Source organism: Anabrus simplex, chromosome 2, assembly GCF_040414725.1.
Source record: "Anabrus simplex isolate iqAnaSimp1 chromosome 2, ASM4041472v1, whole genome shotgun sequence".
In the NCBI taxonomy this organism is placed as follows: domain Eukaryota; kingdom Metazoa; phylum Arthropoda; class Insecta; order Orthoptera; family Tettigoniidae; genus Anabrus; species Anabrus simplex.
Window position 1 is genome coordinate 625,537,201 of NC_090266.1, and position 1,153,433 is coordinate 626,690,633.

Genomic DNA, 1,153,433 nt, shown 5'->3' on the forward strand with positions numbered 1-1,153,433 from the left:
CTTCCGCTTTTTTTTTGACTGTGTGAGTTTTTACAATTTGCTTCACGGCGCACCAACGCAGATACGTCTTATGGCGACGATGGGAATGGAAAGGGCTGGGAGTGGGAGAGAAGCGACCGTGGCCTTAATTAAGTTAAAACCCCCAGCATTTGCCTCGTGTGAAAATGAGGAACACCGATCTCGATAGCTGCAGACGCTTAAGTGCGGCCAGTATCCAGTATTCTGGAGATAGTGGGTTCGAACCCCACTGTCAGCAGCCCTGAAAATGGTTTTCCGTGGTTTCCCATTTTCACACCAGGCAAATGCTGGGGCTGTACCTTAATTAAGGCCACGGCCGCTTCCTTCCCACTCCTAGCCCTTTCCTGTCCCATCGTTGCCTATAAGACCTATCTGTGTCGGTGCGACGTAAAGCAACTTGAAAAAAAAGAAAAGAATATGAGGAATCACGGAAAACAACTTTCAGTGCTGCCGACATTGGGGTTCGAACCCACTATATCACGAGTGCAAGCTGATAGCTACGTGACTCAAACCGCGCAACCACTTGCTCGGTTGGCCTGTGAGTTAGAGCACCCCCACTAATTTTCTAAACCCGGCGCCCCTGTATGACTGTAATGTTCAGACTCAGGAAACACTTTGATGATTGGTGAAGTGGTTGCTGGCCAGAACCGAGCGGTACCGTATGTAGCATTATCAGTGCGCCCTTCCTTACAGGTTTCTTGTCTTTGGTGATGGCTACATCACTTTCTTCATAGAATGGACCAAGGTAACTCAGCTGTAAATACTGAACATGAAGAATAACAAGTAATCGAAACAATAATGATTACTAGGATTTCTTAAGGTCCAAGTCGAGGAAGAGAGGGACTCCCCTTGGCAGGTCATGGGAGGGTGGGAGAAAGTGAGTTGCTGGTCGTGCCCACAAGGAGAGCGCAGGTCGCTTCGCGAGGCCACACCAGGCAGCCTCCTCGCTTCATCAGTTGCACGGTGCGCGCTGCCCGGTGCTAAGCCTTCGTTCTTGTTACATAAATGGAAGAAGCCGAGCAACGACTCCACGACATTTTCGGCAGAGCTGAAAAGCTCGGGATACCGGCCGCGGAAGTCCTCCGGCTGGGCGCCACCAAAAAGTTGCTGGCCCGCAGGCAGGCATCTCGGCATGCGGTTCTCTCCTTCCTAGCCGGGATCTTATCTGTCACTCTAGCCCTCGTCTATCAGTTGAGTCTCCACACACACCAAGGCTTCTCTCGAGCATGGCTCGCGTGGCAGCATCAGGATCTCCACCATCAAATGGTAAGTCAGCGGCTAGCCATGCAATTTCCCTTCTATGAAATCAGGCAAAGATGCAACAGTTGAGGACGAGGAGGGGTTAATGGAATGGAAGGACCTTTGGGTGGGAATAATGTAAGTCACATTATCTTGGGAGGACGATGGAATTGACATTTTGTAGAGGGTGTGATGAATTGGAAATTATCTCTGAGTGAACTAAGCACTTCCATAACACGTTATTTACAATTAGCACAGGCTACCTTAATTTGAAACCATTAAAAACAGAGTATACACATAGGCTTTTAGATCTCTCCTTGTTCCTGTTACCCTCGTGGCCGAGTTCATTAGATAACTTATCTCCTCTCCATTCACCGCACACGAATCCCACCGAAGACTGTAAGTAAGTACAATATATTCATTCTTAACTTAGTCTTTTTGTCTCTATACGAAAACCCGCATATCATTGTTTACAACTGATTGCGCCAGCATTTTCGATATTTTCATATATTTTGTTACTTCCAGCTTGTGCATGAGATGTGCGCAGTTCTCCACTCATCCTCCACTCTCGTACAGTAAAGTTGAACTGAAAACTGAGTGTTTCAAGGCCATCTTTGTCCACGAACTCATGTTATTGCAATTTCTACAACGTAATTCGATTTTTCTCACATGACTACCATCCTGGAAGAATGCGCTTTTCTAACAAGTAAGAACTGCGCTCAGCCGGCAGGCGTAGCACAGGGCCAAGGTGATGACGCCGGTCTTCTGCCAGTTCGAGGCCGGCCACAGGCTTGGGTGTTGGTGTTGTAATTGGTTACAGGTTCATCTCATTACATCTGGTGCCAGAGTACTGCAGTAAATAAGACAATATCAAAAAGAAAAGTAATCCGGGCTAAGTTGCTCAGATTGTAGAACGCTGGCTTTCTGGGTCGAAATTGACTGTTTGGATTCCAAATTAGTCCGGCATAAAGGAAATCCTGTGGGACGAAATTCCGGCATGTCGGCACCTCCGATAGCCGTAAAAGTAGTTAGTAGGACATAAAATCAATAATATTATTGTTATGATTAAACATAAGCCTAAGTCGAACAAGACTGAAAACGAGTTTTTCTAAAGGAGAAAAGAGTAGGCCTACTCCGATCTAATTTCCTGTTCCCACCCACCATTTAATCTTCATAGGTTTGTTCTCAAACGACATCAGTTAAGTTTCAGAAATTCAAATTTTCATGTCATACTCGCGGCATTTCTTTAAATGTTCCACCGTCCTTAGTGGCGTAGACAGTTAGCAGCTGTCCTTCTGTTACCAAGATAGTGGATTCGGTCCCGACTGAGGTTTCTGGCATTTGCGGGTGCTGAAATCCAACAACCTCCAGCACGTCAATGAACTCCAGTGGGACGAAATTTCGACACCTCGACGTTATTCTATTCTTTTCAAGAGTTTATGATATTAGATCCATACTAAGCTATCAACGTAAGCCAAACTGTTTGCTATCCTTCCGCTCAACTTATTCTCAACCTGTCCTTGTATCACTTTCAATAAATGACCCATGTCAACTGTAAACAATAAGGATGGAAGACTGCAGCCCTGCACGACCTCTGTAATTGCTTTGAACAAAGATCTCATACATACATACATACATACATACATACATACATACATACAACCGGGCGAGTTGGCCGCGCTGTTAGGGTCGTGCAGCTGTGAGCTTGCATCCAGGAGACAGCGGGTTCGAACCCCACTGTCAGTAGTCCTGAACATGGTTTCCCGAGATTTCCCATTTTCACACCAAGAAAATGCTAGGGCTGTACCTTAATTAAGGCCACGGCTGGTTCCTTCCCACTCCTAGGCCTTTCCTATCCCATCGTCGCCATAGGACCTATCTGTGTCGGCGCAACATAAAGCAAATAATAAAAAAAACATACATATTCATTATGGACTGTTATGCCCTTCAGAGCTCAGTCTACAAGCCTCTGTGAACTAACTAAGCACCTTCAAAATCCTCTTTGTGCCCTCGTTCAATTCCACATTTCGTATCAGTCATTAAAAACTGAGCCTAACCGTCTTCGCCTTATCTCCGCTACATTTACCCTCAATTGCCAGCCAAGTCCATTATTGTCCAAGGTAACCTACCATCCTCGATTCGCCCCACATAACCTCACCACCGAAGCCGGTTTATGCTTACAACTTCCTCCGTCGAGTTCAAACTTAGCCTTTGTCTCCTCATTCCGAGCACCCTCCTGCCATTATTCATATCTGTTTGTACCAACAATAAGTTTCGCTACCTTTATGTCTGTTACTTGCAACTTATAAATATCCTGAGTACACCCAACGTTAATTCCCGTACAGAAAAATCGGTTTGAGTACAGGCCGATGTAAAGTTAGTTTCGTCCAAGAACTCACTTTCAATACGCTTGATCGTAACTGAGAACTCGCTACGTTAGCTCTGCTGCACTTTAATTCAGTTTCTCTTAGTATACTATCGTACTTTGTCGCCTTCGGTTCAGAGGGCGCCGGGTTCGATTGCTGGCCGGATCAGGGATTTTAACCTTATATGGTTAATTATCCTGGCTCAGGGACTGTGTGTTTGTATTGTTCCCAACATCCCTGCAACTCACAAACCACACACAACACTATCTTCCCCCACAGTAACATGCAGTTTCAAATACACGGCAGATTCCGCCCAACTTCGTTGGAGGGTCTGCCTTACAAGGGCTGCACTTGGCTACCAATAGCCACATGAAATTATGATTATTGTTATTATTATCATTAGGCCTATTACTATTGTACTGGAAGAATACACTTTCTTTATCTGACATGACCGGGCGAGTTGGCCGTGCGGTTAGGGGCACGCGGCTGTGAGCTTGCATCCGGGAGATAGTGGGTTCGAATCCCACTGTCGGCAGCCCTGAAGATGGTTTTCGGTGGTTTCCCATTTTCACACCAGGCAAATGCTGGGGCTGTACCTTAATTAAGGCCACGGCCGCTTCCTTCCAACTCCTAGGCCTTTCCTATCCCATCGCCGCCATAAGACCTATCTGTGTCGGTGCGACGTAAAGCAACTAGCAAAAATATATATATATATATATATATATATATATATATATATATATCTGACATGATATCACATCGTCCAGATTGTCAACAGTTTTTATTGTCTTTAATCATCTACCTCCAATTCCATAATCTCTCAGTATAACAAAGAGAGTTGCTTTTTATGCTAAATTATAATAAAGGGGGAAAGCTCAGCTCCTCGGCTGAATAATTAGCATAGTGGTCTTCGGTTCATAGAGCCCCGGATTCGATTACCCGCCAGGCCGAGGACTTAAGCCTTGTTTAGTATGTCTTCTAGCTCGGAGAGTGGGTTGTTTGTGATCTTCCTATTGCACATATTCGTTTACGTACAGCATGTCACACAACCAACCACCATAGAATCATGCAGTGGTGAAAACATTCATCCAGGTAGTGTTGGCGTCAGGAGGGGCATCTGACCGTAAAATTGAACTTACTCCACATTAGTGCCGACCCTTGACGATTGGTAGAAATGCCAGGAAAGAATGCATTAGTGAAATGGCAATCACTGCTAAACGGAAAGCAGTAGTACTTTTGAACGGAATCCCTACTTTTCATTCTGTATCTTGGAAAATAATAATTAAACGTGTTTCATGTTGGGAAATTCTTTCGTACGCGATTATACGGGCTTCTAACTAAACTGTTCAATATTTTCTGTGAGATGCTGACCCTTTCTTCTACAGTTTTCTCTGCGATATCCTGTGTGAGCTAGCAATTGCTCACTTCAGGACTGGTTAGTTTATTTCAGTGTGGTTAAGAGTTAAAAGGCACGAAGCCATTGCTCAACGGATGAAGTCAGAATGGGTAAAAGGACAGCGTCCCTGTATATTGGCATAAAAGACGTGCTGAACTATACATTATACCACGGTACCTCAAAACAAGCTTCTCTGATGATGGCGGAGTTTTTTTAATACAGTCATGCTGAAGAAGTAGTCCTTGTTGCTTTAGTACAAAATGTCCCTTTAGTTGGAGTGAAAACTAATAAATATAATAGGCTTGTGTAGTTTATACTGAAACGTTGGAGACCACATGAACTACCACCACTCTTCATCAACTCTTATCAGACTTCTATTCATATCAGTCTCCTAAGATTATCAGTCTCAGATACGTTTCAGTCCACAACCCATATGAGATACCTAACCTTATCAATCCAATAGTGTTTTCAATAATCAACCTTAACCGTGTAAAACCCTATCAGTCTCCTATCCTTATCAGTCACTATCGAAACCTACCACCTTCCTACCCTTATCAGTCTCCTAACATTATCAATCTCCAGCCTTGCCATCTTCCTAACCTTATCAGTCTTCTACACTATCAGTCACAACCCATATGAGATACCTAACCTTATCAATCCAATAGTGTTTTCAATAATTAACCTTAACCGAGTAAAATCCTATCAGTCTCCTATCCTTATCAGTCACTATCGAAACCTACCACCTTCCTACCCTTATCAGTCTCCTAACATTATCAATCTCCAGCCTTGCCATCTTCCTAACCTTATCAGTCTTCTACACTATCAGTCTCCTATCCTTATCATTTTCATACTCTTATCAGTTTTCTACCCTTATCACTCTCCAACTTAGCACCTTCCTACCCTTATCAGCCTCCTATGCTATGCTTCCCTTATCCTTATCACCATCATACTCTTATCAATGTCCTATCTTTATCAGTCTCCTATCCTTATCACCATCATACTCTTATCAATGTCATATCCTTATCAGTCCCCTATCCTTATCACCACCATACTCTTATCAATGTCCTATCCTTATCAGTCCCCTATCCTTATCACCATCATACTCGTATCAATATCCTATTCATATCAGTCTCCTATCCTTATCACCATCATACTCGTATCAGTTTCCTACCCTTCTTATCACTATCCAAACTTACCACCTTCCTAATCGTATCACCATCATACTCTTAGCAATATCCTATCTTTATCATACACCAAGCTTATCACCTTTCTACCTTTATCGGTCTCCTACCTTATGAATCTCTGGCCTTACCATCGTCCTACTCTTATCAATCTCCTACACTATGAGTCTCCTATCTTTAACACCCTCATATTCTTATCAGACTCCAACCTTACTACCTTCCTGCACTATCAGTATCCTATCAGTCTCCTTTCCTTATCAATCCATTATCTTTACTACACTTATCAGTCTTTTATCCGTATCAGTGTCCTACCCTTATCACCTTCCCTTTCTTGTCCATATCCTACATTTCTCAGCTAGCGGATCATCACTCTCCTCTGCGTAACAGTGGTGTTAATTGAATATTAAATTAACTAATTCCGTAAATTGTGTGTGTGCTGTAGGCTACGCTAATCTTATGTGTATCCAAGGAATAGAGCATCAAGAGCGTTAATGTACAAATAATGACATTCCTTTCATTACTTCTTCTAAATATATATCGAGAATCTCAAAATGATGGGGTTTGTTGTTGTTATTACACTGTACACGAACAAGCTACTGTGCACTGAAAACGAGGCTGTATTTCACTAGACGTCTGAACGTTACACTGTACACCGTTATTTGAGAAGTTAACCAAATGCCGAGCATATTGCGGTAGAAGTGCGTGATATGTCAACTCGCCAAAATGGCATGAAAGTTGACGTGAATGTGGCGAAACAGCGTCGAGTCCTTCCGGTAAACACCGTGTGTTACATTTAGGCCCGGTTGTATAAAACATTTGATCTGAGTTTAACGAGAAAAAATGGCTGCCAGTCAAGTTGAACTTCGATTTTCCGTTGTATAAACGCTAATCTACGATCATCTCGTCTCGATCTAAGTTCAGATTTGACTGCTGAATATTCGTCGGTTAATCTCATTGAACCTAGATCATTATCGTTCATATTAAACATTGAACTAGCCCTGAAGACTTGAGAAGTGTTTCCTTGAATCGTATCAGCGTAAGAATACCGCGCCTTAATAATATCGAGATGAGTTATAAATATCTTGAATGCTAGTAGTTAAATAATATTGCTAAAGATCGCTCGATTTTTACAGAAGTGAGGTTATGTGAATATCATATAAACAATAGCCTACTGCCATACCAACACGTTGTTGTTACTTAGTTTTATGATACTGCTTCAATAATGAATTGTTTTAAATTTTGTTTCAAGTTTACAAAACAAAGCAACTGTGTAATATATATATATATTCTTTAGCAGGGATGTCAGATTATTCCGACTTTTCGTCTGATGAAGAAGAGTTGATTTTACGATGAGCTCCTCGCGTCTTTCGGTACAGACGGAATCCGATGATTGAAATAAGTGATCAAATGTTCAAAATGAGATTTCGTTTCTCGAAAGATGTTGAGGAACGACTGGAACTGAAGTTAAGGGACACACTACAAAAACCTACTCAAAGAAATTATCCCCTGTCACCCATGCGTATGTTTTATGCTACAAGAAGTTTTCAAATGGTTGTTGGAGATCTCTTTAAATTGACAAGTCAACGGCTTTCTCTTTCAACTGTGATGTCACCATATCGGTTCTTTTATTTTCTATTATATGTTTGTACCTCGATAGTACAATATCCACCAGATCGTCCTTTTATTTCGGTGTGAAATTCGCAGAACGCTCCTTTGAATTTCCTTCCATGTTTACTTCGCGAGATTTCAATATTTCTTCTTCTTCTTCTTCTTCTCCTTCTTCGACAGTCAAGGCAGTTTCGTATTTCATTTGTTTACAGTCACGGCCAGGTCAATCCCGCCATTTATGTATTATCCAAAGGGCCGAGCTATTTCGTATTTCATTTGTTTTGCGGTGTTGCCACGTCCACTTTTTTGAACTCCGATTACATTTGAACTACACATGTGTGAACCGAATTCAGTTTTATACAACGCGATGAAGTCGTAATCTCAGTTCATTTTCAGAACTAAGTTCTTAATTGATCTCCAGTCAGATGTCTTTATACAACCGGGCCTTATTCAACTATCACAGATTGAAAGGTTTATCACAACTTACTAGCTCATCGCAATAACTAACGCTCCATGATAGCTGCGTAGTTCGGAGGTTCAACGTTTGAACAGCACCTCTAATGGTGATTATGATTAACCTATGTTCGTCTCCCATCTCTCACCAACAAATACCGGTTTTGTGTTTTATTTGTCGTCCCGGGGCACTAGCTCTGAGGACAATATACAGAGTGATTAAGAATAAATGTGACAAAGCTTAGTATGATGTGTGGAATGCCAAATTGATCATTTTTCAAGAGGGGAAATGCGTGATTTGGACACTATGGGGGTTCAAAGTTTGAAAACAATTCGGGAATGGTATTGGGCGTGCATTCCATATGTCCAGAAACCTCCACGCAATCAACCAGAGCATCACGACGTGCATTAATTTACATAAGAGGTTCGAGTTGTTGACCTCCAACATGATAAGTAGGGCTCGGAAGTTCATGCATTTGCATGTTTCTTTTTAGGGGTTAAAATATATGCGTATACATTATGTGCACGAATTATGGAATTTTTTAGTCATTTGAACATTATTTTATGGTGCATATAACTGCACATTTTCGTGATTTTGATAAATGCATCATATTTTAATATTTTAGCGTCTATGTGGTATATTTTAATCAGTTTAATGGTTTTCACGGTTTTTTAAATCAGCTTTTTTCATCTGGTTGATGTTGGCAGTAATGTTGCGCATGATGATGCAACTTGCCATGTGGTGAGAAGTTTTATGTCACGCAGTGAATCCCCTGTTTCATCATCTACCCTCACGCTTTGTGCTTAGCTGTCGATTGAGTCGTGTAACGGTGTTGTGAACTGGTTGTGACCAAACTATGTTTCACGTATAAAGTGTCCTTTAAAATGTTCTTTACATGCCGAAAATAAGAGCAACTTCGAGTTGTAGATTAACTAATTTACAGAAGGAGTTTTCAGGTGACTTAATATCTACAGATAATAGGGTTCTGTTCTGTGGAGCGAGTGAGAAAACTATAGGGAGTGAGAAAAGATTTCAAATAGTTCAACGCATAAACACAGTAAAACATAAGGAGAATTTAACTAGCAAACTCGCAAATACAGAGCCTGTTCAAAAACAACTATTAGAGTGTTTAGGAAGTAGAATTAGTGAATTTTCTTACGACTTGTGCCAAGCAATTTTAGCTGCTGATGTTCTCTTGTATAAAACATTTTCTTGCCAAATACACTCGACAAGATGTACCTGAAGCAAGTACATTGCGTAAGACTTACGTAGGACGTTGTTACAATAACGTATTGTCAATTTTACTGTAAAAATTGAATTAGCGGATCAGTTTGTGTGGTTGTCTATTGATGAAACCACTGATCCTGGCGGCCGATTTATTGCTAATGTAATTGTGGCGCCTTAAATAAGGAACAAAGGACGATACAATATCTTCTGAATGTGTGTGAATTGCCGGCCACTAACAATGTAACTGTAACGGTGTGTGATGGACTCACTGAAACTATTATGCCCATCTGGAATCTAATACGACCGGCTGCTTTTATTTGTTATCGATGCAGGAACTTATATGATAAAATCAGGACAAACACTGAAATGCATTTTTTCTGACTTAATTCATATAACTTGTGTGGCACATGTTCTTGATCGCATTGCTGAGACAATGCGCAGTTATTTCCCATTGGTAGATCGATTTGTGGCCGGTTCAAAGAAAATTGTTGTTAAATCTCTTTCAAGGTCAAGTTGTTTATATCAACAGCACCCAATATCCCACTTCCTTCTGCGCCAGTGTTTACACGATGGCGAGCATGGCTGGATGCAGCTTTGTATTATGCTCAGCACATAACAGTATTCAAAGTGGTTGTTAATTTATTGGATTCGAATGAAGGCGCATGAATACAAATAGTGCAAAATATTCTGTCAGGCACTGAGTTAGAAGAGAATCTTGTTTTTATAAATGCCCATTTTTCTTTTTTGCCAATCGCCATAACGTTACTGGAAGCTGTAGGATCTCCCTTAAAGGAAATACTTACTGTTTTCGAAAAAGCGATATCTAATCTAAATTCTGCTCCTGGTAGTATAGGACAGAAAGTGAAAAACTAAATTAACTTCAAAAAATCCTGGTTATAAACAGTTGTGCGATATTCGAGACATCCTCGAAGGAAAACCGTCTGCCACACAAGAGACTTGTCTCTTTCTGTGGAGCAGTTATCATAATTTAAATATGCCCCAATAACATCTAGTGATGCCCCACTGTCGGCAGTCCTGAAGATGGTTTTCCGTGGTTTCCCATTTTCACACCATACAAATGCTGGGGCTGCACCTTAATTAAGGTCACGGCCGCTTCCTTCCCACTCCTAGCTCGTTCCTGTCCTATCGTCGCTATAAGACCTGTGTCGGTGCGACGTAAAGCAACTTGTAAAAAAAAGTTCCGTTGTTTTTAGCTATATCTTTCAAATCTGCATACCCTTCGAGCTAAATACAATTTTGTATAATACTAGAATATTAGATTCCATAATTTCAAATCTTTAAGTTACTGCGACTTAAAAAGTGCTCTGAGCTGCCGGATGCATATCATTACGACTAAAAAGTTTTTTTGTTGCGTCTGTTTGATAAAAAGACGTAATAACTAGACTGAAATGCCTTTGAAGTGACTGATTCTCATAGGAATTAACTGGCACTTGTGATCTGACCAATACGACGAAGCGCGCAAAACTCGGCTTCAGCAAGCAAGCGCTTTGCAGTACGCGTCGTCATAATTATATAGACTACATTATTTGTGTGAAAATGGGAAACCATGGAAAACAACCTTCATGGCTGCCGAGATTGGGGTTCGAACCCATTATCTCCCGAATGCAAGCTGATAGCTAAGTGACCCAAGCCACACAGCCACAGACATCTTCGTTATGTTATTCTGTGCTCGTCGAGTGTTACTATGGAACGTATACAACAATAGACGATGACCTAGTTTCAACGGAGGCAGAAACGGGTAACGAAATTGAAAGCCTAGAGAAGAATAAGAACCACAGAGACCGAGAAGAAGAAGAAGAAGAAGAAGAAGAAGAAGAAGAAGAAGGAGAAGAAGAAGAAGAATAGTCCATCTCAACACAGAGTGATACTTTAGAAATCAGAGCTGTGAACATATTCTACGAAGCTACTAAAAAATGTAGGGGAGGGTACGCTGAAATTTTGACACAAGTTACGAACATACAACTGTGTGTATTGTGCAAACAGGAGAAGGCAGACAAAAAATATTCACTGTTATCCCTAAGTGAGGACACTTGATGCATACTGTACGTACTGTATTGTAGTTGTAAGTTTCACTGTAGCAGCTAAAACTCTTTTATGGACTGTAATATTGTATTTATGCTGTAGGCCTGTGTTTCTCACATTTACACTTTAATGTCAGGCTTAAAACTAAATATGTGCAATATACATTGATCCTAATTATGTTCTACATAATTTTACATCGCATATGAATGATGGCATAAAACTCGATGAAAATCGACCAAGCTGTAAATCGAACCTGGGGTCCTCAGAACCGAAAGCCAGTATGCTGACCATTATTTTCACCAGCCGTTTATTCTATGCTTCGATATTTACATTGCACACATGAACCATTCAGCCAGAGTGCCGGACATTTTTGTCACGTAATGCCGTAGTAATAAAAATGACCGACGGGTGGCAGTAAACACCGGTAAATTTCCAATAAAGGAGACGATATAGATACAGGAGAATTACTTCTTGTGGTGACACTGGAACACTAATTGATCATTCCTTATATTACATATCAGACACAGCATAGCGTACCGTTACATTATAGAGTAGACTCCTCTCAGGTTGTCCTTATGGACTACTAATACTCTCACGAGGGTTCAGGTCTTAATTAACCCATTTGCACCCAGTACCATGGTAAAAGAGGTAAATGTTACCATTTTAAAACTAACAATTATTATTTTATTATTATTATTATTATTATTATTATTATTATTATTATTATTATTATTATTATTATTATTATTATTATTATTAAATCCGTTTCTCCTCCAGGGTTCGTTTTTCCCACGGACTCAGAGAGGGATCTCACCTCTACCGCCTCAAGGTCAGTGTCCTGAAGAGTGAGATATTTGGTCGGGCACACAACTGGGAAGAAGGACAGAGGCGGATATTTAACATTAAAAAATAATTTTAGCACCTTCTAGCTTTATTACTATTAGTGGCCTCACTTGTTATGCTGAACAGGGGCATTGTGGGGGATGGGAAGATTGAACGGGAGAGGCAAGAAGGCGATCGTGGCCTTAAGTAAAGTACCATCCCGGTATTTGCCTGGAAAGAAGTGGGAAACCACGGAAAAGTCACTTCGAGGGTGGCTGAGGTGGGAATCGAACCCTCTTCTACTAAGTTGATCTCGCGAAGCTGAGGGGACCCGTTCCAGTCCTCGTACCACTTTTCAAATTCGTGGCAGAGCAGGGAATCGAACCCGGGCCTCCGAGGAAGGCAGCTAATAACACTAACCACTACTCCAAAGAGGCGGACATTTAACATTTAAAAAATAATTTTAACACCTTCTAGCATTATTAATATTAGCATTTTAAAACCTTTCATGGTCGAAGTGATATTTCGAATGGGGAATTTGATGTTATACTGTAATATCAACGTAGGGCCTATTAGCTGCTGCATTTTCTAGATTTTTTTTCTTTCTTTCTTTTTTTCTTTCTTAATTCGTTAATCCTCCAGGGTTGGTTTTTCCCTCAGACTCAGCAAGGGATCCCACCTCTACTGCCTCAAGGGCAGCGTCCTGTAGCGTGAGACTTTGGGTCGGGGATACAACTCGGGAGGAGGACCAGTGCCGCTCCAAGCGGCCTCACCTGCTATGCTGATCAGGGACCTTGTGTGGGAATGTGGACATCGGAAGGGATAGACAATGAATAGGGAAGGAAGCGGCCGGGGCCTTAAGTTGCTGGAGGTGAAGTGGGAAACCACGGAAAACCAGTTCTACGATGGCTGAGGTGGGAATCGAACCCACCTCTACTCAGTTGATCTCCCGAGGCTGAGTGGACCTTGTTCCAGCCCTCGTACCAGTCTTCAAATTTCGTGACAGAGCCGCGAATCGAACCCGGGCGTCCAGTGGTGGCAGCTAATCACACTAACCACTACACCACAGAGGCGGTATTTCGCAGATTTTCCCTGTTTAATTTCAAGATTTTCTCTTTTTTCTTTGCTATATGCTTTACGTCGCACTGATACAGATAGGTCTTATGCACTGATCTCTATACCTGGATGGCTGGTAGCTTGGGTAGCAGTAAGCCGAATAGAAGATGACTGGCGTAGTAAGATGGCAGTGAGCGCATGGTGCAGTAGACCACGAGGAGCGCGCTTGCTTTGTTTATGCTTAGTTCAGTGACGCCAGGCCTCTTGATTGCAGTTCCACGAGTGTTCTGTGCTTTCTTATTGCAAAGTAAATAGTGTATTTTACGAATTTAGGTTCGTTGCCTTGTAGTATACTTTTGGATTACAAGATTCAATTTAAATATGTATGTGTTTATCTGAGTCCGCCTCTGTGGTGTAGTGGTTAGCGTGATTAGCTGCCACCCCCGGAGACCCGGGTTCGATTCCCGGCTCTGCCACGAAATCTGAAAAGTGGTATGAGGGCTGGAACGGGGTCCACTCGGCCTCGGGAGGTCAACTGAGTAGAGGTGGGTTCGATTCCCACCTCAGCCATCCTGGAAGTGGTTTTCCGTGGTTTCTCATTTCTCCTCCAGGCGAATGCCGGGATGGTACCTAACATAAGGCCACGGCCGCTTCCTTCCCTCTTCCTTGACTATCCCTTCCAATCTTCCCATCCCTTCACAAGGCCCCTGTTCAGCATAGCAGGTGAGGCCGCCTGGTCGAGGTACTGGTCATTCTCCCCAGTTGTATCCCCGATCAAGAGTCTGAAGCTCCAGGACACTGCCCTTGAGGCGGTAGAGGTGGGATCCCTCGCTGTGTCCGAGGGAAAAAGCCGACAGATGATGATGATGATGTGTTTATCTGAAATATGAATGAAGAAACATTCTACGGGGTATGAACATACCGCAGTGTTCATCTTATGGATGTACAAACAGAACCGATCAGTAGAAGGAGAAATCATTTAATCGGGGAGTTTTATACTGTACATAAGAATCTTCCTAGGGTAGTGTTTTGAGTTTTAGGTTTATTGTATCTTATTTCGCATATTCCGGGAGCAAAATGGCAATTAATTTTTGTAGGTTTCCTTTCTCGAGACCCGAACATCTAAGATCATCGATTAGGAGTATCAGGCGGGAGAATTGGGAGCCTTCTAAAACAGCTGTTCTCTGCTCGGATCACTTAGAGGAAGACTGTTTTGATAGAAATGGACAAACTGTACACCTTAGAAGTGATGTACAGCCAACTGTTTGCAGTTTTACTGAACATTAACTGCAAGTAAAAAAATTACTTATATTTTTTTATTTCTCGTAATTAAACTGACGGTTTTGATGAAATAATTGACGTGACCTTATAACAATCTTAGAAAATGAAGTCTGGGGGAATTCTAGACCTTATTTACATCAGTAATAATTATGGGTGGGAGAAGGGAAAGTGTGGTGGGTGTTTGGGGCTATCCCATTATCCAATTCGTGGTATTTGGGACTCTTTTAACTGATGTTACATATATCTGATGATGACTATCAATATCGCTTTGCTAGCTGAATTTAATTAAAGAGGTCTGTAATAGTAAATTAACCTGCAGGTAATGTGATATATTGACAAGTTTTGAATATTTGCTGGTTTTATAAATGTGTACATTTGCTTCACTGATATTTTAATTTGATAATATGCGCGTTATTTAATAGAAACAGGAATTCATTATCAAGCACCGATTATGGTATGTCGAATCTAGGCCTGTATAGTGAGCTACTTTTATAGGTACATCATTTTAAGAATGCATAATTTCGTGGCATACATGTATACAATTTACGGCAATGTTTCCAGAAACTGGCTTTCACTTGTATTGTGTTACCGATCGCTAATTGCATGTATTCAGCACCTAAGTTAATATTTGTCGGCCGTTATTATACACTCATGTTTATTGCTATCCCGGAGATTTAGTGACCTCGGAATGACGTGTCAGTGATCCCAATGTCCTTATGCTTTGAGTGAACATGTCTGTATATTTTTAATTATTCCAATGCGCCATTAATTGCGACATAAAATTGACTATATTATCATTGCTTCCCCATAAGGAGAGCTCTAGGTTGGGTACGCCAACATGGCGAAACGCGCACTCAACTTGGCGTACTTTCTCCTGCAGCGGAGACCTGCCATCAGCGATCCATGTATAGAGATCAGTGGTCTTATGGCAACGATGGGATAGGGTTAGGAATGGGAAGGAAGCGGCTGTGGCCTTAATTACGGTACAGCCCCAGCGCTTTCCTGGTGTGAAAATGGGAAACCACGGAAAACCATCTTCAGGGCTGCTGACAGTGGGGTTCGAACCCAGTATCTTCCGGATGCAAGCTCACAGCTGCGCTCCCCTAACCGCACTGCCAACTGGCCCGGTGGGATAAAAAATCTAAAAGAACTTATAACATGTACAATAAGTGGAATTGTGAACATTGACAAACATGTAAAGATATTATGGAACACCTCTACTTGCATTTAGAAATCAGTATTCAATTACAAGTAATGAAGATCATTTTTTCCGTATTCAAAGAATCTTAATTTATAATAATATATAATAATAATAATAATAATAATAATAATAATAATAATAATAATAATAATAATAATAATAATAATAATAATAATAATATAAGAAATTTATAGGTTGAGTTAAAATAAATTTCTTATATTATTATAAATCAGTATTCAAGGTAATAAGTAACTTTATTTTGTCATTTGGGCACACCCGTTTAAGGGGGACTGCTCCCTAAAACTTCCTTTTTAAATACCATGTTAATGGCTGTTCCAGATCTTTGGAGTGCTTACTCTTGGATCCCAAAATGATTTGACAGTATTCACATCACAAATATGTCTAAAACGTATTTGAAATATGTACTGCATGAGAGGGCGTGGCACATTGACAGCTGCCTAAGATAGTTTCTGATTTCTATCACCATCAAACACGACCATCTTCACATTTTCTTTTATATTCCAATTTTCGCTCTTTGCATTTCGCAGACATGTAGGAATTCTAGTAAGAAAACCCTGCACTAATTAGGAAATAAACATTTTATTGAGAGGGAAATCCATGAGAGTTTGCCTTTTTTCATTTTATAGCAATTCTGTTGGGTTATGTTTATATAAATGACTACCAATGTAAGTTGTTATAGTTGTGAATATTATATTAGTGTACACTGTAGAAATGCCTGCCAGAGAGTAGGAGCAACATGGGGTCTCATTTTGTAAATAGTAAATGCGAGTAGTAAATAGTGTAAGTAGTGGAATGTACCATCGTCTTGAAATTGCAAGAAGCCCTAAAAAAGGAGGAAGGGGAAACATGTGGTCTGGAGAACTTTAATGGCTATGTGTCTTTAACTAGCAATTACTTACTATAATTTGACTAAAATCCATCTTCCCGTAAGTTTTTCTTCTAACTTCAATGCCAACTTTTAAAACCAAAATATTAATCCATCTCGGTGAAATTTTTTTTGTTATTTGTTTTACGTCGCGCCGACACAGATAGGTCTTATGGCGACGATGAGGCAGGAAGGGGCTAGGAGTGAGAAGGAAGCGGCCGTGGCCTTAATTAAGGTACAGCCCCAGCATTTTCCTGGTGTGAAAATGGGAAACCACGGAAAACCATCTTCAGGGCTGCCGACAGTGGGGCTCGAACCCACGATCTCCCGGATACTGGATACTGGACGCACTTAAGCGACTGCAGCTATCGAGCTCGGTGGTGAATTTTTTTAGGAAGTAACCATGAGGTATCTGCATTCTTATATGTTTTAATATTATAGGACATGTAGTTTTTCTATTTTATTATGAAATTTATGTACAGTACATATCATTAAGACAATTTAATTTTGAAATTTCGAAAGAAATGTCTGAAAGTAAATGAATAAAATTTCTCATAAAATGAATGCATAAAACTGTTGCACTGTGTCTTGTAAATGTACCTAAAGATCTGGAATGTAAAATATGAGGTCTGAATACCAAACGGTGGTTTTCACAAATGCCTTAAAATCATATTAAAAATTGAAAATTCAAGAAGAACCAGTGAAGTTCTGGACATCAAAACTTGGCCATTGCTGCATATTTACGTGATAAACATTCTTCTTCTACCGCTTTTGACACTCTTGTGGGGTCGCCGTCGCACATGTGGGTTTGGCCCTATTTTACGGCCGGATGCCATTCCTGTCGCTAATCCTATGAGGAGGGATGTAATCACTATTGCATGTTTCCGTGGTGATTGGTAGTGTGGTGTTTTATCTGAATCTGAAGAGGAAAGTGTTGTTTGGAACAAACACAAACACCCAGTCCCCAAGCCAGAAGAATTTATCAAACGTGATGAAATCCCCGACCCGGTTGGGAATCGAACCCGGGACACTCTGAATGGAAGGACTAGACGCGGACCATACAGAAAAGTAGTCAGACATATTTACGTGATTCGCATGATTTCAAAATTTGCTTGAAATCTACTAAGTGGACGGAAAGTTCAGTTTTCGCGTGGAGTCTTCTCTTTCAAGAGTTTAACACAAATTATGTCAATGTTACTTTATTTTACATTATTACACTGACATTCACGATAATATGGACTTCGTCATTTGAAGTACTCACTGCGAGTTTAACAAACCATACATTTCGTAGAAAGTAACAAGACAAATGCTTAGAGGTGTGACCAAACTAAAAATAAGGCTCGTTTAGGTTTTGAGTGGGGATTCTGATGTCACGTGAATTTTGAAATGAAAAATCCCGCAGCACGGGTCAACCGGGATTCGAACCCAACCTTCCGCGTGAGAAGCCAGCCGCTAAGCCAGTAACCCACCTACGCACGCGTAAAACTATTTGAAGAAACGTCAGACCCTGAACCAGCCTTCTGATTTGAGGTCATTTGAAAGAACTGTATAATACGGACACACGTCATAACTTTTTTTTTCTTACATACGAGAATATCCGACAAAAATATACCTTCCTTCTTACTTCGCAGAAACACATACATTTCACTTTTGGGCTGAATTTCGCACTTTATTGCTGATTAAAAGACCACAATAGTCAGTCTCTGTGGTGCAGTGGTTAGTGGGATTAGCTGCCATCCCCGCAGGACCAGGTTCGATTCTTGGCTCTGCCACGAAATTTGAAACGTGGTATGAGGACTGGAATGGGGTCCAGTAAGCCTCGGGAGGTCAACTGAATAGGGGGCGTTCGATTTCCACCTCAGCCATCCTCGAAGTGATTTTCCGTGGTTTCCCACCTAAATCAAGGTCACGGCCCTTTCCTTCCCTTTTCCTTACCTGTACCTTCTACTCTTCCCATCCCTCGCAAGGCCCCTGCTCAGCGTAGCAAGTGAGGCAGATTGGGCGAGGTACTGGTCCTCCTTCCCGGTTGTACCCCAACCAAATATCTCACGCTTCAGGATACTGCTGTTGAGGCGGTAGAGGTGGGATCCCTCACTGAGTCCGAGGGAAAATCCAACCCTGGACAGTAAACTGATTAAATAATAATATTAATAATAATAATAATAATAATAATAATAATAATAATAATAATAATAATAATAATAATAATAATAATAATATCCGCCTCTGTGGTGTAGTGGTTAGTGTGATTAGCTGCCACCCCCAGAGGCCCGGGTTCAATTCCCGGCTCTGCCACGAAATTTGAAAAGTGGTACGAGGGCTGGAACGGGATCCACTCAGCCTCGGGAGGTCAACTGAGTAGAGGGGGGTTCGATTCCCTCCTCAGCCATCCTGGAAGTGGTTTTCCGTGGTTTCTCACTTCTCCAGGCAAATGCCAGGATGGTACCTAACTTAAGGCCACGGCCGCTTCCTTCCCTCTTCCTTGTCTATCCCTTCCAAACATCCCTCCCCCCATAAGGCCCCTGTTCAGCATGGCAGGTGAGGCCGCCTGGGCGAAGTACTGGTCATCCTCCCCAGTTGTATCCCCGACCCAGAGTCTGAAGCTCCAGGACACTGCCCTTGATGCGGTAGAGGAGGGATCCCTCGCTGAGTCCGAGGGGAAAACCGACCCTGGAGATAAACAGATTACGAACGAACGAACGAATAATAATAATAATAATAATAATAATAATAATAATAATAATAATAATAATAATAATAATAATAATAATAATCATCATCATCATCATCATCATCATCTGTTTACCCTCCAGCTTCGATTTTTCCCTCGGACTCAGCGAGGGATCCCACCTCTACCGCCTCAAGTGCAGTGTCCTGGAGCTCAGACTCTTGGTCGGGGGATACAACTGGGGAGAATGACCAGTACCTCGCCCAGGCGGCCTCACCTGCTATGCTGAACAGGGGCCTTGTGGAGGGATGGGAAGATCGGATGGGATAGGCAAGGAAGAGGGAAGGAAGTGGCCGTGGCCTTAAGTTAGGTACCATCCCGGCATTCGCCTGGAGGAGAAGTGGGAAACCACGGAAAACCACTTCCAGGATGGCTGAGATGGGAATCGAACCCACCTCTACTCAGTTGACCTCCCGAGGCTGAGTGGACCGCGTTCCAGCCCTCGTACCACTTTTCAAATTTCGTGGCAGAGCCGGGAATCGAACCCGGACCTCCGGGGGTGGCAGCTAATCACGCTAACCACTACACCACAGAGGCGGATAATAATAATAATAATAATAATAATAATAATAATAATAATAATAATAACTGAGTTGGGAGGTTAAAGTATTCGAATTACTCGTAACGATTACATTCTGAGAAATGTTTACTTATAATCGTTACTTTTTGACAAAATGTAACTTTTACTTGTAATATACTTCTTGAAATGGAATTGCAACTTTTACATTCTAGTAATTGATGTACGCCGCACGGAAGCAGAAATTAAAGAAAATTATGGTGAAGATAACTTTTTCAATTCTACTTCAACAGAAGCAGCAGCTTCATCATTTCTGAATGAGGTACTTTCTTACCTCTCCAGCACTTCCAAGGACATTCCAACGATGTTGCCATTGATGCTTTCACGGCCCGTACTTATAGACATGATATAGGCTTTTGGGCTTATGCCGTGTCAAGAAAATAAGGTGAAATTCTTTACGATTCGCAGAGAAAGTTCAGGACACTGCTGTTGAAGTGGTAGGGGTGGCACCCCTCACTGAGTTCGAAGAAGAAACCAACCCTGGTCGGTAAACTGGTTAAACGGATTAAATAATAATAATAATAATAATAATAATAATAATAATAATAATAATAATAATAATAATAATAACAGAGTTGGGAAGTAAAAGAATTGAATTACTCGTAACTTTTCAAATTTCGTGGCAGAGCCGACAATCGAACCCGGGCCTCCAGGGTGGCAGCTAATCACACTAACCGCTACACCACAGAGACGGCAAAGTAATCGTAATCGAGTAAAATATTTCTCACATAACTGTAATCGAGCCCAATTACTTTTTCCTTGTACTCTTCCCATCACTAAATAATAATAAAAAGACCACAGTGCTACACTTAAATTTATTTTCAACGCCAAATACACTCACTTTGACAGCAATTGGCCACATTGCGAAAACATACCATCTCTAATTATATAGACATGAGTTTTGAAAGACAGCCAGAGATGACTTGCAGAGCAACTTATGAAAATATGTGTCATACATGTTCCTTCTTTTAGTATTTAAGGGATACTTCTCATTTTGAGTTCATATCGTAAAATAATTTACACTATAGTTCCACACGAGTGTACAGAAATGCACTGCATTTTCTTGTTCAGTTAGTTCTTGGCAAGCGACAGTATTTCCTTAGTTGATGTCAGTAATAAGGCAATATTTCAACGCCACTCCTACAACATATCTTTTACTAATGCATATTACTGTATTGTCATTTATGCCATTCTTTCCATAAAGATCCTGCTGCAAGGACAACGTATGACGGTAAATCAATGATGACTAAGATGAAAACCTAAAATAAAAGTGGGTGTAAACTTAAATGTTCGAAAATTAAAAGTCATCCTCAACTCAATCATCATCATCATCATCATCTGTTTACCCTCCAGGTTCGGCTTTTCCCTCGGACTCAGCGAGGGATCCCACCTCTACCGCCTCAAGGGCAGTGTCCTGGAGCTTCAGACTCTTGGTCGGGGGATACAACTGGGGAGTATGACCAGTACCTCGCCCAGGCGGCCTCACCTGCTATGGTGAACAGGGGCCTTGTAGGGGGATGGGAAGATTGGAAGGGATAGGCAAGGATAAGGAAAGGAAGCGGCCGTGGCCTTAAGTTAGGTACCATCCCGGCATTCGCCTGGAGGTGAAGTGGGAAACCACGGAAAACCACTTCGAGGATGGCTGAGGTGGGAATCGAACCCACCTCTACTCAGTTGACCTCCCGAGGCTGAGTGGACCCCGTTCCAGCCCTCGTACCACTTTTCAAATTTCGTGGCAGAGCCGGGAATCGAACCCGGACCTCCGGGGGTGGCAGCTAATCACGCTAACCACTACACCACAGAGGCGGCCCCTCAACTCAACTCAATGCTCAGCGATTTGTCTAAGCTTCTCCGAGAGCGTGAAGAAGGGTGTCTAGGGCACATTCGGATCACTTTCAATTCTGGAAGTTTTAAACTTTATTGACTTACGAGTTTATGCTTGCTCGAAACTCAATTTGCAATCCTACAGCGGTCTATATAGTCTAGTAGTAAAATGAATCAGCTTCCTTTCTCCGTACTGACCTTGAAGGTTCTTGGAGGAGTGGAAGATAAATGCTTCACCGAGCGAGTTGGCCGTGCGTTACAGTCGCGCAGCTGTGAGCTTGCATCCAGGAGGTAGTGGGTTTGAATCCCACTGTCGGCAGCCCTGAAGATGATTTTCCGTGGTTCCCCATTTTCACACCAGGCAAATGCTGGAGTTGTACCTTAGTTAAGGCCACGGCCGCTTCCTTCCCACTCCTAGGCCTTCCCTATCCCATCGTCGCCATATGCCCTATTTGTGTCGGTGCGACGTAAAGCAAATAGCGTCGTAGATAAAGGCTTCCACAATCAGTAACCTCGGCACCATGAGCTCGGTTGCCTTTGCTCCCAGGAATTAACTTGTTAGACATGTTTGGTGTAGACTGAGTGAACCTCAGGTAAAGTGCCCCTCTAGAAGAGGAAGACTAATGTCCAATCGTTTCGACTTCTTGACGGAGAATCGAACCCATTTTCTTCTGGGCAAACGAAATATTCCTTTACCGCCTCCACTGGGTAACTTCCAACGACAACCTCTTAAAATTGCTACGCAATTCTCTGCTTACTGCTTTACCCCACTCCACCCCCGCGTTGCCAAAGAGAAGGAAGGGGCTAGTAGAAGCTGCGGCTTTATATAAGGTACAGCTTATACTGAGAATGGGAAACCACGCAAAACTATATTTAGAGCTGCAGACGGTAGGATTCGAACTCGCTATCTCCTGCATGCAATTACAAGACGTCTTGATTGCTCGGGAAAAGTTGTAACTTATAGACAAAATACGATAAGTCCACATTATTATATTAGCTCAAGATACCGTATGTTCTACAGTTTGATATTAAGTGTATACGTAGGTTGAAGTGTCACCAATTCATTGTGAGACACCTCGGTTGTTTCGATATAATTCAGCCCTAAAATTTCATTGATGGCAAACTTATAACTTATATTATTATGCCCATACTAGTCTTCAGCTTTCGCTTGACTCTAATAGTATACTGAAGAATACGGAAATTCTATCAAAAGCTCCTTAAATGAAGAAGAGCCATTTTAGGACCAGGGGCTAGACGAAGGCTGATCTAGTATTCAGAAAGTTCTATAAGATTACCTCGCCCGTACCAAGAGAGAAGAAGAATGATCTTATGAACCTTCTTTCATTGATAAATCCTGCATTCCACAATTTCTATAAACGTAAATTGAAGTCAGTTGGCGCACATTATACTTACCCTGGTTAGAATGGTTATTGCGATGTTTAATTAGCTACTACTAATTGTATCTCTTTCTATGTAATGAACATGTCAAAATTAGTTTTCTAGTGTAAAGTTAGCGCGTTGTTGATATGTGAAACATTAAATACCTGTACTGGAATGTTGCGTATTTCGGCTTAAAGTGGTTTTCTTGAGCAGTAAGAAAATACATGGTCCGTAGTTGGTGATACGCGATTCAATCACTACTTTTTTACATCAACTTAATCTATCTTTCTATTCCTATAGCAGCCTTGATTCATTTCAATATACGCCCTGCTGCGTGGCGTAGATGGTTAAATTGTCTCCTATCATCCAAGTTATGAGATCGAATTCGAATACAGTCTAAGAAGTTAAAAACATCTACGCATCAAAATTCACCACTATACAGACAGTGCAGTATCTAAAACAGTGCATCTCGGAAGAATAAGGCTCTTAATTTTAGCACAAACATGGGGATATTTTAAAAAGTAATTCTTGGTTTCCATTGGCAGATAACATTTTATAATACAACAATGTACAAACAGAATATTGTGGAACAATTTATTGTAAACCCAAGCCCATAATAACATCTTAAATTACCGGTAGATTATATTTAATCAGGTTAGGTTTCTTAATATTAAGTTCTTAAGATTAATTCTAACTTGAAGATGTATGAAAAGGATTGCTGCTGTTACATACATACATTTTTTTTGCTAGGGGCTTTACGTCGCACCGACACAGATAGGTCTTATAGCGACGATGGGATAGGAAAGGCCTAGGAGTTGGAAGGAAGCGGTCCTGGCCTTAATTAAGGTACAGCCCCAGCATTTGCCTGGTGTGAAAATGGAAAACCACGGAAAACCATTTTCAGGGCTGCCGATAGTGGGATTCGAACCTACTATCTCCCGGATGCAAGCTCACAGCCGCGCGCCTCTACTCGCACGGCCAACTCGCCCGGTCCATACATACATACATACATACATACATACATACATACATACATACATACATACATACATACATCTTCATTATAGAGTGTTACGCATTTCAGAGTTCAGCTTGCAAGCAGCTGGGAAATAATTAAGTGCCTCCACAATCCTCTGTTTGCGTGGCCTCGTTTGGTTCCACACAGTTCTCTCCATCACCGCATTGGTCTCCCCCTACTTATCTTAACCTCCACGGTTAATTCCATTACTCTCCTCGGTAACCTATCCACCTCCATTCGCCTCACATGACACCGCCATTGAAACCAGTTTATACGTACAGCTTCATCTACTGAGTTCATTCGTGACTTAGCGTTTAACTCCTCATTCCGTGGACTCTTTTGCCATTCATCCGGACTGCTGTACCCGCAATTATTCTCATCCCTTGCATCTGTTACTTCTAACTTATGAATAAGATATCCGAAGTCCACCCACCTTTCACTTCCGTACAGCGAAGTCAACCTGAAAACTGACCGATGTAATGAAGGTTTCATTCGGGAACTCGTCGCTTTCTTACAGAACACCGTTGACCACAACTACGAACTCACTACATTAGCCTTGCTGTAATTTGATTAAAATCCTGTAATATGCAATAAATTACATTAACTAAAATTATTTAGTTCAGTATTTCGAACAGTACCGCTGTACAGTAGATCTTCAGACTATTATTTAGTTATTTTCTGTGACCAGGTTTAATTACTGGGAAAACATATCAGCAGACTGCGTATGCTAGTACGAAATATTATTATTATTATTATTATTATTATTATTATTATTATTATTATTATTATTATTTATTTTCCTTAAATTGTACATGTACAATTTAGGGGTGGTAGATGGAGAAAGGGCAAGCCCCACATACACGGAAGTGCCTCCATCTCCACATGTGTACATAAACTCTACTGAATATTTACATACAAACTTATGTAGACAATTTTAAATTTACATATTTACACTACAAACACTGTACCCTTAGAATAATAATTATCTTGATTTATCCTGAAAATATTAGAGTAAGAACACCCAGCCATTTATACTCTCACTCAGACCCCTGTATACACACTCATTCACAACCACTCACACACGCGCACGCATACACATTCGCCCACATACACCTGTACTTGCACCCATCCTTCTTGCAATTCTAATTTATACAAGTTATATACATCACATATAGGTTTATATTTACATATACATTTTCTTTACTTCGCGGAGGAAGTGAGGAAGAGGAAGTAGTTTTACCTCAGATGGTATAAGGTTCCACGTACGAGCAGCCCTTGAGTAAAACCCATTTAAATATGAGGTTGTTCTAGCGAAGGGAGGGACAAGAGTAACTCCTTGGCCTCTTTTAACAGAGCGGTAATTGAGCTGCAGGCGGTGGAAAGGGAAGAGGTGTGTGTTATCTGTCAGGGATTTCCTAAGAAAGGCTACATCTATTTGTGTACATAACGAGTTCACTGGTGGCAATGACCTGGTTGTGTTTAAGGGGATGTGTTTGTTAATTAAACGTTCTGCTCGTCGTTGGATACCTTCTAGTTTCCTCATATTTTCCGTTGTAGTTGGATGCCAGGAAGGAAGGCCATATAATAGTATGGGCCGCACAAGGGAAATATAAGCCGTTCGTAGGGCTTTACTTCTTCCTCCCGAGAGACATCTACGGACGAAACCTAGCGCCCGGTATGCCTTACACCTCACTTCCTCCACGTGTTTATTCCATTTCAGATTGACCGTAATGTGAATACCGAGCAGTCTGATGGAGTTAGGAGTCGGCAGTTGGATTCCACATAGAGTAGGTTGGTTCTGGAGTGGTTGTTTAGCTCTGCTTAGTCTTATATATTTACACTTCTTAATATTTATATACAATCTATTTACCTCACACCACAGAGCTATACTATCCAGATCCGATTGGAATTGTACAATATCATCACTGTTTTTCATGGCTCTGTAAATGACTGTGTCATCGGCATACTGCGCCATGGTCGAATTTACACAATCCGGTAAGTCGAGAGCATAAATCGTGTACAGGAGGGGCCCTATCACACTGCCCTGAATTACTCCAGAAGTAATTGTGGTTTGGTCTGATTTGGCTCCTCCGTACACAACACATTGCGTTCGACCCACCAAAAATGACCTCAACCATGACAGCAGTTTACCCTGAATGCCGTAGTTGCTAAGTTTTAACAGAAATCTTTGATGTGACACCTGGTCAAAAGCTTTGCTCCAGTCCAGAGTCACGCAGTCTATTTGTGAGACATCAGTCTGCTCCAAAGAGAACTGCCAGTCATCAATGACTTTTGTTAGAAGTGTTGTGCAGGATTTTCCCGGAATGAAGCCGTGCTGGTTTGAGTTCAGCAGGTTTCTCTCCTTGAGAAAATCCAACATACATTTAGCAACTAGACGTTCCATACATTTACAGACCCCTGATGTTATAGAAACTGGGCGGTAATCATCTACGTTTTCCTTATCTCCATCTTTGAAAACTGGCACTACGTTGGCTTCTTTCCACTCCAAAGGTACAGACCCGGTATTAATGGAATAGTTGAAGAGAGCACAAAGCGAGGGCGCCAAGGCGACTGCACAATTCTTGAGAATTCTTGCTGGCACTCGGTCCGGCCCGGTCGCGGCATGAGGTCTTGTTTTCAGAAGACTCTCCTTTACTTCATTCGTTGAGAAATACAGGTTGGTTAGAGGGAAGAGAGGGGTAGATGTTGTCCTTGAATATAGCATGTTCTCTTCCTCACTAGGGACGGAGAAGTTACTTTTAAATTTCCTGTTGAAGGTGTCTGCAATTTCTTGTGGTGTGGAGACTGCCGTACCGTTATGTTTAAATACAGATGGAGCTCTGTTGCAACTTTTACTTCTGAGAAGAGCCCAGAGTTCCTTGGAGTTGGTGTTGAGACTGTGGATGTAAGAATCGTAGGAATCTCTGATAGATTGTTTAGCCTTGTTCCTAGCCAGCCTGTATTTCTCCCACTCATAATCGTTTGGATTTCTTTTCCATTTCTGGTACAGGCGGTCCCTTCTTCGAATTTCTCGCACTATCTCCTTGGTAATCCATGGAGATTTCCGTCTGCTGGTTATATTTACTGTTGGTGTGGTTTCTTCTACGCATTGAAAGAAAATTTTCTTCCAGTCGTTCCATATCTTGTTTATGTCAGTACTGCCGGTGAAATCTGAGGTGAGAACGGGGAGGCGGTTGGATAGTAAAGTGGATAGATCGTTCCAGTTTGTTCGGGAAAAATTATAAACTGTTCTGGTATGGAGTTTGGGGGATGGTTTTATATGGGTCAGTGTTGCGAGGATTGCCTGATGGTCACAGAATCCAGGAATAGTATTAAGAGATTGGACGGACTGTGGTATATTACTTAGGAAAAGATCAAGGGTTGAACGTGTTGTTTGCGTAATACGCGTGGCTTCGAACATTAATTGATGAAGGAATAAATCATAGAAATCGGAAAGGAATTTATTGGCGAGGGGGTTATTTGGAACAGGTGCAGCATTTCTGGACCACTTAATTTCTAAGTTGAAATCACCGACAATATAAATGGCATCGTAATTTTGTTGTACATGTTGCACACGCTCGAGAGAGAGGATTAGATAGATAGATAGATAAGAAATGGGTGAGCCCTGTTTTCGCAGAGCTCCACACGTAGGTCTATGAAGACCCTTTGTGCCCCTTGAACGGGTTTGCCTAGTCCAGACCTAGTGCTCCTATAAAGGATACCAGTGTCCGGATTTTGGCGTTCCTGATGTCCTCCAGGCTCACAAAATGTGAGCCCAGGTATCGATGTCTAGTGCCTGCAAAAGCCTCGCACTGACATAACACATGCGCGGAGGTCTCCTCCTCCTTACCGCATCTTCTACACATCGGATCCTGGGTGATTTTCATGATGTGTAGGTGTCTCTGTAAGGTATTGTGGCCTGTTAACAGTCCAACTACCATTCTCATTCTGGTCCTATTCAAATTCATTAGGACCTTTTTATAGCTTTGACTAGGCCCTTTGATAAGTTCACGTGCCTGTCTTGCTATGGTTAACCTCTTCCAAATATCTAGGTGAGACTGGTTTATCCATTGGGATATTGCCAGTCTCACACTTCGGAGTGACACTCCCAGGAAGGGCTCTGGTCCTGTGAAGGAACCCATTGAGCCCTGTTTCGCTAGTTTGTCAGCTTCTTCATTTCCACTGATTCCTGTGTGCCCAGGAACCCATACTAAGGTAACTGAGCTAAGCTCACACAGCTGATCGAGAGAGGATTAGTTCATCGTTCATTTCCGGCGACGACTTAGGGGCGCGATAAATTGATCCAATAAGGAATTTGCGTTTGTTGCACGTCACTTCCACCCACAGTGCTTCGGCTGCTGTCTCCAGGTGATGAACTCGAGTTGGATTACATTCTGGCTTGGCTGCAATTAGAACTCCCCCTGCAGAGCGGTGGGTTCGGTCCTTACGGAACAATATCAGCGAGTCAGGGAACACTTCTGAGTCATTAATTTTGCTGGACAACCACGTCTCATTGACACACACGATGGTCGGGTCAAGGCTTTCAAGCGATGCGTGGATATTTTGTAACCGTCCAGGTCGCATAATACTGCGCGCATTGAAGGCAAAAAGTGATATATTTTTATTTACATATGTACATTTAGAATTATTCACTAAGTCACTGGGCGTATCACTGGTAACTGTAAAGAACGAGTCTGATAACAGCGGCATTTCACACTTCCAGCATAACCATGTACGGGAACCGTTCTTTATTTTTCTGAATTCAGACACTGAGACTTTTGCGCAGGTTCTATGGCCTTTTAGCGAGCAATTGTTACAGTGGACAAATAATTGATTCCTCCTACCACTATTTCCGCAAATTGTGCACTGTTCTGGACCCGGGTTTAGTTCGATGTCCCCACTTAGGGCAAGTGCCAAGCACAGCAGTGGCTGATTATCTACAGGCAGTCTGACAACACCGCTCCCGTCCCTTCGCCGAGGCCGACCTATGGCTGCCATCCCCAGACTTTCAGCACTGCACCACGTCAAACCGTTAAGACTACATTTTTCACTCACCAATAGTTTTTCCAATAGAATTATGTTTTCCAGGTATCCAGGAGGGTTATCTGAAGCGATTGTGGCACTTTTGGAGTATTGCACTGCACTCTTTACCACCAAAAATATAATAATACTACGCATAACACTCAGCGTCACTTCTGCACACGCCGCCATCTTGTCTTCGAAGTGCTGGTCACCTGGTGATATTTGCTGTAAAATTTTCACAGGCTTGATTTCTACGTGTCACTTTCCGGAGATATGATGAGGTTTTATTTTACTATTTTTAGATTCATACGTGGCTGTGACAATATGGAAGCTGCCGGGGTATGGGGAGTGCTGAATAATGACATTCAGAGCACAACCAGTGCACCTGAGTGTTATGAAAGGTGTTGCTCATAGGGTCAGCCGTGCTGCAAGAGCACTGTCTGCCCCAGTGATGAAAGCAATGGCAAACTACCTCACTCCTCATCTTGCCTAGTACGCCTCATTTTGGTGCTGTCATTGGTTTTTGTGGTTTTCCTATAGTTGCATAGCCTTTTGTTGTGCTATTTGAGGATCCGACCAGCCTCTAGGCTGATGACCTAACAGACGCAGGTTCAGATTCTAGATTTTTAAGGTCTTAAATTGCAAACTGAACTTACAAATACTAAACTTTCTCACTTCGTTACTGTAAAAGCAAGCGCTTCACGTGCTTTGTGAGTCATTTGAAACAATATTAAAGATTAACAAACAACACTAGTAAGGAATGTTGAGAAACGGATCTTAGTATGGTCCCATTGTTGGCGGTACCTCAACGAGTGGTTAGAACCTAAGCCGTCATTGATTGCTTTCAAAGTCCTCTAGCGTGTCTCTATATCCAACATTCATGGAATGTTAAGTAACCATTTCTAGCCCATAAAGTTGCGTATGGCCGGGCTGAGTGGTTCAGACGGTTAAGGCGCTGGCCTTCTAACCCCAACTTGGCAGGTTCGATCCGGTGGTATCTGAAGGTGCTCAAATACGACAGCCTCGTGTCAGTAGATTTACTGGCACGTAAAAGAACTCCTGCGGGACTGAATTCCGGCACCTCGGCGTCTCCGAAGACCGTAAAAGTAGTTAGTGGGACGTAAAGCAAAATAACGTTAACATTAAGTTGCGTATGCTCCCCTCTCCGATGACCTGCTCACCAACAAACCATCCCTCTAGCAAACACCAAGCAGCCATTTGCAGTGAGAAGTTGAGCAAACGATATGGAAGTCGCTTGTTCTAGTCCAAAACCAAACCAAACCCGATGGCACAACAGCCCTTGAAGGGCCTTGGCCTACCAAGAGACCGCTGTTCAGGCCGAAGGCCTGCAGATTACGAGGTGTCGTGTGGTCAGCACGACGAATCCTCTCGGCCGTTATTCTTGGCTTTCTAGACCGGGGCCGCTATCTCAACCGCCAGATAGCTCCTCGATTCTAATCACGTACAAGTAGGCTGAGTGGACCTCGAACCAGACCTCAGGTCCAGGTAAAAATCCCTGACCTGGTCGGGAATCGAACCCGGGACCTCCGGGTGAGAGGCAGGCGCGCTACCCCTACATCGAAGGTCATCGGCCCCGTAATAAAATACAGTCTTCGTAATTTCGAATTTTAAAGTAATAAGTAAGTGATACGTAAAATGTGGGTTGTAGCTCAAAGCTACTATCTTATAAAGAAACTACCGCTGTATTCTTCAGCGCCAACCAAACACTGTACAGCGTTTAAACCCACAAAACTGCACTGCTTAAAATGTCTGTTAGTGTTAGTCTGATAGGAATGTGGGAAGTGTGCGTGAGAGTATGTTATATTCGTTTCTACGAAGCATTCCTTTTAGGTACGAAACCTAAACCATGGTTGCGATATACCAATACCGGTGGGGTCGCGGGTGCGATCTGTGTGGCTTATACAGACTTGATGCCAATACTGTACAGAGGCATGTGTTCGACTATCACGTGTTTCTGTGGTGGTTGGCAGTGTGGTGTGGCGTGTTGTGAATAAGTGAAGCGGTTTGTGTTTAGAACACCCAAGTCATCGAACCAGAGGAATGAACCAGATGATGCGAACACGGGACCCTCATAACCGAAGGTCACTACGCTGATAATTCAGCCGAGCAGCGAGACATTGGAAGAAATTATATAGTTGACTTATAAATCTATAAATAATAATAATAATAATAATAATAATAATAATAATAATAATAATAATAATAATAATAATAATAATAATAATAATAATAATAATAATAATAATAATAATAATAATAATAATAATAATGAAAATCTACAACCTGTTTTCCAACCATCGACCAGCCAGAGGGTACTCAAATACGTCATCCTCGTTTCGGTAGATTTACTGGCACGCAAAAATAACTCTTGCGGGACAAATTTACGGCACCTCGGCGTCTCTGAAAATCGAAAAGGTAGTTAGTGGGACGTAAAAGCAATAAATTATTATTATTATTAGTATTATTATTCCCGTAGTATAAGGGCTAGCACAATTAGCTGGCGTCATGAGGGGCCCGAGTTCGATTCCTGGCCGAGTCGGGCATATTGACCTTAATTGGCTAATTCATCTGGCTCGAGGGCTGGGTGTCTGTGCCGTTTCCAATAGTAGAATTCACCGGGCAAGTTGGCTGTGCGGTTAGGGGCGTGGGACTGTGAGCTTGCATCCGAAAGATAGTGGGTTCGAACCCCAATGTCGGCAGCCCTGAAGATGGTTTTCCGTGGTTTCCCATTTTGACACCAAAGAAATGCTGGGGCTTTACCTGAATTAGGGCCACGGGCGCTTCCTTCCCACTCCTAGGCCTTTCCTGCCTCATCGTCGCCATAAGACCTATTTGTGTCGGCGCGACGTAAAAGCCAATTGTAAAAAAAAAAAAAAGAAATTAGAATTCTTCATCGGTAGGGTCCCATCATCGTAGACACACAGGCCGTATATAAGCGTCAATTCAAAACACCTTCATCAGGCCTCTTCGATGGCCATACGTCATTGTTATTATTATTATTATTATTATTATTATTATTATTATTATTATTATTATTATTATTATTATTATTATTGTTCCAAGGTATCTGTGGAACAGTAGAGGTAAAAGAAGGTGCTGGGGTGAATGGGTCTAACTACAAAGCCGAGATATGAATTAAAATTTCATTAAAGGTTATATTTTCGAAAATAGCAAAACTTAACAATGTTCACATAGAATTTCAAAATTTAACAAATAACAACAAGTCAACAAATAACCGACACTCAGGTACAAGACCGGGAAAAGGCCAAGATTTAAAGACAATTTAACAATCTGGGCTTCAAGCCCCAAGTTTTACAATTTCTGAGCTCTCAGGTCACAAACACATATTTACCAAAGGGCAGAAATCCCCTAATAACATGGAGCACTTGCTCCTACCTTGCAATGTCACGCCTCCTAGAGGCACATTTCCAATACTTAAAAGAGCTGACCCGCTCTCAGTTTTCCAAGCCTATTAAAGGCAATACCAGGCTTTACACTAAATTGCCATCAAGGCACAACTTACACAAAATGAAACGGGGATATGATGTACCCAACCTACTGGGTCTTAGTAGAAAAAGAATAGGTTAAGTAAATGGCCCAAAATGCAAAACTGAATGGAGGCGTGAATTTGCACTCCTACATGAAACTTCTTAAAACCTAAGAGGCACTAGGCCGATGAAACAGGGGCTATGCCCAAACTATGGAGGTGACTCGTATACTTAATACATTTAACACATTAAGGAAGAGTAGAAAATCGGTTACCAAAACGTAGTCACCTCAAATCAAAATGAAGGGGAGCTCGAGAGGGTAAAGCACTCTCTATCCCCGATTTACAGTTAAAGATATATGAAGTTTTTACATAAACTGGAAGAGATTTACATGTTTATAGAGATAGGTTACATGGTAAAGGTTTCGGACTTTCCCCGCGGGTTAAACTGTTGAGCTAGCAAGAAATAAAGATGTTAAGTGGCCATTACCTTACCGAGAAACTGTTGCCTGAAGAAAGAGGCGCTTCCCGCCTCCTGCTACACGTCCATACACTAAGTTAGATTTTGATGAAGTGGCCGAGAGACAAGAAAATCAGCAGTTTTTATACCCTTGGGGAAGATTCGAGACCTTTCATGAATAATTAAGACACACCCACAGGCGTTTATTGGCCACAGTACACAGTTACACACCAAATCGAAGAAGACATACGGGATTGGCTGAAAATTAATTACAGAAATAATTGATTGGCTAACTTCAAAACTGGCGGAAAGAAAAGATTAATATTGCCAACGCACAATTGAAAGAACGAAATTTAGTAATAAGAAAACTTATGAGTACAAAATATCTTCAAGAAAGTTCCCACACTTCGCACCAGGGTGCATGATCACAGTTCTTAGGCAGTGACATCTATGAGAGAATGTCCAAACTTCTTGATAAATAGTAAACAAAAACACGTCGAAATTCACAGTGACATCTTCAGAGGAAAGGTTTAATTAGATCCAGATTTAAGTTCAGTGTTTCTCCAGTAGAGGAGGACCTTAAGGCGAAAAATTCGAATGTGCAGCGTAGAGGTGTACCACCCGGTACAATTATTATTATACGTAGTAGTAGTAGTAGTAGTAGTAGTAGTAGTAGTAGTAGTATTGAGCCTCCGTGGCTCAGGTGGTAGTGCGGCAGCGCGCCAGCCTCTCACCATTGGATTCCGTGGTTCAAATCCCGGTTACTCCATGTGAGATTTGTGCTGGACAAAGCGGAGGTGGGTTAGGTTTTTCTCCGGGCACTCCGATTTTCCCTATCGTCTTTCATTCCAGCAACACTCTTCATTCTCATTTCATAGCATCTATCAGTCATTAATATAAATCACTTTGGGAGTGGCGACCCCATCGTAATAATAATGTCCGGCTCCATGGCTAGGATAGAAATTCTGCCGGCTGCCGAAGCCTGTCGCACTCCTCTGGGGCAATGATTAATGACTGACAGATGAAATGAAATGAAATGTAACTCGGATAATAACACTACTGTATGACGCCGAAGACGTCAACAAGTTACCCTTACTACTTTTAGCTGGCCTCCCGGCTTAGATAATACAGTACAAGCTGGTTACAAAGGCATCAAAGGGACCTGATAAATAATGTCATTATAAACGAGAATTGTTGTAACCGACGTTTTTCTATCAGTCGAGTGAGATAGAAATTATTACAGAACAACACTTAATTACGCTTATTCTAATTTGCGCATATTTAATTTTAAGACCGACCTTAAATTGCAGAATTGAAGTAGTCTACGTATAACCTAAAATACTGCATTAAATTTCCTAACAGAATTTTAGCTCGGACACTTACACTCACAGCTAGAGTACAGTATTTACTAAGCTCCTCCATCTAGGGATAATACTGAGTTCCTTAATTCTTGTCTGTCTTCTCCTGCGTGCCCAATGCACAACTTATAAATTGCGTTCTATTTTCGTGATTTGAGTCACTATTTCACTGCACCTTGCCCTAGCTTTGTAGCATATGTTCGCAACTATAATGACATCCAAAGCATCACTCATTGTTGGGATAGACTTTTCTTCTTCATCCCCTTTACGGTCACTGTAGCCCTTATCCTTCACTTCAGTTATAATATCGTCGCCCATTTACCCCTCCGCACCGGGCGAGTTGGCCGTGCGGTTACGAGCGCGCAACTGTAAGCTCGCATCCGGGAGATAGTGGGTTCGAACCCCACTGTCGGCAGCTCTGAAGATGGTTTTCCGTGAAACCGGTGTCGCTATAACAAAGTTCCACTGTACTTTATTTCAATAGAACAGAATAAAGTGCAATGGCAAGGGCATTTTAGAGCTGGGCTGAGTGGCTCAGACGGTTGAAGCGCTGGTTTTCTGACCCCAGCTTGGCAGGTTCGATCCTGGCTCAGTCCGGTGGTATTTGAAGGTGCTCAAATACGTCAGCCTCATGTCGGTAGATTTACTGGCACGTAAAAGAACTCCTTCGGGACTAAATTTCGGCACCTCAGCGTCTCCAAAAACCGTTAAAGTAGTTAATGAGACGTAAAAGCAAATAACATTATTTATTTAAAGTCATCTTAGAGGCGCTTACTCGGCCATTGCATGGTGCAAGGTTAAGAACAGTGGCGGCCGGTCAATACGTGCTACCGGGCTCCAGCACGTAGCTTGGAACTGTACGGAATTATTTATGTACAGTACAATTATCCTGGTGCCTTTTCTTTGTTTTGAGTACGGTATGAATTTTGTTTGGTGAAAATCAGGACAAGATCTGTTGAACACCTAGCTCTCTTCTCCCGGGAAACTTAGTCCGTGCTCATCTGAAATGAGCTCTGGCCTGTAGCCTGAAGGAAGCAATACGCAGGCGCAGCCAAGCTTGCAACACACCCCGTAGCCGGTGGACTATACCATAAACCGGGCTCAACTTTCACTGATCCCGTCAATAGTTACTTTTTCTCCCGCAAGGGGGGTAGAACTGCACGATGTTTCCTGCTACCCTGATGTTGAACGTGGTAAGTGGTTAGCGATTCTGCCACTAGAGATTAGTATCGCCTGGGATTGAAAGCAACGTCAGTCTCGAAAGTAAAGCGTAAGTGGAGGCAATCTATCGCAATGATAATGTTGTTATTAAGGAAACCAACCAATGCTTATTAAAATATCCATCTTCCTTTTGGAATCAAAAATAAGGAATTCGTTGGTGAGTCAAAGAATCTTTGACTGGCCCTAAATGTTTTCCTGCATTACAATGTAATTTTGTTCTTGTTTGTTCTGAGTTATAAATTGTGAGAAAAGCTTTATTATTATTATTATTATTATTATTATTATTATTATTATTATTATTATTATTATTATTATTATTATTATTATTATTATTAACAGGTTTGAAGTATGTTGGTCATCATGGCAATATGCAGACTTAAAGAAAGCTTATTCAGTGGTTTTCCTGTAGCACGTAGGCTGATTTTTTCACGAGCCGCCACTGGTTAAGAACAGCAACTATGGACTCAGGTCAAGGTGGAAGGTTCCGTGGTCATCGCACAACCTCACCGAGCAAGTGGATTGTGTTCAACATTCGGCTGATTAAAGAGTCGATATAACTTTCTCCGTGGCCACTGTGACGTAAGAAGAGCCTTTTATTGTAGCGGGGCGAACAGGCTCCATTACTTTTGGTGCAAAGGTCCTCGAACCTCTCCATATGCCGTATCCGCATCATACACCACTCACCGTAACACACATACGTTTATTCATTATGCAATATTAAGCCTATTAGCGTTCGTTTGCAAAAATCTGTGAGTGAATTAAGCACCTTCTTGAACTTCTGTATACCGGGTGAGTTGGCCTGCGGTTAGGGCCGCGCAGCTGTGAGCTTGCATCCGGGAGATAGTGGGTTCGAACCACACTGTCGACAGCCCTGAAGATGGTTTTCCGTGGTTTCCCATTTTCACACCAGGCAAATGCTGGGGCTGTACCTTAACTAAGGTCACGGCCGCTTCTTCCCCACTCCTAGACCTTTCCTAACCCGTCGTCGCCATAAGACTTACATGTGTCGGTGCGACGTAAAGCCAATTGTAAAAAAAAGAACTATATCGTCACTTAATAAGCAATACCGTCCGCCTCTGTGGTGTAGTGGTTAGTGTGATTAGCTGCCACCCCCGGAGGCCCGGGTTCGATTCCCGGCTCTGCCACGAAATTTGAAAAGTGGTACGAGGGCTGGAACGGGGTCCACTCAGCCTCGGGAGGTCAAATGAGTAGAGGTGGGTTCGATTCCCACCTCAGCCATCCTGGAAGTGGTTTTCCGTGGTTTCCCACTTCTCCTCCAGGCGAATGCCGAGATGGTACCTAACTTAAGGCCACGGCCGCTTCCTTCCCTCTTCCTTGCCTATCCCTTCCAATCTTCCCATTCCTCCACAAGGCCCCTGTTCAGCATAGCAGGTGAGGCCGCCTGGGCGAGGTACTGGTCATACTCCCCAGTTGTATCCCCCGACAAAGAGTCTGAAGCTCCAGGACACTGCCCTTGAGGCGGTAGAGGTGGGATCCCTCGCTAAGTCCGAGGGAAAAACCGAACCTGGAGGGTAAACAGATGATGATGATGATGATGAATAAGCAATACCATCTATCTGACAAAAAAATTCGTGTGGCTATTTCTAGCCGAGTGGAGCCCTTGTAAGGCCCTCCGATGAGGGTGGGCGGCATCTGCCATGCGTAGGTAACTGCGTGTTATTGCGGTGGAGGATAGTGTTATGTGCGGTGTGTGAGTTGCAGGGATGTTGCGGACGGCACAAACACCCAGGCCTCGGGCCATTGGAATTAACCATCGAAGGTTAAAATCCCCGACCCGGCCGGGAATCGAACCCGGGGCCATCTGAGCCGAAGGCCAGTACGCTGACCATTCAGCCAACGAGTCGGACAAGTAAACTCGTGTCGTCATCCCGAGGTAGTGCAGCTCTTTTCAGGCACAACCCTATTGGAGGTGAGCTACATGTACCATTTCAACCACATACCAGCCCTCCTGCCATTCTTAAATTTCTGGCAGTACCGGGAATCGAACCCGGGCCCCCGAGGACGGCAGCTAATAACACTAACCTTTACGCTACAGAGGCGGACTATCTGACAATGATCTTCCCTTAAGACTGGTCACACCGAGCTCGATAGCTGCAGTCGCTTAAGTGCGGCCAGTATCCAGTAATCGGGAGATCGTGGGTTCGAGCCCCACTGTCGGCAGCCCTGAAGATGGTTTTCCGTGGTTTCCCATTTTCACACCAGGCAAATGCCGGGGCTGTACCTTAATTAAGGCCACGGCCGCTTCCTTCCACTTCCTAGGCCTTTCCCATCCCATCGTCGCAATGACATATCTGTGTCGGTGTGACGTAAAGCAAAAAAAAAAAAAAAAAAAAACTGGTCACGCCTCCAAGCCACATGTGGATATACAGTCCACCAGAACAATTTTCGTATGTTTACGAATGAAGGAAAATGAACCTTAAATACAGTTTATATACATATATCCCTACAGTACGATACGGTCAAGTTCATTTTCCTTTACACGTAACAACAGGAAAATTAACAAAACTGATAGACTGCATATCTATATGTGACTGGGAAGCTTGACCAGTCTTAAGGAAGAGCATTGTCAGATATGTGGTATTGTTTCTTAAGCGACGATATGCTGCTTCATTGCCTCATACCCGGAAATATTAATGACAGAACGTAGCTATCATATCTTGCTTCGCTCTCTGAAACTGTATGGCTTGGACCACATAGATTTCAATGAGACTTGCTTGAAAGATGAACTGGCGTATCCTAAATTAGATAATTATTTTGCGTACAGTCAACGGTATTGTGATAATTAATTACTGAAAAACCGGACGAGTTGGCCGTGCGCGTAAAGGCGCGCGGCTATGAGCTTGCATCCGCGAGATAGTAGGTTCGAATCCCACTATCGGCAGCCCTGAAGATGGTTTTCCGTGGTTTCCCATTTTCACACCAGGCAAATGCTGGGGCTGTACCTTAATTAAGGCCACGGCCGCTTCCTTCCAACTCCTAGGAATTTCCTATCCCATCGTCGCCATAAGACCTGTGTCGGTGGGACGTAAAGCTCCTAGCAAAAAAAAAAAAAAAAAAAAACTGAAAAGAGCTGGGTGGCTGGGAGCAGTTAGCTGATGATGACGAAGAATGACTTTGCATGTGCACTGCAGAAATATACCGATAGTTACACAAAACAGGGAAAATGATATTTTGACAACACGAACAGAATCTCACGCTCTACAAACCTATTTTACTAACACGTACAGCAAATGTATATCAACATATTCTGCATACCTTATAATGTAATCTAAAATATTATGTTGTATGCAATCTTGGTCACTTGACGAGTCACTCATCTTTGGTAGGGCAAGGAGGCGATTCGGTAGGTGGTGAAGAATATAACAAAGCCAAAATGTATCCAGTTCACTATCGGTTTTCTACTAAACCTGTTTGCTGTTAAGGCAGTAATTGCTCGTCCAGGCCTGCGTCTGACAACGCTAGAGCAACTGTCAGTAAGAATCATAACATACCTACGCAATTTAAGCGTACGTGTGAATAGTGGTGTGTATATGAGACCTTGCCGCAGCGCAATTATTGGGCAGACTGTTGACGAGTGAGCCTCGTGTAACAGGGTCTACGCTGGCCGAGTGAGAAACAATTGGTGTTACATGCACTCTACGTTGAGCAAAGGTCGAGACATGAGATCTTACTTCCATTTTGTGTCTTCAACCTAGAGGCTGGCTAGATCCTAAAATATCACTACCGAAGGTTATTCAGTTATTCTGAAACAGCCAAAGACAGATGGTGGGACAATAATGAGGTTTACTAGGTAAGATGAGGAGTGAGGTAGTTTACCGTTGCTTTCGTCACTACTCCGAAAAGTGCTATTGCAGCACGATTGACCTTATGAGTAAAATATTTCACAGTATCCATTTACCACACACGAGACTCCAGTGAAAGCTTCTCGTAGCTCTAGGTATAATAGCAGCAGCCTGTATAGAAAGAGCCAGGGTCAAATGACTAACAGCTACCTTCCTTGGCGAGATTCGTGCAGGACACGGCTGTTGTTTATGTCATTTTAGACAGATTTCTGGGCTAATCTATATATATAAAATAACATGTCCTGACTGACTGACTGACTGACTGACTGACTGACTGACTGACTGACTGACTGACTGACTGACTGACTGACTGACTGATTCGTCATCGCCAAGCCAAAACTACTGGACATAAAGTAATTAAATTTTAGGGATATTTTTATATTAGTGTGTAGGTGCTCACTAAGAGAGGACTTTTGGATATTCCGTCGCTAAGAGGGTGAAAAAGGGGGTGAATTATTTAAATGAGTATACCTATACTGTATCTCAAAAACATAAAAGTTTACAGACGTAAAAATTGGTATTTGGAATCTCCTTTATATATAAAGAAAGATGTATTATTTTATTTTCCGAAAATCTCATTAAGAGGGGTTAAAAAAGGTGAAAAAGGGGTTGAATACCTTTTGCGAGGATACCTATATCTAAAAAACTAAATATGTTACAGACATGGACATTTTAATTTAGAATCTCCTTTAAAAATAAAGAAAAAACGCATTTTCTGTTTATGGAAAATCCAATTAATGGGTGGTGAACAGGAGTGACAAAAGGGGTGAATTTTTAGAAAGACTATATCTACAGTATATATCAGAAACGTAACATGTTAGAGACGTAAAAATTGGAATTTGGAATCTCCTGTAAAAGTAAAGAAACATAGGCAATTTGCTTTCGGAAAATCCACTCGAGGAGAAATATAAACGATGTGAATTTTTAACATGAGCATATCTACAGTACATCTCAAGAACTTATCATGTTACAGAAGTGAACATTGGCATTTGTAATCTCCTTTTATAATAAATGCATACATTTTTTTTTCGAAAATCCAGCTTGGGGAGGGGGCGTGAAAGAATGGAAAAATTAGTTGAATTATTTGTGTGAGGATACTTATACCTCAAAAACTAAAAATGTTGCAGACGTGAAAGTTTGTGTATTTGGAATCTCCTTTAAAAGTAAAGAAACACGTATTTCTTTTATTTCCGAAAATCCAATTAGGGGGTGGGGTGAAAGTATTGAAAAATTAACTGAATTATTTGAATGAGGATACTTATATCTAATAAAACTAAAGTTGTTACCGACGTGAAAATTGGTATTTGGAATCTCCTTTCTCGGCAGGGTTGAAAAGGAGTTGAATTCCTTTCGTGAGGACAGATATATATAAAAAACTAAATATGTTACAGTCATGATAATTGATATTTTGAAGCTCCTTGATAAATAAAGAAGCACGTATTTTTTGTTTTCGAAAAATTCACTTAAGGGGGAAGAGGGTGAAAGGAAGTTAAAAATGATTACTTTTATGGGAACACTTGTATCTCAAAAATCGAAGGTTACAGACGTGAAAATTGGTATTTGAAATCCCCTTTAAAAATAAAGCAACACGCGTTTGGTGGGGGGGGGGGGGGGGGAATCGACTTAAGGTGTGGGGTGAAAAAGGAGTTGAATTATTTTAAGAGGATACTTATGTCTCAAGTACTGAAGATGTTACAGACATGAAAATTAGTATTTGGAATCTTCTCTCGAAGTAAAGAAACACGCATTATTTTGTTTTCGGAAAATCCACTTAAGCGGGGAGGGTGAATGAATTGAAAAATTAGTTGAATTCTCTGTATGAGGATACTTATATCTCAAAAACTATAGATGTTACAGACGTGCAAATTGGTATTTGGAATCTCCTTTTAAATTAAGAAACACGTCTTCTTTTGTTTTCGAAAACTCCATTTAAGGCGGTGAATTCAACTCCTCCTTCACTTATTTTCACTCCCCATCTTAAGCCGATTTTCCGGAAACAAAAGAATACGTATTTTTTATTTTTAAAGGAGATTCCAAATACCAATTTGCACTTCTGCAACATCTTTAATTTTGGAGATGTAAGTATCCTCATACAAATAATTCAAGAATTCAAGTAATTTTTCAAATCATTCACCCTCTCCTTAAGTGGATTTTCCGAAAACAAAGAAATACGTATTTTTTATTTTTAAAGGAGACTCCAAATACCAATTTTCACGTCCGAAACGTATTCAGTTTTTGAGAAATCACTATCCTAATGAAAAGAATTTAACCCCCTTTTCAGTCCTTTTTACCTCCTACTATTAAACGTCTTTCCCGAAAAAAATACATGTTTCGTTATTTTCAAAACAGATTAAAGATACCAATTTTCACGTCTATAACATGTTCAGTTTTTGAGATATTATGTAGATATGCTCATTTTAAAATTCTTCCCATTTTTCAGTTCCCCTTAAGTGCATTTTCTGAAAAAATCACCTTTGTTTCTTTACATTTACAGGATAATCCAAATACCAGTTTTCATGTCTGTAACATGTTGCGTTTTCGAGATATACTGTAGATATATTCTTTTTTTTTAATTCACCCCCTTTGTCACTCCTGTTCACCCCTCATTAATTGGATTTTCCAAAAGCAAAACAATATGTGTTTCTTTATTTTTAAAGGAGATTCCAAATACCGATTTTCATATCTGTAACATCTTCAGGTTTTGAGATATAAGTATCCTCATGAAAGGTATTTAAACCCTTTTTCACCTCTTTTCACCCCCCTTAAGGGGATTACAAAGTTGCCTTCCTAGTTCCATAAGAGCAATGCAACAGCTATCCAAGTTGTTTTTTTTTTTTTTTTTTGTATCGTGCTACAGGTAAGTATTATTTCTTAAAAGATTAAGTTCTAGTTACATGTTTCGGAAATGTTGTTAGTATATCACGTAAATCTTAACCTCCTTCATTAGGCAAACGGCCCGAACTTTTTTCAGTCCTAAACACAAAGTGTTGTAAAAATACTCTTGGCTATTATAAGTCTCTAGAGCTCTAAAGTTAAAATCAGAAATTGAGTGTTCCTGACTTTACGACCCTATAACACTCTATTGCCCTTTATCCCTTCAATGACCCTTAGTGCCTCTTATCCATCTAGCCATTTAGTGCCAATTTGCCCTTTATCCCTTTAGTGCCCTTACCATTTTAGCGCTAGAGTGCTCTTTAGCCCTTTCGCTTTTTCTCTAGAAGTAATTTCAAGTATCATTCAAAACTTTAAATTTAAAAGTCTTTTTTACTCCAAAACGTTGAAAGGAACCAGTCGGGATGAGCTGATATGTTTGTAGCACCGGTTTTTTTATAAATTTTAAGCTAAATATCAATTTTAAAGAAACATCGGTTGAACCTATTTGTTTACTCTAAATGTCATTTAAAGTATCACCAAAGGAATTTTTTAACGTTAGAAGTAATTTTCACCTTGAAACATTGAGACGAAACAGTTAGGGGTGAGTTTTTATATATGATCGGTTAGAGAATATTTTTTGATAAATTTTAAACTAAAGATCTGTTTTCTACAGCTACTGGTTGAGGAGATAATGATTTTTTTAAGTTAAGGGATGTTTCCACAACCCCAACCCATTATTTTAAACCAATAGACATTTAAAGTCTTATCAAAGACTTTTTTAACGTTCGAGGTTATTTTACCTATAATTTGAAATAGTTATGTTGTTAAATAGTTCTGCCATAAAAATACGTACTGTAGGCTATATTTATACCCCCAGCAACGAAACAAATTATCGGACAAACATGAAAGTGAATAAATGGCATTGGAAACATACTACTTGATTCTGTTGACATAAGTTCTATGCTTATACTACATGCAAAAAGAAAATGAACACTGTCAGTTCTACCACAAGGAATATATAGGATACAATTAGCCCCCTAGCAATGAAACAAATTATCGGATAAAGATGAAAGTTAATAAATTGGATCGGAAACATACCAGTTGAATCTGTTGACATATGTTCTATGCTTTTAGCTCACGCAGAAAATTGAAAAAAGGCAATGTCTGTTCTACCATAAGAAATACACGCCCATAGCAACGATACAAATGATCGAATAAACATTAAAGTTAATAAATTAGATCGGAAACATACCATTTGAATCTGTTTGCAGAAGTTCTAACCTTGTAGCTCATGCAGAAAGAAGTCCGGCTCCATGGCTAAATGGTTAGCGTGCTGGCCTTTGTTCACAGGGGTCCCGGGTTCGATTCCCGACAGGGTCGGGAATTTTAACCTTAATTGGTTAATTTCGCTGGCACTGGGGCTGGGTGTATGTGTCGTCTTCATCATCATTTCATCCTCATCACGAGGCGCAGGTCACCTACAGGAGTCAAATAGAAAGACCTGCACCTGGCGAGCCGAACCCGTCCTGGGATATCCCGACACTAAAAGCCATACGACATTTCATGGAGAAAGAAAAAATCCTGTGTCAGTTCTGCCATAAGAAATACATAGGATGCATTTAGGCCTGTTAGCAACGAAAAAAATTATCGGATAAACATGAAAGTTCATAAATTAGATCGGAAACATACCACTTAAATCTGTTGACATAAGTTCTATCCTTGTAGCTCATGCAGAACAAAAAGCAATGTCAGTTCTACCATAAGGAATACATAGGCTACATTTAAACCCTTAGCAACGAAACAAAGTATCGGTTAAACACAAAGTGAATAAATTGGATCGGAAGCATATTACTTGAATCTGTGTGTCTAGAACAATGTCAATGTCATAAGCAATACACAGAATACATTTAGGCCCCTAGCAACGACACACATTACCGGATAAACATGAAAGTTAATAAATATATTAGATCGGAAACATACCACTCAAATCTGTTGACATAGGTGCTATGCTTGTACCTCATGCAGAAAACAAAAAAAAGAAAGCAGTATCAGTTCTACCATAAGAGATACATAGGCTACATTTAAGCCCCTGGCAACGAAACAAATTATCGGATAAACATGAAAGTTAATAAATTAGGTCAGAAACATACCACTTGAATCTGTTTGCATAAATTCTAAGCTTGTAGCTCAGGGAGAATGGAGAAAAAGCAGTGTCAATTCTGCCATAAGAAATACACAGGATACATTTAGAACGCTGGCAACGAAACCAATAATTATCGAATAAACATGAAAGTGAATAAATTGGATCGGAAAGGCAGCACTTTAATCTATTATCATAATTATAGTCGTGTAGCATATGCAGGAAAGAAAATAATTTTTTTTTCAACTTCTGATTTTTTAAATTTTAAACTTTTAACATTTTTCCTTTGCCATAGTCTCCAGCTAAGAAGTAGCTGGTAGGGTCTTGTGTACTTGCAGAGGCACGAAATTTGTCCGGTTTTCTTTAGGACGCGCTGTTTACGGAATAGCGGACGTTGATCGTAACAGTCTGGTGTAGGGAAAGGCAGCCTGATAGGAAGATGTAACAGCCGAACTGTCACCATTATTCTTATAAAACCAATGTGTAGTAACCATCTTGCCTCAAGAGCCCAAACGCAGCTCCCCCAGAGCTAAACATGAGGCCACGTATAGCAGCCATCTTGCCTAGTAGCTCTTGCCTCAGTTCATTGAAAGTTAGGTTGACGAAACTTACAGGTCATAAGTTACAAGTTGTGTGCACCTGAGGTAGCGCTGTAGTTCGGTCTATGCGAAAAGGGTATAGCAGCTATGCGAGCTGAAGAGAAGACTAGCGGGACGTGAGGTGGGACACGGGGGAGCAGCTTTCTCTCTCTGTCGTCTCGGCTATGGCTCTTCCTAAAAGTATCGTCAGCCAGCCAGCCAGCCAGCAGCCAGTCTCCCTTTGATGATACAAATGGCCAGTCGAACAGTTCGGTAGTGTTGATCTTGTCTGTGTGTTGTAAGTGTTTTACAGCGATTTATATATTGAGACTTACATAACTGTGTTATAAAACATTTATGTTATTATAGTGCTACTTTGTATTACTATTATGGAACCCTGCCGGAAGAAAGGAAAGACTATCCACAGCGAAGCTAGGGAGGTTATTAGACATGTTATCCAAAAATGTGATAATAATAATAATTTCGTGTGGCAGACGCTCCGATGAGGTTCGGCGGCATCTGCCATGTGAAGGTAACTGCGTATTATTGTGGTGGAGGATAGTGTTATGTGTGGTGTGTGAGTTGCAGGGATGTTGAGGACAGCACAAACACCCAACCCCCGAGCCAATGGAATTAACCAATTAAGGTTAAAATCCCCGACCCGGCCGGTAATCGAACCCGGGACCCTCATTCAATTTTGTGTGTCACCAAGAAAAGTGACATAGGGACACAAGGATTGATGAAGATAATTTAGGCCTACAGACTATGGTTTCAAATATTATTTTATTTCATAGTTTTGCCTATCAAGGAAAGTGACAGAGGGACACAAGGATTGATTAAGCTAATTTAGGCCTACATACTATTGTTTTAAATGTTATTTTATTTCATAGTTTTGTGTGTCACCAAGAAAAGTGACATAGGGACACAAGGATTGATTAAGATAATTTAGACCTACAGTCTATTGTTTTAAATGTTATTTTATTTCATAGTTTTGCCTATCAAGAAATGTGACATAGGGGCACAAGGATTGATTAAGATAATTTAGGTCTACAGTCTATTGTTTTAAATATTATTTCATAGTTTTGTGTGTCGCCAAGAAAAGTGACATAGGGACACAAGGATTGATGATGGTAATTTAGGCCTACAGTCTATTGTTTCAAATGTCATTTTATTTCATAGTTTTGCCTATCAAGAAAAGTGACATAGAGACACAAGGATTGATTAAGCTAATTTAGGCCTACAGACTATTGTTTTAAATGTTATTTTATTTCATAGTTTTGTAAACTTATGTGTACCTCAGGACTGAAGAGGCTAAACATTAACAGTGTTATATTGTCTAGGACAACACGTATCTTACCGGTACTCCTATTATTAGTGTAATTTGTTTTAAGAGTCCGAACATATTTCTCCTTAGCTTACAATAGACATTATATATTAACTGAATGGCTGAATGAGTGAATGACTGACTGCATGTCTGGATGAGTTGAATGATTGGATTGTAATCATAAAATTGTTATACGCGCACATATTCAATCTGGTTTATTATTATTATTATTATTATTATTATTATTATTTATTTTTTTTCACGTAACGAACTTGCCGGGACATGTGTTTGAAGAGAATGCATTCGTAACTCGGCACACTGACGAACGAAATTGACCTGCCTTTAGCTCACTTCATGAAAATTACTACATTTGAAATACAGGAAATAAATATCGTCTTCTTCTAGTAATGTAACCGTCATCGGACGTTGGCGATCATTTCGTAAAAATATGTAAAAAGTATTATAATAATTAATACAGTATATACATTAAAATAAAAAAATAATAACAGAAGCTCTTTCGATTTGCTTCTTGAAGATGGACTCTGCCAGTGATAAAATCTAATTCTGAAGATGGCATAAATTCCCAGTGTCACTGGAAATTAACCTAGATTACTGTTAGTTGGAAACTACCTTGTCTTAATATTTCGCTGGTCAGATGTAGTCTGTTAATAAATGAATAATTTTGCCCACCTGCGGTATACAAAAATACATCAAGTGCCTTGCAGGAGGAGACCACATGAGGACACTGCGACTGCGAGGGCGAACGTTTTCAGAAACGCAAGTACATACACCAGCTTGGTGACGATAAGCCAGGGACGAGGGGCGAAGCGAGGGCTAACGCATTCCCGGCCACATTCCTAGCGAAACTCTTCTCTTGAGCTCCCATCTACCTTGCCTAGCAGCCCTTGCCTCATTTCCCGAAAGTTAGGTTGAATAAAGTAATAGGTCGTAAGTTACAAGTTGTGAGCCGTTGAGGTAGCTCTGTGAGTTAGGCCTATAAGAGCAATGTATCACAATTAGCCTCTGTGCCAGCTCCTTATAGTTAGTCTCTTGCGCATTGGCCCCTGGCCCAGCTCTGCCGGGTTAGTCCCATACGAGCCCATGTATACGCAAGAGCCCCTGTGCTACCTTATACTGTACTTGTTATAACTACTCATGTGATTATTTCTCCTGCTTTTGATGGCATACATTAAGAAATAAATAAATAAATAAATAAATAAATAAATAAATAAATAAATAAATAAATAAATAAATAAATAAATAAATAAATAAATAAATAAATAAATAAATAAATATTTGACCAAATTCAAATGAAATAATGTACACGAAGCATTCTGATGACAGTGCCTAACGTTCGGTCACAGATATCGATGAAAAACTGTCTGTGTTCTCGTATGTATTCTAGTGCGCTTAACTGGTTCTTATTCTCTCTGGCTGGCTAAGGCGGTGGTGGTGATTATTATTGCAAGGGGAAATACATCTCCGAAACTACCCCTTCTTAACGCTAGTAAGAAGAGAGAAAGGAAGATGTCCAATACTTCGAAGACATCAGGAAAAGAAAGGAAAGGACTTCCAAGGATGTGAAAATGAAATATTCTCTAGGCCTCGGAAAGCTCAAGAAACAGCTTACTGTGTTAGTTAGCTTCATGGTAGCTGTAATCTTGTATTGAGGAGAGATTACGAGTTTGTATCCAATTCTCGGTAACCTAAAAGATGGTTTTCCATGGCTTCCTGTTTTTACACCAATAAGTAAACTTTAACTCAAGCCTCGATCGCTACCTCTGCAGGCCTAGTCCTTTCGTATCCTACCGCCAACAAAACTTACAAGAGTAAGAGCGACGTTGAACACATTGCAAAATGAGAAACCCTCTTCATTTTATTTTTTTCCACAAAGCACATACTCTTTCTTTATTTCCTTTCAAACCGTTTACCCTCAGGGTTGGTTTTCCACTCGGACTTAGCGGGAGATCCCACCTCTACCGCTTCATGGGCAGGGTCCTGGAGCGAGAGATTTTTGGTCGGGGATACAAATGGGAAGGAGGACCAGTACCTCGCTCGGGCGGCCTCACCTGCTATGCTAAACAGGGGCCTTGCGGGGGAATGAGAAGATTGGAAGGGATAGCCAAGGAAGAGGGAATGAAGCGGCCGTGGCCTGAAGTTAGGTACCATTCCGGCATTTGCCTGGAGGAGAAGTGGGAAACCTCGGAAAACCACTTCCAGGATGGCTGAGGTTGGAATCGAACCCACCTCTACTCAGTTGACCTCCCGAGGCTGAGTGGACCGCGTTCCAGCCCACGTACCATTTTTCAAATTTCGTGGCAGAGCCGGGAATCGAACCCGGGCCTCCGGGGGTGGCAGCTAATCACACTAACCACTACACCACAGAGGCGGACAGATTTTTAATTTCGTTCAGAAATCTTAAATAACTGATCACACATAAGAGAAAAATATGTCTTTATATGCACTAACGTTCAAAATATGCATTTACATATGCGCATATGCATTTAAAAATAATCCGGGCCCTGCTCATAAGCCATTGACCTCAGTACTAATCAAATATAGGCATCAAAATCGATTTTCTTTTAAATATGATACTTGGCCCCTTAGGAACGTCGAGTCTTCAATTAATGAATAAGGTTATGGTAGAGTATTGGACGGAAATTGGCTGGTAATCTGACTACTTTATGCAAGCTTAACAATGACGAGAAGTCACACACACACACACACACACACACACACACACACACACACACACACACACACACACACACACACACACACACACACACACACACACACACACACACACACACACTTGTTACTCTAGACATGTGCTGGGTTTTTACTTGTAAGGACCAATCAGCAGCCAACAACAGGTGTGGATCAATTCACATTTTCGAATAAATATTTCCTGAAGTTATCGACCTCAGACTCCAACTCCGTCGTATTTGCCAAATTTCGCTTCTCTATTATGTATATTTCATCATCGAGTTCTCATTCATTATGCAATGTCCAGTGTTCTAGAAGCTGATAATTCTCCAGTATTATCGGAGTGGCCAGTAAGAACAGGTTAGCCCGGCTACTGGTTTCAACAAATGACATGCTGGCTTACCTTGCTCTTACATTGGGCGTGTTTCTCCCGAGGAAGTACCTTTGGGATTTTTTTTTGCTATTGGCTTTACGTCGCACCGAAACAGATAGGTCTTATGGCGACGATGGGACAGGAAAGGGCTAGGACTGGGAAGGAAGCGGGTGGCCTTAAGTAAGGTACAGCCCCAGCATTTGTCTGGTGCAGAGGTGCCAGTTTTTGAAGTGGATTATCAGTAATCACTCTCCGACCCCCCCCCCCAAATTTCCCAGTTAAGTCCAAAACATGCTCCTCCCTTCTGGACAATAACACCCTCTTTTCCCCTCTTGTTTCGCATCCAGCATCTGCTTTTCAGTGTACGATTTCTTGAAGCATCCTTCTCACTGCGATGGCATTTTCGTCTTCTGAACCATAACAGACTTCAGTATAGATGTGCTTAATGCAGGCCTGAATTCTGTCTCATTATTTCTATCATCACGATGATTTTCACAACGCTTATGGGTAACAAAAGGAAGTGACAATCGTATAATTATCTTTACCAACTCAAAAAAAAAAAGAAAAAGAAATGAGGAGGGTTTAGCATAAATGCTAGAAAGGATTGAACATTTGTCCTTTTCTTTTTCTCAACAGAAAATGTTTTCCTTCATAATGTCAGCTTTTCCGTAATAATTTCCCCTTTGACCGTAATGCCACAATCGTGAGGTGAAATCCGTAATAATTACGGACAATTCGTAGTAGTTGGTACCTCTGCTGGTGTGAAAATGAGAAACCACCGAAAACCATCTTCAGGGCTGCCGACAGTGGGGTTCGAACCCACTATATCCCGAATACTGGATACTGGCCGCACTTAAGCGACTGCAGCTATCTGAATATAAGCGATAAATTCCTTGAAGCGATTGAACTAAATGAAGATAAGAGTGCTGGGAGGATAGACGTATTCAAGTGTGAAACCACAAACGAATCCACTGTCATGGGCTCGAAATTGCCTGGTTGGTTGGGGGTGGAATAGCCGAGTGGCTTCATTACTTGTTTCTCACCGAGGTTGTAGTTATTGGAATCCTGACCAATGGATGTGAGATTTTTGAACTGAAAATTCGCATCCAAGATGTTTGGATTCCACGTGAATCTGGAGGTCCCGAGGCTATGATCACGAGATTTAGAGTCACCTCATTAGTACAGGTTCAATCCCGTACTCTATCACGAGTTTGAGACTTGTGTGTTGGATACAGTTTTATTATTAACTAGCTTTGGCCACCTCTTCGCACACCAACAAAATGAACATTTTCACCATACGGCGAGGTACAAATGATGAGACTTGTACAGTGGACCTCGGCGAGGGTGTCGCTGAACTCTTTGTTCGCTTCTCCCTAGTTGGGAGAAGGTATTCTCGAGGTTAAACCTGTTATTTCACAGTTCTTCCTTAATAGAATGAGATATAACCAAGTGGAGGAAAATTCTGGATATCTCCTCCTTAATACCGGAAAGTTTCATGAAAAAAACAAAACAAAAAAAAAAAACAGACTAGAAATGTTAAAATTACAGTATAAGAATTTGTTACAGTATAAATACAAACAAGCAAGGACGACTTGGTTAATTCTTACAAGAAAGTCCCCTAAATCAGTTTTCTGTGGTTGTATGCACTTGCCGCACGGATGTTATGTATATTCGGTTGGACATTACGTGCGCGAACAATTCTTATATGAAACTTGCTAAGTCCAAATCACTAAGTACCTTGTCAGATCACAACCTAACATGAAGTCTTCGATTACAAGCTGCTCAGACATTTCGTCCCAACATTGATAAACTACTTAAATACCCAAAAACAAAACAACATATGCAGGAAAATGTTCACGTAATTCTTGTGTATGGACCTCTTCTATATTGCAGAGAAAATTTATTATGTTCTGTTCTTTTTATATTATAACATGAATGTCCTTCACAAAAACTAGAATTGTTATATATTTTCTCATTACATAGAGCCGACATTTGATTTTTTATAGTTCGAACCCCACAGTCCGTGGTTTTCCATTTTCACACCAGGCAAATGCTGAGGCTGTACTTTAATTAAGGCCACGGCCGCTTCCTTCCCATTCCTAGGCCTTTCCTATCCCATAGTCGCCATAAGACATATCTGTATCGGTGCGACGTAAAGCAAATAGCAAAAAAAGATTTTTAAAAATGTTTATAATATGTGACCAGTTGTTTAATTCAAACAGTCAGCATTAACATTACGATATCCAAGACGTTAATTGTGTTAGCAACACCAGATCTGCTTCCTTTTTTCTCCTACATCGCTGCATTCCGCACGCCTCAAACCATTTGCTCATCTCCTGTGGTTGCGAGAAAGCAGTGCAGAGTGCAGTGACGTCACACAGCTGAATTCGAGGCCTCTGCTGAATTCCTCCTTACTACGAGCGTGTACAGGAGAGTGAGCTGTCACACCGACGCTTCCTGTTCTCCACTGATCAATTGGAATATTCTTTCTCCAGGAAAACTCGCTTCTGTTCCAAGTCCATACATTTGCTATCAACTAAAGAAAATCTCGGAGTGGTTGCAAGAGCAATATTGAACAAGAAAAATGAATAAAACTCAAACAAATATGAATTGGAAATAGTGCAAGAAGAGCACTACATTTAAACAGTTGGAAGATATAATCCAGTTCCTTTGCCTTCGTAAACATAGAAATTAGTGTCATAATCGCCTAACAAGATATTGCCTTATCCCTTGTTCCCTGATTGGAACACTGTTGATGCCGTTGTGAAAGAAACACTCGCCACTAGTTAGCTGCTTTAAAGTTTATAAACCATGTTCTTAATGTCTTAATATAGGCTATTGTTACGAATAAAACATAATCATCTGTTTTACCACTCTAATTTATTTCGGGGCGACTGAATAAATGGACACACACACACACACACACACACACACACACACAAATACATATAATTCTATTCAACCATGAATAAGTAAGTAAACTCGTGTCCTCATCCCGAGGTAGTGCAGCTCTTTTCAGGCACACCCCCATTGGAGGTGAGCTGCATGTACCATTTCAACCACATGCCAGCCCTCCTGCCATTCTTAAATTTCTGGCAGTACTGGGAATCGAACCCGGGCCCCCGAGGACGGCAGCTAATAACACCAACCGTTACGCTGCGGAGGCGGACTTCAACCATGAATGACCAGACTACTAATTGCTGTCCATTTACAAAGTCAGTCTTCCTTATAGTGGGCGGTCCGACTAGCAGGTATTATCTGGGAGACGCTAACCCTGGCTGACAGGCCTTTCACTTTCGCTCCTACAAGCTCAGTCCACACACACACACACACACACACACACACACACACACACACCTGCACTCAGACAACTAGGTTTGAACACAGGGCTTCTGACCACCACAACACACAGAGACTGTTCCTTGGATCCACTCCAGAGAAAGTCCACCGGTCTCACGACCAAACACTGCACTGACGACCAAACAGCGATCACACAACAGTAACAACTCTACAGTACCAGCCAGCACTACAATATTCAAACAGCGGTCACACAACAGTAACAACTCTACAGTACCAGCCAGCACTACAATATTCAAACAGCGGTCACACAACAGTAACAACTCTACAGTACCAGCCAGCACTACAATATTCAAACAGCGGTCACACAACAGTAACAACTCTACAGTACCAGCCAGCACTACAATATTCAAACAGCTGTCACACAACAGTAACAACTCTACAGTACTAGATAGCACTACAATATTCAAACAGCGGTCACACAACAGTAACAACTCTACAGTACTAGATAGCACTACAATATTCCTCACAACAACGAGAGTTATCACTGTTTCAATTCTACTGACGACAGCTGTTCCACACGCTGACTCCCCGATGGTCTAAATGTCACAGTAGTACACACACATTACTCCAAGGCAGTACACAAAGAGTACTTCGCTCCGTACGCGAGGATACGCTTACTCCGGTCGGACACATACAACAACCAGCACTACTTCCGTCAAGCTCCAGTCATTCACTCCACGTCGATGCACAAGCAGTACCCCAGTCAGTGCTCGAAGGCAGCACGCACGGCCATACTCTGACACCGGTGGGAGAATGGCGGCAGCCAGTACAGCCACTGAAATGCAACACTGCTAGGCTCCGTTTTTATATCCTCGTGCTTGAGTACCAGAAGCTTGAGACGGAACGTTCCCGTTTCGTATTCCAGAAGGTACACGGGGAAACGGACGGAGAGACCAATACAAGGGAGATGATGCCACTATGCCCTCAGGCACTTGACTCACTAGTTCCTCCAAGAAATACCGAAGAGAGCTACGGGAGGGCTGGAACGTAACAATGCCCCCACCCGCCTTGATACCTGATCGTCCCGATCAGTCATCTTCTCAGCTGCTCCTAGGTATGGCACCAATCGGTCCAGATGTACCATCTTACATTTTGGACTCCGTCTTACTCGATGGATGGCGTCGTTTATCAAAACGCGGTAAGGGCCATTCCACGCATTATGAAGTTTGAGAGACAAGACTCCCTTCCTTACAGGGTTATACAGCCACTCCAGGTAGTACTCTTGATTCCCGGTAGGGTTTGCTTGTTGGTCGCACCGTGCCAGATCCAGGATGTACCGGTCGGTCAGGGTAGGATGATTCTCACGTCGGCCGAAAGCTAAATCCATAGGAAGGTGCAACTCTCTTTCAAACGGTGTCCTCGCTCGTGAAGATCCCGTAGCCTCGTACAGTGCAGACCGATAAGCCAGGGGAAACAGTGGAAGGAGACAATCCCCATCCCTCTGCGCTCCCATCCATGAGTCCCGGATCCAGTTTCCCTCGAACTCCACGGTGGTCCTTATGCTTCGTGCTCGCCCTCCCTTCTGGAGCAGTACTGGCAGTCTTCGGGACACAGCGTTGACATGCAGAACGTGCCTTTTGTCGTGGAGAACCTCCTCGATCTTTCTATGTCCGTCTTCCACCTTCTTCTGAGTTTCCGTCTTCATTTCCTTCTCCTTCCAGCCGCCTTCCATCATCTTCTGGCCATCCTCCGTCTTGTACTGGCGGTCTTCCATCTTCTTCCGACCATCTTCTGTCTTCTTCTGGCCATCTTCAGTTTTCTTCTAGAAGTATTCCAGCTTCTTCTGGCCGTCTTGCGCCCTTTTCTGGCTTTCTTCCACTTATAATAATAATGATAATAATAATAATAATAATAATAATAATAATAATAATAATAATAATAATAATAATAATAATAATAATAATAATTTGTATCTCTGTAATGCAGTGATTAGCTGTGTTAGTCCAGAGGTTTGGAAAAGCAAATGGCTCGGTGTTGTCAACAAAACCACGTGATTAATAACATAATGGCTGCTTCTCCTACTCTTAATGTTTCTCATGTTACACTCCCTAACAATATTATTTTTCCCATACCTACAGCTATGTGTATTTATTACACAAAAAATATACCGTATATTTTTCGGCACCTCGGCGTCTCCAAAAGCCACAAAAGTAGGGGACGTAAAGCCAGTAACATTATTATTATTATTATTATTATTATTATTATTATTATTATTATTATTATTATTATTATTATTATAAAAAGGCCACTGTAACTGCATTTTCTTTCCCATTTGCGGACTTAGGACTGTCACTTATACGTAAGAAATAAAAACCCCTGCAAACTCAAGTCGAGTAATTTGTTCTTGCCAAAGTGTGAATGTTTAATTTCGTAACAATATTTCGCGCAAAACATAGTTATTCCTTTTGGCCAGGCTTCTAAGCGAACCATGAGTGTATAGGCCCTACTGTACGCCGATGGTGTATAACTGTTTACTCTTTCCACTCAGCATTAAATCCATGTCCATTTCGACCGAACACATAAAACACACGGAATGATTTACGTGTATACCGTCGTGTGAATACTAAAACGTCGTCCGTCAAGACGTCACTTAACGTGCGGTTAGAGGCGCGCGGCTGTGAGCTTGCATCCCTGAGATAGTGGGTTCGAATCTCACTGTCGGCAGCTCTGAAGATGGTTTTCCATGGTTTCCCATTTTCACACCAGGCAAACCCTGGGGCTGTACCTTAATTAAGGCCACGGCCGCTTCCTTGCAACTCCTAGGCCTTTCCTAGCCCATCGTCGCCATCGCCGACACAGATAGGTCTTAAGGGCCCTTTACACGCTCAGACATTTACACAGATCTGTCTGTACAGACCGTGTTTGTGCAGACATGTCGTTGCGTGTAAATGAATCGCCGACCGTAATTTTGGTCTGTACTGCGGTCTGTGTTCGGCCTGTGCAAAGTCTGGCGGAGTTTGAATTAACACAGACCACGCGCAGACAAGTCTGAGCGTGTAAAGCTTACGCAGACAACGCTGCAGACAGATAGCACAGTCCTTCGTCTGGTAGCGTGTATGTAGTGTTGTATTGTAGTTTAGTGTTTGCTCTCAATACAGGAACAGCTATGAGTGAGTTTACTCAAGATTCGCATAATTGTACCCGTACATTTATGATTGAATTCATAGAACTCTATAAATCATTGCCAAGTGTTTGGAAAATCAAGAGCAAAGAATACAGTGTCCGGAATGAAAAAAACGCGGCATATGATGTATTAGTTTCTAAACTAACATTTCCTTATCACAACTTGTCGATCTATCACGACATTAAACATTAAAATTAAGCCTAGTAACTATTTACACCCAATCTTTAAATGGTATTTTAATTAATTAATGAATTAATTGATTCATTCATTCATTTTGTCCTAGATGTTAACAGTGTTATATGATCTAGGACAACATGCAGGCCTATCTTAACACTTCGTGAGTTCAATTAGTGCTTCATGTCACAATTCTGTACCTGATCCAGTTATACTACAATTACAACACACATTGTGAATGACTGCATGAATAGATAAATGAATGAATGATTGCACGATTGAATTGTATTCATGCATATTTGCATGACCCAATAAATGCCGCTACTCTTGTCTCCCTGTCACGGTTAACCACCAGCTGAAAAGAGAGCCCTTATTATTGATGAATGAATGAATGAACGAATGAATGAATGCACTCGACTTACAGCTACGGAACTCCAGCAGCTGAGGAAGGAACGCACAATCTATTTTACCTAAGCAAAATAATGCCTTTGAATTCTCACCTTTAAATATTCCTCTCTTAGAACTTCATGTATAGCACGACATGTTTCCGGAATGAGGTGGCTTAACGATGAAGGAGACACTATAGCAGAAAATTTAAGGTCCAGATAGCTTTTTCCCGTTGCCAGAAACCTAAACTACAAGTCTTTCTAAAGTGCTTATCGATCCTCTCATTACACTGCCTTCTCTCCTTATATACAGTGTGACATACTGCAACAGCACTAAGAATGTCTCTTCGTCCATTCTCAAGTAGTTAAACTAGTCATCTTTTTCCAATTAGAACTCCTTCAAAAGATCAACGTGTGAAAGCGAAACGCGTTGTAGAAGCCAGTCTTTTTGCACCTTCTACGTTGTGATTTCTTTCTCTTTTTAACTTCCGAAATAACAACACTAGACAGAAGTATCGCTTTGTAAGTTAATTGACTTAATCTGGCCATGGTCAGGAAATACTACCTGCGCTCGTCTCGATTAGAAATACAGGACTGTGCGAAAGCGGTACAAATGGTCGGAACGTGTAAACGCAGCGTGAACAGTGCAGACCAGATGTGCAGACGGTCGTTGCAAACGTGATCTGTGCAGACAAGTCTGAACGTGTAAAGGGCCCTTAAGACCTATCTGTGTCGGTGCGACGTAAAGCCACTAGCAAGAAAAATGACGTCACTTCGACAGGAAAACAAGTAGTACCGTGTGAGAGGCACTCAGTGGAGGATTTGAAGATTTGACGTTCTTGGCAAATGGAGACAATTTGCATACTTCTCTAATAAACATGAGGCAATTTACATCACCCCGGTAAATGAACTAGCTTCCAATCTGGTGCCTTTATTGGTAGTGAGTGTTTATGGAAAGAGGAAAGAAGAATATATTGAATCAACAAGTAGAATGGGTTTTATGGTTTAGGCCAGGGATAGGCACAGCAGCACAGTTGGTTCACCGAGCGAGTCGGCTACGTGGTTTTGGCCCGCTAGCTATCAGCTTGTATTCGGGAGATATTGGGTTCGAAGTTAACTGTCTGCAGCCCTGAAGACATATTTCCGTGGTTTTTAATTTTCTCACCAGGTAAATGCTTAGCCTGTGTGTTAATTAAGGCCACAATCGCTTCCTTTCCAGTCCTAGCCCTTTCCTATCCTATCATCTCTGCCTGTGTCGGTGCGACTTAAAACACATAACAGAGATGGTGAAGTGTTCAAGTCGTGCGCTTAAGGCTGAGGACTGAAATCTCGATTTGGGGAATTTGTTCGAGGAAATACAATACTGAATTGATGAAGAGTAATACTGATCAGTCTTTACGGTTAGTGGTTGTAGTTTCTGATAACCATGACTGAGTACTTCAAAATAAGCCGACTATGCGCTCCGTGGGATTAACAGACGGGGTGGTGAAATCGGGTACAGCGTTGCTGCGTTCAGTATTAAACACAGCTTTTTGTTTACTTTCAATCTTTGATTGTATTTCCTCGTACAAATTCCACTTCCCATTACCTTTTCTCACAAGGACTTTGAGCGTTCAATTGCAGGTTTAAAAATGATTCGATTCCTAATTTAGAAATGTCACACTGTACAATTTTTACAAGGGTTATTTACATTACTATCTACATATCTTTACAATACCGTATTTAATTCTGTCAATATTCTTCGTCTGAAAAATCACAATGTTCCCACGAATCGGAACTGTTGCCATTCATGTTGATCACGAATAGCTCGAAATAAGGGACATTTTCAGACAGTCCTCTTTCTCCCAGCCGGGCTGTGTGGCTCAGGCGATTGAGGCGCTGGCCTTTTGACTCCAACTTGACAGGTTCGATCCTGGATCAGTCCGGTGGTATTTGAAGTGCTCAAATACGTCAGCCTCGTGTTGGTAGATTTACTGGCACGTAAAAGAACTCCTGTGGGACTAAATTCTGGCAACTCGGCGTCTCCGTAAACCATTAAAGGTAGTTAGTGGGACGTAAAACAAATAACATTAATATTTCTCCCAGTGGTAGTCTTCCATTTTTAGCGTGTTTATTTACATTGTTTCCAGAGTTTCAAAAGCGTAGAAATCGACATATCAGTAGAATACCCCGTATATTCCGTCAGTTTCAGGCGGAGGCTTTTCCTGTAATTGTGAGGAATGCCTTATTCAATGTAAAAATCGCGTATAATTATTCTTAATGAGGCGAAAGTAAAAACCATCGATTTGGATTTTGGAAACGCACCGGCCTCAAACACGGCTTCTTTCTTCACCTGGATGATATGTTTTTATCATTCTCCTTTGAAGCGGCTTCTACTCTCTCTTCCCTGAGTACAATAATCCAAGATAAATCTGCCACTGTCTGGTACACAGGGAACATGTTGATAAATCAAGATCAGGTATTATGGCGACGATGGGATAGAAAAGGGGCGAGAAGTGGGCAGATAGTGGCTGTGGCCTTAATTAAGGTACAGCCCCAGGCATTTAAACTGGTGTGAAAATGGGAAACCACGGAAACCCATCTGCAGGACTGCCGACAGTGGAGTTCGAACCCACTATGTCCAGAATGCAGGCTCACAGCTGCGCGACCCTAACTGCATGGCCAACTTGCTCGGTAATGTGACGTTAATCATGTAGAAAAAGATGTGTAAGAAATTATTGATGGAATTAGGGATGAATCGGTGTTTTTCAAATTCTGGGATGTCTGAATGAAAATAGTTCGAAGAAGGAAACTAGGAACATTAAAAATGATCAAGAGTAATGTGAATATCTCCCAAAATACCTCATTCTCTATACCTTAATATAAACTACCCGTGCAATGAACTGACGAGCTGGTCAAATTGCGTGAAGCACTTGTTATCGGGTTCTACAAGAAGTACAGTGGAAGGAGCGTGACTTCAGTTCAGGGACTCGGCGAGTCGTGACTGAGCGGGGACACGGATCGGAATGTCTCGCGTTTGTTCTGAGAAAACTGAAAGTCAGCTTTGAAATAGTAAATTACGTAAGTTACATGTATGCATGTGGCTTGGTGCAGGCCCTTGTCCCTCCAGACGCTCTGAAGCTCATTTCAGGCTTTGCCTCATTATACCGTCTTCATTATCATTTCCTACCTCCTACAATGTGGATTTTAGGACCAAATATGTCACTATTATTCATGAATATATGGAAATACATTTTTTTCCCAGTCTAGCTCGAGCGGTCGAGGAGAGAGGTTGCGTTGCGAAGTGCGTGCTGTAAACATGGTCGGCATTGAACAGTACCGGGCCGCTATTGGGAAATGGCAGGCAAGGCAGAAGAAGGAGGCCAGGAGTGGATTGGTGACGGACGGATTGAAAATGAGTGAAGCGGTGCTGGTGGTGACAGTGATAGCAGTGTTACTGGTTATTGGGGGGGTGGAAGTAAACCCAGGCCCAAATACCAGTGGAAAATATAGTACGGAGGATTTGGCCGCACTCAGGGTGGTTGTAAGTGAAGTTATGCAGGAGAAGTGTCAATGGGATAAGGTGCAGGAAATAAAGGACATGATGGAGGAGCAGAGAAGGGAGATAGGGAACATGAAGAAATGGCTTGAAACGAAGACAGAGGAATCGAGCAGGAGAGTGGTCAATAACGAGAAAGAAATCGAGTTATTGAGAGGGGAAGTGAAACATCTGAAAGATGAGGTGATGAAGTTGAAGAAAGAAGCGGAGGGGTACAGGCAGGAGAGATTGAAAAAAGCCATATTTATATATGGAATTGAGGAAGGGGCGAGAGAGAGCAAGTTTGAGCTGATATTTAAGGTGGTGGAAGCTATACGTGATGTTATGAAGATAAACTTTAGTGAGGTAGACATTGATGATGTAGAGAGAGTTGGTAAAATCAAAGGTCGGAGGCCAATTAGGGTTAAATTGTTCTCAACCTTAATGGCAGATTCTGTGTTAAGGAACAGCAAGAATTTACAAGGGCGGAAAATAGGGGTGAAAGGAGACATGGGAAGAGAAGGAAGTGAAAACGCGAAGATCTTGAATAGGCACCTATGGAGAGCGAGGAACCAGGGGCTAAAGGCCCGAATAAGAGGTCTGAGGTTGGAGGTGACAAACGGGCGATGGGTCAGAGTTCATTCAGTGACTAAGCTAAAGGAAATGGACGAAAACGAGAGGGCTGAGAGTGGTGAGAGGACAAGGCAAGATGGGAAGAAGAAAGAAGAAAAGAAGAGGAGGAGGGACGTGGCAGGAGAGCAGGGCATCTCGGAAGAGAATGGGCAGTGCAGCCGGGAGACAGAAGACCAAGATAGTGAAGTGGACGGTGAGAGTGGGCCGCAAGAAACTGGGAGAGGAGAGTGTAGAGGTGCAGTGAGCAAGAAAGGACAAAGGGAGGTGGATTCAGAAGTCCAAAATAGTGAGGGGGAGAGTGGGGGTGAGCAGCAAGAAGGGGGGAGTGCAGGGTGCAGTGGTGTAGTGAACAAGAAAGGTCAAGAGGAGGCAGATCGACAAGAAGGTAAAAAAATTATGAGTAAAGTCAGGAGTAAGAGCTTAAAAGACATATGGGGAAAAGTACGTAAAGGGATGGAGGATACAGAGGGAGAGAGGTCGATAAATACTAGAAGTAAGAATAGAGGGGGAGACCTAGAAGGGAGGGAGGGAAAGTTATAACAATATTGGAAGATAGGATGTGTGAATATTGAAGGAGTAAGGAGCAAATTAGGAAACAAGAAAGTTAGGGAAGTAATTGAAAGTTTCGATGTTGTGGCACTCTTGGAGACGTGGTTGGAAACAGGGAGGGAGATTGCATGGAAGGGGTTTGAGATAAAATATAAATATAGAAGAAAAGATAGGAATAAGGGACGAGCACCAGGAGGGATGATAGTTCTAATTAGGGAAGAAATTAGTGAAAGAGTAGAGGATATAGAGACCGATATGAAGGAAACCATATGGCTGAGATTGAATTTGGGAGGGAGAGAGGGATGGAGGAAGAAAATAAATCTAGCTTTTGTTTACTGCCACCCTAGTAATTCAGAATATGCAAATAAATATTTTTTTGAAGAGTTATTGGTGGATATTGGTAGGATAAGGGGAATGTATCCAGGGGAGGAGGATATGTTGTTATTTGGGGATTGGAACGCGAGAATAGGAGAACAGAGCCCAGTTTATAGTAGGGAGGATGGAATGTGTTTGTTGGAAAGCAGAAGGAGTGAGGACAAAATTACAAATAGTTATGGAGAGAAGCTCCTAGAGATGTGTGCTGTGGGAAACTTGTATATTCTGAATGGGTGGATAGAGGGCGACAGGACGGGGAAATTGACATATGTTACGGAGAAAGGGGGTAGTGTGATAGATATGGTTTTGAGCTCGGAAGGGATGATTGAGGAAGTTGTAAGTATGGAAATAGGAGATTGGATTGAGTCACACCATTTCCCGGTGAGGGTTATGCTGAAAAGAGAGGAAGAGAAGTGTACAATGAAGGAAAATGAGACAAAGGATAAACGAGGGAGGGGTTATAATAAGTACAAATGGACAGAGAAGGTGGGCCGGGATTGGAATAGGGTAGTAAAGGAGGAGCTACATCTTCTGAAATATGGGTGGGAAGGGGCGTTAGAAGAGAATGATACTGATAAAGCCTTGGAATTGTTGCTACATCCAATAAAGATGATAGCGCAGAAGGTGAAAGCTAGAAAAGGAAATAAGAAAGAGGGAGAAGAATGGTTTAATAGGGAGTGTGAAGGATTGCGGAGAAAGGTGATGGACGCGTTAGGAGAATATAGAAGGAAAGGTGGGAGCCAAGAAAGGGAGTTTTTCTGTAGATTGAGGAAGGAGTATAAAAAGAAAATCTCTGAGACAAAAAAGACGTGGTTAGAGGAACAAATGGAAGCCATAAATAATGACTGCAAGACTAACAATTTTGAGAGAGTCTGGGATAAGATTAATAGAATTATTAAGGGTGGAAGGAATATGGAGAGAACGAGTATTGAGGAAGTGCAATGGGTCAGGCACTTCGATGAATTACTAGGAAAAAAGGGGGGTGATAGATGGAGAGGTTCGGGAGAAGAAGTAATTTGGAGGAATAGGGGAGTGGCAATTTATGACTTGGATAAAGAAATCACAAGAGAGGAAATCCGGGGAGTGATAAGCAGAGCCAGAGCGAAGTCGGCCGGGGGGTGTAATGGTATAAATAATAAGTTTTGGAAGGAAATCAGTAAAAATGAGATAATGATAGAGGGCATGGTGAAACTATTCAATAGGATATTCGAGGGAGGAAATTACCCTAGGGAATGGGAAACAGGAATTATATGCCCTATATACAAGGGAAAGGGTAGTAGGAACAATGTGAACAGTTATAGAGGTATATCTCTGTTGGATTCTTTGAGTAAAATATATACTGGGGTGCTAGCGAACAGAATAAGCGGGTGGGCGGAAGAAAATGAAATTTTGACAGATTACCAAGGGGGATTTAGGAAAAAGAAAAGAACGGTGGATAATATAATGATAGTAAAGACTATTTTAGAAAAGTATAAGAATATGGATAGAAGTACGGTTTATGTAGCAGCAATAGATTTTGAGAAAGCTTTTGATAAGGTAAATAGAGAGGCCCTACTAGAGAAATTAGGTAGGTTAGGGATTTCGGAGAAGATGTTGAGGGCAGTGGAAGGAATATATAGGGACGTCAGGTTTTGTGTAAAATTGGGAGAAGGGAGAATGAGTGGACCATTAGAGTCCAAGGTGGGTTTAAAACAAGGATGCAAGTTATCGCCCATACTGTTTATTTTATTTATCAACGATATTTTAGAGGGGTTTGGGGCAGAAAATTGGGCTGTACCAGTAATTAATGGTTTGGAAGTGCCAGGACTGATATTTGCGGATGATGTGTTATTGATGACGTTAACTTCAGGGGCGATGAATAGGGCATTAGAGTCAGTGATGCTATTTGCGAGGAAATGGGGATTGAAAATTAATGGAAATAAGTCTAAAATATTGGTAGTACAGGTGAACAAAAGAAGAAAGATAGAAGGGAATTGGGTAATTCAGGGAGAAAGATTGGAACAGGTAAGGAAGCTGGAATATCTAGGAGTTATTTTTAATGATAAAGGAACTTGGAGTGACCAGATCAAAAGAATGAAATATAGAGGATTGGCAGCCTTAGCCTCAGTCAGAAATTTGCTACTCAAGTACCCGGGGATCAGTTACAAAACACTGAGACTCGTGTTCAGGTCGGTAATCGTGGGGAGGGTATTATACGGAGCAGAAGTTTGGGGGCTGGATGAGAAAAGAGAGGAACTAAGAAGGATTGTTAGTAGTTTTGCCAAGTTAGTGATGGGCTTACCGAGGTGTACAGCAAATGTAGGGGCGGAATTAATGTGTGGGGAGGATTTGGAATCAGAGGGTGTGAAAAGAATAGTTAGATATTGGATGAATTTAAAAAGACAGGAAGGTGGGAGAGTTTTACAGGCAGCATATGTACAGCAATTTAAGAGCATGTATAAGGGTGGATGGTTAGAAAAAATAAAGGGATATTTGGAGAGGATAGGATTAGGACACCTGTGGGGGGAGGTTTGGTCAAAGACAGAAGTGAGAGGGATGAAAATACTGGAAAGGAGAATTAGAGATATCCATAGGCAGAAATTATTGGGGGAAAGCAGACTAAGAAATTCGCTGACTGTTTTGACGAAAATAGAGGAGATAGCAGGGTTGAATATTAGATACGTCGATAGGTCAAAACGATATGGGATGATGTGGTGGCTTTTAGGTCTGCCAAGGAATAAAGGCTGGTTACAAGGCAGGGATAAGACAAGGTGTGTACTTTGTGGAGATGTAAATGATGAGTTTCACTTGCTAAGAGACTGTGAGGTAACGAGGGGGTTAAGACATGGATTATTGAGTGCCGAGCATCGGGAAATACTGGGGAGAGGAGATGAGAACGCAATACTGAGATGGATTATTAAACAATGGGAAAAAGGGGGTGAATTGAACAGGTATTTTTGTGCGACAAAAAAGGCCTGCGAGAGTAAAATGAAGGAGAGTGAGTTAGAGGGTGGGCAGGGGAATAGGGGGGTGGAATAGTTATCTATATAAGGGAAGGGGATAGTATGTTAAAATTCTAATGGATTAGGGAATATAGGGACGGAGTACTTAGTTAGGTGGAGTTGGGTAAGAGGGCAGGATTGCATGGTCTGTTTGTTTTATGATATGTTAGTAATTGTTATTCATTGTAATTTTATTAGGTTATGATGGTAATTATTTGTGAAGGCTGAAATGTGGCAATGGTGAAGTGGTATATTTATTGTTGATATGTGGAGTTGGAGGAGTGGTGGTATAAATATGGTAATGGAGAAGTGGTATAGGAGGAAGAAATATGTTGAAAAGGTGTTGGTATATGCGTGACTGGTATTGGTTATTCATTGTAATTTCATTAGGTTATGATGGTAAATAATTGGTGAAGGCTGAGATGTGGTATTGGTGAAGTGATATATTTATTGTGATATTTGGAGTTGGAGGAGTGGTGGTAAATGTGGTGTTGGAAAAGTGTTATATCGTTGGAATGTAGTGTGGGAGAAGTGGTGATATAAGTAGAGGTGGTATATAATGTGGAGTTGGTGCTGTATTGCTGAAATGTGGTGTGGGAAGTATTGAAGGTTTAGTATTTAGGTGATGTATGGTTTGGTACTGAGATGGTTTATTTATGGTTGACTTCGTGGGAGTTGGGAGGTGGTATTATTGTAAGTATTTAATTTCTGGAGCTGGATAGAGGTGAGTTTATTGTCATTGTGTAAATTTTGGTTTGTTTGTATGGAGAGGAGGAAGAAATATGATGTTGGAGAGGTGTTGGTATGTGTTGTATTGCTGAGATATGGTGTCGGAAGCATTGGAGGCTTAGTATGTATGATTGGGTGATGTATGGTATGGTATTGAGATGGTTTATTTACGGCCGAATTCGTGGAAGTTGGGAGAGAGTATTATTGTATTGGTGTCTGGTATGAGTATTGAATTTTTGGAGCTGGAGGGAGGTGATTTTATTACAATTTTGTAAATTGTGGTTTGTTTGTATGGAGAGGAGGAAGGAGTATGATGTTGGAGAGGTGTTGGTATAGGCGTGATTGGTATTTGTTATGCATGGTCGAAATTTTTGGGAGATGGAGAGGTAATTTTATTATGGAGTGTTATGGCGGATTGAAATGATATGAAGCAATGTTAACGCTGTTTGGTAAAAGCTGTGGTATGATGGATTGGAATGTTATGACGGAATATTGTTGTTATTATTTAGACTTGTACTATAGGAGGTGGAATCTGAAAGATTGAATGCAATGTTAGTGTCATGGCTGGTTTGGTATGCAATAGTGTAATGTTGCTGGTGTAGCTTATTTTGGAGTAGGTCAGGGAACAATGGAGGTGATGGAATTGCTGAAGCAAGAAGGTCGCGTGATGAGTGGGTACGTGTGAGTGATAACAAGCAGCAAGTTGCAACACCAGCAGCAGATTGTAAACATAGAACAGGCTGATGAGGTGTTCATTTCATTCTATTTTGTATGTGGTGGAGGGTGGTGGCTTGGGTTGGACTGCGTTTATTATTAGTTATTAGTTATTTATTTATTTATTTATTATTATTGTGAACGTGTATTCGGGGCTGAACGCCTGTTTTGTTCATTAATAAATACTAAAAATACATTTTTTTTCCCTTAATGTGGTTCATGTCACTCAAAGACCCGATATCATTGTACAAGTACGCGCTTATTTATCACAATGTACTGATGTTTCCTGAACTAGTACATGTACATTTTAAATAACACTTCTACTCATAATTTCAATTATTAAATCATTAGAAAAAGTTTTTGACTAGCAAAAAATATAAATCGTCCGCCTCTGTGGTGTAGTGGTTAGTGTGATTAGCTGCCACCCTCGGAGGCCCGGGTTCGATTTCCGGCTCTGCCACGAAATTTGAAAAGGGGTACGAGGGCTGGAACGGGGTCCACTCAGCCTTGGAAGGTCAACTGAGTAGAGGTGGGTTCGATTCCAACCTCAGCCATCCTGGAAGTGGTTTTTCGTGGTTTCGCACTTCTCCTCCAGGCAAATGCCGGGATGGTACCTAATTTAAGGCCACAGCCGCTTCCTTCCCTCTGCCTTGTCTGTCCCTTCCACAGTCTTCCCATCCCTTCCGCAAGGTCCCTGTACAGCATAGCAGGTGAGGCCTCCTGGGTGAGGTACTGGTCATCCTCCCCAGTTGTATCCCCGACCCAGAGTCTGAAGCTTCAGGACACTGCCCTTGAGGTGGTAGAGGTGGGATCCCTCGCTGTGTCCGAGGGAAAAACCGACTCTGGAGGTTAAACAGCTAAATAATAATAAGAAGAAATATAAATTAATCTGAGAGCTAGACTATGAACGATGTAAGCTCCGTGACGCCATCTAGCTCAGGCATCATAATTGGCGTGTAGTTTTGTTTTGTGCTTGCGGGTGGAGACAGCTCCTTCAATGCAGTGCACAGTGCCGGATAGTTTGATAACAGTTTTAACACATTATTATTGTTACTATTTGTAACTACTTTGTGCGAATTACATCATATGAGTCCTGTCCTAAAATGAATAATAATAATAATAATAATAATAATAATAATAATAATAATAATATTTCATTTTGACACACTAAAATGAAACTTACTGTGATATCCGGCGGAAAAGAATTACACTGTGTTACTGAAACAACAACTATATTGTAATTATGAGTTATGACTAATGGAAGTTTATTCATTTTTATCAGATTTGTGTTTCTGTGTGCATTTCATTACAATAATTTAGTTTACATGCGGGGCTGACTGGCTCAGACGGTTGAGGCGCTGGTCTTCTGACCCCAACTTGGCAGGTTTAATCCTGGCTCAGTCCGGTGGTATTTGAAGGCACTCAAATACTTCAGCCTCGTGTCGGCATGTTTACTGGCACGAAAAAACTCCTGCAGGACTAAATTACGGCACTTCGACGTCTCCGAAAACCGTAAAATAGTAGGCAGTGGGACGAAATAAACCAATAACATGATTTAATTGGTTCTTATAGTTTCAGGTGCAAAATGTTTCACTAATGATATTATTTATTATTAGACTTGTATTAAACAAGAAACATATGACCCAAGCATATTTTCGGGTTTGATATTTAAAAATACTATACCACAGAACACAGCCTAAAAGTACCAATATTATGATTGTCTTTTTTCTAGTCCAGCTGCTTGGCACAGTGGCAATCATACTGGCTTCTGGTACAGAGGGTTCTGGGTTCGATTACTGGTTGAGTCCAGGATTTTAACTGCGTATTGTTAACTCTGGCTCAGGAACTGGTTTTTTTGTTCGTCTTAACACACTTCATCCACATACAACACACCACACTACCAATCACCTCAATAGCACACAATAAGAACTGTACCCTTCAACATAGGGTTGGCGTCAGGAAGGGCATGCGACCATAAAACTGGACCAAATCTACAACAAGTGACGTCCTAAATTAATTGTAATCAGGCTAAAAAGAAGATAGTTTTTTAAGGGGGCGCATTATTGAACCTCACCTCTGGCTTTTACGGCCAAAGCGACCGCTCTGTGTATACGTTTCTATTAAAAGGAGAGAAATTGAAGATGAGCCAATGACAGAATCTAACAAAAGTGAGAACGAACAGATTCCAATTGTCGATGTTGTTAAAGAGGGGAAGCAAGAGGAACAAGAGACTTGTGTCATTTGCACAGGATATATGTGTGTACTTGTCTTCAGTTCTACAATTAATCAATCTTTTGTGTAAGAAACGACAAGCTCAAGTTTCTCATTAGTAATTCCAATCTGCTTTTTTTTCTGGTGGTTTAACGCGGCACTAACACATGGAAGGTTTTCGGCAACGCACATAAACCAGGCTCAGTTTAATAACAGTTATCCCCTACTTTAAAGTGGAATGCCATTCTCAGTCCTTCTTCCACATATGTACCGGTAAAATTTCGCTGATTCTTCTTCTTTCTCCTTTTCTCCCTCTCCTATATTTATTTTCTTACGCTTTTATTCTTGTTTTCTTGTTAGGCACCAAATAAACCCCGGGATTTTCCTTTCAGTCGATCTTTAGGCCCTTACCATCATTCTTTGTCTTATAGAATTCTACTCATTGTCACTTTCCATTACTCTGCTCTAATTTTTGGTCTTTGTATATCCTTTGTTATGGAACCCACATTCTTTCAAAATCTACTATCTTCATTTTGTATATCTTTCCCCTGTCCTTAACAATGGATATACATTATTTTTTAACACCAACATGGACGCGACGTCTCACAGACCACTTAATTTTAATGTCACTGTGAGCTTGCATTCTGGAGATAGAAAAATCTCAGCAGTCTCACTCCTCAATACATTTCCTAAAGGAATAAATTGCACTTGAATCTTCAAATACACCACACTCAGATAAACCGTAAGCCTGATTACATAACAAATATACCTAACGTTACCCATGCTTATGTCATAATACATTTTCCTCAGGATTTGGTCGTCAGGAAAGTGGGTGATACACATAACTGTGTTCTGATTAACTATTAAGTTCTCCTTAGGAATAGCCTTATTTGATAATCTCTTTCTTCATCTGAAGGAGTATACTCTCCTCGTTTATAATTATTAGCTTTGTAGGCAGACACACAGAAGCCCTTCGGAACGGTGATTTCTTTCACTGATCATCGTAATTCAATAGGCTACATACATCGTAGTTATAATAAAACGCCGAATACACTATCTCAATTAATATATGTTATGAATAAAACACTACACAGGTAAACTACAAAAGTAAAACACTGAAGAGTGAGATTCTTAACCTATAGGCTTACATGAATACACTCCACACAAAAGTTTTCTTCAGTGATTAAGCACTTTTCACTGCAGTCGATGACGACTCGGTCTGTTATACACTGACTGACAGTGACAATGCAACACCAAGGAGGAGTGGTTCGAAAGGGATGAAAGTTGGGGAAAAAACAGAGACGGCACGGATGAATAATTGATGTTTATTTCAAACCGATATGCAGGTTACACAATGCGCACGGCATCGACTCAGTAGGATGTAGGACCACCGCGAGCGGCGATGCACGCAGAAACACATCGAGGTACAGAGTCAATAAGAGTGCGGATGGTGTCCTGAGGGATGGTTCTCCATTCTCTGTCAACCATTTGCCACAGTTGGTCGTCCGTACGAGGCTGGGGCAGAGTTTGCAAACGGCGTCCAATGAGATCCCACACGTGTTCGATTGGTGAGAGATCCGGAGAGTACGCTGGCCACGGAAGCATCTGTACACCTCGTAGAGCCTGTTCGGAGATGCGAGCAGTGTGTGGGCGGGCATTATCCTGCTGAAACAGAGCATTGGGCAGCCCCTGAAGGTACGGGAGTGCCACCGGCCGCAGCACATGCTGCACGTAGCGGTGGGCATTTAACGTGCCTTGAATACGCACTAGAGGTGACGTGGAACCATACGCAATAGCGCCCCAAACCATGATGCCGCGTTGTCTAGCGGTAGGGCGCTCCACAGTTACTGCCGGATTTGACCTTTCTCCACGCCGACGCCACACTCGTCTGCGGTGACTATCACTGACAGAACAGAAGCGTGACTCATCGGAGAACACGACGTTCCGCCATTCCCTCATCCAAGTCGCTCTAGCCCGGCACCATGCCAGGCGTGCACTTCTATGCTGTGGAGTCAATGGTAGTCTTCTGAGCGGACGCCGGGAGTGCAGGCCTCCTTCCACCAATCGACGGGAGATTGTTCTGGTCGATATTGGAATAGCCAGGGTGTCTTGCACATGCTGAAGAATGGCGGTTGACGTGGCGTGCGGGGCTGCCACCGCTTGGCGGCGGATGCGCCGATCCTCGCGTGCTGACGTCACTCGGGCTGCGCCTGGACCCCTCGCACGTGCCACATGTCCCTGCGCCAACCATCTTCGCCACAGGCGCTGCACCGTGGACACATCCCTATGGGTATCGGCTGCGATTTGACGAAGCGACCAACCTGCCCTTCTCAGCCCGATCACCATACCCCTCGTAAAGTCGTCTGTCTGCTGGAAATGCCTCCGTTGACGGCGGCCTGGCATTCTTAGCTATACACGTGTCCTGTGGCACACGACAACACGTTCTACAATGACTGTCGGCTGAGAAATCACGGTACGAAGTGGGCCATTCGCCAACGCCGTGTCCCATTTATCGTTCGCTACGTGCGCAGCACAGCGGCGTATTTCACATCATGAGCATACCTCAGTGACGTCAGTCTACCCTGCAATTGGCATAAAGTTCTGACCACTCCTTCTTGGTGTTGCATTTGCTCTGTCAGTCAGTGTATTTCTGAGTAAATATGCGGACAACGTTGAAAATTTCAACTGAACAGCGAAGAATTTGCAACCAAATCAAGTAACCCAAGTACTAATCTTCCATCCTACCGATCAGCTAATTGCTTTCACATACGCGCTACAATACGGCCTGGACATCACGATGCAGTGCCACTGGCAGGGATTCCATCGCTTTAGGTGGTGTTACACAGGCGCCGTTAACGGAACAAATTCCTCACCTACGCCATACAAAAACGTTGATATTATTATTAAATGTAGTTTTATGCAAGCCCGCCTTGCGGCGTCATTCTATAAATGGTCTGACATCGTGGTTAGCCGGTTCGTGTCATCATCAGAATGTTGGCCGGCCGGCTAGGAGAGGTGATGGTATGTCATTTGTAATTACTGTATTGCCTACCAGAAGCCTGGATTAAATTTCAAACCTCTCCTCAGTGCTCGATTGGAGTTACAGCATATGGCGTTGTTGATGGTCATTCGTCCGTCGGATGGAGACGTAAAGCCTTCAGTAGACTCCTTGGTGCTTGTCGACAGGAGTAGGCTACGTGCCGGCACCGGGTTTCACCCTCTCCTTTTCTACTATCTTATGTCACGTCATTCATTTCATGCCATTAACACTTCTGATGAAGAACGGGACAAGGGCTGGACATATATATATATATATAATTATATACAATGTATTGCCTACTAGCTGCAGTATCCATTGTGGACGGATTGTTGGACAACTCGCAATCACAAGGGTAGCATGACAAGCTAAGTAGACATCATTCTGCTGACTTAAAAGCCCTCCCCAGATGCCCAAATTGTATATTTCCAATCAAGCGAAATGTTCAGCTTAAGATAATATTTTAGAATGAAAGGAACACAGTCGAGGTTGAAAGAGGTTGAGAGAAGACGAAGAGAAGTAGATACCACAGTGGAAAGGACAGCAAACGGTGCGAGATGGCCGTGCGGTTAGGGGCGCGCAGATGTGAGCTTGCATCCGGGAGGTGGTGGGTTCAAATCCCACTGTCGACACCCATGAAGATGGTTTTCCGTAGTTTCCCATTTCACACCAGGCAAATTCTGGGGCTCTTCCTTTATTAAGACCACGACCGCTTCCACCCCACACCCCACTCCTAGCCCTTTCCTATCCCATCGTCGCTATAAGAACTATCTGTGTCGGTGCGACGTAAAACAAATTGTAAAAAATAAAGGTTATAAGGTGAACAGTCACTTGTGGCCAATATATAATATTCACTAACTTCATATTTGTTTGTAGAATGTGGAATAAAAACATCTCTTTCTAAGCAACGTTTAGACAATATTTATTTTCTTTTGCATCTTATTTTCGTATCCTTTAGAGCATAACAAGTGCATGCTTATTTACAGAACTTTTAGATAATAGAAATCCGAACTCTGGCCTAACCGGAAATAACGGCTAGTAGTGGAAAGGTAACAATGACACCCAGGCCATGTTGTAATACTTACTTACCTTGTATTGGAAAATGATAACGTAATAATATACAAAAATCAAATAACACAACCTGTTTAAAGGTAGTGGCTTCTGTAGCTGTCTGTTCCGACAAGGAGAGTAGCAAAAGTATTCGTCCGCTTGTACGGTACTTCACACGCACTTGACTCACAGACCAAATAACTCTTCAAAACCCGGTCGAATTTCCTTTCGCAGCAATGACAGCTTGAAGCGTTTTCGGCATGGACTGGACTAGTTTAGCCGTGACTTCTAGTTCTATCTTCTGCTACGCTTCAAGAAATGTTGGCTCCCAGCTTTCCTTACATTTTCTTCTTTTGCTGCCGTCTCTGTTTTAGTTCCGCCAATAAATGCTCTATTGGGGTTTAAGTCTGGCGACTGGAGAGGTGTTTGCAGCACAAATGGTGTATTGTAAAGCAACCAGTGTATAACGACCCAGGCAGTATGTTTCGGGCATTATCTTGTTGGACGTAGTAGACACCAGCAGTCCCTGATTTTTCGACACTGGGATTCAGATGCTGCTTTAAAATGTCCAAATACGCCATCCAATCCATTGTCGCAGGTATTATGCGGAAGTTGCTTACACCAGCCTCCGACATACACCCCGATTTCATGATGGGTCCACCCCGGTGTTTAACTGTAGACTGAAGTTTGACTGTGGATTTTCTCCTCCTTTCTTCACACACGACGCTTTCCGAACATATCAAACAAGCCGAATTTACGTTCATTCGTAAATAACACTTGTTTCCAGAGCGTAAGTGGCTTGCTAACAGATTGTTTTGGAAACTCCAACCTCTTCCGTCCCTTTACCTTACTTATCCAGGGTTTTTTATTTTTCGCTTATACGGCCTTTTATACCTGCTCTGTATAACACTCGCCTTGCAGTATCGGTACTGATGTTCGTCTCACTTCACGATTATACTACATCTGCTCACAGCACAGGAACAGAAACATGCCAATTTTGAGGCACGGTGCGTAGGCTGCGTCCCTCTTCACGTTGTGTGAACTTCCTAGGGCGTCCTTTTCGTGGTTTATTTATCACGGTTGAAGTGGTTTTGAACCTGTGAATAATATCTTCTACTGTTGATCATGATATTCCTATCTTTTCGGCAATTTCTCCTTGCGAATATATTTCTTTACGGAGTTCACTCCCGTTCAACGAGTATTTTCACTTGTCTTACCCATTCTAGCTCTGAACGATGTTTACGTATTTCACCATCAGCACGCACTGCTCGCAAGAACCCTGACTCATGTATTTTCCCCATGTTATGGTGTTAGACACCACAGAGAACATAGCGGGCGAATACTTTTGCGTTACCGTTTATTACGCTACGTTCCTACATTAATGGATTATTAATAGAAACGGTTTGCCTGCTGCCATTTCTTGATGGATACAGTACTTTTGTATCCATCTCTTGGCACAGGCCAGAGTAAAGTGTAGCTTTCACCGAAGTCCCAGTCTCATTCATGGCTGTGACAATATGGAAGCTGCTGAGGTATGGGTGGTGCTGCGTAATGGCATTCAGAGCACGACTAGTACATCTGAGTGTTATGAAAGGTGTTGATCATAGGGTCAGTCGTGCTGCAATAGCACTTTCTGACCCAGTGAGGAAAGCAATGGCAAACTACCTCACTCCTCGTCTTGCCTAGTACGCCTCATTTTAGTGCTGCCATTGGTTTTTGCGGTTTCCTTATAACCGCATAACCTTTGGTGGTGCTATTTGAGGATCCAACCAGCCTCTGGGCTGATGACCTAACAGACAGACAGACAGACAGACAGACAGACAGACAGACAGACAGACAGACAGACAGACAGACAGACAGACAGACAGACAGACAGACAGACAGACAGACAGACAGACAGACAGACAGACAATAGAAACGGAGGTACACATAATATATTATGATACCATTAAGTTACTACTAATCGGTCTGAAACACAGCAACACATAATATTAAAATATATTTGAATTAATGAAAATATGAAACTCGGCCAGAATGCTGAAAACAATATGATGTTGAATTCAAACATTATGAATACCATTTCGTACATATTCATCCATTTGACTTTAGTCCATTATTGCGCTGTTAAAACAATATATTTCGGTATTAATGGAATCAACATAGGTCTACTGTAGCTTGCATTATTTGCATATACTGTAGAGCAGGGATGGCGAACCTTTTCCAACTAGTGTGCCATTTTAAGACTGGTTTCTTATTATCAACTGTTTACTGTGCCACTTGTTATTTTCCTTAAAGAAATGGCTACAAAATATTACGCCCCCCCCCCCCTCCAACCGCGACTTCCTTTCCAAATTCCCAATTATGTTTCATAATGGTATTTATTCATTTCTTTATTTACTGATTTATTTATTTTATATATGTGTATGTTGGGTATTCAGCTCGAAGGCTGGTTTGATCCTCCACAGCTCCACCAAAAAGCTATCATAGACAACCTAGGCGTCACTGAAGAGGTTTACTAGGGAAATGAATGAGGTAGTTTCCCGTTGCTTTCCTCACCGCGCCAGAAGTTGCTCTTGCATATCAGTCTGCCAAGTCCACTGAAATGCATGAACCAACTGACCCTATTTTCACACCATTCAAAACAGGGACCGGCTGCATATTTTATATATATATGTATCTTGTAAATACATTTGATTATTGCATATTCCGTGCTCGTATTTTGCAAATAATGCGTATAAATGTTTAAATATGTAATTTTTGAGAATACCTAATATTATTTGTAAAAAAATTAATAAGCTCCCATTGTAACACACTTCGCCATTAAATATGATTACCGGGCGAGTTGGCTGCGCGGTTAGGGGCGCCCAGCTGTCCGCTTGCATCCGGGAGATAGTGGGTTCGATTCCCACTGTCGGCAGCCCTGATGATGGTTTTCCGTTGTTTCCCATTTTCACACCAGGCTGTACCTTAATTAAGGCCACGGCCGATTCCTTCCCATTCCTAGCCCTTTCTTATCCCATCGTCGCCATAAGAACTATCTGTGTCGTGCTACGTAAAACAAATTTTAAACGAAGTGTTAGACAAAAAAAAAAAATACTAATATTGCCAATGGACTTCACTTCCTCCATTAGCTTCATTGTCTTTCCATGTTGTCGTAGTTCGTATGCTCAACAATTTAACTTATTTTCCCTCATCAAATCTCCACAAGGAAATCGGAAAAAACAGCTATCCTCGCTTGTAAAATCACATCCGTGCTTTCAACAAAACATACTGCATACATATGGGAGTTATCGAAATCGGCTTTCAATTGCTCAGAATCTTCTTCACTCATTCTTATTATTCTATCCTTGACAGCAGTTCAGGTAGCTGGCATTCATTTAATTCTGGTAATTTTTTGTTGTTTGTTAGGGAAATTTTCAAATAATGTGTCGGACGTCAATATAAAGTTTCTTTTAGGAACTCACCGTCAGAAAGCGGTTTCCCATGCATGCTGTACTATGCAGTGAGACAGTTGGAAACAACCGCACTGATATTATTCCTAGGGTGGAAATATGATACAAAAGAACTAGTTCGTTTTGTGTAATGTTCAATATTTTGTGAAAGGAACTCTCTTCTTTCTTCATTTGGCATGGAACAAACATTTAAAATTATAGTCTCGAAATGGCGCTTTTCCTTAAAAGTGGGGGATAAAATGGTTTTCGAACACAGGCAATACATCTTTCTATCAGTCCGAATTACCCTGTTCACTGTTCTTGAAACTCCGGTCACTACCGCCATTAAGTTTCTGTTCTTTTCGGCACCGAAAGCGTTTGAAAGGTCCATATACAAAACCACCAGAAAATGACACTTATCTCACTTGACTTTCGGTCATATCATATTGCACGTCCGAATATATATAGTATTAAATTTCCGATCATTTATGTCTTATACATTGTTACAGTACCGGCTATTATCACAAAGATATTCATGAATTTGGATTTTTGTTACTAAGTCCATATTTGCGCCCAGTCATGAGAAAATGTGTAAACAGAATTTAACGAAAATCGGTAGCCTATGTAAAGTCGGAGAATAAGGAACAACGGTGTACGCCATAAATAATTTCATAAGACGCCCTAATATCAGAGAGTTGAAAGAAAACTAAATGTGAAGGCCTACAATATAGAAAGCTTATTTAGATTTTCGATATTTATTTCTTGCACGTGAAACAATATACTCGTAAGGTATGTATTGTCCGTAGTACAAAGAAACATTGGTATGTTCATGTTGTGTGCCACTTAAATCGTGTTCGCGTGTCACCTAGTGACACGCGTGGCATAGGTTCGCCATCCCTGCTGTAGAGTATATACAGGTACAGATTTTTACCACTAAGCGTGGTGAATAAAAATGCAATCTCCAAACGGAGGTTTTTCTTCAATAATTCATTCAACACATCTTCTGAATTTAGAGTATAACCCCTGTGAATGTTCAGGAATGCAAATCCATTTAACCTTGTACGCCTATTTTCAGTAGAATTACGTAGATATGTTTTTAGACGCCGTAAGGCTGAAAAGGAACGTTCGTTTATGTACGGGTAGCATGACTAAACTTTATATTAATAGGAACATGTTACATGTATCTAACGTATCTACAACCCCCCAACCTCACGGCACTTAACGCCCCTTGCCCAGCGACCGCTGCTCAGCCCGAAAGCCTGCATATTACGAGGGATTGTGTGGTCAGCACGACGCATCCTCTCGGCCGTTATTCTGGGTTTTGTGACCGGGGCCGCCATCTCACCGTCAGATAGCTCCTCAGTTCTAATCACGTAGGCTGATTGGACCTCGAACCAGCCCTCAGGTCGAGAGAAAAATCCCTGACCTGGCCGGGAATCGAACCCAGGGCCTCCGGGCGAGAGGCAGGCACGCCACCCCTACACCACGGGGGCCGGCATCTACAACAGTTTATTATTATTATTATTATTATTATTATTATTATTATTATTATTATTATTACCGAGCTCGATAGCTGCAGTCGCTTAAGTGCGGCCAGTATCCAGTAATCGGGAGATAGTGGGTTCGAGCCCCACTGTCGGCAGCCCTGAAGATGGTTTTCCGTGGTTTCCAATTTTCACACCGGGCAAATGCCGGGGCTGTACCTTAATTAAGGCCACGGCCGCTTCCTTCCACTTCCTAGGCCTTTCCTATCCAATCGTCGCCAAAAGACCTATCTGTGTCGGTGCGACGTAAAACAAATAGCAAAAAAATTATTATTATTATTATTATTATTATTATTATTATTATTATTATTATTATTATACCGAGCTCGATAGCTGCAGTCACTTAAGTGCGGCCACTATGCAGTATTCTGGAGATAGTAGGTTTGAACCACACTGTCGGCAGTCCTGAAGATTGTTTTCCGTGGTTTCCCATTTTCACACCAGGCTGTGCATTAATTGGGGCCACGCCGCTTTCTTTCCACTCCTAGCCCTTTCCTATTCCATCGTCGCAAGACCTAGGTCTATCTGTGTCAGTGTGACGTAAAATAACTTGTAAATATTATTACTATTATTATTATTATTATTATTATTATTATTATTATTATTATTATTATTATTATTATTATTATTATTATACTGCTTTATGTTGACATTTCATATCAGAGAAGTTCAAATGTTCATACGCCACTGTGTCCCAGTTCCTCTGAAAGGCGTACTTCGTCTGTTCCGTGAAAGTGTAATTGTCCTCCGGAGGAACTTATTACTCAACTCTCTTTGTTCCTCTGCCGCTAAACGGCTGCCACCGGCTTATTTATATCCCTGTACCCATATCCATGATGTCATGTGTTCATGCGTAAGTCATAGCTATTACTTAGCTGTAAATGCATCCTCCTTAATTGTGTTTTAGTAAAACCTTCAGCAAGTGCAGAACAGGTTCTCTTGAAGGCAAGCTGAAGTCACACATCATCTTCTTGTCAGAAGAAATTTGCATGCTGTGTGTTTCCTTGTTAAAGTAATCTTCCATATCTTAACTCGTTCCTCATCTTACAAGCACCTTCTATACACGTGCATTCTCACTCACTGGTATATTCGACCAGGAGAGGTGAAGGATCCTACCCACTTCTGCAACAGATATTGAGTGACCATGTATACCTAGGGACTGTACACTAAACCACACAAAAATTGCCGGGCAAAGAAATATTTAATTTTATACATTCTCTAAACGCGAGACTATTCGTCAACTGTGGATAGCTGGTGGCTGAAGAGAAGATACTTGGAATCATGCCACCTGCATAATATGTTCATCCTGTTTCAAACAAGAGAGTTTTGAAAGAAAGACACCTTTTGCAATAATAATAATAATAATAATAATAATAATAATAATAATAATAATAATAATAATAATAATAATAATATGGCCTCAGCCAGAATACTGTGTGCAGACACTTTAAGTTGACGCCATCTGGCTGCTTGCTTGTCAATTTCGAATCAGTTTCTTCTTCTTCTTAATCTGTTTGCCCTCCAGGGTCGGTTTTTCCCTCGGACTCAGCGAGGGATCCCACCTCTATCGCCTCAAGGGCAGTGTCCTGGAGCTTCAGACTCTGGGTCGGGGGATACAACTGGGGAGGATGACCAGTACCTCGCCCAGGTGGCTTCACCTGCTATGCTGAACAGGGGCCTTGCGGGGGGAAGGGAATATTGGACGGGATAGACAAGGAAGAGGGAAGGAAGCGGCCGTGGCCTTATGTTAGGTACCATCCCGGCATTTGCCTGGAGGAGAAGTGGGAAACCATGGAAAACCACTTCCAGGATGGCTGAGGAGGGTATCGAACCCCTCTACTCAGTTGACCTCCTGAGGCTGAGTGGACCCCGTTCCAGCCCTCATGCCACCTTTCAAATTTCGTGGCAGAGCTGGGAATTGAACCCGGACCTCCGGGGATGGCAGCTAATCACACTAACCACTACACCACAGAGGCGGACTTCGACTCAGTTTCTAATGAATTAAAGATAAGAGATATAGAACTAAACGAGGCAACACAGTTAGAAATAGAGGGTTGTGGTGGCGTTTTATAAATTCACAGAGGCTTGCAGACTGAACGTTGAAAGGCGTACATGAACATGTACTGTGTGCTTTTTTAAAACGCTATTTATTCAGGGCGTCGACCTAAGAAGATCTTTTGCTCCTACTTTGCACCATATGTTGTGAACCTGCGTGTGTTTGGAAATGGCTGATTCAGCTGATTCAGAAAGTGATGGAACCAACCAGAGGGAAAAATATCCTGGATGTGGTGCTGATAAAACCAGATGAGCTCTATAGGGAAACTGAAGTAATAGATGGTATTAGTGATCATGAAGCTGTTTTTGTGGTAGTTAAAAATAAATGCGATAGAAAGGAAGGTCTTAAAAGTAGGACTGTTAGGCAGTACCATATGGCTGATAAAGCAGGTATGAGGCAGTTTCTAAAAAGTAACTATGATCGGTGGAAAACGGTAAATAAAAATGTAAACAGACTCTGGGATGGGTTTAAAGAAATTGTTGAGGAATGCAAAAACAGGTTTGTACCCTTAAGGGTGGTAAGGAATGGTAAAGACCCACCTTATTATAATAGAGAAATAAAGAGACTAAGAAGGAGGTGCAGACTGGAAAGAAATAGAGTTAGAAATGGCTGTGGAAGTAAGGAGAAATTGAAGGAACTTACTAGAAAATTGAATCTAGCAAAGAAGGCAGCTAAGGATAACATGATGGCAAGCATAATTGGCAGTCATACAAATTTTAGTGAAAAATGGAAGGGTATGTATAGGTATTTTAAGGCAGAAACAGGTTCCAAGAAGGACATTCCAGGAATAATTAATGAACAAGGGGAGTGTGTATGTGAGGATCTTCAAAAGGCAGAAGTATTCAGTCAGCAGTATGTAAAGATTGTTGGTTGCAAGGATAATGTCGAGATAGAGGAAGAGACTAAGGCCAAAGAAGTAATAAAATTTACATATGATAACAATGACATTTACAATAAGATACAAAAGTTGAAAACTAGAAAAGCGGCTGGAATTGATCAGATTTCTGGGGATATACTAAAGACAATGGGTTGGGATATAGTATCATATCTGAAGTACTTATTTGATTATTGTTTGGTCGAAGGAGCTATACCAGATGAATGGAGAGTTGCTATAGTAGCCCCTGTGTATAAAGGAAAGGGTGATAGACATAAAGCTGAAAATTACAGGCCAGTAAGTTTGACATGCATTGTATGTAAGCTTTGGGAAGGCATTCTTTCTGATTATATTAGACATGTTTGTGAAATTAATAACTGGTTCGATAGAAGGCAATTCGGTTTTAGGAAAGGTTATTCCACTGAAGCTCAACTTGTAGGATTCCAGCAAGATATAGCAGATATCTTGGATTCTGGAGGTCAAATGGACTGTATCGCGATTGACATGTCTAAAGCATTTGATAGGGTGGATCATGGGAGACTACTGGCAAAAATGAGTGCAATTGGACTAGACAAAAGAGTGACTGAATGGGTTGCTATATTTCTAGAAAATAGATCTCAGAGAGTTAGAGTAGGTGAAGCTTTGTCTGACCCTGTAATAGTTGAGAGGGGAGTTCCTCAGGGCAGTGTTATCGGACCTTTATGTTTTCTTATATATATAAATGATATGAGTAAAGGAGTGGAATCGGAGGTAAGGCTTTTTGCGGATGATATTATTCTCTATAGAGTGATAAATAAGTTACAAGATTGTGAGCAACTGCAACGTGACCTCGAAAATGTTGTGAGATGGACAGCAGACAATGGTATGTTGATAAACGGGGCTAAAAGTCAGGTTGTGAGTTTCACAAATAGGAAAAGTCCTCTGAGTTTTAATTACTGTGTTGATGGGGTGAAAGTTCCTTTTGGGGATCATTGTAAGTATCTAGGTGTTAATATAAGGAAAGATCTTCACTGGGGTAATCACATAAATGGGATTGTAAATAAAGGGTACCGATCTCTACACATGGTTATGAGGGTGTTTAGGGGTTGTAGTAAGGATGTAAAGGAGAGTGCATATAAGTCTCTGGTAAGACCCCAACTAGAGTATGGTTCCAGTGTATGGGACCCTCACCAGGATTACCTGATTCAAGAACTGGAAAAAATCCAAAGAAAAGCAGCTCGATTTGTTCTGGGTGATTTCCGACAAAAGAGTAGCGTTACAAAAATGTTGCAATGTTTGGGTTGGGAAGAATTGAGAGAAAGAAGAAGAGCTGCTAGACTAAGTGGTATGTTCCGAGCTGTCAGCGGAGAGATGGCGTGGAATGACATTAGTAGACGAATAGGTTTGAATGGCGTTTATAAAAGTAGGAAAGATCACGATATGAAGATAAAGTTGGAATTCAAGAGGACAAACTGGGGCAAATATTCATTTATAGGAAGGGGAGTTAGGGATTGGAATAACTTACCAAGGGAGATGTTCAATAAATTTCCAATTTCTTTGAAATCATTTAGGAAAAGGCTAGGAAAGCAACAGATAGGGAATCTGCCACCTGGGCGACTGCCCTAAATGCAGATCAGTATTGATTGATTGATAAAGTGTAGAATGTGAGGAAATGCTATTTTATTGCTATTTGCTTTACGTCGCACCGACACAGATATGTCTTACGGCGACGATGGGATAGGAAAGGCCTGGGAAGGAAGCGGCCGTGGCCTTAATTAAGGTACAGCCTCAGCATTTGCCTGGTGTGAAAATGAGAAACTACGGAAAACCCTCTTCAGGGCTGCCGACAGTGGGGTTCGAACCCACTATATCCCGATTACTGGATACTGATGAGGAAATGAACATTAAGGACGACACAATCACCCAGTCCCCAGGCCAGGGATATTAATCATTTACATTAAAAACCCCTGGCTCGGCCGGGAATCGAACCCAGGGCCACCGGGTGACAGGCGGACGCGTTGCCCCCTACCCCGCGGGGCCGGACTGTACTGTATGTATCGTATTGTATAGGCTTTGCGCACACGTCCTATACTCACAAACAAGTATTAAATGGCAAGCAGAACTAGTAATGATCCCATAATTTTTATGGACTTTAAAGGATATTGAATTGCCAGAATTTTGCCTTGTACAGTAAGTCTAATAAAACGGATCTCTTATTTTCAAATATTCTTGAATGGCAAACGATTTTGTCGGGATTCGTCCAATCCCAGCGATCCATCCTGTGTAAGCAGAGCTAGTGTTCCGACATAATCTACAATCGCTCTATATCTTATTATTAGGGGTCGGGTTTATGTGTCCTGATAACTCTGGAAATACGTGTGTAACTATGCAATAAAAACACTGGAATATGATGCAAAAGAAATTAAATATTGTCCAAAATTGCTTAGATTTATTCAGACAGCCAACCACCAGTAAACTGTCCACATTTCCAACATTATTTTATCTTTATATTTTGACAACTTACAGCTTGTAAAAGCCGTTACTTTCAAACTTAATTTAACTACAAAAGAAATCGAAAATAAACAAAACATGTAATCACTTGACATTGTTGTCACAGCACATATGAATAATGGCTGAAGAATGGCTAGAACGCTGGTTGGATTCCCAAATAACACTATCAAATGTTGTACGGTTATATGGAAACCACAAAAACCAATGGTGGCGTACTAAGTAATATGAAGAGTGAGGCAGTTTGCCATTACTTTCCACACTGAGCCAGACATGACTGGCCCTACGAAAAGCACCTTTTTTAACATCGAGACACATTAGTCGTGCACCAAATATCACTAGCCTACCCATAGCTCAGCAGTTTACACATTATCACATCCATAAATGAGACTAGGACTCCGGTGGAAGCTACATTAAATTCTGGCTAGTGCCAAGAAATGGTAGCACCTGCTAATATGACTTCATCATCATCATCATCATCATCATCATCATCTGCTTACCCTCCAGGGTCGGCCGCAAGGGCAGTGTCCTGGAGCTTCAGACACTTGGTCGGGGAGACAACTGGGGAGAATGACCAATACCTCGCCCAGGCGGCCTCACCTGCTATGCTGAACAGGGGCCTTGTGGAGGGATGGGAAGATTGGAAGGGATAGGCAAGGAAGAGGGAAGGAAGCGGCCGTGGCCTTATGTTAGGTACCATCCCGGCATTCGCCTGGAGGAGAAGTGGGAAACCACGGAAAACCACTTCCAGGATGGCTGAGGTGGAAATCGAACCCACCTCTACTCCGTTGACCTCCCGAGGCTGAGTGGACCCCGTTCCAGCCCTCATACCACTTTTCAAATTTCGTGGCAGAGCCGGGAATCGAACCCGGGCCTCCGGGGGTGGCAGCTAATCACGCTAACCACTACACCACAGTGGCGGCTAATATGACTTATTGATTATATATATGTGTGTGTGCATTTATGTGCCCAATAGAAACCATGACACCGTGTGCGCAAAAGCTAGAAATATATTCAATTTAACTTAGATTTTAAAAAGAGAGCAGGATAAATGTACGATATGTTGTATAAATCCGAGCCCTACTTGTTGCATACCTGAGATACACTCTTGACGCAATTCTGCGTTCTTTCACAGACTGGAGGTCATCTAAATGTTCCTAGACAGTAGGAGGAAGAAATAGCCCTTCTTGTGGCCAAAATTGATTATTATTATTATTATTATTATTATTATTATTATTATTATTATTATTATTATTATTATTATTATTATATAATTCGCTGGGGCCATCAAGGACCACGTTAAGTCTTGTTGCATTTGACACTGAACTTGGCCTTCTTTAGAACCCAAATTTCCCTCATTCTTTGTGAGTGGGCCTGCTTACGCTCCTCTGTCCAAGGGGCACCGTGTCTTCTCTTCGGTTGCTCGTCTCGGTTTAGCCCGTTCGTCAATATTTTCTTGCGGAATAGATCTCTGTTAAGGGCGTCTTCAGCTGAGATATGTAGCATTTGCAGGTCTTCTTTGGTATTTCAAAACCAGGGAATTGTGGTTTTGGGGTTTGAATAAAAAAAGTGAAAGATTTCTTTAGTTAACTTTCTTCCGTCCATTCTTTTCAGATGACCGTAAAATCGTGCCCGTCTTTTACTGATTGTGTCGGTAATTTTCTCTATTTTGCTGTAGACTTCCTTGTTGGATCTCTTTTGATGGATTCCATTTCTGTACTTTGATCCCAAGATTCCTCTCAAAATTTTGCGTTCTCTTTTCTCCAGTTCTTCAAGGAGTCCTTTGTTGGCATTTAGAGACAGGGTTTCGGCTGCATATAGAACTACTGGCTTCAGAACTGTTTCATAGTGACGTATCTTGGTGTTTTGGGAAAGGCATTTTTTTGTTGTAGATTGTGCGGGATGTTTGGTAGGCTATTTCCAGTTTGCGTACTCGCTCCTGAAGTGCTTCTTTGTCCAGTCCATTTTTCATGGTGATCTCACCCAGGTATTTGAATTTGTCTACTCGGGTGATGTCCCCGTATTTTGTATGGAGTTTTGGTGGAGCCTCTTTGATGTTAGTCATTACTTCCGTGCAAACGATATCTGCAAACCAGTTTGTTCGTCAATTTCCTTTAAAATTTCAACTTGAGCTCTAGCGGTTTCTATGTCGTTTGAGAGAACAGCAATATCATCGGCAAATGCTAAGCAGTCTGTTGCGATCCCCTTGGATTTGCTTCCTAATCTCAATGGACTGTAGGTGGTTTCCTGTAATCTCACCCGCCAGGTTCTGATGATCTTTTCAAGAACACAGATGAAGAGTAACGGGGATAGCCCATCACCTTGTCGGACTCCTGTTTTGATGTCAAAGGAATGCGAGAGACATCCGTGGAACTTCACCTTGGATTTTGTATCGGTCAGGGTGGCTCTAATTAATGCCAGCAGTTTCAAATCAATTACAAATTCATTTAAGATGTTTAGCAGAACTTCCCGGTCTATGGAGTCGTACGCTTTCTTAAAGTCCACAAAGACAGACACATACTGCTTGGACCTTAGTGTACAATATCTGATTATCGTTTTGAGATTTTGGATCTGTTTAGCTGTTGAGCGACCTTTTCTGAACCCTCCTTGGTATTCACCTATTTGATGTTCGACTTGTGCTTCCAAACGCTCCAGGATGGCAAGTGATTGAATTTTGAAATCACGGGTAGCAAAGATATTCCTCCGTAGTTGTTGATGTTCTTCATGCTGCCTTTTTTGCGTAATGGATGGATCAAAGCTATTTTCCAATCTTCGGGTAGGGTCTCCTTGTTCCAAATTTCTTCTATTTGCTTTTGCAATATATCAAGTGATTCCTCTGGGGCATATTTCCATAGTTCTGCTACTACTGAGTCTTCCCCCGGCGCTTTGTTATTTTTGAGACGGGCAATGTGGCGCTTGATTTCATCTCTGTCGGGTGGTCTGGAATCTGGGTACCTGAGTAAGGTTTCCTTGGTCTCGATGGGGATTTGCGGTTTAGAGCAATTAAGTAAATTCTTGAAGTAATCTGCCAGAATGCTGCAATTTTCTTCATTTGACGTCGCCAGTGTGTCGTCCTTTCGCTTAAAGCATAGAGATGGTGGTTTATAGCCAGTGAGTTTTTCAATGAGAGATTTTTCGTATTTACGTTTCTCAGTTATGAACACCGTAGCTGCTTGGGCACGTTGGGTTTTGTAGGTTTCCCAATCATTTTCTGATTTCGTAGAGTAGTACTGTTTCCACGCATTGAGTCTTTCTTGGAGGACTGATTCGCAGGTAATATTCCACCAGGCATGCTTTTTGCTTCTCTTGATTTCTGCAACGTCTTTGGCGGCCTCAACAAGGAGACTTTTGGCGTTGTTAAAGTCACAGTCATTTGGTCTAGCCTTCTCCTGGAACTCCTCGACCCTTTGCCGAAGTTTATCATTGTCGAAGCGTGTGATCTGTTTGGTTGTCTTCCTTGTGTTTGCGGAATTGGTTTGAATTTGATAAGAGACATATAATGATCTGAGGCCACATTGATGCCTTTCTTTACCTTGACATTCATAATCTCAGGGCTGTTTCTCCTGGAGATCGCAACATGATCAATTTGGAACTCTCCGAGAGCTTGGACGGGAGAACGCCAAGCCATTTGCTTTCTGGGTAGATGGCGAAAGTGGGTCGACATGACCTGCAGGTTGTGATTTTCGCAAATGGACACCAGTCTTTTGCCGTTGGGATTGGTTCTTTTGTGAGCAGGGTAATTTTCTATAACTTTCTTGTACTTCTGTTCACGACCTAGTTGGCCACTGAAGTCACCCAAAAGAAGCTTGACATGGTGTTTGGGGATTTTGTTTAATTTTTCATCCAGTAGGTCCCAGAAATTATCAACTTCGTCTGGATCAGACTTGTTCTTATCGTTTGTAGGAGCATGTGCGTTAACTAGGGCGTAGGTTTTGTTCACGCATTTAATTGTGAGTATAGACAATCTGTCATTCACAGGTTCGAAATCTGCAACCGATTGAAGGATCTTGGTTCTATCAGCAAACGCGGTTCCAAGCATCACAGCTCCATGAAGGATTCCTCTTTGCGCTTTGCTCTTGAAAAATCGGTAGCCTTCGGATTCAAAAATCTCTTCATCTGGGTACCTTGTTTCCTGTAGGGCCATTATGGATATCTTATTTTTCGTGAAGAGCTTTGGTGAGGTTTTCAGCTTGCCAGTTTGTGTAAGTGAATTTATGTTGAAAGTTGCTAGAAAGGTTTTAGATTTTGGCCTGAGTTTTTGACTCTTCGGGGTACAACGAGACGCTCCGACTCGTCTCATGCATAATGTCGAGTTTCCCCCAGAATCCGAACGAGACTCGTGCGCCGTGGCGTTCACGACGAGGGATTTATCCGAAGATTTACCCCCTGGTGTATGTTTCTTGAAATGTTGTGCCATCATGCTTTTTGACTTGACTTTGCTTTGGACGGGTACCCATCCTTTTACAACTAGGGTTGTTAGCCCTAGAGGTTGCCTCAAGATGTTTTCTGGGTTCTGGTCATTTACCAGTCTTCGCCGTAACCCTGGCAAGGGACCAGTTTTTTTTTCACGGTGGTATTTTATTTCCCTACTACCCTCTGACTCTGCTGGCGGCAGAGCCAGCGAGCTTCCCAATTCCAATGGGACGCGCCCGATGGAGGTAACCGGTAAATCCCCACACGGGTATTATTATTATTATTATTATTATTATTATTATTATTATTATTATTATTATTATTTCTTAATCTGCTTACCCTCCGGGGTTGGTTTTTCCCTCGGACTCAGCGAGGAATCCCACCTCTACCGCCTCAAGGGCAGTGACATGGAGCGTGAGACATTGGGTCGGGTGAAAAACTGGGGAGGAGGACCAGTACCTCGCCCAGGTGGCCTAACCTGCTATGCTGAACAGGGGCCTTGGTGGAGGATGGGAAGATTGGAAAGGATATACAAGGAAGAGGGAAGGAAGCGACCGTGGCCTGAAGTTAGGTACTATCCCGGCATTTGCCTGGAGGAGAAGTGGGGAAACCACAGAAAATCACTTCTAGGATGGCTGAGGTGGGAATCGAACCCACCTCTACTCAGTTGACCTCCCGAGGCTGAGTGGACCCCGTTCCAGCCCTCGTACCACTTTTCAAATTTCGTGGCAGAGTCGGGAATCGAACCCGTGCCTCCGGGGGTGGCAGCTAATCACACTAACCACTACACTACATAGGCGGACATTATTATTATTATTATTATTATTATTATTATTATTATTGTTGTTGTTGTTGTTGTTGTTGTTGTTGCAAGCGTGGGTGAACACTTCTACGTGTACCAACTGAGCCGGGATTGGATCTCAAAACTTGAATGCAGGAGGCAATCGTCCAAATTGTGCTGTTCGGCCAGTCACCATGCACGAGCTGTTGTAAGAGGGGGCGAAACCTCTGCTCACTTTTCGACTGTTATGCGCACAAATGTGTAGAGCGAAAACAAGGAACCATCGATCGTCTTTTGTTTGTTCCAAATTGGAGTATTTAGATTCAGATGATCCCAAAATAAATTAAAATTACATTGTATCACAAGAGCTACCTACTTTGTAATATATAATAGTGCCTATTCATGAATATTACCAAACAATTGACACCTATTCTTACTCCCACGGGCTGGAAGGGCTGCATAATACTGCATATGCATACAATACTTCTCAAGGAATGAAATCCGTTGGTTACATGATACTAACACTTTATGTTAGTAAACCTCAGTCAATGTATTTAGTGTCCGGCTCCATGGCTAAATTGTTAAAGTGCTGGCCTGGTTACAGGTGTCCCGGGTTCGATTCTCAGCGGGGTCGGGAATTTTAACCATGATTGGTTAATTTCGCTAGCACGGGGACTGGGGTATGTGTGTCGTCTTCATCATCATTTCATTCTCATCACAACGTGCAGGTCGCCTACGGGAGTCAAATCAAAAGACCTGCACCTGGCGAGTCGAACTTGTCCTCGGACACTCTCGGCACTAAAAGCCATACGCCAATTCATGGGAATATGATAAACCTATGTTAATTATTTTCATATTGTGCTTAGTAACAAAATAATATCACCAAAGACGAGGCTGTATGTAGGATCATCACTCATCATCAGATACTGAAGAGAAATCACCGTCACTCTCATCACTTTGTTCCAAATAATAAGCAATTCTTCCGGGATCCAGTGCTGTGCTAAACCGGACGTGATCTTGCTTCTTAATATTATGTTAATATTATATACGGAAGATAATAAACGTACCAATAACTACTCCAATAAAAAATCTGAAAACTTATAGTCGTTTACCTGAGAGCAATGTAAAAAGGAATAGGTTACACGAGATGTCAGAAGGGTGGTGCTCCTCGTATTAAACAACAATCTGCCATCTAAAGGCAGCAACATTGTAGACTTCATTCACCGTAACCGCGCAATCGATACCTGCGTAAACATATAGGTTAGACAACAATCCAAACACAGGGTGACCCGAAGCGATATGAATGAAAAACAAAGAATCTTTCGGGTCACCGGTGGACCGATCGAAACTAGCAGTATACCTCGATCCTTTACGTCAATAGGAACGCTATGTTGTCATTAGTTATCGGAAATTTATAACTAGGACGTAGTTACTTACTACGCAATTTTGGGAAATTCGCACCGACGTATATGCTTCGCGAGGAGTGTGTTAATTGAAATTTATGAACAAGAAATAGTGATATGGAAGTCAAAGCGCCCTTCGCACCATGATCGTAATGAAGTCCACGAAGTGTGGGAGAGGATAAAGGCGTGATTGGGAGAAGATGAGAAACAGTTTTCTGTTCTACAGCTTAATGCGCGTTATCTGCAAGATACAAGCCAGCTATTCTCCTGGCCACCTTTTAAGCAGACTGAGCGGTGAGAGGGGCTGCGCCTATGGTGTTGTCAAATGGTAGGAGACGGGCAAGGGGGCGCGCGTTCCATACCTTCTGTCAGCACGATTTACGGCAACATTGTACCCAATACGGAGCTGCCATACTTATCCAGTAGATGTATTGACCACGTGGGTCCAAATTACGTTTACAACAGCAGTGGCGGTATGGGAATCCACTAATACGAATACGTTAATGCATTCATTCTTACAAATGTTCTCAAGTTACAACCGGTGAGCTGTGCTGTGTTATAGTGTCGGAGCACAACTTTCAAACGCGCGCCGGTTTTTTTTTTTTTAATTTATTTGGCTTTAGATCAGTTACAGACCAAACAGCCACCTGGATATTACAGTACGCTGGTTTGAACTTTACAATTCATTACAAGTAATTGTCACAGTGTGAAATATATACATATACATATAAAAGACATAAACGTTGCACATCATTACACTGAAATCACATAATTTTACAAACAAATCAATCAAATTTGTAGACAAGTTGTTGTTAAATAGTTCCCAATAATAGTATACACTTTTCTGTTTTTGGTCGCCAGTAGTGTATTTACACAGGTTGGTAACTGTTGCTTAGCGTGAAGCAGAGCTGTAAGAAACACATTTTGTTGTTGGTGGTAATGAGCACATGCGAAAAAGAGATGGTTTAGGTCCTGAATCGACTGACCATCACAGGAACAGTATGGTGTGTCCACTACGTTGATGCGATAAAGGTGACTTCTAAAACTTCCGTGGTTGAAGCGCATTCGGGTGATAGTCGAGATGAATCGTCGTTGAGTGTTCCATTGTGCAAACCAAGGACGTCGCGGGGGATTCTGTTCAATCGTTGAGTAAAATTTACCTTTGTGGCTCTTTGTTTCTTCCCACTTCTGTGACCACTGACTATAGGCTCGTTGGAACATAATCACTGTATAATCCATGAAGTTGCTGGGAGTATTCAGGACCTGTCCACTGACACATGCTTTCTTCGCTAAGTCATCTACATATTCATTATGTGGTATCCCGATGTGGGCTGGTACCCATACAAAGTTTACCCTTGAACCGCGTCTTTGGAGTTCATATGTTTTTTGAATAATACTGATATGGTAGATATTGGGTTTCTGGAGGATAAGTGGTGTAGATAGTGTGGAAAGGACGCTCAATGAATCTGTAAGGATAGTGATACTCTTACGGTAGAATCGTCTGGCATATTTGAGCGCTTCTATAATGGCAATAGCTTCTGCTGCATAGATAGAAATATGTTCTGGCAAACGAAAACCTTGAGCTTCATGTTGATCAGGACAATAGAATGCACATCCTACGCCACTTATTGGTATTTTTGAGCCATCAGTATAAATTTTAACAGACGAAGGATACCGGAGAGTCAAATCCTCTTGACATAACTGCGCCAATCTGTGATCCTTTTGTAGATATGTTAGTGATCTGTCCACTTCCATAGGGCATATGCAGTGTTCAAATGGAATATCATATACGTCTGCCACACTCTTCTGACAGTTTTGGGTCAGTAGTGAATCTATATATGTGACACTTTGCAGCAGGAGATATCTTTGATTCAAAGAAAGCCGGTCTTGATCGTCTGCTAAATGTTGTAATCTGCGAAGAGGTATTAGAACTGTTGAATTTTTAGTGTGAGTTTGCTTTAGTATGAACTTATCTGAAAGAAACTGTGCACGGATAGTCAAGGGCATCTCTGCGGCTTCCAAGAGTAGAGCATTAGTTGGTGTGGTTTTCATAGCTCCAAGGCAAATGCGAATGCACTGAAATTGAATACTATCTAGTTTATTTAGTAGGCGTTTATTGCCACTGTAATAGAACATGCTTCCATATTCCATCTTCGATCGGATCAGCGTGCGATATAGCACTAAGAGTACAGCTGGGTGTGCTCCCCACCAAGTTCGAGTTAATGTGCGTAGGATATTGATCCCTTGTTCCAATTTTGGAATAATATGTTGCATATGAGCAGTCCACGTGAGACGGGAATCATACACAAGTCCGAGGAATTTGGTTTGTGGTTGAACTAAGATGCTATGTGATCCCAGGATGAAGTTGTAAATTGGTGGTTCAATTCTTCTTTTTGTGAATATTACTGCCGAGGATTTACTTGCAGAGAGGTCTAACCCATGTTGATGTAACCACTGATTTACATGCTGCATAGCATCTGCAAGACGACACTTGGCAGCAGGTACTGTCGTCGCTGAGGTAAACATACATACGTCATCAGCATACTGAAGAAGGCTAACTCTAGGAGGCAGAATATTTTCCAAATCTCGGGTATAAATGGTATACAGTAGGGGACTAAGTACTGCACCTTGAGGTAGTCCTTGGGTCGATCGTCGTGGCCCGAGAAGTCTATGGTTATAACGAAAATAAAGCCATCTAACATGTATAAATTGATATATACCAGACACAAAAGTTGGAGGCAATCCAAGAGCAATGAGTTTGTCCATCAGTATTGGTATTCGTACATTGTCATACGCAGCGGATATGTCCAAAAAGAGAGCACAAAGGTAGTGTTTATTTAGAAAAGCTGTATGAATCGCTGCGGTTAATATGGCATGGTTATCATACGTGCCACGACCCTTGCGGAATCCATTTTGTGTAGAAGGTAGCAGAGATTGTGATTCTAGCCACCAATCCAAGCGATTTTTAATCATTCTTTCCACCGTTTTACCAATGCAGGAAGAAAGAACAATAGCTCGATATCCTGCTGGATCTCCTGGCTCTTTTCCTGGCTTGAGGATGGGAACTACAATTTGTGTCTTCCATGACTCAGGTATGCATTTTTGAAACCAAAGTTCATTGACAATTCGGAGGAAAAGCTGCAATGTTTCGTCAGGAAGGTGTTGTAACATGGGGTATCGGATTTCATCGATGCCCGGTGCTGTATTGGCGGAGTTCTTAATGGCCACACGGAGCTCGTTGATTGTAAATGGCGAACAGAGAAAGTGTTCGGAGTGCTCTTCATTAAATGTACACGGTGGATAACTAGGTGATGGTGGCGTAATTCTATCAGCAAAATCTTCTAACCAAGAGGTATCAGGTGACGAATCCTGAGTACTATAATTTCTGTTGCGCAAATGGCGTATGCGATGCCAGATATCTGCTATTGGGGTTTCCTTATTCAATGTGGAGCAGTATTTTTGCCAACTCTGTTTCTTGGTTTGCTTGAGAAATCGCTTGGTTCGAGCAGAAATCTTCTGATATTGTAGGTATGTTTCTTGGGTAGGGTGTTTTCGGAATTCCCGGAGAGCCGTCCGCCGGAGAGCAATGGCACGGGAACAATCAGCGTTCCACCATACTGTTGGAGTGTTTTTCTGACCAGGAGGTTTTCTCAGGGGGATAGATATATGAGCAGCACGTTCCATCATCTCGACAAAGGTATTATAATTGTCCATGGCGGATGTTTGGATCCGGAAACAGCGTGTTTCCTCAAGTATTTTAGCCGTAAAAAGCGTCCAGTCTGCACCATGCATATTCCACTTGCTTGATGGATATGGTGAGGAGTTACTTGTAGGAGAAATATCAATATTTATAAGTATTGGATAGTGATTTGAGCCAAGCGAGTCTTTAAGTGCATTCCAATGGGTGATTGTGGCAATGGCGGGAGAGCACATTGTTATATCAACTGCCGATGGACGGTGATATAAGGACGGAACTAGTGTTGGTGAGCCGTCATTCAATATAGATAGATTGAAAGTGTCGACTGTCTCTAAAATATTGCAACCCTGTCGGTCGGTGAAGGCACACCCCCAGGTAGTACTGTGTGCGTTGAGGTCCCCGCATATAAGGTACGGTGGTGCCAAAGCAGATAAAATTTGATTCCAAACTGCCGGTGTTATAATTCTGCCTGGTTTACAATATATTGAAAGACATGTGAACTCAAGCGCAGGTAAATGGATACGTGCTGCAACGAGTTGTATACCAGGATCTACCCCCACTGTGACAGGCAGTACCTTAAAAGGAACTGCATTATGTATGAAAAGTGCTGTACCTCCTTTGCCATCGAACCGATCGTCTCGTAGAATATTGTAATTTCGATATCTTATAAGTTTTGATGCGTTGAACCACGTCTCGGAAATCGCTGCCACCTTGATATCTCTGCAACCAAGTTCGTGCTCTAAACTTTCCTTATTAGCAATGGCAGATCTAGCATTCCACTGCAGGACCTTAAAACCCATTGAATTTATTTATTAAACTAGATATTAAATCCCGAATGACAAGGGGATTGTCTATGGGTGTTATCTGAGACGAGGTGATTATATGCATGATAAGTTTGACTAATTCTTCTATAATGAAGGTATTTCGATTGATGGAATGATCAGGAATGTTATGTGGGCGAGGAGGATATGGGTTTTGTCTAATAGGTGTAATTGGTAATTGTTGAGGAGCAAACACTCGTTGGTGTGGGAGAGGGTAAGTTGGGGAGGGAGGGGGAGCTTCTTGGCGGCGAGTAGGACGTTGAGTGGAGAGGGAGGGAAGTTGTCGTTGCATAGGCGCGGCATGATGCGGTGAGAGTAGCCCTTGTTCCTGTTGTCCTTGATATTGTGGATGGGATAACTGTTGTGATGATTGCATTGATGGCAATGCTGTATGATACTGAGTGTTTATTATAGATGAATTTTGTAGTGGTTGTATTGGTAGAGGAGGAAATTCTTCGCGGCTACTGTATTGTGGTACAGTAGCAACCACCTGAGCGTATCCCTGACTTTGCTGCTCTGTTGATGTATGCATAGGAGGTGTGTTATAAGCAGTTGCCCTTTTCATGTCCCGCTGTCTGACGTACACCGGACAGTTCTTATCTGAAGCAAAATGTTGACCTTGACAGAGTGCACACCGAACTTCCGTGGTATTGTCACAGTTTTCTGTTAAGTGTGGACCCGCAGATCTATTACAACGCGCTACTCTTGACTTACATTGTACTTGCCTGTGGCCCAGGCGTAAACATATTTCACACTGCACTACCGGAGCAACATACGGTTCCACAGCACAGCGAGTTCCCAATATAGCTATATGAGTGGGGAGGGACTGCGATCGAAAAGTTACGAGACACACTGGGATTGCTACAACTTGATCTGGGTTCGTAGGTGATCTTTTGGTATATCTCTTAATACGCACAACTGGATATGGAGAGTCAATTTCTTCTAAAATTTCCTGCTCGCTTAACGTGGTGTCGACATTTCTGATTATACCCTGTTTATGGATAAGAAAGTTGGGAATGTAAGCTTCTAAATTCCTTTGTTTAAAAACATCACATTGCACAATTAAATTAGCAGATCCTGCCGTGCGAGCTACAATTTTTAAACGATTTTTTCCAATAGGGCGTATGTCGACCACTTCCTTTTTAAAGGGATTGTTATGTTGAAAAAGCAGTTTACCTATCGACATAGGGTGTAGATGACCAACTTTACTGTCCAAACTTTCTACGAAAATACAGTACGGGCCTATGTCTGTGCGACTATATCTATTGTCTTTACTTTGATAGGTAGGCGCTGTCTTAGCAGAACTAAGCTTATTTGAACTTGAGTTAGTATTTACTGGCACGTCTTGGACGGAGGATTTACTAGATGTTGAAGTACTGGCGTCTGACATATCCATGTCTATCAACTTTTCGACTTCGTTTATGGTTCCATTTGACTGTCCTACCATTTGTCCGCAAAACCGTTTAGCTGGTTGATTAGGTACATCTACACTATTATCTAGTAGGTCATTACCGTGATGAGGAGTACATAGATTATTACCTGCAGGTGTGATGCTCTCTTGTAGTGAGGGGATATGAGGGCCCGTGTTCTGAGCGGCGTTATGTTGCTGGTGCTGGTCCTGCTGCTGCTGCTGTTGATGTTGGTGTGGCTGATGAGAATAGCTTGCTAACTGTTGATGATCATAACTGGCAGGTGCTGGTTGAAATTTTGATGTTCCGTTCAATAGAGTAGGCCTATGGTTCACTGAGTCTAATTGAGGTAGCGAGTCGTGCATATAACAAGTCTCTAATGCCAACTTAATGGACTGCCCCGTATCTAGGGGGTCAGCCATTGTATAGTATTAACTAACTGATACTAAACTTGTCCACAATTCACTGTATTAAACGGTAAACTATGATGAGTTCACTAATGAAATGTTTATGTCTGAAGATGGTTTCACTGCCGCACTGACAAGTCTCACTAGCTATAGTGGAGTCGAGCTATGTTACAACCTGCCTGTCCGGCTGCTCGCCACGAACTGAACGCGCGCCGGTTCATTTGGCAAGAGTGCGACGAGGCAGTGACGTTACTTCCGCTTTAAGGACTGTATTACTATTGACCTATCAAAGGTCTTTGATAGGGTAGATCATGGGAGATTGCTGACGAAAAATGAGTGCTATTGGAACTAGGCAAAAGAGTGGTTGTGTATGGGAGGCTAAATTTCTAGAAAATAGAACTTAGAGAATTGTCCGACTCGTTGGCTGAATGGTCAGCGTACTAGCCTTCGGTTCAGAGGGTCCCGGATTCTATTCCAGGCCGGGTCAGTCATTTTAATCGCTTCTGATTAATTCTTCTGGCTCGGGGACTGGGTGTTTTTGTCCGTCCCAACACTCCCGTTTTCATATTAACACATTAATCTACCAACCGCCACAAAAACACGCAATAATGATTATATACCTCCACAAAGAGTTGGCGTCAGGAAGGGCATCCGGCCGTAAAACAAGCCCAAATCCGCATGTGTGACGCAGTTCGCACCTGCGACCCCACAGGTGTGGGAACAGCTGTAGGAAGAAAAGAAGAAGAACTCAGAGAATTAAAGTACGGTAGGTGAAGTGTTATTTGATCTTGTAATGATTAAGAGGCTATTATTATTGGACCTTTATATATATATATATATATATATATATATATATATGAGTGGCTCAGACGGTTGAGGCGCTGGCCTTCTGACCCCAACTTGGCAGGTTCGATCCTGGCTCAGTCCGGTGCTCAAATATGTCAGCCTCGTGTCGGTAGATTTGCTGGCACGTAAAGCAAGTAGCATTAAATTATTATTTATGATATATATAACTGATATGAATAAAGAAATGGAACCGCCGAGAAGGCTTTTTGCAGATTATGTTGTTCCGTGGTGTAGGGGTAGCGTGCCCACCTCTTACCCGGAGGCCCCGGGTTCGATTCCCGGCCAGGTCTGGGATTTTTATCTGGACCTGAGGGCTGGTTCGAGGTCCACTCAGCCTACGTGATTAGAATTGAGGAGCAATCTGAGGGCGAGATAGCGGCCCCGGTCTAGGAAGCCAAGAATTACGGCCGAGAGAATTCGTCGTGCTGACCACACGACACCTCGTAATCTGCAGGTCTTCGGGCTGAGCAGCGGTCGCTAGGTAGGCAAAGGCCCTTCAAGGGCTGTAGTGCCATGGGGTTTGGTTTTTTTGTCTAGAACAGTAAATAGGTTACAGAATTGTGAGCGACTACAAAGAGACCTTGACAATGTTGTGAGATGGGCAGCAGACAATGGTATGATGGTAAAAGAGCTGAAAGGTCAGATTGTAAGTTTCACCAAACTGAAATATCCTCTCATTTCTAATTATTGAATTGATTGAGCGGAAGTACCTGCTGTAACTAAGTACTTACATGGTAACAAAGAAATACCGTCAGTGGAGTAATCGTATTAAGGAGGTTGTAAATGAAGGGCACACATCTCTTCATATGGTTGTAGTAAGGATGTTAAGGAGAGGGCGTATAAGACTCCAGTAAGACCCCAATTAAGGTATGGCTCCAGTGTACGGGACCCACACCAGCACTACTTGATACGAGAACTGGAAAAGATCCAAAGGAAAGCAGCACAATTTGTTCTGGGTGACTTCCGGCAAAAGATTGGTGTTACGAAAATTTTGCAAACTTTGGGCTGGGAAAAGTTGGGGTAAAGAGACGAGCTTCTCGACTAAGCGGTGTGCTCCGAGCTGTCAGTGGAGAGATGACGTGGAATGACATTAGTAGACGAACAAGCTTGAATGGAGCTTTTAAAGGTTAGTTTTCGGAAAGCATTCTGTCTGGTTATATTGGACTAGTTTGTGAAATTACTAACTGGTTTGACAAAAGACAGTTCGGCTCAACTTGCAGGAATCCTGCAATAGTATTCGCAATGCGAGTCATCCGGCTTTGAGAAGAATCTCAGACTAGTTTGGAATTGAAGAGGACATATTGGGACAAATATTCATTTGTAGGAAGAGGAATTAGGAAATGGAATAATTTATCAAGAGAAATGTTCGATGAATTTTTAAGTTCTTTGAAATCATTTAAGCAAAGACAAGGTGAACAATCAATTGATGGAAAATCTGCCATCTGGGCGACAGTCCTAAATCATCATCATCATCATCATCATCATCTGTTTACCCTCCAGGTTCGGTTTTTCCCTCGGACTTAGCCAGGGATCCCACCTCTACCGCCTCAAGGGCAGTGTCCTGGAGCTTCAGACTCTTGGTCGGGGGATACAACTGGGGAGTACGACCAGTACGTCGCCCAGGCGGCCTCACCTGCTATGCTGAACAGGGGCCTTGTGGAGGGATGGGATGATTGGAAGGGATAGGCAAGGAAGAGGGAAGGAAGCGGCCGTGGCCTTATGTTAGGTACCATCCCGGCATTCGCCTGGAGGAGAAGTGGGAAACCACGGAACACCACTTCCAGGATGGCTGCGGTGGGAATCGAACCCACCTCTACTCAGTTGACCTCCCGAGGCTGAGTGGACCCCGTTCCAGCCCTCGTACCACTTTTCAAATTTCGTGGTAGAGCCGGGAATCGAACCCGGGCCTCCGGGGGTGGCAGCTAATCACGCTAACCACTACTCCACAGAGGCGGACGCTACATATTTACCTCAGGAATACTCCATGGCTAAATGATTAGCGTGCTGGCGTTTGGACACAGCGGTCCCGGGTTCGATTCCCGGCAGGGTCGGGAATTTTAACCAACATTGGTTAATTTCGCTGGCACGGGGGCTGGGTGTATGTGTCGTCTTTGTCATCATTTCATCCTCATCACGACGTGCAGGTCGCCTACTGGAGTCAAATCAAAAGACCTGCACCTGGCGAGCCGAACTTGTCCTCGGACACTCCCAGCACTGAAAGCCATACGCCATTTCATTACCTCAGGAATAGAGACTTGCTGGACTGATGAGGCCTAAAACGTCGCTCGTTCTGAATATCGACATGAGCAAACATCTTGTTGGTACTCATGCTACCAGGAGAAGGAATATTCTAGCTCGATGGTCCTTTCGCCTGGTAATAACCGCTCACAAGATATGGTGTGGAGGGCGTTTGTTTAGCCTTACTGTAGAAGCATCCTACGTCATTTTTCGTGTCAGCAAGGGACAAAATACAGAATGAACCGAAATTCGCGCACTCGGGAGTTGCAGCGCGACTCCTCACACGCCAGCAATAAAAAAATTTCTCTCACGAAAGTTCGTCCTCCGAGTATATCCGGCAGAAGAATGACGTTTAAGAGTGGCAATCTGGCAACACTGTAACCACATGTAGGGTAAGTACCTTTGTCAGCACATAACAGGCGGGCTGTATAGTTGGTGCAGTGGATAGAGTTTCAGGTAAGCATGCAAGAGGTTGAGGGGTCAATCCTGGGTTGAGGCGTATGTTCTTAATTTCGTAAATGTAGCCTTTGTGGTATGGTATCTGGCATCTTAATCGTCAACAGCGAATAAATTCACGCCCACGACGTGGAAAGGGCGTCTTTCAAAGCTGACCAATGAAAACGATTCTTCGTCCATTTCTAGGATCGTAGTATGTAAGTGCAAATGGTTCCTAGAGGACCCGCTGCAATCGCTGTTGGCGATAATAATAATAATTTCGTGTGGCTATTACTAGCCGAGTGCAGCCCTTGTAAGGCAGACCCTGCGATGAGGGTGGGCGGCATCTGCCATGTGTAGGTAACTGCGTGTTATTGTGGTGGAGGATAGTGTTATGTGTGGTGTGTGAGTTGCAGGGATGTTGGGGACAGAACAAACACCCAGCCCCCGGGCCATTGGAATTAACCAATGAAGGTTAAAATCCCCGACCCGGCCGGGAATCGAACCCGGGACCCTCTGAACCGAAGGCCAGTACGCTGACCATTCAGCCAACGAGTCGGACGCTGTTGGCGATTAAAGTGCCAGATACCATACCACCTGGACTACACTTCTTTCTTTCTTAATCTGCTTACCCTCCAGGGTTAACTTTTCCCTCGGACTCAGCGAGGGATCCCACCTCTAACGCCTCAAGGGCAGAGTCATGGAGCGTGAGACATTGGGTCGGGGGATACAACTGGGGAGGAGGGCCAGTACCTCGCCCAGGTGGCCTCACCTGCTATGCTGAACAGGGGCCTTGGTGGAGGATGGGGAGATAGGAAGGGATATACAAGGAAGAGGGAAGGAAGCGACCGTGGCCTGAAGTTAGGTACTATACCGGCATTTGCCTGGAGGAGAATTGGGAAACCACAGAATATCACTTCCAGGATGGCTGAGGTGGGAATCGTACCCACCTCTACTCAGTTGACCTCCCGAGGCTGAGTGGACCCCGTTCCAGCCCTCGTACCACTTTTCAAATTTCGTGGCAGGGCCGGGAATCGAAATCGGGCCTCCGGGGGTGGCAGCTAATTACACTAACCACTACACTACAGAGACGACCTGGACTACATTTACGAAATAAAAAGCATACGCCTCAACCCAGCATCGACCCCTCGACTTCCTGCATGCTAACCTAAAACTCGATCCACTGCACCAACTGTACGGTACAACTAGAATCTGCTGACAGAGATAGTTACCCTACATATGGTTACAGTGTTGCCAGATTGCCACTCTACAACGTGCTTTTTTTGCCGGATATACTCGCAGGACGACCTTTTGTGAGATATATTTTTTTATTGCTGGCATGGACAGTTTATTCAGAAAGTCATCATCATCATCATCATCTGTTTACCCTCCAGGTTCGGTTTTTCCCTCGGACTTAGCGAGGGATCCCACCTCTACCGCCTCAAGGGCAGTGTCCTGGAGCTTCAGACTCTTGGTCGGGGGATACAACTGGGGAGTATGTCCAGTACTTCGTCCAGGCGGCCTCACCTGCTATGCTGAACAGGGGCCTTGTGGAGGGATGGGAAGATTGGAAGGGATAGGCAAGGAAGAGGGAAGGAAGCGGCCGTGGCCTTAACTTAGGTACCATCCCGGCATTCGCCTGGAGGAGAAGTGGGAAACCACGGAAAACCACTTCCAGGATGGCTGAGGTGGGAATCGAACCCACCTCTACTCAGTTGACCTCCCGAGGCTGAGTGGACCCCGTTCCAGCCCTCGTACCACTTTTCAAATTTCGTGGCAGAGCCGGGAATCGAACCCGGGCCTCCGGGGGTGGCAGCTAATCACGCTAACCACTACACCACATAGGCGGACTTATTCAGAAAGTAAAAATGTATTACTGTATTTGTTTCTGCTCCAAACATTTTTCCAAATATTAAATTAGCGTTTATTTCAAGTGATTATAGTAACTGACGACACATTTGTGAGAAGGAAGGAAACCCGGCATTGTAAAGGCGTGATCGAACGACTTATAACTATTGTTCACTTTTTGGCTCAACAATGTCTTCCATAAAAGTAAATTTCAGACAATTTTTTTTTCACCATCAACAATGGGAATTTCTTGAAGTTCGTCAAATTATTTGAAAAATTTGATTCATTGTTAGGCATATGTAAAAGAACAACTCGTGGTGAAAATAACTCTGGGGAATAACATACAAAATGAAATGATTCACATTCTCCATGAACAACTTAAAAACAAAATATTTTCTATACTGAAAGCTGTTAAATATTACTTTGTAATTATGGACCATGCCTCTGTGGTGTAGTGGTTAGCGTGATTAGCTGCCACCCCCGGAGGCCCGGGTTCGATTCCCGGCTCTGCCACGAAATTTGAAAAGTGGTACGAGGGCTGGAACGGGGTCCACTCAGTCTCGGGAGGTCAACTGAGTAGAGGTGGATTCGATTCCCACCTCAGCCATCCTGGAAGTGGTTTTCCGTGGTTTCCCACTTCTCCTCCAGGCGAATGCCGGGATGGTACCTAACTTAAGGCCACGGCCGCTTCCTTCCCTCTTCCTTGTCTATCCCTTACAATCTTCCCATCCCTCCACAAGGCCCCTGTTCAGCATAGCAGGTGAGGCCGCCTGGGCGAGGTACTGGTCATACTCCCCAGTTGTATCCCCGACCAAGAGTCTGAAGCTCCAGGACACTGCCCTTGAGGCGGTAGAGGTGGGATCCCTCGCTAAGTCCGAGGTAAAAACCGAACCTGGAGGGTAAACAGATGATGATGATGATGATGACCACGAATGAACCCGTAAAACTAGCACAGATACGAAGAATACGTGCCTTACAACTGGAGGTGCACACACAGACCAGAAGCAGGTATTGTATAGGCTGGAAACTGCGCGCGGTGTGTTAAGTCTCGCAATAGCTCACTTGGCAGGGACGTGGTGCTGAAGGTTCGAATCCCGCGCAAGTATATATTTTTCTACAGCCAGTTGACGGGGATGTGGCAAGGTTGCATTCTTGATAGCTTCCACAGACTGATTTGTTTGTTTAATCATGAAAAGGGCCATTGATATGGTGGCATATGGTACGGAGCTGGGTTACATCGGTGGCACACATTCGTACGCCAGAGATTCTGACCACTTCATAGAAAAGGTGAAGAACATCTATTTGGAAGCCGAAGACCTGCTTGTCAGCTTCGACGTGGTCTTACTCTTCACTAAAGGACCAGTAAAGTAGGCTCTGGACACATCGCTCAGATTTTTTCCGAGGATGACACCAACTTGTTCAACCATTACCTCGCCACAAGCTATTTCCTGTGGAATGACAGTTTCTATAATCAAATCTACGGTGTCGCCATCGGCAGTCCTCTGAGTCCAGTGATCGCAAAGTTCTTCATGGGAAAGTAGGAGCAAACAGCACTCGAGACCGCACCACTGAAACCTAAGGTGTGGCTTCGCTACGTAGATGACACCTTTGTAATCTGGAACCACGGAAAGGAGCAACTACAACTGCTTCTACAGCATCTGGAAGTCATTAACACCAATATTCATTTCACTATGAAGGCAAAAAGCGACGGAAAACTCCCTTTCCTCGATGTTAATGGCGATAAAGACGGCCGATTTATACTTGGGACACAAAAACCAACCACGACAAAAATACGGATTGATTAACGCGCTATCCGACTGTGCAAGAAAAATTCGTCAACTACGTCACTTAAACAAGGAGCTCAGCCACCTCAGTATGGACCTACGCACTTACGGGTACACCCATAATGATATCCAGCGAGCAGTCCATCCCAGACGTCCAAAATCAGGAGGAAAGAAGAGGAGTGGCCGGCAGCTAAGCCTTTCTGCCGTACAGTGGGAAGACAACTGATAGGATAGGGAGGTTACTGGAGTCCCATGGAGTAAAAACCATATACAGGCCAAGGAAGAAAATCCTGGAACTTGGCAGGGGCGCGGTGCTGAAGGTTCGAATCCCACGCAAGTATATATCTTTCTACAGCCAGTTGACGGGGGTGTGACAAGGTTGCATACTCAATAGCTTCCAAAGACTGATTTGTTCGTTTAGCCACGAAAAGCACCATCCTCCCTTCCCAGTAGGTGTCTACAAGATCCCGTGCAGCTTCGGCCAAGTATACATAGGAACTACGAAACGCAACATCGAAACCCCATTGAAGGGGGCACAACAGGCAAAGTCGGCTGGGGCGAGCAGAAAGGTCATCAGTCGCTGAACACACGCTACTAGCAGGCTATGAGATACAGTATAGCAACACCGAAGTACTGTCAACTACTGCGTCTAATAACTTCCGGTTACAAAGGGAAGGGCCGGGCTGAGTGGCTCAAACGTTTGAGGCGCTGACCTTCTGACCCCAGTTTGGCAGGTTCCATCCTGGCTCAATCCGGTGGTATTTGAAGATGCTCAAATACGTCAGCCTTGTGTCGGTAGCTTTACTGGCACGTAAAAGAACTCCTGCGGGACTAAATTGTGGCACCTCGGCGTCTCCGAAAACCGTAAAAGCAGTTCGTGGAACGTAAAGCCAATAACATTATTGTTATTATTTACAAAGGGAAGCCATTGAAATCCTTCAACCGTAAGGAGCAAGCTGAACGGATCAACCAAGCCTAGTTTCCAGTCCTGAAAATTTTAAATCCTGGAGGACTAGGACTAGGGGAAAGTTTTCATTCCTCTCCCCGAAGGGGAGGGGTGGGCCACCTAGAAGGTAACGCCTTCTTTCTGGCCAGGAGATCTGGCGGGTTCAGAGGATTGGTGAGGTTTGAGAGCGGGGGCAATGGGCTTTAATTCAGTGAAGGAGATGGGAGGGGGTTTCGACCTCTTGGCTAAGTATTTATTGATTTTTCTGTTTATACAGAATAGTTACAATTTTCAAATTTTCTGTTTTACAATTTGTTTTTACATTGTTAAACTTGATTCTTGCGTCTTTCCTTCTTCTTGCTGAGTTGTTGTTGATTTGGTATTACTGTATTTGATTACTATATAGGGCTTTTACAATTTGTTTTTGGAAATATATCCCTTGCCCCCGGTTTTTTTCTTCCTGTTTATTGGGGCTATTAGGATATTTACAGTAATTGTTTACAAATATTTACAATATTTACAACATTTTACAGTATTTGGTTAAGTGTTATTTGCATAGGATATTTACAGTAAGTGTTTACAAATTTTCACAATATTTACAACATTTTACAGTATTTGGTTAAGTATTATTTGCATAGGATATTTACAGTAAGTGTTTACAAATTTTTACCATATTTACAACATTTTACAGTATTTCGTGATATTTACAGTATTTGCCATATTTACAATATATTTTTTGGTTGTGTCTGCTGTACTATTTACAATGTGTTATATTACAGTATTTATATATTTTTATGAGGCTGATTATGTACAGATAGTACATTCTTGTCTTCTTTGCTGAAGGCATACTGCTTCTGGAACATATGATACATATATTAGTATATTTTATTTACATCTGCTGCTTGGTGGAGAGGAGGAGTTCGACGAGGGCTCGTTGAGCTTTTATTGGAGGGTCGTGGGATTGGGGATTTCTATGGGGTTAAGGGAGTTCGGGTGATGGGTTTGGTGTCACAGCTTATTTTTCCTATGGGTTACCGCTGTCGGGTGCGGGGGGGGGGGGCGGGAAAGGTGGTGAGGTGTTAAGGTGGAGTGGGGTGGTGGAGGGGAGTTTTAGCATAGGAGTTGGTTCGGGGTCCTGGAGGACATGATGGCCGTGGACCCGTGGCTGACCAGAAAAAGTGACGGGTGATTAGTTGCATGTCTCCGTCAAGGCACGTCGACCAACGTCGGGCTCCTTAATGTTTCAATCATTGGCAACCGCCACTCCAGCATGGCGGACCAATAGGCGAGCAGCGCACCGTAGCCTACACTATCATTGGCCAAAGAACAGCCAATCAGCGACTGCCCCTCACTATGGTAGACCACAGCCTGCACTATATAATGAGGTGGAATTGCAACACCACTCCTATTTCGACCTATGTGGTTTTGTCCTGACCCTTATTTCCCGATTACACCGCTATTGATACCCATCACCACATCTGTCCTTGTAACATGCTGAACATGGGGACAGGCCACGCCTCAGCGCCCCCACCCCCGCCCGAAAAACCCACCACTCCATTCAACTGCGAGCTTCGCAGCCATCGAAATCAGTTGAAACCCTTGGAATTGCCGAACGGAGTCTTCGGTGAAACATCGGGGCCATCACATGCTGCTGGACCACGGCCTACATGCCCGGGAAATACAGGCATGGTTTATAAAACTAGCCATGAAAGCCTCAACTGCTATATGAATTGGTTACCTAGTCATTTCTTAAATGATTTAAATGAACTTGTAAATGTATCGAGCATTTCCCTTGATAAATTGAATACCTGCCCGAAATAAGAATGTAACCAGCAAATCAGTAATTTTTTCAGGAGAGAGGAAGATTATTTTTGGAGTTTTTTCATGGTATACAATATTTGAACCAATTGCATATGCAAGTGTACAAAGAAAAATAGTTTATTGTTATAACTTAAGGTTTTAAAAATAATGCATGGATTGGAAGTGTTAGAATGGAAATTAAGCTGCAAGTATGTCTTACATTTGTATATAACATAAGAGAAATCCTGTACATATAGTTGGAACACAAATTACAACAAATACTATTAGTGTAATAATAAAAATAATACCATTAAAATGTCAAGAAAATATTTCAAAACATAGATGTGATTTAGTTTTTGGCCTTTATTTAAATGATCTGTTACACCTGGTGATGAACCAACACACGCACTGTCCACCATCTCTTGACCGACGTTCCATCCTTACACCACGGAGGAGGATGTTCTGCTGGCTGTAAACCAGCTCGAATTTCAAATGTAAGATTTGAGATGACAATGCAGCACAGAGGCGTGATGGTACACCCTATTTCCACAGAAATCTCACTTTTCAAAAATTTGTTGCATACATCCTTATTCCGGGGAGGTCTTCAATTATTCCCTAATTCCTTTTCCTATAAATGAATATTTGACCCTATTTGCCCTCTTCAGTTCCAGCTTTATCTTCATATTATGATTTTTCCTGACTTTAAAAGCTCCACTCAAACTTATTCGTCTACTAATGTCATTCTACACCACCTCTCCACTGACAGCCCGGTAGTGCCTACGTCTCGTTTAGTAGAACAGCTCCTGTTCAAGTCTTCCCAGCCCAAAGTTGGAACATTTTCGTAACACTACTCTTTTGCTGAAATCACCCAAAACAAATCATTCTGCTTTCCTTTGGGACTTCTTCAGTTCTCGTATCAAGTAATCCTGGTGTGGGCTGAATAAGAATTGTACACACACGCACATTAATGGTGTCCCGAAATAAACAATCAACACTGCCCCACTCCTGTACGGAAAAGGAGGGGTAGTGCTGAATACACACTCTGTGTATTCCGGCGTTATACTGTAACATTGTAATAAGATGGCTCCTATCCTAACACAGGTGAATCGAGGCCGTATTATTGGCATGTGGGAGGCTCACATGGTCTCCCAAGCAATAGCACAAGCAATACCATGCAGTCTTAAGTCAGTTTGGAGATGGATAGAAATATGGCAAGAACAAGGTGAAGAAGGATTGGTAGACCCGATATAACGCAGCTACAAAATATTCCTAACTAGTATAAAATATTTTCGGTTAAAAACCTCCTTTACCTCCTAATACTGTAATTATCAGAGTAGGGTACATTTTTTTAAAAATGTGAAAATGCTATTTGTTCGGGGCGTCGACCTATAGAGTTCTTTTGCCCCTACTTGCACAATATATGAACCTGCATGTAATTGGAATTTTTTTTCTGCTAGGGGCTTTACGTCGCACCGACACAGATAGGTCTTATGGCGACGATGGGATAGGAAAGGCCTAGGAGTTGGAAGGAAGCGGCAGTGGCCTTAATTAAGGTACAGCCCCAGCATTTGCCTGGTGTGAAAATGGGAAACCACGGAAAACCATCTTCAGGGCTGCCGATAGTGGGATTCGAACCTACTATCTCCCGGATGCAAGCTCACAGCCGCGCGCCTCTACGCGCTCGGCCAACTCGCCCGGTAATTGGAATTGTGGAAGTGTCGAGTGTTCAATGTGAGAAACGTTAAGGACGACACAAACACGCAGTCCCCAGGCCAGGGATATAATCATTTACAATTAAAACCCCCTGACCCGGCCCGGAATCGAACCCGGGGCGGCCGGACGCGTTGCCCCGTACACCGCGGGCCCGGACGAGTAGGTAACCTAATGCTGTACTTCAATACATCCGCCACTGTGCCCATTTCGATCACAACGAAGTCTTGTAGCGGGCTGTCTGCATGCAGTCCATGCGTTAAGCGAGAAGGTGAGTCATTATGCCTTCGACACTACCCCTTCACTCCCTTCCCCCATGTTTTGTACTGGATTGGCTTTCAACACTACCCCTTCACTCTCTCCCCTTCTTTTCAGTACTGGAGTGGGGCAGTGTTGATTGTTTATGTCGGGACACCATTAATGTGCACGTCTGTACATAACAACCTTAGATATTATATGCGTACAATACAATTAAAACATGGAACATCGTGTCATTACATTTGTCCTCTTGCTTTCAAAAGTAAATACACTGTTTTCGAACTCATAATAAATACAATAATGTACAGACTTTCTAGAGAACACTAGAAATATCCCGCATTTAGTATTATTATATGTCAAGGAACTTCGTTTGGATTAGACCTTGTACATAGAAAGCCAGTGCTTCACAGCCAGCCACAGTATCATTACTTCCGTTATTTTGTTATTCACTTGCAGAAGTGTTTGCGTTTTTCTTGCGTCATTTTACAATTATATTGATTGCCATTAGTGTAATTATTATCTTAAGGAACGTGACGACGACTGAAAGGTGTCGTATGTCGAAACCTAACCGCCTCCATCCATTAGAAACTTGGTACAGAGCACATACTATTACCATACTTCATACCATTACCACAATCTTAACAGAAAGAAAATGGCGTTCTTCCGAATTTCCACTGTCCAAAGCAGACGTCATGAAGACTATTCATAGGACTGACACTAAATTCCCCAGAAATTCTCGGCACTTCTTAGGTCCTTAGAAGAACACTCCATGTACATTCCAGAGAGGTAGTGTGCATTTACGAAACCCTGAGAATGATAGCTCGGTACTACTAGGACTATAGTCACTTAGCATAGTAATAAAGTACTTTTCTCCAAGGAGAGTTTCAATATCGTTAGCTTTATAGATTAAATACGCCTATCAGCATAACATTTACATATTAAAATTGGGAACACAATAACTAGGAAGGTGATATGCACAAAGTGTGACAAAAATGAGTTCTATAACAGAGAGTTTCATCTTTCCAAGGTACATAGTTTTTGACTTAATATTTTCAGTACCGGTCCATTTTCTGTGTACTTATTCCGTAAACCCAGGCTATGTTATTGATAATAACACTTTTATTCTATCATAACCCAACAAAAGACTTTGATCAAACTTACCCAGTTTAAACGTCTATTCTTATGCTGTCTTTCGGCTACCTGAAAGATAACATAACATTGTTTCAACAATTAACCTTCTATTAAATTCCACACAACAATGTAAATGTTATACATACACAAAACTGCAATAACTAAACTGAAATGCTATCTGAGGTTGAAAGATGTTATCTACAGTGCAAGGAAGATATTTTGCTAGCCAAACCCAGAGAAAATCCGGTTAGAAAGGTTACATGCGTTTCAATACGCTACCCCGTAGAAGCTACCAGCTTGGCAAACTTGGGGGAAAATAGGCCCGTAAAAGCAAGAGTGGTAATAAACGGAAATCGATGACAGCACGTAATTTTTCAATTTCAAGGCATAATTGCTCGGGGATTAATTTAAACTTGGTGGAAATGCCGTTTTATAGACGGCAGAATTAAACTTGAATTAACTTTTAGCTATAATATCGCTGAAAAGGCCTACGTCTTCCAAGGTCGCTGCTGTCCTGTTAAATGATCTTCAGATATTCATGCGCCAGATTTTCACGTCGGTTTTTGCCATCTCCCATTAACATAACTCTTCAGTTGTCCTAACCAGGCTGAGTAAATTCCATTCAAACCCCCGGGCCAGGATTTAAGACCTTAGTCGAGCCAGGAACCAAATTCGAGCCTAGAAGTAAATGTTAAACCACGTGGGAGTTATATCGATTACTTAGAAATCACTATAAAATATCAAAGTCATACTGGTGCAAGTGGAAGTGTACCCGGGTTCGACCTTCAGGTGAATATAGCATTTCCAAATCAATGAATAAATAAGACATTGTAAGACTTAAAAGGCACAATAAATTTCAAAGAATGTGGGCACTATGTTCCCGTTTCTCCCCATCCCTTAACTCTTATTTGTAGAGTTGAAAGAATATGTACAGTATATACCGTGTTAAAATACAGTGGTAATACGTTAGTAAACACACATCAAAACAATGATGTGGAATTTATCGAATGAATTATCGGCATAATATTTCCCTCCTTTCTTTTTTGCATCAAAGCCTATTCTCCTGAACTACAACGCAGAAAATCTATTTCTACAAACCAATGAATGCAGTTTTCTTATTCTCCTCGATTCCAACTTGTATCTCAAGAATTAGTGTCACTGTCATGTGAACCTTGCTATTGGGTACAAGCTATGATGTCACTGACTTGGATGCAGATCAGTGGCGGCTGGTGCTTAATTATGTCGGTGGTTCTGCACTGTGACGCCAGTTCCATTGCAGTAAGTGTAATAGACAAATATCATTTCGTATTACATACGGGAACTACCAACTGAGCTCGTGTGCATCAGTCGTCCAACTCCGCGGAAACGCCTAATATGTCTTTCTCTCTCTCTCTCCATGTCCTATTGGCTCTTAAGTTCCAAAAATTTTGCAGAAATTTCTGGTAAACATACAATGGTATTCTCGAGTGAAAGAATGAAATGGCGTGCGGATTTTAGTGCCGGGAGTGTCCGAAGACATGTTCGGCTCGCCAGGTGCAGGTCTTTCGATTTGACTCCCTTAGGCGACCTGCGCGTCGTGATGAGGATGAAATGATGGTAAAGACGACACATACACCCAGTCCCGTGCCAGAGAAATTAACCGATGATGGTTAAATTTCCCGACCCTGCCGGGAATCTAAGCCGGGACCCCTGTGACCAAAGGCCAATTCTCGGGTGACTTCAACGATATAAACAACTGACTTATACAAAAAACGGTTAAAAGTTACAAAAAATAAACAATTTTGATCTGGTATCGACACACTCGTATACAGCTTTCTTAATGGAGGGGGAAATTATCATCTAATGATACTGACGCTCCTATTTTCATTTTCATAACTGTCTAATTTCGAAGAAGTCTCCTTCATCTGTACCATTACGGGGAAACATCTTCCATGATTACTTGTAGAATGTTCATTCAGGTATTGACGTGATTATTTTACGGTTTGTCTCATCTTGTCAGCTGTATTACGAAAGAATGAAAGACTACCTCTTAAAACCTTTTGTCGAAAGAAAGTCATTTTAAACCCTTGAAATAATATTCTTCGCCATAGCAAGATGCAAATCCGGAACAACATCATGTCAATACAGATCGTCCAGCAAGTTGTAAAGGCCCTTATTTTCTTTCACATCCTGCAAGACAAGATCATCCCAAAGTTCACTGGGAACTGACGCGAGAAGTGGCGGATAGGTGGGTAAAGTGTGTTAACTCAAGATATACTAATTTTTAAATAAAAGAATTTTAATGTTTGAGGAGTTCCCTAAAATCACCATGTATACCGTATATACCTTGCTTTTGGCGGTTCAGTGGTGCTTGATGCACCAATATTATGCTTAAATTTAAATATTTGGATGCCAGTCTTCATTTAAAATCTTAAAATATGTCCGGCTCCATGGCTAAATGGTTAGCGTGCTGGCCTTTGGTCACAGGGGTCCCGGGTTCGATTCCCGGCAGGGTCGGGAATTTTAACCTTAATTGGTTAATTTCGCTGGCACAGGGGCTCGGTTTATTTGACGTCTTCATCGTCATTTATCCTCCTCACGACGCGCAGGTCGCCTACGGGTGTTAAATAAAAAAGACCTGAACCTGGCGAGCCGAACCCGTCCTGGGATATCCCGGTACTAAAAGCCATACGACTTTCATTTCATCTTAAAATATGCTTACATTTAAGCGGCAGCAGTGAATAATTGGACTTAACGCATTTTACACAACCAAGATGTGTTTACCTTATAAGCATTATTATTATTATTATTATTATTATTATTATTATTATTATTATTATTGCTGCCAATATACGGCCGTAGAACAGGGCCAGATCCTCATGTGCGACACAGTTCACACCCGCGACTCCACAAGTGTGTGGGACAAGTGGCAGAATAAGAAGATTTCTGTATTATTGCCAAAGTTTATTTTTATGTGTCTTCTTTCCAGGACACATTGCATAACAATGAAAATACAATAGCACTAGGATTAAACTTATTTGATGATGGAGAAATAAAACAATAAGGCACTCTAAGTACTTGGAATTAAATTAGATGTGTAACTTAAAGAAAGGCAAATTATATTTAGGCCAGTGCGATAAAATATATCCTGATTTTATTATAAAAATTACACATCTTTACTCTTTTAATAATCATGTTATTGGATTTACGTCCCACTAACTACTTTTACGGTTTTCAGAGACGCCGAGGTGCCGGAATTTAGTCCCGCAGGACTTCTTTAACGTGCCAGTAAATCTACCGACACGGGGCTGGCGTATTTGAACACCTTCAAATACCACCGGACTGAGCCAGGATCGAACCTGCCAGTTTACTATTTTAGTTGTAGAAGAAAACCCCAGCTTAAGTTACTTGAAAAGAAACTGGACATATATTGAATGGAATTGATAGTACCTGTAACTTAGAAGACAGAAGTGTTTTAGTAATAGTATACACTTCGTTCAGATTAAGCCAGTGCCATACTCTTGCTTTTTTTTTTTTTTTTTTACAGAACTCTCTTATTTAGAGTAATGTATGATTATTAGCGGTAATCATATTGTCGGCACCCATAGTGTTTACTCGTTTTCTGTGTGTCTCGAAACACTTCCTGGACAGTTACACTTGTAGGGATACACTTCCTGGACAGTTACACTCGTAGTTAGCGCTTGATAGAAGGAATGGCAAACAGGCGGCATAAACTTCAGTAAATAAAGCAAATCCTTCTTCGACAAACAATTTGGTAAAACCGGATTGCGTGTCTTCGGTGGTGTAAGTGTACTGGTTCTTTCTCTCCTTGAGAAAACGTACTGCTTTAATTGGCCCCTCATCCGGGGTAGTCTTACAGAAAAAAATGCCCAGTTTATCCTTCTTGTAATGTAGCCTCCAGTCTAGCTGGTCACAATTCTTATTAACCCATCAGTGTTTCAGAGGGCATCCCAATAGTGAGGCAAAGTCATGGAAGGCAATTCCTCGCATTTGTTTGACTATGAATGCCTTCTTCTTTGCAGCCTGTCTCGTCTGCTGTTCCCAGTTATGTGGGTGTTCAATATTACTTTTAAACTTTCTCTTGCATTTTTCTATAATGCTATGATATGTATCACTTTCCATGTTATGTGTATGACCAGCCACAAGGAATTTGTGGTCAATAGCCTCAAGGGTGGGTGAATCATTTGGGCAGCCATGCACATGGCTACGAAATGACTGTTTTTATTTTGTCCACCATATGTATCGGTAAACATTGTTACATGCTTGACTTCTGCCTTGAAATGATTCATTAAGGAATTATACAGACAGGAAAGCCTATACGGAGGTAGATAACGCTTTATACCCATGCATAAAGTACTCTTTGGTGAAAATCGTTTAAACACAATCTGCTGGACATAACGCTCTTTACATACCCACAACCATAATTTTAGCGAATCAACGGAGAAAACACAACGTCATATCTTCGGTTCTATTCGAGATTCGAGTTAGTGCACTATATACATACATCTGTAGATTTCGCATTCCTCCACGGAGCACACTTGATAACTCAGTTTCAGCTATGGCTGCAACGTCTAATACAGATGATGAGGCAAGCCGTAACTTACTGCAAGCCGTGCAGATCATACAGAACTTTACGGGGGGCTCTTCCGTACAACTTTTTACGATAGGTGGCTAAGTGTGCTTCCATGAATTCGTCGTACTGTGCTATCGTACACAGATCCAAGTAAGGTTGTCTAATCACCTGTAACTGAATAGGCTAGATAACAACGCACAGTATCGCTTATATTATACAGTATCTTTATTCTGGTAGTTCTGCATATCGTATTGTGAAGCCGCTCCTCATGGAGAAACAAACTCTCCCACCCTTTTGATTGCCAGATGCGGAGTGTGGTAACAAGCCTATAGGGAAAGGGTCCCTGTCCATCTCGGACCGAGCGAGTTGGCTACGCTGTTTGGATCACGTACAATAGATGTGAGCTTGCTTTCGGAGGTAGTGTTTTCGAACCCCACTGTCGGCAGCCTTGAATATGGTTTTCCGTAGTTTCCCATTTTCATACCAGGAAAATGCTGGAGTCGTACCTTGATTAAGGTCATTGTCACCGTAAAACGTGTCTGTGTCGCTGAGACATAAAACAAATGGCAAAAGAAGATAAAATCTTTGTCGGAAACGACTTTGGTGGATAATGATAGCAAACGAATTCTCATATGCTTTCCTATAATTCTTGAGTAATACTTGCGTTGGTATATGCAGGGCCATTATTTAACACGTTATTCGCCTTCCTGGCATTCTCTGGGCAAGAGCGCCTCCAGCAGCCGGAGAAGATAGTCGCCGTTTACAGGCATCCAACGGTGTGGCGCAAAAACATTCAAATAGATCAGAATATAGACTAAATATATAAAGTGAATATTAAAATTAAATTGAAAGTCTCCCTATAGAAGATGGTGATAATGTCGGCCATTCTGTCCTGTCCCAAACAAGTGGAATATATTCCCTCTCACTCTCCGAAGATTAGCAACACATTTCATGCTCGATGTTATCCTTCAGTTCAGTGAAAGTCACGTAACAACGACAGACTCATGTCTTCAGAATGTCCAAGCATACACTTATCGAACACTGAACGTTTCACTTATTGGATTTAATGATTTGGCAATTGTATGCAATGTAGCATAGTCTTATTGAAACCAAACATACGATTTTCTTCCTCTTTTGTTAAATGTGGAGGGAAATTGACCCTAAAATTAAATCTTTGATATGGGTCCTATTAATCGCCTAGCATGAATCGTGAACTTTTCTTCATACACCAACATTCCGGTCAATAACACAGATTTTTGTAAAGACCAGTATCTACTTCGGCGGCTGCTAACCCGTCCATTTCATGACGCTACGATTCGTTCTAGAGAAAATAAATGCTGTTGGTCAATTAATCTACCTTTCACAGGTTCAAGAAATCAATTACACCGATTCTCTCGACACGAAGAAACGTTTTCTGTCACACCATGTACCCGAGTAATGTATACCGATAGGGCTTGAGGCCTTATGTGTAACTTTTTTCACAAAGGAGAAAACCTTTATCGCAAGGACTGTGGAGGATTTTTTTAAATTGGCTTTACGTCGCACCGACACAGATAGGTCTTATGGCGACGATGGGACAGGAAAGGGCTAGGAGTGGGAAGGAATCGGCCGTGGCCTTAATTAAGATACAGCCGCATCGTTTGCCTGGTGTGAAAATGGGAAACCACGGAAAATCACATTCAGGGATACCGACAGTTGGGTTCGAACCAACTATCTCCCGAATGCAAGTTCACAGCTGCGCGCCCCTAACCGCACGGCCAACTCGGCTGGTGGACTGTTGAGGATAATGCTAGCTAAGGAATTCTCATATGCTTTCCAATAATTCTTGAATAATTTACGCAGGCACGCCTGTCTGTTGGAATAATAATTTCGCCAAAGATTTTTGAAGTAAGCGATCAAGAATTCCATCTTAGCGTCGTTTAAACTTGACTTTATTATAGAGTGTTTCTACTTCAATACTGAGCTGCATGGACCAAATTTATTCCCTCTAAATGGGATACATTTGGTTAAGTCTGACAAAAACTACAGAAAATGAACGTGGGTCTTTTAAAAATAACGATTGTTTTGGGTTACAATTTGCTTTACGTCGCACCGACACAGATAGGTCTTATGGCGACCATGGGGTAGGAAAGAGCTAGGAGTGGGAAGGATGTGGCCGTGGCCTTAATTAAGGTACAGCCCCAGCATTCGCCTGGTGTGAAAATGGTTACCGCGGAAAACCATATTCAGGGCTGCCGACAGTGGAGTTCGAACCCACTATGTCCCGAATACTGGATGCTGGGCGCACTTAAGCGACGCAGCTATCGAGCTCGGTACAAAGATTTTAAAATAGATATAGAAAAGATTCAAAATCAAGGTTATGTAAATAATGTTTTCGTAACTGTAACAGCGTTTAGAGAAATAGTAGTTAAATGTATCGTAGATTACAGTATTTTTCATGAGTTGCGAGGCCTACATTTCAATCAACCTCAGAGACAGAAAGTTCAATGAGGTTTTATTTTTCACACACATACTGTAATTTAGGCAGATTAATGATATGTGAATCACACGTGTTGTCCACGATATTATTGGGACAGCCATTAAAATTTTAATTTTCTTTGTATTCCACGATGGAAAAAAAATCTGAGTGTATCAGTGTTGTTAGTTTCGGCAGGTTAATAAAACTGCGGTGTCGAGGTTATGGGGCCGTAAATGATATACGAATAAAAGTTAATAAAGAATGACTGGTGAGATTGACGTCACAAGAACAACGTGTCTTCTCTAGAATCGACTAGCAATGCAGCACGTGTTTAACGAATGTGCGCCGGGCTGAGTAGCTCAGACGTCAGAGTGCAGGCCTTCTGACTCCAAGTAGGCAGATTCAGTCCTGGCTCGGTCCAATGGTATTTGAAGGTGCTCAAATACACCAGTCTTGTGTCGACAGACTTACCGGAATGTAAAATAACTCCTGTGAGTCAAAATTCTGGCACCTTGATGTATTCGAAAGCCGTAAAATCGTTATCATCTACTAATGTACGCAGAGACTGCAGTTTGTGTATTTCAGGAGGGACTTACGAAAACTGAACAAATAAATTCACTTCCATACAATTACAGGAAGACCCGCAAGTTTTGAGAACGACATAGTCTGTCTCTTGCTTTGAAGAGGAAACCGTGGTGACTTTCAAAATACATTTTTAATGTGGGGAAGTTAATAATAATGTTATTTGTTTTACGTCCCACTAACTACTTTTTAAGGTCTTCGGAGATGTGGGGAAGTAGTCGGTCAAGTTTAATAAACATGTTTTTAGAACAAGTAGATAAATGACACAATTCACGAGGCAGTTATAATTTATATAATATATATAAATGACACTCATATCTTTAATAGCTTGTTCATAATATTGCTGTAAATAGTTGAGTGTCGGATGAGTACCTCGTGACACCTACTGACAGGGCAGGCAGCAATAGGCTGGGGATGTGGCACTCCAATGTCTGCAGGCTTCCAGGTTTTGCAGCAGTCGTCTTGGTAAGCTAATAGTCTTAATCTCTCTATATAAAAGCGAAAGCCCTGACTGTTCCACTCATATAATTAAGACTGTTGAAGAGAGACATCTGATATTGCGCAGAAATGAATATCTCCCATCAATTTATTTTTCTAAGATATGACTTCAACATTTTAAAAAACTTATTTCTTTCTAGTCCGATTTGACATGGAACGTCCCCTATGCCTGATATTGAAGGTGGTCCAATGTTAAGACATTTGCTAACGAATCCTTTTCGTACACGATAATCAGATTCATGCTTAAAAGCACTTTTAATGAACTAATGTTCAAAGGGACCGACAGCGAACCAGTCAAAATGTTGAAGAGGAAGACGGTAGGAAGTATGTCGACCAGTTAATTGCCGGGAAACGAATAACTCATTAAATAAGGGCCCCGACTACTCGCTACTTTCCAAAATCATCAGCCTTATTTAATAACCGATTGTTGCTCTTGGTGTAGACTTCGTTAACTGAGTGATCTTTGTTCACGCTATGGCTGTATGAGTCAGGTATAATAATAATAATAATAATAATAATAATAATAATAATAATAATAATAATAATAATAATAATAATAATAATAATAATAATAATAATAATAATAATAATAATAATTGTGACTCTTCTTTTACCGTTATTATCGATCTTAAGATATAATGGAGTGCCAACCTTAACCAGGAAAGTCGGACCTTGTACGTGCCAATTATTCTGCAGACAGAGTTATAGAGTTCTTAAATACCAATCATCTGCCATTTAAAAAGACGCCTTCGGAAAAGTAATGTTAGCTGACAGCTGAGGGGGAGTGACAACAGTGGTACCGCCATATTTTAATAGGCATTGAAAGTACGCTTTTGTTTCAGGAACATACACATTTTATACACTTTTGGATTCAGGAAAGCTTACTCTATTCAAAGAAGTGAAAAGGCAAAATGTGAAATTTTGATGACGTTTCACGTTCAGGTGTCCTTAAGGCTGCGTAGCCGAGCTTGGTTGTTACAAGAATGTGTGACGTGCACCCCTGGGCTGCCACACGAGACACCACCAACATTAATGTGGAAATGAGAGGAACACCAACTCAGAATCTCTTGCACAACCGAAGCTCCCCAGTCTGCCACGTGCTCTGGCGACTGAGCTTAGTAGTCACCTACTTTCACGATCCTGTGAAACTTTACCGCTCGGAGATATGAGGTTCAGATTCTTACGCTGATAACAGCTGTCTTGACAGTAATTTTCCCATGTTATTGTCACTCTACAGACGAATACCTTAATCATATCTCGAAGCATTTATTCCCATTCGAGGACCAAGTATTTACAGTTACACACTAGCTGGGTAGCGCAGTTAGTAGGGTGCGGTTGGTTGGTATTTAAAGGAGAAAAATAGGGAATAATGTGTTAAAAGATTACCTGGGCATATTAAGAACCCCTTTTTCAGAAAAAAGCTCTGGAATTCTGGTGCCATTTAAGATGGATAATAGGTGTCGGAACCTCTAAACAGATAGGACTATCATTATTCAGAATTTCTGTATAACAATAACTCACAATACACTAAAACCTTGACTGTCCGTCTCTCGCTCAATCGATCATCGGATTACCCGACTGTCTTTTAACTACCAATAATCCCAGCTAAAATTATATGTAGCTGCTAGAATATAACAAACGTTGAGTCTATTATAAAAGATAAAGTGTTCAAGAAGAGACCCTGTAGGAGACTATACACAATGGCCATTCACAACAAATGGTATTCTCGTCTATTGAGTGAGCGGGAGCCTTATGCTTGTTGTGTAACATCAAACTTTTCTTTCAATTCAGTACTTTACAAGAAAAGTTGTCAAATCTTGTCAAAGATTGTTCAACGTTGCTGAAGGTTTTGACAAGATTTGAAAAGATTTGACAAGGTTTGAGAGCATTTTATCTTATCATGGAGGAAAGGCAAACACCAATTGTGGTTCTAGGACTAGTAGTGCCATACATTCTTAAAAAGAAGAGAAACGCGGAAAAAGCCATAGTTCACATGGGGAAAATTAGTGTAGTTACATTCAACGTAACTTTGCAATGTACGCCTACTTACTGCCGTAACATCATTTTGTAGAGGTTATTTTATATTGCGTGGAAATCCATATCTTATAACATGAAAACATATTAGGAATTATAATAATAACACCCATGGCACTACAGCCCTGAAAGGCCTTGGCCTACCAAGCGACCACTGTTCAGCCCGAAGGGCTGCAGATTACGAGGTGCCGTATGGTCAGCACGACGAATCCTCTCGGCCGGTATTCTTGGCTTTCTAGACAGGGGCCGCTATCTCACGACCGTTAGATGACTCCTCAATTCTAATCACGTAGGCTGAGTGGACCTCGAACCAGCCCTCAGATCCAGGTAAAAATCCCTGACCTGGCCGGGAATCGAACCCGGGGCCTCCAGGTAAGAGGCAGGCACGCTACCCCTACACCACGGGGACGGTAATAATAAATAATAATATGCGAAGATTGTCATAAATCGATCATTGCTGACAGTGTTTACTTATAGGTTATCGTACGGTAATAAACATAAAAGCTGTCCACTTCCTTGCAATCTCTCCGTACACTGGCGTTTTATTCATTTTATTGTGGTATTCTACGGAGTCCAGTGAATATAGGCAGGGATGTGCCTCATACTTAGCAATTAATACACACACAGCATCCCCCGGTTATGAAGACGAAGCCATTTTGCTGTTGTTGTTTTGATTCCCGTCGCGACAATCCCAGCATACCTAGCGGCATAGAGCGCACCGTTAATGCTCGATTTCCATTGGTCATTTCTGTCATCAACATCATCGTCTTCTTCTTCTTCTTCTTAATCTGTTTACCCTCCAGGGTTGGTTTTTCCTTCGGACTCAGCGAAGGATCCCACCTCTACCGCCAAGGGCAGTGTCCTGGAGCGTCAGACTCTGGGTCGGGGACACAACTGGGGAGAATGACCAGTACCTCGCCCAGGCGGCCTCACCTGTTACTCATTTGACCTCCCGAGGTTGAGTGGACCCCGTTCCAGCCCTCGTACCACTTTTCAAATTTCGTGGCAGAGCCGGGAATCGAACCTGGGCCTCCGGGGGTGGAAGCTAATCACACTAACCTCTACACCACAGAGGCGGACATTTCTGTCATCACTTGGCAATTCTTTGTTCAATTAGAACAGGTTCTAATTCACTTTCAAGACTTTTGAAGACTTCTCAAGTCTTGACAAGTAAACTTGTGAAGTATTGAAAATTCTTATGAAGTCTTGTGAAGTCTTGGATTTGACAACAAAACAGATCGTGTACAACAGGCTTTATTCGTTGTTGTTGAGCCAACCTGCCTAACGTTACCGATCATTCACGAAATCTTAGATAGCTAATTAATGTCAAATAGAGCCCGTTTAGCTTCAGTTCTCACTGTGAGCATAAACGTTTTCTGCGACCCAATGTCTTCAGAACAAGTTAATAGGAGCAAACGCAACGCGTTGTACACTGAAACAGAAATAAGAATCATTGAAAGGATTCGGCGGCCATTTGGTGGCCGTGGGCAGTGATGAGTGAAGACAGGGGCGAGGAAGAAGAGACTGTTCCTAGGTCCCGCATTCCTCTGCAGACTGCATGTGAAACAGCAGAAATTCTCATACGAGCAAGAAAATTACACCTTATACTACGGCATTATGTTATTCCGGAGACTTAGAATGAAAAAATGCTGGAAGTAAAGTTCAGTAGAAAGTTACAGATTTCCATTTAAACAACATAAAAATACTGTAAAAAGAAATCGAATGGATTATCCGTTCCTCCCGTCCCTTTTATTACGATGGATAATAAGAGGTTCTACTGCAACAACGTCTGTTATACTGTTTCCGCAATCCCAGTTCAGGAGGGTGATGTCAAATTCCTAATTGGAGTCAACAACAACTCACCTAGCCTATGTTCCTGTTGCCACAAACACTTAATATATGAGACTCGAACCTGCTTTTGCACTGACGTGGTTATTGCGATTTTTTGTTTTATGACAGTGTTGCTTTACAAATACGATATATCTTCTTGATGTAGGCCCTTAGTGTTAGATGCATTCAAGTAATAATTTCTATTTATATCGACTTATCATTCAACTGAAAATTTCAGTCATGATATATCAATCTCGAGTAAATTAATCATGATGAAGGTGACTAAATGAAATAGTCATTAGTAGTCATTAGTTTCAATCGTTACTGCAAGTATATTTTAGAAGAATATAAATATAAAATTACCTTAAGCGAAATATCAATGATTCAAAAATAATTCACCATAAAAGGTGTACCAATCGATTGAAATCAGCAATTTGCACAGAAATTAGCCAAAGCGTACAAAAGTCTGAAGTCGAAATTGAAAACATTGCAAATATTAAAGTGAAGGAGGATGATTTCTGTAATTTCAGTTCAGACTCCGGTAGTGAAACTGAAAATAATCGTTAAACAGCCTGTGAAAGAGTGCTGAAATCATTATGTCCAATGTTTTCACCGAAGAAAGTTGTAATGTGGAACTCCTACCAGAATCATTCATTAAAACGTGTTCATAAAATACAACGCTCAAATGCTATCATGTGGATCTCGTGAGAGATGTACTCTTTCACTACCGTGATTGATTTGTCGCAATCTGACAAATTATTTAATCACTTACAGTATTTCAGAAAACCAGTTATCCTGAAAACCAATTTTAAAATATTATTCACTTTCAGGAACTAATTTGCCTTATTTGTACTCTACCTTTTCTATTAGGCCTATATTGTGTTTCGTTGGTTTATTTTTCACTTTGTCATAAGAACTCAGATTTTTATTTCAAATATAATGAAGAGGAATTTAAATTACTTGAAGAAATATTTTGATTGCCTAAGTTAATATATTTCATTTGCATATTTATGCTTTCATTTGTGTTTCGTGGTTTGTGAACTTTTATATTGGGTAATAACTCGATTTCCGGTTCAAATATAATGGACAGTACATTAAGTAACTTCATGCAGCAATTTGGTTACAATAAATAATTTGTTGTATTTGTACCATTTCATTGTTTTGGACTTCATACTTTATTTCCCTTTTATTTTGAAGAATGTTATTTCCATTTTAAATCATCACAATGGTGGTTCGTGGTGTGGGTAACCATAGTCACGTCCTAGTCCATAAACCATGGTCAACGACTGAGTGGCCAAGTAAGTTGCTATAGAACAGGGACTCTGCACGGTGCAAAAGACGACTTCGCTTGGTTGACCAGAGTGCAGACCTCCACTCCTCGATTTGGAGCAATAGCGCTGTCTCTCTCTTTCCCAACGCGTGTCTCACTCGCTCCCCCAGTCTCCCTCTTCCTCACTTGCTCCGTAGCGCTCCATATCCGAGCCGAGTTGAGCCGAACTTAGCCGAGTAGCTCAGAGATGAAGCGTTGGTCCGAGCTGAGCCGAGTGGGACCGATGCACTGTGCACAGGAACTCTGCGCCGCAGGTTGCACGTGTGAGATTTTGGGCGTTTGAGAGGCCCTTCTATAAAATAGCACTGGGAATCTCGATATATTCTGTGTCATAGAGCTCCTTGTGCTCAGGCGACTAGGACTAAACAATCAACTGGTGCTCCCTAACGCGTTAGAGGAGATATTCTCACTGGGACTACGTGTAAGTAGGGTTGCATCCTACTTCACAGAAATGTACGATTTTCTGAATGTTCTAAGCAGTGATTAACGGAGTCCCAATTCCACTTGACAAGCCAGGGACTCCTTGGAATCAACTTGGCGAAGGAAATGGAATTCCTTGGGGTGCTAACAATGTTAGTGGGGCTTATGGAAGAAAGAAAGTAGAACTAGCTAGGATGGTAAAGAGGATGCGTCTGGATGTGTTCGGGTGAGGGAGATAACGAGGAGCAGATAGGAGATTATAAGGCATTCTTAACAGATGATAGAAGAGGAAGGGAAGAATATGGGGTAGAACTGTTTATCAGGAACATCATAGCAGATGACGCAGTTCTACGAGGGCTGTGAGTACAGTAGTGGCAATATTAATAGAACACAATATTTAATGAACTAACAATTCTAATTGCATTACATTCATTCACTGCAGTCACCCGCAAAGTCTATTACCTCTAGCCAAATATCGGGAAGGTGTTGGGGAGCGTTGGCAAGTCGTTCTCTGTTGATGACCGCGACGGAGCGCCCTACTGCGCGGAGTACAGATGCCACGTCGGGAAATCGGCGGCCTCGGAGGGGTTCCTTAAACTTGGGAAACAGGTCGAAGTCACAAGGACTCATGTCTGGTGAGTACGGAGGATGTTTCAAGACCTCCCAATGCCACCGTTGCAATAAGAGCTTGACATTGTTAGCAACAAAACAGCGTGTGTTGTCATGCAACACGATAGGTCGATCATATCGCAATAAACGTGGCTAACATTCTGATACATTTTCGCTACGGGGAACTTCGATTTTAATCCACGAACGCTGATCCCCTTTTGGAAACAAGCTTTAGAGCGGTGAAATCGACACTCTTCACTTCAACGCCACACAGCAATAACACACCTAATTGAATGCCCGTCAAATGCACACAACACATCGATAACAGCGCCGTCTAACCGCTCCCATATCCTGTTTGCGCAAGCCCGATCTGCTGCGAGTGTTTGGACTACGTTGCCACGACTTTATTTACATCCCACGTATTAGGCATGCAAGTGAGCGAATGGTGTGGATACGTAATAGCGGCTCATTATCTCAGTGAGGGAGCAGACGAGGATGAACTAGCAAGTTTTATGAAGCACTGAGTGACTTTGTACACTAGTGTCCAAAAGTTAAGCATAATCACTAAACGAGGCCATACCGCCTGATAGGAATGTCAGATGGTTTGCTGAACAAACGAAAGCTAAATCACACATCATATGTCACACAACTTGTCCAAAAAATCAGTGTCAGAAAGGTTCTGATAGCTAAGGTACACCTTTGACAACAACTAACAAAACTTGGCAAAGTCTTCCACAACAAAATATGCTGTTAATACGGTGTATGCTAACCCCTAACTGCCACACATGCTTCGCAACGACGTCTCATGCTCTCTAACAGATGGTCCAAGAGCTCTTGCGGCAGTCGATCCCATTCCTCCGAAAGGGCAATGCGAAGGTCTTGGAGGGTCCTTGGTGGAGGCTGACGGGATGCAATTCGCTTCCCAATGCATCCCAGGCATGTTCTATAGGATTCAGATCCGCAGACCTCGCTGGCCAGTCCATGCGATGAATGTCTTCCCCAGCCAGAAATTCATCCACCAGAGCAGCGTGGCGCGGTCGGGCATTATCGTCCATTAAGAGGAAGTTTGGACCAACCACACCTCTGAAGAGTCGAACATGTAGTCTCAGTACCACATCCCTGTATCTCCGAAAGTTAACAGTGTTCCTCGGACCACTCATGAAGATGTGCAGGTCCGTACGGCCATTCAACATCATGCCGCCCCACACATGACGCCACCACCACCGTGCTGGTCCCGTTCCACGAAGTTCCTGTGGTTCTATCGGCTACCCGGTTCTCACCAGATTAATGTGCGACGGGAATCGTTCTGCAAACTGAAGCGGGATTCATCTGTGAAGAGTAAATGCCTCCATTCATTCATGGTCAAGTTTCGATGTTGACGGTTTCACAGTAAACGGGTCCGTCTCTGTGCTGGAGTGAGTGGCAAACAGCCCTGCTGTTCTGAGCCTCCGGTACACAGTTTGCCGGGAAACGGCAACCCCTGAGACGGCTGCAAGCTCCACCGACAATTGTCTTGCAGGTGCACTCCGATTTCGTCGGGCGGTTAAGGCCAGATATCGTTCCTGCTATGGAGTGGTCACCCTTGGTCGACCTGGTACTGGCCCATGACTAACATCTTCTGTACTGGGCGAGTTGGCCGTGCGGTTAGGAGCGCGCGTATTGACGGCACATGAAAATGACGTAACGGAAAATTGTTGGCAAACGAGCCAGCCTATTAAATGCTTATTAAACAACCCCTAAAAGTACAATTCAAAGTAGCCGTTGACATCATCGAATAATGACGTAACGGAAAGTTACCGACAAACTAGCCAGCTGGCCTCGAGCCAATGTCAGAGCATTACACCACCTCGCACTCTTTGTTGGACGAGCAAGGAGAGAGGACGTACTACTGAAACACTTCACTAAGATAAGTTCTAACTTTCAAGTGTTAAAGGGTATAAAAATAATTTAAACACAAATGTTTCTATATAATTTACACCTTTAAAATAGTGTGATTTGGTAGAACCTGCTGATGTTACTTCAGGAAAGAAACATGCCATTCTTTGTTTATGAGTGCGTTCTTAACAGGTATGTTATAATGTTATAGGTGTTATCATTAATGTTCGACAGACGGAAAAGCTTTAAAGTTGTATTAACTGAGTCGTCACTGAAAAGCACGGCTTCCTTCTTTGTAAAAATGTCATGATTGACTTTGAATTCAGAAAATCTCTCAGATAAGTAGGGCAATCCGCGGATTTGTAGATGATACACACGACTGTATGATCTGCAGTGAACCATTGGATTTAGTTTACGAAGGCAAGGATGATATAGCTCAGGCTTTCTCGCGCTGAGCTTTTCGCCCAGTGGACACGCGGCAGATAAGTGGGCAGCGCGTGTGTACTTGTGCCGCAGTGACATTTTAATTACGTCACAGACCTTGAAGGCCAATACCGGGTGAAGATTTGCCAGTCAGACTCGATCATTGCGGCGATACCCGATATCGGAATGGAGGCAGAAACTAATGAAAAAGAGAGGGTCTCGCCGAATCCAACTGCAGACAGCCAGTGGGTAAAACAGTATTAGTTGTGTCTGTGCTAGCAGTGGACCATACAAAATGCTTACTACGTGGGCAATCTGTTATATCGAAAATGTATAATGTAGAATGCCACTAAAAACGAAACATACTCACATATTGTTGCAGGGGAAGATCGAATAAAAAAGGTTGAAGATAAGTTTCAAAAACAATTTCAGACACTCAATGAACAGAGAAAGTCACAAAACACTAGGTCATTGCAAAAAATGAAGCATAAACATTTTCTAATTATGTAATTACGTTTTGCTGAATGAATAACACAAATTTTACAATTTTTTAGTGGAAATTCTATCATTCCCATTCAGGAAATTGTAAATCGTAGCTTGCACGTTTCAGTCCTGTATTTTGTACTGACACAAAAGAAGAAAGAAAAGTTCATGGTGTTGTATAAGTTCTAGAAACACTTATACTATAAGATATAATGTCTACTTTGATAATATTTTATCAGACTTAATTTTTATGATTGAGTGAGTGCAAGGAACGTAAAATACCATTCTCTTTTTGAGTGATTGTACAATGTAGCAAAACTTTTAACGCTCCAGGTTTTCTTGAACGTGTAGATGTAGAAAAATAAAACCATGTCTTTTAATATCGAGCACACTATAAATCAAACACGAATATTTGGAAAAGATTGCTTATTCTTCAGATTTTTGTGTCTTTCTTTATGTTGGACTTGAATCAACATTTCGTTGAAAATGGCCGGAGGAAAGCTTCGTACTCACAATCTAACGGAGGTGGGGAGTTACTGAGGTGAGTAATGGACTCGGCCATGTTGAGTAAGAGAATAAGAGAAGACTAGACGGTAATGGTTAGATTCATGTTTTCATCATCATCATCATCTGTTTACCCTCCAGGTTCGGTTTTTCCCTCGGACTGAGCGAGGGATCCCACCTCTACCGCCTCAAGGGCAGTGTCCTGGAGCTTCAGACTCTTGGTCGGGGGATACAACTGGGGAGTATGACCAGTACCTCGCCCAGGCGGCCTCACCTGCTATGCTGAACAGGGGTCTTGTGGAGGGATGGGAAGATTGGAAGGGATAGGCAAGGAAGAGGGAAGGAAGCGGCCGTGGCCTTAAGTTAGGTACCATCCCGGCATTCGCCTGGAGGAGAAGGGGGAAACCACGGAAAACCACTTCCAGGATGGCTGAGGTGGGAATCGAACCCACTTCTACTCAGTTGACCTCCCGAGTCTGAGTGGACCCCGTTCCAGCCCTCGTACCACTTTTCAAATTTCGTGGCAGAGCCGGGAATCGAACCCGGACCTCCGGGGGTGGCAGCTAATCACGCTAACCACTACACCACAGAGGCGGCATAGATTCATGTTTTAATTGTTACAATGGCGCGTGGCCTCTGGAGAGGCCTGGTGCAGGTTTTCCGAGTTGACCCCTTTTAGGCGACCTGCGGTCTGTGAAGATGGGTGTACCACATATGAAATGAAAATGAAAATCCACAGCCCTTTTCCTGTCTATTGACTGGGTCAGGAATGGAATGAAAGAAGCCCCCATCTAGCGGCGAGGATAGAAATTGTGCCGGCTGCCGAAGCCTGTCGCACTCCTCTGGGACAATGATTAATGACCCGGATTAAAACCTGTCCCGCCTTCGCTTTGTCCAGCACAAATCTCACATGGAGTGACCGGGATTTGAACCACGGAGCCCAGTGGTGAGAGGGCAGCGCGCTGCCGCCTGAGCCACGAAGGCTACACGGGGTACCACATATGCTGATTTCTAATTTATTTATTTATTTATTTATTTATTGTGCTTCAGACAGGTATAAACCTAATGATGTGAAACACATAATACTATTACATTAAATAAAAACAAATATAAAATTAAAATTATATTATCTCCTATCAAAGTCCTTATAAAAGAAAATTATATATGAAATAAAAGTACATTTTTCTTCAGTAGCATAATATTACTACGAGGATTAGGGCAAAAGTCATGGGAACTATTTTTTTCTTGTAGATACGGTATGTGAACGGATCACGAACGTACGGTATATGTGTCGTGTGGAAGATCTACAGGGATAGTGTGTATGCAGAACAACAGATAGCTATGTGATAGCTGGTAGTAGCGCAGCGAGGGCTGTGAAACCAGTTAGTTGGTGAGTGTCGTGCGAGATGGACGTAAGCGCGCTTACATCAAAATAGCCGTTCTCCGAGGGAGAAATGCGATGGAATGTCTCAGTGAATTTGTGGAAGCCCTTGGGAATAATACCCTACCATACCGTACAGTAGCACGGTAGGTAGGAAAGTTTCAGCAAGGACGTGTGTCAAGCAGTGATGACCAACGTTCGAGACGACCTGTCAATGTGCGGACCGACGTGGCACGTGCCGTCATCGGATCTTGTGGACAGTGCAATCATCTTGCACGACAATGCAAAGCCACATAAAGCAGAGTGTGTAGGGCAGCTACTGCGACGTTGGGGATGTGAAGAATTGGAGCACCCACCGTACACTCCCGACATTTCACCCTGTGACTTTGATCTCATTCGAAAGATTAAGGAACCACAGCGTGGTAGGCGGTTTGCAACACGAGAGGACATTGCGAATACTGTTCGCCAACAGGTGACACGATTCACACATGGTGCGGCAAATGCTGAGGCAGATGGTATTCAGCGCCTCCCACATCGTTGGCAGCGTGTGGTGTCAGTATCTGCGGACTACTTTGAGGGTCTTTAGGCCCAGGTTTGTCATGTCAACTTTATGTGTACTGTGTTGTCATTCTTTTGTACCGGGAAAGCCATATTGCCCTGTACAGTATACTAGCGTAATAAATGAGTGTGTTACGACATTTCAGTGCTATTCATTGTCCACACATGTAGTTAACACCTTGTCCTTTCGTGTGTATATGTCACATTTTCCAACCGGACTAGTATCTTCAAGAAGAAAAAAATAGTTGCCATGACTTTTGCCCCAACCCTCGTATAAATATTCAGTTACATATGCACATAGTGTAACAAGGTATTTAAAATATTAAAATTAAAATTATTTAATAACGGCTTTAAACCTGCATGAGTAGGGTTGATGTCCGACTCGCTGGCTGAATGGTCAGCATACTAGCCTTCGGTTCAGAGAGTCCCGTGTTCGATTCCCGGCCGGGTCGGGGATTTTAACCTTAATTGATTAATTCCATTGGCTCGGGGGCTGGGTGTTTGTGCTGTCCCCAACATCTTTGCAACTCAGACACCACACACAACACTATCCTCCACTACAATAACACGCAGTTACCTACAAATGGCAGGTACCCCACCCTCATCGGAGGGTCTGCCTTACAAGGGCTGCACTCAGCTAGAAATAGCCACACGAAATGATAATGATGATAATGCTAAAGACGGCACACACACACACACACACACATCTCCCGAGATCGTCATTAACCAATGAATAATAAAATACCCGATGCGACCAGGAATCGAGCTGGGGACCCCTTGGACCAAAGGCCAGTACGCTAACCATTTAGCCAGGGAGCCGGACATGATTTATTGATCAAAGGTGTGGAACTAAATGACACCACAGAGCTAGTTGCAAATGGAAAATTGTTTATTCAGAACTCTGAAGTACTCTTTTTCATTTTCCTTCCATATTTTCCTCAGATTCTTATTCCACGTTGTGAAGAACTGTGCACCAAGGACAAAGTATTCGAAAATCAATCCCATTTTTTCAAGCATAATTGAATAATTACGATTAATTAGCTAATTAAGTAATTAAATAATAAAGTAATTAATAAATAAATTAATAAATAATAATTACCATATACTATATAAATATTATAATTTTAATAATAATAAGTAATAAATTCATAAATTAACAAATAAAATAATTACCGGTAATTAAATAAATAAATAATTACGATTAATTAAAAAATAATTAGTCATTGTTGATAATTGAAATGAATTGATCCTTAATCCTCAATCATGACAACCTTTTAACTCATTAGTCTGACTGAGTTTTGTCCAGCATTGCTTGTGAAAGGGACATGTGTGAAATGGCGTTGGAATGAGGAGGTTGCCGGGGCTGTACCTTAATTAAGGCCACGGCCGCTTCCTTCCAATTCCTAGGCCTTTCCTATCCCATCGTCGCCGTAAGACATATCTGTGTCGGTGCGACGTAAAGCAAATAGCAAAAAAAAAAAAAAAAAAAAAAAATTTTAATGAGGAAGTAAATGTGTTTCATGAGCCACGAGTGCTTGTCCTGAGTCATGGCGTGACTGATTCTCTTTAGCGAGGGTAGCTAAATATTATTGGGCTGCAACAGATGAGTATAATATCACTACCGTGTGAGCTGGCTACACGATACGGGTCATTCAACTGTAACCTTATATTCGGGAGATGATGAATTCGAACCCCAGCCTTGAAGGTGATTTTAGGCGGTTTCCATTTTTGACGCCAGGCAAATGCTAGTGTTGAACCTTAATTAAGGCCACGGCGCCTTCCTTCCCTGACCTAGCACTTTCCTATCCTATCGTCGCAAAAAATCTGAGTCGGTGCAACGTTAAAACACTTGCAAAATAGTTCAAGATGTCGTAAGTCAAAACTTACTATAAAGTGATAAATTTACCGCCATCCTCTTCTTCTTCCTGTTGTTTTTCCCAATTTATGAGGATCGGCATTGATAGATAGATATGGCGCAGTTTTACGGTTGGATGTCCTACTTGATGCCAACCTTATGTGGAGGGATGCATTCACTATTGCGTGTTTGTGTAGTGGTTAGTAGCGTGGTGTGATGTGTGTAAATGAAGAGCATTATATTGAGATGAACACAAACAGCCAGTCCCCGAGCCAGAGAAATCAATCATAAGCAGTTAAAATCCTCGATCCTGCCGGGAATCGAACCCGGCGCCATCTAAACCGAAGACAATGACAATAACAATTCGGCCAAGAGGCAGGACGTTAAATTTACGCTTCATGACCAATTATTCTGAATACCTCAAGGAATTCTTACATGGAAATATGGAAAATAAATTCAGTTCAGTGCTCGTGCCTATCATAGTTGTATTTAGTTTCTGTATTTCGTTACAGATGATTATACTGCTGTTTATAAATATCTGAACACCACGAAGGAGCCTTGGAGAGTGAATACATCTCATAGGGAAGATTTACGACTCAGCGCTGATGAAATAATTTACTTTGGGTTCTCACTGGTCCACTTGTAGTAGCTCCAGGCATATCAGGGCGGGGGGGGGGGGTTAAATGTCACGTGATGTGTAGTGGGTAAAATACGTCAAACTGTGAATGCTTGTCTACCAGTTCCTTTTTGAAGAAGTCTAGGATGCCACATCAGCATGCAGGACAATCGACTTGAGTTAGAAGAGGTCACACCTTGTTGGCATGCGAGGGTAGGGCAACTGTCCCACAGTGAAATAGCTCCTCAGTTGTTCTCACGGAGACTGAGTGGACCTCGAACCAGCCCTCAGATCCAGGTAAAAGTCCCTGACCTAGCCGGGAATCGAATCCAGGCCTCTGGGTAAGAGAGAGGCTCGCTATCCCTAGACGTTGGGGTCGATACCGAACCTTCTGGATGTCATAGACTATGAGGTTCGGAATATCTGCGGTTGCAATATCGACCTGAAATGAGATGTGCTCTGGTCTTCTCTTTACTCACTCCAGATATATGATAATAGAACGAAGTCTCCAAGGCACCTTTCCTTGTCGAACAAACACTCTACTCATCAGTAACGTAACGAATGTGATACGGGCTCGCCTGCAAAAATAAAAATCCGGGCCCTCTCAAATAATAAGTAAAACCTGTGAATAAAAAAAACCAAACCAAACCCCATGGCACTACAGCCCTTGAAGGGCCATGGCCTACCAAGCGACCGCTGCTCAGCCCGAAGGCCTGCAGATTACGAGGTGTCGTGGGGTCAGCACGACGAATTCTCTCGGCCGTTATTCTTGGTTTTCTAGACCGAGGCCGCTATCTCACCGTCAGATAGCTCCTCAATTCTAATCACGTAGGCTGAGTGGACCTCGAACCAGCCCTCAGGTCCAGGTAAAAATCCCTGACCTGGCCGGGAATCGAACCCGGGGCCTCCGGGTGAGAGGCAGGCACGCTACCCCTACACCACGGGGCCGGCAAAACCTGTGAATAACTAATATAAATTTAATTAAGCTGGTAAATGAATGAAATATATTGCTAAGTTATATGGGGAAGGTTGCCTACATTGGACAACCTTCTTATTTTGTTACCCTGCGTTTTTATTATGTATTTAACATTTTTTTGCTAGTTGTTTTACGTCGCACCGACACAGATAGGTCTAATGGCGACGATGGGATAGGAAATGGCTAGGAGTGGGAAGGAAGTGGCCGTGGCCTTAACTAAGGTACAGCCCCAGCATTTGCCTGGTGTGAAAATGGGAAACCACGGAAAACCATTTTCAGGGCTGCCGATAGTGGGGTTCGAACCTACTATCTCCCGAATACTGGATACTGGCCGCACTTAAGCGACTGCAGCTATCGAGCTCGGTATGTATTTAACTGAAGTAAAATATAGTGTACAATAATCTACATGTTGTTCACTTTCAGAAGGTGTTGTTACATTTTTAAGAAATATGTACTTCATAGGTTTAACATTTAAAAGTATATAAATGGTCCGAATTAGGAACCTGTTGCTTAATTTGGACCCTCAGTTGCTTAAGTTGGACCACATGGTAAAACTGTGAGTAAACAAATAAAGAATAAAGAAAAAGGAACACTGAAATATACTAATCCCGTCTAGAGGCTGAGATTAAGAACGAAAGTCTATTTGCAGTCTGAACAGAAACATGTCTTTATGCTGGGCTTCACATTAGCACACCGTGTGTGAACCCATAATCTACAGTCCGTACAATGAATCATATCATCTTCCTTTGTCTTATTACACAAAACATAAAACCAGCTTGAACTAGGCCGACCAACTCTGTCATGTTCCTTTTGTTCTTTGGGAAATAAAGCCGTCTTAGCAAGGTTCTTTTTCTCTAACTGACCCTTACGATTGTTCTCATTGTTGCTTATGAGGGCTGCTCGTGAGTACAGTGAAATTCTGTGGTCCTCCTCTACCTTGAAGTGCAGGCTTCCTGATTGCACTTGGATAGGGTGACACCTTCTTTACAATCTTCTTGAATTGCTTTGTAGTTGTCGTACAGTCATCACCACTTGAAATGTCATCTGATGAAGATTTCTCCCTACTGTTTTTAGAAGTGATCTGCTCTATCAAATTCTCATCAGCTTTCAAGCAATCTGCTAATGAAAATGATGATCAATTCCAATTTATAGGCCAAATTCCTGCTAAGAGGAAGGCACTGTCCGCTATCCCAACTGTTGCTGCTTGGCCATAGGCTTCGTTAAACAGTCCAGATATCTGAAACTGTGTTATAGTTTCCCTACGTTTTTACGTAACTATTTGACCCCGCTTGTGAAGGATCCCACCTGGTACTTGCCCTTCTTCGCGATGACTTTTTGTTGTATTTTTTGCACCGTTGTAAAGCCAGATTCGTCGACGTTGAATACAGTGTTAGCTGCACGACAATTTTCACAAGAACGTCGAAGATATTATTAACATTCTTCCTGTTAAACTCCTTAGCTCTTCTTCTTGTTAAGACGTGGTATCCAAACGGAGGTAGACGATCCACACGGCCAGCTCCGATCTTGATGTTGCAGACATGCCTCGTGGATTTATTGGAATATCTATCATGATCTTTAATGCAGTGGTTTCCCGTTGCCTTCTGCATCCTAATGCCGTTGACCAAACGGGTTTCTCCGCCTTTGGGAACAATTTCTTGTCCTGAGGGACTGTTGGCACTTGGTGTAGGGGATCTCCTTATACCGGCAGATAATCGGTCCCTTCATTCGTTAGCCGCCTGCATAGAAAATAATATTTTTATATGTAGTCGTTGCCCCCTCTCTACCGCGGGGAGGTGAATGTCAAGATTTCACCGTCATTGAAACAAGGACCAAATGGCATTTCCTTGTTTCTCCGGTTCTTTAGTGAGGCTCTTTAGCTCGGACCATTAATATTCCTTCTGGCTGACGGAGGGAAATGTGTGGATTTCGTCTTACAAATGAGGAAAACCACTTTTCCCCGCCATTTTCTTCTCTATGTTGAAACTATGAGGTAATTCGTATTTCTCTGCTAATTCGAATGTAAGTTTACGAACATATTTGATAATAAACCCGCAAAACCTCTTTTCAAATAAGAAGAGGTGGGCAGCGATAACTTTTTCCATTTCAGCCGAAAAAAATTGATTGTCTTCCGAATGACTTAACTTCACTTGAGAACGTGTTTTTGCTTTCAGCATGTCTCTTTAATGTAGCTTTAGGGAATCCATGTTCATGGGCACACACGTTGAGTCCATAGCCACCGTTTCTGTATGCCGCCACGGTGACTTTCAACTTATCTTCTGTCTATTTCCCGTACATTCTCCTCCTTGCCATCTTGGAAACCTGAAAGAATAATCCCTAACTATTACTTATTCTAAAAGTGGAATAAAACACAAATTTTTATAAAGGTTTCCTAAAATGGACCGGTTTAAATGAGGAAACACGCAGTGGTCCAACTTTGGCAATAAGACGCCATGTAAGAACATTTGATGCTACACGATCATACAAAATTAAACACTAGTTTTATGATGTCCAGTTATTAACTAATAAAAGGCCCTTAATAATATAATGAAGATAATAGTTCTACTTACTCATACTGCATATAGTTAGTGGGACGTAAAACAAATAACATTATTATCGTATTGCATACAGCGGCTTATGATTTGTAGCTCAGCATTTATAACGCAAACGAAGATAACACAATAACTGTGACTATTCGTATTTCACAGGCTACAGTCGACTGACCGCTGGGTTAAGCGCCTTTGAGAACATTTCTCATCAGTAGAGCCAACTTGAAGGCCTAAGTTACTAACACGCAGTGGAATATGAAGGAGGTCCAACTAAGGCAAAAATCCAACTTCGGGAACTCTCCTCTATAAACGAAGAGATTATACATTATTGCAAATTAAAAATAATGTTTAATAGATTTTACTTGACTGCATCCATGGTGTAAAAACTAAGCTGCTGAATTGCCAACCATGAGGTCCCGAGTTCAATTCCCGGCTCCGCCACGAATTTAAGACTGGCCGGCTCTTTGGAACGGGATCGTACCTGCCTCGTGTTGCCAAGCGTTGAATACAGTATACAGTATAAGGAAGCAACAGAAGGAAATGACTACGCTATCTCAAGGTGGCATAGCATGTCTGAGACTCCAACCAGTAATCAGTCATTTAGGAGTTAAATATATTTTAGTCATTTAAATTTTCAGTCTCAATAAGCATATATTTCTATCTGCTATTTGTTGCACTCACATTGAACTCTAGTGAAATTGGACCATGCGTGTTGCCTTCTGTGATGCGAAGGTATTGATGATTTCACTGACATCGATGGATCTTTCACATTCGATAATGAGAAAGCTGAGTTCACAGAGTCTGTCTTGGGTGTAGATAGCTCTTCGAAAATGATCGTTCGGCCGAAGAAATGGTAGCAGGAATATCAGAAACGCCGTGCATAAATCTGGAATGCCTAGCAGCTACGATTCAGTTCTGTGTTACTAATAGCTTTGTAAAGCAGCTACAGGTTAATGAGACCATCTCATTTTTCAAATCAATTCTGAAACGTACTGCCTGGTCTAGGAATTCACTGGATATATGTTTTTCATATTCATTTTGAAGAACCACTCTTCGTCGGTAGCAGAATATAGAAATTTTGCGAAAATAATTTTGAATGAATGGTTAGCATTATACATACCTTCAAATCTGTTCTTTAATAGGGCTACAATAATGTAATGTCCAAAGAACCATTAAAAGCAGAGGCTGTGAGTATGTTTTTTGATATGCTAGCTGCTCATCCAGATACAATCCATCAAAATGATTTTTCACTTTTCGAAATCTTTTATTTTCAAATTGTGGTGAAATGTCCTATCACTTTGCCAAAAAGGTATCTGATGACAATAATTCTCCAAAATTATTTGGGAGCAAGATAAATTACTAACTGCATTCTGAATAAGAGAACACGCTTTATCAAGCTTTACATTTTCTGGTTGTAAAATTTGTGATGCTAAATAAATGCATTCTAGAATCTTTGTTTGTAACACTATCTGAACAATTCATACAAATTTCTCTGATTGGTTTTCAAATCAACAGCTTTTCCTATTTTTCCCCTTTTTTGATATCAATACTATGTTTGACAGAGCATTAAGTACGTCGAGATAAACAGAACGCAGGGCTTTTATAGACTGGTATCTCGAAGATCAACGTGTTGGACAGTGATTTTTAAGAGAAGAACATACCAAAAGTTTTGACAAATTTGTATACGGCTGACGTATTTGCACAACCGCCATACCCCTGACCACGCCATGTAGTTAATAAGAATCTCTTTACTTCTATTGCACTGAGTATTTTCTTCTCTATTCCTAATGCGGTCAGATCATGTATTTCGCGAAAACCTAAGAAGCTCTCATTGGTGTTCACCTTACAAGGCTTTCGGGTTACATCATGTGAAACGGTAACGTATCTAATAATCTGAGGTAACTGATCTCTTTTTTAATGCCCCGTATTGTATTTGTAATAAAAGAAAATGAAAGGGCAGCTCTAATGCCATTAATAACTTCTTAGGTACTGTACTTTCCAGTGTATTTTGGTTTATTTATGAGATCACATAACCCAGGATCATACTTTGCGAACAGTTCGATGACTGTCAAAAAGTCTCCGGTATTTGATTTTCCAATTTCTTCCCTATGTCCCAGAAAAGCGCAAGATTATTGTTGCCCATCTTAATGTGACATTTGCAAGACGCCCAAAGACCTGTTTCCATGTGTTCTCACTTTTCTTTAGTTCTGAATCCATACCAGCGTCAACTGTGTTTCTCTTACGACACGAATTAACCACAATACATACGTTGTAATGTTATATATTATATGAATAAATTTGAAATCTGTCTAAACAATAATAATAATAATAATAATAATAATAATAATAATAATAATAATAATAATAATAATAATAACCATTGCAATATGATTAAAATAATCAATAATGAATAAAATAAAATACTTACTCGCCTCACGCTTGGGCGTCAATTGTAATCTAATTCGAAATATATGAATAAATACTGAATAAATTAATAAAATAATTAACATAAAGTCAATTAATAAAACTACTATTTCGAAATGTCCGTAGTATGAGCGCTAGAACTCGCCAGAATGGTTCCCTCGAATTTTGATAGAGCATGATAATTCTTTCTCTCCCAGGGCGTGTACATAAAGCTGCGTACTGTTACATCTGCTTCAGGCATTACCTAACCTTCTGAAAACGACTAAATAGGTAGGAACTGCACCTAGGTTCATCAAAAAACTCCACTGATTCTAAAACAACTAACTACTTAATAACATCCATGCATGGGCACCTCATCAACACACCAAAATATACATAAAATACACTCACAAAATACCGCTGGAAGAATCTATACTTACAACAACAAAAACAGGGGGAAACTAAAAGCGAGGACCAAGCTATCATTTGCAGTTAGTCCATTGAAAGTTCATTACAAAGTATATATGTGGATGAATACCCTTCACTGTCTCTGTGTATCAACACAACTTGCATATTCACATATTTGGCACTTGTTATATCACACAGATAATATACCTTTATAATTCTGTGTTCACTGATTCTAACACTTGGTTTAAGGATACATTCACTCGAGCAACACACGCTTGTTGTTCCAGAACATAAATTATGGAAAGTCTGAAATACCCCCGTAGCTTTCACCAACATACAAGACACCAAGGCGCCACAAGTGATGCAATACCAAGTGCTTAAGCACTCCACAGCTTGTAAGTCAACCACTTTCCACAAACATAATAAGATGACGTTTTGCAAAAGTTAAATATCCTCTTACTACCAAGGTTTTCAGTCAAGTCTCTCCACCGTTTTCTCACACGCCTAAATAGACCTCAGCTTCCCCCTACTCTCACATGATAGTCTAGATTGATCGTGGCCATCCAATCACGAGTAGAACATCCTCTTTACGTATCAAAACCACGCCCTGAACCTCTTTCGGGCCCCAGTACAATAACAACCAGGCCGCGTCATCGAACTCTGGGCTGCCCGTATGACTCACACAACTTTCCGAGTTGTAAATAGCACTGTTTTCCCATCGCCCCGCATGCGACCCATCAATCATTTACAATTGATCTGCATTTAGGGCTGTCATCAAGTGGCAGATTGCTTATCAGTTGCTAACTTAGTATTTTCTAAAATAAAGGTTTGACGCCTGGTTAGCCTGTTCGAGTGCCGTTGGTCGAAAAAAATTATGATAATGTTGCTGACTTTACGTCCCAGTAACTACTTTTCTGGTTTAAGGAGACGCCGAGTTGCCGGTATTTAGTCCAAGAGGAGTTATTTTACGTGCCAGTTAATCCACCGACACGAAGCTGACGTATTTGAGCACCTTCAACTACCACCGGACTGAACCAGGATCGAAACTGCCAAGTTGGAGTCTAAAACCAGCTCCTCAACCGTCTGAGCGAATTAGCGTGGATGAAAAAATTTTCACCATCAGAATGTAGGCCAGCAGGGTAAGAAAGCTGGTGGTACCGGTATACAATTTCTAATCACTAGATTGCGTGCCAAAAGCCTGGATTCAAATCCAAACCTCTTCGCAGTGTTCAAATAGAGTGAGGGAATATGATGCTGTTGATGGTGATTCGTCTGTCGGATGGCAATGTAAAGCCACGGCTACGTGCCGACACCGGGTTTCATCTCTCCCTACCTCATTATCATAATCCCACATCCAGACGCGCAGGCCATCTATGGGCGTCAGGTAGAAAGACCTGCACCAGGCGAGCCGAACACGTCCTCGGACGCTCCAGGCACTAATAGGACACGATAAGTAAGTAAGCCTAAGTCGTAAATAATTTCAGAGGATTAGGAAATATATTGAACATCTCTCTTCGTAAATTATTCCAGTCCCTAACTCCTCGTCCTATAAACGAATATTTGCCCCAGTTTGTCGTCTTGAATTCTAACTTTACCTTCATATTGTGATCTTCCCTACTTTTAAAAACACCACTCAAACTTAATCGTCTACATCCCGCTTAATCAAGCAGCTCATCTTCTTACTTCTAAGTCTTCCCATTTCAAGATTTGCAACATTTTCGTAATGCTACGCGTGTATTTTGTTACCAAACATGATCGATTGTTTGATTAAAGTGTTTCAACCTTAACTTCGGAATCCCCGGTACAGCGTAATTAGATTCTGAAACAAATTTAGATATGACTAGCTGATGTACCCATGCTTCGCTACGGAATTCTACGTTGTATTCAGAATTCTAGGTTAAGTACTGTACACGTTGTAAGATTATATTCAATTCCATACCTCTTAAAGTTACCCAGAAAAGCGACGGGAAAGTCACCATACGTCTTTTCTCATGTCAAGACTGGGTTAGGGAATTATAATGGCAGGTCCTCTTGCCTACTATCAGTCACAATGAACTTGAGGAGTTTTCATTATGATGGCAGGCCCACTTGCCTACTGCATGTCAGTCGAGTTGGGCAGTTTGATGATAATGGTAGACACTCACTCTCCACCTGCCTTCTTACATCCTCTGAAAGACTGTCTTTGTGGTTTTCCCACCTGAAATCATCATAGGTAATTACACCGAAGTCAGTAGGAATGTCGCGTTTACAAGAAATGTTATTATATAAAAATCTCGATCAAATAGAAAGCCACAAATTTTCTCATTTTTAGTGAACAGTTCTATGCTGCCGATCTACAGTCCAAAGTTCCCGATCTGGAATGACCAGGCCGCAGACAGCCGTGAACACTCCTCCGCCATTATTCCTTTAAGCGTGCACGCTGCTCATTCCAATCAGCGCCTCGGAGTAGGGATCAAGTGCGTGGAATACTATGATAAACCAGTGCGTTACGTACCAGTAGTATCAGAAAATGGATGAACCAGAGGAATGTCATGCTAAAGAAGAAAGTTATCTAACTCTACATGCCTCTGTGAGTGGGGGCAGTAGAATAACACCCACGATATCCCTTGCCTCTCAACTTGGGAGCGTGGATTTGCGACCACGGGGCACTGAGTTGAGTCCTGGCACTGCTTCCACTTATTTGTACCAGACTCCTCACTTTCATCTATCCTATCCTACCTCCATAGGTCAACTCTTGTTTTTTTCCAACCCCGACGGTATTACAACTCTCTAGGCCTAAGGAGTCTTTCATTTTCACGCCCTTCGTGGTCCTTGTCTTCTTTTCGCTGATATTTTCGTTTTTCGCAGTGTCGGATCCCGTCCATTTTTTCTCTGATTAGTGTTATATAAAGGATGGTCGCCTATTTGTACTTCCACTTAAATAACAATAATCACCACCACCACCGCCACATTAACACGTAGCATTTCTTCTATAATGGTTGCCGTCAAGAAAAGCATCCAGCCATAGAAGTCTGTCAAATCTGCTACAAACCCTGACCCGCAGTAAGAACCGGATAAAGTGGGGAATAATAGAAACGAGCCTAGTGGCATCACTGCTCGCTTCTCACCAAGGCAGCCCGGGATTGATTCCCGGCCAATACGTGTGGGATTTATGAAATGAAATGCCACGTCCTATGGGTCGGATTCCGCATAAAAATCGAGGTCCTGTGACTTATGATCACAAAAATAAAGGTCACGTAAAACTCTAAGCGTATTTATTTTCTTAATAGAAAAACATTAGAACAACGACAAAGCGTTTGTGTATCTTTTAGAGAATACCACAATTGACCAGATTGGCCGTGGGAAATGGTTTTCATTGTTACAGCAGTGTTCGAAGACACCACTGGCGGCAATACATGCTCAGCCCCTTCGGAGAAAATTCTCTTGAACCCACATCAGCACCTCGTTGTTTTGACTGACGTCCTGAGCAGATTCCAAGACACATTCCCAGAACTCTTGCAGAATTTCCACTTCTCTGCGATAAACCTTAGATTTCATGAACCACCAAAAGAAGTAATCTAAGGGGTTTTGATCGGGACTTCTTGTCGGCCAATTCATCGCTGCGGATAGGCGGCGCCCAGGTGGCGGCGCACTGCGTTGGTAATGTGCGGGAGTGCTCCTTGACGCTGCAACCACAAATGCCGTCGCGTATGGAGTGGAACATCCTCTAGTAGTAGTGGTAGAGTGCCTTCCAGAAACTGTAGATAAGATTCGCTAGCCATTCTATGAGATAATACTACAGGTCCTCTGATGATGCTCCCCAAAATCCCTTTCCAAACATTAATGGGAAAACCGAACCTAGTGGTGGGAACGTCTCATAGCATGGGGATTGTTCTCCGACTACATATGCGTGTTGTCGAAACTGAACTTGCCATTCTTCGTAAACGAGACCTCATTTGTCAACAAAATATGATTCATGAAGTCTTTGGGCTGAAGATGGACCTATTCACAGAAGGCCATCTGCGGTGCATAATTTCTATAAGATAGTGCTGAACACACTGCAGATGATACTGATGTTGCCGGTCTTTCCGTTATGTTCGTAGGACGGTCCACTCCTACCACTGCCGCGATTTGGCGAGTACTCCCGCTGCGGGTCCTCTGCAGTAAATTCTAATATGCGGTCCTCTGTACGACGATCAGGCCTAGGCCCACCAGCTTCACGCATGGGTATGACGTTTCCGATGTCAGCTATTCTCTGTACGGCCTATACCTGCTACAACACTTCTCACTAGAAGACGCAACAAATCATTGACTCATTGATTAACATTTTATTTTTTAGGATCTGGCTTCTAGTACCAGGAGTGTCCGAAGATGTATGCTGTGTGAAGGTGTTGCCTGTGATTGTATTTGCACGGGCTAGAAATTTGAAGGTAGGGCACTGGCCTTGAGGAAGGTACCATCAAGACATTTTCCTGAAGATGAAAATGGGAAACCACGAGAAACCTTTTTCGAGGATGGCCGAAGGGGTATTCGAACTCAGCAGCCTACCGAAGTAGCTGTAACTAGTCGTGCCGCAACGCACTGACATAACCTGCTTGGTACCTTCTCCCAGACATGGAAACGCAGCTTCATATATGGACATATTTTAGGAAAAGGCGTAAATGCATTACCATATTTCGTGTTGTAAAACAACGAATTTCCCCCAGAAGTGTTAAGTAAAGTAGGGGCAGTAGCTGTTTATAGGACTTGTTGAAAGGACATTGCACTTCATACTGGTACTTCACAGTAAAATTCTTGAAAAGCAACTGAGGAAGATGCTGCTCTGTCATATCTGTTTCCCGAAAAACCTGGGACTGACCCTGATGATCCCCAAGAGCTGTACTTATAGATCAGTTAACTGTGAAACAAATAATCTTTGTTAAAATGTAACCGAACTTGTGTTATTCTAGTATTCAGTAGAAAATCACCTGATTGTACATTTCCCCCTAATTTTTTAGGAATTTGTCCCTAAAATACCTCTTGCGTTATGTCCCTTTATGACCCATCTATGTTATCTTTGGGGAAGGAATACCTCGGTTTATGGCATTCCAAATTATACATTACACTGACATATTTCAACAACGATTTCTTGAATTGGGTTTAGATATTACGCGTGTGAAGTACTGTATGTTTTATTTAAACCTTCGTAAAGAAATGTACTAATTCATTATTATTTGTGAGCCTGTCATGCAATCGTTCGAATTGTTGTCCGTAACGAGCTGTATAGGTTGTATTTCCAGATGACTAATTCAGTGTACATTAATGTTGTGGACAGTTTTCGGTTTAGTAGTTGAACAGAACAAAGACTATTTCATTCGCTACCCCGTAAGCAGTGTTCTTTTTTAAAAACTTTTTCTGGTTCTGACTTAGCTTACCTTATCTTGGGTGATGACAGATTATAAAATGACAATTTGCTTGTCAACGTCGGTCGCATCCGGTACGATTGCAGATTATGTGGTCGCTAGTGGCACGGATCGCATGCGCACGGTCGCATCTAACACGACACCGTTTCGAGGTCCTGTGAGAACCATTGGGGAGCTATATGGCAGTGAGATAGCGGCCCCTGTCTAGAAAACTAAAAATAATGGCCGAGGGGATTCACCGTGCTAACCACGTATAACGTCGTAATCTGCAGGCTTTCGTGCTGAGCACCAGTCGCTTGGTAGGCCAAGGTCAATTCGGGCTGTAGCGCCATTGGGGTGGGGTATTACTTTGCTCACCAATATTAAATTGGTAGACTTTTTTAATGACTTGTAATGCACACCTTTTCCCGTATTTGTTTTGTTTGGATACAATAATAGTACTAGCAAAACCGGGCGAGTTGGCCTAGCGGTTAGAGGCGTGCAGCTGTGAACTTGCATCCGGGAGATAGTGTGTTCGAGCCCCACTGTCGACAGCCCTGAAGATGGTTTACCGTTTCCCATTTTCACACCTTCATTAAGGCCACGGCCACTTCCTTCCCACTCCTAGGCCTTCTTTCCTATCCCATCGTCGCCATAAGACCTATCCGTGTCGGTACGACATAAAGCCAATTCTAAAAATAAAAAAAAAGTGCGCTAGCTGATGATCAGAAATCCTTCCTGGTAATTCATGATTTGGGATGCTCTTGTGTTCTTGGCGCAACGGCTAACACTTTTCTTGGAACCGGACGAACTTGACAGGTGGCCCATCCGAGACACATGAGATTCAGGCCAAGGTGAGACGGGAACTTCTGGGGTTCCGGTTAAAACGCTGAAATAAACATTGCCTCTTTAAGTACGTTGACCTGCAGCGTAGCGCAGTTATTTGGGCATTCGCCTAGCACACTCATGGTTGTCTGTTAAGTCTTCAACCAGAAATCTGGTTGGATAGCATCAGCAAAGGTTACGTGGTCATAAGAAAACCGCAAAATGTATGGCTGCGTCATGATAAGGCGTACAAGGTGTGATGAGGAGTGAGATAGTTTGCCATTGCTTTCCTCACCGGACAGAAAGTGCTATTACAGTACGACTAACTCTATGAGAGACATCTTTCATAACATCCAGATGTACTCGCCGTGCCCCGAATGTCGGTACTCATCACCACCCATACCTAAACAGCTTCCATAAATGGGACTGAGACTCCGGCCTGTGCCAAGAAACAGGTGCAAAACACTACACGTATCAAGAAATAGCCACAGACTAACACTCAAGGTTATGGAATCGAATTTCAACGTAGTCGGTGCTTAAATTCACCGTGCTTAAGTGTGCTTAAATTCCAGATACCCATGTCAGTAGATTTATTGGCACGATAAAGACATTTTCAGACCTGTGATGACTGATTCTAGTTTCCAAAGGTATTGTATTTTTATTGCCAGTTCTGTACTTTTTAAAATATCTTTGTGGCTATTGTTTGTAGATTGGAGGTGTTTGGACAAGCAGTTACTATTAAGTGAAGCAGATCTTCTTGATTTATCGATTATAATATCTGGCCTATTGTTGCTGATTGCGACATCAGTTATGAGATGACATCTTGGTCCCATAGAAACTTGCATGAAGAGTTTTCGAGAATGGGTAGAGATGTGTATTTCCAATATCCAGTTGATGACTGAAGAAATCCACATTTTAAAGTTGTTGGTGAATGATTTTAGCTACTGATCATAATAGGTATTATTATTATTATTATTATTATTATTATTATTATTATTATTATTATTATTATTATTATTATTATTATTATTATTATTATTATTATGAAAAACCAGTCTTAGTCTTATGTGCTGTTGATATTATCATAGACACCGTTCACGAGGAAACCGAACCCTATGAACGTGACTTTTCATTCCTAAACTCTCGCATACATTGGATGGGATTCAAAGCGCAGCCGCCTTGGTGAACAACCAATGGAAATACTTCTCGGCTGTCATGTCCCCACCTCCCATTGACTAGCCGTAACTATTTTGATCATATTCCTCGTGTTCATTACCATTTATTCCTCTCTCTTCAGTTGGTGCTGATCTTTATATTCAACATTAAACTGTATTGAATCAAACTGCATGGAGAAAGAGGAATCCGCGAGATAGACTATATCTATGTACACGCCCCTACGGAGACGATAAATTGCCTCCCTGGGTCAAAACTTGATGTTAATTACCTCGTGTTTAGAGCTACGACGTGAATTGCTTCCTCTTTACCTGAGCGAGCGAATGTGCTTCACTTTTATAAATCGCCACTGTAACCACACTTGCCTTACTATTTGTAGGCTGTCTGTAAAATAAGCTTACGTGCACATTTTACACAAATTACTGGTGTGAGGAAAAATGTGGTTAAAATATTGTGGTCAGATTCACTTAGAAAAACTTCGTCATAAAACTTTAAATGTATTTAAAACATTAAATACCGACTTCTTTAACCAGGCAGGAGTTTAAAACAAACAGCCACGAGTGAGCCAGCTTCGCGGTTCGGGTAGTGTAACTTATTAGCTTGCACTCGGGAGATAGTGGGTTGGAACCCCATTGCGGCAGACTTGAAGATGGTTTTCCGTTGTTTCCATTTTCACACCAGGCTGCATCTTACAGTAATCATGGCCACGACCGCTTCCTTTCCAGTCCTAGCCTTGTTCTAGAGGGAAAGACAACGAAAAGTGACAAGCACTTTTACTGCCGCGCAGATGAAGACTGGCGAAATGCTTGCTTTATTCCCAAGTGGCTGGGGTAGAGTGCTCGGTCAGGCAGCGCAGCGAGCATGGTTAGCGGTATCCGTTAGGCTTGGGCACTATATCCCTGTTTCGGCACACTGTGCCGGTGCACAGTTGTGTTCCGCTGTTCCGGAACACCGAGTGTCAATTGTTCCGAAACATTCTCAAGCGAGACGGAGATAGCGACTCGCTATCCCGTCCGCAGCGCCACTATGCACTGCCCTTCGCCTACTAGCTAACTGTCTATACCGGCTGTGTGCCTCAATGTGCTGAAGTGTTCCGTGTTCCGTGTTCTGTCATATACTCTTTGTTGTGTGAGTTCCGTTGCACCGGCAACTGGCCTTCGGTACATGCGAATATCGTAATGTGTTCTATTTTGTTTTCAACTGTTTTGTAAGAGTGTTTTCATTGAAGCCTAGTAATATAACCGTACGAAAGACAGTAAACTTTGCATAATATCGCACAAGAGTCCTGTTTGGGACTTTTTTACTAGAATAAAACCGGGCAGAGTGAAATGCAATTTATGTTCTATTTTGTCCGCAAATGGATCTCAACCGGCACAATGACAAGGCACTTTAAACTTAAACATGCCACAATTTTTATTTTCGTGTTCTGTTTATTTAGTTTTATTTTTAATCTCCTGTTCCGCTTGTATGTAGTGTTTAATTTTTATCTTCGTGTTTTGCTTGTATGGGTTAATTTTTATTTTCATGTTCCGCTTATATATTCTGTACGTAGATGGAGTACTAACGAATGTTTCTTCGACTGTGCGAGTATATTTTAATTGGTGAAAATAACACTTGTGACATTTGTGAACACATCTACTGCCAGTGTAATTGTGACAGGTGTATTTCAGAATGAATGAAAACACTCCTATTATAAAAAAATCATGTAGACACGATTTTTTGGGTGCGTATTTCAGAGTTCCGACTGCTTTTTCTCGTGCCGTGAAGTTTTATCCTGGCCTTAATTACTCATAACACAGGCCGATACAAGCAACTGGTGAAAATATCCTTGGATTAGTTACTTTTAATCACCTGTACTGCCATTGTAACCGTGTTATGTGTACTCTATATTGACCGAAAAAATCTTAACCTAAAAGCAACCTTTAAACGTGATTACAGGGCGCGAATTTCAGACTTCTGACTGTTCCTTCACGTTTCGTACAGCTTTATGATGGCCGTAACTACACACAGCACGTCCGGTACAGCAGCACTTTCCCGCATGTCATGTTGCCTCACGAAGTTCTCTCTACCGCTCAGTTACAGTCCCGTGTGCCGTGTGCCTGCACACTGTACCGAAACACTCCACCTCAAGTTCCTAATGTTCCGGAACAACTGACTGTTCCGGTCTACCCAACCCTAGTATCCGTACGGGATGAATGTTAATTTTACATGTGGAGTTATTGATGAGTGCGCGTTATGAGTGTTACATTCCTATACTTGTTCTTGAACGTTATTTGCGTTAGCTATCAGTATAGTGACGTATAGTAATGGACGATGGATATTTTTAGTTGAGATATTTCTCCTAAAGAAATAGGACAATTCGCAAATTTCTACGTCGTTTTCGTGGCGCTGAGATGCCTTTGAGACAATACGCAACCATATTATTCAGGAAATGGCGAGAAGTAGGGTCTGTCTTAAACACAAAGAGAGAGCCACAAAAAAGGGTTTTAACAGAGGAGAAGCTTGCAAATATTCAAGCAAGAATGGATATTATTCTGAGGAAATCTTCACGCCTTTTGCTTCAGGAGTGTGGTATTTCACAAATATCGACATCCCGTGGGCTGGAAATGCTACAATTGATGAAAGGTAAGTTAACATTAGTTTTCAACTTCATTCATTATAATTCTTAAGTAATTATTTAGGCCTTATTTAGGCCTGCCGTAATTAAACTGAACGCCTCCCCGCCCCCCGGGCCGCTGCAGCTTACCGGTGAGTCTAGCAATGGATTGCGAGCAGTCTGCTCCCCCGACGTTCCCTGCATATTGCTGTAACATTTCACTGCCTCTTACGGTACTATATCGTAACCGTAAAACCTGTGTGAGTTGGCGCGACGTAAAGCCGTTCGAGAAAACAAAATAAAGTGCAAGTACTTTATTTTTTAAACATAATTATTTGCACAAAACTGATTTATTCCACCTATAGCGTTGAACTGTTAACCCTTTTCATTCAGCATGGATTCGATGTCTCGACGTCATTTCGGCGGATGAACTAGTAGTACCATGTGAGGTGCACTCATTTTATCAGTGGTGGATTTGAAGGTTCTAGGCAAATTGGAGGCCATTCACGCACAATATCTATGTAAACAGGAGGAAATTTGCGTACTTATACAGACAAACAGCTCTCTTGGAGGCAATTTACTGTACATCACCCCCGCCGCTATCCAGTGATAATCCGGAAATATTCGAACACAATACGAAATATATTTGACAATTTAGGCTAAAATGATAAGAATAAGGAAGTATTGTACTGGCTGGAATAAAGGTGTTCCTCAAAATAAGAAGGAAGTTGTGTGAAATAAGCCTAATATCAACAAAGCATTAAACTTGTATGTTTAAATCGATCACGTTATCAGCCTGTAGATCACTAGGTCACGGCGTACAAGTACCGGAGAGGTGAAACCAGTTTCTTGTGTTACAGGCCTATTAATAATGCATTACATGATACATAGAAATGTAACTTGAAGGTCTTGTCCACTTTGATTGCAATACCTTAAAAAAAAGGAGCAGAAAGAAAGTGAACTTCATAATTAGTTGGGAATGTAGTTTTTAATGATTGTTGAGGTGTAAGAACTGGAGCTGGAAATGTCATAGATAATGACAAAGTGAAATGAGAACATTTTTTATCGAGATGCTGTAATCGGGAAAGAAGGACGCTGCGTTTCATGTTCTGGATACAAGACTTAATTCAGTGTTAGTTCTTTACTCTGCTTTCTTTACCACTCATCGACTTTTAATTCTTTCAGTCAAGTTGTCCATGATCATGGAGGTAACATATATTCAATATATACCAGAAATGAGCCGTGTACGGCTCCTTTGTTGAATGGCCAGCGTAGTAGCCTTCGGTTCAGAAGGTCCCAGTTTCGACTTCCGGCCGGGTTTTAATCAGATTTGATTAATTCCTCTTGCTCGCCGAAAAACTTAGCTAAGTCCATACAAATTGCCGACGTCAAATAATTGGGAAAAGGCTAGCAAGAAGGAAAAGAAGAAGTCTGTCGAGAGAGGAATTAAAAGGAGCAATCCCAGCGGCTCTTAGCCTGTCACCGTGGGTTGGTGACCACGGGGCCGCCACTAGCTTCCTGTGTCGGACTCCTCACTCTTATCCGACCTCCCTTGATCAATTTATGTTCTATTCCGAGTGCGATAACATTAGGTTTGTGAGGCCGAGGGAGACCTTTGTGGTCGTTCCCGATGATTTAATTGTGCAAAGGGTCGGAAGTCTTGCATTTTCCCCTAATTAGTGCTACAAGGCGATTATTTCCTAGTTCTACTTCCCCTCAAAACAACAATCACCACCACCAAGCGAGAAATTTCACCTTAAGGATGGAATCATCAACATGTCAGTACATCTACTGATAAAAATATCTCGTATTTAAACGCCCTTAAATGCCAACCGACTGCCCAGGCTATAGAACCCATAACGTTGAACATAGGGGCGAGTGTCATAACCTATAAATATTAATGAATCAATGAAATGAAATGAAATGAAATGTCGTATGGCTTTTAGTGCGGGGATATCCCAGGACGGGTTCGGCTCGCCAGGTGCAGGTCTTTCTATTTGACCCCCGGAGGCGACCTGCGCGTCGTGATGAGGATGAAATGATGATAAAGACAACACATACACCCAGCCCCCTGTGCCATTGGAATTAACCATTTAAGGTTAAAATCCCCGACCCGGCCGGGAATCGAACCAGGCACCCTCTGAACCGAAAGCCAGTACGCTGACCATTCAGCCAACGAGTCGGACAATTAATCAATAATTAGAGGTAATGGACCAGAGAGTTGCGAGAATTATCACTAGTGGGATACCAATAGATGAAATCAGTGGTAACAGGGGATTTGTAATGAAGAGCAAAGATTTGTTGTGAACATGACAGACGACGTTATTGGTGGTTTAGTTCGTGGAATGGGGACGTAGTGTGGAAACTTTCTTAAAACCTATCTCAATGTGAAGCCAGTGCAGTCGCGTGTAGTCGTAACTATACAAGCCACCAATGGAAATATTGTCTGAAAAGGTAAAGCTAATTTTCACATAAATTTTGGTACGTCAAATTCAGTAAATATCTGAAGAATCTACCACCCACTATATTTCGCCAGATAATATTCTAATTTTAAAGTCAGCAGAATTCACGAATATTATTATTATCATCATCATCATCATCTGTTTACCCTCCAGGGTCGGCTTTTCCCTCGGACACAGCGAGGGATCCCACCTCTACCCCCTTAAGGGCAGTGTCCCGGAGCTTCAGACACTTGGTCGGGGATACAACTGGGGAGAATGATCAGTACCTCGCCCAGGCGGCCTCACCTGCTATGCTGAACAGGGGCCTTGTGGAGGGATGGGAAGATTGGAAGGGATAGGCAAGGAAGAGGGAAGGAAGCGGCCGTGGCCTTATGTTAGGTACCATCCCGGCATTCGCCTGGAGGAGAAGTGGGAAACCACGGAAAACCACTTCCAGGATGGCTGAGGTGGGAATCGAACCCACCTCTACTCAGATGACCTGCCGAGGCTGAGTGGACCCCGTTCCAGCCCTCATACCACTTTTCAAATTTCGTGCCAGAGCCGGGAATCGAACCCGGACCTCCGGGGGTGGCAGCTAATTACGCTAACCACTACACCACAGAGGCGGACACGAATATTATTAAAGGATCAAAATGTTAATTATATTCAGTAATTCGTTTTGTAGTCCGCCTCTGTGGTGTAGTGGTTAGCGTGATTAGCTGCCACCCCCGGAGCCTCGGGTTCGATTCTCGGCTCTGCCACGAAATTTGAAAAGTGGTATGAGGGCTGGAACGGGGTCCACTCAGCCTCGGTAGGTCAACTGAGTAGAGGTGGGTTCGATTCCCACCTCAGCCATCCTGGAAGTGGTTTTTTGTGGTTTCCCACTTCTCCTCCAGGCGAATGGTACCTAACATAAGGCCACGGCCGCTTCCTTCCCTCTTCCTTGCCTATCCCTTCCAATCTTCCCATCCCTCCACAAGGCCCCTGTTCAGCATAGCAGGTGAGGCCGCCTGGGCGAGGTACTGGCCATTCTCCCTAGTTGTATCCCCGACCAAGAGTCTGAAGCTCCAGGACACTGCCCTTGAGGCGGTAGAGGTGGGATCCCTCGCTGTGTCCGAGGGAAAAGCCGACCCTGGAGGGTAAACAGATGATGATGATGATGATGAATTCGTTTTGTACATAGGTAAGGTATATGATTTTGTTATTCACATATTATCAATTACTATAACGTACGACTCGTTGGCTGAATCGTCAGCGTACTGGCCTTCGGTTCAGAGGGTCCCAGGTTCGATTCCCGGCCGGGTCGGGGATTTTAACCTTAATTGGTTAATTCCGATGGCTCGGGGGCTGGGTGTGTGTGGCGTATTCAACATTAGAAATCATCCTAGGTAGGGCCCTCATCTTCACAGTCGCCTAATGGGCCATCTGCTAGAAAAAGATCTGCACCAGGCCTCTCCGGAGGCTATACGCCATTATTATAATTACTATATCAGTGAGATTAGAGCAGGGTAGTTCGGTATGCCATGAAATGTACGCAGAATTTTAAATTCTATATTCTAAATATATCCTGGGAAATTGAACATTCTTATCATACCGTACCATGGTCAGCCCTCCTAAATCCACTTCCTCAACAATATAAGAACTGTGACACAGCATCCAGCCCCGTGGTGTAGAGGTAGCGCGCCTGAATCTTGCCCGGAGGCCCCGTGTTCGATTCCAGGCCAGGTGAGGTATTTTTACCTTCAATCATATGTTTTTTCTATTTTAGCCATCCTTTATTCTAGAGAAGTAAATTATGGTAACACATTCAAATCACCTGAGGGCTGGTTCGAGGTCCACTCAGCCTACGTGATTAGAATTGAGGAGCTATCTGACGGTGAGATAGCGGCCCCGGCCTAGAAAGCTAAGAATAACGGCCGAGAAGATTCGTCGTGCTGACCACACGACTCCTCGTAATCTGCAGGCCTTCAGGCTGAGCAGCGGTCGCTTGGTAGGCCAAGGCCCTTCAAGGACTGTAGTGCCATGGGGGGGGGGGGTTGACACAGTATGCTGCACTACTGATTTACATCCACAACTACGTTGACATTTCTGTTTAAACTCTGTTATAACAAAATCTTCGTGTGAGACGGCAGCCACTGGCCATTTACAAGAAGAACCAGCGGGAGATTTGAGGGAAAACGAGGATGACATTTGGTTTGATAAACGTAATTAAATGATAGAAATAGTTTTCTGATTTTTGGCTCCAACTTGGGATATATTAATTTACTCCTTTTCCACATTTTCACATTAACTTCGTGAAACATCCTTACACGATAGAGGAAAATGATGGTCACATTTAAAATCGATACATCAAATTATGTATAAATCTGCTGAAATATTTAAAACAATTTTGATCTCAAATTTTTACGCCTGTATAATGGATATGACTTGAGATTTTAAATAATGTATCATCCTATTATTGACCTGCAATGAAAGCACGAATAACTGAACAAAATCTTCAGCCGCAAAATTTGCTGTGGCTTGAGTTTGATATGTTGAAGTCTGGCTTCCCAGACCTATCGTAAAGCGTGTTTTATGGTGGTCAGCTAAGGTGATCACGACATTCAAGCCGGAGTTCTACGTGATGCGCGTCAATGAAGAGCGAATGCATAGGAACACTATGATGTCAGCTGAGGATCGTCAGAGGAGAAGATGAACATTAATCTGGATTTTATTCTCTTACCATTTACACTGGACATGAGAAACAAGATACTGAGACAACTTGAGAGGAAAATAAGGTACCAGGCATAGTTTTTGTGGGTAGATACAAATAGACGTAGACACTTCATTGCGTGTGTGTATCGACATGTGTTCACATTTCAACCGTCTGAAATCGCCTTTTATGTTCAATGTTGGGGGACCGAATCCTCAGGTACTTAAATTTGAGAGATACACGCCAGTATATCTAATGAAATGGAATGACGTATGGCTTTTAGTGCCGAGAATGTCCGAGGACATGTTCGGCTAGCCAGGTGCAGGTCTTTTGATGTGACTCCCGCAGGCGACCTCCGCGTCGTGATGAGGATGAAATGATGAAGACCACAAATACACCCAGCCCCTGTGCCAGCGAAATTAACCAATGATGTTTAAAATTCCCGACCCTGCCGGGAATCGAACCCGGGACCCCTGTGACCAAAGGCCAGCACGCTAGCCATTTAGCCATGGAGCTGGACAGTATATTTAATGGAACGTTATAAACATTGAGTTTCAGGGTAAAATTTTTTTTTTGCTAGTTGTTTTACGTCGCACCGACACAGATAGGTCTTATGGCGACGATGGGACAGGAAAGGGCAAGGAGTGGGAAGGAAGCGGCCGTGGCCTTAATTAAGGTACAGCCCCAGAATTTGCCTGGTGTGAAAATGGGAAACCACGGAAAACCATTTTCAGGGCTGCCGACAGTGGGGTTCGAACCTACTATCTCCCGAATACTGGATACTGGCCGCACTTAAACGACTGCAGCAATCGAGCTCGGTCAGGGTAAAATCCGGCATTCCAGCGCCTGTTAAACCTAATCATTGTTAAAGGAACATTAAACATATAGGGCCTAACATTGTTATTATGAAAAGTGTTCCAAATGACGTCATGAGTTCGGTCAGTTGCTGGGATTTGTGGTTGTATTAAAGGGGTCATACTGTACCGTACCCAGGGGTAATAGCCCTCTAGGACGATGCCTCCATTCCTGTACCGTACGCGCACCTTTTAGTGATACATGCACACCCTAGTGTTGAATCGATCAACCTCGGTTATCTTCGAGATTCGTATTGGCCAATTTTGAAACACAAACTATGAATCGCTTATGCATCGTTGTGCGACATCTGGCGTACACTCTACGTACTAGTACTGTTGTTGTTTACACCACAAATCCAAACTATAGAATTCATGCTAGGAACACGATTCGCATCGAGAAATGTTATATAATGTAAAATGTGTGACACTGTTGTTGGCGTAAGATAATAAATGTTTAGAAAATTCATATCGATCGACCATATTATCAATTCAATTCAGATTTCATTTCCATTCAGTTGGCAGTAGGCCTATAACTGGAACTGGAAGACCTCCCTCCTTACTCCTCACCCCCGTACAAAGTAATATCGCTAAAAGGTGCGCGGACTATATAAACATCCGACTAACTCAGGTTTGGGCAGAGAAGTGGGTTGGTTGTCGATGGGCAAGTCTAAAAGTCGAGGTATATCACTTAATTAGAAGTATATGACAGGAATAATGGAGGTTTAACACGAATGAGAAACAATAATATGAGGTAGGATGAGTTTATTCATAAAATAACCCCGAATCAAACGAACACAACTGAAATTCAAATACTAAAAATGATTATAAAGTTATCACAGAGATAAAATTGAAAAGATAATGGACATCGAAACGTTAATTACTCAAATGATTAAATGCAAAAGTAAAGTTCAAACACACCATTAAATACTTGTGAACTTTAAAATGACTTCACATGATTGTCCACTGTTCATGTTCATAATAGTATACGTATGCGTATGCATATACGTATTTGATTCGTATGCTTATACATATTTGATTCGTATGGAGTAACACGATTTTAAGTATCACAATGATACGGATTTTAATTCCGGAGTGTTGTCGCAAACGTTAACATAAAAAGAAAATATAGACGCAATGGGACATGATATGAATTATGAAAAATACTAGTGGCGTTACCCTACGCTAGATTTACAACAATCACAATATAATTAACGTATCTCAGATATTTACATCGGATTAGGAAAGGAAAAATTTATATACTACACTGACTCGGCGTGAAACGCGGTTCACCAAAGAGGATCTAGTGAGAACTAGATTGACCACCAACATTCACTCAGCACTCGGGTTGTTCCCCATTAAACAACAAGACAACATATCAAAACCACATGAAATTGCACAAAACACCATCCTGTAAGAGAAGACATATATTATACTTTGCTAAACACGTGGAAGGCAATGGGCAACATTGCGTTACTCTGCTGCATTTGCGCACCAGAAATTGTGCTCATCGGTCACATTTTTCCTGCTTTGCTGTGGGCTGAAAAGAAATGTCAGAACTCAATACTGCACTGAGGGCTTGGTTACTGCTCGACAAGATTGTGTTACGAAAATGACATCTCATTTCACACTGTCTATGTAAACACGGCTGGTAAGTAAACCCGTAAGGCGAGCTCGTATTTCCTCAATTGCTCGGAAATTCACGTACCATCGTACTTCTTGCTAGCATGCTATAATAATTTAACACACACATAAGACTCACTGGCCTGACATTAATTTCCCGTCAATTCTAATTCTCAATAATCTCTCAGAATACAATTGCAGGGCTATACTCACTGCACATCATTCTTATCACTCCATCAGGCATGCAATCGGCCTGCATAATCTACTTCATAAATCAGCATGCATTCAATTCTCTTGTATTTCTTACAATCTCATCAGCCTTTCACATTATAAATCCGGGTTCGATTTCCGTTCAAATCATTGTACGAAACAGTTTCCAACCCACATTGGAAGAATTCTTTCGCATTCAACGTTGCGATACAGCTCCACATGGGTTCCAGCTCCAGAAATAACATGCGTCATGCAATCTACCTGTTGCTAACTTTCTAAATGGAAAAATAATTGAATTTACTCTCAACGCAGCAAGTGTTTAACTCGGAAAGTGGATGATCTTGTCAATCTAATCCTCCTATTTCTAACATACAAGAATATCGGAATCATTCTAAGCTAATTAACATGCATAATGACACAAAAACAAAATAAATCCTAACAACTCCCTCAATATCCCATCTAATTAATCGTAAAGTAAAATAAAAATATAGAAATCATACATTCCCGTCCTATCCGTATCTACAGCATCACAAATGTAAATTAAACACATGCCGTCCGGCAAAAATTACGTTAAAGGAAAATCCCTACACTAAACTTCACTAGTATTTAAACATAATTCATATAACATGCCATCTAATTTAAAAACATTGCGTCTTATCTTTGACAACTTCCTGGACATTGGCAACGGCTCACATCCTTGCACCGTTGTTTTGTTACTCCATGTTCACCACAGCTTTAACACTTGGAAACAATCTTCTTTCTTCTATGGGCGGTGCCATCTTCTTGATGAAAGTTCCTGTACACTGCAACACAGAAGACTTCAGGTAAATGCCTCTTCACCGCTCGATGCACGTGCCGAATAAACCCTTGTTAGCTGTGAACTAAGCCAACATTAATCTGACAGAACAAACACACGTAAAGTTAAGAATACACACTTGGGGTTTTGCACAGTTAGTTAGAGCGGCTCGCGGTTCGGTACGAAAGTCCTTCGCGATACTCGACCGACAAGAAAATGCAATATAGCTGAGCGTCTCTTCTTCACTCACCAGTCTGCGGCTGATATTACCGTCTATTACTTCGGAGTAAAACTTTGCATCATAATGAAATCGGCAATTTAGCACTGCAACAGTTAATTCAGCAAACTTCACAACTAAAAGCACTGTTTCTCGGTCGAAAAGACCATTCACTGTTATAAAAAATATATATCTATCCACGTGGCAACATTCGCGCACACGTATAAGGGCAGTACAGAACAACGTTCACACCACGGTGGCTCCCACAATCAGAGTGACGCTCCCAGCTTGGGACACTTGAGAAGCTTGGCTAACGCCGTTGTAGCTATGGGATTCTCGCATGTTCAAAGAAGCAACCAATCAACGTGCTTTCTATTCACAAAGACTTTTATATTAATTAAAATTAACATAAAACACACTCCTGATGACATAAAAATGACTCAGATTATTTCTATAGCGTATTCCTTATTATTTTTCACTTTCCGACCTGTGGAAATCCGTCAACTAACAGAACTAATTCCTCTATAGCGATGTCCTTTTCACGCAGATATCCATGTTGGTCAACTTGGGATTTTAATTCCGCGCGATCCAGACTCCATATTGGCCACACCCACGCGTTCTAATTGGCTGAATGTTCCTCTTGGCCAACGTCTTCTACACGTGCCGAGATGTACTAACTTCTGGTAACGCCGAACTTTCCCACGGTCCCGGGGAAGCATCGCGCAATATTCAGCAACTTTATGTCTCCATGGACTTCCGGTCTCAACTATCCTGCAATCTACTACTTTTACCATGCCTGACTGAAATTTATCTCAATACAATTGTTTAATATGGCAAATAAATATCTGATTGTCTCTTATGGGCCGTCGAGATACGGCTCAATACAATCTCCCGCGGGGTGAGAAGGGTAGTGTACCTGTTTTGAGTCAGCGTGACTACGCTCAGTTCGGAAGACATCGTGTTGGAGTGTGGTCAGGCGTGCAGTATGTTGCTTGTGAGCACTTGGTCAATGTTTTCCGTTCGAACAGTACGACACGCTCACGATAACAGGAATACAGCGCGACGTGCAACGTCACCAGCTGTTTACCTTTCCGCACAGCCAAAGATCGCGGAAAATAACAATATTCTGCTATGTAGAAATATATCTTCGTCAAACACCAGACTAAATACTTTCACACGATTGAGATCACAGACCTAGTATACCTTAGATGTCTATCAATTGATGGGAACGTTCGTGGGTTTGGCAGGTCAAGTATTTTATGTCATCTGGGTTGAGTAGTTCAGACAGTAGGGCACTGTCCGGTGTATTTAAAGATGCTCAAATACGTCAACCTTGTGTAGGTAAATTTACTGACACGTGAAAGAAATGACGTCTCTAAAAATTATAAATGTAGTTAGTGGGACGTAAAACAAAATAACATAATTTTTAGTGTGAAACTAACGTAACTACAAAAAGTGACAGTTTTAGGTTTTAACGCCAATTTCCAGTAAATTCTTTGGTTGAGTGACAAGAGGTTGTAACTCAGTTCCGAACTATCTTGTGTAGATAACATATTTCGTAATTACAAATCGTGATCCGCCTCTGTGGTGTAGTGGTTAGCGTGATTAGCTGCCACCCCCGGAGGTCCGGGTTCGATTCCCGGCTCTGTCAGGAAATTTAATAAGTGGTACGAGGGCTGGAACGGGGTCCACTCAGCCTCGGGAGGTCAACTGAGTAGAGGTGGGTTCGATTCCCACCTCAGCCATCCTCGAAGTGGTTTTCCGTGGTTTCCCACCTCACCTCCAGGCGAATGCCGGGATGGTCCCTAACTTAAGGCCACGGCCGCTTCCTTCCCTCATCCTTGCCTATCCCTTCCAATCTTCCCATCCCCCTAAAAGGCCCCTGTTCAGCATAGCAGGTGAGGCCGCCTGGGCGAGGTACTGGTCATACTCCCCAGCTGTATTCCCCGACCAAGAGTCTGAAGCTCCAGGACACTGCCCTTGAGGCGGTAGAGGTGGGATCCCTCGCTGAGTCCGAGGGAAAAGCCGAACCTGGAGGGTAAACAGATGATGATGATGATGACAAATCGTGATGCCATATTTAATTTTATTGTAAGTAAAATTTCAGTATTTCAGTGTGAAAGAAACCTATGTTTCCAGTACCATCACTTCTGTCTGGCCCCGCGGTGTAGAGGGAAACGCGTCCACCTGGCACCCGGCGCCCCGGGTTCGATTTCCGGCCGGGTCAGGGGTTTTTAATTGTAAATGATGAATATCCCTGGCCTGGGGACTGGGTGTTTGTGTGGTCCTTAACGTTCCTTTCGTCGCATTCAACACTTTACACTTCCGCAATTTCCAAATACACGCAGGTTCATAACATATGGTGCAAGTAGGGGCAAAAGATCTTTCTAGGTCAATTAAATGTAGAATCAGTCAGAAAAGAGAGAGGATGTCTGTAGTGATAGCAGCGAAGAAGAAGTTGTATTTCTTAGTAAAGTCAAACACAACTTAATGTAACTTCATATATTTCTTTTGCTTGTTTGTTGATGTAAACGTGTATCTCAGTAATTACTGTCATAATTAAATAGACTGCTTATGTTTCAAGAACATTCTAAAAGTGTTTTATCAAAAAGCCGGCCTGAGTGGCTCAGACGGTTGAGGCGCTGGCCTTCTGACCCCAACTTGGCAGGTTCGATCCTGGCTCAGTCCGGTGGTATTTGAAGGTGCTGAAATACGACAGCCTCGTGTCGGTAGATTTACTGGCACGTAGAACCCCTGCGGGACAAATTTCCGGCACCTCGGCGTCTCCGAAAATCGTAAAGAGAGTAGTTAGTGTGACGTAAAGCAAATAACATTATTATGTTTTATCAAAAGAATATTCATTTTACGTGCGATTATTTGGTTCCTAAAGAAACAAGATAATACATTTCCTTTCATATGTGGAATATCGATAATTTTGTACTTAAAAAATGTTAATTTGTTTGTCCTGAAACGTTTGTTACCCGTAGTTAGGTCAGTTTCACACCAAGCTCTCCAATTGTCGACCTGGAGAACATTCCTGCTAAATACTACCAATTTCCCTTGTATTGTTTCAAAACTGGCGCATGTCGAAGTGTGCAGAACCACAATGGATCGTCTGTAAATCCTGCGTCCTTCTTCTTCTTCTTCTTCTTCTTCTTCTCTTTCCTGGCATTTTCCCAATTACTTGGGGTGAGTATTCCTTATATGGATTTGGCCCTGTTTCATGGCTGAAAGCACTCCCTGACGCCAATCCTATGTGGGGTTTGTATTCACCATTGCATGCTTCTCTGACGTTGGTAGAGTAATGTGTTGGGTCATTATAAAGAGGTGAATACCAAGAAGAGCACAAACAGTCAGAGGAATAAATCGCCGGCCGGACCAGAAATCGAATCCGGAAGCCTCTGAACCGAAGGCCACTAAGCCTACTACTGAATCAGGGAGCCGGACGTGTTCGAGTCTCGGTTGCTGTCTTCACAGTAATCGTATTTTAATTTGGTGACATAACTACCAACTGCTCGCCGAGAAAGCCTACGTTCGAAATTCCGACAATGTACGTTTCCAAGTTTCGAAATGGAAATTCGTGTTCCTCTGGATCAGATTACTCCTACACCTGTAGATCCCATGTTTTATGATCACATAATTGAATGGAAGGTAAAAACTTCAAACTGCTTGCTCTTTTTTCTTTATCTGTTAGATGGTAATGGTTCATTCCAAGTAACTTTATCTTTATCTTCAAAGTGCATAGTTTGTTTTTATAACTTTTTATCATTATCATCATGATATTCTTATTATTTATTTTTTTTACAGTTGGCTTCACGTCGCGCCGACAAAGATAGGCCTTATGGCGACGATGGGACAGGAAAAGGCTAGGAATAGGAAGGAAGCGGCCGTGGCCTTAATTAAGGTACAGCCCCAGCATTTGCGTCGTGTGAAAATAGGAAACCATGGAAAACCAACTTTAGGGCTGCCGACAGTGGGATTCGAACCCATTACCTCTTGAATGCAAGCTCACAGCTGCGCGCCCCTAACGGCACGGCCAACTTGCTCGGTATTATTATTATTATGTTATATATTGTGCCCTTCTAAGGCACCCGATACGGTTCGATTACGGGTGCAATATATTATATATATTATATAATAATAATAATAATAATAATAATAATAATAATACCCGTGTGGGGATTTACCGGTTACCTCCATCGGGCGCGTCCCATTGGAATTGGGGAAGCTCGCTGGCTCTGCCGCCAGCAGAGTCAGAGGGTAGTAGGGAAATAAAATACCACCGTGAAAAAAACTGGTCCCTTGCCAGGGTTACGGCGAAGACTGGTAAATGACCAGAAGCCAGAAAACATCTTGAGGCAACCTCTAGGGCTAACAACCCTAGTTCTAAAAGGATGGGTACCCGTCCAAAGCAAAGTCAAGTCAAAAAGCATGATGGCACAACATTTCAAGAAACATACCCCAGGGGGTAAATCTTCGGATAAATCCCTCGTCGTGAACGCCACGGCGCACGAGTCTCGTTCGGATTCTGGGAGAGACTCGACATCATGCAAGAGACGAGTCGGAGCGTCTCGGTGTACCCCGAAGAGTCAAAAACTCAGGCCTAAATCTAAAACCTTTCTAGCAACTTTCAACATAAAATCACTTACACAAACTGGCAAGCTGAAAACCCTCACCAAAGCTCTTCACGAAAATCAGATATCCATAATGGCCCTACAGGAAACAAGGTACCCAGATGAAGAGATTTTTGAATCCGAAGGCTACCGATTTTTCAAGAGCAAAGCGCAAAGAGGAATCCTCAATGGAGCTGTGATGCTTGGAACCGCGTTTGCTGTTAGAACCAAGATCCTTAAATCGGTTGCAAATTTCGAACCTGTGAATGACAGATTGTTTATACTCACAATTAAATGCGCGAACAAAACCTACGCCCTAGTTAACGCACATGCTCCTACAAACGATAAGAACAAGTCTGATCCAGACGAAGTTGATAATTTCTGGGACCTACTGGATGAAAAATTAAACAAAATCCCCAAACACCATGTCAAGCTTCTTTTGGGTGACTTCAATGCCCAACTAGGTCGTGAACAGAAGTACAAGAGAGTTAAAGGAAATTACCCTGCTCACAAAAGAACCAATCCCAACGGCAGAAGACCGGTGACCATTTTCGAAAATCACAACCTGCCGGTCATGTCGACCCACTTTCGCCATCTACCCAGAAAGCAAATGACTTGGCGTTCTCCCGTCCAAGCTCTCGGAGAGTTCCAAATTGATCATGTTGCAATCTCCAGGAGAAACAGCCATGAGATTATGAATGTCAAGGTAAAGAAGGGCATCAATGTGGCCTCAGATCATTATATGTCTCTTATCAAATTCAAACCAATTCCCGCAAACACAAGGAAGACAACCAAACAGATCACACGCATCGACAATGATAAACTTCGGCAAAGGGTCGAGGAGTTCCAGGAGAAGGCTAGACCAAATGACACTGACTTTAACAACGCCAAAAGTCTCCTTGTTGAGGGCGCCAAAGACGTTGCAGAAATCAAGAGAGGCAAAAAGCATGCCTGGTGGAATGGTACCTGCGAATCAGTCCTCCAAGAAAGACTCAATGCGTGGAAACAGTACTACTCTACGAAATCAGAAAATGATTGGGAAACCTACAAAACCCAACGTGCCCAAGCAGCTACGGTGTTCAGAACTGAGGAACGTAAATACGAAAAATCTCTCATTGAAAAGATAGAACAAAACTTTAGGAAGAATGAAAGCAGAGAGTACTACAGAGCCTTCAGACGCAAACTCACTGGCTATAAACCACCATCTCTATGCTTTGAGCAAAAGGACGGCTCACTGGTGACATCAAATGAAGAAAATTGCAGCATTCTGGCAGATTACTTCCAGAACTTACTTAATTGCTCTAAACCGCAAAGCGCCATTGAGAGCAAGGAACCCTTACTCAGGTACCCAGATTCCAGACCACCCGACAGAGATGAAATCAAGCGCCACATTGCCCGTCTGAAAAATAACAAAGCGCCGGGGGAAGACTCAGTAGTAGCAGAACTATGGAAATATTCCCCAGAGGAATCACTTCATATCTTGTAAAAGCAAATAGAAGAAATTTGGAACAAGGAGACCCTACCCGAAGATTGGAAAATACCTTTGATACATCCATTACACAAAAAAGGCAGCATGAAGAACATCAACAACTACAGAGGAATATCTTTGCTACCCGTGACTTACAAAATTCTATCACTTGCCATCCTGGAGCGTTTGGAAGCACAAGTCGAACATCAAATAGGTGAATACCAAGGAGGGTTCAGAAAAGGTCGCTCAACAGCTGAACAGATCCAAAATCTCAAAACGATCATCAGATATTGTACACTAAGGTCCAAGCAGTATGTGTCTCTCTTTGTGGACTTTAAGAAAGCGTACGACTCCATTGACCGGGAAGTCCTGCTAAACATCTTAAATGAATTTGGAGTGGATTTGAAACTGCTGGCATTAATTAGAGCCACCCTGACCGATACAAAATCCAAGGTGATGGGCTATCCCCGATACTCTTCAACTGTGTTCTTGAAAAGATCATCAGAACCTGGTGGGTGAGATTACAGGAAACCAACTACAGTCCATTTAGAATAGGAACCAAATCCAAGGGAATCGTAACAGACTGCTTAGCATTTGCCGATGATATTGCTGTTCTCTCAAACGACATAGAAACTGCTAGAGCTCAAGTTGAAATTTTAAAGGAAATTGCCGAACAAACTGGTTTGCAGATATCGTTTGAGAAAACAGAAGTAATGACTAACATCAAAGAGGCTCCACCAAACCTCCATACAACATACGGGGACATCACCCGAGTAGACAAATTCAATATACCTGTGTGAGATCATCATGAAAAATGGACTGGACAAAGAAGCACTTCAGGAGCGAGTACGCAAACTGGAAATAGCCTACCAAACATCCCGCACAATCTACAACAAAAAATGTCTTTCCCAAAACACCAAGGTACATCACTATGAAACAGTTCTGAAGCCAGTAGTTCTATATGCAGCCGAAACCCTGTCTCTAAATGCCAACAAAGGACTCCTTGAAGAACTGGAGAAAAGAGAACGCAAAATTGTGAGAGGAATCTTGGGATCAAAGTACAGAAATGGAATCCATCAAAAGAGATCCAACAAGGAAGTCTACAGCAAAATAGAGAAAATTACCGACACAATCAGAAAAAGACGGGCACGATTTTACGGTCATCTGGAAAGAATGGACGGAAGAAAGTTAACTAAAGAAATATTTCACTTTTTTGATTCAAACCCCAAAACCACAATTCCCTGGTTTAGAAATACCAACGAAGACCTGCAAATGCCACATATCTCAGCTGAAGACGCCCTTAACAGAGATCTCTTCCGCAAGAAAATATTGACGTACGGGCTAAACCGAGACGAGCAGCCGAAGAGAAGACACAAAGAATGAGGGAAATTTGGGCTCTAAAGAAGGCCAAGTTCAGTGTCAAATGCAACAAGACTTAACGTGGTCCTTGATGGCCCCAGCGAATTATATAATAATAATAATAATAATAATAATAATAATAATAATAATAATAATAATAATAATAATAATAATAATAATAATAATAATAATAATAATAATAATGTTTGCTTTACGTCCCACTAACTAAGTTTACAGATTTCGGAGACGCCGAGGTGCCGGAATTTTGTAATACAGGAGTTCTTTTACTTGCCAGTAAATCTACCGACACGACGCTGACGTATTGCAGCACCTTCAAATACCACCGGACTGAGCCAGGATCGAACCTGCCAAGTTGGTGTCACAAGGCCAGTGCCTGAACCGTCTGAGCCACTCAGCCCGGCTGATGCCTTTCCTGACCACAACCCAATGTGGAGGGATGTGTTGAACTATTACGTGTTTCTGTGATGGTCGGCAGTGTGGATATTGTGTGAAAATGGGGTGGTGTAGAGACAAACACCTATTCCACGAGGTAGAAGCATCAAACAAGACACGCTGTAAATTCCCGGCCCGGCCGGGAATCAAACCTGAGGTCTTCTCAACAGAAAGACTCTCCGATAACCACTCGCCCAACAAGGCAATTATTTGTTCTGTGGATCAGTGATAGGATGTTGGTCTCCGGATCCAAAGATCACGGGTTCAAACCCCGCAGACGTAGCTGGATTGTTATAGGGTGGAACTAAGTCCATCCGGCACGCCATGTCGTACGGTGCCGACATCTAAAATATTTCTGGTGGCACTTTTATTCGACAAAATTAATTATCAGCTACCGATCTCCCAACAGAGATCTGCTTCTTTGCAATCTGATAGAGTAAAAAATAAATACATCGAAATTGACACTCAGGACGCCCAAATGGCGTCAAATTATAACGTATATAACATAGTATCCAAGGCCATATTATTTAGTTATTTCTTCTTCTTCTACTTTATCTGTTTACCCTCCAGGGTTGGTTTTTCCCTCGGACTCAGCGGGGGATCCCACCTCTACCGCCTCAAGGGCAGTGTCCTGGAGCTTCAGACTCTGGGTCGGGGGATACAACTGGGGATGATGACCAGTACCTCGCCCAGGCGGCCTCACCTGCTATGCTGAACAGGGGCCTTGCGGGGGGATGGAGAGATTGGAAGGGATGGACAACGAAGAGGGAAGAAAGCGGCCGTGGCCTTAAGTTAGGTACCATCCCGGCATTTACCTGGAGGAGAAGTGGGAAACCACGGAAAACCACTTCCAGGATGGCTGAGGTGGGAATCGAATCCACCTTTACTCAGTTGACCTCCCGGGGCTGAGTGGACCCCGTTCCAGCCATCGTACCACTTTTCAAATTTGCCGGGCTGAGTGGCTCAGACGGTTAAGGCGCTGGCCTTCTGACCCCAACTTGGCAAGTTCGATCCTGGCTCAGTCCGGTGGTATTTGAAGGTGCTCAAATACGTCAGCCTCGTGTCGGTAGATTTACTGCCACGTAAAAGAACTCCTGCGGGACTAAATTCCGGCACCTCGGCGTCTCCGAAAACCGTGAAAGAGTAGTTAGTGGGACGTAAAACAAATAACATTATTATTATTATTATTATTATTATTATTATTATTATTATTATTATTATTATTATTATTATTACTTTTCACATTTCGGGCCCCCGGGTGTGGCAGCTAATCACGCTAACCACTACACCTCAGAGGCTGACTATTTATTTATTCTCCGCCCGATATAGAGATAGAGGAGCCCACTTCAGAAGCAAACAGACCCCTCATTCGTTCATAGTGACTTCCAAATTGACCGATATAATGTATAGTAGGCCTAGTCTTTAATTAATATATTATTATGTATGCATACTGACGATGTGAACTAAATAAAAGCATTAATGTGGGAGTATGGTAGTTGTCACTAATAGCAGGGGACTAGTTGTACCAGTTACGCTACTGGAAGAAGGTCAAACAGAGGGAAAGTGGATTATGCAGAATTAAGTGCATTTTTTTATTGCTAGTAAGGTACATCTCAGCTATGCTTCGAAACAGCTGCATTAGAAACTGTCAACAAAGAGCAAATTACGAACTCATTCCTTAAATACTGTTCCAGATGCCGAGCAGAATCTCAGTGTGTTGTGTTAACAGACAGGTACTCTAACTCAAAAGTCATAACCAAGAGATAGCATCCGTGCGCCTTTATCACCTGCTTCGGTTATGGTACTGCCCCTTGCTTCAGGAATACTCGCTCAATACGAATCAGCGCATGCTATTGTATGTTCCTCGCATTTAATATTTCATCCGAATTAATTTTAATTATTATCAAAATACAATTCACCTCCCATGTAGATACGCACACCAAATATTTTATATATAGGTTAAATTGCTTGTGAGAAAAGTGTAACTGCGAGGGACATATACAATACCATGAACTAGTTTTTTTTTTTTGTGACTGTACATTTCTTCGCCATCAATATTATTTTAATTGACAGGTCCCCTGCTATTGTTCCATCTATAAAGGAAAAGCAAGCTTGCAATATTACGTCACTATTGGTATCTTGTTCATAGCAAGGAACCTCTAGTTTTACGTGGAATTCGAATCACAGGGACGTATTTTTTTTCATTTCAAAGACTTTGCTTGCCTTCATTGGAATTCAATTCACGGCCATTAGAGGTCTGGTGCAGGTCTTTTGAACTGAAAAATGTAGAAAATTCGTTTCCTCGTCCCAAGGTAGTGCAGTCCTTTTCAGGCACAACCTCAGTGAAGCTGAAGTTGTGACACTTGCACGAAGATGGAATTTATTGACATTTGCACGGAACACCAAACATTCCAGGAAATTACCAAGCGTGAGTATGTCAAACAGTGACACTTGCACGGAGGCCCAAGGAGGGTTTTACGCTCAGAAATTGCAGTGAAACTATAACTGCAATATTACTGGACTATTGAATCATATTGTAAATATATGTAAATGTTCTGTATGAGAATCAAGAAAGAAAATCTTAACAATGGAATATCACCGGATAGTCCGGCTCCATGGTTAAATGGTTAGTGTGCTGGCCTTTGGTCACAGGGGTCTCGGATTGCATTCCGAGCAGGGTCGGAAATTTTAACCATAATTGATTAATTCCGCTGGCACGGGGCCTGGGTGTATGTGTCGTCTACATCATCATGTCATCCTCATCACGGCGCGCAGGTCGTCTACGGGCGTCAAATCAAAAGACTTGCACCTGGCAAGCCAAACATGTCCTCGAACACTCCCGCCACTAAAAGCCATACGCCATTTCATTTTTTTTTTCATTGGATAATGATGTAAATATTTTGTATCATCATTAAAAAGAAAAACTTGACAAACTTGCTTAAACGCAAACGCAAAAAGAGAGCACCTCCCCGTGGTGTTCCCTGGAAATGGCGCAAAGTCAGCTAAATATCTCTTACAATGTATAAAATTAACAGTTACTTATAAATTGTATCTGACTTCACGACCGCGATTACAAAGATAAACATGATGTGCTGTACGTGTCTTAATACCGGAGTATATGAAAATCGCGGCTCCGTGCAAGTGTCACTCCGTGCAAATGTCACCATTCTACTTCTGACTCGCCAAGTACTGTGAAGTAGAGTGAAAGGCTCCGTGCAAGTGTCACTCCGTGCAAATGTCACCATTCTACTTCTGACTCGCCAAGTACTGTGAAGTAGAGTGAAAGGCTCCGTGCAAGTCTCTTCGTGCAAGTGTTCCAACCTCATGGTGGTGAGCTGCATGTATCCATTTAAACCGCACCCACTGCCAATCTCAAATTTATTCCAGTACTGGGAGTCGAGCCCAAGCCTCCGGGGACACCACTTAATAGCGTTAACAGTTTCACTACTGAGGTGGACCTACTACTACTACTACTACTACTACTACTACTACTACTACTACTACTACTACTACTAATAATAATAATAATAATCTTAACGCAGGCATCGCACACTTCTATCAAGATGAAGCTGCAGGTACTGTTCAACAGTGTCACTGTACGTCCTCGGTTATAAAAGAGGAATCCGAGAAAAGGATTCCTGGTAAAACAAAAGGGAATTCCATCGAAAGAAAAGAAACCAGATGGTAGTGTGAGGAAGTGCAGCTACTGTAGCTATAAAGAATAGCTTTGGTCACGAACTGGCAGCTGTTACGGGAACCTTAGGACCTTATCAAGTGCCAAACAGCCATGAAAGAAGCTAGGAAAGCCATAAGTGTGACAAATGAAATGAAAGTTATTGCCTGCTATTTGAACAAGTAGAAATAAATAGGAAGAAAAGGAGTTCTTTAGGCTAAAATATACATTATGCTATTCAGATTCATTAACCAAGGAAGATCAACTGAGGAGACGCTGGAAATCGTACTTTCAGGAAATGCTGAATGAAAAGATCCCCAAAGAGAATCTTATAGAAAATCAAGGCCTAGTTCATCCTGTGACTTATACAAAGATAGAGAGGGTCATGAAGGGAATGAAGGCCAGTAAAGCTCCAGGACCTGAAACATAGAAGAGTCCTAGGGGGTGGGGAATTTTAGTTGTTCTCTGTTCTTCTCAATATAATATCATAAAATTGGTAAGATTCCTGAGGTTCGGAGGAGAAGCACAATTATCCCAACTTATAAATATATAAACACAAAGGGGACGCTCAGGACTGAAAGTTACAGTAGGACCAAGCCAAGCTTCTGAGCCATGTCGTAAAATTCTGGGGTTATTGAGGCAAAGCTGCGGAAAATGTGCGACAGCCTTAAATGCAGATCATTGATGACTGATTGATATTGATTGATTGAGAAGACCCCGATTACCGATTTATTATTATTATTATTATTATTATTATTATTATTATTATTATTATTATTATTATTATTATTATTATTATTATACGACTCATTGGATAAGTGGTCAGCGTTGAGGCCTTCGGTTTAGAGCGTCCCGGGTTCGATTCCCGACCGGGTCGGGGATTTTAATCGCGTCCGATTAATTCTTCTGGCCCGGGGGCTGGGTATTTCTGTTTTTCCCAACTCTTTAATCTTCATATTCAGACAACGCGCTACACTACCAACCACCAAAGAAATATCCCTCCATATAGGGTTGCGTCAGGGAGGGCATTCGGTCGTAAAACAGGGCCAAACCCTCTTGTGCGACACAGTTCGCACCCGCGACCCCACAGATGTGGGAAAGGAAGAGGAGGAAGAAGAAGAAAATGATTATTATTACTATTATTAATATTAGCGAATTCTCCCAGTATTGGAAGACGTCAAGCAAACAACTCAATCATTTCTTCTGAGGTTTCTTCTTGTTTTTCCTACAGGTTTCCATTCTTTCCGAGGAGGCTTGTTTACGTTCTGCCGACCACTTTGGTCTGTACTGTTTTTGTTGTGGTTGTTCTGATGTAACTTCCCAGTTGTTCACTTTGTGTCTAAAGATATCTCTTTCTAGGATTTCTGTTGAGCTTATGTTTGCGTTCTTGAGGCCCTTTCGAAGTTCGTTAAGCCAGGGTGTTGAGTTCATAAGCGATATTACATAATCTATTATCCTTCTTGTGAATCGATTTTCTGGTAATCTAGTCAGACCGGGCGAGTTGGCCGTGCGCGTAGAGGCGCGCGGCTGTGAGCTTGCATCCGGGAGATAGTAGGTTCGAATCCCACTATCGGCAGCCCTGAAAATGGTTTTCCGTGGTTTCCCATTTTCACACCAGGCAAATGCTGGGGCTGTACCTTAATTAAGGCCACGGACGCTTCCTTCCAACTCCAAGGCCTTTCCCATCCCATCGTCGCCATAAGACCTATCTGTGTCGGTGCGACGTAAAGCCCCTAGCAAAAAAAAAAAAAAATCTAGTCAGATGGCCGAAGAATTTAATTCGTCTTTTCCTAATGCCAATTTCGATGTTTGAGAACTTTTTTTATCGTTTTGATAGATTGTAACCTGTAACCTTCTTGGGTGTGTCTTGCTCCTAACATTTTCCTAATGATCTTTCTCTCTTCCTATTTTATTTCTTCAAGTTTTTGTTTTCTGTTGAGTGACAATGTTTCACTTATGTCTTGACCTGGATTTTTGTTGTAGATATTTTGACTAACCCTAATGCTCTTTTAATTTTTAGAGACGAGTTTGTTGTGCGATCTTTTCAAGGCCGGTCGGTTCGATAAATTCTCCGAGGTATTTAAAGTAAGGTACTCTGTCAATTGTACCTTATTATTATTATTATTATTATTATTATTATTATTATTATTATTATTATTATTATTATTATTATTATTATTATTATTATTATTATTATTATTATTATTATTATTACTAGAGCTTCCGTGGCTCAGACGGCAGAGCGTCGGCCTCTCACCCCTGGATACCGTGGTTCAAATCCCGAACATTCCATGTGAGATTTGTGCTCGACAAAGCGGAGGCGGGACAGGTTTTTCTCGGGGTACTCCGGTTTTCCCTTTCATCTTTCATTCCAGCAACACTCTCCATTATCATTTCATAGCATCTATCAGTATTACTAAATCGCCTTGGGAATGGCGACCCCATCGTACTAATAGCCTATATATGATTCATTCATTACATCCCTGACCCGCCAAAGACTGGAAAACAGGTTGTAGGTTTTCATTCATTATTTTTCTTTTTTCTTTTTTTTGCTATGGGCTTTACGTCGCACCGACACAGATAGGTCTTATAACGACGATGTTAAGAAATGGGAAATAAATAATAATTTCTTTCTTACTAACTACCATTGATCACAAATGCGAGCTCACTGTCATTAGCTTTGAACACTTAATTCAATTTCGCTTTCTATACGATGCTATCATCCTGGGATAATACACATTCTAAATAATTGAATGATCTCCCTCTTCCAGTTTTGTATTCACGACCTTACATCCAGTCCTCTTCCCTACTGATATCACCCTGGTCCTAGAAATGCTAATTTTCATATCATAGTCATTGCAACTGTTTTCAAGTTACAGGATGCAGGCTTACAGCAGTCTTCCCTAAGATGCGGTCGTCAGCATAGGCCAAACTGTTTACTACATTTGGGCGCTGCCTGGCGTTCTCGGTTCACCCGCCAGGAAGTCGTAAAATTTAAGAAACGAGATTTCCACTTCCGGAGGTGCATATGGCCATGAGGTTCACTCAGCCTACTCCTGAAATGAGCACCAGGTTAATTTCTGGAGGAAAAGGTGGCCGGGCGTAGAGCTAACCACTCTACCGCACCAAATGCCGAGGTTACGGATAGTGGAAGACTTTACCTTACACCCCTCCAGGGGCCTTCATGGCCTGTACGGGGATGACTTTGCTTTGTTTTTTCTTTGCTTACTACATTTCCACTTAACTCAGTCCCCCCCTGCCACTCCATACATTTCGGTAGAAGATCCATATACGGTAAATGATGAACAACGAAGATGTAAGTACAATGAACCAAGAACTCATTCTACCATCAATTCTCACTGCAACCTAATTGTCAGCATATATGCCTTTGATTGCTTTTAATAATTTACCTTTGATCTCTTAATCCCGTCCTTTTCCTCGATACTCTGCCATATGCCTTCTATAGATCTGCGAAACATAACTGTCTTCTTCTTCTTTTCCTACTGCTTTTCCCACATCTGTGCGGTCGCGGGCGCGAACTGCGTCTCACGTGTGGATTTGGCCCTGTTTTACGGCTGGATGCCCTTCCTGACGCCAACCCTATATGTAGTGATGTAATCACTATCGAGTGTTTCTGTGGTGTTTGGTAGTGTGGTATGTTGTCTGAATATGACGAGGAGAGTATTAGGATTAAAATCCGTGACCCGGCCGGGAATCGAACCCGGGACCCTCTGAACCGAAGGCAAGTACGCTGACCATTCAGCCAACGAGTCGGACGAAACATAACTGTCTATTCCTATCGTAACATTTTTTCAATTACTTCGCAAATATTGAAAATCCAGTCCTGACAACCACTCTGTGGTCTGGTTCTTACCCATCTTTCTCTTAACCAAAATGACAGTGAATACCTTGGCTTGTATCCATATCAAAGATATACCTCGATAGTGTTGCAATCATTCCTGTTCATTTGCTTATAGATAGGTGCACAACAACAACAACAACTACCACTACTACTACCAACAACAATAAACCGCGCGAGTTGCTCGTGCGGTTGGAGTAGCGCAGCTGAGAGATTGTATTCCGGAGATAGCGGATTCGAATCCCTCCTTGGTAGCCCTGAAGATGGTTGTCCCTGGTTTCCTATCTTCACACCATGCAAATGCGGGCGCTGTACTTTAATTAAGGTCATGGCCCTATTTTCCTAATCCTAGCCCATTCCCATCCTTCCGTCGCAGAAAACATTCGATGTATTAGTGCGACGTTAAACAAGTATAATAATAATAATAATAATAATAATAATAATAATAATAATAATAATAATAATAATAATAATATTTTTCTTCGTCTCTTCAGTTGCTGTAGATTTTAAGGAAAGCTGCACTGCCAAACTTTTACTCTGAATATAGTTTCCATAAGGACACCTTGACGTGAAATCTGTACGTTTTAACATCCGCTGTTGTAGGTTCATAACTCAGAAACTGTTCGTTGCTGGAGATAGTGGGTTCGAACCCCACTGTCAGCAGACCTGAAGGTGGTTATCAGTCGTTTTCCATTTTCACACCAGGCAAATGCTGGAGCTGTACTTTAATTAAGGCCACAGCCGCTTCCTTCCCATTCCTAGCTCTTTCCTCTCCCATCATCACCATAAGGCCTATCTGTGTCGGTGAGACGTAAAAGGAAATTGAAAAAATGAACATCAACTAGAACAAAATAAATGCTTGATATGAAATGTGTATATTGCTTTATGTGTCGTAATCCTTTTTGTGAAAGTTAATGACACTAGTGCCTACAATACTTACGAGTGAATCCAAAATATATTTTACCCTATTAAAATGGGCCCTCAAAAAGAAAATAGTTTTCTCCTAAAAAATCTGGAGGTGATTACTGTCGTGTTCTTTCTTTCTTTCTGAATCTGTTTGCCCTCCAGGGTCGGTTTTTCCCTCGGATTCGCGAGGAATCCCACCTCTGCCGCCTCAAGGGCAGTGTCCTGGAGCGTGTGACTTTGGGTCGGGGATACAATTGGGGAGAAGGACCAGTACCTCGCCCAGGCGACCTCACCCGCTATACTGAATAGGGGCATCGTGGGGGGATGGGAAGATTGGAAGGAATAAAAGAGGGAAAGAAGCGGTCATGGCCTTAAGTACCATCCCGGCATTCGCCTGGAGGAGAAGTAGGAAACCACCGAAAACCACTTCCAGGATGGCTGAGGTGGGAATCGAACCCAACTCTACTCATTTAACCTCCCGAGGCTGAGTGGACCCCGTTCCAGCCCTCGTACCACTTTTCAAATTTCGTGGCAGAGCCGGGAATCGAACCCGGGCCTCCGGGGGTGGCAGCTAATCACACTAACCACTACACCACAGAGGCGGACTACTGTCTTGTTGCTCATTTAAAATCTTTTTTTGCATGTCTTCCTTATAGCATTCGGGAGTTAAAGAAGTGTACTTCGTCCGATCGTTCTAAATATTTTAGTTCCTGAGAAAAAATTAAGCTAAATATTAAAAAAGTCGCTTTCGGGAATGTAATATTAGCTGTTAGCTGAGGGGACTGGCAGTGATGCCACCATTCTTAAACAGCCATTTTAAATTCATTTTTGTTGGAGGAACATACAAATATTATATATGCTTGGATTCAGAAAGGCTTATTCTATTCAAAGGAATGAAACACCAAAATGAACATATTTGATGATATTTCATAATCTGGTGCCCTTAGCGAACCATTAAACCTCTTCACACGAGTCTCCCTTCCTCATTCTCTCTTGCATTTGAGCATTCTTAAACGCTAATGGACTACGCATGGATTCAAACTTGTAGGCCTAATGCTAGTCTAAATATATGAGATCCAGCCGGTGTGTAACATAGCAGACGAGATATTCACACGGTGAAGTGGCAATATCTTGAGCTCTATCGTTGATATACAACACAAACATTTGGGATCTAAGCGACGAGGTTTTGTGTCATTAACTGAGATTCAAACCGGATACTGTTGGCACTCGTGTGGGATCTCAACGTGCTTTGAATCGTTACCGTGGTCACAGATGGTAGGTACAGTAGTTCTGACAAAGTGGCGAAGCATCGATGACATTAGGTAGAAAATGGCAGAGGTCATTGATCTAAAGACAAGGATGACGGTGACATGCAGACGAGGGAGAAAGAAGGAGAAATCGTCTCTGATAACTGCAAAGATGTGTCAAATGGAAGCTGGTTCTTGCGGGAAGGTCACGCGGCGAGTCGTGCTCGTGTTGATGTAACAGGTACGGTGGTGTAACAACGGGCGAGTCTGTGACATTCTAAACATATGCGTAGCCTACCTCTAGGCACGTAGCCAAATGTGGTGGTTGAAGGTTCAGGGGGTCCTTCTCCTCACCGAAATTCCTCAAAAAGTATTAGCTATACTTTCCTCAATCAGTTCGGGGAAAATGCGTTTAAAATTAACAATTTTGGAATAACTGCAAGCGATTGATTTCTGATCAGTTACCGGTCCTTTTTTTAATTTGACGAATCTTTCTTTGCTAGTGGCTTTACGTCGCACCGACACAGATAGGTCTCATGGCGACGATGGGATAGGAAAGGCCTAGGAGTTGGAAGGAAGCGGCCGTGCCCTTAATTAAGGTACAGCCCCAGCATTTGCCTGGTGTGAAATTGGCCAACCACGGAAAACCATCTTCAGGACTGCCGACAGTGGGATTCGAACCCACTCTCTCCCGGATGCAAGGTAACAGCCGCGCGCCTCTAACCGCACGACCTACTCGCCCGGTTTGACGAATATTAGAATTATGAATATACTCATAATTATTTACTATGTTCGAATGATTTTTTCCATAACGTGGCTATATTCGAAAAAAAAAAGTTTCTAATTTGGTTTTCATACGGGCCGAGACTAGAGGTGTTGGCTGTCTCTCTCTATATCAGTATTCTGGAGATAGTAGGTTCGAACCCCACTGTCGGCAGCCCTGAAAATGGTTTTCCGTGGTTTCCCATTTTCACACCAGGCAAATGCTGGGACTGTACCTTAATTAAGGCCACGGCCGCTTCCTTCCTACTCCTAGCCCTTTCCTGTCCCATCGTCGCCGTAAGACCTGTCTGTGTCGGTGCGACGTAAAACAACTAGCAAAAAAAAAATCTTGAAATGTTACAAACAAGCCAACTAATGTATTCTTCTACTACCACTTTACCCACGTCTTGCTGAGATCACGGGTACGAATCGTGTCGCACTGAACATGGCTGGGTACTCTTTCTGACGCCAACCCTTTCTGGAGGGATATATTCATTATTGCGAGTTTCTGTGGTGGTTGGTACTGTGGTGTGTTGTGTGGATGTAAAGAGTAGTGTGTTGAGACAAACACAAACCCTCAGTCTCCGAGTCAGTGGAATTGACTGGGCGCGATTAAAGTCCCTGATCCGGCTCGAAATCAAACGCGGGACCCCTGTGAACAGAAAGTCTCAACACTGGCCATTCAGCCAAGGAACCAGACAAATAAGCCAACAAACAATGCCCCATGTTGGACTCCTCCCTCCGAAAAGGCATCCTGGCTACGAGGTTCAAGACACTGTTCCTAAATCCAGTCCAACTTAAGTGTACCGAGTACCACCTAATGCAGGGCCTTTCAAACGCCCAAAATCTCAGGCGTGCAAACACAGAGTTCCTGTGCACAGTGCATCGGTCCAACTCGGCTCGGCTTGGACCAACTCTTCGTCTCTGGGCTACTCGGCTAAGCTCGGCTCAACTCGGCTCGAATTTGGAGCGCTACGGAGCAAGCGAGGAAGAGGGAGACAGCGGGAGCGAGCGAGACAGGCGTGGGGAAAGAGAGAGACAGCGCTATTGCTCCAAATCGAGGAGTGGGGGTCTGCACTCTGGTCAACCAAGCGAAGTCGTCTTTTGCACCGTGCACCGCGCAGTGCACTGGTGCATGCACCCTGAGACGCTCTGACCTAATGGAACCAAACAGTATGGAAAAAGAAATTAACTGTCAAAAAGTAGTGTAATTCAGTACTGCTGGGTACTCAGTCCGAAGGCTGGTTGAATCCCGAACATATCCACCATCAGCTGTCATATTTAGCCTAGGCGTCGCTGCTAAGGAAATTGAGAGGAACATAATGTCTTTTGCTTTCCTTATTAACCCACAATGGGTTGTTAAATCTCAGCCTTCCAAGCGCACTAAAATGTATAAACTAACCGACTCTTCAAGTGACGTCTTCTCATAAGGTACTTGCTGCAGAAGGAACGGCGTTGCAAATTACTCAAATTTCTGATATATTCACTTTGCCAAATCCATGGAGGAGATTGTAACGAACTTGATCTAGCACATATCAGTAAATATAGTGCAGTTATGGCGAGAAAAAATGCCGCCAGCAGCCATACAATAGAAATGTGAAAGTTCAGGGCAGATGACGCAACAAAAGTAGGTTTAAGCAGGGAGCACACTGCTTCCGTTCCGTTCAGTTCAGTTGACCTTGGATATTTGGTTCACGTGCAATCAAATGTCCAGCCGCCTACTGCTTCAGTTCCGCACGCTTCAGCATTTCTCCCCCACCATCCGTTCAGTCGAGCTTGCCCTCACAAGCAAAGTTGACGGAAGACGGAAGGTAGACCCCACCTTGCGAGCCTCTGGCGAAGTGTTTTATTTGAGTTCAATGAGTATGATCAATGAAGAACTGCTGACTGAAGTTGTAAAAGACATCCTGATATCATGATATGGCAAGGAGAAGATCAAGTCAATCGGCAAGAAGTGATAATGATGCAGCAACTCTGTCCCCTGTGGCCAAGGATTTGGACAATTTTTTAAATGACAAATATGCAAAAGTGGATAGAAAGCCCGCGGATTGGCGACAAAAAGTTTTATGAAACCGTGCAATAAACAGTTAGATATTTTAGTCCTCTGCTACAAATTGAATTTAAATCTAAAATAACTACTCTAGTGACGGAATATGACAGACTGTACACTGACTTGTAGTATTACACAATTCTAATTACTTTGACCAAGTAGTATTGTTAAATAAAATATGAAAGGGAATCAATAGTTACTTCATTGTTACTGCTAGCCGCTCGAAAGGTGAAAATGGTTTTCTGAAATTTGATGTTTTTAAAGGTAGAACGCTTAGCAACTTAAAAACTTGAGAGAGTAATATTCTGAAATATTTAAAGAAGTTGTGCTCATCAAGTCCGGAAAGTAAAGGTAATATTTCATGTATACAAAATCTTCTCTGTTCTCTCTTCTTCTTCTTCTTCTCAGTCTATAATTTCTCTCGGACAAAGAGCTGGACATTACTACAGGTGCTATTCTAAGCCAGGTTCACTGACAGATTTCGAAAGAGACGGAAGGTATGTGCGGCAGACGAACTGATGCGAACTGATATGCGGGAAACTGAACTGAACTGAACCGAGCGGGACGGATGCTATGTGCTCCCTGCTTTAGTGAGTCGAGATGAAACTGAGTAGGGTGAACACATCGCTCTGTCCTACTGTGAGACTTTACTCTCTTCTAAAGGTAAATTCAATCAGAGGATAACGAGATAGAAGACAATAGGTACCGTATTTTATTGGAGTTGGTACTCGATATGGCTTTGGCCTAGTTGTACATCTCTACTCGTGTAGAAATAATGATTCTGTCCTCATTATTACTGTTTTAAAACAAAGCTTCGCAAACTAACTTGTTTCACGTAGGCGAAGGTTTGGAAAAATGTTGGGCTTCTTCATACACGTGTGGTCTCATGAACTTTCTCGCAGAACTTTTATTACTAACTCGATAATTATCACACACATAGTTTTAGGAAATCGCTAACGGTTTAGGCAGCGTTAAAAGGAGCCTCAGAGATGCTCTACCCGTGGATAGCGCCGAGTTTCTACAGTTACACCTAACAACTATAAAAGCTGCCATTGTTTGCGACCTTTCAAAGATAGGTATACAGTCCTGCAGACTTTTATGAGAATGTTTCATGCTCTGCAATTCTCTTGCAAATAGTTTGTAGATATCTTTAACGGTTTAGGCAGCGTAAGTCATGAAAGTATTCACGTCGAGTCACTTTCTTCGAGCCGTTTCTCAGAAACCGTTACTGCTCGGCTTCCTTCCATCTTCTTCTTCCGCTTTTCCCACATCAGTGGGGTCACGGGTGCGAACTGTGGCGCACATGTGGATTTGGCCACGCTTTACGGCCGGATGCCCTTCCTGACGCCAACCCTATATGGAGGGATGGAATTACTAATGCGTGTTTCTGTGGTGGTTGGTAGCGTAGTGTGTTGTCTGAATATGAATAGCAAAGTGTTTGGACAAACACAAACACACAGTTCCCGGGCCAGAAGAATTAATCAGACGCGATTAAAATACCCGACCCGGTCCGGAATCGAACCTGGGACCCTCTGAACCGACGGCCTCAATGCTGACCATTCAGCCAATGAGTCGAACTCGGCTTCCTTCCATAACAGTTCAATATTTAAGACACGGAAACGTTCCTTGGGGGAGCTTTTAGGTAACAGTCAAAACCACTTAAAGCTCTGTTCAGCGGTTCGCGAGTTACAACTGAACACTTACATACATACATACATACATACATACATACATACATACATACATACATACATACATACATACATACATACATACATACATACATACATACATACATACATACATACATACAGTATGCGACAAAATAACCAGTACAGAAATTACGAACATGCTCTGAAGATGAAGAGACGTTCTCACACGCAAGGTGACGATGGCAACACGTATCTAACAGCGTTGGTACAACATGTGTTCAAAATGTGCACCCTTACATCGCACACGTTCTTCATAGCGGTCCTGTAGTGTATATTGTCGAACATGATGACGAACACAGGTTGCCGCAAGGACACAAAATGACTGTTTCTTCTCTCGTAATTCGGGAACATTTCTAGGACGATCCCCCGGAAAACGGATTCTTTCAGCACACCCCATATGTAGGCACCTGGGGGAGTGAGATCCGGGGAGTGGGGAGGTCACGAGAAATTAAGCGATCTCCAATGTGTTGCTGCCGATGGGCAAGTAAACCCTCGTGGATTGGGCTGTAGGGTCTTCTTCATGTTGCATCCATTGTCGTTGCAGTGGCAGGTTTCTAGCGTCATTCAGTACTATTTGAAGTCCAGAACATGTTTGTAATTTCTGTACTCCTTGTTTTGTCACATACTATACAGACAGACAGACAGACAGACAGACAGACAGACAGACAGACAGACAGACAGACAGACAGACAGACAGACAGACAGACAGACGCTGAGTTTTTATAAGTTGAGATTTTTAACTGTGCGAGACAAAATCCACGAGATTTCTAGTCAAAGATTAACATTTCAAACTCATTTTCTCCTGATTGACCGCTGTGAAAGAAGCTTTGAAGAATAAAATAAATGCATTCCTGAGAAGAAAGCTGTAACGTATAAACAAACAAAGAGAAGCAGCCTATCAAAACTAAAGAGAGCAGCATCACGGTCCCTCTCTAAGAAGGAAATGTCTCCCATTTCAAGCCCATTATCGTTACTATTCCGACACAATGGAACACCTATCTCATTAGCACCTTACCTTTTTTTATAAGGCAAAAGACTGGATGATAAATTCTTATGCATTGTATCGATCGAGAGCATCCTGTTACACATGACGGTCTCCTTGGTGTGACAGGACCTCAAGAGTGATGGATTATCTGAACAATGATTCGCCTTATATGTGCTTCACTTTTCACCACTTTACGAAATAAGTCCTTTTAGTTATCTGACTCACTGCATCAGACTCAAGTTCGTTTGTTCGTGAATTTCATCTCGGCCGAGAGAGTTGATTTCTGAAAGATGGGAATCTTATGCCATAGTTGGAAAATTAAAGACACCCGTGTTCTATTGAAAACATTAGCTCAGTTATTGGAAGCGTCTGGTAGGGATCTGCTCTGTCGCTAGATATCTGCACAATCCGAATGTCAGAAATGATGCAGAGATCGCCTCAAGGTCACCGCTTCACAAGATTTGTTGCCCGGTAGCTGAGACCATACGATGATTATTATTACAGTAATTATTATTTTGTAGTCACTGAGAAACCAGCATCGATTAGGAGAGTTTCCTGCTATGTATCCTGACAACATAGAACAAAAATATATCCTCCTAAAGCCTGAAACATATTTTTGGGAAAAATACTATGAAAGTAAAGAAGCGCCGGGCTGGTGGCTCAGGTGGTTGAGGCACTGACCTTCTGACCCCAACTTGGTAGGTTCGATCATGCGGGACAAAATTCCGGCACCTCGGCGTCTCGGAAAACCGTAAAATTAGTTAGTGGGACGTAAAGAAAATAACATTATTATTATTATTATTACTATTATTATTGTTATTATTATTATTAAAGAAGCAATATTTTGGACCAAATAAGGGCACTGTTCTTCACGAAGAAATAGGATGAAAAATCTTCTTAATTTGGCTCACACTGCACTGATTCGATGTCCTTTTAAAATTACACGTTTATTTCAATGTGCTGATGTTTCTTGAACTGTGATTACACACATGAAATTTTTTAAACTAAACTTTCTAATTACTATCGCAGTGTTTGATGCGTCGCTGTAAACATACGACGTTAAACAACTACCAAAAATTAAAAACAAAATTCTTAGAATAGTCGTTTAGTTAGAAGAAAAATACACTGATGACTGTTGGCAAGTCACAAAATTGTAGAGAGGCCTTGTAGGATTAGTTCGATATTCTCAGTAACTAGCCTCTCAGGTGTCTGCAGTGCCTGTTGAGGCAGGCGTCAGTTGCGGCAGCATAAATATAACGTAGCTTTTAGTACTCTTTAATCACGTGCGAAGCGTGGTGGAGGGATTTGACTTAAAACTGAAACCACTGAGTTGGGGCGGATTAAATAGTTCCAGAGATCAGCCGAAAAGTGTTGTTAATTTTGACGTCGATCTTTTGTGTTTGAGGCAAGGATAAAGAAGGAAATTCAAACCGTCGACCATAATTCCTAAGCAAACCATTTCTTTATCTCTGTCCTGAATTTGAAAATACACACGCTCACTTGTAAATCACGGAGTATATCAAGATTAAATGGAATATACACGGTGTTTTCTTCCACCGTGTACAAACTCTAGGGATTGATCCAGGAGAGGATAGTGAACAGAAAAGGTCTAATGAACGTACGTCTGGAAATGCATGGTTTGTTTGTTAGGGACCATTAATTGAATCGTCCTTTGTTACAGAGATGGCGGTCTAATATAGCTGTACCATGCAGCCACAGTTACAGGATGCGTTGAAAATGGTTTCTATGTGCCTCCACGCATGCGTGTACGCGTCGTAGCATGTTCTGCTTCACACGTTCACATCGGCCAGGCTGCATCCGAACAGTGTCAAAGGCAGTATGAAGACGCTGCTCCAGTGTCTCCTCATCTGGAATGGGCTCTGCATACACGATACTTTTGAGATGGCACCATAACCAGAAATCGCACGGGTTGAGATCTGGTGTACGAGCAGGCCAAGCAACTGGACCTCCTCGTTCGATCCATCGACCAGGGAGGACACGACTGAAATGCGTTCGGACGTTCACATCGAAGTGGGCTGGAGCACCATTATGTAGCAGCCACAAAACCCTGCGAATCATCAATGGTACGTCTTCCAGCATGGGAGGCAAAGTCACCCGCAAGAAACGCCGATAGTTCCGGCCTGTTAGGCGACGTGGAAGGAAGACTGGTCCCAAAACACGGTAGCCAATTATCCCGGCCGACACATTCCGGCTGAACTGCTGCTGATGATTCGCTGTCACCAAACCATGGGAGTTCTGCATACAATCCCACAGTTGACTGTTACGAAAGTTGAAGATACCACTCTGCGTAAAATTGGCCTTATCTGTGAATAGGATGGATGCCACAAATTCCGGAATCGTTGTTGCCTGGTGAATAAACCAGTGACAAAACCACTCTCGATGTGGAAAGTCTGTCGCTAGTAAGCCCTGCACACGCTGAGAAGTAACAAGAATATTCCACACCGTCGTCTGGCATACACTGTACTGGCGGACCAACTGCCTAGTACTGACACGACGGTCGCCTTCCACAGTATTAATCACATTTTCCTCCACGTCTGGTGTCCTAACAGGGCGGGTACGTCATTCATGATTTCCTGCTTCCTTAAACGACCCTGTCTCAGACAAATGGCGAAACACTGTTGAAAACATTGGATGTTGTGGTTGTTGTGGGCGGGGATAGGTCACAAGATACAACCGTGCTGCCCGCCGCCCGTTGCCATTTGCCTTACCGTAAGTAAACACCATGTCGGCAAGCTCTCGAGTCGAATACGGAACCATTGTGTCTACGCTGTAACACATCCACTACCCGATGAGTCAGCACGAGAAGTGGCTATGGCAGGAGAGGGCGCTTGGGCATGACGTATGAGGACCAGTACCACCCTCTAGGAGGAAACCACGCAAACTGTAACTGTGGCGCCATGGTACAGAACGCATTGGCCTGCATGTTTCTGTAACAAAGTATGGTTGAATACACGGTTGCTAGCATGGACACCATTCATTTCCAGACATACGTTCATTAGACCATTTTTGTTCCTTATCCTCTCCCTGATCAATCTCTAGAGTTTGTACACGGTGGAAGAAATCGCCCAGTATTATCCATCCAGGAAGAAATGAAAGAATATGGTTCAAAAATCTTAACACGAACTTCATGAATGTGGTGCAAGGACCATAAAGCCGTAAAATTAGAAAATGACAGAGGGAGAGAAGTACTTGCAGAAGTAGAATAAGGAAAACCGAGAACTGACGGATACATGTATCTCTCATCATAATCTGCCGTAAGTTGTTCAAAAAGTTGCCTTATAATAGATTAAACTGAATAGTGGACGATACGGTGACATTGAATCAGATACGCTTCAGAAAGAACGCAAATGCTGCAAACAAAACCAACCACTGACATTTCACAGCAACGGAGACTTGATCCACAAAATAATATACAAGCAGACACCCTTTTGTCTAACAGATTCATTCCGGTTGCTCTCAACCATTCATAACATCTCGAACAGAGCTGCAGCTAACCTAACCCTAAAAATACCAAATCACAGATCCACCCTCTACAATAATTCTTTTCTTATCAGTACAGTTCGGACGTGGAATTCGTTGCCCATTGGCATAAGGGACACCATGTCCGAACCGGTATTTAAAAAGAAATGTTGGCAGCGGTACTTGGACGGATAAGTTGAGTGAAAATACACTGACTGACAGAGCAAATGCAACACCAAGGAGGAGTGGTTCGGAAGGGATGAAAGTTGGGGAAAAAACAGAGACGGCACGGACGAATAATTGATGTTTATTTCAAACCGATATGCAGGTTACACAATGCGCACGGCATCGACTCAGTAGGATGTAGGACCACCGCGAGCGGCGATGCACGCAGAAACACGTCGAGGTACAGAGTCAATAAGAGTGCGGATGGTGTCCTGAGGGATGGTTCTCCATTCTCTGTCAACCATTTGCCACAGTTGGTCGTCCGTACGAGGCTGGGGCAGAGTTTGCAAACGGCGTCCAATGAGATCCCACACGTGTTCGATTGGTGAGAGATCCGGAGAGTACGCTGGCCACGGAAACATCTGTACACCTCGTAGAGCCTGTTGGGAGATGCGAGCAGTGTGTGGGCGGGCATTATCCTGCTGAAACAGAGCATTGGGCAGCCCCTGAAGGTACGGGAGTGCCACCGGCCGCAGCACATGCAGCACATGCTGCACGTAGCGGTGGGCATTTAACGTGCCTTGAATACGCACTAGAGGTGACGTGGAATCATACGCAATAGCGCCCCAAACCATGATGCCGCGTTGTCTAGCGGTAGGGCGCTCCACAGTTACTGCCGGATTTGACCTTTCTCCACGCCGACGCCACACTCGTCTGCGGTGACTATCACTGACAGAACAGAAGCGTGACTCATCGGAGAACACGACGTTCCGCCATTCCCTCATCCAAGTCGCTCTAGCCCGGCACCATGCCAGGCGTGCACGTCTATGCTGTGGAGTCAATGGTAGTCTTCTGAGCGGACGCCGGGAGTGCAGGCCTCCTTCAACCAATCGACGGGAAATTGTTCTGGTCGATATTGGAACAGCCAGGGTGTCTTGCACATGCTGAAGAATGGCGGTTGACGTGGCGTGCGGGGCTGCCACCGCTTGGCGGCGGATGCGCCGATCCTCGCGTGCTGACGTCACTCGGGCTGCGCCTGGACCCCTCGCACGTGCCACATGTTCCTGCGCCAACCATCTTCGCCACAGGCGCTGCACCGTGGACACATCCCTATGGGTATCGGCTGCGATTTGACGAAGCGACCAACCTGCCCTTCTCAGCCCGATCACCATACCCCTCGTAAAGTCGTCTGTCTGCTGGAAATGCCTCCGTTGACGGCGGCCTGGCATTCTTAGCTATACACGTGTCCTGTGGCACACGACAACACGTTCTACAATGACTGTCGGCTGAGAAATCACGGTACGAAGTGGGCCATTCGCCAACGCCGTGTCCCATTTATCGTTCGCTACGTGCGCAGCACAGCGGTGCATTTCACATCATGAGCATACCTCAGTGACGTCAGTCTACCCTGCAATTGGCATAAAGTTCTGACCACTCCTTCTTGGTGTTGCATTTGCTCTGTCAGTCAGTGTACATGAATTTACGTTTTCCTGTTTTGTTATTTCATTCCGTGTGTCATTGTTTTACTAAATTTGTTTTTATTGATGCTTTAGGGCAATTTTCCGTATTCCGGATTATTTTATATACGTCTCGTTTTCTTTCCTATATTGTGTTTTTGTAACTATGCGTACAGTTTAGTATAACAGTGAGTGTGTATGTGTAATATATTGTTAAACTGTATGTACATTATAAGACATGGTTTGACAGCCTGACCCACACCATGTAAATAAAAACACCAATAATAATAATAATAATAATAATGGTGATGAAAGGGGTTTCGTTAACAATAGCTCCAGTTTTCTGCCCATGAGACGGTATGGTTGAATGGATTATTATTGTTACTCTAAAATGGGGTAAACCATTTTCAAAACTATCTGTAAAGAAAGCAGGACTTTAGTCTAAAGAATGTTACTATCATGACGGGACCTTTAATTACGTGCAATTCGAACCACAGGGAAGTGGCATGTCATTTCAAAAGCTCCACATGCATTGGCCGAATGATGCGGGATTCGACCCGCGGCCACCTTAGTGATGATACCACTCGATTACCACGCCAGAAAAATCTGTCCATGTTGCTGTCAGATGTATGTATATAGTAAGAGTTCAGTCTGTACACTGCTCAGAATTTAAAAGGAATGGTGTTTCTGTATCGGTCGTGTCCACAGGAAATGCACTTTTTAATATTCCGTCATATCTGTCTGTATATTATGTATGTATTTATGTATGTGTGTATGTATGTATGTACGAAGGTTGGATCTTTAATAGTGGCAACACTGCTGTAGAAACGCCATGAAACGGAACCTAATAATGTCGCTGATAGCACACGTTAGTTCTTCTTGATCGTTATTGGACATAGCCTCCGTCCAGCCGCTGAACCTCTTTTACGTGTACAATTCTTATATTAAAGGCCATGTGGAATAACTTGTTCTGCTATGGGAAGTACATATCTATTGAAGTCAAGTCTAGATGATTAGCTATACAGTGTGATTCAGCAGCCCCTTCCAATGTCGTTTGCTGCAGCCCAACTAACGTGCACATGGTTATAGGTGTTTTATTCCCCTGCAGGTGACTTCATGGTACTAATGTTCAGTGAGCACATTTTGCACACGATTCCGAACCCTAGCGAAATGTTATATCATCCGTTCGCAAAACATGGCGCCTTGAAATCATGTAGCAATGTCCTTTTACCATGTAGCTATGTTAATGTGTCGTGCCTCGTGACCGGGTGTAACGAAGAGGGGAATCAATGCATAAAACTAGGTAACAGTGCAGTAATTAACGTCTTAAACACCGAACCGGATGGGGTATGTACTCTGCTCTCGTCGTACTACCAGAATGTTTCCAGCAGTGTAACGTAGCTTGGTTAGGCGTTCGCCTAGCAATCGACGGAATGTGTCAGCGGCGGTTCGAATCTTGCATCGTTCAAATATTTCTGCATCGGAATGATGCTTGAATACGTAAACACAGGCTCATGTTTGCCAGACTCAAACAGTAAAATGATGCTGCTATTAATCTGGTGCCCTGCGCATACTCCGCTGGTTAGGGTCTGAATGTACTGTAATCTCTGCCGTCGTTCGGCATGTTTTCCACAGAGGAATACGTTGACATGCTCCTCATTTATGGGGATGCAAGACAAAACGCGTGCTTTTGTCTGTATCAGGAACGATATCCTGACAAGCGACACTCGGCTGCTACGACATTCCGCCGTGTTGAAAGACGCCTGAGGACAACAGGCGTGATTTACAACGAGTCACCCGTCCGCGATAGGCCCGTTGCATCGGTTGAAACTCAAGAGGCCGTTCTGGAGGCAGCTCGTAATAATCCACAGACCAGTACAAGGGCGATTGCACGACAGGTGCCATCCATCTGGCGAATACTGCATGAACACAAATTTCACCCGTAGCATCTTGGGATACACCAAGAGCTCCATGGGCGGGATTTTGAAGCTCGATTTGAGTTCTATTGTTGGCCATCAGACAGGCTGGACAACGATGCAGCATTCGTATCGCATATCATGTTCTCGGACGAATCGCGCTTCCACAATAATGGGAACGTCGATCGCCACAACACGCACTATTGGAATCCGGACAATCCTCACTGCGTGCGACAGGCTGCCCATCAAGTACAATGGGGAGTGAATGTTTGGTGTGGAATCTTGGGGGATCACCTGATTGGACCTTATTTCTTTGAGGGCCATTGGAAGGGCCCACGCTACCTGCACTTTCTGCGTCAGAAACTCCCACTGCTGCTGGAGGATGTGCCCTTGCACGATTGTTTGTCGATGTGGTTTCAACAGTCTGGAGCTCCACCACATTCGACTTCGCCCGTTCGTAACCATCTGAATGAGGAACTGCCAAAGAAATGGATAGGACGACGAGGGCCTGATTCTTGGCCCACCCGATCACCGGATTTAACGCCGTTAGACTTCTTCTTGTGGGGACACTTGAAGAACGCCGTTTACAATTAAGCGTCGGTAAACCCCGACCAGCTCCGGTAACTCATCACGGACGCCTGCCGAGCAATTACACCTGGAATGCTTCAGTGCGCAAGACGATCTATTGGAGACCGGGCCCGAATGTGCATAAACCAAAACGGTCATCACATCGAGCATTTGTGGGATAAAACATTTTAAGGGCAGTTGTGTTCCTATTATTTCTGGTCTGTATGTGTCCTACCTGCTAACTAATCGGCCCTTCCTAGGGACACAAACACATTCATTCAACACAATTTGCATGAAAGCGGGTATTGAACTTACATTGCGTGCGGTACGCATTAAAAAAATATTTCAAAAATATGTAGTATTCGCCCCGGACTCTAATCTCCCACCTCACAAGCAAGCCCGCTCCGCCACGCCTTTCCCAACTACACTTTCGTTCCGTACGGCAGACTGGGCATCTTAAGCAGGTATTAGGTTTACTGCGGTCGCAATATCAATTTAGTGTTTCGCCGGCGTGTTAGCTTCATATGATCTAGAAGGCACACGCATGTCTTTCAGCGTTTAATCCGAGTATAACATTACGGCGTTCTATCACGATGAGGTGGTAAATACCAAGATATCCGTTGGTGTCGTCTGAGCATACCGGAAGGGCAGATGTTTACAGGACGGAATGAATTTTGTGGGTTGCATGAAACTACATTGGAAGGGGCGGCTGAATCACGCTGTATAGTAAAAACAGCGGGATGACAATACACAGGATCCAGGGTTCTATATCTTCTAGCCAGTGTGATTCATCACTGCATTTAAATACAAAACATACTAGACCGAATCACATATAGAGGTTGTTAGTCATATTAGTAGAGTTGTACTGTTAGTTTGCTTTCCTGAAGGAAATGAACCACTGACACACATGTTTGTTACATGCCTTATCGTATTCACAAAGACGCACACACGAGATGCTGTCAGTTGTTTATACTGCTTTATTTACAAATTATATACACATTATACTTCTTCTTCTTTTTCTGTTTACCATCCAGGGTCGGTTTTTCCCTCGGCTCAGCAAGGGTTCCCACCTCTACTGCCTCAAGGGCAGTGTCCTAGAGCTTCAGTGCAATGAAACTCTACCCTTCTTACAGTGATGCAGAAAGTAATATTTTACGGATAGCAGGATGGTGTCCGAAAGCTAATAACAACTGGATGATTAATCAGGACGGTATTTTTTCTGGGATGTTACCATTAAAACATATTCTCGGCTTTCCCTTCCCCTTCTTCAAGCTACTTCTTCCGAAATACTGCGTTGGTGCCATCATGGTTATTGTGTCTTTCATGGTCTATTATACAAATGCAATCAAATGATGTCTGAGTTAGTCCATTCTCAGTTTCTTATGAATTGTTAACCCCGTAACAAATACATATTTAGAAATGTTTAATACTAGCCGTAGTACCCGTCGTTGATGGGACAATCATACAGAATGTGTAAAGCTATAGAACTCCCTAGCTACTCTCCGGCAAAATTCAGGCATGCTGTTTTACTCGTGAGGCAGCATAATCCAATCTATCAGAGATGAGTGGCAGAAGAAGAGACAAATCACTTCACAACAATGGTCAATGTAATGTTATCGTTGATCAGTTTTATGAGCTTTCCATATTATAGGCCTTCACATTTAGTTTTCATCCGACTGTCCGACTCGTTGGCTGAATGGTCAGCGTACTGGCCTTCGGTTCAGAGGGTCCCGGGTTCGATTCCCGACCGGGTCGGGGATTTTAACTGTCATTGGTTAACTCCATTGGTCCGGGGGCTGGGTGTTTGTGCTGTCCCCAACATCCCTGCAACTCACACACCACACATAACACTAACCTCCACCACAATAACACGCAGTTACCTACACATGGCAGATGCCGCCCACCCTCATCGGAGGGTCTGCCTTACAAGGGCTGCACTCGGCTAGAAATAGCCACACGAAATTCTTATTATTATTCCGACTCTGTGATATTAGGGCATCTAATGTAAAGGAAGTCCTTCTTCCTTCAAACGATCGTTCCTTTACGATTTTCCTCATGTTTTTAATCATCTTGACAATCTTCCTTGTCGATATATACCGATGACCACGCGATATTACACCGTAAGACGATCATGACAAAAACCATCCCCAGTTAATTCCAAGTCAACAATGTTCGGCGTTGATACGGACTAAGCAACAAATGTCTTAATTCATGAATTCTATTATCATAATCGCTATCGTAAAAGTGTATAAGACATAAATGATCGAAACTTGTATTCTCTATAACTTTTGTTATGTAGTACTTTTTTCGACATAGGTATTTAAAAAATTAAATTTTACGCACCTTCCCCTAAATTATTGCTTCATCCAGCGTGAATAAAAGTATTTAGAGGCTAGACTGTAGTACCTTGTTCCCAGACTCTACTTACCGATTTTCATTAAATTATATTCACCTATTTTCTCGAGGTTGAGTTCCGAATTTATTGTTCGGTACAGTTCCTGGTCCGAAGTTGTGCGAATTTCTCCCTGCTTCTCAGGTTGCATATTGCATCTCTGACCACTAGCGCGGCGTTCCGACAATGATGATGCGTCCCTTAATATATGTCCTATCGTAAAGAGTAAAATGGCTCTTCAGTTTTCCCGCTACCCACCTTGAAGTAACATGCACGACATGTCCCACGGGACTTGAACTAAAAATCCAATTTTTCGTAATCATCTGTAACAATCTGATGAATACTAATAAATAAAATCATGAATAGTATATAAATAAAAATATGTAAATAAATAACATTACTCAAAAACTTCATAAAATACTTCAAATAAATTAAATTAATAAAAATAGTTAATCGAAATGTCCGTAGTATGGGCGCCAGAGTTCACCAGAATGGATCCCTCGAATTTAGATAGAGCATGATAATTCTTTATATCCCAGGGTGTGTACATAATGCTGCGTACTGGTACATCTGCTTCAGGCCTTACCTAACCTTCTGAAAACGGCTAAATAGGTAGAAACTGCACCTAGGTTCATCAATAACTCCACTGATTCTAAAATATCTGACTATATTCTTAATAAAATCCGTGCATGAGCACCTCATCAACACACCAAAATACACTTATAATACACAAACAAAAGATTGCTGGAAGACTGCATATTTACAACAACAACAATAAAAACAGTGGGAAAACGAAAGCGAGAACTAAGCCACTATTTGTAGTTAGTTCGTTGAACAATGTACATATATATATATATGTATGTATAAGAACCCTTCACTGTCTCTGTATCAACACGACTTGCCAGTTCTCATAATCGTCATTTATAACATCACACAGATACTGTACCTTGTAATACTGTGTTCACAGTCTTTAACACTCGTTGTAAAGATATATAAATTTGAGCAACACACGCTTGTCGATCCTGAACATAAATTATGGAAAGTCTGAGATAGCTTTCACCAACATATAATGCCAGGCCGCCACAAGTGCTACAATACTTAATGCGTAAGCACTCCACAATTTGTCGATCAGCCACTTTCCATGAACATAACAAGACTACGTTCCACGATCGTTTGAAGTCCAGTCCATTGTAGCAGTGTCACTGAAATACCGTATATCCAGCACTACTTCCTTCTCGTACAGTGTGTCAGTTGTGATTCCCTTCCGCTGTGATGTCGCCGTATATAAAGACCTCAGGTCTCAGATGATTCGCCGAGATTGATCCTCTCCAGCCAATCATGAGTGATCCTCTTGTCAAGACCATTCCCTGAACTTCTTCTTGGTCCCAAGACATAAACAAACTCTCGGGTGTTTCACATGAGTCATAGAGCTTTCCTAGTACAACAACAAGCACATCTCATCAGACTGGGATGCCCGCATGAGTCATACAAATTACCAGGGTCCAATATAGCAATGTTTTCCCAGTACAAAACAAATTACTCATACAACATATGCGGAGACCTTCCAACTTACAAATATTAATGGCAAAATATACAACTGAAATAATAATAACAATAATAATAATAATAATAATAATCGAATACTGACAATAACGTCTCTCACTTCTACATATAGTGCGAGGGTGTGATATATATATACTATCACACATCTGCGTTATTATCCGTCGTGTGATAAGTCCGTACATGTCATAAAGGATCGAAAATTACCTATTCTTAATCGTTTGTTATACATTCTTTTGATAGACCTAATGTTAACGAAAATATTTGAGAATAATCTTCCTATATATACCAACTCCACGTGATTACCATGCCATCATATGCACCTGATAACACAATCCTGAGTGAGTAGATTCTAAATGCATAGTGTGGTTGAAATAATTCCAGCAGTTTCCACTTGTAGGAATATACAGACAACCAGACAGATAAACAGACTGACTGACACTAAAGGGTAAAGCTCAACCTCATGCTTCCTCGGTGTTCAGTTACATTAGGTGGGGTTAATTTTCAAGTCGAGCGAAGTATTATGTATGTATCCTCTGATTTTCTCCTGTTAGGGATCCTTCAAATAACTATAGGACTGCGAGGGTGTCCACCACTAGCTGTAGAGCATGAAGCCCATTCCAAATAGCAACTTTCTCCGTCATTTGAAGAGTGAGTGAAATTATGTACATAACAAAAAATATTTATAATGAAGGGGCGTTTCACATATAGTATACATACTTTATATATAATCAATAGTGTAAGAGAAAATTGAAGACAACTCTTCTGGTCTTCCCATAAACCCCCAGGCTATTCACTGATTTCTAAATGATATACTTATGGAAACCATGGACTTTATATATGAAGCTTGGTCGAGATCTACCCGTTTACCCGTGATGGTGGAACAGACAGACAGACAGACAGACAGACAGACAGACAGACAGAGTCGATTTTTCCAAATGTTTTTACCTGAATATCTTTAATAACCTGAAGAACATAGTATAATGGTAGGCAAAATAAAATTGTTTGTTAAAATCTCCGTGCAACGATTCTGTCCTATTTGTCATGTAGGCTAAAGTTAGCTGTCACCATTGCACATTTTGCTCGATTTTGTAAATGTGTACAACACCATCTACATGAAGACCTGTTTCTGATCTGACACAGATATGATTAGAAACTAACCCACATGATAGACTCCCCAGTTAGGGAGTCGAAATGATCGACATCCTAATCAGTTCATATGTATAACACTTCATTACTTTATGTGTTGTTTAGATGTAAGTAAGGCTTGAGTTATGACTCAAAATTGAAGTCGCACAACCATCTCTTCCTGATTTATTGGGGAACAAATCCAATACTCGCCCAAGTGATGTGCAAAAGACTCACCCAAATAATGCACAGTATTTCGTTTTTTACTGGAAGTTATAGTATTCGCCCTCTGTAAAACTGGAGGTCCTATGGTTGTGGTTGCGATATCAACAGCCACGTAAAACTTTTTTCTTTAATTCGTTTTTACGTCGCACCGACATAGATAGGTCTGATGGCGACGATGGGAGAGGGAAGGCCTTCTCCAGCATTTGTCAGGTGTGAAAATGGGAACCCGCGGAAAACCATCTTCAAGGCTGCCGACAGTGGGGTTCGAACCCACTATATCCCGGATGCAAGCTCACAGCTGAGCGCCCCTAACCGCATGGCCAACTCGCCCGGTAGGGAAGAAAGCGGCGGTGGCCTTAATTAAGGTACAGCCCCATCATTTGCCTGGTGTGAAAATGGGAAACCACGGAAAACCATCTTCAGGGCTGACGACAGTGGGGTTCGAACCCACTCTCTCCCGGATGCAAGCTTACAGCTGCGCGCCCCTAACCACACGGCCAACTCGCCCGGTCAACGTAAAACTAAGAGCTTATATTTACATTGTGTATTATCATTTGAGACAGAAAATCCACTAAGGGTCCACTTTCTTCGTTTACTAATTTCGCGCTCTTGCACAAGGGAACGTGCTGTCAGTCTCCTTCAGAAAGTTGGACCAATTAAATTTCCCCTCCTAATCGCTGCTCGTTCTTAACTGCATAATTCGTCGATTCATAATCAGAATCCACTTTCACTTCCAATGAAACATATTCATGCATATGACTGTTGAGATACGTGGAAAGGATGTAAGATTCGTGTTCACCATATTTTACACACACTTGTTACGGTTGCAACAGTTTACAAGTATGCGAGAAAGTAGTCAGGCACAAGACCGCGAAATTGAACTGAGTGAAAATTACCACTACCTTTATTATCTACCCACTTTAATCTGGTATGACAACCGTGGGACAGGATCTGTTTTATTAATATTTCTGTTTTCCTATTTGGGAACAGAAGCAACACGATTACGTTGCGTGTGAATGTTGCCGAGTACCTTGTGTCATCGGGATCTCTGATTGGTGGAACGTAAACTATCCTTTCTAGGTTAGTGGCCTGTGGAGAATGAATGAATGAACAGAATAGACTCTCAATCACAGATAACCAATAACTTAGGAACGAGTACAATTTATTGTAATCATTACTAATACCTGCAGTAGGTTGACAATACAAAATACTGAAGATATTACAACTAACAAAGAATGTTGCGACCATATTGTTGAAATGTTATTTACTTACGTGTACCCTATTAATCCTTCTTGGACGTATCATTAATATTTAGAGATATTTCCTAGACTTTAAGTAAGTTACAGTGTCTGAGATACCTCCTCGTGAAAATCCTTACTAATCGCTACATGAATCTTCTCTGTTTTCACCTTCTGTACAATAAAGACCTCCAGTTAAATGGGTCACAGATGTTTTCATACTTATAATATGCTTTTTTTTGCTAGGGGCTTAACGTTGCGCCGACACAGATAGGTCTTATGGCGACGATGGTATAGGAAAGGCCTAGGAGTTGGAAGGAAGCGGCCGTGGCCTTAATTAAGGTACAGCCCCAGCATTTGCCTGGTGTGAAAATGGGAAACCACGGAAAACCATTTTCAGGGCTGCGATAGTGGGATTCGAACCTACTATCTCCCGGATGCAAGCTCACAGCCGCGCGCCTCTACGCGCACGGCCAACTCGCCCGGTCTTATAATATGTGAAGGTGACTCTTCGAATATGAATCTCCCAAAGCTTTTGGGGCAGACATTCAGGTATTCGTGAGAAATCGACTTTAACGAATTCCAAGTACTCTATATCAACTAAAGGGGCTGCCTGGCCGAGGAGGTAAATGCGTGCTTGATTCACTCGAAAGGCCGTGGGTTCGATTCTTCGTCAGGAAGTTGACAAATTTAAGAAACGAGATTTCCATATATGGCCCTGAAGTCCACTCAGCCTACACCAAAGATGAGTACCAGGTTGATTCCTGGGGGCAAAGACGGCCGGACCGGGCGAGTTGGCCGTGCGCGTAGAGGCGCGCGGCTGTGAGCTTGCATCCGGGAGATAGTAGGTTCGAATCCCACTATCGGCAGCCCTGAAAATGGTTTTCCGTGGTTTCCCATTTTCATACCAGGCAAATGCTGGGGCTGTACCTTAATTAAGGCCACGGCCGCTTCCTTCCAACTCCTAGGCCTTTCCTATCCCATCGTCGCCATAAGACCTATCTGTGTCGGTGCGACGTAAAGCCCCTAGCAAAAAAAAAAAAAGACGGCCGGACGTAGAGCTAACCGCTCTACCCCACCAAGTGCCGAGGTTATCAGGGCTTTCATGGCCTGTACAGAGTTAACTTTGCTTTGCTTTTGCTATATCAACTAAATGTTAGCGAGGGACAAGCAAGTGTGTAGTGGCATCGCCCGATTCCAGTATTCAAGGGATCACTGCCTGAAGTCCCGTTGCGTGCATGTGTTTTTCTTTTTCCTTCTTATGCCTCATTCTACTTATATTCTACTTGAGAATATTTATAATGGTTGAAAATATAGGTAGAAAAATTAAAATGTCAAAGCAAAAATTAAACGCTAACGTGTCATTCTTACATTCTTTCCTATAATATACGCAGCATGAAGCATAAGAAGGAAAAAGAATCATGCACGCAATGCGACTTGAACCTATGACGCCTCGGTTACTTGACTCGGACGCTACCCACTGTGTCACGTGATCGCATGACCGCCTGTTAATGTTTCATTGACGTAAGGCACTATCAATATGTTAAGGCAGATTTTCTCGAGAATGCTTCGATGTCTCGTCCCTTGGCTATGGGACATTCATATTCCATAGTTCACCTTCACGAACCGTGTGTGTGAAAAAGGTCCCTGATTCGGATACCTGAAGATCCCCGAGTTAGATTCCCCTTCCCACATTTCTGTCTTAATATTACACCCTCTCTGGTTTCCTGTATTCATTGTTTAGCAATTTAACACGAATGTTATGTTCAGGTTTCAATTTTCATCTTATCTCAGTTATATATTCTTCTTGTTTCTTTGCAGTCTTCTAGTAGGTGTGCCCCGAATATACAGAGAAAACACTGATTTTCCTATATTATTGTTTTATAGCTTTATTCCTACATATTACACACAGCTATCACATTATTCATCTAGCATTAGCCTACGGAGGTTTTAAAGCGTATATATATTTAATTTTTTTTTGCAAGTTGCTTTACGTCGCACCGACACAGACAGGTCTTATGACGACGATGGGACAGGAAGGAGCTAGGAATAGGAAGGAAGCGGCCGTGGCCTTAATTGAGGTATAACCATTGTGTGAAAATAGGAAACCACGGAAAACCATTTTCAGGGCTGCCGACAATGGGGTTCTTTCTCACTATCTCCCGAATACTGTACACTGGCTGCAATTAAGAGACTGCAGCTATCGAGCTCGGTGAAGCGTATACTGAGGTAAGGACGGACTTCATTACTGCTTTTTCATTATGGTGACCACGGATCGAATCCCGGCGATAGTATAGGAGCCTTTTGAAATTAAAATGCATGTCCTCGTGGTTCGAATTCCACGTAAGACTGGAGGTTGTGTGATCGTGATCACGATACTGAAGGTTTGCTGGCTTGCTTTGCTCTGTACCTGTCCACTAGATGTGCGGTGTAGTCTGCAGGGACATGCATCGCACGCTGCAGCTCGTGCGAGGCGAGTTGGCGGATTGTCAGAACGTCTAAGCTAATTATTCTATTCGCCACGAGAGCAGAGCGGCGAGCGGCTCGCCTCACGTAATGCACAAACTACAATCTTACCCGTGTATATTTATATGAATAGGACGCTAATACTTAGTGAAATATGCATTCAGTTACAAACTTACACATCAGTCACACAGATATTACAGCGGAATTATGTGTAACGTGTGGATGTGGAGAAAACACTATTTCTTGAATACTTGGTAAGTGCGTGTATATTTTCTGACGAGTAAATATATTTCATATATCTTGGTGTAGCATAATACAACAAACTGGGAGGTGATGGAAGTTGGTGGTCGCTTGCTGGGCCCACCTTTACCATGAAAATAATTAAATAATAAATGCTTACAGCTGTATATTGTAATAACACGGGGACACGCCATTTATTTACAGCAAAAAGCACGAATGAGTACAAAAGTGAAGTGGAATATCTTTAAAAAGTAAAGATTGTGTTAGTAGATCATTCACTTTAAGATGGCTGTTCGTACTATATTTTTTCGGGGCTCATTAGCCCTAACTTGCTAAAATTTCATTCGGTATAAGCGTTCATTACATAAATTGCTAAAATTTTAGCGGTTTCGACGATATGGCATTATCATTATCTTTTAAGTCGCGGAGATCCAGTGTCTTAAGCCAGGAAAGCATTTAACGTATTGATCCGGTACATGAGGGCAAAAATCCATATTAATGGACCAGTAACCGCAATTATTATATTTTATTTCAGTATTTCATTCATTACAGTCGTAAGGATGTCTTGTACGTAGAAACATTGCTTCGAGATAGAAATACTTTGAGCAACATGTACATAAATAAAATTACAATTTTGTTTGAACAGTAAACTTACAAATTTTGGCCTCATGTTTGGTTTTTATCTTGGATTAGATATTTTAAAAGGTCGAAAATAGGTTCAGTTTAATTTCTGTCGCTCTGTTTGTGTGAACTTCACGGGAAATCAGCGGAATCTTGAAAGCCGGTGTTTAATTTCGGTGATATCCGGGGAGTCCGCTAGGATGTATATTATTTTATTGGTATACATTGGCGTAGGAATATTAAGGATCTATGCCAGTTAATGTCAGATTTCTCCGTTAGTACTTGCCGTGTCGGAAAATAGTAATCTCTGATCGTTCGATTTTTATTCACCTTTAGCTCTCGAATTCTACTACTACTGCTGCTGCTACTAGTAGCAAATCAAAGCAAATTCATCTCCGTACAGGTACGAAGGGCCTGGGAGGTGTGGAAGGTAAAGGCTTCCACTATCCGTAACCTTGGCACTTGGTGGGATAGAGTAGTCAGCTCGCCCGGCCACCTTTGCCCCTAGGAATTAACTGGTACTCATTTTTGGTGTAGGCTGAGTGAACCTCAGGACCATGTGTGGAAATCTCGTTTCTTAAATTTGTCGACTTTCTGACGAGGAATCGAACCCACGTCCTTCCGGGTGAACCGAGCACACTTTTACCACCTCGGCCAGGCAGTCTCTATTACTACTACTACTACTACTAGAACCCGAATAATAATAATAATAATAATAATAATAATAATAATAATAATAATAATAATAATAATAATAATAATAATAATAATAATATATTATAACGGAGATATTCGTGACTAATACAATTTGTACAGACTTCCAAAGATCTCCGGAAACACTAGTTCTATCCAACAAGTGTACATAACAACTCTATCCTATAGAAGATATACATTTTAATATCTGATGCTTTTTTACTGTACTAGCTATAATAATGGAGTTATTTAAGAATTTGCGCTTTCCTTGCCAAGTCCATCATTGGTGCGCAACACTGACGTGGAAATACTGTTCAGGCGTTGTAATAACGAACTAGCCGGCGATGGTGGTGCTTGTGATTGTTTTTGTATGCTGACAAACTGCGTGGTAATTATCCCTTCTTGATTAGTAAGATAATGAAGGTGACTATAGAAATCAGGAGAAAAACATGAAGGAAAGATCACTCAATGAATGACGATGTAGCCTCGAATGCTTTACTATCACTGAGCCGGAAGCAAATAAAATGTGACGGTCTACGGAGTCCTTAAAACTTATTAACAATGACATTGCACTGACTGACTATTATTATAGTTGAGGGGTGCTCTGTCTTCTCTGCTGTCACTCGTCTCCGCTAGATGGCAATTATACAAAACCTACCCCGTCAAGGACGTGTACTACAGCTGGTATCATATTATCCAGCTTGTTGTGTTATCATACACGTTTTCTTGAAGAGTTTAATTCCTAAGTGGACAACGCAGAAGAAATACCTTAGAGCCAAACTGCAACAATGCAGTGACTATCAAAAAAAGGGAATAAGCTTGAATTCTCGTATTGTAACAATGATTATACAGCAATTAGTCTCACTTATGCCTTTTGGTGACTGTAATGTTTCCGTAGATACGGAGACGAAGTGATTCCCTTCCATACATGTTAAAGCGAACAGAATCAGCGTGTTTATAGAAAAGTGGGGAAAATCTTGTTTTCTAGGTGTCCAGCAGGGATTTTGTTGTCGGATATATTTGATAGCGTGACGATAGTACGGATTGGTGATATATTCAGGAATATCCCGTATTGTCCTTTTAAAAACCTGGCAACCCTAATTGTCTTGCCGCTATTGAACTGGATTGGTACCGTCAGATAATAGACAGTCCAGCAAACACGTCGGGCACAGATAGCGTGACACGAGCAAGTTTAGCTCACTCAGTTCGCCGAGTTGTGTTGCGTGTGGCGTTTGGAGTGTCATGATTACGAGCTAACACGAGCTGCAAGAGCACGATGCACGCCTCAGGTAGTGGACAGTACGCCTTGGCTGGACTTTTCCGTAATAGGACATTCGCAAATAGCGAAATTCCCTTTGGACAGCGGACCAAATTGGTCAAGTTGAAAGAATAGTTTCGAGAATTCTGCCAATTCCGGGATTCGAATTTCTGGCCTTCCAGTTCGAAAGCTTACGCAATAAAAGATAAAAATTGTGGTGTCTTCATATATTTTGAAATAATATAATGTATGGTGCCCCAAGCTAGATTTTTTTCTATTTGCTTTACGTCGCACCGACACAGATAGTTCTTATGGTGACGATGGGATAGGAAAGGCCTAGGAATGGGAAGGAAGCGGCCGTGGCTTTAATTAAGGTACAGCCCCAGCATTTGCCTGGTGTGAAAATGGGAAACCACGGAAAACCATCTTCAGGGTTGCCGACAGTGGGGTTCGAACCCACTATCTCTCGAATGCAAGCATACAGCTGCGTGGGTCTCCAATGCCGAGGTTCAGATAAGGCAACATAAATAATAACTTCATTAAATATAAATAAATAAATAAATAAATAAATAAATAAATAACAGTGACGTCACGCTGTTGCCTACCTAAAACATAGGATCTTCATATCTCACAAGCTAAAGGAGATTTTTAAGTTCCTATTTCGGCATTCCACTCTTCTACACAAAATCTAATAGAATTAATTAAAAACAAAAAGAATTAAAAGTTTACTGGGCCTTGAATCTCGCGTTGAAACCCTCTTGCTAGAAGGCAGTAACATTGCTTATGTGTCAGCTGTGATGAAGGACAGTACGAATACAGCTCTATGTTGTCTGTCTGTCTGTTAGGTCATCAGCCCAGAGACTGGTTGGATCCTCAAATAGCACCACCAAAGGTTATGCGGTTATAAGGAAACCCCCAAAACCAATGGCAGCACCAAAATGAGGCGTACTAGGCAAGATGAGGCGTGAGATAGTTTGCCATTGCTTTCATCACTGGGTCAGAAAGTACTATTGCAGCACGACTGACCCTATGAGCAACACCTTTCATAACACTCAGATGCACTAGTCATGCTCCGAATGTCATTACTCAGCACTACCCATACCCCAGCAACTTTCATATTGTCACAGCCATGGATGTTGACTGGGACTTCGGTGGAAGCTACACTTTACTCTGGCCTGTGGCAAGAGATGGATGTAAAAATACTGCATCCATCAAGAAATGAAACCGGTCAAGTCTATAAAGTAACTTTTTTTTTCCTGCTATTTGCTTTACGTCGCACCGACACAGTTAGGTCTCATGGCGACGATGAGATAGGAAAGGGCTAGGAGTGGGAAGGAAGCAACCGTGGCCTTAATTAAGGTACAGCCTGGTGTGAAAATGGGAAACCACGGAAAACCATCTTCAGGGCTGCCGACAGTGGGATTTGAAATGTTTAACGACGCAGTTGCCTTGTTTGGAAAGTAAACTGAGAGGAAAATGGGTTTTATAGTTTTCATATATTCAAGTGATAAGCAAATAAATACCATTGTAGCATGACCAATAAGGCACTGCATCCTTTCGGACCAAGAAACAGTTAAGTCCATCATCCTAAAAAGTGTCTGTGTACAAAACGAATAGCCCACAATCGTTGGAAACCACACAACATACCAAAAATTATGCTACATTTTGTGTGAACAATTTGAATTGATATTCATTGATATTTGGTCGTTTTTGAATGATGTCCCCTGTAAAATTTTACTTTGCATCCGGGAGACAATGGGTTCGAATCCCACTGCCGGCAGCCCTGAAGATGGTTTTCCGTGGTTTCCCATTTTCACACCAGGCTGTACCTTAATTAAGGCCACGGCTGCTTCCTTCCCACTCCTAGCCCTTTCCTATCTCATCGTCGCCATGAGACCTAACTGTGTCGGTGCGACGTAAAGCAAATAGCAGAAAAAAAAGTTACTTTATAGACTTGACCGGTTTTTGCAGAGTTCTTCAATTAGACAGAGAGACTAAAATTGAATCTACTTTCAACTTTTTGTACACCCAATCTAGGCTAAAAATGAATTATAAGCCAAAACATTGAAGTATACAGACACATACTTATTTTATTAATATCGGTATGGCAACGCCTTGCTGGGACGGTAAAGGTGCACTCGGTTTACCCGCTAGGGCGTGGTTTCAATTCCCCGTCAAAAAGTCGAGACATTTAAGACAGAAATTTCCACTTGAGAAGAGGCTCATGAGCCTAGGGTTCAATCAGATTACACAAGAAATAAATACCAGGTTAATTCTTACGGCAAAGGTGTCTGAGCATAGAGCGAACTATTCTATCGTACTAGGTGCCAAGGTAACGTGCATGCAGCATTAGCATTTGTGAAATATTATTCTGAAATTATTGCGCAATCCGCGTGTATCTTACCAGCAATCGTATTTTTCTTCGACAGGTCAGCCATGTAGACGGTGTAAATGGAGAAAAGCAACTGATTCGTGACTGTAAACTCCACATTCCAATAAGCGCCTCCATAGTACAATTGTTTTGGTCTTTTGTTCTTTTTGCTTTACGTCGCACCGACATAGGTAGGTCTTATGGCGATGATGGGATAGGAAACGCCTAAGAGTGGAACAAAAAGCGGTCGTATCCTTAATTAGGGTCAGCCCCAGCACTTGCCTGGTGTGAAAATAGTAAATCACGGAAAACCATCTTCAGGGCTGCTGACAGTGGGGTTCGAACCCACCGTCTCCCAGATGCAAGCTCACAGCTGCTCGCCCCTAACAGCACAGCCAACTCGCCCGCTACCTCAGTCATACAGATCGAACAGCTGGAATACTGTGATGCAGCAATGTGGTAAGCATCAGTAGTCATCCACAGGAATGGCAAGATGAGAAATAAAGTTCCCCTCTAGATCACGCGTCATTCAGACATCCGTTCACGGCCCGCTTTGAGATACGATGCGTTCTACTACTGTGTATGAGGCAGGGAAAATCCAAATTTACTATTTGTCCTCTATTTATCAAAATAATTCTTCGGTAAGATTAATATTGTACGCCTCAGTGGTGTAGTGGTTTGTGTGATTAGCTGCCACCCCCCGGAGGCCCGGGTTCGTTTCCCGGCCCTGCCACGAAATTTGAAAAGTGGTACGAGGGCTGGAAAGGGGTCCACTCAGCCTCTGGAGGTCAACTAAGTAGAGGTTCGTTCGATTCCCACCTCAGCCATCCTCGAAATTGTTTTCCGTGGTTTCCCACTTCTCCTCCAGGCAAATGCCGGGATGGTACCTAACTTAAGGCCACGGCCTCTTCCTTCTCTCTTCCTTGTCTATCTCGTCCGGTCTTCCCAGTCTTCCCATCCCCCCGCAAGGCCCCTGTTCAGCATAGCAGGTGAGGCCGCCTCGGCGAGGCACTGGTCATCCTCCCCAGTTGTATTCCCAGACCCAGAGTCTGAAGCTCCAGGACACTGTCCTTGAGGTGGTAAAATTGGGATCCCTCGCTGAGTCCGAGGGAAAAGCCAACCCTGGAAGGTAAACAGATTAAGAAAGAAAAAAAAATGATTAACATTAAAAACGGTAGGGCACAGGAAATAAAAATAATAAAATCATAAATATTCTCTTATATTCGTCATAGGGTTAATTTTTACAACATATAAAATCAGAAGTTTTTTTATCTACAACCTTTGTTATGGACCATTTGTCAATAGGACCAGCATTAACGGAGATATTTGAAAAATAATTTTAACACCTTTCCCTATATTACTATTACAGCTAGAGTGAATAAAATTGTTTATGGCCTTGACTGTAGTGCCTTCTCCCCTGACTTAATTACCGATTTTCAGTAAATTATTTTCACCCACTTTTCTTCTAGTGTACGTACATACAACCTTACATACATATACGGACATGATGGAAGTTTAAAAAAATGGATTACCGAGCTCGATAGCTGCAGTCGCTTAAGTGCGGCCAGTATCCAGTATTCGGGAGAAGATGGTTTTCCGTGGTTTCCCATTTTCACACCAGGCAAATGCTGGGGCTGTACCTTAATTAAGGCCACGGCCGCTTCCTTCCCACTCCCAGCCCTTTCCTGTCCCATCGTCGCCATAAGGCATATCTGTGTCGGTGCGACGTAAAGCCAATAGCAAAAAAATGGATTTCCTTGTTATTACGGACATGACCGACACAACTATACCATTCTCTACAAATGCTGACCAAAGTACAAAGAGCATTCTTATTTTATTTGTATATATACACTTATGGCAGGATATCAGTTTTGAATAGTTGAAAGTATAGTCCTATTAACAAAACATGTCACATGTCAGCTCACGTTTATCGTCCTGGATTTTCTTCAAATACCTCAATTAATTTTGTGTTATTTTTCTTCTTCTTTCTTTCTTAATCTGTTTACCATCCAGGGTTGGTTTTTCCCTCGGACTCAGCGAGAGATCCCACCTCTACCGCCTCAAGGGCAGTGTCCTGAAGCTTCAGACTCTGGGTCGGGGGATAGAACTGGGGAGAATGACCAGTACCTCTCCCAGGCGGCCTCACCTGCTATGCTGAACAGGGGCCTTGGCGGGGGATGGGAATATTGGAAGGGATAGACAAGAAAGAGGGAAGGAAGCGGCCGTGGCCTTAAGTTAGGTACCATCCCGGCATTTGCCTGGATGAGAAGTGGGAAACCACGGAAAACCACTTCCAGGATGGCTGAGGTGGGAATCGAACCCACCTCTACTCAGTTGACCTCACGAGGCTGAGTGGACCGCGTTCCAGCCCTCGTACCACTTTTCAAATTTCGTGACAGAGCCGGGAATCGAACTCGGACTTCCGGGGGGTGGCAGCTAATCACACTAACCTCTACACCACAGAGGCGGTGTGTTATTTTTAAATGTATAAACATTGAAATAAACATTGACATTTGTAACTTCATTACGATAAGTCCAAAATTTCATTTTTTAAGAATTTAAACAGAAATAAATATGTTCACACATTTTAAAATATTTTGGATGTGATTTGATGGAATCTGATGATGTTCCTTCAAGAAAGAAACATATCATTCTATTTTATTTAAGTTGTTTTTTTTTCACATGTAATGCTGTTACCGTATGTTTTCCTTTTCAGATAGCTTGTAAATTTACTTATTCAAAATTAGTTGCGGAAGACTGAAGAACCTATCACTTACAAATCAACAAATAAAATGTAATCTGGCAATATTTATCCTCAGCCTCGAGTTGTACCACCGAAAGTTTTCGTGCCATCATAGCAGAGCCTACGATAAAACACCGCACCTGAATATGCTAATCACACTGTAGTGTACAACACTATAAAGTTCCTCTTGCTTTGTAGTTATGTCATCGCTGACGTCACTACCTGATGAAAGTAACAATATTCTAAAGGTGCATCGTGTGTGCACTCGGGTATTATGTCACCATGTGTTGTGTTCTGGCCTTACACCTCAGCTCTACTCACGAGGCCCATTGAGCCGATTATTTTTGAAACTCGGTAAGTCAAGAACTGTAAACTTGTGATGATAATTTAAAAAAACGATAATTATTAATGTAGAATAGGTTTATCACGTTTTTGCCTCTGAAACGTACATCTTGATTGAAGAAGTACAGGTATATATATATATATATGTGTGTGTGTGTGTTATTGATTTTGTTAGACTGTTTGAAAAGTTCATGCCTTACGGAATTTCAAAATTTAATCTAGAATGTTTAGCCATTATTTTTAAATAAACGATGAAGTCCGGTTCCATTTATAAACTGACACACATTTATCACAACATTGTGCGACTCGTTGGCTGAATGGTCAGCGTATTGGCCTTCGGTTCAGACGGTCCCGGGTTCGATTCCCGGCCGGGTCGGGGATTTTAACCTTCATTGGTTAATTCCAATGGCCCGGGGGCTGGGTGTTGGTACTGTCCCCAACATCCCTGCAACTCACACAGCACACCTAACACTATCCTCCACCACAATAACACGCAGTTACCTACACATGGTAGATGCCGCCCACCCTCATCGGAAGGTCTGCCTTACAAGGGCTGCACCCGGCTAGAAATAGCCACACAAAATTATATTATTATTCACACAACATCATTCTTCTTTCTGGTTTTCTAACCCAATTTTTTGGGGTCGGTACTGGAAAGCAATTTGATCCATTTTAAGGCCGGATGCCCTTCCTAACGCATCTGTATGGGGAAGGGATGTATTCGCTCCTGCGTGTCTCTGCCGTTCTCGGTAGTGTGATGCGTTGTATGAAGGTAAGGAGAAGTGAATTAAGACAAACTCAAACACAGTCTCCAAGCTGGAGGATTCAACGTACAATTAAAATCCTCGGCCAGGCCGAGAATCGAACCCGGGTGCCATCTGAACCGAAAGCCAGGGCGCTGAACATTATGCCAAGGAGCGAAACTGTTTATCATAATACTTAGTTGAATTATATTTTTATCTACTCAGAAAATGATTCAGATTTTAGTTAGTAATAAACTGTGCTGAGAAACTTCAGAAAAAACCTCTTTGCATGGAATTCCTCATATAAAATGTTTTTGAAGTGAAAATCATTTACAATTCATCTCCCTGTCCATGGTTTCCTAATCATACACACCTTTCCAGACTCTTTGAGTTTCCTCTACACTGGGTATGTATCTTTAAAGTTATAAAAATCCGTTTCTATTCTATACACCAGACTTGCGGTATTTCTACATAGAACGATGAAACATTTCATTTTCTTATGACTAAAAAATGAGAAAATGGGTGACTTACTGGCTTTTAAAAATAAGCAATTCAACTTTTAACAGTATTCTCCATTACACTTATTATGCCAAATAATTCGGAAGGTAACATTGGTGTCCGACTCGTTGGCTGAATGGTCAGCGTACTGGCCTTCGGTTCAGAGGGTCCCGGGTTCGATTCCAGGCCATTTTAATCGTTTCTGATTTTCTTCTAGCTCGGGGACTGGGTGTTTGTATCCGTCCCAACACGCTCCTCTTCATGTCCACACAGCACACTACACTATCAACCACCAGAGAAGCACGCAATAGTGATTACATCCCTCCATATAAGGTAGACGTCAGGAAGGGCATCCTGCCGCAAAACAGGGCCACATACACATGTGCTACGCAGTTCGCACCCGCAACCACACAGGTCTGAGAAAGCGGTAGGAAAAGAAAGAAGTTTCGGAAGGTAACATTGGTGAAGCATTAGGATACACCTATATGAGCTCCTTCAGAAAGTATACACCTCAACCGACTATTGACAACTCATCCAAGAACAATGAATACTGGAATAATGGCTCCAAGGAGTGGATCGCGATAGGAGAGTGACATTGTTATTGGCGGCCGCCATTCGAATCCCAGTCAAAGTAAGAGGGATTTTTAAAATGAAAATCCACGTCCCTTTGATTCACATTCCACGGCACGTAAAACTAGAGAACGCGTGGCTGTGATAACGATGTCATCAGTCAGGTAAAACTACATGCACACTTCCTTTCTGTTTGGAAGTAGCCGTTACAAATGTTACGGTTTGTGTGCTCAACTTGGACACAGCCTTCGCCGGATACGAAACTACTTTACGTTTTGACTATGTGGGAACATATTCCATTATCGTACCGTTCTAGGAGTATACAACGTTAAATTTCATTGAGATGAATGGTGCATGATGTGGAGTTAATAACAATACGTGTATACAGTGGTGGCAGAAATAATAAGAACGCAGTCAATTCTCGCAATTTCAGTTTAACTGGAGTGATCAATCTAAGTTCACTTTATTTGGATCTGTCGGGAAAAAGTAAAAATGCCAAATGTGTGATCCGAAATATACAAAGCAGACAATAAATTTGGAGGAGGAAGAAGCAACGCTTTTCCCGTAATGATGTAGGCCCCATATTTTGGATTGAAGACGTGATAGCAAAAGGGATTTATAGAGACGTTTTGAATGATTCCATGCTGTCATATGCGAGAGCAAACATGCCGGCCAATTGGGTTTTCCAGCAGGATAATGATCCGAAGCATTCCTTGAAACTGGTAAAGAAATGACTTGAAGACTATCAAGTGTCTGTTATGCGTTGGTCGGGAAAGTCACCTGACTTAAACCCCAATTGGAAATCTATGGAGGGAAGTGATGGGAAAATCTACCAACAAATATAAATTCCGGTAAGAAGTCCAGAAATCTTGGAACAATATTCCAAAGGTATACAGGCGTTTCGTAGGTTCCATGAATCGAAGGTGCAAGAAAATGCTGCATATATTAAACTTGAAATAAATTCAAGAGTTGTGGTCAGTTTCTTTTGTTTTCATCATATTTGTGATAGTGTTCTTAATTTCTCTGCCAGACACTTTTTGTAAAAACCCATGATTTTGTAGTTCTGAAATATGAAGAGCACAGTAGACTTTTCAATGAATCATGGTCATTGTATCAATCTGCAAGTTGACTTACTGAAAATGTTCACAGATTTCTCTGTAACGTTTGAAAGAATCCACATCACGTCGTCGTTCTTATTATTTCTTACACCACTGTACATACGTGCATGCAACATTATAGTATGCTATGCACTTCAACGTTCAGACTGCAAGCCTCTGTGAATTAAGTATGCATGTTTGTATGTACAGTATGTATGTTCAGTCCGTCAGCGCTAACGCTGGTGGGATCCTCAACAGCTCTGCCATCAGCTGTCATAGTCACTGAAGAGGCGTACTAGGGAAATGAGAAGTAAGGTAGTTTCCCGTTGCTTTCCCCGCCGAGCCAGAGTTCCTATTACATATCAGTCTGCCAACCCCACTGAAATGCATGCACCAACCGACCTTATGATGAGCAACAGTTTCACACCATTCATAGCAGGGAGTGGCTGCAGAGCGACTCCTCAATCTTCTATTTACAACTACTGTAGTTCTGCGACCTCGTTTAATCCTACACCTCTTATCATTTAAAACTGATTCAACCATCAGCAATTTGGTCTCCCTTTACTTCTCTTACACTCAGTAGCCGAGTCAATTATTTCCCTAGGTAACCTGTCCTCCATTCACCTCACGGCACCCCAGCACCGAAGCTTATTTATGCGTACAACTTCATCCATCGAGTTTATTTGTTCTTATTGTTCTTCTTCTCCTTTCCTGACCTTTTTGCAAGTTACCTGGGGTCGCGCTAAAGTGTATTAAGCCCCATTTTACGGACGGATTCCCTTTCTGTCAATAACACTAACGAGGGTACACATACATGTGTTACACTCGAATTCACGCCCGAGTTCTTGTTACTCGTAGTTTTTCAAACCTTATTGGCACCGTTGTTCAAACAACGTCCTTTGTACACTTGTTTCATGTGTTTTCATATTTACGTTTTGCACATCTGATCGTGAAGTTAAGGGGAACGCGCTAACTATACGCTGCCTGGCTGCTGGCGCAGCTCGACGCAGCCCGGTTGGTTCACGTCCGCTGCTTCGCTCCTCCCTACCTCTCCACCACACCCCGATACTCCCGCGGCACTTCTAATTTTACGACTATTTATTTGTTCAATTTTGGCGTTTAAACTTGCACAGGGCACATGCAGTTTTCACCTTAGCATTCTACTGCCTCCCACGAATATTCCTACCAAATTTCAACCGAATCCGAGTGTAACACATGTATGTGTTCCCTCATAAGTGGAAGGACGTATTCACTATTGCGTGTTTTTGTGGTGGTTAGTAGGGTGATAGAATGTGTGTAGTTGTGTATTAAGACGATCACAAATACCCAGCTGTCAAGCTGGAGAAATTAACTAAATACGGTTAAAATCCCAGGCCAGGCCAGGCCAGGAATCGAAGCCAGTGACTCATCAACTGAAGGCCACTACGCTGACCGTTCAACCAAGGAGCTAGACTAGCTTAGCATTTATCTCCTTAGTCCAAGTAACCCCTGTCACTGTTCCCAACAGATTGAACCAGCAAACATTATCACTGCATTCCTGTCTGTTATTTCCATAAGTTATCCTGAGTCCACCCAGCCTTTACTCCCGTACGAAAAATTCGGCCGGAAAACAAACCGAAGCAGAAACAGTTTCGTCCGAGGGCTGACTTCTCTCTTACATGACACCGTTGATCGCAGCTGTGAGCTCACTGCATTATATTTGATGCACTTTTATTCAATTTCGCTTCGTACACAAACATTCTGGGAGAATACACTTCCTAAATATTTGAAATGATCCATCGGTTCCAGTTTTGTATTCCCGACCTGACATTCAACCATCTTAGCTTTCTTCCTAGCTGGCATCACTTTTGTCTTAGAAACGCGAACCCTCTTAACATACTCGCTGTATTTTTACATGTCTCCAAGAAATCAGATTAGAACCCTTCAGCGTCGTCAACTGCAGTTATAGAACGTAACATGTACCATGGGAAGTAGGTTATGGTTGAGTCTAAAGAAGTACTCAATTCCGCACCCTGATGGGGTTTTATGGTTCTCCTCTATCAGACCAGGAGGTGTGTTGCAATGTTTTGACGTGCGGTGAAGGGTGGGAAGGGAGCGTCTGTGGCCTATAAACGGAACTCTCTCGGTATTTGCCTGGAGGTAAGAAAGAGAAAGCGCAGAAAGACATTCTCAGGATAGCCAAATGTGGGGTCTGAACTCACACGCTTTCCGAAGGCAGAGTTGCACCATAGCGATCCGCTCGGTCGATTCACTGTCGTAAAGTAGAGAAATTAAATAAGTCATATTACCACTTGAGTAAAGGCACGTTCACTCAGATTAAACAGAAATTATAAACAAGTGTAGCGGTGTCTAGGCCTGGAGGTAACCACTTAATGACGAGTGAAACGTTTACCTTACAAAATCCGCAACAATTCTGAAGGACCTACAACGTGACTGCTACTAAGCCCGAAGGCCTGCAGATTACGAGGTGTCGTGTGGTCGGCACGACGAATCCTCTCGTCTGTTATTGTAGGCCAGCGATGGCCAGGAATGTCGCATACTAATATGCTGTGCGATGAGCTGGCCTCATGCTTGCACATTAAGGTTACCACCCCTCCGGAACTGCTCCTCGCAACCTGACCGACTCGACTAGCCATTCGGGAGGGGAAAACTGCTCTCCCTTCCCACCGATTAACAACAGTACGACACCCCAGCCATCTAGTCGTAGCGGTCATCCTTTCTGAGTCCGAAAATTTCACACCGCAGATTATTTTATTATCATTCATTCATTTTCCTGTCCGGTCAGCATTTCCAAAAAACTGCAGCTGCGGTGGCATTGTTGTTTCCTCTAAAAACATCTTCTGATGTGCATGGGTCGTTCAGGAGGGAACCGATAAGTAGGTGGCTTGGGTCTTGTTCAGCACCACGTCCACACGAGGTGTCTGCCTTTGCTGGAAGGATCTCCCATTTCTTCATGTTGGTCTTGCATCGAGGATCGCCCACTCTTAAACGGTTGACGGACCTCCATACAGGATTTCTTGGTGTCTACGATTACTGCAACATACTCTTCAAATGCAGCACATTCACGAACAAAGTCCAACGTTGGAAAATGCACTGCGTTGCCGCACTTGAGTTGGCTTTCCCAAAGTAAAATTTTTCTATTGAACACTTCCACTTTCTCGACCAAATCAGATACTGCATTGTTCTCACCTTGCATATCGCTTGTTGTTTAAAGGGGCCTAACATCGAAGGTCATCGGCCCACCTTGCATATCAACGTTGAGAGCATTCATATGATTAGTAACATCAACTAGGAACGCAAGGTGTGCTATCCACTGAGAATCATCTAATTTTGACTCATGATTGTTTTTCTCATTTAAGAAGGTAACCATCGCGAGTCTCAACTCAAAAGCCTGCTTAAATCCTTACCGCGGCTAAGCCAACGGACGTCACTCTGGTACATGTCATCATAGTCTTCGAATCCTTTTTTCAGAAATGTCCTGAAATGCCAGTGCCTCAAGCCGTGCGACCTTAGGTAGTATACAGTGCCTGCAACAACTTCCATGACATCTCCTAACTTGGCTGACTTACCACTAAGCGCTTGTTGGTGCATAATGCAATGCACGCATGCCAACGTGGTCTCATTGCGCCCAAGTTTATTGCCTAACAAGGCAATGAATCCCTTTTTGTTGCCTCGCTTTGCCGGTGCACCATCCGTCGTAACCGATACCAATTTATTCCAATCCAAACCGACTGCATCGATGACGTATTGTAAGGATGTCTATACCGGTGGTGGTGGTGGAGATGTTAATGGACACCATATCTAAAAGGTCCTCTGTAACGCGGAGATTATTGTCCATTCTTCGGAAAAAATAACTATGAGGTGTCCGATATATCTGTAGACTCATCTAAAGCGATTGAAAATGCGACAAAATCCTTCACCGCATTAATTAATTGTCGACGTACATCACTAGCCATGGCAGAGATGCGACCTGTCACTGTTTGGCGGGAAAGGCGAACATTTTAAAACTTGCTGGCTTCTGTGGGACAGAGAAGTTTTGCTGTGCCAACCAAACACTCTTTCACCATTTTGCCATCCGCAAATGGCTTTCCCAATCTCGTTATTTTCAGCCCTATATTGTAACTAGCTGTTAATGCCGGCGTGTCGAGATCCTCTTCCTGAAAGTAGGAGAGAAGAGCACTACTGATCATACTGCGGTTGTGAGCCACAGAGGATGTTTTCAAATGTTTAACTTATGTCAGAATCTGCCTGCTGACTGCGATCATGTGTTTTCAGATCCCTAAGCCTTGTTTCGCGTTCTTCGCCTACTAACGTGTCATATTCTTCTTTGTGGACAGCGTTACAGTGACGTTCGACAGTAAATTTCTGGTGTCCGCCAAGTCCGATGGCGTAATAAGAATTTAGCATTGTTTCCGTCGGGCGTGAAAAAACTGCGTTTCCCTGTCCGTTTTAAAGCATTGCACATTCTCGCCACTTTCTTTTTTGATGTGCTTTACATAATGCAATGCGTTTGCAGCAGCACTTTCAACGAACTGTCGTCCTGATCCGTGTAAGCTATGTTTCTAGTAGTCAGAATCATACAATACTGCTGGCCAACTCTACGGTCATTGCTCCCCACCACATTATGTCTCTCCCTCCCCGAGAGCGGACACGCACACGCCTACCATGCTCTTCACGCGTGCGAAGTCAGTGTGCGGTAAATGTACACACTGTGAACTATGCAGCATTTGGGAACCGCTGTTCTTGGCTTTCGAGAGCATCTTAACTTAAAACCCCCAAAGAATAAAAAACCCAAAATATTCAGGAACCTAACAGAATGCATTGAATACAATTAAAGCCCCGAATATAAACGTTTAGTGTAGCTAGTTAAATAAGTAGCCACAAGATGGCATATGACTTCACTTTAACTTTTCAAATTTTCTGCTGAATTCCGTTCACAGCGCAAAGGGGAAGAAGACGAGAATGGAATCAGGACATTGTATCAAGAGTGTGACATAGCTAGATGATGTATTAATGGCCAGGAATGATAGATATTTGAAGGAAACATTTCTTGAAATGGAGGAAGCAGGAAAACGGATGGGATTGGAAGTGTATGACAGTATATGCATGTGACTGTTACAGAGGGCAGAAGAAGACAAGATACACTGACTGACAGAGCAAATGCAACACCAAGAAGGAGTGGTTCGAAAGGGATGAAAGTTGGGGAAAAAACAGAGACGGCACGGACGAATAATTGATGTTTATTTCAAACCGTTATACAGGTTACACAATGCGCACGGCATCGACTCAGTAGGATGTAGGACCACCGCGAGCGGCGATGCACGCAGAAACACGTCGAGGTACAGAGTCAATAAGAGTGCGGATGGTGTCCTGAGGGATGGTTCTCCATTCCCGGTCAACCATTTGCCACAGTTGGTCGTCCGTACGAGGCTGGAGCAGAGTTTGCAAACGGCGTCCAAAGAGATCCCACACGTGTTCGATTGGTGAGAGATCCGGAGAGTACGCTGGCCACGGAAGCATCTGTACACCTCGTAGAGCCTGTTGGGAGATGCGAGCAGTGTGTGGGCGGGCATTATCCTGCTGAAACAGAGCATTGGGCAGCCCCTGAAGGTACGGGAGTGCCACCGGCCGCAGCACATGCTGCACGTAGCGGTGGGCATTTAACGTGCCTTGAATACGCACTAGAGGTGACGTAGAATCATACGCAATAGCGCCCCAAACCATGATGCCGCGTTGTCTAGCGGTAGGGCGCTCCACAGTTACTGCCGGATTTGACCTTTCTCCACGCCGACGCCACACTCGTCTGCGGTGACTATCACTGACAGAACAGAAGCGTGACTCATCGGAGAACACGACGTTCCGCCATTCCCTCATCCAAGTCGCTCTAGCCCGGCACCATGCCAGGCGTGCACGTCTATGCTGTGGAGTCAATGGTAGTCTTCTGAGCGGACGCCGGGAGTGCAGGCCTCCTTCAACCAATCGACGGGAAATTGTTCTGGTCGATATTGGAACAGCCAGGGTGTCTTGCACATGCTGAAGAATGGCGGTTGACGTGGCGTGCGGGGCTGCCACCGCTTGGCGGCGGATGCGCCGATCCTCGCGTGCTGACGTCACTCGGGCTGCGCCTGGACCCCTCGCACGTGCCACATGTCCCTGCTCCAACCATCTTCGCCACAGGCGCTGCACCGTGGACACATCCCTATGGGTATCGGCTGCGATTTGACGAAGCGACCAACCTGCCCTTCTCATCCCGATCACCATACCCCTCGTAAAGTCGTCTGTCTGCTGGAAATGCCTCCGTTGACGGCGGCCTGGCATTCTTAGCTATACACGTGTCCTGTGGCACACGACAACACGTTCTACAATGACTGTCGGCTGAGAAATCACGGTACGAAGTGGGCCATTCGCCAACGCCGTGTCCCATTTATCGTTCGCTACGTGCGCAGCACAGCGGCGCATTTCACATCATGAGCATACCTCAGTGACGTCAGTCTACCCTGCAATTGGCATAAAGTTCTGACCACTCCTTCTTGGTGTTGCATTTGCTCTGTCAGTCAGTGTAATTTGACAATAAATGGGCATAGTTTTGAGAATATACGAAATTTTGAGTATTTGGGAACCATGTTGACAAACAATAATAGAATAAAAAAGGAGATACATCGTAGAATAATAGCTGGAAACAGGGCCTATTATGCAAATCTTACATTATTTAAATCTCGTCTATTGTCTAAACCTACAAAATTCAAAATATATAAGACCCGTATTAGACCTCAAGTGACATACAGTATGGCGCAGAAGCCTGGAACCTTTTAGTTGATGATGCAAATAAATTAAGAATATTTGAAAGAAAGATTATTAGGCGAATATATGGCCCAATTCAAGACCAGAATGGTTGGTGGATAAGGACGAATGCTGAAATACAGAGCATATTAGACAAGGAGGATATAGTTAAGAGTTATTAAGGCACAGAGACTGCGATGGCTTGGCCATGTGGAAAGAATGGAGGAAGATCGAATATCTCAAAAACATATCAGATGTAAGGCTTTCCAGGCGTTTGCTCTATTAACCAGCGTTTTGTCTTGGGTCTGACACTAGACTCATCAGAGTGAGATGTGTCAGACCCTACCCACTGACGCTGGGGTGTATGCAGGTGAAGTTATCAGAAGCCCTTATAAGAGGCACAGTCTGATAACTGCATACGGGAGATGAATCTCCACAATGGAATTATTACCCGCCGAGCAATTCCGAATGGAAAATTCTAAATTCCCATGAAGGGAATTAGATATTTTTCACCAATAGAGCATGTCAAAAATGTCAAAAACATATCAGATGTAAGGCTTTCCAGTTCACTTGCATACACCTCAGCGTCAGTGGGTAGGGTCTGACACATCTCACTCTGATGAGTCTAGTGTCAGACCCAAGACGAAACGCTGGTTAATAGAGCAAACGCCTGGAATGCCTTACATCTGATATGTTTTTGACATTTTTGACGTGCTCTATTGGTAAAAAATATCTAATTCCCTCCATGGGAATTTAGAATTTTCCATTCGGAAGATCGAATGCCAAGAAAAGCAGTTAAATCCCGAATAGATAAAAGACGGCGACAAGGAAGGCCCCGTAATAGATGGAGCGATGAAGTTGAAGCCGACCTGAGGGCAATGAACATCCGCCCATGGAGACCAGCCGCTCAGGATCGAAGTAGATGGCGGACTATCGTAGAAGAGGCCAAGGCTCACACAGGGCTGTAGCGCCGGATAAGTAAGTAAGTAAGTAAGTAAGTAAGTAAGTAAGTAAGTAAGTAAGTAAGTAAGTAAGTAAGTAAGTAAGTGTGACGTAGCTCTGTGTATTGTTCCTAGATTTTCCTTTTTTTCTTAGCGCATGGCTATTAGTGCAGGGAGTGCCCCAGGACATGTTCGATTCAGCAGTTCTGTAGCTGCCTTTCCCGGTACACCACAAAGGGCAGAATTACATGTACCGTTGCGTGAGGGCGTTGTGTTTCGGTGTAATTGTATGGGTTAAGGATAGGAAGGAAGCGGCCGTTGCCTTGAGAAATGTACCATTCCTGCATTTGCTTGCAGTTGAAACGAGGAAATCACAGAAAATCATTTCGAGGATGGACAACGGGGTATTCGAACCCACCTGCCTTCCGGATACAGAGCGAGCAACCGTAACTCGCCGTGCCACAATGCACTGAGCTAACTTCTTCGGTGTACCTTGTTTCAGCGCATATCACACCGCAACGAATATTTGCAAGTGACTTGTGCAGAATAATGACAGAAATATGTATTTTCATTGAACTCTTTTACCTTATGTCTTGTTATTAATGTAATTTGTTTCTGGTCAACGTGTCTTGTTTTTCATTCTGTTTCTTTCAGGACAGTCATGGAAAAAAAATTTAAGTGGCAATTGTTCACAAAGTTTTCACTGCTGAAAGCATCTTGCAGAATTTATTTGTAACAGCAAATGAATAGATTCGGTATTTTAATGTAAGTTCTTTAAAAAAGTTAATCAATATTTTTGTGAATTCTTATAAATATAGATTATGGATAACTATAATTTTAGAACTAATATTAAATGTCAGCTATAAAAAAGAGAAAATATTTGGAATAACATTTTTAAAGAAAATATTAAGGAGTTAATATGTTGTCTATAAACTAAAAATAACCCATGGCACTACAGCCCTTGAAGGGCCTTGGCATACCAAGCGACCGCTACTCAGCCCGAAGGCCTGCAGATTACGAGGTGTGGTCTGGTCAGCACGACGAATCCCCTCGGCCGTTATTTTAGGCTTTCTAGACCGGGGCCGCTATCTCACCGCCAGATAGCTCCTCAATTCTAATCACGTAGGCTGAGTGGACCTTGAACCAGCCCTCAGGTCCAGGTAAAAGTCCCTGACCTGGCCGGGAATCGAACCCGGGGCCTCCAGGTGAGAGGCAAGCACGCTACCCCTAAACCACGGGGCCGGCCTGTGTATAGGCTACCTTAAAAATATATTTACATTTTTAGAGAGCTGTGTGCTCTCAGGTAAAGAATTGGATACATTTAGTGATTAGCAATATTAGCATGTTTTCTGTCATTTTATTAATTCCCTTACATTGTATTTTCCATCCAAACCACTAAGGGCCGGTTGCATAAAAATCGCTAACTGTAGTTCAGTTTTGATCGAAGATCGGAAATGAACTTCGTTCTTTTCTCTGTGTGAGTTGTATAACACTAATCTGAGATCACTGAACCAAGTTCAGTTTTGATCTAAGGTCGACGAAACAGAGTTGACAACATCGCTAAACAAGAGAGATAATTGCGATTGTATCGAACATGCGATTTAGATAGAAACAATCGACAATTCTCGACGCCATTCGACATTCATTTGTCTGCGATACGTAAACAAAGCCGCAAAATGGAGAAGAAAGATGAGTAACAAGAAGACGCGTACTGCAAATTTTAAGAAAGAGGAAAAAGATATGTCCTTCTTACTTCACCCTCCTCAGCAGGCATCTTGATGAATTGAGGTTTTAGAGCTGCAATCTCTCTAGTGACTTTGTGTATAGTCCTACTTGCAGTTCCTTTATTTACATTGAATACATCTCCAATTACTAGCCTATTTGGAAGCTTCCAGTTGCGTAAAATCTTTAGTGTGAGAAGGATCATGAACATTGGATTCAGTGCACGATTTCGTTTAGTTTGTGTCCTTAATTGTAGATGTAATCTTTGTTCTAGTTCTTCAACTACACGTTTTCCTATTCGAAACCGTATTTTAAATTGTCGATCATTTAGTACTAACAAGGGATTCTTTCTATGTTGAAACACGTGAGGAGCTCTTTGGAGTTCAAACTCTCCATTCTCGGATGAAAAGTCAGAGTAATCTGAAATCAGAAAATAGCATAACCTATAGGCCCTAAGCATAAAACAGTGGAGAACAAACAACTTGTTAATAGTAGGATTATTGTTCAAATAATTACAATTAGCATTAGGCCTACTTATCATTTTACTTTAATCAACAGTAGGCCTATTTATTATTTTTCTTTGTAATTATGTCATAGACACCTAAACAGATTTATTTCTCACAAAAATAATAATTATATTCCTTCTGCTGAACTTAGTTCAACCAGGTTAATCTGAGAAAATTCACCAGTCAGATTTGATCTTCCATCAAGAAGACATGATCTTGGATTAATGTTTATACAACCAAAATTCTAAGTTCAGCTTGACTGGAGATCAGTTTCGGGTGGTTGAACTCAGATTAACTTTTATGCAACCGGCCCTAAGAGAAGGACATAATCATCAATTATATGCCCGACGTCTGAGTACCACTTCTAACACTTCCTGAGACCTTTTCTCCATCGCCGACTTGGTCTTGTTTACTCTCCTATAATAATAATAATAATAATAATAATAATAATAATAATAATAATAATAATAATAATAATAATAATAATAATAATAATAATAATAATATCAGTCTTACGCCCCACTAACTATTTTTACGCTTTTCAGGGACGCCAAGGTACAGAATTTTGGATTTTATTTTACTACTTGCTTTACGTCGCACCGACATAGACAGGTCTCGTGGTGACGATGGGATAGAGCATGTCTAGGACTGGAAAGGAAACTGTCGTAGCCATAATTAAGGTATGAAAATGGGAGACCACGGAATATCATAATTAGATCTACTGACAGTGGGGTTCGAATCCACCACATCGCGAATTTATGCTGATAGCTTCGTGACCTGAACCGCGTAGCCCCTCGGTTGGTGCAGGAGTTCTTTTTCGTGCCGGTGAAACTACTGATACGAGGTGGGCGTATTTGAGCATCTTCAAATACCACCGGACTGAGCCAGTATCGAAGCTGCCAACCTGCCCTAGAGAGTCCTACCATCTGGGCCACTCAGCCCGAGTGTTTATTCCGTTTCATATTCACTAACCTCCCGTAACTGCATTGTGTAATAAATGCTTCTCCTTTTCAGCAAACGAATTAGAATGAAATTCTCCTTTCCGGAATATCGTGATTCACTCCTAACTCAGCAGTAGGCTATGTTTCACTGTCACCAAGCATTACAGTTCTAGTTGCATCATGGGTCATCACACTTCAATGAAGGATTGGGGAGCCGTGCCGTTGGGAAAGCTGATGTTTTAATCCTGCCTGTGGTTTCAACTCATTTGTGCGTGGCTTTATTTTGCCATAAACAAGAATGCTGTGATTGTACTTCGACGGGATTAAAGGTTGGACGCCTTTCCTGACGCTACGTGACTTTGAGATTAAATTCTCAACCCCGGATCGACCGTTATTTGTACCTCAGCCTTCCGGATGGGAGTCAAGTCACTAAGCTAATCACGCCCCACGATTAATTATATTTTTATTATTGTATTTTCATTATTTACTGTACATTATTACAGTTATTATTATATTATCTTCAGTATATTTGGTTTTGCTTGTATTTTGTCCCTAACTTGATTATTTAAAAAACACATCTGATTTGTTGACGGAGCCACAGCTGCAGTGCTGAGTGCAACTGCGCAGTGGCAACAATTTTACGGAATTACCCCAATTTTGCTCCCCTCTTATAATGTAGTGCCGGCCCCTTATCACCTCCTCTTACCCGGACGCCCCGGGTTCGATTCCCGGCCAGGTCAGATATTTTTACCTGGACCTGAGGGCTGGTTCGAGGTCCACTCAGCCTACGTGATTAGACTTGAGGAGCTATCTGACGGTGAGATAGCGGCCCCGGTCTAGAAAGCCAAGAATAACGGCCGAGAGGATTCGTCGTGCTGACCACACGACACCTCGTAATCTGCAGGCCTTCGGGCTGAGCAGCGGTTGCTTGGTAGGCCAAGGCCCTTCAAGGGCTGTAGTGCCATGGGGTTTGGTTTGGTTTGGTTTGGTTTGGTTTGGTTTGGTTTGGTTTGGTTTGGTTTGGTTTGGTTTGGTTTGGTTTGGTTTGGTTTGGTTTGGTTTGGTTTGGTTTGGTTTGGTTTGGTTTGGTTTGGTTTTGTTTGGTTTAGTTTGGTTTGGTTTGGTTTGGTTTGGTTTGGTTTGGTTTGGTTTGGTTTGGTTTGGTTTGGTTTGGTTTGGTTTGGTTTGGTTTGGTTTGGTTTGGTTTGGTTTGGTTTAGTCTTATAATGTAGGATGAATTACCTGGTTGGAGTACCTTCAGGGGCTTTCTGTTGAGCCATCCTCAGCAAGTGACTTCCTCAACAGGGATAAGTAGTATCTTATGTCTAGTAAGTTGTTGCCCAATACAGATATTGTGTTATATTCCAATGTTCCGGCCGAAATTTCAAAATGAGTTATATACAACTCATCAGGGAGTATATTTCAAGAACCCAAAATCGAATTATGAGCCAAAGCCTAACGTTTAGGTTTACAAGGGTGATTCGGCGAATGGGCGCCAAAGAACCACATTTCGGGAAGGTGTAATGGGATGGTCTCATTGTCTGGTGTAGAACAAGTCATCCTGTCAGGAGTGAATCTTTATTTCTGTGAGTTACTAGACATATTAAATTTCCCCCCTTTCTTGTTAATATCAACTAGTTCCGCACATAGCCACAGACTTGACGATATCAATGTACCGTGTGATGTATAGAAGACCGCGCGCTCAACCAAGCGAGCGATGAGCGGTCGTCTTATCTTGAAACCCACTCGGCGCCCTCATCCACTCCACTGGATTCGTTCGCGCCTCACTGGCCCAGAACCGTGGTGTGAAAAATGTGTCGTATTAACAGTGCACGTGCGGCAATAGGACATACTGTAGATAAAGAAATGCCAAAATGGACCATATCCTATACAACCAGAAAAAATAGATATAATTAAAAAATAAATGGTACTTCATGGTTCCCGGAAAGATAAAGAAAAAGCTATAACTGTAAAAATCACCTGAACAAAATGTGTTTTTAAAATAAATTAACGCTGATTTTTAAATTTAACTTTAAGCTTTCATTTCTCAAAATGTTTATTACGACAGTTCGATTTTGAGAACATTCAAATACCACCGAAGTGAGCCAGGATCGAACCTGTAAAGTTGGGCTCAGAAGGCCAGCGCTCTACCGTCGATACACGGTAATTGGACTTATCATTAAAATTAGGTAATGAATTTCTTTACTTAGTGTATCTTTCTTTTTGAGAGAACTTCGAACAGAAGTTCCAGAAATTGAGGGAGTTTTTTCGGGGGGAGGGGGGGGGGGGAGAGGAGGAAGTTTGCACACAATCTGCATTGCCGTCATAGGTCTATGTTAGAAAGCCTACATTTGGCTAAGGCTGTCTGAACGTTATTGTATATAAAATGAAAATTATACATAATGTCACATTATAATGTAAATAAAATATATGCAACCTTGAGTTCTGTCAAAACCATATTGCCATCTGTATTGAGGTTTTTCTGTCAGTCCTTGTATGTCTGTCATGCCATTCTGCATTATAACCAACTGAATCATCACAATTCGTCGTCCGACTCGTTGGCTGAACGGTCAGCGTACTGGCCTTCGGTTCAGAGGGTCCCGGGTTAGATTCCCGGCCGGGTCGGGTATTTTAACCTTAATTGGTTAATTCCAATGGCACGGGGGCTGGGTGTATGTGTTGCCTTCATCATCATTTCATCCTCATCACGACACGCAGGTCGCCTACGGGAGTCACATATAAAGACCTGCACCTGGCGAGCCGAACCCGTCCCGGGATCTCCCGGCACAAAAAGCCATACGACATTTCATTTCATCACAATTCGTCTACTTTTAAACTTAAATTTATCGTTTGTATCCATTTTCAAGTATCCTAGTTTACTATCACACAAGTTACATGTTCCGACAAGCAAACCTTATCATGGGTTTACAAGCAAAACAAGGTAAGTCAAAGTTCTTACTTCTGAGGAAAATGGGTGTGGAAATATGCAGTCCTTCATTTGACAATGCCTGCCCACAGAAGAAGCATATTTCTCGTTAAAATTATGCAATGGATTTGTTAAGAGTATCTAGAAGAGCGCTGTGTAGCTGAAATTGTATGAATGCGTTTCAGCTTAATGAAATTCTTCTACCGAGCGGAAAGGCCGAACGAGTTAACTCGTTACAGTTATGGAACCAAGCTCTGCATTCGGGATACGACTGGTTCGAACCCCAGCGTCGGCTGACCTGAGAATGGTTATCTGTGCCTCCTCAATTTCACCTAATTCCGGGACATTTCCTATTCACAGGTCCCAACCTATATCTTCCAACTCCTTATACAATTTCATTCGCCATCATTCATTTCATCTTCATTTACTGCTCTCCTGAAGTTGGCGACTGGAAGGCATCCGGCCGTAAAAAGCATTTCATATTATTTTATCTCACCACCGAACCCGTAAGAGGAAACGGGATTAAGGGCCAGACATATCTGAATGAAATTCCTCTCTTGGGACTTAGCAAGAAAGACAAAATTAGAAATTTCACTAAATAAAATTTTCTCTTATGTCTTAATGGACATCATCAGTGAATAGAGCGGAAAAATCACAATGGGCACTGTGAAAATATCAAGAACTCAAAATTCATTTAATGTATTTTGCTTGTAAAACCACGATATTGTTGTAAAACTAGTTCATTGCTGGGAACCCTTTGTTGAGTAACAAACAGTGACCATTAATGCAGGAATAATGGATATGCTTTGATCTTGGATTTGGAGCAAAGAAGTAGTCAGTAACAAGTTTCTGGAATTACTCTTAGATACGAAAAAGATATTGAGAACGAAGTTGAAATAAATCACATTTGCTAAGATACCATGGAGCCACTATTTCCGACTTCTCACGAGGAACCATCACGAGTGCGAGGTCTCAAGTGCGATTTGAAAGTACTGTAGTAACAATTGAGACAGGAAACAATATCAGCTGTTAATGACGCACCATATGCATGGGAGGGAGACAACAAGTGAGTGTCCGTGCAGTGGAATGTATCTGTTACACTTCACAAAATGGACTTCATCGACGTTCACAAAATGTTCATATCAAACTTTTAACTTGCACCATGAGCACCGAATAAAAAATGATGCACCACAGTGATCACAACATTTAGCGTTATGAAGATCAACGACGAACGCTTTGGGAGACGATCAGCTAGGCATCCGCTCTTACAGAATGCATATAACGTGGTGCCGAGAAATGATGGTAAGTGATGGCATGCAACCGAATGCGAACCAGTCCGTCGTTCAGTTTATTGTGAAACTGGCTATCCCTTATGGCGTACTGCAGATAATGCGATAGTATGTTTTGTAGGCACAAAAAAAAAAAAAAAGCAGACATCCAGAGGTTGAATTCGTCTCGTGGTTCCAGGTGGTATGAACTTCAATGCCACACACTTTCCAGGAGGGATGGTTTTCTCTATACTAATGTTATTTGCTTTACGTCCCACTAACTACTTTTACGGTCTTCGGAGACGCCGAGGTGCCGGAATTTAGTCCAGCAGGAGTTCTTTTACGTGCCAGTAAATCTACCGACACGAGGCTGTCGTATTTGAGCACCTCCAAATACCACCGGACTGAGCCAGGATTGAACCTGCCAAGTTAGGGTCAGAAGGCCAGCGCCTTAACCGCCTGAGCCACTCAGCCCGGCATGCTTTTCTCTAACACAGTATGATTTTATAGGCAAGCAACAGCAAGTTATTTTCATCAGCTATGGGCCAAAAGCAGTGTTAATATGATAGCTGTAGTTCTGGTTCAGGAAAGCCCATTTTCCCACTTCTGCTTGTTGTGACGTAAATATTCCCTAATGCCCTTGCTAGGTCCGTGACACGCGATAGGCAGACTAACAGTAGGCATAATGTCCGACTCGTTGGCTCGTACTGGCCTTCGGTTCATAGGGTCCCGGTTTCGATTCCCGGCCGGGTCGGAGATTTTAACCTTCATTGGTTAATTCCAATGGTCCCCAACATCCCTGCAACTCACACACCACACATAACACTATCCTCCACCACAATAACACGCAGTTATCTGCACATGGCAGATGCCTCCCACCCTTATCGTAGGGTCTGCCTTACAAGGGCTGCACCCGGCTAGAAATTGCCACACTAAATTATTATTATTATTATTATTATTATTATTATTATTATTTTATTATTATATTGCTAGGGGCTTTACGTCGCACCGACACAGATAGGTCTTATGGCGACGATGGGATAGGAAAGGCCTAGGAGTTGGAAGGAAGCGGCCGTGGCCTTAATTAAGGTACAGCCTCAGCATTTGCCTGGTGTGAAAATGGGAAACCACGGAAAACCATCTTCAGGGCTGCCGATAGTGGGATTCGAACCTACTATCTCCCGGATGCAAGCTCACAGCCGCGCGCCTCTACGCGCACGGCTAACTCGCCCGGTATTTTTATTATTATTATTAGGCATAATATGTATATGCATGCTTTAGGATATTGCTATAACTCTCCTGGTACCTCTAACTGACAGGGTGCCTTTCGTATGCATTTCCTCGTCAAATCCCGATTGGTCAGTGTTGAAAACAAATTCCGCACTACACGATCTACAAATGCTCGAGCCAATTCTGCGGTTTAGTGTGCATCGTCAAGTTGCCGCTTTCTTTGGAATCTCATTATTTTGCGTCGTTCAATGCTGTAGCTCCATTTGAAGTTTGTGCAACCATACACTTCATCCATTGAAGTCACTGTAACCTATGTCCTGCACAATTTGATGCCCATAACGTAGTAGCTCACTATCATGCACATCGTGGAGCTTGTCTCGAGTGTCTTTCAATCGCGCAAACAACAATTATTTAACAGGTTCGTCTTGTCTTCCCTTGAAGTACGGTAGTTTTTCTTACGCACCATACGGTCATATTGCTGCGGACTTATTCGAAAACTTTTAGTAATCGTTTTTTTTTAATACTTTGTTGTGCATGGCCATTCAAGTACGTAATTAGGTTTTGTCGCCGCTTACTGGACAGCGGTTGTTCTTTATTACGCTACACTGGAGCTGTGAATTGCGGCTCCGACATTGACGATGAACTACATACCTGGACATTATTTCTATATCACTTTAACCCGTATCGTCATCAGTGCAATCCTCATGTGCATTGCCCACATAGTCGAGAATATACGACACTACACACTCCACGGACTCAATTTCAAAAAAAATGCTAATACAGTATGTACCTATTCTATTCGTACGGGTTGTTTGCTTTAGCATCTCAACGCACTGCCAGAAAATAATAAACTGAAAGGGATTTTATTCATTGAACATATATTCAACAAAGCCTTCAAAAAACATATACCTACTATGTCTGTTCGCAACCATGTTAACAAAACATACAGCTTCTAATAAAGAAAAGCGCGCCCATAATCTTGTATCTTTCATATTCGTACAAGCAAATCGAACACTTGGAATAAACAAAAAATAAAAGGTTCCTGGAACATATTAGTATCTAGTGGAATGTCCCCTAGCCTTTACAACTCTCAGACATCATCGTCGCATAGAATACACTAATTTCTTGCACATGTCAGAGTTGATTTTCTGCCATTCCTGAATAATCACACTTTTAAGTTCCTCCTTCGTACGCACACTTTGTCTACGGATATTCCTCTTTAACATAGCCCAAAGATCTTCGATGGGATTTAAATCCGGAGACTACCGGGCGAGTTGGCCGTGCGCGTAGAGGCGTGCGGCTGTGAGCTTGCATCCGGGAGATAGTAGGTTCGAATCCCACTATCGGCAGCCCTGAAGATGGTTTTCCGTGGTTTCCCATTTTCACACCAGGCAAATGCTGGGGCTGTACCTTAATTAAGGCCACGGCCGCTTCCTTCCAACTCCTAGGCCTTTCCTATCCCATCGTCGCCATAAGACCTATCTGTGTCGGCGCGACGTAAAGCCCATAGCAAAAAAAAAAAATCCGGAGACTGGGGAGGTGCTTTTAGCTGCTTAGGAATGTTCCAGGTCAATCATGTCGTATTAATGTCAGCAGTGTGTTTTGGGTCATTATCATGCTGGAACATATAAACTGGTGGCATCCCTATTTTTTCGGCACTCTGCTTCACGTTTGCCCTAGGATTGCATTATAGCCCTCCTTGTTCATTATTCCGTCAATGAAATATATGTTACCCACACCTCTGGCTAACATACAGCCCCAAAAGCATTAAAGACTCACCACCGTATTTTACAGTTGGGAGTTTATTTGCTAAATCATTGTCCGTGCCAATTTTTCTCCATATTCTGTGGATGCCCTCTGATCCGAAAATGTTTATTTTTGTCTCATCAGACCAGATAACGTCATTCCAGAATTCGTTCTCCCTATGTATATGCTCCTTAGCGAATGTCAGTCTAAGCCATTTGTCTTTTTCTACTTACATATGGTCTTTTCCGAGGGATTCTTCCATAGTACCCATGCCGATACAGGATCCGATGGATGGTGGAGTTGCTGATCTTCTTTCCAGGTCGTTCCTCCGTGAGTTGCATCAATACTGGTGCACTTAATTTGGAATCTGACTTCAGCAGCCGAACAAAAAATGTTCTTTCCTTTCAGTTAAACACTTTCTCCTGGGTTTCATTGGAGTGTTCTTAATAGTGCCTTTCTATTTAAATTTATCAACCACATATTGCACCGTAGAATGTGTTCTATTGACCAGCTGTCCAATTTTTCGTAATGAAATTCCTGGAAGTGGCAGCTGCTGTATAGTGTTCTTAAGCTCCGTACTTAACTCTGCACTCCTACTCATGTCCACCACAGACACACTAGGAAGGAGACTAATACACTTGACTAGTCGTATGCCGTCACTGAGAATTTTCCGTGGATCGCAAATAAACAATGCGCATTATCCTGTCCATGTGTACGAATACAATTGGTACACGCGTTTGTCGAAGCCGGCACATTCATATAAAATCTTCCTGCCTGTATGCAGATAAGTATGGTTTTGACTAACGAATTATCATTGACAAATCATGTTTTTACCCGTAATGTATGTTTTATTTCAGTTTTTCAATCGTTAATGTGGATATACGAGACTTGATAAGAAATTGAAGCCTGTACGAATAACAGAGCCACATACTGCATCTCTTCTGCTACTTTCTTCTCACTCTGCGAAATGTCTTGCATTCCTTTCTGGTGGAATCAACGTCCACAACTGTTGCTGAAGATATAAGATAATGTTTGCTTAGTTCATGGTAGCCATTTCACTAGTTTATATCAGTACTACGAGCAGTATAGCACTGTTGTGGTGTACGCGTTGAATGCGCCGACTGTGTTTCATGGCCTCACGCTCTGTTAACATTTCGATACGATAGCTGGTGCTTCGAACTCATTCAATACCATTTGCGTGCGCGACCTCGCACTCTTGAGGGTTCCTTGTCAGTATTTTTATTTGTTATACATTTTATGCATATACAATCTATTCGTCCTGGTAGAGCATAAAAAGATGGTAACAATTTTATAGTGAATTAAAAGAAGTGAAAATTAAAGTTAGGTTCCTTTGGTTCTGAGTTATAAAGCTGGGGATTCGACCAACTTTCCAGCTACAGATTCAACATTATAATAACATTAATCTTCTTCCTGTTATTCTCCTTTTTCCTTCTTCCTCTTCCTTCTCCACCATATTTCCCACTCCGTGGTGGTGTCACGGTTGTGATCTGTGTAGCACATGTGGACATGCCCTAGTTTTACAGCTAGGTGCCCTTCATGATACCAGGATTATGTAGAATAATCTATTCACGTATTGCTGTGGTGGTTGGCAGTGTGTTGTTTTGTTAGTACTTGGAGAGGGATGAATTACTACAACTACACAGTCCACGAGCCAAAGGAATTAACACTGGACGATGCTATATCCGCGCTCCGGTAGATAAGCGAACCTAAGAACCTCAGAATCAAAGACCACTACGTTGACCACTCAGCCAAGGAGCCGGCCAGTTATGATACTACTACTACTAATAATAATAATAATGATGTCGGGATGAGTGGCCTACTCGGTTAAAGCACTGGTTTTCTGAGCCCAAGCTGGCAGGTTCGATCCTGGCTCAGTCCGGTGGTATTTGAATGTGCTCAAATATGTCAGCTCCGTGTCGGTAGATTTACTGGTACGTAAAAGAACTCCCACTGGACAAAATTTCGGCTCCTCGGCGTCTCCGAAAACCATAAGAGTAGTTAGTGGGACGTAAAGCCAATAATAATAATAATAATAATAATAATAATAATAATAATAATAATAATAATAATAATAATAATAATAACAAATTTCGCCAAGATATGCACAACTAACGAAGTGAGCGTGTAGTTTCTCGTGCTCTTGATATGATTACAGCTACAGGATCTCCATTTTCACGAGGAATCCACACTACTCGAACGAGACTTTTCATTTCTAAAATCTCATATGCATTGGTCAGGATTCGAACTGCGACCAACTTGGTAAGAATTGAGTGACTACATCACGTCCCCTATATGAGTTAGAACTTGTGACACGGTGAATGAATGATCCTGGGTTTGAAACGAAGCTCGAACCACTAAACTTAATCTAACAGATTTCGACATAACCTCAGAAATACCGTATCTCCACTCCTAAAATTATGACAGTGACGCTTCCCTCCTCCTGTACCATTTGTTTAATGCAATTTGAATTATGTTAAAGATCATTAATAATGTTACTGGCTTTTACGTCCCTCTAAGTACTTCTACGGTTTTCGGAGACGCCGAGGTGCCGGAATTTTGTCCCATAGGAGTTTGTTAGGGATCACATCATAGTTCAGCTTGGTTTCTGTCATTTCCTGATAGAGGCATCTGTCCCTTTGCATATGTCCACCGTAAAAAGTCTCAGTCACAGTTTTGGTGGTCACATTATGGAAACTGCTGAGGTAGGGGTGGTGCTTGGTAATGAATTAAATTCGGAGCACACCTAGTGTGCCTGAGTAATTCGAAAGGTGTTATTTATAGGGCGGGCTGTGCTGCAGTGGCACTTTCTGGCCATCGAGGAAAGCAATGGCAAACTACCCCATGACTCATACGCTTCATTGTAGCGCGACATTCAGTTTTTACTGTTTCTTAACCGTATAAAGTTAGGTGGTGCAATTTTGATGATCCAGTGAGCCTCCGGGCTGAAGAGTTGCCAGACATAGTTTAGCTATCGTTTTATTATTAAGAGTGGCTCTAGTTTGGACACCATGGTTATGTGTAAACCACATTATGTACAGTAACATGGCACCCCGACGTGTGTCAGGTTCCACTTTCGCTGCCCGGATTGTTCGATACATCTCTCCTTCAGTTAGGTAAAGAACGGCATGACGTCATGGCACGTCTTCAACACTTTCCCTTGACTCTCGCCCTTCCAGTTTCTACCGCACTTACATAAGTGTGGGGTCGTGTTCCTCACTGCTCTTACCTCCCTACAAAATATTTTGTAACTAAATGCCCTATGGTCTCATTGCAAGTCTGCGAATATGCTTGTTCGTTATCAGGAAGTCGTGTCTTATATTAGGGATTGGTGTGAAAATCGTGTAAGTGCACAAAAATGACATTTCTAGGTGTTCACACCAATCGATAGCAAATTCTTCCTTCTGTTTCATGACAACAGATCGTAAATCATTTCCGAACAGTCTTGTATATAATACAATTCGTAACTGTTCGGTTTCATAGTGGTCGGCGTCTTGGCCTTGGGGTACGGGGTTCGAGACCCGGTCGGGTCGAGGTATTTTAATGGTAAGCAGTCAATTTCCTTGGCTTAGGTACCTAATGCTGACCCCACCATCCCTGCAACTCACACACCACACAGAACACCTACCTCCACTACAATAGCACGCACTTTCCCATACACAGCAGATGCAGCCCACCATTATCGGAGGGTCTGACTCACAAAGGCCGCACCATGCTATAACAGACACAAGAAATGATTGCATAATTCGTAACTACAAAATATGATAGTACATTTCATCTTAAATATCCGACTCGTCAGCGTACTGGCCTTCGGTTCAGAGAGTCCCGGGTTCGATTCCCGGCCGGGGCGGGGATTTTAACCTTCCTTGGTTAATTCCAAAGGCCCGGGAGCTGGGTGTTTGTGCTGTCCCCAACATCCCTGCAACCCACAAACCACACATAACACTATCCTCCACCACAATAACACGCAGTTACCTATACATGGCAGATGCCACCCACCCTCATCGGAGGGTCTGCTTTACAAGGGCTGCACTCGGCTAGAAATAGCCACACGAAATTAATTATTATCATAAACGTATTGCCTGTTAAGAACTTTGTTGTGCATACAACGTCAACATTATTATTGTTCCTTGCTATTTGTTTTACGTCGCACCGTCACAGGTCTTATGGCGACGATAGGCTAGGAAAGGGCCAGGATTGAGGAGGAAGCGACCTTGGTCTTAATTAAGATACAGCCTGGTGTGAAAATGAGGAACCACGGGAAACCATCTTCAGGGCTTCCGACAGTGGCGTTCGAACCCAACTTGTTCGATACTTCACAACATTTTAAAGTGAAAGAAACGTACGTACCCAATATCATATTTTCTACATGTCCATCAAACAGAATCAGGCAGTTGAAAAAGAAGTTATGTGAAGTGATACTGTAAAGAAAATAGTTAAAGAAAAGTTCCATTTCTTGGTATAGACCAACAAAACTTAATTTAACTTCATATTTCTTTCATCGGCTTGTTTGGTGACATAAAGGCGTACCTCAGTAATTATTAACACAATTAATGACTTTGCTTATGTTTACACTGTAAACACATTTTACAAAAAATAATTCTCTCTTTATAGGCCTATGTGATGTTCTTGTTCTTAAAGAAATAATAAATTTGCTTTTATTCAAATGTGGAAAATCAACCATTTTGGATTTAAGACATATCATTTTGTCTCTCCTGAAAAGTATAAGATTTGTAGTTACGTTAGTTTCATACTAACTGTCCCTCAATTCTCTACGCTAGAGACCCACATCAGAATAATATTTAACGTGGAATCTGAACTACAGAGTTCTGCCATCAGGCCCCTAGGCAGGATATTCTATGTAGTATTTCCAAATGAAATGTATAACATAATTAATTTGTTCCGGTAATTACTACTTACGCTAGTTACTAGATAATTTTAGTAACACCAATTCTAGAAGAAGTTTAACGGTTACTGCACTTATATTTTATGTTTTCTACTGGATTTGTTTTGGACTATGTCATGGAATCATGATGTTACAATATAGTGGTAATTACCTTGTTTGAAGCAAGATAGAAATTACTTACACAATTTTGAAACATAGTTGATTTTCATTGCAGACGCTGGTGCGAAACCATTTCCCCACGGTTACTGATATTCGAAGAACTGTCTGGCTCTTTGGCTCAATGGTCAGTGAATTTGCCTTTGGTTCAGAGGACTCCGGATTCGATTCTCGGCTGGGCCGTGATTTTAACTGCGTGTGATAATTCCTCTTGTTCGGGGACTGGGTGTTATTGTTCGTCTTAATACACTTCTCTTCATCTACATACAACGCACCACTCAACTAACCATCACGTAAATATGCAATAGTGAATATATCCTTCCACATGGGGTTGGTGTTAGGAAGGGCATCAGGCCGTACAACTAGGCTTAATCCACATTCGTACCGAACCTCTATAATTTGGATGAGGCCAGGAAATAAAGAAATCGATATTTAAAGAATTGGGTTTGAAGTGTCCGAAAAGAAAGACACTTGTTGAAAAAGTATATCAAGTTATATATACTGAAGAAATCTAAAGGATATCGTACAGAATTTAAAAAACAGGTAAGTGCAAAAGACTGTATTTTAAGACAAATGAAATACACATTATTAAAAAAAATCATGTTTATTTTTATACAGTAAAGTGTAAAGTGCACTTCAAACCACCAGTAAGATACTAATTTTGCGAGATTTTGTGTTAGCCTGTGATTATGAAGACGAACAATAACTAATTAAGAAAGAAAAAGAGTATGAGGTATTCAAATAAGACGGTAAAAAATTCTGAAGGTGAGTTAGGTAGATCGAATTACAAATGAAGAGATGCTGAATTGATTTCGTAAGAGGAGAAAGGTTTGGCTAAATTTTACCAGAAGAAGAGAGCATTTGATAGGACACATCTTGACACATACGGGACTCGTTAAGGTAGTTCTTGAGGGAAGTGCAGGGATTAAGAATGGCAGGGGTAGACCAAGGCATGAATATGACAAACAAATTAGAGTAGACATAGTCCTACGAATCGAGCGAGTTAGCCGTGAGGTTAGGGTCGCGTGGCTGAGAGCTTGCCTTCGGGAGATGCGGGATTCGAATCGCAACGTCGGCAGCTCTGAAGATAGTTTTCCGTGGTTTCGTATTCTCACACCAGGCAAAGGCTGTATCTTAATTAAAGCCACAGCTGCTACATTCCTGATCTTAGCCCTTTCTCATCCTTGCGTTACCGAAAACCGTCGATGAGTTATTGCGACGTTAAACCAGTAGAACAAAAATCCACGAATGAGATATTTATTAAATTCCAAAATACATAGCATGGCACATATTTTACCTTATTTCGTTCTTGTTTACTTTTCCTTTGCTTCTTGTTTTTCTTCCTCGCCAGTTCCTCTCGTTTGTAAAAAAACCCACAAGGCATATTTTGAGACACTTGCACAGAAAGGTAGCCGTAAATTATCAGCGTCCATACTGCTGCGCAGAACACACACGGCACATCATATCGCTTTGTATACACGGTTCATAGGCACAAATCTGCCAATCTCTGCATTATGCACAGTATAGGCCTACCACATAAATGCAACCAGAAGAAAGCCTTTGAAATAAATGTCAATTTGTAACATTATTTAATTTCCCTAAAATATTTCATCAGCACCAACTACGCGACTCGAACCGCGTAGCCACCTTGCTCGCTATTATTATTATTATTATTATTATTATTATTATTATTATTATTATTATTATTATTATTATTATTATTATTATTATTATTATTATTATTATTCGAGCTGTAATAAGCTCAGTGGATTAGATGCTGACTTTACACCCAGAGGCCTGAGGTTCTAATTCCGGTCGATTCTGGGTAGAGATTTTCATCTCAAGAACCACGTGATCGGGAAGGGCATCCGATCTTGAAACCCCGGCCGAAACCAAAATGAGCCTGGGTGTCTCCAGAAATAACTGGGATAAGCTGAAAAACGTTTTACTATTAATAATAATAATAATAATAATAATAATAATAATAATAATAATAATAATAATAATAATAATAATAATAATTCATTTTAACGTCCCACTAACTACTTCTACGGTTTTCGGAGACGTCGAGATGCTGGCATTTATTCTCTCAGGAGTTCTTTTGCATACCAGTAAATCTACTGATACGAAGCTGACGTATTTGAGCACCTTCAAATACCACCGGACTGAGCTAGGATGGAACCTGCGAAGTTGGGGTCAGAAGCGGCCACTCAGCTGGCTATTATTATTATTATTATTAGACTATTATTATTATTATTATTATCATTATTATTATTATTGGACCCTACACAACATTTCACCCGCTTTCCTCACTTCATCTACCTCTCCTTCCGATATTCCGCGCCCACCGCAAGTGCCTCACATACGTACACAGAACTCAGTCAGTTAACGACACGGCGTAAGGGAGGACGTCAATACGACACGATCGACTATAAGGTAATCAACTCCATTATCCTTTATTCTCACGAACATACATTTTTACAAGGTTTTCTCCTTTAAAATATCCTCCTTTTTACTCATTCTCTTCTCGTTTCAGACTCATTTTAATAGTCCAACTGCAACTCAACTTCAACTGCGCAGAACACACACGGCACATCATATCGCTTTGTATACACGGTTCATAGGCACAAATCTGCCAATCTCTGCATTATGCACAGTATAGGCCTACCACATAAATGCAACCAGAAGTAAGCCTTTTATCTTCAAGATTAACAAATATACACGTCTCCAACATAAAGAAGAACCTTATCGCCGATTTTACATCGTCACTTGGACACTGACTTGTTGAAATTTTAACCAACATGAATGAACATTTTATTTTCATCATCATCATCATCTGTTTACCCTCCAGGTTCGGTTTTTCCCTCGGACGTAGCGAGGGATCCCACCTCTACCGCCTGAAGGGCAGTGTCCTGGAGATTCAGACTCTTGGTCGGGGATACAACTGGGGAGTATGACCAGTACCTCGCCCAGGCGGCCTCACCTGCTATGCTGAACAGGGGCCTTGTGGAGGGATGGGAAGAATGGAAGGGATAGGCAAGGAAGAAGGAAGGAAGCGGCCGTGGCCTTAAGTTAGGAGCCATCCCGGCATTCGCCTGGAGGAGACGTGGGAAACCACGGAAAACCACTTCCAGGATGGCTGAGGTGGGAATCGAACCCACCTCTACTCAGTTGACCTCCCGAGGCTGAGTGGACCCCGTTCCAGCCCTCATACAGATGCGTGGGTCTACAATGTCGAGGTTCAGATAAAGCAAAATAAATAATAACTTCATTAAATATAAATAAATAAATAAATAAATAAATAAATAAATAAATAAATAAATAAATAAATAAATAATAATAATAATAATAATAATAATATTTATATTTAATGAAGTTATTATTTATTTTGCTTTATCTGAACCTCGACATTGGAGACCCACACATCTGTATGCTTGCATTCGGGAGATTAGTGGGTTCGAACCCCACTGTCGGCAGTCCTGAAGATGAATTTCCTTGTATTAATTAAGTCCAAGGTACCTTCCTTCCCACTCCTAGCACTTTCCTGTCCTATCGTCACCATAAGACCTATCTGTGTCGGTGCGACGTAAAGCAAATTGTAAAAAAATGTCAAAAGCGACATACACACAGAGTTGCCAACAGTTGTATAGCGGTTGCGTGTAGTCTTTCGTGGTCATAGTTACCATAAACTACTGACAGGTATAAATTCACATTGTGTACGATACGACTATTTACTGTATATGTTACAAGTTTCGTTTAACTATTTGTGCACGATTATTAATATATTATTAGTTTGCTTATGGTTTAACGTCGCACTAACTCAGATAGGTTTTTTGGTGTCGCTGGAATACGAAAGGTTTACGACTGGGAAGGAAGCAGACGTGACCTTGCCGTGCGTGAAAATGCGAAGCAAACGCAAGGGAAATCTACCTCTAGAGCTGCCGATGGTGGGGTTCGAATCAAGTCACAGCTATACTACGGAGCCAACTGATTATTATTATTATTATTATTATTATTATTATTATTATTATTATTACGGAGCTGCTAAGACCGAGCGAGCTTCCAACTCCATAACGATCTCCAGATGCCCAGACTCTCACTTCTCAATAGACTCGTTAGCTCTCCTCTGTAATGGTAATAAATCAGCGCTTACTCACCTGCAATCTTCCTTTCAGCACATAGTATATCCAATGTGCCGGTGCCACGAGAACAAGCAACCAAGTTCCTCCAAGCGGCTGATCACACGAGCTGGTTCTTATCACTACCAGACTACAAGCCTCTGTTAATTTACTAAACGCGACCACAATCCCCTATTTGTAACCAGCTTTGTGGCCTCGTTTAGTTCCATACCTTTTATCTTTAAATCATTCGAAACTGAGTCCAACAATCGTCGTCTTGGTCTACCTCTGCTACTCTTACCCTCCCTGTCCGAGTCCATTAATCTCCTAGGTAACCTATCCTCCTCCATTTGCCTCAAATGACGACACCACGGAAGCCAGTTTATGCGTACAGCTTCCTCAGTTGAGCTCATTCCTAAACGAACCTCCATATCCTCATTTCAAGTACCCTTCTTGCCATCGATCGCATCTGTTTGTACCAGCGATTATTCTCGCTACTTTCGTGTTTATTACTTCTAACTTATGAATAAGAAACCCTGAGTCAACCCAGCTTTCCCTCCCGTAAAGTAAGTCTGAAAACAGATTGGTGTAAATATAGGTACTTTTGTCCGGGAGCTGACTTCTTTCTTACAGAATACTGTTGATCTGAACTGTGAGCTCACTGCATTAGCTTTGCTGTACCTCGGTTCAATCTCACTTACTATACAACCACGCTGGGGGAATAAACATCCTAAATACACTGACTGACAGAGCAAATGCAACACCAAGAAGGAGTGGTTCGAAAGGGATGAAAGTTGGGGAAAAAACAGAGACGACACGGACGAATAATTGATGTTTATTTCAAACCGATATGCAGGTTACACAATGCGCACGGCATCGACTCAGTAGGATGTAGGACCACCGCGAGCGGTGATGCACGCAGAAACACGTCGAGGTACAGAGTCAATAAGAGTGCGGATGGTGTCCTGAGGGATGGTTCTCCATTCTCTGTCAACCATTTGCCACAGTTGGTCGTCCGTACGAGGCTGAGGCAGAGTTTGCAAACGGCGTCCAATGAGATCCCACACGTGTTCGATTGGTGAGAGATCCGGAGAGTACGCTGGCCACGGAAGCATCTGTACACCTCGTAGAGGTTGGGAGATGCGAGCAGTGTGTGGGCGGGCATTATCCTACTGAAACAGAGCATTGGGCAGCCCCTGAAGGTACGGGAGTGCCACCGGCCACAGCAAATGCTGCACGTAGCGGTGGGCATTTAACGTGCCTTGAATACGCACTAGAGGTGACGTGGAATCATACGCAATAGCGCCCCAAACCATGATGCCGCGTTGTCTAGCGTTGTCTAGCGGTAGGGCGCTCCACAGTTACTGCCGGATTTGACCTTTCTCCACGCCGACGCCACACTCGTCTGCGGTGACTATCACTGACAGAACAGAAGCGTGACTCATCGGAGAACACGACGTTCCGCCATTCCCTCATCCAAGTCGCTCTAGCCCGGCACCATGCCAGGCGTGCACGTCTATGCTGTGGAGTCAATGGTAGTCTTCTGAGCGGACGCCGGGAGTGCAGGCCTCCTTCAACCAATCGACGGGAAATTGTTCTGGTCGATATTGGAACAGCCAGGGTGTCTTGCACATGCTGAAGAATGGCGGTTGACGTGGCGTGCGGGGCTGCCACCGCTTGGCGGCGGATGCGCCGATCCTCGCGTGCTGACGTCACTCGGGCTGCGCCTGGACCCCTCACACGTGCCACATGTCCCTGCGCCAACCATCTTCGCCACAGGCGCTGCACCGTGGACACATCCCTATGGGTATCGGCTGCGATTTGACGAAGCGACCAACCTGCCCTTCTCAGCCCGATCACCATACCCCTCGTAAAGTCGTCTGTCTGCTAGAAATGCCTCCGTTGACGGCGGCCTGGCATTCTTAGCTATACACGTGTCCTGTGGCACACGACAACACGTTCTACAATGACTGTCGGCTGAGAAATCACGGTACGAAGTGGGCCATTCGCCAACGCCGTGTCCCATTTATCGTTCGCTACGTGCGCAGCACAGCGGCGCATTTCACATCATGAGCATACCTCAGTGACGTCAGTCTACCCTGCAATTGGCATAAAGTTCTGACCACTCCTTCTTGGTGTTGCATTTGCTCTGTCAGTCAGTGTACTTGGAATTATCTACCTGTTCCAGCTTTGTATTCCCAATCTAACATTCAGTTCTCTTAGGTCTCTTACTTACTGACATCACTTTGGTCTTCGAAAGGCTCAATTTCATATCACACTCAATGCACCTTTTTCAAGTTCCGAGATATTAGACTGCAGGCTTTCAGCACAATCTGTCATTAAGACAAAGTCGTCGGCATAGGCCAAACTGCTTATTACATCTCCACTTAAGCGATTCCCTCCCTTCCACTGTACACCTTTCAGTAGATGGTCCATATAAACTACGAACAAAGACCTTGTAATGTGATAGTACATATATCACACCCTCGCACTGTATTCAGTAGTAAAGTTATTATTGTTATTATTAGTATCATTATTATTGTTTCATTTGTATATTTATTCTTAATATTTTAAGCTGGAAGGTCTCCACGTGTGATATGAATAATTTGTTTTGTACAAGCGGATGGGAAAACAGTGCTATTCACAACTCGGAAAGTTGTGTGAGTCATACGGGCAGCCCAGAGTTCGATGACGCGGCCTGGTTGTAATTGTACTGGGACCGAGAAAAGGTTCGGGGCGTGGTCTCGGAATGGCAAGAGGATCTTCCACTCATGATTGGATGGCCACGATCAATCTCGACGTACCATGTGAGAGTAAGGAAAAGCTGAGGTCTATATAGGCATGTGAGAAAACGGCGGAGAGAGGGGAATGAAAACTTTGGTAGTAAGAGGGGATGCAACTTTTGTGGAACGTGGTTGACCAAAAAACTGTGGAGTGCTTAGGCACTTGGTATTGTATCACTTGTGGCGGCTTGGTTCTTATATTCTGGAACAACGAGCGTGTATTGCTCGAGTGAATGCACCTTTAAACCAAGTGTTAGAATCAGTGAACACAGTATTATAAAGTTACAGTATCTGTTAAGTTGCGTTGATACACAGAGACAGTGAAGGGTATTTATCTACATATATGTGCTTTGTAATGAACTTTCAACGAACTCAGTGCAAATGGTAGCTTGGTCCTCGCTTTTGGTTTCCCACTGTTTTGTTGTTGTCGTAAATATGGAGTCTTCCAGGAGTATTTTGTGAGTGTAATTTATGTACCTAGTATATTTTGGTGTGTTGATGAGGTGCTCATGCACGGATATTATTCAGAATATAGTCAGTTATTTGAGAATCAATGGAGTTATTGATGAACCTAGGTGCAGTTCCTACCTATTTAGTCGTTTTCAAAAGCTTAGGTAAGGCCTGAAGCAGATGTACCAGTACGCAACTTTATGTACACGCCCTGAGAGAGAGAATTATCATGCTTTATTAGAATTCGAGGGATCCTTTCTGGTGAACTTTGGCGCTCATACTACGGACATTTCGATTAATTATTTTTAATAATTTAATTCAGTAATTTATCAGTTATTTATTCATATATTTTTAATGAGATTACAATTGACGCCCAAGCGTGCGGAGATTAAGTATTTTATTTTACTTATATTTGATTATTATTATTATTATTATTATTATTATTATTATTATTATTATTTAAGAAGGCTCCGTGGCTCAGGCGGCAGCGCGTCGGCCTCTCACCGCTGGGTTCCGTGGTTCAAATCCCGGTCAGTCCATGTGAGATTTGTGCTGGACAAAGCGGAGGCGGGGCAGGTTTTCTCCGGGTACTCCGGTTTTCCCTGTCATCTTTCGTTCCAGCAACACTCTACAATGTAATTTCATTTCATCTGTCAGTCATCAATCATTGCCCCAGAGGAGTGCGACAGGCCTCGGCAGCCGGCACAATTCCTATCCTCGCCGCAAGATGGGAGCTTCATTCATTCCATCCCTGATCCGGTCACTGACTGGAAAACAGGTTGTAGGTTTTCATTATTATTGTTATTTAGACAGATTACAATAAGTACCTTGAACCAAGAACTCATTCTACCATCACGTCCCAATTGTCAACATAAATGCCTTTGATTGCTTTTAGTAATCCACCATTAATCCCACAATCCCCATCCATATTTTACCTCCGTACTCTGTCGTATATACCTCCTCTAGATCTACGAAGCATAAATATAACTGTCTACTCCTGTCGTGGCATTTTTTCAATTACCTGGCGCATTCTGAAAATCTGATTCTGACAGCCCCTGTGTGGTCTGAAACCAGACTGGTTTCCATCCAACTTACGCTCAACCATTGCTCGCACCCTCTCTTCAAAATTGCATGGGAACACCTTCCCTGGTTTATTGATAAACGAAATATCTCGGTAGTTGTTCCCTTGCTCATAGATGCAATTACTGCTTTCGTCCAAACAGAAGGTACCTTACTAACATTCCATGCTAATATTATTAATCTTTGAAGCCATTTCATCCCTGCCTTCCTACTATACTTCATGACCTCAGGTTTAATTTCATCTATTCCTGCTGCTTTATGACAATGGAATTTGTTTACCATGCTTTCCGCTTCCTCAAGCGTAATTTCACCAACATCATTGCCCTCCTCTCCATGAGCTCGGTTGTTCGCGGCGTCACCAGAATGATTTCCTTTTACGTTGAGAAGATTTTCAAAATATTCCTTCTTCCTGTCCAGCGATTCCCTGCGATCTATAATGAACTCACCTGATTTATAAAAAAAACACTATTAATTATATTTCCCCCCTCACTTTCTAAGATTCTTTATTACGTACTATCCAGAAAAGTTTCCCTGCTGCTTGTCTTAGCCTTTCCAGGTTTTTACACAAATCTTCCCACGACTTCTTGGATTCAAGAGCTATTTGTTTCGTTCTGTTTTGTTTCATCTACGTCCAGTTCCCAGTCGCATCAGTCCTTGTTTGGAGCCATTTCTGATACGCCTTCCTTTTACGTTTACAAGCAGCCCTCACTTCATCATTCCACCAAGATGTTCGCTTTATTCCTATCTTTACACACTTTACAGTACATGCCTTTGCTGTTTCTACTACAGCATCCCTGTATGCTACCAATTCTATGTCTGTATCTTGAACCTGTTTACTGACTATTGTTCGGAAATTTTTATTAGTCATATCCATGTACAGTACTTCTGATTTCCTGGTCCAGGAGATTTTCTAACATTAATCGTCTGCAGACAGATTTTCCTTCCCCTATCCTAGGCCTAGATGTACTTAATTCACTACAAATAACACATGGGCCTGAATTATCGAAAAATCCCCAGAAATGCCGCACATTTCTGACAGATACCCTGAATTCAAAGTCGGTTCTGATCCCCTGGGTTTTATTATGTTTTTTCCTGATTTACGCAAAACACTATTAATTTCTTTGTCCCTTCCTTTCTATGTTTCTTTATTACTGTTCAGAAAGGTTTCCTGCCGCTTGTGGCACCAAATCTTCTAAATACAGGTTGGTAGTGCTGGGTGGGGGTCTGTGTATCAGACAGTCATGTTTTTTATATCTTTTATTTCATGCTATTTATTCGGGGCGTCGACCTAGAGAGATCTTTCACCCCCCACTTTGCACCACATGTCATGAACCTGCGTGTATTTGGAAATTGCGGAAATGTAAAGTGTTGAATGTGAGGAAAGGAACGTTAAGGCCAGGAATATTAATCATTTACAATTAAAAACCCCTGGCCCGGCCGGGAATCGAACGCGAGGCCGCCGGATGATAGGCGGACGTCCATTGTGCATTATGAAGAATGTATTACAAAGAAGAGCAACATGCACTCAGCTATTCAAAAACAACAAGAACGCAACAAAAGCATAAATTCAGCAATACAGGATTTTAAAATAAATCGATCGTTCGTTGTGTGGCAGAGCAATATCTCGTAGAGCCTTCCCGGGCTCTGAGGCATGCTTGAACACGAGGACCAAGAATCAGACTTGTTCTGGGGCAGATTATTCCACTCTTTGATAGCAGCTGCAGTGAGATGCTGAATGTTACCGAGATAAATAGGACGATGGGCAATTTATTATTCTCTTCAGTTCACGTCATGTATGTTTAACACGCTTCATGTCCGCAGAATTTGTCGGCCACACCAATCGCTCTATGTCGTGTGTCTCAAGGAACTGATTGCCCACTCTGGCTCGATGGACACGAGCATTATCATCCACTAGTGCAGCGCCTCTCAAACGCCCAAAATCTCACGCGTTCAAACTGAGGCGCAGAGTTCCTGTGCACCATGCATCGATCCAACGCTTCGGCTCTGGGCTACTCGGCTAAGCTCGGCTTAACTCGGCTCGGATTTGGAGCGCTATGGAGCAAGTGAGGAAGAGGGAGACAGGCGGACGAGCGAGACAAGCGTGGGGAAAGAGAGAGACAGCGCTATTGCACCAAATCGAGGAGTGGGGGTCTGCACTCTGGTCAACTAAGCGAAGTCTTTTTTTGCACCGTGCACAGCGCAATGCACTGGCGCAGGCACCCTGAGAGGCCCTGCACTAGTGTAAAGCTCTCGCCCTCAGTAGCAGCATATCCTGTAACCACAGACTGCGGGTACACTGTGCTGAAGTTTGTGAGATCGATACCGGACACTCGGCTGGCATTTAGGAATGCAAGACGCCCGACTGGCACATAACAAAACTCCTTTATGGGAGAACAGGCCTATCTTAGAACTGATAGTATTGTGGGGTTGGGGTAAGGGAAAGTAAAATACGAGGGGGAAAATATTGCGTTACTTGTTTTAAAAGAAATTGGAGTACCGGAAATTTGCTCTGAAGAATAGTTTAACATTCTAGTAAATGTACGACCACCAAGCGAGTCGGTCGTGCGGTTAGGGGCGTGCAGTTGTGAGCTTGCATTTAGGAGGTCGTGGGTTCGAACCCCACTGTCTACAGCGCTGAAAAAGTTTTCTGTGGTTTCTCATTTTCACACCAGCGAAATGCCGGGGGCTGTACCTTAATTAAGGCCACGGCCACTTCCTTCCCACTCCTAGGCCTTTCCTATCCCATCGTCGCCATAAAACCTATCTGCGTCGCCAAAAGACCTATCTGTGTCGGTGTGACGTAAAACAAAATGTCTCTCACATTTAAACACACTTAAGCCCCAATTGACGGTGGTGAAATCTGACCCTGTAACCTTAAACGCATATAGACTACAAAATAAGAGTTTTGTCTGTACATTACTCAGAATTTAATAAGAATGGTATTTCTGTAACTGTCGTGTCCACAGTAACAAGGAAATGCACTTTTTTACTTTTCCATAATGTCTGTCTGTCTGTCTGTCTGTCTGTCTGTCTGTCTGTCTGTCTGTCTGTCTGTCTGTCTGTCTGTCTGTCTGTCTGTCTGTCTGAGGTCTGGAACTTTGGACTGTTAGATCGGCAGCGTACTACTGTTCGTTAAAAGTGAGAAAAGTGTGGTTTTTCATTTGATCGAGTATTTCATATGGTAGCATTGCTTTTAATCGCGACATTCCTACTGGCGTCGTTGTAATGACCTGTGTTGATTTCAGCTGGGAAATCACCCATCACGAGAAAACGGCTGAAAAGAACTTAATGAAATTCGGTATGTGATGTTGGGGAATGAGCCACTACAACCTAGCCTATAAATCATTTTTCTATTCACGCTGAGCGAAATGGTAGTTTAAGGTAAGGCCTAAAATTTAATTCTCAAATATTTATGTTATTAGTGGTCCTATTGATAAATTCTGCGGGCCGATGACCTTCGATGTTAGGCCCCTTAAAACAACAAGCAACAACAAGCAACAAGATAAATTCTGCATAACTAAAGTGATACAGAATTATATTTCCGATCATGTCCTATACATTTTTACCGTATGATAACAGAGATATTCATGAATTTGTATTTTTGTTGCTAAGTCCATATCAAACCCGAGCCACGAGAAAATGGGTAAACAGAATTTAATGAAAATCGGTATATAGAGTAGGGGAATAAGAAACTACAGTCTAAGCTATATACAGTTTTATTCGCCCTGGATGAAATGGTAGGTTAGGGGAAGGCGCTTAAAATTTAATTCTTAAATACCTACTGTATGTTATTGGTCCTATCGAAAAGTACTACATGACAGAATTTATAGATAATGTAATTTCCGATCATTTACGTTTTATGCAGTTTTACCGTACCGACTATGATAAGAGTGGCATTTGAGAGTCGGAAGGAAACTAAATGTGAAGGCCTACAATATCGAAAACTCACAAAATTGATCAACAATAACATTACGTTGACCATTGTTCGTTGTGATGTTCTTTGTCTCTTATGCTACCACTCATCTCTGACAGATGGGATTACTGCTGCGTACCGAGTATAACAGCCTGTCTGAATACTGGCGGGAAATGGCATGTGAGTTAGATAACTTTCTTCTCTAGCATACCATTCCTCTGGTTCATACATTTTCTGGTACTGCTGGTACGTAATACGCTGGGTTCATCATAGTATTCCAGCTATTCGATCCCTACTCTGACGCGCTGATTGGATTGATCATTGTGCATAATTAACGGAATAATGGCAGAAGATCACTTATGACTTGGTCTAGAATTAAAATGTCCGCATATTCCAAATTATAGCACCACATTTCACTAAATAACTCAAAATTCATCCCTGAAATGAGCCGTTTCTTAAGAAAAGCTGCTTCCTCTTCACTTTTATTAAATTTACATTCATTTTATTCTAAATTAGCAACCAAGAGGGGGTTTCTCCTCTGGCTTGGAGGCAAAAATTGCCTCCAAGTTAGATAGATTCTTCCCCGCCAGTGTAGTGAATTGAGATTTTCCAACTCATCGGGTACACCTAAGAAACAGAGAGTAAAAGGCCATAGTTTTATCCCTGGGACTCTCCACTCTTCGCCTCCCTTTCCACCACAAAGTAAAAAAGTGTTCACGGCTCACGGCTGTCTGCAGCCTGGTCATTCCAGCTCTGGAACTTTGGACTGTTAGATCGGCAGCGTACTACTGTTCGTTAAAAGTGAGAAATGTGTGGTTTTTCATTTGATCGAGTATTTCATATGGTAGCATTGCTTTTAATCGCAACATTCCCACTGGCGTCGTTGTAATGACCTGTGTTGATTTCAGTTGGGAAAACCACTAAGGCAGTCTTTCTGAGGATGTAAAAAGGCAGGTGGAGATTGAGAGTCTGCCATTATAATGAGAATTCCCCAACTTGTTTGTGACTGATGGTAGGCAAGAGGGCAAACCATTACAATGAAAATTCCCTAACCCAGTCTTCATACGAGAAAAGACGTTTCGTGACTTCCCCGTCGCGTTTCTAAGGTAATGTTAAGAGCTATGCAGTTTATTACAATCTTACTCACAACGTGTACACTACCTGACCTAGAATTCTGTATACAATGTAGAAATCCGTAGCGAAGCACGGGTACATCAGCTAGTTCTATACATTTTTTAATTTCCTGTTACTGCAAATGAATCTTGAAACAGTCCGGCTCCATGGCTAATGGCCACAGGGGTCCCGGGTTCGATTCCCGGCAAGGTCGGGAATTTCAACCAAAATTGGTTAATTTCGCTGACAGGGGACTGGGTGTATGTGTCATCTTCGTCATCATGTCATCCTCATCACGGCACGCAAGTCGCCTACGGGAGTTAAATCGAAAGACCTGCATCTGGCGAGCCGAACTTGTCCTCGGACACTCCCGGCACTAAAAGCCATACGCCATTTCATTTCATCTTGAAACAGAACAGTCTATCAATTAAGTGTGTAATTATTTACTCTGTTTATGTTTTTTTATCTGATATTAGCATTTACATTTCATTTATAGCATTTACGTGTTTTACTTTTAAGACAATGTCTTATTGAATTTTTACTTTTAAGACAATACCTTACTGAATCTCATTACATTTTAATTCACACTTTAATAATTCTATGGATAATGCGACATTGTGAATCAGATCCATTGATTATTGTTAATTCATTCGGAACATGTGAAGTTTTACAGAAACCATTCAAATGGATGTGAAGATCTTTGCATTTCTCAGCAGATTTTTGGTCTCTTTGGAAGCGGTATCAGACAAGTTTTGCACAAACCAACACTGGTAGCTGGTGGAGTACAGCAGGAAGATTTGATGTCCATGATTAACTCCACTTTTTCCAATTTTGGATTTGGCGAGCTTTGCACTTGACAGCAGCACATTTTCATACTTCGAGAGTTGGGAACATGACACCATCCTTCCTCTCCATGAATGCTTCATTTCAGAAATAGGCTATTGTCTATTCTCAGTGCTACTTACTCGCAGCCAAGGAGCGGAGAATGTCAGGATTTTAGCCCGCCTCTTCAACTTACCTTTCTAATTTCCAGCATTAATCGCTGCTCAATAATTCAAATGTACCCCCTTCTGGTTTATAAACATCCCACATTTTCCACCTCACTAATATTAAAGTGTGCTCAGTCCTCCTGTATTTAATCTCTTCCTGTGCCCACTGTTCTAGCATCTATATCGTCCTTCATTTCGCGGCTCAGGAATCTGTTTTCTGCTAGTGCCACTAGTTAATTGAAAGAGTACTGTTACAGTGCGTCTATTTAGCTTGTCAAGGGCGGCTATAAGGTATGCTTGAGTCATATGGTAACATTTTCAGTTTTCCCACCTATTAGCCTAAGGAATATGTTAGCCAGACCCGTAGTGTAAGCGTAGACTTCCTTCCTCTTACCCGGAGGCCACGGGTTCGATTCCTGTCTTACTCAGGGATTTCAGTTCTGGGCTGAGGGCTGGAAGAGGGGTTACTCAGGCTCGTGGGACCAACTGAGGAGCTGTTGTTACGGAGAGGCAGCGGACCCGGCCAAGGAAACCAAGTAATGAGCCTGGCGATGTCGTTACGCTGACCACGTTGAACTCCACCATCTGCAGGCCATGTCGCTGGGCAGCAGTCATCTTGGCAGGACAAAGCACTAATGTGCATGTATAAAGATATAAAAGCCACCTCCGAAGAGGCCATGAAAGAGCGCTCGTTTTAGCCGGTTGGAATGGCACATGGTCCTGAGGCTAACTCAACACCTCCCTAGGCTTCCACAGTTCGTAACCTCGGCTCTGACCGTGGTATAGATTGTCTAGCTCTGTTCCCGGCCGCCCTTGCTTCCACCAGTTATCCTCTACTCATTACGCTCTGGGCTATGTCAATCCTCTTTCCTTGACCCGTTTCTAATTTCCTGGAATTCTCGAAGGGGAATCGATCCCACTTCCTACCGGGTGAGCTAAGCACGCCTTCACCTCCTCACCAACATATCGTCTTTGAAGAAACAATACCGCCTATCTGGCAATGCCCTTCCTATCCATTATTGTCCTTAAGACTCGTCGCGCCTCCCTGCCACATATGGATACGCAGACTATCAGAATAATTTTCGTTGGTAATTGAATGTCCTCGCCCACGCTTCTCCTTCTGCTATCAACCTGACAAGGCTTAATTTCGCTCCCAGTATCACAGAAGTAGCTACCCCCACCACTACCTCCCTCTCCCTCCTTTCCCCTCCGAGCTCGTGGTTTGTGCCATTATATGTAATCGCTCTCTACCGTGGTGTGTTATGTGTGAATGAAGAAGAGAATATTCAAACCAACACACACAGTGCTTGAGACAGATATGATTAAAATACTCAACCAGGTCGGGAGTGAACTCATGACCCTCTGAACCGAAGAGCCTCGATGTTGAACTTTTAGTCAAGAAGTCGGACATGTGTGACCTTGAGTATGCTTGGTATAATATGAAAGTGTTAAAATAAGAGGTAATTAAACGAGTGTTCCGCGGTTTAAATGTCGATCTTTCCTCGCTTTAAATGTCAGTGACTCCATGTGAAGATAGCTTGCTGCTTGTTGTTTAAAGGGGCCTAACATCGAAGGTCATCGGCCCTCATGTGAAGATAGAGGCGGAGCTCCGAGTCCTCCAGATTTCCGGGGCAGTATTAATTAAGATAAGAATGATTCTTCCTATTTCTACTTATTCGAAGGCCTAAATGTTAAGAATATCCTCTTCAGACCGGGTGACCACGTGTGGAGTCAATATAATGATATCACTTTCTGGAGCACCAGTACTGCGATTATGACCAACTGTATTAGTAGTATCTGACTTCTGTAGCCAGGGTTCGCAGGAATAAGTTGTCCACATATGTGGTCCTTACGTCTGTATTGCTTCTGATCTAATACCCACTAATATGGACAAAATTTGCCTGCTGCCATTTCATGATGGATACAGTACTTTTGTATCCATCTCTTGGCACAGGCCAGAGTAAAGTGTAGCTTCCACTGAAGTCCTAGTCTCATCCATGGCTGTGACAATATGGAAGCTGCTGGGGTATGGGTGGTGCTAAGTAATGACATTCAGAGCATGACTAGTGCATGAGTGTTATGAAAGGTGTTGCTCATAGGGTCAGTCGTGCTACAATAGCACTTTCTGACCCAGTGAGGAAACAATGGCAAACTACCTCACTCCTCGTCTTGCCTAGTACGCCTCATTATGGTGCTGCCATTGGTTTTTGCGGTTTCCTTATAACCGCATAACCTTTGGTGGTGCTATTTGAGGATCCAACCAGCCTCTGGGCTGATGACCTAACAGACAGACATGGACAAAATAATAATCAAGTTCATAATTTTGTACCGACATCGTTGAAAATATATTATTCATCTTCATCAATAAGTTTTGGGTCCAACCCTGTATCTGTAGGAAGAACGGGCTTGCAAATCAGCTGTTTAGCTTTTTTCATCTTCATATAACTGTGACAATGAAATATAGTTTTCATAACCTGTAGGTTCAAGAATGCCCATCCCATGTCCGGCTCCATGGCTAAATGGTTAGCGTGCTGACCTTTGGTCACAGGGGTCCCGGGTTCGATTTCAGGCAGGATCGGGAATTTTAACCATCATTGGTTAATTTCGCTGGCACGGGGACTGGGTGTATGTGTCGTCTTCATCATCATGTCATCCTCATCACGACGCGCAGGTCGCCTACGGGAGTCAAATCAAAAGACCTGCACAGGCGACCCGAACATGTCTTCGGACACTCCCGGCACTAAAAGCCATACACCATTTCATCTCCATCCCATACATACGCGAAGCAGCTTCTACCAGTGTCAGTGCTCAATGATTATCCCAGCTAGAAGGCCATGAATGCGTTACAGAATATTAAAGGTAGTGAGTTCCAAACACAAACTTTGAGAGTATACTTTACGCAACATTTCTGAGGAATTCGAATTACATTGGTATTCAGAGATTAAAGTGTGTTACTATCCTCACATGTTGAAGAGAATATAACCATTATGGGGTCTCCAATTCACTTCTCCCGCTCTCCAGAGGGATGTGTAGCCTATTCAATTGGAAAGGTCCGCATGCAAGAAAACCATAAGCCCATGTTATTTCGTTACCTAATTGTTTGAAAACAAACCACCTCAGTATTTTATAGAGGCGCACATAAGAGTGGAGATTTAGGAACAGAACTACTTCCCCAATGAAACTTGAGAACCTGCAGCGATTACGTCAGTCACCTTTCTCGAGAACATCGCCTGACCGAGCGAAAGTTCACTTGCTAGGTTCCAGAACAGGCGTCAGCAACGCCGGTGTCCGGAAGCCCTCTTCCCAGATTTTAGACGCCCACTTTATGTTTTGTAATTTTGTATATTTCATTATGTACATTTTCGTTTCATAAATGACATGATTGTTCAAACTAGACTTCTTTGTTTTGTAGTGCAGTTTGAAACTCAATTCTGTTGTAGTGTTCTGTACCCATACAGCACAGACGATGAATATATTGAGTTGTGCTAGAGTATCGACCTCTTCATAGCATACAATGATTGCCAGAGTCTTATGTTGTGGTGGAAAGAGCAGTTCTGTTTTAATGTGATGCAATTTTAACGCTGAGTAATAAGACGCAAAGAATTAATTACAGTATTTTGACAATGAATTTTGACAGAATATCTGTTCTGCAGATGTAAAATCTCAATGTGTTTGGTTACATTGTAATATCAGAGTATGTGTTCCCAAGAAAAGGAATGTCAAATTTGTAATACCTGAAGTCAAAATACAGATCAAGATTACCTAATTTTCATCCTGATGAAAATGAAATGGTGTATGGCTTTTAGTGCCGGGAGTGTCAGGAGGACATGTTCGGCTCGCCAGGTGCAGGTCTTTTGAATTGACACCTGTAGGCGACCTGCGCGTCGTGATGATGATGAAATGATGATGAAGACGACACATACACCCAGCCCCCGGGTTCGATTCCCGGCAGGGTCGGGAATTTTAACCATAATTGGTTAATTGCTGAACAAAGGCCAGCACGCTAGCCATGGAGCCGGACTTCATCCTGATAACTGCTTAGTAACAGCGATCTCCAGTTATAATCCTAACTACGTTACATCAAGTTCACTGACGCCGTGCAGTAACACGTTTCACATGAATGATATCGGTTCGCAATTTACAGAGATTTAAATATTCATGCTAATTTGAATTGTTATTAAGAGTTTGCATTAATATCTTCATACATCAGTCTTTAACACTAGGTCCAATTTGTAAGTTACCTCGGAATATGCGGTTCAAATATTTAAATCTACAGAATAATAACAATAATAATAATAATAATAATAATAATAATAATAATAATAATAATAATAATAATAATATGGTTTTATTTTATTTATTATATTTGAAATATAACAGGTCTCACCTTGTCATTAACTAAATTCGTAAACAAAAGATTCATAAATAAAAGCATTTCGCTTGGCGTCCGCAGGTTTAAACTCATTTCCGAAAGTGGCTCTTCATACCTCTGTTCTAGAAAGCCCTGTTCCTCAGCACATCGAGTGTGCTTAATCTGCTTACCCTCCAGGGTTGGCTTTTCCCTCGGACTCAGCGAGGGATCCCACCTCTGCCGCCTCAAGGCAGTGTCCTGGAGCTTCAGACTCCGGGTTGGGGGATACAACTGGGGAGAATGACCAGTACTTCGCCCAGGCGGCCTCACCTGCTATGCTGAACAGGGGGCTTGCGGGGGATGTAAAGATTGGAAGGGATAGACAAGGAAGAGGGAAGGAAGCGGCCGTGGCCTTAAGTTAGGCACCATCCCGGCATTTGCCTGGAGGAGAAGTGGGAAACCACGGAAAACCACTTCCAGGATGGCTGAGGTGGGAATCGAACCCACCTCTACTCAGTTGACCTCCCGAGGCTGAGTGGACCGCGTTCCAGCCCTCGTACCACTTTTCAAATTTCGTGGCAGAGCCGGGAATCGAACCCGGACCTCCGGGGGTGGCAGCTAATCACACTAACCATTACACCACAGAAGTGGACACATCGAGTGTTATACAGAGGTATTATACAGAGAAATATTTGTCACGGAACCACTAAGCTGAAATATTTTGTCTTCATTAGAAATAGGACTACAACATCTAGAATGTGGTGTCTACGGTGCTTCGCGTTTTGAAACGTAGGTCGTTCAGTCCAGTGTTATTTGAAGGTATTCAAATACGTCAATCTCGTTTTGTTAGATATAACTCTTGCGGGATAAAATTCTGGTACCTCGACGTCTCCGAAAACCGTAAAATATATAGTAGGACGTAGAAACAGTAAGAGAAGGAAATGCCTTTCTTATCTACCCGTTCCCTGTGATGAAGTAATCTCCCATAGGGACGATTGGTCTATGGATCTCACTGGCCTAAGCAGACTGGTATATAATACCAGTTTCTGGTTTAGTGAGGAAAGCAACAAGAAACTACCCCATTTCTCATTTACGTAGTAATACTCTTAAGAGATGCCTAAGCTGTCTATGGCAGTTGGTGATTCAGCTCTCTGGGACTCAGGTTGAAGACTCAACGGAATAATAATAATAATAATAATAATAATAATAATAATAATAATAATAATAATAATAATAATAATAATGCGGCTGCTTGGCTGAGTGGTCAGCGAAGTGGCCATCTGTTCAGAGGGTCCCAAGTGTAGGTAGATTTACTGGTACATAAAAGAACTCCTACGGGACAAAATTCCAGCACCTCGGCGTCTCCGAAAATCGCAAAAACAGTTGGTGGAACGATAAAAACTAATTCTATTATTTTAAAATTACCGAGCCAGAGGAATTAACCATACTTGGTTGAAATTCCCAATCCGGCCGGAAGTCGAACCTGTGACTGTGTACAACCGAAGAGCACTACGCTGACTATTCAGACAAGGAGATAGACCCATCCGTTCAAATGAGAGATTTCCTCAGTAATTTTTGGAAGATCGAGCAAGTGGCTGTTTGGTTTGGGTCACGTAGCTATCAGCTTGTATTTGGGAGATGGTGAGTTCGAACCCCACTGTCGGCAGCCCTTGGTTTCCCATTTTCACACCACTCCTAGCCTTCTCTTATCACATCGTCACGTCGGTGCGACGTAAAGCAAATCGTAAACAAAAACAAAGGCATTTTGGAAGGTCAAGAGCCAGTCGTTGTGCATTGCCTACCACATTACATTCATGTCCTGGACCGGAGGTCAAGGTAAGTGTAAGGTCTTCAACTCTATACGCCTTCTCCAGTCTAGCCAAGTTGCCAGAAGGGATAACATACAGTACTGTACTTAGCACGTCATTTTATCCAAGAACACGAACACTGTTGCAACACATAAAGCCTGCCTCGTGAATACTCCGGGGTTATTTAAAGTAGCCAGCGATCAGAAGGCATGGGAAGTTGTGTAGCCCCGTTATGGCAGCTCAAATGCTACCAAAATACAGTCTTGGCAGATGACAAAACAGTAGCAGGTTCAGACAGTGGACACAAAGCATCGTAGTGCCGAAGGGACGGTTTATGTTGGTGACTACGTGGCTAATCAATCAATCAATCAATCAATCAATCAATCAATCAATCAATCAATCAATCAATCAATCAATCAATCAATCAATCAATCAATCAATCAATCAATCAATCAATCAATCAATCAATCAATCAATCAATCAATCAATCAATCAATCAATCAATCAATCAATCAATCAATCAATCAATCAATCAATCAATCAATCAATCAATCAATCAATCAATCAATCAATGAATCAATCAATCAATCAATCAATCAATCAATCAATCAATCAATCAATCAATCAATCAATCAATCAATCATTTAGGGCTTTCGCCAAGGTGGCAGATACCCTATCAGTTGTTTACATAGTCTTTCCTTAAGATTTCAAAGAACTTCAAAATTTATTGAACATTCCCTAATTCCTCATAACTGAATATTTGCTCCAATTTGTCACTTTGAATTCCTTCATCATTTGTATGTATGTTGGGTATTCAGCCCGAAGGCTGGTTGGATCCTCAACAGGTTCACCATTAGCTGTCATAGATGGCCTAGGTGTCACTGAAGAGGCGTACTAGGGAAATGAGAAGTGAGGTAGTTTCCCGTTGCTTTCCTCACCGAACCAGAAGTTGCTATTGCACATCAGTCTGCCAAACCCACTGAAATGCCTGCACCAACCGACGCTATGAGCGACATTTTCACACCATTCATAGCAGGGACTGGCTGCATAAGGAATGGCATTACTAGCTTCACTCATACCTCAGCCACTTTCATATTGTCAAAGCCAAGGAAGAGACTGAGACAGATCAATGAAAGTAACAATTTTATTCTAGCCCATACCAGAAGACATAGCGCACTGTAAACACTACATCTTGCCAGCAAAGGCATCTTTATCATGTATCTTTCCTATATTTAAAATTTCCACTCCGGTATATTAGTCTACTAATGTCATTAAAAGCCATCTCTCCACTGACAGCTTCCAACATACCGCTTAGTCGAGCAGCTCGCCTCCTTACTTCCAAGTCTTCCCAACCCAAAGCTTATAACATTTTCGTAACACTTCTTTTATCAGAAATCGCCCAGAACAAATCGTGTTGCTTTCCATTGGATATTTCCAAGTAATCGTGTTGTCGGTACCATACCCTGGAACCGTACTCCGACTGTGGTCTTACCAGAGACTTACATTCTTACTACTACCCCTAAATACCCTAATTGTCACATGACGGGATCTGTAAGCTTTATTTACAACCTCGTTAATGTGATTAACCCAATTATTTATTTAGCGTATTTATTTAGCGTATATATCACAGCCTTCAGAAATTACAAAATAACAATAACTTAAATAGACTACTGTACTGGTAGACTGTAAGTATAATAGACTAACCAAATTAATAGAAAATAACTAATTATGAAGAATAATGAGGAAATTGTTACAAGAAATGTTGCACCTAGAATTTAAAAAAAATGATCATAACACTATTAGATTAACTATATTACGGCTAATATATACACAGCAACAGAAGATACGAATAACTTCTCATTACTATCAAAATTTATACTACTTCGGACTGGATCACGGAAGGAGATCTAGATTTTGAATCCATTGCACTGTTTTAAGCGTTGCTGAAATGATATGGCGTATGACTTTTAGTGCCGGGAGTGTCCGAGGACAAGTTCGGTTCGCCAGATGCAGGTCTTTTGATTTGACTCCCGGAGGCGTCCTGCGCATCGTGATGAGGATGAAATGATGATGAAGACGACACATACACCCAGCCCCGTGCCAGCGAAATTAAACAATCATGGTTAAAATTCCCGACTTTGCCGGGAATCACACCCGGGACCCCTGTGACCTAAGGCCAGCATGCTAACCACTTAGCCAAGGAGCTGAACAGGCGTTGCTGAATGAAGGTCTTCCACAATTCCAGGGAAGGCTCGATGTGGACTATCTTTGCTGGACTTCTCCGCAGTCACAGAGAAGGGAAGTTGACCATTCCCAACTGTATAGAGTAGCAGCAGTTCTTCCCACTCCACATCATGAACTGTTTAAACTACACTAGATACCGCGGTGCAGATTGAATCCTGCAGGTTTTAAGAAGGGATTACTAATTTCCACTATGCCAGGAGTTGGAAATGATGTTCATTCTGTTAGCTAGTTGACGTTGGGGTTGCAGTAACTAGTTTTTTTTTACTTCACAGGAGTCTTCCAGACAGATTGGCAAGACTTAAGGCGTATGGTTCTTTGTTGTCCAACATCCTCATAAACAGGGAGTGCCTCATTCAACAGCATCCTAGACCAAAGGTTGTAGACGGCCTTCTGTCTTCTGATGTGTGGAGGTTGTATGTTACTGAGCACTGGTAACCGTTGAGCTGGATTGGTCGAAGCATGCCAGTTATAGGTCGCATGCTATAGTGGAGCTGGATGTGGGCACTGATAAGCCAAACGCCTGAGTAAACCACTGTAAAGCCAGACCTGTTGTCCGTAATGTGTTTGCATCCGCTCCCTAAGAAGTTCCAGGTAGTCGTAGGCGTAGGTTATTATGGGTTTTCAGTTTAAGGGCCGTATTTTGAAGATAGCTTCTGTATGTTGAAGACCTGTCCACCGTTCTTCCCAAGTATTTTGGAGTGGCGTTAAATTGTAGTTCCAGCTTTCTGAACATAACCTTTGGATGATAGTTTGCCTGCAAATTACTCAAGTGAAATTGGCTGTCAATGTTTTCTGAGGATTAGACTGAAGACTCCATCTTAGAAAGTAATCATCCAAGAGTATGAGATCCTGGGAGAGACCTTCAGCATCGGTTGTACTGTGAGATAGATACCGTCCACATATACAAAACCTGCCGGACACCGTATCAGGAAGGTCAAGAACGTATAAACTGAAGAGAGTAGGAGAAAGAACACAGATCCTTGTGACTGGTCATTGTTGAGTTTGTGGAATTTGCTCCTTTTGTGTTCTGAGTAAACTTGAAAGTAACGGTCACTTAACAATGATCTTTCCTTTTATAAAACAAAGTAAACTCGTGCCCTCATCCCGAGGTGGTGCAGCTATTTTCAGGCACAACCCCAATGGAGGTGAGCGGCGTGTACCATTTTAACCACATACGTAGTACCAGTCCTGTCATTCTTATATTTCTGGCAGTACCGGGAATGGAACCCGGGCCCCCGAGAACGGCAGCTAATAACACTAACCGTTGTACTACGGAGGCGGACTTTCCTGTTATAAACACATACTGTAGGTACTTACAGTAAACCACATGAGGTACTTTCACCCCATCAACACAGTAATTAAAGCAGAGAACTTTTCCTCTTGTTGATACTCAACAACCTGTATGTTTACCATCATACCATTGTCTGCTGTCCATCTCACAACACTGTGGAGGTTTTATTGTAGTCTCATAATTCTGTAACCTATTTACTGCTCTATACAGTATAGCATAATTTGAAAAAAGTAATACGTCATTGAAATTCTTTCTACGTCCGAATGTAAAATTTTAATATTTTTTTATTCCATAAATGCAGTCATAAGATAATCAGGTTAAAACGTTAATTCGTATTATCGTCTTGTGGTGGAGAAGCTATTTGCAAGCTCACCCCCAATGGAAGTGATCTGCGTGTACCATTTCAACCACATGTCAGCCCTCCCGCTGTTCTTAAATCTCCGGCAGTTCCGGGAATCGAACCTGGCCCTCCGAGGACGGCAGCTAATAGTGTCTACCGCTACGCTACGGAGAAGAGGTAGTATGATATATATATGAGCATATGCTGTATTTAAATAATAATAATAATAATAATAATAATAATAATAATAATAATAATAATAATAATAATAATAATAATATGCCGAGCTCGATAGCTGCAATTGCTTAAGTGCAGTCAGTATCCAGTATTCGGGAGATAGTGGGTTCGAACCCCACTGCCGGCAGTCCTGAAGATGGTTTTCCGTGATTTCCCATTTTCACACGAGGCAAATGCTGTAGCTTAATTAAGGCCCTGGTCATTCCCTGTCCCATCGTCGCCATAAGACCTATCTGTGTCGGTGCGACGTACGGCAACTCCTAATAAAAATAAATAATTAAATAAATACTACTACTACTTCTCCTAATAATAATAATAATAATAATAATAATAATAATAATAATAATAATAATAATAATAATAATAATAATAAAAACAATGTCGTCCGCCTCTGTGGTGTAGTGGTTAGAGTGATTAGCTGCCACCCACCGAGGCCCGGGTTTGATTCCCGGCTCTGCCACGAAATTTGAAAAAGTGGTACGAGGACTGGAACGGGGTTCACTCAGCCTCGGGAGGTCAACTGATTAGAGGGGGGTTCGATTCCCACCTCAGCCATCCTCGAAGTGGTTTTCCGTGGTTCCCACTTCTCCAGGCGATAGTACCTAATTTCAGCCACGGCCACTTCCTTCCGTCCTTCCCTATCCCTTCCAATCTTCCCATCCCCTACAAGGTCCCTGTTCAGCATAACAGGTGAGCAACCGGGGGGTATTTTTTTCTCCCCCACAGTTGTATACCCGATCAAATGTATCACGCTCCTGCACACTGCCCTTGAGGCTGTGGAGGTGGGATCCCTCGCTGAGTCCAGAAAGAAAATCAACCTGGAGGGTAAACGGATTAAATAATAATAATAATAATAATAATAATAATAATAATAATAATAATAATAATAATAATAATAATAATAACATTGTATCTCATCAAAAGGAAGTCTATGGCAAACCCACGCCGTACTTCCGTTGATATGCTTGATGATCTGGAGGCAAATTATAATGTGAAGTTGCAAGTCTCCACAGTAAGAAAAAGCGCCTGAAGGATGTTAATTGAAATGGTCGGCGACCAAATGAGGAGTTTTTCATATCAAGTAACAGGGCAGCCCAATTTAGCTTTGTTCAAAAATTCAAACACTAAAATTTTGCAAACTGATCTAATGTGCTCTTGGAGAGTAAATGATATTTTCTTCGGATAGAATTCATTATGTTCCATCAAATGAGTTGAACGATGTGCGATACCAGGCTCTTGCCACGAAGTATGGTTGTGGCAGTGTTCCGGTACGGGGGTGTTTTACTCGTAGGGCCCGGATATTTATGCAGTAATAGGTTAGAATGCAAACTTACTGAAGCAAGTAATAAGTAGAGTGTACACGCACTTCGGCAATGCTATGAGGTTTGCATAAACATTAGGGATTCAGCCCATTAGAACCCCTAGAATTTATATTACTCCCACCACATTACGTTAGAGCGGGGTAGTCGACATTTCCTACTAACAAAATTATCTAGTAACAAAATTACTTAGTAGGAAATGTCGACTAACCCGCTCTAACGTAATGTAGTGGGAGTAACATAAATTCTAGGGGTTCTAATGGGCCGAACCCCTAATGTTTATGCAAACCGCATAGCATTAAAGTCGCGCCGGTAAACTGTACTTATTACTCGCTTCAATACGTTTGCATTCTAACCTGTTACTGCATAAACATCCGGGCCCTAGTCATCAGGGAGCAGGTCCTTTGGTACGTATCGAGGGGCAATGGATTACATTCGGTATTGGGATATTTTGTAAAAGCATATCGTCGTTGCCGGGACAAAACCTCCTACGTGATAAAACTTTTGGAAATATTCTGACCCGCAGCACATACGTTATAAAGAGCGAGAATGCCTTGACAATATTCACACAATATTGCACCTTAGATGACAGAATTTTACCGGCCAAAGTTCTAAGCTAAAATATTTCACATAGGAGGTTTTGTCCCGGCAGCGACGATATGTTGTTGCATCTCAAAATAACGTCCCGTGGAAAATTATTTTTCCAACATGACAGTGACTACAAACATACAGCAAAGATTGAAGTTCTGGACTGCTCTAGTCGAAGTCTGAACTTAAATCCCAAGGAGCACATATGATCGGAACTAGCAAAATGTGTAAAACGACACAATTACACAGATCAAGAAAACGTTTTTGAGGCTTAATGCGATGCATTGAAAACTATATCTACTGTAGTCATAAAGAGAAATGCTGAGTCGATGCATGGCTGTCATAGCTGCAAATGGCTATAGACCTACAACAAAATATTAGACAGTAAAAGGGTGCACACGTTAATAAATGACATTACAATAAAAAAGTTATGATAATGTCAAAATATGAACCGACAAAGAAATGATTACCTCTTTTCGTTCTTAAGTCCAGAAAAGATGAATATATATACATATTAATTTATATATAATATATAACATATTTTATATATATATGTATAAATAGTAATGTAGATACTTGACAAAAATTAATATACATAATATATAATATATATTAATTTTTGTCAAGTACCGCATCTACAACACTATTTATACATTCTGCACTTACTTGCACTGTAATGAAATTCAAAAAGTGCACGAAATTGTTTTCAAAATATATTTCAGCACTACCATACACTACGCGTTGAGCTACCGTTTTTCATAGAATATGTTTGTTCGTGGCGTCGACCTCTGTAGATCTTTTGCCACTACTTTCCCCATATGATAGGAACCTGCGTGTAAGTGTAATTGCGGAAGTGTAGAGTGTTGAATGTGGGGAAAGGAACGTTAAGGACGACACAAACACCCAGTCCCCAGGTCAAGGATATTAATCATTTACAATTAAAAATCACCCCTGACTCAGCCGGGAATCGAATCCAGGGCCGCCGGGTGGCAGGCGGACGCGTTGCCTCCTACACCGCAGAGGCGGACTTTGAGCTATCATGGTTAGTACATTTACTCCCCAGTCCAGAACACGGAATCGTGCCAATGCATCGAGTTTAATAGTGTTTCCTCTTACCTAATGTTGTCAGAAACTTCTCAAACATTTGTTGGCCACACCAGTTGTTTCATCATGAACCACTCTTTTATTTGTCTGAAGTAAATTCCGAAACTCAAACACTAACCTGCGACTAACAGTTTATCTGGGTGAGAAGTGAAAGGGGAAGAGTAAAGAAAAAGTGGTTGAAACGGACTGTCTTGTAAATAGTGTCTATAACAGGCTTGTGGAACAGTGCTCTGAAGGCGTGAAAAGGGATGCCCCAAACAAGAGCTCAGTGCCACGAAAACCTCACACACAGAGAGGCTTGCACTCCGCCTCTGTGGTGTAGTGGTTAATGTGATTAGCTGCCACCCCCGGAAACTCGGGTTCAATTCCCGGCTATGCCACGAAATTTGAAAAGTGGTACGAAGGCTGGAACGGGGTCCACTCAACCTCGGGAGATCAACTGAGTAGAGGTGGGTTCGATTCTCACCTCAACCATCCTGGAAGTGGTTTTCCGTAGTCTCCCACTTCTCCTCCAGGCAAATGCCGGGATGGTACCTATCTTAAGGCTACGGCCGCTTCCTTCCCTCTTCCTTGTCTCTCCCTTCCAATCTCCCCACCCCCCTCAAGGCCAGTATTCAGCATAGCAGGTGAGGCCGCCTGGGCGAGGTACTGGTCATCCTCCACAGTTGTATCCCCCGACCCAGGGTCTGAAGCTCCAGGGCACTGCCTTTGAGGCAGTAGAGATGGGATCCCTCGCTGAGTCCGAGGGAAAACCGACCCTGGAGGGTAAACAGATAAAGAAGAAGAAGAAGAGAGGCTTGCAGCAATGCGAGGCAGGCCACAGCCGCGGCGGGGTCTACAGTCATATTAGTACATTGTTACATATCATCGTTGCCGGGACGAAACCTCCTATGTGGTAATATTCTTGGAGATATACTGACCCGCAGCACATACATTATGAAGAGCGAGAATGCCTTGACATTATCCACACAATATTGCACCTTAGATGACAGAACCTTACCGGCCAAGGTTCTAAGCTAAAATATTTCACATAGGAGGTTTTGTCCCGGCAACGACGATATCCTTCGTATAAGATTACACAATTATGATTTATTATATGAATCGCTAATTGCAGAAACCACCTAAGTGCACTTTTTCAAACTGTTGGGAAAATAAAATAACTGTTTGGCTGTATAAGTTGAAGCCTGATCTTCTAAAATTTTAAAAGAAACTTTAATGTGCTAGAAAAGTGTAGTAAACATGAAAAAAACATTAATGCTATAAACAATTTTTTAAAACATTGCACTTGGGTTGTTTGTGAAATTAAACAACTTTTCCTGTTAATTTCTGTACCAATTATTTAAAAACAAACAGCTAATTGATTAATCTATGCAAGTTTTAATGTGGAAGGTTAAGTAAATAACACCGTTCTATTCATCAACATTAATAGACATCAGTTAATGAACTACAAAATACAAATTAGAACAATAAAAGGCTTTCTGGCTTTATTCGGCCTCTGGCATACAACGTTCCGCTTGTATTTTCCTTCATGTCTTACTCCAAGATGTCAGACATGGTTTAAGAACTAAACACTACTTAATAATCACTAAATACTCTATTATTTCCATTACAAGCACACACTCGACCAGTCCGTGTTTACTGTTACAACAACAACAAACTCAGTAAAATCCAAACAAGAGTCACAAAACAGGTTGTACTAACAGGGCCACCAAACGTCATGAGTGGAGAAATAAATTTACCGCAGAAAGAACCTAAGCGACGGCGCTTGGGTTCTTTATGAAATAAACACATTATTTATACAGCTGCCAAACGGCATTGCTTATGTGGAACATAGGTTGTTTCTGCAAAAAACATCCCGTCAAAAACTCAATTTCGAGAAAAGTGCCACTTAGGTGGTTTCTGAAATAAACTATTCATATTAGCTCTATGGCTATTTCTTTCGAAAAAAACGTTTCTAATAAGCTTTATAATTGAAATATAACTAAACTGAATAACAATGTTTTTATTATCATGAATAGAATGTATATGTTTAATTTTAACATTTAAGCGTTTTCACCTCAATGAAAAGTAGGCGAAGAATTTTGAACTATATGGAAGGGATTGAAAAATTCGCATTCAACTTATTTTCTAGCAAACTACTGGACATATTGATTAAGTTTTCTAGCCTATCAAATTGTCGTAACTAAATCGTTTAGCTCGTTAAACTCTATGAATCAAGGGTAAGGGAATACCTAGTACCAGATGAGGGGCTGGCCCTGGATGGTGCAGAGGCTTTGTAACATTCCATTACTAACATACGTTTATTCCGTCAGGTTGGCTTTTCCGCGGACTCAGTGAGGGATCCTACCTCCACCGACTCAAGGGCAGTGTCTAGAGTGCGAGATTTTTTCGTGAATACAATCGAGGGGGAGGACCAGTACTTAGCCTAAGTGATCTCACCTCCTATGCTGAACAAGGCTTTGTGGGGGGATGGGAAGATTGGAAGGGATAGACAAGGAAGAGAGAAGGAAACGGCCGTGGCCTTAAGTTAGGTACCATCCCGGCATTTGCCTGGAGGAGTAGTGGGAAACCACGGAAAACCATTTCCAGGATGGCTGAGGTGGGAATCGAACCCACCTCTACTTAGTTGACCTCCCAAGGCTGAGTGGACCCCGTTCCAGCCCTCGTACAACTTTTCCAATTTCGTGGCAAAGCCGGGAATCGCACCCGGGCCTCCGGGGGTGGCAGCTAATCACGCTGACCACTACACCACAGAGGCGGACACCAACATACACTACTGTTTTATATCATCAAGATTCCGTGCACTTGACCGTATATGTCACCCGTGGAAACAATTCGCATAGGAGAGCTCCAATTGTAGTCCGCCTCTGTGGTGTAGTGGTTAGTGTGATTAGCTGCCACCCCCGGAGGCCCGGTTCGATTCCCGGCTCTGCCACGAAATTTGAAAAGTGGTACGAGGGCTGGAACTGGGTCCACTCAGCCTCGGGAGGTCAACAGAGTAAGGTGGGTTCGATTTCCACCTCAGCCATCCTGGAAGTGGTTTTCCGTGGTTTCCCACTTCTCCTCCAGGCAAATGCCGGGATGGTACCTAACTTAAGGCCACGGCCGCTTCCTTCCCTCTTCCTTGTCTATCCCTTCCAATCTTCCCATCCTCCGCAAGGCCTCTGTTCGGCATAGCAGGCGATGCCGTCTGGGCGAGGTACTGGTCCTCCTCCCCAGTTGTATCCCCGACCCAGAGTCTGAAGCTCCAGGACACTGCCCTTGAGGCGGTAGAGGTGGGAATCGAACCCACCTCTACTCAGTTGACCTCCCGAGGCTGAGTGGACCCCGTTCCTGCCCTCTGAACCGAAGGCATGAACGCTGACCATTCAGTCAAGGAGTCGGACTGAATGGGGAAGAGAATGATCACTTATAATACATCATGCTTTTCTTCCTTCAAAGATCACCATACATTCTATCGCTTCAATTCTTCCCGATCAGCAATATGATTGGAATTATCTGAAAGTCCATCTATGATTCTGCTACCGTCGTGTGTTACTGCTAGCAGAGCGTTACAGTTCATTAAACCGATTATTTTCACGTAAATCTCAACGCCGTACATCCCCACCTTCGAAGATTCTATGCATGGTAAACATAAGAAATATAAGCCTATAAGTTTATGGCTTCCTACTTGGAATTATCTCTATTTAATTTCATCACACATAATTATTAAAATTCTGCTAACTTACAGCGGAAGAAATAGTGGAAATAAATTCAACCAAGCAGCCTGGCTCCGGTAAATCCACTATAACTGTTACGAATTGAAACTGTCACAAAGAGCATTCGAGTGACGAATCGTAACTGTTACGAATTATACTTTTGTGCCGAATTGTAACTATGGCAAGTACATTCTGGCGAGCTCTCCGGATCCCATATTTGAGCAAAATACTTAATTACGCAAACACATTTAACCCTACTACTAACAGACATATCTGTGTCGGTGCGACGTAAAGCAATAGCAACAACAAAGACAAAATTTGTCCTAAGTCTGTGAATGTGAAAGATAATCTTCTACTTCTTCTACCATTTTTCCCCACAACTGTGGGTTCGCGGTTGCAAACTCTGTCGCACACGTGCCTGTTTTACGGCCTATGCCCTTCCTGACGCCAACCCTATGTGGAGGGATGTATTCACTGTTGTGTGTTTTTGTGGTGGTTGGTAGTAGAGTATGAAGAACAGAGTGCTGGGACAAATACCGAGCCCTGAGAAAGAAGAATTAATCAGTCGCGATTAAAATCGCCCGACCCGGTCGGGAATCGAACCCGGCACCCTCTGAACCGAAGGCATGAACGCTGACCATTCCGTCAAGGAGTCGGACTGAATGGGGAAGAGAATGATCACTTATAATACATCATGCTTTCCTTGACGCACGTATTTCAAACATGTTCAATATTCGCATGGGGTATTACTTTTAAGTAATACAGCATCTTGTTTAATAAATAAAATTCATTAATGCACATGGACACCCCTTAATTCTTAAGAACCACGGAACACAACTTACATACCCACAAAGTAATACTGTATTTCTAGCTGGGGACGCAACTTACGCACCCAGGAAGTAATATTTCCATCTGGGGACGCAACTTACGCTCCCACAAAGTAATATTTCTAGCTGGGGACGCAACTTACGCACCCACGAAGTAATGTTTCTAGCTGGGGACGCAATTTACGCACCCACGAAGTAGTATTTCTAGCTGGGGACGCAACTTACGCACCCACAAAGTAATATTTCTAGCTGGGGACGCAACTTACGCACCCACGAAGTAATATTTCTAGCTGGGGATGCAAGTTATGGTCTCTGGAAACAATCCTTTGAACCAGAAGAAAGTAAAGTGTTCCTACTCTTTCTCTCTCTCTCTCTGTGTTTTTATGCTACAGATACTAATGTTCGGGTGAGAAAGTTTCGCCGCCCTTAATTGATATCTCGCGGTTGTTTTAGACAGAAAGTGTAAACCGCAGACACACATTATGCTTATTATTTTCCTACAAAACGCTGCAAGGGCCTTATGAGACAATATTTCTTCTGTCCATTCTACGAAACTGACCTTAAAGAAAGCGAACTTTCAACAAGTGAGGAACTAAGCCGCGTTATAATGGTCGCGTGCTGTGCCTTCGTGTTCCTGACATTTAACGGCGAGAAAGGTGTTTGCGGAGAGTCGTGTAGCCGTCGCATCTCGAACACGGTCATGACCCAGCCAGCATTGGACGGCCCCTTTCTCCACCTCGAACATTGAGTACGGTCCAATAGTCTCAGTGGGTCATCGCTCTGACGGCCGAGTCCATGATTCACTTTTTGTTGATTTGTCATCATCATCATCATCATCATCTGTTTACCCTCCAGGTTCGGTTTCTCCCTCGGACTCAGCGAGGGATCCCACCTCTACCGCCTCAAGGGCAGTGTCCTGGAGCTTCAGGCTCTTGGTCGGGGGATACAACTGGGGAGAATGACCAGTACCTCGCCCAGGCGGCCTCACCTGCTATGCTGAACAGGGGCCTTGCGGGGGATGGGGAAGAGTGGAAGGGATAGACAAGGAAGAGGGAAGGAAGCGGCCGTGGCCTTAAGTTAGGTACCATCCCGGCATTTGCCTGGAGGAGAAGTGGGAAACCACGGAAAACCACTTCCAGGATGGCTGAGGTGGGAATCGAAACCACTTCTACTCAGTTGACCTCCCGAGGCTGAGTGGACCCCGTTCCAGCCCTCGTACCACTTTTCAAATTTCGTGGCAGAGCCGGGAATCGAACCCGGACCTCCGGGGGTGGCAGCTAATCACGCTAACCACTACACCACAGAGGCGGACTTGTTGATTTGTACACTCCTTTATTTGTTTCACGTCGCACTAACTCAGACAGGCGTTATGGCGACGATGGGATGGGATAGAACAGGGCTACGATTGGGAAAGAATAGATCGTGGCCTTACAGCACCAGCATGTGCTCTATGCGAACATGGGAAACCCAGGAAAGCCATCTCCATGCCTACTGACAATGGGGTTCGAACCCACTATGTCTCGAATGCAAGCGTACGGTGTAGCCATCTCGCTCGTTCATATATAGTATCATGTTTTTTTACGGTGTTAGCAGACGCCAACGTGTCCCGTAGTTCTTTTAAGTGGTGGAAGCTAACGACACGGAGTTGTTGCCTTTGAACTGCCCGGCTACCTCAGTCGGTAGAGCAGAAGACTCTTAATCTCAGGATCGTTGGTTCGAGACCAACGATCGGCGTGAAATTAACTCTAAAGTCCGGCTCCATGGCTAAATGGTTAGCGTGCTGGCCTTTGGTTCACGGGGCCATGGGTTCGATTCCCGGCCGGGTCGGGGATTTTAACCTTAATTGGTTATTTCCATTGGGTGTGTATATCGTCTTTAAACAGAAAATACAAGAAAAAACAAAGAGAGAATTAGAAAAATAAGAAAAATATATCAGTAATAAAGTCTAAAATATATATTTTTAAACTCATCCAAATGCCACCATTCTCACTTAGGATCGCAACTGCTGTTTTCGGATTGGAACGTCGAGGTGTGAACGACTGCACCTTCGGGGAGACTGTTCTCGATTTATTGTAGAGTCTATAGTAATCTTTCTTCATCAGTCCCATATTTTTGTTCTTTCGTATATGATAGTCCTTACAGTGAATTTAGACACTAGTAATAATAATAGCATATGTTGCAGGTCTTTTTCTAATAGAAGGCCTATAGGTGACCTGCATGTCTATGAGGGTGGGCCCTACCTAAAATAATTCCTGATGTTGAAGACCCCCGAGCCAGACGAATTAATCAGTTAATGTTAAAAACCCCGGCCCAGCCGGGAATCGAACCCAAGACCCCATGGCCAGTGAGCTTGGCATTTAGACACTGAATATTGCTTGCTATTTGAACTGTCGCCCACCACATGAAATGTAGGCAGCACATCGGTGTAGTAAACTCGGGCGAACTCCACCGAATACACGAACGGCTATCACTTCTTTGTCATTTCTGAATTCTTCAGAGTAGTATAATACAGGGATTCTGCCGCCACCTCCTCCTCCGGGCTCCCAGGGGTCCCTCCACCTCCCGCGGGAAATCTGAATTTTGGCGGGAAATTGGAATTTTGGCGGGAAATTTGAATTCTGGCGGGAAATTTGAATTTTGGCGGGAGATTTGAATTTGTAAACAAAGCCACGTGCTTTTTGACAGACAACAACGCATCGCTAACCTCAGTACTGCCATCTTGACGGGCCTAAACCTCAGTAGTACCAACTTAACCTAACTAGCGCGAGGTAAACAAAGCCACGTGTTTTTTGACAGCCACGTGCTTTTTGACAGACAACAACGCATCGCTAACCTCAGTACTGCCATCTTGACGGGCCTAAACCTTAGTGGTACCAACTTAACCTAACTAGCGCGTGGTAAACAAAGCCACGTGCTTTTTTGACAGCTGTCATCCGCCATCTTTAAACTACAGAGCACTGTGCTGCCCTCTTTATCGTAGTAGATGTAAAATTCGTCACCTGTCATCGGCAGTGCTGCCATCTTGACGGGCCTAAACCTTAGTGCTACCAACTTAACCTCACTAGCTCGAGATAAACAAATCCACGTGCAGCTGTCATCCGCCATCTTTAATCACAGTGCTGCTCTCTTTAGCTACTTACCTTTGAAATGTGGTGGCGGATAATTTGAAAAATGCTTTTTGACAGCAGCCATCTTGCATCGCAAACCTCAGTGCTGCCCTCTTTAGCTAGATACCTGTGGTGGCAGACAATTCCACGTGACAGCAGCCATCTTTGAGCACAGCGCTGCCCCTCTTTGTGGCGGCGGGAAATTCCACGTGCTCTTGTTTGGAAACAAACTCACGTGCTATTTTCTGACAGCTGTCATCCGCCATCTTGCATCACAAACCTCAGTGCTACACTCTTTAGTTGAAATGTGGTGGTGGCAAATTCTACGTGCTCTTGTTTGGAAAAAAATTCTACTCGCTCTTCAGCTGTCATCCACCATCTTTAATCCAGAGAGAACAGTGCTGCACTCTTTAGTTGAAATGTGGTGGCGGCAAATTCCACGTGCTCTTGTTTGGAAACAAACCTATGTGCTTTTCTGACAGCTGTCATCCACCATCTGTAATCCAGAGAGAACAGTGCTGCACTCTTTAGTTGAAATGTGGTGGTGGCAAATTCCACGTGCTCTTGTTTGGAAACAAACCTATGCGCTTTTCTGACAGCTGTCATCCGCCATCTTTAATCTAGAGAGAACAGTGCCGCACTCTATGTGGTGGCGGCAAATTCCACGTGCTCTTGTTTGGAAACAAATTCTACTCGCTCTTCAGCTGCCATCCACCATCTTTAATCAAGAGAGCACCGTGCTGCCCTCTTTGTGGTGGCGGATAATTTGAAAAAATTCTTTTCGACAAGCAGCCATCTTTAATCCAGAGAGAACAGTGCTGCCCTCTTTAGCTACTTACCTTTGAGGCGGTTAATTTGAAAAATTCTTTTCGACAGGCAGCCATCTTTAATCCAGAGAGAACAGTGCTGCCCTCTTTAGCTACTTACCTTTGAGGCGGTTAATTTGAAAAATTCTATTTAACAAGCTGCCATCTTTAATGAAAAGAGCATCGTGGTGCTATCTTGCGGGTAAATTCCATCTTGCATCGCAAACCTCAGTGCTGCACTCTATGTGGTGGCGGATAATTTGAAAAATCTTTTTTGACAAGCAGCCATCTTTAATCAACAGAGCACCGTGCTGCTATCTTTAGCTACCACTATCTTACATCGCTTACCTCGCTGCTGCACTCTTTAGTTGAAATGTGCTGGCGGTAAATTCGAACAAGTTTAATCACGCATCGGGAAAGCTAGAGTAAGCACGTGCTGCAGTGATGACGTCATCATGGATGTTTAGACTTGTCCGTTTTTCTTAAGAGTAAGTCGGTGTAAAGGAATGTGGTAGCGGTAAATTCGAACAAGTTTAAACATGCATCGGGAAAGCTAGAGTAAGCACGTGCTGTTGTGATGACGTCATTGTGCATGTTTAGACCTGATCGTTTTTCTTAAGAGTAAGTCGGTGTAAAGCAATGCAATAAGTACAACATTTTTTGAATGCGATCAAATATTTATTTACAAATGTACTACAACAGTGTTCGTTTTTGCTACTGACAAGGTTGGTGTGCTTCTTAACAACGTATGCTTCTGAAATGCCTCCTGCAACATTCAAATTAAACAAAGCATTTAGAAATATATTATACTAAGTATGTTATGCTTTACAGAGAAGATCATATACTTCTTACCTTGCTGTTATTCCTTTTCGGAATCATCATCATCATCATCATCATGAGGTACTAGAGAAAGTTCATTCATACACTGTGTACAGTGTTCAATCCTCGGATTTGGTCCATCCCAATCATCATCACCATTTTCTCCTCGATGCTTGTAATGTCGTTCACAAGTTCTGCATAAAGCTACTTCGATCGACATCTTACTGTGTAGAGGAAGGATGTCCCAAAAATTATGTACGTAAGAGGCAGCGTACGTATATAAAAATCCTGGTGGTAAGTATTGAATAAGATGTTTCGGCATCGACGATCTACGTTTATAGAACATCTTAATAGCCTCACTCACTCGTGAAAGATAAATAAGATGTTGTGTATGAGCATGCAAACAGCATGCACATTTACAGTTTTGTTCCATAGCGTACGATGTCGAAGCACACACTAATGAAAATGATAAAGATCTATTCTTATTTATAGTCTCGTAACAATATTCGTTAGCGGATGGTCAGTAACATCACTCATATGAATAATAAGACAATAGGCTGCTGTGTTAGCAGGAATGTTTTCAGATGTTTCAAATTCTAAACGAATATCAACTGGAGATTCCTTTATAGATTCTTCATGATAAGAGCAGTCTATAACTACAATCGGTGCTTTATTTTTAAATTCTTGAGGTGTAAATAGCGGACGATCTTCTTTCTGATAATACGATGATTGAAATTTACAAAACATGTCATAGAGCATCCCAAACTTATTTTTCTCAAAGTTAATGTCGATGTTTTCGTAGGGATACGTAATTCCGTTGAGATATAGTCTAACGTGTCTTAATTTGCAGTGATCAAACAGTGAGCTATCTTTTTCGTGATTGAATTTACGATTAGTTTGAAATCCAAAAATAATGTACAAGGGCTTCTCAGTAAAACGCGATGTTTTAACAGCCCAGCTATGCTTGTTTGTAGGTGGTAACACAGGATATTCATGCAGCTCCCAACTTCTAAAACGTATAGGTAATGGTGTATCATTTTCTACAATCTTGAGCAATCGAAGTTTTTCACGATCAGATAGGGTTACATGTGGAATCCGCCACAGTATACGATGCAGTGTTATTTTCGATTCTACAGGTGTTTCTACTGCTTTAAGAGAATTGTAATCACTTCGATCACGGATTAGAATAAGCTCTTGTTTTGCGTTGATTATAATACGTGTAAAGTCTTCTGCGAATCCAAAAATATGTTTCAGTGATAACATACCCGTAAAAGTTCCATCCTCATTAATCATCCAGTTGTTAGTAGCTTTTGGACACCATCCAGCCATCCGCAAAAGATTACTTTCTTCATCACAGAAAGAAGGGTAGAGTTTCATTGCACTTGTAATACCAACATTCTTCGTTCGATCTATTTCAACATTATTTACTTCATACCGCGCTTCAGAAAAGAGAAAAGCTAGAGCATGGTTGTTTAGTTGTAAAGTGCTTGGTCCACTTCCATCAGACTTTTCTAGTCGTCCTTCAATATAGAGGTAGCTTTCGTGTGGTAAGGTGTAAACATCTTGCTGATTAATAATAAAATGAATTTCATCATTGTTATTTAATCCAAACGTAAAAGGTTGATATAAATGAAGCTCACTTCGTACTACACCTTCACGACTTTCTACTGTATTCGTAATGTCTAACATTTCTTCCATTCTGAAGTAGTAGTGTATATCCTAAATCTTGGAGTATCTGCTTATGGGTATCTGTTAACTCGATGAGTCTCTGCACACATTTGGTATGTCTTCGGAATGTACACCGTGTTTTATAGATGGTTTTCATACTGGTTTAAGATGTAGTTTGTAAGCTACGTACGCGTGCTGATCTAAATGAATAAGCTGATTATGTTTATTTACAAGTCTAAGAGTAATGTTGCTAATGTGTTTTCCAGACACAGGATGATAAAGAACTACTGCTGGTTTCTCACAAATAGTATATCCACGTTCCTCTGTAACAATAAAGTCGTGCAGGACGTGCGAAGGTTGTAGATTACTATTCAAGTCTGTAATAATATTACAAGTAATCGAAGAGTTTTATAGGTTGATCAGACTCGTAACGTACGTTCGGTAGGAGCTCCCTCGTTGAAAATCCAAGCAGTGGTCCAATCGAATCAGGTTGTGATTTGAAGTCAATCTTAAATGATGATTCAATAACACATTTATGTGTAATGTTGCTTATAGTGATTGAGAACTTGTAATTATGATTACTAAAACTATCTTCCCCAAACTGATCAATTAACGTACTTTCAATATAGTCGTGAATATCGTCTACTGTATAACTACATGAGGGTAGTGTTAGCACATACTCATCGTAATAGAACTTGTTTACATCATCACGCACATTATAGATTTTATTGTAGCTTTCAAACGATACTAGTCCAAGACTATGCGGCTGATAACCAAGTTCGATTGGTGGATTAAAATAGACGGTTGTTTCAGGTCCTTCTCCACGTACAGCAAACGTTCTTTCACTGTTCGTCATCACGTAGACACTAATGCACTTTCTCTACTGTCTGGGTTTGATATAAGAACATAAGACATAATCGTCCGCACATGCGTGTATTAAAGTTTTGCACACGGTTTTTATTGTAAACAATGTCTGCACTGCTTCCGAAATAACGTATGAGCTCAAAAGGAGGAGGTAAATCTCCATAGCTATCAAAATACCATACTTTAGATTTACGTTTTACATAAGCAACGTAATGAGTTCCAGGTCCACGACTGTCGTCCAAGTTAATTACGGCACTTTCACGTTCACGTGGGCGCGCTGGTAGTTGATCGCGAAAATAATGAATTCCTAGTTGTTTAGCAAACGTAAAAACTTCATCATGCGTTAGAGCTCGATATGGCAGTGCATTCAGTAGACGTTTTTTGGAGAAATGTAGATACCAAGCCCTTTCTTGTATGGCGCTAGCTTCATGTTCACACCTTTGCCTCGTAACGCAATTGCCTCCATCGTCTTGTTATGACGTTCACTCTCTTTCAACTGTTGTTTCGCTTCTTCTACAGCTTTGACAGTTCTCGCTACAGCACTAGCACCACCTAGCAATGACCCTAAAGCTGCTAAGCCAGCAAACAGCGCAGGAAGAAATCCTCCTCGTTTTGGTACAGGAATAATTCGTGCACGTTTACTAAATATTGCTCTGCACTTTGGAAAAATTCTCGCTCTTGCTGCGCGTAACGCCTTAGTAATAGCTACACGAGGATTGTATTCCCCTCGAATAGCTTTTTGCGCAGCCTTTATAACATCTTTCCATCCAACAGTTTTTACTTTCTTCTTCTTCTTCATGTCGTTTGGATATCGTTGTTTCATCATGCTGGACACGACTTTACTAGTCAAGAGCAAATCATAAACTAACCGTTGCCTCTTGTTTCGTTTAATATATATATTACTATTACGTACTTTATGATTCAGTTATCATGAAGATTATAAAGCAGCAAGACACGCTACCCGTTACCGTCATTGTACCACATCTCTTACCTAGTTCTAGTACAACTACAAGAAAACGTCATGGAACGTTGTTTCCTTTTACTGTTCGATGTATTATATCAGGTCCGTCGGGATGCGGTAAAACAAATCTTTTACTCACACTTATTACTTCTGTAAATGGTGTACGCTTCGAGAATATTTACGTTTTCGCAAAGTCACTCTATCAGCCGCTATATACTATTCTACAAACTGTAATGCATGATCTAGTTAAAGATGGAATAAGATATTTTAAATTTAATTCACATGAGCAAGTACCATCACCAGACGATGTGCTTCCTAATTCTCTTATGATCTTTGATGATGTCGCAACAGAACAGCAAAACGTTATTCGTGCATTCTTTAGTATGGGTCGGCATAAATATGTTGATTGCATCTATTTGTGCCAAACCTATTCTCGTGTGCCTAAGCAGTTGATACGCGACAACGCAAATGTTATTGTGCTTTTTCGGCAAGATGAGCGCAACATGCGACATGTGTATAACGATCATGTTAACACTGATATGACATTCGATGACTTTAAACGTATGTGTGCTAAATGTTGGTCATTACACCGTTACAGCTTTTTAGTTATTGATAAAGAAAGTGATGTACAGCATGGACGATATCTCATGGGTTTCGATCATTTTATATGCATTAACACAGAATTACAGTAACTACTTGATTAAAAACCATCATCATGTTAACATCTAGCAAGGAGATCACAAAACATATCATCCAAGCTCGAAACAATATTCGACGGAAATTTAAAGAGCTTAAACGTATTCAAGCAGACACGGATTTATTTTTAAAAACACAACTAAGTACACCACTCAAAGAAATTTTTAATTCTACTTCATTACCGCAGTCTACTTCAAGTTTTGCTTTTATGCAAATATCATATCATAAAGAAAAGCATGAAGAAGATAGGGAAGAGAAGAAGCAGGATGTAAATCAAGAAGAGGAAGATAAGGAAGAAGAAGAAGAAGAACTTAATGATACATCACCATCTAAGCGTGTTGAGTTTTTAACTACAGATGTTATTGCTGAAACACCTACTACATCGACGCAAAATCTACCACCTTTGTCTGAGGTTATGATTACACCAGAGTATCGCAATCAGTTTAGAACTTTTATTCAAGATACCTATGGATCTCTCTTTGCACCTTATATAGAAAAACTTTTTACAGGACAAACTGACACTACCTACGGTATTCGCTAATAAGATGACTGTTTCCGGATAGGAAATTCAAATGTTAAAATTAATAGCAACAAACTCATTGTAAAAAGTGTTACCTATAAACCTACGAAAGGACTCTTAGAACTTCTTTTCTCACGAATACCTGACAAGGATATAATTTTACAAGATGATCTTAAAAAATATAAAGCAATACTTTTTGCTACTGACGCAACACGACGTAATTACAAGAGAACAGAAGCTGTAAATGCGAATAAGAGTTACAAGTATCGTGAGTTTATTTCTAAGCTGTTTCCGACTGCACGTAGTCTAGACGTTATCTACAAGCCTTTGTTGCCGTATGTGGATGTAAGATACTGGAATGACCCAAACTTACTCGTTGAACGATTACAACTTTTAAGAGCATCGCAAGAGGCTGGTCACACTGGTCACGGATCAGAAATTCTAGAAATAGAAAGAGAACTACGTTATGCCGGTATTATTTTGTAATGGCTCGTCAAGAGAAGATCTCACCTGTAAAGGCAAACATCGCACATGAGTTACATAAACCAGCACGTCGCACCTAGTGTCGCAGACGCGTTATTACACGAGGAAAAGATGATATCTGGCAAGCAGACTTAGTAGAAATGATTCCATATGCTTCTAGTAATAAGGGCTATAAGTATCTACTTACTGTTATCGATGTGTACTCGAAGTTTGCTTTTGCACAACCCTTGCGTTCTAAAACAGCAGCTCAAGTTAAAGAAGCATTTAAACATATTGTTGAAGAATCGAAACGCTGCCCAAGGCTTCTTCAAACTGATCAAGGTAAAGAATTTTACAACAAGGATTTTTCTTCTTACCTCAAGTTACTTGGCATTCAACACTACTCTACGTTCAGCAATCTCAAGGCAAGTGTTGTAGAACGCTTTAATCGTACACTCAAAACAATGATGTGGCGAGAATTTTCAGCGCAAGGTTCATATCGTTGGATTGATCTGCTACCTAGACTTTTATCTACCTACAACGATACACCTCATCGCACTATCGGAACAAAGCCACATCTTGTTACAAAGAATACACCTCGTATAAATGCTATTCATCTTGTAATTAAAACAGCTGATCCACGTCGCCATCGCTTTAAAGAAGGTGATTTTGTTCGCATCAGCAAACACAAGTCTATCTTTGCAAAAGGATACACACCTAACTGGAGCACTGAAATTTTTCAAATCAGAAGTGTTAAGCTTACTAATCCAGTTACGTATTTACTTCGCGATCTCAGAGGACAGCCTATTGAAGGAGGATTCTACATCGAAGAACTGCAGAAAACAAAATATCCTGATCACTATTTAGTTGAACGTGTTATTCGACGTCGTGGCAATAAACTGTATGTTAAATGGCTTGGTTTTAATAACAGCTTTAATTCTTGGATTAATAAAGAGGATGTAGTTTAAATCTTATGTGTGTTTTCTTTTAATCCTCTACGTTTCCTTTCTTCTAAGTCACTAGGACATGCTGTAGGATTAAACAACACCTGTAATATGTTTTGACAATTCATATTTATTTTAGAATATATATATATATATATATATATACATTTTTATCCTTTGTTTATTTTGCGGTCTTTGTCACTCAGTTTTCGTTTTATTACACCAACAACGACAAGTGCTGCTATAATCTTCTGAGCAGCTAAAGCACTAGGTAATAACACACACACACACACACACACACACACACACACACACACACAGCATAACTGTACGAAGCAGATTTTAACAGCTACACGACATACTCTATGCAGGCAGCATGTAACTACGTCAGGCGAACATGTTCTAGGGGGCGCAGGGGAGACGAAGCACGAAGAAAAGAAGATCAATCACTCTATTGATGAGTCCACGCCCAACGTGCTTCCTCATCTTTCTCCCAGCACGTTTCTTCACCTTTTCCTTGTTTACTCTCTCCACAGCCATGATAAGTGTTTATAAGCGAAGACAACTCGTTAGTTTTAGGTCCGTGATACAGTTTAATTAGTTGACATGTACGGCACTGTCTCACAGAAGGTCGTCTACCTGAACTCACGTGTTCACGATGTAAACTACACGTTTGAAGCTCTGACAAAACAGGATCTTGAGTCCACTCACGAGGCACCTTATCCCAAATCTTCTTTACAGCATTCGCAGCTACATTAACCAAAAATGCCTTTGGTAATGCATTTAACTCTTCTTCTGTAAAAGTGTTTAGTTTCTTTTTGCATGCATAAAACTTTACGATCGCCTTTTCAACTGCGTTACACTTAGTATCTGTTAGAAATGACATGATGTCTTTACAAATGTTTCTTTTACACTAAGGTTATTTCGACACTGCAGTTTACATATGTTGTTCACTTCCCGACATGCACTGCGACACAACCAATCAAAGAGCATGCATACATGTTGTAAAGACTGTTTACTTGTTTCTCTGCTATGCTCTTTCGGAAGAGTTTTAAATGATGGGCACCCTAATTCATGCATGTCGATAATTTCACATGATGATGGTAGAAAATCACGCAACCATTCTTTCTTTTCACAACCCTTTAAAAGAACAACTAAACTAACAAGTTTTGGAGCCCACAACACACTGCAATCTAACACAGCCACCTCTTTAAACACAAATTTGTTTCCGTTTACTTTAAAGCCTTGCACATCAACTATTAATGTTTTCGTCATGTTTGCACTCCACACTCTATCACTGTTTCTCGAAGACTAAAGCTTTTAGTCAACGAACGGGTTTAAACATGCACAATGACGTCATCACTGCAGCACGTGCTTACTCTAGCTTTCCCGATGCGTGATTAAACTTGTTCCAAATTACCGCCACCACATTTTCAACTAAAGAGTGCAGCATCGAGGTAAGCGATGTAAGATGGCGGTAGCTAAAGATGGCAGCACGGTGCTCTGTTGATTAAAGATGGCTGCTTGTCAAAAAAGATTTTTTCAAATTATCCGCCACCACATAGAGTGCAGCACTGAGGTTTGCGATGCAAGATGGAATTTACCCGCAAGATAGCACCACGATGCTCTTTTCATTAAAGATGGCAGCTTGTTAAATAGAATTTTTCAAATTAACCGCCTCAAAGGTAAGTAGCTAAAGAGGGCAGCACTGTTCTCTCTGGATTAAAGATGGCTGCCTGTCGAAAAGAATTTTTCAAATTAACCGCCTCAAAGGTAAGTAGCTAAAGAGGGCAGCACTGTTCTCTCTGGATTAAAGATGGCTGCTTGTCGAAAAGAATTTTTTCAAATTATCCGCCACCACAAAGAGGGCAGCACGGTGCTCTCTTGATTAAAGATGTTGGATGACAGCTGAAGAGCGAGTAGAATTTGTTTCCAAACAAGAGCACGTGGAATTTGCCGCCACCACATAGAGTGCGGCACTGTTCTCTCTAGATTAAAGATGGCGGATGACAGCTGTCAGAAAAGCGCATAGGTTTGTTTCCAAACAAGAGTACGTGGAATTTGCCACCACCACATTTCAACTAAAGAGTGCAGCACTGTTCTCTCTGGATTAAAGATGGTGGATGACAGCTGTCAGAAAAGCACATAGGTTTGTTTCCAAACAAGAGCACGTGGAATTTGCCGCCACCACATTTCAACTAAAGAGTGCAGCACTGTTCTCTCTGGATTAAAGATGGTGGATGACAGCTGAAGAGCGAGTAGAATTTTTTTCCAAACAAGAGCACGTAGAATTTGCCACCACCACATTTCAACTAAAGAGGGCAGCACGGTGCTCTCTGGATTAAAGATGGCGGATGATAGCTGTCAAAAAAGCGCATAAGTTTGTTTCCAAACAAGAGCACGTGGAATTTGCCGCCACCACATTTCAAAGGTAAGTAGCTAAAGAGTGCAGCACGGTTCTCTCCGGATGAAAGATGGCGGATGATAGCTGTCAGAAAAGCACATGGGTTTGTTTTCAAACAAGAGCATGTAGAATTTGCCGCCACCACATTTCAACTAAAGAGTGTAGCACTGAGGTTTGTGATGCAAGATGGCGGATGACAGCTGTCAGAAAATAGCACGTGAGTTTGTTTCCAAACAAGAGCACGTGGAATTTCCCGCCGCCACAAAGAGGGGCAGCGCTGTGCTCAAAGATGGCTGCTGTCACGTGGAATTGTCTGCCACCACAGGTATCTAGCTAAAGAGGGCAGCACTTAGGTTTGCGATGCAAGATGGCTGCTGTCAAAAAGCATTTTTCAAATTATCCGCCACCACATTTCAAAGGTAAGTAGCTAAAGAGAGCAGCACTGTGATTAAAGATGGCGGATGACAGCTGCACGTGGATTTGTTTATCTCGAGCTAGTGAGGTTAAGTTGGTAGCACTAAGGTTTAGGCCCGTCAAGATGGCAGCGCTGCCGATGACAGGTGACGAATTTTACATCTACTACGATAAAGAGGGCAGCACAGTGCTCTGTAGTTTAAAGATGGCGGATGACAGCTGTCAAAAAAGCACGTGGCTTTGTTTACCACGCGCTAGTTAGGTTAAGTTGGTACCACTAAGGTTTAGGCCCGTCAAGATGGCAGTACTGAGGTTAGCGATGCGTTGTTGTCTGTCAAAAAGCACGTGGCTGTCAAAAAACACGTGGCTTTGTTTACCTCGCGCTAGTTAGGTTAAGTTGGTACTGCTGAGGTTTAGGCCCGTCAAGATGGCAGTACTGAGGTTAGCGATGCGTTGTTGTCTGTCAAAAAGCACGTGGCTTTGTTTACAAATTCAAATCTCCCGCCAAAATTCAAATTTCCCGCCAGAATTCAAATCTCCCGCCAAAATTCCAATTTCCCGCCAAAATTCAAATTTCCCGCGGGAGGTGGAGGGACCCCTGGGAGCCCGGAGGAGGAGGTGGCGGCAGAATCCCTGTATTATACTACTCTTCAGGATTGCAGAACATTTTGGGGAAGAATAGCCTATTGTCTAGTATGCCGTTTCTGACATACTCAGGCTTGCTCTGACGCAGGATCTCGTCCTAGACTACACGTTCCTATTCGAAAGTTGTTTTACTTCGACCGCTCTATGGGATACTTCATTTTCTGCGCAACCTTTTATATTACGTTCTATGCTAAAGGTCGTAAAACTGGGCGTAATATAAACATATAGCGCCGCCCTCAATGAGTTGGAAAAACCCTCGGAAGAAGAAGAAGAATGCATTTCCTGGCGCCAGCCCTCAGCCTATGTGGAGGAATGTATTCATGACTGCGTGTTTCTGTGGTGTTTAGTGCGATGCTTCGTATGTAAATGACGATGTGTATTTACTGGAGGCAGAGGAACTAACAAAACGCGATTAAAATGCCCGGCTGGTAATCGAACACGGGCTCCCTTAACCGAAGACCACTGACCATACTGCCAAAGAGCCGAACTAACGTCCTCTTTCTTTCTTAATGCGTTTACCCTCGAGGGTTGGTTTTCCCCTCGGACTCAGCAAGGGATGCCACTTCTACTGCCTCAAGGGCAATGTCCTGGAGCGTGAGACTTTGGGTCGGGGATACAACTGGGAAGGAGGGCCGGTACGTCGTCCAGGCTGCCTCACCTGTTATGCTGAGCAGGTCGGAAGGAATAGACAAGGAGTAGGGAAGGAAGCGGCCGTGGCCGTAAGTTAGGTAAGTGGGAAACCACGGAAAACCACTTCGAGGATGGCTGAGGTGGGAATCGAACCCCTCTCTACTCAGTTGACCTCCCGAGGCTGAGTGGACACCGTTTCAGCCCTCGAGCCACTTTTCAAATTTCGTGAAAGCGCCGGGCATCGAAACCGGGCCTCTGGGGGTAAGAGCTAACCACCAGACCACAGAGTCCGACCGAACTATATTCTTATCTTATGAAAAAATAAACAAATTCTCCATGTACACCTTAAGCATGTGACCTGCACATTCTAAATTCATCTTCAGCTTTCGTATTAACGTGCTTGATATTCTAGTGATCTATGTTGTTCTTATTTTCAGTGCACCATTCCTATGCCGGACACGTTGCTGAAGGCTGTTCGTCCTCCTGAGGACTGCTCTATGTGCCGCGGCCTGGGTACAGTGGAGAAGGTAGCAGGCATCACGTCCGGCTACTTCGAGGAACGGTAGGTAATTTTCCATCTTGTGAAACTGCCTAAATATGGGGAATTATACTTTATCTTCTTTATTAACTTCTTAAATTTAAAACCACAGAATGTTCGGGCAATCTAACAGTGTGTAATAAATAAACTTAGACCCTGAATATAAAGGTTTTGTGCATCTAATTACTTAAATAGCCACAAGATGGCAACAATTTAACTTTTACTTCTCGAAATCTTGGACATATTCATTTCATAATGAAAATGGGAAGAAGAAGAAGAAGAAAGGTAATCATGATACTGTATGGAGACTGTGACGTAGTTCTGTGTATTGTTCCTCGTTTCAATACATATTATACTGCAACGAACATTTGAAAGTGATTTATGCAAAATTATTGCATATTGTACGTCTTGTTTTTCACTGAAATGTTCTTGTAATGTGTCTGACTCGTTGGCTGAATGGTCAGCGTACTGGCCTTCGGTTCAGAGGGTCCCGGGTTCGATTCCCGGCTTGGTCGGGAATTTGAATCGCTTCTGATTAATTCTTCTGGCTCGGGGACGGGGTGTATGTGTCCGTTCCAATACTCTCCTCTTCAATTTCAAACAGCACACTACACTACCAACAATCGCAGAAACACGCAATAGTGATTACATCCCTCCATATAGGGTTGGCGTCAGGAAGGGCATCCGGCCGTAAAACATGACCAAATCTACATGTTCGACTCAGTTCTGACCCGCGACCCCACAAGTGTGGGAAAAGCGGTAGGAAAAGAAGAAGAAGAAGTTTTTGTAATATTTCTTGCTTTTTATCCATTTTTTTCTTCGTAAGGCGCCTTACTTTTATGGTATTTTTCATTTTTCTTTGTAATATTTTACCACAGTCACTGAAAATGTTTTATGTTCGGACAATTTTCAGTGCTGAAAGCATTTAATAGAATTTTACATTATATTTAACAGAAACGAATATATTCTGGCTGTAAATATAGGTTCTTTAAAAACATCTAGTTAAAAATTTCTGAATAATTAAAAAAATGAGCAATAAAATGTCCACACCTTTGGATTGAACATTAAGAGGTTAACGTCAATGTTCAAGTGAAGTTCGGTGGATGTTCAACATTGTCATTCATAAGTCAGTGGAAGAGGTATTCAGAATATTGTCACTTTCAAAACCAATTGATACATTTAACCACTTCCAACCCACATCTAAATTAATTCGTAAAACGTATTCAACGCGTGTTTTCCTAGAAACTATTTCAATTATTTTAGGCATAATTACAAGCTGCTACATCATGCCAACATAAAATAGGCTACATGAACTGATATGGTCAAAATTTTGATTGTTTCATTGGGAAGAACTCTGGTTTCGCCGAAAAGATAAAAGATTCTCCCAACGAACCCGAAACTACGAACATCGAAATGTTTTGTGCACGTTGTAAACAGCACCATTTTAAATACATAAAGGGATAGTCTCTAAACTGTTAGTGGATTCAGATGTATGTGGTTTCACGTGAGTAGCTGCAGAAGAGTATGGAGAAAACTTACTGGACTGTGCATACTAAGTTCTTCGTGCTAAGGTTTATAACGAGCTGTGAGTGACAGAAGATAAAGGTTTCTCATCTTTTGTACAAAACCTGTATATTCAGATAGTGTCTTTCCGTTTGGGTTCGGCTCCTTGACTGAATGGTCAGTGTACTGGTCTTCAGTTCAGAGGGCCCCAGTTCGATTGCCGGCCGGAACGAGGATTTCAACCTCATTTGGTTATTGTTCTGGCTCGGGGACTGGGTATTTCTGTTTGTTTTAATACACCTCTCTTCATCTAAGGCAACACACCACACTACAGTTCCACAACAGAAAGAAGCACTAGTGAAAACATCCCTCCAGATAGACTTGACATCCGAAAGGGTATTCGGCCGTAAGACGGGGCCATTTCCACCTCGAGTGCCGACACTACCACATTCAGGAAAAGGCCAGGAAGAAGAAGAAGAATAAGAATAAGAAGAAGAGCATATTGAAGCCATCTAAGGAAAATGATTTCAACTGAAGACAGAGAACGGACGTGAACTGATCACTACGTCCTAAAAAAAATCATTTTCTTGATTTCCCGTACAAAAACAAAGCAAAACCTTTCCGTTCAGGTCATGGAGGCTCTTTAGGAAATGGAAGGTAAAAGGGTTTCACTTACTCGTAATCTCGTCACTAACAAGGGAACTCTTTGGGTTGGGCCAGACTAAAGGCTATGAAACTTGGTACGATGATGAACTAAGACGTCATTAACTCCATGGCAATAGACAAATTAACCAAAAATAATATTCACGTACGTCTGATTAAAAGCAAGTAATTTTTGCTGCAGTTTTAAATGGGAATGTGGTGTATTGGTGTATCTAAGACATCAACTGCAATGAAACTTGGTAGAATGACCAATTCAGTCATCGTAACACCGCTGCACGCCTGCCGTTGACGCATAGGCTGTTTATAGCATGAAATGAATTATTCTGAACAGCAATCCAGCAGTTTTCTCGTTTTAGCAGTTAGTAGGTAGGTTCTCTGATAATATGAATAAATTACCAAGATTTCACAGTACATAATACTTAAGCTTCCATTAAAAACGGTGCAGAACAACTAAACCCCTAACATTTTGATGTATTCATATATCGTACGTGTTAGTAGAATAGATTTGTAAAGCGTAAAACTCTGTTCGTGTTTTAGACTGTTGGGCCTTACAGCGTTCAGTCTGCAAGCCTCTGTGAATTACCGAATGTCCTCCATTTGCAACTAAATCTGCGCCTCGTTTAGTTCCACGTCTTTTATAATTAAAAACTGAGTCTACCCATTGTCACCTTGACCTCTCTCTTCTTATCTACTCTCCATGATCGAGTCCATTATTCCCCTGGGTGACCTACCCTATTCCATTCGCCTTACATGACCCCGAGTACCTTACTGCCATTGCTCTCATCTGTTGGTACCAGCCAGAAATATTAACGGCAATTTATTTTCCATTATTCACAGGCACAGTGTCTCCAATTTTTCATTAAGCGAACTTTGTTCCGCAATTACTGTATCTGCGTGGTGGCTCAACAGGCCTATGGGGTAAAGAGTGCTCGTGTGATATTTCAAAATTCACACGCACTCTTCACACTCTAACCAGTAAAGTAAATATATTATAAACATCTACAACGTTACCGCAATCACTATGTAATAGGATTGATTCGTCTATCTCTGCAATCAAGCCGAATCCAGTTCTCAACTGCATCAATTATGCGTGCCTGTATAAGTCTTCAGGATTAGTTCAAGGACAACGAAGTCATGTGGAAGGAATTACTGGAGTTGTCCTTGTTGTCACAGTTCACTTTCATCAAGAAACATACCTGACTTATTAAGAGATAAAATCAAACAGAACAGGAAGGAGAAACCTTAATTAACTATGAAGGTTGTTTTTAATACGGTTGATACAATAACGTTGAATGCCTAAATCAGGTGGTAAAGTTAGCTGTTTTATCTGGAAGGACGTGGGTTCAATTCCCCGTCAGGGAGTTAGTCTACATCATAAATGAGTACAGGCTAAATCCCGGGAACAAGGGGTGGCTCAGTTTAGAGCTAACCAGTCTATCCCACTTACGGCGACACTCCGGAGATAAACATCGATATTTTGGTCATTCCGGTGATGTTTTTTAATGACCGAAATTGAAAGGATTGAGTTTCTTTTTTCTTGTCACGAAGTTATTGCGCTGAATTCAAACAATCTATCACTGTAATAATGCTTTGTTTGCCAATTGTAATTTTACATTAATTGCCATTTTTCTCCCATAAAATTCTGCCAAATGTAACAGAATTTGTAAGGTATATGCATCACAGCTATATTAATAAACCTGCGTATGGAATTTCTGATTGCAGAATTTTTTCAAGTAGTAGGGATTTTTAAGTCCAAAAGTTTAGAACGTACAAATTACACAAACTTTAGTGCGATATATCTCCTTATATAAATTATTAACAGAAACATTGATACGTAGTGCTTTTAAAACAAGTATTATCTACCTAATTACGAATTTACATTAACATGTTCATTAAAGTTCATGAAAAATGAAATTAAAAATGTCAACAAAAATTATTTTGGAAAAGCTATTAATTGTATATGAAAGAAATGTTCGTGATATATATGCTTTTATGTAGGTGACATTTCCACAAAGTTTCGTGAAAATCCACGCATTAGGTAAACATATATTTTTATCTCCGGAGTGTCGCCTTACAAAGGAACCTTCTGAAAACGTAGCTCGCTGTTTAAACTTTAAGGTTGAGCTTATCCCACCTGGTTGCACGAAAATATGGCCATTTTTTGCACTAAAAATTGCGAAACATGTTTCTCTCTCCATCCACTTTCCCACCCACCGAAATTTAAGTTTAGAAAAGTGGTGCTTGTTGGCCAAGAATCGTGGAGGAAAATACAATTAGTGTTAGATTTCGCAGCATGGTTATTATTTACATTTAAATTTTTAACATTACAATATAAGTAGTATAAGTGGACAGTTCGGCGGCCTCCTCCTCCTCCGGCCCTCCTCAGAGGCCTCCTCCTCCTCCTCAGCCCCTCCGCAGAGGCCTCCTCCTCAATGAATGCGCTGGCTAAGAGCGCAACCCTAACCTCACATCCGCCATCTTGGAGGGGCTTAACCTAACGTTGTATGCGTAAGAGAGCTAGCCTAACCTCATGGAGGGGCTTAACCTCAGTTTTACAGCCCGATGCCCTTCCTGACGCTTAAGAGAGCGAGCCTAATCTAACATCCGCTATCTTAGAGGGGCTTAACCTAACTTTTAACGCACAAGACAGCAAGCCTAACCTTATGGAAGGGTCTAACTTCAGTTTTACCGCCGGATGCCCTTCCCGACGCCAATTGCACAAGAAGGCGGCTAAACACGGCTCCTTATCAGACGCCTTAAGGGTGCTTGCGCAAGATGGTGGCTGCAAGATGGCTGCTATACATAGGCTCTTATGAGACTCCCTAGGGACGCTTGCGCAAGATGGAGGTCACAAGATGGCGGCTAAACATGGCTCCTTATGAGACACCTTAAGGGTGCTTGCGCAAGATGGCTCCTGTTCTTATAAAGAAAGCTAGCTTAGAGGCTAACGTGCCGTGCTAGAAACAACGGTTCGATTCATTAAATTTGGGGCTTAAATGCAAAATGTTGAATATCTCGAAAACGGTGCGTCGTAGAGCAAAACGGACAAAATTATTCTGCCTATTACGTAGGTTCGCTGTATCAGGAACATGATAGCATAAGAAAAAGTAGTCTAATGATGAGATCAACGGTTCGGTTTCTACTTAAGCCCTTTAGCATTTGGTCTGTTTTAGCCTGTTATGTTATGTCTTGAAGCAAGTTTTCGTAACTTGATTAGGTATTGCTATGGTATAGTGTATAACGTACCGTGCTAGAAACAAAGGTTCGATTCATTACATTTGGGGCTTATATGCAAAATGTTAAATATCTGGAAAACGGTGCGTCGTAGAGCAAAACGGACAAAAATTTTCTGCCTAATACCCAGGCTCGCTGTATAAGGAACATGATAGCATAAGAAAAATGTAGTTTAATGATGAGATCAACGGTTCGGTTCCTAATTCTATCTATCTAATTCTACAAGATGGCGGCTATACATAGCTTCTTATGAGACGGCTTAAGGGTGCTTGCACAAGATGACTGCTGCTCTTATGAGACGTCCTAGGGATGTTTGCGCAAGATGGCGGCTATCTAGTTCTACAAGATGGCGACTATACATAGCTTCTTATGAGACTGCTTAAGGACGCTTGAACATGATGACTGCTATACATAGGCTCTTATGAGACTCCCTAGGCACGCTTGCGCAAGATGGCGGTATACACAGGCTCTTATGAAGAAAGCTAGCTTAGAGGCTACTGCACAAGATGGCGGCTGCTGTTATGAAGAATGCTAGCTTAGAGGCTACTACACAAGATGGCGGCTGCTGTTATGAAGAATGCTAGCTTAGAGGCTACTACACAAGATGGCGGCTATACATGGGCTGTTATGGCCTTCTTCTCTGTCAAGGCATGTCTCTATCGAACAAGTTTAAACATGCATCGCGAAAGCAAGAGTGTGCATGTGTTTTTAACCCGCAGCAATGACGTCATCTTAGTTGTGCATGTTTAGACTTGATCGTTTTCTCAAGAGAAGGAGGCAAAGGAATGCAATAAGTACACCATTTTGAATGCAATAAAATATTTATTTACAATGTACTACAACAGTGTTCGTTTTGCTGCTGACAAGGTTAATATCTTACTGTGTAGAGGAAGGGTGTTCCAAAAATCATGTACGTAAGGGGACAGCGTACGTAGATAAAAATCCTGGCAGTAAACTATTAAACAGAAAACTTTTATCGCTACTGTGCTTTATCAAGACAAGTTACAATTAGCACACACTAGAATTGATTGTAGAACAAGACGAAACATGTTGGCTATTAGTCTTCAGAACATAAAAACTTATAACGCAAAACGTTATAAGATTAATCTCTTTGTTGAAACAGTCGCACTCTTATGCAATGAATGCGCACTCATAGAGTTGTAGATGTTGTACATCTCCATCCGACATACTTCTTTTTAATCACTGCAGATAAAATAATTACTACATAGCAGAGAATACCTTTGTCCTAAGGAGATGGATTTTTGTGGGATTCGAACCCATGCAACAGAAAAAATCTGTATAGATTTCGAACTCTGAAGGATGAAAGGACTCTTCCTCCTCCTTACCGCACCTTCCTCGCAGGGCTAAAGGGCTAATAGGCTAATAGGCTAAAGGACTAATGGGCAAAAGGGCTAAAGGGCTAAAGAGCTAATGGACTAGGGTGCCTCTTCTCTCTTTATCCGGGCTTGAGACCGGCTCTACATCTAGAGGCGGAGTTAACACTCTAAGGAAGGGAGAATGTTGGAAAATAATCTATACGAATATAGCTACTCAATCGACTATATACTACAGAAGAATGACTTAGGTGAGGGTAAGCGCTGGGATTGTAGGAAGGTGTTTAAGCTGTTGTACTGTCGAGAGAGAGCTATTACTTAATAATACCTACACGACGTAATTCTTGCTCTATTTCACAAATATCTGCTTTGTACTCTGTGTAACCAGCATCTTGATAGGCTCTTAGCAGTTGCAAACGTTTTACGAGTACGTTGGGGTCTTTACAGTATCTTATGTCTACATAGGGTAACAGAGGCTTGTGGTGAACTTTGAGCCTATATGCAGACAGTTGATGTGTAGGGACTTGTTTTGATGTAAAACGTGCTTCAGCAGTAGCGTTTCCAGGTACAAACTTAACTTGTTTCGATAGCAATGAAGCGTTAACATTTTCTTCTTCTTCATCTTGCATCTTATCTTGAGATGTTTGCACTGCAACAGAACGTGTAGTAGGCTTAGAAAATGAAGTAAAATCATCAAGCTGTAATGGCAATGAAGCATTGAGATCTTGTTGTTCATCTTCTTCTACTTCTCCTTTACTACTCTTTTGATCAACATCATTATCCTTACTATCATAATCATGATCTTGCCTTTCTTTATCTTGAAGTTTGTGCTTAGTAACAGAACTTGTAGCAGGCCTAGACAGCAAGGGAGAATTAAATTTCTCTCGCAGAGGTGTACTTTTTAAAAATAAATTAGTGTTCGCTGGACAACGGTTGAGCTCTTTGTATTTTCTTCTCGATGAAGCTACATTACACGCGGCTTCGTGACGTTGAGCGTTGTATGCGTTCTTGAACTCTTCTACAATGTTTGCATTGAAAAATTGTCCTACATGATATCTCATGACGCCTCTTGTGATAGCTTCGGGAAAATGCTTTTCCGCACTCTTTGCAAATATACCTATAAATAGGTTTTTCCTTGACGGACTTTTTTCTTCTGCTAACAGATTCTTCTTTCGTTCTATTTAAAATGTAGTTTGTAGAATGTTTGAATAGTATTGGATTCAGAATATTTATGAAGGAAATAATTACTGGTATAAATTCTGGCATAACCTGCTTCCAGGTTAAGCACGGAATGTAAGAAGCTGCAATTATCAGTTGGGACTGATATGTGATATTTTCGATCGGAAAATGTATTAATGTTGAACACAAGTTGCGTAACAGGGTGTTTCTGGATATGAGTCCCTGCATATTGTTAAGTGCTATGTGAAGTTGAGATATTGCCGAAGGATTGGTATAAAACCCGGCGGATTTTGTAAAGTTTATGATTCAGAGTGTCCAGGAAGAGCCCTGAAGTGCCACCTGTAGATTTTTGGAGATTTCACTGAACAGTTATTTATGAAAGTCCGATTTGAAGGAACTGGTTTCGGATTGCAATGTAAATCCATATAGCAGGAGCCGTCCCATGATTCTGAGTGATGAATATCGGGTATAGATTTACTTTTTCCTCAAGGTTTAGAATTTTGGAAAGGTGGAATGAAGATTTAGTTTCGGATGTTATATCAGAATTGGTTCATGGTAAAACATCATGTTGAGTCATGATTTTATTTGAGAATATCACGAGTAGTCGAAAGTGTCTGTATGGGAATGATAAGATAGGTCTTGGAAGTTTATTTTTCGTGTTAGAAACATTGTCAATTACCACTACGACAGGTCTTGGGAAAGTTTATTCTTGGTGCCACAAACACTGTCAATTACCACTTCGATAAGTCTCGGAAGTTTATTCTTGGTGCTACAAAGATTGCCACCGGGCGAGTAGGCCGTGCAGTTTGGGGCGCGCAGCTGGAGCTTGCATACGGGAGATAGTGGGTTCAAACCCCCACTGTCGGCAGCCCTGAAGATGGTTTTCCGTGGTTTCCCATTTTCACACCAGGAAAATGCTGGGGCTGTACCTTAATTAAGGCCTCGGCCGCTTCCTTTCCACACCAAGGAGTATCCGGAGTATCTTATGGACCTCATGGCATGGCCAAGAGGTCTCGTGATTTTCTTTTCGTTGTACGTTGTTTGTGCATGTAACCAGGCATTGTGAACATTTATCTGGGCTAATTGCCTGTTATGTTCCATAAATACTAAATATGAAACTGAAAGTATGAATAGCCGCTGGAAAACACACTGAAAAATTGTTTACAATCTAATCATGATTGCTGCCTAGGTGCCGAATATTCAAGCCAGTATATACTCGTAATAATATTGCGATAGGAGAAGCTTCACTGAAAATTAATTTATGAACAGGACCACTTGAGTGAATTTGAACGTCACACCGGTTCGTAGCAATCTGTGATGGAAGTTTGGTTATGGAGATATTCTGTAGTCAGTATGATATTTGCATAGGAACATCAGTAATAGAGCCCGTATTTGTTTACACAAGCAAATAGTAAAATATGTATACAAATTTGCATGAAAAATCTAAAAGAATATGCAGCATAATATTAAAAAGCAAATAACGAAAATCAAACGATTTGTTTTTCGTGAAATTTTACCTTATTATTGGCTGTTACAATATGATGTGGAAAGTTGTCCTGCCCTGTACGGACTGGATGTAGTTTAGTTTAGTTTAATTTTGTTTAGTTTGACAACTCGTGGGGTTTCCCTAGTTGCCCTCCTAAATCCTAACTGAGTAATACTATTTTACGACATGCATGTGTAGTACCCTGTTACACAGGCACACAGTAGTATGATGATGATGATTATTTTTATCGCCATCTTTTGCATCCTATTGATTGAAGGGATTGTTTTCAATTACTAGTAAAATAACCGATAAGATAAAGGTTACAATTATTAATTTAATATGACAGTTAGGAGTAAAATATATTTAAGTATTTAAAATAAAAAGCTCTGTCGCCCAAAATATGCATTATTTTATATGCGCTATCAAATACTGGTCAAATTGTCTGTGAAGGTATAACTTTAAAAGTATATCATTCCGCATGCCTTTAAAATGTAACATGCATACAAAACCGGGCTTCATTCATTAATGTTATAGAGTTGTGCAGAAATGTTCGAGTGTTATCTTAGGTGGAATTGAAACGAATGAAAGAAAGTTAAAAATCACTCATCAAATAAATCTTCTTTACTTTCCATGACGTTGCTCGATCACTTTGGAAAGTTTAAATTCAATTATTGTAGAAATGGCCTGCCTAGACGTGAACAAATTATGTAAGAGCTTTACGACAGTGTTGAACCACACGTTTGTTCACTGATTAAAGACATGTGAGAGCTGTCGTCTCAGTGAAATGACGCCTTTATATTTTAAGGATAAATATTCGGGAAATACTTCCAAACCGTAGGTTCACCGATTAAACTCTTTCCATACATTTTTGTAATGTTTATGCAACCATGTACAGCTTCTTCCTTCTATGACCAGAAGAGCCGTCCACATGAATACATTTAATTTTTGCTCATTCATATTCAAAATTCAACAGAAATATAGAAAAACGCTGACCGTACTGACCTCAATAGTACAATTGGTTATGTTCGCAGGCTATCCTGGCCGAGGTCGTTGGGATTTGAAGGTGTTTATCGTATCATTGGCTTCTGATGCGTGAAAGAGCTGTTGGGAGATAAACATAAGACGGCGTGACAGTGGTTAGTGAACGATAAATGAGAAGCTTATTTCCAGAACGTACCAAATCCAAAAGAAAAATTTTGCAGGATAGAGGAAGAACGCTCATAATGTAAAACATCGGTTGAAAATTCATTTTAGCACTTTTTCTTTGCTAGGGGCTTTACGTCGCACCGACACAGATAGGTCTTATGACGACGATGGGATAGGAAAGTCCTAGGAGTTGGAAGGAAGCGGCCGTGGCCTTAATTAAGGTACAACCCCAGCATTTGCCTGGTGTAAAAATGGGAAACACCGGGCGAGTTGGCCGTGCGCGTAGAGGCGCGCGGCTGTGAGCTTGCATCCGGGAGATAGTAGGTTCGAATCCCACTATCGGCAGCCCTGAAGATGGTTTTCCGTGGTTTCCCATTTTCACACCAGGCAAATGCCGGGGCTGTACCTTAATTAAGGCCACGGCCGCTTCCTTCCAACTCCTAGGCCTTTCCTATCCCATCGTCGCCATAAGACCTATCTGTGTCGGTGCGACGTAAAGCCCCTAGCAAAAAAAATGGGAAACCACGGAAAACCATCTTCAGGGCTGCCGATAGTGGGATTCGAACCTACTATCTCCCGGATGCAAGCTCACAGCCGCGCGCCTCTACGCGCACGGCCAACTCGCCCGGTATTTAGCACTTTTATTATGTTCATATAGTATACATGCATTATTATATACAAAGTATTTCTGTACACATACAGTATCCCATGTAGTACTCCAAGGCAGCACACATACAATATCCCATGTAGTACTCCAAGGCAGTACACATACAATATCCCATGTAGTACTCCAAGGCAGTACACATACAATATCCCATGTAGTACTCAAAGGCAGTACACATACAATATCCCATGTAGTACTCCAAGGCAGTACACATACAATATCCCATGTAGTACTCCAAGGCAGTACACATACAATATCCCATGTAGTACTCCAAGGCAGTACACATACAATATCCCATGTAGTACTCCAAGGCAGTACACATACAGTATCCCATGTAGTACTCCAAGGCAGCACACATACAGTATCCCATGTAGTACTCCAAGGCAGTACACATACAATATCCCATGTAGTACTCAAAGGCAGTACACATACAATATCCCATGTAGTACTCCAAGGCAGTACACATACAGTATCCCATGTAGTACTCCAAGGCAGTACAATACAATATCCCATGTAGTACTCCAAGGCAGTACACATACAATATCCCATGTAGTACTCAAAGGCAGTACACATACAATATCCCATGTAGTACTCCAAGGCAGTACACATACAGTATCCCATATAGTACTCCAAGGCAGCACACATACAGTATCCCATGTAGTACTCCAAGGCAGTACACATACAATATCCCATGTAGTACTCCAAGGCAGTACACATACAATATCCCATGTAGTACTCCAAGGCAGTACACATACAATATCCCATGTAGTACTCCAAGGCAGTACACATACAATATCCCATGTAGTACTCCAAGGCAGCACACAAACAATATCCCATGTAGTACTCCAAGGCAGTACACATACAATATCCCATGTAGTACTCCAAGGAAGTACACACAATACCTGATACGTTTGGATTTTAAGAAATATTCAAGGAAACAGGATGGATTTGGTGCTTTTTGGCATTGAAACTCTAAATATTTCCATTTGAAAGGTATTAATTTCATTGTAGTCATCAGAAAAAAGACAATATTTGAATAGACAATGACCACATTTAAGTTAATTACATTGAAAGAATAGATTAGTTGAATAATATTAAATTAAATCATCGAACATAAGAAAGTAAAGTGAACAAAGTGTTCTGTTGTTGCTGGTCACATGCCCTGAAAATAACTCCTCATGGACGGGGTGGATAAGTTATGTTTTGGCCAATTCACCCCGCGGGAGCTGATACATATTGACAAAAAACCTGATTTTCTATACTCTGTTTGACATGGACTTAGGCCGTTTTGGCAGTTTATCTTTCTTTCATATTATGGAGCTACCTAACAATGTATGTTTTCCATCATTATCTCAATTTTTTTCCATTTGGTGCCTTTTGGAAATAAGTATCTCAAATAAGTAACATTGTTGTTAGTAAATCAGTAAAAGACTTCGGTGTATTTCTCATGTAAGGAAAGTAATTATTTTTGAATTAATTATATTTACAGATATGCATATACTGGAACGCCAGTGGTTGTAACGGACGCCATGGTCAACTGGACAGCACAGCACGTGTTTACCTTTGATTTCTTCAAGGAGGTGTACGAACAGAGCGTGGAATATGGAAGTGTGATGCTGGGCTGCCAATTCTTCCCCTACGAAACCGAATTCATGGATCTAAGGGAAGCACTGAACATGAGTGAGGATCGTGCTCACCTGCGGGATGGCACAAAACCATGGTATATTGGATGGTAAGTATTTACAATACATTTGATACATACTCTAAACCATTAAATACGCAGTTCTGCATATATGTAAAAGAAAATTTATCAGCTTGATATACATTCCTGTAAACTAGTGATTCCCAAATTGGGGTTCGCAGACACTTTTAAGAAAAAGCAGAATATGCTGCCATTTTAGTAATTCTTTTATGTTCGGGATAAAATCGATGGAATGATAAAAAAGCTGAGGACGTGGAAATCTTCGATTAATTCACCTACATTACAGTATTGCAGTATTCGTTATTAAGTCATATTTTGTGCAACTTCCTGGAGTATTTTCAGGTGACAGAAGAAAGTGACATGTGAATAAATATCCATTTGCTAATGGCCCATCCACCAGCCACTCTCTTACGCTACGAGATGAAGATACTTTGGCAGAACTTTCAACTGGCATTCCATTAAAGTTACAATTTTCATAATTAAAACTAGCTAACTTGTAGTTATACCTGTACGTCATGACTGACTATTCCGCACTCTCAAGAAACGCATTGAATTTCTCGAATGTGTTTCCCACAACTTATCTGTGTGAAACCTCATTCTAGCACTTCGCGTATTTAAAATCAAAGCTTGTATATGAAGTTATGAAGTTGGAAGCTGAGAGTGACTTCATATTGAAATTTGAATCCAACATTGCAGAGCTAACTGTTCAAAAGCAGCTTCACTGTTCATATTTAAGTGTGATTGAAGTCGCTGATGTAACCGTTTATCCTTCCTATTTAAAAACAGTTGAATTAAAATAAAAGTTTGTAACACATTTACTGCTTGTTTTATTTCAAAACTCTGAGTGAGTCCGTGAAATTTTAATTTTCTTCAAGGGGCCACGGACTGAAAAGTTTGGGAACAACTATCGTAGACAGTTGAGTATTGTTATTTTCGCTTTTTAAGTTTTCAATGTTGTTCATTTACTTCTGCTCTGCAGAAAGCTAGGCCAGATGTCGCTAGTGTTTCATTAATGAACAATAACCTTTTTGAAGATTTTTCATGCTAGTTAGATGGTGTGAATGAAGAGAAGGAATGGAATCCTGTTCCCTCCCAGTCACGGATGACCATCATCTGGGGAGAGAGTACTCATTTATTGTAAACATAATTAATATATGCAGTTAGTTTTTACAATTAAAGATAACTCAATTGAGGAAAATATTACAAAATTATTTATATATACAGTATTTCTCATAAAGAGTACTTGGACGTACCTTTAATTAATCATTATATAAACGTAGCATTTGGGAAACTTTAACCACGTCATAGAGTCTAGACTTGATGATGATGCTTGTTGTTTAAAGGGGCCAACATCTAGGTCATTGGCCTATAGAGTCTAGGATACCTCGACATGAACATTCCTACTACTATCCACATACATCTTCTCATTTCTCATCCTCTTTAGATTTATTTTCTCACATTTCTCTTATAGTACTACATAATCTTGCTGTTCTCCCTAGTGTCTTCCATTCTCTGTTTGGTAACTTAACAAGAGTGTAAAGTTCAGGTTCATTTTCTATTTTACCTTTCTCCTTCTAATGTATATCTGTCTTGTTTCCTGACAGTCCTTTAGTAGGTGAGCCACTTCCATATATTTATTGCATACAATGCATCGATTTTCCTCTTTTTTGTCGTAGAGCTTATTCTTATTTACTCTCTTCAGCCACCAAATTATCCCTCTAATTTCCCTTTTTGTTAACATTTCAGTCCTTACTGCCATATTTTTACTTATTTTACGAAATTCAACGACTGTTCTGTAGCTATTACATTCTATCCTTATTACTTTTAAAAGGTTGATAGGAGTCACCGAGTCGGACTTAAATCTCCAGGGAAACCTCGGCCAATCATTGTCAAATTCACATCTTAATGAACAAGGCAGAAACTGTTTCGCAATAAGTGATAATTGAAAGGTACCCCTATAACTATTCGCGAGGATCTAACCTTCACCAGACTGTCAGCTTTTAAGGCTGACATTCTCCGCTTTAATCAGAGAAATTGTTGGAACTCGAGTGGAGATATTATTATTAAGTAACCAGGTGGCAGTGAAGTTAGAATAAACCGGCTAAGTGACATTCCTAAGGACAGTGGTAGCAGCTAAAGGTAACAATTCATGGAAATGAGTGCATCTAACTGAGTGTTTTTATTCCCAGATTAGTCCATATTGTCCCCGTTTCGATCATCAAGGTAATTTGCCCCAGACTAGTCAGCCACTCCCAGGCGTGCTCAGTTCGAACTATGAAAAATAATACCTTAAAATATATACACCCTGGATTTTAGTGGGGAACATGTAACTAAAATGGACACGGTGAGGTCAACTAAAAGCTATAAATAAAACAAGGCGAAGCATGACGTCAGTTTAGAGGAACAATACGTTTATTAAATATAAACAAGAAAATAAAAACATATAACAAAAATTATCAAAGTGATCAAAAATTACATGACTCTGATCATTCTCTCAGCTTAATAGAGTCCATCTTGAAAATCAAAAATGAATACAAATTTACAAGAGTATGCCGACACGCATACTTAACATAGCAAGGGATATTCTGGAATTTTATTACTTTACCACTTTGGCTAGCGTGTTCGCACCACGCTCCTGGCTTCGTTTTTGTTAATTCTTACGACTGTAGATGAGTATTGCACCCATAAGCGAATTTACGTAATTAATTTATGAATTAAAAGTTGAATATTTCGCATATTGGAATACTACAGTATGCTGTGAAAGCTAGCAGTCACAAAGCAACATTCTGGCGCCAGTCAGTCGGCAAGGAAATCCTCGAAACTCTTCTTAGAGCACGAACAACTTGTAGACCGGCCCTGAGTGCTGCATCCAATAAATTTTATGGTACCGCCTAGGAGGGGCAACTTTCTACTTGGTTCTCACGAGAAAATCACGCGTTGAGGCCTGACCTACTTAGAGGGACAAAGAGACAACCATAACACCCACCAACCCTTGGGAGAAAATGGAAGCATCCATGCTGCGGAGAGCGCGAAAGTCTCAGCCAATCACAAAATTCCAAATTTGAATGTCCTGTCATAGCGGGAATCTACAGTCAGTATTTCGCTATTTGGAGCCCGGAGTAGTTGTGAAAAACAGTGTCCTGACTTCCTAATAATATTTGAAAATTTATCGGTGCGAAGGTGTGGTTAATTAGTGACTAATTGAGAAAAATTTAACTTCACACGGAAGAGTAGTATCGCCCAGGAATTGAACTGTCATGGCGGGAAGAAGCCATTCGCTGGAAGAAAATAACGCCGGTGACGCACGCCGTCGTGTGGATTACCCTGTGATCGTTTCCCACGGCGCAATATAACAAGTAAGTCAAACCGAAATTAGGAAGATTTTGTACATAATTTTTGAAGCTTTAACCTACGGATGTATGATAAAGCGCTCTCAAGTGCTAGATTACTACGCCACATCCCTTCCACAGAACTATTTTCGAGGTGGGGGGAGAACTGATTACAAAACCAGCGACCAGAGTGGTGATTCTTCAGTGTGTCAGTGTGGGTTAGTTGATTCAGAGTGTGTTTAGAGTGTGTCAGCTAATTCAGTTAGTCAGCTTTCAAATTCAGTCTTGTGTGAACTATACTTTTATGAATTCTGAGTCGGGTAGGAACCCGATCAGAGACACTTGTTGGCTTGCGAGTGAGCCATGTATTTTATTTGGGAGAGTAATATTTCAGGAGAAATGAACACTTCAACAAACTTTTACTTTACTTTGAGCTTATGCAGAGATAACAGGCAATAGCTACACTTTCAATACTTGCCTTAAATGAACTCACATTACGAACCGAGAGGGATAATGGAACATGTTGCGACGTAACTGCATAAAACCTTTCTAATCCACGTGTAGTTTGACATTTGTTGGAAAGCTATTTTCTTCTTTTATTTTTGGGAGGACGATCAGTATAAATTTCCCCACATCATTGGAAACTGCACTTTTAGCTTGCTTTTACCACTTACAATAAACTGTTATGGCAAGCGAGATGTTGCGGGGAGAAACTAGTTAAAGCAGACAGGGAGCAGAATGACATTTCATTAATGGAAGGCCGCGATGTTAAAGACCTTGAGCAAACTGTTATGTTCCGAAGAGGTGAACAACCGGTAAGCTGTATGTAAACAAACTGAGGGGTGTGGAGACCAGCAGGAGGCGTCAGGCAGGTAGCGGAGAGAAAACTTTCGACTTCACGTCAGATGTTATGCAGTGCTGTTGTATCATCTTTACTGAAGTGCTAGAAAATGCGAGTGTTTATGTAAATGTGAACGTGTGTAACGCCATGATAAAAATGTATCAAGTATGCGTGTGTGAAAATTTGGAATACTACATCAGCTTCAAGATGGAATTCTAATTCATCATGACGGAGCCCGGAGGGTGATCCAACCTACCTCCAGCACCCAGGTATGAGCAACAACAAAAATAATGTGTAAATAGAATATGTATGACTGTGAAATAATCGATGATCAAATGTAGCTTAGACTGTTAGATAGGATTGTAAATAATTCACATAATAATAATATAATAATAATAATAATAATAATAATAATTTTGCACTTTTAGCTAGGGTTATTTTGCGCATTTCCTTTACGTAGATGTGTTTGCGGATTATTGTGGATCGTTTTGTAGTAAATCACTTTGACAGTTTAGGATGCTATATTATTAGATTTCAATGAGTGTAATGCCGATTTTTATAATAATAATAATAATAATAATAATAATCGTGTTGTTATAACGTTAGTTTTGAGCGATATTTCTGTTGGAGTTATAATTTTGTAGATGCCGCCTTGTTGATTTTTAATGCTTTTTCCTACTTGCGCTTTCAGCTTGTTTTATGTTGTGGAATCATCATTCAGATGACCGTTTCCGGTAGTCCTTATACCGTGTATTTTTGCGACGATTTTGGTGGACGCGAGTACTTATTTCTGTGTGTAGTTGCGGTTACACATTTTTCAATAGCCGTGTTTTTGAGAGGCAATCTCGTCATTTTAGTAAACAGTTAGTGACAGGAGGCCATTGATGAGTCAGCTCTGATATTTTGTAACATGTGAAGCAGAGAATGATCTAGAGATCGAGCTAAGTGAATTATATCCCTGATGATCTGCGTTGATAATGGAAATGTGATATTTGGACCATGTCATGAACTGTCGTAAGAAATAGAGATGTGCACGACAGATATTTCGCCCGCCGGATACGAGCGAGGCCGTATTATGAGGTACAACGTCGAGAATAATGATGAGTAAATAGAATTGAGAGATGAATAATTTAACCAAGAGTGTTAAATACGTAACGACATGGGTTATGATTGTAGGCAGAAGCCTGCATTTTGTTTCAAATAATTCCAGGGAAGGTAGATGCTCAGCAAATATGTTAGTTAGCGCGAGGTATATGTGAGCAGAGCGACGAATCAATGTGCATTTTGACAGTCATGTAGAATCATGGATGACATGGAATAGCAGTAATTATTGTCCATAAAGGTTAAATAGTGTCATGGCCAGACATTTGTCGTCTGAGGTTAGGGATTGCCGTCAAAATTCACAATATTTTGCTACTCGTAGCGGGGTAAAATTTTCTGTAGACTCCGACTTTTGCGCATTTCATTCTTATTAATTTCAGCAGGCAGCGATGTTGGGATCTAGATTTGTTTATTTATTATTCTTTCTTTGTGTACCTTTTATTACCGTTTATTTGTAGGATGTGATCGTACGTGTATTATTTGCATTTGATTTGATGTAAATAGATAGGTGTAGCTAGGCTAGCTTTGATTGCTGTATTTTCTTTTGTTGGAGCAGTGTTTCTCCATTAACAGATTTAATTATGTAAATAAGATTTCATGTGTTAGGATAAGAGATCATCGATTAGTTCATAGTAGTAGTGGTATGCTCATACCAGACATGCAGTAATTACCAAACCTTTAAAATCCACTACATTTTAATTAGGAAATGAAGCGATCTTTAATAAACCAGTTGTATAATAATTGCCGCAATGAATGAGGTAAATAAGATGGGGTCTGCCTCCATCTAGTGGTGGTACCACAAATTATGAGTTCGTAATGAAATGCAGTCAGCGGCAAATTAAGTAAAATTTTAATGTACAAGGATCGCTTTCATTTGAAATGTAAACATGAGGCACTTGGCCTAATCATTATTTATATTTTAAAGAGGTCCAGGCTATCATAGTCATACAGGTGAAGTTTAAATAATTAAATGAGTGGTTGTAACACTCAGGTTCATGTTTCAATAGTTTCTTTTTCAACCATGAGTAGTTTGAATGTGACAATGGTTATGAGGTAAATGAAGTACGATGTTCATGGCTGTTTTCTTTGAATTATTCCTTATTTGTTACACATGGTTAGTGCAGTCCAGGATTATTTTAAAGTTGGGTGTTTCCCAACTAAGTCACATGTGTTAAATATTTGGTAATCACCTCTGAGTCAGTGTTGATTTGATGACGTAATTAATTAATTAATTAATTAACTACACTAATCTATTTTGAGAGACATTTTTTCTATGTAATACAATTCAGTACTTCAAATGAGGTGGTATTTCTGACCAGAGTTTTGAATTTATTCACGTCATCGTCTTGAAGACAGTGTCAACATAATCTGGAATATATTTAATTTGATTGACCTTCAGTCAGTTTTATTAGGCAGAGAATTGAGTTATTGTAAGGCAGATCTTTAATTTTCTTAGTCTCATTTCATTTCACTTTGCTTATTTTCTTTTTTTTTCACCAGTTTATTTTCAATTTTTGGCACTTTGCACTTTGTTCAATAAATCAGTTTGTTATTTAAATTTTAATTCAGTCTTTGGGTACCGTCATTTATAGTTAGTTTACCCCATCTTTTCATTTCCTCATTCGCTGATCGACGTGTGGCCTATCTTCGGGGATACCGGACGCACCGCGACTGAGGAAGAAGAGTCTACATGCAGCGGTGAGTATCATTTAAATGTCATTTATTACAGGAGCAGCCGGCGCACAGAAGAAGGGAGAAGTTCACCGCAGTTGTTGCCTTGAAAAGGGCACAGTATATTTCCCCGTTTCTGCACACTTGACATTGCAGTGGGGGTCCCTCACCTTAAGAAAAGCCGTGTCTTAATGCGAGTAGGAGAGACAATGATTAATCTAACTGTACAATATAAAACTACGCTGAGTGGTAAAACATTCTACTAATATATACACCTCAATCATCATGAGTGAGCTCATGAGCACAACGAAACACTGTGGATCAAAACCACACACAACAAAATCACATAAATGGCAAATATACACAAGAACAAAAATATTATGTAATATTTTCCAGGCCTCACCAAGAAAAGCATGCTGCAATTACGCAACTCTCACTCACAGTCTCGATGAAAATTATAAGGAAATAAATGGATTACATGACACAAAACCAATCAACTGGTGGACTTTACAACGGCACACATAAATCAACGTGGATTCCTGAAATAAATTACATGACACAAATTCATGAAAATAACAGTGTAGGCTTTAACTTTCAACACATAACTCAACGATGGTCTCTGAAAAAGATTACATGACACAAATATCCCTGAGCGCGGTTATATCATAAAAGAAAACGAAAACTAAACGTCGCGATATAAAAACTTCGTCTACTGCATCAACCGTCGTGACATGGACAAAAACAAATAAAACAGGCCGCTAAAATAAAACACTCCTCGGTAGACACACACATCATCCTCGCCAACCACACGGCGGAATGACTCAAAACAAATATTCAGTCTCCCAGAATAATGCAGCAAATATCAAAAACATACCGGGTCCAACCCTTTACACACGCTGCTCACAAGTCTACCCGAGGCAAGTTACACAAACATGAAAATGCAGGCCTTTCATATGAGGAACGCGTCCTCTTGCTCAGTTATCAAAGAATATAATCATTTGTCCGAAAGTTGCCAAACATGAATACAAATATAAATGACGTCGTCTAACATTCGCGGATGAAAAGAAACAACATCGCGCTGGTCACGAACAAAGCACTCACGCTCGTACAGTTAAACTTGAATAATAAAGTGGCCAACTCTATAATAATACAATAACTTGAAACTTAGAAATTACCACATAGACAATAGATCATGTATGAAAATCAGAAAGTTACTGAAATATATCAGCCTTACACCTCGAGAAAACCGCATTAATACTAATAATAATAATATTTAAAGGAAACTGATTCCAATATTCGGAACTAGGAATACGAAACTGTGTTCGATGAACTCGTGAATCAATCACTAATTCATACTCATCGTTATATTCATATAATCATGAAGATGATGCTACCAAAATTCGCGGATCCAAACTCCACCATCTCACACATTCCCATTCACACTTCATGCAATAAATCCTAGAAAACGTGACGGCATGTTTTCGTACTCTTTGAACTCCCATTAACAATCTAATCTAGTCCTTCCTGACTTTAATTTAAATCCTTTTCACATTTACTTTTAAGCCCTGAGACTTACAGTGCGTCTCAAGCATCAAAGCAAAATCAAACAAAAACATGAGGCTAAAGCAAGAAACTGACGTAATAAAAAAGGTATGACGCTAACCACTCAGCTATAAAATCTGAATGAAAAAGGAAAACAAGCTGTGACCTCATGCAGCCGGTCCACATGTACTTTACAAACATTTATATTTACAAGCTTCCTAACATTTACTATACTAGGACGTACTCCTTGCAAACAACATTAAAACCTACTGAAATTAAATAACGAAACTAACCTATCCCCCTTGCTACATTAAAACACGTGCACACGCACATAATTACATTGCAGATCTAGTACTCATCTATTTGTTGGATCAGCCACCTGCCTCCGGACAGCCAGTCCCCATCCTTTCAGCCAGCCATATTGAATGTGATTCCGTCAAAATTGAACTGGGTCAGTCCTTGGTTCTTCATCCTGGCGTAGAAATGTGGTCTCATCGTCTTCGCTGCTTCTGCTGCTTAGGAGGTTGACTAGAGCATCCGCTCATTCACGATATTGAAATAAATGGGTCAAGATAACCTGCCAGTTACTATTATACTACTGCCGGGGTAATTTCCACTGACCGTGAGAAACTAGTTCCCATTCAATCGCGGGACATCTCTGCTTATCTAACCCCGTAACTAGGTCAAATATTTCCCACTCGCTCCATATTTCATCTCTGTTATGTCACAGCACTAACATATGCAACTGTACATAAATGCAGGACTAGAAATTTTAATGTTCGTATCCTCGAAATAACTACTTAAACAGGCAGGCTACTATGCATGTGTATAATCATCGGAAACTGTTCTTTCCGTCTGCAAATCGAACTATAACTGCAAATCTCCCAAAGTTACATCTTGTGAATAGTTAAATGCAGTCTGAGCGTCTTAAACAAAAGTTACAAGTCCCCACACGATCAAGACATATAAGTCCTGACTCAGCACTCACGTAAATATACTTCTTCTTCTTAAGATGTTACCTTCTCAGACTCCTGCCGAATAATAAGGGTGGCTAGCCCATGCGCTAGTCCCTTTTATTAATTCATCCTCATAGACGCCATCGTATGCTCGTTCAGGTCCATCTCTGACTTTAACCAATGCCTAGCCATATTGACAGTGACGCAACCATATAATTGGTTCAAAACATCGCGTACATGATGCTTACTTCAAACATGTATCGTATAATTTTCCTAGCCTCTCGCGGGGCTTCCGAAATATTTTCCGTTGGTCCGGGCCGTTGGAATGACATTATTTCCTTGTTTAAATTTGGTGCGCCAGGTAGAAATTCCTCCTAAACATAGCTTGCGAACAAATAGACCTCGGCTCCAAGTTTCCTGTTGAAATTGCGAAATGTACTGTGAATGTAGATGATCCCTGCAAGTTACCAAGATTCAATAAAATAAAATATTCTCTGTGCTCTCAAATAAATGAATGCTTAATTAAATGAGCACATCAATAAGGCCTCAATATATATTTTATTTCTCTAAAGAACGTTACATTTTAACTTAGAATATTTTAGTTAATTATAATGTATTCTCGTTTAAGTTAACATTTCTTAACTTGGCAACTATATTATCTATATATTTAAATTAAATAGTTGCATTTGCTTTCTTATTTTTAATGATTAATTAATTATGCATTACAACTTTTATTTTTAAATAATTTTAATTTGTACTTTATTAACTTACACACGACACCCCTAATTTAGCCGTACTTAAATAGATAATTAGATAGATAGATAGAAAGATATATAATAAATAGATAATTTTAGGCACAGGTGATTCGTTACCTGCATCGTTCTGCTTCAGTGAACATTAAATTCGTCCTAGCTACCCTCATTATTCCAAGCTGGGAATAGTTGCGATACGAGTGATAAAATCAGGGCCAGGATTCTTTCATAATTACATATTCCATTCCTTTACTTATAGACAACTGAAAACGAATAATGTTGGCGAATAGTTGTTCTGATATTGTCATACCTGTGTTTCCTTTTACATATTTTTGTACAGTCTCCGTATTATTAGATATTTTTACATATTACGTGAAGAATTTAACATTTTCTACATATCTAGGTAATCATTAAAAGTTAAAAATTGTGTCAGCTGGCTTAATTTTCAGACTATAGTAAATGAATTGGCCAATTTCATGTCATATAGAATATATTTCAATTGCTAGAGTTGGCTTTAAAATTCCTTTAAAATTGGAATTTCTAACCCTTTTTCTGTGAAATACAGTAGGTCCGAGTATCTCGACTGCGTAAAACAGCACTAATCTGGGATGGCTAGGTGCCATTCATTGGGCAGAGTTTCTAACAAACTCCATGCAGTCTTGAAACAAAATCCAGGAAACCCCCGAAGGATATTTCACACAGGTAGGTTTATCTTTTAAAAGGCGCACCGGTGACTTCCTGCGATGCTCAACGGTCCTTCTCAGCTTACAAGAGAATTTTATCGGATCACCGCCAAAACATCACAGTCGGAAACATGGAGCAGTACTTCGTGACACACTGAGCAAAATGATAAAAATTTTACCGTATTATTTGTGTTACCCAATAGGGGTTTAGGTTGTTTGTTGTTCTTAGTAATCCGATTGGTAATTAATAATTCGAATCTATTGCCAGCACAATTGGTATGTAGTGCTCTTAGTAATCCGATCCTTTTCGACACGGTCAGGAGGATACTCTTGGACCTATCCAACTTAATTACATCACCTTTCATTTTACTTAGCAACCTCTGGATACATGTTACAGCCATATATCGGATACAATGTTTATAATTCAAATCATCAAGAGTAATTTTATGAATATTCAAGAAGACAAATCTCGGTAGAACTGAACACTGGAACCTCCATAACAAGCTGGACATACATGCAGTGATCAAATGTGATAAGGAGTGTGCTTTTCATGACAACCGTTCATGTGGGACTTATTCAAATAAGTTAACAAAATTTGACAAGCTTTTATCGTATAACATATAGTAATTTAAAGTGTTTTTAAGCTCTGTGTATGTAGTATTTTAACATGTTTTTATGTTTATGGATGTGTTTTTCCTAGGTTTTAAATGTTTTGTATAATTTTATTAACTTGCCGATTTTTAATTACATGGCTGAAGATGACCCTAAGCAAGGTTCGAAACCGATCCCATACATATGAAATGGTGTAATTTTTAGTTATTCCATTACATTTTGCATGGAAATGTGGATAATTCCTCTCCTATTCTCCTGATTACAGTGTCAGTACGGATCAAATATGAAGTTTCTTACTTACAATAGTACCATTTATTTGTTTCATTTTCAGGGCATGAGAGCAACAGGAAATTAGCTACAACAATACATTGTGTAATATAGTCCGCGGTTTACAATCCATAAAAATCTTAAATATTTGAAGTATTTTCATTATGCATTTAATTTTATTATTTAATACTGTCAAAATGAGAAAACAGTAGACGATATAAATTACCTAAAGCAACGACGATGACTTTGTCATAAAATACGGGGGTGATTTTATTGTCTTATTTCATAACCATAAGTCATAATTAGAGGAATATACGAACATTTCTGCAAATTTAGTGCGTTAATACTACTACATATTTTATGAATATGACATGTTGAATTGCATATTTTGTGAATATTACATAATTCACTGATATTTACTACGTGTTTATGTACACATTTCGCACTTTGATATTGCATAAAAATCCGGGCCCTAAACAAAATAAATTCCTCTGACGTCACTAATCGATTTCAAGAGCCCCACTAATGTCGCCTCTTCGTCCTCTCGCTGCCACCCTCTAACACCAAACCCTGACCAAAATATCACTAAGAATTTCGTTCGCAACATCCCAGAGCCCTACACATCTGGCATATAAACACGGACAAAGTTTATTAGCAGCCAACAGAATGGAGGATCTTACAGAAATATTTATCCCAATTATTTTCTTCCATGTGAGTCATGGTTAACGGATAAGAGCCCATCTTTCTTGTGTCATCTTGAAAGCTACACACTTATGAGAAATGACCGTACTCACGAGCGCGGTGGAGGGGTTTGTGGCTATTTCTTAACCAGCCTCAAACCCAAGTTGTTAGGTCATTCACCTGGCAGGTACGAGATAAAACCTGAATATATGTTTGCTGAAATGACAGCAAACGGGATTAAAGCCCTTGTAGTAGTAGTTTACAAACTTCCGAACACAGGCTACTTAGAAGATTTTGAAGCTAACTTAATTAGACCACTGCCAGACTACCCTCACTCAATAATTATGGGAGACTTTAATACGGACTTAATTGACGCAACCTCTTCACAAACCACACGACTCAAAGCATTGTCTCAAGCAGATAACATGGCCATCTTGCTTCTCTCTCCAACACATCACATGTCTCATTCGCACACACTCTTAAATATTGTAGTTACCAGCAATATAGGCAGAGTTTTCAATGTTGTTCAGACCTCTGTACCTGACATGATGCAATATACATCTCGTACAACCTGCGGCCATCGAAACCCTCTCAGATGATTATTACCTACCGACCATTGAAAAATGTAAATAAGGAGAGACTCATCAACGATACAGACAAAATACACTGGTAAGACATAACGAACTATGGCAATCTGGACGACAAAGTCACCTTCTTTAATATCAAAATAACGGAAATATATGAAAAGACTACCCCAAAACGGAGAGCCAGGATATCCAAAGGACCCTCCCCATGATTAAATATCAAAATTAGACAACTGTTTAAACAAAGAGACTGCGCCAAAAGAACAATATAAAAGGACCCTACTGTACAACATTTTGAAGAGTATAGCAAAATGCGAAACAATACACTACAACAAATACGAAATATCAAACTGCAACATGCTTACAATTGAATTACGCCTAACTGAGAGCAGCGACGACATTGTGGAAATCTATGAATAACCTTGGACTTACGAAGAGCAAGAACAGAAATGAAGTTACAGTGCCTCTCGAGACTCTGAACGTGTATCTTTCTGCTCATTCTCCCGATTACGACCTGACGACAAGCAGAGGCTCATGAACCATTACGATAAACACCCCACTGCTGACAGAGAGAATTTCTATTTCAGTCACCTGATGCCGCTTCAAGCCCGAAATGCGGTCCTCAGAACAAACACGAAAGCGGAAGGACGTGATTACGTTGGAAGTGACATGGCCAAACTCATTCTTGATTTCATATTACCAACCTTAAATAATCAATTTCCCTCCTTTATACTCCACATACCCATCTCTTTGCAAGAAGGTTATTGTGCTACCTATTCCGAAAATTCAAACGCCTTCGGACGAGGGATATTATCGTCCAATCTGTATTTTATCAGCTTTACCTAAAATCTTAAAATATATAGTCCATACACAAATGTCTGAGAATCTTGAAACCCATAATCTTCTTAATCTTTTCCAGTCCTTTTCCGACAAGGACATAGTACAACTACAACATTACTTAATGTGACTGAGGACGTTCTACAAGCAATAGACACAGGACGATTCTCAGTCTGGTTCTACTTTTGACAGCGTAGACATTGACATTTTACTTGTAAAACTGAAGGCTCTCAGAGTACGATTGGTAGGATGAATTCCAATCCTCACGGGCGTCGACAGTGTGTGAAACGTAGAAAAGAACTCGTTCCCCGTGGCGACAAGTGAACAGATGAGTTCCTCAAGGCTCTATACTCGCACCTCTTCTTTTCGCACTCTTTATGAACGATATTTTATTGAATTTAAGACACTGCAAATACCATATGTACGCTGAAGACCTTCAACTCTACATAGACTCCACAGTAGGAGAACTTCATGAAAATATAGACATATTAAACATAGACCTACAGGATGTTAGTGACTGGTCTGCTGCTCACGGCCTGAAATTAAACCCTGAAAAGTCACAACTAATCATTCTTGGTCATCAAAATCAAATGACAACTATACGTAAACGTCCGTTGCCCCGAGTAATCCTTCAAGACATTTTCTGTTGAAGCACAAGTTAAGAATGTCTTCGTTATCATGGACGAAGGCATGACTTGGTGTGTACATGTCACATATATCTGCCGGAATGTTTCCTTACTTCTGCATTCTTCATATAAATACAAACATATGTTTCCAATTAAACTTAAAAAGAAACTAAATGAAGCTCTTGCAATACCACATTTTGATTATTGTGATGTCTTCAATAATGTTAGGCCAGAATTGTCCCTACGGCTGCAGCGCGCTCAGAATGCATGTGTGAGTTATGTAGGTAATTTAAGAAAATATGACTATGTGTCGACATCTTTCCTAGAATTGGAGTGGTCGCGACTCCATGTTCGTCGGAACCATCATACTTTGTTTCTTCTCCACTGACTTCTTACTACATCTTCCCCATCTTACCTTTCTTCGCGTTTCCATTAATTTTCGAATGTTCATAGCAGAGACATAACGGCCTAGAGATCAAACTGTCACGTACGTAGTATAACTACGTTGTTTCACACACAATCCAGTGAACAAGATGATGAGTAAGTTTTTGAGACACATAGGTGGCAAGATATAGTTATTGAATCGTAGTAGCGGTTGACGAAGTGGATATATGCATAATCACCGGCAAAGAGAAAATTCAAATCTAATTCATTTCTTAAGACCATATGAACAATATTTTGAGACAGGTAATTGTCAACCACTGAATTCTTGTCTTCATGCTCTACAATCACCAATGGCAACCGCTATTAATTTCAAAGATTCTGTGTATGACAATCCAGAACATAACACGTGGTTTGCTTATTCGTGATGTGATATTTCCTCGTGAAAATGCCCAATGAAATCTACTGCAGTAGGTAAGACCTCATCACAATTAATTCCCTGGAAAGACACTAAGCAAACTCTCTCCTTACAGATCAGTGAAAATACACAAGTAAATGTCATGTGTTCTGAATTTGGAGATGCCCTCAAGAGCTGACATTTCCTCCGTGGGGACGATGTCAAAAGAGCAGTGAACAAGTAGTTTTCGTCGCTGGCGACATCACATTACGAAAAAAATTTCAGAAGCTGGCGCCTTCTTATCAAATTATGACTAATCCTGTTTACTATTGATTTATACGTCCCAATAACTACTTTTACGGTTTTTGGAGACACCATAGTCCCGGAAATATTGTCCCGCAGGTTCTCTTTTACTTGCCGGTAAATCGTATTGACAAGAGGCTGGCAAATTTCAGCACCATCAAATTCCACCGAACTAACTCGAAATCGAACCCGCCACCTTGGGCTGAGAAAGCCAGTTCTCTACCATCTGGCCCATGTTAAAACTACGTAGACCGGGCGAGTTGGCCGTGCGGTTAGGGGCGTGCAGCTGTGCGCTCGCATCCGGGAGATAGTGGGTTCGAACCCCACTGTCGTCAGCCCTGAAGATCGTTTTCCGTGGTTTCCCATTTTAACACCAGGCAAATGCTGGGGATGTACCTTAATTAAGGCCACGGCCGATTCCTTCCCATTCCTAGGCCTTTCCTGTCCCATCGACGCCATAAGACCTAACTGTGTCGGTGGGGCGTAAAGCAAATAGCAAAAAAATCTACGTAGAAATGATATGGAATATATGCAGAATAAAACTTTTTTAATACTGAGTGAAGGTAAATCCTGCACAGAAACGCGAGTATTAAGAGATTTTGGCGACAGGAGTGAAATGTCACACGTCGCGTGTCTGTAGTTTGCACCGTCCTCGAGGAAATAGTGCTTATATGTACTGTGACTTTACAACACAATGGCTCTCTCTCTCTCTCTCTCTCTCTCTCTCTCTCTCTCTCTCTCTCTCTCTCTGTGTGTGTGTGTGCGTGTGTGTGTGTGTGTTTACTGTTGGTACTCGTGCGAGAGCTGTATGCTTTGCCCTGCAATTGTACGCCCAGGGTCAAATGTCCGTTGTAAACAGTTGTTACATCAACCATCTTACTCCCCGCTTAGCAGAGGAATGATATTGCACAATGAATATGTGACCTAATGTACACAACTCTCTGAACGGAACGTGATATCCGGGAGGAATTTTCATACGTGACATGAAATGTTGTTGTCGATTATAGGGTTTTAATTAACACTGCACCCCTTTGCAGAACATTCAATCCCACAGTGTTCACACTGGGACATTCTAGGAGGTACTGTTAAAAAATCGCTTACCATTATGTCAGAGAAGGTTCCAGATGGACTCGTACTGCACTTCTTTTGTGGCATTTATTACACTTACTAGTATGTGAGCCTGTCCTCCACAGCCGAAACTACTATGCGAAAAGTAATTTAAAATTTGAAATGAATATGTTAATGTATCTTATGAAACCCTTACACAGGATTGACAGTTACGATCACTGCAGTAGATGATAATATTGCTACTAGCAACAAAAGTGATAATCTCACCTCATTGAATGAGATACATTTTATCGAGAAAGAACCAAGCATGTGGAATTACATCTTCCTCGAATATTACCTCTACCATGGAAATACCTACAACGAAACATCAACTATCAAACTCTCTTAGATGTCAGTTCAGAAACTCAGTTCCAAGAGTCCTACCACTACTGAAATGTTTTCATTCCTCCCCTGAAGGGGGAGGCGGGCCTCTTAGACGGTGACGCCGTCTCTCAGGCCGGGAGATTTGTTACGGTGAAGGAGATGCTCGGAGAAGGTGAGGGGATTGACGGCCGTGGCCTATACTAGGAACTGTCCCGGCATTCGCCTTAGTGCAGGAGAATGGTTTACCACGGAAAACCATTCTCAGGATAGCCAACTGTTGGGGCCAGCCGTGAGGTCCAGCCCTGTCCCGTCTCCCGAATGCAGAGACGTAGAGCCACGGTAAAGCCGTGGCCACCCCTCCTCTGCTCGGTTGGCCGGTCATAGTGCAGAACTGTTGGACCACGGACCAGCCGTGGCCACTTATGGGCCAAGACCCACTCTGCATCTACCGACCCAAGAGTCCTATCTCGTTGTTACAGAGGGAGGTAATGTCGTTGCGTACGCCAGAATGGTGAAGATGATTTCATTCTCTTCGCACATAGAATCAAATGTGATGGCGATCACTGTATTGTTTTTGTAGCCCATATCTCGTGCCACTTTCAGCCTTCTAAATGTTCTCGCTTTCTTAGTATCACTGTAGGAGGCGGCACAACTGAGCACAGCCGACTTAATGGGTTAGCAATTAACTCAGTCTAGATCTCATTAGCAGTGCTCAAAGACTAGTAGTTCGAATTCATGCCGATATATGGAGATGTGTAGATCTCTGCGCGTCAACATGACGAAGTTGATACCATCACAAAGCTGATAGAAACGTATTTTTTTTCAGAAGGTTTGGAACTCGTAGTCGTGAGGGCTCATTGTAACTTACTTGTAAAGGGGAGTTAATAAGCCATACCTGGTGACAATTCTGTTGAAACCTTCTCGTTTTCTCAATATCGATGTGAAAGGCGGACAGAAATAGGGATTACTTATATATAGGGCCCGGATGTTTATGCAGTAATAGGTTAGAATGCAAACTTACTGAAGCGAGTAATAAGTAGAGTGTACCCGCACGACGGTAATGCAATGAGGTTTGCATAAACATTAGGGGTTCGGCCCATTAGAACCCCTAGAATTTATGTTACTCACACTACATTACGCTAGAGCGGGCTAGTCGACATTTCCCACTAACAAAATTATTTAGTAACAAAATTACTTAGTAGTAAATGTCGACTAGCCCGCTCTAACGTAATGTTGTGGGAGTAACATCATTTCTAGGGGTTCTAATGGGCCGAACCCCTAATATTTATGCAAACCTCATAGCATTACCGTCCTGCGGGTAGACTCTACTTATTACTCGCCTCAGTAAGTTTGCATTCTAACCTATTACTCCATAAACATCCGGGCCCTACGATATATTATACCCATGCCAACTAACGAAAATTTTCGGACTAAAAAATCCCCGCCGCGAAATTAAAAATGCATGAACTCCTTTATTAGAAATGCTTGAATCTCTTATTTTAGTGGATAAATAAACTTTGTATGGATTCAGCCCTATTTTACTGCCGGATGCCTTCCTGACGCCAAACCTATGCGGAGGGTTGGATGTTTCTGTGGTGGTTTGTAGATGTTGTGTGTAGATGTGTGTTGAGACAAACACAAATACCTAGCCCCCGAACCACAGGAGTTATCTATACGCAGTTAAAATACCCAACAGGCCGGGAATCGAACCTGGGACCCTCTGAGACTAAGGTCAGCACACTGATCATTCAGCCAAGGAGCCGGACAAATCTGAAGAATTTTTGTGGTTAAGCAATTCTTTAGTCACAAATGGTTGCAGGAATAAGCTCATTAGTCCTCTAGCAATCCGACAGCCTGATATCTTCGCCAATTTTGAAATAAGCCAATCCCCCACCCCCACGGCACTTAACGCCCTTGAAAGGGCTTTGGCCTGCTCAGCGACCGCTCAGCCCGAAGGCCTGCAGATTACGAGGGGCCGTGTGGTCAGCACGACGCATCCTCTCGGCCGTTATTCTGGGCTTTCGAGACTGGGGCCGCGATATCACCGTCAGATAGCTCCTCAATTCTAATCACGTAGGCTGAGTGGAACTCGAACCAGCCCTCAGGTCGAGAGGAAAATCCCTGACCTGGCCGGGAATAGAACCCGGGCCCTCCGGGCGAGTGACAGGCACGCTTCCCCTACACAACGGGGCCGGCAAATAAGCCAATCGCTGCAGATTAATTCTTGAGGACAAAACGGTAGAAGGATTAGTATACTTCTTAGTGTGACGGACACGAACAGACCGCTCGTGGGACATTGCCATAGGAGGTGTTAAATATACACCATTAGCAGTAGTACATGCTCTACCTTCGTAAAAAGTTATCTTGGACCCGGTCAGTACCTCCTGGTTTTGACTGATGCCGTGAGCACGTCAAATACACGTTCCCGTAGCTCATGCAGGGTTTCCACTTCTGTATGATACAACCTAGATTTCTCGTCCCTCCAGAACAAGAAGGAATTTAAGAGGACAACACCGGGTTTTTTTTCGGCGGTCATCCGATGGGGCCTGAACGTCCAGTCCATTGCTGCAGTTAAATGTCGTCCACGTGGCAGCGCACTGCGGGGTAGTGAGACAGTGCATCCATCCTCTCTTAACACTAATCAGAGTTAAAATGGAAGACCTAGGACCTAGGGGGGTGTTTTCTTTCCCCTTCTCGAAGGGTTACGCCCTCTCTCTGGCCAGGAGAGGTGACGGGTTTGTGAAGATTTGATGGAGTTGGAAGATGGGAGAAGGAGATGATATTGTTAGGAGATTTGAAGATGTGGCCTCTTGGCTAAGGAGTGTAGTCCGTTCCTGTGCTTTTTATTAAGATTTTGTTAGAGATATTTATATAGTTGTTACAGATACAGACATGGTTACATATATTGTGCAAGTACAAATTGTTGGTTCGGTCTATAGGTTAGCAGAGGGTTCCAGGATAGGGTTGCATTGTGAGAAAGTGGAGGGGACCGGGCGAGTTGGCCGTACGGTTAAGGCCGCGTAGCTGTGAGCTTGCATCCGGGAGATAGTGGGTTCGAACCCCACTGTCGGCAGCCCTGAAGATGGTTTTCCGTGGTTTCCCATTTTCACACCAGGCAAATGCTGGGGCTGTACCTTAATTAAGGCCACGGCCGCTTCCTTCCCACTCCTAGGCCTTCCCTAACCCATCGTCGCCATAAAACATATCTGTGTCGGTGCGACGTAAAGCAAATTCTAAAAAAAAAAAAAAAAAGTGGAGGGTTGTTGTGATATTGGAGATGGAGGTGGCTAGAAGGCGTAGTAGGTCTATAATCGGGAGGGGTGGTAGGAAGAAGCTAGTTTGGGTAGCGGGTGGGATGGCCGCTTGCGGGGGTGGAACGGGTGGAGGGACTGGCCGAGGTCGACGGTGGAAATTGTTGGGAGGGGAGCGCACGGTAGGGGGTGGAGAGCGAGAATGCGGGCGCCGGTGCTGATCAGATGTTGAGCGTCATCTGCGGTGGGGAGATGTAGCCGTACCATGTACGTGGGGGCGTTGGCTTTGTGGATTCGAGACGCGCAGTGGGCGAGGACGCCTGCCGCTTGGAGTTCCCGTAGGATGTCCCTTTCTGAGATAGAAGGTTCGATGCCACGAAGAACACAGCTCAACAGTGCGTGGAACGATGGTGGAGGCTGCTGAGGCGTTGATGGTGTAGCGGCGGATGTGGCTGCGTCTCCTTGTGAGGCTGGTAGTGGCGATAGCTGTGCTGCGGTGGTTGAATCTATAAGGTTGGGAGGGAGTTCCTGGGGACTAGGTTGTGTGGAATTCGAAGAAGTGATGGTTGATGACATTATAGGCGAGGGGTGGCGACTCGTGGTAGTAATGGCAGGAGTATGGGAAGGAGTATAGGCTGAAGTAGTGATGGTGGTAGTAGTAGTAGTAGTTGTGGAGAAAATGAACGTGGGAGGCAGTGGATACTGCTGGGTTATTCGGGGCTGATGTTCGTTGACGGTGGGAATAATGGAAGAGTTATCGAAGAGCTGCTTTAGTACGCCGGAGTGGACACCACTTCGTAGAGTCTGCTCTTGATGGTCGCGCCGGTGGATTGGAGGCATGCCGCTTCGTCTTGACTGCGTAGGTAGGCCAGAATCTGCATCGATGGTAAAGAAGTGGAGCGATCCAGGAGCCTTAAAACATCGTGGACTGGGACGCCGGTGTTACGTAGTTCGGAGAGCATGTCGTTTTCAGTGAGAGGCAGGAGTAGCCTACATGTCGTTGGGGAGGCGACTGGCAACTAGGCGTCTGCCTGGATATAATTTATTGCGCTCGACTGGGTTGCAATTAAAGTTGAGGGCCACCCGGCCGAGATAAAAGTTCGAGGCGTGTGTTTCGTGAGACTTCGGAGTTCGGAGCGATGTGTGAGAAATGGAAGAATGAAGTTATCTTTAAAAGAAAGGTTAAGAGAAACGAAAGGCGTGGGCCTCATAAAACTAACACCGTCGAGGTCGGGAGAGAAAAAGAGTCGACTAAGAAATGTCGTACAGGAAAAGTGAAAATGAGTAGACTGGCACAAGTAAGCGGAAACAATGACAGGCTAAGCTAGGGGCCCCGTGGTTCCCAAGAGCCCATGAGAGTCCCCTTTCAGCCACCCCTTACGCCAGGCAGGAGAAACCGTAGTTGTATTCCACCACCGCCACCGCCACCGTAGGGGGATGTCGGGTTGTTCCACATGCGCCGTCTGGTGTTGAGAAGAATGTCCTGTAGTTGTGGTGGGAGTGTGTCTTCCAGAAACTGTCGGCAGAGTCTTCGAGGTAATACTACAGATCCTATGGTAATGCCTCCCAACTTTCCTGTCCAAATATTGATCGAAGACCGAACCTGGTGATGGGAACATCAAACAGCATAGGCACTGATCTCCGACCACACGTGCGTATTAAGAAACTGAAGATGCCACTCCTGTAAAAGAGGCCTCATCTGCTGGTTGACGAATGGCCCAATCACAGAAGCATAATCTCTCTCCAATAGGTGTTGACCACGCTGCAGATGGGATCCTCGTCAGCATGATATGCCTGGGTCCACCATGTTCACGTACGGGCATTGCGTTTCCCGTGTCGGCTATTCTCTGTAAACGTGCGGTAATCTTACGCCGGTATGGAGCCCTTCCTTATGGAAATCGTTCAGCGTACACTTCAGCACCTTCACTAGCACTAGGGTAGACTTCAACATGAATTAAAATCGTGTCAAAATAGTTGCGCACTGTGTCACGGCCGGGCGATATCCACGTACGTGTCCGGAATAATTATATATTAAGCCCCTCCTCACGTCTCAACGTCTCGACCCTAGGAATTATGCTCGTGCAAACGATTGACGTAACATTTCAGTACTTCTTTACAGCTCAGCGTCTGAGTATACAGTATATGAAAATGTCTCGATAAATATTTTTTACAATTGACTTTACGTCGCAGCGACACATAGAGCCTATAAGTCTTACGGTGAGAATGGAATATGAAAGGAAGCGACGTGGCCTTAATTAAGTTAAAGCCCTAGCATTTGCCTGGTGTGAAAATGGTAAACCACCAAAACCATCTTCAGGGGTGCCGACAGTGGGGTTCCAACCCACTATCTCCCGAATGAAACCTGATAGCTACGAGACCCAGCGGCGTGACGTTCGATATTTCAATCCTCTCGCCGATGTCTATCAACAGTCCTGTTTCTGAGCAATTGACTTCCATTGAAAATAAACTGTTATTACATTTGTAATAAAATTAAGTGGCGTATGGCTTTTAGTGCCGGGAGTGTCCGAGGACAAGTTCGGCTCGCCAGATGCAGGTCTTTTGATTTGACTCCCGTAGGCGACCTGCGCTTCGTGATGAGGATGAAATGATGATGAAGACGACACATACACCCAGCCCCCGTGCCAGTGAAATTAACCAATTATGGTTAAAATTCCCGACCCTGACCGAAATCGAACCCGGTACCCCCGTGACCAAAGGCCAGGACGCTAACCATTGAGCCATGGAGCCGGACACATTTGTAATGACAATCAATCGTAAATACTTCCTGGATACGTCTCGTAGATGGTGTCGTCTGAGATCATGTGAAGTCGGTGAGGTGTATAAACACAAGATTGTAAATGAGATGGCATATCTCGTGAGTGGTTCATGAAGCACACAAGAAGTAGGTCCTAGGCTGAGATATGATACTACACTAATTTCTTGAACTGGATGAACGATTGTTTCGTAGTGAGGATTCCTTCACTTGTAGGAATAATTTACATACCCCTCCATCTTTGACACTGATAATACATCGTTTTAAATCTGTACTTTGCACTATCTGCCCCTATGTTGAAGTACGGATGCTCGGAATACTAGACTGTTGGTAAGAGTTTCGGATGGTACCACAATCTGAGAGTTATTTTTCATCTTTCAAAAGAGAAAACGGCTTCATGGAATATTCAACGAATGTGGCTGTATATTTAAATTAGTTCCGTTAGTAGGGATGCTTGTACTGTATTTGCTAATTCTCTTCAAAATAGGTTGTAAATTAGAGTTGCATATCACTAGTGTTGATAAATATACATGCGGACCCATATATTAATAAAACTTAGTAATTACAAGTCTCATGTTAAAATAAGACTACCGCATAGTCAACAGCCCTGAAGATTGTTTTCCGTGGATTCCCATTTTCACACAAGGCAAAAACTGGACCTATACCCTAGTTAACACCACATCCGGTTCTTTCCCGCTCTCGTCCCATCGTCACCATAAACCTATCTTGCGCCGGTGCGACGTAAAGCAAATTGTAAAAAAAGTATGATGATTTAAATATATATATTTATTCGTGAATATTTTGGACGTTAGTGCATAATTGAATGTTAAGAATATATTTAGTGCGTACTCAAAATCTCTCGCGGCGAGCACAATTTCTGGACTTCGGTAAAACACATAACATGCAGCAGACCAACTTTAATTGTAACATGGTAAACAAATGTCCATAGTCTGAAAGTACTGGGTGCTGCCATCAGAAGTTTGGACGCAGTAGTGAGAAACGTAGCGATGATGTGAAGCAGAAAAGAGTAAACATCCTCGCGAAGAAGCTGAGGGAAATTAGCGAAGTCCTTCAAGATTCCATTGGTGACATGGACGTTAACCTAAGGTTATTGCCTGCTTTCAAGCTTGAAACTAAAAAGAAAATGTGGAGTACCACAGAGTCTTACAAATTGAGTAATGTGTTTATCTTTACTATAAAAATGTATATGTTATGTTGCTAGTGTGTTGCTCTTTCAGTTATCCTATACAAAGTAAGCATGTAGACTCTCAGTGCATATATAAGTGCATGTTTAAACATTTTAGTGCATATTTACGGATTTTTTGCATGCATATTTTGGGAATTTTTGTGCATGTCATTCTCAACACTACGAAATCACTAAACAAATTAAGCACTGTATAACCGTCTTTATCATTGTTCTGGATACAGAAATGAACTATTTCATGAATGAAATTCACCATGAAAAATTAATGTAAATAATAATAATAATAATAATAATAATAATAATAATAATAATAATAATAATAATAATAATAATAATAATAATAATAATAATAATAATAATAAAACCTAGATAGCCGATTTAATATTTATCATTTAGTGTTATCTGAGTATTTCACATTAAGGAAGGTGTCACACATTGTTACAGAAATGTTACTTTCATAAAGTTACCCAACCTTTAGAGTACAACATTGCTCAACGTACGGTTTCATTTCAGTGTTGCACCGCTGGCAATCTGTGGAATGTGAAATAACATATGTTGACTATTCAGCCCGAAGACTGGTTGGAATCTCAACAGCTACACCGTCAGCTGTCATAGGTTGCCTGGGCATCACTGAAGAGATGTTCTAGGGAAATGAGGAGTAAAGTTGCTTTCCTCAACAAGCCAGACGTTGTTATTACATATCAATCTGCCAGGCCCACTGAAATGCACGCACTCCTCACCCTTTTATTAATATTTACATACCATTCAGAACAGGGACTGGCTACACAAGTAATGGCATTGCTAGTATTGTTCATATTTCAGTCAGTTTCACATTGTCAAAGCCAAGGATAAGACTGGCTGTGGGTGGGGGACGCAGATGAAGAATACACCCACGGTAACACCTGCCTGTCGTAAGAGGCGACTGAAAGGAGCGACCAAGGGATGATCAAATTAGAACCATGAGGCTACTTGTAATTAGTACTATCACACAGGGAGCACCGTGGGTCGCTTCTACTTGCGCGTGGTACCACTATTTAGGTACACACTAGTTTTGTGATTAATAGCGACAGAGTGTGCTCAGGATGCATTTTACAGTACCTGTGATTCGTACCACTATATGAGCGACACCATGGCTCTATCTTGCTTATGATTAGTACCCACTATGTGAGGAACACCACGAGAGTCTCTGTCGTTAGTCCACTTATGCGAAGAACACCATAGGTTTGCGTTGCCTGTAAATAGCGACACAATGTGCAAAACACCATTACCTATGAGTAGTACCATAATGTGTGGAATACCGCGAGTCTACGCTACTTTTCATTAGTACCGCAACATGACAAATACCATGGTTCTACTTTCCTAGCGATAAGTACCATTATGAGGGGCCGATGACCTGGATTTTGGACCCGTTTAGACTACAAGCATCATCGATTCAGTGTTGTGCTTTAGAAACAGTCCCTTGGCAGTAATACTGTTGTTTTGCGTCAGTTTCTGGGAATGTGGGGCATTGCGGGTCGGATCCACTGCTTGTTTTAACTTCATACCCATCCATCCATCCATCCATTCTTCGTCTTCACGTTTAGAATTCTCGTCAGTGGAGGATTATGGATTTTTAATTGTCCTTACATTTCGTCTCATTTCGTGCTATTAGGGGCCGATGACCTAGATGTTAGGCCCCTTTAAACAACAAACATCATCATCATCATCATCATCATCAAGACTGATTGTGAGACCGGTCAATGAAAGTAAGAACTTTGTTCTAGCCCACAGTAGAAGGCAAAGTGTACTGCAAACACTACGTTTCTCCAGCAAATGTAAGCAATGACATATAAATATGCTTAAATAATGTTCTTTTCCATTGATCCAAAGAATAGTATACTAAATTACTTCATGTTTGACTCGTCTACAAAACTAAACATACAAGAACAGCTCTATACTGGTTCTTAGATATTTCTTATTCTAATCCATATAATAAGTGGGTAGATAGATGATTTATTTTGCTATGCAAAGTTAGGGACACTTATCCCTGTCTTACAGTTAACCAGTAAATACGTAAATAAAGTGAAATGTGAAACTAACTCCTACAATACTGTACTACCTAATATACTACATAATATACAAATTAAACTGACATTCTAATTTCTGAATACACTATGGAAAATTAATTATAATAACCTAGGTAACCGTATACCGGCCCCGTGGTGTAGGGGTAGCGTGCCTGCCTCTTACCTGGAGGCCCCGGGTTCGATTACCGGCCAGGTCAGGGATTTTTACCTGGACCTGAGGGCTGGTTCGAGGTCCACCCAGCCTACGTGATTAGAATTGAGGAGCTATCTGACGGTGAGACAGTGGTCCCGGTTTCGAAAACCAGGAATAACGGCCGAGAAGATTCGTCGTGCTGACCACACGACACCTCGCAATCTGCAGGCCTTCGGGCTGAGCAGCGGTTGCTTGGTAGGCCAAGGCCCTTCAAGGGCTCTAGTGCCATGGGGTTTGGGTTTTAGGTAACCCTATTAATGTTTATCATTGTTTATCATTTAATGTTAAGTATTTTAGTCTTTCACATTAAGAAAGGTTTCAGGTTTCAGTACCCATGTTATAAATGTGGACGAAAAATATTACTCAGTGGACTTGGGATAAGGTGTATTTAATCGGGGAATTACAACTGAAATCTGCTACTCTGCTACTTACTTATAATAACAGTAATAAAATAATATTAATAATAATAATAATATGAAGATGATAATGAGGCAATATCGTCCTTGGATGAATGGCCAACGTACTGGCCTTCGGTTCAGTGGGCGCTGTGTTCTGTTCCCGTTCTTTATGCAAGAAAGTAGGAACTTAATCAAGTTACGAGGACAAGTTTGCTGTTCATCTGGAGTGAATGGAACAGCCACCTCCACTTCAGTTCATATATCCCTCTTGTACTCACCGGGTTTGGTTCAGATGTAAAATCCTTCAAATTGAAAGGCTAATTTAGTCGTCCATTACATGCCACATAAATAAGACAGATCAATATTATGTCTACGGTGTTTGAATGAATAAGGCCCTTACTCTTGTGTTGTAAATTTTTGGTTGTACCTCCAGGTGATATTAATTTTGCCATTCCAAATAACCAAGGCGATGTAACTTTTGTAACCTTTGATTAGAATGAACATTAAATGCTTCATAGAACTGAAAAATTTCGTCTCGAACGGCAAGAGAGGGTGAAGATACCAAAATATGATTGTTTTGCTCCAGAGTCATATTACCACTGCACCTGTTCTGATCTAATTTCAACTTCTAAAAATCCTATAATGACATAAATGTTATCTTATTGCAGGAGCAACTGTGATGATCGTGTTGCACGAATACTTCGCAGGCACTACACCCGCCCTTACTTCCTACCAGTTAATGCAGAAAGTAAGAAAGTGGATTGGATTTTCATAGGCAGTCCCGGCTATGGAGCTCCTATGCACGTAAGTATTATCAATACTCGATCACTAGACGTTGGATGATAAGGCATTGAAAAATAGCAACATTGGAAAATGAGTGAGTGATACCACATGTTATTTGTTATACCCTTTCAATAAAAATTAAACTCAGGTTCTGCGAAATACAAAGATAATTGTTTGGCTTGAAATCATGTTTATATTTATCCATCCTTGTGTGCTGTCCTCTCTTAACTTTACCTTGTTCATATGCAAAATCGTTTCGTAAGCGTGAATTTATTACGTATATCCTACAAATATTATTTACACCCTGCAAAGGATCTCTCACCACCCACTGATACATTTGCCGCATACTCCCAACAAATTAAGGGTAGAAATTTTGAAACCTTCGGGAAAGTAACATTAGTTTCGACATAAAATACCATACAACTACTTTAACGTGACGTATACTTCTTCAACCGGTCCAGCTCTTTGGCTGAATGGTCAGCGTCGAGGCCTTCGTTTTCAAGGGTCCCGAGCTTGATTCACGATCGGGTCATGGATTTTAACCACGTATGGTTAATTCTTCTTTTTTGCTATTTTGCTTTACGTCGCACCGACACAGATATGTTTTATGGCGACGATGGAATAGGAAAGGCCTAGGAATGGGAAGGAATCGGCCGTGGCCTTCATTAAGGTACAGCTCCAGCATTTTCCTGGTGTGAAAATGGGAAACCACGGAAAACCATCTTCAGGGCTGCCGACAGTGGGGTTCGAATCCACTACCTCCCGATTACTGGATACTGGCCGCACTTAAGCGACTGCAGCTATCGAGCTCGGTGGTTAATTCTTCTGAGTCGGGGAATGGGTGTTTTTATTTTTCTCAATACACTTCTATTCACCACACAGAACACACCTCACTACCGACCACCACAGAAAAAATACAACAAATATATCCACATAGGGTTGATGTCGGGAAGGGCAGCTTCCATTGCTGCTGAAAGAAGAAAGCTTGCGCAATATCCACCCATCGAAAAGCTCTCTGATATGTTACCTACTCTTATCACAAAAGTAGATTTTAAAGAAACTCGTGTAAGGTCACAAAATTAGAGCAATTTTAGAGAAAATATACTCCTCGAACTAATATCCATTTCCACAAGGACATTTTATTTTCTAACATTTTGTTAAGTGTTTATGGAAACATGGCAGTAAAATCAACAAAACTTCAAGTACAGACATAATAGGCGATTTCAAATATCGTCATGCGCAGCGAGTTTTAGGTGCATAGAGCTGAGTGGCCAAAAGTAACAGGGACTTCAGAGAAGTAGATTTTCAGTTCAAACTCACAATGTGCCGGCAACCTCTCTGCTTTATCTGTACAGCGGGACGATCTACTGTAAAGGAGAAAGTCTCGAGTAATGGGATTATGAAAGAAACGTAGCCTAACTTAACACTGCTATTTCGATACTGTGCAGTACCATTTTATTTACGGTATTTCCCCTCATACTCAATATTTTCGCAGGTATATATTTAGAAATAAATGGTGACAAACTTGAAGAATCAACGTGACTTTTAGAAGATGTTAGTTTTTCTTGCTGCTGTTGCTGCTGCTGCTTCTTCACTTAAAGGAGTTCGAACATCTTTACTCAAAATTCTGTGTGCTTGATACATGTGAAGATTTTTGTCTGATAACTTAGGTGTATGTGGAATCAACTCTAACGAGGGTTGGGAAGGAAGCTGCCATGGTACTACCTCGACATTAACCTGGTTTCAAAATCCACTTCTAGGAGAATGAGATTGGGATTTTAATCTATTTCAGTACTCCATTATACTACTTGAAGCTGAAAGTAAGCCTTTGAACAAGACTTAAATTTGTGTCATACCCAGGAATCGAACCTGTCTCAGCCAAATCTAGACTATGATGTCGGACAGCAACTTTAGATCTATTCACTAATCCGATCCCGTAGAATACTGTAGAAACTCGAGGTAAAGAGAACGTGGCGAAAAGTGGGTGATAGGGATACCGTCAACTTTCGTAGAAGGAAATCCTTCCCTAAAGGACATTTTGGAGCAGGCTGAGATAATCCGCTTCAACTACTCTTATTTAGGAGTCGGTTTCCTCAATCGATAGACCGAACTGTTTTATTCCAGAATTCAGTACACAGTTACCCTTTGTATTACGATATTTGAAATTAGAAGAATGCAGACATGAAAGGTCAACTCTGCTTTTCATTGAAGGAAAGCAGGATCTTATGAGGAAAGACAATGACTGCGGTATCAGGCTCTTTACAAAGCAAGGGTAACCATCCTGTAACTCTCATCCCATCGCGTGGATGTGCTTCACTTTCTATCTATTCTTTTCTATTGCAAGGAAATAAATAGATTCATATTAGAGGGATTGAAAGCAATAGTGGAGTATGTTATCAAGATAACGGAAGTCTACTTAAAATGTTGAGTTGATAAGTAATGCAAAATTTAGTTAAATGTTAAAACATAAATTACATTAATATTGAATTGTATTACTCACGAATCCAGTTATGTTTGGAATATTTTATGATATTACATATTTATTTATTTTGGGGCAAGTAAGCATTTTCACCATATCATTTTATTATTGCAAATAATCTTAATCTTGATTTTTATAGAAGCTTAGAAAGGCATCATTAAACTTGGAAGAATTGTAGTAGTGCGCACACGTTATGAACCATAAATAAAATAACATAAAACAACCATGTGAATCCATCAAAATACTGTAATAATGAAACACACATGACACTGCAAACAACACTACTGTAGAAACACTATCACGCCCTTCATCATCAGCCGCGAATGTAGGAAGTAAGAAAAATATATTAGAACTACTTAAATTAAAAAAAACAACTGTCTGGAGAACATCAATATTACTTATTATCTTCACCATAGTATGGCTGAATGAATGTCTTCCTCACAATATCTTAGTACAGAGAAGTTATGTATTCATGGTGAATGGAACTTCAGGACCGCCGAAATATATTTTCCTGTGTAGTGATTGGCCTTCTGTTTGTGTACAGTTACGAGTGCCTACGTTGACTGGGAGAGCCTACATCTACCATTTACCGATGTCTGCTACAGACGTGACAGGCGCCAGTGATGTGCATCATAAACACAATGTTCCTTCATAGCATAAGAAGCGTAAATCATTTATGTAGAAATCTGACAAAGTCCCTGTTTCATTCAACACCTCATGAAACAGAACATCGCGAAGGAGTTGTGATCAGCGCCGTAGTATCAGAGGACAGCTTTCCCGTACAGTACTTCACATTGGTCCAGGTACAGTAGCTCTAGACCTATAAGATGGCACAACGTCAAATGATAAACTGTTGTATTGGATCAAACTATGAGATCTTGCTTACGTGTGGTGTGATCCCAAATAACATAATCGTTCGGACAGTACCGAACTTGATTTAGATCAATAGGATGCTACATAACGTGATGTGTGCTCCTTAATGGTGGATACCTTCTCTAGTCGACATTCATGAGAAATTAATCTCAGTGTACGTATTTGCGTTTAGAGAGACCATCTACGAGTAACGCTTGTTTTATTAGCCTACCTTCCTTTTTTTCTTTTTGAAGCTGTACCTCTGATCGTCACACTCTCCATTCCTTTTATTTTACTCTTGTTAACCAGGAAGACGTTGGCCCGACTTTTCTCTGCATGACACTATAATATTTCGATTTTACTTGCCACAGGCAAGAGAAACTGCGTTATAAATAGGTGAATTTGTTGGTAAATGAAGGAAATACACAAGAGGAAATGCTCATCCACTAGCCTTGCACCCGCAGCGGAGGAGCCTGTCTGCATGCAGAGACTTATCTTCGTCTTTCTTGAACACAAACTTCGCGCCCACCAGTCTTTTGCATCCTCTTCAAAACTCATTCAGTTCAAGTGAAACGTCACATTTGCCAGCAACACGTAATGTTCTGCATGACTGATCTGGCGATACAACGTGCGTGTAGCTGGGCCTCACTCTCGCAAATGCTGACAATAGTATAACGCGTAAATATTGCAGTATTAGCCGATGGTGTCTACGAAGCCAGTATAGCATCAACGGACCAATGTTTAAAACGGCTATCTCTGAAGAGAACCGTCCTAAATCAGGAGATCGAGTTGCCAATTAAGATAAATCACAGCCTACCTTACAGGGAAGCTATTTGTTTTTTTTTTTTGCTATTTGCTTTACGTCGCACCGACACAGATAGGTCTTACGGCGACGATGGGATAGGAAATGTCTAGGAATTGGAAGGAAGCGGCCGTGGCCTTAATTAAGGTACAGCTCCGGCATTTGCCTGGTGTGAAAATGGGAAACCACGGAAAACCATCTTCAGAGCTGCCGACAGTGGGGCTCGAACCCACTATCTCCCGATTACTGGATACTGGCCGCACTTAAGCGACTGCAGCTATCGAGCTCGGTCTTACAGGGAGGAGGATGATCAGTGCCGGAAGAAGATTGCCTAATTAAACTTGCTATCTGCATTTCCAGCCGGCCCCGTCGTGTAGGGGTAGCGTGCCTGCCTCTTACCCGGAGGCCCCGGGTTCGATCTCCGGCCAGGTCAGGGATTTTTACCTGGACCTGAGGGCTGGTTCGAGGTCCACTCAGCCTACGTGATTGGAATTGAGGAGCTATCTGACGGTGAGATAGCGGCCCCGTTCTCGAAATCCAAGAATAATGACCGAGAGGGTTCGTCGTGCTGACCACACGACACCTCGAAATCTGCAGGCCTTCGGGCTGAGCAGTGGTCGCTTGGTAGGCCAAGGTACTTCAAGGGCTGTAGTCCCATGGGTGGGGGATCTGCATTTCTAGATCGTTTGAATGTCATCCAAGACAACTGTAAATACCTATAGAATATTTTTCCGATTCTTAACTGACAAGAAGGTCGGCGCATTAATAGGAGCTTGTACAAATGCAGATATTGTGGACTATTTGACCTGCAGCCTTCATATTAACTTTGTTCCATGAATTGGTGTATTTTGCCCTAATTTCATTAGGAACACAGTATTTCTGATAAGTCATTCCTCTTCACAGCACCGAGTTCTCCAGCTCCTTACATTTATCAAGGCTCTTCTTTACGTAGGATCATCAATGTGATGAGTCTTACTTGGCACTTTGATATCTCAGTTCGGAGGACTCTCTTGTCAATCATGTTTAAGAAGATACCATTGGACCTTAAGATGTGTGACTAAAGAGACTTCATATTTTCAAAACAAACCTATTAACATGATTTATAAACTACGATTTTCCGGCTTCAAAATTCATGCTGTAGGTGTATCTATACCGCTGAGGAAAAATGATTAAGTCCAAATACGCACCTTTTCAGTACATGCAATTTAATGCTCATGGAAACATCGTGCTGACTTTACACTCTAGAAAACAATTTTGACATTTGTTGCTAGTGTTTTTTTTTTTGCTAGGGGCTTTACGTCGCACTGACACAGATAGGTCTTATGGCGACGATGGGATAGGAAAGGCCTAGGAGTTGGAAGGAAGCGGCCGTGACCTTAATTAAGGTACAGCCCCAGCATTTGCCTGGTGTGAAAATGGGAAACCACGGAAAACCATTTTCAGGGCTGCCGATAGTGGGATTCGAACCTACTATCTCCCGGATGCAAGCTCACAGCCGCGCACTCCTAACCGCACGGCCAACTCGCCCGTTTTTTTACATTTTGATTACACTGAAATGGATACTTTAAACTGAACAACGTAAATATTTGCGTTATTATTTGGAAACAAAGGAGATATAATTGTACCATTTGGTCCGAAATCTCACACTGATTTGTACTGATTTGGCACAGTTTTACAGTGAACTGTACTTCACTAACCTATTAATAATAATCACAATAAGTAAAGGCCTTGTCTTCTAACAATATTCTAAATTAGTTAATTGAATGGATGAAAACCACAACGGTATAAATGACATTTGTTTAAAAAATGAGTTAAGTGCACGATGTAACTCCGAGAGGATGTATCCTTTCACCAACAAAGAGATACAAGTGATAGCGGTAATATTCTGCGCTCTAGTGATGGATGGTATAACTACAAATAGCATGCTTTATATGAGTGTTAAGATGTTTAAATGCCTTTTTTTCTCTGAATGACCAAAATGCTACTTATACCGTTATGGATTTCATCCATTCAATTGTTATTTTAGGTGTAGCAGTGAAATCAGAAGCAGCTAATTAAACATTCCAAAACCACTTTCATTAGGGCAAGCATCATGGACTCGTGTAGTCTTCAGTCTTTACAGAAATTGAGAAATACTGGATTTACCAGTGGATGACTGTCCATATCACTTTCATTCTCTCTCAATAAGGGTAAGTCACTCTGATAAAACTCTCCGGGCAATAGATTAACCTCTATCTGACCCCTCCACGCAACACAAAAACAGTCCTTAAAGGTCCTTCTTCATTTAGTGAAGTTTTGAAATTAAGAGTTTCCTTGCCCTGAGCACACTATTAGAATCAAAGGAAACCTAAATACTAGTAATGTTGACTTAGATGATTATTTTTTTCTATCAATTTGATTTTAAAACTTTGTTATACTGAAGCAACCACGGTGCCTTACAATGAAGAGATTACACTTTTGCATGTACCCTAATACCAATCTTTATAATTCACCTTGGGCTAACATTTAAAAAAAATGCTATTTGTTCGGGGCGTCGACCTATACAGATATTTTGGCCCTTTGGGCTAACAACATAATGTGGTCTTAACTTATTCTGACTACTTTATGACTTATACCATTTTCCCCCGAGCAGTCAAGATAGGTAGGTGTTTCTAGTGATCAACATGGCATACAGAACTAATTGAACAATTCAGGAACCTCACTCGAAGAGGCAACTTCATTCCTGATTTTAACTATAGATGTGAAGACTTTTCTTAACGTAATGTCCACTATAATGCATGCAACGTTTTATTGATGACGCAATACTTCATCTAAGATTACAACTTCTGCGTGAACACGGAAACGTTATAAATTTCAAAAAATGTGAGAAACATCAAGCTGTTGATATCGTGATCATAGCCATGGGTTCTACAGTTCTACGGGAATCTGAACCACAGGGAACTGATAATTTTTTTAAATCCCACACGCATTGGCCAGGATTCGAACTGCAGATCCCTTCTTGAGAAGCCAGTGACTGCCAGTTAGCCATCGCGCACTCCAACAAAAGTTTAATATTATCTGTATCCTTTCAGGATGTGCCTTAATTTTCCTTCTTTCGCGAGGCTTATTTTGATGAAATTCAAAACTCGATTCAGTTTTTTATCCATGACAAGATATTGATAAAATTCAGTGTTTTAAATTCGAAAGATTACAGAATCGAAGTGCTAATTTCAAGTACTTTCAACAGTTTAGTAGTTCACATGAAACGCCTCTAGTATACCTCGGAATTAGAGAGTTGTTAATCGAAAGTATTATAGTGAATCAAATTCCTAGCATACAAAGAAACTAAAAATACAAATTAGTCTTTACAAATATAATTTAGATTCATATCGATAACAAATTATAATGTTAAGAAATTAATGATGATGAAAAACCTGGAAATCACATTTACATGATTAGAGTAATGATGAGATGTATATTCTTCAACAATTGTCACTGAGCTTTATGTACTTTCCTGTGTCTCACTACCACTTTTATGACGTATAAACCAAGTAGAAGGTAAACAACTTCATTTGGCTCGAGAGGGTGTGGAGAGTCCTCGACAACAGTTGACGCCTAACCAGTACTTGTTTATGTATTTACTATACTTAACTTTCACTTCAGCCGCCTTATTTTTTTTCCATACCAACCTTAATAGTCATGAGTGCGAAGTCGTTTACCATGAGAGGACAAACGAGCCCAACACAAGGTTCTAAATACTCTGTATGGTACTGTGCATTCGTATGTTTCTCAAATGTAGGCTTATCGTACGAGAATATAGGCATTCCTAGAAGGCATATGGAAATATAAGGTCAAGTATGACTGCTATGTGTCCGCCTCTGTGGTGTAGTGGTTAGCGTGATTAGCTGCCACCCCCGGAGGTCCGGGTTCGATTCCCGGCTCTGCCACGAAATTTGAAAAGTGGTACGAGGGCTGGAACGGGGTCCATTCAGCCTCGGGAGGTCAACTGAGTAGAGGTGGGTTCGATTCCCACCTCAGCCATCCTGGAAGTGGTTTTCCGTGGTTTCCCACTTCTCCTCCAGGCAAATGCCGGGATGGTACCTCACTTAAGGCCACGGCCGCTTCCTTCCCTCTTCCTTGTCTATCCCTTTCAATCTTCCCATCCCTCCACAAGGCCCCTGTTCAGCATAGCAGGTGAGGCCGCCTGGGCGAGGTACTGGTCATTCTCCTCAGTTGTATCCCCGACCCAAAAGTCTGAAGCTCCAGGACACTGCCCTTGAGGCGGTAGAGGTGGGATCCCTCGCTGAGTCCGAGGGAAAAGCCAACCGTGGAGGGTAAACAGATTAAGATAGATAAGATAGAAGATGACTGTTATGTGCAGTATAAAGTTCTGCAATAAGTGTTTGGCTATTGCCTCTTCAACATGGTGTCCGTTGAAATGATTGATTCATTAATATTTTTCTAATTTTGATGATGCCTACTGTCGATGCAAGATAAGGACTCATCGAGCAATTGACTGTACAAAATTGTAAATGTGATATTGTATTAATATCAGATAATTGATATTTGAATACAATTTTCTGAATGAAAGGAGATCATTGTTAAACTGGCTATTGAGAATAGTTGCTCACAAAATTTAATTCATCAGTTTTAAACGACAACCTGTACAATTGTTTCATTGAGTAATGCCCTTCGCTACCTATAATTTTGTATTTTCCTGCAGGTATATTTGATGTCTGTTAAAGAGGACACATCATCGTACACCACTCGTGGCCATTAAAAGTCCAACTTGATAGGTTATTCCTGCATCGAAGAAGTTGAGGTATCTTCTTCATCACTCAAACATTCCTAGCAAAGACAGTAAATAATTGCTTAAACCACGTTTTGAGAAATTCTCTTAGTGTGTAGACGAGCAGAGTTGGAACTATTCCAAGAAATAACACTGGCCTTTTTATTATCATAGGTTCTTGTATCTCCACCTTATTTCAGGTTTGAACCACGTTTCTTCATTGTCTGCGTGAGAGTATGACTTTGGGAACTTGACAAAGATTTTCGTCATTCGTTTTTGAAGGGTACTTCAAGCCGACACCATTAATGCGCTCTTAGAGGAGACCTAAATCCGCAATATAAAGCGAAATTGGAAGTACGTCGCATTTAGAGAAGGCTTATCAAAATAATATTCATACACTGGAACAACTGTTTTTTACGTTATATTTATTTAGTAGGCCTATTTCAAAATAATATTATAATTTACTTTTTCAATTAATACTCTTAATGTTAACTCTAACACTTCGGCTAAAGTCGCAGCAGCCCGGGTAACTTCGCAGCATGGTATTACTAATTTCGCAGTAGTCCACGAAATCATTGCCAATAACACTGCAAATAATAGTACTTGAATGTAGTAATAAATAATGTAGAAGTACTCTCATCAAGGACACTTGTCTTCCAGGCACAGTAAGCTCGACAAGTAGTGAAGTTTCTTGATGCTAGCACCAAAGGGGTCCACTGCACAGTTTATCACCTTTACCATCAGAGTACAAGATGTTTACATTATCAGACCACTTCATGCTGCAGTAAAGTTCTATTTCAGTTATTGTGGAATCATCAATACTGCGGGTTTAACAGAGCCCCTCCTATTAGTATATGATTACTCTTAATTTACATATGGTTTTAGCAGAGCCCCTCCTATTAGTATAGGATTACTCTTAATTTAAATATGGTTTTAACAGAGCCCCTCCTATTAGTATAGGATTACTCTTGATTTACATATGGTTTTAACAGAGCCCCTCCTATTAGTATAGGATTACTCTTGATTTACATATGGTTTTAACAGAGCCCCTCCTATTAGTATGTGATTACTCTTGATTTACATATGGTTTTAGCAGAGCCCCTCCTATTAGTATAGGATTACTCTTGATTTACATATGGTTTTAGCAGAGCCCCTCCTATTAGTATAGGATTACTCTTGATTTACATATGGTTTTAGCAGAGCCCCTCCTATTAGTATAGGATTACTCTTGATTTACATATGGTTTTAGCAGAGCCCCTCCTATTAGTATATGATTGAGATATATATACACATAAACAACCGAGCGCATTGTCCGACGGCCCCTAGAGTTGCAATGATAAGTTTAAGAACAGCAGTTTAATGAGGAGAGCTTCAACTCTTGTTTCCGCTGGAATATACGAAACTCTACCCCATAATAAATAAATCGTATGGCCTAGCTACCGTGTGCAGGCATTTCGACTTGACGCCATTTACGCTGCTTGCATGTCAATTTCTACGTTCCGTTTGACTCTATCAGATGGCAGAGGAACGGATCTCTGTTAAGTGATCTGTGGCTGAGATTTAATTTTGTCTGATAAACACCAAATATGCCACCACAGATCTTTTACATGCCAACACCATACAAAATGAAGTGCTGGAACTTCTCCCGCCCTTCAAATATCCAACTACCTCTTCCGGGTTTGAACCCGTCATCGTGGGACATAGAGACCAACCCTCTCCAGAGGGAGCTATAACATTTATCACCAGCCCCATTACTATAGGTAGTAGTTCTGTCAAACAAAATTTCAACAAGTGCAGTATTTATAACGTCAGGTTTTCGCAGCCGGCATCACATTGGAACATTGGAACTATAGAGGATGGTTGTAACCTAGTTGTACCTCCTCTTAAAACAATAACAACAACCACCACTCACATTGGAACAGAAGTTCCCCGAGCTATGTAGGTCGTAGGACAGTGGGGTCCGAAGCTCCGGACATTTCACCAAGCTCTTCAATAGACTTTTTCATGGGTCAGCTGTCTTCAATGTCTAAGGTCTATTCCAGTCCAGTATGGTCACAGAATCACAAAGAGAGTGTAAATGCCATGATTTGAACTTGAATCAAAAAACAATGTGTTTGTGGAAATGAATACTCCATACTTTCGAGTATTTCATGCAATACAAACTACAACAAGGGAAACATTATGAAGTGTGGTGTGCTCTCCAAGATATCAAGTTGTCTTCCATCCGATCTTAACAGAGAACATGTTTCAGAAGCATAAGTTAGTACTGATCTCACAGATAACTTGTAAACCATTATTTTACCTTTACTCTTCGGTATTCGATATTTCAGATGTTTTCTAAGCCCATAAAAGCACCATTTGCAAAGAGTATTTTTCCATTTTAGGGGTTGAAATGTTCAATAAAAATTCTTAGTTGTAGTTATGACCTAGTAGGAAACTCTTCACCGAATTTTGCGTCCGGCTCCATGGCTAAATGGTTAGCGTGCTGGCCTTTGGTCACAGGGGCCCCGGGTTCGATTCCTGGTAGGGTCGGGAAATTTAACCATCATTGGTTAACTCCGCTGGCACAGGGGCTGGGTGTATGTGTCGTCTTCATCATCCTTCCACCCTCATTACGACGCGCAGGTCACCTACGGGAGTCAAATCAAAAAGACCTGCACCTGGTGAGCCGAAGTCCTCGGACACATCCCGGCACTAAAAGCCATACGCCATTTCATTTTCATACCGAATTTTACTGTCATAGGTTTCGTGGTTCTTGATATCACGATGATTGAGTAAGTAGTATTTCGCATTCATGCACAGGCCTTTATGTAGGCTACAGAATGCATAGTATATTTACCACAAAACGCGGAACATACCTTGAGGAATCCAAAACATCGGTATGTGTTCCTCCGCAGTCTCTGTATAGTCGAATGCTCCACCAAGGTCTGTTGTTCATATCAATCAACATTCACCGTCAAGACTGAGTGTACCATATTTTTTAGCCAATTCTTTTTGAATAGCGTCGCTTGCGCACGACCTCCTTGTTGAATGCCCGGAGTGCGTTACCCAAAATTGTTAGACTGGAGCTTCTTGGAGACCACAGAAGAGGAGTTTGACAACGGTCCGATTCTCATCCCATCCAGCAATTCTCAAAGATTCCGTTCAGACGGTGTTTAACAGCAATGTGAAGTGGGCTGGCGCCCTATATTGTAGGAGCTAAACACTATCCGGCATTCCCACGTCTCGCAGTTATGGAAACCAGGAAATGAAAACAATCCAGCCTGATGATATGCTAATTAAGAACCATTAGGATGCTTTCAATGAGAAATAAACAAACTTAAAAGAGAGAGATATCAACAAAAGTAGAAGAAGAAAGCCTTGGTATGGAAGAAATTCTAGGTATGATGGAAAAGCTACTATCTGTGACAGGCAAGGATAATATTATCTACCTGATGACCCATAAACAGGTAGATCATTGGGAGATGACTGGCATGGTTAACGGAATCAGTGAAAAATACTTTGTGGCGGATTCGGCTATGCAGGGACAACGGAAGGACACATAACTAAGTTTTGGATTTCTTATAGCACATTCCGTCTTTTTCGTGATACTTGTATAATTGGAGGTGGGGGTGGGGGGGGGGGTGGGGATATGGACTTTGTGTGCACCTGTAAATACATTAACAACATCCTGTAAACTAGCCAAATTACAATGAAGGATTAAGTTTTCTTGAGTTTATAGCAACTTGTTACAACAACAGTCAAAAGAACGCAAACAAAATACAATTATTTTGCCATTTGCTTTACGTTGCACCGACACAGATAGGTCTTATGGCGACAATGGGACAGGAAAGGTATAGGAGTTGGAAGGAAGCGGCCGTGGCCTTAATTATGGTACAGCCCCGGCATTTGCCTGGTGTGAAAATGGGAAACCACGGAAAACCATCTTCAAGGCTGCCGACAGTGGGACACAAACCCAAAATACAATTAACAGCGTAAAGTTCATTTCACTTTATCACTCACTCAGTCATAAAGACAGTATGATCTTCCAATGTACGTGTCAGAGGTATCAAGGACCACAAAGACTTTTGTAAACTGTCATTAGCTTCCTCATAAAGTAGAGGTAGAAGATAAACTCAACCAGGAACTGCGAACAATCCAACCTGATGATATGCAAATTAAGAACAATTAGGATGCTTTCAAGGGAGAAATGAACAACATAAGTGATCGTTACCTTAAAAGCGAGAGACATCAACAAAAAAATTGAAGAAGAAAAAGAAGAAGAAGAAAGCTTTTATATGGAATTAATTTTAAGTATGATGGAAAAGCGACAATCTGTGAAAGACAAGGATAATATTATCTACTTAAAGACTCATAAACAGATCAGAAAGAAAATAAGAGAGGGAAAAGAAGTATGGATGAGTGACAAGTGTAGGAATTTGAAAATTCGGCAGTAAATATAATTCTTTCATTGATCATAAAAAGACGCAGGTAAAAATCTAGGCAAAAACGGAAAACATTGAGACCCATAATGAATTATGAAGGTGAATTAGCCTTAGAAACTGAAGATAAACCGAAGGTATGGGAGAAATATGTCCAAGAACGTTTGAACGACAACCAACGCCCTAGACAACCAGAAATACAGGCAGTGGGTGGCACTAGAGGAGGTGAAACGTGTAATTAAGCAAGCAACGCAAGGTACGCGTGATAAAATGTCAGCAGAAATTATGAAATTTATGGATGAAATGGCATCAGAATACTTACTGTACTGTATATATTAAGATATACGATACGGGTATAATACCCGCATAATAGCTGGTGTCTACCTTCATCACTCTCCCAAAGAAATGTGAAGACTTCAGAGCAATGAGTCTCAGGAGCCATATGCTTAAGACAATCCTCAATATCATCAATTGTCGAATCCATAAGAAATGCGACATCAGCGAAACACAGTTCGGTTTCCGTAACTGTCTTGGAACACTTTTTATTTGTGAACATTTTTGCAGTGGATTTTCTCCGCATTGGACACTGTGCTGTGGACCAATTGACCTGGACTGATACATTCTTTCAAATAATTGGAATCATTAATTTAGGAATAGTTTCATTTCTTATTATGATTAATTTTCCGAATCGTTGCCCAAAATAGTCAGCTGGGAGTTTACAGTGTTACTTGGTATCACATTAAGGAATTCCTTTCCACAACAAAACTGAAGTCTCTCACGACCAGGATATTTGACGAATAGCATCATTAATATCCGTGTTGTGTTTTTGTAGGTGGATAATGTTGAGCATCCGTCGTGGCAGGCTCAGCTGAGGGGCCGCAAGAAGTGGGTACTCGAGCCACCTCCAGAGTGCTACTACCAGTGTGAGCGCCTGCAGGTGACGGTCAACCCAGGAGAGATATGTAAGTGTACGCTTAATATGTTACAACAGTCAAACAATGTCTTACTCTTTAGATAATTATTGTTGCTGAGGTTCAGTAGAATTCCAGAATATTTCAATGTATTTTAAATTTCTTGAAATTAGTTACAAGTGTATGGATTTGTAAGTAAATAACTTTGGTCAATTAGTCGTTCGTTTCCTCTGGCCCACAAAAGAGTATATAGGTGCTTCTTTCCTTCTCATACGAATAAAAACATACCTGTGAATGTGATGACAGAATATTTTGTTTTGAATTCGGGAGATAGTGGGTTCGAACCCCACCGTCGACAGCCCTGAAGATGGTTTTCCGTTGTTTCCCATTTTCACACCAGGCAAATGCTGGGGATAAACCTTAATTAAGGCCACGTTTGTTTCCTTCCCACTCCTAGCCCTTTCCTATCCCATCGTCTCCATAAAACCTATCTGTGTCGGTGCGACGTAAAGCGATTTGTAAAAGAACTGAAAATTTTGTTAGAGTAGAACGAAGTCAGGGAAAACTTTAATCTGGAATAGAACGAAGAGAGAGTAATCTTGCGTCCAGAGCATAACGAGGAGGGAGAGAGAGAGAGAGAGAGAGAGAACTTTCATCCAGAGTAGAACGAGGACAGAGAAAACATTCTTCCAGAGAAGAACGAGGGGAGAGAAAACTTTCAATTGGTGTCGAACGAGGAGAGAGAAAACTTTCCTTTGGTGTAGAAGGAGAAAAGAGAAAACTTTCATTTGGTGTATAACGAGGACAGAGAGAACTTTCATCTAGAACAGAACGAGGAGAGAGAGAACTTTCATCTAGAGCAGAACGAGGAGAGAGATAACGTTCATCTAGAGCAGAACGAGGAGTGAGAGAACTTTCATCTAGAGCAGAACGAGGAGTGAGAGAACTTTCATCTAGAGCAGAACGAGGAGTGAGAGAACTTTCATCTAGAGCAGAACGAGGAGTGAGAGAACTTTCATATAGAGCAGAACGAGGAGAGAGAGAACTTTCATCTAGAGCAGAACGAGGAGTGAGAGAACTTTCATCTAGAGCAGAATGAGGAGAGAGAGAGAACTTTCAGCTAGAGCAGAACGAGGAGAGAGAGAACTTTCATCTAGAGCAGAACGAGGAGAGAGAGAACTTTCATCTAGAGCAGAACGGGAGAGAGAGCTTTCATCTAGAGCAGAACGAGGAGAGAGAGAGAACTTTCATCTAGAGCATAACGAGGAGAGAGAGAGAGAACTTTCATCTAGAGCAGAACGAGGAGTAAGAGAGAACTTTCATCTAGAGCATAACGAGGAGAGAGAGAACTTTCATCTAGAGCAGAACGAGGAGAGAGAGATAACTTTCATCTAGAGCAGAACGAGGAGAGAGAGAACTTTCATCTAGGGCAGAACGAGGAGAGAGAGAACTTTCATCTTGAGCAGAACGAGGAGAGAGAGAACTTTCATCTAGAACAGAACGAGGAGAGAGAGAACTTTCATCTAGAGCAGAACGAGGAGAGAGAGAACTTTCATCTAGAGCAGAACGAGGAGAGAGAGAGAACTTTCAGCTAGAGCAGAACGAGGAGAGAGAGAACTTTCAGCTAGAGCAGAACGAGGAGAGAGAGAACTTTCAGCTAGAGCAGAACGAGGAGAGAGAGAGAACTTTCATCCTGAACAGAATAAGGATAGAGATAGATACGGATAGGGTAGAATGGGAACAAAGATCATTAAACTAAAATAGAGCGAAGGGAGAGATCCTGCTAGAGGAGTGAAACGAGAACAAATAACTTTCCATTTCAGACAAATTTTTATTTAGATTTAAATATTGCATTCGAGAGATGGTAAGTTCGAATCCCGCCGTCGGCAGTCCTGAATACACCCGGTGAATTTTGTACCTCAAGATGGCAGCGCTACCCGAGGTCATACTCTTGTTGCTAGCTACAATGAGTTACCTTGTCGCACGTGCCACCTAGAAATTATTTCGCTTTTAAAACTTGAATGTTTTTGCAGCACTCACCGACCTAACCGCTTCCGAATCTATAGACATAGCTACGTCAAAACAAGTGTTTCCTGAAAAAACAAGCACGAAAAACGTTGAAGAGAAAGGTCTTCGGCTAGAAGGATGATGTCAGGAAGTGGTGGCAACTAAACTGCAAGTAATGTCACGTAATTGAAAGTCAATCACGCCTGTACAGCTTTTTCATCGGGCAATTCAGACCTACTTACAGGTTAAAGAAAGGCACAGTGTGAGTGAACACTAAACAAGCAACAAGTGAAGAAACTATTGCCTGCAGAGATGGACTTCAGGAGGAGAGCTGAAGGGAAATTCGTTATTTAACATTAGAACGAGAATAGGGGAATTCATCGAGGCAGAAATGATAGAGTTTCCAAGGTAACGCTGAACGGAAATCTGGGTAAGAGGGAACGGGTCTTAGATGTTGAAGAATGAAATTTGTGGAGCAGAAACTTGTGATTTTGCTGTGGTGTAGGGGCATATCTGCTTCATATCCCACGTCAGGAATTTTTACCTGAATCCCAGGGCTGGCTCGAGGTCCACGCAGCCTGCGTGATTAGAATTGAGGAGCTATGTGACGGCGAGATAGCAACCCCGGTCTAGAAAGCCAAGAATAACAGCCGAGAGTATTGTCGTGCTGACCCCGTAATCTGCAGGCAGCAGTAGCTTGGTAGTGCATTTCCCTTCGGGGAGGTTAAGCAAAGGGGGGTTGGTTTCCGTTTGAATGATGCGATGCGAGGAAACAAGTACCATCTACTGCAGCTGATCATTTAAAGGAAGATAAGGCAAAGGAAGACTGGGGAAAAACAGACGAATTTCTTGATTGATAATCCCAAAACATGGTTTACCTATTCCACTACAGAGCTGTTTCGTACCGTAACATCTAAAGCAAGAATCTCTGTGGTGGTAGCCCACCTTCTGAGAGGTGAAGCACTTGAAGTTTGAATAATAATAATAATAATAATAATAATAATAATAATAATAATAATAATAATAATAGGGGCTGCCTGGCCGAGGTGGTAATGGCGTGCTCGGTTCGCCCGGAAGGACGTGGGTTCGAATCCCCGTCAGGAAGTCGTAAAATTTAAGAAACGAGATTTCCACTTCCGGAGGTGCATATGGCCCTGAGGTGCACTCAGCCTACACCAAAAATGAGTACCCGGTTAATTCCTGGGGGCAAAGGCGCCCGGGCGTAGAACTAACCACTCTACCCCATCAAGTGCCGAGGTTACGGATAGTGGAAGCCTTTACCTTCCACCCCTCCAAGGGCCTTCATGGCCTGTACGGAGATGACTTTGCTTTGCTTTTTAATAATAATAATAATAATAATAATAATAATAATAATAATAATAATAATAATAATAAACATACGTCTTCATTTTAGACTACCGAGCAAGTTGGCCCTGCGGTTAAGGGCGCGCAGCTGTGAGCTTGCATTCGGGAGATAGTGGGTTTGAATCCCACTGTCGGCAGCCCTGAAGATAGTATTCCTTGATTTCCCATTTTCACACAAGGCAAATGCTGGGGCTGTACCTTAATTAAGGCCACGGTCGCTTCCTTCACACTCCTAGACCTTTCCTATCCCATCGTCGCCATAAGCCCTATCTGAGTCGGTGGGACGTAAAGCAACTTGTAAAAAAATGATAGACTGTTACGCCTTTCAGAATTCAATCTGCAAGCCTATGTGAATTTACTAATCGCCACCAAATTCCTCTATTTGTAACTAACTAATAGAAACTGAGTCTAAACGTCGTCGTTTTGATCTCCCTCTACTTCTCTTATCCTTGATGGCCGAGTCCATTATTCTCCTAGGTAACCTATCCTCCTCCATTCACCTCAAATGACCTTCCCACGAAGCCGGTTTATGCATATGGGTTCATGATTCGAGTTAATTCCCAACTTAGCCTTTGTCTCATCATTCCGAGTACCCTCCTGCCATTGTTCCCACCTGCTTGTACCAGCAATCATTCTTGCAACATTCATGTCTGTTACTTCTAACTTATGAATAAGATATCCTGAGTCCACCAATCTTTCACTCCCGGAAAGCAAAGTTGATCTGAAAACAGACAGGTGTAAAGGTAGCTTCGTCCGTGAGCTGACTTCCTTCTAACAGAACACTGTTGATCGCAACTGCGAGCTCACTGCATTAACTTTGCCGCACCTTGATTCAGTCTCACTATATCCTGGGAGTATACACATCCTAAATACTTGAAATGATCTACCTGTTCCAGCTTTGTATTCCCAACCTGACATTCATTTCTCTTAGGTTGCACTTTAGTCTTGGAAAAGCTACTTTTCATATCATACCTAATGCACCTGAAGCCTCCGTGGCTCAGATGGCAGCGCGTCGGCCTCTCGCCGCTGGATATCGTGGTTCAAACCCCGGCTATTCCATGTGGACAACTCCATTCTCATTTCATAGCATCTATCAGTCATTACTAAATCACTTTGGGAGAGGCGACCCCACCGTACTAATAGCCGTCCGGTTCCATGGCTAAGTGGTTAGCTTGCTGGCCTTTCGTCACAGGGGTCCCGGGTTCGATTCCCGGCAGGGTCGGGAATTATTAACCATAATTGATTAATTCCGCTGGCACGGGGCTGGGTGTATGTGTCGTCTTCTTCGTCATTTCATCCTCATCACGACGCGCAGGTCGCCTACGGGTGTCAACTCAAAAGACCTGCAACTGGCGAGCCGAACTTGTCCTCGGACACTCCCGGCACTAAAAGCCATACGCCATTTCATTTTATCGTACTAATAGCCTATATATGTTTCATTCATTACATCCCTGACCCGGTCAATGACTCAAAAACAGGTTGTAGGTTTTCATTTTCACTTAATGCACCTATTTTCAAGTTCCAAGATATTTGATTGCAGCATTCACCACACTCTGCCAGTAAGACCATGATGATGATGATAATGCTTGTTGTTTAAAGGGACCTAACATCGAGGTCATCGGACCCTAATGGTACGAAATGAGACGAAATGTAACGACAAATTAAAAGTCCAAAATTTTCCACTGACCAGTATTCAAAGCGCGAGGACGAAGAAAGAATGGATGGACGGATATGAATTTAAAACGATCAGTGGAACCGACCCACAGCGCCTCACATGCAAGAAGCTGGCACATAACTATAAAATTACTGACCAAGGGACTGCGTCTATAGCACGATGCTGAATCGATTGTGCTTGTAGACGAAACGGGTCCAAAATCCAGGTCGTCGCCCGCTCATAATGGCACTTATCGCTAGGAAAGTAGAACCATGCTATTTGTCATTTAGCGGTACTAATCAAAAGTAGCGTGGACTTGCGGTATTCCACACATTATGGTACTACTCACAGGTAATGTAATGCGCACATGTAACACAGACCTATGGTGTTTCACACATTGCGGCGCTATTTACAGGCAACGCAAACCTATGCCGTTCCTCACATAAGTGGACTAACCACAGGGACCCGAACTATCCCGTGGTATTCCTCACATAGTGGGAACTAAGCATAGTCAAGGCAGAACCATGGTGTTGCTCATATAGGGGTACGAATCACAGGTACTGTAAGACCCTCATCTTGATTCACACGCTGTTGCTATTAATCACAAACCTATTGCGTACCTAACATAAGTTAGTTATACTACGCGCAAGTAAATGCGACCCATGGTGTTCCCTGCATAATGGTACTAATTACAAGTAGCCTCATGATTCTAATTTGATTATCCCTTGGTCGCCCCTTTTAGTCGCCTCTTACGACAGGCAGGGGATACCACGGGTGTAGGGTATTCTACGTGTGTGTCCCCCACCCTCAGGGGGTACTGTGTTTGGTCCGCGAGAGGTATTTTATTTCCCTCAAGTCCGCCGGCAAGCCGGTTAGGATGACCCTATCCGTCACCTCGGACGCGCCACGAGGGAGTATCACCTCTCTCCCCGCTACGCCGGCGTAGTAGGTTCGTGGCCATTAAGACCAAGTCGTCGGCATAGGCCAGCCTGCTTACTATATTTCCACTTAACTGAATCCCTCCCGGCCACTTTATACCTTTCAATAGATGATCCATGTGAACTATCAACAACAAAGGCGAAAGATTACAGCCTAGTCTAGCCCCAGCAAGTACCCTGAAACAATTCTCGCGGCAACCCAATTGTCAGCATAAATTCATTTAATTGCTACCTCTAATCCCGAAGTCCCCCAGTACGACGAACATCTTTTCCCTCGGTATTAGGTCATATGCCTTTTCAGATCTACGAAAAATTAACATAACTGTCTATTTCTCTCGTAGCATTTTTTTAATTACCTGGCGCATAAATCTGATCATGGTTCATGGTGTGGGTTACTGTAGTCAAGTCCTAGTTCGTGAACCATGGACAACGGCTGAGTGGCCTAGTAAGTGGTCCTGAGAGTCGGGATACCAGTTGCTATGGAATGGGAGTGGGCATCTCGGACATATTCTGAGTCGTGGCCCTCCTTGTGCTCAGGCGGCTAGGACTATACAATTCACCGGTGGTCCATAACCCGTTAGAGGAGAGATCCTCACTTGGACTATGTGCAAGTAGGGTAGCAACCTGCTTCATGAATTTACCGAGCTCAGAACATTTTAAGCAAGCCTCGGACCTGTGGGAGTAACGGGGTCCCACTCCCATTTGACAGGCGAGGGACTCCTTGGAAACAACTTGGCGAACGAAATGGAATTCGATGGGGAGCTATCAATATTAATGGAGCTTATGGACGAAAGAAAGTAGAACTGGCTGAGTCAGCAAAGAGGATGCACCTGGATGTGCTAGGAGTAAGTGATATTCGGGTAAGGGGAGATAACGAGGAAGAGATAGGAGATTATAAAGTGTATTTGACGGGTGTTAGAAAGGGAAGGGCAGAGTCTGGGGTAGGGCTCTTTATCAGAAATACCATTGCACGCAACATAGTTTCTGTTAGGCACGTAAATGGGCGAATGATGTGGGTAGATTTGTCAGTTGGAGGAATTAGGACAAGAATTGTGTCCGTGTATTCACCATGTGAGGGTGCAGATGAGGATGAAGTTGACAAGTTTTATGAAGCATTGAGTGACATCGTAGTCAGGGTCAACAGCAAGGATAGAATAGCGCTAATGGGTGATTTCAATGCGAGACTTTAGAATAGAACTGAAGGATACGAAAGGGTGATTGGTAAATGTGGTGAAGATATGGAAGCTAATAGGAATGGGAAGCGTTTGCTGGACTTCTGTGCTAGTATGGGTTTAGCAGTTACGAATACATTCTTTAAGCATAAGGCTATTCACCGCTACACATGGGAGGCTAGGGGTACCAGATCCATAATAGACTATATATTAACCGACTTCGAATTCAGGAAATCTGTTAGGAATGTACGAGTTTTCCGGGTATTTTTCGATGATACAGACCACTATCTGATCTGTAGTGAACTAAGTATCTCTAGGCCTAGGGTAGAGAAAGTGAAATTTGTCTGCAAACGAATAAGGGTAGAAAATCTCCAGGACGATGAAATGACAGGAGTACATGGATATGATTAGTGAGAAGTTTCGAACAGTAGACAGTAAGCAGGTTCAGGACATAGAAAGTGAATGGGTGGCATACAGGGATGCTGTAATAGAAACAGCAAGGGAATGCCTAGGAACAACTGTGTGTAAAGATGGGAAAAGGCGAACATCTTGGTGGAATGATGAAGTGAGAGCAGCCCGTAAACGTAAAAAGAAGGCTTATCAGAAATGGCTCCAAACAAGGGCCGAGGCAGACAGGGATTTGTACGTAGATGAAAGAAACAGAGCGAAACAAATAGTTGTCGAATCCAAAAAGAAGTCATGGGAAGATTTTGGTAATAACCTGGAAAGACTAGGCCAAGCAGCAGGGAAACCTTTCTGGACAGTAATAAAGAATCTTTGGAAGGGAGGGAAGAAGGAAATGAACAGTGTTTGAGTAATTCAGGTGAACTCATAATAGATCACAGGGAATCACTGGAGTGGTGGAGGGAATATTTTGAACATCTTCTCAATGTAAAAGGAAATCATCCTGGTGGTGTTTCAAACAGCCAAGATCATGGCGAGGAGGAAAATGATGTTGGTGAAATTATGCTTGAGGAAGTGGAAAGGATGGTAAATAAACTCCATTGTCATAAGGCAGCAGGAATAGATGAAATTAGACCTGAAATGGTGAAGTATAGTGGGAAGGCAGGGATGACATGGCTTCATAGAGTAGTAAAATTAGCGTGGAGTGTTGGTAAGGTACTTTCAGATTGGACAAAGCAGTAATTGCACCTATCTATAAGCAAGGGAACAGGAAGGATTGCAACAACTATCGAGGTATCTCATTGATTAGTATACCAGGCAAAGTATTCACTGGCATCTTGGAAGGTAGGGTGCGATCAGTCGTTGAGAGGAAGTTGGATGAAAACCAGTGTGGTTTCAGACCACAGAGAGGGTGTCAGGATCAGATTTTCAGCATGCGCCAGGTAATTGAAAAATGCTACGAGAGGAATAGGCAGTTGTGTTTATGTTTCGTAGATCTGGGGAAAGCATACGACAGGGTACCGAGGGAAAAGATGTTCACTATACTGGGGGACTATGGAATTAAAGGTAGATTATTAAAATCAATCAAAGGCATTTATGTTGACAATTAGGCTTCAGTGAGAATAGATGGTAGAATGAGTTCTTGGTACTTACAGGGGTTAGACAAGGCTGCAATCTTTCACCTTTACTATTGGTAGTTTACATGGATCATCTGCTGAAAGGTATAAAATGGCAGGGAGGGATTCAGTTAGGTGGAAATGTAGTAAGCAGTTTAGCCTATGCTGACGACTTGGTCTTAATGGCAGATTGTGCCGAAAGCCTGCAGTCTAAATAGGCGCAATGAGTATGGTATGAAAATTAGCCTCTCGAGGACTAAATTGATGTCAGTAGGTAAGAAATTCAACAGAATTGAATGTCAGATTGGTGATACAAAGCTAGAACAGATCAATAATATCAAGTATTTAGGTTGTGTGTTCTCCCAGGATGGTAATATAGTAAGTGAGATTGAATCAAGGTGTAGTAAAGCTAATGCAGTGAGCTCGCAGTTGCGATCAGCAGTATTCTGTAAGAAGGAAGTCAGCTCCCAGACGAAACTATCTTTACATCGGTCTGTTTTCAGACCAACTTTACTTTACGGGAGCCAAAGCTGGGTTGACTCTACACCAGGCGAAATATAGCGAGAAGGCAGGGATGAAATAGCGTATGGCTTTTAGTGCCGGGAGATCCCAGGACGGGTTCGGTCCGCCAGGTACAGGTCTTTTGATTTGACTCCCGTATGCGACCTGCGCGTCGTGATGAGGATGCAATGACGATGACGACAACAATACACCCAGCCCCCGTACCAGGGAAATTAACCAATGATGGTTAAAATTCCCGACCCTGCCGGGAATCGAACCCGGGACCCCTGTGACCAGAGGCCAGCACGCTAACCATTTACCCATGGAGCCGAACGGTTGTGATATAGTCCGTTAGGGATATAGTGCCCCTACCCTCCCATGTGTAGTGGTGATATCCTTGTGCTTATGAAGAATTTATTCGTAACTCCTAATCCCATAGTAGCACAGTAGTCCAGTAAACGCTTCCCATTCCTATTAGCTCTCATAACCCATCACCTTTTCGGACCATTCAGTTCTGTTTCCAACTCTAGAATTCAAACTGTCCATTAGCACTATCCTATCCTTGCTGTTGACCCTGACTGCGATGTCAGTCAATGATTCATAAAACTTGCTACTTGCTAACTTCAACCTCATCTGAAACCTCACATGATGAATATACTGAGGCAATTCTCGTCCTAATTCCTCCAACTACGCAAACTAATCGTTCATTTACGCGCCTAACAGAAACGTATGTTACGTACAATACTATTCCTGATGAACACTCCTGCCTCATACTCTGCCTTTTCCTTTTTTGTACCTGTTAAGAGCACTTCATAATCTCCTATCTCTTCCTCATTTTGTGCCTTTACCTGAATATCGTTAACTCCTAACATATACACACTCAGTCAGCTTTACATTCTTTCTTCCATAAGCCCCATTAATATTGATAGCTCCCCACAGAATTCCGTTTTGTTCACCAAGTTGTTTCCAAAGAGCCCCTCACCTGTGAAATGGAAGTGGGACTCTATTACTCTCAGAGGTCCGAGGCTTGTTTTAAATATTCTGAGCTCGGTAAATTCTGTGAACCATGACGCTACCCTACTCTCAAATAGTCCCTGTGAGGATCCCAACTCTAACGGGTTAGGGACCACCGGTGGATTGTATCGTCCTAGCCATGAACACAAGGATGGTCCCGACTCATCCAAGACGACCACTCCTATTCCATAGTAACTGGTTTTACGACTCTCAGGACCACATACTTGGGCACTCACCCGTTGCCTATGATTCACGAATTAGGACGTGACTACAGTACCCACACCATGAACCAATAATAATAATAATAATAATAATAATAATAATAATAATAATAATAATAATTTTTACATCCCACTAATTACTTTTGCGGTTTTCTGAGACGCCGAGGTGCCGAAATTTGTCACTGCACGGTCGAAACTCTCTTTACATCGGTCTGTTTTCTGATTGACTTTGCTGTACCTGGTAGAACCAGGATGTCTAGAACAAGAGAGGAAAGATGAAGAACAGGAACTGTAGCTGACAAGTGGGGAAGTAGGAGGAAAGGGAAATGTAAACTAGGATAGGAAAAGAAAGGTGGAACAGGCGAATGGTAGGGAGAAAAGGAAGGAGGTAGTAGCTTCTGTAGCCGTCAGAAAAGATAGGACTGACCAGGAGGGGAGGGGATCAAATGAGTTTTGTAGGTTTGAGGCTCTGGTCATGGGGGTTTCTATTGTTAGACATGTGGGAAAAGTGTGTGGAGAAAAGGGAATCAGGGAAGAGTGTTATCCGGCAATTAGGTTAAGGCAGATATTGCGGAAAGTAGAAGAGAAGGAGGAGGGAAAGGAGAAGATGGTGGTGTTTCACGTTCGTACCAACAACGTAAGGCAAACAGGTATAAGTACCAACATAGCTGGGGATGTGTGGGATCTGGTAAATGCAACACGGGTGAAGTTTAAGGAAGCAGAGATTGTTATCAGTGGAATACTGTGTAGGAGGGGCATTGACTGGAAGGTTATTAAGGATTTAAATGTGACTATGGAGCGGGTATGTGAGAGACTGGGATTTAGATTTCTAGATGCTAATGGCTGGGTAGGAGATAGGGATCTGTGCTCATTTGGCCTTCACTTAAACCTCATTGATACGTATAAGTTAGGAAATTAGTTTAGAAGGGTTATAGTGAGGTACATTCAGGGAAACAGGATGGTCTAGGGAGCGGTGATAAGGATACAGGCATCTGGAAGTCGAGTAGGGATGACATAAAATGTTAGTGTTGAACTGTAGAAGTATTATAAAGAAAGGAATATTGTAATAGGAGTTGAATCATAGCTGAGAAATTATGTAATTGATGCAGACATTTTCTCACGGAACTGGAGTGTTTATCGTAGAGATAGGATAGGAATGGTAGGAGGAGGGTATTCATTCTGGTGAAAGAAGGCAGAAATACTAAGGAAGTACTGGAATTTACCCATGATAACAATGCCATTTATAAAATACAAAACTGAAAACTAGAAAAGCAGCAGGAATTGATAAAATTACTGGGGATATACCGTAGAAAATGGGCTGGGATATACACTAGCACCATATCTGAAGTACTTATTTGACTATTGTTTGCATGAAGGAGCTACACCAAATGAATGGAGAGTTGCTATATGTAGTAGCCCCTGTGTATAAAGGAAAGTGGGATAGGCATGAAGCTGAAAATTACAGGCCAGTAAGTTTGACGTGCGTTACATGTAAGCTTTGGGAGAGCATTCTTTCTGATTATATGAGAGATGTTTGTGAAATTAATAACTGGTTCGCTAGAAGACAGTTCGGGTTTAGGAAAGGTTATTCCACTGAAGCTCAGCTTGTAGGATTCCAGCAAGATGTAGCAGATATCATGGATTCAGGAGGTCAAATGGACTGTATCGCGATTGACCTGTCTAAGGCATTTGATAGGGTAGATCATGGGAGACTACTGGCAAAAATGAGGGCTTTTGGATTAGACAAAAGAGTGATTGAATGGGTAACGATATTTCTAGAAAATGGAGATCAGAGAATTGGAATAGGCGAAGCTTTAACTGATCCTATAATCATTAAGAGGGGAATTCCACAAGGCAGTATTACTGGCCCTTTATATTTCCTTATATATATAAATGATATGATTAAAGAAGTGGAATCAGAGATAAGTCTTTTTGCGGATGATGTCATTCTGCATAGAGTAATAAGTAAGTTACAAGATTGTGAACAACTGCAAAAAGACCTCGACAATATTGCGAGATGGACAACAGACAATGGTATGATGATGAACGGGGTTAAAAGCCAGGTTGTCAGTTTCACTAATAAGTCCTCTCAGTTTGAATTACTACCTTGATGGGATGAGAGTTATTTATAGGGATCACTGTAAATACCTAGGAGTAAATATAAGGTATGATCTTCATTGTGGCAATCACATAAATGGGATTGTAAATGAAAGGTACATATGATTTTGAGGGTACTTCGGGGTTGTAGTAATTATGTAAAGGAGAGGGCATATCTCTGGATAAGACTCCAACTAGGGTATGGTTCCAGTGTACGGGACCCTCACCAGGATTACTTGATTGAAGGAGTGGAAGGAATCCAAAGAAAAGCAGCTTGATTTGTTCTGGGTGATCTCTGACAAAAGAGTAGCTTTACGATAATGTTGCCAAATTTGGGCTGGGAAGACTTGGGAGAAAGGAGACGAGCTGCTCTACTAAGTGGAGAGATGGCGCGGAATGACATTAGTAGACGAATAATTTTGAGTGGTGTTTTTAAAGGTAGGAAAGATCACAATATGAAGATGAAGTTGGAATTCAAGAGAAAAATGGGGGCAAATATTCGTTTATAGGTAGGGGAGTTAGCGATTGGAATAACTTACCAAGGGAGATGTTGAATAAATTTGCAAATTCTTCGCAGTCATTTAAGCAAAGGCTAGGAAAAAAACAGATATGAAATCTGCCAGCTGTGCGACTGCCCTAAATGCAGATCAGTGTTGACTGATCGATTGTTTGTCTTATTCGTAAGTTAGGAGTAACAGACATAAAGGTAGTGGGAATGATTGCTGGTACCAATGCGTGGGAACAGTGGTAGGAGGTTACTCAGAATGAGGAGATAATGGCTTAAGATTGGAATATAACTCCCTGGGTGAATCTGTACGCATGAACCGGCTTCGGTGGTGGGGGTCATGTGAGGCATATAGAGGGGTATAGGTTGTCTAGGAGAATAAAGGGCTCGGCCATAGAGGTAAGGGAAGCAGAGGGAGACCGAGGTGATTGATGGTTAGACTTAATTATTTAGTGATGAGATGTGTGGAACTAAATGAGAACACAGAGCTAGTTGCAAGTACACGGTTGTGGAGGTGCTTAGTCATATCACAGGGACTTGCCGACTGAACGCTGAAACTCGTAACAATCTGTAATGAAGTATTATGCCATTACTATTATTATTATTATTATTATTATTATTATTATTATTATTATTATTATTATTATTATTATTATTATTATTATTGAACCATGAATTAGGCATCTCAGACTATACATTAACTCCGCCAGCTCTACGGTGATGTAACCTGTGTCATTCCTGATGAACTATCTGATTGAAATAGTCTCAACTCTAAGGAACAGATGTCTGTACTCTCGGTTTACTAGAGAAGTCTAGTGTTTGAAGACTTTAACCAGTATTAATAATCTCTTTGTTTTCAAGTTTGAGCGTGTAATCTGTCTTCTTTTATTTGTCTGTTGTGATCCCTGTTATTAAAGTTATCCTCCAATCATGTTGCTTCTGTCCTAGATCCTATCCTCCAATCATTTCTTCTCTTTCTTATTCCTTCTGGAAATCTCTACTGTGTTGTCTATTTAAGGGGTGGTTTTTTGAAACGAATGTCTTGCAGTTGCGGCAGTCGAGTCTAAATAATGTTACTGGAAGGAAAGTTCCTCTGAAGGGAGATTATGCTGGAGGTGGGGGAGCGGCCGGCGTGAGAAAGCAGTTATGAGGCAGGCAGAATACCAATAATATGAACTATCTGCGTATGTAATTAGGGAGGATTTCTACGCCCCGTTTCAAAATGTAATTTTCAGTTCCTGGTCTCTTTAAATTTTAAGTGTAGAGTTTTTCCCCTAATAGCATTTTGGAAAATATAAAGAAGCACGAGTGACGTACGCTCGTTAAACTTCCTCTCAAACTTAAATTTGGTGACTAAGTTTTTCTAATAGTTACATTTAATTTCTTCCCATCGGCCTCGAATTTTTTTCATAACTTAGTCACCGAGCAGTATGGATTAACCTCTGCTTCGCCCGGCCTTATGCGCAATTAGGTAATGTAAATTTATTTCTGGAGTGCTTAGGTTTTGCCTCCATTAATTTTGATTTGCGGCCTTTTGTAAATTTAATCTTCTAGTTCTTTCTTCACTTTTGTGTCCGAGTAGCGTGCCCTGTTTACCGTGGATCTGTAGAACCCTTTTATTGTGTACGAGTGTACGAACTCCTTTTCAAGCAACGTTTTGTTGCTGTTTCACATGTTAATGTAATAAGCTACTGGTCCATATGAGACCATTGTTTAAATGCATATAAATTTTATTTCTGAGTTCGAGACCTTTGTAAACTTTTAAATTGAACTCCAGCGTTCGAGACCAGATTTGTAAATTGTATCAGAAGCTACGGCCAAGCTGAACAGGCTTGTCTGACCCCATATGTAACGACTTGTAAAAGTCTGAAAACTCGGATTATAAACTGCATGGTGTCCGAGCTTCTGTGTCCATCAATTGTTCATTATCGGGAGCCTCCGAGTTCTTTGTTTAAATAATCCTTAGCTTCCGAGCTCGTTTGGCACAAACCGATTTATAGCTTCCAAGCTCGTTTGGCACAAACCGATTTAGAGCTTTCGAGCTCGTTTGGCACCAACCGATTTAGAGCTTTCGAGCTCGTTTGGCACAAACCGATTTAGAGCTTTCGAGCTCGTTTGGCACCAACCGATTTCGAGCTTTCGAGCTCGTTTGGCACAAACCGATTTAGAGCTTTCGAGCTCGTTTGGCACAAACCGATTTAGAGCTTTCGAGCTCGTTTGGCACCAACCGATTTCGAGCTTTCGAGCTCGTTTGGCACAAACCGATTTAGAGCTTTCGAGCTCGTTTGGCACAAACCGATTTAGAGCTGACCAGCTCTCCTCTTGCTGATTTATTGTCACAATATTGTAAAATTTCTGAAACCTAACGCTTAACTTCTTGTTGTCTGAGCTTCCTGCTTTCTTTCCATATTGTCTGCTTAACTGTTATATTACGTTAAAGAGTTAAAGAGTTCATGCTGTTGAAAGAAAGAAAATATAATTTTCTCAAATTTTATTAGGTTTTCTCAAACTTTGATTTATGCTTTGTTCAGCCATTCACACCTCACGCTTCCTTCTCTCTGCTAGTTGCTTTACGTCGCACCGACACAGATAGGTCCTATGGCGACGAGGGGACACGAAAGGGCTAGGAATGGGAAGAAAGCGGCCGTGGCCTTAATGAATGTACAGCCCCAGCATTTTCCTGGTGTGAAAATGGGAAACCACGGAAAATCATCTTCAGGGCTGCCGACAGTGGGGGTTCGAACCCACTATCTCCCGGATGCGAGCTCACAGCCGCGCACTCCTAACCTCACGACCAACTCGCCTGGTCCTTCCCTCTGCGAACCGCGGATAAGTCCATAACAATTATTATTATTATTATTATTATTATTATTATTATTATTATTATTATTATTATTATTATTATTTGTTTCACCAGTTTACCCCTCACTATTTGAATCCCTGCCAATGCTTATGATTCCTTAGATGGACTTTATAATCCTAAGTACAACAATTCTGTAAGTCCGTGAGATGATGAGAAGCTAGCAGTTGCCCAATACATGGGTGTGTTCACGAAGGATCGCGTAGAGAGAGTAGATACCCGCGGACGTACTTGAACTAGTAAAGAGCGGACTTCACCTTGAGATAGCGATCAGCTGAGAGCAGCGCCAACATTCACGTCCGTGACCCGCCGCTCTGTGCCGTGCTATGCTGGAAAATGTTACCTCCTCGGAGTAACTTTGGCTTGAATTTTGCAGGGAAATGAGGTCAGCTTTAGATGTGGTGTTTTTCAAATATTAGCCTACTGCTACGTACCTCTTTCTTGGCCGTTAGAGCTTGTCGCTTAATTGTTATTCTTTATTACAGAGATTACTACTGAGGTCGGTGGCATTTGAGGGTATTCAAATTCAGCAATCCCGAGTCGTTGTCTTCCAACACGTTAAAGAACAGCGGAACAATATTTCGACATCCTGACGTCTCTTAAAATCTGCAGCAACTGAGGGGACGTCAAATAGAAAACCAGTATATTATTATTATTATTATTATTATTATTATTATTATTATTATTATTATTATTATTATTTAAAATGAAAATCCACAGCCTTTTTCTAGTCATTTGACCGGGTCAGGAATGGAATGAATGAAGCTCCCATCTAGCGACGAGAATAGGAACTATGCTGGCTGCCGAAGCCAGTCGCACTCCTCTGGGCCAATTATTAATGACTGACAGATGAAATGAAATTATACTGGAGAGTGGTTGCTGGAATGAAAGATGACAGGGAAAACCGGAGTACCCGCAGAACAACCTGCCCTGCCTCCACTTTGTCCAGCACAGATCTCATACGGAGTGACAGGGATTTGAACCACGAGACCAAGTGGTGAGAGGCCGGTGCGTTGCCACCTGAGCCAGGAGACTTGTATTATTATTATTATTATTATTATTATTATTATTATTATTATTATTATTATTATTATTATTATTATTATGTCGCTTTTCACACACTCTGGTGGGGTTACGGGTGAAAATTGTGTTGCACATGTGGACTTGGCTCTATTTTACGGTCGGATGCCCTTCCTGACGTCAACCGCAAGTGGAGGGATGTATTTACTATTGCGTGTTCCTGTGGTGATTGGTAGTGTGATATGCTGAGTGTGTATGATGGGGAGTGTGTTCAGTCCCCGAGTCAGAGGAATTAACCAGAAACAATTAAAATTCCCGACCATGCCGGGAATCGAACACGGGACCCACAGAACCGAAAGCCTCTGCGTTGATCATTCTGCCATGAAGCGAGATTATTATTATTATTTCGTTCTTTGTATGTATTAAATGAATATGGATTACATTAAAGTTATGCTTGCGTCTATTGTAGTTAATTTTATATGTGTTACTGATAGGTTTTACACAATTTTTTTTTGGGAGGGGGGGGGAGAATTTTGTTTCCTGCAGGCGAGCCTATATCATATTTGTTACGGCTTTGACACTACCGACGACCACAAAAAATACGAAATAGCGAATACCTCCTTGTACGTAGGATTGGTGACAAGGAAGCCATCTGACCAGACGAAGTACCAATCAAAGGTAACTGAAAAAAAAAAACGGAACGAAAAGATTAGGTTGTACAGTAATCTCGTTTTTTTAAAATTTGCTTTACGTCGCACCGACACAGACATGTCTTATGGCGACGAGGGGATAGGAAAGGCCTAGGAAGTGGAAGGAAGCGGCCGTGGTCTTAATTAAGATACAGCCCCGGCATTTGCCTGGTGTGAAAATGGGAAACCACGGAAAACCATCTTCAGGGCTGCCGACAGTGAGGCTCGAACCCACTATCTCCCGATTACCGGATACTGGCAGCACTTACGCGACTGCAGCTATCGAGCTCGGTCAGTAATCTCGTATGTCACGTTCATTGTATATTTACTAGGAAAGTGTAAGACAGAGGACAAGTATCTCCGACTTTGTCAGGTAAAACAAATATCATCTATCTATCTATCGATCTACTTTTTCTTACTTATTCCAGAACAGTCCCGAGGGTAGTATTTTATCTCAAGTTCTAACGCATAGATCCCAGACCGAGGCCGAGCCTACTACAACAAACATTACAGCTGTGGTTTCCTCGGTTAGTGGTAACGTAATCTAGCAGCCGCAATATGACGGTGAATAACGCCACATTGTGGAAAATAAGTAACAACCAGCTTGACGGTGAAGTTGAACAGTGTAGTGAAGCTAGAGCTAGGAAGGGTATGTCATGTGCTAATCAGTTCAACTATGGAACGAAAAAAAAAGGAATAATAATATATTTGGAAGATTAACAGTCGTCAGAAGACGATGCGAAACGAGAGGTGACATGTTCAAAAAAGCGTGCAACAGAAGGTGCATATGAAATTTCAGCGCGTCGCCATCTCGATTGTGCTGAAAAAATTCCGAGAGTGCTTTCCATAAACACCAGTGTTTTCATTTTGTATTGAAGTCCATAAAAAAATCTTCACAAAATCTATCGACAGTTGGACCTCTTGACCAGTCTAGCTTGTGTCACTATAAACAGTAATTGCACCGTTCTTTAACAGCGTTGCGTACAAATACGTTCACAGAACTGATTGGTCGCCGCACGCACTGCAGTCAACTAAAGACGCTACCGTTTCCTAGGAAGCTATGTCTTTTGTTCATGTGACTATGTTTTGGTGACATCATACAACATAGTAGCTATTTTGCCCGCTACATTACGTTATCGCTATTCGAAGCAAAAAGAAAAACTTACCACAGACCTAACAATAGTGTCTAACGTTAACCACCAACAAGACAAAGGTACCGTAACCCACAGGCTCACTACTGTAGAGTGAAACAAAATACACCATATTACAAACATAATGAAAAATCCACAGCCTGTTTCCAGTCATTCGACCAGGTCAGGAATGAATGAATCCCCCATCTAGCGGCTGCCGAAGACTGTCGCACTCCTCTGGGGCAATGATTAATGACTCGAAGAAGAAATTATATTGGAGACAGTGTTGCTCGAATAATAATTATAATAATAGTAATTATTTTATTATTCATTCATTCAACTTCGCTAATCGGCCAACTAGGGACCACGATAAGCCTCACTTTACATTCTGGCATTTGTTCATTTTTCGCTTGATCCACATCGTCTTCATCAGCTCACTGTGCTTAGCACGACGTTCTTCTGTCCATTTAGCACCAGTTGCCCGTTTTTTGTCCCGAAAAGTCCCAAAAGTCTTGATGGCTTTGAAAAGATTTCAGTCTTGTGCATCTTCTGCTTGTAGGCCCAGTTCTTTAAGATTGACATTAACGTACCATTATATTATTATTATTATTATTATTATTATTATTATTATTATTATTATTATTATTATTATTATTTTATGTGACACCAACATTTTTACAGTTTAAAGGGACGCCGGGGTGGCAGAATTTTGCCCCGTATTTTACGGGCCAGTAAATCTACCGACACGTGGCTGGTGTATTCGAGCACTTTCAATTACTACTGGGCTGAGCCAGGATCAAACCCCCTAACTTGAGCTCGGAAGGCCCGAGCTCCACTCAGCGGCAATTAGAGTAAAAGCTCTGTATAGGCTACCCGATAAAGACTTCGGCCTCAGCTAAAGTTGACACGGAAATTTCAATTCTTATGTGATGTAGTCAATGTGACCGGTGGTTTTCACCACGTTGGTCTGCATTGTGATGGTTATGAACTCTGCCAGGGAATTAAGTACAAGTATTTACACAACAGGTAGAGATATAAATCTTCGTTTCACCACAAGCTATAAAATTTTATTTTCATTAGTGATTTGCCCGAGATAAAGAGCTTTGACCTTATATAGGCCTATATACGATTTCCACGGTTTCTTTACGTGTGGCCTCTGGAGAGTCCTGATGCAGGTCTTTCGAGCTGACACCTACTAACGACACACAGCCCTAGAATTATCGGAATTAACCAATGAAGGTTAAAATCCCCGACGCAGCCGGAAATCGAATCCGGGAACCCTTGAATCAAGGGCCAGCACGCTAACTCAGTCTCTGTTTCATTAGGCTGTTCGCAAAATGCAGTTTACCACTGGCCATTCAAGAGTAAGTCAAGCAGAAGGCCAAGAGGTTTTTAACCTTGAGGTTCATGGAACTTCCTTAATAGTATGAAAAGGAGTGTTGTAGTTTTTGCAAATGTATGGCAAAGCACAATACAGGTTGGTTGGCGTGGTGCATTTAAATGACACAAGTGACTTCATACAATGTTTTGTTATGCTATAAGTACCGGGCGAGTTGGCCGTGCGGTTACGGGCACGCAGCTGTGAGCTTGCATCCGGGAGATAGTGAGCTCGAATCCCACTGTCGGCAGCCCAGAAGATGGTTTTCCGTGGTTTACCATTTTCACACCAGGCAAATGCTGGAGCTGTACCTTAATTAATTAAGGCCACGGCCGCTTCCTTCCAACTCCCAGCCCTCTCCTGTCCCATCGTCGCCATAAGACCTATCTGTGTTGGTGCGACGTGAAGCCAGTAGCAAAAAAAAAGATATGCTATAAGACATTCAACATAAGCCTGCCTTCTGAAGCACGAAGAAAGCTAAATGAGCAGCGCTGCAGCTTACCACCAGTTTAAGTCTTTTGACCAGAATCCTCATACGGGCGTCGTCTGCGATGGTAGGTCGATGTAAACAAAGCAAGAGTAGGGCTGTCCTTGAAGAACCGAGCTCGATAGCTGCAGTCGTTTAAGTATCCAGTATTCGGGAGATAGAGGGTTCGAACCCCACTGTCAGCAGCCCTGAAGATGGTTTTCCGTGGTTTCCCACTATTCAAACGGAAAGGAATTATCTACCGTATGTAACATATTTACAATATACAGGGTTATTCACCTAACATGTTACACGGAAATAACTTCTAAACCGTTAAAGATATCGGCATTCTGTTTTCATATTCGTAAATGGTAATCAGGGTCTTGTAAAATAACGTGATACTTAGTCTCATGGGGTGATTAATAACCGAGATATTAATACTAACTCCATATTTTTAAAAAGAACGTCACAAATTTATACAGCTAGCCTAAAAGTTCAACTACGTATAAGTTTAAATATGTACAGTTACTCCCATAAATATTCGGTCACTCTGATTTTTGACACACTTTTATTGGGTAGCCTGTTCTTACACTATAATGATAACGTATAATGCAATGAAACATATAGGAAAACATCATAACACGTTCTACAAACATTGTGATGTAAGTCAAACTCTTCTGACAGTCATTAGTACGCCATCTGTCGTACTTCAAATAAAAGCAGTAATTCCAGTACCGCCTCAAAAATATTCGGCCACTATACAAAAAGCAAAATACTTTCGCATAATTGACAACCCTGTTTCACATTTGGTACTTCGTAGGTCCAACTTGATTTTTTATGACCTCTTCCATTCGATTCGGCATACTGACGATAAATTTCTTGGTATAATCAGGGCTTAATGCCGCCCATTCTTGTAGCAGTCTCCTCTTCATTTCTGTGAGGGAACTTTGCGGCCGCAATTGCAGAGCTCCCTTCATTCGACTCGACACATTCTCGATGGGGTTCAAGTCGGCTGATTGTGGTGGAGTCTCCAAAACCTTCGGGCAGTTGTACAGCTGCCACTCCCTGACAAGTTACGACTTGTGTTTAGGATTGTTATCTTGGTAGAACTTGAAAGTACGCTGTATACCAAGTTGTTCCGCAAATTGTCGCAAACTGTTTTTGAGGAGCCAAGTAGCCCTCTTTTGTCGAAGTATGTTCAGTGAAACTGAGTGAACAATCCCCGTTCGATACTACACATCCCCACACCATTGGGCCTCCTCCACCATATTTTACCGTTGCTTGTAAATTGCTTGTTTTCAGTTCCCCGTGACGTTTCCGCCACACCAATTGCTTTCCATCGGACCCGAAGACGTTGAACTTCGACTCATCAACAAATAACACATCCACCTACGAAGCACTGGGTTTGCTTACGTAGGTTTTTGCGAACTCTAGCTGCTTATTTTTATTTACCGCACTAATGTATGGTTTCCTCCTAGCTCTTCTCTCAAAGAACTCATTACTTCGCAGTGCTCTTCGCGCGCTTTCAGTACCCACATTATTTCCGCACTCCTCTAAAACAGTTGCTGCCAGTTTCGGGGCACTAATTTTCAGATTTCGTTTCACATTCCCAAGCACAAATCGCTCCTCTCGTTCTGTCCGCCTTCTTGGTCTGCTTCTCTGGGAAATTGAATCAATTCTGTCTTCATTTTCGAATCGTCTTAGTGTATCTCTAACTGCGGTTCTGCTTATTTTAAGCATCTGCGATAACTTTCTACGCGATTTACCGCGAGAATGATGGAATATCACGAGCTGGCGTTCTTCAGACGTGGTAGTGTGTTGTCTTTTGCTCTCCACTTGATATCATTCCGCAACACTGCAGCAAATGACTTCGGCACGGCGTGTCCTGCGGCACCGCACTACTGAACTGAACGTTTTGCAACACTATGAGCCCTGTCACCGTCAGTGAACAAAGCGACAATCCCGGCCTTTCCGGGTGACCGAATATATTTGAGGCGTGTCATTTCACCATGTGCGCAATGTCCTTTCTTATACAGCATACTGTACATCAATGCTCCATGATTCCTCTTCTGCATAAGCAAACACATGTAGTTCCGTTAGCTGGACACATTTGGTTTCACATTCTGCTCATGGTTGCGTTATTGTCATCACATTGCCGCGGATTTTATCAGTGGCCGAATATTTATGGGAGTAACTGTAAGTGTTTTCAAAATCGGACAATTACTTTTTGAGATATAAATAAGAACAGTATGCGCGGTTTCACATGCCGCATTAGACGGCGTGCAGTTGGGCAACGACATACTGACGCGCAAGCAGTTTCCTGGGAGTGAGTTCAGCCTCAGAATGGATACCAGGCATGTATTCTTCTTCTTCTTCTTTACTCGTTTTCATTCCCCACCCTGAGGGGGTGAAGCGGGCCACCTAGAGGGTTGCGCCCTCGCTCTGGCCGAGAGGCATGTATTCTAAACATAATGCGATGTACCGAGGCTAGGAAAACAACAGATGGGGAATCTGCCACCTGGGAGACTGCCCTAAATGCATATCAGTATTGATTGATTCATTCATTCATTCATTCATACCGTAACATGTGTGCAAAGTTATTGTATGACTGGCAAACACACAACGGAAAAGGGAGATTAATTTTTTGTTTCGTTTTGTTTCGTTCCGTTTTGACATCCATGTGTAATAGGCTGCGTTCAGTTTAGCGTCTTTCCCTGCGGATGGGAATGGGAAGGATTTGGAAAGGACGTCGGTCGTGGCCTATCCCAAAGGTACCTATCCGGTATTTGCCTGGTGTTGAACAAGGGACTCCATGCAAATCACTTTCATGTTGGGCGAGGCAGGACTCGAACCTGCGCTCTCGCGAATGCAGAGCAGTCTGTCGAGTTTTTTAATCACGTGAAGTGGCTAGCATCCGTAGCTGTCGCGCGGTGGTCCGGGTTAAATTCCCGGCTCTGATAAGCCATTTAATTCTGGTTGGAGGGCTGGAACGAGGTACACTCAGCTCCGTGAGGCAAAACGGAGAAGAGGTGGATTCGGTACCCATCTCACCTATCCTGGAAGTGTTTCTGTGGTTTCCCACTGCTACTCCAGGCAAATATCGGGATAGTTCGTTACTTATTACAAGGCCGCCTCCGTCCCAATTCCTCACCTGAATTACAAATACAGTACACTACTTTAGACACCGCAATAACACAGGTTATCAGGCACATTCTAACACACATACAGTACACACACACACACACACACGCACGCACCCAAGCTCATGGGGCTACACGACCACGATGTCCAAGCCCCCGAAATGAAATAACAACAACTATTCTCTGTACCCCTTCAAGTGTCTTAATCACGTACACTCTCCTCTTCATATTCACACAACACACCAACCACTACAGCAACAGGCAATAGTGATTACTTCCCTCCGTATAAGGTTGGCGTCAAAAAGGGCATCCGGTAGTTAAAAAGGGTTATATCCACTTGTGCGGCACAATTCTCACCAGCAACCCCACAGGTGTGGGAAAAGCGGTAGAAGAAGGAGAATACCTACTTTACGAGACTCGATCACCAGCCACTAGACCAACAGTTCAAGCGGAATCTGAACCACAGGACCTGGATTTCCGTAATGCTGTGGTTCTCAAACATTTTAGCTCTATGCCTCTCTGACAAAATAGTTCAATCGATGAACCAATTCCACGTTGTTCTGTGTGAACCTCCTCGGCTAAGCAGACAATATAGAGGAAGACTGTCGAGTGCAGTAGGGATATCGTATAGTCAAGTAAACTCGAGACATATTGAAACCTGTCCCGGACGACCTACTAGGAGAACAGACTGGAAGAAAACTTCTATTTGCATCACCGGAAGCTCTATAAATGAAAGTCCTTACAGAGATCATTTTAAGAAAATAAAGCAGATGAGCACGAAGACGCATCGTATAAAATACAAGTGGATAGCTTGGCCGTAATAAAAATGAACTATATTACAAGAATCAGTATGTAGTTCTAAATTATGCCTTTGCTTTAATGATTAGCTCTCTAAATAACTGAAAAGTATTCATTTGCTTATAAGCACCATGTTTATCTACTACTGTAAGCTAGCCCTATGGTGCTAGTAAATTGATTCATTATATTAGAATAGGGCCCATCTATCATCCATACCGCGATTAAATTTTCCGAATGTAATCTGGAAATACAATACTCTTTTCTTGGAATTTATAAAAGTTATTAATACTGTAGTCTGGGTCCTTCGCTGAGAAATCAACGTTCTGGCCTTCGGTCCTTTGTTGTACCGATTTCGATCCCCGGCCGGTTCGAAGGATTTTAATCTTAAATGGTTAATCCCGTTGGCTTTGTGTTTCTGCTTTTTCCAACATCCAGGCAACTCACACACGCACCACACACAACACTATCCTCCACCGCACAAGCACATAGTTTCCTCGTGTCGTCTTAAAATATCCGAATGTCAAAATATCCGAATTCCTGACGACAGTTTAACAAACTGGTTTGCTACTTGGACGTCAGAACATCCGAGTTCCAATGGCGGTACTGTTTCAGAACACCCTGCATGTATACAGTATTGTCGTAATAAGGAAAAAGTAATACAAGAAGGTGCGAAAAGGTTCATTGTTAGCATCACCTGGGGCTACGTGCACTCTTCTAAACATGGTACCGGTACCTCAGTCTTGAGGTGTGCCTGCCACAAATATCTTACCTACGGACACCATGAACACACGCAAAGTTAGGCATAGTCCCATTGTTTAAAAGACTTTTGCTTTGTCGTATTTTATGCAAAAATCTTGCGGCCTAAAAAGTTACACCTGGTCTATTTTTTTAATGCGGCTATTGGGTTATCTGGGAATACAATACTCTTTTCTTGGAATTTATAAAAGTTATTAATACTGTAGTCTGGGTCCTTCGCTGAGAAATCAACGTTCTGGCCTTGTCCATTTATAAATTTTATTATGAAAATATTTACAATATTTTCGTCAGAATGTTGCCACAGGTTTCAGTCCGTTATAATGACGTAGAGTTATTCTGAAAAAATCGATGTCTCCAGTTTTGTCCAGTTTTTTATTCTTTCGTCTAAAATGCAATATCTTTTTCTTCTCTTCGAACCTTCGAGATTCATATTTATCCTGGCTATTTGAAAATCAGATGTTCGAGCTTCCTTTTATTCAAACAAGATACCACCTCCTTGAAGCGGGGATGAGACCTGTTTATCAGACTGTTGAGCTTAGAATTTCATCGTTCAAGGGCATTTGTTTGTTTCGTATCGTTATCAATGACAATTCCACAGCTCAAGTGGCATTTGTAGATTGTCCATCCACTGGTCGTCAAAAAAGTCGAAAAATCTGTCAAATAAAATTAATAATAATAATAGACTGATAATAACGAATTCACTCTCAACGTAGCGAAGTGCGGCACCCAGCTAGTAAACTTAAAAACTGTTTGTTTTTCAAGTCCCTGTCATCTATGCAGCTATCTGCATTTCTCGGATATTTTGAGACTCATTAGCTAATTTATTTTGGCTACATATTTCTTAAGGGGGTGCCTGGCCGAGGCGGTAAAGGCGTGCTCGGTTCGCCCGGAGGGACGTGGGTTCGAATCCCCGTAAGAAAGTCGTAAAATTCAAGAAACGGGATATCCCCTTTCGGAGGTGCACATGGCCCTGAGGTTCACTCAGTCTACACCAAAAGTGAGTACCAGGTTAATTCCTGGGGGCAAAGGCTAACCACTCTACCCCATCAAGTGCCGACGTTACGGATAGTGGAAGCCTTAATCGTCCACCCCTCCAAGGGCCTGAATGGCCTGCACGGAGACTTTGCTTTACATATTTCTTGCAGATATTTTGATACTGTTTTCTGTCAGTTTTGTGTTCGGATATTTTGAGACTAGGATATTTTGAAACTGCACCAATTTCCTATGCATGACAGATGCCGCCCACACTCATCGGAGAGCCTGCCTTACGAGGCTATCAATAGCCACACAAAATAAGTAGTAGTAGTAGTAGTAGTAGTAGTAGCAGTAGTACTTTACAACTCCGAAAGGGTATGGCGTTATTGAGAATGAATAGTGGATTTTCATTTGGAGGTTTGGCATAACTCAGGGGTAATATTATTGGTGAAATCAACTCAGCACTGTAATATTATTGTAACCGCTAGGACGCTAATTGTAGTATTAATTTAATACTTACCTCACATTTGGATGTTACTTTATACTTTACCGATTCTTCTTGAAATAATACAAATAAAATAATAAAATAATGGAAACGTCCCTAAATGGGCGCTAGAGATCACTAGAGTGGATTCCCCCCCCCCCCTCCGCAATTTAAGTAAGTAATATAGTTCACCCTCTCACGCCTGAGTTCCTACCAACATTTGTCTCGGGGGGTGTAAAATTCATCTCTGCCATATGGAAGTTATCAGCCAAAAGAACTAAGTAAAAATCAAATGTTTTATTCTGATGAGGCGCTCAGGTAATACCACAAGGGTGGACGGGGCATGCAAAATTTTATAGGAGTTAGGGCTCGCTCACATTAAGTCAGAGGGCGACTGAGATGGGAGACTCCACAATAGGATTGGGTAGATACCTTAATCGATCATCATGGACAGGATCAACTAGCAACAAGGAAAAAGTAATGAAACTGTTTCCTTCACAAATGCACAAAAAGTAGATGTACACGCATGCCAGTCTCAGCTCACCGAATATATAATATTATTACTGACAACTTTATTTTCATATATTAGATCCTAGGAAAGTGCCTGTGAAACTCCTTATGATTATCATATTTGCCAGCTGTGGTCTTTATTATTATTATTATTATTATTATTATTATTATTATTATTATTATTATTATTATTATTATTATTCCGAGCTCGATAGCTGCAGTCGCTTAAGTGCGGCCAGTATCCAGTATTCGGGAGATTGTGGGTTCGAACCCCACTGTCGGCAGCCTTGAATATGGTTTTCCGTTAGATTTACTGGCACATTATAGAGCTCGTACGGTACACATAATTCTGGCACCTCGACGTCTCCGAAAACGACACGAGGCTGACGTATTTGAGCGCACTCAAATACCACTGAGTCGGGATCTAACCCGCCAACTTCAGCTCAGAAGGCCAGTGCTCTACGCCTAAGCTACTTAGCCCGGCGAGAGTAGAAGAAGCCGAATTGTAAACCAGGTAGAAAAACAAGTAAAATGGCATAGAATTTCAACAAGAAAATATATTTAACGGCCCAAAATACACACTCTCGCGCAGTTCAAATTACACGCCATGCCAAGTTCACAATTACAAATACATAATACAAAAACTTTATTCAATATATTTAATATTTTAGTATATAGGCCTACTAGCTTCCCACCCCGGTTTCCCACGGGAGCAATTATGAATTTAAGGCGATAGGCTACTTTTAACTGAGGACTTACAGAATTTGTGTATACTAACGAAACATTTCGTTTTGATGTAACACGCGAAATGGACACGTAAAGCTATCCATGTGAAGGGCATTCTCCACTGAGAAGTCTCACCCTATGCTCTGTTATTGTCATGCCAAAGCAAACTCTTACCGGGAATTGGAACAGGCAAATCTGAAGGAATCATAGGGATTCCCGGTAGTAAGACCGTCTATCTTGTGCCGCAGCCAGCTCAAATAGTAGCTTCAGTCAAACAGCTTTTCAAAGTTGTCACTACCAATCTCTTTCCATTGCGTAATGTTGGCGGGTGTAGAAGATTCAGCAATATAATAGGCACCCCGCACTTTCAAAATCAGCTTGTGTGGTGGCAAGCCGGAATGATGTAAAGAATTTACAAATACTGTAGTGTATGAGCAGCTTATCCACTCGACTGCTGTGTCTGCTGAGTAATATACTCGAATCTGGCCGATGCCTTTTGGAGAAAGATAACTCCTTATGTCTTTGTGAAGCCATCCTTTCTCTGTCCTGTGACAAAGAAGAATATCTGTATGGTCAGTTTCATTGCTACGTGATAAACGAACATTTTTCGAATGTAATGTACTGTACTACGACCTATATTCACTTTTTGTCTCGGCATGATGGGTTATCATACGTTGTTGTTATTGTTTGAGTCATCAGTCCATAGACTGGTTTGATTTATTTATTTATTTATTTATTTATTTATTTATTTATTTATTTATTTATCTGAAAGTACACAGGTTTTACACCCAATTAAGTACCTTCTTGACATTCAGTAACAATCTGTATCTATGAAGTTAAAGTTTAACAAAAACAATGTTAAATATAAACAAAAAAGAACAAAATTAACATTATATCTGACACCATTTACAATTTAGAAGAAATGAGGAATTCACCAAGATATGACACGGTAATACAAAGCAAAAGACAATACAAAGAAACAAAGAAACAAAGAAACTTAAAACACGAATGAGTACACTGGGAAATATGGTGAGTACCAGAAAGAAGGAATTATTATTATTATTATTATTATTATTATTATTATTGATGCAGCGCTCCCTAACACCCTATCCTGTGCTAACCCTTCCATTTCTATGTAACTACTACACCCTACGTCTAGTCTGATCTGCTTGTCATATCTGTACCTTGGTCTACACCTACCGTTCTTATATTTATATATACCTGGCGAGTTGGCCATGCTGTTAGAGGTGCGCGGCTGTGAGCTTTCATCCGGGAGATAGTGGGTTCGAATCCCACTCTCGGCAGCCCTGAAGATGGTTTTCCGTGGTTTCCCATTTGCACACCAGGTAAATGCTGGGGCTGTACCTTAATTATTGCCACGGCCGCTTCCTTCCAACTCCTAGGCCTTTCCTATCCCATCGTCGCCGTAAGACCTATCTGTGTCGGTGCGACGTAAAACCATTAGCTTATATTTATATAAATATATATATATTTTTTATAGATAACAAAAATCACTGGAAAACTATTAATTATTACATCGCAGCATGTGCAACGAAATGTTCGCAGGCAGAATTGTAAAAAGCCGAGGAGCATGAAATTAACAGCAATTTCCAAACACATTCCTCCTCCCCCAGTCTCAACTTTACCGAGCTCGATAGCTGCAGTCGCTTAAGTGCGGGCAGTATCCAGTAATCGGGAGATAGTGGGTTTGAGCCCCACTGTCGGCAGCCCTGAAGATGGTTTTCCGTGGTTTCCCATTTTCACACCAGGCAAATGCCGAGGCTGTACCCTAATTAAGGCCACGGCCGCTTCCTTCCAACTCCTAGGCCTTTCCTATACCATCGTCGCCATAAGACCTATCTGTGTCGGCGCGACGTAAAGCAAATAGCAAAAAAAAAAAAAAAAAAAAAAAAAAAAAGTCTCAACTTGACTGTGTAGCCTTTGCAAGGAAATGTTCAAGACGGAATTTTTAAAAAATGCCGAGGTGCATCAAATTATCAGGGAAACACGAAACACGTCCCACCCCTCCCCCAATCTCAAATCGAGTATGTAGCCTGCGGAAAGGAATGTTCACAGCCCAGGTGCATCATATTACCGCGGAAACTCCTAACAGACTGTGGAACAGAATATTCACAGATGGAACGGAGAAAAGGCGAGGTAAATCGAATTAGGCCTAATAGCGAAACTCGCAACACATCTACTCTTCTCTGAAGTCTGAACTTGATCTTGGCTGAGGGGGTAACGCGCTGGTTCGTATGTATTCATTCGTTCTGAAGGTGGTCATTTACATTTCCATACACAAGAACCTCGTTTATCCTGATTAAGTGGGACCGGAACTGATCCGGATGATCAAAAATCCGAATAACCCAGAAAAACGAAAAAACAAATACAGTACCGGTACATGTTATAATCTATTAACATAACTTGCACAGTAATACCTTTTTTCAACTGTACAAAAAATATAAGAACATTTTTCTCATATTTACGACTCTGTTTTATGCACTAAAATAATGTGTGAGTTTTTCTGTTCTACATTTGTAGTCCCCCTATAGCGTTTGCGCGCAGCTCGATCACGAAGACGTTTTACTAACATCAGTTCTGCCGGTGGGATTTCAGTCTGGCATTCTAACCAAGCGATCAGTTTCTCCAGCTGCATTGTTGCCTCTCCATGAGTCACTGTTTCTTCTGAAGGAGCGCCGGTTTCATTTTCGAATTCACCATCACTCTCGTCTTTACCGGCCGAGCAACAAGAAGCAATAATTTATACATCTGTTAATATACCGTAGCCTGAATCACAGTCATTTTTCAACCAGTCATTTACGTCGTTCACATCTACGTCCGAGCAACCGGTAATGCGTGCAAATGTGTCAAGGAAATCAGAAGAGTCGGTTTCCCATTCTCAATTCCAGGCGAATGCCGGGATGGTACCTTTGATAGACCGTGGCCGAAGTACTTCCAATTCCTGTCCTTAACTATCTTTGGCGGAAAAGACATTCAAGAAGAGTCGACCCCGTAAAAGAAATACTGTACAATTAAAAATATTTTTTTATTATTTTCTATCCGGATTAATGAGGGCCGGATTCTTGTGTATTTCAGAATGGAGATAGCGCGATAAAATGGAAACGTTGATATGTCAGAAGGTACAGATGAAAATTACATACTGTAAATAACATTTTAATCTACATTATTTCCTTGAGGACCGACCTCGATAGCTGCAGGCGCTTAAGTGCGGGCAGTATCCAGTAATCGGGAGATAGTGGGTTCGAGCCCCACTGTCTGCAGCCCTGAAGATGGTTTTCCGTTGTTTCCCATTTTCACACCAGGCAAATGCCGGGGCTGTGCCTTAATTAAGGCCACGGCCAATTCCTTCCACTTCCTAGGCCTTTCCTCTCTCACCGTCGCCATAAGACGTATCAATGTCGGCGCGACGTAAAGCAAATAGCAAAAAATGAAATAAAATTACTTGAGGTGAATAAACTATTTATTTTGATAAAGATCAACTGATTAATTTAAAAAGATGTTTCTAACGCTGAGTTTGGTTTTTTACTGCAGACTGTGACATAAAAACCTTTATAATAGGTTATGTGTTAAAGATAGATAAATATATGCTGTCACGGACGTTTTTATAGAACTTTTTATGCTGAACAATTCTTACCCTCAGTGTATACATATATCTTCAACTGCTCAGCCAGCGTAAGCTAAAATGCACTGGTTCCCAATTTCACACTAGGCAAATGCTGAGGCTGTACCTTAATTAAGGCCACGGCCGCTTCCTTCCCACTCCTAGCCCTTTCCTGTCCCATCGAAGACCTATCTGTGTCGGTGCGGCGTAAAGCAACTAGAAAAAAAATGCACTGGTGGTCGTTTTTCCTTCCACTTGTTTCACTGAAATCGTTACTGCTTGGCTTCTTTTGGTCACAGATGAATGTTTCTACACTTAAACCTTCTTATGTACAGACTGAATATATGAAACACCCACCTGTATTCAGTAACAGCTTCTCAGCAAAAAGTTGGACCACGGAATGAGTATTTCATGGCAAGTGAGCAAAATATTTCTTTCCTTCTTTCACCCTCAACCATGAATGTTGGAGTAAAACTACCTGCAGTGTGGAAGTTATCCTCAGGCACCTTGCCGAGCATACCCAAACAGGGGGTGATTAAACTTGCAAATACAAAATTGCATAGCGGTCCAAATTACACATACGTCCTCAATACATGGACTATCCCAACTGAGCAAGAGGCCTGATATCTGTTAAGCAGGTTTCTTCACACGATTATAATGCCTCCATTTTCAAAATTGTTCATAAATACCGTACAAGTACCCTGAAAAATAGAAAGGGCTCCAGCTCTGAAAGCAAATTTTCTGAAACGTGGATATTTAGGGTGGGGGTAAATATTTTTAAAATACCATAACACAAATTAATCACATGTTATGTTATGTAAGTAACTCAAAGTTTTTAAATTACGTGCGAAATCAAAAACATTTTTAATTATATCTGTGGTATCTTGGCACGATTATCACATTCATGTGTGTGGAGAGGGAATTATGGTCACTCGGGAGTTTGCGATCACTGTTTTACAGGTTATTTTTATTCTACTCCAGTAATACACTGAAGCAGTATTCGTGTACAAAATGTGCAGAAATGTACTCGAATATAGGTAATTAATATTATTGGTTTTAAGCCCCACTGACTAAATTTTCGGTTTTGGGAGAGATCAAGGTACCGGATTTTTGTCGGGGGTGTCCAAGGATATGTTGGGCTGGCCTAGTACAGGTGTTTCTATTTGACTCCCAAGGGTGACCTGTGAGTCTCGGTGAGGAGGGATGATGATGATGTAGGGAGAAGACGAAACCCGATGTCCGCACATAGCCTACTCGTGTCGAATAAAATCGAGGGGTCTGCTCAGGGTTTAACGTCTCCATCCGGCGGACGAATCGCCATAATCAGTGCCATATAACTTCACTCCATATGAACACTGCGAAGAGGTTTGTAATTATGTCCAGGCTCTTGTTACGCAATCTAGTGATTATAAATTAAATACCACCAGCTGTCCTATGCTGACGGCCAACATTCCGATAGTTAAAATATTTTCGACCATAGGGGGCTCGAACCAGTTAACCACGATGTCAGGGCATATGGACTTGACGCCTTAATTATCATGGCCACCAGGTCACAATGAACGCGACAACGCTTAGTATGTTGTGCGGGAAGGCAAACTGATTGTTCTTCAAGAGAGGGTCCATGCCCATGGGCGTCAAAGTTTGGCAACGCTTCGGATATGGGATTGATGTGCGTTCCACCTTTGTTTAAAAAACAACGCTTCGGATGTGGGATTGGTGTACGTTCCACCTTTTTAAGAAACAACACTTCGGATGTGGGATTGGTGTACGTTCCACCTTTTTAAGAAACAACACTTCGGATGTGGGATTGGAGTGCGTACCACCTTTTTTAAGAAACAACACTTCGGATGTGGGATTGGTGTGCGTTCCACCTTTCTTTTAATCAACGCTTCGGATGTGGGATTGGAGTGCGTTCCACCTTTTTTAAGAAAGAACACTTCGGATGTGGGATTGGTGTACGTTCCACCTTTTTAAGAAACAACGCTTCGGATGTGGGATTGGAGTGCGTTCCACCTTTTTTAAGAAACAACGCTTCGGATGTGGGATTGGTGTGCGTTCCACCTTTTTTAAGAAACAACGCTTCGGGTGTGGGATTGGTGTACGTTCCACCTTTTTAAGAAACAACACTTCGGATGTGGGATTGGTGTACGTTCCACCTTTTTAAGAAACAACACTTCGGATGTGGGATTGGTGTATGTTCCATCTTTTTTAAGAAACAACGCTTCGGATGTGGGATTGGTGTGCGTTCCACCTTTTTTAAGAAACAACGCTTCGGATGTGGGATTGGTGTGCGTTCCACCTTTTTTAAGAAACAACGCTTCGGATGTGGGATTGGTGTGCGTTCCACCTTTTTTAAGAAACAACGCTTCGGATGTGGGATTGGTGTGCGTTCCACCTTTTTTAATCAACGCTTCGGATGTGGGATTGGAGTGCGTTCCACCTTTTTTAAGAAACAGCGCTTCAGATGTGGGATTGGTGTGCGTTCCACCTTTTTTTCAATCAACCCTGCGGATGTGGGATTGATGTGCGTTCCACCTTTTTGAAGAATCAACGCTTCGGAAGTGGGATTGTTGTGCGTTCCACCTTTTTTTAGAATCAACGCTTCGGATGTGGGATTGGTGTGCGTTCCACCTTTTTGAAGAATCAACGCTTCGGATGTGGGATTGATGTGCGTTCCACCTTTATTTTTTAATCAACGTACCGGGCGAGTTGGCCGTGCGCGTAGAGGTGCGCGGCTGTGAGCTTGCATCCGGGAGACAGTAGGTTCAAATCCCACTATCGGCAGCCCTGAAGATGGTTTTCCGTGGTTTCCCATTTTCACACCAGGCAATTGGCACTGTACCTTAATTAAGGCCACGGCCGCTTCCTTCCAACTCCTAGGCCTATCCCATCGTCGCCATAAGATCTATCTGTGTCGGTGAGACGTAAAGCCCCTAGCAAAAAAAAATCAACGCTTCGGATGTGGGACTGACGTGCGTTCCACATTTTATTAAGAAACCTCCATGAACCTAACAACAACATCACATTGTGCATTAAATTACAAAAGGAATTCGAAGTGACCTCCAATTTGATTAGAGCAGTCTTCGCTGGTGCAAAGATTGGTCCTCATGGCCAAGGACGTGCGGTTGTGAGCTCAGTATTTCAGTGGCTGCATGGATTTTTGTGATAAGGTCGTCTTTGATGATACAGTAGTCTCATACAACATACCCTTCATAGTACCCCAAACAATAACGTATGTGACTATGTCGTATCGAGTAATCCTGGCGTGGGCATAAAAAACTGTATAAGAACTGGACATAACAATCCTACATAATTATTGTAATAATACGATACAATTTACAATATATAAATGTCCAATAATACAGCCCTGCGGGACTTTCCTCTTAATCGTTACAGGATCAGATAATGTTTCACCTACTCTAATTCTCTGAGTTCTATTTTCTAGAAATATAGCCACCTCTTTGTTAACTCCAATATCCCTCATTTTCGTCATCAATTTCCCATGAGTCCGCCTCTGTGGTTTAGTGGTTAGTGTGATTAGCTGCCAAGCCCTGAGGCCCGGGTTCGATTTCTGGCTCTGCCACGCCTGGAACTGGGTCCATTCAATCTCTGGAGGTCAACTAAATAGAGGGGGTTCGATTCTCCCCTCAGCCATTCTCGAAGTGGTTGTCCGTAGTTTCCCACTTCTCCTCCAGGTAAATGCCTGGATGATACCTAATTAAGGCCACTGTCGCTTCCCTCCCTCTTCCTTCTCCATCCATTCCGATCTTCCGATCCCCCCACAAAGGCCCCTGTTCAGCATAGCAGGTGAGGCCGCCTGAGCGAGGTAGTACTGGCCCTCCTCCCAAGTTGTATACCCCGACCCAAAAGTCTCACTCTCCAGGACACTGCTCTTGAGGCGGTAAGGTGGGAAAATACTCCAACCCCGGGAGGGTAAATGGATTAAGAAAGAAAGAAAGAAAGAAAGAAAGAAAGAAAGAAAGAAAGAAAGAAAGAAAGAAAGAAAGAAAGAAAGTTCCCATGATCTACCCTATCAAAAGCCTTGGACAGGTCAATGGCGACACAGTCCATTTGATCTCCTGAATCTAATATATCTGCTATAACTTTCTGGAATCCTACATGTTGAGCCTCACTGGAAAATCAGAATGCTTTCCACCAAACCAGTTAGTAATATCGAATTTAATAAGAAAGCATGCTCTCAGAGTTAACATGCAACACATGCCAAGCTGACTGGCCTGTAATTAACCGCTTTATGTTTATCACCCTTTCTCTTGTACACAGCGGATAATATAGCTACTTTCCATTCATTTGGAATAGCTCCATCATGCAACCAGTAATCAAATAAATATTTCAGATACGGTACTATATCTCAACCCATTGCATTTAGCATATCCCCAGAAATCTTATCAATTCCAGCTGCTTCCCTAGCTTTTAGCTTTGGTATCTTTTTTAAATAACTTTATTATCACAGGTAATTTCAGTACTTCCCCAGTATTTGTAAAAACCTCTGCCTGGATAATTTCCTTGTCCCATCAATCTTTACAAACTACTAACTGAATACTTCTGCCTTCCGTAAATCCTCACATAAGCCTATGCATTCCCCTTATTCATTAATGATTTCTGGAATGTTCTTCCTGGAGCCTGTTTCTGCCCTAAAGTACCTATACATAACCTTTCATTTTTCCCCTAAAATTCATATGACTGCCAATTATGATAGCCATCATGGTTTTAGCTGACGTTTCAGCTACATTCTATTTCCTATTAAGCTCCTTCAATCTCTTCTTATAACCACATCCATTCTTAACTCTATTTCTTTCTAACCCGCCCCTCCTTCTTTAATCTCTTCCTTTCTCTGTTATAATAAAATAGGTCTTTCCCATTGCTTACCACCTTTCAGAGTAGATACCTATTTTCACACTCCTCAACGATTGCTTTACCCACTCCATAGGCTGTGCGCATTTTCAGTTACCATTCTCCACTGATCACTGCTACTCTTATTAAAGGGCCGATGACCTTCGATGTTAGGCCCCTTTAAACAACAAGCAGCATGTGGTATTGCCTAATATTCCCTGTTCTACAGCCTTCTTGTCTATCACATTTGTTTTTAAATACGACGAAAACAGCTTCATGATCACGTAAACCAACGCTCATCTGGTTTTATCTGCACCACATCTACTGTAGAATATTCTTCCCTCTAGTCAATTCCGCCACTTTCTGATTCAGCTGTCCTTCTCAGATTAACTTATTTACCAATTTTTGGTCATACACTCTCTCATTTGCGTTACCTCCTAGTTAAAATTTGGTAAATTGAGATCACCCGCTACAATAAGGTCCCTTTCCGTGTCGATACCCACATAGATTAATATAAATAGGTAAACTCGCGTCCTCGCCCGGAGGTGGTGCAGCTCTTTTCAGGCACACCCCCATGATGATGCTTGTTGTTTAAAGGGGCCTAACATCGAGGTCATCGGCCCCTAATTGTATGAAATGGAAGGGGAAAAAAATCAAATTCATCCACTGACTAAAATAAAATAAAAAAATGTCATGAAGAATGAATGGATGGACATGAACCCTACAAAAAAACAAAAACAAACAAACAAACAAACAAACAAAAACAGTGGATCAGACTCAAAAGGAAGGTAGTTAGAGTATTACTGACCAAGGGACCATTTATAAAGCACAATGATGCTTGATGTCTGAAGGGGTGCTAAATTCACGTCTAAGGCCCCACAGAATGGTACATGTCGCGAGTAAAGTAGAACCATGGTATTTGTCATGTTGGGGTACTAATCAAAAGTAGCGAAGACTCACGGTGGTCCACACAAGATGGTACTATTCACAAGTATTGCAATTCGTACAGGGAACGCAGACCTGTGGTGTTTCTCACACAATGGCGCCACTCATAGCCAACGCCAACCGGTAAGGTTCCTCACCTAGGTGTACTAGTCACGGGCGCCGGTATTCCCGTGGTGTTCCTCACATAGTGGGTACCAATCACAGGCAACGCTGACCCGCGGTGCCGCTCATATAGCGGTACAACTCGCAGGCTACGCCCAGACCCGCGGTGTTGCCCACATGGGTACAACGCACGGGTACTGGAAACCACCAGGCCAGGCTTTTTACTGCAACTAATCACAAACCTATTTCGTACCAATTTAGTGATACTACTCGCAAGTACATGCAACCCATGGTGTTCCCCGCATGATGGTACGAATCAAGAGTAGTTTCATGGTTCTGATTCAATCATCCCTTGGTCGCCCCTTGTCGTCGCCTCTTACGACAGGCAGGGGATACCGCGGGTGTATTCTACAGGTGCGTCCCCCACCCGCAGGGGATAGTGTGTTTGGTCCGCGAGAGGTATTTTATTTCCCTCAAGTCCGCCAGCAAGCCGGTTAGGACCCCCCTATCCGCCACCTAGGACGCGCCACGTGGGAGTATCACCTCTCCCCCTGCTACGCCTGCGTAGCAGGTTCGTGGAGGTACACCCCCAGTGGAGGTGAACTGCGTGTACCATTTTAACCACGTACCAGTTCCCCTGCAATTCTTCTTCTTCTTCTTCTTCTTCTTCTTCTGTTGTTTACCCTCCAGGGTTGACTTTTCCTTCGGACTCAGCTAGGGATCCTACATCTACCGCCTCAAGGACAGTGTCCTGGAGCGAAAGACATTGGGTCGGAGATACAACTAAGTAGGAGGACCAGTACCTCGCCCAGGCGGCCTCACCTGCTATGCTGAACAGGGGCCTTGGTGGGGGATGGGAAGATTGGAAGGGATAGACAAGGAACAGGGAAGGAAGCGGTCGTGGCCTTAAGTTAGGTACTATCCTGGCATTTGCCTGGAGGAGAAGTGGGAAACCACGGAAAACCACTTCCAGGATGGATGAGGTGGGAATCGATCCCGGGCCTCCGGGGGTGGCAGCTAATCACACTAACAACTGCATCACAGAGGCGGACCCTGCAATTCTTAAATGTTTTTAACAATTTGTTTTACGTCACACCGACACAGATAGGTCCTATGGTGATGGTGGGATATGGGAAAGGCCTAGGGGTAGGAAGGAAGCGACCGTGGCCTTAATTAAGGTACAGCCCCAGCATTTGCCCAGTGTGAAAATGGGAAACCACGGAAAACCATATTCAGGACTGCCGACAGTGGGGTTCGAACCCACTATCTCCCGGATGCGAGCTCACAGCTACGCGCCCTTAATCGCGCGGCCTACTAGCAAGGTCTCTTAAACTTCTGATAGTACCAGGAATCGAACGCGGGCCCCCGAGGACTGCAGTTAATACTGTTAACCGTTACGCTACAGGGGCGGACAAGTAAATAGGTAAATTTACGTATCATATAATTTCGCATCAGCGTCAGCACCAGCCTTTCCAGGTCTATACACACCAAAATATCAAGTTGCTTATTATGTATAGAGATGAGCCTTACACCTAGAATTTCATGTTTCTCATCCGAAACTTTTTCGTAGCTTACAAATTCCTCTTTAGGACTAATGCTTCTCACAAAATTAAATTGTCAATACGTATAGATTCATTAGTTTTTTACTGTCCGGCTCCATGGCTAAATGGTTAGCGTGCTGGCCTTTGGACACAGGGGTCGCGGGTTCGATTCCCGGCAGGGTCGGGAATTTCAACCATCATTGGTTATTTTTCCTGGCACGGGGCCTGGGTGTATGTGTTGTCTTCATCACCATTTCATCCTCATCACGACGCGCAGGTCGCCCACGGGTGTCAAATCAAAAAGACCTGCACCTGGCGAGCCGAACCCGTCCTGGGATCTCCCGGCACTAAAAGTCATATGCCATTTCATTTTTCTTTAGTTTTTTACGACAAGAACAAACAGAGATGTACAAAAACCCAGCTTTCATTTTCCCCCTTCATTCCTTTCATAAATCGAGCAGAAAAACAACCACTTCGGAGAGTCTGATATTTTGCTCTGCAACCTTCAAAACTGCGAGCTGAGCTTGCATCCGGGAGATAGTAGGTTCGAATCCCACTATCGGCAGCCCTGAAGATGGTTTTCCGTGGTTTCCCATTTTCACACCAGGCAAATGCTGGGGCTGTACCTTAATTAAGGCCACGGCCGCTTCCTTCCAACTCCTAGGCCTTTCCTCTCCCATCGTCGCCATAAGACCTATCTGTGTCAGTGCGACGTAAAGCCCCTAGCAAAAAAAAAAAAAAAAAAAAAAAACTGCGAGCTAGACTGAAAGGACGAGACATGTTTTCTCTCAAAATTTGGATCGTGTTTTATGAAAAGAATACTTATCGTCCGCCAAAGTTGGAATCTTCTGCAAAATCTTGCCGGCCCCGCGGTGTAGGGGTAACGTGCCTGCCTCTTACCCGGAGGCCCCGGGTTCGATTCAAAGTCAGGTTAGGGAATTTTACTTGGATTTGAGGGTTGGTTCGGGGTCCCACTCAGCCTACATGATTACAATTGAGGAGCTGTCTGACGGTGAAATAGGGACCCCGGTCTAGAAAGCTAAGGATAACGACCGAGAGGTTTCGTCGTGCTGACCACACGACACCACGTAATCTGCAGGCCTTCGGGCTGAGCAGCGGTTGCTTGGTAGGTCATGGCCCTTCGAGGCTCTTGGGCTGTGGGGTTCGGGTTTTATTTCTCTCCATAAATTCTTGCGGACAGTAGGACATAGCTGACTAAAGTTGAACATATGATCACTTTACCATTGCACGTATTCAGAATTATTCAAATGGCCCCACACTGTAGACTAAAAATATATGAAACTGATACGCATGGTAGCCAACGTATAAAGGGATGTCGAGGTAGCAAAAGTTTAGTCTGAAACGGGGTTCTACTCCTGCCACTAAATTTACAATCACAGGTAACTTGCTTTAATACAAGCTAAAATCTTTTAATGCACAAACATTAGAGCTTCTGTAATATGGTGTCTGGTCCGTAAGCTAGTTTCCCATGCCTATGGTCAACAGCGTGTATTAAAAAATACGAACGATAAAAAGAACATCTTAGTCTTAGATACTTGATAGTTGATCAGCCAGACGCTTGGATGCGCTCATGACTGCACTGCAGGCTCGACGGTAGTCTTTAGTTTTGCCGTTAGATGTCCGCTGATGTCGCGTAAGGAAATAGGAAGGGTTACCGCCGTGTGTGTCAAATCCAGAAGAAGAACATTGTATTCTGTACGACCAACATTGACTTCGATTTTGTGGTTAATATATTGTCGTCGTATAGGGGACGTGAGACCTTACTGACAGTTTTTCATCGAAGTGCCCACTGTTGAAATCCCGGTCAATGCATGCGGAATTTATAAATAAAATTCGGACCCACAAAACTGGAGTTCACATGGTCTGATCGCGATACTTATCAACAGTCACGTAAAGGTGCAAGTTTACTTGCTTACTTCTAGAAAACAAATGAACATGAGCGAATCTTGTTGTGTAATGAAGTAAGGAGTATGCGTACTCCGAAATTCGGCATTTAGTTTAATTGTTATTTCAGAGATGATGAGTGTCCTCTGCATACATTACATGAGCTGTTTCGTCAGCCGCGCTAAGTAGGTAGTTCAGGTGGTAGAGCGCTGACCTTCTGAACGCGAGCTGGGTTCGATCCCGGCCCAGCCCGGTGGTATTTCAAGGTGCTGAAATCCGCCACCCTCGTGTCAGTAGATTTACTGGCACGTAAAGGAACTCCTACGGAACAAAATTTCCGGTCTCCGAAAACCGTAAAAGTAGTTAGTGGGACAAGAAATATTATTATTATTATTATTATTATTATTATTATTATTATTATTATTATTATTATTATTATTATTATTATTATTATTATTATTATTATTATTATCTTTCTTTCTTAATCCATTTACCCTCCAGGGTTGGCTCTTCCCTTGGACTCGGCGAGGATCGCACCCTTACCGCCTGCAGGGCAGTGTCCTGGAGCATGAGACTTGGGGTCGGGGGATACCACTGCGAAGGATGGCCATTACCTGGCCCAGGCGGCCTTACCTGCTATGCTGAACAGGGGCCTTGTGGAGTGATGGGAGGATTGGAAGGGATAGACAAGGAAGAAGGAAGGAAGAGGCCGTAGCCTCAAGTTAGGTACCATTCCGTCATTTGCCTGGAGAAGTGGGAAACCACGTAAAACCACATCGAGGATGACTGAGGAGGGAATCGAAACCCATCTCTACTCAGTCGACCTCCCGAGGCTGATTGGGCCCCGTTCCAGCCCTCGTATCACTTTTCAAATTTGTAGTAAAGCCGGGAATCGTACCCGGGCCTCCGGGTGTGGCAACTATTCACACTAACCACTACACCACAGAGGCGGATATTATTATTATTATTATTATTATTATTATTATTATTATTATTATTATTATTATTAGCCAGCGTCACCGTTTAGGGATAGCGAGCCTGCTACTTGCCGCGAGGCCCTGATTCCAATCCCGGCAAGGTCAGGGATCTTTACCTGGATCTGAGGGCTAATTCGAGCTCCACTCAGCCTACGTAAGAACAACTGAGGAGCTGACTGATGGCACATTCAACTCGCACCATTGAAAAGTACACCATTTCATCATCATCATCATCATCTGTTTACCCTCCAGGTTCGGTTTTTCCCTCGGACTTAGCGAGGGATCCCACCTCTACCGCCTCAAGGGCAGTGTCCTGGAGCTTCAGACTCTTGGTCGGGGGATACAACTGGGGAGTATGACCAGTACCTCGCCCAGCTGCTATGCTAAACAGGGGCCTTGTGGAGGGATGGGAAGATTGGAAGGGATAGGCATGGAAGGAGGAAGGAAGCGGTCGTGGCCTTATGTTAGGTACCATCCCGGCATTCGCCTGGAGGAGAAGTGGGAAACCACGGAAAACCACTTCCAGGATGGCTGAGGTGGGAATGGAACCCATCTCTACTCAGTTGACCTCCCGAGGCTGAGTGGACCCCGTTCCAGCCCTCGTACCACTTTTCAAATTTCGTGGCAGAGCCGGGAATCGAACCCGGGCCTCCGGGGGTGGCAGCTAATCACGCTAACCACTACACCACAGAGGCGGACACACCATTTCATACATGTTGTTATTCCAGTCCTGCAAGCCATATCACAACGAAATTCAGTTTGTCTTGTACTTGAAACCTGTTTTTCAGTCATCTTTTACAGTTTTTGATATTTCAACGTATTTATTGTAAAATGTAAACTACTTCTTCTGCCGCTTCTCCCTTATCTGTGGGTCGTGGGTGCGAAGTGCACATATGGATTTGGACCTGTTTTGCAGCCGGATGCCCTTCCTGATGCCAGCGCTATATGGAAGAATGTGATCACTATTGCGTGTTTTTGTAGTGGTTGGTAGTATAGTGTGTTGTGTGAATATGAAGAGGAACGTGTTGCGACAAACACAAACACCCATTCTCCGAGCCAGGAGAATTAATCAGACGCGATTAAAATCTCCAACCCGGCCGGGAATCGAACCCGGGACCCTCTGAAGCAAAGACCTCAACGCTAACCATTCAGCCAGTAAGTCGGGCAATAATAATAATTACAAATGTTTCCATAAATTCACCGTTATTTTTGCTATGAACCATTACGATCTATTCAAGATACATAGAACATGAAATTTCACCGACACTAATGTGTCCCACAACCAGCTGGACATGTTCAATTAGTGTTGAATAGAGCTTGAAATTGTGGAAAGTTTCAAGTAATTTAGGAATGCAGGATGGGAAATGGAGATCAGTAAAAGGATACAACATTTTATCAGAGCATGAGGGACTTGATCTGGAACTGTAAAGAGGTGATGTATAAGATGTGTTTTGGCCCCATACTGACATGCACCAGAGACCTGGACACTGACGAAAAGACAGGAGTGTAAACTCCAGGCCAGTGAGATAAAATGTTTAAGAAGTATGGCAGGAACAACAAGAAAGGGCAGAATAAGGAAAGGTGTCAGAAAGAAAGCTTTCAGACACAATTGAGAAAAATACACTGAAATGATCTGAAACGTGTTAAAACAATGGATATAAAATGTACACTAAACCAACGTTTAGATATTTCACATTGTGAAGCAATATTTTTCTTACCGGGCGAGTTGGTCGTGCGGTTAGGGGCGCGCGGCCGTGAACTTGCATCCGGGAGATAGTGGGTTCGAATCCCACTGTCGGCAGCCCTGAAGATGGTTTTCCGTAGTTTCCCATTTTCACACCAGGCTGTACATTAATTAAGGCCACGGCCGCTTCCTTCCAACTCCTAGGCCTTTCCTATCACATCGTCGCCATAAGACCTATCTGTGTCGGTGCGACGTAAAGCCACTAGCAAAAAATATATATGTTTTTCTTCTATAGTCAATAGCCAGATTAACAACCTGCTTCAATGGTTAATATTTCTTCTTTTAGAAGTTTGAAATTATACCAATGTTTTTATCAGAAAATGTTTTATAAACAAACATTCGGTTACGGGCTGAAGATTGATGTTCAGGTTAGGGACAGCACTAGGATGAACAGCCGTGCAACATTGCATGCACTTATCTTGAAAACTGTGGTAGTTATAATTTAAATGGGTTTAAAATAGTTTAGGGAAAAAAGTCGTGGTAAGCTACAGTTGGTTTCAGTGTCTAAAGTCTCTGATCAGTGATCACATAGGAGTACATTTTAATTCATAACTCGGTCATTTTTAAAGATAAATGAAAAGGAATCACTAATTTAAAGATGATAGGTCATTTCAGTTTAATAAGGTAAAACTGAGAAGTGTATTTGTTTATTCTGAAAGATTTATGCACTCCCACCACAACCACCGTTAAGTTAGTTTTGCACAGAAGCACGAATATACCTTAGAAGAGCCATGATGAAATTGTGACTCGCGATTATATTTTGACTCTTAATGCCTAACCCCTCCAACTACCACCCAGTCTTTGGGCGACAGTCAGCCTCGTTCCCATCAGTATTTGACCTGATGATAGTGGTGTACCGCAGTATCTACAATCTACCTCTACGAAACGAAACTTTCAAGTAGGACGGGAAGATACATTTCTTTGCTATGATATTGTTGATATTTTCAAATCTTTCTCCAAAAAGTACCCATAGCTTCATTCATTCACTCACTACAACTTATGTTCGTGAACGATTATTTTCAGCAATGAAATGTCGTATGGCTTTTAGAAATGCCGAGATATCCGAGGACGGGTTCGGCTCGCCAGGTGCAGGTCTTTCTATTTGACACCCGTAGGCGACCTGCGCATCGTGATGAGGATGAAATGATGATGACAACACATACACCCAGCCCCCGTGCCATTGGAATTAACCAATTAAGGTTAAAATCCCCGACCCGGCTGGGAATCGAACCCGGGAACCTCTGAACCGAAGGCCAGTACGCTGACCGTTCAGCCAACGAGTCGGACTAGCAAAGAAAGTAGTGATAACTAAATGTAGATAACAAATGGCAAACGCCATTCTGATCAATTACGATTGGCAGTATGTGACATAATTCCTGATTTTGGAACGCTGTCACAAAGGTCTGAAGAAAATTAAGATTAGGTTCGTGTGTCCCATTTTTTCGCTTCTTTCTTAGACGATGAATATGTTCTTCTTTCTATTGGACTTCAGCTTTTGTAACCCTGTACTGTACAACATTATGTTTACCGTACTTGCAGTATGTAGAATGAATAATGTTATTGACTTTTCGTCCCACTAACTACTTTTCTACGGTTTTTGGAGACGCCGAGGTGCCGGAATTTAGTCCGCAGGAGTTCTTTTACGTGACAGTAAATCTACAGACACGAGGCTGACGTATTTGAGCATGAGCATCTTCAAATACCACCGGACTGAGCCAGCATCGAACCTGCCATATATGTATAATGAACATTCGTCTCTGTGTCAGACAGTAGCTTCACTTATCCTCGGGTACTACTAGACCCTACTAAATGTTTTCATTCCTCCACTGAAGGGGAGGCGGGCTTCCTAGAAGATGACGCCATCCCTCAGGCCAGGAGATTTGTACCGGTGAAGGCGAGAGAGCCTGAGCCGAGCGGCAGCCGTGGATTTGTTTGAGATTCCCGACCGATTGGGTCCTTAATCTCAATCTAACGTGTAGCTCTTACGAGCATTGACTGGTGGGTTTGTTTGGTAGTTAGCTTCCAGTATTTCAGGGAAATAGTGGAGTGGCGAAGGTGGAGGTATTGAAATGTGGTGGAGTTCGCGGCCGTGGCATATACTAGACCCCCCCACCACAATCCCCCCGCGTTTCCTCCCTCCTAGATGAATGCTATGCACATTGCATTACCTAGGTACACAGTTATTCGGTGCACAATCACCACTAGCATAGAATAAAGCTAGTTTGAACTTCATCGACCAGATTGGTTTCCAGTTCACGAAGGGATGATAATAATTACCATTTTCCTCCTAACTTTGTAGCATTGTTACGATCCGAAGTTGAATTCTGAATGAGTTTCGCGATGTCCCTAACCCCCACCACTTGGACGGGTCTGTGTGCTATATGGAGTGTGCAGACACAGAGCCCTCATGTGGAGAAATCTAAATAAAGACGCATGTACGACAGGTTTGAGTTAGGTGCCTTTCCCTCTCGAGTTCAAGTCTACACTAGCGCCGCATATAGCTGATTTGTGGAACTAGCATCGCGATGTTCTAACTTGCGATGTCACAGTGATATTCGATAAATAAATATGTATGAATTTCTGTTGAAGTTCATTTGCAGCTGATAGATCATTAACTCTGCTAGGCGAAAACGAATATCTCAGCACTGACTGCGTCATCGTAACACGTTAAAGAAAAACCACTAACTACACGGAATGTGCGACCCTGAATAAAAGCTCTCAGTTAAAATAAGAATTTATTATTCTATTTCAGTGCGAAGTAAAATGTTGCTTTAGAAATGTCGTAGTTTGTGAAGGGTAAACTGAGAATGGAACGAAATTCATGCAAATACGTTGCTGACTGGGCAGCAAGATCGTGTGTATGTATAAACGGCAATAGTTTTAATCTTCCATGAAGAGAATAGGTATTGATAAATCTCATTCTCTTGGCTTCAGTAAGAATGAGATTTTAGGCGGTGAATATACTAAGGTTCAGTATCAATTACCGTGCCAAAAGCGCTTTAAAGGAGGGCGTGCTTCTTTCTGGGTCGTGCTGCAGTTGACACTCGCGCTATTCCTGGCACTCTATAATTATACTCCACATGAACTGAGCTCGACCCCTAGCAGAGCTAACAACCTATGAGCTGCAAATGAACTTCAACAGAAATTCATACCGTACATATTAAAAATAACGTGTTAAAGGGGTCAACTCTTAAGCTCGAAATAACGCCATATCTCATATACTTTCAAGGAAGTGTATGCTAATTGCTTCCCCCCACCCCCACTCCTGAAAAGAGCATCACGGCCAATAAAAATCACACTGAAATCTTATTGGGTAAATTTCTCTGTCGATTTATTATTTCCCAACATAAAGCCATATTAATTAATATTATGTCAAAGGCAATGCATAAAAAAGTCAGTATGACTACCTCGTCTGCTTTCTTCACATTGCACTGGAGGGCATTCAGAAAAATAATTTAAGTGCATAGTCAATAAATGTTGTTCCCGACAGGATGGCTGGACCATGTGCAATTGAATCCATTCTTTATACTTACCACTTGACCGCCCCCAACAGTATCCTCTTCTCAGCCAGAGCATAATATTTTTTATCAGCAGGTAAAATGGAAGGTTTCCAGGGGAGATGACATGTTCATACACTTGTTTTCGATCATTCCTCTACTTTGGCAACACGGTTTTGTTTTGGAGAATGGTTACTGGATCTCGGGAAAGGGATATATTTACTATAACACATGCTTTGACGTGGAGATCATGACCAAATGAAGTGGGGCACAAAAACATAAGTTACGATCAACAATTTATTTTTGATGTTGCAACATTCTCAATGTGAGCAATTATATCATATACAATTACGAATATCACCCATGATAGAGTAGTATAACCCAAATTCACGTATTTCTTCATCTGCGTGTGACTGAAATACACAAAATGGTTATGTAAAAATCTTAACCTACTTCCATTTGAGTCGGTGAAGTAATAAACTGACATTAAAAGATATCACTTAAATGGAATACGTATGGGTTAATGATCAAGACTCGTGATTATATATGGTTATTTAAGTATTTACATAGTTCCAATTTTTTTCTTGAGTTTCGAATGCGTTACATGATCATGATTATTCTTAACTCACTTAATGAATGGATCCATTTCAATATTTATGACCGGACACTGATTAATAATTATTTCTTCAAATACAGTCATTGAAGTAAAGTATCAGTCGAATATAGTAACTTAAATTACACAATACGATATTAAATTTATCACGCACTAAGATGTTGATCGATCGTGATTGTGTGACGTTGTGGTTGATGACGACGTGCTCGAGGATGTCGTTTAAGCTGCAGTTGCAGCTACTGTAATATATGACGTTGTTGTTAGGTTCAGATGTTGTTTAGAAGCACTTGCGGTGGACAATACCAGGGCCAGATTCATCGTATTCCTGCTTGGAGATCCACATCTGCTGGAAGGTGGACAGGGAGGCCAAGATGGAGCCACCGATCCAGACGGAGTACTTCCTCTCAGGGGGAGCGATGATCTTGATCTTGATGGTTGAAGGAGCAAGGGCGGTGATTTCCTTCTGCATCCTGTCAGCAATACCGGGGTACATGGTGGTACCACCGGACAAGACAGTGTTGGCGTACAAGTCCTTACGGATGTCGACGTCGCACTTCATGATGGAGTTGTAGACGGTCTCGTGGATACCGCAGGATTCCATACCCAGGAAGGAAGGCTGGAACAGAGCCTCAGGGCAGCGGAAACGCTCGTTGCCAATGGTGATCACCTGACCATCAGGCAATTCATAGGACTTCTCCAAGGAAGTGGAGGCAGCAGCGGTGGCCATTTCCTGCTCGAAGTCCAGAGCGACATAGCACAACTTCTCCTTGATGTCACGGACGATTTCTCGCTCAGCCGTGGTGGTGAAGCTGTAGCCACGCTCAGTGAGGATCTTCATCAGGTAGTCGGTCAAGTCACGGCCAGCCAGATCCAGACGGAGGATGGCGTGAGGCAAAGCGTAACCTTCATAGATGGGGACGGTGTGAGATACACCATCTCCAGAGTCCAACACAATACCAGTGGTACGACCGGAAGCGTACAGGGACAGCACAGCCTGGATAGCAACGTACATGGCAGGGGTGTTGAAGGTCTCAAACATGATCTGGGTCATCTTCTCACGGTTAGCCTTGGGGTTCAGGGGAGCCTCAGTCAGCAGGATTGGGTGTTCCTCAGGAGCCACTCGGAGTTCGTTGTAGAAGGTGTGATGCCAGATCTTCTCCATATCATCCCAGTTGGTGATGATTCCGTGTTCAATGGGGTACTTCAGAGTGAGGATACCTCGCTTGGATTGAGCTTCATCACCCACATAGCTGTCCTTCTGTCCCATACCCACCATCACACCTTGATGGCGGGGTCGGCCCACGATGGATGGGAAGACGGCGCGGGGAGCGTCGTCACCGGCGAAACCGGCCTTGCACATGCCGGAGCCATTGTCTACTACCAGCGCAGCTACGTCGTCGTCACACATGTTGGATAGATTTTTCGATTAACGTTTGGCACACCGGCGTGCTTCTTGATCTGAGTCCTGGCAGCGACTGAACTGAGGAACTGGCAGACTGCTATCTATAGTCTCGGCTGGTGGCGCTGCCTGCGCCTCCTTCAGGCAAGCCAAAAATATCAGCGCCCATACAAGGGTATCCCCGATCCGTCCGTGACGCGACGCCTCTATCCCCATCCCCTCCCCGCATAGCCATGTAGGGCCGACGGTGCATCCCAACAAACCGCAAGTTTGCCAGATTTCCTCTCTCACACGTTGCCTCATCGAACTGGAATACTTTGAGCCCCACTTCCGTATCCAAGACTTGTACATTCAGATCCTTAGGTACGTTATGCTTCTGCTCTCTTCTAAAAGAATATAGTAAGGAATTAGTAAATTATGTGATTAAGCTAATAACTGAATTAAAGTCCGATAGATCGATTCTCCGGCTCAAGACTGAAGTGAATGTCAGTGGTACGAATCAATATTGTTGCGTACACCTCAGTGGTATGCTTCTGTATTGTTGTATTGCCATTGCCAGTACAAATTTCAGATGTACGGACAGAGATCTAAATCCAGAGTACAGAGGAAAAATTCCTGAGGAGATTACTTAATTGGTTGATTGATTTAAATAATAATTAGTTAAATTATATGCGCACAAAAGTGACGAGGGTTTTCAGCAGAGAGCTCCTACGTTCGTGACTTAGAAATTAGTTGTTTGTATTTGCTCGATTGTTCTTAGACATAGTTTCGTATCCGAGCAGTTAAGTTCTCTCTACAATAAGTATCTACACCACGCCAGGACCGAAGTTCGAATCTAAGAGTTGACAGTAATATTGTTATTGGGTTTACGTCCCACTAACTATTTTTTATGGTTTTCGGAGAAGCTGGGGTACTGGAATTTTGCTTCGCGATTCATTAGCATAGCAGTAAGTCTACTGACAGAGGCAGGCCTATTTTTGCGCCTCCAAATACCACCGGAATGAGCCGCGATAGAACTCAGCAACCTCAGCCACTCAGCTCGCCACGGAGATTATCCTGAGTTCGATATTTGTCCGAGTATTCCCCGGTACTCACTCACCAAAAGAATCCTAATCCCATCTAAGTACAATTAACCGCAGTATCACAGACACCATAGAACAATGTAAACAGTCTTCATTAAAATGTTACCCGTGCAATACGTTTTTATAGCCATGAAGCGACATAAGCATGTCAATGGAAACGTTTTATTTGTAATATTTTATTATCCGACTTTACTCACGCCTTTTTAGAGAAATTTTCAGTAATCTCAGGTATCAAGTACCAATGGATTAAGATCTTTTTTGCAATTGGCTTTACGTCGCATCGACACAGATAGGTCTTATGGCGACGATGGGATAGGAAAGGCCTAGGAGTGGGAAGGAAGCTAGTTGTTTTACGTCGCACCGACACAGATAGGTCTTACGGCGACGATGGGACAGGAAAGGGCTAGGAGTGGGAAGGAAGCGGCCGTGGCCTTAATTAAGGTACAGCCCCAGCATTTGCCTGGTGTGAAAATGGGAAACCACGGAAAACCATCTTCAGGGCTGCCGATAGTGGGATTCGAACCTACTATCTCCCGGATGCAAGCTCACAGCTGGGAAGGAAGCAGCCGTTGCCTCAATTGAGGTACAGTCCCAGCATTTGCCTTGTGTGAAAAAATGGGAAACCACGGAAAACCATCTTCAGGACTGCCGACAGTGAGGTTCGAACCCACTGTCAACCGAATACTGGATACTGGCTGCACTTAAGCGACTGCAGCTATCGAGCTCAGTAGGATTAAGTTTAGGCGTTATTGTTTTGTTAATACTGTATTACGTAACTATTTACAGTGTATATAATAATATTATTACTATTTTATTAATAATAATGTTATTTGCTTTAAGTCCCACTAACTACTTTTACGGTTTTCGGTGGTGCCGAGGTGCCGGAAGTTTGTCCCGGCATTATTTTATGAAAACGAACAATTTATTTTCCCGTGCAGGCTTTACAATACAAAAAAATAGATAAATGAGGCATGTAATACGAAAATAGTCTCACTTTTCACACTGTGAAGTAATACTTGACAATGGCGTACGGTAACTATGACCTTGACAGAGTACGGCTGTCCGTGTGTCACTTATGACCAAGTAGGTCATCCAAGAAAACGTATTCTACGGTAAACGAAGGGTATCTTAATTATTTCTCCCTTCAAATGCATATGGGGCTGTTGATCAGAGAAGTCCTAAGTCCCTTTGTATGAGGTAACAGCTGGGCTGAGTGGCTCAGACGGTTGAGGCGCTGGCCTTCTGACCCGAACTTGGCAGGTTCGATCCTGGCTCAGTTCGGTGGAATTTGAAGGTGCTCCAATACGTCAGTTTCGTATTAGTAGATTTACTTGCACGTAAAATAACTCCTGCGGGACTAAATTCCGGCACCTCAGTGTCTCCGAAAACCGTAAAATTAGTTAGTGGGACGTAAAGCCAATAACATTATTATTATTATTATTATTATTATTATTATTATTATTATTATTATTATTATTATTGGTGATGGTAGTAGTAGTATTATGTAGCAACAGCAAGAATATTAAGAAGACAAGCCATCATTTATGGACAGCTATGAGTGACTTTTGCTCTAACATTCTGGGTGGTTTAAGAGCTAAATGTCAAACACCTGTCGTCGATGGTGATGCAGTAAACGTACGGCCAGCCGAGGTTCCAGCTTCCTTTAAAATGCACTTGGTTTCTACTACTGGCCGTACCACGGACAGCGGACTCATTTGAGGACCTGGAATGGGCCACACTCTACCTCAAGTATATTACTGAGAAATATTAATTCAACATTTCTTCAATTGGTATACATTTTAAGAGACGGCAGGATGTCAAATCTTTGTCCCGAAAAAATTCTTTAATGTCAACGATACGAAGTTGTCACATTTAAACACCTTCAAATGCCACCGACCTCAGCCAGGATCGAACCAATTGCCTTAGGAACAGTACCACTAATCGACTGCGCCTTCGAGATTGGCGTCTAGTTTTGATCCAGTAAGTACTATCTGGTAAGTGAGCAACCTACTACAACATAATGCTGTTAACACACGTTCCCAAGATATTTGCTATTTACCGTGATCATATTATACAGTAGTATGTGCTTCGTTAACTCTTCAGTTCCCTATGAAAAATCGAACTTTAAAAAATTTTTGCTCACTTTTGAGCATAAGAACAGTCATAGAATGTGAATGGTAATGAAAATACTCGGAATGTCGACGTTAAGGTTATTATTCTGTATCTTTCTACTTTCATGTTTTAATACTGTCTGTTTTAAGAACATTTGGAAGAAATTATGAAAAGTATCATTTTTAAAATTTTTGGTGAGAGAAATGTTATCATGAGGTCAATGGTGTATTATGTGTATACGATATATGAACCGGCGTTAATTTTCGTGCCTTTAATGAGGTTTAATTTCGTGTGGCTATTTCTAGCCGAGTGTAGCCCTTGTAAGGCAGACCCTCCGATGAAGGTGGGCGGCATCTGCCATGTGTAGGTAACTGCGTGTTATTGTGGTGGAGGATAGTGTTATGTGTGGTGTGTGAGTTGCAGGGATGTTGGGGACATCACAAACACCCAGCCCCCGAACCATTGGAATTAACCAATGAAGGTTAAAATCCCCGACTCGGCCGGGAATCGAACCCGGGACCCTATGAACCGAAGGCCAGTATGCTGACCATTCAGCCAACGAGTCGGACTTCAATGAGGTGATGTACGGTATCTAGAAAGAAAGTAGTCAGAAAGCTGAATTCTATTTATTCACATTCATGACAAACAACATACTAACATTCCAGTAATGACTTTTCCAGCGGAGCAAGGATGTATAGCCTAATAAAATTAAAGGCGGTAATTTTAATGTTATCAGATTGTATCTTCTTCCTGATCTTTTTCCCAATCCGTTGGGACCGGCACTTGATATGGATTTGACCCAGTTTTAGAACCGCCAGGCTGAGTGGCTCAGACGGTTAAGGCGCTGGCCTTCTAACCCCAACTTGGCAGGTTCGATCCTGGCTCAGTCCGGTGGTATTTGAAGGTGCTCAAATACGACAGCTTCGTGTCGGTAGATTTACTGGCACGTAAAAGAACTCCTGCGGGACTAAATTACGGCACCTTGTCGTCTCCGAAGACCGTAAAAGTAGTTAGTGGGACGTAAAGCAAATAACATTATTATTATTATTATTAGTTTTAGAACCGGATGCCCCTTTTGTGTATTTACTATTGCGAGTTTACGTGGTAGGCAGCAGTAGTAGTAGTAGTAGTGTGTGTGTGTGTGAGAGAGAGAGAGAGAGAGAGAGGTGTATTAACAATACGAACGCTTAGTCCCCGAACCAGGGGAATTAACCATACGCAGTTTAAATCATCAGCCCGGCAGAAAATCGAACCCGGGCCCCTCTGAACCTAAACCAGTGCGCTGCCCATTCATACAAGGAGGCAGACAATGTTCGAAAATTGGACTTTGATGTGAGAAAATACTCTAAATTATTTTGATCTGGATTTTCTCAAAAAGGTCCACTTGATATTTTCGTAGTTAGACACACTTCTCACAAAATCTATTAACAGTCTTTCTGTTAAATACCTTTGACCTACAATAAACTGCATTTTTGATATCAAGAAATTATTGCGTACTTTGAAAAATATAGATTAGAGAAGCAGTTTTTGTACAACTTTTTCAGAAATGATTTCATGAAACACTGCAATATTTCACGTACCTAATTCATTCAGGAGTACGATACCCTAAAATTACAGTATTGCTAATGTTTTGAAAATATTTATAATATAATGAAATATTTTCAACTAAATCAATTCATTTTTTTTCACAGGAAATAGAAAACGTCAAGGTTTGCCATCCTGATCAATTGAATTACTTTATAACAAATTATTATTATTGGGAGATAAATATAACCTGGTTAGCTAAAACAACTATTTTAAGGGGAACAGAAACTATATAATCCCGCCGGGCTGAGTGGCTCAGACGGTTAAGGCGCTGGCCTCCTAACCCCAACTTGGCAGGTTCTATCCTCGCTCAGTCCGGTGGTATTTGAAGGTGCTCAAATACGACAGCCTCGTGTCGGTAGATTTACTGGCACGTAAAAGAACTACTGCGGGACTAAATTCCGGTACCTCGGCGTCTCCGAAGACCGTGAAAGTAGTTAGTGGGACGTAAAGCAAATAACATTATTATTATTATTATTATTATTATTATTATTATTATTATTATTATTATTATTATTATTATTATTATTATTATTATTATTATATTTATTCCAATTCAGGAATATTTCTTCTACACATTGGTGATAGAATTGACCATTTTTACCGTTTTCTGACATCAAGATTCACTTAAAATGTCACTATAGTCTATTCAATGATTGCAACCTTAAACAACACATGAAGATATATTTAGGACTAGGCAGCTGGACGTCAGATCACAAGTTCTGCCCCAGTTCTCTCCGCAGGCCACACACCGTTATTATTGTGATTGTTAGATGTTCTTTGTACAGTCCCTTGAATCATTATTAGAAGTTACACGAAACCGGTGTCGTGGGTCATTGTCTTACCGTCTGCTGAGGCACTTATCTTATTGAATCGACAAGAAACTGTGGTAGAGAGTTTTAAACTTCACTCTTCGGTAGTTTCAGACAATTCCTTAATAATTTCTGTGCCAGGCTCCTAATTGTCCATCTTTCCTATCCATTGTCAGCAGTCAACCGAAAAGGTTTAACGCAGAGGCGTGTTGCTAAAATGCATAGTCTGTGTTTTCGATTAGTTAGTCAGGTACGAGTGAGTGACTGCGTGGTACGAGCCGTGTAGCTGTTAGCTTGCATTCAGGAGATATTTGATTCGAATCCTGCTGCCGGGAGCCATGCAGATGACTTTCTGTGGTTCCCTATTTTCACATCAGGCAAATGCTAAGGATGTACCTTGATTAAGGCTAAGACCACTCCCTTTCCAGTCCTAGCCCTTCCCCACTCTCCCATGTGTTACTGTAACGTTAAACCACTAGCTTCCTTCCCAGTCCTAACCTCTTTCTCTCTCAACGTCGCTGAAAACGTTTCTAAGCGAGTGCGACGTTGATCCACTTGCAAAAAGATTGTCGGGTACTTCCAAATTCCCATCTCCCTGCTTCACTGCATTTGTATGACTACATACAATATACTGTATATATATATATATATATATATATATATATATATATATATATTGCTATTTGTTTTGCGTCGCACCGACGCAGATAGATCTTTTGGCGACGATGGGATAGGAAAGTCCTAGGAAGTGGAAGGAAGCGGCCGTGGCCTTAATTAAGGTACAGCCCCGGCATTTGCCTGGTGTGAAAATGGGAAACCACGGAAAACCATCTTCAGGGCTGCCGACAGTGGGGCTCGAACCCACTATCTCCCGAATACTGGATACTGGCCGCACTTAAGCGACTGCAGCTATCGAGCTCGGTACATACAATAATTACAGGCTATTCTCAAGTTAATTTTTCTTCACTCTGGTGAATTTACACATTTCTAAGAAATAAGTCATGAATGAATGTTACTTTTAAAATAATAAATTCATTCCTACATCATTCATTACCTTCATTAAAAATATGTCCCAGAAAATAGCAACTCAAAGAACATGTACGATAAATAGAACATGAGATAATATGCTGAAATTTTAGACATTTATTTTATTGAAATTCAATTGAAGAGTCATCTGCAAAGACGAGTAATTTAAGTTTGTATTGATTTTATAGGAAATCAATTTTAAACTTATTTGAATTAATTTGTCTACTCCGCGTTGTAGGGGTAGCGTGCCTGCCTCTTACTCGGAGGCCCCGGGTTCGATCTGAAGGCTGGTTCGAGGTCCACTCAGCCTACGTGATTACAGTTGAGGAGCCATCTGACGATGAGATGGCGGCCCCAGTCTAGAAAGTTAAGAACAACAATCGAGAGGATTCGTCATTCGTCGTGCTGTCCCACACGACACCTCGTAATCTGCAGACCATCGGGCTGAGCAGCGGTCACTTGGTAGGCCTCTTGATAGGAAATTCTTGATTCCATAATAGTCTTTTTTCACTTCTTCTTCTTCTTTTTCATTTTCTTATTCCTCTTCTTCGTACAGCGCTTTTTCCCCACACCTGTGGGGTCAAGAGAGCGAACTGTGTCTCACATGTGTATTTGGCCCTGTTTTACGGCTGGATGCCCTTCCTGACGCCAACACTATATGGAGGGATGTAATCACTATTGCGTGTTTCTGTGGTGGTTGGTAGTGTAGTAGTTGTCTGAATACGAAGAGTGAAGTGTTGGGACAAACATAAACACCCAGTCTCCGAGCCAGAAGAATTAATTAGACGCGATTAAAATCCCCGTCCTGATCGGGAATCGAACCTGGGACCCTCTGAACCGAAGGCCTCAGTGCTGACCATTCAGCCAAGGAGTCGGACACTGTCTTTTTTCACTGAACGTACAAAATAAAATTACAAGTAGAAGGAAAGTCGCTAACCTTACGGAGCAGTTTATGTATTAGTTCACAATTACGAACCCGTATTGTGAGGGAAATTTTTGTAACATTCTCTTGTATTTAAACCACTAAACCGCTTTATTCGTTGGAAATCTTTGGAAGTTTTCCATGACATAAGCAAGAAATCTGAAAAACAATTCTTTCGTCACATCAGTACATCAGAGTGCTGATCTCCATTGACTTTCGAAGATATCTCTGTAACTACTGATAATATGACTAAACAAGATTAGCTCGCACTGCGACTATAGAAGCATGTACCGCCATAAATCACACCACTACTAAACGTACTGCAAAGTAGAAACAAACGAGAACATTGTTGCGTAAAGGAACGATATCAAAGTAAATCTGCGACTATCCCGCTTCTCCTAATGTCTTCACTGTTTCTTGTCTTGTTACATGCCAGTTTTGTAAAACGCTGTGGATTCGATACTGTCAATCGTTTCTGCAGTGGATATATACTCCTAATGATGTATTAAACTGAATATTTTAAGTTATTATCTACGAAATGTTGACAATTTCCCCCTTTCTTTGCAGTGGATTCTTCAACTATTATTATTATTATTATTATTATTATTATTATTATTATTATTATTATTATTATTATTAGAGAAAGGAAAATGCGAAGAAAATATTGCCAAGTATATTTTGCCAAAGTGTGAAAATAATATTCAAAATGTGAAATACGTATTTTAACACTAAGCTATATTTGTCTCTAAACCACTTAAAGCAGGTTTAAATCTTTTTTTTTTCCTGCTAGTTGTTTTACGTCGCACCGACACAGATAGGTCTTCCGGCGACGATGGGACAGGAAAGGACTAGGAGTGGAAAGGAAGCGGCCGTGGCCTTAATTAAGGTACAGCCCCAGCATTTGCCTGGTGTGAAAATGGGAAACCACGGAAAACCATTTTCAGGGCTGCCGACAGTGGGGTTCGAACCTACTATCTCCCGAATACTGGATACTGGCGGCACTTAAGCGACTGCAGCTATCAAGCTCGATCAGGTTTTAATCATTGTCTTGCAAAACAAGCTTGCAAGTAGCTCTCCAATATTTTCTGCCAAAAGGTTATATTTGTCAGAATTGATTTGTAGTATGAAAATTATCGCTCCACATCACTCTATGTAATAGAAGTAACTTATGTCGTACTACAATTGGTACCGTAGCTTATATTTACTGGTATTTCACTGGTCTTATCTTGAAGCATCTTTTAACTTCATAGAGAGTAGATTGGGATTACCATACATGTTTTCTGGAAAACTCTCGATATAATATCTGGAAAGCCTAGTTAACCGCTAGTGGAGAAAAACAGTGCAAAATATGAAGAAAAATTGTTTTCATCCTTAAAGCTACAAATTAAATTTAAAATATTATAAATTCATGTGAAATGAGTTGCAGATTCTGAAAAGTCTTGTTCCTGTAGCGTTAGCACCCTTCATTTAGAATATAAAATTTCATATTTTGCGTGTTTCTAACCATAACACAACGTAATTAGGGTTAACCCTACAATGTCCTACGTGGCATATATATCACACAAATCTCTGTATCAACTTACAGCAAGCCTAAGTCATGCCTGAGGCACATTTGTCACACTATTGCAAGCAGCCACTGACTGAAGAATGTTAACTTCATTCTTAGATGAAACGAAATGGCGTATAGCGTTTAGTGCCGGGAGTGTCCGAGGAAAAGTTCGGCTCGTCAAAGGCAGGACTTTTGATTTGACTCCCTTAGGCGACCTGCGCGTCGTGATAAGGATGAAAGGATGAAGAAGACGACACATACACCCAGCTCCCGTGCATTGCCATTAACCAATTATGGTTTAAATTCCCGACCCTGCCGGGAGCCGAACCCAGGACCCCTTTACACAAAGGCCAGTACGCTAACCATTTAGCCATGGAGCCGGGCATTCTCATTCTCTCTAATTACTTGACGTAAGCCGATATTTTCTATGAGAAAGTGAAGTATTTTTAGTCTAGATAGTTAAGACAGTTTTAGATATAGCTTACTGCAGGCCTATGGTACATAATACTCAGAAAATGTAACACAAATAATTGAACAGAAAAGATTTATTATTAATATTCATTTCCTCTTCTTTTCATTAGTTTGTTCAGCTCCTTGTCTGAATTGTCAGTGTAGTGGCCTTCGGTCCAAACAGCCCCGGGTTCGATTACCGGATGAACATTATTTATAATAATGTGAAAATGAATAATTATTGTGTGTACATGTGAAATCACGACCAATTAATTTGATCAAGTAAGAAACAGAAGTCCTGTTGAAAATATTTTGTTAACTAAAGTATATAAAGCTGTTAACATACACACTGTTGGAAAGCATTACCAAACAATAGACTGGTTCTAAATCGAAGTTCGGCTGTAAATATGAAAATATATTGGTAATTTTCTACGTCAGGCTCGTATCAGTAGATTCACCGGCACTTAAAATAAATCCCGCGGGATAAAATTCTGGTACGTCGGCGTCTCCGAATACCGTAAAAGTAGTTATTGGGACGTAAAACTATAATACTAATAATAATAATAATAATAATAATAATAATAATAATAATAATAATAATGCTATTTGCTTTAAGTCCCACTAACTACTTTTACAGTTTTCGGAGACGCCGAGGTGCCGGAATTTAGTCCCGCAGGAGTCCTTTTACGTACCAGTAAATCTACCGACACGGGGCTGATGTATTTGAGCACCTTCAAATACCACCGGACTGAGCCAGGATCGAACCTGCCACGTTGGGGTCAGAAGGCCAGCGCCTCAACCGTCTGAGCCACTCAGCCCGGTTCGTAAAACTATTATTATTATTATTATTATTATTATTATTATTATTATTATTATTATTATCATTATTATTATTATTCCGTATACTAACCCATTCCTGTATTCTACCAAGACTACCGAACCAATAGAAATCAAGAGTGCAACTCTAGATGTACGCGATGGCTATGAGCACAAGGTTGCCAAAGAAAGAATTTCTGGGTTTCCTGATAACCTTCACACTTAGTGAATGTGGTTCTAGTAATAATCAATCCATGTAAATGGTATTGCCGAAGTAAATTATTCATTAAGGCAGTGATGGGCAGGGCTGCTGTGGACGGGCCAAGAACGGCTGTAGCCTATTGCGAACAGCCTATGGACTGGTAGTCGTGAAGGCACACACATGCCTGTTACACATTTGATTACTTTCCAAGGCTTACTTCAGTGAAACCTTCTCTTTCGCAGAGTGATCTCAAAGAATATCCTGAAATACTGCTGGACTGCAGGGAGAGATCTAATCACGATTTGAAGACTTGGGCAATCTTACAGATCACTTTGACATATTTGGAATTCTATTCTCAATAAAAGTTGATTCCGTACCCTCAAAGTCACAGCTAGAAATTGTTGATTTCCAGTATGACAGGGAGCAAAAGGAGAATTTTGAAAACCAAAAGTTTCCTCTTTCAAGGTTGCCACATGATCATGTGACCGAGATGCTGTGTATCTTTGGTACAGCATACATATGGAAGTAGCTATTTTTGGTTATGAAACTACGTAAGTCCGGCCCAAAAAAAACATGTTGTCTGATGAAAACTCGAAAGCTGTTCTTAGGTTAACATATGCACAGAATATAACTCCAAATATTGAACGCTTGGTAAAGGGTAAAATGATTTGCAAGCATTAAGCCAATAACACATTAGTAAAATCAAATTTGTTGATTTTAATAGAAGTAATACTGTTAGTTTCGTCAAAATCAAGAAAGTGGCTGCATGGTTTGGGGCACACAGCTATTAGCTTGCGTTCGGAAGATAGAGACTTCGAACCCCACTGTCGGAAGCCCTTAAGATACCTTTTTTTTCACCTTTACACCAGGAAAATACTGGGACTTTACATTAATCAAGGCCACGGTCGCTTCCTTCCCACTCCTAGGCCTTTCCTATCCCGTCATTGCCATAAGGCGTATCTGTGTCGGCGCGACCTAAAGCAAAATGTAAAGAAATAATGCGCAAGAAGTTGTTTGTTTGATAGTATTTAAAATCTGCAGATAAAGTGTAATATTATTATAAACTTATATTTGCACTTAGATGCATTAATTGATTACATAAGTTCCTTCATCAGTAACATGATTCACGTTTTGGGCACCGCACGTCACTGCGAGAGCCCTGTGTACGGCCCACGCTGAAGGGAGAGCGAGAGCCGACTCGCTAGGGCTAACACTGCCCGTCACTGTCATTAAGGGAATCTGGACGTCGGAAGGGCCAAAATTTCGATTTTTCACTTTTATCAATTTCATTATTAACGTGTAGAGGAAGCCCTCCTGAAAGAAAAATAAATACCTCCCGGCAAAAAGGTTGTAACTCTCACTTTTCTAGAATGCTGGGTTTCCGTGCATAAACGACGTATGCGGTCAGAGTGAGGCATGTAGGAAGTTATGTTGGCAAACTTGAACGTTAAGCGCCTTTTTTCTTTTGTTTAAATTTCGCCACGGGTCGTGCGGGTGCAGAAACGTTGTATCAATGGACAACGTTGCATTTTGAGGGTTACAACGTTTTTGCCGGCAGGTATTCAAATTATAACTTATATCTTCATCCTCCAAATTCCTTTAAAATAGCTTTATGTTAAGTAAATCACTGACCGAACGAGTTGGCCGTGCGGTTAGGGTCACGCAGCTGAAAGCTTGCATTCGGGAGATAGTGGGTTCGAATCCCACTGTCAGCAGCCCTGAAGATGGTTATCCGTGGATTCCCATTTTCACACCAGGCAAGTGCTCGGCCTTTACCTTAATTGAGGCCACGGACGCTTATTTCCCTTTCCTTGCTCTTTCCTATCCTAGCCATAAGGCATATCAGTGTCGGTGCGACGTAAAGCAAACTGATGAGTTTGTGTATGTTCATCGAGTACTCATACCGAAGACTGGTTGGAAAATTACTTGCTCCGGCGAGCAGATGGTAATAGATGGCTTAAGCGTACAAGGGAAGTGAGGAGTGAGGTAGTTTCCCATTGCTTTCCTCACCGACCCAGAAGCTGCTACGACACATCAGTTTGCAACGTCCACCGAAATACTCATACCAACCGATCCTTTGAGCGTAAAATTATTTTGCGAACTAAGGTACATATATCTCCCAGAGTGCTCCTGATAAAGTGATAGAATTTTCCAGAAAGGTGGATATTAGCATCCCCAGTTTGATTTACCAAAATGATTATATTTATTTAAAATGCTTCATTATTTTTTAAATAAGAGCAAACAACTTGCAATAATTTTTGAGTATGCAAATTTTTAATTAAAGTTTCCATTATTTTTCAACACATACCGACAAAAGTGTTAGAGTGAAATTATGTTCTAATGATAGTATAAACTATGAAATTTGGAACTGCTTCATGAAACGCTTTTCGAAAAATATGTACCTAAGAATGCTTCCTTAATCTGAAATCTTTGAAAAGTACGCCAACATTTCTTGATCTAAAACTTCACTGTTGGCTGTATGCTAGTGACATTTAACCCACACATTTCAGACGCTTTAGGCTAATATGTGTGTGAAATTTTATGAAAATGAAGAGAATAGCTTTAGAGCAAAACCTTTTAAAAGTAATAACATTTAAATAAATTCTCACGTCAAGTCACATTAAGTGAACCGAGACATGTGAAAGGATTTAAAATGCATTTTTATTGCTATAAATTCTCCTCATTTTTGAGAACGAACTATTATATATTACGTGCGTTTTTAGTTCTTTAAAATATTTAAAGGGATAGTGCCTGTCTTAAAGTTGATGTAAGTTGGGTGTTAAGTCTTTTCTTTAACTCACTTTTTCTCGGTACTATTTTTTCGTAAACGTAGACACTATTGCAGGAACTGTTAGGGATAGAAAGCTGAACTTTGGAGCATACATTTTAGAAGTACCGCGTTCTGATAGTAAACTGTTGTAGGCTACTTAGGTCCACTTCTGAGCTAAACTTTCTATTTTGAAGAAATAGGTAGAAATGCTGTTGCGTGTGATAATTATTTTCTCCACTTAAAAATATTTCGGCTAGGAAGTTGACTTATCAGGCTCAAGTTCAAAATGATAGAAAATGTCTCAAGCCTATATTTTTAAACACTTTCTCAGAAATTGTACCTGAAATTTCAAATATTATTGGTATTATTACCAAGTTTTCTTATTTTACTTAGAAGTATTTTAAGAAAGAGTAATGAAACTATGATGCCTTTGCTGGCGGGACCTAGTGTTTACAGTGCACTATGTCTTCTGGTATGGCCTAGAGCTGGCTTTGACAACATGAAAGTGACTGAGGTATGAGTGATGCTAGTAATGCCATTCCTTATGCAGCCAGTCCCTGTTATGAATGGTGTGAAAATATCGCTCATAGGGTCGGTTGATGCATGCATTTCAGTGGGCTTGGCAGACTGATATGTAATAGTAAGTTCTGGCTCGGTGAGGAAAGCAACAAGAAACTACTTCACTCCTCATTTCCCTAGTACGCCTCTTCAGTGATGCCTAGGCCATCTATGACAGCTGATGGCAGAGCTGTTGAGGACCCAACCAGCCTTAGGGCTGGCGACTGAATATACATACATACATACATACATACATACATACATACATACATACATACAATGAAACTGTGAAGATCACCTTTGATAAGTTACTATAAAGAATAGCTGCCTCTGTGGATCCGGAGGCCGGAGGGTTCAAACCCGGCAGAGGTAGTCGGATTTTTGAAGGGCGGAAAAAAGTCCATTCGATACTCCATGTCGTACGATGTCGGCATGTAAAAGATCTCTGGTGATACATTTGGTATTTACCCGACAAAATTCATTAAATCTCAGCCATAGACGCCCAAGAGACATCCGGTTTACTCGGTCTGCCATCTAGTGGGCCTAGAGTAAAACGGAACGTCAAAATTGACGAGCAGACAGCCAGATGGCGTCAAGTCGAAATGTCTGCACACGGTAGCCGAGGCCATACGATTATTATTATTATTATTATTATTATTATTATTATTATTATTATTATTATTATTATTATTATTATTATTACTATAAAGAATGTAAACAAAATTCATTAGAATTTGTATTTAAAAAGTTGATATCAAGATGCTCATTTCTCTGTTTGGAATACTTCCTGATTCCCTTTAGATCCTGCTAATGTCAGCGGAATAACTTGTCTCCAGGACTCCCGCTGAATGGGTCTCGTTCTTACTTCTACTAAAATTAGCGCTGGTTTGAAGAGCTAGCTCACCAGCTGGATGATTACAATAGCAGCAAATGTCATCTTGGTTTTCTCACTCCCACACCTAATTTTAAAGTAGCAAGTCATAACATCTTCTTGTACGACTCATAAAACTAAGAATAGAACCTCTCTTATTCATCTCCTCGTTGGCTTAGTTACTGTTGCTTTATGTAAGGGAGACCGTCCATCGGCCTGCTCGTACCTGGCCTATATGTTAGCTATGTGTTAGTTGCACTCTTGATTTCTACTGGTTCGATAGCTTTGGTAGAATACAGGAATGGGGTAATATATGGTATAATTGGTGGTAACATTGGTAGTATTTTTAGGAAGAGGAACTTACAAGGATGTGTAAATTACGAAGTAGGAAATGACCATATATTTTCATATTTACAGCTGCAATTGATTCAGAACCGATCTATTGTTTGGTACGCTTTTCCAACAGTGCGTATATTAACGGTTTTATATAGTTAATAAAATATGTTCCACAGGGCTTCTGTATTTTACTTGATCAAATTAATTGGTTGTGATTTCACATATACACACAACAATGATTAATTTTCACTTTATGAATAATGTGCACCCGGATCCTTGGCTGAATGATCAACGTTATGGCCTTCAGTTCGTAGGATGATGGGTACGATTCTCAGCCGGGCCGAACATTTTTGTCGCGTTTAGATAGTTTCTTATAACTTAGTTCAGTATTCATATAACTGGCGAACAAGGACGAATTCTGAAGAAGTGTGCTTGAACACTAATGTTCTGTACGATAAGTGATCGTTAATGTAGGCTACCTTCGCTCAGCGTCTAGAATTTTTAACGTTTCCGTTTCTAAAATAATCGAGCGTCAAATCGATTTGAAACGCCTACACTGTATCATTAGATGGAATATACAGGTAACTAAGATTGCATCTTACTCTATCAATTCTACGAGGGAAAATGCTGTAGTTTACACTTCCGCTTAGTTTTGTGCAGTTATTACGATAACATAACAACTGTGCTCGTTATTCCCAATGTCCACATGCGGGGACATGTACATTTTAATTTATGAGTATCAAAGCAATTTGGATTTCCCTAAAATTTTATTGAGGATGTGTTCTCAAAGTAGCTTTTACAACCTCACTAACTGTTAACTTTTGTAAACCCTTTATGACCATTTAACTAGACGTGATAGAGTCGTAAGAATGTTCCGTACACTGTAATTGCTGGTAGAAGCTACATACTGGATGTAAAGGACGAGGATTCTGCGTAGCACAGTAATGTTTCGGTTAAACAGGCCTTTCTAGAGCCTTCTTTGTTCTCTAAGTTAAGAAAACCGACATTCTCTGTTTGAGTTATTTTAAGATGAAAATCATTGAATGGCTGATTTATAAGTAGGGCCCGGATTTAAAAAAATGCATATGCGCATATGCAAGTGCATATTTTGAACGTTAGTGCGTATAGGTCTACATATATATTTTTTCTATTATGTGTGATCGATTATATAAGATATCTGAAAGAAATAAAAAATCTAATGAATTCTATATATTGTACATCCCTTGGCAACACGAGAAGCCTTCACTGATTTAGGCAAGTGCTTTCAGTGTTACAATACAAGCAGGTAGACGGATAATGATACTTTTCACAACAGCTACTGTATTTCCTTCTTTCTGACATTCCTTTCTCCTTTCAGTAGCCTTCCAAAGGTTTGCTTAAACAAGTTAACTTGCTTCGTCTGTTGCAGTATTTTACCAGATTAAACTATAAAAGTGCCTAAAGAAAAGAGCTCTAGGTATTTTTTAATTAAACAGTGGATAACATGCAATACCTAGTGTCGGTGATGTACTGCACTGTGCGACACGAATGTAAAATGCGATGTACAAATGTACAAGCATTGCCCAGTTACGTCCGTCGATGTAGAACAATCATTTTCAGCGTATAAATTAATTCTGCCTTACAACAGAAAGTCTTTTACTCCAGAAAATATTGAAAAACTGTTGGTAACCTACTGCCACGTACTATTTTGCAAGGAATGAAACACGTTTATCAATTTAACACTGAGTTAAGCTTAAATAATGCGTTGGTAAGAGTATTTTGTTTTATTTTTAGTGCATATTTTCGTGCATATTTTAGTGCATATGTGCATGCATAATTTTGGAGTTTTTAGTGCATATGAATCCGGGACCTATTTATAAGTTTGTTATTCCTGTACACACAAGGTCGGGCTCAGAACCTGTTCATGAACAAGGTGAACAATGTACTTCGACGTAATTCCTAATATGAATTGTGTTCTGTCCATATAAGTGGACTGTAGCCTGGAAATAGCGCACGTTCCTAAGGACCACATATGAGGAGTGTCTGTTCAGAACGCGCTATTTCCACCTTAAGAAAGTTGCAGGAAAAAGCTCAAGAAACATATAATAAAAGGCTCATGGAATCCACCCATGGTCGGGTTTGGTACAACTGTTAAGGAATTACATCTTTCTAGTCTGGATTGGTTACTGTATGGTAATCGATAATACTCAACTACTGTACTGTAATGCGTGTGGATGAAATACTGATTATTTTTTTAGAAGTGAAATTCCACCTTTTGAACAGGCACTCCTCATATGCGGACAAATATACCTGCGAACTCTAAAAAATAAAGCTGCCTATCTAGCTGATAATAATATCAGTACTGGAACTCCTGAAAGTGGTAGAAGTGTGAGCCTCGGGTGTGAAGAGGGGATCCTTAAACAGGTCATTGTCCTTTTTGAGCCTGAGTGTTTCCCGTTCTAACAAACCAAACCCCACGGCGCTACAGCATCGAAGGACCATGGCCTACCAAGAGACCGCTGTTCAGCCCGAAGGCCTGCAGATAAGGAGGTGTCGTGTGGTCGGCACGACGAATCTTCTTGCTTTCTAGATTAGGTCCTCCATCTCATCGTCAGATAACTCCTCAACTGTAATCACGTAGGCTGAGAGGACCTCGAACCAGCCCTCATATCGAACCCGGGGCCTCCGGGTAACAGGCAGGCACTCTACCCCACACCGCGGGGCCGGCTGTTCCGTGTTCTACAGCGGAGATTTTCAATCTGTGATACGAGGAAGATTGCTAGGTGGTACGCGAGAAAAATGTCTTACAAGCAATGTGAAAATGTAGTTTAATTTCGAATCTACAATAACTTATGTAGAATATGTTATTGACAATCAGTCTATATAAAATAGTATAAGGAGCCGAGTGTTTTCTGAATTCGTAATAGGGCCTATGGTCTGCATTATTGAATCACGTGTACAGATAAATATGTTTTCATCGCCCTTTCTCCTCACTCCGAGTTCTTGTCCTGAATAATGTATATGTTTTCATTCTTAAGGTCAGATTGTTATCCGTATTCCCGACGTGTCCTTCAGTCGTAAGTTTCTTCTCCAATGAAATTAATTTAGTCTTGGAAATGCTCAATTAGTTTCACATATCCAAGAAATATAAACGGCAAAATTCGTTCTTGTCCGCCTCTGTGGTATAGTAATTAGCGTGATTAGCTGCCACCCCCCGCGAGCCCGGGTTCGATTCCCGGCTCTACCATGAAGTTTGAAAAGTGGTACTAGGACTGGAAGGGGTTCTACTCAGCCTCGGAATGTCAGCTGAGTAGAGGGTGGTTGGATTCCCTCCTCACCCATCCTCGAAGTGGTTTTCCGTGGTTTCCCACTTCTGCAGCAAATGCCGGGATGGTACCTAACTTAAGGCCACGACTGCTTCCTTCCCTTTTCCTCATCTATCCCTTCCAATCTTCCCATCCCCTCACAAGGCCCCTGTTCAGCATAGAAGGTGAGGGCGCCGGAGCAAGGTACTGGTCCTCCTTCCCATTTGTATCCCCAGACCCACAGTCTGAAGCTCCAGGACACTGTCCTTAAGGCGATAGAGGTGGGGGAAAAAACCAACCCCGGGAGGGTAAATGGATTAAGAAAGAAAGAAAGAAAGAAAGAAAGAAAGAAAGAAAGAAAGAAAGAAAGTTCTGTATACATATATACTGATATTATGTAAATATCCACATTTGAGAGAAATGCATTCATACTATATTGAAACTATTTATTCTTGATACATAGCTTTTTATCGACAATCTTACTAACATGAATTGACTTAAAAGCTTAATTTGATTTTTATGTTTTGTAATGGGCCTGTGTAAAGATGTAAACATTCGTTAAAAATCAGTAAAAGACTAAGCCAAAAATAAAAATAAAAGGCAACTGAAATATTTTACTTGCCTTCATTTTGGCGTAAAGTAAGTTTTCCTTACATTCCAGGCCAATGGGCTGTTGAGTCACATTGTTTTACCCATGAGAGAACTCAGTCATTTCTCCTGGTTTCATCTCCGAGACCATAATTGTCGAGTGAGATCGTCACTTGTTTCTCTCCATGGTGGCTGCAGTTCGATCTTTGGAATTAAAATTCATATCCCCATGGTTGACATTACACGAAAGCTGGAGACCCCGTGGCTATGAGCACGACGTAAAACTACAAGCTTGCTAGCTCGCTCTTAATCTCCTTGACATGAGACATAAACTCGTCAAAAACTCCAAGTTTCAGTAAATCCGAACAAAGCTCATTATAAACGTCTCGCTGCAAGGCATAAAGCTCAGTCTTGGGTCCTCCACACCGCACAACACCGCTCGGAAGAACAACCCGCCTGTTTTCCTATATTAGCGTTGGACTGTTAAATATTTCTTGTCGCCTGTCCCAGTACTTTCTTAATTCTCGATTTCTTAGGTCAGAATCCACCGAACATGTGCAACCCGAAAAAAACCCAACCAGATCATATGTGAAATGTAACTTCAACCAATAGCCATACACCAGGAATAAAAATCTACACATATACATACATACATACTGAACTCATGACCTGACCTTAAAGGGTTCAGCTAGTTGCTTTACGTCGCACCGACACAGATAGGTCTTATGGCGACGATGGGACAGGAAAGGCCTAGGAATGGGAAGGAAGCAGTCGTGGCCTTAATTAAGGTACAGCCCCGGCAATTGCCTGGTGTGAAAATGGGAAACCACAGAAAACCATCTTCAGGGCTGCCGACGGTGGGGTTCGAACCCACTATCTCCCGGATGCGAGCTCACAGCTGTACGCTCCTGACCACACGGCCAACTCGCCCGGTTCTAGTTAATTTAACGTCACCCCAAAACATCGAATGTGTTAGGATAGGGAGGGTAGCAGCTGTGTACACCCCCTGTATTTACCAGGTGTAAAAAGGGGAAACCACAGAAAACCATCTTCAGGGCTACCGACGTTGAAATTCAAGCTCACAATTTCCGAAAAGAGATGCCACAGCTACGCTCGGTATATCACTTCTTTTCTAAAAGAACTGTTTTAACCATTTACATGATAACCTCTACAGTTTTCGAGATAATTGCATGACATTTTGCATCACTGTATTTGCTAGTGCTGTCTATAATCTGAACCCCAATCTTTAGAAAGTTTATTATAAAATATTTTATGATAAAAAGTGCGTCAAAATGTCGAAGTTCTAGAAAAAAAAGTCTTACAGTGCAAATGTCTTAAACCATGTACAAGTTCGCGTTACGTAGAAAGAAAACAAAGAAAATGCCAAAGAAGTGAAATGCAATTGGCTTTACGTCGCAGCAACACAGATAGGTCTTATGGCGACGACGATGGGATAGGAAAGGTCTCATTTACGGCACAGCCCCAGAATTCACCTAGTATGAAAACAGGAAACCACGGAAAACCATATTTAGGGCTGCCAATAATGAAGTCCGAACTCTCTATCTCCCGAATACTGGATACTGCAGCTATCAAGCTCGGTGGGAGTGAAATGAAAGATACATTGTTTAACTTGTCAGAAAGTCTGCGGGCAGCTGATACGCGTCTTCGGCATCTCAGCACTGTAAAATTCCTACTGATAGTGCCGGGATTGGACCGCACTACCTGGAACATAAAAGGCGAGCATCTACGCTACACAGCTGGTTCAAAGGGATGGAAGAGGGTGGTGCAGTGGTGATGTTAAGTGTAGGCGGCTCAAATCTGTCAAGGATAGTGTATAACGTAGGGAGAGTGGAGGTGGGGGATCGCCCACGCGCCCAGCCCCGCCTCGTCAGCCAGAAAGGGGCGTGTGGACAAATATAGTGCTAGTGCCTCTTGCGCCGATCTTCATATCCATATATCACCGAGGAATGGGACGTGAGGCGTTGTTCTCAAAGACATGGAGACGTTCTTCCTGGCAGACACTACGCATGGCTACGTGGTCTCATAGGAACCTTTTCAGCGTCAAATCGAGTCATAGGGGGCGTGATAGCCGAGTTCCTTTGTCACCGACTTCTCACCGAAGCTTCCGCGGTTCGAATCCTCGCAAATGTAGGTGGTATTTTCGAAATGAAAAATCACGTTCTTGTGAGCTGGATTCCTCTTAAAACCAGGCGTCCCGATGCTATCATTAGGATATCACAGTTACAATAAATTATAAGCTTGCTCTCTTCACTAAAGATATATTTCAAACGAAAGGCTTCGCGTCTGGGGTTTACTCCAAATCTTGAGAATAAGGATATTCTGGGCCTCATTCTCCTGCTCGCATTGACTCCTGCCAGTATACAGGGCAGTATAAACGAAGTGGTAAATTACTAAAAAGTTTGGCATTTAAAATAAATGCACAGAAAACAAAGGTAATTGTATGTAAACATGGATATAAATTATCAAGGAATGAAAGATGGTGTGTACCTGAGGCAAAATTAGAAGTCGTTAAGAAAATAGAGTACCCGGGTGGAAATGGAAAATGGTCAGAACACATAAAAAGAGCAAAATTAAAGGGTGTGGGTGCATTGTCAGCTATTAACATGTTGGACAAAGAAAGGCCAAATACTGATTAGAGGGTGTATAAAAATGTATTTAATGCAGTAGTTAAATCAAAGGTATTGTACGAAGCAGAGATCTGGCGAGTTGGAAAACAAGTTTACACGCTAGATGTTATCACAAGTAAATTGGCTAAAATAATGACGGGAGTGCCCAGTTGTACAGCTATCTGTGGGGTAAGAATTATGTAAGTGCACAAGGAGATATTGGTTTTTTTCACAATTGGTTTTACGTCGCACCGACACAGATAGGTCTTATGGCGACGATGGGATAGGACAGGCCTAGGAGCGGGAAGGAAGCGGCCGTGGCCTTAATTAAGGTACATCCCCAGCATTTGCCTGGTGTGAAAATGGGAAACCACGGAAACCATCTTTGGGGCTGCCGACAGTGGGGTTCGAACCCACTATCTCCCGGATGCAAGCTCACAGCCGCGCGCCCTTAACCGCATGGTCAACTCGCCCGGCAATTGCAAGAATGATGACTAGCGTAGATAATATAACGAAAAAAGAGAAATGAGGGGAATAATATAGTGGTTAATGGGAGTACACAAACATAAAGCGCACAGACAGAAGACGGGTGGGCTCCTCTTATAAAAGACTGTTTAGAGACAGGGGAAATAAGAGAGAAATGTATGTATTAGCAGGATATGAGGAAGTTGAAAATGACATGCTGTTGTATACGATTATAAAGTTACTAAACAGAGAGTCTATGCAGCCGGGAAGAATTGCAAAATTATTCAACATTATTAAGGGAATGTGAAAAAAATTGATGGAGAAAAGAATTGATACATGCTAGTTAGTGACAGAATTGTGCCTAAAAACCCTAGAAAATATAGCTTCGTTGACTCTAGAGCAATTAGGTACGTAGGTTATAGTTAAAAACTGCAAAGTCATCTCCATACAGACCATGAAGGCCTTTGGAGGGGTGGAAGGTAAAGGCTTCCACTATCCGTAACCTCGGCACTTCATGGGGTGGAGTGATTAGCTCTACGCTCGGCCGTCTTTTCCCCCAGGAATTAACCTGGCACTCATTTTTGGTGTAGGCTGAGTGAACCTCACGGTCATGTGCACCTCCGGAAGTGGAAATCTCGTTTCTTAAATTTTCGACTTCCTGACGGGGAATCGAACCTACATCCTTCCAGGTGTTGCGATCAGGCCTTTACTGTCTCGGTCAGGCAGCCCCTAGATTATAGTTATAGCAATAATGAATTCACCGTCATATTCTAATTAAATTGCATGTTTTGACGATATATAACATTCATTTGAGATGTCGGGCGTGGTATGGAGGGACTGGGGATGACTACTGTGGTGAACCTTACATAGGGGGATCACGTTTCCGGGATATCCGATAGGCCTCTATAGCAAGTTCCAGAAGTTCCATTTCCTTAAACTCCGTTTTGTACAATATTATTTCTAATACTCCTTTAGGGCCATTCTTTCTCTGCTCAATTTTTAAATCAGTTACTTCTTCTTCTTCTTCTTCTTCTTCTTATCTTTTTCTTCTTATTCTTCTTTATCTGTTTACCCTCCAGGGTCGGTTTTTCCCTCGGACTCAGCGAGGGATCCCACCTCTACCACCTCAAGGGCAGTGTCCTGGAGCTTCAGACTCTGGGTCGGGGGATACAACTAGGGAGGATGACCAGTACCTCACCCAGGCGGCCTCACCTGCTATGCTGAACTGGGGCCTTGCGGGGGGGATGGGGAGATTGGAAGGGATAGACAAGGAAGAGGGAAGGAAACGGCCATGGCCTTAAGTTAGGTACCATCCCGGCAATTGCCTGGAGGAGAAGTGGAAAACCACGGAAAACCACTTCCAGGATGGCTGAAGCGGGAATTGAACCAGGGCCTGCGGGGGTGGCAGCTAATCACACTAACCACTACACCACAGAGGCGGACCTACTTTTTCTACGAGTATTTTATTACGAGTATTAGGTTCTAAGTATAGAAGTGCATGCCGTTTTACTATTCACTTTTTTGAGGATTGGACCGGGCAAAGAAGCTTACTGAGTTAAGGGAAAATCACTCTTACCTGCTTCTGGAATATCACAAACACTATGGCAGAAACACGCGACTTGGTAGTTAGCTTGTGGCACGGAAATAGACAAAGCTCTTAAATCTTCTGAAGAGAGGGCATTTATAAAGACAATTCATGGTTTGTGGGGTGAATTTCATGTAGGACTCGGGGCTTAAGGGAGGTTTGGTCGCCCTTGAATTAAGACTTCATAAACTTAATGACAACAGTCATTCTGTCGTAAAATAACATTTACGCACTTAAGAATGATCATTTGTTGCTGTAGGTTTAATGGAACGCTGTGTATCGAGGCATCGATCGAAATGGAACACCTGCCGTTGTTACACAGTCAGACAAAACGAGCGATTATGAACAGGAATGCGCTAGTTTCCTCTTTTGTTCTAATAAAACATGATATTAATAACATGTACGTTGATATGTTGTGGGCTTACAAGAAAAAGGCACCAAGTCCAAAAAGATTGTTAAGAATTATATGGATTTCAAAATTTGAATGGGTCTGAAAATCTAGTTTTGCTTTGAAATCAGTTTTATTTCTATTATTATTATTATTATTATTATTATTATTATTATTATTATTATTATTATTATTATTATTATTTGAATATGGCTATTCGGCAAATATTTAACACTTTCTGTCTGTTGTACTACAAGTTAAATACACGCATTAACTGATTTCATTAATGAGCAACATCACTAGTCATGGACAATAGACGGTCTGAAGTATGTCATTTGATGATTGTACCTCAAGATGATGGACACGATCTATCTTACTAGCAGTCCTTTTCACAATCATCATTTCCACCGCCCTCAACAGCAGGTTCGAGAAGTTTGTCACTTATTATCGTACCAGCCACGTAACTCTCCGGGAATAATAGCAACTCGGCAGTCTCAGGAAACCATTCTTCTTTAGAGTACTTATTGGCAAAAGGTTTGTGTATGTTTATGACAGCTGCTTTGGATATACAGGACATCCTCCTTCCCAAGAATACTGATTCCGTGGCTTAAGACAGGTTTGAGAACACCAATGGAACATAAAATCTTCGTCATGAGAGCGATTTAAACACAGATCTCCGAGCTGAAATGATCGCGCGGTGTTTTTATGTTGGACACTGATTTTTGGGCATGAAGCCACGTGTAGATTTGCGACACCGCCTCACAAAGCGATCTGATTGGCTAACTTCAGCAGCTGATCTCTTCCTTCTGGTACAAAAAGAAAGCAACACGTTAATATTCAAGAAGCACAGAGAGATGTACAAAGCATTAAAAACGTTGCCGGTATGATTTCCATATTTTCAAACGACCACTACTGATATTTCCATTATTTTTCTCTGTATCGAAAAAGGATATAAACGTTTGTAAGTGACATTCTAAATCAAATTTGCGATGAGCTTTTTTCCCTGTAAAACCAACCGTAAGAGAGATACAATGATTATTATGTTTTAGGCCCCCTGGGTAGCCCCTTCCTACTGAATTTCGTGGAACAACTAATAGCCGAGACCACACTCGCCCTTATCCCAACTTAAATACCAAGTTTCAGTAAAATCACTCGATCCATTTTCCGATGATGCTGTAACAGACAGACAAAAATGAAACTGAACCCAGCAAACTGCAGGTTATTACTTCTTCTATCCTGTATAAAAAACAATTACCAAGTTAATATTTAAAAAAGTAAAGACAGAAAGACGATTATATTAACAATATAGATACACGTTGTTATAGTTTACATGGAGGTCTGACAAATTTTAAGTGAACGCCTAATTTTTAACTCAATGGCTATAGAAATACCCCATTTCCAACCACCTCTGTAACAGACAGACAAAAATTAAACTGAACCCGGCAAACTGCAAATATCGTCATAGGCAGAGTACACTAGTTCTACTGTAGCAGTAGACCATTCCACATTCCAACGATTAGTACTAAATGCCCCTGTTCGGGAGGCCGCTAGCTTTGTACTGATATTAATAAGGACTGGCTAAAGGATCTGAAGGGGGATTCAGCCAGACTGGGAAAGGCTAAATACTGTAGCCGTCGAATCTAAAAATGTAACATCTCACGCTATGTGACAACCATCACGCTGTCGTCAGTCTGTCGACCAGAAGCTTATGAGGATTGCTATGTCAAAGGCTGTCTGATTAGTAAGTTGTTTATTTATCACAATCAAAAGGAATCAGTCAAGCTTGTAGCATTCCCAAGTCTAAAGTGGTATCAGTGGAGAAGAAAGCTAACAGGATTGACTCAAAGAAATACGGAACTGGAACAGGCGGATCATCAAGTACTTGGGATGTGTATTCTCCTAGGATAGGAATATTCCAAAAATACTGAATCAGGGAGCAGCAAACTTGATATAGTGAGCTCGTAGTTGCGATATTATGAAAGAAAGAAAATCAGCTCTCGGACGAAACTATCATTTCATTGGTCTGTTTTCAGACTGACTTTGTTGTACGAGAGTGAAATCTGGGTCGAATTAGGATATCTTGTTTAAGTTCATGAGTTGGAAGTAAAGGACATTAAAGTAGCAGGAATGATTTCCGGTACAAACAGGTGAGAACAATGACAAGAATGTACCGTACTCAAAATCAAGACATAAGGACTAAATTAAGAATAAACACGATGGATGACGCTGTTTGTATAAACCAGATTCCGTAGCGGGTCATTATTGTTATTGATATGTTATCTAGGGGAATAATAGATTCGATCATGGAGATTAAGAGAGTTTTTTTGCTAGTTAGCGTGCTGGCCTTTGGTTCAAGGAGCCCCGGGTTCGATTCCCGGCCGGGTCGGGGATTTTAACCTTAATTGGTTATTTCCACTGGCCCGGGGACTGGGTGTTTGTGTCGTCTTTAAACAGAAAAATACAAGACAAACAAAGAGAGAATTAGAAAAATATAGCAGTAAAAAGTCTAAAAAATACATATATGAAAAATATTTTTTTAAATTAAAAAAATTCGCCCGATGCATTTAGTTTATGAGAGTACCATACTTTATTTTTAAAAGTTGTTGTTGCATTTTGTAGTTTCGGCAAGGCCCGAAAGTAGATTTTTTACTGCTTGCTGTCAGTTCTAAGGATAGGGTATTCACTGAGCACTTTTCAAGCCAAATCCCAACCAGAAGGAGGAATCGGTTATCTAAGTTTTATAATAAAATACCTCCTTGATACTTCTCTAGATGTACTCTACGGCACTTGAAGGGTAGCAGGGCGTAAAGGTGAAGAACCAGCCACTCATATCAACAAGTAGCCTAGCCGACCTTCGAAGATCAGTGAGAAGAAATGGAGAATACACACCTCCATACTCCACCAATAACCGTGAGAGAGCATTCAGAAGTTAAAGAAAATGAGAATGCTCAAGCAGACAAGCTTGTTTTACACAACTGTTTGTTTCATGATCAAAGCTACAGGACCTCCAGTTCAACGTGAAATCCGAACTACGAGAATGTGAGTTTTCATTTCAAAACCCCCACATTCATTTGCCAGAGTCAAAAATACGGCTGCCTTGATGAGAGTCTCGATACCACTAGGGACTAGGTTATTACGTCCCGCAAAGAATGCACACATCCACACACTACTACGAGGAAGGTTGTCTATCTCCAAGGAGCAATCAGTAGAGAAAACGGGCAATACAATCACCACCATGTAGAGCAGGTAAGGCATGCAGTACAAGCATGAAAGTTCAGGTCAGTTAAATAATAATAATAATAATAATAATAATAATAATAATAATAATAATAATAATACAACCCACATCCTCTCTTGTGCGCGAAATTGAAACACAAAAATAAAGATTTCTTCTTTCTCTTATAATTACGGTTATAATAATAATTATATTATATTATATTATATTATATTATATTATATTATATTATATTATATTATATTATATTATATTATATTATATTATATTATATTATATTATATTATAATTGTGCCAGGGGTACACCTTCCCCGGCTGTTTAAACTGCGCGCCTTCTCTAAGGCCATCTATGTCAACAGAGCTGAACTTGTGAACTCCCATAAACCTTCGTCTTCTTCTGCTAGATGTCTCTACCATCAATTTAGCTGCTCCGTCTTCTGGACTAAAAATTAATTACTAGATAGAGTAATATTTATTGTGGGAGTTGGCAAACCTTTTTTTCTGAGGATTGTTTTGTTTATGTACCGAAGTTGTCAACACTTCAGCTGGTTTATCCTCGATTGTATTCAACCTATCAGATACTTGGGAATACGTTCTCTAGCCAATTAAAACCGGGGGTGTGTACAGGAATCCAGCCTATCAGTAAAGAGTTCTGGAAGCTTCCCCTTATGGTACTATAAAAGCATGGCACTTTAGGGCCGTCTTGTCTCGCCAGGCCATACTCTGGCTAATAAACGACCACAAATTTTTCCCTAACCCAAACATTATACCAATCATTAAAGTAGGGGATAGCACTGTTATGATAAGGCTCTCAAAACCAATACAGGTTGACAGGCCACAACGCTCGCGACTTAGTTTCTCACGATACTAAGCCGACGAAAGAAATGGGTCTTGTTGCCGTCTTGTCTCAATCGCTCCAGTGCTTGAGAGTGCGACTTGACAGAGGCAGGGGTGACACAAGGTAATGGCAAAATTTAACTAGACATCTCATAAATCCTGCGGGTAATTAGAGGCGAAGGTTTCAACCTATTTTCCTTTAATGTAATTTTGCAAACTGGTGGTTTTCAATGTAGAATTTTCGGCGAAGTCTTAGGACACTGGCTCTATTCCCTACCGGGAAATATGCAATAAAAGGGAACAAAGAGTGATGTCCGTCTGTTGTTTCCCATTCAACCTTGCATTGGGTGACTAAAGTTTCTGAAACTTCAACATTTTGTAAATATTGTGTCAGACATAAATATTCCTCCTTTAGTCACACTTTACAGCATAGGATTAGCCTCAGCATCATTGGGTCATAAGCCCACTTAGGGTTTTAACAATTTCTATAAGGATTACAGGTGTTTCACCTCCTTACATTTTATTTATGGCCGGTTATGTGCAACCATTTCCTTTTTCCATTAAGGCCATGTAGCATGGGCAATTATGCCCTCTGTTAATTCGGTAAATGTTTCTACGTCCTGGTTCCCTTCAGGAACAGTGTTAATGTTATTGTAATTGTGGAGTAATTAATGAACACTCTAAAGTGAGGTCACCCGATGGGTTTCCTAGTTCTGTGTATCAAAGGAAACTGACTGCTTTGCGAGGCTAGGTTATGGTTTTTCGGAGCTCATATTCCTGAGTAGTATACCTTCTTGGAGCAAATTCTGCCCTTGTAAAATATTGTACCTGTCAAGAGCAATAGTGCTTTTTTCTATGTAAATTAACTGCCTGGTAATAATCACTAGTACCGAGCTCGATAGCTGCAGTCGCTTAAGTGCGGCCAATATCCAGTATTCGGGAGATCGTGGGGTCAAACCCAACTGTCGGCAGCCCTGAAGATGGTTTTCCGTGGTTTCCCATTTTCACACCAGGCAAATGCTGCGGCTGTATCTTAATTAAGGCCAGGGCCGCTTCCTTCCCACTCCTAGCCACTTCCTGTACCATCGTCGCCATAAGACCTATCTGTGTCGGTGCGATGTAAAGCAAATAACAAAAAAATCACTAGTTTTTGTACCTGATTTTCGTACTTCTAAGTCCCCGATATTGTTAGAATTGACGAGCTCATTAATAACTTGTTATATTGTCTGTTAGTCATTCAGATTTTCTATGTCTCAATTTTAAACTAGAAATAAGATAAGGAAAGGAGTAAAATGTCCAAATTTGTTGTGTTAAGTTCTGCTCTAGTTAGTTCCTTGTCCAGACATTCAACCCAGGCGCTCCTTATACCTCTGTGAGCCACTGAAACGCCTTAACAATAATAATTGTTGTTTGAGTCATCAGTCCATAGATTGGTTTGATGCAGCTATCCATGCCACTCTATCCTGTTCTAACCTTTTCATTTCTAAGTAACTACTGCATCCTACATCTGCTCTAATCTGCTTGTCATATTTATACCTTGGTCTATCTCTACTGCTCTTACCACCTACACTTCCTTCAAAAACCAACTGAACAAGTCCTGGGTGTCTTAAGACGTGTCCTATCAATCTATCTCTTCTTCTCGCCAAATTTAGTCAAATCGATCTCCTCTCGCCAATTTGATTCAGTATCTCTTAATTTGTCATTCGATCTATCTATCTCACCATCAACATTCTTCTGCAACACCACATTTCAAAAGCTTCTATTCTCTTTCTTTCTGAGCCAGCTATCGTCCATGTTTCACTTCCATACAATGCCACGCTCCACACCAAAGTCTCCAAAAACATCTTTCTAATTCCTATATCAATGATGGAAGTGAGCAAATTTCTTTTCTTAAGAAAGCTCTTCCTTGCTTGTGCTAGTCTGCATTTTATGTCCTCCTTACTTCTGCCATCGTTAGTTATTTTACTACCCAAGTAACAATATGCATCTACTTCCTTTAAGACTTCATTTCCTAATTTAATATTTCCTGCATCACCTGCCTTCGTTCGACTGCACTCCATTACTTTTGTTTTGGACTTATTTATTTTCATCTTGTACTCCTTACCCAAGTCTTCGTCCATACCATTCAGTAGCTTCTCGAGATCTCCTGCAGTCTCAGATAAAATAACAATATCATCGGCAAATCTCAAGGTATTGATTTCCTCTCCTTGGATTGTGATTCCCATTCCGAATTCCTCTTTGATTTCCTTTACTGCCTGTTCGATGTAAACATTGGAAAGGAGGGAGGACAAACTGCAGCCTTGCCTCACTCCTTTCTGGATTGCTGCTTCTTTTTCAAAGCCCTCGATTCGTATCATTGCAGACTGATTTTTATTCATATTGTAGATAATTCTTCGTTCTCGGTATCTGATCCCAATCACCTTCAGAATCTTAAATAGATTGGTCCAATCAACATTATCGAATGCCTTTTCCAGATCTACAAATGCCATGTACGTGGGCTGGTCCTTCTTGATTCGATCCTCTAAGATCAGACATAAAGTCAGGATTGCTTCACGTGTTCCTCCATTTTTTCTTAAGCCAAATTGATCTTCTCCCAACTTAGCTTCAATTTCTTTTTCCATTCTTCTGTAAACAATAGGCCTACGTGTTAAAATTTTGCATGCATGAGATACTAAACTAATGGTGCGATAGTTTTCACACCTGTCAGCACCTGCTTTCTTGGGAATAGGTATAACAACGTTCTGCCGAAAATCGGATGGGACTTCTCCTGTCTCATACATCTTGCACACTAAATGGAATAACCTTGCCATGCTGGTTTCTCCTAAGGCAGTCAGTAATTCAGAGGGAATGTAATCAATTCCAGGTGCCTTGTTCCTATATAGGTCGCTCACAGCTCTGTCGAACTCTGACCTCAAAATTGGGTCTCCCATTTCATCAGCATCAACAGCCTCTTCTTTTTCCAGAACCAAATTATCTACATCTTCACCTTGATACAACTGTTGGATACGTTTCTGCCACCTTTCTGCTTTATCTTATTTCCCTAGAAGTGGCTTTCCATCATACACCTAGATTTCCTTTCTTCAAAGCTTTCCTTGATTTTCCTGTATGTAACATCTACCTTTCCCAGGACAATACAACCTTTGACATCCTTGCACTTCTCCTTCAGCCAGTCTTCCTTAGCTACCTTGCACTTTCTATCCACTTGATTCTTTAATCGCCTATATTCTTTTCTGCCCTCTTCATTTCTAGCATTCTTGTATTTTCGTCGTTCATCAATCAGGTCTAGTACCTTCTGAGTTATCCACTGATTCTTAGTTGATCTTTTCTTCCTTCCTAACATTTCTTCAGCAGCCCTGCTGACTTCATTTTTCATGACTATCCACTCTTCCTCTATTGTGTTTCCTTCAGCCTTTTCATTTAGTCCTTTCGCAACATGTTCCTTGAAAAAATCCCTCACACTCTTTTCTTTCAACTTGTCTAGATCCCATCTTTTTGCATTCTTTCCTTTCTTCAATTTCTTCAGCTTCAGATGATATTTCACGACCAACATGTTGTGGTCAGAGTCCAAGTCTGCTCCTGGGAAAGTTTTGCAATCCAACACCTGGTTTCTGAATCTCTGCCTAATAATAATGAAGTCTATTTGATACCTTCCAGTGTCTCCAGGTCTCGTCCACGCATAAAGCCGTCGTTTGTGGTGTTTGAACCAAGTATTGGCAAGGACTAAATTATGATCAGTGCAGAATTCAACCGGCCGACTTCCTCTTTTGTTCCTTTGTCCCAATCCAAATTCTCCTACTGTACTACCTTCTCTTCCTTGGCCTACCACTGCATTCCAGCCTCCCAACATAATTAGATTCTCATCACCTTTTACATATTGTATTAAATCTTCTATCTCTTCATATGTTCTTTCGGTTTCCTCAACATCCGCTGAGCTAGTAGGCATATAGACCTGCACTATTGTGGTGGGCATTGACGACAATAATTCTTTCACTATGCTGGTCGTAGTATCTTACCAGCTGCCCTATTTTCTTATTTATTATTAAACCAACTCCTGGATTTCCTCTGTTTGATTTTGTGTTGATAATTCGGTAGTCGCCTGACCAAAAATCCTGTTCTTCCTGCCAACGTACTTCACTTATACCAACTACATCTAACTTTAGTCTATCCATCTCCCTTTTCAACTTCTCTAGCCTACCACAACGATTCAGACTTCTAACATTCCACGGTCCGACTCGCAGAATGTCAGTATCCATCTTCCTGACGATCGCCGCCTCTCATGTAGTCCCCACCCGGAGATCCGAATGGGGATATTTTACCCGGGAGGAAGCCATTATCAATACATCTTTCATACAGAGAGAGCTGCATGTCTTCGGGAGTTAGTTACGGCTGTAGTTTCCCGTTGCTTTCAGCCTGTAGCAGTATCAACACAGATAAGCCATGTTGAGTATTATTACAAGGCCGTATCAGTCAATCATCTAAACTGCCGCCCTTGCAACTTCCGAAAGGCTGCTACCCCCCTTTCGATGAATCATTCCTTAGTCTGGTCTCTCAACAGATACCCATCCGATATGGTTGCATCTGCGGCTGGGCTATCTGCTTCATTCGAACACGCAAGCCTCCCCAGCGCGGCAAGGTCACATGGTTCGCAGGGGAGGAACAATAATTATTATTATCATTATTATATTATTAAAATTCATATCATATTCTCTTTAGTGCGTTATGCCATTATTCACGCAATGTCAACGTCATGTCTTATGACTATCATGGCGAGACGACTGACTTCTGGGACATAGGGTTGAGGCAAAACGAAAGCGAAATACCATCACTGGCAGTTTTTTACAGCACTGAAATAACAAACATGACATACTTCTACGGTAGAATTCAGATACTGCTTGTGGTATATATAGCTAATGCTTAATCAACTGGATCGTACAAAGACATCTGGACTACATTTTTCCAAAAATGTCAACGATCAAGAGTGTACTCGTTCATTTATACATGACTTAATCTTGTCTTTAACCTGGCTAAGTTACGGGTTCGTCAATTGCAGCAAGGGAGAAGAGTGGCTCGCACCTCAATCATCACTCAGTGTGATGTTATTGTCTAGTAAGTACAAAAGAGCTCTTTAGGTTATTACGGTTCGCTCCATCAAAAAGCTGTCTGATATAAATTGATAAAAAATAAATTTAAAACATGTTAATTCGATTTAAAATATGTTAATTCAACCTGACCGTTTTTAAATTATCATCAAGGAGCCATTATAACCCCCCTTTGTGCCTCCTTCCTCTGAATATCGTATGTGAATTAGCCCTGCATCTAAGGTAACACAATTGTAAAATATATGTCGAGTTTCATAGAAGTCCACTCTGCCGTTGTTACGTCATACATACTGTACATACATTGGTGGCACAGAAGGGATGCTGAAGTAGAAATAGCAAGGAAATGCTTAGGAACAACTGGGTGTGAAAACCAACCCAAACCCCATGGCGCAACAGCCCCGAAGGGCCTTGGCCTACCAAGCGACCGCTGCTCAGCCTGCCCAAAAGCCTGCAGATTACGAGGTGTCGTGTGGTCAGCACAATGAATCCTCATGGTCGTTATTCTTGGTTCTCTGGCCTGGGACAATTGTGTGTAAAGATGGGAATAAGCAAAGATCTTGGTGGAATGATGAAGGTGTGGGCAGCTTGTGACTGTAAAAGGAAGACGGTGTCAAAGATGGCTTCAAACAAGGACTGATGCAGACATGGAATTGTACGTAGGTGAAAGAAACAGAGTAAAACAAATAATTGTTGAATCCAAGAAGACGACGTGGGAAGATTTCGGTAATAACATGGAAAGAGTAGGCCAGGCGGCAGGGAGACCTTTCTGGACAGTAATAAATAACCTTTAAAACGGGGGGAAAAGGAAATGAATAGTTTGTTACATAAATACATCCGGCTCCATGGCTAAATGGTTAGCGTGCTGGCCTTTGGTCACAGGGGTCCCGGGTTCGATTCCCGGCAGGGTCGGGAATTTTAACCATCATTGGTTAATTTCACTGGCACGGGGGCTGGGTGTATGTGTTGTCTTCATCATCATTTCATCCTCATCACGACGCGCAGGTTGCCTACGGGAGTCAAGTCGAAAGACCTGCACCTGGCGAGCCGAACATGTCCTCGGACACTCCCGGCACTAAAAGCCATACGCCATTTCATTTAATCGTTTTTCATGCAAAATCACGTGTGTCAGAGTGTGAGCACGGCTTCATGTCCCGAAGGTCAACAGTTACCAACTTGGTAAATTTCTCACACGATGTTTTTAAGATCTTGGAAGAGGGCATTCAGGTGGGTGTAATATACACAGATTTTAAAAATGCTTTTCATAAAGTACATCATGACCAGCTTCTAAGGAAAATAAATTTGATAGGATTTTCTACGCCACTTCTTCAGTTTACCTCTTCGTACATAAAAAAACAGAGTACAGTACGTCAATTTTAGGAAAAATGCCTCTAAAACTCTTCTTCCTTCTCAGTAATTCTGAGACTAATTCTGTTTTTACTTTTTATTGATGATCTCCCAAAATGTGTAAGACATTCCAAGAACTCACCTTATGCCGATAATATGAAACTACTACTAAAATATTTTCATGCCTCCCCTGAAGGGGGAGGCGGGCCTCTTAGACGGTGACGCCGTCTCTCAGGCCGGGAGATTTGTTACAGTGAAGGAGATGTGCGGAGAAAGTGGCGGAGTTGGCGGCCAGGGCATATACTAGGAACTGTCCCGGCAGTCGCCTTACCCGGAAAACCATTCTCAGGACAGCCAACAGTTGGGGCCAGTCGTGAGGTCCAGCCCTGTCCCGTCTCCCGAATGCAGAAGCGTAGAGCCACGGTAGAGCCGTGGCCACCCCTCTTCTGCTCGGTTGGCCGGTCAGAGTGCAGAGCTGTTCGACCACGGACCAGCTGTGGCCACTTGAGGGCCGAAACTCACTCTGCATCTACCGACGGATCTCAAATTATACAGGCGTATTTCAACAATAAAGGATTGTCATTTTCTGCTGAAATGAAATGTCATATGGCTTTTAGTGCCGGGATATCCCAGAACGGGTTCGGCTCGCCAGGTGCAGGTCTTTCTATTTGACTCCCATAGGCGACCTGCGCGTCGTGATGAGGATGAAATGATGATGAAGACAACACATACACCCAGCCCCCGTGCCATTGGAATTAACCAGTTAAGGTTAAAATCACCAACCCGGCCGGGAATCGAACCCGGGACCCTCTGAACCGAAGGCCAGTACGCTGACCGTTCAGCCAACGAGTCGGACCATTTTCTGCTGAGAGATATGGATGACGTCTGCGAATGGATCTTAGAGAACAAACTAAAATTCAATATTTCTAACTGTGTAACCCTTTCTTTTCCAAGAGCAAAAGTGCCGGGAACTTTCACTTACTCGTTGTTAGGGGAGGACAAAGTACAATTTTCTTGGTATATTATTCGATGCCAAGTTAACATTCCGAAGTCATATTGAAAGAACAGCTAACAGCACTTAGAAAATGCTAGGATTTATCATGCCTAATGTAAACCCGTTTAATGGAATACAACATTATTACACTCTGCGATGCGTTAGTACGCTCTAGACTTAAATGCGCTAGTTATATGGAACCCATGTAAATATAAAGGTGTCGAAATAGTAGAAAAAGTCCAGAAACGGTTCCTGAAATTTCTATAGCCTATTTTAGAAAAAATATGGTGAATTTTCTTTGAATGTGAGTCACGAGTGTCTGCTTATTGATGCCTATTTCAAATCTCTTACATCACGTAGAGTTTTATGCGATATGATATTTATGTACGAAGTTGTAAATAGCATCCTTGATGATTCGTATCTTCGTTCTTTATTAAAATTCAATAGCCTTCGTGGCTCAGGCCTCTCACCGCTGGGTTCCCTGGTTCAAATCTCGGTCACTCCATGTGAGATTTGTGCTGGACAAAGCGGAGGCGGGACAGGTTTTTCTCCCGGTACTCTGGTTTTCCCTGTCATGTTTCATTCCACAAACACTCTCCAATATCATTTCATTTCATCTGTCATTCATTAATCATTGCCCCAGAGGTGTGCGACAGGCTTCGGCAGCCGGCACAATTCCTATCCTCGCCGCTAGAAACGATCAAAGGCATTTATGTTGACAATTCAGCTGTAGTGAAGAACGATGGAAGAATGAGTCCTTGTTCCAATGTATTTTAGGGATTAGACAAGGCTGTAATCTTTCACCTTTGTTGTTCATAGTTTACACAGATCATCTACTGAAAGGTATGAAGTGGCAGGGAGGGATTCAGTTAGGTGGAAATGTATTAAGCAATTTGGCCTATGCCGAGGACTTGGTCTTAATGGGAGATTGTGCTGAACGCCTCCAGTTTAATATCTTGGAACCTGAAAATAAATGCAATGAGTATGATACGGGCCTATGCCTATGCAAAACCAAGGTGATGTTAATATGTAAAAAACGTAGGAGAATTGAATGTCACATTGGGAATACGAAGCTGGAACCGGTATAATATTTCAAGTATTTAGGATGTGTATTCTCTCAGGATGGCAGTAGGCCTATAGTGAGTGAGATTGAATTAAAGTACAGAAAAGCTAATGCAGTGAGCTTACAGTTGCGATCAGCAGTATTCTATAGGTAAGAAGTTAGATCCCGGACGAAACTATCTTTACACCGGTCAGTTTTCAGACCAACTTTGCTTCACGGGAGTGAAAGCTAGGTGGATTTACGATATCTTATTCATAAATTAGAAGTAACAGACATCAAAACAGCGAGAATGATCGCTGGTAGAAACAATTGTGAACAATATCAGGAGGGTACTGGGAACGATGCGATAGAGTCTAAGATAGGAATGAACTCGATTGATGAAGCTGTACGCATTAACTGGGTTCGGTGGTGGTGTCATGTGAGCCGAACGTCGTCCGGCTCTATGGCTAAATAGTTAGTGTGATGGCCTTTGGTTCAAGGGGCTCCGGGTTCGATTCCCGGCAAAGTCGGGGATTTTAACCTTAATTGGTTATTTCCACTGGCCTGGGGACTGCGTGTGTGTGTCGTCCTTAAAAAGAAAATGCAGGGAAAACAAATAAAGAATTAGAAAATAAGGAAAAATATCAGTGAAAGGCCTAATATATATATTTTTGAAAGTGTAAGAGACTGAGCTTGATAGCTGCAGTCGCGTAAGTGCTGCCAGTATCCGGTAATCGGGAGATAGTGGGTTCGAGCCCCACTGTCGGCAGCCCTGAAGATGGTTTTCCGTTGTTTCCCATTTTCACACCAGGCAAATGCCGGGGCTGTACCTTAATTAAGGCCACGGCCGCTTCCTTCCACTTCCTAGGCCTTTCCTCTCCCATCGTCACCGTAAGACCTATCTGTGTCGGTGCGACGTAAAGCAAATAGCAAAAAAAGAAAAGTGTAAGAGGATAGGTTATCTAGGAGAATAATTGACATGGCCATGGATGTAAGAGAAGAAGAGGGAGACCAGAACGACGATGATTAGACTCAGTTTCTAATGATTTAAAGATAAGAGGTATAGAACTAAATGAGGCCACAGCACTAGTTACACATAGAGGAGTGTGGTAGCATTTAATAAATTCACAGAAACTTGCAAACTGAAAGCTGAAAGACATAACAGTTGATAATGATGTGTACATGTACGTTGATTTAATTATGTCAAAAATTGTCACCAGTAACTTACAATTTCATATCGTTACGTGCGTTCCCTTCCCAAAGGATTAGTTACGAGTCAAAATATATGTCCTTTATAGTTGTTTTGTGTCAGATAATAGGAAAACTTTCTCAATAACCACCCAGTCATTATGATCGTGCTGGCATCTTCCCAGAACACGTGTGAGAGAAAGAAATGTTAGTATCATTTCTCTTTTTAATACCTTGTACCCATCCCAAAGAGTATCTATAAACAAAGAAATCAGCAGTATAGTTTTCAAGTGTGATAGGGATAATGGTCAGACGAACGTGAACTGTATTTGTAAAGATACTCCAGAGCTAAACTAAGACATATTGACGGTGAAGTAGTGTTGTCTGAACAACAACCCTTGAGAATCAGAGTAGGCGAAGCTTTATCTGACCCTGTAATAATTAAGACGGGAATTCCTCAAGACAGTATTATCGGACCTTTATGTTTTCTTATATATATATAAAAATGATATGTGTAAAGAAGTGCAATCCGAGATAAGGCTTTTTGCAGATGATGTTATTCTGTACAGAGTAATAAATAAGTTACAAGATTGTGAGCGGCTGCAAAATGACCTCGATAATATTGAGATGGACAGGAGGCAATGGTGCAAAGATAAACGGGGTTAAAAGTCAGGTTGTGAGTTTCACAAATAGGAGAAGTCCTCTCAGTTTTAATTACTACGTTGATGGAGTGAAAGTTCCTTTTGGGGATCATTGTAAGTATCTAGGTGTTAATATAAGGAAATATCTACATTGGGGTAATCACATAAATATGATTGTAAATAAAGGGTACAGATCTCTGCACCTGCTTATGAAGGTATTCAGGAGTTGTAGTAAGGATGTAAGGGAGAGGACATATAAGTCTCTGGTAAGACCCCAACTAGAGTATCGTTCCAGTGTATGGGACCCTCACCAGGATTACTTGACTCAAGAACTGGAAAAAATCCAAAGAAAAGCAGCTCGATTTGTTCTGGGTGATTTCCGACAAAAGAGCAGCGTTACAAAAATGTTGCAAAGTTTGGGCTGGAAAGACTTGGGACAAAGGAGACGAGCTGCTCGACTAAGTGGTATGTTCCGAGCTGTCAGCGGAGAGATGGCGTGGGAGGACATCAGTAGACGAATAAGTTTGAGTGGTGTCTTTAAAAGTAGGAAATATCACAATATGAAGATAAAGTTGGAATTCAAGAGGACAAATTAGGGCAAATATTCGTTTATAGGAAGGGAAATTAGGGATTAGAATAACTTACCAAGGGAGATGTTCAAGAAATTTCCAATTCTTTGCAATCATTTAAGAAAAGGCTAGGAAAACAACAGATAGGGAATCTGCCACCTGGGCGACTGCCCTAAATGCAAGTCAGGATTGATTGATTGATTGATTGATTGATTGATTGATTGATTGATTGATTGATTGATTGATTGATTGATTGATTGATTGATTGATTGATTGATTGATTGATTGATTGATTGATTGATTGATTGATTGATTGATTGATTGATTGATTGATTGATTGATTGATTGATTGATTGATTGATTGATTGATTGATTGATTGATTGATTGATTGATTGATTGAAAACACCCAATTCACGAAAAGTCACGTCCCTATGTTTCGGATTTCATGGAAGACATTCTTTGGCTGTGATCACGATATTAACAGTCATGAAAACCACAAGATTGCTTGTTCCCAGAAAAGAAGTGAAAGATTTAATAGCCTAGACTGTATGATACATGAGAACTGTAAATGTTATGCAACAATGGTCCTTAAAAACCAAACCCACATCATACTACCTACTGTCCACCTTCGTAGCGTAACGGTTAGAACGGTTAGCACTATTTGCTGCCTCCCTCGGAGAACCGCGTTCGATTTTCGGCACTGCCCGAGATTTAATGGCAGGAGGGGTAGGCTATGTGGCTAAAATGGCACATGCAGTTCACCTCCATTATTAGTAAATTCATAAAGGCTTGCAAACCGAACGCTGAAAGGCATAACAGTGTGCCTGAAAAAAGCTGCACCACCTCGGGACGAGCACACGAGTTTACTGAATAATAATAATAATAATAATAATAATAATAATAATAATAATAATAATAATAATAATAATAATAATAATAATAATTTTACGTCCCACTAACTACTTCAACGGTTTTTTGCAGACGCGGAGGTGCTGGAATGTTATCCCACAAGAGTTCTTTTACGTTCCAGTAAATTTACTGACACGAGGCTGACGTATTTGAGTACCTACAAATAGCCCCACTGCTGGACCGGCCTGGAATCGAACTCGCCAATTTAGCTGAGAAGACCAGCGCTCTACCGCCTAGGCTACCCAGGCCGACAACACAAAATGTCTGCGGAACATCTTCTCATCGTTTATTTAGTATATGCCATTATGAATTTGACAAGAATCGCAATTTGAACTTAACATGGAGCCTGTAGCAGAGAAGGAGCTGTACCAAGAACGCTATTAATACGTTCCTGCTGCCACCGACCTTGCGCTATTTCTAGATCCAGCGCCAGCACGCTGCTCGACACATCTCACAGCTCAGTGTGTTGAAGAACACCGACTGCGACGGACACTGGATTTAGGATGTTGAACACTGAGTCCATAAATCCAGTATGTGGCAATTCCACAACCAAATATTAATCAGGAATCGCTAGGATATTTTGGAATAAGATAGGATACGGTATTCAATATTCACAATATTCAACTCCGGAGACAATCCAAATAGACTGGAGATAATATTGGATTCAAGTTAGTAGCGTGAGTTCCCATCTGCGGACCAGATTTGTTCATGTGCTGTCTATTTATGATATTATTGTTGCTACATTTTTTCGTTCTTGACTGAGTTAACTGTCTTCTACTCTCTTCTCTCCCATTTTTCTTTTTTTCCTCAGCGACATAGAGTTGTTTCTCATTGCAGTAAAGTTGCGAGTCTTCACCACATCTACCTACTGTGTTCAAGTTTCTCATTGCAGTAAAGTTGCGAGTCTTCACCACATCTACCTACTTGTGTTCAAGTTTTGAAAACTTTATCTTTACACACACCCATCCTTAAATTTATAAATAAAGATACGTTTTCAGTCGATGAACACTTTCACCAGGACAATCAGATTTCGTTGGTAAAATACCCTACTAACAAAGCATAAAATGTCACAACAGATACGTGATTATGCACTTTCTATGACTCTGTACAAATCTCGTATAATTTATCGTAAGTTCAATAGAATACTAGCTCTTTCTTACAGGAGTATCGATTAACATTCCCTTTGACAGAAACTTCGTTCAAGACTCTAGCGAACTATCCCTGAAATATATTCCACATCCGTTCATAAAACCTTGAATATCCCATCCATGTGTTTACGGTTTTTCCTTCTCGATAGGAGAAAATGATTCCCACAACAAAATCTAACGATTCGTTTTATTTACTACGATTTCCTAAATTCAGGTTCACGAGTCTACGATCAGCATGCAACGGTGAGAGAGAGTGAGAGAGGGAGAGAGAGAGAGTGTGAGTGTGAGTGTGAGTGTGAGTGTGAGTGTGTGCGTGTGCGTGTGCGTGTGCGTGTGTGTGTGTGTGACGTCGGATGGGCATGGATTCTGAACTATTTTATATTTCGTTAACATCAGCAATGCCAACCTAAACTAAAACCTGGGCATCCCCCATCCAACAGTGGCCAAACCTTATATGGTTGAACAGTTTGAGTCAATGTTGTCAACTGTAAATGGTGTTTGATTTAATTCATACAGAGCTTAACTATAAAACGGATGATCCAATTTCGATCAACCTACATTAGGACGTTTGCCTTTTCAATTACTGTACTGTTGCTAACAATCAATAATATTTTGATCCCTTAGTAACGAAGGGACGGATCCATCATAAAATAAAACGTCCTTAATGAAAAATCATCCTCTGGATAGTCTATTATTTTACGTTTTGAGTCTTAGACGACTAAGATCAGACGGTTGAGGCGCTGGCCTTCTGACTCAAACTTGGCAGGTTCGATCCTGGCTCAGTCCGGTGGTATTTGAAGGTGCTCAAATACGTCGCCATCGTGTCGGTAGATTTACTGGCACGTAAGAGAACTCCATCGGATTTTAATTCCGGCACCTTGCGTCTCCGAAAACCGTACAGTAGTTAGTGGGGCGTAAAGCCAATAACATTATCATCAGAAGACTAAGTTGTTTACAATTTCACTTTGAAGAGTTCCTCCGGAACCAGCATAGAGTTACTTTTCAAAACGGAAAAAAAATTACGCGAGGACAAAACATCCTTCTGACTCCTTCCATATAATATTAAAACTTATGGAGTGCTTGCCTTCTTCTATCCCTATTGCCTCTCGTCGTAGCGTCTGCCAGCCACTTCCTATCCCCAGTGACCTGCTGGACTTACATTCCGCCGAGCTCAGCAGCTCACACGGTAGATTGGCCTTCTGAGCTCAGGTTCGCGGGTTCGATCCCGCCTCGGCCCGGTACTATTTGAAGGTGCCCAGATAGTCTAGCTTCGTGTCAATATATTTACTGGTAGATAAAAGAACTCCCGTGGGACAAGATTCTGACACCTCAGTGTCTCCGAAAATCGTAAAAACAGTTTGTGGGACGTAAAACCAATAATATTATATTATTTCCCTTCCTCTCTACCACAACCTCTCCGATGGACTGGATCCATTTCTTCCTTCCTTCCTTCCTTCCTTCCTTCCTTCCTTCCTTCCTTTCTGTGACGTCCATTTCTTAGAGTAGGCTACTTTCCGACTTGGCTTCAAATTCCTGCTTCGGCTTCCTTTCTTCATTCATTCCCGTGAGCCAGCTGGAACTTGTTATTTCAACATGATATGTGTATATGTTCTTCTTCTTTCCTTTGATCCAAATTTCTTCGTTGAACTTGTATTTCACGTATGTTTTTGTTTGCATCTTGCGAGGCCCGCGGTGTGGAGGTAGAATTCCTGCCTTCAGTACAGGGAGATTAATTCTGGACTAAGGTTCACTCAGCCTCATGCGAGCAACTGAGGAGCTGTCTGACACGAGAGATAGCGGACCCAGTTAAGAAAGCCAAGGATGTAATTAGGCTAACCATGTAACACTCTACTATCTGCAGGCTTGCTGCTGGATGGTATTCGTGACGGTTCCATCTTTCATATTAGACTGAATTCCCCCTCCCCAGTATTTACTATCTTCCGAAGCATTTCATCTCTGAGGTGGTCACTTTACTTTCATGCTTCACCATCTTGTACCAGGTTTTTTCTCTATGTGCGAGGAGGTAGTAAAACCGTCTTATAAATTTGTAGTTTCGTCTTCTCCGAGAGTAAAAGTGCTGTTAGTATCGTATAACTGACATATTCGAGTGGCGCATGGAACTGGAGACGGTAAATAGCCTTCTGCTTACACGAGCTACGGTACGTGAATTGTCGCCTTCTTACCTAAGAAAGCGAATATGCTTTGCATTTATAAATACTGCGCTGTAACCATATTTTTCTTTCCATTTGCATACTTAGGACTGTCGATAATATAGGCTTGAATGTATAATTTGCACAAATTAATGCCGTGGTTAAAAATGTAGTTAAAATATTGGTCAGCATTAGCTAGAAAAGCCGGCCCCGTGGTGTAGGGGTAGCGTGCTTGCCTCTTACCTGGACGCCCCGGGTTCGATTCCCGGCCAGATCAGGGATTTTTACCTGTACCTGAGTGCTGGTTCGAGGTCCACTCAACCTACGTAACTACAATTGAGGAGCTATCTGACGGTGAGATGGCGGCCTCGTTCTAGAAAGCCAAGAATAATGGCCGAGATTATTCGTCGTGTTGACCACACTAGTGATGGGACATTCGATTCATTTGATTCCGTTCACGTTACTGAATCGATACAGTGATCCGATTCACGGCACATTAGTCACCGCTCCTACTGCATCTGTGTAGTATGTGCTGGTAAGACAGCAGCAACAGCATTCAGTGCTCGCAGCTGCCATCTGGTCTTCATACTATGAACTCCTTTCTTAGAAAAAAAATGCTAGTCACTCTAATACATCGAAGGTTTCCGGTGACGCAGGGTGGGAAGGTTAGGATTAGGAAGGTAGCAGCCATGGCCTGAATTAAGGTACAGTCCCAGGATTTCCTGGCGTGAAAATGGGGAAACTACGGAAAACCATCTTAACGGCTGCCGACGGTGGGATTCGAACCCACCATTCCCCGAATACAAACGCATAGTTGCGTGATACTAACCGCACGTCCAACTCGCTAAGCCATTTTTGGAAATATGTATTTCTCTATCAGCTGAGGATTTTTTAAATCGTCATATTTTGTATAGGCTACCCGAGATGTACGGTAGCCCGCTGGTTTTCTGATTCAACATACTGTTGGTTAAGTTATTGCGTCTGTCCACATATGATTGAAGTCTTGTGCAACGATGTGACATATGAACTGAGAGAATACTGAGCCGTTCTTCCCAATATAAAACAGGTACTTCTGAGTGGTCATGAGCATGACTCATAGTCATAGGGCAGGCTAAAGTCGAGTTTAATTGTCAAATGTCAACTAAGTTATAATACTAAGATTCATTAAACTAACAAATAATATAACCTAATAGCCTACCTACTTACTAGCTGCTTCAGAATTATGTTTTGACTACCTTTTTAACACTGCAAATAAATCCATCTATTATTTAAACCTCCCTGTAAGAAGAGGACAGTGAATGCAAATGGGTATTATTTTCAAATGAGCTGAGCTCGAGAGTCCATTATAGCATACGATTCTTTCAGTGTACCATGGCTCACTGTATGTCTCGCTGCAGCGGAAGCTCGGCTCTCAGCCAGTGTCCAGCGAGCCGATAAGGAACCGTGTGTATCTTGTGTCTCACTGAGCCGTGCTCGTTCACGATTCTTTCGATGTGCCATGATTCACTGTCTCGCTGCAGCGGAAGCTCGGCTCCCCGTCAACGTTCAGTGAGTGCGCCACTCAGCTCTGTCCGCTGGGAGTAAGCTGAATCGTGTGCCGTGAGCTCGCCGTTCCTGTGAATCGATTCACTCGGACACTTGAATGAATCGATACACTGCCTCGAATCATGCATTCAGTATCCAACACTAGACTACACGACACCTAGTAATCTGCAGACCCTTGAATATCGTAATCAACCGTTCCATGTTGTAACAATGGGTACGAGTTTTGCCTGATAATCCGTTTCACTGTGTGTTAGTTCTGGTGTGTGAATTACAAATTAGCTACGTCAGGGTTTTAGAAGGAAACTGCAAGAAGCCCACCGTTGGATCTAAGATCAACATCCCAAGTTTTGACAATTTCTTTTAAGTCGCACTGACACAGGTAGGTCTTACGGCGACTATAGGATAGGAAAGGGCTAGGAATGGGAACGAAGTGACCGTGGCTTTAATTAAAGTACAGCCCCAGCATTTACCTACTGTGGTGTATAAATGGAAAACCACGGAAAACCATCTTCAGGGCTGCCGGCACTGGGTTTCGAACCCACTATATCCCGAATGCAATCTGATAACTTAGTGACCTAAACCGCGCAGCCACTTGCTCGGTCCATCCTGTCAATCTACGTCGTTTAGTATAAAGTAAATTCGTGTCATTGTCACGACGTAGTGCAGCTCTTTTCAGACTCCTCCCCCCCCCCCCACTAAATGGAGGTGGGCTGCAAGTACCTGTTTAACCACACACCAGCCCCCCTGTCAATCATACACTTCTGGCAGTGCCGGGAATCGAAATCCGACCTCCGAGGACGGCAGGTAGGCCTAATAACGCTAATCGTTACACTATGGAGGTGGACGCCATTTATCTACTCCTGTACTCAATGTACCGGACAAAAAATTAGTTACCCTTGGAGAAATCATTACAAGCATCATTTAATACCGTGTAACTCCGCCTCTGGACTTGATAACCGCCTGGGTATGGTTAGGAAGTGTGCCCACAAGGTTGTGCAGTTACGTCGCAGCCAGGTTAAGCCACTCGCTGAGGATCTGATCCCGCAAATCCATCAAATTGCGGAGATGCTGATATCGGCGTTTTACCCGCTGTTCCATGTCTCACAGATTTTCAATGGGGTTAAACTCAGGTGATTTTGCAGGCCGATCGAGATGTAAAAGGGTGGGGGAGTGTTCATAAAACCAGTCACATATGCATCCAGCCCGATGAACTTCGCTGTTGTTATCTTGAAAAATCGGGGTATCAATAGCATATTCACCATGCAGATGTTGACTGAAAGGCAACACCTGATCATCCAGAATGTTTAAATAAACATGTTAGTCGTCACCTCAGTGAGCGGGCCCAATCCATGATACTAAAAACACCCCCAAAATATCACAGATGCACCTCCGGCTTGAACCTGACCTTGCATACATCCAAGATGAAATGTTTCATTTGACCTTCGGTGCACTCGACGACACGCATCATTGAAATACGGGAAAGAACGTGATTCGTCAGACCACATTACGTTCCGCCAGTCAGCTACTGTCTACGTTAGATGATTTCTATCCTATTGAAGACGGGCAGCTTTATGTGCCTGTGTAAGCAATGGCCTTTTGCGAGGTGATTGACTCCGAATGTTCACTGCATGAAGTTCCCGTCGCAATGTTCTCTCACTAAAGGGGCCCATAGACGTGCAATATTATTGCGCAATATCGGGGTTTGTGCAATAAAATTGATAGTGTGTGTTTAATATTGAAGGGTTGTGCAATATATTGTACGAAATCAAGAAAGTTTGAAATATATTGCGCAAATCGCAAAATACTGTGCTGTGTGTGGGCAATATTGTGCAATATCTCGTCCTCCCGCCAGTTGGTATCAACAAACGTTGGAGAAGGCATCGTGATGGCACGCAAAAAGGAAGAGAAAAAGTTTATTTTGGAGTTTATCGAAGTGAACCATGGCCTTCCGGCTCTGTGGGACGTTAAGAGCAAAGCGAGGAGTTCATCATACAATTACCATTCATGCGCAGAAAGTTTCGAAAATCATTTGGTTCCCATTTTCTCAGTTCATTGAGTAAATTTTCATGAGTGTACTTTTCTCTGTCTAGAAACCACTGTTTGGCCCTTGTGCTTCTTTTCCGTTTCTGCTTCTTTTTGGCACTTACGCCCACGGCGATCAAAACGCAGCAAAGATCAGTGTCACTCAATATAATCACCAATTAAAATACCGACATGGACTGACTATATATTGCAACGCATATTGTACGTCTATGTCCGCTTTGCGCAATATATTGCACAACTATCAATATTACCTACACACGATTCTATTTATTGCACAAACTCGATTTTTGTGCAATAATATTGTACGTCTATAGGCAGCTAACAATATATTGTACAATCCATTTTGCGCAATAATATTGTACGTCTATAGGCAGCTTAAGAGGTTGGGATGGACCTTCATTCACTGACTGTAGAAATTCCTGTCGGATTTGGAAGCGATTTTGATTCACAAGCCGCTAAACGCGTCTCCGGTCCCTCTCAATCAGGATCCTCTTCCGACCACAATTCTGACGTCGCGTTTCGTGGCCACTATTTTAGACACGTTGAACAGTCCACTGCGAAACGCCAACAAATCCAGCAACTTCACGCACCGTATGGCCATGGGCACGACCAAACATGATTGCTCCTTTTTGCCATTCTGTCACATCCATACATCTACACATGTTGACGTGCACTGTCCTCTTGAAACATCTGCGTCTCACTGATCGCTACTGCCTTATGCTCACGCAGAGGCAGTACGAGTGCGGTTGAGCACGGGGCTCGTTTGCTGAGCCATTTGTACAGGCTTAACGATCCATCTGTGTACGCGCGTTAGGGTGATTACTGTAATAATTTTGTCCGGTGAGCATACATACTCCGTTCGTTGTATGCTGGGTTGCCGCACGTGGCAGGCGCGTTGGTAAACAAAGGAAAGAGAAAGTAAAATCGCCATAATTATGGGACATAGCACGTCAAGGGAGCAAATATCGGCAAAATGTGAACTTGGCTCCTCCAAATTTCGAAAATAGTAAAATAATAATTCGTCAACATCAAGATTATATACAAATATTTTCCTAACTGTAATAGCACTTCCAGAATAAAAGGTCGTACCGAGCAAGTCGGCCATACGGTCTGGGTCACGTAGCTTTAAGCTTGTATTCGATAGTGGATTGAAGTCACACTCTCGACAACCCTGAAGAGGTTTTCCGTGCTTTCCAATTCTCATCATCATCATCATCATCAACATCATCATCATCATCATCTGTTTACCCTCCAGGTTCGGCTTTTCCCTCGGACTCAGCGAGGGATCCCACCTCTACCGCCTCAAGGGCAGTGTCCTGGAGCTTCAGACTCTTGGTCGGGGGATACAACTGGGGAGAATGACCAGTAACTCGCCCAGGCGGCCTCACCTGCTATGCTGAACAGGGGCCTTGTGGAGGGATGGGAAGATTGGAAGGGATAGGCAAGGAAGAGGGAAGGAAACGGCCGTGGCCTTAAGTTAATTCGCCTGGAGGAGGAGTGGGAAACCACGGAAAACCACTTCCAGGATGGCTGAGGTGGGAATCGAACCCACCTCTACTCATTTGACCTCCCGAGGCTGAGTGGACCCCGTTCCAGCCCTCGTACCACTTTTCAAATTTCGTGGCAGAGCCGGGAATCGAACCCGGGCCTCCGGGGGTGGCAGCTAATCACGCTAACCACTACACCACAGAGGCGGACTCCAATTCTCATACCAATCAAATATTGGGACTGTACCTTTATTGTGGCCACAGTCACTTCCTTCCCAATACTAACATTTTCCTATCCCATTGTCGCCACAAGACGCTGTGTCGGTGCAATGTAAAACGAATAGCAAAAGAAACGTTAAAACTATCGAATATTATTTTCTTTCGTAATTTCCGAGCCCCAGATTTCAGGCACAGTATTGAATTGGCTATTTAGCAGTGTTCCGAAAGTGTACCTCATCTGTTCAATAGAAGTAGAACTGTAAGTATGAGATCCACTCAGCCATCCACTAAATTTGTTTTAGCCTCAGCTGTCTGAGCTTAAAGAGGCCACGACTAGAAATACACCCGCGACATTCACTCTCAGTTCACATAACTCAGTCCCAATACCAGGACCACTTACTAGGCCACTCAGTCACTATCTGCGGTTCCTGAACTAGGACAAGGTTTTCAGAGAGATTTAAAAATGATTATTTGTGCTTCTCTGTCAGTCAAAATGAAATAAAGTTGAAAGTTACTTTGTGTGCGGGTTTCTTTTTTATTTTCTACTTAATAACCTACGTCATTTCCTTTAATGAGGTTTCAATTTCTTCAACCATGATCTTGTGGCGTAGATTTTCCTAATATTTAATTCACATTTTGGTACCTGTTGCCCTAATGCGAATAGTCCCATCCTGGCACCCACTTTCTTGAAATACAACAGGATTTCATCATTCATCTGCTGTCGGAAGTTCTGTCACATTCCGTTTTCGAGAAAATTTAGGTGAATTTTTTCATTCTTGCGCTGGATCTTAGATTCTTATTAAAGCGTAAGTCTGCTGACTTGGTGTACGTTAGGGGAGTTGAAAGCTCCATGCCTAGTTGGTGAGAGTTACATTCTCGCCCTTTCATAAAAAATTGAACTGGAAAACTGTCTCAGAAAACATAACTGAGAAAAGAAGTGTATAAAAATCCCACTGTTGCCCATACTAGTAGTTTCCCCCCCTACTTCATTTCCAAGAGAACGTCCAAGTGTTTGATATTATTATTATTATTATTATTATTATTATTATTATTATTATTATTATTATTATTATTATATTGTCCGACTCGTTGGCTGAACAGTCAGCGTACTGGCCTTCGGTTCAGAGGGTCCCGGGTTCGATTCCCGGCCGGGACCTGGTTAATGCCAACAGCACGGGGGCTGGGTGTATGTGTTGTAGTCATCATCATTTCATCCTCATCACGACGCGCAGGTCGTCTACAGGCGTCAAATAGAAAGACCTGCACCTGGCGAGCCGAACCCGTCCTGGGATATCCTGGCACTAAAAGCCATACGACATTTCATTTCATTATTATATTAATATTATTATTATTATTATGAAAAAAAGTGAAATGGCGTATGGCTTTAAGTGCCAGGAGTGTCCGAGGACAAGTTCGGCTCGCCAGGTGCAGGTCTTTCGATTTGACGCCGATAAGCAACCTGCGCGTCGTGATGAGGATGAAATGATGATGAAGACGACACATACACCAGCCCCCGTGCCAGACAAATTAACAATGATGGTTAAAATTCCCGACCCTGCCGGGAATCGAACCCGGGACCCCTGTGACTAAAGGCCAGCATGCTAACCATTTAGCCATAGAGCCGGACATTACTATTATTATTATTATTATTATTATTATTATTATTATTATTATTATTATTAGTATTGGTACCTGGTGCCCTAATGCAAATAATATAGTCCCATCCTGGCACCCACTTTCTTGAAATACAACAGGATTTCACTATTCATCTGCTGTCGGAAGTTCTGTCACATTCCGTTTTCGAGAAAATAAAATAATAATAATAATAATAATAATAATAATAATAATAATAAATAATAATAATAATAATAATAATAATAATAATAATAATAATAATAATAATAATAATAATAATAATAATAATAATAATAATTTCAGCCAAGAACATTGTTAAAAAAGGGTCAAGGGGGTTCAGACTCTTGATAAATTTTATTTTCCTTCTTGAACGTTCAATATGTTTCCAAACACTTCACAAAGCAAGACGAGATCATTAGCTTACCTGACTGTCAAGTAGCTTGTAGTTTTGTGTGTCTCTTGATATCATGAACATAGCCATGGGACCTCTTGTTTCTTTTTGTGGGCAAGGGAGGCCAGTTCTGTTCAGTGTGATGGATCGTGGCTCAGTAGTACTTAGACGATATGTATTCCAAGTCCACAAGTCTAAATGCCTACCTACTCTTAGCTACTATGAGCAGGTATTTTCATTTAATGCTATTTAGATTGACTCCGCATCAATTTTTTGTTCTGTTTTACTCAGTACAGAGTTTAAACTAACTTTACTGAGTAAACACCACGTGTGTTCTGCATGCTGACATTGTACGACATTAACTGCAAAATGGATTTGCTTCCATCATTCAAATATCAGACTACCTCTACCACGTTTAAACTCGTGATCTTAGGATCTGATGGCTGACATTCTTTGACACATCTACTGAAGGAACTGTTGGAGTGATGCCTAATATATAAGTCACAGTCACTTCTTTTCTAATCATTGATTACCAAAAACACAAACCAGTACAAAAATCAAATCAATACAGATTACAGAGCTGTTAGTCCACATAGTAGCCACGATCGTTAAAGGCACTGGCGGTCTGATACTGTTAGGCAGTTTGAGTCCCACTGGAGGAAAACATCTTCACCTTCAGAAAGTTAGCCTGCAGGGAGGAGAGGTGGTACTAAATAGTTTCTAATTGCTAGATTGTGTGCCAAAAGCCTGGATTCAGTTCCAAACCAAAACCTCTCTGCAGTGTTCAGGCGGAGGGAGGGCAATTGATGCTGCTGATGGTGATTCTTCTGTTGGATAGGGATGTTAAGCCTTGAGCAGACCTTTTGGTGTTATTCAACAGGAGTAGATTATGTGCAGACACCAGGTTTTACCCTCTCCCTACGTTGTTATCATCATCATCATCATAATGACTACATCAAGGCGCGCACACCATCCAAAGGTATCAAATAGCAAGACCGGCACTAGGCAAGCCAAATATGTCCTCGGACACTCCCTGCACTAAAAGCCATATGGTAAATAATAAACAGAGCTGTTGACCAAATAACTAAAACAACTCACATGAAGCAACAGGTATATTATTTTTCACTGATTTCATCTTCCTGTGATTGTGGATAGACTTTTCAGGAGTATAAAGAATGGAAGTGACATTTTTATTTGTGAGGGTGACATACATTCACCAAATAGCTATCAGGGAAATCGACCTGTGTTTTCTTATTTAATTTCTTTCAATGATTAAGGTACTATTTTCTTCATTATCATTTTACATTAGAGAAACTACTTTGCCATCATCCTTCTAGTATAGCACTCATCGTCAACATTGTCATACTCTAATGGGTTCCTTTCAAGATTCCTTCTAATTAGTTCTTTGAACTCTTTGGTTGTGCCACTTTTGCATCTTAATAGTGACCTTTCCACATGAGATTCCGGGAGAAGTTGGATACAGAACAAAATAATCAAAGGACTTAAAATGAATATAATTTCAGAGCTCATACCGTAGTAACTGTTGTTGTCCGTCTTGACTAGTTAACAATGTGAAAGTATGCAAGGCAATGAATGGAAAGGCAATTAAAATTACTCTGCATACAAAATTAAAAATTGTATTGGTTTACATGTCCAGATTGAAAATGTTTACAGAGTTTGGTAGATATCATCTTATCCCAGTGGGAACAAACGAGTTGGAAATAACTAGGTAGGATATAAAAGGATATTAAAGAAGGAAGTAATGACAAGTCAAAAACAGTTTTGTAGCAGATATGATTAGCAACTGAATTACAGATCATAAATATACAGTACTTAACATATTTAAAATATACCTCAGTTATGGAAAAGAAGAAACACGTGACAAACCATGCCATGTAAAAGATAAGAACATGGAAAAGAACACTTAACATGATAAACACCAGTCTCGTACTTTCAATCAGTCACTACTGATCTGCATTTAGGGTAGTTGTCCAGGTGGCAGATTTCCTGGCCTTTTCTTAAATAATTGCAAAGAAATTGGAAATTTATTGAACATTTCCCTTGGTGAGTTATTCCAATTCCTAACTCCACTTCCCATAAACAAATATTTGCCCCAATTTGACCTCTTGAATTCCAACTTTATCTTCATCTTGTGATCTTTCCTACTTTTAAAAACACCACTTAGCCTTATTCGTCTATTGAAATGTTGGTCTAGAAAAAAATTAATAAATAGAAACCTCAATTTAAACAATACAATAGACACCAATAATCCTCTTTATGAGCTAATCCCACAATTATTACAAATAATAAAAACAAAAGAGAATATCTTTAAAAATGTCAATAAATATCCACTCATAAAAACTCCACCCTCAGTAAAAACTCCTCCAAAATCAACCAATACAACGCTCACCTGCGCTATCCCTACCCACTCCTCTCCGCAGGCAGTTCACAAACACAATGCATCGTCCACCCGCCCTAACCCCACCCGACCCCCTCCCCAGGCATTATACAAATACAACACGCGAAGTACAAGTTCAGCGACAGCCAGTCGATCCGATACCATCAACAAGAAAAGGCAGCCACACGAGAGACAAGGGGGTAAGTAATAGATTTTAACGCGGTCTCCCCATGAAGTCAATAACACACACTTCAATACTAAAAACACATTTCTTCTCATTACAGACACTCATTCAACTCCTTTCTTCAAACTTGAAGCTACTAATTCCATCTCCAAATATTAAATTGAGAAGTCCCCCCCCCATTAGATCCTCGTCAACGACAAGCAGCAAGTTATTTTTACAACTAAACAACAACAAATATCTAACCAACTCGACAACATCCACTTAATACGCTAATAAGTTAAAATTTCAGGAAGACGCTGGATTCGACACTTTAAGATTAATAAAATCAAGAAAAGTGACCTACAAGTTTTTCAAATAAATTTAAAAGGATATACCCACAAACACACGACTGCTGTATTCTACAAGCCAACTCCTCTTAATAAGTCACAAACCTAGTTATTAGATTATTTTTACAATGTTAATGGTATTTAAGTATGAGAGTAAACAAAATTTACTAGATATTTAACCAGATTAATAATTTAGTTAGAGAACATCCAATGTGAATTAAAATTGTATTTTAAGAGTACGTGTTCAAATATGAATCTATACCGTATATCAGTGGACAACAAGATTAAGTGCATAAAACTGACAAAGTTGATGAACAATTTTAAATTTAAAGTATTTTAATGTTATTCCAATAATTTTATATTAGATTTCAGTATTTCACTTTATCTATATACATAATCCTATAAGCCATCTTTAACCAGTCAAATGTGGACACCTATTGTAACGCAAAAGCACTTTTTAAATACCGGTAACTTTAATTATATTTTAAGGAGTAATGCAAGTTCAAACATAAACAGAATCCTGGTAGTATTTTCATGATTTTAAGGTAGAAACATGGCTGATGATGCCCATAATATAAGGGCGAAACATGTCCCATTTATCAAATTAACAATACTGTAGAATTTTTAATGTAATAAGAAAATATATTGTATTGAACAGGTGGAAAATTTTAAAATCAAAAATGAGATTTTAATATTATATTGAAACTCAGTACAGACCAAAAAATGAGATTCATAACTTGCACATACCACTTAGTCGAGCAGCTCGTCTCCTTTCTCCGAAGTCTTCCCAGCCCACACTTTGCAATATTTTTGTTACGCTACTCTTTTGTCGTAAATCACCCAGAACAAATCGAGCTGCTTTCCTTTGGAATTTTTCCAGTTCTTAAATCAAGTAATCTTGGTGAGGGTCCTATACAGTGGAACCATACTCTAGTTGGGGTCTACCAGAGACTTATATATGCCCTCTCCTTTACATCCCCACTACAACCCCTAAATAACCTCATAACCATGTGCAGAGATCTGTACCCTTTATTTGCAACCCCATTTATGTGATTACCCCAATGAAGATCTTTCCTTATATTAACACCTAGGTACTAACAATGATCCTCATAAGGAACTTTCACTCCATCAATACAGTAATTAAAACTGAGATGACTTTTCCTATTTATGAAACTCATAAACTGACTTTTAACCCTGTTTATCATCGTACCATTGCCTACTGTCCATCTCACAACATTATCGAGGTCATTTCGCACTTTCTCAAAATCTTGTAACTTATTTATTACTCTATACAGAAAAACATCATCCGCAAAAAGCCTTATCTCTGATGCCACTTCTTTATTCACGTAATTTATATATATCAGAAAACAAAGGTCCAATAATACTGCATTGAGGAATTCCCCTCTTAATTATTACAGGGTCGGATAAAGCTTCGCCAACTCTAATTCTCTGAGATCTATTTTCTAGAAATATAGCTACCCATTCAGTCCCTCTTTTGTCTAGTCCATTTCCACTGATTTTTGCCAGTAGTTTCCCATGACCTACCCTATCAAATGCCTTAGATTGGTCAATTGCGATACAATCCATTTGACCGCCTGAATCCAAGATATCTGCTATTTTTTATTATTTTTTTTTTGCTAGGGGCTTTACGTCGCACCGACACAGATAGGTCTTATGGCGACGATGGGATAGGAAAGGCCTAGGAGTTGGAAGGAAGCGGCCGTGGCCTTAATTAAGGTACAGCACCAGCATTTGCCTGGTGTGAAAATGGGAAACCACGGAAAACCATTTTCAGGGCTGCCGATAGTGGGATTCGAACCTACTATCTCCCGGATGCAAGCTCACAGCCGCGCGCCTCTACGCGCACGGCCAACTCGCCCGGTCTCTGCTATATTTTGCTGGAATCCTACAAGTTGAGCTTCAGTGGAATAATTCTTCCTAAACCTGAACTGCCTTCTGCCAAACCAGTTATTAATTTTGCAAAATCAAATAAGTACTTCAGATATGGTACTATATCCCAACCTATTGTCTTTAGTATATCCCCAGAAATCTTATCAATTCCACGTGTTTTTCTAGCTTTCAACTTCTGTATTGTATTGTAAATGTCATTATCATAAGTACAGTTTAATACTTCTTTAGTATTAGTCATCCCCTACATCTGGACATTAGCCTTGTAACCAAAAATCTTAACATATTGCTGACTGAATACTTCTGCCTTTTAAAGATCCTCTCATACACACTCCCCTTGTTCATTAACGATTCCTGGAATGTCCTTCTTGGATCCTGTTTCTGCCTGAAAGTATCTATACGTACCCTTCCATTTTACACTAAAATTTGTTTCACTGCCAGTTATGCTTGCCATCGTGTTATCCTTAGCTGACTTCTTTGCTAGATTCAATTTCTACCTTCAATTTCTCCTTATTTCCACAGCGATTTCTAACTCTTATTTCTTTCCATCCTGTACATTTTTCCTAGCTTCTTTACTTCTCTGTTATAATATAGTGGGTCTTTACCATTCCTTACCACCTTTAAAAGGTACAAACCTGTTTTCACATTCCTCAACAATTGCTTTAAACCCATCACAGAGTCTGTTTACATTTTTATTTACCATTTTCCACTGTTCATAGTTCCTTTTTTTAAACTCCCTCATGCCTGTTTTATCAGCCATATGGTACTGCCTAATAGTCCTAATTTTAATACCTTCCTTTCTATCACATTTATATTTAACTATGATGAAAACAGCTTCCTGGTCACTAATAACATCTATTACTTCGGTTTCCCTATAGAGCTCATCTGGTTTTACCAGCACCACGTCCAGAATATTCTTCACTCTAGTTGGTTCCATCACTCTTTGAATCAGCTGCCCTTCCTATACTAACTTATTTGCCATTTGTTGATCATGCTTCCTGTCATTCACATTACCATCCCAACTGACATTTGGTATATTGAGATATCCCACTACAATCACATTCCTTTCCATATCGTTTCCCACATACCTGATCATCTTATCAAGTAATTCCGAATCAGTGTCAGTGCTACCCTTTCCCGGTCTGTACACATTAAGTTGACATTAAGTTGCCTATTATTTTTAGAGATGAACCTTACAACTGGAATTACATGTTGTCATCTTTTTAACTCCTTCGTAGCGCACAAATTCTTCTTTCAGCAAAATGAATGATTCCCCTCCTGCCATTCCTAACCTATCTCTATGATACTCCAGTTCTGTGAGAAAATTCCTGTGTCCATTATATCATTTCAAATCCTATTACAATATCTGGTAAGTATATACGAGTGGTTCAGTACCAGAGGTGACTAAGCGTATCACAGCTCATTTTGACATTTTCGGCGTAATTGGTATAAAAGATCGTATTCTATCTATGCCACTTATGGCTAACAATCTTACTGTTTCTGTTACGTGCTGCCTCCAATGAGGAAATCTTGCACTATAAAGACAACTGTGATGTGTGAGCCATACATGAGTAAGTGCTGAGATGGTGGCGATATTACATGAGAGCTCATGGGTATCCGACTTATCTACTGTCACAGACGATGATAGGACATATTAGATGGAAGAAAATACCTCTACTAATGAATCAGATATGTCCGATGTCATTACACCAGAAAACTGGTTGACTGTCACTGCATCCGCATAAAAAGAAGAAAACTCATTTCCATGTCACTCACATGGATTGCAGCATATTCTATTCCTACAAACAACTCCAGAATGAGGTGACTTACAGGAAAACATCTATCACAGGGCAAAATGTGCATTGGTTTCAGATTCAACACGTTGTTCTCCATAAAGAGAGACCACTAAAGTTCACAGCATTCTACAACTTTCAAGAACGTGTTGCAGTGACCGTTGATCTAAGTAAGAGAACGGTTGGTTGCCCAAGTGTATTTAGGGGCACAACCGCAGGCTTGTATCCTCAAGGGTACAGGATGACAACTGCAAAAATACTGACATATTGGAGGCAACTGCGGATCAGGATGGAGAGGCCATGTCATATTTTAATTCCTGTGATTAGTATATGTGCAATTATCCATACATACATACATACATACATACATACATACATACATACATACATACATACATACATACATACATTATCATTATAGACTGTTGTGTCTTTCAGCGTTCAGTCTGCAAGTCTCTGTGAATTTACTAAACATTGCCACAATCCTCGATTTGCAACTAGTGTTGTGGCCTCATTTAGTTCTATACCTCTTATCTTTAAATCGTTAGAAACCGAGTCGAACCATCGTCGTCTTGGTCTACCCCTACTTCTCTTACCCTCCATAGCAGAGTCCATTATTCTCCTAGGTAACCTATCCTCCTCCATTCGCCTCACATGACCCCCCAACCGAAGCCAGTTTATGCGTACAGTTTCATCCATCGAGTTCATTCCTAAATTAGCCTTCATCTCCTGATTCCGAGTACCATCCTGCCATTGTTCCCACCTGTTTGTACCAGCAATCATTCTTGCTACTTTCATGTCTGTTACTTCTAACTTATGAATAAGATATCCTGAGTCCACCCAGCTTTCGCTCCCGTAAAGCAAAGTTGGTCTGAAAACAGACAGATGTAAAGATAGTTTCGTCCGGGAGCTGACTTCCTTCTTACAGAATACTGTTGATCGAAACTGCGAGCTCACTGCATTAGCTTTACGACACCTTGATTCAATCTCACTTACTATATTACTACCTGGGAGAACACACAACCTAAATACTTGAAATTATTGACCTGTTCTAGCTTTGTATCACCAATCTGACATTCCAATTCTGTTGAATTTCTTACCTACTGACATCAATTTAGTCTTCGAGAGGCTAATTTTCATACCATACTCGTTGCACCTATTTTCAAGTTCCAAGATATTAGACTGCAGGCTTTTGGCACAATCTGCCATTAAGACCAAGTCGTCAGCATAGGCCAGACTGCTTATTACATTTCCACCTAACTAAACCCCTCCCTACCATTTTATACCTTTCAGCAGATGATCCATGTAAACTACGAACAGCAAAGGTGAAAGATTACAGCCTTGTCTAACCCCTGTAAGTACCCTGAACCAAGAACTCATTCTACCATCAATTCTCACTGAAGCCCAATTGTCAACATAAATACCTTTAATAGATTTTAATAATCTACCTTTAATTCCATAGTCCCCCAGTATGGCGAACATCTTTTCCCTCGGTACCCTGTCATATGCTTTCTCTAGATTTACGAAACATAAACACAACTGCCTATTCCTCTCGTAGCATTTTTCAATTACCTGGTGCATACTGAAAATCTGATCCTGACAGGCTCTCTGTGGTCTGAAACCACACTGGGTTTCATCCAACTTCCTCTCAACGACTGATCGCACCCTACCTTCCAAGATGCCAGTGAATACTTTGCCTGGTATACTAATCAATGAGATACCTCGATAGTTGTTGCAATCCTTTCTGTTCCCTTGCTTATGGATAGGTGCAATTACTGCTTTTGTCCAATCTGAAGGATGTAAATTGGGAAGGAAATGCGAACGACAGAAAGCATGACCAACAAATGGCAAATAAGTTAATATGGGAAGGACAGCTGATTCAGAAAGTGATGGAACCAACCAGAGGGAAAAATATCCTGGATGTGGTGCTGATAAAACCAGATGAGCTCTATAGGGAAACTGAAGTAATAGATGGTATTAGTGATCATGAAGCTTTTTTTGTGGTAGTTAAAAATAAATGCGATAGAAAGGAAGGTCTTAAAAGTAGGACTGTTAGGCAGTACCATATGGCTGATAAAGCAGGTATGAGGCAGTTTCTAAAAAGTAACTATGATCGGTGGAAAACGGTAAATAAAAATGTAAACAGACTCTGGGATGGGTTTAAAGAAATTGTTGAGGAATGCGAAAACAGGTTTGTACCTTTAAGGGTGGTAAGGAATAGTAAAGACCCACCTTATTATAATAGAGAAATAAAGAGACTAAGAAGGAGGTGCAGACTGGAAAGAAATAGAGTTAGAAATGGCTGTGGAAGTAAGGAGAAATTGAAGGAACTTACTAGAAAATTGAATCTAGCAAAGAAGGCAGCTAACGATACCATGATGGCAAGCATAATTGGCAGTCATACAAATTTTAGTGAAAAATGGAAGGGTATGTATAGGTATTTTAAGGCAGAAACAGGTTCCAAGAAGGACATTCCAGGAATAATTAATGAACAAGGGGAGTGTGTATGTGAGGATCTTCAAAAGGCAGAAGTATTCAGTCAGCAGTATGTAAAGATTGTTGGTTACAAGGATAATGTCGAGATAGAGGAAGAGACTAAGGCCAAAGAAGTAATAAAATTTACATATGATAACAATGACATTTACAATAAGATACAAAAGTTGAAAACTAGAAAAGCGGCTGGAATTGATCAGATTTCTGGGGATATACTAAAGACAATGGGTTGGAATGTAGTACCATATCTGAAGTACTTATTTGATTATTGTTTGGTCGAAGGAGCTATACCAGATGAATGGAGAGTTGCTATAGTAGCCCCTGTGTATAAAGGAAAGGGTGATAGACATAAAGCTGAAAATTACAGACCAGTAAGTTTGACATGCATTGTATGTAAGCTTTGGGAAGGCATTCTTTCTGATTATATTAGACATGTTTGTGAAATTAATAACTGGTTCGATAGAAGGCAATTCGGTTTTAGGAAAGGTTATTCCACTGAAGCTCAACTTGTAGGATTCCAGCAAGATATAGCAGATATCTTGGATTCTGGAGGTCAAATGGACTGTATCGCGATTGACATGTCTAAAGCATTTGATAGGGTGGATCATGGGAGACTACTGGCAAAAATGAGTGCAATTGGACTAGACAAAAGAGTGACTGAATGGGTTGCTATATTTCTAGAAAATAGATCTCAGAGAGTTAGAGTAGGTGAAGCTTTGTCTGACCCTGTAATAGCTGAGAGGGGAGTTCCTCAGGGCAGTGTTATCGGACCTTTATGTTTCCTTATATATATAAATGATATGAGTAAAGGAGTGGAATCGGAGGTAAGGCTTTTTGTGGATGATGTTATTCTCTATAGAGTGATAAATAAGTTACAAGATTGTGAGCAACTGCAACGTGACCTCGAAAATGTTGTGAGATGGACAGCAGGCAATGGTATGTTGATAAATGGGGCTAAAAGTCAGGTTGTGAGTTTCACAAATAGGAAAAGTCCTCTCAGTTTTAATTACTGCGTTGATGGGGTGAAAGTTCCTTTTGGGGATCATTGTAAGTATCTAGGTGTTAATATAAGGAAAGATCTTCACTGGGGTAATCACATAAATGGGATTGTAAATAAAGGGTACCGATCTCTACACATGGTTATGAGGGTGTTTAGGGGTTGTAGTAAGGATGTAAAGGAGAGTGCATATAAGTCTCTGGTAAGACCCCAACTAGAGTATGGTTCCAGTGTATGGGACCCTCACCAGGATTACCTGATTCAAGAACTGGAAAAAATCCAAAGAAAAGCAGCTCGATTTGTTCTGGGTGATTTCCGACAAAAGAGTAGCGTTACAAAAATGTTGCAATGTTTGGGTTGGGAAGAATTGAGAGAAAGAAGAAGAGCTGCTCGACTAAGTGGTATCTTCCGAGCTGTCAGCGGAGAGATGGCGTGGAATGACATTAGTAGACGAATAGGTTTGAATGGCGTTTATAAAATTAGGAAAGATCACGATATGAAGATAAAGTTGGAATTCAAGAGGACAAACTGAGGCAAATATTCATTTATAGGAAGGAGAGTTAGGGATTGGAAAAACTTACCAAGGGAGATGTTCAATAAATTTCCAGTTTCTTTGAAATCATTTCGGAAAAGGCTAGGAAAGCAACAGATAGGGAATCTGCCACCTGGGCGACTGCCCTAAATGCAGATCAGTATTGATTGATTGATTACTACTCTATGAAGCCATTTCATCCCTGTCTTCCCACTATACTTCACTATTTCAGGTCTAATTTCTCTATTCCTGCTGCTTTATGACAATGGAGTTTATTTACCATCCTTTCCACTTCCTCAAGCATAATTTCACCAACATCATTTTCCTCCTCCCCTTGAGCTTGGCTGTTCGCAACACCACCAGGATGATTTCCTTTTACATTGAGAAGATGTTCAAAATATTCTCTCCACCTCTCCAGTGATTCCCTGGGATCTATTATGAGTTCACCTGAATTACTCAAAACACTGTTCATTTCCTTTTTCCTTCCCTTCCTAAGATTCTTTATTACTGTCCAGAAAGGTTTCCCTGCTGCTTGACCTAGCCTCTCCAGGTTGTTACCAAAATCTTCCCATAACTTCTTTTTGGATTCAACAACTATTTGTTTTGCTCTGTTTCTTTCATCTACGTACAAATCCCTGTCTGCCTCGGCCCTTGTTTGGAGCCAATTCTGATAAACCTTCTTTTTACGTTTACAAGCTGCTCTTACTTCATCATTCCACCAAGATGTTCACCTTTTCCCATCTTTACACACAGTTGTTCCTAGGCATTCCTTTGCTGTTTCTACTACAACATCCCTATATGCCACCCACTCACTTTCTATATCCTGAACCTGCTTACTGTCTACTGTTTGAAACTTTTCACTAATCATATCCATGTACTTCTCTCTAATTTCCTCATCCTGGAGATTTTCTACCCTTATTCATTTGCAAACAGTTTTCACTTTCTCTACCCTAGGCCTAGAGATACTTAGTTCACTACAGATCAGATAGTGGTCTGTATCATCAAAAAAACCCCGGAAAACTCGTACATTCCTAACAGATTTCCTGAATTCGAAATCTGTTAAGATATAGTCTATTATGGATCTGGTACCCCTAGCTTCCCATGTGTAGCGGTGAGTAGCCTTATGCTTGAAGAATGTATTCGTAACAGCTAAACCCATACTAGCACAGAAGTCCAGCAAACGCTTCCCATTCTCTTTAGCTTCCATATCTTCCCCACATTTACCAATCATCCTTTTGTATCCTTCAGTTCTATTCCCAACTCTCGCATTGAAATCGCCCATTAGCACTATTCTATCCTTGCTGTTGACCCTGACCACGATGCTTCATAAAACTTGTCAATTTCATCCTCATCTGCACCCTCACATGGTGAATACACGGACACAATTCTAGTCCTAATTCCTCCTACTGACAAATGTACCCACATCATTCGCTCATTTATGTGCCTAACAGAAATGATGTTGCGTGCGATGGTATTCTTGATAAAGAGCCCTACCCCAGACTCTGCTCTTCCCTTTCTAACACCCGTCAAGTACACTTTATAATGTCCTATCTCTTCCTCGTTATCTCCCCTTACCCGAATATCACTTACTCCTAGCACATCCAAATGCATCCTCTTTGCTGACTCAGCCAGTTCTACTTTCTTTCTTCCATAAGCCCCATTAATATTGATAGCTCCCCATCGAATTCCATTTTGTTCGCCATTCCAAGGAGTCCCTCTCGCCTGTCAAATGGGAGTGGGACTCCGTTACTCCCATAGGTCCGAGGCTTGCTTAAAATGTTCTGAGCTCGGTAAATTCACGAAGCAGGATGTTACTCTACTTGCACATAGTCCAAGTGAGGATCTCTCCTCTAACGGGTTATGGAGCACTGGTGAATTTTATAGTCCTAGCCGCCTCAGCACAAGGTGGGCCATGACTCAAAATATGTCCGAGATGCCCACTCCCATTCCATAGCAACTGGTATCCCAACTCTCAGGACCACTTACTAGGCCACTCAGCCGTTGCCCATGGTTCACGAACTAGGACGTGACTACAGTAACCCACAAACATGAACCATCAATTATCCAAAGAGTTAAAAAAAAAAGTTCTCATTATCTTTACACCCTAAAACATGCTGACTGTCAGAGGGCATATAATAGTTATTTCTTTGAGGGCATAATTTTTAGAATATGTAGTACAGATATGCATACTAGCATAAGAGTAACTTTGGAATACTTTTTGTTATGAAAGAGGATACTTTTCTCATTGTCCAGGTGCTTCAATAAATGATTTTGAAAGCTGATATAATTTTAAATCCCTTGTTGACTTTATCTTTTCTTTACTCAAAATATGGCAGATGGTGCTTAGTTACCTCTGGCATTGAGCCCTATATATCTATTAAATTACTTAATTCTATTCCTTTCTTTAAGATACTCCTACAGTTCAACAGTAACATTTTTATGTCATCCCTACGTGACTTCCAGATCCCTGTACACTTATCACCGCTCCCCAGACCATCCCATTACCCTGAACGTACATCCCTATAACCCTTCTAAACATATTTCCTAACTTATATGTACCACTGCAGTTTAAGTGAAGGCCATCTGAGCGCAGATCCCTATCTCCTACCACCCATTAGGATCTAGAAATCTCACTTCCTGTTTCCCCACATATCCACTCCACAGTCTCATTTAAATCCCTAATCACCTTCCAGTCAATATCCCTCCTACACATTATTCCACTGATGACAATCTCCGCTTCCTTAAAATTCACCTGTGCTGAATTTACCCAATCCCACACATCCCCAACTATGTTTGTACTTATAGCTGCTTGCCTTACGTTGTTGGTACCAACGTGAAACACTACCACCTTCTCCTTTCCCTCGTCCTTCTCTTCTACTTTCCCCAATATCTGCCTTAACCTAATTCCAGGATAACACTCTACCCTGGTTCCCTTTCCTCCACACACTTTCCCCACATGTCAAATAATGGAATCCCCCATGACCAGAGACTCAAACCTACCCCCGTCATTTGATCCCCTCCCCTCCTGGTCAGTCCTATCTTTCCTAACGGCTGCAGAAGCTACTTCCTCCTCCCTTTTCTCCCTGCCATGACCCTGTTCCACCTATCTTTTCCTATCCTCTACTCTGCATTTCCCTTTCCTACCTTTTCCTTTCCTCCTACTTCCACACTTCTCAGCAACAGTTCCCTGTTCCTCATCATCCCTCTGTTGTTCTACCTGAAGTGATTCGTACCGATTTCTCACTGACACCTGTCCCGAATTCTGATAACTGTATACATTTCAACATCGTACAGAAGTTCGTAACAGTTAAACCCATACTAGCACAGAAGTCCAGCAAACGCTTCCCATTCTCTTTAGCTTCCATATCTTCCCCACATTTACCAATCATCCTTTTGTATCCTTCAGTTCTATTCCCAACTCTCGCATTGAAATCGCCCATTAGCACTATTCTATCCTTGCTGTTGACCCTGACCACGATGCTTCATAAAACTTGTCAATTTCATCCTCATCTGCACCCTCACATGGTGAATACACGGACACAATTCTAGTCCTAATTCCTCCTACTGACAAATGTACCCACATCATTCGCTCATTTACGTGCCTAACAGAAACGATGTTGCGTGCGATGGTATTCTTGATAAAGAGCCCTACCCCAGACTCTGCTCTTCCCTTTCTAACACCCGTCAAGTACACTTTATAATGTCCTATCTCTTCCTCGTTATCTCCCCTTACCCGAATATCACTTACTCCTAGCACATCCAAATGCATCCTCTTTGCTGACTCAGCCAGTTCTACTTTCTTTCTTCCATAAGCCCCATTAATATTGATAGCTCCCCATCGAATTCCATTTTGTTCGCCATTCCAAGGAGTCCCTCGCCTGTCAAATGGGAGTGGGACTCCGTTACTCCCATAGGTCCGAGGCTTGCTTAAAATGTTCTGAGCTCGGTAAATTCACGAAGCAGGATGCTACCCTACTTGCACATAGTCCAAGTGAGGATCTCTCCTCTAACGGGTTATGGAGCACTGGTGAATTTTATAGTCCTAGCCGCCTCAGCACAAGGTGGGCCATGACTCAAAATATGTCCGAGATGCCCACTCCCATTCCATAGCAACTGGTATCCCAACTCTCAGGACCACTTACTAGGCCACTCAGCCGTTGCCCATGGTTCACGAACTAGGACGTGACTACAGTAACCCACAAACATGAACCATCAATTATCCAAAGAGTTAAAAAAAAAAGTTCTCATTATCTTTACACCCTAAAACATGCTGACTGTCAGAGGGCATATAATAGTTATTTCTTTGAGGGCATAATTTTTAGAATATGTAGTACAGATATGCATACTAGCATAAGAGTAACTTTGGAATACTTTTTGTTATGAAAGAGGATACTTTTCTCATTGTCCAGGTGCTTCAATAAATGATTTTGAAAGCTGATATAATTTTAAATCCCTTGTTGACTTTATCTTTTCTTTACTCAAAATATGGCAGATGGTGCTTAGTTACCTCTGGCATTGAGCCCTATATATCTATTAAATTACTTAATTCTATTCCTTTCTTTAAGATACTCCTACAGTTCAACAGTAACATTTTTATGTCATCCCTACGTGACTTCCAGATCCCTGTACACTTATCACCGCTCCCCAGACCATCCCATTACCCTGAACGTACATCCCTATAACCCTTCTAAACATATTTCCTAACTTATATGTACCACTGCAGTTTAAGTGAAGGCCATCTGAGCGCAGATCCCTATCTCCTACCACCCATTAGGATCTAGAAATCTCACTTCCTGTTTCCCCACATATCCACTCCACAGTCTCATTTAAATCCCTAATCACCTTCCAGTCAATATCCCTCCTACACATTATTCCACTGATGACAATCTCCGCTTCCTTAAAATTCACCTGTGCTGAATTTACCCAATCCCACACATCCCCAACTATGTTTGTACTTATAGCTGCTTGCCTTACGTTGTTGGTACCAACGTGAAACACTACCACCTTCTCCTTTCCCTCGTCCTTCTCTTCTACTTTCCCCAATATCTGCCTTAACCTAATTCCAGGATAACACTCTACCCTGGTTCCCTTTCCTCCACACACTTTCCCCACATGTCAAATAATGGAATCCCCCATGACCAGAGACTCAAACCTACCCCCGTCATTTGATCCCCTCCCCTCCTGGTCAGTCCTATCTTTCCTAACGGCTGCAGAAGCTACTTCCTCCTCCCTTTTCTCCCTGCCATGACCCTGTTCCACCTATCTTTTCCTATCCTCTACTCTGCATTTCCCTTTCCTACCTTTTCCTTTCCTCCTACTTCCACACTTCTCAGCAACAGTTCCCTGTTCCTCATCTTCCCTCTGTTGTTCTACCTGAAGTGATTCGTACCGATTTCTCACTGACACCTGTCCCGAATTCTGATAACTGTATACATTTCAACATCGTACAGAAGTTATTTTATAGCTTATGCATGAACAGATCATCACCAAATTTAGAATATAGACAGCATAACAAAAATGGAAGAGAAAGAAGTTAAAAATAACAAAACTCACATATAGTAGAGTAGAATGATTTGCAATAGAAGAATATTTCCATATTAAATCATCAACAGTCAGAAAGGAAGAAGCTCTGAGCATCTCTCTACAACATCACTTCACACAGGATTTTACAATCTTGCTCACTGATGATGAAGCATCGTAAAGGTACTGGTACCTAGTACTCACTATCATGTTTTTCTACGCAGAAATATGTATTCCAGCATTGCAAGAGAGAAGATATGGGAAAACGGAATGTGCTAGACGGACTGGTGAGGGAAGTTCAAATGCTGTATGAGTACTGTACCAGCTGTATACAATTGGGTGACAAACATTCATCCTGGTTCAAGATCGAAAGTGAAGTCCAGCAAGGCAGTGCACTATCCCAATTATTGTTTATCACAATCATGGATGACATAATGAAGAACATCAAGAAAACCTCTGGTGAACTAAATGCAATGGCCTTCACTGATGATGTTATGATCTGGGGAGAAACTGAGGAAGAAGTACATTCAAGACTCAATGAATGGAAGGTTAAGTTCCAGGAGTTCAATCTCAAGATAAGCGGACTCAAAACAGTAGTGATGGCAATAAACAGAGAGGGATGACCAGTGATCATCATGCTAGGAAACCATCCACTAGAAAGTGTGGAAAGCTTTACATACCTCAGCAGTGTAATATCTCGAGATACACTAGCCACAAAGGAGGTGGCAAATAGTGCAGAAGAGCTCTCACTTTTACCAGCAAGTACGAATACTCCTCTGGGATCGCAAAGTACCAACAAAATCAAAGCTGGTGATGTTCAATCAGTACTTCATAACAATCTTAACCTATGGTATTGAAAACTGCACCCTCACTAAGAAAGACTTATCTAGGTTGCAGGCATCCGAGATGAAGTTCCTTAGATCCACAATTCAAAAAACCAAACTGGACAAGTTAAGGAATGATGTGGTTAGAAGGGAAGCTGGGATTGAGACATTATTGTTAGATTGGGTCAGCATGTCCAGACTGAAGTGGTTTGGACATGTAATGAGGATGGACCCAACAAGGACAGCATATGTTAACTTAGAGAGACATGTGGCAGGGAAGCAGATGGTGGGAAGACCAAAAACCCACTGGATGCACATGGTAAAGATGGACATTGCAGATCAGGGAAGGACACTGGAGGACGTCATTAACAACAGAATGTATCTCAAGAAGACATAATGGAAGAGGCTCGCCAACAGTACCCGGGAAACTGGAACTGTAAAATAATGATGATGATGATGATGTGTTTACTAAAAAATCTAACTGCAATTATGACATACAAGTTTGGTCGACAAATCTTCTTCACTTCATTCGATCTGAGAACATTACCAACACAATGGTCAAAACTTAAGTGATACTGTAAATGATTTAGAATGTACAACCTACATCAGTAATGAAATACAGCATGTGGGAAGGGAATCAGTTCACAGTGGTCAAATACACATTCCTAGGAAGGCACCAAAGAAATCTTTTTACAAAGATTAGCTGAACACTTTAGAGGATATTATTAAAAATTTAATGGAATTTGAAGTGAACTAACTGAACTTAGAATTTTTTATGTTCAGCTGACTATGAATTTATTATATTAACTCAAACAAACTTATATGGTGAAATTAGTAATGAACTAGGACTCCAGTCATACTCAATTTTCAGATGTGATCTATCTATGAGTATGTAAGCATCCCATGGGGGTGTAATGATCTGTATTAGTAAGAAGTTTAAACCTACTCTGATACCATGCAATAACACAGTTGACCAGTTGTTTGTGTCCCTGATTTTAAACACCATAAAATTAATCATTGGTGCTGTATACATTCCACACAGGTCACCTGCCCAAAAATAGTTTGACCATCGCATTGCTGTTGAAAACTTGTCTCAAATCTCCATGACCATTAATAATGCATTGTTGGAGACTACAGTCTATCACATCTTAACTGGATAGTAAAAGTGAAACACTTCCTGCCCTTATGTCTGTAGATTACCACATGCTGCAGTCCAGTTTAGTTATAGACACCTTGTCTTATCTCTGTTTACATCAGTTTAATTATGTTCCAAATTTTCTGTATTGTTTTTGATTTGGTTTTCAGTTACTCCATTTCTATTGAAGTAAAAGATAGTAATGAAACCATTGTCCCCATCGATAGACACCACCCAGGATTAGAGACCTTTTGTCTGTAAATGAACTACTCATAGTTATTATTTTGACATTTTAAATGGAGAAAGAAGGAATATTTTAGATTTAGTAATGAATTATTACCTGCCTCAATCCAGCTGGAAAGTGTTGTTTCAGAATGTATCAATTGATAAAGCAATGGAATCCGTCTATTCAGCACTACATTATGGCATGGAATTTTACATCCCTATATGGAATTTTAGCCGGCCCCGCGGTGTAGGGGTAGCGTGCCTGCTTCTTACCCGGTGGCCCCGGGTTCAATTCATGGCCAGGTCAGGGATTTTTACCTGCAACTGAGGGCTGGTTCGAGGTCCACTCAGCCTACGTGATTACAATTGAGGAGCTATCTGACGATGAGATTGTGGCCCCGGTCTAGAAAGCCAAGAATAATGGCCAAGAGGATCCATCGTGCTGATCACACGACACCTCGTAATCTGCAGGCCTTCGGGCTGGGCAGCGGTCGCTTGGTAGGTCATGGCCTTTCGGGGCTGTTGCATCGTGTAGGGGGGATGTGGAATTTTAAGACCCCCCCAAATTCCTGATTATTGAAAAAGCAGAAAGCACACAATTTGTACAAAATATCAGGTCTCAATATTGATTACAAGCATTTTTCAAAATTAAGAAATGAATGCAAGTCTGTATCCAAATCTACACTGTTGACCACAATATCTTGCTGCAAAAAGTAACAGGTTATGGTATTAATTGGCCTCTCCTCTTCTCCTGGTTTGAATATCATCATCTTCATCTTCATCTTCATCTTCTTCTTCTTCTTCTTCTGCTTTTCCCATATCTGTTAGGTCACAGGTGCGAGCAGTGTCGCACATGTGGATTTGGCCATGTTTTACGGCCGGATGTCTTTCCTGATGCCAACCCTATATGGAGGGATGTAATTACTATTCATGTTTCTGTGGTGGTTGGTAGTGTAGTGTGTTGTCTGAATATGAAGAGGAAAATGTTGTGACAAACTCTGAGTCCTCGAGTCATAAGAATTAATCAGAAGCAATTAAAATCCCTGACCCGGCCGGGAATCGAACCTGGGACCCTCTCAACCGAAGGCCTCAACGCTGACCATTCAGCCAATGAGTCGGACACTCTCCTGGTTTGAATCATATCTTAAAATTTGCACACAGACAGTTAAAGTAAGGAATCATTTTTCTTAGCTGATTATTGTTACCAGTGGAGTTCGTCAAGGATTTTACCTTGTTCTCTTACTTTTTTCTCTGTACATAGATGACATAAAAAGTATACTTAAAAATTCAGAATTGCTTTTGTCTACTGACAATGCAAACCTTTTTTATTAAAGTTAATTACCCACATGATTGTTTAAAACTTCAAGAAGATTTACATCATCTAGAAAAGTATGAAAAATGCATTGAAAATCATGAGAAATGTAATTATTTTAAACAAGTAAATATCATTTCAGTACAAATTTAGTAATAACAACATTCCATCTCCTATGTCACAAGTTAACAAACTTTGTGTTTTATTCACTCTATCTATAATTTAATTAATATATTGGAAATATTTGTAAGAAATCATTATAAAGTTTCCAACTTAACTACCTATCACTTGCCGTATGTATCCATGGTCCTATATTTCAATACTCTACACCCGTATGGAACACTCCCTATCAGACCTCTATCCATAGATTAGATTCAGTACAACATAAATGTCTTCGTTTATATTAATTAGAGCAGAGTTCCCATATGATAATGCTGATTATATAGCCCTACAATAATCATTAAATCTACTTAGTCGGTCACAACACCATGAATTCCGGGATACACGTTTCATTTTTATATTGCTCCTCTCCTTGGTGAATTGCCCATAACTCCAAGAAAAGAAAAACTTCCTTGTACCAGACAAGTGCACAAGGTTTAATTATAGACTGTCCACATTTTGACATAGAATTAATCATGCATTATGCATAAACCAATTAAACAACGTCAAGATTGCTGAACAAAGTGGATATTGATGTATTTAACTGCTCATTGTCAACATACAGAAATCACTTACACAATCTCCAGAAGTGATTATTACATTCCTGTGCTTACTTGTACCATAAACTATGTATATAATTATACATTTTTCTTCTTACACTCCACAGATTCTTTCCTTTCTTTTAGTTTGTATTTTTAATTGTGTTGTAAAATGGTATTACCATCAATAAATTATTATTATTATTATTATTATTATTATTATTATTATTATTATTATTATTATTGGCACATTTCCTCCTCTCTGATAATTAAATGAATATGTGGATATGAGCTACAATGGACTTCTTGGGCATATTGATACCGTTTCTGACACATGAGTCATTCACATATCTGTAGATAACTTGCTGCCTTGTTGTTTAAAGGGGCCTAACATCTAAGGTCATTGGCCCATATCTGTAGGTACCATAAATTGGGGTAACTTCAGCCATACGGGGTAAATTTGGCCACTGACGAATAGCAACACTGATTTTCTCCTGCCTCCTATGCTGAAAGAAATGAACCACGTGTAACAACTAAAATGTACACACAAAAGAATGCTCTATCAACACTCGGTAGTCCAGAGAACATTAGCAGGCTCATTGTTGAGTCAGTTGATTTCTTTTGCAGGCCTGACTATTGTCTTGTCTGGTAACAGCAGAAAAAAAACTGTTCCCTAGCCCCAGCATTCGATTCTCCATTCCAGTGGTAAATGGGGTCAAAATGCAAGTATGTCTGGTAACTGATCAACCCAATTTGATGCATTTTACTGAAATAGGTTTTCCCGTGAATAGATTTGTGATATAAGTTGTCCTCTTCCGGGGTAAATTCAGCTATGCCAAGAACATACAGGAAAACATTAAGCGGCTGCGGATATTGTAATTACAATCCTGTTTACCTCAAGAACGCTTTAGAAGAGATTAGTAAAGGCACAATAACGGTTCGGCAAGCCTCTGAGAAGTAAGGAGAAGTTTATCCAGACAGGGAAGGGAAAGACGGCTCCCATTTTCAATTATAAATATGCCTGTAGACAGACTATGTTGCTGCATAAACTGATATCAGTTGATATGGCCGATATACATGAACTTTATTGAGAGCCCAGATATTTTTTAATTTGGAAGGTAGTGTATTATGAGTATAGTCTACAAGATCGCTTCCTTTTCGACCTTCATTTCTCTCCATACAATAAATTGGACTTTATAACTTTCGTACCTGTTATTTATTGTCTTTTGTACCATTTCAAATATTTATGCAATGCAACATGTAATTTGTAATATCATACAATGCTTGTATAAAATAGTTTCTTCCTTGGGAAAAATATGAATTGTTTGGAAATATCCTGTAAATTTGATCACTATACATCTGTTTCACCACAAATCATTTGAATTTGTTTGTGATTGTTGATACTGGGCGTTCTGCAGGTTTATAAAAAAAAACATTCACAGTGGCCGAAGTAACACTAAGTCGAAGAAAACTTTGTTCCTTGAGTTATTTATACGGGGGCGAAAGTTACCTCTGGCGACTATTTCGATAATCATAATTCATTACTGCATAACAATTAGAATTATGTTCATATTTAAAAATGAAGAATAAACATGGCAGAATTTATATATTCCAGAAAATTAGAGGGAATATTTCATGTTTAAGGAGCCTCCATGGCTTGGATGGCAGCGCGTCGGCCTCTCACCACTGGATACCGTGGTTCAAATCCCAGTCACTCCATGCGAGATTTATGCTGGACAAAGCGGAGGCGGGACAGGTTTTTCTCTGGGTACTCCAGTTTTCCCTGTCATCTTTCATTCCAGCAAAACTCTCCATTATCATTTCATAGCATTTATCAGTCATTAATAAAAATCAGCTAGAGAGTGGCGACCCCATTGTAATAATAGCCAATATATGGTTCATTTATTACATCCCTAACCCAGTCAAAGACAGGAAAACGTGTTGTAGGTTTTCTTTTTTCATTTCATGCTTAAATTTTGAAAATACACGAAAAAATTGGCCGAAGTTAAGGTATTATTATTATTATTATTATTATTATTATTATTATTATTATTATTATTATTATTATTATTATTATTATTATTATTATTATTTATTTATTTATTTATTTATTTATTTATTTTCCTTAATGTACAATTTAGGAGTTGTAGATGGAGAAAGGGCAAGCCCCACATACACAGAAGTATCTCCATCCCTACATGTATGTGTACATAAACTCTACTGAATATTTACATATATGTAGACAATTTTAAATTTACATATTTACACTCCAAATGCTGTACTCTTAGAATAATAATTATTATCTTGATTTATTCTATACATACCTGTATTAGAGTAAGAAGACCCAGCCATTTATACTCTCACTCATACCCCTGTATACACACTCATTCACAGCCACTCCCACATGCGGATTGCGCACGCATACATATTCACTTACATTCACCTGTACTTGCACCCATCTTTCTTACAATTCTAATTTATACAAGTTATATACATCACATATGGGTTTCTATTTACATATACATCTTCTTTACTGCACAGAGGAAGTGAGGAAGAGGAAGCAGTTTTACCTCAGATGGTAGAAAATTAAAGATACAAGCAGACCTTGCGTAAAAGCCATTTAAATATGAGGTTGTTCTGGTGAGGGGAGGGATAAGAGCAACTCCTTGGCCTCTCTTAACAGAGCAGTAATTAAGCTGTGTTTAAAGGGGCGTGTTTAATTAAACGCTCGTCGCTGGACACCCTCTAGTTTCCTCATATTTTCTGTTGTCGTTGGATGCCAGGAAGGAAGGCCATATAGTAGTATGGGCTTCACCAGGGAAATATAAGCCATTTGTAGGGTTTTAATTCTTCCTCCTGAGAGACATCTACAGACAAAACCTAGTGCTCTGTATGCCTTGCACCTCACTTCCTCTACATGCTTATTCCATTTCAGACTGTCCGTAATGTGAATACCGAGCAGTTTGATGGAGTTAGAAGTCGGTAGTTGGATTCCACATAGAGTAGATTGGTTCTGGAGTGGTTTTTATCTCTGCTTAGTCTTATATGTTTACACTTCTTAATATTTATATAAATTTTATTTACTTCACACCACAGAGCCATACTATCTAGATCCGATTGGAATTGTACAATATCATCATTGTTTTTCATGGCTCTGTAAATGACTGTCATCGGCATACTGCACCAATGTCAATTTTACACAATCCGGTAAGTCAAGAGCATAAACTGTGTACAGGAGGGGCCCTAACACTGCCCTGGATTACTCCAGAAGTAATTGTGGTTTGGTCTGATTTGGCTCCTCCATATACAACACACTGCGTTTGACCCACCAAAAATGACCTCAGCCATGCCAGCAGTTTACCCTGAATGCTGAAGTTGTTAAGTTTTAACAGAAGTCTTTGATGTGACACCCGGTCAAAAGCTTTGCTCCAGTCCAGAGTCACATAATCTATTTGTGAGACATCAGTCTGCTCCTGTACTGATATACAAACCACCCTCTAACAGCCATATGGTAATTATCTTGCACTCACAAGAAATCATGTATCTGATTAAAACATTTCCAAAAAAAGTACATGACTGAAACAGTTCTATAATACAAATTACAAAAAACACACACACACACACGAAGGCCATCCAGAAAGTGGTACCCGTTTGCACAATAAAGACACAGGAGTAAATATTAACAAATATACACATTTTTATTGGAAAGAGCATACTTTACACTACTTCTCCACATAATCTCCAAGCAAATTTAGGCATTTGTCATAACGTGGGACGAGCTTTTGTATTCCACTGTCATAGTCCTCCGCTGCCAGCGTATTGAGATACGTAGTCACGACTCGTTTAAGTTCTTCATCGCTGTCAAATCTTTAAGTCTTTAACCTTTGTAAAGAGATGAAAATCCGAAGGGGCCAAGTCCTGGCTATACGGGGAATGGTCGAAGGTTTCCCACTTGAATTGCTGCAAAAGTAGTTGTGTTATTGCAGCTGCATGAGGCCTGGCATTGTCATGAAGGAGAATGACACCTGTAGACACTAGACCTCGCCGTCGATTTTGTATTGCCTGCCGTAATTTCTTTAATGTTTCACAATACACATTAGCATTAATTGTGTCTCCATGGGCCATAAAATCAATGAGCAGTACACCTCGGCGATCCCAGAAAACGGTTGCCATGAGTTGCCTGGTGGATAGAACTGTCTTGAATTTTTTTGGTTTGGTTGGTGAATGAGCATGATGCCACTCCATTGACTGTCGTTTACTCTCAGGTGATGCATAACAAACCAATGTTTCGTCCCCAGTAATGATGCGAGTCAGGAAAGAGTCTCCTTCATCGGAATAACGTCCCAGAAACGTCAGTGCTGCAGCCATGCGCTTGGTTTTGTGCTCCTCTGTAAGCATGCGAGGGACCCACCTTGCACAGATTTTTTAATAATGCAGATGGTCTTTGACAATTTCATGAACAATTGTTCAAGACACATAAGGAAAATGTTCACAGAGTTCATCAATTGTGACGCACCGATCGTTCCTCACGCATTCGTCTACTGCGCTCAGCAGTTGGTCTGTAATGACAGATGGTCTCCCTGAATGCTCATCATTATGTGTATTCCCCCTCCCCCGGTTGAAGTTGCGACTGCAGCGCCGAACAGACGACTCATCCATCACATTGTCTCCATACACCTCCTTTAATTGGCGATTAATATCACAAGGTCGAACGTTTCGTGCATTAAGAAATTTAATCATGACCCTCACTTCACAACTGACAGGGTTCTCAATTTGTTTAAACATTTTAAACGATCACAGACACAACACAGGCAATGCTAGCATCACGCAACCTTGCACAGAGCAGGCAGACAAGCCACTGACGCAGTCTGACCTTGCCCAGCGGCTACCCGAGTCGTCAGCACTTCATGCAATGCTAACGGGTACTACTTTCCGGATGGCCCTTGTACGTACATACATACATACATACATACATACATACATACATACATACATACATACATACATACATGAAAAGTGACTGTGTTGCACAACCTCATTAAATAATGTCTTTCCCAGGTGTATTTTAAAGCAAAAATGGAGTGCTTTGTTCTGGTCCTTACTTCTAGATATATAGATATACTCTAATCATCATTGCAATGGACATTTCCACTGTACACTAAATAACAACGTTGATTTAACTTTTAAAATATACTAATCTTCATTTCTCTTTTACAGTTGTTTTGGACACAAACCGTTGGTATCATCAGACTTTGATAGTGTCCGACCAGATAAGCATCACTATTGGAGCCGAATATGACTGAAACTCCAGCAAGTTCTACATGCAGCTTCTTCAGCCAAAGAGGAATATAAAATATAGAATATTAAAGTGTACATGTCTATAGCTACTTAATTGTATGGTTTATTCTAATTACTTTTATTTTTTTCTGTTCTTTCTTATTATAAATATTTTTGAATAAAAATGCCTTAAAAAGAGCAAATATTGAGAAAATTATAAAAGGAGTTTTATTGAAGAAGATATCTATAAGCTTGAGAGAAGTTTTAGTTTTATGTCTTTGGACCTAGGTTAAGTGGTTGTGTATTGCTACCACAGTAGCGAGCAAGATACTGAAAAAACATACCAGTACCTAAAGGTTGTGAGTAGAGAGAAATGACTCAAATATTCTGCTGTAGTAATACATTTGGCACCAATTTTATCAGCCACAGTTAAATGTGAAACTTTCCTTGCAAGCTATAAAGAGTACCATGTAAAAAATGAAATGTCGTATGGCTTTTAGTGCCGGGATATCCCAGGACGGGTTCGGCTCGCCAGGTGCAGGTCTTCCTATTTGACGCCCGTAGGCGACCTGCACGTTGTGATGAGGATGAAATGATGAACACAACACATACACCCAGCCCCCGTGCCGTAGGAATTAACCAATTAAGGTGTTAAAATTCCCGACCCGGCCGGGAATCGAACCCGGGACCCTCTGAACCGAACGCCAGTACGCTGACCGTTCACCTAACAAGTCGGACAGTACCATGTGTAAATATCATTCACAACTGTATAGTTACCGTACAGATTTATATTGAATGCAATCCAGTGTTATGTCGAGAAAGATTGTTCATGTTTTAACAATAAGTTTAAAGAAATTAAATAACAGTCCAAGAAAACTTCATACCCATAAGCTCTAAACCAAATGACAAACCACAAGGAATGTCATAATTAACAAAGGATGCTGTAATATCAACTGTCCTTAACAGTAACTGAATTACCTTGTTGGAGTATGTATTTTCAACTGCTTTTGAATGGCTGTCCTCAGTAACTGATCAAATCTAATAATGAGATACCCAGAACTCATTGGAGCACTCAAACATAATGCAGAAGTTGCATTTTTAAACCACTTACTGGACAATGGACGAGAATATTTAGAGATGAACACAAATCCGATGCAACAATGGTAGCTTGTAACTTCAGTCCTTGATAAAAAAATACCAAGAATTCTCTTAATGCAGCTATACTAAAGTCTAAGGTGTCCATAATTTTCCTTTAAATGCTTTAAATTTATTTCACCAAGTTTTACTCTTGAAGAATAGGAAACAGCAGAACAAAAGGGAAGTTTCACTTTATGACTTTTGAATCATGTAATCATGAATAAAATGTTTCAGAGGAAGTAATTCAGAAAAACAACTTCAAACTACAGCTTTACTTTAAATTTACCCTTCTTTAGTGCCTACTAATAAATAATTATGGTACAGTTTTATAGTTTACAGTCCATTTGTGATTGTAAGAACTGAGGTACCAGCAAGTTAAACCAAAAAATTCTAGTCTTGATAAATTTAGGTGCATATGGGAAGGAGTAATAATAAGATCACTTTACTAGACTTTGATTTACAAATTAAAGCTTCTGTAAAGCATTCGTGAAAAAATATTTGATATAGGAATGCGCTTTGAAGAAATTTTGAGTCATTTTTCAAGATCATATTGAAAGTCTATAAGAAATTTAACTTCAAAATGGAACAATGTTTCAGTTGACTCAATGCAATCCAAAGTATGTTAATGTAAAAGGAGATCTTTAAAAGTCCTATATTTTGAAAAGAAAAGCAACTGCAGACTTTTCATCCATTGTTAATTTAGCAGCATGTATGATCCTACATTGCAACTATCTGAAAAAGTGTATATTTATCTAATGATCACTAAGTCTATTCTCATTTATGACCAGAATGTGCATTCCTACTAATTATACTCTGTAAGACTGTTTCCTTTCTCACCTCTTTTGACTCATGATCATAATCATAATATTTTAAGATGCACATACTTGTTATGCTTTCTTTGAGACTGTAAACTATTAAATTATAATTTAAATTGTAAAATTCCTTTGTATTATGCAATATAGTAAAGTAGAGTATAACTTGTCCTTGAATTTAATTTTTGTAGTAGATTGTATTCATAATTAGAGACTCAATAAACAAGACTCTTGATTTGATAGCTTATGGTTACTTAATACTGTATTCCTTTTTAACCAAATGTATTTACTTCATTTCAAAGTCTGCTAGAGTTAACAATAGTGGCATAACGAAGAACCATAGTTAATTACTGAAGAAATATGTAGCATGTCCCCTTTCACTTCTGGAAACATTGCATCATACACAAATTATTTACTTACCATTTAATTTATTTACCATGTCCGGCTTCTTGGTTGAATGGTCAGCCTTTGTTTCAGAGTGCCCCAGATTTGATTCCAACCAGGCTGGAGATCTTGGTAGTGGCCGGTTAATTAGGTCTGAATATTCATGATCAGTTCTTTTTTGTTTCCTAGTGGCTTTATGTCGCACCGATACAGGCAGGTCTTATGGCGACAATGGGATAGGAAAGGGCTAGGAGTGGGAAGGAAGCAGCCATGGCCTTAGTTAAGGTACAGCCCCAGCATTTGCTTGGTATGAAAATGGGAAACCACAGAAAACCATCTTTAGGGCTGCCAACAGTGGGATTCGAACCCACTATCTGCCGGATGTAAGCTCACAGCTGCACGCCCCTAACCACATGGGCAACTCGCCCGGTCATGATCATTTTAATAAACAGCCCTTCATTTACAAACAACATGCCAAAGCAGAAGCGTACTATAGGTAATTCTTCTCGCTCGAGAATGCAACATGTTCTTCAGGATAAATTCATTGACAAGAGACCTTAGGTTCAAATTGTCCAGCACACTGTGATGGGTGTGTAGTAGCGCTACATTGTTTAACCTCTTCTGCTCTTAATGGATCTTAAGTACATTCTCAGGTGACAAAGAATGCTGAAGAAAAGTTTGGCATAGCAGTCATCGCAGGAACGGTGCAATTTCAAACATTTGAAGACTTCTGGTAGAAGCTTACAAACACACCTGCCTTCAGTTAAAAGTTCATTATCTCCTGCGCTGAGACAAGGGGATTTTTCTTTGTTTGGCAATGTCACCAATCCTATTGAGGTGAAGGGAGAGTCTACCTATGTCTAAATGCTTACAAAACAATTCTGTAGATTGTTCCAATTTTACATTGTTACAGTTCGCAGCTGAAACACATTATTTCTCTCCTGTAGTAACTTTCTTCACTCTTGTATTTTAAATAAAATTGTTCTTCATCATACAGTGTTAGTGTGTCACTTATGTCGACATATAATGGCTGAAGGTGATCCTTGGGAGTGCTAAATTTATGAGGATTGGAAGCCCCAAGATTTTTGAATTTTTTTCAAAAGAAATACCATGGAACCTCAGGATCACCAACCAATCCAGGCTCTTCCTTGATTCAAGTTCCCCAAATATTTGAAAATCTTACAGTTTTCTTTTAAAATTTCAACAAGACACTGAAATTTAGTTTCTACCACTCCTGCACTGATTCTCTGGCACGGAATTTCAATGAGGCTGATGACAACAGCGAGTCTTCACAAAAGGAGTTTCAAACTGAAGCTTTTTTTTTTTAGATGTCCTGCACATTTTGACACTTCATCTGATGGGTGTTCTTCAGAAAATTCACTTTCTTGTAGTTCTTTAAAATTTGTTGAATGCGGGAAGCTCTCGTACTCAGACTCTGACACACAGCACAAAGTCCAGTCTCATTATTCTTCTCATCCAAGTTAATGCTTCTGAACAGATGAACTCTTTTTGAAGATTCTCTAATTGAAGTGATTTAATCCCTTTGCCAAATTCATCATGTCCCTCATACAAGCTGTCTTCAACAGCTAAGTTCAGAATCTGAGTAGCACAGTACATGTGAAGGGCTTTTGGTTGGAAATCTGAGACTAACTTTTGCAGCTCCTTGAATTTCCCTTGCATTTGGGAGGCACCATCGTAACACTGTTCTATTCAATTTTTAAAGGACAAATCCAAACATGAAAATACATCTTTTACAATTCCAGAAATAGTTTTAGCTTCAGGGTTAGGAGCTTCATAAAGACCCACAAGAGGCCAATGACCAATATGTTAGGCCCCTTTAAACAACAAGCATCAACATAGACCCAAAAAAAATTTCAAATATGACTAAATTTTCATTTACTGTTCTGAAGTGTTCATAAAGATATTCACTGCAGTACTAACTTCAACAAAAGTCTCTAGATGTAGTTACATTACATTATTATTTAACACTCTGTTTCTTTACATTTCATAAGGGAAAAAGGAATATACCTTAACAACTGCACATAACATGGGAACTTGCCAGGGGAATGCAGTTAATGTCCAGTGTTAGTAGCTATTACATCCTTTTCACAGGCAGCATGTGCACCACTAAAGACCAGACAATTATCTACAATATGCACAATTTGTAGCATGGTATCTGGAGCAGAGTCAAATGCATCCTACATTTACATCCTCCATGCTGTTTCCAGAAAAAGCATCATTAGAGTGTGACAGGATCTTTTAACAATGAAAGCAATTCTCATGCTACATTTACATGCACACTTCAAGAACGATTCACTGCATACATGTTGGCAGGTGTAGTCGACGACTGTCTCCAGAAGTGTTGGACAATGTGTCACTTGTGACAAGATGACTCTTATAGTTCCACCATGATGGGGTGCCAGCACACTTGAGTCATAATGTGTATGGACATTTGAATTGACAATTTCCAGGACTGTGGATTGACATGGGAGGTCTCATACCATGGTCTCCTCGATCATCTGTTTTGACCATTCTCAACTTTTTGGTGTGGAGGACTGATGCAGGTTCTTGTGTATGCTACCACCATTGAATCTGAAAATCTAGTGGTCCAGATAATTGCCACAGCAGGGATGATCCTCAAACAATTGTGGGGTCTTTCCACCACATTCAACAGATCATGTCCTGCCGATGCACCCTATGTGTACAGGAACAAAAGCATTTTCAAAACCTATTTTTTATGATTGTTGTGTGTAAACACTTGTTCTGTTTTGTAATACTCACAGGGTAATGATAATGGTAGTGGTGGTGCTAATGGTGTGTGTTAAATGGCCCTGTGATAAATACACATCATGTAGGATGATAATGGTGTGTTACAATAGAATCCGTGACTTCACCAGACACAGCCTCACAGGCATATGACACTCATAAAAATAGTTTTGGTTGGTTGTCCTGAGCACCCTTCCATCATTTGTTGGTATAAATATTATTCACCCTGATCCATACAAAATGAAGACAGCTGTTAGTACTCAGACCTTAGAGTGAGTAATTAACTAGTATTAGTACTGCAACACAAAATACATTTCTAAGAAAATAATTGTCATAAGCTTACCTGGTAATTGAATGAAGTGAAGATTATGATGCTAAGAAACATATAGTACGTGAACCTTTTCTTGAGCCCTAGTTCCCATTCAGCACTATGGAGCACAGGGCTCAAGGAAAGGTTGCGTATTATACATGTCTCAGAGAGTATGATACATCACTCATCATGATGAATCTGTAGCTTTCCGGATTCAGATCAATTTTAGATTTATGTAAATTTTGAAAGGATCAGTTAATACATGCCCTTCTACCCCTACTCCACTACCTTAGTATGTCCTGTTGGACCTTAATATATACCGTTGGTTGATATGATAACTGCTAAGAGGCTAACTGACAAAATATAACAATCATCTGCTTCCCAGCTTCATCAGGACGATGGGCATCAACATTCGTTGAGAAATCATCTTGACGGATCTTTAGTCTTGGTGTGAGATGGGTAGGATAAGAATAAAACGAAATAAATGCAGGAAAAGGGAAGAGACATAAGACAAAGGTGAATACAGATGGTAAAACAGTAAGAATATAGAAGAAACACACAAAGGAAAACAAGCTCATTGGGGACTAAGGAGAAATGAATGTAGAACTGGGATTTATAATGAGAGAGCTCATCTGTTTGAAGACTGCATTTTATGAAGATGTGTAAATTGTTCTTATCCTTTTGTATTTTAATATTTGTCCTTGTCTACTCTTTCTATTACTCCCTCTTTGCACAGGTTTGATCAACAGTATGCTGACAAAGGTTTCTTTCCTCACCAAACCGGACAATGCCATTACATATCAGTCTGCCAAGCCCACTAACCCTATGAGCAATGTTTTCACATCATTCGTAGCAAGGACTGGCTCCATAAGAAATGTCAGGTATTACTAATGTTGGTGTCAAAAATAGGCCTAGCTCAACAGAAATTACTTGAAGACAGATAAAAGACCCTATCTACCATACTGTCTTAGCCAAGCAATCATACACCTGAACAACTATCTAACCAGCATGATCTTCAGAGGCAGACAGGATACAGAAATTGCATTTTGCAACTCTATCTGCTAGGGAGCCAGGTTCCTTCTAGAATAGATTTCAACTACTTCCCAAATACAGACATAGGTGTGTAGCTGCTAAAGAGGACTACTGTACTTTGAATAAAAACAATGATGTCAGCTTAATTGAATTTCTCCACCTTGTTTACCAAACAATTGATATCATCCAAAAGAGGTAGTTTGACAAAGACAGCTGGACCTGTTAGTCTAAAATGGCTGTAGATATTGGTAAAATGTATATGGATACAGAAACATGTACCACAATGACAAGGAAAGGAAATAATAATACCAGTGTTTAAGAAGGGGATCAAATTTTTTTTTTTTTTTTTTTTTTGCTTTACGTCGCACCGACATAGATATGTCTTATGGCGACGATGGTGGGATAGGAAAGGCCTGGGAATTGGAAGGAAGCGGCCGTGGCCTTAATTAAGGTACAGCCCCGGCATTTGCCTGGTGTGAAAATGGGAAACCACGGAAAAAGGAAGGGGGGGGGGATCAAGAAAGTACGCAATAACTATCAAGGAATCGCATTAATGTTATAAGTTGCAAAAATACCCCAATGGAAAGGTTAGTAGAAAGGAGATTGAGAGAAAAAATGGAAGGATAGTTGGAAGAGAAGCAGTATTGCTTTAGAAATGGCAGATCAAAAGTGTACACCATCTTTAGTACAAAACAATTATTGATGGAAAGGTATTGAAAGTGTGGCAAAGATTTAGAGATTATATTTCTTGATATAGTAAAGGCATGTTATGGTGTACCCATGGAAAAGGAGCTAGCAAACAAACGACTGAAATTCTATATGCAATGTATGCCGAATGTTTTAGCTATATCCAGACCCAAGTTGGGAGGGCAGAATAGCTTAGGAATGTTACTGGGCTAAGGCAGGGAAGCATGCTGTCACCACTATTATTTATGATTGTAATGGGTCAAACTGTGAAGTAGACAATGGAAGCATTTGGTGAAAGGGAGATGAAGGTGTATGCTGATCTTGTGCTGTGGGGAATGGATACTAATGAAGTACAAGAACAACTGGACATACTGAAAGAGAAAACCATGAAATACATCATGAAATTCAGTGTGGAAAGGAAAAAGGCAGTGGTGATTTCTAGGGGTGATGGAGAAGGGAAAGGAATAAAATATCAGACATTTTTTCCTTAGATCAATCAATCAATCAATCAATCAATCAATCAATCAATTAATCAATCAATCAATCAATCAATCACCACTGATCTGCATTTAGGGCAGTTGCCCAGGTGGCAAATTCCCTAGTCTTTTCTTAAATAATTGCAATGAATTTGGAAATCTGCTGAACATCCCCTTTGGTAAATTATTACAATCCTTATCTCCTCTTCCTATAAACAAGTATTTGCCCCGCTTTGGTCTCTTGAATTCCAACTTTATCTTCATATTGTGATCTTTCCTATTGTGGATAGCTTCAAACACCTCGGAAGCAAATTAATGCAAAATGTAAGGCTGGATATAGAGTTTGACATAATGGTGTAACAGGTGAATGCATTCTACTAGAATGTAAGGAAACTAATTTGTAAGAAGGAGGTACCAAAAAAGTGTAAGGAAGTGATGTGTAATATGTACTATACACCCAGAAATTAAGATGTCAGAAAGGAAATTGAAGTAGAAAAGTTGAATGACAGAACTGAGAAGAATAGACTAAGATGATTAGCACATATAGGCTAAAGAGACTGAAGGTTGGAAGCATATCAAAACTGATGGTGGAGGCTAAGTTTGAGGGAAGGAGAGCAAGAGGGAAATCCAGAGGAAGATGGATAGGTTTGATCAAGACCAGTATAAGAAGAAGGAACCTGGAATTGAAGAGAAATACAGAAGAAGAATGGTGGAAGGAGAGAGAAAGGTCAAGGAGTGTATAAATGCCCCAACCAGGCTGGAACAGTGAGGGGAGATGATGATGATGATGATGATGATGATGATGATGATGATGATGATGATGATGATAGGACAAGTATCACCATAATAAAACCTTATAACTGTTGATAAGCATTTGGTATTATACCATACTCAATGCATTTCATTTTTATTCATATTTACATATTTACAGTACATACGGTAAAAATTCAAAAATAAATATTATACTATGAGTTTCCAGGCATTTGTTTTGACAATGATCCACAATTTTCACTTGTACATGTTTCAATATCAAATTCATGAAGTAGGTTTACTAAGATTAAGTACTAGTACATAAACTATTGTTGCCTGCTGCCATTTCTTGATGGATGCAGTACTTTTGTATCCATCTCTTGGCACAGGCCAGAGTAAAGTGTAGCTTCCACCGAAGTCCCAGTCTCATCCATGGCTGTGACAATATGGAAGCTGCTGGGGTATGGGTGGTGCTAAGTAATGACATTCGGAGCACGACTAGTGCATCTGAGTGTTATGAAAGGTGTTGCTCATAGGGTCAGTCGTGCTGCAATAGCACTTTCTGACCCAGTGGGGAAAGCAATGGCAAACTACTTCACTCCTCGTCTTGCCTAGTACGCCTCATTTCGGTGCTGCCATTGGTTTTTGCGGTTTCCTTATAACCGCATAACCTTTGGTGGTGCTATTTGAGGATCCAACCAGCCTCTGGGCTGATGACCTAACAGACAGACAGACAGACATAAACTATTGACCTGTACTGTCAAAGACTGATAGAGAAAATATTCCATTACTGTTCTTTTGGTTCTACATTATTTGCTCAGCATCATACATCAATTCAATTCTTGGCCCTGTTTCTTGAGTAGGCTGTAATAAAGTACAAAATAAAAGTATGAAGAAAATTCAACAAATATGATGGTGATGATGTTATGGACTGCATATTCATCACCCTTCCTTAATAACTCACATTAAAAACAACTAACCATCGTTTCCCATTTTCACATAACACTACCATCACAATCCTGTCACTTTCCCATCATTGCATTGCAGAAAACTTTCGATGTGTTAGCGTGACATTACACCACTAGGAAAAAACATAAATAAATAAGTAAATAATTAAATGAATGAATAAATAAGTAAATTAAAATAAATAAATAAATAAATAATCTTATACCATACAGCAATATATCCATACTTTCTTTAGTATTTTACTTCACGTAAGGCTGTAAATGAAAAAATAATTTACCAAAGGCAGGTTGAAAACGAGAACTCCTCATTTATCTGAACTTGGAAAGGTTTCCAGAATGCTGCTTGGAAGGGAAAGTTCATATACAGCTTCTAAGAATTTTATTTACTAGTGATCAAGGCAGTATCATTGAATTTCATTTATCATTATCCCTTCACAAGAGTATAAGACAGACTTAACACGCTTGTACTCTCTATGGTCAAGAAATAGTACAACAGCATCTCAGATCACGGAGGTGTACCATGAGCATTCTTAGGAATCAATACTGGCAGCAACAATCCACACTATCTGATTGGAATCGGCCAACAGAAGGAACTCTAGCACACACTTTACAATCTTGGTCTGTTTGTAAGACCCTTAACCCTCCAAGTGCTATCCACTGTGACGATTCGGGTCCTGGCTCAAGTGCTATCATCTCGCAGTGAGATTATTCTTAAAATCAGTATAACAACTCGTAAAATCGATTGCCGATTTTACGAACATTCTCGCTGCGAAATGAAATTCTCTATTTGGTAGGTCGTGCAAGTTGGCCTTTGGTTGGGGAAGGAAAGCAGTAAGCGGCGATCTTGTCAGCTACTGGTCTTTATTTACGTCTGCTCAAACTGTCCAGTTGTTTCGAGCATTTGAAGGTTATTGTTTGCTAGCCAATTTGTGATAATTGTGTGCCTGATTTACTCTATTTTAATTGGTTAATTCTAGTTAGTGATTATTATAATATAAACATGAGTGAAGTGCAATTAAAGAAGCATTGGAGAAGCTTGAGAGTGATGAAAGTGAAGACGACATTTGTAATGTTTAAGATTTTCCTGATGATTTATCATTAGACGATTTTTCTTCTAGGAGTGGGGAAGAATATGACCCTAATTTAGATACCCATGACTATAGTGATGCGGCAAGCAGTGATGCAAACAATCCAAATGTGCGAACCCTACCAGGCACATCTAGACCTAATGGCCCACCATAACAGACACTCTCCATGTCTTTTTACCTGTGACTTTTTTATTATTCATTGGAAGTTTCTATTATTATATATCATTGTGCTTGTAACGAAATTTGGCACATTTTTTATATCTTGGAATTTAATTTCAGATAATGTAGTGCTTGTTACCAACCTCAAAAATTGGAATATTTTTTATTTTAACAAAAATGACTAATCATCCATTATACTTTTACTGGATACTTGTAAGTAAAACATTATTATCTTATTCTCTAATTCTTCCTGAACAATTTGATATATAATATGCCACAACGTCAGGATCAAAGCTGGCCGTGTGGATCGTCTACCTCCATTTGGAGAAGACGTCTTAAGAAGTTACAAATTTGTATTTATTATAATTTTTTTTTTTAATGTACCTGAAAGCTGCCTTAAGAATGCTCTGCACTTAAGGGTGAAAACATCAGCACTTGGAGGGTTAATAGGATGAGAACTGGAATGCACAGAACCAAGGCTACACTCAAAAGATGGGGTAATAAGCAGAATGCTGATAGCAGTTGTGGTGCAATTCAAGTTTCTGAGCATCTATTTCATTATACAAACTGCCCTGTGGATACCCAACTTGAAGACTTTATTACAGTCAGTGATAAAGCTATTGTGACTGCTTCATACTGGAGCACTTTCAACATTGAGAATATTTTGATATGAACATGGTCATCATTCCTTCACAATTATTGGAAAGTAAGTTTAACGAAAACACAAATTTTATAGGACAATAGTGATTTTTAGACAAGATGAAATGAAATGTTATTTCAAAAGTTTAATTTTAAAAAATATTTTTGTTATCAAGATATCCAATCTTCTGAAGGTTATTTCTCACACCAACAAAGTTAAAATTTTTCCAAGCTTTGAAATCATGAGGGAAATTGAATTTTACTAACTTAGGTCATTTTCTTACAATCAGCCTTAACAGAAACATAAATACTCACTTAACTAGAAATTTATAAGCTAAGGAATCAGATGGAGAGCAGTAACTTATGAGGTAAGGATATTGTTGATAGAGAACATGAGAAGAGTACCGTAGCATTGCATTGGTCTGAAGTTTTTAGTATGGTATCTACAGTATATTTCTTATAGTAGTAGTAGTAGTAGTAGTAGTAGTAGTAGTAGTAGTAGTAGTAGTAGTAGTAGTAGTAGTATCTCCAGATTGTGATATGTCTTTGAGGGCTGGAGGGGATATTACAGGAGGAAAGGTAAATAGGAACCAATATCTGATGTTAAGGACACATGCTTTCCCTGGACTTAAGAAACAGCTGATGTCAAACCTGGAGTCCCTCATCTGTGTATCTATGCATCTCAGTATGAATGTAGATTAGATCAGTGTTGGAAAATTTTCGTGTAGGTACTGAATAAATATTAGGCTACAGTATGAATTGACAATCCAATGTAGAGGGTTGGGCTTATAGATGAAGAACAGTTATGGTGACTTTGAAATGGATAGGATTTGTCAATAGTGTTCTGCTGAAGATCATTCTGATACATTTAGGTATCGGGTCTCTCTGCACTTATGTTTAACAGTCCCTGTCCTTTCACTCCTCTCTTTCACAGTTTCCAAAGACAGGCTGGTACTCCAGTCCACGAGAACATCTGCCACTTCAGTTTGCTCTAGTTTGCCTCTCTCTTTCCCACATTAACCCCCATTTCTATTGCAAAGTAGTATCCATTTTTTAAATTCTTTGTATAACTCTTCAGTTCTTCACTCTGTCAAAACTAATTTAGAATAAATATATTTAGAAACTACCTGAAAAAGAAAACATATGATAACAAATTATACCTGAAAAAGGAACAACTTTATTTATTCATAAATTAATTTCAACAGGCTGACAGTTATAAATTAACTGAGGAAAGACTTCAAATATCACAAATTAGCATCCATGTAAACAACAATCTGGAGTACCAATAAAGATCATACTAAATATTTTGGGCCACTGCAATGTTTTTCACAATGTCTTACCAAGAAAGTTGCTGCACTCCATCTACAGTAATTCCATAATTTATACTATACAATAGAAGTAGAGTGTTTTCAAGATTCATTACATAAACACATTTAATTGACACCATATCAATATTCCAGTTTAATTTCATATAACTTACATAATATCTTAGCAACACTCTGAACTCAAATTATTGGGAGATAAATCTTTCTTACACTTCAGTGTAAAAATAATAGGACTGAAATATTTCCAAAATTAACATGTCTTGACATCAATAATGTAACTGTAGAAAGTACACATGTCTACTCAACAGCCTCACTTATAGACAGGAAGTACATTATAACAGTGAATGAAACTTGAAATAATTCCTGAGCATAAAATAAGATGATGGTCAACTTGAAATTACTTCAACATACCTAACTAACATCCCTAAAATATAAGAACCAGGATTTTGATGCACAATTGTCTTCTTTATTGATTTTATTTATAAAAATATCTAAATATACATGCATAGGCATGTAATTAAGAGTCCTTAAATAATCTAATATCCATCCATATTTTATAATGACAAAACAATTCAATTAAAATTCCAGCTCTTGATGTATTGTTACAAAAACATAATAATTGTTTATTACTAGATACTAGATTGTAATGGTAGTAATTTTCTCATGGACCCCCACAATTTTGTGATTAATTATCAAGAACCATACGTATTCTTTATCATTGTTCCTCCTCTTCTTCCCATAGCCTGGTCTGTTTCAAGGCCAGATGCCCTTCCTGACATCAATCCTACGTGGAAGAATGTAATAATTATTGCATATGAATTCCTTTTCCATTGCCCTCATAATCTTTGCAATTAAAGTCATCAGTTTTATCTTCAAACTTATAAAATTATCATGGAGGTTTTTAGACATAATCTTCTTCATGTAGCCAGTAACCTGAAAAGCCTTCTGTTCCTTCCTTGACTACTTGAACTTTTTTCTTTTTCTTTTTTTTTCCTTTTTTTTTACAAGTTGCTTTACGTCGCTCCGACACAGATAGGTCTTATGGTGATGATGGGACAGGAAAGGACTAGGAGTGGGAAGGAAGCAGCTGTGGCCTTAAGTAAGGTACAGCCCCAGCATTTGCCTGGTGTGAAAATGAGAAACCATGGAAAACCATCTTCAGGGCTGCCGACAGTGGGACATTTTTTCTATTGAACACTGATGACTGCCAATAAAATGGGTATCGTTCATTATTTTAGAAGTGTTTCCAGTGACAATAATTTCATCAAAATCAGGGTGTACATGTAAGTTAGGAATAAACTCATTGGATGAAGCTATAGATATAAATTGACTTTGGTGATGGGGTCATGTGAGATGAATGGAGAATAATGGACTTGGCCATGGAGGATAAGAAAAATGACAATAGTTAGACTCAGTTTAATTATTTAATGATAAGAGCAGTGGTGGTACGTGATCCTTATCAAAGTTTCGCTCACTAGTTTGTAGAAACATGGATAAAAACAATTTATGGGTATTAAAGCTTAAATAGAAGCATGCATTTTTAAACTTACACAAATAAGCCCTCCCCGTAAATCTTCAGGCATTACAATTGTAACACAGTTATATCTGGCGATTGTTGGCAGCAAAAATGTCTATAATAGAATCATGGAACCCCGGATTCTCCTTACAGCTTTTCAGGAGGTTCTTCTCAATTGAAATTAATGACAGTTTTGATCATCATTCTTGTGTTTGCGTACTTTTAAGTAAGTTTTTATCCGCTTCAGAGCCGAGAAAGATCGTTCGACATTGGCATTAGCAGCAAGATTAGTCAAAATTAAAGAACAGAGTTTGGTTACTTCAGGCAGTACCACATTTAATTCTGAACATGTTAAATATTTATAAAGTTCCAGTATGCAGAGAAGGCAGCACACCACTGCCAGGTACGAGAGGAGTTACGGATCCGAGTTTGAGCCCGGAGTCCGATTCCTGTCAAACCAGTGAAGCGGCACCGTAATAACCTGAAAAATCTATCAGTTCAAGCTATGGTTCCAGCGCACAGAAGAAAGTCAAACATGCTGTAGCTCTTGCGTACAAGAGGCTTGATGATGATGCTTGTTGTTTTAATGGGCCTAACATCGAAGGTCATCGGCTCCGACGCGTACAAGAGGAAAGCTGTACATTTATAGCTAAATATGGGGGGGGGGGGGTAAGAATCGGATTTTCCAGAAATTGTTGTATGGTAACGTCACTATGACTACTGCACACGTGGAAGAAAAATTTAGAATCTACATCAGTAAGTCCTGTTGAACACAGGAATGTGATATATAAAAATAATTTTCTTACTTTGCAGAAGCAAGAAGGTTGAAGCGGAGTATTTGGAATGAAGACCTGCAACTGTGGGCCTTGGAACTTTCAAGAGAGATTTAAATGGGACAAAGTAATTTCAGCACATCTACTTGTTGGATGAGCTGCTTTGAAAAAAAGTACAGAATCAAAAGTAGACAAATCATGAAATTTGCACCTTGTAAGCATCTGCAGGAAGAGGAAAAAGGTAAAGTCGGAAAGAAATTTGTAGGAGCAGCTATGGAGTGATTTTAAGACTACACCCTGTCTTCAATATACAATACAGATCAGTTTCAAGTGCAAAATGAAAGCAGAAAGGATTCTAGCATTTGTTGGTGAGAAACATACAGAAACAGTTGTTCAATCAGTTAGTGCGTTCACCCATTTGTACACAATTATGCCTACACTTAGTATGGCCTGTATACTTTTACCAAAATTATTCATTGTACTACAGGAGGTTTCTTTTTCTATTTGTTTTACGTCGCACCGACACAGAGAGGTCTTTGGCGACGATGGGACAGGAAAGGCCTAGGAAGTGGAAGGAAGCGGCCGTGGCCTTAATTAAGGTACAGCCCCGGCATTTGCCTGGTGTGAAAATGAGAAACCACGGAAAACCATCTTCAGGGCTGCCGACAGTGGGGCTCGAACTCACTATCTCCCGATTACTGGATACTGGCCGCACTTAAGCAACTGCAGCTATAGAGCTAGGTGTACTACAGGAGGCAACTGAAACTTTCTGTCCAAGAATTTCCAAAGAAGTGTTTTGATGCCGAAAATATAATTGTAGCAGCCACAAAAATCAATAAAATGAGAAAAAAAGGAAGTACTGGTTTAAAGAAGCCTTCTTCCCATAAGCGTGAGCAACTGTTAGATTCCTGGACTAATAATGATGAAAGCTATCTTGAAGACATTGCTTCAGACAACAGTATAGAAATTCTCCAGATTCCTCCCGGCACTACAGGGAAAATGTAGCCCTTGGATATGTTTTTCTTTTGGCAATTGAAGGCTTTATTTGGCCATTTAACAGACATTATGCCGGCTTGTTAAGACATTCAGTTTGATGTTTAGCAGAGAAACAGCATACTGAAAATGCAATCCTTCATTTATTTTCAATATTCTTCCCCAAGGTTCAAGAACAGATTGAATATTTGGGGTTCCCAATCAATTGCACAATGGAAGGACCTCTTGAGTTTGAAGTGCAAGCAAAATATTGCCTTCAAACAAGTAAGGAAAACTGTAAAGAACAATGTGGCCTTGAAGTGCATATTCATTGTGCGTGGTGCCAAAAATATTTGTTTTTTTTATCATTCGATTCATGTACCTGATTTATGTTGCACATTCGTTCCCTAAGAAAGTGACCTTGGCATGCAGTAGCCCAACCCTCTCTCTCTCTCTCTCTCTCTCTCTCTCTCTCTCTCTCTCTTTCTCCAGCAAACTCCAACCCTACACCACAAACAGCCACCAGCCAGCAAGATGCAAGGGTTGTCTGGTAGCTGCATTGTTACACCGATTTTGAATCAAGATTTTGACACCTTCCATTTTGAAATGGCAGCTATATTTTTGTACGTCACTATTTTATAGTGTCCTCATCCTATCAGCAAAATTGCATTGTCGGTTTCAATATGACCGTATTGATACAGTAGTTCTCTTGTGAGATACTATAATTCTCTCCATATTTTCTGATTCCAGCTTATTCCTCCTTGTGCTTAAAAATATACTTATTGTTAATGTCCACAACACAACCAGAACTTTGTCCACACAAACAAAGACAGTATCCACTTTTTTCCCCTACCTCTGCACATTCTATACAGCATTGCCAAAATTACCATGGTGTTACCACCTTAATAATAATGTTATTTTTTTACGTCCCACTTACTACTTTTGAAGGTTTTTGTAGACGCCGAGGTGCTGGAATTTTGTCCCGCAGGAATTATTTTAAGTGCCAGTAAGTCTACCGACACGAGGCTGCCGTATTTGAGCACCTTCAAATACCACCGCACTGAGCCAGGATCGAACCTGCCAAGATGGGGTCAGAAGGCCAGAGCCTCAACCGTCTGAGCTAGTCAGCCCGGTGTTACCACCTTACAATTAAAAATAGTCTGCTGCATGTTATGTGCTTTACTGAAGTCCAGGAAACTCGAAAACAGTATTCGTCACAAGAAATTATAAATATGCTTTTAACATTGATATATGCACAAGTATCCAAACTATACACATACATGTATGAGCAAACATGCTCCAATCACCTTAATTCAATACAAAACATGTAATTACTAAGTTTTATTAAGATATGCAGCTCCATTACAAGTATGTATTTGCATATATTTCTCAACATAACTTAGTTATTTCCTCTCAACACTTTCTCTGCACGCACCTGTGAGTAAAAGACTCTACAGAAACTTGCAATAGTGTTATGATTCAATGCTATTCATATCAGGAAATTCCAAATCTTTACATTTCGTTACGCCGCGGTTACTCGCATGGTGAGCGCAGCGCTCACCTTCGTAGTATATTGCTTCTTGTTGGAATGTTACAAGACCTCTACCTTTGAAACTCCCTGTACCTTTCTAACAGATTGTTAAAAAGGGAATGTGTCAGTCATTTCCATTATCTTTGAAAACAAAGACCCTCAATTCATTATAAGGCACGACAGTGCATGTTTGGTGAGCGGTATGCTCAGTAACGAGTAATGGTGCTACTCACATTTTGTGCATTGTAATAAGTCAAGGTTTGTCTTATGCTTGTGTTAAATGCGAGATGTTTGTACTGTGAGTGTTGTTAGTCAATTTATGCAAGTTATAATGGCATCAACTGATCACATACTTTCGTGGTTGGGTGAAACGGAGAAGAAAGTGAACTTGAACAACGAAACTGATGGAAATGAAACAGATGAGGTTTACAAAAGTGATCATATCTCTGAAACTGAGTGTCTGCAAGTTCTGGGGAAGAAGAGGCACTTTCAAGGCACTTTCATTTATTGAATTCTGTATTCCATTTATTTTAGGAAAGGATGGAATTACCAACTGTGGCCTCCATGGTCCCGCTACAAATGTTAGAACCCAGAAACAAAATTTGCAAGCAGTGCTCCAGAAAAGATGCTGAAAGCAACAGAAATGATGAGTAACTCTATAAAATTTTGGTTTCCTGTTATGCTGGATTATGTGTTTGCATTATTTAGTTCATACTAAGCATACTTCTCCTATTTCAAATTTGTTTAAATTTAAGTATTTGTGTCCCTAAATAAACTGTTTGTCAACCCATTAGTCCCATTTCTTGACACAGGGTAGGGTATGAGGTGAAATGAATTTATATAGCTTTTTTTTTTTACGGCCAGATGCCTTTCCTGATACCAACCTCAGTTGAGGACCTAATGAAGATGAATGAATGATGGTGAATGAAGTTGGCTCAAGAGGTGGAAGGAATTGGCTGTGGCCTATGAATAAAAACTGTCCCAGCATTTGCCTGGAAGCATTAACAGGAAACCATTCTCAGGACAGCTAATGGTGGGGTTTGAACTCACGTGTTTCCCGAATGTAGAGCTTGGCTCCATAGCCACTCTGTTGTGCCTTGTTCCTAAATAAATAAATATCTCAAATTGACGTATTAAAAATACCTCTACATTTATATTATGGCCTTGAAACGTAAAGGTGAGTGCTGCACTCACTAGCGAGTAATGGTGCAAGTAACGCTGGGTCAATAAACCTCAGAACAGAAATCTGTATTCCAAAAATAAAATAGCAGATTCAACAAATATTTAAAATATTACATTTTTAACATATTACATAGAAATTATGTTCAAGAAAAATGGAATTTACAACTACAGCTATTACTAATATCACAAGTATAGTAAGTATCATTTCAAATAGTTTTACTCTATCAACCCTGAAGATCTCACTGCATTATCCATGGTAAATGTTTTCTACAATGGATGAGGTATAAGTACTCCATTATATCTCTCTTCTGCTTGGTCCAGCAAAAATATTCTGAAACAAAGTACAGTACTGTATTAGAATCATATATTCTGGAATATTTTCAGCTATAACTTAAAAGCTTTTCAATCTGTCAAAAACTATTTAAAACATACATAACACCATAACATACCTGTAAAGAAATACACACTTTTAAATAATGAATGACATTTCATTTTACGAGGATTCTATCAAATCACTTTAAATCATGTGCATGTATGTACCAAATTGTTTATATTGTGTGAACTAGCCTCTGATTATGAATTGGTGAACAAGTATGAACAAATAATGAATGTAGTAGTCCTCCACTGTCACTTATGGTAATTTTTTGTACTTATCTTAGCTGCTATTATCCATTACCTTCAGCATCTGTGTTTGGACATATGCCAGTTTCATAGCTCCAGTCTTGGTCTTGGTAGCTAAGTAGAGGGTGAGGAAAATTTTTGTAGACACTAACTCTGTTTCATAGAGAAAAATGTTGTGCACATTGGCTCTGTACATTGCAGAGGGGAAAGGAAGTGCTGCTTCCTTGTCTTATAATGTATTATTGTATATTAAGGAGTAAAGTTAATTATTGTGATGAAATAAAAGTATGGAATCGAATCGAAGAGTATCTTTAAGACATTATTTTTAGAGATATATAATAACCTACTAAAACATCGTGAGTGGCAACGATGCTGTGTAAATTCATTTACTACAGCAAAGAATATCCTAATCCACATTCCATTAGGGAGTTTGGAAAATTTTAATGATCCTTAAATAAACTTAGGGATTTTAGAAATCTATAATGATCGCTAAGGAAGAGAACAGACCTTGTACTCAAAACATGTACAAAAAAATATGTATTAAATATGTTATAAATATTTTTATTGTAATTGTAATACAGCCCTGTTTCACAGGGTTTTCAATAACAGGCACTAGTCAGTACAGATCAAATAGAACCGAGTATGCCAGGCTGAGTGGCTCTGACGGTTGAGGCGCTGGACTTCTGACACCAACTTGCCAGGTTCAATCCTGGCTCAGTCCGGTGGTATTTGAAGATGCTCAAATACATCAGCCTCGTGTCGGTACATTTACCGGCACATAAAAGAACTCCTACAGGACTAAATTCTGGCACCTCAGCATCTCCAAAAACCATGAAAGTAGTTGGTGGGATGTAAAGCCAACATTATTATTATTATTATTATTATTATTATTATTATTATTATTATTATTATTATTATTATTATTATTATTATTATTATTATTATTATCGGAACCAAGCATGGTCAAGTTTATTAACACTGGCAAAGATGCTGCACAAATTCAGAGAATTTTCTACAGATAAGAATATCCTAACCCACATTCCAGACATTTAAGTCAGAGTAGCCTCCTGTGGGATTCATTTAGTGCAAAAAAAATTCAAAAAATTAATTTAGTAGGGTGAAGAGGGATTAATTTCTAACTGTGCGTGATCATTGAGGTTGGTTTGATTAATTATTTTGTGATGTAATTTTGACAGCCACATTAATGCTCAAATATTTACTTCTAGTTTCAAAGTGTAAAATTTTTAGATCAATGCCAATATCTACAAAATGGTGTGAGTTGCCATATATGTGTTCTCCAAAGGCTAAACACTGATTGTATCTAATGACATTTGTGTTCATTGCAGTTGGTGCAGAAATTACACTTTGCTTGGCCTATATATATGGCGTAGCAGTTTGGTTCTTGACATTTGAGTTCATAAACTCCTGATTTGGAGAAAAGATCTTTTCTGTCTAGGTTGCATTTGCTGATGTGTCTTTGCAATGTGTTATTCATTCTAAAGGCCACTTTTACACCTTATTTTTTGAAAATGTTAGATATTATGGTATGTGTTCTTGTGCACACTGTAGTTGAGGACAATGTATTTTTCTCTTTCATGTGTGGTTTTTCTGGTGTTTTTCCTTTGTTTTCTTTCAATTTTCTGACATTACACTGGCATAGGTAGGTCTTATGGCTATCGATGATGGGATAGGAAAAGGCTAAAAGTAGGAAGGAAGCAACTGTGGCCTTAATGTACAGCCCCTGCATTTGTCTGGTGTGAAAATAGGAAACCACGGAAAACCATCTTCAGGATTGTCGGCAGTGGAGCTTGAACCCAATATCTCCCAAATACAAGCTGACGGCTACGTGAACCAAACTGCGCAGCCATTCGTTATTCCTTTAATAATGTTATTTGTTTTACGTCCCACTAACTACTTTTTAAGGTCTTCGGAGACGCCGAGGTGCCGGAATTTAGTCCCGCAGGAGTTCTTTTACGTGCCAGTAAATCTGCCGACACGGGGCTGTCGTATTTGAGCACCTTCAAATACCACCGGACTGAGCCAGGATCGAACCTGCCAAGTTGGGGTTAGAAGGCCAGCGCCTTAACCGTCTGAGTCACTCAACCCGGCCGTTATTCCTTTATTTATTTAATAGCTTGTCTACTGTGTCAGGAGGATGATTGTTTTATTTTGCAATTTGTTTTATTATTTGTATTTTTTCATTGAAATCTGTTGTGCTCATAGGTATGGAAAGTGCTTGGTGTCTCAATGTATTCAGTCCTGCTAATTTGTGTGTGTATGGGTGGTTGTATTCACCCCCTACTTAGCTATCAAGACCAAGACCATAGCTGATAAAATGGCATCTGTCCATATACAGTTGCTGAAGGCAACAGACAATAGTAGCCAAGAAAAGTATCAAAAAAGTTCCATAAGTTACTAAAGTGACAGTGGAGGACAAAGATACAGAAATTTACCGGCTGGAGAAGCCTGTGTTTTTCATAATAGCATTCAAAAAGTGTTAATAATTTATTATTGTACTGTTCAGATGAAAATATTTTGCTAAGAAGGAAGCCATACTTCTCAATGTCAACTTAGTTAACACTTTCGCCCTCAGCGTGCCGATGAATTGCCGCAAGAGGTTATGGTGAGAAAGTTCATGGCGCCGATACATTGGCTCTGTTCTATTTAGGGATTTTGGTCATTTATGTGGCTGTTAAATGGTAACAGTTGATCATGACAGTAACTTACAGCATTGAATTTGTGTTTTACTCTACAGATATATCTACCAGCCCTACAAAATAATTTTATTTTCAACAAATGAAATTTGTTGAGTGTGAATATTTATGTTGTGGTTATTTAAAGTTGTTATTGCATGGATCTGTTCTGGTTGGCTTATGAATACAACAATTTGATCTTGTTACCAGTTTAGTTTAAAGTTTATTTTGTTTCTTTGGCATATCGTGTGTTCGCTGTACTTCGCGAACTATAATTTTACTCCTCCTCATTACTCCGTTGTTGCATGTGCTTGCGTCATCTTTTTATCATAATGGCTACGCCATATTCAAGGCCGAATGAGGCCAATATCCTTGAATTTTCAGATGATTTAGACAATAATAATGACCTCCTTTTGCGGAAAGTGATTCCCGTTATGTGGGAAGTGACAGTCACAGATGCTCACCGTGCATCGAACTGCGGGGACCTGACATCGATGACAGTTACGTGTACGGTGAATAACTTTGTTCCATGCTTCATGAGTGAATTGCAGCACACACATCATATTGATATCAAATTATTCAGAATTAAATTTTCTTTCTTTCACGTCCAAGAGTAAAGAAGAAAGACGCAGTAATGTCTGATCTTTCTGTCAATGAAAACCATAATTTATTTCTTTTAATTTTATTTTCAAAGTTTAATAATTTTCTGGCTTTACCAATAATAATATGTCCAAGGTATATTCATTTCTGAAATGCTCAGTTTTATGTATTATTGTGATTTATTTTATTTTAATATGTGTTAAAATGTTTACGTGTTGATTTTTTTTGTAATTTGATTGGAAAATCACAGAAATTAGTTTGAGCTTCTTCGAGCAAACCCTTGCATATAGGCTGAGTGCAAAAGGGTTAATGTAACTTAAAGCTTTTCAAGTCTGTCAAAAACGCTAGTTAAAACATATGTATAACACTACAACGTACCTGTTAAGAAAACACTACTTAAAACATATATAACACTACAACATACTTGTAAAGAAATACACATTATTAAACAACAAATGACATGTTTTGTTCTTAAAAGAGCATCATCACTTTCTCTCAAGTCACACTCAATGTTTGGAAATATTTTGTTTCTGTCCAAACACCGACAAATTTGAAATTAAGAACTTATTGAAGTCCTGCTTTGTCTCCACTCGAGCATATGATGTGAGTCGTTCAAAAAACTGCTGCTCTTTCACTGCCTTGAATCCAACAGGCTGCCAGTCCGGTGATCCTCCATAACGTCATGCCTCCCATCCTGGTCAGGTCAATGACATGCTGCACGTCCCCTTCAGGTGCTTTACACCTAGTGTTCCATTAGTATTATAATTGTTGTTCTTGTTATTATTATTATTATTATTATTATTATTATTATTATTATTATTATTATTATTATTATTATTATTATTATTATTTCTCATATTACAATTCTTTTTAAAAATATGCAAGGGTTCTTAATGAGCATTCAGTAGTCTGCCTATTACACTAGTAATTTTATTGTTAAAATTACCTTTTTTTTTTAGATTTCTTGTAAGAAGTTACTATTTTTAGTGATAAATGATAATCTGAAATATCATCTCGAGTGGTGAAAGGCAGTGCATAAATTCAGAGAATTTACTACTGGTAAGAATACCCTAACCCACATTCCAGACCTTTAAATCAGAAATTGCCTCCTGTGGAATTCATCAAGTGTTAATGAAAAAAATTTAAATGTTGTCCAGATGTTAATTAAGTAGGATGAATGGGGGAAATTTGTTAAAATTGCATGGTCACTCAGGTTGATTTCATTATCTTTCTGTGTGATGTAAATTTTGATTGCTTCTTTAATATTCACAGACTTACTTTTATTCTCGATGTGCATGATATTTAGATCTGTGTTACTGTCTGGGAAATGGTGTGAACTGTCATACGTGCTCTGTTGATTGTATCTGATTGTGTTTTTGCATTCTTTGTATCTTGTATCTTGGCCTATATATGTGGCATTGCAGTTAAGTTCTTGGCACTGGAGTTCATAGACTCCTGACTTTGAGATCGGAACTTTTTGTTTAGGTTGCATTTGCTCATGTGACTTTGTTGTGTGCTGTTCATTCTAAAAGCTAGTTTTGAACCTTGTTTCTGTGGATTTTGCTTTTATGTGCATGTACCTACTTGGGAAGGAGCATTAATTCTAGATATTTCTTATTACATGATTTGTCAATGTTCATACTTTTGATTTCAAGTGACTTGAGATTTTTGGCTTTGTAAATTGCCTGACTGGCCAAATAATTTCTTAAGAAGGAAGTCATACTTTCCAGTGTCAACTCAGTTGGATGTATCATAAAAGCTTTTCAGTCTGTCGAACACACAAGTTCAATATAAATATGATACTATAGCATACCTGTAAAAACAAAACAAAGAGTGGCATGTTTCAGTTTTACCCTACTTGATTAACATTTGGACAACATGTCCATCTTCTGAATTAGTGCTTCATGAATCCCACATGAGATAATCTCTGACTTAAAGGTCTGAAATATGGGTTAGGATATACTTATCTGTAGTAAATTCTTTGAATTTGTGCACTGCCTTTTGCCACTCAAGATGATCTGTTAGATTATTGATTATGACTAAAAATAATAACATGTTACAAGAACTTTCTAAAAAAAGAAGTAATACTAATAATAAATACTCATTAAGAACCCTTGCATGTATAATAATAATAATAATAATAATAATAATAATAATAATAATAATAATAATAATAATAATAATAATAATAATAATAATAATAATAATAATAATAATATTAATAATAAGCTATATATTAAAAAGATTTATGAAAACTAAAGTCAGTCAGTCCGGCCATTCTATCCAGTTGATTTCCTTCATTCTTTCTTTAACTGAAAGGTATTCATGCACAGATTTGTGATCAGGTACTATAAATCACTTAACTTCTGTCTTCCTCAAATTATTTGGTTTTTCAATTTTTTGTCTCTTTGAAGCAATCATATCTTTGGTTCTAATTGAGGTACGGGGTTTGTTTTGGCCTAAGAACACTCAGTGGATCAAGCTCTTTCATTTCAGCTCTTAACTATTCAAATTGGTTGGTTCTGAGGAAAGTTATGAGTGCACATTCAATTTCACACCTCATTTCCTCAACATTTTTTCTCATTGAAGCAATCATATCTTTCATTGTAATTGAGGTACGCAGTTTGTTTTGGTCTAAAAACACTCAGTGGGTCAAGCGCATTCTTTTGAGGTAATAACTACTTGAATTGGTAGATTCTGAGAAAAGTCACGAGTACATTTGTCTCCACGACGAAGATCTTTGAAGGACTTTTTAACAGTTTGGCGCACAGTGTTGTTCCAAGGAACGTTTAATTCAATTTCTTTGTGTGATGTATTTTCAAGTGTTTTGTTGACATAATATTACATTCTATTACCACAGCAAAACATGTGCTTTATTTCATTAACTCAAATACATCTGTGAGGATAGTAATGAATAATGAACACCACCATATTTTGCACATAGCAGGTGGAACCAGAGAGAAACTGTTGTAATAATAATAATAGCAACAACAATGAAAATACCACAGTAACACTAGGGGTAAAGCACCTGGAGGGGAAGTGCAGCGTATCATTGAACTGACCAGGATGGGAGACATGATGTAATGGAGGGTCAACGGACTGGCAACCGGTTGGATTCAAGCCAGTGAAAGTTTTTTTTTTTTGCTTTACGTTGCACTGACACAGATAGGTCTTATGGCGATGATGGGATAGAAAAGGCCTAGGAGTGGGAAGGAAGCAGCCGTGGCCTTAATTAAGGTACATCCCCAGCATTTGCCTGGTGTGAAAATAGGAAACTATGGAAAACAATCTTCAGGGCCACCAACAGTGGGATTCAAACTCACTATCTCCTAGATGCAAGCTCACAGCCGCACGCCTCTAACCGCACGGTAATGCACAGGATTTGAAGCTTATCTCTTCATTGTGAATGGTCCTGCTTTCTGAGCGAATTGGCTGTGTGGTTAAGTTTGCATAGCTCTGAGTTTGCGTTTGGGAGATGGTGGGTTTGAATCCCTCCATCAGCATCCCTGAAGATAGTTTTCCATGATTTCCAATTTTTTAATTAAGAACACAGACACTACCTTCCCAATCCTAGCACTTTCCCATACTTGCATCATCGAAAACCTTTGATGTGTTAGTGTAATGTTAATCAACTAACAAAAAACAAAATTGGTGCTTTGTGACCCTCTCTGACAATGCATCTAAGTTCTGAGTTAACAAACATAATTCAAATATCATGCATTCAAAGCTGGAACCCAACAGCTAAGTAAGACTGACTAAATCTGCCATAAAATCCATTAACGACACCAGATCTTTGAACCGTCTCTCACTTTCAAGTGCCATCAAGTTATTTCATCTTAAGGTTAGTCCTGTAGACACCTATGGATTAGAAAATATATGGATATTGCACCCGTCCACCTCCCGAGTCCCAGACTAGCATTTATCTCAGGGGTGTCGGTTCATTATTTAAGTCATCAAATATAAATACAGCGGCATCAATGAACACGGGAATGAACGGAGCAATTTAAAATTAAAATGGGGAAGACTCGATTGTAAACTTAAATTTAAGGACTCCATGATAGGACTAGGAAGTGACTGTTAACTTTAAAAAAAAAGGGCATCATCTAACTACAATAAAAAGATTATGAGAATGGTTTCCTTTGAAATAATTTGCCAGAAGGAGCAGTTTATTACGCCATCCGACGTACGAAACTTTGATACATTTGGCAACGATATTTAAATTCCCACACATGTTACATAAACAAATCACTTGCTATACCGCAAGTGGTACCAATATCTTGCTGGGTTGCTTCTGAAAGAAATTACAATTTGAGTATAACTTATGGGTCGATTCCATTTGAATCGAACCGTTGTTCAAGGATATAGCTTCCTTCTGTCGGGAGCCCGAGCATAACGCATGTTACGGTCGGCTTCTCAATTTAACTAAGATGATGTACTCCGGCTATATACATTTTTCCGAGACCAGTACTCGGACTGGGTAATGTTTCCCGTGAATTACGAAAAATGGATTATACGGACAGTTCCTATCTTACGATGTACAGCTGATGCCATACCACTGAATTAGCATTTATATTTTATTTACACATGATCTGAGATGTTACAAAGTAGCCTCAATAGACTACTGCCACAGATGAGATAACGAGAAGCGGTGGGAAATACCGTGCCGATGACCCCCCCTCGCATCGTGGGCGAAGTAAACAAACACACCAAGTATTACTGTAACTCGTCCCGTGCGGAAACCGTATGATAACGAGGTAACAAATGACTATAATATTTATCATTCTTATTATTCAAACATACGAATCGAGGGATGTTGTCACCAATTAATTTAATCCACTATCGTCAGAATATTCATTTATCCACGAAATTATCATCCTTGAAATTTTTATTATTATTATTATTATTATTATTATTATTATTATTATTACTCAACGGTTCCTGGCACTGTCACGTTTGATTAATATCATCATTATTATGCGGGACGCAAACACCAATGGTTATTACTGTTATTATTATTAGTATATCCCTCTTGTGGTTATTATTATTATTAATGAATAGGTGACTTAAGATATTATTATTATTATTAACGTCACTCAAGAGGTTATTATTATTATTAATGAACCGGTCACTTCCGCCAAAACCTATTAAGATATCGGTCGCAATTACAAATATTTCACTGATCAACCAACGGCATCATTACTGTTATTATTATGACAATTATTATTAATCTGACCGCGATGATTTAACATCGTCCTTACTTTATTATTATTATTACATCGGTTGCATATTCTCATTTAGATTCCCGTTTAACATCTTTATCAACGCTTATTTAATTAAGGCGGTCCAATCATTTATCTGCAATATTATTATTATTATTATTATTATTATTATTATTATTATTATTATTATTATTATTATTATTATTATTATTATTATTATTATTATTATTATCACGACATCATGATTGTCCTCGCTCGTCATTACAATGATTACACTATACGATCATTTATGTGGACTCTGAACTCTCATTATCCTTAGATCCGTAGTATCTCGACGAATAGCTGTGCAGTCTATTTATTTCGTACATGCTGTCACGGGTTCGAATTCTACCCGCTACGTAACTCAGTATTTCTCTGTGACACTGCCCGTACATTTTACACTCATTTCAATATCCTAAGTGTCTCTCGTACGGAATTTATTTCCTTTTCTATCTCAATATTCCTTGATTCATTTATTTCTCACAGAATTATCAACTGACTTATTTATTTACTTCTGACATCGTACGACATTTTATTATCTGACTGCAGATTCTTTAACATTTTTCTATCTCATTTTGATCTACGCCTTAGTTCATTCTCCACAAATAATCGTAACATCTTGAAATTATATTTACCAAAATTTGACAATCATGGTTTCGTAATATTAGTCCTACGTGTTCCGGCTAATGAATTGCAACTTTAAGACACCACATTTATACTTAAAAATATATTGGACCGTAATTTAAACCACATGTTCATTAACATGTACGGATTATTAGCACCGATCTTAAATTTCAATATTATTAATTTATCAAGTTAAATTACCACACACTTTAATTCCAAATTAAAAACGACAACCCGTCATTAAATGATTCCCGACAAACTCAACACGTGATCACTTAAATTTTATTATTACGCACGGCTCACTAAATTTCCGATATCACATGAATTATTATTATATCCAATTTAAAATTAAAAAAATCTTCTTCAAAAAAAACTAAAAAGTAGTTTTATTATATTTATTATTATTATTAATTTAAAAAAAAAATTAATTTCCGCCTGTTACACGGTAGTCCACTCTTAATATGTTTAACGCATAACCCCTCTTACAATTTCGATTTATTTTGGCAGTAATCAATCCAGATACGATTTACTTGGAAATTTTATTATTATTATCTTTTCTCCCAAATGTAACAACTTCACTTTGAAAATATGAACATACTAATCAACAACAAAACACAACTGGTATGACGAAGCTGGACTTTCCTTCAATGTCATTACATCGCTCGTTAAAATGACAAACAGAAAAGGACATATCGGGTCTATTTAACTATAATAACCAAAATCAAATGTAAAGAAAATTATTCTTGACTACAAAGAAAATATGAATGCATGCATGACTTAACGTACTACCCTATATCTACAAAATTTACATCTACAACAAACTGAATACATAAAAAGACCCGATTATTTACATTGTTATTATTTACTACTGTCCGTGCTACAAATTTAGGATGGGGTCGTTAAGCGACTCATCTTGTTACAGAAGGTAACCAAGTCTAATCAAATTATTCCCATTTTTCCCATCACGATAACACTTCCCAAATATTATTTACATTATGTACTCATCTTAGTTTCTCGGTATTCCATTACAGCTTTGCAGATGAGAGGCTCCTTTCGGCCCCTCTCTGCATTTTACTCCTCCAATCTTGATGGCGTAGTTCCACAAAAGATTTCCTGGCACATTACCATTTTACACTAATACCTTAATTATCACAAAACTTCACCATTGACAACGTTAACACTGAACACTTTAACTTTTATACAACAAATTAATATCCTAGACCCAAAAATTTAATATTTACACTATTTTAATCTTCGTCCAATTACCGCACAATGGACCTGGACACGTACGACGAGGTGTCAAATTTTACGCCCGTCGCGATTTATGTCGTCCGACGCGATACGCCCGTTTCATACGGCACTCTTGAAGTGTTCATGATAGTGGTTCGATATTGCAAAGTACAGGCTATTATTCCCTTAAAGTACTGTTCGTCACACAGTCTGTTATTTACGTACTTATTGTGGTACAATTTATATTACTCTCTTACAGTGCAATTAATTTACTTCACTGATATTTATAACTGACAAACACTGTCCTACGTTAACTATTTCCAGTTCATGTTGCTTGAGCGCGATCACATTTTCTAAACACTGGCGGATGCTCGCGCCATTAAATGTTGAGTTACTGTACGCCCGTAGAATTCGAAGTTAGCCGCGACCGATGGTTCAGCTCCAGAGATTCATTTCAAGTGTGTCGGCGAGTATCCCTTGTCCCGTGTATATGGATGAAGCTTTCCCTCGCGGATTCATTGACGTCATACCCCTGAGGGAGGGGGTGGAATTTTAATATCGGTACTTGCACTCCGAATTGGACGTTAAAATTTATATCAAATTAATCCACTCCGCTAGCATATTTGCTGGATTAAATATGAACTCCTAACGATCACAGATTTAGGAGATACGGGTGGATTTAGCTCCTCACATTTCGCGCCTTTGGACGCGTCCCTTACAACGTGGTCTTCGTCCATAGAGCTGCATTTGAAACTACTGCTCCCGGCCACCCCAGCATATAAGGAACTCCTACAAGAGCTTCAACAAAAAAGGGACAGCATATGGTGGGACTTTTACCAATGTGATGCAATGATCAACCGCAACTGGACTCAGGGAGGCTATGAGTTGAGACACGTTGTGACCAGACTCTCAGTCCATGGGTTTCACCAATGCCTGTGTATTAAAGCGAGTTTGCATGAGCCAAGTCCGGACTGCAGGTGCAAACGATGCGACGAACTTTGTGAATGCTATCACGTACTTAAGTGTAAACTGAGAATAGAATCCTTAACAAAATTCTGTACAGACAATTGCTCATAAGAAATTTGTCGATGCACATTTGTGCGCAATAAAACATTTATTTATTACAAGACACCCCCTACCACCTACATTTCTACATAGTGTAGTCCAAATTATGTTCAATAGTCATTGTTCACTGTATTACTGAAGCTAAGAACAGAATTCAGGCTCACTTGATTTAAGAATGGGAAATGTTCCAAAGGAAAACAGCACAATTTGTTCTGGGTTTTTCCAACAAAAGAGTAAGGTTACAAAAATGTTGCAAACACTGGTCTAGGAAGACTTAGAAGTAAGTAGACAAGTTGCTCGACTAAGTGGTATTTGATATAGATGTTGATTCCCATAGGGAATCTGAAATATTTGTTCCGAATGAGTAAATTTATAACACCAATATAAATGGTCCGTTATTGGACATTATAAATTTTCCAGCCGACTCATTCCTGGTTGTAAGCGTTTCGTCCCCATGTGCTAAGCTGGGCTCATCAGTTGGTACCTAGCACACCTACCAAGACGCTGGCTAGTGCATACCGTGGAGGCCACTGCGTAGGCTAATTTGTAGCCACCGGCTGTGCCAATGCACTATGAGAGACTTTGTCTCATTATTAAAAATTGATGAAGATGTTGATTCCCATAGAGAATGTCCAGTAACGGACCAACTATATTGGTATTAAGTGGTATTTTTCAAGCTGTCAATGGAGAGATGGTGTAAATGATGATAGTAGACAAATGAGCTTCAATGGAGTTCTTAAAGTAGGAAAGATAATATTAAAACAGTTGGAACACACGATGAAAAATTGGGGGCAAATATTAGTCTGTACAATTAGGGGTTGGTATAATTTACTACGGTATATCTATATATAAAATAACATGTGCCGACTGACTGACTGACTGAATGACTCATCATCGCTAAGCCAAAAATACAATTTTGGGGATACATTTATATTACAGTGTAGGTGCTCACTACGGAATGATTTTTGGATATTCCGTCATTAAGGGGGTGAATTTTTAAAATGAGTATATCTCTATCTCAAAAACATAACAGTTTAAAGATGTAAAAATTGGAATTTGGAATGTCCTTTAAAAAAGAAACAAGTCTCTTTGTTTTTGGAAAATCCACTTCAGGGGGCTAAAAATAAATGAAAAAGGGGTTGAATCCAGTTTATGAGGATACTTAAACCTCAAAAACTGAAAATGTTACAGATGTGAAAATTGGTATGTGGAATCTCCTTTAAAAATAAAGAAACAAGTAATTTTTGTATAAAAATTGTTACTTGGAATCTCCTTTAAAATTAAAGAAACGCGTATTTTTTGTTTTTCGGAAATCCTTTTGGAGGAGGGGTGTTTGAGAAGGATCGAAAAAGGGATTGAATTCTTTTTATGATAATACTTATATCTCAAAACTAAACATGTTACAGTCATGAAAATTTGTTCCAAAAATGGCTTTCACGGTCACAGATCTAAAAATCACAGGAATAGAACCAGCTTTTGGGTGGTTAGGCCGTGTGCATTTGCAGAATTTCGGCTAGTCGTGCCATTTGATCTCATCAGTTGGATTGGCACGCCCCTCTAAGACCCTGGTTAGCAGTGACAGACCAACTGCGTGGTCCAGCCATGTTTTGGAATTTTATCTCCATGGGGAGTACATATTTTTGAAAACGAATTCACATCTCCTTTAGCAGGTTAACAATCCCTATTTGCTAACATGGCAGGACCATGCAGTTGGTCTGCCACTGCAAAGCAGAGCCTTGGAGGGGTGTGTCAATCCAACTGATGAGCCCAAATGGCAAGTCTAGGCAAAACTCTGCAAACCCACACGGCCTAACCACCCAAAAGCTGGTTCTATTCCTGTGAAAAAGTGTACTTGGTATAATTTCAAAATAAATAAACACATTTTTTGTTTTTGTTTTTGGAAAATCCACTTAAGTGGGTGTAAAAAATTGAAAAAGTAGGTAGATTTTTAAAACCTACACTATATCTCAAAAACATGTCACAGATGTGAATATTGATATTTGGAATGTCCTTTAAAAATAAAGAAACACTTTCTTTCGTTTAGGAAAATTGACTGGTGGGGGAGGGGGAATGAAAATAAGTGAAGGAGTTGAATTTTTTAAAATGGAATTTCCTTTAGAAATAAAGGAACAAATAGTTTTGGTTTCAGGAAAGTCCACTTAAAGGGTTGGGGGTGCAAAGACGTGAAGGAGCTGAATTCCTCTTATGAGGATACTTATATCTGAAACAATTGAAGATGTTACAGACATGAAAATTAGTATCTGGAATCTCCTTTAAAAATAAAGAAATGCTTTTTTTTTTTTTTTTGGGTGTGTTTTCAAAAAATTCATCTCACGGGGTGAAAGGGATAGAAAGAGTGGGTGAATTTTTTTAAATGAGTATATCTACAGTATAACTTAATATGTTACAGATGACCGAGCTTGATAGCTGCAGTCGCTTAAGTGCGGCCAGTATCCAGTAATCGGGAGATAGTGGGTTCGAGCCCCACTCTCGGCAGCTCTGAAGATGCTTTTCCATGGTTTCCCATTTTCACACCAGGCAAATGCCGGGGCTGTACCTTAATTAAGGCCACGGCCGCTTCCTTCCAATTCCTAGGCCTTTCCTATTCCATCGTCGCCATAAGACCTATCTGTGTCGGTGCGGCGTAGAGCAAATAGCAACAACAAAAAAAGTTACAGATGTGAAAATTGGTATTTTCAAAAACAAAGGAACATATAATTTTTGTTTTTGGAAAAGCCACTTAACAGTGTGAAAAGAAAGTGAAAAAAGGAGTTAAATTACTTTTCTGATACTTGTAGGCTATCTCAAAAACTTGAAGATGTTACAGATCTGAAAATTAGTATTATGTATTTCTTTATTTTTAAAGAAGATTCCAATCTTTTGTTTTCGGAAAATCCACTTAGGATGGTCGGGGGGAGGTCGGTAAGGACTGATAAAGGAGTTGAATTCCTTTTATGGGGATACTTGTATATAAAAAACTGAAGATGTTACAGGAGAGGAAAAACGTATTTGGAATCTCCTTTAAATATTAAATTCTTTTTTTCTCGACTTGAGCGAGGACTGTTTCTCCCATGTAAAGTTCTATGTCGCACATTCCAGAGTTAGCTCTGCCAGTAGCCTGGTCATTTTAACCCCAAAAGGCAATACTACAGACATTGTTTACAAAGAGGTTCTGGAGTAAATGAAACTCAATTTTTGGTGAGTTTTTATACTTTACGTATTTTGAGATACAATGCCTTAATGCAGTACCAAGGAATGATTACTTTCATCAAATTATGAAATCTACGAGAGCGAAGCTGCGGGTAACAGCTACTGCTAGATGAATTTCCAACTTGTATGAAATCATTTAAGACAAGACTAGGTAAATAAAACTGATAGAAAATCTGCTAACTGGGAGAAAGCCCAAATCCAGATCAGTAGCAACCAAAAAAATTAATCTAAATAATTAGTACCAGATATTTCATTAATTGACTATTGCTGTCTTCAACTAATTAGAGGATAATTGAGGAGAAAATCCACCCAGTATATGGATGGTGTGCAAATAAAATATTATGATTTACCTTTAAAAAAACTTTCTGATAATTCTTCAGTCTGTTGTACAGATAACACCATTCCCTTCACAAACTGCCTGCTTTGCAAAAAGAACTGCATCATGAACTGTAGGGAAGAGATGTGAATCTGAAAAACTCTCGAAGAAATCGCAGTGTACCATTCGTTCATAAACCGTAGCTGGAAAAGAACAACAGAAAGTGAAATTAAAATCTTATCATTGCAGAAGTATATCTTCATATTTCACTATTCACTTATGAAAAATATCTACCTGAACAGTCTGCAAGGCAGAATAGCATTCCCTTTACTTCCAAGTCTTTGTAAATTGTAATCAAACTTTTAATTGCAGAAGGATCCATAAAACATACTGACGTCATATCCAAGATAACACATTTTATCTGCAAAAAGAAAGAAAAGAATATTTTAGCAAATACACAAAGATTACATAATTACAATATCGATATACAACAGGCCCTATGAAGTTCCTTAATATGAAAATTCATAAAAATAGTGTCCTACTTCCATAAGAATTGTGCTATGAAAATCTCTTACTTATAACTATATACATATATTTTTATTTTTTTTTGCTAGTTGCTTTACATCGCACCAACACAGATACTATAGGTCTTATGGCGACGATGGGATAGGAAAAGCCTAGGAGTTGGAAGGAAGCGGCCGTGGCCTTAATTAATGTACAGCCCCAGCATTTGCCTGGTGTGAAAATGGAAAACCACGGAAAACCATCTTCCGGGCTGCCAACAGTGGGATTTGAACCCACTATCTCATGGATGCAAGCTCACAGCCGCGTGCCCCTGACCGCATGGCAACTCTCCCGGTCTTATAACTATTCTAAGATAAGGGTCTTCTTGTTTAATACCAGTCTTTGTTCACTATAGGCAGAGATAAGTCATGATTTCCCTAACAAACACTAATTATGACCACTGAGCAAGTTGCCTTTGTGGTTTGGGTCATGTAGCAGTCAGCTTGCACTCAGGACATAGTTGATTCAAATCTCACTGTTGGCAGCCCTAAAAATCATTTTCTATGGTTTCCCATTTTTACACCAGGCAAATGCTGGGGCTGACATATTTGAGTTCCTTCATATACCACCAGACTGATTCAGGATCGAACCTACAACTTGGGTTCAGAAAGGCAGCACTTCAACCGTCTGAGCCACTCTGCCCGGCTTGTTTATATTTAACATAGTTGTTGCACATATTCAGTCACCCTCCTTATATAGTCTTCTTTTACTTCAACATTTGTCCCTTCTGGCGGCAGGATCTGCTATATGGATTCATTGTCTCCATTTAGTTCTGCCCTGGGTCATGTCAGGGTACAGATTGACACTCTTCAGATGTTTATGAAGGGTATCAGCCCATTGCTGTTCTGTTTGTCCTTTTCGTCTCCTACCAGCGACTTCTAACACGTAACCCATCTTTGCGATAGTACCAGCCCCTGTCCTTAGTACACGTCCAAACCATCACAGATGACTCTCGTGCATTTCGTCTTGAATTGCTGCAACACCAAATCTCCCGCCTGATGGATTCATTGGAGATGCGATTCAGTTTAGTGGTGCCAGCTGTACACCTCAGCATCTTAGTGTCCACGACACCCAGTCAACACTCAGTCTCAGTCGTAGTCGGTCAACATTCGCAACCATGCTATGCCTTTGCTGCCAAGACCTATTGTTTACACTGCACTACATCCTCTGGTGTGGGCTGGAACAAATTTGTTACTTCATTCACCTGTCTCAGTCTCATCCTTGGCGTTGACAACATGAAAGTGCCAATATAGTTGGTCCGTTATTGGACATTATAAATTTTCCAGCTAACTCATTCCTGGTTGCCAGCGTTTCACCCCAGTTTGGCCCGTTATTGGACATTATAAATTTTCCAGCTAACTCATTCCTGGCTGCCAGCGTTTCACCCCAGTGTGCTGTCCGGCTCCATGGCTAAATGGTTAGCGTGCTGGCCTTTGGGCACAGGGGTCCCGGGTTCGATGCCCGGCAGGGTCGGGAATTTTAACCTTAATTGGTTAATTTTGCTGGCACTGGGGCTGGGTGTATGTGCCGTCTTCATCAATATTTCATTCTCATCACGACATGCAGGTCGCCTACGAACGTCCAATCAAAAGACCTGCATCTGGCGAGCCAAACTTGTTCTTGGACACTCCCGGCACTAAAAGCCATACGCCATTTCATTTCATTTAGCCCAGTGTGCTAAGTTGGGCTCATCAGTTGGTAAATAGCACACCTACCAAGACACATGGCTAGTGCAGGTTTCATATGGGAATCAATATCTTTATCAACATGAAAGTGACCGACGTACGAGTGATGCTAGTAATGCCATTCGTTATGCAGCCAATCCCTGCTATGAATGGTGCGAAAATGTTGCTCATAGGGTCTGTTGTTGCGGGCATTTCAGTGGGCTTGGCAGACTGATACGTAATAGCAACTTCTAGCTCATTGAGGAAAGCAATGGGAAACTACCTCGCTCCTGATTTCCCTAGTACCCTTCTTACGTGACACATGGGCCACCTATGATGGCTGATGGCAGAGCTGCTGAGGTCCAAACCAGTATCCACGCTTTGCACTTAACATGCACATACAGTGCAACAGGTTGAGTGAGAGTACGATATTACATTTCAACCTATCCGATTGCTTATGGATCTGACTTCATATATTGTTTTCCTTTTGTTGAGGCCATATTGTGCCAGCCGATTGCTCTATTCTTGGGTTTGGTGTTGCGGATCATCCTGGGTCCCATAGGCCAACATGACATTATCTGCGTAGAGAAGCGTCCATGGCAAAAGACAGTGCAGTTCTGCTGTTACAGTGTCCATCATTAGAATGAACGAGAGCAGTGACAGCTCTGAAATATGGTGAACGCTGGCGGTGATGGGAAAGTCACTGGATGCTCCTGCGATGACCTGAATGTAGCTCTGTGGGTCTACACAAAGCTGCTGAATCAACCTGACAAGGTGTTCTGATATGCCATGCTCTCACAGTACTAGCCATATAAGGTCATGCAGTCCATGATCAAAGGCCTTCTAATGCTTCAGGAAAGCTAGATGGATCGGCTTGTTCTTCTCATAATGCTTTTCAACCAAGAGCCATGCAGCATGGATTGCATTGGTTGTGCCACAATTCTTGACAAATCCTGCTTGGTTTCTGCAAAGCTCCACGATCTCATGTATCCTTTTATCGAGGGCATGTTTGAATAACTCCATCACGTGACACATACACTGACTGACAGAGCAAATGCAACACCAAGAAGGAGTGGTTCGAAAGGGATGAAAGTTGGGGAAAAAACAGAGACGGCACGGACGAATAATTGATGTTTATTTCAAACCGATATGCAGGTTACACAATGCGCACGGCATCGACTCGGTAGGATGTAGGACCACCGCGAGCGGCGATGCACGCAGAAACACGTCGAGATACAGAGTCAATAAGAGTGCGGATGGTGTCCTGAGGGATGGTTCTCCATTCTCTGTCAACCATTTGCCACAGTTGGTCGTCCGTACGAGGCTGGGGCAGAGTTTGCAAACGGCGTCCGATGAGATCCCACATGTGTTCGATTGGTGAGAGATCCGGAGAGTACGCTGGCCACGGAAGCATCTGTACACCTCGTAGAGCCTGTTGGGAGATGCGAGCAGTGTGTGGGCGGGCATTATCCTGCTGAAACAGAGCATTGGGCAGCTCCTGAAGGTACGGGAGTGCCACCGGCCGCAGCACATGCTGCACGTAGCGGTGGGCATTTAACGTGCCTTGAATGCGCACTAGAGGTGACATGGAATCATACGCAATAGCGCCCCAAACCATGATGCCGCGTTGTCTAGCGGTAGGGCGCTCCACAGTTACTGCCGGATTTGACCTTTCTCCACGCCGACGCCACACTCGTCTGCGGTGACTATCACTGACAGAACAGAAGCGTGACTCATCAGAGAACACGACGTTCCGCCATTCCCTCATCCAAGTCGCTCTAGCCCGGCACCATGCCAGGCGTGCACGTCTATGCTGTGGAGTCAATGGTAGTCTTCTGAGCGGACGCCGAGAGTGCAGGCCTCCTTCAACCAATTGACGGGAAATTGTTCTGGTCGATATTGGAACAGCCAGGGTGTCTTGCACATGCTGAAGAATGGCGGTTGACATGGCGTGCGGGGCTGCCACCGCTTGGCGGCGGATGCGCCGATCCTCGCGTGCTGACGTCACTCGGGCTGCGCCTGGACCCCTCGCACGTGCCACATGTCCCTGCGCCAACCATCTTTGCCACGGGCGCTGCACCGTGGACACATCCCTATGGGTATCGGCTGCGATTTGACGAAGCGACCAACCTGCCCTTCTTAGCCCGATCACCATACCCCTCGTAAAGTCGTCTGTCTGCTGGAAATGCCTCCGTTGATGGCGGCCTGGCATTCTTAGCTATACACGTGTCCTGTGGCACACGACAACACGTTCTACAATGACTGTCGGCTGAGAAATCACGGTACGAAGTGGGCCATTCGCCAACGCCGTGTCCCATTTATCGTTCGCTACATGCGCAGCACAGCGGCGCATTTCACATCATGAGCATACCTCAGTGACGTCAGTCTACCCTGCAATTGGCATAAAGTTCTGACCACTCCTTCTTGGTGTTGCATTTGCTCTGTCAGTCAGTGTATATTACGACTATGCAAATTCTGTGTTTATTTAAGATATGTTTTGAAATCTTTAAACATCAAAGAGAATGCAGAAAATAATCAACTGGCAATTTTTAGGTAAATTTTTTATCTATAAATTCTTTGTAGTTTTCATACAGCCATGTGATATAATTTCTGTTTGTGTAATTCATGGTTATATTTTAGAATAATTCATTTACCACACCAATTGAAAACATCAGTTTGATGACTACTACTACTACTACTTATTACTCACTTCTAACATTTTGCATTTTAAAGACTGAATATTCTAAGAAAATCAGAAATTCAGTGCTTTTCTTCATTTTAACATCATTTTCTCCACTTTATTATACTGGTCATAAAATCATATAAGCACATTTTTTTTTTTTTTTTACAAGTTGCTTTATGTCGCACCAAACTCAGATAGGTCTTATGGCGACGATGGGACATGAAGGGGCTAGGAGGGGGAAGGAAGTGGCTGTGGCCTTAATTAAGGTACAGCCCCAGCATTTGCCTGGTGTGAAACTGGGGAAAAAACAGAAAACCATCTTCAGGGCTGCCGAAAGAGGGGGTTCGAACCCACTATTTCCCAAATACTGGATACTGGCCGCACTTAAGCGACTGTAGCTATCGAGCTCGGTCATATAAGCACTTAACTCAAAAATTTTCTTCAATAATTAGTCATCTCAATAGCAAAAAAACCCTTCAATAAGCAATGCATATGACACCATGCTTCAGTTCATGTCACAGTCCTGTATTCTACACATTCCACCAGTCTTTTTAATCACTCATCTTGGAGATCATCATCTCTTATTGCTAGAAAATTTTAGCCTTCTACTGGGGTGTCTGTAAATATTAATTTTTTCTCATAGAACTAAGCTACATCACACAGGTCCCAGTTACACAAATCAAAATGCAGAATAGCTCCATGCTATAATCCTCAATGACTTAATGATCCAACTATTATTGGATTACATGAACGGAATAACACCCCAGTACAGACCATAATGAATCGTCATCATCTTGTAGACATGATATAGGCTTATGCCGTAAAGAAATTAAAACAATAATAGAAATAAAAAATTCAATCAACCATAATACTACTTACATCTTGAATGTTGACTACTCCTCATAAAGAACAAGACATTTAGATGACTTTGTTATATAGAATATTCATGTCAAAAAACACCTCTTGCTTCTTAAGTATTTCAATTCCTCATCTCGGTATCACCAAAATTGGAACACGCAATAACTTGTTCCCAGTTTCTGATGTATTAATATATCAGCCTATAGTGAATCTCATAAGTATTATGTATCTGTACATGAACAATGCAGTATTCTAGAAATGTGTACTCTTCAGTTGGAAGGCTGTGTGCAGGGAAATACTTAAAAATATTTATTTGCAGAAATAATAATAATAATAATAATAATAATAATAATAATAATAATAATAATAATAATAATAATAAAACAACAACAACAACCATCATCATCATCATCATCATCATCATCATCATCATCTTGGAGTTTCTCCAATATATTAGGAACAGCAAATTTGTGGATCTGGCCCAGTTTTAGAGCTAGATGCCTTTCCTGATGTCAAACCCATGTGAAGAGATGCACTCGCTATTCTTTACCTGTGGTGGTTGGTAGTGTAGTGATTTGTAATGTAGTTGAAGGGAAGTATGTTAAGATGAATACAAATACCCAGTCCCCAAGTCAGAGTAATTAACATTACACACTTAAAATATCAGCATATACAAGAATCAAACCCAGTGCCCTCTGAACTGAAGACCAGTACAGTGACCTTTCAGTTACTGACTTGCTGAAAGGAAGAAAGAAAAAAAGAAATAAATGAATTTTAATATTTCCTTCTTTTTTTTTTTTTTTTTTTTCTTTACACAATTTCACACTGACACAGAAAGGTCTTATGGCAACTATGGGACAGGGAAGGGCTAGGAGTGGGAAGGAAGCAACCATAGCCTTAGTTAAGGTACAGCCCCAGTATTTGCCTGGTGTGAAAATGGGAAACCACGGAAAACAACCTTCAGGGCTGTCGACAGTGGGGTTCGAACCCACTAACTCCTTCCTGAATGCTAGATACTGGCCACACTTAAGCGATTGCAGCTATCGAGCTCGGTAATCCTCTTGCTATAAAGTTATCAAACCCCTTGTAAGGCCAATACTCAACACTGACTAAGTTTCCAAAGTTTACAAATTTCATTAGATCCATTTTACCTCCCTGAAGTTACTGTAAATGGTATCCTTTTGTTCTCTTCATGTATACATTTCCATATTTCTTACCTTGGTTTTTACTTATTACATTCCTCCCATACTTTGCAGAACTTCTTGAAGATAGTTTTTGCATTCTGCAACTAGAACTACACCATCAAATTGTATTATGGTGAATAATAGAAATGAAAATTCACATTTCTGCCTTGCTCGTTTTATGTGAGACTTAACTGATTTTTATATTATCTGCATATCTCTGATCTGTAAAATATATTTATTTTCTTTCAGATCTCTAAATATAAGTTCCAATTTATATTATCACTAACTTTCTCATTATTGACAAAAAGCAGTGAAATGGGCTTTGTTGCTGAACCTTCTCACTGATCAAATATTCAGACTCCTTTCAAAGCAAAATTGGTCACTGAGAAGGTTATCTTCCACATTTCACTTCTGTTTTAAATGATACACACATTTATATTTTTGAAGAAATAAAACAAGCTCAGTGACCTGTGTTCTTTAGTCTTTGTTTCCTTTTAATTTTAGGTGTGGTTATGATCACTGTTTATTCAAAATATTTAGAGAGATTTTTCCTGTGAAATTTATAAATCTAAAATATACAGTACTGTATTAACTTTGTGTTTTTCTTTTTCTCTTCTCCAATATTTTTAAGATGATATCAAGTACTTAATATATTCTAAATGCTTCCCCTTGTTTCCACCCATTAAAGATAAAGATTTTAGAATTTGCAAGTCAAGATTTCTCATTCTCTTTTACAAGTGAATTTTTAATTTCTTCAGTATAAATTTCTCTCAATAATGCTTTTCATCTCAATGCAAATTAATTCTCTACTGTCTGAATCCTTTCTACCATTTCCAATGTATAACTGTCGTGTTATGTAATCTCTTGTATCAAGTTATTGTTTATGGAGAACGTGTGGTATATTCAGTTTTGTGGATGATGTTGAACATATAATAAATGAGCTATGGTAAACACGACAACTGGTTAACACATTACAATAACTTGTTCATCAATCACGTTCATTATGACATTTATAGATCTTTGGGATTTTCCCCTAAGGACCCATCTTGATAGATGCTAGCCATAACATCTGCCTGGTGTATGGCTGATACTGTTACATCCTTCAAAAACATCAATACATAAGGAATAGAAAGTCATGTGATGAAGTTCTAATCAAGATTACACACAGTATCTGGAAAACTTAACTGGTTGATCTTATGAACAGAATGTACAAGTTTTTTGGTCTTAGAATAAACAATTACCTGTCCATCTGAATCCACCTGAGCATAGGATTTCTCCTTTTCTGAAATCATATGATGTAATTTCCTGCTGACATGTTCCTTATTTGCAAAGTGCAGACCTCCAGCCACTTGTATGATGCATATTCCTGGTATTTCTACAGCCTATAATCAATAACAACAGTACTATTGAATTATGTACTAATATAATACTGGTATATAGAACCATAACAATGAAACAGATGGTTCCTCCGTTTGTAGTTACCTGTGTTATATAATGAAATTTTATAACTTAAATAACAAGACGGTGGATAAATTACATTAATTTAGCTCAAACTTATGATTTTCAAATAAGAAAAAGTTAAACTGAAGAATTACTTACTGATTGGTACCGTCTTATATCCAGATAAATGTCTGTGGATGGAACATTTCCAAGAAAACACATCTTAGGTCTTTGGCCCATGATAAGAACACACAGCAGAGAGAGTGCAACACCAATTCCAAGTCCGAAGTCAATATCCAAAATTATAACAGATAGGAATGTAACCAGCCATACAGCACCATCCCATGAAGAATGGCGCCAAATCGATCGTAGATCTTTCATTTGCATCAACATTCCTTTAAGAGCTACTAATATAATTGATGCTAGGACACACTGAAAGATAAATGAATAATGTTTTGGAAATGGAATGGTGAAAAACACAGTGTATTTACAATCTGAACAGAAATACATTTTTTCAATATTTATTACTATGTTATTGCTTATTGTCTTCTCTAAATTTTATTCCTGTTGATGCATGTAATGTTGTATACTTGTATTTAAACTCAAACTTTTAGAAATCATAGTAACTTCCGTTACTAACTCAAACCACACCCAGATGGATTGCTCTGAAGTCTCTCTTAGCAAGGCTGACAGCTGATGCACAGGTGCACAGATGAACAGACTATTCAGTACCATGGTACTGTTCAAATTCATTTGAATAAGGATTTTTTTTTAATTTCCTAATGACTGGCAATAGTGTGCTTTACATTGCTTATTCTTAGATCTCATGCTCTCTATGAATTCTTTGCACTGTTATTTGTTATTCATTGGTAATTAATCTGTGTGTTGATAACTGTTTTAGGTTAAAAGTGTATTTATTTTGACGAGTGTCACTTTTGAGAAATTTTGAGGTTTTGTTATGTAATTAGTCTTCAGTAGATATGACTCCCAGGAAGCTTAGTGCGATTATAGTAGAGTTAGCTATTAAATCCGATGTCAGCGTATGCATTATAAATAGAATTATTCAGCAACATGAACAGACTAGCTCAATTTCAACAAAGAAAATGGGAAACTGTATCAGGAAAGAAAAAACACCAATTGATTAACGTGTTTTCCTCTGAAGAAGCAAATCAAATCCCAGGCTCACTGCTGTGGGCTTTGTTCATGAATTGGGGGGAAAGGGGAATGAATCTGCATATTTCTAATGTTCATCTTGGACTTCCAACAGCTGGAAGGAAAGTTAGTAAACCTGTAAAGAAACCCCTCCTAACAGGAGAAATGTGCAAGGAATGTTCTCTTTGGGCAAGTAGTCATCAGGACTGACAATGGAACATTGGACGGAAGAAAGAAAGTTCTTTTCTCTGATAAGAGTCACTTTGAAATGCAGGGGCAGAGGGTTCAATATGTGCACTGACTGAAGAATGAGCCAACAACTCCAGCACATTTGCAACAGACCATAGAACGCCCCATGAAGATTATGTTTTTGGGGATGTTTCAAGCATGAATGACTGGGACCCTTCATACCAATCAACAGGATAACAAAATCTGACCAGTACAGCCAAATACTGGAAAGGAGAGTAATTTGTTGAGCTGCAAAAGAGGTTTTTAGATGGTGACTGAACTTTCAGGAAAATTTGGTTCATTGACATACTTCAAGGAAAGTGAAGAAATTTTTAAGTGAGAACAATATTTGTATCTTAGATTGGGCAGGGAACTCCCCTGATATTAATCTAATAGAAAACATGTACGCTATTTGTAGGAGTCTCACAAAACTTAACTGTTCCACAAAAATACACCTGATACAGACTCTAGTTATACTATGGTATCATATTGATGAACTTAATATGTGCTCAAAGTTTGTGGAACCTATGCAAAATCATACAAAACAACTTATAAAACAGAAACTAGGACATATTAGCTACTAGCAAAGATTAAATGTATGTATTAGATGAATAAGTGCAAAAGAAAATGTTATTGTTATGTTCTGACTAATTTGCACAGGACTTTATAATGGCAAATCAAATTAAAATGGAACTGTGGATGTAGTGAGCTATATTTATGTACAGTATGTATATAGCAAGAACGCTGAAGAGCTAGAACGGGAGGTAAGGAAGGAAGCCAAACCTGCATAATGGACTTTCCCATGCATGAGCACGTGATATGCGTTGGAAGTCAGGCAGGAGTATCATCAAGAAGACAAGTAGGCAATCAGTCAGTTTTCACATGCAGTAGCAGAATGATTGCTGGTATTGAAGAGCACCATGGTGTCATTCGCTTTTTAATTGCAGAAAAAGTTGGAGATTGTGAAGTGCATTGGCAAATGAAAGCAGTCCAGGGAGAATATTCTCTGTCATTGACTCGTGTGCAGGACTGGCACAAGAGCTTCCGCAAAGGACAGCAATATGTGAAGGATGAAGAGTGACCTGGTCAAGCTCACATTGTCATCATCGATGCTCTGATAGAACAAGTTGACTGGATAATCTTTGCAGACAGACAAGTCACAATCACGGACATCAGCAAGGATGTGGGAGGAAGTTATGGTTCCATTTGTATCATCATTAGAGACAGACTCCAGTACAAGAAAGTGAAATCACAGTGTGTACCATTGTATTGTATTGTATTCAATCTCATAGACAATCAGAAGAGATTCCATATGGTATTGTCTTTGCAGCATCTTCTGAGATATTGTGCTGAGGACAATTTCCTGGAAAATGTTGAAGAACAACTTCCAAACCAAAAGAAAACTACCTAGGTACAAAGACAACAGAACAGACATCCGAGCTTCCCACCACCAGAGAAGTCCAAGATGATGACATGTTTTCTGATAATAAAGGGCCACTTCTCCTCGAGTTCCTGGACCGTGGTCACGCTGATCAATACTGCAGTACCCTCCACCATTTGCGTGCAGCACTCAAGGCCAAATAGCCTTGCCTGTTGCCTTCTGGAGTGGTTTTGCTGCATGAAAATGTGTTACCACATATGGCAGCTGTTACCTAGAACACAATGGCAACATTTATATGGACAGTGATGGAACACCCACAGTATAGCCCTGATTTATTGCCATGCTACTTCGTACTTTTGTTCCATTGATAAAGGAATTGAGGAGGTGGCATATCTCCTCTGACAGTCAAGTCATCGACAATGCTTGCATATGGTTAAAATCTCAGCCAATGGAATTTTATGATGTGCTTGTTTAACACTGGAGATTACTTTTGAAATACACTTTGCTGATTTCATTTTGCCCCTGTTCTGTTTTCATTTGATCTTCTCTCGTATTAAGACTTCATATTTGCTCAGTAAGAAAGCCAACAGGAATAAAATAAAAATAAGTATGTGTTTGTGTACATATATACACACACAAACACAAACAAAAACAGAAAATAGTGGAGAGCAAAGACTTACAATGTACACAGGTGCATGCAACATGCATGATTACACAGTAAGTTGTTGTTCTCCATCTGTTTCCTATACATATAAATAAGACTTCATATACCATATAATTATCTTGTGTAAAGCTCATTTCCAAAACCTGCACTGGGATCTGATATCATTTCTGCTTGTCTCTTACTTGTTTTCCATGCGCTATACTTTTCTGTTTAATGTTTCTCCAATATAATACCAGTTATACTAGAAAACTATCCAGACACACAAGCAATGTTGTTCATGTATATACAGCACAAACTTATCCTCTGTAGTCAAGTCATGGACAATGCTTGCATCTGAACATAAATTCATTCTCCACTTCAATGTATCATGTCATGTTTTTGCACAACTGGCACACCAAAATACAAGATGACTTGACTACACTTCAGACTGAACACCATAACTACAACTCTCAACATTAAATACAATAACACCACTACCTACTATTACTTACTACACTCATATTTTCACTCATATAATAACACTTAAAATATATATATAATCATTTACAATCAATCTGCAAAGCAGAATCAATATGGTATCTGATCTACAATAGCTCACTACCTCAACAACCGACTGTCTGAACTTATGACCGCTCACGGAACTGATCACATACAAAATACACAGTAGTCTACAGAAGACCCACAGCCAATGTGTCAGTATAACAGCAGCAACACACTATCAACACATCATTGTACTAAAGCACAACTGATTTGCCAGAGCAGTATCAACAACACAACTACATTACTCTCCTTCACTAAAAGAGAATATGCCCTCACTCACCTAACTCTTCATATATACTAGGTATATATACTGGCTATTATTCTAGATAATTCTGCTTTGTTGTAACATAGTGTTACTAAAAGACACCTCGAAGATTCTATAATAACGTAGAAAATTCCTTGCTGAGTACCTGTTCTAGAATTGTCTTGAAACAAGTCTGTCACTATGGCTCATAACCTAAAGATATCTACAAACATCTAGAATATTATACAACATGTTCTTGGTAGGTACATGAAAATTCTACAGCTCACTTACTTTAACAAATGCACAACAAGAGATTTTCCTGAGTAACTTTGGAAATATGGCTGGTTATCTACAGTGATAAACACGAAATAACCTTAACCAAACTTCCATTGAGTTAACGGTACACATAACCAGAAGTTTCCTGAATCACTTTGAACATATGAAGAACTATTAATGAATGGAAAACATAGCCTAACCACATGATTAATCCAAAATACATGACCTAGTCTATAATACATGAAAAATTGTTTTCAATTACACACGCACACAACCTGACTTGCATCACTCTTAATGAAGGAAATGGAGTGGTCTACACAGTGGCGTATCCTGGAATCTCCACTGAGGCATGCAACTAGTAACCATGCAGTTAACACAATGTATTAAGTAAATTTCAATTCTACTCACCCTAATTACATGTAGGTGAACTCGAGCCAAACAGTTTTACTGTAAGTTTGTGGATCGAACTTGCGTACACAATTCTTGTTTTCTGTTTTTAAATTTATGAGGGTCCGCCTCTGTGGTGTAGTGGTTAGTGTGATTAGCTGCCACCCCTGGAGGCCCGGGTTCAATTCCCGGCTCTGCCACGAAATTTGAAAAGTGGTACGAGGGCTGGAACGGGGTCCACTCAGCCTCAGGAGGTCAACTGAGTAGAGGTAGGTTCGATTCCCACCTCAGCCATCCTCGAAGTGGTTTTCTGTGGTTTCCCACTTCTCTTCCAGGCAAATGCCGGGATGGTACCTAACTTCAGGCCACGGCTGCTTCATTCCCTCTTCCCATCCCCCCCAAGGCCCCTGTTCAGCATAGCAGGTGAGGCAGCCTGGGCGAGGTACTGGTCATCCTCCCCAGTTGTATCCCCCGACCCAGAGTCTGAAGCTCCAGTACACTGCCCTTGAGGCACTAGAGGACAGATCCCTTGCTGAGTCCGAGGGAAAAGCCAACCCTGGAGGGTAAGCAGATTAAGAAGGAGAAGAAGAAGAAATTTACGAGGGAAGGTAGAGGTCTCCTGGCTTTAAGTATTTGAATCTTTTCATCAAACGAACGGCCAGTAAATGGCTTTTCAAACTGATTTACAATTATATCCGTTTTAGACTCATCCATCGTTAATACCACATGTGCGCAAAATATAATAAAACACCGAAAACACAATGAGTTAACTCACTAGTTACCCACAACTCAAGCACTGTAGGTAAGTCACCCCAGTGGCATTGGTCAGTTTTGTCACGTTGGGTTCTCGCTGGGGGGTAATCTGTGGGTCCCGTTCGCTGTAAAGATGCCGACTTTCTCCAAGTTGCTAACAGATGGCAGAGGGTAGCACGGGTATGGGGTGACAAATTCTGACCAAGTTTCAATTGCAGCGACATCGTTCAGAAGGTTTCAGAACTACGTCTGCCACCGAATGCAATTTTAAGATTGAATGCCTTGCATCCTTAACTCCTCCATTCGCTGTCTATCTTCCTAGAGTGGAGTAGACGGCGAGACTACACCAGCACCACACGTAGTCAAGCAATGGAACTAGTACAGTTGTGCGGACCTTTTGAACTTCTGAGAGATGAAATCGTTAATATTTGACTTGAAACAACCTAAAATCGTACATCAGACAGTTCTTTGTGTTATCATAACGCATGCAATGAATGCCTTGCATTCAAGGAGAATACGCCCCTCGGTCTACATTTTCTCCTATAAAGTATGGTTGTTCAGAATATTCTACCAGCATATACCGGTATAACAAAATTTACAACTTCCAATAATTACACTAACCAAGCATACCCGGGGGCAAGGTGGGGCCGCGGCCCCCCTCTAGCTCTCAGGGAAAGGCAAAAATCTAGTGCAGTCACATGTTTTCCTTTCAAGGAAATGATTTAAAAGTCAGTATTACGTAAAAGCGGTAGTACCGTCCCCTACAAACAGGCAGAGGATACCATGGTTTATTCTACCTCAGAATACAAATGACCATTTATCTTCCAAAATATTAAAATTACTACGTACCCCCATGATTGGGCCCCCCCTCCATAAACTGTCATATGGGCGCCCGTGGTGATTATAACTAATATCGGGTTGCTGAACAAAAATCCATTCTCCATTTCAATGTATCATGTCATGTTTTTGCACAATTGGTACACCAAAATACAAGATAAATTGAATATAATATTAAGAAGTAGTGAAAAATTTTAAGATACGTTTGGAAATATTCACAGAGGAAAAATAATGGTATTTTGTAAACAGTCCACAACATATGTATTCTACTACATGCTTTGTGAGTGCAGGCCAAATAAACAGAAGTTTCACTGATAAAAGTGTCAGTACCTGGAGTCGAACAGAGATCTCTTGGTTCATGCAGATGCTGGTAAAAAGACATGGTTTCTGTGCTCTAGTAACAAAGTGTGAGTAAATAATTCCAGAAAAAGAAATTTATATGTAAAAAACACCAGAAAATAGTATTACGTGTAAAAATTATAGTCATCATAAAGTGAACAGTCCTAGATATCCCTTTCGAATGACCACTTGACTGCCCAGTATCTGACTGATGCATGTTTGTCATCTATTTTCAAACTACCAACAGTAGTTGGTCATCATTGGTACATCCCACCTTCTTCTTTCTGCCTCCTTCATGCCTTTGTGAAACCTCTCGCCCATCTCTTCACCAACAACCCCTTATATTTTCCAGAAAGTGATCGAGGTGAGAATGAAGGAAGTGCAGCTTCAGGCTCATTTTACACCCCAACTCTTCATGTGATCTAACATTGTTTTCACTATTGCTTTGAACTGTTCATTCTTCACATTTCCTAGGAACTTCATCACGATGTCCCTCAATGAAATTCATCCAGCAAGTTCCACAGCATTCATTGTCTGTTCAAAGTTTTGCTCTTTCAGGAGCTTTCTAATTTGTGGGCCATCAAAAATGCCTTCCTTGATCTTTGCAACTGATAAGTGTGGAAACTTGCTTGCAATGTACCAGAAGTGCAGTTTCAGGCTCATTTTGTCCAATGCCTTAACAACTGCTTCCTGATTTCTGGTTTGATATGTAGCACTGGCAAAATAACTTTTTGTGGGTCAAATACGGCAGCATTTTAAATCTTTTGTTTTTTCACCCAGTATCAACACTTGTTTCTTGGGCCAGGCAAGTAAAAACCAGCATTTGTCCCTAACTTTGTTGTCCCATTCACACAAATGACAAGGTAATTTAGTGCAGCCTGCTTTTTGTCCTAATATAGTATCACACACCTTCAAGTCCTACACACATCCCACCAGTGTGCTCATGATATTTGATTCTGTCCAAAACAGTTTGCATTGTGATGTCATTTTCTTTTAGTGAAACGGAATGTGACACAGGTATCAATGATGATGGTGATGATGATTATTGTTTATACGGCCTAACAGTTAGGTCATTGGCCCCTAATGGTACGAGGTGAATGAAATGAAAATTAAAACTTCAAAATGTACCCACTGACTAGAGTCTAAAATGAATGATGATGAAATAATTATCGTGAAACAAAAACAATCAGTGGAACCTATTCATAATGCCTTAAGTACTCACACAATGGTTACAGGCAACACAGACCCAGGATTTTCACCACAGCGATACTTATCACAGGTGCCAGTCAAACCTGTGGGTTTTCTCACTAAGTAGTGCCAACCACAGGCAACGTAGACCCATGGTGTTCCTTATAAAGCCGTACTACTCATAGGTTGTGTTGGGTATTCAGCCCGAAGGCTGGTTTGATCCTCCACAGCTCCACCAACAGCTGTCATAGATAGCCTAGGTGTCACTGAAGAGGCATACTAGGGTAATACAGAACAATTCTCAACACAGTGGAACCGACCGGTGGAATGCACACGATGATACTTATCACAAAGAACACCCAGACCCGTAGTGTTTCTCGCATAATGGTACTGTTCCTATGTAACATAGACCCATGGTTTTCCTCGCAAGGTGATACTAGTCGCAAGTAACATCGACCCATGGTGTTCTGCATGTAATGGTACTAATCACAAGTAATCACATGGTTCCAATATCATCACCACTTGGTTGCCCCTTTTACTTGCCTCTTACAACAGGCAGGGGATACTGTGGGTGAATTCTTTGTCTGCATCCCACACCCACAGGGGGTGCACAGGTATCGAAGCTAGAATGTTCCTGTTACTAAGTAGTACAGCCTTTAAGCTCCTTTGAGAGGAATCTACAATCTTCTGGCTTGTAATCATTCCCCAGCTGTTCTATCAGTCCGGGAATATCTCAGCAGTAGGTCAGATTATCCTCCTTGATATATTTCCTGAACTCTTTACGTCTATACCAACAAAAAGGTACTTTCAGGAGCAAGAAGAATTTTTCTTTCAATCATGACCCTAGGAGTTCACTTTGTTTGCTTCACAAGACCAAGGTCTTGTATCAAATTATTCAACTCCAGCTGGTTAAACAACTGTGGAATTAATGCTTCTGTGACTGCTGAAAAATCCACTTCAACTTGCTTATCATCGGAACAGCCAATTCGCCATTATTGCAAAGCATCATCAAGCTGCAGTGACACATTTCTCGACAATAAATGGTGATAAACACCAAAACTAGATGTGGTATGGAAAAAACAAAAAAACAGTGACATCTCTGAAATCAGGAGACCTTATTTAGTAAAAAACACTTATTAGATGCTTTGCCGGAAAAATCATGCTGGTAGTGTAATCAGAGTGTGGTATATGACTGTCCAAATGCTGTTATGGTTTTCAAAGACACCAAGTACCAGAATTTTGTCCCTCAGGCATTCTTTTACAGGCCAATAAATTTACTGACATAGGCTGGCTTATTTGAGCACCTTCAAGTACCCCAGGACTGAGCCGTGATCGAACCCGCCAAGTTGGGCTCAAGAGATCAGCCTCCTACTGTCGGAGCCTCTCAATGTGGTGACACACGTTAAGCCATTAAGCCTTTAATAATTCTCACCATATCACATTGTTACTTTCTTGGAGTTTCCTTTGGAATACGGATTAGTGCTTAACGTATGTCAACTGTAAAGCAGTTGTTTCTCACTGCATGACCAGGTGCAAAATGCTGCATTGGGATTATTGATGGCATCATTCAAGTAGATTACCATGTCACTGGACAAAAAACAAAAACAAAACAAAAAAAACAAAAAATAATTTAGAGGAAGGTCAGCTCACTTCTGTTTGATTTGCCCATATATTTAAAATATACAACAGCTGTCTCGTATGTAGTAATCCCCTTTTATAGTTGACTTTATGATCTCAGAGTTTTCATCCTTGTAATAACAGTGTTCCTAAAACTACTGATTTCTTGTCCATGTATTTCCTTTGTTTTGGACCCTCTAAGTAAAACCATATAAGCCCCCATAGAATATAAAGCTCTCAAACAAGTATCAATGGTTTGAATTTGCCAAGATGTCTGTCTGTCTGTCTGTCTGTCTGTCTGTCTGTCTGTCTGTCTGTCTGTCTGTCTGTCTGTCTGTCTGTCTGTCTGTCTGTCTGTCTGTCTGTCTGTCTGTCTGTCTTACACATCCATTTCCAAAACAAGGTTTACGCAATGAGTAGCATTAATGTTAAAGAAGCTCATAGAATTGTACTCAGTAATGGAAAGGTACAAACAAGAGTCAAACCAAGTCATAAATAGGGATATAGGAATACAAAGTGGAGCACATAATAGGATGAAGAAAATGACAGGTCAGTGTGGGAAGGGGAAGCAATAGAAAGAGAGGAGACATGGACAACTATGATAACATGGAAAAAAACAAGAATGATCTTCACAGGGGCAGCACTCGTTAAGGGGCCATTTTAACAATCTTCAATCTTTATGCAGGATGTGAAGGATAATAAGAAAACTGGATAAACATAGGAAAAGAAAAGAGCAAATAAATGAAGAATATACTGGTAATAAAACATTAGGAATACAGAACAAGCACAAAAAAAAAAGGAGAAAAGGATCCTAATGGGGTAAAAAGTTTCCTGCATCAAGATCTGTAAAGATGGCCCCTCACTGAGCATTAACACCTGCCCTCCTAATAAAACGGGGAAGCAGAAACAAGCTCATCTGGGGCCGAGAAGAAAGGATGTAGGAGAATTGGGATTGACGAGAAGAAAGACGCCCATCTATCTGAAGGCAGCAGTGAACAAAGAAATGGAGCTTGTCCTTGTCCTTTTGAGTTTCACATTTGCCGTTGTCTCCTTATCCTATTGTTCTTTCAACCCACATTGACCTGCAATTGTGTACATTCTATTATGTGTTCCTTTTCATGTTCCTATCTCTCTATATTTAACTTGAGTTATATGGTTAAATAATATTATTTGATTCATATTATTAACTAATACATAGATTAACACAACATTCTTACTGGGGTCAATTTGGAACAAATTGCTAAATTGAAAAGAAATCTTAAATGATAATCATATTGGCCAGGTTTTCAACTGCAGCTGCCTTGGTAAGAAGACAATGATGCTAGTTGCTTTACGTCGCACCGACACAGATAGGTCTTATGGCGACGAGGGGACAGGGAAGGGCTAGGAGTGGACAGGAAGCGGCCGTGGCCTTAATTAAGGTACAGCCCCAGCATTTGGCTGGTGTGAAAATGGGAAACCATGGAAAACCACTTTCAGAGCTGCCGACAGTGGGGTTCAAACCTACTATCTCCCGAATACTGGATACTGGCCGCACTTAAGCGACTGCAGCTATTGAGCTTGGTGAAGACAATGATGAATTTCACAAATTTAAGAATAAAACTCTCATGTAAAACAAACATTATATGTGACCCGTTGAGTGGAAAGGGACCTAAAGACAGTTTTTTCACTTTTGAGATATTTGTGTTTCTAAAATTGGCATAAGGTACTGAACATTTTAATAAAGAGTTCATGCTTCTAGGTGCAGTACTTCAGAAGATATTAATTGTTGACTGTTGCTGTTACGAAAACTTTATTTTGAGAAAAACGCAATTATAGCTTTCACTAATTTTCTTACCAACTGTACATAGTTTTCATGACATTGAGGTGTGAAGACTCGAACTGCTGAATACCGCTTAACTTAGTTCGTTAAGAAGATCCATAGGTAGCGCAAGAAGTCAAAACATAGAAATGCTATTTTAATACACCAAACACCTTTTTCAGCTCTACTGAGAAATTTCCACTGCTGACTCTGGCTCCCTTTCTGCACAACAGGTCACATATTTTGAAATTCTGTGAAATCAAAGAAAGAAATTTCTTACTTAATGTACCGGTACTCTTAAGTATTCCTGATTTTTTTTACAACACCAGACTACTTTATTATTATTATTATTATTATTATTATTATTATTATTATTATTATTAATTATATACAGTCATATCACCACACACTTTTTTAAAACATAACCAGTTTTCGGACACTAAGGTCCATCATCAGTGTTAGAATTTAAATGTAATTCCACGTGAGTCTGTCGTCAAAATTAGTTAAAATGAGTTTAAATGTAGCCCTATTGACATCAACTGTAAAATAAGAAAAAGAAGAAACAAGTGTAAAAGTATGAAAATAATACATATAAACTTACAATGTTGTAAAAGGTATGGACATACCATAGGAAGGGCTGGCTTTTCCTCACACTCAGGCTGTTGGTCGAGTACTAACAAACCTTCAGCTTTAACCCATTAGGTGGGGAGCGAGCTCTTCCTCGTTACCACTACGGTGGGGAGGCGTTTTCATCATTTTTTTTTTTTAATACTTGGAATTATGCAACCCTACATGTATCTGTCTAATATTACTTGTATATTGTGACAATAAGAGACATTAATTTCAATACTGCACCGCATATTCACGATAAAGAACGATTTTTAAGCAAGACGTCTTTTGGGCAACAAACACATAAGTCTCATATTTCCATTTTTTCTCTGATGGGCATTGTAATAGTTACTTTCCGAAACTTGTACATAAGGAGTAAACATTTACGAATCAAACTACCATTGTAGTCCCACAAGCACTATAAAATACTGTTATACTGTACTATTATTACACTAGTAAAGACTATAAAAATGATCAGAGAAAAATGTACTCACTGAATATGTACTTTCTTCTCTTGTTCTGGATATGAAACTGCCGAGTCACTAATTTTACTCAGAGACATTTTTCACTAAATATCCACACGCAGTGGCAGTGACAATGGGGGAGTGGGGAGAGGTTTAGGGGTAGTGCTCCTCCACTTTTTGGGAAAAAAAAATTTTTTATTCTATTTTAGCCGTCTCAAAGATAAATAAAAATCGCTGTTCAAATGTAGGCCCTACCATTTTGTTGCTACTTTCTTTATTCCCCAGTCCCCGTCACTGTCCACATGCAAGCACACACACACGAATTTGCACAACTATGAACACTATTCACAATACACGTGCAATGGACACCTCTCAGTTCATATTTTAGCGGTATGGTACACTCCGAAGCAAGGAGCCGGGCACAATGCTACATCGCAGATTTTGCAGCAGTGCTGTCTCCTTTCTTTTATTATTTGCATTGCAGATCTCTTGCTTGCAATGGGTTTCGTCTTTGAGGGGGGATTGAAATCCGGGAAGTGTCTTCCCGAGAATCGATCCGAAGTGTCATTTGATAGCGACACCGCTGATCTGACTGGCTGGGCTTCAGCGGGGGTTGATTTATCATACTTGTCAAAAAGCTTCTCGATAGCGTGCATACGAAATTGTAAGTGAGTGAATTTTCCTCCATGTTTTTTATATATAACGAAGGAATTGAACATTGTTATGTCCAACAAGTGCCTGAAAATCTTTTGGTAGAACTTCTTTATTCGCTTTCGGGCTGTACTGTACGGGACCATACACTGATCAGATAAATTGACCCCACCCAATGAGTCACTGTAATCTATACACATGACAGGCTTTTCTACTGTGTCCCCTTTCCTGTTTTTCACAGTATGCATTTCGGCATCATGTATGCTACCTAGCATACACACATCACTCTTGTCTCTCCACTGGTGAGAGCAATGAGTTTGTTACGATAAGCAAACGCAATTTCCCCCTTTTTTAGTTTTTTCCCCATTACATCTTTGGAAGATTTTTTCTGTTCGGTCTTACGGTGCCTACAGCATCTGTCTGAAGGTCATTGAGCAGATCAAATAGCTCTGGACTACTGTAGTAATTATCCACAGCTATTAGATAATCCTTATTCAGGAGACCTTCGGCCAGTAAATACAACTTTGGAAGGCTTAGTGTACTCAGAAATATCTATTCCACAAACTTTGTTTACCAGATCAGTTTCTGTCCCTGTATACCATAGGAGGTTCCACACATACCCAGATTTAGCTTCACATAACTTATAAGATTCCATACCAAAGTGCGACCTTTTCTTCGGTATGTATACCTTCTATCCCAGTCTACCTTTCCACAATAACAGGCTCTTATCGATAGATAGGCGATCGTCTGGAGTATATGCGGTTCTGAATGTTGTAATAATAATAATAATAATAATAATAATAATAATAATAATAATAATAATAATAATAATAATAATAATAATAATAATAATAATAATAATAATACCCGTGTGGGGATTTACCGGTTACCTCCATCGGGCGCATCCCATTGGAATTGGGGAAGCTCGCTGGCTCTGCTGCCAGCAGAGTCAGAGGGTAGTAGGGAAATACAGTACCACCGTGAAAAAAAACTGGTCCCTAGCCAAGGTTACGGCGAAGACTGGTAAATGACCAGAAGCCAGAAAACATCTTGAGGCAACCTCTAGGGCTAACAACCCTAGTTGTAAAAGGATGGGTACCCGTCCAAAGCAAAGTCAAGTCAAAAAGCATGATGGCACAACATTTCAAGAAACATACCCCAGGGGGTAAATCTTCGGATAAATCCCTCGTCGTGAACGCCACGGCGCACGAGTCTCGTTCGGATTCTGGGGGAGACTCGACATCATGCAAGAGACGAGTTGGAGTGTCTCGGTGTACCCCGAAGAGTCAAAAACTCAGGCCAAAATCTAAAACCTTTCTAGCAACTTTCAACATAAATTCACTTACACAAACTGGCAAGCTGAAAACCCTCACCAAAGCTCTTCACGAAAATCAAATATCCATAATGGCCCTACAGGAAACAAGGTACCCGGATGAAGAGATTTTTGAATCCGAAGGCTACCGATTTTTCAAGAGCAAAGCGCAAAGAAGAATCCTCAATGGAGCTGTGATGCTTGGAACCGCGTTTGCTGTTAGAACCAAGATCCTTAAATCGGTTGCAAATTTCGAACCTGTGAATGACAGATTGTCTATGCTCACAATTAAATGCGCGAACAAAACCTATGCCCTAGTTAACGCACATGCTCCTACAAACGATAAGAACAAGTCTGATCCAGACGAAGTTGATAATTTCTGGGACCTACTGGATGAAAAATTAAACAAAATCCCCAAACACCATGTCAAGCTTCTTTTGGGTGACTTCAATGCCCAACTAGGTCGTGAACAGAAGTACAAGAAAGTTATAGGAAATTACCCTGCTCACAAAAGAACTAATCCCAATGGCAAAAGACTGGTGTCCATTTGCGAAAATCACAACCTGCAGGTCATGTCGAACCACTTTCTCCATCTACCCAGAAAGCAAATGACTTGGCGTTCTCCCGTCCAAACTCTCAGAGAGTTCCAAATTGATCATATTGCAATCTCCAGGAGAAACAGCCCTGAGATTATGAATGTCAAGGTAAAGAAAAGCATCAATGTGGCCTCAGATCATTATATGTCTCTTATCAAATTCAAACCAATTCCCGCAAACACAAGGAAGACAACCAAACAGATCACACGCTTCGACAATGATAAACTTCAGCAAAGGGTCGAGGAGTTCCAGGAGAAGGCTACACCAAATGACTGTGACTTTAACAACGCCAAAAGTCTCCTTGTTGAGGCTTCCAATGACGTTGCAGAAATCAAGAGAAGCAAAAAGCATGCCTGGTGGAATAGTACCTGCGAATCAGTCCTCCAAGAAAAACTCAGTGCGTGGAAACAGTACTACTCTACGAAATCAGAAAATGATTGGGAAACCTACAAAACTCAAACGTGCTCAAGCAGCTAGGGTGTTCAGAACTGCGAAACGTAAATACGAAAAATCTCTCATTGAAAAGATAGAACAAAACTTTAGGAAGAATGAAAGCAGAGAGTACTACCGAGCCTTCAAACGCAAACTCACTGGCTATAAACCACCATCTCTATGCTTTGAGCGAAAGGACGGCACACTGGCGACGTCAAATGAAGAAAATTGCAGCATTCTGGCAGATTACTTCAAGAATTTACTTAATTGCTCTAAACCGCAAAGCACCATTGAGACCAAGGAACCCTTACTCAGGTACCCAGATTCCAGACCACCCGACAGAGATGAAATCAAGCGCCACATTGCCCATCTCAAAAATAACAAAGCGCCGGGGGAAGACTCAGTAGTAGCAGAACTATGGAAATATGCCCCAGAGGAATCACTTGATATCTTGCAAAAGCAAATAGAAGAAATTTGGAACAAGGAGACCCTACCCGAAGATTGGAAAATAGCTTTGATCCATCCATTACACAAAAAAGGCAGCATGAAGAACATCAACAACTACAGAGGAATATCTTTGCTACCCGTGACTTACAAAATTCTATCACTTGCCATCCTGGAGCGTTTGGAAGCATAAGTCGAACATCAAAAAGGTGAATACCAAGGAGGGTTCAGAAAAGGTCGCTCAACAGCTGAACCGATCCAAAATCTCAAAACGATCATCAGATATTGTACACTAAGGTCCAAGCAGTATGTGTCTGTCTTTGTGGACTTTAAGAAAGCGTACGACTCCATTGACCGGGAAGTTCTGCTAAACATCTTAAATGAATTTGGAGTTGATTTGAAACTGCTGGCATTAATTAGAGCCACCCTGACCGATACAAAGTCCAAAGTGAAGTTCCACGGATGTCTCTCGCATTCCTTTGACATCAAAACAGGAGTCCGACAAGGTGATTGGCTATCCCCGATACTCTTCAACTGTGTTCTTGAAAAGATCATCAGAACCTGGCGGGTGAGATTACAGGAAACCAACTACAGTCCATTGAGAATAGGAACCAAATCCAAGGGGATCGCAACAGACTGCTGAGCATTTGCCGATGATATTGCTGTTCTCTCAAACGACATAGAAACCGCTAGAGCTCAAGTTGAAATTTTAAAGGAAATTGCCGAACAAACTGGTTTTGCTGATATCGTTTGAGAAAACAGAAGTAATGACTAACATCAAAGAGGCTCCACCAAAACTCCATACAAAATACGGGGACATCACCCGAGTAGACAAATTCAAATACCTGGGTGAGATCATCATGAAAAATGGACTGGACAAAGAAGCACTCCAGGAGCGAGTACGCAAACTGGAAATAGCCTACCAAACATCCCGCACAATCTACAACAAGATACGTCACTATGAAACAGTTCTGAAGCCAGTAGTTCTATATGCAGCCGAAACCCTGTCTCTAAATGCCAACAAAGGACTCCTTGAAGAACTGGAGAAAAGAGAACGCAAAATTGTGAGACGAATCTTGGGATCAAAGTACAGAAATGGAATCCATCAAAAGAGATCCAACAAGGAAGTCTACAGCAAAATAGAGAAAATTACCGACGCAATCAGAAAAAGACGGCCACGATTTTACGGTCATCTGAAAAGAATGGACGGAAGAAAGTTAACTAAAGAAATCTTTCACTTTTTTTATTCAAACCCCAAAACCACAATTCCCTGGTTTAGAAATACCAAAGAAGACCTCTAAATGCTACATATCTCAGCTGAAGACGCCCTTAACAGAGATCTCTTCCGCAAGAAAATATTGACGAACGGGCTAAACCGAGACGAGCAGCCGAAGAGAAGACACGGTGCCCCTTGGACAGAGGAGCGTAAGCAGGCCCACTCACAAAGAATGAGGGAAATTTGGGCTCTAAAGAAGGCCAAGTTCAGTGTCAAATGCAACAAGACTTAACGTGGTCCTTGATGGCCCCAGCGAATTATATAATAATAATAATAATAATAATAATAATAATAATAATAATAATGATGATGATGATGATGATGACGATGATGATGATGATGATGATGTTATTTGCTTTACGTCCCACTAACTACTTCTACGGTCTTCGGGATACGCCGAGGTGCCGGAATTTAGTCCCGCAGGAGTTCTTTTACGTGCCAGTAAATCTACCGACACGAGGCTGTCGTATTTGAGCACCTTCAAATACCACCGGACTGAGCCAGGATCGAACCTGCCAAGTTGGGGTTAGAAGGCCAGCGCCTTAACCGTCTGAGCCACTCAGCCCGGCTCTGAATTTTGATAACAGGTCGTCTAGAACTGGCTTCACTTTATACAATTTGGGATGAACCTGTCTATTATAAGCCTCATTGTCCGCAAAATGCAAAAATTTCAGTAATAGGAAATATCGTTTCTCAGACATAATTTCATAAAATACCGTACAGGAGTACGGTAGCTAACAGTTTATTACGAGAAAAGTAATGGTCTAATTTCGGCCTCTGAACAATACCCTGCAGTCATAAGATTCCAAAAAAAAAGTTTTATTTCATTTTTGTTAGTCTCTCTCACGACTTCTTTTCACTTTTGCCATCAAAGATTTTGAGGTAATTGTTTGCTGAGCATACAGATTTGTTTGCTGTGCAATAAGATCACAAAAGTCCGTCATCTATAAAAAAATTCGTAAATTTCTTCGGGCTGTTTCTTATCTAAAAGTTCACCCTGGATTCCAGCATTGTAATTTGTTGGAAATCTTGCTCGCTTACAACCCCGCACATCCCATTCACCCTGTACAGGAGCAGGATTACCGTCATTCGCAGTTTCAGTTTCACTGCTTTCACTGGAACTCGAACTCCGTACCAATTGAACGTGTCTTGGAACCCTACTAGAAAAGCTAGTTCCCGGAATATTTACTAATAACGGAGATTCATCGTCACTTTCCGAACTGAAATCACTACAACTTTCAACTTCGCTATTTTCAAGGATATCACGAATAGTACCGTACCGGTACAGTCACTTGGAATATCTCTCGTCCTTTTAAACATACTGTAATACAGTATAAAATAAAATAAAAATCTAACACATTTCAAAAACACAAAAGGAACAGATTGAAGCTTCTATTTATCGCGAACTTAGTACAGCGCAGGACCAGTAGTGTTTAAGAACCTTGATGTGGCCCATAGAGATGGGAAGATTCTGAATGAGTGATTCAAAATGAACGAATCATTGCACTCGCACTGAACGACTGAATTATGAATTATGATTCATGAACGAAATGAATCGACTCGTTTGTGAATCGAAATCTGAATCGAGAGATGGCAGTCGCAACTCGTTCCTTGGTTCCTCGTTCGTTCTCATTCATATCGCCAAATCGGGTATCCACCATTTTTGAATCAATGACTACTTGTGGAGAACGACTCTGTTATTTTTTATTTAACCTGAACTAAAAGTCCGGTCCACAAGTCAAATACTCCTAACCTAACCTTACAGGAAAAAAAATATTTTTTTAAAATAAGAAATTATCACATAGTTTCAAGTCACACACTTCTCGGAACTTTAATATACACTCAACTCCCAGTTCGTTGCGAAATGTTAGGGTTAAGTTTACCTCAAGGTTCCCGTTCACGTTCTTGTTCTCTGAACTAACGTGAGAAACATGGCCACAAAAATGTTCATATCTACTATAAATTTCAAATTCAATTCTCGTATAGTTTCGAATGGTAGCTACTTAAGTTTGGAAAGGATTAGTCAGACAGTTGTGTAGCATTTTTCGACTGTAACCTCTAAAAAAGGATAATACTCTTGTTAAAATGCTATCAATTATTATTATAACTTGAACATTTCACTTGTAACCTGTAAACATGTAAAGCAGTAGCAGTTATAAAGAACATAACGGAATGGTTCATCTGAGTCCATGGTTTCGCTTTCGGCTCTCCGTCACGTGGTATTGGAATGAACGAATTATTTTAATGAATCGGTTCAAATGAATCGGTTCTTCTAAAAGAATCAGATTCCCCATCTCTACGGCCCACTGATGAATACACGGGCTGAATGTGATGCGGCGCTTAAGCGATTTTTGCATTGAACAAAACGAACGAAATAGAAAGGGGATTCCTTGTCGCAATACCGTTCTTACTACGTAGTTCAAAAAATTCGGAGAGATGGCAGCACCTTCCAAAGCATGTGAGGAAAGTTTCAAGACTCGCGCCTAATACTAAAGGTAAGAAAAAAATAAAAACAGTCGCGTGTCTGGAGCCGCATCGCCCACCCTAGCGCAGAGTTTGAATTGCGGCTGGAGCTGCAAGCCCCGCTCTACGGGTTAAGTACGAAAATGAGCTGCAAGCACATTATGTTACGTCACCTCAAGGTTGCGGTGGAAGCACCTGATGTTACGTCAACTCAAGATTGTAAACAAAATGTTGCTTGCGACTGTTTCATTTAAAATTTTATCTGGATCCCTTGTCTGCGCCCAAACTATCTCAATGTTTTCACGTGTATTTAATTCAAATCCATAATTACCCTTAAAAATTAATTTCATGTCCTTCTCGATCCCTAAAAAGCTATGATGGTTGTTGTAAAGATGTTCCGCAAAAGCTGAATATCTGTTGTACTTTATTGCCTTGAAATGTTCTTGATATCTTTGATTTAAGGTTCGCCCGGTTCTTCCTATATAAAACATCTTACAGTCGTCACAAGTGAGCCTGTATACTCCCGAATTGGTATATATATCTTTTTTTTTATTGACACTATGTGCATTATATATATATATGTTCTGATATTTTATTTCTGGTTCTAAATGCTGTTTTAGGTTGAAATTTCTTAAATATATTCGCGATTTTGAAAACTTGATTTCCAAAATACGTAAATACTACAAATTGATTACGTTCAGAGATTTTCTTTCTTTTCTCATGGTTTATTTTTTTCCTCTGTTTTCTTTCTTACATATAATATTGTCTATCATTTCTGGGTTGTAGCCATTTGCTTTAGAAATTTATTTTATTGTTCTAATTTCTTTCAGTTTGTTTTCATTACTCAGGGGAAGTTTTAATAATCTACTGATATAGCTGTTGTAAGCTGCTGGGTGGTTGGAGTTTTTATTGATGGTGGTGATGGACTGTGTGGGTTTCCTAAAAATATCAAAATCTATCCTTGTTGATGTGCGGTCCAAGAATTTTTTTTATCGTTTTCTTTCTCCATATTGTATTTAATGTTGCTGTCAAGCAAATTTAAACAACCCAGAAGTGTTTCGGGAGTAATGACGTCTCCATTTAAAAATACTACCGTGTCGTCAACCAAACGGACCCATAATTTTCTTTCTTTCTGATATGTGTTCAAGGTGGTTTTCTCAAGGTGCTTCCACCGCAACCTCGAGGTGACGTAACACCATGTGGTTGCGGCTCGTTTCCCTACTTAAAGCTGAATGTTTGTCAGTACTCGACCAACAGCCTGAGCACGAGGAAAAGCCAGCCCTTCCTATGGTATGTTCATACCTTTTACAACAACATTGTAAGTTTATATGTATTATTTTCATATTTTTACACTTGTTTTTTCTTTTTCTTATTTTACAGTTTATGTCAATAGGGCTACATTTAAATTCATTTTAACTAATTTTGACGACACACGTGGAATTAAATTTAAATTTTAACACTGATGATGGACCTTAGTGTCTGAAAACCGGTTATGTTTAAAAAAAGAAAGTGTGTGCTGATACGACTGTATATAATTAATAATAATAATAATAATAATAATAATAATAATAATAATAATAAGCACTGTTAATAAGAAATGGCTTTGATATTTTATAATGATTATAACAACAGACTAAGACTGAATTTTACAGTATATCTTTAACACCAACTTACATTTGGTAAAGGCTCAAAAAATGGCCCAATAACCAGTAATACCAAGAGGAGGAGAACACAGGATACCAAACTTGCAAGTTGAGTTTTACCTCCCACAGTTTGTTGAATCAGACTCCGAGAGAGAGAAGCACCAAATGGGATGCAAGAGAAAAAAGATCCAAATATATTTGAAAAACCCTAGAAATAAAACAGTTGTTAAGTAATATCATAATATTACTACATGTTCACTTAATACCGCATTTATCTGAATAAGGAAAAATAATCACAGTGGTAAAATATGAGTAATTATAGTATAAAATTTTATACTTACCGAAGCTAGTAACTCTTGATTTGCATCAACACTGTAATTCAATTTTCTAGCAAATATAGATGACATAGACATGTTCACAGAAAATGCAACAATTGCAATAACTAGGCCATCCATTAGTACATTGGGCAGCAATAAAAATGGAGGAGGTGATGGATATGGCAATCTAAAACAAAAGAAATCTTAAGTATTAAGCAGTGTTGTAGGTTAGGCTATGTAACTCTACTAAATAATTTAAGGCTTTTACATCAAAATTAATTTACCAACTTCATTAATTGGCTTGACTGACTAGCTGAGAATAGATGCTCTGAAAGCACAAAAATTGCTTCAATGAGGTAACTCATCTATCGTTAAAGGTGGTAGAGAAATCAGATAATTCTATCACTCCTATGTACTGAACATCAGCATTGATATTGTTTTGTGCCAGCCTTGTCATAACCCCCTTCAGTACTTCCTGGAAGGGGCTAGTGAGTTAACAGGGAGTTCTCAGTCTGAGGGCATGGCCAGCCTCTCCTTTTACTTTTCTCCTCATCTGGTTTCACTCTGCACCTTCTGGAACATGGAACAGGAATGCTCCATCTCTAGCCAAGCTCTGAATATTCTAGTAACCTATCATCAAGATATAAATACAAGGCCAACATGAACAAGGTGTGGTTTTAGTGTTGGAGAATCAAGTGTGTGGTGGGTGTTCCACCAGTCAGTGCTGGAGTTTGGTAGTCGAACTGGGGTGACAGTAGTGGTCGATGCTGTCAGTGTCCTACAGATGTCAGAGTATTTAAGTGGAGTACGGTGTGTGTAATGCCTTGAAGTACTGACTGGATTACTACATGTGTACTGATGTGGAGTGAGCCATTAGAGCTTAATGTAACTTTAAGGCTATTCAGTCTGTCAAAAACACTAATTATAACTCACATAACACTATGACATACCTGTGAAAATACACACTATTAAACAAAGAATGACATGCTTCGTTCTACAAGAACATCCTGAGATTTATCAAATCACTTTAAATCATGCACGTATTTGGATTACGTTGCATAAACTTGTCAATGATTGAAAGTTGGTGATATGAACAAGTATTAACAAATAATGATTGTAGTAGTATTAAACCATCACCATATTAACTAATACAAATATTTCTGTACTTATCTAAGCTGCTAAGGATACTGGACAACATTATGACCACAGTCTGGAAGCAGTGTTTGAAGGCAACGGACTACTCTTGTAGTTGTTGTGAGAAGTATTGTCCTGCTGATAAGCACTGTTGAGCTTGTCCTGTATAGTTGTCAGTGTTATGTAGTTCACTTTGTTTGATTGTGAACTACTGGACTGTCTCTGGAGTCAAACCAAGGAATAGTCATCATGTGTTGTGGGGGTCAGCAGCCCTTGTTCGTAACCATCCACCTGTAGGTAGTATGTGGGGTAATTGGGCTTGCGAACAAAAGTGAAAGTAAGGCAAGCCTGTCAATAAGGATTATAGCCATCTCAGATAATACCAATGAGCCAGACTGCCTACTGCTGAAGGGAGTATATAGGCAACAATGAGCAAGTGTGATCATTCATGGTTGAATGGAATTGTTTGTGTGTGCCTTTACTGGGTCATCCTGAAATAAATTAGAGTGATAAAATGAACTGTTTCATTTGTAAGAATATTTAGGTTAGCCTAATTGATTAAAATAACACTGAACAGCTATAGCTTGAAATAAAGGTCTACATACACAAGATGGTGGACTCGTCCCATCATCAGCTGTCTGAGAGTCTGCCTTAGAGTGCTGCACCAGGTTAGAAATAGCCCGGGGCCTTGTCTATCAAGAGACGGGGAAGTGAGGAGGGGGAGGAGTAACAACCTCGTTAAAAAACCTGGGTCCATCTGGCTCCGGGTGGGCCCCTGCCTAGGGTTACAGGTGAAACCTGGCCAACGGTCTTGAAGGCGGAAGAGGAACTCTGCTTTAGTTCCGAACGGTAGAGAGAGCGGAAGAGCCTAGTGGAGTGAACCACGAACAAAAATCAAATTTCGGACTAACAATCCGATCTTATCCTGGAATCTAATTCCTCACTTTGTATTTTATACAATTTCAATTGCAGTATGGAAAGTCCGCTGAATGAAGGCACTACCCCAGGTGGTAACTCGAAAGAGAAATCCACCATTGCGCCACGCAGTGCATTGGGACTAAAGGTTCTGGGGAGTCCCAACAACTGCACTCAGAAGGTTGAGTCGGAACAACCTTGGAATCCTTCTAAAATAAAATTCAAAAAGGAATTCTTTTTTGGCACTTTAAATGTAAATTCTCTACTCAAGACTGGTAAACAAAAAGAACTAGAAATACTTCTAGAGAAAAACAAAATTTAAATTTTGGCAGTTCAAGAAACTAGATTCCTAGATGAAAATGTAACAGACACTTGTAACTACAGGATCTTTAAAGGCAAACCAGCAATCAAAATTATGAAGGGGATGCTACTACTTGGTACAGCTTTCTACATTCATAAAAGTATAATAGGAAATATAACAGAATTTAAATCCAACTCAGAAAGAATATCTCTCCTATCAATTAAATGCAAAAACAAAACGTACACACTTGTTAATTGCCATGCACCAATAAATGAAGACAATAGGAAAAACCCTCAAAAAACAGAGGAATTCTGGGTTCGTTTGGAAAATGAAATATCCTAAATTCCGAAAATGAACACCATATTACTATTAGGTGACTTCAATGCACAAATAGGTAGAGAAAAGAAATTTAGAAATGTAGTAGGACATTACCCAGCCCACAGAAGAACAAATACAAATGGTATTAGGCTAATCAGTTTGCGTCAAAGCTATCACCTGAAACTAATGTCAACCTTCTTTAGAAAACTCCCCAGAAAAGCTAAAACATGGATATCTCCAAACCCAATGTTAGGAGAATTTCAGTTAGATCATGTGGCTGTTTCAAAAAAAAGTACAAAAGAAATTATGAATGTGAAAGTAGTAAGGAATGGTGAATTTGATTCTGACCATTATCTCTCTAAAATTAAAGCCAAACTCCTACCTAATAAAGAACAAAGAAAGCCAAAGAGGTTAATAAAATATAATGTAGACAGACTTACTATAACAAAAGAATCAATTAAAAACTACCAAGACGAAATTAAAGTGGCTAAACAAGGCAACTGGCAAGAAATATCCAAAGCAATTAATTATGCAGCACAGAAAACATTTGGGCCAATAAAAAATAAAAGGAGTATATGGTGGAATGAAATATGTGAAGAAGCTTTAACAGAGAGGGCTAAAACATGGAAAAAATGGAAATGCTCAAAGAAAATTGAAGATTTTGATCAGTTTAAACAACAAAGGAAGGAAACAGCAAGGATAATCAGAAGTACTAAACGAGCCTTTCAAAAGGAGAAACTTATAGAAATGGAAAAAAAACTTTATAAAAAATAACACCCGTGACTTTTATCAGACTTTTAAGAATGAATTAATGGGGTACCAAACTACAAATGTTAGTTTCAAGGATGAAAACGGCAGAATTGGACTAAGCAATACTGAAAATTGTGAGATATTAGCAAGATATTTTGATCAACTTTTGAACTGTCCTGAACCAAGTCATAAATTAGAATTTCAAGATATTGATGAAAATTTGGAAGAAGACATACCACCAACTATAAAATAAATTGAAGAAGTAATTAAAACCCTCAAAAACAACAAAGCTAGCAGAGAAGATTCTATTACAGCGGAACTTTTGAAGTGGTCCTTGCCAAATATAGCAAATAAGCTACAATTACTCTTTGAAGAAATCTGGAAAACTGAAAAAATTCCTGAGGAATGGAAAGTAGCCTTGATACATCCACTCCACAAAAAAGGTAATAAACAGGAAGTTAATAACTACAGAGGAATATCTTTATTAGCAGTGGCATATAAAATATTTTCCAAGATTTTATTAAACAGAGTAGAAACAACACTAGACAATCATTTAGGTGAATATCAAGGTGGTTTCAGGAAAGGAAGATCATGCTCAGAACAAATATTTAATCTTAAGTCAATAATTCGCCACAGGTTACTTAATTCAAAGGACACTGTAGTCATGTTTGTAGATTTCAAAAAGGCTTTTGATTCTGTTGACAGAGAAACTATATATAAAATAATTCGAGAATTTGGCATAAAGTCTAAACTGGCAAATCTAATCCGTGAAACACTTACAGACACAGTCTCTAAAGTGAAATTTCTGGGGGAGATATCACAGCCTTTCAAAATAAAAACTGGTGTACGACAAGGCAACGGACTATCACCAATTCTTTTTAATTGTGTCCTAGAGAAAATAGTGAGAATTTGGAACGAAAAACTTATTGAACTCAACATTTCACCGATAAGGTTAGGAAGAGGAAACAAAAGGATTGAAATAAATTGTCTTGCATTTGCAGATGACTTTGCAATACTTTCTGAAAATGTGACATCTGCTATAACCCAAGTAAATGTCTTGGAAAGAATTGCCAGCAGAACTGGCTTAAGAATTTCTGCAGAAAAAACAAAATTTTTAACAAATATTTGGGATGCACCAAAATTTCTGAAAACAGATATTGGCCAAATAGAGAGGGTAAAAAAATTCAAATATCTAGGGGAAATAATCCAAGAAAATGGTTTAGAAAAATCTGCAGTAGAGGAGAGGGTACATAAAATGGAGAGAGCTTATGGTGTCACCAAAGATATCTACAATAAAAGATGCCTATCCAAAAATGCCAAAATAAGGCATTACAACACAGTAGTGAAACCAGAATGCCTATATGCCAGCGAATGTCTGGCATTAAACTATAATTTAGATAAACTAGAAATACTAGAAAAGCGAATCATGAGGAAAATATTAGGCCCACAAAACACAGCAGAAGGTTGGAAATTACGAAGTAATGCTGAAATATATCAAAAAATAGAAAATATAACAGATGTAATGAGGAAAAGGAGACTTATGTTTTTTGGACATTTATATCGAATGCAAGGTAGTAGATTAACCAGTAAGATTTTCAGATATTTGTGGGGTAAGAAATCAACGACAAGCTGGGTCAATGAAGTAAGAAAGGATTTAGAAAAAAACAATATAACAACAGAAGAAATAAATAATAGAGAAGGCTTTCGGGAAAAAGTATTGAAAATAGAAGGATTCCAAGGTAGGAAAGTAAAAAAGACTGGTTCAAAGTGGTCTGAAGACAGAAAGAAGAAACATAGTGAACAGATGAAAGTGTACTGGAAGAAAAGGAAAGAACAAAGAAGAAGGAATTGAAATTGGCACGTGGTCCTCTGGTGGCCCATTCGAAAGAATAATAATAATAATAATAATAATAATAATAATAATAATAATAATAATAATAATAATAATAATAATAATCCAGCTCTGTGCCTAAATGGTTAGCATGCTGGCCATTGGTCCAGGGGGTCCCAGATTTGATTCCCGTCTGGGTCAGGGATTTTAACCTTCATTTGTTAATTCCAATGGGTCGGAGGCTGGGGGTGTGTTTGTATACTGTCTTCATCACTAGAATTCATCATAGATAGGTCCACATGCTCACAGACATGCAGGTTGCCTATACAGCATCAACTTAAAAGAGCTGCACCAGGCCTCTTTGGAGCCCACATGCTATTATATTATATTATATTATATTATATTATATTATATTATATTATATTATTATTACCAGTCAAATATATAAATAGTAATGAAATAATTAAAATTATATCACACATGTAACTAACACATCAGCTGACAATAATAGGTGAAATGTTCTTAATGGACTGGGTAACAAATTTGTATGGTATATGTACCAGTAGTTCTTTTTTTGGAATGAAGCCATATTTTTTCTAGTGTTAACTCTGATATTACAACTTTAAAGCTTTCAGTTTGTTGAAACACTAATAACAACACACATAATACAGTAGTGTTCCTGTTAAAATGTTAACATGCTAATAAACAATTACATGTTTCGTTCTACAAGAATATCCTCAGATTCTATCAAATCACTTTTAACCATACATATATACTTACATTATTGTTTACGTTGCATGAACGTGTCAATGATGGTGAATTGGTGATATTATGAACAAGTGAGACAAAATGTGAATGCAGAAGTCCTCTACCATCATCTTTGTAACTTTCAGAAAGTTTTCTGTACTTATCTTAAGCTGCTAACTACCCATTACCTGCAGCAAATATGTTTGGACTGAAGCCAGTTTCCCTGCTCCAGTCAAGATTTGCTACGTTATGGGGTGAGAGGAAGGTGGTAGGCAATAATTCTCTTCAGTGGAGAGGGGAGCGGAAGAGCTACTTGGTTATACACTGGCAGAAAATTAAACCCCAATACCAAGAAGATATTAGTTTAGGGGAATGCAATTTAGGTTAAGCAACTGTCTAGGTAGGATATTTATTTCATTAAAGTTTTCAGGGCACAGGTTCAAGTATGTGCAAGAAGATATGCAACATTAATACCTCCTGTAATCACCAGGATTTTCAATTCAAGTATGCAAATGCGCATGCATTGTGTCATACACTTGCCATACCAGTTGCACTTGGTCAGTCAAACTAGCATGCTGGTATTGGATCATGCTGGATTTGTCATCCCATAATGTTCCATACGTGCTCAATGGCCAAAAGGCCAAGGCAACTTGTTGACACTCTGTGGAGCACAATGGGTGACAGCAGCAATATGAGGACAAGTGTTATCTTGTTGGAAAACACCCCCATGAATACTGCAAATGAATGGTAGCACAGCCAGTTCAATCACCAGTCTGACGTAGAGATCTGCTATCAATATTCTTGGGATAGTGACAAGAGTGCTTCTGCTGTCACAGGAAATTGCTCCCCAGACCACAACTCCTGGTGCAGGACCAGTGTCGACGCTGCAGATTGCTTGATTCCAAGCACTCATCTGGCCTCCTCTTTACCAACCTACAGTCACCACTGGCACTAAAACAAAAATGCTCTCATCTGAGAAAACAACAGATCTCCACTCCACCCTCCAGTGAGCTCTAGCTTGAAACCACGGAAACTCCATGTGGCAGTGATTCAGAGTTACTGGTATGAACGCTACAGGTCTCTGGCTCGGACCTGTCCCTCAAGTAATCGATTTGTTACAGTTCGTTGTGTGACTCTGGTATCAACTGAAGCTCTAATGGCTGCTGCAGATGCAGCATAATCTACCACAGCTGTGCGGCAAATACGGCGGTCTTCCCTCTTCGTAGTGGCCTGTGTTGCAGCCAGACCTCAGACTTCTTCAGACAGTGCCTTCCTGTGACCATTGTCGCCAATACCAATGCATTATGGATACGTCCCTGCCAAGTCTTTCTGCAATATCACGGAAAGAACATCCAACTTTTCCTAGCCTATTACGTGGCCTCATTTAAACTCTGTAAGCTGGTGATACTGCCTTCTTCATCTCCTTATGGCATGTTTCATTTGCACCTACCTCACAATGTCAACAACGGCCAATAACTAACGGTCACGATGTGTACAGAGCATATTTAAAGCAAACTTGCTTTACAAGGACATAGGGGCTCTACTAGCACTACTTTTCATTGGCTAGTGCAGAAATCTGAATGGGTGTCATCTTTCAGATGTGTAAACATTCCTCTGAATTTCGTTTATCTAGCACAACTCTTTCTTGGTGTTGGGATTTCAATTTCCACCCATGTATTGCGTTTGCCTTGATGTGTGTTAGCGAGTAAATGCATGATAATAATTTTGAATAAAAATGTGGAAATGAATTCAGAGTACCTTGTAGGATAATATATTTAGCAATAAATAACAGCCTACTAAAACATCTCTTGTGGTGAGAATGCTGCCTAAGTTTAAGGAATTTAATGCAAATAACCTAATCCACATTCCAGATGTTTAGCAACGATGTGGCCTGCGGTGGGGTTCATTGAGGACTAATGAAAATGTTGTGAAAAGTTGTTCCAAAAATTAATTTAGTAGCACAAAGAGGCTGGGTTTTTTTTTTTCAAATGTGTGTGGCTGTTGAGGTTGCTTTGGTGAGCTTTTTTGTGATATGAATTTCTATTGCTTCTTTAATGTCTAATAATTTACTTTTACTTTAAATATGTAAATACAGTATTTAGATTGGTGTTGATGTCTATGAAATGGTGTGAGCTGTCATAATAAATGCTCTCAGAAGGCTGAATGCTAATTGTATCTAAACACATTTTTGTGTTCTTTGTACATGGTGTGGACATTACACTTCGTTTGGCCAGTATACGTGGGATTGCTGTTTGGTTCTAGACACTTGAGTATATAAACTTCTGATTTGGAGAAATGTATTTTTGTTCAGTCACCACTGATTTGCATTTGTGGCAGTCACCCAGGTGGCAGATTTCCCATCTGTTGTTTTCCTAGCCTTTCCTTAAGTAATTGCAAAGAAATCGGAAATTTATTGAACACCTCTCTTTGTAAGTTATTTCAAACCCTAAATCCCATTCTTATACATGAATATTTGCCCCAATTTGTCCTCTTGAATTCCAACTTTATCTTCATATTGTGAACTTTCCTACTTTTAAAGACACCACTCTAACTTATTCGTCTACTAATGTCATTCCACAGCATCTCTCCACTGACAGCTCGGAATATACCACTTACATGTTACAAATCTCATGACTGGTCCATATTAAAATGTTCATTAATTCAACAATGTTACAAAAGTTAATTGAGATCCACCTATTCAATACATATTGGGTTCTTAAAATTAAGATTTATATCTTACTAATTTAACGGGGCATATTTCACCTATTGCATGGCCATCTTTAACAAAAATAAGAAGACTGTGGACTCACCTTACTAATACAGGTTTAATAACAATAACTCTATCAGCCACATAGTTCTATACTCTATGACAATTCCAACAGCCACATAGTTCTATACTCTATGACAATACTATAAGCTTCCTACAATAATTTTCAATGTCATCTTTAAATGATTAAGCTACTTAGGGTCCATAGTAACCATTCTACGACTTCAAATTGGGTTGCCTTTAACCAGATTCCATTCATACTTTGAACTTGTAACTCAAGGCCATAATTTTAGTCATAGACTTTCTTATCGTTCATGTAAATAAGGACAGATTGGTTATTTTTAAGAATGTTTTAAAGGCCTCAATGTAAGATTGTACCAACATTAATCATTTTTCTCATACATATTTTTAGACATGTTTAATTTATTGTATAAATTGTCATTTGAGAACTTTCAAGTTTCCTCGTTTTTATAACATATACGTTTCTCTATGTAACACTTTGACTAGAATAATCAGGATCCTGATCTTTATCCTTTAGGCATGAGACTACGGCTGAAGATGCCAGTCATGCTATAGTGTTATAAGAGTTATTAGTGTTTCTATACACTGAGAAGGTTTAAAGTTGTATTGCAGTATATATTGTGTTGGCAGTGATAGTTCATGAACATTATTGGCCTTGGGTATTTATTGAAAGCTGGAAGATCTAGATACAGATGTTTCTTTCATTTTTTTCTCTCTCTCTAGTGGTTTAACATCACACTAACACATTGAAGATTTTTGGCAACACAAGGATTGGGAAGGTAGTGGCCATGACCTTAATTAAGGTACAGCTCCAGCATTTTCCTGGTGTGAAAATTGTAGATCATGGAAAAACCATCTTCGAGGCTGCCGACAGTGGGATTTGAACCCACCATCTCCCAAATTCAGGCTCACAGCTATGCAACCCTAAAATGCATGGCTAACTCACTTGGTAGATACAGATGTACTTAATGACCCTCACTTTAGTCAATGTCATCTCAGATGATATTGACAATGATATGGGGCAAGTGGGTAACTTGGTGGCATAATCCCAGCGTGACCTGATCTAATTCATACATTTTTCAACTGTTTTATATGGCATGACGGGCTAGCAACTTCACCTTTCTGACTGTTCAATTGTATGAAGTGTTATGTTCTGGCAGCCACTGTTGAAAATCTGATTTACAAGAGCTAGTGATGGGCAGTTCGTCTATTATTTTAGAATGATAGCCAGAATCAATCAATCAATCAATCAATCAATCAATCAATCAATCAATCAATCAATCAATCAATCAATCAATCAATCAATCCTGATCCGCATTTAGGGCAGTCGCCCAGGTGGCAGATTCCCTATCTGTTGTTTTCCTAACCTTTTCTTAAATGATTGCAAAGAAATTGGAAATTTATTGAACATCTCCCTTGGTAAGTTATTCCAATCCCTAACTCCCCTTCCTATAAACGAATATTTGCCCCAATCTGTCCTCTTGAATTCCAACTTTATCTTCATATTGTGATCTTTCCTACTTTTAAAGACACCATCCAAACTTATTCGTCTACTGACGTCCTCCCACACCATCTCTCCACTGACAGCTCGGAACATACCACTTAACCTAGTCAATACTTACAATACCACATACTGTGGTTAAATAATTATAAAAAATAGAAAGGTTGTGAACATGTTTCGCCCTTCTTAATGGGCGAAATCAGCACAATGGATAACCTTAAAACAAATAATTACAATTATTGGTCATATAAAATTGGAATGAGATGTTGTGATGTTAAAATTTAATTTTGATATCATGATTCACCAAAAATTAAAAGAAGAGGATCAATTTCAATTCCAGACAAATGCCGATATATATTTTTTAAACAATATTGTAAAATTATACTACAATAGTTTTAACTTGTGTTTGTAACATTTGCATCAAACTTTCTAATCAAGTTGCCTATTATCTTTAGAAATGAGCCTTACCCCTAGAATTTCGTGCTTGTCGTCTTTAACTTTTTCGTAGCTTACAAATTCTTCTTTCACGAGAATGAATACTCCCCCTCCTACCATTCCTATCCTATCTCTATGATACACCCTCCAGTTCCGTGAGAAAATTTCTGCATCCATTATATCATTTCTCAACCATGATTCAACTCCTATTACAATATCTGGTAAGTATATATCTATTAAATTACTTAATTCTATTCCTTTCTTTACAACACTTCTACAGTTGAGCACTAACAGTTTTATGTCATCCCTACTTGATTTCCAGTTCCCTGTTCCCTTAACACCGCTCCCTAGGCCACCCTGTTTTCCTGAATGTACCTCCCTATAACCCTTCTAAACAAATTTCCTACAGACCAGGAAAGGGTAGCGCAGATGCTGATTCAGAATTATTTGATAAGATAATCAGCTATGTGGGAAACGATAAGGAAAGGAACGTGATCGTAGCGGGTGTTCTCAATTTACCAAATGTCAACCACTGCAGTTTAAGTGAAGGCCTCTGAGCGCAGATCCCTATTTCCTACCCACCCATTAGGATCTAGAAATTTCACTCCCAGTTTCCCCACATAACCACTCCAGTCTCATTTAAATCCCCAATCACCCTCCAGTCAGTATCCCTCCTACACAGTATTCCACTGATAACAATCTCCGCTTCCTTAAACTTCATCCGTGCTGCATTTACTAGATCCCACACATCCCCAACTATGTTAGTACTTATACCTGCTTGTCTTATGTTGTTAGTACCAACGTGAAACACTATACACCTTCTCCTTTCCCTCCTCCTTCTCTTCTACTTTCCTCAACATCTGCCTTAACCTAATTCCTGGATAACACTCTACCCTGGTACCCTTTCCTCCACACACTTTCCCGACATGTCTAACGATAGAATCCCCCATGACCAGAGCCTCAACCCTAACCACCTCATTTGATCCCCTTCCCTCCTGGTCAGTCCTATCTTTCCTGACAGCTGCAGAAGCTACTTCCTCCTCCCTTTTCTCCATACCTGACCCTGTTGTAATCAATCCCTCTTCTAAGTAATTGTGAAACCAGTCTTTAAATGAGTCAACATTCATTTCCGAATGATAATCTAGATCCTTGCTGTAAGGTCAAAAAAAATTAAAAAAAATCACCACTGTCTAGTACAAAGCCTGCTTTTCACCGACACTACATGACATATGATCAGCCTGCCTCCTTTTCCAACGGGTGCTCGATGGCCCCCCTCTTCTCTACAAATATTGCCATATGTCTTCCTTAGAGTGGACCTGTTTAATCCAGGTTTCATCCAAATAGAAGTAACGTCTGTCACCAACAGAGGTCCATAGATTATGTATGCACTGTACAGAAAAATTTTAGTCTTGCAGCAACAATGTCGCTTCTTTCTAAAAACAAATTCCTACCATCATTGGCTCACTGGCATTTGAAACTGAGGGATTTCAATAATGTGCATATGGAAGATGCAGAGCCCTAATAGTTAATTTTGTCCTTCATTAAGTACACCATTTTCTTAGCTGTTGGACATTCTCCGTTATCATACAAGTCAAATATTGTTGGCCGTAAAACATACTTTTCACTACGTACATAATCACCCTGACTTTCACTATCTGAAGCTATCAGATCATCACCTGAATTGTTATTGTGCAAAATATCACATATTTCTTCTTCCTGAATCACACTATTACTAAAAAATTTACTCATGCTTGACGTTTTGTCTACTACTCAATCACTGTCACCATCACTTTTTATTTCACTCGGTTTGAGAAGCGACAAAGTTGGCTTGTAAACAATGAATAAAAGAACACAAAGGAAGGGTTGTACAGTGTGAAGAAAAGAGGACACTCAAGTTACCTACTGGAAGAAAAATAAATTTCTAGGCAGAACTCTTCTGGTCTCCAGAAACACAAGCATATTGGAGCACACTATACTGAAGAGGTTTACGGGATGGCTTTACTCCTCTACAGGCCACAAAAGACTGCATGTTTAAATGACCTTTCTCCTTTATGGGAGCATAGGTGTTAAGATTATAACTGTTAATAACATTGCTAATGTAATTAATACTTACCCAGCACTGTGACACAAACACTATCGATCGATAGTGTTCTATGATTATAATAATATTATTAATTTCATAATCATTCAGGTCTACCTGCAGTAATTTTCTTCCTCTCTGAAATTATTCTGAATATAGATCCTTTTGAAACATTTACCACACGTTACTTCATATTCTGTACAGAAACGAGTGGTTCGCCCCTTTTGCTCTCTTGGGTCATAAAATCTGGCTAGTATTTCCTGACTGGCTATTCATTAATTTTAGATTTTCTCCACAGCATGGTCATAGAGTTTGCTTTTGAAAGATATTTTATCTGCTCATTTTGCCACTTTGCATCTACTCCCTTCTGTCATGACTTCCTTGTTGGACTATACTATGTTAGCAATTATTACCTGTATTTACTTCAACCAAAATCAAAGTTTAGTACATGGAAAATGCTAGATACTGGAACCTTCCACAAACAGTCAATTTGAATAAGTATTAGTACCAGCTGTCAACTGTGATTATTTGCAAACTAATATATTTATGAATGAAAATGTTAAATAAAGGAAATATAGGGCAGGATAATAAACTTCAATTTAATTTCAGAAGTCAAAAGAATACATCAAATGTGTATTGTAGTGGATTATCAGGGTCCCTAAAATTAAAATCACTAGTCAGAGAGGTAACATGTTACTGAGCAAGTGGCTGTATGGTTTGGGTCACGTAGTTATCAGCTTGCATTTGGGAGGTAGTGGGTTCGAACCCCACTGTCGTCAGCCTTGAAGATGGTTTTCCGTGGTTTCTCATTTTCACGCCAGGCGCTGAGACTGTACTTTAATTAACGCCACGGCCACTTCCTTCCCACTTTTATCTCATAAGACCTGTCTCTGCTGGTTCGGTGTAAGGTTTTTTTTTTAAGCAACATGCTTGTCTACAATTTCAATAAGAGGCCGTAAAGGGATGTTCCACCTAATCCACACTGTATAAATGATGTTAAAACTCCTATTTTATTATATTAGGACTAGTTTTGGTCCTTCTTGGGCCATCTTCATCTAAACAACACATTAAACTTAAAAACTTATGAACAGTACGCACTAGAGTTGTTGATTTAATTGACTCATCAAACCAAATAACCAGTTAATCTAAAATCTGATTAACCGATCAATGTGCTTTAGCCAATAATCAAACCGATCAAAATTGTAGTGTGCTGAAGGTAAAATAACTTTTTCATGCCACAAGACCTGTGTACTGTATTGTTATTTGACATTTGGCATGCTAGCCTCAGCTATTGTATGATCATTAAAGTAAGATCATGTTCATATCTTTCTTTCAGAAAGGTAAAAGCAACCTACTTAATTGCTTTCTTGTAAAACGAGGGTTATGTCCATTGCTTTTATAAACTATTGGAAAGGAAATACCGTATATTTGCAGACATTTACAAAACATAGTCAGGCGGCATAATGGATAGATGTGGATAAGGTACTTGAAGAGACTGTCATTAAAAAGTTTTCAGGAATTTTCAGGTAACGTACGAATGGGCAGATACCAAATACTAGAAAGACACAGTAGAAAATGTGACAACTTAAACCTCACTTCGTGTGTGGTTGTTTTTCAGAAGATAGTATATATATTCACATTCAGAGTTTGTGAACTTCAGTTACAAATATGGCTTATGAACCAATGCAAGGAAAACTTAGTGAAATTTCCAGATTTAAACTAAATGACTATTGTATGGTGACAGAGAGATAAACAGATAAACAGTGGTTTGTGAGAAATACATAAAATCGTTAAGTTGTGCTGAAGTAAAAATAGTCTTCAATATCATCTTAAATATATTCATCCCGTCCAAAGTATATCTGCATCTATCAATGTGTCTACAAGTTCATCTTCTCAGTCAACGTTGGAGCACCTAATAGTGAAGCCTGTGTCCTCTAATACAGAAAATGATGTTACGAATAAACTAGTGAAGAGCATTACCGGTATGCAGGATAGCAGGCCGCATTGTCTCTGATCATGATATCGAAGAAGTTTTATGGGAGGCTCTCATTTCTCACTTACCACCATCCATCTAGAGACACAGTAACAAAAACATGAAAGGCAAAGGTTATGATGTACAAAGGCCAAATTATTAAATGAACTAAAACAAGCAGAATTTGTTAATCTCAAGGGGACTTTTGGTCTTCCTTGTGACGTGCCAGGACAAAATAAATATTCGCTAATTTCCCTCCCCATAAACAATATCTCTTGGGTGCCAGCCTTCAAACTTACGGCTTGAAGACAATAGTTTATAATTAATAGTAATAAGTAATGAGACTCTAAATACTCCCAGAGGTGGGGTGACAGAACACTAACCATTAAGTACACGCTAACTAGGAAATTAAGGATCATTAATAAGAACTGATGAAAGTACCAATTAAAATAACAATTTATTAGGGTGATAAATGTGACAGCGTATTTACAAAAACTGAACTTACGGACACAAAATAAAAATTGAATGAAATGAAATTTAATAAAATGAACTGTTACTCAGAGACTTGCAGTAATTTACGCCATTAGGTTACCATTTGTAGATTATGGTATCTGGACACGTTTGATGTAGAGCTGTGGTTTCCTGGTCCTCTCATACTGCCACTGTCATCTCTCATGTAGTAAGTACCAGTCCTATTTCCGATTCATGCATTGTCCACTAATTGGACAACTTTCCTGACCTTAACACTCCTTATAATACTCATTACATAATGTGGTAATGAGCCCTAATTTCAATATCAAAACCCTCTTGGATTGTATTCATAGAGAGAATACACTTGTATTCTTCCATATTACAGAAATGTAGTGTAACTAAAGATGTAACAAAATTATCTCCTGTTCTAGACAAGTCAAAAATCGGTCTCTCGCTAACTTTATATAGATAGCCAATTCTCGATGAGAGTAACTTTGAGAAGTGTCCGGCCCCGCGGCATAGGGGGCAATGCGTCCGCCTGTCACCCAGAGGCCCCAGGTTCGATTCCTGGCCAGGTCAGGTTTTTTAAATTGTAATGATTATTATCCTTGGCCTAGGGACTGGGTGTTTGTGACGTCCTTAATCTTCCTTTCCTTACACACAACATTCCACACTACCACCATTACAATTACACGCAGGTTAATACAGTATGGTGCCAGTAGGGGCAGAAGACCACATGAGTCGACGCCCTGTCTTCTCTCGTATAATAAGAACGACGAGAAAGACCTTTTTCCTCTTTCATCATGACCAACAGATGCTAAGACGTTCAGATGCTGAGATGTTAAGATATTAAGTAGTTAAGACCCTCACGAGCTCTTGTCATCAAAGTATATCAGCTCCAAATTCTCTCTCCATCTCCCATACCACATGATCCAGTAAGATCTGATGTTCTATCCCTTCTTCTTTCCATCGCTGTATATCCATCATATTGTTTCGTTATGTTCATTCACATAGGTTGAAAGTTCACGGGCTTCATAAGCGTCAGGCAGCCAGCTTCAAAAAGTGGGAGTTGACAAATTTCAACTGCCTCACTCAAAATTGGAGGGGCAAGGTAAATCTATAATCTTGATAATGTCCTTTTCATGGTAAAGGGCTAAAATTAGCATGGTGTGTCCGGTCGACTGCCGCCGGGCTACTGAAAATTACTGCAAGCTATTAATACGGGTGATGTTGTAATACCTTACTAAAACTTAGCTGTTTCAGATTTCGTTATTGCCATGACAAAAAGAAATGAGATGATAATGTGAAAGAGTTGACTAAAAACCCTGTATCATCTTTTTCTTCTACCACTTTTTCCACATATGTCGCAGGTGTGAACTGTGTCGCACATGTGGATTTGGTTCTGTTTTACAGTTGGATGCCCTTCCTGATGCCAACCCTATACGGGGTGATGTGATCACTATTGTGTATTTCTGTGGTGGTTGGCAGTATAGTGTGTTGTCTGAATATGAAGATGAAAGTGTTGGGACAAACACAAACACCCAGTCCCTGAGCCAGAAGAATTAATCATGCACAATTAAAATCCCTGACCTGGCCAGGAATCAAACCCGGGACCCTCTGAACCGAAGGCCTCAATACTGACCATTCAACCAATGAGTCGGACACTAAAAACCCTATATATATATATATGCATAATAATCTAGAATGACCTACCATAAATTAAATATACACATCTTTCCAATTAATTACACAGTTTAATAATTTCTGTACATGCTAATCGTAGATACTTCAGGGTTACAGCTCACTGGATTCATTCAAACGGGGAATATCATAATTCAATAATCTATAATCTTGATTATGTCCTTTTCATGGTAAAGGGCTAAAATTAGCATGGCGTGTCTGGTCAACTGCTATCAGGCTACTGGAAATTACTGCAAGCTATTAGCAGGGGTGATGTTGAAATATTTTACTCAAGACTTAGCTCATTCAGATTTTGTTATTGCTGTGATAAAAAGAAATGAAATGTTAGTGTAAACCACAATGCCACTAACTGCACAGAAGAGTTTCAAGATGTAGTTTATAAATGGGGGTTGGAAGAAAAAAGTTGTCGCTGTTCCCTCTGACAATGCACGAAATATCATCCTAGGAGTTGAGAGAACAAAGTATAACAAGTTTTGGTGTGTCGCCTTCATCTACAATTAAGTTTAAATATAGCTATCAAGGATACTGTGTGAACCCAGTTGAAATTCAACTAAACGACAGATTAATCGATTAAAGGCATTCATTTTACATACTATCCACTTCATTCCATATCGATATTGTAATCAAATAAGAATTAAATAAAAACTTTTCCACCTGATCGATACTTTTATTATTTAACCTTAGGCTAAATTATGTCATTAAAAACTGCAGTACATGTTTCAATTGCTTGGCAATCATCATCAGCTGCTGCTTATCTTATAGCTTAGGCGAAAGAATATAAAAACATTTGATAATTAAAATTTTTGGTAAAGAACACTTAATGGTGAGGGAGGGTGGGGGTGGGGGAAGGGGGATGTTAAAATTAGATATACAAATTAAAAAGCTATTTCTAAACTAAAAACTTCCTAAACTTCCTTCTATGGCACTACATTCGTTCTTCCTTAGTTTCAGCTGTGTTTCACTCAATGTACAGTTCACTTGTCTTGATTATGTGTTGTCCTTCATTTTTCTAGATCATTCTTATGGTCCGCTAGAAGAATTTATGCTAACTATGGTCGAATTTGTTCAGTATTTCAGTTAGACGGATAGTTTGAAGTACGACCTGTAACCGGCAGGAAAGATATAATTATTAATTAAAAAGATTTTTGTTTAAGATTCTGGTATCCAAATGAATTGTACGTATCTGAAAAGAATTGCAAAGGCCGAAACTTACCCCTATTTAATTGTTCGTTGTGTAAATTTATTCTAAATCTTCAAAAGATTGGCACATTTGGTGTGACCTGAAACCGGCAGAAGAATGTTTTGGTTATTTAAGAGAATCTGGAAACATGTTTCTTGCACGGAGTTATTATGCTGTAAAGAAACTGTTTTTTAAACTTACCCCTGTTCAATTTATTCTGGTTACGGAGTTTACTTGTTTGTTTCCTTCTCTACCGTCTTCGACCTAGTGTAATAGCTGTGTGACAGGTGCGTTTTACTGGCTTGGTTTGGAGGGGGAAGGGGAAGTGAGAGTGTGTTGTCATTTGTTGTCGAGTTAAGGGGACTGGTTTCTATTTGTGACGTAGCTGCTTTGTGATAGGTTCCTGCTTTCACTGGGCGTGTTCGATTGCTTTCTAATACTTCCATGTAACTTAAAATGTGTTCAAATAAGGGGTTTCTTTGTTCGTTTGTTTCATTTAAATTTTTATCCTTATTTAACATTTTGTCCAGAAATATGTGTATACTTTCAAAACTATTCATTCGACCATAGTTAGCATAAATTCTTCTAGCGGACAATAAGAATGATCTAGAAAAATGAAGGACAACACATAATCAAGACAAGTGAACTGTACATTGAGTGAAACACAGCTGAAACTAAAGAAGAACGAATGTAATGCCATAGAAGGAAGTTTAGGAAGTTTTTAGTTTAGAAATAGCTTTTTAATTTGTATATCTAATTTTAACATCCCCCTTCCCCCCCACCCCTACCCTCCCTCACCATTAAGTGTTCTTTACCAAAAATTTTAATTATCAAATGTTTTTATATTCTTTCGCCTAAGCTTTAAGATAAGCAGCTGATGATGATTGCCAAGCAATTGAAACATGTACTGCAGTTTTTAATGACATAATTTAGCCTAAGGTTAAATAATAAAAGCATCCATCAGGTGGAAAAGTTTTTATTTAATTCTTATTTGATTTAAAGGCATTCAGTTAACCGATTAAAATTTTTAATCCATCAATAGCTTTAGTACACACACACACATACAAAAATATTAAAAATTTGTTAAAAATCACATTTCACTGATATTTGGTACCATCATAATATACTGAGAAAGAAATAAAAGTTAATCACTTAGTGTGTCCATACGTTCGTTTCTTGTAATTTTATTGCCCATTGTCATTTGAAAAAATGCTTTTATTTTAAAATTAAATATTTCAAGTTTAGACGGCATGGAATGACATTAGTAGACAAATACGTTTGAGTGGTGTCTTTGAAAGTAGGAAAGATCACAATATGAAGATAAAGTTGAACTCAAGGGGACAAACTGGGGCAAATATTTATTTATAGGAAGGGGAGTTAGGGATTGGAATAACTTACCAAGGGAGATGTTCAATAAATTTCCAATTTCTTTGAAACCATTTAACCCATTCCAGTCTGGACCTTAATATCCCTCACAAACATTCTGGACTGGGCATTTTTTAGGATATTTGCATGATTCTTTTTTATTTGTGCTTGTTTTAGCATCTAGTTTTGAAAAACACTGTTTGTATTATGTCAATTATCACTTGAGATTTTAAATTTTCTTAGATATTATACCATGTTTTGCAAATGGAAAAAGGTCTGACGGATAACTAAGCAAGTACAGTTTTCTGAAATATTGTTATATTTACCCTATTTTACTAATATAAATAGTGCCTTGCAATTACAAAACAACAACAATAATGAGTATGATATAAAAATCAATGTAAAATGTAAAATTGTCATAAGATGCCCGCAGCGCGACCTGGGCGTAATTTCGGCCGCTGTAGCTCGCAGTTAGACTGGAAAGAGTTAAGAAAAGGCTAGGAAAACAACAGATAGGGAATCTGCCACCTGGGTGACTGCCCTAAATGGAGATCAGTAGTGATTGATTGATTTATAACTATGTCTAGTCTTTTGATTTTGTTTGACTATTTACACTGTTGGACTTGGAGATATGTTAAGTTGATGTCAGCAAATATTGACAGATACCGATATTACACATTCATTCACATAGAAATGTAGTGTTTAAAATCAATGCACACTCTGTATATCTCTAATGTGTTGATACTAAATCAATGTAAAATGGGACTAATTGTCATAAGATGAAACATCCTTTACTGGTATTGATAGTTGCATTTGAGCTAAATAATGATGCTTTCCTATAGATTACATTTGTTGAGCTGCTGTTTACAGTTATTTACAAATTATTTACAAGTAAAAATTTCCACTCTACAAGAGTTTTGTCTTTATGACATAGCTGAACACGCAGCATTCTGGTGCGTGAAACTTCTGCTCTCCAACACAGCATCTCACAGTGCAGTGTCATTCCGGAACAATTCACTTCACAACTAACAAGCCACACTGAACTCCACATAGCTATCTGACAGATTCACTCATTGCTGAATGACTCATCACAGACTCGTGACTGTCTCGTAACTGCTTGTGTTCACTAGCGACTTACTCACTCAGGACTGATTTCATACTCCTAAAGTTGCATTCTTTATATAGGCCCATGGAAGATTCTTGTAGTTTCTACTTTCAGATCATTCTGGGCACCTCCATTATTGTTAGCTTTGAGCATCCTTGTCATGAGCCTCAACAATTTGCCAGTGATATTGTTTTGCTTGTTGCTGAATTCAAGCCACAATATGATTTTGTAACTTTGTGAGCATAGAATTTGGTTCTGCTGGCACAAACACAATATGTAGACAAGGTGATCAAATCTGATCAAATGCTACTAGTGCAACCAGAATTCAGATCTTAAAAAATGTTATAGACATCAACATTGAAGAATGTATTTCATTTTTATTTCAATACTTTATAACATACAGCTGGTAATATTGGCAAGGATAGAAAATCTGTTAGAGTAACAAGGAAACTGCTCTTTAGGTGAATGAAGTAAGCAAATATTAAATACATTTATCTTGAATGAAGAAGTACCTAAAATGGACGAAACACTTCAAGAGGGCAATATAATATGTTTAGGGTAGGTTCCTGTTCTGGTATCATAATATACTACAGGCTGAAAGATAATTTATCCTTATCCTTATAAGATCATAGCATAATTCTTGATTGTTGACTGCTGATGTTTAACCTTTCAAGCGGTAATGACACAATAAATCGTCATAGCCACATAGCTTCCTAAGTGGCCATGACGGAATATTCTGACATCATATTGTAAATGTCTTTTGGCGATAGGTATGATGACTTCTTCCATCACAGGATGAGAGATCACTTTTCTTTGTGCATGTATGTTAGTTTCGAGCTTTGCCTACAGCATCACTCTCCTAAAACCACGTGACCGGATGAAATGCTTTCATTCCGTGCCCAGCTGGCAGCCAGCCAGTATCGGCCACCAGGCTGCTGAGAATGGTAGATAGTGCATTATGGCAGATGCAAACGGAGCTCTTTGAGAAGAAGAACTGTTTGATTTATTATATTGTGACAATTCAGAGAGTGATGTGTCATCTGATAGTGAGACTAATGTTGAAATGTCAGGAGAAGTGAGTGGAATGGTGAACATGACGGTAGCACTAGTGGTGATATTCAGCTCAGTGTATGGTTTAAGGTAGAATCTTAACGGCCGAGATTTACATTTACGGTGCAACCTGAACTAAATGTACAAATTGAAGACATAAATTATCCACAAGAATATTTTCAATTGTTTATCACTCGAGAGTGAATCAGTAGACTGAAACGAATAAAGATGAAATTATGACTTTACTTGCATTCTTTCTCTTGCAAGGCATTCATCAGTTACCCGACAACAAAAGCTACTTTTCTCACAGAGAGATATTAAAGACTTCAATACTTCTGGAGCTGTTCTCTGAAAGAAGATTTCATCTCCCTCTCAAATTCTTACACTTTGTTGATAACGAAGCATACAATGAAGCCACATGTAGTCCGAAGAAACTCTACAAATTGAAACCTATTCTGGACCACTTGAATAGCAGATTCCGAAGTGCGTACACACCCGAAAGCGATGTGTCAGTAGATGTGTCACTTATGTTGTGGAAGGGACGTCTGTCGTGTTATACCGTCTAAGCGCTCAAGATTTGGTATCAAATCATTTGAACTGTGCGAATCTAAGTCTGGTTACGTGTGGAATTTCTTGGTGTATACAGGAAAAGTCACCTATTTTGATGACTCTCTAAAAAAATTAACCATATGGATCGAAAGTTGTTTTCTGTTGCTTTCTTCCCTGAGACATTCTCTGTCCTTGCCCTTGGAAATGTAATCATTTTAATAGCTTGATAGTGAGACTTGCTGGTCAGGTCAGGAATATCCTGCTACCGTTTGTGACAGTAGACGGTACGACCTGTGACTGTCTGGCCGAGGGTCAGGCGGCCATTACCAAACCTGACAACCAGAGGGGGGACCAACGGCTATGGGTGGAGGAGCTCCCATTTTGGAAGCCAGATGAAGCTTTTGTGCAGGAAATGGCACATAAATTCATCAGAAGTTGGCAGTCAATGGCTACGAAGGCGGAAGAAGGAACCTTGTAAACACCTCAACGGCAAAGTAGTCAGAGGAACTGCGAACCACAAGCTGCTGCCTTGAAGATAGGGAGAGGACCCCAAAGGCTAAGGGAAGATACCCTGACTGGAAATGGGCTGGCATGACAGCTAAGAGGGCAGCCCCCTCATCATGCTAGCTTCTGTAGGGCTAATAACCCACGTGGAGAGAAATTAACTATTCAGGGAAACATGAGAGTAGCCAAACGGATATCAAGGATACAACCTGGCGCAAAATGGTATATGAGAAATGGTACTTCGAATGTGACCTTGCTGTCAGGGAAGGAGGTAAAAATATTTGAAGAAATGGAGAAGTACAAGTGTGCCATACTTAGAATCAGTGAAACCAAGAGAAAGAGTAATGGCCAAATAAATTTGGATAAGGGACATGTAATGAGTCAGCAGGAATGAACGGGCAAAAGAAGGAGTGACCGTCATTATGTCAGAAGCAGTGGTAAACAAAGTGACAGGATGGGAACCTATTAACTCCAGACTTATCACAGTGGATGTGGAACTAGAAGAAATTATTACGTTAGTGCAGGTCTATGTCCCCACGGAAGATATGCAAGAAGTAGATAAGGAGCAATTCTATGTTCAAATGCAAAAAGCTATAGACAAAGCCAGGGAAAGAAGTAGACATGTTATTGTGATGGGGGACTGGAATGTTAGGATTGGAAACAGTTTATGTCGAGGACATGGATGTATGGGCCAACATGGAGCAGAACGTACCATCAATACCAATGGTGAAAGAATGTTGGAATTCTATATTGATAATGAGCTAAGGATTGGCAACAACTTTCCCCCCCCCCCCCCTAAAAGTATTCATAAAATAACTTTTGAGGCAGTAGGCCAAGGAGCAAAGAGTTGCATTGATTACTTTTATTACACAAAGAACATGACCTACGCAGCACTAGACGTAAGGGTCTTCCGCAGTGCAGAAATTAGTACAGAACATTGGCTTCTGGTCGTGAAAACAAGGTTTAAGGGTACACCCATACCCTCTCATCTTCAATTCGAGAAAATAAGAATATCTACATTCAGAGAGGAAGAGAAAAGGCAGAACTATGTTCAGAAGTTGGGGGAAAAATTTCAGCAAACAGAAAGAGAAGAACCCGAGAGAGGCTGGGACTTAGAAGAGAGATGGAAGGAATTTAAGATGAATATTATCAAAGTAGCAGAAGAGGTCTGTGGGAAAACTACAGTAAACACACAAAGGAAATGAACAAAGTGGTCGACTGAGGAAGTCAAGGAAGGTGTAAGGAGGGAAAAGGCAGCATGGAAGGAGTACATGAGAACAAGAAGGGTTGAGGACTGGAGGAATTATGTTGAAGTATGTAATGAAGCTAAGCGACAAGTAAAAGAGGCTAAAGAAAGGAATTGGCAGGAATTTGGTGAGGAAATGGAATCAGAAGAAGTTTTGGAAGATACTAAGATCCGTACAAGGCAAAATTGGAAAGAGAATCGGAAGCATTAAAGACAGGAACCAGAAGATCTAAATGAGGCCACAGGACATTCTTGATCTGTGGACTACTTATTATGAGGACGTGTTCCATGCTGACCAGAATACACAAGACGATTTCGGTAATGGGGCAGAAGAAGAACTAGAAGAAGGGGAGACAATTATGCAGAGTGAAGTAAGAGAGGCTATCACTGAAATGAAGGTGGGCAAGGCAGCTGGATGGGATGGAATTTCACCAGAATTGATGAAGTATGGAGGAGAGGCTGTGGTGAAATGGATGACAAGGATAAGTCAACAAGCATGGAGCATTCAGAAGATTCCAAAGGATTGGGAGAAGAACATTATTGTTCCTATCCATAAGAAGGGCAGCACTCTGGACTGTGCAAACTATCGAGCAATTTGTCTTTCCAGTGTGGCCGGAAAGATATATTCACACATATTGGAGAGGAGGCCGAGACAAGAAGTAGAGGAAGTACTGGAAGAAGAACAGTGTGCTTTTAGGCCAAATTGACAAACACACGACCATATATACGCACTCAGAACCATTATAGACAAACGACTTAGTCGTGGGAAGGATGTTCTATTCTAATTGTGTTTGTCTACCTAAAGGCCGCATTTGACTCGGTTCCCAGGGAACAGCTTTGGGCAGCACTTGAAGAGGGAAAGGTAACCAAGACTCTCTTACGCTGCATTAGGAGCATGAATAGCTGGTGAATGCTCTAGGGAATTTGAAATGGCGAAGGGAGTAAAGCAGGATGACAGCTTGAGCCTCTTTTTGATCTTCATGAACCAAGTCATTAAGCAGTGTAAAAAAAAGAACTAAAAGAATTAAGGTTGGCAACTGGAACATGAGACCAATATATGTCCAATCCTTGGTCTATGCAGATGACATTCTGATTTGGGCTGGGAAAGAGGAGGATTGAAAGGGAGGAGTACATCTTGGGACTAATCAGGAAGCGAGGGAAGACCCTGGGTGGTGTTCAGAGAATGGAGCACGACAGAAGAAACTTTAATAAATGGCTGAAATGCCCCGACGCCTAACGACGCAAAGGGAAAGAAAAGAAGAAGAAGGTAGTGAGACTTTGTTTTTTTAAACCTGATAAAAATACCTGACCAATTAAAAGTATCTCACTGTAAGTTCCCATTGCTTTCCGCAGTGAGCCAGATGCCTTGCCCTTCGTACTATGATCATTTCTGACAGCTTGAAACATATTCCTTACATTTTGAACCTGACAAAAGTACTATACTACACAAGAGTATCTCACTATATGTTACTTCCCAGTAACTTATGGAAACTTTGCCAGTGTGTTAGCAGCTATTCAAAAGAAATGTACCACTTGAAAGGTTAAAATAGGTAAAATTACACAATTATATTGACTTCATTACATTTCTTTCATGAATGCAAAGGAAGTTTAATTTAGATCAGTTCACCTCTAGTGAACAAGGAAGCTTAAGTTATTGACGGTCTGGATTCAAACCTTGGAAGATCATTGCATAAACACACAGTAATGGATCAATATTTATTGTTTCACGTGGCACTCAATGAGCTTAACATGACACCTGTGATAACTCAAAAGACTAAAATTAACAGTCACAAAATCTAGTCATTTTGATACTACTGTTTCAAATGTTATGTCGTACTGATACTTTAGTCTCAAACTACAAAATAAATATGATGATGATGATGATGATGATGATGAAGCTTGTTGTTCAAAGGGGCCTAACATCTAGGTCATTGGCCCCATAAAATAAATAAAACAAAATATCCTAAAGCAAATAATTTTGTTCATTCATTTAAATACTTATCTATTTATACAAATGAACTGATACTCACCCAGTGGGAATTTCTCCAATTGTAGCTACCTTGAAGTCACTTTCCAGGTGACAGAACATGGAAATGAGTGTACCAGCTATTATTGCCAAGAGTTCTACAGGCAGAGGTATAGGCAATTTTTTGCTGATGCGTGGCTGAAATAGTAGGTAACTGGAATGAAGATAAAAACACATACTGGATTGTATGTGCTTTCAACTATTCATATTTAATGTATGTTAACTAAATTATTATTAAAATTCCTGTAGAATAAAACAAAACTATCATTTGCATTTAAGTTATTCTCAATTATTACCAGTGATGGGAAGGATACAAGAATGTAATAACTGGGCTGAATTACTGTTATCCAAGATATATTTTACTCAGGTATCACACATTACTTCTCCAAAAGGTAATCAGTAAAATTACAAATATAATTACTTTACAAATCATTAGACCTAAGGAAATCACTGACATTTCTTGTGCATGGTGTAACAATAATACAAAAGATTGCAAGGAACAGATATTACCTGTATTTATTCTCCTATAACACCCTCCCTTAATTTTCAACTATAATAAGTAAAAAAGGAATTAGAAAAAAAAATTGCAAAAACTATTTCATTAGACCAAGCAGAAAGTGCAGCATTGCAGTTAACAGTAAAATCCATGCTTCTGCATCACCTGTGCATCAGCATTGGCCACGGTTTCCCTCGCCCCAGAAGCGTAATAAGTACGGTACGGGCCTGCCTGCAGAAATCAAAATCAGACCCTTCCTCCTTCAAAGAAATTGTATAAAATCTCTCAGTAACACACACTAATTTAAGTACAGGTGATGCAAGCAAAACTTTAATGCAGTTTCCTCTTAATATGTACAGAAGACTTACTTCAAGATTATAAAATTAATCAGTCTAACATAATTAAAAAAAAATTATTTTCCAGTGATTGAATTTCAATGTATGCTTCTACCTTTTTTGTCTTTAAAATGTTAAAACTTACTCTGCTCACATCAGATTCTAATGAAACTGGACCATTTGGCATGCTTCCTGGGATACGAGGGTTTTGACGACTTCACCAACATCAATATTACTCTAGTCCTTTTACATTCAATGCCAAGAAGATTCCGTTCACTGAGTCTGCCTTGGGTTATTGCATTTTATTGGTAGTTCTTTATAAATTCTAGTTTCGAAAATGATCATTTGGCAGAAGAAACAGTAACAGGAAGAGTAAGAAACAGGTACACCATTGTGAATAAGTGTGGAACACTTGCAGCTATGATTGAGTTTTCATCTACTACTAATATCCTTGTTAAATCAACGATTGATGGTGTCAAGGTGATTTCCCTTTTCATAGCATTTTGTAAAAGAGCATGTCTTCCGTGTAAAGAGAGAGAGCCGTTCTACACTCAATACAACAACAACAACAACAACAACAACAACGACAACGACAACGACAACGACAACGACAACAACAACTGCTGCCAGATTCAAACAATAATAATTTAATTTTTCACGTCCCTCTAACTACTTTGATGGTTTTCGGAGACGCCAAGGTACCGGAAATTTGTCCTGCAGGATTTCTTTTTTATGTGCCAGGAAATATACTGACAGGAGCCTCATGTACCAGTATTTGAGCACCTTCAAATGCTACCAGACTGAGCCAAGATAGAACCTGCCAAGTTGGGTCAGAAGGCCAGCACCTCAACTGTCTGACCCACACAGCCTGGCCAGACAAAAACACCTCACAATTCCTCTACTTGCGAATTGTAGAGCCATCTTTTGCAACCCATTCTACAAAAAAGGGATGTAAACTTTCCCATGAAAGATGGCATTCAGGCAAAATTAATTGATTGATTAATTAATTGCAGGCCTCAGCATTCTGCCACTGTCTCCCCCCCCTACCCTACATTTCTCAATGCTCTTCCAGCTTCCATGCTCAGCGTCCCATGTTGCAGCATGTAGTGCGTAGTTAGGAAGCATCCAGTATACAAGCAGGAGTGAATATTAGCAAGAGAACAAGTTTTATGGCATCCTTCAAGTTGAATGTATTAGAACATGCTGCAGAAAGTGGACGGAGAGCAGAGTGCTGTTAATACCAAGTGCCCCGATGTACAATTCATTATTAGTGTAACTAGAGAGAGAAATTATTGGGAGAAAATAATCTAATTCCTTCCGCAGTGTAAAGAAAGGAAAATATATTTTGGAGTGGGTTAGGGACAGTGGCAACGCTAAATGTCACAAAATGATGCAGTTAAATGCACGTGGAATTGCACAAAGTTTTGGTATTGAGCAGAAAGATTTTAAAGTAGCTAGAGGCTAGTAAGAACAATTTATGCACTGGAATGGACCAAGTTTGCAGAGAAGGACATGACAGTGCCAGCGGCTTCCATCATATTATACTGACAGTCATTGAATTTCACTGCTTTTTTGCAAGACTTCGGACATTGCAATGCTGCGCAGCCTTGAACTCAGCACGACACTGTGGGCTGTGCCAAGAGCCCTGTGTTTAGTCATGAGACCAGTCAGCTGTGGTAAAGGAGAAGCGGGCTGATACAGAACTATTTAAAGGTACTAATACCACTTTGCATAAATAAATTATAGACTTCAGTAACTACTGTATTATGTGTGATAATTTAAAGACATCAGATTTTCTTTTTTTTCTGCTTTTAAACCATGTCAACCTAACCTAAATTATGTGAAATTTCAATTTCTTCCAATTTCAATTTTTTTTAAATATAGAGGCATTAGTGTCTATCATTACTAGGCGAGGCAAAAGATGAAAGCTTGGAACTTTCAAAATGGTCTTGTACCATCATTTTTATTTTAGTTAATGACTTAGCATTTCAAATAATTTGCCATTTACTTTACAAACAAAATAATTGGTTCTTAAAATTCTAATCACTAGCCTTGACATCCCTGGGGGAAAGTACATCTTAGCATTTACTAAAAAGATACCATACAGCAGACTTGAAAAAATACCTATGCTTAATACTTAAGAACATCATTGGAATAAGTATGATGTCTTTGGAATCAATCAATCACTACACTCACAACTGATCTGCATTTAGGGCAATTGCCCAGGTGGCAGATACCCTATCTGTTGTTTTTCTAGCCTTTTATTGAATGATTGCAAAGAAATTTGAAATTTATTGAACATCTCCCTTGGTGAGTTTTTCCAGTCCCTAACACCGAAGCGTGTGTATACATGGCATAGTTTGTAGTTTGGGCCCTTCCATTCACTGTTCTTCATTACTTCCGTTTCGTAGAAACCTTCAGGTATCTGCTGGGCTTTCTGTCTCCTTTCTTCAAGGACGGCAGTCGATGCGGCGGTGTCTGGTAGCCCGAATGTTTATTTGATGTCTTTCAGAAAGAATGTTTCGTCTGCCATTATGTATGCCATTCGATTCTCTGTAAATTTTGAGATCTGTAGGATTTGTTTCAAGTACCTGGCCTTTACATTCTCAATTCTTTTCATGTTTGAAACAGTTAATTTGTGCCATATCAATTGTATCCCATACGTACAGTTATTTAGATCTTCTGACATGAATTAGAAAAAGTTCATTACTTTCATCTACCAGTCTTGGTCATATTTCACTTAGGAAATACGAAAGCGACTAAGGTATGGACAACGCTAGTAGCGCCATTGCTTATGTAGTCAGTTCCTGTGATGAATGGTGTGAATGTTTGACTTGCAGAGTTGGTCCAAGTATACTTTCAGTGAGCTTAGCAGAATGATGTGTCATAGCATCTTCTGGTTCAGAGAGGATAGGAATGGAAAATTACTTTTATCCTAATATCCCTAGTATGCATCATTAGCAACACCTGGGATTTCACTGACTTAATGGTGGATTTCTTGGGGATGTAAGCTGAGGATTCAATACACAGGCATGCCTACAATATTCAGTCATTAAATAATATGTTATGTAATCCAGAAAACCATGTCATGTTGCTAAAATCATTTTTTACATTTTTTTATTCCTTCCAATGGGAATTTGCAAAATGTTTTATCTCTCTAGTTGCAAAATTATTTTTTATTTATTTATGAACAACACAGGCGATTAGCCCCAATACATGTTCACAATAGAGCATAATACTAACTAACTACTACTACTGCCCGGCCATGTCATCACCCTTGGTGAGAGAAAGGCCACCCTCCCGTCGATGACATGGCCGGCCCTCTCCCTGGGGTCTAACTATGGACCCCCATAATCCTCACAGATGACAATGTGATTCCCTCTCACCAATCCAATGCGGCCCATCCACTTAACTGGCGCCGCTCCCTTCTCCTATTCCTCTATTCCCATCTTATCTTCTTAACTCTAATCTGCGTGGGCCCCTCCCACCCCTTCTTCATTTGGAATGGGCCCACCCCACTCCGTCTTTATACATGACTAGGGAGAGAAAACCACATGCCATCCTGCACTCCTTTGGGCGCGCCATGGAGTCCACCGGATGCTCCGGAAACGTGCCTTCAAATATAGGTCACCACGGCAACCATCCTTTTTTCCCCATGGCACGTCCATGCTTCCCTCCTAAAAAAATACTCAATTCCTAAGCCACCCTACACTATCACGTCAAATAAATAATTAGATGAATAAATAAATAAATAAATAACTAAATATAAAATACCCCCTACCCACATATAAAATAATAATAGTGATGTCAATAATAATAATAATAATAATAATAATAATAATAATAATAATAATAATAATAATAAAATAATGGTAATAATCATAATAATAAAGTAATAATAATAATATTAATAATCAACTGGCCAACGGTAGATTCCCTCTATGAACCCTTTGCCTTACTTAAATAATAAACTTAGAATATCACATATGCGATCCCGGAGCAAGACTACACCTTCTACCAACTGTCCTTGTTTACTCAGCACATTCCAACACCGCCATTGTTTTTCTGCTTGACCTACTCTGCTTTGGTGTGCTCAGGCCAACCATGCCTATGTTTACCTTACACCTCACCTGTCGCAACTTATTCTTGCTTAACCATGCTTGATCCACTTCAGGACCGCAAAACGACAATTTGCTTACTCTCACACATACACATAGACCCTTATGCACTACTTCTCTAATTACAATCTAATTAACAGACATACTTCTACTCTCTCCACATTTTAACAATGAATACCCCATAATACCTATTCCACTCTCACATATACATATAGGCCCCTATGCACTACTTCTCTGAAATACACTATAATTAAAAGACATACCTCTACCATCATTTCTCCCTCTCCACATTTAAACAAACCAAAATTTACAAAATGATAATAAAATCACCTCTCTCCAACTCCAAAAATTCAATACCCATACCAGACACCAATACAATAATACCACCTCCCAACTCCCACGAATTCAGCCGTAATAAACCATCTCAATACCAAACCATACATCACCTCATATCCACATTTCCAACACCTCATTTCTATATATACCACTTCTACTTCTCCGACAATTGCACTCACCTTCTGCCTTCCACTATCTTATATCACCACTTCTCCCACACCACATTCCAATGATATAACACCTCATAAATTAATCATAACACATAATCATAAATACTAAGCCTTCAATACTTCCAACACCACATTTCAGCAATACAACACCAACTCCACCTCATATACCACCTCAACTTCTTCTACCATTACACTCACCTTCTGCCATCCACCATCTTATACCACCACTTCTCCAACACCACATTTCAACCCTATAACATATCATAACTTATATACCACTTCTCCATCGCAACATTTCAGCCTCCACAAATAAATACCATTCTCGCTTCTCAACTCTACTTTCAGTAACCGAACCACCTACTACTGTTTTTTACTTCTAGTAACTACCCCCCCTCTCATGTCCACTTGTACCCCACATTTCTGTCAGATCTCTGTTCCTGAATCCGGCCAAACTCTGGTCGAGACTCCTCAAGTTTAACCTTGCCGTTACCTTTTTACCCTGCTCTTCCCTTACTTCACTGCATACACTTCCCTTGCTTCTCTCTTCCCTGCAAATAGTCATATTCTCACTTGGCCTCTCTGCCAGCACTTCTTCACTCCGAACACTGCTATTGGTCACTTTATCACTTGACACTTCTCCCTGCCTCTCTTCACATGGTACACTGTTACTTCTTGTATTTTGCGTATCCTCTCCACTAATCGCTGCACTACTCCCTTTTTCTTTAGCCCGCTTTGACTTCATCTCTAAGTCCATCCTCAGCACACTGTTATTTGTATTTCGCCTCACTTGCCTACAGTTTATTGCACTACTCTCCTTTTCTCCCTCTTGTTTTAACTTCGATTCTAAATTCATCAATCTATCCACAGATCAGATTCTCTTCCAGTTTCTGTCTGACACCACTAGATTTTGACCTCTGATAGTTGCCCTCAGCCCCTGTTTTACAGCCAGTATCTTGTGTTTTCTGAGTAGCCTCTCATTTCTGATCGCATCACTTCCCACGTCTCTCTTTATCCATATTTTATCCCTCTGGACATTTCCTGCATTTGCTAACACAATATCCGCCATCAACGTTGAAAACAATTGAACCTTTATAGGCCTATTGCCTCTAGTTCTCCCCATTCTCTGCACATCGTCAATATCCACTTCACTAAAATATATTTTCATTCTTCCCTGTATTAGGTCCACTACTTTATAAGTTGTAATTACTTTGACTTCACTCGTCTCCTCAGGCACTCCATAAATAAACAAGCACTTCTTCCTTCTATATAAAGTATTCGCTTCCACTTCTACTTTCAGCTTTAAATTCTCCTCTTCAAGTCGTCCTACTTTTTCCCTTAATGCTACCACTTCCTCGGTGTTATTTCTCACCTGTGCTGCTATGTCGTCCGTTTTTCCTCTTATCCATACTTCCATTTTTTCAATCTTACTGGTCTGTTCTTCAATCATCTCTTTTATTTGCCCGAAAGGGCAAACTTCTGTCAACACCTCTCTTACAGCTCTTTTGATTGCGTCCATATTTTCTCTTTCCTCATTTGTACTAGATGACGGGCCTGGGTTCAACACGACTCCCCCAATACATAGTAAAATTATAATCACTGCTGCCAATAACAATAGTTCTCCTTTCCTCTCCATATCCATTTTACACCCACCTGGCTTCTTTTCTTCTTTCCTCATTTTCCTCTGCCATTTTCCTATCGTCGCTCTGTACTGCTCTATACCAATCATTGTCGGCCCACTTCTCGGCGACCTTCCAGCACTCTACACTCTCGAACTCCACTCCCCCTCCCGGGACTCACCGCTCAATGCGACCTCCTTTGTCGGTGGCTTAGGCAAGACTGTGGAGTTGCAAAATTAGTTTTATAGTCTATCAAACTTTAACACACACTTTTACTCACTTCCAGGAAATAGCAGTCAAAGTTCAGGAGAAGCAAAATCTATACGAGCATACCTATTGATTTCAATTTAATGTAAGGTGTTTAGTAGCCTCTATCTTAACTAACAGATGGCACTAAAGCCAGAAATTGTCTTTTGACCCAACTTACATTTTAGTCTTTACTGAATATTTTCTCTAAACAACGTGTGACATGGTTTCATAGGCCACATGATATATGGTATATTAATGCCATAAGCCCATATACCAAAGCCTTCAACAGGTGAAACATACATATAATAAAACATTATAAATTTCTGTGAAATATCGAAGAAGTTTTGTACTGAAGGGGTTTGTATTGCCCTTGTGGTTTAAAATAGGGAACATGAATAATCACAATAAATATTTATAATAAGTTTACTGAATAATAATGATGGTTACTAAATTATGTTAGGCAATAAATATAATCCCATTTGCAGCTATACATGTACCCTACACTAAATACAAGGATTAAGAGATAAAAACCTATCATACTAAACATTCTAGGCATAATACTACAAGGAAATAAATTCATTAAATAAAGGGGAAATGGAATGGAGAGGGGCAGGAATGTTTAGCTCAGTTAGATGCTGGCTTTCCAGCCCAAATGCTGAGGTTCAAGTCCCAGGTGATCTTGGGTTGAAATTTTCATCCCAAAAATCATGTGGCGTCAAAAAGCACATCTGGCCTTAAACACCTGGTCGAAACCAAAATGAACCTGGGTGGCCCCAGTGATGCCAGAAATAGCTGGGATGTGCTGGAGAAAGTTCAAAATAAAAGAAGAAAGTAAAACAGTATATTTGATGAACATTTCTTATTTTAGAAAGATAAAATTAATTTGAGACTCTATCACCCTTGACTCCTTGCCTTTGAAGTGGCATGCATTTGACTTGTAGCCTATGTTAAATTAGCTGATATAGTGAAAAAGTTCAAGATCTAGCACAGTATCTGTGATGTGACACCAGTAACAGATGTATCACATTGCTGTTAAAAAAGCAAATAAACCAAACTTTTGCCAAAAATTGCAAAAGAGTTGCTATGGAAACCTTGCAGATGAATCTGTAGATGTATGTTTATCTTATCATAATTCACATTTAGATTTTTATGAGCAACCTATATTTTGTAGAAGGTAGAGGGAATTTCAAAGATGAGACACAAATTAGGAGGAGCAAAACCATGTCCATTAAAATAGTTCACAGATTATCAGTGAGATACAGCAGCTATCAGCCATGGTACGTGTCACATTACACTGTGCTGCAGACCACTTTGAATTGCAAGTTAAATTACCAGAGTCAGAAATGGGACAACCATTTGTAGAGACACCAGACACACTGACAAGGACACATGATCCACAAGTGAAGTGGCAATCACTGACTTCAAATCTTCCATCATCCTAATTTAGAAAGTGATGGCGGCAGGACAGGTCAAGTGCCAAAACCTTGCTGGAATAACTTTTCATTGTAGTGGACAATGTGTACACAAAATATATTTCTGAAGGTGCTACTATTATTCAAAAATGGTGTGTGAAAATTCTACATTATCTACTTGAATTGATTCATCAGAATTATTTTGACATGCGACAGAAGATAAACAGGCTTCTTCTCTACAGAAATACTTTTACAGATCATTCTGCAGATATATGAACCAGCTCATGGCAGTCTAGCCACATCCTCTATACTTTGCTGACTTGGTTATCATGGGATATTCGTTCCTCTTCAGGTGTATGGAACTCATTTTTGTGGAAAGGAATTTTCCATCACCCGAAGAAGTTAGGACTGAATTTCAGAAAATGATTTCCAGAAGTGTTTCTAGTCAGTAGATGTTTTAATGCTAGCAGAGATGCATTATGGTTGAGGGAGATCACTTCAAATACTGATGATGTGCAGATAATCAGGAGTGTGTTCACAATCTGACTAAGGTCCTTGTATTATTGGACTGTGATAGGGTATTTTAAGTAGTATTATTACTTTCAAATGGCTGAAGAAATCACAATATTTTAAGACAACAAGTGAACTCCTGAATAACACTGTTTAACAATAATTAAAAAACTATACTTACCTTAATTAATTCATTGTAAATAGTCAGGACAACTATAAAAGCAGCAGATATTCCCAATGCCATAAAATTTGTTGTATGAATATTTCTGACGAGATCAATGTATGTCTGGAAGAGAGATTAGATAAAATTTTAAAAAGCCCAGACAACTTCTTTCTTGTACTTCTACTATGAAAAGATTTATCATGGTGGCAAAATATAAGATTTTGAAATAATTAGCACAATGATTACCAACTATATTTCCAATATGAAAATTTTAGACACTTATAGCATAAAATACCTAACACTATATAACACAAAAGGAGAATTATACCATAATAGGGTAGTGTAATGGAGAATTCATAACCCTGTATTTAAGAGCAGAAATTACCGGTTCTCAGTTTCGTTTACCTGATCAGTTCCCTGGACATATGAGTATTTGCTGGTAGAGGGTAGAAGATGTCTGTTGGTAAAACTGTTTCATTCCATTTCCCTCCTAGTCCTATGCACAAATGCATTCTTTTTCCAGTTATTAGAATTTATTAGATAGTATCTTGCTTGCTTTATTGTTCAACATTTAGCATAAGTTTTCATTTCTGTTTGCGAGTAGCAGCAGCAGCAGCAGCAGCAGCAGCAGCAGTAGTAGTAGTAGTAGTAAGAGGAACAGGAGCTTGTATTCAGGAGATAGTGGGTTCGAACCCCACTGTCAGCAGCCCTGAAGATGGTTTTCTGTGGTTTCCCATTTTCATACCAAGCAAATGCTGGAGCTGTACCTTAATAAAGGCCATGGATGCTTCCTTCCCTCTCCTAGCACTTTCCTATCCCATCATCACCATAAGACCTATCCGTGCGATGTAAAGAAAATAGAAAACAAATTCTGTCTATGTGTTTATATATTCTGTGTAACTACAAATTTCTATAGTTCATTAGCCTGTTATTCCTATTATTTTATATTTGGGATAAACATTTTAAGCAGAATTGTAGTATAGTTATTTTATCAGTTTGTGACAATAAAGCAAGCAAGATATTAGGTACGGTACTTGCAAAGTATACAGTGTTCCTTTCCTCTCAAATATATAGTTATTCATAGAATACACTATTTTATTTCCTTTGATATTTTCATATTATTTCATCTTTTTGTGAAGAAAAAAAAAGGACTGTCTGTGGGTGGCAGATTTAGGGACTGTGGGTGTGAGGTAAGAGATAGCAAGTTTGAGGAAAGATAATTAGGTTTTTAACAGGGGAGAGAAATATAGTGGGTCTCCCTCAATCAATGTACAGGCTATGGCAGGTAGACAGGCAAGAGGGAGGGGAAAGGAGGGCAAAAGTTGTGGAAAACAGGCAGGCTGATGTTTCAAGGGGAAGGAAAATGAGGTATTAGGGTTCTCACCGGGGAGAGTGTTCAGGAGAGGTATCTGAGAGTAATCAGTATGAGTCACTGCAGACAGAACACCAGAGGGAAGATGGAGAACAGGGAAGTGTTACAGAGGATTGGCGAGGCAGGACGAAAGGGAATAGTAGGAAATGGAAATTTAGATTAAAGGATAGGGAGATGGAGGTGGAGCAGGATCATCAAAGGGAGAAGAGAGAAGAGGAACTAGGTTCTGCAGCTGCCAGGGAAGTTAAGGGAGACCAGGAGAGGAGGAGATCTAGTGAGGTGGGTTGGGTTGCAGCTCTGGTCATGTGCGATGCTATTGTTAGGCATGTGTGAAAAGTGTGTGAAGGAAAGGGAACCATGGTAGAGTGTTATCCAGAAATTAGATTAAGACGAATGCTGAGGAAAGTAAACAGAATCAAGAGGATAAGAAGAAAGTGGTAATTTTTCACATTGGTACCAACAACGTAAGGCAGGCAGGAATAGGTACTAACATAGCTGGGGATGTGTGGGACCTAGTTATGACAGTGCAGGAGATGTTTAAAGGAGCAGAGATTGTTATCAGTGGAATACAGTGTAGGAGGGATACTAACTGGAGGGTGATCAGAGATTTAAATGAGAGTATCACGTTGGTATGTGGGAAATTGGGAGTGAGATTTGTGCTTCCTAATGAGTGGGTAGGAGGTACAGATCTACGCTCATAGGGCCTTTACTTGAACCACAATGGTACGTGTAAGTTAGGAGGTTTGTTTAGAAGATTAGTAGGGGATACACATTCAGAGAAATTGGGTGGAGTAGAGAGTGGTGATGAGAGTATAGGGAGCTAGAAGCCAAGTAAGGATGACAAAGTTGTTAGTGTTAAACTGTAGAAGTATTGTAAAGAAAGGAATAAAATTAATTCAATAGATATACTTTTTTTTTTTTTTTTTTTGCTATTTGCTTTACGTCACACCGACACAGATGTGTCTTACGATGACGATGGGATGGAAAAGGCCTAGGAATTGGAAGGTTGGAAGGAAGCGGCCATGGCCTTAATTAAGGTACAGCCCTGGCATTTGCCTGGTGTGAAAATGGGAAACCACGGAAAACCATCTTCAGGGCTGCCGACAGTGGGGCTTGAACCCACTATCTCCTGATTACCGGATACTGGCCACACTTAAGTGACTGCAGCTATCAAGCTCGGTCAATAGATATATGTTTACCAGATATTGTGATCAGAGTTGAATCGTGGCTGAGAAGTGATATTATGGATGCAGAATTTTTTTTATGGAAATTGAGGGCTTATCACAGCAGCAGGATAAGAATGGTAGGATGGTGGGGTGGAGGTATTCATACAGGTGAAAGAAAACTTGTAAGCTACAGAAAAGTCAAGGATGTGAAACATGAAATCCCAAGTATAAGGCTCATCTCTAAAGATATAGGCAATTTGGTGTTTTTAAGGTGTGTAGACCTGGAAGAGGCAAGTGACACTGATGCAGAATTATTTGATAAGATAATTCGGCTATGTGGAGAACGACACAGAAAGGAATGTTTTCGTAGTGGGTGATCTCAATTTACCAAATATTAACTGGGAAGATAATGTGAATAACAGAAAATACGACCAACAAATTGTAAATAAGTTAATATGGGAAGGACAGCTAAATTAGAAAGTGATGGAACCAACAAGAGGGAAAAATATTCTAGACATGGCACTGATAAAACCAGATGTGCTCTATAGAAAAATTGAAGTGATAGATGATATAAGTGATGACGAAGTTGTTTTTGTCGTAGTTAAAAATAAATGTAATACAAAGGAAGGTTGTAAAATTAGGAGCAATATTTGAGGAGTGTGGAAAAAGGTATGCAGAGCTGTAAATTTAAAAGAGTGGCCGCCCTTCAACAGTGAATATATTCTCAATTTCACTTCGAATCCCGGTGCTGTTACAGGATGCATGCACTTGTAGATGTACAGTAGAAGCACTGTGAACCAGGCGCGTATGGCCTTAAGGCACGATACGTGTGGTGCATGCTTTCAAATAAAGTAGGAGATGCATCGTTTAATGTGGAATTGTTTGATACATAACACAGTGGATTGTGCAGTATTATTCATTTTATGCAGTTAATATTATGAATAAAGGATTGTTCTAACAAACTACAGAGTGAGTTGAGAACAAACTCGCTTTGTTCCACAAACCAGTTGGAGTTGCATACCACACTGAGTGTGTGTGTGTGTGTGTGCTGGCTGGAACCCACACTCATCTTCAATGTTGTTTGTAATGGGAGCAATGGGGAGAGAGCAGTCAGAGAGTGGTGGAGATGCCAAGAAATACCGCTGCATAGCATGCGGCTTCAGTTCTGCACAGCTCTCTGTAGCAATTATGCACAGTCTTTCCCTGTAATGTTTAACTGGTCAGGAACAGTATCAAGCCAGCAGTGGTGATTTTAATGTTTTTTCGGTATGTTTATATGCATTTTGGTGACAATTTGGAGCATCATAGATGTATAACATACTGACACAAATTATCTGATAGTGGAAATATTTTTTTGCATAGGACATCTATAATAGCATCCCTACACATTCCTGGCCTGCATGTGCAAACATTTTGGAAAACAGCAAATCCATGTTCTTGTCGATTCCCTCCACAGAGCTAACACTAAATAAACAAAGTGAGAAGTATGGAAGAAATGGGAGGTGCTAAGAATATTAATTTATGCTGTTTGCTACATGGCTAAACAAGTAATTCCTCTGAGGAGCCAGGATGAATAAGATGACTCTTTGAAAAAGGGAAATTACATGGAATTTCTGGTGGCACTAAGAATTATTACATAGTCAGGGTATAATCTAAATCAATGTTAACTGAGCAGATAGCTACAGTCGCTTAAATGCGGCCAGTATCAAGTATTTGGGAGATAGTGGGTTCGAACCCCACTGTCGGCAGCACTGAAGATGGTTTTCCGTGGTTTCCCGTTTTCACACCAGGCAGATGCTGGCGCTGCACCTTAATTAAGGCCACGGCCGCTTCCTTCCCAGTCCTAGCCCTTTCCTGTCCCATCGTCGCCATAAGACTTATCTGTGTTGGTGAGACGTAAAGCCAATAGAGAAAAAAAAAAAAAAATCAATGTTAAGTTGTAGTGGTTCTGCAAATGTGATGAACTGCACCAGTATGAAGTAAATCTTGTATAGTTCAGTCAGAAGAATGTCAGAATTTAAATGACAATATCTCGGCCAATTTATATGAGGTAAACTTTGGAAGTCTTTACTTGAATATTATATTACTGTTAGTTCATATTTTAGTCTTATAAAACAGGATGAGTTGGCCGTGCGGTTAGGGGCATGCAGCTGTGAGCTTTCATCCAGGAGATAGTGGGTTCAAACTCCTCTGTCCGCAGCCCTGAAGATGGTTTTCCAATTTAATAATAATATTTGCTTTACGTACCACTGACTACTTTCACGGTTTCTGGAGACGCTGAGGTGCCAGAATTTAATCCCGCAGGAGTTCTTTTACGTGCCAGTAAATCTACCGACACAAGGCTGATGTATTTCAGCACCTTCAAATACCAACGGACTGAGCCAGGATCGAACCTGCTAAGTTGGGGTCAGAAGTCCAGCGCCTCAACTGTCTGAGCCACTCAGCCCGGCGTTTTCCAATTTCACACTAGGTAAATGCTGGGGCTGTACCTTAATTAAGGCCACGGCTGCTTCCTTCCCACTCCTAGCCCTTTCCTATCCCATCGTCTCTATAAGACCTATCTGTGTCGGTACAACGTAAAGCAAATTGTAAAAAAAATTGTAATCGTATAAAGTCACATATGACCCATATACAGGTTTCTTTTTTTTGTTATTTGCTTTACGTCGCACTGACACAGATAGGTCTTATAGCGACGATGAGGCAGGAAGGGGCTAGGAGTGGGAAGGAAGCGGCCGTGGCCTTAATTAAGGTACTGCCCCAGCATTTGCCTGGTGTCAAAATGGGAAACCACGGAAAACCATCTTCAGGGCTGCCGACAGTGGGGTTTGAACCCACGATCTCCCGAATACTGGATACTGGCCGCAATTAAACGACTGCAGCTATCGAGCTTGGTTATACAGGTTTTAAGAAGCCTAGAATTTCATGTGGAAATGTTACTTGTAGTTATCAAACTTTTGATGTCCGACTCATTGGCTGAATGGTCAGCGTACTGGCCTTTGGTTCAGAGGGTCCTGGGTTCAATTCCCGGCCAGGTCAAGGATTTTAACCATTATTGGTTAATTCCAATGGCACGGGGGCTGGTTGTATGTGTTGTCTTCATCATTTCATCCTCATCACAATGCGCAGGTCGCCTATGGACATCAAATAAAAAGATCTGCACCTGGCGAGCCAAACCGGTTCTGGGATATCCTGGCATTAAAACCCATATGCCATTTCATTTTTTCATCAAACTTTTGATGATGCAAAAGCTGAAGAAAACAACATTTTGAAACTGAGCTGTACTGTGAACATCCAGAACAGGATCACTTCCAGTCATGCTACTGGAAACATTTCCACAGATACCAAATCATATTCTGAGCAATCCCTAGCATTCTGGACACATACCTCTGCAATTAGTTTTCTTGAAGCAGTGTTAAGTGCATGAGTGGCTTAACTTAATGACAACTGATTCCCCTGTTGCCCACCTCACTCCACACAATCAGCCATAACTTAAAAACACTCCACTTCACACAGACCAACCTTCGTATATACTTTGAATTGAGGCACTCGTACCTTCCAACTGACACAGACATCTCCCAACAATCTGGATGTCAGTGGACCCTTTATAGGACATGTTATTGCCCTAATGGTCTAATCCCCATCTCACTATGCATTCAAAGGCTGTAGTTACAAAAATCTAAAGAAGAGACCAAATTTCTTTATTGAGCAGTGTATGTCTATTACCCTTCTCTTGTTGAAATATATCAGGATTTTAACTGCCTTCAACTCACCTGATATCTTATCTGCACATATTTAGCAATCACAAACTAATATATGATTCTCATTGTTCAGAACATTTAAGGAAGGAGAGAATTCATTTCTAAAAGAAAGAAGTTTTTTTTTAAGAGTAACATCTCTAAAGCTATCTTATTTGCAAAAATACAAATTTGCACACCATGAAGGAGCCATCACAGGGGCATATAAGTGAGTACAGACACAGGACATTGTAGTATAAAGAAAATATATAACTGTTAGGTTCTTCAGTCTGCCAAAACTAATTTTGAATAAATAAATTTATAAACTATATAATTCTGTCACTATAAGTTTTCTTTTTTGGGTAGTTTCAGATTGCACATGATAAATTTCATAATTGAGCCCGTATTGTCAAAAAAGTATTAACTTGTGAAAATCTTAACAACAAATGTTCCACCGTTAACAATACCATGATTGTATTTATTAATAATACTATATTAAACTATATTGGTGATACATATTCCATCCCTCTTTTGGGACATCTTCAGTCACACATAAAATCATTGAAAATATGGTAAGGACATAATGAAATATGTGGATAAAAGGCCTATGAATCTTGTGATACGGCATATTGGCATCTTACAATATTTAAAATTCTTCCACCGTTTTGATACTTTTTTTGGCCTTTGGCAAAAATTTTTTATTTGTCAACAAAGGCCAAAGGCAAAAAAAGTATCAAAACGGTGAAAGAATTTTAAATATTGTAAAACTTAGTGATTAAATTTTGATACGGAAAATGAAGTTGATTACTTGCAATATTGGCGTCTTGTCAATCTTGAGTCAAGAAATAACATAAACACGAATACGATGTGAATCACAAAGTCAATTATTCATATTGACGGTTGAACTTCTTACAAAACTGTACAAAAACTATTTTAATCCTCCTAGTCAATACTATATCTTTTTTACATCCAATTAAGATGAAAGTTCACACGTAAATAGACATATTTTGACCTGGCATTGGGTCATCCTCAGTAAGACATGTATGATGTGTTAAAAACAAAGTTGACACACAAAATTATATGTTAGGTAAAAAGTTTTTAGAAAGCATGATGAAAGTTCATAAACTGTGAAATGTTGATTGTTAAAACAGTCTTGAGCTGGACGTCTTTCTGTTTCAATGCTTTTGTTGTCCTTTGGTGTGAATCAGCTGGTATCTGTATACTGTTGGCTTAGTTTTTGTGTTCCGACATTGGCTGATGTACATAAGCATTAATGAAGTTGAACCGTCCAATTTTAGTCTGTAAAATGGATAATACAATTTGAATTAAAGTTGAAAAGTGGTGACTAACAGGAACAAACATTTAGATTAAGTTATGAAGAACAAAAATTAACTTATGTTGCATGGCCCTCTTGTATCACCCGTGTTCTCTGATTATGGGGTCCAGCTTTCAACTGACTTGCTCCCGCAGTCGAAATGCGTGACGTGTTGCTGGAAGGAAGTGGAGTTGGGAAATGGGGCGGGGCTTGCAGGAGAATGGGAGTATGCAAAATAATGGGGGCGGTGACTGAAACAGAGTGTAATAATTGTGAGTTCTTATGTTCCTGTTTTTTACTACAAATGATTGGAATAAAAGTTTCCCACATCACGTTCTTATTCTTTCATTTGTCTCATTTAAGTTGAGGGCTGGATTCTTATATTGATTCATACTGATGTAAAAATTCTCTAAAATGTTGAGCAGTGGACCTTTTTGTTCACAAATGAAAGAATAAGAACGTAATGTGGGAAACTTTTATTCCGATTATTTGTAGTAAAAAACAGGAATATAAGAACTCACAATTATTACACTCTGTTTCAGTCACCGCCCCCATTATTTTGCATACTCCCATTCTCCCGCAAGCTCCGCCCCATTTCCCAACTCCACTTTCTTCCAGCAACACGTCTCGCATTTTGACTGCGGGAGCAAGTCAGTCGAAAGCTGGACCCCATAATCAGAGAACATGGGTGATACAAGCGGGTCATGCAACATAAGTTAATTTTTGTTCTTCATAACTTACTCTAAATGTTTGTTCCTGTTAGTCACCATTTTTCAACATTAATTCAATTTGTATTATCCATTTTACAGACTAAAATCAGACGGTTCAACTTCAATAATGCTTATGTACATCAGCCCATGTCAGAACACAAAAACTAAGCCAACAGTATACAGATACCAGCTGATCCACACCAAAGGACAACAAAAGCATTGAAACAGAAAGACTTCCAGCTCAAGACTGTTTTAACAATCAACATTTCACAGTTTATTAACTTTCATCATGCTTTCTAAAAAACTTTTTACCTAACATATCATTTTGTGTGTCTCCTATGTTTTTAACACATCATACATGTCTTACTGAGGATGACCCAATGCCGGGTCGAAAAATGTCTATTTATGTGTGAACATTTGTCTTAATTGGACATAAAAAGTATATAGCAGGGTCAGCCAACTGGCTGGCGTGTGTTGTCAGAGAGCCCTTGTGACGTCAGAGAGCCCATGTGACGTAAGAGCACAGTAAATAGGGAGCCGCTGTCATAGAGTGGACGAAGAGACAGCCTCGCTTTGTAGTAAACAAGTGCAGTGCCGTACGTAGTGGTGGTGTTAGTGGTACAGCACAGTACATAAGTATGGACAAACCGAGCACATCACGGTGCGACAAGCTATCTATGCCTCCGATCATTTTATCTTTATGGGAAGATCTATATTTATTTGTTGAAAATGATAGGAATGGTACAGCTAAATGTTTAGTTCATAGAAAAGAGCTACAGTATGTAAAAAGATATAATTTACAACGCCACTGCAGTTTGTGTCACGCTACAGTTATGATCAGTATCAAGGCGAGGAAAGAGTACGTGTAATTACAGAAATAAAAGGTAATTTAAATAACCCTATCGAGCATTCGATCAGTGTGTCAGCAGTTCGACTGAGTTATAAAATTTCATATTTAAATGAAAAGAAACTTAAACCGTTCAGTGATGGTGAATTTGTAAAGGAATGTTTAATTTTAGCAGGTGAGGAGTCTTGTCCAAATATCATTGAAGAGCTCGAAGCTACCAGCTTTTCCGCATACACAGTGTCGAGAAGAATTCAAGACCTATCTGATGATGTCCACTTACAATCATTAGTACTGACAAAAAGCTTCTGGGCATACCCTTTAGCAATTGACAAGAGCACAGATATTTCTGACACAGCCCAACTAGCCATTTTCATATGAGAGGTTGACGAAAACCTTACAATTTGGGAGGAACTACTGGATTTAGTGCCTATGAAGAATACCACGAAAGGCATCGACATTTTCAACTGCATTGTGTTGTTGAAAATGCTTCCTTGCCATGGAACAAACTAGTTTCAATAGCATCAGATGGTACACCTTCTATGGTAGGATGGAATTCTGGAGTGATTGGGCTCATAATACAAAAAAATGAAGACTCCTCAATATAGCTCACACACTTGTTCCAATTCACTGTATCATACATTTAGAAAATCTATGTGCAAAAAGCATTGAACTGAACAATGTAATGACTGCAGTGGTTTGAATTACTAACCTCATAAGATCAAGGACCTTACGTCATCGGCAATTCAAGGAATTCCTAACAGAAAGTGACAGTGAACTTGGTGATTTGCCTTATCATCATGCTGTTCGCTGGCTTAGTCAAGGCAAAGTACTCGATGCATTTTTTCAACTATGACAAGATATAGCTACATTTATGGAGCGACAAAATGTGCCAGCCCCTGAACTACAAGATCGCAGGTGGATTTGCGACCTCGCATTTCTTGCAGATATAACAGGTCATTTGAACATTCTGAATGTTTCTCTCCAGGGAAAGGGTTTAATAATTACAGAAATGTTTGACAGAGGGAAATCATTCAAATTAAAATTATGTCTGTGGGAGCGTCTGTTCATGAGCAGAACTATTCCACATTTTCCAAAACTGCTTATAGTGTTTGAATGTGCTACGGCTGAGGATATTGATAGGTATATGGCGGTTAGGGTCGCGCAGCTGTGAGCTTATATCTGGGAGATAGTGGGTTTGAACCCCACTGTGTGCAGCCCTGAAGATGGTTTTCCGTGGTTTAATATTTTCAGACCAGGCAAATGCTGGGGCTGTACCTTAATTAAGGCCACGGCTGCTTCCTTCCCACTCCTAGGCCTTTCCTGTCCCATCGTTGCCATAAGATTTATGTGTGTCGGTGTGACGTAAAGCAATTAGCGAAAAAAAAAAAAAAAAAGGTATGTCAAAAAACATAAAATAACTTTATTCGGAATTTGATTCTAGATTTAACAATTTGGAGTGTCTAGAAACTGATTTTCAACTTTTAACCATGCCATATTCAGTTGTTGCAGATAACGTTGATCCAGACCCACAATTAGAGTTAATGGATTTACAATGTGATAGAGAACTAAGAGATAAATTTGTAAATAAGACGGATTTGTGTGACTTTTATAGACATTTTTCACAAAAAAGGTTTCCCCGATTGTACCATGAATGTTGAGTATTTTCGGTACCACGTATGCCTGTGAACGACTCTTTTTCTGTTTTAAAAGCAACCAAACCAAAACAGAGAAGCCAGTTGTCAGATGACAATTTGAAGTATGCTCTTAAACTTAGTGTTTCTCAAACATTAACTCCAAATATTGAAAAACTAGTCAATGAAGAAAGACTTCAAAAATCAAGGAAACCCACGAGTGGCAACTGAGTATCGATATCATAAGGTAAAACATATGTTTTGAGTTTACAAATTACTGTTTGTACTATTTTTGTTGTAAAACTGTACTGTTTGTTGCTATTAGCACTCTTTTTACAGTGGATGATATTGTAAAACACAGCAAATTTTTGTTCAATATCAGTTCCGAAGATAAAATAAAGTTGCTTTATAACTCTTATGCTACTTCATAACAAAGTTACATTACAATAAAGTATGTGGAGAGAAATATGTACTACACATACCGCATTGTGCTACCTGCAGCCTTTGGGCCTCCCCCTACAAATGACGTTGTGTTTTCCCTCGCCCCTCTAGCCTTCACTTCTCAGTTACAGTACTAAGCACTTCATTTCACTGCCCGAGCAGAGTGTGTGATGTGTTACCTGACATCACATGTACATACAGTTGGCTGACCCTGGTATATAGTATTGACTAGAAGAATTAAAGTAGTTTTTGTACAATTTTGTAAGAAATTCACAAAGTCCAGTTATTGCACAGGTTAAAATATACCTGCATGCATGGAATTGCACAAATGTAATACAACACGAGTGGCTATGTAAAATAAATTTATTATGTAGTGCTGTTTGCTTTAAGTCTCACCGACACAGATAGGTCTTATGGCGATGATGGGATAGGAAAGGCCTAGGAGTGGAAACGGCCGTGGCCTTAATTAAGGTGTGAAAATGGGAAACGACGGAAAACCATCTTCAGGGCTGCTGAGAGTGGGGTTCGAACCCACTATCTCCCGGATGCAAGCTCGCAGCTGTGCAACCCTAACCGCACGGCCAACTTGCCCGGTATTATGTAGTTATCCCAATATTGTGAACATATTGTATATGTTGTTGACATGTGTACATAAACAATGCAAGTTAACTGTCACATTAAATTAGCTTTATGCGATGGACCTCCTCGCCTGTCCTGTGCCATCCAATTCACATCAAGTGTTGAAGCTAACTGAGCGCAGTCCTCAAAGGTCATTGAGAACAGCCCCCATATTGTCAGCAACATTAGCCAAGATCAACTTGTGCCATTCAACATAAGTCCACCTTTCTTCAACTCGTCACAAGAAGCTAATTTAATGTGGCATTAATTTTGCACTGTTTATGTACACATGTCAACAATATATTAAATATGTTCACAATGTTGGGATAACTACATGATTAATTTATTTTGCATAGCCACTCATGTTGCACTCATTTGTGCAATTCTGTGCATGCAACTATATATTAACCCATGCAATAACTGCACTTTGTGATTCACATCGTATTCATATTTATGTTGTTTTATGACTCGAGAGTGATAAGACGCCAATACACCACATCACAAGATTCATAAAACTTTTATCCACTGATTTTATTGTATCCTTACCATATTTTTAATGATTTTGTTTGTGACTGAAGATGTCCCGAACGAGGGACGAAACATGTATCACCAATATAGTTTAATGTAGTCTTATTAATAAAGACGATTATGGTATTGTTAAAGGTGGAACATTTGTTGTTAAGATTTTCACAAGGTAGTTTTTTTTTTTTTTTTTGCTAATTGCTTTACATCGCACCGACACAGATAGGTCTTATGGCGACGATGGGCTAGGAAAGGTGTAGGAGTGGGAAGGAAACAGCTGTGGCCTTTATTAAGGTACAGCCCCAGCATTTTCCTGGTGTGAAAATGGGAAACCACGGAAAACCACTTTCAGGGCTACCGACAGTGGGGTTCGAACCCACTATATCCCGCATGCAAGCTCACAGTTGTGCGCCCCTAACAGCACGGCCAACTCGCCCGGTCACAAGGTATTTAAAATTAGTTTTGGCAGACTGAAGAACGTAATAGTAATAAATTAACAGAGTCAAAACTGAAAAGAAATGGCTTCAGATAACATAAAGTGTAAAAGAAAACATCAAAATATTGTACCACATCAGATATTTATTGGAGGGTAACAAACACTTGCAGGACGCACTTCGTAGTATGGTGTGGGTTCACCTGTGGCCTAGAGGCAGGCAGCAACTTGTCAGGTATAGAGCTTACAGATGTCGAATGTTCTCCTGAGGAAGATTCTGCCAATGCTAGCACAATTACCCTCCATACCTGCCATTATTACAATCCAATCTGGTCCGATACATTCTTGATGTACGAGAGGGCTCGAGACCTTGCTGGCCAGGGAAGCATATTGACATCGCAACGGCAGGTCAGAGATATCCATATTGTGCAAGACCAGGAATTATTCTGCTGGAAAATTGGGCTGTCGAGCTGCACCAGGAAGGGAAGCACACATGATCACAGAATTTCCTGTACGTATTTCCGCACGATCAGGGTTCCTTGAATCACCATCAGTGGGGAGCGGGAATCATAGGAAATGCCACTCCACGCCATGACAGCACTCACTGGGGTGGTGTGCTGCTTTAAAATGAAGGTTGGATCACTGCACTGGCCAGGATAACACCAGACTCAAACTGGACAGTCATCTGCATCCATACAGAAACACGATTTGTCGCTGAACACCATTTGTCACCAATCTGCAAGCTTCCAAGTGGCAAGTTCAAATGTGTTCGGTGATGCTCAGGTTGTAATGGCAGACATCATGAGGATGTCATGTCTGTGGTACTGGTAGACACAGGCATATTCCCAGCTGCTGTGTCATGTGTCTGTATGGTACACACTGATACCCATGGAGCACTCCCAGTCTGTCCCGCCATGAAAAAAATCTTCCCTGCTGCTGGTCAGAACAGCTAAAGTGGTGAGTATTGTGCCAAAACATCCAATCTGCCTCTCTTAATCCGACGATGCGGTCTCTCTCAAACTTGTCTAGGTGATTACAGTCTTGTTGAATGTGCCATCGGGACATGCTGCCTGTTCACTCAAATTAGCTCGTTGCCCACACTGATACTGATGATGATGATGATGATGATGATGATGATGATAATACTTGTTGTTTAAAGGGGCCTAACATCTAGGTCATCAGTCCCTAATGGTATGAGGTGAAACAAAATGACATGATAATTAATATTTTAAAATGTATCCACTGACTAGAATTTAAAACAAATGATGATGAAAAATGATTATGAGTTTAAAACAATGATTGCATCTAATTCACAATACCTTATTTTCTGATAAAAATGATAAAAATGATAAAAATTATAGATTATGATAGAATAAGGCATTGGCTTGGAACTACAGACTATGAATCTCATTGTTGAATCCGTACTGACGGTTGAACTTCTTACAAAACTATTTTAAACCTCCTAGTCAATAGTATATATTTTTACGTCCAAATAAGACGAAAGTCTTACTGAGGATGACCCAATGCCGGGTCAAAACATGTCTATTTATGTGTGAACTTTTGTCTTAATTGGAGTATTGACTGGAAGGATTAAAATAATTTTGTACAATTTTGTAAGAAATTGGCTTGGAAGGCAGTAATATATATTATTCAAATTAATATTTTAAAAAAACATTAAAATATAAAAGCACAGACTAAAACAGAGTCAATAGAACAAAACGTAGCAAACAATAATATAAGGACTAGTAGGAAATACTACGTTTATATACAATAAAACAGCCCACTATCCCTCATAAAACGGATGATGAATTCTGCTGACTGCTCATCATCTCGTAGGATGAGGGAGATGGTACTCTGGAGTTTTAGACTACGGTGCAGATCGGCCAGGTCCACGCACTCTGTAAGGATGTGTACCATGCTAAGATGACCGTCGCAAGTACACACTGGGGGTCTCCACCCTTTGGTAAATAGGAGTGCGTTGCTATGCCCTGGCCGATATGAAGACGACATAATACTACTGCTTCCCTCCGAGAGCTCCGAAGGGAAGTCCTCCATACCTTGTTGTTCCTTTTATTGCTCTCAGTTTATTTGGCAGAGGGGTGGCCTGCCACTCCATCTCCCAATGGGACATAACAAAATGATATAGATGTTGATTCCCATAGGGAACTTAAAATATTTGTCCTGAATGAGTAAATTTATAATACCAATATAATGGACCTATATTGGTATTACATAACAAAATGTTGCAGCAGAGAGCAAATATCGCAGGCTGGAACCTTGGGGCAATGTAACAGCCTCCTTGGCAGCCTTATCAGCTAACTCATTTCCTTCTACATCCATGTGAATTGGAAGCCACTTAAATAAACACACTGCTACTAAGGCCTTATTCAGTGATTTGCATCTATGAGTGAGAGAGGGATATGTACATCCATGAGTGGTATTTCTGTGCAATCGGCATTAAATGCAAACGGGACGCATGTCAACCTACCCCGGTACTGTGTGGCAACCTTCACTGAACTCACGCGATTCATTCATGGTGTGCATTTTGGATGAATATTTTATATTAATAACATGTTTTACAAAGAAAGAAAACTTACATAAATTACTTTCAATGGCCCATTACGACGAGGTAGCTTCACTCCAAATATATTTTTCACTTGAGTTGTTAAAACTTGAATTGAAGCTCCTGTAGTAAAGCCACTGACCAATGTGTCTGATAAAAGGACACTCAATACTCCAAGTTGGAACATACCCAGCAATACCTGTAAAAACAAATTATCATTACAATCTTCATTCTTATAACCTGCTTAGGAACTCCAGCAAATGGCATAGGATGCTTTTCAATAATCGTGCTTGTGAAATATTACAAGAGACATTGAAATACATTGACAGATCTTAAAATTGAGCAATTAAAAGAAAGTGTTCAATTGTAAAGCTGTGGGTTGAGGTAAATTAATAGAGTAGGTAGAGATAAATATAAACAACGACTATTATTTGCGTAGGTTTTCTTGAGTGCTTGACTCGTTAGTCCAAACTCTGTAGGTTTAGGTCAACTTTATATGAAGTGCTAGCAGTATTGAAATGTAGAGTGCATGCTTTGATTGCCCCAATATCTCATGATTTCACTACTGAACTTTCAGACTTGTTATACGTGCCATGCTAGTGTATTGTGTTCAAGTGAACAATAGCTTGTTTCTAGGAGTTATTTTGAAGCGATTAAGTGAATTAGATAATCATTATGGCTGATGCAGCACCAGTCGCATCACATCAGTATCTTATATACCGTATTCAGCAAGAGATACAAGCAGCATACTTATTAAATTCAAAAATGTTTATAGGATAGTAAAGCACAATTATCCCTCATTATAATGCCATTGTTTGTTGAGTGTGCAGTTGGCGCAATAAAGAAGGTGGTGTTAAATCAAGGTTACATATTGGAACGTTAATTTGTATTACTTATGCTACAGAGTTATATACTGTATAGGAATTTTCTGGAATAGCATTGATAGCATTTTATATTTAAACAATGCCATGATAGATGTTACATTAAAGTTTTATACAGTTATCATAAGCACAGTAAAGAACATTTATTTATAGTCAGTAGACCTTCTCAAGGGTGTCAAGCTTCAAAATTTTAAAAACAGATGTATATTCCAAAAATGTAGTTTGTAACAAGGCCATTTTCCTCTCAAAAGTGCTAGGTATTTTGTCAGCTTCTTTATGTTCAAGTGAAACAGGTTTCACTTACGTTAATTCTTCAAGTCATGGTCACCTGAAATGGGTCAAGCATGACATCGGTGAAGGGGATGCTTTGGTTTCATGTTGGTAACTCAATAGCATGATATTACCACACCTGTAGTTTATTTGCATTGAATGTTTCAATTGGTTATTTGTGTTCCGGGCGGTACACCTATACGCTGCACATTTGAATTTTCCGCCTTAAAGTACTCCCCTACTGGAGAAACTCTGAACTTTAAAAACCGAATCAACTCAACTGTTTCTCAGAAGATGTCACTGTGTGTATTTTGCCTTGTTTTGTTTTTCATTGATCAAGAAGTCTGGGCATTCTCTTATAGATGTCACTGCCAAAAAAAAACTATGATCACGCACCCTGGTGCGAAGTGAAGGAACTTTTTTGAAGAAATTTTGTATTCAGAAGTTTTGGTCTTTACTAAATGTTGTTCTTTCATCTGTGGGTTGGCAATATTAATTTTTCTTTCCGCCAGTTTTGAACTTAGCCAATCCCGAATTTCTTTAATTAATTTTGGACCAATCGGGTCCTTCTTCCCCAATTTTTGATCTGTAACTTTTAGACGACCAATAAACGTCTGTGGGTGCATCTTAATAATTCATGAAAGGTCTCAAATCTTCCACGAGGGTTTAAAAACTGCTGATTTTCTCGGCTCTTCGCCACTTCAACAACATCTTGCTTAGTGTATAGAAGCATAGCAGGGGGCGGGTAGCGCCTCTTCCTTCGGGCAGCAGCTCTTCAATAAGGTAATGGCCGTTTAACATCTTTCTTTTCTCTTTGCTAGCTCAGCAGTTTAACCCGCGGGGCAGGTCCGAAACCTTTAATATGCAACCTTTAACTTAAAACATGTAAATCTTTTTCCTACTTTGTAAAACTTTATATATCTTTAAATGTAATTCGGGGATAGAGAGTGCTTTACCCTCTCGAGCTCCCCTTCATTTCCTTCTTAATGTGTTAAATTTATTTTGTATACAAGTCACCTCCATAGATTGGGATTAGCCCCTGTGCAATAGGCCTAGTGCCTCTTAGGTTTTAAAATGTGTATTTAGGAGTGCTAATTCACGCCTCCATTCCTTTTGCGTTTTGGGCCATTTAAAATTAACCTAGTTTTGTCCACTAGGCCTAGTAGAATGGGTACAAGATACCCCTGTTTCTTTGTAAGTGTGCCTTGAGGGCAGTTTGTAGTAAAGTCCGTTTATGGCCTTTTAATAGGCTTGAAAGATTGAGAGCGGGACAGCTCTTTTTTTTTGGGTATTTTGAAAAGGTGCCTCTGGGAGGCATGACATTTGATAGCTAGGAGCAAGTGCTCCATTGCATTGAGGGAATTTCTGCCCTTTTCTAAAATATGTGTTTGTGAGCTGAGAGCTCAGACCTTGCAAAACTTGGGGCTCGGAGCCCAGAACTTGTTAATACCCGAAACTCTTGTTTTCGTTTGTAAAATTATATCTTGTACCTGATTAGTGGATAGCTGTTGATCATTCTTGTTAAAAATTTGTTTTGAATTCTATGTAAACATTGTTAAGCTTTGAAGATATAACCTGTAATAAATTTTTAATTCATCTTTCGGCCTTGTAGTTAGACCCATTCCAGCCCGCACCTTCTTTCACCTCTGCTGATCCACCAAAACCTCGGAACAATTTGAATTGAAGAGTTTGTGCTAGATAGTGACTATGCTTGCTAATAGAAAATATTAAGTGAAGAAATCTCCATTTGTACAGGTAACTGAATTGCATAATAACCACAATATTCTATCATTATTTACAACTTTAGTTAAATGTAACACGGGTTATAATTTGTATTTTATATTGCATTGAGTTCACTGTTCCAGAGAATATTATTCAAAATTAAGACTTTGTGGAGTTCTATAAACAAGATTTGATAATGGAGGGAAATTTTCTGATGCAACACATGTCTGTTAGTGAAGTCCAGAAGTGGCCAAAAAATGAAGAAGTTACTAGCAGGCACTAGATTTTTGTTATGTATACTGTCCCAAGTGGAGAGAGAGGAGTTGCTTCAGATGTGTAAGAAGTCATTCATGGATATTTATGATGTGGGTTATAAGCATTTACAAGCTGTAATCTGTAAAAAGGAAAAAGGAGATGTATGTTACAGTGATGACAGGAATCAATGCAGCTCCTAAATATACAGCCGATGATGAATGTATAATAATAAATCATATGAATTCTTTACCGAGGGATGAGTCTCGCTGCTCAATGGTAAGATCAAATACACAGTACAGTACAGTACTGAAGCCCAGATTTGAATATTCACAGGCTGTCACATACTTTTAACAAATTTTGTCCTTGCAACAAAGTGGGTTGTAAGTTATACAGAAGAGTTTCTGGCAAGTACTTTCTTAATAATACCAAAATAGTTGGTCCGTTATTGGACATTATAAATTTTCCAACTAACTCATTCCTGTTTGCCAGCGTTTCGCCCCATTGTGCTAAGTTGGGCTCGTCAATTGGTGTAATATTAAGTGAAGAAATCTCCATTTGTACAGGCACCAAGACACATGGCTAGTGGATATCAGGTAGTGGAAGCCTGGAAAGATGGGAGTGTACATTACATATTCATAACTGCGATACTAGGCACAGTATATATTCTATCATATAAGGTAATACATAGTTAAATGTGTTCAACACAGCATTCGCTTATAATACATGAAACAACATGCTTTGTAATCACTGTGTATTAGGAAAATAAATACTGTAATTACTTTAAAGGTTGCCATAAGCAATGAAGTACAAAATAAAAGGCTTTGTTTTTAGGGGGTTTAACATGCTCAACTCTTATATAAACAATTATCATGAAGTAGAATAATGCCGATTACTATGCCACTTCTATATCACTACTATATTCAAACATCATGTTTTTATATACATAGACTAGCAGGATACCCGTGCTTCACTACGGTATTATAATGAAATTTATAATTGAGTGCTTGCCGGCCCCGTGGTGTAGGGGTAGCGTGCCTGCCTCTTACCCGGAGGCCCCGGGTTCGATTCCCGGACAGGTCAGGGATTTTTACCTGGACCTGAGGGCTGGTTCGAGGTCCACTCAGTCTACGTCATTAGAACTGTGGAGCTATCTGACGGTGAGATAGCGGCCCCGGTCTAGAAAGCCAAGAATAACGGCCGAGAGGATTCGTCGTGCAGACCACACGACACCTCGTAATCTGCAGGCATTCAGGCTGAGCAGCGGTCGCTTGGCAGGCCGAGGCCCTTCAAGGGCTGTAGTGCCATGCGGTTTGGTTTGGTTTTTGGTATAATTGAGTGCTTAACGTTTTATATATAATCCGCCGAAATTCGCGATCTAACTCGTTTTCTGAGAGAATCCGCCAAAATTCGCAATCTTACTCGTTTTCTGAGAGATTACGGCAACGTTCCTCCCATTCTTCAATCTTTCTTTCCAGCAATCGATTTCGTACTTCCCGGGCTAGGTCCAGGTATTCCACCCGGCCAGTTGGGTCCCTAAATCTTTGCCATCTTTTCCTATAAGCATTTTAATATGGATCAAATCCTTGAGGAGATCCGGCGAGGTGTCGTCTTGGGTGCCTTGGCGGTACTGAACCCGCGGCCGGACCGCAATCGTAGTCATTATCCGGGCAGGACCCGTTTCCAGCACGGTCAGCACATTTTGACGACGGTCCAGAACATTATTATTATTATTATTATTATTATTATTATTATTATTATTATTATTATTATTATTATTATTATTATTATTATTATTATTATTATTATAGATGGTCTGGAACCCACAGCAAGATGAAGACCGCTACTTGGCGGTAAATTACATCCTAAGCCATTGTCATTGCTGACAATATGACCAGCACCATCGTCGCGCGTAGGCAAGTGCGCGAGATTTCTGGCGACACGAATGATATACTTCAGTGAATTATTGACCTTACTATTGAGGTGAAGAACTGCATGGTCAATATCATTCATATCGTTTATTTCAAATGTGTTTAAATTTTTATTTATATGCCAGGAGAATCTACTGTAATCTAACTTTATGTACTCCAAAGGAAAATATGGTTCTTGAAAACAAACCCAGGAAAGATTAAAAATGATCAGTTTATGATCAGAATAAGTACAAACAGTACAATCAATTGGTCTCAACTCCTTTTTCACCCCACAGCCTTCAAGTTTATTTACCTCGCCACCCCCCCCACCCCCCGAAAAAAGAAGGTGTGTTTCCTTATGTTTAAAGAAGATTCCAAATACCAATGTTCACGTCTCCGTTACCTTCAGTTCTGAGATATAAGTATCCCCATAAAAAGAACTCACTTTTTTTCACTTCCTTTCACCCCCCCCCCCCCTAAGTGAATTTCCCGTTAAAAATACTTGCCTCTTTAATAGTAAAGGATCTTCTAAATACCATTTATCACGACTCTAACATCTTCAGTTTTTGAGATGTGTGTCCACATAAAAGGAACTCAACTCATTCTCACCCCCGCCCCCCAAAATGATTTCGCCCAAAAATGCGTTTTTCTTTGTTTTTAAAGGAGATCCAAATATCAATTTTTACGTCTGTAAAAACTTTAGTTTTTGTTAGATGGAAGTATCCTCAAACAATTAATTCAATTAATTTTTCAATTTTTTAACCCCCCCCCCCTTCATTGGATTTTCCGAGAATACGGGTTTGTTTAATTTTAAAGCAGATACCAAATACCAATTTTTCACGTCTGCAAAATCTTTCGTTTTTGAGATAATAGTATCCTCATAGAAATAATGCATCTAAATTTTCTATTTCCCTCCTCCCTTTTCTCCGAAAACAGAAAATACGTATTCCTTTATTTTAAAAGGAAATTCCAAATACCAAATGTCACGTCTGTAACATCTTCAGCTTTTGAGATATCAGTACACTAATTAAAAGAATTCAACCCCATTTTCAGTCACTTTTATCCCTCCACGCAAGTGGTTTTTCAGAAAACAAATAATACATGTTTCTTTTCCAGTAGAGATAAAAATACGATTTTTCACTTCGGTAACATGTTAAGTTTTTGAGATATACTGCAGAAATGCTCATTTTAAAATTTCACCCCTTTTTAGTTCCCCTTAAGTGGAGTTTCCAAAAACAAATCACCTATGTTTCTTTTCTTTTACAGGAGATTCCAAATACCAATTTTTAAGTCTGTAACATTTTACGTTTCTGAGATATACTGTAGATACAGTCTTTCCAAAAATTCACACCAATTTGTCACTCCTGTTTAACCCCCATTAATTAGATCCTCCAAAAACAAAAAAATACGTGTTTGTTTATTTTCAAAGGAAATTGTTGGATGCGCTTGAGAACGGTTGGCTGTTGAGAGAGCCCTTGCATTATTGTAGTGATAAAGTAGTGAAAATCTATTGAAATAGCTAAATTTTGTGTATATCTGATTCATTTAGTGCTGTTTATATAGTGGTGTTTAGTGCTTGTTGGTAGAAATTGGGAGTAGTGATATTTATTTAAATTTTGTAACAAGTAATTCAGTTGGTCTTCAGTAAATTACGTTTTCGAGGTTAAGTAGGCTAGCTAGGTGTACCTTGTTTCGAATTTAGGTTTAGGAAATACTTTAGGTAATAATATTAACTTTAAAAATATTTCTAAATATCTGTAGGTTCGTTGGTTATACTTACAAAGGCAGATTATCATAAGGAATAGTACCGTAACTTCTGCAGCAACTTCTCCGGTATTTCGTATAGATATCCGTTCAAACTATCGCGAAGGTAATAATTTACTACATTAAAAAACACGATACGCCTGTAAACTTCCATTTAAAAAAGAAGTTAAAGAGATTACACGGTAATAGTTAACAGTCGTTGTATTGTTATTGATTATTGTCGCTCCTCATATTCAAATATTGCATTGTTGGCTACAGTCGTGAACAACGGGTGTAGTGTAGTCAAGTAAATATAAATAAAAATCAGCTGACCTTGTATTCCATTCATTTGTACTTCTGAGTAGGTACCTAGTTAAAGTATCCGTAATTTATATTTCGCTTCCTCGATCTTTCAGTATTTATGAGCGGTTAGCTAATAATAATAAAGTTAATATATCCCAGTAATTGCAGTTCAAGTCCCTGGAGTAGTAGTAGTAGTTTTCATAGAAATATTTGAGAAATTACTGTAGACAACCTGGTATTTTTCAGTAGGCCTAATTAAGGAGACTTTTATTCTCCGTCCCGTGGAGTAGGGAAAATAATAGTAATCTACCAGCTGTAATAATCATATAACCACATTTCAGTCGAATTGTAGTGAAGTTAAGGTATAATATATTAGATAGTATCTTGCCAGTTATATTCGTGTTTTTCTTCGTGTACGGCAATCCTTTCGATACTTCAGCATTTAACCAAACGCAGTGTACATTTAGATAGTGCCGTATCTTGCTTGCTATATTCGTGTGTATCTCATTAGACCGTAATACTAATAATAATTTGTCTAAGCATTGAGCTTCGTTGGTAATCTTTGAGTACAGTAGTTCTTGCAAATTTCATTTCTGTTGTGCTTAGTTTAGTGACATACGGTACGGTACCGGTATCGTAATTAGGATACGTCTGAAAGTAGTTTAAAATTACTGTAGTGTACTGTACAGTAGTATACGAATTAGAATTTAGTGTGATTATTTTATTATTGTAAAATATTTGTGTAGTACTGGTGTAGTAGAGGTATCCGTAGAAACTCTTACTAAAATACTGTTGTTGTAATTAGAATAGGCTTAATTGCAGTTTGGAATTGTGTAGTTCTTGTGTAGGCTATTACTTTCGATATTCAGAAATTAACAGCAGTTTTTATCCTGTCAGGGGTTGTAGGATAAAAAATAGAGCACGACTAAGTAGTATTGTAGTGTAGTCGTATATTAATTACCTTATTGTTGTGTACTATCCCAGACAATATATCCCTCCGTTCATTTATTTTTTGCAAATAAGTTATTTTATTTTTAATTTCATTTTTCCCCCCGTAAAGAATGACCAAGGAGCGCGAGTGTACTTACTGTAGGTGTGGCGAGGCATTGAGGGGTATGAGGGAGGAGTTGGAAAGTTTGAGGGAGATAATCAGGATTCTCACAGAAGACAGGAAGGAAGATAGGACTCCCTCAAACAATGTACAGGTTACAGTAGGTGTACAAGAGGGAGGGGAAGGAAAGGGAGGAGTTGTTGAAGACAGGTGGTCTAATGTTCTAAGGGGAAGGAGATTGCAGGCTAAGGGCTCTATTCAGGATCAGAATTCAGGACAGGTGTCTGTGCGAAATTGGTACGAGTCACTCCAGGTAGAACAACAGAGGGAAGATGAGGGACAGGGAACTGTTGCTGAGATGTGTGGAAGTAGGAGAAAGGGAAAAGGTAGGAAAGGAAAATGTAGAGTAGAGGATAGGAAAAGACAGGTGGAACAGGGTCATGGGAAGGAGAAAAGGGAGGAGGAAGTAGCTTCTGCAGCTATCAGGAAAGATAGGGCTGACCAGGAGGGGAGGGGATCAAATGAGGTGGGTAGGGTTGAGGCCCTGGTCATGGGGGATTCCATCATTAGACACGTGGGGAAAGTGTGTGTAGGAAAGGGAACCAGGGTAGAGTGTTATCCAGGAATTAGGTTGAGCCAGATGTTGAGGAAAGTAGAAGAGAGGGAGGAGGGGAAGGAGAAGGTGGTAGTGTTTCACGTTGGTACCAACAACATAAGGCAAGCTGATGTAAGTACCAACATAGTTGGAGATGTGTGGGATCTGGTAAATGCAGCACGGGTGAGTTTAAGAAAGTGGAGATTGTTATGAGTGGAATACTGTGTAGAAGGGATACTGACTGGAGGGTGATTGGGGATTTAAATGAGACTATGGAGTGGGTATGTGGGAAACTGGGAGTGAAATTTCTAGATCCTAATGGGTGGGTAGGAGATAGGGATCTGCGCTCAGATGGTCTTCATTTAAATCGCAGTGGCACGTATAAGTTAGGAAATTTGTTTGGAAGGGTAATAGGGAGGTACATTCAGGGAAACGGGATGGCCTAGGGAGCGGTGATAAGGGAACAGGGAACTGGAAATCAAGTAGGGATGACATAAAATTGTTAGTGTTGAACTGTAGAAGTATTGTAAGGAAAGGAATAGAATTAAGTAATTTAATAGATATATATTTACCAGATATTGTAATAGGAGTTGAATCATGGCTGAGAAATGATATGATGGATGCAGAAATTTTCTCACGGCACTGGAGTGTGTATCGTAGAGATAGGATAGGAAGGGTGGGAGGGGGAGTGTTCATTCTGGTGAAAGAAGAATTTCTAAGCTACGAAAAAGTTAAAGATGAAACACATGAAATTCTAGGTGTAAGGCTCATTTCTAAAGATAATAGGCAACTTGATATATTTGGAGTGTACAGATCAGGAAAGGGTAGTACTGACGCAGATTCGGAATTATTTGATAGGATAGTCAGCTATGTGGGAAACGACATGGAAAGAAATGTGATTGTAGCGGGAGATCTGAATTTGCCAGATGTCAATTGGGAAGGAAAAGCGAACAACAGGAAGCATGACCAACAAATGGCAAATAAGTTAATATGGGAAGGACAGCTGATTCAGAAAGTGATGGAACCAACCAGAGGGAAAAATATCCTGGATGTCGTGCTGATAAAACCAGATGAGCTCTTTAGGGAAACTGAAGTAATAGATGGTATTAGTGATCATGAAGCTGTTTTTGTGGTAGTTAAAAATAAATGTGATAGAAAGGAAGGTCTTAAAAGTAGGACTGTTAGGCAGTACCATATGGCTGATAAAGCAGGCATGAGGCAGTTTCTAAAAAGTAACTATGATCGGTGGAAAACGGTAAATAAAAATGTAAACAGACTCTGGGATGGGTTTAAAGAAATTGTTGAGGAATGTGAAAACAGGTTTGTACCATTAAGGGTGGTAAGGAATGGTAAAGACCCACCTTATTATAATAGAGAAATAAAGAGACTAAGAAGGAGGTGCAGACTGGAAAGAAATAGAGTTAGAAATGGCTGTGGAAGTAAGGAGAAATTGAAGGAACTTACTAGGAAATTGAATCTAGCAAAGAAGGCAGCTAAGGATAACATGATGGCAAGCATAATTGGCAGTCATACGAATTTTAGTGAAAAATGGAAGGGTATGTATAGGTATTTTAAAGCAGAAACAGGTTCCAAGAAGGACATTCCAGGAATAATTAATGAACAAGGGGAGTGTGTATGTGAGGATCTTCAAAAGGCAGAAGTATTCAGTCAGGAGTATGTAAAGATTGTTGGTTACAAGGATAATGTCGAGATAGAGGAGGAGACTAAGGCCAAAGAAGTAATAAAATTTACATATGATAACAATGACATTTACAATAAGATACAAAAGTTGAAAACTAGAAAAGCGGCTGGAATTGATCAGATTTCTGGGGATATACTAAAGACAATGGGTTGGGATATAGTACCATATCTGAAGTACTTATTTGATTATTGTTTGGTCAGAGGAGCTATACCATATGAATGGAGAGTTGCTATAGTAGCCCCTGTGTATAAAGGAAAGGGTGATAGACATAAAGCTGAAAATTACAGGCCAGTAAGTTTGACATGCATTGTATGTAAGCTTTGGGAAGGCATTCTTTCTGATTATATTAGACATGTTTGTGAAATTAATAACTGGTTCGATAGAAGGCAATTCGGTTTTAGGAAAGGTTATTCCACTGAAGCTCAACTTGTAGGATTCCAGCAAGATATAGCAGATATCTTGGATTCTGGAGGTCAAATGGACTGTATCGCGATTGACCGGTCTAAAGCATTTGATAGGGTGGATCATGGGAGACTACTGGCAAAAATGAGTGCAATTGGACTAGACAAAAGAGTGACTGAATGGGTCGCTATATTTCTAGAAAATAGATCTCAGAGAATTAGAGTAGGTGAAGCTTTATCTGACCCTGTAATAATTAAGAGGGGAATTCCTCAAGGCAGTATTATCGGACCTTTATGTTTTCTTATATATATATAAATGATATGAGTAAAGGAGTGGAATCGGAGGTAAGGTTTTTTGAGGATGATGTTATTCTCTATAGAGTGATAAATAAGTTACAAGATTGTGAGCAACTGCAACGTGACCTCGAAAATGTTGTGAGATGGACAGCAGGCAATGGTATGTTGATAAACGGGGTTAAAAGTCAGGTTATGAGTTTCACAAATAGGAAAAGTCCTCTCAGTTTTAGTTACTGCGTTGATGGGGTGAAAGTTCCTTTTGGGGATCATTGTAAGTATCTAGGTGTTAATATAAGGAAAGATCTTCATTGGGGTAATCACATAAATGGGATTGTAAATAAAGGGTACAGATCTCTTCACATGGTTATGAGGGTGTTTAGGGGTTGTAGTAAGGATGTAAAGGAGAATGCATATAAGTCTCTGGTAAGACCCCAACTAGAGTATGGTTCCAGTGTATGGGACCCTCACCAGGATTACCTGATTCAAGAACTGGAAAAAATCCAAAGGAAAGCAGCTCGATTTGTTCTGGGTGATTTCCGACAAAAGAGTAGCGTTACAAAAATGTTGCAATGTTTGGGTTGGGAAGAATTGAGAGAAAGAAGAAGAGCTGCTCGACTAAGTGGTATGTTCCAAGCTGTCAGCGGAGAGATGGCGTGGAATGACATTAGTAGACGAATAAGTTTGAATGGCATTTATAAAACTAGGAAAGATCACATGATGAAGATAAAGTTGGAATTCAAGAGGACAAACTGGGACAAATATTCATTTGTAGGAAGGGGAGTTAGGGATTGGAATAACTTACCAAGGGAGATGTTCAATAAATTTCCAATTTCTTTGAAATCATTTAGTCAAAGGCTAGGAAAGCAACAGATAGGAAATCTGCCACCTGGGCGACTGCCCTAAATGCAGATCAGTATTGATTGATTGATTGATTGATTGATTGATTGACAAATTTTCAGGTATGTAATATCTTCTGTCTATGAGATATAAGTATTCTCATTTAAGGCATTCAACCCCCTTTTTCCCCCTCTTTCACCCCTCCTATTGGGATTTTCCGAAAACAAAAAAACATGTGTTTCTTCATTTTTAAAGGGGATTCTAAATACCAATTTTTACATCTGTAAACTTTTAAAGTTTTAAGATGTAGACACACTTATTTTAAAAATTCACCCCCTTTTCTAAACACCAATTTTTATATACGTACACTTTAAAATTCTGATATATATATATATTACACTCGTTTTAAAAATTCACCCCCCTTTTCAATCCCCCCGCCATTAAATAAATTTTCCATAAAGAAAAATGTGTTTCTTTGTTTTTAAAGGAGATCCCAAATACCAATTTTCACGTCCGTAATATCTTCAATTTCTGAGATATAAGTATACTCATTATAGGCATTCAACCCCTTTATCACCCTTTTCCACCCTTCCTACTGGGATTTTCCAAAAACAAAAATATGTGTTTCTTTATTTTTAAAGGAGATTCTGAATACTAATTTTTACATCTATAAACTTTAAAAGTTTTGAGATATAGATACACTCATTTTAAAATTTCACCCCCTTTTCACCCTCCCGCCATTAATTGGATTTTCCAAAAAAATGCATGTTTCTTTATCTTTAAAGGAGATCCAAAACGCCAATTTTCAGATCTGAAATGTCTTCAGTTTCCGAGATATAAGTATCCTCATTACAGGCATTCAACCCATTTTTCACCCCTTTTCACCCTTACTATTGGGATTTTATGAAAACGAAAAAATACGTGATCCTTTATTTTTAATGAAAATTCTAAATACCAATTTTTACATCTGTAAACTTTCAAAGTTTTGAGATATAGATACACTCATTTTAAAATTTCACCCCCCCCCCCTTTTCACCCCTTTAGCAACGGAATATCCAAAAATCCTCTCTTAGTGAGCACTTACATCTTAATATGAATGTATCCCCAAAATTTCATTTCTTTATGTCCAGTAGTTTTGGCTCGGCGATGATGAATCAGTCAGTCAGTCAGACAGGACAAGTTATTTTATATATATAGATGAAGGAAAATAGGCTTCGATTAAAAGTACTGCAGTGTCTCTTCAAGGTATACAAGGTATACAAATACAAACACACACTAACAAATTACTGTGTCAATCCTTATTACACAGCCAATGTAGCTGTACGTTTAAGCCATTACTTGTAGACCAAAACAGGTAACTGTAGCCGGTCGTCGATAGGCATGCACAGCCCTGAGTTAGCAACTTGGGGAAGTACAAGTGGACTGAGGGGAATAAACTTGCATCCGCGTGCACAGGTATTTCTGGCATGGGCACTGTGCTTACGCCAGACAAAGGTTTGACACCAGTGCACTAGGGTGACACCAGTTGAAACCCACAGTGTGTTTGTCTTTGATGTTGATTTCTTGGCATTGGTAGCAGCTAGGTGATTGGTCATTTATGGAAATGTTTGTTAAACAGCCATGTGGCATGCATGGACTCACATAGCACTCCAAGCCTGATCAGTGTCAACATTGCCATGCAGTGGTGATTGATGCTCACAACCTGGTCTTAAGCCACGCGCAAATTTAGCAACACTACCTCGCAAAGCCCATTTGAATTTACCCCCGAAGTGATCTGATTGGCTAATTTTAGCAGCTTATGAAATAACAATGGCAAGAGATATCAAATTATTTATTATTATGACCAACCCTCTAACACTCGTACATCTGGTTCATATCGTTCCCGACCATCCTGTATATATACGTACAGTAAACATGCATTTATGAAGTAAAAATTGTTCAGAATGAGTTTGATTTATTCCTTCTCCCCATTTGTTTTTCCCTCCTTGGTTGGCAGTACCGAAGTGGCACCATTCCTCTATGCCTGTCTGCACTTCCCCGTAAAGGCAGCACCCAACAAACCTTGAATCTGCAATAGGTGTAATCGTATGATGAGGCCAACAGAAGACATTATTTTAATTACCATCGTTAAAGAGACCAGGGCTTCCCTACATGTCTTCTGTGCTACATCTTAAGAGGGTCTAGCCAGAGAAGATATTCAAGCATAGATAATAATTGGAAAATACATTTGATGCTAATACCAACAGTTTTAGAGAGTTTGGAAAGGATTGTTTTTCGGGGTAATTGGATGTTTCTTGCCACCGTTCAATACGCAAGGTACATAGCTCGATGCACCTACATATGTTGAGAATAATCTGGATAGCACACACAAACAATGCTAACAAAAGTGTGTTGCAGTTTATAAATTTCATTGTAATGTCTGTATGAACTCTAATTCAACTTCGATTTAGAGGTAGTTTCTGCCATTCAATACTCGTCCGTCACTCTCATTATAAGGCGAGATAAGTCATAACATAGTACCGTAGATGTACTTGAAAGTTTATCTAGAATGCAAAAATTGTTACTGAGAATTATCAACTAATCTAAAATAAGTCTTAAATCTTGTTTATTATCTTATATTCATATATAACTAACACTTAATATACACATCTAACTTAGGACTTTTTTTTTTTTTTGGAGACATCTTCAGCTAAAAGCATACAAAACTATAGAAACAATTATACAGACAATAAAAATTCCATTAAGGTAAGTTTAAAGTCCTTAAAAATTTGTTACTTCTTCTTCTTATTCTTGATGTAAAGTGTTTTTATCCGTGGTACTTGATATAATAAGATGTTCAGTCTTAATTAGATGCCTCTATTTTGTGATTTGTATCTGTTTGAGTTGTAAATAGAACAATCTAACTGTATGATCACTTGGATGAAATAAAATAAAATACAATACATTATACCTAAATTCAACCAAGGTACAGAGGAGTTTCCCTTGCCAATAGAAATTAGAATGTATATTTATACAACCTAGACCTACATTTGTTATAAACAACCTGCCCATCCTGTTGGAAAGTCTGCCCTTACACCCCTCACAACCAGTGAGCACCAGCTTTTGGTCTGCATGTGGCATCTAGATAGCAGTTGAATATTGCGATGTGCCATGCTTAGTATAATTATTTATAGTGAAACAGTGTCAATTGAAATGGTTTACTGCTGTGCTCCACCATGTAGCAACAACAAGGCAAGAAAGAATTAAGTGTTCTTTATGAGTTTCTATGTGATGGTTTTCTAAGAGGGAATTGTTTGAAGGCTATTTCCCACCTAGGTAAGTGTTGACTGCCTGTTTGTTTCGTTCTTCTGGTTCTCCTATATGAATATATGACCCCATAGTTAAAATTTATAAAATTTAAAGAATTCCTATAATGAAACGATATGCCCATCCATCCATCCATTTTAGGTGAAGGTGGAAAACTGAGGTGCCCATCTGACCGCTCTCTCATCTCCAGTGCATATTTCATCTCCAAACATTATACAAATGGAATCATAAAACGATATCTAAAATTAGGAATTGTACCATCAGCGTTCCCTAACTATCCTAAATACAAAACAGTGAAACATGAGCAATCAAGGAGGCAGTTAAAGAGAAGCCATGAACACCCTTATTGTGATGAAGGAGAAAACAATGGTGTAGCAAAAATATTACTGCCAGTGTGTACAATGACAGTGATGCAATACATCACAGTGATGAAGGGAGTAGTATTATGCATCCAAAAACAGATAGTGGTGTCCAGGCTGGTCATCCAACTCTTCTTTTTAGTAAGTAAAGAGCAGTCAGTAACTTGAAATGTGCAAATCGCAAATGCTGACGTAAACTGAAATTCTTGTGGGCTTCTTTAAGGAAACTGAAAAAGCGACACAGTGGAAAATTCAAGAATATGATTATAAACAAATTAGAAATTGCTTCCAAAAATAATGATATGAATAATAATGATTTAATATTTTTCTTGCTCCATGAATTGAATTAAGATTTTGCTATGGTACTGGTAGGTACATTGTATTATTTAAGATAACTTTTCACCACTTTATCACAACACAGATGATTCTATCAAACTGATATACTACAACTTTCCTTACTACTTAAACAATAATAATGTCCCACTATGGAGGAAGAACAATTGGATTTAGAAGAGATAGGTTAACTTTTGATCTAATCTTTCGTTAAAGAAAATGATTGGAAAACAGATGGAAGTTGAGGTAGGAATTAGAGATAACATTTATAGATAATGAGAAGGCATATGACAGTGAACCACGGCAACAGGTCTGGGATGAATTGATAAAAAAGTAGGAAAGCATAACGAAGTCCAAATGATCAAAGCTATGTATGAAAAGTGTGTGAGTAGTCTGAAGACTAAGATAGGACAAATAAGCTGGTTCAATGCAGAAACAGGACTTTGACAAGGAAGTGTATTATCCCCTCTACTCTTCATCACAGTCGTGGATAAAATCCGTTAGAGTGTACAACATAAAATGGGAAGCAAAAAGACAAAGGCCTAACTCTTTGCAGACAACAGGGTAATATGGGAAGATGATGAAATGGAAGTACAAGAAAAAGTCACTGCATGGAATCGGGAGTTAAAGGAATATGGAATTAAAGTAAGTGTGAAGAAGAATAAGACAGTAGCAATAATGAGGGAATATTGAAGTACCGGTACGGTAAACGGAAGTCAATCAGAAGTTGTGAATAACTTCAAATATTTGGGGAGTATACTTGCAAATGATGGGGGGAAAATGAAGACATTGGGAAGAGAATCCAACAAGACAATGAATTTTATGAATGTGTGAGAGGTATAGTGTGGAACTAGGATGTCCCAGCAAAATGCAAGAAAATTCTGGACTCAATGTATTACACACCAATTTTGACATATGTGGCGGGCATATGAATAATGACAAACTATGATGAAAGCAGAATCCAAGCTGCCACAATAAAATTCCTTAGAGGAACAATTGGGAAGACTTGACGGGATAAAATAAAAAACATAGAATTCAGAGAAATGGATTCTCTGAACTGCAAGGCAAGTTAGAGACCAGTAATCTGAAATAGTATGGACACATGACGAGAATGGAAGAGGATAGAGTTCCAGAGTGAGTATTTATGGAGAAAATAATAGGAGAAAGACAACAGGGATGGCCCAGAAAGAGGTGGACTGATACGGTGAAGGAGAGCATAGAGAAGAGATTAGTAAAAGTAGAAGAAATGTTAAAGGTAGGAAAGGAGTGGTCCTTGATTCACAACCCAGCCTAGAAGACTGGAAATGGTAAATAAAGATGAAGAAGTATGTGGACTTTAACGATGCCCAAGTTCAGAATAACTCTGAGACAAAAGGAAGGAAAAATTCTTTTAGCAATATTACTAAAATACATTCGGTATAGGAATATTTGCTGATTCATTAAATAACAGCTAGTGCAGTTTTCTATTGGAATTATTACAAGGTAACTCTGCTCCTGGGTTGAAACAATTTCTATCAATATAAATTATATTTGATAAACATATAATGGTACCTCAAAGCAACCCTGATTTGACTTAGATGGAGTTTTAAATCATATTTGCTTTGGTTTAATAAGCTTGGATCTTCCTTCATACAGTCATAAGTTTTGTAATATGAGGTTATTAACATTTTCCTGTTATAATATAATGCCCAAAGACATAGTGTACGGTACTGGCATTAAGAATATACTGATGTAAGTTACAGAAATGCGCTAACAGAAAATTCAACATATTATACCTTAAAGCATGGCACTCCCATTAAGCCCAAGGTTCCACTGTACTCTGGGTTCTATGAGGTTGGCTGCTATGCAACATGTTTTAATCTCAGGTGGGACACATTAAACAAGTACCAGTATTTGACAAGATGAGAGGTAGGCATCTTACTCTGAGATTTCCAGCTTTCAACCCTCTTTCTTCGTTCTGGAACCAGTACTGCTCCACAACCAATTCAATTCTCACTCTTATTCTCCAAAAGGTATAGCTCTGGCCATTCTTATCCTTATGGTGTTTTATTAATAACCCACATAAGATTGGAAACATGTTAAACAGCTCAAGATTTTGAGACTATGGTATTATAAACAATCCACTTCAAATTAAACAGATCTACCAATTTATTACAATGATATGATGCTCCATTCTATCCAGTTCTTATTCTACATGATTATAGAGCTTTTAGTTAATAATTAAAAGAAGACAAACCTGCCAAATTCCTACTGCAAAGCACAAAATAGTGGCTACTTGAACAGCTGTGTATTCTGTTGTTCCATTAAAAGTTGAAGCCCCATCATAAGTGTTACTATTATTTAGGACATCTGCTGATGAATTAAGAGAGTGGTCAGGTGCTTCACTTGTAGAATAAAGAGTAATCGGCTTACTAGACATCATACACACCACAGCAAATGTTCCTAGAAAGAATGAAAAGAGATTACTTCCAACAGATTAACAACTATTGAAGAATGATCTAATTAATAGGTTACCGGTACGGGTATTGGAATTCTTCAGAGTATATGTTTTGAGAAGGAAAGATTGTTTTAACTGTCACATATTCTTCATAGCATTTTGTGATTCATTATAAACTTCTAGTTCATCATGATCTGACCAACAGTATTTCATTGAAGGACTCATGTTATTTTAATAAAGAATTTAAAAATTGAGCCAATCTTTCAAAAATCAGCTAGACTGAATGTAGAAATGGCTAAAAATATGACACCATATTTTATAAATACGATATAATATTTTTCAATTGAGTTGAACTCAATAAATTAATACATCATTTATAACAACTTAAACTCTACCATATTCCAGTTGAAAATAGTTGTTGCTGGAAGGGAGTAAGCACCTCTGAATTAAATAAATATTCTACCTACCAGTATGCCTATAGCCAGCAGCATAGTTGTGTTGAAAGACCAGGTCTTATAATAATAATAATAATAATAATTTCGTGTGGCTATTTCTAGCCGAGTGCAGCCCTTGTAAGGCAGACCCTCCGATGAGGGTGGGCGGTATCTGCCATTTGTAGGTAACTGCGTGTTATTGTGGTGGAGGATAGTGTTATGTGTGGTGTGTGAGTTGCAGGGATGTTGGGGACAGCACAAACACCCAGCCCCCGGACCATTGGAATTAACCAATTAAGGTTAAAATCCCCGACCCGGCCGGGAATCGAACCCGGGACCCTCTGAACCGAAGGCCAGTACGCTGACCATTCGGCCAACGAGTCGGACACCAGGTCTTATGAGGTCTCTGAAATCTGGCAATGTTGAGTAAGGTCAGTATTTGGGTAAACAAGGTGCCTGTAATGAATGAGATAACAGAAACGAACTGGCTTCCTTAACAATAGTAAACACTAACTCAGGATGTTTGATCAGTAGCATCTTGGTTTAGCTGGGGTTGCCAACATCCAGTATTGGACAGTTCATTGAGCTATAGGTACCAAAATGTATTAATGAAGATACATCAGAAAAGCTTATATGTAGGGAATGATATAATGGACAGATTTGCTTCCTTAACTTAATATTGAAGTGATTGTTAAGGTAGTCATGAGACTACAGTATACCGGTACTACAGTGACCAGTGGACTATCGCATATTTTATTTCATTTCATCTGCTTTTCTCGTACTTCTGGCCAACAATATAGAGGAAATAATCACATCCTGCAAGTTATTTCTTTGATAAACTGTCCAATATACATTGCTGTATTTCCTAAGGTCACTCATACCAAAATCCCAAGTGCAGCAATATGATGACTGGATGGTTTCACAGAATATTTATTCATGTATGAAGAAGTCTTTTAGTTTACAGATAGCAAATACAGTATACCCATGCAGCAAGTGTCAATATGGCTGCCTCTCATCATTGCCCTACATCCATGACTTTGCCTACCACTGTTCAAGATTTAGGTTTTGCCATTGATGTTCAGGGTTGATAGCCTTATATGGTGCTCTGGGGTTTCTGGGGCCATGGGATAACTGGACTAGGGGTTATTCATGTCCATATTTGTGGGAATTATAATATTATTTGGTTGGCTTACCTTCATCTTCTTTGTTTCTCTCTAGAACAATAGCCACTACTTCATTTGGAGCCACTTTGAGTTCGCTTCGAACAGTGGTAGTGTGCGGTTCTACTTTCCTACTTAGTTCGTGTGCGACAAGTGGAGTATTCTATAGTGCAAGCATTACAGTATATGTATGGCTCGCTTCGACAGTGGGGGTGGCGGTACTAACCGTTCACCGGACATGGACATTTCTAGTGATATTGATCATGAAGAAACAGTGCGGTCAACCACTAATAGTGACATCACACCTGCTCTCGGTGGTGAAAACTCTTCATCCAATAAACAGTCTGATAAAACTGGTACAACTAATCCGATTTACTACTATTCAGGTCACCGCGGGCCGTATGTAATCTATGTTGAGTCAGCTGATGAGAAAAACACTGGAAATATTCATCCCATGGCGCTTGTTCGGCTCTTCTACGATAGTAAAATTGTCGGTATAAAATCTATCAAACCGAAAGGTGCAAAGCGTATTCAGATTCTATTTGACTCAGCTAACAATGCCAACAATTTTCTCAAACACCCCATTTTGAGCTCTCATAAACTTAAAGCTTTCATTCCGGAATCCAACTTATATCGCATTGGATTAATTCGGGGAGTTGATAAGAAATTAACTGAGGAGGACATTATCAAGTATATTGAATCCCCCCTCCCCATAGTCAAAGCTCAACGTCTCAACCGACGTGTGATAGTTGATGGAGAAGCTAACTTTGTTCCTACGGGAACGATAAAATTAACCTTCAAATGCCAAGCTTTACCTGAATTTGTTACTATTTTTCACGTAATACTAGAGGTTCAGGCATTCATTTTTCGCCCTATTATCTGCGGGAAGTGTCAACGATATGGGCATACAGCCAAAAACTGCAGAACAAAATACTCGAGATGCGGTAATTGCTCTAAGAATCATGAAACTCAAACATGTTCTGATGTATTACGTAAATGCCTACATTGTGGGCTAAATCACAGTGTCAGATCCGAACGATGTGAAGTTCATCAGCAACAAATCGCAATCGAGCGCATGATGTGTGTGGACAATATTTCCTTCCAGGAAGCACAAGAAAAACTCCATCCGACAGGTTTTTCCCCCTTTAGTGTTCCACATCTATTCCCGCAGCTTAGTACAAGCAATTCGACGTCTCCACGTGAGACTCCTCGTAAACGGAAATTCACTGAAGTACCTAATTCAAAGACCAATTCGACCAGACCCCCTGCCGGGCTTTGATAGAGCAGGCTATCACGCGATCTTACGCAATCCTACTTTGGACCATGCTCTACGGGCATCTATTTCACAGTCTCAACTGCCAAAGGTGCAAGTGGAACAGTCAAATAGCACGGCTCCCCCTTCAGAAGGTCCTCAGACTTCATCTGATCGACCTAAACTCCCGCGATTAACAAAGAATGTTCACGCAGACATACTGCAAGACTTAAGCGATTAGTAGACGTTCTGGGTGAACAGCCTCAATGGGCTCATTTATTAAAAATCCTCTTTAACAAGGTTAGTCAGTTTTTAGTAGAGGAGGATGCGCATACTGCAATGGAACTGTAGAAATATTATTCCAAAAAAGCACGAATTAATACTTCTCGTCCATGAATATCATCCCCATATTATTATATTACAAGAGTCATGGTTAAAACCTGACTCTACCTTTTCTATCCAGGGTTATAATGTTGAACGACTCGATGATTGTGGCTATGGTGGGGTACTCACTTTAACTGCGTCGCAAATACCATATACTAACGTCTTGCTGCCTTACACGATTCCTAACACATACTCCTTGCCTGTGAGAGTACAACATTTCCTTATCGTGAACCTCTACTTCCCCCCCTCCATACAAGGCAATGCCTTTCAATGGCATCACTATTTTTCACAGTTTTCAGCCCAAGACAGTGTACTAATAGCAGATGATCTCAAAGGACATCACATTGACTGGGGATGTGTCGATATCACAACAAAAGGACGTCATATTCTTAATGCAGTCTTAAATAACCATTTGTTTATTTTAAATGATGGCTCTCCTACGCGGCTATCTCCACCCGGACACCCTAACAGTGCAGTAGATCCATCAATTTGTTCCGAAAATATCGTCCATAAATCAATGTGGTGTACGCACAAAGACACTCATCTAAGTGATCACTTTCCTATAATTATTGACATTATAACACAGCTCCATCCGCAGAACATAGTTTTAAACCTTCAGCGTAGAACACGGAATCTGCACGATTTTGCTTTTGGCCTCTTTCATGATTATATTTTAAATCGCATTAAATTTGCCTCACAAACAGCTTCTGCCTATACCTCCTCACATCAACATATTCAAAGCTACCTAGACATATATCACCCTTTTCATTATCGCAAATATAACAATACTACTAGACGAATTAATATTCACTGGTGGAATAAGCAATGCGCTGCTATGGTGAAACGAAGACGCAGCCTGCTCAGAATTTTAAATAAAAATTTCACACCTGCTAATTATTTGCAATATAAAAAGTACACTGCCCATCTGAGAAAAGTATTCAACGAAAGACGAAGAGAATCTTGGAGATGTTTTATTAACTCCCTCCATAGAAACACATGTTTGAAGGATATCTGGGCTGCTATAAAAAAACTAGCTCATACGGGATGCAATAAAATCGACCAACCACACTTCGAAAGCATCTCCCAATTTTACGACACATTAACTCCGGATTTCGTTGTTCAAGAATTTCATCAGTATACTACAATGCATCTTTCAGATAAATTTCTCACACTCTCCCAACCTATATCTTATTCAGAATTTTTTAACATACTCCAAAAGAAACCTACTTCTGCTCCTGGACCGGACTATATTACCTATAAAATGCTCTCCCATCTTCCTTATCATGCTCATGCAATAATCGTAGCGTATTACAATAAAACACTAAACTCAGATGCTCCTCCTCCTGCATGGAATACATTTACACTTGTACCCATACCGAAACCCAAACTCTCGACTACCAATCTCATCGAATATAGAGGAATCGTTTTAGGATCATGTTTAAGGAAGGTCTTCCTCAGTATTCTTTTGGAAAGGCTTTTATGGTGTCTAGCTTATCACAATTTGCTACCGGTCTATCAATATGCCTTTATAAAAGGGAGAAGCACAGCGGATCCCATTCATATATTATTAACGGATTTGCTACTAACAAAACAACGCAAACATGGAACAATTGCTGCTTCCTTGATATCAAAGCTGCCTGTGACAACGTGCCCATACACATGTTACTGTCGAAACTTCATAACTTACATCTCCATGCTAATTTTATTAAAATACTCCAACATCTTTTATATTTTCGGCGAATGGAAATCACATGCCAAACCTCTACGTCTAATGTACGATACGCGTCTAATGGGTTACCTCAGGGCGACATTTTAAGTGGCCTATTATTTGCTCTATACTTAAAGGATTTAGAAGATGTCGTGCTTCGCGATGCAAAAATATTACTTTATCGGATGATATAGCCATTTATTCTTCTCATGAAAGTCTGGAAGTCTGCAGAACTCATATCACTCGAGCATTAACTGCTGCTAAAGCATGGTTAAACGAGCATGGTTTGGAACTTTCCTCTACTAAAAATGTGGCCATGATTTTCACGCATAAACGCAAGTATAATACAGACTCTTTCAGAATTGCAGATATTACAATTCCGATCGTCCGGGTGCATAAGTATCTTGGTATATTTTTAGATAATAAACTGTCCTGGAAACCCCATTTTGAATACCTTTCAACAAAGACTCAAAAATTTACTAATATACTGAAATTAACAATTCGACGAAACTGGGGTGCTGATCCCGTAACGGCTTTATTACTTTATCGGCATACAATACGCTCGCACTTAGATTATGGATCCTTTTATTTTGATATCGCATCCTCCACTCTTATTCACAAGCTCAACGTAATTCAACATCGAGCACTCCGATTATGTATACGCGCTTTACCCTCTACCCCAACTAATGCGTTACTTGTTGAAACATGTGACATGCGTCTTCACTATCGCCGTTTGTATTTAGCTTCTACATTTTTATTGCCCCGAATGGCGCTAGCTAGACATCCTATTCTACCCAAACTACAATTAATGGAGAAATATCGTCAACGTTCTCAACAGCAATCACGAACTCCAGCTTCGTTAGACGCATTCAACTTGACGCGACAATATCATACTGGCATTCAACAAAATGCTTCGCTTCCATACAATACAATGCCATACAATATTATGCACTACAAACCAAATATTGTAGTGTCTCAGCACATTTTCTTTAATAACAGCACAATGCAACTTTCTGAAATACCTCAACTAACACTTAAAATGGCAAAAAACGATCTAAATCCTACTCTCACAATATATACAGACGGATCCAAACAACATGTAGGCACGGGAGCCGCATATTACATTCCGCAGTTACACGTCCGCGAGCAATACACACTTCTAAACTATGCCTCAATTTTTACTGCTGAGGCTTTCGCTATACGACAAGCTTTGATATACATAAAAAATAATCATATCTCCAAAGCGATCATTTTTACCGACTCCTTAAGTGTACTTTAAAGTTTAATGCCACACACGTCCTATACAAATTGGTATATCTGCAATATTCGACGCCTTTTATTTGAACTCGATGAAAATGGTGCTGATGTAACTCTAACATGGATAAAAGGTCATTCGAACAACGCAGGTAATGATCAGGCTGATAAAATGGCAAAACAAGCTGCATACGGAACCGGAATCAATGCTTCCATAGCCCTTCCCTACACAGATTTCACGCCGATTATTAAACTTGCTGTTCAACAAAAATGGCAGCACAATTGGACACAATCGGCGAAACTCAAAGAAAAATCTTACTATCAGCTGCAACCAAGTATTGCTAGTCGCCCATGGTTTTCCATAACAAAATATTCACGCAGACATATTACAACACTTACCAGATTACGCTTTAATCACGCTCTGACTCCGGCTTATAAATTCAAATTAAAGCTAGTGGATTCACCCATGTGCCCATGTAATAATAGTATGGCCGACATTAATCACATATTCTTTCAATGTTCCCATTTCGCCCTACACAGAAAACGTTTTTTCCACACTTTACGCTCGCAAAACGTACAAGTACCCTCAACAGTCACTCGCCTCGTTCAACAGCCTGTACCTTCACTTGGTCTTGCTATTCAAGAATTTTTGGATAATTGTAACATTAAACTCTAACTTCTTTTGACTAGAGAGTCTTATGAGCTTCTTAACTCGCATCCTCCTCTACATAACTGTAACTCAATCTCTTTGCTGTAACCTATGAAGACGTCACGTTCTCGACCTGTAACCCTAGTGTTTCTTGAGTGTTTCTACAAGTGTTGATCAACTCTATCAGTCATAAGTAAAACTCAGTATATATTTCTATTGAAGATTTGTGATAAAATAAGTGTTGCGACTGGGTAATGGCTTTTTAGCAGCGCCCAAGAAAATCCCAAGAAGAAGAAGAAGGAGCCACTAATTTTTAATAAGAAGTTTTTTAAAACAATGTCATGTTTTAAAATGTTTTACGGGCTTGCGCCATTTCTTAGTAAGCACCGTTTCTTTATTACCAGTTAGGCATAAAAATAATGAATGGTTTATCTATAAATTTGATAATAACCACTCCTGAGCTTGCTGTAGTTTGTCTGGCAGTGGTGGTCAAGTTACCCCAGAAAATTTTCAAAGAAGGGGTAACTGGGCCATCCATCCAGACCCAATTACCCCAATAATGTGTAACAAGTAAAATAAACTACCATGTAGCCTAATTTTTTAAAAATTTTGTTTGGTAAAACTTTGTTATACAAAGTATGTTACAAGTGTTATTATTTTTTATATCCACCTATTCAATACAAAGAGATCTTTTTAGAAATTAAATATTATTATAAAATGTTAAGGGACATCTTTCGCCTATATTAAGGGCATCATCAGCCTCAAAGTTCACACGATTATACTTTCTGGAGCGTTGAAAAACTTGTTGGGGTAGAGTAATAAACAGCTCAGTCTTTATAATGGAACTCTACCCCAACAAGTTTTTCAACGCTCCAGAAAGTATAATCGTGTGAACTTTTGACATGCAGCTTGATACTGCAATTTTAGCCAAATATATTCTAACAATTTGTATGTTTGGACAGACACCTACAATGATATCATCTTTTTATGACTTGTAAGAGCAATCAGGATCCTGATTTTTCACAATACAGGGTCGAGTTTGAGGCTGATGATACCCTTAATATGGGCGAAACATGTCCCTTAACATTTTATAATAATATTTAATTTCTAAAAAGATTTCTTTGTAATGAATAGGTGGATATAAAAAATAATAACACTTGTAACATACTTTGTATTTACGTACATTTCAATACGGACCTAACATGAGAATTATAACGTGTAAAACTTTGTTATATTGAGTCCTGTCATGTTGTCATGACTTCTTGTTCCATACAAGATATTTCATCAAGTTTAATAAAAGAATTAAAAATTTCCAGTTAAGTAAACAAGAAAAGAGTGAAGTTCTGAGAAAAAAGGAAAGAAAAGAAAAGGAAAATCAAAATCACAAGAAGTTCATGACGACTCTTCTTGTGATGAAAAATATTAAGAAGACTATCTCAAAAGCTTCTCAGAGTATGAGGATGAAGACAGAATTACACCTGAAACTGGTGAGTTTTTATCGCTAAAGTTTTTGGCAAAACAGAGAATAGCTTCTGATTATATGTAGCCAAGGTTTTACAAAAAAGAGAATGAAGGCTACATGGTTCTTTTCTACAAAAGACATTTGCAGACAATGAAATTCAAAGAAACCAATGAGAAATTCCACATTACAGAGTTTGACATCATACGGAAACTTCTACAACCAATAACAAGTAGTTCCGCTAGGTTTAATAATATGATTGGTTTTGCAGGAGACCTCAGTGATATAACTAGCTTCCACTAAGTTTTCATTAATGTATGAGGATTCAAATAATACTTCTTTAAACTCAAATTTATTTTAATTAGGCCTAATTACTTAATTTATAATTTTTTTAAATTTTGCTTTCCTCATCATTTCTTTGTAATTTCATGGCAAGAAATGATTGTAATTTGAATTTTTTTGTAATTTCTTGGTAAGAAACAAGTTTTTTTAATACAGTTATAAATATATTACTTTTTTATTATTTGGACATTTTTCTTTGCCCTTTCTTTCAAATGCCCTTATTGGGGTCCAGATACAATGGCCAGAATGTGTACTTAAATGAAACAATTGATCATACCATTATTTTTTTAAATCAATTGAATGTACCCCAGACATTTGCTGCAGTACTCTTACAGAATATCACCTGGGGTGGTCCAGTCACCCCACATTCACGGGGCAACTAAGCCAATAAGAAAAAAATATTCATGTAGTAGCTGATGTACACATACTTCGCTACGGAATTCTATATTGTATACAGAATTCTACGTTAGGTAGTGTACACGAGAGCAAGATAGTATTAAATTGCATTCCTCTTAACGTTACCCTACAAACGTGACAGGGAAGTCGACAAACGTCTATTCTCACATGAAGACAGGTCTGGGGAATTTTCATTATAATGGTAGGCCTGCTTACCTACCATCAGTCACGATCAGGTTTGGGAGTTTTCATTATAATGGCAGACTCTCACTCTCCACCTGCCTTTTTACATCCTCAGAAAGACTTACTGGTTTTCCCAACTGAAATTAACGTAGGTCATTACAATGATATCAGTAGGAATGGTGCGATTAAAAGCAATGCTTTCATATGAAATACTCGATCAAATGAAGAACCACACATTTTCTCACTTTTAACGAACAGTACTATGCTGCCAATCTAATAGTCCAAAATTCCGGAGCTGGAATGACCAAGCCACAGACAGCCGTAAACCGTGAACAGATTTTGTCTTTTTTGGCGAGTAGGGGGTTGGCGAATAGTGGAGAATCCCAGGGCAAAAACTACACAATTTTACTAATCTGTTTTCCCTCCAAGCCAGAGGAGACACCCCCTCTTCACTGCTAATTTGGAATAGAACGAATGTAGAATTTAATAAAAGTGAAGAGGAAGAAGTTTTTCTTACGAAACAGTCCTTTTCAGCGTTGAATTTTATTTAGTGAATTATGTGATGTAATTTGGAATAAGCCTGAACTATAATTCTAGACCAGGTACTACTACTACCGAGCTCGATAGCTGCAGTCGCTTAAGTGCGGCCAGTATCCAGTATTCGGGAGATAGTGGGATCGATCCCCACTGTCGGCAGCTCTGGAGAGGGTTTTCCGTGGTTTCCCATTTTCACAACAGGCAAATGCGGGGGCTGTACCTTAATTAAGGCCACGGACGCTTCCTTCCCACTCATGGCCCTTTCCTATCCCATCGTCGCCATAAGACCTATCTGTGTCGGTGCGACGTAAAGCAGCTAGCAAGAAAACTACTACTACTACTACTACTACTACTACTACTACTACACTGCTCATTCGAAACAGCGCGTCAGAGTAAGGATCGAATAGCTGGAATACTATGATGAACCAGAGGAGTGGCATGCTAAAGAAGAAAGTTTTCTAACTCCCCAGTTATTTCCCGCCAATATTCAGTCAGGCTGTACGCAGCAGTAATCCCATCTATCGGAGTTGAGTGGCAGCATAAAAGACAAAGAACAACACAACAATGGTCAATGTAATGTTATTGCTGATCAATGTTATGTGCTTTCGATATTGTAGGCCTTCACATTTAGTTTTCTTCTGACTCTGAAATACCACTCTTATCATAGTCAGTACAGCAAAACTGAATAAAACACAAATGATCAGACATTTTATTCTCTATAACTTTTGTTTTGTAGTACTTTTCAATTAAACTAAATTTTAGGTGCCTTCCCATAAACTACAATTTCATCCAGGTTGAATAAAATTGTTTATAGCTTAGACTGTATTTTCTTATACCCCTACCCCTACTCTATATACTGATTATTATTAAATTCTGTTTACCCATTTTCTCGTGGCTCGGCGTTGAAATGGACTTAGCAGCAAAAATACACATACACGAATATCTGTCATCGTAGCCGGTACGGTAAACCTGTATAAGACATAAATGATCGGAAATTTAATACAGACAAAACTCTTATTTTATATATATATATATACTGTAGATGTATAGAACAAATATAAAATGTTCAAGACTTGCCTTAAAAGGTACCGGTATGTAATATGTTGGTCCTTTTAGCGCTAAACAATCATGCCATATATTGTAGTCAAAAACTGCTTGTTACTTGTCTTAAATTACAGTTTTATGAAGGTAACAGGAGGTCATGCTGTAAAATCAGGACCCAGTTACCCTAGAGCACCTTAGATTAACCTTTTGAACCAATACTGTCACAGTCAACCCAGTGAATATCATAAAATGATGCATGGAGCAAGAGGAAAACCATCATGTTAAAGAGCAGCCTAAAAATGTGAAAACTTATCTAAGTTGGGATTGATTATAGAACTAAAGAGACTAGGGAATTTATATATCTCTCAAAGATTGGCTCAAGGTCACAGGACTAAACTGGCTGATAATCAACCAATATCTGCCTGCAAAATGCATTATCCAGTACCGTAGGTTCTTAAGAATATGCGACGCTCTCCAGGAAACCAAACCTTAGGTTGGCAAATCACATTTTTGGTGTATTTCATATTTTGATAGTAGATAAATATGCCCTAATTTTCATGAAAACCTAAAGTCTCTACCTTAAAAACTGAACACTTTATGCAACTTTGAAGTTGTAAGACAGTTTATTAAATTTCGAGAAAATTTATTGCAAAATGGGATATAACACTGATGGCACTGATGAACGCAGAAGTTCTAGCTTAAGATATACAAATAAGATAAGGATACAATAATTATAATAATAGTATTAATGCTAATAATAATCATCCTAATAATAATGACAATAATAATGTTGGGTATTTCACAAGATCGTTCTGAAACTACACACCGTACAGTCGGTATCCAATTAGTGATTTGCATTGCTAATCTATCTTTTATCCTGTATTAACAAAACCGAATTTTTGCTCATTTTCCTGGAATATGCTTAATTACGTGGCCTCTCCTTTTCCGAACACAATCAGTCTCACTACTTGACCCAGGTTCCGCGACCTTAATGTCGCATGGCCGTTGGCACAACGGATCCCCCGTTTCTCCTGTGCAGTTCTCTCGAACGTTGTCAAAAAGATGTTTCGTCCTTTCCGCAGTCATGGCTTTTACTTCCAACTTCCTGGGTAGGTTCTGGGGAAGATCAACTGCCTCGCAAATCTTCACAATTACAATTGGACAGTCCCATTTTTATTGACATCTATTGACCCCGGGTATATTCTTTTTCAAAGTAAAATGACTGAAAGATGTGTTCTAAAGAACTCTTTTTTTTAAGCAGGTTGCCAGTCATACATATTTGAAAACTCGCCAGTGTCTTTGCCAATGTTGACAGCTTTGTTTTGACTTAGTGGTGCTATCTTAAATCACCGAGACAATATCTCTCACGCGGTACTTCAAAAGTCCAGAAAAAGTCGTATATGAACCACTGGCATAAAAGAAATCGTTATTTCTTCATGTAAACTTGACGTAACTCTCCACATGATAATGTTATTTTTATTTTGTGCGATGCAGTTGTCAGCAGAAACAAATAAATAACCTTGCTTAATATTACTAGTTATAAAATATACAGCCAAATAAATGTCTATAATTGTAACTATACAATAACATGATGCACAAGATGGTTATTTAATACTTTGATACAAGAAGACAATGCAGGAAATTCATTTAAGAAACCAATACAAGTCTCCAATGTTAAATTTCCACTGCAACTTAAGGCAAGACCAACTACAACCTATCAGACGTTAATGTAGAATCCAATATGGCGGAAATATTGGGCCACTGTCTGCTGTGGGACGCAGCTGGGCATTATTTTCTCATAATATAACTCACGCCGATAACGTTCATAATATTCGTACAGAAGAATTAGTACATGAAACATAAATCATGTTTCCATAGTTAGAAAGCACGAAACAGTTTAAAATAATACACCAAAATCAAAACAAGTATTCGACCAACTTGCATAACCCTACGCCAGTACATTTGAAAATGAAAAACTGTAATTAATATTCATTGGTAAAACAACAACAAACAACACATTACAAGAAAACACAAATCATCCATAGCAGTGAAATGCTGTATCGTACTCAGTAAATAAGATACTCAGCAAGCAAAACTACTTTAAATATGCACTTGACTCGCTAACATACCCTATAACCCATTCACTTGAAAATGACAAAATTTAACCAAATTCGTTTGTAAAACACAACAACGCACACAAAACACATTACAAGAAAAACACCCATAGCAATGAAATGGCATACCGTACTCAGTAAATAAGAAATTCAGCAACCAATACTGCTTTAAATATGCACGTGACATACTACCATAACCCTACAGCCAGTACAATTGAAAAATGACTAAATTAAGCCAACATTCGTTGGTAAATCACATCAATGCACAACATATTACAAAAAAAACACAAATTACACAGGGCAATGAAATAACATTCTCAACAAATACACATTTACCAGCCTAGTCCTGCTTGAAATATACAATTAAAGGTGTATTTATAAGAAAATCATTATTATTGATAAAATCATTTGCTAACACCTTAATGCACTTTTTAATCATCGTTTTCAACTTCACATCACACTGACACTCATCATCAAGGTTACATAAACTACTCTCAATTAACTGAAATCCTAACACTACCAGTGCCTCTGTTTGATCCCTTAACTTACGAAATTCTGGTTTGAAACTGTCACTAGTTAACACCTAGAAAAGTATGAACACTTGAAAACACAAGGACATGGCCATTAATGATGGACACTTCAAACTACCTCTCATCACTAGGTTAAAATACATAATCATTTCCCTGTCACTATCAACAAGAAAGTCATTTTCAGCCTGCAACATTTTAACACAGACATTACACTTTTTTACATACCGGTAATATTTCAATCACTTGCAAACTGGTGTAGCTGGCAATGCAGATCAACATCTCTGCTGTGTTACAAGGGGAACTGTGATGTGAACTACTTCCTCTAATGCATCTAAATTAGGTATCAGTAATTCCAACATGACTATTGTTACAGACATTACGAGCAAAGTCTTTCAAAGAAAATTCACCAAGTTTTGCAGACCTCATTTTCAATACACCAAACAATTTCTTTCAAACTCAAGAATTTGTTCCACAGAAACATTTACAGTGCAACCAGACAATCTTCCATGTACACCAAATCTTCCCTATAAACTGTCTGTCTGCAATTTGGCAGTAAGCACATAAGACCAGTGAAATTTATTGAACATATATTTATACAGTTCTATCCTTATGGTAAGTGTGTGCATTGAAACAGTATACATTTCACTTCCTTCTGTTTATGACATGTGCCATAAGTCTATGTATGTTCTTAAAAATGTAAGGAATGAAAGTTTCATGTCATCAGGACCAGTAATTGGACTAATATCTTCATTTCTGGTATATATATCATTGGATGCTGTAGACCTACATTACAGAATGATCACCACTTTTGAATTAATTTTAGAAACTGGATTGTACCATTAGAAACATCCACGCCTTGACTTTTAATCAATTCCAAACCAGCAATCAAAGACTTTACTGCTAATGATACACTCTGTCTCTATTGTTGTTGGATACAGAGCCTCTCTAAATAAATTTCGAACCATTTTTAGCAATAATCTCTTCTCTGGATGAAACAACTCTTTACGGTCTGAAAATTTGGCCACAGTAGTTGTAAATTTACAGACCAACTGTACCAACACCAACCTTGACCACTTCACTTAAAACAGCAAATGTCTTGTCAACGTTTGGTATAACAAGAGAATGTTGCAGCCCAGATCAGTATTTCTGGAGAGTACCTTACTTGATTAGTTCCATAGAGCTCTAACTGTTGCAAGACAAATTTAATTTTACTAGTTCTATCTGCATTAAACTCACGGTCTAATTGAAGTGCATTTTTTCGAAAGGATCATCGAAAGAGAAAGTTTATCAGCGAGACCAATCTTTTCATCAGAATAATTTGTGACATGACTTACCAAAGTGTCAAATTACTTCCATCTGTCACATTTCAGGTCTTCACAAGCATCAGATTCCAACGTAAACCTAAAATGCTCTGTGGGTAAGGACACATTTTTGTGAAACACTTGAACTGCAAATGAACTTTCAACTTTAAAACTCACTGATGAAACGTTAATAAATGACTCACCATCCACCTTCAAAAACAATACATAGTATTACTTCATTATTACAGTGAATGGTTTAACGCATTTCTTTTGAACTTCACGGATGAAGTTCACACATTAAAACTATCTAGATAACCAATAAAAGGACACTGCAACACTATTTAACACAAAAATATTCGGTGGATAATTAATTGGCGAAATCCAGTAACAAGATAACCTCATCCAACCACACATGGTATAAGCAAAACTGTATGTAAACATGGCCCCACACGTCGGCTATCACGTGGCCCAATGTGGCAGCCATTTTGTCACGTATCGATATATGAATTCAGGTCTGATAATATTGTAGTTAGTCTTGCTTACGGTATGGTTTTGTTAGACTGCACAGGTTATTTTGAAGATCTTTCCATACAAGAAAACCTACAGTACTCAGACCCTAATGCAACTATCGATACTAGTCAAAATGGCGCCAAGATCGGTTGTAACATGGCCAGACTACACTAAGGCCGTGACACTGAAACTTTGCAACACTGTACTGCTACTCTTTGGAGTCTTACTTGTAACATATGGGAAGTTAACCTTCAATTATGTTTGCTCAAATAAAACGTTGATGGAAGAGCAGTTTTCATTGGATACATATAAAACAAGGTAAATTAAAATAAATACGTCAATGTAAATATGAGAATAAACAAGCATATGGCTACAACTAGAAAAACAATGCAATCCTATGTCCACCAACATACAATTTTAACATAGGGAATGAACTTACAACATAATCACTCCATGGTCATCAGTTTTCTTTTCTTGCCAGAACTTTTAACCGTAGCATCAGCATCATAAACATGTTTTGTGTAGTTGTTGATTAAAATATTCGCAAAATAGAGCAAAATAGGCAATGCAATTAGACGTTTTTCACAATATGAACAGGACTCTCTTGTATCAATTACACTTTGCCTTGTAAGCTGAATCAATACACACTTCTGATTCTTACTCCAAAAGAATGCTACTTCATATTCCTCAGAGATTAAAATCTGCATGATCTTATATACACCTGTACACACATTTAAGAGCAATTTTAATGGGACAGATAACCCACCTCTTTTTAAACTATTAAACATACCATTTTCCATTGTTTCATTTGATATGTTTGAGATACAGTATCTGCAATTAAGTTTACTGGCCAGCTTAAAAGGTACATAACCTGAAATGTAAATGACAGGTAATATGTTATCGAAGTCTACTCCTATTTCATTTACTTCAGCTAGCACACAGGAAAATTCACTGCATATATCTGTTTCGTCACTTATGTTCATTGAAAGGAAATCTAATTCAAACATGTCCTTGCTTAAAGATATTTCTTTATATTTTGCAGACCTAGCAAACACTGAACACTTGTCTTCTTCTCAGCTACAAAAACTTGTAAAACAGCAATGCCTTGGCATCTGAAATTAGTCTAGTTTTAGTTGTGATTGTCATACTTGTGCAACGTAAAATAAAATAACACAATCATGCTGCACTTTTCAACTAATGCAATTAGAAAAATACAAACAGAGAATGGCTTTAAAAACGATGTGGATTGTCACTATTATACATACTGCAACATGAGAAAACTCACCTTTGCCGTGAATTAATGTCGTTCCGGGATACTTAATAGGGTGTAGGTTAATTTTTAAAACTATAACACAAAATATCTCCCGTATACTCTGAATTTAAAACAATCCCATCAAGTTCGTTCACGCACAACACAAAATATAATGACACACCACGATAGACTTGTTTACAAATTACGAACACAGAAAGTCACATGCTTGACTCCAAGCGACGTGTATAGTGTAGTCCGGCCATGGTTGTAAACATGTGCGAAACACAAGTGTGGTTCTTGCCTCGAGAGCATTAAGTCCGTGGTTATTACAGTTCTGTGTTTAAATCTAGTTTATCTAAGTTTTAAAACAAGTGCGGTATGGCTTATTAGAATGGGTCGTTCGTGCTGTGTGTCTGGATGAAAATCCAGTTACAGTGCTACAGACACTTCAGCATTTAGATTCTATAAGGATAAAGTGCTACGACAGACATGGATCAAATTTATCCATCGTGACGATTTTGTAGTGACAGATAATTCACTAGTGTGTATTAAACATTCTAAAGATAAATGTATAATTAGAGAGAACGTTTTTCCTTCAGATGGTGGTGAAACAGTGATTGTTCCCCGGAAAATGCCGAAACTCAGAGATGATGCCTACCCCAGTATATTTCCCAATCACCCATCCTCCAACATTGTGAAGGTCCCTAAAGATAGGAAAGACCGAGCCGCTCGTTCAGAACGCCTGTTAATTAGAGATGAACAAGATTTCAGCAACTGGTGTGAACAAGATAAGATTTCTAGTTTTGATGACTTTAAAAGCGAGGTTATGAAAAGAGTCACAAAACTGTTCATTTCATTAGTCAATGAAGAATATGTTATTTTTATTAAAGTAAAGGACGAAGGATCTACCGATATCCCACGCTTACAGTAAGTTTTAATGTTACCAGTGGTTTAGATGTTAAAGTATTTAAAAAACATGTATGTGCCTCCAGAAAACTTCAAGTGGATACTAGAATCAGAAGGCCAAGATGATCTAAACTGCAACAGATGGTCAAAATTCGACAATATGGTGAGTCATCTTCAGAGTTTTAATGATGAGAGAATTGAGATTGATGAAAGGATTGTGTTGCTAATAAACTTCTTGAAACATGCTCTAGATTTAAATAGTTTTGATACAGAAAAGCGTACTGAAATAAAATTATCTCTGGAACAGTTGGAGCTGTCTCTAATGAAACAAGTCAGATATTTCCAAGAACTCCTGATTGAGGCTGCAACAATGTGCTACTCATCTCCTGGTACATATCAGTCCTTAAGACAGAAAAATGTTTTGAATTTGCCACATCATGTTTACCTTAAACAATTATCAGATAAAATTAGCCCCATTAGCCAAGGCATAGGAGCTTCAGAGAAACCATTTTTGAAAGAGAAAAGTAATTTTCTTCAGAATGAGGATAAGGTGGTATCAGTTGTGTTAGATGAAATGTATCTTAATTCTAAAGTAACATACAAGGGAGGAAAGTTATTGGGTTTGGCAAACAATGGTATAGATGTATAGATACAGCCACCACTATGCAAGTTTTAATGTCTTCATCTTTTCATTCTCACAGCAAAGATGTAATAAATTGGTCTTTTTCTTGTAAAAGGTCTGAAAGCTGACACATTATATAACCTTACAATACAAGTACTGAACGTGATGAATGAACTTGGCTTTCATGTTGTTAGTTTAGTTTCTTATAACAACCGTGTAAGTAGAAAGATGTTTGAACTCTTATTCTTAAATGTATTCGTAACAACTGGTTGAATAAGTGTAAGGAAAGATTTACTACACCCAACGTGGAACAGGGTTTCCCTGTATTAAGTAGTATGTCAAATACTGATGATGGCAAGATCACTATGTGTGAATATAAAACAGTTCAAGCTAGATTTTCTGATCTGAAAGATTTATTTCATTCAGAAAAGAGTATGTTGTTGAAACTTGCACCTACGTTGTCAAGGAAAGCTTTATATCCTACTTCTAAAGAGCGTCAAAATGTCTCGTTAGCTGTCAATATTTTTAATTCTTAGAATATAGTAGCTCTTGAACAGTGAAGAAACAAGGTATTGACATTAGTGATGGCACTATTCAATTTTTTACATTGTTCACGAAGTAGTGGACAATTTGCAATGTAAAGCACCCGATGAAAGGGAACTACACTAAAAATATTGACACTACTCCAATCTGTGGGCTAATGATTCAAAACGTGTGTTTCTTCAAAATTTAAAGACATACTTAGATATCTGGCACTTATCAGATACTGGTACCGGCATACAAGGAAAGCTGAGTAATAACACATATACTGCTATGGCTCACACACTTAGTTCTCTGGTCGAATTATGCAAATATCTGTTTGAGACATATAATTGGGCCTACGTTCTGACTGCTAAATTACAAACAGACTGTTTAGAAGCAAGGCTTGGTGCCTACAGACGATTAAATGGCTGTAGCTATAATGTGTCTGCAGAACAGGTTCTGGAATCTGAAAGGAAACAAAGTGTTAAGTGTGTTGAAGCTCAAGTCTGCTAAATATGGAGAATTGAAATTTAGTGATTTTACTATGACAGTTCAAAAAAGTAGTAGGCCTAAAGGAAGTGTACCTGATAATCTAGAATACCCGGAACCTGTAATAAATGAAATATCGCATGTTCCAATCTCCTCTGAAACACAATTCTTATATGTGTTGCAAGTTACACTAGCAAGATAGTCATAGAGAAATTAAATAAACATGGAAACTGTGATGAGTGTCGGGTAATGTTACATCCAATGATGAAATGCAGGTGGTATGTGATAGGGACATACTTCTCAGAACTAAATCGAGGGGGGCTGAAATGTCCCTCGCCTTTCTAGATTACCTTGTATTCAAATGCCTATGCACTGTTTCAAATTTTGATAAGCTATGCATATGAACCTGTATTTAGAAAATTAAGTAATCAGTAAGACGCAGTTACAACATTAGGGATTCAGATTTGTGAACTCAACATCAATCACCTGGATGAACTCTGCAGATGTGAAAGTGATTGTTAAAAAGTGTGTGAAAGTTTTAAGCCATGTTTTCATTAACAGTTACACCAAAGCAATAAATGAGAAGAACACGTCACTAAAATTAGCTAAAAAGCTTGCGGGGAAGAGAAAGGGCGGCGTCTGTGGTAATGAACTTGGTGGGAAAATGAGAACGCGTAAGCAGTTGAAACTCAGCAACTAACAGCTCCTTCCGTCATCTATCAGGTAGACCCCTTGGGTATATAATTACTTGATTCTTTTAAATGTTATGAATAGGCCCACCTAGTATTCTCTGTGTGTTTATCAAAATAATGTAAACAGTTTAATAATACAGTATGTGCAACATTTAGAGGTAACAGTGTCCATTAAAGCAAATACACTTTAATTAATTGCATTCCTTCGAGTATCATACTGTTATTTATATATAAACATTATGCTTTACAGTTGATGATGAAAATCTGTTAACATAATTAGCGCAAAAACGTCGCACTTGAATTCTGGGTTATGCACGTCGAAGTTCGCTATTTAGTTATAAAAGCGTGTTCAATTTTCGTTTTACTTCCACAAAGTTTTCAGTATTTCATTATTTCCACTGTAGAAAACGTGCTTTTATCTAATTTGTACACCATTCTGGGGAGCACAGCACTTACTGATCTTAAAGAAAATGCTGTGATAATACAGTACAGAACTACATACCGTACGTGCACCTTTTAGCGATAGATGGACAACCCTAGTGCTGAATAGGTCGACCTCGGGCATCTTCGAGATTCGTATTGGCAACCTTTGAAACAAACTATGAATCGCTTATGCATCGCTGTGTGACATCTGGCGTACACTTTACGTACTAGTACTGTTCTTGTTTACACAGCAAAGCCAAACTATAGAATTCATGCTGGGAACAAGATTCGCATCGAGAAATGTTATATAAAGTGTGTATGACACAGTTGTTGGCTTAAGATAATAAAGGTTTAGAAAATTCATATCGATCGATCATATTATCGATTCAATTCATATTTCATTTTTATTCAGTTGGCAGTATTACCGGAACCGTGAGAGGTCCCTCCTTACTCCACCTCCCCGTACAAAGATATATCGCTAAAAGGTGCACGGACTATACGTTAAACCGATGTGGCGGCCATTTTTATTTCGCATTAAGGTCCGAGTATTGTAGGTGGTCTTGTTCCACATGACCACGTCGCTGCCACTTCTTTCACCACGTAGTATAAAGATCAGGCTAACAGATGGCGGTCAAATCTAATAATCGGTATTTCTTGCCCTTCCCACTTTTTTCTTTCATAGCGTAAAATTTTGTCATGCAACTTAAGGTATGCATATTCACTGCCGACTGTAACATAATATATGCCTTCCTTCATTCATTTCAGGATGAATAATTCCATACTTCATAAGACTCAAATGCCTCAAATTGTGAAGTTTTTGTTTCAGCATCTTTGTACTTTGCACATTAGTAGAATTAATAAGGAAATGAAAAATGATGACAAAAATGTAATTCTTATTTAATACTAAGTTACTGTAAATATAACAAGATGATTATTAAGTTATAACTTTAAGATACATACTTCATTTGAATTAATACATACGGTATCCATCTTTCCTAAATTTTGGAGCTCAACCAAAAATAAATGTTAAATTTGGCCCTGATAAAGTTTTCAAAGTGTTAGTACTTACCCATTGATACATGCCGTGATGTACCCATAATTATGTACAACAGGACTGGGAAGAATGCCATGTACAAACCAACTATTGGAGGAACATTTCCAAGTAATGCATATGCCATTCCTGTAAGAGAAAATGAGTATTAAAGAAAAAGCAATGAAGATCCAATGACAAAATATTGTAACAGAAATAAAAGCTAACCTTGGTCATTGGGGTCAGGAATAACCCAGCGGGGTAATAGTAGAATAGGGCGGGGGAAATTTCTCACTTTGCGCCGTGAACAACCTCAACATTTCATTCACCCACATTGGAACAGTACAGACTTCAAATCAATCAATCAATCAATCAATCAATCAATCAATCAATCAATCAATCAATCAATCAATCAATCAATCAATCAATCAATCAATCAATCAATCAATCAATCAATCAATCAATCAATCAATCAATCAATCAATCAATCTGCATTTCGGACTGTCGCCCAGGTGGCAGTCCTTTCTTAAATGATTTCAAAGAACTTGGAAATTTATCAAACATTTCCCTTGGTAAATCATTCCAATCCCTAATTAGTTTTCCTTCGCTACGAAATTCCACATTGTATACACAATTCTATGTTAGGTAGTTTACACTTCTTGAGTAAAATTGTATTCAATTCATAGGTCTTACCGTTACCCTAGAAACGCAAAGGGGAAGCCACCAAACGTCTTTTCTTATGTGAAGACTGGGTAAGGGAATTTTCATTGGAATGGTAGGCCCTCTTGCCTACCCTCAGTCACAATCAATTTTGGGAGTTTCCGTTATAATGCAGACACTCACTCTCCACCTGCCTTTTTTACATTCTGAGAAAGACTGTCTTAGTGGTTTTCCCAGCTGAAATCAACATAGGTCATTACAATGACGCCAGCAAGAATGTCGCGATTAAAAGCAATGCTACATATTAAATACTAGATCAAATGAAAAACCACACATTTCCTCACTTTTAACAAACAGTACTACGCTGCCGATCTAACAGTCCAAAGTTCCAGAGCTGGAATGGGGAGGGGGAGAGTGAATAGTGTAGAGTCCCAGGGCAAAAGTTATGCCGTTTTACTCGTCTGTTTAATTAGGAGGCATCCGTTTAATTAGAACAAATTGGGACAAATCTCTACTCGTATACTGTATACAAATGCAAGTGCATTTCCTTGTTACTGTGGACATGACCGATACAGGAATATCATTCTTTCTAAATTCTGAGCAATATACAGAAATAACTCTTATTTTATGTACAGTATACGAGTATAGATTTGCCCCAATTTGTCCTCCTGAATTCCAACTTATTGTTCATACTTATCTTTCCTATCTTCAAAAGATGTGCTCAAGTTTATTCGTGTGCCAATGTCACTCCACGTTATCTCTACAATGACAGCTTGGAACATACTACTTAGTCGAGTAGCTTGTCTCCTAACTCCAAAATCTTCCGAGCCCAAAGTTTGGAATTTTTTGTAACACTAATCTTTTGTCAGAAATCACCCTGAGTGGATCTTTTACAGTTCTTGTATCAAGTAATCCTGCTGTGGGTCCTATACACTGGAACCAGCTCTAACTGCTGTCTTACCAGAGACTTATAGGCCCTGTCCTTTCCTTCCTTAGAAAATCCCCTAAATACTCTCAAAACCGTACGAAGAGATCTGTAACCTTTATTTACATCATCATTTATGTGATTTCCCCAATGGAGTTCTTTCCTTTCAGTACTTACAGTGATCCCCATGTGGTACTTTCACCCTATCAACACAATAATTCAAACTGAGGACCTTTCCTCTTGGTGAAACTTTTCACACTGTTTACTATCATACCATTGTCCGCTGTCCATCTCGCAACATGGCTGAGGTCTTTCTGCATTCGCTCACAATCCTGCAACTTATTTACCACTCTATACAGTATAACATCATCTGCAATTCCAGTTCTTTATTCATATTATTTATATACATAACAAAACAACGGTCTAATAATACTGCCACGTGGGACCCCTCTCTTAATTGATACAGGATCAGATAATTCTTCGTGTTCTATTTTCTAGAAATTTAGTCACCCAATCAACCATTCATTTGTCTAGTCCAATAGCCCTCATTTTCATCAACAGTCTCCCATGATCTATTCCGGCGAGCTTGCTGCAGTCGGATAGAGAATGGTCTGAATCCCTCTACCGCCCGACTTGAAGATAGTGTTCCGTGGTTTTCCATTTTCACCTTCAGGATACAAATAATGGGCAGGAATCATCATCGTTGCAAGCTACGGACCTGAAACTTGCGACATTGTGATCTTCTCCCAAAGATTTGAAGGAAGCGACCGTGGCCTTAATTTAGATACAACCCCACCATTTGCCTGGGGTGAAATTGGGAAACCACGGAAAACCATCTTCAAGGCTGCCGACAATGTGGTTCGAACCGACTACCTTCCGGATGCAAGCTCACAGGTGCGCGGCCCTAACCGCACGGCCAACTCGCCCGGTACAAAAAAGTTAGTATGGCACTATCTTCATCTTAAAAACGACCAGTACATTAAGTTCGAATTTCAGTTAACAGACTTGAGTAGCGTAGCCAGGATCGGATGATGGGGGGGGGGGGGTTATAGTTACAAAATAAAGGTGCATGCATGACTTGTCATTATAAGGACACTGATATAAGTGAATTGCAGATCTGTTGGTTCTACAATTACGCCTCTGAATGTTTATTTAGTTTATTGTTTATAGTAATTGCCACGTAAGGAAATACCCCAGAAAGTAAATATCGCCGCCCGATGCTCTTCTTTTCTCTTTTTTGTAATGGCTGATCACTGCTGCCAACCTGCCTCGTTACATATTAAAATCATCAGACATAACCATAACAAACTAACCTCAATGTAAACACCGATAATGAATGTGTCCCTACCCTAGTAAATGATAAAAGATAAGATGAAATAAATCAAGATAATTATGAATATCTCCTCAATGAGGAATTAAGGAAATAAACACACTTTCTCACTTAAATTATCTGTCTTTATTTTGATATACAGTAGGCGTACTATGACCATATTCTTGAAAAGAGGGGCGTGTTAAACGATGCAATTTATTTAATAAGTCTTTGCAGTGTGATTTTCGAAAGTTCCAGACATCCAATGACTTCCCTTTCTTTTGCGCGAATATTTCCTTCTCTCTTCAATACCGGTAACCAGTAAGGAGAGAGATTATTGGGCATATTTTCAGCCTGCAGGCTGGTCATATCTTCAAGCTTATCAGGAAACATATAGGAATACTAATGTGCCAAGCTCCGTGAACAGAATTTAGGTCAGCTTTCAAGTTCACTGCGGATTTGAAAATAATAATGTTATAAGTTCTACTGCCAAAATTTCGTCCCGCAAGAGTTATTTCATGTACCGGTAGATCTAGACATGAGAGTGACGTATTTGAGCACTTTCATCTATTCACACAAACTATGTTATTAAATGCATTATCCGAACATGCCACAATCCTACTTACCTGGTATTAGCCAAATAGATTTACAATCCCACAGAAAAAGAAAATATGCTTTAAATATTCTCGCAAATGTATCACTAGAGACTTTAACGGCGATGTGGTGGCAACACGCACTTCACGCTAGAGCAGTGATTGAACGTTGCCAACGTGCCAGATTAACGGTAAATGTAAGACGTCGTATCGGCAAGTAGGGTCCCTAAACTGTATGGTTACCGACACTGAAAAAGACCCAACAGCAAGAAAAGTAACCATAAATCAATATCTTCATATTACAGGGGAGAAAGGGTAAGGTTGCACCCTTAGGGTACGTCCTTACACGGAGAGGACTATAGTATCAGTTTATGTTTATTTTCGTTTTGTAAAAATTCCATGGGGACGATCTAACCCCCCAGTAAAACCCCTCCCCTATCTGACTACGCCCCTGTAACATATTTATTTTTTCTGTAAATCCTTAACACATCCTTTTGCGACCATCGTATAGGAAATGGGAAGGGTAGCTTTTATGGCCACAATGTAGTACAGACTAGCACCACGGCACCATCTTCAGTGCTCCTGAATGTGTGGTTCGGACCTACATTCTCTTGCTTGCAAGTATACAATACAGCTATACCGACCTGATTTCTAATCCAACCCACTCGACTCGAGTCAGAAAATTATGTTTAATTATTTTAACATTTAGGCATTCTAACCGAAATTACTTAAGAAAAGGGAACGAAATAGAGTTTTCTACTGAACCACCACCACAGATTATTTAATGTTGATAAACACTGAAAAAAGTTGCAAGAGCACACAGAACTTACCTTGAGGTATATGCATCACTGCTACTGTGAATCCTGATATAATATCAGAGAAGAGGTCTTTCCTCCACTGATAATTTGGAAGCCATGTGAGGATTGGAAAAAGAGATAATACTGAATTCAGAGGACTAGAACATTTCCATTTGACTATTCGTTTACGAAGAGCTGAAAAATAAAGAAAATTATACATTAAGTACACTGTAAAGGACTTATCTCAGACTAAGACAAATTTGAATTAGCAACAAACAAAACAATAATATATCATTAAACTTATACAAAGTCTCAAGCAAGTATGTTGGAAACTTGCAAGAATATTTAGTTTAAAAGAAAATATCAAATTTGGCTTTAAGGATAAGAATTATCCAAAATCATGATGATAAAAAAGTAATCTCTTATCCTCGTTCCTTTTCAGGCACATCCCCAGTCGAGGTGAGCTGCATGAACCTTTTTTACCACATCTAAAATTTTTGGCAGGATGACAGGCTGTGTTCGTATTTAGAAGATAATTGCTTCGAACCCCACCGTCGGCAGCCCTGAATGTAGTTTTCCCATTTTCACACAATGTAAATGCTGGGGTTGTTCCTTAATTAAGGTCACGATCGGTATACGTAAGTTTAAAATAATCATAGTGCCTGATCCACAATGTCTTCTCTTTCGTTGAAATATTTTACAAGATTTAAGAACCATGACCACATTTCAGGAAAACTAAATAAATCATTGTTATAAAATTATACTCGTGAATATCATAATAAATGAACATATAACATCAAACTTAAAACAAGTGCAGTTTATAAAAACAACAGTTAAATGGTTGTGGCAGCTAAATACTAACTTAAAAATTTATTAACATAATTTAACCCTCAAACACACGCGTATGGGGTGGAATCCACCCCAGGTCATGTTATTTCCTAGTGAAGTGTACAAATGACTTTTCTGTGCTCTCCCCGCTCTTGTTGCTTTCTGGCTGGATCCCCGCAGAAAGAGTCATTCTTACATAATCTATCTTAAAATATCCAATTAATACAGTAATTCATATTTTACAATACAATGCTATGTGGGGTGGAAAGCACCCTCACGCGTGTGTCTGCGTCCTAAGATCTGGCGCGTGTGCATGAGGGTTAAAGTAAAGTTTAAAATATCTAGTATAATGTATTGACAGTTAAAACTGATAAAACAGGCCACTACACCTGATAAAAGGTATGATGACGTCTACTAACTGCTCGTTATGTCACAGTATGAGGAACGAGAGATCGGTTAGCCACGCACTCGCTAAAAGTGTTCTACGGTCGGATGCACATGTAAGGAGTCTTCTCTCTTGAGTGCGTAGCTGTACTAAGACTGAGCCGTAAACGGCAAAATACCAGTGATCAGTGGCGTGTGGTGAACACGTTCGTTACCCCAGCTGCATAATAATAATAATAATAATAATAATAATAATAATAATAATAATAATAATAATAATAATAATAATAATAATAATAATAAAAACCGCCACATTACCTTTTTCAAATTGGTATTCACAGCAGCATCATAACATAAGCTACGGCAGATTTTAAACAATGTATTTAAAGTTTTACCCGGTGACGTATCGTAATCGTATAGTTACTGGGACTTCTTTGTTTTTTAAACTTAAAATCCCTACCTTAAAGTGAGTGAGCGACAACAGACGTGGGGAAGTATTCCTCACGACAAATAACACTGTTATATTTACGAAGAATGCCACACAACTCAGGAAAACTTCACCTATAATACAAGAAAAACACTATACAAATTTAGTCCATAACACCATTACGGCAAACCCACGGGTGCACAGCAACAAAATTCGGAATTGAAAATGAAAATCCACAGCCTGTTTCCAGTCATTTGACCGGGTCACGAATGGAATGAATGAAACCCCCATCTAGCGGCGAAGATAGGAATTGTGCCGGCTGCCGAAGTCTGTCGCACTCTTCTGGGGCAATGATTAATGAATTACAGATGAAATGAAATGATATGATATTGGAGAGTGTTGCTGGAATAAACCGGAATACCCGGAGTAAAACCTGTCCCACCTCCGCTTAGTCCAACACAAATCTCACATGGAGTGACCGGGATTTGAACCACGGAACCCAGCGCTGAGAGGCCGGCGCGCTGCCGCCTGAGCCACGGGGGCTCTAAAATACGGAATTCTTAATAATAAAATAATAATGTTATTTGCTTTACGTCCCAATAACTACTTGAATGGATTTCGGAGACGCCGAGGTGCCGGAATTTAGTCCCGTGGGAGTTCTTTTACGTGCCAGTAAATATACCGACACGAGGCTGACGTATTTGAGCACCTTCAAATACCACCGGACTGAGCCAGGATCGAACTTGCCAAGTTGGGGTCAGAAGGCCAGCGCTTCAAACGTCTGAGCCACTCAGCCCGGCACGGAACTCTTGTACTTTGCGCTTGTACTGCGCACTTTTTAGCGATAGATTTACACCCTAGTGCTGAATCGGTCGATTTCGGTTATCTTCGAGATTCGTATTGGCAACCTATGAAACACAAACTAAGAATCGGTTATCATCGCTGTGCGACATCTGGCGTACACTTTACGTACTCGTACTGCTGTTTTTTACACAGCAAAGCCAAACTATAGAATTCATGCTGGGAACACGTTTCGCATCGGGAAATATTATATAGTATTATATATTGTGTGTGTGACACAGTTGTTGGCGTTAAGATAATAAAGGTTTAGAAAATTCATATCGATCGATCATATTAACGATTCAATTCAGATTTCATTTCCATTCAGTTGGCAGTATTTACCGGAACCGGCAGTGCTCCCTTCTCACTCCTCACCGAGAAAAAAAATCTATCACTAAAAAGTGCGCGTACAGTATTCATGCTGGGCAACCTAAATATTTTCTCGAGTATATTGAAAATATGCCACTGCACGTGCCATCAATGAATAATCCCAAATACTTTATACATGCCGAAATCCAAAAATAAAGTATTTTCTTACAATTGATTTCATAAAACAGCTGTATTTTTATTACCAAGACGATGTGCAAGTGTCTATACTGTTAACATATTGATATTTTTCTTGCAGCGTCTGATGCTCTTATGACAATACGGTTGTCATATCGAACGGCTCTGCTCAACACCATCACGGAAAAACGGCCGCACATAAATTTGTGGAATTCAACATTTATGTTATAGATAAAAAGGGGAATACACTATGGTGAAAATGCTTTTTGCGAACTAAAGGGGAAGGGGGGTTTACAGGGCTATTTTTGGTTTATACGGAATCAGAGGTAAACTACGGCACATAAAAAACTTCAGCAATGTAGTGTAAGGCAAATTGGGGGAGAAAACAGAAAAATAATATTTTTATGGGCTCGAGGGGCGAGAGATGCATTTAATCAATTTACCCAGGCAACGCGAGGTACTACTGTGCTGTCGTATCGCTCACAAAAGCAACAGTAAAAATTAAATGCAGTCGTAAAAAAGTGGCAAATTAAAATGCGCCTAAGAAAGAACTGCTAAATAACGAAAGCAAGCACAAATAAAACACACCGCAATTTTTTTTTATCAGTACAAGTTACGCTACGACGTACTGATACACACCACAACATCAAAATCTTCAGACACCACTTCTGTACAGTACGAAAATAATAGAACACACACAAATACTATGCAATATACAACGAACTCTCAGTCAACACAAGACAAGTACTCACTGATTTAAAGCCTAAAAGCACACACACACACACACACACACGCAACAAATAAATGCTGTAGATGACTTCATTACAGAAGTAAACTGCCGGCGGTTCACAGAGTGAGGGACCGCACGATGCTTGTATAATCGCGATCACAAGAATTCCGGGTGGGAAAGGAAACAGGTAACATTTGGGCGAATATCTTGGCGAACCCTCAGGATGAAGGAGAAGGAACCAAGACAACGTTACATGTGTTCGTAATCCAGGAGGTGTGGCCTGTGTCGTTACGCACTCCGAGGTCACTCCCAACACTATTTTCTCGGGAACTGATTAAGAAGTTTCTAAGGTTAAATATTCTGGCTATACTGACTTCTCCTACTCAAAGAAAACAATTACCTGTAATTTACTTGTGAAAAATGTGCACGATGCAATCCCACCCCAATACGTGTGGCATTTAATTACTGTATTTGATCAGCGCTGACAATAACTCCATAGGAACAGTTTTCCAAACACCCTTGCTATTAACAAAGTAATGAAGAACAATTATTTCCGTTTTTCCCTAATTAGTTTCCTCCAATCATCTGAATTGCTAGAAAATTATTATTTTCATGGAAAACTAGTGCACTGTTTACAATTATACAAATACAATTATTTTTGTGTGCAGGAAGCGTTCATTTTGTATATTTACATTTTTCTTACAAAATGCACTCCTCCTATTCCTTCCAACATTAGATATAATCTATAATCCGCCTTCTCACCACATCTCTTAATAATATCACCGCTACTCTCCACCTTCTTTTCATGCATCTTCCCCCCCCCCCCCCCCCCCCCCCCGGCGTTTCCTTCTAATCTTCTCCCATCGCATACATACATCTCTCGTCATTTCTCACATCGTTTACCCACCTTTCTTCTCCCTCGCGTCTCCACGACCCACTCCCATCCCTTGGCCCGAGAGATCGCGTAACGATCTAGGGAGGCCCGCCCCGCCCTTCAGGCGGGGAATGAAAACATAGGGAAAAAATACTTGCTTGCTATATATTTTCTTAGTCAGTTATCGTTATTTCACTTTATAATTTTGCGAAAGTGTGCAGATGAACTTACTAGGTGTCGCTAACGTAACAGTAATGCACAATTTTTGTTTCAAGAATTTTAATGTTAATTGCCTGGAGTTAAATGTAAACTTTAAATAGCTAACAGTGCAGATTCGCATTTAAGAGAAACATTCAAAGCTCATATTTTGAATTTGAATTGACAAATGTTAAAAAAAATACTTCTAATTATTACTATTGGAATGAAAAAGTAATATTTCAAGGAAATAATACATTTTGTTTTTAATGGTTAAAGGTTCTGCTGTACATATTTTGTCTGCAGTACTAATGTGGCACGTTTTGGGGTGAAGAGCTGAACTACAATAATTTGCTGTTATGAAAAGAAGGAGGATCTGCAGTAAAGTCATGACGTTTTGCGCAAAAGCAATCCACCGAATTTATGAACCGTCAACGTATTGTTTTCATTTATGAGAAGAATTTGTTTTCCTGGACCAATGGTTCCAGGTAAATGGACTAGATATATCAGCAAGTAAATCTAAAATCGTCGTCTTTACGCGCAAGTATATTAAGTATTGTTACGCGTTGGCGGGGTACATAAATAATCACAGAAACTGGTACTGTTAAACTTCTAAGATTTATTATCAAATTACTTATTCTACACATAAACACACACATTGGCATACCGAGATCACAACTTACACTTCACAGTACAGATCACACAATTGCACAGTTCTCATTGTTCATTCACACTAATTCACTCAGTTTTCGTTCACTAGTACTGCAGTCTCATTCAGTCACACAGTTACTTCGTTGCCGCTGTCGCAGTCCTCAATTCACAGCCTGCACACGTCAGTCTTGCCGTTCAGGATGCCGTTCGCTGTCCACTCACTCCGGTAGATCTCCGTTCACAGCCCCATGCTGATAACCAGCGTTCTCTTCCACGCTGCACCAGAACACGCGACGTGGTCCCATAGCAGCTGGCCTAAGAGGCACAATCCACGACGACAAGCAAACAGAACGAGTCCTCAGTTGTACGGATGGAAAACCACCAACTAGGGATGCCATTAACTTGTGGAAAAGCAACTACCAAACTTCAGCTGAATGGCAGAAGAGACTCAACGACAAATACTGCCCGACAATGCCTTCTGTGAAGAAGAAGCCGCCACCTGGTTTCAACCTCCCTCGTAGACTATGGTCCGCACTGAACAGGATCCGAACAAACCACGGGATCTGTGCTGACTTCCACTACAAGTGGAATAGAATCCCAACGCCTGAGTGTGACTGTGGCGCTACACAACAGACGGTGAAGCACATAATCGAAGAATGCAGGACTAGAAAATACAATGGCAGTGCTAGTGACTTTGCTTTTGCGACTCCAGAGGCTATAGACTATATAAACAATTTGGACATACGTATATAGTGTAGATCTTATAACAATAGATGCTGTATCTCTAGCCATACGCTAAATAATAAAATCCAACAGACTGCCACCCTCAACCCACACTCGACCACTGACTGACTGAGCTGACACTTACGTCGACTCCAACTGGACTGGAACTACTAACTCACAATACCAACTGAACCAACTGGCAAGTCACTCCAGCCATATATATCTGGGTCAATCGTTCCAAAACAGTCCGGAGGCTGGTTGCATCCAGAAACCTCGCGAGGTGGAAGACCCCAGGCCAGTGTTGCCAACTTAGCGGATTTGCCGCTAAATTTGGCGGAATTAGAAGACTGTCTGTGAAGAAATATATCATTTAGCGGACAGCGGATTTTTTGGCGGAATTCTAGATTTATTATAGCGGAATTTAGTGTTTTGTCCATTTTACGTTTTTTTTTAAATGTGTACTCCAGTCTTTCTCCGAGCTATTCCGTATTTCTTGTCAGAAACTAGTAGTCACATGAGGAAAACATGTTATTTGGATTTGAAGTTATGAGATCATGGTATCATAAATTTGTAATGCGTTGGGAAAGGGTACTTATCTCTTAGCTGACGAATGACAACAGATAATGAAACTGTGAGGGAGTAGCATTTATATTTATGCTATGGAGGAAAACCGTTTAATGAACTGGCCTGTTCTGTGTGTGGCCCTTGAGGTAGGGGATTCACATAGTTTGCACCCGGCACTAAAACGCCTACAAGTTTTAGCTCGCCGGCTCGCAGGCAGGGGATTAATCCCAGTGAAACTCACAGATCAGGTGATTGCAGACATTTACTTTTATTATTATTATTATTATTATTATTATTATTATTATTTGCTATTGGCTTTACGCCGCACAGACACAGATACGTCTTACGGCGACGATATTATTATTATTATTATTATTATTATTATTATTATTATTATTATTATTATTGCTCATTTTTATTGCTCATTATTTGAGATCGGATTTCTTGGCGGAATTTTAGCGGATTTTCAGTAGTATTTAGCGGATCTTGAAAATATAAGTTGGCAACACTACCCCAGGCTAATCGTCTCGGAATTTCCCTTTGACCACCGTGTCGTCACAGGCGATTAGAGAGAGGGCCGTCCTTGTACCTAGGCTCGACCGTGAGTGGTGTAGTTTGCGGGGGGGGGGGGGGGGGGGGGGCGAAGCTTTATGGCCATACGGTAAATGTTGCCGTTCGCACAAAATTTCTAGGACTCGCTTTCGACTTTAGATTGACATGGTCTGCACATATACCTATAGATTAACTTATACGAAAAAAACAGAACAAGCACTCAACGCACTTCGAGCCGTTACCTGTACGTGGTGGGGAGCACACTCAAGTGTTCTAATAAAACTTTACCAATCACTGATAAGCTCCAAGCTCGATTATGCCTCTATCTTCTACCGTCAAGGAAATCAACGCTCTCTTAATAAATTAGACAAAACACAGTTCCGCTGCATTAAAATCTGCTTAGGGCCCATGTCTTCAACATCTGCAAATGGTCTTAATAACACAACACAACACAACACAACACAACACAACACAACATTATTTTACGTCCCACTAACTACTTCTACGTATTTCTGAGACGCAGGGTGCCCGAATTTAGTCCCGCAGAAGTTCTTTTATGTTCCAATAAATCTGCCGACATGAGGCTGATTTATTTTAGCACCTACAAATACCACCGTACTGAATCAGGATCGAACTTTCCAATTTGTGGTCAGAAGACCAGCAACGCAACCGTCTGAGCCCCTCAGAAATGCAAAAAAGAAAAAGAAAACAAGACGCTCTTCTCGAAGAAGCATCGGAGCCACCGCTCATTGTCAATCTTCGTCGCCAGTTCCTACTTTCTAGATTAGGCTACTTCAAGATTTCTCACCAGTTACTCGCTATCCTTAAATAAGTTACTATGAGACTTCACCCTACATCACAATTCACCAAAATTACCAGAAGACGTGTCTTTATTACACAGCTACAGGTTTATAAAAACGATTCTATCACCAATTCCACAACACATAACATGTCTTCCCTTATTCACATCTAGTCTTCTCAGTGCCTATTCACCGACTACGTAGACAGCCACAAACTCGAAGTTTGACATTTCAATTATTTTACTCCAGGACAGTGGCCAAACGCTCTCCAAATATTCACCGATGAATCGAAGTTTTCCACTCAAGCTGCAGTCGGCTTTGCATATCACTATCCAGAAACATGTGAAACTCAGCCATTCAAGTTGTATTCTCACTCCTCAATATTTACAGCAGAAGCAGTTGCAATATAATAAACATTCTCCTATGCTCAAAATCTTTAAGGTACCGATGTTTCCAAACTTTCAGACTCACTCAGAGCCCTCACAATGTTATAGACTCCTTGTGAATATAAGCCTCCAAATTTCACCAGATCAACATCATCGGAAAACTTATTGACCTCAAACATCATGGAACAACCGTTCACTTTCTATGAATCCCATCACGTATGTGAATTAAAAATAATTGAACATATTGATCAGTTAGCAAAAGAAGTGACCCATACACCCTCTTGATTATATTCCACGTATTGAACAACGATTAGTATCCAGTATTCGGGAAATAGTAGGTTCGAACCCCACTGTCGACAGCCCTGAAGATGGTTTTCCGTGGTTTCCCATTTTCACACCAGGCAAATACTGGGGCTGTACCTTAATTAAGGCCACGGACGCTTCCATCCCACTCCTAGCCCTTTCCTGTCCCATCGTCGCCATAAAGGTCGATTCACACATCTCCGGGACGTGACGGCGCTTTCCGTGACGTGACGGCAACTTCCGTGAAAATAAAATATCGTCGCCAAGTAAACGAAGGGATGAGTTCCTACACTTCCGTTGACGTCATTCGTCGTGACCTTCAGTGCTTCTCCGTGATCCGTGCCGGCAAAACGTATTCAATGGCCACCGATATTTTCTTGTTTTCACGGACGTGATCTCTCTCTTCCCGCCTTCCTGCTTCTCTGCTTTCTTCGAGTATTGAGGTTATCTGTGTACGTTTGAACTGTTCTTTACCTCCCAAAATGAAGGACGAACTGCTGATTGAATTAATGATGATGATGATGATGATGATGATGATGATGATGATGATGATTGTTTAAAGGGGAAGGTACACCCTTTTCTATATAATTTAGAGGATTCGAGATATATGGATAGTAGTTTGAAGAAGCGTGTATGGGACAAAATTGGCGAGAAAATAGAAGCTGAAGGTAGTTAACTAAAATTTTTTGCTTTTAAGATTAAGGAAATCAGTCTATCTGTACAAAGGCACAGACTTTGGCGCGGCAAGGCACTTTCTGCCCCCAACCTACAAAGTCAGGAGTATTAAAATTAATCAACGATTTCATTTATTTAATTTTTCAAGTAATTAAAAGCAAATGCAGTATATCCGTGAAATTTTACTTCGTCGTCCTTCAAGCACTTATATAGAGCAGAAAACTCTCCTTCCTAACCCCTGCGTTTCCATATAAGATGGACCCACCGTTTTTTCCTCTCTTTCTCCTCTTCATCCAAAATTATAGCTATCATTAACAGTTAATCATCACTAAAAAGACCTCATCATCTAACACTTGATTGCCGACTTATAACAGCGCGGAACTACACGGAACTGAAGTGTGAGAACAGACGTGAAATATTCATGTCGGAAAGGACGGATGCGGTCACGGAGAGCGCCGTCACGTCCCGGAGATGTGTGAATCGACCTTTTGACCTATCTGTGTCGGTGCGACGTAAAGCAACCTGCAAAAAAAAAAAAAAAAAAAAAAAAAAAGTACACGTTTGGAACGAGATCTGGATCAAAACAAACAACACCGAGGACATCAGTACGCTGAAATGAAATGAAATGGCGTATGGCTTTTAGTGCCGGGAGTGTCCAAGGACAAGTTCGGCTCGCCAGGTGCAGGTCTTTTTATTTCACTCCCGTAGGCGACCTGCGCGTCGTGATGAGGATGAAATGATGATGAAGACGACACATACACCCAGCCCCCGTGCCAGAGAAATTAACCAATGATGGTTAAAATTCCCGACCCTGTCGGGAATCGAACCCGGGACCCCTGTGATCAAAGGCCAGCACGCTAACCATTTAGCCATGGAGCCGGACATCAGTACGCTATCATCCAGCCACAACCACCGTTCACACAATAGTTCTCCAAGTGGAACTCGAACAAAAGAGTCACCTTACTCATACGCATGAAGTTCAATCACTTCGCTGGTCATCTGTTTAGAATTGGGGCCGTCAACTCTCCAAATTGCTCCTTTCATGGCCATTCATTGGGAGACCTCAATCATTTGTTGTTCTCTTGCTCATTACATCGAATCTATCAAATTACATTAACTGAAGGGATTTCAACAGTTACAGCAACAACTTCCGATAAACATTCGGCGCTTTCTTACTTCAACAGAAAAAAAAAATGTACCAAGCTATAATAAAATATTTAACTGATATTAACTTTCAGATATGTTATTAAATATACTAAATTCCTAGCTACCCATCCAAATACAGTGTGTGAATAAAATTAACAGCGCCCATTGTACATTTCTAGCTCTACAATTGAATAAAATTGGGTGTGGTCCGTTAGTTATTATTTCATCTCCCCATTCAAACATTCGCTGTTTGTAAAAGGAACCAACTTACGGTATATGTGTATAATTATTTAATATATCTTGTATAAACTAGCAGGGGCTACTTGGCCGAGGCGGTAAAGGCAAGCTCAGTTCGCCCGGAAGGACGTGGTTTCGAATCCAGGCCAGGAAGTCGTAAAATTTAAGAAACGAGATTTCCACTTCCGGAGGGTCATATGGCACTGAGGTTCACTCAACATACAGCAAAAATGAGTACCAGGTTAATTCCTGGGGGCAAAGGCGGCCGGGCATAGAGCTAACCTCTCTAGCCCATCAAGTGCCGAGGTTACGAATAGTGGAAGCCTTTACCTTCCACCACTCCAAGGGCTTTCATGGCCTGTACGGGGATGACTTTTTTTTTTGTATAAACTAGCATGTAGTTGGCTGTATGATCAACAGGGCCTAAAACCATTGAATAAAAGCTGTTTTTCTATTCCAGAAGAGATCATAGGAATGAGTTACAGCTTCGAATTCGGATGAGATATCAAGGGAATAAGAGTATTTCGAAGAACACAGTCGAGTATTATTGTACGTGAAGTTTACGTTCTATCATTCTTTTAAATAACGAGTATATTCTACATACTGTCCGACTCCTTGGCTGAATGGTCAGCGTTGAGGCTTTCGAATCAGAGGGTCGCGGGTTCGATTCCCAGCCGGGTCGTGGATATTAATCGCATGTAATTAATTCTTCTGGCTCAGGGACTGGTTGTTTGTGTTTGTCCCAACACTCTCCTCTTGCTATTCAAACAACGCAATACACTACCAACCACCACAAAAACACGCAATAATGATTATATCCCTCCACATAGGGTGGCATCAGGAAGGGCACATGGCCGTAAAACAGGGGCATATCTATCTGTGCTACATAGTTCGCACACGCGGCCCCACAAGTGTGAGGAAAGCGGAAGAAGGGGAAGAAGAAGCAGCGAATGTTACATACTAGTTTATTATGGAGGGCGCCAATACGTGCTTGGTTCTCCTGGAAGGATGAGGGTCCCACCAGGAAGTAAAGAAGTAAGAGAAAAGAGATGCTTGCATTCGGGAGATAGTGAGTTCGAACCCCACTCTCAGGAGCCCTGAAGGTGGTTTTCCGTGGTTTCCCATTTTCACACCATGCAAATGCTTGAGCTGTACCTTAATTAAGGCCACGGTCGCTTATTTCCCACTCATAGCCCTTTCCTACCTCACCGTCGCCGGAAGACCTATCTGTGCGTCTGTGCGATGTAAAAAAGACAAGAGACTTTCAATGTCTTCAGAGCTACCTGGCCCCGGATTTATCCAGTACACATCAAAAATCACTTATATATTTATAATTATTAAGTATATTCACACACAGTACGTGTTAGTAAACTAGTTTTTTAGAGGGTGAAACACTGCTCGTGTTGTCAAAATACTTTTTCAGTATACAGTGCTCTATGTGGCTTAAAATTACTGTGGAAGTATCGATATATTTCTACAGCACTTACGCGAAGTCATTCTGCGACATCATCAATTAATTGCTCCGAACCACCCAGCTATTTTACTGCAAATCGTTAACACTACGTTGATTTTACAGCAAAATGATTATTATAATTTTTATGTTAATTAATCGTTCACCCATGTTTCATTGAAATCTGCCTGGTTCAACCCAAACACCTCCTCGATCACTGCGGAGGTTATGGATCTTACCTTCCACTCTTCCAGGGGCCTTCATGGTTGTACGAAAACGATTTTACTTCATTCTGTCTTTCTTTAGGGGTCTGTCTGTTAGGTCATCAGCCCAGAGGCTGGTTGGATCCTCAAATAGCACCACCAAAGGCTATGTACTTATAGGGAAACAGCAAAAGCCAATGGCAGAGCCCAAATGAGGCGTACTAGGCAAGATGAGGAGCGAGGTAGTTTGCAATTGCTTTCCTCACTGGACCAGAAGGTGCCACTGCAGCACGACTGATCCTTTGAGCAACACCTTTCATAACACTCAGACACTAGTTGTGCGCCAAATGTCATTACTCAGCACCACTCATACCCCAGCAGCTTCCATATTGTTACAGCCATGGATGAGACTGGGACTTCAGTTGAAGCTACACTTTGCTCTGGCCTGTGCCAAGAGACGGATACAAAAGTACTGCATCCATCAAGAAATGGCAACATACACATTTTTTTGCTAGTGGCTTTACGTCGTACCGACACAGATAGGTCTTATGGCGACGATGGGATAGGAAAGGGCTAGGAATTGGAAGGAAACGGCCGTGGCCTTAATTAAGGTACAGCCCCACCATTTGCTTGGTGTGAAAATGGGAAACCACGGAAAACAATCTTCAGGGCTGCCGACAGTGGGATTCGAACCCACTATCTCCCGGATGCAAGCTCACAGCTGCGCGGCCCTAACCGCACGGCCAACTCGCCCGGTGGGTATTCGACTTAAAAGCTAATTATTACAACTCGAATGCCCAGATCCATGGACAAATACGTTAAAAATATAATTTTAATAACAATGATATTGGTTTTGTCGTCCTACTATCTACTTGTAAGGTTTCCGGAGTCGTCGAGTTGCTGAAATTTTGTCACACAGGAGTTCTTTAACATGCTGATTAATCTACTGACACGAGGCTGGCATACTCGACCACCTTCTAATACCACGGGACTGAGCCGGGATCGAACCCGTCATCTTGGGCTCAGAACGCCAGCGCTTTAGCGCCCGAACTACTCAGCCCGGTTAAACGTAATTCTACAGCTGACAAACAAACAAACAAACAAACAAACAAACAATTGTCTCTGTCGTTACTTACAAGGCTTGGAGACTTACTGATCAAAACTGAAGATTAGAGAGAATTAATACGTACAAAGGCACACGGGCAAATGTTTTAACCGAGCAAGCTGGCTACGTGGCTTGTGTCACGAAGCTGTTAGCTTGCATTCGTGAGATGGTGGGTTCGAACCCCACTGTCAACAGCCCTGAAGATGATTTTCGGTGCTTTCCTATATTCACACCAGACAAATGCTTTATGTTACGGTCGCTTCCTTCCTGATCCTAGTTCTGTCCCGTGTGGGTGCGAAGTAAAAATTAGCAAAATAATGTTTTCAGCGTTGATGCCTATTATTTTATAATGCTGGCAGTATTAACGAGTTGCTACATTTATGACAGACTAGCTATTGAACATCTCTTCCCATATTGGTGGTTCAGGTACATAAAGAAACCAAAATGAAAAGCGGCACATATTCTTACTGTTAATGAACAGTACTGCGCTTGCAATCTGTTAATGTCGCTGGAATACAGCCAGCGGTGATGAATGCTCACTGTGTTCCGTTCAGCGTGTAAACACCCCATTCTTATCACCGCCTCTATATCACAGATCGAATAGCTCGACTAGCAGCGTGTCTAGTACCAGTAGTTGTATCAGTCAGAGGAATGGCAAGATAAGAAAGAAAATTACCTAACCCGTCAGCTCCTCCCCATCAATAGTCAGACGGAGATTGTTCCACTCGACTAGGTAACTTCCCCAGATCGCGCTATGGGACAGCCAATACGTTCAGTTATGGGGGCCGGTAACCCTTCTACTACGATAACAACACACAAAACATGGAATATCATGTTAAGATCGACATTAACATTGCTTCACTGTAGGGAAAAAAGGAAAATATTTCTGTTATTGAATCTGCATGGTATTCATGTACCTGATATTCCATTGGATATAAACCAGTTTCTTCAGTTGTAGTTGGAAACCGCCTGTTTCTTAATGGAATGTGAATTCGGTCGTGAGCTGATCAATTACGTACACTTGCTGGTGAGGAAGGCGGTACATTCAAAATTCTAGAAGCAAGTGAACACTTAAGTTGCCTAATAGCGTACGTAAGCCTTTCCACCATGCAGAAGGAGACACCTGTTTTGCAGCAGTCCATACACTTTTTTTTTACAAGTTGCTTTACGTCGCACCGACACAAATAGGTCTTATGGCGACGATAGGACAAGGAAAGGGCTAGGAGTGGGAAGAAAGCGGCCGCGGCCTTAATGTACAGCCCCAGCATATGCCTGGTGTGAAAATGGGAAACCCTATTCAGGGCTGCCGACAGTGGGGTTCGAACCCACTCTCTCCCGAATACTGGATACTGACCACACTTAAGCGACTGCACGAATCAATTTCAACTAAATCAGCTTGCCATATATCGTCAATTCCATTTATTGTAATCTGTCTTCTTGGAAAAATATCCTCATACGTTTATGAAGTGCATTTATTATTTCTTCTGTAATATTTAAATTTTCTACTTTCTTTTACAAATCTGCTTTTGTTACTCTTGCATTCTGAACACAACCCTTCAATTCTAGTTCGTCCATTTTTAGTCTTAATTCTATGAGGATGAACTGTTACATAAATTTTTTTGCATTTCAAACACCAAGTATGACTATTAATTTATTAAAGGTAAATATAATATAATTATTTAAACAGTACCTTATCAGGATCAAATTATTCCTTTCTAGGATCAAGCATTATTTATCCAAGAATAATAATTTTAAGATCTGAGGGCGAGACCTCTAAACTATCACCAATTTTATATATTATTTTGGTTAAAGCAACAATTTTAAATGTTTTACTCAAATTAATTGATTAAAATAAATACCCGGTTAGATATACAGAACATCAGTTATTAAGATCACCTCCTGAATGTATGTTCGGAATGGGATATTTGGAATTAGAAACAAAAACAACTATTTTTCTCACATATCCTCGTACAAAAATCTGTGAGCTATTTCAGTATCTAATTCTGTTCTAAAGCTTTTTCCAACTCAATTTTCATCAAACATTTTCCTGTTTATTTCATTTACATTTTGTGTCAGATTATGAATATCATTTGTTATGGGAGCAATTTCTGATTTTGTAGAATAGTCTAGAAATACTGTTTCGATTTTTATCTTTTGTATAATATTTTAACTCATCTTTGGATATATCTTTTGAACTGGTCAATTTTCTAATTATTTATTAAATTGTTTCAAATTAATTCCATCAGTATCTTCAACACCATCACCAATATTTTAAATATATTATCTGAATCCAAAATAATCCTTGGTATACCAGATTTTATTTTCGAATTCTTCATCAAAATTATCTTTAGATATCAAATCTTTAATTTTATTATCTACATCCTTATTTTTGTGGACATTACCATCGATATTCTTTATTAATTTTGACATTCTTTTAATTTCATTTTGAACATTTTCTTTAGATGTTACATTTTAATTTTATTATCAACATCAATTTTAGTATATATATTGTCTTTAGTATTCTTTATTACATCTGATATTTTTTGATTCTGTAAATATCTCTTTGGATACAAAAGGTTTAATTTTATTGTCTATATTTATCTTTTTATAAACGTTATCATGTATAGTCTTTATTAAACATGTTATTATTTGATAAGTGGAGATATTTCATTATTATCATAATATTTAATTTTATATCTGATTATATCCATTTATTATATCCAAAATTTCATTCATTTTTTTATGAAATTAGTTTTAGAACAAAAATACACTTATATATATCCATCAAAATTTTGAATTCTTTGTGTATTATAAAACAAATTATTTGAACCTAGATAATTAACTAATTTTATAGGCATGTTACCTCCAAATGAATCTTTTTTTGCTAGTTACTTTACATTGCCTGCTGTCATTTCTTGATGGATACAGTACTTTTGTATCCATCTCTTGGCATAGGCCAGAGTAAAGTGTAGCTTCCACCGAAGTCCCACTCTCATCCATGGCTGTGACAATATGGAAGCTGCTGGGGTATGGGTGGTGCTGAGTAATGACATTCAGAGCACGACTAGTGCATCTGAGTGTTATGAAAGGTGTTGCTCATAGGGTCAGTCGTGCTGCAATAGCACTTTCTGACCCAGTGAGGAAAGCAATGGCAAACTACCTCACTCCTCGTCTTGCCTAGTACGCCTCATTTTGGTGCTGCCATTGGTTTTTGCTGTTTCCTTATAACCGCATAACCTTTGGTGGTGCTATATGAGGATCCAACCAGCCTCTAGGCTGATGACCTAACAGACACAGACAGTTACTTTACGTCGCACCGACACAGATAGGTCTTATGGCGACGATTCCAAATGGATCAAAATCAAGTTTGCCATTATTTATTTTAAAATAACAAATCCAGTGAGTTCCAAGATGATCGGAAGTATCTAAATTAACAATTCGTGATTTATTATTAAGAGGATTTTGAGGTAATTCATCCATCATAATACATTTTTCTAAAATATTTTATTTGTAAATCTTTGACTATTTAATCTATATCAAAATAACTCAGTGGTTTATTATATCTTTTAATTATTTTTCAAATTTGTTACAAGTTTGTCTTAACTCCACTACCTTTTTTCCCCATTGCTAAATTATGTCTTTTTTTTCAGCTAGTTCAGCAACTTCTTTTTGCTTTATATGAACTGCACTCGTAATTGCTGTAGCCCCTCCAGCTAATGTTCCAAGAGCACCTAAGGCGGCTAATTAAATGGGTAAAAATCCTCCATATTCTGTTAATCCACAACCATCCTTTTTTCTTTTTTTAGCTGATCATATATTATTTGTTGTACAGTTGGAATAGCTGATATTAATAATAAACTTCTCCTTTTTTCTAATTTTGTTGATTTCTGATTCGTTTGTGTTTCAGTTAAGTATTTATCTATAAAGTTATATTTTTAAATGCTCATTTGATAAGTTTATTGTAATTGCTTTAGTTTTTGTTTCCCATTTGTGGAAATATTATAATCTACAATAAAACTTTTCATTTATTAGAGAAAAATAAATATAAAATTAATTTAAACCCAAGCCATAACCTAAATTCCCAGCCTAACCAAATACGAGTGTAAACTTAACCTAACAGACTTCAAGTTCGATACCCGAGGTAACTGCATAAAACTGCAGGCTTAATGTTAAGCTGACCACGCGTTAACTTAACCTAACTTCTCAGGCTAACCGCATAAAAGTGTAAGCATAACAGACTAAGTTCGATACGGGACTAACTGCATAAGAGTGCAAGTCTAGCGTTATGCTGACTAGGCGTTAACCTAACCTAACTCACACCCTGGCTAAAAGTCCTGGCTTAACCTTACGCTGATTAAGAGTTAACATAACCGGTTGCCCGTTTCTACGCCCTGCCTAATAGTGCAGGCTTAATCTTCCGCTGACCACGCGTTAACCTAACTTAACCTCTCCGGACTCGGAGCTGATTTTGGAAAAAGGTGGTGGCTATAAGGCTTAATACTTATGCTTTATTCCTACGGGCGTAATGTCCGAAGGTGACTTCAGCGGTTCAGAGTTGAACTAGGAACAAGACGGCTGCACATGGGACTAGGGAGATGATGTAAGGCTTGATACATGTACTTTATTCATAGGGGACTAACATTTGGGAAGCATTTCTGGGGCTCGAAGGTGAACCTTACCTCCCAGGCTAATCGCATAAGAGTGTAAGCTTAACAGACTAAGTTCGATACCCGGACTAACCGCATAAAAGTGCAGGCTTAACCTCACGCTGTCCGGCCCCACGGTGTAGGTCCTTAATGATCCTTTCCTCACAGACAAAACTCCACACTTCCGCCATTACAATAACACGCTGGTTCATACAATATGGTGCCAGTAGGGGCAGAAGATCCACAAGGGTCGACGCCCCGAAAAAATAGAATTCTTTAAATAAACCGCACGCTGACCAGACGTTAACCTAACCGGTTGCCCTTTCCTATACTCTGGCTAGAGATTCGATCCCAGGAATAACCTAACTATACAAGACGAGACATGGCCCAGGGGCTTTGATGCTGAGCTTGGCGGGAACTGAACTTGGAACAAGATGGCGTCTACACAATGTACTGATAGGAGTACGAAGATGCGTAAGGCTTAATACACGTGATTTATTCACAGGGACCGTAACGTTGGAAGCTGAATTCGGACCAAGATGATGGCTACACATGGGAGTAGGGAGATGGTGTAAGGCTTAATACATATGCTTTATTTATGGGGCTTAACGTTGGAACCTTAGATCTTAGGTCTGAGCGACCGCATAAAAGGCCAAAGTGCTAAATGGCTAAAGGATAAAAGGGCTAAAGGGCTAACGGACTAAAGGGCAAAAGGTCTAAGTGGCTAAATGGAAAAAAGGGCTAAAGGGCAAAGGGTAATGAGCTACGGTCTACGGCTCAGAGCTGAACTTGTAACATGATGGTGACATGGGACTAGGAAGATTGTGTAAGGCTTAATGCATTTGCTTTATTCATAGGGTCATAACTTTTGAACGCTACTTCAAGATCTTGGAGGCGAGAAGCTGCAGAGCTAAAGACGCTAGCGCGTGAGCTGATGCGTAATGCGCTGTTGGTTTTTAGTGTTTGGAACACTGATTTTTTATTTTAATATTTCGTGCTTATAGATTTGAACTCTTGAATCCCATAGTAGCTTACAATATTGTTGATATCACTTGGAGATTAAAACTTTGTGTTCAGAACCTAAAACAGTTCGCGCTACTCAGTAGCGTCGTTGAGACGCAGTAGTTTAGTTTTTTAGAAAAATGTTTGAGGGGTCGGTTCACGCAGAGGTACATGGGTTCTGGTATTGTCAATAAGTCTGATAGCGACATTTTATAGAAGCTCTAAGGTCTTTATATGTGAAGTTGTGTTCCAATTAGGATGTGTCTGCTCCTTTATCTGGGCTTGAGATTGGCTGTACAGCCAGAGGCAGAGTTAACACCCTGAAAGGGTTACTAAATAGTAAGATTATTGTTTACTATATGTTACACAAAGAAGGCTTAGAATTAGGGGAAATGCGAGTAATGTATAGGGAGGTGTTTAGGTGCTTTACTCTAAAGGGAGATAGCTTACAGGTGGCATCATCGCTTTGATGATCTATTACTTAATAATACCCGCACGACGTAATTCTTACTCTTTTTTCTAAAATGTCTGCTTTAGACTGTGTGTAACCAGCATCGTGATATACTCTTAGCAGTTGCAAACGTTTTACGAGTAGGTTAGGGTCTACACAGTATATTACATTTATATAAGGTAACAGAGATTTGAGGTTAACATTGCGTTTACATGAAGAAAATTGATGTGTAAGAAACGGTAGAACTTGTTTTAAAGTAGTACTTGCTTCTGCGAGGGTGTTTGTAGGTAAAAACTGAACATGCTTTGATGGCAAATATGTGTTGAAATCATCTTTTTATTCATTATTATCATCATCATCATCACCATCATCATCATGCTTCTTCTTCTCCTAGATCATCATCCTTGTGTTCTTCTTGATATGTTTGCACGGTGAAAGAGCGTGTAGTAGGCTTAGGGAATGTAGTGAACTTAAAGACCTTTGATGGTATAGAAATGAGATATTCTTTACTATCATCATCATCATCATAATCATCCTGCTTCTCTTTACCTAGAGATGTGCGCATAGTAACAGAACTTATAGCAGGCGTAGATGAAGAATTAAAAATTTCTCGCACAGGTGTTCTTTTTAAAAATAAATCAGTATCTGCATGAATACGTTTGAGCTGTTTACATTTTTTCTTGATGAAACTACACTACACGCGTTTTCATGACGTTGCACGTTGTAAGCGATTTGAATTGTCTTTTACAGTGTTTGCATTGGAAAATAGTCTTACACAACATATCATGGCGTCTCTTGTGACAGCTCCGAAGAAACGTCTTTCTACACTCTTTGCAACTATATATAGGAATCGGTTGTTCCATGATAGACTACTTTCTAATAATAACACAACTCTCACATTACTCAAAGTATGAATCTCTGCCTGGGGGCTCCTGCTCTTGGATTGCAGACTATCATACTAACTAAATGATTGTGCATTAAAACTTGCATTTATTTCAAACACCCGGCCTTCGGGCTCGTAAAGTCACTTTTCTGCTGAGATGTGCATACTGTAAAGACATACAATACATTTCATATAATCATATAATCGCGTTAGTAGCTGTTCTATCGAAAATACGACATAAGAAATGCTGTAGGAAGTTACATTTCTAATCTTTTCCTAATAATAAATTTAGGCTTTTTCTGAGTTGCGAGAATTCTTTGAACACAATGTAGTTTTCACGCTAGAGCTATATAGGTATGTCAACTCGATATGAAAATGATAATTCACGTAAAACGATCTCCAGATTGGAGGTTCACACGTACTGTCTCTTGGGTACAAGTTCAAGGCCAATATGTTTTTTAAAATTTATGTATCTAACTCGCTCTCTGTAAAATAGAAAATCGCGTTGACTCCGATTCCGAGATGCAAATAGCTTGTGTGTAATCTGCTGGTGAAGTATTTTCCCTCATAGGTATTTTAAACTTCTTTTAAGCTTCTTCCCCTATCCACTGTTTCACATCTTCCTTCTTCTCTCTCCTCAACTCCTCTTGTCTGCGTAGTCCCCTGGCCGCGCCCCTGGCTCCATATTCAGCAGTTCTCCAATTCCCGATCTTCGTGTGCGGTGGACTTCGGTCACTTCCGTAATATCACTCTCTTCTACGTCATCGCTACTTCTCCTTGTGACCTACCTCACTTCCCCCTTTGCCGTCTGGATAGCCTTCTGCGGATGTTGTTCTTCGTCCATTTCCTTCAACCGACCCACCGGCCGTGTATGTGACCATATTCCATCCCCAACAACCAGCTACTGCCCTCTACCATATCCTTTAAGTCCTTGTTTTCTTGCCTCTCTTAAATGCCTGCTCAGGATTATGTTCTCATTAATGGCTTCACTGACCATCTCCCTTCTTATACATACTTTCTCTCTTTTTAAATTACACGCATTCCTTACCATAATGTCCGCCATCAATGTAGATAACAAATTCACTCTAATGGGCCTCCTTCCCTTAACTTTCCCGACCCGATGCACGTCGTCTATATCAACTTCACTAAAGTTAATCTACATTCTATTCTGCAATACGTCCACCACTTTATACACTAGTTCCACTTTACTCTCTTTTTCCTCTTTTTGCACACCATAAAAGAAAATATTCTTCCTCATAATTTCTTGATCATCCCTGACTACTAATCACTTCATCTCCCACAGATCTTGCTCTAAACGCCTTACCTTCCGCTTCAATATCTCCTGCTCATCTTTATTACACCCTTCCTCCTCCTTTATTTTCCTCACATCTTCCTTAATACTCAGATTTAGGTTCTTAAACGGCCTAGATAGCTCTCGAAACATTTCCCTTATTTGCTCCGCCTGACATGCCTCCCTTATCATCTCTTTTATCGCTTCAAACTCCTCCCATCCAATGGAACCCACTGGACTTGGACCAGGATTAACTTCAACTCTACCGAGCTCGATAGCTGCAGTCGCTTAAGTGCGGCCAGTATCCAGTATTCGGGAGATAGTGGGTTCGAACCCCACTGTCGGCAGCCCTGAAAATGGTTTTCCGTGGTTTCCCATTTTCACACCAGGCAAATGCTGGGGCTGTACCTTAATTAAGGCCACGGCCGCTTCCTTCCCACTCCTAGCCTTTTCCTGTCCCATCGTCGCCATAAGACCTATCTGTGTCGGTGCGACGTAAAGCAACTAGCAAAAAAAAGAAAACTTCAACTCTCCCTATTATCAACAGCACAACTACCACGGCCGCCACCAGTAGAGCTGCCTTAAACCCCGTTTTCTCACCATTTATCTTCACTCTTCTCTCCTTTCTACTTTCCATTCCCTATCGCTATCCTGCATTGTGCCAACGTGTTGCCCATTACTCCGCGCTCAACTCAGCACATCCACACACCATGCTTATTCAAACACAACTGACAAAGTTTTTATCTCTATGTAACGTCAATAATATTGTTAGCTACTGTAAGACTCTAGACTTCAAATCTATAAGCTCAAAATGTTAAAATAAAAAATGCACTGTTCCAAACACTAAAAAACCAACAGCGCATTACGCATCAGCTCACACGCTAGCGTCTTTAACTCTGCAGCCACTCAGCTTTAAGACCTTGAAGTAGCTTTCTAAAATTATGTCCCTATGGATAAAGCATATGCATTAAGTCTTACACAATCTTCCCAGTCCCGTAACACCATCTTGTTCCAAGTTCAGGTCAGGTCTGAGCCCTACACCGTAGCTCATTCCCTTTTTCCCTTTTGCCATTTAGCCCTTTAGCCATTTAGCCACTTAGTCCTTTTGCCCTTTAGCCCTTTAGTCCTCTTCCCCTCTAATCCTTTAGCCCCTTAGTCGTTTAGCCATTTATCTCGTTTACCCTTTATGCGGTCACTCAGTTCTAAGACCTAAGTTTCCAACGTTACGGCCCCTGTGAATAAAGCACATGTATTAAGCTTTACGCCTTCTCCGTAGTTCTATCAGTACTGTGTGTAGCCGCCACCTTGTTCCTAGTTCAACTCCCGCCAAGCTCAGCATCAAAGCCCCTGGACCATGTCTCATCTTGCCTAGTTTGGTTAAACCTGGGGTCGATTCTCTAGCCAGAGTGTAGGGAAGGGCAACCGGTCAGGTTAACGACTGGCCAGCGTATGTTTAAGCCTGCACTTTTATGTGGTTAGTCCAGGTATCGAACTTAAAAGTCTGTTAAGCTTACACTCTTATGCGGTTAGCCTGAGAGATTAGGTTTACGCGTGGTCAGCGCAACGTTAGGCCTGCACGATTAGCTAGGGTGTAAAATTATGTCCGAGCTGGTGTAGAGAAGGGGTTTCGGACAAAGTTCAAAAGTATGCCTATTTCTTCACACACAGACCGGACAATGACATCTACGGGCACTTCGCTGAATGCACAACAAGCTACATTCGCAAATTTGCGCTAGATTAGCAACTGTTGCTGCTTGCAGAAACAATTATACTGAGGCGTGACATTGTTCGCTTTCATAATGCATTTTCAGCATTTCTTTTTTCGGTAGCGGATTGATTGAGCTGTTACGTTACACTCGTCTTCGGTGCAAGAAAAATCTAGTGTTCGATTTCCTGGTTATGTTGAGCTTCAATCTAAGAGAGTTCCAAGTTCAATGTCCGTTCTTCTTTTGTTCAAGAGAGTCCTAGACTCGATATCTGTGTAGGTTATTATTTTGACTAAAATATGTTATTTGCTTTACGTCCTAATAACTACTTTTATGGTTTTCGGAGACGCCAAGGTGCCGGAATTTAGTCCCGCAGGAGTTCTTTTACCGGCCAGTAAATCTACCGACACGAGTCCGACGTATTTGAGCACCTTCAAATACCACCGGACTGAGCCAGGATCGAACCTGCCAAGTTGGGGTCAGAAGGCCAGCGCCTCAACCATCTGAGTCACTCAGCGCGGCGATATTTTGACTAATGTTACTTTTGTTCTACCTATGAATAAAACGCATGTATTAAGCCTTACGCCATCTCCCTAGTCCTCTCAGTACAACGTGTAACCACTATCTTGTTCCAAGATCAGCTTCAAACGTTATACCCCTACGAATAAAGCACATGTATTAAGCTTTATACCATCTCCCTAGTCCTGTACCACCATCTTGTTCCGAGTTCAGCTTTCAACGTTACGGCCTCTATGAATAAAGCACATGTATTAAGCCTTACGCCATCTTCCTAATCCCATTAGTACAATGTGCAGCCGCCTTCTTGTTCCAAGCTCAGCTCCAAAAGCCCCTGGACCATGTCTCACCTTGTCCAGTTAGGTTAAGCCTGGGATCGAATGTGTAGCCAGAGTGTAAAGAAGGGCAACCGGTTAGGTTTACGCCTGGTCGATGTAAGGTTAAGCTTACACTTTCAGCCATTAACATTATGTAAGGTTAAGCCTTCACTGTTATGCGGTTAACCTCGGCATCGAACTTAGATCTCTAAGGTTAACGCCCTTAAGCCTAGCGTCGAATCTGGGATCTGCGAAGTTAAGCCTGGACACGTCATGCCTGTTATGTTAAGCTTGCCCTCTTAGCGATAATCACGTTGGCTGTTAGGTTAAGCTTATACTTTAGATCTGAATAACATTGTACAGTATTGTAAAGGTGAGGTCACTCAAATATTAAGACCTATCTTGTTGAGGTTGACAATACGGACTAGTTATGAAATGTATTTCTTGTGGTACCTGTTAAGATGTTAATCTCTCACTCCTCTTTGCATTCTCCCCTTTCCCCAACACCAATAAGTCACCTTACTTACCGAATGTAAGCGTTCCATTGACCCCACTGATAGTGAGAGCACCTATTGTATGGCATTAAGGTTCATCCGATTGGTTTTTTTTAAGTCATTGATCTTTTATATGGAAGCGAGTAACGAGCAATACCTGTGCAAATAACTAGGAACCCTCCCAATCGACAACCCAGATATCGAGATGAACCTGCGTTGATAAGAAGTACCGTTTATTTGCCTGCTCCATGTAATATTTCAGCTGCGTATGACGAATGGTTTCGGAGCACCAAGAGAAAGGACAACTTGACCACAATAAGTTAATTCTAGCACAGTTTAATGCTCTACGACTTGTTGCGTATTGAATACGTATGACGTTGCAAAATGTAACCATTTTCATAATAACAACATACAATATTACATTACATTGCATCATAATTTATGTCCTGCATCCGGGAGATAGTGGGTTCGAATCCCACTGTCGGAAGCCCTGAAGATGGTTTTCCGTGGTTTCCCATTTTCACACCAGGAAAATGCTGGGGCTGTGCCATCGTCGCCATAAGACCTATCTGTGTCGGTGCGACGTAAAGCCAGAAGCAAAAAGTGTCCCACTTTCAACAAAGTACAAGAGGCGTGCATTCGTCATAATTAAGATCATAACTTTTTGGCACTCATGTTCGTTGTATCGAAATAATAATAATAATAATAATAATAATAATAATAATAATAATAATAATAATAATAATAATAATAATAATAATAATAATAATAATAATAATAATAATTGCTGTACGTCCCACTAACTACCTTTACAGTTTTTGGAGACGCCGAGGTGCCAGAACTTAGTCCCGCAGTCTTTTACGTGCCAGTAAATTCTACCGACACGAGGGTGACGTACTTGAACACCTTCAAATGCCACCGGACTGAGCGAGGATCGAACCTGCCACGTTGGGGCCAGAAGGCCAGCGCCTCAACCGTCTGAGCTACTCAGCCCGGCAAAAGAAGACTAGAATATAAAATAAAATAAAATAAAAATGCTACTATCTCGAAGTACGATTTGTAAATACGTAAATACGTACTTGCATAAAACCTTGACTGTTACGCTTCTTTCTCTGCCAGAAGTCGAATGATTCTCTGTTGAAAATCCATATTTATCACGTAATATAATACAAAAATAGCTAGGCTATATTTACTTTGTTAATGCTATTACTCTACCTCGCAAAGGTGTCTAATACGTTTCCTTGTTTTGAAGGCAACAGAAGGTCACAACATTGAAGATAGTCAAGCCCTTCATTGACTGATACCCGCACAACAAACATGTTGCTATAAATCGCGGTGTTGTAAGGAGGGGGGATGACGGCGGTCGATTGGGAAAGGTTCCTTGTGAGTGCAAGTCGTACTTACACTACAGGAGTGCAAGTCGTACTTACACTACAGGGTGTTCCGGGTATAATTCAGAAATATATATAGTATGTATATTTGAGCAATTTGTAAAATGTATAAGAGGCCTGGCTGAGTGGCTCAGACGGTACAAGCGCTAGCCTCCTGAGCTCCAGTTGGCGGGTTCGATCCCTGCTCAGTTCGGTGGTACTTGAAAGTGCTAAAGTGCTGTTGCCTTGTGTCAATAAATTTACTGGCACGGAAAAGAACTCCTGCGTGACAAAATCCCAGTACCTCGGCATCTCCGAAAATCGTAAACCTAGCTAGTGGGACGTAAAGCCAGTAACATTTATTTTTATTATATTTAGACGGGAATTAACAACCAGAGCACATGTATCTAATAGACATGAAATTAGTGGAGTGAATATTCCTACTGACAGTACATAGAAAATCGCGAGTTATATGGTATATACAGTCGGCCCAAACAGTATTAGCACACCGGTATATTCGTGGCTGGTGGTTATACGAGCCATATATTTCCGTACAGACCACATATAAGAGCTACCGTCCAAAATATAACGTACCATGCTGTCCAAAGTACCTGCCTATACCATCAAAATACAGTGTTACAACAGTAAATATGTCTGTCCTGAAGACAAAAACGTATTGGCACAGAGAACGGGATCTAGGAATAGTGGTGCTTGTGAGGAACATGCAACGCCATCTGCTAACGTGATACATACTGCGTGCTCTTGACAGACCACTCTCTACTCTTCTGCGGTATTATGCGCCAGTTTTCACCACTAAGTCCGATGACGAAGGGTCATGCAGTGTCGTTACGTTATGGAGCAGTGTTACTCCATTCACAAGGGAAAAGCTATCGACAGATTGGTGAGGAAATTTCTGTTAGCTATTCCACAGTATGGGCCATCATTAACAAATACAAGGAGACCGGTACAATAGTAATCTAGGCGGCCGAAAGTGCTTACAAACACGAGGGCGTGGAAGAATCATCAGCCTCGCTCAGAAAGAACCATTTACTAGTGTTGCGGCTATTCAGACAATGTCCAACAAGCGAGTGAGTCTTCAAAGTATATGCAGTGTTTTGAATGGGTATTAATATGCATGACAGATTCCCCAGGAAGAACCCATACATTTAGAAAATTAACAGTAAGAAACGCTTGCTATTTGCGAAAGAATACAACAGCAAGCCGATCGAATTTTGGAACACTGTTATATTTTCGGACGAATCGAAGTTCAATGTGTTCGGATCTGATGAAAAGAAGAAAGAGTGGCGCAAGCCCAACACAGAGCTCCCACGACCAAACAAGGCGGAGAAGGGGTCATAGTATGGGGATGTATGGCGGCGTCTGGCGTTGGGAATCTAGCTGTAACCCACGATACAATGAATCATCTATACATATAAAAAAACTGCCCTGACTGATTCATCGTCGACGAGCCAAAACTACTGGACATAAAGAAATGAAATTTTGGAAACAAATTTATATTACAGTTTAGGTTCTTTCCTGAGGAAGAATTTCTGGATATTCTGTCGCTAAAGGGGTGGAAATGGTGGGGGGGGGTCTATATTTCAAAACCTGAACAGTTTAAAGACGGAAACATTGGTATTTGGAATCTCCTTTAAAAATAAAGAAACATGTATTTCTTTGTTTTCGGAAAGTCCAATTAAGGGGGTTAAAAGAAGTTGAAATGCGGTGGATTTTAAAAATGTGTATATCTCAAAAACTTATGTTATATACGTAAAAATTTGTATTGGAAATCTTCTTTGAAAATAAAGTAACACGTATTTTTTTGTTTCCGGAAAATTCATTTAAGGGGGGGGGGGGTGAAAAGGACTGAAAATGGAGTTGAATCCTTTATTTGGGACACATGTCTCAACAAATGAATATGTTACAGACGTGAATATTGGTATTTGGAATCTCCTTTTAAAAATAAACACGTACTTTTCTCGGAAAATCAATTTAAGGAGGGTGTAATTGGCCGAAAAATGGGTTGAATTATTTTATCAGGATGCGTATATCTCAAAAACTGAACATGTTACATACGTAAAAACTGGTGTTTGGAATCTCCTTTAAAAATAAAGAAACACGTATTTTTTGTTTTCGGAAAATCCACTTAAGGGGGTGAAAAGAATGGAAAAATCATGTGATTTTTTTACAAGATGTTTCTTTTTGCTAGTTGTTTTACGTCGCACCGACACAGATAGGTCTTATGGCGACGATGGGCCAGGAAAGGGCTAGGACTGGGAAGGAAGCAGCCGTGGCCTTAATTAAACTACAGCCCCAGCATTTTCCTGGTGTGAAAATGGGAAACCACGGAAAGCAATCTTCAGGGCTGCCGACAGTGGGGTTCGAACCCACTATCTCCCGAATGCATGTTCACAGCTGCGTGCCACTAACTACACGGCTAACTCATTCGGTTTGTATATTTTGAATGTAAAATTCTGGCTGAATATCATAGTTATGTTGTGGCTTTATGTGCTGGCCTTTGGTCCAGAGGGTCCCGGGTTCGATTCCCGGCCGGGTCGGAGATTTTAACCTTAAATGATTAATTCCCTTGGCTCGGGGACTGGGTGTTTGCGCTGTCCCCAACATTCCTGCAACACACCCCACACATAATACTATCCTCCACCTCAATAACACGCAGTTACCTACACATGGCAGATGCCGCCCACCCTCATCGGAGAGTCTACCTTACAAGGGCTGCACCCGCCTAGAAGTAGTCACACGAAGTTGTTATTATTATTATTATTATTATTATTATTATTATTATCATCATCATCATCTTAACATTTTTCAATACATCCTAATACATTTGTTCTTTGAAACATCCCATGAGCCCTGTCAGAGGTCATGAAACCTTCTTCTGTAAATCAGAAACCATATTTGGCAGGGGGGGGGGTGCTGTGTAGTTTTCGGTTGCTTCACAACACCAGGGTGTTTAACATCTCTTGCCCGAGATGACTTAAAATTATGTCACTTTGAAGGTATTCACTCTCAACAAGTTGAGGCATCTAATTCAAAACTAGTGTAAATAACACACCACAGATTTGGTTCTAGTTGCGAATGCCAAACTGTATGTGTTAGAGAGTCGTGATGCGGAACATTTGTGTTGATCGAATATTTAACTGTCGTTTGAATAAGGAATAGTCGCCTTGGCAAGCTTGCGGCCTCTATGGCTACAAGAGCCATGGTTTTATGTAGTTCTAATGGCAGTTAGGATGACTGTCCACTACGAAACTCTTACATAACAACGTGCTAAATTTGTCTGTGAATAATGAGCATGTTGTAACGATATTAGTAAGGCCTTAAGTAGACATGGTGCTGTTGGCACAGTCAGTCATTCTTAAAAATAAACATAGGCTACAACGTTATAGGCTCTTATTGCTTTCAGCGCCCAGTCTGCAAGCCTTTAAGAAATAACCAACCCTCTCCACATTCCCCTATTTGTAACTAGCTCTGTGGCCTCACTTCTAATCATTAAATCGCCTTGGCCTTCCTCTCCTTAACCTACCCTGTATGGCAGAGTCTCTTATTCTCCGAGGTAAACTATCCTCCTCCACTCAAAACACCGAAGCTGACTTATACGTACACCTTCGTCCATCCAGTTTATTATTTACTTAGCCTTCATCTCTTAGTTCCGTGTACTGTTCCGCTGTTTGTACCAGCAAACATCCTCGCTACTTTTATATCTGTTATTTCCAACTTACGAATATGGTATCCTTAGAACGCCTAGGTTTCAATCTCTTACATCAAAGTGAGTCTGGAAACAGACCAATGGAAAGATTGCTTCGTCCGAGAACAGACGTTCTTTGCTACAGAATATCGTTGGTCGTAACAGTGACCTCACTGCATTAGATTTGCTGCATCTTGATTCAATTTTACTAGGTATACTAGCATCTTGGGACACACACGGCCTAAATACATTTCATGATTCACCTCTTCCAAACTTTCGCTCATGCTTCTTAGGTTTCTTTCTTACTTCACTTTAGTGAGGAAGAAACGTAAGGGACTTGAATGTCGGGTCTGTAAGTTTTAAGATTATTATTATTATTATTATTATTATTATTAAGCGGAGTACCCGGAGAAAAAACTGTTTCGTCTCGCACAAATCTCACATGGAGTTAGCGGGATTTGAACTACGGAACCCAGAGGTGAGAGGTCGGCGCGCTTCCGCCTGAGCCACGGAGGCTACTTACCCAATTTCCCTCTCACCCGGAATTCTAATGATCGTGAGTATACATGTTCTCACTGAGAGCCAGGTCGATCTTCATGGTCTCAGCTATACACAGCTAGGAAGCACTGTGTTGCTTGACATTAAAAACATTAAAAAAGCATACTCAAGGGATTCATTTGGATTCATACTTCCAGACGTCATACACTGTCTTAGCCTTGGCCGTAAAATTTGGTAATCATAACTCCGAAAAATGTCCCATGTTATTCCATAAAACCATTCCATAGGCCCGTTTGACTTCAGACTAACGAAAAGTAAATAGATGTTAAAATTACGGAAATTACTCGCAATATATTGATGTAAAAAGGAAGTTTTAGGTGACAAAATGCCTTAAAGACGCGACACTGTGCTTCCGAATCATAAACATTTTCCCAGACTCCCACCCTCCACTCCCCCAGACCACACAGAACAGCTCCCCCACCCCCACCTTCTAAGTAATTTAATAATATATGTATACATTTAGACTACCGTTGGCTTTAGGTCGCATCGAAACAGGTAGGTCTTATGGCAACAATGGGACAGGAAAGGGCTATGAGTGGGAAAGAATCGGCAAAGTGTGAAATTGGGGAAACCACGGAAAACCATCTTCGGGGCTACCGACAGTGTGGTTCGAACCCGAATGCAAACTCGCAGCTGCGCGCCCCTCGCCATACTCACTCGTTAAAAATAAAAATAAAAATAAAAATAAAAATAAAAATAAAAATAAAAATAAAAATAAAAATAAAAATAAAAATAAAAATAAAAATAAAAATAAGTCTAATTTAACAGCTGACGGTCTTTTGCAGACGCTGAGATATCGTAATTATGTCCTACAGGAGTTCTTTGACGAGTTTAAAGCTGATGAAACAGAATATTCTCATTAAAACATCCTGGATTACCGGTACCACAAACCTCAGCAAAGATCAAACGCAGTGCCAAATACCGGGCTCCCCTGAGTTTAACAATTCCCACGATAACTTATGACTGGAAATGAACAAGCTAATCTTCTAGGATAAAGAACAGTGACCGAGTGATTGCCAGATAACATTAGCTAGTATCTATTGTTTTATGCATATGCATTTACAGGTTCATGAACTACAAGTGATTCTCGATCTTGAACAAAGTACAAGAGACTGCACAGCAAGAGGTCACTTAACTCGTTCTTCAGTCTTTGGTATCGTATAACTGAACAAAGTCAGTAGTGGGCAGCGGCGCAGTTCCAGTTGGAGGGTCGTCATGACAAATTCAGAGCAAACGGAATTAGGTAGCACCTAAACGAATATTTCATGTTGAATAGGTAGAACAGAGTTTTCTGTGTTCCCAAAGAAGACAATGCCCTTTGTCTTTTATGTTCAAAAGAGCTAATTGGTTTCCAAGAAATCAAAATACAGATTCCGTCTAACTGACTGGCGATGCTGAAAACAGCTTGAAATGAAAAACCTAGATTTTAGTGAAATAATTGCAAGTGTACAATAAATTTAAGTAAACGTAGATTCTTGTACTTTATCACTTGTATACTATCGTGAAAGTCAGGGGAGTAGCCGAGGGAGGGGGTGGGTTACTGGGGGCTAAAACTCCCCTGGAATTTTTACAAAATAAAATAAACAGAAACTGAGAAACAAATGAAAATACCGAGCGAGTTGGCCGTGTGGTTAGAGGTGCGCAGCTGTAAGCTTACATCCGGGAGATAGTTCGAATCCCATTGTCGGCAGCTCTGAAGATGGTTTTCCGCGGTTTCCCATTTTCACACCAGGCAAATGCTGGGGCTGTACCTTAATTAAGGCCACGTCCGCTTCTTTCCCAATCCTGGCCCTTTCCTATCCCATCGTCGCCATAAGACCTCTCTGTGTCGGTGCGACGTAAAACAAATTCTAAAAAAATGAAAGTCTACTCAAAGGGTTGGCTCTTTTTAATTTTCACAAACAAAAGTGTAAAACCAACAGATCTCTTGAACCGAATCTATTTTCTAAGAAGCGTCGAAAGTTGGATTTTAGATTGTAATCTGAACATATTCGCAGTAAGACTATTCACTTTGATCATACTGGTTTTTTTTTTTCAGTATTTTAATGCAATTTACCGGTACAGCAATCGGAATATCAACGTAATTTACTTATATCAGTGTCCTTATGAATATGCGTGCAGCACACACGCACAAGCACTTTCATTATATTCTATCATCATTCTGTAACTATAAGCCCTCCCCCATCGATCGATCCTGGCTACGCTACTGCTGAAAGTTCATAATGTAATCTGTATTTGTCCCAAAATCAGCAGCCGTCACTGCACTCATTCCTTTGTCCGTCTACCGGTTCGTTCCGAACTAACGAGGTGTTCGGTGGCTTTGCGGGTTGCTTATCGAGTTGTTCGGAGTTCGCCCGTAGGTGATCTAAACCATCTAAATCAGCCGTTCTCATAGAGGGCAGGCAACTCGCATCTAGACTAGAAAGCTTGACGTAGGTATGCAACTCAGATGAAATGAAATGAAATGTCGTATGGCTTTTAGCGCCGGGATATCCCAGGACGGGTTCGGCTCGCCAGGTGCAGGTCTTTCTATTTGACTCCCGTAGGCGACCTGCGCGTCGTGATGAGGGTGAAATGATGATGAAGACAACACATACACCCAGCCCCCGTGCCGTTGGAATTAACCAATTAAGGTTAAAATCCCCGACCCGGCCGGGAATCGAACCCGGGACCCTCTGAACCGAAGGCCAGTACGCTGACCGTTCAGCCAACGAGTCGGACTGCAACTCAGATGGAGTGCTTGGATAATCCGGACTAACATGTTAGCTACAATTGTGCTCAATCTGACTTTCCAACGAAATTATTTGACCTTTGGAATCCTCAGGTTTACAAGAGCGGCGGTATTCAAGTTCCTGGGAGTTCACACATTTCGCTAATGAGCGACAAGAAAGAGGCACAGGGATTTCCCAGATGAGCAAGCGAAGAGATTACAGAGTAGTCATGCAGCGTAAATTACGTAAAGTGCGTCCGCGCCACAAGCAGCATCAATCAAGTAGAAGTGATTCGTGGAATTCCTTCTGAGAGCCCCGTATAAACAGCACTTTGACGCAAGAATAGCGAGCATTGAGTTTATATTCCTACTAGCTGATTTACCCGTGCTTCGCTACGGAATTCTACTTTGTATGCGGAATTCTAGTGTACACGTTGTGAGCAAGATTTAGACCCGCTTGCATACTATCAGTCACAATCAGGTTGGGGAATTTTCATCATAATGGTAGACACTCACTCTCCACCTGCCTTTTTACATCCTCAGAAAGACTGTCTTAGTGGTTTTCCCAACTGGAATGAACACACATTACAATGGCGTCAGTAGGAATGGCGCGATTAAAAGCAATGCGTTCACATGATATACTCGATCAAATGAAACACCACACATTTTCTCACTTTTAACTAACAGGACTACACTGCCGATCTAACAGTCCAAGGTTCCAGAGCTGGAATAACCAAGCCGCAGACAGCCATGATTCGTGAACACTCTTCGTCTTTTTCGGCGGGGAGAGGGTCGAATAGTGGAGAGTTCCAGGGCAAAAACTATGCCCTTTTACTAATCTGTTTCCTAGGAGTACCCGATGAGTCGGAAAATATCAATTCGCTACACTGGCGGCGGAAAAAGCTATCTGACTTGGAGGCAAACTTTTCCTCCAAGCCAGAGGAGAAACCCCCTCTTCACTGATAATTTGGAATAAAATGAATGTATAATTTAATAAAAGTGAAGAGGAAGAAGCATTTCTTAAGAAACGGCTCTTTTCAGGGTTGAATTTTGAGTTATTTAGTGAATTGTGGTGCTATAATTTGGAATAGGCCTAAATTGTTATTCTAGACCAGGTACTACTACTACTACTACTACTACTACTACTACTACTACTACTACTACAAGTCAGCCTCTGCCTTAAGTATGCACACTGCCCATTCAAAATGGCGCGTCAGAGTAGGGATCGAATAACCGGAATACTGTGAAGAACCAGTATGTTACGTACCAGCTGTATCAGAAAATGTATGAACCAGAGGAATTGCATGCTAAAGAAGGAAGTTTTCTAACTCCCCGGCTATTTCCCGCCAATATTCAGCCAGGCTATTATACTCAGTACGTAGCAGTAATCCCATCTATCGGAGTTGAGAGGCAGCATAGGAGACAAATAACATCACAATAAACAATGGTCAATGTAATGTTATTGTTGATAAATGTTATGCGCTTTCGATATTGTAGGCCTTCATATTTAGTTTTCTTCCGACTCTGAAATATCATCATAGTCGGTACAGTAAAAATGAATGAAACATTGATGATCGGAAATTGCATTCTCTGTAACTTTTGTTACGTAGTACTTTTCGATAGGACCAAAAACATAAGCATTTAAAAAATTACATTTTAGGCGCCTTCCCCTAAACTACAATTTCATCCATGGTGAATAAAATTGTTTATAGCTTAGACTGTAGTTTCTTATTCCCCGACTCTATATACCGATTTTCATTAAATTCTGTTAACCCATTTTCTCGTGGCTCGGCGTCGATATGGACTTAGCAACAAAAATACAAATTCATGTTATCATAGCCGGTACGGTAAAAATGTATAAGACATAAATAGTCGGAAATTTAATTCTATATAACTTTGGTTATGCAGTATTTATCGATATGACCACTAATAATATAAATATTTGAAAACTAAAGTTTTTTTGCTATTTGTTTTACGTCGCACCGACACAGATAGGTCTTATGGCGACGATGGGATAGGAAAGGCCTAGGAATGGGAAGGAAGCGCCCCTAACCGCATGGTCAACTCGCCCGGTACGACTAAGTTCAAGGCAGAGTGTTTCTTTTTTTTTTTTTTAAAGAAGCAAGAGCACACCAGCATAATCTATATCACAATGTGTTGCTGAACTTCCCAAAACCATATTGTGAATTAGGTATCTCAAGACACTACAGTAAACGTTTCCAAACTGACAAACACTAATCATAGAATTTCCTAGTCAAAATATCAAAATGTGTGTACCGTGCGGAAAAAATCGTGGCCAGAGTATATGGGGAAATTACAGGGTCTTTATTTAACATCTACACAGAACCGCTGCTCAAACTACGGCAAGTTGTTATTGATCTTCTCTATAGATAAACTACTGGCACCTCAAAGGTCTGCCTAGAAGCGAGTGGGATGGAAAGAGGAAGAAGCAGAGTTATCAGGCTTCTTTCTGCAGTGCAGCTAATAATATATGCGTATCACCCATGTTGTCCGGCTCCATGGCTAAATGGTTAGCGTGCTGGCCTTTGGTCACAGGGGTCCCGGGTTCGATTCCCGGCAGGGTCGGGAGTTTTAACCTTAATTGGTTAATTTCGCTGGCACTGGGGCTGGGTGTATGTGTCGTCTTCATCATCATTATTTCATCCTCATCACGACGCGCAGGTCGCCTACGGGAGTCAAATCAAAAGACCTGCACCTGGCGAGCCGAACTTGTCCTCGGACACTCCCGGCACTAAAAGCCACACGCCATTTCATTTCATTTCACCCATGTTCTTGAGCGAAATAACACGACAAGAAATCGCAACCCAGTGCGTTACTCCACACGGTCTTGACAAAGACCGGTCATTCAGCATTCTCAGGTTTTCATTGGATACTGCAGGGCACTCACTGGTGTGGGTTGAATCAAGGAACATTTATCCTCTAGTCTACCGCAGATATCATTGACGCGGCACAAGGCAAGGCAAAATCAAAGCCGCGCCGCACGGTCACGTTTAGAAGCACAATAATACCGCACTGACACTCGTCCGCTGGCCGGTAGAATGCGCACCGTATTTGCGCGCAACTCACCGTAATCCGTAACCCACATGGGTTTCGGTTCGAGTACGAAAAAAAGGGAATTCAGCTCATGTGAGTGAAAGAGTGATATCCCGGGGCCATACGTAGTCTATCTTGACAACAATTAAAAAATACTAACATGGGACCCTCAGGAATGCGAGGTCATGTACGGCCAATGGTACTGAATGCGTTCGAAACCCAATCTATCGTCTACTCCGCATGCGCAATATTGGCTGCGAATGGCAACAGGGGGTGGAATTGTAGGTATCCAAAAGCGAACACAGCGTGAGGCTATGAGGTGCAGTTAAACAGCACAATCGACAAGTACATCTCAACAATTCTATACTGCTAGTAGAATTTATATAAAGCAGTGCAATGACAACCATAAACAAAGCAAACATGGCCTTAAGCTGCGTTTACACTAAGCACAATTCCCTCGCGAAATAATTTCGTGAGGGAGTGCGGAGTGAGGGCCCTCGCTACGAGTCGGAGCCTTGTCGGTTTTTGTCCGCGCATCAAACGGTTTCGCTCATCGAATTTCGCTCAGTGTAAACGTGGTCCCCGAAGTTGCGCGAGGGATGAATCAAGAACAGTGCTTGCAGCTCATCGAGCTCTACAAAAATAGAGATTTTATGTGGAAACCGAAAAACAAAAACTATTTCAATCGCAATAAAAGCGAAGATGCGTGGAAGGAAATTAGTTCTTAACTAAACTTTCCTATTTCTACAGTGAAAGGGGCATTTCTGTTTCTGTAGTACAAACGGAAGCCAAACTTTGTGTGTGTCAATTCTGTTTATATTATATAAATTGTCCTAATTTAAGCTTGAAGAATGCGTGTGATTTAACCTACCTGCGAGTGCTACATAAGTAAAAATGGATCCAAACAGCGTGTGTGAAGTGTTTTGTAATATCACCATGTCCAAGATGGATTAATTCAAATCCAAAGCGGGGACTAAGAGGATGCAGCTCACGTTCAACACAAGGTAAAAGAGCATGTTGTATTTATATCTAATGTAATTAAAATGACGTGAATAACGCGTGGTCCGGTTAGGTTATGATCCTATAGTTTTTTAATATGGAAATTCGCGTACTTGATATGGAGTAGTGTGGCGTTTGAATTAGTTTTGTAAACTAATCCGTGATCGAGGCCGGAGCAGTCAGATTAAACGATCGGAATGTGAATGTCCCAGGCTCAATAATAATAATAATAATAATAATAATAATAATAATAATAATAATAATAATAATAATAATAATAATTGAAGTAATAATCAAATCATGTTTGAGTCGTTGATGATGTAAGTCTTTATGTTTGTGTTTAATCAGATATTTACTTGACCTTAGGATTAATTTACAGTCCAGGTTTATTGCAGGCACTTTGGAGGCAATAATAATAATAATAATAATAATAATAATAATAATAATAATACCCGTGTGGGGATTTACCGGTTACCTCCATCGGGCGCGTCCCATTGGAATTGGGGAAGCTCGCTGGCTCTGCCGCCAGCAGAGTCAGAGGGTAGTAGGGAAATAAAATACCACCGTGAAAACAAAACTGGTCCCTAGCCAGGGTTACGGCGAAGACTGGTAAATGACCAGAAGCCAGAAAACATCTTGAGGCAACCTCTAGGGCTAACAACCCTAGTTGTAAAAGGATGGGTACCCGTCCAAAGCAAAGTCAAGTCAAAAAGCATGATGGCACAACATTTCAAGAAACATACCCCAGGGGGTAAATCTTCGGAGAAATCCCTCGTCGTGAACGCCACAGCGCACGAGTCTCGTTCGGATTCTGGGGGAGACTCGACATCATGCAAGAGACGAGTCGGAGCGTCTCGGTGTACCCCGAAGAGTCAAAAACTCAGGCCAAAATCTAAAACCTTTCTAGCTACTTTCAACATAAATTCACTTACACAAACTGGCAAGCTGAAAACCCTCACCAAAGCTCTTCACGAAAATCAGATATCCATAATGGCTCTACAGGAAACAAGGTACCCAGATGAAGAGATTTTTGAATCCGAAGGCTACCGATTTTTCAAGAGCAAAGCGCAAAGAGAAATCCTCAATGGAGCTGTGATGCTGGGAACCGCGTTTACTGTTAGAACCAAGATCCTTAAATCGGTTGCAAATTTCGAACCTGTGAATGACAGATTGTCTATACTCACAATTAAATGCGCGAACAAAACCTACGCCCTAGTTAACGCACATGCTCCTACAAACGATAAGAACAAGTCTGATCCAGACGAAGTTGATAATTTCTGGGACCTACTGGATGAAAAATTAAACAAAATCCCCAAACACCATGTCAAGCTTCTTTTGGGTGACTTCAATGCCCAACTAGGTCGTGAACAGAAGTACAAGAGAGTTATAGGAAATTACCCTGCTCACAAAAGAACCAATCCCAACGGCAAAAGACTGGTGTCCATTTGCGAAAATCACAACCTGCAGGTCATGTCGACCCACTTTCGCCATCTACCCAGAAAGCAAATGACTTGGCGTTCTCCCGTCCAAGCTCTCGGAGAGTTCCAAATTGATCATATTGCAATCTCCAGGAGAAACAGCCCTGAGATTATGAATGTCAGGGTAAAGAAAAGCATCAATGTGGCCTCAGATCATTATATGTCTCTTATCAAATTCAAACCAATTCCCACAAACACAAGGAAGACAACCAAACAGATCACACGCTTCGACAATGATAAACTTCGGCAAAGGGTCGAGGAGTTCCAGGAGAAGGCTAGACCAAATGACACTGACTTTAACAACGCCAAAAGTCTCCTTGTTGAGGCCGCCAAAGACGTTGCAGAAATCAAGAGAGGCAAAAAGCATGCCTGGTGGAATGGTACCTGCAAATCAGTCCTCCAAGAAAGACTCAATGCGTGGAAACAGTACTACTCTACGAAATCAGAAAATGATTGGGAAACCTACTTTTTCTTTTGTTTTGGGCACTATGTGGACAGTGCTGTGTATATCTTGTAAATATCAATTTCAAGTGTTAGGTTAGTAGAACCACCGGGTATTCACAGTCAATAAATTACAGCAAGTTCTTTACGCTTACATGAAGGCACCGCAAATAAATAATGTACCACTACAAATTTAGTGTAAATAAATGTTGACTTCTGCAAATGAACCGACCTTTGGTAGAATGTTATGAAATTAATGCCGCAAGTTGATCTAACAAGGTGGAATCTGCCGCCATCAACAATGAAGTGTATCACAATTGGTTTGTCCAGGTTAAGTAACAAGCGGCAAATGGAACTATGTTAAAAGGCGAGTTCATTTGGCTCATGTAAATACTGAGGCATTTAGCCTATTACTTTTTGTAATGTTTTGTCCAGAGCTATCACAGTAATTTAATTTAAGTTATGTTATGACAGAATATGTAATTTCTAACATTGAATTTTGTTTCAATGTAAACACAGCCTTTTTGACTTTCTTTCAGCCACTGGAGGTAATTATGTGGCAAAGTTATATAATTAAAAGTGAAATAATATCCAACTGAAAGAGTGTTCATGATTCTTTTTATTTAACGGTTATTTTTAACAGTTTTGGTAACTTTCGAGGTTTGTAATTTAAGTGTAGATAGATACGCAAACATGTGAGTTGTCTCAGACTATTTTAATTAGTTAATTAATTATTCAATTTCATTTAATTTACAGTCTTCATTTTTTAAATCTGAGACTTAAGTTTAGAAGTGTTGAGTCTAGCTTGGAAGACAACAGGTTTTTGTATAAGCGTCTATCGACGTATATTTTGTTTAGTCATGGTGTTTATTATTTAAATTTTACCTACATCCAACTTATTTGTGGCATATTAGTTGGAAAACTATTGAGTTTTTATTTTATTTTAGCTAGTTACTTGTTAATCCAGTTTATTTTACTTCATTTTCATTTTAATCCTGCTTTTTTTTTTTTGCAATTTTCGTTAATAAATTACTTTCATTTAAATTCGATTCAGTCTTGGGTAACTTTATTTGTAGTAGATAGTTAGACCCCCCTATTTGCGACCACGAGGAAGATCTAGGGACGTTCCACACCCGAGAAGAGAGTCTACGTGAGCGGTGAGTATTTTTGTTTTTCAGCAGCAGCCGGAGCACCGCCACTCATGCCGTGAAAAGGGCACAATATTAATGAGAGATATGGCACATCGCATCATTACAAAGTATTGGACAAAAAGAGGAGAGACAGTACAATATTCTGAAAGTAAATTATAACTCAAACACGTAATGCTGACGGCCATTCATCAAAAAGACAATCTAGGCTGTAAATGTTCTGATGAGAAAGTTACTTCAGGCTAGTCCTAGCGTGAGATAATTTCAGTTTTACAAGGAAAGGTGAAAGGCTTTTCGAAACTCACCTTGTTTCCGTGGCTTGCTATACTGGAACCGTTTGTCGAATTCCGCCTGTTTACAGGGATGGTCTCCAGGGTGAGATTTTAATGGAGTAAGTCCATTGATGACTGTGTCGTACTCGTCAGGAATACTGCAAAGAAAAGAAGTGCATGTCTCAACCAACAGAGTAAGGTCTAAGGCAGGGCCTCTCAGGGTGCATGCGCGTGGTGCATGCACTGTGCACGGTGCAAAGACGACTTCGCTTGGTTGACCAGAGTGCAGACCCCTCCACTCCTCTCTCCCCACACCTGTCTCACCCGTTCGGCCTGTCTCCGCGTTCGTCACCTTCACTGCTGTTTCTCCCCCACTGCGAAATGTTTACGTGTGGTGAGCGGAGACGCTCAGTTGTATGGGACAAGGTTACCAGTGTTATTAAAAAAATTAAAAAAGTGAATTAGAAATACACATACATGTTTGAGAGGAATGTACACATAATTTTAAAAAATGCAGAACCCGTAACCAAAATGAAAATGCTACAGTACTGGAACAAACCTCATTTGTGGATATAGAATGCTCTTCTTCAAGATGTTTCAAATTCCTTAATTCTTTCTCTCTGACGTTTCCTATGATTTCACAATAATTTTCCGAATGTAGTCTGTTGTAGTGTCTTTCAGCAGACGATTTTCTTACGCACGTAATTATCGTCCCTATCGTCCCACAGATTAAGCATTTGGCGCTATCGTCACGACAAAAAGAAAACAAAAAAACAAAAAAAAAACGAAATTTCCCAGTTCGATTGAAATGGACTTTCGGAAGTCTTTGCTTTCTTCGAAACAGGTTGCTCCATTATTACGTTGTTGTCGTGCGCTTATCTATTTCACTGATAAACACGTCGTCTACCACCAAACGCTTCGTCGCTCTCAGCACACTACACCATCCGAGTCAAGCCGAGTTTAGGCGAAGCGTACCGATGCACAGTGCACAGAGCCTATGCACCTCGCTCTGCACGCGTGAGAGTTTGGGCGTTTGAGAGGCCCTGGTCTAAGGTCTGAGGAAAGATGTACCTATATAGGGTGAAGAAAATGGCGCACCCGGAGTTCACCATGCGATTCCTTATCCACATTGATGACAAAGTTTTTCTATCAAAATAAAATCGGATGCATTTGCAGGAACACAATCGAAATACGACCTGGCAACAATGCACAACGCGCGGCGCATCGGAATGTACAGTACGTAGTAATGTGCATCACGACACATTAATAAAGCATGCGTAGTAGTTCAGTGAATAGACTGCTGGATTAGATAACGAACTTGCACCATGGAGCTTCCAGTTCGAATCCTGGTCTAGTTGTCTTTCTGTTTCTGCATGTTTGTCGAGTTCACTGGTTAGTTAATGTCATTTACAAGCAATGCAGCACTTTATTATTACGTCACGTGATGCCAACAGTCAATCAGATGTTAGTGGAAGCCTGGTTCCCTGTGACATGGGGTTTTCTTTAAATTGCGTGCATTAGTTACGAACCGTCCGACTCCTTGGCTGAATGATCAGCTTTGAGGCCTTCCGTTCAGAGGGTCCCCGAGTTCGATTCCCGGTCGGGTAGGTGATTTTAATTACTTCCCATTAGTTCTTCTGGCTCGGGGACTGTGTCATTGTCCCAACACTCTTCTCTTCATATGCAAACAACACACTACACTACCAAACACCACAGGAACAGGCAATAATGATAACATCACTTCACATAGAGTTGGCATCAGGAAGGGCATTCGGCCGTAAAGCAGGGTGAAATCTATATGTGAACCCGTGACCCCACATGTGCAGGAAAAGCGGTAAAAGAAGAAGAAATCTAAGAACCGCGTAGTGCAGTACCGTAACTGATTTTGTTAAATTCACGTAGTGCGGCTTCCTGATACAGCTGACGTTACTGTGTACCCTGTCAGCGTACTGGCCTTCGGTTCAGAGGGTCCCGGGTTCGATTCCCCGACCGGATCGGGGATTTTAACCTTCATTGGTTAATTCCAATGGCCCGGGAGCTGGGTGTTTGTGCTGTTCCCAACATCCCTGCAACTCACACACCACACATAACACTATCCTCCACCACAATAACACGCAGTTACCTACACAAGGCAGATGCCGCCCACCCTCATCGGAGGGTCTGCCTTACAAGGGCTGCACTTGGCTAGAAATATCCACACAAAATTATTACTGTGTACCCTATTATTCTCAATTGGGTTTATTTGTGTTATGTATTTGTTTACATCTGTAACAAGTTAATCTTATGTTTCAATGTTGAAATAAAGGTAACAGGCTCCATCCAGCAGTTATCACTAGGCTACTGGTGGGAGCTATTATCCCTATTATTCCAAAATCCTTTTAGTATCTTCAGTATCCTCGCGATTCCTGGCAGTCGCCGAATATCTGGTAAACACCAGGCTCCACCGCGCAGTGATCTTTCCATGCTATTTAATATCAAGCGCATAAGATGGCATGCAAAGACGTATACGGAACGTAGTAATACCGATTGTAAAAAAATTCAATACTTAAACTTCTAGGAATGATAGAAGTGTCCAAGACAAATATGTGTTATTAAACCATAGATCAGAAATTGATAAGTGAGGTACTTTTACATGTGATTGTGAAAAGAAACTATTAGAATTCAATTTAATTGTAGTCCTTCAGACTAGAAAAAACTATTCTGAAGTGCGGCATCCTGCTTCAATAAAAGCTCTGCAACGTCGTCCCATTGTCTGCCGTCAGTGTCCCTGCACAACATAGTGGGGTGAGTTCGGGAGAACGAGTAGGCCATACAATAGGAGGCCGCACTTTTGACTAGTTTTTGTAAAGAATTACACTTAATGTGAAATATAATAGTTTCATTTTCAAACACGTCAACAAATACTGCCATTGTTTTATTTCCTTTATTTTTTGCTAGCGGTTTAACGCCGCACTAATATATCGAATGTTTTCAGCGACACAAGGATGGGAAGGAAGTGGCCGTGGCCTTAAGGTACAGTCCCGGGATTTTCCTTCTGTGGAAATGGGAAACCACGGAAAACTATATTCACGGCTGCCGACGGTGGGATGCGAACCCATTATCTCCCGATTGCATGCTCACAGCTGCGCGACCCGTACTTCAATTATCAATTTCGACCGATTGTTCTTTAATAAACATTTGCTTTGGTCTCGTATCATCCCTGTAAGTTAAATTACGGAATTTCTTTTACATCCACTGTAAGCTAACTTTTCAAACAGAAATGTGAAATGTAATCGGGAAATGGTGGGTTTGAACCCCAATATCGGTAGCCCTGAAGATCATTTTCCGTTTCCTATTTTCACACTATGCAAATTCTGGGACTCTACTTCAATTAAGGTCATGGTCTGTCCTTTCCTAGTCTATCGTCGCCAGAAAAACCTGCCTGAGTTGGTGCGACGTTAAGCTACTTGAAAAATAAAGGAATGTGAATTTTGAACATAAAATGTCCGAACAACAAAACCTTCAGACTCTCCTTGAATCTTAATTATCAGACGTGTGAATGGACGATAGAATATCGTGGTCTTACATATAACTCTCAAGTGAAGAGTGCCTTAATCTCATATTGTATCGTACGTAATCTAGTGAGGGTCCAAAGACCAAGGTGGACAACACCTGTAATTATTACGTGTTCCGATCCGCGGATGAGATCTCTCTAGTTTTAAAATCTGCCAGAGGGTGAAGGCTACCTCTTCAGATGTGAAACAAAGCAAAACAAACAAAGCGAAGCCTATCCGTACAGACGTTGAAGGCCGCCAGAGAGAGGAAGCTAAATGTTGCCACTATTCGTAACAGCTGCATTAACAAGAAATCCTTACTGAGTTGAGCCTTGGTGGACAAGAAATAGTTTCTTAAAATAGCCTATTCCATGCAAAATTTCAGCTGCGTATGAATAATGGTTTTGGAGCACCAAGAGGAAGGACAAATTTGTTTTCGTTATATCTTAAATTCACCTAATTATCATTTTGCAAAATGCGACATGCACTGGTCGTCCGGTTACGCTCGCGCAGCTGTGAGCTTGCCTTCAGGATATAGTGGGTTTGAACCCCACTGTCGGCAGCCCTGAAAATGGTGTTCTGTGGTTTCCCATTTTCACACCAGGCAAATGCTGGGGAGGTACCTCAATTAAGGACGCGGCCGGTTCCTTCCCACTGCTAGCCCTTTCGTATCCCATCGTCGCCATAAGACCTAACTGTGCCGGTGCGACGTAAAAGCAATTTTTTATCTAGTTGATGATTGTTAATCTGATACAAGCATATTGGTGGTATTTTCTCTTTAAGAACTGAAGTAGATCCAGGCGGGGTTACGTCATTCGTGGTTTTGAGATCATTAAGTTGTTCAAATCTGTTCTGTGTCGGAATGTCAATTACATGACATCTTTCGTTCTGCTGTGACGCTAACGGGCAATGACTTTTGTGGTGGTGAACGTAAGTGGCAATGTTCATTTCACACCGTGTGTTCGTTATAGGAATATTAGACATGTTATCGCCATCACTGTGCACTCAAGTATCACGAGGAACATAATTCAAACGAGATGGTTGAAGCACGTGTTTACTTACAGTAATTGGTGTGTTGGGGTGGTTGTTGTTGTTGTTGTTGTTGTTGTTGTTGTTGTTGTTGTTGTTGCAGACCTTGAAGTGAAGCTGGCTGTGTTTCCCTTGTTGGGCTGCTTGAACGTTATCACCATTATGCACTAATTTTAATGACATTTTTAGCCGTTGCGCTGTATTAGGAGGTTGAGAATCCACTGTTATATGTTAGATCCCCTTGCCGTTCCCTATTAAAAGGCGGCTGCCTGGCCGGAATTACCATGTTTTCTGGCAGGATCATTTAAATCCCAATAGACACAGCAGATAAAATGCCACCTTTTAAAGGAAAGGACATATAAGTCAAACGAATAATAATATAAATGTAATTTATTTTGTATTTCGTTTCTAAATGATCACTGCGTATGTATTTGCACTAACCTTAATTTTGAATATCCACATTTCGCTCCTGATTGCATTTCAAAAACCACCTCTTTCTACACAGTGGTAGTGCTTACATTTGAATGTTGTTTGCTGCTCTGTTTTTCATCTGTAAGCACAAAGCACACTCTTTGGCACGACCAGATATCTTCACTAGCGAATGAAATAATTTATGGGATGGAATGCCGGTGGGCAAACTTCTTTTCCTGTCCGTATGTTTGCGTGACGTGAAGTTCCCGATCAGCTGTTGCATCAACTTTCGTCAGAAGTTGAGTTGTCTGTTTCCATGAGCTAAGAGAGCTAGTCAGTTACTCAAAGAATGAAACTAAACAGACATAGATCACAAAATTAAAAATACATGTTCACGAAATTTAGACGATCATCCAATTCCATAGTATTCTCTTTTCTGATCACTGATGTCCACGCTACCCATATGCTTTGTGAAATTTATGACAGCATGAGGAGATGCAATTTCTATTTCTTCATTTCCTCTACCGCTTTTTTTGTTTCACTGTACCACCATTCATAGAATTTGAATTTGTTGACAGAGTTCGATAGCTGCAGTTGCTTAAGTGCAGCCAGTATCCAGTAATCGGGATATAGTGGGTTCGAACCCCACTGTCGGCAGCCCTGAAGATGGTTTTCCGTGGTTTCCCATTTTCACACCAGGAAAATGCTGGGGCTGTACCTTAAGGCCACGGCCGTTTCCTTCCCATTCCTAGGCCTTTCCTACTCCATCGTAAAGCAAATAGCAAAAAAAGAAGCCTTCGGACAGTATGCCTGTCTTGCCAAACTGTTGCTGTTACACCTTCACTTTGCATTTTCCTACATTCTCCCTTCTTGAGTTTCAACTGTGCAGGTTTCCTGGAGTGATCCGGCCAACTCTTTCTATTTATCGTCGTCGTCGCACAACTATAAGTGTAATGCATCAGCAATAATTTCATCAACTTTGCAGAACTGAATTTGTTATCGAAGTAAACGTGATGCTATCTTCCCCAGTATTGTTCTGTCAGATATGAAACGAACCGATCTCCTAATAGTAAATTCTGGTCTGGTGTTTCTTTCTTCACTTTGAAAATGTCACGTTTCAGAATGTAGCTTATAGTCAGCAATATCTCATACTTCGATACGTCATTTGGTGGGATTCACTGAGAAATACTGTTTCAAGTTGTTTTTTGAAACGTACCGTAGCTTCATCTATTGTGAATTTCCCGCCAGTTGCGTACAAAATTCCGGATTCTTCTGTAAGTTGGAGCTGGTCTTGCTTTGTACAGAATGTCATTATATTCATCTTGTGGTTACTCAGATGTAAATACTGCCCAAGTTCCCTAAACCGTTTCAGTGTCGTTGCCTGCCTTAGTAACTGGCACATGCAAACATTCTCCTAGGAAGTAATCGTCAATTTCAGGTAAAACAACGAAACCAGTATAAATGAGAACATCTACGTATGCCCTTATTCCGTCAGCGTTATTGTCTTACCAAGTAGTATCAATAGGGCCAGTTTTTCTGTGCAAATATTCGGCATGAATATTCGTCTGCTTTCTGTGAACTCCCAGAAGGTAAAACGTTATTTGGACCAGCATTGTTTTCCCATATTTCCAGCTCATCAAAAGTCAAAACGAATATCGCGACTGCAGATATCACGAGTAACAGTCCTCTGCAGCCCTGCCCCTCTGTCTTCACACAATATTTGGTTACAATTTTCATGATTCTTGGAATCATTATCACTACTACATTCATCAGAATACAATAATTCTGAACCACTAATAGGAAGTTTACCATCTCCCATAACTTTTAACATATCTGCAATTTCTCATTCTTTCAAACCTTTGGTAAGAAAAATCATCATAATATAATTTCGTTCGACTATTGCTAGCCTGGTGCAGTCCTTGTAAAGCAGACCCTCCTATGAGGGTGGGTGGCATCTACCATGCATGGGAAACCGTGTTATTGCAGTGGAGAGTAATGTTGTTGTATGTTGTATGTGAGTTTCGGGGGTGTTAGGGCAGTACAAACACCCAATCCCAGAGCCAGGGGAATTATCATTTACGTTTAAAACCTCTGACCCGACCAGGAATTAAACCCGGGGCCGTCTGTACCAAAGGCAACTACGCTGATAATTCAGCCAAGGAGCCGGAAAATAATAATAATAATAATAATAATAATAATAATTGTTATGGGAATATTGTGGGTCACAGAGTGTAAGAAGGTACCGGGGTGAATGGGCGGACAAGGAAATGACCAGAGCATAGGCCTACGTTAAAGCACTAATTTTTAAATTTTATTTCTTTCCTTCCTTTGTTTTACTTCAAAATTTGATAAATAGAAGATCCGAATAAAAAATAACAATACAATAATGAGCTTGTCACCTCCAATAACAGCGACAAAGTCCAACAGTCAGGTACAAAACTAGAGAGAATTATCAACATGATAATATACGAAGGATGAGCATTAAAACTGTGAAAACTGGTTCACTATTTATAAGAGTATGTTTACTCCCCTAACTTACATAGCCTAGGAGTCTGAGCTCAAAAATTAATACAGTGCAGCCTCTCACAGGCATAAGATTTTAATAACGCACTGATAACCTGTAGGTTGTTCTTAACCATAGTATGTGGGCTTATTTATTGCTTGACAGTTTGTTACACACTGGTCTATACACAATTTCAAAATCAACAGGGGCAATGAGTGCCCATTCTATATGGTCTTAACCCTGACAGTAACACGTCTTTAGTTACACCACACGCCTCGAAGACGTGCCACTCAAAGCCTATTATTTAAAGTTACGTTAAAGTTACCAGACGGAATGAACAAGGATTAGAGGTGGTGGAGGGGATAACTCCCCTCCTTATGAGTACTAGATGGCATTCATTCGCACGACACGTCAGAAAATCGTATGGTGTAATTGTCAGGGTTAATGTAAAAAGAAAATATTTAATATGATTAGCCATGAACAAAGGGCTAGAAGGCGAAACCCGTGCACTCCTAGAAGTTTCTAAAACCCTAAGTGGGCTTATGACCCAATGACAAAGAGGCTAAGCCTATTCTACGCCGGGGTGACTAAATTAAAAACATTAAATTCCAAGAGAGTATTAAACATTTTAGATGATTAGAACCTTTAGTTACCCCATACCAAGTTCCCTTACATTATATGTTTCCCAGCAGGGATTTGAGTCCTCAGACTTGCCGAAAATCTACATTTAAACCATGAAATTAGAACTTTACATGAATTAAAAAAGTTTGAAACCTTCCCCCTCAAGCCATTTGCCGGAGCAATCCCATGTTCAGAAAATTCTGCCATTATCTTGAGCTGCTGGGCCTTCCAAACGGCGCCCTGCGACCCTGCCCCCGTAGAACACGCCACACATCCTAAACTGGAGTAAAGATGATGACGACACAGCCATAACGTGCCCAGCTTTTATAGCACTTCGAGGGGAAGTTTCTAGAACTCTTTACAGATAGGTTGGATGCCTGCAGACACCCCCAATTTTAATTGGCTAGAGAAAATATTCACAAAATTTCTAATTGGTTGATAGATACAGAAGACTGACGGGGAGGGGGGCAAAAGTGTTGACAACCTTGACACAAGAACAAAATCTTCAAAACTAAGGTTACCGACCTCTGAAAATTAACTTTCTCTTAAAAACTGATTGTCCTCAATCCCGTCAGAGGGGTCACTTAGGCCGATGGTAGAGACATTTAACAGTTGCAAACCCAAGCATCTCGCATTTCATTAGTTCAAGTTCAATAATATAGATGGCGCGCAGTGTAACTGGACGGAAAAGGTGTACCCCCGGTACAACAACAACAACAATAATAATAATAATAATAATAATAATAATAATAATAATAATAATAATAATAATTTTTATTTTTACAATTTGCTTTACGTCGCACTGACACTGTAGTGTCTTATGGCGACGATGGGGCAGGAAAGGGCTAGGAGTGGGAAGGAAGCGGCCGTGGCCTTAATTAAGGTACAGCCCTAGCATTTTCTTGGTGTGAAAACAGGAAACCACGGGAAACCATCTTTAGGGCTGCTGACAGTAGGGTTCGAATCCATAATTTCCCGAATGCTACGTGACCAAAATCGCAGAGCCACGTTCATAATAATAATAATAATAATAATAATAATAATAATAATAATAATAATAATAATAATAATAATACAATTACTTCAGACATTCGGCTAACTTTTGTTCGGTGCAGATAGCTTCTCGAAATTGTGTATTTTGGCCACCAGTTTCATCCTTCATGAGGTTGTGCAAATAACTGAATTCCTTATTCAATCTGACGTACATCTGAAATCTTCCTGGATGTCTAGCTCCCTTACTAAATTGTGATATTCACCCTTTCCTTCGTTTCATGTACCCACCGTATTTTGAGGCAGACAGTATTCGTGGCAACAGAAAGAGCACAGGCAATTAAAAGCTCATCAGAATCCGATGGATACTACAATGAAGGACAGTGTGTTTCCTGTCTTCACGCCGCATGCAATGAAAACATCAAACTTCCCTACACGATGACCTAGCTCAGCGTGAGTTGACAATAGTGTGTTCCCGCCTTAAAGTGCCGAGAGCTTGCTGAGTCATGGGAATGCCCTTCAATATTTCTGTCAACACACTTCAAATGACTGCGTGTGTGGGCGCGTGTCATACCACCTGTAATTGAAGAGGGAATCCGCGAGAAACTACTGCAAGATTGTGTCTAACACTAAGATAAAATCAGCTGTGCAAAGCCTTGGCTAAAGTTCGGAGTGTTTTAGCGAAGCCAGAAGCTAAAGATTCGGAGGATTCCCAAAACTGTAAATAAATCTACACCAAAAATAGTAAGCAGTAAGACATATACAAGTGATGAACGAGGAACTTTTATGGTATACCGTTCATAATCGAACGAACTAAGTGTGCGGTGCGGGCTGCGTAGCTGCAAGTTTGCATTCGGAATATGGTGGGTTCGATTTCTACTATTGGCAGCACCGGGCGAGTTGGCCGTGCGGATAGGGTCGCGCAGCTGTGAGCTTGCATCCGGGAAATAGTGGATTCGAACCCCACTGTCGGCAACCCTGAGGATGGTTTTCCGTGGTTTCCTATTTTCATACCAAGCAAATGCTGGGGCTGTACCTTAATTAAGGCCACGGCGGCTTCCTTCCCATTCCTACGCCTTTCCTATCCCATCGTCGCTATAAAACCTATCTGTGCCGGTGCGACGTAAAGCAAATAGCAAAAAAAACTATTGGCAGCTCAGATGATTTTCCGTGGTTTCTCATTTTCGTATCAAGAAAAATGTAGCAGACATTATTGAAAAGGAACATAAATGAATTCGATATCAGCGACATGTTGGGAAAAAAACTGAAGAAAACTAAGGCCACGGTCGTTTCCTTCCCAGTCCTAGCCCTTTCCCATCCCATCGCCAAGAGCCTATGTGAGTCAGTGCTACGTTAAATCACTAGAAAAATGGTGAAATCTATTGACAAGCATATAAGGGAAAATTATCATTTCCAGGCTCAGTGGAAGAACTGCTCCATGCAAGTAAAGCCCACTTTTATTATTTCACAAGTTTTATTCTGTAAACTAGTGCTAATAAATCAATCGTGAAGCATATTTAACGTCCCCTTCTATTGCCGTACATATTAAAAGATGCGGGAATGTCAGCATTTTACTCTGAAAATTTTTGGAAACCTCTCTTTCAAGAAAAGCGAAAACGTACTAAAAGTCAAAATTTCAAACGTTATTGTGAACTTGTACATAATATGATATATATGTAATCGAGTAGGTCTTACTGCTATACGGAAATATTTTAGTTGGGAGGTTCCATTTATTTCATTGTTTTGAAGATTCAACTAATACAACATATTACAACAACTATTTATTGTTAAAACGCATTTTCACTTCAACTGACCGCAATATAGGGGAGCAACAAAAAGAGCAAAATAATTCTCATACATACATACATACATACATACATACATACATACATACATACATACATACATACATACATACATTTATTACATACATACATACATACATACACTGACTGACAGAGCAAATGCAACACCAAGAAGGAGTGGTTCGAAAGGGATGAAAGTTGGGGAAAAAACAGAGACGGCACGGACGAATAATTGATGTTTATTTCAAACCGATATGCAGGTTACACAATGCGCACGGCATCGACTCAGTAGGATGTAGGACCACCGCGAGCAGCGATGCACGCAGAAACACGTCGAGGTACAGAGTCAATAAGAGTGCGGATGGTGTCCTGAGGGATGGTTCTCCATTCTCTGTCAACCATTTGCCACAGTTGGTCGTCCGTACGAGGCTGGGGCAGAGTTTGCAAACGGCGTCCAATGAGATCCCACACGTGTTCGATTGGTGAGAGATCCGGAGAGTAGGCTGGCCACGGAAGCATCTGTACACCTCGTAGAGCCTGTTGGGAGATGCGAGCAGTGTGTGGGCGGGCATTATCCTGCTGAAACAGAGCATTGGGCAGCCCCTGAAGGTACGGGAGTGCCACCGGCCGCAGCACATGCTGCACGTAGCGGTGGGCATTTAACGTGCCTTGAATACGCACTAGAGGTGACGTGGAATCATACGCAATAGCGCCCCAAACCATGATGCCGCGTTGTCTAGCGGTAGGGCGCTCCACAGTTACTGCCGGATTTGACCTTTCTCCACGCCGACGCCACACTCGTCTGCGGTGACTATCACTGACAGAACAGAAGCGTGACTCATCGGAGAACACGACGTTCCGCCATTCCCTCATCCAAGTCGCTCTAGCCCGGCACCATGCCAGGCGTGCACGTCTATGCTGTGGAGTCAATGGTAGTCTTCTGAGCGGACGCCGGGAGTGCAGGCCTCCTTCAACCAATCGACGGGAAATTGTTCTGGTCGATATTGGAACAGCCAGGGTGTCTTGCATATGCTGAAGAATGGCAGTTGACGTGGCGTGCGGGGCTGCCACCGCTGGGCGGCGGATGCGCCGATCCTCGCGTGCTGACGTCACTCGGGCTGCGCCTGGACCCCTCGCACGTGCCACATGTCCCTGCGCCAACCATCTTCGCCACAGGCGCTGCACCGTGGACACATCCCTCTGGGTATCGGCTGCGATTTGATGAAGCGACCAACCTGCCCTTCTCAGCCCGATCACCATACCCCTCGTAAAGTCGTCTGTCTGCTGGAAATGCCTCCGTTGACGGCGGCCTGGCATTCTTAGCTATACACGTGTCCTGTGGCACACGACAACACGTTCTACAATGACTGTCGGCTGAGAAATCACGGTACGAAGTGGGCCATTCGCCAACGCCGTGTCCCATTTATCGTTCGCTACGTGCGCAGCACAGCGGCGCATTTCACATCATGAGCATACCTCAGTGACGTCAGTCTACCCTGCAATTGGCATAAAGTTCTGACCACTCCTTCTTGGTGTTGCATTTGCTCTGTCAGTCAGTGTACATACATACATACATACATACATACATACATACATACATACATATATTACATACTTGTAGAATGTTGTGCCTTTTCAACATTCAGTCTTCAAACCTCTATGAATGAGCTACAACTAACAGTGACCTCGTTTAGTACTACACTACTTTGTTTCTTGTGTTTTGTGATGGTTACGGACGGTTAGTATGTACATTTATGATATAATTACAGAACTATCTTCTAGTATGAAATTCAATTATATTTTGATTCAGTAATATTCAGCAAGCCGGTCTAGAAAGCCAAGAATAACGGCCGAGAGGATTCGTCGTGCTGACCACACGACACCTCGTAATCTGCAGGCCTTCGGGCTGAGCAGCGGTCGCTTGGTAGGCCAAGGCCCTTCCTGTAGAGCCATGGGGTTTGGTTTGTTTAATATTCAGCAATGGGCTGCCTGGCCGAGGCGGTAAAGACGGAGGTGCATATGGTCCTGAGGTTCACTCAGCCTACACCAAAAATGAGTACCAGGTTAATTCCTGGGGGCAAAGGCGGCCAGGCGTAGAGATAACCACTCTACCCATCACGTGCCGAGGTTAACAATGGTGGAAGCCTTTACCTTCCACTCCTCCAAGGGCCTTCATGGCCTGTACGGAGGTGACTTTGCTTTGCTTAATATTCAGCAGCTTAACTAAAGAACATGATCTTTCGCAGAATACTTTCTGTACACCGTAAAATGGTCCGGCTCCTTGGTAGAATTGTCAGCGTAGTCGTCTTCGGTTCAGAGGCCCCCGGAATCGATTCCCGGCCGGGTCGGTAATTTCAACCTTAAATGGGTATTCCTCTGGCTCGGAGACTGGATATTTGTACTGTCCTCAACATCACTGCAATTCACACTGAACATTACCTTCCACTACAAAAACATGCAGTTCGCACATGTGGCAGGTGCCGCTCACCCTCGTTGGAAGGTCTGCTTTACAACCGGCTGCACCAGGCTAGGGACAGCCACACGAAATAATAATAATAATAATAATAATAATAATAATAATAATAATAATAATAATAATAATAATAATCAGGCAGGATTCAGATTAGGCCGATCGTGTCCAGAGCAAATCTTGAACCTTAAGCTAAGCCTAGGACATCAGAGAATTTGCAGCAAAAATTTAGTCTGCACATTTGTTGATTTCAAAAAACCCTATGATTCAGTTGATCGCAAATCACTCTTCCAAATACTGACATAACAAGGTTTAGACATGAAAACATTTACATTCATAAAACAGACACTGACAAACACGAATTCCAAAGTTAAATTCATGGCGGAAATCTCAGATCCCTTTGAAATCAATACGGGAGTAAGACAAAGAGAGACTGTTACCTTTACTCTTCAACTGCGTCCTTGAAAAAGTGATACGAGAATGGCGCAAACAAAAATTGGTCCTCAAAATTCACCAACCAATCACTTTAGGCAGAGGAAAACTAGCGATAGATTGCCTAGCATTTGCTGACGATCTAGCAATATTAACCCGAGACATTTCAACAGTCCAAAATCAGATTGAAGTCCTGAAAGAAACTGCGGAAAAAGTCGGCCTTCAGATATCTTTTGAAAAGGCAGAATACATGACTTGCAACAAACATGCACCAAAATTCACAGAGACAAAATATGGCAAAATGAAACGAGTATAAGTGTCTTGGTGAAACAATTCAGGAAAATGGACTCGAAACAAACGCCAATGAAATTAGATGCCAAAAGATGGAAACTCCATATCGACTAACCAAAATATCTAATAGCAAAAATGTATCTCGAAGCACACAAAACTAAGATTTTACAATACAGTCATTAAACCAGAATATCTTTATGGATCAGAGAGGCTAATTTTGAACACGAAAGCAGACACTGAAAACATTGAGAAAAAGGAACGCGACACCATGCAAAAATGTCTAGGCCCAAAACTCACCAACGGACAATACCAACTTAGAGGCAGACAGGAAATCACGACTATTCTCTGTGACATTACAGAACGTAGGCTAAGATTCTATGGACATATTAAAAGAATGCATCCAGACAGACTTGCCAAACAAAGAGTCGAATTCTATGAATGACAATTAAACGGATTGGCGAAATCAAAACCGATTTGAAACAGGCAGAAATTACACCAGCAGATGTCCAAAGCTGGGTAATCTTCAGATCCAGAAATCACAAATGGCAAGTTGACCAAGAGGAAAGACCAAAGAAGAAGACTGGAACCACCTGGTCTGAAGCCAGAAAGAAGCCCACAGTAAAAGAATGAAATAAATATGGGTACAGAGGAAGGCACATGCACGTCTCTAAATACTTTGTGTAGTCTTAATGGACTTATTCACATATATTATTATTATTATTATTATTATTATTATTATTATTATTATTATTATTATTATTATTATTATTATTATTATTATTATTATTATTATTATTCACTGAAAGTCTCGTACTTCTGGCCGTCATTCTTCCTCTCCGTAGAGTTGAAAGTTAGCTAAAGTATCATTTCCTTACACAGCACTGAAGATGAAGTTGATTCTAATACTTTTTAGTTTTAGAAACTTTCCCAACCATCTTCAGCACTGGTGAACGGTTTTCCACTATAACTACTGTTGAATTTCCCTCACTATCTTCTAAGTGTACACTTCTTACTTACGACGATAACTGACCCACTTTCGCTACACTGAGTTGTTGGTTTTCCTTATCACTCTACGCGTCTTGTTCACTGTTTCCCCTGTACTCGTATCACATTGCTCATTCACAGGCACCACAGCCACATTATCATCTTGCGTTCTCTTTCCATTATCTCCAACGCACCTTCCTGCCATGCATGATTCAATCTTCAGCTCTTTCTTACTCTTTCTCTTCGGAGAATCTGATAACTACTTTCTATCCATTTTATATTATGAAATGATACAACACGGGGTCAAAGCACGGCCTTACCCAACTTACACATAATCAACAAACCTGCTAAGCAGACAGGAATAGGAACTATACGGACCGGATATTCGTGATCAACAGATATCGACAACTGAACTAGAACTGCAGTGGTGTGCGACTCTCTTTCGAGATTTTAGTGATCAGAAAATATCCATAGTTCAATTGGAAGATTGAGGGATTTTAAAGGAAGACAATTTCATTGATAAATTCAACTTACTCATAACGCGTATACAGGAAGGTAACGATGGGGCCCACTTAAGTTCAGCCCCACCCCTCACCCAGCAGCTGTGGGTCCTACGGGGCCCTTAAAACGGCCCTGGCTAACACATCCATAGCAGTTTATCGTACAGGGTGGCACACCCATATAAAACTTCCGACTTATTGAAGATAGTGATAGGCGGTTTTCACCTAGGTGAATAGTAATAAGGAGCACATGAAAGAACGTGCAGTGTGTGTCCTGTGTTTTAATAAGCACCGAAACAGTGACACAATTTCTGTTGCACGCCTTGTTGATGGTACGCAGCCACATTCATGGTTCCAATTACACACATGTCCGTAAGATAAGGAGATACACGAGATATCATCGCGTCATGGCGACGCGGTGCGGACTAAACTGTGGTTGGGCAGCGCGAAAATACGTGTCAGATCTGGCAGCTCAGTATCATACCAATTAGTGTGCCTGAAACAGACCGTGTGGGCAGAGGTTCTGACTGCGTGTTGTGTGCGTTTGGTATGCAGTATTCGAGTTATAGGGAAGCAGGTTGGTTGGCGCTGAGAACACATTTGGATGACATTACGCGTGGTCGGATCATCGACAGATTAGAGACCGGCCACAGTCGGCACCAGGTGGGCCAGGAGTCTAATGTGGCCCGCAGCGTGATTTCGCGGTTGAGGAGAAGATTCCAGGAGGGAGAAAACATTCAAAGACAGTACGAGCAAGGTCGACCACGTGGTACAACCCAGCGTCAGGATAGGTGCCTTGCCTCAAGTACCGGGAAACCTCCAACCAGCAGAGCACATGCACTGGCTAGAAACCTCGCAGCAGCTTCTGGGTCAGACTGCGTATAGTCAGCTTCGAGAGGTTGCTCTCTATGCTCGGTGACCGGCCAGATGTATTCTCCTCGCACACAAAGGCACCGCATGGCTCGTCGAATGAGGTGTCTCGTTCATCGTGATTAGACCCAGGAACAGTGGGGTAGCGTCTTCTTCACGGATGAGTCGCGGTTTAGCCTGGAGGGCGACTCTCATAGTCTGTTCATCTGGCGCGCTCCTCGGACATGTTACAATCCTGTCAATATTGTGGAAAGGGACCGATATGGTGGCGCCAGTGTTCTCGCCTGGGGCTGCATTATGTTAGGAGCACTAGCCCTGCTGCATGTGTTTCCTAGGGGTACTGTGACACTTCCTGCAACAGTAGCCTGTGTGCGGCTTTTCGTGGTACATATGAACTTGGGTTTCATCTGGTGGACGTTAAGGCCCGCCAACACGGCCTGTGGACGAGTACCTGCAAGATGAGGACATCGTATGTCTAGAGTGGCCATCTCGCTCCTCGGACTTAAAACTGATTGAACATACACGGGACGGTCCAGGCCGAAGGATTTCAGCCCTAATACAACCACCACGGACCATTCCTTAGCTCCAAAGGGCGCTTATTCAGCAACGTGATGCGTTACCGCAAGCGATGTTGGACGGCCTGATCCACAGTATGGGGAACCGTTGTGAATCCTATTTTGCCATGCGAGATCATCATAATACCCTCTATTGACGTTCTGTATGCCACCGGTGGAGGGATACCACACACGGCCAGTGCCACCCACTGTCCATGTCTGGTTTCCCTGTGCATTTAGTATCAGTAACACTGTATCACGAGTCAAACTGCTTCCAGCGCACCTTTTAGTGCACATAATACTTTTTTTGCTAGTTGCTTAACGTCGCACCGACACAGATAGGTCTTATGGCGACGATGGGACAGGAAAGGCCTAGGAGTTCGAAGGAAGCGACCGTGGCCTTAATTGAGGTACAGCCCCAGCATTTGTCTGGTGTGAAAATGGGAAACCACGGAAAACCATCTTCATGGCTGCCGACAGTGGGGTTCGAACCCACTATCTCCCGGATGCGAGCTCACGGCTGCGCGCTCCTAACCGCACGGCCAACTCGCCCGGTGCACATAATATCACCATGGCCCATGTTTCTCCACGGTTCCCTAAGATCCCTTAACTTATGGAGATGAGTTTATTTCCACAGTCGGATATGTGGTATTGACGAAAAGAAGTATTGAAGTGTTCAAGTTTTCAAATGTGGCGCCGCGCCCCTGTCTTTGCTATGCCTGATTTTTCGAAGAAATTCAACGTTCAGACCGACGCCTTATCATCGGCGGTGGCCTCGTTGCTTCTGCAGGAAACTGAACTCGGAAGGCGACCCATAGCTTATGCGTCTAGGACATTATCGGCTCAAGAGGCCAAATATTCTATCTATGAACCTGAGGGTTTGGCTGTCTTATTTGCACTAGAGAAGTTCCGCCTCTATCTGGAACACGTCAAGTTCGACCTGGAAACTGATAATCAAGCCTTAAGTTGGGTCTTAGCTAGGCCACGTCGTACTGGTCGTATAGCCCGTTGGGCCATCAGGATTTCTGCCTTCCACTTTGATGTAAGACATATCAGAGGATCTGAAAATGTTGTTGCGGATGGACTAAGCCGCATGTTTTTTCATGATGTGGAGACCACCGAACAGGAAGATAGTTCTCTTCCCGCGCCCATATTTTCAGGTGTAAATGCCATTCTAACTGATGATCCCATGTTGTTTAGGGATATTGAAAAATATCAACGTGAAGATTCCGTGCTGGCCCCTATCATTGAGACCCTTTCTTCTGCGGAACATGGCGTCCCTTATGTATTGAGGAACGGGGTTTTGTGTTGCCCGTCGAGGCATGATCAAAAGATGAAAGTAGTGGTTCCAGCAGTGCTTGTACCTATGGTCTTCAAGTACTATCATGAGACCCCATTAGGCGGGCATTTAGGCATCTTCAAAACTCGGGAAAAGATCCGAGAGATGTTCATTTGGAAAGGTGTGGACGGCGAAATCCGTGAATTGGTGAAAGCTTGTAAATCTAGCTTCCTTAGTAAGCCCACCTTGTCCACTAAGCTAGGTCTATATTCTTCCCATCAAGTGGCGTGCCCCCTGGAACGTCTTTAGTGTGCTTATTTTATTATTGTAAAATATTTGTGTAGTACTGGTGTAGTAGAGGTATCCGTAGAAACTCTTACTAAAATTCTGTTGTTGTAATTAGGATAGGCTTAATTGCAGTTTGGAATTGTGTAGTTCTTGTGTATTCCTTTAGATATTCAGTAATTAACAGCAGTTTTTATCGTGTTAGGGGTTGTAGGATAAAAAATAGAGTAATATTGTAGTGTAGTCGTATATTAATCACCTTATTGTTGTGTGATCTTTGAGTACTATCCCAGACAATATATTCCTCCGTTAATTTATATTTTGTAAATAAGTTATTTTATTTTTATTTTCATTTTTTCCGTTAAGAATGGCTAAGGAACGCGAGTGTACGAACTGTGGGTGTGGCGAGGCATTGAGGGGTATGAGGGAGGAGTTGGAGAGTTTGAGGGAGATAATTAGGATTCTCACAGAAGACAGGAAGGAAGATAGGACTCCCTCAAACAATGTACAGGTTACAGTAGCTGTACAAGAGGGAGTGGAAAGAAAGGGGGGAGTTGTAGAAGACAGGTGGTCTAATGTTCTAAGGGGAAGGAGATTGCAGGCTAAGGACTCTATTCAGGATCAGAATTCAGGACAGGTGTCTGTGCGAAATCGATACGAGTCACTCCAGGTTGAAACAACAGAGGGAAGATGAGGGACAGGGAACTGTTGGCGAGATGTGTGGAAGTAGGAGGAAGGGAAAAGGTAGGAAAGGAAAATGTAGAGTAGAGGATAGGAAAAGACAGGTGGAACAGGTTCAAGGGAAGGAGAAAAGAGGAAGAAGTAGCTTCTGCAGTTATCAGGAAAGATAGGGCTGATCAGGAGGGGAGGGTATCAAATGAGGTGGGTAGGGTTGAGGCTCTGGTCATGGGGAATTCCACCGTTAGACACGTGGGGAAAGTGTGTGGAGGAAAGGGAACCAGGGTAGAATGTTATCCAGGAATTAGGTTGAGGCAGATGTTGAGGAAAGTAGAAGAGAGGGAGGAGGGGAAGGAGATAATAATAATGTTATTTGATTTACGTCCCACTAACTACTTTTTAAGGTCTTCGGAGACGCTGAGGTGCCGGAATTTAGTCCCGCAGGAGTTCTTTTACGTGCCAGTAAATCTACGGACACGGGGCTGTCGTATTTGAGCACCTTCAAATACCACCGGACTGAGCCAGGATCGAACCTGCCAAGTTGGGGTTAGAAGGCCAGCGCCTTAACCGTCTGAGCCACTCAGCCCGGCAGGGGAAGGAGAAGGCGGTAGTGTTTCACGTTGGTACCAACAACGTAAGGCAAGTTGATATAAGTACCAACATAGTTGGAGATGTGTGGGATCTGGTAAATGCAGCACGGGTGAAGTTTAAGAAAGCGGAGATTGTTATTAGTGGAATACTGTGTAGGAGGGATACTGACTGGAGGGTGATTGGGGATTTAAATGAGACTATGGAGTGGGTATGTGGGAAACTGGGAGTGAAATTTCTAGATCCTAATAGGTGGGTAGGAGATAGGGATCTGCGCTCAGATGGCCTTCACTTAAACCGCAGTGGTACGTATAAGTTAGGAAATTTGTTTGGAAGGGTAATAGGGAGGTACATTCAGGGAAACGGGGTGGCCTAGGGAGCGGTGAAAAGGGAACAGGGAACTGGAAATCAAGTAGGGATGACATAAAATTGTTAGTGTTGAACTGTAGAAGTATTGTAAAGAAAGGAATAGAATTGAGTAATTTAATAGATACATATTTACCAGATATTGCAATAGGAGTTGAATCATGGCTGAGAAATGATATAATGGGTGCATAAATTTTCTCACGGAACTGGAGTGTGTATCGTAGAAATAGCATAGGAATGGTGGGAGGGGGAGTATTCATTCTGGGCAAAGAAGAATTTGTAAGCTACGAAAAAGTTAAAGATGAGACACATGAAATTTTAGGTGTAAGGCTCATTTCTAAAGATAATAGGCAACTTGATATGTTTGGAGCGTACAGACCGGGGAAGGGTAGCACTGACACGGATTCAGAATTATTTGATAAGATAATCAGCTGTGTAGGAAACGACAAGGAAAGAAATGTGATTGTACCGGGAGATTTGAATTTACCAGATGTCAATTGGGAAGGAAATGCGAACGACAGGAAGCATGACCAAAAAATGGCAAATAAGTTGATATGGGAAGGACAGCTGATTCAGAAAGTGATGGAACCAACCAGAAGGAAAAATATCCTGGATGTGGTGCTGATAAAACCAGATGAGCTCTATAGAGAAACAGAAGTAATAGATGGTATTAGTGATCATGAAGCTCTTTTTGTCGTAGTTAAAAATAAATGTGATAGAAAGGATGGTCTTAAAAGTAGGACTATTAGGCAGTACCATATGGCTGATAAAGCAGGCATGAGGCAGTTTCTAAAAACTAACTATGATCGGTGGAGAATGGTAAATAAAAAAGTAAACAGATTCTGGGATGGGTTTAAAGAAATTGTTGAGGAATGCGAAAACAGGTTTGTACCTTTAAGGGAGGTAAGGAATGGTAAAGACCCACCTTATTATAATAGAGAAATAAAGAGACTAAGAAGGAGGTGCAGACTGGAAAGAAATAGAGTTAGAAATGGCTGTGGAAGTAAGGAGAAATTGAAGGAACTTACTAGAAAATTGAATCTAGCAAAGAAGGCAGCTAAGGGTAACATGATTGCAAGCATAATTGGCAGTCATACAAATTTTGGTGAAAAATGGAAGGGTATGTATAGGTACTTTAAGGCAGAAACAGGTTCCAAGAAGGACATTCCAGGTATAATTAATGAACAAGGGGAGTGTGTGTGTGAGGATCTTCAAAAGGCAGAAGTATTCAGTCAGCAGTATGTAAAGATTGTTGGTTACAAGGATAATGTCCAGATAGAGGAGGAGACTAAGGCTAAAGAAGTATTAAAATTTACATATGATAACAATGGCATTTACAATAAGATACAAAAGTTGAAAACTAGAAAAGCGGCTGGAATTGATCAGATTTCTGGAGATAGTCCTATACTAAAGACAATGGGTTGGGATATAGTACCATATCTGAAGTAGTTATCTGTTTATTGTTTGGTCGGAGGAGCTATACCAGATGAATGGAGAGTTGCAATAGTAGCCCCTGTGTATAAAGGAAAGGGTGATAGACATAAAGCTGAAAATTACAGGCCAGTTAGTTTGACATGCGTTGTATGTAAGCTTTGGGAAGGCATTCTTTCTGATTATATTAGACATGTTTGTGAAATTAATAACTGGTTCGATAGAAGGCAGTTCGGTTTTAGGAAAGGTTATTCCACTGAAGCTCAACTTGTAGGATTCTAGCAAGATATAGCAGATATCTTGGATTCAGGAGGTCAAATGGACTGTATCGCGATTGACCTGTCTAAAGCACTTGATAGGGTGGATCATAGGAGACTACTGGTAAAAATGAGTGCAATTGGACTAGACAAAAGAGTGACTGAATGGGCTGCTATATTTCTAGAAAATAGATCTCAGAGAATTAGAGTAGGTGAAGATTTATCTGACCCTATAATAATTAAGAGGGGAATTCCTCAAGGCAGTATTATCGGACCTTTATGTTTTCTTATATAAATAAATGATATGAGTAAAGGAGTGGAATCAGAGGCAAGGCTTTTTGCGGATGATGTTATTCTCTATAGAGTAATAAATAAGTTACAAGATTGTGAGCAACTGCAACGTGACCTCGAAAATGTTGTGAGATGGACAGCAGGCAATGGTATGTTGATAAACGGGGTTAAAAGTCAGGTTGTGAGTTTCACAAATAGGAAAAGTCCTCTCACTTTTAATTACTGCGTTGATGGGGTGAAAGTTGGTTTTGGAGATCATTGTAAGTATCTAGGTGTTAATATAAGGAAAGATCTTCATTGGGGTAATCACATAAATGGGATTGTAAATAAAGGGTACAGATCTCTGCACATGGTTATGAGGGTGTTTAGGGGTTGTAGTAAGGATGTAAAGGAGAAGGCATATAAGTCTCTGGTAGGACCCCAACTAGAGAATGGTTCCAATGTGTGGGACCCTCGCCAGCATTACCTTATTCAAGAACTGGAAAAAATCCAAGGAAAAACAGCTCGATTTGTTCTGGGTGATTTCCGACAAAAGAGTAGCGTTACAAAAATGTTGCAAAGTTTGGGCTGGGTAGAACTGAGAGAAAGAAGGAGAGCTGCTCGACTAAGTGGTATTTTCCGAGCTGTCAGCGGAGAGATGGCGTGGAATGACATTAGAAGACGAATAAGTTTGAGTGGCGTTTATAAAAGTAGGAAAGATCACAATATGAAGATAAAGTTGGAATTCAAGAGGACAAACTGGGGCCAATATTCATTTATAGGAAGGGGAGTTAGGGATTGGAATAACTTACTAAGGGAGATGTTAAATAAATTTTCAATTTCTTTGAAATCATTTAGGAAAAGACTAGGAAAACAACAGATAGGGAATCTGCCACCTGGGCGACTGCCTAAATGCAGATCAGTATTGATTGATTGATTTATATAGACTATGTTGGACCCTTCCTCCAATCGAAGGGGAACGCCAATAAATTCATTTTGTGTGTGTAGATGGTTTCATTAGATTCTCCTGGTTATTTCCGACTAAGCTTGCTACCGCTTAGTCCACCATTTCTTGTTTAAATACTATTTGCTTCTTTTGGTCCTTGTCAATATATAGTTTCTGATAATGCTAAAGCCTTTACATCCAACCTCTTCCGGAAATTTTGTTTTGATCTGTCTATATCACATGTAACTACTTCTGCGTATTATCCTCAACCATCTCTGGCTGAGCGGGTCAATCGTAATCTTAGATCAGCTCTCATCGCATTTCATCATGGTGATCATTCCAGGTGGGATACGTCCCTACATTGGTTGGATTTTGCTTTAAATTCTGCGATTCATGAGTCTCATAAGTTCACACCTGCTTCTCTGATGTTCAAATTTGTCCCTAACATGCCGCTTTCTAACCTTTGGTCACTCAATGATATTTTACCAGAGACAATAAATCCTGATAATATTCGAGATCTATGGAAGAAGGCTAAGGCCAATCTTAAGGTATCCCATGAAAAGGTTAGGGAAAGATATGATCGTGGACGGAGGCCCACCAATTTAAAAGTAGGAGATCAAGTCATGGTCAGAAACTTTGTTCACACGGGCAAGCTTGCCCCCAGATTTCATGGGCCGTGCATTATATTGGATTTTTTGACGCCAGTTACATTATTAGTGAGCAATCCAGCCACAGAGAGGATCTTTAGAGTCCACCTCTCTCAAGTGAAACCTGTATAATTGGTTTTCTTATATTCGTTAGCCGCTAAATTTGGCAGGAATTTGAAGGTTATATTTTTTGGAGCCCTTCTGCCCCAAATTATTTTATTTAAGTATGTGTATGATCTGTATATATGATCTTCCCCTCTGGTTTTCCTGCTGTCTATTCCTTAGTGGCCATTACCACGCCCCCGTTTCCTGCATCTCCGTACTATTGGCACACCAAACCTTCCACGCCGCCCTCCCCTCAGCTTCACCAATAAAGATCGTACTCTCAAGTCTCCATCAACACTTTTCTGTCGCCGAGATCTTACTGTTTCAGTGCCCCCTCAGCTGTCTGCCGCCGTACTGCAACAGAAGTGGGGCACGGGCCCACTCCACTCCCGTGAGGACTCCTTATGAACGGCGAGCCGGAGTCCATCTCCCGGCAAAGGCTGAAGTGCGGTGCCCCTACCACCAACTCATCTGGGGACTGTATATATACTTCTAACCTGCGGCGACCATCACCACGTCTACCCCTCTCATAGTACCGGGAGAGGTGTATCTCAGAGTACACGGGGGGTCCGGGCGACCTCAACTGGATATCGGCAGCGGCGGCAGGTCTTGCCGTCAACTCTAACAACATGTACTTCATATTCTACTACAGTAAGGACACTCTAAAGCTGGAGTTAAACAAGTTTCTACCTATCAAAGAAAAAAAACTTAGAAATCTTTCTCTCTTCACTGAAAATGTTTTATCAAATTCTTCTGTGTCACCCAAAGGAAGGACATTTGGGGGGAGGGTGGGGAGGTCTGTACCGGGAGGTACACCCCCAACGCCGCGCATTCAAATTCAGCGCCTAAATGAACTCCTCTATTGGTAAATCAGTGAAACTGAAACTACACCAACTTAGAACTTTACTCAGAAGATGTCACCACCGAAATATGATGTAATTTTGTTATTGTATAGTTGCCTAAACTGAGTGAATTTCTCCTTGTTTTGTTTGCCATTCATCAAGAAGTTTGGACATTCTCCCATAGATGACACCACTAAAAACTATGATCATGCACCCTGGTGTGAAGTGAAAGAATTTATAATTTAAAGAAGTTTTGTATCTCTAGGTTTTTGTAACTGAATGATGTTCATTTATTTCTGGGTTGGCAATATTTCCTTTTTCTTTCTGCCAGTTTTGAATCTAGCCAATCCCTAATTTCTTTAATTAATTTTTCACCTATCACAGGCTTCTTGTTCGATTCTGAGTGTTACTTTTGAAATCTACCAATAAAATTGAGAGGGTGTGGCTGGTTTAGTCTTGAATGATCTCGAACCTTCCCTAAGGGTTTATAAACTGCAGCTTTTCACGTTTCTTGGCAAATGGATCGTTCTCTTACTGAGTGTGTGTGTGTGTGTGTGTGTGTGTGTGTGTCAAAGCAGGAGGCGGGCGGCCTCTTTCATCGGTCAACAGAACATCTAACAAGGTAATGGCCACATAACTTATTTCTTTCTTGCTACCTCCGCAGTTTAACCCGAGGGAAAGGTCCGACACTTTTGTTATGTAACAAAGTTTTCTAAATGTAAATCTTCGGCTAATGTAAAAAATTCATAAAGCTTTAACTTTAAATCGGGGATAGGGAGTGATGTACCCTCTCGAGCTGCCCATCATCTTGGTTTGAGGTGACTACGTTGTAACTGTTTTTCCTTACCTAATGTGTTAAAGTAAATCCTATACGAGTCACCTCAGTAGTTTGGGAATAGCCCCTGTTTCCTCGGCCTAGAGCCCTTTAGGTTGTTTTAGTGTTCATATCTAGGAGTGCAAGTATATGCCTCCATTCAGTTTGTGTTTCGGGCCATTTACTTAACCTATTCTTTTCTTCAAAGGCCCTATAGGGTGGGTTCAAGATACCCCTGTTTCAAATTGTAAGTTGGGCCGTGGAAGGCCAGAGAGTGTACGATTTTTGATGTTGCCTCGAGGAGTCTGAAAAAAACGGAGAGCCTGTTAGCTCTTTTTCAAGTTTTGTAACTGTAAATAGTGCCTCTGGAAGGCCAAATACGGTATTTAGGGAGCAAGCGCTCCATGAATGAGGGGATTTCTGCCCTTAGATAAATGATTCCTTAGTGTGAATTAAAGTTTTCGTAAACTGAATCAGGTATCGCTGACATTGTAAAATAGGGGCTTAAAGCCCAAAGTGTTAAGGTTATGAATCTTGCATTTTTTTCTAATCTGGTTTCTAGTTTGGCATTGTACCTAATTGTTATTTTTTCCTTGTGGAAATTTGTTAAGTTTGCTTTTTTCATAATGAAAAAATATAACCTTTGTTAAAGTTTTAATTAAATTCTGGTCATTGTAGTTAGATCCATTCTCCGCGGCACCTTCTTTCACCTCTCCGTTCCACGGATGATACCTCGGAACAACAACAACAATAATAATAATAATAATAATAATAATAATAATAATAATAATAATAATAATGGCGTATGGCCTCCGAGGCCTGGTGAAGGTCTTTCGTAATGACGCCTATAGGTAACCTGCATGTCTGTGAGGATGAGGCCCTACCTATGATGAATTCTAATATTGAAGACTGTACACATACCCAGTCCCAGAGCCGGAAGGATTAACCAATTACCTAAGGTAAACATACCCAATCAAGTCGGGAATCAAAACCGGGACCCCTTGGATAAAACGCCAGCATGCAAACCTAATCATTTAGCCATCGAGTAGTACAATTGGGTGAATATTTAAACGATTCTTTTGATTTAGACTCATACTCTGGAATCTCTTGGATATTCTTTCAGAAAAGATTTTGTTTCTTAATTGCTTCCTTTCCTAACAATTTATCTAATTTTTGCGTTACTAATTTTCTTTCCTGGGTTATATTAGTGTCAAAGAGACTAGCCTAGATAGAATTGTTTATATATATTTACAGTAGCATATCACACACTACCTACTACGTACAGTGGCTCAAAAAAGTATTGGTCTTTCCATAGCCGTGGTATGAACGGAACAGTATAGCACAAATAATGGTACATATAATGGAATTACTCGTATGTGGATGTGTAGGACAGTCAAGTACATCAGCAAGTTGAATATGGAGTCAGGGAGATTCACGCTGTTTGGAAACGAACCAGTAATACAACGGCGTGCGTCGTTACACGCCAAACAAGTATTGGTCTACTAAACAATATCATGGTGACATCGTGCTTTCTGCAACAACTCGGGCTCAGTGATCTGTGCTGACACGTCAGAAGGTAATATTCAGCACTGTTTCCGCGTTCAGTTAGCAATGGGAAGGAAAATGAAAGAAACAACCGTGGAAGGAAGGAGGATTGTAGTGCGACTATTTCAAGAAGTAAATCTGTCAAGGACATAGTGGAATTATTGGAAGAGCTGTTACAACTGTTAAGAATGTTGCGTACAGGTACAAAAGAACAAAGACAATAGAAAATTGACCAAGAAGTGGCCGCCCCTCGAAGGTATCACTACAAGACAAACGGCAAATTGTGCGTAAAGTGGCCCAAAATCCTCAGCTTAGTGCGCCGCAGATAGCAACTGCGTTACAACAAGATGTAGAAGTGCAAGCATCATCTGAAACCAGCTGAAATGTGCTGCGCGAAGGAGGATATGAGGGGAGAACAGCCCATAGAAAGCCGTACAGTAGTAAGGCTAACAGGAAGAAGAGATTTGCGTACGCTAAAGAGCACAGAAATTACAGCTATGAGGATTGGAAGACAGTTGTTTTTACCGATGAGAGTAAATTTACCCTCTTCAGGTCAGACAGACAATTATTGACTGTGTGGAGGGAAACGAATTCTGAACTTGAAGAGAAGAATCTGACAGCTACTGTGAAACATGGAGGTGGTTCCCGGATGGTGTGAGGTTGTATGAGTGCAAATGGTGTAGGTGAATTAGCCTTTATTGAAGGGACTATGGATCACAAAGCATTCATTAACATCCTCAAGACATATCTTCCATTAATTGTGCAAAGAATTGGACTCTCATTAAAGTATACGTTTACGCAGGATAACGACCCCAAACAGACAGCCCTGAACACGAAGCTATGGCTGTTATATAATACACCACGTTGGATGAAAACCCCACCACAATCTCCCGACATCACCCACATCGAAAATTTGTGGCACTGTCTGGACAAAAACGTGAGAAAGCATGCAATATCAAACAAAGCTGACCTGAAAGAAGCCTTAGGGCCTACTGACCGAAGGAAACTACGGAAACCTTGGTGAGATCGATGCCAAATAGGTTAGGTGAGATTATAAAGAGGAAAGGAGGACCTACCAGGTACTGAAACGTTCACAAAGGATCAAGAAACTACGTTATGTTAATTCAGACCAATACTTTTTTGGTGGCAAGTGAAAATGATTGTTTTAAGTTATGGTCTTTTAGTTATATGGGCATGGAAGAATTATGTTTTTTTACAACGCACATGTTACACATGATTATAAATAATCAAGGATTCTAGTATATGTCAATTTTTATCACCATTCCATTCGATTCTTTGTCCTCACATGTAGCATATCTCGACAGACCAATACTTTTTTGAGCCACTGTACGTTTGGCTCCTTGGTATACTGGAGCTCTGTTCAGAGTCCCGGGTTCAATTTTCGGCCGGGTCAAGGGATATTTAACCTTGTCTGGTTAATTCCTCAAGCTTAAAGGGTTGGGTGTTTGTATTCGTCTTAATACACTTTTCTTCAGTCACACACAACACACCACACTACCAAGCACCGCAGATACATGCAGTAGTGAATGCACCCCTCCACTTAAGGGATGGCGTCAAAATGGGCATCTGGCCGTAAAACTGGGGGAATTTCCAGGAAGAAGAACAAAAATGTAAACTATGTGTAAAAGTGAAAGTTGCGAAAAATGAACAATAAGCGTATGACAGTGTGTGACGTAGCAAGTGACACACAGTATAAGGACATTTACAAACATATGGCAGTATGTGACGTAGCGAGTGATATACATGAACATTACAAAGATGCATGGACATCACTGGCGTATACTGAGGGCTACCAAGGCTATCGGTGAAGCCCAAGCCTCAAATAAGAACAATGGAAATCTAAATCACATTATAATGCAAGCATCTGATACACTGTTCCATTTATAAAACTTGAAAGCAATGAGAAAGAACGTCGCTCGTATTTCTGAAAACAAGATATCGCAGACCAACATCGCAGCCAAGGCCTTCGTCCCTCTTCCCTCGACTCACAACGCGTGGCTTGTTGGCGAATGTCGGATAGGTGCGGGGAACGAGGAAATAGGTGTGCTAGGCTTCGGTCCGTCAAATCGCCACCGCTAACGAGAGAGACAGCCATAGAAAGAGAAGACCCAAAGACTCGAAATTCTCCAAAAGTGTCCCAATTGATGGGATTCACCCATGTGCTACAGTATCGAGTTTGTTTTCCATGTGCAGGACATCTTACGGATTGCTTATAGTTAAACATTACTGGGGTATTTCGGAAGTATTATTGATCTCCGAACAATTTTAGTTTATCTGAAGTTATAGTGTATAACGTGTCTGTGACCGTGTGATGTAATTTTTGTGAAATGGCTGAACCGTGTGTAATAAAACAGTTGCCGGATAAACCATTCTCGCAACTGAAATATGAAGATAAACTGCTGATAGTTAAAAGTGGTAAGCCTACCCCACCCCTTCCTCAGTTACAGTGTGAGCAGAAGGAGAAAAACAAGAATCCATACAAAAGGTATTTCAGCGGAAATAATTATGAAAGTATTTATTGTTATGTTGCTCATACGAACTTAAAACTTATTGTTGGCCATGCTGGTTTGCAACTGATCTCTGGAATACGACAGGCTTCGCAAGTTTAGCCCATTTAATTACAAATATCAGAGATCAACTAGGCATATAAGGTATTTTATAATTTTGAAAACATTCCGATCTCAAAGGCTAGACCACTCATTAAATTTACAGGAAAAATTTAAAATACTGTACATTATGAGAAGGTTAAGAAAAACAGAAATGTGCCTAAAAGACTTATCGATGCTGTGGTGTTCCTAGGTAAACAAGAATATTCATTTAGGGGCCATGATGGAAGTGGTGAGTCATTAAATAAAGAAAATTATATAGAGCTACTATAGTTTTTGGCTAATTACGATCAGGTTTTATCTCAACATTTGAAGACAGCGACGGTTTTTAAAGGCACCTCACCGGTTGTTATACAGAATGATCTAAGCGATGCTCTAGCTAGTGTTATAAATGACAAAATTAAATCAGCAACATTTGTTGGAATTATGCTTGTTGAAACTACTGATGTAACAAACAGAAGTCAATATTGTCAACCGTTGTACGTTATATTGATGATAGAGGGAAATGTCAAGAAAGGTTTCTTCATTTCACTGATGTAAGTTCTGATCGCACAGCTCGTTGTTTTTTGAACACGTTAACAAAACTGTAGGCAATATAAACTTTTCCAAAAAACTAGTGGCACAAACATTTGATGGCGCTGCAGTAATGAGTGGTCATGTATCTGGTCTCCAAGCATTAATTAAAGCCCAATACCCTGCTGCCACATTTACTCACTGTTATAGTCACAGGCTTAATCTCATACTTTCACAATCTGTAAACTTCATTAAAGAAACAAGGCATTTCTTTATTTCCCTTAATGGATTGCCTGCTTTTTTCTCGCATTCTACTCCACATACAGAGGCCCTGAAAGCCTTTGTTGTAAAGAAAATGCCAAGTATCACCCCTACACGTTGTAATTTTGCATGTAGGCTTGTAAGTACTGTTCATGACTAGAGAAGCCATCAAGCTGGACTCTTTTTTTCATCCATCGAAGACGAACCAGAGGACTGGTCTAGCGAAGAAGTCAGCATGGCTTTGGGATTTCTGCGATTTTTTTCTAAAAATCAAACCGTCTTTTTCCTGAACATATTTAGTCAAATTTTTACATTTTATGATGTACTCTTTGATATTTTACAAAATAAGTGCACGGGCATATCTTATTGCAGAGAAAAATTAAATGGATTTGTAAACACGCCGCAAATGATCAGAGACACAGGATTTGAAAAAAAATGGGGTTACAAAGTGTATGTGGTTATGAGAAAGAGAGGAGAGCCTAGTTTAGAAAGGAGAAACTGTAACGAAGAGGAAGTGTATTTAAGGATCTTTTGTGAAATTCTCGACACTGTTATGTCTTAAAATAATATATGATTTGAATCACAAAAGCAGTTGAAATTTGTGGCTTTATTGGATTGTAAACGTTTTGGCAATTACGATATGACCTTCCCTAACAACACATTTTGTGAACTCAAGGAACGTTATAGTTCGTGTTTGGACTGAGTGGCCTTAATGAATGGACAGAAAGTGTTACATTCCCTTGCGAAATTCTCAAAAATCAGTGAAAGCCATTGGAAATTACATGAAAGTGAACGATCTCCACACTATGTACTGAAGTTTACAAGTTAGCTACATAAATTTTAACTTTTCCTTCTACTACCGCAAGAGTTGAAAAACGTTTTTCAGCTCTGAATAGGATAAAATCATACCTTTGAGCAACACAAGGACAAATTCGTCTCAGCAACTTGGTTCCTTTGTCGACAGAAAAGGAGATTCTTGTTTCCTTGAGGAGAATCAATGAGAAGGCCATTTTTGACAATGCCATCACTAAGTTTACCAATAAACAAAGACGGCAGAAATTCACGTACAGATAATACAGGTAAATGCAAATGATTTATTTATTTATTTATTTATTTATTTATTTATAACTGACTACAGTAGACGTCAAGTCTTACGCGTTTTGTTCTTGACACTACCGCCAGCACTGACCAATCGGGCATTCGCAGTGCTGCCCAGTTAGAAAGGCTCCTCGCACTCGCAGTGAAACATAAATTGAAATATCGTCACCACTCAGACAGATTAATGGCAATACTAGAAGGATAGTGAGCTGGCAATATGAAGAACAGTTCTAGGATGGGACTGGAGAAATCCCCGTATTTTTATCTGCAACAGTTTTCGAGTTACAGCATATTAAATCAAAAGGTAACTAGCCGTGAAGATAAGACCCCTTTAGGACCCATGTAGTATGTTTCTCCAGTCAACATTATGATATGTATAAATAGCGCATGTGTTCCTCATCGTATATACTTCCTCACCTCACACTTCTGACTTAACCATATACAGTACAGTAGATAACAGAGTGCTAGTATTTCCCTACCGTCTGCTTCTACATTCGTGTAGGCAGATGGGAAGGAAGCGGGCGTGGCCTTAATTAGGGTACAGCCCCAGTATTTGCCTGGCGTGAAAATGGGAAACCACGGAAAGCTATATTCAGGGCTGCCGACAGTGGAGTTCGAATCCATTATCTCCCGAACGCAATCTCACAGGTGCACTTCCCTAACCGCACGGCAAACTCGCTCGGTGAAACTCTATATTTTAATTTAATAATAATAATAATAATAATAATAATAATAATAATAATAATAATAATAATAGCCTCCGTGGCTCAGACGGCAGTGCGTCGGCTTCTCACAGCTGGATACCGTGGTTCGAATCCCGATCACTCCATGTGATATTTGTGCTGGACAAAGCGGAGGCGGGACAGGTTTTTCTCCGGGTACTCCAGTTTTCCCTGTCATCTTTCATTCCAGCAACACTCTCCAACCTCATTTCATACCATCTATCGGTCATTAATAAATCACTTTGGGAGTGGCGACCCCATCGTACTAACAGCCTATATCTGCTTCATTCACTCCATCCCTGACCCGGTCAATGACTGGAAAACAGGTTGTAGGTTTTCAGGTTTTCATATAATAATAATAATAATAGTAATAATAATAATAATAATAATAATAATAATAATAATAATAATAACGTCCGCCTCTGTGGTGTAGTGGTTACGGTGATTAGCTGCCATCCCCGGAGATCCGGGTTCGGTTCAAAACTCTGCCACGAAATTTGAAAAGTGGTACGAGGGCTGGAACGGAGTCCACTCAGCCTCGAGAGGTCAACTAAGTAGAGGAGGGTTCGATTCCTACCTCAGCCATCCTCGATGTGGTTTTCCGTGGTTTCGCACTTCTTCTCCAGCCAAATGCCGGGTTGGTAACTAACTTACAGCCACGGCCGCTTCCTTCCCACTTCCTTGTCTATCCCTTCCGACCTTCCCATCCCCCCGCCCTCACAAGGCCCCTGTTCAGCATAGCAAGCGAGGCCACCTGGGCGAGGTACTGGTCCTCCTTCCTAGTTGTATCCCCGACTCAAAGTCTGACGCTCCAGGACACAGTCCTTGAGGCGGCAGAGGTGGGATCCCTTGCTGAGTCTGAGGGGAAAAACCAACCCTGGAGGGCAAACTGATCAAGAAGTAATAATAATAATAAGAATAAGAATAATAAGAATAAGAATAATGCTTGGCCTCTAAAAATGCTTGGTGGTGACATGATGAAATGAATGGCGAAGACGCCAAACACCTAGTCCCCGAGGCAGGGGATGTAAGAGTACGAGGAGGTTGATTCTTTACCTACCATCTCCACTGATCATGTGTTGAATATTGGCAGTAGCAGAGGCCAGGGCAGTAGCTTGTGAACCAGCCTTTAAGAAGCTCGAAGACGAGGTGGCCGTGAGCTCTAGATGTATACTACACGTTTATTTGTTACTTTCTTTTTTTCCCTTTCATGCTGACTTTGCAGTTTTTCCCTTTCTTAAATTTCGTGCCGAAGGCAGGTACTCAGCATAACCGAATAAATGGCACAATATTTCTGTTGCGGCTGTTTCAAGCCGGAACTTGTAGTTCAGTAACCGCAAAACCCTGAACTTGGCCTTTCGAAGTCGAGTGGAAAGGTACACGAAGGAAATACCGAGTTGGCGCATTCGCAACTGCAAAACTGTACTCTCTCTCTCTCTCTCTAACCGACCTGTTTGTTTTGTGTGATATGGGAACAGTAGGCTCCACTGTCCGCAAAGGTCTTAGCAAACAATGCAGCTCTTTCAAGGTACACGTGCTATGAAATGAAGAAAGGGGGCATGATAGCCGAATGGCATCGCTACAGGCTTCTCACCTAGGAGGCCGCCGTTCGAATCCCGGTTAATTCAAGTGGGGTTTTGGAATTAAAAATCACGTCCTTCTTGTTCGGTTTCCACATAAAACCGGATGTCCCATGGCTCTGACCACGATATCAACAGTCATGTAAAAGTAATAATGGCGTATGGCCTCCAGAGAGGCCTGGTGCAGGTCTTTTTCTAGTAGACGGCCTATTAGGCGACCTGCATGTCTGTGAAGATGAGGGCCCTACCTAGGATGATTTCTGATGTTGAATACGCCACACACACCCAGCCCCCAAGCCATTGGAATTAACCAATTAAGGTTAAAATCCCCGACCTGGCCGGGAATCGAATCCGCGACCCTCTGAACCGAAGGCCAGTACGCTGACCAGCCAGCCAACGAGTCGGACCATGTAAAAGCAGAAGCTAGGTAGAACATTGCTACGTTCTTTTACATCGCACCGATACAGACAGGTCTGATATGGTGACGGTGGGATGGGAAAGGGCTGCAGGTTCGATCCTGGCTCAGTCCGGTGGTATTTGAAGGTGCTCAATTACGACAGCCTCGTGTCGGTAGATTTACTGGCACGTTAAAGAACTCATGTGGGACTAAATTCCGGCACCTCGGCGTCTCCGAAAACCGTAAAAGAGTAGTTAGTGGGATGTAAAGTGCACCCATAAGCGATTTTGCCTAATTTAATTCATAATAAAATTGAATATTTTCACATATGAGATACCACAGTAAGGCTGTGAAACTAGTAGGCACAAAGGAACTTTCTGGCGCCAGCCTGACGGCGAGAGAATCCATGAAACTCTTCTCTAGACACGACCAGATTGTAAACCACCCGTCCAATAAATTTTATGACACCGCCAGGGAGTGGGCACTTGCTGTTCGTTCTCATGAGAAAAGCACGCGGTGAAGCCTGACCTATTTAGCTAGGACAATAGAGGACCAACGACTGTAACCGCCAATTCGTGGGAGGAAGCGGATGCAGTACGTTTTGGAAGAGCGCGAAAGTCTCAACCAATCAGAATATTCTAAATTTGAATGTGTTGTCATACCGGGAGATCTACTATCAGTATCTCGCGATCTGAAGCCCGAGGTGGTAGTGAAAAACAGTGTCCTAACTTCGTTGTAATATTTGGTGAATTATAAGTGCCAATCTGTGATTAATCAGTGCCTAATTAATAAAATTCAACTTCAAACGGAGGAGTAAGTGAACCCAGAATAAGGAGCCATGATGGCTGAATGAGACCATCCACCGGAAGAAAATAACACCAATGACGCGCATCATCGTGTGGATTATTCTATGATCATTTTCCGCGGCGCAATATCACATGTGAGTCGGACAGAATTTAGGAAGTTTTGTGTATAAAATTTGAAAACCATAACCTACGGATGTACGAGAAAGCGCTCCCAAGGACTAGATTATTACGCCACATCCCTTCCACGGAACTATTTTCCTGGTGGTGGGAGAAAATTTTATAAAACCCAGCGACCAGAGGGTCGAACTCTCAGTTATTCTCAGTTATTGTCAGTCGTTCTCAGTGTGTTTTGAGTTATTCTCTGTTATTCTCAGTTATTATCAGTTACTTCTCAGTGTGTTTTCAGAACTCTCAGTCTTTCCAAGTTACCAGTGTTTTGAATCGTGTATTCTAGAATTCTCAGTGTTCTCAGTCCACAGTTGTTTTGAATACTCTCAGTTATTGTCTTGAGTACTTTTAGTGTTACTTCAGTATTCTCAGTGAATCTACGTTTTGACAGAGTGACAGACTGTTCAGCAAAAATGCATTTTTAGTCAGTTTTATTTTGGCTGGTACGAAAGCGATTAGACACTTGTAGGCATTTAGAAAGCCTTATAGTATTTACGTGAGAGAATAGCATTTCAGGAAATGAACACTTTCACAGACTTTTACTGGAAATGCAGGGAGTGTAGGGAAGAATTACACTTTCAACTTAAATGATATTATGTCCAGCAGGTTTACATAAAAACATTTCTAACCAGCGGGGAGTGTTACACGTGAGATCAGTATAAGATTTTCTCCACAACATAATTTGCATTTTAGCTTGTTTCTACCATTCTACAAACTGTTTGGCAAGCGAGATGTTTTTGGGCAGAGACTAGTAATACAGACGGGAAGGTGAGTGACTTTATTCAATGGATGCCGCAATGGCAAACCTTGAGGGGAAAGTTATGTCCCAGTAAGGTGAACGTACTATAAGCTGAAGGTAAACAAAGCTGAGGGAGCGAAGGAAGGCCAGCAGGTGTTTGCAGGTAGGAAGCGAGGCGACCTTCATCTACACAGCAAGCAGGAGGCTGCAGCGGCATCATCTAAACTTTCACGGGAGTGAGAGAAATGCGAGTGTTTTTATGCTAATATAATCGTGTGTCACGGCATGGCAAGAATGTGTCAAATTTGCGTGTGTAATAAAAATCTGGAATACCACATCAACCTGAAGATGGAATTCTAATTTCCACCATGACGGGGGCTGGTGGGTGACCTGACCTGCTTCCACCATACAGGTATGAGCATAATTAAATCATGTAAATAATATGTAGTACCGTGGCAAAATCGATGATCAGTGTAGTTTAGAATACTAGGTAGAGTTGTAAATAATTCACAGTTTAAATACTACTAGGAATAATAATAATAATAATAATAATAATAATAATAATATAATAATAATAATAATAATAATAATAATAATAATAATAATAATAATAATTATGTTTATGTTGCACTTTCAGATAGGCTTATTTTTGTGCTCTTTGTTTTAAGTAGATGTTTGTTTGCGTGTTTATGGTTGATTTTCTGTAGGATGTCATTTTGACAGTTAGGCAGCTATTGTTTTGATCTACGAGTGTAATGCCAGTTGATTTTTTATTGTTCATCATGATTTTAGATCGATTGTTTTGTGAGTCATATTTTTCTTTTGTTGGAGTTTTGATGTTATGGACACCGCCGCGATGTTTTTCAATGTTTATTTTGCTGTTTTGCGCATTTCAGTTTGTTTTATGTGGCGGAATCATCCTTTAGATGACCGGTTTCGATTTGTATTTATCCCGCGTATTTTTTTGCGACGATTTTTGGTAGACGCGAATTTTTCTTATTTCTGTAGTCGCGGTTGCGCACGTTTCAACATTTGTGTTTTGAGAGGCAATCTCGTCACTTGTTTTTTTTAATATAGTAACAATGAGCGCCATTGATGAATCAGCTCTGTGATTTTGTGATGTGTTAACAGTGAATGATCGAGAGATTTTGAGCTAGATTTAATATCCCTGATGATCTACGTTGATGATGGAAATATGATATTTGAACCATGTCTTGAATTTACATGAGAAGTCGTAATGTGCACGACAGATATTTTTGCCCGCCGGGTACGAGCGAGGCCGTACTGTGAGAATATGAATAAAAATGACGTCGCGAATAAATGAATAAATAAGAATTGTGGAATGAAGAATTTAACCACGTGCGTTAAATGTGTTACGACATGGGTTATGATACTACAGGCAGGAGCCTGTATTTGTTAAATAATTCCAGGGAGAATAGATGCTCGACTAATAATGCTAGCCAGTGTACATTGTGAACGGAGCGACGAGTCAATGTGTTTTGAATATTTATGCAGTCACGGATGACGTGATATTACAGTAAAATTTTCCATCAAGGTTAGATAATTTTATTTCCAGACATTTGTCGTCTGAAATTTTGAGATTGCCGTCAAATTCGCAATATTTTGCTACTCGCAGCGGGGTATATTTTTCTGGTAACGCCGAGTTTGTTTTGCGCATTTCTAACCTTATTAATTTCCAGTAGGCCGCGATGGTGGGATCCAGTTGTTTTTGTCTTTCTTTCTGTTTGTAACTTTACCGTATTTGTAGGACGCAAGCGCATGTGAATTATTTATATTTGTTTTGTTGTAAATAGATAAGTGTAGCTAGCCTAGTTGTTTGTTTGATTTCTGTATTTTGATCGGAGCAGTGTTTCTCCGTTAATTAATGTAATGATGTAAATAAGATGTTAGATGTTAGATCTAGAGGTCATCGATTATGTCACAGTCGAAATAGTAGTGGTATGCTCATACCAGGCAGCCAAGTAATTACCAAACTTTCTTTTAAAATCCACTACATTTTTTTTTTATTTTGAAATGAAGCGATCTTTAATAAACCAATTGTATAAAACTGCCGCAAGAAGTGGTAAATAAGATGGTATCTACCTCCATCTAGTGGGTATACCACAAATATGAATTAATGATGAAATGCAGTTAGCGGCAAAGTCAATAGAAATTTTAATGTACAAGGATCGCTATCATTCGATAATGTTAACATCAGGCACTTGGCCTAATTTTGTTATTTTAAGAAGTCCAGTTTATCACAGTCAAGCAAGTGAAGTCTAACATGTAGATGAGTGGTTGGATACACTCAGAGTAATGTTGCGATAATTAATTTTGTTTAATCATGAGGTATTTGAATGAGACGACGGTTATGTAGGAAATGAAGTGATGTTCATGGTTGTTTTGTTCTGTTTTCCTAAGAACTATTTCCTTAAGTGATACCCTTGTTCAGTGCAGTCCATGTTTATTTAAAGTTGGGTATTCTTCCCAAATGAGCCTACATGTGTTAAACATTTTATAACTCTTACAAGTCAGTGGAGTGATCGACGTAACAGAATTTAATTTACTTTGTTGTGAGTCAACTATTCATTAATTTATTTGAGAGATTTGTTTCTCTATTATATATTTTTGTATCTCAAGAAGGTGGTCATTCTGACCAGAGAGTTAACGGAGTCATTTTTATAACTTGAAGACAATGTCAATATAGTCTGGGATAGTTAATTAAGGTGTTTGACCTTCAGTCAGTTTATTGAGGCAGTTCATGATTGTTTTGGAAGGCAGACCTTCGATCTTTAATATTTATTTAGTCACTTTTATTCCATTTGTTTACATTTTTCTCTAGTTCAATTTACGTTCATTTCAGCACTTTGCATTTTATTTGAATAAATTAGTCTTTTATTTACACTTTAATTCAGTCTTGGGTACCGTCATTTTAGTTAGTTTACCCCTTTCTTTTCATTCCCTCACTCCTCATTCAGCAGGTGGCCTCACCGGGGATATCGAACGGGCACGACTGAGAATGAAGAGTCTACATGCAGCGGTGAGTATGTGTTATATGTCATTTATTACAGGAGCAGCCGGCGCATAGAAGAGAGAAGAGATCACCGCATTTGGTGCCTTAGAAGGGCACAAAAGCAAATAACACTGGTATTATTATTGGGAAATGGCTAGGGTTGGGAAAGAACTGACCATGGCCTTAACTGAGGTAGAACCCCAGCGTTTGCCTGGTGTAAACATGGGAAATCACAGTAAACCATCTTCAGGCCTGCTGAGAGTGGGGTTCGAACCCACTATCTCCCGAATACAAGCTCACACCTACGAGGTCCAAATCACGCGGCCAACATGGTTGTTTCAGAAAATGTCCCAGTTTTGATGTGAGCATAGAAGGGACAAACTGTAGAAGACCACAAAGCCTTCAATTTAAGTCAATCCGGTTCCTTAGAAAAATGACACAATAAGCTAAAAGTACGCCGGTTTAGTGCGAGTATGTATACGCCTTAGACTGAGATGTGTCTGCTCTTGTAATCATATCGTAGTTCGTGTACCGTGGCCTGAGAATGATCTCATGTTCAAGCGACTAGTGCTACCTAATCTATCGGTGTTCTCTGAACTGTTAGAGTGAGAAATTGTCGCCGAGACAATGCATGATATAGGGAACACAAGAATTCTGTTTCAAAGAAATTTAATGAGCATGCTCACAATATTTTTTGCAAGCTTCGGCCCCATGCGAGTAACTGAGTCCCACTTCCATTCGACAAGCTGGATAGTCGTTGGAAACAAATCAGCAAACTAAATCAAATTGAATCTCTAATGCTCAGTCTAAGTGTGTTACAACCGATTCCTGTAACCCCAGACTATTCTCTTGTGTTCAGTTGTTACGCTTATTTATTTCAATAACTTCATTTTTGATGTGATAAATTTATAGCACAGGAATAAAAAATAACATTCTTTCAGGACACTCTTAACTGAAATATTTAAATTAACAGCATGATTAATAATTAGCTTGAAGATAATAATTTTATATTTATATAAGAAGCATTGGAAAGAATGTTCGTTGTACTTCAAAAACTAATGAAAAACCGTACAGGGGTATTCAGATTAAATATCCACCTCAAATATCCGCTGATGCATTAAAGATATTGATATTATGTTTTTAAATACTTAAATTGTATTAAGGGGCTATCTAATTAATCCAATTCATAGCTGGCACGAGCGTTATTGCCGAGAAACAGTAGCAACTTCGGTGTTTTAAATGGGATTATAGTAATTTAACCCAATGGCACACCAAGGAAATGAGTGGCAACTTTAATGGTGCGCTTATTTTGCAAATCGGACGAGCACTTTTTGAAAACAGAACGTTGATATATTCAACGGATCAGCCAATATTTGAGGCGGACAACTTACCTGAATAACCTTGTATATCATGAATATTTTCAGTTCAGTTCTACAGTTCAACTGGTAGTGTTCAATTTTCTAAATGATCTATGTTGGTCCTTTTATGAAAACTTTTGAAATAGTTTATTTCAGGTTTATTCTAGTAGAGAAATACTTCAAATTTTTCAGAAAAATTCGGCTGACTTAAAGAAACTGGCAAGGATCACGTAAGACTGAAGTCTTAAATCTTCCACCAGAATCTGCTTACAATTATATGATAATGTGTCTCCGTGAATAAATATTAGGAGAAAAGGTAACGGTTTGAACTTCCTGTAAGGTGTGTGTGACAATTGTTAAAGAGTGTGCCATCAATAACAATGGGGCATTTAGAAAAAAATGTATAACTAGCTGACAATGAACCCTTTCCAATCGACCCTCCAGATATTGAAACGAGCCTCGGTGGACAAGAAGTATATTATTAGTTTATTCGTATGTTGCTTAAAAAATTTAGTTGCGTATGACGAAATATTTCATAAGACCAAGACGAAGGAGAACGTGAAAAGTAGCAAAATTATAACACAATTCGTTCTATGACAGTTTTGCATTTAATATATGTGGACTAACAAAACGTAATCATTTTGATAACAACAACATATTATATTGACGAAAAAAGTGGAAATATTTAATTTTACACTACAAGCAGACTCAACTAGCTGACGTATATGAGCAGTACCGTATTCTTCGAATTAAACTAGTAATTCGTAATAAGAAATATAATTATTTCCGGCATTTAAACAAAACTATTAGCACTGGTTTCACACGGCGGCAAGCTCGGTCAATGGGTAATAGGCAAACCACTTGTTAAGTCCACTGATTCTAAGGTGTCCCTTGATGAATTAAATACAAATTTCTCTACGGAACATTTCACTCCTGAGACAACGACAGTACAAAACACCAGTGACAATATATTAAAACAACAATATCCAGTCCGTCCTTTATTTGGATTTGATACCGTTACAGAGCATGAAGTAAAATGGGAAGTTATGTCAAATCTCACGCAACAATAGCTGATGAAGTTAATATTTCATTCGTGACCTACGAGTATATAATCGACACAATATTGCTCATTATTACGAATTTATTTAACACACGCCTTACTTCAGGCTATATCCCAGTTAAATGGAAAGATGCACTCATCCTTCTAGTCCCAAACAACTCCCCAGCAAGCAACTCACCCGACTACCGACCTGTGTGCATTCACACAGCAATTTCTAAGGTTCTGGATATGATAATAAATAAACAAATTTTTAATACTTTGTAAAGAAAACCATTCTTTGATTCCTTACAGTCTGGCTCTATGAAAAGACACAGTACTGCAACAACAATAATCAAGATTACGGATGACATTAGACGGGCAATGGACGAACGTAAACTGACCATACTTACCCTTATAGACTTCAGCAGTGCGTTTGACACTGCAAATATAGACATACTGGTAGCTAAGTTATGAAAATTTCGCATGGCTCATTCTGTTATACAGCTCTTGGGCTCATATCTCAAAAATAGACGACAGTGAGTTGTATCAAACACGACGACTACAGAATGGAGGACTAAGTAACCTGGCGTTCCTCAAGGGCCTGTTCTTGGACCTCTTTTATTCTTAAACTATATTCATGACATTTCTTCTCAATCGAATGACTGCAACTATCAACTTTATGCCGACTATCTTCAAATATACTCACACTTTAAAGTCTCCGACATTGACAATGCAATTCACCAAATGAACTTCATTTTAAATTCAATTAGTTCCTATACAAAAAAGAAATGCCTATCAATTAACGCTAAGAAAACGCAAACAATCATAGAAGGACAGCGTACGCTTTTAAATACCCTACACATCACACATTTGCCTACTCTGATGCTCTGTGGTGAAGCTATACCTTTTCAGAAGTTTGTAAGAAAACCTACATGTTAAGAAAACAGTATTTCTCTTATGACAACAGGGTTGTCATATCGAACGGCTATGTTCAACACCATCACGGGAAAACGGCGACATATAAATATGTGAAATTGAGTATTTAAGTTTAAGATAAAGAGCGGAAGAAACTAAGGCGCAAATTATTTTTATGAACTAAAGAAATTTTACAGGGGCTAATTTTGATTTGTACAGAATCAGAGGTAAACCACGACACAAGAAACCTCAGCATTGAAGTTTAAGGCAAATTGAGGTACAAAATAGAAAAATAATATTCTTTAAGAATTCGAGGAGTGAGGGATGCATTTAATTGCATTCAATACATTTCCCCAAGCAACGCGGGGTATTTCTGTGCTGTCGTATCGCTCATAAAAACAATGGCAAAACTTAAATGCGGTCGTAAAAATCTGTGGTAAATTAAAATGCGCTTAAGAAAGAACACTTAAATAACAAAACCAAGCACAAATAAAACAAACGGACATCTTTTTGTCAGTACATGTTATGCCATAACGTAACGCTGCACACCACAACACCAAAACTTCAGTAACAACTTCTGTACAGTACGAAAATTATACAACACATACAAATACTATGCAATATACAACCAACTCTCATTCAACACAAGACAACTACGCACTGATTTCAAGCCTAAAAACATACACGCAACAAATACAGACTGTAGATGACTGCATTACAGAAGTGAGCTGCAGGCGGTTGACAGAGTGAGGGACTACACAATGTTTGTACCAGAGAAACACAGAAAAAAGGAAACGAGGAAGGCAACGAAGCGATGGATCTTCCTGTCATTGTGCTTCCTCCTTAGGAATATACTTGTGAAAAAGAAAATGTTATGTAGTTATTTTAATAACTCAGGGCAGAAATGCTCATCCTTTTTATCCATTTTTCATAATACATTACGAAGTACAATATAATATCCCTTAATCACGAGGAATTATGGATGTCTCAGATTGTGCTGTGTTCACTCCTTGTAGGTCCATAAGAGCAATACTGTTTTCTTAACATGGAATGAGCTATAGGCACATTAAACTGGAATGATAACGTAAGTGTCTGCAGAAAGGTATATGCATCTCTTCACCTTCTAAATATTAAATAATCCATTCTTCCACATAGTATGAAATTAACACTTATTCAAACACTCATTTTTCCAATAATTACTGTAATGTTGTACTAACCGATGCAATTGTAGAACAAACAATAAAGCTTCAGAGGGCTATGAACTCTTGCATAAGTTTTATACTTTCTCTGAACATTAGGACAAATATCTCCTCTTATTATGAGAAGCTATCCTAGCTGAAAATCGATGAACTAAGAATCCTACATACTGAGACACTAATATTTCCACTTCCGAACGAATCTCCACCCGAACACCTATTCTCAAATTTTAACTTCCTCTCCTCTATCCATGGGCATAATACCAGATCGATTTCTACCTTTATGATACCCTTTAATCACTCATCTGTATACACCCGCTCACTTCCAAGTGTCTGGGGCACGGCTCTAGAACACTCCCTGCCAGTAGACGTAGCAGCACTTTAATAGACTCATTTAAACGGTTTTTCTTAAAATTCCTATTAAATACGTGAACACCTTGAATGAATATTAGAGTAAACGAGAGCAAGTATGATTTTTTTTTTAGAATTTGTTTTACGTCGCACCGACACAGATATGTCTTATGGCAACGATGGGATAGGAAACGCCCAGGAGTGGAAAGGAGGCGGCCATGGCCTTCATTAAGGTACAGCCCTAGCATTTGTTTGGTGTGAAAATGGGAAACCACGGAAAACCATTTTCAGGCTGCCGACAGTGGGGTTCGAACCCACTATTTAGGAGGCGCGCGGCTGTGAGCTTGCATCCGGGAGATAGCGGGTTCGAATCCCATTGCCGGCAGCCCTGAAGATGGTTTTCCGTGGTTTCCCATTTCCACACAGGCAAATGCTGGGGCTGTACCTTAATTAAGGCCACGGCCGATTCCTTCCAACTCCTAGGCCTTTACTATCCCATCGTCGCCATAAGACCTATCTGTGTCGGTGCGACGTAAAGCCACTAACGAACCCACTATCTCTAGGATTCAAGCTCACAGCTGCGCGCCCTAACCGCACGGCCAACTCGCCCGGTTAAGTATGATTTAGAGCTATTGTTAGGTAATGTAGATAGATAATATTAATCAAATAACTATTATAATAATACTATATTATTCCATTAATTTAGGTGGTTTCTAGATACGGTATCCAGTCTTAACTTTCAAATTATGTAACTATGTGCTGTATGTTGTGGTCAAGTGTAAGAGAGGCCGCGCGCCTTAACTTCAACACATACAAAGGCATAAAATAAATAAATAAATAAATAAATAAATAAATAAATAAATAAATAAATAAATAAATATATTATGTGCCCCTGCAGTGTAGGGGTAGCGTGCCTGCCTCTTACCAGGAGGCCCAGTGTTCGATTCCCGACTAGGTCAGAGATTTTTACCTGGATCTAAGGGCTGATATTATATTATATTATATTATATTATATTATATTATATTATATTATATTATTATATTATATTATATTATATAGGGTTATTCAGCTATGTTTTCCACCTCAAATAACTCGTGAACCTTTCAAGATATCGACATTCTCTTTTCACTTTCAGTATTGCATCAAGGGGTCATAATCGTACTTACAGTACGTTTTCACAGGGTCAGTATCTTCTGAGGTAATGATACTAACTTTATTTTTCAAATGGAACTACACTTTTTCCTACACGTAGCCTTAAAACTACAAATAAGTTATTAACAATTCAGCACCGTGAATATTTTGAAAGTCGGACAAGTACTTCTCGAGAAAATTTAATATATTCAAACGTGCTTCATTTGCCGGCTGGGGACTGCCCTGTTCGATTCGCGCTACGTTTGAAGCATGAGCTACAGTAGCTGTTAACGTGCAGAATTACTTCACCTTCATCTGATTGATATGTATTTTCACCACTGTGCTCATAAATACATCAACATGTATAATACAAAAGCAGATATGCGACGGTTTACCTTTCCTATTCGATTTCTCTTGTTCTTTTCTGATCCCGACGGTATTAGGTTTGCGAAGCGTAGTGAGTCTCATTTTCACGGTCTTTTCTCCATTCTTCGAAGAACCGAACCACTTCTTTTCCCACCTTCTGATTAGTGTTAAAATGGTGTGATTGTCCAATTGTACTAGTTGCACTTCTTCAAATAATACTCACTTCCACTACCCCCGTTACTTTAAGACATTCAAACTAAGCCTTTCTTTTTTATTCATGTCTCTCCTTCCTTCTCTGTCAATTTTTCCACAACTTGGTGGGGATGTGTTGAGATCCGAGTCAAGCATGTCGATGTGGCCCAATTTCACTGGGGGGGGGGGGGATGTACTTCCTGTCGTCAATCATATATTTTTTTCCCCAGCGTTAGCACTAACTCAAGTGTCTTTTCGGTGATGATGGATTAAGAAAAGATTAGGACAGGGAAGGCAGTGGTCATGGTTTCAATTGAAGTAAAAATGGTGTGAAAATGGGAAACCATGGAGAACTATCTTCAGGACTGCCGACTGTGGGGCTTAGGGCCTACCATCTCCCGAACGCAAGCTAACAGGTAAGTGGCCCATACCACTCAGCTAACTCGTTCGGTCCTATGCGGTTTAATGCCACGTCATGATAACAATGTCAGTCGCATATCCGTTTTTCATTTACCTGTTACCTACGGCGATATCAAAGGTGTTAAATCATACATTATATCATAGTGTGTTTATGAGCACAGTAGAGAGAATACCTATCTATCAGAAAAAGGTGAAGCTACTTAGTATATGAACGTTGCGCGAATCGTACAGAAGTCCCAAGCTGGCAAATGAAACACGTTTGAATACATCACATTTTCACGAGAGCTATTTATCCGAATTTCAAAATAACCACGGTGCTGAATTTATAATATTAGTAGGTTTAAGGCTATGTGCAGAAAAGAGTGTAGTTCCATTTAAAGGAACAAAGTTATTACCGTTATCTCAGAAGATAATGACGCCATGGTAAAGCACCGTAAGTCCTGTTATGATGAAAGTGAAAACAGGATGTCGATAACTTGAACGGTTCACCAGTTATTTGAGGTTGACAATTTAGCTGTATAACCATTTATATTACACCACAATTAATGTCACACTTCCGGCTGTATGACTAATCCCGGCCGGATCGGAGATTTTAACCTTAACTGGTTAATTCGTCTGGCTCGGGAGCTGTGTGTTTCTGATGTCTTCAGCGTTAGAAAGCATCTTAGGTATGGCCCCATCTATGACAGACGTGCAGGTCACCTAATAGGCCGTCTACTTGAAAATGACCTGCACCAGGCCTCCCCGGAGGCCATACGCCGTTATTATAAACAAGTACAATTTTGCGACATCAGAAATCTGGCTTACATTATTAGATATGAAGACACCAATCAACAAGGTACTTTCCCTCGCAGTATTACATTCAAGTGGTAGAGATACCGCCTTTCGCACATTGATGGTTCAGTGGACTTAGGAAATGATCAAAACGAAGTTAACCCCTGTTTTCACCATAAATAGGAAATGAAACAAGTGCAGTGATGAATTCCATCCACATTAAAAGTAGGAGGAACAGAATTATCAAACCAATCAGGAGGGTCGATTGAGTAACCTAATTAAAAATACATATTTAACCGGATTATCATAACTTGCTGACACGAACAGATGGAGAATTATAGCTGTGGGCTTTCTTTATTGTACTGCAAGTCTGTTAGCCTATGTAAATATTATAACGTTTTCGTCATACACAACAAAATCCGATACAATTCTCTAATCATTTTCGTACGGACGAAAGAAAAATACAACCAGAGATTCTTTGTTTTGAAATGTTTATATCGACACACGGTCACAACATCGTGGCTAGCCAAGCCCCTGGTTGGCAGATACCCGCACAGCAAACATGTACGACAAGTAGCCTATGAATTGCGGGTTTGTGCAGAGGTCGATTACGAAAGGTTCCTTGTGATTTAATGAGAAGACTGCACCCGACGTGTTCGGAAAAGGCGAGGTAAGGAGGAAAAGGTAATAGATTATAGGTTTTTATTAACGGGTGTTAGAAAGTTATAGAGTGGGATTACTTGTTAGGAATATTACAACACAAAACAGAGTTTATGTCAGGCATGTAAACGAGCAAGTTGTGCGAGCAGATTTAGTGCCTGCAGAAATTAGGAATAAGATTGTCTCAATAAATTCCTTTGTAACGGATCAGACGAAGATTTGAAAGAAAAGTTTTGGGGGGGCACTGAGTGGTATAATAGTCAGGATTAACAGCAAAGATGTATAGTGCTAATGAATGATGCAATGCAGGAAACAGAGCTGAAGAGAATGAGGAGGTAATTGGTTAACATGGAAGTTAGCAGGAATGGGAAATTCATCGGAGTTTTTTGCTAGCAAAGGATTGGCAACTGTTAGTTCATTCTTCACGCATAAGGCTATTCACTCCTGCGCGTGAGAAGGTCGGTGTAACCGATTTAAAAATTACCAATATCATATGCGATTTCGAATTTAGGGCATCTGTTAGGAATGCGCAGTTATTTTGGGGTATTTTCATGTAACTGAATAGTGAATGCATAGTGAATTAATACTACGTCTAAGACTCTGACATAAGTCTGTCAGTAGATGGATGAGGCAGAAAAAATTTCAGGATAGAGAAATTAAAAGTAAGTACATGGACATGATCAGCGAAAAGATCTGAAGTAGTGACTTTAAATAGAATCTTCTTCTTCTTCTTCTTCTTCTTCTTCTTCGCCGTTTCCCACGTGATGTAGGGTCAGCGTTGTTTTGGTGGATTCTTCTCTTCCATAAAGGTCTACCCAATACTTCTTCCCTCTTCCGAACTTTCTCTCTTAGATCCCTTTCTATCTTGTCTTTCTCCCTTGTTTCACCGTTCAATTTACAGATTTCCAACTCTTTTACCCACGCAATCCTTCCTTCCTTCTCTGCACAAGCTCATAACATTTTAGCCTCTTATGCAGAATCATAATACTGATAGGTAATGGATGACATACAAGGTGGTTTAATAAAAGCGGTAAAGGAATAACTTGGAACAATCGGGAGTCTGCAGTTGGGACATCTTGCAAAGATAAAAACGAAGGCACACGCAAAACGGCTCCAAACAAAAAGTTATGTAAATAGCGACAGTGCATAGCGGAAAGAAATAGAGGCAAATAATTACAGATTACAACATGAAATCACACGAGGACTTCGGAAATAGCCTTTCTGGAGTTCAGTGAATAAGCTTCGAATAACGATGAAAAGGAACATTAATTATATGGGAGAGATTCGTAATTTAGCCGGCGCCTGAATCATACCACCTTCGTAAAGTTACAACATCGACAGATTAGTTTAAGTTAACATCCTCGGAAGTAGTCAAGGTTATGATAGCATGTGCCGTGAACTGACAAAGAAATGATTGTTTTCCATCGCTTCAGTGAAACTTTCTGATCATATACCGAGGATAAGATTATTTGATAGGTAAGTGGAACAAAATCGTGCTACATCATGGCTTGAAACTGCATTAATATCTCATAGTTCTCACGAAGTATGTGGTAGTTTGATTCCAAGGTCCTAACACAGATAATACGGCTAAGTTTCCTCCTAACTCGTACAAATATGTTACCTGTACAATTAAGGAAATTTTAATTATGGAAACTTGGCGACTGCCCTAAATGCAGATCAAAGTTGATTGATTGATTGATTGATTGATTGATTGATTGATTGATTAAATGTAATTATAATATAACAACTGTTAGAGATAAATTATTTAGCTGAGTTACATAAGGAATTTGTATTTTGAGGTTGTGTTACAAACTTTGACAATAATAGAAGAATTATGCCAATGTTATTTTTACTTTCAGTTTAACTTCTCCATTGATAACCAGACCCATCCGAGTCATCTTAAGGATAATCATAGTAATCTCTATGTCTTTTATTAAATCACCACCGAGCTCGATAGCTGCAGTCGCTTAAGTGCGGCCAGTATCCAGTATTCGGGAGATAGTAGGTTCGAACCCCACTGTCGGCAGCCCTGAAAATGGTTTTCCGTGGTTTCCCATTTTCACACCTGGCAAATGCTGGGGCTGTACCTTAATTAAGGCCACGGCCGCTTCCTTCCCACTCCTAGCCCTTTCCTGTCCCATCATCGCCGTAAGACCTATCTGTGTCGGTGCGACGTAAAACAACTAGCAAAAAAAATTATTAAATCACCTTAGATTACTCTTAAATCTAGGCCTAATGATGCATTAATTATTTTCAGTATTGCGGAAGAACGTCAATACAGAAAGTGGACCCAGTATCAGCTTAGTATGGCTATTTCATCACAATATTTCAATGGTGATTATAGGATAAGATAAATGAGTGTGCCTGAATCTATGAGGTACCTACGTTTACAATTAAAAGAAACACTGATACAAGGGAGTCATTACTCATAGAGAGGGTTTTTTAAGTTAACTGAGCTAGGGCTGTACCTTAATTAATGCCACGGCCGCTTCCTTCCAACTCCTAGGCCTTTCCTATCCCATCGTCGCCTTCTAAGACCTATTTGTGTCGGTGCGACGTAAAACAAATAGCCAATAGCCAGCCAAAGTTTATTGACCTTTGACTACATTATCATTTGGTCATCACATACACCAATATAAAACAATATACACAGAGCAATACAGAACACTTTACAACACATATTACCGTAGAATCAAGGTTTTACATTTTATTCCAACTTTAAATAAAGAGTTCGTGTCCATCAGTCAAAGTAGCACAAATTAATTACACCTTTGTATTCTAATATCACACGATTTCAAAATGTTCATCAGAGTTACTAGAACTTCTGAACATTTTACATTAAGGAGCACGGAAAATATAGTTAGAAATGGAACTCCCAAAAGTACAAATGTATTCATGAATTGAATCCTTGGTCCAGAATAATACGCACATTGGAATAGAATGTCATTTAAGTCACTAGTTCGTGGGGATTGACACTGACACACTCCTATGTGGAAAAGCTGTGCCGCAAATGTTCCGTGGTTAAACCGCATACAAATTATAGATGCTCTCGACTCTGGGCTGTAACGAAGATCCGTAAACCATGGTTGTTGAGGGACGCTGGGCTGAATGAGAGCATGGTCACGTGGTGTCCGTCTTGCTATGTTTGTTATCGAACGAGGGGATAAAATCCCGTATACGGCAGTGGAGGCATGTTGCCAAGTCCGTCACGAGCACCAGTTTTTGCTAATTAGTCAGCTTTCTCGTTGCCACGTTGTGATGTTTGGGACATCACTGCATGTTTTTAATTATTGAACTATATATTTAATTGATAAGATGTATATATTTAATCACTGATAGGTCATGTTTAAATTAATATATATATATATATATATATATATATATATATATATATAGGGTTTTTATCATCCATTTCAATCATCATTTCATTTCATTGTATCGCGGCTATAACGTATTCTGAACGAACAAATTATTGGGTAAAGTATTTCAACATCACGCATATTTATAACTTGCAGTAAATTTTCCAATAGCCGTTGTGAGGTGACCAGAGTCAGCAGGCTAATTTCAGCCCAGTTCCAGGAAAAGTACGTCATCGAGGTTACGAGAGACGTTACCCTCTCTACCTCATGAAGAGACAGTTGATACATTATTAACACCCACTTTTCAAACTCAGCTTCGGGACGCTTTATTTCAGCGGGAAAGTTCAGCCTATGTGAATGAACGTAATGAAGCAACGTGATGGATGCACAACTATACAAGGGAGAAGGGATGAGACCTCGAATCTTACTGGACCATGTGATATGGCTGATGGAAGGAGACTTTTGAACCAATATATACCACCGACAAGGGCTGGAGAGGACATTCTCATTCACTCTCATTCAGACTCACATTCGAAGATTCGGAGATTCGGACATTCTGATTCTGATTCTCACGCTTGGAAGATACTCTTACTACGATTCTACGTCTACACATCGGAGAAGATTTTAACTTAGTTCACTTCGCATCTGAGTATATTCTACTCAAAAGTTACTCTCATTGGGACTTGTTATCTCAATGACGAGAGGTAGTCAACGGGAGACCGGTTCTGACTGGTATAGGGGAGGAGAGCTTTTATTATGAATTTGGCTACGCTACTGTTCCGTAATACGGAAGAATACGAATGTATTCTCTCCATGAACATAACCCATGGTGGTTTTGCATTTAAAATTAGGACTCATTACGACTTTATGTAAGGAGTACAATAGGAAGTGTTAAAGACAGGAAATGTGGATGTAGGACTGGAATCCAACAACAGATGAGGCAGCCTGTACGAGAGATCCACCCATCTTCAGCTTCAAGACAACAGAGTCTACATTTGGTGAGCTTATGGCATAAGTTACTGCAAGTCTTCGCGCAACAGTTCATTTTTAAAATGAATTTCATTCACTTTTTCTTTTGCTTCCGTAAGTTCAGATTTCGTTAATACGCCGTTACGTCACGTTTTTCATCTTAATAAATAGCGGTTTTAATTTGTATTTTATTCATTTATTTATTTATTTTTTGCTAGGGGCTTTACGTCGCACCGACACAGATAGGTCTTATGGCGACGATGGGATAGGAAAGGCCTAGGAGTTGGAAGGAAGCGGCCGTGACCTTAATTAAGGTACAGCCCCAGCATTTGCCTGGTGTGAAAATGGGAAACCACGGAAAACCATCTTCAGGGCTGCCGATAGTGGGATTCGAACCTACTATCTCCCGGATGCAAGCTCACAGCAATTTGTATTTTATGAAATGATTATTAATGATCCTTAAATTCCAAGTTAGTGTACTTAATGATTTGTGTTCCGTTCACACCACCCCTGGGAGTTTTTTTGAGTCTCATTACGTATTTTTATTTATTATTATTATTATTATTAATTATCTACTTTTGTTTTCAAGCCATAAGGTTGAAGACTGGCGCCCTTGGGATACTGTTTCTGGAGAAACCATGACATATCATTTATTTATTTTAATATTAAAGTGACCCGCCACGTTATAAATTTGTCATCAATCTGTGGGCCAAGTGGGTACGTCACAACGTAGGAAGTCTAGTGTTCGGCCAGTTTTGCTCAAAATATGAGCAATATGACAATGCCAGGATAGAAGACTATTCAAATGCAGGCCCATGAGACGTGCATTTGATCGAACTGGAAAGATGAACGGCCTCAGGTGTACAGTATACTCGTGATGGTAGGAACTATCCGTTTTGTAGTAAAGATGATTATACGGATACTGAAATGAAAATGAAATGGAGTATGGCTTTTAGTGCCGGGAGTGTCCGAGGACATGTTCGGCTCGCCAGGTGCATGTCCTTCGATTTGACTCCCGTAGGCGACCTGCGCGTCGTGATGAGGATAAAATGATGATGAATACAACAAATACACCAAGCCCCCGTGCCAGCGAAATTAACCAATGATGGTTAAAGTTCCCGACCCTGCCGGGAATCGAACCCGGGACCCCTGTGACCAAAGGCCAGCACGCTAACCATTTAGTCATGGAGTCGGGCATACGGATACTGAAATGGAGGAATACTTCATCGTTTCAGAGTGAGAGCTAGAATATATACTGTACATTTCTGTAATATATGAAACTATCTCTTTTCAGTTTCGACTCACGAGGGGAATCCGCCAAATGTAACAACCCGATTTCCAGAAACTTTGCTCAGTCAAAGAGGGTGGAAATAAGCGAACAACTGTTTCGGTTTATCCGTAGACACTCGACCGATTCCAAGAAAATGACCGCGGAAATTTCTGACGTACTTTACGTGCCTATTAGCGCGCAGCAACTTCAACCAGCATGGTGGCTTCCGCCGCGGCTTCACACTGTAGCGCCCCGTGTTCCAATCCCGATGATTTTTTTTGTTTGTTTCATTTATTTACTTTTTCCCATTGACGATTACTGCACGAATGGTTTTGTTCAATGTATTTTAAAATACAATATCCTTATTCCTCTATATTTTGTCTGGTAAATGAATGTTAAAACGTCAATAAATGAATGAAACAACTTATTACATTTTAAATTGTGTTTGGAAAAATGATCCGTTACGGGTGGTTTGTCGCAAACTTATTGCCAACACGTGAAATCTTCAGTAATATTAACGACGTTTCTTTCTTTCTTTCTTTCTTAAGCAGGGCTGAGTGGCTCAAACGGTTGAGGCGCTGGCTTTCTGACTCCAACTTGGCAGGTTCGATCCTGGCTCAGTCCGGTGGTATTTGGAAGTGCTCAAATACGTCAGTCTCGTGTCAGTAGATTTACCGGCACGTAAAAGAACTCCTGCGGGACTCAATTCCGGCACCTCGGCGTCTCCGAAAACCGTAAAAGTAGTTAGTGGGACGTGGAGCAAATAATAGGCCTATTATTTATTTCTTAATCCATTGTCCCTCCAGGCTTGGATTTTCCCTCGGACTCTGCGAGAGATCCCACTTCTACCGCCTCAATGGCAGTGTTCTGGAGCGTGAGAATTTGGGTCGAGGGGGTAAAACTGCGGAGCAGGACCAGTACCTCGCCCAGGTGGCCTCACCTATGCTGAATAGGGGTCTTGTGAAGGGATGAGAGGATTGGAGGGGATAGACAAGAAAGAGGGAAGGAAGCGGCCGTGACCGTAAGTTAGGTACCATCGCGGCATTTGCCCGGAGGAGAAATGGAAAACCACGGAAAGCCAGTTCGAAGATGGCTAGGTTGGAATTCTTTCTTCTTACTATTTTCTTTACGTCGCACCGACACAGATAGGTTTTATGGCGACGATGGGGTAGGAAAGGCTTAGGAATGGGAAAGAAGCGGTCGTCGCCTTAATTAAGGTGCAGCCCCAGCATTTGCCCGGTGTGAAAATGGGAAACCACAGAAAAACATCTTCAGGACTGCCGACGGTGGGGTTCGAATCCACTATCTTCCGGATGCAAGCTCATAGCTGCGCGCCCCTAACCGCACGGCTAACTCGTCCGGTGGTTGGGAATTGAACCCATCCCCCTTTACTCAGTTGACTTCTTGTCAGTCAGTAACGTGTCCTGACTGACTGACTGACTGACTGACTGACTGACTGATTCATCATCGCCGAGCCAAAACTACTGGACATAAAGAAATGACATTTTGAGTATACATTTATATCACAATGTAGGTGCTCGCTAAGGGAGGATTTTGGGATATTCCGTCGCTAAGGGGGTAAAAAGGGGGGGGGAATTTTTGAAATGAGTGTATCTCTATCTCAAAACTTTAAAAGTTTACAGATCTACAAATTGGTACTTAGATTCTCTTCTAAAAATAAAGAAACACGTATTTTTTTGTTTTCTGAAAATCCCATAGGAGGGGTGAAAAAGGGTGGAAAACGGGTTGAATGCCTTTAATGAGGATACTTGTATCTCAGAAACGGAAGACATTACAACCCGGAAAATTTGTATTTGGGATCTCCTGGAAAAATAAAGGAATACTAATTTTTTTGTTTTTGGAAAATCCAATTAATGGGGGGTGAAAAGGGGAGTGAATTTTTAAAATGAGTGTATCTATATCTCAAAACTTTAAATGTTTACAGACGTAAAAATTGGTATTTAGAATCTCCTTTAAAAATAAAGAAACACGTATTTTTTGTTTTCAGAAAAAACAATAGGAGGGCTGAAAAGGGTGAAAAGGGGGTTGAATGCCTTTAATCAGGATACTTATATCTTAGAAACTGAAGATATTACAGATCTGAAAATTTGTATTTGGCATCTCCTATAAAAATAAAGAAACAAGTATATTTGTTTTTGGAAAATCCAATTAATGGTGTGTGAAAAGGGGGGGGGGTGATATTTTAAAATGAGTGTATCTATATCTCAACACTTTAAAAGTTTACAGATGTAAAAATTGTTATTTAGAATGTCCTTTAAAAATAAAGAAACATGTATTATTGGTTTTCGGAAAATCCCAATAGGAGTGGTGAAAAAGGATGAAGAAACGGTTAAATGCCTTTAATGAAGATACTTATATCTCAGAAACTGAAGATATTACACACCTGAAAATTGGTATTTGGGATCTCACTTTTAAAAAAAGAAACACGTATTTTTTTTGTTTTCGGAAAATTCAATTAATGGGTGTTAAACGGGAACGACAGATTGGGGTGAATTTTTAGAAAGATCGTAACTACAGTATACCTCAGAAACGTTAAATGATACAGACGTAAAAATTGCTATTTGGAATCTCCTGTAAAGATAAAGAAACATAGGTGATTTGTTTTGGAAACTCCACTTAAGGGGAAATAAAAAGGGGGTGAAATTTTAAAATGAGCATTTCTACAGTGTATCTCATAAACGTAATATGTTACAGAAGTGAAAAGTGGTATTTTATCTGTATTAAATAAAGAAACATGTATTGTCTGTTTTCGGAAAAACCACTTGGGGGTTGAATTATTTTAATTAGGATACTGATATCTCAAAACTGAAGATTTTACAGACGTGAAATTTGGTATTTGAAATCTCCTTTAGATAAAGAAATGCGTAGTTTTTGTTTTCGGAAATCCACTTAAAGGTGGGGAGGGTAATTGAATAAATAGTTGAAATATTTGTTTCAGATACTATTATCTCAAAAACGAAAGATTTTGCAGACGTGAACATTGGTATTTGGAATCTGCTTTAAAAGTAATGAAACAAGTATTCTTGGAAAATCCAATGAAGGGGGGGCGGAGGTGAAAGAATTGAAAAATTAATTGAATTAATTGTATGTGGATACGTACATCTAATAAAAACTAAAGATGTTACAGACGTAAAAATTGGTATTTGTATCTCCTTTAAAAACAAAGACAAACGCGTTTTAGTGGGAAATCACCTTGGGAGGCGGGGGTAAAAAGGACTTGAAATCCTTTTATGAGGACGCATATCTCAAAAACTGAAGATGGTAGAGTCGTGATAATTGGTATTTAGAAGATCGTTTACTATTAAAGAAACAAGTATTTTTTGCCAGAAAATTCACTCGGGGGGGGGGGGAGTGTGAAAGGAAGTGAAAAAAGTTAATTACTTCTATGGGGAAACTCATATCTCAAAACTGAAGGTAACAGGCGTGGAATCTCCTTTAAACATAAAGAGACACGCCTCTTCATTCTTGGGGGGTGGGGTAAATGAAATTAACACCGGTGGGGTGAAAATGTAGTTGAGACCAATTGATTTTACTGTTTATAATGTACTTATTCTGATCATAAATCAATCATTTTTAATCTTTCCTGGGTTCGTTTCCAAGAGCCATTTTTTCCTTTGGAAAACTTAAAGTTAGATTACAGTAGATTCTCCTAGCATATAAATGAAAATTTAAACACATTTGAAATAAACGATAGGAATGATATTGACCGTGCAATTGTCCACATCTATAATAAAGTCAATAATGCACGGAAGTATATCATTCGTATCGCCAGAAATCCCCCGCACTTGCCTACGCGCGGCAATGGTGCTGGTCACATTGTAAGTAATGACAATGGCAGCAGATGTAATTTACGGCCAAGTAGCGGTCTTGCATCTTGCTGTAGAGTCCAGAACATCAATAATAATAATAATAATAATAATGATAATAATAATAATAACCTAAATTCAACTAATATCACCCACCCTAATAATAATAATAATAATAATAATAATAATAATAATAATAATAATAATAATATTCTGGACCGTCGTCAAAATGTGCGGACCGCGCTGGAAACGGGTCCTGGCCGGGTAATGACTACGAATGCAGTCCGGCCGCGGGTTCAGTACCGCAAAGGCACCCAAGATGACACCACTCCGGATCTCCTCAAGGATTTGATCCATATTAAAAATTCTTACGGGAAAAGATGGCAAAGATTTAGGGACCCATCTGACCGGGTGGAATACCTGAAGCTAGCCCGGGAAGTACGAAATCGATTCCTGGAAAGAAAGATTGAAAATGGGAGGAACTTTGCCGTAATCTCTAGGAAAACGAGTCAGATCGCGAATTTCGGCGGATTATATATAAAACGTTAAGCATTTAATTATAAATTTCAGTATAATACCGTAGCGAAGCGCGGGTATCTTGCTAGTATATAATAAATGCATAACACTTTTTGTGAAACCCAGTTGTAATTTTACAATCAACATAACACCTTTGTATCCACTAACCTAATAAGAAATATTTGTGTAGTAATCGTCTATGGACATCAGTAAAAGTAGTATAATTGGATGGTTCGGCGGCCTCCTCCTCCTCCGGCTCTCGGGAGAGGCCTCCTCCTCCCGCGGGAAATTTGAATTTTGGCGGGAAATTTGAATTTTGGCGGGAGATTTGAATTTGTAAACAAAGCCACGTGCTTTTTGACAGCTGTCATCGACAACAACGCATCGCTAACCTCAGTACTGCCATCTTGACGGGCCTAAACCTCACTAGTGCCAACTTAACCTAACTAGCATGAGGTAAACAAACCCACGTGTTTTTTGACAGCCACGTGCTTTTTGACAGACAACAACGCATCGCTAACCTCAGTACTGCCATCTTGACGGACCTAAACCTCAGTAGTGCCAACTTAACCTCACTAGCATGAGGTAAACAAACCCACGTGTTTTTTGACAGCCACGTGCTTTTGACAGATTTGTAAACAAAGCCACGTGCTTTTTGACAGACAACAACGCATCGCTAACCTCAGTACTGCCATCTTGACGGACCTAAACCTCAGTAGTGCCAACTTAACCTCACTAGCATGAGGTAAACAAAGCCACGTGTTTTTTGACAGCCACGTGCTTTTGACAGATTTGTAAACAAAGCCACGTGCTTTTTGACAGACAACAACGCATCGCTAATCTCAGTACTGCCATCTTGACGGGCCTAAACCTTAGTGGTACCAACTTAACCTAACTAGCGCGAGGTAAACAAAGCCACGTGCTTTATGACAGCCACGTGCTTTTTTGACAGCTGTCATCCGCCATCTTTGAGCACTGTGCTGCCCTCTTTCGTCACCTGTCATCGGCAGTGCTGCCATCTTGACGGGTCTAAACCTTAGTGCTACCAACTTAACCTAACTAGCGCGAGGTAAACAAAGCCACGTGCAGCTGTCATCCGCCATCTTTGAGCACAGTGCTGCCCTCTTTAGCTACTTACCTTTGAAATGTGGTGGCGGATAATTTGAAAAATGCTTTTTTTTGACAGCAGCCATCTTGCATCGCAAACCTCAGTGCTGCCCTCTTTAGCTAGTTACCTGTGGTGGCAGGCAATTCCACGTGACAGCAGCCATCTTTGAGCACCGTGCTGCCCTCTATGTGGTGGCGGCAAATTCCACGTGCTCTTGTTTGGAAACAAACTCACGTGCTTTTTTGACAGCTGTCATCTGCCATCTTTAATCAACAGAGCACAGTGCTGCCCTCTTTAGCGATTCCACATGACAGCAGCCATCTTTAATCAAGAGAGCACTGTGCTGCCATCTTTAGCTAGATACCTTTGAAATGTGGTGGCGGCAAATTGAAAAATTCCACGTGCTCTTGTTTGAAAACAAACTCACATGCTTTTTTGACAGCTGTCGTGCAGCTGTCATCCGCCATCTTTGAGCATAGTGCTGCCCTCTTTAGCTACTTACCTTTGAAATGTGGTACGTCATCCGCCATCTTGCATCGCAAACCTCAGTGCCGCCCTCTATGTGGTGGCAGACAATTCCACGTGACAGCAGCCATCTTTGAGCACAGCGCTACCCCTCTTTGTGGCGGCGGGAAATTCCACGTGCTTTACAAACCTATATGCTTTTCTGACAGCTGTCATCCGCCATCTTTAATCCAGAGAGAACAGTGCTGCCCTCTATTGGTGGCGGTAAATTCCACGTGCTTTACAAACCTATATGATTTTCTGACAGCTGTCATCCGCCATCTTTAATCCAGAGAGAAGAGTGCTGCCCTCTATGTGGTGACGGTAAATTCCACGTGCTCTTGTTTGGAAACAAAGCTATGTGCAGCTATCATCCGCCATCTTTAATCACCGCGCTGCCCTCTATGTGGTGACGGCAAATTCCACGTGCTCTTGTTTGGAAACAAAGCTATGTGCTTTTTTGACAGCTGTCATCCGCTATCTTTAATCACCGCGCTACCCTCTATGTGGTGACGGCAAATTCCACGTGCTTTACAAACCTATGTGCTTTTTTGACAGCTGTCATCCGCCATCTTTAATCCAGAGAGAACAGTGCTGCCCTCTATGTGGTGACGGCAAATTCCACGTGCTTTACAAACCCATGTGCTTTTTTGACAGCTGTCATCCGCCATCTTTAATCACCGTGCTGCCCTCTATGTGGTGACGGCAAATTCCACGTGCTCTTGTTTGGAAACAAAGCTATGTGCTTTTTTGACAGCTGTCATCCGCCATCTTTAATCACCATGCTGCCCTCTATGTAGTGACGGCAAATTGCACGTGCTTTACAAACCTATGTGCTTTTTGACAGGTGACATCTGCCATCTTTAACCAACAGAGCACTATGCTGCTATCATGCAGGCAATTTCGTTAGCTGTCATCTGCTATCTTTTAATGAACAGAGCACCGTGCTGCCCTATGCGGGGCAATTTCGTCAGCTGTTATCCGCTCACATACCCGCAGTGACACATGTTTAGACTTGAACACACACATACTACTGTTCAAAACTTATTACAACTTGAACTACATACTAGTGCTCGATGTTGCAGAACACAGCATTGCGAGACTAGAATCAAGCACTGTTTAGAAAAACAAAAAATTCTCTTCTCAACATACTTACTGAGCTGCTCTTCCTGCTCAGTGAAGGTACATCTCTATCGAACGTGCATTGCAAAAGCAAGATTGTAAAACATAACAAGACTAGAATCGAACACTGCACTTGATGTTAACTTCAACACGTGATTAGAACATTAAATCAGGTTCAAACATAGCAGGACTAGAATCGAACTCTTCCTACTCTTTCAAGGTACACCTCTATCGAACATGCATTGCAAAAAAGAAACAAGATTGTAAAACATAACAAGACTAGAATCAAACACTGCACTCGATGTTGTTAACTTCAACATGTGATTAGAATATGAAATGAGATTAAAACATAGCAAGACTAGAATCGAACATTGTACTCGATGTTGTTAACCTTAACATGTAATCAGAACATTAATTGATGTGCTCAAAACACTAGATAAGTGATCAAGACTAGAATCGAACACTGCACTCGATGTCGTTAACCTTAACATGTGATCAGAACATTAATTGATGTGTATAACTTCCTTTACCTTTACTTACTCTGTCAAGGTACATCTTTATCGAACATGCATCGCAAAGCGAGAGTGTGCAAGTTTAGACTTGAATACATACCACTGTTCAAAAAACATATATACACATACTATAGTGCGATGTTGTAGTACACTATATTACAAGACTAGAATCAAGCACAGTTTAGGAAAAAAATCTCTTCTCAACATACTTACTGTGCTAGACGATAACATACTTACGAATTTAATCAACATCTTCTTTCTTGCTCTTATTCTTCTTCGAGAGGAAGGAGTAGGAGGAGAAGGTAATACCTAATCTAAAATAAAAGAATATGCCAATTCTACAGTATTTATTCACATCTTGTATGTACTAGTTTTATCATGAATGATTTTACTTGTAGTGATGTTTGCATACTTTTGCTTTCTCGATGTAATTCTTGTATGCACATGCTTTTACGCATCAGTAAAACTAATAACACAAGATTTGTTCTCTATGCCGTGATATATAATGAAAATAGAACGTTGATTTAGTTCTTCTATTTCTAAATCAGTTAGCATGCTAAATCTATGAGGTAAAAAAACTTGAAAGTCTTCGCAGACACATAAAATCCTTTCTCCAAATTTCGTTTTTAATCTTCGTAGTGAAATTACTTTAAATTGCTCATTTAGCGGTAGACTTGTTAACGGCTTGGTAGTTGGAGTTGAAATATGACCTAGCTGGTTAATCTTCTCCATGGTTTTTCTAAAAAGAATAAATGTAGCGTTAGCACTTGCATCACACATAGTAATAATAGGATATAAAAGGGTAAGTGTGCTAGCCTAGAGTTACGATGTTCGGAAGAAAGCAAGTTTCAACCTATAGAGGTCAGACATGGCTGTGTGTTTGAAATTATAAGATTAACCTCTTCTACAGCATGAAAGATTGAAGAGAATGACTATTTATCTAAAGACTAAAGTTGCTATGTTCGGAAGAAAGCAAGTTTCAACCTATAGAGGTCAGACATGGCTGTGAGTTTGAAATTATAAGATTAACCTCTTCTACAGCGTGAAAGATTGAAGAGAATAACTATTTATCTATAGACTAAAGTTGCTATGTTCGGAAGAAACCAAGTTTGAACCTGTACAGGTCAGACATTGCTGTGAGTTTGAAATTATAAGATTAACCTCATCTACAGCATGAAAGATTGAAAGAGAACAACTATTTATCAATACTCTAAAGTTACGATGTTCGGAAGAAACCAAGTTTCAACCTGTTGAGGATAGACATAGCTACGTGTGCGTGTTTGAAATTATACCCCGTCTATAGTATGTGGATTAAAGAGAACAACTATTTATGATTAGCTTAAAGTTACGATGTTTTAGATGAAACCAAGTTTCAGCCTGTTGAGGACAGACATAGCTATGTGCGCGTGTTTGAAATTATACCTCGTCTATAGTATGTGGATTAAAGAGAACAACTATTTATCAATTGCTTAAAGTTACGATGTTCGGAAGAAACCAAGTTTAAGCCTGTTGAGGATAGACATAGCTACGTGTGCGTGTTTGAAATTATACCACGTCTATAGTATGTGGATTAAAGAGAAAAATTATTTATGATTTGCTTAAAGTTACGATGTTTTAGAAGAAACCAAGTTTCAGCCTGTTGAGGGTAGACATAGCTATGTGCATGTGTTTGAAGTTATACCACGTCTATAGCGCGAGGATTAAAGAGAACAACTATTTATCAATAGACTAAAGTTACGATGTTCGGAAGAAACCAAGTTTAAGCCTGTTGAGGGCAGACATAGCTATGTGCATGTGTTTGAAATTATACCACGTCTATAGTATGTGGATTAAAGAGAACAACTATTTATCAATTGCTTAAAGTTACGATGTTTTAGAAGAAACCAAGTTTCAGCCTGTTGAGGGCAGACATAGCTATGTGCATGTGTTTGAAATTATACCACGTCTATAGCGCGAGGATTAAAGAGAACAACTATTTATCAATAGACTAAAGTTACGATGTTCGGAAGAAACCAAGTTTAAGCCTGTTGAGGATAGACATAGCTACGTGTGCGTGTTTGAAATTATACCACGTCTATAGTATGAGGATTGAAGAGAACAACTATTTATGATTAGCTTAAAGTTACGATGTTCGGAAGAAACCAACTTTCAACCTGTTGAGGGCAGACATAGCTATGTGTGCGTGTTTGAAATTATACTACGTCTATAGTATGTAGATTAAAGAGAACAACTATTTATGATTAGCTTAAAGTTACAGAAGAAACCAAGTTTAAGCCTGTTGAGGACGGACATAGCTATGTGTGTGTGTGTTTGAAATTATACCACGTCTATAGTATGTAGATTAAAGAGAACAACTATTTATGATTAGCTTAAAGTTACAGAAGAAACCAAGTTTCAGCCTGTTGAGGACGGACATAACTATGTGCACGTGTTTGAAATTATACCACGTCTATAGTATGTAGATTAAAGAGAACAACTATTTATGATTAGCTTAAAGTTACAGAAGAAACCAAGTTTAAGCCTGTTGAGGACAGACATAGCTATGTGTGTGTGTGTTTGAAATTATACCACGTCTATAGTATGTAGATTAAAGAGAACAACTATTTATCAATAGACTAAAGTTACGATGTTCGGAAGAAACCAAGTTTAAGCCTGTTGAGGACGGACATAGCTATGTACGCACCTCGTCTATAGTATGTAGATTAAAGAGAACAACTATTTATGATTAGCTTAAGCGCGTACTTCTTCATCATATAATCGTAATAGAATTCATACATGAGTGTTTTAGCCAATTCAAGTACTGTGAAGCCGACGTAGGTAGGTTTGTCATACTTAACCTTGACACGAGTCATAGAGCATCCCAAACTTATTTTTCTCAAAGTTAATGTCGATGTTTTCGTGTTTGAAATCATACCACGTCTATAGTATGTTGATTAAAGAGAACAACTATTTATGATTAGCTTAAAGTTACGATGTTCGGAAGAAACCAACTTTCAACCTGTTGAGGGCGGACATAGCTATGTGTGCGTGTTTGAAATTATACTACGTCTATAGTATGTAGATTAAAGAGAACAACTATTTATCAATAGGCTAAAGTTACGATGTTCGGAAGAAACCAAGTTTAAGCCTGTTGAGGACGGACATAGCTATGTACGCACCTCGTCTATAGTATGTAGGTTGAAGAGAACAATTATTTATGAATAGTTTAAAGTTACGGAAGAAACCAAGTTTAAGCCTGTTGAGGACGGACATAGCTATGTGTGCGTGTTTGAAATTATACTACGTCTATAGTATGTAGATTAAAGAGAACAACTATTTATGATTAGCTTAAAGTTACAGAAGAAACCAAGTTTAAGCCTGTTGAGGATGGACATAGCTATGTGTACGTGTTTGAAATTATACCACGTCTATAGTATGTAGATTAAAGAGAACAACTATTTATGATTAGCTTAAAGTTACAGAAGAAACCAACTTTCAGCCCGTTGAGGGCAGACATAGCTATGTGTACGTGTTTGAAATCATACCACGTCTATAGTATGTTGATTAAAGAGAACAACTATTTATGATTAGCTTAAAGTTACGATGTTCGGAAGAAACCAAGTTTAAGCCTGTTGAGGACGGACATAGCTATGTGTGCGTGTTTGAAATTATACCACGTCTATAGTATGTAGGTTGAAGAGAACAATTATTTATGAATAGCTTAAAGTTATAGAAGAAACCAAGTTTAAGCCTGTTGAGGGCAGACATAGCTATGTACGCACCTCGTCTATAGTATGTAGATTAAAGAGAACAACTATTTATCAATAGACTAAAGTTACGATGTTTTAGAAGAAACCAAGTTTCAACGAATAGAGGTCAGACATACCTTAAAATCTTCGCGCTGCAAACTGTTACTCGGATGTATAAAATGCGTGCGTTCAAGCCTGAAACTCGAATGATAATATTCTGGTCGTACCTAAAAAAAGAAGAAACATATATGAATGTAGTGTAGGGTGCATCATCTAACCTAATTATCTTTACAACTCAAAGTTCGAAAACATACCTTAAAAATGCACGTGCTGCAGGCTGTTACTGGGATGAATAAAATTGTTGCGTACTTTCGAACGGTACCTAAAAAAAGAACAAACATATATGAATGTAGATGTCTAGCGTAGAAGTTGCTTTGCAAATAAAAAAAAGGTAATTAACAGTTCTACCTTACCTTAAGATAAAGGCTGAAGAATAATATTCACTGCAGACGGGAGATGTGTACGTGATAAACGCATACAGAGAACTGTGAGCACTTCGCGCAGACTGCTGCGGCTAAATATTCTGCTTGTTACCAACCGGATGTGAAAAGATCGCTGACAAACTGCGGGTACAGTCGGGACGAATGCAAACAAGAGCTCCTACCTGCAGGCTGACGTATTCGAACCTCCTGTTGATGCCGAGGTGTCAGAATTTAAGAGTTCGAGCCTTGGAAAGTTAGCGTGTGATCCTCGACTTCTCGAGGGTACATACGCGGTATTCCTTACCTGTAGGTATTGAGCTAAAGTTAGATCATGTAATGACGATCGCGCAGACCCCTCGCCTAGCATTTACGGCTTCTAGTTCGAACCCGCTATCTTCTGAAGTAGCGAGAATGATTGGAGAGTGTTGAGGGTGATTCATTCGTCGGATGGAGGCGTTAAGCTATGCGCAGGCTTCTTCTAGTCGGGGTACGCGATTCAAATCCTGGTAACTTATGCCGTCGGGAAGGGCATCTAGCTAGATCATGTTATGACGATCGCACAGGCCCCTCGCCTAGCATTTACGGCTTCCAGTTCGAACCCGCTATCTTCCGAAGTAGCGAGAATGATTGAAGAGTGTTTGAGTGTGATTCATTTGTTGGATGGAGGCGTTAAGCTGCTTTCTTCGGTAGGAGTAGGCTATGTCGGGATATCGATTTAAAATCCTAGTCGGGAAGGGCAGCCGGTCGTATAAAACTATGGTGTGAGGCGGGGTGTGCAAAAAAAAAGCTAGCAATAAGTAAGGGCTGTTGATGGGGACGTTAAACCTTGTGCAGACTCCTTCGAAAATGACTTTTTTTTGAGTACAAGAGTGTTGATGCTGATTCATTTGTCGGATGGAGGCAATAAGCTTTGTGCAGGCTTCTTCTAGTCGGGAGTAGACTATGTGTCGGTACCGGGATATCTAGTTATAAAACCCGCTACAACAAATTTATCACGTATACTGCGATTTAAAATCCTAGTCAGGAAGGGCAGCCGGTCGTAAAACTATAGTGTGAGGCGGGGTGTGCAAGAAAGCTAGCATTAAGTAAGGGCTGTTGATGGGGGCGTTAAACCTTGTGCAGACTCCTTCGAAAATGATTTTTTTGAGTACATGACTTGACGGTGATTCATTTGTCGGATGGAGGCAATAAGCCTTGTGCAGGCTTCTTCTAGTCGGGAGTAGGCTATGTGTCGGTACCGGGATATCTAGTTATAAAACCCGCTACAACAAATGTATCACGTATACTGCGATTTAAAATCCTAGTCAGGAAGGGCAGCCGGTCGTATAAAACTATGGTGTGAGGCGGGGTGTGCGAAAAAAAAAGCCAGCATTAAGTAAGGGCTGTTGATAGGAGGCGTTAAACTATGTGCAGGCTCCTTCACCAGGAGAAGCCTACATGCCGGTACCGTGCTGGTTCTTTCGATAGGAGTAGGCACTGTGTGTGTTTTAACCTCTCCGTACAATCATGATATTTTACGTTAGGAACTTACATAGGCTAAATGCTACACATTCCGTGGCAGAGCCAGGAATCGAACTCGGACCTCCGAGGGTAGCAGCTAACTACTGCACTACAGAGGAGGACTATTTCAGAATATTTTACAACCTTAATTAGTACTGTGTTTTAAGAGCTTGAATGGTACTCACATAAGAAGACGTTCGCGAGTTACAAGCCGCTTATCAGTGTCCTCGCTCAAGGTCGAGCCGGAAGATACGTATACAATTTCAGCTAACACATGCATTCCACACAACTCGCTCAGAATGACTGTGCCGATACTTCGAGGACTGTAGAACAAATCTATAGCCTACAGTATGCATGCCTCTCACCCGGTAGTCTCGGGTTCGATTCTCTTGGGGATAAAAATGTGTTTAAATCACATGAATGTGTTGAGTTGTCCTTCCTGATGCAAAACTAGCAGTATCTAACCTCATAGTTTTACGACCGGTTGCCCTTCCTGACAACTCGGATTAAGAATCTGTCGAGAATCGGGGATTTACAGCTAGATCCACTTCTTAGATTTTAAATCACGAACTATTGTTTTACGGCCGGATGCCCTTCCTGACGCAAGTTCCCAACAAGAGCACGTGGAATTTGCCGTCACCCGGCAGCACGGTGATTAAATATGGCGGATGACAGCTGTCAGAAAAGCGCATAGGTTTGTAAAGCACGTGGAATTTACCACCACCACATAGAGGGCAGCACTGTTCTCAAAGATGGCGGATGACGGCTGTCAGAAAAGCGCATAGGTTTGTAAAGCACGTGGAATTTGCCGTCACCACATAGAGGGCAGCACGGTGATTAAAGATGGCGGATGACAGCTGTCAAAAAAGCACATGGGTTTGTAAAGCACGTGGAATTTGCCGTCACCACATAGAGGGCAGCACTGTTCTCTCTGGATTAAAGATGGCGGATGACAGCTGTCAAAAAAGCACATAGGTTTGTAAAGCACGTGGAATTTGCCGTCACCACATAGAGGGCAGCGCGGTGATTAAAGATAGCGGATGACAGCTGTCAAAAAAGCACATAGCTTTGCAATTTACCACCACCACATAGAGGGCAGCATGGTGATTAAAGATGGCGGATGACAGCTGTCAAAAAAGCACATAGCTTTGTTTCCAAACAAGAGCACGTGGAATTTGCCGTCACCACATAGAGGGCAGCACGGTGATTAAAGATGGCGGATGACAGCTGTCAAAAAAGCACATGGGTTTGTAAAGCACGTGGAATTTGCCGTCACCACATAGAGGGCAGCACTGTTCTCTCTGGATTAAAGATGGCGGATGACAGCTGTCAAAAAAGCACATAGGTTTGTAAAGCACGTGGAATTTGCCGTCACCACATAGAGGGTAGCGCGGTGATTAAAGATAGCGGATGACAGCTGTCAAAAAAGCACATAGCTTTGTTTCCAAACAAGAGCACGTGGAATTTGCCGTCACCACATAGAGGGCAGCGCGGTGATTAAAGATGGCGGATGATAGCTGCATATAGCTTTGTTTCCAAACAAGAGCACGTGGAATTTACCGTCACCACATAGAGGGCAGCACTCTTCTCTCTGGATTAAAGATGGCGGATGACAGCTGTCAGAAAATCATATAGGTTTGTAAAGCACGTGGAATTTACCGCCACCAATAGAGGGCAGCACTGTTCTCTCTGGATTAAAGATGGCGGATGACAGCTGTCAGAAAAGCATATAGGTTTGTAAAGCACGTGGAATTTCCCGCCGCCACAAAGAGGGGTAGCGCTGTGCTCAAAGATGGCTGCTGTCACGTGGAATTGTCTGCCACCACATAGAGGGCGGCACTGAGGTTTGCGATGCAAGATGGCGGATGACGTACCACATTTCAAAGGTAAGTAGCTAAAGAGGGCAGCACTATGCTCAAAGATGGCGGATGACAGCTGCACGACAGCTGTCAAAAAAGCACGTGAGTTTGTTTTCAAACAAGAGCACGTGGAATTTTTCAATTTGCCGCCACCACATTTCAAAGGTATCTAGCTAAAGATGGCAGCACAGTGCTCTCTTGATTAAAGATGGCTGCTGTCATGTGGAATCGCTAAAGAGGGCAGCACTGTGCTCTGTTGATTAAAGATGGCAGATGACAGCTGTCAAAAAAAGCACGTGAGTTTGTTTCCAAACAAGAGCACGTGGAATTTGCCGCCACCACATAGAGGGCAGCACGGTGCTCAAAGATGGCTGCTGTCACGTGGAATTGCCTGCCACCACAGGTAACTAGCTAAAGAGGGCAGCACTGAGGTTTGCGATGCAAGATGGCTGCTGTCAAAAAAAGCATTTTTCAAATTATCCGCCACCACATTTCAAAGGTAAGTAGCTAAAGAGGGCAGCACTGTGCTCAAAGATGGCGGATGACAGCTGCACGTGGCTTTGTTTACCTCGCGCTAGTTAGGTTAAGTTGGTAGCACTAAGGTTTAGACCCGTCAAGATGGCAGCACTGCCGATGACAGGTGACGAAAGAGGGCAGCACAGTGCTCAAAGATGGCGGATGACAGCTGTCAAAATAGCACGTGGCTGTCATAAAGCACGTGGCTTTGTTTACCTCGCGCTAGTTAGGTTAAGTTGGTACCACTAAGGTTTAGGCCCGTCAAGATGGCAGTACTGAGATTAGCGATGCGTTGTTGTCTGTCAAAAAGCACGTGGCTTTGTTTACAAATCTGTCAAAAGCACGTGGCTGTCAAAAAACACGTGGCTTTGTTTACCTCATGCTAGTGAGGTTATGTTGGCACTACTGAGGTTTAGGTCCGTCAAGATGGCAGTACTGAGGTTAGCGATGCGTTGTTGTCTGTCAAAAAGCACGTGGCTTTGTTTACAAATCTGTCAAAAGCACGTGGCTGTCAAAAAACACGTGGGTTTGTTTACCTCATGCTAGTGAGGTTAAGTTGGCACTACTGAGGTTTAGGTCCGTCAAGATGGCAGTACTGAGGTTAGCGATGCGTTGTTGTCTGTCAAAAAGCACGTGGCTGTCAAAAAACACGTGGGTTTGTTTACCTCATGCTAGTTAGGTTAAGTTGGCACTAGTGAGGTTTAGGCCCGTCAAGATGGCAGTACTGAGGTTAGCGATGCGTTGTTGTCGATGACAGCTGTCAAAAAGCACGTGGCTTTGTTTACAAATTCAAATCTCCCGCCAAAATTCAAATTTCCCGCCAAAATTCAAATTTCCCGCGGGAGGAGGAGGCCTCTCCCGAGAGCCGGAGGAGGAGGAGGCCGCCGAACCATCCAATTATACTACTAGTAAATAAACGAAACAACAACAAAAAACAACAATTAAAGGGATTTGAACACGGGGCGCAAAAGTGTGAAGCCGCGGCCATAGCCACCGTGCCGCCGCTCAGTTGAACTTGTTATGCACCAAAAGGTACATAAAACACGTCGGGAAATTCGACCGTTATTTTCTTACAAACGGTCGAGTATCAGTGGATAAGTCCGGCCCCACGGTGTAGGGGGCAACGCGTCCACCTGTCATCCGGAGGCTCCGGGTTCGATTCCCGGCCGGGTTAGGGGCTTTTAATTGTAAATGATTAATATCCCTGGCCTGGGGACTGGTTGTTTGTGTCGTCCTTAATGTTCCTTTCCTCACATTCAACACTTTACATTTCCGCAATATATGGTGCAAAGTAGGGGCAAATGATCTTTCTAGGTCGACGCCCCGAATAAATATCATTTTAAAAAATCAGTGGATAAGCTGAAACTTGTGTTCGCTTATTTTGATCCCTCTTTGACTGAGCGAACTTTCTGGGAAACTGGGTTGTTACACTGTCCGTATGAATCAGCTCCGGTGGTGGAGACACGTGGGACTGGTCAGTTGAGGGAGAAGGAAGCAGAAGAATGTGGTTAGGTTTGGGTTCAAGTTATTAGGGAAATAACGTACAGTAGGAACAAATCCGGCTCCGTGGCTGAACGGTCAATGTCGTGGGATTTCGTTAAGAGGGTCCCAGGTTCGACTCCTGGCCAGGTCAAGGCTTTTAGTCGCGTCTCGTTAATTCCTCTGGCTCGAGGAATGGGTGTATGCATTTGTATTAGAACACATTTCTTCAAATAAACACAACACTACATACCAAGTACCACTTAAATACGCAACAGTGAAATACATTCCTCCAAATAGGGTTCCCGTTAGGAAGGGCATTCGGTCGTAAAGCAGGACCAAGTGCGGGAGTTCGCACCCTTGGCCCCACCATGGTGTTGGAAAAGGCGGCAGAAGTAGAAGAAGCGTTTGTAGTAAACAGGTGATTACAGAGGCATTTAGCTGATTCACAAGGGCTTGTAGACTGAACGGTAACAGGCGTAATATATGTAAAATATGTATGTTTTGCAATCGTCAGTCAGCGGAAACTAATTTGTGAATAAATACATTAAAACCTACCTGAGAAAAAACAGACTACTATAACAGAATTATACCTGTTTGTTAAACTTCTTCCTTTTCACATTAAATATGAATTGCTTACAGAATTACTTTGATTGCATTCTTTTTGTCCTACTGAGGAGAATATGGATAAGGGCGATGTGGTTGTGGTGGTATCACCACTTGGCCGGTCTTTATCCCAGAAATGACCTCCCCCGATACTCATTCATATAGTTGGTTGAGGAAGCAGAAGCCGCCAGGAAGATCGGAAAGAAAGCGGATCGAACCTCGACCCTCTCGGTTGGAAGATAGAGTTGGGATATGAAGGATCATATCGGAGTATGAGAATGGGAAGGGTTGAACACTGATAGGACACATAAATACACTCATTTCACTGCATTAATTACCAAACATATAATCCTAATTATACCACAAATAGTACCGTTTAGAAAGGGCACATGATAGCACTTTGGTATAGCCACTGGTTTATCACCATAGTATCCGCGGTTCGAATCCCACCCAATGCATGCGAGATTTTTGAAATGAAAACTCACGTCCCTGTGGTTTGTATCCTACGTAAAACTAGAGATCACATGGCTGTTGTTGTTGTTGCTTGAGGTAAGTTTGGGACATGTTGGGCAGGAAAGTGGTGTACGAGAGAAAGAAGTTGAGTGTATGTGTGAATACTAATAATAATAATAATAATAATAATAATAACAATAATAATAACAATAATAATAACTGTACCGGGAGGTACACCTCAACTCCGCTCATTTAAAATAAGCGCCTTAATAAACTCCTTTATCGATCAAAAGGTGAAACTGATACTACATGAACTTGGAACTTCAATCAGAAGATGCCACTACTGAAAGATTAAGTAATTATGTTATGGTGAAGTTTCCTAAACTGATTGAATTTCTCCTTGTTTTGTTTTGGTATATATCAAGAAGTTTCGACATTGTTCCACAGATGACACTACCAAAAACTATGATCATACACTCTGGTGCAACTTGGAAGAACTTGCAACTTAAAGAAGTTTTGTATTCCTAGGTTTTCCATAACTGAATCTATGTTCATTTATTTTTGGGTTGGCAACTCTTCTCTTTCCTTCCGCCAGTTTTGGATCTGACCAAGAAAAATTTCTGTAATTAATTTTCAACCTATCACAGGCTTCTTGTTCGATTTTGAGTGTAACTTTTACGCTTAACCAATAAAATTGAGAGGGTGTGTACGGATTAGCCCAGAATCCTCTCGAACCTTCCCTGAGGGTATATAAACTGCGGCTTTTCATGTTTCCTTGTCAATTGATCGCCGTCCTTATAAGTGTGTGTGTTAAGGCAGGAGGCGGGGCGCCTCTTTCTTCGGCCGGCAGAACATCTACTAGGTAATGGGCACATAAATGATATCTTTCTTGCTGTATCCGCCAATTAATCCGAGGGGAAGGTCCGAATCTCTAATTATGCAACAAACTTTTCTAAAATGTAAATCTTCTTTCGGCTAATGTAAAAAATTTCATAAAGTTTTAACTGTAAATCGGGGATAGAGAGTGAGTTACCCTCTCGAGCTCCCCTTCATCTTGGTTTGAGGTGTCTGCCATTTAGCAACCATTTTTTTCTTAATGTATTACAGTTATTTCCATGCGCGTCACCTCAAGTAGCTTGGGATTAGCCCCAGTTCCATCGACCGAGAGCCCTGTAGGATTTTATATTTTTTATTATCTGGGAGCGCAGTGTATGCCTCCGTTCTGGTTGTGTTCGCGCCGTTTATTTAACCTGTTCCTTTTCGCAAAGGCCCTGTAGGTTGGGTACTAGATACCCCTATATAAAACTATTTCTATTTGTAATTCGTGCCCTGTGAGGCCAGAGAGTAACATTTTGATGTAAATTTGCCTCGAGCGGGCTGTAAGTAACTGAGAGCCTGTTTGCTCTTTTCAAGGTTTTGCAATGGTATAGAGTGCCTCTGGAAGGCTTGATATTGTGTTTAGGGAGCAATGCTCTTGAATTAGGGGATTTTTGCCCTTGATTAAATTAATTCTCATGTTGAATTGTAAATTTGAGCTGGGAGCTCAGGAATCGTAAAACTAGGGACTTGAAGCCCAAAATAGTTAATGTTCTGAATCTTGGATTTTTCCAAGTCTCGTTTCAAGATCGTTTATTGTACCTGGCATGTTGTTATTTGTTAATTTTTGAAATTCTAAAGAAATATAACCTTTGCTAAAGTTTTAATTCAATTTTGATGTGGTAATTAGATCCATTCAACACCCGCACCTTCTTTAACCTCTTTCTGCTCCACGGGTAACCCCATAACAATAACAATAATAATAATGTTGGTTTTCCGTCCCACTTTTATTTTTAGAGACGTCAGGTGCCGGAAATTTCATCCTGTAGGAGCATTTTTTGTGTGTGCTGGCAATCTACCGACACGGGACTGGAATATTTGTTTATCTCAAACACCACCGAACTTAGCCGGAATTGAACCGTCATCTTGAGCTCCGAAAGCCAGTGCTCTACCGTCTGAGATACTCAGCTCGATGTGCGTGTGTGTGGTCCGACTAATAACCTGTGTTGCATTGTTGTATTGGAGTGGTTAACGTGGTCACTGTCGAGAAGTAAGCAACCAAGGCGTCTAGGTGAGGTGCCAATCTGGCATTTGCCGGGAGGGAAAACTATCTAGCCGAGAGTGGAATTCCAATCCACGTATCTTGTTGATTACGTTAGGCCTCCTAGAGGCTAAGTGCATTATACACTAGTTCCTCCAGTCAGAAACAGTAGTGTTTGTTACTCCTATTACTATCGTTCTGAAAGAACGTCAGAATGCCAGGATTTTGTCCTGAAAAATGTGTCAGTATCCTCGAGGCATGGATCTAGGACATCTGACGACGCCAAGATTCCACCCAAAGTACTTTTTGCTATTTTGCTTAACGTCGCACCGACACAGATATGTCTTATGGCGACGATGGGATAGGAAAGGTCTAGAAAGTGGAAGGAAACGGCCGTGGCCTTAATTAAGGTACAGCCCCGGCATTTGCCTGGTGTGAAAATGGGAAACCACGGAAAACCATCTTCAGGTCTGCCGACAGTGGGGATCGAACCCACTATCTCCCGATTACTGGATACTGGCCGCACTTAAGCGACTGCAGCTATCGAGCTCGGTCCACCCAGAGTACAGAAGGCGACCTACTAACCAAGTAAACTACGCAGCTGGTCTCCTTAAGCTACGGCAGAGCCGGCGGGTAGCCACTGTACCCCTAGCTAGATTATGGTGGAAATCTTAACAGCTAGAAACATTTCCAGGAGTTGAGCAATATCATATACTATATTTGTTACCAAGGCCCACATTAACCGACATCAAAGAAGCACAAGAAGATAAATCGTAACTCAAGAATCAGCCATCAGAAAGCCACGCCTTCAATTTGAATAATACAACTGTGTCCGGCAGTTCTTTCTTTCTCCTTTCTTAATCTGTTTACCCTCAAGGGTTGGTTTTACAGTCTGACTCAGCGAGGGATCACACCTCTACCGCCTCAAGGGCAGTGTCCTGGAGGTTCAGACTTTGGGCCGGGGGATACAACTGGGGAGGATGACCAGTGCCTCGTCCAGGGGGCCTCACCTGCTATGCTGAACAGGGGTCTTGTGGATGGGGGGATGGGAAGATTTAAAGAGATAGGCAAGGATGAGGGAAGAAAGCGGCCGTGACCTTAAGTAAGGTACCATCCCGGCATTTGCCTGGAGGAGAAGTGGGAAACCAAGAAAAACCACTTTAAGGATGGCTGAGGAGGGAATCGGACCACCCTATACTCAATTGACCTCCCGAGGCTAAGTGGACGCCATTCCAGCCCTCGTACCACTTTTCAAATTTCGTGGCAGAGCCGGGAATCGAACCCGGTCTCCGGGGGTGGCAGCTAATCACGCGAACCACTTCACCACAGAGACGGACGTCCGTCAGTTACTGTATGTAAAATATGTGTGACCTCTCTTGACAATAGATGACGAACTAAAGGCAAGGCTAGGAGAGCAAGAAAACATTTTCTGGGAGTAAGGGAAGCCTCTACTTGTCCGAGTTAGGATAACCTTTGTCCATTGTGTTTCCGAGGGCAGCAAGTCTATGTAGGATATCACTGGCCATCTTATGACATCTCCACAGGCAAGTGTATGTCGTACCAGAGCACCATGTGCCTGAAATGGCCGTCGAGTAAGGAAAAAGGAAAACATATGTGGGATGTAGTCTCCCACCACAGTATAACCCTTTCAGTATTAAACTATCAAATACGATCTTAATATTATTAAACTTTTTTGTAGATTGGATTAGCTATGATGAATATGTGACAACAGTTTCTGAACTCAAAGCGTTGAAAAAGTACTTTAATCAGAAAAATAATCTTGGTACTTACAAGTAGGCCTACTGTCAAACCTGTAGGTAAGTAGCTAATAGCACACTTCTGGCGATGGCTTTCTGAGCCCAGGTTGGCAAGTTCTATCTTAGCTCTCTCCGGTAGTACTCCAAGATGCTCAAATACGTCTGCCTCGTGTTGGTAAATTTTCCAGTATGTAAAAGAACAACTGTGGGACAAAATTCCGGCACCGAGCTCGATAGCTGCTGTCGCTTAAGTGCTGCCAATATCCAGTATTCGGGAGATAGTAGGTTCGAATCCCACTGTCGGCAGCCCTAAAAATGGTTTTCCGTGGTTTCCCATTTTCACACCAGGCAAATGCCGGGGCAGTACCTTAATTAAGGCCACGGCCGCTTCCTTCCCACTCCTAGCCCTTTCCTGTCCCATCGTCGCCATAAGACCTATCTGTGTCGGTGCGACGTAAAGCAACAAGCAAAAAAAACAAAAAAAAAATCTGGATCCCTGGCATCCCCGAAAACCTAAAAAGTAGTTAGTGGGGTGTACAACATGCATCATTATTATTATTATTATTATTATTATTATTATTATTATTATTATTATTATTATTATTATTATTATTATTATTATTTAGCTTAATGTTGTACAGTAGTGAGCAAGCCGGTTACGCATTTCAAGTCAAGTAACACTTTGTTTTGGGAGATGGTAGGTTCGAGCCACACTATCGGTAGCCCTGAAGATGTTTTTCTGTAGTTTCCCATATACACAAAAGCCTAATGCTTACGTCCCTATATTAAAGTAAACGAAACCTACACTGCAAGTACAAATGCAAAGCACGAGTAGGTGCATTTCAGTTTTTGAAATCTTCTAGAAGGTATTTCTAACGACCTGCCAGTACTTCTAAGTACCAGTCTGTCCGACTCGTTGGCTGAATGGTCAGAGGGTCCCGGGTTCGATTACAGCCGGGTCGGGGATTTTAACCTTCATTTGTTAATGCCAATGGCTCGGGGGCTGGGTATTTGTGCTGTCTCCAACATCCCTGCAACTCACACACCACACATAACACTTCCCTCCACCACAATAATAACACGCAATTAACTACACATGGCAGATGCCACCCACCCTCAACGGAGACACTGCCTTACAAGGGCTGCATCCGGCTAGAAATGGCCACACAAAATTATATTATAGTACCAGTCTACAATTTGTATCCTGAGATGGTAATTGTCAACTATAAATGCAATAATACTGTACAGAACTAATCTCTGGACTCTTAACTACCGAGGAAAATATTTGCTGGACAATTACCGCGTGATATGGACATTAATTTACACCCAAACACTAACTCTGCCATTTTCGGATCAAATGGCGCCGTAATCAAGATACACAGGTGTGATCAAACCTCTATGGAACAACAAACCAGGCTTGCACAGCGCATGCGCTGTCTTCTGGCTACTGCAGAATCTACAGAGAAGTGGTACTGACAAGTGCCGTCACATTTCAAAGCCTGAGTTACATTTCTGATGGTACTTTGAATTGCCGTCAGTAGGGTGAGGGATAATCTATGTTAGATGCGACACTGCTTATACACTGACTGACAGAGCAAATGCAACACCAAGAAGGAGTGGTTCGAAAGGGATGAAAGTTGGGGAAAAAACAGAGACGGCACGGACGAATAATTGATGTTTATTTCAAACCGATATGCAGGTTACACAATGCGCACGGCATCGACTCAGTAGGATGTAGGACCACCGCGAGCGGCGATGCACGCAGAAACACGTCGAGGTACAGAGTCAATAAGAGTGCGGATGGTGTCCTGAGGGATGGTTCTCCATTCTCTGTCAACCATTTGCCACAGTTGGTCGTCCGTACGAGGCTGGGGCAGAGTTTGCAAACGGCGTCCAATGAGATCCCACACGTGTTCGATTGGTGAGAGATCCGGAGAGTACGCTGGCCACGGAAGCATCTGTACACCTCGTAGAGCCTGTTGGGAGATGCGAGCAGTGTGTGGGCGGGCATTATCCTGCTGAAACAGAGCATTGGGCAGCCCCTGAAGGTACGGGAGTGCCACCGGCCGCAGCACATGCTGCACGTAGCGGTGGGCATTTAACGTGCCTTGAATACGCACTAGAGGTGACGTGGAATCATACGCAATAGCGCCCCAAACCATGATGCCGCGTTGTCTAGCGGTAGGGCGCTCCACAGTTACTGCCGGATTTGACCTTTCTCCACGCCGACGCCACACTCGTCTGCGGTGACTATCACTGACAGAACAGAAGCGTGACCCATCGGAGAACACGACGTTCCGCCATTCCCTCATCCAAGTCGCTCTAGCCCGGCACCATGCCAGGCGTGCACGTCTATGCTGTGGAGTCAATGGTAGTCTTCTGAGCGGACGCCGGGAGTGCAGGCCTCCTTCAACCAATCGACGGGAAATTGTTCTGGTCGATATTGGAACAGCCAGGGTGTCTTGCACATGCTGAAGAATGGCGGTTGACGTGGCGTGCGGGGCTGCCACCGCTTGGCGGCGGATGCGCCGATCCTCGCGTGCTGACGTCACTCGGGCTGCGCCTGGACCCCTCGCACGTGCCACATGTCCCTGCGCCAACCATCTTCGCCACAGGCGCTGCACCGTGGACACATCCCTATGGGTATCGGCTGCGATTTGACGAAGCGACCAACCTGCCCTTCTCAGCCCGATCACCATACCCCTCGTAAAGTCGTCTGTCTGCTGGAAATGCCTCCGTTGACGGCGGCCTGGCATTCTTAGCTATACACGTGTCCTGTGGCACACGACAACATGTTCTACAATGACTGTCGGCTGAGAAATCACGGTACGAAGTGGGCCATTCGCCAACGCCGTGTCCCATTTATCGTTCGCTACGTGCGCAGCACAGCGGCGCATTTCACATCATGAGCATACCTCAGTGACGTCAGTCTACCCGGCAATTGGCATAAAGTTCTGACCACTCCTTCTTGGTGTTGCATTTGCTCTGTCAGTCAGTGTATATTGGTAGCGACAACCACAAGACTCCTCCAGAAACTCTTCTTTACCAGTAATAGTAGCACGAAGCTAATTTAGCATCGTATCGTAGAGGAGGAACATATTCCCCGGACTTAACAAATCCTGATAACCGAGAGCAATTTAGTAAATAAATTGTATATCTTCTTTGGAAGTACTCACAGTTTTATATAAATAAATTAAAACAGTTCCTTCGTCATGAGTCGCAGTTTCATCAATCAGGACGGAATACTTTTAGCCGTCAGAAAAATGTTTAAATATCAATTACACTAGAGAAAAAGGAAACTACAACACCATGAAGGAGTGTGCTTGCAATGCCCCATTGGTGGGAGGGTGTGAGAGAATGATGCGATATCAACACGTTCAAGTGCTTCAGTGCGCATATGTAAACACAGATCAGTACAAGCTGTGCCCACACCGAGCTGCAATACATTGCTGTATCTTGCACGGTACGAAGTCAACAAGGACCTGCGGAATTGCGGTCCATGCTTGCTGCACCGCGAGGGTGATTCGTCCACATTTCGTGGTGGAAGAGGGGAGTTGTACTGGCGTCAACCCATCACACTCCACACATGTTCAATAGGGCTTGGGTCCAGGAATCTGGCGGGGCACTGTGAAAGTGTATTGTCTTGTACAGCTTCCATGGAGATTTCTACAGTGTGAGGACGGGCATTGTCCAGCTGAAGCAGCCCATTTACAACGGTCACGATCAGCGGGACAACCACTGGATTGACAACCCTGTCCACACATTTTCGCTCAGTCATTGTGCCCTCAACACTCACGAATGGCGATTTCACAGAAAATCAATAGCTCCTGTAATGCCTCTCGACGATGAGATCGGCTTCGCCACTCATATCGGTACGCCGTCTACACGATTGGGACGATCATTGCGACCATGGCAAAGCCGTAATTCATCATTGCAGATAACACTGTGGCATTCATCGGCCCAGCATTACCGTTGACACCAGGACAGCCTCACACGTCGATGTTATGGGGTCAGAGGAATATTTGCGACAGCGACACGGGATCGCAAGCCAGATGCACGCAAACAATTACCAATTATTTGTCACGTAACGTGTGGTGTAGTGGTGGTGATGATGATGATGATGAGGCTTGTTGTTTAAAGCGGCCTAACATCTAGGTCATTGGCCCCTAATGGTACGAAATGAGACGTGATGTAATGACCATTTAAAAGTCCAAAATCACCCACTGACCAGAATTCAAAACGTGATGACGATGAATGAAGGGATGAACATGAATGGAAAACAATCAGTGGATCCGACACGCAATGCCCCCACATTCCCAGAAACTATCGTAAAACAATAGTACACTGACCAAGGGACTGCTTCTAAAGCACAATCCTGAATCGATGATGCTTGTTGTCTAAAGGGGTCCAAAATCCAGGTCATCGGCCCCTCATAAAGGTACTTATCGCTAGGAAAGTAGAACCATGGCATTTGTCATGTTGCGGTACCAATCAAAAGTAGCGTAGACTCGCGGTATTCCACACATTATGGTATTACTCAATGGTAATGTAATGCGCACATGTAACGCAGACCTATGTTGTTTCTCACATAGGCGTACTAATCACAGGGACCCGTGCCATCCCGTGGTTTTCCTCACATAGTGGGTACTAACCATAGGTACTGTACTGGTACTAATCACGGGTACTGTAAAGCCCATCCTGATTCACACACTGTTGCTACTAATCACAAACCTATTGTGTACCTAACATAGTGGTACTACTTGCAAGTAAAGGCGACCCATGGGGTTCCCCGGTGATGGTACTAATTACAAGTAGTCTCATGGTCCTAATTCGATCATTCCTTGGTCGCTACTTTTAGTCGCCTCTTACGGCAGGCAGGGGATACCGTGGTTGGATTCTTCGTCTGTGTCCCCCACCACTCACAGGGCGTTGTGTGTTTGGTCCGCGAGAGCTATTTTATTTTGCTCAAGTCCGCCAGCAAGCCGGTTAGGAGCCCCCTATCCGCCACCTGGGACGCGCCACGTGGGAGTATCACCTATCCCCCTGCTACGTCAGCGTAGTAGGTTCGTGGAACGTGTGGTGTTAGAGTGGGTCGAATTTCTTCTGCTGTTGCTCGGTGGTCTATTCAGGACATCCAAATAATACGGCGACCCACCCGCACCTTTGTCTGCCGGGTTGGTCCTGTACCAAACCACGTCTCCGGTCATGGGCATGGCGTGTACCATACACGTTGTACAGTAAATGCATTTCGGCCAACACGTGCAGCTAAAGCAGACACACACAATTATCTAGGTACTCTCAACCGGTAACATCTGTTGATATCCTGCTTGTACCCGCCAGCGAGGGATGCTTCGCAAGCCAACACTGCACCACACACTACATATCAACTAAGCTCTACTGGGCTTCCCATAGTGGTCGTCCGTGACCAATCGGGTGGAGAGGGTCATATGAACAATCCGACTGGCCTGAAATCGGTATCGTTTACTTACCGTACCTACCTCGCAACATTCCATATCTCCAATATCATTACAAATGACCCATTCCTTCGTGGTGTTGCAGTTTATATTTTTCCTCCCGTAATCCTGAAGCACATTAATGTTACCTAACAATACTGTACTTCTACCACTGAGGTCGTTACAGTTCTCATTTGAAGTTCGAGGAAGTATTTGCAAACCTTCTCGTGTGCTTCGTTAAAGGACACAAGTACATCCACATTCAAGCTGTAGGTGTGCTATAATTATGTGAACTGAACGAACGTGCATTTTTTTTTTGCTACTTACTTTACGTCGCACCGACACAGATAGGCCTTATGGCAACGATGGAATAGGAAAGGCCTAGGAGTGGGAAGGAAACGACCGTGGCCTTAATTATGGTACAGCCCCAACATTTTCCTGGTGTGAAAATGGGAAACCATGGAAAACCATCTTCAGGTCTGCTGACAGTGGGGTTCGAACCCAATATCTCCCGGATGCAAGCTCACAGCTGCGCGCCCCTAACCGCACGGCCAACTCGCCCAGTAAATTATATAACCTACCCTCAAAAGCACATTTTCAGATGTGGGCGACGTAAGACCTGACATTGGAATTGGATTTCCGAATCATCGGACACGACGTGAAACGAATTTAACTGTTGTTTATTTTTTGTATGTATATTACTTTGGAGGTCACTCTTCCTGGCGTCCAACGTGTATTCAACACGGACACAGCTACTTCCTGCAAAGAGAAATCTTACCGACACATACAACTTGTGCATATATATCAGCCGTGAGTAAGGACTAGTTTTATTTTTATTTCCTATCAGCCGCGAATGCCGAGGACAAAGCTTTATTATCAGTGCTGCGGTTCTCGATGTCATTGTCGCTGTAGCGTGCATTCTGAATAATATGATGGACGACAGGAAGAGAATGAGGCTACGAAACTGTGTATAACAGCGACAAAAAATTACATTCCGCCTTTGGTCTAATTATGATTAGTCATTTCCTCGCGCTCAGTGTTGGTAAGTATAACTTTATCTTAAGTCTACCGACAAAATACGAGTGGCGTTTTGTAAACATGGAAACTGAGGTAGGCCCCTATCTTCCATAAATCTGCAGCAATGAAAATTCACTATACAGTATTTGTTTGGAGGTCAATGGAATGTGGTTCGCAACGCTAGCGCCAAATTGGGTCAACGACAGTGGACAATCTAAATACACGGCACGTAAATATAATTCATATTATTCATTCAATAAAGTCAATAAATAAAGGCAGATTTCATTAATTTCAATGAGTCGATTTATGATGCCGTTTCCTTCGGGATGAAATTGCTCCAGATGAATATATGTCTTGTATCGAGTCCGCTTCTGCACTTCTATTATTATTATTATTATTATTATTATTATTATTATTATTATTATTATTATTATTATTATTATTATTTCCAACACTACTATAAATATGAGAAACCGGGGGAGGGAGCGCCCTGGCGCTACTGCAACACCGAACATACTACGCCAGCATGGTCCTAGATTCGACGTCGTCGGAAATCCAAGACAAACACAATATGCATGTGAAGTGGGTTGATTATATTAAAATACCTCTGCTAGCCCCGTGGTGTAAGGGTAGCCTGTCCCTGACTCGAAGGCCCCAGGTCTGGTTCCCAGGCAGTCCACAGCGAGGGTTCGAACTGGGTACTCAGCCTCAGAAGATCATCTTTCCTAATGGTATGACATCGCGCTAACACACATCGAAGGTTTCCGGCGACTCAAAGATTAGAAAGGACTAGGATTGGGAAGGTAGTGGCCGTGACCTTAAGTAAGGTACAGCTCCAACATTTGGCTGGTGTGAAAATGGGAAAATCGAGCGAGTAGGCTGCACGGTTCGCAGCACCTAGCTGTGAGTTTGTATTCGGAATATTCAGGGTTCGAACCCGACTGTCGGCTGGCCTGAAGATGTTTTTTCGTGGTTTCCCATCTTCACACTAGGTAAATACTGGAGATGTACCTTAATTAAGGCCACGGACGCTTCCTTCCCAGACCTAGTCCATCATCACCCAAGTCTGAGTCGGTGTGACGTTAAATCACTAATAAAAATGGAAATCCCGGAGATACCATATTCAAGGCTGCCGACGGTGGGATTCGAAGCTATCATCTCACAGCTACGTGACCCGAAGCGCACAGCCAACTCACCCGGTCCTTGTAAGGGGCAGCTAGCGTTGAGGATTGCGTGCCACTCCAGTATCTGCAGTCGTCTTGGCAAGCCAAGGCCTCAAAACGCTCGTGCCATATCCGCACCGATCTTTGCACACTCCAGAAGCCAGCAGTACCGCATACAGATTGGTTTCAAGCACAAGAAATTAGTAATATTAGCAAAGTTATTAAATGCGAACAAGCAAATGAGTAACAACGCGTTTGGGTGTGTTCAAATGAGGCATTCACCGTGGTACATAGTGTTGTGTACTTACTTCCAGTTCTTGAGAGTGTGTGTACTGCGCAATTTACACTTGTTAGCGACACATTGCTCGACTCGTCTTCAGGACGAACAACTCATTTCCTAGCGTAATTTACATGATGCTAGTGATTGGTATGTCAACTGGGCAGTGGCTGGATATCTGACTCTCCAGTGACTAGAAAGACAGCCGGACTGCCCATTGCATTTTTATGGTGCCAGCGAAAGGAAACGGTGAACGAGCTGCCGTCCGAAGAGAGAAGAGCTTTAATTCAAAAGGCAGCAAGATATTTTGCTTTCTTGTGTGTACCAAGCTCGATAGCTGCAGGTTTATGGTCTTTCATTAGAAGCTCTAAGTACCACATCAAGGGTTTTTTGTAGATTTTAGGAAAGGGTTCGGCTTACCATACTGTTTTGGAGATGAGATTGTAGCGACAGTGCTGATGAAATCCTGCCAAATCTTAAATCACAATATTTGAGTACGATTTGCTATAGCTGATATATAAATTTTCTGTTGGTGAGTATATTTAGTCCTAAGGACTACCTTTGTTCGAAGGCAGTTCTTATAAATAAAATGAAAGTAATTTGCCTTTGGAGACTACCATAGCGGTATTAGATTTTGAAAAGGCTATTCACAATGCTGTAAACTAGGTGGTTGAGCGTATGCAAATATAAATGGCTGTAGGTTTAGTTTGGGGAAAGCTTGGTGGGCAAAATTCAGAATTTCATGTCAAATGACTACACTGGCGGAAAAATATCCAAACACCAGGAAATAAGGAAAGTAGAATTTGAAACTTTTGGCAATTTATTTGTCCAGGTAACACACTTAATTGATCAAAGGTACAATACTACAGGTTAATATCCGCGCGAGAAAAGCCATCGCAAATGTGCCATGCTGATCCACAAATAACCAGTGTAATCGCCTGACTGTTGAATGAAGGCATGCAAACGTGGATGCATTGTGTCGTCCAGGTGCCGGGTGTCAGCTTGTGGGATGGAGTTCCATGCCTGTTGCACTTGCTAGCTATATGATGGTTGTGGATGACGCTAGTGTTGTCGTCCAATGATGTCCCAAACGTGCTCGACTGGGGATAGATCGGGGGCAACATGTCGACACTCTGTAGAGCACGTTGGGTTACAGCAGTGGCGTGGCGGCGTGCATTGTTCTGTTGGAAAACACACTGGGGAATGCTGTTCATGAATGGCAGCACAACAGGTCGAATCACCAGACGGACGTACACATCTGCCGTTACGGTGCGTGGGATAACCACGAGAGTGTTCTTGCTGTCATAGGAAATTGCTCCCCAGACCAGAACTCCCGGTGTATATTCAGTGTGTCGACGCCACAGACAGGTGGAATACAGGCGCTCACCTGGCTTCCTCCTAACCAACACACGGCCGTCACTGGCATCAAGGCAGAACCGCTTTCATCGGTAAAGACAACGGATCTCCACTCCATCCTCCAATGAGATCTCGCTTGACATCACTGAAGTCGTAAACGGTGGTGGTTTGGTGTAAGTGGAATGCACGTCGCAGGGCGTCTGGCTCGGAGCTGTCCTTCAAGTAACCGATTTCAAACAGTTCGTTGCAGCACTGTGGTGCCAACTGCCGCTCAAATTGCTGCTGCAGACACAGTCCGCTGCTCCACAGCCGTACACCAAATACGGTAGTCCTCCCTCTCAGTGGTGCCACAGGTACCTCCACAGCCCGCTCTTCTTGCGAGCGTACCTTCTCATAATCACTGCTGCCGGCACGCATGCACAGTGGAGACATTCCTGCCAAGCCCTTCTGCAATATAGAGCGGAAGGAAATTCTACCTTCACGTAGCCCTATTATGCGGTCTCATTCAACCGCAGTGAGCTGTCGATACTGGCCTCTTGACCCACTCACAGTCACTCCGTCCAATGTCACAAGTAACCAACGCTCTCGCACAGTAGAGCCCGCACTTAGAACAAACCTGATGTGCAACGTCACGGGACCGCTACTAGCGCCACGCTAATGCGCTTTGCAGTAAATTTGAATCAACGCCATCTTTCAGATGTATAAACACGCCTTCCAACTTTCGTTAATCTAGCACAACACCTTCTTGGTGTTTGGATATAGTTTTCCCCAGTATATAAAGAAAATAAAATATTGAGGGATGGCTGAGGTGGTGTTTTGGCTTTTTGTTCCTAGATCCATCTGAGGTTGAAGATTGTTTCTTCTTCGATACGCTACCAATTGTGCCGAATGACCGACGATTAGCGAAACTTGAGCAGTATTTGACTTACCTGTTTTCGTTTTCTTCATTCCTATCGACAATGTGGGCTGATTCTTCTGCTGCAGTGACCAAAACTACAAATGCTTGTGAAACATTTCACTCGAACCTTGCCAATGCTTTCTACTCTCCACATCCTTCCATAACCAATTTCAGAAAAGCTCTACTTGACTTTCAATCAGGTTAAATGTAACAGCAGCAATGCTCCTTTTAAAGATCCGCTTCATATCCGCAAAAAAGTTGGATTTAATAGAAAAGCATCTGGTCAAGTATAAGAATGGGAAATACTCACACCTGAAATATACACGAATAATGCTCTATAATTAAAGTGAAAATTGTTTACTTATAAGCGCGTCACATTTATTTTAAGTAATTTCATTATTTGATTGCACTGCTTACAAAATAGACACTGGTTTACTCATAAAAGCCAAGCATTTTAACCACACCAACCTGCTAAAATAATGGTTGTGCAGTCCCAAGTCTGCACAAAGTGGGAGGAAATATTTTATCTTTGCCTAGTTTCACCTTTTCATAGACAGCCGAGACGAGTTTGGCTATAGGAATAACGCACTGAAACGTACGTTCTTACGAGTCGGTCGCTTCTGGGGCGAAGCACAAATGTAATATTAGTCATTGTGGGCATCCTTTAAAGATAAGTATGTGGCCCTGCGGCCATTACTGAAGAACAATTCTTACGCATATAGTTCCCGAATATCTAATGCAATGGTTTAGGCCCCGTAAGCCGATAATGTGTTCGCGTGGCGTAGTTTCCTTCGAGTTGATTTGCGGAAACCCTTACTGTTCGGCTTTCTGTCATCACAGTTCAGCATGTAATACAAAGAAACCCTCCTCGCGAGATCCTTTAGGATACATACACACATGGATAGTCAATGAGTTTTATTTATGTAGAAGAAATGTGAAATGCGTTCATTTCCAGAAAAGGTACACAGTATTCGAAGAACAACATAAGTAGAATAATTACAAGGAAAGCATAAGACATATCATCAACAGTTTTGTTTATTGCAATGAAACTATCAGTACGATGATTGTGATTAAGATGGTGATTGGTCGGACAGTAAACATTTGCTTAATCAATAGCTGTTCCACGTAATTCTCATTTGCAACTTCACTAGCCTCACCTCGGTATCACATTCAAACGAACATCGCGTTCTGCTCCACCTTGGCAGCATACAACCGTGCATCGAATGTGGAAGATGTCCTCTTCAATGACATTGAGGTGAGGTCTAGATAATATGCGAGCTTTTCCTTCCTCTTATTTTACCTCTAGCTCTTCATTCCATCTTACCTGCTCTGTTTATACTCATTGTTCTCTCTTCATTTCTACTATACATATTTGCCCATGTGCAAATATTTGCCTCCCTGTTTCTCAATAGTAACATAACCTTGATATTTTGTACTGGCATTTATAATATTAATAACACTACTTTTATGGTGTACGGGGACGCCGAAATAACCGTATCTCTACCCACACGAGGATGACGTATTTGAGCACCATCAAATACCACTGGAGTAAGTCGGAATCGAACCCAGCTTGGGCTCAAAAAGTCAACGCTCTAGCGTTTGAGACTCTCAGCCTAGCGGTATTGGTATCTAACGCTACATTAACTGTCGAGGCAACATAAGACTTGCGAACAATATGTCAACTGCTGGACTGAGTGGCTTAGACGGTTAAGGCGCTGGCTTTCTAGGACCAAGTTGGCAGGTTCGATCCTGCCTCAGTCTGGCGGTATTTGAAGGTGCTGAAATACGTGAGCCCCGTGTCGATAGACATACCGGAACGAAAAATAACTCCTAAAGAACAACATTCCAACTCCTCGGCATTTCCGTAAACCGTGAAAGTAGTCGGTGGGACGTAAAACCAATAATATTACTATCATCATCATCATCATCATCATGAAATACGACTCTGTATACACCAATACAATATGGAGCATATGTCATGCGTAGGTTTCAATAATTTATATATTCGTTGTTGTTGTTGTTGTTGATCGTGTTTTGATGGAAATCACATTTTTCTGCCAGAAATATTAAGTACATTGTTTGACAATGTGTACACACACTACTTGTGAAAAACTGTCTTTCAAGAACTCTTCAATCGCTTCTTCACGAAGATTTGCTATTTTCAGAGCATTCTTTGTTACTCTGTCAAGAGTTTCTGGCTGTATAATGCATCAATTTTCGCTCGAATATTGGTCTTGAGTTCCTAAACGGTTCATAGCTTATTGACAGACACAGGATTGCTTATATAAATCTCTGTACCCTAGGTGAAGACTTCAGTGAACATTCCTCCCCCCGCCTTACGTGAAACTTGGAAGACTCTCATACAGAAAGTTTAATTGTGCTTATTTCGTATTGTATATAGACAGAATTGCACGTTTTACATAGGCTATTGATTATAAATAAAAAACTAATTTATTTGCAGGAAAAGAGAATGGATGATGCATATTAATATGATTATGTAATAGCTGATGAATATATGAGAGAGAGAGAATTACCTAAAATTTCACTCCAGATATTTCTGAAATGGAAGGAGCTATTTTCACAGAAATGAAATGTAACCAAGGGCTCATAATTGCAGCCCACACACAGACTGGTTTTGCTAGTGGTTTAACGTCGCAATTTTAGTAATAATTAGAATGTGTACTTATTTTAGGAAGTGACATTTTTTAAATAGAGCAATGCTTGCTGACATTAACAAACTAGAACTAGAGTAAATAGGAATGCTAACTGTGTGTTTGTAAGGATTCTAGTACAAGGAGTTCACAATCAATCATAGTTGAAAATAATAAATACAGGAAGTTACCTGCTCCAATTGTCAGCATTAACTTAAGAAAATGAGTGAACAAACAAATTCGTTGAGTCTGAAGAAGAAAGAGTTGTCCTGGAAAGGTTTTGTTCAAAATGAATAATACCATCTTCAATACAAGTTTCCAGCCTGCCATGTAAAGATTAATGCACATGTTCTTAATCATAATTTTCAGTGCAGGCAACAGTAATACGTTGTTTAATATCGTGTGGTGCAGTCGGTATGCCCTTGTAAACAACAAAAATCTAAAAGGGATCAAATCTGGTGAACGGGTCGGCTAAACTTGCAATGACTTCCAATTCATTCCACATCTTAATAGCTTAAGTTTCGTTCCATAAAAAAGGAAATCAAATAAGCATTCATATTTACAAACTATTTCATTAAGTTCCAAGGTGATTCACTTACGGAGCTGTTTGCTGAAGACATTTTGAGCAAAATATACCATATGAACCTTTATCCTACTCTTAATACCTGCAGAGTTACAATAATTTGAAAATTGTTTGTAAAACAGTTCTTCAGTTCTGTCGTTTTAAGGACAATATGAAATCAAATTAACTGTTTATAAGCAATCATTTATTTAATGGGCTGATAATTTAAAACTCAACATGCGTTTTTAATTCCTTAATTGCTTCGTTCAGTTTATTGGTTTTTTTTAGTTTTAACTAAAATACTGCACGTTTGTAATGAAATAATAACAGTTTTTACAAATTGCACCAATTATTCAGTTTCGACCCCTCTTCGCTGCTCAACCACTTCATGGTTATTTTCTTGGGTATCCTTTAGAGAACTGGAAAAAGGAAGAGAGAATGACATTTAAAAGATAAAATGCCTGATTCCTGTGCTACCTTGTAGGAGCGTGCAGTGAACCATCTGGTGAGGATGAAATTTAATTCAAAACTTTCGGCGTTATTAAATAATTGGTGTGGTTTCCTCTGAGGAAACAAAGCAAAGTCTTCACGAACCGGTAAGTATTCCAACAATTTGCCTCATTTCACACAGCAGCACTAAAGATTGCCACGCCTGTAATTACTATTACGATATTAAGAAAACAATGTTCTTGGTTTTACGTCTCACTAACTACTTGGACGGTTTTCGGAGACGCCTAAGTACGGAAGGTGATATCTTACGTGCCTTTAAATCTACCGACAAGAGGTTGACATATTTGAGCACCTTCAAATACCACCGGACTGAGCCAGGATCGAACCCGCCAACTTAAGCTCAGAAGGACAGCACTCTACCGTCTGAGCTACTCAGACCGTAAGTTCAATTCTATGAATGCACCCGCCAAGACGCTAGACTACACGAAGATAGCACAGAATCCTCCAGGTACGCCGTTTACATTATTTTTCTAAAACCTGTTGCTCCTGCGAGCAAAGCCGCGAAGAGTAAAAGCTCGAAGGGGGACCACCCCATCTTCGACCACCAACAAGTCTGTGCCGGCTGGGACTCCTAAGCCGGTGCAGCAGATTGGGGGGGGGGAGACGCCAAGTCTTCCCCACACAAGAGATTGGCGAAAGACGTTCCCACGCCGGCGGAGGCGGCATCGTCGACCAGGGCTGGGAAAATATCTCCCAGCCCATCTAAACAAGAAAAGAAGGCACTCCCGCACTTCTCCTGCGAAGGGGATATCATGCTCTCCATCTGGAGGGTATGAATCAGTGCCAGCAGGTACGCCTGCTCATAAACCTGCCCGAACCCTTCGTAGGACGAAACCCCACCCCGAAAATAAGTGGAAGTTATGGGCGTCAGTTCCCTCGTCCGTTGACGATAGGATGGACGTCGAGCTTTCCTCTACATCTACGAATGTAGATGTTGATGTTATTGCTTAGGTTTTAAGTATAACCTAGCACTTTTCACCTTTTAGTCCACACTATGGCACTGTTACAGTGGGATACTAACGGTTAAGATATGCATCTTGCTGAGCTGCGTCAGCTAATTAGTGAGTATTCGGCGAGTATAGTCTGCATTCAGGAAACTAATCTCAGACCTGGTCAGCATACAATCTTGAGAAATTTTAGATAGATAGATAGATAGATAGATAGATAGATAGATAGATATACTCTATAGAACGACATTATGGCAACCGGGTTCCCGGTGGCGTTGGTATTTTTGTCCGTTCTGATACCTATAGCGAAGAGGTTCCATTAAGAATCCCGCTGGAGCCTGTAGCAGTTCGCGTTCCTCTGCCTGCCATAGCAGCAGTGTGTAACGTTTATTTTCCACCAGACCAGCCTCTTAATATAAATGGTGTAACTGATCTTATAAATCAGCTTCCACCTCCACTCCCCCTATTGGGAGATTTTAACGCCCATCACACTCTATGGGGCTCTTAAACGCATTGCCCCACGGAGAAGGGAGTTGGAAATATTACTAAGAGAGCTGGATTTATGTATTTTGAATACAGGTGAACGAACACATTTCAGTGTACGTTACGGCACATACTTTCGCATAGACGCCAGTCTATGCAGCCGAATGTTGGTTCCCCTGTTTCGGTGGAATACACACGATGATCTCTGTGACAGTGACCATTTTCTCATTGTTCTTACTTTATTGAAACAGAAATCCGTCGAGGCTCCTCCTCGACTGATACTTAAACATACTGATTGGCCAAAGTTCACATCACTAGCTGTCTTTAACGACGCGACCAGGCGGAGCGTAGATGTCGATATCTATTACATAACACAAGTTATTCTTGCTGCTACTGAGTAGTCGATTCCATCGTTCTCAGAGACTCCTCGACGAAAACTCGTTCCTTGATGGAACGAAGAAATTGCGGCAGCTATCAAAGAACGCCATCGCTCTCATAAATTCTATCGTAGGCATCCTACTGTGGCCAATTTGGTCAAGCCTGACAAAATCCTAAGTATGCAGGAAGTCACAGACCTATTTGTCTTACTAACTGTTTGTGTTGCCGGTATTTTTTGCGAATTTTTTGTCCCTCCATCTATTCCGTGTCCGGGTAGGGAGGGCATATTTGCAATACCACGCTCAGGAAAACGGACTCCCACAGGGATCGGTCCTTATTTCAGAGGATGGTAAATCGCCGACTTGTGTGGTGTCTGGAGAAAAATAGACTGTTATCCGAATACTAATGTGGTTTTCGAGCCGCTCGCTCGACCTCTGACCACTTGGTACGCCCGTAGAGTTCTATCCAGGACGCATTTCTCCGCAAACAGCATTTGGTGGCTGTTTTCTTTGACTTAGAAAATGCCTATGACACCACATGCCGATATGGTATCCTTTGAGTCCTGCATCATTGGAGATTCCTCGGTAACTTGCCGGTATTTTTTGCGAATTTTTTGTCCCTCCATCTATTCCGTGTCCGGGTAGGGAGGGCATATTTGCAATACCACGCTCAGGAAAACGGAGTCCCACAGGGATCGGTCCTTAGTGTCAATCTGTTCGCGATTGCCGTAAACGGTATTGTCGCTGCTGGTTCAGCAGTGATACCGTCGCTATATGTGGACGATTTTGTTCTGCATTATAGCTCGCACAATATGGCAATGACAATTACAGCAAGCTATTAGGAGAGTGGAACAGTGGAACATGGCTTTCTGTTTTCAACCGCAAAGACCTCTGTTGTACACTTTTGCCGGAAGGGCACTCTTCACTCGCATCCTGAGCTTTATTTAGGGAATGTCATTCTTCCCGTAGTTGACATTTGCCGATTTCTTGGGCTCCTTTTCGATACCAAATTATCGTGGGAGCCAGACGTGCGGCAGTTAAAAGTGCAATGCACTAAGAAGTTGATAAATTTTGAAGTTTCTCAGCAGCACTACTTGGGGCGCTGACCGCACGGTGCTCCTATGATTTTATAGGGCACATATTTTATCCAGATTAGACGACGGCAGTACAGCATATGGATCAGCAAGGCAACGCATCCTTGCGAAACTGAATAGCATCCACCACAGCGAGGTTAGGTTGGCAACGGGAGCTTTTCGTACAAGCCCCATTGCTAGGCTGCTTGCTGAATCTGATTCGCCGCCTTTTCACCTGAGGCGCCAGCAAACGCTTCTGTCCTATGCTGCAAATTTGCGACAGATGTCACTTCACCCAAGCTATCCTTGCGTATTCGGCAATGGAAACCGTCGGCTGTACGCTGCTTATCCTCGAACAACGCGGCCGGTTGGAATACGCTTGGATAGCAGACACAGACTTTTTGATGTACATTCGGTTCCCCCTCTTGACAGACAACCAAGTGGGGTACCTCTGTGGATAATACGACGACCTGAAATAATCGTGGATATGTACACTGGCCCGAAGGAAAACACGGACCCCTCGAATTATGGAGAGCTCTTTCTATCCGTTGTTGGCCGGTGTCCAGATTCAGTCGTCGCTTACACGGATGGTTCGAGGGCAGAAACGAAAGTGGGATGTGCGTTCGTGGTCGACAATGATAGGTTTCTTTTTGCTCTCCCGGAAACCTGTAGTGTGTACACAGCAAAGCTCTATGTGAAGCTCTGTGGTACGCACTGTCCGATGAGCGCCGACACTTTCTACTGTGTACAGACTCCTTGAGCTCGCTACAGTCTATTGATACATGTTTTCCTCGGGCACCCTCTGGTGCAGCGGATCCAGGACCTGCTGGCCGGGTGTTGGGATGTCGGCATCAGAATCACGTTTATGTAGCTGCCAACCCTCGTGGGTGTAGAGGGAAACGAGTTAGCTGATAAGGCTGCCACGGAGGCTGTTACATTGTCCCCTTTGCCTTACAGGGTTCCAGCAAGTGATATTCGCTCTCAGCTGAGACATTTGTTTATATCCCATTGGGAGATGGAGTGGCAGGCCATTCCACTTCCAAATAATCTCAGAGCGATAAAGGGTACAATGAAGGTATGGAGGACTTTCCTTCAGACTTCTCGGAGGGAAGCAGTGGTATCATGTCTTCGGATCGGGCACGGTATAGTAACGGACTCCAATTTACTGAAAGGAGAACCCCCTCCGGTGTGTACTTGCGGCGATCATCTTACCGTGGTACACATCGTTGCGGAGTGCCTGGACCTGGTCGATCTGGGCCGTAGTTTAAAACTCCTGCGAAATGACGAGCAGTCAGCAGACCACGTCATCCCCTTTATGAGGGATAGTGGCTTGTTTTATCGCATATGAACTTAGTGTTTCGTATTAGTCTTTGTATTATTGTTCACTATGTTTTATTAATTTCACTCTGCTTTAGTTTGTGTTTGTATATTTTAATATGTTTTTAAAATAGTAATTTGCATTATATATTATTGCATTTTAAGAACTCTTATTCTTCCATTATCCATCATCTGTGGCACGGCTCTTGTGACTGATGGCAGATTAGGATGCAAAATGTTACCTTTAGTTCTCCTTGAAAATACCTCTCTTTTGGTAATACAGAAGTAACAATTTTCCAGATGACTGGTAGGCTGTCCAAAATCACTGGAACAGAAAAAGTCATTTTGTTATTCCCCCCCCCCCGTAACCACTCTGTTAACTTCACGTAACACACGTGTGGTGCCCAATTTTTATCTTAATCACCTATTTTACAGCCAAAATACAAGTACTGTGCTTTTTTACACTGTCTGTAATTGATCGACGTTGTGATTTTAAAGTTAATTCCCCACAAACATAGCAGAAACCATTTGGAGAATTTTTACATGGACGACAATTACGATCTATTTAACACTACTGTAGAATAACTAGTACAGCTCACAAACACGTCCACAATCAGAACTAAACGTTTCTTGTCTCACAATACAGCAGCAAGCAACCGTATTTTCACAATACAACGGCAAGCAACTATTTTTTTCTTTCCATTAGTCAGTTATAGCCGGATGTGCCTACCCTCCGTGCAGACGCATAATAAGGGTAACAAAACAATGAACCACCGCGAAGGGTAACAGTCATTCAAACCACAGAGGAGAAAGTATGTTTCAAATGGTACTTTAAAAGAACGGAAATTATACGTATTTGTGTAAAAGATCTGTGTTCAATAACATAACACCGAGCTCGATAGCTGCAGTCGCTTAAGTGCGACCAGTGTCCAGTAATCGGGAGATCGTGGGTTCGAGTCCCACTGATGGTTTTCCGTGGTTTCCCATTTTCACACCAGGCAAATGCCGCGGCTGTACCATACCACGGCCGCTTCCTTCCAACTCCTAGGCCTTTCCTATCCCATCGTCGCCATAAGACCTATCTGTGTCAGTGCGACGTAAAGCAAATAGCAAAAAAAAAATAACATAACCTCTTTCAAAGTGGGTAGGTTTTAACACATTTTTATACGATTCGCTAACTAAAAAATATGAGTGTATAAAAAATGTTACGTGTAGGCAACTTTTCAAGACCATATTCGTAATCAGGGCATACAAATTACCTAAAAGTAGTTATTCGTGTCCAAGTTATAAAAACTTTGTGGATTAGTGTTATTATTATTATTATTATTATTATTATTATTATTATTATTATTATTATTATTATATTATTATTATTGACCTTCAGAAGACAGGATCTAAGAACAGCCACGTATTTATCTCGGCAAAAAACAAAACAGGTGAGATAATCTTTTCTTCCCACTGACAACCCTCAGCGTTGTAACAAAATGTGGTTCATACGGCTACCAAGAGCAGGATAGTTTAGAAGCAATAAGCCTAGTTTGTGAGAAAATAATCACTCTTAAAGTCTTGTGATTGCAGGGCCACGGGAGCAGATAAATTGCCGTTCTGAGGTCGCAGCTTAACTGCCTAATAAGGTATTTAATAACAGGCTCAGGTCTTAACGCACCTTCATAATGGCGATGCAAGAATCGATTTTCTTTAAATTCTAAGACAAACGGTGTCGTCACACACAATATGTTGACTTGACCCTGTTTTACGACCGAATACCCTTCCTACTGCCAAACCTAAGTGGAGGTATGAATTTACTATTGCCTGTTCCTGTGGTGGATGATAGTTTAGTGTGTTTTGTGAATATGATAAATGTGTGTGGAAAATATCAAAAATGCCTAGTCCTCGAGTTAGAGGAATGAATCTTTTTTGCTAGTGGCTTTACGTCGCACCGACACAGACAGGTCTTATGGCGATGATGGGATAGGAAAGGGCCGTGGCCTTAATTAAGGTACAGCCCAGCATTCGCCTGGTGTGAACATGGAAAACCACGGAAAAAATCTTCAGGGCTGCCGACAGTGGGGTTCGAACCCACTATCTCCCGGATGCAAGCTCACAGCTGCGCGCCCCTAACCGCACGGCCAACTCGCCCGGCAGGAAATCGAACCCAGGGTCCTGTGAACCGAAGCCATCGATGTATTACACGGGTGTAAGAATGTGGCCAATTAGGATATTGCCTGAAGACGTCATTAGAAACAGTTAAGATAGGCACCATTCCTATACCTTACAGTTCTCTGAACAGTGAAATGAGGCACGAGTATTTCATCTGATATAACAAGCCACGGTTTACGCAATTTGCGATGCCTCCCTATGGTATCCTCGTATGTTCACTCTTTAATTGGTATATTAAACTGAGCTTTAAGAAGGGTCACTGAACACTCTTCGACAACGATGGTAGCAGACCATGTACTACAGCAGATTTGCTAATTTAGGATTGAACTCGATGGATGAAGCTGTACGCATAAACCGGCTTCGGTGGTGGGGTCATGCGAGGCGAATGGAGGAGGATAGGTTACTTAGGAGAATAATGGACTGTATTATGGAGGGTAAGAGAAGTAGAGGGAGACCAAGACGACGATGGTTAGACTCAGTTTCTAACGATTTAAAGATAAGAGGTATATAACTAAATGACGTCACAGCACTAGTTGCAAACAGAGGATTGTGGCGACGTTTAGTAAATGCACAGAGGCTTGCAGACTGAACGCTGAAAGGTATAAGTCTAAAATGATAATGTATGTATATTGAGACCTGTAGTTATATTCTATATGGTCCCGAGTGCTCTGTGATGACTACAAGAAATGACGGTTGGCTCTTAAGATAGGAAAGAAGATTCCTGGAGCAGAGGGAGATGAGGATGGCAGGAGGACAAGGATAAACACAGAATGACAAGAACAGTTTGGATATCCGGACACTGTGGCGAAAGTTAAGCATGGGAGAATAAGGTGGTTTGGGCACGTACAGGACATGCCTGATATTCGGAGTGGTGGTGGTGATTATTGTTTCAAGAGGAAGTACAACTAGGAAGTCCGACTCGTTGGCTGAACGGTCAGCGTACTGGCCTTAGGTTCAGAGGGCCCCGGGTTCGATTCCCGGCCGGGTCGGGTGTATGTGTTATCTTCATCATCATTTCATACTCATCACGACGCGCAGGTCACCTACAGGTGTCAAAGAGAAAGACCTGCACCTGGCGAGCCGAACCCGTCCTGGGATATCCCGGAACTAAAAGTCATACGACATTTCATTACAAATAGGCAACCGTCCTCTATATAACACTAATCAGAGGGAAAAATGAAAGGGATCCGACACTTCGAAAAATGAAGGTATCGGCCAAAGGAAGACAAGGGCCACGAAGGGCCCTCGCAAGCCTAATAGCGTCGGGGTCGGAAAAGAACAAGAGTTGACCAAGAGAGGTCTGATAGGATAGATGAAAGTTAGTAGCCTGGCACAAGTAAGTGGAAGCAATGCCAGGACTCAGCAGAGGGCCCCGTGGTCGCCAACCCACGCTCCAAAGTTCAGAGCTCCTGGGGTCCCTTTTAGTCGCCTCTTACGACAGGCAGGGGATACCATGGGTGTTATTCTACCGCCCCCACCCACAGGGGGATGATATTCGGGAGCACGAGTGCGGATCCCTTTACATCTAAGCGCGCGCAAAAGTGGTGCATTTTCATTTCAGGGGTTTTACTTGACAACCGTATAACAAAATAAATTTAGAAGTAACCATCAGAGAATATTGGACTCCCTTGTTAAATCACGTGCTCAAAACATAATTCAAATCGTCACTGAAGTGAGGACCAAAAGTGAATGCAATCAGCGTACTGTTATGTATTAAATATTCATTCAAATAAATACTAAGGCTAGTATTCAAGTAGCCTATAATATCCACCGTAGGCCTATACTACAAATATCACCTCCATTTGGTGAAAATTTTACTCCATTCGAAACTCTGCCAGCAAATTTATGTGAATCTGGCCAATTTAGCCTCTCCGCAGTTTCATTGTTAGACTTGGAACATCATGTAATTTTTCTATATGAAGTCTGCTATCCTATGCTACACTTGGTGCTACGACTTGGAAGGAAGCGGCCTTGCCTTGCTGTCCAATACCATCATGGGTTTGAAGCGGGCAAATGAGGAAGTAGGTAATCGATTTAATTAAGACTTTATCTTGTTTTTAAGGGAGTTATAGGAAACTTGCCGTTGTTCAATGGTTTTAAATGGGTCGTATCTGTGCAGGCCTATATGTCACATGCTTCTGTTGGCGTATGGTCTATTTCATTAAATGATCAAGCGGAAGTGTAACTAAATTTTAATGCCTCTCATAATTTGAAAAACTTCCCAGATCCGTTATGAAATCGCAGCTTAGTCAAGAATCGAACTGGGGTCTACAAAGCAGGATACTACAATGCTATCCACTTAGATCACGGCGGAGGTGGCCCGGAGTAAATGCCAATTTTCCACTATACTTAGCATTAAAATTGATTTGATGTATAAAAAGAGATCATAATAGTAACTTATAGACTATTATTAGCCAAGTATATCATGGTATTCAATAACAATCCGATACGGAAAGTAAACGCAAGTTTTTATGTTGGTAGAAGTTGAGTGCCGGTTTTACTGGTTGAGAGTGTGAAGATATAAGACGAGCTGTGACATAGTATCAGAAGTGAATGGCACATGATCGAGTCTGGCTGTTTCAATATATTTCAGATCATTTACACGTTCATTTGCTAGTTATTGGAACACATTTTATTTCATAGTATGTAGAATTTCAGACGTTTACTTTGTTCACATTAATGTGGAACTTTTCGATACTTACGGCACTCAACTTCTACCAAAAAAAAAAAAAAATTATAAACCTTTTTTTTAATTCATGGAAAACAGATACTTTCCAGATGGCTACACTGCGTCATGTGAGCTATTCAATACATCTATAGACTGATTCTTGAATGCTATCGGGTCTTTCATGGCTGTGTGAATGGTGAGCCCTCAACTAAGCGTAATGTGTTCATCTCAATATTATTGAAATAAAAATGAATCAATGCAACAATGTATAAAACAAAATATTGTAGGTTACAAGGACGAAAGTGTTTCACATATTCGTTTCGAAATTCCGGCCACGTCAGACGGCTCGACCAAAAACATCTAAACTCAGTTTCGACCCTTGGAACGTAAATACGCTTTCCTCATGTCTCCGTTAAAAGCTCGATATAGGCGTATTTAAACAACCTCCTGCCGTTCTCTGTTCCTGTCATAGATACTATACATTCCTATGGTACATACGGTTTTGTGTGAATCCCCATGTTTATATTATGCTACTTTTGAGGGATTAAGAGGCCGTAGTAACTGAGATCAGTGGCCAACCACGATCAGGCGGTTATTCTGCCGTCTTCCTTCTAGCCTTGAGCAACGTATATGGGCAGTCTTATCTGAACAAGGAGTGGGACAACATGAAGAATGTTTTCTGAATTGTTGTTATAAATTCTGCTGAAAACAAGACACAGTAATGCAAGACATTAGAAATGAATAACGTTTAATCATTTCCTGTTTTACTACACTGTAGTATTAGATTACATTCAATTTGTGAATCATTGTTTAGGTTTTGTATGTCTCGAAAGATAAAATGGCGTGCTGGGGTAATGTCTGTCAGTGTGAGTGACATGCATGATTTACTCCCTTTCTTTACATGCAACACAACTTCCAAAGATCAACGGAAAGAGGCAAGTGATAAAAAGCATTCTTGGAGTCCATAGCAAGGCTAGTGAGAGGTGGCACGTCGGTTCCTTCAGTCTCTAAAAGTACCACGAATTTCTTTCAGTTTTCCACAAGAAAAGAGGTGCAGTTTGAACAAACCTTCTCTGAGCTGTGTGTTTCACAGCAACAACAAGAAATCTCTAACCATTAAAAATGTCGGCGAACATCTTTTAGGTTTTAGTCTCAAAACTGATTTCGAAGTCGTGCTGTATTCGAACTTTGCAGAACGCAATGGAATGAGACATAATTGCAACAAGGATGCTTCCATGGCTGGACGAGACTGGTTAAGTGTTTTCTTTTAAGAATTGTGTCAATTTTTATCAGAGGACCCAAAGCCACCAGCACAAGTCGAGTGAGGGACTACAATTAAATTGAAGTAAACCTATTTTTCTACAATTCAGCCAGATATACAGAAAATTAGGTGAACGACAACCAGTTATTAAAAAGAAAGTATCCGTCTTATCAATGTCTTATAGTTTAAGGATATAACTACGTACTATGTATATGCATTTTAGCTTTGGTGAATATAAGTAAAAATCTTCGAATGCAGACTACAGTACCGCATGTTATATTGTTTATATCACAGCTTACCTCCAGATTCCCTCTATTACTTGGCTCTGTCAATTGTACTAGAGGAAAGAAAGTAATCAAATCAGACAAGTGCACTGTACACGTAATTGATGCATAATATTGCGGGTGCGAAACATACATACGTAACAATAATACTGGTTGTCTACAGGAAAAATAAAATGTACAAACAAAATAATGTTTCATTTCACACCAAACAAATATTAATAATGTTATTTGTTTTACGTCCCACTAACTACTCTTTTACGGTTTTCGGAGACGCCGAGGTGCCGGAATTCAGTCCCGCAGGAGTTCTTTTACGTGCCAGTAAATCTACCGACACGAGACTGACGTATTTGAGCACCTTCAAATACAACCGGCTAAGCCACTCAGCCCGGCCAAAAAACAAATATTAGTCTCCAATACATAATACACATTTTTGGGAGTCTTCTTTAATATCTTCAATACCTGGTCGGCCCTCCTTTTTTCTTTATGATTTCTTGCAATCTTGCTGGCACTGATTTGACTAGATTGGGAGTTATTTTCTGCTGGTATCTTTCTGCATTCCTCCAACAATGCCTTCTTGAGATAATTTTTGTTTGAAATATCGTGTTTTTTTGTATTCTTTCTTCTAGAAAATGCCACAAATTCACAATAGGATTGATGTCCGGCGACTGTCGTCGTGTTACCATCCAGTGTGGAGTATTGTACAACAACCACAGATTTGTGTTGAGGGATGAGAACCTAGAGAGGGTAGATGCGTGACCATAAGGAGCTGAGACATGTGTGTGTGGCACCGCAGTGAGATATGTGTGAAAGTAGCCCGAGAAGGCTTATATGCGAGAACAGGTCAAGAGAGAGCCTAGATTCGAACCTGTGCATTCTAGATGCGAGGCGTGAGAAACCGTAAAGAGAGCAGGCTATCCTCATGAGAGATGCGAATTATGTATTTGAGTACAGGTTGATGTGAGACCTAATTGCGGCATAATATTGGGACGTAGTTTGGTGTGTCATATTGAGATGCAAGTTTAGCTCAGACCCGCCTCTCTGGCAACGTGTTGAAAGATGAGAATGCTTTCGAAAGCCGAGAGGATAGGTCTGTTGTCTCCAAACGCAGGTAAAGACTGTCGAGGTTGGCCAACTGAGCCGCAATGTATGTATGAATGAATGAATGAATGAATGAATGAATGAATGAATGAATGAATGAATGAATGAATGGGGGTGTAAACACAAAACATTTATCCAGACCGAGGCAGGTTAGTTCTGTTTGCGTGTAAAAATATTTCGCCGTTCACTCACTCACTCACTCACTCACTCACTCACTCACTCACTCACTCTCCAGCTGACCAGGGGTTGCGAAGTTAGCCGGCGATCACCCGCCGTGCGAAATACAAGGCAGTTGACGTCGAGAGCCCTAGATGTTTTGCGTTCGAGGCCAAGGACCCCAGACGATGATATTTAATGTATATATCTGTTTCCTTTTTCACGATGTGTTTATTTTGATCTTGTGTGTGTTTGTCCGATGTGTTTTTGTCCATTGTTATTGTACCCATCGTTGCTGATTTTGAGGTTGTGAGGTTCTGCCCCCTCTCCAATTTGTTCCGGGTGGATCCCGTGATTGTAAATTCAGTGACTTCTTGGGGGTATATGCCAGTCCCAAGCAAGTGTTTATTATGTTTATTTACAGACTAGTTCGGATTTGTTTATCAGGCCGAGATGTGCGAATCTATGAACATATTTCATGTAAAGAGACGATTCAGATCGAGGCTACGTGCCATGCGCAGTTTAATTTATTTGAATCCTACCTCAAAAACACAATAATTCCAAAATGATAATTGCCATTTGGGGTCTAAGACCCGTGTTTCTATTTAAAATTGTGAAGGCGAATTTCATTGTAATGTTTTGTAAGTTAATAATTTTTATTTGGGAAGATTATCATTCTTCTCTCATGCTTATTGTTAATAAACTTTTCCACCCTTTTATTTCTTCGAGTTCTCATTTACAAATAATGTATTCTAGAACTTGTCCTATGATTTTAAGTGTATTTTAGATAGACTTTTCGACCCATACCTTTATGTCCGGACGTTCCATGCAGCTTCTCCGTTGAGCTAGGCAAAATTGCGGACAGGGGAAGGTAAAGCATGATCTGCTGGGATTTAGTCATGGCATTGCGTTGACTAGACGAATACTTGTTTGTCGTCAAAGTTGACATGCCTTATACGGTTAGTGTTCTGACGGTAAACATAATAAAAAGGCCTATATTAAAGTATTTTAATGTTATTTTAGAAGAACAGCTAAAAACTAATTACAAACAGCAAATATTGTGAGTTAATTCGTTTTAACACGATATTTATAAGAATGTAATGTGACTGTAGTCAGGCGTATACAATTTTTTACTAACTATATTTCTAAAAGAAAAGTAGTCTCTGTGTGTGGAAAGCCTATGAAGAGAAATATTTCGTTGTTTCAGGTTGCATCTAAACAAAAAAGAAAGTTCCTTAAAAGTTAATTCTGTTTATTGGATTTACTATGTCCTGTAGCCTGAATTTTCTTGTGTTATTTAGTAATTATTTCCTATTATTCTGCCTATTTTTCATGCTAATTTGAGACTTTAACACTTTAAAACATTCATACCAAAATTATAGCCTATTAATTTTGAAGAATGGTAATTATTAAGTTCCAGTACTTTGTTCTAGCATAATCAGTTTTAATGTACTTGTTAACTATTATTCAAGTTGAAATTCATTATTAAGCCCAATTATTCAATGTTGAAATGTGACCAACATTTAACTCGGATTTTGGAAATGCCGGTCAAAGTAAGGTTTTTGTTATGTATTATTTTCGATTATAATATAAAAGTCATGACATAACTCCATTTATGGATGAAGTGGGAATATCGAATCCATAATGTTCAAAATAGTGGACAGTTCTGCTGAAGTGACCTATATTTCCCCGTCCCCACTCCTATTGTAAGTTTCGCGAGATTTCTTGTATTTATTATTATTCCTGGTCATTTTCTAATTGATTGGGGTCGGCACTTGATATGGATTTGACCAAGTTTTACGGCCAGATGTCCTTCCTAACGCCAAGCGTATGTTGAGTGATGTATTTACTACTGTATGTTCCTGTGGTGTACGGTAGTGTGGTGTCTTGAATCTAGATGAGGATGAAAACAAACCCCCAGTCTCCGAGCGACAGAATTAACCATACACAGCTAAAATCTTCGGTTCGGCCAGGAATTGAACCCAGGGCCCTCTGCACTGAAGACCAGTACGTTGAACACTTGACTGTAATTTGTATTTTTTTAGTAATATTTATTTGCAGTTTTCAGGTATGTTCTTTCGTGTTCATATAGCCTTCTTTCTTATTTTCACGCAATTTATTGTAATTTATTGTTACATGGTTTTTTTCCAGCTTTCTTTTTCATCTAACTTATTTCATGGTCTTAAAGGTATCAGTTATACTGGACGTTATTCTGTATTACTTTAAGAAGACATTACCCCTAGGATACCCCCAATTATTATTATTACATAACAAATATAAATAATAATAATAATAATAATAATAATAATAATAATAATAATAATAATAATAATAATAATAATAATAATAATAATAATAATAATAATAATAATAATAATCATGTCTTACAACTGGTTTGTCCCTACGAAGAATCTTTGTGACTCATCAAAATATTTTCTTGGGAAAAGTAATGCAGTGGTTTCCCCTTGCCTCTTAATATAATAATTATTCTAATATATAATGTATTATTATTATTATTATTATTATTATTATTATTATTATTATTATTATTATTATTAATGGCATACGTTGCCGTGTGCAAGGATTTTAATTTGACGTCATTCAGGCAGCCTGCGCGTCAATTTCAACGTAACATTTTACTCTACCAGATGGCAGATGATAGATCCGTTGCGCGCGTTGGGCGATCTATGGCCGAGCTATAATTAATTTTGTTAGGTAAACACAAAAATGTCGCCAGAAATCTATTAAATCCCACGGAGTGTCGAATGGTCCTTTTAATATCCTTCAAATATCTGACTACCTCAGCTGGGTTTGAACATGCGATCTAAGGCTCCGGAGGCTGACACTACCACTGATCACAGTGGAAACAAAAACAGCATTAATATCAATAGAGTGAGATATCCACTTCAAGAACGGTTAATACGATCCATTCATGCCCGAACAAGCCACAAGGCGTTGTTCATTCTTGGCACAATACTTCCCTCACTAACAATAATTGCGTGGGGTCTCAAAGTGCCCCGGTGCATTTCATTCGAGTTGACGCCGTATAGATGACCTGCCTATGATTAATACTAGGAATACGGCACGTACACCCATTCTCCGAGGCACTGGAATTAACCAATGAAGTTTAAAATTCCCGATCCGGCCGGGAATCGAACCCGGGACCCTTGGACTAACCATTTAGCCATGAAGCCGGACACTTCACTCACTAAGAAATGTTGAATTAATTGGGCTAAGGACTACTCGCTGTTCTTTTACTAACTGCCGGTTCTTGTGGCCTTCACAAAGTCACGTAAGAGTCACACAAGGACAGACTTCCAAGCATATCTAAAATGCTCTATTGTTTACCGAGCGAAGAAAGAATGCTTGTCTACTCAAAAACCGTGACTTACCATTTTCTCAGTGATTAAGAGAGTAGTGTGAGATTTATTTCCTTTATCTCATGAGAACTAACATGTATGACTCGGTTGGTTATTTTATCGGACAACACAGTCACCAATTCCGCGCAAAATGAAATGGCGTATGGCTTTTAGTGCCGGGAGTGTCCGAGGACATGTTCGGCTCGCCAGGTGCAGGTCTTTTGATTTGACTCCCGTAGGCGACCTGCGCGTCATGATGAGGATGAAATGATGATGAAGACGACACATACACCCAGCCCCTGTGCCAGCGAAATTAACCAATTATGGTTAAAATTCCCGACCCTACCGAGAATCGAACCCGGGACCCATGTGACCAAAGGCCAGCACGCTAACCACTTAGCCATGGAGCCGGACAATTCCGTGCAATAAGTGTGCGTTGGAAAGCTAAAGCTGGAACCTCCAACTCGAGTAGTTTCGTTGCTCAGTAATATCAACGAGTACAAAGTTGTGCTGTCTCCTTACGCACTTCTTCGAGGGCCTCAGTCTGTCACCACGATCCCTGTAAAAGTAGGCCTACAATGAAATCCTACTGATATATTTTAGACCAAAAATATCAACGACAAAAAGTAGAGTTTGGTACCCCGAAATTTTGAGGGACAGTATCCCACCCCCAAGCCCAATTTTTATGATGCGCCCATTTGTAAGCCGGCCAGGCGGTCTAGCCTGTCTCTTACAGGGAGGCCCCGGGTTCTATTCTTGTCCAGGTTCGGGAATTTTATCTGGATCTGAGGGCTGGCTCGATGTCAACTTAACCTGCGTGAGAACAATTAAGGAACTATCTGACAATAAGGTAGCGGCCCCGGTTTAAAAATTCAAGAATGTCGGCCGAAAGGATTCGTTGCGCTGACCACACGTCACTTCGCAACCTGCATGCCTTCGAGTTGAGCAGTGGTCTCTGCAGAGCCGTGAGGTCCACTTTGGTTCTGGACAGATTTAAAGGTCACCCCCACCCTAGCTTCAATGTTCTCAAATATACATTGTTCTAGAATTCAAAATGCTCCGGACAAACCAGCATTAAACTGATTAGCTTTAAATTTTCAACACACGTGCACTTATATGTTGTTCACAATCTGTAGTATCCATTTTGAAAATGGTTGAAATCTTGAGTCAACGCATGGAGAAATCAACTGTTCTGAAGGTGCAATGCCACTTATAAAAAATTGCTAAAATACAAGCTTTAAATAATAAAAATCGTCCGCCTCTGTGGTGTAGTAGTTAGTGTGATTAGCTGCCACCCCCAGAGGTCCGGATTCGATTCCCGGCTATGCCACGAAATTTGAAAAAGTGCTACGAGGGCTGGAACGGGGTCCACTCAGGAACGGGGTCCACTCAGCCTCGGGAGGTCAACTGAATAGAGGTGGGTTCGATTCCAACTTCAGTCATCCTGGAAGTGGTTTTCCGTGGTCTCCCACTTCTCCTCTAGGGAAATGCCGGGATGGTTCCTAACTTAAGGCCACGGCCGCTTCCTTCCCTCTTCCTTGTCTATCGCTTCCAATCTTCCTATCCCTCCACAAGGCCCCTGTTCAGCATAGCAGGTGAGGCCGCCTGGGCGAGGCACTCGTCATCCTCCCCAGTTGTATCCCCCGACCCAGAGTCTGAAGCTCCAGGACACTGCCCTTGAAGCGGTAGAGGTGGGATCCCTCGCTGAGTCAGAGGGAATAACCGACCCTGGAGAGTAAACAGATAAAGAAGAAGAAGAATGAAACAATCATGATGCTAACAACCAGGTTTCAAACCAGAAACCCAAACATTGTTAAGTTTGGAGCATCTGAAAAAAAAGCGGAAAAAGGCCATTTTGATACGAATTATTCAGTTTAAACCAAATGGTGACATTTCTTAATTTAAACTGTTTTAACTGTCTCACCAAATGTTGTATAAATCAAGCTAAAATGAACAGAGATGGAAAATTCAGTAGAGTCCCCCTCAATGGAATTACTTGTTGTCGCTTGTTGTTTAAAGGGGCCTAACACCTAGGTCATCGGCCAGTGGAATTACTCTTATGCTTACTGCGTAGTCGCAGATAAACTTGTGAAACTGTATGCCCCAAGGTATATCTGGTACGGGTCTTTTGAGATGACGCCCATGGGCCTCCTGCGCGTCTGTGAGGGTGTACCCTGCCTACCATGGAATTTAATGTTGAAGACGCCACAAAAACCCACCCACCGAGCCGGTGAAAATAACCTATGAAGTTGAAAATCCCCAACCCGGCCGGGAATCGAACCTGGGACCCCTTGGGTCAAAGGTCAGCTTTGTAACCCGTCAGCTACGGAGTCAAACAATTGAGTGAAGTGCACACGATTTGTCGCAGGAATCTGCCTTTCGCCCTTGACGAAGCATTGCTGTAACTGAGGATTTGTGGAATATAATGCAAAACATACAGAATTTCTATGTACCACATACTTTATGTACACTTTGCCTGTTTTCACAATGACCTTCAAATAAATAAATAAATCTGAATGTTGGTCTGTTTGTCTATCTGTCTTTCTTTCTCCACGTAAAAGCTACGAGTCACCTTACCAATTGTCTATTTAGATTTATTTATTTATTTATTTATTTATTTATTTATTTATTTATTTATTTATTTATTTATTTATTTATTGTGCTACAGACAGGTACAAACCTGATGATTAGGCAATGGGGAAAATAATTTGATTAGGCTACTTTTCAGCTCATGTGGACGAATCAACCGATGTTACAAATTCGAGGCATTTGCTTGAATTGAATTGTGCAGTCAAATAATTTTGAAACTTTGTTTCTACAACTTGCTTTACGTCGCACCGACACAGATAGGTCTTACGGCGAGGATGGGATAGGAAAGGCGGAGGAGTGAGAAGGAATCGGCCGTGGTGTGAAAATGGGAAACCACGGAAAACCGTCTTCAGGGCTGCGGACAGAGGGGCTCAAACCACCATCCCCCGGATGCAAGTTCACCGCTGCGCGCCGCTAACCGCACGGAGTGCAGTTCATAGCTTGGAAAAATTGCTTTTTTCGAAAGTGCAGGAAAATTTATCAAACAGTGGAAACATATTAAATATGTCACTACTGATGGCGGACGTAACAAGTGTGGAACGAAGACTGGCTTGTTAGGAAAATCTGTAGAGCAGTTGAAAAGGTTGGGGCAGGGAAGGATTCTTCACTGCATAATACATCGGCAGACTGCATGGTTAATCTTTAGTCTGATTAGATGGATGTTGTAAAGTACTGTGAACGTCATCTGGTCGAATGCTCTTGCACACTGTCAATTTTTAAATGGATGTTCTTAAAAACCAGGATATTCCTTACCGCTGTTATTTTCGTTGGCTTAGCGGAGGTAAAGTCCCGAAACGATTTTTCGAGATTCACACAGAAATTGACATATCCATGAACAAGAGAAAACGTCTAGTGATCTTTTTTCAGATGATTTGTGGTTATGGAAATTAGCATTCCTTGTAGACCTGACAGGGAAAATTAATTTTCTAAATTTAAAATGTCAGGGAGTGTATTGTCTTATTACTGAGCTTTATGCACATATGAAAGGTTTCGAACAAACATTAATTATCTTCGAGGAATATTTCTATTAACTGCTACTCTAATTTTCCTTCTTGTGCACAGTAAAAATTGAATCTATCACACCATTTACGACTTCTTTTGTTGTAAAGTTATTTGTAATCTAAAAGAACAGTTCCAAGAAAGGTTTGTAGGGTTTACAGTAGATAGTGCTCAGGAAAACCTGAAATTGTTTCAAAATCCATTTCAGCTGTGACGCTGAAGATTTGTCTCCTGAGTTTCATTTGGAAGCGATACATTCTTATTCGAATGAAATGTATTAACAAAACTTGCTTACTGAACGAAATATCTTGAAATTTTACACGACACTGCCTTATGGAAACTTGAAAAACTTGAATTTCGCTCGTTCCTGGTTTTCTATACCTGGGACAACGTACATCTTTCCGACATTTTCTAAAATGAAAAAAGTTATGTTAAGTCCAAATCTGGAACTTCATAGTCAAATGAGCAATTACACGTGGAAATCCTTAAATAGTTTGAGATCAGGTGTGAGCAGATAGAAAGTGACCTTAGCGAGATCGTGTTACATCGATTCTAACAAGATCAAGTATGAATGCGGGGAAAACCATGCTCTAAAGCACGTGCTTCGATGTCCACTGTGCCAAGAAGATGAACTCTTTCAAGGCACACACATTCCACATGATGTAGCAAAGTTTTTGTCGAAATGTGCGCAATGTAACCGAGTAATTTTACTTGTATATTCTAAATGTTTATGACACGATAATAATAATAATAATTGTACCGGGCGGTACACCTCCACTCCGCTAATTTAAAATGTGCGCCTGTTGAAACTCCTCTGCTGGAGGAAGTCTGAACTTTATTGACGGTATTAATTTTCTACCTTCTCAGAAGATGTCACTACCTGTAAATTTTGGAGTTTTAGAACTGTGTCATTTTTGATGTGTTTTTGTTTCGCTTGAAGTAAGAAGTGTGAACTTTCTCTTCTAGAGGACACTACTGAAGATCTACAATAGTGCAACCTAGTGCGGAGTCAAAGAACTATTTTGTTGGAGAAAATTTAATTTCAAGAGTTTGTTCTTTGTTAAATTTCTTTCTGTCTTTGTTTAAGTTGGCAATATCTACCCCTTTCTTCCCCTTGTTATGAATGTATCCAATCCCGGAATTCTTCTATTAATTTCTGACCAATCTGGAGTATCTTCCCCCAACTTGTATCGATTGCGGGGTCCTAGCCAATAAAATAATTGTGGGCGGGTGTTTTCATTCCCCTAACGCCTAGAACCTTCCACGAGAGGTTATAAACTGCTGATTTTTGGGTCTCCGGGACACTTTTGTTCCATCTTTCAGTGTGTTAAGTACATAGCAGGGGGCGGGAAGCGCCTCTTTCTTCGGCAGCGGTCAACAACAAGGTAATGGCCGATTAATAACTTCTTTCTTTGCTAGCTCAGCAGTTTAACTTTCGGGGCGGGTTCTAAGCGTTCAACCATGTAACCTTTTCCTAAAATGTAAAAACAACTGGTATCTATTCTATTTTCAAACGACATATCGGGATAGAGAGTGCTTAACCCTCTCGAGCTCCCACTCACATCGTCTTGAGGTGAACTTATTTTTCTCAACCAATTCTTCCGTAATATAATGTAAATTGCTATTAAGTCACCTCTGTAGTATGGGATTAGCCCTTGTATTAACGGCCTAGTGCCAAGTAGGTCTTAAGCAAAGTGTATTGGGAGGGCAAGTTCGCCTCCTCTCAAATTTTATTTTAGAGGTCATGTATTAATCTTCTTGTTATTTAACAGACCTCAGTAGGTTGGGTATTTTGCCCCTGTATATATGTCCTTTGAGGACGGCTTAAAGGTGGAGTTCGGAGTGGCCTATGATAGGCTTGTATTTTTAAGGGGAAGTTGCCCTTTTTGAAAATTGTGTTTCTGCCTCAAGGAGGCTTTTGGATGTAATTGGAAGCAGATGTTTTTGGCATGTTTGGGGGTTTTCGGCCCCTTTGTTGTATGGTGTTCATTGTAAGGTTGGGCTCATTGCTCAAGAATTATGTTTCTGACTTTTGAAGCCCCAAATGGGGTACCTATGTAAATATATTTGTCAATCGTGTTTCGGCTACTAAGTACCTGTTCTATTTGTTGTTACCTAATTTTGAAAAGAAAATATAACCTTGTTAAATTTTAAAATTAATTTCACTTTAGTAGCTTGAGACCCGTTCACCACCCCGCACCTTCTCTCATGCATAACTACCACCAAAACACGGTAACAAGTGGTAGCAGAGCGTGGTTGAATGGGTCTCAATTTAGCCCCTTTTGACGGCTAAACATTGTTTGTTCCGAACTCTAACTATTTTCCCAGTTGCTGGAATTTTTTTTTGACTTGTAAAAATTGTTCTGTTATCATGCCAGGCCCTCGCGATGTTCTCCATCTTAATTATTTGCGCAAAGAGGAGTTGATCTATGAATTAACTATCAGAAATGTGCAATCTGGAGGCACGGTTGCAGTAGACACTAACAAGCTTAGAGAGTCCCTTGATTTGCCCATTTCCATCCCCAATTTGGGAGAGAAAGAAATTGACGACTCTCTTTCCACGATCACGGAGAATATTACTGGGCTAGCTTCTGTAGTTAGTTTTTTTGATGAAAATGATCCGTCTCCGAATCAAATTAAGCGCGTGCAAGGCAGGCTATATCATTTTTCGAATAGGGTTAACGATCTGTTGTCTCTAAAACTGAATGACGTTCAGAGGAAGGAAGCTAGTACGCTCCTGGAAAATATTTCCGAATTATCTAGTAAGGTCACTCAATTGTTAACTGGGGAAGTTCCTCCCAAATCTGATCAACCCACCATAGTGAATGTAGGTAGCGAGGAAGAACCTGCTAAGGGAGAAGTAAATAGGAAAACCATCGCTGCTCAAACTATCTCTGCCCCATTGGACAACGAGTCTGAACGCCGTGCATCGCTGAGTAACATCCGTTCTGAATTAACTTCCTTGCCATTGAAACCTTTACCTACTATGTCACCCGGGTTTAGCAGCCTGCCTCATCCATTGGTAATGTTGCTCAGAGGTATCTCTAAGTTTTCCGTTAATACCACCAGTGATGTAATTTCTTTTTTAAGATTTCTAGTTGAATTTCAGGATCATGCCCTTGTGTTTTCTCTTTCTCCATGTCAAATTTTGCAAATTATCTATCCGTATCCTATTGGTATTCTCTCAGATAAAATCGTAAGAGCCATTGCCGAGCAATCATCTATTGAGGATTTCCATGCCCATTTGCTAGCTAACTTCATCCCGGCTAGGGCCAGGTCCTCCCTTATTCAGAAGTACTATTATCGTGTACAGCGCTTGGATGAAAACTTGGCTGATTTCATACAGGACATTAAGTTTTACACTAGGGTGTTTGCCCTTCATTTTCCTGAAGATCAGATTGTACAGGCTATTGTCGAGGGAATTTCACCTCCCTATAGGTCATATTTGTGTTTCGCGGCGTGCCCGCAAAGTTTCTCTGAACTTGAAGCATTGGCCGTCTCAGCGGAAGGAGTTAGATACGCCGATTCCTTGCGTGTCGCGAAAGAACCCCCGCCTTCCTTTAGTAACACTCGGCCTCCACCTCGCCGACCAGTCAATCCCCGTAAATGTTACGCTTGCGGGTCGCCTGACCATCTGCGCAACAAGTGTCCTCTGATCAAGCCAAGTGGGACAAGGAATGGAACCGGGTCATCAAAAGGCTGTTTTAAGTGTGGGGCCTTCTCACATATCGCCAAGAATTGCCCAAACTCAAATAGCACCCCCTCCTGCTCAACTTCCGGTGCAAATTCCAACTCTGCCAATAATAAAAAGTGACTAGTGGCTTCGGCTGAGTCGACTAATCCATCTTCCCGAGACTCAGCCCCTAGTAAACAGGTTGTAAATGCAGAGAACGATCAGCCTTCAAATTCATCTTTTGAATGCCCTAAAGAATGTCTTAGGATTGCGGCGGATACCCCCGCACCTGTTCCTTTTCTTAAGATTGAGTTAAATAACGAGCCTATAACAGCTCTCTTAGATTCAGGCAGTGTTTGTTCGATTATTTCGGCTGAATGGTATTCTAAATTGAAATCTGTTTGTAAACTACCTGCCTATGTCTCATCTCCTGTTCAATACGTATCGGCTAATTCATCTCCATTAGAAATTCTAGGTTCCTTACTGGTCAAAATTCGTATTTTTAAGTTTACATGGAAAATTAAATTGTTTGTGGCCAAGCAATTGTCTTGCCCCATTATACTGGGAGCGGACTTTATTTCTCACACTGGTCTTGTGCTCGATCTTCAGAGTAAGTCGTGCACATTCAAATTTGCGTCCAATTGTAAAATTCCCTTGTTCTGTGTCATGTTCATCTATTTCGCCTACCCAGGATGAGATGTTGTTAGACCTTAGACATCTACCTGAGGAGCAGGCTGATAGTATTCGTAAATTATGTCAGTCATTTCCAGAGGTGTTCTCTGATACTCTTGGTGTTACTGACCTTATTGAATACAAAATTGAGGTCACGGATTCGATTCCTGTCCGTTTTCCACCTTATAGGCTATCTCCACCTAAAATGAAGGCTCTGAAAGAAATTATCGACCAGATGTTGAAGGATGGTATTATTAGGCCCTCTAAGTCGGCGTATTCATCGCCTATTTTTCTAGTCCCGAAACCCCAAGGAGGCTTCAGGCCTGTCATTGATTACAGGGCTCTCAATCGGAAGGTGGTGTTGCAATCTGTGCCCCTTCCTGACCTTCATTCTTGTTTTTCATGGTTTCGTAAGGCCAAGTTCTTCACCATCTTGGACTTAAATCAGGCCTACAATCAAATTCCCCTTGCCGAAGAGTCAAAACACCTTACAGCGTTTGCCACGGACTGGAATTTATATGAATACAACCGCGTGCCTTTCGGGCTCCTGACGGGAGCAGCTGTACTCACTAGGCTACTAGATAGGGTCTTCTCCGACATAAAATTTGAGTACTTATATCACTACTTGGACGATGTCGTCGTATTTTCAGAAACTTTTGAAGAACATCTAGATCATCTGCGAGAAGTTCTCGATCGCCTTCGTAAGGCTGGGTTAACTGTTAAGTTGTCCAAGGTTGCCTTTGCTAAGCCCTCTATGTCTTTCCTAGGGCATATTGTGTCACCTGATGGTGTAGCAGTCGATCATTCTAGAACACAGGCCATCCGTGACTTTAAACCTCCCAAGGACATTAAAGGTATCGCCAGGTTCATTGGTATGGTGAATTTCTTCAGGAAGTTTATTCCTAACTTCGCTAATAGAGCGGCGCCCTTAAATCTTCTTCGTAGGAAAGGCATCAAATTCGAGTGGGGACCTTCTCAACAAGCCGCTTTTGAAGACCTTAAATTAGCACTTTGTAATGCCCCTGTACTTGCTATGCCTGATTTCTCGAAGAAATTCATCGTCCAAACCGACGCGTCGTCGTCAGCGGTAGCTGCAGTCCTTCTTCAAGAGACTGAACTAGGGAGGCGCCCCATCGCCTATGCATCTAGGACTCTCTCGGCTCAAGAAGCAAAGTACTCCATATATGAGCTTGAAGGTTTGGCAGTCTTATTTGCCTTAGAAAAGTTCCGTCTCTATCTGGAACATGTCAAATTCGACCTGGAAACAGATAATCAAGCCCTAAGCTGGGTCTTAGGTAGGCCGCGTCGTACCGGTCGTATAGCCCGCTGGGCTATTCGTATTTCCGCCTTCCAGTTTGATGTTAGACATATCAGAGGTACTGAAAATGTTGTTGCTGATGGACTCAGCCGTATGTTTCATAACGACGTCGAGACCCACGAACCGGTCGACAGTTCATCACCGTCCGAGTCCATACTATCTGGTGTTAATGCCATCTTAACAGATGCTCCCATGCTTTTTAGGGATATTGAGAAATACCAACGTGAAGATCCGACGCTGGCTCCGATAATGGAAACCCTTTCTTCTGGGGAACATGTTGTCCCTTATGTTCTGAGGAATGGTGTTCTATGTTGCCCTTCGAGGCACGACAAGATGATGAAAGTTGTTGTTCCAGCGGTTCTTGTACCTATGATCTTCAAGTATTATCATGAGACCCCATTAGGAGGGCATCTGGGTATCTTTAAAACTCGTGAAAAGATTCGTGAAATGTTCATCTGGAAAGGTATGGACGGTGAAATCCGTGAACTTGTAAAAGCTTGTAAATCTTGTTTGCTCAGTAAACCCACCATGTCCACCAAGGTAGGCCTCTTGTCTTCGCATCAAGCATCGCGCCCCATGGAACGCCTGTATATTGATTATGTAGGACCCTTCCCCCAGTCGAAGGGAAATGCCAACAAATTCATCTTTGTATGTGTAGATGGTTTTACCAGATTTTCCTGGTTATTTCCGACTAAGCTGGCTACCGCTCAGTCTACCATTACTTGCTTAAATTCTATTTTTGCTTCTTTTGGTCCGTGCCAATATATTGTATCTGATAATGCTAAGGCTTTTACATCTAATTTATTTCGAAAATTCTGTTTTGACTTGTCCATCTCTCATGTAACTACTTCGGCTTATTACCCTCAACCATCTCTGGCTGAACGGGTTAATCGTAATCTCAGGTCCGCACTGATTGCCTATCATCATGATGATCATTCCAGGTGGGACACGTCCCTGCATTGGTTAGCTTTTGCTTTGAATTCGGCGGTTCATGAATCACATAAATTCACTCCAGCTTCTTTGATGTTCAAGTTTGTTCCCAACTCGCCGCTCTCTAACCTCTGGTCTCTGAATGACATTCTACCCGAGACAATAGATCCGGATAACATTAAAGATCTTTGGAAGAAGGCTAAAGCAAATCTTAAAGTATCTCATGAAAAGGTTAGGGAAAGGTATGATCGTGGACGGAGACCCACCCCTTTAAAGGTAGGTGACCAAGTAATGGTCAAAAATTTTGTTCCCGCGGGCAAGCTTGCCCCCAGATTTCATGGGCCATGCATCATTCTCGATTTTCTCACACCGGTTACATTGTTAGTAAGCAATCCAGCCACAGAGAGGATATTTAGGGTTCACCTGTCACAGGTGAAACCAGTGTAAATTTTGTGTCAACTTGCTTCATATAATTTGAAAGGAATATGAAGGTTATATTTTTTTGAGTTCAACTTTTAAGGCTTTCTGCCCCTTCTATAATATTTTGTCTTATATGTAAGCCTCTTGTAAAACCTTTCCCGATCCGTTAAACTGCCATTCTGTCCTTGCCTCGGCCATTACCACGCTCCCGTCTCCTGCTCCACCTTACACAGTGGCTTAACTTATGCCATGGATATTTGCACGCCGCTGGCCCCTCAACCTCTCCACAAGCCTGTGCCCTCAAAGAAAGATGATGGTCCAACACAATTCTGCCGCCTAGCTTTAATGTTTCAGTGCCCCCGCAGCCGCGCGGCGCCGTGCAGCAACTGGAGCAGAGGACGGGCCCCCTCGGCCCCAGCGAGGACGACATGTGCACGGCGAGCCGGAGCTCTCCTCCCGGCCAAGGCTGATGTGCGGCGCACGACCTGCTACTTGCCCGCAGCCTGTATATGTTCACCGCGGGCGCGGCGTGTTTCAACACCTCTGCTCCCCTCATAGTGCGGGCGAGCGGTATCTCAGGGTACTTGAGTGGTCCGAGCGGCCTCCTTTGGACGCAAGCCGCAACGGCCGGTCTGGCCGTCCCACTTCATCACCATCAACTACATGAACAGTTACTATAAGCATCGACTACACTTGGGAATTCAACAGCAATATTGGGTGGACATTGCAAAATTTTTCATCACTTTTAAGTATTAAAAGTTAATCTTCAGAACTCAAATTCTACAAACTTAAAGACTTTACTTCACTTGCAACAACAAAATTTTGAAAAAAAAAATTAAGAAAATCTCATAAATGCTTCTGCAATCTATCTTCATATTCACATCATAACTTGGAACTTGTTTCAAACTGACTTCATGTGAAATCTCTGGAGGAACTTTTGGGGGGGGGGAGGTCTGTACCGGGCGGTACACCTCCACTCCGCTAATTTAAAATGTGCGCCTGTTGAAACTCCTCTGCTGGAGGAAGTCTGAACTTTATTGACGGTATTAATTTTCTACCTTCTCAGAAGATGTCACTACCTGTAAATTTTGGAGTTTTAGAACTGTGTCATTTTTGATGTGTTTTTGTTTCGCTTGAAGTAAGAAGTGTGAACTTTCTCTTCTAGAGGACACTACTGAAGATCTACAATAGTGCAACCTAGTGCGGAGTCAAAGAACTATTTTGTTGGAGAAAATTTAATTTCAAGAGTTTGTTCTTTGTTAAATTTCTTTCTGTCTTTGTTTAAGTTGGCAATATCTACCCCTTTCTTCCCCTTGTTATGAATGTATCCAATCCCGGAATTCTTCTATTAATTTCTGACCAATCTGGAGTATCTTCCCCCAACTTGTATCGATTGCGGGGTCCTAGCCAATAAAATAATTGTGGGCGGGTGTTTTCATTCCCCTAACGCCTAGAACCTTCCACGAGAGGTTATAAACTGCTGATTTTTGGGTCTCCGGGACACTTTTGTTCCATCTTTCAGTGTGTTAAGTACATAGCAGGGGGCGGGAAGCGCCTCTTTCTTCGGCAGCGGTCAACAACAAGGTAATGGCCGATTAATAACTTCTTTCTTTGCTAGCTCAGCAGTTTAACTTTCGGGGCGGGTTCTAAGCGTTCAACCATGTAACCTTTTCCTAAAATGTAAAAACAACTGGTATCTATTCTATTTTCAAACGACATATCGGGATAGAGAGTGCTTAACCCTCTCGAGCTCCCACTCACATCGTCTTGAGGTGAACTTATTTTTCTCAACCAATTCTTCCGTAATATAATGTAAATTGCTATTAAGTCACCTCTGTAGTATGGGATTAGCCCTTGTATTAACGGCCTAGTGCCAAGTAGGTCTTAAGCAAAGTGTATTGGGAGGGCAAGTTCGCCTCCTCTCAAATTTTATTTTAGAGGTCATGTATTAATCTTCTTGTTATTTAACAGACCTCAGTAGGTTGGGTATTTTGCCCCTGTGTATATGTCCTTTGAGGACGGCTTAAAGGTGGAGTTCGGAGTGGCCTATGATAGGCTTGTATTTTTAAGGGGAAGTTGCCCTTTTTGAAAATTGTGTTTCTGCCTCAAGGAGGCTTTTGGATGTAATTGGAAGCAGATGTTTTTGGCATGTTTGGGGGTTTTCGGCCCCTTTGTTGTATGGTGTTCATTGTAAGGTTGGGCTCATTGCTCAAGAATTATGTTTCTGACTTTTGAAGCCCCAAATGGGGTACCTATGTAAATATATTTGTCAATCGTGTTTCGGCTACTAAGTACCTGTTCTATTTGTTGTTACCTAATTTTGAAAAGAAAATATAACCTTGTTAAATTTTAAAATTAATTTCACTTTAGTAGCTTGAGACCCGTTCACCACCCCGCACCTTCTTTCATGCATAACTACCACCAAAACACGGTAACAATAATAATAATAATAATAATAATAATAATAATAATAATAATAATAATAATAATAATAATAATAATTTGAACACAATCTGATTGATTGGAACGACTAAATTCGAACCCTATCTAAAAGGCAGTTCTAAGTGTCACATGGGCCGATGACCTAGATGTTAGGCCCCTTTAAACAACAAGCACACAAGCGCAAGTGTCATACAAGTGTAAGTCCGTGAATATTATACAAACATGCAGGAACTGTTTGATAGGAGGGCTGTAAATACAGTAGTGGCAATATTAATAGAACGCTATATTAAATGAACTAACAAGTATCATTGCATTACATTTCTTCAATGTAGTCATCCGCAAAGTTGATGACAGCGACCTACTGCGCGGAGTACAGGGTCCTGTTCCACGAGCGAACTTTGCAACTTTTCACTTTGCACTTTTCGGGGGCTGCCTGGCCGAGGCGGTAAAGGCGTGCTCGGTTCGCCCGGAAGGACGTGGGTTCGAATCCCCGTCAGGAAGTCGTAAAATTTAAGAAACGAGATTTCCAAATCCGGAGGTGCACTCAGCCTACACCAAAACGAGTACCAGGTTAATTCTTGGGGGCAAAGGTGGCCGGGCGTACACCTAATCACTCTACCCCATCAAGCGCCGAGGTTACGAATAGTGGAAGCCTTTACCTTCCATCACTCCAAGGGCCTTCATGGCCTGTACGGAGATTACTTTGCACTTTTCAGTTCCGATTTTGTTCCACCATCACTTTTTTTTTTTGCTATGGGCTTTACGTCGCACCGACACAGTCAGGTCTTATGGCGACGATGGGATAGGAAAGGCCTAGGAGTTGGAAGGAAGCGGCCGTGGCCTTAATTAAGGTACAGCCCCAGAATTTGCCTGGTGTGAAAATGGGAAACCACGGAAAACCATTTTCAGGGCTGCCGATAGTGGGATTCGAACCTACTATCTCCCGGATGCAAGCTTCACAGCCGCGCGCCTCTACGCGCACGGCCAACTCGCCCGGTACCATCACTTTTCAGATTTAGCTTGCAAAGTTAAGCTTGGTTAGGAATCTTTTCACTTTTCAAGTCTGTTATGTTCCTCCATTGGTACAGAAATGCAAACTGCAAAGAAATGAAGTGAAAAGTTTTCAGAAATCTTGCAAAGAGATGATTCCCTTGTCATCTGTTAATTAAAAGGTATGTACACGAGTTTCTTGGCGTAGAATTTGGTTTAGTGATATAAATACGTGTCCGCCTCTGTGGTGTAGTGGTTAGCGTGATTAGCTGCCACCCCCGGAGGTCTGGGTTCGATTCCCGGCTCTGCCACGAAATTTGAAAAGTGGTACGAGGGCTGGAACGGGGTCCACTCAGCCTCGGGAGGTCAACTGAGTAGAGGTGGGTTCGATTCCCGCCTCAGCCATCCTGGAGGTGGTTTTCCGTGGTTTCCCACTTCTCCTCCAGGCAAATGCCGGGATGGTACCTAACTTAAGGCCACGGCCGCTTCCTTCCCTCTTCCTTGCCTGTCCCATCCAATCGCCCCATCCCTCCACAAGGCCCCTGTTCAGCATAGCAGGTGAGGCCTCCTGGGCGAGGTACTGGTCATTCTCCCCAGTTTTATCCCCCGACCCAAAGTCTGAATCTCCAGGACACTGCCTTTAAGGCGGTAGAGGTGGGATACCTCGCTGAGTCCGAGGGAAAAACCGACCCTGGAGGATAAACAGATTAAGAGAGAAGAGAGAGAGATATAAATACGTTACGACGAGAGCTTTTGTTAGCATCAAGTGAGGACAGTGATGAAGAATCCAACAAGAGAACGTCCAAAGATAGGCTTAACTTTCATAACCTCACTTCGACGGAATTTCGCGAGTGATTTCGTATTACCCCAACACAGGCTGACTATATTATTGAAATGATCGGCAATTTATTGAAACATGCAACAAAAGGAAGCAGCAATGCATGGGACATCAAAATCAATTATTTGCAGAACTGTTACCAAAACCGTAGATGTTATAGAAAATGTAATATTTCGTAACATAGTACTATGGCCTGATAATCCATTTAATATAGCGACGAGATTTCTAATGAAGGGTGAATTTCCCTCTGTGTGTGGATGGTTAAAAAACGCACAAAAACGGTGCCGATTTTTTTCGGAATGTTTATATTTATACTAAAAGACCCCTAACTATTGCTAAGTTTATAAAAGTAATTTGGCGGTGATACTTGGAACCAATTAGGGTATATAGTATATATTTCCACAAAAAGGATGACTTTCTGATGTGACCTTCCAACAGTTAAACATGTATAACTTATACAATATTTGGAGTAATTCACTGAAATCAGGCGATGTATATCATATTAGATACGAGAGATCAGAAAAAATACAGAGGTCTAGTAGCACAATTTTAGGTTCTACATGGAACCTCATGAATTTTTAATATGATCCTAAATAATAACAATAATAATGTTTGTAGTAGTATTTATTCCATGTTCTCATTTGTAAAGTTTTGTGGAGCATATATTTGCATATATTTGCTAGTATTGCATATTTTATGGAAATTGCATGTCGAAGTTTTTATTTAAAAACGGAGAAATACGAGTATCAATAGGCCGTAAAGAGACAGATATTCTCTTTAAACACACATACTGATAGCTCCTTTATTAAAATCATCCTGACATGAGACAAGAAAATTACATCATGGCAGTCAGCCACTTGCTGGAGAATGCAACGTGGAAAAGCATCTTCACAGCTGCCGACAGAGGGGTTCGAACCCACTATCTCTCGGATGCGAGCTCACAGCTGCGCGCCCCTAACCGCACGGCCAACTCGCCCGGTGACTGGGTGTTTGTACTATCCCTAACATTCCTGCAACTCACACACAACACTACCCTCCACTACGAAAACACGCAGTTGTCATAATGCGGCAGATGCCGCCCACCCTCGTAGGGGGGTCTGCCTTACAAGGGCTGCACCAGGCTAGGAATAGCCGCACGAAATTATTATTATTATTATGAAATAGTTACTGATCAACAATTATAAAAATCCATGTTAAAATGGAGGACACTTATCTGAGGTGCAGATCAAAAAATGAAACTATAATTACCCCGACCGTGACGAGGCAAATTTCATCATCATCACCATCATCTGTTTACCCTCCAGGTTCGGCTTTTTCCCTCGGACTCAGCGAGGGATCCCACCTCTACCGCTTCAAGGGCAGTGTCCTGGAGCTTCAGACTCTTGGTCGGGGGATACAACTGGGGAGAATGACCAGTACCTCGCCCAGGCGGCCTCACCTGCTATGCTGAACAGGGGCCTTGTGGAGGGATGGGAAGATTGGAAGGGATAGACAAGGAAGAGGGAAGGAAGCGAGCGTGGCCTTAAGTTAGGTACCATCCCGGCATTCGCCTGGAGGAGAAGTGGGAAACCACGGAAAACCACTTCCAGGATGGCTGAGGTGGGAATCGAACCCACCTCTACTCAGTTGACCTCCCGAGGGTGAGTGGACCCCGTTCCAGCCCTCGTACCACTTCTCAAATTTTCGTGGCAGAGCCGGGAATCGAACCCGGACCTCCGGGGGTGGCAGCTAATCACGCTAACCACGACACCACAGAGGCGGACTGACGAGGCAAATTTACCCATTGGTAATCTAAGAGAAAGCAAGTCAGGAAAACCGGATTTGATAAGACGGTAAACTTATCATTCTTAAGAGTTCTGTGGCCAGAACGTGGCAACTATCATCCGTTTTTCATTTCTTATGCTGCATCTTACACTATACGCTATTCCTGCTTTATTTCCAAACTAGTTATGTTGGTGCATCCGCCTAGTCAATACTGCACCAGTGGCGGTTTCTGGTATAGCGCAACGGAGCAATGAACCTCCAGTTTATATCAAACTAGCTGATGTACCCGTGCTTCGCTACGGGATTCTCATAAAGACTGACTTGGTGGTTTTCCTAACTGAATTCAACATAGGTCATTACAAAAACGTCAGTAGGAATGTAGCGATTAAAAGCAATTTTATCATATAAAATACTCGATCAAATGAAAAACCGCACACTTTCTCACTTTCAACGAACAGTAATACGGTGCCGATCTAAGAGTCCAAAGTTCCAGAGCTGGAATAACCAGGTCGCAGACTGCCGTGGACACTCCTCTGTCATTATGCCGTTAAATATGCACACTACTCATTCCAATCAGTGCCTCAGAGTAGGGATTGAATAGCTCGAATACTATGATGAACCAGTGCGTTACGTACCAGATATATCAGAAAATGTATGAACAAGAGGAATGGCATGCTAAGGAAGAAAGTTATCTTACTCCCCAGCTATTTCCCGCCAATACACAGGCAGGCTGTTACAGTCGGTACGACCAGGCGAGTTGCCCGTGTGGTTAGGGGCGCGCAGCTGTGAGCTTGCATCCGGGAGATAGTGGATTCGAACCCCACTGCCGGCAACCCTGAAGATGGTATTCCGTGGTTTCCCATTTTCACACCAGTCACACCAGGCTGTAACTTAAAGCCAAGGCCGCTTCCTTCACACCACTATTCATTTCCTATCCCATCGTCACCATAAGACCTACCTGTGTCGGTGCGCCGTAAAGCAAATTGAAAAAACCTCGGAACGCTGCAGTAAACCTATCTATCGGGGATGAGAGGAAAGAGAAGACAAAAAGCACATCACAACAAACAATGGTCAATGTAATGTTATTGTTGATAAAGCTTATGACCTTTCTATATTGCAGGCCTTCACATTAGTTCTCTTTCGACTCTGTGATATTAGGGTGTCCTACAAAATTATTTATATCGTAGACTGTAGTTCCTTATTCTCAGACTTTACATACCGATTTTCACTAAATTCTGTTTACCCATTTTCTCGTGACTCGGCGCTGATATGGACTTAGTAACAAAAATCCATATTCATGAATATCTCTGATTATATGCGGTACGGTAACAATGTATAAGACATAAGTGATCGGAAATTTAATAACTTCTTACATAACTACTACTAACTTACGACATAACTAAAGTTATGTTAGTTATGTAGTATTTATCGATACGACCACTAATAACATAAATAACTTATTTGAGAATTACATTTCAGGCCTTCCCCTAAACTACCATTTCCCTCAACGTGAATAAAATAATTTGTAGCCTAGATTGCAGTGGTTCATCACGCGACATTACATACCGATTTTCATTAAATTCTCTTCAGCCGTTTTCTATTGATGCGTGTACAGACAGACAGACAGACAGACAGACAGACAGACAGACAGACAGACAGACAGACAGACAGAAATTACGGAAAAGTAAAAAATGCATTTCCTCGTAACTGTGGACATGACAGAAACAGAAATATCATTCATTTCAAATTCTGAGCAATGCAAGGCAAAACACTTATTTTATATATAGATTACATTTCAGGCCTTCCCCTAAACTACCATTTCACTCAGTGCGAATAACATTCTTGATAGCCTAGATTATAGCGACCTATTCCCCGACTTTGCATACCAATTTTCGTGAAGATACGACCACTAATAAAAATAAATATTTGACAATTAAAATTTAGGCCTTCCCCTAAACTACCATTTTTCTCAGCGTGTATAGCCTATATTGTAGCGAATTATTTTCCATCTTTGTCTAGCGATTTTCATTACGACACGACCACTAATAACAAATATTTGAGAATTAAATTTCAGGCCTTCCCCTAAACTACCATTTCACTTAGCGTGATTAAAATAATTTATAGCCTAGATTGTAGCGGTTCATCACCCGACTTTACATTCCGATTTTCATTAAATTATCTTCAGCCGTTTTCTCGTGATGCGTGTACATACATACAGACGGACAGACAGACAGACAGACAGAAATTACGGAAAAGTAAAAAATGCATTTTCTTGTTACTGTGGACATGACCGATACAGAAATACCATTATTTTCAAATTTGAGCAATGTACAGACAAAACTCTTATTATATACACTGACTGACAGAGCAAATGCAACACCAAGAAGGAGTGGTTCGAAAGGGATGAAACTTGGGGAAAAAACAGAGACGGCACGGACGAATAATTGATGTTTATTTCAAACCGATATGCGGGTTACACAATGCGCACGGCATCGACTCAGTAGGATGTAGGACCACCGCGAGCGGCGATGCACGCAGAAACACGTCGAGGTACAGAGTCAATAAGAGTGCGGATGGTGTCCTGAGGGATGGTTCTCCATTCTCTGTCAACCGTTTGCCACAGTTGGTCGTCCGTACGAGGCTGGGGCAGAGTTTGCAAACGGCGTCCAATGAGATCCCACACGTGTTCGATTGGTGAGAGATCCGGAGAGTACGCTGGCCACGGAAGCATCTGTACACCTCGTAGAGCCTGTTGGGAGATGCGAGCAGTGTGTGGGCGGGCATTATCCTGCTGAAACAGAGCATTGGGCAGCCCCTGAAGGTACGGGAGTGCCACCGGCCGCAGCACATGCTGCACGTAGCGGTGGGCATTTAACGTGCCTTGAATACGCACTAGAGGTGACGTGGAATCATACGCAATAGCGCCCCAAACCATGATGCCGCGTTGTCTAGCGGTAGGGCGCTCCACAGTTACTGCCGGATTTGACCTTTCTCCACGCCGACGCCACACTCGTCTGCGGTGACTATCACTGACAGAACAGAAGCGTGACTCATCGGAGAACACGACGTTCCGCCATTCCCTCATCCAAGTCGCTCTAGCCCGGCACCATGCCAGGCGTGCACGTCTATGCTGTGGAGTCAATGGTAGTCTTCTGAGCGGACGCCGGGAGTGCAGGCCTCCTTCAACCAATCGACGGGAAATTGTTCTGGTCGATATTGGAACAGTCAGGGTGTCTTGCACATGCTGAAGAATGGCGGTTGACGTGGCGTGCGGGGCTGCCACCGCTTGGTGGCGGATGCGCCGATCCTCGCGTGCTGACGTCACTCGGGCTGCGCCTGGACCCCTCGCACGTGCCATATGTCCCTGCGCCAACCATCTTCGCCACAGGCGCTGCACCGTAGACACATCCCTATGGGTATCGGCTGCGATTTGACGAAGCGACCAACCTGCCCTTCTCAGCCATATCACCATACCCCTCGTAAAGTCGTCTGTCTGCTGGAAATGCCTCCGTTGACGGCGGCCTGGCATTCTTAGTTATACACGTGTCCTGTGGCACACGACAACACGTTCTACAATGACTGTCGGCTGAGAAATCACGGTACGAAGTGGGCCATTCGCCAACGCCGTGTCCCATTTATCGTTCACTACGTGCGCAGCACAGCGGCGCAATTTCACATCATGAGCATACCTCAGTGACGTCAGTCTACCCTGCAATTGGCATAAAGTTCTGACCACTCCTTCTTGGTGTTGCATTTGCTCTGTCAGTCAGTGTATATATAGATGTCACGATGGGACAGACACAGTCGGTTCAAGCTAGAAGGTAAGGATGTAGAGAGAATAAGGACAAGGACATACATTTTGATATGGGCAGGATGCGGGTAACAAGAACTGGGACGGAGGTACAGAAGTCTGGCTTTCATTTCTAGTCGATAGTGGCTAATGTAATGAACGTTGCTGTGGTACTTAACTTCCCGGTACCATGCCGTGATTCACTGCTGCGCTTTTATCAGTTCAGCATTTATAAACAGCATTTCATGTTAAGAAAACAGTATTGCTCTTATGACAACACGGTTGTCATATCGAACGGCTCTGCTCAACATCATTACGGGAAAACGGCGACACATAAATTAATGTGAGAGACTGTTTTTCAAGATAAAAGGGGAAGAAAGTAAGCTGAAAATTATTTTTATGGACTCAAGGGGAGGGGGTTTATGATGATGATGATGATGATGATGATGCTTGTTGTTTAAAGGGACCTAGCATGTAGGTCATTGGCCCTTAATGGTACGAAATGTAACGACAATTTTAAAGTCAAAAATCGTCCACTGACCAGGATTCAAAACGTGATGACGAATGGATGGATATGAATTTAAAACAATCAGCGGATCCGACACGCAATGCCCCACATTCCCAGAAACTATCGTAAAAGAATAGTATTTCTGACCAAGGGACTGGTTCTAAAGCACAATCCTGAATCGATGATGTTTGTTGTCTAAAGGGGTCCAAAATCCAGGTCATCGGCCCCTCATAAAGGTACTTATCGCTAGGAAAGTAGAACCATGGCATTTGTCATGTTGCGGTACTAATCAAAAGTAGCGTGGACTCGCGGTATTCCACACATTATGGTACTACTCACAGGTAATGTAATACGCACATGTAACACAGACCTATGGTGTTTCTCGCCTTGCGGTGCCATTTACAGGCAACGCGTCCGGCTCTATGGCTAAATAGTTAGCGTACTGGCCTTTGGCCACAGGGATCCCTGGTTCGATTCCCGCCAGGGTCGGGAAATTTAACTATGATTGATTCATTTCGCTGGCACGGGGGCTGGGTGTATGTGACGTCTTCATCATCATTTCATCCTCATCATGACGCGCAGGTCGCCTACGGGGGTCAAATCGAAAGACCTGCACCTGGCGAGCCGAACATGTCCTTGGACACTCCCGGCACTAAAAGCCACACGACATTTCATTTTTCATTTACAGGCAACGCAACATAGGCGTATTAATCACAGGGACTCGTACTATCCCGTGGTTTTCCTCACATACTGGTGTTGCTCATATAGTGGTACTAATCACAGGTACTGTAAAACTCACCCTGATTCACACACTGTCACTGCTAATCACAAACCTATTGTGTACCTAGCATAGTGGCACTACGCGCAAGTAAAGGCGACCCATGGTGTTCCCCGCGTGGTGGTACTAATTACAAGTAGTCTCATGGTTCTAATTCGATCATCCCTTGGTCGCCCCTATTAGTCGCCTTTTATGACAGGCAGGGGATGCCGGGGGTGTATTCTTTGCCTGCGTTCCCCACCCACAGGGGGTGTGTGCCGTCCGCGAGAGCTATTTTATTTCGCTCAAGTCCGCCGACAAGCCGGTTAGGACCCCCCTATCCGCCACCTGGGACGCGCCACGTGAGAGTATTACCTCTCCCCCTGCTCGCCAGTGTAGTTGGTTCGTAGAGGGGGTTTAGAGAGGGTTAATTTCGGTATTCACAGCATAACGGGAAAACGACGGCACCAGATACGTACGCACTGATACAAAGACTAATGCACATACGCAACAACAGTGATAAACTGCTAGCGATTCACAGAGTAAGAGATTACACGGTACATGTGCCAAAGCGACACAGACGGAAAATGAAGGAAAGCAACAAAGCGATGACTGTGCTCGCCATCAAGCTTCCTCCCTGCGATTGTATTTATGAAGTAGGGAATCTTAAGAAGTTATTTTAATAACGCAGGAAAGAAATGCCTCATCTTTCTTCTTTCTTTCATAAAAAATATAAAATAATTTATAATATTCCTTAGTCACGAGGAATTATGGGTGTCTAAGAGCGGGCGGGAGGGGGGGGGGTGTTCGCTCCTTGTAGGACCATAAGAGCAATACTGTTTTCTTAACATGGAATGATCTATAGTGAAGAACAACATTATACAGGAAAAGCGTGCATTCAATTATGACGGATGAGGAACTAAAAAGATGAAGATGCGGGCGTAATTAAGGAAATGGGCAAACAACAATATTTCTCGTCTACTCCTTAATATTTTGCGATAAGTTTTATTTTATTATTTCGATCTGTTATATTAAATAGATTTCTTAGTTTCTATCTCGAGTTATACACACCCTACGCATCATTAATCTAAAAGTGATCAACGATTCAATTTTATGAAATGAATATACTGCAGACCGCCTCTGTAGTATAGTGGTAGTGTGATTAGCCGCCATCCCCGGACGCCCGGGTTCGATCCCGGCTCTGCCATAAAATTTGAAAAGTGGTACGAGGACTGCAACGGGGTCCACTCAGCCTCGTGAGGTCAGCTGAGTACAGAGAGTTCGATTCCCTCCTCAGCCATCCTCGAACTGATTTTCTGTGGTTTCCCACTTCTCCTCCAGGCAAATAACGGGATGGTACTTATGGCCAGGGTCGCTTCCTTGTATATCCCTTCATATCTTCCCATCCTCCTACAAGGCCCCTGTTTAGCATAGCAGATGCGGCAGCCTGGACGAAGTACTTTTCCTCCTCCCCAGTGGTATCCCCCGACCTAAAGTCTCACGCTTCAGGACACTGCCCTTGAGGCGGTAGAGGTGGGACCCCACGCTGAGTCCGAGGGAAAAACCAACGCTGAAGGGTAAAAGGATTAAGAAAAAAGAATATAGGCTACCGTATATTCGGAAGTCTAACATTTTATGATCGTCGTGACGACATACCTAGTTTTCGGCTTCACTGGCATGGTTTTAAATTAAATGGACATTTATGTAGCAGGTACCTGAACCAAATAAAACGAGTACAATGTTTTTCAATAGCCGAGCTAAGGAGCTCAGATGGTAAAGCGCTGGCCATCGTGACTCCAAGTTGGCACGTTCGGATCCTTGCTCAGTCCGGTAGTATTTTAAGGTGCTCAAATATGCCAGTCTCGTGTCAGTAGATTTACTGCCACGTACCCTAAATGAACTCCTTCGGGACAAAATTTCGGCACCTTACTGTCTCCGAAAACCGTAAAAGTAGTTAGTGAGACGTAAAAACCTATAATATTTTTATTGATTTTTAGCAAGTCAACTACAGTTTCGTCACTGTTTCGGAGTCAATATCTTTCTCAAATACATATTTGACTTTCGGCCATGTTAGCCATTGCCCAGCACAACATTGAGCACTGTACACAATAAAGTACCATGAAACTTAACTGAAGGACGTGATGTATGTACTGTATGTATGTCTATCCTTTAGTTCCGTTTCCGTTGGGGATGAGGCGACATGAAATGTTATGGCATGTTTTTTCGGCCGGATGCCCTTCCTGATGCCAACTTCAGCTGAGGAGCTAATGAAGATATAATGAATGATGGTGACTGAAACTGGTAAGGATGTCGAAGGAATCGGCAGTGGCCTATGAATAGGAACTGTGCCGACATTTGCATGGAAGTGAAAATGGGGAAAACACAGAAAACCATTCTGAGGATAGTCGTCGGTGGGGTTCGAACCCACCTGTCTCCCGAATGCAGAGCTTGGCGCTATGGCCGCATTGCACTAACACGCGCAGCCACTCTGCTTGGTGAGGTAACAGTAGTAACAATTAGAGTTGGGAATTTTAGGTGTTGCACCTTAATTCTCTTTCGCTATTAATTAAAATGCCCAAATTATCTTGTCTTTCAAAGAAAACGCAAAATGAGCACCCCTAACTGTGTTTTAGTTGCGCCTTTTTTTTTGCTAGGGGCTTTACGTCGCGCCGACACAGATACTGTAGGTCTTATGGCGACGATGGGATAGGAAAGGCCTAGGAGTTGGAAGGAAGCGGCCGTGGTCTTAATTAAGGTACAGCCCCAGCATTTGACTGGTGTGAAAATGGGAAACCACGGAAAACCATTTTCAGGGCTGCCGATAGTGGGATTCGAACCTACTATCTCCCGGATGCAAGCTCACAGCCGCGCGCCTCTACACGCACGGCCAACTCGCCCGGTAGTTGCGCCTTTTCTCAGTGCTAGCACCTTCTTGCACCTTTCCATAATGTCACTTGTTGAATAACTTTTTTGGCTTCTTTGTCGCATTTTATCATCATCATCATCTGTTTACCCTCCAGGTTCGGCTTTTCCCTCGGACTCGGCGAGGGATCCCACCTCGACCGCCTCAGGGGCAGTGTCCTGGAGCTTCAGACTCTTGGTCGGGGGATACAACTGGGGAGAATGACCAGTACATCGCCCAGGCGGCCTCGCCTGCTATGCTGAACAGGGGCCCTGTAGGGGGATGGGAAGATTGGAAGGGATAGACAAGGAAGAGGGAAGGAAGCGGCCGTGGCCTGAAGTTAGGTACCATCCCGGCATTCACCTGGAGGAGAAGTGGGAAACCACGGAAAACCACTTCGAGGATGGCGGAGGTGGGAATCGAACCCACCTCTACTCAGTTGACCTCCCGAGGCTGAGTGGACCCCGTTCCAGCCCTCGTACCACTTTTCAAATTTTGTGGCAGAGCCGGGAATCGAACCCGGACCTCCGGGGGTGGCAGCTAATCACGCTAACCACTACACCACAGAGGCGGACTGTCGCATTTTATTCCTAAAAAAAATTAAACAAGAAAACCGAACGTTTCGTTTGTACTTCCCCAATTCGCCGCTAGGATTGTAGGCTCCCCATACTGCACTCGTCGGAGCTTAGTACGAACCTGGTGATAGTTTAAGTATTAGATTTCAGCCCTCCGATAGCTGCTTATCTGTCGGCCTTGTTAGATTACGTAGGTTACGGTTCAGAATACGCTTTGACTGCGTGTGGTGTCTGCCATTGTCCTACGTTGCCAGTATGAGTATCAGTATAAAGTACGCTGAAACAGAAAATGAACGCCGAAAAAATACGTGATGGCGCTAAGCAGTTTAGTGCAGATTGCATTCAGAGCCATAGGTCTGTTCTGAGGTTTTTGAGGTATCAATAAAAATTGATAAAAACACCAACGTAATCATGTTATACAGCAAACAGCTAGCGCAAAACATGTGAAGAATAAGGAACTACCATGTAGTAAGGGTGGAGTGCGACAACAATTCATGGGTGAGGCAATGACTTCTTCAAATTCAATATTTTTACTGAAACAGCAAAGACGTTTGTAGTATGTGATATTCCTCTTTCCAAGCCGGGCAGCGTGGCTCAGACGGTTAAGACACTGGCCTTCTGACCCCAACTTTGTAGGTTCGATCCTGGCTCAGACCGGTGGTATTTGAAGGTGCTCAAATACGTCAGCCTTTACTGATACGTAAAAGAATGTTGCGGGGCTACATTCCGGCATCTCGGCGTCTCCGAATACTGGAAAAGTAGTTAGTGGGACGTAAAACCAATATCATCATCACCATCATCATCATCATTGCATTATCTGCTGTATCATCATCATCATCATCCCAGGCTCAGCAACCCTATTATGAAAATGTATTTGCAGAAATATACTAGGAAGTGTGTTCCAGATGAGGGCCCTTATGAAAATCATATCTTCAGCCTCTGCCTGAAGAAAACTGGCAACAAATCACGCAAGTAATAGATGAAAATCCAGTATATTTTCTACTTGACGAAATTAGTAACAGGCAAAACATATATCCTAGACATTTTAATATCACCCCTAAATGGACAGCAAGTGAAACGTATGCTGTTGAAAATGTGCATTCTGAATTCCACCATCAATACCAGTGTGATACAAAGTTTTTTTTGCTATTAGCTTTACGTTGCACCGACACAGATAGGTCTTATGGCGACGATGGGATAGGAAAGGCCTAGGCATGGGAAGGATGCGACCGTGTCCTTAATTAAGATACAGCCCCAGCATTTGCCTGGTGTGAAAATGGGAAACCACGGAAAACCATCTTCAGGGCTGCCGACAGTGGGGCTCGAATCCACTATCTCACGATTACTGGATACTGGCCGCACTTAAGCGACTGCAGCTATCGAGCTCGGTGATACAAAGTTTTAATGAGGCATGTATTGTATTGTGGCCTGAAGGAATAGAATATGATCGAGTGTGGCTAGTACCTAGGGACCAAACATTTTATAAGTTATCAGCATTTGCCAACCTGAAACCTATACGGTACTGTAATCTAAATCACATGATCTGCATTGCATCGAGCTTGTGAAGCATTAGAAGATGGCTATTCATATGCAAATACATTTCTGTCTTGCATTAAGAGGTTACTAAAATAGGATCATATTAGGAGAGTAACGTACTGTATGTTGAAAATACAGGACATCCTCTTCCAGCTTCCCCAATTATTACCAGATGGGGTACTTGGGTGAAGGCTGTAGTGTTTATTTGTAACCGTTTTAAAGCTATGTGACTTGCCCATTTTTAGAGAACAATAATTGAACGAGAAATGCAACTATGCAAGCTAAGGGCGCCAATCTTTAAGTTGATGACTTAAAAACAAAAATTTATAATAAAGCTTGGACGGACTCTCATCTCAGGGATGGGGTGATAGTGCACTAATCATTAAGCAGGAGAATTAGAAATCAAAAGGCTAATTAAGGCAGATTGATTAAAGTGAACTAGGAAAATACTATTTATTATATTGAATATAAATGACGACGGTTTGACGAGAACTGAATTTAAAATAGGAAATGAATTTAACAAAAAATTGAATGACTCTACTTCGCGAAAACTTGCAATATTTTTAACTCGCTTGGTCACCATGTAGTCTTGTTCTGCTGGTCCTTGGAAAGCTTCCATCCTTGTAGCTGGAACATCACCGGTCGTCTTTGAGATATCTTCATCTGCAGCTAAGTACCATTCCTGCCTTGCAAATTGCATCAACCACTAATTGGATGATGGTTTTGAAACTATCACTCCCTGTTATGCTCTATCCCATATATTGGAGATGAGCCCTAAATCATAGTTAGAAAAACCTCCTTGGGTTATGTGGAGAGGATACTCAATTAACAATCCTTCCAACTTTACTGAAAATGTGCAGTGAAGTTTCATTTCTATCTAGTTTAATGCTACCTATTGTCTTAGACTGGTATAAACTGGTCTAATACAGAGCTGTTCGTACTTCCTGATGAGAGTGGCTATACACCCATCATTCAGAAATTCCTAAGTACCACGTCGTGGTAACGAAGTAATGAATGTAGAAGTGATAAACTATCACACTAGTCCACTATGGTACAACAACCATAAGACAAGTTATCAGACCTAAAGCGAAATACAAGATAGAAGAATGATGCCAAGAGCTCCAACACGCCCTTTTATAACCTTTTCTGGCTCTAATTACAGGTCGCTACACGTGGTCCAATCAGTTGACACGTCTCTCCCCACTCCAGATATTAAAGTTGATGGGTCCCAACCATGATATCAACTGTTCTTCTATTAGCCCTTTCACTCAGTATCCATGGCAACATGACGCTCCTTTGAAAATATAGGCGGTGATCAGTTTGAATTATTCTGGTCGAAATACAGTAGCTGTGGTTACAACGCTTGAACACGTGCTCGCTTTTCCCAGAATTTGATGTCTAAATTTGTCCTTCCTTCTTCCTCGGTGATGTGGCAAGATAGAGGAAAATCTACTGCAAGTTAAATTTAAACGAATGTCGCAAGAATCTAAGTTAATATTAGGATATTCAGCCCTCGTTTACAAGTCGTAGTTACAAAGTAATGAAATGATAGTGAGCAAATGATCAAACATGAATTATAATAAAATTACATACGAAGATAAATATCATGACGTTAAATTCCTGAATTAATTACACATAATAAAATTAACATAATTACACTGTGACGTCTGGAACGTTGCATACGCCCCCATGAGTTCTTAACAAATATCACATGAGTTGAGAACTCACACACTTACTCCCACATTGACTTGAAATACCTCTATTACCTGCCCATTACGAGCTACATTATTTTCAAAGAATTAATTATATCTCACTGTCTCCATGTCACTCTTAGATTGCTTACCATTGCGAATGTCTGTTATTTCAGTTCATCTTGAGATTTAGATACTAAATTATGCCCAACATGAGCAACTTTCCATTTTTCTAAAACAAGATTCTCTTTGAGAATATAACATAATATATATACAATTCAGATTACAAACTCTCCCGAGTGTCTATTAGTCCTTTTACTCTCCATCTTTCCGACATTCTTTGCTAGATAGCAGTAACACGTTCTCTTCCAATCTTTTACATTAAAACCATGGAAAACAAATGATACAACCAATTTACACCTTAATCACTCTCTCGAATGTTTCAACCTTATCTTGAAGCAGGATGCAATACACTTCACACGAATACACACGCGATTTAAGCTCACGGTAAAATTATTGCAAGTTAGAAATGCACATAAGGGAAAATTAATTATTTGCCGTCGTCAGCTTTAATTAGCCTTCGGTAACATCTCAGAAAACAGATAAGATATAAAATTTCATGGCCTCACATACAGAAAACAGACGATATATCGTCAATGAACGAGCGTAACTCTACCGCTACACACAAACACCTCCCTTGTTTACAAACACAACTAGGAAATACCACCACAATTGAGAGGTAAACTCCCTCCGCTCGTAGTCTGACGTAACAGGTAGCAACTTCCCCGTGTTACTGACCTATATCTCACAATCCGGTTCAGCCACCTCACACGACAGGTATCTCCGTAAACTACTGTTATATGAACAATTCATTGCACTCTCGCATTCAATACACAGACTTATTGATCCATCGGACTTAGACACGACAATTAAGGGATTAACGTATTGACTGTTTGATAATTCAATCACATTGTCTGCTAACATAGCTTGAATTCGATCTTCTACGGCTATGGCATATTTGTGTGGTATCGGATACCGCGGTCCGCTGAATGGACTCTTATCCAGCACAGAAAAAGAATGCTCGTACAGATGGGTAACACCAGGTTTCTCAGAGAAAATCTCCATGTGTTCACATAACACTTCAAATAACTTGTCCTTCTGGACTTCATTTAACTGATTTCTACCTACGGCTTCTTTCAAGCCACATATTTTATCCTCATTAATCCACAACTGGCACAACTTCAGGCCCTCACTAGCCTCTTCATTAACTTTAGAAACCTCTCTCATTCTCCACACTGTACTAACTTCCGTTTTCCTCTGAATTTCCTCCTCAAACTTGACCTTGATATCCTCATTATTCCACCTCAAATTTAGCACTGCATCATTGTAATTTAACTGAGCCAATTTTAACGTTAACCAATCAGATCCCAAGATATGATCAAATATCAAATGCGGAATTACCAAACATATCTGAACGCTAATAAAATTATTAATACAGATCGGAACAGCTACTTGTTTACAAATTTGCTTAGACCTCTTACCAACAGCCGTAATGATGAAAGTAGACTTAACAGGCATTTCCTCCAACTTAATACCCTGTTTCACTAATGACTCATACCACTGAGAACTAATACATGATATTTGGCTACCAGAATCAATAAAAACTTTAACCCACGCCCCCCAAACTTTCAATTTAACAACGGGATTGACTACTTCATTACTTGAATCTCCATTATTCTGCTCGGGTTCATACAACAAATCGTCTCTCACATCTAGGTCATATGGTAACACTTTCATGACAAGACACTTCGCTACCTTCGTACAAGGCTGGAATTCTGACCTAAGATTACAGCCTCTAGTTAGTTTAAAGGTTCCCTTTGTGTATTGACGTTGGACTCATTAGTACATTGCTCTGGCCCCCGTTGGGAATTTCCTGTCCTATATTCAGGTGCTCCGCTCCTACTGTTATGCTGAGGTCTGAACTGATTGCGAGCTTCGTGATTCTGTGTTCTTCCGTTATGTCTCATTCCGTTGTGATGACTAAAGCTCTGAATATTCTCCGTTCTACTCCTAAGGTCACCTAAAGCATCAAAACTGCCTAGTAGGTTCTCCATCTCCTGAATAGTACCAACTCTTTGCATGCAGGCCGCTTCTCTCACCCTGTCCGGAAAATGTCTCAAAAGTAGTCTAACTACACCAGACCCCTCGGTTATACCATCTAAGTTCTGACAAATCATGACATGGGCCAGGAATTATTCGGTCATAGTGACTCCCTCATGCTGTTTGTACCTCCCAAATACCACCCTTTCTCTCTCCCGAGTTTGTATCGCTTCATTCCAGAATTTCTCTCTAAACTTATTTCTGAATTCTTTCAGGTTCGTCATCGTTTGCCTATATACCATGAACCAAGACCGAGTTTCTCCTACAAAAGCTGGGTCAATATTTTCTATAACGTCTTCCCAGTCCATAGACCCTTCCTCTAGACGCTTTTCAAACCGTTTTTCTATCATCTTAAGGAAATCTAGCGGGTTCGTTTGTTTCCCATTAAATTTAGGTAGTTCAATTTCCCTAATGTAGCTATTTCCTAGACATTGCCTTCCCGTGAAAACCTGTTTATCCTTTGCCACCTGTTTTAACTGATTTTCTGCTTTCTCCATCCGGCATTCTACATCTTTGTCTCTCCTATCAATTTCGCTCTCCAAATTAACCTGCGTCTCTTTCAGTGTCCTAATTTCAATCTTATTCTCTTCAGCTATCGCAAACCTTTCTTCACTTGCCCGGGTCTCATCTTCTATTCTAAGCTTTACTGTGTCAATCTCTTGTTGGACGTGGTCTTTGAATACCCGTATTTTCCCTTTTTGAGTCTCAACTCTCTTATCAATACTAGTGACCTGCCTCATTACTTCCTCCCTAGTAGAGTTGCTTTCCTTCCCCATTAATTCCAGGAATTTACTTCTCTGCTCCGCAAACTTTTCTTCTACCTCTTTCCCTTGCCGTTCACATTCACTTTTCTGTTCCTCTAATCGCTTATTAAAATGTTCATTTTTTACCACCAGATCGCGTAACTGCCTACTGTGTTCGTCCATTCTCCGATTCGCTTCCTCCTTATTTTCCCTCATCTACCTGCTTAATTCAGCTTTAGTTTGCTCTAACTGTTCTTTAAGTTCATATTTAAAATTCTCAATTTTAGTGTTAGTTTGTTCTAATTCACTTTTAAGCTCAGATTTAGTTTGCTTTAATTCCTCTAACATTATTCGCATCATTCCCATTAACTGATCATTATTATTACTTTCATTGTTAGTGTTTACTTCCGCTTCGCCCCCCATCCTACTATCATCGGACTCCATACTGACTTCCTTCTGCTTGCCTTCACTCTCCATACTACTTACACTTCTATCTTCAATTTCCTCTACTAGACTACACAACTCTTCCTCTGAACTCAATACGTTATTGCCTTTTATCGCCCGTCCACTGCGCAACATCCTCTCCTCTTTCGTCTGATCAGCCATGACCCTCCCCACAATCAAGCACTCCTAATGCAACGTGGATATCCAAATTTTACCCATAATACGAATTCTGATATCGTTACTGTCATTAACTGCTCCGCACTTAATGATTTTCTCGCCTCACGTTGGAGCGGCATTTATGTGGCTTTCCCCTCTTAGAGAACAATAATTGAACGAGAAATGAAACTATGCATGCTAAGGGCGCCAATCTTTAAGTTGATGACTTAAAAACAAAAGTTTATAATAAAGCTTGGACGGACTCTCATCACAGGGATGGGGTGATAGTGCACTAATCATTAAGCAGGAGAATTAGAAATCAAAAGGCTAATTAAGGCAGATTGATTAAAGTGAACCAGGAAAATACTATTTATTATATTGAATATAAATGACGACGGTTTGGCGAGAACTGAATTTAAAATAGGAAATGAATTTAACAAAAAATTGAATGACTCTACTTCGCGAAAACATGCAATATTTTTAACTCGTTTGCACACCATGTAGTCTTGTTCTGCTGGTCCTTGGAAAGCTTCCATCCTTGTAGCTGGAACATCACCGGTCGTCTTTGAGATATCTTCATCTGCAGCTAAGTACCATTCCTGCCTTGCAAATTGCATCAACCACTAATTGGATGATGGTTTTGAAACTATCACTCCCTGTTATGCTCTATCCCATATATTGGAGATGAGCCCTAAATCATAGTTAGAAAAACCTCCTTGGGTTATGTGGAGAGGATACTCAATTAACAATCCTTCCAACTTTACTGAAAATGTGCAGTGAAGTTTCATTTCTATCTAGTTTAATGCTACCTATTGTCTTAGACTGATATAAACTGGTCTAATACAGAGCTGTTCGTACTTCCTGATGAGAGTGGCTATACACCCATCATTCAGAAATTCCTAAGTACCACGTCGTGGTAACGAAGTAATGAATGTAGAAGTGATAAACTATCACACTAGTCCACTATGGTACAACAACCATAAGACAAGTTATCAGACCTAAAGCGAAATACAAGATAGAAGAATGATGCCAAGAGCTCCAACACGCCCTTTTATAACCTTTTCTGGCTCTAATTACAGGTCGCTACACGTGGTCCAATCAGTTGACACGTCTCTCCCCACTCCAGATATTAAAGTTGATGGGTCCCAACCATGATATCAACTGTTCTTCTATTAGCCCTTTCACTCAGTATCCATGGCAACATGACGCTCCTTTGAAAATATAGGCGGTGATCAGTTTGAATTATTCTGGTCGAAATACAGTAGCTGTGGTTACAACGCTTGAACACGTGCTCGCTTTTCCCAGAATTTGATGTCTAAATTTGTCCTTCCTTCTTCCTCAGTGATGTGACAAGATAGAGGAAAATCTACTGCAAGTTAAATTTAAACGAATGTCGCAAGAATCTAAGTTAATATTAGGATATTCAGCCCTCGTTTACAAGTCGTAGTTACAAAGTAATGAAATGATAGTGAGCAAATGATCAAACATGAATTATAATAAAATTACATACGAAGATAAATATCATGACGTTAGATTCCTGAATCAATTACACATAATAAAATTAACATAATTACACTGTGACGTCTGGAACGTTACAGCTATATGAATGTTTTTAAATGGGTGGGAAAGGAAGCGCTGGGGGGTATTGCATAGCAGATAGTAGAACAGAGCTTAGCAAAAAACCCTGATGTTAAGGCAGTTGCAACAAACAGCCATTTAATGTAGACTGCAAAAAATGTGCACCAGTTGTCTCTGTTCACGTTCAATATTCGTTTTCTATGTATAAGTATCTACCATCCTTCGTCCACTACAGAGACTCTAGCGACACTTTACACCACTGTACGAGTCTTCACGTCCGTCGTCACCTGCACACCAAATTCTAACACAGCGATTTGTAATCGGTTAAAAAGTGTCTAGACTGGTGTTCGAATTGAGGTTTCACCTCAGGACTTGTATTAATAATTCAGCGAGTTATATTTTCTTCTCCAAGCTCACCGAGAGGACAGTCGAGGTTTCTGCCTTCTCCACCAGATGTCTCCACCGAATATTGCAGAGCAGCGAACTGGGTCCTCGTATAACATTACGCAGTCATCACCACCAGCGACACCTGCACCACCACTACATCGACGACTTATGTTGCGTCAGCCGCCCTTAACTCCGCCACCGTAGCCTACCATGCTACCATCATGTCATCCTTCGCAGATCCCAACTACCAGGCGAGATTTCTACCAGAGTACCATCTCCAACGTGGAACGCCCACAACCTTCAGTATAAAAGAACCGCCCCCACCACACCTCTAGAAAATGCACAATCAACCCGTCGCTTGGCGGTCATACAGACAGATGCTGGTCAGGTCAATCTGGATCAATCTCCAGCCCTCCCTACATAAACTGCATCTGATCCTCCTCTTCCTCCCACCAGCGAATCACTTCCAGTCTCAGGAGCCCGCAGTTCTCTCAAATATTCACGCTCTCTTCAGACCCCACCAACTGGTACCCACGTCTATCTCCCTGAAAATCCAACTCAGCAATTCCGCTCCCGGCGTAATATCCTATCCACCCTCCTTAAGTTCAATATGCGCCGTGAAGAGATTGTAGATATACGGGTAACCACCAACGGCGTTATCAAGTTGAATGGAGACCTCGCCGCCCAAAAACTCGCTCTGTCAATTGGAGTAGGTCAACTTGGTTCCGCCGCTCCCTTCAAGCTTCATTCAGAACCAGCGCTCAAGATACCACCTCCACCACCCGGACATAGCCTCTTCAGCTGTGTGGTACGTGGTATAGATCCAACTTTTACAGAGGAGGGAATCGTCGCCGAAAAACTGCGAAGATATCCCAGCTCTTAACGCCTTCCGAGTTCGGAACGCAACAGGCCCAACTTACATGGTGAGAATTGTACTGCCTACCACTGCAGATCTCAACAGCGTGCTGGTTTCAGGTGTGTCCATCTATCGACGCCACTACTAAGTTGAACCTTCACATCTTCCCCCCCGCCATAACCTACTCGCTGCAAAAGATGTCTGATATACAACTCACACACGACGAACAAGTGTCGAGATACGAACCGTAATTGCGGGCATTGTTTGCAAGAACATCCAACCTGTAAATGCCCTAACGCTGAGCATCCCGCCGTCTGTAACTCATGTGGAGAAGCACACCCGGACCTACGCCCGCAGATGTAAAGCTCGTCCCAACTCTCCTCCTGATTACCCCGAATCTGTCGTACCCATCCGCACAGTCGATTCACCTACCAGTCTAAGCCGCGCTCTTTTCCCATCTCCTACCGTTAAGGATTTAATCCGATTCGTCACCATATCCCTCTACAATAGTCACCTCTACCACCGTACTCTCGTCTTGACACACCTACAAACTGCCGCAAACTAAACCCTCAATGTCCACTTTCAAACTTAACATTCCGGCCTAAATACTCACTTCCATCTCACCTTTTTGGAAACTCTTGTCTGAACACTGTCCCTCATTCCACCCCTACCCCTAAGTCTTCTCTTCAGTGAACGTTGCAGCATCCAGCCAGCAAACAGAACAGTAATGGGGGAAGAAAGCTCCAGCACCACATCGTTGGCAATCTCCAATCGCTCTTCGCCTTCCAGAAGGATCACCTATCGATTTATTCCCACTTTATATTATTTAATTCATTTCAATTTATGTATTTTCTTAATTTCCAGATCAGAATATAAATATGTTTCGGTAACAACGCTCAATCTCCAGACCAGGAAAAGAACATCTCTTGTAAATGATAATGAAATAATAGCCAAGACACTAACCCCCTCCCATCTCTTTCACATCCTTTACCCACCTCCTTCCTCCATCAAATCTCATCTACACGCCCGCATCTCTTGGCCAGAGAGAGGGCGTAACCCTACAGTATAGGTGGCCCACCCCGCCCCTTCAGGGTGGAAATGAAAACATAGGTAGATAGATAGATAGATAGATAGATAGATAGATAGATAGATAGATAGATAGATAGATAGATAGATAGTATTTACTTAGTGACCGGAGATGCAACCTCACTGAAAATAACATTTAAATGTTATCTTTTTGACAGTTTTTTGCACATGTGTTTTCAATAACATTGTGGTTTTCGACTTGTTTTTGGCAGATTTGTAATATACTACATGATAACATAAGTGAATATTGTGTCCTTTTATATGATGTAAAATTGGTTTTGGTGATGTTTGTATGAATACTTACATTTAAAATTTTAACATTTTTGTACATTTTCAACCAAAATTTTGCACCCAAAATTCCTAGCTCTAGTAATAATGCTATTTCGTTTTACGACCCACTAATTACTTTTACGCTAAGGTTCTAGAATTTTGTCAGGCAAGAGCTCTCCTACGTGTCCGTTAATCAACTGCCACGAGGCTGGTGTATTTAAGCACCTTCAAATACCATCAGACTGAGCCTGGATCAAACCCAATAACACGGGCTTAGAAGGCCAGCGCTTCTAACCTCGAAAACAATCAGCCCGGCATTTGAAGGAGTAACATTTAAAGTTTTTTTTTGTTACTTGCTTTACGTCGCACCGACACAGATAGCTCTTATGGCGACGATGGGACAGGAGAGGGCTAGGAGTAGGAAGGAAGCGTCCGTGGCCTTAATTAAGGTACAGCCCCAGCATTTTCCTGGTGTGAAAATGGGAAACCACGGAAAACCATCCTCAGGGCTGCCGACAGTGGGGTTCGAACCCACTATCTCCCGAATCCTAGATACTGGCTGCATTTAAGCGACTGCAGCTATCGAGCTTGGTAACATTTAAGGCGTCCATTCTGAACCTCGTCTTATCCACCATAAGCGATGTTTCAGGAAAAGCGAAAAACGTATATTTTTGTAATATAAGTTTCACTTATTTAATTGTATTGCCGGGCTGAGTGGCTCAGACGGTTGAGGCGCTGGCCTTCTGACCCCAACTTGGCAAGTTCGATCCTGGCTCAGTCCGGTGATATTTGAAGGTGCTCAAATGTGTCAGCCTCGTGTCGGTAGATTTACTGGCACGTAAAAGATCTCCTGCGGGACAAAATTTCGGCACCTCGGCATCTCCGAAAACCGTAAAAGTAGTTAGTGGGACGTAAAGCAAGTAGCATTATTATTATTATTTAATTGTATTACCATGTATTCAAGTCTAAGCTCAGAGTGTCGTCTTATTGATCAATTATAAATATAATTAGTAGAATATCAATAAATTAAATCTGTATTTTGGATAAGACGAGTTTTGGACCATTCAGTGAGGAAGTCAAATATTTTAACTTTCATAACTTATTTTTAAAAACAAGAAAAACATTGTGAATAGCCTTATAATGTTATAATAAAAATACTAGTACAATAATACACTTCTCTTCTATCAGTATAATGATATTCACTAATAAATTACGCACTCGAGAGGATTTATCACATTTACATCCTTTCGATCGACACTCGCTTGTGAGTCGAGTTTTCTACATATTAATACGGTCACAATGTGTCCGTGATGAACTTACAGTGTAGACAAAATGAACCAAGAAGGGAAAAAGGAAGTGCAGAAAGGAAGCCGCTACCTACAGTAAAGTACCTGGCCATACTTAATAACAGAAGTGCCACTTTCCTCCTTAACGTTTCAGTTTAGTGGTTTGGGGTACAGTAATAAGTAGACCAATGTCCTTACCGCTTGTGTTAAATATATCTCATTTATGTTACTGTAGTGTCTGTTTAATAAATTGGGCATGAATTCACACCATCCCAGCATTTTACAAGAAAATAAAATGGGAGAATCATGTCGCAGAGTCCTCGCCGCACCGGCTAGCTACCCTTGACGGTCCACTTTCTAGGAAGACAAATAATGTGTGTGCCTACATGCAAACGCAGCTGAGTCTCTGGGTGTTACCAAGAGAACCATCCCAATACTCAAATGCAGACACTTATCACATAACAGCAGGCCTGTCATTTGATAAGAGTTGCTCTGATAAGGTAACCGTACATAACATATTTATTGGGTGACATATGATGAATTCGCAATGACAGAAGATTTCAAAGACTGAAATCTCTAACGCATTAAAGAAGGAGAGTTATAGAAATTAAAATATCTTCCTTTAAATCAGCATAGGCCTACGTCCATAAATACCGTGCAACAAAATATTAATGTTGTCAAGTAAGTGACCACAGCCACAACATAATAAAATCTGCTGAGTTTACAGAGGTATTGACGGGATCATTTGAGAAACATCACATCTGCTGAAAACCTAGTTTTTAGATAATAAGGAAGAACTACAGTATGTATAAAAATAAGTTTTTTTTGCTAGTGGCTTTACGTCGCACCGACAGAGATAGGTCTTATGGCGGCGATGGGACAGGAAAGGCCTAGGAGTTGGAAGGAAGCGGCCGTGGTCTTAAGGTACAGCCCCAGCATTTCCTGGTGTGAAAATGGGAAACCACGGAAAACCATCTTCAGGGCTGCCGACAGTGGGATTCGAACCCACTGTCTCCCGGATGCAAGCTCACAGCCACGCGCCTCTAACTGCACGGCTAACTCGCCCGGTAAATTAAGAAGTTACAACCAAATATCCATATCATGTTTTGACATGCTAAACTGATAGAATGGGGCTCACAAAAACCTGTGTTAAGTTTTCATTTTTTTAAACTGAGTGTGGCATCCCTATTAAAACACACCCTCCGACGAAGGTGGTCGTCATCTGCCGTGCATAGAATATTGCGTGTTATTGTAGCGGAGGATATTGTTGTATGTGGTATGTGAGTTGGGGCAGTGGAATTAACCATTTAAGTTTGAAATCTCCGACCCGGCCGGGAATCGAACCCGGGGCTCTCTGAACCGAAGAGCACTACGCTGACCATTCAGCCAAGGAGCCGGACAGTTTCCCATAAAAACCAACCAAACCCTACCATGCGATCGCTGCTCAGCCGGAAGGTCGGCACGACAAATCCTCTCGGGTGTTAGGCCCAGCTGTTCAAACGTCGCTGTGCGAGCGCCTAAAACCGCCCGCAAACTACACGTGACCGTCAAAATTCGACTTTTAAACAGCGATCTAGGCTATTCTAAACGAACAAAATGCTGATATTGAGCAGGATACTTTCAAAATTGTCTCTTTAGATCGGCTGTGTTGCGGGAATTATTTTGGTTGAAGAAATTCGTAAAAAAAAAAAAAAATCTTGAAAAGATGCGTTAGTGGACTCGCCTGACATTATCTAACCGCCTTTCAAAAGGTGAGTATGTTCGGTAAACATAGGGTGTATCCAGATAAGTTATTTTAATTCTATAGAAAGTCTGTTTATTCATTCGATGAACTACTTTATTTTGTAGGTCATAATACTGCAAAACATGGTCCGACTCATTGGCTGAATGGTCAGCGTTGAGGCCGTCGGTTCAGAAGGTCCCGCGTTCAATTCCCGGCCGGGTCGGATATTTTAAACGCCTCCGATTAATTCTTCTGGCTCGGGGACTGGGTATTTGTGTTTGTCCCAACATTTTCCTCTTCATATTCAGACAATACACTACACTACCAACCATCACAGAAACACGCAATAGTGATTAATTCCCTTCATATAGGGTTGTGTCAGGAAGGGCATCCGGCCGTAAAACATGGTCAAATCCACATGTGGCGACGCAGTTCCCACTCGCGACCCCACAGATGTGGGAAAAGCGGTAGAAAAAGAAGAATAAGAATACTGCAAAACTTGATCCCATCATGAGGAAGAGTATTGATTAGTATGATTACTCCAGCAGACAACAGATAAAGTGCGGACGTTGTTCAACTGCCAGTTACTTCCTCCTGTAAACGGGTTCGCATTCCTACCGCCAGAGGTTGCAACGCCTCCGAAGGTGTCACCGCCAGTAGCCAACGAAGTTCGCCACGAAAACGTCCGTGTAGACGAAAATGAATGTTTCCATCATGAAATGAAATGTCGTATGGCTTTTAGTGCCGGGATACCCCAGGACGGGTTCGGCTCGCCAGGTGCAGGTCTTTATATCTGACGTCTGTAGGCGACCTGCGCGTCGTGATGAGGATGAAATGATGATGAAGACAACACATACACCCAGCCCCCGTGCCATTGGAATTAACCAATTAAGGTTAAATTCCCCGACCCGGCCGGGAATCGAACCCGGGACCCTCTGAACTGAAGGCCAGTACGCTGACCGTTTAGCCAGCGAGTCTGACTTTTCATCCTTATAGCTAGGGAATATTTGTAGGCGCGATTTACTAGCCGTCTCACAACAGGGTTTAAACAGCTCGTGTAGAATGTGCCTCAATCTTGGCTTTGTGGACCGGCTCCGCTATCTCACCGTCAGATAGCTCCTCAATTGTAATCACGTAGGCCGAGTGGAACTCGGAGCAGCTCTCAGATCCAAGTAAATGTCCGTGATCTGGCCTGGAATCTATCCCGGGGCCTTCTGGTAAGAGGCAGGCACGCTACCCTTGCACCACGAAGCCAGCTACGTTTCCCATAGAATGATTAATAATCGACCAGTTGGACGTGCGGTTAGGGGCGCGTGGCTGTGAGCTTGCATCCCACCGTCGCCATAAGACGGTGCGACGTAAAGCCACTAGCAAGAAAGTTAATAATCGAGATATCGGTACAGATTTAATTTTTAATGGAACCATATTAATTAATGCAGCTGGCATAAAAGTTCCAAATGGTTAAGAGTTCAAAGATGTATTTTCTAAATCTAAATCTTTGAAATAGAAGTAATGTTTTATGATGCGATTTGGGGGCCTGAACGCGAGCCGTACATGATTTGTTTTGCTATCGGTTTAACGTCGCACTAACACATTGAAGGTTTTCGGCGACGCAAGGATGGGAAAGGGTTAGGATTGGGAAGGTAGCGGCCTTGGCCTTAATTAAGGTACAGCCCCCGCCATTTACCTGGTGTGAAAATTGAAAACCAGGGAAAACCATCTTCAGGGCTGACGACGGTGGGATTCGAACCTACTATCCCCCGAATGCAAGTACACAGCTATGCGACCCTAACCGCACGGCCAACTCGCTCCGTGGTACATGAAATCCAAGGTGTAATGCAGAGAAGTGTAAACACTGCAAGAGCTCCAGGAATGTGCCTTGGAAGCTGCTCAAGACATCAGTCACAACCATGAGGTACTCGAGGCGGGTTCGAGAGGATTTTCTCCGAAGGTGCCGAGCATGTATTTACCGCCAATGGTGGACATTTCGAAAGCCTGCTTTAAAAATGAGTACCATTTCCCCACGACCAATCTGGTCGGGTGTGTCACTCTCTAAGGAACACAAACGTTTTGCGGTCGTGTACTCACTTTTTCTATTAAAAAGGAAAATTACGCTTAGAGTTTCACGTGAACGGGAACTCCATTTTCATGTGGAATCCGAACATTAGGTCGTGACATTTCCTTTCATAAAACCCACATGCATTGGCCGAGAATCAAACCCGGACTGCCTTGATAAGAAGCGAGCAGCGATGCAACTGAGGTTGTTTCTGTAACACCCAATTTTATCCCATTCCTTCCTGCGGTGTCAGGCGTTGTAGGAGATTTAGCAGAGTTTTACGACCGGATGCTCTTCTTGACGCCAATCATTAGAGGAAAAATCTACGTGTTAAATACGGGGGTGGTGAGTGTCGTGTCTTGTGTGCTGTGTATACGTGTTGAAGACAAAGCAACACCCAGTTCTCGAACCATAGGAATGCACTTGTTAATGTAATAATTCCTGGCCCGGACGGGAATCTAACTCGGAACCTCAAGGACAGAAGTCTAGTACGCTAGCCATTCACTATGCAGGGGGACAATTGTTTTCTCATTATGGTATCATTTATTAACGGGCTGCCCAACCCGCAGCTGTCAGCGGCACGCTATTCTGGCACGTTTGCTGCAATTGAATGGCGAGTGGTTTGAATCTCACTCCGGCCGTGTTTACGATAGTGTCCCGTGGTTTCCCATTTTCACCTTCAGGGTACAAATAAGGGGCAAGAATCATGATCATTGGAATAGTTTAAGCCGTGAAGTTACGCCCTGTACTGACACAATACTCTGTCAATGCACTAGTGCTAGTCGTTCCTCTGAAAACAGGATATGCATTTTGTTATTGTTCTTGTAGGTAGCGGACGCTCGACCTTCAATATACACAGCAGGCCACAACCGGTTTAAACACTCGTGTACACACCCCGGCAGTCTCATCAGTAGCTAGCGCCAGCCGCTGTGTTGTAATTCCCAAAACACAACTTTCTTCGAAAACGGTGCAAGCTACGGACCGGAAACCTGCGATATTGTGATCCTTTCCCCCAAGCTCTATTACTTGTGTTTAATCGAGTGCAGTAGTTACCTTCCACCATGTATAGTGCCTGCGTTTTCTTGAGCCTATGATTTTTTTTATGTTTGCGGAAATGCAACTTTCTGGTAGACAATATAGCTTATTGTTGTAGGGACTTTTTTCAATGCGATAAGTATGGAATACAGCAACTCAAATGAAATCTTCGGCATCTCAAAAGAGTAAGTAAATTGCCCTTACTGTATTGTAATATATTAAAGCCTTGTTTCATTTTCTTTGCGCATTTTCTGTCCATGAGACTTTAACGACAAAACGTTAGCTTTAAAATATTTTGGCCACCATGGTTTGTAGTTAAGCACCGCATCTACAGTGCATGAGGGTTTTTCAATGCACCGACAATTTTAGACAGCTATTCTGCCGTTTCTCCTTGCATCAATACAACTGTCTTTAGATAACTCAAATATGACTGTAGCAAAAACTAATTTTCCATTAAACATGCCAATATGGGAATTCACAAATGGCAGATAGAGCTGAAATCTATTTCGTCCTTCTTCATCGTTCTCTAAACCTACTGATGGCTTCGACCATATAATTATTCTGATGTACTGAATATTGATTTCCCAGCTATTGTTCTTCACGCCAAGCAAAATAACATTAAGTCATTAGACCGGAAGATTTTTTTTTACAAGTTGCTTTCCGTCGCCCCGACACAGATAGGTCTTATAGTGACGATGGGACAGGAAAGGGCTAGGAGTGGGAAGGGAGTGGCCGTGACCTTAATTAAGGCACAGCCCCAGCATTTGCCTGGTGTGAAAATGGGAAACCTCGGAAAACCATCTTCAGGGCTGCCGACAGTGGGGCTCGAACCCACTATTTCCTGAACAGTGGATACTGTCCGCACTTAAGCGACTGCAGCTATCGAGCTCAGTGGACTGAAATGATCAATGCAATATTTAACTCATTCAAGATCACTAATGACATTCATGATCGCAATGAACTCTCTCAACAAGTACAGTACATACTCAAGGTTCAAACATTATGAGACTAAAGGACTTATTTCCGTGGCGTGTGCAAATACACACAGCTGCACATCTCCAAAATGGGTAAACACGTCTGTTGGCCGCGATCGGTATGAACCCCCACTTCCAGCATATGGTAGGAAATGAGATTTTAAATCACATCACAATGAGAGTTTGAAAGAAGAGCATAACTGGTAGAATGTTACGTTACATTCGGATCTACATTAACATGCGAAAGATTTACATTAGTTAGAAAACTGCTTGCGTTTATTTGTGACCCGATCATCTACACAAAACTTAACCGCAATTGTTAATTCGAGAAATGCATTTACATTTTTATCGTGTAATTTGACTATTTTTTCTTCAAATAAACATTGTGTTCTATTCAGTTAGTAGAAAATCAATAGCCTATAAATGCTTAGGCTCGTATTAAATGGTTTACTAACCCTATTAATGGCTTCGACCATATATTCAGATGTACTGAATGTTTATTTCCCTGCTATTGTTCTTCACGTCAAGCAAAATAATATCTATATAAATAAAATTGTAGGGGTCCGCTGTCTGTAATTTCTTTTGTTTTGCCAATTTTTCAGATATTTATCCGTTTTAGGTCAACTCAAGACCGAATCGGTGGTTTTTACGTCTCGTGTCTGTTTGTCTGTTTGTCTGTCTGTCTGTTCCACCATCACGTCGAAACGGCTGGATAGATCTCAACCAAACTTCATATTTATAGTATACTCATTCCGGGGAAGGTTTCGATATGCATATCGTTTTAAAATCTTTGAATACACGGGGGGTTTATAGGAAAACCAGAATGGTTTTTCCACCATCACGTCGAAACGGCTGGATAGATCTCAACCAAACTTCATATTTAGAGTATACTCATCCCGGGGAAGGTTTCGATATGCATATCATTTTAAAATCTTTGAATACACGGGAGGTTTATAGGGAAACCAGAATGGTTCTTCCACCATCACGTCGAAACGGCTGGATAGATCACAACCAAACTTCATACTTAGAGTACACTCATCCAGAGGAAGGTTTCGATATGCATATCATTTTAAAATCATTGAATAGACGGGGGGTTTATAGGAAAACCTGAATGGTTTTTCCACCATCACTTCGAAACGGCTGGATAGATCTCAACCAAACTTCATATTTAGAGTATACTCATCCCGAGGAAGGTTTCGATATGCATATCATTTTAGAATCTTTCAATAGACGGGGGGGTTTATAGGAAACCCAGAACGGTTTTCCTCCATTTTCTCTTATACTATTGATTTTCTGTAAACTCCGTGGACCGTAAGTGAAACGTCTCTTCATTATAAACAACTTTCGTTATGTTCATAATTTACCTTACTCTTCGCATGACGGAGAAATTTACTATTTTCTGCTGGTATCATGCTCTGCATGGAGTGACCGACAGAACGACAACGAACCTACAGGTTACCATGGCAACGTCTGTGACTGCTTGCCAGCAGGGAAGTAACGTATTGCCATTTTCCTCATCATGCTTTTAAATTCGTGGTTGTTCCTTGGATAGAAGGCAAGAGAGGCGTCATTCGGCCTATCTGCGGGATATTGGCGGAATATCGTTGGATGTTATAACCGCCCTCGAATAGATTAAGTAATAACACCATTAGTCATCTCCTTATCTGTTTACCTAAGAATCAATTTCTCCTCTGTTACCGCTTTATTATATCCATAACTCGCACCAGCATAATTTATTGAGGGGCTTTTGATTTTCCAATACATTCACTTGGCATTTACATATTTGTCGTTATACAGCTGTCCTCAGTTATAATCCATTTTCTATTAATTTCAACTTTCTTAACTGTATTATTTTTTTCTTAATTACTCCGTATGTAGGCGAGTGCTAGAATGTACTGGATATATTTCCACCAAACTTCATATTTAGAATCCACCTGTCCTTCGGTAGGTCTTAGGGCAAATATTGTTTCTAAATCCCTGAACTAACTGGGGGTTTATACGAAACCGAAACCGTGATTTTGCACTCCCACAAAATATACACAACCAAACTTAATGGAAATCCACCTGCCTTAATGGAAATTAATTTCTAAACCTTTTTTCTCATGTGCATCATTTCGATACGAGGATTAATAAGGGAGATATCATTAACGGACCGTTTTTCGGTAAAAGTTCCATCGGACTTAACTCAAGAGCGGGTGCTTGTAAAGCGTATTTCTTACAACTTGAAAACTACTGAAGATATTCGAACCAAACTTTGTATTTAGCATTAACCTGTCCAAATGTAGGTTTTAAAGGTCTATAACATTTCATGTTCCCGGAATAGACTTGTGGTTTATAGGGAACCGGAATGGTGATTCTTCCACAATATATACAGTACAAGACCAACCTGACTGGAAATCAACCAAACGTGATGGAATTCGACCTCTAAACCTTTTTTTCATGTGCATTTTTTCGTCAGGAGGATTAATAAGGGAGATATCATGAATGGTCAGTTTTGCAGGTTAAGTCCAGCGGACATAGCCAAAAAGGTGTTTTACATGGAGCAGATTCCTTATCTATGTAAATCAAATCGTAACGACTGTGTGCCTCTACACTGACTATTTTGGCGAAATTTTCGTACAGCTTTCCGTTTAAGGGGTAATAATGACCATCTGCATAATTTTTGGTTTAGTTTCCTGAAAGTCCTAATTTTTACCCGCCTCGCCCAAAATCCAGATTGCGGCATAATCTGCCAGAAGAAAAAGAAGATAATTGAAATTTGACAAAGTTATACGTTTTAGCCTGTAACGAACGGAAAACATCCAAGATCATTAAATTTTTCACTTTTTATCCCCGAAGAATATCGAAATATGCAGGAAATTTTAATGATGGTGCAGACCTTCGGAAATTCCTATCACATAACAGATTGCACAATCTCCGTTCAATTTGGAATGATCTACAACCTTGGTCTTATGACTTTTTGCCGTATCTGTATCCCTTTTACGTTTGATTTTTCTCTATTAATGGATGTTAAGTCAATTTGGAATTTTCACATGCATAATTCATACATTCGATTACTTATATAAAATACAGAATCATCAAACTCTTCACGAAAATTGGCCCACCCAGTAGCCATATATGAGCCAAATGCTATGTATGTAGCTGTCACATAATTATCCGAAAATTAATGTAATGTGAGATAATCTTACAAGAACGTTACCCTGTTCCACGTTTCTAACTCAATCTGACCCAAGAATAGATGACACATCATAGGACCAGCCATTTAGGCCACTAAATCCGGCGTGTCTTATGGTATAATCCTTTGTCGATATGACGTACGTTTAGTAGCAGTTAATCTGTAAATGAAGGTCTTCAATATTGTAAACACGCATATACTTTCATATGTCGATCTATATATATTCACTGATGGCGATTTTTAGCGATCGAGAAAGGGTGGGTCTGCTATTGTAATCAGTAATCCCCACACCGACTTTGACTGGCAGTAGGAAAGGGTTCCTTCTCCAACTCCTGTGTAACTGTCATTAGTAAGGAAGGCCTACAATTGTAATGAATAGTTTCTTCTCGATTTGACTTGCAGAAGGCAAGTGAGCATGCAGTTTTGTTTAAAACTCCCCTAACCCGATTGTGTTTGGCAGTAGGCAAGGGTGCCCGCCATTATAAAGAAATGTCCTCATCTAAAATGTGACTGGCATTAGGCATAGTGGCCTGCTATTTTGATGGAAACTCACCAACAAGCTGGCTGGCAGTAGGAAAATGGGCCTGGCATTATAATGATAACTGCACAACTCAATTTCCAGTGATAGTAGGGTAATTGCCTGCCATTATAATAGAAACTCCTCAACTGTAATCTGTCTGGAAGTAGGAAAGGGGGGCTGCCATTTTAACGAAAACTCTCCAAATCGATTCTGTCCGCGTAGTAGGCAATGGGGCCTGCAATTATAATATAAACTTCCCAAATCGATTGTGAATGCCAGTAGGCAAGTGAGCCTGCCGTTATATCACAAATCCGTAACAAACACTTTACATTGGAAACAACGTACGGGGACCTCCCCATTCTCTTTCTCGGATAACGCTAAGAGACATGCAATTTTAAAACAATCTTATTTACTGCATGTACACTATTTACTTCGATATTCGAATACAATGTAGAATACCGTAGCGAAGCACGGGTACATTCGCTAGTTAAGTCAAAAGACTGGAAGATCAAAGCAATATTTAACTCAATCAAATCAATAATGACATTAATAATCGCAATGAACTCATTCAATCACAAGTACAGTACATACTGAAAGTTCAAGCATTCGAGAATAAAGGAGAACTAATTTCTGTGAACGTCCCATAGGTTTGTCCGAAACAACCTACTACAGTCTGAACTAAGTAATCTACGTTTTACTGAAAACCATTTGGCGTGGCTCACACTTTCTTCCCCACTCAGACATTTTTTCGCAATTTGCTTTGCGTCGCACCGACACACATGGGTTTTATAGCGACAATAGGAGTAAGAAGGAAGCGACCGTGGCCTTAATTAAAGTACAGAATTTTCCTGGTCTGAAAATGGGAAACCACGGAAAACCACATCCAGGGTTCCCAACAGTCTCTGAAAACTGTCCCTGCTAATGTATTAAATCTGGACCTATAACTACATACACCTCATGATTTAAGACTTTCTGCAACGTCGAACAGTAATGGAGGAATGAATACTTTTCTAAGGGGTGAATGTTTTAAAATATTTATTAAAATCTAGAACATAGAATACCACCCTTCATAAAAATATAAGTTCGTGCCCGAAACGGATTCGAAAGAATGGATATTGTGTTTTTGAGAGTCAACCACCATCTAAAAACCTTAGGGGTGAAATATTTTGAAGTATACGATATTTTACACCTAGGACATAACAGGAGACTCTTCTCGTAAATTTATAACTTTGGACGTCAAACGGTTTTGGAGGGATGAATAATTTCGTTTATGAAGCAAACCTCATTTACCACTTCAGGAGTGGAACGTTAAAAAATACTCCTTTTCACACCTAGGATTTAAAATATTACCGCTATTTTTAATTTTGTCTTCGTACGTTAAACCATTTCAGAGGAAGGAATGAATATATTTGTTTTCGGATCTTATCCCCCATTTAACTGCCTGAGCGGTTAAATTAGTTTCAAACCTTCTGTTATTTAACGGCTAGGATAATACACTGACTGACAGAGCAAATGCAACACCAAGAAGGAGTGGTTCGAAAGGGATGAAAGTTGGGGAAAAAACAGAGACGGCACGGACGAATAATTGATGTTTATTTCAAACCGATATGCAGGTTACACAATGCGCACGGTATCGACTCAGTAGGATGTAGGACCACCGCGAGCGGCGATGCACGCAGAAACACGTCGAAGTACAGAGTCAATAAGAGTGCGGATGGTGTCCTGAGGGATGGTTCTCCATTCTCTGTCAACCATTTGCCACAGTTGGTCGTCCGTACGAGGCTGGGGCAGAGTTTGCAAACGGCGTCCAAAGAGATCCCACACGTGTTCGATTGGTGAGAGATCCGGAGAGTACGCTGGCCACGGAAGCATCTGTACACCTCGTAGAGCCTATTGGGAGATGCGAGCAGTGTGTGGGCGGGCATTATCCTGCTGAAACAGTGCATTGGGCAGCCCCTGAAGGTACGGGAGTGCCACCGGCCGCAGCACATGCTGCACGTAGCGGTGGGCATTTAACGTGCTTTGAATACGCACTGGAGGTGACGTGGAATCATACGCAATAGCGCCCCAAACCATGATGCCGCGTTGACTAGCGGTAGGGCGCTCCACAGTTACTGCCGGATTTGACCTTTCTCCACGCCGACGCCACACTCGTCTGCGGTGACTATCAATGACAGAACAGAAGCGTGACTCATCGGAGAACACGACGTTCCGCCATTCCCTCATCCAAGTCGCTCTAGCCCGGCACCATGCCAGGCGTGCACGTCTATGCTGTGGAGTCAATGGTAGTCTTCTGAGCGGACGCCGGGAGTGCAGGCCTCCTTCAACCAATCGACGGGAAATTGTTCTGGTCGATATTGGAACAGCCAGGGTGTCTTGCACATGCTGAAGAATGGCGGTTGACGTGGCGTGCGGGGCTGCCACCGCTTGGCGGCGGATGCGCCGATCCTCGCGTGCTGACGTCACTCGGGCTGTGCCTGGACCCCTCGCACGTGCCACATGTCCCTGCGCCAACCATCTTCGCCACATGCGCTGCACCGTGGACACATCCCTATGGGTATCGGCTGCGATTTGACGAAGCGACCAACCTGCCCTTCTCAGCCCGATCACCATACCCCTCGTAAAGTCGTCTGTCTGCTGGAAATGCCTCCGTTGACGGCGGCCTGGCATTCTTAGCTATACACGTGTCCTGTGGCACACGACAACACGTTCTACAATGACTGTCGGCTGAGAAATCACGGTACGAAGTGGGCCATTCGCCAACGCCGTGTCCCATTTATCGTTCGCTACGTGCGCAGCACAGCGGCGCATTTCACATCATGAGCATACCTCAGTGACGTCAGTCTACCCTGCAATTGGCATAAAGTTCTGAGCACTCCTTCTTGGTGTTGCATTTGCTCTGTCAGTCAGTGTATTTGAAATTTTAACTTCATAACTCACACGTTTTCATATGAATGCATATTTTTGTCATCATTCCTCACCTCGAGTCAAAAAACCCCCTTAGGGGTGTATTGTTTTAAGTCCACTGTTTATTTTTATCCTCATAAAAATAATACAACTCCATTTACACACCTCTTAAGTTGATTCCAATCCCTCCCCCAGCACCAAATACACGTGTGTCTATTTTTAAGGGAGATTCCAAATACCAATTTTCTCGTTCGTAACATCCGTCGTTTTCGAGATATAAGTATCCTCAAACAAAGAATTAAACTCATTTTTCATTCATTCATCCCCCCTTAATTGGATTTTCCGAAAACAAAAGAATGCCCGTACGTGCTTCTTTATTTTTAAAGATTCCAAATTAAAAAATTCATATCTGTAACATCTTCAGTTTTTGAGATATAAGTATCGTCATAAAAAGACTTCAACCACTTTTTCCGTCCTTTTTACAACCCCTACCACTTAAGTGTTTTTCCGGGACATAAAGTACGTGTTACTTTATTTTTAAAAGATTAAAAATACAAATTTTCACGTCTGTATTATGTTACGTTTTTTTAGATATAATGGAGATACGCTCCTTTTAAAAATTTACCCCCCTTAAACACTTCCCCTTAAGTGGATTTTCAGAAAACAAATTATGCGTGTTCCTTTACTTTTGCAGGAAATACCAAATACTAATTTTCCCGTCTGTAACATCTTCAGTATTTGATATATACAATAAGTAACCTCACGAAAAGAATTAATCACTTTCTTTGAGTCTTTTCACCCACCCGACCCCCTTAAGTGGACTTTCCGAAAACAAAAAATACGCTTTTCTTTATTTTTAAAGAAGATTCCAAATACAAATTTTCATGTCTGTAACATCTTCAGCTTTTGAGATACATAAAAATAATTCAACCCCATTTTCAGTCCTTTTTTACAACCCCGCTTAAGTGAATTTTCCAAAACCAGAAAATAGGTGTTTCATTATTTTTAAAGAAGATTCCAAAAATCAATTTTCACGTCTGTAATATCCTCAGTTTTGGAGATACCAGTATCCAAATAAAAATAATTCAACCTCCTTTTTCAGTCATTTTTACACCCCTTAAGAGTATTTTCCGAAAGAGATTTTCTGAAAGAGATAAAAGATACCAATAACCTTAAGTGGATTTTCAGAAAACAAATTATGCGTGTTTCTTTACTTTTACAGGATATTCCAAATACCAATTTTCGTGACTAACATGTTCAGTTTTTGAAATATTAGTATCCTCATAAAAGGTATTCAACCTCTTTTTCACCTCTTTCCAACCCCCTTAAGAGGATTTTCCGAAAACAAAAAATACGTTTCGTTATTTTTTTAAAAATTCCAAATACCAGTTTTCAAGTCTTTAAACTGTTAAGCTTTTGAGATATGGATACACTCATTTTAAAAATTCACCCCCTTTTCACTCCCTTAGCGACGGAATATCCAAAAATCCTCCGTTAATTAGCACCTACATTGTAACATAAACGCACCCTCAAAATCTCATTTCTTTATGTCCAGTAGTTTTGGCTCGCTGATGATGAATCAGTCAGTCAGTCAGTCAGTCAGTCAGTCAGTCAGTCAGTCAGTCAGTCAGTCAGTCAGTCAGTCAGGGCATGTTATTTTACATATATAGATTTATTTCGTAATTCAGACGTCTTACGTAACTAATTAACAAATATTTCTCTCTTTCAAAAATAGTTACTTAATAAAAAGTTAGTTCTCTGAGCAAATTATTTGAATATTTTTCTCTCTCATTCTCCTCAACCTGATGGTTGAGTAAACTGATTGCAGCATGTCAAAATAACTGTTCCACCGAGTGGAAACATATGGTTTCAAAGATGTTTTTGTTGTTGTTGCTATTTGCTTTACGTCGCACCGACACAGATATGTCTTACGGCGACGATGGGATAGGAAAGGCCTAGGAATTGGAAGGAAGCGGCCGTGGCCTTAATTAAGGTACAGCCCCGGCATTTGCCTGGTGTGAAAATGGGAAACCACGGAAAACCATATTCAGGGCTGCCGACAGTGGGGCTCGAACCCACGACCTCGCGATTACTGCAAGATGATTGTAATCGCACACATAGGCCTCTTCGCTTAAGGTACGAAACCAGAGATTTCACTGGATGTATAACAGCTAACAAATTAGGAACACTTTCTTTCAAAATTGCTTCGCTCAGAACATGCCTCAAGACAGTATTAATAATATGAGCCATGCATGGAAGACTCTTGTATATGCTTAGGGCCTTAACACTATTGCTTCCCTGGTATGAGAAATGCCAAGTCCTTTCAAACGATCTACCAATTCACTGCGAATATGTTCATCAGATTTTGGACAGTCAGGGAAAGTCGAACACATTAATACTTATTGAGATACCAATCTGCATTTATTTAGTGCATTGTGACAGACATTTAGTGCACACCCTTGTGATTATCTGCCCACAGGTCAGTCGTAATCGCACAGATACCAGAATGAATAGCATGCACGATATCGGGAAGCATTTTACTGCGCACTTTGTCCGCGAAGATTTGTACTTTCCTAGGAACTGTGACTCGAGAGGGTATAACATTTTTAATATCCGCCAAGCCATACCTTTTGCCCATTTCTATCAGCGTTTGCCCTAAATGTAAAAATCATTCACCTTTAATAGCTGAAAACGGTCTCAAGTCTTTGGCGCACATTTCCACGCACTTGTCAGTCACGAAGTCCTTGTCCTCTTTCAAAATATTTTTGTAGACTGTGGCAAATTGGGCCAAATTTGCAGACATGTCGCTACATACTTGAGGTCCCTGAATGGGTGCTGAATAGCTTTTTAAAAACATTGGATTGCTAGTAACCTACTGGTTTATTTGATACCTATTCATAAACCCATTAAAATGTTTCCCTTGCTAGACTTGAATCCTGCTTTATTGCTAGAATAAATTCACCGCTTTTTTTCTTCGATTTCCTTTACGGCTGATTCGTTCACTTTCCTGCTGGTTGCACCTCTAACTACAATGGAGCTGCACTCGACGCAACACGTAGCTACAGTAATATAACGGCACATTCACGTCGCATCGATAGCAAACTTCACGTACACTCTTGTCAAGTCCGGCAGTCCGAACGGATTCCAGGCAACCAGTCAGGCTTAAGGCCGGTCTCCACTGATTAACATTTAACACCAACATGTAAAATTTAACATGTTGCAACTGGCATGTATAGTGTGATTGTGTCTTCCAATTGACTTTGCATGTTAACTCAGAATGTTGAGGTAAACACTTTTAACATGTTGGCGTGTTTTCCTCTCCAAGTGGAAAACATGTCAAGTCAATTCGTTGTTCGTGAGAAGTCGGCACAGCTTCGGCAATTTCCTTGCTGTTTTCATACCAACAGATAGCCTAAACGACGCAAACGACGTGCTTCTCGTGAAGTAGGATTATAGTTACAACACTCCGCAACACTCATTCTCTACAAACACAGTACGGGCACGCACGCGCACGTATGTCGTTCTCTCTGCACTATACTAAAATTTGTAGTCAGAAATGGAGTGGAGCAAGATTACTTTGGACTTAATTATTGATATAACAGAAAGGCCTTGTGTGTGCGATGTCTCATCAAAGGAATACAGAGATAAAGCGAAGAAAGCCGGCAGTTACCAGAAACTCTATATTATCTATAATTATTGTTCCCGCGAGTGCTCCCAGTACAGTCGAGAATTGCAAACAATTCCGAAAAGTCGGAAGTCGAGGGCGGGAGCGGACGGAGTTTATACTTCAAAGTGGTTTGCTTTTGAAGCAATGAGCAGGATGCGGGGAGGTAATGTGCCTAATAAAACTGCAGTTCTAAATCAAAACATGAAGTAACAGTGGCAATAACAAAGGCCAAATCCACTTCATCTGAGTCCACTGTCCTTGTCTGAAAATACTAGACACCACCTAAATGTATTACCACAAACTGATATGATGAACTACATATATGTAAACAAAGACAGTCAAGTTTAACATGTTTATTAAGTGTGGACATAATGTTAAATGAAACAGTATTTAACATTTAACACTTTTAACATTTAACATGTTGTTGTTAAATGTTAATCAGTGGAGACCGGCCTTTAGGGAAACCCAGATTTTGGTTTGATATGACTAGCGCACTCAGTACGCGTGCAGTCTTGCTTTGCTGACGCTCAAGCTAAGCTGCCTTGTTTGTTGCAGAGCAGCTTGGGGCAGGCAAGCCTGAAGTACACTTCGTACACCTTTGGTTCGTACCCAAGCGTGGGCAAGCGTGCCTACTCCTTTCCAACTCCCCTATCGTGCCACCTGCTCAGTGCTCTCACAATTCAGGCGGACTGGAAGTACTGGCGAGCGCCCTGATCAGTGAGATTGCTACATTTTTCTTTAATAATTTAAAAATATAAGACAAGAAATGTTTATGCTTTCAAAGACACACTGCAAATCTACAAGCCATGAGTTTTCGTCAGAATGCTTCACGATGTCAGTCGGTTCAGCCGTTCTCTCAAAATCGATGTAACAAAAAAATAGCCAAGTATTTTAAATATATGGATAATAATAATAATAATAATAATAATAATAATAATAATAATAATAATAATAATAATAATAATTGTACTGGCTGGTACACCTCTACGCCGCACATTTGAATTTTCCGCCTTAAAGTCCTCCTCTACAGGAGAAACACTGAACTTTAAAAACTGGATCAACTCATAAGTTTCTCAGAAGATGTCACTACCATAAATTTTGTGATTACGAAGTTGTCAATGCTATGTGGATTTCAACTTGTTTTGTTTTCCATTGATCAAGAAGTGTGGACATTCTCTTATAGATGTCTCTACAAAAAAAACATGATCATGCACCCTGGTGCGAAGTGAAGGAACCTTTTTTGAAGAAAATTTGTATTCATAAGTTTTCTTATTACTAAATTTCGTTCTTTCGTTTGTGGGTTGGCAATATTAATCTTTTCTTTCCGCCAGTTTTGAAGTTAGCCAATCAATTATTTCTGTAGTTAATTTTTGACCAATCGTATCTTTCTTCTTCGTGTAACTTTTAGCTAGCCAATAAAAGCCTGTGGGTGTGGCTGTTTTATTCATGAAAGGTTTCGAATTTTCCTCGAGGGTATAAAAACTGCTGATTTTCTTGTCTCCCGGCCACATCATCAACATTTAATTTAGTGTATGGACGTGTAGCAGGAGGCGGGAAGCGCCTCTTTCTTCAGGCAGCAGTTCTCCAATAAGGTAATGGCCGCCTAATATCTTTATTTCTTGATAGCTCAGCAGTTTAACCCGCGGGGAAGGTCCGAAACCTTTACTATGTAACCTGTCTTTAACCATGTAATTTTCCGTCGCTTTTGTAAAACTTCATATATCTTTAACTGTAAAGCGGGGATAGAGATTGCTTTACCCTCTCGAGCTCCCCTTCATTTTTGATTTGAGGTGACTACGTTTTCGTAACCGATTTTCTACTCTTCCTTAATGTGTTAAATTTATTCTGTATACGAGTCACCTCCATAGTTTGGGAATAGCCCCTGTTCCATCGGCCTTGGGCCTCTTAGGTTTTAAGAAGTGTCAGGAGTGCAAGTATACGCCTCCATTCATTTTGTATTTTGGGCCATTTACTTTACCTATTCTTTTTCTGCTAAGGCCCAGTAGATTGGGTACAAGACACCCCCGTTTCAGTGGTGTAATTTGTGCCTTGATGGGAAGTGATTGTAAGGTATGGTATGTCTTTAATAGGCTTGTAAAACTGAGAGCGGGTCAGCTCTTTTATGTATTGGAGATGTGCCTCTAGGAGGCTTGACACTGCTAGGTGGGAGCAAGTGCTCCATGTAATTAGGGGATTTCTGACCTTTGGTAATATGTGTTTGTGAGCTGAGAGCTCAGGAAATATAAAACTGGGGGCTTGAAGCCCAGCTTGTTAAATTGTCTCTAAATCTTGGCTTTCGCTGGGGCTGTACCTTAATTAAGGCCACGGCCGCTTCCTTCCAACTCCTAGGCCTTTCCCATCCCATCGTCGCCATAAGACCTATCTGTGTCGGTGCGACGTAAAGCCCCTAGCAAAAAAAAATCTTGGCTTTCCCTGGTCTTGCACCTGAGTGTCGGTTACTTGTTCACTTGTTGTTACTTGTTAAATTTTCAAATTCTATGTGAAAATTGTTAAGTTTTGCTATTTTCGAAAATATAACCTTTAATGAAATTTTAATTAATATCTCGGCCTTGTGGATAGACCCATTCCAGCCCGCACCTTCTTTCACCTCTGCATTCCACGGGTATCCCCGTAACAATAATAATAATAATAATAATAATAATAATAATAATAATAATAATAATAATAATAATAATAATAATAACTATAACAATAGTACGGCCTCTCCCTGGTTTTAGGCATCCCTTCTGACACCTGTAAATACCGAAGTCTCGCGGAGACGGGCTGAACTGAATAATGTTTACCAACATTCCATGTTCATTAAAAGATGTCACTACTGCTGTTTCCGAGTGCCACCTAAGGTCATGGATAATGATCAACTTAGATGAGAATTGCTTCTATTTTGGGTTAGGGACAGACTGGCTTGAGTCCCTTTTAAAGTTGCCACCACTCCCTGTTCATTTCTAAACCAACCAATCCGCACCCTGTTTGTCCCTATAAATACTGTAAGTTTGACCCTTATGTATCTGTCTAGACCTGGGACTGTGCGACGTTAAACGGACGAGGCTGGGTCAGCAATAAAGTAGGCAGCAATCTGACCTAAAATTTATACCTTTCTGCATGTGGCGATAGGAAGGTACCGGCGTTTCCCTCTAGCATGTAACAGTCGAGGCGTGCAACGATTACCTTCAGTTCTTATGTAGGGTTCTTAATTTTGTTTTATATAGGTTTCTAGGCTGCCTGCGGATGGAGTGTAAAGCCCCTAGTGGATACTATGTAATTTAAGGATGTACGAGCGTGTACCTTCGTTTCCCTTGTTCACTTTTGCTTTCTGGTGACTAAGCGGTTCTAAACTCTAAATTTCTCTCCTGCTTTTCGGACTAACTTTCTTTCTGGGCTCAGTCACAACGTAGTACGGCTTATCCTCTGTGTCACCGGGTCTTCTGCCCCATTAGGCTTCTAGAAAAAGTCATGCCACGGAATTGCTTCAGGTGTTCAGCATGCCATTTCATTTAGTTCTCAGCCTTTCGATTAACCATTTGGTTTCCCTCTTCTTGGCCGTCTAGTACGAGCTTCGGCTCCTGGTTTTCTGGATCATTCGATGCGTATTTTGTGTGTGGCACCCCTATTTATTAAGGGCAGCGAGTGTCACATGATATAAGAGTTTGTGAGCTGTTAAGGTTAATCAGAGGTTCCTGAAGTGTATTTTTGGCCAGTTCGGTCATTGAAAATTGGAAATTGGAAATGTAATTCTGGATTCGAGACCCTCCGATATAGCCTATAATTATTTGTAGCTGAGGGTTTGATTCCCCTATTATTGTAACTTGGTCTTGGAAGCTCTAGCTTCTTAGTTTATATTCAAACGAAATATAAGGTTCGATTACCCCTCCGAAGGATAAATTTGCTATGTAGGGGCTAAATTGTCCCTTGCATCTCTAGTGCTAACAAATTTGGCAGGCCTGATGGTCTGGTGAAGACTTCCTATTAAAACTTATGATATTTTAAATATCCTAAATGATGTTATTCTTCTTCTTCTTCTTCCTGTAGGATCAAACAAAAGAGAAAATAATCTTGAAAATACATTCTAAATTTAACATTTTCTTGGTGCGGATTTGTCCCTGTCATTTCTTCCCCTCTGCTCCAATGTACCACCGTAACATTATTATTATTATTATTATTATTATTATTATTATTATTATTATTATTATTATTATTATTATTATTTCAATACAGTATAGGCTTAAATATATCAAGTATTAGCTTATGTTTTTCATCTCGTTATTGTACGGTTTCATTTACTGAACAAAAACATTTTGAAGAGAGTTGGGTTTTACATACAGACACAGCCATGTATTCGCCATACTCTGTCCCTACTCGCTGAATCTGCTGTTGTTGCGTCATCTCCGTTGAACTTCAAGGCTTGCGCTGTATGCATTCTGCTGGCATAACTATTGCCATAACTATTCTATATTACAATAATTGCAAGAGCTACTTGTTACCATTATCTCGGACCATCTCAGATATTCCGAGACAATATTCAAAATCTAGACATACGGAAGTCTCTCCTGCAGTATCGGACTAAACGAGTTTCACGAGAATGCAGAGGACGAAGGATTGAAGATAGAAACCTAATTTAACAAAACTAAACTCTTCTGACAAAACATGGAAATTCCCTACTCCTATCCTTCGTTTTATCTCAATTATCTCAAGATCTTAGGATGATTCGTACCAGTAAATGAAATTCCTCCCTTCATATTAATCAAGTATAATCCCGTGCCATGTTGTCTGTTGGATTCCTGTTCAGATTTACTGAAATTCGTGACCTAAATGCCCTTTACCATTTGGTCATCGGCTGTCCCCACAAACGTCACTAAAATGAATCTCATCTTCTCATTCTCTGTGTACATTGTGAAAGCCTGTAATCTTGTCCTGAGACAGTTTAGTACCAAAGAAATTATATCATACTTAAACATCTTGGACCTAAGTAAACGTCTGAAGTAAGTTTCTGCCTGTTTTTTCGTAGAATTGTTAACGGCACTCTTAAGTGCACGTCTTTGTTTCCTCTTTTCCCGTTGCATGTTCATCCTCATAGAATCAGAAGTAGACCACTACACCATGATCCACGTGTGTGCCTAACGCTCCATGTTCTACAGACTTCCAACAACAGCAAATTCTCTACATAAAAATTGTTTCTTTGTTCCCTATCAGCTCTTCAAACACAAACTGAAATATGTGCTTCTTATGAAGTAAGCTTTTCATTGTCTGTGGCCAGAACGTCATTGATGCTGATGATGATGCTTGTTGTTTAAAGGGGCCTAACAACTAGGTCATCGGCCCCAGAACGTTATTAATGATATGGACATCATTAAGGTTTTTCCTTGTTCCTTTCTTGTTAATTCATTTCTAAAGAACTGGTCACTATCAAGTTTCCTCCTTGTTACCTTTTATTGTTTGTTGTAGTCTTCGTCAAGGTTACATTCCTTCTCACGTCCGGCTCCATGGCTAAGTGGTTAGCGTGCTAGCCTTTGGTCACAGGGGTCCCGGGTTCGAGTCCCGGTAGGGTCGGAAATGTTAACCTTAATTGGTTAATTTCGCTGGTACGGGAGCTGGGTGTAAGTGTCGTCTTCATCATCATTTCATCCTCATCACGACGCGCAGGTTGCCTAGGGGAGTCAAATCAAAAGACCTGCATCTGGCGAACCGAACTTGTCCTCGGACACTCCCGGTACTAAAAGCCATACGCCATTTTTTAAATTCCTTCTCACGTCATCACTAAATAGTGTGTCATTCGAGATGTGCATACAGAAATAGAGGAAGGTGAACTATTACAAGTGATAGATTCTTTTAAAATCAGACTAGTCCGTCGTATGTATAGGCGCACATTTAAGGACAATGCTGTTCCAATATGGACGTGTGTGGTTACCTTTGACTCTCAGACCCTTCCAGACAGCGTGTCAATGTATGGGGCACGATGTGAGGTTTCTCCACGTGTGGCGCCAGTACGTATCTGCTACCATTGCTTTCGCTTCGGACACATTAGTAAACACTGGCGCTCTCAGGGTAGATGCAATAACTGTGGTGTGTCACACGCTCCAAACCCCCGCTCACTGCCTCAGCCTCAGTGCGTACATTGTCAAGGTCAACACAATGCCCTCAGTTAAGAGTGCCCCGAGTATAAAAAATTATTAGAGATAAGCGAGGTTTCGGCCAAATATAACATACCATTCAAGGAAGCTAAGGAATCTGTTATGAAAAATCATACGCTGAAGTGGTTCAGCCATTACCTCTCATATATGAGCAAGTTTTCCTCCCTTACCAAGACAACAAAATCACAAAATTACCGTTTGTCAACGTCGGCGACCTCCTCAAAAGTTACCCAGAACATCTATCCTCCACCCACCGGTATTTTACCATCCCTATGAAGTCAGTGGGGGACCAGTTGGCCCAAACCCTTATACCCTCAGCAGCACTTAATCGCACCCCGTAGTGCAAGTCCCTTGCCTGGCAGCTCTTCTCAACCACCACTTACCTTATCAGAAGCCCTTATTACTGGCATCCTTAACCTAGTTACTCACCTTCTACACGGTATTCTTCTATCAAATCGTGGTATCCCTTCGGCATCGGAACTTCTCGAAATAATAACACAATACAATCATGGAAGATTTTAAATTTAAAATACTGCAGTGGAATAGCCAATCAGCGCTAGCTCATAAACATAAGTCTGCAAAAAGAATTACTTGATCGGCACATCAACTTGGCAGCATTATCTGAGACTTGGTTTCGCGCTGGTATACCGGTTATGTTTCCTGGATATCGTGTTCTGCATTCAAACAGAGATGATTAATATGGAGGCAGTGGTCTGTTAATAGTCAACAATATTCGTCACAGTGCAATATCCCTTACTTTTCCCGGAGTTTTTTTCATTCCAAGTGGTAGCGGCTCGTATCTTCCTCCCCACAGTGGCATTTACATTAATATCTATCTGCTGTCCATCACGTATTGTAATTCAACCAGGAGAATGGGACACTGTATTTAACCAGCTGGAACCTCAATACATTATATGTGGAGACCTTAACGCCCATAGTATAGCTTGGGGATGTGCTTTCGCGGACTGTGCTGGAATATCCCTTCAAGATATGATAGATGACTACCACTTGGTCATATCTCGGCCGGGACATCGACCTTCGTCAGTAGATACAACTATTTGTTCTTCAGCAATTGCTGTCCACCTAACCTGGGAATCACGACGATACTCCGTGGGATCTGATCATCTTCCTATCGAAATTCATTTACAAAATTGCCTTTCCTACAACCCCCTACCCCACCAAATTGGATTGCCTTCAGCGGGAAAATAGATTCCGAACTTTGTACCGCAACTCTCCCTACCGACCCACTTAAAAATACAGCTGTTTAATACATATCAGAAATGCTACAGCTTCGGTTAGTATCCCAGTGAAACAGCCTTTCTATTTTCCGAAACATACTCCAACACCGTGGTGGGACACAGAATGCTCCCGAATGATTGCAAGAAGAAAACTTGCTTTTATACAATATCGACGTCTTTCTTCCTGGGAAAAATATTCTAAGTATCAACGTATCAACGCATAGATCAAAAGATTTTTAAAACAGAAAAAGCGTTCCAGTTTGCGAAGATACAGTGAAGAAATTCACAGAGAAACTCCGTTTACTATAATCCGGAATAAAGTAAGGGTCTTAAGACGGGTAGGGAATAGCTCTCCACGTTTTTCATTTCCGTCTGATTGCGTCGAGGCTTTTCATAGTCATATTGCTCCACCGACTGTGCCGCAATAGGCAGCTTGGCGACCCTCACCCAACTGGGATCGCTATCATTTTCTGTTACGGCCATTTACTTACACGGAACTCCAACTGGTGTTAAAACATAACCACAACACTCCCCCTGGTAAGGACTACATCCAGTACTCGATGTTATCCCATCTACCTCGCTCAGCGCATGTTCTATTACTAGACATTTTTAACATCATATGGATACGGGAAGAATTACCTTTGGATTGGATTACTCAAATCGTCATCCCTATTCCGAAGCCTGGAAAGGATCCTAGTGATCTTTCTCCTTACAGAGCAATTGCTCCTTACTCGTGTGCTCTGGAAAGGATGGTGAAAACACGACTCGAGCGGTGGTTAGAACACCAGCAGCTGCTTCCTCAGTCACAGTATGGATTCCGCCGTGGGAGAGGAACATTGGACCATCTCAGTGTATTCACTTCTGCAATAGAACATGTTTTTGCGGTTAATGGATACCTTACGGCTCACACTGGATATCAGCTCAGCTTATGATAACATCAGTACACCAGTTCTCTTCAGTAATCTTCAAACATTCTATATCCCTCCAGCTTTTATATATGGTCTTCAGACATTGTTACAAGAACGATATATCTACGTAAGAAATAGACATAGTCATTTACATGGCCCTCATCGCGTGTGTAAAGGGCGCCCGGCTCCATGGCTAAATGGTTAGCTTGCTGGCCTTTGGTCACAGGGGTCCCGGGTTCGATTCCCGGCAGGGTCAGGAATTGTAACCATAATTGGTTAATTTCGCTGGCACGGGGGCTGGGTGTATGTGTCGTCATCATCATTTCATCGTCATCACGATGCGCAGGTCGCCTACGGGGTCAAATCAAAGGACCTTCATCTGGCGAGCTATACTTGTCCTCGGATACTCCGTATGCTGAAAGCCATACACCATTTCATTTTCCCACAGGGCGCTGTATACACTTCATACTGCTGATCTTGAGCATCTGTTTAGCCCCTTGATTCACGTTTTACAACACGCAAACGATGTTTGTATTTACACTACTTCCTCTAGCTTCGAGGTTACATCTTTTCGTTTACATTATGTGGCCTGCGATCTGGGAAAATGGTTGCATAATAATGATCTTGAATTGTCTCCATCGAAATCTACTGTGGCGACTTTTACCCGGAAGAGGATCTTGCCTCAGCTTGACGATATCCATTTAGGATCACTCACATTTCCAGTGAAATAATCATTACACCTATTGGGTATCCACATTGATAGTCGGCTAACTTGGAGTTGACATTTTGGTCACGTTCTTCCAAACATTGAACAAACGATTACTATTCTCCGCTTTGTTACACGTACTTGGTGGGGAGCTGTTCCTGTTATACTTTTGACTCTGTATCGTTCCATGATACGCTCCATGATCGATTATGGGAGTTATTTTGTGTGGGAAGAAGAAATACGATAACATACAATTTCGGGCGATCCGCATCTGTTTGGGTGTTATGCGATCCACACTAACAAATACTCTCTTAATAGAAGCTGGAGAATTATCTTGGCAAATGCGCCGAGAAATGATAGGCAAGAAATTTCTGTTACAACGTTCTGCCATTTCACTGCATTCCACTCTTATTACACTTAAACAATTGACCGTTAACCATGAGAGACATGGTCGACGCTCACGATACAAGCCATAGCTTCCGTTACGCTGCTACAACGAACTGAATACGATTTTCTCACTAACTCTCAAAACAAGAAACATGCCCGTATTTGAAGCCAGCTTCCAGTGTTCTTCACATCGACTGCTTATATATTATCCACATAGATTTCTCACCACAGAAGCCCATGTACAGAACTACATTCCGGCTCTGATTCGCTCCATGTGCCCATAGTACTTATATCTTCACGCATGGTTCCAAGTTCGATGACTCGGCGGGATATGCATATTTTTTTGCTAGTTGTTTTACGTCGCACCGACACAGATAGGTCTTACAGCGACGATAGGACAGGAATGGGCTAGGCGTGGGAAGGAATCGGCCGTGGCCTTAATTAAGGTACAGCCCCGGCATTTGCCTGGTGTGAAAATGGGAAACCACGGAAAACCATTTTCAGGGCTGCCGACAGTGGGGTTCGAACCTACTATCTCTCGAATACGGGATACTGGCCGCACTTAAGCGACTGCAGCTATCGAGTTCGGTGATATGCATATTACTGCCAGCGAACGGGAGAATGTGGTATCTTCAAACTACCGCCCGAAACCTCTATGTATACAACGGAAATTTTAGCTATATGTGCTGTTGTCAAAACAAGCGATTCGATTCCGCTCTCATTACGGACTCCTGAAGTGTTACGAAGAAATTACAAAATCTCCAATGGAATCTTCAAACGCATGGCTACTTGAATGACATCGCGGCGCGTGCTTTTAACATCTGCTCTTCAGGTTGCTCCGTAGCATTTCTTTGGTTCAAAGGACATAGTGGAATTTTTGGCAATGAAAAAGCTGACGTACTAGCCAAACGTGGTGCATCGGAAGGTCTACTTACAGCGCTGCAACTCCCATGGATGGACTTTCTTCCCACTATTCGACAACAAATTCGTCACAAATGGTCTACGGAATGGGAAACATCTCAACTGCAGAAAGGTAGAGCTTATGCTCTCGTACAACCCAACATCCCTCCTAATCCATGGTATTGTAAGTTTCATCGGTCACGAGGTGTAACGGTTTCAGTAATCCGAATGAGGCTCAATCATGGATCATTCCCTTCACATCTACATGGCATAGGGGTTATGGATTCACCGCGCTGTCGATGTCAGTATGCGGAGGATGGAGGTCTCAACCACGTTTTGTTTAAGTGTGGCCTTTTTGATGCTTCTCGAAGACGCTTTCTATCTTAAGTGTGTTCTCTACAAGTGCCGTTCCCGACCAGCGCTGCATTGGTGTTGCAAGGTGAAAACAATTCAGTTCTCAGTGCTGTGATGGACTTTTTGAGAATCGCGGATATAAGAATTTGACTTTGTGCTCATCGCATTGTTGCCATTGTTTGTTCTCCCCCTCTCCTCCCGGAAGAGAGATTCAATGTGACGTTATGTATACTGTACTTGAAGAATGTGGACAATTTGATTTTCATTTCTTATATGTTATTTGCGCTGACAATTTTTTATATGTGTACTGTGAGGGTTCCTTGTACATGGAGGATGACCAAATGTTTCAAAGAAGGTCAATTAAATAATAATAATAATAATAATAATAATAATAATAATAATAATAATAATAATAATAATAATAATAACAAGAAGAAGAAGAAGAATATGACTAAGAAACGCGTCTTTCCTGTTAATAGCAGACACAAACAATTTCATGGGTCGCTCAAAGCAGGGTGAAGTAATTCACGGAACAGAGAGGATTCCTGAGTGTTCAGTATCTGAATTCATCGTACGATTACCTGTCCTTACGGTGCAGTCGGCGAAGAAAGTTTGAATTAAACAATGTAACAAACCACATTATACTTACCCGAATATTGAAATCAAACAATATCCACTGCATTGCAAGTTATTCACTGAAGTTAGGATATTAGCTATAAATCACCCTATTTCTTTGTCGAATGGTTAGAGCTGAGGCCCTCGGCTCAGAGGGTCTTGGTTTGGATTTCTGGTCGGGTCGGGGATTTTAACTGCGTCTGATAAATTATTCTGGCTCGGGGAGTAGGTGTTTGTGTTTGTCGGTATGATGAGATGTCAACTCTTCCACGTAAACATATACGAATGGGTGACAGAAACTAAAATTTCCATTGAAATTCGAATGAAAAGATTCACACGCATTCGTAGTTGGTCATGTTTCTCCCGATTTGACTCTCCACATACTGGGAGGAAAAGGGGCACTTTCATCAATATCATTTTTAAATACTTACCTGAGTATTGATGTATTAGTGATCACTAGTATCTACTGAGGATACTGTATGTTCTGGTTTTACTTAAACACAGTAGCTTATAGTCTGGCGAAAGTTTTCACAAAATGCATGAAAATACTAAATATCCTCTCTTGTTAGTGATGCAGTGCAGTTTACATTGTGAATCATAGACTTCCAGTGCAATTTAGAGTCGCCCTCAAAGAGTAATCGATACCTCGGAATAAAGCTGTCTGGAAGCCCTACATAAGAGAGATACGGCATGGTAAATGTTTACTGATTCAAGTTCCTTCAATTAGAAGACCAATGAATCTGGCCTTCACATGTTATTGCTCTGTGTTACAGTATGTGGAACATCTGAGCGTAAACAACATCTAGGCTGGGAAAGAGAATATCTTTATTTCCAAACATCAAAACAGAAATTGCAACCCATTTGGTAGAAGATTTCCCTCCCATATTTTTCAGAAAGTACGTTATTTTTCAACAAGTTTTGGAAATATTTGTAGTACACTCACGGAAGTGTGCGCAGAGGAATTTCGTTAATTCGAACCTGAAGGGCCCAGACGAAAAGAAAGTTCGAATTAAACAATGTAACAAACTGCAGTGTACTTACTGGAATATTGAAATCTGTTGTATTACAAACTGCAGTGTACTTACTGGAATATTGAAATCTGTTGTATTGCAAGTTATTTACTGTAAAGAAAAGTAGTACGTATTTGTGTATTCATGTTCGGTTACAACACCTAGCTGTTGTTGCTTAGTACACCGACAATTAATGACGGGTATTTTATCACGTGCACTCATGTACTACCTTCTAGGCCTTCAGTAGCCAATAGAATATACCATTACATCTGCTGTAAGTCTACATCCCGTGAAGTTCTGGGTTTAGGTCTAATGATCTGATTTTCCTGGTTACCAAAACTCAAAGTAGAAGACTATTCTAGGAACATACCTTCAGGTGGCCAAGAGCTGGAACCTTTCCTTAGCTTCACAAAAACTGCAGTTCCATTTTTCAGCATCAGCACAATCCTACATTATTCTTCTCTTCGCACCGTTCCATCATTCGTAACTTAAACATTCATAAACATGAGAGATCGAATGTGGTAGGGCCTACTTTACTTCAAATTAAAGAATATAATATTCGAATTAAACACGAATTTTAATTTTGTATTATATAGGAATGTCAAGGGACAGCGAGAATAGTTCAAATTATTCACGAGTTCAAATTAAAAGAGGTTCGAATTAACCAAGTTCTAATAATAATAATGTTATTTGTTTTATGTCCCACTAACTACTCTTCTACGGTTTTCGGAGACGCCGAAGTGCCGGAATTTTGTCCCGCAGTAGTTCTTTTTTACGTGCCAGTAAATCTACCGAAATGAGGCTGACGTATTTGAGCACCTTCAAATACCACCGGACTGAGCCAGGATCGAACCTGCCAAGTTGGGGTCAGAAGGCCAGCGCCTTAACCGTCTGAGCCACTCAGCCCAGCTAACCAAGTTCTACTGCACTACTAAACAGGAAACGGGCGAGTCTGACGTTGTCTCAGTCTTGAACTACGAACCAACTCAAACAGTAAAATGCTGAAGTCTTTTCTACTCCAGTGTTTTCTCGAGGTCCCTAGGCTTCTCATGTGATTTCGCCTGGTAAGTGCTTATAACCAGTCCATTATGATAAACATTTGCTTAGTAAAAAGTATAATAATCAGCTCATCATAGTAAGTGCGTTCCCTGGTCTTTCATCTCACAAGACAATTGTTTGTGTTGAACCACACCGACTGCAATGGAACTTGGTAGAATGACCAATTAAGACAGCAGAACATCGCTGTACACGAATTCGGCGATTTCCTTGTTTGTGCTAATTAAATATATTATTTATAGCATTCACGTTCACATACACTATTTTTTTGAATATCAAGTATGCAAAGCAGTAATAAAGTTATAGAACGTTATTTTTTGTAACACAGGGAGACACAACCTGGAAAAGTAGACTTTTACAAACTCAAATGTTCTGTCTTCCAATATCTAACGCAAATAAACCGTAATAATGGAAAGTTTACAAATTTTTAGTGAAGATTTCCCCTTATTCGCCATGCCTTAGTACCGTGGATTGATTCCTCTGCCATTGCTCAGGTCTCTGAAACACTGTAGCATGCTTGCGACCAAGTAAATTGACGTCATCTTGAGAAAGAAAGTCCCATTCCATCTCGGTAACTCGATTGAGGTCTGGGAATGCTTGCAGATGTTACGGACGATCAACATCAGTCACTTTCGATCTATCCCCTGCATGCTCAATGATGTTCATGTCCGGTGAATTAGCTGGCCAATTCATACGAGGCCTGTAAACAAAGTAGTCGAAATATTGATAGAACGCTTTATTTGATGCCCTAACAAGTACAATTGCATTACATTCCTTCACTGCAGTCACCCGCAAAGTCTATTACCTTTTGCTAAATGTCGGGAAGGTGTTGGGGACCGTTGGCAAGGTTCTGTGTTGATGACAGCGACGGAGCGCCCTGCTGCGCGGATTATAGATGCTTCTACGGATAATTCCCGGACGGTGCATCGATGGTCTCCGAAAACGAGACCACTCACAATGTCAATCTGATCTTAAGCAATGTGCGGTGCAAATCCGCAGTCTCATTCCGACCGGCACGAAATGCCTTGGCCCATCGTGCAACCGTCCTATACGGTGATGGGAGTGAGACAGATATTTAAAAAATATGTTTGTGAACAAAACACCACAACAAAAAACAATATGTTCCAAAATTAAATATACGTTTGATTATGTATGTGATTTGACTAACATGGCTATTGCGTTACACCGTAGCTTATCAATTCTCTTTGAAATTTAGCTGGAGCCTGCTCAAAATGTTCAGAAAATCGCGTAATTAAAATGTTTAATTCAAAGTTGATCAGCGCACATTTTTTCATCACCACAGCGACAATAACAAAGAATAATGAGGGTCAGCCCCATGTGAACACCGGGCAACGTCAGTGCTCCCTAGCCCTCAAACGCTGAGTTGGATGGTAAGCGATGTGTTCGGTAATCGTTTACTACGATCTCTGCGTCAACTATATGAGCAGCACTTCTTGTGCTAAAATATGAAAAACGATTAGGTATTTAAAACAAGTCGTTTCGTGAACTGAACTATTCTTTTTTAATAAAAATTGGAGATACATTTGATTCTGTATGCAATTTCACTAACAGGCAGGATAAAAGGTAGGATCCGAGAGATCGGGTACATGGCCTAACGCTCATTGCCGCAAATATTAAAAACCGATGCGCAATCATCTATAAAGTAATCGTCTTGGATGACCATTTGCTTTTGCCAGTGTTGGTAAAGCTTCTGGAAGAAACGTTGGAAGCCATCTATTGCTACCTCTGGTAATGCCTCCTATGAAACTGCTTTTGCCTTATTTACCGCTGATAAATGGCGCCCCCCCCCCACCTCACACTTGTCCGGCTCCATGGCTAAATTGTTAACGTGCTCACCTTTGGTCACAGGGGTCCTGGGTTCGATTCCCGGCAGGGTCGGGAATTTTAACCATAATTGGTTAATTCCGCTGACACTGGGGCTGGGTGTATGTGTTGTCTTCTTCATCATCAGTTCATCCTCATCACGACGCGCAGGTCGTCTACTGGCGTCAAATCAAAAGACCTGCATCTGGCGAGCCGAACTTGTCCTCGGACACTCCCGGCACTAAAAGCCATACGCCATTTCATTTCAATGGCGCCCCTTCAGACCTCTTTTCATCTTTAGAAAGAGGTAATATTTGCAGATGACGAAGTCTGGTGATGAGACGGGATGCTGAAGCACTGAAGTTCCATGTTTGGCGATAAATCTGAAGACTACCTAGGGGCAGATGTGCATGCGTATTGTTATGTAGAAGGTACCATCGACCACTTCACAATACAGGCACCACATGCGCTCAGTTCGATCTTCAGTTTCAACTGTACAGTTTGATCGTGCATGTGTTAAGAAATATGAACCACTGGACGGTTAGAACTGTTGGACTGTGGATCGTTTGAAAAGGCCAAGATTTGACTCTGTAGTTCAAGTGAAGTGTTCCGTACGTCACGATATCTGAAGACCAAAGCACAGTTCGCCTGCGGGTGCTCATGTGAACTTCATATAAACTGCTTACCTACACACTGTTTTGTTAGTGACAGGGTCACGTGGTCTGAGAACTTCCTAATTAAATTTGTTGAAATCTTCAGAACAGAAGAATGCTCATGGAAGCTTACATAAAAGGACTACTAGAACAGAAGCAAGCGGGATGCTACTGTCGGATTATAAAGCTATGTAGACTCGAGTTCAAACCGCTATAAATATTCCACGAGTGGGCATACCTGATCTTAAAATACACCAAAATGTATCTCCTCTTTTCTACGTTTCTGAGAGGTACAGATATTTTTCGTATATTTAACTGCTTCACATGATTTAACGGGATACGGAAAAGAACCTCTTTCTGGATGTTCTACGGACGAATCTCCATTTTTAAAACACGTAAAATAAAACGTTACCATACAATTAATTGTAACCGATTTTAATGGACTCAAGTGTTCTTAACGAGTATATGAAATAGACATTTACCTCCATTGATAATATATATATATTAGGTGAAGAAACGTTTCCTCAGTATCTGAAACTCGAAGTCGTAACAAGCGCTCTAATTAATTATTTTTATAAAGAACAAGCGCGGAGACTTGGCACCATGCGTTGATTTTATATCGAATTATATTGGATGGAGAAAGAGATTGCGCGCTGCTCAATTAACACAGCCATATTTGGGCTGACCTCACAGTGCTGGGTTAGTCTACTGCTTACGGTTCTGAGACAGCGCTATACTCCGTACTGCTGTCATATTCCGGTGACTTACCCGGGAATTCTTTGTAAGTCCCTGATATTGTGGACGTATGTTGTGTTCATACGTTGTCAAGATGCCACCGATGTCACCGTTTGCAGAAAGATGATTGCGAGCGCGATTTTTTCTTTAAATGTGAAGGTAAGCAAATGCTGAGAGATATCAGATTTACCAAAGTTTCGGAATGCCTGGAAATCTCGTATGGGACTGTAAAGTATTTCGGAGTATCAGCTAAAGAAGACGAAGAAAATCAGGCGCTTCCCCCTGGAAAGAGAATGTATAAGAAGGGGGCACCTTACAATCACCTTAGACGAGTTTACTCTTGGACTCCTCTAGAAAAGTAAACATAAAAGTAAATACAATTTTCCATACAACTGAAAAAAAACGGGTAAGTTGGCCGTGCGGTTAGGGGCGCGCAGCTGTGAGCTAGCATCCAGGGTTTGAACCCAACTGTCGGCAACCTTGAAAAGGTTTTACGTGGTTTCAAACTTTCACACCAGGCAAATTGCGGCCCTGTACCTTAATTAAGGCCACGGAAACTTCCTTCCCAATCCCAGGCCTTTCCTATTCCATAATCACCATAAGACATATCTGTGTCAGTGCGACGTAAAGCAAGTTTAAAAAAAATACAACTGAAAATCTTCAGCAACTGCCATTAGAGTATATAATGATTTCTCAGAAATGTTCAGATCTGCGCTTAACAGAACTGCAAGAAAGAAAATGTTGGTAAAGGCCCGGTGAGGGTCTGTCCAGCTGCGCTTTCGTGGTAACATCTCCTGGTGCAAGTCTTACTTTGGGTGAAACGAGAGACATGTTAGATCGCTCAATACAATTTTATTTACAAGTGGCCGATGATAAATAACTACAGGGAGAGATGAATGGCATCGTAGTGGAAAACTGTAATTAAAAAAAATAACTGATGTTATCTTTAAGGCTGTTATGTTTATGATATTATTGATGGTAAACTAACTTATATCTGGCTGGTCGCCTGTCGACACGGATGGATAACTCAAGGATATGTATACGTACCCTGTGTTTCGTAATATTCAAAATTTCGTACACCATGTAACTTCTATCGTAAGTCTACCGCAATTGTACCCTCGGGTGTAAGATTTTCTATTCAATCAGAGATTGGGTCGGAATTTACGTCCAGAACTTGATATGAAGTAACCTTAGACATTTTCACATGTTCGACGTCACATAACTTTGTTCTTAAGGATCGTAGGGCAATCGTTGTGGTATCAACATCTCTGATTCTGAGAGAGCCTACCAATGGCAACCACATGATAAGTCGAAATTGACCTTTAGATGGTCAAATCGCAGACTTGTCAACACTTCTGTTGCAAATCTTTAGTGTTCACGGACAGATGTATGGAGTCCTTAAGTTCCACAAGTTTAAACAGTAAGTTGTGCCAGACGGTGTCAAAAGCTTTCTCTCAGTTTTAATTACTGCGTTGATGGGGTGAAAGTTCCTTTTGGGGATCATTGTAAGTATCTAGGTGTTAATATAAGGAAAGATCTTCACTGGGGTAATCACATAGATATGATTGTAAATAAAGGGTACAGATCTCTGCACATGGTTATGAGGGTGTTTAGGGGTTGTAGTAAGGATGTAAAGGAGAGTGCATATAAGTCTCTGGTAAGACCCCAACTAGAGTATGGTTCCAGTGTATGGGACCCTCACCAGGATTACCTGATTCAAGAACTGGAAAAAATCCAAAGAAAAGCAGCTCGATTTGTTCTGGGTGATTTCCAACAAAAGAGTAGCGTTACAAAAATGTTGCAGTGTTTGGGTTGGGAAGAATTGAGAGAAAGAAGGAGAGCTGCTCGACTAAGTGGTATGTTCCGAGCTGTCAGCGGAGAGATGGCGTGGAATGACATTAGTAGACGAATAGGTTTGAATGGCGTCTATAAAAGTAGGAAAGATCACAATATGAAGATAAAGTTGGAATTCAAGAGGACAAACTGGGGCAAATATTTATTTATAGGAAGGGGAGTTAGGGATTGGAATAACTTACCAAGGGAGATGTTCAACAAATTTCCAATTTCTTTGAAATCATTTCGGAAAAGGCTAGGAAAGCAACAGATAGGGAATCTGCCACCTGGGCGACTGCCCTAAATGCAGATCAGTATTGACTGATTGATTGATTTTTTGATATAACGAAAAATACCGCTGGCACGCCATGTTGTATGTCCTAATATATACTGGACTAAGCGTAGAACCGTTAGTGAAACTAACCGTTTGGGTCGGAAACCAAACTGCTCCGGCTTTATTATATTATTAGTTACAAAGTAACCTTTCAGTCTTTTTATAATAAGCCTCGTTAAAATGTTTGCAAGGTGAGATAACAAGCTAATAGGGCGGTAATTTTGTGGAAACAGCCTGATTTTTCCCCGGCTTTGGAATGACTACAACATTGGGAAATAACCCAATGAAAGGCACGGTGTAAAAAATAATGGCTAAAATGCCACGGCTCGGAAAGTGAGGGAATTACTTTAATTGTAACCCTATCAGGTTCGGAAGACTTATTCTCACTGGTCCCTTAATACACCTGCGGACCTTTACAGGTGTCATGTCAGTCACTTGGCCACGTTGCGTCCTACCTAGCCGAAATCCTGTGGGTTACACACTGACTCTCAACTGTGACAGCGAAGGCCTCAGAATTTTCCAAACGGGAGAATACTAAACCACGGTGGCTGTAAATCGCACATCGAGGTTCACGGGTTCGAATCAGATAGCGAGATACCCACCAGAACCCGCGTTCTGAGTCGCTTTCAGAGAGATTGCGGCAGATCTCTTCCCATTTCTCTATCTTATGTTTAGGGCCCGGATTATTTAGAAAAAGCATATGCGCATATGCAAATGCATATTTTGAACGTTAGTGCATATACAGATATATTTTTCTCTTATGTGTGATCGATTATCTAAGATTTCTGAACGAAATGAGAATCTAATGAACTCTATATGTTGTACATCCCTTGGTAACACGAGAAGCCTTCTCTGATGAAGGAAAATTCTTTCAGTGTCGCAATACAAGTAGGTATATGAGAAATGATCCTTTTCACAACAGCTATTTCCTTCTTTCGGACATTCCTTCCTCCTTACAGTACTGGCAGCCTCTCAAGATTTGCTTAAACAAGTGCGTTCATCTGTTAACTTGCTCTTCGTCTATTGCAGTGCTTTTACGAAATTAAAACGTAAAAATGCCTAAAGATAAGAGCTCTAGGTCTTTTTGTAATTAAACTGTGGGTATCAGGCAATACCGACTATATACTGTAAGTGAGGGTGATGTAGTGTTCTGCCAAGTGTGCGACAAGAGTGTAAAATGCGATAACAAATTTCAAACTGAACAGCATTCAAAAATTTCACATCTCAGATCAAAAGAACAGAGTAAGAATACGCAACACTACTTTTAACCGACGTGGCAACACAGCGTGAGGTTAGTACATTTTCCGCTGATATTTGTAAAACTTTTGTATGAAAGTTGAAAATTCCATATCTACGCTCGTTTCGTGAAAAGTATTGTGCTAATCAAAGAATACCAGATGAATCTACCCTTAGGAAGAACCATTTACTTTCACTGCGCGCTTCTGTCGTGGATTCGATACGATCTGATATGGGAGAGAACTGTGTCTGGATATCGGTAGATGAAACAACCGTTTCGTGTTGTCGATACATTGCGAACTTCATACTGGGTAAATTATGTCCAGAAGAATCCCGCAAACCTCATTTAATTTCGTGCAAAGTGCTAGAAAAATCCAACCACGCTACAGTTGCAAGATTTGTTAACGATTCCCCGCGACTTCTGTGGCCTAGTGAATCGGAGAGTGATTATTACATAGTGCGCCTTTTAGTCACAGATGCAGCTTCGTATATGATGAAAGATGGTCAGTCTCTTCGAGTATTTTTTCCAAATCGCATCAATGCCACATGTTTGGTCCATGGATGGCATCGTATTGCAGAAAAAATACGTACTGTCTTTCCATCTGTCAACAAAGTATTTTCAAGTAGCAAAACATCTGTTCCTAAAAACACCAGCTCGTGTACAGTTGTACAAAACTCATTTGCCTCAGGTTTCTCTTCCGCCGCAACCTGTTCTAGGTAGCAAGATGGGGAACTTGGTTATCCGCAATATCGTTCTATCAGGAGAACTTTAATCAAGTGAAAGGTGTAGTTAAAAGTATTGATAATAGTCATACTGAGTGTGTTCGTGAAGCAAAGTGCGTATTTGAATCTGAAACTGTATACCGGTATAAATACAATATATCAGTTTCGTCCATGTGCATGATTAGTCATTTTCGAAGGCGATTAAGGGCCTAGAAACTCGCGGTGCACCCCTAAAACACCCGTTAATTCTTTAAATGGTGCAACTGTAGAAAAAGTTAAAAGGAAAATCAGTGCGGTGTTGGACTCAAACCCAGGACTGAAGAAGATTCAATCCATAAGCAACTAAATAAGTGGAATCAGTCAGTCTTCGCCATAAGAATGTTCCGAGCAGTCGTTGCCAGTGTACAAGTATTGCCCAGTTACGTCCGTCGACGTAGAACAATCATTTTTAGCGTATAGATTAATTCTGTCCGACAACAGAAAGTCATTGATCCCTGAAAACATTGAAAAAACTGTAGATAACCTACTGCCATGCATCATCTGCAAGGAATGAAACATGTTTATCAATTTAACACTGAGTTGAAATTAAATTAATGTATTTGGTAAGTATTTTGTTTTATTTTTAGTGCATATTTTCGTGCACATTTTCAACATTCTTAGTGCATATGTGCATGCATATTTTTGGACTTTTTAGTGCATATGAATCCGGGCCCTACTTAAGTTCCAGTAGGCGTTGGCGGACAACCTTGGCTAGTTGACTGAATTCAGCCCGGTCAGCTGAGTCATCGATTCCAATAGCGATTTTTAATTTTGATCAAATCCTTAAGGAGATCAGAAATACCCTCGTCAGTCTGTGGACTAGTGTCGACTTGGAATTTTATGCAGCTGCTTGAATGTGCTTCCTGGCATTGAGGACTCTGCGTTTAAGATGCTCAACAGCCCTGTCAACATCATTCCGGCTGCGGAGGTCGAATGTTCCGGGTGGGCAAAATAACTGGCCCAGAAAATATTTACAATAGGACTGACGCGGGATTGGCCCTTGTTAATGAACATCATTAGAAGATGCCGGAAATGGCCTCATCTGAAGAAATTAAAAAACTGTGGGTCCAAAAGTCCTACCTCCAATTCACTCAGAAACCACCGGCAGAACTCAACACGCGAAGGTTCGTCTGGACGCACAACAGTAAATGTGCAAGGATACAGATGCAGGCCCTTTTTGATAATATTTCGACACGACGATCTGTCAATTCCCACTTGCACAGATAAACGGGGCTGAAATTTCGTCAAATTTCGTCCCAGGTTTTCCTTCACTCAAGCCATGTTTTCTGGTGTTCGAACTGATTTCGTATGGTTACGGTTTTTATTGGCTACAGAGCCCATTTCACGCCATTTTGCCACTAAGTTTTGCATTGAAGACTTTGTTGGAGACTTCGTGGAAACACTTCCACTCTTGCGCAAACAGTTTCGCATAGATTTTCCACGAATCGCGCTTCGCATAACACTCCACAATGAACACGCGCTGTTTCATCGTGAGCACCATTTTGTGTTGCATTCAAGTGGCCACTAAACACGTCTGCTCCTCTCATTCACTCACTCATACTTTATGACACAGCGACGTACTTGGGAGATGCGCACGCGCAGACCTGTGACAGCAACCGATTGGTGCATCAAATCACGGTTTCCAGCATTTCATATAACGGGAAGTTCTGTCAGTCTCGTGTCAGTCTTGTACATATTTCATGTAACGGGCAGTTCTCCTGTCAGTCTCGCGTCAGTCTTATACATATTTCATGTGACGAGAATTTCTCCCGTCAGTCTCGCGTCAGTCTTGTACATATTTCATGTGACGGGAAGTTCTCCTGTCAGTCTCGCGTCAGTCTTATACATATTTCATGTGACGGGCAGTTCTCCTGTCAGTCTCGCGTCAGTCTTATACATATTTCATGTGACGAGAATTTCTCCCGTCAGTCTCGCGTCAGTCTTGTACATATTTCATGTGACGGGAAGTTCTCCTGTCAGTCTCGCGTCAGTCTTATACATATTTCATGTGACGGGCAGTTCTCCTGTCAGTCTCGCGTCAGTCTTATACATATTTTCAGGGCCGGTTTTATTTTGCCCATCCTGTATAAGTTTACCGTACCAGATTAGGACCTAGGTGGTTCTATGTTTCGAGGCTAGAGCCGTTGCCAGCACGATCATTTCCGCTCGCGAGTGCCGGAGTTGCCATCACAAGAACAACCACTAACCGATTAATTATCGTTGAGTAGCAGAGATAGTGTTCCGGTGCCGACAGAAGACCTCATTAGTATGTGGTTCAACGCCAGGATGGGTCTCATGGTTTCATCAGCAATTTTCTGCTTCATCATGCAGTGCTAAACGTGCCCGAGGGTCCGGGGTGTCTGTATGTCACCAAAGATGGTGGTTCAGAGTAAGTCCACCGAGCAGGCAGGCCGTACGGTTAGCGGCGCACAGCTGTGAGCTTGTATTCGGGAGATTGTGGTTTGAACCCCATTGTCGGCAGCACTGAAGACAGTTTCCCGTGGTTTCCCATCTCCATACTAGACTAACTTACCTAAAGCCTTCAAACTCGTAGCCCCTTCCTATACCATCGTCGCCATTAAGACAACATATCTGTGTCGATGCGACGTAAAGCCAATAGCAGTAGTATCAGATAAGTAGCCATTAGAGTATGTAGAGTCGGTGTTGGTCGCACTTGGTTTGTAAATAGATGTACATCAATGATCTTAAATGCTGCCTTAACAGAATGTTTTTCAAGTAACTGGGCTGAAACCGCAGCCTAATTTGCACGTTTTTGTTTTCTTTGGAATCTCTTATGGGGAAATAGTTAACTTGCGTATAAATATAGCTATCACGTCAGTTTAGAGTTTGATTTTCTTTAGTGTTAATGATGACGTTAGTTAATGTGAACATCTGTGCCTGTAGATTCTTGAAGACCTATTCTAGAATCGAGTTAGGAATATTGGAGAGATAGAAGGGCACTCATTTCACTAATGTCATCCAAATGTATGGCTACAGATTTATCATTAGGGCTTTTCAGTTTCGAAAGTCATGAGTTATGAAATGAAATGGCGTATGGCTTTTGGTGCCGGGAGATCCCAGGACGGGTTCGGCTCGCCAGGTGCAGGTCTTTTGATTTGACTCCCGTAGGCGACCTGCGCGTCGTGATGAGGATGAAATGATGATGAAGACAACACATAAACTCAGCCCCCGTGCCAGGGAAATTAACCAATGATGGTTAAAATTCCCGACCCTGCCGGGAATCGAACCCGGGACCCCTGTGACCAAAGGCCAGCACGCTAACCATTTAGCCATGGAGCCGGACGTCATGAGTCATGATCTACCAGGACGAGATTTCGACAGCCATCTGCTTGTACTTGCACTTGTTTGTTTTCCAGGCTTCAGTGTGATGATATTCTCGTGTTGGTTTTTTGCTATTCAGTTTTGTGGTATGTTCTTGTCTATGGTGTGTTGTCCGAAAGTTCGGACTCACATGTTTAGTGGCGGGTTTCAGTTACCGTCCTTGATTTCTTATGACCGGGTTCACGTACTGATTAGTATTATTCTTGAGGAATCTGTGTTAAGTTACGGTCTCACTTCAGCTAATGTGTGTATATTCTATTAGTGGATCCCGATATCTAGGGAATAGATTCAAATATGTGAGGCGAAATATCCTTTCTCTGCATTTTTAATGAACATAAAGCGGTATTGATGACCAATTGACTATGACCGTGATTATCTGCTACACCACTCAAATTAACGCAACCAAACATTCCAAATCAAATTCATTTTCCATGGGCATGAAACCCCAATATTTTGTTGTTATAAATATCATTTGGTTTTATTATGATGACTTATTTTACTCCTTCACCTTAGATAAATAATTTGCGTTTTACCTCCAAGTTTTGAATTCTCATTCCAGTAAATTATGCACCTATATCATCACCAATTCATTTTGAATTTAGTTTAGATATTTCCTGTTCGAACTTACCATGTCGAGGGGCCAGCCAGCCATAATAAGAGGGTGCAGTATAAGGTAGTACTGTAGCTGTAGTGCCATGGGGTTAGGTTTCTCAATCTAACGAGTTTCGGAGAGATTTTGCACGAGGTCTGTGTCCCGCTGGCCAAGTCCTGAGGTCCATCCTTCAACGTCCGGCCATCCTCATCATAATGTTTGGTCACGAAGAGGACAGATTATGATGCGACATTTAAGTCGCACCGACACAGATATGGAGACGATGGGACAGGAAAGGGCTAGGGGTGAGAAGGAGGCGACCGTGGTGTTAAAGTAGAGCCCAATAATTGGCCTGATGTGAAAATTGGAAATCACGGGAAACCATTTTCAGGGCTGCCGACAGTGGGGTTCGAACCCACTATCTCCCGTATATTGGATACTGGCCGCACTTAAGCGACTGCAGCTATCGAGCTCGGTACGTTATTTTACTGTACATTGTCTTATAAGGCAAATAAACCTTGACTATCGATTACACGTGTCATGATTTGGGAGAGCCGGGCTGAGTGGTTTAGACGGTAGAGGCGCTGGACCTCTAATCCCGGCAGGTTCGATCCTGGCTCAGATTGGCGGTATTTGAAGGTGCCCAAATATGTCAGCCTCGTGTCGACACGTAAAATATCTTCTGCGGGACTAAATTCCGGCATCTCGGCGTCTCCGGAAACCGTAAAATTAGTGCGACGTAAAGAAATTATTATTATTATTATTATTATTATTATTATTATTATTATTATTATTATTATTATTATACATACGTTATACCTTTCAGTGTTCAGTCTGCAAGTCTCTGAATTTATTAGATGTCGCCACAGTCCTCTATTTGTAACTAGTGCTGTGGCCTCATTTAGTTCTATACCTCTTATCTTTAAATCGTTAGAAACTGAGTCTAACCATCGTCGTCTTGGTCTACCTCTACTTCTCTTACCCTCCAGAACAGAGTCCATTATTCTCCTAGGTAACCTATCTTCATCCGTTTGCTTCATATGACCCCACCACCGAAGCCGGTTTATACGTACAGCTTCATCCATCTAGTTCATGCCTAACTTAGCCTTCATTTCCTCTCCAAGTACCCTTCTGCCATTGTTCCCACCTGTTTGTACCAGCAATCATTCTCGCTACTTTCATGTCTGTTACTTCTAACTTATAAATAAGATATCATGAGTCCACCCAGCTTTCGCTCCCGTAAAGTAAAGTTGGTCTGAAAACAGACCGATGTAAAGATAGTTTCGTCCGGCAGCTGACTTCCTTCTTACACAATACTGTTGATCTCAACTGCGAGCTCACTCCATTAGCTTCATTGCACCCTAATTCAATCTCTCTTACTATATTACCATCCTGGGAGAACACACATCCTAAATACTTGAAATTATTTACCTGTTCCAGCTTTGTATCACCAATCTGACATTCAATTCTTTTGGATTTGTTACATACTGGCATCAGTTTAGTTTTGGAAAGGCTAATTTTCATACCATACTCATTGCATCTATTTTCAAATTCCAAACTATTAGACTGGAGGCTTTCGGCACAATCTGCCATTAAATCGTCAGCATAGGCCAGACTGCTTACTACATTTCCACCTAAGTGAATCCCCCCCTGCCACTTAATATTTTTGAGCAGATGATCCATGTAAACTACAAACAGCAAAGATGAAAGATTACAGCCTTGTCTAATACTGTACGTACCCTGAACCAAGAACTCATTCTACCATCAATTCTCACTGCAGCCCAATTATCAACATAAATGTCTTTGATTGATTTTAATTATCTACCCTTCATCCCATAGTATGGCGAACATCTTTTCCCTCGGTACCCTGGCATGTGCTTTCTCTAGATTTACGAAACAAACATAACTGTCTATTCCTCTCGTAGAATTTTTCAATTACCTGGCGCATACTGTAAATCTGATCCTGACAGCCCCTCTGTGGTCTGAAACTACACTGGTTTTCATCCGATTTCCTCTGGACCACTGATCGCACCCTCCCTTCCACGATGCCAGTGAATGATTTGCCTGGTATACTAATCAATGAGGTACCTCGAGAGTTGTTGCAATCCTTCCTGTTCCCTTGCTTATAGATAGGTGCAATTACTGCTTTTGTCCAATCTGAAGATACCTTACCAAAACTCCATGCTATCTTACTACTCTATGAAGCCATTTCATCCCTGCCTTCCCACTATACTTCACCATTTCAGGTCTAATTTCAACTATTCCTGCTGCTTTATGACAATGGAGTTTATTTACTACCTTGTCCACTTCTTCGAGCGTAATTTCCCCAACATCATTTTCTTCCCAACCATGAGCGTGGTTGTTCGCGATACCACCAGGAAGATTTCCTTTTACGTTGCGAAGATTTTCAGAATATTCCGTCCACTTGTCCAGTGATTCCCTGGGATCTATTGTGAGTTCATCTGAATTACCCAAAACACTGTTCATTTCCTTTTTCCCTCCCTTCCTACGATTTATTACTATCCAGAAAGGTTTCCCTGCTGCTTGACCAAGCCCATGGATGGCGAACCTATGACACGCGAGCACGACTTCTGTGACACGTCAGTCAACATTAACATATTGTAATGATTTTAACATGTAATAAAACGGTCGAAAAGCTGGCAACATAGGATATTTTTACATTTCGCTTTTTAAAGAAGCATGTCTCGTTAATTTTATGGCCATACATTTTACAAATTTTATTAGGTTAAATAAAAATAGAAGCCTCCGTGGCTCAGGCAGCAGCGCGCCGGCCTCTCACCGCTGGATACCATTGTTCAAATCCCGGTCACTCCGTGTGAGATTTGTGCAGGACATGTTTTTCTCCGGGTATTCCGGTTTTCCCTGTCATCTTTCATTCCAGCAACACTCTCCATTAACATTTCATTTCATCTGTCAGTCACTTATCATTGTCCCAGAGGAGTGCGACAGGCTTCCGCAGCCGGCACATTTCCTGTCCTCGTCGCTAGATGGGGGCTTCAATCATTCCATTCCTGACCCGGTCAAATGACTGGAAACAGGCTGCGGATTTTCATTTTCGTATGGTTAAATAAAAAATACCTTATTTTTTAAATTTACCTGTTTTTGAAATGTAATTTTCAGTGATGTTTGCAAAATAAAATCATTAAACATTCAGTCGAATGGATTTATATCTAATGCAATCTAACACCTAAATGAAGTAAAGTGAGGGGTTTCATGATGTTTTAAAAGGAAAAAATGTATCCAGTAATCGGGAGATAGTGGGTTCGAGCCCCACTGCCGGCAGCCCTGAAGATGGTTTTCCATGCTTTCCCATTTTCACATCAGGCAAATGTCGGGGCTGTACCTTAAGGCCACGGCCGCTTCCTTCCACTTCCTAGGCCTTTCCTATCCCATCGTCGGCATAAGACATATCTGTGTCGGTGCGACGTAAAGCAAATAGAAAAAAAATAACCGATGGCACACTAGTCACTGAAAAGTAATGAACAATATTTTAACTGACACGCTAGTCGGTAAAGGTTTGCCGAGCTCCATAGCTGCAGTCGCTTAAGTGCGGCCAGTATCCAGTAATCGGGAGATAGTGGGTTCGGGCCCCACTGTCGGCAGCCCTGAATATGGTTTTCCGTGGTTTCCCATTTTCACATCAGGCAAATGCCGCGGCTGTACCTTAATTAAGGCCACGGCCGCTTCCTTCCACTTCCTAGGCCTTTCCTCTCCCATCGTCGCCATAAGACGTATCTGTGTCGGTGCGACGTAAAGCAAAGAAAAAAAAGGGAAAAAAGGTTTGCCATCAATTACCTAGCCTTCCCACGACTTCTTCTTCTCCTTCTTCTCATCGTCATCTTTGTATTATTATTATTATTATTATTATTATTATTATTATTATTATTATTATTATTGTACCGGGCGGTACACCTCCACGCCGCTAATTTAAAATGTGCGCTAGTTGAAACTCCTCTGCTGGAGGAAGTCTGAACTTTATCTACCGTATTAATTTTCTACTTTCTCAGAAGATGTCACCACGTGGAAATTTTGGACTTTTTGAACTGTGTCATTTTTGATGTGTTTTGTTTTGCTTGAAGTAAGAAGTGTGAACTTTCTCTTCTAGAGGACACTACTGAAGATCAACAATAGTGCACCCTAGTGCGGAGTGAAAGAACTGTTTTTTGGAGAAAATTTTATTTCAAAAGTTTGTTCTTTGTTAAATTTCTTTCAGTCATTGGTTAAGTTGGCATTATTACCCCTTTCTTTCCCCTTGTTTTAAATCTAGCCAATCCCGAATTTCTGAAATTAATTTTCCACCAATAATGTGTTTCTTCTTCATCTTGTGTAGGGGTTTCTCTTTATTCTCCAATAAAGTGATTGTGGGCGGGTGTTCTCATTCCCCTAACGCCTAGAACCTTCCGCGAGAGTATATAAACTGCTGATTTTAGGGTCTCTGCGCCACTTCTGTTCCATCTTTCAGTGTGTAAAGTACATAGCAGGGGGCGGGAAGCGCCTATTTCTTTGGCAGCGGTCAACAACAAGGTAATGGCCAATTAATAACTTCTTTCTTTGCTAGCTCAGCAGTTTAACTCTCGGGGCGGGTCCGAAGCTTTTTCCATTATGTAACCTTCCTTAAAATGTAAAGAAACTTGTATCTATTTCATCTTTTAAACTGCATATCGGGATAGAGAGTGCTTAAACCTCTCGAGCTCCCAATCATATTATTTTGAGGTGAACTTATTTTTCTCAACCTATTCTTCGTTAATATAATGTAAATTGTTCTTTTCTGAAGTCACCTCTGTAGTATGGGATTATCCCTTGCATTAACGGCCTAGTGCCAAGTAGGTTTTAAATAAAGTGTATTAGGAGTGCGGAGAGCCTCCTTTCAAGTTGGTATTTTAGAGGCCATATAATTAACCTTTTCTCACTTAATAGGCCTCAGTAGATTGGGTATTTTACCCCTGTGTTTATGTCAGTTGAGGACAGCTTGAAGGTGGAGTTTGGTGTGGCTTGGGAGAGGCTTAAATTTGAGAGCGAGTGGCTCTTTTCAGGAAACTGAGTCTTGTATGCCTCGAGGAGGCTTTACGGTGTAATTTGGAGCAAGTGCTCCAGGGTTTGATTGGGGTCTTCTGCCCCGTTGTTGAAATTTGTATATCGTAAAGTTGGGCTAGTTGCTCAAAAATTGTGTTTTCAGGGCTCGAAGCCCAAATCCTGTAAATACTGTAATTGTACTTTGTTGTCTTGCTACTCCGTACCTGCCATTCTTGTTATTTCTGAATTTTGGAAAGAAAATATAACCTTGTTAAATTTTACATTTAACTTTAATTCCGTAGTTGGAGACCTATTCACACCCGCACCTTCTTTCACCTCTACCTACCACGGAAATCTCCGTAACAAGTGGTAGCAGAGCGTGGTTGAATGGGTCTCATGTTAGCCCCTTTTGACGGCTAAATATTGTTCTGTTCCGAACTCTAACCATTTTCTCAGTTGCTGGAATTTTTGGAGGTTTTCAAAATTGTTCTGTCACCATGCCCGGCCCTCGCGATGTTCTCCATCTTAACTATTTGCGCAAGGAAGAGTTGATCTATGAGTTAACTATCAGAAATGTACAATCTGGAGGCACGGTTGCAGTAGACACAAACAAGCTTAGAGAGTCCCTAGATTTGCCCATTTCCATCCCCAATTTGGGAGAGAAAGAAATTGACGACTCTCTTTCCACGATCACGGAGAATACTACGGGGCTAGCTTCTGTAGTTAGTTTTTTGATGAAAATGATCCTTCTCCTAATCAAATTAAGCGTGTGCAAGCTAGGCTGTTTCATTTTTCAAATAGAGTTAACGATCTGTTGTCTCTAAAGTTGAATGACGTTCAGAAGAAGGAAGCTAGTGCGCTGCTTGAAAATATTTCTGAATTATCTAGCAAGGTCACTCAATTGTTAACTGGGGAAGTTCCTCCCAAAACTGATCAACCCGCCACGATGAATGCTGGGAGCGAGGAAGAGCCTCCTAAGGGAGAAGTCAATAGGATAACCGTTGCTGCTCAAACTATTTCTGCCCCATTAGACAACGAGTCTGAACGTCGTAACTCATTGACTAATGTACGTTCTGAATTAACTTCTTTGCCACTTAAACCTTTACCGACTATGTCACCTGGGTTCAGTAGTTTGCCCCATCCATTGTCAATGTTGCTCAGGGGTATCTCTAAGTTTTCAGTAATACCACCAGTGAAGTAATTTCATTTTTAAGATTTCTAGTTGAATTTCAGGATCATGCCCTTGTGTTTTCTCTTTCCCCATGTCAGATTTTGCAAATCATCTATCCCTATGCAATAGGTATTCTCTCAGATAAAATAGTTAGAGCCATTGCCGAGCAATCATCAATTGAAGACTTCCACGCCCACTTGCTAGCTAACTTCATCCCGGCTAGGGCAAGGTCCTCCCTTATTCAGAAGTACTATTATCGTGTACAGCGTTTGGATGAAAACTTGGCTGACTTCATCCAAGATATTAAATTCTATACTAGGGTGTTTGCTCTTCACTTTCCGGAGGACCAGATTGTACAAGCCATTGTGGAAGGCATTTCACCATCCTATAGGTCATATTTGTGTTTCGCGGCGTGCCCGCAAACCTTCTCTGAACTTGAGGCATTGGCCGTCTCAGCGGAAGGAGTTAGATACGCCGATTCATTGCGTGTCGCGAAAGAACCCCCGCCTTCTTTTAGTAATACTCGGCCTCCACCTCGCCGATCAGTCACACCTCGTAAATGCTACGCTTGCGGGTCGCCCGACCATCTTCGGAACAAGTGCCCATTGCTTAAGTCCAGTGGGACAAGGAATGGAGCTGGTTCATCACAAGGCTGTTTTAAATGTGGGGCTTTCTCACATATCGCCAAGAATTGTCCCAATTCGAATAGCACCCCCTCCTGCTCAACTTCTGGTGCAACTTCCAACAACAATATAAAGTGACTAGTGCCTTCGGCTGAGTCGATTAATCCATCTTCCCGAGACTCAGCCCCGGGTAAACAGATCGAAAAATCAGGGAAATTTCAATCTTCAAATCCATCCCTTGAATGCCCCAAGGAGTGTCTTAGGATTGCGGCGGATACCCCCGCACCGGTTCCTTTTCTTAAGATTGAGTTAAATAATGAACCTGTAACAGCTCTCTTAGATTCAGGCAGTGTTTGTTCGATTATTTCGGCTGAATGGTATTCTAAATTGAAATCTGTTTGTAAACTACCTGACTATGTCTCATCTCCTGTTCAATATGTTTCGGCTAATTCATCTCCATTAGAAATTCTAGGTTCCGTACAGGTCAAAATTCGTATTTTTAAATTTACATGGAAAACCAAACTGTTTGTGGCTAAGCATTTGTCTTGCCCCATCATACTGGGAGCGGACTTTATTTCTCACACTGGTCTTGTGCTCGATCTTCAGAGTAAGTCGTGCACATTCAAATTTGCGTTCAATTGTAAAATTCCCTTGTTAAAGTGTAATTCTGTATCATGCTCATCTATTTCGCCTACCCAGGATGAGATGTTGTTAGACCTTAGACATCTACCTGAGGAGCAGGCTGATAGTATTCGTAAATTATGTCAGTCATTTCCAGAGATGTTCTCTGATACTCTTGGTGTTACTGACCTTATTGAATACAAAATCGAGGTCACGGATTCGATTCCTGTCCGTTTTCCACCTTATAGGCTTTCTCCACCTAAAATGAAGGCTCTGAAAGAAATCATCGATCAGATGTTGAAGGACGGTATTATTAGGCCCTCTAAGTTGGCGTATTCGTCACCTATTTTTCTAGTCCCGAAACCCCAAGGAGGCTTCAGACCTGTCATTGATTATGGGGCTCTCAATCGGAAGGTGGTGTTACAATCTGTGCCCCTTCCTGACCTTCATTCTTGTTTTTCATGGTTTCGTAAGGCCAAGTTCTTTACTATCTTGGACTTGAATCAGGCCTATAATCAAATTCCTCTTGCCGAAGAGTCTAAACATCTTACAGCGTTTGCCACGGACTGGAACTTGTATGAATACAACCGCGTGCCTTTCGGTCTCCCCACGGGAGCAGCTGTACTCACTAGGCTACTAGATAGGGTCTTCTCCGACATCAAATTTGAGTACTTATATCACTACTTGGATGATGTCGTCGTATTTTCAGGAATTTTTGAAGAACATCTAGATCATCTGCGAGAAGTTCTCGATCGCCTTCGTAAGGCTGGGTTAACTGTCAAGTTGTCCAAGGTTGCCTTTGCTAAGCCCTCTATGTCATTCCTAGGGCATATTGTGTCACCTGATGGTGTTGCCGTCGATCATTCCAGAACACAGGCCATCCGTGATTTTAAACCTCCTAAGGACGTTAAAGGTATCGCCAGGTTCATTGGTATGGTGAATTTCTTCAGGAAGTTTATTCCTAACTTCGCTAATAGAGCGGCGCCCTTGAACCTTCTTCGTAGGAAAGGCATCAAATTCGAGTGGGGTCCTTCTCAACAAGCCGCTTTTGAAGATCTTAAATTAGCTCTCTGTAATGCCCCTGTCCTTGCTATGCCTGATTTCTCAAAGAAATTCATCGTCCAAACGGACGCGTCGTCGTCAGCAGTAGCTGCAGTCCTTCTTCAAGAGACTGAACTAGGGAGGCGACCCATCGCCTATGCATCTAGGACTCTATCGGCTCAAGAAGCAAAATACTCCATATATGAGCTCGAAGGTTTGGCAGTCTTATTCGCCTTAGAGAAGTTCCGTCTCTATCTGGAACATGTCAAATTCGACCTGGAGACAGATAATCAAGCCTTAAGCTGGGTCTCAGGTAGGCCGCGTCGTACTGGTCGTATAGCCCGTTGGGCCATCCGTATTTCTGCCTTCCAATTCGATGTCAGGCATATCCGAGGTACCGAAAATGTTGTCGCTGATGGACTCAGCCGTATGTTTTCCAACGACATTGAGAACCATGAACCGGTCGATAGTTCATCTCCTCCCGAGTCCATGTTATCTGATGTTAATGCCATCTTAACAGATGCCCCCATGCTTTTTAGAGATATCGAGAAATACCAACGTGAAGATCCGACGCTGGCTCCGATAATGGAAACCCTTTCCTCTGGGGAACGTGTGGTCCCTTATGTTCTGAGGAATGGTGTTCTATGTTGCCCTTCGAGGCAGGATAAGATGATGAAGGTTGTCGTTCCAGCTGTTCTTGTACCTATGATCTTCAAGTACTATCATGAGACCCCATTAGGGGGGCATCTTGGAATCTTTAAAACTCGTGAAAAGATTCGTGAAAGGTTCATCTGGAAGGGTATGGACGGTGAAATCCGTGAACTTGTAAAAGCTTGTAAATCTTGTTTGCTTAGTAAACCCACCATGTCCACCAAGGTAGGCCTTCTGTCTTCGCATCAAGCGTCGCGCCCCATGGAACGCCTGTATATCGATTATGTAGGACCCTTCCCCCAGTCGAAGGGAAATGCCAACAAATTCATCTTTGTATGTGTAGATGGTTTTACAAGGTTTTCCTGGTTATTTCCGACTAAGCTGGCTACAGCTCAGTCCACCATTACTTGCCTAAATTCTATTTTTGCTTCTTTTGGTCCGTGCCAATATGTTGTGTCTGATAATGCTAAGGCGTTCACATCAAACCTTTTTCGTAAATTCTGTTTTGACTTGTCTATCTCTCATGTAACTACTTCTGCTTATTACCCTCAACCATCGCTGGCTGAACGGGTTAACCGTAATCTCAGGTCCGCGCTTATTGCCTATCATCATGAAGATCATTCCAGGTGGGACACGTCCTTGCATTGGTTAGCTTTTGCTTTGAATTCGGCGGTTCATGAATCACATAAGTTTACTCCAGCCTCTTTGATGTTCAAGTTTGTTCCCAACACGCCGCTCTCTAACCTCTGGTCTCTGAGTGACATTCTACCCGAGACAATAGATCCGGACAACATCAAAGATCTTTGGAAGAAGGCTAAAGCCAATCTGAAAGTCTCTCATGAAAAGGTTAGGGAAAGGTATGATCGTGGACGTAGACCCACCCCTTTGAAGGTAGGTGACCAAGTTATGGTCAAGAATTTTGTTCCCGCGGGCAAGCTTGCCCCCAGATTCCATGGGCCTTGTATCATTCTCGATTTCCTTACGCCGGTCACATTATTATTAAGTAATCCAGCCACCGAGAGGATATTTAGGGTTCACCTGTCCCAGGTGAAACCGGTGTAATTTCTGTGTTAACGTGCTTCATATTATCTTGAAAGGAATATGAAGGTTATATTTTTTTTGAGTTTTCACTTTTAAGGCATTCTGCCCCTTCTATAATATTTTCTATATTTAAGCATTTTTGTAAACCTCCCCCGATTCGTTAAACTGCCATTCTGTCCTTACCACGGCCATTACCACGCTCCCGTCTCCTGCTATACACACTGTGGCTTGCTTATATTAAATGCCATGGATATCTGCACGCCGCTGGCCCCTCAACCTCTCCACAAAGTCTGTGCCCTCAAAAAGATGATGGTCCAACAATATTCTGCCGCCTAGCTTTAATGTTTCAGTGCCCCCGCAGCCGCGCGGCGCTGTGCCGCGACTGGGTTTGAGGATGGGCCCCCTCGACCCCAGCGAGGACGACATGTGCACGGCGAGCCGGAGCTCTCCTCCCGGCCAAGGCTGATGTGCGGCGCACGACCTGCTACTTGCCCGCAGCCTGTATATCTTCACCGCGGGCGCGGCGTGTTTCAACACCACTGCTCCCCTCATGGTGCGGGCGAGCGGTATCTCAGGGTACTTGAGGGGTCCGAGCGGCCTCTCCTGGACGCAAGCGGCAACGGCCGATCTGGCCATTCAACTTAGTCTACATCAACTACATGGACATTCCAGTTCGACATTACTACCTTCTCTTGGATTTTTCTGCAATACCTGGTGGACTTAGAATTTTTTTTCTCAACTTTAAAAACTAAAGTTTATCTTCTGAATTCAACTTCTACAAACATAAAGACTTTACTTCACCTGCAACAACAAAATTTTGAAACTGAATCAAACCCAATTAAGGGAATGTTATAAATACTTCTGCAATTAATCTCCACATCTACATCAAAACTTGGACCTAGTTTTCAAACAAATTTCATGTGTCACCCCTGGAGGAACGTTTGGGGGGGGGGAGGTCTGTACCGGGCGGTACACCTCCACGCCGCTAATTTAAAATGTGCGCTAGTTGAAACTCCTCTGCTGGAGGAAGTCTGAACTTTATCTACCGTATTAATTTTCTACTTTCTCAGAAGATGTCACCACGTGGAAATTTTGGACTTTTTGAACTGTGTCATTTTTGATGTGTTTTTGTTTTGCTTGAAGTAAGAAGTGTGAACTTTCTCTTCTAGAGGACACTACTGAAGATCAACAATAGTGCACCCTAGTGCGGAGTGAAAGAACTGTTTTTTGGAGAAAATTTTATTTCAAAAGTTTGTTCTTTGTTAAATTTCTTTCAGTCATTGGTTAAGTTGGCAATATTACCCCTTTCTTTCCCCTTGTTTTAAATCTAGCCAATCCCGAATTTCTGAAATTAATTTTCCACCAATAATGTGATTCTTCTTCATCTTGTGTAGGGGTTTCTCTTTATTCTCCAATAAAGTGATTGTGGGCGGGTGTTCTCATTCCCCTAACGCCTAGAACCTTCCGCGAGAGTATATAAACTGCTGATTTTAGGGTCTCTGCGCCACTTCTGTTCCATCTTTCAGTGTGTAAAGTACATAGCAGGGGGCGGGAAGCGCCTCTTTCTTTGGCAGCGGTCAACAACAAGGTAATGGCCAATTAATAACTTCTTTCTTTGCTAGCTCAGCAGTTTAACTCTCGGGGCGGGTCCGAAGCTTTTTCCATTATGTAACCTTCCTTAAAATGTAAAGAAACTTGTATCTATTTCATCTTTTAAACTGCATATCGGGATAGAGAGTGCTTAACCCTCTCGAGCTCCCAATCATATTATTTTGAGGTGAACTTATTTTTCTCAACCTATTCTTCGTTAATATAATGTAAATTGTTCTTTTCTGAAGTCACCTCTGTAGTATGGGATTATCCCTTGCATTAACGGCCTAGTGCCAAGTAGGTTTTAAATAAAGTGTATTAGGAGTGCGGAGAGCCTCCTTTCAAGTTGGTATTTTAGAGGCCATATAATTAACCTTTTCTCACTTAATAGGCCTCAGTAGATTGGGTATTTTACCCCTGTGTTTATGTCAGTTGAGGACAGCTTGAAGGTGGAGTTTGGTGTGGCTTGGGAGAGGCTTAAATTTGAGAGCGAGTGGCTCTTTTCCGGAAACTGAGTCTTGTATGCCTCGAGGAGGCTTTACGGTGTAATTTGGAGCAAGTGCTCCAGGGTTTGATTGGGGTCTTCTGCCCCGTTGTTGAAATTTGTATATCGTAAAGTTGGGCTAGTTGCTCAAAAATTGTGTTTTCAGGGCTCGAAGCCCAAATCCTGTAAATACTGTAATTGTACTTTGTTGTCTTGCTACTCCGTACCTGCCATTCTTGTTATTTCTGAATTTTGGAAAGAAAATATAACCTTGTTAAATTTTACATTTAACTTTAATTCCGTAGTTGGAGACCTATTCACACCCGCACCTTCTTTCACCTCTACCTACCACGGAAATCTCCGTAACAATTATTATTATTATTATTATTATTTGAGAGATGGATGTGAGAATCGTTGTCAGTTTCCGAGCTCATTCGGCTCGTAACTTGTCCTCATGTGGCAGGGTGATTCCGATTCAAAGTTCAAAGGTAACAAAGAAGCAAGCTTATAGATTTACGTGACAGTTAATATCGTGGTCATACAGTAGTTTCTGGTGCTGTGATTGTATATGGATTCCGAATCTCAGGGACGTGAATTTTCATTTTAAAAATTCCACTTGCATTGGCCTGGATTCGAACCACGTTCGTCCTAGTGAGAAGCCAGTAAGTCGTATATCACGACCAAGAAAGAATCCTGAGCGAAGCCAAGAATCGAACTCGAGAACATCCAGTCAGCAGTCAAGCAGGTTTTTTTTAGTATGTGGTTTTATTAGTGCCGGGAGTGTCCTATGTCGTGTTCGGCTCACTTCTGCCGGTACACCCTACGGGGTTGAGCTACATATAAGGGTGTAGGCTTAATTATACGGGCTAGGAATGGGAAGGTAGCAGCCGTGGCCTTGAGAAAGGTACCATCCCGAATTTGGATGGAACTGAAATGGAAAACCATAGGAAACAATTTCAAGAGCAATTCGAACCAACGTGTCTTCCGAATACAGAGCTAAAACCCATAACTGGCCGTATCGCAACGCGTTGAGCTACCCTGTTCGGTAGTCAAGCATTCTAACCAGTAGGCCAGTAGTTCACGGGTCTACCATTTCAAACCTTCTATCACCTCAGTTGGTTGAAGTGTCCGACTCGTTGGCTGAACGGTCAGCGTACTGGTCTTCGGTTCAGAGGGTCCCGGATTCGATTCCCGGCCGGGTCGGGGATTTTAACCTTAATTGGTTAATTCAAATGGCACGGGGGCTGCGTGTACGTGTTGTCTTTATCATCATTTCATCCCCATCACGACGCGCAAGTCGCCTACGGGAGTCAAATAGAAAGACGTGCCCCTGGCGAGCCGAACCCGTCCTGGGATATCCCGGCACTAAAAGCCATACGACATTTCATTTTCAGTTGGTTGAAGTAAGCGACTTGGGACATCTCCATGAACAAAGCTCCGCACATCGAGTGTATGAAATTTCTGTGATAATCTGTATGAACTGATATCTTAACTAGTGTTATTTGTAACCGATTGAGCCTAGAATTGGGAATGACGTGTCCGTGGTATATACGGTAAATTAGAAATTATGCCAGTATTCTCTTTGAAGTATGGTTAGAAACCTAGGAAAACTACTCTTGGCATAAATGAGAGCGGGGAAGTAGGTAACGCACAGTACTCTTTCCGTTACCTCGTTCCAGACCCCCAAACCAGTCTTAAATCTATAGCAGAATCGAGAATCGAGCTTAGGCCAAATGAGCAAGAAGCTGTACATCAACCTCCAACTACTAGTTATTCTTGAAATACTCTGGCGACATGGATACAACGTGCGGTTTGCAACCGATCTGAACACGCTACACTAGTAGCTTTGAAGTCGAAACGAACAGCTGCAGTCAGTTTAGTATTTGTCCCCGCCAAGCCGCCAGATTCAAATTGACTTCAAACTAATTAGACTGACAGCAACAGACACTCCATACTGAAACATGAGGTCGGCAGATGCAGAGTGGGTCTCTGCCCTTAAGTGGCCACGGCTGGTCCGTGGTCCAACAGCTCTGCACTCTGACCGGCAACCGAGCAGAGCAAGGGTGGCCACGGCTTTACCGTGGCTCTAACGCCTCTGCATTCGGGAGACGGTACAGGGCTGGACCTCACGGCTGGCCCGAACCGTCGGCTGTCCTGAGAATGGTTTTCCGTGGTTTTCCATTCTCCTACACTAAGGCGAATGCCGGGACAGTTCCTAGTATATGTCACCTCCTCCACCGTAACAAATCTCCCGGCCTGAGAGACGGCGTCACCGTCTAAGAGGCCCGCCTCCCCCTTCAGAGGAGGAATGAAAACATTTCAGTAGTCTTCTTCTTCTTCTTCTTCTTCGTGCCTCTAAATATTAGTTCCTATTTAGCGTTGACCTCTAAGAGCGTTTGCTACCATGTTTTTCCTTCATTCCCACCTAAATATACCTGCTCCCTTCACAAAGCTGCAGGTTGTTCTAATTGGGTCTTCTTGGATTTTCTCTCTCTCTTCACCTGGTAGTCCTAGACTGGAGAATCTGATTCTACCCAGCGCCTCACATTCGAAAAGTATGTGTTCAGCTGATTCCTCTGCTTCATTGCATTTCCTACATACTATATATTGTGTCTTATTACTTCAATTCTATGTAGGTGTTTTTTTCAGATGGCAGTGTCCTGTCAACAGTCCTACTGCCCATTTTATATTTTCTCTGCTGAGTTTCAACAGTTCTTTAGTGTGCTTCTTGTTTGGTTCTTTTATCAGTTCCTTTGCAAGCCTGCATCCTGGAGTATTTTAGTAGTAGTAGTAGTAGTAGTAGTAGTAGTAGTAGTAGTAGTAGTAGTAGTAGTAGTAGTAGTAGTAGTAGTAGTAGTGAAAAATAAATTCACTGAAACTGTGCAGTCGAAATGGACAGCACGATGCTGTAGGCAGAATTACAAATGAATTGAAAGATAAATCAGAACTGCAAGCCGACCATATTTTGCTGTCCATTTCGACTGCAAAATGTCGCCAGTGTAATTTAGGCCTAAGGCGATCCTTTTATTTCCTAAACTCCGTGAATACCCCACGATATAGCATAACGATTTGAAGAGTAGATATATGTACGCTTCACTTGTAATAAATTAGCTCGAATCTACTTAAGAACTCGCACACATCCTAAGACACTCAAGGTATGTATTTTAAGCTAGATTCGACGAGATAACGTTATCACACCTTTCCATACAACTCCAGAAGTACTTAAGGAACACGTTCAGCAAATCTGTGAGTAAACAGTTTGTGCAAAGCAAGCTTGCTAGAATACACATTGACGTTCGCTGTGCTAATTTCATGCCATGACTGGAATACTTCCAACATATCTCCGTCGTTTAAAAGTTCTCAACTTGAGAGGCCTTAGAACATTGAAGTATATTACAGAATCGGGCTCCTTGACAATGAATTAGGGGAGCCCGGGATCGATTTCCGTCCGGGCCAGGAATTTTAACCACGTCTCGGGGACTGGGTCTTCGTGTTCGTCTTAATACACAGATACAACAAATAGTGAATACATAGACATAATATGTAATGCTAACCGAAGTAACTGGGAAAAGGCTGGAAAAGAAGAATTACACACACGTTATATTTACTTTCACAGTCCAGCTCTTATTCAGTCAGCGCAGCGAACATGAATCCTGGGTTCAATTCCCGGCCGGTCGCACTAACATGAAGGTTTTCGGCGACGCAAGGCAGGGAAGGGACTAGGATAGAAAAGGTAACGGCCGTGGTCTTAATTACGGCAGAGCCCCAGCATATGCCTGGTGTGGAAATGGATAACCACGGAAATCCATCTTCAGTGCCACCGACGGTTGGATTCGAACCCACTATCTCCCGAATGCAAGCACACAACTATGCGAACAATGCTTGGTGCAAGGATGTTAGCCGTGTCTAGTCAGTTCCTCAGACTCAGGGACGAGGATTGGGTTTTTCTTAGAACATTTAGAGTACACACAACGTACCACACTACCAATTACCACAGTAACACGCAGCAGTTAATGTACTGCGCCAGTTACCCCGCTAAGATCAGGGAAAAGCGGCGTAGAAAGAGTTACTTTCAGAATATCAAAAAATGCTAGATTTAATTTAAGGAATACATTTTTCGGCGATCGGTGAGAGAATCAGTAGGCATTTATGAGATTCCCGCTAGCAGCCTATACACAACCAAAGAATTTGTATGAACTGTTGTACAATTCGTACAGCCACACACGTGGCAACCGATTTGCGCTAACATTTGTTGCTCGAGTTCTACTGTGATAAGCCGGGCTGAGTACTTCAGGAGGTACAACGCTGGCCTTCTGAGGTCATGTTGGCAGGTTCGATCACGGCTCGACCGGTGATATTTGATGGTGCTAAAATACGTCAGCCCAGAGTCGGTAGATTTGTCGACACGTAAAAGAACTCCTACGGGAAAAATTCCCGCACCCTTGTCTTATGGTGGTTTCCGTCGTCATAACTTGTTCCATGCGTGATGGCATCGACGGGTAAAAGGCGCGAATTGCGTCCTGGGGTATAGCCATACATGCTGCATTCACCTCGTTCCACAGTTCATCTTTGTTGGTTGGCATTAAGTCACAGCGCCGATCCCGTCGTTTTACCATACCCTACACATTTTCGATTGGCGACATGTCCGGTGATCGGGCGGGCCAGCGCAACAGTCTGACATCCTGCGACAACAGGAAGGCACGTGTTCGTGCAGCAACATGTGTTCGCGTATTGTCCTGCTGAAATATGGCGTCAGGGGTGTCGTGCACAAAGGGTATGGCTACGGGTCGCAGGATGTCATTCACGTAGGTCAAACTGGTCACAGTGCCCTGGACATGCACCAACTGTGATTTGTGGTTGTACCCAATAGCACCCCACACCATAAGGCCTAGATTTGGCACTGTATGTCTTGTGCGAATGCAGTCAATGTGGTGCCTCTCCCCCTGTCTGCTGCGAAACCAAAATGCGGCCATCATTTTCAAACAAACAGAACCTGGAGTTGTCCCAAAACATTATCTGTTGCCATTCCTGTCCCCAGTGACGTTGTTTCATACACCATTGCAAATCTAGCACATTAGTCAAAGGTAGGCGGAGAAGTGAACGACGCGCCGATAACCCAGACCGTAATTAACGGCAACGGACTGTCACTCCTGATAGTGTACCATGTGTTACACTGTTCCACTGTTGCGCCAGAGCCGAGGAGGACGCTTATCTGTCCTGCAATGCCATTCGGATGAGGTGTCGGTCTTCTCGGGGGGGAGGGGTCTGGGTGGTGCGACCAGACCCATCTCGTCGTGTTCTAAGGCCTTCTGTGAACCATTCTGTACACACCCGTTGCACTTCCGACACACTTCGTCCCACACGAGCAGCAATTTCCCGGTTGGATGCATCACGTTCTCTCATGCCAATAATACGCCCTTTTTAAAACTCACTCATTTGACGGTACGGTTCTCGCATACGTCTGCGAGGCATCCTGCAAGTCTGCTCAAGTCACACTGATCCATTACCTTCGGTTTATAGCGACAGCGAGAGGCACAGGCACATTTTACCAGTCGGTGGTGGTGCGCCGAGATATCGATGTGGACCTTGAACCTGAGGGCCGACATGGTTCAAGTGCTAATCTTCTTCAGAACATACTAATGCACATGTTCTGTGAATATGAACTTCCTATCTCTAGTCCTTCAAGGTGTTCTGAGTTTTATGAACATGAATGTATATGGTTATGAGGATAAATTTGTGCGTGTGTTCTTTCGTTCGTAGCAAAAGCTACCGTGACTACAATGTCATCAAGCAAGAGAAATAGATGAAATTAGACCTGAAATGATGAAATATAGTGGGAAGGTAGGGATGAAATGGTTTCGTAGAGTAATAGGGTTAGCATGGAATGCGAGAAACGTACCTTCTGATTGGACGAAGGTAGTAATATTGTTCCTACCTATAATCAAAGGAACAGAAAGGATTGGAACAACTATCGAGTTAGCACTGATCAGTATACCAGGCAAAGTGTTCACAGGCATTTCGGAAAGGATAGGGCGATCAATGGTTGAGAATAAGTTGGATGAAAGCCAGTGTAGTTTCTAACCATAGGTTATTTCACGTAATCGAAGGTATTTATGCTGACAATCAGGCCGCAGTGAGAACTGATATTAGAATGAGTTCTTAGATCAAAAGGAGTTATCTTTCACCTTTGTTGTTCATAGTATAAACTGCATGGATCATTCGCTTTAAAAAAATATAAAACTGCGGGGAGGGATTCAGATGGATGGAAATTAAGTAAGCAGTTTGATCTTTGCCGACGGCTTTTTCTTAATGACAAACTGCGCTGAAAGCCTTCAGATCAAATAGTATACTGCAGCCTCGATATACAAAAGAAGCTTAGAGAGTATGATCACTGCGACCCCACAGGCGTGGGGAAAAGCGGAAGAAGGAGAAGAAGAAGAATCCCAAGACATGGCGAGTTGGCCGTGCGGTTAGGATCGCGCAACTGTGAGCTTGCATCCGGGAGATAGTGGGTTCGGACCCCACTGTCGGCAGCCCTGAAGATGGTTTTCCGTGGTTTCCCATTTTCACACCAGGAAAATGCTGGGGCTGTACCTTAATTAAGGCCACGGCCGCTTCCTTCCCACTCTCAGGCCTTTCCTGTCGTATCGTCGTCATAAGACCTATCTGTGTCGGTGCGACGTAAAGCAAATAGAAAAAAGAAGAATCCCAAGATGGTAGTATACTAAGTGAAATTGAATCAAGGAGGAGCAGACCTAATGCAGTGAGATCGCAGATGCTGCCAAAGGTGTTCTGTTAGTTTCGTCCGAGAACTATCTTACTTCTATCTTTGCTGTATTGGAGTGATGGACTCAGGATGTCTTATTCATACGTTAAAAGTAATGGATATGAAACTAGCGAGAATGATTGCTGGTACAAACAGTAAGAATAACGGCAGGATGATGTTCGGAATGAGGAGATAGAGATTAAGCCAAGAATGAACTCGATGGGTGGAGCTGTTCACATTAATCGGCTTCGGTGGTGGGGTAATGTGAGGCGAATGGAGCATGATAAGGTACCTAGGAGAACAACGGACTCTGCGCTGTAGGATAAGAGAAAGAAATGGAGACAGAAGCAACGATAGTTAGACTCGGCCTTGAAGATTCGCTGGTAAGGAGCGGGGAACTAGACGAGGACACAGAGCTAGTTGCAAATAAATAGAGTATTGTGGAGGCGCATATTTAATTCACAGAGGGTGGCTGACTGAACGCTGAAAGGCATAATAGTCCGTAATGAAGATAAAAACTAGCCGTCAGTGCCTTGGAAAGGTGTAGCAATCCAACTGATGAGCTCACTGCTACAGTGGGGCTCAAAGCCTAAAGAGCTTAATTAATTAATTTTTCACAACTGGAAAAACCTAAAGAGCTGAAATATTTTAAGATAAGCACTTATTTATTTAATTTCTTTTTTGCTAGTGACTTTACGTCGCACCGACACAGATAGGTTTTGTGACGACGATGGGACAGGAAAGGCCTAGGAGTTGGAAGGAAGCGGTCGTGACCTTAATTAAGGTACAGCCCCAGCATTTGCCTGGTGTGAAAATGGGAAACCACGGAAAACCCTGCTTAGGGCTGCCGAAAGTGGGATTCAAACCCACTATCCCCCTGATGCAAGCTCACAGCCGCGTGCCTCTACCCGCACAGCTAACTCGCCCGGCAATTAATTAATTAATTAATTAATCTATCAATTATAATGAATTAAATTTATTTATTTATTTATTTATTTATTTATTTATTTATTTATTTATTTATTTATGTACCATTCATTCATCCATTGCTATTCATTCATTGCTATTTTTTCACGACGCACCGACTCAGACATTAGGCGACAATGGGATAGAGCATGGTTAAGACTAAGAAGAAAGCGGCCGCGGTCTTAAGGTACAGCCCCAGCATTTGCCTGGTGTGAAAATGGAAAACGGGCCGATGACCTTCGATGTTAGGCCCTTTAAAACAACAAGCAAGAAAATGGAAGTAGTATAACAGGCGGGTTCGGCGGCCACCTCCACCTCAGGCTCCCAGTGGCCACCTCCACCTCCACCTCAGCCAGAGGCCTCCCAGATGCCACCTCCACCTCCACCTCAGCCAGAGGCCTCCCAGATGCCTCCTCCACCTCCCGCGGGAAATTTGAATTTGTAAACAAAGCCACGTGCTTTTTGACAGCTATCATCGACAACAACGCATCGCTAACCTCAGTACTGCCATCTTGACGGGCCTAAACCTCAGTAGTGCCAACTTAACCTAACTAGCTCGAGATAAACAAAGCCACGTGTTTTTTGACAGCCACGTGCTTTTTGACAGATTTGTAAACAAAGCCACGTGCTTTTTGACAGCTGTCATCGACAACAACGAATCGCTAACCTCAGTACTGCCATCTTGACGGGCCTAAACCTCAGTAGTGTCAACTTAACCTAACTAGCATGAGGTAAACAAAGCCACGTGTTTTTTGACAGCCACGTGCTTTTTGACAGATTTGTAAACAAAGCCACGTGCTTTTTGACAGACAACAACGCATCGCTAACCTCAGTACTGCCATCTTGACGGACCTAAACCTTAGTGGTACCAACTTAACCTCACTAGCGCGAGGTAAACAAAGCCACGTGCTTTTTGACAGCCACGTGCTTTTTTGACAGCTGTCATCCGCCATCTTTAAACCACAAAGCACTGTGCTGCCCTCTATATCGCAGTAGCTGCAAAATTCGTCACCTGTCATCGGCAGTGCTACCATCTTGACGGGTCTAAACCTTAGTGCTACCAACTTAACCTCACTAGCGCGAGATAAACAAAGCCACGTGTTTTTTGACAGCTGTCATCCGCCATCTTTAATCCAGAGAGCACAGTGCTGCCCTCTTTAGCTACTTACCTTTGAAATGTGGTGGCGGATAATTTGAAAAATGCTTTTTTGACAGCAGCCATCTTTGTGCACCGTGCTGCCCTCTTTAGCTAGATACCTGTGGTGGCAGGCAATTCCACGTGACAGCAGCCATCTTTAATCAAGAGAGCGCCGTGCTGCCCTCTATGTGGTGGCGGCAAATTGAAAAATTCCACGTGCTCTTGTTTGGAAACAAACTCATGTGCTTTTTTTGACAGCTGTCATCTGCCATCTTTAATCAACAGAGCACAGTGCTGCACTCTTTAGCTAGATACCTTTGAAATGTGGTGGCGGCAATTTGAAAAATTCTATGTGCTCTTGTTGGGAAACAAAGCCACGTGCTTTTTTGACAGCTGTCATCGGCCATCTTTAATCAATAGAGCACCGTGCTGCCCTCATGCGGGGCAATTTCGTCAGCTGTCATCCGCCATCTTTAATCCAGAGAGAACAGTGCTGCACTCTATGTGGTGGCGGCAAATTCCACGTGCTTTACAAACCCATGTGCTTTTCTGACAGCTGTCATCCGCCATCTTTAATCCAGAGAGAACAGTGCTGCACTCTATGTGGTGGCGGCAAATTCTACGTGCTTTACAAACCTATGCGCTTTTCTGTCATCCACCATCTTTAATCCAGAGAGAACAGTGCTGCACTCTATGCGGTGGTAGCAAATTCTACGTGCTCTTGTTTGGAAACAAATTCTACGCGCTCTTCAGCTGTCATCCGCCATCTTTAATCAAGAGAGCACCGTGCTGCCCTCTTTGTGGTGGCGGATAATTTGAAAAAATTCAGCAGCCATCTTTAATCCAGAGAGAACAGTGCTGCCCTCTTTAGCTACTTACCTTTGAGGCGGTTAATTTGAAAAATTCTTTTCGACAAGCAGCCATCTTTAATCTAGAGAGAACAGTGCTGCCCTCTTTAGCTACTTACCTTTCAGGCGGTTAATTTGAAAAATTCTATTTAACAAGCTGCCATCTTTAATGAAAAGAGCATCGTGGTGCTATCTTGCGAGTAATATTTTACGTCACAGCTGTCATCCACCATCTTGCATTGCTAACCTTAGTGCTGCCCTCTTTAGCTACTTACCTTTGACGAGCTGTCACCTGCCATCTTGCATCGCAAACCTCAGTGCTGCACTCTATGTGGTGGCGGATAATTTGAAAAAATCTTTTTGACAAGCAGCCATCTTTAATCAACAGAGCACCGTGCTGCCATCTTTAGCTACCGCCATCTTACATCGCTTACCTCGCTGCTGCACTCTATGTGATGGCGGTTAATTCGAACAAGTTTAATCACGCATCGGGCAAGCTAGAGTAAGCACGTGCTGTTGTGATGACGTCATTGTGCATGTTTAAACTTGTCCGTTTTCTTAAGAGTAAGTCGATGTAAAGGGATGTGGTAGCGGTAAATTCGAACAAGTTTAAACATGCATCGGGGAAAGCTAGAGTAAGCACGTGCTGTTGTGATGACGTCATTGTGCATGTTTAGACCTGATCGTTTTTCTTAAGAGTAAGTCGGAGTAAAGCAGTGCAATAAGTACAACATTTTTGAATGCGATCAAATATTTATTTACAAATGTACTACAACAGTGTTCGTTTTTTTGCTGCTGACAAGGTTGGTGTGCTTAACAACGTATGCTTCTGAAATGCCTCCTGCAACATTCAAATTAAACAAAGCATTTAGAAATATATTATACTAAGTATGTTATGCTTTACAGAGAAGATCATGTACTTCTTACCTTGCTGTTATTCCTTTTCGGAATCATCATCATCATCATGAAGTACTAGAGAAAGTTCATTCATACACTGTGTACAGTGTTCAATCCTCGGATTTGGTCCATCCCAATCATCATCACCATTTTCTCCTCGATGCTTGTAATGTCGTTCACAAGTTCTGCATAAAGCTACTTCGATTGACATCTTACTGTGTAGAGGAAGGATGTCCCAAAAATTATGTACGTAAGAGGCAGCGTACGTATATAAAAATCCTGGTGGTAAGTATTGAATAAGATGTTTCGGCATCGACGATCTACGTTTATAGAACATCTTAATAGCCTCACTCACTCGTGAAACATAAATAAGATGTTGCGTATGAGCATGCAAACAGCATGCACATTTACAGTTTTGTTCCATAGCGTACGATGTCGAAGCACACACTAATGAAAATGATAAAGATCTATTCTTATTTATAGTCTCGTAACAATATTCGTTAGCGGATGGTAAGTAACATCACTCATATGAATAATAAGACAATAGGCTGCTGTGTTAGCAGGAATGTTTTCAGATGTTTCAAATTCTAAACGAATATCAACTGGAGATTCTTTTATAGATTCTTCATGATAAGAGCAGTCTATAACTACAATCGGTGCTTTATTTTTAAATTCTTGAGGTGTAAATAGCGGACGATCTTCTTTCTGATAATACGATGATTGAAATTTACAAAACATGTCATAGAGCATCCCAAACTTATTTTTCTCAAAGTTAATGTCGATGTTTTCGTAGGGATACGTAATTCCATTGAGATATAGTCTAACGTGTCTTAATTTGCAGTGATCAAACAGTGAGCTATCTTTTTCGTGATTGAATTTACGATTAGTTTGAAATCCAAAAATAATGTACAAGGGCTTCTCAGTAAAACGTGATGTTTTAACAGCCCAGCTATGCTTGTTTGTAGGTGGTAACACAGGATATTCATGCAGCTCCCAACTTCTAAAACGTATAGGTAATGGTGTATCATTTTCTACAATCTTGAGCAATCGAAGTTTTTCACGATCAGATAAGGTTACATGTGGGATCCGCCACAGTATACGATGCAGTGTTATTTTCGATTCTACAGGTGTTTCTACTGCTTTAAGAGAATTGTAATCACTTCGATCACGGATTAGAATAAGCTCTTGTTTTACGTTGATTATAATACGTGTAAAGTCTTCTGCGAATCCAAAAATATGTTTCAGTGATAACATACCCGTAAAAGTTCCATCCTCATTAATCATCCAGTTGTTAGTAGATTTTGGACACCATCCAGCCATCCGCAAAAGATTACTTTCTACATCACAGAAAGAAGGGTAGAGTTTCATTGCGCTTGTAATACCAACATTCTTCGTTCGATCTATTTCAACATTATTTACTTCATATCGCGCTTCAGAAAAGAGAAAAGCTAGAGCATGGTTGTTTAGTTGTGAAGTGCTTGGTCCACTTCCATCAGACTTTTCTAATCGTCCTTCAATATAGAGGTAGCTTTCGTGCGGTAAGGTGTAAACATCTTGTTGATTAATAATAAAATTAATTTCATCATTGTTATTTAATCCAAACGTAAAAGGTTGATAGGCATGAAGCTCACTTCGTACTACACCTTCACGACTTTCTGCTGTATTCGTAATGTCTAGCATTTCTTCCATTCTGTTGTAGTAGTGTATATCCTAAATCTTGGAGTATCTGCTTATGGGTATCTGTTAACTCGATGAGTCTCTGCACACATGTAGTATGTCTTCGGAATGTACACCGTGTTTTATAGATGGTTTTCATACTGGTTTAAGATGTAGTTTGTAAGCTACGTACGCGTGCTGATCTAAATGAATAAGCTGATTATGTTTATTTACAAGTCTAAGAGTAATGTTGCTAATGTGTTTTACAGACACAGGATGATAAAGAACTACTGCTGGTTTCTCACAAATAGTATATCCACGTTCCTCTGTAACAATAAAGTCGTGCAGGACGTGCGAAGGTTGTAGATTACTATTCAAGTCTGTAATAATATTACAAGTAATGTTCACATTATAATCATCGAAGAGTTTTATAGGTTGATCAGACTCGTAACGTACGTTCGGTAGGAGCTCCCTCGATGAAAATCCAAGCAGTGGTCCAATCGAATCAGGTTGTGATTTGAAGTCAATCTTAAATGATGATTCAATAACACATTTATGCGTAATGTTGCTTATAGTGATTGAGAACTTGTAATTATGATTACTAAAACTATCTTCCCCAAACTGATCAATTAACGTACTTTCAATATAGTCGTGAATATCATCTACTGTATAACTACCTGAGGGTAGTGTTAGCACATACTCATCGTAATAGAACTTGTTTAAACCATCACGCACATTATAGATTTTATTGTAGCTTTCAAACGATACTAGTCCAAGACTATGCGGCTGATAACTAAGTTCGATTGGCGGATTAAAATAGATGGTTGTTTCAGGTCCTTCTCCACGTACAGCAAACGTTCTTTCACTGTTCGTCATCACGTAGACACTAATACACTTTCTCTACTGTCTGGGTTTGATATAAGAACATAAGACATAATCGTCCGCACATGCGTGTATTAAAGTTTTGCACACGGTTTTTATTGTAAACAATGTCTGCACTGCTTCCGAAATAACGTATGAGCTCAAAAGGAGGAGGTAAATCTCCATAGCTATCAAAATACCATACTTTAGATTTACGTTTTACATAAGCAACGTAATGAGTTCCAGGTCCACGACTGTCGTCTAAGTTAATTACGGCACTTTCACGTTCACGTGGACGTGCTGGTAGTTGATCGCGCATATACACTCCTCGAAAATAATGAATTCCTAGTTGTTTAGCAAACGTAAAAACTTCATCATGTGTTAGAGCTCGATATGGCAGTGCATTCAGTAGACGTTTTTTGGAGAAATGTAGATACCAAGCCCTTTCTTGTATGGCGCTAGCTTCATGTTCACACCTTTGCCTCGTAACGCAATTGCCTCCATCGTCTTGTTATGACGTTCACTCTCTTTCAACTGTTGTTTCGCTTCTTCTACAGCTTTGACAGTTCTCGCTACAGCACTAGCACCACCTAGCAATGACCCTAAAGCTGCTAAGCCAGCAAACAGCGCAGGAAGAAATCCTCCTCGTTTTGGTACAGGAATAATTCGCGCACGTTTACTAAATATTGCTCTGCACTTTGGAGAAATTCTCGCTCTTGCTGCGCGTAACGCCTTAGTAATAGCTACACGAGGATTGTATTCCCTTCGAATAGCTTTTTGCGCAGCCTTTATAACATCTTTCCATCCAACAGTTTTTACTTTCTTCTTCTTCTTCATGTCGTTTGGATATCGTTGTTTCACCATGCTGGACACGACGTTACTAGTCAATAGCAAATCATAAACTAACCGTTGCCTCTTGTTTCGTTTAATATATATATTACTATTACGTACTTTATGATTCAGTTATCATGAAGATTATAAAGCAGCAAGACACGCTACCTGTTACCGACATTGTACCACATCTCTTACCTAGTTCTAGTACAACTACAAGAAAACGTCATGGAACGTTGTTTCCTTTTACTGTTCGATGTATTATATCAGGTCCGTCGGGATGCGGTAAAACAAATCTTTTACTCACACTTATTACTTCTGTAAATGGTGTACGCTTCGAGAATATTTACGTTTTCGCAAAGTCACTCTATCAGCCGCTATATACTATTCTACAAACTGTAATGCACGATCTAGTTAAAGATGGAATAAGATATTTTAAATTTAATTCACATGAGCAAGTACCATCACCAGACGATGTGCTTCCTAATTCTCTAATGATCTTTGATGATGTCGCAACAGAACAGCAAAACGTTATTCGTGCATTCTTTAGTATGGGTCGACATAAATATGTTGATTGCATCTATTTGTGCCAAACCTATTCTCGTGTGCCCAAGCAGTTGATACGCGACAACGCAAATGTTATTGTGCTTTTTCGGCAAGATGAGCGCAACATGCGACATGTGTATAACGATCATGTTAACACTGATATGACATTCGATGACTTTAAACGTATGTGTGCTAAATGTTGGTCATTACAATGTTACAGCTTTTTAGTTATTGATAAAGAAAGTGATGTACAGCATGGACGATATCGCATGGGTTTCGATCATTTTATATGCATTAACACAGAATTACAGTAACTACTTGATTAAAAACCACCATCATGTTAACATCTAGCAAGGAGATCACAAAACATATCATCCAAGCTCGAAACAATATTCGACGGAAATTTAAAGAGCTTAAACGTATTCAAGCAGACACGGATTTATTTTTAAAAACACAACTAAGTACACCACTCAAAGAAATTTTTAATTCTACTTCATTACCGCAGTCTACTTCAAGTTTTGCTTCTATGCAAACATCATATCATAAAGAGAAGCATGAAGAAGAAAAGCATGAAGAAGATACGGAAGAGAAGAAGCAGGATGTAGATCAAGAAGAGGAAGATAAGGAAGAAGAAGAAGAAGAACTTAATGATGCATCACCATCTAAGCGTGTTGAGTTTTTAACTACAGATGTTATTGCAGAAACACCTACTACATCGACGCAAAATCTACCATCTTTGTCTGAGGTTATGATTACACCAGAGTATCGCAATCAGTTTAGAACTTTTATTCAAGATACCTACGGATCTCTCTTTGCACCTTATATAGAAAAACTTTTTACAGGACAAACTGACACTACCTATGGTATTCGCTACGAAGATGACTGTTTCCGGATAGGAAATTCAAATGTTAAGATTAATAGCAACAAACTCATTGTAAAAGGTGTTACCTATAAACCTACGAAAGGACTCTTAGAACTTCTTTTCTCACGAATACCTGACAAGGATATAATTTTACAAGATGATCTTAAAAAGTATAAAGCAATACTTTTTGCTACTGATGCAACACGACGTAATTACAAGAGAACAGAAGCTGTAAATGCGAATAAGAGTTACAAGTATCGTGAGTTTATTTCTAAGCTGTTTCCGACTGCACGTAGTCTAGACGTTATCTACAAGCCTTTGTTGCCGTATGTCGATGTAAGATACTGGAATGACCCAAACTTACTCGTTGAACGATTACAACTTTTAAGAGCATCGCAAGAGGCTGGTCACACTGGTCAAGGATCAGAAATTCTAGAAATAGAAAGAGAACTACGTTATGCCGGTATTATTTTGTAATGGCTCGTCAAGAGAAGATCTCACCTGTAAAGGTAAACATCGCGCATGAGTTACATAAACCAGCACGTCGCACCTACTGTCGCAGACGCGTTATTACACGAGGAAAAGATGATCTCTGGCAAGCAGACTTAGTAGAAATGATTCTATATGCTTCTAGTAATAAGGGCTATAAGTATCTACTTACTGTTATCGATGTGTACTCAAAGTTTGCTTTTGCACAACCCGTGCGTTCTAAAACAGCAGCTCAAGTTAAAGAAGCATTTAAACATACTGTTGAAGAATCGAAACGCTGCCCAAGGCTTCTTCAAACTGATCAAGGTAAATAGTTCTACAACAAGGATTTTTCTTCTTACCTCAAGTTACTTGGCATTCAACACTACTCTACGTTCAGCAATCTCAAGGCGAGTGTTGTAGAACGCTTTAATCGTACACTCAAAACAATGATGTGGCGAGAATTTACAGCGCAAGGTTCATATCGTTGGATTGATCTGCTACCTAGACTTTTATCTACCTACAACGATACACCTCATCGCACTATCGGAACAAAGCCACGTCTTGTTACAAAGAATACACCTCGTCTAGATGCTATTCATCTTGTAATCAAAACAGCTGATCCACGTCGCCATCGCTTTAAAGAAGGTGATTTCGTTCGCATCAGCAAACACAAGTCTATCTTTGCGAAAGGATACACACCTAACTGGAGCACTGAAATTTTCAAATCAGAAGTGTTAAGCTTACTAATCCAGTTACGTATTTACTCCGCGATCTCAGAGGACAGCCTATTGAAGGAGGATTCTACATCGAAGAACTGCAGAAAACAAAATATCCTGATCACTATTTAGTTGAACGTGTTATTCGACGTCGTGGTAATAAACTGTATGTTAAATGGCTTGGTTTTAATAACAGCTTTAATTCATGGATTAATAAAGAGGATGTACTTTAAATCTTATGTGTGTTTTCTTTTAATCCTCTACGTTTCCTTTCTTCTAAGTCACTAGGACATGCTGTAGGATTAAACAACACCTGTAATATGTTTTGACAATTCATATTTATTTTAGACTATATACATACATTTTTATCCTTTGTTTATGTTACGGTCTTTGACACTCAGTTTTCGTTTTATTGCACCAACAACGACAAGTGCTGCTATATTCTTCTGAGCAGCTAAAGCACAAGGTAATAACACACACACACACAGCATAACTTTACGAAGCAGATTTTAACAGCTACACGACACGCAGGCAGCATGTAACTACGTATCAGGCGAATGTGTTCTAGGGCTGCAGGGGAGATGAAGCACGAAGAAAAGAAGATCAATCACTCTATTGATGAGTCCACGCCCAACATGCTTCCTCATCTTTCTCCCAGCACGTTTCTTCACCTTTTCCTTGTTTACTCTCTCCACAGCCATGATAAGTGTTTATAAGCGAAGACAACTCGTTAGTTTTAGGTCCGTGATACAGTTTAATTAGTTGACATGTACGGCACTGTCTCACAGAAGGTCTTCTAGCTAAACTCACGTGTTCATGATGTAAACTACACGTTTGAAGCTCTGACAAAACGGGATCTTGAGTCCACTCACGAGGCACCTTTTCCCAAATCTTCTTTACAGCATTCGCAGCTACATTAACCAAAAATGCCTTTGGTAATGCATTTAACTCTTCTTCAGTAAAAGTGTTTAGTTTCTTTTTGCATGCATAAAACTTTACGATCGCCTTCTCAACTGCGTTACACTTAGTATCTGTTAGAAATGACATGATGTCTTTACTCTACAAATGTTTCTTTTACACTGAGGTTATTTCGACACTGCACTTTACATATGTTGTTCGCTTCCCGGCATGCACTGCGACACAACCAATCAAAGAGCATACCTACATGTTGTAAAGACTGTTTACTTGTTTCTCTGCTATGCTCTTTCGGAAGAGTTTTAAATGATGGGCACCCCAATTCATGCATGTCGATAACTTCACATGATGATGGTAGAAAATCACGCAACCATTCTTTCTTTTCACAACCCTTTAAAAGAACAAGATCTGCTCTTGACAAATGTGCATTCATCAATAAAGGTAGAAAACGATAAGGTATTCCTTTTTCTTCCCACTTCAAACCTAAATTGTTTTCAATCCACTGAGTCTGCTTTTTATCTTCATCTGTTTGCAAACAGTAAGGGAACGGTGGACTAAATACTAAACTAACAAGTTTTGGAGCCCACAACACACTGCAATCTAACACAGCCACCTCTTTAAACACAAATTTGTTTCCGTTTACTTTAAAGCCTTGCACATCAACTATTAATGTTTTCGTCATGTTTGCACTCTACACTCTATCACTGTTTCTCGAAGACTAAAGCTTTTAGTCAACGAACTGGTTTAAACATGCACAATGACGTCATCACAACAGCACGTGCTTACTCTAGCTTGCCCGATGCGTGATTAAACTTGTTCGAATTAACCGCCATCACATAGAGTGCAGCAGCGAGGTAAGCGATGTAAGATGGCGGTAGCTAAAGATGGCAGCACGGTGCTCTGTTGATTAAAGATGGCTGCTTGTCAAAAAGATTTTTTCAAATTATCCGCCACCACATAGAGTGCAGCACTGAGGTTTGCGATGCAAGATGGCAGGTGACAGCTCGTCAAAGGTAAGTAGCTAAAGAGGGCAGCACTAAGGTTAGCAATGCAAGATGGTGGATGACAGCTGTGACGTAAAATATTACTCGCAAGATAGCACCACGATGCTCTTTTCATTAAAGATGGCAGCTTGTTAAATAGAATTTTTCAAATTAACCGCCTGAAAGGTAAGTAGCTAAAGAGGGCAGCACTGTTCTCTCTAGATTAAAGATGGCTGCTTGTCGAAAAGAATTTTTCAAATTAACCGCCTCAAAGGTAAGTAGCTAAAGAGGGCAGCACTGTTCTCTCTGGATTAAAGATGGCTGCTGATTTTTTTCAAATTATCCGCCACCACAAAGAGGGCAGCACGGTGCTCTCTTAATTAAAGATGGCGGATGACAGCTGAAGAGCGCGTAGAATTTGTTTCCAAACAAGAGCACGTAGAATTTGCTACCACCGCATAGAGTGCAGCACTGTTCTCTCTGGATTAAAGATAATGGATGACAGAAAAGCGCATAGGTTTGTAAAGCACGTAGCATTTGCCGCCACCACATAGAGTGCAGCACTGTTCTCTCTGGATTAAAGATGGCGGATGACAGCTGTCAGAAAAGCACATGGGTTTGTAAAGCACGTGGAATTTGCCGCCACCACATAGAGTGCAGCACTGTTCTCTCTGGATTAAAGATGGCGGATGACAGCTGACGAAATTGCCCCGCATGAGGGCAGCACGGTGCTCTATTGATTAAAGATGGCCGATGACAGCTGTCAAAAAAGCACGTGGCTTTGTTTCCCAACAAGAGCACATAGAATTTTTCAAATTGCCGCCACCACATTTCAAAGGTACCTAGCTAAAGAGTGCAGCACTGTGCTCTGTTGATTAAAGATGGCAGATGACAGCTGTCAAAAAAAGCACATGAGTTTGTTTCCAAACAAGAGCACGTGGAATTTTTCAATTTGCCGCCACCACATAGAGGGCAGCACGGCGCTCTCTTGATTAAAGATGGCTGCTGTCACGTGGAATTGCCTGCCACCACAGGTATCTAGCTAAAGAGGGCAGCACGGTGCACAAAGATGGCTGCTGTCAAAAAAGCATTTTTCAAATTATCCGCCACCACATTTCAAAGGTAAGTAGCTAAAGAGGGCAGCACTGTGCTCTCTGGATTAAAGATGGCGGATGACAGCTGTCAAAAAACACGTGGCTTTGTTTATCTCGCGCTAGTGAGGTTAAGTTGGTAGCACTAAGGTTTAGACCCGTCAAGATGGTAGCACTGCCGATGACAGGTGACGAATTTTGCAGCTACTGCGATATAGAGGGCAGCACAGTGCTTTGTGGTTTAAAGATGGCGGATGACAGCTGTCAAAAAAGCACGTGGCTGTCAAAAAGCACGTGGCTTTGTTTACCTCGCGCTAGTGAGGTTAAGTTGGTACCACTAAGGTTTAGGTCCGTCAAGATGGCAGTACTGAGGTTAGCGATGCGTTGTTGTCTGTCAAAAAGCACGTGGCTTTGTTTACAAATCTGTCAAAAAGCACGTGGCTGTCAAAAAACACGTGGCTTTGTTTATCTCGAGCTAGTTAGGTTAAGTTGGCACTACTGAAGTTTAGGCCCGTCAGGATGGCAGTACTGAGGTTAGCGATTCGTTGTTGTCGATGACAGCTGTCAAAAAGCACGTGGCTTTGTTTACAAATCTGTCAAAAAGCACGTGGCTGTCAAAAAACACGTGGCTTTGTTTATCTCGAGCTAGTTAGGTTAAGTTGGCACTACTGAGGTTTAGGCCCGTCAAGATGGCAGTACTGAGGTTAGCGATGCGTTGTTGTCGATGACAGCTGTCAAAAAGCACGTGGCTTTGTTTACAAATTCAAATTTCCCGCGGGAGGTGGAGGAGGCATCTGGGAGGCCTCTGGCTGAGGTGGAGGTGGAGGTGGCATCTGGGAGGCCTCTGGCTGAGGTGGAGGTGGAGGTGGCCTCTGGGAGCCTGAGGTGGAGGTGGCCGCCGAACCCGCCTATTATACTACTAATGGAAAACCACGGAATACCATCTTCGGGGCTGTCCTTAGTGGAATTGGAACCTATTATCTCCCGCATGCAATCTCGTAGCTAAACGGCCCGAAACTTGCAGCCTACTCGCTCGGTTGTTTAAATCTCTGGTGGGATGAGAGGATAAAAATGGTTCACCCTCAAGGGCGCGGGTACGATTCCCCGCCATAATTTTGAAACATGATTTCCAATTCTGAAAAGCGTATGGTCGTGAGGTTCGCTCAGCTTACACCAAAAATGAATACCAGGTTCATTGATGGAGTCAGGGGGAGAAAGACGGCCGGGGATAGAACTAAGCAATCTATCTCACTAAGTGCGAACAGTATAAATAGACATTACACAGAAAATTCACGAGTGACAGCTGTAAACAAATGTCTTTCTAAGATCACTTCTGTAACTGTGAATTACTTGCTTTCCTGAGACATTGAGAAAATTGCATATATTAGATGTCAGTGAAATGTTAACGTACCACTATCTTCAATTTCCAACCGCAGTGAAGCTTGGGATAGGATTTTTACTTCATTTATGGTATGGTGTTTAGTTTCGAGAGTTTTCCGTGGACATGTTCGGCTGGCCTGGTATAGGTTCATGGGCGACCGGAGGGTGTGGACGTGGCATAATGAGGTACAGAGAGCGTGAAACCCGGTATAGGAACACAGCCTACTCCTGCGGATAACACCAAGGGGTCTGTTCAAGGCTTAACATCCTCATCTGATGGACGTCACGTGCCCTCAATCCATATGAACACCGCAGAGGGTTTGGAATTGAATCCAGACTTTTGGCACGCAATCTCGTGATCACAAATTGCATACCACCACCTCTCCTACCCGGCCGGTCAACACCTTGATGGTGACCGACGGGACTCGAACTGGCTAACCAGTGTCACACCAAGCAGACTTGACGATCATGACCACCAGGCGCGCTTGGGCTGGGTTATCGCGAACCATTGGTTTCGCGTTAAAAAAAGTCACAAGGTCATGGCGCTTGTAATCGATTCCAACACATGGGATGAATGACAGAAACAGCAGTTCGCTTGACCTATCCAACAGCTAATCAATACTTTCTAGGTCAGCGAAAACGTGTGGAGTATTGGAGAAGATATCTTCTATAGCTTTTCCCACACATGTGTAGTCGCAGGTGCGAACTGTGTCACACGTGTGGATTTGACCTCGTTTTACGACCGGATGCCCTTGCTGCCACCAACCCTTTTCTTGCCGCTATTGCATGTTTCAGTGTGGTCTTTTGTTTAGCGAATATGAAGAGGAGACTGTTGGGACAAACACAAACATCTACTCCACGAACCAGAAGAATTAATCAGACGTGATTAAAATACCAATCCGGCCGGGAATCGAACCCGGGACGCTCTGAACCGAAGGCCTCAACGCTGACCATTCATTCAAGGAGTCAGACTATTTGAAAATATATCTACTCTTCCAATTCTCTCTCATTTGGCACAGTATAAGTTAAGGATAGTCTGTGTTGTTTCATAAGCCTGCCTCATTTTCTTTTTAAACTATGCTCTGAGAAAGCTGATCGTATCTTCATCATTTCTCCCACCAGTTATCACGGAAAGCATAGAATAAGTAATGTTATTGATTTTACGTCCCAGTAACTACTTTTATGGTTTTTCGAAGAAGCCGAGGTGCCGGAATTTTGTCCCGCAGAAGTTCCTTACGTGCCAGTAAATCTACCGACAAGAGGCTGACGTATGTGAGCATCTTCAAATACCACCGGACTGAGCCAGGATCAAACCTGTCAAGTTTGTCTCAGAAGGCCAGCGCTGTACCGTCCGAGCTACTCAGCCCGGCAGAAAGGTATACTAGGGAAATGAGGCAGTATCTCGTTGCGTTCCTCGCCACGCCAGACGATATCATTTGCTAGTTTTTAACGTCGCACTAACGCATCGAAGGTTTTCGGCGACGCAAAGATGGGAAAGTGATAGGATTGCGATGGTAGCATCCGTGGCCTTAATTACGATACAGCCCTGGTGTGCGTGGTGTGAACATCGGAAACCACGGAAAACCATCTTCAAGGCTTCCGACCGTGGGATTCGAACCTACCGTCTCCCGAATGCAAGCTCACAGCTACGCGTCCCGGAGTTTTGCTCTTCTGCGAGATCGCAACTATTTTACCATTGGTGTATTCCATCATCCGTTATTTGCACGTGAAGTTTCGTTGCCATGAGACAATCCTTTTAGGTTGCTTCGATTTATTTCTCAAGTGGCAGACAGTTGACTCCATTTTTCTTCTTCAAGATTACCACGGTCTAGGGGTAGCGAGTCTGCTTCTCCTCCGGAGGCCCCAGTTTCGACTCCCGGATTTTTTTTACCTTGATCCTAGTGCTGGACCAAGGTCCACTCGCCCTATGTAAGAACTGATGAACTATCTGACGTTCAGATAGCAGCTTCGGTCTAGAAAGTCAAGAATAACAGCAGTGAGGATTCCTCGTGCTGATCACGTGTTACTTCATAATCTGCAGGCCTTCAGGGTAAGCAGCGTTCGCTTCGTAGGCCAAAGACAATCAGGGCTGTAGGTAGCATCATTGCTTCCCTTATTCCGGAAGATCCTTGCCAAAGTAGGATAGAACAGGACAGCCCTCCCAATCCTAGCTTCAAATGAACGAAAACAAGTTGTTATTAGACAGGATTCACACCAACACAGACAAGCTGTGTATTTTGGTTAGTTACGCACTCACCTCCTAATTCTAAGTTTGGGCGATCGAATCCAAGCATAGTCTGTTGGCATTTAACAGTACCAAAATGAGCAGATGGGTCAAGAACATTGAAGAATCCCATTTCCAGACGAAATGCAAGCACGTCAGTGCTTCTTAAGATCTATAATAGTTTATGGGACCACAAAAATACATTATTATAATTATCAAATAACGACTACATAAATTTTCGTGAAGCTTAAGCCATCCCTGGTGAGATCAAGAATTTACAGTGCACTGTTTTCTGGTATGGGCTAGAGCAGCATACATTGCCAGCGTGGAAGTTCAGAGCAGATGGCAACAGCAGCAGGTACGGCAAGTACAAGGTTAGTACGTATCCTCCCCTGTGAACCATGTGACCTTTTGCGGTGGGGAGGCTTGCGTGTCACAATGAAGCAGATAGCCGAGCCGTAGGTGCAACCATATCGGATGGGGTATCAATAATGATGGTGATGCTTGTTGCTTAAAGGGGCCTAACATCTAGGTGATCGGCACACAATGGTACGAAATGTAACGACAATTTAAACGTTCAAAATCATCCTCTGACCAGAATTTTAAAAATGTGATGACGAATGAATGGATGGATATGAATTTAAAACAATCAGTGGATTCGACCCAGAAACTATCATAAAGAATAGTATTACTGACCAAGGGACTGCTTCTAAAGCGCGATCCTGAATTGAGGATGCTTGTTGTCCAAAGTGGCCCAAAATCCAGGTCAACGGCCCCTCATAATGGTACTTATCGCTAGCAAACTAGAACCATGGTATTTGTCATGTTGCGGTACTAATAAAAAGTAGCGTAGACTCACGGTGTTCCACACATTATGGTACTACTCACAAGTATTGTACGTCGCACAGGTAACGCAGACCTATGGTGTTCCTCACCTAGGTGTACTAATCACGGGCGTCGGTATTCCTGTGGTGTTCCTCATATAGTGGGTACTAATCACAGGCAACGCAGACCCACAATAACGCTCATATAGTGGTACTAATCACAGGCAACGCAACGGTGTGCCGATTTATCGAAATGGGGAATCGTAATGGAGTTATGGAGAATGTTACATAAGTTAATATTGTTAAAATGATTAATCCTAAAGGTTACTTTCGTTGTAATGTGCCAAAATAACGTCGTGAAATGAAACTGCGGAGAGATGGAGTAGTCCAACTGACGTTCCTTAACTGTGAGGAATAATAGTAATCGCTTTTATTATCATGGCATTTATATGCACAGCAGAACTTACAGTACCACAATACTTTCGTCTTCTGATGTTAATCCTGAGATTAAGAGTTATTGTTCAATTCTAATTTTAAAATTCTTCAAGTGCTGCTCTCAGGACGGGGGCTGGACAAAACATACAAGACTTACCTTTTTTGTCTTCATTGTAAGGATAACACAAATATTTTGACTCAAACATGTTTAAATTTTAATTTCAATATATATAGTTTCAGATTACATTTCATTCGTACCTTTTACTAGAATTTTAAATACCGGGCGAGTTGGCCGTGCGGTTAGGGGCGCGCAGCTGTGAGCTTGCATCCGGGAAATAGTGGGTTCGAAATCCACTGTAGGAAGCCCTAAAGATGGATTTCCGTGGTTTCCCATTTTCACATCAGGCTGTACCTTAATTAAGGCCACGGCCGATTCCTTCCCACTCCTAGCCTTTTCCTATCCCACCGTCACCATAAAACCTATCTGTGTCGGTGCGACGTAGTTTAAAACAAATAGCAAAACAGAAGAATTGTAAATAAAAATTCAGTGAGAGGAAAGTATTTTGAGTAAATACATTGTAAACTGTTCATTGCTCAGGTAACAGCACTTCATACGCTGGCCTTACCCCGTCATAACAGTAATGGTTATTACTTCTCAGTGTTTAAATGTTAAAGTTCAGATTGTCTGTCTGTCTGTCTGTCTGTCTGTCTGTCTGTCTGTCTGTCTGTCTGTCTGTCTGTCTGTCTGTCTGTCTGTTAGGTCATCAGCCCAGAGGCTGGTTGGATCCTCAAATAGCATCACCAAAGACTATGCAGTTATAGGGAAACCACAAAAACCAATGGCAGTACCAAAATGAGGCGTACTAGGCAAGATGAGGAGTGAGGTAGTTTGCCATTGCTTTCCTCACTGGGCCAGACAGTGCTATTGTAGCACAACTAACCCTATGAGCAACACCTTTCATGACACTCTGACACACTGGTTGTGCTCTGAATGTCATTAATCAGCACCACCCATACCCCAGCAGCTTCCATATTGTCACGGCCATGGACGAGACTGGGACTTCAGTGGAAGCTACAGTTTGCTCTGGCCTGTGCCAAGAGATGGATGCAAAAGTACTGTAACCATCAAGAAATGACGGCAGGCAGAAAGTTCAGATTATCTTAGATTAAAATGTGTTGTGTTGCTGTCATATGTCAAATACGACACAGCCTGAAGGATTGTTCACTGGAAGAAAATTTAGGGGTAAAAAAATACCCGGATAGCGTGATTAGCTGCCATCCCTGGAGGCCCGGGTTCAATTCCTGGCCCTGCCACGAAATTTCAAAATTGGTACGAGGGCTGGAACGGGGTCCACTCAGCCTTGGGAGGTCAACTGAGTAGAGATGGGATCGATTCCCACCACAGCCATCCTCGAAGTGGTTTTTCCATAGTTTCCCACTTCTACTCCAGGCAAATGCCTGGAAGGCACATAACTTAAGGCCACGGCCGCCTCCTTCCCTCTTCCTTGTCTATCCCTTCCGATATTCCCATCCCCAACACAAGGCCGCTGTTCAGCATAGCAGTTGCAGCCGCCTGAGCGAGTTACTGGTCATCCTTCCCAGTTGTATCCCCCTACCCGAAGTCTCACGCTCCAGGACACTACCCGTGAGGTGGTAGAGATGGGATCCCTCGTTGAAACCGAGGGAAAATTCAACCATGGAGGGGTAAACAGATTAAGAAAGAAAGAAAGAAAGAAAGAAAGAAAAAAAAGAAGAAAAATTGTAAATAAAAATTCAGCGAGAGGAAAGTATTTTGAGTAAATACATTGTAAACTGTTTATTGCTCAGGTAACAACACTTCATACGTTGACCTTACCGTCATAACAGTAAAGATAAATATGGAATGAAAGAAAATTTAGGGGTAAAAAATACCCGAATAAATGCCCGAAATAGAAACGGAAAACTAAGATGACAGTGCTAATTGCTTTGAGCCACTCCGTAGTTTTGTCATGGTCTACAGGGAATTCGTGAAATGATAGTGTCCCTTTGCTCTCTTTTCCTGTTCGAAATGCAAAAAGGCACACAGCAATACATATTCGAATATTTCCAGACACAGTTAAAGAAAAGAAAATCACTACACCATAAAAAACGAATTAGCGCAAAAATTAAAATTCCTGTTTAGGACGAAGTTACAGCGAGAAATCACTTTGAGTCACCCATTACATTTGTTCTTGTTTGCAGAACATTTCAGCTCGAAGTACAAAAAGGCGCACAATAAGGTCACAAACTCCAAGATTTGTAAACACAATTTAAAAAATATAATCACCACACTACACAATAAAATAATAAACTCACTAGCGCATAACTATCAGCTCTCAATATCAAGTCAACAAGCACCTCATTGCGAACACATTGCCAACATATATGACTGCAAAACAATATAAATAAAACTGGAAATGCGGCAATTTGCGGTATACAGCTTCCTGTCAGTGATTAGGAGGCCAGCGCTCCAGCGGCATTATGGTGAAACTTTCCAATTGCAGCTTTATGATGGGCTTCACAAGCGATTGTCAAGGCTGGTACAAGGAGCGCAGCGAGGGATCCAGTCGCCCGTGGATCTAGACACGACAAGCTTAATCTCTAAACCGGGATACATTTTTGGGGACAGGGTTTAATGGTGCGTTAATACTACAGTTTAGTAGGATTAATCAATGATGACAATGTAGTGTATTAAGATATTTATAATCTTTTTGTAATGCGATTTTATTATAATAATGTTTGTATTGTTTTGTTAAGTTGAACGCAAATTACGAAGGTTGGATACCAATGATTAAGTAGAAGTTTCGGATTAATAGTTTTGCATCTAACTGGTTACAGGTGGAGAATGCTGCGGAAATACTTTATGTGTACAAAGGTCTGCTTGGACGACTGAATGCAGAAGATATGGTTGCTGCTATTAAGGACGTGAAAGAAAATTGAACTTCGTTTGCAACAGCTGCGAAGTATTTCAGTGTTCCAAAGAATACACTCAGATCCAGAATACTATCTGGTATATCTGTCAATAGACAACTGGGAAAAGGGGCAACAATGGACAAAGTTATGGAGGACCAGTTAGTCATCCATCTTGTTCTCGATTCTAAAGGTTTTGGACTAGCAGTGACCGACTTACGGGACCTAGATTTTAGGTTCACTCAGAGGAATGGTGTTAAAAAGCATATTTAATAAACAAAAGTCAATGGTTGGATATGGTTGGATATGACTGGGTTTTGCAAGAGCCTGGTACTATTTTCAATGCCGATAAAACTCGTGTTCAGCTCATATTTAAGGCAGGGAAGATTATCATTGAAAAAGGGAAGAGAAAAGTGTTTCACAGCACCATGACAGAAAAGGGGTCTACGGCAACAGTAATGATGTGTGCTAATGCTGTTGATATGCTATCCCACCCTTTGTTATAATGAAAGGGGTAACGCAAAGAGACACTTACTCAAAAGAAATGCCCAATGGATCAGTTGTTAAAATGTCCGAGTCAGGTTATGGCCACTGAGGTATTTTCATTATTCCTTGATCACCTACACCGTTACAAACCACGGGGCAGGATTCGGTTGATAATCGACGGACACTCAACGCACTGCAAAGATCCGGATGTGCTTGATAAGGCATCAGTTTTAGGAATGGGCATGTGGTGTCTTCCCCCACAGTACTCACCACTGCCAGCCGCTAGATGTGTCTTACTTCAAGAGCTTTAAACATTTTTACAATGAGACCACCAGGAACTTTGTTCGCGCTCACCCGGGAAAAGGGATCACTAAAGATAATTTTGGAGACTCGGTGTCGTATAATCCACCTCGAGAACAGATCTCGGAAAACAAATTCTCGAGTTAATCTTGGTTCAGTCGGTGGGTTATAATACACGTCATTCCTAGATCCTGAACTTCTGGGATCAGATATTTTAAGGAGGAGATAGTCATAAGGTATGCTTTCTGGAACACTTGCTTAACTTTTCTCCCCTTGTAGGTCATACTGTTAATAAGACCACACATTTTATCTAAAATTTCGTCTTGTTGTTTTAACTGAAGACCATACGCATTTTTGCTAGGGACTTTAGAAACTGCCAAAATGTAGGAATTCATGAGATTGTGGTGAACTTGCAATAGTGGTGAACTTGCAATAGTCGTGTTATGTTCTGTATCTTTTAACAATTCGTCAGCCATTTTCCTACTATCCCTCCTTTCCTTCCTTCTTAATCTATCATGTGACACTTGTTCTTTGTTACGCAAACCACCCAAATTTCTAGAGGGAACAGTCTTTGTTAAGCACACGTTTGGGAGGAAGCCCTGACAATTTACCCTTCAGATCCCTTTCAAAGTCGCTATCAGAAAAATGTTCGGAACACATCCGGCACGAGTCTGCGTTCCACTTTCCATCACGCCTACATCTTTGGATCCACTTCTTCCTTAGTTCCTCATTTTTTTTGGGAAACTGAAGTATTTGATATAACTTCTGGAGGGATCTTTCCTGGATTTCACCCAGCTGTTATTGCACACAGAAACCGTACACCTCGTACCAGGCATGTTTATATGCAACCCGAGTCAAATCAATTCGAGACAAACGCAAAATAACACTGGCATAAGAAAGCAGCTCTTCACAACAAGGACTAGTCATAGAAAACACCATGAAACAATAAAATCAAAACTGCAACTCACTTGCACATATTAAAGAAACTCACTCACTACTCACATACAGTATTACTGCACAGACTTTTAGCGAGATTGGCGGTCAAGGTTACTAAACTTGGCGGTGGGTAACTGTAAGGCTCTATAAGATGCTTAGCCGCCATTTTGGTTCATACATGTGCAGTGGGCCATGCGATCAAACTCGAGTTTCTCCTACGAGCGCTCCCTTCGTCACATCGAACGTATTGCTTTAATCAACGCGTGCAGGAACAGAATAGTGCTAAATTTGTGTGGATATTTATTACATAATGGTGGGTTGTTCTGCGCCTAATGGTAGTAATGTCTCTACTGCGGGATAGAGGTTGCATTATGCCTCCACTGCCCCTGCTACACCTTCTACTTCAACTGCTGACTTAAACCTGTATCCAGCTCCCACTGACATTACTACACCCCTTAATTCAGTCACACTGATCATTCAATATTCAGTTCTGCTCCCAAAATCTGACAACAGGAGTTCAACATCCAAACACCACAGTTACAATATTTGTCAAAACTAACTTCATATGGCAGAAATAATTTGTTTAACATTGGTGGTAGTACAACAAATGCGTGATTGAAAACCAAGATCTGTGGAGGGCCTATATGCAGACAGGTTTTCAACTATGAGCATTCTGACTCAAGCTCTGAAACATTCTGAAACATTCGGTTATTTTGGGCGATATAAAGAAAGCAAATTGTGAAGTCATGAAATTAATTTGTAACTGTGAGGTCTTCTATAGGGACTATAAGCATTATATAACGCAAAATGGTGCAAATCTTGTAATGGAGAAACTTTTGAATGATAAATGTACCAGTACATGTTCTCCAATTTGAAAGTAAAATTGTTAGACACTTCTTCAAAATTCGATCCTATGCTGTTGTAACTCTAACAAGAATGTACGGAAACGAGGTAAAATGTATGGGACAGCTTCGGAAAAGAAGAGAAAATCGTAAACAAGGAATTGAATGTTATTGTTTTGTAAATACTATAATAAAAGGAGACAGTAAATTAGTAAAATATTACTTGAATATAATCTTTTTTAAATGTGCTGCTGAGCAAGTTAATCAATGTTGCAGCCCTTCGAAGTTTAATAAGGTGAGCCGTGTTGACAAATCATACTACTACTCCTCAAACCAGAGGAATCTCTGTAAAAGAAAGTACTGTTAACTTTGCCAAAGTCAAAAATTTCAATATTCTCCACAGCCTGTGGGTCCCTTCCCTTATAAGTCACTGGTAACTGATTATCAGTGCAATACTTCAGGTTGGGAGAGAAGATTCAGCTATAGAAGTAATTACTCTATTCCTATTTTCTTCCTGAATGTAATTTATAATAATTAATAACATAACATTTGTTTCATGAATGCTCGGTTGAATAAACTAAATCCTCTGTTCATTATAACTGAATAATTTGATGAGATTCATAACACTCGCCAAAAATTAAGTTTATTTTTTACATGGAATGTATTTTTAAATACTGGTAAATAAGAAATGTGAGTAAATTTTAGAAGAATGAAATAAATTTAAAGAATCCCAGAATCGTCTTCATACATCACATTTCAGCGTTATTTTTGTTCGAAGAATTGTTTCTTATAATTTCGACAACACTGAAAATACCGCTGTATCGTCCGGCCCCGCGGTGTAGGGTGCAACGCGTCCGCCTGTCACCCGGCGGCCCCGGGTTCGATTCAGGGGGTTTTAATTGTAAATGATTAAAATCCCTGGCCTGGGGACTGGGTGTTTGTGTCGTCCTTAACATTCCTGCCCTCACATTCAACACTCTACACTTCCGCAATTCCAGTTACAAGCAGGTTCATATCATATGGTGCAAGTAGGGGCGAAAGATCTCTATAGGTCGACGCCCCGAACAAATAGCATTAAAAAAAGCGCTGTATCAATTTCACGCAAATATGAAATACCGACTGAGATCATATGGTATCAAAATCTTCTATCACAATTTATATATCTTCAACGATGACCGATTTTTTTTATTTGTTTCAAGTCGCACCGACACAGATAGGTCTTATGGCGACGATGGGATAGGAAAGGCCTAGGAAGTGGAAGGAAACGGCCGTGGCCTTAATTAAGGTACAGCCCCGGCATTTGCCTGGTGTGAAAATGGGAAACCACGGAAAACCATCTTCAGGGCTGCCGACAGTGGGGCTCGAACCCACTATCTCCCGATTACTGGATACCGGCCGCACTTAAGCGACTGCAGCTATCGAGCTCGGTAATACCAAGATTTAAGAACGACAGTAGCCTATATCAATACCACGGTGTCCCTCATTTCATTTGACGGTACCGCGGCACATAGCTTAGAACAACCTATTCTACTTATCAATAATAATAATAATAATAATAAAACCCGATTTATTAGTAAGCTATTTTTTCTAATATTTCTCCAGTGAGAGTGCATGCCTAGTTTGTTCGCTAAAAGGCAAATTATCAACCACCTTGCTTTTACAATCTTCGTCTCGAGTAAAAATTACACAATAATGTAAGAAATATACTAATATTTATGTTTAGTAACCGTTTGAGTAATATTGCGAATGAGTATTTTTATAGTATGTTAGATCAGCATAATTTTCTGGCGTGGAGAACAGTAAAAAGAGGGATATACAAGGCTAGGGCGGTCAACTGCCTTACCAACGTAGCGCAGGAATGAACCATAATGGCGGGCGAGCATACCTCGTCTTTAGAGAGCCCTAGGTAACTGGCTGACGTCATAACCGAACGTAGCCGAAGCCCTCCGAACGCAGAAACCCCTGTTCTGGGCAACCTTGCGGCGAGCAGAGGCTAAGTATAGCAGTCCAGCACGTACGGTTTATGTTGGCGACCACAATCTTTTGTCTGAATTTAAAAGTGCATTCTTTTCCAAATGTTTTACTCAATAATTGCAATAATAGATAAAGGACGAGAGCTAGTATTTGATATATATATAAGCGTAATATGCTAAATTTAAATAAATAAATAATAACAATAATAATAATAATAAAGCACAGTTTCCTTGGTGCGTGACAGGGGAACAAAATAATGGTGTTCACTTATGGTTTATAACTGTCGTGGTGAGATGATTGACTCATGCTCCGGTCACGTTGAGTTACGTGCACAGCCTTGTGGGCAAACGAGAGCGGAAGCCACAAGTAACAGTTGTCGACATCACTGGACTAGTGTAAGGATTTTTTTTTTCAATTATCTGTCTCTGCCTTTGATTTTGGCGATGTTAAGGTACTTAAGTGTGATCAATATATATATATAGTTTTTTTTGCAAGTTGCTTTACGTCGCACCGACACAGATAGGTTTTATGGCGACGATGGGATAGGAATGGGCTAGGAGTGAGAAGGAAGCGTCCGTGGCCTTAATTAAGGTACAGTCCCAGCATTTGCCTGGCGTGAAAATGGGAAACCACAGAAAACCATCTTCAGGGCTGCCAACAGTGGGGTTCGAACCCACTATCTCCCGATTACTGGATACTGACCGCACTTGAGCGACTGCAGCTATCGAGCTCGGTAATCAATACTATTAACAGTTGTAAAAGTAGAGGAATCGAGCCCCGAACAAAAGGGGAGTGTGTGAGTGTGTGTCGAATTACTTGAATGTTGAACAGGTCTTGTGAATATTATGTAAACATATCGATGCAAGTGTAATGGAATAGTATCACTTGGAAACAATTCTCTAAACCCATGAGTAAATAGTGGAAATATCGAGCTCGATTAGTAGGTGTATTTTTTATTATTATTATGATTATTATTATTATTATTATTATTATTATTATTATTATTATTATTATTATTATTATTATCTACGTAGTTATGTATGACAGGTTGTCAGTACGGACTTTAATTTTTATAAATCGTAGTCGTATCATTTATTATTTGTGTGTTGTATAATCTGTCTTGAGTAACAAAACATGTGAGGTTATGTCACGACACGTCTGCTGTATGTATATTAATAAGAATGTATTTAATGTAAGAACACGCAATTAATAGTATATAATTTATTATTACCTGTAAATTTGATGTATAAATCCGATGTAATGTTGTGCAACACAGGGTAAGATTCCAGAAAAAACGCACACCTTTGTCACTCGAGTTTTATAAAATGTTCTATCCATTTTACATAGGTTATTGGAGGTTCGGGAAGATACGAGAAAACATGTTGTGTCATACTTTTCTAGCAGCCTGGCCAGGCAAGGTACACCCAAGGTGTCGCTCAAATGGTGCTACTAATCACAAGCAACGCCCCGTGGTGTGTCTCACATAATGGTACTAATCACAGGCAACGTAAGCCCGTGGTGTTTCGCATATAATGGTAATAATCGCAGGTACCGTAAACCCACAGTGAACCCATTCTCTGCTGCTTCTAATCACAAACCTATTGTGTACCTAACATAGTGGCACTACTCGCAAGTAAAAGCGACTCGTGGTGTTCCCAGCGTGATGGTACTAAACACAAGTAGTTTCATGGTTATAATTCAATCATCCCTTGGTCGCCGCTTTTAGTTGCCTCTTACGACCGGCAGGGGATACCGTGGGTGTATACTTCGTCTGCCTCTCCCGCCCACAGGGGACAGAGAGAGAGAGAGAGAGAGAGAGAGAGAGGGAGAGAGAGGGAGAAAAGAAAAAAAAAAGAAGGGATACGTCACTTCGAAAAATGAAGTAACGGACGAAGAAAGGCAAGGGCCACGAAGGGCGTGAAAATGAAGACTCCCTATTCCTCGAATGCCCTAATACCATCGGGTCTGAAAAGAACGAGAGTTGACCACGGGAGGTCAGACAGGACAGATGAAAGTGAGGAGTCTGGCACAAGTAAGAGGAAGCAATGCCAGGGCTCAGCTAAGGACCCCGTGGTCTCCAACCCACGCTCCCAAGTTGAGAGCCCCTGCGGCCCCTTTTAGTCTTCTCTTACGACAGGCAGGGGATTTCATGGGTGTATTCTTCATTTGCGTTCCCACCCACTGGGGGTGGGGTCATACACGGCACATTTTCTATCGGGAACCCCTTTCCGTGAATTTTGGCTACTCAGTGGCAGGTATCAAAGTAAGATCATAAGTTTTGATATCGTCAGCCCATGATCCACTCCTGAGAGAAACAGTAATATTTGTATGTATTATGTAACATGATCTGCCTTTGCTGGCAAGACCTAGTGTTCACAGCGCACTGTCTTTTCTGGTAAGGGCTAGAATAAATGTGTTACCATCATTGATCTGTCCGTCTCATCCCTGACAATATGAAAGTGACTGAGGTATGAGCGATGTTAGTAACACTATTCCTTATGCAGCCAGTCCCTGCTATTAACTGTGTGAAAATGTCACTCATAGGATCGGCTGGTGCGTGCATTTCAGTGAGCTTGGCAGACCGATATATACTTACTTCCGGTTCAGTAAGGAAAGCAACGGAAAACTACCTCATACCTCATTTCCCCTGTAAGCCTCCTCACCGATGCCTAGGTCATCTATGACAGCTGATGGTAGAGCTGTTGAGGATCCAACCAGCATTCGGGCTAAGTACATAACATACATATATGTAGTAGGGTTATACTGGCACCTACACAATTTGTTTTGATTGTGATTTCATTTTAATGATCATCGTCTCGAATTTGATCGAGATTATTTTGCAAATTAATTTGATTCTGAGAAATATGTGGGGGGTTCAGTGTATGCCAATATTTATTCATTTCGGCAAAGTACGGTCAAATTAAATTATTGTGTAATTAATTTCAGTTTTAATACGAATGGTTATAGATCGCCATATGCCACACTTCTCCTATGCGGACATTTTCGTCGATTAATGCGAAGATATCACTTGTTGAGTCCCTCTGTGTATGTGTTTGAGTGGGCTTGTCAGACTGTTAAACAACATATTGGTCCAGCGAAGACAGCAACAAGATATTACTTCACTACTCATTTCCAGTGGCACCTGAACTTTCGATTTTCCGCACAAAGTTCTAAATACATACAACAAAGCAAAATACGCAAATAAGCAAAAAACTTCGTTTCAAGATTTATCTCTCATTTTCAATCTCAGCCTTACGCGCCGTACAGTACGGTTTATAAAATTATTTGTCATATTTTTTTTTGCTAGGGGCTTTACGTCGCACCGACACAGATAGGTCTTATGGCGACGATGGGATAGGAAAGGCCTAGGAGTTGGAAGGAAGCGGCCGTGGCCTTAATTAAGGTACAGCCCCAGCATTTGTCTGGTGTGAAAATGGGAAACCACGGAAAACCATTTTCAGGGTTGCCGATAGTGGGATTCGAACCTACTACCTCCCGGATGCAAGCTCACAGCCGCGCGCCTCTACGCGCACGGCCAACTCGGCCAGTATTTGTCATATTTAGGTGTCATTATCTGATATCACGATTTTTATCACGAAATTATTAAGATTAATAAGATACACAAAGATAGTCTGGTCGTGATTAATACAGCTCTAAGCCAAATCTCAGGTAGTACACGTTAACTTCATAACTAAGGCAGTTAGAGAGATTAGGGCGTCCTTCTTGCTCGATTTTTGTTCCATTGCTGTTTTTTAATCATTTTCCCGGTTCGTTGGCTGAATGGTCAACATCGTACCCTTCGATTCGGAGGGTCCCGGAATCGATTCCCGGCGGAGATGGTGATTTTAACCACACATGGCAAATTTCTCTGCCTCGGGGACTTTGTATTTGTGTTTGGCCGGGTTGACTGGTTCAGACGGTTGAGGGGCTGTATTTCTGAGTCCATGTTTACAGGTTCGATCCTGGCTCAGTCCGGTGGTATTTGAAGGTGCTGGAATACGTCAACTTCGTGTCGGTAGATTTACTTGCACGTAAAACAACTCCTGTTGGACAAAATGCCAGCACCTCGCCGTCACCGAAAACCGTAAAAGTAATTAGTAGGACGTAAAACTAAAATTATTATTATACAGCACACGTTTATATATTTCATAAGGCAGCTTTTACGCTTTATCTCGTGATCATGTTATTGTATTTACTGAATAAAACATTTGGAAGAGAGTAAACGTTTTAAATTCGGGCAGCCACACGGCTGCCAACAAACTATAGCTGCCGCACTGCTATGCTTTATCTCTACTCGCTGAACCTGTTGTTGTAGAGCCAACTGTCTTAATGTCCTCTAGTGGCATTTGAACTTCTCATAACTGCTGTATACAAGACACAGTCAAGAGGAAGGTAATAACTTCACACAGGGGCGGTCCGTACGTGAAAACTAACACACACACACACACACACACACACACACACACACTCCTTTCACAATTTGCTTTACGTCGCAACGACATAGATGGGTCTTATGACGACGATGGGATAGGAAAGGCCTAGGAGCGGGAAGGATGATGATATTAATAATAATCGTATGGCCTCAGCTACCGTGTGCAGACACTTCAATTTGACGCCATCTGGCTGTCTGCTCGTCAATTTCGACGTTCCGTTTTACTCTAGGCCCACTAGATGGCAAACCAAGTAAACCGAAACTCTCTTGGGCGTCTATGGCTGAGATTTAATGAATTTTGTCGCGTGAACACCAAATGTGCCACCAGAGATCTTTTACATGCCGACAACGTACGGCATGGAGTGTCGAATGGACTTATTTTCGCCCTTCAAAAATCCGACTATCTCTGCCGGGTTTGAACCCACTATCTTGGGATCCGGAGGCCTACACTCTACCACTGATCCACAGAGGCAGCGATGATGATGATGATGATGATGCTTGTTGTTTAAAGGGGCCTAACATTGAGGTCATCGGCTCCTATTGGTACGAAATGAGACGAAATGTTATGACAAATTAAAGGTCCAAAATCCTCCACAGGCCAGAATTCAAATCGTGAGGACGAAGAATGAAAGGATGGATATGAATTTAAAACGATCAGTGGAACCGACCCACAGCGCCTCAAATGCACAGAAGCTGGCACATAACAATAGTATTACTGACCAAGGGACTGCTTCTATAGCACGATGCTCAATCGATTATGCTTGTAGTCGAATCGGGTCCAAAATCCTGATCATCGGCCCCTCATAATGGTACTTATCGCTAGGAAAGTAGAACCATGCTCTTTGTCATGTTGCGGTACTAATCAAAAGTAATGTAGACTCGCGGTTTTCCTCACATTATGGTACTACTCACAGTTAATGAAATTCGCACATGTAACACAGACCTATGGTGTTTCATACACTGCGGCGCTATTTACAGGCAACGCAAACCTATGGCGTTCCTCACATAAGTGGACTAACCACACGGACTCGCACTATCCCGTGGTGTTCCTCACAGAGTGGGCGTCGCTAATACCATGGTGTTGCGCATATAGGGGTACGAATCACAGGTACTGTAGAAGCCAGCAACGTACTCTATTGCTACTAATCACAAACCTATTGGGTACCTAACATAATGGTAGTACGCGCAAGTAAAAGCGACCCGTGGTGTTTCCCGTGTGATAGTACTAATTACAATTAGTCTCATGGTTCTAATTTGATCATCCCTTGGTCGCCCCTTTTAGTCGCCTCTTACGACAGGCAGGGGATACCGCGAGTGTATTCTACATGGGCGTCCCCCACCCACAGAGGGTAGTGTGTTTGGTCCGCGAGAGGTATTTTATTTCCCTCAAGAATCATTTTCAGGGCTGCCGACAGTGGGGTTCGAGCCCACTATCTCCCGGATGCAAGCCCACAGCTGCGCGCCCCTAACCGCAAGCCAATTCGCCCGGTCACACACACACACACACACACACACACACACACACACACACACACACACACACACTTCTATTGACATATTTTAATTTATTAATAATAACGTATACTGTATGTTGCTTTACACTGTAATATAAGAACTCATTCTCTAAAGACACGACAAACTTAGGTAAACCACATTGAAGATTGTGGAATCACGCCTTAAACTAAATAGAATGTGAAATCATTTCGAGACAAACATTCTCACCTGCACAGATATTTTGGTGGAAGTAATTTTGAGCTCGAAGGCCTCTTTTACACTAGGATCCGGCAAAGCGAAGGTGCCAGAATCTTCACTAGATCATTATATGAAAAAAGTGAGTGGATTTGTGCCTGTTCGGAAGACTCTTGTGTTGAGTTTGGAGCTGAAGGCAGGTCTAGTTGCTGAAACAAGAATTTCCTCGACCCCTTCAGCTAGGCTTCCTGTGACTCTGCCCACGTGGAATATAGGCAATGTGAGACGCTCTTCGTGACTCGTCGCGTAGTCTCGCATAAGGAAATAGCAGCATCTGGGTGTTCACATCAGTCACTTTGACCCTCGGTATAATGGACAATTTGCATGTTGAGGCGCTAATTGTTGCTAATAATAAAACATTTCCGGAAGTTTTTGAAAACATATGCCTGCAGGGTCCTATTTGAAGAAGCACAATTACAGGGTGAACCCATACTCGCCTCCTTCTGTTTCTTTTCTTCTTCTCTACGAGAAGTGTAGTAAGCAACAAAATCGCGCCTACTTCTCCAGTTCCATCATTGCCCTGAGAGAAAATGTGATGTCCTCTGAACCTCCACTCCCCCATTGAGAGTAATCAAAGACTGAATTCCCATATTGTTCCAAATGTAGAATTTGGAGACTTGTCATGTTTGAAAAATAACGAGAAGTCGCTAGCTACGGCTCACGGAGCCTGAACGGTCTCTGCGTGCTTCTCTTTTCACACTGAGAGTCCTGGTTCGCAGGCACACAAGAGACTTGACTCGGGGTGCCTGCTGTGAAAGGGGCCGTTTAAGTGTTTGGCTTGTGCGAGGTCTGCGACAGACATACTAACGGGGTTCTTTCCCCATCCCATACGTTATGGGTTGCTTGCAGTTCTCTTTTTTCTGAATACTAAGGAGTTAGTTCGGTTCGTAGTCTTGACCAGTTACTAGAGAGTTGCATTTTATTTTACTATGTATAACACTGAAAACAGGAAAGAGTTGAACTACAATTTTATTCTCACGTGCTTCCAATTGTATTTGTGAATAGAGTGATTTTGTCGAGTGGAAGTGTCTCACATGTCAGTGAACGAAATGAAGTACGAAAAGTAAAGTACTAGGCGAGCTGGCCGTGCGGTTTCGGTCACGTAGCTATCAGCTTTCATTCGGGAGATAGTGGGTTAGAGCCCCACTGTCGGTAGCCCTGAAGATGGATTGCCATGGTTTCCCATTTTCACACCAGGCACATGATGGGGTTATACCTTAATTAAGGCCACGGCCGCTTCCTTCCACTTCCTAGGCATTTCCTATCCTATCCTCGCCATAAGATCTATCTGCGTCGGTGCGACGTAACGCAAAATTGTAAAAAAAAAATATATATATATATGTTTTAAGCTAAGAACACAAAGTTTCGGCCAAGCAGTAAGGACCTTCAAGACCAGGAACAATTGACCAATGATAACAGATCTTATACCAGAATCTTCACTGTCCGACACAGTGGCTGAATGACCAGTGTTGAGGCCTTCGACTCGGAGAGTCTCGGGTTCGATTACCGGCCGGGTCGAGGATTTCAATGCCGTAAACCTTCTAGCCAGCGGACTGGGTGTTTGTGTTTGTCCCAAGATTTTCCTTTTCAGATTCAGACAATACACCACACTACTTACTAGAGAAAGACGCAATAGTGAATACATCCCTCCACATAGGGTTGGAATCCAGCCGTAAAACAAAGCCAAATCCACAAGTGACGTAGCTCGATCCAGCTACCCCACAGGTGTTGGAAAAGGCGGTAGAAGAAGACGAAGGTGCCAGAATCTTCACTAGATCATTATATGAAAAATGTGAGTGGGTTTGTGCCTGTTCGGAAGACCATTCTTTTGCACTTCTCTTGTGTTGAGTTTGGAGGTGAAGATTTAAGATCATAGAACATTTCACTTCAGAAAAAGAGAGAAGAGTAGATTAAATATACAAAGATTAAATCAAAGATATGCAAACTGCTCTTAATTACTTTTCTACGCTAGTAGTTTATCGTCGCACGAACACATCGAAGGTTTTTCGGCGACGCAAGGGTAGAAAAGGGTTAGGATTGGGAAGGAAGCGACCGTGCCCTTAATTAAGGTACAGCAACAGTAGTTGCCTGGTATTGTCCTTTTGTATGGCCCCCAGGCTTCTTATATCATTTCACAAGATTCTGAGATTGTATCAACCGAGCTCGATAGCTGCAGTCGCTTAAGTGCGGCCAGTATCCAGTATTCGGGAGATAGTAGGTTCGAACCCCACTGTCGGCAGCCCTGAAGATGGTTTTCCGTGGTTTCCCATTTTCACACCAGGAAAATGCTGGGGCTGTACCTTAATTAAGGCCACGGCCGCTTCTTTTCAACGTATATGATTTTAACGTCATTTCCTTGGTAACGTATTTTTGCGTTGGGGAAGAATGACTTGAACAACCTACGTGTGTGAAATCTAATAACCTCTGTTACTGCAGAGTCTGCATCTCTTTTGTTAACTGAGCTGATGCTTGTCAGGGAAACGACCGTGATCTTGAGAAAAACGCTCTTTGTCTTGAGATGAAATGGGAAGGACTGGAAAAAGTTATAATCAAGGTAATGAACACGTCAGCAATACAATGAACATTACAAAAGTGATGAACGTATAGTTCAATCAGTTTGACGGATCTGTAACAACCAAAATGAAAATAAACTCAAAACGACTCTCAATTTAAACATTGATGTACTTGTCACATGCAGGGTGCTCCCAAAGATGAGGAAAGTGATCCGGAGGTTGGGGGAAGGGTTGGTGCATATCACAGCCCTAAACAAAAAGTCCCTCTGAACGTATGGTCGATCCTTTACGAGTTACAGACTTTCTGGCTTTGTACGAGAGTACGTGGCACATCGTTGTGCATTCTAATACATGAAGTGCTCAAAATGTCCACCATGCGCTTGAATATGCCAGCTCACGTCGAATACTCCAGTTATTGCACGTATTCGATGACAACTTGTTCCACGCACTGCGAGCCTTGTTACAAACTGTCCCTCATTCCAGGCAATAACTAAAACAGGCATAGCTCGTAAACGAACAACCGTAGGGTGTATGTTCATAGGGACTTCATGTGCTGTTTTGGGGTGTACTATCCACCCCACCTACTTCCCACATGTTTGGGAACAAATTGTATATTTATTCCAAGTACACAGAGATGTGCTCGGGTATGAGACAAGACAATTCCGTGGAAGTTTTAAATCTTGTCTTCAGTCGATGAAGGGAGTGGAGGGTGAGGGCTCTGCGACCGATGTGTGAAAAACAATGACGTAGCCGTAGATACAAGCGTACAGCGAGAAGAAAACGTCATAAGCTTTCCTCGTACAGCGCGAGGGCCACATTACCCGGCATCAGCCAGTTCTGGAGACCTGCACTACCATGTAAGCCTTTGTGATAAGCAACCTGCAAAGCCAGCAAACATCACGCAGTGGTGTCTGCTAATTCTTAGACAAATACCGGTTACGGTTTATATGCACTTTAGGCTAAAGAACAATAATAAATTACGATATTTATAGTAAAGGCCATTTTTCAGCTTCGTCAACAGAAGTTCGTCAGTCAAACAGGATCAGTAGTTTGATTTGGTCTAGTTCATTTGTGAAAACAGTAATTCAAACAAAATTAGATGCAAATAATTTTTATTGCATATGCTTAGCAACCGAATAATCTTTGAATACAACTGAATAGCACTTTTGAACACTAACGGCAATGAACAGTGTCTCCATTGGGAACGCAGAAATCCTCTTTCTTCCCGTTCATCAAGAAGTGTACGTTCAAGGGCCGATTTCGTTCGCTTTGAATGTGCTATGACGACTTCCCAAGTGGAACTGCACCACTGTAGGTCACTCAGATTTACAATACGAAAGACTGACGGACGATTTAACACCTAAGTCCCGTAGTGTCTTGTAGCCTCCGTGAAAGTCAAGCACCGCTTGTCGTTAGTGAAACAGAACATGTCTACGCATGCAATATTGGGATGCGAATTGCAGCCAATTGGAAACATTACATCAGCTGCGCCCTTTTTTCCTTCAACATGTGCAACCTGCTAGGAATTGTAAGTTTCTTAGTCGTATCTTATAGCAGGCGTTGACACGTAGGCAGCTCCAGTCCCTGGAGAGCTAAGTGAGCTAATGAATTGCACAAACATCATACCGCGAAGTTCAGATAGAAGAGTGTGAATGGGGGGTTTAGCTTGGTGAACATATCTCCCACGGGGAAAAGAGTTATAAATAAATAAATAAATAAATAAATAAATAAATAAATAAATAAATAAATAAATAAATAAACAAATAAATAAATAAATAAATAAATAAATAAATACCGTGCCCAGTCAGCTTTCGTGGGGGTCTGGCACCGAATTGAGTAAGCGCTAGACATAACTCCTCGGAAGACACTGGGGTGGGGGGGCCTCAACCCCGACACGGCGCGTCCCATATGGCTGATAGGGGATGCTCCTGTAGATATGCAGGACAGGTGTGAATAAGGCCAAGCCAAATAAGCACCCGCGGATCAACTGAGGCAAAAAGGAGTGCAGTCAACGGTCTCGACGGCGGAAGAGGATATTTCCCAACGGCTGAGAGAGCGGAAGAACTGGCTCTTCGGTTTACAACCGAAGTTCTAACCACGGACTCCTAATTAATCGTAAATGATAATTTAGCCGGAAGACACCAAGAGACACCTCTCGATCTTAACCATCGAGTTGTAACCTTGTGATCATACCAGTATGATCACCCCCTGCATGTATCTTCAACTTGCAACATTGGCATGATGGATAACACGTTATCACAGCAACTACCCCAGGCTCTGGACACACCTAGTCCGGTTTCTCCCGATCATCGAATTCTGGGGGATCGGGAGCATCATGCAGAGAAGAGTCGGAGCTTCTCAAAATCTCTTCGTCCCAAGAAAAAGACTTCTTAGGTACAATTAATGTCAACACCCTACTGAAAACAGGCAAGCTTAAACAGCTAACGGACACCCTGGATAAGTTCGATATTCAAATCATAGCACTCCAGGAAACGCGCTACCAGGATGAAAACCATTTTGACTCTGAAGAGTACAGGATATTTAAGGGTAAACCTGCCATAACAATCCATGGGAACTTAACACAACTTGGAACAGCTTTTTCGGTACGAAAAACTATCATCAGTTCTGTACTTGACTTTACATCCCCATCTGAAAGAATCCCAGTACTTACTGTGAAATCTGGCAATAAAGCTTACTCCTTGGTCAATGCCCACGCTCCCACAAACACTGACAATAAGAAAAACCCAGAGAAAGTGGAAGCCTTCTGGGAACTCTTAGAAGAAACCACTAGCAAGATTCCAAAGCATCACGTGAAAATCTTAGTAGGTGATTTTAATGCACAGGTTGGCAGAGAGAGGAAACACAAATGGATTGTTGGTCATCACTCGGCACATTGGAGAACGAACGAGAATGGAGAACGTCTTATAGACTTCTGTAAAACCTTTGTCTTAAAACTAATGTCTACGCATTTTGCGAGACCCCCACATAAGAAGAAAACGTGGAAATCACCAAACCCGTTATTGGGCGAATTCCAGATCGATCACGTCGCAATCTCCAGAAAGAATGTGTGTGAGATCCAAAATGTTAGAGTACGGAAGGGAGATATCGACTCGGACCATTACCTAACACAAATCAAAGTAAGATTCCAACCCAACAGATGCAGACCTAAACACAAAAGATCTCTAAGAGTTGATCCAGAATGTCTTCGACAGAACGCCACGACCTTTCTACAAGACATACGAGAGCAGGACCCCAAGGACTGGCCAGGCCTTCGTAAAACACTTCAGACATCAGCCATGAAATTAGGAGAGCCTCCAAGGAAACGCAAACATAGGTGGTGGAACACGACCTGTGATAAAGCCATTGATGAACGGATGAAAGCATGGAATCAGTGGAATGGACATCAAACAACTAAGAGATGGGAGACCTTCCTAAAAGTTCAGAAAATCTCCTCAAAAATAATCCGCAGGGAGAAACGAGCCTATGACAAAAAAAAGACTCAAGGAAATCGAACAAGATTTCCTTAGAAACAACTCCAGGAATTTCTACAAGACCTTCCGTGAGAATTTATCTAGCTATCAACCACCATCTTTATGTTTCCGTCGAGCAAATGGAACATTAGAAACGAACACCAAAGAGAACTGCACTATTCTAGCTGACTACTTCCGAGACCTCCTCAATTGTGATCCTCCAAAGGAAAGACTGAACTTTGAAAAGCCCATGCCCAATCCCGATTCACAGCCACCGACAATACAGGAAACAGTAGAGATCATACGATCGCTTAAAAATAATAAAGCTCCTGGAGAGGACGACATCACTGCGGAGATGTGTAAACTTGGAGATGATCTTGTAAGCAAAATTCATGCAATCCTAGTAGAAATATGGGAAACGGAAATGATTCCACAGGATTGGAAGTGTGCATTAATACACCCATTGCACAAGAAAGGTGACAAGGCAGATCCAAACAACTATAGAGGCATATCTCTACCGCCAATCGCATACAAAATCCTTTCCAAAGCTCTCTTGAACCGGTTAGAAAAACAGACAGATCATCTGATTGGCGAGTACCACGCGGGTTTCAGGAAAGGTCGATCATGTGCAGAACAAATATGGAACTTGAAGACGATATTAAGGATTCGCCGAAGTGCCAGCACGATCGTCACCTTTGTGGATTTTAAGAAGGCGTATGACTCTGTGGACAGACAGACAGTATTCGATACTCTAGAAGAACTCAGAGTGGACAAGAAGACCAGAGCACTTATCCAGCAGACCCTCACAAGTACGACCTCTAAAGTGAAATTCCTTGGAGAAATCTTTGAGCCTTTTGAAATATGTACGGGCGTTCGTCAAGGTGACAGCATCTCCCCTATTCTGTTTAACTTAGTTCTAGACAAAGTTATTAGAGAGTGGGAAAAGGATATCAAGGGTGTGAACATCGGAAATTTGGGAAGCAATGTCAATGTGAAATGTTTAGCATTTGCTGATGATCTCGCAATCATTACTAAGACCAAGGATGAAAAAAGGTATGCCATACAGAGACTACACAATATAGCATCAAAGGCAGGCCTCCAGATATCCTACGAGAAAACCAAGTACATGGAAAATCTACGTCAAAATAGCAAAAGAACTCCGTTAGAGATGGAAAACGGCACAATTTCACAGGTGCCCTCCTTCAAATACCTTGGAGAAATTATACTACCATCAGGATTAGACAGTAGTGCCAATGTAGAAAGAAACACCAAACTACATAAGGCATACAGACTGACGTGGAATTACTACAACAAAAGAGTCATATCACGTAATGCAAAATTACGACACTACAAGACAGTTGTATTGCCCGAAGCTTTATATGCCTCAGAAACCATATGCTTAGGTAGTCACTCTAAAATTACAGAAATTGAAAAGCAGGAGCGGAAAATTCTCGGGAAAATTTATGGTCCTACGAGAGAAAATGGAATGTGGATTAAGAGGAAAACAGCGGACCTCTACTCCTTCACCGACAGGTTTACTGATGCCGTACGGAAAAGGCGCCTTAATTTATATGGCCATATCTACAGAATGAACAGCGACAGACTAACTAAAAGATTATTCAAAGTAATCAACTCAAAGAAGGTCAAAATAAAATGGCTAGAAGAAACTAAGGCGGACCTCCAAGAAATAAATATTACAGACGACATCATGGAAAATCGTGGAGCTTTTAGAACCAAAGTAGCCAATCATAAATTTAGGGAGAAACCAAAAAAGACAACTGGTAGGAAGTGGTCGACAGAACGCAAGATGCAACACAGTGCATTCATGAAGAGATTTTGGGTGGATAAGAAGGCACAAACCATCAAACCAACTAACAAGTTCAAACGCGCTCTATGAATGGGCATAACGAAGAAAGAAGAAGAAATAAAATAAATATTTCAACGTGTTTGAGATCATATCTTTCAGCAGATGATCCCAGAACTCGTATAGCGAAATGGCCACAAAAAGATGAGAAAACTATACATGGGAGTATCATACAGTGCCAACGTATTGCCATGCCATCTAATATTTTTATACCGGGCGAGTTGGCCGTGCGTGTAGAGGCGCGCGGCTGTGAGCTTGCATCCGGGAGATAGTAGATTCGAATCCCACTATCGCCAACCCTGAAAATGGTTTTCCGTGGTTTTCCATTTTCACACCAGGCAAATGCTGTACCTTAATTAAGGCCACGGCCGCTTCCTTCCAACTCCTAGGCCTTTCCTATCCCATCGTCGCCATAAGACCTATCTGTGTCGGTGCGACGTAAAGCCCCTAGCAAATATATATATATATATATATATATATATATTTTTATACTCTTATAATACAATGTATCCTACTACATGGTCTTTCTTCCTTCTTTTATATTTAAAACTTTTCCCACCACCCGAAAGGGTAAAAAATATGAAGAGTAAAATTTGGAACTACAACACTCTTTTTCACTTCCCGGTATTTGCCTGGTGGAGAATTGGGAAACCACGGAAAACCAATTCCAGGATGGCTGAGGTGGGAATCGAACCTACCTCTACTCAGTTGACCTCCCGAGGCTGAGTGGACCCTGTTCCAGCCCTCGTACCACTTTTCAAATTACGTAGCAGAGCCGGGAATCGATCCCGGGCCTCCGGGGGTGGCAGCTAATCACACTAACCACTACACCACAGAGGCGGTACTTTTCAACTGTATGCACGGAAAAGGCACATTTAGGAGGAAAGACTGCCTGCCCTGGAATTCCAAACGTTGGTCACCAAATTGAGCGGCCCTTCCAGCCTTATCGTGATTCTACGTGCCCAGGTACTAAAGTGATTGTTTATTGCTCGTCAAATAATAAGAATGGGGTTGCGGTAGTAGGTGATTACATCATATACTGGCTCTACAAGTGGCTATTATCACCGCACAATATTGAACTCTGGAAATTTCAGCCACGGCTGTTCCACTTTCACCGCCACACAAACTTGTTCGTCACACTGTACCTGTGAATGTGAATGAGGAGATACTGTATGAAGCTTTACTGAACATCGTAGTGGATAGGTCAGTGACAGTACAATCATCTCCTCTTACAGAATGGGGAGTGGTAATATAATGACACAATTCGTGGATTAAGAAACAGATATATGCTCATGTGTCGTATTGACAGACACCCTAAAAAAATGTAACCACCCTAATATAATTTATTGTTTACTTTTTTGAACATCACTATTGTTTTATACCATAAATCACGCTTCTGAGAAAACTACCCTATGGATACAAAAAATTGAATGAACATTGAGCTACCTAACTTAAATGATATTTCAATGATTGGGAGTAAATATCCTGATCGGTGCTAAATGTCACGTTTAATATGTGGATACATATTGAAATTCTCCAATTGCTATTAAGAAGCATCAATCAAATTAGCGCCCATAAGGAAGATATGCGAGTCATACACTTTACCTTTCTTGTCCAGAGATGGGGTTGTCGGCCATCCTCTCCACTAAGCTGCAAGCACGTTACGAGAGTTTGAGGAGCACAGAGATTCCGGTGGCGAAGAATGAATGACTCGGGAACAAAAAGGCACCTCACTTATCACTCCGAGTGTTTACTACAGCCGATCAGCTGGTAAGTAGCTGAGTGACTGCCCGAGCTCAGCCTGCATCGCGCTGGCTTGGCGGATGACGCAACGCAGTGTTGCAATTCTTCAACAGATAGCGCCATGTCTCGAGAATCGTTTTATGCATCGATCTTTCCGCCACACTCGCCACGTTATTTCAAAGGGACGATTCCGACCCAGACAATCAATTCTTGATCGAGCCATGCTATAACCAGAGAGAATGGCCAGGATTTAGTAACTTATTCTGTATCATAACTCTATACCGGGGTATGCGGCACTTATTCTCGTGGCCTTTATCCCAATGGTATCGGATCGGCATTAATTTGGATTAGGCAAAGCCCTGTTTTATGGCCGGATGCCTTTCTTGACTCCAACCCTATGTGGGGGAAAAATTCACTATCGCGTGCTTCTGTGGTGGTTGCTAGTAACATGTGTTGTGTTGTATGTAAATGGATACAGTAGCGGCGATTTTGGATTAAAAGTGCGGGGGCAAAAAAAATATTCGGACAACAAATTACCCGGGTTTGTGGGATATAGCGGGGTGGCGTCAAAACTGAAGAAACAAGCTATAAAATGGTAAGTTTTTTATACTCTCTGAGCGAATTTCAACAAAGAGGTAAAGGTTGAGAGTTTACCAATTCAAGTGCAGTAATAATGTTTTTAAAAAGACTTTGGTTCAATATTACACAACAAAACTTTCACCAAAGGAACAATATTACGCATTTATTACAATTAAATACAAGTACGGCCTGATTATACAATTAAACTCATTTAGTATTTTACTACATACTAAGAACAGACACTAAAGAGAATGCCAGACTGACGAATGCGCACGGCGAGCAGGTGAATCATACCTGTGTCCATGACCTTGGCAAATATACTGTATATACACATACACCCCTGCTGCCCTTCCTCTCAGCACATGCAATGAACTGGAATGGCGTATGGCTTATAGTGCCGGGAGTGTCCGAGGACAAGTTCGGCTCGAACCTGGGACCCCTGTGACCAAAGGCCAGCACGCTGACATTTACAGCACATGCAAAGTCTCCACTACTTGCTGTGGCGCTATACAAATCAGTTAGCCGGGACGAAAGATATTTTGTGTGTATTTCCGCTAATAATTTTGTTAATAATTAAAGAAAATAAAGAAAAGAATTAGCAGATAAGACAACAGGGCTTGTACAAATTGTTTTTTTAATAAATCCTAGAATTCCTAGTTTCATCCGGCAAAAATGCTAATAAAAATGTAATATTTTCTCCCAAAAGTGGGGGGCAACGCACCCCCTCTCCCCCATAATCGCTGCTACTGAATGGAGATGTGTATTAAGACGATAACAAATATCCAGCCCGCGAGCTAGAGGAATTAACTAAACATGGCGAAAATCCCCGGCCCGGCCGGAATTCAACCCGGGCCCTATGACTCCAAATAAAAGAAGCCGTATAATAATAATAATAAAAATAATAATAATAATAATAATAATAATAATAATAATAATAATAATAATAATAATAATAACAGGCGAGTTGGCCTTGCGTAGGGGCGCGCAGCTGTGAGATTGCAGGCTGTACCTTACTTATGGCCACGGCCACTTCCTTCCCACTAATAGTCCTTTCCTATCCCACCGTCGCTATAAGACCTATATGTGTCGGTACAACATAAAGCAACTTGTAAAAAAGCGCAATCCATAGCTGGCTGGAATGAGTACAAGAAGAATCGATGAGTAGCTCAGGCAGTAGAGCGCTAGCATTCTGAGCTTAATTTGGAGGGTTCAATTCCGTTCAGTCCCGTAGTATTTAAATGTGCTCAGCTACGCCAGCCTCTGTCGGTAGATTTACTGGCACGTAAAATAACTCCTGCGAGACAAAACTCCAGCTCCTCGTCGCCTCCGAAAACCGTAAAAGTAGCTGATGGGACGTAGAACCATTCTTTTACAAGTTGTTTTACGACGCATCGACACAGATGGGTTTTATGGCGACAATTATTATTATTATTATTATTATTATTATTATTATTATTATTATTATTATTATTATTATTATTAATATTATTATTCAGTAGCGGCGATTATGGGGGGCGATGGGGGGGGGCGGTCGCCCCCCACTTTTGGGAAAAATTATTACATTTTTATTAGCATTTTTGCCGGATGAAACTAGTAGTCGTCGTCGTAGTCTTAAAACACACAGAAAATAGACCATGGCAGCGAGTTAAATCCCCAGTTTCACCATGAATTTACTTTGAGGACAAGGAATGGAGTTTAAAGTACAAGTGCACCGAGCGAGTTGGCCGTGCTGTTAGGGGCGTCCAGCTGTGAGCTTGCATCCGGGAGATAGTGGGTTCGAACCCCACTGTCGTCAGCCCTGAAGATGGTTTTCCGCGGTTTCCCATTTTCACGCCAGGGAAATGCTGGTTAATTAAGGCCACGGCACCTTCCTTCCCTTTCCTATCCTGTCGTCACCAAAAGACATATATGTGTCGGTGTGATGTAAAGCAACTTATAAATAACGTACAAGTGCAGTCAGAAGAAATTTCTATTCAGATAGAAGCTGCTGTAACCCGTCGTTGATGGGTTAGTTTTACTGACATCTACTGAAGATGAGCAACAGCAGAAGACACCGAGCAGCTCGCAGTTAATAACGGTCACTCAATCATAGTAAAGTTACTGTTGATCAGGTTAACGGATATAAGACTTTCTAGACCATCACGTTTTGTTTTCTTTAATGATCAGTGATATTGTCGGATACCAAGCCTAGGGTGTCCTTCATTTTCCCTACCTATTTTATGATTCATTCCCCCCACCCCCACCCCTTCTTCAAGTGATAGTTCCTCCACGCTTTGTTTTTCATTTTAAATCATCATCATCATCATCATCATCATCATCATCATCATCATCCTGATCAACAGGGATTGATGAATACGCGGTATTGCTTCTAAGTAAAAAATCACAGCAATCACCATCATTGCCAGTTGACTCGTTACCATGAAGACTGAACAATATAGCATCGATAGAAAAAACATAATTTCGTGAATACATCCATTATTATAGCCCATACTGTAAGAAGGTGTAAGATATAGGCCTAATCGATTGGAAATTGGATTTAGTACATTTTTGTTACATATACTTTTTAGATAGAATTGATATTTCCGCAGGTGTTTGGAGTTCATGAGAAATGTAATACTCGTAATCATTTCCCATACGATAAAAAAAACATTAAATATAAGAGATAGGAAATTAAATGATGTAAAACTTATATAATGGACAGGTTTTTTTACAAATTGTTTTACGCCGCACCGACACAGATAGATCTTACGGCGACGATGGGAGATTAAAGGGCCAGGAATGGGAAGGAAGTGGCCGTGGCCTTGAGTAAGGCACAGAATATTTGCCTGGTATGAAAATAGGAAACCACGGAAAACCACCTTCAGGGCTGCCGACGGTGGAGGTCGAACCCACTATCTCCCGGATGCAAGCTCAAAGCTGCGCGCCCCTAACCACACGGCTAACTCACCCGGTATTGCACAGTTTTTCTATACAGCTAATATTAAAGAAAAAATTCGACATTTCCTATCACCTCGTAAATATTGCTTCGCCACTGTATACTAGACCAGTAATACAGAACCGGGCTTTCCCTAACTTACAGTAAATGCAGAGTTTCTAGAAGTTCTGTTACAGCTGAGGTGCCGGAATTTAGTCCGCATGAGTTATTTTACGTGCCAGTGAATCTACCGACACAAGGCTGACGTATTTGAGCCCCTTCAAATACCACCGGACTAAGCCAGGATCGAACCTGCCAGGTTGGGGTCAAAAAGCCAGCGCCTCAACCGTCTGAGCCACTTAGCCCGGCATATCTATCTATCTATCTATCTATCTATCTATCTATATATATATATATACTAGCTGATGTACCCGTGCTTCGCTACGGAATTCTAAATTGTATACAGAATTCTAGGTTAGGTAGTGTACGCGTTGTGAGCAAGATTGTCTTAAATTGTATAGCTCTTAACGTTACCCTAGGAACGCGACGGGAAGTCACTAAACATCTTTTCTCATATGAAGACTGAGGGAATTTTCACTGTAATGGCAGACCCAATTTCACACCATCAGCCACAATCTGGTTGGGATGTTTTCATTATAATGCCTTTTTACATCCTCAGAAAGACTATCTTTAGTGGTTTTAGCAACTGAAATGAATACTCGTTCAAATGAAACACCACACATTTTCTCACTTTTAACGAACAGGACTACGTTGCCTATCTAACAGTCCAAAGTTCCAGACCTGGAATGACCAAACCGCAGACAGCCGTGATCGGTGAACACTCTTCGGCGGGGAGAGGGCCTAATAGTGGAGACTCCCAGGACAAAAACTATGCCCAATTACTATTCTGTTTCCTAGGAGTACCCGATGAGTCGGAAAATATCAATTCACTACACTGGCGGCGGAAAAGTTCTCTGACTTGAAGGCTAATTTTTCCTCCAAGCTAGAAGAGAAACACCCTCTTCACTGCTAGTTTGGAATATATTGAATGTAGAATTTAATAAAAGTAAAGGGAAAGAAGCTTATCTTAAGAAATGGCTCTTTTCAGAGTTGAATTTTGAGTTATTTAGTGAATATTGTGGTGCTATAATTTGGGAAAGGCTTAATTGTTATTCTAGACCAGGCCATAATACTACTACTATTACTACTACTACTGCTACTACTACTACTACTTACTATTACTAAGTCAGCCTCTGCGTTAAGTATGCACACTGCCCATTCGAAACAACGCGTCAGAGTAGGGATCGAATAGCTGAAATACTATGATGATCCAGTGTGTTACGTACCAGCTGTATCAGAAAATGTATGAACCAGAGGAATGGCAAGCTAAGGAAGAAAGTTTTCTAACTCCCCGGCTATTTCCCGCCAATATTCAGTCAGGCTGTTATACTCGGTACGTAGCAGTAATCCCATCTGTCGGAGTTGAGAGGCAGCATAAGAGCAAAGAACATTACAATAAATAATGGTCAATGTAATGTTATTGTTGATCAATGTTATGCACTTTCGATATTATAGGCCTTCACATTTCGTTTTCTTCCGACTCTTAAATACCACTCTTATCATAGTCTGTACGGTAAAACTGAATAAAAGATAAATGATCGGAAATTGTATTCTCTACAAATTTTTTATATAGTACTTTTCGATAGGACCAATTACATTGGTATTTAAAAATTACATTTTAAGCACCTTCCCCTAAACTACAATTTCATCCAGGGCGAATAAAATTGTTTATGGCTCAGACTGTATTTTCTTATTCCCCGACTCTATATACCGATTTTCATTAAATTCTGTTAACCCATTTTCTCGTGGCTCGGCGTTGATATGGACTTACATATTCATTAATTTGTATTTTTGGTTGCTGTGTTATCATAGCCGGTACGGTAAAAATGTATAAGACATAAATGGTCGGAAATTTAATTCTCCATAACTTTGGTTATGTAGTATTTATCGATGCGACAACTAATAATGTAAATATTTGAGAACTACATTTAGGCCTTCCCCTAAACTACCATTTCACTCAGCGTAAATAAAATTACTTATAGCTTAAATTGTAGTGGCTCGTTCTCCGACTTTGCAAACCAATTTTCAATGAAATATGACCACTAATAACGTAAATATTTGAAAATAAAATTTTAGGCCTTCCCCTAAACTACCATTTCCTCGGCGTGAATAAAGTTATTCATAGGCTAGATTGTAGCGACATATTCCTCGACTCTGAATACCAATTTTTAGGAAGATAGGACTATTAAAAACATAAATATTTGAAAATTAAATTTTAGGCCTTCCCCTAAACTACCATTTCACTCAGCGTGAATAAAATTATTTATACCCTAGATTGTAGCGTCTTAATCCCCGACTTTGCATACCGATTTTCATTAAATTCTCTTTGGCCGTTTTCTAGTGATGCGTGTACATACATACAGACAGACAGACAGACAGACAGACAGACAGACAGACAGACAGACAGAAATTATGGAAAAGAAATAAGTGCATTTCCTGGTTACTGTGGACATGACTGATACAGAAATACCATTCTTTTCAAAATCTGAGCAATGTACAGACAAAACTCTTATCTATATATAAAAAATAGCTTGTCCTGACTGACTGACTGACTGACTGACTGACTGACTGACTGATTCATCATCGCCGAGCCAAAACTACTGGACATAATGAAATGAAATTTTGAGGATGCATTCATATTAAGATGTAGGTGCTCGCTAAGAGAGGATATTTGGATATTCCGTTGCTAAGGGGGTGAAAAGGGGGGTGAAATTTTAAAATGAGTGTATCTATATCTCAAAACTTTAAACGTTTACAAATGTAAAAATTGGTATTTAGAGTCTTCTTTGAAAATAAGGAAACACGTATTTTTTTGTTTTCAGAAAATCCCAATAGGACGGGTGAAAAAGGATGAAAAATGGTTGAATGCCTTTAATCAGGATACCGGTACATATATCTCAGAAACTGTAGATATTACAGACCTGAAAATTGGTACTTTTGATCTCTTCTAAAAATAAAGAAACACGTATTTTTTGTTTTGGGAAAATCCAATTAATGGGAGGGGGAAAAGGGGGTGAATTTTTAAAATGAGTGTTTCTATATCTCAAAACTTTGAAAGTTTACAGATGTAAAAACTGGTATTTAGAATCTTCATTAAGAATAAGGAAACACGTACTTTTTTGTTTTCGGAAAATCCCAATAGGAGGGGTGGAAAGGGGTGAAAAAAGGGTTGAATGCATTTAATGAGGATACATATATCTCAGAAACTTAAGATATTATAAACCTGAAAATTGGTGTTTTGGATCTCCTTTAAAAATAAAGAAACACGCATTTTTTGTTTTTGGAAAATCCACTTAATAGAGGGGTGAAAAGGGGGTGAAATTTTCAAATGAGTGTATCTATATCTCAAAACTTTGAAAGTTTACAGATGTAAAAATTGGTATTTAGAATCATCATTAAAAATAAAGAAGCACGTATTTTTTGTTTTCAGAAAATCACAATAGGACAGGTTTAAAAGGGTGAAAAAGGGGTTGAATGCCTTTAATCAGGATACCGGCACTTATATCTCAGAAACTGTAGATATTACAGACCTGAAAATTGGTACTTTTGATCTCTTTTAAAAATAAAGAGACACCTATTTTTTGTTTTTGGAAAATCCAATTAATGTTAGGGGGAAAAGGGGGTTGAATTTTTAAAATGAGTGTATCTATATTTCAAAACTTTAAAAGTTTGCACATGTAAAAATTGATATTTAGAATCTCCTTTAAAATTAAAGGAACACGTATTTTTTGTTTTCTGTAAATCCGAATAGGAGAGGTGTAAAAGGGTGAATAATGGGTTGAATGCCTTTAATGAGGATACATATATCTCAGAAACTGATGATATTACAGAACTGAAAATTTGTATATGGGATCTCCTTGGAAAATAAAGAAACACGTATTTGTTTTTGGAAATTCCAATTAATGGCGGTTAAACAGGAGTGACATATTGGGGTGAATTTTTTGAAAGACTATATCTACAGAATAATTGAAACATAGAATGATACAGATGTAAAAATTGGTATTTGGAATCTCCTGTAAATGTAAAGAAACATAGGTGATTTGTTTTTGGAAACTCCTCTTAAGAGGAACTAAAAAGGGGGTGAAATTTTAAAATGAGAACTTATACAGTATATCTCAACAAAAAAAACTGAACATGTTACAGAAGTGGAAAATTGTATTTTTATCTCTATTAAATATAAAGAAACGTGTATTTTTAGTTTACGAAAATACCACTTGGGTGGAGGGGGGCGGGGAAAGTGACTGAAAATGGTGTTGATTTTTTTAATTAGGCTACTGATATCTCAAAAATGAAGGTGTTTGGAATCTGCTTTAAAAGTAAAGAAACACGTATTTTCGGAAAATCAAATGTGAAGGGGTGGGGGTGAAAGGACTGAAAAATTAATTGACTTAATTTAATGAGAATACATACATCTAATAAAAATAAACTTGTTACAGACGTGAAAACTGGCATTTGGATTTCCTTTAAAACAAAAGAAAAACGCGTTTTTTTGGGGGGAACCATCTTGCGGGGTGGGAGTGAAAAGGAGTTGAACTCCTTTCACGAGGACACATAAATCAAAAAAAGAAGAAGTTAGAGTCGTGATAATAGGCATTTAGAAGATCCTTTACTATTAAAGAAACAAGAGATTTTTTTGCCGGAAAATTCCCTTGGGGTGGGGGGAACGAGTGTGAAAGGAAGTGAAAAAAGTGAATTATTTTTATGGGGATACTTATATCTCAATACTGAAGGTAACAGACGTGAACATTTGTGTTTGGAATCTCCTTTAAACATAAAGAAACATGCCTTCTTTTAATTTTTTGGTGGGGGGGGGGGGGGTGGGAGGGGTAAATATACTTAACGGCGGTGGGGTGTAAAAGGAGGTGAGACCAATTGATTTTACTGTTCATAATGTACTTACAAGGAGCCTCCGTTGCTCAGGCGGCAGCGCGCCGGCCTCTCACAGCTGGGTTCCGTGGTTCAATTCCCGGTCACTCCATGTGACATTCGTGTTGGACAAAACGGAGGCGGGACAGGTTTTTCTCCGGATACTCCGGTTTACTCCGTCATTATTCATTCCAGCAACACTGTCCAATATTTAATTTCATTTGCCATTCATCGAGCATTGCCCCAGAGGAGTGTTTCGGCAGCCGGCACAATTCCTATTGTCGTCGCTAGAAGGGGCTTTATTCATTCCATTCCTGACCCTGTCGAATGACCGGAAACATGCTGTAGATTTTCGATGTACTTATTCTGATCATAAACCGATCATTTTCAATCTTTGCTGGGTTCGATTTCAACAGCCATCTTTTCGTTCGGAGAACGTTCTTAGATTACAGTAGACTCTACTGGCATATAAATAAAAATTTAAACACATTTGAAATAAACGATAGGAATGAGATTGACCGTCAAATTGTTCACCTCTATAATAAGGTCAATAAAGCACGGAAGTATGTCATTCGTATTGCCAGAAATCCCGCAAACTTGGCTACGCACGACAATGGTGCTGGTCACATTGTCAACAATGACAATGGCAGCAGATGTAATTTACCGCCAAGTAGCGGTCTTGCATCTTGCTGTGGGGTCCAGAACATCTACTACTACTACTACTACTACTACTAATAATAATAATAATAATAATAATAATAATAATGTTCTGGACCGTCGTCAAATTGTGCGGACGCACTGGAAACGGGTCCTGGCCTGGTAATGGCTACGAATACAGTCCGGTCGCGGGTTCAATACCGCCAAGGCACCCAAGACGACATCACGCAGGATCTCCTTCAGGATTTGATCCATACTAAAAATGCTTATAGGAAAAGATGGCAAAGATTTAGGGACCCAACTGACCGCGTGGAATACCTGGACCTAGCCCGGAAAGTACGAAATCGATTGCTGGAAAGAAAGATTGAAAAATGTGAGGAACTATGCCCTAATCTCTCAGAAAACGAGTCACATCGCGAATTTTGGCGGATTCTCTCAGAAAACGAGTCAGAGCGCGAATTTCGGAGGATTATATACAAAACGTTAAGCATTCACTTATAAATTTCAGTATAATACCGTAGCGAAGCACGGGTATCTTGCTAGTCTAGATATATAAAATAACTTGTCCTGACTGACTGACTGACTGACTGACTGACTGACTGACTGACTGACTGACTGACTGACTGACTGACTGATTCATCATCGCCGAGCCAAAACTACTGGACATAAAGAAATTAAATTTTGGGGGTACATTCATATTAAGATGTAGGTGCTCGCTAAGAGAGGATTTTTGGATATTCCGTCGCTAAGGGGGTGAAAAACGGGGGTGAAATTTTAAAATGAGTGTATGTATATCTCAAAACTTTACAAGTTTACAGATGTAAATATTGGTATTTAGAATCTTCTTTAAAAATAAGGAAACAAGTATTTTTTTGTTTTCAGAAAATCCCAATAGGAGGGGTGAAGTTGGGTGAAAAAGGGGTTGAATGCCTTTAACCAGGATACCGGTACTTATATATCAGAAACTGAAGATACTACAGACCAGAAAATTGGTACTTTTGATCTCTTTTAAAAATAAAGAAACACATATTTTTTGTTTTTGGAAAACCCAATTAATGGGAGGGTGAAAAGGGGGGCTGAATTTTTTAAATTAGCGTATCTATATCTCAAAAATTTGAAAGTTTACAGATGTAAAAATGGGTATTTAGAATCTTCATTAAAAATAAAGAAACACGTATTTTTTGTTTTTGGAAAATCCCAATAGGAGGGGTAAAAAGGGGTGAAGAAATGGTTGAATGCCTTGAATTAGGATACTTGTATCTCAGAAACTGAAGATATTACAGACCTGAAAAGAAGGTATTTGGGATCTCCTTTAAAAATGAAGTAGCATGTACTTTTTGTTTTTGGAAAATTCAAATAGTCGAGGGTTGAAAGGGGGGTGAATTTTTAATATGAGTGTATCTATATCTCGAAACTGTAAAAGTTTACAGACGTAGAAATTGGTATTTAGAATCTCCTTTCAACATAAAGAGACATGTACTTTTTTGTTTTTGGAAAATTGCAATAAGAGGGGTGAAAAGGAGTGAAAAGTTGGTTGAATGCCTTTAATGAGGATACTTATATCTCAGAAACTGAAGATATTACAGACCTGAAAAGAAGGTATTTGGGATCTCCTTTAAAAATAAAGTAACATGTACTTTTTGTTTTTGGAAAATTCAAATAGTCGAGGGTTGAAAGGGGGGTGAATTTTTAAAATGAGTGTATCTATATCTCAAAACTTTCAAACTTTACAGATGTAAGAATTGGTACTTAGAATCGCCTTTCAAGATGAAGAAACACGTATTTTTTTGTTTTCGGAAAATCCCAATAGGAGGGGTGAAAAGGGGTGAAAAATTGTTGAATGCCTTTAATAAGGATCCTTATATCTCAGAAACTGAAGATGTTACAGACCTGAAGATCGGTACTTGGGATCTCCTTTATAAATAAAGAAACATGTATTTTGTGTTTTTAGAAAATCCAAATAGTGGGGGGCGAAAGGGGGTCGTATTTTAAAAATTAGTGTATCTATATCTCAAAACATCAACAATTTGCAGATGTAAAAATTGATATTTAGAATCTCCTTTAAAAATAAAAGAACACGCACTTTTTTGTTTTCTGTAAGTCCCAATAGGAGGGGCTGAAAAGTGTGAATAATGGGTTGAATGTCTTTAATGAGGATACTTATATCTCAGAAACTGAAGATATTACAGACCTGAAAAAAGGTATTTGGGATCTCCTTTAAAAATAAAGAAACATGTACTTTTTGTTTTTGGAAAATTAAAATATTGGAGGGTTGAAAGGGGGTTGAATTTTTAAAATGAGTTTATCTATATGCCAAAACTTTCAAAATCTACAGATGTAAAAATTGGTACTTAGAATCTACTTTCAAAATAAAGAAACACATTTTTTTGTTTTCGGAAAAACCCAATAGCAGGGTTGAAAGGGGGTGAAAAATGGTTGAATGCCTTTAATAAGGATCCTTATATCTCAGAAACTGAAGATGTTACACACCTGAAAATCGGTATTTGGGATCTCCTTTATAAATAAAGAAACATGTATTTTTTGTTTTTAGAAAATCCAAAGAGTGGGGGGTTGAAAGGGGGGTGAATTTTTAAAATGAATGTATCTATATCTCAAAACTGTAAAAGTTTACAGATGTAAAAACTGGTATTTAGAATCTCCTTTCAAAATAAAGAAACACGTAACTTTTTTTTCGGAATTTCCCATGAAGTGGTGAAAAGTGGGGGGGAAATGCATTGAGCACCTTTCATGAGGAGACTTATATCTCAAAACGTGAAGTCATGAAAATTTAAATTTGTAACCTCCTTTAAAAATAAAAGAAAACGTACTTTTTTAGAAAATCCAAAGAATGGGGGGGGGGGGGGTAAAAAGTGGGGTGAATTTTTAAAATGAGTGTATCTATATCTGGAAACTGTAAAAGTTTACAGACGTAGAAATTGGTACTTAGAATCACTTTTCAAAATAAAGAAACACTTATTTTTTGTTTTCGGAAAATCCCAATAGGAGGGGTGAAAAGGAGTGAAAAATGGGTTGAATGCCTTTAATGAGGATACTTATATCTCAGAAACTGAAAATATTAACAGACCAGACATTTAGTATATGGAATCTCCTTTTAAAATACAGAAACATTTACTTTTTTGTTTTTGGAAAATGTAATTAATGGGGGTTAAACCGGAGTGACAAATTGGGGTGATTTTTTAGAAAGGCTATATGTATAGTATATCTCAGAAACGTAAAATGTTACAGATGTAAAAACTGGTATTTAGAATCTCCTGTTGAAGTAAAGAAACAGGTATTCTCGGAAAATCCAATAAAGGGAGGGGGGTGAAAATAGAAAAATTAATTAAATTAATTGTATGAGGATACTTACATCTAATAAAAACTAAAGTTGTTACAGACGTGAAAATTGGTATTTAGATCTTTAATAAATATAAAACGACGCGTTTTTTGGGGGGCGGGAATCATCTTTGGGGGCGGGGGTGAAAAGGAGTTGAATTTATTTCATAAGGACACATATCTCAAAAACTGGAGATAATCGGTATTTAGAAGATCCTTTACAATTGAAAATGAAAACCTACAACCTGTTTTCCAGTCATTGGCGGGGCAGGGATGTAATGAATGAAACTTATATAGGCTGTTATCACAATGGGGTCGCCACTCCCAAGGTCTTCTTTCTTTATTCGTGTCAGAAGTATCAACTTATAGATATTTAACAAAAAGCAACATCTACATTTCTACTATACAAATATACAAGTCTATTATACAATCACAGATAGAGCAACAATATTCAAGAGCTAGATGATGCTTGCCCAGTATTGGGCGACGTCAATAGCGTTGGGGGAGGCTGCAATCAAGTCTTTCATAGTGCACATTGAAGGACATAAGACACACTGACATAGATGTTGGATCGTCTGCTGTTCTCCGCAATCACAAAGTGATGAATCACTTGAGAAGCCCCACTTCCGCAAGTTTACTTTGGTTCTGCCGACTTCTGTACGGAGTCTGTTAAGGGCTTTCCATACTGTCCACTTCTCCTGGTGTCCACATGGAAGACTTTCCTTTGGCTCTATCCAGTTGGAAAGGTGGTGGATTCTTTCTTTCCACATTGTGACTCTAGCATTCTCTGCTTTCCCCTCAAGGTTGACTGATGTGCGGAGAAAACTTTTCCTAGATTTTAGCCTCTGTGTGGCTGGTTGGTATCCATAGAGAGGATGTGCTTCTGAAGAAGATGCCTGGAGCCTTTCTTTGTTAGCTGCTACCTCCCTACGAATCTCACCGGGAGCAATACCAGCTAAAAGTTGGACCTTCTCAATGGGTGTAGGTTTCAAACATCCAGTGATGATCCTGCAGCTTTCGTTTAAAGCTATGTCGACCTGCTTCGTATGAGCTGACCTGTACCAAACTGGGGAGGCATATTCTCCTGCAGAATAGCATAGAGCTAGAGCTGATGTTCTAATTGTTTGTGGTTGTGTTCCCCAACTTGTTCCTGATAACTTTCGTAGAATGTTGTTTCTGGCAGCTATCTTTTGTTTCAGGTTTTGGCAATGTTTCTTATATGTTAATGTGCGATCCAGCATAACTCCCAGGTACTTTGGCGTAAAGCAGTGTTCCAGTAAGTTCCCCTTCCATAGTACTTTGAGTTTCTGAGAGGCCTGCGCATGCCGCAGATGGAACGCACAGATTTGAGTCTTAGCTGGATTTGGTTTGAGTTGGTTTTTCTCATAATAGTTACCTAGCTCTTCTAATGCAGCAGTTAAAGAGATCTCTGCTTCATCAAAGGTATCAGTTTGAGTAGTAAGTGCAAGGTCATCGGCATAGATAAAGCTTTTAGTATTTTCTGGTAATGGCTGGTCATTAGTGTAGATGTTGAAAAGAACAGGAGCCAGTACACTGCCTTGAGGTAGTCCATTCCTTTGATTCCTCCATCTGCTTCGGCGTCCTTGGAATTCGACAAAAAAGCGACGATTTTCCAGGAGAGTAGCTATCATCTTGGTTACCTTGATGTCTGTAATCATTCTATAAAGTTTGTGTAATAATATCCTGTGATTTACTGTATCGTAGGCGGCTGAGAGGTCCACAAAAGCCACACCAGTAATCTTCTTCATTTCAAACCCGTCCTCGATATGCTGGGTTAGATGTAAAACCTGTGCTGTGCAACTCTTTCCTGGGCGGAAGCCACATTGCTGAGGGATTAGGACTTGGTCTACTACTCCCATTAAGCGATTGAGCAACATTCTTTCCATTATTTTGTATAGGTGGCAGAGTAAGGAGATTGGTCTGAAATTTTTAGGGTTCGAAGGTTCCTTTCCAGGTTTCAGAAATGCGATCACCTTGGATTTTCTCCATATTTTTGGAATTTTTAGGGAAGTAAAGCAGTTGTTGAAGAATTTTAAAAGCCATGCCTGTGTGGTTGAACTGAAGTGTTTTATTTGTTCTATTGTGATATCATCTAATCCTGCCGCTTTTCCATTTTTGGCGCATTGAATCGCTTTCTGTAATTCCGTTATTTCAAATGGCCGGGATAGGTTACTGGACTTCATTACCTCGCTTTTTAGGATATTATGTTCCATCTTCCTTATTGGGTGATTTGTTTTCCCATTGATGGCAAGCTGATTTGCGATTTGGTTTGCCGTAACATTTGCATGGACTGGTCCCTTTGTTGGATCGTTGCTAAGTCGTTTGAGAAGCTTCCAAGCCTTTCGGCTATCCCTTGACATGTCAGTTTCCTCCATAAGTTTGATCCAAGCACCTTTCTTTGCCTCTGCAATTGAGGAAAGCAGTTTCCTTCCAGCTGAGATAGTGTCTTCACTTAGTGGATCTTCCTGAAACAGTGAAATATATGTGTTCATTTGGGCAGCTGTGTCTGAAGTTAGACCTTGTATATAGTTAACTCTGCATCCTCGTGGTATGGAAGCGCGGGAAGCTTTCTTCACAGCTTCAACAAACTGATCATAAAACTCTGGTGTTGGGTGGATATCTGATATTATTTTATCAAGGGTTGAGCTGAACTTCTCCCAGTCTGCTTTTTTGAAATTATATCTCCTTCGAAACGGAACCTTTATTGGTTGAATTGCAGAGAAAAGTTGACACATTACGGGCCGATGCTGGGTATTTGGAATAGGATTGCACATTGATTTCACACATTGCTGTGCCACGTGTTCACTCACAAATATCAGGTCTGGGTTGAAGCCTCGTCGCCATCTACTGCTGTTAAAGGATGGAGGTAGTTTGGGGTCATGAATAAGTTGTAATTGGTAATCATCAGCCCATTCTAATACAGCTTCTCCATTATTATCATCATCTGTATATCCCCATGCACTGTTATGGCTGTTGAAGTCTCCAACCACAAAGTTTGTCTTTTGCTTGAAGTAGTTATCTGGAATTTTAAAGGAGAAATCTACATTTGGTGGTTTGTAGATGCCCGAAACGGTGCAGTTACTGAGTTCCACAGTTATTATCTCGATTTGATTTTCATTGGTGGTTGCAACAGACAAAATTTGTAAATTTGGTTTGGCAAAAACAGCGCTGCCATACTGTCTGTGGGGAATCTCGGCCACAAGTCTCATTCCCGCTATTTTTGGTCGCCGTAGTTGCTCATCCCTGTGAGTTTCCTGAAGGCATAATATATCACATTTGTAAGTTTGACAAAGCTGGTGTAATATTCCTTCTTTAGATGGAGATAAACCTTCAATATTTACAGATATAATGGTTAGTGTTGGTCTTGATAAAGACCGTTCTGAATATAGCGATTGGGTCATATTGACTGGTAGATACTTCTGGAATGCTGACGTTCAGTTCAGTACTGGAATTTTAATCCAGGTACCTATGCAGGGGCACCACGAGCAGGAATCAGCTTCACCCCCACTCCCAAGGTGATTTATTAATGAGTGATAAATGCTATGAAATAATAATGGAGAGTGTTGCTAGAATGAAAGATGACAGGGAAAACCGGAGTACCCGGAGAAAAACCTGATTGAAAAATGGGAGGAAATTTGCCGTAATCTATTAGAAAACGAGTAAGATCGCGAATTTTGGCGGATTATCTTAGAAAACCACTCAGATCACGAATTTCGGCGGTTTAAGTGTAAAACAATAACCATTCAATTATAAATTTCATTATAATACCGTAGCGAAGCACGGGTATCTTGCTAGTTTTATATATATATAGATAATAGCTTGTCCTGACTGACTGACTACTGACTGATTGACTGACTCATCATCGCCGAGCCGAAACTACTGGACATAAAGAAATGAAATTTTGGGGATACATTCATATTAACAAGTAGGTGCTCGCTAAGGGAGGATTTTTGGATATTGTGTCGCTAAGGGGGTGAAGGGGGGGTGAATTTTTAAAATGAGGATATCTATATCTCAAAAACGTAAACGTTTACAGACGTAAAAATTGTTATTTGGAATCTCCTTTAAAAATTAAAAACACGTAATTTTTGTTTTCGAAAAATCCCATTAAGGTTGGTGAAAAAGGGAGAAAAGTGGTTGAACACATTTTATTAGGAGACTTATATATAAAAAACTGAAGATGTTACAGACATGAAAATTAAAATTAGGAATCTCCTTTGAAAATAATGAAATACGTATATTTGCGTTTTTGGATAATCCGAAAAATTGGGGGTGAACAGGAGTGAAAAGCGGGATGAATTAAAAAAGAGACTGTATCTGCAAATTATCTCAGAAATGTAACATATTACAGATTTGAAAACTGGTATTTGGAATTTCCTGTAAAAGTAAAGAAATGTAAATATTTTTTCGGAAAATCCAGTTAAGGGGAACTGAAAGAGGGGGTGAAATTTTTAAATTAGCGTATCTACAGTATATCGCAGAAAGTAACATGTTGCAGACGTGAACATTGGTATTTAGAATCTCCTTTAAAAATAATGAAACACGCATTCTTTAGTTTTCAGGGAAAACCCTTAACGTGCGGTTGCGGAGAGGTGAAAGAATTGAAATATTACTTGAATTATTTGTATGAGAATGTATATATATATACCAAAAAATCTAAAGGTGTTACAAACGTGAAAACTGGTATTTGGGATCTCCTTTAAAAATAGACACATGCATTTGGTGGGGGAATCAACTTGATGGGGGTGGATGAAAACGGAGATGAATTCCTTTTACGAGGATACATATATCACAAAAACTGAAGATGTTACAGTCGTGATAATTGGTATTTGGAAGCTCTTTTAAGAAACGGGTACTGTTTGTTTTTGGAAAATTCACTTGAATGGGGAGTGTAAAAGGAAGTAAAAAAATTGAATTCTTTTTCTGCAGAAACTTATATCTCAAAACTGAAGGTTACAGACGTGGAAATTGGTATTTGGAATCTCCTTTAAAAATAAAGAAACGCGCATATTTTGGGTGGGGTGAAACCAAATTAACGGGCGGGGGTGGAGTGAAAAAGGAGTTGAATTCTTTTCATGAGGATACTTCTATCTCATAAACCGAAGATGTTACTGACATGAAAATTTGTATTTGGAATTTTCTTTCAAAGTGAAGAAACACGTAATCTTTTGTCTTTGGAAAATCCACTTAAGTGGGGGGGGGGGTGAAGTAATAGAAAAATTACTTGAATTCTTCGTATGAGGATACTTATATCTCAAAAATTAAGATGTTACCGACGTGAAAATTAGTATTTGGAATATTCTTTAAAAATAAAGAAACGTGCATATTTTTTGGGCGGAATCAAGTTGGGGCAGGGGCGGTGAAAAAGTAGTTTAATTCCTTTTTTTGAGGATACATAAATCTCAAAACTGAAGATGTTACAGTCGTGATAAATGGCATTTGGAAGCTCCTTTACAAATAAAGAAAAGAAACAAGATTTTTTGCTTTTTCGAAAAATTCACCTAAGTTGGGAGGGTAAAAGGAACTGAAAATATTTAATTCTTTTTATGGAGAAACTTATATCACTAAAAGTTAAGGTTACACACGTGAGAATTTGTATTTGGAATCATCTCAAGAAAATAAAGAAACCTGCATTTTGGAGGGAGGGGTAATCAACTAAACGGGCTGGGGTGAAAAAGGAGTTAAATTCTTTTTATGAGGATACTTATATCACAAAAACTGAAGATGTTAGAGGCATGGACATTTGTATTTGGAATCTTCTTTCAAAGTAAAGAAGCACGTGTTCTTTTGTCTTCGGAAAATCCACTTAAGGGGGTGAATGGGTTGAAAAATTAGTTGAATTCTTTGTGTGAGGATATTTATATCTCAAAAACTAAAAATGTTAAAGACGTGAAAATTGGTATTTGGTATCTCCTTTAAAAATAAAGAAACACGCACTTTTGGGGAGGGGGTGAAAAAGGAGTTGAATTACGTTTATGAGGATACTTATATCTCAAAAATGAGGATGTTACAGACGTGAAAATTAGTATTTGGAATCTCCTTTAAAAATGAAGAAATGCGCATTTGTTTTTTCAGAAAATCGACGTAAGGGGTGCGGGGTTGAAAATAAGTAAATAAGGAGTTGAAATATGTTTATGAGGATGCGTTACGGTGTCGTAAAAACTGAATCTATTACAGATGTGAAAGTTGGTATTTTGAATTTCTTTCAAAATAAAGGTACACATATTTTTTGTTTTTGTAAAGTCCACCTAGGGCGGGAAAGGGGAGGCAATAAGTCCGCCAAGGCACCCAAGACGACACCATGACGGATATCCTCAAGGATTTGATCCATATTAAAAATGCTTATAGGAAAAGATGGCAAAGATTTAGGGACCCAACTGACCGGGTGGAATACTTGGACCTAGGCCGGGAAGTACGAAATTGATTGCTGGAAAGAAAGATTGAAAAATGGGAGGAACTTTGCCGTAATCTCTCAGAGAACGAGTCAGATCGCGAATTTTGGCGGATTCTCTCAGAAAACTAGTCAGATCGCGAATTTCGGCGGATTATATATAAAACGTTAAGCATTCAATTATAAATTTCAGTATAATACCGTAGCGAAGCACGGGTATCTTGCTAGTCTATATATAAAATAACATGTCCTGACTGACTGACTGACTGACTGAGTCATCATCGCCGAGCCAAAACTACTGGACATAAAGAAATGACATTTTGAGGATAAATATATATTGGGATATAGGTGCTCACTAAGGAAGGATATTCGGGTATTCAGTCGCTAAGGGGGTGAAAAGGGGGGTGAAATTTTCAAATGAGGATATCTATATCTCAAAAACTTAAAATTTACAGACGTAAAACTTGGTATTTGGAATCTCCTTTAAATATAAAGAAACACGTGTTTTTTTTTGTTTTCGCAAAATCCCATTAAGGGGGGTGAAAAGGGGAAAAACTGGTTGAATACCTTTTATGAGGATACTTATATCTCAAAAATTTAGATGTTACAGACATGAAAATTGGTATTTGGAATTTCCTTTAAAATTAAAGAAACGCGTATATTTTTGTTTTTGAAAAATCCAATGAATAGGGGGTGAACGGGAGTGACAAGTGGGTGGCATTTACGAAAATATATCTAGGTCTACAATATATCTCAGACACTTGACATGTTACAGACTTGAAAACTGGTACTTGGAATCTCCTGTAAATGTAGAGAAACACAGATAATTTGTTTCCGGAAAATCTACTTAAGGGAAACTGAAAATGGGGCTGAATTTTTAAAATGGGCATATCTACAGAACATCTCAAAAACTTAACATGTTACAGATGTGAAAATTAGTATTTTTAATCTTTTAAAAATAAAGCAACATGTATTTTTTGTTTCCGGAAGAAACCACATAGGGGGGGGGGGCGGATAAAAAGGACTGAAAAGGGGGTTGAATTTTTTATTAGGACAGTGGTATATCAAAACTGAAGATGTTACAGACGTGAAAATTGGTATTTGGAGTCTTCTTTAAAAATAAAGAAATACGTATTTCTTTTTCTCGGAAAATCCTCTTTAAGGGGGTGAAGGAATTGAAAAATTAGTTGAATTCTTTGTATGAGGATGCCTATATCTCAAGAACCAAAGATGCTGGAGAAGTGAAAATTGGTATTTCGAATCTCCCTTAAAAATAATAAACACGGATTCTTTTGTTTTCGGAAAATCCACTTAAGGGAGTGAAAGAATTGAAAAATTAATTGTATTATTTGTATGAGGGTACTTACATCTGGAAAATCCAAAAATATTACTGACGTTAAAACAGGTAAGTGGAATATCTTTTAAAAATAAAGAATCACGCATTTATGTCGGAAAATCAACTTGGGAGGGGGGGGAGGAGTTGAATTCTTCTTATAAGGATAAATATATCTCAAAAACTGAAGATGTTACAGTCGTGATAAATGGTATTTGAAATATCCTTTATAAATAAAGAAACACGTATTTTTTGTTTTGGAAAATTCATTTAAGGAGGAATGTGAAGGGAAGTTAAAAACGTTGTATTCATTTATGGAGAAACTTATATCTCAAAAGCTGAAGGTTACAGACGTGAAGATTGGTATTTGGAATCTCCTTTAAAAATAAAGAAACGCGCATTTTGAGAGGGGGTGGAAATCCACTTTGTTTGGGGGAGGGTGAAAAAAGAGTTCAGTTCTTTTTATAAGGATACATATATTTCCAAAACTGAAGATGTTACAATTGTGATAATTGGTATTTGGAAACTCCTTTATAAATAAAGAAGCACGTATTGTTTGTTTTCGGAAAGTTCATTTAAGGGGGAGAGGGGTGGAAGGAAGTGAAGAAGAATTTTAATTCTCTTCATGAGAATACTTATATCTCAAAAACTGAAGGTGTTACAGAAATGAAAATTGGTATTTGGAATCTCTTTTAAAAATAAAGAAACACGCATTTTGAGAGGGGGCGGAAATCCACTTTGTGGGGGGGGGGAAGGAGTTCAGTTATTTTTATGAGGATGTAAACTGAAGATGTTGCAGTCGTGAATAGTGGTATTTGGAATCTCCTTTCAAAATAAAGAAAACACGCATTTTTGAGTGGGGGTGGTGGTGATCAAATTAACGGGCGAGGGTGGGGGCGGCTGAAAAAGGAGTTGAATTTCTTATGAGGATACTTACATCTTAAAAATTGAAGATGTTATAGACATGGAAATTTGTATTTGGAATTTTCCTTCAAAGTAAAGAAATACGTAATCTTTTGTCTTCGGAAATCCACTTACGGGAGGAGGGCGTGGATGAATTGAAAAATTAGTTGATTTCTTTGTATGAGGATACTTATATATTAAAAACCAACGATGTTACAGACATGACAATTGGTATTTAGAATCTCCTTTAGAAATAAAGAAACACGTTTTTGTTTTGTTTTGTTTTGTTTTGGAAAACCGACTCAAGTGGGTTTTGAAAATAAGTAAAGGAGGAGTTGAATTCAGTGCATGAGGATACTTATATCTTAAAAACTGAAGCTGTTACAGACGTGATAGTTGGTATTTTGAATTTCGTTTAAAAATAAAGAAACACGTACACTTTGTTTTCGGAAAGTTCACTTAAGGGGGGGGGGGAGGTGTGGAAGGAAGTGAAAAAGAATTTTAATTCTTTTCATGAGAATACTTATATCTAAAAAAACTGAAGGTGTTACAGACGTACAGACGTGAAAACTGGTATTTGGAATCTCCTTTAAAAATAATGAAATACGTACTTTTTTTGCTTTCGGAAAATCCATTTAAGGGGATGAAAGGAACTTGAAAGATTGGGTGAATTTTTAAAATAAGTACCGGTATATCTACAGTATATGTCAAGAACTTAACATGTGAGAGACAAGAAACTTGGTATTTGGAAAGTCCTTTAAAAATACAGGAACAGGTACGTTTTTTGTTTTCGGAAAATGCACTTAACGGGGGTGAAAGGAAGTTGAAAAGTGAGTTGAATTTTTTATGAGGATATTTATATCTCAAAAAATGAAAATATTACAGTCATGGAAATTGGTATTTGGAATCTCCTTTAAAAGTAAAGAAACGTATATTATTTTCGACCTGAGAAAACACTGTTTCTCACATGTACAGTTATGTGTCGCATGTTTGTCTTAGCCCCAAAAGGCAATACCTCAAACGTGATTTACAAATAGTTTCTGGGGTAAATGAACCTCTATTTTTCGGTGAGTTTTTATACTTTAGGAATTTTCAGACTACTGTATGTTTTAGTACAATGCCGTGGAACGTTTACATTTATGAAATTACGTAATCGACGTGAACGAAGCCGCGGGTAACTGCTAGTCAATATATATACAATAACATGTCCTGACTGTCTAACTGACTGATCATCATCGCCGAGCCAAAACTATTGGACATAAATAAATGAAATTTTGGGGATACATTTATATTAGAGCATAGTATTCACTAAAGGAGAATTTTTGGATATTCCTTCACTAAGGGGGTGACAAGGCGGGTGAATTTTTTAAATAAGCATATCTATATCTCATAAACTTAATTTTCAGACGTAAAAACTGGTATTTAGAATCTCCTTTAAAAATAAAAAACACCTATTTTTATTATTTTCGTAAAATGCCCTTAAGGGGGTAAAAAGGTGAAAATGTGGTTGAATATATTTTATAAGGATACTTATATCTCAAAAAGTGAAGATGTTACATACATGAAAATTGGTATTTGGTATCTCCTTTAAAAATATAGAAACACATATATTTTGTTTTCGGAAAATTGACTTAGGGGAGGGGGCTAAAAATAAGTAAAGAAGGAGTTGAATTCTGTTTATGAGGATACTTATATCTCAGAAACGGAAGATGTTACAGACGTGAAAGTGTGTATATTGAACCTCCTTTAAAAATAAAGAAACACGTATTCATTGTTCTCGGATAGTTCATTTAAGGTGGGGGGAGGGGGTGGAGAGTGGTGGAAAGAAGTGAAGAAATTGAATTTTTTTGAGGATGCTTATATCTCAAAAACTGAAGATGTTTCAGACATGAAAAATGGTATTTGGTATCTGCTTTAAAAATAAACACGTATCTTTTTGCTTTCGTAAAACCCGTGTAAGGGGTGAAAAGAATTGAAAAAGCGAGTGAATGTTTAAAATGAGTACCGGTATATCTACAGTATATATCAAAAACTTAACAAGTTACAGATGTGAAACTTGGTGTTTACAAAGTCCTTTAAAATACAGGAAGATATATTTTTTTGGTTTCGGAAAAGGCACTTAATGGGAGTGAAAAGAAGTGAAAAAAGAGTTGAATTATTTTCATGAGGATACTTATATCTCTTTTTTGCTAGGGGCTTTACGTCGCACCGACACAGATAGGTCTTATGGCGACGATGGGATAGGAAAGGCCTAGGAGTTGGAAGGAAGCGGCCGTGGCCTTAATTAAGGTACAGCCCCAGCATTTGCCTGGTGTGAAAATGGGAAACCACGGAAAACCATTTTCAGGGCTGCCGATAGTGGGATTCGAACCTACTATCTCCCGGATGCAAGCTCACAGCCGCGCGCCTCTACGCGCACGGCCAACTCGCCCGGTACTTATACCTCTAAAACTGAAGATGTTACAGACGTGAAAATTAGTATTTGGAATCTTCTTTGAAAATAAAGAAACATGTATATTTTGTTTTCGGAAAATCCACTTCAGGGGAGGGTGAAAGGAAGTGAAATATTGAATTCTTTATACGGGAATATTTATATCCCAAAAGCCGAAGTTTACAGACGTGAAAATGGGTATTTGTAATAGCTTTTAAAAATAAAGGAACACGCATTTCGGGTGCGAGGATCAACGTAGCGGGAGGGGGGGGGAGGTAGGGGGTGAACAAGAGTTGAATGATTATGAGGATGGATATATCTAAAAATATAAGATGTTACAGACGTGATAATTCATATTTGAAATCTCGTTTATAATTAAACAGACATGTACTTTTTTTCGGAAAATTTGCTTAGGAGGGTAGGGTGAAAGAAAGTGAAAGAAATTTAATTCTTTTTACGGGGATATTTATATCTCAAAAATTGAAGGTTAGAGACGTGAAAATTGGTGTTATGAATCTACTTTAAAAATAAAGAAACACACATTTTGTGGGGTAAATCAAATTAACAGAGTGTGGGGTGGGGTTTAGCGAAAAAGGAGTTGAATTCTTTTTTGAGGATATTTATATCTCAACAATCTGAAGATATTACAGACATGAAAATTTGTATTTGGAATCTTCTTTCAAAGTAAAGAAACACGTATTCTTTTGTTTTCGGCAAGTCAACTTAAGAGGAAGGTGAATGAATTTAAATTTAGTTGAATTCTTTGTATGAGGGTACATATATCTCAAAAACTAAATATGTTACAGATGTCAAAATTGGTATTTGGAATTATTTAAAAATAAAAAACACGCATCCTTTTGTTTTCAGAAAATTACTTAAGGTGGGGTGAAAGAACTGAAAAATTCGTTGAATTATTTGTATGAGGACACTTATATCTAAAAACAACTAAAAATGTTACAGACGTGAATGTTAGTATTTGGTATCTCCTTTAACGTTAAAGAAACATGTATTATTTCATTTTCGGAAAATCGACTTAAGACGGGGTGGGGTGAAAGTACGTAAAGGAGTTGAATTCTGTTAATGAGGATACTTATATCTCAGAAACTGAAGATGTTACAGGCGTGAAAGTAGTTATTTCGAAACTTCTTTAAAACTAAAGAAACATGTATTTAAAATTTTTGAATATTATTATTATTATGACAAGATGGAGTGCAACCATATTTTTTATTGCAAGCTCATCTCGCGTTCTGTGAGAGCAAGCCACCAAACATTCGAACAAGGTCGGAACATTTCGGAAGACCTCGGGTAATTAATAATGCAACTCTGGATAATAATCCTCACTGCGAGAGATTTCGGCACTATCATTAACAAAAAATAAGTAATTAAGAATTTTGGGAAATATCCAAAGGGTGTTAATGTATTTAATTAGGCCTGGAGAGAAGTTGGCATCCATACTGGCAGAGTAGTGACACGTGTCAAGGACATGAAATCTCCTGCAAGAAATTAATTAATTACGTCCGTTAAAGAAACACGAAAAATCAGCAAACGACACCATCATGACTGGAAAAATAGGTTGAATCTCTGGAGTGAGTCTCGAAGAAATCGGTCCAGTGGTCATCAAATGGAATGACTGCATAACAGTACATAACTCCAAGCAGAGCGTCCCTAGAAAATGCATAAATACTCCCTCTTCAACTAGGAGAGTCAGTCGTTATTCTATGTTCCGAGAAGGTGAACCTACGACAGGCAACATTAAGAAGAATAAAGTGAGCTAAACAGACTTGTAAAATCTCTAAAGCCAGTTGGCTTGAGGGATGAATATTTTACCAAGTGGTAAATAGTGAACGAAGACAAAATTAGCTATTGAAACACGGCCGGGAAGGATAATCATAAGTTAAATAATTGTAGGATTCCTGAACTTCTGCGTAGGGAGACAGCAGCTTCATAGATAGCTGTTGTGAATTATTGCGGTAGGTGTGATTTTGGTAATCGGTAAGGGAGAATTGTTGTGGGCTGGCCGAGATAAGCTTGTGTCTCACGGTCAGTTACACCTGTGGAACATCTGGAGAGGAAGGAGTTGGAGATTTCCACAAACTGTATTAGTTGAGTTCTCGACACGAAGCGAGGCGGTTTAACTGTTATATGCGTACGGGATAATTCAGGGTAATGTGTGTTGCTTTAAGCCAAGTGCAAAATCGGTGTATGTATAAGGTAATATTTAAGTGAAGAATATATCCTGCAATTATGATAGGCTAAGTCCTAGGTGGCTAGCATAAAATGAAGCTGAGATAACTCCGCGCCAAACTGCACAATTACAGATCTAATTTAAATATCATGTTTTGTAGTTATTAATTAATTAATAATGAATAAATCGATGTTTAGTAAATTCAGAGGCTTGCAGACTGAACACTGAAAGCCATAATAGTATATACAATATATAATGATGATATGTCCTCTAACCTTCACATTTAAGATTAAGTCTTACTTGTAGATTTCGTCTCTTTCAGCCATTAGTGATTATTTTCTGTGCACCCCTGAGTGACCCAACACATAGCGGTTGGAAAACGCTGACGTATGAGCCCCTAAATACGTTAAACGGCATGACCTCCTGTGTTATATTCCAAGCATTTGGCCTAGTACTGTGTACTTTGTAGCGTAATGATGGTATAGAACCCACGCATTCAATAAAAGCTCCACTTGAAGCTCAATACAATACAGGGTCGACATGCTGCCCGCCAAATCTTCATCTCTGGCCCTTCTGAATTGAAGTTATTTACTATCATGTATTTTTGAGTTGTGTTTTTAGTAGTTCAACTTCAACTGGAATAATTTAACTACGCTATGGACAACTTTAATCAATTTATCTTTGACTTGTAATATCAGGTTCAAACGTTCAAGTCATTCAAATGTTGGTCATGTATGTATGTTCAGTCCTCAGCCCTAAGGCTGGTTGGATCCTCAACAGCTCTGCCATCAGCTGTCATAGATGGCCTAGGCATCACTGTAGAGGCGTACTAGAGAAACGAGGAGTGAGGTAGTTTCCCGTTGCTTTCTTCACCGAGCCAAAGTTGCTATTACACATCAGTCTGCCAAGCGCACCGAAATGCATTCACCAACCGACCCTATGAGCAACATTTTCACACTATTCATAGCAGGGACTGGCTGCATAAGGATTGGCATTACTAGCATCTCTCATACCTCAGTCACCTTCATATTGTCAAAGCCACGGATAAGACAGAGACATATTTATGACAGTAGCCTATACCAGAAGACATAGTGCACTGTAAACACTAGGTCCTGCCAGCAAAGGCATATGTTGGTCATATTAACTAGAAATTCTAGTCAGGACAACCAGTCGGGGCTTTTAACAGAGTACATACGTGACCATTCTCTGCTAGAAATTCGTGGATTTTCTCTCTCAGAGCAGAACATCTTGCAAAAGTTTAGCCACGGCTTAGCCACCTAACTTTTGAACAATAAACTTATTAAGTTCAAACACCAGTTCCATACTTCTCATCAGGTAAGTAGCTTTGCATTCGTTTTTACACCTATAGCACCAGCTTTTCATAACATTAATATCCCATATACATTCCTTTAAAATCATTAGGTGAAACCTCCTTTGCAGTTTTGATATTCTGTCAAATATTACATGTTATGCCGTTTAGTTAAACCATACATGTAGTACGTGATCAAACACTCAAGTCACTGGCTCTATATATTAACATTTTGGGCGGCACTGATTCATTCTATTGGAATTTGCATTACACACCCTTTTTAAGATGTTAAAAATACACTGGCTATATTTTAAATTATAGACTAATTTGATCCCTGCAGAGTACTTCTCTCTTATGTAGACATCAATAATTTACTTGCGGGTGTTTTTTGAAATCCCCTAGATGATTCGTCACGGAGACCTGGCTTTCATTGGGGTTTGAATGGATGCCTTCCGGGTCCTTTGCAAAGACATGTGCGGTGTGGCAAACGACACCACCCGTGCTTCTGATCTAAAGAAAGTGTGGCTAAGTCTAGTGAATGAATATCGTTATGCTACTGTTCCTATAACAGTATTATTGTAACCAAGGTCTGCCTAGCCGATGCGATATAGGCCTGCTTAGTTTACCCGGGAAGACGTGGGTGAGATTAACAGGTTAATTCCTGGAGGTAAAGGCACCCGGGAATGGAGCTAACCACTCTATCCCACTTAGTGATGAGGTTACAGATAGTGGAAACCTTCACCTTCCATTTCTCCAAGGACCTTCATAGTATGTACAGAGATGGCTTAATTTTGTTTACCTCGGGGCGGTAGAGGTGGGATCCCTCGCTGAGTCCGAGGGAAAAACCAACCCTGGAGGGTAAACAGATTAAGGAAGAAAGAAAGAAAGACCAGGTCACATCACAGATCGTATTCATTCACTCACGATGTATTCCAGTGACGAGTACGTTGATATGTTGCTCATTTATGGGGAAACAAGGCAGAACGCAGTCCAGTCGCAACGTCTTTATCACGAGCGTTTTCCTGACAGAAGGTTACCGACTAACCAATACGTTCCGAAAGATTGAACGAAGATTGCGGTCAACTGGGACACTGGGGAGGATACCTTCAGTTAGAGATGCTCCTATAACATCTGGTCCAAACAAAGAGGCGGTTTTGTACGCTGTCCAGAACAACCCTCATATTAGTACACAGACACTTGCACAACAGGCAAACATCAGCCGGTCATCATTTATGCGTATACTGCATAACAATAAATTTCACCCATGCCATCTCCAGTTACACCAGCAGCTCCACGGACGTGATTTCGATGCAAGAGGAACATTTTTTCAATGGACATCACGCAGTGTGACCAATAATACAGCCTTTTTGTCAAGAACCCTGTTGATATAGATGTTGATTCCCATAGGGAATCTGAAATATTTGTTCCGAATGAGTAAATTTATAATACCAATATAAATGGTCCGTTATTGGACATTATAAATTTTCCAGCTAACTCATCTGAGTTAGCTGGAAAATTTATAATGTCCAATAACGGACCATTTATATTGGTATTAAGAACCCTGTTTCCAGACGAATCACGATTTCACAAGAATGGCGTTGGGAATATGCAATATGCACTACTGTAGCGCGGAGAATCCCCATTAGGTAAGGCAGGGTCCATTTTAAGTGCAATGGGGAGTAAATTTCTGATGTGGGTTCTTGGGTAACTATCTCATCGGACCACATTTCTCGGAGGACATCTAATGTGAGTACGCTACCTTCATCTTCTTCAAAATGAACTCCCACAGTTGCTGGAGAACGTACCCCTGCGTGAGCGATTACGAATGCGGTGTGCCGGGCTGAGCGGCTCAGACGGTTGAGGCGCTGGCCTTCTGGCCCCAATTTGGCAGGTTCGTTCCTGGCTCAGTCCGGTGGTATTTGAGGGTGCTCAAATACGTCAGTCTCGTGTCGGTAGATTTACTGGCACATAAAAGGACTCCTACGGGACTAAATTCCGACACCTCGGCGTCTCCAAAAACCATAAGAGTAGTTAGTGGGACGTAAATCGAATATTATTATTATTATTATTATTATTATTATTATTATTATTATTATTATTATTATTATTATTATTATTATTATTATTATTATTCGAATGTGGTTTCAACAGGACGGGGCTCCACCTTACGGATCAGTAGTCGTCCGGAAGCATCTTCATGCTTCGTATCCAAATGAATGGATAGGAAGGGGAGGACCCGTTCACTGGCCCGCCAGATCACCCGATCTAACGCCGCTTGACTTCCTCCTGCTGGGCCACTTAAAGCAGGTAGTGCATGCACAGGAGACTGAAAATCCTGGTCACCTTCGGCATCTTATCACCGAGGCATGCCAAGCTGTTACATCTGACATGTTACAATGTGCAAGAATGTCTTTACAACGTCATGCTGAAATCTGCATAAACCAAGGGGGTCAAAATTTCAAACAGTTGTTACACTGAATATGTACGTACTCTACTTCCTATCTACAGACCATCATGTTGTAGTCCAACCTGGCTACGTAACATCGGATAAAAACGGTCCTTTTCAGTACCAAATAAAAATTCACTCTTTGGAACAGAATGATATGCGGTCATATATCAGTTAATGAAAACTGCGTTAACAGACAAAAAAAAAAAAGTGTAACAGCCTGTGAATTGAACTTACTACCAGACAGCTTGGCTGATCCAACAGAAGTGACGCGTGATTTTACCATCGTAGCTACCGCGAGTCGTAGTGCAAACCTAGCACGTTGTAGTCCTTACGGACACTTCCTGTCCATACGTAAGATAGTGTTATTTGCAGCTGTGATCGTTTTACAGTCCGCCTCTGTGGTGTAGTGGTTAGTGTGATTATCTGCCATCCCCGGAGGCCCGGGTTCGATTCCCGGCTCTGTCACGAAATTTTAAAAGTGGTACGAGGGCTGGAACAGGGTCCACTCAGCCTCGGAAGGTCAAGTGAGTAGAGTAGAGATGGGTTCGATTCCCACCTCAGCCATCCTGGAAGTGGTTTTCCGTGGTTTCCCACTTCTCCTCCAGGCAAATGCCGGGATGGTACCTAACTTAAGGCCACGGTTGCTTCCTTCCCTCTTCCTTGTCTATCCCCTCCAAAATTCCCATCCCCCGCAAGTCCCCTGTTCAGCATAGAAGGTGAGGCCGCTTGGGCGAGGTACTGGTCATCCTACCCAGTTGTATACCCTACTCAGAGTCTGAAACTCCAGAACACTGCCCTTGAGGCGGTAGAGGTGGGATCCTTCGCTGAGTCCGTGGGAAAAACGTCCCTGCAGTATAAATAGATAAAGAAGAAGAAGAAGAAGATCGTTTTACACATTAATTATAGTTTAAGTAATAGAAATAACACTGCCGCTAATGATTTCTACCATATTTCCGAACATTATAAAAAGAGTATAGTTGCACTAAGGCCATAAAGAAGCAGGTACTAATGTTTTTCACGTGACTATGATACACGCGTTAGTTGGTGTTGGGTCACTCAGGGGTGCACAGAAAATTATCACTAATGGCTGAAAGAGACGAAATCTACAAGTAAGATTTAATCCTTAATGTGAAGGTTAGAGGAAATGTAGACCATACATCCATATATCATCATTATAGACCGTTATGCCTTTCAGCGTAAAAAATAAGGGGCTGGTGAACCACTCGGTATATCGGATAACTGGTCAGGGCAAGCTCCAGAGTTGGGGAGGATTGGAGGGGGGGGGGGGGGTCGTGCTAACCCCTTGCAAGGCAGGTTTTTGGGCTGGTAAAATCTTGAAACATGTACAGTAAGTACATGGTTTACAATGGATGAATTAACCCAGAGTAAGGCGCGCTTAATTCTGTAATGTTTCGCCGCCCTTAGTTCTTGATCAAGAATGCTGGCTACATCGTATACATGGTTAATAGAGCTTGTATGTCATAAATAGGATTGAAAAACTGAAGTGCAAACTGTTTCAAACAATGTAATGACTTTTTCTTTCTCTTAGGATTGTTATCGCCACCCTCCTCCTGTGTGGGTAGTAAACTGGGACGTGGTGATGAAGATAAAACAGTTGAGTGATGAATTTGTCCAGATTGTCGTATTGTTTTTTCCTAAAACGAAAGTCCCTTCGGTATCTGATAAGTCACTCCTAACATTAACTTCCCATCAGAAAATTCAATCTCAGCGTCTTCTTGCTAAATAGCTTCTTCCCTCGCCGCATAACCACTAAGTTTTTCTTTATCAAGGATCTCTCGTTAAGGGTTCATAAAATCAAGGAAGTTCGCCAACTGTAAAGAAAATGTACAATGTATAACTCGGAATTTCTGAATGAGAACACTCCATCGCTACAAAAATGACACCTTCCTCACAAGGCGCGCCAAGGTATAAACGACCGACCTTGTGTTTATCAACACTTCACTCAAGAACAAAGCACAAATGAGGCGTCCAGATGCAAAATGCAGTAAATCCACTTTTGCTCGAAAATTAGTTGTTGCCACCATTGTGTTCTCTATGCTGTCGTCTGTTGATTAGACCCTTAAAACTCAAGCAAAACTGCTTCCGTCTGCTTTAAATCGCACCCTGAAAACAGCCTACAGATGCAAAAGTGTGTGTATCCACATCTGTTTGCAAAGAAAAACTGAGTGAATCCATTTTCATCATAAAGAAGCAGAACTTGGTGCACCCTCTACCAAGCGCCATTACTTAAGGTGGTTTGCAGGTGCAAAACTAGCTTAATACACACCGTGTCCTGCGTTGGAATAATGCTATTTTACAAGCTTTTTTCTTCATGGATGTTAGTTCTGAGCTTGTGCACAAAGCTAAGGCAAAAGCTTTTTATGATGAACTGAAAGTTGAGGGCAATGGTGAAATAACCTTCACATTTGATTTCCAGAAAGACCTCACATTGCCTAAGTTGCAAGATCAAAGTGCTTACTATACACGCCAAATGTATGTGTACAATTTTTACGATCTGCCAAGGCCCATCAGGTGCGCAGCAAAACCAGGGAATTACATTTATTTACACTTGGAAAGAAACCAATTTTGCAAAGGGATCTAATGAAATTGTGTCCTGTGTGCATCACAGGTTAACATCAACAGATTTGAATGGCAGCCACACCATCCGCCTAATGTCGGACAGCTGTGTAGGGCAAAACAAGTACCAGACAATGCTGGGTATGCTGTGCTTTTGGCTAACACAAGAGGCTCCTGTCAGTGTGAAACGGGTGAAGATTTTCTATCCAATGGTTGGTCATTCTTTTCTACCACCCGATAGAATGTTTGGTCCAATATAAAAAGTTCTCAGGTTGAAAGTTACTGTCATATTACTGAGAGAGTACCATGAAGTATTCAAGGATCACGGAATAGTTTTCTAGCTGGGAGCAGATGTCAATCGGTGTTGGAAAGATGCAAATGCTGATGTCGTCAAGCCCTGTGGTCAGTGGCACTTCAAATTTGCTCCTGTAAAAAGGGTTGTGATCACCAGGAGTAAACATGGAAACGCACTAGTAAGAGGTGAAGTGGCCTACAGAATGGACGCTGGTGAAAGGAGAGGGATATGCAGACTTGGCATAAAAATAGTCCGTAAGTGAATACAAATCTACAATGAAAAGGAATTTTGCATATCTGCGAGCCGAAGGAAGTAAGACGTTTTTCGTGTTTCCTGAAGCCGAATATTATCCAGATTGGAAGAGCCTTCAAGCAAGTGAAAGTTAGGGACATTGATTTTCTGCTTAGAAAGCATTTCGGGGAGAGTTGGGAAGAAAACGAAGATCTTGTTTTCTATAAGAATCTGATGGATTCTCAAACAGCTGAGAACAATGCAGAGGAGGGCTCAGAGTTTGAAATTCATCCAGAAGACAATGAGTTGCCTGTGTAATTTCGATGGAACAAGACAGGACTTGCAAGGTTGCGGCCTTTTTACTTCTTGCAGACTTTCATTTGATGTCATATACTATGTAATCACACTTACTTGTAGTCAACAACTAAATTCTTTTGTCATTTGAACCAGTATTAAGGCATCTTCTTTCCAATTACGTTGTGATAATATCTCTACAGAAGCAAACCTACCTAGATCCATGAAAACAGGAGCAAAACTCGGTGAATCCAAACAATTTTAGGTAATAATTAAAAAAATAAAACCCCAATATTTTAAAGCTTGTCATAAAAATAGTCCGTAAGTGAATATAAATCTACAATGAAAAGGAATTTTGCATATCTGCGAGCCAAAGGAAGTAAGACGGTTTTCGTGTTTCCTGAAAAAAATGTTCTGGTGCACTCACAGCGTTTTGCTTCTGAACGCCTCAAATAAAAATAATATCGACCATAATTTACAGTTTAAGAAAGGAACAGAAGCTACAGTGGGAAACAGCACTGTAGGAGACTTACTGGGCGAAAAAAAGAGCGATACGCGACCAACTGAGGGTTAAACTTGACAAGGGAAATTTTGTATCAGGGAAGAAATGTGAAAACATGACATCGAACGTGTCACATGAATCTGAAGACGCTTCACACCTCTCCATCATGAGTAACCACTTGATGTTGGCTTCTCCCCAGTGTTGCCAACAGTGCAATAGGATTATCCACTATACGTGTGCTTGAAAACCACCAGGAATCACTAGCCCCCACCCTTACCCTCCTTAAGCTTGTTGAGTTACGAAAATACTATACCAACACGAGCATTAAGTATATTCTTGTAGTTCAACGGTTAAAAGTATTCGAAATATTTTTTCTAGCTGAACGTATCTACTAGTCCGTTATAACTGATGTCTTCAGTAAAAGGTACTAATGGAAGAACCAGGAGTAGAAACAGATGCCTTATGTTTTCGTAGTCCCTAGTTGTAATACTTTGTGAGGTAGCTTAGTAGCTCATATGGCAGCATTGTTTGTTTCTTCTCAGTCCTGCCCGAAACGATAAAAATAAATTTATCACTTCGGGTCTCATTCTATTTTTGGCATTAGTTTTAATAATGTTCTACTGACAACATTCTTCCCTATTCCTCATTTGACTATGGCAATACTAGGAGCGACAGTGGAAATGTTGCCAGCTCCTGAAATGAATTGATGTTACTTGCATCTCAGCATTCCATTACTTTACACAAGAAACTAACAGTGTCCATGACTCGAGATCATTTTACGAAGAACACATTTTTTCCACCAGAGACATTAATCTTTGAGGTGGCATCCAAGTTACATGATACAAGAAAAGGAATCAACGAATCTATAACAACCTCAAGTGCCTTTGAAACAGGAAGAAGTGACAATTTACTATGAAAAAAGAAAGAAATGCGCTCTGAAGCGTTCCTTGCTCCCTTGTTTTTTTTTGTTTTTTTTTGTTAGTGGCTTTACGTCGCACCGACACAGATAGGTCCTTTGCCGACGAAGGGATAAGAAAGGCCTAGGAGTTGGAAGGAACTGGCCGTGGCCTTAATTAAGGTACAGTCCCAGCATTTGCCTGGTGTGAAAATGGGAAAGCACGGAAAACCATCTTCAAGGCTGCCGACAGTGGGATTCGAATCCACTATCTCCCGGATGCAAGCTCACAGCCGCGCGCCCCTAACCGCACGGCCAACTCGCCCGGTCCCTTGTTTTAAAAGAAATCCCCTAAATCTCAGCTCCGCCTACACTTCAGGTCTTCACCGTCTCGTCTTTCGATAACATCAAGACTGTCAGCGTCAAGAACTTAACTTTGAACCATTCTTTTTTTTTTATTGACTTCACGTCACACAGACACAGATAGCTCTTACGGCGACGATGGGATAGGAAAGGCCTAGGAATGGGAATGAAGCGACCGTAGCCTTAATTACGGTACAGTCCCAAAGTTGCTTGGTGTGAAAATGGGAAACCACGGAAATAATAATAATATTATTGGCTTTACGTCTCACTAACCACTCTTTTGGTTTCCGGAGACGCCGAGGTGCCGGAATTTAGTCCCACAGGAGACCTTTTTACGTGCCAGTGAATCTACCGACACGAGGCTGACGTATTTAAGCACCTTCAAATACCACCGGACTGAGCAAGGATCGAACCTGCCAAGCTGGGGTCAGAAGGCCAGCGCCTCAACCGTCTAAGCCACTCAGCCCGGCAAACCACGGAAAACCACCTTCAGGTCTGCCGACAGTGGGGCACGAACCCACTATCTCCCGGATGCAATCTCACGAACAATTAAATTATTATACTCTCTGCCATATTGCATAAAACTTTAATTTAACAGCCACCCATATATCCACTGATATAAACATAAAAATAACTAGATTCCCACTGCTCACCGCGAGTTAAGTTTACCCACTGACGAAGAGTGAATAATCCGAGATTTAGTGGGAAAGCACGTTCGTTGGCACCACAATGTATCCCACTAGCATGGACAAGGTTACGCAGTAGGCTGGCCATGGCGAGATTTATCGTACCGAAGAACAGTTTTGCTTTTTTACAAATAGGCAATAACTCACAAGATATTTGGCGACTAATGATTAAACTAAAGTCAGTTCAGAAATTTCTATTTCAGAGATGTGTTAATATCATTCTTAGAACTTCTTTTGTTTTATTATTCTACGTATCCGAATGAATACTGAAAACTCAGGGGCATTTTAATATGCATTTATTTATTCGGTAAGCACCTCTAAGACTCTTAAACTTTCTCTCCCTTTGTTGAGTGGATATTTAATGTCGCGCTGCTTCTTGCTGCTTTGTTGCACGATTGGCCAAACTGTAATGAAAGCGGAAATCCAACGACACTGCGCCTGCTGTGACGCAAACTTCAAAGATAAGTTCGTGTGAATGCGAGGTGATGGGAATCGTACGGGGTGGCAAAACTCCCGCAGTTGCCTTCTGAGGGACGAAGAAATATAATTTCGTTTGCTTCGATTGAAAGGGCATTTCATGGTGAAGATGTTGCAGCACCAAATCACAACCATCCTGACCATTTGATACTGCAAAGCAAAGCAAAGCAAAGCAAAGTCACCTCCGTACAGGCCATGAAGGCCCTTGGAGGAGTGGAAGGTAAAGGATTCCACCATTGTTAACCTCGGCACGTGGTGGGGTAGAGTGGTTAGCTCTACTCCCGGCCGCCATCGCCCCCAGGAATTAACCTGGTACTCATTTTTGGTGTAAGCTGAGGGAACCTCAGGACCATATGCACCTCCGGAAGTGGGAATCTCGTTTCTTAAATTTTACGACTTCCTGACGGGGATTCGAACCCACGTCCTTCCGGGCGAACCGAGCCGCCTTTACCGCCTCGGCCAGGCAGCCCCTCATTTGATACTGCGTAACACCTAATTTGCAAATAATTGCTTTCGATGCGTTTGCAAGGAAGATGTTTTAATAAGTTGAATACATTAGGGCTTTGTATATAATGGGAATTATAACCGGTCTGATTCATAGTAGATGCGTGTACAAACATCATCTTTATAGACTGTTATGCTTTTCAGCGCGCAGCCTGCGAGCCTCTGTGAATTTACTAACCACCACCACAATCCTCTATTTGTAACTACACTCATGTCCATGAAAACAAGGACACCTTGAAGGACTAGAGATAGGAAGTTCATATTCACAGGACATGTGCATTAGTATGTTCTGAAGAAATGGTCAGCATATGAACCATGTCAGCCCTCAGGTTCAAGGTCTACATCGATATCTCGGCGCACCACCACCGACTGGTAAAATGTGCCTGCAGCTCTCGTTGTCGCTATAAACCGAAGGTAATGGATCAGTGTGACTTGAGCAGACGCAGGATGCCTCGCAGATGTATGCAAGAACCGTAGTGACAAATGAGTGAGTTTAAAAAAGGGCGCATTATTGCTTTGAGATAACGTGATGCATCCATCCCGGAAATTGCTGCTCGAGTGGGACAAAGTGTGTCGGAAGTGCAACGGGTGTTTACAGGATGGTTCACAGAAGACCGTAGAACACGACGAGATGGGACTGGTAGCACCACCCAGACCACCACCCGAGAAGATCGACACCTCATCCGAATGGTATTGCAGGACAGATCTGCGTTCTCCTCGGTTCTGGCACAACAGTGGAACAGTGTAACGCATCGTACACTATGAGGAGTGACAGTACGTCAACGTTTATTACGGTCTGGGTTACCGGCGCGTCTTAGACTTCTCCGCCTACCTTTGACTAATATGCATAAACATGCTAGACTACAATGGTGTATGGAACGACGTCAATGGGGACAGGAATGGCAGCAGATAATGTTCTTGGACGAATCCAGGTTCTGTTTGTTTGAAAATGATGGCTGCATTTTGGTTCGCCACAGTCAGGCGGAGAGGCATCACATTGACTGCATTCATTCACACAAGACATACAACGCCAACTCAAGGCCTTATTGTGTGGGGTGCTATTGGGTACAACCAAAATCACAGTTGGTGCGTGTCCAGGGCACTGTGATCAGTTTGACCTACGCGAATGACATCCTGCGACACCCGTAGCCACACCCTTCCTGCACGACACCCCAGACGCCATATTTCAGCAGGACAATGCGCGACCACATATGCTGCACGAACACGTGCCTTATTGTTGTCACAGGACATCAGACTGTTGCCCTGGTCCGCCCGATCACCGGATATGTCGCCAATCGAAAATGTGTAGGGTATGGTGAAACGACGGGTGCGGCGCTGAGACACAATGCCAACCACCAAGGATGAACTGTGGAGCCAGGTGAATGCAGCATGGATGGCTATATCTCAGGACGCCATTCGAGCCTTATACGCGTCGATGCCATCACGCATGGAACAACTTATCAGTGCCTATGGAGGTCCCAGTGCCTACTAGGCAACAGGACACATGCTGAACCTAGATGACTGAAATGCTAATCCTTTTTTCATAACATACTAATGAACATGTCCTGTTAATATGAACTTCCTACCTCTAGTCTTTCAAGGAGTTGAGTTTGTTTTATGAACCTGAGTATAGTAATGTGGCCTCTTATCTTTAAATAGTTAGAAACTGAGTCTAACCATCGTCGTCTTGCTCTCCCTCTACTCCCCTTACCCTCCTTAACAGGGGATCAAATGAGGTGGGTAGTGTTGAGGCTCTGGTCATGGGGGGTTCCAGGGGGGTTCCATCGTTAGACATGTGGGGAAAGTGTGTGGAGGAAAGGGAACCAGGGTCGAGTGTTATCCAGGAATTACGTTGAGGCAGATTCTGAGAAAAGTAGAAGAGAACGAGTATGAGAAGGAGAAGAGCATGAAGAAGGAGAAGGAGATAATAATGGCAAGCATAAGTGGTGGGCATACTAATCTTAGTGAAAAATGGAAGAGTATGTATAGGTACTTTATGGCAAAAACAGCTTCCAAGAAGGACATTCCAGGAATCATTAATGAACAAGGGGAGTGTGTATGTGATGATCTTCAAAAGGCAGAAGTATTCAGTCAGCAGTATGTAAAGATTGTTGGTTACAAGGATAATGTCCAGATAGAGGAGGTGACTAATACTAAAGAAGTATTAAAATTTACCTATGACAGCAATGACATTTACAGTAAGATACAAAAGTTGAAAACTAGAAAAGCAGCTGGAATTGATAAGGTTTCGGGGGATATACTAAAGACAATGGGTTGGGATATAGTACCATATCTGAAGTACTTATTTGATTACTGTTTGCACGAAGGAGCGATACCAAATGAATGGAGAGTTGCTATAGTAGCCCCTGTATATAAAGGAAAGGGTGATAGACATAAAGCTGAAACTTACAGGCCAGTCAGTTTGACATGCATTGTATGTAAGCTTTGGGAAAGCATTCTTTGCAGGGGCGTATTCTCCTTGAATGCAAGGCATTCATTGCATGCGTTATGATAACACAAAGAACTGTCTGATTTACGATTTTAGGTTGTTTCAGGTCAAATATTAACGATTTCATCTCTCAGAAGTTCAAAAGGTCCGCGCAACTGTACTGGTTCCGTTGCTTGACTACGTGTGGTGCTGGTGTAGTCTCGCCGTCTACACCACTCTCGGAAAAAAGAGACAGCAAATGGACGAGTTAACGACGTAAGGCATTCAATCTTAAAATTGCATTCAATGGCAGACGTAGTTCTGAAACCCTCCGAACGATGTCGCTGCAATTGAAACTTGGCACTGCCTTCGTAATGTCCAGGCCGTATTGTACCTCTGATGACGTCACGCTTTGGGGGGAACTTGAAGGCGATACGCATACGCTCCGCTTGAATAACACACTCGTTTAAATTACTTAAAGAACTGTTAACACCTTATAAAACCAAAATCTATCCTCAAACATTTGTTAATTCTGACATACAATGCATATCCTTCTCCGTAACGTTCATTTCTCGCGTACCGGTATATACGTTCGTTCGCGTGAGTACAGCCTAACACTTTGAGACATATTCTTGCGATTTTATTCATTTTCTGGTCAACTGGAACATTCACATCATACACACTGACAGAAAACATGCAGCCAATTACCATTACTATTTATTACAAATATAAATTATTTTTGTACCTCACTGTTTCCACTCTATGAACACTGCAGCTTTCCTGGATCTCTTACAAGAAGTTACACCAGTATGGAGTAGGTCTGCTCTCTTTGAAGCACTTTGTTGAATACACAAGTCGGTGTGAATTTTGGAAAAGTTACTTAAAAATATATTCACCCAAATATTTATATGCCTACACTGTTCGGCCAGGTCTTCCAATTTCTTCCCGCAGTCACAAATGACTAGGGAATCAGCCAACTGCATTGACTCCAAAGCCAGGGATTTTTTGACACACTTAGGATTGTCTGAATTTAGAAATACCATCTTATTATATCTGACACCAACACACAAAATACTTTGTACACCTCAATTCCAAGTTCTATTGACATGTCTGATGGATACTTTAAGCTCCCTCGATTTAGGAAATTCAGATATCTTACATCTGGAGGCAATTCATAAATAAGATCTGAATCTGTCAGAAGATACGATTTACATAAATCACACTGCTGTTTGATACTCATTTTTTTTCTATTTGCTTTTCGTCGCACGGACACAGATAGGTCTTACGGTGAAGATGGGACAGGAAAGGTCTAGGAATGGGAAGGAAGCGGCCTTGGCCTTATTAAGGTAGATCCCCGGCATTTGCCTGGCGTGAAAATGGGAAACCACGGAAAACCATCTTCAGGGCTGCCGACAGTGGGGTTCGAACCCACTGTCTCCCGAATACTGGATACTGGCCGCAGTTAAGCGACTACAGCTATCGAGCTCGGTGATACTCATAAATAAGACTTGCATTTTCAAATACACCAAATTCAGATAAGCCGTAGGTCTGAGTACATAAAAATATAGGGCCTACCTAATGTTACCCATGTTTATGACATAATAAAAAAAATTAACTCACCATCTGGACGGGACACTCTTATTTCTCTCAGGATGTGTTTTCACACAACTGTGTTGTGATTAACTATTACATTCTCCCTGGGAATAGCCTTCTTCCATAACTTAACTCGTTCTTCATCAGAAGGAAACACTAATACCGGAGTGTACTCTCCTTGTTTATAATTGGCTTTGCAGCCAGACACACAGCAACGCTTAGGCATGGTGATTTCCCCCACTGATCATCTTAATTTAAGTATATACAATTCGTGGTTAATAATAAACCACAGAATGCACTAACTCAATTAATTTTACACTATGAATATAACTTTACGCTAATAAACTACAAAATTAAAACACTGAAGAACGATCTTCTTAACCTATAGCTTCACATAAATGCACGCTGACACTAAGTTTTCTTCACTAATTAACGACTTTCCACTTAATAATGCAGTCGATGACGACTCATTCTCACATATATCTGAGTGAACACGCGGCCATCGTTAAAAATTTCAATAAAACTGCGAAAATCTATGTTTAACTCTACTAACTCAAGTGCTAAACTTCCCCCCTAATGATCAGCTGATTGCTTTCCCGCGCTCGTTACACTACGGCCTGGACATCACGAAGGCAGTGAACTTGGTCAGAATTTGTCACCCCATACCCGTGCTACACTCTGCCATCTGTTAGCAACTTGGAGAAAGTCGACATGTTTACAGCGAACGGGACATACAGATTACCCCCTAGCGAGAACCCAACGTGACGAAACTGATCAATGCCACTGGGGTGACTTACCTCCAGTGCTTGAGTTGTGGCTAACTAGTGAGTTAATTCATTGTGTGTTTTGCTGATTAGTGAGTTCATTCTGTGTGTGCTGTTCCTGTGCTATTCGTCGTTTTGCGCACATGTGGTATTAACGATGGATGAGTCTAAAACGGATATAATTGTAAATCAGTTTGAAAAGCCATCTACTGGCCGTTCGTTTGATGAAAAGATGCAGATAGTTAAAGCCGCGAGACCTCTACCTTCCCTCGTAAATTTTTTCTTCTTCTTCTTCTTCTTCTTCTTCTTCTTCTTCTTCTTCTTAATCTGCTTACCCTCCAGGGTTGGCTTTTCCCTCGGACTCAGCGAGGGATCCATCCTCTACCGCCTCAAGGGCAGTGTCCTGGAGCTTCAGACTCTGGGTCGGGGGATACAACTGGGGAGGATGACCAGTACCTCGCCCAGGCTGCCTCACCTGCTATGCTGAACAGGGGCCTTGCGGGGGATGGGAAGATTGGAAGGGATACACAAGGAAGAGGGAAGGAAGCGGCCGTGGCCTGAAGTTAGGTACCATCCCGGTATTTGCCTGGAGGAGAAGTGGGAAACAACGGAAAACCACTTCGAGGATGGCTGAGGTGGGAATCGAACCCACCTCTACTCAGTTGACCTCCCGAGGCTGAGTGGACCCCGTTCCAGCCCTCGTACCACTTTACTATTTCGTGGCAGAGCCGGGAAGCGAACCCGGGCCTCCGGGGGTGGCAGCTAATTACATTAACTACTACACCACAGAGGCGAACCCTCGTAAATTTAAAAAGAGAAAACAAGAATTGTGTACGCACGTTCAATCCAGAAACTTACAGTAAAACTGTTTGGCTCGAGTTCACCTATATGTAATTAGGGTGAGTAGAATTGAAATTTACTTAATACATTGTGTTAACTGCATGGTTACTAGTTGCATGCCTCAGTGGAGATTTCAGGATACGCCACTGATTCTTTGATTATATTAGACATGTTTGCAAAATTCATAACTGGTTTGATAGAAGGCAGTTTGGGTTTAGGAAAGGTTATTCCACTGAAGTCCAACTTGTAGGATTCCAGCAAGATATAGCAGATATCCTGGATTCAGGAGGTCAATTGGACTGCATTGCGATTGACCTGTCTAAAGCATTTGATAGGGTGGATCATGGGAGACTACTGGCAAAAATGAGTGCAATTGGACTTGACAAAAGAGTGACTGACCGGGTGGCTCTTTTTCTAGAAAATATAACTCAGAGAATTAGAGTAGGTGAAGCTTTATCTGTCGCTGTAAAAAATAAGAGGGGAATTCCTCAAGGCAGTATTATTGGGCCTTTATGTTTTCTTATATATATCAATGATATGTGTAAAGAAGTTGAATCAGAGATAAGGCTTTTCGCAGATGATGTTATTCTGTCCAGAGTAATATATAGGTTACAAGATTGTGAGCAACTGCAAAATGACCTCGATAATGTTGTGAGATGGACAGTAGGCAATGGTATGATGATAAACGGGGATAAAAGTCAGGTTGTGAGTTTCACAAACAGGAAAAATTCTCTCAGTTTTATTTACTGCGTTGATGGGGTGAAAGTTCCCTTTGGGGATCATTGTAAATACCTAGATATTAATATAAGTAAAGATCTTCATTGGTGTAATCACATAAGTATGAATGTAAATAAAGTGTACAGATCTCTGCACATGGTTATGAGGGTATTTAAGGCTTGTAGTAAGGATGCAAAGGAGAGAACATATTTGTCTCTTGTGAGACCCCAACTAGAGTATGGCTCCAATAAATGGGACACTTACCAGGATTACTTGATTCAGGAACTGGAAAAAACCCAAAGAAAAGCAGCTCGATTTGTTCTGGGTGATTTCCGACAAAAGAGTAGTGTTACAAAAATGTTGCAAAGTTTGGGCTGGGAAGACTTGGGAGGAAGGAGACGAGCTGCTCGACTAAGTGGTATGTTCCGAGCTGTCAGTGGAGAGATGGCGTGGGAGGACATCAGTATACGATTAAGTTTGGATGGTGTCTTTAAAAGTAGGAAGGATCACAATATGAAGACAAAGTTGGAATTCAAGAGGACAATTTGGGGCAAATATTCGTTTATAGGAAGGGGAGTTAGGGATTGGAATAACTTACCAAGGGAGATGCTCAATAAATTTCCAATTGCTTTGCAATCATTTAAGAAAAGGCTAGGAAAACAACAGATAGGGAATCTGCGACCTGGGCGACTGCCCTAATTGCAGATCAGTATTGATTGATTGATTGATTGATTGATTGATTGATTGATTGATTGATTGATTGATTGATTGATTGATTGATTGAAGGTGGTAGTGTTTCACGTTGGTACCAACAACGTAAGGCAAGCTGGTATAAGTACCAACATAGTTTGGGGATGTGTGGGATCTGGTAAATGCAGCACGGGTGAAGTTTAAGGAAGCGGAGACTGTTATCAGTGGAATACTGTGTAGGAGGGATACTGGCTGGAGGGTGATTGGGGATTTAAATGTTTTGGAGTGGGTATATGGGAAACTGCGAGTGAAATTTGTAGATTCTAATGGGTGGGTAGGAGATAGGGTTCTGCGCTCAGATGGCCTTCACTTAAACTGCAGTGGTACGTATAAGTTAGGAAATTTGTTTGGAAGGGTAATAGGGAGCTACATTCAGGGAAACGGGGTTGTCTAGGGAGCGGTGCTAAGGGTACAGAGATCTGGAAATCAAGAGGGGATGACATAAAAATGTTAGGGTTGAACTGTAGAAGTATTGTAAAGAAATGAATAGAATTAGTAATTTAATAGGTTTATATTTACCATATACTGTAATAGGAGTTGAATCATGGCTGAGAAATGATATAATGGATGCAGAAATTTTTCACGGAACTGGAGTGTTTATCGTGGAGATAAGATAGGAATTGTGGGAGGGGGAGTATTTATTCTGGTGAAAGAAGAATTTGTGAGCTACAAAAAAGTTAAAAATGAGAAACATGAAATTCTAGGTGCAAGGCTCATTTCTAAAGATAATAGGCAATAGGGAACATGCATGATCCGGGGTTTTAATTAAAAATATGCTAATCTGATTCAAAATTGCATGCAGAATTCAAAAATGTGATCAGAATGTACAAATAATAACTCGAAACATGATAAAAATCTACGAAAATGTCACGTCACGCAAGTACGCGATCTCATTGGCCTGACGTCATCGTACAGGTTGACTGAATTAGCAGACGAAATAACACACAGTGTGCTGTGAGAAGCAGGATACACTTCGCGTATTTCTACTTTACGTTAGTGTCTAGTATGGTTAAATTCGAGGTCTATACATTGGATAATAATCTGAGTGGTATATTTTAGACTTAAAATGAATCCTGCGCAGACAGTGAGGCAGAAAACTTATAAATGGTGTAGAGTTCCGATGTGCAATAGCATACCAAACAAATTGTTTATAAATGTTCCAAAGACGCTAAAACTTGGGAGAAATGGATTTTGGCGAGCTGGAGAAATGCTGGTGATATATCGGAAAAGTCTACAGTTTATTTTTTTGAAGATTTTAACGTAAGATGAATTTGTTTGAATTTTCAAATCACTTTTCCTTGTCAGCTGTTCTAGTGGTAATACTTTAAATTTTAATGTATGATGCTTTATTTAAATGCTTCAATTACATCTTGGAATATGAAAGTAATAAACAGTGCATTAAATAATGCTGATTATTAAAGTATTCTCCAAACCTAACCTATGTTTTGGGTGATCCATGTCAAGATAATAAATCAAAGGGGTTATGAACCATTTTGACAGCTCTAATTCTACCAATATATCTTGGCATGGGACAGTTATGTATGTCTTTATTGAAGAGCTTAATTGGTAAAGAAATTTAGGCTATATCTAAATACTCTATAATGTAACAAAGAATAGCGTGTACATCATGAAAGGAAAAAACGTGAATTTAACAAATGTATAACTCTACACAAAACCAATGCTTGTCTGTTGGGGTCTTATAAGTTAATAATGCTCAATTATAATAATTATCATAATATTAATGAAATAAATAACATAATTGCACACAGGTGAAAATAGTGATGTAGGTGTTTAAAATATTATCCAACTTAGCCTAAGTTTTAGGTTATACAAGCCAAGTCAATAAACCGAAGGGTAAAAATACCGCGCGAGTTGCCCGTGCGGTTAGGAGCGCGCAGCTGTGAGCTCGATGCTGAGGCTGTACCTAAGGCCACGGCCGCTTTGTTCCCATTCCTAGGCCTTTCCTGTCCCATCGTCGCCATAAGACTTATATGTGGCGGTGTGACGTAAAGCAAAAAAATAAAAGTCACAGCACCCAAAGACATTCCTGTATTGAGCGACTAAAACGTCACCAGGACACTTTTCTTTCCTGATATGCTCAGCTTGTTAAAAGCCAAATGTAATTAATGTTATTGACTTCACGCCCCGTTAACTACTTCTACGATTTTCGGAGACGCCGATGTGCAGTAATTTAGTCCTGCAGGAGTTATTTTCCGTGCCAGTAAATCTACCGACACGAGGCTGACGTATTTGAGCACCTTCAACTACCACCGGACTGAACCAGGATCGAACCTATCAAGTTGGGGTCAGAAGGCCAGCACCTATGAAAACTAGATGAAGTCATATTTATCTTTATCATGTTTAAATTTTTCCCTCCACAAAGATATTTAATTCTCTTTCATGGGCCCCGGAAGTGGGTAGGCCAGTTGTCCCAACCATAAATATATATTTTTTTGGGAATGATAGATTATAGCCCTATAGTACTATGATCTTTCTTTCTTTCCTTCTTTCTTTCTTTCTTTCTTAATCAGTTTATCCTACAGGGTTGGTTTTCTCTCGGACTCAGCGAGGGATTTCACCTCTACCACTTCAAGGGCAGTGTCCTGGAACGTGAGACTTTGAGTATGGTGATGCAACTGGTGAGGAGGGCCATTACCTCACCCAGGCGGCCTCACCTGTTATGCTCAACAGGGGCCTTGTTGGAGGATGGGAGGATCGGAAGGGATAGGCAAGGAAGAGGGAAGGAAACGGCCGTGGCCTTAGGTGCCTGGAGGAGAAGTAGGAAAATACGAAAAACCACTTCGATAATGGCTGAGGTGGGATTCGAAACCCTTCTACTCAGTTGACCTCCCGAGGCTGAGTAAACCCCGTTCCAGCCCTCGTACTATTTGTTTTCAACTTTCATGGCAGAACCGGGAATCGAAACCGGGCCTCCGGGAGTGGCACACATTAACCAATACACCACAGAAGCGGACTAGTACTATAATGCTACCTATATGTTTATGTTAGTGCTGAAATCCGATTTCTTACTTTACTAATGCTGAAAGCCCTAAAATGTAATGTTATTCTTTAATAGGGGAGTCAGTCTAGAAGGAAATGTTGAAAGTGATGTGATATCTATCCAGGTTCGTTGTTATCCTAATACTATGGGTTACAGTACATTGCACGTATATAAAAGACACCACTTACAAACTTGCTTGTTATCCGCGAATTTCTGCGGCCACAAAAGTCACTATTTTTCAAGAATGATGATATTTACACATGATAGATTGTCTGACTGTGCTGTTTTGAACCTTTCTTCCGTCATTTCTAAGTTATTCGCGATCATCAATAATAAACAATCGGCTTTTAGCAACGGCTGATGCACAACGGCTGGTAGAGCTCCATGCGGTACTGGATCGTGACGTCACAGCGCGCCGCTTACGTCAGAGGCCGTTTCACTCGCCTTGCGGAAAGGCACTATTAAATATTTTTTTAATGGTAGAAAACAAGGCAACATACCACAATGTAATACGTTTACGTACTATTTCACTGGTGTACTTTTCAAAAAAAATATTTTTGAAAATGATGCATGTTCCCAATTTGATGTCTTTGGAGTGTACAGAACGAGAAAGGGTAGCGCTGACACGGATTCAGAATTATTTTATAAGATAATCAGCTATGTGGGAAACGACATGGAAAGGAATGTGATTGTAGCGGGAGATCTGAATTTACCAAATGTCAATTGGGAAGGTAATGCGAACGACAGGAAGCATGACCAACAAATGGCAAATAAGCTACTATGGGAAGGACAGCTGACTCAGAAAGTGACGGAACCAACTAGAGGGAAAAATATCCTGGACGTTGTGCTGATAAAGCCAGATGAGCTCTATAGAAAAACCGAAGTAATAGATGGTATTAGTGATCACGAAGCTGTTTTTGTCGTAGTTAAAAATAAATGTGATAGAAAGGAAGTTTTTAAAAGTAGGGCTATTAGGCAGTACCATGTGGCTGATAAAGCAGGCATGAGGGAGTTTAAAAAAGTAACTATGATCGGTGGAAAACGGTAAATAAGAATGTAAACAGACTATGGGATGGGTTTAAAGAAATAGTTGAGGAATGTGAAAACTGATTTGTACCTTTAAAGGTGGTAAGGAATGGTAAAGACCCACCTTATTATAATAGAGAAATAAAGAGACGAAGAAGGAGGTGCAGATTGGAAAGAAATAGTTAGAAATGGCTGTGGAAGTAAGGAGAAATTGAAGGAACTTACTAGGAAATTGAATCTAGCAAAGAAGGCAGCTAAGGATAACATGATGGCAAGCATAATTGGCAGTCATACAAATTTTAGTGAAAATGGAAAGGTATGTATAGGTACATTAAGGCAGAAACAGGTTCCAAGAAGGACATTCCAGGAATAATTAATGAACAAGGAGATTTTTTTTTGCTAGTGGCTTTACGTCGCTCCGATACAGATAGGTCTTATGGGGACGATGGGTTAGGAAAGGCCTAGGAGTTGGAAGGACGCAGCCGTGGCCTTAATTGAGGTACAGCCCCAGCATTTGCCTGGTGTGAAAATGGGAAACCACGGAAAACCATCTCCAGGGCTGCCGACAGTGGGATTCGAACCCACTATCTCCCGAATACTGGCCGTAATTAAGCGACTGCAGTTATCGAGCTCGGTAAGGAAAGATCTTATTGGGCTAATCATATAAATGGGATTGTAAATAAAGGGTACAGGTCTCTGCACATGGTTATGAGGGTGTTTAGGGGTTGTAGTAAGGATGTAAAGGAGAGGGCATATAAGTTTCTGGTAAGACCCCAACTAGAGTATGGTTCCAGTGTATGGAAACCTCACCAGGATTTCTTGATTCAAGAACTGGAAAAAATCCAAAGAAAAGCAGCTCGATTTGTTCTGGGTGATTTCCGGCAAAAGAGTAGCGTTACAAAAATGTTGCAAAGTTTGGGCTGGGAAGAACTGGGAGAAAGAAGACGAGCTGCTCGACTAAGTGGCATGTTCCGAGCTGTCAGTGGAGAAATGGCGTGGAATGACATTAATGGACGAATACGTTTGAGTGGCGTCTTTAAAAGTAGGAAAGATCACAATATGAAAATAAAGTTGGAATTCAAGAGGACAAATTGGGGCAAATATGAATTTATAGGAAGGGGAGTTCGGGATTGGAATAACTTACCACGGGAGATGTTCAATAAATTTCCAACGTCATTGAAATCATTTAAGAAAATTCTAGGTAAACAACAGATAGGGAATCTGCGATCTGGGCGACTGCCCTAATTGCAGATCAGTATTGATTGATTGATCTCACTTACTATACTACCATCCTGGGTTATCAAACATCCTAAATACAGGAAATTACCTGTCTTTTCTAACTGTGTATTCCTAATCTGACATTCAATTCTCTAGGGTTTCTTACCTACTCACATCAGTTTAGTCCCGGAAAGGATAATTTTCATACCAAATAACTGCAGGCCTTCGGCATATTCTGCCATTAAGACAAAGTTGTCAGCATAGGTCAGGCTACATTTTCACCTAATTAAGTTCCTCCCTGCCACTTAATACCTTTCAGCAGGTTATCCATGTAAACTATGAACAACAAAAGTGAAAGATTGCACCCTTGCCCAACACCTGTAAGTGCCTTGAACGAAGAACTCATTCTTCCATCAGTTCTCACTGCAGGCCAATTTTCAATATATAAATGCCTTTGATTGATTTTAATAATATACCCTTAATCTCACAGTCCAACAGTACGGCAAATATATTTCCCCTCAATACTCTGCCATATGCCTTCTAGAATGCTGAAGGTGAGATGGATAGATCGAATCACAAATGAAGAGATACTGAATCGAATTGGTGAGAGGAGATCGATTTGGCTAAGTTTGACGAAAAGAAGAGATAGATGATAGGACACATCTTAAGACACCCAGGACTTGTTCAGTTGGTTTTTGAAGGAAGTGTAGGTGGTAATAACGGTAGGGGTAGACCAAGGTATGAATATGACAAGCAGATTAGATCAGATGTAGGATGCAATAGTTACGTAGAAATGAAAAGGTTAGCGCAGGATAGAGTGGCATGGAAAGCTGCATCAAACCAGTCTATGGACTGATGACTCAAACAACAATGCCTTCTCTAGATGTAACTGTCTAACCGTCTCGTAGAATTTTTTAATTACCTTGCGCGTACTGAAAATCTGATCCCGACAGTCCCTGTGTGGTCTGAAACCACACTGATTTTCATCCAACTTACTCTCAACCACTGATCGTAGCCTCCCTTCTAAAATCCCAGTGAATACCTTGCGGTGTATACTAATTAATGAGGTACCTCGATTGTTGTTGCAATCCTTCCTGTTCCATTGCTTATAGATGGGTGCAATTACTGCTTTTGTTCAATCAGAAGGTACCTTACTAATACTCCATGCTAGTGTTAGCCTATTACTCTATGGAGATATTTCATCCCTGCCTTCCCACTACATTAAACCACTTCAGGTCTAATTTCATCTATTCCTGCTGCTTTATGGTACTGGGTTTATTTATCATCATTTCCACTTCCTCAAGCGTAATTTCACCAACATCGTTGTCACCCTCCCTATGAGCTCGGTTGTTTGCGACGTCACCAAAAAGATTTCCTTTTACGTTGAGAAGATTTTCAAAATATTCTTTCCACCTGTCCTGGGATTCCCTGGAATCTATTATGAGTTCACCTGATTTACCCAAAACACTATTCATTTCATTTTTCCGTAACTTTCTAAGATTCTTTTTCCTGTCAAGAAAGGTTTCCCTGTTGCCTGACCTAGCCTTTACAGGTTTTTACCAAAATCTACCCACGACTCCTTCTTGGATTCAATACCGGTTACTATTTGTTTCGGTCTGTTTCTTTCATCTACGTTTGTATCTGTCCTTGTTTGGAGCCATTTCTGATGTGCCTTCTTACAAGCTGTTCGCACTTCATCATTCCACCAAGATGATTGCTTTTTCCCCACCATTACACATTTTTCTTCCTAAGCATTCCCTTTAAGTAAAACTGCTTTCCAGGGTGTACCTAGGCATGTACATAACGTTTTTATTTACGCAATCGAAGTTAAGTAGGTCATTTCACAAAATTCCACAACATTCCCATTAATTTACCGCATTAGTTTGTCTTTCGCAATAATACTGTATATGTAGTTGATCAACAGAATTCTGGTTTAGTGCGTTAAATACAGTTTAAATTACGGATGCTTATGCTGCCACAGATTTGCTGCTAACGACAGTTTTACTTCTATTTTTTCTAGAATCAATTTTTAGCCTAAACGCAATGCACCTCGTTATCAATGTGCTCAATAAATCATGACAGTCAGATACCGGAATTCCAGAAATTTCGTTAGTGTGACGTTAAACCACTGAATAAGAAAAAAAATAGTGATTTAATACACAGAACTGATAAGCATGGTGTCCTTAGCACATAATTGAAGTGCAAATCACTACTTACGGAAATGGTATTTGATAACAAAGGCCAGAGCAAAGTGTAGCTTCCACCGAAGTCCGAGTCTCATCCATGGCTGTGACAATATGGAAGTTGCTGGGATATGGGTGGTGCTGAGTAAAGACTTTCAGAGCACAACTAGTGTCTGAGTGTTATGAAAGGTGTTGCTCATAGGGTCAGTCGTGTTGCAGTGGCATAGTCTGGCCCAGTGAGGAAAGCAATGGCAAACTACCTCACTCCTCATCTTGCCTAGTACGCCTCATCTGAGCACTGCCATTGGTTTTTGCGGTTTCCTTATAACTGGAAAGCCTTTGGTGGTGCTATTTGAGGATCCAACCTGCCTCTGGACGGATGACCTAACAGACACAGACAACAAAAAGATAAAATCTATTATTTGCGTAAAATATTTTGACCATGGATATATTTTGTTGTAGCAGATCATCCGCTGAACTCGCTGATTGTTATCAAGACTGTGACGTTATTTGTGATTGTGCTCCAACATTCGCAATGACAGAGACGTTGCAAGAACGTGGACTGCGACCTACGTGGACTTGATCATTCATGCGGAATTCTCATGGTCGTTTCTGTCATTCTAACGACGGTCGCCGTAGTGAAAGGTTATTTAGCTGAGTCACTAAACCATCTCAGCTCAATCTTTCACCTTCAATACCACCTTGGGCGTCAAATCTGGTATTAACCTTCGTAAAAGTGAGAATGTCTTGCGTTTCTCGTAAGTCCATGACGGTAACAGTTTATTGGTCTACTGAGATTACTCTGTTTCCTTTCCTTCATTCTTTCTTTCTTTCTTTCTTTCTTTCTTTCTTTCTTGATCCGTTTACCCTCCAAGTTAATTTTCCCCTCGGACTCAGCGAGGGATTCCACCCCTACTGCCTGAAGGGTGGTGTCCTGGAGCGTGAGATTTTGGGTCGGGAAGATACAACTGGAGAGGAAGACCAGTACCTCGCCCAGGCGGCCTCACCTGATATGGTGAACAGGGACCTTGTGGGGGGATGGGAAGATCAGAAGAGATAGACAAGGAAGAAGGAAGGAAGCGGCCGGGGCCTTAAGTTAGGCACTATCCCGGCATTTGCCTGGAGGAGAAGTGAAAACCACGGAAAACCACTTCGAGGATGGCTGAGGAGGGAATCGAACCCCCCTCTTCTCCGTTGACCTCCCGAGGCTGAGTGGACCCCGTCTCAGCCCCCGTACTACTTTTCAAATTTCGTGAGAGAGCCGGGAATCGAACCCGTGCCTCTGGAGGTGGCAGCTAATCACACCAATCACTACACCACAGAGGCGGACCTGAGATTACTCTACTGTTACTAATTGATAGAATACAGGGTGATTCATACAGAGGTAATTTCTGAAGACATTTTGAAGTAAAGTGACAAATAAAACCGGGCGCTAGTCTCAAAATGTATATGGTTACACCATTTCGAAAAATTCCAAAAAATATCTTTTCATCTGTACGTCTACTTTTAGTTTGAGGAATTCAAGGAATTTGTGAAAACTTATAATGAATTATTCTGAAATATACTTTTTTCTGTAGTGTGTTGCTTTCTATGAGCAATTTTAAATGACTATGGGAATGACAGCCGAGTGGTAGTCACTGGCTTGTCACCAAGGTAGCCGAAATTCGAATCCCAGCCAATGCATGCGAGAATTTTTAAATGAAAAGTCACATAACTGTGATTCACCCAGAGTGTACTGTATCACTTCTTGAGAATGGTTGTCCAAACGTAGTTCAGCTTTCCTGTCTTACATGAGTAGTAGGCCTGTATGTAAGTGCGAGGATGATCCCCGATTATACAGAGCGAAGTAATCAGGGGAAGGATAGTACACCCCGTAACAATACATTTACGAGCTAAGCCTGTTTTAGTTATTGGCTGTACTTGAGGGAGCATTCATACTTTTAGGATTAAGTTACTACTGCTACTGAAATGTTTTCATTCCTCCCCTGAAGGGGGAGGCGGGCCTCATAGACGGTGACGCCGTCTCTCAGGCCGGGAGATTTGTTACAGTGAAGGAGATGTGCGGAGAAGGTGAGGGGGTGGGCGGCCGTGGCCTATACGAGGAACTGTCCCGGCATTCGCCTTAGTGCAAGAGAAAGGAAAACCACGGAAAACCATTCTCAGGACAGCCGACGGTTGGGCCCAGCCGTGAGGTCCAGCCCTGTCCCGACTCCCGAATGCAGAGGCGTTAGAGCCACGGTAAAGCCGTGGCCACCCTTGCTCTGCTCGGTTGCCGGTCAGAGTGCAGAGCTGTTGGACCACGGACCAGCCGTGGCCACTTATGTGCCGAGACCCACTCTGCATCTACCGACCGGATTAAGTTTGGAATTAGGCTTGCCATTATGGTCATTTCAGTACTCCGCCAGCGTGTGGCACAAGGTTGTCATCGAATAGGTGCAATGGCTCGATGTTGGAACGTGTCCAGCAATCACTCAGGTGGCATTTTGAGGCGTGCATTCAGTCGCATGGTGGACATTTTGAGCACTTCTTATATTAGAATGCAGTATGGGCGAAATTACAGTGCATGGAACAAGACCATCTCAGCCTAGTTGAAGCAGGCGCACAATGCGCTAGTCAGATAGTTCCTGAACAGCCGGTAGAGTGGGATACTGGAACACATTGTGTACAGTGAGTAGGCTATATTAATACAAGTTCGTGCACCCGCCAGCCACTCCAACAGGTTAGGGTTTAAAGAAAGAGAAGAAATTGTTAATTAATTAAAAAGAAACACGCTGAATCTCATTATTATAATTCCTATTACATATTTATTAATTGGAAAAACAGGAAAATTATGACACTGGCAGATACATGTAATAACACCTAACACCCACGTTCTCTATTAGGTTGACAACATGTTGTTTACATAGATTGCGTGAGCTTATGACTGATTCTACTGTAACATTAAAGCAGTGTTGGCCGGGAGGCTAACTCACCAGTGCAGCATCAAAATGAAATAATGCCTACACAAAGTTAGCTGGTCCTGTCCACATAAGCGCAAATAAACATCGAAGCAAACAATATTCGGAAAATAATAATCACCATCATCATCATCATCGACTAGTCAGTTCAGTAAGGGTTCGCATACACATAAATATGTAAAATAGAGCAGAGTTCTTATCTCGAGGGAGTAAGTTCATTGTGCCGAGCACACAACGCATCGCATGAGCGCATCTACGTAAATCAATCAGTAAACATTACCATCTCTAACTTACAAACTAACGACAGGTGACTAACTTCTAAAAGAATAACAAAGCGAATTATTGAGAGGATTGAGAGTTTTATTCAAAATTCAAATGAAATTAATGAACGTGACTGAGAAACAATGAAGGCTGACTACAAAGCACCTAGTGTAGCCCATCAAAACATGCGATTCAACAATGCGTATAGTCAAAACAAACAAAACCAGCCGACCACGACTGAATGAATGGAGAAAAAATCTAAAATGTCCAAGTAACTACTGTATTATATTGACTCCGTAATTTACCACATCTTCAGAAATATGTATGCACCAATAATAATAAGAAAACAGTTTTAACACGTCAAATCATAACAACCTCAGTTGCCAACGTAGAACTAACTCTGATAGTATCGACGAAAATATGTCTATCATGACCTTAACATGTATCTTGCCTGTTCATTTTACATCCTTTCACATAACCAATCTACTTGTAGTAGCAATATCAAGCAATAAACCACACGTCAAGTTTCACTTACACATATAACCTTCATAGCAACATTGTACATCTCAATCCATTAAACAGCTACTTGCAATAAAATACACATAATATTCCATGCCAACTCTAACTTCAACACACCATTGTCCAGTACGTAGCATACACGTGGTAATATGCCATATGTCAAATATGAGCCAAAATTACATAGCAATAACTATTATCTCCTTCGTATGTAGTAATGTTTTACTCAAACTGCTTTGGCTATAATATACTGATTTGCTCTGACAACTTACACTTGCTTTCCACATTTATATTTGTTTACATAGGTTTAGCAATCTATACTCATCACAGATAGTTGCCATAGGCTAGCAATATGTGCTTTACTATTCCGAAATGACAACTGCCTACTACTGTGAAATAACTAATCATACATTACCTATGGTATTTATGAAATGACAACATATTGCATACCGGTACTCGTTACGGTAAAGTATGGCATAACATAGTCTGGTCTGGTACAACTTGGTCCAATATAATCTGTTTAAAATAATCTGGTCTGTTATAGCATGGTTTAAAATAATCTTGTTTGACATTACGATAAATTTACAATTATTTGGTCTTGCAGTTATTTATAACTTTTGTTTGTTTTGTTTGGCATAGCGATTATTTATTCTTATGACACGGTGTTCGATAAGTTCTCCATTTCTCTATATTACGATTTCTTCATAGATAGTAACTCAATTAATAATTGAAATATGTTAAAAAAAGAAAAGAACCAAATATTATGGTATAATTTGAAAATTTCCACGTCGATAAAGTAAACAAATCACAGCCAATGGCTGCTACAATTCAGACGACCAATCACATACGATATACAAGAATAACCATCATTCTCAAATGTAAATGAGAAATAAATGAAACAACGGCGAATAAAACAACGGGATCAGATCTCAATAATAACCCATATAGAACAACGATGCCTTTGCTGGCGAGATGTAGTGTTTACAGTGCACTATGTCTTCTGGTATGGGCTATATCAAATTTGTTACTTTCATTGACCTGTCTCAGTCTCATCTTTGGCTTTGACAAAATGAAAGTGACTGAGGTATGAGTGATAGTATTAATACCATTGCTTATGCAGCCAGTCCCTGTTATGAATGGTGTGAAAATATTGCTCATAGGGTCGGTTGGTGCGTGCGTTTCAGTGGGCTTGGCAGACTGATATGTAATAGCAATGGCTGGCTCGGGAGGAAAGCAACGGGAAAGTACCTCACTCCTCATTTCTCTAGTACGCCTATTCAGTGACGCCTAGGCTATTTATGACAGCTGTTGGTGGAGCTGCAGAGGATCAAATCAGCCTTCGGGCTGAATACCCAACAACATACATAGAACAACGCTGTCTGCACCTGTAATTCTAACATGATATATGTGCAATCCAGTAATAACACAAAGATAGCATCCCAAATGAACAATAACAGATCATGCAACATAATAAATGCAATAAATAATGCAACAAAATAAATGTATATGGAAACATTGAAATATTAACATTTCTGAAAATTCCTTTCTGATAGAAGATCCAAATCATAACGCTTGCATATTGTGTTATAGATGATCGCAGTCCCAATTCAGTAATATCAGAATAGAATTAATTATCTGCATTATCTGCTCCAATAATAACGTCTGGCTCCATGGCTAAACGGTTAGCGTGCTGGCCTTTGGTTACTGGGGTCCGGGGTTCGATTCCCGGCGGGGTCGGGAATTTTAACCATAATTGGTTAATTCTGTTGGCACGGGGGCTGGGTATATGTGTCGTTCTCATCATCATTTCATCCTCATCACGACGCGCAGGTCACCTACGTGCGCCAACTCAAAAGATCTGCAACTGGCGAGCCGTACTTGTCCACGGACAATCCCGGCACTAAAAGCTATACTGCACCCTTCTTGAGTTCCTTCGGTATTGACTGGATGTCAAATGTTGCCACGGCTGCCCTAAAAAAAATACTTACCGAAGGTGTATGAGATCTTCTTCTTAGGCGCGATCAGTCCCCCGTCGTCAAATAGGGATGCATAGGGATAGTGCTTTTAGGATAAACTACTCACTATGTTAATTACGACACAGACTGATTTCAAATAAAATGTGTATATTAAATTTTATTGATAAAATCAAGAAAAGTGAAGATAATTTTATAAAATGTTAATTAATGTGAAATAAATTTTGTTGACAGCATGTCATTACATTATGAGACTGTAAAAAAATATTTTCCTTAATAACACACATGACCACTTCATTAATTAATTTAAAAAATTAAATAATTATTGAATTTTTATATCAAATATTAATTACCAGATTAGTTTATCAAATTCCTAGATACCAGTGTAATTGTACACATTACCAGAATAGTAGTGTTCATATAAAATAACAGGTGGATCAATAAAATAATAACAATAATAGTAATAGGAATAATGATAATAATAATAATAATAATAGTGATCTGAGTGAAATTATTTGCGGCTAACTCAAATTAATCGTCGGATTACTATTGGTCATCAATCGAACTTAATATAAGATAATAATAAAATATTTCTAAGATATGTAAATAATTAAACATGTTGCCATAATAATTAATTAATAAAATTAGTGATATTACTGAAATGCATTATAAATTGTTTAAAAGAAATTATAAATGTCTCCACTATGTCTCACAAATGCCTGTATTAACTTTGGAAAGCCAAAATGAAAATGTAATAAAATAATAATAATAATAATAATAATAATAATAATAATAATAATAATAATAATAATAATAATAATAATAATAATAACTGAAATAATATGACGACTATCCGTAAATCAATGTTCAGAAATGCTATTAATAATTCACCAAATTCAAAAAGAAATTGACAACCAAACATACTAGAAGTTACAATAAAAGAAATATTAATGTTTAACTAATTAAATTGCAATCTAATTAATTAATTAATTAATTAGTTTCGTAGCTGACCATTATAAATCATTTATATTATGGCTCCAAGTCTTCCAACCACAAATTATCACATGAATTGGCAACGTACTGAAATAAAAATAATATTGCAATAATAATAATAATAATAATAATAATAATAATAATAATAATAATAATAATAATAATAATAATAATAATAATAAATTTTATTAAATGAATATTTTAGTGGCTATCGATAAATAAATCATTAAGAATACCAATAATTGTCCACCAAATTCAATATTGTTGATAACAAAACATTTGATAAATTACATAAAAATATATATAAATGTGGTTCATGTTTGTGGGTTACTGTAGTCACGTCCTAGTTCGTGAACCATGGGCAACGGCTGAGTGGCCTAGTAAGTGGTCCTGAGAGTCGGGATACCAGTTGCTATGGAATGGGAGTGGGCATCTCGGACATATTCTGAGTCGTGGCCCTCCTTGTGATCAGGCGGCCAGGACTACACAATTCACCGGTGGTCCATAACCCGTTAGAGGAGAGATCCTCACTTGGACTATGTGCAAGTAGGGCAGCATCCTGCTTCATGAATTTACCGAGCTCAGAACACTTTAAGCAAGCCTCGGACCTATGGGAGTAATGGAGTCCCACTCCCATTTGACAGGCGAGGGACTCCTTGGAAACAACTTGGCGAACGAAATGGAATTCGATGGGGAGCTATCAATATTAATGGGGCTTATGGAAGAAAGAAGGTAGAACTGGCTGAGTCAGCAAAGAGGATGCATCTGGATGTGCTAGGAGTAAATGATATTCGGGTAAGGGGAGATAAGGAGGAAGAGATAGGAGATTATAAAGTGTACTTGACGGGTGTTAGAAAGGGAAGGGCAGAGTATGGGGTAGGGCTCTTTATCAGGAATACCATTGCACGCAACATAGTTTCTGTTAGGCACGTAAGTGAGCGAATGATGTGGGTAGATTTGTCAGTGGGAGGAATTAGGACAAGAATTGTGTCCGTGTATTCACCATGTGAGGGTGCAGATGAGGATGAAGTTGACAAGTTTTATGAAGCATTGAGTGACATCGTGGTCAGGGTCAACAGCAAGGATAGAATAGTGCTAATGGGCGATTTCAATGCGAGAGTTGGGAATAGAACTGAAGGATACGAAAGGGTCATTGGTAAATGTGGGAAAGAAATGGAAGCTAATGGGAATGGGAAGCGTTTGCTGGACTTCTGTGCTAGTATGGGTTTAGCTGTTACGAATACATTCTTCAAGCATAAGGCTATTCACCGATACACATGGGAGGCTAGGGGTACCAGATCCATAATAGACTATATCTTAACAGACTTTGAATTCAGGAAATCTTTTAGGAATGTACGAGTTTTTCGGGGATTTTTCGATGATACAGACCATTATCTGATCTGTAGTGAACTAAGTATCTCTAGGCCTGGGGTAGAGAAAGTGAAATCTGTCTGCAAACGAATAAGAGTAGAAAATCTCCAGGACGAGGAAATTAGACAGAAGTACATGGATACGATTAGTGAGAAGTTTCGAACAGTAGACAGTAAGCAGGTTCAGGATATAGAAAGTGAATGGGTGGCATACAGGGATGCTGTAATAGAAACAGCAAGGGAATGCCTAGGAACAACTGTGTGTAAAGATGGGAAAAGGCGAACATCTTGGTGGAATGATGAAGTGAGAGCAGCCTGTAAACGTAAAAAGAAGGCTTATCAGAAATGGCTCCAAACAAGGGCCGAGGCAGACAGGGATTTGTACGTAGATGAACGAAACAGAGCGAAACAAATAGTTGTTGAATCCAAAAAGAAGTCATGGGAAGATTTTGGTAATAACCTGGAAAGGCTAGGTCAAGCAGCAGGGAAACCTTTCTGGACAGTAATAAAGAATCTTAGGAAGGGAGGGAAATAGGAAATGAACAGTGTTTTGAGTAATTCAGGTGAACTCATAACAGATCCCAGGGAATCACTGGAGAGGTGGAGGGAATATTTTGAACATCTTCTCAATGTAAAAGGAAATCATCATGGTGGTGTTGCAAACAGTCAAGCTCATGGGGAGGAGGAAAATGATGTTGGTGAAATTATGCTTGAGGAAGTGGAAAAGACAGTAAATAAACTCCATTGTCATAAGGCAGCAGGAATAGATGAAATTAGACCTGAAATGGTGAAGTATAGTGGGAAGGCAGGGATGAAATGGCTTCATAGAGTAGTAAAATTAGCGTGGAGTGTTGGTAAGGTACCTTCAGATTGGACAAAAGCAGTAATTGCACCTATCTATAAGCAAGGGAACAGGAAGGATTGCAACAACTATCGAGGTATCTCATTGATTAGTATACCAGGCAAAGTATTCACAGGCATCTTGGAAGGGAGGGTGCGATCAGTCGTTGAGAGGAAGTTGGATGAAAACCAGTGTGGTTTCAGACCACAGAGAGGCTGTCAGGATCAGATTTTCAGTATGCGCCAGGTAATTGAAAAATGCTACGAGAGGAATAGGCAGTTGTGTTTATGTTTCGTAGATCTAGAGAAAGCATATGACAGGGTACCGAGGGAAAAGATGTTCGCTATACTGGGGGACTATGGAATTAAAGGTAGATTATTAAAATCAATCAAAGGCATTTATGTTGACATTTGGGCTTCAGTGAGAATTGATGGTAGAATGAGTTCTTGGTTCAGGGTACTTACAGGAGTTAGACAAGGCTGTAATCTTTCACCTTTTCTGTTTGTAGTTTACATGGATCATATGCTGAAAGGTATAAAATGGCAGGGAGGGATTCAGTTAGGTGGAAATGTAGTAAGCAGCCTGGCCTATGCTGACGACTTGGTCTTAATGGCAGACTGTGCCGAAAGCCTGCAGTCTAACATCTTGGAACTGGAAAATAGGTGCAATGAGTATGGTATGAAAATTAGCCTCTCGAAGACTAAATTGATGTCAGTAGGTAAGAAATCCAACAGAATTGAATGTCAGATTGGTGATACAAAGCTAGAACAGGTCGATAATTTCAAGTATTTAGGTTGTGTGTTTTCCCAGGATGGTAATATAGTAAGTGAGATTGAATCAAGGTGTAGTAAAGCTAATGCAGTGAGCTCGCAGTTGCGATCAGCAGTATTCTGTAAGAAGGAAGTCAGCTCCCAGACGAAACTGTTTTCAGACCAACTTTGCTTTATGGGAGCGAAAGCTGGGTGGACTCAGGATATCTTATTCATAAGTTAGAAGTAACAGACATGAAAGTAGCAAGAATGATTGCTGGTAAAAACAGGTGGGAACAATGGCAGGAGGGAACTCGGAATGAGGAGATAAAGGCTAATTTAGGAATGAACTCGATGGATGAAGCTGTACGCATAAACCGGCTTCGGTGGTGGGGTCATGTGAGGCGAATGGAGGAGGATAGGTTACCTAGGAGAATAATGGACTCTGTTATGGAGGGTAAGAGAAGTAGAGGGAGACCAAGACGACGATGGTTAGACTCTGTTTCTAACGATTTAAAGATAAGAGGTATAGAACTAAATGAGGCCACAACACTAGTTGCAAATCGAGGATTGTGGCGACGTTTAGTAAATTCTCAGAGGCTTGCAGACTGAACGCTGAAAGGCATAACAGTCTATAATGATAATGTATGTATGTATGTATGTATGATAATATTTAATTAATTAAATTACAATTAAATTCCCTATTTCCTTATTAAATCCACAACTGACTGTCTAAAATGATTGATATTATGCCTCATTAGGCCTTCCAAATAACCTGTGAATTACACTGGTGAGATACTAAAATAATGATAACAAATATTAATAATAATAATAATAATAATAATAATAATAATAATAATAATAATACTCATAATAATATTTTATCCTGACACAGAAATGTAGTCATTAATCCACCATCCTTATAGACCATTGTGTGTACGTATCTGGTACCTCAGAACATTCATATTACAAAAATCCATACCATTAGTAACCAAGTTTCATTAATAGAGCTTACTGAATTTCAATTTATAAAACAATATTTGCCATGATAGATTATAATTCAACGAAATAAGTGATTCACTGTGTAAAGGCGTAAACATCATTTTTCCAAAAACAGGTTTTATGACATTAATAATAATAATATTGATCTGAATGAAATTGTTACTGACTTCCCATATGCAATTTATGATTTATAACATGTTCTTTACCAAGTACAATAAACGTTAATTTTAAACCTTAGAATTCAGTAACATGTAACTCAAGCTAGGGGATTTGTTGTTGCTGCATGAGAATCTAAAACTTTGCTTTACCATGTGTGCGAGTGTCTATCCTACTTTAACTTATATTAATTCGGAGAGAATATACTATCCCACTTGAAATAAAATAGTTTCTAAATTACTCTACTATGTACACCACGCGAGATACACGGCCAAAAATAATAACCTAATGCATAAATTAGTGTTAATATATACATAAAATATACATTGAAAATATCCTCATATCGTTAGCCTCACACCAAATTTTTGGTTTATTCCAGTGTCCAAGTGATTATATTTCGCTGAAAATTGACCACATCTCTGAATAATTATTCCTGTGGTCCACACACCATAGCATACCATGACAGTGTAAAAAATGCACCTAATAATGCTAATAAGGATCGTGGCAAAAATAAAAAATATTTTCCAATAATAATAATAATAATAATAATAATAATAATAATAATAATAATAATAATAATAATAATAATCATTCATGGTGTTCAACAAAAGTAGTTCCTACTAGCGAGCCCTAGCAAGCATTCACAATAACTCAATTGGGTGTTCACTGTTGCCAACATAATATTGTAATTGCAATCAAACGTGTATAATAACTTCTATCTCAATAAGCGATATTGTGTCACAGTTAAATAGCATAAACGTCATTTGGTCCTTTCGAATCATATATTATCTTTGACTGGTTTATTTTCCCACTATATTTCTCATTATGAAGTCATTTTGACTCCAATCTGCCTGTATTCATTAACATCTCAGCTGTCACGCTGGATACCTTTATTCCCAGTCAACCTACGGAATATGTTCACCATATCTCTTATTTTTCCTTAGCAAACAACGTCGTGTATCACTTTATTATCTTATATATGGATCTTTCAACATCTCAAACATATTGCCGTCACCCAACATCGCGTCTTTTGCTAAACAGCACTTTAACTACTCGAACAGAAATTAAATACTAGTACTGACCACCCAACTGTTTAATATGGTACTTGCTGCAACCAAAAAAAACATTCGTCACCGTCAGCCAACCAGAAATTTTGACAGTAACTCTCATGGATGTGGTTTCAGCATTAATTAAATTCATCATTCATATACCACGGTATCCCCGTCTGCATTTAACAAATAAAATACATGTATATATGAATTACTACTACTACTACTACTACTACTAATAATAATAATAATAATAATAATAATAATAATAATAATAATAATAATAATAATAATGCAAATATACAAAAGCCGATCATTTATAATTACCTCAAAATAAATGTACTTTAGACGATACAAGAGGATAAAACTGTACTTCCTGCCTATATTACACATGATATTAATAATAATAATAGCTACACTAATCATGAAACAAATTACCCTAAATATTTGGCTGTGTTCTCGGGCCCTTTTTACACTAATCACTCGCACATTTTTTTACATCTAGATAATTTATTAAAGAAAAGCTTTAGATTCTACTAGTAATATGAGATTGGTACTCACATTATTAGCACCTCTCGTCACCCATTACTCGAAGCGGTCATGGCTGTTTATAGATTCATGACAGACATATTTATCCCAATCTTCATTCTTCCAGTATCCAAATTTGTTTACGTACTAATTATCACCAGTATTAACACATTTGCACACGTTTTCCTTTGATAATAACACTGATATAAACAACTTGTTATAACACTAAACATTTATAATATATACAGCTTATACAGTGCTCAAATGCCTGGTATCATAAGCATGATTTACCGTGCTGGGCGTTCGTTCAAGGTTACTTCTGGTGCAGTGAAATCTCTCGCGGTATCTGCTCTCCCTGTGCTCTTACAAAAACAGCTGTGTAGTGTTTCGCATCCCCTCGACCTAAATCCTGGTAGAGAGAGAAGGTATGTCCTTTCCCGCACAGCGTTCTAACCACTAAATGACTGCTCCCAGTAGCAGGCAAAGATATTTTTCACTCAATTACAGTTCCGTGCCTATTAGAATGTCAAGCTTCTCTTACGGGCTAACACATTACAGTCATGTTATATGTGACGTAACTATTGTGCAATTTCAAGTCTCACTTCAACGATACGTAGATTGAACATTATAAAATATGTTGATATGTTAATCAGCTCAATAATATGATTATAACACTTTCCAATACAGCTTGTACTTATAAAACTTGATTTCACCTAAATAAATTGGTGAATACACTTAGCTCACTGCAACTTTAACCGAAGATGGAGCGAAGGCTAAAACACGTCTGGTCACGATGAAACTCCGGATGCTGGCTGAAAGCGGAAAACTGCTTCTCGAGGGTGGTTGGTGCACTTATCGGCGGAAGAATACTAATTTTGGCACACAAGAATCCCAACTGAACAGCGCTAGAGTAGCTCCGAAATAAAATTTACTCAAAAGATGAAATGCCTTGCACACAAAATTTCCATAGTTGCTTGTTACCACCGTAATGCAGCGTGATCGTAGAACTGTTCGTAATTTTTCTCACAGTATCGTTGGCGTTAGCTGGACTATATCTCGTTCTACGCTACCGAACCAAACTCCACTCTGGCAGGGGCTTTCCACTCTTGTTACTACCCAATATCTGAGTACGCAAATGTTTCAATTTATTTCCAATAAGCCATTAAGTTGGTCAAGAATTATTTCAGTAAATATTGACATCCTATTGTGACACAATCTTCATTAATTATTGGCCTGGATTGTTAATGATCTACATACAATTTTGCCGCGCTACTTTTGAAAATATTTGAATTCAGTGATCTGATTGGAGCACACATTACGTTATTCAACTGTATGGACGGGTCTATTCCAAATCAAGGGAATTCAGGTAGTTATGACCGTGATTTTCTGTCTCTCTCATTCCCAGTACTTTTCCATTACTGCTGCGTAATTTCCAAAGCTGATGCAACAGCAGGTGTTCCAGAGATAACAATTTATTTTTAGAGAAGAAAGGAAGCGTGGGCTTCTACTGCAGCTTTGTTCTCATGCACTGGCTACTGGAAAATCCTAATGCTGTCCTTGTTTTGACCTATCTAACTATTATTATTCGTTATTAAATATAATTAATAAAATCAGCCAATCAGACTTATCTGATGGGTGCAACATGTGTCGTTCTCATCATCATTTCATCCTCATCACGACGCGCAGGTCACCTACGGGTGCCAACTCAAAAGATCTGCAACTGGCGAGCCGTACTTGTCCACGGACACTCCCGGCACTAAAAGCTATACGCCATTTCATTTTTCCAATAATAACAAAATGAGGGTGGGATAAGACAATAATATCTCTCGATGACTTAAATGCAGATACAGATCTCCCGAATGTAATCAACATCAACTACGGTGATCTAAAATATCCGGTGTACACAGTCTACTCTTCCCGTCATAACATGTTAGTCCTATTTTTCGAAGATCCTCACAACATATACACGGCCAACTAACAGCCTAATTCTTCACTCTTACATGTCTCGAAGACTCATGGCTATTTACTCACATTATTATTATCATCAGTATTATCTCGAAGATTCCTGGCTCACCGAGCCCGATAGCTGCAGTCGCTTAAATGCGGCCAGTATCCAGTATTCGGGTGATAGTAGGTTCGAACCCCACTGTCGGCAGCCCTGAAAATGGTTTTCCGTGGTTTCCCATTTTCACACCAGGCAAATGCTGGGGCTGTACCTTAATTAAGGCCACGGCCGCTTCCTTCCCACTCCCAGCCCTTCCCTGTCCCATCGTCGCCATAAGACCTATCTGTGTCGGTGCGACGTAAAGCAACTAGCGAAGATTCCTGGCTATCTACCTGCCTATATTCGTCACTTATAACGTATCGAATACTCCTGGCTATCTATCTGCCTATCTAATCATATTTAATAATTTAGAAAACTCAATTACAATAACGTACTCAATTCATATACATGTCACAGTATCCTTCATAATCATATGTACCTGAGTAAAGCTCCACATTTCAATGATCACACTACCCCATCAATATTAAAATACGCTTCTAGCGATTACAAAGACTTGATCTCATATCACATAATACTATCATGATAACACACATTCCGCCATAAAATTCGTCAACTGAGATAAAAAAAATCAAGCAATTCAGATGAACTTAAATACACGTACCTGATATAATCCCGTAGTATGACTGTGAATCTCCCAGAAATTTATATGGTGCTACATAGGGTTACTTCTGATGAAATTATATAGGTAAACAAAACCAATAATGGACAGTTGTGGTCCTTTTCAAACTAACTCCACATTATTTGCCTCGCTTTTACATAAATGGCCTTACTTGAATCACACTACTAAACGTAGAATAAAGAAAAGAAAGGAATTTTCAATCATATGTAAGAAAGGAGAAATAGAGTGGAGCACCGCTACCGCATGCTGTGGTGGTTAATTAACCATAATCATCTGTATGAACGCATTTTTTAAATAAATAAGACTGAAACATTATTAGATTTACTTTAGTTACAGAATTGGTGAACTGGCTACACTGATGTTAGTAAAGCATGGATATTTCTCGTGATCTGTTATTTGCTCTATGCGCATGCGCTGCGGAAGTCCTCAAGGATCTGAGTGCCCAACCTGAAGCACCCCCCGTCACCCACTCACCCTCACAAGCCCATAGCTGTCGTGGACGTTCACCATCTTCAAATACTGTGTTCTAATGCGCAGGCGCATCGTTAGGGCACGAGACGGTCTAGTGCCCAGAGCTGCACAGTCCACCTGCCCATGTTTTTTAGTTAGACATGTTTACAGCTTTCTCAAAACTCTCCATACTTAGCTTATTTAAGACCTTCTCGTTCACCTGTAACTGAAAATTGAGTATTAAGTACATTGCTACATAGAAAAGTACACCACACACAATTCCAAACGAAACAAAGCAATACTTGACTTAAAAATGATATTACAACTGTTACCAGCAAACTCTTATAACTAGCTTAACCTAAACAAGGCATTTACAATCTGTATATAACAGTCTAGCTCGAGCAGCTGAGGAGCGAGGTCGTGTGGTGTAGTGCGTGCCGCCAACATGGTCGGTATTGAGCAGTACCGGGCCGCGATTGGGAGATGGCAGGCGAAGAAGAAGGAGACCAAGAATGGACGGGTGCTTAGAAAAGAAGGAGTAATAATGAGTGAAGCGGTGCTGGTAGTGACGGTAATAGCGGTGTTGCTGGTTATTGGGGGGGGGGTGGAATTAAACCCAGGCCCAAATACCAGCGGAAAATTTAGCATGGAGGACTTGGCAGGACTCAAGGTGGTAGCGAGTGAGGTAATTCAGGAAAAGTGTCAATGGGATAAGGTGCAGGAAATAAAGGACATGATGGAGGAGCGGAGAAAGGAGTTAGGGAACATGAAGAAATGGCTTGAAACGAAGACAGAGGAATCGAGCAGGAGAGTGGATAATAATGAGAAGGAAATCGAGTTATTGAGAGGGGAAGTGAAACATTTGAAAGAAGAGGTGATGAAGATGAAGAAAGAAGTGGAGGGGTACAGACAGGAGAGATTGAAGAAAGCCATATTTATATATGGAGTTGAGGAAGGCAGGAGGGAGGACAAGATTGACCTGATATACAAGGTGGTAGAAGTCATACGAGACAGAATGAAGATAAACTTCAGTGAAGTAGACGTTGATGATGTAGAGAGAGTTGGAAAAACCAGAGGTCGGAGGCCTATTAGGGTAATATTTTTTCAACCTTAATGGCAGATATGGTGTTATGTAACAGTAATAATTTACAGGGACAGAAAGTAGGAGTGAAAAGAGACTCAGGAAGGGAAGGAAGTGAAAATATGAAGATCCTGAACAGGCACTTATGGAGAGCGAGGAATCAGGGACTAAAGGCCCGAATAAGAGGTCAGAGGTTGGTGGTGACAAACGGACGATGGATGAAGGAGCACTCAGTGGAGAAACTAAAGGAGATGGACGAAAGCGCTACTTCCGAGGGAGGAGAGATGACAAGGCAAGATGGAAAGAAGAAAGAAGTAACAAAGATGAGGGGAGACGTGGAAGGAGAGGAGATCAGCGTAGAAGAGAACGGTCAGTGCAGTGTGGATTCAGAAGACCAAAATAGTGATGGGGTGAGTGGGGGTGAGCAGCAAGAATCGGTGAGAGCTGAGTGCAGTGGTGTAGTGAGCAAGAAAGGACACGAGGAGACTGATCGAAAGGAAGGTAAAAAATTATGAGTAAAGGAAGAAGTAGTAGCTTAAAAGACATCTGGGGAAAAGTTTTTAAAGGGTTGGAAGATACAGAGGACATGGAACGGAATAGGTTGGTTAAAAAAGGAGGATTGGAGATAAGGGATGAGAGGTCGATAACTACAAGAAGTAAGAATAGAGGGGGAGACTTAGAAGGGAGGGAGGGAAAGTTATAACTATATTGGAAAATAGGATGTGTGAATATTGAGGGACTAAGGAATAAATTAGGAAATAAGAAAGTTCGGGAAGTAATAGAAAGTTTCGATGTTGTGGCACTCTTAGAGACGTGGCTGGAAACAGGGAGGGAGATTTCATGGAAGGGGTTTGTGATAAAATATAAATATAGAAGAAAAGAGAAGAATAATGGACGAGCTCCAGGAGGGATGATAGTCCTAATTAGGGAAGAAATTAGGGAAATGGTAGAAGATATAGAGACCGACATGAAAGAAACCATGTGGTTGAGATTGAATATGGGAGGGGATGAGGGAAGGAGGAAGAAAATAAATCTATCTTTTGTTTACTGCCATCCGAGTAATTCAGCATATGCAAATAAATATTTTTTGAAGAGTTATTGGTAGATATTGGTAGGATAAGAGGAATGTTTCCAGGAGAAGAGGATATGCTGTTATTCGGGGATTGGAACGCGAGAATAGGGGAACAGAGCCCAGTATATAGTAGGGAGGATGGAATGTGTTTGTTGAAAAGTAGAAGGAGTGAGGACAAAATTATAAACAGTTATGGAGGGAAGCTCCTAGAGATGTGTGCTGTGGGAAATTTGTATATTCTGAATGGGTGGATAGAGGGTGACAGGATGGGGAAATTGACATATGTTACTGAGAAGGGTGGTAGTGTGATAGATTTGGTTTTAAGTTCGGAAGGGGTGATTGAGGATATTGTAAGAATGAAAATAATAGATTGGATTGAATCACACCATTTCCCGGTGAGGGTTATGCTGAAAAGCGGGGTAGAGAAGTGTACAAGTAAGGAGGATGAGACGAATGATAAACGAGAGGTTAGTTATAATAAGTATAAATGGTCAGAGAAGGTGGGCCGGGATTGGAATAGGGTAGTAAAAGAGGAGTTACAACTTCTGAAATATGGGTGGGAAGGGGCGTTAGAAGAGAATAATACTGATAAAGCCTTGGAATTGCTGCTACATCCAATAAAGATAATAGCGCAGAAGGCGAAAGCTAGAAAGAGAAATAAGAAAGAGGGAGAAGAGTGGTTTAATAGGGAGTGTGAAAGAATGCGGAGGAAGGTGATGGACGCGTTAGGAGAATATAGAAGGAAAGGTGGGAGCCAAGAAAGGGAGATTTTCTGTGAATTGAGGAAGGAGTATAAAAAGAAAATTTGTGAGACAAAAAAGCGTGGTTAGAGGAACAAATTGAAGCCATAAATAATGATTGCAAGGCAAATAATTTTGAGAGAGTTCGGGACAAGATTAATAAAATTATTAAGGGTGGGAGGAATATAGAGAAAACGAGTATTGAGGAAGTGCAATGGGTCAGATACTTTGATGAATTACTAGGGGAAAAGGGGGAAGAAGGATGGAGAGGGATGGGGAAAGAGGTAATTTGGAGGAATAGGAGAGTGGCAATTTATGATCTGGATAAGGAAATCACAAGGGAGGAAATCCTGAGAGTGATAAGCAGAGTCAGAGCGAAGTCGGCCGGGGGATGTAATGGTATAAATAACAAGTTTTGGAAGGAAATTAGCAAAAATGAGATAATGATAGGGGGCATAGTTAAACTATTCAATAAGATATTTGAGGGAGGCAAGTACCCGAAGAAATGGGAAACAGGAATTATATGCCCTATATACAAGGGGAAGGGTAGCAGGAACAGTGTGAACAGTTATAGAGGTATATCTCTGTTGGATTCCTTGAGTAAAATATACACTGGAGTGTTAGCGAACAGAATAAGCGGGTGGGCGGAAGAAAATGAAATTTTGTCCGATTATCAAGGGGGATTTAGGAAAAAGAAAAGAACAGTGGATAATATAATGATAGTAAAGACTATTCTAGAAAAGTATAAGAATATGGCTAGAAGTACGGTTTATGTAGCAGCAATAGATTTTGAGAAAGCTTTTGATAAGGTGAATAGAGAGGCCCTATTAGAGAAATTAGGCAGGCTAGGGATTTCGGAAAAGATGTTGAGGGCAGTGGAAGGAATATATAGGGTTGTCAGGTTTTGTGTAAAATTGGGAGAAGAGAGACTGAGTGGATCCTTAGAGTCCAAGGTGGGTTTAAAACAAGGGTGTAAGTTATCGCCAATATTGTTTATTTTATTTATCAACGATATTTTAGAGGGGTTTGGGGCTGAAAATTGGGCTGTGCCGGTAATTAATGGTTTAGAGGTACCAGGACTGATATTTGCGGATGATGTGTTATTGATGACGCTAACTTCAGGAGGGATGAATAGGGCGTTAAATTCTGTGACGCTATTTGCGAGGAAATGGGGATTGAGAATTAATGGAAATAAGTCTAAAATATTAGTAGTCCAGGTAGACAAAAGAAGAAAGATAAAAGGTAAATGGGTAACTCAGGGAGAAAGATTTGAACAGGTAAGGAAGTTGGAATACCTAGGAGTTATTTTTAATGATAAAGGAACGTGGAATGACCAGATCAAAAGGGTGAAATATAGAGGATTGGCATCCCTAGCCGCAGTCAGAAATCTGCTAGCCAAATACCCGGGTATCAGTTATAAAACACTGAGGTTAGTGTTAAGGTCGGTAATTTTTGGGAGGGTATTGTACGGCGCAGAAGTGTGGGGGCTGGACGAGAAAAGAGAGGAATTAAGAAGGATTGTTAGTAGTTTTGCTAAGTTAGTAATGGGCTTACCGAGGTGTACGGCAAATGCAGGGGCGGAATTAATGTGTGGGGAGGATTTGGAATCAGAGGGTGTGAAGAGAATAGTTAGATACTGGATGAATTTTAAAAGACAGGAAGGTGGGAGGGTATCACAGGCAGCGTATGAACAGCAATGTAGGAGCATGTATAGGGGTGGATGGCTAGAAAAAATAAAGGGATATTTGGAGAGGATAGGATTAGGACACCTGTGGGGAGAGGTCTGGTCGAAGACAGAAGTGAGAGGGATGAAGATACTTGAAAGGAGAATTAGAGATATCCATAGGCAGAAATTATTGGGGGAAAGCAGATTGAGAAACTCGCCGAATGTTTTGACAAAAATAGAGGAGATAGCAGGGTTGAATATCAGATACGTTGATAGGTCAAAACGGTATGGGATGATGTGGTGGATATTAGGATTGCAAAGGAATACAGGTTGGCTGCAGGGGAGGGATAAGACAAGGTGTATACTTTGTGGAGCTGTGAATGACGAACTTCATTTGTTAAGAGACTGTGAGAAAACGAGGGAGATAAGAGGGGATGAGAAAGCAATCTTGAGATGGATTATTAAATAGTGGGAAAAAGGGGGTGAATTGAACAGGTATTTATGTGCGACAAAAAAGGCCTGCGAGAGTAAAATGAAGGAGGGTGAGTTAGAGGGTGGACAAGGGGTAGGGGGGTGGAATTGTTATGTATATAAGGGAAAGGATAGCATGATAGTGTGGTATGAGATTGAGAGGTGGTATATGAAGCGATGTGTTGGTATTGAAGGGTAGTTGTATTAGCTTTTGGTTTTGTATGAGATTTATTTAATGCTAACTAAGTGAGTGTTAAGATGGAGCAGAGTTCTCGATGGTGGAGATTGGAATGTGCTGTTGGTGAAGAGATGGTATACGAGTGTTTGGTATTTGAAGGTGAAGATGGCTTGGTATCTAGATATGGTTATGTGTTATGATTAAGTTATGATGTGTCATATTGCTGAAATGAGGTGTTGGAGAAGTGGTGGTATAAAATGGTCGCAGTTATTGAGGACTATGGTTGAAATGAGGTGAGAAGTGGTGTTATTTTGTAATTCTTAGATTTTGTAAATTTTGATTTGGTTCTGTATTTTGGAAGGTATATGAGGTGGATCTGGAATGGAAATTGTGAGGAAGAGGTGGTATCTGAATCCGGGAGTTTGTATGTAGATGGTTTATTTATTGCTGAATTATTTTAGATTTGGGAAGTGGTATTATTGTATTTGTGTTTGGTATTAGTAAGATGATGTAAACGGAGCATTGATTACTGAATTCGGGAGATTGAGAGGTAGTATATGAGGTAATGTGTTGGTATTATATGGTAGTGATAGAGAGGTGATTTTATTATCTATTGAAACGAAATGTGGTGTGGGAGAAGTGTTGGTATATGAGTGTTTGGTTTTTGTAGGCGAAGATGGTTTGGTAATGAGATGGTTTAATTTATTGCTGAAATTTTTGGAGTTGGAGAGGTGATTGTATTAAGTGCGGGTTAGTAAATGTAGTGTATGATGGATTGAAGGGCAATTGCGGAATGTTGGTTATTATGGTTTGGACAGAGAGTAAGCTAGAGGACAATGAAGATGCCAGTGTTGAAATTTGATTGCAAGTTATTATTATTTTCTTCTGTGTTATGATTGTTTTATTTATAGTTGTGAACGTGGAGGACTTTTGTTTGTGTTATGGCAGGTTAGAATGTAAGTGCTGACTGTCGATGTTTTGGTATTGATCGGGAGTAGGTCAGGGAAAATGAATGTGACGAAAGTTGATGTAGGCATAAGGACAAGTGATGAGTTTGCCGGATCCTCGAGCCGATGACTGCTACAGAATTGTTATCATTTTTGTTATTATTTATTCCTATTATCACTATTATCATTATTATATTATTATTTAGTTAAATATTATTATTATTATTATTATTATTATTATTATTATTATTATTATTATTATTATTATTATTATTTTATGATTAATTTTATTATTATTGTTATTTTTTATAATTATTAATATTGTGTCTTATTGCTTTGTGAACATGTAATGGGGCGGAAAGCCTGTTTGTTCATAAATAAATACTAAAAATCTGTATATAACAACAGTCTATACATGTGTGTGGCCACGCCAACATCGATTAAATATTTCCACACGGCACATATTCCATAGATCTGACATCAGTATCACTTCACACGTTTCATGTAGCATTCACAATCAGCACAATGCTAAAATCTGGATACACTATCGTCAGCAATTGCCGTATTCCTTCCTTGTAATCGTTCATTTAGCAACATACGAGATTTCCAATAAACAGAATTGCACTCGGATCCAGTATATTCGTAGTTCACCTTAATTGAATTAATTTCAGAAAACACTGATTATAGTATAAATCACTCCATGAACATTTCTCGAACTTGTAAAATTCAAATACGCGCGCCACCGACTAAAGACGCATTATTGTCTTGCTGTATCCATTGTTGAGCTTTTTCACACAGACAGTAAGCCTAATGATGTTATCACCAAGACGATCAGAATGATAGTGACAAAGATAAAATGGCGTACTGCCGCGACTGGTAAGCAGTCCTACAACTCAAGTCATTGAATGACTGATGATCCATAAATGGAATTCAAAATTGTTCCAAATCCCAATATTATATGTGGCCAAATTATTAATGTCATAACTAATACCACACCCATTCTGCATGAATACTTCTATGCTCCATGGAAAAATATACAACTGGAGCAGTCGTATCGTAGTTGACAAAGAATAATTGCCAAAATGTACTCTCACAATTCCATGGAATAAATTAAGTCATCGCCTATCATCCTTATGAAAGGCTACACAACACACTAACTATGTACTGTATTATTCCCGTTTACGTCAAATTATAAAGTGCACCGCATGAGACTCTGAACCGAGGCGTGCCCGGTTCTTAAATTAATTAGCCAGGATACGGAGAACATATTTTCGGATAAGGAATAACCCTGCGGTGGAGTGAAACAACAGCTACAAGGAAAATAAAGGCGATTGGTTTAAAAAAGATAAAGCACAAATGAATTACACTCATTTAAACTTCAATCAAACTATATACAGTATGTGTCTGGAGGACTTTGATGGCTGACCGCATGATCGTTATTTTCACTTCAGTTTGAATGAGAACATTTTCAGTGTCATTCCCGAGACGCACCACGATGAGATCGTAACCTGTGTGTGAGTTTTCACATGGAAACTACCTAATTACACTAACGGAATAGATTACTGAATTCTATATGATATCTGAATATATAAACATAACACACCTGATTGGCGGATTCAGACAAAAGCAAGGTACAATTTCATGAATGAAACATAGTAAATGTAAAAGAAAAATAAACATTTGCTGAAGCATTTCACCAGTCAATAGAGTAATGCAATTTATGAGTGAAACCTCGACAAACAATCGAACATAACCAACGCTCCCAACTGGAACTGGGCTATTTCAATGAATTTACGACACAACAAAATATACAGCATCATCAAATGACCAAAATTAATATCAACGTGCTAATCAGGAACATGTCAAGAAACCATAAAGCGTAAACATAACTTCCAAAATACGTATAATGTAGGTAGAATCATCTACGACATGCAAAAACGCAATATAGGAGAATATAGAATCACTGCACTGAGAAATGATCACTATGAAAATCGGGCTTTCGTACACAAGTAAACAAAACAGAAATTACCACAATAATACAGGTCAAATATTCAAGACACTCATTGGTAGTATAAAATTATTATCATGCCGGAAAAATCCTCGACTAAACACATACATCACAAGGGAATCCTATACCCTACATGAATTCAGTAGCCAATCATCACATGAATTACTAGCCTAATCCGTCTAGGTCCTAGCACGGGCTACAGTTTCCCAGATTGGACATTAGCCTGCCGCTAATTACTGAAGTCTACCCAGGCCTGTCAAACTACAATCAATCACAATCACTTGGCCTTAACTGAGGACTCCTCTTTACTTCGACGGTACTATTTCACTCAACCAAAATCATATCCACACTACACGACGATGGATAAAAGTAAAACTCCTCACCAAAGTGACACATACACTGACTGACAGAGCAAATGCAACACCAAGAAGGAGTGGTCAGAACGTTATGCCAATTGCAGGGTAGACTGACGTCACTGAGGTATGCTCATGATGTGAAATGCGCCGCTGTGCTGCGCACGTAGCGAACGATAAATGGGACACGGCGTTGGCAAATGGCCCACTTCGTACCGTGATTTCTCAGCCGACAGTCATTGTAGAACGTGTTGTCGTGTGCCACAGGACACGTGTATAGCTACGAATGCCAGGCCGCCGTCAACGGAGGCATTTCCAGCAGACAGACGACTTTACGAGGGGTATGGTGATCGGGCTGAGAAGGGCAGGTTGGTCGCTTCGTCAAATCGCAGCCGATACCCATAGGGATGTGTCCACGGTGCAGCGCCTGTGGCGAAGATGGTTGGCGCAGGGACATGTGACACGTGCGAGGGGTCCAGGCGCAGCCCGAGTGACGTCAGCACGCGAGGATCGGCGCATCCGCCGCCAAGCGGTGGCAGCCCCGCACGCCACGTCAACCGCCATTCTTCAGCATGTGCAAGACACCCTGCCTGTTCCAATATCGACCAGAACAATTTCCCGTCGATTGGTTGAAGGAGGCCTGCACTCCCGGCGTCCGCTCAGAAGACTACCATTGACTCCACAGCATAGACGTGCACGCCTGGCATGGTGCCGGGCTAGAGCGACTTGGATGAGGGAATGGCGGAACGTCGTGTTCTCCGATGAGTCACGCTTCTGTTCTGTCAGTGATAGTCACCGCAGACGAGTGTGGCGTCGGCGTGGAGAAAGGTCAAATCCGGCAGTAACTGTGGAGCGCCCTACCGCTAGACAACGCGGCATCATGGTTTGGGGCGCTATTGCGTATGATTCCACGTCACCTCTAGTGCGTATTCAAGGCACGTTAAATGCCCACCGCTACGTGCAGCATGTGCTGCGGCCGGTGGCACTCCCGTACCTTCAGGGGCTGCCCAATGCTCTGTTTCAGCAGGATAATGCCCGCCCACACACTGCTCGCATCTCCCAGCAGGATCTACGAGGTGTACAGATGCTTCCGTGGCCAGCGTACTCTCCGGATCTCTCACCAATCGAACACGTGTGGGATCTCATTGGACGCCGTTTGCAAACTCTGCCCCAGCCTCGTACGGACGACCAACTGTGGCAAATGGTTGACAGAGAATGGAGAACCATCCCTCAGGACACCATCCGCACTCTTATTAACTCTGTACCTCGACGTGTTTCTGCGTGCATCGCCGCTCGCGGTGGTCCTACATCCTACTGAGTCGAAGCCGTGCGCATTGTGTAACCTGCATATCGGTTTGAAATAAACATCAATTATTCGTCCGTGCCGTCTCTGTTTTTCCCCCAACTTTCATCCCTTTCGAACCACTCCTTCTTGGTGTTGCATTTGCTCTGTCAGTCAGTGTATTTAACTTACATCTTCCACTAATTTGACGTTAAACAATAATGGATATCAAGTAACTCACCACGTCCTACCTTTCAACATTCATTTTGAAGAAATACAATTCTACACTTTATGGTTGAATATAAATTACTAAATACATAACGGCAGTGCCAAAATTACTCCTCCAAAATTATCATGGCAGTTATTTGTGAAGAATTTATCAAAATTACCACACGGCATATTACGGCTTGGTCTCGAATTGAGAACCTCTCTACAAAATCTACATACCTTTACACTCTATTACATAAAATTGAATAAACAAATGCACTTACACTCTTGACATAACTACACGACGTTGGACCTATAACACTGCATTGAATGATTTAATTTGATGACAAACTCAACCAAATCTATTATAAAAATATACTGTCACCATTGACACAAATCTTATCACAAATCTAACTGTACAACGGAAATATAAAACGAAAATCCCAAAGAGGAACCACCTCAGTTAGTCGAACACATGCATGGAGAAAAGTCGCCTAATATCTAGACTCATGTCCCAGCAATGTCAATAGAAACGTTTATTTACTGGCATTCCCGTATTACTTCACTTCAATAATCTTGATTACGTTATCTGAATAACACTTTAAATTAAATGGGCAATACTCATAACTCAAAATAAAAATACTTACCCTGTTGCTGCAATAAAATAAACACAATTCAAATCAGCCTAGGAAAACGGCCCCAAATATTTACAGTTACTCATTCCCTTACAGCTAAGTCATGATTGTTTTATTTTATTACCCAGGTGAATACTCATTCACTACATTTACTTACATGGAAAATGTCTCAATCTCAATTCTACCGTGCCAGGAGACTTGAACTGAGGACCAAATGGCCCCATCTACACTGCCGGAAAAAGAACATGCAACATCCTCAAGGACTGTGTTCAGTAGCACCAGAGTATAATATTTGCATACTGAGGGGTTGTTGTGTTAGTGATTCATTTGTCACGGACATCGGCGATCAGATGGCGCTCAGGAGGCCTGACCGTGGCACTCTGTTTTGTCTCTGCAGGCAGTCACTGTGCTGAGGTTAGAGGTGAACAGTGTTTCCAACATTCGTTCTAGTGTGCAACCATGTCCCGCCGACGAGTACATGCTCCTGTTGAACAACTGCAGCCAGATGAACGGGGTCGCATTATAGGCCTGCGGGAAGCTGGATGGATGTATTGACGGATTGCTGCATATATTGGGCACAATGTATCGGTGGTGTTTCGTTGCTTTCAGGTGTGGTCTGTGGAACATTCACACACCCGTAGATCAGGCTCCGATCGTCTGTGTGGTACAGACGTACGTCAAGATCGACGCATTGTGCGAGCAGCGGTGGCCGACCTAACATCCGGTCACATTTTGCACCTGCTGTGTCACCAAGTACCATTGGGAACCGTCTGCTTGCGGCAGGATGACAATCGCGTGTGCCTCTGGCCAGGCTACCACTGACACCACGACACCGGCAAGCACGGCTACTCTGGTGTCGTGAAAGCGTCGACTGGAGAGGAAAATGTAGAGAGTAGGTTCTGTCTGTATGCAAGTGATGGACACACACGTGTACGGCGTAGATCTGGTGAGCGGCCTATTCCAGAGTGCATTCGCCCACGACACTCAAGTCCTACCCCAAGCGTCATAGTGCGGGGGTCATCATTTACAACTCGCGGTCACAGTTGGTGTGTCTGCAGGGTAGCGTAACCAGTGCCCACTACATTGCACAGGTTGTTGTCCCCGTGCTACTGCCATTTCTTCGACAGGAAGGTGATGTGCTTTTTCAGCACGACAATGCACGTCCACATACAGCTTCTGCGACGCAACGTGCCTACCTGGTGTACAACAACTGCCCTAGTCAGCAAGGTCCAGAATCTCTCGCCAATTGAACACGTATGGGACATTATGAAGCGGAAACTTACACGTTCTCCGGAGCCTGCAAGAAGCATTGCCGAATTGCATCAAATGTGCAAGATGCTTGGGACAATCTGTCGTAGGATGCCATTCGGCACCTTTATGATCGTTTGCATGCGCGAATGCACGCCTACATTGCCGCCAGAGCGGGGTACACTGTGCATTGATGCGACTGTTTCGGCACCTTTTACTTTTACACGCGTGTTTCATTTGGTCTGAATTTGTAATCATATACTCCTGCAATTATGAACTACCTGTTACATCGCTTGTGAATAAAATGACTTTGTCCTTAAGGACGTTGCATGTTTTATTTCCGGCAGTGTATTGCAGTGGCACATAACGGCACTGGGCCGATTGCAGAAACGATGACTAGTTTTAGCCTTAGTCATCGTCTACCTAAGCAACGTCTAAATCGTTCACAATCTTCCATTGCATAAACAATGTTCAGTCGATGTTTAACTAGACATCCCTTAAAGTTTCAATTTTGGTTTGAAAATGGAGACAGAAGTATCTTTCATGCAACTCCTTGCTTGTCGCAACCAATGAAATTCGTCGGTGCGCGCGCCGAACGCCAGTCAGCTGTTTGTCTTCCTACACATTACTCAAATATGGCTGAGCATAACTTGCCCACAGATAAGAGTATCGCTTTCGGTGGAAATTAAATCTCATAATATTATCGACACTAAAGCGACACGCCACCGTTCGGGGAAGTGTAGCTTTCATTATAGCGTTGTTACAGTGAGTGTAATCTACTCATAAATACGGTAGCTTCGACGAAGGGAAGATAAGCAATAGTAATGTGTAACCGAATGTGTTGTACGGGCCATATAGATGTAGCTTGCATTCTGGAGATCGTAGGTTCGAAACGCATCATCGGCAGCCGTGAAGATTGTTTTCCGTAGTTTCCCTATTTTTACACCAGGCATATCTACTTGGGCTGTTATTATGGCCACGGCTCTTCTTCCCCAGTCCTCTTTAAACGATAATCACCACCACTTGCCTTTTCCTAACTGATAGTTGCCGAAAACTTATACGATTATATATAAATCCCATACAACCTACTTTTTAGTTATCACTATTATGTGTGTTTACTTGGCAGTAAATATAAGTGAATCCCTCCCGGTTGATGTATGTGACAGCCCTCAGACGATCGGGACACGTAATTCTGTTATGTATGTAGTCGAAGTGACCTATAATTCCATGGAAATTACCCCGTGTACATAATAAAATATACCGGTTGCCAAGAATTGTATTCAAGTTGACAGTTACCGGACTGTCACTTTGTCAGTCTCAAGAAACTAGTCTCTCGTAAAGCGAAACCTTATTTTATGATTATCTCCCCGTGCATGTCAAACGAATAGCTGCGAATTAGCAGCGGGCGACCAACAGAGAGGCAGTCGGACTAACCTTTCTTCCCGGAATCGTCACAACGTGATAATAAAAATTACATATTTCATGGTACATAACCTCTGACTGTGATTCACTCCTCTCATTTGAGGTTAAACAGTGCTCTCGGCAGTGTTTAAATATGACCGGTTGAACATCGGTTTTAGACAGTGTCTAAGTGATAAATAACGTCTCTGCAATGCGGCAGCCATGCTTAGGCATTGTTTAACCGTAGACATTGTCTAAATACCGTTTCTGCAATCGGCCCACTGTCTTTGAGGCTGATCCCAGCAATCCTTGTGTTCCCATCCTGGATGAGTCCATTACCATGGGAGTCGTCAGCTGCAGTCCGGGATACCAACCTTCTTTCTTGTCTGGGTGGAGATGTCACGAATAATTTATTATCACTCTGTTCAATTTACCTGAATTTACACCGTCATCACTCCTAGATTGGAATCTTTTTGCTCACTCCCGCGCACTAGCATTGTTTTCATATGGTAATATTAGTGAATTAAATGTGTTGTTGTCGATGTGCGGCATCCATCATTAAGTTAAGTGATTATTCGAGCGTCAAATCTAGTATATGAGATAAATGTAATTATAATCTCATCGTGCTTAAAACCGTAAAAATAGTCTGTTCATAGCTTGAGGCGTATTAATTATTATTTTTAGTTGTTTCTCCCGCACTCGTAATACAATTTATTTTACATATTTTTACCTTCTCGCGGTTTTAGCAAATTAAATGTTTTTACAAGTTCGAACTCGCCACTTCGCGACAGATTTTATCATGCCCTGTGACATAAGGTGCAAGTCTCCACGAGATTACAATTGTACAAATAGTCACTAATAAAGACTTTTCACAATGATTCGCGTAATAACACTCGTCCCAAAATCTTTACTCAGTGAAACAACATTGTTTACTGAATAGGAGATGAGAAACTAAATAAAATCTCACTCACACCACAAAATAAGACTCCGTACCGAACCGAAAAGAAAACGTTGAGCACCGTATCTCCGTTTCCCTTCGCTGGACCGAGCGAGTTGGCCGTGTGGTTAGAGGCGCGCGGCTGTGAGCTTGCATCCGGGAGACAGTGGGTTCGAATCGCACTGTCGGCAGCCCTGAAGATGGTTCTCCGTGGTTTCTCTTTTTCACACCAGGAAAATGCTGGGGATGTACCTTAATTAAGGCCACGGCCGCTTCCTTTCAACTCCTAGGCCTTTCCTATCCCATCGTCGCCATAAGACCTTTCTGTGTCGGTGCGACGTAAAGCCACTAGCAAAAAAAAAAAAAAGAGAAGTTTCCCTTCGCTTCGTTTCGAGGTCTTCGCCAATCGGCTCGGAACGCGTCGATAACGCTAATTTCTACTATTAGAGCAGTGTGAAATTAAAATTTTCGGAATTGATGGCCTTTTCTAAGAATATTTCCACTTCACTGCGCTAGCTTCACTAAGGGCGTCGTAAAATTTACCCTCTGTCTTAGACGTCCCTTCCGCAGATGACTTCTATCGCTCTTGACCACGGCCGATTCCAGCCGCAAATCTTTACGTTGCTTTGTTTCCTCAATTCAATAGGGCCTATAGCGGGGACGTAACGTTAAGGCCTGCAGGGCCTGCAATGCAGGCGGGCCCGGGCCTTTAAGGGGCCCCTCAGTCTCTTCGCAAAAAGATAATACATTGCTACCCTAATGTCACTCTGCACGGAAATGATAAGGGCGATTTTGTAGAATCAGTCGAAATAGTTCGTTCCTTTTTACAATTTGTACGTAGAGGAATTGTCACTTGATTACATCTAGGAGCAGTTTATTGTTTTGAGTGTAAGACAGCACAGCTATAAACAAATGCCGTCTTTCGCAACATTGCACCAAATTATTTTTAAACAATTACAGCAATGAAAATTCATACCAAAATATCATAGTTTAATTACAAAATAATACGTTCATTCTGTGTAGTACACCTGAAGTCGTAATATGCACAAATTTTGCAGAACATTTTTTACTGTTGTCACACATTTATTCAACGACAGTTCGACAACCAATAAGAAGCTGGTGTAGTAACAACCAGTCGACTCAGTTTCGAAGGAGCTCTCTTCGCGTGAAGTTAATAATAGGCTTAACAGTTGCGTGGTTTGATATCTTTCAAACTTTATTTAAACAGTTTTTATTTAATTTTGTTCGTAAGTTATACTTTTCTGTGTTTTAATCGAATACATTTTTATAACCGAGACTTCGGTAAAGGTTACATAGTATAGTTCTGTAGTTACTGAGAAATTAAACCAATTAAAATTAACTAGGAACAATTTTTTTTGCTAATGGCTTTACGTCGCACCGACACAGTTAGGTCTTATAGCGACGATGGGACAGGAAGAGGCTAGGAGTGGGAAGGAAGTGGCGTGGCCTTAATTAAGGTACAGCCCAGCATTTGCCTGGTGTGACAATGAGAAACCACGGAAAACCATCTTCAGGGCTGCCGACAATGGGATTCGAACGCGCTATCTCCCGGATGCAAGCTCACAGCCGCGCGCCCCTAACCGCACGGCCAACTCGCCCGGTCTCTAAACCATTAAAGCTATCGGTATTCTCTTTTCCTATCGTAAATGATACCCAGGGGCTTGTAAAATAATGTGCTACGTATTCTCATGGGGTGATTAATAACCGAGATATTGATACTGACTCCATATTTTAAAATGGAACGGCACAAATTCATACAGCTGGCCTAAAAGTTCAACTGCGTACAAGTTCAAACATGTAAGTATTTTTAAAATCGGACAGTTACTGTTTCGAGATATCAATAAGAACAGCATGCGCGGTTTTGCATGCTGCATCAGACAGCATGTACTCGGACAAGGATATATTGACGTGCTAACAGTTTCCTGGGTGTGATTTTTTATGGTGTTTTCATTCCCCGCCCTGAAGGACGGGGTGGGCCCCCTAAAGCGTAACGCGCTCTCTCGGACCGGGAGAAGTGTGAGAAGGCAGGAAATATGTTGAAAGAAAATGAGGGGAAAAGGAAGATATGTTTTAGTGGATGAGGAAGGATGAGGGCCTCTTGGCTGAAGTTACAGAGGATGTGTGCAAGGAGTGAAGGTTTAGATTGAACTGCCGGGGTGAGATGAAGTGTGAAGAGGTGCAGGGTGGCGATGGGATTGTTTAAGGAAGTTGTGAAGAGTCGGATGAGCTCAAGGGTCTGGGGCGGTAGGAAGAAGACACTAGTTGAGGGGAGGAGTGGACGGATGGGTTGACGAGATTCATATGAAGGAGGGAGGAAGGGCGGGTGCAAGGATGGGTGTTGTTGGGGTGATGCCAAACAGAAGGTTGGGGTGGGGAACGAGAGGGCTCTACTTTGAGGAGTTGGCGGTATATATGGGCTCCGCTGTGGATGAGGCGCTGTACACTATCTTCGTTGGGGAGATGGAAGTGGACCAGATACGTTGGACCGTTGATGTTCTTGATTCTGAAGGCGTGACGGGCTGCGACGCCTTCTTTGTGGAGTTCCTGGAGTACTTCTTGGTCGGTGATGAAAGGGTTAACGCCGCGGATAACACAGCTGTACATGGCGTTGGAAGATGGTGGTGGTTGCGATGGTGCGGCGGCTACGGATGTTGTGGCAGGCGTGGCAGATGCTTCAGCTTCGGCTCGGGAAGATGGTGGTGGCGGTGGTGGGACGGCTGCTTCGAGTGTGGCCGATGTTGCATCATGTTGCGGAGGTGATATGTACCGAGGACTAGGTTGTGCAGGGGTTGGAAGGATAGGGAGAGTTGAAGTCATAATTGGTGAAGGATGGAACGTTGCGACAGTAGTGATAGGAATGTAGGAAAGGGTATGTGCAGAGGTCGTGGTAGTGGCGGTGGTGGTGGTGAGGGGGTAGGGCAGAAATAGGACGAACACGATGGCTGTGGCGTCAACGGTGGTGGTGCAGCTGCTGCAGGCGTGGCTGACGCGTCGTCAGGTTGCGGGGATAATAGATTCCGAGGAGTAAGTTCCACGTAGTGTAGTTGGCGGTAGATATACACCCCGTTGCAGATGAGATGCAGGCCGTCGTCTTCAGTAGGGAGATGAAGACGGACGAGAGGTGTTGGATCGGAGCCGTTCTTTATCCTGGACACGCTGCGAGCTGGGGCGCCTTCCATGTGGAGTTCACTGAGGATCTTGTGGTCGGAGAGGGCAGGATCATCTCCGACAATTACACAGCTATATATGATCGGGAGGCTGACGTTCCTTCGTGGAGTCGGCCGCTTGCTTATTTAGTTCGGCTGGGAGCTGAATTAAATTTGAGGAGCAACCTAGCCGATCAACAAATGAAGAGGAGTTGCTACGGAGTACGGAGCAGTCAAGTCAGAGAGGTCGATGAAAGACGCCGTGGGTGTGGTACCAACCAAAGAATGGATACCAGGCAAGAAAGCATATCGTACACATGTGATGGGTTTGCAAAGTGTATATGACAGGGCAGGGAGGGTTGATGTATTAAAAGAAATAAAATAATTACTTTGACTTTACAGGAACATTACGAAAGCGTTAATTATTGTCAATGGGTTGAGTGTACAGTACATACCACTGTATGAATTGAGAAATAAACGTAACAAAGGACACCTGAAGAACTCCTTCTAGAAAAGCAAATGAATACCGTCCGAGGTAGATTTCGCAGATCAGTAGTGATTGATTGATGATTGATTGAACTTTTGCCCAAAATTTCAGTGTTCTTAACTGGATATGATGCAGATTTCTCCATTGATTTTCTATTGCCGCAATAACATTATTGTCAGCATAAAAGAGTTGTGCTATTTGAATAATTTGAAACTCAAAAGGCCTTAAACAATTTTCAGCTGAAGAGAAAGGGATGTGGTGCTGGTAAACCCAGATGAGCTCTATAGAGAAACCGAAGTAATAGATGGTATTAGTGATCACGAAGCTGTTTTTGAGGTAATTAAAATAAATGTGAAAGAAAGGTTTTAAAATTAGGACTATTAGGCAGTACGACATGGCTGATAAAACAGGCATGAGGGAGTTTTTAATGAGTAACTATGATCGATGGGAAACGGTAAATAAAAATGTAAACAGACTCTGGGAATTGGTTTAAAGCAATTGTTGAGGAATGTGAAAATAGGCTTTTACCTTTAAAGGTAGTAAGGAATGGTAAACATCCACTATATTATAACAGAGTATTGAAGAGACTAAGAAGGAGGTGCAGGTTGGAAAGAAATAGAGTGTGGATGTATGGAGAAATTGAAAGAACTTGCTAGGAAATTGAATCTAGCAAAGAAGTCAGCTAAGGATAACATAATGACAAGCATAATTGGCAGACATACAAATGTTAGTGAAAAAGAAGGACATTCCAGCAATCATTAATAAACAAGGGGAGTGTGTATGCAAGGATCTTCAAAAGGCGGAAGTATTCAATCAGCAGTATGTAAAGATTGTTGGTTACAAGGATAATATCCAGACAGAGGAGGTGACTAATATTAAAGAAGTATCAAAATTTACCTATGACAGCAATGATATTTACAGTAAGATACAAAAGTTGAAAACTAGAAAAGCAGCTGGAATTGATAAGGTTTCGGGGGATATACTAAAGACAATGGGTTGGGATATAGTACAACATCAGAAGTACTTGTTTGATTATTGTTTGCATGAAGGAACTTGACCAAATGAATGGAGAGTTGCTATAGTAGTCCCCGTATATAAAGGAAAGGGTGATAGACATAAAGCTGAAACTTACAGGCCAGTCAGTTTGACATGTATTGCATGTAAGCTTTGGGAAAGCATTCTTTCTGATTATATTAGACATGTTTGCAAAATTAATAACTGGTTTGATAGAAGGCAGTTTGAGATTAGGGAAGGTTATTCCACTGAAGCCCAACTTCTAGGATTCCAGCAAGATATAGCAGATATCCTGGATTCAGGAGGTCAATTGGACTGCATTGCGATTGACCTGTCTAAAGCATTTGATAGGGTGGATCATGGGAGACTACTGGCAAAAATGAGTGCAATTGGACTTGACAAAAGAGTGACTGAATGGGTGGCTCGGTTTTTAGAAAATATAACTCAGAGAATTAGAGTAGGTGAAGTTTTATCTGTCCCTGTAATAATTAAGAGGGGAATTCCTCAAGGCAGTATTATTGGACCTTTATGTTTTCTTATATATATAAATCATATGTGTAAAGAAGTGGAATCAGAGATAAGGCTTTTTGCAGATGATGTTATTCTGTACAGAGTAATAAATAAGTTACAAGATTGTGAGCAACTGCAAAATGACCTCAATAATGTTGAGAGATGGACAGTAGGCAATGGTATGATGTTAAACGGGGATAACCGTCAGGTTGTGAGTTTCACAAATAGGAAAAATTCTCTCAGTATTAATTACTGCGTTGATGGGGTGAAAGTTCCCTTTGGGGATCATGGTAAATACTAAGGTATTAACATAAGGAAAGATCTTCATTGTGGTAATCACATAAATATGATTGTAAATAAAGGGCACAAATCTCTGCACATGGTTATGAGGGTATTTAGGGGTTGTGGTAAGGATGTAAAGGAGAGAGCATATTCGTCTCTGGTGAGACCCCAAGTAGAGTATGGTTCCAGTGTATGGGACCCTCACCAGGATTACTTGATTCAGGAACTGAAAAAAATCCAAAGAAAAGCGGCTCGATTTGTTCTGGGCGATTTCCGACAAAGAGTAGCATTACAATAATGTTGCAAAGTTTGGGCTGGGAAGACTTGGGAGGAAGGAGACGAGCTGCTCGACTAAGTGGTATGTTCCGAGCTGTCAGCGGAGAGATGGCATGGAAGGACATCAGTAGACGAATAAGTTTGAGTGGTGTCTTTAAAAGTAGGAAAGATCACGATATGAAGATGAACTTGGAATTCAAGAGGACACATTGGGGGCAAATATTCGTTTATAGGAAGGGGAGTTAAGGATTGGAATATCTTACCAAGGGAGATGTTCGATAAATTTCCAATTTCTTTGCAATCATTTAAGAAAAGGCTAGGAAAACAACAGATAGGGAATCTGACACCTGGGCGACTGCCCTAAATGCAGATCAGTAGTGATTGATTGATGATCCTAAGGGCGTGGGCACAAGAACATACAGCAACGTCTCGTCAGTGTAATTGTTATGACGCTGACCTGTTACACATAGACTTCAAAACAAAACACTTTAATCTCCCTTCCCCGTTGTGTGTTCGCCAGTCATACAATAACGTTGTATACCCATGGTATGCTACGGTACATCACATTATGTCTACGGTAGCTTACAGTACATGCCTGGTATCCGTTCAGTGGATGAAATCAATCCCAGAAAACAGCTTGCGTGTCGTTGGCCGACCGCACGCTGTCCGTTGCGGCACGCAAAAGCCCGAAGTGTTTTTTATTGATATCTCAAAAGTAACTGTCCGATTTTGAAAATACTTACATATTTGAACTTGTACGCAGTTGAACTTTTAGGCCAGTTGTATGTATTCGTGCAGTTCCATTTAAAAATATGGAGTTAGTGTCAATTTCATGGTTATTAGGCCTAATCACGCCATGAGAATGAAATGGCGTATGGGTTTTAGTGCCGGGATGTGTCCGAGGACTTCGGCTCGCCAGGTGCAGGTCTTTTGATTTGACACCCGTAGGCGACCTGCGCTTCGAAATGAGGATGAAATGAGGATAAAGACGGCATATACACCCAGTCCCTGTGCCAGGTCAATTAACCAATATGGTTAAAATTCCCGACCCTGCCGGCAATCGAACCCGGAACCCCTGTGACCAAAGGTCTGCAAGCTAACCATTTAGCCATGGATCCGGACACCCCATGAGAATAAGTAGCACATTATGTTACAAGCCCCTGGGTAACATTTACGAATATGAAAACAGAATAGCGATATATTTAATGGTTTAGATGTTATTTCCGTGTAACATCTTAGGTGAATAACCCTGTATAGAGGTGATTATCACGGGCGAACTGCAAGAACGAAGCCCTATGTCAATAAAATAAATAGGATCACGCGACAACAATTTGCTAAGGAGCATCTTAGCAAAGCTATGTACTGGTGGAAGACTGTAACTTCCTGCTATGAATCGAAATTCAATGTTTCTGGCTCAGATGGGCGCATCAGAGATTGGAGACAGCCCAATAAAGACTTTTAGGAAATAAATATGAAGGCAATTTACTGCAATTCTCCGAAGCAACTCCTCTTAGTTTTTTCTCGGCCGGGTGGCTCACCATCTTTACTTCAGCTACCTCGCCGACTTCAACGAAATCAGTGGTTTGGTCTTTCACCGTCCAACGGATTGCGTTACACAGCAAGCAGTCACGGGAGTTCATGGCTCCTTGAAAGCGTGGTCTCGGCAGGTGGACATAGTAATTCGTGAGGTTTCACCTCGGGACTTGCCATCGACGTCGGGAATTATATTACTGCGATGGTTTCCCAAGAAGCTCTGCATTCATCATGACATCAGTCTCCGTTACATCGGCGTGGGTTCGGTAATTCTTTCATCTCCGGGGTTCACCCTAAAGACGAGGGTGTTTTTCCTAGAACTGGGAACTGTAGGAGCGGAGAGAAACAGTTGTTTTCGCTCTTCTTCCGGAGACCTCTGGTAGTCCTCCGATTGAATTCACTGGTGGAAAATTCAAATGCATTAATGTGGAGAATGTGGTAACGGTGATATTGGGTGGCATTACAATTTAGGTTTCAGTACTAACTCCACAGATGCATGTATTTTCCTACGTTTGTCATTCAAATGCTGCAGTCGTTTCAAGATTGCGCATTATTTTTTATGCTATGGATATCAGATTTTTATGTGCTGAAATTCAGTTTGCAGTAAGTGCAAGTGGATAGAATAATGTAGATTGAATATTGCCATATATTGTACCCTTGCAAATGCATGTACAATATTGTTAAAATGTTTAAGTAATAACTATATTCCATTGCATGTTAAACAGGTATTATATACGATGCTCTTACATGAATTATACTCGTAGCTCATTATTACTGAAGAGTAAGAACTGATTGGAATTGTTTATATGCTTTACTGGACTGTGTAGTTCAGAAGGTAGAACGCTGGCCTTCTGAGCTGAAGTTTGCGGTTTCAACTTTGACTTTGCTCGGTGGTATTTGAAGGTGCTCAAATGCGACAGTCTCATTTCGGCGGGATTACCGGCATATTAAAGAACTCCTGTAGGACAAAATGCCGGCACCTCGACGTCGCAGAAAAACACAGAAGTGATTAGTGGGACGTAAAACAACAACAACAACAACAATAATAATGATAATAATAATAATAATAATAATAATAATAATAATAATAATAATAATAATAATAATAATAATAATAATAATAAAACTATTTCTTTCCGTTTACCTTCCAGGGTTGGTTTTACCCTCGGACTCAGTGAGGGATCCCACCTCTACCGCCTCAAGGGCAGTGTCCTCGAACGTGAGACTTTGGGTCGGGGATACTTTTCTTACAAGTTGTTTTACGTCGCATCGACACAGATAGGTCTCATGGCGACGATGGGATAGGAGAGGCCTGGGAGAGGGAAGCAAGTGGACCTGGCCTTAACGTACTGCCCCAGCATTTGCCTGGTTTGAAAATGGGAAAACCACCTTCAGGGCTGCCGACAGTGGGGCTCGAATCCACTATCTCCCGGATGCAAGCTCACAGCTGTGCGCCCCTAACCGCACGGCCAACTCACCCGGTGGTCGGGGAGGAAGACCAGTACCTCGCCCTGGCAGTCTCACTTGCTATGCTGAACAGGGGCCTTGTGGGGGATGGGACGATGGGAAGGGATAGACAAGGAAGAGAGAAGGAAGCGGCCGCGGTCTTACGTTAGGTACCATCCCGGCATTTGCCTGGAGGAGAAGTGGGAAACCACGGAAAACTACTTCGAGGATGGCTGAGGAGGGAACTGAATCCCCCTCTACTCAGTTGACCTCCCGAGGCTAAGTGGACCCCGTTCCAGCCCTCATACCATTTTTCAAATTTCGTGGCAGAGTCGGGAATAGACCCCGGGCCTCCGCGGGTGGCAGCTAATCACACTAACCACTACACCACAGAGGTGGACAACAACAACAACAACAACAACAACAACAATAATAATAATAATAATAATAATAATAATAATAATAATAAAACACTAACGATAAAATATGAGAATGTATATATTTCATATATTCACCTTCTTCATACCTACAAAGCAGTTTACTACGTCGCTAGCACATCCGTTGCGCACCACTACCAGAACTGCAAGCGAGCACACATTCAGTACTGTTCCTCCGTCCTCCGTTCGGCCACCGCTCGCCCTCCGAAGCACCGATTGGTTTCTAAACAACAGTTTACTACCGAAGAACACCGGGCGGAGCGCTGCAATCGCACTACCGATTGCAATCATAGGAGCAACAGCCCCGTTCCCAGCTCTCGTTTTACCCCCAAGAGACTTTTCTTTCTTCTAGACATCTGTCATCATGGATATCACTGCCACCAGCTCCATCGCCGCCGCCACAACCGCTACCACCTCGACAGCAACCACCACCACCACTGCTGTACTGCCATCATCTCCATCTGTGACACTCTCCCAAGCCCATGCCACGGGCCTCATGTGTTCCAAGGTGCATCCCACTCCATCAACATCTACATACGGACGTCACCTATTAGTCCCACCAGCGCCGCAACAAGAGCCCTCTAAGGGAGTTAAACGGCATCTAATCGCACCACAGGAACCAGTACCACCTAAAGTCGTCGCCATCGAGTCAACGCCTCCTCCACCTTCAGAGAACACTATCTCCATGGAAACAGCCAACACTCCACCAATAAATACATCATCCAACACCAAATTCCCTCCCCTCTTCGGCACTCATCGTCCTATCCCTAATCCCCGCTTCCTGCAAAAACCACCCCAGACTACCCATATTTGTCTCCATCATAACCCATCCCCTGATTTCCCCTCATCGCAGATCTTCCGAACACTTCTCCGCTTCAATTTTCGCCGTGAAGACATCGCCGACATCAGGCCTACCAACGATAGACACCTCTTCAAAGTCACCAGTGAAGAAGCGGCCAGCCATCTTTCAAAGTCAGTAGGTGCTCATCAACAGGGCTCCACTTTACCATTTAAAGTTATTTCACAACCCAAATAAAAGACTCCGCCCCCTCCTCCCCGACACAGTCTCTTCAGCTTTGTCATCAGTGGAGTCGACCCGGATATTCCAGACTCCGGGATCCTGGCGGAACTTAACATCGAGGGCGTTCCGCCAGGAAAGTTTTCCGAATTAAGAACGCATCCGGGCCGACCTTCATGGTGCGGGTGCTGGTCCCCACCACAGAAGACCTTGACAGACTTCTATCTACAGGTGTTTCAATATATCGCCAGCACCACCGAGTGGATCCTGCCAAAGCCCCTCCTCCGCAACCCCTACCATAGAAGATATAATTCGCTTCACCACCCTTACTCTCCTCAATCTATTCCCATATCACCGACCAATAAATTTCCAATTTCTTTGAAATCATTTCAGAAAGGGCTAGGAAAGCAACAGATAGGGAATCTGCCACCTGGGCGACTGCCCTAAATGCAGATCAGTATTGATTGATTGATACATTAATCCTCTCTCACCTTCAAGCAGCCGCCAATCAGACTTTAAACCTACATTTTGTCACCACCCACTCATGCCTAAATTCCCATTTTCAATTCACCTGTTTGGAGAACCTTGTTTGATGGATTGTCGACCCAAACGCGTGAATTCCTCTCCTCCCATCTCCATTCTATTCATAAATATCCAGTCATTTTCCACCAAGCTTCTCCACCTCCTGACTCTCATCCAACAGCACCCAGTCCACACCATCTTACTCAATGCAATCATGCTCCGCCCCAGAACCCCAGCCCATACACATGTATGAAATTAATTAAATGAAATCACCCACCTTTAAACAACATTAAATATCTTTTTATTTAAAGAAATTCGTGCCCAGGTAGAGGATCTCAGTGAATGTAATGAGATTCGGTACCTCGGGATACCAGAACCTGGTTACAGGTCCAGACCTTCTTTTTATGCCCACGTCCTCCCCTTCTCACTTTCTGTACGCTATCAGTTGTGTCATAACAAAATCGTGGACAACAACAATTATAAACTTCCTGTTTGAAACTATTGGTATTTTCCGTATTGCGTACTCTGGTATAAGGAATATTTTTATTTTATTTGTACTGAACGATTTATTTATGTTTTTCAGTGACAGATACAACACATTTCAATTGCAGTAATGGTTGCCGAATATAAATCAATTTAATGCATAGACAACTTTGATACGAGTATGACATGGAATGTAGTAAAGTATGACGTAATAAGAAAAGCCTTGAAAAATAAAAAAGATGTGCATTTATATATGCAGTAGATATACAGTAATTGCAGGCAGACCTGTAGTCTTACTTCACCGCTTCTCTGTTCGCGCGGAACTTGAAATGTAGCAACTTCTAGGCCCCTTAGTTATTGCTCTAATGAATGTCGGCACCCAAAATTGACATCGACATCCTTTTTTTACGTGTACCTCAATTTGTTTTCCAAGTTTCATCGCGATTGGAGACTTAGCCATTGACGATGTTCCATCACGAGTAGAATTGAAGTAGCATTCGACAATTTTAGCAAGGACAGCAGAGTTGTCACAGCCCACCTACGTAGAAGATTTAAGTAATCTTCGAAGAGGCAGAGCACGTTCCGTTGGCGGTTGTTAAGGAATTATATCATAAATAACTTATTAGGAAGCTACACCCAGGCAATTACCTGGGAACATTCGCTCGCCGCACTCTGGGAACATTCGCTTGCCGCACCCTGGGAGCCAAACATTCCTGAATTTTCCACGCATCTGTGTTAGACAGAGAAACCTGAGATATGCGAAAAGGACAGAGGACAGCCGAAGTCCTTGGAATTAGGAGAGTAGACCCCGTAGAAAAATTGCTCAGCCAATCAAATTGGTCCATTCTTAATCGCCGAAATTTCCCTCTGAATATATTTTAGTCTTTCTCGTGAGTTTGTGTAAGAATGCACATCAATTGGGCTTCTAATGACTGTATTAGGGTGAATATAATTTTTGGTGGACCCAGTTAAACTAAATACAACTTAGGTGGAATACAATCGTTTTGTGCGACTGATCACGTGTGCGTGGCGTGGATGCAAGCGGAAGTAAAATTAGTGGTGCCATCAAACAAATAACCGACGTTAGTTTAATCGAACCCACGCCAAGTGAATTATACAAAACGATACGATCGTACTCATACATTCAGCTCCGTATCGTGATACAAAAAATAAGGAACAACGGACACGTGTTAATGATTTAGTGAAGCCACTGGATTAATTTGTGACGCTCCGTGATATCACCGGAAGCTGAGTTAGAATCACGCAGTCGGACCGAAGATTTATAACAGAGATGTGAACGGAAACATCAGTCAGTCAGGGAGCAGTCAGTCAGTCAGTCAGTCAGTCTACTTCAGTCTCAGTATGATCAGCTGTGTGCGTGTTGAACCGGCTTCGAGTGAACGCCAAGTGACCGACTATTCAGAGCTTGCATCAATATAATTCGGAAATACAAGTGAATATTCATAAACTATATTTATTTACCTCCCGTGGAGAAGATAGGCTCTAAGTGGTCGACTTTCTTAGCGTAATAACTTGCTATTGCCTAGGACAATGTACGATTTCATGAGACAAGGGGGCAAGTATAAAGTCAAGATAAAAGTAGCCGGTTTATTCTAAAAACGGTGGAGGGGGGACAGGCTAAATTCAGCACAGACTAACGGAATATTCTGAGCCGGTAGAGATGGGAACATTTTGGCAAATGACAATCTCTTGTGTAGTCATCAGTCTCCAAGTTCAATAGCCTGTCCTTGAGCTCATTACGGACATTCCTTTGACCCAACAAGCAGAGGTCAATGAACGAGAACGGGAAGAGTGGAAACAATCACTAGTCAGCCGTCTAGAACAGGTATCCCATTCACCGAGACTTTAAGAAGACCATTTCTTTTCCCGCAGACCACACCAGCTGATAGGAAATTACGTAACTCTAAAACAGCGTCACACCACGATGATAGAGTGAAATTATCACTGGGAGTGTGTTAGGATAACTATTAGTATTAGAGCATAGAATTAATTTGAAGAAGAGTGTTACGTGGGTGCATAAAATAAACGAGTGTTATCACTGTTATCAGTGTATAAATGTGCCAATTTGGATATACACCAATCTTCACCATGACAACGCTAATATTTAACATGGCCTAAATCCAAGGAAGGTGCCGAGGGCGGCATGGGGTAGCCCGACGAACGCAGCTTGGAGAATGTAAGTGCCAGATCACTGAAATGTTGTTTTAATTAATATGTAAATAATTAGCTACATCCGTGACCACGCTGTCATCCGCTAGATATAATTATGCCAACTTTTCTTTATCTTAGGTTTTAGAAAGGGCAGTTTTAAATGTAAATAGTAGGTCACGTACCATAGATTATGGACATGCCGTAAATTAATGTTGAGGGACCAACATTAAATCAGTATCTGCTTAACATGTATGATTTCATTATGTTCAAGATTTTGGGATATCTACTGTGCCGTTTAATTATCTAAAATTATATCTACCGTGTCCCTAATTTCTATATCATATGAGAATAAAAATATGAAGTAAAATAATAATATGTTGTGTTGCGAAGGAAAATTTCGTAGTGATGGGTCGCAAAGATAATAATAATAATAATAATAATAATAATAATAATAATAATAATAATAATAATAATAATAATAATAATAATAATAATTGTCATATTATTGACGACGTGTTTATGCGATTTCCATGAGTAATTTAACTAACTCTCAGTTATGAATTTTACGAAGTTTTCAACATAACGTCAGAATAGGTGGATATTGATATCCATGGAATGATCTGTCATTGATTAGCCATGCAGTAATAAAATAATTGGGAACTTACAAGAAATAAATGGTAAATGTCTTGCATTGTTCACGTAACAGTGAGTTGGTTGATACAGTGCTGACCGGATGTGTAGAAGTGAGTTAAGGTCTGATATAAATGAAAATATCGAACAACAGGAAAATGAGAAAGACATAAATCCCCGCAAGAGGAGAAAAATGTTACGTTGAGGTATCAGGGAAAATAAATCTTGATTAACCGGTGACGAGCTAGAGAGCGAATATCTACGAGAAAGGATGGAAGGAATATTAATAAATCTCCGATGAAATAATAAGATAGAAATAAGAATCTACGTTGAAAATGAGAAATGAAATAAAGATGGACTAGCCGCTTTGTAATAGAGAAAGGCAGGTGTCTGATTATAAATGCTCGAACACAGGATATAAAGACCGTCATATTTGCAACATCCAGACGCACTGGGAATATTTAATTGATATTGAGTTGATTCCAGATTGTGTCCTCTGATATGAAGAAGAGTTAAATTGATACCCAATTATTTTACTTTAAAATTACACCTGTGAATAATATTATTAATAATAATCAAACTATAGATACCTAACGCTGTAACATTTGGTACGAAGGTTAAATAATATTATTTATGTCCATGAATTTTTGTTTGACCTTTCTTTCATAATTTTATCATGGAAGGTTTAGTATTGGATAATTTACGAGGATCTTGCAGCCGGATGAATTTTCATGCCTAATGGTTTTTGATCTGACTCTATCGATGTTAAAGTTAAGCGATATTTCAGACTTGTTTAAATTATTGTAGTGACCATGATATGACATACTTGGACTTGGTCACACGCACTGTCCACAGTGAGACATCACCATAGCCACTGTGACGAGTGAAATCATTAGAACATGCAGTAATATTCAGTAATTTGAATGACAGGTGCGGTCAGCATCTGAGAAGTAAATAACAGTCGAATTGGTACGTGATTTTATTGCTCTGTATAAATAATATTAGATACGATAGGGTGTCTTCTCTTTCAGGAGTGTATTTAGATGGTATAATTAGGATAACTGAGGCTTAGCTGATTCTTTCTCTTGTCATTTAGTTTGTTTCGTGGTCAACGTGGGAGGATTCACCTATGCTGTAATGTAAATATGAGGTCAGTAACCTTAGGGTGGAAGGCAGCTTGGTTACGTCTTTTAAAACAACATTTCGCTTACAATGTCCAAGCAAATTATAGCTGAATAATTAAATCACTGAACAGGCCTCTGTAGAAACGTAAATAAGTAGGACTGTAAGTGTAAAGCTGTAGACTTGAAGACACTTCTTTAATAACTGGGTAAAATATACGGGAATCATGCAGACCCGGTTGGGTTAAACATTTAAATGTGTAATGCTAATATGTAAATGTTAGGCAGGTCTGTTCAGCTGATTTATTTATAAACTTTTTAAATCGGAGAAACCATGTTGACAACAGAGTGATCATAAAATGCTCAGGGATAAATTTTGTTTGAGTATCCATCCGATACCAGGTCATGAAAGGTCAGTTGAGACCATACCTAATGTTATGCTAATTTAGATAATAGTAATATAACAGGGAGCAGTGAACTCCCAAACTAAGGTGTGTTCTCAGGAAACTCCTGTCATTTATTGGAGCAGTGGCAATTCACATCATTCAATGTAATTTCTTATGGTTTTAATTTTGGTAACTGTCAATTAACTAAATATAACTTTAACACTGCTCAGAGTTACCTTATGTAACCTTAATTGTATTTGACATTTTAGATGGAACGTAACTAAGGTTACGTCAGTCATTTAATTAATATTGCACACCTGCGGTGTCAGCAATTAATTTCAATTTAATTCATCAGTTATGGAGTATTGTTGCTTATGGCGTAACCAAACTATCGATTGTTATTTACAGTTTGAGTAAATTTAATTATTTTATTGCCCACTTAATTTCTTTTGGAATTTAATTAATTTCAATTAGAATAAATTAATTATTAAACATTTAACCAGGTCCATTCTCATTTAGTAGCGATAGTACGCGTAGTACTTAATTCCCTTCTGTACCAGCTTTGGAAGAAGAATGCCGAGCCGATCGCATCCCAAGCAGATGAGAGTCTCCGAGCGGTAAATATGTTTTATTACAAAGCGCCGTGGCAGAAAGGAAGAGCAGATTACCGCCGATTCGACATTTCAAAGAATACAATATTCATATGTTACGTTTTAATTTTCAGAGAAAGATTTCGTCGCAAAGTCAAGGAGTGCCAGAATGTTCGAGACTAGCCTGCTGACGCTGCTGAGTAAGCGCCTAGACACCTAATGGCTTCTCTGAAGAGACGTGTTTGCTCAAACAGCGGAAGGGCACACAGGACGTGGCAGGACGGCTACTGGAGACATAGGACGCGACAATGACTATATAGGAAGTGCGTACAAATTTACTCTGTGAAAATAACATTCAATTTTCACCGTCATTTAAAGTTCCTTTCTGTAATTATCACTCACGTTCTCCCATTTAACTCGAGTTTCATCCTCTGAAAAAGTAAACAAAATAAAAAGTTTCTGAAATAAACTTGTTTTCTGAATTAATGGGGTGGCTGTGTGTGGGTGTGGGAGTCGTTTGGGATGGGGCGTGTAATGTGATAAAGGAAGAGATACAGAATAATCGGTCATGCCGTTTTGAGTTAAATAGTAACAGACGCACAAACAAAGGACACTACCTCATGTTTATACTAGTGTACATGTATAGTTTCTTCTTTTTCTTCTTCTTCCTCCTCTTAATCTGTTTATCCTCCAGGGTTGGTTTTTCTCTCGGACTCAGCAAGGGATCCCACCTCTACCGCCTCAAGGGCAGTGTCCTAGAGCTTCAGACTTAGGGTCGGGGATACAACGGGATACAACGGGGGAGGAGGACCAATACCTCACCCAGGCTGCCTCACCTGCTACTGTATGCTGAACAGGGGCCTTTTGGGGGATGGGAAGATTGAAAAGGATAAACAAGGAAGAGGAAAGGAAGCGGTCGTGGCCTTAAGTTAGGTGCCATCCCGGTATTCGCCTGGAGGAGAAGCGGGAAACCACGGAAAACCAATTCCAGGATGGCTGAGGTGGGAATCGAACCCCCTCTACTCAGTTGACCTCCCGATGCTGAGTGGACCCAGTTCCAGACCTCGTACTACTTTTCAAATTTCGTGGCAGAGCCGGAAATCGAACCCGGACGTCCAGGGGTGGCAGCTAATCACACTGACCACTACACCACAGAGGGGGACATAATTTATATCTGTTATTATTGGTAGATTTGGTAGCACTTAACACTTACAGAGTTTAATTTAATCATTTTTATTTATTTATGGGAAACAAAACTTGTTGCCTCCTTGTTAGTGTAAAATCTACCACACGGTTTGAAATACTCTTGCATTTTGATAATAAATTACAGCTATTGCTGCTAATAGATTACTTTAGCCACCGGCACTTTATTTAAAATGCTGGTGTATTCTTTCTGAGTGCGATACTTCAACCGTGAAATCCATTGTCATAGACACGTGCAAATTACTCTGGAGAAACCTAGTAGAATAGCAATTCCCCGTGCACATTACTGAACGACTGAAGCGTCCGGCTCCATGGCTAAATGGTTAGCGTGCTGGCCTTTCGCCACAGGGGTCCCGAGTTCGATTCCCGGCAGGGTCGGGAATTTTAACCATCATTGGTTAATTTCCCTGGCACGGGGGCTGGGTGTATATGTTGTCTCCATTATCATTCCATCCTCATCACGACGCGCAGGTCGCCTACAGGTGTCAAATCAAAAGACCTGCACCTGGCGAGCCGAACCCGTCCTGGAATCCCCCGGCACTAAAAGCCATACGCCATTTCATTTCATTTCATTTCATTTCAACGATTGAAGCAATCAAGAGTGTGGTTATGGGACTTATATGGAATTTATATGTAGGAGCACTTGATGGAAATCACTGCAGAATAAAATGTCCCCCACATTACGGATCGAAATTTTAAAACTACAGAAAGTATTTTCTCAGTAATCCTGCAAGTTGTTTCTGATTCGGAATACAATTTCTTAGCCATTGACACAGGTGCGGAAGGTAGCCAAAATGACGGCGGTACGTTTGCTGCTTCTTCACTATGCACGAGCCTCGAAAACAATGGTTTCAAGATGCCACCAGACTACGAATATCCAACTTATTCCGAAATATTACCAAACGTTCTCATTGTCGATGAGGCAAATCCATTGAAAACGTACGTGCTCGAGCCAGAAACAACCTTCAATTATAATTTCGTCTGGCTGTTTCTAGCCGAGTACAGCCCTTGTAAGGCAGACCCTCCGATGAAGGTGGGCGGCATCTGCCATGTGTATGTAACTGCGTGTTATTGTGGTGGAGGATAGTGTTATGTGTTGTGTGTGAGATGCAGGGATGTTGGAGACAACACGAACACCCAGCCCCTGAGCCACTGAAATTAACCATGAAGGTTAGAATTCCCGACCCCCGGAAATCGAACCCGGAACCCTCTGGCCCACAGGCCAGCACGGTAACCATTAAGTCATGGAGCCGGACGACCTTAAATTATTTATCGGTTATGAGGATCTTGGAGGTGAATAATGTGCTTTTGGCATCCTCTGTTCAAAATGGTGCATTTTTCAGAAATACGTTAAAACAATTGCGTCATTATATAAGAATAATGAAGCGTATTTGTATTCACCACATTGTTGTGAGGAACAAAGATGGTGAAAATGACCCCGTATTCAGAGAAGTGCATCTCAATGGATTCCAAGTCACGACCGTACACAAATATAGAATAAAATATAACAGTTACACATAACAAGCACAGGGGAACTGAAATTTGCCAAGTATGTTAAACACAAAGACATTTCAAGGGAGAATATAGTGTCTAAAAGTGTTTAAATGATTATTATTTCACTTTTTTTAATTTTACAATTTGCTTTACGTCGCACCGATATAGATAGGTCTTATGAGGACGAAAGGATAGGAAAGGGCTAGGAGTGGGAAGGAATTGGCCGTGGCCTTAATTAGGGAACAGCCCCAGCATTTGCTTGATGTGAAAATGTGAAACCACGGAAAACCATCTTCAGGGCTGCCGACAGTGGGGTTTGAACTCACTATCTCCCGAATACAAGCTCACAGCTTCGCGACCCTAAATGCACGGCCACTTGCTCGGTATTTCGTAAGGCATAGTGCTACGAGTTACGTCAACATATAAGCAGGGCAGTAGTATGTGATATTTTATAAAATATACTAGCTTTAGCTGTAATAGTCGGTCTCGTGGTGTAGGGGTAGAGTGCCTGCCTCTCATCCGGAGGCCCCGGGTTCGATTCCCGGCCAGGACATGGATTTTTACCTGGACCTGAGGGCTGGTTCGAGGTCCACTCAGCCTATGTGATAAGAATTGAGGAGCTATGTGACGGTGAGATAGCGGCCCCAATCTAGAAAGCCAAGAATAACAGCCAAGAGGATTAGTCGTGCTGACCACACGGCACCTTGTAATCTGCAGGCCTTCGAGCTAAGCAACGGTCGCTTGGTAGGCCAAGGCCCTTCATGGGCTGTAGTGCCATGGGGTTAGGTTTGTTCTTTTTAGCTGTAATACCCGACGTTTAAGGGACAATTGAGATTGTGAGACACATGAGTAGTATAAGTGACAGTTCTGCGGCCTCCACCTCGACAGGCCCTCTGCAGAGGCATCCCCCTCGTCCTCCTCCTCCTCCTCCTCCTCAGACCCTCCGCAGAGGCCTCCTCCAGCGGGAAATTTGAATTTTGGCGCGAGATTTGAATTTGTAAACAAAGCCACGTAATTTTGACAGCTGTCATCCGCCATCCTTAAACAACAACGCATCGCTAACCTCAGTGCTGCTATCTTGACGGGTCTAAACCTCAGTGCTGCCATCTTTACGGCACTAAACCTCAAAATTTTAATCTTAGCGCGAGATTTGAATTTGTAAACAAAGCCACGTGCTTTCTTGACAGCGGCCATCCGCCATCTTGCATCGCTAACCTCAGTGGTGCCATTTTAACGGCACAAAACCTCAACAACAACAACAACGCATCGCTAACCTCAGTGCTGCCCTCTTTACGGCACTGCGGGCAATTTAAAATCCACGTGCTTTTTTGACAGCCACGTGCTTTTTTGACAACTGTCATCCACCATCTTGCATCGCTTACCTTAGTGCTGCTATCTTTACGGTACATGGCTTTGAAATGTGGTGGCGGGCAATTTCCACGTGCTTTTTGACAGCTGTCATCCTCCATCTTGCATCGCAAACCTCAGTGCTGCCCTCTTTATGGTACTAAACCTAATCGTGGTGGTGGTGGGTAATTTAAAATCCACGTGTTTTTTGACAGCTGCCATCCGCCATCTTGCATCGCTTACCTAAGTGTTGCTATCTTTACGGTACTAAACCTTATCGTAGTGGTGATGGGAAATTTAAAATCTACATGCTTTTTGACAGCTGTCATCCGCTATCTTTAATCAAGAGAGCACCGTGCTACTATCTTTACGGTACTGCGGGTAATTTGAAAAATTCCGTCAGCTATCATCCGCCATCTTTAATCAACAAAGCATCCTGCTGCTATCTTTAGCTACATACATTCAACATGTGGTGGCGGCAATTTGAAATATTATCCAGCTGCCATCTTTAATGAACAGAGCACCGTGCTGCTATCTTTAGCTACTACTTTTGAAATGTGGTGGTGGGTAATTTTGAAAAATTCCGTTAGCTACCATCATTAAACATTAAAACTTTAATGAATTCTAGAGCCTAACCTCTCATCTACCATCTTGAAGGAGACTGTCCTTAATTTAAAACAAGATGCCCCTCCCGACTCTAATTAGCACTTAGATGTTACTACACAAGATGGCGGCGGCTGTTATAGCCTCCTCATCCTCCTCCACCTCCTCCACCCCCTCCTCCTCTGTCAAAGCATAGCTTTATCGATTATGCATTGCTAAGGCGTGAGTGTGCAGCGACAACGTCATTGTGCATGTTTAGACTTGCGGATTACAAAAGAACATAACAAGACTAAAATCGAACACTCTACTCGATACAACATGTGTTTAGAACATGTTAAGGAATACCTTTGTTCTAAGAAGATCAGATTGAAACATAAAAAGACTAGAATCGATGTCGTTAACTTTAATATGTGATTAGAACATTGATTGGTGTGTTGAGATCATTACATAAGTGATCAAGACTAGAATCGAACACTGTACTCGATACAACATGTGTTTAGAACATGTCAGGGGATACCTTTGTTCTAAGAAGATCAGACTGAAACATAACAAAACTAGAATCGAACACTGCACTCGATATTGTTAACTTCAACATGTGATTAGAACATTCATGGATGTGTACAAAACACAAAATAAGCGATCAAAACTAGAATAGGACACGGTACTCGATACATGTGTTTAGAACATGTCAGGGGATACCTTTGTTCTAAGAAAATCAGATTGAAACATAGCAAGACTAGAATCGAACACTGCACTCGATGTTGTTAGCTTCATCATGTGATTAGAACATTGATTGATGTGTTCAAAACACTATATAAGTGATCAAGACTAGAATCGAACACTGTACTCGATACAAAATGTGTTTAGAACATGTCAGGGGATACCTTTGTTCTAAGAATATTAGATAACAAAATAAACATAACAAGACTAGAATCGAACACTGCTCTCGATGTCGTTAACTTCAACATGTGATCAGAACATTGATTGATGTGTTCAGATCACTAAATAAGTGATCAAGACTAGAATCGAACACTGTAGTCGATACAACATATGTTTAGAACATGTTAGGGGATACCTTAGTTCTATGAAGATCAGATTGAGACATATCAAGACTAGAATCGAACACTGTAGTCGATGTTGTTAACTTCAACATGTGATCAGAACATTGTTTGATGTGTTCACAGCAAAAGTACAACTTCAATGAATTGCCTAGTGTCAAAATCATAAACTATGGAAACACACTGTGCACATATCGCGTAGCTAACTCGCTCAGTAAACAATATAGCCAAAGTACAACTTCAGTGGTTTGCCTGGTGTAAAAATAAAAAGCTACGGAAACACACTGTGCACATATCGCGTAGTTATCTCGCTCAGTAAACTATACAGCAAAGTACAACTTCAATGATTTGCCTAGTACGAAAATAAAAAACTATAGAAACACACTGTGCACATATCGCGTAGCTAACTCGCTCAGTAAACGATATAGCGAAAGTACAACTTCAATGATTTGCCTAGTGCGAAAATCAAAAACTACAGAAGAAACCATACTGCGTAGCTAACTCGCTCAGTAATCGATAATATGAATTTATCAAACATACAACTTGAAATGATTTGCCTTGTCTTGTGCGAAAATAAAAAATACTGCGTAGCTAACTCGCTCGGTTACACATACCGCACTGCTAAGACGCTCAGTAATTGCAAATACACGGGTTATCGACTAGAACACTGATACACGTCATGCGAAAATCAAGAAGGCACACTGCGTAGCCAACTCGCTCGGTTACTCGCATAGTAATTGCTAATACGGGTTATCGACCAGAACACTGATATACGCATACATGTTACTCTCCTTTTCGAAACACCCTGACAAGAATGTGCGAGATACTACACCTGGCATACTTACATGTTAAAAAGGGAGGATGAAAATAATAAATCATACATTTTTTGTATGCATGTTGTCTCCTCCAAGTTGTATGCATGTACTGGGAGCAGTACTGTGAGTTTCTGCTACGGCTTGCTTAAACGTGAACGGAAATGACATGTTATCTCAGCAAAAAATACGCATGACCTTGTTCCTGCATACACGCAAGTCAGACACTTACAGAAGTAAAACGATGGATACCGCGATTCAAATCCTGGCAACTTATTACCTTTTACCGTCAGGAAAGACATCTGGCCAGATCCTTATGTTTCTTTTAATTATACGTTGTCAGGACGATTGACGATCGTAACGTCAAGGTGTGCTGTGTTACATTCAAAACAGTTACAATAACTGCTGCTAGATGCAACCAAGTGGCAATTTCTCTACGTACGAATTGTAAAACAAACTATTTAGGCTGGTTCTACAAAATGGCCCTGACCATTTCCATCCAGAGTGACATAAGGCCATATATATTTATTTTTGCGAGGAGTTTGCGAGGTCCCTTAAAGGTCCGGCCCACCTGAACTACAGGCCCTAACACTACGCCCCTGGATCAAATCACTGTCAGCAATAATACAAACAGTGGCGTATGCTGGGATCAAGACGTCGGCCACCACTAGACTTAAGTTACCCATTTTCGATGGTTGGTTTAGTGAACGTCAAGCCTTCAGCGTTTTGAGTTCCTGCCAATAGCCAAAGGAGAAGCCTGCTGTGTTGTCAAGGCTGCTTCACAAGCTACTGCCCTGGCCTCTGGTACTGCCAATGCTCAACCCCTGATCAGTGGAGATGGTAGCCTAATGTTTAGCAAATGAAAGTCCGGCTTTGTGGCTAAATGGATAGAATGCTTGCCGTTAGTCCGATGGCCGCGGGTCAGTTTTCAGAATCAACCCCCTCATACCGTTAATTCCCTTGGCTTGGGGACTGGGTGTTTATGACGTCTTCGCCATTCATTTTATCCTCATTAGGTCACCACCAAGCCTATACAGACGTAATTCCCCATTATTATTATTATTATTATTATTATTATTATTATTATTATTATTATTATTATTATTATTATGCTCAATTATTTTTAGATTTAAGGGATGAATCCACAGCCTTCACAATTGTTTTGAATTTAAAAGCGACCATTGCCTCGGCACTGGCATGTATTCCTCAATATATTCTTCCTCAGAAGACGTTCTGACAACTGACTCACTGCGTCTAATGTAGGCCTATGTGCGTGCAGTTCTTCGAAACCGTCGCAAACATTTCGTCTCAAGCAGTTCAAGGCAGTTTGTTTGCCGCAATGTAGTTTCAGCCTATCACTCCTGATACACCATGATGGAGGAGCTTACCAATACTTCCCGTACAAAGGTGGAAAGTTTGTAACACGTAAACGATCAAACGAAGTGCATATGTTCATAGGGGTTTTCCGTGTTGTCTTGTGGTGCATTGTACACCTCTCGGTTACTTGCCACTCTTTGGTAATACACTCTATATACTACCCTTCCAATATACCAACTGATCCACGAAGTCGAACAAAAATCGTATAAGTATATATCAGTACAAAAAAGGCCAACTGAACTAAAAAGTACCAAGAAGCCACATATAAATCACAAATTATGCATATAATGGGTTCGGTTAAAATACTTTGATAACCATCAAAGTATGTTTCGATATTCAATATAATGGTAATGTTAAATGTTGTTGGTTTCACTTTTATAGAATAATACTGTATAATAAAGGCACAAACCGAGCAGTTAAAACTTGAAAGAGAGCTCTGCATTCTGGAGGCGATAGGCTCATCGCACTTTCGGCTGTCATGAGAATTGTCTTCCATGAGAATTGTCTTCCAGACCACGGCCGTTCCCCTCTCACTATCACCTCACCTCAAATCACTGCTACACGTCTCCTGCCTAAGAGAGAGAGAGAGAGAGAGCGGTACCCTCTAAGAGACCGGCCGTATCCGTTCAGGGTACGGAAATAAAGCAACATTTATCACAATATGCAACAATTAGTAAGGGATCTAGAGCCATCGCATAAAGTAAAAAATACGGAGTAATTAAATAAAAAAATATGGGGTCATCCATTAAATAATAATACCTGGTGTCATTCTTCTTCTTCTTCCTCTTCTTCATCGGTTTACCCTCCAGGGTCGGTTTTTCCCTCGAACTCAACGAGGGATCCCACCTCTACCGCCTCAGGGGCAGTGTCCTGGAGATTCAGACATTGGGTCGTCGGGAATACAACTGGCGAGGATGACAAGTACCTCGCCCAGGCTGCCTCACCTGCTATGCTGAACAGGGGCCTTGTGGGGGAATGGGAAGTTTGGAAGGGAAAGACAAGGAAGAGGGAAGGAAGCGGCCGTAGTTAGGTACCTTCCCGGCATTTTCCTTGAGGAGATGTGGGAAACCACGGAAACCACTTCCAGGATGGCTGAGGTGGGAATCGAACCCACCTCTACTCAGTTGACCTCCCGAGGCTGAGTGGACCCCGTTCCAACTTTTCAAATTTCGTGGCAGAGCCGGGAATCGAACCCGGGCCTCCGATGGGTAGCAGCTAATCACACTAACCACTACACCACAGAGGCGAACCCTGGTTTCATTCACAAAACTATAAATCAGAAGCACTTACAATAACTGGGGTCATTCACAGATATAAACATCTGGAGTCATTTACCAAATTTGAAAAATCTGGGGCAATATCGTTGATGGGAACATAAGTCGGTTCGCATTTTTAATCCAGGCAGGAGAAATGTTTAAACTGGGGATGCCACAACCCGCTCTACAGCAGCGATAGACCAGTTGCCGCATAACATATTCACTCACAAACATCCATTCAGCGTGTACAGGACTGTCGGTGACCTCGCTAGTATCTGCGCTAGTAGACAGCGTGATTCAGCCGCCCCTTCCACTGTAGTTTTATACAACCCACAATATTCATTCCGTCCTGAAAACATCTGCCCTGCCGGTATGCTCAGACAACACCATAATAGGACGCCGTAATGTTCTACTCGTATTAAACACTGGAAGACATGCGTGTGCTTTCTAAATCATATGAACCGGACACGCCGGCGAAACACTAAGTTGACACTGCGACCACAGTAAACCTAATACTTGTTATAAGTAGAGCTGGGATTTCTATGTAATTACATATTTTGTTCCTTGCTATTTAGGTGCTTGGAAAAGTCATATGTTCACAAAACACTATATTAGGGTTATTATTACTGAATTTCATTTTACATATTTTTTAATATTTGTAGGTATTCTACATATTCTTAGTGATATTACATAAAATTACATATTTTAACGTTTTCCTGTTTTCATATATAATAAATTGCTGAATTGAGGGGGGATTGAGGTAATTATGAGTGACAGGTATTTGAGATAAGGATAGGTGCAGGTAGAGACCCTTGCGAAATAGGTTATTCTAAAGGTTCCAATTAGCTGCAGGAAAACTGTTACTTTACATGTGTCAGTCCTAAATATTTCATCCCTTTTAGAGTTAATTGCTTTACAACTAGCCACTTTCATGTTGGACTTTCCAGGAATATTTTTCTAAGCGCATTTCTCTGACCTCTCTGTTATGTACTTAGGAATTTCCAAATCTGTTGTTAGAGCTGTCTTCCTTTGAAATGTCTCGGTTAGGTTTTAGTTTCTTTTGAACAGCTAAAGAACATAGTTCATGAACATCAGTTTCCTCTAGAGTCAATATGGCACCAGTAGCGTCCTCGCTGGCTTCAAAGTTAAAATCATGGATTGCAGTTGACGAGTCCTTTGCAACTGATGGCAAAGTAGTGATTTGCCAAGCATGCAACAAACATATCGCATGTTCCATGAAATCTCAGTTTGAGCAACATGCACGAAGTGCTCTGCATAGAAAAAACCAACAGTTAGGTCTACAAAATAAACAAATCCTTTTAACACAGATGCAGCCTTCACCTTCAAGTAACCCTTTTTATAAAGACTTATGCAGTGCAATGATTGCAGCCAATATTCCATGGTATAAACTTGAAGTGCCTGAATTCACATCTTTTCTCGAAAAATACTACGAACAACATGTTCCTAACCAATCAACACTACGCAAGAATTACCTTCAAGTCTGTTACGACGAGGTAATGCACAACATAAGACAGCATATAGGAAATTCTAACATATGGGTTGCTGTTGATGAAACTACAGATACTAAGGGTAGATTTATTGCAAATCTTGTGGTGGGGAAGCTACAACCTGACAGCGCCTCAAAACCATGTTTGATCTACTATAAAGAGCTAGACTATACAAATCACGCAACTATTGCGAGATTTGTGAATAATGGATTAAGAGCTCTGTGGCTGACTGAGATGAAAGAGAAAAAGGTATTAGTGATGTATTCTGATGCTGCAGCATATATGCTTAAGGCTGCAACTGCTTTGAAGGTGTTTTATCCCAATCATCATCATCATCATCATCATCATCATCATCATCAGTTTTCCACTCCAGTTGCCCAGGTGTGGCACTCTCCACTTCTGTCTGTCCATGTACCACTCTTCTCTCAAGACGACATCCGAGCTGACTCCCCTTGTTCCTATGTCCTCTTTCACTTGGTCCAGCCATCTCTTCCCAATATGCTCCATTTTACATGCGTGGCTCATGGACTGCAACGTGTTGCCAAAGATATTAGAGCTAAGTTTCCACAAGTGAATAGATTAATTTCAGCAACAAAAAAGGTTTTTCTAAAAGCTCCACAACAAGTGCTATCTTACAGACAGCAATTGCCGGAGATACCACTGCCGCCGGAACCAGTGTTAACGAGGTGGGGGGCATGGATAGAAGCAGTTAAATTCTATAGTGAGCATCTAGATGCTATAAAGACTGTGGTAGATTCTCTTGATCCTGAAAATGCTGTATCTATTTGTGAATCACAAATTGCCTTTAGTGACTCCAAAGTGGTCTCCTCAATCACCTACATCAGGGGCAACTTCTGCTGGCTTCCAGAAACCATCAAACGTCTAGAAACATCAGGACTGCCACTGCAAGATTCTATTGCCATCATAGAGAATGCTGTTGAAAAACTAAGTGCTGTGCATGGGGAAACAGGTGCAAGTGTATTGAATAAATTGCAAAAAGTGTTGAAGAGAAATCCTGGTTATTCAACATTTCACAGTGTGTGCCGAATTCTAAATGGAGATGACGTTGATCATCCCGAGGACATTTCTCCAGCGAAAATTCCTCTCCTAAAATTTGCCCCAGTTACATCATGTGATGTGCATATAAGAACATCCTAAGTGGCAAACGCCTTTCCATGACCCCTGAGAACATCGAAAAATACTTAATAGTTCACTGTGCTACAAAATGTAAGGAATAAACGTGCTTTGAGTGTTGAAAATAATAAGTATCTATTGAATATGTGTGTGATGTATTCATATAAGATGACTCCAAAGAACATTGAAAAATACTTAATTGTTCACTGTGCTGCAAAATGTAATATAAAGCGTGTTTAGTGTGTTGTAACTGACAAAATGGTAAGTTTATATTAATTATATGATATTATATATTTTGCCCATTCTACATATTTTCTACATATTTTGGTGCATTTTATTACATATTTATGTACATATTATGCCACTTGATACTACATAAAAATCCCAGCTCTAGTTATAAGCTGCGCAGTGCGCCGTACGGAACCGTAGTGTAGTTAGTAAAGACGTGGCGGAGCGGCCTTGCTTGTCAGGTGGGAGGTTCGAATCCGGGGCAAAGACTGCAAAGTTTTGAAATATTTGTTTAATACGTACCGCACGCAATGTAAGTTCAATATCCGCTTTCATGCAAATTTTGTGTGGATGAACGTGTTTGTGGCTCTAAGAAGGGCCGATTTGTTAGCAGGCCGGACACATACAGACCAGAAATAATAGGAACACAACTGCTCTGACAATGTTTTATCGCAGCAAACACTCGATATGATGACCGTTTTGGTTTATGCACACTCGGGCCCCGTGTCCGATAGATCGTCTTGCACACTGAAGTATTCCAGGTGTAATTGCTAGGCAGGCGTCCGTGATGAATTGCCGGAGCTGGTCGGCGATTTCCGGCACTTGAGTGCAAACGACGTTCTTCAAATGTCCCCACAAGAAGAAGTCTAACGGCGTTAAATCCGGTGATCTGGCGGGCCAAGAAACAGGGGCTCCTCCTTCTGTCCATTTCCGTGGCAGTTTCTCGTTCAGATGGTTACGATCGGGCAAAGTCGAAAGTAGTGGAGCTCCATCCTGTTCAACCACATCGTCAAACGATCGTGCAAGGGCACAACCTCCAGCAGCAGTGGGAGTTCCCGACGCAAAAAGTGCAGGTAGCGTGGGCCCGTCCAATGTCCCTCAAGGAAATAAGGTCCAATCAGGCGATCCCCCAAGATTCCACACCAAACATTCACTCCCCATCGTACTTGATGGGCCGCCTGTCGCAGCCAGTGAGGATTGTCCCGACTCCAATACTGTATCTTGTGGCGATTGACGTTCCCATTATTCTGGAAGCGCGATTCGTCCGAGAACAAGATATGCGATACTAATGCCCCATCATTGTCCAGCCTGCCTAATAGCCATCGACAGAACTCCATTCGAGCTTCGAAATCCCGCCCATGGAGCTCTTGGTGTAGCTCAAGATGGTATGGGTGAAATTTATGTTCATGCACTATTCGCCAGATGGACGGCTGGCTGGTGTTCACCTGTCGTGCAATCGCCCTTGTACTGATGTGTGGATTATTACGAGCTGTTTCACCCGATGTAACGGGCCTATCAAGGACTGGTGGCTGGTTGAAAATCACGCCTGTTGTCCTTAGGCGTCTTTCAACACGGCGGAATGTCGTAGCAGCCGGATGTCGCCTGTCGGGATACCGTTCCTGGTACAGCGTAGTGCCTCGCACGCGTTTAGTCTTGCTTCCACATAAATGAGGGGCATGTCAACGTATTCCTCTGTGGAAAACACGCCGAATGACAGCAGAGTTTAAAGTACATTCATGCTCTAACCAGCGGAGTATGCGCAGTGCACAAGATGAATAGCAGCGTCATTCTATTGTTTGAATGTGGCAAACATGAACCTGTGTTTACGTATTCAAACATCATACCGATGCAAATATATTTGAACGATGCAATATTCGAACCGCCGCTGGCACATTCTGTCGATTGCTAAGCGAACGCGTAACCACACCAGCTACGCTCCACTACTGGAAACGTACTGCGAGTACGACAAGAGCAGAGTACATACGCCATCCGGTTCGGTGTTTTAGGCATTAATTACTGCATTGTTACCTAGTTTTAAGCATTGATTCTCCTCTTCGTCACGAGGCACGACACATTAACATAGTTACATGGTAAAAGGACTTTGCTACATGATTTCAAGGCGTAATGTTTTGCGAACGGATGATATAATATTTCGCTTGGGTTCAAAATCGTGTGCAAAAGTGTTCACAGTACGCCTGCAGGGGAATAGCGCCCTTATAAAGATGTGCACGTTAGTTGGGCTGCATCAAACGATATTGGAAGGGACTGCTGAATCACACTGTACATTTACACGGAGAGGTTCCCTTTTTTACAATTTTCATTACATCGCACCGACACAGATATATCTTAGGGCGACGATGGGATAGGAAATGTCTAGGAGTGGGAAGGAAACGGCCGTGGCTTTAATTAAGGTGCTGTGAAAATAGGAAACCACGGAAAACCATCTTCAGGGCTGCCGACAGTGGAGTTCGAATCCACTATCTCCCGAATGCAAGCTGATAGCTACGTGACTCAAACCACGCAGCCACTTGCTCGGTGCATTCCTTGTACAATTATATTTTCGTACTATTGCAACTTTAAAATATCGCTCTCAAATCGTTGCATGGCCATGGCTGAAACTGGGTGAGTTAAATAGAGACCGTCACGTCCCTTGATGTTTACTGACCGTGATACAAAACGTCAAGCGAATTGGAAATTTATGCCCCTTGAAAGAAAATGGAAGTATTTTATCGGATGTTGTTAAGTCAATTCGAGGGATTAGAGCTCTGTGTCCAGATTCATCTCCACTTATTATTTCCAAATCTAAACGCTTTTCGTGCAAACTTTCTACAATTAGGCCCTAATCAGGGTCCGTTTAGGAGCCGTTGGGAAACGTTCCGATTTCTAAGGAGCATAACTACGGCAATTTTTAGAATAAGAATATGTGGAGGCAAACCATCAATACCAAAGAATTCAGGAACTATGTAGGAAACTGAAATAGCTAACTTTTATCTTCAGTATTAATGCATTGACGCTAGTGTATGGTTTTGAACTACCGGGTATAAGCCGAATGACTTTCAAATGAATTAATTAATTCATTAAGAATGGCAACTTTCGAGATGATGATGACATCTTTCGCAGAAGTGAACGTTTCGCTATAAATTTCAATCACAATATCTTCATGTGCTAAAATTCTGGCTAATTAGTTCAATAACATTTGATCCATCACCATCTACAGAGGGATAGTCGCCGTTACCGATCTCGTGCAAAAAATAAGCGAATTCCATTTTTTGTGGTTTTACCTGCATCTATTTTATGTAAGCGGCGTGTTTTGAAGAAGGATTAAAGAGAAGAGTATTTAATACAATTATGAATAAATAACTGTTTGGTGATAAGCATGTGTGGGAAAAACAAGTAAAAATTTTATGACCCCCAAAACAAACAATAATTGTCCCACCAGAAGAAAAGGAATGTCGCTACCTATGATATGTTTTAGAAGACGATTCACAAACATTAATGGCTATTTGCCATTGGGGCTTTATCCCATATTGGGCCGTGCTAATCGAATATCGTCAGCTGCTTTAGAATTAAATTTTAATCCAGACACTGTACTCTCATTTAAATTTAGACGAATTTTGAATGTAATGTCCACTGTTCATTTGCTGGGCATCAATACAGCGGCTATTCTTGTCCACGAAGTACAGCTGACGAGGAAGACGTCTGACTGCGCATACGTGCCTATCCTCTTCCACAACCCCAGTCGTGCGACTTGCTGAGCGTTCTCACGGTTCAGGCGGCCTTGAGGCACTGGCGAGCGCATTCGCCAATCAGAATGTTACACTTTTCTTTAATAATTTCAAAATATACGACAAGAATTGTTTATACTTTTAAAGACACTTTGCAAATCTACAGGTCAAGAGCTTTCGTCAGAATGTTTTACAATGTCAATCGGTTCAACCGTGCTCTCAAACTCACAGTTACAAAAATCAACCTAGTGTTTAATTATATATAGATGTGTGCATAACTTACAACTCTTAATAATAAACATCTTATTATGAATCCTTTAACATCGCCAACACTAACAAAACAATTCATCCAAATCCGTAAAAACTGCCATTACGATACGCAGCTTTCTGTCATTATCATGGGCCGACAGCGCCCCAGAGGCATTATGGAGAAAATTTCCAATTACAGCATAAAAGCTAGGCTCACAAGGAATTGTCAAGGCCGGTAAAAGTACGACGCATCAAGTCGGCCGTAAGTGAGCACACTTTCATCTAAACACTATAGTTGGCTATAAAATTAGAACCAGCGAACTTGAGAACTGACCCTATGGGGAACGTGCAAGTGACTACTGGCAATAAAGGTGGCGAAAGAGTGAGGTGGCGTGCAGGCCATCTTAGTTTAGCTAACGTACGACTGTGGTGTTGGTTGACGGAAAGATTTGTTATTTACCTGTTTAATAGTATATTGTAACACGCAATTTATATAGAGAGGCAATGTGAAAAGTCCTCGTCGTGGTAAACGACACTGTTGTATCGTGAACGTTATAGCGATCCTAATGTAAAGATTTTCGCATACATTACGAAAAGGAAAAATAGACAAAAATGGATATTGGCAGCGAACCCAATGAAGCAATTATCGTGAAATAATACCAGAAGTACAAAATAAATTTACAACTCGAGAATGATGGTGATGTAAGTCATTATTGAAGCATATATTAATAACGTCTCATAAGTTCCTTGTCCTTGTTTATTATTATTAGACTGTTATTACTATTCAATCCGTGTAACATCCAGGGTCGGCTTTTCCCTCGGGCTCGGCGAGTGCTTCCACCTCTACCGCCTCAAGGGCAGTGTCCTGGAGCGTGAGACATTTAGTCGGGATACAACTGAGGAGAAGAAACAGTACTTCGCCCAGGTGACCTCACCTTCTATGCTCAACAAGGGCCTTGTGGAGGGTGGGATGATTGTGGAAGGGATAGGCAAGGAAGTGCCCGTGGCTTTAAGTTAGTTATCACGCCGGCATTCGCCTGGAGAAGAAATGGGAAACAACGAAAAACCACTACGGAAAAACACTTCTAGGGTGGCTGAGGTGGGAATCGAAACCCCTCTACTCAGTTGACATCCCCATGATGAGTGGACCACGTTCCATTTCTCGTACAACTTTTCAAATTTCATGGCAGTTCTGAGAATCGAACCCGGGCCTCCGAGGGTGGCAGCTAATCACACTAACCACGACACCACAGAGGCGTCCTTGGTTATTACAACACCAAATTCATGTAATCCGATAATTAATTTTGTGATGATTCCAGATTTCACTCTTCCTGAAAAATAAATCCGAATTCTTCCCTCCGAAAAATATTAAGGGGAGTTTTGACTGAATTTTTGAACTTCTTCACTTTTGATTTGCCAAACGCAGGTTTCACATTTTGTTACAAATAAACACATTCTTTCTTAATTCGTTTACCCTCCAGGGTTGGTTGTTCCCTTGGACTCAGCGAAGAATCCCACCTCTACCACCTCAAGGACAATGTCCTGGAGCGTGAAACTTTGGGTCAGGGAAATACAACTGAGAGGAGGACCAGTACCTCGCCCAGGTGGCCTCACCTGCTTTGCTGAACAGGGGTCTTGTTGGGGGTGGGAAGATCGGAAGGGATAGACAAGGAAGAGGGAAGGAAGCGACCGTGGCCCGTAGCCTTAAGTTAGGTACCATCCCGACATTTGCCTGGAAGAGAAGTGGGAAACCACGGAAAACCACTTCCAGGATGGCTGAGGTGGGAATCGACCCCCCCCCCCCTACTCAGTTGATCTCCCGAGGCTGAGTGGACCACGTTCCAGTCCTCGTACCACTTTCCAAATTTCGTGGCACAGCCGGGAATCGTGCCCGGGCCTCCGAGGGGTGGCAGCTAATCACCCTAACCACTACACTGCAGAAGCGGACCAAATAAACTCATATTTTACAAAATTAGTGATATGCAGTTGTGTTGGTTCAATTTTTTTTTTTTTTTTTTTTTTTTTTTTTTTTTTTTTTTTTTTTTTTTTTTTATACAGTGTTTTGCTACGGTTTTAAATTGAAAGTTATCTTTCAAAGTTTTAAACTTTGGAGAGTCCTCTGTCGGCTAGCCTATAAAATACATCCTCAATTCGCGCATCAAACCGTTTTGGAGGAACGATTATATATTTTCGGATCAAACACTCAGTTGTACATCAATGGAATGTTTTAAAACCCTATGTTATTTAACATCAACCTGCGAGCCCAAGTTGACAGGTTCGATCCTCAGTCTGGTGGTATTTGAAGGTGCTCTAATACGTCAGCCCTGTGTCGGTAGATTTACCAGGACGCGAAAGGACTCCCGCGGGACAAAATTCTGGCACCTTGGCGTGTCCAATAAGCATTAAAGTAGCCAGTGGGACGTAAAACAAATATTATTATTATTATTATTATTATTATTATTATTATTATTATTATTATTATTATTATTATTATTATTATTATTATTATTATTATTATTATTATTATTATTGCTTGTTGATGCTTGTTGTTTTAAGGGGTCTAACATCGAAGGTTATCGGCCCATTATTATTATTATTATTATTATTATTATTAAAACATTTTGAAGTACATCAAATTTGACACATATGACATAAAATAATAACATTCTTGTAATATTAGAACTTTGTACGTCAAACGGTTTTAAAGGGGTGAATAATTTCTTTTTTTTTTTTTGCTAGGGGCTTTACGTCGCACCGACACAGATAGGTCTTACGGCGACGATGGGATAGGAAAGGCCTAGGAGTTGGAAGGAAGCGGCCGTGGCCTTGATTAAGGTACAGCCCCAGCATTTGCCTGGTGTGAAAATGGGAAACCACGGAAAACCATTTTCAGGGCTGCCGATAGTGGGATTCGAACCTACTATCTCCCGGATGCAAGCTCACAGCCGCGCGCTTCTACGCGCACAGCCAACTCGCCCGGCGAATAATTTCTTTTCCGGAGCTAACCTCATTTAATCCCTTAGGGGTGCAATGTTTTCAAATATTTGCTATTTGATATTTAGGATTTACACATATATACCGCTATTGGGAATATTGTTTTGGTGCGCTAAACAATTTCGGAGAAATGAGTATTTTTGTTTCCGGGTCTTAACGCCCTTAAGGATTAATCCTTTTTCTCAGCAGATACATGCTGGGTCTGTACCTTAATTAAGGCCACGGTCGCTTCCTTCCCAATCCTAGACTTTCCCTATCCCATTGTCGCCATAAGACACACATGTATCGATGCGACGTAAAGCAAATTGTAAAAAAAGTCATACTTTCTGCTATTTAGCACCTATCATATTTGAAATAGCGTGCTCCTTTGTGCTATAATTTGATTCACTTTTGGATATAAAATTCACTGCATTAAATCCACCAAAAATGAAAATATCCGGGGATGATCGCTCTTTGCTCACTATTTACAGTAGCAACTTGCAGCGCTAGACTGCACGGTAACTCAGGGATCTCCGCTAGAGCGCTCTGGACATTGTGACTTGCACGTTCCACATTGTGGTTCTCGTAATAATATCTTTCGTCCAAATATTCGACTCTTGAAGACGAAGTGTGTTAGCAAGATGAAACTCGAAAAAGGCCTTAGAAAAATTATTTATAATTAAATAATAACAAGAAGAGGACCGAAATTATAACGGTGATGATGTTGATGATGATGCTTGTTGTTTAAAGGGGCCTGACAGCTAGGTCATCGGCCACACTTACAGTACAACGGATCACAATAAATATTCATATGATAAATTACCTCCCCTGCAAACCGCGTGAACTTGCCGCGGTGGGGAGGCGTGAGCGATCCAGTTAAGCAGATAGCCGAGCCGTAGGTTCAACCATATCGGGTGGGTACATGCAACGCCCTCTGTAACTGCAAGCCGTGAGGTACTGAGAATTGGCAACTGTGTACTTAGGCTGTATGAAAGGTAAACACGGTTAGGCCATGTGTTAATATTTTGTTTTAAATTCTAGTGTACTTCATTCAGACGGATACTGAAATCAAATCGTGTCCCTGCCTTCATCTTTCGTGAAATTGTTAATGGTACAATAAGTCCTGCTTAAAGCTGGTAGAGGGAAATCCTTCTCGTCCGTTGTGACTTACATAACCTCTGCCTGGAAGTTGCTTTCGCCGATTTATGTGTAAAATATAACATATTTAAAACATTTCAGATGCCTAGAAAGTGTTGTGTACCCGGGTGCAAGTCAAGATTAAGATTAAATGGCATCGTATCCACCTTTTCCTTCCCTAAAGAAGGAAGGCAGGCATGGATTCGTGCCATTCCACGAAAGGACTGGTATGCAACTCCATCATCTGCTGTTTGTGCCCACCACTTTGATGTAAAGGACACAATAGCTTACGAAAATTGGAAAAAAACCTGATGGAATGGTCACAAAACCTGTTCCAAGGTTTCCAAAGTTGAGGAAAGAAACTGTGCACCGTAGGTTATATAATTTGCCTTCCTACCTAACCTGCAGCACACCAGCTAAGAGACGAGATCCCGAGCCGCGAAGAAAGGATATTAGGAGAAGAGAACGACAAAAAATACAGGATACAAAAAACGAGATTTTTTAGTGAATTTGATGATTATCTGAATCGTTTCTCATCAAAATTAAATTTCTTCAATTGGCAGTGTAAGATAGGCAGCGCGTATTTGTGGTTTTATCTTCTAAATGTTGATTTACTTGAAGTACCGGACAGCTCAGAAGTACCGTTTCTGGTTCTGTATTACACAGTGTTTGCAGGTTACTGAATTGTGAACTTTGTATCGGTATATTTAGGGAACGAAAGAGCAGAGATTGGTGTTTTTTATTTTGATCATTTACAGCAAGGAGGATTCTCAGTGCCCAGTGCTCAGTTTTATGACTTTATATTCATGTAAAATCTGTATTTCAGAGCATTATGAACTCAGAACAGTTGGCGAGTACTTTTCGGAAACTAGTTTATCAGTAGAAAATTCTTGTTAGGCTATCATTACACAATTTAGAGAACAATGCTGTCTATAGAGACACTGACGAGTGTATCTGTGGACAAAAAATGAAGGGATTGACATCCAAAACGTTTAGTAAGTTTGGGAGAATAATATTGAAAAACTTTTCTGACCGCGTAAGCGACGGACATGAACAAAACAGCAAGAAAAGGAAACTTCAGGTCCTAGGATGCAATTTTTTCAAGTTGCTTTAGGTCGCACCGACACAGATAGGTCTTATGGCGACGATGGGAGAGGAAAGGGCTAGAAGTAGGAAGGAAGTGGCCGTGGCCTTATTTGAGGCACAACCCCAGGCATTTGCCTGGTGTAAAAATGTGAAACCACGAAAAACCATTTTCAGGGCTGCCGACAGCGGGGCTCGAACCCACTATCTTCCGAATACTGGATACTGGCCGCACTTCAGCGACTGCAGCTATCGAACTTGGTAAATCTTACTATGTTAAGGTAAAGTGTAATTATTAACTTACGTGAAATTGACGGCATATTAATACTGGTACTACAATTTGTCTATTGCTGATAATGTCCTCAATAATGTTGTAAGATGGACAGTAGGCAATGATATGATGATAAACGGGGTTAAGAGTCAGGTTGTGAGTTTCACAAATAGGAAAAGTCCTTTCAGTTTTAATTACTGCGTTGATGGGGTGAAAGTTCCTTTGGGGATCATTGTAATTACCTAGGTGTTAATATAAGGAAAGATCTTCATTGGGGTAATCACATAAATGGGACTGTAAATTAAGGGTACAGATTTCTGAACATGGTTATGAGGGTATTAAGGTTGTAGTTAGGATGTGAAGGAGAGGGCATGTATGTCTCTGGTAAGACCCCAAATAGAGTATGGTTCCAGTGTATGGAACCCTCACCAGGATTACTTGATACAAGCACTGGAAAAAATCCAAAGAAAAGCAGCTCGATTTGTTCTGGGTGATTTCCGACAAAAGTGTAGCGTTACAAAAGTGTTGCAAAGTTTGGGCTTGAAAGACTTGGGAGAAAGGAGACGTGCTGCTCGACTAAGTGGTATGCTCCGAGCTGTCAGTGGAGAGATGGCGTGTAATGGCATTAGTAGACGAATAAGTTTGAGTGGTGTCTTTAAAAGTGGGAAAGGTTACAATACGAAGATAACGTTGGAATTCAAGAGGAAAAATGGGAGCAAATATTCATTTGTAGGAAGGGGAGTTAGGGATTGGAATAACTTACCAAGGGAGATGTTCAACAAATTTCCACTTTCTTTGCAATAATTTAAGAAAAGGGTAGGAAAACAGCAGATAGGGAATCTGCCTTCTGAGCGACTGCCCTAAATGCAGATCAGTAGTGATTAATTTCCATTTATGTGCTTGTTAATTTTTCATAATGTTGTGTTTTCGGTGACATTTTGCGAGTGAACCGGTCGTGTTTATGCTTGTTACTACCTTCCCACCATGAACTCGTCAGCCTACCGTTTGACAGGAGTGCGACATTGTCAATTTTAACCTCACGGCTTGTAGTTGCAGAGGACGTTGGTACCTGTCGAGATACCAGACTAACGAGTAATTCATCGCGAAAGGAGTGTATAAGACTTTCCGCAGTTGAAGTTTTGGCAGTCATAATGATTAACTGATTTGACCTAGTAATAATATTTAACATGGCTATGCTGTATTCATCGTTCCTCCTGGGTAAAATATGCCGGAGGTAAAAATAATAATCCTCCATTCGGATCTCCGGTTGGGGACTACACGAGAAGGGGCAATCATCAGGATAGTGGATACTGACATTCTGGGAGTAGGGGTGTGAAATGTTAGAAGTTTGAATCGTTGTGATAGGTTAGCGGATCTGAAAAGGGTAACGGATAGACTAAAGTTAGATGTAGTTAGTATAAGTGAAGTACCTTGGCAGGAAGAGGAGAAATTTTGGTCAGGCGAATACAGAATTATCAACACAAAATCAAAAGGATGAAATGCAAGAATTGGTTTAACGGTGAATGGGTAAAAAGGGCAGCGGCAAGCCACTACGACTAACATAGTGAAATGATTATTGTTGTCAAGATAGATGAAGAATTCGAAAGAATGTATGAAGGAATAGAAGATGTAATATAATAATGTCAAGATACTCTAAGTGCGATGGGAGAGTGGAATGCAATCATAGGTCAAGGAAGAGAAGGTAATGCAGTAGAACAATTCAGATTGGGACAAAGGAAAGGAAGAGGAAGACGGCCAGGTGAATTCTACACCAATCCTAATTTAGTCCTCGCTTATACTTGGTTCAAACACCACAAACGAAGGCTGTGTACCTGGACGCGACCTGAAGACACTGGAAAGTATCAAATAGAATTAATTATGATTAGGCCGAAATTCAGATACCAGGTGTTGGGTTGCAAGACATTCCCAGTAGCAGACGTGGACTCTGACCACAACTTGTTACTCATGGAATGCCATCTGAAGTTGAAGAAATTGAAGAAAGGAAGGAATGCAAGGATATGAGATCTAGACAATTCGAAAGAAAAGGGTGCTGAATTGTTTCAAGGAACATGTTACACAAGAACTAAATTAAAATGCTGAAGGAAACACCATAGAAGAAGAATGGACAGTCGTGAAGAACGAGGTCAGTAGGGCTGCTGAAGAACGTTTAGGAACAAAGGAAATATCAACTAAGAATCAATGGATACCTCAGGCGATATTAGATCTGATTGACGAACGACAGAAGTTACAGCAATGCAAAAATGAGGAGAGCAGAAAAGAATACAGGCGATTAAACAATGAAGTAGATAGGAAGTGCAAGACAACTAAGGAAGACCGGCTGGTGGAAAAGTGCAAGGATATTGAATTTCGCGTGGTCGTGGAAACCTAGATGCTGCATAGAAGAAACATCAAGGAATCCTTGAAGGAAGGAAAGCTAGTTGTACGAATATTAAGAGCTCAGACCGGAAACCCCATCTACGGATAGACGACAAGGCAGAACGATGGCAGAAACATATCCAACAGTTGTATCAAGATAAAGAATAGATGATAAGTTTCTGGAAACAGAAAAGACTGTTAATGCTGATGAAATGGGAGATCCAATTTTGAGGTCGGAATTCGACAGAGCTTTGAGAGACCTAAATAGGAACAAGGCAACTGGAATTAATTACATACCCTCGGAATTACTGATTACCGGTACCTTAGGAGAAACCATCATGGCGAGGTTATTCCTTTTAGTGTGTAAGGTGAGCATATGATACAGGAGAAGTGTCATCAGATGTTAGACAGAATGGTGTTATAGATATTCCCAAGAAAGCTGGTGCTGCGAAGTGTGAAAACTACTAAGTTACCTACACAATGTGTTTAGTATCTCATGCCTGCAAAATATTAACACGTATTATTTACAGAAAAAGGGGAAGACAAGTTGGAACTGGGTTGGGAGAAGATGAATTTGTCTTCAGAAGAAATGTAGGGACACGTGAAGCAATACAGACTTTACGTCTGATCTCAGAGGATCAAATTAAGAAGAACAAGCCTACGTACATGGCGTTTGTAGATCTATAAAAGACATTCGATAATGTTGATTGGTCTCAGCTACTTGAGATTCTGAGGTGATCGGGATCAGATACCGAGAAAGAAGAATTATCTACAATCTGTACAAAAATCACTCTGCAGTAATAAGGATCCTGGGCTTTGAAATATAAGCAATAATCCAGAAAGTGGTGAGTCAATACTGCGGTTTGTCCCCTTCCTTGTCAGTGTAAAGGAAAGGAAATCAAAGGGGAATTTGGAAGGGGAAACAATCAGTCAATCAGCAATCATCAATGATCTGCATTTAGGGCTATCACCCTATCGGCTACCACCTTTTCCTATCAATTGTTTACCTAGCTACTTACATTTCCAAACAACTTGGAAATTTATCGAACATTTCCTTGATAATTCATCCTAACACCTTAGTCCTCGTCCTTTAACGGAATATTTACCCCAATTTGTCCTCCTGAATTCCAAGTTTATCTTTATTTCATGATCTTTCCTACTTCCAAAAAACCGCTCAAGCATATTCGTCTACCGAGACTTAAGTAATTCCATGCCAACTCTCTACTCGAAACATACCATATAGTTGAGCATTTCGTCTCATTACCTCCAAGTCTTCCCATCCATAAGTTTGCAACATTTTAGAAACACTATTCCTTTGTCGGATATCACCCAAAACGAATCGTGCTGCTTTTCTTTCAATTTTTTTCCAGTTCTTGTATCAAGTAGTCCTAATGAGGATCCCATACACTGAAACTACTCTAAATACTCAAAGTCAAAGATACCCGTCTCCCTTAATCTCGAAAACCATAGATTAGGGAGAGGGTATTATTTATTGTAACCGTTCCAAAATTTGTGATACATGCAGCATACAAAATTAGAAAGAGTAACTTTATATAGCTATTGTGAATTGTGTTAATACTTGGTACATACGATGAATATTTATATAAAGCAGATGATTAGAGATTGAACAGAGAAAGAATAATATAAGCTGAATAGTGGAGTTGCGTTCAAATATGGTATTTTGACAGAAAAACCGAAACATCTATGTATAGTGATATCTTTACAGACTGTCAAAAAATCTCAACATTACCTTTACAGGCTGTTAAGAAAAGAGGTAAAACAAAATTATTATTCGGCAATACAGGAAACTAATAGAGCTACTGTAACAAGGTAGTTCCATACTATACCTTAAGCCTATGTGACTAATGGCTCTAGACTTCAACGGAGTTATATTGTCTAGGTTGCCTTAGGCACACTTCAATTCCTGGCTGGCATGTACCACATCCTTTCCTTCTCTTATTTTCCTGCTCCACATTCCCCTAATAATGTTAAATAATTTTGCGTTTCTATTCGGGTGCATCCATTCTCTGTTCAATAACTTTACAATTTTATACAACTGATTTTCGTTCTCAATTTTCTTTACATCCTCCTCATCTATGAATTTTTCTCGTATTTTCTTAGTCATTGGACAATCTCATCCTAACTCTTCAGAACATAGTAAACATTTATTTTCATCCCTGTTTCGTCTATAGGCTTTATTTTTATGTATCCACATTAACCACCATATTATACCTCCCATTCCCTTTTTTGTTATAATCTCTATATTTATTCTCATTCTCCCACTGACATTACAAAATTCTTCTAATGACCTCTTACTTCTACATTGTGCATCAATGCTTTGTTTTTCAATATCCTTAATTCTTAGCACTATTTTTTTTACATGTTCCCAACTTCTCTTTACACTCCTTTACCCAGTAATATCCCATTCCTGTCGTTTCCAAAACGTTCCGTACCCCATCCACCCAGTATCCTTGGTTCTGATGTTTCATTTGGTGTTGATATGCTATCTGTAAAATTTCGCCCCCTTCTCGCAACTTCATTCTCAACCAATACTTTATTATCCTTTTAATAATATCCACTCGCAGACTTATATCTTTGCACATCATTCTCACTCCACAATTAGCTGAACAACTGGGTAGGCCCATAATTATTTTCCCAAATCTACTCGTAATTGTATCAAGTGAGTCAACCCTCCCTTCGACTCCCCAAATTTCTGCTCCATACAACACTCTAGATTTAACTACTGCATTAAAAACATTTTATACACTCTGTAGTCTGTGTTGGGCATCTTCTTCTCCAGTATGCTAATGGCTGACAGTGCACTCATGCCTTTTAGTTTTGATCTTTTTATTTGCTCCGTCCATTTCCCATTTCCACTTAATATCAAACCCAAGTATTCCACTTTCTTGACAACTTCTAACCTCGTCTCACCCATCCACCATTTTTCATTCTTTGACAATTTGTATCCTTTTTTGCACACCATTACCTTGGTTTTCTGTGCATTAATTTTTAAGTTCCACACTTGACAGTAATTTACTACCACATTTGTACTACCCTGCATACTATAGGGTGTCAAAGTGAACAGAAGGATGTCGTCAGCAAAAATGAGGCCCGGAATATCCTGGTTCTCAAGGCTTGGGTATACCCCTGCCTCAAAACCTTTCGACTGAAAGATATCATTTATAAAGAGTAGAAACAGTACTGGTGACAACTTACAACCCTGTTTCAACCCTACATTAGAGAATATTTCCCCAAATAATGCTCCCTCCTTGGTTTTAATTGAACACCTTACTTCTGAATATATGTTTTCAACCGCTCTTATCATCTTCTGGGACACCCCTATCCTTCTCATCTTGACCACGACCGCCCCTCTGCTCACAGAATCAAATGCTTTATCCAAGTCAATAGCAGTAATGTACACTTTTCCGCCTGTCTTTTTTACATACTTATCTATTATTGTTTTCACTACAAAAATATTATCTGTTGTCCTCATCCTTTCTCTAAAGCCTGCTTGCAGCCTCTCCAGAATCAGTTCCCCCTCTGCCCACTTCATTAACCTTTTGGCCAACACACCTGTATATATTTTACTTAATGTATCTAGCAACGTTATACCCCTGTAGTTGTTAGGGTTATTTTTATCTCCTTTCTTCTTATAGATTGGGCAGATCACTCCCTCTTGCCAAGATTTTGCTCTAAATACTCCAAATGCGGTCTTACCATAGACTTACACACCCCCTCCTTTACGTTCTTACTGAAAATGAAAAATGAAAACCTACAACCTGTTTTCCAGTCTTTGACCGGGTCAGGGATGTAATGAATGAACCTTATAGGCTATTATTACAATGGGGTCGCCACTCCCAAGGTGATATTAATGAGTGATAAATGCTATGAAATGATAATGGAGAGTGTTGCTGGAATGAAAGATGACAGGGAAAACCGGAGTACCCGGAGAAAAACCTGTCCCGCCTCCGCTTTGTCCAGCACAAATCTCACATGGAGTGACCGGGATTTGAACCACGGTATCCAGCGGTGAGAAGCCGACGCGCTGCCGCCTGAGCCACGGAGGCTCCCTACATTCTTACTACAACTCCTAAATACTCTTCTAACCCTGTGAAGAGATCTGTATCATTTCTTAACAACCTCGTTAATCTCATTTCCCCCAATCATTCCTTAAATTAACAGGTAGGTACTTACAGTGCTCCCCATGAGGTACTATCAACCCACCAGCACAATAATTATAACTGAGAGTACTTTTCTTCTTGGTGAAACTTACAAATTGACTTTTCATCCCATTTACATCCACATCACTGTCTATCTCGCAACATTGCTTAAGTACCCCTGCAGTCGCTCACAATCCTGCAACTCATTTACCCTCTATACAGAATAACATCATCCGCAAAAAGCCTTGCCTGTGATTCCAGTTTTTTACTCATATCGTTTACATACCGGTATTCTATCCTTCCAGCCTATAAGTTGGGAGCCGGCTATTAATTCCAGGGTCGCATATGGGTGATCCCCGGTTATATTTTCGAAATAAAATAAACTAATCTTAAATTAATAAGCAGGAAGGATAAAAGAGTAAAACATAATTAAAAAGTATTATGAATGAGAATTTTTTTCAAAACTAAATTATTTTAAACGTTGGCAGTACGACAAAGAAATGAATAACAGAAAATCATTAATAAAAACTCACAAGGTCAACTGAAATCCATTAATAATTCATACGGACAGTTCGGTTATATCTTCCAAGCACTATTTCAATATAACACAAATGCAATTTATTTGGAATAACTTACCAAGGGAGATGTTCAATAATTTTCCAATTCCCTTTGCAATCATTTAAGAAAATATTAGGAAAACAACAGACAGGGAATTTGCCACCTGGGCGACTGCCCCAAGTGCAGATCAGTAGTGATTGATTGATTGATTGATTGATTGATTATAATGCTGAAAATGCATAGGCCCTATGTAAAGTAGAAAAAAATAATGGATGTCCTTATCGAAATAACGATATAAGATATCGAGGATTTAGCAATCCGTTTACATTACACAGATCGTCACAAATACAGGCGTTTCGATTCCAGAATAGGCGTGAAATACATTGGAAGTTATTCTCTTTCCTTTCTCTGAGGATTTGTTTATAGATATTTTGGTAATGTTAGGGTAAATTTATTTATGTACTTTGCCTATACTGCACTTGCTGTCAGATTCAGATGGTACCAATCATTTTAGAGCAATCATTTTAGTGCGTACGATTTGATACAGATTTGATATTGGTACTTGAGTGGTGCAATGTCGGAAAACAGAGATAAGTGCGTATTTTGCCGAATTTGTGATGGAAAAGACGAAAGCTCTTCCAATATACTTTTCCAGGTTGGCTAATGCTAAAACGCTGTGCTCTTTTGTTATTAATTTGTCGACTCCTTGGAAACTCGTTTTATAGCCCTGTGTGGTACCGGTAGTCTGATGTTAAACTTTGCATGTATTTTTAAAAATGTAGTTTTTCAGTCGCATTTTTCGACATAAATTATCAACAGTTAGCCAATGACTTGAGTATAATAACAACACTTAATAACGGATAATAAGTTGCTTTGCAGAAGTGTTTCCTAGTTAGGCCTATAGGTTAATATTAGTTAAATGAAAAAGTAGGCTACACTTTTCAACATTTAATTCGGTTTTCAATTTTTTCACCATAGTCGATGCACGTGTGATTTTTAAGATCACGCCCGTGGTTCGTATTTCTCATAAAACTTGAGATACTGTGGCTATTATCATAAAAGTACAAGCTGATTACGTGAACGAATGTGATCCACGAACTGTCACTTGCTGTATGTACTATTAGGTTATAATATTATTTTGATATACCCTCAGTTATACTGGCCACTGTGCCTCTGTTACTGCACAAAACTGACAAATGTAGGCCTCCACTTTAAATTGTATACTTCTGTACCCAGAATACGATAAGAATGGTACAGCAACGAAGTAGAAAGATACCATTTATTTCATGGAGGCCCGCGATTATATTAAGCCATTAACAGTGAACTGTATCTAAGGGTGGAGGATCTTTACCACCAGTGAAGACTGAACATTTCTCTGAGGATGTTGTGGCCAAAGAATTGTTGGAGAACACTGAAGAAACACTAATAAAATTACTGAATGCCTGAAAATTATTCTACAGATTTTTATCTGTAAAATCTTAATCGTCCAATATTAAATATGTTGCAGGCTTACTTATTCAGGTTTTATCATGGGGGTGTATAGGCCTAATAGTATTGACTATAACAATAATCATCCTTTATTGTTCTGTCTGTACAAACTTTGTTACTTTAGCACCATGCAGTAACTTTTTCTATGGAATCTTTTTCCTACAGGAGTTCTCTAATGTCCCAGCTGCCAGAGATATTGAATTGACATGTTTAAACGCCATTAAATGCCACCGACCTCAGCAAAGATCAAACTTGCTATCTTGGGAATAGAAGGATGTCAAATAACAGCACCACTGAGTCTGGCTAAAGAAATATGTAATAGCCTAATATTATGTAACACCCCTTCAAATGCTGCAGGGGCAGAACTAAAGCAGCGTCCGGTTACGGTACACCAGAATGTGCTCCACTAGGCATTTGTACTTGATGGCTACAGCACTTGCTCAGATAATGCTATCACATGTTCCTTTATGCTTGCCAGTGACCCACCAACCCACCCTAGAAGCATTCTTGCTTGCATAAGAAAATTAAAGCTGAAACTATATAAATCAGTGAAATCCTGCCAGACTCTGCTGAATGGTCAGCGTACTGGCTTTCGGTTCAGAGGGTCCCGGGTTCGACTCCTGGCCGGGTCGGGGATTTTAACCTTCATTGGTTAATTCCAATGGCCCGGGGGCTGGGTGTTTGTGCTGTCCCCAACATCCCTGCAACTCGCACATAACACTATCCTCCACCACAATAACGCGCAGTTACCTACACGGCAGATGCCGCCCACCCTCATCGGAGGGTCTGCCTTAACAAGGGCTGCACTCGGCTAGAAATAGCCACACGAAATTATATGTAGTGAAATCCTATTGGCTGTATTTTCTGGTATGTGATGATGAGCAGTGTCCTATTGTCTCCATTAGAGCTTGTATCACGTCCATCCACAGAGCTGCCACATTTGGTCAAAGTAAATGTGCAAATTTTGAAAGTGTCGTGATGTGTGCTGGATACATCCCTGATGTAAGGAGAGATACAAGTGCTCATTGCCACTACTGGGGATTCACCACCATCGCAAAATTAATAATTACTTTTATAACAACACTGTAATCGGGACTCATGACCTGTTATGCTTTAATTAAACAAATAAATAAATATTTTGGGAAGTAGGCAGACAAAGGAATGCCACTATTGGCTGAACTCTTCAATACGGCGTCATTCCCAAAATTCAGTATTGATACTTGTGTACATACAGGTCATTGACAACTCCCTCAAACAACGTACAGGTTACAGTAGGTGTACAGGAGGGAGGGGAAGGAAAGGGGGGAGTTGTAGAAGACAGGTGGTCTAATGTTCTAAGGGGAAGGAGATTGCAGGCTAAGGGCTCTATTCAGGATCAGAGTTCAGGACAGGTGTCTGTGAGAAATTGGTATGAGTCACTCCAGGTAGAACAGAGGGAAGATGAGGGACAGGGAACTGTTCGTGAGATGTGTGGAAGTAAGAGGAAGGGAAAAGGTAGGAAAGGGAAATGTAGAGCAGAGGATAGGAAAAGATAGGTGGAACAGGGTCATGGGAAAGAGAAAAGGGAGGAGGAAGTAGCTTCTGCAGCTATCAGGAAAGATAGGGCTGACCAGGAGGGGAGGGGATCAAATGAGGTGGGTAGGGTTGAGGCTCTGGTCATGGGGGATTCCATCGTTAGACACGTGGGGAAAGTGTGTGGAGGAAAGGGAACCAGGGTAGAATGTTATCCAGGAATTAGGTTGAGGCAGATGTTGAGGAAAGTACTGTCCGCACACTTTATCTTGGTGCATTTACACCCTAGTGCTGAATCGGTTGACTTCGGTGATCTTCGAGATGCGTACTGGCAACCTTTGCAACACAAACTATGAATCGCTTAAGCATAGCCGTGCGACATCTGGCGTACATGTTCCGTACTGTTGTTGTTGTTGACATAACAAAGCCATGCGACATCTGGCGTACACGTTAAGTACTGTTGTTGTGTATATAACAAAGCCCTCCCCCCCACCCATGTATTATAGGTTAGTAGGGAACATGAGTTCGGAACATCCGTCGACATCCAAGGAAGCACCTGGAACTCCTCCAAGGAAAAGACTAAAGCCGGTTATACACAGCGAGGCACGAAAAATAATAGCAAACGTTGCAAAATGCTGTGCCTTGGAGAAAAAACAGAAACAGCTCCTCGTCCCCCTCAACAAGGCTATTCAACGCGCTGCCGCGTATACGGGAAAATCTGCTTCGACTATTAATAGGATTAAGGCATATTCTGCCTCTCACCCCGGCGAATCTCCACGCTCCCCTGGTAAAAAGAGGTAGGTCCCTCTGACCAGTCTATCTAAGCAGTTCTAACCAATATCATGATGGATACTATTAGGTTGTCATGCGCAAGTGTTATATGCTGTTCTCCTCTTGCTCGTAGGGTGAGAACGCAAGGGAAGATAGAACTGAATGATAGCGACGAACGAGTGATAAGGGACACCATCGAAAACTTCTATATTGTCCAAAAAGTGGTGCCTACCGTGAAGAAATTGATCCCTGTGCTGCAGAAAGAAATTAAGTGGTCGTGGAGCCCAACGTCCCTCCGAAAAGTTTTGAAAGGTATGGGTTTTGTGTGGAAGAAAGTCCAAAACAAACGTGTTTTATTGCTGGAGAGGGCAGACGTCGTTGATTGGCGGGCACGCTTCCTCGTCCAGATGAAACATGCTAGGGAGGAAGGCAAGGAAGTATTTTACTTGGACGAGTCCTGGATTGACAATAATACAACAACTGGAAAATGTTGGCAGAGAGGAAACGATGTTGTGGGTGTTACAGCCTGGGGAAGCTCTACGAAAAGGCTAATAATTGCAAGTGTTGGATCTGAGAAAGGGTTCATTAGAGAAGCACAATTAATATTTGATGCCAGAAGTACCCAGGGCGATTACCATGGCCAAATGAATGCCCATAATTTTGAGAAATGGTTCAAAACATCTGTGCTCCCTAATTTGCCTCCTGCATCTGTGATAGTGATGGATAATGCACCGTATCATTCTCGACAGATGGATAAAATACCATCGAGGTATGACACGCATGACAATGGTCCAGTGGCTACAGGGGAAAGGCATTGTCTGCGACGCAAATCAAAGGCAAGAGGCCCTATATAGATTAGTTCAGGAACACAGGCCTCCTGATACAATTTATGCTGTTGATGTCATGGCGGCTGAAAAAGGACACGTCGTCCTTCGTCTCCCTCCATACAACTGTGATCTGAACGCCACTGAATTGGCATGGGCAAAAATCAAACGCGAATTCAAAGGACGGAACATTATGGGAGACATGTCAGCCGTTAACCTTCGACGACTAACCATCGAGGCATTCCGTTCCGTATCGGCCGAAGATTGGAAAGGGTACTGCCGGAAAGTGAAAGAACTGGAGGAGGACTACTGGAGACACGACGCTGTAATGGAAATAGCCATGGATGACATTATAATGCATAGTACAGGAGAATGCAATGACGATTGTGACAGTGATCTGTCTGAGACGTAATGTAAATAAAGATGTAACAAATAGATATACAAATAAATTGTGACAGGGATTTGTCTGTAACTTAATGTAAATAAAGGTGTAGCACATACATATACACATTCATTGTGACAGGGATTGGTCTGTAAATTAATGTAAATAAAGGTGTAGCACATACATATACACATTCATTGTGACAGGGATTGGTCTGTAAATTAATGTAAATAACGTGTAGAACATACATATACACATTCATTGTGACAGGGATTGGTCTGTAAATTAATGTAAATAAAGGTGTAGCACATACATACACATTCAATGTGACAGGCATTTGTCTGTACATTAATGTAAATAAAGGTGTAGTATCGATCGATCATACTATCGATTCAATTCAGATTTCATTTTCATTCAGTTGGTAGCACCAGGCAGCACTATCGATACCGGGACAGCTCCCTCCTTACTCCTCACCCCGTACACAAATGCACCAACATAAAGTGTGCGGATAGTAGAAGAGAGGGAGGAGGGGAAGAAGAAGGTGGTAGTGTTTCACGTTGGTACCAACAACGTAAGGCAAGCTGATATAAGTACCAACATAGTTGGAGATGTGTGGGATCTGGTAAATGCAGCACGGGTAAAGTTTAAGAAAGCAGAGATTGTTATTAGTGGAATACTGTGTAGGAGGGATACTGACTGGAGGGTGATTGGGGATTTAAATGAGACTATGGAGTGGGTATGTGGGGAAACTAGGAGTGAAATTTCTAGATCCTAATGGGTGGGTAGGAGATAGGGATCTGCGCTCCGATGGCCTTCATTTAAACCGCAGTGGTACGTATAAGTTAGGAAATTTGTTTGGAAGGGTAATAGGGAGTTACATTCAGGGAAACGGGAACGCCTAGGGAGCGGTGATACGGGAATAGGGAACTGGAAATCAAGTAGGGATGACATAAAATTGTTAGTGTTGAACTGTAGAAGTATTGTAAAGAAAGGAATAGAATTAATTTAATAGATATATATTTACCAGATATTGTAATAGGAGTTGAATCATGGCTGAGAAATCATATAATGGATGCAGAAATTTTCTCACGGCACTGGAGTGTGTATCGTAGAGATAGGATAGGAATGGTGGGAGGGGGAGTGTTCTTTCTGGTGAAAGAAGGATTTGTAAGCTACGAAAAAGTTAAAGATGAGACACATGAAATTCTAGGTGTAAGGCTCATTTCTAAAGATAATAGGCAACTTGATATATTTGGAGTGTACAGATCGGGAAAGGGTAGCACTGACGCGGATACGGAATTATTTGATAGGATAGTCAGCTATGTGGGAAACGACATGGAAAGAAATGTGATCGTAGCGCGTGATCTGAATTTGCCAGATGTCAATTGGGAAGGAAATGCGAACGACAGGAAACACGACCAACAAATGGCAAATAAATTAATATGGGAAGGACAGCTGATTCAGAAAGTGATGGAACCAACCAGGGGAAAAATATCCTGGATGTGGTGCTGTTAAAACCAGATGAGCTCTATAGGGAAACTGAAGTAATAGATGGTATTAGTGATCATGAAGCTGTTTTTGTGGTAGTTAAAAATAAATGTGATAGAAAGGAAGGTCTTAAAAGTAGGACTATTAGGCACTACCATATGGCTGATAAAGCAGGCATGAGGCAGTTTCTAAAAAGTAACTATGATTGGTGGAAAACGGTAAATAAAAATGTAAACTGACTCTGGGATGGGTTTAAAGAAATTGTTGAGGAATGCGAAAACAGGTTTGTACCTTTAAGGGTGGTAAGGAATGGTAAACACCCACTTTATTATAATAGAGAAATAAAGAGACTAAGAAGGAGGTGCAGACTGGAAAGAAATAGAGTTAGAAATGGCTGTGGAAGTAAGGAGAAATTGAAGGAACTTACTAGAAAATTGAATCTAGCAAAGAAGGCAGCTAAGGATAACATGATGGCAAGCATAATTAGCAGTCATACAAATTTTAGTGAAAAATGGGAGGGTATGCATAGGTATTTTAAGGCAGAAACAGGTTCCAAGAAGGACATTCCAGGAATAATTAATGAACAAGGGGAGTGTGTTTGTGAGGATCTTCAAAAGTCAGCAGTATGTAAAGATTGTTGGTTACAAGGATGATGTTGAGATAGAGGAGGAGACTAAGGTCAAAGAAGTAATAAAATTTACATATGATGAAAATGACATTTACAATAAGATACAAAAGTTGAAAACTAGAAAAGCGGCTGGAATTGATCAGATTTCTGGAGATATACTAAAGACAATTGGTTGGGATATAGTACCATATCTGAAGTACTTATTTGATTATTGTTTGGTCGGAGGAGCTATACCAGATGAATGGAGAGTTGCTATTGTAGCCCCTGTGTATAAAAGAAAGGGTGATAGACATAAAGCTGAAAATTACAGGCCAGTAAGTTTGACATGCATTGTATGTAAGCTTTGGGAAGGCATTCTTTCTGATTATATTAGACATGTTTGTGAAATTAATAACTGGTTCGATAGAAGGCAGTTCGGTTTTAGGGAAGGTTATTCCACTGAAGCTCAACTTGTAGGATTCTAGCAAGATATAGCAGATATCTTGGATTCAGGAGGTCAAATGGACTGTATCGCGATTGACCTGTCTGAAGCATTTGATAAGGTGGATCATGGGAGACTACTGGCAAAAATGAGTGCAATTGGACTAGACAAAAGAGTAACTGAATGGGTTGCTATATTTCTAGAAAATAGATCTCAGAGAATTAGAGTAGGTGAAGCTTTATCTGACCCTGTAATAATTAAGAGGGGAATTCCTCAAGGCAGTATCATCAGACCTTTATATTTTCTTATATATATAAATGATATGAGTAAAGGAGTGGAATCGGAGGTAAGGCTTTTTGCGGATGATGTTATTTTCTATAGAGTGATAAATAAGTTACAAGATTGTGAGCAACTGCAACGTGACCTCGAAAATGTTGTGAGATGGACAGCAGGCAACGGTATGTTGATAAACGGGGTTAAAAGTCAGGTTGTGAGTTTCACAAATAGGAAAAGTCCTCAGTTTTAATTACTGCGTTGATGGGGTGAAAGTTCCTTTTGGGGATCATTGTAAGTATCTAGGTGTTAATATAAGGAAAGATCTTCATTGGGGTAATCACATAAATGGGATTGTAAATAAAGGGTACAGATCTCTGCACATGTTTATGAGAGTATTTAGGGGTTGTAGTAAGGATGTAAAGAAGAGGGCATATAAGTCTCTGGTAAGACCCCAACTAGAGTATGGTTCCAATGTGTGGGACCCTCACCAGGATTACCTGATTCAAGAACTGGAAAAAATCCAAAGAAAAGCAGCTCGATTTGTTCTAGGTGATTTCCGACAAAAGAGTAGCGTTACAAAAATGTTGCAAAGTTCGGGTTGGGAAGAATTGAGAGAAAGAAGAAGAGCTGCTCGACTAAGTGGTATGTTCCGAGCTGTCAGAGCGAAGAGATGGCGTGGAATGACATTAGTAGACTAATAAGTTTGAGTGGCATTTATAAAAGTAGGAAAGATCACAATATGAAGATAAAGTTGGAATTCAAGAGGACAAACTGGGGCAAATATTCATTTATTGGAAGGGGAGTTAGGGATTGGAATAACTTACCTAGGGAGACGTTCAATAAATTTCCAATTTCTTTGAAATCATTTAGGAAAAGGCTAGGAAAGCAACAGGTAGGGAATCTGCCACTTGGGCGACTGCCCTAAATGCAGATCAATATTGATTGATTGATTGATTGATTGATTGATTGATTGATTGATTGATTGCCACAATGCAAACCCCTAAACCAATGATGATAAGGGTTGTACTCCCAGGGGATACTAGAGTCCTGTATGCTGCTCAAGGCTTAATCACCATCTACAGTATCGTATGCCCTCACTCCACTGAACACTGTGGAGATGTTTGGCTCTTGGCTCACATTGTAGTGAGTAGAAATTGTATACCAAACAGGGGCTTATGCCCCAGACCACCTTTTGTTTGCCATGCTAATGAAGTCTGTCCCACCGGGCGAGTTGGCCATGCGCGTAGAGGCGCGCGGCTGTGAGCTTGCATCTGGGAGATGGTAGGTTCGAATCCCACTATCGGCAGCCCTGAAGATGGTTTTCCGTGGTTTCCCATTTTCACACCAGGCAAATGCTGGGGGCTGTACCTTAATTAAGGCCACGGCCGCTTCCTTCCTACTCCTCGCCATAAGACCTATCTGTGTCGGTGCGAAGTAAAGCCCCTAGCAAAAAAAAAAAAAAAAAAAGTCTATCCAGATCAATGGTCTTGTCACTGTTACTTTTTGGGGGATTCAGACCAGTCTGTCAATGTTCTGTGCATGCAAGAAATTAACTCTAGATTTGTTCATTCTCTAACACAGAATTTACTGCTGTGCTCTATCACTTAATGTGCCGATCCTGGTATTTGCCTGGGTAAAACTTTGCTAATGGGGCTGCTAAAGAGTGGATAGGAATCCAACATGGTACAGTTTGCGAGTCATCTTAGCACGCTACACAAGGCTGCCAACTTACGAACTTAGGTCTGGCTAATGACAAGACTGTTGGTCTGGATTGGTTAGGTTTCGCTAGTGACAAAACCGTTTGTCTCGATTGGTTAGTTCCGGCTAGTGACTAAACCATTGGTCTCAATTGGTCAGGTCTGGCTAATGACAGGACCATGGGCAGGGGCAGTGCACTCGACAGTGAAGAACACATGAATCAATGCCGTGTTCCCATGGGACATCAGAGAATATATGATCAACAGTTTATAAAACATGAATTAATTAAACACTTACTTTAAAAAAAAATCAGTGATTTTCTCTCCTTTCACACTTATACTTACATCGGGGTATAATTTTACCTTCCGCAGCCGAGAGTTTAAAACATTATACTCTGTTGCAATTGATGAAATGTTAATTATTATAACAACACATGCCTGTTAGCCATGATCAATTAGGTGTCTAGTCTATATGGTCTGTCGCTGTGATGTCAGCCTTGTGTCAGTAGATTTACTCGCACCTAAAAGAACTCCTGCAGAACAAAATACCAGCACCTCGGTGTCTTTGAAATCCATTAAAAAGTAGTTAGTGGGATGTAAAAACAATAACATTACTATTATATGATGCTGAGGTTAGCCAGTTTGACTTTCATAGGTGGAAAAAATTTTCATAATTAGAATGTTGGATGGCAAATTGGAAGTGGTGATAGTGTACAATTTCTAATCTTTACATTGCATACCAAAAGACAAACCTCTCCACAGTGTTCAATGGAGTGAGGGCATCTGGCACTGTTGATGTTGATTTGTCTCTCGGATGGAGGCATTAAGCCTTGAGCAGACCTCTTGCAGTTATTCGACAGGATTAGGCTGTATGACAACACCAGGGTTCACCTTTCGCTACCTAATCTGGGTGTCAAATTGGAAGACCTGCACCAAGTGAGCAAAAACTATACCCGGACAATCCTGTCACCAATAATAAAGGGGTGTGACCTCCGGAGAGGCCTGGTGCAGGTCTTTTGATTTGACGCCGTATAGGTGACCTGTGCATCTGTGAGGGGAAGGGAATGAAAACTTTCCCTAGGTCCTAGGTGCGCTTATACAGTTTCCAGGAATGACTTTTGATGGCACCAGGCGAGTTGGCTGTGTGGTTAGGGGCACGCAGCTATGAGCTTGCATCCAGAAGATAGTGGGTTCGAACCCCACTGTCGGCAGCCCTGAAGATGGTTTTCCATACTTTCCAATTTTCACGGCCATGGCCCCTTCCTTCCCACTCCTAGGCCTTTCCTATACCATCACCACCATAAGACCTATCTGTGCCGGTTCGGCGTAAAACAAATTCTTTAAAAAAAACTTTTGATGGCAAAATTATTTTCTGCCAGTACTGCAATAAACAGCTATGCCGATATTTCCTAAATGTCATATTAATCTAAAACTAAGCTTTTGATACTGTTTCCTCTAGTTAATTTTAGAGACCTTGTCCAGATGGTCTGGGTTCAATTCTCAGTACCGGCAGTAATTTAGAAAGCAATGAGGTCTGGAACGGCATTGAACCAGCTTCATGAGGACAATTGAGACGCTCCAGTGAGCAGCGGTCATAGAGGCAAGGCAGTACGGTTGAGGGATGTGTCGTGCTGGTCACACGACCACCCAATACCTGCAGGCCATAAGCTGGGCAGCAGCCATTATTGAATGCCAGGAACCTTCAAGGCCTGTAGTGTTCTTGTTCTACATTAACTTTAGAGTGGGAGTGGCTTAAATGAAATAGTCCAAAATTACAAATTTTATTCAATAGCTATTCCTCATCTTATTCTCTAATTTTCATTACTTTATTGTGTTTTAGATTTCACAAGAGAAGAAAAAATACCACTCTCAGCAGTATGCAGATAGTGCCAGTCACAAAGCGAAAGCAGCCATGAAAGGTAACAGAGAGACTCTGTTCACACACACTGTATCTCCCACAACCTGTAATGGTTTCTGTGCCGATATGTGTAGAGCCCTCGTTGCAGTAAATATCCCGTGGAATGCTGTAGAATAATCTGGTTTCCAGAGATTTTTTTTCACAGAAATACACCAAGCAGCATATACCATCAGCATCTACATTAAAGACTATCTACGTCAGATATTTGTTACGATGAGGTCATATTTTTAATCAGCGAGGATATTGGCGAGTCTTGCATATGGTTGTGTGTGGACGAAACCACCGACTGTGGGTAGATACACGCATGCACAGAAATGGTATCCCTATATAAACAATGCATGGCGGCCCCCCCACCTTCTTGCTTAATGCATTGCTGCAGGTAGACAGCCCACAACAAGACTTTGTAGTGATTGAAATGGGCACTGGTGGCTGTATAGCAATACACAGTGTGTCTTCAGCACTAACCGTTTACTCCCTTCCCCTCCTTTCCTGTAATGGAGTGGCCTCCATCACTACCCCTTCACACCCTCCCCTCCTTTTCAGTACTGGAGTGAAGCAGTGTTGATTGTTTGTCAGCACACCATTTCTGTGCATGAGTGTACATTGCTAATCTTATAGTAGGAAAACTGGAACCCTGACATCTTCTGCTCACCTTCTTTGCTCTAAGCAGCTTGAGAAAGTCAATAGTCAAAGCACTGCTTACTTCATTATCAAGGGGTTGCAGATGTTGTATTCTAGGAGTGTTGATTCTAAATTCTTTTGCCTTGTCCCTGTAGCTGCTACCTACATGATTGCTAGTGCACCTCTCCTCAAGACGTTTTACCCTTCAATTGATTTTACTTGCATGGCCCCTGCCTTGCATAGACTTGCAGAAACAGTTAAAGTCAAGTTTCCTGCTGTAATACGTTCATTTCAACAATGAAGAAAGTGTTCTGTAACGTTCCATTCAGAATAGCCATCTTTCGAGAGAAATTCCCTTCCACCACAGCCAATCACCACCCGTTGGGGTTCCTGGATGGAAGCTACCCTGTATTATGCAAGACATATTGAGGAAGTCATGACTGTGATAGACAGAGGCCTGCACTCCCGGCGTCCGCTCAGAAGACTACCATTGACTCCACAGCATAGCCTTTAATGGACAACTCTGCATGTGAGTTGTCTGTCAAAGAACTGCTAAAGGATTATTCCAGTGTTCAGAGACACATTGTGTATATTCAGGCAAATTTTTCATTTCTTACAGACACCATTACATAAATAGAGGAAAAAGGAAATAGTCTTGGACAGCAATTTTCTGTACTTGAGGAAACTGAGAATAATATATCAGGTAAGTGAAATGACGTATGGCTTTTAGTGCCGGGAGTGTCCGAGGACAAGTTCAGCTCACCAGGTGCAGGTATTTTGATTTGACGCCTGTAGGCGACCTGCGTGTCGTGATAAGGATGATGGTGAAGATGACACACACACACACACACACCCAACCCCCATGACAGAGGAATTAACCAATGTTGGTGAAAATTCCCGATACCAAGCTCGATTGCTGCAGTCGCTTGAGTGCGGCCAGTATCCAGTATTTCGGAGATAGTGGGTTTGAACCCCACTGTCGGCAGCCCTGAAGGTGGTTTTCCGTGATTTCCCATTTTCACACCAGGCAAATGCTGGGGCTGTACCTTAATTAAGGCCACGGCCACTTCCTTCCCAGTCGTAACCCTTTCCTGTCCCATCATCGCCATAAGACCTATCTGTGTTGGTGCGATGTAAAGCCAATAGAAAAAAAAATTCCTGAACCTGCCAGTAATCAAACCCAGGACCCCTGCGACCAAAGGCCAGCACGCTAACCATTTAGCCATGGAGCCGAATGGTACATCAGGTAATGGACAGGGAAAAAGTAGACTTGCCTAGTGAAATTGAACTGAAAAATGTAGGTGTATTTTCCTATGCCCCTCTAACATCTGTGAGTGTGGAGCACTCTCTTTCTGCTTTCAGAATGATTTTAACAGACATAAAACACAGCCTGACTGTAGAGAATTTGGAGAAGATTATTGTTATGTACTGTAAATCAAACTACGAATGAAAGTGCTGTAGGATTGTTCCTCACAAATAAACACATGCTCTGTTCGTGTTTACACTGTTATGGAATACCTACAGTGCTGTAAATGGTTCAGTGATTTTAGTATTAAGGTATTAGTTCAGTAATGATATTGAATTTTCATATAATCCGTAACTCATTTTGATAAATTTCTTTTTAATTCTGTCTTAATTTTGAAGTTATTTCTGTTAAGAATAGGTATACCAATTTTTTTAGAAGTTTAAGTGTATATTGTAATATTTTCAAGTCTATTTTCTGTCTATTTACACATTTTTAAAGCATATTTTAATTGTTTTAAAAGCATATTTTAGGTGCCTTAAACTTAATTTTCTTTAGAGCCTAAAATCCCAGGTCTATTGATGAGTTGACTGGACTTGGTTCTTTTAAATGGAGCTACACTGTTATTCACTGAACCAAACCCCTATGGCACAACAGACCTGAAAGGCCATGACATACCAAGCAACTGCTGCTCAAAGAATTACTACCGATCTGGACTTACGGCAGTTGCCCAGGTGCCAGATTCCATATCAGTTGTTTACCTATTTTTTTTTCTGGAATAATTTCAAAGAATTTGGAAATTTATTGAACATCTCCCAAGGCAAGTTATTCCAATCCCATACTCACTCCGTATAAAAAATTGTTTACCCAATTTGTCCTCTTGAATTCCAACTTTGTATTGTGATCTTTCCTACTTTTAAAAATACCACTCAAAACTTACTCATCTACTACTGTCATTCCCATGCCATCTCTCCATTGACAGCTCAGAACGTACCACTTACTCGAGCAGCTCGTATCCTTTCTCCCAAGCCTTCTCAGCCCAAGGTTTGCAACATTTTTGTAACACTACTCTGTTGTTGGAAATCTCCCAGCACAAATCATGCTGCTTTCCTTGGACTTTTTCCAGTTCTCAGAAAGTAATCCTGGTGAGGGTCCCATATGCTGGAGCTGTACTCTAATTGTGGTCTTACCAAAGACTTATATGCCCTCTCCTTTATATCCTTACTACAATCCTTAAACACCCTCATAACCATATGAAGAGATCTGTAATCTTTATTTACAATCCAAGGAAACGAGCTGCTCAACTAAGTGGTATGTACAATGAATCAATAACAGTAAATTTCCACCTTTTTGATATTTATATTTGCATTAAGCAAATTGATCAATCATATACATGTACACTTGGAACATATTCAGCTGTATTACAACGCTTAAGTGAAATTACAAAGTATTTATCTTTTTAAGAACATCTTAATAAGTAGGCCTACCTTGTTTTACTTAAAATCTGCGTGAATTTAAAAAATTGAAAATAAAATTAATGTAGATAGTTGAATGGGGTGGTGAAATGGGAGGGAAAATGGATTTACTTATTTAAGCCTATTTAAAACTCTGTCTATTCATTTGAACAGATGTTATAAAAAATGTTTTTGTTTCCAGCACTTTTTTCACTATGATATAGGCCCTATGATATTCTGCAGGTCTACTAATAAGTTTTGAAAAATAATTTTCCTGTGTCACTGTTCTATATTTTACAAGGATGTTCTCTTCATTCGCTCCTTCCAAGGTGAATGTTGTTTGTATTCATTTTATAAAGGTGTCTCTTGAATTCAATTATTTTTAAGGATCCCTGAAGCTGATTGCTGTCATATTATTATTAAAAGAGCTTCCCCGAAATCTTATTGACATAGTCTACTGTGTCCTTGCAGGAGCGACAGCTGATGCAGCCTTCTGTCTCGTGTGTGTGAAAACACACACATCATTACTTCTCCGTCTTGAGTGTGTGAACACAAACATCATTACTTCACAAGACGGAAGGCTGCATCAGCTGTCGCTCCTCCAAGGACACAGTAGATTTTGTCAACAAGATTTCGGGGAAGCTCTTTTAATAATAGTATGACAGCAATCAGCTTCAGGGACCCTGAATTAATTGAATTCAAGAGACACTTTTATAAAATTAAAACAAACAACATTCACCTTGGAAGGAGCAAATGAAGAGAACATCCTAAAATATAGAACAGTGACAAAGGAAAATTATTTTTCAAAATTTTTTTATTAGTAGACAAGCAGAATAGCATATATCATAGTGAAAAAAGTGCTGGAAACAATCTATATATTAAAAAAATTGATGAAAACTAAAGACGGAAGGCTGCATCAGCTGTCGCTCCTCCAAGGACACAGTAGATTTTGTCAACAAGATTTCAGGGAAGCTCTTTTAATAATTTTCTGAAAACTGTAAAACGGTCATTCTATCCGGTCGATTTCCTTCATTCTTTTTTTAACTGAAAGGTATTCATACACAGATTTGTCATCAGGTACTATAAATCACTTAACTTCCGCCATCCTCAAATTATTTGATTTTTTCAATTTTTGTCTCTTTGAAGCAATCATATCTTTTGCTCTAATTGAGGTACGGAGTTTTTGACCTAAGAACACTCAGTGGATCAAGCTCTTTCATTTCAGCTCTTAACTATTCAAATTGGTTGATTTTGAGGAAAGTTATGAGTGCACATTCAATTTGACGTCTCATTCCTTCAACATTTTTTCTCATTGAAGCAATCATATGTCGTTCTAATTGAGGTACACGGTTCGTTTTGGTCTAAAAACACTCAGTTGATCAAGCACATTCCTTTTAGGTAATACCTACTTAAATTGGTAGATTCTGAGAAAAGTTATGAGTACATTTGTCTCCATGACAAAGATCTTTGAAGGACTTTTTAACAGTTTGGCGCGTATTGTTGTTCCAAGGAACGTTTAATTCAATTTCTTTGTGTGATGCATTTTCGAGTGTTTTGTTGACATAATATTACATTCTGTTACCACAGCAGATCATGTGTTTTATTTCATTAACTCGAAACTGCAAATACATCTGTGAGGATAGTAACGAACACCATACTTTGTACATTGCGGGTGGAGCCAGCAGGAAACTGCTAGTTTTTTTTAAATAAAATCTGTTCAAATGAATAGACATAGTTTTAAAATAGGCTAAAATAAGCAAATCCATTTTCTCTCCCATTTCACCACCCCATTCAACCATCCACATTGATTTTAATTTATTTCAATTTTTTAAATTCACGCAGATTTTAAGTAAAACAAGGTAGGCCTACTTATTAAGATGTTTTTAAGAAGATAAATACTTTGTAATTTCACGTAAGCATTGTAATACAGCTGAAGATGTTCCAAATGGAATGAAACACTGTGCAAAATCAGGTCTTCTGTAGATTTCTGGAAAAGTACTGCCAGAAATCCATCTCATCCAAGTCCACACTCAGGAAGACAAATTTGGATATAGAGTATCAGAAAGCACTTGCTGCTATTAAGGAGGACATAGGAGATTCCTGTATTTGTGTAGGTGTTGACAAGACAACAGATGCTCACCTTGGCATTTCTGAAAACTGTAAAATTTGTTAGTGGTACATAAAACTAATAACATCCTTTCATAAACGATCTAGAACAACTAGGTAATACTAGAATTAATCCTTCTTCTAGAAAAGTATTTCAGAGTCTCCACTAATTACACTATAAAATATTAAACAGCATATCATTCTCAAACTGTCTGTTTCAATTATTAGTAAAAAAACCCCATTGAATTTGGAAATACTTGGTTACAAGAGCCCAGTGTTTTAATTTGTTTTACTCAGTGCAGAGACATGCCAGTTTTGTCTCTACTGCTGATGCTTATGCTGGTAATTAAATCTTTTTGTTTTTTTCCCTGTTACAGGATGAGAATTATATTGTCATTCCAGACATTAAACCATTAAGCACCCATCACTTACTGGTTATTACAAGACAGCATATCAAAAATGCCAAAGAATTAACTGCAGAAAACAAATCTGTTGGTAAGTGGAACATCATGTTTATATTTGTACTTTATCAAAAGATATTGTATGATAAATATATATAGATATATAATGCCATCCCCTGTGAACCATGTGACCTTGCTGTTGTGGGGAGGCTTACACATCCCTATGAAGTAGATAGCCTATCTATCGAGAGACTAGACTAACAAGTGGTTTATTGAAAGGGGCGGTAGCAGCGGGAAATATCCAACAGCACGCTCTCCCCACTCGTAACAATCCTGCCTAAGTATAGCAGAATTGCGGGGCCAGTCCTACCAACTGTTGATGTTCATAAAAAAAGTCCTGTATATATTTGATTGACCTTCGTATTTGAAACTGCAAATCACTGACAAATTTACTTATCCTATCCCCAAATAAAACCACTAATGTCAACAGCGCACTCATAATAACTATCATCAATTTTTGAAATGGAAAGGAGTCTCCAGTTTTTGCAGTCGTTGCATAGCATAGAGTTTCGCTTACTCCTGCACTTCTTATGGAACAATTCATTGATGAATTTTTGGCAGTATGGTGCTATCATCTGCATCAGAATCATCACCAATATCAGAACCCTCTTCCTGATCTTCTGATATAGCATCAAGAATGCATATAACTTCCTCATAGGCCATTTCTCTCAAGGGGTACGATGACCTGCGATGTTAGGCCCCTTAAAACAACAAGCATCATCATCATAATTTCTACATACGTACATTATGAAACTATACTTAACCTCAGTTCATATGCAATTTGCAGAGTCCTAGGTCACTACTCATCAGATATGTCACTCCAGAATTATTCAAAAGATACTTTAATGAAGTATCTTGTCAGTAAAAGTAGAAAACAAAGCCTTACTAATGAAAAAAAAAATGATTGAAACCATCCTCTTGTACACAGGGTCAGGTTGCAATGTGACAGTGGTCATTTATACAAACACTTAAGAACAAAAATGCAATGAATTTATAACTGCTGACTGCTACAGTGTGATGTGGCCATGTGAATAACCACTGTTCCTTCCAAGGAACTTCTTCAGGTACATAGGGTCACTTTCACTGCAAATTAAGTGAAGTGAAAATATGATCTTATAAGCAGATGGTTATCTAAGTGACCATGAAACTATAAATGGTTATACAACTGTATCAAAGCAAAGAATTAGACGGTAAGGTTCTGGAACAAGAAGAGGCTGTTGATGCTGATGAAATGGAAGACCAATTTTGAGGTCAGAATTCGACAGAGCTTTGAAAGATATAAATAGGAGCGAGGCACCTAGAATTGATGATACGCCCTCAGAATTACCGACTGCCTTAGGATAAACCAGTATAGCTATATTTATGACAAAGGAGAAGTGCCTTCCAATTTTAGACAGAATGTTGTTTTACCTATTCCCAAGAAAGCAGGTGCTGACAAGTGTGAAAATTACTGCACCGTTGGTTTAGTATTTCACCTTTGCAGAATTTTAACTCGTGTTATTTACAGGAGAATGGAAATATGAGTTGAAGCTGAGTTGGGAGATCACGTTGGCTTCAGAGGAAACGTACAAACATGTAAAGCAATCCTGACTTTACATCTGATCTTGGAAGATCGAATTAAGGAAAACAAGCCCATGTACATGGCTACATGGCATTCATAGGTCTAGAAAAGGCATTCGATAATGTTGATTGGACCAAGTTATTTGAGATTTTAAAGGTGATCGGGATCAGATATTGAGAAAGAAAAATTATCGACTATCTCTTTAAAAATTGGTCTGCAGTGATAAGAATCAAAGGCAATGGAACAGAAGCAGCAATCCAGAAAAGAGTGAGGCAAGGCTGCAATTTACCCCTCTCCTTTTCATTGTTTATATGTAGAGCAGATGGTAAAGGAAATCAAAGAGGGATTTAGAAAAGGAAATCAAAACCCTGAGATTTGCCAGTGATATTGTTATTTAATCTGAGTCTTCTGAATATCTGGGGAAATTGCTGGTTGATACGGACAGTCTTGAAAAAGGAGTACAAGATGAAAATAAACAAATTTAAAACAAAAGTAATGGACTGCAGTCAAAGTCAGGTGATGCAGGAAATATTAGATTAGAAAATGGAGTCTTAAAGGGAGTAGGTGAATTTTGTTACTTGGGTAGTAAAATAACTAATGATGGCATAAGTAAGGAGGATAGAAAATGTAAGACCAACACAAGCAAGGAAGGCCTTTCTTAAGAAAAGGATTTTGCTCACTTTGAACAATGATATAGGAATTAGAAAGACATTTTTGAAGAACTGTCTGGAGCGTGGCATTGTATGGAAGTGAAACATGGATGATAACTAACTTAGAAAGAAATAGAGTAGAAGCTTTTGAGATGTGGTGTTACAGAAGAATGCTGAAAGTGAGATGGATAGATCGAATTATGAATGAAAAGGTACTGAATCGAATTAGTGAGAGGAGAACCTTTTGGCAAAATTCGACCAGAAGAAGAGAGAGAATGATAGGACACATCTTAAGACACCCAGGACTTGTTCTGTTGGATTTAAGGGGAGTGTAGGTGGTAAAAACATCAGGGGTAGACCAAGTTATGAATATGACAAACAGATTCATTTGGCAAAAATAACAGCTTACAATAGTGATTCCCCCAATCTGTACCCAAATACAATGGTTCAACAAACTGGCTAAAGCCTCTCTTTCTGGACTTGTGAATTAGAAGCTGTTTTTACTCCTGAACAGACTAGATTAGATGTAGGATGTAGTAGTTACATAAAAATGAAAAGTTTAGCACAGGATTAGGTTGGATGGAGAGCTGCATCAAATAAGTCTATGGACTGATAACTCAAACAAGGACGTATATAATTCAGTGTCGACCCCAAGAAATTGGGAAGAAAGGTTAAAAAAGAAGAATATGTAATACAAAGGAAAATTTCAAATGTTTCTTCATTCATTTGTAAGGAAGATTTTGGAATTTGAAGAATTGAATTATAATTTTGCATTTGTTTCATTTTTAATTAATTGTGCTTTAATTTTTTTCATTTCTTGAATTATAATAATGGCGTGTGGCCTCCGATGAGGCCTGGTGCAGTTCTTTCGAACTGACTACCGTATTGGTGACCTGCGCGTCTATGAGAATGGGACCCTACCTGTGATGAATTGTAATGCTGAAGGAGTCACACACACCCAGCCCCCAAGCCATCAGAGTTAACCAAATGAAGGTTAAAATCCCTGACCTGGTCGGGAATCTGACCCTGTACCCTCTGGACCAAAGGCCAGCATGCTAACCATTTAGCCATGGAGCTGGACATTTCTTGAACTGAAAGATGATCATATCCTTTTAGTACTAGTAAGTTAAAATCATCATAACCTGACTCATTCTCCAAGTGACTTCATTTCTCGTAGGTTAGGTTATTACTATATCAGTTAGGCATTTATTCCAAAAAGATTATAATGTATTGTTCAATCAGATCTTTCCAGTACTGGATAGACAACACAGTTTTGTTTTTACAAATTTTTCTAAGCAGTAGTTCTTCACATTTCCTCTCCCACATTTTTGTTGGAGACATTTCATCAAAAATATTTGTAGAGTTTATGAAAATTTGTTGTAAGAGATGGCTTCAGATTACAAAATTTCTTTAAGGCTACTCTGATGTAAGTTGATTATTAATAATAAAGCTTTGTATCTTGACTTTTCATTTCTTAGTTTCCTGGCATAGAAAATGACAGAAATTATAATACTTTGTTATTTTATTCGTCACATATTAGGACATCTTCCACCTGGGAAACTGGAAATGGGCAAAGAATTTGAATTGGAAGAAAACTGAGGAACTAGCTGGAAATTCACAATGAGACTGGAAAGGTTAAAACTCAAGCTTTAGAAAGAATGCTGTGAATCAGCAGTTAGTTTTGAATATTGTTTGGTATTCATAACTCGGATGCCAAAATGCTAGATCAGTGATAAAAATGCTCTATGGAGAATGTAGAGCAACCTAGCCAGTGAGTGCAGGGTGGTGGTACTAGTTTACATGTCAGCTCCCTATATGATGTACTGAGTTGTTACCATTTCTGTCTCACACACTCATCACTGCAGGCTGTTGACATATTGTCAACAGTGAGAGCAGCTGCACCTGCCACTAGCTGGAGCACAATAGTATTACCATCTGATTTAATTTTTGACTAAGCTTCTAAGGCAACCTTCGAATAGTGATCTTCATTTTGATTCATACTTCCCATAAGTATTCTTATGAGAAGTAATGAGTACCTGGGTAGAAAATGAACTTCGTTTTACTCACAGCCAAAATTTTATTCTATTGAACTCAATTATATTCTAAGGAAGGCTGCAAGTCACATTCTTTGTGGAGTATTTTTATGGTTATGTACACTGCTTGTCTTTGTGTTAGTCTGCTCTTCAGACTTCTCGTACTTTTGAGGTGCAGTGCAAATGTTGTTCATCTAGTCAACATAAAAGCTGACTTTTCAAAACGAAATGGAATATGCGGGTATTCCAGAGATTTTTCAGTGATACAGACCACTGTCTGCTCTGTAGTGAATTAAGTATCTCTAGGCCTACAGTAGAGAAAGTGAAACCTGTCTGCAGATGAAAAAAGATTCAAGATGGCGACTACTGTGTGTGAGTCTGTAATATCCATAGTAGATAATGGTGTAAGATGCAGTGAAAAATGTGGCAAATGCAGAAGAGTAGTTAAAAATGGGATTCTGTGTCGTAAGTGTGATGAATGGTACCATTTTCGTTGTGCAAATATTGTAAATAGGACTGATATTGAAGAAAGTGAGTGGCTGTGTCCCGAGTGTAAACAAACTGAGAGTGAAGCAGAACAACAAGAAAGAGAGACTTACGAAACTATAATTAAGATTTTAGGAGTGCTACAAGAGGACTTATGCGCTCTGAAACATGAAAATGAAAGCTTAAAGGACAGAATAAAGAAACTGGAAGATAAAGAAGACATTGGAGAAGAAAGATCGCCGTGGACGGAAGTGACGCGTGGCCATTTTAGGCCTAATGTTAAACATATGGGAGAAACTACGTACAACTTAAAACCGGGAAAAAGCTCTTTGCAGTGCCAAAATAGATTTCAGTTATTGCAGCAAGTTCCAGAAGAAGACACACCAAGTTTTCCAAATAATTTTAAATCCAGTGGAGGTAAGCTACAGAAGAAGAAAACCAACCGAAAGTCAAGATCGCCAAAGATTCATCTCTACGCAGACAGTCAAGGGCGGGTATGGCAGAAGGCATCAAGGATGAGCTGCAGAATCCAGAGACTGAGGTTTTAGGACTAATAAAACCAGGTGCCAAAACTGAAGACGTCCTTTCAAGTTGTGATCCTGTGTTAGAGAAGGACAATTATGTGGTGATTGTGAGTGGTACAAATGACATTGCTGCAAATGAAGGTGAGGAATTAATTAATTAATTACGACTCTCAGAGGTAAGATTTCCAAACTACCTGATTCAAAAGTAATTGTAGTAAATGTGCCACCCAGGTATGACCTTTTAGAGGACTCATGTGTGAACAAAGCTGTACATGATGTAAATATAAGAATCAAGAGATTAAGTAAGAGTTTTAGAAATGTCTATGTAGTAGATACTTTACGTCTTGGCAGGCAAATGTTCACTAGACATGGGTTACATCTAAATGGTAATGGAAAAGCAACTCTCTGTAGACAAATTGCTACAATTATCAACAGAGATTTGCAAACTAATCTGTACTTAAGAAAACCCATACCACTAAACTGGCACATACAGGGAAACTTGCCAGAAAACCCAGACCCTTAAATCAAGATCTATGTACAAGGATCTGGGTTCCAGGGAAGTTCTCAACTCATGAGTCAAACGTTACCCAATTGCAACAGTCAAGTTTTAGGGAGGAAGGAGGTCTGAGATTGCTCTTGGTAAACTGTCAGAGTGTAGTAAATAAACAATTAAAATGCGGTACATTGATGGAATCTTATGAGACGGATGTGGTGATAGGAGTGGAATCGTGGTTGAGAGAAGGGGTGGGTAATACAGAAGTATTTCCAGAAGGGTATACAGTCTATCGTAGAGACCGAGGAGATAAAAAGGGAGGAGGGGTATTTATTCTGGTGAAGGAAACTTATTGTTCGCATGAATGGTTTACTGATGAAAGGGATGAAATAGGGATAAAATTAGTTTGTGATAATATGAAGGAGGTGGGAATTATAGGAACATATAGGCCTGGAAGAGAGGAAAGAGACATGGAAATATTTGAGAAAATAATAGATTATACTCATAAAAACAATAATGATACGGTAATAATTGGGGGAGATCTAAACTTGCCTGAAGTTGAATGGAATGGAGCTGCAAGTGAAGCCCATGAACAGAAACTGGCAAATAAGTTAATTTGGGAGGGAGGATTTACACAAGTAGTACAAGAACCAACTCGTCTCAATAACCTGCTAGATGTATTCTTGGTTAAACCATGGGAAATTGTTGATAAAACTGAGGTAATTGAAGGAATAGGTGACCATAAGGCTGTAATAATGGATGTAGGACTTGTAGCAAAAATGCTTAATAAGAGGTTCACAAAAGACAAGAAATTATACAGAAAAACTAAAGTTGATGAATTTGGGACTTACCTTAAATCACAATTCAGTTGTTGGATAAGTGAAGGGAATAATGTGGATACACTTTGGGCTAAATTTAAAGGAATCATTTGGGAAGGAGAGAAGAGATTTGTACCTGTTAAGAAGGGTAAAATGACCTCAGACCCTGTTTATTACACAAGGGAAATAAGAAAATTAAAAAGAAAATGTAGAATAGTAAACAGGAAAATCAAAGAAGGTAGGGAGAGTAGAGAAAGTAGAAAACAGCTAATGAGGGAACTGAATAGAGTGAAAAAGGAAGCAAAAGAGAATTATATGAATGGCATTCTTCAAGAGGGTAATGACCACAAAGGGAAATGGAAAAAGCTGTATTCCTATATTAGGAATCAAAAAGGAAAAGGAATCCAAATTCCTACAATGGTGGGAGAGGGGGGTGAACACTATTTAACAGATACTGAGAAAGCAAACCTCTTTAGTAGGGAATTCCGAGATTCAGTAGAAGATTGTCAGGACTTGGAAACCGTAACAGAAGATAGAGAGGGAGAGACACAGAGGGAAACAAGAAGCTTCTCATTCACAAATGAAGATATTTTCAGAGAAATCCAACTGCTTCAGCAAGGAAAAGCAGCAGGAAGTGATAAAATTACTGGGGAGGTATTAAAGACAATGGGGTGGTTTATAGTGCCTTATTTAACATTTCTCTTTGACTATGTCATAAATAATAGTGTGATACCAAAGGAATGGAAGGAATCTATAATAATACCAATTTATAAAGGAAAGGGTGATAAAAGGAAACCAGAGAACTACAGACCAATCAGCCTGACCAGTATAGTTTGTAAAATACTGGAGAGTTTAATAGCAAAGTACATCAGAGGGATATGTGATGATAAAAATTGGTTCATGAGGAGCCAGTATGGATTTAGAAAGAAATTTTCTTGCGAGGCACAACTGGTGGGATTTCAGCAGGACATATCAGATCAGTTAGATTCAGGAGGCCAGTTAGATTGCATAGCCATAGATCTTTCCAAAGCCTTTGATAGAGTGGAACATGGAATATTATTAAAGAAATTGGAGGGAATAGGATTGGATGTAAGGGTTATACGTTGGATAAGAACATTTTTAAATTCAAGGGTTCAGAAAGTCAAAGTAGGAAATAATATATCACAGGAAGAGAAAGTCTGGAAGGGAATTGCACAGGGTAGTATAATCGGTCCGTTACTTTTCTTAATATACGCAAATGATTTAGGGAACAATATAACATCGAAAATAAGATTGTATGCAGATGACATAATTGTTTATAGGGAAATAAATAACATTGAGGATTGTTCAGAATTACAAAGGGACCTTGACAGTATCCAAGAATGGGTTGAAGAAAATAATATGAAGGTTAATGGAGGCAAATCAACTGTTACAACATTTACAAACAGGAGCTTTAAAACTGAATTTGAATATACTTTGGATGAGGTAGTTATCCCAAAAGATGGCAAGTGCAAATACTTAGGTGTGAGATTTGAAAGTAATTTGCACTGGAAGGGTCATGTTGATGACATTGTTGGGAAAGCATACAGATCGTTACATGTCATAATGAGACTACTTAAAGGATGCAACAAAGAATTAAAAGAAAAAAGTTACTTAAGTATGGTTCGTCCATTATTGGAATATGCAAACAGTGTTTGGGATCCTCACCAAGAATACCTAATAAAAGAACTAGATGGTGTGCAGAGGAAAGCAGCAAGGTTTGTAACAGGGGATTTCAGGAGAAAGAGTAGTGTATCAGAAATGTTAAAGGAACTTGGGTGGGAAACTTTAAGTAAGAGAAGAGAGAAAACTAGACTTATAGGATTATATAGAGCCTATACAGGAGAAGAAGCATGGGGAGATATCCGTGAGAGGCTTCGGTTGGAAAATAATTATATTGGTAGAACTGACCACAAGTACAAAATTAGAAGGAATTTTAGCAGAAGCGATTGGGGTAAATTTTCTTTCATTGGGAAGGGCGTGAAGGAGTGGAACAGTTTACCAGGGGTAGTGTTTGATCCTTTTCCAAAATCTGTACAGCTATTCAAGAAGAGAATAAACAACAACAGAGATAATAAATTAAATGTTAGAGGGCATTCGACCAGTGCAGGATATTGTAAATAATAAATGTGTGTGATTAAATTAATTCCATCCCCTGGTCTAAGGAGTTTGGACAGCCCAAGTAGGGGACTGCCTGTAGGGGTGAAGTACAGTGGGGACTTCGAGGGCCCTGGGTCCGCTACGGTAGCTGTGAAGGCCCTTCAGGAACTCTGAAAAGTGGTGGCAAAAGGGGCTCTGGTTAAGACGCAGCAGGTCGTTATGCTACTTAGGTTCCAAAATGGGTAAAATATAAATATGTAAATAAATTCAATGTTAATTTTAATCTTATACCAGTTGTATAGTATTATTAGAAGTAATTTCACATACCGTACTGTATATGAGTTGACTATGTTTGTAAGATATTATAAGTAGAATTTTGTAAGCAATATAAATTTATTAAGGATGATGTGTGTGTTTAATAGAAAAAAATATTAGCGTAAATTGTATAATATTGTATTCTAGGAAAATTTTCTTCGTCTCCTGTTAATTTAAAATTTAGTGCTTGACAATAATGTATTTTAGTGTACCATTTGCCACCGAGGTAGACACCTCATTTGCAAATAAAGAGATTTTGATTTGATTTGATTTGAAAAGGGGTAGAGAATCTCCAGGATGAGGAAATGAAACAGAAGTACATGGATATGATGAGTGAAAAGTTGCAAACAATAGACAGTAAGCAGGTTCAGGATTTAGATAAAGAACGAGTTGCATGCAGGGATGCTTTAGTAGAAACAGCAAGGGAATATATAGGAAGAGCTGTGTGTAATGATGGGGAAAAAGCAAACATCTTGGTGGAGTGATTAAGTGAGGGCAGCTTGTAAACGTAGGAAGAAGGCCTACCAGAAATAGCTCCAAACATGAAGTGATACAGACAGGGAATTGTACATAGATGATAGAAACAGAGCAAAAGAATTAATTGTCGAATCCAAAAAGAAAGTCTTGGGAATATTTTGGTGATAATCTGCGAAGGCTTGGTCGAGCAGCAGTGAAACCATACTGGACGGTTATATAGAATCTTAGAAAGGGAGGGAAAAAGGAAATAAGTAGTGTTTTGGGGTAAATCAGGTGAACTCATAGTTGATCCCAGAGAATCATTGCCTTGTGGCCATGATGTTTAAGGCTTTAAGTCTATATGTCTCACACTTTGGTTAGCCGGTTTGAGTCCCATTGGTGGGGAAAAAAATGTCGCCATCAGAAAAATGTCTAGCAGGTAGGAGAGGTGGTGATAAACAATGTCTAAACACTAGATTTGCATGCTGGGAAGCCTGGATTCATTTCCAAATTTTTCTGCAGTGTTCATATGGAGTGAGAGCATATGATCCTGTTGATGGTGATTTATCTGTCTTGTGGCGACATTAAGTCTTGAGCAGCCTATTGGTGTAGCGCAACAGGAGTAGGCTATGTGCCGACACCAGGTTTCATCCTCTCTCTGTCTCATTATCATCCCATATACAGCTATGCAGGTCGCCCATGGCCGTGAAGTAGACATGCACCAGGCGAGCTAAACGTGTTGCTTGAATACTCCGGCACTAAAAGCCATACAATAAACAAAATAAATACTGGACAGGTGGGAGCAATATTTAAAAGATCTTCACAATGTGAAAGGAACTCTCTGTTGATGTTATGAACAACTGAGCTGATGGGAGGAGGACAATGATGTTAGTGAAATTACACTCAAGGAAGTGGAAAGGATGGTAAATAAGCTCCATTGTCACAATGCAGCAGGAATAGATGAAATTAGACCTGAAATGGTGAAATATCGTGAAAAGGCTTCACAGAGTAATAATATTAGCATGGAATATTATTAAGGTACCTTCTGATTGGCAAAAAGCAGTAATTGCACCTATTCATAAGCAAAGGAAGAGGAAGTATTGCAACAACTATCGCGGTGGTGGTGGTGATTATTTTTTAAAGAGGAAGTACAACTAGGCAACTATCAAGAAATTTCATTGATCATTATACCAGGCATGTTGTTCACTGGCATTTTGGAAGAGAGTGTGCAATTAATGGTTGAGAGTAAGTTGGATGAAAACCATTGTGGTTTCAGAGCACAAGGGGGGGCTGTCAAGATCAGATTTTCAATATGCGTTAGATAATTGAAAAATGTTCCGAGAGGAATAGACTGTTATGTTTATGTTTAGTTCTCTTTCTTTACAATCTGCTTTATGTCGCACTGACACAGATAGGTCTTACGGTGACTATGGGATACGAAAGAACTAGAAGTGGGAAGGAAAAGCAAGTGTGGCCTTAACTGAGGTACAGCATTTGCCTGGTGTGAAAATGGGAAACTACAGAAAACCATCTTCAGGGCTGCCAACTGTAGGGTTCGAACTCACTGTCTCCCGAACGCAAGCTTATAGCTATATGACCCAAACCATTTTAGTACATTTAGAGAAGGCATGCGACAAAGTACCAGGGAAAAAGAAATTAGCTGTACTGAGGGATTGTGGGATTAAGGATATATTATTAGAGGCAATCAGAAGCATTTATTTTGACAGTTGGGCTGCAGTGAGACTTCATGGTAGAATAAGTTTGCGGTTCAAGGTACTTACAGGTGTTGGACAAGGCTGTAATCTTTCACATTTCTTGTTCATAGTGTACTGTACATGATTCATCTATTGAAAGGTATAAATTTGCAGGGAGGGATTCAATTAGGTGGAAATGTAGTAAGCAGTTTGGCCTATGTTGACAAATTTGTCGTAATGGCAGATAGTGCTTAAAGCCTGCAATCTAATACTTTTGGAACTTGAAAATATGTGCAGTGATTATGATATGAAAATAGCTTGTCTAAGACTAAAGTGATGTCAGTACGGAAGAAACCTAAGAGAATTGAATGTCTGATTGGGAATACAAAACTGGAACACACAGATCATTAGAACTATTTAGGATGTGTATTCTCCCAGTATGTTAGTATAGTAAGTGAGATTGAATTGAGGTCCAGCAAAACTATTGCAGTGAGCTCGCAGTTGCGATCAAGAGTATTCTGTAAGAAAGAAGTAAGCTCCTGGACGAAACTGTCTTTACATCAGATTGATTTTTATGTTCGCGAGTGAAATCGCAGTGGACTCAGGATATCTTATTCATAAGTTGGAAGTAACAGATCTGAAGGTAGTGAGTAAGATCGCTGGTACAAATAGGTGGGAGCAGTGGCAGCAGGGCACTCTGAATGAGGAAAAAGCTGTTGGAATTGAACTTGGTGAATGAAGCGGTATGCATAAACCGGCTTTGGTGGTGGGATCATGTAAGATGGAGGAAGATAGTTTACATAGGAGAATAATGGACTCATCTTGGAGGGTAAGAGAAGAGGGAGACCAAGATGACGATGGTTAGATTCATTTTCTAATGATTTAAAGATTAGGGGTATGCAACTAAACAAGGCCACAGAGCTAGTTACAAATAGTGCATTGTGGAGGCGTTTAATAAATTCACAAAGATTTACAGAGTGAACGCTGAAAGGCACTACAGTCTATAATGAAGGGGAGCAAGTTGGTGTTTTTCAGAATGAGCATAAAAAATCCGATTGATCAAGATTTTATAGATCCGTTACCATGACACTTCTAATTGTTGTTATTCTCTCATCTATCCGTTTAAAAATATATCACAATTTTTAAAGCAAGGTTGGAGAAATTAATTTACTTCAGTTAAAACAATGGAGAAGAATGGTTTAAAACCCTACATAAAGACTTGCTCTTTGCCACCAAAGAACAGGTCCACAATGCAGAACAGTCAGCAGCACCACTCTATTACAAATTACTTCTTCAGCTAGCAATTAATCCTACCTCTTTCTATAGTTGTCTCACACTTTCTTCCTGCCCTGATACCCATGACAGTCGATTACTCTTACATTTTTAATAATTAACTTGTTCCTTTAAAAACATCAGTATCTACATTTGCACTCTATTAATTACTCTGATATGAAAATTGTTCTCCCATGCAAACCATGTCACCTTTGTGATGGGGAGACTTGTATGACCCAGTGAAGCACATAGCCAAGCTGCAGGTTCAATCATATCAGATGGGTATCTATTGAGAGACCAGACTAACTAATGGTTCATCGAAAGGGGGGTAGCAGGTTTTCGGAAGTTGCAAGGGCAGCAGTCTAGATGATTGAGTGATATGGTCTTGCATTAATACTTAACATGGCTTAGCTGTGTTGTTATTGCTGCGCATCTGAAAGCAGTGGGAAACTGCAGCTGTAACTAACTCCTGAGGACATGCAGCTCTCTCTCTGTATGAGTGAAGAATGATGTACTGTTGATGGCTTCCCACCAGGTAAAATATTCTGAAGGTAAAATAGTCTCCCATTCGGATCTCCAGGTGGGGACTACACGAGGGGGGGCAATCTTCAGGAAGGTGAATACTAACATTCTGAGAGTTGGAGCTTGAAGTTTGAATCACTGTGGGTAGGTTAGAGAATCTGAAAAGGGTAATGGATAGGCTAAAATTAGATGTAGTGGTATAAGTGAAGTACATTGGCAGGAAGAGCTGGATTTTTGGTCAGGCATCTACAGAATTATCAACACAAAATCAGACAGGAAAAATGCAGGAATTGGATTAATAATGAATTTTAAAAAATAGGACAGCGGGTAAGCTGCTATGACCAGCATACTGAAAGGATTGTTTAAGTCAAGATAGGCACCAAGCCATTGCCTACCAGAATAGTGCAGGTCTATAGGTTTATAGCCATCAAAATAACAGATGAAGAGAGGAAAGTTTTAATACAATATGTAAAAGCTGACAAGAATCTAATTGTGATGGGTGACTGGAATGAAGTGGTAGGTCAAGGAAGAGAAGGTAATGGTGTAGGAGAATTCGGATGGGGACAAAGGAATGAAAGAGGAATCGGCTGGTTGAATTCTGCACCGATCATAATTTAGTCCTTGCTTATACAGTGAAACCTCGTTAGTGCATTCCTCATTAACACGTTTTCCTGCTTACCACATCGTAAATTCGAAGTCCCGATTCTCATTGTATTAAATCTATATAAAAATACCTCGCTTATCACATCACCAATTTTTGCTATTACCGCTTAGTACGATCACATTTTTCCTAGCCCTAAAAATGTTATTTGTCATCCCTTGTGAAACAAACATGGTTTCCAACTCAGGTAAGATCCGGCGCCACAGTTGTGTGATTATGGAAAAAGGCCTTAAATTCCTGAACTTCACAGGATAAGTTGCACATTCTGGGAGCAAGCTGTTAGCCTCAGGAATGTTCAAGTTTGCTTCCCGGTTAGCAACAAGATTGCTGAATAACACAGTGAGTCTATTTGTGCTTGTATTCCGCATTCCATTCAGAAGTTAGAAATGAATTTTGTGTTGAGTGGTACGGTTAATTTAATTTCATGTGGCTATTTCTAGCCGAGTGCAGCCCTTGTAAGGCAGACCCTCCGATGAGGGTGGGCGGCATCTGCCATGCGTAGCTAACTGCGTGTTGTTGTGGTGGAGGATAGTGTTATATGTGGTGCGGGAGTTGCAGGGACGTTGGGGACAGCACAAACACCCAGCCCCCGGGCCGTTGGAATTAACCAATGAAGGTTAAAATCCCCGACCCGGCCGGGAATCGAACCCGGGACCCTCTGAACCGAAGGCCGGTACACTGACCATTCAGCCAACAAGTCGAACAGTGGTACGGTGAAGTGTGGTGAATGTTTGTCACGTGATACGGTACCCTGTATCAGGATTAGGAACATATACACATACCTATCGCATCAAGGATACTCTAAGTAAAAGTGCTCAAGTAAAAATCGGAGTACCCCAAGGAACAGTGTTAGAACCAATTCTTTTTCTGTTATAAAGGGTGAAGCGAAATTCGCGCACTCGGGCGTCGCAGCACAACTCCTCACATGCCAGCAATAAAACGTCTCTCACAAAACTTCATCCTGCGAGTATATCCGGCAGAAAAAGGACATTGAAGAGTGGCAATCTGGCAACACTGTAACCACATGTAGGGTAACTACCTATGTCAGCACACATTAGTCGTGCTGTACAGTTGGTGCAGTGGATAGAGTTTGGGTTAGCATGCAGGAGGTCAAGGGTTCGATCCTGGGTTGAGGCGTATGTTTTTTATTTCGTAAACGTAGTCCAGGTGGTATGGTATCTGGCATCTTAATAGTCAGCAGAGGATAAATTCACTCCCACGACGTGGAAAGGTCGTCTTTCAAAGCTGACCAATGAAAACGACTGATCGTCCATTTCTGGGATTGTAGTATGTAAGTGGAAATGGTTTCTAGATGACCCGCTGCAGTCTCTGTTGACCTTTTAATACTTTCCACCGGACGAGTTGGACATGTGGTTAGGGGCGCGCGGCTGTGAGCTTGCATCTGGGAGAGAGTGGGTTCGAACCCCACTGTTTGTAGCCCTGAAGATGGTTTTCCGTGGTTTCCCATTTTCACACCAGGCAAATGCTGGGGCTGTTCCTTAATTAAGTCCACAGCTGCTTCCTTCCCATTCCTAGGCCTTTCCTGTCCCATTGTCGCCATAAGACCTATCTGTGTCGGTACAACGTAAAGTAACTTGCAAAAAAAAAAATTAATACTTAACATCTTGAGAAATGGTAGATACAGTTCTCACTGTACCCGTGGATACACAACGCAGAATGCCTTCATGTCGGAAAAAATAGTATCTATAGTGTTCCCATATCCCTGTTGGTTAGTTTTTATTCATATATTCAGTAGTTAGTTTTCTCGCTTAACACGTTCATTTTTGTTGACCCCTGCAGAAACGTCTTAACGACGTTTTACTATACTTGGTTCAAACACCTCAAACAACGGCTGTATATGTGGACTAGACCTGGAGACACTGGATGGTATCAAATAGACTTCATTATGATTAGGCAGAGATTCAGAAACTAGGTGTTGGATTGCAGGACTTTCCTGGGAGCAGATGTGGACCCTGACCGCAACTTGTAGGTCATGAAATGCCATCTGAAATTGAAGAAATTGAAAAAAGGAAGGAATGCAAGGAGATGGGATCTAGACAAGTTGAAAGAAAAGAGTGTGAGGGATTGTTTCAAGGAACATGTTGCACAAGGACTAAATGAAAAGGCTGAAGGAAACACAATAGAGGAAGAGTGGATAGTCATGAAAAATGACGTCAGTAGGGCTGCTGAGGAAATTTTAGGAAGGAAGAAAAGATCAACTAAGAATCAGTGGATAACTCAGGAGATACTAAACCTGATTGATGAATGATGAAAATACAAGAATGCTAGGAATGAAGTGGGCAGAAAAGAATACAGGCGATTAAAGAATGAAGTAGAAAGTGCAAGTTAGCTAAGGAAGAATGGCTGAAGGAGAACTGCAAGGATGTCAAAGGTTGTCTGGTCCTAGGAAATGTGGCCTTTGGAGAAAGGAAATCTTGGCTGAAAGATGACAGGAATATATCTAACAGTTGTATCAAGGCAAAGTAGTAGGCCTAGATGATATGGTTCTATTATAAGATAAGTCTGTTGATGCTGAAGAAATTGCAGGCCCAATTTTGAAGTCAGAATTTGACAGATCTTTGAGATACCTAAATACAAACAAGTCACTTGGAATTGATGATTTATACGGACTGCTTTTGGAGAAACCAGAATGGTGAGATTATTCCATTTAGTGTGTAAGTTGTATGATATGGGAGAAGTGCCATGTGATCTTCGGCAGAATGTTGTGATACCTATTCCTAAGAAAGCAGGTGCTGACAAGTGTGGAAACTACTGCACCATTAGTATTAATATCTCACACCTGCAAAATTTTAATACATATTATTTACAGAACAATGGAAAAACAAGTTGTAACAAGTTGTATCTGAGTTGGGAGAAGTTCAGTTTGGCTTCAGAAGAAATGTAGGAACACGTGAAACAGTCCTGAACTTTGTCTAATCTTAGAGGACCGAATTAAGAACAAGCCCACATACATGACGTTCGTAGATCTAGAAAAGGCATTCCATAATGTTGATTGGACCAAGCTATTTGAGATTCTGAAGATGATCACGATCGGATACCAAGAAAGAATTATTATCTGCATTCTGTATAAAAATCCGTCTTGCAGTGATAAGAATTGGGGGCTTTGAAAACGAAGCAGTATTCCAGAAAAGAGTGAGGCAAGGCTGCCTTTTGTTCCCCTTCGATTTCAGTGTTTATATAGAACAGGCTGTAAAGGAAGTGAAAGAGGAATTTGGAAAGGGAATCACGTTCCAGGAATAGGAAATTAAAGCCCTGAGATTTACCGATATTATTACTTTATCTGAGTGTGCAGAAGATCTGGAGAAATTGCTGAATGTTATGGACAGAATCTTTGGTGAAGGAGTACAAGATGAAAATAAAGTCTAAAACAAAAGTAATGGAGTGCATTCAAGTGAAGTCAGGTGATACAGGAAATTGTGAAGTCTTGAAGTAAGTAGATGAATATTGTTACTTGGGTAGTAAAATAACTAACAATGGCAGAAGTAGGGAGGACCTATTTTGTTGGAGAAAACTAGGGGGTGGCGAAGTAGAGATTGTTTATTAGGTGGAATTGTAAATATTTATTTAGAAACCCAGTAATATTACATGTGTAACAAAACTATGTTTGACTAATAAATTTGCTAATTTGTATTTAGTTTTTTAATCTAATAAAACAAAAAGAAATGTAGAAGTTAGGAAAACATGCTAACTACCTTTACAGTGATACCGGGGGGGGGGGGACGACACTACACCATCAAATGAACATTGCACTCGTAATCCAGAAATGCTCAGGTTGGAAATGTAATGTGCATTTTCATTAGCGGAAAATAGATAAGCTTCCATTCCAGCCTAGATACTAACACTAATAGATAACTAGAACAGAGGGGCAATAACAAAAATGTTAACTCTGGTGAGTTGGTGAAGTTACAGAATTGTGAGTGCAAAAAAAAAATATATATAATTTAAAAAAAAAACTGCTACAATGTTGTGAAATGGGCTGAAGACAGTAGTATGATGGTAAACAAGATGAAAATTCAGGTTGTAAGTTTCACTAAGAGGAAAAGTTTTCTGCTTTAATTACTGTCTTGATGGGGTAATAGTACCACATGGGGATCACTGGAGGAGGTACCTACGAGTTAATGTAAGGAATGATCTTCATTAGTGTAATCACATTAGCAAGGTTGTAAAGAAAGGATACAGATCTGATTATGAGGGTATTTAAGGGTTGTAGTAAGAATGTGAAAGAGAGTGTGTATAAGTGGTCTGGTAAGACCCCAATTAGATTAAGGCTCCAGCGTATGGGACCTTCACCAGGATTACTTGACTTGAGAAATGGGAAAGATCTGAAGAAAAGCAGCAACATTTATTCTGGATGCTTTCTGACAAAAGAGTAGCGTTACAAAAATGTTGCAGGTTTTGTGCTGGGAAGACTTAGGAGTATGAAGATGGGCTGCTCGACTAAGCAGTATGTTACAAGTAACTATTCTCATTTTGGTTCCGTATTGAAGATGACGTATGTCTCGAATATTATTACAATTTTTTTTTTTTTTAAGTGGACTTAAAAAAATATATATTGTAATAATATTCGAGACATAAGCAGTATGTTCCGCACTGTCATTAGAGAGATAGCGTGGAATGACATTAGTAGATGAATAAACTTGTGTGGAGCTTTTAAAAGTAGGAAAGATCATAATACCCATGAAGTTAAAGTTGGAATTTAAGAGGATGAACTGCAGCAGATATTCATTTATAGGTTTAGGAATAAGGCATTGGAATAATTTATCAACGGAAATGTTCGATAAATTTCAATGTTCTTCGGAAACATTTATTATAATTAAGCTATTTCTTTATCAGGTATAATCTGTTATTATATGTTTCCTTTTTCAGGTATTGTCTAAATGTTATTTATTCATAAACTAGTTTCAGCAGACTGAAGAACCTAATGGTAATAAATTACTATCCAGAATTGACGTATGTTATGTAAGACTATTTTGATAGTCATTCACAGCATTTTTATGTAAATTCTTTGTTTCAGTTGATTCCATGGTAGAACTTGGTAAGCAGGTGCTAACTGAAGTAAATGGGGATACTTCAGACATCAGGTTGGTTATTAAATTCCTTATAGTTTTTCTTGCTAATGGTTCAACATCACGCTATCACATTGAAGGTTTTTGGCAACATAAAGGGGGGAAAGCATTTGCCTTGTTTGAAAATGGGAAACCATGGAAAACGATATTCAGGGTCAACGACAGTGGAATTCTGACCCACTGTCTCTCAAATAAAAGCTCACAACTAAGTGAATCTAAACGAACAGCTAACTCGCCCGTTCTGTATGGTTTGTACAGTTGCTCAAGAAATGAATGAGTGCACCCTTGATAACTGTCAAGAATGGTGGGTTTACACAAAAACCTTTACAGTAGTCAGAGATTATGACGACATATTACGTGGTTTCTTGACTCATTCACTCTGGGCTCGAGAACTACACAAGAAAGAAAGTAAAAATATGGCCTGAGACTTTACTGTTACCTCCACAAATAAACACAAATGGGAATACAGTACATCAGAAAGAAACAAAGTGAGTCAGGGAACCCTGTGTTAGCTGGATGGAAGGAAGCTTTGGATTGAACTGACTGTGTGGCATATATGGCACTGGCGTAGGTTCAAAACTTCTTAGTGAGCGGATGGGTTTTTTCTTTCCAATTATACTGATCCCTTTTAGCTAGGAGATATGTGGATGTTACCATACATGGATAGTATCATATTAATTATGAGTATTTTTTTACTTATTCCCTGAAATTTTGTCCTTTCACTCGAGGATGAGGCAAGAAAGAAAATAAAAATATGCCTTGAGATTTAATGTCAGTCTCTACAAATAAAACAAATCATAAGCAAACACAAATCAGTATTGTGTCTGCCAACCCTCGTGCTCTGACTACTCGAAGTCAATTAGGCACAGAAGCAGCGAGTGTCCGGAAGAAACTCACTTTAAGGACCACTTCTTCCTGCAGAGTACTCTTCATTAAACCCCAGACATTCTCAATGGAATTCAGGTCAAGACTATTCGGAGGCCAGGGCATCACCTCGATCCTTGCCTGCAAATCAGACCATCACTGAACAGCCTTTTTTTTATATGAACTGGGTGATTATCCTGCTGGAAGCTAATACACTCTTCTTCAGGATAAAATTATGTCCAATCCTCGAATTGACCAGACTCTTTTTACCATTCGTAAATCTCAGCATTGAGAGTTCCCAGAATTTTTCAACGGCATCCTGGCACTATGTAAGGTAAACTAACCCCAGCAAAGAACATTAAAACAACCACTAATGAGAGAGATGTCAACATATTCAGTTTCATACGGGATGGGTTCGTGGTATACGTGGCTCTGCCCCTCATCTCCTCAGGAAAACGTAACTTCATCTTCCTACATGAATTTCAGTATTTCCATCGCAAACGTGAGGCAATCAGGTATTTAGTCCTCAGTCAAATGGACATTCTTAACAGCGACATAATTTTGCAGTCCCACATCCCTAATTCGGTTACTTGCAGTCTGCATCACACCAGGAAAGGAAGATTAGTTCACAGTGAAAGAGTTGAGAGGAGGGAGTCGTCTTGTAGTGCTGCCAGGAGGGCTTCATTTTGCTTTATGATATAGGGTATCCACATAATGTGTATATAAAAATGAGACTTAAAAAATAAGAAAAACCTGGGACAATTAAGAATTCTTCGTATCATGCATAAAAATAATCCAACATGACTTCTTAAATTTGTTCGGCAGACTGATGTAGAGATAGAAGTAGATCTCTCATTAACCCTGTACTTCTTACTTTTATGTTTTTTTAATCAAGAAGTGTCTTCTGATATTTTTTCAGAAAAGTCAGCACATGATACCCCATTCAAGTGAGATTGTAAACATTATGGGCTGATTGCAGAAACAATGACTAGTTTTAAGCCCTAGACATTGTCTACCTAAACAACGTCTAAATCGAGCATGATCTTCCATTGCATAAACAATGTTTAGTCGATGTTTAACTAGACATCGCTTAAAGTTTCAATTTTGGTTTGAAAATGGAGACAGAAGTATCTTTCATGCAACTCTTTGCTTGTCACAACCAATGAAATTCGTCGGGCAAATGCCAGTCAGCTGTTCGTCTTCATACACATAACTCAAATATGGCTGAGTATGACTTGCCCACAGAGAAGAGTATCGTTTTCGGTGGAAATTAAATCTAATAATATTATGGGCACTAAAGCGACACACCACCGTGGGAAATCTGGCTTTCATCATAGCGTTGTTACAGCAAGTGTAATCTACTCATAAATACGGTAGCTTCTACGAAGGGAAGATGAAGCAAAAGTAATGTGTATCCGTGTGTGTTGTACAGGCCATATAGACGTAGCTTCCATTCTGGAGATAGTAGGTTCCAAACACATCATTGGCAGCCATGAAGGTTGTTTTCCGTAGTTTCCCTACAGATGGAGTATAATTTTGATTTGACATACCCTGAGTAGCTAAAGTCTCAAGGTATGCTGTACAACCATTGGAACCCCATATACTAAATTAATGCTCACATGCCAGATGTTACAAAATGTTCCCCTAATTTTTTTAACTGTGTATATAAAAGTTGAAAGTGGGTTCAGCTCAGTAACATCACGGGAAAAGGGGTTTACAGAATTTCCCAAAACTTTGTATTTAAGTTCAAGGGTAGCTGGAGTGTGCTGTAGACTATAAATTATTTGATTAGTATTTAGTGGCTTAGCAATATTAAGGGGACCAAAACAGAAAATGCCCTCCGCTGTTAATATTAGCTGGATCAAAAGCTGTACATAATAAAAATTGGTCAAAATTTAATTTCTGATCTTTTATGTTCATTCATTTTTACCCTACAAAGAAGAATAACAAGAGAGAATCAGAATTATTACGGTGAGTTTTTTGTACATCCAAATATCTTCAGAAATATTGGTTCTAACTGTAAATGGTACAGAACCAAAGTTAAGGAACTTAAAATTTCCAATCATTTATGTCGCATATATTTCTACACTATGGGCTATGATAACAGAGGTGTTCATGAATTTACATTCTTAGTGCCAAGTTCATCAACGCCGAATATCGCTGATATGGTAATGTGGTTCATATATCATGGAAAGGAGTTAACTGCCAATGATGGTCATTGTTGTCGTGATTGTCCTTATACAGTGCAAAACCGTGTAATCATGAGACCATACTGATCAGGAAGATAATGAAAATGAGCATTGAAATGAGAAGGGAAACTTGAATAATAATAATAATAATAATAATAATAATAATAATAATAATAATAATAATAATAATAATAATAATAATAATAATAATAATAATACGGAGGGGGAAGTAAGATTCCCCTGGCCTTGGATGCCCTAATATTGCTGAAACAGAAGAAAACTAAATGTGATGGCCTACAAGGTCATAAGCTCCTAAAGCTTGCAAACAATAACTTTTGCGCTGGCCATTGTAATTGGTGGAAGTGTACTGTCCCTCTCTCTTCTGCTGCCACTCATATCTGCCACAATTACTAAAACTAACCCACCAGCAATGGGTACACAACAGCTAGTCATTCATTATTCTTACAATTAGCTGATAACCATGAAAAACCATTTCACCAAGTAAGTTGGTCATTCGGAAGATAGTGGGTTCAAACACTACTGTCGGCAGCCCTGAAGATGGTTTTCCCTGGTTTCCCATTTTCTCACCAGATAAATGCTGGGGCTTTACCTTAATTAAGGCCACGGCTTCTTTCTTCCCACTCCTAGCCCTTTCCTATCCTATCGTCGCCATAAAACCTACCTGTGTTGGTGCAACATAAAGCAAATTGTAAAAAAATGTAAACCATTTCTCACTAAGTAGAATTTTTAAAATTTGTCTCTTCTCTGTTTCCACAGGATGGGGTTTCACTGGCCGCCGTTTCATTCTATAGCTCATCTTCACCTTCACGTTATATCACCTACTAGTCAGCTCTCCTTAAAGGGACGGCTAATTACTCTTCCAAATTCCTGGTGGTTTGTATCTGTAAGTATTATTGTGTACATAGAACAAGAACTACTCTGACCCACTATCGGCAGCCCTGAAAATGGTTTTCCGTGGTTTCCCATTTTCACACCAGGCAAATGCTGGGGCTGTACCTTAATTAAGGCCACGGCCGCTTCCTTCCAACTCCTAGGCCTATCCTATCCCATCGTCGCCATAAGACCTATCTGTGTCGGCGCGACGTAAAGCCCCTAGCAAAAAAAAAAAATAACTACTCTGAAAGCTGGCTCTGATCTGTCTCATCTTTTATAGTCATCTTTTTGTGTTTCTCACATTTAAGCATTTTGTACAGTAACAACTTTTAGTTTAAACAATTATTTTTTACAATTTTCTTTTTCGTCGCACCGACAGATAGGCCTGATGTCACTGATTGGATAGTAAAGGGTAAGGTGTGGGAAGGAGGGAAGCAACCATGGCATTGATTAAGGTACAGCCCCAGCATTTTCCTGGTATGTGAATGGGAAACCACGGAAAAAAATCTTCATGGCTGCTGACAGCGGGATTCCAACCCACTATCTCCCAAATGTAAGCTGACAGCTACATGACCCAAACCACACAGCCACTTTGTCGGTTTTAATTAACAACTCTGAAGTTTGAAGTGTTAATTCAACAACATACGAGGGGGGAATCAAACTGGGATTTTATCCTTTATTTAAATTAATTTATTGAAAAACACAAGGCAAATACAATTTACTTTTCCACATAGTTTCCTGCTTTGGAAATGCATTTGTCCCAGCTTTTTGTTGCCCTCATCGTAAAAAGAACAGGGTTGTGTCACCAGCCAGTTGTGCAGGAAGTCTTCCACACTCTCGTCATCTTCAAAACGTTGCCCTCCTAGAACTTCTTTAAGCGGTCCGAACAAATGGAAATCACTGGGCGATAATTCCGGGCTGTAAGGCGGATGATCAAGTGTAATCCAGTGCATTTCCTGTAGTTTGGAGATAGAGTTGCAGTATGGGGCCGCGCGTTGTCGTGGAGGAGGATGACGTGTCGGATCGGTTGGTCTCGTCTTTTGTGGCGATATGCAACACTTGCCTTGTTCAACAGCTCGCAGTAGTAAGCAGCATTAATTGTGCATCGCTCATGGAAAAAATCAATCAGCAATAATGTCTTTAACCGCACGAATGTTTTCGTCTGTAATGCTGGTCTAAGGACAACGATTGTGTTGCTTATTTTCCAGACGTTCTCATCATTCCTTGAACTTTTTATACCAGGCAAACACATGTGTCTTTGACAATGTTTCATCACCTAAGTGTGCAGTCAATCTCTGGCAAATTTCTGCTGCTGTAACTCCTTCATGAACAGAAATTTTATAATTATGCGTTGCACAGTGGAGGGGTGCAACTGTTGCTCCGACATCGTGAGCGTTACCGATGAAACGGCAGGAAATATCCAACAGCACGCTCTCCCCACTCCTAATGGTGCTGCCTAAGCATAGCAGAAGCGCGAAGGCCAGTCCTACCAACTGTTGAAGTTCAGGAACAAAATTCCCGTTTATATTTGATCGACATTCATACCAACATCATTATAGCAAGCAGGTCACAAATGTAGGAAGAGTAGTCTTTAATTTACTGAGATGGAAGTAGCTACACTGAAATCAACACTTTTTTTTTTTTACCCTAGCAGGGTTGGGAAAAAGCAGAAGGTTTTTGTTTAAACTTTCTTTTTGTATAAGCCAGATATAATTTCAAATATTTCCTTTAAGTAAATCTAAACCACTTGTGGATCCTTATTGACTATACCGGTTGTCTCACGTAAGAGTTGTTGGGCACCTTTTCTCTCGTATTTCGGAAGGTGTTTTCAGTTTTATTTTTGTAATGTTGAGGTAGAACGTATAATGCGCATCATGTATATCGTGTGATATGTGACATCTGAAAATGTTTTGGTGCACATTGTTTGTGAACGAAATGCTGTTTAAAGTCTAATTTTGTGTGTCCAGTTGAAAGAGAGGCCTCAGATTACCATATAATCTCGATTACCACCTGCTACCGATTAAGACCCGCACCCTTATTTTGAAGGAACAAAATTTTAAAAAAAGTGAAGTCAAAATTATTCACAATCTTTACTAACACACATCAAATGATTAGAAAATACAAATAAAAGTAAACAAACATTTCCAGAATGATATCCAACGAGTTCGTTCATCATCATCATCAGTACCAACTTCGGAACTTTCATCACCATCACCTTCCCACAAAATGTCGTCATCGCTGCCATCCATAGCATTAGAAATGCTACATTTCCTGAAGCTCTTCTGTATGAGGTCTCCAGGGATAAGATTTCATGCCGTCAAAATTCACAAACACAGCAGCTGAACTCCCGGGCACTGAATGCGACCATTTGGCGTCAGTATGTGATTATCAGCCGCCATCCATTCTGTACAGAGCTGTTTCAAGGCTACTTTAAATGGACGGTTCACGCAGACGTCCAGCGGCTGTAGCACAGACGTCATCCCGCCCGGAATGACTGCTAGGTTGGTTTTCCCATCCTTGATGTGTTTCTTCACAGCGTCTGTTGTGTGGCCGCGGTAACTGTCAAGAACAAGCAAGCTCTTTTGTCCCAATAATGCACCAGGGTGACATTGCCAGACACACTTTACCCAGTCTTCCACAAGTGAACTGTCCATCCAGCCGGAGTTCTGAGATCTGACGATAACACCAGTGGGTAGATTTTTAGGAAGTGTCTTTTGCTTGAGAACAATGTACGGCGGCAATTTGGTTCCGTCGGCGAGAATACACAACATTACCGTACACCGTTGTTTTTCATTACCACCTGTTCTAATGGTAACGGTTTTCGCACCCTTAACATTCACACTCTTGTCCACTGCCATTTCATAGTAGACTGGCGTCAGATCTGAATTGCTAGTTTGGGAAAGCAAATATGCATTTTCCTTCTGCAACCGAATTATGTGACACTGAAACGACAATAACTTCTCATTGTAGGCACCAGGAAGACGCTGTGGAACTGAGGTATGCTTTCGTACGCTCAACCCATTTCTTTTACAAAAATTACAAACCCATCCTCAGCTTGCCTTAAACCCTTCTGTTGAAAGTTCCTTTGTGATCTCTAATGCCTTTAGCTGACACATTTCGGTTGACACACCATATCCCAATTCCTGCCTTTCTCTCACATATTTATAAAGTTATTTTTCAATTTCTTGAAACTGTACACTCAGTCCACGAAAAACTCTACGATCAACACTACATATTAATAGCACATTTTTCTTCTTTCTCCAATCGCGAATACACGACTCGTTAATATCGTATTTCCTACCGGCGGCATGATTTCCAATAATTTCGGCTTCCTAACTACTTTCAGTTTCTCACTCGCAGTAGAAGATTGCAAACGTTTTGTGGAATTCATATTGATACTCCGAGAACGTGCGTGAGACTGACGCCAAGCATGGAAGTAGCATATACTGATAGCGGAAAGAGCATTGTTGCCAAGCCGCGCCGGCGGTGATGCCCGATTTACATGCAATCAGAAAGATTAATTTCCGAAAATTTAAAATAAAACCTGTACCCAAATTTGGAAACGATATTTTCGAAAAAACAGTGCGGGTGGTATTCAAGATTATACGGTATTTTAGTGTGATATTCTGTTCAAGGATATTTATTGATTGTGACAGTACAGCAAGAGGAACATTTAGTATTTCCAGTAGTGGCTGAGTAGGCGGCTGTATGACAGTATTGTGGAGGCACACAGCGCAACCCAAAGCAGCCTGGCCTGGGAAGTCAGCTGAGTATGGCATAGTGAGGATGTGTACTGATTTGAGTAAGTGTGGGAGAGGAGGAAGGCAAATTGGTATGGATCATTTGGTGTGTCTGTTGTGCTTTTGACTGCAGTCAACCCTGGTTGGGAGGAAAGCACGTACTCGTATTAACACAGTCGGGCACAGAATAGCAGTCATGATGTAGCACAGAATGTCTTGATATTCCAGTTTCCTTATCAGCAACACAATAACACATACCGTATTTGGTTTGCACAGTCATTACACGACAGAACAGTGTGAAAAAATCACAGCAGACAGTAGAAGTACCTTTATTTGAACTCATTTATGATATGTAATGAGCAACAAAACAAAACTTTTACACTCTCAAGCTACAAATAATCACCACCAAAGCTCATTCGCTGTAGCATATTTATCATCAGTTGGTGCCACTATCTGCTTGTGTTGTCTTGCACTGTTTTTTATCAGTTCATTAGGTGTTCGAAAAACCACCCACCCCTTTCTTCTCGACAGTGTTCCAGCCTAAAATGGACGCTAGCTGTGGCGCCTTAGGTCATGTGATCTTATCCAGTAAAGACAGAGCCAGCCTGATTTGGTTTTTGATTTCTGCATGGGTTTCACATGGTGCTGTATGTGTTATTGTTGCCAAAAAGTTAAAAGTCTAGGTTATTTAGATTGGGACCCCTGTGAGTGGGGGACGCAGACGAAGAATACACTCACGGTATCCCCTGCCTGTCGTTAGGGGCGACCAAGGGATGATTGAATTAGAACTATGAAACTGCTTGTAATTAGTACCATCACGCGGGAAACACCATGGGTCGCCTTGTCTTGCAAGGAGTACCACTATGTTAGATACACAATAGGTTTGTGATTAGTAGCAGAGAGTGGTTCACTGTGGGTTTACAGTACCTGTGATTAGAACCACTATATGTGGAATACCACGGGCTTACATTGCCTGTGATTACTACCATTATGTGCGAAACACCACGGGTCTGGGCATTGCCTGTGATTAGTACCACTATATGAGTGACACTGTGGGTCTGCTTTGCCTGTGATTAGTACCCACTATGTGAGAAACACCACAGGAATACCGGCGCTCGTGATTAGTACACCTGTGAGAGGAACACCGTGGGTTTGCGCTGCCTATGAGTGGTGCCATTATGTGAGAAACATCATAGGTCTGCATTACCTGTGCAACGTACAATACTTGTGAGTAGTACCATAATGTGTGGAACACCATGAGTCTATGCTTCTTTTGATTAGTACTGCAAAATGAGAAATACCATGGTTCTTACTTTCCTAGCGATAAGTACCATTATGAGGGGCCATTAGCGTGGATTTGGACCCCTTTAGACAACAAGCATCATAGATTCAGAATTGTGCTGTGGAAGCAGTAGCTTAGTCAGTAATACCATTGTTTTAAGATTGTTTCTGGGAAGGTGAGTCAGATCCACTGATTGTTTTAAGTTCATAATCATTGTTTTTGAATTCTAGTCAGTAGATCGATTCTGGAATTATTTTTAACTTCCAGTATTGTGAGTTGTATCTGCTGATTACTTTAAATTCATATTCATCCATTCATTCTTCATCATTACGTTTTGAAATCTGGTCACTGGATGAATTTTGGACTTTTAAATTGTTGTTACATTTCGTGTTATTTCGTACCATTAGGGGCCGATGACCTAGCTGTTAGGCCCCTTTAAACAACTAGCATCATCATTTAGATCGGGTGACCTAGCTGGTCATGCAGATGTTCATACCCCTGTCTATTGTTTTTTTACAAATTAAATCTTTCGCTGCTTGTCGCAAAGTTACAGTGCAGTTGCCCGATGACACTAACCCCAGCAACTCATGATCCATCAGAGTTGATTTTCTTGCTTACGCAGCCAGTGGGGATTGACAGGCCCAGTAGTGGCTGCGTTTATGATTCAGCACGCCAGTGTTGTAAACCGTTGACGCGTCCATAAACAAACTACTTTTAAAAAATTGATGTGTTGGTTCAATTCCCATTTATATTAATGTAACTTTAAAGATTTTGAGTCTGTGCAATACTAATCAAAACATCTGTAACACTATAACATTCTGAAAAAACAAAAAACAAAAAAAAAACAACACTAAGTTCCTTACGAAACCATTTGCATTAGCTGATTAGCCTCTTCCTCCTCCAAAGGCTTTTGATGCATGCGTTCCTGCGATACAGATGCATTTTCGACTCTTTTCAAAAGTATTGCACAATGCTCTGTGTCATACTTAAGTCTCTGACAACTGCTCATATACTGCTGTGTGGGTCTGTGTCCACCATATCCAGTACAATGGCCCAATTAGGATTTTGCACAGGCCTGTTTCACTAGCATGTCATAGGGCACAAAACTCCAATCTCAAGTCCATTTTAGTACAGCACAAAACTTGTCTGGAGAAGGGTGCCCCCCTTCTCGTTCCGGGAACCTTTCAGCATACACTCCAGCTGCCTCCCTTCCAACCTTGCTGTGTAAATTGTATAACCACAAAATCTTGACAAGATAATATTAAACAGCATATTACAGTATGTCTGGCTGCTGTGCAATATCACTGATAACTCTCTCATAATCAGAAGCATGTCTGTTAACATTTGACTGCATGTAGTACATCTTGTACCCTGAAACGTGGTACAAGGGAGACAACCGCATATGGTACTGCATTTAGGAAGAGGGAGGCTTGTCTCCAACTGGCCTTTGTGTCCTCTCGCACTGATCTTACCAGTACATGTCCTACTCGCATCATCCTTGCCTGACTTGCCTGGTCTCGTTGCATGCCGTGCTCTCTCCACGCTGTTGTCATACAGTAGCTTCATTCAGCCGTTACTGGAAATACTAATTATTCCTCCTGTTATACAGTCACCATCAATAAATATTTTTGAACGGAATATTGCACTAGACTAATTTGAGACTGCTCTATCGATTGGGAAAATAAAATCACACCTTAAACATTTTTTTGTTTGGAGTGACAACCAAATAAACATTTTCTGTTGACACTGGACATTTCATGACATACCCAATGAGCATTCTTTGTTTGGACTGACTATCTCAGCGATGGCGAACCTATGACACGTGTGCCACTAGGCGACACGCGAACACAACTTCTGTGGCACATCAGTCAACGTGCCACATATTTTATTGTTTTTAACATGTAATAAATAGGTCGAAAATCTAGCAATATAGCCTATTTTAACATTACGTTTTAATAAAGAAGTATGTCTCAATTAATTCTAGGGCTATATTTTAAACAAATTTTATTGGGTTGAAGCAAAAATATGCCTTATTCTTAAAATTTACCTGTTTTTAAAATGTAATTTTTGGTGATTTTTGCAAAATAAAATCATAAAACATTTAGTCAAATGGATTTATGTGTTATGCAATCTAATACCTAATTGAAGTCAAATTGGTGATTATTAAACAATATAAAAACTAAACCATTGAGTGTAGTTCAAAAAGCACTATAGATTCATGAATTATGATTTATGAATGATTTAAACATCAATATTTCACTTTTCTTTTCAGTTTGGTGTTTACATTTTCACATCGTTATTAAATACTTGAAACAGAAACACATGCTTGGAGGCTTTCTCTTTGCCTGATCAATCAGTTATGTACCTTTGAATATGCTAACCTAAAAGATGAAAAGATCATTTCAACACTTGCAGCCTCTGGTATTGTTAACTGTTCAGTAATTTATCAATGTCATTCTTTTGACTTTTCCGCACCTCGTGGGAATTAACCTTTAATATGATTTCTTTCTCAAAGAGTAACTCTTGCAACGGCAAGGTTTCTGACCAAAACATTACTGTTAATGTACTTCACCAATTCATTGATTTTTGCAAGTCCAAATGCTACTTTATTTTCTTCTTTGGTTACATTTTTTTGTTTGGATCCAGCATGTAAGATAAAACATGAGCAGGTGTTGGAGCCATATTATATATGTTTTTGAATTTTTGTATGATGTGTTTGTCCTTCATAGCTTCAAATTTCATTGGAAGATTCTTCCATGCATGTATTGACTTGGAAATATTGCAAGTTATTCTCTTTTGAACAGCATCAAGGAGGGTGGCAATATGCTTAAAATGTTTAAGCATACAGTCTACATTTCTATTTTAATACATAGGAAGTTGTGTTTTCACTGCTTTATTGACAGTTTCATGATTTTCTTCACAAATCTATAACAAAGTTGGCTAGCCTTTAAGATATGTCTCCAGGCAATTTACTATGGTATCCCAGTGCACTTCACTTGGGAGAATGAGTTTTGGGGTATCAGATTATTTTATTACTTTCATCAAATGTTCTCTCACATTTGGAAACTGAATGTCATTTGCATTTGCTTGCAGATTTAGTACATGTTCTGAGCATTCATAAATGATAACATCCAAATCTTCATAACTTTCAAGCATAAGATGCATTTTTGAAACATTGGCAGTGTTTCTGTAACAACAGAACAAACTTTGAAGGCATGATACTGTATAGGCTTTTGGGCTTATGCCATGTCAAGAAAATAAGGTGAAATTGTTAACGTTATGCAGGGAACTGTGCTCTGCATCCTCAGAAGAAATCTCGACAGTCCACGAGAAAGGCTTCTTAAACAATGACACTTTAAATTTGGACGTTATAATAGAAGTGGAAAAAATGGTATGTTCATTTGCCACCAGATGGCCCCCAGGACGTGGCAACGCTAGCGTTCGAAGCGGAAGCTGACCGAACCATCACAATCGGTCTAAGCGGTTCACATAACGTGTTTGCATAACACATGACATTGGCAGGTGTATGGCATAGGCACAAGCCTGGAATGAAACATCTGGCGATGAGGAACGTACGAATTTGGAAAACACCGAGACGAAATAACAATCGGGAAGGGAACTACCTACGTAAATTCTTAATGGCTGGCAACCAGGTATTACTTAATTGATAGCCGGTGTCCCTGTTGAAGTTTTTAGGATTTCTACGTATTTCCACAGCTTCCCGTATAATCCTGGACTTGTAGTGTCTAGTGTGGGTAAGAGCTCGAGCATCTTGGAACATGACATCATGACCCGACAATAGAGCGTGCTCAGCTATGGCTGATTTGTCTGGTTGGTTGAGATGAATATTACGTTCATGTTCTTTGATACGGGTACCAATGGACCGGCATGTTTGGCCGATGTATACCTTACCACAAGTACTGGGAATTTCTTATACCCCAGGATGTAAAAGTGGGGACAATTTGTCCTTGGTTTTACTCAGACTGTGAGCAATTTTAGTGGCGGTGCCAAACACGGTTTTTATATTGTGTTTGCGGAGGACCTTGGCAATTCGATCTGTGGTGTTGTGAATGTAAAGCAATTAGGCAGTTCCCTTCACTTCTTCCTTCTGTGAGCTTGGCTTGCTCGTTTCTCTGGGATGCAGGGCTCTATGAATCTGCAAATTGCTTTTAACCATTACCCGTGAACGCGATTTCGAGCGTGTCCATCTCCACCTGGATATGTGATGGCTCACAAATATGTCTCGCCCTCTTGGCGAGTGTCGTGAGAATGCCTTGTTTTTGTGCTGGATGGTGGTGTGAATCTGCATGAAGATAGCAATTTGTGTGGGTAGGCTTACGATAGACAGAATGTCCTAGGGAGCCGTCTAGTTTCTTTATCACTAGAACATCCAAGAAAGGAAGGCATCCATCCAACTCCATCTCCATAGTGAATTTTATTGAAGGATGTTGCTGATTTAGGTGGTTTAGGAATAGATGAGGTTTCTCAGGACCTTCTGTCCAGACCACAAATGCATCATCAACATACCTCCATATCTTAGGCTTGACAGGCGCCGAAGCAATAGCCTCCTCCTCAAAATGCTCCATAAAGAAATTAGCCACTACGGGCAAAAGTGGACTTCCCATAGCCACTCCGTCCGCTGTTTGTAAAAATTCCCACCCCACAAGAAATAGCTGGACATCATGCAGTGGTAAAATAGCTTGCTAATGCCCTCAGGGAACAGGTGTTTAGTGAGAGACATGACAGAGTCAGTCGCACTTTGGTGAACAAGGACTCCACATCGAAACTCACCGAAAGTGCATTAGGTTGAAGGGTTATGGTTGACAGCTTGTTGACGAAATACCAAGAGTCCCTGACGTATGATTCAGTATGTCCTATGTGTGGCTGAAGCAATTTGCTTAGGTACTAGCCAGAGCATACGTAGGAGAACCTATCGCAAGCAAAAGAGACCAAGAACAAATTATAACTGAAACAGAGTCTAACATAGAAATGCAATACCTAAGAAAATTCCCAGTGTACCTGTACCTTAGAATAAAAGTTATAAATAGCAACAACCTTCAAATTTAATAGGAATTTAGTAAGTACCATGGGTGCCTGCAAAGGGGGGCACTCCCCCCCTCCCCCGGAATTCTATAACGGTTTATGTTCAATTGTTTAATATCATACCAGAGAACTTCATAAACTGAACTTACCGACAGCCATCTAGCATCTGTTATAACCGAAAATTTCTGTAAACAATTTAATGTTGCTGACGTTATATTGGTTTTTATATTCAAGAAAATTGCTAATTCCCCCCCCCCCCCCATGGTAAGTACAGTAATTACAAATTGAATTGACCGGGCGAGTTGGCCGTGCGTGTAGAGGCGCGCGGCTGTGAGCTTGCATCCGGGAGATAGTAGATTCGAATCCCACTATCGGCAGCCCTGAAAATGGTTTTCCGTGGTTTCCCATTTTCACACCAGGAAAATGCTGGGGCTGTACCTTAATTAAGGCCACGGCCGCTTCCTTCCAACTCCTAGGCCTTTCCTATCCCATCGTCGGCATAAGACCTATCTGTGTCGGTGCGACGTAAAGCCCCTAGCAAAAAAAAACAAATTGAATTAATAAAAGGAAATTCTCTAAGAGCCAGCATGAACAAGAAATTAATTGGGTAATTGTTTAATAAGATATCTTCGGGCCCCATTTTATATAAGATTACTCGAAGATGGGCACTTAGAGTAAATGTACGGAAGATGCAGATAATGGTATGCAGGAAAAGGAAAGACAGGACAGAAAAGAAATTTTGGATAGTAGAGCAGGAAGAAATCAGTCCAGGAAAAAGAATTGAGTATTTAGGTGTAATAATTAGTAGTAACGGATCTTGGAAGGATCAGGGCAGAAGAGCCAAATTTAAGAGGAGGGGAGCACTTGCAGCAGTAGGGGTATTAGAAAATAAATTCCCGGATATAAAGTATAAAATTCAGAGAATGGTGTTCCAATCACGGGTTAAAGGAAAAATGTTATATGGGGGTAAAAGTTTGGGGATTGGAGGAGGGTAGGAAGGAACTAAACCAAGTGGTGGCGAAATTTAGCAAGATTATGATGGGGGTTCCAGACTGTACTGCAAATGTGGGGGCTAGGTTAGTATGTAAAGAATCAATAGAAATTACAGTAGCTAGGACGGTGATGAAATATTGGATGAGATTGGAAGAAGGGAAGGTAGGGGATTTAATACAAAAAGTGTATAGGTTCCAAAAAAGTATGGAGAACAAAGGGTACTGGGTGAATAAGTGTAAAAATAAATTACAAAATTTAGGGTTAGGAGATCTAGGGTGTGCCGGATGGGGAGAGAGGAAAGAATGGATATCGAAAATGGTAAAAGGGAGAGTGGCAGATATAGAAAGACAGAGTTTAATAATGGAATGTAGGGAAAGAGACTCACTATCAGTATTAAACAAATTGGTGGAAACAACGAACCCGAGAACCGAATTTGAGAGCAGAAGGTGTAAAAGAGGTTTATACTGGTGGGTAATGGGAGTTCCGAAAAATAGGGGATGGGTAGGTCGAGAAAATAAGAATAGATGTATTTTATGTGGGGAGGGATGGTCGGACCTGCATATATTTAACCAGCGTAGTGCGTTAGAAGAGATTAAAAAGAAAGTGTTGAATAAGAAAGAGATAGAAAGTTATAATATGACATCATGGCTATGTAGAGAGTGGGAAAGAGGAACAAATATATCAGAATATTTAAATGTGGTTAGAGCTAGATTTTTAAAGAAATTAAGGGAATAATAGGTAGAATGGTGTTTCAGAGAAATGGGAAATAAGATGTAGACGAAACTGTTAGATTATATATAATGTAAATATAATAAGAAGAGATCTGTATATACTGGAAAAGAATGTATTATAGAAAGAAAATTGTAGGTGTTGGTAGAAGATTGTATTAAGAGAAGAATAGGTAATATCTAGATAGGGGTGAATAAGATGTTGTCGAATGTGTTATGTCCAGTTAATGTAGTGACAATAAGAAGAGATTGTAGATATTTGCATTAAGAGACGAGTTGGTAATAGCTAGAGAAGGATCAGGATGATTTAGACAAAAGAAGAAAATGGTAGATATTGGTATTAAGAAATGAGTCGGTAATAGCTAGATAGGGATGAGGATGAGTTGATAAATGTTTATATTATAGATAATCTAGGTACAGTAAGAAGTCTGTAAATATTAGTAAAAGATTCTATCAAGAGATGAGTAGGTAATTGCTAGATAAGGGTGAGGTAGGAAAACCTTGTTATAAAGAAATTAGATAGGTGAAAGTAAGTTGAGAGAAGACCTGTAAAGAGTTGGTATAATAATTGAGTTGGTAATGTAAAGAAATGTGCAATTAGTGAGTGGTTTTTAGACTAACAGACACACATAAGATGGGAGAACTGTGAGAAATAAGGAAACTGTTGAATTGTTGGCAAGTTCGGTGTTGTTAAAAGTGTGTATATATTAACTCTAGGACATAGTGGAAGAAAATGAGCAAGCAGTGTGTAAACTGCAGAGGATAAGTTGCAAATAAGATAGATGAAGGAATTGAATTTGAATTTATTGATCATGATTTACATGCCACTGAGACTGAAAAGCCCCTTTATGCAGCGTCTTCTTATAATACAATGCAGATTTATGAAAACAGTAACTACATTTTTATAATATTAAAGTATTAAATTAAACAAGAAACTTTAAAAAAATATGAAAATACAGATACCAAATCCAGTAAGGTTAAGACATACATTATATAATAAGTAAGAAAGTAAATCATTAAGCCCTTCTGTTATTCTGGACTACATGGGTTTAAAGAATATAAAGCTAAAGCAGAGAAACAATTTTCTTCGAAATATACATATTCCTGATTGTTCGACACAAGAATGCCTGATCTCAGCCTCTTGCGTACTCCTCCAGAAAGATAGATGTTAAGAACTGCTTTAGTTGGGTACAGTTAGTGTTACTTGCGAAACGGTGAAGATTAAAGACGTTAAAGATACGTGATGCAGTGCAAACAAAGGATTTGTTAAATTTAGTGGTACGATGAAGGGGAATTTGAAGGGTGGTTTTTGTAAACCTATTATCTCTGTTATGTACCGACTCCATAGGTTTAAATGCATTATAAAGGTAGGATGGTGTCTTCAGTTTGAGAATTTTCTGCGTAGCAACAGCTACTGAGATTTCCCGACGTTCATGGAGTTTCAACCATTGTAGCTGTATGTAATAGGGTGTTATGTGTTCATCACGCCTGGCATTTGTAACGTAACGAACACATGCGTTTTGTACCCTCTGTAGTTTTATGTTCAAAGTTTCAGATAAGTCGTTGTATACGACTGAACCATAGTCAATTATTGGAAATATAAGACTTTGAACAAGTAGTTTTCGCATGAAAGGTGGTGTACATGACACGTTACGTTTCAAAATATGCATGGATGACACAACTTTTCAGATTACATTTGACGTATGATCAGACCAGGATAAGGTTCTGTCGAAAATTAGACCTAGATTGTTAACGGTGTCACTATAATGAATATCTGTCTCTAGAATTTTTATTGCTGGGAGGGATTTGAGGTCAACAGTTTTCAGGAGTTTTGTGTAACCTATGCAAATAAGCTGGGTCTTAGCCACATTTAATTGGAGGTTATGATTTGCGCTCCATTCAATCAATCGAGAGATGTCATGGTTAAAATGCGTTATAGAAGAAGATGCGTTAGTGGGACAAAAGTGGAAGTAAGCTTGTAAGTCATCCGCATACATGTGAAAGCTACTGCTTTTAAAGACTTCAGATATGTCATTAATATAAATAGAAAAACATAAAGGACCGAGGACTGATCCTTGTGGTACGCCACAGTTTACTGATTCCCAGCTAGAGAATCGACCGTCAACGAACGTGACTCTTTGTGATCTATTTGACAGATATGATTCAAACCACGACAGAGCACTCTGGGAGAAGCCAATTGACTTCAGCTTAGCAAGAAACAACTCATGATTAACAGAGTCAAATGCCTTAGAGAAATCAAAGAGACATAAGATAGTAAGCTGCCTCTTATCGGTGGCCGCGCGTATATCATCTGTAACCTTCAGAAGAGCAGTAGTAGTACTATGGCCCTTCTTGAAGCCAGATTGGTAGGGATTTAGAATGTTGTATTTAGACAAATATTCACATATCTGCTCATGAACAATTTTTTCTAGTGCCTTACTAAGTGCACAGAGGATGTTGATAGGCCTAAAATCACTACAGACTGTTGGTATTTTCTTTTTGGGCACAGGACGTACATTGGCACGCTTCCACTCTGAGGGATAAACTCCATTCTGTAGAGAGAAGTTAAATAAGTGCACAAGGGCAGGAAGAAATATGTCCATGCAGGTAGAAATCATGGATATTGGAATATTATCTGGACCTTTAGCTTTAGTTCGTATTGATCTGACTGCTTTTTCTACCTGTGAAGGGTGTACGTACATGAAATAGAATTTATCTCTGTTACTTGGAGTGAGATGTCTATAATGTTTGGCAGTCTCTGATACTTTCGGAGAGTTGGAGTTAGAGACTGATGTCATATAATATTCACTTAATTCAGATGGAGTAACAGGCATCTGGCTATCTAGAGAGTGACTGACTCCAATACCAAGAGATTTTGCAGCACGCCAAGAAGCTGAGGTGCTCTTACAATTACGGAAGATGTTGTACGTATACTTCACTTTAGTGTTCCTAATTACTTGTTTTGTCTCGTTACGTAAGATCCTGAATTGCTCGTAATCATCTGGAAGTTTAGTTTTAATAAATTTCTTCCTAGCTCTGTCCCGTTTGCTTATCAATTCCTTAATACGCTTATTGAACCATGGTGATGACCGGTGTTTTACGAGAATTCTTTTTTGTGGCGCATGCTTGTCATAGAGTAAAAGTACAAAGCTGTTGAAGAGAGATACTTTTTGATCTACGTCATTAGACTGAAAAAACATATACCAGGGTAGTAATTCAGCGTCAGCACGAAAATTGTTCACGTCAAATTTACTGAAGTCTCGAACAAGAATAGTTTTAGGAATTTGTTTTGGCGTGGATAAAGTGAATACAGCATACAGCAAGTCATGACCAGAAAAACCGGCAGCTGGTTCCTGTCCGTATTCTACTACCAACTCATTGCAGTTCGATGAGATTATGTCGAGAGTGCTATCGGAAGTGGCAGTATGAAAGGTTGGATTGAATGGAAGGCAGTCGAGGTTACAAGCGTTGAGCACATCACGTATTTTTTCGCTTTCAAACGCCCCAGTTCCGAACCGAGCATTAACATCGCCCACAACGAATATATATTTATAATTCATAACATGAGAATACATATCATTCAGGAATGTATCCATGAACCCTACTTTTGGTGGACGATATATACAAGCGAAAAGAATTTTAGTATCTGAAAGGGCTATATCAAGGATTATGTACTCAGGTTTCTTACTGTACTCTCCAGGAGATTTACTAAGTACACTACATTTTATGCTGTGTGTAAGTAAGAAACAGAGATTGAAAGATATGGGATAGGGAGTGGGAGGTTTAAGAGGTGGAAGGGTGGGGTGGGACTGACCCATCCCAGGGTGAAAAGAATAAGCATGTCCGCGCGTGGTGGAACAGGAGAGTCAAAGATGGCTGCAGGCAATGTGTAAGAAAGGGGACTCGGATACAGTAGGCGGGACAGTAGATAAGAGCATGACAGGTCGCATGATGGATTGGTTTCCGCCTCATGTGATTCGCCACGCAAAGGATGGGAGGGAAGCACATTGCCAACTAGGTTTAGGTGAGGGCAGACATCTGACCCACGGGGTGTGGCTGGCTGTGGTATCACGGGCTGGACGGACTGTTTCCTTACCACGGCAATACCGCGACCAGCCAGTTTTTCTGTTAATTAGTTGTAGGTAGTAAAATAAATAATTAGCACGTTAGAGTTGATGTAGGGGGTGCCCTAACATGCGGTTATGATATCCGCCCATGTTAGAGGCAGCTCAGTAGATTTAGTGAAGGGTGGCGCCGTGCATGGTGTCTGGTATTCCGCACGTGCGGGGCGCCACTAAATTAGAGTATGTAGTTAAGTAGTTTTAAGAGAGATATAGTAGATATTGTTTGTTTGTTTTTTTGTTTCGCTCTATCTTTATTGTCTGTAAGCCGATGGTGTATACTAGGGTGCGCAATAAAGAGATGTTCTATATAAGATTACTTAGTTTAATTAACTTACAAGACAATATTTATTAATAATAGTGAAAATCAAGATGTTTAACACTGAAGATAAATCATGATCTCTTTTATAAGGCTTCTTCTTTATCCCCTGTGAATCTTGAATATCTCATATTTGTTTCAGTCTGAAATAAATAAACCAGTGAGAAAAATCATAATCAGCATTGAATATCACTTTAATAAGATTGAGAATAATAACATAAAAAAGGAAAAACTCCCAGACACCATTAAATAATTAGCTTAATGATCCTCCAGCATACTAATCACTTCACCAGTGCAGCAGAAAAATACAAAATACACCCTTAGCCTACTGAGAAAGAAAACAATACGGTAATTAAAAAAGGAAGGTGTAATAAACACAATGAACACAGCCCCCAAAGACAAAAAATAGTAGGCAAATATTAAGAGAGAACAGAAATATAGTAATTTACCAAGTAAATTGAGTAAAACTTTTAGGTTTCACAATGACAATAAGATGTAAAAAACAATATTTTTAACTTTAACATCGTGTCCTCAAGAATAAGCTTAATGTACATTTCATACTTCAGTCTGTTACTTCAGGAGTCATTCAGTAGGATAAAATTAAAAGGATAAATTACCTGTTAGGCACAACACTTCCAAAATTGTAAGCACATTCCAGAAGAGAAAACAGAGTAAAACAATTGCTACAATTTCATAAATTCTAAAGAAAGATACACATAGCAACACTCCTAAACACAATGGGACTTGCAATCGAATGTCTTCTTTTGAAGCTATCATCGGAATTGCATACTTCCATTGCCAGACACTGATGACCACTTGCAAATTACCTAGTTCTTAATAGCAGAATTTCGTGATATGATAATACAAATTATGTGAATAGAAAATACCTTTATATTACTAAATCGAATAGAAAGGTAAAATTTTCATTAAGGTTTTCAGAATATTAAGTACAATGTATGACTTGAAAACCCATGAGGCTATAAAAAGTAACAATGGTACAATCATACCTTAAGGTACACTTAGACACAGTCTGAACATTAATAATGTGAAAACCATAATTATAATTTCTGTGCTGTGGTAACTTGAATCCAGGTGTGCAAAATAGTGATGGGCAGTCTGAGACGAGGTCTCGAGATTTCTCGGGATTTCTTGAGACTAGCGCAGGCATTATTTCTCGCGAGAAATGTCGAGAAATCTCGAGAGCGTTGTCCCCACAGTGTGCGGCGAGCAGCGTGTTGTAGGCCTGCAGGTAGTCGGAGCTGAATGTTGTTTGTTCCGAATATGCGAATAGCCAACCACGGGCCTTCTCATTTTCGTAAATACGTGTCAACAAGCAACTAGGGCGTTCATTTATACAGAGGTCTATTTTGACGCAGTATAACAGCATTCTGGCATTGTATGCACTGGTAGGTACACGAATGAGTGGTTTAAGTACAGAACCTGACGGCTACTGTAAGTACACGTAACTGGATACTAGAGGCATGCTTTATTCGAACTCGAGGCAAGGCAAGATGCGCCTTGCTGCATATGCAACCACTATTACGCATGGGTGGAATGTGCAATCTAAAGTGCTATAGAGTATTCGCGTCATAATTAGGTAGGTACTTCGATATATGATGGTGCAATGTGAACTGTGTGGAATTGTTCGCGACAACTTGAAGACGATGTCCGAAACGCAACGTAAGTCGTGGATGTCGGTTATTTTTAAGAGATGTCACATAGTACAGCCCACTGTGTAGCTTATTCAAAAGAAGTAAAATACATCGGCAGAAATACTTCTGGGATGATCCGGCACTTACAAACACATAATATCAATGAAGAGGAATCGTCACAGAACACCTCCAGCCCAGTCTGAATCACAAGAAACTACCCTGCTGACAACGATTGTGAGGTATCCAGGTAGGATTACATCCTAATAACAATTATTAATAAATTATACGGGTTATTCAGCTAAAAAGTCCACCTGACATAACTCGTGAACAGTTTAAGATACTGGCATTCTGTATTCACTTTCGTTAATGGTAAGGAGATCATAGTTCAACTTGCAGTGCTTTCATAGGATTTTGACAAAATTTATTGTCACACACGTTTCCATGCGAGAACTGCTGATGATAACTATCAAGCTTACACTCGTAGTTACTGGGACGTCGCACAGCTCGCAGCATACGAGAATCGGTCTCGAGAGCGTTGCCTATCACCCCTGTTACACGTTCCACTCATGTGTAATGGCGGTTGCGTATGTAGCAAAGCACATCTTCCCCGTCTCAGATTCGAATAACGCATGCCTCTAGTATCCAAGTAGATGTACATCCTATCTAAAGTTATTCACAAATTATGCATTGTTATTCACCTAAGATGATGCAGATGTTGACTCCCACAGGGAATCAGAAATAATTGTTCCGAATGAGCAAATTTACAATACCAATATAAATGGTCCGTTATTGGACATTATAAATTTTCCAGCCAACCCACTCCTGGTTGCCAGCGCTTCGCCCCCGTGTGCCAGGCTGGGCTCATCAGTTGGCGCCTAGCATACCCACCAAGACGCTGGACAGTGCATACCGTGGAGGCCACTGCGCAGGCTAATTGTAGCCACCAGCAGCGCCAATGCACTATGAGAGACACCGTCTCACTATCAAAAATTGATGCCCGCTTGGCCATCAGATGATGCAGATGTTGACTCCCACAGGGAATCAGAAATAATTGTTCCGAATGAGCAAATTTACAATACCAATATAAATGGTCCGTTATTGGACATTATAAATTCTCCAGCCAACCCACTCCTGGTTGCCAGCGCTTCGCCCCCTTGCGCCAGGCTGGGCTCATCAGTTGGCACCTAGCACACCCACCAAGACACTGGACAGTGCATACCGTGGAGGCCACTGCGCAGGCTAATTGTAGCCACCAGCAGCGCCAATGCACTATGAGAGACACCGTCTCACTATCAAAAATTGATGCCGGACCATTTATATTGGTATTCACCTAAGATGTCCACCCCAAATAAGTCGTGAACAGTTTAAGAAGCTGATATTCTGTTTCCACTTTAGTTAATGATTCATAGTTGAACATGCAGTACTTTTCGAGGCTTTTGACAAAATGTATTGGCTCATACGTTTTCATAAGAGAACGTTATTTCACGCAATAACTGCCAATGATATACTATCAAGTTTACAGTCGTAGTTACTGGTACGTCGCACAGCTTGCGCTACAGGAGGATTGGTCTCGGGATTCTCGCGAGAGTCTCAAGATCTGCGACGTCAGTCTCGAGAGTCTCGAGAGTTTCGAGCGTTGCCCATCACTAATGCAAAAGGTAATATTTTAAAAAGAGATAAATTTGAAATCTTCAATCAAAATTTAACACATGAATGCATTTTAGTACTTATCAATCATGAGACCCACTCGGCATCGCTATGGCCACCATTACAATTTTCAGGTACCCTTTTTAGTGGAATAGATTCATATTACATCTTAAGTTCCCTAATTATCATTGGAAACATCAAATAAATAGTATATCACGTGCAGATATGTAAATTTAGTAGGTGATACTTAATTGATGTTACAGCAACACTATAACATCACTTATACATTGTCATTTAACACCACATAATTGACCCCTTTAATTTTGTTGCTTTTACACTTATTTTCTCTTACTGGATACAAAATTTGTTAGGTTCCTCTTCTAATTCATCCTCCTGGATCAATATAATTTGTGTTTGGCAGACCAAGGGCCATCTTCATGGAATTGACAGGAAGCATGACGAGAGTCATGGCCTGCTTCTACAAACTGGACAAGCAAATAGTTGTTGCAATGCTTGCCAAGTCTAGCGTGATATGTGCACTGGTAGGGTTCGCTCAGTTCAGAGGAGTGCTGCTTGATAGCAAATTCTGATGCATACACAGTACACATAAACAAGCTGTCATGGTGAAGCCATGGAGAACCAAATAGAGAAGTTCCTGCCATGGAGGAATATGTTGTGCGGCAAGCAGCTGTTTACCCCTATTTACTACAGAAACAACACAAGTCATTGACTTAGTGTGTTACTCAAAGAAACACAGAAATCGATGCCTTGCTCAACAATGCAGATGAATTCTGCTTATGTGGCAAAGATGCATTTGTCACTCCAGATTACGAATATACTCTTTACTCATTTTGGAGGAAAATTGACTTATGTTGTTTCTCAAATGACCAATCCAATTATACAAGAGTAAAAGTTTTCTTTTACAATGACATAAATTTCCTTACATTTTGCAATTCTTGAAATTTTTCAGGTTTTTTTTTTCAGTTTTCTTTTTGGTTTGTTTTTGCCAATTGTTATTAAATTTATGGCCAAACAAAAAATGTTTTTAATGCACTTCATCAGGACAATGATCACTAAAAATAGGTATTGCCACCCCTCCTTTCTATGACAACCTCTGCTGTAAATGCCCTGGCATACTGTTCATAAGTTGTTGGATGGCTTCTGCCGGGATGCAATACCACTACTCCAGCAATGATGATCTTAATTGTGCCAGGGTGATGGTGTCATATTGTCTGTCGTTCCATTCAAGCATATCCCATACATGTTCAATGAGGCTTTTATATCAGAACTACATGCTGGCCAGTCCATGGTTTGAATCCCAAATTCCTGCAGATACTGCACAACAGAGCGAGTGGTATGGGGACAAGCATTATCATGCAGCAGCATGAAATTCTGTAGCCAAAAGGGCATTACATGGTCCTCCAGGATCTGTCTGATGTACTTTTGAACATTGAGAATCGCATGATCAATGAACACCAACTCAGTTCGGGCTGCAATGTCGATGTCACCCCCTACCATCACTAAGCCACCTCCAAATGGAGTCCTAGAGTAGAAAACAATAAAGCTGTACCTCTCGCAATATGTTCTCCAAACACTTTCTATTCCATTAGGAAGTGAACCGAAGCCCACTGCTGCCAGTCTATTCCACATGCTGTCTCACTAAACAAAGATACTCTTCTCTGTGTTGTTGTTCAAGTAGGGGTCCACAGGCTGATCTCCTGGGTGAAAGACAAGCTTCTTGTTACCTCCTCCTTGCTGTTTGCTCACTCACTCTCACATGTCTTGACATTTTCCAGTCAATTTTTTGCTTGGACTGATGTGGTATGGATATGTTTCTGCCACCTTTCTGCCTTGTTTCCTTTCCCTAGAAGTGGTTTTCCATCTGAGCTCTTAATATTTTTACACCAAGTTTTCCTTTCTCCAAAGGTTTCCTTGATTTTTCTGTATGCAGCATCTACCCTTCCAACGACCATACAATCTTCAACATCCTTGCACTCCACTTTCAGCGATTCCTCCTTAACTGTCCTTCACTTCCTATCTACCTCATTCTTTTCGGCCCTCCTCATTTTTTGCATTCTTGTACTTTTTCGTCGTTCATCAACATGGCCTAGTATCTCCTGAGTTATCCATTGAGTCTTACTTGATCTTTCCTTTCTTCATAAACTTTCTTCACCAGGTAAGTTGGCCGTGTGTTTAGGGGCACGCAGCTCTGAGCTCCCATCTGGGAGATAGTGGGTTCGAACCCCAATGTCGGCAGCCAGCCCTGAAGATGGTTTTCCGTAGTTTCCCATTTTCACACTAGGCAAATGCTTGAGCTGTACCTTAATTAAGGCTGCGGCTGCTTCCTTCCCACTCTTAGAGGCCTTTCCTATCCCATCGTCGCCATAAGACCAATCTGTGTTGGTGCGACGTAAAGCAAATTTCAAAAAAACTCTTCAGTAGCCCTCATTTTTCATGACTGTCCATTGTTCCTCTTGTGTTTCCTTCAGCCTTTTCATTTAGTCCTTGTGCAACATATTCCTTGAAACAGTTCCTTACACACTTTTCTTACAAGTTATCTAGACCCCATCCCCTTTCTTTCCTTCCTTCCTTTTTAATTTCTTCAACTTCAGATGGCATTTCATGACAAACAAGCTGTGCTAAGAGTCCATGTCAGCTCCTGGGAAACTCTTTCAATTCAACACCTCATTTCTGAATCTCTACCTGATCATAATGCAGTCTATTTGATACCTTCCAGTGTCTCAAGGTCTCATCGTCGTATAGAGCAGTCATTTGTGGTGTTTGAACCAATTATTACCCAGGACAAAATTATGATTGGTGCAGATTTCAACCACCCAATTTCCTCTTTCATTCATTTGTCCCTATCTGTATTCTCCTACTGCATTACCTCCTCTTCTTTGGTCTACCACTATATTCCAGTCTCCCATCACAATTAGATTCTTGTCACCTTTTACATATTATATTAAATCTTCTATCTCTTCATATGTTCTTTCAATTTTCTTCATCTGCTGAACTAATAGGCATATACAGTAGACCTCCACTATCGTGGTGGGCATTGGCTTGGTATCTATCTTGACAACAATAATCCCTTTTCTATGCTGGTCATAGTAGCTTACCCACTGTCCTATTTTCTTATTCATTATTAAACCAACTCCTGCATTTCCCCTGTTTGATTTTGTGTTGATAAATCTATAGTTGTCTGACCAAAAATCCTACTCATCCTGCCTATGTACTTCACTTATACCAACTATATCTAACTTTAGTCTATCCATTTCCCTTTCCACATTCTCTAAATTACCACAACGATTCAAACTTCGGACATTCCACGCTCCGACTCACAGAAAGTTAGTTTCCATCTTCCTGACGATTGCCCCCTATCATGTAGTCTCCACCTTGAGATCCAAATGGGGGACTATTTTACACAGAAAGAAGCCATCATCAGCATATCATTCATAAAGAGGGAGCTGCATGTCCTCGGGAGTTGGTTATGCCTGTAGTTTCCTTTTGCTTTCAGCCATGTAGCAGTAGCAAATTCAAGGAATTGGGGGGCTGAATTATATTTACCTGAGAAATATTATACTCGATTACAGTTACTTCACAGAATGCCATTCTTAAGGAAATCAATACCAAAGTTGGCAAAGAAACAAATATTACATTTTTTTTTTATCATACAGACATTAATTTCCTATCAGTACTGAGCGAGACTAAACATGATACCTTGGAATTTTCAATTTTTTTTTTTCACATAATTTTCATTTCATTGAGTGACTTAACATTTGAAATAATTTGCCATTTACTTTGCAAAATAATTGATTCTCAAAATCCTCGTCACTAAGCCTTAACCTCCTGGAGAAAAGTACATCTTTGCATTCACTGAAAAGAAGCCCTACAGGGGCACTTGAAGGAATACCTGTACTTAATTTTAAGAACATCTCCTGCAGTGATGAATGTTTTATCTTTACAGTTCTGTTAGTAGCTTCACCAGAGCTGGATGTGGCACTTTCTTACCTCTCCAGCACTTTCAAAAAGTAAATTACTAGTAAAAATTACATTTTGTAAAAAGTAATGATTATAAATAAAAAATATTAAAAATGTATTTGTTACTAGTAATTTTATTACTTTTATTCAGTTACTTCCCAACTGTGTTACTAACAAGTCATAGCTTTTGTTGACAACATGAGTGAGTATATCTTTCTTGGAACTTGCAGTAGTTGGGACATGACTTGTTGCCATGTTTAGAACAGCTTTCACTTATTCATTTCTCCTATGGATAACTCTGCTACTATTCTGATATCAAGCAAGTTAGCTAAAGAGGCTTAGGAAGAGCTTCATTTTCCTGATTTACCTTTACCTTATCATTTGTACTCCAATGTTCTTTTTTCTGATGGATCAGTATGTTTCCTTCTACATCAAGGACTGATGATGCAGATGTTGAACTCCTTAAACTGACTGTAAAATACTGATTTTCTTTCTTTATTACAGCCGGAGTATGTTCTGAGCCAGATAAAAGAAACTGCTGAAACTGTGAATAATTGACCTGAATGTAAAATATTCATGTCATTCTTAAGTTTTGTATTGTATAAGTAATGTTACTGTTGCTAAGAATAAAGATTGAACCTTCTTCATCACTCATTCTTCTGACTTTTTTGCTGTGTTTTGTCACTTCTCACATCAGTGGCACGAGCACTGTCCTGTACCAACTCTTTCCTTAGTAGGCTGTTCGACCAGCCTATGGTGCTGTCTGCTCTTGGGTCGTTCGGAGTCACTTATTGCCCTCTTGTGTGCATGGCGCTGTTTCCTCTCGGCTGATGGCAGATTTCACTAGCTGGCTGGGGTCCACTCCTGGTTCCTGGTGTGCCTCAGCCTCTCTGTTGTAGACATATCTGTTTTAACTCTTCCCGGTGGATGTATGCGAGTGTGTGTGTCCAGATGGCAAAACAGGTCCGCGAGACCTGAGTGACTATTTCACAGTGCCATGGTATGTGTGTATCCACTGCAATGCTTATATTTGCGGTTTCAAATCGAACCTAAGAGTCCAAGTCTGTTCTTTCCAACTTGTTCCGCAGCCTCTAATCCTCCCTTTATGTCTGTGAAGTGGAAACATATTTATATAATAAATATTCTAATTATTTATTCACATAATATAATTGAAACTTTAAATCAAAGATCTCAAACTGAACTTCCATGAATAGTAGCATAACATGGGCTGGCATTCCGGAGACCCACACCCAGCAGGCTGACTACCTGCCAAACTCTGCCTAAGTCAGTCTCGCAGATGTTGAGAAGACTCGAATTAGGAAACTGAATAATCAGAACTCACATTAGAAATCTTTCAATGGCTGAACAGTGTTGTGCACCGTCATACACATGGTGGAACTTGATGCAGAGACAGACAAGCCTTTTCTCCTCTGTCCTGAACTGCGGCATGTAGTAGACTGAGAGCACTGGAAGTACTGGGTTTGTGAAGCCCAGAGTAAACCAGAAGTACTCTGCCCACATTCTCGGCCTGAATCAAATATTCCTTGCTTCCATCCCTTTATCAAGCTTCTATCAATTTACAGGAACCAGTCTCTCCCAGCTCGGGACTGCTGTGAATTCATGGTCTCTATCAGCTACCAAGTCATGCTTTGGGAAATCTGAGGACCAGTTACACAACCTGAACTCCACTGATTCCCCAGTCCCAGGGAATATAGCCCCACCCATTTAGGCATAGACCTGGTGGCACTGAATCTCGGCCATGGTCCATGATGACGAGCCTCCTTCCTCTCTGCTCTCTCTATGCCCTAGTATCAGGGCCAATACACTGAGAAGCTGGGTGGCTTCCTTAACAAATTGGAGTACACATGCTCCACCTGTGGGACAGAGCAATCTGTGTGGTGATCACCAGAACAGTGATTGCACCAGACAGGATGCCTATGGCAGCCGTTATGAATGCCTGGCTCACACAGTGTAAACTCTGCAAGAGCTGTTGAGAAAAGCTGTCTGCTATAAATGAGATTGGTCCAATCTGCACCCTCATCTTCAGGCATGTCTCTCCCCCTGAGGTCCTCTCTGGGTTGGTTCCTTGTTCTCCTGCCTCTGTGGGTGGTGGTTTAGTTTCCTTGGTGTAACCCTTTCTTAGTGGGCCACCTGATCATTCCTTGGTCATCTGCTCCATGGCCAAAGGTTTCCTCGCCCGAGCTTCGTTTCAGGGTCACCACATACTCTGGTCCATGGGGGGTATGGTCTGCTTCGTTGTTTCCCTCCTGGCAGGTGCTATAGAGCATCCAGAGTTAAGAAAAGACTACAGGCCTTATGGGCCTGCTGCCTTCCACTGTTGCCATACTCGCCCACTCACCGCGGCTCGGACACTGCTTGTGAAATACAGTGATGACATAAAATTATACATCGCTTGGTACAGCTGTTGCAAGACTAATAATAATATAAATGCCATATTATCTCCAGTCATTAATGAAATTACAGTCATGAAATTTCGTTTTGCCATAACGTTTCTAAGGATAATAGCCCACTGACTGTAACATTCGAAATAAAGTAAGAGTTTGAACATGCAGGGATGCGGACAACATGCATGTCCAGAAACCAAAATGATTGTCGTGTTTCTTATATCTGAGAAAGTTTCATGACCGTTGTTGCTTTACGGGAGCGCAGTGCTGAGTCTATTAGCCCCCAGAAACATTTCATTATTAAGGCAAATACTGTGGTTACAACACAGGAAGCTGACGGCGAGATATCTCTATCTCGGTGATGTATCCTTCAGGTCATTTCAGATAAATTTACTCGTAAGTGACAACAGATGCCAGGGCTTCATGTTTATCACAAAATACGATAACTTTAATATTATTCCGCAACATAAAATACAGAATGCTGAATGACCTATTCGTATGATTTCTTAAAATCAGGTAGTTCGGGGTTGCTGTTTACGGAAGTGAGGATTGTGTTCAGAGTTGGCGGTTCATCTCTAAAATAGAATTCATAAACAGTGCGCCGTATTCCACTTCTGACAAAATCATCTATTTAATGAGTCTGGATTGACTGCGAATTGACTTTTTCCTTTCCCGCTTCTTCCTGGGACTCTGGAGTGGCCCTTCGCTGGCTTCCTTCCTTATTTTGAAGACAGAAGACCTCGAAATTCCTAAAAACTTCGCGGCTTTATCTACTACCCAGTTTACACTTCGTCCTGGATGCTTTGTTTTCAAATATGAAAATGAATTAAGCACCATTTGCCGTTCCTTTCTCCTGACAACTTCACTACCGGTACTTCTCCTTTTTACATGTTCAGCTGTAATTTAAATGTATTACTCGCTGGTCGATTATATAAAATACTAAACAGACAAAAACAATACACGATACACACAACCAAAAGCAATGCAATACACGAAAAATGAAACACAATATACTGTATTTATAACAAAACACTATGCGCCCCAGGAAGACGATCACTTCACTCTGCCGAATATCTCCCTTACATAAGCAATCACTGTAATGAGTGACACACGCAAAAAGGTAAACATGCCGCACTGACCTCACCAATGAGGATTCGCAGTGGTTAAGCTGAGTTATTACACGTGTTGACTACTGTACACACTTCGGCACTAGGCACTACACGCTGAAATGTGGCGCGCAATGCGACAAGCATGGCTGGCTATTCCGTGTACTGAACCGCATATACGATATTTAAAAGGATAAACTCAAAGATATAAAAATGATTTTACGTCTTCTTCAGTACTGTATGGCACAACCAATGCTTGTTTCATAAGGAAAATTATACATTTTGATAGGAATTCATTATAATTTTTATATACATGTAGAACTAAAGTGGGTAACACCAATAGAAGTAAAAGCCCATAAGGCCTGTAGTCTTTTCTTAACGCTGGATGCTCTATAGCACCATGTGGTTTACCAGTCCTGATGTGTACAAACTGGCATCTGCGTTGTCGAGGTAGTGTTAGGCTCTGAAACCTCTGTCAGTGTTGGTGTCTCTATGTATGTTAGTGTGTTTGGTGGTGGGTAAAATTGCGACTACAGTCAGTAGGGCCTCGTAAAGGTCTCAGGTCCTAATGCTCTTCTCGTCAAATGACCTCAGCCTGCGCTGGGATGTACTAAGTGAGCCACGTATGCTCAACACCAAGGGGCTATATCTGTGTCAGAAATCTGTGAGCTCACTCAGCTCCTTGGTCTTGACCAATCCTCAATGCTGATTCATTGTCAGGACCAGCAAACACAAAAGACCAATGCAAAGGACACTTCTGGTTTTTTTTAACCTTACAGGAGGTGAAGTCATCTTCGCCATCTTACAGTAGGATAGAAACGGCAAGGTGGGCTTGGAAGAGTAGAAATTTGTATGGGTCCCACACCAGGACTGCTTGGTGTGAGAACTGGAAAATATAGTGGCACAATTTGTTCTGGGTGATCTGCATCGAAGGAGTAGTGTTACGAAAATGTTGCAAACTTGGGGATGAGAAGACTTTGGAGTAAAGAGACAGGACGCTCGACCGTAGGGTATGTTTTGAGTTGTCAGTCAGTGATGGGCAGTCTGAGACGAGATCTCGAGAACGTTTTCCCCGCATTGTGTGGCGAGCAGCGTGTCGTAGACCTACAGGTAGGCGGAACAGAATGTTGTTTGTGCCGAGTATGCGAATAGCCAACCACGGCCCTTCTCCATTCCGTAAATTCATGTCAACGAGCGACTAGAGCGTCCATTTCTACCGAGGTATATTTTGACGTAGTATAACATAAGTATAACGGATACGCATTCTGGAATTGTATGCAGCGGTAAATACACCAATGAGTAGGCTAACAAGCGAACTGTTCATACTGTCATATCGAAATCGACATTGAAATTTGGTAGAGAGGATGAGGGGTCCACAAGAAAGCAATGTACAAAAATTCAGCTGCCATTTCGATGTGTAAGGTCCTGAAATCGATACGGAAATGTCTAATAGAATTGCACGCATTAGCGTATAGCTCGACGTGGACAGCTCTGGTGACCAGCTGAAGCGACCGGCTTACCCATAGTAAATAATACATCATTTACTAACTCTATGGGCTTACCCTGATCTTTCTGCGCTAGCCATTTGACACATGTTCCTTTGAAAGAGCAGCCATTAGTCCGGCTAATGTTCGAGAGTATGCTTTACGTTATTTCCGTGAAAAAGGTTTCTCCTCTTCCCGTGAAATAACTGCGGAAGAAAGGGAGATGGGTCGACATGTAATCGAACTAATTGAAAATCACCCCATTGGTGCCAGCATCGTCTCGGAGTTGTATCTGGAGAGAAATAGTGAAAGTGATAGTGGAAGCAGCGACACATCTGCATTATCTGAAAGAGAACGGCAGCACACCATTGCCAGGAACAAGATGTGTTACGGATCCGATTTTGAGCCCCGGGTCGGATTCTCGTCAATCCAGTGAAGAGAGACCGCAGTCACCTAGCAAATCTACTAGTTCAAACTATGCTTCCAGTCCACAGAAGAAAGTGAAACAAACTGTAGATCTTGCGTACAAGAGAAAAGCTGTAAATTTATAGTTAAATAAGGGGAGTAAGAAGCGGCTTTCATTAACCACTGTTCGCAAAAGTTGTAAGGTGTTGTCACTACGACAACTGTACAGGTGGAAGAACCAATTGGAATCTACATCAGTAAGCCCCATTGAACACAGGAAATTGATGCATACAGTATTATTTTCTCGCTTTACAGAAGGAAGAAGACTGAAGCGGAATGTACGCGATGAAGACCTGCGACTGTGGGCGTCGGTAATGTCAAGAGAGATTTCAAGGGGGCGAACTAATTTCAGCGCATATGCTAATTCGTTGAGTCGTTTTAAGAAAAAGTAGAAAAAATATGAAATTTGTATCCCGTACGTATCTGCAAGAAGAAGACAAAAACGATAAAGTCGCAAAGAAATTTGTGGAAGCAGCTACAGAGCGATTTTTATACTACACCCCTTCTTCAATATACAGTACTGATCAGAATGGTTTCGTGCGCGAAATGAAAGCGAGGACTCTGTCGTTTGTTGGTGAGAAAAATACAGAAACAGTTGCTCAATCAGTTAGTGCACTCACCCATTTCGTACACAATTATGCCTACAATTAGTATGGCCGGTACTCTTTTTCCCGAAATTATTCATTGTACGGTACCACAGGAGGCAACTGGAACTTTGGCTCCAAGAGTTTCCAAAGAAATGTTTCATGCCAGAAATATAATTGTAACAACCACAAAATCAGGGAAAACGGGGAGGGGGGAGGGAAATTTAAAAGTATTGGTTTAAAGAATCCTTCGCATTTGCGGAAGAAAAGTGTTTGCTACTGCTAGATTCCTGGACTACTTATAGCTTTTTTTTCTATTTTGCTTTACGTTGCACCGACACAGATAGGTCTTATGGCGACGATGGGATAGAAGAGGCCTAGGAATGGGAAGGAAGCAGCCGTGGACTTAAGGTACAGCCCCAGCATTTGCCTGGTGTGAAAATGGGGAAACCACGGAAAACCATCTTCAGGGCTGCCGACGGTGGGATTCGAACCCACTATCTCCCGGATACAAGCTCACAGCTGCGCGCTCCTAACCGCACGGCCAACTCGCCCGGTACTACTGACAGTGATAAGACCTGTCATGAAGGCATTCCTTCAGACAACAGTATAGAAATTCTCGAGATTCCTCCCGACACTACAGGGAAAATACAGCCCTTGGACAAGTTTTTCTTCCGGCAGTGGAATGCTTTGTATCGCCGCTTTACATTCTGCCGACTTGTGAAGACTGTCGGTTTGATGTTTATCAGGGAAACAGCATACTGAAAATGCAGTCCTTCATTCATTTTCAATTTTCTTCCCCACGGTCCAAGGACATGATTAAATATTCGTGGTTCGCAACCAATTATAGAACGGAGAGACCTCCCAAGTTTGTGTTTTTTATCATGCGATTAACGCACCTCATTTATGTTTCACATTCGTTCCGTAACAAAGTGACCTTGGCACTTGGCAGCCTGCCAGTTTTCTCTCTCTCTCTCTCTCTCTCTCTCTCTCTCTCTCTCTCTCTCTCTCTCTCTCTCTCTCTCACTCACTCACACACACACACACACAACTGCAACCCCACGCTGTTATGAGCCAGCTAGAAGCAAGGGTTGTCCAGTAAGCTGAGTTGTCACACGGATTCTGTATCAAGATTTCGAAACCTTCCAGTTCGAAATGGCAGCTAAATTTTTGTACATCGCTATTTTATGGGTCTCCTCATGGTTTCTGCAAAATTTCATTGTCGATTTCGATATGACAGTATGGACAGTTCCCTTGTAAGTACAGAAACTGGCGGCTACTGTTGGCACACCTACCTGGATGCTAGTGGCGTGCAATATTCGAACTCGAGACAAGTGGAACGTGTAATCTAAAATGCCTGAGTGCTCCAATTCTTCCGACATCGTTATCATACCCCACATTCAACATCATATGACCATTGCTTGTGTTTACTGATATTTTAGTGACGAAGGGAATAATTCCTTACAATGTTATAGAGTATTCGCGTCATAATTCAGGCACGGTGAAATGTGTAATTGTGTCTAATTGTACGCGACAACTTTAAGACGGTGTCCGAAATGCAACGTAAATCATGGATGTACGTTGTTTTGAAGAGAAGCCACAGCACAGCCTGCTGTGTTGTTTGTTCAAAAGTAGTAAAATACGTCAGCAGAAATACTGTGATGATCCGGCACTTAAAAAACGTACATCAATGAAGGGGAATCGTCGCAGAACACCTCCGGCCCAGTCTGCATCACAAGAAGCTAGGTTCCCGATAACAATTGCGAGGTATCCAGGTAGGTATACATCCCATCTACAGTTATTAACAAATTATACGGGTTATTCACCTAAAATGTCCACCTGAAATAACTCGTGAACGTTTAATATACTGGCATTTTGTTTTCACTTTCGTTAATTGTATTAAGGGGCTCATAGCCCAGCATGCAGTACCTTCCTAGGCTTTTGATAAAATTTATCGGCACACACGTGCCCATATGAGAACTGCTGATGATTTACTATCAAGCTTATATTCGTAGTTACTGGAACGTCGCACAGCTCGCAGCACAGGAGAATCGGTCTCGAGAGCGTTGCCCATCACCTCTGTCGAAAGAATTAGAGCACTCCCTGTGGATGGGGGACGCAGATTAAGAATACACCCACGGTATCCCCTGCACGTCATAAGAGGCGACTAAAAGGGGCTCTCAACTTGAGAGCGTGGATTGGTGACCACGGGGCCCTTAGCTGAGTCCACCGGGTGAGTTGGGCGCGCAGCTGTGAGTTTGCATCAGGGAGATAGTGGGTTCGAATCCCACTATCGGCAGCCCTGAAGATGGTTTTCCGTGGTTTCCCATTTTCACATCAGGCAAATGCTGGAGCTGTACATTAATTAACCCTTTCCCGCCCACATATTCAGTCCGCTTAGCGCCAGATTTTAACCTATTATTTAGGAAAATTGAAGCAGAGCACACTGTTTCAGAAAAAGTTAAATATAATAAAAACTGTTGATCACAATGTATTCAAATTTTCAATAATATTAGAAAACAAACCACTACATCCATTTCCGTATTCATTGAGTCATAAGGTTGTTGGTTCAAACCTCCACCCCCCTAATTCTGGTACTCGACACAAAGGTAGGCTCTATTTGTCACATTCTCATGTTGTATGAATCCCTCTTAACCAATAACCACGTGATTCTGGAAGTGGAATGTATAGGTACTGTATATCAGCTTCTATTTCCCCTGAGCAAGTGCCTTCACATTCTGTATCTATGTTTCCGGTATGTGCCTGTTCGAGTGATGCATTGATATATATCAGGGCTGGCCACAACGAGGCTCGCGAGCCGCATGCGTCTCTTGATTCAGTCTTGTGCGGCTTTTGACACAAACCTTAAGAGTAAAATTAAATGCTATATAGTAATTAATGGAATCTAACGACATCTCGCGGCTGGCGGCAGTCAGTAGCAGTGATGTGCGGCTTAACGTTATTAGCGCTCTAGGTCAGTGGTGAGACATGGGTGGCGAAGATAATTCTGGCGCCTTCTATTTGATAGTGCTTTGAGCTGGAGAGTGTATCGTGAGGTGAAGTCAGTCGCGTCACCTCACGACACTGGCTCACTGACACACACTCCCGCTCAAAGCAATATCTTCCTTGTAAATATATTTCTGAATTGGCCCAGACTGTATTTAGCTTTCATAGCAAGTTGAAGCTTTTTGGGAAAGACCTTCAGACTGAAACATTTTCTCACTTCAAATGTTTGAAGAAAATTACTGAAAGCCTTCCTGACGTTCAGGTGGAAACTGAAGATTACATGAGTAAAATGTCTGGCCTTGCTGAAGAAATCAATGGCAGATTTAATGATCTGAGATCACTTAAACCTTAATTTTCATTCCTGAAAAATCCTTTTCCTGTTGATGTTGTGGGTGATGGCAGTCCTGTTTCATCACCAATAACAGGAAAAACCTTCAGACTAAAACATTTTCTCACTTCAAATGTTTGAAGAAAATTACTGAAAGCCTTCCTGACGTTCAGGTGGAAACTGAAGATTACATGAGTAAAATGTCTAGCCTTGCTGAAGAAATCAATGGCAGATTTAATGATCTGAGATCACTTAAACCTTAATTTTCATTCCTGGAAAATCCTTTTCCTGTTGATGTTGTGGGTGATGGCAGTCCTGTTTCATCACCAATAACAAAGGATACAGCAGCTGTAGAGTTGGAGCTACAAGAACTGCAAGAGGACGAAAGGACTAAAAGGACTCAAACGAAGTGGCATTTCTACCATAGAATTTTGGAAGAATATTCCAGAAGAAAAATACACACTAACAAAACAGTGTGCCAAAAGACTAATGCTAATCTTTGGGACTACTTATGTGTGTGAATCACTGTACTCAACGATTAAATTCAATAAATCTACATATCGATCTGAACGAACTGATGAACATTTAAGTGAACATGTGCGAACTGCGCTTACCAATTATCAGCCAGATTTCAAAAAGTTAAGAGCAAAAATGAACACTCAAAATAAAAGCACTTCTCAAAAGTAAAATCTCATTCCTTGATATGTACCTAAAAAATAATGTTCTGTGTAGTGTAGAAATTAAATGTTCCTTCATTTGTTATAAAGTGAAAACGTGTCTTCATTTTATATACCATTTTCTAAACATGCTCCCAATTTTTCGTCTCCTAAATTTGCGGCTCCCAGAAGTAAGGTTAGTGGCCACCCCTGATATATATGCAAGTGGCTATCTCACTGAATAGTTTGTTTCCTCCTAACATATGTCAAAAATAATATATTTCTCGTAATACTCTTTCGAAATTATGGACAGGTTCAACATCATCCATATAATCATTCGGAGTAACGAAACGAAATATTTGTGTTAACTGAAATGCCGCGGCATCGCCATCAGGTCCGAATTCTCGATATCCGTTTTCACTTACATGACTGTTATCACTAAAATTATCTTCGTTGATACGTTATTCCCTCACTAAAAAATCACCTCCACCCCTACTCAACGATTCTGTGTCACTTTCGTCGCCTGTATTCAGCTCAGTTTCAATATCAGCAGTATTCAATCCCGCCATGTTTACGAACGAAACAGCTGTCCCGCGCTCGCGGAAGTTGAAGACCGTTTTCTAGGCGACATCAATACAGATTATCGCTCTTCTTTCATTTCCTAAGCCTTATAGATTGTACTGCGTGTTCATAAATGCCTCATAAACACTTCAAAGCAGAAGAAAACAATAAATATCTCATAGCTCGCGTAAGCGTGCAGATAATGCAGCCGGGCGCTTTCGGGCCCTAAGGACCGGAAGGCAAAGTGAAGAGTCGGTCGCTAAGGGCAGGAAAGGGTTAAGGCCACGGCCGCTTCCTTCCAACTCCTAGGCCATTCCTATCCCATCGTCGTCAGAAGACTTATCTTTGTCGATTAGACATAAAGCCACTAGCAAAAAAAAATTAGATGAGTCCTGGCATTGCTTCCACTTACTTGTGCCAGGCTCCTCATTTTCATCTATCCTGTCCGACCTCCCTTGGCCAACACTTCTTCTTTTCCGACCCCGACGGTATTAAAGCATTCGAGGCCTAGGAAGTCTTTTCATTTTCACGCCCTTCGTGGCCCTTGCCTTTCCTCATACGCTACTTCATTTTTCGAAGTGACGGATTCCTTCTTTTTCTCTCTCTCTCTACCCCCTGTGGGTGGAGGACGCAGACGAAGAATACACCCACCGTATCCCCTGCCTGTCGTAAGAGGTGATTAAAGGGGCGACCAAGGGATGATTGAATTAGAACCATGAAAATACTTGGGATTAGTACCATCACGCGGGGAACACCGTGTGTCGCCGTTACTTGTGAGTGGTGCCACTATGTTAGGTATACAATAGGTTTTTGATTAGTAGCAGCAGAGAGCAGTTCATTGTGGGTTTCCAGTACCTGTGATTAGTACCACTATATACGGAATACCACGGGCTTACGTTGCCTGTGATTTGTACCATGTGAGAAACACCACGTGTCTGGGCGTTGCCTGTGATTAGTACCAATATATGAGGAACACTGTTTTGTCTGCGGTGCCTGTGATTTGTACCCACTATGTGAGGAACACCATGGAATAGTAAGAGTCCCTGTGATTAGTACACCTATGTGAGGTGCACCATGGGTTTGCGTTGTCTACGAGTGTCGCCAGTATGTGAGAAACACCATAGGTCTGCGTTATCTGTACGACGTAAAATACTTGAGTAGTACCATAATGTTTGGAACACCGTGAGTTTACGCTACCTCTGATTAGTACCGCAACTTGAGAAATACCATGGTTCTACTTTACTAGCGATAAGTGCAATTACGCTGGTCGACAAAATTTGAACCTTTTTTGTTACAAGGGAATCAATAGGTATTTCTGACTTACTTTTTTGTGCTGATTTCAAATCTTTTTACAGAACTTTTCCATCACCTAGGGTTTTCGAGTAATAACATAAAAATCAATTTTGGTGTCTATACACTAGTATTATGATATTTTAGCTGAAATTACATTTACTCGCCTAAACTGTATATAAATTGGAGTTTCTACTGTATTTCGCTTGAGGAACATCACTTATCAGTGTCTGCCGGCATGTTTGGGGACCATTTACCCTGGTAGTGGTTTTTCATTTCCGTGGAAACGCTCCCCGTGTTCACTGACAAGTTCTGTGTAGTTATCAGACTTGAAGTTTCCTTGAAAGTTTTTTACAACTTTTTTGAAAGATTGCCATGCAACTGCTTCTTGCATATTTAAAAGTAAGGGTGTATTCTGCCCAAAGGCAGGTCCGAACCTCCGCAGAGGTGTGTCTGAGCCGGAGTTTCGTACGGTAGGGTGGCCAGTTCCTTTCCGCTCCTCTGGCACGTGGCAACCCATCCAAATCTTGACCACGCCCAATGTTGCTTAACTTGGGAGATCTCACGGGATTCGGTGTTTCAACACGGCTATGGCCGTTGGCTTGCATATTTAAGTGGTTTTCAAACTGCACATCTTTCATCAATTCTCTTATTTGAGGGCCAACAAATATTCCTACTTTAATTTTAGCATTGCTGATCCTTGGGAACTTATTTTTAGGAAGAGAAATGAACTGCCATCACGATTCAGAGCTTTCACAAAATTCTTTTTAGGAAGAGAAATGAACTGCCATCACGATTCAGAGCTTTCACAAAATTCTTAAACAAGCCTAGTTTAATATGCAGTGGAGACAATAAGGTTTTTTCACATTGTACAAGTGACAAGTGAAGAACATTTGCATGTCCTGGATTAAGTGACTCTCTTTTTGGCCAATTTGAATATAATGATTAACTTTATCTTTGCTGTTCCACTTGCACAAGAAGCAGCAAAATTTGGTATAGCCAAGCTGTAACCCTAGTAATATGGCTATAACTTTCAAATACCCACATATCTGCCAAGAAAATTGGTCATACTTGATAGCAGAAAGTAAGAGCTTCATATTATCATAATTTGCCTTCAAACCAACTGCATGGGCTAAAGGAATGGATGGATATATGTTACCTTTATGTAGTAATACTCCTTTCAAACTTGTTTTCAAGGAGTCTATGAACAAACGCCAATACTCAACTTTATGCTTAACACCAGTGACTGGAATAAATTCTCAACATCATTGCAGAAAACTAGGTCCTCTTCTTTAGAAAACAAATGCTCCGATTCCTTTTGGCGTTTGCGGAGAAAACTTACTTTGGCGTCAGGCTGCAGTACCGGTAGCTTCCATCCTTTCAATCTTGAGGCGAGTAATTCTGCTTTGCTTTTACTTAAACAGAGATCACGAACCAAATCATTTAAAACCCTATGTGTTACAAAGTGAGGTTCATTTATAGTATCATCTTCCGCAAAATCTGGATCCTTCTCTAAATCATCCTGATGTTCGAAAAATTCTTCAGTCTTGTCGTTTGGTGGAGTTGGTATGGGAAGTCCTGGCCCATGAGGCACCGGTCGAATTGCTGGATCCAAAGATGTATATTTAACAATATGTCTGGACTTCGAGCTTATTCCAGATACATTTGTCAAGCAGAAGTAGCAGTCTTTCACATGATCCTTAGGTTCGCGCCATATCATAGGTATTGCAAAAGGCATATGGCGGGATCCTTTCAACCAAATACAGTACAGGCAATACGCGACACTCAGCGACATATCGAGGGACAGCTATTAGAGCTCTCTCTAGCGGGTAGACCTGAGAACTACTGATTCTGTCATAAGAGCACGTGTATTTGTGTGTGAAGTTTTGGTGTTATTTATGCGTTTTCAGTGAGTTGACATAATTAAATAGTAGCGTGTGTCACTCCTTGATATCTCCTCTCAACATGAGGGGAAAGGCATGTGCTGTGTTTGGCTGCAGTAACTATGAAGTAGAGAAGAATGCGCGGTCTTTCTTTCGCTACCCTCGTGACAAGAAAATGTAAGTAATATTCTGTTTGCATATATATTCTTCCAGCGACAAAGAGATTTTTATAGTACTTCATAATCTTCTGACCTGCTCGACCCATATTTTAACTGGCTTAAAATATAATACGCATATTTTATTGCATAGTGCAGCAGTTAACCTTCAATACCAAGGTGTTGTTGTGGGTGTGATATGTGGGTTTTGAAATGTCACAGAAGTGATTTGGATAAGGTGTACAAGAAAGAAGGGACGTTACGCTTATATAAGAATTATAAGATCTGTTCAGATCATTTCCAGGCCAGCGACTTTAAAAATCCTCGACTACTGTATACAGCCAAGGGTATGTTACATTTTTACTCTAATTGTACGTAAATATTTCTCAGAGCATCACTATCGACAACATTTTCATACTTTTCTTTCTTTTATACCTCTTCTGAGATCAAAGCCGGGATTTTATAGATTTTCTTTCTGTTAGTAGGTTTCATGTTAAGAGGAAAATTGTCCAGCTTTTAAATGCTAATTCATTGCATCATGTGTGTAAGGAATGTGCCGATAATTTTATTGACAGGTGTCTTAATGTGATGATACAATGTTTCTTAAACGAGAAAAAAGACAAATCTAACCGTAAAAGTTCAGGCAGGAATGCTAAAGCAAAAAAGTAATGCATAAATGAAAGATCAACCCATTTCACATCTTGTTTATATGTCTAATTTCAGTCTTTGAATAATAACGTTTTAAATAATTCTTCATACATTTATCCAGAATTGCTTTAGAAACTTCGAAGTTAATATTTCAATAATACTTCATTTCTAGACGTAATTTATGTATCCATTTTCGTATATGCATTTCCATTGATATTTTAATTTACCGCGACTTTTCAGGTCAAGTCACTAGGAGCGCCAGAGCGCCACCATCGAATTGTCTCCCATTTTAATAAGGCCAAATCCGTAAGTGTCGCGTATTGTCTCTACTGTATTTGTTTCAACCAGCCAGTTTAGTGTTCCACATTTCGTACTACATATTTCTGGGGCCCATGTCTTGTTCTGGTCTGTTTTTCTGTTAAAATAAAAGTGATATGCCCTTCTTGTAAGAGTGGTAAACTTCCGTCTCTGCGCTTTGAAAGTCAGCTCACCGCACACATAATAGAATTTTTTTAAAATCATATGCACTTTCGAGACATATTTCTTATACACACTACATACACAATACACTGTACACTACTGCTTATAATGCACTACTATGGAATGCATTACACACTTCTGTCACCATCCAAATGACAACGGAAGAGAGCACAGAATTAGCTTCTTCCTTTTAAGAAAGCTCCATCTCGCAGTGTGCCCGTAGCAAAAGTCGCTACGGATTCTCTGAAATTCCGCTACTCTCCGCCACGCAGTGTCGGAAGATAAATTCTAACAAGCTTTCTTCCAATTTCCAAAAAATGTTGGAAATACAATTGCGAATTTTACTATTTTCCAACAAGTTTAGTCGATTATTCTTCGAAGTGGTCTTGTTTTCAATTTGTGGAAAACATGAAAAATATTTTCAAGTACTTATTCTGCTCCTTGTTTCCGATCGTTCACTGTCAGTTGTTTGAAATTAATGAGGCTAGGTAGAACTAACCTACCTCTTGGTGTAGTAGACCAATTTTAGAATACGCTAGTTAGCAATTTAAAGTACATTGCAACAACACATTCCGCTACAGTTGGGCACACTGACACATCTGCAAACATTACCTCAAAATCATTGTTTTGTAGGAGAATATAATTGTTGTAACTCGTGAATTCAAGGCAACAATCACCAAACGTTATAAGTCCACGGTTGTCAAAATGAAATTAAATTTAAATGTAACATACTCCTTCTAATCAGCAACCTATGTACTGTACCTCCAGTGCTAATAAACAGGAAAAACATTAAGTTATTTTCAACATCACAAGCAAGAAATAGTGGGTGATGGACAATTTCTGACTTCATTTTTAGAATCGGCAGATGAAAATCCATAAAAAACACCTGAATTTGTTTCTGTAACACATTCATTGTCGACCAGAATTATGAGGGACCGTTGACCTGGATATTGAACCCCTTTTAGACAACGAGTATCATCGATTCAGTACAGCAGAATCGGTCTCGAGAGTCGAGATCTGTGACGCCAGTCTCGAGCGAGAGCGTTTCCCGTCACTACTGTCAGTGGAGAGATGGATTGGATTGACATTAGTAGACGAATAAGCTTGAGCGGAGCTTTTAGAATTAGGAAAGATCATAATATGAAAATGTTAGAATTCAAGAGGACAAACTGGGGCAAATATTCATTTATAGGACCAGGAGTAAGTGATTGGAATGAATTATCAAAGTGAATGTTCAACAAATTTCCAAGTTCTATGAAAACATTGAAGAAAAGGCTAGATAAGTAATTGATAGCGAATCTGCCACCTTGGCTTCATTGCTAGTTATCCAAACTTCAGACACAACCACAATATCCATTTCACCAATGAGGAATAACAACAACTCTATGTCGTCAAGCTTGTTTCTGATACTTGTGGTGTTCAATTATAAAATTTTAACCTCATCAAGTAATTTAACTGAACATGAACTACGACAGGAGTTCACAGAAATAACCACGGGTTTCTGCTGAATAAAATCATCCAAGCCGTCGAATGTAACTCCATTTTAAGGCGTTTGATATCCTCGGTGTTCTCAATGCGGATTACAACCAAATACGTATTGAGTAAATTGAAAAAACTTCTTATATTACCGAAGTTACATCTACAAAAAAGGTCATTATAAAAAGTTAGCGAAGAACTACAGCCTGCTCTTTGACGAGCTTTTAATCACTTTGGAAATTTTCGGAGAAACATGGTACAAACGTTAAACCATCCAAAATACTCAATACCTTTCCAAGCTAGTAGATTCAAACCAGACATCATTCGCATATTATTCGAAGAAAGCAACCCATTACAAAGAAAAATAGTACTATACTGAAAATTAAAATCAACCTCGCTTTAAACAACATTGAATATGACATTTCCTTCTATGCTGATGGATCTAAACGCCTAAACCCACCCGGTGTAGGAGCATCATTTTTTGCTCCTCGACTGGTAGTAGAAATTAAATATATACTACTGAAACTAGTTTCCTCGTTTACAGCCGAAATATTCGCAATCAGATGAGCCTTGCTGTACATAAAACTCTCCGGAATTCAAAAATCTTGTATTTGTACCGATTCGCTTTTTACTATCATGGTATCTTATGAATTCAAGAAAGTTAGGGTACGATTTATTCTTACAAAATTGAAAGATAATATTCACGTGGATTCCAGGACATTCAGACATACTACGCAACACAAAAGTAGATAGACTCGCAAACGAGGCAGCTACGGGCGAAATATTAGTAGTTTACAATATCGCAGTACCTACCTTACAGAGATCTCTGCGAACACTGTCAAAGGTTCTTCAGAGAAAAGTGGAACGAAGAAGAAGGGCGTCGATCATTAAAAAATATAGGTGAATATGTTATTAATATTTTTAATAAAATAACTAATAAACCTTGGTTTTCATTTGGAAATTCCACACGGCGTCATATCTCTACAATTATACGACTTCGTATAAACTCTGCATGCACGAACATTTTTGTCTTAATATCACACAAAAACAACGCATGTGCATGTGGTACTGGAATTGGTTGTTTAAGTCACATTATCCTCCAAAACGACATACCACCAACAACGTCTTGAATAAGTAAATTACTAGAATCGGGCTTCCAAATTCCACGAAATGTACCTTGTTTCTTGTACCACCCGACAGTTCACATTGCAGAATTTTTAACTAATGTCTTCAGTGAGTGTAATATAAACAACTAAAGATTCCAGCTAAAATAAGTACGGTAAATTAAAAACAAAATTTCCTTTCTTGTGATCCTGTCTAATTCGTTAGTAGTAAGCCACAGTGGTGGATTGCATTGGCTTGAAGAATTATTCTGACATTAAGCACAGAATATGCAATAGACATCGTCACATACATATTGCAAACAGATATATTTCAGTTTTGGTATATAATAAACTGACTGACAAACGATATTAAATACCCAGAAGAAGCGGTTGAAAGTGAATTAAACTACATATGCTGAAAGACTATGTACCTCTACTGAACTGATAACAACATGGGATGAAAGAGACAAGGCCGTTGGCAGTTACAGGTGGAATGTTGGCGCCAGGTCAGTAAGGTGTTGCACCCATCTGGCCGCAATGCATGCCCTTATGCGGTTCGGAATGGTGTCAAACAGCCTTTGGATCCTCTCCTGAGGCAAGTTCGTCCAGAGTTGTTGCACCTGTTCCTCCAAATCCCGCAGGTTGGAACTGGGGCGGAGCCCCCTTCCAATGTCAACTCACACGTGTTCAATGATGGAGAGGTCCGGGGTCCTTGCTGGCCAGAGGAGGACCTCTGCATGTTCTAGGCAGTCCATAGACACATATGCTGTATGAGGGCGACCTTCATCTTGTTGGAACACTGTCCCAGGGTATTATGCCGTGAGGGGTGGGGCGTGCGTACCCAGAATATCTGACGTATCGCTGTGCCGTCAAAGTCTGCTGAAACACTATTAGAGGTGACCTGAACGCATATCCTATGGCTCCCCACACCATGATGCCTGTAAGTCTTTCCACAGTACGGGCAGGATCTGCCCTCGACGCCGCCAAACCCGGACACGACGACCAGCATTGTTGGATGAGCTTGTGAACGGTTGGCTGTTGAGAGAGCTGTTGCATTATTGTAGTGATAAAGTAGTTAAAACCTGTTTAAATTGTTTAATTTTGTGTGTGTGTTCCATTTAGTGCTATGTATATATTGGTGTTTAGAGCTTGTTGGTAGAAATTGCGAGTAGTGATATTTATTTGAATTTTATAACAAGTAATTCATTTGATGTTCAGTAGATTGCGTTTTCTAGGTTAAGTAGGCTAGCTAGGTGTACCTTGTATCGAATTTAGGTTTAGGAAATACTTTAGGTAATAATATTAAAACAACAGTTTTAAATATCTCTAGGCAACATTTACAAAGGCAGATTATCATAAGGAGTGGTAACTCATTGTAAATTCCGGCGCAACTTTTTCGATATTTCTTATCGATATACGTCCAAACTATCACGAAGTTAAAAATTTACTAAATTAAATAACACGATACGTCTGTAAACTTCGATTTAAAAAGAAGTTAAAGAGAATACACGGTAATTTCACTGGATAATTACGCTACTTAACAGTTTTTGGATTGTTGACAATTGTTGTTACTTGCACATGGTAGTAGTGTAAATATATAAAAAATCAGCTGATTACTTTATTCCGATAATTTGAAGTCTTAGTTCTCTGCATACCTTGTACTTTCAACCTCCGTTTATTCATCGAGTAAAGGTTAATAATCAAAATCCTATATCCCAATAATATTGCTGTTCAAGCCCCGGCGTATTTTGACAGAAATTATTATTAGACAACCTCTTATTTTTCAGCATTTAAGGACACTTTTATTCTCCGTCCCGCGTAGTAGGGAAAATAATAGTAATCCACCAGCGGTAAATTTCATATAACCACATTTCAGATGAGAATTGCAGTGTAGATATGGTATATTTAGATAGTACCGTATCTTGCCTGCTACATTCGAAAGTATCTTCCGTGTGTATCTATTAGAGCATAGTACTAATAATAATAATCATTCTAAGCATTTAGCTTCGTTGATAATCTTTGAGTACAGCAGTTCTTGCTAATTTAAAACTTGCATTTTTCACTTCTGTTCGTGCTTAGTAGTGACATATGGTACCGGTATTGTAATTAAAATGGGTATGAACGTAGTTGAAAACTATTGTAGTGTCATGTACAGTAGTATACGAGTAATATCTTATTAGAATTTAGTGTGCTTGTTTTATTATTGTAAAATATTTGTGTAGTATAGTAGAGGTATCCGTACAAATTCTCTTACTAAAATTCTGTTGTTGTAATTACGATAGGCTTAATTGCAGTGTAGAATTTTGTAATTCTTACGTATTCCTTTCGGTATTCAGTAATTAACAACAGTTTATATCCTGTTAGCGTGTTGTAGGATAAAAATAGAGTAGGACTAAGTAGTTTTGTAGTGTAGTCGAATATTAATTACCTTATTGTCGTGTGACCTTTGAGTACTCTCCCAGGCAATATATCCCTCGGTTCATTTTTTGCACATAAGTGATTTTATTTTTCCTTTTTTCAGTTTTTCCATAAAGAATGTCTAAGGAGAGCAAGTGTAGGAACTGTGAGTGTGGCGAGGTATTGAAGGGTATGAGGGAGGAGTTGGAGAGTTTGAGGGAGATAATTAGGATTCTCAAAGAAGACAGGAAGGAGAGAAGAGATTTGTACCTGTTAAGAAGGGTAAAATGGCCTCAGACCCTGTTTATTATACAAGGGAAATAAGAAAATTAAAAAAGAAAAAGTAGAATAGCAAACAGGAAAATCAAAGAAGGTAGGGAGAGTAGAGAAAGTAGAAAACAGCTAATGAGGGAACTGAATAGAGTGAAAAAGGAAGCAAAAGAGAATTATATGAATGGCATTCTTCAAGAGCATAATGACCACAAAGGGAAATGCAAAAAGCAGTATTCATATATCAGGAATCAAAAAGGACAAGGAATCCAAATTCCTACAATGGTTGGAGAAGGGGGTGAACACTATTTAACAGATACTGAGAAAGCAAACCTCTTTAGTAGGGAATTCAGAGATTCAGTAGATGATTGTCAGGAGTTGGAAACCGAAACAGAAGATACGGAGCGAGAGACACAGGGGGAAACAAGAAGCTTCTCATTCACAAATGAAGATATTTTCAGAGAAATCCAACTGCTCCAGCAAGGAAAAGCAACAGGAAGTGATCAAATTACTGGAGAGGTGTTAAAGACAATGGGGTGGTACATAGTGCCTTATTTAAAATTTCTCTTTGACTATGTCATAAATAATAGTGTGATACCAAAGGAATAGAAGGAATCTATAACAATACCAATTTATAAAGGAAAGGGTGATAAAAGGAAACCAGAGAACTACAGACCAATCAGCTTGACCAGTATAGTTTGTAAAATACTGGAGAGTTTAATATCAAAGTACATCAGAGCGATATGTGATGATAAAAACTTGTTCATGAGGAGCCAGTATGGATTTAAAAAGAAATTTTCTTGTGAGGCACAACTGGTGAGATTTCAGCAGGACATATCAGACCAATTGGATTCAGGAGGCCAGTTAGATTGCATAGCCATAGATCTTTCCAAAGCCTTTCATAGAGTGGAACATGGAATATTATTAAAGAAATTGGAGGGAATAGGATTGGACGTAAGGGTTACACGTTAGGTAAAAACATTTCTAAATTCAAGGGTTCGGAAAGTCAAAGTAGGAAATAACGAATCGCAGGAAAAGAAAGTTTGGAAGGGAATTGCACAGGGTAGTATAATCGGTCCGTTACTTTTCTTAATATACACAAATGATTTAGGGAACAATATAACATCGAAAATAAGATTGTATGCAGATGACATAATTGTTTATAGGGAAATCATTACCATTGAGGGTTGTTCAGAATTACAAAGGGACCTTGAGGGTATCCAACAATGGGTTGAAGAGAATAATATGAAGGTTAATGGAGGCAAATCAACTGTTACAACATTTACAAACAGGAGTTTTAAAACTGAATTTGAATATACTTTGGATGGGGTAGTTATCCCAAAAGATGGCAAGTGCAAATACTTAGATGTGAGATTTGAAAGTAATTTGCACTGGAAGGGTCATGTGGATGACATTGTTGGGAAAGCATACAGATCGTTACATGTCATAATGAGGCTACTTAAAGGATGCAATGAAGAATTAAAAGAGAAAAGTTACCTAAGTATGGTTCGTCCATTATTGGAATATGCAAACAGTGTTTGGGATCCTCACCAAGAATACCTAATAAAAGAAATAGATAGTGTGCAGAGGAAAGCAGCAAGATTTGTGACAGGGGATTTCAGGAGAAAGAGTAGTGTATCAGAAATGTTAAAGGAACTAGTGTGGGAAACTTTAAGTAAGAGAAGGGAGAAAACTAGACTTATAGGATTATATAGAGCCTATACAGAAGAAGCAGCATGGGGAGATATCCGTGAGAGGCTTCAGTTGGAAAATAATTATATCGGCAGGACTGACCACAAATATAAAATTAGAAGGAATTTTAGCCGAAGCGATTGGGGCAAATTTTCATTCATTGGGAAGGGTGTGAAGGAGTGGAACAGTTTACCAGGGGTAGTGTTTGATCCTTTTCCAAAATCTGTACAGATATTCAAGAAGAGAATAAACAGCAACAGAGAAAATAAATGAAATGTTAGAGGACAATCGACCAGTGCAGGTTAATATAAATAAAATTGTGTGTGTGTTGGTCTAAGGAGTTGGACAGCCAAAGTAAGGGACTGCCTGTAGGGGTGAAGTACAGTGGGGACTTCAAGGGCCTGGGACCTCTACGGTAGCTGTGAAGGCCCTTCAGGAACTCTGAAAAGTGGTGGCAAAAGGGTCTCTGGTTAAGACGCAGCTGGTCGTTATGCTACTTAGGTTCCAGAATGGGTAAAGAAAAAAAGTAAATAAATGCAATGTAAATTTTAATCTTATACCAGTTGTACAGTATCATTTGAAGTAATTCCACATACTGTATATCAGTTGACTATATTTGTAAGTAGTACAGGAGATATTATAAGTAGAAGTTTGTAAACAATATAAATTTATTAAGGATGAGCTGTGTGTTTAATAGAAAAAATTGTTAGCGTAAATTGTATAATATTGTATTATAGGAAAATTTTCTTCTCATGTTAATTTAATATATAGTGCTTGACAATAATGTATTTTAGTGTACCATTTGCCACTGAGGTAGACACCTCATTTGCAAATAAAGAGATTTTGATTTGATTTTGAAGATAGGCCTCTTTCAAACAATGTACAGGTAACAGTAGGTGTACAAGAGGGACGGGAAAGAAAGGGGGATTGTAGAAGACAGGTTGTCTAATGTTTTAAGGGGAAGGAGATTGCAGGCTAAGGGCTCTATTCAGTACCATAATTCAGGACAGGTGTGTGTGAGAAATCGGTACGAGTCATTACACGTAGAACAAGAGAGGGAAGATGAGGAACATGAAACTGTTGCTGGGATGTGTGGAAGTAGGAGGAAGGGAAAAGGTAGGAAAGGGAAATGTAGAGGATAGGAAAAGACAGGTAACAGAGTCATGGGAAGGAGAAAAGGGAGGAGGAAGTAGATTCTGCAGCTATCAGGAATGATAGGGCTGACAAGGAGGGGAGGGGATCAAATGAGTTGGGTAGGGTTGAGGCTTTGGTCATTGGGAATTCCATCGTTAAACACGTGGGGAAAGTGTGTGGAGGAGAGGAAACCAGGGTAGTGTGTTATCCAGGAATTAGGTTGAGGCAGATGTTGAGGAAAGTAGAAGGGAAGGAATAGGGGAAGGAGAAGGTGGTAGTGTTTAACGTTGGTACCAACAACATAAGGCAAGCTGATATAAGTGTGTGAAGCGACATGGAAAGGAATGTGATTGTAGCGGGATATCTGAATTTACCAAATGTCTATTGGAAAGGAAATGCGAACGACTGGAACCATGACCAACAAATGGCAAATAAGCCAGGGAAAACTATCCTGGACGTGGTGCTGATAAAACCAGATGGGCTCTATAGAGAAACCGAAGTAATAAATGGTATTAGTGATCATGAAGCTGTTTTTGTCGTAGTTAAAAATAAATGTGGTAGAAAGGAAGGTTTAAACGTAGGACTATTAGGCAGTACCATATGGCTGATAAAGCAGGCATGAGGCATGATCGGTGGAAAACGGTAAATAAGAACTTAAACAGACTCTGGGATGGGTTTAAAGCAATTTTTGAGTAATGTGAAAGCAGGCTTGTACCTACTCTTGAAGGTGGTATGGAATGGCAAGGTCCTACCTTATTATAATAGGAAAATAAAGAGTCTAAGAATGAAGTGCAGATTGGAAAGAAATATAGTTAAAAATGGCTATGGAAGTAAGGAGAAATTGAAGGAACTTACTAGGAAATTTAATCTAGCAAAGAAGACCGCTAAGAATAACATGATGGCATGCATAATTGGCAGTCATACAAATTTATTCAAAATGGAAGTGTATGTATAGGTATTTTAGGGCAGAAACAGGTTCCAAGAAGGAAATTCCAGGAAAAATTAGTGAACAGGGAGAGTGTGTATGTGAGGATCTTCAAAACGCAGAAGTATTCTGTCAGCAGTGTGTAAAGATTGTTGGTTAAAAGGATAATGTCCAGATAGAGGAGGAGACAAATGCTAAAAAGTATTAACATTTACATACGATAACAATGCCATTTACAATAAGATACAAAAGTTGATAACTAGAAAAGCGGCTGGAATTGATAAGATTTTTGGGGATATACTAAGGACAATGGGTTGGGATATATAGCCATATCTGAAGTACTTATTTGATTATTGTTTGGTTGACGGATCTATACCAAATGAATGGAGAGTTGCTATAGTAGCTCCTGTGTATAAAAGAACGGGTGTGAAAATTACAGGCCAGTGAGTTTGACATGCGTTGCATGTAAGCTTTGGGGAGGCATTCTTTCTGATTATATTAGACAGTTCGCGAAACCAGTAACTCGTTCGATAGAAGGCAGTTCTGTTTTAGGAAAGGTTATTCCACTGAAGCTCAACTTGTAGGATTCCAGCAAATTATAGCAGATATCCTGGATTTGGGAGGTCAAATGGACTGTATCGCAATTGACCTGTCTAAAGCATTTGATAGAGTGGATCATGGGAGACTACAGGCAAAAGTGAGTGCAACTGGACTAGACAAAAGAGTGATTGAACGGGTTGCTATATTTCTAGAAAATAGATCTCAGAGAATTAGAGTAGGCCAAGCTTTATCTGACCCTGTAATCATTAAGGGGAATTCCTCAAGGCAGCATTATTGGACGTTTATATTTTCTTATATATAAATCAATGATATGTGTAAAGAAGTTGAATCAGAGATAAGGCTTTTTTTACAGATGATGTAATTCTATATACTGTAATAAATAAGTTTCAAGACTGTGAGCAACTGCAACGTGACCTCGATATTGTTGTGTGATGGACAGCAGACAATGGTATGTTGATAAACGGGGTTAAATGTCAGGTTGTGTGTTTCACAAATAAGAAAAGTCCTCTCAGTTTTAATTAATACTTTAATGGGGCGAAAGTTCCTTTTGGGGATCATTGTTAGTTTCTAGATGTTTATATAAGGAACTAACTTCATAGGGGCAATCACATAAATGGGATTGTAAATAAAGGGTACAGATCTCTGCACATGGTTATGGGGCTGTTTAGGGTTTGTTGTAAGGATGTAAAGAGGAGGGCATATAAGACTCTGGTAAGACCATAACTAGAGTATGATTCCACTCTATGGGACCCTCACCAGGATTAACTGATTCAAGAACTGGAAAAAATCCAAAAAAGCAGGTGGATTTGTTCTCGGTAATTTTCTACAAAAGAGTAGCGTTACAAAAATGTTGCAAAATGTGGGTTGGGAAGAACTGGGAGAAAGAAGACGAGCTGCTCAACTAAGTGGTATGTTCCGAGCTGTCAACGGAGGGATGGCGTTGAATGGTATTAGTAGACGAATTAGTTTGAGTGGCGTATTTAAAATTAGGAAAGATCACAATATGAAGATAATGTTGGAATTCAAGAGGACAAATTTGGGCAAATATTAATTTATAGGAAGGGGAGTTAGGGATTGGAATAACTTACTGTCCCCTTCAAAAGTGGTAAAAAATCATTTATTGGAAAATATTTTATTTCTACTGTGTGTTGGAACATTATTTCGTGAACCAGGAAGGGAGTTTTAACACATCGAGTCGGCTGAGCTTAGCACCAGGTGTGCGGGAATTCCAACCAAGGGCGAACGAGGGGAGAGAGCAGATACTGCTAGCCAAATAACCTTCAAATCAGCCGTGAATGCCACGTGACCAGGCAGAATGTGTGTCAAGTGCTCGACCGATATTAGTGAAGGTGCATGACGTCTGACTATGGCAGCCAATCAAGCGATTAATTTGGTGCGAAGTTAATAAATTAACCAATCGCTTATAAGGAAAAGACGCACCCCTGTCTTAAGATGGTGAATTATGGATTTTCCTAAGGAAACTTTACTTGGAAATTTCTACCTCTGAACGCGACGTGTGGAGAATTACTCTAGCTTCAACTACGGACGAGAGAAGACGCACTTCGCTTACTGGGGAACTTCGTCTTATTCCGAGCCTACAACTTGTTGCAACAGCAGTTCAGATATTTGCGGATTCTACCTACATTTCACCAGATATTAAAAGATAAGTTATTTTTCCATCTTATCAAACAGCGGTGTGTGTTTTGGACTTGTCTCAGACGTACTTTTCAGTTTCAGCTTTCACAAGAACTTCCACAGAAGAGATCACTGGTTCGAGTTCAAGTCAGGATGCCTGTCTTCTTACGAGGTGAATGGTGTGATTTCCAGCGCGCCAGCATGTCCAGAATGTACGAGTAAAATGTAAGGCAGTCCAGACGGGCGTGACCAGGATCGATGGTGCGTAATGTGGTAATGCACTAGGTCATCAGCCCGAGTTCTACAACCGACAGTCACCACCAAGTAATATTTAAACATTGTTATTCTTTCTTTCTATCTGTAAATGTAATTGTAAAGTCATAGCCTCTACTTATTTGTTTAGAAAATTTTCTATTAGTTAGAATTTTTCCATCTCTTCTTTCTTGGTGAAGGTAGTTTGTGGATGTGTGAGTATCTTGAACCTATTAGTTTGTTTGAGTGAATGTCATCGAGAAGTGTTTCAACTGTCCCGAGTTCATTGTGGCAGGAGAAATAAATGTAAAATGACCTCAACGTTAAACTAGGACTATTTGAATATTTTTAGACTTGAATTGAGATCAAATGGGACAGTACTTTCGTGGATTCTATTATGTCAGAGTTCATTCCTCAATTATGCGACGTGTGGTTGAATTTTGAATGCAATAGAGTCATCTGAAATATTATTGTGCAGTAGCTTCCGCACGTATGATCTTGCGCGGCCAGGGATGATAATAATAATAATAATAAAAATAAATTAACTTAATTATCGCGTAAAAGAATACCTAAGGTCATGAGCTTAATGTTAGTTATTATTGAATAAGGTTGATGTGCGCTCATTTATGTTAATTTAGGCCTGGGAAATGGCAGTATCTGACCGATACATTTTTTATATATTTGCTGTGCTGTGATAATTAGTTGACTGGTAGATGGATATTATTGAATTCAGCAGGCGAGCTGTGCATCCATTAGTGAGTCAATTTAAGGAGAAAATATGTTGCTTGACGTAATTTCTTCGTTGTGAGTGCAGATTAATCGAGAGTCACAATTATGGTGGAGAAGTAAAAATAAATATCGCAGCTCATGAACCGCGTGCGCGGATTGTTAATTCTGACCTGTGTTTAAGCAATTTTGTCGATGATTTTTGGATGATTTTGTTCGTAAAATTTTTGCCTGAACATCGTCGTATAACTGAGTTCTTTAATAAAGTGATAATCATTGCTCTATCACATTTCAAGTTGATGAGAGGAGGTCGCCACGATAGTGTCATCATGAAAATATTTTTCCTAACTTTGACTAAATATGAAAATTAATAATCAAGGGCTAGCGTTCGTGTAAATATGTATATAATATTTCCGTGTATCTTCGTGTGAGTGTAGTGTGTGTGATTTGTCTATATTTTGCTTAATGTAATTTTTCAATCCATATTTGTGATGATGCTCTTCGTTGTTTCGTGGAATTTTTGGCCTATTTTACGCCAACTTTAGTGGTTCACCATTTGACATAATTTAAACCTTTAGTGAATTTTATTCGTTTTTAAGGAAGAATAGGATCTTATCTAACGAATACACATAAATAAGTATAGCCCATGTCAGTGGATTGAACTCACAAAATCAAAATTGTAAGAGTTACTTAATTAATTATTTCAATTAATGGATAAATGCAGATTGACATGATGTCAAGTTCTAAGCTATTATGTGAAAATCAACTACTAAATAATTATAAAGTAGAGCTTATTAATTAATTTAAAGGTCAAGGAAGACGATTTAACCATAATTTCATGGGAGAAAATTTTTTATTTAATTTTCAAAGAGGAGTGAAAATGATCATTTTCAAACTTGGTTAAAGTTAAATCCTTGGAGGAAGGAAGTTTATTTTCAAGTTATTTAATTATCAATGGGAGAGATCATCTCAAATTAATTATTATTAATTATTTAATTCATTTTTAACTAAAAATATAAATATTATATTTACAGATTCAGGCATTTGCTGTTCCGTTTATCGATGAAGTGTCTATGTGATTACGACATAAAAGAAGACAAATCATATAAAAGGAAATCCCTAGATTTTGTAAATTATTGTAAAGTTTAAGAAGAGCGGTAGTTGTAATAAATGTGTAAAACCCATTTAGCTTTCTCTCATTTGCCACTAGTTCATCATCTATCCCTGCACTTTAAAATTTTCGCCCAGCCGATAAGCGAACGATCTACACCCTGGAGATCTTCGCTCACCGGCCGAGATGAGCCCGGCATGACGGGTGCATTACCAAGGGAGATGTTCAACGAATTTCCAAATTCTTTGTAATCATTTAAGAAAAAGCTAGGAAAGCGACAGGCAGGGAATCTACCACCTGGAAGGCTGCCCTAAATGTAGATCAGTATTGATTGATTGATTGATTGATTGATTGATTGATTGATTGATTGATTGATTGATTGATTGATTGATTGATTGATTGATTGATTGATTGATTGATTGATTGATTGATTGATCGGAGGCTATGGAGAAGCGTGACTCGGCATTGAATGTGATGCGACGCCAGTCGTCCTCTGTCCATGCCTCCCGGGTAAGGCACCACCCCAAACGCATGCGTTGGTATTCTGGTGTGGATGGCAACCGACGCATGGGGCGGTAGGACCCCAATCCGGCGGATGCGATTCGTTAAAACACTGTGTGGAACTCACAGGATGTTGTAGAATTTCCAGTACATGAAAGCGGATGGCGGGTTCCGAAGTTGTGTCATCCCACCATGCTTGGCGCACCGTACGACTGTCCTCCCTCGGGGTGGTCTTTCTTGGTCGACCCGAACCTGCACGACGTGATTAGATGACCTCATGTACCCGGTGAGTCCAACATCGGGGCAATGTGACATTGGAAATGCCCACATGCCTGGTAATTGCACTATACGTCCAACCGGCCTCATGCAGTCTCGCAATGTGGCCTCTGCCATGTGCAGTCGGTTGGTGGATAGGCTGTCTAATGCGTCTGCGAGGCATTGGGGATGCTTCGTACTGTACGTAGTCCTCTCTGTACGTCCTATGTAACTGCCTGTCACACAACAGTTGACTAGTTACAACTTATCAGCAACAGGGAGGTTCAATCACGAATGCAGTCTAGTATGCGTTCTACACATTACAAATCCTTGTAAATCTAATCATTAACTCACAGATCAATGGTATGCGTGTATACCAAATTTGATAATATTGGACTACTCCTTCTGGTTGCTTAAATTTTTTAACGGGCAGTGCATTTTCAGTATTTTGCAATTGAATGCTGACTACATCCATTTCAAAGAACACTTTTGCTTAATAAAAAGAATGTTGTAACAGCCAATGCTTCATTCTAGTTTCAAATATATTATTAGGACGAGCCTGTGCCTTAGCTGGTAATGTGCTCAATAGCTTCAACAGATAAGTAAATGACCTGCCTTTGTTTTCTGTAATCCGAAATACGTCATTTCCACCTCGTTTCTACTCCTCGTGTTGTGATTATTTATTTTATTAATTTATTCCAACGAGCCAAAGACTCACATACAGGAATTGTACACTACATATGTTTAGCGTCTAAAATTAATATAATACGTATACATTGGCTGCAAATAAAGACATAAATTTGTTATAATGTATTTTACTCTAATTATTCCAATATATCTTTTACGTTACCATTGCACAAAATCTCCTCAAAAAAGTCTTTTACTTCCTTAGGTACTGATTCCATAGCACTTTCTTTAGTTTCATTTTGAAAGATGACAGACTGGAAACTGATTTTAAATCTCTTGGAAGATGATTATACGATTGAATGGCTGAGAACTTAAAACTACAGTTGCCATGCTTAAATGAGTGTATTTGAAAGAGATCGGTCACCAGTTTGTCGTGTGTTATGTTTAGGAATGTCTGAATTCAGAGTGTAGTAACTATCGTGCAGGACACTGTTTAGTTTAATTTTGTGAATTAATGTTGCTGATCTAAAAGCAGTGCACATAGGTAATAGCATAATTTTACTATTACCGTATAGAACTCGAATGGGTGTGTCAAAAGGAAGATTATAGATATTTTTATTGCTCTATTTTGTGTTACCATAAGTTCATGAAGGACTGTCTTTCTGCAACGAGACCAAATTACGTTTAGGCGCAGTAAGTGACTGTGAATGAGTGAGTAATATATTGTGAGTAGGACTTACCTACAGGTTATATATCTTAACCTTCTCAATAGCTCAGAACTGGAGCTACCGCTTTCGCAATGTAATCAACATGCACTACCCAGCTTAAATATTTATCTATTATTAGAAGTTATTTCGGTATTTAATATCAGTGATATGTTTTACGTTGCATAATACATTAAAATGTATACATTCACTGTCATAATAGAATTATCAATAAACAAGTGTTTACAATGTGTACTTAGTGAATACTTGGATATGAGACGAAGAGCTTCTTTCCGATTTCGGGAAGCTCTGAGCTCCTACTGTAATTTCCCAACAGTACAATTCTATGTTGCACAATGCTATGGAGAAATTCAAAGTATGCATTTAACAGACACATCCTTGGGCCATTAATAAATGGAGTACCTTTCACAACTTCCTATGTATAAAACCTGTGTGTGCATCCCGAGACATTTTAGCATCCATATACAATACTAACTGCTGGACAGGGTCATTATCTTCAAAAATTAGATGAGTTCTTGAGTTTTGTTGGAATTCAGTAAGGACTTGTTTGTTGTAAATCATTCAGTTGTTAGCTGCGTAACATCGTCTACAGTGTTAGCATTTTTATGAAAGTTGTATCGTCCGAATATAAGACCGAACTGGCTGTAGAGTTCGTATTTATAATTAGATCATCAGTTAGCACCAAAAACAATAACGGTTTCACCACTGAGACTTGTGGGACACCACTAACATATACAGCATTCCACCTAAGGTCTTCTTTTGGAATTGCACTGACTTGGGCGATCAAGGCAATTAGATCAATTGGGGAGTCGCCTATGTTTTCATACACGTAATACACTGGCTGAACAAAATAGTGATTAAGTTAATCGGGAGACATTTCAAGTTTTTTCTTTCCCAATTTTTATCATTTTCCTTATTAACCACTTGCCATTCTGCTTTGCGTTTATTGACTGCCCTAGATATAAAATTCTCACCGAATCAAATTTGTTTCAATTATTGCTTGTTTCTATTGTTTCGTTTCATTAATGTATAAATATACATACTCCATACACATTCTTTGACAATATATAGCCTAACGTGACTCGTTCATTCCTATTCTCCAACTCTCCTGTAAAAGTCTATAATCGATTTAAGGGTAGGCCAGAATTTTGACTATCCGTACTATACGTTCTTTTAATGAGAGGAAAGTATTCTTCAAACAATGTTAAAATGTGTTCAAAATAATCAAATTCTCTCCCCACGATAATATATTGTACTCCAAAAGTATTCTTCAAACAATGTTAAAATGTGTTCGAAATAATCAAATTCTCTCCCCACTCAACAATCTCTCCCAGTCTACATTATTTTATCTTTCTATAAATGTTGGCCTTTAATCTTCGGAAAAGATCGTTTGAAAACCGTTTCATTGGCAGGTGTTCTAATTATAGTGTTTCCTAGCTTCATACAAAGGGTTTGCTGATCTGAGCCTAGGTCAACAATGTCTGTGACTAATGTACAAGTGTAAAAAATGCTTTACATCAATATGTGTCACGATAATATCAAGGATTGCTTTCTCCCTTGTAGGATTGTAGTTAGCACAATAAAAATTGAAAGAACGTAGCATATTTAGAAAAAAAGCATTTTTCTCTTATCTTGAATATGATCAAGAATGGTATCTCAATAGAGACACACACTAAACCAATATATGATACCAAATTTAACTACAAACATTCCATCTGTTCAAGGAAGACAACTACATCCCCCTTAGGAGAATGACATGCTAAAAACCACAAGTTTTAGATCATACACGAACACTGCAACAAGTCAAAAATTTAATTCTACATAAAAAAGAGAGATATCTATTACCTTGCATATTTATGTACTCAAAGTAAGCACAGCAACACCCCCAACTTGTGTGCTCCTTTCTTCAATATGTTGACCGCCGTACAGGTTGTTGTTTGAGTCGTCAGCCCATAGACTGGTTTAATGCAGCTCTCCACGCCACCCTATCCTGTGCTAACATTTTCATTCCTACGTAACTATTTCATGCTACGTCTGCTCTAATCTGCTTGTCATATCCATACCTTGGTCTACCCCTACCGTTCTTACCGCCTACATTTCCTTCAAAAACCAACCACACAAGTCCTGCGTGTCTTAAAATGTGTCCTATCATTTTGTCTCTTCTCCCGTCAAATTTAGCCAAATCGATCTCCTCTCACCAATTTCATTCAGTATCTCTCCATTCGTGATTCGATCTATCCATCTCACCTTCAGCATTCTTCTACAGCACCACATTTCGAAACCTTTTATTCTCCTTCTTTCCGAGCTAGTTATCGTTCATGTTTCACTTACATACAATGCCACGCTCCAGACGAATGTCTTCAAAATCGTCTTTCTAATTCCGATATCAGCGTTCTTTGGCCTTCTTTGCTTGTACTAGTCTGCATTTTATGTCCTCCTTACTTCTGCCATCGTTAGTTATTTTACTACCCTAGTAACAATATTCATCTATTTCCTTTAAGACTTCAGTTCCTAATTTAATGTTTCCCGCATCCCCTGACATCGATCGACTGCAATCCACTACTTTCGTTTTGGACTTATTTATTTTCATCTTGTACTCCTTACCCAAGACTCTCTCCGTACCATTCAGCAATTTTCCAGATCTTCTGCAGTCTCATACAAAATAACAATATCATCAGTAAATTTCAGGGATTTGATTTCCTCTACTTGCATTGTGACTCTTTTCCTAAATTCCTCTTTCATTTCCTTTACTGCCTGTTATATATAAACACTGAAAATAAGGGGGGACAAATTGTAACCTTGCCTCACTCCTTTCAAGATTGCTGCTTCTTTTTCAAAACCCTCGATTCTTATCAGTGCAAACTGATTCTTATGCAGATAGTAGATAATTCTTCGTTCTCGGTATTTGATCCCGATCGCCTTCAGAATCTCAAATAGCTTGGTCCAATCAACAGCATCGAATGCCTATTCAAGAACTACGAACGCCATGTATGTGAACTTGTCCTTCTTAATTCGAGCTCTAAGATGTGACGTAAAGTCAAGATTGCTTCACGTGTTCCTACATTTTTCTGAAGCCAAATTGATCTTCTCCCAACTCAGTTTCAAATTGTCTTTCAATTCTTCTGTAAATAATACGTGTTGAAATTTTGCAGGCATGACGTGCTAAACTTATGTTGCGGTGGTTTTCACACTTTTCAGCACCGGATTTCTTCGGAATTGGTACACCAACATTCTGCCTAAAATCGGACGGCACTTCTCCTGTCTCACATATCTTACACACTGAATGGATTAACCTCTCCATGCTGGTCTCTCCTGAGGCAGTCAGTAATCCAGAGGGTATTTCATCAATTCCAGTTGCCTTGTTCCTATGCAGGTCACTCAATGCTCTGTCAAATTCTGACCTCAAAATTGACTCCCCCATTTCATCGGCATCAACAACCTCTTCTTTTCCAGAACCATATAAGTCTTTACCGTGATACAACTGTTGGATATGTTCCTGCCATCTTCATGCCTTGTCTTCTGTCCCAAGAAGTGGTCTTCCATCTGAGCTCTTAAGATTCATACACCTAGTGTTCCTTTCTCCAAAGGTTTCTTTGATTTTCCTGTATTCAGCATCCACCTTTCCTTAGACCGTACAACCTTCTACATCTTTGCACTTCTCCTTCAGCCATTCTTCCTTAGCTGTCCTGCACTTTCTGTCCACTTCATTGTTTAAACGCCTGTATTCCTTTATTCTCTACTAATATTCGCATTCTTGTATTTTCGTCATTCATCAAACATGTCTAGAAACTCCTGAGCTATCCATTGATCGTTAAGTGGTTTTTCCTTTCTTCCTATTATTTCATCAACAGACCTAGAGACCTCATTCTTCATGACTGCCCACTTTTTCTCTATTGTGTTTCCTTTAGCCTTTTCATATAGTCCCTGTGCAATATTTTCCCTAAAACAGTCCCTCACATTCTTTTCTTTCAACTTGTCTAGATCCCACCTGGGACTGGGTGTATGTGCCGTCTTCATCATCATTTCAGTCTCATCACGACGCGCAGGTCCCCTAGGGGCCTCAAACCAAATGACCTGCATCTGGTGAGCCGAACTTGTCCTCGGACACTCCCGGCACTAAAAGCCATACGCCATTTCATTTCCCACCTCATTGCATTCCTTCCTTTCTTCAATATCTTCAACTTCAGGTGGCATGTCATGACCAACAAGTTGGGATCAGAGTTCATTCTGCTCCTGCGAAAGTTTAGCAAACCAACACCTGGTTTCTGAATCTCTGCCTGAGCATAATGAAGCCTATTTGATGCCTTTCAGTGTCTCCATGTCTCGTCCACGTATACAGAAGTCTTTTATGGTTTTTGGACCTAATGTTAATAAGGACTAAATTATTATCGGCGCAGAATTCAACCAGCTGACTCCCTCTTTCTTTCCTTTGTCCCAGTCGAAATTCTCTTACTATAATACCTTCTCTTCCTTGGCCTACCACTGCATTGCCGTCCCCCATCACAATTAAATTATAGTCATCTTTCACATATTGTACTATATCTTCTATCTCTTCATAAATTCCTTCGATTTCTTCATCATATGCTGAACTAGTATACATAGAGACCTGTAATATTGTCGTGGGCATTGGTTTGGTACCTATCTTGACAACAATAATCCTTTCACTATGCTGGCCGCAGTAGCTTAACCGCTTCCGTATTTTCTTATTCATTATTAAACCAACTCCTGCATTTTCCCTGTTTGATTTTGTGTTGATAAATCTGTAGTTGCCTGACAACAAATCTTGCCTTCCTGCCAACATACTTCATTTATACCAACTACATCTATGTTTATTCTATCCGTCCCGCTTTTCAGATTCTCTAACCTACCACAACGATTCAAACTTATAACATTCCACGCTCCGACTCGTAGAAGGTCAGTATCCCTCTTCCTGACGATTGCACCCTCTCGTGTAGTTCCCAGCTGGAGATCCGAATGGGGGACTAGTTTTCCTTCGGAATATTTTACCCTGGAGGAAGCCATCATCGGTACATCAATCATACAGAAAGAGAGCTGCATGTCCTCGGGAGTTAGTTACGGCTGTAGTTTCCTGTCGCTCTCAGCCGTGTAGCAGTATCAACACAGCTAAGCCATGTTGAGTTGTACTACAAGGATATATCAGTCAATCATCTAGACTGCCGCCCTTGTAACTTCCGAAAGTCTGCTTCGATGAACCATTCGTTAGTCTGGTCCCTCGACAGATACCCATCTGGTATGGTTGCACCTGCGGCTCGGCTATCTGCTTCATTGGGACACGCAAGTCTCCCCACCGCGACAAGGTCACGTGGTTCGCAGGGGAGTCTGCAGTATATAACCATCTAAAGCATAAAGTATGTCTGATATTCAACAAGCCAATGCTCGGAAATGCACAACATATTCTTTGTTAAGAGTATGTCCAGCAATTCATATTTATACACCAGACATTGACAATTCCAAACTCAATTATCAACCTGTAATTTTTAGCCAGACTCAGGTACAGTGGTTACTGCCATACATACATATAGTTCAATAGATCGATCTGAACCTTCGAATCTAATTGTTCGTTGCCTTACCTGGAGAGTAATAATAATGGCGTATGGCCTCCGCAGAGGCGTGGTGCAGGTCTTTTTCTAGTAGACGGCCTATTAGGTGACCTGCATGTCTGCGAAGATGAGGGCCCTACCTGAGATGATTTCTAATGTTGAATACGCCACACACGCCCAGCCCCGAGCCATTGGAATTAACCAATTAAGGTTAAAATCCCCGACCCGGCCGGGAATAGAACCCGGGGCCCTCTGAACCGAAGGCCAGTACGCTGACCATTCAGCCAACGAGTCGGACACCTGGAGAGTTAGATGTCTGCAAGGTGGTGGAAAGTGAAGTTCACTGTGTACCACTAGCTAGAGAAAAGTGCGGTGAAGTAGAGTTTATGCAGTGTAAAGGAGGAAAGTAAGTAATGTGGACCTGTGTTATGCATCCAGTATCAAGAAAAATAATGAAAAATTGATAATTTCGCGGTTGAAAGAACAAAACAAATGGATATATGACCTTCGATAAAATGTTTATTACAGTTCGCCAAATCAAGTCGGAGCTCGAATACTAAGCAGGAAATTATTAGTGTAATAAGAAGAGAATTAGAAAAAGCACAGGAAGAAATACTTTGTCTTCGGTATAGAGAAAACGCCGTAGAACAGAAGAAGGAAGTATACAGGACAGTTCGTTATGTATCAAATGTGAAATTAGCCCCAACGATATCACGAGACGTAAGTTACGCATCGCCCATTAAAACAGCAAACCGTTTAGAAAGTCTTGCTATTTCGGAAGAAGGTATTGTAATTGGATATACGGGGGATATTCATAATAAACAGAGTAAACAAAAGGAGGTTAAGCAGAAAATTTGTGTTGTTGTACTTGAAGACTCTATAGTCAGGAATATGAGTAGGAATGTGAAAAGTTTTCTTGTGTTCTGTTATTCAGGGATACAGGTTTTTCAGCTTACTAGGAAATTTGATGATGTAAAAGAAGAACCATATATTGTAGTGATTCATGCGGGTACGCATAATATCTACAGCTCTGCAACACCATTATACATTGTGGAAAACAAAACACCTTGTTGGGAACGTGAAGGATAAATTCGTTGTCGATAAAGTGTGCAATATTAGAGTGATAATGAGACGTGATGTTGACAACAGACAAATTAATGCGATTACATCGTGTCGACTCAATTTGTGAGGAGATCTACTTGGTATTCATAAATGGTAATTCATGCATAGGAGATAGGTATTTTGGAAGAGATCGCCTGCAATTAAACACAAGGTTATCTTCACAGTTCTTCAGCCTGTCAACTAAAGTAGCGGGCAGCCTCCAAACGAGAAAGGAGTAAAAACGCACAGAGGTGGTCATGAGAAATTATTATTATTATTATTATTATTACTATAGTAGGAGCAATAAAGACGCTAATAGTGACGGTAGTGATAAGGAGGCTACTATTACTAATATATATCATAATAATAAAACAATTAAATATGACACGTCCATTAGAGGTATGCGAAACACATTTAATCATAGTAAAAGAACTACCGTAAAAGTTTAAGCATTTTTCAGCTAAATATCTGTAGCTTGAGAAATATAACATTAGAACTAAATGCATTCTTAATGGATTATAATTCTGATACACTTTGTGATAATAAACATTATTTGGATTAGAGAAAGGTGGAATTTTTTCACCTTAATGGTTTTATTCTGACATATTTTGTCGAAGCAATCAGGCTGGATGGCGTGCTGTATTTCTATAGTTTGCCGTGGCATGCGAAGTTATTGATGTGTCTTAGTATTTTGTTGAATCTTTTTTGAAACTGTAGCTATTTTGCTTGCTGAATTTAACCTAGTTCTGGTAGACTTTCACCGTTCTCATTCTGTCAGTACAAATATCCTTGTTGAAAATATGTAAGCATTACCAAGTAATAATTTTGTGGGTATCTTCATGTAGATCATGGAACTTTTATAGAGATAGTCGAATTGTTTTTAATCATTTTGTATGTTATGGAATATATCATACTGTCAATGAACCAACACGTGGTAAGTCCTGAGGCCTGTCCCGCGAAAGGATTATGCAACTTTTCAAATTTGCACTTTTCCATTTTTGCAAATGTTCAAATTCTTTCCCCTCCCCAATGATCAAGGTTTTACATTTCAATTTCTTCACAGAGTGAAAACTCTTAGCGCAAGAGTGGCCAATGAAGTGCATTCTATGAACAAAAAGTATTGTATTGTTTTTCATCGAACGGATCACACAGTGTTATGGGGCACGTCAATAATCATATTTACAGTAACAATGGATAAAACAGTAATATACATGCCATGATAAATAAAGAGAAATATACGACATGGTAAAGATGCATAGAAAAACAAACAAAAAAGGCGATACATAAGTAAATTTTCAAGAGCTAAGTATTCTTAAATAGAATAAAAACAATGGTTAGAAACAAATTTGAATAATTCTTTCTTAAATTTATACCATGGTTTTATATGCTTAATGAAGTCTGACAATTTATCAAACAAATGTACTCCTGCATAACTCAAACTTGATTCATTAAGGTTCATTTTGTGTGTTTCTACGTGCAGACTGTGTCTATTTCTAGAATTATACCTATATACCTCCGAGTTTATGGTGAAACTGTTTACATTCTCTTTCGTATATACAATTGTATGGGAGATATAAAGGTTAGGCAATGGTAGATGGAATTAAGTTCTAAGTATTTCTTGCAGCTTTTCCTTCTGCCGACACCGGCTATTCCTCTAATTATTTTCTCTTGTAACTTAAGGATGACTTCTCTACATCGTAAATTCCCCCAGTAAATGATTCCATAGCTTAGTATGGGATAGACATATGCAAAATATATTATTCGAGAAGTCTCTAAGGTAAAACTATTTTTCAAAGATATTACCATGAAATAAATTCTACTAAGTTTTTCCCTATAAAATCTGTATGTTTTCCCATATTAATGATCCATCCATCCACAAGCCAAGAAACTATGTTGATGATGAGTACCGTACTCGACTGTGGTCTCCCCAAATGATAATGGACAAATTTCGATATTTAGATTTATCTTATGATGAATAATTCTAAGCCTTCAGAAGTTTCATCAGCTACAAAATCTGCAAAGGGGTTAATTGCACTCCCTGCATATCCTCGACAATTTGGACTATGTCATTGATAAATACCAAAAATAATGGTCCAAATCTTACCCCTGTGGAACACCATGATCTATTAAAGTATGAAGGCTTTCACGGCCGGTGTCAATATAATAAAATTCTTCCGGGCTGTTATGCCGTGGTCCACTCCTCTCGCTTCTCCCAGACGTTTCGACTACTGCTGCGGTAGTCATCTTCTGTGGCGTGTAGATACGCTCTCCTGTATCCCGCTGGCGACTGCAAAAGAAAAAAAAATCAGAAGCCTTGTGTCCAAGACTATATGGTCTTCCTAAGGTCCATAAGCCAGACGTCCCTCTTCGTCCCATCGTTAGTACCATTGGCTCTCCAACTTATGAAGTCGCAAAATATTTAAGCAATTTACTGAAACCTTACGTAGGGACTAAGGACTCGCACATCAAAGACTCGGCCCATTTCATAAACAGATTACGACACTTGCGAGTACAACCGGGGGATATACTTGTTAGTTTTGACTTCGTATCGCTGTTCACTATGGTACCAATCAAGGATACTCTTGAACATATTCAACATCTCTTTGCAGAGGAGACAATAGTTTTATTTGAACATGTACTTACGACGACATTTTTCAAATTGGAAACATGAATTTTATGAACAGACAGACGGTGTTGCCATGGGAAGCCCACTTAGCCCTGTTATTGCTAATTTTTATATGGAGTTCTTTGAAGAGGAAGCCCTGCAGACTGCTGTAAATAAACCCAGCTGTTGGTTCCGCTTTGTTGATGACACTTTTGTAATATGGGGACATGGAGAGGAGGCACTTGACGGTTTTCTTACACATCTGAACAGTATTCATCCTCGTATACAATTCACTGTGGAGAAGGAAAAGGATGGAGAATTAGCTTTCCTGGACGTGCTGGTGAAGAGGAAGAATGATGGATCCCTAGGGCATCAAGTATACCGAAAACCAACACACACAGACCGATATTTAAACAAAAATTCGAATCATCATCCTGGGCAGAAGCGCGCCATGATGAAGACTTTGGTGGATCGCGCCCTTCGTGTCTGTGAACCAGAATACATCGAGAAGGCACTACGGCATCTTGATCTAGCCTTACAAACCAATGGCTACACGGTACAAGAGGTCAGGAGAGCACTCCACCCCAGAAGACAGCCAGCGAATAGTAAGCGAGAAAAACCCAGGAAGAAAGGTATCGCTTATTGCCGTATATACGGGACGTCACGGATCGTATTGGAAGGCTCCTTGAACGTCACGAAGTTAAAACCATTTTTCAGCCGACCCAACAGCTACGAAACATGTTACGTTCTGCCAAAGATCCACGTGACCCTTTAACATCTACTGGGGTCTATAGGATACCTTGCAGCTGTGGAGCTGTTTATATTGGCACGACTGGCAGAAGTGTCAATACTCGCCTGACGGAGCACAAAAGGAATTGTCGCTTGGGACAATACGACAAATCAGCAGTAGCGGAGCATGCACTGCTTGACGGAAATCATGAGATCCGTTACGAGGATACTGACATACTGGCCAAAACATCCCACTTTCACGCCCGTCTCTACAGGGAAGCAATCGAAATACATAAACATCCAGATAACTTTAATAGAAAGGAGGAAGGACTGAAACTCAGCAAGGCCTGGTACACCCCTTTATATAACGTACGGCCGAAGTTTACTAAGATCAGGGACATTATAGTCAACCAACCAGAGGATCCATTGCTCGGCACGACCCAATCGGAGGTCGTGCACTCCGAGATCCAATCAGACGACAGACTTCTCGGAGCGACCTAGTCAGAATCCATGCCCGGCGCGAACCAATCAGAGGTCGTGTGTTCAGATAGCCAACCAAACGTCAAGCTGCTCGGCGCGACCCAATCGGAGGTCGTGCTTTCAGATAGTCAATCAGATGTCGGTTTGCACAGCGCGAACCAATTGGAGGCCACACACTTACATATAAATTCAGATAACCCACCCCTGATAATATACACGTTACCGCCACCGCGGCCCTTGGCTCCTGTATACCAAATTCTAGTTTCGGCCTTTTCCAAATTTTTGACAACGTTGTTCAGGTAATCACTAAAAGGTACAAAATTCTGTTTCAATAAGACTGACCCACTTCCTAGTTGATATCATGTTATGGCCCAGCGATGAGGGGGTTTCAATTCTGCCCCACCTTCTCCAGTGGGAAAGAGTGATTTTTCCCCCGCCAGTGTAGGTAACTCGCGACATTTTCTGACTCATCAGGTAACCACGGAAACAGATAAGTAAGAGGGCACATTTTTTTCGCCCTGGGGCTCCCATATACTTGATCTCACTAGAAAAAAAAAACCCTGATAATATCATTTACTTTACGATGTACATGTTTCACAGGACACGAGAGCGGAGGAGAGCGGCCCGCACTCTAAAGTTTTAAATATTAAATGTATATATGTACAAATTGTTGCAGAGACAAGTGTGTTCCAATAACACCGCATAGAGGGACATCGACAGACGGAAGAAGATAGCCCCTTGCATTACGTAAGGCTTGGCTTTATTCCCCCCTCTCCAAAAGGAGACTTGGCACCAGGGACTGCTGGCTGCTGGGCAATGGGACGAACCTGTGGCCCAGAGCCCAGACGCTACCAGACCCGAGCCGCACCAGGCAGTGACAAGAAGGACTGATCCACTCAATAACAGAAAATGGCAAGGAAATGGTTATGTTTGCACGACACATAATCCTAACTAACACAACCTCTGGTCTATCTCCAGCCCACATCCTTGCATGTGCTATCAAAAGAAGTCAGGTTTTACATGTAGGCTCTTTCTTCTTTCTGCCTATGTGGTTTTTCCCTGACCCTTCAATACCATACTTCAACACCATATACCTAACACAATCTCGCCTGGTAACGTGTCTGACATGGAAACAGGCAGATACTCCTTGTATCACTTCCCACTCTACCCAGCTATCTCTTTTCTACTTAGAAATTAATAGCATGTCGGAGGCCATGTAGATTGAGTCGATGGTCACGGCGGGGGAGCGGGCTACGGGGGCCCCCCGTAAACAAAAAAAAAGAAAAAAACAAACAACTTTTGCAGTCGCCAGCGGGATACAGGAGAGCGTATCTACACGACGCCACAGAAGATGACTACCGCAGCAGTAGTCGAAACGTCTGGGAGAAGCGAGAGGAGTGGACCACGGCATAACAGCCCGGAAGAATTTTATTATACCATGATCTATATTTCCGGCACAGGAATACACATCTTAACTTCATTTTTTTTCAAAACAGTAACGGCATATGATATTTCAACAATCTGTTTTCTATCCCCTAAACATGATTTGAACCCGTTATAGGCCATTCCCCGAACTCCATACATGTATAACTTTTTGAAAGCAAGCTGTGGTCAATTATAACAAAAGCTCTTGTTAAGTCAAAGAAAATACCTAAACATGCACCCTTCCCATCCAGTGTGTCATACATCCTTTCAATAAAGTTAATTAATGCTGTGGCAGTTGATCTATTTTTACAAAAGCCATTTTGGCAAACAGATGATATGTTGTGCTTCTCTAAGAATGATAATGGTCTATCGTACATAATTCTTTCCAGTATTTTGGAGATTACATAGTGGAAGTAAACAGGTCTATATTTATCAGCATCTTTTCCCTACCTTTTTAAAGTATCGGAACAACTTTCGATACCTTGAATTTGTCTGGAAATTTACCAGTGGTTAGTGACAATTTTATCAAATAACAGAGAGGCTTGGTTATGTATTTTTAACAGCATTTAATAAGGTAGTTTGAATAACCATCTAAACCAGAAGACTCTCTTTGACCCATCTGTTTTATTATATTCTCCATATCCCGCTCAGTCGCAGGAGTAAGAAAAACGGATGATACATTCCTATGAAATGTATTGCGCCCGTATAGACAAGTCGGAGAACAAGGAACACCCGAGGGGTGCTCAGTTCGTGCATGATATGACTGGCTGAATAAACACAAATGGCAGGATTGAATAGCAGGTTCGGAAATAAGAAAATAATCGATATTAAATGGAATTATAACATAGTTTATTCAAAAATAAAAATATTTTTGCCATCCTGTCTAGCTCTGATTATGGGAAATGATCGCTACGTTAAGTAAATTTCTGATGATTCTTGACGTGACATAAAAATAATTCAAACAAATGGGATGGTACATTTGACTTATTTGCCCTACAATTCTAACAGAATTGATCTATCAACATATATTTTTTGTGTATCGTTATTATTTAGCAATTTTAAATCTTGAATCTTGAAAAACGAGATCGTCGAGTCTAATTCCTCGAACAAATACGAAAAATGCATTAAATTTTAATGGAGTGTTTGGAGTATAAAATATTTAGAATTCACAAAATTAGATTTCCTCATAATGACGTTTTACTGAAGTTACATTCTTGGAATATTCATTACAAATAATATGTTACTTGAATGTGCTTTAGAAAAGAAGTAAATGTTAAATCGAGACGTCGAGTGTATCTGCTCTAAATTATTCTCACTTATATCCTCATGAGAAATAATATTTAAAGTTATCGTCAAGTGGTCATTTGTAATGCATCGAAATTAATAATCCTAAAGAAAACAATCAAATAAATTTTTATCTACTTTGAAATGCGGGCAACAACGTGAATTATATGTAACTAAAATATCACTGATTATTCCGTCTGTCAGTACAACATATATAACCTAAATTTGCAAGACATTTCTAATAACTACATAATATGGCTAATTCTACCAAATATCTACAGGAAAAATTCTATAGAAGAACTATTTACATTGTTTACATCACGTCCACGTATGGATTAACATTCCCACTCTCCAATTAATTCCATTCTCAGCTATTGCTGAAAATTTCAAGTCTCCGTGTGGTTAAGAATTCGTGCTATTAAAGTGAGTTCGTCTGGTATCGAACTACAGTCTGATCTGGATATTTATCCGAGAATCTACATCCAAATTCAATCATTTTCCAGTAAATATTCACACAAAACATTCATGGCTTCGAATCAATGATTGCCATAACTTACAACAGGATGAATTTTTTCATAAAATTAACTCAGAATTCTGGAGTACGCCTACTGACATATTCTTGTTATCATCATCAGAAGACTTTATCAAAGCGACTACAATTTTGTATTTTCGAAGAACTATCATCTCTTTCCATCAACCTTCAGTATCACGTATTAAAAATATCGCCGCACAAAACAGGTCGTAATTCACTATCAGACGACTTTTATCGCATATATTAATTCACCATAAATTCATAATACAATTACAACCTTACAACGACGACTTTCATTCTCCATAACTGTATATCACAAAACATGTAGTTAGAAATTCACGCAACAACATATGCTATCGTTCAAGAAACAAGTCTTACTTTCCTTAAATATGTCTCGATGATTTAATATACCATTAAAAATCGTATATTTCTACTCACGTACTCCTAATTAATCCATGATCTTATTCCAGAATTAATATTCTGACGACATACCACAATTGCCACGAGGTACGAATGTAAGTCCAAATATCACCAAAATATCGAAAATTATATGGATAATATTATCTCAATAAATTCCTACGACACAGATTAACTCACTAATGCAGTAAAATTCATTAAATAAGAAGGATGGTTATGATAACACATGGATAAACTTTCAATGATCCATCATTACGGAACTCTGTAACACGTGATTAGGAATATGACTCACATACTCGAACAAAATTTCATGTCATAACTCGGACATTTGGGAATAATTAAATGAAGTAACATAGGAATGGATCAACTACTAGACTATGAGACCACACCAAAAGAATAGAGAAATAAATAAATTACTACAGAGACCAGATATAAATAAAGACGTAGTCGACTTAACTTGTACTGTAGGCTTCATGTTGAGCTCTGGAGATCCTTAATTGATCTGTCTAGGGTTGAAATTCCTGCATTTCTCCTCCGTTGGCGACGGTCTGCAGATTTAGAAACTCATGGTGAAATATGGCTGGAATTCAGTAGTAAATCCCATCTCCTTGTGATGTAGGCTGTTGAGGTCCTCTTCAACTCCACACTTCCATTTGATTCCGCTGAAACTTGTACAGAATAAATTAGATAGAGTTCTAGGCACAATCTTACGAATTGACATTGAAAAACACGTACTTATTATTATTTATCCACATGCGTTCGACGTCTGTTAGTCGAGTTCATTGAATCGTAGTAGTAGAGACTGGCACAATTTTCCAGGTATAGTATAGACACTGGATGGACGTCCTCACTGTCCCTGGTGACATCTGAATATCGAATGACGTCCTTCCACGATGTGTAGCGACATTCTCGTTGAGCAATGTAATGAGCGTAGACGGAGAATAAATGAGAATGAACACGCGTATGGCTTCCTTTAAGGGTACCTTACCACCACAGGTCGTAGGAAATACAAGTCAGTTCAGATACTGAATTCTTGTCAGCTCATTTTATTAATCATTATTAAATTCCAAACATACGCCATTCAGAAACAAACATAAATTCAGTTACCAATATTGTAATTTAAACATATCATTACCACTATTCAGTCTAATTTCAAATTCATACACATTCGTAAGTACAAAGATATCATGCCGTCGACATTACTAATAATACACTGACTGACAGAGCAAATGCAACACCAAGAAGGAGTGGTTCGAAAGGGATGAAAGTTGGGGAAAAAACAGAGACGGCACGGACGAATAATTGATGTTTATTTCAAACCGATATGCAGGTTACACAATGCGCACGGCATCGACTCAGTAGGATGTAGGACCACCGCGAGCGGCGATGCACGCAGAAACACGTCGAGGTACAGAGTCAATAAGAGTGCGGATGGTGTCCTGAGGGATGGTTCTCCATTCTCTGTCAACCATTTGCCACAGTTGGTCGTCCGTACGAGGCTGGGGCAGAGTTTGCAAACGGCGTCCAATGAGATCCCACACGTGTTCGATTGGTGAGAGATCCGGAGAGTACGCTGGCCACGGAAGCATCTGTACACCTCGTAGAGCCTGTTGGGAGATGCGAGCAGTGTGTGGGCGGGCATTATCCTGCTGAAACAGAGCATTGGGCAGCCCCTGAAGGTACGGGAGTGCCACCGGCCGCAGCACATGCTGCACGTAGCGGTGGGCATTTAACGTGCCTTGAATACGCACTAGAGGTGACGTGGAATCATACGCAATAGCGCCCCAAACCATGATGCCGCGTTGTCTAGCGGTAGGGCGCTCCACAGTTACTGCCGGATTTGACCTTTCTCCACGCCGACGCCACACTCGTCTGCGGTGACTATAACTGACAGAACAGAAGCGTGACTCATCGCAGAACACGACGTTCCGCCATTCCCTCATCCAAGTCGCTCTAGCCCGGCACCATGCCAGGCGTGCACGTCTATGCTGTGGAGTCAATGGTAGTCTTCTGAGCGGGCGCCGGGAGTGCAGGCCTCCTTCAACCAATCGACGGGAAATTGTTCTGGTTGATATTGGAACAGCCAGGGTGTCTTGCACATGCTGAAGAATGGCGGTTGACGTGGCGTGCGGGGCTGCCACCGCTTGGCGGCGGATGCGCCGATCCTCGCGTGCTGACGTCACTCGGGCTGCGCCTGGACCCCTCGCACGTGCCACATGTCCCTGCGCCAACCATCTTCGCCACAGGCGCTGCAACGTGGACACATCCCTATGGGTATCGGCTGCGATTTGACGAAGCGACCAACCTGCCCTTCTCAGCCCGATCACCATACCCCTCGTAAAGTCGTCTGTCTGCTGGAAATGCCTCCGTTGACGGCGGCCCGGCATTCTTAGCTATACACGTGTCCTGTGGCACACGACAACACGTTCTACAATGACTGTCGGCTGAGAAATCACGGTACGAAGTGGGCCATTCGCCAACGCCGTGTCCCATTTATCGTTCGCTACGTGCGCAGCACAGCGGCGCATTTCACATCATGAGCATACCTCAGTGACGTCAGTCTACCCTGCAATTGGCATAAAGTTCTGACCACTCCTTCTTGGTGTTGCATTTGCTCTGTCAGTCAGTGTATTTTCCTTTCATTTATAAGGTGCAACTGCACGTATACATATTCCAGCTATTTCTTTTCTCTCTGCTTCTTTTTTACTTTATTTTCTGATCCAAACTAGTTCGCTCCCCTCCCGTTTGAAACATCTTGCCGCCTCACTCCGGAAAGCTAGCACGTGCGGTACCGACAAAAGAACCAGACACTTGCCACACAACCCTACATTCAGCCACTCTGACAGAAGCATACGGTCACAGTATTCAAGGTTGTTCCTATCACTGATGTTTGAAATTTTTCCGCTAAACTCACAACTGCTCCTAGAAAATAGTTACTAAAGATTTCTGCAACTTCTTCTAGATCACTGACTTCCTTCCTCGCATTTGTAAGAGTAATATTCTCATTCTTGGAACTGGCGTACCTTTCTCACTTTTTATAATGTTCCACATATATTTAGAACTGTTTTTAGATTTTTTAGCTCATTTTCATTATGCAATCTTTTGGCAGCCTTCAAAACTTCTCGATATATGTTCTTATATTTTTAATAGTAATCCTTCAGTTCAGGTGATCTGTTACTCCCTTTCATACATTTGCTTAAAAATCTTAATCGTCTACTTGAAAGTCTAATTCCTGTTGTAATCCACACATTTCCATAATTCTTTACAATTACCCTTTTGACTGGTATTGCCACTTGATAATCATATTTGAACAAAACCAAAAACTCACTAGAGGCTTCATTAGTTGAGTTATTTCTATATACATTCTTCCAAGTTTCCTTGGCCAGTAACTGGTTAAAATATGAAATATTTTCCTTTTACTCATTCTAGTTACCCTGCAAATAACATTGTTATTTTTAAATTACGGTTTCCTATTACGCTAGAATTTAGATGCACAATTTGAGCAAACTGATCTGAAAAACTTGTATCACAAACTTCTCTTTCATAATTCCACATTTCCTCATTCAATACAACTTGATCTATTGCTGACGTAGTATCCCCAGATACACTAGTTGGTTGATTTACAACTGCTTTTAGACCATACAAGGAAATCAACATTTCTAGGCTTTGCTTATCTTGCCCACCATTACTTTATAAAAATCTGCATTAAGTCGCCCATAATTATTACATTTTTGTTCTTATTCTGTAGGTCATCTAAAATAATTTCAATATTATTATAAAAACTTTCAAGATTACTAGAAGGATTCCTATAAATGCATATAAGTATTAAATTAATCCACAACTTCAAACAAAGCTAGCCTCGAAATGCTCCTCTACATTCAGATACTCAAATTTATCCAGCTGCTTACATTTGATACCTTCTAATGCAAAGTTTGAAAACTCATCCTCTACCAACCAATGCTCAATACTCCATGACTTTAATGCGTACCTTTTCGCATTTAAGTTGATGATATAGTTGTGGTAAGGTTGTGATAGCTTGAAAGTTTATGATAATGGGAGAGAAAGATAACTATAAGAAGTTAGCTGTTCTAGAAGTTGTCAAGAATAAACGAGATATACTTTTTGGCATCTTCAAATGTAATATTCCGCATGAAGATAAGCTATCCGTCTGGATATATGTCCATAATAAAGGTCAATCACTGCAATTATTTGGAGCTGAGAAATCTTGGATTTACACAAGGGACAATCAATTTGGTCTGTGGGAATATCGTGCAATGATAAGTAAATATTTACGTTTTAAATTTATAAATTTATAAAACCTCACTTAATTCAATACGACATGTTATTTGAAGGTGTGTACTAGTAGTGATTGAAGAATATATGTAATAATTTCGTCTTACCAATATATCGTGTCTCCAGCAACAATTTTTGCTTTTAGGTAAAGAGAAATGATGCCAAGGAGATAGGGAGGGGAGGAGGGAAAGAAAAGCAGTTGGACGAGGTAGAAACTGCTAAAGTCGATATTCTGGAGAAAGATTCGACCGTTTTAGATGGACTGAAACTTCCCGAAAGCTATATGGAAGAACAAGCGAGGGTACTGCCGACAACACCGACTTCGACTCCTGCTGAACTTCCCAAAGAGGAGGAAATTACACCGAGAAGGAAGAAACGGAAGCTGGCACATTTTCCACGACCTTCCACTAGTAAGGAAGACACAACAACAACCAAACTGAGGCATGAATATTTCCGTACAGTAATATAGCACAGAAAATTACAAACTCTCAAGTTGGAACGTGAGTTATGGCTATCACCTTCGGAATTCACTAGCGATATCGCAGCTTCTGCTTCGCAGGAGGAAATTATACCGATATATTCTACAGAAGATTGTGCAAACCTAGAGTGCATTACCAACGAATGTGTTGAGTGATCAAATAAATTGATTTATTACTAACCTTATTTTCAAATGTAATACATGTAATGCAATACATGTTAACGTGTTTTCATTTTTTAGCTCATTGTAACATAGCCAGTAAATATAAATAAATGTAAATAATGTAGAAACAGTTGTTATTGTTCAGTTCAGTTAGCAAAATATCTCAACAACGAATTGAGTTTAGCAACGGCATCTAGATCGTGTGCCTCATCATTTTCAGGATTGGCATCTTCAATTTAATGTATTAAAGTAATTAACTCTCCTTCATTTTCTATTCCAAACTTACGTACCATATTATGTAATGCAATACATGCTAAGAACAGCTTTCCCACTTTTGTTGGACGTAATATTAAGTGGTTTAAGCAGAGGAAATGTTCCTTCGGGATACCGATACTGTTGTCAACAATACGCCGTGTCGATTTATGTGCCTTGTTAGTTCGTTTCTCAACTGTATCATCAGGATTTCTATTAAGAGGGGTTATGAACCAATCTTTTAGACCATAGGCACTGTCACCTAAAATAACTGCTCCTGGGATTGGCCTCCAACCTGAGTCAAAACGTCTATATACGGCAGAGGTAGCGACCAGCCTTTAAGGACTCTCGGATGGTGTCTTCCCTAGAGAACGAAATGATTATTTATTTTTTCTCGAAATTCGAAGCCAAATATTGGACTCGAATAATGCCATGAAAATTACATTTCATTGTAAAGCTGTAAATTCTCATCAATAAAGTTTGGCAATAAGTTATTAAACTTAGGTGACTGATTTTAGCGTGCTGTTTTCAAGTTGAAAGTAAGGCACGGCTTCTCGAGCTTCCGTCCGAGGATATAGTGTTGGTGAGAAGGTTGAGATGTCAGAGAAAAGTGCGCTGGAGGACAGTTTCGGGGGGAGAAAGTGTGCGGGAAAGGGCTTTCACGTCCGTAACAATGTGCGAGCATGCGCCAGCCAAATATCCATGGTCGCATACAAAAAAATAATTAATAATGTATGACCTTCTTTGCTATATTATTTATATTTTCATAAGCAAAATAGTAAATGATTATATTGAAATGTGATATTTGAGGCCTGGAATTTTAATTTAAATTGGGCTTCAGGCTTGAAACCCGCGTTATGTGAAGGTTGGCAGCAGTGAACTAGTTAGTGCGGTGGTACTGGTCAATAGCATAGAAAGATTTGTTTTAAAACTACTGTGGCCGCCCCCCACCCAACCTGAGAGTCCACCGGTACGGCAATGTTTCTTTTAAAAAAAATAATTTATTGAAAATGTCATACAACTTAATCAAAACAAGCAAACTCTAGGTACATTTATACTTAAACAAACTTCTTATTGGTTTTTTTTGAAACAAAATATTAAAACAAGTTAAGGATAATTCTGCAAACAGAACGTTGATAAGTTGCATCTGAACAAATTAAAATTTAACATAGCAGAACATCAAATTGTTTACAACAACATTTAAAAAAACAAAAGAATCACTCTAGTAGTAGCAAACGAAGTTATTCCTGTCAACATCATTACCCAAAACATTTAACATTTCACAGTTATACTAACACAACACACTTCAAATTAATATGTAATTGACCGATGTTACACGAAACACATAACAGGATGGCACCCAGAATTTAAAAAGATGTGTTCCAAAAGCTTCTTGAAGACACTTCTGTCTGACCATCTTCGAGCGTTCTTTCCTGATATGGTCCAGATATCCAGGTAAAGTCACACTTGTATGCTGAGAGTACGCCTTGATATTGTAGTGAATGGCTCCAGCTGTTATCCATATGCAAGCGTTTCCACTCTCGTTCTGTGCGTGATTTAATTCCAGATTCAGTATCTCCCTCACCCTGTCACTGGTTGTTGTTGTCCCTGATATCCTGTAGATAGCGTTGAGTGTCCATCTCCAAACTAGTGCTGCATTGCCGCATGTGGTGAATCGATGCACGAGACTGTCCATCTGATGACATATGAGGCATTTGTCATCAGATACTTGTCCACGCCTTTTCAATTTCTCACCCGTCGGAATGATTTCATTTGTGTATATGTAGAGCGATACCCTCCATTCAATCGGGATACATTTGTTCCAAATATTTTTCCAGATCTGCTGCCAGTCACAATGGGGGTATTTTTGTTGTACTACTGGAATAGGTTTATATTGCTTCAATCTGAAGATGTATATATTCTTTGCTTTATCCAACTTTCCAGCTGTAATTTCTGCTTCTGGAAGTTGTAAAATGGAGAGAGCGCTCCGGAATCAGCTTCGAAATGGACCTTTTTGTTTCAGGTTTGTTGCTACACACTGTTTTAGCACTGCACTATCAAATACATCTCCTCTTGAGTACAAAACTAAAATGATACGTGACACAAAGAGTGCTGTGCATTTCTTTTCGACTGCTATTAGGCGCAAGCCTCCATCCTGTTCAGTCGGATGATGTTGGTCTCTTCTTACTCTGTATCTGTAGCCTTTCCGTAGATAAAATCCAATTGCCAATTCAACACGTTGGCAAATGACATGTGAGGCTGGAAGAATTCGGGCAAGGTACCAGAGCTTCGACAGCGCAAAGATATTTATATACCGAACATTTTGGAAAATGTTGAGTCGCCTTGAAAGTTTCTCCTTTAGCTGAATCCATAGGGTGTTTAGAGCAGAACTCCAAATAGTCTCTATCGTCTCTGAAATATCGTTACTAAAGGTAATGCCCCATATCTTGCAGTGCTTTACAATTGGAATCCGGGAGCTGGCAAATATGTGTCCATATTCATTTGAACCTAATAGCAATAATGAGGATTTGCTATAATTCACTTGTGCCCCTGTCACCTAACAGAATGCCTCGAGAGTCTCTTGCGCATTATTAGCATCTTATGCACTGGTCAACAGTAGGGTAATGTCATCCGCGTATGCGCGTACTGTGAATCATTCGTTGTTAATAGTTAGGCCGGTTAAATAATTTTTCAAACTTTGAATCAGGGGTTCTATTGCTAAAACAAAAAGTGCCATTGATAATGGGCATCCTTGTCTAATCGATTTGTTTATTGAAAGTATGGCTGAGAGAAATCCATTTATCATAACTCGTGAGGATGCCTGGTGGTATATGCGCTGTATTGTTTCTATGATACTGTTTGGAGATCGAAACTTTTTCAAACTTTCCAAAGATAAGAGTGTGCCATCCTATCGAATGCTTTGCTGAGGTCAATGCTAGCCAGTGCTCCTGAAGCATTGTCGCACACTGAATGATATATGATTACATTTCGAATTGCCAGTAGATTATGTAATATGTTTTTCCCAGGTGTAGTGCAAACCTGTCCATTAGTAATTAGTGAAGGGAGGATAGTTCTGATTCTGTTCGCTAAAATCTTGGCGGCTAGTTTATATAGTATATATATATATAGTCATATATATAGTCATTGATATACGTGCAACTGGAGAGTTTGGGAATTACGTAGGATGATAATTCCCTCTGCAAATGTGTCACTTATCGTGTGACAGAAGGCATAATGTTCCAAAATGACTATACCATTCATACGGGATCCCACCTTGGCCTGGCGTCTTATTTGGTGCAGTATGGTCTAAAGCTCGCTTCAATTCCTCTTCGGGAATATTATTAGTAAGATATGTGATATCATCTCCTTCTAGATGACTCTGGAAATGATGACGGTGTCTGTCAATATCGAACTCTGAGATGCTGTCTTCTGCAAACATTTCATGGGAATATCTCAGAATTCTGCAAGGAGTTGTTCGTTTGTAGTGAATATTGTCCCTTTACCATTATCCCATCGATTAATAAATTGCTTATTGGCTGATCGTCTAATGTTGGCAATGTGGTAGAGAGAGATTTTCTCTCTTTCTATGAGGGAAGTGCCTTTCACGTGCTGATGTAGTTGTTCTAGGCTGCTTTCCTTAATACCTAAAATAATTCTCTTAATAGAATTTAATGCAGAAGAGACATTTTGTCCTTGCTGTTCCTTGTGATGCAGATCAAACATAACTCTGTCAGAGAATTAAATTTTCCTACTTGTATCCTGGTTGTTCTCATACGCTATTGTTTGTCCGAGAGATCTAGTGGCAGGTTTAAGTTTATATGTCCACCAGTCCATCACACTACTGTAGCGATTTTGCGTTAATTTTCATTGGTGATAACACTCCGTGAAACGATGGACATCCTCAGTATTATTGAAAACATACATATTCATCTTCCATATTCCTTTCCCCATGATGCATCTGTCACTCCTTGTAGTCTTCATCGTTACTAGAACGCTAAGGTGATCGCTAAAGGCGACTGGAATCACCTTACAGCTATCGAGGAGCTGGACTTGTACCGTGGATACGTACATCCTATCTATCCTGGATTTCGACTCCCCACGGCAATATGTAAATTCGACATGTGAGCCGTATAGCTGCTGCCACATATCCTTGAGCTGCACAGACTGTATGACTGTCTGAAGACCTGGACAAAAGTTGAAAGTACCTGTTTGGTCTCGTGGGTGAAGATTGCAGTTGAAATAACCTACTAGAATTATTAGATCAGGTGTCACTAAATAGGGCAATATTTCATTAGTAAATAATAGGTTTCGTTCCTGTTTGTACTGTGACCCGGATGGGCTATATACGTTTATCAGCCTTGTGTTATTATAGGTGGCAGACAGAAACCTCCCCGTAGTGTCCATGATGACATCAGTGAGCCGAATTCCTTTCCCGTATCACCTACGTTCGTTATATAGTCATAGATGTATAAGAAGTGGAAGCTTGTTTCATTAACTTCCTGGAGGAATAAGATATCAATATCATATTCCTCCACGAAGCGACTAAGCAGCGCTTGAGTTGTAGCACTTCTTGCCCCATTAATATTAAGGGTGGCATACGTTGTAAAACGATTCACCATAACAAGACAGGGAGGCAAATCAAAATGCCAAGAAACAGTTTTCATGTTTGCGTAGACGGTTATTTATAGATACGACAGGTAGTGGTTGGTGCAGAGACAGTTAGGTACAGACGATTTAGAATTAGACCCTGTCCGCTCGGCACTTTTTCTTTCTTGTATGTATACGTGGGTCCCTATGGCTTAAGGAAGTGTGTGATGGTTGATTGTTCTTCAAGCTTTTGGCAGCCGTGGATGACGTATTGTGTGTTTTATTTATGTTTCTCATTCTAGGTGAAGACATCTTACTCTGGTTCTCTTTTCCAATGCACTCTTCGGTTTCCACAACTTCCCCTGCCATTTCGGTATCTATTAATTCCCTATCGGGCGTATCTGCACTGCCCATAAATTCGTTTTTCATCCTAGAGGGAAGGGATGCGTTGTTCAGGGTCTGGCTAAGATCCAGGATTAAGGGAGTCCTTGGAGTATGTATCAGGTAATTCACGGTCTCCTGGGCAGGCGTGGAGCTAACTGTGGCCAAGAATATGGAAGGCACGGCTTTAGTTGCATTAATTTGTTCGTGGATTTCAGAAGGTAGGGATTGGGAAATGCATGTTCCAACTCAGTCTTCATACGTTTATTCTGATGCTCCGTTACCGAAGGGCAGTCCGTTGTGAGCTGCGGCAGAGAGAGGTTCGCTGTACTCTGCCTTCCTTGCGTGTGAAGTTGGTGCGTGAATATTTTTCAGTAAAGTACAGTAAAGTGACAATGGCAACCAATAGCATTAGGAGAATTACAAATAAATGTGCATTTACCGTCAAGACAAATAAACCGGGGCCAGCAGAAATTCATGAGTGAATTCAGCAAACCTTAAAACTTACCGTGGATCAACTGGAAGCCACTCACCTCGACAATCTGGAAACCGCTGTTCACATCAAGCTAACTAGCAAACTACTGATGGAGAAGATATTACTAACTACAAACGGAAAATCACAGGTACGAAAATTTAATGGTTCCTTCTCTGATGTTGTTATTACATGTGCAGATGTTGGTAGTAAGTTGGTTCGAATAATGAATCTACCAATAGAAATGCCGAACGAGAAAATAATGTCATTTTTAACAAGTATGGAAAAGTCAGGGAAATTAGAAATGAAAGATGGTCTTCAACTTACATCTATAACATTTACAGTGGTATCAGAGCTATGCGAATAGAACTTAAAACTGCCATACCACCGATCGTGGCCATAGAGAGATATAAAGCGCAGGTAATATATGAAGGGCAACCTAAATCTTGCTTTTACTGCAACGCTACGGATCACTTTAGACAAGATTGCCCCATACGGCGAGGTGGGAACGACAACAAAACAGGGCCAAGGTTACTCAGTGATATCGTTGCGGAAAGGGAACATCACACTGATTCACCCGCTGTGTTAGAGATAGATACTATACCCACAAGCATACCTCACACGGACAAACCTTCCCCAGTACAAACACACGATGCAGACCAACACGCAGTTGATGAATAACTTACTCATTCCAATGCCTTATCGCCAACACAAGTCAGCCAGGCAGCCTCACCGGACGACATATCCACACCGCAACAACTACAGCTATCAGCACAAGATGAACAAGAGCAACAGCAAACATCCGATAGTAGTCAACACAAGACTGAAGGTCATGTCGGAACAGAACTTTCTCTCATACACAATCACGAACAGGAAATTGTAAACACACTTGTCAACACTGAAGCGGAGAATACAATAAATGCTAGGACACTCGAGAAACCAGGAGATAGGGACATAGATATTCAACCACCGAACAAGAGCGTTATTCTAGACACTACGACTAATAGCATGCAATGGGCTGATGAGATCGAAGCGGACACCTCGAATCTTATGGAAATAGAAGAGACGAGGTCAGGGAATCAAGACAGCTTGAAGACAAACGAAACATCAACCCAAGAAGTTGCACTTTTGAAAAGCAAAACAAAAGTAAAAACACGTAGACCCTCGAGGGAGGAAACACAGAAGCCATACAACAGCAGAGACCCGCGGCTACAGGGGAGTAGAGTAGGAGACAGGCGATAGAGTCCCTCCCCCCAACCCCGTTGAATTTATTAGGAGAAGAAACATGTATATTTTCACGATTATGATGTTAACATACACACTGATGACACTAAATATAAATTGTATTCAAACTGCAAGTAAACAGTCGCTCCTTAAAAAGATTATTCGTGACCAGGACGTGGATATCATTATGTTGCAAGAAGTGGCAACCGAAGATCTTGCTCCCATTCCTGGATACCATAAAATTATTAATGTTAACGAGCACAAACGCGGTACAGCCTTATACATTAAGCACAATATACCATACTCGGACACAGCGCTCCTGCCAAATTCTCGAGGTATCAGCATACGTATTCGGGACTTACTAATTGTAAACATCTATGCCCCATCCGGCTCACAAGCAAGGACGCAAAGACGGCTGTTCTATACCACAGACATCCTTCCACTTATTTACAGACATAGAGACAATATGATCCTTGGAGGTGATTTTAACGCAGTATTATCACCCAAAGACCAAACAGGACAGTTCCAGGGATGTCCCGCGCTATCTAATTAAATAAGAGGGCTACGTCTAAAAGATACATGGGAAGTGAAGCAACAGAGGTCAGCTGGATATACGTATTATTACCAAGGTGGCGCTTCTCGTCTAGATAGAATATATGTCAGCGGGGTACTGAAAGAACACGTGAGGGAAACAGATGTCTGCCCAGTGGAATTTTCAAACCATTGTGCGTTTATCTGTAAGATCCGACAACCTGAGTGAGGACCAAGACACGGACGAGGAATTTGGAGGTTAAATTAATCTATTTTGAAGAACATGGACTTAAAAGAAAGATTTTTCGCTGAATGGCAAAAATGGAAAACATAGATACCCCGATATAGAGATACTCTTGATTGGTGGCTTTCATACGCTAAACCTCGCACAATCTGGCTATTGAAGTCACACAGTGCTGAGAGGAGAAGGCACTTAAACCACACGACAGAATTCTACTATAAATGTTTAAGACAGCTATATAAGGAGGATCCTACAAACCCTGATACCTATCGAAGAATAAAGAAAACAAGAGCGCAGCTACTAACGATACAGCGACGAGAAATGGATGGTTTGAAAATTCAAGCGCAAGATCGTCAAGTTCTAGGCAACGAATCTCCTTCCAGTTATCACCTTATGAGCAATCGCAGGAAAGGACGTCAAAAATACATCCATGACATCGAAACAACTAATGGACAAATAACGAACAGCCCCGAAATAATAAAAGAAATGGCGGAAAGCTTTTTCAGTCCTTGTATAACGAAGAGACGCCCACCATCATAAATCACCAACACCCCTTTTTGATGGTATAAGAGGAAGAATTCGGCATAGGGAACAAGAAACTTTGACCCAAGACATCGCCTTAGCAGAAATCCAGCAGGCAATACTGCAAAGCGCACCGAATAAATCTCCTGGTCCCGATGGTCTAGGAAGAGCTTTTTACATGACATACTTGTCCATCATTAACGACGAACTTGTTGCAGCAATGAATGATGCCTGTAATCCAGAAAGGAACATCGACAAGGTGAAAGAAGGCCTTGTGGTCCTTCTTCCCAAGATGACAAATCCAACCAAGTTATCTGACTTTCGGCCCATAACGCTCTTAAATTTTGACTATAAGCTATTAACTAAATGTGTGAAAAAGAGACTAACTGCGTTTATGGAGGACGCCACATCCGAACACCAGTCTGCTGCGATACCAGGAAGATGTGTAATAAATTCGCTATGTGTCATTCGGGATATTAGAAGCGAGTCATTGGTCAACAATAAAAATAAACTGCTAATATCACTAGATTTTGACCACGCATTTGACAGGTTAAACCACAAATATATAATTGAAACACTCAATGCCCTTGGCTTTGACACTCGATTCACGACTCTCGTGGGCAAAATTCTTAATGAAGGCTCTTCAAAGATTAACATAAATGGTTATTTAACAAGGCCAATCCACATCCACAGAGGAGTACGGCAAGGGTGTCCGCTGTCTATGTTGTTCTTCGTTCTATCCCTAGAACCCCTTCTTAGCAATCTACAGCAAACTTTCAGTCCTAGCAATTTGGATATTGTCGCATTCGCAGATGACGTTACTCTGATATTCGATCAAACCATTGATATCCAGCATTTGTTCAAGGTAATCGAGGATTATGGGAGATATTCCGGGGCTCAGCTGAACCCAGGGAAGACAAAGGCGATGTGGATTGGGAAACTGGGCCGAGTCAAATGGGCACTTCCAGAGTGTATTAACACAAGAAATTAAAATTCTGGGAATAACCTGCTTTAACAGTGTGCACAAGGTGATCAAAAAGAACTGGGCCGATGCTTTGCATTCAGTCAGGGGTATATTGCAACAGGATCGGTATTGGTCTTTCCACTTGCAACAAAGAATAATGTATGTGAATATGTACTGCTTAAGCAAAATATGGTATCTGAGCCAAATTCTTCCCATGCCACGGATGATTGGTAAGCGTCTAATTTCGGCTGTTGGTTGGTTCATTTGGCAAGGATCATTAATACGACTTGCCAGAAGTACACTCAACTTAGCTAAATCCCAGGGTGGGCTGGGACTAATTGACGTCAAAGAGAAAGCAAAAACCTTGTTTCTAACAAGGCACTTAAAGCTCTTTCACAAAGCAGGGGATCATATATCGAAGAACTTCCTCATGAGATGGTGCAGTCTTCCACAATGCATTAACCCACCAGCTTATTATGACATCCATGATCATGCACCTCACGCAAGATATCTGTGAGTCGAGCTGAGTTATATGCGAAAAGACGTCGTCACATCTCCAGATGTCTCAACGAAAAAGGTTTATCGCTGTACACTGTCTCAACAGTATTTAGCCCCACACATAACGAAAGCAGCTATGGTAATCAACTGTAATCGAATATGGAGGAATATCTCCCACCGCATCCTTCCAGACGCTGTAAAAGAAAGCTGGTATAAAGTAATCCATGACATTATACCGACAAACAGCAGACTTCATCACATTCATATGCTGGCGACGGACTTGTGCAACTTCTGTCAACATGCAGATACAATCCAACACCGACTTACAACTTGTACGCAGATTCGACTGACATGGAATAAATTTAAGCAGACGCTAAAGATTATCATCGGACGTCCGAATACATACATCGCACCTGAATGTGTGATCCGCCCTGTATTTAGTTTACAACCTCCGCAACTGAACAGCGCCGTCGTGTCACTGTTAGGTTGTTACGTCGACCGTGTGCTGAAATCTTCTGAGCCTTATAGTGCCCTTGAAAGAATGTCCGAGATAAGTGACTATGTTTTAATGTGCATTCAATGTCCGCAAAGGAAGTGATGGTTGGGAGAATAAGTAGAGCAGCTAAGTAGTGTTCTGTAAGTGTAAAGTGCTGGCAGTGCCAAGAGTAAATTAAAAAAGAAAAACTAAATTTAGAAACAAATTAAGATAGACTGTATAAAAATATGATATACGTTTGTGTGATTCATTCGTTTGTTACTTGTTAATTCTTGTCAAGTACAGATGGGCATTATTGTGATATTCTGAGACTTCAAATAATCAACAAACATTAGGCAATACGAAGTTGTAAAGACGTTTCCTGTTGTGTCTTTCTGTATCTAATTGTGTGTTCATTTGTTAAACAGTTGAAATCATTTTATGTATTACGTATTACATGTAAATAAATCAGATGAAAGAATTCATTCCTATCAATGGCCGGGTTGTGTGCCTGTTCTCCTCATTGTGTATATCTGCCCACAGAGCTTGTTTACTGGCGTTGTTGTGTGGCTCTCTTAGCGAGGGTGAAACTGGTATATAGCGAGGTCTAGTTCACTGACGGAGGAGTTAACAGGTGTGTGTGTGTGTGTGTGTGTGTGTGTGTGTGTGTGTGTGTGTGTGTGTGTGTGTGTGTGTGTGTGTGTGTGTGTGTGTGGCAGTGTTTATTTTCCTTCTCTCTGCCAAGCGATTCTGTCGTAGCGGACACTCCGGTTTCAAGTGACTGGGTGAATTACAAGCAAGACATGTCCTAGTTTGGCTGTCATAAGTAACCTGTGCACTTCCGGGGAACATTAATTATTCGAACATACTTTTGTACCCTGTCAGCTGGCATCACGGTAGCATTTCCTATACGACCATTACTTAACATTATTTCCTGAATCCCTGAATAGTGACATATCAAACGTTCGTAAATCACTGTTGAAATTACCTTGATATGTGCTGCGGTTTCCAGATTGTCCAGCTGGATCCTGTCGATTTGGTCTGATAAGAGTTTCAGCAGTGATTGGATCAAATTATGTACATACCACTCCGAGGGCTTATTCTCACGTTCAATATGCATTTCAGAGTATTCCGCCTTAAACATTTTGTTGCCATGATACTACTTACCATTTCACTGTTTCACTGAAAAGAATTAAACGAATTCACACAAATAGAACTCGAAACAAACTCGCAGTTTCCTTAACAAGTACATTGTTGTGACACGAGAGATTGTGTAGCAGGAGAATGCAGAGAAGACAACCTTCTCTCTTCTTAGGACACGGGAATCGTGCACACTATCTGCCCAGCTAGCATTAACACTCTAGAAATTCAAGCCTGCACAACTAATCACCATAATATCGAGAGAATGATGTCGATGTCTATCAACATAAACCACTTTCTGTTCAATAGGAGCATCAATATTAACGAGAGTACCGTCAACACATCCCCACATAGAAGGATATCCCTTCGCTATATTATGTGGCTCATCAGGCCAACGTACTATGAACGGAAATACTACATTTAATATAGCATGTACAACTTTAGTAACAGTACTGCAAATAGTTGATTTTGATGTCCATGAATGCTGCTACACCGTGCAGCTGGGCACCGTTGCAAAACAATGTATACATATAAGAATTTGATCTTTTTCGGAAAGGGATTGACTTCCTTTGGTTGCAGGTTTCAAGAAATGATCAATAATTTCAAGAATATAGTCAGCTTGTATTGGGGTAACACGAATAAACTCGTGAAATTCCATCGAAGTGAGGTTATGAAAATTAATCTTGTTTTTGCAGTTCTCTTGTTGGATTCTTCATCACTATCCTCACTTGATGATAACAAAAACTCTCGTCGTAACATGGTATATCAGTAAACCAAATTCTACTCCGAGAAACTAGTGTAGACAATTCTTAATTTACAGACGAAAACGGACTCGTCTCTTTGCAAGATTTCCGAAAAAGTTCACTTCATTTCTTTGCACTTTGCATTTCTGTACCAATGGAAGTACATAACGAGTTTGAAAAGTGAGAAGATTCCTAACTTTTCGCTTTGCAAAACAAATCTGAAAAGTGACGGTTGAACAAAATATGAACTGAAAAGTGCAATGTGCAAAGTGAAAAGCTGCAAAGTTAATTCATTGAACAGGCACCTGCTTAGACGATATCTTCACTGATTTTAGCCCATAATTTTTTCAAGTAAGATTTGTTAATCCCTGTATATCTCATCATCCTGTGGTAATATTTAATTTATTCAACCTGGTAAAACAGAGGAAAATCCGAACTCACTCGTTTTAATAATTAATTAAGTTAATTTATATTAATAAAGAAATATATCAATTGGCATGTAAGATCCTCAACAGCTGAACCTCGTGCTAATGAGCGGACGGTAAGATTCATAAGCTTCTAGATTACTGGGATACACATCTTTCTACATATCATACATCATTTTGATGCTGATTTCTTCAGGTAGACACAATTTCTGTGTCTTCGGTATGCTATAATGACTAGATCTTCCTCTAAATGACTGTAAGTAGTATGAGCTAGGGGGTACTAGATCACTGGCGTCAGCACTTTTATGCTGATACCACCCGAGGTCACTGACCATTAGCAGTAGGGCTATGCCGATTCGTGGATTTTGCATAAGAGAGCGAGTCAAACCTCACAGACGCATCTTGGAGGGGGCTAGCATCAGTTTTACGGGCAGATATCCTACCCGAAATGGACAGTAACCATCTTGGAGTGTCCTAACCTCAGTTTTACGGGCAGATGCCCTCCCCGACGTGGACAGTCGCCATCTTCGAGGAGTCAAACCTCACTTTAAAGGTTAGATACCCTTCCCGACGTCAGCAGTCCCCATCTTGGATGGGACTAACCTCACTTTAACGGCTAGATGCCCTTTCTGACACATCTTGAGTATTAGGGCAATGGGTATTCTCGCGAAGCAATTTTGAGTAGTAGGGCAATGTGGAGTCGCGTAAGAGAGCATGCCTAACCTAATGGAGGGGCCTTAACTCACTTTTACGGCTAGATGCCCTTTCCACACCATCTTCAGTAGTAGGGCAATGCGGATACTCGCCATGCAATCTCAAGTAGTTGGGCAATATGGATTCACGTAAGAGAGCAAGCCTAACCTCATCGAGGGGCCTAAACTTACTTTTATGGATAGATGCCCTTCCAAACGCCATCTCGTGTAGTAGGGCAATGGGGATTCGGGGATTTTGCCAACACCATCTTGAGTAGTAGGACAATAGGAATTCGCATAAGAGAGCACACCTAACCACACGGAGGACCCTAACTACACACGGCCTAGTTTTACGGTCAGATGCCCTTCCCGATGCAATTTTGAGGGGTCTAACTACACAGGGCACAGATTTACGGTCAGATAACGTTCCCGTTGCCATTTTAATCCTCACACCAGAAGGGGCACATATGACCTACCCTAGTTTTATGGCCAAATACTCTTCCCGACGTCATCTTGGAGAGGTTTAACTACACAGAGCCTGGTTTCACGGATATATGTCACTCCCGACGCCATCTCGGAGGGGTCTAACTACACAGGGCACGGTTTTACGGTCAGTTGACCCTCCCACCGTCATGTTGATCCTCCCACAAAAGGTGGCAAGAGGTCAGCTCAGGTGGATGTGTGCTATCGCGTGGTCCGCTCATGGCTTTACGTCTCCATCCGACAGTCAAGTAACGTGACGTCACAGTCATATGCTTGCATACGAGAGCAAGCCTAACTACACACAGGCACCATTTTGAAGGGCCCCATCCTTTCACACACTACCTTGGTGGGGTCTGGCCCGGTTTTACTCTGCTTGTGGCTTTACGTCGCCATCCGACGGAAAAATAACGAGACGTTACAGCGTGAGTGGTTTTAAAAGGGGTCAGCTCATAGCTTTATGTCTCCATCCGCCAGTGATGAACAAGTCTAAACATGGATAACTATTACGACGTGATTTTATGCTTAAGGTTTTACGCCTCCATCCGAGACAGACGGTCTCGGACGGGACTGAGCATGTTCGTTAAAAGTTCACTCTAGTATACTCAAGCTTTTATAGATGGTATGAGTGTGCATATTTTCGATAGGTGTAAGGAGGCGAAGGGAATGCAATAAGTATAACCTTTTGAATTTAATGAAATATTTATTGTTAATTATTTACAAAATGAAACAAACTACTACCGGTTATACAACAGTCTTGGTTATTCTGCCGACAAGGTTGCTGTACTACTTAACAGCTTACTGCGAAGAGGTAGCATGCTTCTAAAGTTGTAATGCCCCCTGCAACATTCAAATTAAACTAAACATTCATGGTTTATGAAATTATTTTTAAAAAATATAATATAGTATGTATGCTATGCTTTACGAAGAAGTTAATTCAGTTCTTGCCTTGTAGTTATTCATTTGTTTTCTTCCTTTCTGAATTATTATCACGTGCTGTAATGAAGGGGAAAAAGTTCATCCGTACATTGTGTACAGTACACAATCGTCGGATTAGGTCCATCCCAATCATCCGAAGGATTTTTACCTCGATGTTTCTAATGGCGTTGACCGGGTCTGCATAAAGCAACATCGATTGACATCTTACTGTGGAGAGGAAGGATGTCGTAAAAAGCATCTGCGAAAGGTGCAGTGTACGTTGATAAAATTCCTGGTGGTAAACATTGAAACAGTTGTTTTGGCGTCTGATGTAAGGTTCTACATTTATGGAACACCTTAATAGCCTCATTTACTTGTGTGAGATAAATGAGATGTTGTATTAGCATGCGAACAGCGTGCGCATTCACAGTTTTTTGTTATCAAGACGATTGTCTGTAACCGTGTAGACTTTTTCTTCTTTCTTTTCCATAGTGTACGATGTAGAAGTACAAACTAATGTTCATGATAAAGGACTATCCTTATTTATAGTCTGGTAACAACATTCGTTAGCGGATGTTTAATAACATTACTCATATGAATAATAAGACAATAGGCTGTTGTGTTGGCAGTAATATTTTCTGATGTTTCAATTTCTAATCCAATATCGACAGGAGATTCTTTTAGAGATTCTTCATGATAAGAGCAGTCTATAACTACAAATGGTGCTTTATTTTTCAATTCTTCAGGCGAAAATAGCGGACGATCTTCTTTCTGATAACACGATGATTGGAATTTACAAAACATGTCATAATGCACACAAATTTATCTTTTTCAAAATTAATGTCGATGTTTTCGTATGGATACGTAATTCCGTTGAGATGTAGTCTAATATTTCTTAATTTACAGTGATCAAACTGTGAGCTATCTTTTTCATGGTTGAATTTAAGATGGGTTTGAAATCCAAAAATAATAGACAAAAGCCTTTCAATGAAACGTGACGTTTTAACAGCCCAGCTCTGCTTATTTGTAGGTGGTAACACATGACATTCATGCAGCTCCGAACTTCGAATATGTATAGGTAATGATGTATCATTTTCTACAATCTGGAGCAATCGAATTTTTTTCGATCAGATGTTACGTGTGGAATACTCCACAATATACGATGAAGTGTAGTTTTCGAGTATACTGGCGTTTCTGCTGTATTAAGAGAATTGTAAACACTTCGATCACTCTTCAGAATTAGCTCTTATTTTGCGTTGATTATAATATGTCTAAAGTCTTCTGCGAAGCCAATAACATGTTTCAATGACAACATACATGTAAAAGATCCGTCCTCATTAATCATCCAGTTGTTAGTAGCTTTTGAACACCATCCTGCCATCCGTAAAAGATTACTTTCTTCATCACAAAAAGAATTGTAGAGTTTCACTACATTTCTAATACCAACATTCTTCTATCTATCGATTTCCACATTATTTACTTCATACCGCGCTTCAGAAAAGAGAAAAGCTAGACCATGGTTGTTTAGTTGAGATGTGCTTTGTCCCCTTCCAACTGACTTCTCGAAAAAGGTATTCATTTCCGTTTTCATCCCCCCCACCAAGTTGATCCCCCCAACAAAATGCGTGTTCCTTTATTTTAAAATGAGATTGCAAATACCAGTTTTCACGTTTGTAACATCTTTAAATTTTTGGGATATATATCCAACACCAAACCCCATGGCACTACAGCCCTTGAAGGA

General features: G+C 40.8%; 4 protein-coding genes and 1 pseudogene across 5 annotated transcripts; 3 read left to right on the plus strand and 2 right to left on the minus strand.

Moving 5' to 3' along the window:
• Window positions 1–992: 992 nt before the first annotated feature.
• Window positions 993–460,013, plus strand: LOC136864277 (uncharacterized). The gene is made up of 6 exons (XM_067141051.2): window positions 993–1,284; window positions 277,668–277,792; window positions 290,467–290,709; window positions 318,227–318,362; window positions 332,496–332,625; window positions 457,763–460,013. Exons 1-6 carry the CDS (start codon window positions 1,024–1,026, stop codon window positions 457,846–457,848), a joined length of 981 nt encoding a protein of 326 aa, XP_066997152.2. The 5' UTR covers window positions 993–1,023; the 3' UTR covers window positions 457,849–460,013.
• LOC136864276 (actin, muscle) lies at window positions 379,964–381,783 on the minus strand. Its single transcript, XM_067141050.2, has one exon. It carries the CDS (start codon window positions 381,703–381,705, stop codon window positions 380,575–380,577), a length of 1,131 nt encoding a protein of 376 aa, XP_066997151.1. The 5' UTR covers window positions 381,706–381,783; the 3' UTR covers window positions 379,964–380,574.
• Window positions 460,014–476,358: 16,345 nt separating the features above from the next.
• Window positions 476,359–899,229, minus strand: Prestin (prestin). The gene is made up of 15 exons (XM_067141052.2): window positions 899,072–899,229; window positions 657,205–657,329; window positions 616,586–616,747; window positions 612,308–612,418; window positions 590,875–591,080; window positions 572,711–572,875; window positions 557,343–557,447; window positions 547,924–548,057; window positions 521,975–522,137; window positions 521,665–521,841; window positions 500,496–500,768; window positions 500,138–500,278; window positions 492,238–492,364; window positions 491,978–492,146; window positions 476,359–476,657 (listed from the first exon to the last, which is right to left on the minus strand). Exons 1-14 carry the CDS (start codon window positions 899,101–899,103, stop codon window positions 492,004–492,006), a joined length of 2,064 nt encoding a protein of 687 aa, XP_066997153.2. The 5' UTR covers window positions 899,104–899,229; the 3' UTR covers window positions 476,359–476,657; window positions 491,978–492,003.
• Window positions 899,230–1,024,711: 125,482 nt separating this feature from the next.
• On the plus strand, window positions 1,024,712–1,088,289 carry LOC136862972 (adenosine 5'-monophosphoramidase HINT3). Of its 2 annotated transcripts, none has more exons than XM_067139269.2 (5): window positions 1,024,712–1,024,864; window positions 1,041,416–1,041,533; window positions 1,060,138–1,060,204; window positions 1,064,020–1,064,146; window positions 1,088,144–1,088,289. In XM_067139269.2, the coding sequence occupies exons 1-5, from the start codon at window positions 1,024,784–1,024,786 to the stop codon at window positions 1,088,195–1,088,197; spliced, it is 447 nt and encodes a 148-aa protein (XP_066995370.1). In that variant the 5' UTR covers window positions 1,024,712–1,024,783; the 3' UTR covers window positions 1,088,198–1,088,289. The 2 variants fall into 2 exon arrangements, with proteins under 2 accessions (XP_066995370.1, XP_068082331.1); XM_068226230.1 differs by lacking the exon at window positions 1,088,144–1,088,289 and adding an exon at window positions 1,078,741–1,079,414.
• Window positions 1,027,729–1,029,216, plus strand: LOC137498599 (uncharacterized; annotated as a pseudogene).
• Window positions 1,088,290–1,153,433: the final 65,144 nt, after the last annotated feature.

Excerpts from the sequence above, each read along its gene's own strand:
- LOC136864277 (XM_067141051.2), top strand. The coding sequence starts at position 1,024 with ATGGAAGAAGCCGAGCAACGACTCCACGACATTTTCGGCAGAGCTGAA. Across the intron at positions 1,285-277,667 it reads AGGATCTCCACCATCAAATG|TGCACCATTCCTATGCCGGA; the intron begins GTAAGTCAGCGG and ends TCTTATTTTCAG. Across the intron at positions 277,793-290,466 it reads TCCGGCTACTTCGAGGAACG|ATATGCATATACTGGAACGC; the intron begins GTAGGTAATTTT and ends TTATATTTACAG.
- LOC136864276 (XM_067141050.2), bottom strand. The coding sequence starts at position 381,705 with ATGTGTGACGACGACGTAGCTGCGCTGGTAGTAGACAATGGCTCCGGC.
- Prestin (XM_067141052.2), bottom strand. The coding sequence starts at position 899,103 with ATGGCCGACAACCCCATCTCTGGACAAGAAAG. Across the intron at positions 657,330-899,071 it reads CCCATCTCTGGACAAGAAAG|TATTCCTGACGAGTACGACA; the intron begins GTAAAGTGTATG and ends TTTTCTTTGCAG. Across the intron at positions 500,769-521,664 it reads TTTTTGAGCCTTTACCAAAT|TGTGTCCTAGCATCAATTAT; the intron begins GTAAGTTGGTGT and ends TTTATCTTTCAG.
- LOC136862972 (XM_067139269.2), top strand. The coding sequence starts at position 1,024,784 with ATGTCGGAAAACAGAGATAAGTGCGTATTTTGCCGAATTTGTGATGGA. Across the intron at positions 1,060,205-1,064,019 it reads GGGGATACTTCAGACATCAG|GATGGGGTTTCACTGGCCGC; the intron begins GTTGGTTATTAA and ends CTGTTTCCACAG. Across the intron at positions 1,064,147-1,088,143 it reads ATTCCTGGTGGTTTGTATCT|CCGGAGTATGTTCTGAGCCA; the intron begins GTAAGTATTATT and ends TCTTTATTACAG.